At 40.7% G+C, this 1,021,623-nt stretch overlaps 7 protein-coding genes, 5 long non-coding RNA genes, 1 other non-coding gene and 1 pseudogene across 30 annotated transcripts in view; 6 read left to right on the forward strand and 8 right to left on the reverse strand.

Moving 5' to 3' along the window:
• Positions 1-34,953: 34,953 nt before the first annotated feature.
• On the reverse strand, positions 34,954-35,055 carry LOC112132427 (U6 spliceosomal RNA). The gene has a single exon (XR_002914200.2). It is a non-coding gene; the product is annotated as a U6 spliceosomal RNA (small nuclear RNA).
• An 82,699-nt stretch (positions 35,056-117,754) lies between these two features.
• MYO3B (myosin IIIB) lies at positions 117,755-578,605 on the forward strand. 2 transcript variants are annotated; one of them, XM_063712864.1, is made up of 34 exons: positions 117,755-117,931; positions 118,693-118,827; positions 134,703-134,807; positions 135,053-135,152; positions 137,679-137,755; positions 156,096-156,241; positions 258,569-258,634; positions 294,171-294,326; positions 306,990-307,086; positions 308,049-308,165; positions 308,686-308,790; positions 311,163-311,246; positions 312,083-312,285; positions 316,866-316,964; positions 317,718-317,832; positions 325,505-325,631; positions 326,809-327,019; positions 328,174-328,321; positions 329,573-329,726; positions 330,855-330,943; positions 333,031-333,160; positions 371,401-371,480; positions 390,796-390,873; positions 393,911-394,116; positions 425,842-425,953; positions 426,885-427,047; positions 429,176-429,256; positions 441,937-442,038; positions 446,843-446,945; positions 470,401-470,461; positions 471,384-471,480; positions 575,518-575,624; positions 575,997-576,043; positions 576,872-578,605. In XM_063712864.1, exons 1-34 carry the CDS (start codon positions 117,782-117,784, stop codon positions 577,008-577,010), a joined length of 3,990 nt encoding a protein of 1,329 aa, XP_063568934.1. In that variant the 5' UTR covers positions 117,755-117,781; the 3' UTR covers positions 577,011-578,605. The 2 variants fall into 2 exon arrangements, with proteins under 2 accessions (XP_063568934.1, XP_063568935.1); XM_063712865.1 differs by lacking the exon at positions 429,176-429,256.
• On the reverse strand, positions 170,418-174,189 carry LOC112132373 (uncharacterized). The gene is made up of 3 exons (XR_002914174.3): positions 174,021-174,189; positions 171,676-171,803; positions 170,418-170,494 (listed from the first exon to the last, which is right to left on the reverse strand). It is a non-coding gene; the product is annotated as an uncharacterized LOC112132373 (long non-coding RNA).
• On the reverse strand, positions 336,833-356,458 carry LOC129058025 (uncharacterized). Its single transcript, XR_008522838.2, has 3 exons — positions 356,238-356,458; positions 355,850-355,931; positions 336,833-337,435 (listed from the first exon to the last, which is right to left on the reverse strand). It is a non-coding gene; the product is annotated as an uncharacterized LOC129058025 (long non-coding RNA).
• On the reverse strand, positions 525,466-526,546 carry LOC100432132 (high mobility group protein B1-like; annotated as a pseudogene).
• Positions 560,291-635,279, reverse strand: LOC134759604 (uncharacterized). The gene is made up of 10 exons (XR_010136050.1): positions 635,136-635,279; positions 606,158-606,321; positions 605,655-605,751; positions 573,818-573,871; positions 572,498-572,607; positions 568,258-568,485; positions 565,987-566,020; positions 563,179-565,723; positions 562,925-563,048; positions 560,291-560,370 (listed from the first exon to the last, which is right to left on the reverse strand). It is a non-coding gene; the product is annotated as an uncharacterized LOC134759604 (long non-coding RNA).
• Positions 635,280-635,710: 431 nt separating this feature from the next.
• On the reverse strand, positions 635,711-637,874 carry LOC100461805 (uncharacterized). The gene has a single exon (XM_009237807.3). It carries the CDS (start codon positions 637,732-637,734, stop codon positions 636,937-636,939), a length of 798 nt encoding a protein of 265 aa, XP_009236082.3. The 5' UTR covers positions 637,735-637,874; the 3' UTR covers positions 635,711-636,936.
• Positions 637,875-638,115: 241 nt separating this feature from the next.
• SP5 (Sp5 transcription factor) lies at positions 638,116-643,766 on the forward strand. 2 transcript variants are annotated; one of them, XM_002812575.4, is made up of 2 exons: positions 638,116-638,841; positions 639,546-643,766. In XM_002812575.4, the coding sequence occupies exons 1-2, from the start codon at positions 638,791-638,793 to the stop codon at positions 640,689-640,691; spliced, it is 1,197 nt and encodes a 398-aa protein (XP_002812621.3). In that variant the 5' UTR covers positions 638,116-638,790; the 3' UTR covers positions 640,692-643,766. The 2 variants fall into 2 exon arrangements, with proteins under 2 accessions (XP_002812621.3, XP_054405458.2); XM_054549483.2 differs by lacking the exon at positions 638,116-638,841 and adding an exon at positions 638,855-639,346.
• A 7,115-nt stretch (positions 643,767-650,881) lies between these two features.
• LOC129058026 (uncharacterized) lies at positions 650,882-664,533 on the reverse strand. Its single transcript, XR_008522839.2, has 6 exons — positions 663,885-664,533; positions 662,540-662,615; positions 657,131-657,389; positions 655,749-655,921; positions 651,833-652,129; positions 650,882-651,012 (listed from the first exon to the last, which is right to left on the reverse strand). It is a non-coding gene; the product is annotated as an uncharacterized LOC129058026 (long non-coding RNA).
• A 27,623-nt stretch (positions 664,534-692,156) lies between these two features.
• Positions 692,157-719,645, forward strand: ERICH2 (glutamate rich 2). 5 transcript variants are annotated; one of them, XM_054549487.2, is made up of 11 exons: positions 692,157-692,322; positions 692,518-692,975; positions 698,909-698,939; positions 699,139-699,187; positions 699,406-699,442; positions 701,547-701,642; positions 703,949-704,097; positions 706,338-706,525; positions 713,486-713,543; positions 718,710-718,781; positions 719,442-719,645. In XM_054549487.2, exons 4-11 carry the CDS (start codon positions 699,172-699,174, stop codon positions 719,564-719,566), a joined length of 741 nt encoding a protein of 246 aa, XP_054405462.2. In that variant the 5' UTR covers positions 692,157-692,322; positions 692,518-692,975; positions 698,909-698,939; positions 699,139-699,171; the 3' UTR covers positions 719,567-719,645. The 5 variants fall into 5 exon arrangements, with proteins under 5 accessions (XP_054405462.2, XP_009236083.4, XP_054405460.2 ...); XM_009237808.4 differs by lacking the exon at positions 692,157-692,322 and having other exon boundaries at positions 692,470-692,975; XM_054549486.2 differs by lacking the exons at positions 692,157-692,322; positions 692,518-692,975 and adding an exon at positions 697,703-697,742.
• A 5,089-nt stretch (positions 719,646-724,734) lies between these two features.
• Positions 724,735-727,178, forward strand: LOC134759548 (uncharacterized). Its single transcript, XR_010135878.1, has 3 exons — positions 724,735-725,311; positions 726,412-726,603; positions 726,905-727,178. It is a non-coding gene; the product is annotated as an uncharacterized LOC134759548 (long non-coding RNA).
• A 10,215-nt stretch (positions 727,179-737,393) lies between these two features.
• Positions 737,394-781,631, forward strand: GAD1 (glutamate decarboxylase 1). 7 transcript variants are annotated; one of them, XM_063712488.1, is made up of 17 exons: positions 737,394-737,620; positions 739,101-739,245; positions 742,652-742,714; positions 750,196-750,354; positions 751,671-751,913; positions 757,268-757,358; positions 764,521-764,633; positions 765,967-766,082; positions 766,167-766,246; positions 766,470-766,524; positions 768,134-768,250; positions 769,745-769,809; positions 773,170-773,248; positions 774,331-774,480; positions 777,498-777,605; positions 779,281-779,370; positions 780,186-781,631. In XM_063712488.1, exons 2-17 carry the CDS (start codon positions 739,164-739,166, stop codon positions 780,357-780,359), a joined length of 1,785 nt encoding a protein of 594 aa, XP_063568558.1. In that variant the 5' UTR covers positions 737,394-737,620; positions 739,101-739,163; the 3' UTR covers positions 780,360-781,631.
• A 68,363-nt stretch (positions 781,632-849,994) lies between these two features.
• On the forward strand, positions 849,995-887,890 carry GORASP2 (golgi reassembly stacking protein 2; the record flags this gene model as incomplete). Its single annotated transcript, NM_001133385.1, is given in 10 exon segments — positions 849,995-850,141; positions 869,027-869,107; positions 870,218-870,421; positions 870,883-870,969; positions 872,010-872,140; positions 875,331-875,463; positions 877,103-877,226; positions 882,316-882,402; positions 883,491-883,598; positions 886,545-887,890. Coding segments are annotated over 10 exon segments (1,359 nt in total). The 3' UTR covers positions 886,886-887,890.
• A 24,834-nt stretch (positions 887,891-912,724) lies between these two features.
• Positions 912,725-1,021,623, reverse strand: part of TLK1 (tousled like kinase 1) — a 172,980-nt gene continuing 64,081 nt past the window's right edge. For 2 of the 6 annotated variants that reach the window (XM_024243612.3, XM_054549489.2), the window contains exons 3-21: positions 1,004,227-1,004,298; positions 982,674-982,749; positions 979,745-979,791; positions 977,885-977,980; positions 976,508-976,597; positions 975,191-975,283; positions 971,672-971,782; positions 971,419-971,555; positions 967,778-967,966; positions 949,995-950,061; positions 936,586-936,683; positions 933,089-933,170; positions 928,706-928,797; positions 928,534-928,623; positions 928,208-928,377; positions 927,880-928,015; positions 919,540-919,651; positions 918,480-918,587; positions 912,725-914,619 (exon numbers count right to left, since the gene is read on the reverse strand). In XM_024243612.3, coding sequence (XP_024099380.1) covers positions 914,443-914,619; positions 918,480-918,587; positions 919,540-919,651; positions 927,880-928,015; positions 928,208-928,377; positions 928,534-928,623; positions 928,706-928,797; positions 933,089-933,170; positions 936,586-936,683; positions 949,995-950,061; positions 967,778-967,966; positions 971,419-971,555; positions 971,672-971,782; positions 975,191-975,283; positions 976,508-976,597; positions 977,885-977,980; positions 979,745-979,791; positions 982,674-982,749; positions 1,004,227-1,004,298 — 2,043 coding nt within the window. In that variant the 3' untranslated portion in view covers positions 912,725-914,442. Of the gene's footprint in view, positions 914,620-918,479; positions 918,588-919,539; positions 919,652-927,879; positions 928,016-928,207; positions 928,378-928,533; positions 928,624-928,705; positions 928,798-933,088; positions 933,171-936,585; positions 936,684-949,994; positions 950,062-967,777; positions 967,967-971,418; positions 971,556-971,671; positions 971,783-975,190; positions 975,284-976,507; positions 976,598-977,884; positions 977,981-979,744; positions 979,792-982,673; positions 982,750-1,003,069; positions 1,003,139-1,004,226; positions 1,004,299-1,021,623 lie in introns of all 6 variants that reach the window. The other 4 variants (XM_063712866.1, XM_054549491.2, XM_024243613.3 and 1 more) reach the window with 3 other exon arrangements.

A 1,021,623-nucleotide genomic window follows, 5' to 3' on the forward strand; every position in this document is an offset into this window, starting at 1 on the left:
AAGACTCTCTGTATTATCTCCAGGATTCTAATTGCTGACTCTCAAATGGCTGTTGATGGCTTATATTTGAGGTCATATTTGGGGTTGGGGGGGACACAAAGCATGGTTTTAACCACTAGAATCAAATCACCAAGAGAAGATGAATTCATTGGTGAGGATGCCCGATAATTGATGATTGTGGGAGAGCAGATGACTTATGACTGTGTCTCAGTCCCATTCACAGCACATAGTTCTTTCCTCTGCCTTATGATCTGGCTAGATGATGTCAAGCACTGCTTAGTTCAACAGGGATGAGCTGGAGTGGGCAAAACAGCAACACGATCACTTCTCTATTTATGACACTTCAAGCTCCCGATTAATTAGGCATATCAGGTATGGAAGAGCTATGACCTGCCATCTTAGTGTACAGTACTCTACAAGCAGTGGAATGAATGTGACTTCAGCTGATGCAACACAGTGAAAACACACAATGGAACCTTGTGTAGAGCTGCCTTTGTGCAAGTTAAATTAATGTAAGATGTGACAGTACCAAAATCAGTAAGGTAGAGCCCAAGAGCAGACCAGAAGGAGTGGGGTCAAGAGCGCAGATAAAAGCTTCAGGTTGAGGGGAAAAGATACAAAGAAAAGGAAAGAAAGTCTAGAGCAAAATAAGAGGATTTGTGTCTGATTCCCCCTTCTCTTGGTGAGAAAGGAGCAGGATCATGTACCGAGAGTGAACAGGCCTAGCATATCTGGGGGCTTGAGATAAGTGGCAAAAGCTTAGACATATGCTAGGAGAGAGAACAGGCCAGAAATAAGGGGAAGCACTACTGAAGTTATATTGACAGCCAAGTGGGGTTAGAAAATCTAAGTTTAATGGAGCCAGTTAGAAAGATTATGTAACTTTGTGGAGCCCCTGAGTTGAGCAGCTTAGGACCTGAAGGATAGAAATTAGACTGCTAAATTAACTGGGGTTTGGAGACACAGATACAAAATGTAAAGGGTGCAATATAAGTTGATAAGAGAATTAGGGGTGCTGGTTGAAATGAGTGGGGTTCATGTTGGATTTGTAGGGGCGTAGGATTGGAAGACACGATAAGATTTAATAAGACAATGAACTCTTTCAAAGTTTTCTTTTGAATTTATGCAAAATTGCTTCAATGTTGAAGCATCTAAATTCATTTATTTAGTAAATATTTATTGCACTCCTCCTGTGTACCAAGCACTATGATAAATACTGGAAATACAGTGGAAAAGAAGTCAGATAGTCCCTTCTCTCACCTCGCTTTCTGTATGATTAGTGTTACAAATGGTATGTGTGTTTGGAGGAGAAGAGAAGTAGAGTAGAAGGTGCTATAGATGGACCCTCTAAACCAGACTTGGGTGTATGAGGAGGCTTCCAGTGGGGAGAGATGATGATTCCCAAATATTGTGTAGTTGATATCTGGGTGAAACAAGTGTGGAGAATAGTGATTCAGGCAGGCATAAAGAATATTGTTTGCAAAGAGTTGAGAGAGCTGTTGTGGATGTGAAAGGGAATCATTTTGACTGTAAGCATAGGTGCTTTTGAGAGGTAAAATCTAAATTACAAAAAGTTTTGTAAGCCATGCTGAGGGTTTTAGACTTTAAGCAATGGGAAGGCATTTTAGGGCTTTAGATAGTAGAGTGACATCAGGTTTGCATTAGAAAAGTCAACCTGGCTGCACTCTGGAGAAAAATCCACTAGAGTGGAGAAACCTGTCAGGCGTCTGTTGAAAGACTCCAGATAAAACATGATAGTTGGCTCAAGTAGGGGAGTTGTGGTGGGAACAGAGAGATGTGGACAGTATCTGAAGAGAGTTGACAGAATGCAGTAACATAAGGGACGGCCAAGAATATTGAGTGCCTAAGGTGTGCCAGATACTAAAGTAAGTTATAGGGATCCCACATTGAACAAGACAGAAAGGGTCAGTGTCTGCCTACAGTCTGGTGGAAAACAACACTGATTATGTGATTACAGTTCAATAGGATGTTATCAGCAAGTTAGGCTGTGGGAATCAGTAGACTCGTTTAGTTTGGGAAGTTCACAGGTTACATGGAAGAAATGATGTTTAAGCCGAGACCTGCCTGAAAAAGTGAGCTAAGTGAAGGAGGGAATGGGGGAGGGCATTCTAAAGAGTGCAGCACATAGACTCTGAAATAAGAATAAGCAGGGTTGCACTCAGGAAACTAAAGGAACTACAGTATGGTTGAAGCATAGGAAGCAGAAGAGCATGTGGTAAGAGCTGGTGCAGGAACAATAGGCAGGAATCAGATCATGTCTTCTTGAGTAATGTTACGGATGTTGGGCTTTGTGGCCTCTATTTTGGTTATTGCCTCAGTTTACAGCAGCAGTCAGCAAACCTTTTCTATAAAGGGCAAGATGGTTTCTGTCACAACTATTAATCTCTGCCAGTATAATACAGAAGCATCCTAGACACACACACACACACACACACACACACACACACACACACACACACATATACACACATATATATGCATATGGATGTGTATGTGTGTGTGTGAATGAGCATGGCTGTGTTCCAATAAGACTTAATTTACAAAAGCAGGCCGTAGGCCAAGAGAATGAGAGGAGGGGAACAGGAACATTTGGAAAAACCATTCAGGAGGGTAACTCAGTAGCCAGAGGAGAGATGAGGATGGTGTATGATGTATACTAGGGCAGTGACAGAAACCACTTATGTTCTGGCCTGATGGTTGGTTTTGTTATTTCATGAGCTAGAATCAACTTTATCCAGGTATAAAGTTGAATGTGATGTGTACAGATTTTGACCAGTTGAAAGTGAGGCTTTTGTGAGTCATCCAAATGGGGATGTGATAATTGATGGGTTTGAAGGGTAGATGCTCAGGGGAGTCATCACCAACAAATTGTAACTGAAGCCGTGGGAATGGATCTCATCCAGAGAGAAAAGGGCCTGTGGTAATACCCTTAAATACTATCTTCATTTAGAGGACAAGCTGAAGATGGTTAGCCTAAGGACAAGATTTATGAGAGACGCAGATAGGAAGAGGAAAATTTGGAATGTGAAATCCTAGAAGGAATGTTTTTTTAAAAAAAGGAACCAGTCAACAAGTGTCAAGTTCTGTGGAGAGGTTAAGAGCCAAAATGTATTCACTGGATTTTGTGACAAAGGAGGCAGTTGATATCCTTGATGAGGATAGTTTTGGTGACGTGGTTGGGGTAGAAGCCAGAACATGGCTTTTGGAGGTTACAAAGTAGAAAATTTGACAATAAAGTGGATGAGTAGAACATAATTTCCTTACTCTCCCTGGCATGGTCAGGACTTCTGCAGGACACCTGGACATGTTTGCACCAGAACCTACTTCTAATTAGATGTTGTGTTTAGTCCGATGGTATTGTCTACCATTTGAGTTACTTCTCCTTACATGAGTATATCAATTAGGAATGTGTCCTGTTTCAAGCCGCAGAAAACCTGACTAAGAAATGGCCTAAACAAGTAAGGAGTTTATTAGTTTCAGGCAAAAGAAAGGCTGAGGCAGACATACGAGGAAGGGGCTGTGGCTCAAGGGAATCAATATGGATCTCAGCTTCTCTTGTTTTCCTTTTCCATACCATTAGATTATAGGTTTTATCCTCATGGCTGCAAGATGGCTGCTAATATCCAGGCTGCTATGAGGATGAAAGCGAGATAGTAGCTAACCTCATTTTCCAGGCAGGATAAAAGCAAATGGGCCAAAAGCCTTTTCCTAAGCCTTTATCCTTTGTTCAACAAGAGAAGCCCTTTCCTGGTGCACTTGTAAGTACATCTCATTAGTCAGTAATGGTAGGTGGCCGCTACAAAATGCGAGGAAATCTGGAGGGGCTGGGGGCGGGGGGGGGATTTTAGCTTGCGAGCTGCTATGCTAGAGGAATCCAAAGGCAAAAAGGATTATTAGTGGCTTTTTGGTGGCTAATTCGATATCTGCCACACTTTGGTTTCTTATCTGTGCAATGGAAACAATAGCTAATGTGATGATTAAATGAACATAGACACTGTTGCTTCCAGTAATGGCAGAGTAAGTGATTCAGACTGTATTAGTTGTCTATTGCTGTGTTTCAGATTACTGTAAAACATAATGCCATGAAACAGTACACATTACATCACAGTTTTTGTGGATCAGGAATCCAGGAGCAGCTTAGCTGGGTGATTCTGGCCCAGAGTCTTTTACAAGACTGAATTAAGGTGTTAGCCATGGCAGCAGTCATCAGAGGCTTGATTGGGGTTGGAGAATCTGTTTCTAAACTCACTCATACGGCTGTTGGCCAGAGACTTCAGTTTCTCACCATGTGGGCCTCTCCACAGTGCTGCTAACAACAGCAGCTGATTTTCCACAGAAGAAGTGACCCAAGAGAGGGAGACACAGAACACATAAAAAAGCATGCCTACAAGGAAAGCCCTGGTGTCTTTTATCACCTCATCTTAGAAGTGGCATATTATTTCTGCCAAACATGCCAACCCCGAGACCATGTAGGAGGTTACACAAGAGTCTAAATACTGGGGGGAGGAGAGATCATTAGGGGCCCATCTTACTGAAGAAAAAATGCCAAATGAGTGGGCAAAAGTTGAAGAACCAGGTTTGCATTGTTTCATGGTACATCCCTCCAGGTACGTATGAATTACAAAGGGAAAGATTGTAGCTTTACAGAAGAGAAACCTGATAGATAAGTGATTAAAGTTCATTATTACCAGTAAAGACAATAAACCCCTAAATATGATTCACTGAGAAGTTATATAGTATCATTACTGCAATATAACTGCAAATGTTGCATAACTTCATTATAATCATGTAAAAACATAGGACAAAGTCAACTGAAGGACATTCTACAAAATAACTTACCAGTACTCTTTGAAAGTGTCAAAGTGAAAGAAGAGGAAAAATCAAAGACTTGTTACAGACTGTAGGGGACTGAGGAGATATAACTAAATGCAATGTGAAATCTTGGACAAAATCCTGACACCAAAAATAGATAATAGTGAGAAAACGCAAAATCCAAATAAAGTCTGTTGTTTAGTTAATAGTATTTAGCTAATTTCTGATTTTGATGATTGTGCTATATTTCTGTGAATTGTTATATTGGGGAAGCAGAGTCAAGGATATACAGGCACTCTGTGCATTATTCATGCAACTCTTCTGTATATCTAAAATTTATTTAAAAATGGGAAGTTTCTTAAGAAAAGACCAATAACCTAAGAAAGCTTTCCTCACATAAAAAAGACCTGAGTTCATATTGAAAGAGCCCACAGAGTACCAGGAAAATTGATCATCAATAGTAAACTTCAAGACATACCCTAGAAAAACTATTTAACTATAAAGACAAGTTCCCAAGACTTACAGAGAGAATTAGACTGGGTATTAGATTTCTCACAAGCAAGAGCAAGGCAAAATTGAGCAGAATTTTCAAGAACACCTCAAGGAAGGAAAGTGTAAGCCAGTGATTTTATATAAGGTCATGCTGTCCTTCAAGTATCAGATCATAGAAAAATAGTTTAAAGTATGCCTATGTCAGTCTTTCTAGTGAAAATCTACTAAAAGATTGGCTTCATTTAACCACAAGTAGACTGGAGGAAACTTCAACTAGACTGTTGAAGTGGAGGTATTAATTGTACTCCAGCTCTAAAACAAAATCAAATCTTGGTCACAGACTGCTATTACTCTCTAGTGCCTGGAAAAAAATATCCTCTCTGGAGACTGATGACATCATCCTAATTCTCAAACTATTTCTGAAAGTGTTTCAAGTAAACAAACATGATGAGACAATACACAAAAGCCAGAATCAATAGAAAAATAATAAAAACAGATCACAGGGACTCCAGTTGTTATAATTACTTGACTCACGTAATTTTTTATTTGAAAAAATTTTAGAGATTCTAGTCCTGAAAAGATAACCAAAAATAAGAACTAAATGGAGCTGTTTACCAGATGAAATACAGCTAAAGAAAGACTTGGTAAACTGGGTTATAAATTAGAAGGAGGCACATAGAATAGAGCACAGAGACTAAAAGATGAAAAAGGAGTAAGAGGCAAAAGACATAAAGCACCCTGTGAAAACACCAAACACACTTGTAATTGGAGCCCCAGGAAGGGAGAGGAGAGAGAATATGGCAGAGACAATATTAGAAGAGATAATGGCTGAGAATTTTTCAGAAGTGATGAATGACATTGAACCATAAATTCAGGAGGTTCAAAAGATCACAAATAGGATAAATGGAAAATAGTCCATACCTAGAGAAATAATAGTGAAACTGCAATGAATAAAAAGTATCTTAAAAACTGCTCAGTGGAAAAAGGATGGATTACCTTAAAAGGCTTCTGTCTTCTTAATAGTAACATTGGAAACAGAGCAATAGAAAAATATCCTCAAAATGTGGAAAGAAAATAACTCAACCAAAGATCCTCTACACAACAAATACTCTTCAAAAATGATAGCAAAATAATGACATTAAAATAAAAATGGAGAGAATGTAACAGCAGCATAACCACAGTAAGGAAGGAAAACACAAAAAGAGTTTTTGGGCAGAAGGAAAATAAACCCTGGTGGAAGATTAAATTTTGGCAAGAAAATAAAAATTGTGAATATATGTATAGTATAACTAAATGAACGCTTTCTGCATAAAATGATTATGATACTGCATTATATGGGATTTCAGTATGTGTGTATGTTGGTGTTTAACAGAAATATAAGCAGACGGAGATAGATGTTCCAAAGTCCTTGCATTATCTCAGAAAATGGTGAAGGTTAATATTATACTTAGGACATAGTTTTAAGTCCTTATTGCCTTAGATTAGGCAATCATTTCCTAGATATAACATCTAAAGCAGGGAGTCCCTAACCTCTGGGCCACGGACCCATACCAGTCCAAGGCCTGTTAGGAACCAGGCTGCACAGCAGGAGGTGAGTGGCTGTGAACAAAACTTCATCTGTATTTACAGCCACTCCCCATGGCACCCATTACTGCCTGATCTCCACCTCCTGTCAGATCAGTGGTGGCAGCAGATTCTCATAGGAGTGTGAACTCTATTGTGAACTAGCATGCGAGGGATTTAGGTTGCTTACTGCTTATGAGAATCTAATGCCTGATGATCTGTCACTGTTTACCATCACCCCCAGACGGGGCTATCTAGTTGCAGGAAAACAAGCTCAGGGCTTCCACTGATTCCACATTATGGTGAGTTGAATTATTATTTCATGATATGTTAGAATGTAATAATAGAAATAAAGTACACAATAAATGTAATGTGCTTGCATTATCCAAAAACCATGCCCTCGCTCCCACCCCCCAGTCTGAAAAAACTGTTTACCACAAAACCAGGCCCTGGCACCAAAAAGTTTGGGAAGCACTAATCTACAAAGCACAAGCAATTCCCCACCCTTCAAAAGGAAAAATTTGACTTCACCAAATTTAAAACTTTTGTGCTTCAAAGGACACAATCAAGAAAATGAAAAAACAATCCACAGAATGGGAGAAAATATTTTCAAATCATATATTTGCTAAGCCTTAATGTCCAAAATAAAGAACTCCTATCAACAATAAAAGGACAACCCACTTAAACAATAGGCCAAGGACTTGAATACTTTGATCTAAGGAAGATATACAGAAGGCAAATAAGCACATGAAAAGATTTCAACATCATTCATCATGATGGAAATGGAAATCAAAACCACCATGGAATACCACTTCACACCCACTAGGATGGCTTTAATGAAAAACATGAACAGTAAATGTTGAGGAGGATGTAGAGAAATTAGACTCTCCTACATTGCTGGTAGGTATGTGAAAGGATGCTGTGTTCCCTCAAAAGGTTAAACATAAAATTGCCACATGACCCAGCAATTCCACTCTTGGCTATTTACCCAAGAGAATGAAAAAATATGTTCACACAAAAACTTGCACACAAATGTTTACACAGCATTATTCATAATAGTGAAAAATGTCTGCCAACCAATGAATAAGCAAAGGGTGGTATATCTGCATGGTGGAATATTCAACCATAAAAGGAATGAAGTACTGATACATGTTACAACATGGACGGACCTTAAAAACATGCTCAGTGAAAGAAGCCAGACACAAAGGCTACAAAAAAGGCCATTTATATGACATATCCAGGATAGGCATCTTTATACAGACAGAAAGTAGATTTGTGGTTGCCAGGGGGCTGGGGGAAGGGAAATACAGAATGACTGCTAATAGGGACGGAGTTTCTTTGCGGTGAGTTGAAAACATTCTGGAATTAAAAAGTGATCATGGTTGCACAACGTTGTGAATGTGATAAAAACCAGTCAGTTATGCACTTTAAAGAATACGTTTTGTAGTATGTAATTGTACCTCAAAAAATAAAGTGACAATCATATGCACTCAAAGTAGCAATGCATATTACAGTTATTTAGCCTACCTTTTGACACATTCTGTGATAAGGTGGGAAAAATATATAGTCATTAGAGAAGGGTATAGGTCTGGGTTCAAATCCAGTCCACCCCTTAATGGCTGTATGATCCTGGGAAAATCTCGTTGAAATCAGTTTTCTCCTCTGTATAATGGAGATAATAGTTCACTTGAAGCTTGTGGTGAGGATAGCTGTAATGGTGTAAAAAGATACTTGTAAAGATCCAGAACAGCTGGATCCTTTGAAATGACAAACCCACACCAAAAAATATTTCAAAAAGACTGATATAATAGCTGACAATCTCTACAATAAGCTCATAAAATATTGAATTTATTTGTAAATATATGGTATTTGCAGAAAGAAAAGAAGTAGTGGTCTGAACTTGGGAGACCTGGAGATCCTTCAAAAGAAAAATGAAGAGGTTGACTTAGACTTAAGTTCTTCAGGAAGAGAGACTGTGCTACTCACCTTCTTAGCCCCATTGCATTTTACTTCACCTGATATATGGACATACTTCATACATATTAATGAAAGAAGAAGAGTAATATTATACCTTGGAAAGCTGATTTCTAGGGTAGGTTTTTTGAAAATTTTTCAGATAGAGTATAAAGAGGGTAAAACTTCCAAACTAATGTGGGAGTGGATAATGCAATAATAAAAAGCAATCTAAAATAATAAGTGAAAAAGAAATGTAGCCAGTGAAGAGAAATAAAAGTACAATAAGAGGGTGGTATTTAAGTTCATACAGTAATTACATTAAATTGCGTATGATCTGAATTCCTAGTTAAAAGACAAAGATTGTCAGACTAAATAGAAAACCAGCACATGCTGTTTACAAGAGACACATATAAAACAATTACTGCTATATTTTAAATTACTTTGATAAAAATTAGCTATCAAAAAACTAGCTATAGGTCATATATCGAATGGTGAAAGATTGAAAGCTTACCTTTGAGATTGGGAACAAGGTAAGATGTCCTATTTAGTTCAATAAGACAAGCAAAGGAATAAAAAGTATAATGATAGAATAAATAAAACTCATTTTTCAGTGATGATATGATTGTGTACACCTGATATATGTACACAGAAAATTCAGATATACAGATGTACTATTCCAATTAACGTCAATGGGTTACTGGAAGTAATTTCTAATAATTTGATAAGTAATTTCTATCAAAAATTAAAAAATTTAATAGTTACTATCTAAAAGCATGCAAGTATCAAATTTCTGAGCAATAAAAGATTTGTAAGACTTCTTTAGATAAAACAATAAGATATCAATAAGAATCAAAGAGAACCTAATTAAACATGTACATGATAAAAATTGGTAGACTCATTGTAAAGATAGTCTTCCTTAAATATATCTATAATCAATGCCAATGCAGTAAAAATTCAAAGATACAAAATTCAAGGATGAATCTAAATTTTATATAGAAATGTAGCATTGGCGAGGCGCTGTGGCTCACGCCTGTAATCCCAGCACTTTGGGACACCAAGGTGGGAGGATCACGAGGTCAGGAGTTCAAGACCAGCCTGGCCAACATGGTGAAACCCTGTCTCTACTAAAAGTACAAAAACTAGCCAGGCATGGTGGTGCATGCCTGTAATCCCAGCTACTTGGGAGGCAGAGGCAGGAGAATCACTTGAAACTGGGAGGCAGAGGTTGCAGTGAGCTGAGATCGCTCCATTGCACTCCAGCCTGGGAGACAAAGCAAGACTCCATCTCAGGAAAAAAAAAAAAATATATATATATCTATGTAGACATCAAGGTTAAGCCAGGACAAGAGCAAGGCGGGAGATTCACTCTGTTATCCGGTCTTTTCAATAGCAGTGAAGATAATGTGCAAGCCAGGTGTGATGGCACATGCCTGTAGTCCCAGCTACTTGGGTGGTGGTGTGAGACTGTAGTCCCCGCTACTTGGGAAACTGAAGTGGAAGTCTTGCTGGAGCCCAGGAGTTCAAGTCCAGCGTGGGCAACATAGTAAGACCCTAACTCTTAAGAAAAAGTTGAAAAACTACCTATCAGGCTGGGCATAGTGGCATGCGTCTGTAGTCCCAACTACTCGGGAGGCTGAGGTTGGAGGATCACTTGAGCCCAGTAGTTTGAGGCTGCAGTGACCCATGATCATGCCACTGCACCACTCCAGCCTAGGCAACAGTAAAACCTTGTCTAAAAAACAAAAAAAAAACAAAAAAAAAAACAAAAAAATGACAACAACAAAAAACTACCTATCAGGTACTATAATATGGTACTATAATATGTTCACTACTTGGGTGAGGGGATTATTAGAAGCCTACCTCAGCATCATGCAATATACTCATGTAACAAACCTGCACATCTACCCCTGAATCTAAAAAAAAAAAAAAATTTTAAAGAAGATAATATGCAGTTTGTGCAAGGGTAATAAGTAGACCAAAGGAAAAGAGTCAAGAGCCCAGAAAGAGAGCTGTGCATATATGAACACTGATTTAAAACAAGGGAAGTACTGCACAGCAGTGGAAAGAGGATGAGCTTTTCAATAAATGATACAATCTATATTGGATCTCATCACACCATGCAAAAATCTGTTCCAGTTAGATGGTAGCCCTAAATATGAAAAGCAAAACAATAAAGATACTGGAAGATGTCATGGTCATTAATGTTGCCCACCAAATATTTCTAGTTCCTTTTCGGGTCCATGTCAGGATTATAATTCCCTACCCCTTGAAATTGGGTATAGCCACATAACTTGCTTTGGCTAATGTCATGTGACTGGAAGTGATATGTTCTACCTGTGGAATTTTTCAAAGCCAGTGAGTGATCATTCTGTTCTTTTTCCCACTGTCATGACAATTTGCGATGTTCCAGTTGTCAGCCTAGGTCTCAGTTTGAGAACAAGCCAATCTGGCTGGATGAGCAAAATAAACATGAGCAAAAGTAAACCCAGTGTTTTAATGTGATGAGATTCTTGGAGTTGTTGAAACGTAACTTGGATTATGCATACTGATAGAAATTGCTAGGAGGAACACGATGCTTTTGTAACAAAAAGTTATTAATATATGTATTAATGATTTAAAAGTTGATGGTAGGTGATAATGAAGAATGAAAGGGAGATCCATGTTATCCAGGAGCAAAGTATTTGTTGAGCTGTTGTGTGCAGTAAATTATAAGATAATAACACACCGAATGAATTTGTGACCATAAGGAAAAGAGCTGGAAAACAGAATGTGTTGCCTGGCAGTGTTTGCATTACACAGGGTATTACATGGAAGAGATAAACTCATATATATGTAAATGGCCATTTTGTAGCAGAAATAAAAAATAGTATAGTCTAGAAATTTGGGGGATTTAAGAGTTGGAAAACACAACTGCTCTTAACCGTAACCACTAACAGATAAACCTGAGAGAGCTTTGAGCAACAAAGATTAAACTCAGCCTTGTGGCAAAGATTAAATGAGATTATGGTCTTGACACTATGGTTAAAACCTCTGAAAAGCTTCTGTGAAAGTGTTTGTCTCAGAATCAAGGTCCAACTAAGGGTGTGTAGCAGTACATCCTTTCAATTAGACAAAATGGTTTAAGGAAAAGAGACTAAAAGTGTGACTCTCTCACTGAAGTCCTGATAAATTCAATTTACCCGAAAATAAGTTGAAAGAGAGTCATGGAAACTAGAAAGCAATGAATAGAGCAAATCTAAGGAGAATGTCTAGAAAGGAGCTGTTGATGTAGATTTTGAAACATGGAACTAATTGGAGTCCAATATATAAAAAGTATGTTTTTAGGAGAGTTGTGTTGTTACACCATAAATCTAGATATTAAAAGTCTGTGACTCTTTGGGACTTGAAATGACTTTGTACTACCAGCCATATATGGGAAAGAAGCTGAGAGAACTGCACAACTCTCAAGGAGGCATATTCTCAAATACCCACTCCAGATGTGGACCAAGAGTATAATGGGAAGGGAATATATTCCCAGAGCCTGGAGCCACAAGCTACTAAGAACAATGGACAAAGGAGCTCTTCCCAAGGAGCAGAATCTGGACGTAATCGAGAAATATTACATACCCACCCCTAGAGGGACTTCAGAGTATCTTCCCAGCCACATTTCAAAATTGCTATGAATCAGTGACTGCTGTGTTTAATTTTCTTTCTTTCTTTTTTTTTTGGAGACAGTCTTGCTCTTGCTCTGTTACCCAGGCTGGAGTGCAGTGGCACGATCTCAGCTCACTGCAACCTCCACCTCCCAGGTTCAAGTGATTCTCCTGCCTCAGCCTCCCGAGTAGCTGGGATTACAGGTGCATACCATCACACCCAGCCAATTTTTGTATTTTTAGTAGAGACGGGATTTCACCAAGTTGGCCAGGCTGGTCTCAAACTCCTGGCCTCAAGTGATTGGCCCACCTTGGCCTCCCAAAGTGCTGGGATTACAGGTGTAAGCTACCACACCTAGACTAATTTTTTGATTTTCTAATTGGAAGTGTTTATTGTTATTATCTAATCCCTTTTCCCTTATTATATATTCACATTTTATTTTCTATGTAATTCGACTTTTTTACTAAATGTTTTTCTCTGCAACAAATTTTTAATAAATATGATTTTAAAAATGTATATTAAATCACTTTATATTTCTTCTCTTAAAGTGTTCTAAGGAAAACTAATCATTAAAATAAAAACTCCAGGGATTACGGGCTTTAGTTAGATATAAAGAAGCAAAGGTCAAAGTTAAATAAAATATTTTGTCTAAAAGGAATATGACAACTGTAATTAAAATATATATAAGCAAGTACCAAAGGTTAATAAGAAAATTTAGATGAAATAAAATTAAAGGTTTTTGGCCTAAAATGTTTGAGAATTCCTGTCTGAGGCCAAATATTTTATTTTGATTTTATTTCATTGTTAATAATGTCCCATATACTCTAGCTAGTTTCCTTTAAAAAATAGATTATAGTTTTTTGCCAGCCATTTGCTGTTAAATTTTCTAAGTTATCCAAACTAGTTATATTATATGGATACTTTAAGAGAATCATAATTATGTAACTTTACCTCTAGGCTTCTCTTTTCCTATATGACATTTGGGTTTTTTTAAGTTTATAACTCTTTCAGTGACCTTTACATTTCTTCAGATCAGTGCCCCTCACTTTAGTTTTTCCAAAGGGGATATTTACAGTGGATGATTGTGTAGAGATGATCCCATCACCTTGGAGACCCAGATCTACACAGATTGGTTGCTTGCCTGGAATGGGTATTATAGTCAAGCAATTTCTCTTTAATGTTCTTAGTTATTTAAAGGAACAGTTGCTTCAAAGAAATTACTTTCTCTGTAATTTTCTATTATTACATATTATATGTATTATATATAATAATATATAATTATAATATATAACAGTGAGAGATCCCCAAAGTTCCTGACACACTGGAGAGTCTGGTTTAGAGACAGTTCAGGAACAACCTTCCTCCACTGACTTTCCCCATACCCACTACTCCCTGGATGTGCTCCTAGACTGGGCTTTGAACTTGCCCTCTACTTACTGTTATCCTCCTTAAAAGCAAACTCTGTACTATAAATGGTAGAAAGAGGGAGATCTTTGTGGTGATTGAAAGAATCTTATGTTTGATTGCGGTAATGAATGGTTACACAGAACCGCATGTGATAAAATGACATAGAACTGTACACACTACCCATGTCAGTTTCCACCTTCCAGTGGAGGAAGGTTTTTATATTGTACTATGATTATGTATGATGTAAACATTGGGTGAAGGATATTGGGACCTCTCTGTACTATCTTTGCAACTTTCTGCAAATCTATGATTATTTCAAAATAAAAAGCTAGAAAAGAAAAAAAAAAGACAGGTGATTCTGTCCATTCCATCTCTCTTTGTTTTTGACCTGCTCATTGACAACATATTTGGGGCCTTTCTCAATATCCTCTAATTGTGTTTAACCATCAGCCTTGAAGGTTTATTTTTCTTGGTTTCAGTTCTGCTTGTTTCTAGATTTCACTGGCTTACTTCCAATTCTAATACTACTCTGGCCCCCACCGCTATACTTATGTCATCATTTGGAAAGAAAGATAGATATACGGTAGAAAAAAAATGTACCTACATATGGCCACACATAAAGATTTATAGGTCAGAAATTCATTAGTCAGGGGACTGAACAATGACCAGATGAGCTTGGCGTGGTGGCTCACGCCCGTAATCCCAGCACTTTGGAAGTCTGAGGCAGTTGGATCACCTGAGGTTGGGAGTTCGAGACCAGCCTGACCAACATGGAGAAACCCCATCTCTACTAAAAATACATTATTAGCCGGGCGTAATGGTGCATGTCTGTAATGGGAGGCTGAGGCAGGAGAATCACTTGAACCCAGGAGGCGGAGGTTGCAGTGAGCAGAGATCGTGCCACTGCACTCCAGCCTGAGCAACAAGAGCGAAACTCTGTCTCAAAAAAAAAAAAAAAAAAAGAAAACCAGATGAACTTTTATTTTTATTTACTCGCTCATACACCGTATTTACTTAAGTTCTATGTTCTTATGTTATTCCGTCCAAAAAACCCCCAAGGCATACAATCTTCTACATTTCACCAATAAGAAAACTAAAACAGTAACAGAAATAACTGCCTCAGATGATTCAATCAGTGAATGGTCTGACCCAACATGGCGCTAAATCTTTTAGATCTTTCAGCTGTAACTGTTTAAATTAGCCACGAATATGACAAAGATCAAATGCAAACAGGCAGTGTACCTAAAAGAACTATCAAGCATTTCTGTTTTCTGTGGAAATCGATGGCAGAAAGTGGGATAGAGGGATATAGAAGTGTTTTATGTATTTATTTGTTTTAAAGCAACGTGTATTTATTGAGGGCCTCATGTTTAAGGCCCTGTGTCAGTTGTTTCCAGCAATACAAAGAAGTCAAAAGTCCGGGTACTCAAGGAGGTGATACTATATAGTTGGTGAAACATTAATTTACCTGTAAAACAAAAAACTAAGTAGTAATACAATTACAGTATGAACCACACATGGCTAGCAGAGTAAAAACTATAAATGTCCCAGCATTAGAGACATTGATATTATTGAGAAATACAGACTTTGATGAAGGGGAAAGGAAACAAAAGATACAATAGAAGGTGGGAAGTGGAGGACAGATGTTCTCAATCTGCTAGAAGGAAATGGGGGCAATTGTTATGACCATAGACTTTTTTTAATCATACAACTTTATTCTCATTTAAGAAAATTTTTGTGGGTACCTAGTAGGTGTATATGGGCATAGACTTTTAGATCAGATAAATCTGGGAGTAAATCTGTTGTCCATCTTCCAAGTAGGTCTTTGATCTTAGGTAAGTGATTTAGCCTCTCTGGTCTCAGTCTTCTTGTCTATAAAATGAGGATTATAATGGCACTGATTTCTGGGGTCACTGGGAGGATTAAATAAGGTAGAACAGGACCTCCTCCCCGACTTGATGTTGGTTACTGCAAATATCTTCCTCACTGGGTTATCTGTTTTATTTGAATTTTGCCTATAGTGTTGTTCCTGGAGGAGAAATGTTTAGTTTTGGTATCAAATTTATCAATTGTTTATTAGTTTGTCCTTTTGGGGTGACTTGTTTAAATTAGTCAATAGTACCTGGAAACCTGGTAGCAAAATGAGAAAATAATACAAATAAGTAATTCACAGAACCAGAAATCTGTATTATTATTATGTGGATGAAAGAAATGCTCAGCCTCACTAACAGTCAGGGAAATACAGGCTAAAAACATAATGAGATACTATTCTAGAAAGCATTAGGATTTCTTTGCTGGCAGTACCTGGCAAAGATAAATATGAATACTTTATGATCCAGCTATCCCAATCCTAGATATATATTCCAGAGATACTTTTTTTTACACAGGAGATGGGTAAGAGAATATTCTCTGCAGTGTTTTTTGTTATTCAGCACAAAAGGAAAAGACAGATTCTTTTTGAATAGTAGATACATGCTGAGGAAACTCTGCGGCTGTCAGATGTGCACATGGTAACAGAGATAATTGTTCAAAAACATGACACTGGGTGAAAAAAGAAAAAGGAATAAGATCTATAGCCCAAACTATTTATGTATACTAAAATGTATACACATTAAAAAACTGTATATAATTTTAAAGAATACAATCGACACCCAAGGATAGTTTCAGGAACATTCTCTAGAAACCTATGGTTGGGCGCAAGAGGAGGACAGGAAGAGAAGAATTGGGGACACTGGAAAAAAAGACAAAACAAAACCATAGACAGACCTTGTGCAAATAGGGGATGATTATCCCAGCTCTCTGACCCTAAGACCAGCACTCCCTAAATAAAAGTATACCACTCCATGTTTTGTAAGGACCACTAGTGTTAGTCATAGCGGCAATAGTTACTGTCAGTGATAGGTAACAGTGGTGAGTGAAATATGGGTGAAGCTGATGCAAATTTTATAAAACAAGAAGATTTATAGAGATCTAAAAATATTTGTAAATGACTGTTAATTAGATACAGTTAAATCAACACATTTTTCAGGTCATTCTGCTAGTGTTCAATTGGTTAATGCCAAATGCAAACTGCAGTTTCAAAATGCAGTTTACAAATGTTTCAAGACATAATAGCACTCTATTTTCATGTTTATTATTAAATTTTTTGGTGTGGAACAAATTTTCAGAAAAGTACATAATTCATAATTGTTTACTTTAGTGAGTTATCACAAAGTAAACATATCATCACCCAAGTCAAAAATAGAACGCAGCAGAGATGCCAGAAGCCCTCCATGACCCCACCCAGATGCTACACCCTTTTTCCTTTCCAGGCACAATTACTGTCTTCCAACACCATAGCTTAGTTTTGTCTGTTTTTGAACTTTTGTTTAGAATTTTTAAATGCCTTAGTACAATAGAAATTTTAAAAAATCTAAAGTTGAATATTAGACCTATATTTGAGATTTCATTTTATAAATGGTGTTTTCTTAAAAAAAATCTTCGTTTCCAACGGTTTATTGCTAGTATTTAAAAATCAAGTGATTTTTGTGTGTTGGCCTGATATGTTGCGACCTTATCAAACTCATTTATTAGTTCTAGGAGATGTTTTTTCTTTTTTTTTTGTGGTAGCTTTTTTAGGATCTTCCATGTGGATAATTATGTCATCTGTGAATAGAAACAGTTTTTTGTTCCTTTCTAATTTGTATGACTTTTATTACTTTTTCTTGCCTTATTGCACTGATTAGGATATCCAGTCAGGGATAAGAGAGATAACAGCAGATCCTTCCCTTGGTCCTAATCTTAAGAAAAAATTATCCAGTCTTTAACCACTAAGTATAATGTTAGCCATATATATATTTTTTAGTTGTCCTTTCACAGGTTAAGGAAGTTTCCTTATTTTTTAGTTTGCTGCTAGTTTCAATTATGAAGAGATGTTGAATTTGTCAAATTCTTTTTTTGTGTCAATTGGTACAATCTTTACACCATGTATAGGGTAGATTACATTTATTGACTTCTCCCCCTCCCCGTGGAAGTTATAAAATGATTGCTTTTTTGTTGTTTTACATTTTAAGTTCCGGGATACACACGCAGGACGTGCAGGTTTGTTACATAGGTAAACATTTGCCATCATTGTTTGCTGCACCTATCAACCCATCACCTAGGTATTAAGCCTCACGTGCATTAGCTATTTATCCTGATGCTCTCCCTCCCCCCAGCCCCTGACAGGCCACAGTGTCTGTTGTTCCCCTCCCTGTGTCCATGTGTTCTCATTGTTCAGCTCCCACTTATAACTGAGAACATGTGGTGTTTGGTTTTCTGTTCCTGTGTTAGTTTGCTGAGGATAATGGCTTCTGGCTCCATCTATGTCCCTACGAAAAACACGATCTCATTCCTTTTTATGGCTGCATAGTATTTCATGGTGTATATGTACCACATTTTCTTTATCCAGTCTATCATTGATGGGCATTTGGGTTGATTCCATGTCTTTGCTATTGTGAATAGTGCATTTATTATTGAAATCAGCCTTATATTCCTAGGATAAATCCTAGTTGATGTTAGTGTACTATGATTATTTATTTATAATGCATTCAATTATCTAACATTTCATTGAGGAATTTTGCATCTATGTTGATGAAGGATATTGGTCTATAGTTTCCTTGTATTGTCTTTGTCAAGTTTTAGTATCAGGGTAGTGCTGGCCTCATAAAATGAGATGTTTTCTGAAAGACATTGTATAGAATTAGTATTATTTCTTCTTTAAAGGTTAGGTGGAATTTGCCAGTGAAGTAATTTGGGCCTCTTGATTTCTTGTTCAGAAGATTTTAAACCACAGATTTAATTTATTTACAGTTTTAGGACTATGTAGGTTATTTGTTTCATTTAGAGTGAGTTTTAGTAGTTTGAGGTTTTTGAGGAGTTGGTCCATTTTATCTAATTTTTTAGTCTATAAGCATTTAATTGTTCATAGTATTCACTTATCCTATTAATGCATATGAAATCTCTAGTAATATTCTTTTTCATTCCTGATAGAATTTATGTCTTTCTTCTATTTTCTTTTCAGTCTTCCAAGATATTTGTGAATTTTATTATTTTCACAGAACTAGCTTTTGATTTCATTTATTTTCCCTATTGCTTTTCTGCTTTCAATTTCATTGATTTCTGCTTTTATTATTTCCCTCCTTCTTCCTCTGAGTTTGTCTTACTATTCTTTATCTAGTTTCTTTAGGAAGAAGCTTAGATTATTGGTTTGAAATTTTTCTTTTTTTTCTGAAATTAGTATTTAGTGTTTGGATATCTTTCTGTTCTCTTTCAGTTGATGATTTCTGATTTAATTCCATTATGGTCAGAGAACATATATTGTATAATTCCAACTCTTTCAAATTTGTTAGTTTATTTTATGACATGGAATATGGTCCATCTTGGTAAATGTTCTATGTGTATTTGAAAAGAATTCTGCCATTGTTGGGTGGAATATTCCAAAATTTTCAGTTAGATACAGTTGGCTGATGATGTTCAGTTCTTATAATCTTGCAGATTTTCTATGTGCTAGTTCTATTCATTACTGAGCAAGGAGTATGAACTCTCCAACTCTAACTGTAATTTATGTGTTTCTCCTTTCAGTTCTATTAGTTTTTCTTCATGTTCGAAGCTCTGTTGTTAGGCACACACACATTTAAGATTGTTCTGTCTTCTTGGTGAAATGACCATTGTATCATTATAGAATGCCCTTTTTTATACCTGGTCATTCTCTTTGCTCTGAAGTCTACTTTGTTATTAATATAGCCACTCAGCTTAAAAAAAATGTGTTCTTGGTATATATTTCTCCATCCTTTACTTTAAACTTACCTATATCATCATATATAAAATAAGTTTTTTGAAGATATTATAGTTGGAACTTGAACAAAATCATTCTGATAATCTCTGTCTTTTAACATGTATTTAGACCATGTACATTCATGTAATTATTAATATATTTAGATTTAGGTCTATATTTTTAGTGTTTTTCTGTTTATGAGTATTTGTTTCTGTTTTCAGGCTTGTGAGATCCTAAACAAAGAACCTACTAAGTTCTGCCCAGATTTCTCACTTACAGAACAGTAAAATAACAGACTTGTATGGTTTTCAACTGCTAACTTTGTGGTAACTTGTTATGCAGCAGTAAAAAATTAATACAGGTCCCTTTCCACATTAAATCAGTGCTGGCCTATGTGATCAGTACAGTATGGAGGAAGCAACAATGTGTGACTTTGTTTGTGTGTGTGTGTGCGTGTGTGTGTTTGTAGAGATGGGGTCTCCCTTTGTTGCCCAGGCTGGTCTTGAACTCCTGACCTCAAGCAATCTTTCCAACTCTGTGTGACTTTGACGACTACATCACACAAGCATCATGGCAGCCCTGTGAAGAGGCTGACATGGAAAAAAAAAGAAATGCTTCTGCCAACGTCCAGCATCATCTTCTAGCCATATGAATGAGCCACCTTGGAAGTGGATCCTCCAGCTCCAAACAAGTCTTCAGATCTGTGTAACCCTAGCCAATATCCAACTGAAACCTCATGACAGACCCTTGGCCAGAACCACCTAGCTAAGAAACTCCTAAATTCCTCATCACAGAAACAGTAAGAGATAATAAATGACTAGTATTTAAGCACTACATTTTGGGGTACTTTTTAATGCAGCCTTAGATAACTAATACATGGCCTTATTACATGCCTACATACTAGAAATATAGCAATGAGTAAAGCCAAGTGCCTGTGTCATGCAGTTTTTATTCTACTTTAAAGGAGATATATAAACTATACAAATAGTTAAAAATACACTTTGCTAGGTAGAAATAAGTGTTGAGAGAAAAATAAATCAGTATAAGAAGTTGAAAAGTAATAGTGGGGCTTCTATAAGATGGCCAAGGAACACATCTTTGATAAGTAAAAATATGAGTACTGACCCAAAGTGAGGGATCAAGCCATGCAGGTATTTTGGGGAAGAACATTCTAGCAGAGGGAACTTCAAGTATAAAGACCATGAGGTGGGAGTACCCTTAGTGAGTATGAAGAATTGCCAAAGATGTGAAGAGTTCTGTGTTGTGTTTTAATTGAAAAACTTCAAGAATGTTTGGAATGAGGATTGCCAGATTAAATATAGACCCCCTGTTAAATTTGAATTTCAGATAAATAACTTTTGTTTTAGTAAAAGTATGTTTCAAATACTGCAAAAATTATTAGTTCTTTATCTGAAATTCAAATTTAAGTAGGTATCTTGTAATTTCATTTGATAAAGTAAAATGATTGCAGGAATGGAAAGCACATCCCTTTGGAGGAATGGTGAAGGAGTGCATATGCATATTCCAGAACAGAGAAGGGAGGATGCACCCATTTCCATCCCCAAATTAAAGCCACATTGAATTTCTAAATTCTATGGACAGTACCGGAGGAAGATTAGCTTAGCCAACTCTGTCTCAGACAGCTTCCCTCAGATGTTTTGCAGACACTGGAAACTAAAACCCACTGAATTCATACATATCTTTGGGCAGCATCCATGTAGGTAGAATATGGGAGTAATGCCAGATAATATCTGCAGTTTCGTTTGGCTTTTACACTGCGATTCAATGAAGGGTTAGAAATTACACACTAACTTCTTGTTTTTCAATCTCCAGAGAGAATAGAGCAAGAGTTGATGAGTCTTGCAATGACAGAATTGATGAAATACTTAAGGAAGAACTTCTTAACTGAAGGGCAATTAAACACAAATGGCTTTGCATGGGAGGATGTGGAAATCTTGCTCCTTTGTGATATTTGAGAAGAGGCAGCAGCTGTTGTGAGCAACTTAGACTCACAGAGTGCTATCCTGGAGGAGGAGGAGGATGAACCAGATCCTGGCAATAACTCTCTATACACTTTAATATATTTTCCTGGTGGTCCTTATGCACACTACAGTTTGAGAATCATGGTTATTGAGAAATAAAAGGCTTTCTTTCTCTGCTTAGGCTTAGGCCTTTAATGACCTATTTAGTCTTACATGTGGTGATGGAGACCTCTGCCTAAGCTTATTTTCTACAGGGATGGTACACATGCTAAGAATGAAATGGGAGATGGAGATGCTAAAGGATTTAAAAAGAGGTTTTTAGATCAAGGTGTTCTAGGCCAGGTAGAGGAGAGGTTTATGGGCTCCTACTTTTGCCAAAAGCTCCCCTTACAACTTTTTCATCTGTATGTTCTAAAACCATCTCTGTCTCTTATCTTCCTCAAGTTTTCTGCCAAATCTTTTCTTTAATTGAATGATATCTTTATTAAGTGAAAATGAAGGATTCTTTCCATTCCACCATCGGTTCAGATTGGGGACCCAGAATATCCCAAACCTTTATGGGGCAGACAACCATCCCTTCTCAAAGTTTCAGGAAGAACTACTGGAGCTAGTGAAAATAAAATAGGGGAAGAGCTTAGGGTCAGCTAGGAAGCAATTTAATGTCATTTAATATTACAAAAGGAATCTAAAGGCACCTAGCATCTCCAAGTTCTATTTTGACCCCATAACTCAAGAGTTGTGGTTGTGAAAGTCCTTGTTAAGAAGGAAATTTGAAGGAAAGACTATTAAGTAGAACATTTCAGACGTCCCCTTTACGGCCACTGGAGATTCTGCTGGGCAGCACCCTCCAGCTGACTTGATGGGTTACATCTCAGCTCTGGGTCGTTTTTGGATTCCTCCAGATTTCTGCCAAGCCCTGGGTTGCCCGTTCCTCTCCTCCTATCAGCATTCCCACGTGCACCAGTCTGTTTCAAGCTTTCTTTGAATGGCCTCCTGCTGGTGGATGACCCTGTCATTATTAGGATGTCCCATGCCTCAAACTCCTTTTACCCTCCACAGACTTTTATCCTCATTTCAAGTTGATGCAGGGCAGATAATGGCTTTCCTGACCTTTTGTCTCCTCTGCCTTAGATACAGAAAGAACCCTGATCCTGTGTCTACGGGTGGCAGTCAACTTGGGGTCAGGAAAATTGCCGGCTTCTTATAAACTGAGAGCACTGAAACATGTCAGAATTTATTGTTCAAACACCTGAACAAGCCAATTCAGCCCAAACGGGGTAAACCCCCACTCTAAGCCCAGGCCCATGAATCTTGCCCCATAGCAGGCTACAGCCAGTCTTTGCTTATGGTAACTCCAAACTGGTTCTAAAAGTTTCTTCCAGGAGATTCACACAAAATACTTTTCTCCTAGCAGAGCAGCTTGGTTTGATTTGGGCTATCTGACTACAAAAGCCCAGAGGCCTTGCATTTATTTCAAAATATTAGGAATCAGCAGCACAAATGAGATTGCATTTTTGTGAGAAGTTAAAGATTTCTCATTTAGGGAGAGAGTTCACAAAGGACCCCATTAGCCAAGCCTCACCAGTATTTAGTCTGATTTCTCAGGCAAAAGGCAGGTTAATTGTCTGCCATCCATTCCAAAACCTACCACCCATTGAAAAATATCTCTGGAGAATTTCCTGCCATATCTGAAGTATTTTCCATTAATGAAATGTTCAAACTAAAATTAATATATGAAGTTATGAACAAAGTGGCTGACTATAAATGTGTCTTTTCAAATGTCAAAACATGAGCCTATTACTTATGACACTGAACTATAGAGAAATGGAAAGGGGCTGATATTTATAAAGCAATACTGTGAAATATATATTATTATTTAACAGATGGGGCAACTGAAGCTCAAAGAAGGTAAACAACTATTCCAAAGTCACACAACAAGTTAGTGGCAGAGCTGGGATTCAATGGATTAAAGCAAATATCATTTCCACAACCCAATGTAGAGCATGAGAAGAAAGCAACATCGAGTTAGGGGTGTCTGAGGCTGGATATCAAGAGATCTGCAGGATGGTCTAGTTTTAACTGTGTGATCTCTCAAGGGACAGAATCCATTAGCCAAGTGCATATGATGAGACCAAAGTTGAAACCAGTGTAGCAGAGCCGGTTTTTGAGCCTAACCTGTGCTCACCTGAGAGTTGGACTTGTCTCACTAGGTTTGATAGACCAGTGGCCCATCTGGGATATATGCACATAGCATGTTGGCCCATGACAGTGTCCTGGGGAACACGGCTATAGTCAAACTCCATGCACATGAAGCCTGCAGAAGCAATGGTGCTGTATGCTTCAGAAACATTTCTCTCCATGCAGACAACTTGAGACACTGGCAGCTTTGGTGTGAATAGCTCACCCACCTCCCCAACCCCTGCAAGTTCCATGAATGCATCAAGAGGTCCCTGGAAGCAGCAAAGCCATGCTAGATCAGAAACAGTGACCTCTTGGTTACTTCCTCTCTGCACCTCTCTAATGCCAGAGTGTGGCTCTATTCACTCCAGCTTGTCCACATGATGTCCTCTGCTCCTTCTCCTCCATTCCAGTATGCAATGACTGCTGCCACTGTTCCCATGCTGCACCCCAAGGTCTCCCAGCAATCACAATGCTGGGGTGGGGTGAAGTCCCTTCGTCCTCAGTTCCCAAAGCCACAGCCCTTCTGTTTCTTCAAGAGTTTTCATGGGTTCTGCCCCATTATTGATACCTCCCCTTCAGTCCTATGGGTCCCTAGGAGCTACATAGAAATAGACCCCAATGAGCCTGTGCTACTGCACAAAAATGTACAGGTGTGACTAAAGGCACAGATGTGGCTAAAGCTTCAGTGGGGTGTAGGACAGATCTGTGAGTACTAAACTTGGGAGTACTTTAGACACCATTGTTAAAATGCAGATTTCAAGGTCTTACACACAGAGATTCTGATTTGGTAGTTCTGGTGTTTGGGGCCTGGATGCTGCATTTTAAATTAATTGCTCAGTTACTGTGGTGCAGAAGGTGGGCTGGGAAGCACTGGTGTAGGGCTGGGAAGCACTGGTGTAGGCCTGTGAGCGGCGACTCTACCTGCCTCTCCTGTCTGTGTTCATGTGTCTCGCTGGATGCTGAGCTCCTGCTGGGGAGGGACAATGGCTCGTCCCTCCCCACATTTTAGTGTCTAGACCAGTATCTGGCACACAAATGGGCATCAGTAAATGTCTGTGTCATGAATGGGTGGAGGCATTGTGTGAGGAGACTTCTTTTTAACAAATTAAAGAACTAGATGAAGAACCACCCTTGGTGCACTGTATTTACAGTGGCCATCCTGATTCAGATGCTGCGAGTAGATAGAGGGCGATGGGAAAAGAAAGAATATTGGGAACATAGAGAACCTAATAAGCAAACGATGTGCAGGCAATAAGCATTTAGGACCCGCCCCAGAATCCTCATGTGGCTCAGGTTAAGTGTCTTTGGAAGTAGAGAGGTCACCAGGCAATTCCAAAAAGGTGAGTGATTGAGCCAGGCAGATGATGATCATGCTGCAGAAAGACAGGCGCTGCTCTCCAGGGAGACTCTGGTTTCTTCCTACTTTCCAGATTTCTTAGAGTAGAGTTAACTATTTAAAGGAATTTTTTACTTTTTTTTTTTTTTTTTTTTGGGGGGGGGACGGAGTCTTGCTCTGTCGCCCAGGCTGGAGGGCAGTGGTGCGATCTCAGCTCACTGCAAGCTCTGCCTCCTGGGTTCACGCCATTCTCCTGCCTCAGTCTCCCAAGTAGCTGGGACTACAGGCGCCCACCACCACGCCCGGCTAATTTTTCCTATTTTTAGTAGAGATGGGTTTCACCATGTTAGCCAGGATGGTCTCTATCCTGACCTCGTGATTCGCCTGCCTCGGCCTCCCAAAGTGCTGGGATTACAGGTGTGAGCCACCATATCTGGCCCAGTTTTTACTTTTTAAAGTATTTGTTGGGGGCTGGAAAAGTTTGACTTAAGAGAAAGAATTGGTAAATTCTTACAGCAGAGATTTGGCTTTCATGGTAAATTGCCCAATATACCCAGCTTTTTATCAAATAAAGCCTGTGTGCATATGTGTTTTGTCTTATTCAATGGTGGACAAAGGCCTGAGCAGATTGTGGCTGTCATCTGGAGAAGCTCCCCAGAGCAAACACTGTCTGGTCTAAGTTGCTCTCTTGTTAGGCCTTCTCCCACTGAAGAACTCTGCCTTCAGAAGTCCTGCTTCCAGGACCACACCCCCGTGACTACCCTGCGCTTGGACTCAGGAGTCTTTTTAACTGCATCCATCTGCATCCACAGAGTCAGGGGCAGGAGACACCATCTTTATAATAACAGCTACCGATGGCTGAACGCTTACCGTGCCTGAACTTTATATACTCTAAGCACTTCATATAATCTGCTTCCCTCAATCTTCATCATAATCTTTGGAAATTATCTCTCCACAGAGGAGGAAACTGAGGCTCAGGAGACAAAGTAACTTGCCTCAGGTGCCACAGCTGGTAGAGGCAGAATCAGAATTTAGACCCAGATCCACAGGTCTCCCAAGCCACATTCAATCTCTATGCTATATGGCATCTCTGATTTTTGCTCAAAAAAATAGAGTTTGAAGTCGATTTGAGTTTTTGTTGCTCTGTCAGTCCCAACAGCTGGGCATTGTTTATTTTCTGAATTGGACTTGGGAGGCGGTCATGGCTGGGGTTTGCTCTCTCTAAAGCCCTTGCACTGAGCCTGGCATTGGGCAAAATGGAGCCATGGGTTAAACTTGCCTAGCTTTATGCGCCCCACTCTGCCTTCAGCCCTCCTTAGCCCATTCATGTCTTCCTCCAGTGGAAGCCCAGGGCCCCCAGAGTGGCTGCTGTCATGGAGCATTTGCTTCAGAATTATAGGTAAGTTCAAAATGCATTCCCTCTCATGACACCTTGCAAACCTGAGGGGTTTCACTGAGATATGGCCTCATATCATCTTTGCCCTGGTTCAGAAGGTTCAGACTCTAAGAATATGTAAGGATCAGAATAAGTGCAGTTATATTTTTGAAATTTGTATTTGAAAATAAAAATTTCAAAATTACAGAAAGTTGCAAAAATAAAAATAGTACAAAGAGCATCTATTTGGTCATGTTTGTACTCCACTTGCTTTATTATTTGCATGTTTCTCCTCTGCTTGACATACATATATATAATTTTCTGAGTCACTTGAAGGTAAGTTACATATTTCATGGCCCTTTACCCCTAAATATTCCAGTGTGTATTTCCTAAGAACAGGGATGTTCTAATACATAACCATAATACTTGGCTGTAGGAGATCAGTCAGCGTGGTAGGAAAAATTGTAGAAAGATGCAAACCTTTTTGGAAGGCCGGGAGGCTTTACAAAAGCTTTGGGAAAGGATTTGGCTGAAGGCAGCCAGATTCTCTTATCCGGTGCCTGAAAGCTTAGGTTAGATAACAAGGGGATGTAAAGAAACTGAGCTAGATAAGTTAGTTTACTTAGGCCTTGGAACCTGGCCTTTAATCATCCGTGCACAGGACTGCTCTCTCTGGGGTGGGGGTGACCCACAGTGTGTTGACTCAGGCCTTTGTCATTGAATCTGTACTGAATAAATGCCTGCAGTGCCAGTGGGTCAGGGCCGTGGCTGCTGACTCTTTACAGCATCCTCCTTGGGGTCTGTAAATGGCCCGGTCCCCTAGCCCACTCTTTCACTGGATACCTGTGTCTGAGTGCATTCTTTCATCCATCACTTGCCCAGGGTCTGCGGGTTGGACCCGGCAGGTGGTGCCCCGTGTGAGGAACACCACAGCAGATCGCGACGGAACCCTTGAAAACGAAGGTGAAGAGACTGCAGTCAGTAAGTCATTGGTGCCTGCTTGGGATTTCCATGTTCAAGGGAATTGTTCAGGCTAGAGTTTCATCATAGGACAACAGTTATTGGCTCAACAGCAACAGTATATAAAAGTATTGAAACAGCTGCTTAAAGCTAGTGGAGCCTCGGTTTTGCAAGCTCAATTAAGGGACCTAATGCAAACTGTTGTTTCCCATAACCCATGGTTCCTGGAAGAAGGTATGCTAGACATAGAACTCTGGGAACAACTGGGGAGAAATCTTAAACAACATCATGAGCAAGGGCAACGGGTCCCAGTAACATCTCTAATGTTACAGGCTTTAGTTAGGGTGGCTCTGGTTCCACTTTACATAGAAGAGCCTAAAAAGGGAAGGGAGGAGGAACCGTCACCTACTTTACTGCCTCCTTATCCCTCAGCCCTGCTACCACCAGGCCAAAATAACAAAGAGGAAACGGAGGTTTTGCCTAAGCCCCCTCCTCCAATAAATCGGAAAAAAGACAAGGGATACACTACAGCTATGGGACCCTGTGTTAGGCAAGCGGCATTAGAAGGGAAGTTCTTAGCCTGCCCAGTAATGCAAGATCAACAGGGCAATCAGGTACTTGAACCCATTTCTTTTAACACTTATAAAGAGCTATGAAAAAGCATTAAATAAAATGGAGCTGCTAGCCCATTTATGAAAGGAATGATTGAAGCCATGGCAGACAACTTCTGTATGACCCCATGGACTGGTCAGTGCTAGCTAAAACAACTTTGCAGTCCAGCCAATACATCCTCTGGAGAGCAGAATATGATGAGTTGTGTGAACAGTAAGCCAACCAGAACCAGGTTGCCAGGCAAGACGAAACAGCTGCTATGCTCCAGGGGTGGGGCCCCCATGCCGATGTACAACAACAACTAACTTTTGATCCCCAGGTCTATGCACAAGTGTTTTTGTGCACTCTCAGGACTTGGGACTGAATTCCCAAAAGTGGAGTTCAACAGGGATCTTTTATAAATGTTTGACAAGGGCCTCAGGAGCCATTTGTTGAGTTTATCAATCGGTTAACCCGGACAATTAAGAGACAAATTAGTCACGCCAGGCTGCTGATATCTTATTGTTGCAATTGGCTTATGAAAATGCTAATGTGGATTGCCTGCAAGAAATGCAGGCACTCAGAGGAAAGGCAGCCACAGTTGGAGAATTTATATGAGCATGTCAACTGGTGAGGACTGAAACACACAAAGCCAAAATATTGGCTATGGTATTAAGGCCTCTTAAAGTGAAAGGGGAGAGAAACTCAAATTGTTTTCTATGTGGAGAGCCAGGTCATATGAAGAGAGAATGCCTCAATAATAGAGACCAAGGTAACTCAGGAAAAGAACCCCCTTCTATATTTCCCCGATGTAAACAGGGGAAACAATGGGCAAATCAACGCAGGTCCAAATTTCATAAAAACGGCAACCCTATAACTAACCAGGTGGGAAACTTCATGAGAGGGCTGGCCCCAGGCCCCGCTTCAAACTGGGGCAACGCCAGTGGCTTTCCTCGGTCAGATGGAAAGCCCACAGTCCTCTCTCTCAGAGCAGCCACCACTGGAAGCACAAGACTGGACTTACTCTGCCCCAGTGAATTAGTGCTAAAAGAAAGAGAAGACCCTAAAAGGGTTGCAACTGGGATCTGGGGCCCACTGCCTCTGGGAACAGTGGGATTAGTCCCAGAATGATCGAACCTATCCAGTAAAGGAATTAATGTGCTCACTGGGGTAATTGATAGTAATTATCAAGGTCAGATATTACTTATGATGGAATGTAAAGGTCTGCATATTCTTCCTCCAGATCAAAGATAGCGCAGTTACTGCTTTCACCATACTGGGTTCCCAACGTCCGCAGAAAGGAAAGGGGAAAGGGAAGTTTTGGAAGTACAGGAGCCATAGGAGTACATTGGAATCAATTAATCACTGATCAGAGACCCATGATTACCTTAAAAATTGGAAATAAAAATTTTACTGGCTTATAGGACACAGGGGTGGACATTTCAATCATTAGTGATGAAAACTGGCCAGAAACTTGGCCTTGGGTCACTCAGAAACAAAAAATTGTCGGCATCAGGGAAGCACACACAGCTAAGCAGAGCATGTGTCCCCTAACCTGTTGGGATTCAGAGGGAAGAAAGGCAGTTATACAACCTTTAATCATGCCCATCCCTGTTAATCTTTGAGTACGGGATCTATTAGCCCAATGTGGGGGGTCACTCTGCAGTCCCCTTTCTAATAATGGCCACTGTTATTATCCCTCTGGTACCCCTGACATGGCTCTCTCAAGATCCAATTTGAGTAGAACAGTGGCCTTTAAAGGGACAGAAATTACAAAGAGCCTATGAATTAGTTGAGGAGCAATTAAAAACCAGCCATATAGAACCATCAAACAGCCCTTGGAATTCGCCCATTTTTGTCATTCCCAAAAAGTCTGGTAAATGGAGACTTTTGCGTGACTTATGTGCCATCAATGCTCATTTGCAACCTATGGGACACCTTCAGCAGGGGTTCCCCTTCCCTGAGGAGATTCCTCGAGATTGGCCTATAATCGTTATTGACTTAAAAGACTGCTTTTATACTATTCCCCTTGCAAAGCAGGATAGAAAATTTGTGTTTACAATACCAGCTATCAATAATGAAAGGCCAACTCACTGATTTCATTGGAAAGTGCTTCCTCAAAGGATGCTAAACAGTGCTACTATGTGTCAGTATCATGTAAATCAGGCTTTGCTCCCCAGTAGAAAAAAATTTCCTAATTGCAAGGTTATTCATTCTATGGATGATATTTTACTAGTAGCCCCAACAAAGCCAGTACTTGTAAATTTATATGCCTCTGTCATAAAGAATACACAGTTAAGAGGTTTAATCATAGCACCTGAAAAAGTATAGATGTCTTCTCCTTGGAAATATCTTGGATACATACTAACTTCTTGGTCAGTAATACCTCAAAAGTTTAAATTAAATACTAGCAACTTATACACCTTAAATGATTATCAGAAATTACTAGGCAATGTTAACTGGCTTCGCCCCACCTTAGGCATAACTACTGATAAGTTACAGAACCTGTTTTCTATCTTAAAATGCAATGCTGCCCTAGACTCTCCTAGGTATTTAACTCCTGCAGCACAAAGGGAAATTGAAGAGATAAAGCAAGCTATTTCTCAGAGGCAACTAGATCGCATAGATCCATGGTACTCAGTTCAATTGTTTGTTTCCACTAAATACTCCCCTACAGGGTTAATAGGACAGATGACTCCAGGACTGCGCTTCCTATAATGGGTTTTTTGCTCTCATACCGGGACTATAACACTCTTTCCCTATATCCGTTTCGTCAGTAAAGTCATCTATTCAGGCTGCAGATGATGCAATCAGTTGCTAGGTTATGACCCTGATATCACCAGGATTCCTTTAAGTAAAAAGCAATTCAAAGCAGTATTGCCTTTATCTACAGACCTGCAAATAGCACTCTCTGATTACACAGGCCAAATAGAGCATGACCTACCTGCTGACAAACTCCTTCAATTCTTATCTCATACTTCTGTGGTTTTGCCTACTAAAAAAATGCAATCCCCCATATCTAACACTTTAACACCGTTTACTGATGGCTCCGGTAAACATGGAAAAGCAGCTGTTTGGTGGATTCTGCATAATTCCCTCACTTGGTCTGGATTTACTAGCACTCAGAGAGCTGAGGTTGGAGCTTTAATATTGGCCTTGGAAACTTTTTCCGCTCAGCCCATCAATATTGTTAGTGACTCTGTTTACTCTGTTTGTTTATTGCAGAATCTTGAGACAGCCCTCATTTAGTCCACATTGGAGCCCATCCTGTGTGCACTTTTTCTCCAACTTCAGCATTTGTTAGATTAACATACACATCCTATTTTTATCACACATATTTGAGCCTACAGCTCACTGCCTGGTCCACTGTCACATGGCAATGATCAAGCAGACTACCAGTTATGACATCACTGCTTGACCAAGCCACCCAATTGCAACAATTTTTCCACCAAAACTGGAGAAACTTATCTAAACAATTTCAACTTACCCAGAGACTAAACAAATTATCCTGCAATGCCCAGATTGCCAGCTCAGTCATGCACCCTCCCTCCACAGGTGTTAACCCTACAGGACTAGAACCTAATCAGTTATGGCAAACAGATGTTACACACATCTGTGAATTCGGAAAACTTAGATATGTACATGTATCCGTTGATACCAATTATCACTTAATTAGCACTTATGCCTTTCCTAGAGAGTCCACCCAATATGTCATTAAACATCTTCTTTTAACTTTTGCATTTATGGGGCAGCCCACAAAAATTAAAACTGATAATGGTCCGGCTTATGCCAGCTCACAATTTCAACAATTTTGTCACACGTGGAACATCCAACATTCCACAGGCATCCCATATAACCCCAAATACAGGCCATAGAACATATCCACTCCACCCTTAAAAATATGCTCAGAAAACAAAATAGGAGGAATATGAGTAAGGGCCCTGCAATACTATTGGCACAAGCCTTATTTACCCTTAATTTTTAAAATTTAAATGATAAATTTCAATCAGCTGTAGAAAAGCACTTTGCTAAAACCGCTGAAGACATAAAACCTGCAGTTTTATGGAAAGATGTAAACAGTAATGTATGGTGTGGTCCAAGTGAATTGTTAATGTAAGGAAGAGGATATGCTTGTGTTCACACCCCCTCAGGTCCCCTTTGGATTCCAGCACAATGCATCAAAACATACCATGGCATGGCTAGGACCCAACCCAGTACCAGAAATGAAGAAAATGACCCTACAGGACCCACAGCCCCAGAAGATGTGGCTTCCTTTGATGACTAAAGCCTCAGACATTACCTAGGGGATGATGAAGAAGACAACTTAGGAGGCGGAATGAATCCTGCTCCGGACACAGACACAATTCACTCCAGATAATTTGTTCCTTGCTATGTTCTCTGTCGTATATTGCAACTCAGGTAGGGTATTGATCCTTTTTATGCTCTTGCTTTGTCTGCAACCTGTACCTGCTACACTCTGTTGGACTCATATCTTAGATCTGCCTTTCTTCACCCTGTCACCTGGGCAGACACCCCCTTTCCACCCTCTAATAACATAACTGCTTGGCTGGGAGGGACAGATTTACCCCTAGTGGGGTCCCTCATTAATGGCATACATTGGACTAAGGTGCCTGGTAACACTACATATCACTCCACTATCCTCCCACTGTGTGTAGTTACAAAAGTTCTTACCCTTACCCTTACTGTGTACCTGCCCCAAATACAATTATGGCTACATCACGGCAAAGGAAATGCCTTAACATTCTTAGCTGCAGGTAGCCTCAAACCGGGCAATGCAATCAATGCCACTTTCCCAAACATTCCTCCCAGTACTAAAGAACAAACCCGGAAAAGTAATGGATTCCACTTTAGCTGGGAGGTCTGTCATGGGGGACAAGCCTGTAGCTTCCAGTTAGGCAATTATAACATCTTAGACTGGAGCCCCCACAGCCATTTGCAGGGCAATCATACTGATGTCGGTGTCTATCGTGGCATCAATGACAGTTTCGAAGCCACTTCCCGTTCCCCTATAATTTGGGCTGATAGGAAGATGTGACATCCCAGACCCCAAGTAGAGTCCATACCACCTCAAGACACTTTATGGCGCCTGGGACATATTAGCGCCCCCCTTAACACCTGGCATGGGACATGTCATAATTCCAGTCACAATTATACTATGACATTTTTTCATAATCACACTGATCAGTGCCTGATTTGCACTACCTATGCAGATGTTTTCCCTTACGGGAACCAATATTTCTATTACACTCCAAAACTCCACATTTGTGATCCGAGTACAGGGACAGGCTTGGTTTGCCTCTGTATCTCTAATTATAATATATCTAATTTAAATATTACCAGTGTCATGGTATTGAGGGGACAATCTGAGGCTTTTCTACCGGTCAATTTAATACATGATTGGCAAAGTTCCTCTACCCTTGCCACCTTAGAACGTGCCCTGTCCCAGTTCAGACACAAAAGATTCACAGTTACACTTATAGCCTTTATAGTCTCAGCCATAGTCATCCTAGCAATTGCTAGCGTGGCTGTAGCATCTATTACTGAATCAGTACAAATAGCTACTTTTATAGATATTTGGCAGAAATGTGTCTAATGGACTTCTCTTACAGCAGGGTATAGATCAAAAGATTCTTGCATTGTCTGCAAGCCCTGGAGGCTACCTTGGAAGATGTGGGGGAGTGACAAGATGCACTGGTATTCTGACAGCAATTAAACTGTTACTGGGAGCATAAGGATATCTGTGTCACTTCTCTACCTTGGAATCAATCAATACATAGTTGGGATGAGGTGAAACCACTTCTGGGGAACATTTCATGACAATTTAACAGCAGACATAAAGCAACTTAAAACTAAAATTCTAGAATCCCTAAATGCCATAGATCTACATGCCCAACAAATAGCCACATGGAAGGGTGTGCGAGATCATCTCTCCTGGATAGATCCCCATTCCTGGGGGCCACTCCTTCATTGGAAAAGAACGTTGCTAATTATACTCATGTTTGCTTATGTTATTTACTAATTCTAGGATGCAAAGCCAGAATATGAGCAATGACCGCCACGCCTGACAAACCTGTTCCTGCACAAATCTGTACTCTTCAATCAACAAAACCTAATGCAAAAAAACAGAAAAAGGGGGAGATGTAGGAGATCGGTCAGGATGGTGGGAAAAATTGTAGAAAGATGCAAACCTTCTTGAAAGGCTGGGAGGTTTTACAAAAGCTTTGGAAAAGGATTTGGCTGAAGGCAGCCAGATTCTCTGAAAGCTTAGGTTAGATAACAAGGGGATGTAAAGAAACTGCTCTAGATAAGTTAGTTTACTTAGGCCTCAAAACCTGGCCTTTAATCATCTTCACACAGGACTGCTCTCTCTGGGTTGGGGGTTTGGGGGGCTGGGGGATGACCCACAAGTGTGTTGACTCAGGCCTTTGTCATTGAATCTGCACTGAATAAATGCCTGCAGCACCAGCGGGTCAGGGTCGCGGCTGCTGACTGTTTACGACACCCTCCTCAGGGTCTGTAAATGGCCAGGTCTCCTAGCCTGCTCTTTCACTGGATACCTGTGTCTGAGTGTATTCTTTCATCCATCGTTCAGCCAGGGTCTGCAGGTTGGACCTGGCACTTGGCAAAGTACTTTATATAGTGTATCACCATATGTCACTTTTATTAATTAACTTATCAATGTCCTTTATGGCATTTCCCCATCTCCAGTACAGGATTCAGTCTAGGGTCAGGTATGGCATTTTGTTGTCATTTCTCTTTAGCCTCCTTTAATCTGGCTTTCACGATGTTGATTCTCCCATCTGACCCCACTCCACCATCACCCACCACCAATGCCCTTTTCTGTTCCTCACAAATTTGTGTCATCTTTGTGCAGGGCAATGCTAATCTTCTCTGTGTCATTTCAATTTTCACATATCTGCTGCCAAAGCAAGCACCGTGCACCATTTTTGTTTCAATAGCGTGTTCCTCATTGTGTGTTTGTCTCATGTTTCCTCATGGTCGGATTATATAATTTCAACCTGAATACCGTCCTATCCAGGGTGTCACATCAAGAGCCACACAATGTCATCTGTACTGCAGAAATGAGGTTAATTTTGATCACCTGGTCAAAAAGTGTTACACGGTTTCTCCTTGGTCTCGTTACCGTTTTGGTTTTTTTCTTCCTCACAACTAATAAGAAACTAATAATATGTGGGGATCACTTTAAGATTATGCAGATACCCTAACGATGACAATTGTGAGCGTACCTTTCCCATGCCAAGCACTGTGCATTCCAGATGTGGCCTCTTCCCATCCTAGGAGGGCTCCTTCATTTCTCACGACCACAAACGCATCTTCTCTTGGCTTGAAGCCCTCTCTTGGACGCACTGTATCAGGAGCAGGATCAGATCTGAGGTTGCTAATGTTGTGATTAGGAAGCTGCAGATAGAACTGGAGCAGACAAAAAGAGAAAAGAAGACATGTTAATGAGGGGGTCCCATCAAGAGGAGGAAACTGTCTTCAGAATCCTGGCTCAGCTCCAGGAAAGGGAGAAACAGACTCAAAGGGCTGGGAGGTTGGGGACTTAGAGTCACTGAGTCATACTAGTGAGACTTGGTCTTGTTCTGTGAAACTGAGCCCCTGGCTTCCCACACTCTGTGGGGCCAGCAGCCTGGGCACTTTTCTCTGCAGGGTTGTCAGTGGGCAGTGGTAACCCAGAACATCTGAGGAATGATACCCTTTAGAGCAAAGCCAGCGGCTGCCAAGGCTTTTAAAAAAACCAAAAAATCCAACAGCCTCATGACAAAGAAAAACAGGCCCAACTTTAATTGCTTCAGAGCCCCAGAAGAGCCATTTGAACTGCTATCCAGACCCCAAACTGTGCACAGCCATTCCAGGACAAAGCAGATGCCAAGGGGCCTGACAGAACTGAGCTGTGCTGGAAGCACACAACCGTGCAACCATTCACTGAGAAATTCTACCCAGGACCCAGGCAGCCAGGTTTTCATCCAGCTTTTCTGCAAAGGATAGCAAAGAATCAAATAAAGGAGTCTTCATTATTAAATTCTATTGCATGAACCCCAAATAGGCTTAAAAGGTATCTCTTTGATAGGCAGGTCCCTGAAGAAGAGCTACCAAGGAGCATGATGAGGGGTTTCTACCAAGTTGGGAAGGTGTCCTAGAAGGCAACAATTCTGTCCATCTGTCCATCCATCCATCCACCCATCCACCTATCCATCTGTCCATCCATCCATCCATCCACCCTCCACCCCATCCATCTGTCCATCCGTCCGTCCGTCCATCCATCCATCCGTTTGTTCTTTCATTCATTCAACCAATGAATATTTCTTTAGTAGCTACTATGTGCCTAGAGACCCAGGACACTGAGCTGGAGATGAAGTGGGAAGACAATGCCCCAATAATAAAAGAGAAAACTTCTGTCCTCGTAGGGTGAATAGGGAAAATCTTTACTTTTCCTGTCATTGAGGAAATGTATAGCCCTTAAGATCTTTGTAAATATAGAATCTAGACTCTTCTGAAAGAAAAAAACCTTTCTTTCCTTTCACTCTAGGAAAAGAAAAATAAACATGAGCTGACATTCATTAGAATCCACTAAAAGGTGGAATTTCACTTTGATATTGAGCTTTAGAACCAGCACACCACGGACCCCAGAGTGATTCAACACTTTTCTATGCCCTCTGTCTTGAGCTTGTAAAAATAGGTCAGGTAAGTGTGAGATGCCCAGAGGCTGTAAAAGGCTGGAAAGAAGGTCATAGGCCAGCCTCTCTGGGGACAGAGGGTTAGGATATGAGTGTGTATTCCAGGACAAGAGCACCTGTATCCCCAGAGGGCCCCTCACAGCCTGAGGAGGGCCATTTGCCTGAGCAATGTCCCAGTGCAAGGAATGGTTGGGTACCTCTGCAGTCTTATGCCAGGAGACTTTGGGGGAACAGAAGCAGCAGGGCTCTTCCTGAGCCAATGTGCAGGCTCCTGGGGACAGTTGAGATTTCTGCTGTATAAGGAATTAAATGGTTGGCATCTCACTCACCCATTGAAAATGCGCCCCAGGATGATACTGAAATGTTGGGCTGGGGGTTTCTCCTGGTACAGAAAAATCCAGTGACTGGATGGTGTGCTGCAGGGAGAGGCAGCAGCAGAAGAAGCCCTGCCTGGAAGCCATTTCTGCGGATGGAAGTGCGGTATCTAGTAGCTCAAGGTCTCCTGGAGGGCAGGGACCCCACTCACAGCCAAACTTATGGAGCAGAGTTCCCTCAGGGATGGGGAAGACCTCATTCTTTTAGTAATTCTCTATAAGGAATAAGGAAATTGTGAGGGTGCCCTCTTCTGCCCCTCCCTCCCCCAGCTCTTCTGCCTCCTGCCACAGTCATTGGCAAGTCTTTCCCTGAGGTATTTCAAGAGTTGCTAATCCAAGTGACTGGTTCCATTTCCAACCCAGCTGATACCCATGACGTTCTGGAGCAAGTAAAGCACACCTGAAGCTTAGTCCCCTTGTGAGGTTCCTACCACCCACCAGTGTAGGACATGGCCAGGAATGACAAAACAAGCCAGTAAATCACCAAAGAGGCCAAAATCGATGTCACAAAATGTTTCACTTGTTCTATTTATTTATACCCAACCTATTTTCAGAAAAAGCCTCAGAGTAACTTTAATTTATTCACATGTAAAATATCCATTTGGAACCCATTTACACTAACTTTACACATAATTCTAATAAGTTTTCTAAGCTCTTAAATATAAAAAGCAGCAAATAATTAAATGTGGGAGAAGCTACTACAGACAGATAAACTGATAACAGCAGGAAATGACAAGTGCCAACAAGAGGGGAGACAGAAAAACTGAAATAGTTCCCAGAACTCAAAACCAACAGCCTGGGCCCATCTAGTGTGGGGTTAAATAACCCTTAGACTCTTACACCCAATCTAGACTGGGCCACTTATTGATATTTTCATTGATGACCCCAAGTCTCTTAGAGGAGGTAAAATTATGTTCACTTTAAGGAAGTTGAAATGTATTTGTTTAGAAAGATTTTTGTCTCAAATCACTAAAATTTTTAAGTTTTGTGTATACATGATTGAATTTTCAAGTACTTGGAGACTTAGTCATCTAGAATGACTCACAGCATGAAGTTCAAACAAGCCTGGGTAGCAGGTTTTCAGTGTGAACACGGGTGTGTTTGGGGTTTTAATCAGTTGACTCTTGGTACAAATTACACTTCCCATCTTGAAAGGTGTAATTTGGGGCTCAACATAGACCTTCCTTGCTATTAATGCAAATAGCATTAATATGATTCACACAGCAATGAATCAGAACCACAAAACCAAATGTTTCACCTGGAATCTATATGGGCTTATAAACAAGTGACCAAATGGATTTGGTGCCTCTTCAAATTAAAAAGAGAATTTGCAAATATAACTCAAGGTGTTTTGTCTAAATTCCAAGGCTGTCAAAATTATTATTTTTGATTTGGTTGGTTACATCCTAAACCCCTGGAATTGGGTGGCTGTAGGGTACAGCAGCCACTAGTCTTTGGCTGCTAAGTATCTCCCTTGTTACTTGGAAGAAATCCTGGTGGAAAGATGAGCTGTACTTCTCCCTACAGAAGCCAGAGGAGCCCAGGTATCTCTCCTAGCCTGGAAAGAATGCAGCCATGTGACCCAGGATTGCCCTTGGCCTTTGAATCCACAGGAAGTAGTAGTTGTTCATGACATCTATACTATTTTAATAAGATAGACTGGGAGTGTCAGAGTAGGGGGAAATGACTGCCCTTGGGAAAAAGAAAGGATCTTGCAAGATAGACTTTGATGTGTGTGTGTGGCATGTGTGTAGGATGTGGTGTGTGTGTATGTGTGCATGCATGCATGTGCTTGTGTTTGCTTGACAGAAGGATTTCTAGTGTCATACCTTGGGGTATGGGTGGTGAGACAAAGCAAATAGAGACAGTAGGACCAGAAGAGACTCTGTATCTGCCCTAATATTGATATACTATGGTAAGACAAGGGCTGGGTCCAGTGACACAAAAGGCAAACATATTTAACAATAACAACAATTAAGATATCTTGTATTTTTAACACTTCATATGTCCCAAGTCCTATGCTAAGGAATTAGCATGAATTGTCTCAATTAATACTCATTAACATATGTGATGTAGCCCGTTGATATCCCCATTTCACAGCATCAGTCATGACTGTTTTATTGCCTCATTCAGGGGTCATTTTTAAGTCCTCATTCTGATGTTTAACCTCTCCTTTGGATGTTTGCCTACTTTGTTTTCCAGGACACCATATTCTTCTTGTTCCTGCTTTCTGGTCATTGCTCTATTTTCTTTGCGGTCTACACTCTGCTCTCATCATGTATGTGGGGTTCCATCCTAAGCCTTCACACTCTCTGAAAATGATCCCATAATTTATAGTACCACCTATACATTAATGATGCTCAAGAATAGTAAATGTCAGTTACTATTCTTGAATGGTTTCTATGTTCTAGGTTTTTTTCTAAGTAGTTTAGATGTAATAGTTCACTTGACGTTCAACACCATGAGGTAATTCCTATTATCATTCTGATTTTATAGATGAAGAAACTGAGGTACTGAGGCTGCTCATGGTCATAAGCTACTAAGTGGTGGAGACAGAATTCTAACCAGGTGGTTCAGCTCAAGAGCTTAAGTAAAGGACCCAAGGTTGAGGGCCCTCTTTAAGAAAAAGAACACAAAATTACAAACGAAAATTAAGTAGAAAAGTGAATATTAAGAATGAGAATAGAAATCATAACAAATTATAAATTTGAAATCACTAATAGAGGTTTCCACTTTTGGTTAAGATGGAATAACAGACCACATTTACATCTTGCCTGAAACAGCCAAAAACAACATCCAAAAAAGTGGAAAGCATATATAATCCAGTGATTTTTCAAGACAGTGGTTATCAAGTTACAAAGGACAGTGATCACAAAGAAATAAGAAACAAATAAAATAAATCTTATAATTACCCTTACTTTATTGAGCATTTCCAGGCTGTAGAGCAAAGAAGAAAATTCCAAATGAAACCTGGTGTACTCCTTGAATTGAACAGGCTGAACTGAGAGTCTGTGAAGTCCAAAGCAGCTAGAGTTCATAGGTGGACTGCTGGGGAGGAAAGAGCTCCACAGAGAAGGAATTCCAGAGATCTGCAGAGGGCTGCCCTTGTGTATTGGCAGAGTACTAATCAGTGCATGTGTATGAGAAAACTACACAGGGCCAAAGAAAGAATCACCCAAAAGGATATCTAGTGTTTGTACAGGGCCAAGAATAGTATTTCTTTCTACCAGCCATATTGGAAACCATCAGAATTTTCAAAGCATTAGGTATAATACTCAGAAATGTATAGTCCCTGTGGTGGGAAGTAGTTAGCTCTAGAAAAAACCATGGCCTTCCCTCACATTAAAAAAAAATCTTGGAAGATGGCTGAGTAGAAATAGCTCTGGTCTGCAGCTCCCAGCGAGATTGACGCAGAAGGCGAGTGATTTCTGCATTTCCAATTGAGGTACCTGATTCATCTCATTGGGACTGGTTGGACAGTGAGTGCAGCCCATGGAGGGCGAGCCGAAGCAGGGTGGGGCTTTGCCTCACCCAGGAAACGCAAAGGGTCAGGGAATTCTCTCCCCAACCCAAAGGAAGCTGTGAGAGACTGTGCATAAGGAACGGTGCACTCCGGCCCAGATACTGCGCTTTTCCTAGTCTTCACAACCCGCAAACCAGGAGATTCCCTCTGGTGCCTGTGCCACCAGTGCCCTGGGTTTCAAGCACAAAACTGGGTGGCCATTTGGGCAGACACCAAGCTAGCTGCAGGAGATTTTTTTTTTTTTTTTTTTCCCATACCCAGTGGTGCCTGGAACGCCAGCGAGACAGAACCATTCACTCCCCTGGAAAGGGGGCTGAAGCCAGGGAGCCACGTGGTCCGGCTCGACAAGTCCCACCTCCATGGAGCCCAGCAAGCTAAGATCCACTAGCTTGAAATTCTCGCTGCCAGCAAAGCAGTCTGAGGTTGACCTGGGATGCTTGAGCTTGGTGGGGCGAGGGGCATCTGCCATTGCTGAGGCCTGAGTAGGCAGTTTTCCCCTCACAGTGTAAACAAAGCCACCTGGAAGTTCGAACTGGGCAGAGCCCACCGCAGCTCAGCAAGGCTGCTGTGGCCAGACTGCCCCTCTATATTCCTCCTCTCTGGGCAGGCTATCTCTGAAAAAAAGGCAGGAGCGCCAGACAGGGACTTACAGATATAACTCCCATCTCCCTGAGACAGAGCACCCCGGGAAAGGGGCGGCTGTGGGTGCAGCTTCAACAGACTTAAATGTTCCTACCTGATAGCCCTGAAGAGATCAGTGGATCTCCCAGCACAGTGTTCGAGCTCTAATAAGGGTCAGACTGTCTCCTCAAGTGGGTCCCTGACCCCCGTGTATCCTGATGGGGAGACACCTCCCAGTAGGGGCTGACAAACACCTCATATAGGAGAGCTCTGGCTAGCATCTGGCGGCTGCCCCTCTGGGACAAAGCTTCCAGAGGAAGGAATAGGCAGCAATCTTTGCTGTTCTTCAGCCTATGCTGGTGATACCCAGGCAAATAGGGTCTGGAGTGGACCTCCAACAAACTCCAGCAGACCTGCAGCAGAGGGACCTAACTGTTAGAAGGAAAACTAACAAACAGAAAGGACTAGCATCATCATCAACAAAAAGGACATCCACTCAGAGACCCCATCCAAAGGTCACCAACATCAAAGACCAAAGGTAGGTAAATCCACGAAGATGGGGAGAAACCAGCAGAAAAAGGCTGAAAATTCCAAAAACCAGAATGCCTCTTCCCCTCCAAAGGATCACAACTCCTCACCAGCAAGGAAACAAAACTGGATGGAGAATGAGTTTGATGAATTGACAGAAATCGGCTTCAGAAGGTGGGTAATAACAAACTCCTCCGAGCTAAAGGAGCACATTCTAACCCAATGCAAGGAAGCTAAGAGCCTTCAAAAAAGGTTAGATGAATTGCTAACTAGAATAACCAGTTTAGAGAAGAACATAAATGACCTGATGGAGCTTGAAAAACACAGCACAAGAACTTCGTGAAGCATACACAAGTATCAATAGCTGAATCAGTCAAGCGGAAGGAAGGATATCAGAGATTGAAGATCAACTTAACAAAATAAAGTGAGAAGGCAAGATTAGAGAAAAAAGAATGAAAAGGAACAAACAAAACCTCCAAAAAATATGAGACTCTGCAAAAAGACCAAATCTACATTTGACTGGTGTACCTGAAAGTGACGGGGAGAATGGAACCAAGTTGGAAACACTATTCAGGATATTATCCAGGAGAACTTCCCCAACCTAGCAAGACAGGCCAACATTCAAATTCAGGAAATACAGAGAACCCCACAAAGATACTCTTTGAGAGGAGCAACCCCAAGACACATAATCGTTAGATTCACCAAGGTTGAAATGAAGAAAATATTAAGGGCAGCCAGAGAGAAAGGTTGGGTTACCCACAAAGGCAAGTCCATCAGACTAACAGCTGATCTCTCTGCAGAAACCCTACAAGCCAGAAGAGAGTGGGGGTCAATATTCAACACTCTTAAAGAAAAGAATTTTCAACCCAGAATTTCATATCCAGCCAAACTAAGCTTCATAAGTGAAGAAGAAATAGAATCCTTTACAGACAAGCAAATGCTGAGAGATTTTGTCACCACCAGGACTGCCTTACAAAAGCTCCTGAAGGAAGCACTAAACATGGAAAGGAACAACTGGTACCAACCACTGCAAAAACATGCCAAATTGTAAAGACCATCAACACTATGAAGAAACTGCATCAACTAATGGGCAAAATAACCAGCTAGCATCATAATGACAGGGTCAGCTTCACACATAACAATATTAACCTTAAATGTAAATGGGCTAAATGCCCCAATTAAAAGACAAAGACTGGCAAATCAGATAAAGAGTGAAGACCCATTGGTGTGCTGTATTCAGGAGACCCATCTCACGTGCAAAGATACACACAGGCTCAAAATAAAGGGATGGAGGAAAATTTACCTAGCAAATGGAAAGCAAAAAAAAAAAAAAAAGCAGGGGTTGCAATCCTAGTTTCTGACAAAACAGACTTTAAACCAACAAAGATAAAAAAAGACAAAGAAGGCCATTACACAATGGTAAAGGGATCAATTCAACAAGAAGAACTAACTATCAAATATATATGCACCCAATACAGGAGTACCCAGATTCATAAAGCAAGTTCTTAGAGACCTACAAAGAGACTTAGACTCCCACAAAATAATAGTGGGAGAGTTTAACACCCTACTGTCAATATTAGACAGATCAACAAGACAGAAAATTAACAAGAATATTCAGGACTTGAACTCAGCTCTGGACCAAGTGGACCTAATAGACATCTACAGAACTCTCCACCCCAAATCAACAAAATATACATTCTTCCCAGCACCTCATCACACTTATTCTAAAATTGACCACATAATTGGAAGTAAACCACTCCTCAGCAAATGCAAAAAATGGAAATCATAACAAACAGTCTGTCAGACCAGTGCAATCAAACTAGAACTCAGGATTAAGAAGCTCACTCAAAACCACACAACTACATGGAAACTGAACAACCTGCTCCTGAATGACTACTGGGTAAATAACAAAATGAAGGCAGAAATGAAGATGTTCTTTGAAGCCAATGAGAACAAAGACACAATGTACCAGAATCTCTGGGACACATTTAAAGCAGTGGTTAGAGGGAAATTTATACCACTAAATGTCCACAAGAGAAAGCAGGAAAGATCTAAAATTGACACCCTAACATCAAATTTAAAAGAGCTAGAGAAGCAAGAGCAAACAAATTCAAAAGCTAGCAGAGGACAAGAAATAATTAAGATCAGAGCAGAACTAAAGGAGATAGAGACACGAAAAACCTTAAAAAAAAAAATCAATGAATCCAGGAGCTGGTTTTTTGAAAAGATCAACAAAACAGATAGACCACTAGCCAGACTAAGAAAGAAGAAGAGAACAGTCAAATAGACATGATAAAAAATGATAAAGGGGATATCACCACTGATCCCACAGAAAAACAAACTACCATCAGAGAATACTATAAATACCTCTATGCAAATAAACTAGAAAATCTAGAAGAAATGGATAAATCCCTGGACACATACACCCACCCAAGTCTAAACCAGGAAGAAGTCAAATCCCTGAATAGATCAATAACAAGTTCTGAAACTGAGGCAGTAATTAATAGCCTACCAACCAAAAAAAGTCCAGGACCAGACAGATTCATAGCTGAATTCTACCAGAGGTACAAAGAGGAAATGGTACCATTCCTTCTGAAACTATTCCAAACAATAGAAAAAGAGGGAATCCTCCCTACATCATTTTATGAGCCCAGCATCATCCTGATACCAAAACCTGGCAGAGACACAATAAAAAAAGAAAATTTCAGGCCAATATTCCTGAGGAACACTGATGCGAAAATCCTCAATAAAATACTGGCAAACAGACTCCAGCAGCACATCAAAAAGCTTATCCACTACAATCAAGTCAGCTTCATCCATGGGATGCAAGGCTGGTTCAACATTTGCAAATCAAGAAATATAATCTGTCACATAAACAGAACCAATGATAAAAAACACATGATTATCTCAATAGATGCAGAAAAGGCCTTTGACAAAATTCAAGAGCGCTTCATGCTAAAAACTCTCAATAAACTAGGTATTGATGGAACATATCTCAAAATAATAAGAACTATTTATGACAAACCCACAGCCAATATCATACTGAATGGACAAAAACTGGAAGCATTCCCTTTGAAAACTGACAAGGATGCCGTCTCTCACCACTTCTATTCAACATAGTATTGGAAATTCTGGCTAGGGCAATCAGGCAAGAGAAAGAAATAAAGGGTACTCAATTAGGAAAAGAGGAAGTCAAATTGTCTCTGCAGATGACATGATTGTATATTTAGAAAACCCCACTGTCTCAGCCCAAATTCTCCTTAAGCTGATAAGCAACTTCAGTAAAGTCTCAGGATACAAAATCAATGTGCAAAAATCACAAGCATTCCTATACACTAATAACAGACAAACAGAGAGCCAAATCATGAGTGAACTCCCATTCACAATTGCTACAAAGAGAACAAAATACCTAGGAATACAACTTACATGGGATGTGAAGGACCTCTTCAAGGAGAACTACATACCACTACTCAAGGAAATAAGAGAGGACACAAATAAATGGAAGATGATTCCATGCTCATGGATAGGAAGAATATCATGAAAATGGCCATACTGCCCAAAGTAATTTATAGTTTCAATGGTATCTCCATCAAGCTACTATTGACTTTCTTCACAGAATGGAAAAAAACTGCTTTAAACTTCATATGGAGCCACAGAAAGGGCCTGTATAGCTAAGACAATCCTAAGCAAAAAGAACAAAGCTGGAGGCATCATGCTACCTGACTTCAAACTATACTACAAGGCTACAGTAACCAAAACAGCATGGTACTGGTACCAAAACAGATATATAGACCAATGGAACAAAACAGAGGCCTCAGAAATAACACCACACATCTACAACCACCAGATCTTTGACAAATCTGACAAAAACAAGAAATGGGGAAAGGATTCCCTATTTAATAAATGGTGTTGGGAAAACTGGCTAGCCATATGTAGAAAACTGAAACTGGACCCCTTCCTTACACCTTATACAAAAATTAACTCAAGATGGCTTAAAGACTTAAACATAAGACCTAAAACCATAAAAATCCTAGAAGAAATCCTAGGGAATACCATTCAGTACATAGGCATGGGCAAAGACTTCATGTCTAAAACACCAGAAGGAATGGCAACAAAAGCCAAAATTGACAAATGGGATCTAATTAAACTAGAGAGCTTCTGCACAGCAAAAGAAACTATCAGAGTGAATAGGCAACCTACAGAATGGGAGAAAATTTTTGCAGTCTATGCATCTGACAAAGGGCTAATATCCAGAATCTACAAATAATTAAACAAATTTACAAGAAAAAAACAAACGACCCCATTAAAAAGTGGGCAAAGTATATGAACAGATGCTTCTCAAAAGAAGACATTTATGTGGCCAAAAAGCATATGAAAAAAAGCTCATCATCACTCATCATTAGAGAAATGCAAATTAAACCACAATGAGATACCATCTCACACTAGTTAGAATGGCAATCACTAAAAAGTCAGGAAACAATAGATGCTGGAGAGGATGTGGAGAAACAGAAACACTTTTACACTGTTGGTGGGAGTGTAAATTAGTTCAACCATTGTGGAAGACAGTATGACGATTCCTCAAGGATCTGCACTAGAAATAAGATTTGACCCAGCAATCCCATTACTGGGTATATATCCAAAGGATTATAAATCATTCCACTATAAAGACACATGCACACATATGTTTATTGCAGCACTATTCACAATAGCAAAGAGTTGGAACCAACCCAAATGTCCACCAATGATAGACTGGATAAAGAAAATGTGGCACATATACACCATGGAATACTATGCAGCCATAAAAAAGGATGAATTCATGTCCTTTACAGGGACATGGATGAAGCTGGAAACCATCATTCTCAGTAAACTAACACAAGAACAGAAAACCAAACACTGCATGTTCTCACTCATAAGTGGGAGCTGAACAATGAGAACACATGGACACAGGGAGGGGAACATCACACACCAGGGCCTGTCAGGGGGGTGTAGGGGGAGAGGGGAGGGTAGCATTAGGAGAAATACCTAATGTAGGTGACGGGTTGATGGGTGCAGCAAACCACCATGGCAGGTGTATACCTACATAACAAAACTGCACGTTCTGCACATGTACCCCAGAACTTAAATTAAAAAAAAAAACACACACAACACACAAATCCAAAGGAAAAAAAAATCTTAAGAACTCAAAATGACTGGCATCCAATGAATTACCAGGTATACAAAGCAGAGGGAAAATATGACTTATAATAATGAGAAAACCAATTGAAATTGACCCAGAACTCATATAGATGTTAGAATTGATAGGTAAAGACATAAAAACAGTTTTTTTAATGACTGCATTACATATGTTTATAACAGTAAATAGAGACATGAAAGATATTTAAAAAAATCAAATTGAATCTCTAGAGATGAAAATTCTCATTTCTTTTCTATAAAAGTCCATTAGAGGGAATTAATGGTAAACTAGACACTGCAGAAGAAAAGCTGCATGGAAACTATACCACTGCACTTATCTAGAAACAGAATCACCACACCCTTCCTAACCAACACACTAAGATTAAACTGTAGGTGAAAGTCTTTCTCTATGAAAGCCACTCTAGATAGATTAGAAGAGGCAATTCCACCAGATGCACAGACTTCAATGCAGAGACATAAGAAACATGAAAAAACAAAGAATTATGACACTACAAAGGAACGTAATAAATCTTTAGTAACAGACCCCAACAAAAAAAAATTGACAAATTGCTGGAAACGATTTTCAAAATGATGATCTTAAGGAAACTCAAATGGGATACAAGAAAATACAGATAGACAATTGGAAAGACAATGAAATCATGAAAACAATTTATGTTATGAACAAGAAATTCAACAAAGAACTAGATAACATACAAAAGCCAAAACAGAAATTTTATAGCTGAAAAATTCAATAAATAAAATAAAAAATACAATCAAGAGGTTCAGCAGCAGACTTGATTAAGCAGAAGAAAGTGTCCCTGAACTTGAAGATAGATTGTTTGGAATTGCCCAGCTAGAGAAAAAAAAAAAACAAAAAACGAAATAGGAATAAAAATAGAGAACAAAGCCTATAAGACTTATGGGACAGCAAATTTGAAAGAATTTAAATTACATCCAGTATATTTTCTGACCACAATGGAATAAAATTAGAAATCAATAACAAGAGGAACTTTTGAAACTGTACAAATACATGGAAATTAAACAACATGTTTCTGAATGACCAAGGGGTAAATGAAGAAATTAAGAAGGAAATTTAAAAATTTCTTACATGAAAATAGAAATACAACATAACAACCTATGGAATACAGCAAAAGCAGTATGAAGAGGGAATTTTATAGTAATAAATGCCTACATCAAAAAAGTAGAATAATTTCAAATAAACAACCTAAAGATGCATCTCAAGGAACCAGAGAAGCAAGAACAAATGAAACCCCAAATAAGTAGAAGGAAAGAAAGAATAAAGACCAGAGTACAAATTTTTAAAAATTGAAATGCTTTTACACTGTTGGTGGGAGGTAAATTAGTTCAACCATTGTGGAAGACAGTGTGGCGATTCCTGAAGGATCTAGAACTAGAAATACCATTTGACCCAGCAATCCCATTACTGGGTATATACACAAAGGATTATAAATCATTCTACTATAAAGACACATGCACATGTATGTTTATTACACCACTATTCACAATAGCAAAGACTTGGAACCAACCCAAATGTCCACCAATGATAGACTGGATTAAGAAGATGTGGTACATATACACCATGGAATAGTATGCAGCCATAAGAAAGGATGAGTTCATGTCCTTCGTAGGGACGTGGATGAAGCTGGAAACTATCATTCTCAGAAAACTATCACCAGGACAGTAAACCAAACCCCCAGTATTCTCACTTATAGGTGAGAATTCAACAATGAGAACACCTGGACACAGGGTGGGAAACATCACACACCAGGGCCTGTGGGGGGTGGAGCGGGGGTGGGCAGCAGGAGGAGGGATAGCATTAGAAGAAATACCTAATGTAAGTGACGAGTTGATGGATGCGGCAAACCACCATGGCACATGTATACCTATGTAACAAACCTGCACATTGTGCACGTGTACCCTAGAACTTAAAGAATAATTTTAAAAAATTGAGACAAAAATACAAAATATTAATAAAATGAAAAGTTGCTTTTTAAAAACATAAAAATAAACCATTAGCTAGACTAACCAAGAAAAAGAGAAAAGATCCAAATAAATAAAAACAGAAACATATTTACAACTGATACCACAGAAATACAAAGGATCATTAGAAACTATTACAAACAACTATATGCCAGAAAATTGGAAAACCTAATAGAAAGAGATGAATTCCAGGAAACATACAACCTACTAAGATTGAACCAAGATGAAATAGAAGACCGAAACAGACCAATTACAAGAAACAAAGTTGAATTAGTAACAAAAGGTCTCCAACCAAAGAAAAGCCCAGGACCTCATGGTTTCACGGATGAATTCTATCAAACTTTTAAAGCAGAACTAATACCAATTCTTCTCAAACTCTTCCAGAAAATTGAAGAGGAGGAAATTCTTTCAAACTCATTCTATGAGGCTAACACTACACTGATACAAAAACAGACAAGTACACAACAACAAAAAAAGAAAATCATAGGCCAATATCCCTAATGAACATAGATGAAAAATACTCAACAAAACACTAGCAAACTGAATCCAGCAGTACATTAACATGGTCATCCCACATGACCAAGTGGGATTTATCCCAGGGAGATCAGGATGGTTCAACATTTGTGAATCAATAAACATGATACATCACATCAACAGAATGAAGGACAAAGCCATATGATAATTTCAATAGATGCAGAAAATGCATTAAGTAACATTCAAGATTCTTTGATAATAAAAATTCCCAATAAACAGGTATAGAAGGAGTGTATCTCAATACAATGAAGGCCATATATGACAAACCCACAGGTAACATTATAGTGAAAAGCTTTCAGTTTCTTCTCTAAGAACTGAAACAAGAGAAAAATGCCCACTCTCGCCACTCTTATTCAACATAGAACTGGAAGTCCTAGCCAGAGCAATTAGGCAAGGAAAAGAAATAATGGACATCTAAATGAAAAAGGAGAGAGTAAAAATATCCCTATTTGCAGATGACATGATTTTGTATCTAGAAAACCGTAAAAGCTTCACAAAATACTCTTAGAACTGATCAACAAATTCGATAAAGTTTCAGGATAAAAAAAATCAACATACAAAAATCAGCAGCGTTTCTATATACCAACAATGAACCTGAGGAAAAATAAATCCAGAAAGTAATCTCGCTTACAATATCTACAAAAAAAAATACCTAGGAATAAATTCAACCAGGGAGGTAAAATCTCACTACAAAGAAAACTATCAAACACTTATGAAAGAACTGAAGAGGTAACAAAAAAATAGAAAAGCATCCCACGTTCATGGATTGGAAAAACTATAATTGTGAAAAATTATTATACTACCAAAAGTGATGTACACATTCAATGCAATCCCTATCAAAATACCAATGACATTCTTCACATAAACAGAGAAACAATCTTAAAATTCATATGGTATTACAAAAGATCTCAAATAGCCAAAGCAATCCTAGCAAAATGAACAAGGCTGAAGGAATCACACTTCCTGACATCAAAATATACTACAAAGTTATAGTAATCAAAAGAACATGGCACTGGCATAAAAATAGGCACATAGACCAATTGAACAGATTAGAGAACCCAGAAATGAATCCACATATTTACAGCCAACTGATTTTTGACAAAGGTGCCAAGAACATTTAGTGGGGAAATGAAAACCTCTTCAATAAGTGGCGCTGGGAAAATTGAATATCTATATGCTGAAAAATGAAAGTAGACTCTTATCTCTCACCATATACAAAAATCAAATGAAGGTGGATTAAATACTTAAATGTAAGACCTTAACTATGAAACTACTAGAAGAAAACATTGGGGAAATGATCTAGGACATTGATCTGGGCAAAGATTTTTTGGGTAAGACCTCAAAAGTATAGGGAACAAAGGCCAAAAAGACAAACGGTATTATGTCAAGCTAAATACCATCCATGCAGCAAAGCGAACAATCTACAGAGTGAAGAGACAACCTACAGAATGGGAGAAAATATTTGCAAACTATCCATCCAACAAGGGGTTAGTAACTACAAAATATAAGGGACTCAACCCAATATCAGAAAAACAATTAAATTTCAAAATGGACAAATGATCTAAATATACATTTCTCAAAAGAAGACATACCAATGGCCAACAGGCATATGAAAAAATGCTCAACATCAATCATCAGGGAACTGCAAATAAAAACCACAATGAGATATCATCTCACTCCAGTTAAAATAGCTATTATCAAAAAGACAAAAAATAATAGACGCCGATGAGGATGCTGTGAAAGAGAAATGTTAGTATCCTGCTGGTGGGAATGTAAATTAGTACTGCCACTTGGAAAACAATATTGAAGTTCCTCAGAAAATGGAAAATACATCTACCACATCATCCAGCAATCCCACTGCTGGCTAGATAGAAAGCAATCTCACAACCGGGTTAAAAAAAGAAAATCAGTACATTGAAGAGATATCTGCATGCCCATGTTTATTGTAGCAGTATTCACAATAGCCAAGATATGAAATCAACCTACGTATGTATGAATGGATAAATGCAGAAAGTGTAGTATAATTTATACAATGGAATATTATTCAGTTATAAAAAAGAATGAAATATTGTTATTTGCAGCAACATGGATAGAACTTGAGGTCATCATGCTAAGTGAAATAAGCCAGGCACAGAAAGACAAATATTGCATGTTCTCACCCACATACGGGAGCTAAAAAAGTGGATCTCATGGAGGCAGAATGGTGGTTACCAGAGGCTGGGAAGGGGGAGGGGAATGAAGAGAGATTGGCTAATGGATACAAAAATACAGGTAAATAGAAGGAATAAGTTCTAGTGTTTGATAGCACGGTAGGATGACTATAGTTAACAATAATTTATTGTATATTTCAAAATAGCTACAAGAGATTTTAAATATCCCCAACACAAAGGAATAATAAATGTTTAAGGTGATGTACATCTTAATTACCTTATTTGATCATTACACATTGTGTACATGTATCAAAATATATATACCCCATAAATATGTACAATTATTATGTACAGACAAAAAAGTCATTTCTTAAAGATGAAGCCAGTGGGTTCTTTGAGAGAACATAAAAATCCTAAATGTTTATGCACTAAATAACAATGCTTTAAAAGATGCAAAGTGAAAACCAATATAACTGCAAGGAGAAATAGACAAACTCCAATTATAGCCGGAGATTTCAAAACCCCTAACTTAATAGGATAAGTAGAAAAAATAGGAAAATAAAAATATAGAAGACTTGATCAATAGTATCAACTAACTTGATCTAACTGACATTAAGAGACCACTCCACTAATAACAGCAGAATACATATTCTCTTCACAGTCCATTTACCAAGATAAATCATATTCTGCAGCATAAAACAGTTCTCAGTAAATTTTAAAAGATTCAAGTCACATAATGAATGTTCTCTGACTATAATGGATTTAAATAAGAAAACAACAAAAGAAAGACTTCTGGAAAACCTCTAAATTTTTGGAAACTAAAGAACATATCTCTACATGGGTCAAAGACGAAATCAAAAGGAAAATTAGAAAGTATTTTAAACTAAATGAAAATAAAGCCACAGCCTATCGAGAAGCAGGTGAGGAAGGGTTACAATAGGTTATAAAGGGTCCCACAGAAAGTTTTGAGAGTGATGGCTATATTCACTATCTTGATAATGATGTATGAGTGTGAGAATTTCATAGGTTTACAGAAATGTCAAAACATCAAATTGTGCCCTCCAAATGCATGCAGTTTGTTCTATGTCAGTTATACCTCAACAAAGTAGTCAATGAAAAGTCATAAAAAGCTAACAGGGGGCAGGGCACAGTAGCTCACGCCTGTAATCACAGCTCTTCGGGAGGCCGAGGCGGGCGGATTTCCTGAGCTCAGGAGTTCGAGACCAGCCTGGGCAACATGGTGAAACCCTCATCTCTACTAAAGTACAAAAAACTAGCCGGGCCTGGCAGCCTGTACCTGTAGTCCCAGCTACTCGGGAGGCTGAGGCAGGAGAATTGCTTGAACCCAGGAGGCAGAGGTTGCAGTGAGCCGAGGTCGTGCTACTGCATTCCAGCCTGGGTGACAGAGCGAGACTCTGTTTCAAAAAAAAAAAAGGCTGACAGATGCAGAAAAATAACATATCTTATCAGCCTTCTGACACATCTTTAAAGTACTTCTTCCCTAAAATCTTTACTGAACACTCTTTCTTTTCTTTATAAAAGTTTTGTAACATTATTTTTGACCAAGAGAATAGAAATAATTCAGCTTCTTTTTTATCACTGTTGATCAAAGTTGGGTTTTATTTATATCTCAGGAAAATTTTAAACTATTTAACTCCATTGGTGGCAATCATGCATTCTACTTTGGTATCATCAGATGTCATCAGGATAAGGTGAGTCAAATACACTAAATTATGATTTGCTGTGATGTAAAAGCATACGTTTTCATCTATAGCAGCACTTGCTGTTTTTAATGCTGCTGTAGTATTGTGCCTTAACAACACAGGAATGCTAGTATATTCTACTTTGTGTGATTCCAATTGTATATGCTGCATTTTAAAATACAATTTTTGAGGGCCTATAAGTGCCAGGTACTATTCTAAGTGCTTCAGGTATAGCAGTGAATGAGACTGGCAAAAAATCCTTGTCCTTATTGAGCATAGATTTTACTGACAGGAGAAAGAAAATTAATAAAAATCATGTATAGTATGTTATATTGTTGAATGCTATGGTGAGAAAAAAAGCAGGAAATGAGGATGGAAGTTGCATACAACGTGGTCTGGGGCAGCCTCACTGAGTGGATGACTTTTGAGAAAAGATCTGAAGAATCCAAGGCAGTGGGCCACGGGAGTAACTAGCGGGACAGTGTTTCAGGTAGAGAGGCAGTGTGTGCAAAAGCTGAGGCTGGCCTGTGTGTGGAGTGTTGAGGAACAGAGTAGTTTCAGGAGTGTGAGAAACATGAGAGCAGAAGGAGGGGAAATCATAAAGGGGAAGTGACAGATTCGGGAGGAGTGTAGTTTGGACTCAGGATGAGCTGGGACTCTTTGGAAGATTTTGAGCAGAGGGGTGATGTGATGTGATTTGTGTTTTAACAGAATCACGGCAGGGGGTTGAAGACTGACCCCTAAAAGATATGTCCAAATCTAGATATGTCCATGTCTAAGACTAGATATATCCTAGTACCGTGAATGTGACCTTATTTGGAAATACGGTCTTTGCAGATGTAATTAAGTTAGGGATCTCAAGATGAGATCATACTAGATTCAGGGTAAGCCCTAAACCCAGTGACTGGTGGGAGATAAGGAGTGAACACAGCTGCAGAGAAGAAGGTAATGGGAAAACACAGGCTGACGCCTGAGCGATGCATCTGAGAACCAAAGACTCCAAGGCTCGCCAGCGCCCACCAGCAGCTAGGAGAGAGGTGTGGAACATCTAGACCTTCCCCCCACAGCCTCTAGAGGAAACCAACCCTACCAAAACCTTAATCACAGACTTCTGGCTTCCAGAACTGTAAAAGAATAAATTTCCATTGTTTTAATCCATCAAGTTTGTGGTAATTTGTTCCAGCAGTCCTCATTAATGAATGCAATCTTGTTGGCTTCTGGTTGGAGAACTGACTCTCAGGGAAGCCAAGGACACCCCTGAGGAGGCCACTGCAGTGATCCAGGTGAGGCCTGCTGTTTAGATCACAATGGTGGCAGCAGAGTGGGGAGAAGCAGTACAATCCTGAAAATGTTACAGATAGAACTCAGAGGATTTGTTGGCAGGTTGGAGGTGGAGGATGAGAGAAAAAGTTTTTAGAAAGTTGTGTGGAGCCTCAGTAGCCAAAGACGTGGGCAGTGCTGGTTCTTAAGTTTATGCTTCTCACCCAATGTTTCTGCAAACCAGTCTTCATTTTTCCCAGCCCCAGCTCCACGTTCAGCAGAGCTAGAGAGAGATACAAGGCTGGGGAGAGAGAAGAGACGTGTTCCGCTGTGTTGACTTTCTGTCCCTGTCAGCAACACTACCACAGGAGCTAGTTCCAAATTCTAGCTTTTCCTCACACTCCCAGAGCGGCCTCACTGGGCCCCTCCGAGGTACCAGCACCCACTGGCCCTCGCGCCTTCCTGGGTGGTCTAACTCTGTGGGTGCTTCCAGGAGGCTGCAGGCTTTTGATGAGCCCAGCTCTTCTGTTTCCCCAGCCCTCCAGGCGGAGGCTGCTTCCTACAGTTACAATCTCCGTGCTGCCTCGGGGACCCCTTTTGCCTTTCAGACCTCTAATACCTGGTTAACAATTATTTATATTAAACTCTGAGAATAACGGTGTGAGTTCTAGTTCTCAGACTCTGACTAATGGAGAAAGCATCAACGATCCCAAGAAAATCCTGAGCTACAGGAAGCACAGAGTTGCCATAAACAAGGCTGTGAACAGCAGGTTTGGGGCCTGGTTTTGGACCAGACATTTAGATGCCTGCTGGACATCATGAGGTGTCTGAGGGAGATCCTGAGTGGGCTGTCGGGTGTGTGAGTTTTGACTTCACGGGAGAGGCCTGGGCTGGAGACGGCCATGCGGAGGCCACCAACATGGGCATTCAGTGCCACAGGCCTCCAAGGCAGCCTGGAGACATTCTGGGTCTTATATTTCTTCTCAGTTCCAGAATCTTAGCACAGATGGCACAGAGAGAGGCTTCGCAAATATTTGCGGAGGAAAGGATATATGGATAAGAGTCAGTGAATGGTTATTAGTTGAGTTACCGTGCTTACAACAGTAAACTATTTCAAAAATAAGAAGGAAGTTTCCTAGGAATAGAACCCAGAGGACACGGAGGAACACGGACACCTCAGAACCGACTTGCATGGCAAGCCGGGTGCACTCCGTGGTGGCCAGTCTCCAAAGCGGGCATTTTCCCCAACAGCAAGTGTCCCCTTGGGATTTTTTGGAACCCACGGCCTGGTTTTTCTCAGTCCAAAACTAACATTTGGAAAGAGAGGCTCAGTTCCCAGCACATGAACGTGAACCTCCCCTTTCTGAGCTTCCTTAGGGGTAAAATGTGGCCTTTCCTGTTGAGTGTTTCTTTTATTCACCCCAGGCCTCACACTTACCTTCCGTTCCGCTTCAAGTTCTGGGGCATTATTAATTATTCATCTCTCCCAGTCCTTTTTCTTGGGAGCAGGATTTCCCCTGGTTTAGTCTCATCTCTGGTCAGGTGGAACAATGGCAGGTAAGGCCCTTCCTCCTCTGCCAGGACCACAGTGAGTGAAAAATAATGCCTGGACCCTGGTACCTCAGGCGGCCCCAGCAGGCTGGCAGCAGGGCCTCGGGTGTCAGGTGGCTGTCATGATTCTGCTTTTTTGCTTGTCGTTGCAGCAGCATTGGATGTGAGCAGCGAAGGTGCCGAAGAGGACAAAACAAGGTAAGAGGAAAAATTTCCAAAGCCACTCATTCCCCCTTGGAGAACTAGACCTGGCTGCTCTTTCTGTCCTGCATTAATTGGTATCATCCTGAAGAAGCTTCCTTTTTAAGAACATTACAGCTGCGAGTCATGTGATCGTGATTGTGTCAGCTGCGGAATCAGAAGAGTTAAAATTAGTAAGGTTTCAGTAAATTTGTCTTAAACTATGATTGAAAACTGCTGCGTACCCCTCCGCCTGCACGTTCCGGTAAACTGCCTGCTGTGCCCCCGTGATGGGCCTCACCTGCTTTCCCCGTGGGGAGTCATGCAGCTCAAGGAGTGGGGCTGGTTCCCTTCCCTTTAGCTGTGTGACACCTTCCTCTCCCAGAGTAGTCCAGACCATGAGGGAGCCGCAGTGCCGATGGAGCATGGACAGATCGTTGCTGAGCGGGTCACTTTGGAAGCAGGTGGGTGGGCTGCAGAATTGCTCAGACCCAGACCCCTAAGGGCTCTTGCTCAGGGCTTCGGTGAACTTACCTACCTGGTTTTTTCCCCTATAGTCCAAAAGTTTTACCATGCAATCAGTCCTGTGACATTTTTGGAGGGAAAGCTTCAGAGTTCCAAGCACTAGGTAGGTAGGTGGGTGGTCTGATTCCCATTTCTGCCCACCACAGGCTGGGCAGGCCTCCCTCCTTCCCCGTCTCCAAGGCCGCCCCTCTGCGTGGCAGAGGGAAGCTGATGGAAGGCCATGCCAGTGTTATCAGATGATAAGATGACAAGGTTTAGGATAGTGGAAAGAGGACAGATGCATGTAGCTTTCCTTACCCTCATTGTAACCACTGCTCTAAAACTGATTTATGCCGTTCTGCCGGCCCTGAAGCTGGCCAGGGAGTGCCTTTGCTGGCAGTCTGTCTTCAGATGGGAGGAGATAAGGGAGATCCGGAGAATGGGTCATCAGGAAGCATTTAGAGAAAATTGCTTGCCCTCCCAGTGCCTTACACAGTCCACTGACAGACACTGTTTGTCGTGGCTGAGAGTTATTTCATGATTTTTAAACAACTACAGAATGTGGTGTGTGATCCCAGATGCAATCATGAGCTCATTGTGTTCATCCTTGCTAATGCCTAGCAGAAAGGCTAGTTGTTGGAAGACTCTCACGAGGAGGCAAAAATGAGGTTAAGATGAGCACATTTTCTTCGGTAGCAATGGGCTTTGTGAGAGGTGGGAGTTGTGCTGGCTCCCATTGCTGCTGGGCATCACCTGGAGTGGTCACTGCTGTTTGCCAGGAGTGGCTGTTCCCAAGCAGAAGACAGTGAACCTAATGCTTTTGCTGTCCTCTTCCCCACTTCCCCGGATGATCTCCAGACAGATCTCTTGGGGGTTTCACTGGCTGCTTTGGGAGTAAATACTTGATGTGCTCAAGTCCTCGGATGGAAACATGAAGAATGCTTTCCGGGTGGTTATCAGCGCAGGCAGGGGACTCCTTGATAAGGATTGCCTAAGACTTTGCTCTCTCATTCTAACCAGAATGAGAACATAGCTATTGTCTACTTAACATCAAAACCCCCACATATGAAGTCCAAAACAAATTCACTTACAGTTTTGCCTGGACAAGGCCATGCATTTAGGTATCTTGGCTCTGACACATGGCTTGGTTGTATTTTTTAATCAAAAATACACTTGGGCTAGTAGATTTGAGTATCCTCAATCTTCTTCTCTATGGTGGTGACCTTGGGCTCAGCCAGAATCTTTTGCCAGGTTGTGAACAAGCATTTTTATTTTTTTTTTTTCCAAAACAGAAGATGACTTGACAAGGTAATCAGATATTGAGGTATAAGCATAAGTAACGCTAAATAAATAATTATTTAAAAATTTGAAAAAGAATGTTTTTAAACCACTAGTCAGGAAACAGCAGGGCATTTTTTATGGATCGGCCTCCTGTAATTTTCAGTGGCCTTGGGCTTGTGGGCAGGAGGTAACTGCAGGGTTGGATTAGCTTATTGATGCAGTGTGCTTGGAAAGGACAGTAGGATAAAAGGTTTTTTAACTGGCGGGCCCACGACCCTGTGACTGGCTGATCATCCTGGCGAGGAAGGAGACCTAAATTGATTTAAGGACCCTGCCAGCTTGCCATTGCCCTTCCTGCTTGTCTCTCTCCCTGCTCTGCCTCTGTCTCTTTGCTTTAGTCTCTCCTCTTTTTCTGTTTCTCTCCCTCTCTTTGTTCTCTCTTACACTTGTCTCCACCTATAAACTTTACAAAATAGTAGGTATAATTGGGTATATACATACATTTAAAACATTCTGGAAAGAGTCTCCCCCACAACCCAGCAACATTTTAACAAATATCTCTGAATGACAGGATTACACATGACTTTACTCTTTTCCTTCATATGTGTCAATACTTTTTAATTTTTTCAGTGACTATATCTTTCATACTCAGACATTTTTAATAAAAATGAGAAGTAGGATGCTGAATTATCTACACAGGATGAAGGTAGTAGTCAAATGTGAAAACAGTTTGTGTAAGAGTCTCCTCTCTTGACTAACATCAGCTGGAGACAGTGTGGGGACAGTGTCTTCTTCAATGATGTCCTCAGGCCTGGGAGAACCACTTCACAGAGTGGAATTTGATAGGTGTTTGTGGCATTAATAATTAGGGAAGGATATATGATGAAAAGAAAAAGCAATTTTGGAGGAGGCAACTGTTTGGTTTTCAAATGATTGCTATTGAAGATTCGGTCTACTTGAATAAAGTGAAAAGGATAGTGGTGTAGAACTAAAAGGCTTGACTGGACACAGGCAGGATTTAATAAAACTCTCATTTTTAACCCCAGTAATCTTTTACCAGAAAGAATATTACAGGGGTCAGGAAGTGGCTGTCTCCATGAAAAACAAATCTGGCAGATGTTTTTTAACCAAGAAAGTCAGTCCTCTGTGGGAATCCTAAATACTGGTCTTTGGTCACTTGCTAAAAATATATATAAAAGCAAGTGTGGGATGTGGGGGCAGCTCCATTTTTCTCTGCGTTTAACAAGCCTGTTTCTTTCAAGGAGAAATATTAATGGATTTCTCTGGTGCCCAAACCTACTTGTGGAAGGAGGAGCCTGACCTTACTGTCTCCCCATTCTACATAATCTGGGTGTTCAGCCAACTGGCACAGATGGGCCAGACGCCAGGCTCAGCAACGTGCCCTGTACACAGCTTTCTACCTCCCTGAAAGCAACCACCTATAAATGTCTGGTGTGAAGACTACAAAAGTTGAGCGAGTTAGTAAAATGCTAAGCTGCTTCCAACAGGACATTCATCCCAGCTATTGCTTTGATGGGTGAATTTAAAGCTCTGCTAAAGGAATATTTCCAGGAATTCCATCTCTAAAGCAGCACACTCTGGGACTTTAGTGGTGGAGAATCCACACCCATATTTTTCCCCCAAAAATCACTTGTCTAGTTGCCATGTCTCCTCAGGACTATGTTACATGACTCCGATGTTTCTAGAATATTTTGTGCTGAGTGACTTTCTTAGAAAAAAAAAAAAAGAAAAGCAATTGGTAATAGCTAACAGAATTTGGATTGGTGATGACTAAGGACTCAAGGTGCAATTTCTGGTTATTGAGTAGTCACTTTATTTACTTGGCAGGATGACAGCAGTATTTTGAGAGAGTAATCTTTATTAATTTTGGTCCTAAAAAAAAAAACCTGAATTTCTTTTAGAGAGAGGCCCCCAAAGTATATTTTTTCATGTCAAAATAATATGAAAAAAGACTGAAATTTCAATAAGGGAATTCCTCAAGCACATTTTATGTTCAGCATCAACTGAATTGTGTTTTCTCTTTTATGTGGGCAATCCATGGACTGTTGTAAGTCTATAAGCCGTCGTGTCTAACATCTCATTAGCATCAGCGGAAGTATCATTGTGAATGGCCTTTCTCCTAAAAATAGATACCTTCCTGGTATGGATGGGTGACCCTGCATGTCCCTGCTACCATCCCTCTGTGCTTACTGTCTCCTTCGCTTCAGCCTCTTGAGTTCATTTGAAAAAATAGAGCCCCAGAATAGCGACAGATGACTCCAGGAATGCCCTGACCTTTGAAAATGTTTGTGGACACTCTGAGCCAGCCATGAGCTGTGAAAAGACATCTACTCATCTTCCCTGTCTCCTACACGCCCTCTGGCTTTCCTCATTCAAATATAAATTTGCTTAAATGATTAAAGAGAAGTTAACTAAGTAAAAACAGTACTGCTTCCTGTGCAGAAATTACATGCTTGTTTTGATGAGGGCCATTTATTTATTAGATGGTTTGCTGCATGTTATATTGTCTTTGCAGTCTGCTGAGCTACCTTGATTGGATACCAGGAGGAAATTATTTCTTAATGTAATTTTATGCTTAATTTATAGATGCAATGCCTATGTTTTTTAATCATTTCTGCTAGCTTTTAAAGCTCTATTAATACTTTAATTATGAGTTTTCTTTGTTTTCATAACCTAAGGCTATTTGATGGGCAGGCAGATTTTTATAAATTAAGTAGATATGGTTCACTTACAGAGGAAACAAAATAATCAGAGAAAGTAAACTATTTGGAGGAATGACTATAATCAGTTTCCTAATTTAAATAAAGATCTGCCCACAGGGCAGAGCCTTGGCGATTTGACTAGACCATCACTTTCTGAAATAATGGAGCCTCCACTGCCACCTGCTACTGCTCTTACCTCAGACATAGAAAAACTTTCAACCATTATGTGAAAAAGGAATAAGATTGAATTATATTATATTGTAAGAAGAAAAAAAAAGAAAAAGGAAAAAGTACAGAAACTCTAAGACCTGGGAATGCTAGCCTTGACTCTTATTAATTGGCTATGTGAACTTGGGCAAGGTATTTACTTTCTATGAGCCTCAGTTTCCACATCTCTAAAAGTTTTAATAATAACATCTATTTTTTTCTGTCTTTGTAGGGCTTTTTTTTTTTTTTTTTTTTGAGACAGGGCCTCACTATATTGCCCAGGCTAGTCTCAAACTCCTAGGCTCTAGTGATTCTCATGCCTCAGCCTCCCAAGTAGCTGGGACTGCAGGGGCACACCGCTGTGCCTAGCTTTGACAGGGCTTTTATAAGGGAGAAAGGACATAATAGATGTAAAACTGCTTGTCAAACTGTAAAGTGTTGTACAAATATAAGGCAGATGCCACATGCTGGCAGTCATCGGCCAAATATTGCACATGTATTTCACTTGGTTTGCACTGTATTTTTAAAAACAGAGCTAACATTTAAAAATAGAACAATTTACATAAATTTTAGATTTCCTACTTCTCTTGAAAAACCAAACAATGTGGCAACCTGGGCCCTGTCTCTGTGTGGCAGCAGTTGGTCCGAGTTGAATTGTGGCAGCCCCTCAAGAAGGGGCATGCCTTTCCAGTTCTGGTGATCTGTACCCTTCCCTGACAGCTCTCTGACAATGACAGTGGTCTCTTTCATGGTTGATACAACTTGCCTGGCTCATGTGTGCATTTAAATGTGTGATACTTGAGTAAGATATTAGACAGACTGCTTTAATTCTGTGGCAAAACTCTTTGGATTTGTGAAGACAAAGCTAAAGCCCCAGCTTGGACATTTTTCAGCTGGGGCAACTTGGTCAAGTCACTTCGCCTTTTTGAACCTTTTTCTTTCTATGTACAATGGAAATATGATAACTACCTCATAAGATTTTGGAAAGGTTTTATATAAGATAAGCACCTCAGCTTATAAATAAGAATGAGTAACACATATCTGTTATGTGTTAGTAGATATACAGTTATTTATTACCACACTGCTGCTTCGTGTAACAACCATAAAATCTCAGTGGCCTATAGCAATAAGCACTTATTTTTCCCTATTAATTTATAGGTTGAATGGATGGCTCTGCTGATCAGGGTTGGGCTCTCTCACATGTCTGAGGGCAGTGGCTGGGCATTCTGTTCCATGTATCTCATCCTCCAGCAGGTTGGTCTGGGCTTGTTCTCATGGCGATGTCAGAGGAACAAGAGGGAAAAAGCAAGAATGTGCAAGTGCTTTTTCAAGTCATTGCTTGTGTTATATTTGCTATTATCCCAGTGATCACAGTAAATCACATGGCAAAACCTAAAGTCGAGAGTTGGGACAGAAAGGCCCTTCTGCAGTGGGAAGGCACTGCAAAGTTACATAGGAAAAAGACCCAAGGAGGGGTGAGGATTTGAGGCCATGCCTGCCATCTATCAGCCACAGTAGGGCAGGCTAACCTGCTGAAACAAATTCCAAAGTAGATAATAACTGAAATACTCTAGAAGTTAATTTCTTGTTCATTTTAACAGTACAAGTCCTGGTTACTGGGTGGCTCCTTTCATTTCTTAGCTCCATCATCACCTAGCATCCCACTAATGCGTATATCAGGGGTTGACAAACTTCTTAAAAGGCTAGGTAGTAAATATTTTAAGCTTTGAGGGCCATATGGTTTCTCTTGCAACCACTCAATGCTTCTCTTGTACGTAAGCAGCAATAGACAATGTGTGAATGAATGGGCATGGCTGTGTTCCAGTAAAAGTTTATTTACAAAAACAGACAACAAGCTAAACTGGCCATGAGTCATAGTTTGCTGACTCCTGCCCCAAGAGCTACAGGCCTGGTAGATATTAGGTTAATATGCAAGTTAACAGAGAGGAAAATTTTACCAAATATTTTGCCCATGGAATGAGAGGAATCTCCAGCTTCCCATCCTGCCCTATCTGAGTCTTTGCTTTCTCTGGTGCCAAAACATTAAGCCAATTCTCATATATGCACATTTTCCAAACAGTTGTTTTCTACTTCAAGATAATAATTTTTTAATTAAAGAGTTAGAATAGGCCAGGTGCGGTGGCTCATGCCTGTAATCCCAGGACTTTGGGAGGTCGAGGCAGGTGGATTGCCTAAGCTCAGGAGTTCAAGACCAGCCTGGGCAACACGGTGAAACCCCATCTCTACTAAAATACTAAAAATTAGCCGGGCATGGCAGTGCTAGTCCCAGCTACTCGGGAGGCTGAGGCAGGAGAATTGCTTGAACCCAGGAAGTGGAGGTTGCAGTGAGCTGAGATCGCACCACTGCACTCCAGCCTGGGTGACACAGCAAGACTCTATCTCCAAAAAAAAAAAAACAAAAAAACAAAAAAAAAGAGTTCGAATAGCTTAACTGCTTTTTCTTTTCTTTTCTTTCTAAAAAGGCTTCAAGATGTGTAATGGCTCTAACATAATAGAAATGTATGTGTAGAATAGTTAAGGCAGGTGTTCCTGATCAATGACCGGCTTTTTTCCACAAAGACATTCACGGACCTACTTCCTTGCCCTCTTGGGGCTTCACCATCCCCTCATAGCTACTTCTTGAAAGCTTCGGTCATAAATGGCACACATTACTTCTCACTTTCCACAGAGGAGAATGTTGACATATGGCCACGTGGAACTGCAACAGAGGCTGAGAAATCAGTCTAACCACATATGCTACAAGTATGTTCCTATGCAAAGAAAGAATAGCTTCAGATGGATAATTAGTGTTGTCTAATGCTTACAGAGCCACAAATATCCCAGTACCTAACATAGTGCCAGGTATGGGTGAATTGTTAAGTATTTATGGAGGAAGGAAGGGAGAGAGGGAGGCACACCAGTCTAGGTATATGGCCTACCCATTGACAGGCAGATGGGACTGTCTGTGAAGGATCATGCAACCCCATCTTGCCATCTGAGGTTTAATCTTTGCAGTACTAAGTAATTATTTGTGTCCCTTGGATTCTGTAAATGTTGTACTACAACCGTACACATGTCCTCTTTGACTTTTATAGACCTGGGGGAAGAAAATTAAACATTCTTCATTTTACTTACATAATTAACTCGTTCCTTTTGTCACTTATGTGTAAGTCAATAGGAAGGAGGAAACAATATAAGAGTAACTGGAACACAACCTTCCTAAGCATATAGGCTCAGAGTTGTCAGAATCATGTCACAGAACAGTGAGAGAGCATGCTTATATTTCTCTGCACTCTCATCTGCCTTTAAGGTGTATCTTAAATGGACTTTATAAAGGTCAGCTTCATTACAGGACTTTGAAGCAATTCCAAATGGCACTCTCTAGGTGCTGCCTGTGTCTGGTTGAGGAGGAAGACTGTGCAGTTACCTCCCTGGCTGCACATATGGCGCCTCTCTGCTCAGTCACCTCTTACCACCCTCTGCTGTTTTGGTGACCGTGTAGGGAAGTTCCATGTTGGAATCTGAAGAAATCCACTTTACCATTGAGGACAGTGCTAAGGGCCCAGTGGCTGAGGGGGAAATCCTTGGGACGATGTTGAACACAGTTAATGCAGGGAGGGAAGAGACACCTGGCACTCATAGCTACCACTCTGCCTTACTCAGAAGGTGAAGAAGAGAGGATGAGTACAGAGGTCTACTGGTGGAACAGAAATGATGGGGAATGGACTGGTATCCGCTTTAGGGCCCTGTGGAGCTGCAAGGCTGGTTCACGCTTGCCCCAAGGTACCTACCAGACTGAAGGTCTGAACTGCCATCTTAACCTGACTCTTTCTCTTGGAGTGACTTCCAGTGGTGGGTGTGTACAGTCTGCTAGACACAGTGCCTAACCAACCATGAAAGATGCCTTGGCTGGGATTCCCAGCAGTGGACTGGGGTGACTTTCTAAAACAGAACTCAGGCTCCACCTCTAAGCAGGGTGTGGGAGTCTAGACAGGAAGAGAAAATAAAAATTAAAAAAAAGATTTCTCAATTATATCAAATCTGGCCCAAATGACATAAAACCAGTCTAATTACTTGAGATACATGGTCTAGGAAAGAATTTAATATTTATTAGTCTAGTACTATAAGAGAAAATTTATTTTTGAGCATTTGACACTTTGACATTTCTGGATTGAGTCAAAACAATAGGCCACAGTCTCCTTTTTCTTCCATTCCATGTCATTCCATTTCATTCCACTGTATCTTTTTTCATTTCATAATATTAGCACATACTTAATGTTTCATAGTGTGCTTGTGTTTTTCTGCTTCAAGTGGAATATTGCTTAAGTTGTACAATTGCTTAAGTTGTAATCACTATAGCAAGCACTAAAAAAAAAAACTATACAGAGATACGGTAAGAAAACAAATACATTAAATAGAATACTAAAAAATGTTTAATTAACCCAAAAGAAGGCAGGGAAAAGGAAACTAATTCCAGTTAATACTAATTAAAAGCAGAGATGGTAAAATAGATTTTTAAAAAGGATCCAACTTAGAAACAAACAGAAAACAAATAATAAGATGGTAGAACTAAATCCAAACTGATCAATAATTATATTAAATGTAAATGGTCTAAACACACCAACTATATGCTGTCTACAAGAAATTCACTTCAAACATAGTTATACAGGCAGAGGACAGGAAAAGATTGTACTATGTCAATTTTTTTTTTTATGCTGTGTAACAGATTACTACAAGTAGTGGTTTAAATGCTATGTAACAGATTACTACAGGTAGTGGCTTAAATGCTGTGTAACAGATTACTACAAGTAGTGGTTTAAATGCTAAGTAACAGATTACTACAAGTAGTGGCTTAAATGCTGTGTAACAGATTACTATGAGTAGTGGTTTAAATGCTACGTTACAGATTACTACAGGTAGTGGCTTAAATGCTGTGTAACAGATTACTACAAGTAGTGGCTTAAAACAACACATATTTATTATTTCAGGGGTCAGAAGCCTGGGTATGGCTTAGTTGGTTACTTTACTTCAGGGCCTCACCAAGTTTTAACCCTCAGGGTCTTGGATGAAGCTGTGGCCTCATCAGAAGCTTGGGGGTGGATGATGGTGGGGGGAAGTGCAGAATCTGATTCCAAACTTCCTCAGGTTGTTGGTAGAATTTATTTCCTTGTGGCTGCAGGACTGAAGCATAAGTTTCTTATTCACATACATTTGCCAATGTAGATGAAACAGACTAGCTCCTCAGAAAACCAGAAGTTACCAAAACTAACTCAAGACAAAATAGATAATCTGAATAATCTTATAATTATCAAAAGTAATTGAATCTATAATAAAAAATCTTAAAAAACCAGAGTTTCAGTTAGTCTATCAAATATTTAAAAAAGAAATCAATCCTCAACAATTTCTTTCAGGAAATAGAAGAGAAAGAAATACTTCCCAACTCATTTTATGAGGCCAACATTACACTGAAAGCAAAACTAGACAAAGGCAGTAACAAGACAAGGAAACTACACGTCAATATCCTCATGACCATAGACACAAAACCCCCCAACAAATTATTAGCACAACAATCCAGCAATATAAAAAAAGAATACTACACCACAACCAAGTGGAGTTTATCCTGAGAATGCAAAAGTAGTTCAGTCTATGAAAATCAATCAATGCAATTCACCCTATTAATAGTCAAAAGAAAAAGAGCACATGATTATATCAATTGATGCAGAGAAAACATTTAAAAAATTCAACATTCACTCATGAAAAAAAACAGCAAACTAGGAATAGAAGGGAAATTATTATCATTTAATTATTTTTGAGACAGGGTCTTGCTCTGTTGCCCAGGCTAGAGTGCAGTGGCATAAACATGGCTCACTGCAGTCTTGACCTCCTGGGCTCAACCAATCCTTTCACCTCCACCTCCCAAGTAGCTGGAACCATAGGTGTATGCCACCATGCCCAGCAATTAATTTTTTAGAAAATTTTTTATAGAGATGGGGTCTTGCCATGTTGACTAGGGTGGTCTTGAACTCCTGGGCTCAAGCAAGTTTCCTGCCTGAGCCTCCCAAAGTGCTGGGATTATAGGCATGAGCCATTGTGCCTAGCTGTGGCTCATGCCTGTAATCTGTAATTCTTAAACCTAATAAAGGATACCTACAAAAAGCCTTGAATGTGTCAAAAACAACAAAGAGTTCTCAAATGCTGGGCAACACTGCACAGTACAATTGCTTTCCTTGTCCTAGTGGAGTGCAGCAAGAAAATCCCAAGGCATCACCATTTCCAAAATTGTGCTTATCGTTCCTGATAGTCTAGTGACCAGCAGTTGGCGAGAACATGAGTGCAACAAAAGTGAGCTCTGGATCTTTATTGTGTAGCATTGGGATCGGGACTGCACACTCTGTGTCTTACTGTGACTACATCGTGCAGAAATGGGGTGGTGAAAAGAACATTAAGTTGGTGGAGAAGCACTTTGCTGAACAAGGATATAGGCTCTGATAACAAGGCTGTGCGTCAGGAAGCTGGCAGTTAATCCGATCTTGGGCGCCTTCTGGGAACCAGAGCCAGCAATCAGCATCACGCAGAAAAACAGCAGGGACCTGGAAATGAGATTTCTGAAAGTCAGGAAGTTGGCAGTTGAGTCAGAGCTGCAGAACCAGCTGGAATAAGAACCTTTAGCTATCAGTACCAAGTAACAAAGCAGCAAGGAAGTGCTCACTAAAGGGACCACGGAGAGTTTTTTTCATTGTTTTTTTTTTAAATGAAGGGACTCAGAAATAAAAAGCTTTGCTTAATTATTGTCACAGCCAGCCAGAGATTCGAAACAGCAGAGTCATAAAGAGAAATGTCTCATGAAGGTTATTGTCTCATGCAGACGAGTGCACTTGAATTTGTAGTCAGGCACTTCTGCTTTTGAGCTTGTTTCTGTCAACCAGGCTTTCCACACTTTCTTCTTAATGACTGGAACTTCTGACTTCCCCAAGCTCTTCCATGAGAAGTTGGGTCTCTCAGTCAGTTCAAGCAGAAAAAAAAAGTTCAACAATAAGGCAAAGTTGGAAGTATAATTTCAGGAGTTCTAATCTTCAGCACACACTTAAATATGAGTATGTATCTTTTTCTTTCCTGTCCTCCTCTGGAATTGCTAACAGAATGCATCAGTTTAATCGCTCAAAGAATGTGTCAGTTAAAGCTTAGCTTAACTGTAGTTCTGAAGTTGAGCTGCTCTGGTTCTCAAGATGCCCTAAGCAAAGAAAAGTATAGAATTTTGCAGAGGCAAAGAAGTGGTATGGAAAAGTCTCAGAAACAAGCCAGCTCTTCCTGGAAAGAAAAATCACTGGATCTCTCAGTGGCCAACAGAAGAACTCCAGCTTTTTATTTGAGACTCACAGCCTTCAAAGCAGCACATGTGACAGAGAGCACCCAGTGTGGACATCCAACGACCTGGTTTCAGACCCACATTTGCCCCTCTGGGGTAGTGGTGATGGTGGACTCTTGATTCAGGCAGTCTGGATTCAAGGGGCAAGTCTGATATTTTCTTATTGTTGACCATGAGCAACTTAGTTCACCTCTTTGTGCATCAGTTTCCTTATCTATAAAAAAAGATGATAAGCATATCTATCTTGTAGAGTTGTTGTGAAGATTAAATGAATTCCTACTGCATGTGTAAAACGTCTGGAACCATACCTAGCTCATTATAAGTGCTATATAAACGTTCGCTGTTATTATATACTAACTAGGTCCTAGGATAATTTACCTGTCTGGTTTCAGCTTCCTCAGCTGTAAAGCTAGAGTGCTGGCTCTCAAAATGTGGTCTGGAGACCTCTAGCATCAAAATAACCTAGAGTATCAGTTTAAATAAAATCTCTTAGAGTGGGGCCTGGAAAGGAGCTTATAAAAATGCTTTCAAAGTCATTCTTATGCATGTTTATTTAATCATAGGAGAACCCACATAATTAAATGAGCATTGAGCTCATTCAAACTGTTGGCATTGAGTTGCTTTGGGAAGAAGAGAAAAATTATGCCCTGAGAAGCACAGCACTGACTCTCTGACAAGAGAATGGAAAGCTGAGTCTGAGCTGTAGACAGGCTGTGCCCATCCTGGCAGTGAGTGGGAATCATGGCCTGGAGATGGGTGAGTCACCTTTTTCATAAATGTCCATGGACTGGTCATGGAATGACCTGATAAAATTCTCCTTCCCTCTTGTATGGACTCAGAGTGAGCCCTTGAATCTTTGTGGCAATAAACAAAAAAAGTAACTTGTTGGAAGTCGGAACTGACTTCTCTGTCTTCTGTGCTCCCATTCACATTATTTCTATCCTATTATAATTCACATCCGACTGTAACACAGTGAAGTACTATGTGTATCTCCTCCTGAAACTATGAGCTTCTTAAATATAGGGTGAATACCTTATTCATCATTGGATTCCTCTCTCTTCCTCCTCCTTTGCCCTGACATTTAGCACAGTGATTTGCATGTGGTTGTTCTTTAGTGTTTGTTGAATGAATCAGCAGAAGACCCTGTTTGAACTGAGTCACTGGGATGGTGTTTACAAGTCTGTGATCCCAGGCAATGTACACTGTAATCGATGAGACCCACAGAAACAAAGGCAGTGGAAAAATCCTGCCTCCATCACAAAAGCCTTTGCAGTATTAATACAGTGGAAGATATAAATCTTAATTAGTAGCAGGAAAAAGTGATGATGTATCAAGGTTCTCAAAATGTCAGCTGGTGGCTGCTCAATCCATTCATTTATAGCCGCTAACCATAGCACTGTGATACTGAAACCAATACTGCTAATTAAAGGTGTAATGACAATCAGTCAGCTCACTGTTAATTGATTCTTAATACTTCAATTACTTGTTTTTATGCCAGTCGAATTTAATCAAAGGAGGTCAGAGAGTCATACAAGGCTTATAATTTTTAAATGATTTGCATACATTAACTTTTATGGGCATCATTTTCAGAAGCCAAGTGAAAAGGTACCTATATTCATATATACTTTACTTGCTCATTAAAACTTTTGGAAAATAAATTTAATCCATGATGACAAATAGATATAAATATTTCAACAACAAAGGGGAAATTTTGTTACACCTTAGACTTTGGTTCTATATTCTATTTCTTTATCCTCTGCTGGAAAATAACCCCTGGATTTTTAATAACTTAAGGAAAAGTTTCACTTGGGGCCCATTCTCCATCACCTTATTTTTCGCTTCTTGTTGTTGACAAGTTTTGAGGGGAAAGTGGTTTACAGATCCTCTGTAACCCTTACAATGTGGCTTCTGCCTCCTTTGCGTATTTGAAAGCCACCATTAGCCTTTACCAGCTTAACTCAAATGGCCTTTTCACGGTCCTTGGTTGTCTTGTAGACTTTAATACTATCGACCACTGTGTCTTTGAAACTCTGCCTTCCTTGACTAGGATCTCCACTAACTACTCCATCAGAAATATTTTCCAGAAGGAATTAAAATAGCCTGCAAGATAGGCGGGGAACATAAGCATGGAGGCTTACTGGGCCACAGGAGGCAAGGAAACCCTGGAGCAAGAAGTGGTGGCTCCTTCTCAGGAAGAGGTCAATGACCAGCAGGTCAGAACACCCAGACCAAGAGGGAATGGAAAATTCTACTCCAATTCTAGGCCTGTGTTTGTATTTAAGGGGGCAGGCTGGGAGCACATCTCTGGGAGGGTGGGATGCAGATTTTAGTTGCAGAACAATGCTGTGTTGATCAAGTCCTTTAAAGAGAGGACCACCAGGGATCCAGTCCACCCTTGGAAATAGGATTGGCAGGAGAGAGAGAAAGCAGACCCCAGGTGGCTGTCTGGGGCACAGGTCTGGGCTTTTCCTGGGTGGTGGAGGTGAGACAGCTCCTCATCTGGAGTTGATTGGAGATTCCCCATGTGGTGTAGGTGGTATGCACAAAGCCACTGTTGCCAAATTCCTCTTTTGACATTTGGGTGTTTTTTTAAAAAAAAAACCACTGTTTGCCAACTTATACCCACAGTTTGCAGACGGCATCCATGACTACGAGAAGCTGGGGAGGGAAAGACACTCCCATAATCCCTCTCGGTCTCTTTTCCCATTCAGTCTCCATCCGTCTTCCCCAACCCTGATAGTCTCTGGCGATCTCTTGGTGATTTCACCTCTCATAACACCAGTTGGGGAGGCAATGAGCTGTGAAGATTGAGGCCTTCCTGAGTTAGGCAGACCCAGGCTGGAAAAGCTGCCTCTTACTCATCCTTCCTAAGCCAGTTTTCTCATCTTTAAATGGCCTTGTTGGGTTGTTGTGAGAATTATATAAAATAAAGCATGTGAAGAGCCCAGCACAGTGGCAGTCACGTTGCTGTTTCTTGATTATTTCAAGCTCTGCCTTCTCTCCATCCCCAAATCCAAATTGTCTAGCCATGAACTCATGTCCAGGCTCTGGGTTCCACACCTCCAGTGGCTTAAAGACATTGAATGGAAGGCTTTCTCCTGTCAGACACTGTGCCAGACTCTTGATTTACATCACCTCAGCTATTGGAATTGTTCCCATTAAAGATGGAGAAGAGGCACAGAGAGATTGTGAAACTTTCCCAAAGCCACACAGCCAGATTCAAACTGAGATTTGTGTGACTTCAAGGAGCTCATACTTTTTGGGTCAAAATTTGGACTCATCATCCCTGAGTAGACCTGCTCCTCACCAGGGGAAGCATAAAAATTAAAAATTCCAAGTCCCTTTGAATTTTCCTTTCTTATCACCCCTAGCCCCACTCCCTATCCCCTCTCCCTTGCTGTCCTACCCCACTCATATCCAACCAGTCATTATATTATCTATTCCTTATTCCTCCAGTGTCCTTCTCCCCTCCTTCCACCATCACCCTGATTCAGTTCTCAACCCCTGGGTGGGGACTCCTGACCTACTTCCAGGAGGCACATTCTGCCCTGGTCTTCTTGGTAGGGTATAACATGGTGCTGAGCAGGACAGACCTGGGAGCCTGACTGCTGGCTGCAAATACTGGTTCCATCCCTTATTAATGGTGTGGCCATAGGCAAGTTACTGTAACCACTCTGTGCATTAGCTTCCTAATACCCACCTCAAAGGGGTGTCATGAGGATGAATTGAGTTAATCTTTAAAAAGCACTTGGAACTGCATCTGGAACACAGTAAGCAATTAAACCAATTGGAACAAATAAACCAATTGCAACCAGACCCCTGGTCCTAAAATGACAATTTTATTTGAGATTCTCTTAAGAAACTTCTAAACCCTGAAGAACTGAAGGCCAGGGTTGTGCCAAAACATCCACCCAGGCTGATCCCACTGCCTCCTGGAGAGCCCCTATGCTGGTTCTCTTGTTTGCTTTCTAGATTCTAGATTTGAGCCTCACATTCCTGCTTCTCAGCTGCGCAGCCCTCTCCTGTGACTCTTAGTCAGCTTGCAGGACCCCTTCAGGACTTCCTCCTCCAGGCGGTCTCCCCAGCCCACAGTGATGACCCCTGCTTGAGACTGGGAGTTTCTTGCCCTTATTTTGTACTTAATCGTGACCTGCCACATGATATTTGTTATATCGCATTTTTTTTTTTTTTTTTTTTGAGATGGAGTTTTGCTCTTGTTGCCCAGGCTGGAGTGTAATGATGTGATCTTGGTTCACTGCAACCTCCGCCTCCTGGGTTCAAGTGATTCTCCTGCCTCACCCTCCCAAGTAGCTGGGACTACAGGTATGTGTCAGCCTGCTCAGCTAATTTTGTATTTTTAGTAGAGATGGGGTTTCACCATGTTGGTCAGGCTGGTCTCCAACTCCTGACCTCAGGTGATCCACCCACCTCGGCCTCCCAAAGTGCTGGGATTACAGGTGTGATCCACAGTGCCTGGCCCATAATGCATTCTTATACATTTTTATTTAACTTGTAACAATACTTATGCTTTGTCTACACAACTTAATTATAAGCTTCAAGCCAGTAGAGACTTTTCCTTTTGCCTCTTTGTTTTCTCCACCGTGTCTAGGATAATATTTTGCACATGAGATATGTTCCCTAAACATTTGCCAATTGAATCATAAACCACTTTAAAACAAAAATAGCTGACATGAGGCTAAATATAACAAAATTAAGTGTTACTTGGTTTCTTAGTTTCATTTTGAAAATTTTTGTTTCGTTTTCAAAGTTTGGAAGTCTTTAATTAGAAATGCATTTATCCTATATGGTACTTTGAAACCAAAGATGTTAGAGTGACACTTTATTGTTTTCTTGAAGTGTTAAGTGATGTGTAAATAGAATATTGTTTGACTAATTTTTTTTTACATTTGTATATTTTAAGGTATGGGGAGGGTGGTTTTTGAAATATGACTAAAAGTCAAGTGAGAAGAATATACATTATCACCCAATTTAATTTTAAGATTAGACTGAAGCACAAGAAACTTCAGCATCATTTAGTTCTCCTTCACGTTATATGGAACCAGCAATCTAATACCTATCCTGAGAATCTGTGGGCTTCTCTCTTTCTTTTCTCACCCTACTCTAGTAACTACTTTAACTTTCAATATCCCTTCACGAGTAGGTTTTTGTCATTTTGAGATACCCCCACATCTTTTCAATCAAAAGGCAGAGTGGGAGGAGAGGAGGAAAAAGAGAAGGAAAGAAGTACAGCTATTCTTTATGTCTAGCACAACTCTCTAATATTGCAGATAGGAACCAAGTACCTTACTGGTGCATGTCATTTATTCAATCTTCTTAATCTTTTCTTTGTAGTGAAAAATCCTAGATTCTTGAGCTTTTCTCAGAACGTATTTATGACTTTAATCATCCGGGTTGCTCTCTTTGAAACCTTTTCCAGTTTCACAATAAAAACAATTTAACAGAGTTTCTGAGCCCTAGTGTTTTTTCTTTAGAAAAAGGGTACTTGCTTCACTGGAATTTATCCTCCTTCCCTTTCTTCCCCACTTCTTCACTTTCTTTTCAGTGTAAAGCTGAATTATACAAGAATTAAAGAAGTCATTTGCTTCTGTTCATTCTTGATCAGTGTGTGTGTTTGTGTGTGTCTGTGTGCGTGTGTACAGTCTTAGCTCAAAAGAACAAACTTTAGTCAATAAGTTAAGCCAATAGTGAGAAATATCTAAACTCCCCTCCTGGACTGGGGCTTAAGGCTCTTGGAGCCTTGCCTGATGGAGAAATTTGAATGAGCTTATGGTGAAAACATGGCTTACAGTATGTGGATCCTGAAGCCCTTTCACCCCATCTACTCTAGTGGACCAATGTTGTTTTTGCCCACTCAACATCCTTTCTCCTTTCCTCTGGGAGAGGAAGGAGCAGGAGTCCCATTTCCCATGGGGAGTCCTTGTGGCTTGACTGGGGCAGACACTGCACACATCTCACAGGAGCAGGCAGTGACTCGGGCCTGGCCAATCAGAGAGCTCTATTTCCCAATTCACAGTGATTGGTTCAGGGCTAGACACATGACCAAAGCCAGATCAGTTCAAGTTTGCCTTGGGACACTTCTTTTTGTGCTGTTCTTCCAGTGGAGGGGGCTAACTTTATAGATTAGCAACCTTGGGTTGCTGTGGCCACCTTGTTTCTCAGGTGGAGAGAGCCTGTTAGAAAGATGGAGAGAGTGAGAGAGAGAGCTCTGATGAAATCCTGTGAGTGATGCCTGAAGTCAGTATAGCCCTGGGCATGTCTGAAATATGAGCCGAGAAACCACCTTTGGAAAAAAAAAAAAAAAAAAGCTAGTTTAAGTCATGTTTTTGTCACTTATACACAGTTCCTAATACACTTGTCACTTTATAATGAGGACATTGAGCCACAGGGTGATGAAGTGTCTGCCGTAGCCTCCTAATTAGAATTTTTGCTGCCATGCTGGCATTATCCCATGTCCTTGACTTCCAGCCCACCACTCCCCTTTTCCCTGTGATGCCAGAGTGGTCTTTCTAAACCTCGTATGTGGTTGTCTGATTGAGCTCTTTTTTTTTTTTCTTTTGAGGCAAAGTTGCTCAGTCACCCAGGCTAGAGTGCAATGGCACGATCTCGGCTCACTGCAACCTCCGCCTCCCAGGTTCAAGTGATTCTCGTGCCTCGGCCTCCCAGGTAGCTGGGATTACAGGCGCCCACCACCACACCTGGGTAATTTTTGTATTTTTAGTAGAGGCAGGGTTTCGCCATGTTGGCCAGTCTGATCTCAAACTCCTGACCTCGAGTGATCCGTCCACCTCAGCCTCCCAAAGTGCTGGGATTACAGGCATGAGCCACCATGCCTGGCCTGAATGAGCTCTTTATGATGAAACTCTTTGATCACTCTCCAGTTGCCTATGCTGAATACAGCTGAAGCTTCCCAGCACGGCACACATGATCTCACAGTCAGGTCTCTGTCCCACACGACTGCCTCTGCTTCTCCTTGGTATTTATGTTCCAGCTATTCTAAAATACTTAAGGTTCCCCAAGCATGCCATGCCATTTTAAACTTCTTTCTTTTGCCACCTAGAATTCCCTCTGTCCGGAATGTTCTTCATGTTCTATGCTAATTTTGAGCTTTTTATTTGTCCTTCAAAATTAATCTAGTTATAACAAAAGTCAACCCAGTCATCATCCCTCTCCCTGAAGGAGCTTAGAAACTAATAATAATTCAAGTGACTTCCCTGAGATGACTTGGCTGGTAGTCAGAACTGGAACCCAAGTCTCCTGACTTCCAGCCCATTGCTCTCCTACTGCCCTATGATAGATTTCACCTGGAAAAGGTCCAGTGGATGCTTAATTCTCCTCTGTTTATGAAAGCACATCAGTTGCACTGGATCACCCTTATTCCCCACCCTGGCATCTGGATGGCAGCAGCAGACTTCATTGTACAGAATTTTTAACGTGCCACCAATTATCTGCTGTCTTTCAGGTTGTGCTAATAGCATAAAATGTACTATTCATGTATAGTGGTAGCTCCCGGCTCTAAGCATCTGGCCTGCTAACTGCATAGTAAATAATAGTAAACATGCTGCAAGTCTTAATGAACTACTTGTCTAAAATTATTTCTGTAAAATCAGAATGCTATTGTTGCTATCAATAAAAACAGCCATTGTGGACGGGTGCCTGGGCCCCACTCTGGCCCAATTAAATAAGAATTGCTGAGGGTGAAGCCAGGCCTTGTGATTGTGAAAGCTTCTGTGGTGATTCCAATGTACAGTCAGGGTTGAGAATCACTCGGCTCATCCGTTCCTCCTTGAGAGGAGGCCTAAGCAGGATTGACAAAAGTTTTGAGCTATGGAACCAAAATAAGGTCATAAGGGGAAGATGTGACATTTTAAAAGAGTTATAAAATATATTTACTTTTTGGGTGATTTGGGGCACACTGCCTAGGAGTTAGGCCTCCTCTGGAAAGATATTTTTTAGAAAAGAAAAAATAATTATATACATATATATATGTGTGTATATATGTATATATGTGTATATATATGTGTGTATATATATGTATATGTATATATATGTGTGTATATATATGTATATATGTGTATATATGTGTGTATATATGTATATATGTGTATATATATGTGTGTATATATATGTATATATGTGTGTGTATATATATGTACTTTTTACTGGCTAAAGCTACATGTTGTCTGTATACTAAACATCATTTTCTTTGTTTCTGTATTTTTTCCTCATTAAAATATCATTATAAAGTGCTGCCTTATTGCCGGGAAAACAGAGAGGAGTTCACCTAGTTAGCTTAACCTTTCCTGGAGACTTTGTTCTACTTGATCACACTTTGTGTTCCTAACTCTCCTCATTCCTGCAGTGGTGAGAATACAAAAAAATTCTACAAAATGCTCTGTTGGCTTCTTTTGCCCTTCCCTTTGCCTCTCCAGGGTAGCACTGGTCTGTACATTGTATCTAAATGCACTAACTGAACCCGTTTTGTTTTTACATTTAACTCCTCGTAAGTGATAGATATCTTCTCTAGTTAAAGCAATCTGTACAATATTTAAAAGTTTCCAGTTTAACAAAATCATCCTTGCTTAGTTTTGCTTTGTGCCTGGTATACACAACATCAGGCTCAGGATATTCAGAGTTCATATATGCCTTGGCAAGTGGCAGCAGGGCTTTCCTGGCTTTGGGGATCACGTATGGAAATCCAAACCCCTCAAAATGTGTTCTGTGCTTCTGAATGCTGTTTTATTGTTTTACTCTCTCTGCAAACATGCTACAAGTCTTTTTTTTTTTTTTTTTTGAGACAGAGTCTTGCTCTGTTGCCCAGGCTGCAGTGCAGTGGTGCAATCTTTGGCTTACTGCAACCTCTGCCTCCTGGGCTCAAGCAATCCTCCTGCCTCAGCCCCACAAGTAGCTGGGATTACAGGTGCATGCCACCACACCTGGCTAACTTTTTGTATTTTTAGTAGAGATGGGGTTTCACCATGTTGGCCAGGCTGGTCTCGAACTCCTGACCTCAAGTGATCCACCTGCCTTGGCCTCCCAAACTGCTGGGATGACAGGTGTGAGCCACTGTACCTGGTCATGATACAAGTCTTAATGAACTACTTGTATAAAATCATCTTCTTTCCTTTTGACTAGGAGTAGAAGTCCTATTTTATATGAGGAGCCCATTCCATATGGCTTGAGCAGGGCAGCCCCTGCCCTTATTTCATAGGAGGAGGATTTGACTTAGACCTGGACAATCAGAGAGCTCCATTTCTCCATTCATAATGATCTTTGTGATTCATAGGGAACTCTGGTCGTAGTGATTTATAGTGAACTCTGGTTCAGAGTTTCCTGTGTCCACCTCTTCACTTTTCTCTTAGAGTGGAGAAATTGATTCCTGCACTTCCCACCCACGGAACTGAGTGCCCAAGCCATGGCAATATGTCAAACGAGAAACACATCCATGAATCCCTCCACAATGAGTTATGAATGAAATAAAACAGACATAGCCCATGTTCTAGTGTCTGTAGAGAATGAAAGAGAACTTCATTTTAAAGTGCTACTAAATTCACAGTAGCTTGTGCTATATGTTTTTCAATACCAGATAGTGAAAGTAAGCCTCTGTTATGGTAAGAGGTGGGGTGAAAAAAAAAAAGCATACATTTTTTGGCTTTGAAAAATGAGTCTTTCTCTGGAAATGGTGGGAACCATTGTTGTGCATAAAGACACTGGTGCAGTGGTGTTCCTTATACTCTCCCTTTACAGGCCACAAAATGATGAGTTTAGAGCAGGGCTTCTGAATTTGAGGGACACAACATACTCCCCTCAAACACAAGGGCTCATTGCCGCAGTGATCCTCAACTAGTGCTCTGCGTGCTCCTAAGGAGAATAATTGGAATCTAAGGGTGGCCTGGGACATCGTGGTAGGTATAGATGACTGGAAAAGAGACACCATGGTGATGTTTATATCCCTATCCCTGTTCAGAATGTCGGAGAATGTGATTTGAGACCTGAACCTTAATTGCTACTTAATGGCAAAACCAAGAGAGTAAAACAGCTCAGGTACTGTTTCGTTCCCACTCCTTGTTTTGCCTAACCCACTGTTCATTCCTTCATTTGTTCATCAAAATTTTGCTGAGTGCCTCTTATGTGCCAGATGCTATACTACTAGGCAATGGGATTATAGAGGGAGCAAGACAGACAAGGTTAATATCAAAAAGAGATCTTGTATAATGGAGATGTTGCTGCGAATGAAGAAGCCTGAGAAAGCGCTTTTGAACAGGAGAGTTTGTTAGCCGCTGGATATGGTAGTCAAGTGAACAATGTGTTTTCCAGGAACCACTGCAACTTTCTCCAAATGGCTTTGTTTTATAGATTTTTCTCCCAACTCTGCCACCTATTTTTATCCTTGAAAAGGGAATTTTACTTGCAATGTAAAAGAAAAAAATGGTCTTGGGGTTATTTCCATCTCAAATAGAATTTGCTTTCACAATACAAAATAGTTTTTAAAAATAACTTAAACATTCTGAAATTACGTTAAATTATAAAATTTCAAACTTAAGGAAAAGAGCATAAAGTTTAAATTTAAAATGAAAGGAGATCTTAAGACCCATCAATTCTATTCCTAGGTATTACATCAATTCTATTCCTAGGTATTATATGCAAGAGAAAGAAAACATTTGCCCACACACACACAAAAATACTTTGTGCAAGACTGTTCATAGTAGCTCTGTTCATAATAGACCCAAAGTGGAAACAACTCAGGTGTCCATGACCAGGAGAATAGATAAGCTGGGACAGATCCATAAAAGGAATACTACTTAGCAAAACAAACAACCACCACAAAGTAACTACCCTAAATATAACAACATGGATCCATATCAAAATATGCTGAATGAGGTCCAGGCTTCAGTGAGCCGTGATTGCACCACTGTACTCCAGCCTGGGCGACACAAATGAGGCCCTGTCTTAATTAAAACAAAAACGAAAAACCCCTGCATGCCACATAATTCCATTATGGAATTTTGAAACTGGTAAAATTAACCTGTGGTGATAGAACTCTGATCAGTGGTTTCTTCTGAGGGAAGTGGGAATTGCCTGGGAATGGGAACAGGGGGCTTTTCTGGAGTGGTGAAAATATTTTGCCTCTTCATATGCATTCGGCAAAATTAAATTGAATGGTATATGTAAGATCTGAACATTTCAGTCTGAGTAAAGTATGCTTTAACTAAAAAATAACACACAGATATTTTATAAATATAGTATGTTTCTGTCCCTTTCCCTATTAGCTTGAGTTCCTTGAGGCTAAGAAACATTGTCTTACTTGTTCTTTATTCTCTTTTAATTTCAGCATCTACCACAGAGTAAAGATAAAATAAATGTTTGTTGAATGAGGAAGGAATAATATTATCCTATACTGATGTAGTGCTTTCACATTTATAATCTTATTTAATCCCTGTAGTAACTCTGTAAGTTTACAGCTGAGGCCCAGAAAGGTGACCACCTGAGGTCACACAGCAGGGACTGGTATGGGTCTCCTGCTATCATAATCATCTAACTCCAAATCTCATGCTATTTCCATGACATCTCAATTGATGACATTTGAATAATTATCTGTATTTTTTCTTCAATTTTGTCAACATATATTACACGTCTATAACTTCAAATTTTTAAAGAATTTAACAGTTATTTGGAGTTAGAAACTTGGCATTGTCCTTTAATATGCATTCCACCATAACGTGTCATCTTCTTTAGACTTCAGACATGATTTGGCAGCTCCTGGCTATAAGTATCTCACCTGAGAGGTAACTGAGAATCAGAGATAAAGAGAAATCCTTTCTGTTGTCTTGAATCAGGTTGCCGTTTAAGCTACTGAAACAGCCCTGCTAATGTTCAATGGTGTTGGCTGACAAAGAAAGGCCACCAGTCTACTGTCTGTCTTTAACATTCAGGGTCAGAGAAATCCTCTTTTCACTGAATTCAATAGTGTTTAACCTTGTGTCAATATAGTGAATATCAGTATGTAGTTGGCATTAATGCTACAGTACCCATTTAATGGGCAAGTGAAGGAAACTGACTCACATTTATTCAACACCTACTGTGGATTTATGTTTGTTCTCCCCTTTAACCCTTACAACAACAAAATGAAGTAGGCACTCTGGCCCCGCTTTAAGGGTGACAAAACTGAGGCTCAGGGGGTTTGAGTCTATTGGCTAAGGTCACGTAGCTAGAAAACGGCCAAAGCCAGGATTCAAACACTGTGTCCCTCACTCCCCAAATGTGTTCCATCCACCCCTCATATGCTACATCTTCAGGATACTACACGATGCTAAACGCTAGTTTCAGAAGGTGTGGTTGGGAGAATAACGGCCTTGAAAGACGTCTATGTCCTAATCCCTGGAATCTGTGTTATCTTACGTGGCAAAAAAGACTTTATAGATGTGATTAAATTAAGGATCTTGAGTTGGGGAAGTTACTCTGGATTATCTGGGTAGGCTCTAGGTAATCACAAGGGGCCTTATAAGTGAAAGAGGGAAGCAGGAGAGTCAGGGGTCAAGGTCAGGGAGAAGTTTGAAGATGCTATACTGCTGGCTTTGAAGGTGGAGAAGGGCAGCCTCTACAAAGTGGAAAAGTCAAAGAAACAGGTTCTCCACTAAATCCTCCAGAAGGAATGCAGCCCTGCTGACACCTTGAATTTAGTACAGTAAGACCTATTTCAGATGTCCAATTCAGAACTGTAAAGTAATAAATTTGTGTTGTTTTAAGTTATGAAATTTGTGTTAACTTACAGCAGCAATAGGAAACAAGTACAGAGGAATAGCAGTTAACTAATACAGAAAGTATCTTCTTTTGGCATTTCAAAGAAGCACATATAATTCTCTCTTTTCATAGCTTGTATCTTGATTAGGAATCCTTATAGTCAATACCAAATTAAAATGTGCTTGTATTATGAGTCTTAGTACTGTAGGAGAAATCCAACATTGTCAAGGCTTTTGTAGAGAAATGGTAATAATTAAACATAACAATAACAATGCATTAAAATTCATAGAGACCCAAATAATGTGGAAATTTGTTACTTTCTCCACTATTGTGGACATTATCTGACATGCCATCTTAATTTACAATATTTATTACATTTATTCATCGTTCATTTAATAATAATCAGGTAAAATTATGCAGCAATAAGGTAAATGTGTAGGGGTATACATTAGTAGATAGGTAAATAGACATATCATAAATTCTACAGGGCCTTAAGTTCTGACAGATAGATTTTCCATTTTCAGTATTAGTTCACTTGCCATCTTTGAATTAGGTGAATACATAAATGTTTAAAAGTTTACCAGGTATCTGATTACAAGAGATTATAAATAATTCAATACAGATAATTACCCCTTTAGAGTTGATAGAAGTGGCAAGTAATATAAATTTTATAATATAAATGATAAATTTCAATCTTATACTATAAGTTGCTTTGATGATTAATCTTTTTTTCAAAAAAAGAATTAGAACTCCTACCAGAGAAAGAACACTCTGACAGCTTATAAACACTCTGATCTTATAAAAGGTTGATTTATTTCTTTTTTATCAGAGTTAATTTTGAAACTTAGGAAAAAAATCTTGATGCTAAAAGATATGGAAAATCATTCCATGCAGTAACACGACCCAGTCAGAATTCAGTCTCAATCAAACTGCAAAGCTGCTCATTTATCATTAGAATTGCTTAGCCAGGGACCTAAAAGTAGGTCCTGTGGGGTGTGTGAGGGGCAGTTTAGGGCCTAGATTAAATGCAAAATTAAAGTTATATCTGATTTGGCCTAAGAGTGCTATTTTAAGAGTCTGGTAATCTAGACGAGCTCTTTGAGCCTCTTTTTCTTAAGGACATGTTCTCTAAATTCTCTTCCATTGCTAAAATGTTATGTGTTCCCAAATCATCCTGGGACTTTTCCCCCTCGTAGTAGTCTTAATATAATTATCAACTAACAATGTACTCAATCTATTTAATGTTTGCTGATGGAGCGTATTGGCATATTTTAAAACTTTGCTACATTTGGTTGAGGAATATGAGTAAACAAAACACAGAGGACTTGTCTAAGTGCCATTGCGTAAATTGCAAAAAGCTGTACAACTTGGTGAGCAAATGTACCTTTGTGATCATTAGAAAAAATTGCCCTTTTCTCTGGGTGGATGAAGCCCCACACTAGGGCACATGTGTTGGTGAAGAGAGCGTGGGCTAGATTACAGCTTCTGCATCTGTCCTTGGCTAGGTAAATTTGGGCAGGCATAACCTCTCTGACTGTACTCAGCAACTCAGTCACCACTTTGTCATCTACTTGTGGAAATAGCACATCTACTCTACATTCAGTTCTTACAAATTGCTTCTAATGGTGCATTGTTGATTCCTCTAATGAAATCAGAGGAACTAGGATATTTTCATCCTTAACAACCGTTGTGAGGAAATCACCATATGGCTGTTTGCAAACTGTTTTGTCAAGTTTGTTTTTAAATATCCAAAGTGCTTATGAATTTCACAAGTCTTGCATATAAAAGGGAGGTTGCTAAATCTTATCTATTCATCTAGCAAACATGTTTTGAAAACTGTTGTCAAGCACTAGAAGTTCAGCAGTGGATGGTAAATAGACAGCCACCCTCCCTGCCTGCACAGAGAAATAGTCCAGGGTCGGGGGGGATTAGTAAAATAGGGATCCTGATAAAGGAGTCTTATTCCTGCTAATATCAGGGCTTACTGAGCAGGAGTTGTTGGGGCAGTGGTGCAGATGGTTGCCAAGGAAACCTTTCCCATTTGAAAAGTAACAGGTGTGGGCCTGGATGTGCAGACGTGTGTATCGTCATGCTTAGCCTTTCTATCTTGACTTGGAAAGAAAAGGAAGCTGGAGGCTTCCCCTTGAAGGGACTGGATAGGCAGTTAGAGAGTGCCAGAGGTACTTAGGAAAATTAAGAAGGCTAATTAATTGGTTTCCTGAGCCGGCATAGCATAGTGTCTCTGAAGCTGCAATGCAGATTGATGGGAGAGTTTCCTTGGGGACCGCATATGCCTGGAACCTGGATGTTTGACATCTAAGTAAGAAAGAGAAAGGCCATGGTTGTCTTTTACCTAGGAGAACCAGTGACTGAAAACAGTTCGTTCATTGTAAGAAATATTCTTAATATAGTCAAAAGTTTTTATATATTTTGATCATTCTCTAGTCTATGCTACATCTTTCCCCAAAAGTTATTCATAAGCCTTAAAAATATTCAAATCCTTTTGTCTAGCAAGTCTGTATCCAGGACTTTAAGTTAAAACCATTAGGTATGTATATATGAATGCTAAGATGTTGATTGTAGTAGCTCATAAATAAGGAAAAATTGGAAACAACAAAATGCTTATGGGGCATCAGTTAACTAATTTGGTGTGCCCATGTAAGGGAAAGAGGAATGGTCAGTAATACCTCTTGCAGACTAGCAGTTCTCATATGTCTGTACAAGCCCTAGCCCACCAAGAAATCTTAATGTGAGGGTGGGTGGAGGAGGATTGCAGCTTCGGAAGGAAGGTATAATTTTTAAAACGCCTCCTTGGTGATTCTGATATCCTGAGAGTGGATATATCCCCTTTTAAGAATCACAATTATAGTTAAATGATGTTAAAACCTACTAAAAAATGATGTAATATTTTTTAAAATACCAAATATCAAACAATAGGTAGTCAACACTGGTAAAAAAAAAAAAAATGCACACCCACCCATAGACACTCTTTCACCTACCCACATGCATTTTTTTTTTTTTTAAATCTGAAGGAAAGACAAGAAAATGTTGAAAGTGATTAGTTTTTGGGTAGGATTAGGGGTGATTTTATTTGATTTGTATCCTGTCTGTATTTTCCAACATCTCAACTACAAACATGTACTACTTTATAATCACAGAAAAAGACACAACACATTCTTGAATTTAAAAAGAATGTAAAAATTAAAATAGCCAATATTTTCTGAAGAGTGTTAATTTTGACAGAAAAAAAAAATCCTGAATTGTTTATTATATTTGTATGATCTCTAAGTTATCCATAGTTTGCCTAGCCTGTTGGCTTACGGTAGAACCAAACCCAGACATTATTTCCCCTCATGGCAGCTACCCAAATTTCAGGACTAGTGTCTAAGAATGTGGTAACAAACACCTGAGTTCTCTTCCAAATCAACTTTACACTCTGACTGAATTTTTTTTTTTTTTTTTTTTTTTTTGAGACAGGGTCTCTCTGTCATCCAGGCTGGACTGCAGTGGTGAGATCATAGCTCACTACAGCCTTCTGGGTTCAAGGGATTCTCCCGTTTTAGCCTCCTGAGTATCTGGGACTACAAGCATATGCCACCACATGAGCTAATTTTTAAATTTGTGGAGATTGGTGGGGTAGTTCTCCCTATGTTGCTCAGGCTGGTCTTGAACTCCTGACATTAAGCAATCCTCCTCTCTTGGCCTCCCAAGGTACTGGGATTACAGGCATAAGCCACCATGCCTGGCTTTTGGATTGAATTTCTGGAGAGTCAAATAGTTGTCTAAACATAGCCAGGGCCTTCTGGAACAGTCTCTGGTGACACATGCGTAAATGCTATGGGCAGCTGTGTATGTTACCACCTATGTGGAGAGCTGGTTTCTCCCGTATTTTTCTCAGCACTTTGACAAGAATTTTCTAGAGGACTGGACTTTTCCATTTGTGGGTAGAAGTAAACGCTGGAGGGTAATGAGCTATAGTAGAAGATGACCAGACCGGAAGGCTGATAATGGGGATCTAGACCTGGCAAAACGAAGGCAGGAGTGCCAGACCTTCTTGCATTCCAGGATTTCTTTAAGAATTGGATGAGATAACACTTGCAAAAGTGTCATGAAGGCTATAAAATGTTAACCCTGCAAAGAGTGTTATTACTTTTTAATAATAAGCCAGCCTGGATTTTTCATAATCTGAGAGTTAAGAAACCTACTGATTGGACGATACTAATGTGGCCAATCATTGTGAAGAGGAGCAGCCTCTTTTGCTTCGTGAAGTCATTTTTTTCTCAGTCAGAATCACAGATGGCAGGACCAGGGTTTGTGTCCACCTATCACTGGCCTCACCCTGCATGACTCTCCCTGCTCCCTAACCTCTGGCCATGCCTCAAATCTTTTGGTTCCAGGAATATTTGCTTGCCGCGGTGCTATCTCCACTTTGGGCCTTCACGCAGTGCTTCCCTCTGTCGAAAACATTCCCCCGTCCCCTATCCCTTCAGCTCACTTCCTCAGTTGGCCTTCTGGAGCAGTGTTTCTCAAAGGGTGGTCCAGCATCACCTGGGAACTTGTTAGAGATGCATATTCCGTGGCTCTTCTCCACCACCACGGTCAGAAACTCTGGATGTGGAGTCCAGCAGTCTGTTTTGCCAAGCCCTCCAGAAGATTCTGATGAATACGAAAGTTCGAGAACCACCCCCCTAGAGCAATGATTCACAAACTTTTTTGCTTCATTGGGAAGCTTAAAAACTGCTGGTGCTCAGAGCCATACTCCAGAATCTCCAGGGAGAAGTAGGACCAGGAATCCATATTTGTAAATCTCTTCAGGTGATTCCAATGTGCAACCAAGTTGGAGAATCACCTCAGAGGCCTGATTTCCTTTGTCATGGGCTCCTATAGCACCTTGCACTTCCTTTCTGTAACACTCATGCTCTGAGCCCCATAGGGATAAGCAGGCTACTTTATGTCACCAGGACCTGCCACACCACAGGCATCATGGAATGTTTTTGTTTGTTTTGTTTGTTTTTTGTAGAAACAGTATCTCACTCTGTTGTCCAGGCTGCAGTGCAGTGGCAAGATCATAGCTCACTGCATCCTCGAATTCCTGGACTCAAGCCATCCTCCCATCTCAGCCTCTCAAGTTGCTGGGACTACAGTTGCACACCACCATGCCTGGATAATTTTTTTGATCTTTTATTTTTGTAGAAATGGGGTCTCACTATATTGCCCAGGCTGGTCTTGAACTCCTGGGCTCAAGCAGTCCTCCCACCTTGGCCTCCCAAAGCCACTGGATGTTGACAGAATGAATCACACTGTGCTTTGATTACAGGGTATGTTGAAAGGATTGATTTAAAAATACTAATACCAAAAAGATTTCCGCATGACATTTTCCAAAATATGATTAGGGAAGTAGTATGGAAAATCATAGTAGTTTCACCATATTCAGGATGAAGGAAGATTGAGCTTTATGGAGAGAGAAGTATAGAAGTGTAGGAACAACCCCCAGGGATCTCTGTGTGTACTATGTGTGTGTGTGTGATAAAGCAGGCGAACTCCAGATACAAATTTTTAAAATCTGAAACTGGACACATTGTTTGCCCTGTTTTTCAGGGCAGACTTAATACCCAGAGATTCTCCTTTTACCATGAGGATTTATTTTGTTTTAAGTATTAGCTGATGACTTTGGTTAAGTTCTTATTTGACTTAGAATGTCATTTGGAATTGAGGGATAAAACCCATGAAATGAAAATGTGGATATTAAAATGGAGCAGAAAATGGATTATTTGGTTCTGCCAAAAATTCATCTGTTTAGAGTAAAACATTTTTTTTTTTTTTTTGAGACGGAGTCCTGCTCTGTCACCCAGGTTGGAGTGCAGTGGCACCATCTCAGCTCACTGCAACCTCCACCTCCTGAGTTCAAGTGATTCTCCTGCCTCAGCCTCCTGAGTAGCTGGGTTTACAGGCGCCTGCCACCACACTCAGCTAATTTTTGTATTTTTAGTAGAGATGGGGTTTCACCATGTTGGTCAGGCTGGTCTCCAACTCCTGACCTCAGGTGATTCACTCGCCTCGGCCTCCCAAAGTGCTGGGATTACAGGCATGAGCCATCGTGTCTGGCCTGTTTAGAGTATAACTTAGTAGGATGTTCTTTGGAAAAATTATCCATGAGAAGACACTCAACAGTTAGGTATTTTCTTTTTTTCCTTCTTTGCAATTTGTCAGCCATCAAGTGTAGTGTCTGGCACTCCATAAATGGATGAAGAAAACTAAGAGGTTTACTTGTGGTAATTCATTTTACAGCGTTATTAAATGCTTTGCTAGTTTGAAATGTTTCTGCTATAATAAATAATTTAAGACTTAAAGTCCTTTCTTTTCAATGTAGTTCCTTCTTAAGGTGTTTTTACTTGAAGGGTGTGTGTGTTTGCCCGTGCACACATGTGGGCACGTATGCTTATGAATGAACATGATCATGAAATTATTGCTCTTTTAGTTCTTTGGAAAAATAAATCTTATGCATATATTTCTTAGGTATTTTAATTGCCTTTGTTATGTAAAGAAATCCCATTCATTCATCCATCCAGTAGGTCATTTCTTTCAACATTATATAGCCACATGCCAGGCCCTATGTTAGGCATGGGAGATATAATGGTGGACCTGATAGGCATGGTTCCTGTCCTCCTGTTGCTGTGTAGTGGTTTTAGCACTTGCAGAAGTCATCTATGAGATTCTTTTGCTTCCGGGTTCTTCAATTTTTATTTTTGAGGTGGGGTCTCACTTTGTCTCCCAGGCGAGAGTGTGGTGGTGTGATCATAGCTCACTGCAGACTTGAACTTCAGGGCCCAAATGATCCTCCCACCTCAGCCTCCCAAGTAGCTGGGACTACAGGCATGCACCATCATGCCCTGCTAATTTATTTATTTTTTGTAGAGACAGAGTTTTGCTGTGGTTCCCAGGCTGGTCACTTCTGCGTTCTTGAGTCATTCCTGACTTGATGTGCGTGCATATATTTTATTCTTGACATTAATTAGCATTTTTCTGCTACTCTCGGATGAACTTTCTAAACACGCTACCTTCCAACCTTATCAGTACATTCAAACCAAGTGGACATCCCAGACTAAGGTGGTGATTCTATAGTAACACAAATTAAATGTCCATTCCCCAAAATGTCTCATTGGAGAGAACAAATAATATACCACATAATAGATTTAAAATCTTTATGGTACTTTAGCTTCATTAAAGATAGCAGCTCAAGCAAATTTAAAATTAATAGATTCTATCTAGTTTGCCTATTGTTATTTTTGAAGTCTGTTACAGAAGAGAAATTATGCAAATGGCTGTCAGGCTATTGCTGCTGCACTCACACTAGGAGTGCATTATAATTTCTTTCTTAGAGGAAACACTTATCTGGAGCAGACCAGGCCCTCGGTTCATTCGCAAGAGGTTGTCCCTTCCTTCAGATGGTCCATTTTGAGGTAATAAATACTGTCAGGGTTGAGGTGGAGAGGCGGGGCTGTGGGGAAGGAAATTAGGATAAATTACTGGGGCCCAGCGGCTGAAAGGGCCTGGGGCAAATCCCTGGTAAAGACAGTCTAGCCAGTCCTCCTCTGCTGGGGCATCTGGTATTTTTTTCCCTTGGGCCTGGGCAGGCTGTCGGTCACCTTCCAGACTGTGTAGCCTTTAACTCCTTGTTGCAATGGAATCCTGCTGGCCTTCTGATTTGCCTTTTCCTGCAAAAATCTGCCAAGACAATATTTCTCAAAGGAAATTTCCTATGTTACTCTACTGTTTAAAAGCCTGGTGTGGCACCCTGTCACCTTTGAGGTAAAATTCCAACCCCCAGGCTGCCTGAAAGCTCTGCCTTCAACTGACTCTTGTATACAAATTCAACTTCAACTCTTGATTATTTTTATAATTCTTCTATTGGAACCAGGCTGATCTTTTTAATAACCTGTTCATTTATTCATTCATTTATTTATTCTGCAAGCAGATGGGATGATAAATTCAGTCCAACTGTAGGAATCCATGATCCTACTAGCTATAATATGAGCAATTATTATGTGCAAATACTGTAGGAAATATAGGAAGACAGAACACATTATCCCTATTCTTAAGATTCTTATGACAGTAAATGGAAACACAAAGGCCGTTATTGACTAATAGGAGGAAGATCGCTGTCCTTTAAATCACCTTCTTCATATTTGCATTCTCTGTGTGCTGTTTCTTGGCTCTGGATTTCTCTCCTGCCTCATCTACACTAATTCTTTTCACTTCTTCATTCAAAACTGTACCTAGATTTATCTGCTCCAGGAAGCATTCCCACTCAAGTCTTGGTCCTGGGTTGAACTGACTCTTCCTCAGAATTGATGGATATAGCTTATCCAGTGTTATTTAGCTCTTGCTGCCTGCTGCTTTGCACAGTCTTCAGCTATTTCACATGGGCCTATGTATCATGTTAGCTGGCCAGAAAAGAAGCTTTCTGGGGACCCTACCCTCCTGTTTCTCACTTCCCCTCTCACCTCTTTTTTTTTTTTTTTTTGAGATGGAGGCTTACTTTGTTGCCCAGCCTGGAGTGCAGTGGCACAATATCTACTCACTGCAACCTCTGTCTCCCAGGTTCAAACAATTCTCCTGCCTCCGCATCCCCCATAGCTGGGATTACAGGCGCACACCACCATACCCTGCTAATTTTTGTATTTTTAGTAGAGATGGGGTTTCACCATGTTGGCCAGGCTGGTCTCAAACTCCTGACCTCAGGTGATCCACATGCCTTGGCCTCCCAAAGTACTGGGATTACAGGCGTGAGCCACCACACCCGGCATCCCCCCAACCCCCTGCCTCCTCTTAACCTACTGTTCTGTATATAGCCCAGGGCATGCTACTGAATGAATAGTCACTGTTGAATAGTCACTGTTTTATTTCTTGGTAATTCAGATCAGAAACTCACGGTGTTTCCCCTGGGTTTATCTGCAGTTCAGAAAAGTGACTCTGACTACATGCTTTGACTATGCCCTTTGCTCACAAAAAGATGATTAGTTTTGATTGTGCAGCATTTGGAATGAAATAATTTAATCTGGAATGAAGGAACTTTAAAAGGTTGGGGGAATATCACATTGGAACTGTTAAATGACATGCAAACGGGATCTGTGAAAATGGTTTTGATTCTGCTCTGTGTCCCGGTAGGAGACACTAAATAGATCAGGCTCACTACCAATTAGCATCATCTTAATCTTGCCTAATAGAGAAGCAAAGTCACCAAGGATTTGGTGGATTTATCAGCTCCTCCCACAATAGTCATCTGAGGCTAACACCTCTTGGAACCTAGATCGAAAGAAAGTCCTTTGGTAATGACGTGTCATACATTCTAGTCATCAAAGACACCATTTTCTGGGCCTGAAGTGTTCTGCTGGTTTTTGGAGGAATGAGAATCCAATCTCTCATAAGCCGGATTCAGAAAATAGGTCATCGATGTGAGTTGCAGTTATTTTCCTTCCAGCTCTCTTCTGTGCTTGCTTTAGATTGCTTTTCTGCAAAGGGCAGATGCAGCTGCCCTGGCTGGTGGGCAGTTGAGAGGGATGACAGCCACTCTGGCTTTGGGCCTCTGTCTGACATCACCCAGATGCCTGGGTCCTCTCAGTTAGCATCTGCCTTTTGTCTGGGTGGTTAAATTTCTCTTGAAGGAGTAGGAGAAATACCCTCTTGAGTATTGCTTTTTACACAGACACACACACACACACACACACACACACGGCATAGTTCATAGTCACTTGATTTGCCACCTGCGGTTTATAATAGAATGGACCTGTGGGATTATAAACCACTTTATTTCTGCACAGAATTTCTCAGCTTGAGGCCAAATTGAAGGGCATTAGTCATCAGTAATTTGCAGATGTTTTTAACGTTTTTCACTCAAGAGAGGTTTAAGGCAGCTAAAGCTAAGATAAATTTCCTCATGCTTTGGTGGGGAAATGAAAAGTCTGATCATTAATTAATCATTTGTAAGAGCTATGGGTATGTATTGTTCCTTAGTGACTGCAATATCATGACAGATTTGTTAATTTGGTAACATGACAATGTAAACAATAGTAGATAAATTCCATTATGCCATGATTCTTTTCTTCCTCTCAATAGTTTTGTATATTCAAGGTTTAAAATCCATAGAACATTAGAGAAGGAACTTAGAGATCAACCTAGAGATCATTGGATTCCTCTACCGAGCTCTGTCAAATGCCAGTCCTGAGTCTCTCCCCTGGAGCATCAGGATAAATAGCTAATGCATGGGGGGCTTAATAGGTGAAGCCAACCCACCATAGCACGTGTTTATCTATGTAACAAACCTGCACGTCCTGCACATGTATCCTGGAACTTAAAATAAAATAAAATTTGAAAAAAAGAAAGGAAAAGAGTACATAATCAGTGGAACCATAAAGGTCAGTTCTAGTGGGAAAATTACGAAAGGCCTCCTAAAAGAGAAGACATTTGAGCTATACTTGAACAGGCCCTATCTAGCAGTATCCAGATAGGTGGTTTGTGAACAAGCGAGTTCCTACTCTTACATCTTTACCATTGCTATGGTTTGAATGTCCCCTCCAAAGATCATGTTGAAATTTAATTGCCATTGTGAGAAGAAATGGGACCTTTAAGAGGTGACTAGGTCATGAAGGCTCTGCCCTTATGAATGGATTAATGCTGTTATTGTGGGAGACGGCTCCTAGTAAAAGGATAAGTTCAGTCTCTTTTTTCTCTCTCTTGAGCTGTCACTCTCTTGCCCTGTCTCACTATGTGAGACCTTCCACCATGTTATGATGCAGCAAGAAGGCCCTCACCAGATGTGGCCCCTTGATCTTGGACTTCCCAGCCTCCAGAACCATGACCCAAATAAACTTCTATTGTTTGTAAGTGATGCAGTCTGTGGTATTCTGTTATAGCAGCAGAAAATGGACTAACACAACTATTATGCACTTGCTTATGTATTGGTTTGGAATTATTCTCTAATTTGCTCACACTTGTATGGTATGTGTTTCCTTATTCTGTGTATCTCTGGGTGTTATATTTAATATTTGTACAGATTTCCTCTGACATTTCACAGTTCAGGTTTCTGATTTCTTCTTTCTAAAATCTATTCTCTAGATATGAAAGCATTCTATGATTTGTGATTCATATATACCATACTATAACATCTAGAAAAAATATTCTGAATAGCATACTGAGCAATGGAAATCTTCATCATGAATTTTCTAATGAGTATAAAATGTTGCTGGGCAAGTTTCTATTTAAATCATGCTCGCTAGGCTTGACTAACTGCAGACATTCACAGGGTGCATGCTGCAGAGTGCTTTACTTTCAACAAGGTAAGGCTGTACCTCCATTAGGGACTAATTCAGGGTATTCAACAAGGGATCAGACTAGGTCCATTTGGGGGGTTGTTAAAGAACTAAAACTAGCTCACGAGAAACTCAAATCAGCTCATGAAAAGAGGGTCTGCTTAGAAGAATGCAGTAGGAAATTTCATGGGTTACAGGACAGACAGCAAAGCTTAGCAGGCCTCAGAGGGCCAAGATGTAGAATTCATAGTGAACCCACTCACTAATCCTCTTTGTCTCACTCTCTCAAGCATGGTCCTTTCAGTTTCTTATTTCTCTGTTTTCTTTTTCTTCTCAGGATGAGCCTCTGTTTCATACGGTTTCTGCTGTCCTATGACTTCAGCACACATCTGGGTCATAATAGTCTCCTCTGTAGAGATCTCTTATATGTTTTTTTAAAAAAGATTTATTTTAAAAAATAGAATAACAAATGCAGTAGCAAAAAACATGACTAAAAATGTATAATTTTAAAAAGCATATAAATTTCTCTCTTTTTCAAATTCTCTGATTTTTACTACCTCTCCCTGAAGTTTAAGAGTTTCCTGTGTAGCCTTCTGGAAAAATGTATATAAGGATATATACATACATAGATACATACACACAAATATACACATAAAATGACTAGAAATGCAAATATTCTTTGTATTTACACAAAAGTTGTCCTCCGTATACACTATTCAACACTTTTAAAACAAATCTTAATTGTATATTTGGCATTCTTTCCATATTAATTGGCACAAAATTTACCTTTTTTCTTTTTAGTGGTTACCTGTGGCTACATTGTATTTAATTTTATGTAACTATTATGATTTATTAGATAATCTCTCCATGATGATGGGCCTCTAGGTTGTATCTGGTTTTCTACTGGAAATAATACTATAGTGAACAATCTTGTATGTCTATCTACTACATGTTTAATAGAGTTTTAGCTCTTACATCTGTTTAATGATTAAAGTTAATTTTTACATGTGGTGTAAGGATAAAGATTCTTTTTTTCTTTTTGCATATTGCTCTACAATTGTTTTAGCACTGTTGAAAAGTTTTCCTTTCTAGTATGTAGAAATATAATTGAATTTAAAATATTGACCTTGTTTGTATCCTGTAATTCTGATAAACTCACTAATTAGTTCTAGTAATGTTTTTATAAATTCCATCAGTTTTTTTTAATAGATAATCATATGATCTTCAAATTAAGCCCATTTTACTTCTTCCCCTCTAATCTGGATTTTTAAATTTTCTTTTTCTTGACTTATTATTCTGGTTTCACCACAGTATTCAATATAAATGATGAGAGCAGACATCCTTGGCTTCTGATCTTAAGGTGAAAGCATTCAGTTTTTCACCATTAAGTGTGGTGTTAACTTTAGGTTTTTCCTAGATTCCTGTATCAGATGAAGAAGTTCCTTTCAATTTCTAGTCTGTTGAGAGGTTTTTTTTTGTTTTTAAATTTTGAATAAATGTTGAATTTTTTTCAAATGCTTTTTCTGCATCAATCGAGATGATGATTTTTCTTTTATGTTCTGTTAATATGAATCTAAGTGTGCTTTTTTTGATTATATATGTAAAGTAAATGCCTACCAGTAGAATTACAGAGACAAAGGGTATGGGCATTTGGTAGATTTTGACTAATAATTCCTCAAAAAGATTGTTTACACTTTCACTCATGTAGTCTCAGAGTGCTTATTTCTCTTAACACTATTATCAAACTTTTAAAAGTCTTGACAGTATGATAGGAGACAAATGGTATCTCATTATTTTGATTTGCCATTTAAAATTTATTAGTGAGATTTAGCATCTTTTATACATTTGAATTTTTTGAGTCTTTTTTTTGTTGTATATAATCTTGATATAAGAAGAAAATTAGCTCCTGATGCAAACCTTCTTTTCTAGTTATTTTTTGGAAAAATGTTAGTACTTAAAACAATTCTTTTGGTTGTAGAGACTTTTTTACTTGTATGCAATTATCAATTTTTTTATTAGGCCATGTGAGTTTTCTATTCTACTTGAAAATATTTCTTGCCTACACCAAGACTATAATGTATTTAGCTATTTTTCTTTTTTAATTTTGAGCCACCGTACTCTATTTTGGAGAAAGGAATGAAGTAGCAATCTGGCTTAACTTTTTTTCTAAACAGCCAGCAAGTTAAGCCAGCATTATTTATTGAACAGTATTATTTAGTCCACCTTTTGCCTATTGATTTGAAATGTGATTTTTATCATAAACCCTATTTCTTTGTGTATTTGAGTCTACTTTTGGTTTCTAGTCTAATGATCTGACTGCTTATTTCTACTCCTGTGGCATAATGTTTTAATTACTCTAGCGTATAACATGTTTTAGTGTCTGATCAAATTATGTTCACTAATTATTCTTTTCTAAAATTTTCATGTTATGTGTTTTTCTTTTTCGAGACTGAGTTTCACTCCATTGCCCAAGGTGGAGTGCAGTGGCGTGATCTCAGCTGTCTGCAACCTATGCCTCCCAGGTTTAAGTTATTCTCCTGCCTCAGCCTCCTGAGTAGCTGGGATTACAGGCACCTGCACTACTCCCGGCTAAGTTTTCTGTTTTTAGTAGAGACAAAGTTTCACCATGTTGGCCTGGCTGGTCAAACTCCTGACCTCACGTGATCCGTCTGCCTCGGCCTCCCAAAGTGCTGGGATTACAGGTGTGAGCCACTGTGACCAGCCCTCATGTGTTTAATTTTCTAATGAAGTTTAATATCATTTTGTCAAATTCTCAAAAAAAAACTTAAAGTGGCTGGGCGCTGTGGCTCATGCCTGTAATCTAGGACTTTGGGAGGCCAAGGCAGGTGGATTGCCTGAGCTCAGGAGTTCAAGACCAGCCTGGGCAACACGGTGAAACCCCATCTCTACTAAAATTCTACTAAAATACAAAAAAAATTAGCTGGGCGTGGTGGCATGCACTTGTAATCCCAGTTACTTGGGAGGCTCAGGCAAGAAAATTGCTTGAACCTGGGAGGCAGAGGTTGCAGTGAGCTGAGATCACGCCATTGCCCTCCAGCCTGGGCCACAGAGCGAGACTGTCTCAAAAAAAAAAAAAAAATTATTTACTTTCAGACTAAATTTAGGAAGAATTGACGTCTTCACAGTAAGGTTTTCTATCCAAGCCTAAGGTATATGGTTTTGCATTTTTTTGGTCTCTTTTCATTTAATCCATTGATTTTAAGATTTTACTTTTATACATTCTGTTCTGTTCTTGTTAGGTTTAGCTTTGGGCATTTTAGTCTCTTTAATTCCTATTAAAATGCTATTTGCTTTCTGGCTGATTACTTTTAACATATAGAAAAATATATTTAGAAATTGCTTGATTTCTATATACTAATTTTATACTCAGCTCCTCAATGAATCAACTTAATTTTTTTCGTTGTTAAACTTTGATTGTCCAGGAATAAATCATTCCACTATTTATTTTATTTTCACCATCTTCCCAGTTGTTTATATCTGTTCTTTTTTTGTCTAATCGCAGTGGCTAATACTTCAAAAACAATGCAAAATTATATAGTGTTTGTGAGAGATACTTGTCTTTTTTCTTGATTTTTATTAGCAATGGTTGTAGAAATCCATTATTAACTAAGATGTTGACTTTTGGTTTGAGAGATATGTTTCTGTGCTGTTTAAATGCTAGAAAGGAATTAACCCATTTGAATTTTTCTAATGTTCTAAAAATTAAAACAGATATTAAAATTTACCAGATTCATTTTGGATTTCCATTTTTAATGATGTTTTATACTTTGATATATTAATGGGAAAATCATAGTAATATATTCCCTAATGTTGCATTATCTTTGCTAAATTCTAATAGCTGATTTTTTTCTGTGGTTTTATGTTTGTTTATTTTTAATTTTTAGTTTTTGTGGGTACATAATAGGTGTATATATTTCTGGGGAACATGAGATTTTGATACAGGCATATAATGCATAATAATCACATCAGGGTAAATGGGGTATCCATCACCTCAAGTATTTATCATTTCTTTGTATTACAAACAACCTAATTATACTTTTAGTTATTTTTAAATGTACAATAAATTAGTGTTGATTGAAGTCATCCCTTTGTGCTATCAAATACTAGAACATATTCATTCTATTTTTCTGTACCTATTAACCATCCCTACTCCCCACCACCACTACCCTTCCCAGCCTCTGGTAACTATCCTTCTACTCTGTCTCCATGAGTTCATTTGTTTTAATATTTAGCTTTCACAAGTAAGTGAGAACATGCAAAGTTTGTCTTTTTGTGCCTGGTTTATTTCACCTAACATAATTACCTCCAGTTCCATCCTTGTTGTTGCAAATGACAGGATCTCATTCTTTTTATGGCTGAATAATATTCCATTGTATATATAAACCTGATTTTATTTTTCCATTTATCTGTTGATGGACACTTAGGTTGCTTGCAAATCTTGGCTATTGTGAATAGTGCTGCAATAAACATGGGAGTGCAGATATTTCTTCAATATACTGATAACCTTTCCTTTGGGGTGTACCTAGCAGTGGGATTGCTGAATCATATGGTAGTTTTATTTTTAGTTTTTTGAAGAACCTCCATTCTGTTCTCCTTAGTAATTGTGTTAATTTATATTCCCACCAACAGTGTACAAGAGTCTACTTTTCTCCACATTCTTACCAGCCATTTGTTATTGCTTATTTTTTTTGGTTAAAAGCCATTTTAACTGGGGTGAGATGATATCTGATTGTAATTTTGATTTACATTTCTCTGATTATTGATTTTGAGCACCTTTTCATAAACCTATTTGCCATTTTTGAGAAATGTCTATTTGGATCATTTGTTCATTTTAAAATCAGATTATTAGATTTTTCTTATAGAGTTGTTTGATCTCCTTATATATTCTCATTATTAATAACTTGTCAGATGGATAGTTTGCAAATATTTTCTCTCATTCTGTGAGTTGTCTCCTCACTTTGTTTATTGTTTCCTTTGCTCTTCAGAAGCTTTTAAACTTGATGTAATCCCATTAGTCCATGTTTGCTGTGGCTGCCTGTGCCTGTAGGGTATCACTCAAGAAATCATTGCCCAGACCAATGTCCTGGAGAGTTTCTCCATCGTTTTCTTTGAGTAGTTTCATAGTTTGAGGTCTTAGATTAGGGTATCACTCAAGAAATCATTGCCCAGACCAATGTCCTGGAGAGTTTCTCCATCGTTTTCTTTGAGTAGTTTCATAGTTTGAGGTCTTAGATTTAAGTCTTTAATCCATTTAGATTTTATTTCATTCATTTGCATATGGATAACCAATTTTCCCAGCACCATTTATTGAGGAGCCTGTCCTTTCCTCAATGTATGTTTGTGGCAGCTTTGTCAAATAAGAGTTCACTGTGAATGCATTGATTTGTTTCTGTGTTCTCTATTCTGTCCTATTGGTCTATATATCTGTTTTTATGCCAGTGCCATGCTGTTTCGGTTACTATAGCTCTGTAGTATAATTTGAAGTTAGGTAAAGTGATTCTTCTAGTTTTGTTTGTTTTGCTTAGGACAGCTTTGGCTATTCTGGGTCTTTTATGGCTCCATATACATTTTATGATGTTTTTTCTATTTATGTGAAGAATGACTTTGGTATTTTGATAGGGAATGCATTGAATCTGTAGAGTGCTTTGGGTAGTATGGACATTTTAACGATATTGATTCTTTCAAACTATGAACATGGAATATCTTTCCCTTCCCTTTTCATGTGTGTCCCGTTCAATTTCTTTCATCAATGTTTTATAGTTTTTGTTGTAGAGATCTTTCATTTTTTTGGGTTAATTCCTAGGTATTTTATTTGTAGCTATTGCAAATGGGATTACTTTCTTGATTTCTTTTTCCAATTGTTTGCTATTGGCATATAGAAATGCTACCGATTTTTGTATGTTGATTTTGTATCCTGAAACTTTACTGAATTTATCAGTTCTAATAGTTTTTTAATAGTGTTTTGGTTTTTCCAAATATAAGATCATACCATCTACAAACAAGTCTAATTTGACTTCTTCCTTTCCAATTTGGATGCCTTTTATTTCTCTCTCTTGTCTGATTGCTCTAGCAAGGACTTCCAGGACTATGTTGAGTAACAGTGGTGAAAGTGGGCATCCTTGTCATATTCCAGATATTAGTGGAAAGGCTTTCAATGTTTCCCCATTCAGTATGTGGGTCTGTCATATGCAACTTTTATTGTATTGAGGTATGTTCCTTCTATACCCAGTTTTTTTTAGGGTTTTTATCATGAAGCGATGTTGAGTTTTATCAAATGCTTTTTCAGCATGAACTGAAATGATCATATGATTTTTTGTCCTTCATTCTGTTGATATGATGTATCACATTGATTGATTTGCATATGTTGAACCATCCTTGCATTCGTGGGATAAATCCCACTTGGTCAGGATGAATAATCTTTTTAATGTATTGTTGAATTTGGTTTGCTAGTATTTTGTTGAAGAGTTTTGCTTCTATGTTCATCAGGAATATTAGCCTGTAGTTTCCTTTTTTTGATGTGCCTTTGTCAGGTTTTGGTATCAGGCTAATACCGGCCTCATACAATGAGTTTGAAAGTATTCCCTCCTCCTCTATTTTTCAGAATAGCTTGAGTAGGATTGACATTAGTTCTTCTTTAAATGTTTAGTAAAATTCAGCAGTGAAGCCATCAGGTTCCAGGATTTTCTTTGTTGGGAGACTTTTTTATGGCTTTGATCTCATTACTTGTTACTGGTCTATTTAGGTTTTGGATTTCTTCATGGTTCAATCTTGGTAGGATGTATATGTCTAGGAACTTACCCATTTATTCTAGATTTTTCTGATTTATTGATATATAGTTACTCATAGTAGCCACTAATGATCATTTGGATTTCTGTGGTATCAGTTGTAAGTCTGGCTAAAGGTTATTTATCTTTTCAAAAAACAAACTTTTTGTTTCCTTGACTTTGGTATTGTTTTCTTCATTTCAATTTTATTTCTTTCTGCTCTGATCTTTATTATTTCTTTTCTTCTAGTAATTTTGGTTTTGGGTTGCTCTTGCTTTTCTGGTTCTTTTTTTTGTTTTGTTTTTTTGAGATGGAGTCTTGCTCTGTCTCCCAGCCTGTAGTGCAGTGACGCAATCTTGGCTCACTGCAACCTCTGCCTCCCGGGTTCAAGCGATTCTCCTGCCTCAGCCTCCTGAGTAGCTGGGATTACAAGTGTGTGCCAGCATACCTGGCTAATTTCTGTATTTTAGCAGAGACAAAGTTTCACCATGTTGGCCAGGCTGGTCTCAAACTCTTGACCTCAAGTGACCTGCCTGCTTCGTCCCAAAGTGCTGGGATTACAGGTGTGAGCCACTGTGCCCAGCCACTTTTCTAGTTCTTTAACATGCATCATTAAGTTGTTTATTTGAAGTTTTTCTACCTTTTTGGATGTAGGCAGTTATAGCTATAACCATTCCTCTTAGCACTGCTTTCACTGTATCCCATAGGTTTTGGTATATAATGTTTCTGTTATCATTTGCTACAATACACTTTTAAGTTTCCTTCGTAATTTCTTCATTGACCCACTGGTCATTCAGGAACATATTGTTTAATTTCCATGTGTTTGTACAGTTTCCAAAATTCCTATTGTTACTGATTTCTAGTTTTAATCCATCATGGTTGGAGAAGATACTTGATATAATTTCAATTCTTTTGAATTTTTTAAGACTAATTTGGTGGCATAACATATGATCTATCCTTGGGAGTGATATATGTGCTGGGGAAAATGTGTATTCTGCAGCCATTGTATGAAGTGTTCTGTAACTATCTAATAGGTCCATTTGGTCTGTAATGCAGATAAAGTCCAATGTTTCTTTGTTGATTTTCTGTCTGGATGATCTGTTCAATGCTTAAAGTGAGGTGTTGAAGTCTCTAGCTATTAATTTATTGGAGCCTCTCTTTAGCTCTAAAATTTACTTTACATATCAGAGTGCTTCAGTGTTAGGTGCATATATTTACATTTGTTATATCATCTTCCTGAATTAACCCCTTTGTCATTATATAATGACCTTCTTTGTCTCTTTGTATAGTTTTTGTCTTGAAATCTATTTTGTCTAATGTAAGTATAGCTACTTCTGCTCTTTTTTGGCTTCCATTTGTATAGAATATCTTTTTTCCATCCAAATAGAAGCCCAAAGTAGTTTATATTCAGTCTGTGTGTGCCTTGATAAGTGAAGTAGGTTTCTTGTAGGCAACAGATCATTCGGTCATTAAAAAAAATCTATTCAGCCATTCTGTCTTTCGATTGGAGAGTTTAGTTCATTTATGTTCAATATTATTGATAAGGACTTAATTCTGCCATTTTGTCATTTGTTATATTTTCTGATTGTGTTTGTGGTTATCTCTTATTTCTTTCCTTTTTTTCTTTTTAGTGAAGGTGATTTTCTCTAGGAATGTTTTGATTACTTGCTTTTTATTTTTTGTGTATGTGTTATGTTTTTTGATTTGCAGTTACCATGAAGCTTGCAAATAATATCTTATAATCCATTATTTTATTAATAAACTTATGATAACAGTGATTTCATAAGCAAACAAGCAAAGAGAAATTAATGAGAACTCTACACTTTAACTTCATCTCCCTGCTTTTTTGGCTGTTCATATCTTATTGTACTGTCTATGTCTTGAAAAGTTGCTGTAGTTATTATCTTTGATCAGTTCGTCTTTTAGTCTTTCTAGATACGTATAGTTTACACACCACAATTAGTGTTATAATATTCTGTGTTTTTCTGTGTGCTTTCTATTGCCAGTGAGTTTTGTACCTTGAAATAATTTATTCTTGCTTTTTGACATCCTTTTTTTCAGATTGAAGAACTCCCTTTAGCATTTATTGTAGGTCAGGTCTGGTGCTGATCAAATCCCTCAGCTTTTGTTTGTCTGGGAAAGTCTTTATTTTTCCTTCCTGTTTGAAGGATATTTTGGATGGATATACTACTCTAGGATAAGAGTTTTTTTCTTTCAGCAATTTAAATATGCCATGTCACTCTCTCCTCCTCAGTAAAGTTTCTACGGAGGAGTCTGCTGCTAGATGACTGGAGCTCTTTGTATGTAATTTGTTTCATTTCTCCTGCTGCTTGTAGGATCTTTTCTTTATTTTTCACCTTTTGCAGTTTGATTACTAAATGTCTTAAGGTGGTTTTCTTTGGGTTAAATCAACTTGGTGTTCTATAATCTTCTTGTACTTGAATATTGATATCGTTCTCTAGGTTTAGGAGGTTCTCTGTTATTATCCCTTTGAATAAACATTCTACCCCTTTCTCTCTTTCTACCTTCTCTTTAAGGCCATTAACTCTTAGATTTGCCCTTTTGAGGCTACTTTCTAGGTCTTATAGGTGTGAGTTCTTTTTTTTATTATTCATTTTTCTTTTGTCTACTCTGACTTTATATTTTCAAATAGCCTGTCTTCAAGCTCACTAATTCTTTCTTCTGCTTGATCAGTTCTGCTGTTGAGACTCTGATGCATTCTTTAGCATGTTAGTTGAATTTTGCCGTGCCAGAATGTCTGCTTGATTGTTTTAAATTATTTCAATCTCTATTAAATTTATCTGATAGGATTCTGAATTCCTTCTCTGTGTTATCTTGAATTTTGTTGAGTTTCCTCAAAGCAGCTATTTTGAATTCTCTGCCTGAAAGGTCAGATATTTCTGTCTCCCCAGGATTTGTCCCTGGTACCTTATTTAGTTTGTGTGGTTAGGTCATGTTTTCCTGGATGGTCTTGACATTTGTGGATGTTTCTTGGTGGCTAGGCATTAAAGAGTTAGGTATTTATTGTGTTCTTCACAGTCTGGGCTTGTTTGTACTTGTCTTTTTAGGAAGGCTTTCCAGGTATTCAAAGGGACATGAGTGTTGTGATCTAAGTTTTTGGTCACAGCAGCAATATTTGCATCAGGGGACACCCCAAGTCCAGTAACACTGTGGTTCTCGCGGACTCATATAGGTACCACCATGGTGGTCTTAGATAAGATCTGGAAGAATTCTCTTGATTGCCAGGTGGAGACTCTTGTTCTCTTTCCTTACTTTCTCCCAAACAAACAGAGTCTCTCTCTCTCTCTCTTTGCTGAGCTGCCTAGAACTGGGAGAGGGGTGACAGAAGTGCCCCTATGGCCACAACCATTGGGACTATGTGGAGTCAGACCTGAAGCCAGCACAGTACTGGGTCTTGTCCAAGGCCCGCAGTAACCACTGCCTGGCTACCGCCTACATTCACTCGAGGCCCTAGGGCTCTGCAGTCAGCAGGTGATGAAGCCAGCTAGGCTTGTGTCCTTCCCCTGTAGGGCAGCAAGATCCCCCTGGTCCTACATGGGCTCAGTGATGATGTCTGGAAGCCAGGGCCTGAGTCAGAAACCTTAGGGAAGTACCTGGTGCTCTATTATACTGAGGCTGAGCTGGCACCCAAGCCACAAGACAAAGTCCTTCCCACTCTTCCCTCCCCTTTCCATAGCAGAGGAGTCTCCCTGTGGCCACCACCCAGGCCACAGCAAGAACTGCCTGACTACAGCTAATGTTCATTCAAGGCCCAAATGCTCTTCAGTCAGCTTATGATGAATGCTGCCTGGGACTCTCCCTTCAGGGTAGTAGGCTTCCCCAACCCCTGGCCCAGGACAGGTCCAGAAATGCCATCCAAGAGCCAAGGCCTAGAACTGAGGACCCTAAGAGCCCACTTGGTGCTCTACCCTACTGTGGCTGAGCTGCTGCCTAAGCTGCAAGACAAAGTCTCCTTTACTCCTTTCTCTCCTTTTCTCAAGCAGGAGTCCCTCCCCATTGCTACCACAGTTAGGTAGGTCACACCTGAGGCCAGCATGTCTTTGAATCTTACCCAAGGCCTGCTGCAAATACTGCCTGGGTACCACCGCTGAATATTCAGGGCCCAAGTGCTCTTATTAGCAAGTGATGAATCCTGTCAGGACTGGGTCCTTCCCTTTAAGGCAGCAGGTTTCCTTCTGACCCAGGGTGTGTATAGAAATGTCATAGAGGAGATGGGGCCTCAGGGCTCTTCCTGGTGCCCTGTCCTACTGTGGCTGAGCTGGTATCCAAGTTGCAAGACAAACTCCTCTTTACTCTTCCCTCTCCTCTCCTCAAGCAGAAGGAAAAAGTCTCTTCTGGAGCTGTGAGCTGCACTGCCTGGGGTTGGAAGAGGGGTAGCACAAATACTCCCTTGGCTCTGGCTGATGTGTTACTAGGTTGCATACCCATCAAGTCCACTGGCTTTGAGCCCAGCACAGTGTCACGACTTGCCCAGGAATTGCAGTCTTTGTGGCCTCGACTACTTTTCAGATTTCTTTAGAACCCCAGAGCAATTTAGTTCACAGTGATGAGACTTGCCAGAACTCAAGTTCCTATCACTGGGATGTGCAATTTCCCCCTGGCTAGGTTGTTCTAAATGCTTCCTCCATGGGTGCTGGCTGAGTTCTGCCTGGTGTTACTTTCCACTGTGACAGGGCAGTACTGAGTTCCAATGCAAAGTTCCCCAATCACTGTGCTCTCCCTCCCGCAAGTGCACAGATTATCTCTGTGCCACATGGCTGCAGCTGGGAGATTGGGGGAAGGGTGGCATCAGCAATTCAAGATTGTCTGTCCTACCCTCTTCAGTGTCTCTTTCACTAATATGAAGTTAAAACCAGGTATTGTGATCACTCATCTGATTTTAGGTTCTTATAAAGGTGCTTTTTTGTGTGGATAGTTTTTCAGTTTGGTGTTCCTATAGGGAGGACTATCAGTGGAAGCTTCTGTTTGGTCATCTTGCTCTGCCTCTAACCCAAGATTCTCCTATTGGCTGATTTTTAATTTAGTATTTTTATACAGGTATTCTTACATGAGGTTGATTGTAGTTTTATTTTTCTGTGCTACTTTTATCATGTTTTGGTAGGAATATTTTGTTATTTTACTCTAAGTGATTTGAAGCTTTTTTCTTCATGACCTGGAAAACATAAATAGCATTGGAATTATCTGTTCTTTGAAGGTCTGGAAGAATTTATTGTTAAAACCATCTGAGCCTGTGGCTTTTTGAGGGCTAGCTCTTTTTTTTAATATTCTGAATTTCTTCCATTATTATATGTCTACTTAAGTTTTCTATTTCCTTTGGATTCAATTTTTGTTATTTGTATTTATCTAAGAAAGCATTCATTTTATAATTATTTATAATTACAAAAAATATTTATAATTTACTTATTTAGCGACTTTCAAAGTACTCATAATTTTTAAATTTGTTATGCATCTTTTTCTTTTCTATTTTTATTTGTGTTTTTCTCTTTTTCTTGATTAATCTATTTTGTCTATTTTATTGTTTTGTCCCCAGAGAACTACATCTTTAATTTAATTATATATTCTACTGTTTTTCTGTTTTCTAACTCATCAATTTCTGCTTTTATTTTTTCTTCTACTTTCCTTATGCTTATTTTATTTATCTATTTCTACCTTTTTGAATAGAATATGAAAAAAAATTCTTTTTAATTATAATTTCCTTGCAAAATATTTAATTCTTTTTTTTAAATTTTATTATTATTATACTTTAAGTTTTAGGGTACATGGGCACAATGTGCAGGTTTGTTACATATGTATACGTGTACCATGTTGGTGTGCTGCACCTATTAACTCATCATTTAGCATTAGGTATATCTCCTAATGCTATCCCTCCCCACTCCCCCCACCCCACAACAGTCCCTGGAGTGTGATGTCCCCCTTCCTGTGTCCATGTGTTCTCATTGTTCAATTCCCACCTATGAGTGAGAACATGCAGTGTTTGTTTTTTCGTCCTTGTGATAGTTTGCTGAGAATGATGGTTTCCAGTTTCATCCATGTCCCTACAAAGGACATGAACTCATCATTTTTTATGGCTGCATAGTATTCCATGGTGTATATGTGCCACATTTTCTTAATCCAGTCTATCATTGTTGGACATTTGGGTTGGTTCCAAGTCTTTGCTATTGTGAATAGTGTCGCAGTAAACATACATGTGCATGTGTCTTTATAGCAGCATGATTTATAATCCTTTGGGTATATACCCAGTAATGGGATGACTGGGTCAAATGGTATTTCTAGTTCTAGATCCCTGAGGAATCGCCACACTGACTTCCACAATGGTTGAACTAGTTTACAGTCCCACCAACAGTGTAAAAGTGTTCCTATTTCTCCACATCCTCTCCAGCACCTGTTGTTTCCTGACTTTTTAATGATCGCCATTCTAACTGGTGTGAGATGGTATCTCATTGTGGTTTTGATTTGCATTTCTCTGATGGCCAGTGATGATGAGCAATTTTTCATGTGTTTTTTGGCTGTATAAATGTCTTCTTTTGAGAAGTGTCTGTTCAGTTCCTTCACCCACTTTTTGATGGGGTTGTTTGTTTTTTTCTTGTAAATTTGTTTGCGTTCATTGTAGATTCTGGATATTAGCCCTTTGTCAGATGAGTAGGTTGCGAAAATTTTCTCCCATTCTGTAGGTTGCCTGTTCCCTCTGATGGTAGTTTCTTTTGCTGTGCAGAAGCTCTTTAGTTTAATTAGATCCCATTTGTCAATTTTGGCTTTTGTTGCCATTGCTTTTGGTGTTTTAGACATGAAGTTGTTGCCCGTGCCTGTGTCCTGAATGGTATTGCCTAGGTTTTCTTCTAGGGTTTTTATGGTTTTAGGTCTAACATGTAAGTCTTTAATCCATCTTGAATTAATTTTTGTATAAGGTGTAAGGAAGGGATCCAGTTTCAGCTTTCTACATATGGCTAGCCAGTTTTCCCAGCACCATTTATTAAACAGGGAATCCTTTCCCCATTGCTTGTTTTTCTCAGGTTTGTCAAAGATCAGATGGTAGTAGATATGCAGCATTATTTCTGAGGGCTCTGTTCTGTTCCATTGATCTATATCTCTATTTTGGTACCAGTACTATGCTGTTTTGGTTACTGTAGCCTTGTAGTATAGTTTGAAGTCAGGTAGTGTGATGCCTCCAGCTTTGTTCTTTTGGCTTAGGATTGACTTGGTGATGTGGGCTCTTTTTTGGTTCCATATGAACTTTAAAGTATTTTTTTCTAATTCTGTGAAGAAAGTCATTGGTAGCTTGATGGGGATGGCATTGAATCTATAAATTACCTTGGGCAGTATGGCTGTTTTCAACGCTATTGATTCTTCCTACCCATGAGCATGGAATGTTCTTCCATTTGTTTGTATCCTCTTTTATTTCGTTGAGCAGTGGTTTGCAGTTCTCCTTGAAGAGGTCCTTCACATCCCTTGTAAGTTGGATTCCTAAGTATTTTATTCTCTTTGAAGCAATTGTGAATGGGAGTTCACTTATGATTTGGCTCTCTGTTTGCCTGTTATTGGTGTATAAGAATGCTTGTGATTTTTGTACATTGATTTTGTATCCTGAGACTTTGCTGAAGTTGCTTATCAGCTTAAGGAGATTTTGGGCTGAGACAATGGGGTTTTCTAGATATACTATCATGTCATCTGCAAACAGGGACAATTTGACTTCCTCTTTTCCTAATTGAATAACCTTTATTTCCTTCTCCTGCCTAATTGCCCTGGCCAGAACTTCCAACACTATGTTGAATAGGAGTGGTGAGAGAGGGCATCCCTGTCTTGTGCCAATTTTCAAAGGGAATGCTTCCAGTTTTTGCCCATTCAGTATGATATTGGCTGTGGGTTTGTCATAGATAGCTTTTATTATTTTGAGATACATCCCATCAATACCTAATTTCTTGAGAGTTGTTAGCATGAAGGGTTGTTGAATTTTGTCAAAGGCCTTTTCTGCATCTATTGAGATAATCATGTGGTTTTTGTCTTTGGTTCTGTTTATATGTTGGATTCCATTTATTGATTTGCGTATATTGAACCAGCCTTGCATCCCAGGGGTGAAGCCCACTTGATCATGGTGGATAAGCTTTTTGATGTGCTGCTGGATTCGGTTTGCCAGTATTTTATTGAGGATTTTTGCATCAATGTTCATCAGGGATATTGGTCTAAAATTCTCTTTTTTGGTTGTGTCTCTACCCGGCTTTGGTATCAGGATGATGCTGGCCTCATAAAATGAGTTAGGGAGGATTCCCTCTTTTTCTATTGATTGGAATAGTTTCAGAAGGAATGGTACCAGCTCCTCCTTGTACCTCTGGTAGAATTTGGCTGTGAACCCATCTGGTCCTGGACTTCTTTTGGTTGGTAAGCTATTGATTATTGCCACAATTTCAGAGCCTGTTATTGGTCTATTCAGAGATTCAACTTCTTCCTGGTTTAGTCTTGGGAGAGTGTATGTGTCCAGGAATTTATCCATTTCTTCTAGATTTTCTAGTTTATTTGCGTAGAGGTGTTTGTAGTATTCTCTGATGGTAGTTTGTATTTCTGTGGGATCAGTGGTGATATCCCCTTTATCATTTTTTATTGCATCTATTTGATTCTTCTCTCTTTTCTTTATTAGTCTTGCTAGCGGTCTATCGATTTTGTTGATCTTTTCAAAAAACAAGCTCCTGGATTCATTAATTTTTTGAAGGGTTTTTTGTGTCTCTATTTCCTTCAGTTCTGCTCTGATTTTAGTTATTTCTTGCCTTCTGCTAGGTTTTGAATGTGTTTGCTTTTGCTTTTCTAGTTCTTTTAATTGTGATGTTAGGGTGTCAATTTTGGATCTTTCCTGCTTTCTCTTGTGGGCATTTAGTGCTATAAATTTCCTGCTACACACTGCTTTGAATGTGTCCCAGAGATTCTGGTATGTTGTGTCTTTGTTCTCGTCGGTTTCAAAGAACATCTTTATTTCTGCCTTCATTTCGTTATGTACTCAGTAGTCATTCAGGAGCAGGTTGTTCAGTTTCCATGTAGTTGAGCGGTTTTGAGTGAGTTTCTTAATCCTGAGTTCTAGTTTGATTGCACTGTGGGCTGAGAGACAGTTTGTTATAATTTATGTTCCTTTACATTTGTTGAGGAGTGCTTTACTTCCAACTATGTGGTCAATTTTGGAATAGGTGTGTGTCATGCTGAGAAGAATGTATATTCTGTTAATTTGGTGTGGAGAGTTGTGTAGATGCCTATTAGGTCCACTTGGTGCAGAGCTGAGTTCAATTCCTGGGTATCCTTGTTAACTTTCTGTCTCATTGATCTGTCTATTGTTGACAGTGGGGTGTTAAAGTCTCCCATTATTATTGTGTGGGAGTCTAAGTCTCTTTGTAGGTCACTCAGGACTTGCTTTATGAATCTGGGTGCTCCTTTATTGGGTGCATATATATTTAGGATAGTTAGCTCTTGTTGAATTGATCCCTTTACCATTATGTAATGGCCTTCTTTGTCTCTTTTGATCTTTGTTGGTTTAAAGTCTGTTTTATCAGAGACTAGGATTGCAACCCCTGCCTTTTTTTGTTTGTTTTCCATTTGCTTGGTAGATCTTCCTCCATCCCTTTATGTTGCACCTATGTGTGTCTCTGCATGTGAGATGGGTTTCCTGAATACAGCACACTGATGGGTCTTGACTCTTTATCCAATTTGCCAATCTGTGTCTTTTAATTGGAGCATTTAGCCCATTTACATTTAAAGTTAATATTGTTATGTGTGAATTTGGTCCTGTCATTATGATGTTAGCTGGTTATTTTGCTCGTTAGTTGATGCAGTTTCTTCCTAGCCTTGATGGTCTTTACATTTTGGCATGCTTTTGCAGTGGCTGCTACTGGCTGTTCCTTTCCATGTTTAGTGCTTCCTTCAGGAGTTCTTTTAGGGCAGGCCTGGTGGTGGCAAAATCTCTCAGCATTTCTTTGTCTGTAAAGTATTTTATTTCTCCTCCACTTATGAAGCTTAGTTTGGCTGGATATGAAATTCTGGGTTGAAAATTCTTTTCTTTAAGAATGTTGAATATTGGCCCCCACTCTCTTCTGGCTTGTAGAGTTTCTGCCGAGAGATCCGCTGTTAGTCTGATGGGCTTCCTTTTGTGGGTAACCCAACCTTTCTCTCTGGCTGCCCTTAACATTTTTTCCTTCATTTCAACTTTGGTGAATCTGACAATTATGTGTCTTGGAGTTGCTCTTCTCGAGGAGCATCTTTGTGGCGTTCTCTGTATTTCCTGAATCTGAATGTTGGCCTGCCTTGCTAGATTGGGGAAGTTCTCCTGGATAATATCCTGCAGAGTGTTTTCCAACTTGGTTCCATTCTCCCTGTCACTTTCAGGTACACCAATCAGACGTAGATTTGTTCTTTTCACATAGTCCCATATTTCTTGGAGGCTTTGTTAGTTTCTTTTTATTCTTTTTTCTCTAAACTTCCCTTCTCACTTCACTTCATTCATTTCACCTTCCATAACTGATACCCTTTCTTCCAGTTGATCACATCGGCTCCTGAGGCATCTGCATTCTTCATGTGGTTCTCAAGCCTTGGCTTTCAGCTCTATCAGCTCCTTTAAGGACTTCTCTGCATAGGTTGTTCTAGTTATCCATTTGTCTAATTTTTTTTCAAAGTTTTTAACTTCTTTGCCATTGGTTTGAATTTCCTCGTGTAGCTCGGGGTAGTTTGATCATCTGAAGCCTTCTTCTCTCAACTCTTCAAAGTCATTCTCCGTCCAGCTTTGTTCCATTGCTGGTGAGGAGCTGCGTTCCTTTGGAGGAGGAGAGGCACTCTGTTTTTAGAGTTTCCAGTTTTTCTACTCTGTTTTTTCCCCATCTTTGTGGTTTTATCTACTTTTGGTCTTTAATGATGGTGACGTACAGAAGGGTTTTTGGTGTGGATGTCCTTTCTGTTTGTTAGTTTTCCTTTTAACAGACAGGACCCTCAGGTGCAGGTCTGTTGGAGTTTGCTAGAGGTCCACTCCAGACCCTGTTTGCCTGGGTATCAGCAGCAGTGGCTGCAGAACAGTGGTGGCAGTAGAACAGTGGATATTGGTGACCCACAAATGCTGCTGCCTGATTGTTCCTCTGGAAGTTTTGTCTCAGAGGAGTACCCAGCCATGTGAGGTATCAGTCTGCCCCTACTTGTGGGTGCCTCCCAGTTAGGCTGCTCGGGGGTCAAGGACCCACTTGAGGAGGCAGTCTGTCAGTTCTCAGATCTCCAGCTGCATGCTGGGAGAACCACTACTCTCTTCAAAGCTGTCAGACAGGGACATTTAAGTCTGCAGAGGTTACTGCTGTCTTTTTGTTTGTCTGTGCCTTGCCCCCAGAGGTGGAGCCTACAGAGGCAGGCAGGCCTCCTTGAGCTGTGGTGGGCTCCACCCAGTTCGAACTTCCCTGCTGCTTTGTTTACCTAATCAAGCCTGGGCAATGGCAGGCGCCCCTCCCCCAGCCTCGCTGCCACCTTGCAATTTGATCTCAGACTGCTGTGCTAGACCCTCCGAGCCAGGTGCGGGATATAATCTCCTGGTGTGCTGTTTTTTAAGCCTGTTGGAAAAGCACAGTATTAGGGTGGGAATGACCCGATTTTCCAGGTGTCATCTGTCACCCCTTTCTTTGACTAGGAAAGGGAACTCCCTGACCCCTTGTGCTTCCTGAGTGAGGCAAAGCCTCGCCCTGCTTCGGCTCGCACCTGGTGCACTGCACCCACTGTCCTGCACCCACTGTCTGGCACTCCCTAGTGAGATGAACCTGGTACCTCAGATGGAAATGCAGAAATCACCCGTCTTCTGCGTCGCTCACGCTGGGAGCTGTAGACGGGAGCTGTTCCTATTCAGCCATCTTGGCTCCACCCCCATAAAATGTTTAATTCTATAAGGTTTTGTTTTCAGCCCAGCTTCTTAAGTTTTTTGCTTGATAGTATCTTCAATATTTTTATTTTTATGTACTCTGTAATTTCAGTTTTAACTTTTTGTTTTATATCAAGACCTAAAAGAGTTTTAATATTCTCAGGTGGCTAGGTTTCTTCTTTCTATTGTTAATATTTAGTTTTATTGTAGTGTGGCCGGGGAAGATTGTTCACATTTCATTCTCTTGGAATGTATTTAGGCTTTACTTTGTGGCTTAATGTATTCCTTGTTTTTAAAATTGAAATATCCCATTATTGCTTGAAAATAAGTTTTATGTTAAATATGCACTTATTGATGTGCATCTAATGGGTTAATCTTTTTATTGTATCATATATTTCTTATTGTCACCTTGTTCTGTCATAGCTGATAATGTCTTTTACTATTATTGTGTTTTGTTTATTTCTTCTATAAGTTTATGCTTTTATGAATTTTGACACATTGTTTTTGATGCTGAAGGATTTACGACATTTATAAGCTTATTATTGATTTAAACTCTGCCCATTCTAACAGTATATAGAATAGTATCTGGTGCCTAGTAATTGCTCAATTACTATTGTTGAATGTAAAATAACCCTTTATGTTCTTTGATAGTTTTTAACTTTACTCTTTTCTGATATTAATATTATGATTCTTTTTGGTTTTGTTATCATTTACCTGGTTTATCTTTGACTTCTTTTTTTTACTTTTAAAGTTTCTGAGTCATAGACTCTTGAACAGTTTGTTTCAGATGTGGATATCTATAGATCTGTTTTTTCTATGTTTTGACCTTATTAAAGAATCTTAATTGATACAATAGATATTTACCTCTGTTTTTAATGTCCCCCTCACCATCATCTCCGCTCATCCTCTCTTACTCCATGGATTGTCTTTTTGTTGTTTGATGTTTGTATGTGTGTTCATATGAGTAAGTGTGCTTTTTTTGTTGTTATGTGAAAGACTTATAGTCTATTTTTAGGTCTTTTAGAGATTTGATAACTATAGTGGTTTTAGCATCCATTTATTAATTTATCAATTATCTATTGCCTACTTACTGAAATTAGTGAGAAAATTAACATACATATTTTCTCCTTATTAATATTGTCTTTTTGCTTGTTTACCTTAATTTTAAAAAGGATATTTAAATCTCAGTTTCTTAATTTAGCATCTAAAAAAAAAATGAGGAAATTTCACCCTTATTTTTCTCTCTGTTTAATTTGATTATTCACTTTTATTTTTGAAATGTATAATATTTCCCTTTTGTAAACATACTTCACACTGTTGATTAGCTTTGTTTCTAAGTATAAATGGGTTCAGTTCTTCTTATCAGACTTTTTACTAGGGCTTCACATTTATCTCTTGGTTAGCTGGATTTTGGAATCGTGACTTTTTCAGGAAGGACTCAAGCTGTTGCATGTCTGAAAGTGTCTATTGTTGTCTTTATACTTCAACAACAGTTTGGCTGAATATAAAAATATTTGCTCATACTTTTTTTCCCTTCGGAACTTTGTACATTCTGGACATGGTGGCTCATGCCTGTCATCGCATCACTTTGAGAGGCCAGGGTGGGAGGATCACTTGAGCCCAGGAGTTCAAGACCAGCCTGGGCTGTTAGGAAGACCCTGTCTTTACAAAAAATAAAAATATTTAGCCAGGTGTGGTAGTGTGCACCTGTGGTCCCATCTACTCCAGAGGCTGAGGTGGGAGGATTGCTTGAGCCTGGGAGGTTGAGGCTGCAGTGAGCCATGATTGTGCCGCTGCACTCCAGTCTAGACAACAGAGCAAGACCCTGTCTCAAGAAAAAAAAGAGCTTTGTTCATATACATGGTTTACATATTTTTCTGGTTTTGAATGTTAATTGGAGAGAAACCTGAGCTTTTGTTTTATTTGCTTTTATTTGGTTTTGGTTTTGTGTGTGTGTGTGCATCCTATTGTATTAGTCAGGGTTCCCTAGAGGGACAGAACTAATAGGATATATGTATATACGAAAGGGAGCTTATTAAGGAGAATTGACTCACTTGATGACAAGGTAAAGCCCTCTGCAAGTTGAAGAGTAAGGAAGTCAGTGGTAGATCAGTCCAAGTCCCAAAACCTCAAAAGTAGGGAAGCTGACAGTGCAGCCTTCAGTCTGTGGCCAAAGGCCTGAGAGTCCCTGGCAAACCACTGGTCTAAGTCCAAGAGTCCAAAGGCTGAAGAACTTGGAGTCTGATGTTTGAGGGCAGGAAGCATCCAGCACAACAGAAAGATTACGTCCAGAAGACTCAGCAAGTCTAGCCCTTCTGCGTTCTTCTGCTTGCTTTATCCTAGCTGCTCTGGCAACTGATTAGATGGTCCCACCTAGATTGAGGGTGGGTCTGCCTCTCCCAGTCCACTAACTCAAATGTTAATCTCCTTTGGCAACACCCTCACAGACACATCCAGTGATATGGACAGGAGACAGGGAAACACTAGGTAGAAGAGGGCATCACCTGGCAAAGATCCCACCCACAGGCATGGAAACCCATGGCCCTAATGGGAAGAGGCATTCTGTTTTCATGCCCAAAAGTTGCCTTTTGGCCACGCCCTCCTATCCTGTACCCGTATAAACCTCAAACCCCAGGCTCCACAGAGGATGAGAAGAACAGAAGAACGGCAGAACGGCACAGCAGAGAGAAGAGAAGGAGCATCTGAACGCCAAGAAGAATTCAGCTTGGGGTGGTTGGAGAAGAGATCTGCCACTGGACAGCCAAGCTTCAGGGGAAGATCATCTTCCCACCCCATCCCCATCCATCCCACTGAGAGCCACCTCCACCACTCAGTAAAATCCCCACATTCACCATCCTCAAGTCTGTGTGACCTGATTATTCCTGGACACTGGACAAGGACCTGGGTACTGAGGGCACTTAGCTGGTTAACACTTAAGCCGTCTTTGGACAGCAAAGCTAAAAGAATGCACTGTAACACATGCCCACTTGGGCTTTAGGAGTTTTAGGTACCCACCTCTAGATGCTAACATGGGTCTGGAGCCCCCAAGGTGCTCAACCCAGATCCTGCACCTGCCTGTCTACGTGCTCCCCCTCCCATAAGGAGTTTGAGCAGACACACAGCCAAACAGTCAAGCCACACCCCTGCAGCATGTCCTATAAGAGGGGTCAGGGAACTCTGCCATTTCACCAGGAACAATAATTTGGATCTTTTAATCCAAGCAAGTTGACACTCAATATTAACCATTACACATATACCTAAAAATTTATTTCTCTACCTTGATGTTCAGTGATTTTAACAGAAATATTTGTTTTTCTGAGAGTTGTTCATTTTTCCCTCAGATTTGTGGGTTTCTGAGTGTTAGGGGCAGCCACAGTTGATGGATATCAGCTTTACTCTTCTTTCTGAAATGTCATTTAATGTGCATATTAGGGTCATTCCACCTGATAGGAGGCAACTCCTACAGCATAGCTTTGGAAATGTTCCTCATTTTAGAATAGAGCCTGATTATTTCTCCTACTTCCTTTTAAGAGCCTAGTATTGGCCAGGTGTGGTGGCTCATGTCTGTAATCCCAGCACTTTGGGAAGCTGAGTCAGGAGGATCACTTTAGCCCAGGAGTTTGAGACTAGCGTGGGCAACACGGCAAGACCCTGTCTTTACTCTTCACCCCACCAAAAAAATTAGCCAGGTGTGGTAGCACATGCTTGTGGTCCCAGCTATTAATACTTGGGAGGCTGAGATATGATTGCTTGAGGCCAGGAGGTTGAGGCTACAGTGGGCGGTGATCACACCACTGCACTACAGCCTGGGTGACAGAGTGAGGGCCTGTCTCAAAAAAGCCTAGTGTTGAGTAATACATGTAAAAAGTTCTTAATAAATTCTTAATGTATAAATGAATGAACCTAGACTCATTTTCCTGCTGCTGCCTTTCCTTCTCTGTCCATTTTTCTCTAAATAGAGATGAAACTGCCTTTGCAAAAATTATATCAGTGAGAAAATTACAGCAGTGGAGAAGATTTGATCTAGCTAATCCCTCTAGTGCTGTTAGCCTTCAAGCTGCCTTCAGTTATTCCTGGGTTAACTTTAGGAGACATTTAGTTTATAGTTTAAATGATAATAGCCCTTCCCCAAAACTCAGCTGCCTTTGCAAAGCTAATGAGAGAGCACCAGGCTAGGAGAAGGAGAGGAGCCTGAATTCTGCTAAGGTGTAGACATACCTGATTGCTAGCCATTATTTCGGAGGTCATAAGATACACAACTTCCCCAATTACTCCTGCAAGTAACATCACTACTTTTGAACCTAGGATTGGTCTTTTGAGATATCTTTTCAGTTTTTTTTTTTTTTTTTTAAACGTGTTTGACACCTGGCTCCACCTGGATGGCCAACTCCTCCTGTGGCCCCACCCAGCAGCAACTCAGAGCAAGAGGACAGCTTCAACGCCCTGTGATTGTATCTCTGACCCAACCAATCAGCAGCAAGTGCCCAGTGCCTTGCCACTCCCACCCCTTCCTTCAAACTGCCTTTGAAAAACCCCTAACCTTCAAGCTTTCAAGGAGGTTGATTTGAGTAATAACTCCATCTCCCACATGGTGTGGCCAGCCTCATTTCAAACTTTCTTTACTGCAATGCCATGAATTGATTTTGTTTGTGCAGTAGGCAGGAAGAACCCATCAGGCAGTTACAGGGAGTGTTGCTGAGATTTTTCAATATTTTGTTCCTTCACCATCTGGCAAATCCCATCACACTCTGGGAAAAGAGAGTGAACTGCTTGAGCAGTGATTCTTGGGATCTTCTCTCATTTTCACTGAATGCTACTCTTCAAAGATTATGGCATGAACTTATATCCCTTCTTTTGTTTGATTACTGCTAGTATATTTTGATTTGTTTGCTGGATTTCAAGTTTCCATTTTAGTGTTGTTCATTCATTCGGTTTTAGGGAAAGGAGATACTTGACTTCACTTTGCCATCTCACCCCAGAAGTCATAAAAATTTTTGAAACAAATTCGGAACCTCCAGAGCAGAGCTCAATTTCTTCTTCCTCCTTATATTTCTTGTAGAATCTAGTGTAGCTTGAATGGGATTGGAATTTATTAACTATTTACTGAATACATAAATAACACTTTATGGTAATTTTGGCTAATTTATGACCTGTTATTGAAAGAAGGATAGATGGTGTACAATCACCTTGAAAAAAGTATCATTTCTGATTAATCTTAAGAGGTGATGGGCAAAGCAGCAAGGAATGTGCAATAAGACATGGGAGAATCAGCCACACGTCAGATTGAGCATGTTTAGTGCTCACTGCAACCCTGAAGAATTGAGCCCATCTATTGCTTTTGACCTAACGTGGGAAATAAGCTCCTAGGGCCTCTGAAAAGATACGGGTGAATGATCAGAAATTTATCAGGAGCACCTTTCTCCTTTGGGTTTTTTTTTTTTTTCCCTTCTTCACTAAACACATCAGTTTCAAGGGCACCATGTGAAATTTCATTTTTGATTCCTTTCATTGCTAACGTCAAGGCCCACTTTACACTATTCTTCATTTTCCCTCCAGGCCTTTCACTGGCTGCTTAAGGGCAGTCCACCCAGCTAGTTAATGTATATTTCTCTCTTCTTTTATGTGACTCTGTTTACACTTGGGCAGACATAGCTTCATGCCAATGGGCAGTTTCTTTTCAGGGACAAGATGAGAAAGATCACAGAGCTTTGTAGTGATGAGCGGTTTTGTTCATCTCGGTTTCTGCATGTTGATATTCTTTCTGTTTTCCTCCTTCAGGAGGAAGGAACAAGAGTTGGACTAGAAGAAGAAAGTCATTTGTATTCTTCTATTGATTTTCCTTCTACCATTCAGCAGTTCAGTAGTTTTTCATAACTACAGCTGTTTGGGCTGGGACATCAGCCATATTGTGGGACTGACTGTATTTCAGTAAGCAAGAAGTAGATTGCGAAGGTGAATTTCTGACAATATGAGTGTGGGTGCTTTAAATTTACTGCTTTTCATTCAAGTTATCTAACATACAGCGAGGATAAAAAAGAAGAAATATGAGTCAAATGCCTGGTCATACACTGATGTTGGGGATTAGCTCCCAGTGACTATCAGGGAGCCCTCATCAAGGTTACCATAACCTAGGGACAAAGGTGTTAGACTAACAGTTTTCAGCCACTTTCCCTGGCAGCAGCCACCATTCAGCAGCCTATCAATACAACCGTCCAATCATGACCAGAACATCCTCTTTGGCTGTTTTACTCTCTCCTGTGGTGTGTACATAATTTGCATTTTTAGAATCATGTTTTTAGGATGTTTCAGAGCCATGTTACTCCTTCACTCTATCTTTTATTACCATTTCTTAAGGAGGGTTCAAGTTCTTTTTCAAAAAATTTATTTACAATAGAGGAAGAAAATAAAAAGTAACACGAGGTTGCTGGTTAAGAAATAAAAATCTTTTTGTTTCAAAAGTCCACTGCCCCCAGTTCTGTGATCTGTTGCACATAACAAATTTTTCTCCCAACCAGGAAACATCTGTATGGATTATTTCACTATAATTCTATGATGCTTGGACTTGAATCGCTTCCAGATCCCACGGACACCTGGGAAATTATAGAGACCATTGGTAAAGGCACCTATGGCAAGGTCTACAAGGTAACTAACAAGAGAGATGGGAGCCTGGCTGCAGTGAAAATTCTGGATCCAATCAGTGTAAGTAACAGTTGTAAATTATAGCCAGAATTTGGTGTTTTATGCACACTGAGTTTTCAACTTCTTTTCTTGATTTTAGGTTTAATTTTCATGAAACCTGGCATGAAATCTCAAAATGGGTCATGATTTGTCAGCTTCTCTGAAGGAAGGGACTCCACTTGGAGTTAAAGCTTCCCTTGATTTTTGTTTCTTGTCCATTTTACTGTTGTGTTGGTTTGAGACCGCTGGGATCTTCAAAAGTTATTCTCTTGGAAAGAGTAATATATTTTACTACCTGGTCTTTCTGTAAGTTACAAAGTGACCCAGACTTGTGATATTCGATCATCTTAGGCTGACATCTTATTTTAGAGCACCGAGGTTATAATGCTGTATGCTGTTTTGCACAGTGGGGTTTTACATGTCCTATCCTGTGATAGGTCCCTTCAAGCAACTTCTCCGTAACTGCTTTGAAAATTCAGACACTTTTCAATAAAAAAGATATTTGTGATCGTATTATTAAAGAAAAAAGAATATCATAAACATTATTGATATAAGTATGTAATAATAGAAGGTGTAGGTTGTAATAATAGAATGTAATAATGTAATACTAGAAGGTGTAGATTCGTATCTGAATGTCCATCGTTAGATATTTTGAAGATATGGTAATAAGATTGAAAATACATAGCAAATATGTTTTACTAAGTATTTGAGCATGATGTCATATCTGTACCCTTCCTTACACATTAGATTTAATCCACCTTGCATTTTTCTACCCTGTTTAGGATATGGATGAAGAAATTGAGGCAGAATACAACATTTTGCAGTTCCTTCCTAATCATCCCAATGTTGTAAAGTTTTATGGGATGTTTTACAAAGCGGATCACTGTGTAGGGGGACAGCTGTGGCTGGTCCTGGAGGTAAGAGGCTCCCATTGGGTAACCAGTGATTTGAACAGAGTGCCAGAGGCCAGCAGATGCTTTATTACCTAGAGGGTGTTTTAAGGTACACATTTGAGGAGTAGGTCCCTCCTGCATGTCACAGGTACCTCACCAGATGTGACATTCTCCTCCACAGTTCTTACAGGTAGGCCTTATGCTAAAAATATTTTTGTTTCTCTGCTTCAGAGGCTTAATAATCTTTTATTCTAGTACAGGGTGAATATAGGAATATAATTGAAAACATTAATTTTCTTCCCTAACATTTAATTGTAAACATGTTTGAATTGATTGCAACTTATTTGCAAAAACTGTTAACCCAAGGTTTACTTGGCTTGCCAAGTTTGGATTTGCCCACTCATGTCCTCATTTTAGATTGGGTTTCCTGAAAACTGACTCTGAGAATTGTGTATGGAAAGTTTGTTGGAGAGTTCTTACCAGAGATAGACCTAGAAAAAAGTGAGGAAGGCAGGATCAGGCAAGGGAGACACTGAACAGCAATATGGTTATAACAGAGACCTAAGCTAGTCCTCTGGGAAATGGAGAGCTGGGAAGTTTTTGGAATTTTGTCCTGAATTGTATCTCCACATCAGCCAATCATTGGCTGCATGCCACCTCTGGGAAGGAGTGTGACTTTGGGGGAGTCAGTTCTCTTAAGTGGATGCCAACTTGGGTGAGGGGTGCAGCTGAGGGCTGGGAGCTGTTCCTATTTCTAGCAGCATCCACTGTGAAGAGGGAATCTGAAGGGAACAACACTGTATCCACTATAGTCCTGCATTTTTTTCTCCAACAAACCTTCCATACACAATTCCCAGAGTCAGTTTTCAGTTATTAATGGGAATGAATGTGTGCATCTGGGTGCAAAAGAGTCAATTCCGAACAAATACAATTCCCTATGAGACTAAAATGACAAGGAAAATAACGATGGTATATGAATTAATATATTAGGACAGGTCTATTGCCACATTCTCACTAGGCCTACCCTGTTTTGTTCTGGGCTCTGACCCTGTGAACCAGCTCATGTCTCCATGTCTGAGGTCACATAGGTGACCTGGCACTGTGTGGACACAAATGGAAGCCTTAAGAGAGAAGCACCAGGGGAGAAACCAGCCCTCACTTCACTGTCTGGTACCTCTTGTCCACATGTTTCTGGCTCTGGGAGGGCCTGAGCCTGGGACAATATGTACTGGCTGCCATGGCAACCATGTTTGGGGAATTCATTTGTTATATTCAAATGGGATAATCTGCAGGGAAACTGGTTTGAATTTATTTCTGTCACATCAGTTGCCTTCCTCAGAATATAAAGATGTAAGGGATTTTGGTTTTCTAATTATCTTTGTTCTTTTAGTTGACTGGTTAAGTCATATAACACACTTCTTTGGTGTTTTATTAATTCCCCACCCCCACCCCAAGAATATTAGGATTTTATCTTGCCAATGAAGCTCTTCAACAATGCTATTTGGAAATGATAAAATACTGTTCCTGGGGTCTCTGATTATATTTGTCTTCAGCTCCGTAAGATCACTGTGTTTTAAACCTAGTTGTAACTTAGTAATGGAAGTACAGTGACCAAGGAACCTCAGTTTCTGCTCATTTTTAACTCCTGACTAAAAAAGGCTCTGCATCAGACATAGAGAACTGAAAACTTCAGTAATTTTCGAGGGCCTAAAAAGGAGCCTTCCCTCCATGCAACCAGGCAGGCAGGTGGGCTGCTCATACCTGAGGCCACCTGGTGAATGAACATCCTTCCTGATGAGGAGTGACCCTCAGGCATGGCAACTCAGGTATGGCCAAAGCAGCCAGGAAGTAGCACATGGCCTTGAAAGATGAGAAAGAGCCCAGAACTATGAGCTGAGCCTTGTGCAGGTGCTCCCTTGCCAACTGTTTTTAGCTTTTTCAGGGTGACCACGATAATGAGGCTGCCCTGAGACACTGAATTATTCATATCTCTGCAATACAATATGCTGTCATTTATGACTTTTGCTGGTTGTTTTGGTCCATGCCAAAGTGGGTGATATGAGATGCTGGATGTCCTCAGTCTTTTCTGTCCCAGGATGGGCAGTCTAAACCAGGCTGCTAGATGGTCATGTGCACTCAGTGCCTCCAATAGTCTCAGGGAAGCACAGGAATTTCTAGACTCCTAATACCAGCAGAAGCCTCTCTGTTCAGTCCCCTAGCCTTCAGATGAGGGACAGAGGCCCACAGAGTTGAGTAACATGCCTGTGGTCACATAATTGGTTGCATGGCAGAACTGGAAGGAAAAGCACATTTCAGCACATTTTCTTTCACCATGTGCAGCTGCTCCTCTGATGTTATCCATTGGGTCATGAAAACACAGATGTGAAGTCTCTCGCTGGGATCGTAGCACTTCCTGATCACACACACAGAGCCAGATGACAACGACAGTCCACATAGTACCCTAGTTTGTTCCCTCTGCAGCTTTTTAAGGCATGCTTTAGGGGACTCACACAAAAAAATTATGATCCGTTTAATACTGTTCTCCTCATCTTGTATATTAAGAATAAATTTATGTTGCCTTTGCTCTTTATTTGCCTGACTCGATGAAAGGACGAGGGAGAAGCTATTCCACAGAGCAAGTCTAGAAGATAGAAAAATGTTATTAATAATCCCCTTAAATCACGACAACTCTGAAAACAAAAGCAAATAAAAATGTCATTTTCTGAAATTCATTACTAATTGTTAGTAGAAAGCAAACAAAAGCTCTCTTTCATGATAGACACCTACTGAGAGAAAATACACATACATAATAGTGTTTTGGAAAATCTGTGAATGCATTTTAAGTGAATATTAAATTTTTAAAAATATGTAAGTCTGTCTTTCACCTAAATGATATACATATTAATAAATTAGACCTTTAAGAAAAACATGATACTCAGAAAAAATACCTAACTTGTGGTAGCTAAGGCATGAACTATATTTTCTTTTTCCTTTTAGTGTAAAATCTTTGGCAGGTAGAAACTTAATTTCCACCTGAATCAAGTGTTCTTCTTAAAAGAAATGGTTTGGAGTACTGGTAAATGAGGCTGGAAAGTAAAATAAACAAACAACTTTGTTCTTTAAACCATTTATGAGAATTAGTTTTACATTTTTTTTTTCCTTCAGAGATCTCATTGTAAGTTCAGTATCTAATATGTAGAACCAAAGCAAAAGGGGGCGGGGGGGAGAAAGAGAGACAGAGAGACAGACAGATTGACGGACCTTTGTGCAGGTTTTGCTTTTATCCAAGGCCCTAGAAAGTATAATCTAGACCTGAATATCACTGGAAGTGTTATACATCGAACCATTTTCACCTGTTGATACCGTGGCATGAATTAAGTTTATCAGGTTAACAAATCAGGGTCTTAGTCATACTCTGACGGACTCAAATGTAGGACTGGTGGATTTTGATTGACCAGAAGTGGTTAGAAAGTACTGCAGCATTGAACACTGACTCAGTGGGTTCTAGAGTGAGAGACATTGGAATGCTGGGAGCCAGGATGAAGGCACAGAAAACTTGAGACTGGAGAAGGGAAGGACTTTGAAATGGAACAGCATTACATCCTACAAACATATACTGTATGTGTTCAACAAAAGAGAGAGAGTTGAGAGGCTGAGACCTGGGAGTGATTCTGCCCACTGTTGGCTCTGTTCAATAAGGATATGCCCCAGAAAGAGAATGAGATGGGAGGTCACTCTCAGGGCCCACTTCCCTCTCATTGTATGAGCATCTCTCCACTCTGATAGAAGCTCTAGGGTTTCAAGTGACATAGTTTTCATTGGTCTTGTGGCAAGCCAGTGACTTTAGCTGGCTTTCATTAAAATAAACATGATTTGTCCAACACCGGAGGAAAAAATGTGCTGTTCTGGAATTACTGAGAGGTGGACCGTGTCCAACATGATACCTCCTAAGGGATTTTCTAAAGTAATTTTGACTATCTTTGACTTTTCCTTTATGTTTTCTGTAGAACCCTACACCCTTAAAAGACAAAGTCTACTGAACAAAAGGGCACCAAAAAGAAATTCCTCTTAATTCTGCAAACTGACTATGTCAAAGCAGCACACTAGTACAGAATCTACTTGAACGTTGGAGCCTAGGTCTGGTGATTGTGTTGCATGGACCATTCTTTAATAATGTGGAAGAAAGTTGATGGCTTATTGAGCAAGGAACATTTTATTGCTTGAAATGATGACTGTCTTAGCAAATGCACATACTGTGATTGAATCAATATTCAATGACGTTTTGGAAAATAGATGTGGAATGTAAATGATTTTTCTATTTTTCTTGGTTTGGAGCAAAATGCTCATTAAATTCTAGATGCATTCAGCTACCACATTTCCTGAATGCTGAGGGCGTAGGGAGGAACTGCAGGAATGAAAACACACTTCTGTATTTGAATCTGGTGGCTGGCAGAGTGGGCGGGAATAAAGGGCTGATGTGTCAACCCTCAGGGCTGGGGTGGGAGGCTTGGTTGCCTTCTTACAATTCTAAAGGGATTATTTTACTCGGTGCATTTAAATATAATTCTTTGTCATGCTTTTAAAATGTTCAACCCATTTCACTGAACATTTATTCTGATTAGACAATTGTCAGTATACACCTGATTTCTTTTTTTATATCCAAGTGCCCAGTCTTTTTTCTGTAACCCATAGGCTGTCCTTGAAAACCTTGCTGGTGGGCTTATCAACTTCACAGGACAGCTTCCTTTAAAAGTGTCCTGAGCAGTTTAATTATATGTTTCTGTGAGTTCTGGGAAGTCAGACAGCTCTTATACTCTGACATTTAGTGAACAAAAAGCACTGGCTGGGTAAGATTCCTTTGTTGTTTTTAAATCCATAGCTGAGTTTTGATCCTGCTGACAAATAGCTACTCTTAATCCCTTCATAGGTTCTAGAGTTACAAATAAAGTTTATAAGTTGGCTACCTATATAAAATATTGCTGAAGAGGCCTTGGTGCAAAAATGGCCACACTTAAAGTAGGGCAGGGAGAGAGACCAAAATGAGGTGTCAGGGGAAAATTCCAGGGTTGCATTTTCTGGGATCATCACCCAGCATTTAATTTAAAATTTCTCTCAGTAGAATTTTAATAGCATGCTTGCAATGCAAGAAAGCCTGTGCCTCCCTGAGATGTGAGCCAGGGTGGGGAGTGGTCCTGATGAAGGTTCTATCATGATTTGCATCCCTATTACTGCCTTTCCTTTAGAGGAGCAAAGACTCTTGATATTTTCCTAATTCTCACAGTTTCCCTAGACTCTGTCTCTTCTTCACCTTTCACATGTGGCTGGTCAGAAATTCCTGTTATTTGTATCTCAAAAAAAGTCTCCCAAATCTCTCCTTCCCTTTTATCCTCATGACTTTTTGACCCTGCCTCCCTTGATTACTTCAATATCTTCTAATGGATACTCCAGCTCCTAGTGTTGTCTTCTGTCCATCCTCCAATCTGCTGACCAAGTCATTTTTCTAGAATACCAATCTGAACATTGAGACCTCCTGCCTAAAATCTGTTCATAGTTTCCCTTTTTTATCTAGTGATATATCATGGTATTATAATATACATAGAATATTATATGGATGGTATACAGGTAAATATTATATGGGTAGTATATCGGTATATATTATATGGGTAGTATACAGAGTATATTATAATAAAGCCCATACTCCTTAGCAGGGCATACCTGTCATTCCCTGTCATTGGCCTTCCTCCTCCGTCTTCCCTGCCCCAGGATTCTGGCACCCTTTGTCCCAACAGTAGTAGAGTATTTAGAACTCATCACACACATGTACACTCACATGCACACTCCCCCTCATTCTTTCATGCCCCCTACATTTGCACAAGATGTCCCCATGTTCCTTTTCACAGAATCTTCTTTCCCTTCTTGTCCACCTGCCCAAAACCCATTTGTCCTTCAAATCCATTGTAAATGTTACATCCTCTGGGAAGTTTTCCTAGACTGTCCCCTCTTTGCCCTCCCTCAGCAGAGTTTACCCTTCCTTCTTTGGTGCCACCACACTTCCTTAGGCACAGCTCTGCTTCCACATTCCACGCTATAATTACTCGTATGTCCATTACTGGGCAGTGACCTCTTTGAGGCTAGAGATTGTGTCATATTCATGATTGAGTAATAGGTAATAAACTGGACAATCATAAACTATTGATAACAAAGAGGTGCCTTTCTTCTCAATAACCGAACTAAACTGGGTTCTTGAGCTCCCAGCCTGACTAAAGGAGGCAACTGATTCTAACCCATTTTGTTAAACTTAAGTCCAGTTGAGTGACTTCTTTGTGGAGTGGCATATTCCAGTATTTATATCCAATTTTCAATGTCCAGTTCAAGGCTTAGTCATTTGGGTAAGTACTCAGTTTTTTAGGGCCTCTTCTCTCCCTCTTTCCTCTCCCTTTTCCCTGGGTGGCATCTGGATCTGGGTACAAGTAGATGCTTACATAATTCCATGGTAGTGAGGGCAGAGGCTTCTGAACTGTATGGTAACCACAAAGTCCTTGTGATAATAAAACTGTATTTTCTCCCTTTGGTATCTTTGATGTTCCTGGTCTCTGACACTCCCTCCTATCATGAGGTCCTCACGTTCTTTGTCCTTCTTATTTAAACTCTAACCTTATCCGTGTCCCCAAATAGAGCACGAAGTTCTGAATGTCTTACAAGTTGCGAGCAGATTGTAGAAAACTGTTATTGTAATCTCAAGCATGGTCTGCCTCACCATGCCAAACTTTCATTTCACTTGACACAGACACCCCTTGTTATCAAGAGGTCTCCTCTTAGATTTCCAAATGGGAAGAGGATCATAAGAAACTGAAGTTTCTATTATCATTACCCGCTTACACAGACAGCCCCCTCCCAGAGGGAGCATCCTCATTCTAATCTTGTTCTCTTAATCTCCCCTAACTCTATAAGGACTCTTCTTTTTTTTGTCAGGTGAGAACTTCCCTTATGTCAAGTCCTGGGTTCTTTCCTGGTCATCAGTGGACCCTGTGGTCAATTATCCAATTTTTGTTTCTTGATATGTACCATATATTTTGGGGAATTCTGAAAACATTATTTTGTCTCTCTCAAAAGCCTAGGTTTTAAGACTGTTCTATGAATTATGGCACCAAAAACGCATTCAGTGCTCAAGAGGGTATTAGATTGAATACGGAAAGTTATTTGTCCTTTCAGAGTCATGTGAGCCATAGTTAGAATCAAAAGAATATGGAATCCTTTGGAAGACATTATGCTGGCACTTAACGTTTGGGCCACCATCAGAGTCATGGATGTTGAGTTGCAAGTTAAACCTGAAATTGGCAGACAGTGGATTTCAGGGTCATTTAATATAGTCCCAAACTCATGGAATTGTCATAGCCTTCAATGCATTTCACTGCTTTTAGGGTCCCTTCTAAGTCATTCTAAGTCATTCCTGAGATAGTAATTTTATGCTAGTTTTAAAGATTCCTTAATTCTGTATTCAATTTTTAGCCACATACTATTGTATGGTAAAAACATGGGCAGATTCAGTTCCAGGCTATCTTGATTTTTAATATGTGTGCAAGGTATCTGCCAAGTATGTAGCAGGGACTGATACACATGTCAAGTAAAAACATCTGTTCACCCTTTATTAAAATGTTGCAGAGCTTCATAATTAGAGTTGAATAGATCCTAATGTATTATTATCTTGATAAAAGTAATCTTCTTTTAGGGAAGCTGTTAATCTGTGCTTCTTCAGGTTTCCTTGCTTAAGAAAAGCCAGGCACAGTGGCTCACACCTATAATACTAGCACTTTGGGAAGCTGAGGTGGGTGGATCGCTTGAGCTCAGGAGTTGGAGACCAGCCTGGGCAACATGCAAAACCTCATCTCTACAATAAAACAATTAGCTGGGTGTGGTGGCATGCACCTGTAGTCCCAGCTACTCAGAGGGCTGAAGTGGGAGACTGGCTTGAGACTGGGAGGCAGAGGTTGCAGTGAGCCGAGATTGCAGCACTGCAGTCTTGCCTAGGCAATAAGAACCAGACCCTGTCTCAAAAAATAAAACAAAAAACCAGACTGTCTCAAAAAAAAAAAAAAAAAAAAAAGTAAGTTGACTTAAGCAGCCACAATGCAGGGGATCACCTGCTGTTCACTAGTTAATTATTTCCCAAATTGCAGACTAAGTGCCAAGAGGAAACCTAGGGCTTTAAAGTAGGGATTTTACCTTCATAAGGTCAAGGATACTGTTGCAGAACTTTCTCCTTAATTCAGCCAAAGCCAGGTTCTTCTCACATGACCAGAAAAGATCAGGTTTGCGGACACATAGAAGGGTGAGGAGCAGAATTTACTGGGCAAAAAGGAAAAAAAGAAAAAACTTAGAAAAGTGAGATGGAGCCCTGCTAACAGGCCCTCTACCTCACCGACGGATTCTCAGGTCACCACATGAGCCGAAGACAGCAGAGTCCTCCCATGCATAAGGCAGGGATTCCCCATGGCTGTAGCTCCACCTATTTTCCCCAGTGTGCCTGTCGGCTCTGGTCCGCTGTGGGCTCCGGTCTGCTGTGGGTATGCCCAGACAAGCCCTGGGCAGGTTCCCTCATCTGTACAAAAGCAACTGATGCAAACACTTGTAGGGCGGGTTAGAGATTCTCCAGGGACTCCTTTTTATTTGCCTAGGCATTTGGCTATCTCATTCCCTCATCTAAAGCCCATCTAACTGCCATTAAAATAAGGATAAGGGTAAGGATGAAGACCACTCTTAACTGCTTCCTGCTGGCAGGGGGTGCTGTTTTGGGAAAACAGATCTCCCTCAGAGGCCTACCTAAGGGTTCCCGGCCAAAGGGGTCATCATCCGAGGCTCCAGTTGCATGACCATTTGGAGTTTGATGGCATGAAGGTGAGAAAGAGACAAACTGGGTTATTAGAAAACATATATTAAAACGGAGGCGGGGGGTAAGGATAGCTCAAAAGTCTTGAGGCCTTTTATGTTTGCACAGGAAGAGGGAGGCCAAAAGCCCAACTGGTAAAAAAACTTCTACCCTTCTGCCAGCATGTCAGGCTTTTGGGTTCCCTTCCCCTGAGCCCAATCCTAAGCCAACCAGTCTAAGGTTTGGGAAATTAACTCTTCCCAGTTTGGAGGATGCATCTGAGGGGAGTGTCCCATACTACAGAGAGACAATTACCTATCAGTAAAGAGAGGAAGAGAAAGAAAAAAAAGGCTTTTTTTTTTTTTCTCAAAGGAGTCCCAGGGGTTCAAGATGCACTCAAAAGGGGTACAGAATGAAGATGAATGGCTACTCATCTAGAAAGAGGAGAGCAAGGCATCCCTGGTTCCCTTCTCTTCCTAGCAAATACCTGGGGTATGTGAGGGAGAGAAAGTGAGCCATTCCTCTTTCTTTTCCTCTATCCTTGTATCCCCAAGTTCCAGTGACTGTGACAGGGTACTGCCCATGGAGTCAAAGCAGCTTTCACCCTTGTTAAAAGGGAGTCTAGGGGGTGGGAGTATCCACTCTTACCCACGTATGCCCTATCTCCTCTGTTGTCAGTAGCCTTTGAATTCTCTAGACCTCATTTATGCCATGGATAGTATCATGACCTTTATCTATGAAATGGGAAGCTTGGCTTAATTGGCAGGAAACCAGTCATGCTCACCTGTGCTATGCCTTTTAACTTCCATGATCATCTACCTCTGGATCCCTCAAATCGAGTTTTCTTTCCTAGGGCTTTGACCTGAAGCTTGGAATTGAGTTTGGGACAAAAATGTGCCTCGGAGAAGGGGTGTTGCATGGACTCCTTATCATAAGCCAAATGCTAAGGTGAAGCTGTGGAATTGAGTCCTCCTCCAACAAGGGAGAGAAAAGGATGTCTTGTGACATGCCCAGATAACTGGTGGCTATAGTTATGCTTGCTAAGATCTAGGTGCATGGGGCTTGGCTTTGGTTAGCTCCCTTGGTCTTACTTTCCCAAGAAGAAAACCTCTGGGTGATGGGCACCCTATTTATGTCCTATTTATTCCCATCACCTGGCAGGATTTGCAGGATAATTGCTCAGAACTAGAATTTTGATCCAGGTTTTTACATCACCTATCCCTTTTATTCTTTCTAAGCTGCAGCTGGAGATTCCTGGTTGGTTCACAAGAACAAGCAGGGTTAGTCTAAAGTGTAGGCAAAAACTTAAAAACAACTAATGAGTCTAGAATTTAATGACAAATGTATGGTAAGTTTTGAAACATAATTTCTCTATCTCCAGTCCTCATTTTTTTGTTAAAAAAAAATCATGATAGGACTGAGTTGCTGGCAAAATAGACTTTAGTCTTACACTTGACCTGATTATTTGCATAAAGTGCAGCAAGAATAATTGTTTCTCCATAGGCCTTTTAGATTAGCTTTGATGGAACTCTGTTCCACAAGGAATTTCGGATAAGACCTTTTAAAGCTGAGCACAGCCATGGGTTTGTATCCTCAAATACCTGTGAGTTGGGTGATCCTCTCCTCTTAAGGTCCCAAGATAAACTCAGAGCTCCTGGTCCTGTCATAAAGTAACATTCTTTACTTACTACAGGTCAGGAACCCTATACAGGTACTGCGTAGATAAGGGTATGAGGCCAGTTTTCCCAAGGGGCTTTTATCAGCTCTGCAAGTCGAGCTTGACTCCTTAAAGGGAAGCATACCCTTCCAGTCAAAGCCTTGGTAAAACAGTTTCTCCAATTGCATCATACTGCAAAAGAAAATGGATTCTTATGGCACTGATGCAAACAACTACATTGCTGTAAGTTAAGAATACTCACAACTAGTTTCTAAATTCTGGGGAAGCCAGGCAGAGAGAGGACATATATGCTCCAAATTTTGTTCACAGGAGTATACCTTAATCATTAAAGGCTGTAAATAGTTCCAAATAAGTTTCCTTGACTCTGAAAAACAAAACAAGGATCAGCAATATTCCAAGCAAAAGTCAAAAAGATAGCTTCAGTTTTCTATGAGTTCAGTCCATTTAGTTAACTCTTGTTTGATATTCATGAACATTTCAGCTCTTTATGAGTCCTATACGTTTTTCCTTTTTTCCAATGTCACAATCTCCAAAGTTATCAGAAACCTGTATTTGAGAGCACCTGTCAGAGTCCTGTGGCACCTGTCAGAGTCCAGTTTATTATAAACTATCTTTTGAAAAGGACCAAAACAAGACAACAATTGTTGGGAATAAAAAAATTGCCCAGGGTAGTTACAGTTAGAAACACAATTAACAAAGAAGTTTGGTTATCTCTCTTCTTCTCAAAGAAGTTTGGTTTACAATAACATAACAACCTTAATTATGATGATAGCATATACATTAGACATTATAATTTTAAAAATTCCATACAATTTTGGAACATATATTAATATTATTCATCAAAATATAACCTAAATAAGATTGAACACCATTTTGGCAATTCCATGTAACTAAACATGTCAAATGATCCCTTTTACCTCTCTTTTGGATATTCCAGGGCCCTCTGTAGCATCCAAAACTAGGTGTCAGGAAGGCAATTTTGAAACTGAAGTTTGATTTTTGGAAGCCTGTTAAATATGTTAGTGGTTTAAAACACTGAAATAGAATTCCAGATTACCATAAGTTATTTATTTTGCCAAACGATGACTCAGAAATTTAAAAAAGCAAAAACGTTTTATAACCCTTTACAAATTTTGCTACAGAGCAGATTAGTGCCTTAAGAGTACCTTGTTGTGCTTTTATTTCAATGCTCAATTTACAGAAAAACTATATAAAACCCTTTTGAATTTAGTCAATCTGTTCACACACTGAATTTTTGCAATATTAATTTTTACAGTCCTTCCATCATTTGTTTAAACTGTCAGCTTAATTTTATCTAATTCAAAACAATCCTTTAAACCTAGGCAAGAATTTACATTTCCATGCCTTCTTGTAATCTTTTACTAAAAACACATCTTACTGTTCCTACGTACCTTGCATGTAAATCTATTTCCAGTAGTTTCAATTACATGTTATAATGGTAACCCCTAGCAATTTTAAGTTTAATGTAAAACCTGGTAAGTTGTTTTAATTATGTGCTAGGTTCAGGCAAGGTTTGACTCCTTCCAACATAATTAAGGGTGTGGTTAGTTCCATATGTCCCCAGACCTTACCAATTGTCAAGCTGGCAAGTTGAAAAGTTCTTAAAAACCAAAAAGGCAGTTTATAACCTTAAAACATTTAACAAACCTAGTATCTGACCTGCATAATTTAGTTCACCTGTCTATATTTGACAACATCTGCATTTTACCAATAATCTTTAAGTCTGTTTTTATTTCTCAAAGATTAAAGTCACATCAACTAAAACGTACCACAGCTTTAATCTTCCCTTTAAAAAAATATTTGATCCAAGCACTTGTCTTCCATTAGACCAATTAATTAGAGCTTTTTTATAGACATCACACACACAACACATATGTAACTATACAGACAGGCAGAAGAAAACCCAGCAGCCATAAGATTTTCATTTGCCCATCTCCTATTTGGATTATTGGCCTCTGGGTGGAGCCCTTTAAGAGACAGGGCTAGGAAAACATGCAGCTTTTAAGGCCTAATAAACAGGCATGACTGGGAGGCAAAAATAGAGTTTGAGAGAGATCTAGCTACTTTTAATTCCTGGGGTTCCATGAGAAAAACAGGTTTCTTCCCAAAACGGAGTGGTGCCTTGTCTGTTTTTCCCAAGGAGTCCCATGGCCCCAGGAGTTACCTTAGGGCCTGCCATGCATGCATTGAGAGTGGCAAGGCAAAATGGAGAAAAGTAATATAGTCAACTGAGGAAAAGCCTTTTTCCAGCAAAGCAAGAACCCCAAAGAGGAAAAAGCATAAAGGCCTTTTAAATAAACCATAACTTGGACATCCACTTTTAGTTAAGATGAGCACTCTCTAAGAAAATCCTTTTAACTCCCTTATTAGCCGATTTTAGCCATGCCAAGCAGCTAGTATTTCTGGCTTTCAAACTTTACTAAAGGTAACCTCACAGGTGAAACCAACAAGCCTCACTTAAGGTTATGATTTCACTGTGAGCATATGCGGTATTTTCGAAGGGGATAAGGGTAAGCAATTCTTACAAAATTTAGAACCTTTAAAGGTAACTCAGAGAAAGGAAGATGTAAGAAAAAGGCTAGACGCTGTTCATGGTGGGGAAGAGAATCAGCAAATGGCAGAAGTCACACAGATATTAACACATTTCCTAAGCCAGGATTGAACCTAGGCATCATTGTGAAATGAAAGAAAAAAACATTGCCACATGGTTACAGGTCACAATCCCAAGCACATAAAACAAGATGGAGGCCTGCAGGAAAGTTTGCTGTTGGCCATACAGCAAGTCATGCAAAGCACACCAGATTGGCTACAGCTTAAGACCAACCTCACAAATCCTTTTTCATAATTAAAACTTTACAGAAAATATAAACCCTGATAGTTGGGGTCCTGGCCTGGTAAAATGTTTTCTTTAAAAAAAAAAAAAAAAAAAAATGCCGCTGGGTTCTGTGGCTCAGGCCTGCAATCCCAGCACGTTGGGAGGCCAAGGCGGGCAGATCACCTGAAGTCAGGAGTTCGAGACCAGCCTGACCAACATGGAGAAACCCTGTCTCTACTAAAAATACAAAATTAGCTGGGTGTGGTGGCATATACCTGTAATCCCAGCTACTCGGGAGGCTGAGGCAGGAGAATCGCTTGGACCCAGGAGGCGGAGGTTGCGGTGAGCCGAGATGGCACCACTGCACTCCAGCCTGGGCAAAAAGAGCGAAACTCCCTCTCAAAAAAAAAAAAAAAAAAAAAAAAAAAAGTCTGGGGGAAGAATCTCTTATTTTTATGCCAATGAGTTTCTCCAACAGGGAGAGAAACTTGGGAGCTGGGGAGCCACCAGTTTGCCCGTCCAGCCGACATTCCTGACCCCCAGGAATGACATGGTGGGGGGGCATAATTTCTGTACCCTCAGAAGAAGTCCAAGGACAAAAAGGTTTAGAAGCCAAAGGAAAACGACTTTTTGGTTTGCATGTTACTCACCTTTCCTCAAGCCCCACGTCTGGATGCCAAAAATGTTGCGGAACTTTCTCCTTAGTTCCTCCAAAACGGGGTTCTTGTCACATGACCAGGAAAGATTAGACTGGTAGACATATAAAAGGGTGAGGAGCAGAATTTATTGGGAGAAAAGGAAAAAAAGAGCAAAGTGAGATGGAGTCCTGCTAACATGCCCTCTACCTCACCGATTGATTCCCAGGTCACCACACGAGCTAAAGAGAGCAGGCTCCTCCCCTGCATAAGGCGTGAATTACCCGTGGCTCCACCCATTTGCCCCCAGTGCTCATGTCCGGCTCCAGTCTGCTGTGGGGATGCCCAGACAAGCCCAGGGCACAATTGTTGCCTAATCTGCACAAAGCATCTGATGTAAACACTTGTGGGGCAGGTCAGAGATTCTCTGGGGTCCCCTTTTTATCTGCCTAGGCATTTGGCTATCTCAGTAGCTTTTAGAATCTGGTAAAAGCTCTGCATTTTCTCCCCAGTAAACTGCAAGATGCATATACAGCATGCTGCCAACAATTTCAGGGTATTTCCGTGCTCTGCTCAAAACAATTGAGAACCCTTGATTTAGGATAGCTTGTAGCAAACCCAAACCTGCACATCAACTTCTGCAGTTAGTCATCTTTGGAAATCCTTAAGGTGATGAAAAAGTATTGTAGCAGGACGAGTGGCAGACAAAACTCCTCAGACACCGAGTTAAAGAAGGAAGTGGTTTATTCCGCTGGGAGCATTGGGCAAGACTCCTGTCTCAAGAGCCGAGCTCTCCCAGTGAGCAATTCCTGTCCCTTTTAAGGGCTCACAACTCTAACGGGGTCCGCATGAGAGAGTCGTGATCGATTGACCAAGCAGGGGGTATGTGACAGGGGCTGCATGCACTGGTGGTCAGAGTGAAACAGAACAGACCGGGAAGTTTCACAATGTCTTTTCTATACAATATCTGGAATCTATAGATAACATATTCGGTTAGGTCCGGGGTCAATCTTTAACTACCAGGCTCAGGTCAGGCAGGCCCAGGCCTGGTTTCGGGTCTGGTTCCTAGGCGCCGGGCTACCTGCCTTTTGTTTTGCTTTTCTTTTCTTTTCTGAGTATAAAACAATATGAGAGGGTCTGTCTCTCTTCTCTCAGTATAACTGCCTTATGTACTCAAACTTCAGTAAGATACAATATATGACAAAGAACAAATATGCAAAATAAAATTAGTGTTTTTAATTACAGACAAAAAAGAGAGAAGAGCATAAAGTTGCTGAGAGCCTAAAATTGAACATTAAAAAGTTAATAAATGCACTTATGATGCAACTTCACTCCATAAACTTTATCTGCAATGGCAGTTCTAGGAAGAGCTGCTGGTTGGGCTTCTGATATGTGCTAGCACTGGAGAAATCACTGAAATTTATTCTCTCTCAGGTATCAAGGGCATCCATCTTGCCTCTCCCGGTTTTTCCTTATCCTCAAAATGCACATTAAAAACATAGACAATATTCATATAAAGTGAAAAATAGCCAGTAAGTTGCCATGATTATTTATATGCTTTTTCTTTCCAAAAATTTTATTTCTAAAAAATTTCTAATTGTGCTTTATATTTTATTTTTATTTTATATTTGGCAATCAGAAAGTTAGCATTTTGAACATGCAATTTCACTCATAAATCATCACCTCAAATAAAAAATACATACGCAAAGAATTAGATTAGACTGTGTAATGGAAATGTGAAGTCTGAATATTCCAAGCTGGAGTTTTGTAATCTGGAAATTTACTACATTGAATCAGTATCAGTCGGCTTTTCTTAATTTCTTTTTCTTTTCTTTCTTACATATGGTCTCCTGCTCTCCCTGTGTCTGGCACCTCTTCTTGCAGCTGTGTAATGGGGGCTCAGTCACCGAGCTTGTCAAAGGTCTACTCAGATGTGGCCAGCGGTTGGATGAAGCAATGATCTCATACATCTTGTATGGGGCCCTCTTGGTAAGAACATCTATCAAACGGGGTATGACAGCAAATGGGATGGTTTGTTCATTGCTTGGGTCCTTATTGCATATTAACAATGGGGAAACTGCCCTATGATATGCAAGGATTATTAACAGCAGGAAGGTGTAGCCAAATGTAGACTTTCATGAGACTTTTCAATAGTAGGGTAATTGCTTTAAAATAAGCATGTAAATTTCCCTTTTCTCTTTCCTGTTGTTTGGTGGTGGTGGGATGCCATGCAGGGCCTTCAGCATTTGCACAACAACCGAATCATCCACCGTGATGTGAAGGGGAATAACATTCTTCTGACAACAGAAGGAGGAGTTAAGCTCGTTGACTTTGGTAATGACTGCTTGTCGTTTGTTTTCTTGATGTGTGCAGTTTAGCCAAAGGGGACAATTTATTGCAATCTCAGAAGACTGGGGCTTCTCTGCTACACCATAGGCTGAGGGACTTTTCCAGTCAAACACAAGCTGGAGGGGGTGGGGGCTCCAGATGGATCACCCTAGGAGATGCTGTTTGCTAATCTAGTTTCAGCTTTAGAAGCAATTTTATAAAGATTGAAAATAAAAGTGTTTCAAAAGAAGAACTTGATGGAAAAACTTCTTGGTTTTCTGCTAAGAATTTCACATCTCAGGGCAATTGTCTATAATTTACATTTTGTCATTTCTTCTTTTGCATATGAAAAGAGAAAGCAGTTTGGTCTTTCAAATGACTTTCACTAGCCTTAGGCATACTTATTCCCAGTGAGCAGAAGGTAAAATAGTCCTCTGGGCCTGGGAGCTAACATCCTTTTAAATTGTGTTTATTGCTGCTACATGTGAGGCTGGTTGAACTGGAAACATTAATGGGAAATGGAAGTGTGAGAGGAAATGCAGGGCAATATCACTTAAGGCCAGAGAACTATTAAATATCTCCTTGTAATATCATATGTTGATATTCACAAAACAACAAACCATTTGTTTTTTTTTAAGTTTATTGAAGGTTTAGTCTTCTAAATGAGTTCAACAATAGTACTTCAGAGTCATTGTTACAAATAATGAGAAAACATTTAGAGAAACACTTTAAACGTGTTGTCAATGTCATTATAGTAAACAAGATTGATGATTTTTAAAAGAATATTTATTGTCTTCTTGCTAAGAAAGAGTTCAGTGTAAACATGTATCAGTTTATCACTTGCTCAGAAGAAATTACTTAAAAATAAATGAAGTTGCTTTAGACGTACTGGTCTATTTTTACTGAAACACAAGCAAAGAAAAATAGCAGAGGGAGCATTTTGTTTAAGTCTTATGCTCCTCTTTATAAGAAACGATATAACTCCAATAATATGCTGTGTGTATAACATTTGAGATTTTTTGCACGTGATTCTGGGGACTGTAAATACATTGTGAGGGGAAACAGACTGGAAGGATGAGGATGGGCTGGGAATTGATACTGATTTATTCACTCAGCAGCTTTGCGATTTGACATAGAGTAAATGTTCCTAATCTTTCCATTAGAAGGTTCCTGAACTTTCAGTGGCTGCAAAAGAAATGTCTAGAAATTAAAACCAGAAAGGTATAGTTGTTTTTACCAAAATTGTGGTGGAGGACTTGGTAAAATGGGAAATTATCTAGGTCCAATAGACTTTAAAGAGCTTCTTGGCTCTCTAATAAAGAGAATGTCCACAGTGAACACAACAGTCATCCCCCAATAAACCCGCAGACCCTTGGCAAATCTATGCTCATGTTTCAAAGGTGTGTCCTTTGCTAAGAAAACATAGTGTTCAGTTTCTAAGTTTTTGTCATCAACGACATTAGTGGCAACCCTTGTCATTCTCTTAAGGGCTATGTGAGACTTCTGTGTGGTATAAAAGAATACCTTACGTGTGTACAATGCTTTGCAATTTATAAAGCATTTTCACATTTGTTCTCCTATTTGGTCTTAAGAAGATCCTCTGTGTTAGGTGTGACTGTTGTGATTATCCCTAGTTTAAAGATGAAAAAACTGAGGCTCAAAGGTGAAGCAATCACATAATTAGTAAAAAGCGTAATTGGGATGGAAAACATTGATTCTTAATCCTGTGGACCTTTACGCCCTCATGATACGAAGAAGACAGCTGGTTAAAGGACATTGGAGTTACATTAGAATTCAGGTCCTCAACATTGAGCCCCAGATAATGTATTAGTCATTTTCTTTTTCCGTTTGACAAACACAGCTTTCTTGCCAGGTTTCCAGGCTTCTAGGCAAGATAAGGCACTGAAATCTTTTTATGTCTACACTGATGCTCTGTTACAGATAGTGCAGCCGATCTTCTTTCTCCATAAAATTAAGCCCCTTATTAAGAAAGAAGTCATGTGAAATAATTTGGAAATATAATAGGACGATATTTTGGATTAATCCTAGTTGTTGATATTTTTCTTTTGATTTTTGCAGTGATATAGACAGGGATGTCCATTAGGGGGAAAAAAAATCCCAATGATTTAAATAGAGTGATACATGCTCCAGAGTTGTAGTTTGGCAACTACAGCTAGTGGGCTAAATATGACCTGCCTCCTATTTTCATATGGCCTATGAGCTAGGAATGGTTTTTGCATTTTTAAATGATTGGAAAAAAAAAAAACCCAAAATATTTCATGATGTGAAAATTACATGGAATTCAAATTTCAGCATCTATAAATAAAGTTTTATTGGAATGCAGCCACATTCATTCGTGTGTTTACTATGGCTGCTTTTGTACTATGGCAGCAGAGCTGAGTAGCTGTGACAGACACCATATGGCCCACAAAGCCTAAAGTACTTATTTGGCCTTTGTGGAAACAGTCTGCCAATCGCTGGTCTAGCATCATACTTTGCTCACTTTTGAATTCTGATACTCTTTCCTTATAGGTGTTTCAGCTCAACTCACCAGTACACGTCTGCGGAGAAACACATCTGTTGGCACCCCATTCTGGATGGCCCCTGAGGTAAGCTGGAAATATCTAGTTCTTTCTTTACACTTGTTGAGTGCCTTGGTACTATGCCTTTTTATGGGTAGGTCATATGCTCTCCAGAATTTTTAGGGAGAAGAAAGTCCATTATCCTCATTGAACTGTAAGAGTACTAGTTTGGTCAGTGATGCTGGTGAGATGTAATCTCAGAAAAGCAAGATTAAGTTATAGCTATCCCATAGGGTACCTTCATGCAATTAGAAGAAAGTGTCCCTCCAGAAGATGCAGCCCCCTCCAAGGGCCATGGCTTGGCAAATTCATCCAGCCCTTGTATAAATTAGAAAAAGTCAACTTCCCTGGATAGATGCAGCCCCAGAGGTATATGGCTTTGTGAAGAGCCAGATTTCAGCACCAACTGGCCTACAGAACTATATGTGGTGGCCCTGGTTGTTTTTGTGTTACCAGATACATAGCAACTTATCTTGTATACTTTGTCGGCTCTCTGTAGTAAAACATGGGATTTATTCCTAATTTAGGTTTGGCATCATCACAGAACTCTCTAGAAAATGACGCATGTAGAAGTTTGGGGAACCTTCCAGCTAGATGAGGCATGCTCTGAAACACCAGTGCAGTTTAGTTTTTCAGGTCATTTAATTCCACAGTATGCTGACCTTTGCCTGAGAGCAGCTTTCTGGATTAAACAAATGGGTTCTTTTAATAAAAGGACTCAGATGATCACCTCCTTAGATGTCTTTCCATCTCTGCATGATGGTATTTCCTCTGTGTGACTGCCAAAGTGGTCTCCTAACAAAGTAAGTGGTTCACACTAATCTCTGCTTAAATTTCTTCAACGACCCCCCCGCTTCTCATCATCTATGGCTCTTTCTTTCATACTGGGTAATGGATAGGCCCATTTTAAAGAAAAAGAAAAATGCTACAATTTCCAGTGTTTACCTAAATCTTAAATATTTCTTAAATAGGTTTTACAAAACATAAAACTAGATATAAACTCTTTGTCATTTTTATTTGTAGAAGTATAAAACCAAAAGGAAAAAAATGTATTATGAAAAAGCTATTATACAATGCCAGTAACATTCAAGTAAGCAGCTTTAATTTTATGAGACAAATGATACTGTTTTGTGAATCTCCATTGTCCTTTGCAGTGTGCTTATGTTTCAGGACACAATAGTATGGGTTATTTTGAGTCTGGCACACCTACAACCACGTACCATGTGGCTACTCAGTTCTCCTACTACTTTATTCCATTTCAGCTAGCATAATCTGTTTGTTCAAACAGCACCTCCTTTGATCTCCAACTGTTACATCTGTGTTGGCTTGGTGCCAACTTAATAGTAAACATAATATGAACACTGTGTGACAAATGGTCATCCAGATGATCTAGACTATGTTTTTACTCCTCCTTTTCCCATTATTATTATTAATACAATTATCACTGAAACAAAACCAAAAACATAAAAAGTTATCTAGGGACTTTGTGAATCCCACTTTGAGAAACACTGCAGGATAAAGTCAAAACTTCTTTGAATTTTGAATGAAGCTCTTAATATTCCAGCCCCTATCTATCCAGCCTTATTTCAGATTACTTCCCCCAATTTACTTGTTCTTAATGCCCCAACGGTAGTGAACAACAGGTGACTCTCCAAATCCCTACCAATGTGTCTTTCCTTTAAACCCTTGGTGTACTATTATATCATCTGGAATGACCCCCAGGCCTCTGGAAAATTCCTCCTTAATTGACAAGTCTCAAATGCTAGCTCCACTGGGAAACATTCCCTAATCCCTTGCCCACATTGAGGCTCCTTTCCCTAAGTTTCCACCACGTCCTTACACCCTCTGTTAATACAGTATCACCACTGCATTGTAGTTGTTGGCAGGCAGTTCTCCTAACTGGACTCAGCTCTGGCAGGGACTTGGGATGTCTAAGCTCTTAATATAGTGCTTGATACTATATTAAGAGTACAATTTTTGAGCATATATAGAGTACATGCTCAAAAAAAATATCTGTTGGGTCAGGAGCGGTGGCTCATGCCTGTAATCACAGCACTTTGGGAGGCCGAGGCAGGCAGATCATTTGAGATCAGGAGTTTGAGACTAGCCTGGCCAACATGGCAAAACCCCGTCTCTACTAAAAATACAAAAATTAGCTGGGTATGGTGGCATACACCTGTAATTCCAGCTACTCTGGAGGCTGAGGCAGGAGAATTGTTTGAACCCGGGAGGCAGAGGTTGTAGTGAGCTGAGATGCCACCACTGCACTTCAGCCTGGGTGACAGAGTTAGACTCTGTCTCTCAAAAAAAAAAAAAAAAAAAGGTTGAATGAATGAATGCATCGGTAAGAAAGCCAAAGGGATAAGATGCACTTGGAGGACAGTTTGAGGACTGCTTCACAACTATTGATATTAGCAAATTTCTCTGTAGATTTAGATCTGTTCTTAAAGGAAAGCATAACTAAGGTCACTCAACTAATATTTGGGGTGGCATAACATGGAAGATGGTATTCCTGTTCTAATCTAGAGCAAATTGGTATTTTCAAAATCACAAAATATAATTAAGAGAAGCATTTTCTTGGCTTTGTACATTTATGTATAAATGGCTTTGTACATTTATTAAGAGGTGTTTGTGGCTGGGTGCGGTGGCTCACACCTGTAATTCCAGCACTTTGGGAGGCCAAGGTGGGCAGATCACGAGGTCAGCAGATCGAGACCATCCTGGCTAACACAGTGAAACCCCGTCTCTACTAAAAATACAAAAAATTAGCTGGGCATAGTGGCGGGTGCCTGTAGTCCCACCTACTCAGGAGGCTGAGCCAGGAGAATGGCGTGAACCCGGAAGGCGGAGCTTGCAGTGAGCCGAGATTGTGCCACTGCACTCCAGCCTGGGCGACAGAGTGAGACTCCATCTCAAAAACAAAACAAAACAAAACAAACAAAAAAGAGGTATTTGTGACTTTCCAACTTTAACTGGCTTGAATAAAATATGTGGAGTGTTGACCGGGCGCGGTGGCTCACGCCTGTAATCCCAGCACTCTGGGAGGCTGAGGCATGCGAATCACAAGGTCAGGAGATCGAGACCATCCTGGCTAACACGGTGAAGCCCCATCTCTACTAAAAATACAAAAATTAGCCTGGCAGGATGGCAGGGGCCTGTAGTCCCAGCTACTCGGGAGGCTGAGGCAGGAGAATGGCGTGAACCCGGGAGGCGGAGCTTGCAGTGAGCTGAGATTGCACCACTGCATTCCAGCCTGGGCGACAGAGCCAGACTCCGTCTCAAAAAAAAAAAAATGTGGTGTGTTTCTGTAGGGAACAGTTTATGGTGAACTTTTTGCTCAGATTCCCTGGAAGTGGTTCCCCTGTTAGCTGGGAAAAGCCAGCACTGCATCCTGCCTGTTGCAGTGGATGAATTGAAGAGTAAGCAGTTTAAGGTATGGACACCTTGACAGCACGTTGCAGGAGTGAATGTCTGACTGTTCAAGTGCAGGATTCTCAAAGGGTGTGTGATTGTGTCCAGTATGCTCTGGGACCCAGGCTGTAGCTCTTGGGAATCAGGCCTGCACCATTCTCACATTTTTATTTTCTAAATGGAGAAGTATTTTTTCCAACAAAGTCTCTTTTTGCGCCATAATCCTCCATAGGAATGTCCACAAGAACAACCTTCCATTTTTCAATTCAATTCAACAAGCGCTTATATTATCCATCTGAGCAATGCTTTGGGTCAAGAACAGTCCTTGAAAGCATAATCAGTGATGGTTCAAATTAACACTGTCTTCATATGATGGCCTGTGTGGTATATTGATCCTGATATGCTTTCACTTCTGCTTGTATGAATAAGTGGCCTTTAGATTAAACACAACAGTGCATGCAATATCAATGCCAGTGGAATAAGAGCATTGCAGATGACTTGTGCTTTATTTTTAAAATGCAGCTGAGAGATCCTTGATCCTATTTTATTTTTGAGGAATTGAACCAAATTGTTTTTTCCCTTTTTTATTTCCATTTTTATTCCACAAGCATGAGTAAGTGTAATATTTAATTCAGATAGCTATTCTACAAACCAGGTAGCTAATGGAATGTGACCACAGTACAATCAAATGTTGATGAGCAGTCAAGACACACAATTCACTGGGGCACCTCAAAGCTGCAGCGTGAAATGACTATCATATTGTCAACAGTCTCTACTCATTTTCTCTTACTACCTCATTTGGACACTACTAAAGTTGAAAGATACTGGCAGAGTAGTATCAACTCAGCAGTATAGGAGAAGAGTTCTGTGGGATGCCCTTAGTGTATTAGTACTTTGAAACAATACTACTGGGGAAATAAATTGCTTGGCATAGTAAAAGGGTTAATCTAAAAGTCGAGATCAGTAGAATTTTTTTTTTAAAGATGGGGTCTTACTATGTTGCCCAGGCTGGTCTTCAACTCCTAAGCTCAAGCATTCCTTCTGCCTCAGCCGCCCGAGTAGCTGGGACTACAGGCATGCACCAACATGCCTGGCTTAAGATCAGAACAATTTTTTATAAACTAAACACACTGTATGTCAGTAGCATACTGTGACTACAGGAAAGATTATCTTAAGAGAGAAAGAAAAATTTCGAATGGAGACTATTTAGCAGATTATCATGAGCAAAATAACTTGAACAATAGATAATTAAGTTTCTCGTGTAATAAGATCAGAGGTAGGTTGTTCTGGAGTTTGTTGATTTAGCAGCTCATAATAATAAAGTCATGAAAACTTCAGATTTTTAAATCTCCCTGGCTATGACTGCTGCAGGCTGCCTGGCTTCATTGTTCAGGGACTGACTTTAGGGCAGTTTTGACAACAGTGCCTGTGAATATCTGAGGGGCAGTAGTGGCTCCAACATGCCAATAGCCACAGGTGAAGGCACTCACGGTGCAACCAAACAGCAAGAAGTTAAAGTGGGTTTTCCTTCTCTCTTGGGGTTGAAGACTTGTGCACCCTATATTTATTTCCCCGGTCTGCTGTAATCAAGTAGTACAAACTGGGTAGCTTTAAACAACAGAAATATATTATCTCACACTTCTGGAGGCTAGAAATCTGAAACCAAGATGCCAGCAGGGTCAGGCTTCCTCTGAAGCCTTTAGGGGAGGGATCTTGCTTTGTCTCTTCCTAGCTACTGGAGGTTTGCTGGTGATCTTTGGTGTTCCCTGGCTTGCAGCTGCATAACTCCAGTCTCTGCCTTTGTAGTGCCATGGTATTTTCTCTGTGTGTCTTCACATGTCCATGTCTTGTTATAAGAACACCAGTCTCATCGGATTAGAGGCCCACCCTACTCCAGTATGACCTCATCTGAATTCAACTAATTGTATATGAAGTGACCCTATTTCCAAATAAGTTCACATTCTGAGATTTTGGGGGCTAGGACTTCAATGTACCTTTTTTTTGGAGGACACAGTTCAACCAATAACGAGCTCCCAAATATTAATATTTAGCGCCCTTCCTTTGTATTAAATCATTCAAGTTTCCAAGGTAATTAGTCAACTGTTTAGAATCTGCAGGGCTGCAGGTTATAGATGCTAGCATAGTTAGAGGGCTCAGCTTTGCCTGTTTACACACACATACACAACCACCTCCGCTACTCTACACACACCACACACATAGACTGCACTCTCTCAGCCTTTGGTGTTTGAGGCAAACATGGTTCTTTCTGAATGTACAAAGCATACCAAATTGCCTTCCTGTGTGGGCTCCCAACACCCCCAGACTTTTGTTCTCTCCTACCTACTCTCAGGCAAAGCATTTTTAAAATTATTATTATCTCCTGAGATGTTTGGCCAGCTCCTAGTCACTTCCTTGAAACTTCTCTTCACCTGATTAAGCCACTCTGGTCTCCTGGCCTATAACTTTAGCCTGCATTTTATGCACCTAAAAAAACCCACAAAAACAACACAGTCTTCCTATTAGCCATGTTTCTTATCTCTTTTCTCCTCCACTGTCTCCTTACATATTACTTATAGTAAGTAATATGAATAATAGTGTCCCACATTTGCATAGAATTTTTACAAACAGTGTTTTAAAAACACTATCATCTACCTGTGAGAGTGCCACTCGGGCATGCTTACATTGATGTTGTAGATGAAGAATCTAAGGCTCTGTCCGGCCAAGTGTCTATAGACACAGGGTGGGTAGGTGGGTAATGGTGACTGGAATCCATAATTTGTGACTCACTCAACTAAGGGATTTCCAGTATAACCCATGTCCACTGTCAATAGTGCTCAACCAATTTTTATATCAAACACATGCCAGGTAATATCCTGGCCTATAGCAAAAGGGATACAAGCCTAGTTTATGCTGATTAATGGTAATAGTGGGGGGTTAGGGGTAGTTGATACCTAAAATACTTTTTCCACCATCACATATAGCAAAGAATTAAATTCAATGTTTGTAAATGACTGAAACCCAAGAGAAAGAACTAATGTTGTCATTATCGTTTTTATTGAGGACACCAGTAGACTTTTAAAATAATGGCTTATATTTAGCTGATGTACACTGTGTGGCCAGGCTGGTTGTTAAGATATTAAACTGTATTCATTCTGGATGGTAAATGGCCGCCATCCAGAGCCCCTTGAGTGCTCCTCAGCCACCAGAGGTGCCCTGTCTTTTACCCTGGGACGTTTCTAACCTGATGATCCAGTAACTATGGGGGGAAAGGTCTGTTTGACAAGCAGGGATGGCCAGTGCCACATGCCGCCTGATTGTCAGATATTTTGAACATTGCACTTGCTAAGCAGAGGCATAGTGGGAAGGAAACTTTCACTTACTGAGGACTGACTCTATACCAGGGACTATGATAGGGGCTTTTAAAATATTTTATTTCATTTTCACAACAGCTCTCAATAGTTGATATTATTTTCTCCATTTTATCACTGAGGAAAGCGAGGCTTAAAGAGCTATAGGAGGAATCGGGCCCAAATTCACATACCTAGTAAACATTGAAGCTGTCTGGCTTTTCAGAGAGCATGGGAATGCAAGTCCCATTTTGCAGATGAAGAAACCAAGGCAGGGAAAGGATACTTGTACTCTTTCACTTTACAGTGTGTTCATATGAGATATTCATTGTGGAAAATGTGTACCAGCTAACTGAGACAACAGCTCATATTACAAAGACATGCAGAGATGTAGTGGAAGTATACTCTGAAATTGGAGTGTGAGACACATCATTTTAAAAGATGCACGTGAAGGACCTATCACCTATAATTTATAGGTTGACTACACTTTGCAATTCCGCCATGCATTAAGGATCTAGTAAATGCAGCATCTTCCTAAAACAGCTAACGGTCTGTTTCTGTGCTGGAAAACAGACTTGTGGATAAAATAAACATTTGCTTCTTTTTAGAAAATTTTCCCCCTCTTTACTTCCATCTGCTCATTGTTGCAAACAAGAGCTAATCAGCAGAGCAGAGAAACAGATGTGCTGTGACTGCTCCAAAAATGGGTCTCTCTCTGCCTGGCAAAGGGTCGTTGACAAGGGACGGTTGCCATAACAACTAGCTTACACCAATGCAGAAATATCGCAAGCCTTTTGCAGCCACTCTTGCCTTTGTTAATTATGCCATTCCTAGTAAATGATAACGATAATGCTATTTCCTTTGGCATTGCCAGGGCTAGAGATGACAAATGAGATATTTTGCGTCAAAGGGCTGAGAAAGACATACAACACTATGGAGTTGAATTATTATTATTGTCATTATTACCATTTTGTTCCCTAAGCTCTACCTAATGGGTTTGGTTCCCAAATAAGAGCTAGCGTTTAGTGAGTGCTTACTATGTGTTAGGTGCTAAGTGAGTTGTGTGTATTAACTCATTTATAAATCTTACATTACCAAAAAGGGGGTGCTATTGCTAGTGCAATGTTTTAGAAGAAGTAGATGAGTCACAGAAAGTAACTGTTCTTGTCCTTGGACAAGTTATTAGGTGATGCCACCAGAATTTGAACCCAGATATTTGTCTCCAAAGTCCTTACTTTTAACCACTATACCACAGCAAATTATTTAATTGTGACAACCAGAGTACCAGATAAGTCGTGAATTGTTTTTTTCCCCCAATTCTTAACTTAGATGAGAATTATCCTTCCTAATATATGAAGGAAAATGTAATATTTCAATGTGATGCTAAAAGCCAGTGTAATTAATGCCCAAGAGAAGGAAACGGAAAAAATAAAATGAAGTTCTTTAGAAGTGAATTTAGGAGATTTACATTTTAGTCTTAGCTCTGCCACTCATTTTCTAAAAAATGATTGTGGTTCAGTTATTTTAATATGGCTTCAGTTTGAGTAAAAAAGCATAAATTTTAGGGTCAGATAGATCTGGGAGCAAATCATAGATACCTGCTACCCAGGAACCTCAGGCAAATTACTTAATATTTCTATTAAATTATTTTCTATCTATTAAATAACTATTAAAATATTTCTATTAAACTAGTAAAATGGGGAGAAGTTAAAAGAGGTAAAATGGGGAGAAAAAAACCTGCCTCAAAAGATAAAATGAAATAATGTACTGCAACTGTTCAGGATGGTGCCAGACACAATAGGGGCCTCTAACAATGGTGGCATATGTTACCCCTACCCCTACCTCTACCTCTGCTTAGCCTGTTCTCATCTGTAAAAAAGAAGAAATTGGCTTAGGTAGTCTTTGCCTTTTAAGGTCCTTTCTATTTTACAGGGAACGTTTGCTGTTTTTAGAGGGAAGACCCACTTTCAGTTCTCATATTCCATGGCTCTGATGTTCCACAAGCAATAAGGGTGGGATCTCACCAAGTTCCCAGTAAGAGTGAACTGATGATGACGGCATGGCTGCTAGGTTCCATTTTACCTGGCTCTGTTAAAAGACTGGAGATTCATGGGACCCTGTCTGCCGGTCATATCCCTGTGAGGAATGCAGGCTTTGGGAGCTCAGGAGAGTTAAATGAGAGGTTTAGAACTTCAGATCATTGGCTGAAAGACCTGCCTACCTTCTCCAGAAACATTCATCTCTGAGATTCCGTAACCTTTTGCTGTTCCCTAGTTCACCCCAGGCATTGTGTGTCAGGCTCAAAGAAACAGATTCCTTCTCTGGTTCTGAGGCTGGCCCTGGCCTGCTTACATTTGCAGAGTGGTTCTGTCTTCTAAGGCCCTGAGGCACAACCCAGATGCTCGGTGCTCCAGCAGGCAAAGGGCCCAAGGTGCGGGGGGTGGAAATGACTGGATGCAGCCCCAGGTTTTCACCTCAGCTCCAGCAATATAGTTCCCTCTCAGCTGGAGCTCTGTGGGGAGGTTGAGTCATGTGTCATATGTCAGTGTGGAGGCGGGAGGCCGGTTCTGGAGGAGGCGGTGATATGTTATCACCCTCTTCCTGGTGGGTCTAAATATAAGACCTTATCTGAGGGCTTTAGATCCCAGATGTGCAGAAGCATGTGAGGCCCAGAGCGGAGGCCTCACATCCCCTCTGAGTGCTGAGCGAGAAGTGCTAAGCCAGAAATGTCAAAGGAACAACTACCAGGAGCATTTGGAATTTTTAAGCCTGTCTTCACTCCTCTCCGGGGAGCTGAGAAGGGTCAAAGCATCTGCTGTTGCCCCTTCTCTTCATCCACCAAAGAGGAAAAGAGGAAAAACTGATTCTGTTACTGCAGGAACAGAAGTGTTTGCTGAAGGAATGTCAGAGTTGGCCTCAGCTCTTCCTGAGCTCTGGGTCCCAAATTACCCATGACTGACCTCCAGTCAGTGCCTCCACTGCCCTGTTCTGGGTACAGTCTCAGCCCATGAAAGAGAATTCCCACCCAAGCCAAACTCTACATTTGCTTCCTTGCCTGATGGCCACTGGGCCACCATGAGCGCAAACGGAGGAGAGCAGTCAGCATGAGGGATGGGACCTCAGAGGAGCCGTGAGTAGGATGAAATAGGAACAAGACAGACAGATGGACTAGTGTTTCTTGAGCTCTATTATGTCCCGGGCATTTCTCATACTTTTTTGCCAGGGGAAGTGGGGGGTACAGGGTCTTGCTCTGTCATCTAGGCTGGAGTACAGTGGTGTGATCTCGGCTCACTGTGACCTCCACCTCCAGGGCTCAAGCGATTCTTGTGCCTTAGCCTCTCTAGTAGCTGGGATTATAGGCATGCGCCACCACGCCCAGCTGATTTTTGTATTTTTAGTAGAGACAGGGTTCATCATGTTGCCCAGGCTGGTCTTGAACTCCTGGGCTCAATGATCCACCTGTTTTGGCCTCTCAAAGTGCTGAGATGACAGGCATGAGCCACAGTGCCCGGCCTCCCATTCCTTTTTTAATTTTAGAGAGCTAAACAGAATCGCTCTCTAACAGGAACATATGACATTCTCAAGGACATCCTTATTTGCATGGTGCTGTCAGCCTGGATGAGGACAGAAACCACAGATACTTGCTGATGAAGGGGTATGTCCAAGTGGGAACTTTCAGATACTCTGATTGATTTGCTTCCCTTCCTGTTTTTCAGATGTGTCATGAAGGAGAAAAACATTTTTTCCTCAATAGTTTCTGATTAGGTACTCATCCTTCAGTTCTATCCACTACTAGCTGTGGCCTTCAGCGCATATATCTCTTAACTTTCTGAATCTGTTTCCTGACTTGGTGTAATAATACGTGACCTGACAAGCTGTAAAATGGACTGAATTGTAGAGGTTCTCCTTGTCCTTAACATACTCTGGTGGAAATGGAGCACTAACTGGCAAAGGAAAGGGGCAGCAAGGGAGAGTGAAGGGACAGGGAAATGCGAGGCGGCAGGAAATCCATCCGCTTAATGCTTGCATGCTGTGCCTATGGGTTCATAGCGTAGACGTTACTGTGACTGCAGCTCTCTGAATATGGACTCTGTTTGGAAGTGGCTCAGCATTCTCCATAATTACAAGGATTCCCGAGAGATGCCTCACTCAGGAAGGTGGTAGGTAACCATGGAGTTTGCTCCTGCTTTCATCATGAACCAACAGTGTGATTTCAGACAAATCAACTGACTCTCCCCTCAGGCCCTCAGTTTTCCCTTCTGTAAAAAAGGGGGTTGAATGAGTGAAACTTAAAGGTCCTTTCATTGTCCATCTCTATATGAGGAAGCTCTGGAACAGGCAAGGACAGTGGGATTGCACTGGGTCTCCAAGCAAATGTGCTCCTTCACTTTTTGAGTACTAAGGACAAATACGAAATTTGGGCATGCTAGGAGTTCTGCAGATATCGGTCCTGAGTCTGAGAAGGGGACTTAACACACAAGTAAGAATAAATGATCGATTCCCAGGGCTTCAGGGAATTTAGGTGCAAAAATCAGTGTGTGGGCTGACCTCAAACCCAGAGTGAGTTCCCCTTCTACCCTCCTATGGTTCCTATGGTGGGAAACTGGTGCAGTGTAAGCGTGCTTTGTGTGCTTTTAATTTGAACCTGGCTTTATTTCTCTGTAGACGTAAGCTGAAACTTACAATCCCGGGAAAAAAGAGACCCATAGAACATCACATTATAATTAGAGACCTTCCTGAAGTTCATAAGAACAGTCTAATTTAAATTATTTCTGGCAATTTCATAGTGTACAAAATGTGGATTCAATCTTAGCCCTAGTTTTAGTTTTATGAAAGACCATCCCCCTGCCAAATACTTCAATTTCAGTTCATCTAGTCCATATTTCCTTTACCAAAAAAAAAAAAAGAACGAATCTCAAATATATCCTCCCTTGAAATTATGTATCATCTTACGTAAGAAACTTCATTTGTTTATTCAGTATCTCAGCTTATAACACTTTAAGATGTTCATTTGTAAAAGTGATAAAAATATTTGCCACTGTAGTATTTATACTGTAACTACAATTTCTGATTCCAGAGAAGTTCTGACTTAGAAATCTTTATGATCAATAACATTTATCAATTATGCTGCATGAATTGTGTAAGCAAAATTAAGAATCCTATTTGCCTTCCTACCTCTCAGCCCATCTTATTTGCCAGTCTATTGCCTGCATTTTTGGGCTCAAGGTCAGCCAAGGATTAATAGCTTTAGGTCTGTTTGCCTTGCCTCTTATTTAGCTGAATTTAGCTCTTGAGATAACAGCATTTTGCCTGTGTACTTGAATGAAATTTTAATCCTGACCTTTGGTTATAATTTTGGATTGCACGAATGATTCTAGTAAGGTGAGAAATCAGAACATAGAAGGCAAACCTAATTACATTTTTAATGACATTTAAAAATATTAGTGGAAAAATAAAGTAGTCTGAATAATACCTGTTGTTTAAGTTTGATAAATTATTTCTTATGACAGCAAAAATACTATAATACTATTTGCTTGAAAACATTGCTTAAAATTACATTATTGGAAGAAATTTCAGCCCAGCAGCTCTCTGATATAAAATTTGATAAATGGTTTAACTATGTTGTTAGAGAAACTAGGTTTTCCGAATCTAGAAGCTCATATATTGACTGTTTTTATCCCTTTCACGTATAGTATAATACAGATGATCTCTCTGGATAATGAAGATCTTGAGATGAGAAGCTGTAAGCTCAGATTCTTATACACCAAGTCTTTGTGCAAGAGAGGGTGGAACTCACCCCTATCTTGGTAACTTTATCAATAAGTCCTAGTTATGGATCATGATGGTCCGAGAAAGTGAAAGTACTCTACTCATGCCCTGTGCTTATAGTAGAAAGGGATATAGTTGTGAAGGGAATTTCATTTGTAAAACTGATTTAAAAAAATCTACCACTGGAATAGCTATACTGTGACTACAACTTCTGATTCCAGAGAAGTTCCATTTTAGAAAGCCTTATGTTCAATACCATTTATTGATTATACTACATGAATAATTATGCTTCATTCTTCTGGTATTAATCTCATGGAGACCTAGTTTTTTTTTTTTTTTTTTTTTTTTTTTTTTTTTTTTTTTTTTGAGACGGAGTCTTGCTCCGTTACCCAGGCTGGAGTGCAGTGGAATGATCTTGGCTCACTGCAACCTCTGCCTCCCGGGTTCAAGCAATTCTCCTGCCTCAGCCTCCTGAGTAGCTGGGATCACAGGCATGTGCCACCACGCTTGGCTAATTTTTTTTTTTTTTTTTTTTTGTATTTTTAGTAGAGACGGGGTTTCACCATGTTGGTCAGGCTGGTCTCTAACTCCTGACCTCGTGATCTGCCTACCTTGGCCTCCCAAAGTGCTGGGATTATAGGCGTGAGCCACCATATCCAGCCAGGGACCTAGTTATATAATCAAGACACCACCTTTAACCTGCCAACTTCTTGATAAAGAATCCCAGCAGTCAACAAATACTCCAGAAGAAAGAAACATGCCCTTGAAAATTAAGGCAAACTTTCCAATATTTATTTATATTTTCAAGACCAAAAAAACATAAAATTTGCTTCTTTTTATTATAGAAATAATCCATGCTCTCTATAGACACTTTAGAAAACACAAAAGATCTTAAAGAAGTAAGTAAATAAAATAATTATTACCTATATGTCAGTGATCCAGTGATATTTACTATTAACATTTTAGGGCCATAGTAAAAGCTGAATAACCAGCATTTTCATAAGCAGTGCTTCGGATGAGGCCCATGAAAAAGGGGTTGCTTGGTTTGCTTGCAAAGAAGAGGTACAGGGAGATAAAATATTTTGTCAAAGTCACCCAGTGAGAGGGTGGCAAAACCAAAACAAAGATGCCAGGCTCTGGGATTTTCTAGTATTAGTCAGAGGTGAAAGTCTCTTCGTGACCCAAGAGCTGCTGACAGTTGTTTTTCTCTGCCATTCTCTGGCTGGTGGCTAAGGAAAGGAACAGCCGTCTTCAACAGAACACAGCTGACCCTGCTCAAGGACAGACAAGGGGATGATATGTGTCAAAGCAGTTGTGGATGTGGTTTCATCCCATAGATTCCCACAGGAGAGGGGAGGTGTTCCCTGTGTGGGGTAGGAGGGAGTGACTGGGGGTAGATTTAAGGAGTCTGGATCTGTGAACTCCTTAGCCTGAAGAAGGCTAAAGAGAATTGCCTCAACAATTGAAGACAGATAATGACTAGCCTTTGCTCCAAAGACCTGTCAAGCTAAACCATTAGTGAAAACTTGTTTCTTGTTCTCAATCTTCTCCAGAAAGAAAAGTTTTTGGCAGCTAAGGTGGTAATGACCAACATTTGGGAGTCTCAAGCCCACTGCTAGGTAAAACAGCTATTGGCCTTGGGCACTAAAGATGCCAGTGGGTAGATATTGCTAGTAATCCAGGATTAGTGTTTTTCTTCTTCCTAAAATAAGCAGCAGTGTAGTCTAACTGTACCAGAAAAGCCATAAGTTTGCATTTCAAGGTAGGAACCCGGACATGCTCCATTAACCAGCTTCCAAACAATTGCTCTGTCGCTGAAGCTCATCTTCCTTAACAGAGGCATTATTACAGCAACCAGCATATTTTCATAGACCTTAACACCTTCTACAAAACATTGGCAACAAAATCCCCTCAAAGTTCCAGCCATCCTGTTCACATCTCAGAATAATGTACTGTTCACTCTAGCTCATTTGTATGGCAGTGTTAGCCTCTCAGTTTGAGATACTACCCAAAGATCACTTACTTGGAAGTCGCAAAGTCGTAGAATATTAGAGCTAGAAGGGGTGGTATAGGTTGTTTATTTCCACCTTACCACTTTATAGATAGAGGTCCTGAGAATATAAGTGATTTGTTTTCAGATGTGAAAAGGTGTGCATTTGGGGTCCTGGGCCTTTGTCAACACCATCTCATTTCTCTCCACTCCTTTAATGTGACTTACAGAACCTGGAAAACCTGGTCCCAAAGCAGTGCACTTACTTGCTATCGCCACTCTCCTTTCTTAATGGAGCATCCCAACAACTGATTCAGAGAGTTCTTTTTGAGGTCACCTTCTCCTGGGGGCAAGGGAAGAAAGACCATTCGACCATCCAAGCATCCTTAACTCAGCTCTATTTAACCTAGAGACAAGGAGAATGTTGAGCTAAAGAGAATGATAGTAGTGTTTTCTCTTAAAGAAATAGCTTCAGACTTTAATATTGGATTGATAGGGAATCCCATTCCAGGATGTTGACCTTCAGTTGCCATGCATCCTCTTAAGAGTGCTTCTTTAATTCTCATCGTATGTGTAACCTGCAGAAAGGGCTGTTTCCTACTGGTAAGGAGCAATCCTGAAGAGAGACCCCCAAAGAAGATGGAGTTGAAATGACAAAACCTCAGAACACCTGAGTGTAGTCAAAATATGAGTGCAGAAGCTGATAATTTTAACAATTTTAACCAACTATAACTTTTATTATAGATAGCACTTATATGGCAATGATTTGTTTAGTTATCTTTCTCCCTGCCTGGGTTCAAATTCTGGCCCTGACAATTACTAGCTATGTGATGCCAGGTAAGCTGTTTAACCATGCTATCCTCAGTTTCCACACCTGCATAAGTGATAATAGCACCTACTTTGCCAAATTATTATGAAGATTAAGTTCAGCGTGTATTTGACTTTCTCTTCCTAGGGCCTACTATCATGCCAGACTAATGAGTACTCAATAATTATTTGTGAATTATTTTATTAGCATAATTTTCAATAAACTTCCTTGGAAGGCTGAACTTTAATAATTTCTTTGTTACATGATGCACTAAAGAGAAGAATTAGGCCAAGATATGCTTTTCTATTAATCAGAATGAGCTGAAGATAATGTTTGTCTGTAAAGAGAAGTTGAAACCAGATACAAGTTTTGAATATTTCAGGATAACACTTGAGAAATGTTAGAATATCTCCATTTTCACATTTAGATATGTTCTTAGAGTTGCCTTTTGTGTCCCATCCAAGTTGGCTAGAAGCTGATTTGAGTTTCTTTGCAAAAGTTGTAGACTATGGGTACTAGATACTTTTTATTGTCTTGCTTAGCCAGCAGTGGTCTCCTTCTAAAATCTTAAGCATTTAGAGCCCATATCCTTTATTGGACATGTTAGTACACATTGTCTTACAGCATTTATAGTTGTCATGGTTTGTCATTTAATTATGATAGGTTCACCTTATATTTTGATTGGCCATAGCTCCTACTGGGGAAGGACAGAGTCTTATTTCTCTCTCCCTCACAGGCCCTATCACAGTGTCATGAATAACAGTGAACTATTTGTTGATTGATAGGTCTAAAATTATGTTTGTCTTACACTTTCGAAAGTGTCACTTCTGAAAGGAAAGGTGTTGAATAACCTTCTCTAGGGATCTTTAAAAATAATGTAGGTTCTCACCTGATTGGGGTGAGGAAAGGGAGGTCTTTGGGGGCAATGAAATGGCCTTTGGTTCTGAAATTGGAATTATTTGAACTTCAGTTTGAATGTACATTTGAAAATAACGTGTTAAAAGTATGACAGGATATTCTATTCAGAAGATGGGGCTGGGGCCAGGCCAAGGATGTGGATATATAGAAAATATTTTCCAGCTCAGAAGAGAAGAGTACAGGGCAATTACGAGAACAAGAGCACAGAGTTTAGAGCACATTTTGCACGGTTGGCGCATTTTGCCAGGCCTTACAAGTCCAATGCACTGTGTCTGGAAGAGAGCAGGAATACTAGTTTTCTATCACTGCCATAACAATACCACAAACTTAGTGGCTTAAAACACCCGTTTCTTAGTCTTAATCTGTTTCATGCTGCTATAACAGATTATCTGAGACTGGGTAATTTATAAAGAACAGAAATTTATTTTCTCACAGTTCTAGAGGCTGGGAAGCCTAAGGTCAAAGTGCTGGCATCTGGTGTGGGCCTTCATACTGCGTCCTCACATGGCAGAAGGCAGAAGGGAGCAAACCCAGTCTTGCAAGCCCTTTTCATGGTAGCATTAATCCATTCACAAGGGCAGAATTCTCATGACCTAACCACCTCCCGAAAGGATCCACCTTCCATTGGTTGCATTGGGGATTAAATTTCTAACACATGAATTTTGGGAGACATGTTCAGACCATGACAGTTATCTTACGATTCTCTAGATCAGAAGTCCAGTAGGAGTCTCAGCAGGCTAAAATACTCTTCTCCATTTAGAAGTGTCCCAGGCATCTGAGGCTTAATATATCCTAAATGGAGCTCCACTCTTCACCCCAAACCTGACCCTCCTACTGTCTTCCTCATCTTAGTAAATACGAATTCTATTCTGGTGGTTGCTCATGTCAAAAACTTTGGAGTTTTCCTTAGCTCTCCTTTCTTCTAAGCCCTGTTCAACAAATCCAGTTGACTCTACATTCAAAATTATATCTAGAATCTGATTATTTCTCACCATCTCACAATCTCTCATCTGGATCCCTGCAGTAACATATTTAACTGCTTTTGTTTCTTCTCCTCATAATCTATCCTCTGCACAGTAGCCAGAGTGATCTTGCTAAAACATAAGCTAGATCTGTCACTCCTCTGCTCACCACAGTCAGTTGTCCCATCTCATTTGGAATAAAAAAAGCTAAAGACATTATGATGGCCTAAGAGGGTGGCTCTATTACTCTGGTCTTCCTGTGCTCACCATTATAGGTGTTGCCCCCTCCCTCATGTTTTGGATCATCAGACATCGAAGTCTCCCCCCTGGCCATGGCCATGGGTCATCCTGGTGGCAGATTTTAGGTCAAATAGGAGTTCCTGGTCCTCCACATCCTCTGGCTCACTCCTGACTTCTCCTATCACCATTGTGATAGTCATCAGAGTCTGAGTGTAGGAGATGTTCTTGCCTGACTCAAAAAGTTGATAAAAACATTCCTCCACAGGGTTACAGACTCCTCAACCCAACGACAAGCCCAGGGTCATTTTCTGGTTCTGCTGCTCTTGTACCTAGTCAGGCCAAGTAACTGGAATGGCAGTTGTTTCTGTGATGCACACCATTGTTGGAGTTTGAGGAGGGGAAAGATGCTCTTAGAAAAAGGAAAGGGTGGAGTGGTGTCATTTCTACTTTATGTTAACCATGTGAGTCTTCCAACGTCTCTCTGCTTAGTTTGTTATACTCTTGGGGATTTCATGCATCTCAAAGTACACAAGCATCTTTGAGAACAATTGTTGCTTGTTATTGAATTCAGTAGCTGGTAATGAGGTGAAGGATGTAGACAAAGCCTTTCCTTAATGAATAGCAGGGTTGGGATGGTGTGGTATACACCCACTTCCTCCCCTTGCACTGTTCTTGCTACTTAGACGGTTCAATGCGTGCTTTTTAAAAACAAAACTGACACATTTTTAAAAGCTAATGAACATATAAGGTAATAAATTGGTTACACACAAATAAGGCCTAGAATATACACATCTTATTACTGGAATTCAATATCATCGTGGCCAAGAAAACTGAGAAGGGGGCTAAGATCAGCCCAGGGCCTTTTTAGGACATCTGATGTGGCAGTAGGGTTGATGTGTCATGTCCTACTTTTGTCTAATAGGTCATTGCCTGTGAGCAGCAGTATGACTCTTCCTATGACGCTCGCTGTGACGTCTGGTCCTTGGGGATCACAGCTATTGAACTGGGGGATGGAGACCCTCCCCTCTTTGACATGCATCCTGTGAAAACACTCTTTAAGATTCCAAGGTAAGACACAAGATGGCGCTCTTGACTCATTAGTTCTTTGTGAAAGCGTCTAGTTAGAGGGATAATAAATAGTTTGTAAGCAATTTCTCTCCAAACCTGACAAAGCCTGATTGTGAAATATATTTTCTTTGAAAAAGCAAGGGGGGTTGGGGGGATAGAGAAGAGGATGTTCCTGAAAGATAACATAGCCCAAGGAATAATAAGACCATGTTGGAACAATTGCATATTTTTAGCACTCAGCTTTTTCTGAGATACTCATTTTTTGTACTTTGCACGATAAGACTACGAATGGAATTGTGGATTAAGTAATCTGTCTAAATGCTAGTGTTTTCTTTTTAATTACATACTTTCTCTAGTATTCAGTGAAAACATATGTATATCATATTGCTGTATTCATTCAGACTAGCATTGAAATGTATCAGAAAATGTTACATCAGCGCTATATCTTACTCTCCATCCCTTAATTTCCGTCTCAGTGGAAAATTGTGCGGAAAGAGGTCTGTTTGGAGAGCATTTAAATGCAAGTATACTTTCTATTCTGTGTATTCATTAGGGGTTTGTACGAGAGGTTGGGTTGCCTTTCATTGGAATCGGGCTGATGTATGGCCAGCTCACGGCTCTAGTTACGGAAAATGAAGCTATCCAGGGACTCCTTCTCAACCAGGGTGCAGATTGAGAGATAATTTGTACCTTCCAAATGTCTCTTTCAAAGGAAGGCTCTGGGCAGGCTGGGAGCCATTTAACTGCCTTAACAATACAAGTGTTGACCTTTCCTTATCTGCACAATCACAGAGCTATCACAGCCTTTAAAAATTTCTCCTGATTGCAATTTGCATTTCTGATTAGGTCTATTTATATGCAGATGAGGCTCTCTGGTGTTCATCATCATAATGTTATCATTTTATACCTAATCCAGATGTGAACAACCACCAACCACTATTCCAAAAATGATTCCCACCCAAGCCAGAGTTAGTCTTTTTGCCTTTTTCGAATCACAAAAACAGGTCACAGTAATTAGAGGAGCAGACGAAGCACCTGGCTTTTTAAATTAATAGTCTGGTGAGCATTCAAAAGGATATAAGAATGCAGGAGCTACAAGCTGCATTGTGTATAGTAATAAGTCAGAAAATGGGAAGTGGTGTCTGGAATGATTTGTGTGTGTGCTTTGATTTTTTTACAAATGGTTTACCCCTCACCATTTATTTAATGTGGGAACATAATTTCCTGAATATCAGGATTAAGGTGTAGCTTCTTATTAGCAAAATAATATGTACTTTTGATAAGAGATCATCTATATTTTTTCCTTTCTTGTTATGTATTTGTATATAGACCAGGTGTTCAAAAATTTCTTAAGGTGATAAATGTGAGGCAGCAAAGAGTGTGTGTGCTGGGGGAGAGGGGGTGTGTATGTGTCTAAATAGACCCTTCCACTCCAGTGACTCCACTTAGCTTGCTTCTGTGCCCAGCCAAGCTTATGATCTCTAATAATCTCTATATTCTCTCACCACTCATCTCTTCCATCTTGGGAGAAGCCTCCAGATCTCCAGATGTGGGATACGAGTAACTAAGTCTCTACTGCCTGCCTCGGGACAGAGTGGATCCCAAGAATTGGGCAATTGTTAGAAAAGGATCCTTATCCCAACTTAGTTTAAGGCTTTGTTTCTCTCCTCCTAGTGTAACCTCCTGCCCTTTTAATGTCTCTTGGTTCCTGTGCAAATGATGAATCAGATTGAACTAGGCAATGTCAGCAATAATCAGTCAGCAGATTCTCAGTGTGATTATGTGTGCTCATGTGTGTTCAACACTTGCCGTTGTCACAACCTTAATGGCTGACTTGACATTCTTGGACAAGAATGATAAGAAGTTTTATTTTAAATCTCAGCATATTTACATACACTGTACAGCTTTTTTCTTCCCCAAACCAAGAAAAATATGTTGGGTTTATATTCACCAAGTTATTTACTTTAAAATTACTCTGTCAATTAGAATTGCACAGTTCTCTTTGAAGGGTTATGGATTGACCAAATGTGTGCATCCCGTGTCAGTGCTACTTAATTTCTAGTGCTAAAAATGTATCCTTTCCCCAGAAAAGCTCTTTGATGAAAAGTAGAGAAATTAAGCATTTATGTATTTTAAAAAGGCATTCAAATTATTTACCTGTGTGTTTCATTGGAATCGATTTCAGTTCAGTGCCTGTCTGTCTGTCTGTCTCTCTTTCTCTCTCTCTCTCTCCGCCCCCTCAGTGGAGAAAAGCAAATGAAAAATAATGACAAAAATCCTTTGAATCCATTTGGCTTCAGAATTAATTTTCTTTCTATTTGAATGTGACTATTTGAGTGTTTTGGAATTCTTGTCAGTGAAACAATGAAATCCTTTTCAGGATATGCTGGGATCCAGAATACTGCGTGTGGCTTCTTCCTCTGGCTTTCCTCACTGACCTTTTCCCGGAAACCCTTTCTTTATTGGAAATAAATTGAGTAAATTACCCAGTAAGGGAAGAAAATAAAACCTTGACGGAGTCAGGGAAGAAGTGACTTTCACAAGTTAAAGAAAGATTTATGAGTTAATGAAGTGTTGGTTACCTGTGAGCCTCAGATGTCAATAAAACAGGTAATTAGGAAGGTTCCCTGGGTACTGTCAGGAAATAGGAAGCAACTTGCCTTGATGTGGTTGATTTGCCTGTACATGGGTCTCCTTGCTTTTCCCTTTTCTTCCTTTATCCACCTTCTCCTTTCTCTTGACCTTCACATTAGAAGATCACACACAGGGTCATCGTGACCTGCTTTGAAATACTGCGTGACTCACAATCTTTCCCACTTTGCAAACGTACAGAAATTATCTGCTGATTGGCAGAGCATCCACTATTTGCTGAACCTGTCAGCATGTGTCATCTCGTCTAACGCCTTTGCTCCAAAAAAGTCACCCCTCTCTGACTGTCACTGCTCTGTCTGCTGCTATTTTTCCCCAGGAGTTATAAGAGAGCAAATGAATGAAAATCATTTCTCTCAACATCAGTGGATTCAACTGTCTCTCATGACTCTTTACTGAGCACTTCTTTCAAATTCCAAAGGCTTAAAAGGATCCTGAAGATGACCTGGATATATTTTTCCCTTAAAAAGAGATCCGTTTCATAGATATAATTGCAAGAATCAATAGAGTTAGTGGAAATATACAATTATGTTGGTCTCTTGACAAGCAGGTATCTTTCCTTAGCTTTGAGTCTTTGGCTAATGACCCCCTCGACTTCCATAGAGGGGAGTGAGGAAGGCTGTGGGCATCAGTGTGGGTGTGTTCACTGGTCAGTCACTGACAGCTGCATCATCTGCCCATTTATTTGGGGCCAGGTAGGAGCTGACTCTGTCCGTTGTCTCATCACACATTGAATATTTCCACTTTATTCCTTGTGGAAAAATGCAGAATGTTTTCAGGATTCTCAGCAGAAATGTCTTTGGCTGGAAGTGGACAGCACAGGCTGGCCTGAACATTCCAGTCCCTGAAGCTGGTGATTATCCCTTCCTAAACAGAATTTCCCAGCAGTACACAATTCAAAAAAAGGACAGCTCATGATCATCACCAATTTGCATTTCGGCTTGTTTCCCTCACTAAATCTAGGTTGTTCCAAAGTCACCTGGACCCAACTGTATTTGTTTCTTAGGGCTGCTACAGCAAATGGCCACAAACTTGGTGGATTAAAGCAACAGACATTTATTCTCTCAGAGTTCTGGAGGTCAGAAGCCCCAAATCAGCTGGTCAGCAGGGCCACACTCCCTTTGAAGACTCTAGGGAAGAATCTGTCTTTGCCTCTGCCAGCTTCTGGTGACTCCAGCTTTTCCTTGGCTTGTGGCAGTATGATTCCAGTCTCCGGCTTTGTCTTCACATGGCCGCCTTTCCCATGTCTTTGGGTCTTCTTTTCTGGTCTCATATAAGGACGTAGACTTAGGGCTTATCCTAATTCGGGATGATTTCATCTGGGGATCCTTGCCTTAATTACATCTGCAAAAATTCTTATTCCAAATGAGGTCACATTCTCAGGTTCTGAGTAGACATATCTTTTGGGGTTCACAATTTAACCCTTTATACCAACCAACTTTTATGTTTACCACATTCCCTGAGAAACTAATTTGGGGGCAAGATACAAGACAATTAGCTCAATGATCATGGAAAAATAATAGCTGCTAAGATCTGTCAAGTGCTAACTATGGGGTAGGTACATCGTTCTGTGTTTTAGAAATAGAAATGCATTTAATCCCCACAGCAGCTCTGTGACGTAAGTACTGTCACCACTCTTTTTTCCAGATGAGAAAACTCAAGGATGTTAGGCAGGCTTGCTTCCTCTGGTCATGTACCCAGGGAGGAAAAATGATTTGAATCTGAGAAGTTTGACTCTAAAGCCCACACGTTTTGCTACTACATTGAAAAGTTAAAGCCCTTCCTTAAATTATATTATGTGTTGATGAATTATATGTTGAGCACTGAGGGGACTGGGGTATATGGAAATGAATAGAAAGTGGTCCTGCCCTTTAAGAAGCTTACAGTCCAATATCTTTCCTTCTCCCAATTTTAAGCTGACATTATCAACCTGAAAGTTAGAATATTGTTAGCATCATAACTGAATCAGCCAAGAAACGGAAGAAGAGAAATCAAGAGTGTTGTCATAGGTGAACATAAGCTGTCTCTGGCTCATTGATTTATGACCCCCAAACCAGAAATCTCTTCTTTCTGCAAACTCCCCTTAAAGCAACTGCTTTTTAGTTCCTAATTTAGAACACTTAAGGCAAGTTTTTAAACTAAAGAATTGTGGAACACATGTTATATAAAAGTAGAAAAATACTTCAGGATATCATTATTCTCACCCAGAAGTTTCTGTCCCATCTCACCTTCCTTGCAAAGCTGTATCTCCCGTGTTAGGGCTATTTCTAGTATAGCCAACACCTTGTCCCCCTTTGCCTTTCTCTTATTTTTTCTCTTCCCTTCTATTTATTTGTTTATTTATTTATTTATTTATTTATTTTTAGCAGGAAGAGCTCATTCTTGGTCTTGAGGAAAATGGAAATCTGTTTCTGGCATGCTAAGTTGGAACACATTTTCTCATGAAAGCAGTATTTTCAATGGTTATTTAGGAGGAAGCAATAGAATAGCTGAAGTTCTCTACTTTGGATGCATTATTAGATTTTTGTGGCTAAATAGAGCTGTATGACCTAGTGTAAGGACTTAGGCTCTCTCTAGAGCTTTATACTTATGGAAAAAGAAAATGCTTTCCAAGTTCTAAACTACCAATTTACAAAAGCGCTTTGGAGCACAATCCACTGGGAACTTGGGAATGCCCTTGTCCTCTGCCCTAGGACACCTTAAACTTTGTTCGTCCAGACTCAGGCTTGGGTTGGGTGCTTGAGTTGCAGAGATGACAGAGTTTTTGCTGTCAAGGAGCACATCAGTTTACTGCATCCTCCTCATTTATCGGTAAAGGTGAAATGGAGAGAGTTTGGATAACAAAAAGGAGAAATCAGATTTTTGGGAACCCAGGGTCTGGATCCTTGTGGACTGCCTGGACGCTGTGGGTAGTGGGGCTCAGATGGGCAAGTCACTGCTTGAAATATTTGTGTGTCTATTTGAAGAGCTTCCTCAGGGACTCAGAGCCTACAATTGACTCTCATCCTGAAATAGGATCCTTGGGCTAAATTTTTATCTTACATAGGCATTTTGTTTTTTTTAAGATTCCTTTTGATTCTGACTTTCCTAATTCACAAACCAAATTGTTCCTATATGGGAAGCAGTAGTCCCTGCCTGCTCCTCAGCTGTGAGATGCAGAGGCAGCAGGGAGCCCTGAGTCACCAGTAATTGTCTCACTATTACAGAATTGTCACAGGACATTTTCCTTTAGGGCTGTGAAATATAAAGAAAAGAAATTAAAACTAAACTATTGTTGAAGTGTAATGAGTGAGGGATGGTGAGTGTTTAATGGCACAGTGAGGCTGGATTTGCCCTGGGGAGTGTTAGTTTCTCTTCACCAACCCAGGTCACTTAGCTATTGGCCTTTTGAGTAATGAATCCTCACAATCCAAGCTTCACTCATAAAGCAAGAAGTGCTAGAAGAATTAGCATTGTTTAGCATTTATTGAGTGCCTAATAGCAAAAAAAAAAAAAAAAAAAAGTTTAAAAATATTCCAATAGAAAAACAATTATCTTTTATGAATCTTTTTCTTTCTTTGAGAGATTTCTAATCCCATTTTTAATGGATTGCCTTCAGTATGTACCCTGTTCCAGATCCCCGGAATATCTTCTGGGCCCAGGACTTGACACTCCATTTCTGTGGGAACCTAGTAGCTGAAGGCATCTGACAGAAATGCCCCAGAAGGCTTTCACTCTGTGGAACACATTTCCAAATTATTTTTAAATTCGAGTTGAACAGCTGGGGTCGTTGAGTCCTATGTAGGTACTGCTTGCTGCCCCCTGCCTGAGTTCTGGCAGGCAGGGAGAATTTAGCTTTGCAAGGTTTCATTTGGGGATCAGGTGGCAAAGCAGGAGCATGCCTTCAGGGACTTTGGGTCCCCACCACTGCTGAGTAAGAAGCTCACCCTGAGAGACAGGCCAAAGGTGCGAGGGGTTGATTCACAGCGCTATCTGTGCCTTCTTCTCATTACCCTGGTTTCGTTATTTTGGCACCACTGACTGTGGCTAATTCCAACCCAGCTCCTAAATGATGGAGAGATGGGCAAAGAAGTAGGCAAGGAAACAGAGCTCAAAATTGTACTAGAGTTGAGGCACCCTAGTTTCCTCTCTATTCCAGAAAAAACTAAGGAATAAAGGTGAGGAAGAATTATAACTGCCTTTATATATAACTGCCTTTATATATATATATATATAACCCATAATATATTTGTATCTTTGGCCTTAAGTAAAATCTGTTGTGATATCTTAGTGGCTAAGATGGAAAAACATAGACTGGAGAATGGTGGTAGTGATGGAGTCACAACCCGGGAAAGATTGTGTTGAGGGACACTGGGTAATTGTGTCAATATGAACACACTGGCTGGGGGAAAATTGTGTCAGTATGAATGCACTGGCTGGGGGATAATTGTGTTGGTATGAACACACTGACTGGGGGAAGTTCTGGGGGCCTGTGGCAGGACTCTGCTGACCGTCCTGCCAACTGAACATTTAAAAATATTTAATGAGTTGGAGGACATTGGCAGCCTTTCTGTCACATTCAAGGAAGGGGTGGTTGTTGTGCTGGATGACAGGCTTGGAATCCCAAAATATCTTAGTTGTTAAAGGCAATGGGGGTCTCTAACTAGCAAATAGAACCCTTGGAAACCCTGGTGAACTGTATAGGCTGAGAGAGCCGTGACTTAATAGCCCGCGGTGAAAAATGAATTTATTTGTAACTGTAAGCCCAGTGGGGGGGTCAAATAGTAAGACCATCTTGCATGAAACATGAAGTTTGATAGAGCACCCACTACCAGCATCCCCCAAAGTGGCTCTGTCCTAGCCAGATGGAATGATGTCTTCCTTCGGAGTACCACACCAAAACTGCCACAAGGGAGTCTTACCCTGGCAGAACTCTAAACCTGAAGCTGACATTTCAAACTGGGATTCAGATACCTGGGTTCTGGTTCTGCTCCTGCTCTGTTACTATTCCATCATTTCACCTTTCAGAGGGGAATAAATGGCTACCATTCTTGAGCAAGAATGTTCTGCACTCAGATAACAGGGCTTATGTAAAGTTTTCTTAAGTATCCTCTCTACCTTCTGTGGCTTCTCAATAGACAGGAATGAGAATAGCTACCAACTGCAGGGCTGGGGCCATGCATTACAGCAGCAAGTCTCACCCAGGACAGGGTCCTCAGTCCTTGCTATAGATGAGAATACCCTGGGAGCTTTAAAAAGATACCAGTGCCTCAGGTATACATAAGTAACAAACCTAACAAACCTGCACGTTGTGCACATGTGCCCTAGAACTTAAAGTATAATAAAATAAATAAATAAATAAATAATAAAAAGATACCAGTGCCTGGGTACCATTCCCAAAGAATTTCAATTTAATTGGTTTGGGTCAAGTTCAGCATTTATATACAAATACAATTAATTTTACAAATATATTTTTGGGATAACATGCATATTATTTTATATTTACAAGTTCCCTAGATGATTCTGAAGGGGTTGAGTAAAACCCTTCCCTGAAACAACTATCAGACCCTTTTTTTGTTGTTGTTGTTGTTGATATTTTAAAACTACAGAGTCTCCCTCTGGAAATTCTTGCTCCTACCTTCCCTATTCCCGCCCCATGGTTGATAATTGAGAAATGAGAGATGATATCAACGGAAGTGTGTTGCACATTATGAAGAATGTAAAAGTAGAAAAAAGGATTCTAGCAGAATAGCCAGTGGTGGCGTTATGGGTTGAACTGTGGTGTGCCCCCCACAAACAGATATGTTGAAGTTTTAACCTCCAGTACTTTATTTGCAAACAGCGTCACGTGGACATAATTAGCTCACGTAAGATGAGGTTATACTGGAGCAGAGTTGATCCTTAACCCAATGTGACTGGTATCCTTATAAGAAGAGGAAAATTTGGACACAGACCCACACACACAACACACACACGAACATCATATAAAGACAGACACACAGGAAGACCACACTAGAAGAGGCAAGGAAGGATCCTCCCCCAGAGGCTTCAGAGGGAGCATGGCCCTACCAACACCTTGATTTTGGATTTCTAGCTTCCAGAACTGTGAAAGCATAAATTTCTGTTGTTTAAAGCCACCTGGTTTGTGGTACTTTCTTATGGCAGCCCTAGGAAACTAGTACAGTGACTATCTAGTTTGGAGTCCATTGCTCCTAGTAGCATCCTGGAGGTTTGCCTAGGGCATGGTTAGGGATGGGACAATGCGGGGAGGGAGGTAGGTATTCTTCCTAGGAGAGTCCTAGGGGTGGGTATGGGGGTTAGATTGGCCAGACTTCCATTCTTCAACCCCTAAGTGGCATTTCTGTAGAAGTCAAGACAATCTTACATAACATGCTTGGCAGGTCTCAGTCTGCTTCTAGATAGGAAGTGGGTACATGAGAGATTCTTCCTCTCCCTTGCTCCAGACAGCTGAGCCAAGAACTTCCCTTTCTATCCAGACTCTTCTGCAGTGCTCAGGGTGGAGAAGGGAGCTCTATGTTTCTTCTCTGAGGTCTTCCCAGACTCAGTACTTCCAGAATGAAGTACAGAATAAAGACATGGCTTTTAACCTTCAATCTTTCCATCTCAGAACACAGTAGTACTTGGGGGCATTGAGAGGTAGCTGTTGTGGCCTATCAGCACAGGTCCTCTGAAGTTAGGATTTCCGAGAAGATTCAGGTGTCCCTCTGGGCAAGGGTCAAGCACCTGTGGAATACGATCCGAAGAGCAGCACCATCCGCTTCTTATGTCCCAAAGGGGCTTAAAACCTGCACAGAGGGCAGGCAGCATCCTGACATCATGCTTCATCCTGGTCATGGGGAATGGGCATTGACTTCTACCAGGCCTCATCAAGGTTTTGTTCTTTATCTCCACGCCAAGCAACTGGCCCATTTAGGGTGTCTTCGTTCATTCAAGCTGCTATAACAAAATACCTGACTTAGACTGGGTAGCTTACAAACAATAGAAATTTGTTTCTCACAGTCCTGGAAGCTGGGAAGTCCAAGATCAAGATGTCATCAGATTTGGTGTCTGATGAGGGCTCACTTTCTGGTTCATAGATGGTACCTTCTTGCTGTGTCTTCACATGGGGGAAAGCATGAGGGGGTCTCTCTTAGGCCTCTTTTATAAAGGTACTAATCCCATTCATGAGAAGTCTGTCCTCATGACCTAATTTCCTCCAGAGACCCCATTTCCTATAACAATCACATTGGTGATTAGATTTCAACGTATGAATTTTGAGGGGACATAAACATTCAGACCATAGCACAAGAAATGGTAAGGAGCACTGTGTGGGGAGTCCCCTCCTGAACCCTCCTTTCTTCTTGCTTCCTCTACATCTGAACCTTCAGCTCTTGCTTCCTTTGGCCTCACATTCTTGGTGGCAAGTTTGGCTTGCTCTCTGGATTCATGGTTCCCAGCTCCCGCTCTTTCCGTGCCACCTGTTGTTTGGACTGGAAGCTCTTGTGTTCATGCTGCATTACTCATCAGTCTTGATTGGCAAGACCCCTCCTGGCTGCCCTTACTCCTACAGTCCACACTTATCTCTGATGAAAATATCTCTTTTCTTTCCTCCTTCCTTCTGGAAGAGTGAAGGGATAGGAAGTCTCCCACTTGAAGGGCTGAGGAGGGGTTTAAAATTAGTCACACCTAGGCCTCCAAGTCACAGGGATCCTATCTGCCTGATAATACTGTTTTCTATTTATGTGGTTCTGATGTCTTCAGGCTCAGTCCCATACTAGCAAGATCTGAGCTGCATACCTCTTGTGTTAGTTTTAAGAAACTGCAGTAACAAATTACCATACGTTTAGTAGTATAAAACAGCACCGATTTATTATCCTCTAGTTCTGAAAGTCAGAAGTCTGAAATGGGTCTCCCTGGGCTAAAATCAAGGTGTCATAGGGCTGTGTTTCTTTCTGGAGGCTCTAGGGGAGAATCTGTTTTCTTGCCTTTTCCACCTTCTAGAAGCTGCCTGGATTTGTTGACTTGTAGCTCCCTTCTATCTTAAAAGCCACCAATGGCTGCTTTAGTCTTTCTCACATTGCACCGCTCTGACACTGTATCTTCTACCTCCCTCTCCCCCAATTTAAAGACCCTTTTGATTATACTGGACCCACCCAGGTAATCCAGGATAATCTTCCTATTTTGTCAGCTGATTGGTAACCATACCTGCCTGTAAACTTAATCCTCCCTTGCCATATAACCTAACATATTCACAGGTTCTGGGTATTAGGACACGGACATCTTTATTCTGCTTACAACGCCTCCCAAAGCATTGCCCAAGAATTTTTAGAAACCTTCAAGAGCGTGCTCCTTATGTACTCATAGCCATTTTGAGCTATCATTATTGTGTGGCCTCTGCCTTGTTATTTCTCTGCCATCTAGTTCTTCTTTGGCCATGTTTACTGTCTGCTTATCTACCATCAGAACATCCAGGCCTTTGCGGGCTACTCATTCTGGTAACTCCCAAAGCCTCCAGTCCTGGGTGCCAAAGCACTGGGTTCCACCCAGAGGAAGGGAGGTAGCCCCTATCCTTAGCTCTGAGCCATTCTCTGCCACTTAGGTCCTTGAGCAACTCTGCTTGTGGCCAGAGCCTCACCATTTTGGCTCTCCTCTCTCAACAGAGTAACATTGACTCCCTGTATATAAACACGCCTTTCTATTTTTATCCTTATTCTTTTAAATATTCCAAGGAACTAGAGAAAAAACAAACCCACACCACTCTGCCCACCTTCCTCCACATTTCCTCTGCCCCAAACCTAACCCTTTTGGCCTCAGCAGTTTAGTAACAGATGTTCTTATTTGTATCAACATTTGCTTGAGGGAGAAGAGAAATAAGGGAGAGTTACTGACTATTCCTGTGGTCTCCAGTGCGGGAACATCTGAACCAATCCCTTGGAGTGAAGACAGAAAATATTAGAACTTCTGTTCCTAAGTATTTCAAATCAAAAAACAAGAAAAACAAGAAACAAATTATGCTTTCCTATTACTAAGTATAAAGATGATCACTGCTGCCTTTGCTCAGTCCAAACATCGGACAGTCCTGTCTGGTTGGGTTTACAGATGAATCATGAGGGAGCTCCACAGCAAAAAGGCTGAGGAAGCTCCACTTGTGGGTTCAGTTCTAGAATTCTGGAAAGCATTTTCATTTAAGGTGCCTCGTTAGTGGTTATATGGCAAATGTCCTTGAGTTTCAACTAAAGAGAACTTCACAAAATGGACAAGTGGCTTTCAAAGATTTCTGTAAAGAAACCTCAGACTGAATCTAATTCTACTAATACAAGCAAAAGTGAGCAACAGAAAAAAATGGCTGAAATGCTGACACTTCTCCTCCTATGACAAGCTCTTCATCAGCCACTTGAGGTTTAGAACAATGACAGGCTAATCAGATCTGACAAGAAATCATTAAAAAATTCAAAATTATCGTGAAGACTATTGGAAATACGGATTTATATCCACTATTATTGATGATGAGCCCTCTTCATAAGTGTGTTTTATGCATGAAGTTATTAGCATGACACCATCAAAATTATTCAGCATTTAGATCAGAAAGATAAATTACTACAATTCAACTACAAAATATTTTGGGGGTACTGTTAAAACATGTTATTTATTTCATCTTATTCATTTTAAAATTTAGTAACACTTGTACACAATTGATAAGAAAGGAAATAGTTACTGGACCATATATACTCAACATTTGTTACTGATGAAGTGTGCAGTCAAAAACGTTTGGAGACCACTGTCTTAAAGCAGTAGCTTTGGGCCCCATTTCAGCCAATGTGAAATGGGAGCATTCCCTGACCCCCATCGCAGGATGTGACAGGGGTGTGGCTTTTCTGTCCGGTTGCTCCTGCTGCTCAAACCCATTACAGGAAGGGGGACATGCAGATGGACAGGTGCAGGAGCCCAAGCGGGCGTGTGTTACAGTGCATTCCTTTAGGTTTGCCATCCATGGATGGCTTAAGTGTTAACTAGCTCAGTAGATCTTCTGCCTTTTTGCAAGGGTAGAGGGCCAGTGTGACAGCCTTCTGTATCCCGAGCTCTTGTCCAGTGTCGCGGAAGAATTGGGTCACACACAGACTTGAAGAATGTTGAATGCGGGGTTTTATTGGATGGTGGAGGTGGCTCTCAGCAGGACGGATGAGGAGCTGGACAGGGGATGGAGTGGGAAGATGATTTTCCCCTGGAGTTTGGCTGTCTAGCGGCCGCCTCTCCCACTGTCCTGAGCCGAACTTCTGATGTTCAGACACTCCTTCTCTTCTCATGCCGTTCTGCCATTGGTCTGCTTGTCTGCGTTTCTCCTTCTGGAGCCTGGGGTTCAAGGTTTATATGGGTACAGGTGAGGGGGTGTGGTGGGCCAAAAAGCAACTTTCTGGGGTACAAAAACAGGAATGCCTGTTTTCACTTACGGCCACGGGTATTCAGGCTTGAGGGTGGGGCCTTTGTCAGGGAACCGCCCTCTTCTACCCAGTATTGCCCTGTCTCCTGTCCGTGTCAACTGTACATAGCTTTTTTACAATTGTTTGTCCCTTCACAATTTACATTTACTGTCTTATACAGTTTCTTTGAATCTTTACTGCAACTCTGATAGGTATGGTTTTTTTTTTCTTCATGTTAGAGTTCAGAGGATTCAGGACTCAGTGTCATGATTGGCTCAAGGACACACAGTTAATAAAAACAAATAAGTGGCAAAGGGCAAGCTTGAAGGGATCTGCATTCAATCAAGATTGATTGCAAAATGCACCATTTTTAGGAAAATGGTTTTTATGGGTTGAATCGTGTTTCTCAGAAAAGAAACATTGAAGTCCTAATCCCCAGTGTCTCAGAATTTGACCTTATTTGGAAATAGGGTCTTTGCAGAAGTAATTAAGCTGAGTGAAGTCATCAGGGTGGACCCTAATTCAATATGACTGGTGTCTTTATGGAAAGGAGTTAATTTAGACACAGAGACAGACACGTAGAGGCCCAGGAACACCTGGGCTACCAGAAGCTGAAAGAGGCAAGGAAGGATCCTTCCCTTACAGGTTTTAGAAGGTGAATGGTCTTGCTGAAACCTTGACTTTGGACTGCTAGTTTCCAGAATTGTAAGACAATAAATTTCTGTTTTTCTAAGCCAGCTGGTTTGTGGTGCTTTGTTATAGCAGTTCTAGGAAACTATGGTCCATTGCTCTGAAAAAAGTCTAGGATCCAAAAGCAGCTAAAACCACTGATATAAACCAGTACAACCATAAGCAGAGGAGGAAGCCCAGAGACTGAGAGTGAGTTTTCCTAGGTGATACGGCTAGTTAGAGAGATGGCTAGTTAGATCCATGGCTGGATCTCATGCATTCTGACTCCTAAGTTCAACTTTAAGGCCAGGAGAAGTAAATGTGGGGAAGTTGGCTTACCTCTCTCATCATTAGGCTTGGTGATCTGCCTTGATCTGGCATAGTTCACCATTCTTCCAATGACTTCAAAGGAACAAATGGAAAATATGTTGCATCTTTGCCTTGATGATAATGCACTTACCTGAAGATCACAGTCCTCCTGCTGGCTCCACCCTTCACTCCCTTCCTTTCCACAGTTTGCATGTTATCACTTCAGTGTCTATTAAAAAGGAAAAACACCCAACTGTTACTAAATATGTATATCTACAAGGAAATAGTTCATTGGATTGGTAATAATATGCTCTCCAACTGGAAAGGGATTTTAAAAGTCAATGCACCTGGCACAAAATTGTAAGTAAGGAAAGAATGACCTTAAGGGAAAAATGTTTGCCAAATGAGTTTGGCAAAATACAAGACATTTAATTAAAATTATTTTAATTCTCTAAGAGCATGTGTATGGGTAGTGGCCTACTTACACATGGACTATAAGTTCATGCTTGGAACTAGTTTATTCAATCATTTATTAAATATGTTTTGAGTATTTACTATGGTCAGGAACTATATCAGGCATGGCAGTAAACAAAACAGTCCCTGTCCTCATGGAGCTTACATTCTAGAGGGGGAAAGAAATAATAAACAAGTAAAAATAAATAATATGCTAGGTGACAATATGTGCCCGTATGAAGAAAAATAAAGTGAGATAAAGAGAATACAGAGTGACAGTTAGGGTGGGGTTTGTTATATAATGTGCTGAGAGAAGGCTTCTCTGATAAGATGAAGAAAAATGTCTCAAGGGAATAAGGGAGCAAGCCACATTTAGAGGAAACATAAGTGCAAAGGTCCTGAGGTGGGAATGAGGTGGGAACATGGTGGAGACGTTTTAGGAATAGCAAGGAGACCAAGGCAGCTGGAGCACATGAGAACAGTGGAGAGTGGTAGATAATGATGCCCTGGAGAGAGCTGGGGACAGATCATGTAGTGCCTTATGAGTTATTGTAGTGATTTTGAATATTTCTGTGAATGAGATAGGAAGCCATTAGGGTTTGGAGTAGAAAAGTAACATGAATTAGCTTCTGTTTTAAAGGGGTCTTCTGCATACTATGTGGAGAATAGAACATTAGGGAAGGAGGTGGTAAGAGTAGAAGCAGAGAATCAAGGTAAGAGGCTCTTGTCATAATTTAAGTAAAGGAGAATGGCAGCTTGGACCAAGGTGGAGGTAGTGAGACATAGTTGGATTATGGATATAATTTGGAGGTAGTGCTGATAGGATTGCTTATGGATTGGATGTAGGGTATGAGAGGGAGAGAGGACTTAGTGAAAATCTCAAGATTTTTGACTTGAGCAACTGCAGAACAGGAGTTTGCATTTTCCAAGTTGGAGATGGTTGAGCAAAGAGCTAACCTGGTGGGAGTATGCAGCCGAATCGAGTTCCTTTTCAGACATTAAGTTTGAGACGCAAATTTGTCATCTGAGTGGCGACATTGAGTATGCAGTTGATACAAGTCTGGAGTTCAGCGGAGACACCTAGACTGGAGACATAAATGCAGGAGTCATCAGAGTCTAGATATTTAATGTCATGGGATGAGTAGAATTTACCTGGGCAGTGGGTGTGTGTACAGAAGACAAGAGCTCCTGAGGGCTACTCCCACACTGATAGATAAGAAAGATGAGGAAAAACCGGGAAAGGAGTTTGAGAAGGAGTAGCCATTGAGATAAGAGAAGAATAAGAGGATAGTATTCCAGAAGCCAAGGAAGAAAGCGTTAAGAGAGTAAATGATCAACTGTATCAAATGCTCCTGAGTCAAGCAAGGTGAAGATTGAGATTTCACCATTGGATATGACAACTCGGAGAAAACTGGTGATGCTGTAAAGAACTGTTCTGGGGAGGGGAGGGCGGGCAGTGATAAGATGGCTGATTAGATGCAGCCAGGAAGTGCCTCTCCTACTGAGAGAAAACAAAATATGCAGTAAATCATCATACTTCAAACAGATCTTTTGAGAAAAAACACTGAAAATTGATAAGAGAGATGATGCAGACACCAAGATTGAAGAGGGAGGAAGCTGGGAAGCCCACATGGAGTCACTGAGCACCAGGACCAGCTCCTGGTACTGAAAAGGTTCTCAGGAAGGGGTGAATGAAGGAACTCTTTGGCACTACACTCCTGCCACAAACCTCTGGGATCCTAGCTAGAAAAGATCCCATGATCCCTATAGACATTTAGATGGACAGGAGGAGCTGCCTGTAGAGTAGGCAGAAGTAGAGCTGGAACCTGCATGGCGCCCAGAAGGTTACACTCATGTGCGGCAGCTGCAGCAAAACACCATAGACGCCCACCCGCCAAGGCTCTCCATCTTACTCTGAATGACCACAGCCCTCACTGACTGCCAACCTGAGAGAGAGCAGAGCTGCCTTTCCTGTGGGACTGGGGTGCATCTGACCTGCATGCTCCCAGTGTCTGCTGGCCCCTCCCAAGGCCTCCTGCCTGGCTGCTCCCACAAGAGGGTGCACACAACAGAGCCACCACTGTCCTACCTGCGTGTTTTGCTAGTGGGCTGGGAGCAGTTCATCATCACCCCCAGCACAGCTGGTGCTTGACCCAGAGGGGTCAGAGGACAAAGCCACAGGCCTTGTTCCAACTTCCCAGGGTGTGAGCACACCACCCAGGGATATTGAGCTGAGATCTGTGGCCAGAGCTTGAGTGAGAGAGGAGGCCTCACTCTCAGAACACAGAGAGGAGTGAGGCACAGGTTCATGTGCCAGCATGGGAACTGGGTATCCCACCCTGTTCAAGACCAGTCTGGGAAGAGTGTAGCCTGTTGGCTAGCCACAGCTTCTACCTGAGGGAGCCCCATATCCCTGAACACCTGGAATGGTGCAGCAATCTGGGTGCAGAAGGTTTAGGACAAAACTAGTTGAGTGGGCCTGCTCCTGGGGCAGACACTGGAGGGAGATCTGATTTGGGAAGACAGAGCTGGGCAGACCCCATAGTCCTCTGCTGGGATAAAAGCCCCAGGCCACAGGTGCCACACCAGCTGCACACCCATGGCACTACTGCCCTGCCTGGGGATCCTACGCCCTTGACTCGTTGCATCACCAGAACACCTGCACACATACTCCATCACCCGCTCTGACTCTGCCAACCTCAGAGAATGAGTGGGTCTCCTTGTGACCTAACCTTTGGCTTGAGCCGTTGCTAAAAGAGGTGGGAGTAGAGCCCGCTAGGGTCCCCTTGGGGTGAAGAAACACAGATGCAATGTCAGTGATTGTAGGAGCCTCCCTGAAAACCCAGGAGTGGACTTGGTAAGGGAGTCATCTCTTGTGCACCTCCCCCCTTCCCCCACCATCCCTCCCTGCCCAGAGCACTGCTGTGCACACACTGAAGTACAAAAAAGGTACATAACTAAGAGCCTATCTGCTGGCCCTTACTCTTAGGCACTGCCTACTGGATTGCAGCCTGAATTATACAAAAATAAGTTCCTTCAGCACCCAACACCTGTGAAACTCAATACAGGAAATTAGCTACAACCAAGGAACTCATATAGAGCACTGGCCCTCTGAAAGCACCAGAAACGAAGCCAATTGACTGTGTACAGCATACAAAGCAGTCAAACCCTGAAGGGAAAAAGAAACCCCAGAACCCCATTCAAGCAACAGCAAAGTCAAAAAGAAAAACACCAGGCCCCTGAGATGAGAAGCAATGAGCCAAAGAGCTCTGGCAATTCAAGAAATCAGAGTGTTTCCTTACCTATAAAGGATTGTACTAGCTCCCCAGCCATAGATCCTCACCAAATTGAAATGTCTGAAATGACAGATGTAGAGTTAGGAATCTGGATGGCAAGGAGGCTCAACAAGATTCAAGAGAAAGTTGAAATTCAATCCAAGGAAGCCAGTTGTTAATACAAGAGTTGGAAGATGACATAGCCACTTTAAGAAAGAATCAAACTGAACTTCTGGAATTGAAAAATTCACTACAGGAATTTCAAAATACAGTGGAAGCCTGAACGACAGACTAGACCAAGCTGAGAATTTCAGAGCTTGAAGACTAGCCGTTTGAATCAACCCAGTTAGACAAAAATAAAGAAAAATGACTTAAAAAAATGAACAAAGCCTTTGAGAAATAGATTATCTAAAGAGACCAAACCTATGACTCATTGGCATTCCTGTGAGAGAAGGAGAGAGAGTTAGCAATTTGGCTAACATATTTGAGGATATAGTCCACAAAAATTTCCCCAATTTCACAAGAAAGGTTAATATGCAAATTCAAAAAATTCAGAGAACCTCTGTGAGATACTATATAAGATAGCTATCCCTAAGATGCATAGTAATCAGACTTTTCAAGGTCAATGTGAAAGAAAAATCTTAAAGGCAGCTTAAGAAAAGAGTCAGATCACTTACAAAGGGAACCCCATTATGCTAACAGTGGACTTCTCAACAGATATCTTACAAGCCAGAAGAGAATGGGGGCATATTTTCACCATTTTTCAAAGAAAAGAAATTCTAACCAAGAATTTCATATCCCACCAAATCAAGATTCATAAGCAAAGGAGAAATAAATTTTTTTCCAGGTAGGTAATCATGAAGGAAATTGATTTCCACTAGCCTGCTACCACAAAAATACTGTTAAGGACATAGCCCACAGACTCTATAAAGCAACTACACAATTGAGACTACAAAGCAACCATATGGGCTGGTTGTTATTAGCAACCAGCTAATAACATCATGACAGGATCAAAACCTCACATAACAATATTAACCTTGAATGTTAATGGTCTAAATGCCCCACTTAAAAGGCACAGAGTGGCAAGTTGAATAATAAAACAAGACCCAACTGTCTGCTGACTTCAAGAGACCTATCTCACCTGTAATGGCACCCATGGACTCAAAGTAAAGAAATGAAGAGCTATCATGCAAATGAAAAATAAAAAAGAGCAGGGGTCATTGTTCTTATATTAGATAAAACAGACTTTAAACCAAGAATAGTAAAAAAGGACAAAGAAGGGCATTACATAATGATAAAAGATTCAATTCCTCAGAAATAATTAACTATCCTAAATATATATGCACTCAACGTTGGAACACCCAGATTTATAAAACAAGTACTTCTAAATGTATGAAAAGACTTAGACACAATAATAGTGGGGGACTTCAACACCCCACTGACAGTGTTAGATCATCAAGGCAAAAAACTAAGAAATTCTGGACTTAAATTTGACACTTGACCAATTGGACCTAATAGATGTCTACAGAATATTCCACCCCACAATCACAGAATATACATTCTTCTCATCTCCGTACAGAACATACTCTGATCAACTGCATTCTCAGCTATAAGACAAGTCTTGATAAATTCAAAAAAATTGAAATAATACCAACCATACTCTTGGACCACAGTGGAATAAAAATAGAAATCAATACCAAGAAGATCTCTCAAAACCACACAATTGCATGGAAACTAAACAACTTGCTCTTGAATGACTTTTGGGTAAATAACAAAATTAAGGCAGAAATCAAAAAATTATTTAAAATAAATGGTAACGGAGATGCAACATACGAAAATTTCTGGGATGCAGCAAAACCATTGTTAAGAGGGAAGTTTATAGTGCTAAACACGTATGTCAAGAAGTTAGAAAGATCTCGAATTAACAATCTAACATCACACCTAGAGGAACTAGAAAAACAAGAACAAACCCCAGAGCTAGCAGAAGATAAGAAATAACTAAGAGTGGAACAGAGCAAAATAGAGGCTCCAAAATACAAAGGATCAATGAAACCAAAAGTTGGTTATTTGAAAAGATAAACAAGATCAATAGACCACTAATTAAGTTAAAGAAAAGAGAGAAGACTCAAATAAACACAATCAGAAGTGACAGAGGTAACATTACAACCAATCCCACAGAAATACCAAAGGTCTTCAGAAACTTATGGACACCTTCATGCACACAAACTAGAAAATCTAGAGGAAATGGATAAATTCCTGGAAATGCACAACCTCCCAAAATTGAGTCAGAAATTAATTGAAACCCTAAACAGATCAATAACAAGTTCTGAAATTGAATCACTAATTAAAAATTTTAAAAACCTGGCAACCTAAAAAGCCATGGACTAGATGGATTCCCAGCTGAATTCTACCAGACAAACAAAGAGCTGATACCAATCCTACTGAAATAATCCACAAAAGTCAAGGAGGACAGACTCCTCCCTAACTTATTCTGTGAAGCCAGCATCACTCTGATACCAAAATCTGGCAATGACACAATGAAAAAAGAAAACATCAGGCCAGTATCCCTGATGAACATAGATACAAAAATCCTCAACAAAATACTGGCAAACTGAAGCTGGCAGAACATCAGAAAGTTAATTCATTACAATCAGGTAGACTTTCTTCCTGAGATGTAAGGTTGGTTCAACATATGCAAATCAATAAATGTGATTCACCACATAAACAGAATTAAAATAAGAAATCATATGATCATCTCAATAGATATAGAAAAAGCTTCTGATAAAATCCGATATTCAGTTAAGACAAAAATCCTCAAAAAACTAGGCATCAAAGGAACATCCTGAAAATAATGAGTCATCTATGACAAACCCACAGCCAACATGATACTGGATGGGAAAAAGCTGGAAGCATTTCCCTTAAGAACTGGAACAAGACAATGATGCCCACGTTCACTATTTCTATATGTCATAGTATTGGAAGTTCTAGCCAGAGCAGTCAGAGGAGAAAAAGAAATAAAAGGCACCCAAATAGGAAAAGCAAAAGACAAATTATCTCTCTTCACTAATGATATGATTTGATACCTAGAAAGCCTTAAACCTTAAAGACTCCACCTAAAAGGCTCCTAGAACTGATAAACGACTTCAGTAAAGCTTCAGGATACAAAATTATTGTACAAAAATCAGTAGTATTTCTATACACCAATCTTGTTCAAACTGAGAGCCAAATCAAGAACACTGTCCCATTTACAATACACACACACACACACAACCTAGGAATTCATCTAACCAAGGAGGTGAGAGATCTCTATGAGGATAACTAAAAATGAAACACTGCTGAAAGAAATCATGGATGACACAAACAAATGGAAAAACATTCCATACCCATGGACTGGAAAAATCAACATTGTTAAAAAGGCCATTCTGTCCTTTAGCAATCTGTAGATTCAACACTATTCCTATGAAACTACCGATGTCATTTTTCATAGAATTATAAAAAACTATTCTAAAATTTATATGGAACAAAAAAATAGCCCAAATAGCTGAAGCAATCCTAAGCAAAAAGAACACAGCCAGAGGCATCACGTCACTCAACTTCAAACTATACTGCAAGGTTACAGTAGCCAAAAAGCATGGTACTGGTACAAAAACAGTCACATACACCAGTGGAACAGAATAGATTACCCAGAAATAAAGCCACTATAACCATCTAATCTTCAACAAAGTCAACACAAATAAGCAATGGGGAAACGACTCCCTTTTCAATAAATCGTGCTTGGATAACTGGCTATCCTTTTGCAGAAGAATGAAGCTAGACTCCTACCTATTGCCATATACAAAAATTAACTCAGGATGGATTAAAAACTTATGACCTAAAACTATAAAAAATCCAACTGGAAGCCTAGGAAATGCTATTATGGACATTGGCCTTGGCAAAGAATTTATGACAAAGTCCTCAAAAGTAATTGCAATGAAAACACAAATTGACAAGTGAGACATAATTAAACACAAATTGATAATGGGACACATTAAGCTTTTGCATAGCGAAATAAAATATCAATAAATGGATAACTTACAGAATGGGAGAATATATTCACCAACTATGCACCCACAAAGGTCAAATATCCAGAATGTGTAAGGAACTTAAATAATCTAACAAGCAAAAAACATACAATCCCATTAAAAAGTGGGCAAAGGACATGAAGAAGACACACAAGCAGCCAACAAACATGAAAAAAAATGCTCAACACCACTAATCATCAGACAAATGCAAATCAAAACAACAATGAAATATCTCACATTAGTCAGAATGGCTAGTATTAAAAAGTCAAAAAATAACATGTTGGTGAGGCTGCAGAGAAAAGGGAATGCTCATACACTATTGATGGGAATGTAAATTAGTTAAGCAGTGGAAAGCAGTTTAGAGATTTCTCAAAGAACTAAAAGTAGAATGACCATTCAACCTAGCAATCCCATTACTGGGCATATGCCCAAAAGAAAAGAAATCATTCTACCACAAAGACACATGTGCATGTATGTTAATTGCAGCACCATTCACAATAGCAAAGACATAGGTGCCCATCAGTGGTGGATTGGATAAAGAAAATGTGGTACATATATATCATGGAATACTATGCAGCCATAAAAAGGGATAAAATCATGTTCTTTGCAGCAGCATGGATGCAGCTGGATGCTATTATCCTAAGCGAATTAATGCAGAAAGAGAAAACTAAATGCCATATGTTCTCACTTAAAAGTGGCAGCTAAACATTGGGTACCTACGGACATAAAGATTGGAACAGTAGACACTGGGTACTACTGGAGTTGGGAGGGGAAAAGAAGGGTTGAAAAACCACCTATTGGGTACTGTGCTCACTACTTGGGTGATGGGACCAATTGTACCCCAAACCTAAGCATCACACACTATACTTATGTAACAAACCTGCACATGCACTCTGTCAATCTAACATAAAAGTTGACATTTTCTAAAAAAGAATTCAGTTGAGAAAAAGAGCTGTTTTGATGGAGTATGGGGATAAAAACCAAATTGGAATGGGACCTGGGGTGCTGGCAATAGCCTATTTCTTGACTCTAGTGGGTAATTATACTAGTGTTGGGTTATGTGTGATATATTTCATAGTAAGAAGAGAGGGGAAACAAAAACAGTCATTTGAGATAGTGAGCACAGACACTCTTATGAGAAGTTTGCTTTAAAGTGAAGCAGAAAAATGGGATGGCACCTGGAGAGGAAAATAAAGAACATTTTTTCTTTTCTTTCTTTTCTTTTTGTTTTTGTTTTTGTTTTGAGACGGAGTTTCACCCTTGTTGCCCAGGCTGGAGTGCAATGGCACGATCTTGGCTCACTGCAACCTCCGCCTTCTGGGTTGAAGCAATTGTCCTGCCTCAGCCTCCCAAGTAGCTGGGATTACAGGCATACACCACCACGCCCAGCTAATTTTGTATTTTTTAGTAAAGACGGGGTTTCTCCATGTTGGTCAAGCTGGTCTCGAACTCCTGGCCTCAAGTGATCCCACCCGCCTCAGCCTCCCAACGTGCTGGGATTACAGATGTGAGCTACCACGCCCAGCCAAGAGTACATTTTTTCAAGACCAGCCTAGGCAACATAGCGAGACCCTGTCTCTACCAAAAAAAAAAAAAACCTGGACATGGTGGCGAGCACCTATTGTCTTAGCTACTTGGGAGGCTAAGGAGGGAGAATTGATCCCGTCACCAGATTGAGGCTGCAGTGAGCTATGATTTTGCCACTGTATTCTAGCCTGGGCAACAGAGTGAGTTTCAATGGTCATCACTACATGTGTGTTTTAAGTAGGGAGACTGCCAGTACACATGCATAATCCCATGATATGTGTGCTAAGTGGCCACATATAATGTGATCTTTCATCATGAAGTGTACACAGTATAAAAAGTTTTAGGAGAAAATGCCTGGTTGTGGCATGATGCTACGTTTAGCATTGTTCCGCATTGTTTCATGCTACATAGGATGATTTGATCCTGTCAGCATTTAATCTGCACCTTTTTGGCTGATGGTACAAATGTCTAAGAATGACATAGATTAGGCAGGCTTAATCAAAGTTCAAATATATAAATGTTTAGGAAGATTGGAAATAGAATATAGGATAGCATCAATAGAAGATATATATGTGTGTATATATATATATGTGTGTGTGTATATATATGCATCTACAATGTATGAAGGACTACTCAAAGCTGGGGAGATGTGGTGATCAGTGAGGCAGTGCTTCTGCCCTTGAGCGTTTGCAGTCTGTTTGAAACTCCATATTATGACTAAGTGTACACATCAGACAGAATGGAATGAAGGTATAAAGAAAGGGCTTTGGAAACGTAAAGGGGAAAATGATTAATTTTGACCAAAGAGATCCAGGAAGGCCTTGTACCTCATTTAAGCTGAACCTACAAGGGACAGAATTTTCAAAAGGATGGGGATTGGGGCCAAAGTGATCCTTCAGAACGTTAGTGAGAGCATTAGCAAAGGAATAGCTGTGCAAAAGTGGGTCCAGGTCTGGAGTTGCTGGGGTGAGAGATGGGGCTAGAAGGTTACCTTAAGAACAGAATGCTTAGCATCTTGGTAGCCATGCAGAGCCATTGGGTGGGACTCTGGGGAACTGGAAGCCATCAGCTGCTTTGAGAACAGTGACAAGAAATTTACTTGTGTTTTAGAAAGATCCTTCTAGAGACAGTAAAGATGAGTTGGGGAAAATAGGAGGGAGGAGGCAAGGTGAAATGTGAGGAGGCTGTAACAAGGTTGTAACAAGCAAATCAGCACAGGGCAGAGGACGGGACAGTGAAGTAAGAGTTGGCCATGTGGACTTGGTGACTGGTTGTGTGACAGGTTCTGAGGGCTAGGGAGAAATCAAAGCTGATCCTTGTCCACATTTGGGTAGATGTGCATCCATGGACAATGTATGGAAGCCACCCTCTAAATCTGGGGGTCCCAGTCAGAACCCTGGGCCTGTGCTCTTTCCTGTTCAGGTTGCTACTCTAGCATCATCTTTGCTCACTCCTTTGTGTATTTAGGCCCATTTGTGTATTTGGTTATCTCTCTCCCAGGATGTAAGAGCCTTTGAGGTCTAGGACTATAAATTTCTGAATTTTTGTATCTGTCGTAGCACCTAGCACCACATTTAATGCATACTTAATCTACTCAAAATACTTTTAAATTTAAAATTAAAACATGATTTTGATGTTACCAATGATCATTTGATCATTGCGTCATTAAATGACTTGAAGGATAAATTGGTTTGGTAGAAATTAGGAGATGGTAAAAAATTGGAGGGGCTAAGCAGCAGGAGATCTTAGAACCAGACTTTGGTTATTTATTGCTGTGTAACAAACAACCCGAACACTTAGCAGCTTAAATAACAATTTGTGGTTTATCATGAGTTGGCAGGTTAGGAATGCAGGCAGGGCTTGGCTAGATGGTTTTCCTGCTCTACATAGTGAGTGTCAATTGGAGTCATCAACTTGGCTGCTACATTGAGTAGGTAATTGGGCTGGGTTGGAAGGTCCTAGAAGTCTTCATTTGAAGGGGTGGCCTGCCCCGCCACACCTGTGGGTGTTTCTCGTCAGGTGAGATGAGAGACTGGGAAAAGAAAGAGACACAGAGGCAAAGTATAGAGAAAGAAAAGTGGGCCCAGGGGACCGGCACTCAGCATACGGAGGACCCACACCGGCACCAGTCTCTGAGTTCCCTCAGTGTTTATTGATCATTATCTCTACCATCTCAGAGAGGGTGATGTGGCAGGACAATAGAGTAATAGTGGGGAAAGGGTCAGCAGGAAAACATGTGAACAAATGTCTCTGTGTCATAAACAAGGTTAAGAAAAGGTGCTGTGCTTTGATGTACACATACATAAACATCTCAGTGCATTAAAGAGCAGTATTGCTGCCAGCATGTCTCACCGCCAGCCTTAAGACGATTTTCTCCTATCTCAGTAAATAGAACATACAATTGGGTTTTACACTGAGATATTCCATTGCTCAGGGACGAGTAGGAGACAGATTCCTTCCTCTTATCTCAACTGCAAAGAGGCCTTCCTCTTTTACTAATCCTCCTCAGCACAGACCCTTTACTAGTGTCGGGCTGGGGGACGGTCAGGTCTTTCCCTTCCCACGAAGCCATATCTCAGGCTATCACATAGGGGGAAACCTTGGACAATACCTGGCTTTCCTAGGCAGAGGTCCCTGTGGCCTTCCGCGGTGTATTGTGTCCCTGGGTACTTGAGATTAGAGAGTGGTGATGACTTTTAACAAGCATACTGCCTTCAAGCACTTGTTTAACAAAGCACATCCTGCATAGCCCTAAATCCATTAAACCTTGAGTCAACACAGTACATGTCTCTGCGAGCACAGGGCTGGGGCTAGGATTACAGAATTTTTCTTAGTACAGAACAAAATGGAGTCTCTTATGTCTACTTCTTTCTACATAGACACAGTAACAGTCTGATCTCTCTTTCTTTTCCCCACATTCATTTAAATGCCCCAGTGCTCTGTTACATGGCCTCCTTTCTTTACCTGGCTTTTTCACAGTATGGTGGTATCAGGGTAGTTGGATTTCCTATGTGGCAGTCATCATCCAAGAGGGTCCTCTCCCAGTACAGGAAAGCAGAGCTACAGATCTTGTAAGGCTCAGTCTTGGAAGTTACACCCGTCACTTTTGCCACATTCTACTGGTCAAGACAAATCACAGGGCCAGCCCAATTTTAAGGAGAGAACTATACTTCTTCAAAGGAGGAGGGACAAAGAATTTACAGTCATCCTTAATCCACCATGCAGACATTCAATCTGCCACGTGCTGGTTGTGTGATTTTGGATGAGTTATGTGAACTCTTCTAGCTGACGTAATATCAGTGTTTTATTGGGTGCTATGAGGGAAAGAGATGGTAGGGCAAAATACCCTGATATATAGTAGTTGCTCAATAAATAATAGCTACTATTGTTACTATTGTCTTATGCTCTTAAAGGATAAATACAATGAAAATTGGAAAGAGGATGTTTGTTGGATTTGACATTTGAGGGACTTTGGGTGACGGCTTAGTTTTGGAGGACGGCAGTAGTAAGGTAAGGAGCAAAAGCTAGTGGCAAAAGTTAAGTCGTAAGTGGATTTGAGGGTAAGTGAGTGCAGCTTGTCAGTGAAAAGCGAAATCCTGCTGTCATGTGGGAAAATCAGGTTAAGCCAAAGGGGCAAATGGAGAGGTAGAAAATGAAGATATGTGATAGGAGATAATTGTTGAGGGCAGAGTTTTAAAAAGGCCTTTTAAGATTTTACAGAATTCATATTTAAAATGCTGTGATTATAAGCCAGAAAGCCTTTGGGGCTGGCTTTCATAATGGCACCCCATCTCTTTACTGAAACAGTTCTTACCTCCTGACAGAGGGCTGTCTTTTCCTCACCTCCCAAAGTCTTCCTCTAGTTGGAGACAGACTTTTAAAGAATATGTAGCTCCTCTAGATTTTTAAGTCTTGGCCTCAATTTCAGAGCACCATGAATTCTTAGCCTATAAATTACATAGCTGGAGGTTCCAAACTCTCAAAAGGTTTATGCATTTCAGAAAGGTTCTAAAAAGAAAGCACTCTTTTATATAACTTGGAAAGTAATTGTGATAAAAACCTACATTATATGTGAACTTGAGAATAATTATAGCATGGCTGGGGCCAGAATCAACTAATCAGAGTTATTAGGAACACTGCCAGGTATCCAAAGGCTCATGCCAATTGGTCAAGACAATTTCCACTTTTCCTGTCATGAACAAGGAAAAGTTCTTCCCATGCCAAGATATGAGTGATACAGAGACAGGGCACAGGCAAGGTCAGGCTAGTTCAGGGCATGTGGCAGGCATGGGCCAAGACAGAAAGTTGTTGTCAGGTCAGAGGGATATCAAAACCAGGAGCATCAAGATAGGCAGAAATAGTGGAAGTAAAGGAATGTTTGTCTCTGGTTACATTACAGTCCAGGTAATACCAGATTTTATTGCTTGAAGAAAATCTGTGGTCCTACTGAGAGTCTCCTTTTACCTTCCAGTCCTGTACCTTGATTTTTCTCTTTTCTCTAGTTATGTGTACATCCCTCTATTACTTGGCTCATTCTAAAAAGTATTTAAGACCATTTACAAAAGCACAGAGTATGCAACAAGATGAAAACACATGACGGAGGAATTTTGTATGAATACAACATAAAAATAGAATAAAAAATAGGAAAAAGAAGATTAAGCCAAGGGGAGGCTGCTAAACAAAATGCACACCATACTTTCCTGTTCACTTGTGGACCGCACACTTACTTCTGAGCTCCCTAGCTGCCAAGGCAAAAAGGAAAATATAGTCAGTTACACTATTTGCAGTATTCAGAAAATTAAACACAAGCAGATTACTCAGGATGGGTAATTATAATTATAATTTTTATGGTAAATCTGATAATAATTGTTCAGTGTAGATTGATATAATGATTATAAAGAAAAATTCAGTCAAAATTAATAAAACAATGCAGCCTCATGTATATAGCTCCCTGGTGGCTTGGCCTAATACAAGATTAATTTTTGGATTTTTTAGAGTAATGGATCGAGTGCCTACCTTGCCCATAAAACAAAACAGTTCTAAACTCAACAAAACATTAATTTTTAAACTAGCTGTATGTCATTTCTTGGTATGCTAAGTTAAACAAATGCATTTCCAGGTAACTGATCAATGTGGTTTGTTGCTGGTTATAAGCTAATTACATTTCTGTAGGATATCTACCAGAAATTATAACTTGGTTTTAGAATACTCTTAAAGTCATTCTTTCAATGGCTGATCTATTTCTTAACAGTTTGTGTCAAAGAGGCCAGTGCTCTGCATATAGAAATGTGCTTATTATGCTTTTTTCTGTCAAGCAGAATAGTACAAGGACTCTGACAAATGAGAGAAGGAAGTCCCAGGTTCTTACGTAAGTGTCACAATACCTAGGGGTCTATAGTGAGTTCATACCTCTTAGTTCATGACAGATCCTCATCTGTGGGGTCAAAAGTTTATGGAAAGTCAATAAAAGCTGTAAACAGCCCCATGTCATTCCTAATAGGTTTCTTCTGATGGCAATAGAGTGAAACAGTGGATAATGGAGGAATGACAACACTTGGCATCCTCTGCCCCTTTTGGGGAATATCAGCTGAAAATGACCAAACTTGCAGTTTTCCAGAAAGGAAACTGGTATATAGATTTTATTGTTTTGAAAACATTAAAAAAGTTTACAAGTAATTAGAATACATAAATAAGCCAAATGAAGGAAACAAACCCCAGTATCTGATTAACATCTTGATATACATTTTCTCAGACATTTTTCTAGGGATATATTTCTGTATTAGAGCCAGGAAAGTTAGCTAGAAATCTTCCTGTTCTCAGTGGCTCAACAGATGAAAGTTTATTTTTTGTTCACAGAAAACTCAAATAGCAGCTGGGGATGGGGTGGGGATTGGGTTCTGCCCCACACAGTTTTTGGGGAACCCAGCCTGATAGAGGCTCTGCATTATTTAGCAAGCAGACCTGCCATCTTGTAGGGCCCCTTAGTCCTCTGCTGGACGCTCAGCATTGGGTTGGCAGACACAGTAGAAAGAATATGGAGGATTGCACAAGAGCGGCTCCCATTCCTTATGCCCACATTCCATTGGCCAATACTTAGTCACATGGTCATACCTAATTATAAGGCTGGGAATATAATCTAGTTTTGTGTGCAGGAGGAAAGAGAATTGGTTTGGCAGACTAGTTGGTTTCTGCTACTCACACATAACATATTATTCTTCCATAAAAATAGAATTATACTGTATATACAGTTATGTATCTGTTTTTACCATAGAGACAAATATCATTATTCATCCAAGATGTGGGGATAACGTCCCTTAGCTGGTCTTGAGCTCTGTAGGGTTATTCATTCCAAAGGCTCATGCCAACTGGTCAAGACAATTTCCACTTTCCCTGTCATGAACAGTTAGTTTATCTTGTAGAAACTTTCTTCCTCTTGATATCTGATAGGAACAAAGTTGCAGATAGAGTAATCTGTGCTAATATTTATTTTCAAGGACATAGATGACAGAATTAGAAGAATTGGCCTGGAGACCCAGAGTAAGAGATTAGTGTTCAGAAAATCTGGCATTTGGGCACATAGTTGTGAAAGAGCTTAGGGTTGGACAGAATCCATGTTGGAGGGAAAAAATGGATAAAGAAACTATGGAAAGTCCAGGTGTGGTGGCTCCTGCTTGTAATCCCAGCACTTTGGGAGGCTGAGGCAGGTGGATTACCTGAGGTCAGGAGTTCGAGACCAGCCTGACCAACATGGTGAAACCCCATCTCTACTGAAAATACAAAAAAATTAGCTGAGTGTGGTGGCAGACACCTGCAATTCCAGCTACTTGGGAGGCTGAGGCGGGAGAATCACTTGAACCCGGGAGGCAGAGTTTGCAGTGAAAGAAAGAAACTAAAGGAATGGAGGTGGCCTTTATGCATCACACCTGGATGACAAAGGATATATAAAAGAGGAATTTGGAGATGATTTCTGGAGAAAAGGGCAAACTCCGCTAAAGTAGGATCCTGTTGACTATGATGAAAACAAGCCAAAATGGGTGAGAAAATGGCAGAATGATTAGACCTAGCTTTTATGGTGGCCAAAGTAGTGTGGGCAGAATAAAAGATGAACTAAAAAGAAGGAATGGCTTGACCCAGAGAATCCAATTGTAAAATCTGTAGGCCAGAGTGATTTAAAGAAAGAATGCTAGTGAAAACTGGTCAAAATATTGAGTAATACAGCTTTATGTACATAAAACTTTGCTTTTCTAGATAGTCGTTTATTCACTTTATTGAACATTTTTGCCTACATATACCTCCACTACAAACTTGGGGGCTAGAAGGGATGAGGAAATAAATTTTAAAATGCAAGTCATATTTACTGCCCTTTAGTCCTATAGTTGTCTAGTTGGAAAAACACATAAAACTGATAAATAATGTGATAAATAAAGGGGTACCAAACTAGCAACACGCAGATGGAAAGAAAATATTTACAACACATATAACAGATAAAAATTAATATACATAATGTATAAATAACTTCTTCAAATAAGAAAAAGATCGGCCACACGAAAAGAAGACAAAGGATAGAAATTAGCATTCCACAGAAGAAAAATACAAATGGCCATTCAAAACACGAAAAAGATCTTAACCTGGTCAAACCACTATACATATAAATCAAGAAAATGTGAAATAAAACAATGGGACATTGCATGATTCAGGTAACAAAAGTGCATGATAGGTGCACTTCTGTTTCCTGAATCCAGCTCATTGTAGGGATTGAGGTGGGGCAGTTCTGCCTGAGTGAAGGTAAGATGCCAGCTGTGAATCTGCTTTTGCTCAGGTGGTTGTACACCTTACAGGCTGCCTCTTAATCTAAGAAGTTCCTGTCATACAGAGTGTGAGCCCAGCATTTAAAGATATGTACTTTTCATATGACAATGCCCCCAAACATTTTAAACATTTTTTCCTAGGCTCCAGAGACAGCCTAGGAAAACAATTTGACTGGGTTCTCTCCGTATTGGACACCAAAGTGGCATATTTCTAAAAGATCTTCAAAGGAAATTTTGACTATACAATATGTGGTTCTCACCTTACCACTTCAGAACCTAAATCCCTCCTTTCCCAATGGCATGTGATTTTATGCTTCCATTTTTTTTCCCCACCTATCAGAGTAGGAAAACTGGGAAAGACTGATAATAACAAGTGTTGGTAAGAATGTGGGGAAACAAGCACTAGCACTTTCAATGGAAGTATTGATAGAGGCTTTTAGAGGACAATTTGGCATTATCAAAATTTGAATAAAAATACACTTGGCACAGCAGTGGCTCTTAAGAATCCATCTATAGGCATGCCACATAAGTTCATTGAGGTAATATACCAGAATGTTCATTGCAGCATTTTCTTTTAATATTAGGAAAAACTAACCAAAAGTAGGGAAATGGCCAAACAATTAGGATATATAAATTCTATGGAATAAAATGCATCTGTTAAAAAGAATGTGGTAGAGCTGTATGTCCTGACATGCAAAGATTTCAAAACCAGAGGTCCTCAAACTTTAGTGTACATCAGAATCATCTGCAAGCCTTATTAAAACACAGATTGCTGGGCTTCCCAGAGTTTCTGATTGAGTAGGTTCGGTGAGGAGCAGGGCAGGAATAATTTGTATTTCTAAACAAGTATTAGGAGATAATGATGCTGCTAGTCTGGGGTCCACATGTTAAGAACAACTGTTCCAAAACAGTGTTAAAGGAAAAATATCAAGTTGCAGATTATTATGCACAGTATAGTCCCAGTTATAATAAATCTTTGCATATTTGAATGGTCATAAATTCATGGAAGAAGGCTCCAAGGATATACATCAAATGGTTAACAGTGCTTTCCTCTGAGAGGGGAGTTATTTTACTTTTTCTTTTTTTTTTTTTTTTTTTTTTCTCTAAAGCTTTTATTATTTTTTTTTTTTTATTTTTTTTTTAATTTATGAAGTATTTATTGATCATTCTTGGGTGTTTCTCAGAGAGGGGGATATGGGAGGGTCATAGGATAATAGTGGAGAGAAGGTCAGGAGATAAACACATGAACAAAGGTCTCTCGTTTTCCTAGGCAGAGGACCCTGCGGCCTTCTGCAGTGTTTGTGCCCCTGGGTACTTGAGATTAGGGAGTGGTGATGACTCTTAAAGAGCATGCTGCCTTCAAGCATCTGTTTAACAAAGCACATCTTGCACCGCCCTTAATCCATTTAACCCTGAGTTGACACAGCATATGTTTCAGAGAGCATGGGGCTGGGGGAAAGGCCATAGATCAACAGCATCCCAAGGCAGAAGAATTTCTCCTAGTCAGAACAAAATGGAGTCTCCTATGCCCACCCCTTTCTACACAGACACAGCAACAATCTGATCTCTCCTTCCTTTCCCCACACTTCCCCCCCCCCTTCCTTTCAACAAAACCGCCATCGTCCTCATGGCCCGCTCCCGATGGTCGCTGTCTCTTCGGAGCTGTTGGGTACACCTCCCAGACAGGGCAGCCGGGCAGAGGCGCTCCTCACCTCCCAGACAGGGAGGCCGGGCAGAGGCGCTCCTCGCTTCCCAGACGGGGCCGCCTGGGCAGAGGCGCTCCTCGCTTCCCAGACGGGGCCGCCCGGGCAGAGGCGCTCCTCACCTCCCAGACGGGGCGGCCGGGCAGAGGCGCTCCTCACCTCCCAGAGGGGGCGGCCGGGCAGAGGCGCTCCTCACTTCCCAGACCGGGCGGCCGGGCAGAGGCGCTCCTCACTTCCCAGACGGGGCGGCCGGGCAGAGGCGCTCCTCACTTCCCAGACGGGGCGGCCGGGCAGAGGCGCTCCTCACTTCCCAGACGGGGCGGCCGGGCAGAGGCGCTCCTCACTTCCTCCCAGACTGGGTGGCGGCCAGGCAGAGGCGCTCCTCACCTCCCAGACAGGGCGGCCGGGCAGAGGCGCTCCTCACTTCCCAGACTGGGCGGCCGGGCAGAGGCGCTCCTCACTTCCCAGACGGTGTGGCGGCTGGGCAGAGGCGCTCCTCCCTTCCCAGATGGGGCAGCCAGGCAGAGGCGCTCCTCACTTCCTCCCAGACGGGGTGGCGGCCAGGCAGAGGCGCTCCTCACTTCCTCCCAGACGGGGTGGCGGCCAGGCAGAGGCGCTCCTCACTTCCCAGAGGGGGCGGCCGGGCAGAGGTGTTCCTCACTTCCTCCCAGACGGGGTGGCGGCCGGGCAGAGGCACTCCTCACCTCCCAGACGGGGCGGCCGGGCAGAGGTGCTCCTCATCTCCCAGACGGGGCAGCCGGGCAGAGGTGCTCCTCACTTCCTCCCAGACGGGGTGACGGCCGGGCAGAGGCACTCCTCACCTCCCAGACGGGGCGGCCGGGCAGAGGCGCTCCTCACTTCCCAGACGGGGCGGCCGAGCAGAGGCGCTCCTCACTTCCCAGAGGGGGCGGCCGGGCAGAGACGCTCCTCACTTCCTCCCAGACGGGGTGGCGGCCAGGCAGAGGCGCTCCTCACCTCCCAGACAGGGCGGCCGGGCAGAGGCGCTCCTCACTTCCCAGACTGGGCGGCCGGGCAGAGGCGCTCCTCACTTCCCAGACGGTGTGGCGGCTGGGCAGAGGCGCTCCTCCCTTCCCAGATGGGGCAGCCAGGCAGAGGCGCTCCTCACTTCCTCCCAGATGGGGTGACGGCCGGGCAGAGGCACTCCTCACCTCCCAGACGGGGCGGCCGGGCAGAGGCGCTCCTCACCTCCCAGACGGAGTGGCCGGGCAGAGGCGCTCCTCACTTCCTCCCAGACGGGGTGGCGGCCAGGCAGAGGCGCTCCTCACCTCCCAGACGGGGCGGCCGGGCAGAGGTGCTCCTCATCTCCCAGATGGGGCAGCCGGGCATAGGTGCTCCTCACTTCCTCCCAGACAGGGTGGCAGCCGGGCAGAGGCACTCCTCACCTCCCAGACGGGGCGGCCGGGCAGAGGCACTCCTCACTTCCTCCCAGACGGGGTGACGGCCAGGCAGAGGCGCTCCTCACTTCCCAGACGGGGTGGCCGGGCAGAGGCGCTCCTCACTTCCCAGACGGGGTGGCCAGGCAGAGGCACTCCTCACCTCCCAGACGGGGCGGCCGGGCAGAGGTGCTCCTCACTTCCCAGACGGGGTGGCCGGGCAGAGGCGCTCCTCACTTCCCAGACGGGGTGACCAGGCAGAGGCACTCCTCACCTCCCAGACGGGGCGGCCGGGCAGAGGTGCTCCTCACTTCCTCCCAGACGGGGTGGCGGCCGGGCAGAGGCGCTCCTCACCTCCCAGACGGGGTGGCCGGGCAGAGGCTCTCCTCCCTTCCCAGACGGAGTGGCCAGGCAGAGGCGCTCCTCACCTCCCAGAGTGGGCGGCCGGGCAGAGGCGCTCCTCACTTCCCAGAGTGGGCGGCCGGGCAGAGGCGCTCCTCACTTCCCATAGGGGGTGGTAGCCGGGTAGAGGCGCTCCTCACTTCCCAGATGGGGCAGCTGGGCAGAGGTGCTCCTCACTTCCTCCCAGACGGGGTGGCGGCCAGGCAGAGGCGCTCCTCACTTCCCAGACGGGGCGGCCGGGCAGAGGCACTCCTCACCTCCCAGACGGGGCGGCTGGGCAGAGGCGCTCCTCACCTCCCAGAAGGGGCGGCTGGGCAGAGGCGCTCCTCACTTCCCATATGGGGTGGCAGCCGGGCAGAGGCGCTCCTCATTTCCCAGACGGGGTGGCGGCCAGGCAGAGGCGCTCCTCACTTCCCAGACGGGGCAACCAGGCAGAGGCGCTCCTCACTTCCTCCCAGACGGGGTGGCGGCCAGGCAGAGGCGCTCCTCACCTCCCAGACGGGGCGGCCGGGCAGAGGTGCACCTCATCTCCCAGACGGGGCAGCCGGGCAGAGGCGCTCCTCACTTCCTCCCAGACGGGGTGGCAGCCGGGCAGAGGCGCTCCTCACATCCCAGACGATGGGCGGCCGGGCAGCGGCGCTCCTCACTTCCCAGATAGGGCGGCCGGGCAGAGGCGCTCCTCACTTCCCAGACGATGGGCGGCCAGGCAGAGATGCTCCTCGCTTCCTAGACGGGGTGGCGGCGGGGCAGAGGCTGTAATCTTAGCACTTTAAGAGGCCAAGGCAGGAGGCTGGTAGGTGGAGGTTGCAGCGAGCCGAGATCACACCACTGCACTCCAGCCTGAGCACCATTGAGCATTGAGTTAGCGAGACTCCGTCTGCAATCCCAGCATCTCGGGAGGCCTAGGCAGGCAGATCACTCGAGGCCAGGAGCTGGAGACCAGCCCGGTCAACACGGTGAAACCCCGTCTCCACCAAAAATAGAAAAACCATTCAGGCGTGGCGGCGCGCGCCTGTAATCCCAGGCACTCGGCAGGCCGAGGCAGGAGAGTCACAGGAGCCCGAGGCAGGGAGGTTGCAGCGAGCCGAGATCATGGCAGTACAGTCCAGCTTCGATAACAGCGGGAGACCGAAAAAAGGAGAGGGAGACCGAAGAAGAGGGGAGAGGGAGAGGGAGAGGGAGAGGGAGAGGGAGAGGGAGAGGGAGAGGGAGAGGGAGAGGGAGAGGGAGAGGGAGAGGGAGAGGGAGAGGGAGAGGGAGAGGGAGAGGGAGAGGGAGAGGGAGAGGGAGAGGGAGAGGGAGAGGGAGAGGGAGAGGGAGAGGGAGAGGGAGAGGGAGAGGGAGAGGGAGAGGGAGAGGGAGCAACTTTTTCTATGCTACTGTATTATTTAAATATTTTACACTGAGGGTATATTTATATATTACTTGTGTTAAAAAGAAAAATTACAAAAACTAACGGGAAGAGTGCAAACCCATTTTGTTCCACCCTCAGAACTAGTAAGTGTGCGCAGTAGTTGTAAGAAAAATAGTACTAGAGTTTGGATGAGAAAGACTGATCGTGATAGGATGTATCCTGAATCAAGAACCAGAGATTTTAAAAAATGATAGGGTTTAGAACAATAGAATTCAAAGCTTTACTTTGAATTTGCTCATCTCTCAGACTCTGGACACAGCTGGCTTAGATCTGATGTATTTGTTTACTTTTCTCTGAGCCTGTTCTGTCAGATTTTGGATTAGATTTTTCTAGTCCTTGGCTTTAACTTCATGTTGTTTAAAACTGTAGTATCCACCGACATGCACAGTTTAGTCTCCTGTCCTTGCTGCCCTGCCCTGTATAGAAGCCCTCCATTGCCTGACAGTCACTGCTAGAGCCACTTTCTATGTTTCTTCCAACTGTGGCAAGGGTGTTGGAATGGTAGTTTAGGAGAGGACATAGCAGGGTTTGAGAGGGTTGGAGGTGTGACCCCAGGGAAGAAGCGTACTCAACAAGGGAGCTACAACCGATGGCTAGCCATTGCATGAACTTAAACATTTGGCCCTTTTCACTGTGTGTTTCGTAAGCCTTTTGTAGTTGAATTTGGATGGTAAATATGAGATAAAGGAAGAAAAGTACTTTATTCCAACAACCACTACAGCCAGTTCCACAACCGTGGAGTTGGGTAACACTTCACCGTTTATAGCATATCCACATGTATTATCTAAGTTAATTCTCAGACCTTGAAAGGCAGTTATATTTATTTGCCAGATATAGAAATTGGAGCCGGTAAAGATTGCTACTAAGTAGCAACTTTGGAAGTCACATGCAGGTTTTGTAACCTGGTTTCCAGGAGTTCAGAAATGAGAAAGACTTCTTCCTTTTCTCTTCAGGTGTTGTTTTAGTATTTGTTAATGGAGTAAAGAAATGGGTGGGACACAGGGAATGTTAAAATGGTGAACATTTAGCCTTTAACTGGAAAGCAGCATAATCTTAAAATAAGTGTTATTTTGTTTTTAAATAATACACATATTTCCTTCAACAAAATGGAATCTTATAGGTAGCTCATACATCTCTTGAATAGGGGCCTCTGGTGCCTACAGATTTAAATAAATCACACTGAGAGAATGGTGAACCATGAAATGACTCTGTTAACATGTCATCTGTCTAGAATATATTTTCAACTCTCCAACAGAAGTGTCTCAATTATGAAGGGAGGTGGCCTACCAAAGTTGATACTTTGATATTTGATGCTTTTAACCTCCTCCATCTGCTGCCTTTGCCTAAGTGTGGAATCTGGCCCAGTGCATAGAGTACAACGTGGCCTAATGGCCGAGAGTCATTGTAACTGGTGATTTTAACATGCAATGAACTCTGAAGTTCCTCAAACTGTACTATCTTGTGAAGTCATACATCAGTGCTACTTGTCTGGTCTTATTAAGGAATTCTGAAAATTGCTAATTGTTATAATAAGAATTTTAACCACAAACAAGCCAAATTTACTGAATTCTTGCTTTATGCCCAGCACTGACTGACACTGTAGTGGGCTTTGGAAACGTTCCCAAAATGACTTTTGTTTTTAAGTTACTCTGAATGTAGTCTCGGAATTTGAGGTGGGAACTAGTAGGTTTTAGTGACCTATTTGTATTCAGGTTTCAGTATATAATAATGTGAAAATAGCTCTTTGTATCTAGTAAACTTGCAGATGCCAGCTGACTGGTGAGTGACTGTTCTATTTCTACATTTCATCTTACTGCTTCTAACCCAGTGATGTCCCTCTTTCTAAATAGTGACAGAAGGGAAACTTTTTTTTTTTTTTTTAACTTGGCCCATGGAAATGGGCTATTCCAATGATTCTCAAAGCTTGGTCTCTGAACCAATAGCATCAGCATCACTTGGGAACATGTTAGAAATGCAAATTCACAGGCCCTAGCCGAGACTGACTGAATCAGAAACTCGGAGTGGGGACCAGTGATCTGTGTTTTAACAAGCCCTGTGGGTGCTTCTGAGGCTCACTCAAACTTGAGAATCCTGTGATGGCTCCTTTCCAACCCTTCTGTTACTGCCTTGGTGTAACCCTCATCAGTTTGGACCATTGGTGCAGTCCCCAGCTGGTCTCCCTACTTCCAGAGTTAACCTGTCCAATCCATTCTCCACATCAGTTGGCCTTTGATTTTTGTCTCATCACCAGTGGAATACTCAACACTCTAAAGGGAGCCCAAGTTTTCCTCCTTCAGTTTACTCACCCACAAGGAGTAGACCAAGGCAATGAATGCAGTAGTCCACAGTAGTGACAGGGCAGGTAGAGGTGGGAGTGGTAACTACCATGGTTTGAGAGTGTCTCCCAAAAACCATGTGTTGAGAACTTAATCCCCCGTGCAACAGTGTTGGGAGGTGGGGCATAATGATAGGTGATTGGGCCATGAGGGTGGAGTGACTGTATTAATGCTATTATTGTAAGAGTGAGTTCTTTATAAAAGGACAAGTTTGGCCCTCTTCTGTTTTTCTTTTGCCCTTTCTTTGCCCCTTTGCCATGGGACGATGTAGCAAGATCCTTAAGCCTTCAGTTTTGTACATCTCAATCTTGTACATCTCATAATACTATTCTGGTATAATGAACAGAAAATGTATTATCTTGTGGATACCAATGTCTGGTATTCTGTTACAGCAGCACAAAACAGACTAAGACAGTAACCATTATGGGAAGGAGTATTGGGTCAATTGCTCTTTCTCCCTTTTCTTTTAGATGGGTTGGGGTGGGGTGGTGTATATGTGTTTCCCTTCGGATCAACTGTATTTGCCATTTGAGACTTAAGACCAAGAGGGCCAAGATTCAAAAGTGGATCTCCAGGAAGAATCCAGAGAGACTACTCAGCCAGGAGCCAAGGCCAAAAGGATGCTCTGAGCAATCTATAGTCTGGCCCATCTCACCCAGTGACCATGTGGGGGTTTGAGGTCAAAGCCTCAACTGATAATTAAAAGTGATTTAGCCTGGAGCAACCCATCTGCATTTCTGTCTTGGGAACTGGAGGCGAAACTAGGGATCTCAGAATGCTGAGACCCTGGGTCCTTGCTGTATATTATCCCAATAAGTCTAGAATCCTCCTCTTGCCTTACACCCCTGGATGGCCCACAGCTGCCCAAAGATGAAGTTCAAATCTCTTGTTACAGCCTAGAAGGCCTTTCATACTCTAGTTCCTGCTTATTTTCTCTTGACTCTGCCTAAAGAACCTGCTCTCCAGCTGTATCAAATTAAGTCTCTGAAGAAAACATAGTCTTTCATTGTTCTTTATGTTTAACACATACTGTATAGTCTGCCTGGGATGCTCATTTCTTCCTTCCTGTCACGTACTTCATCTTCCATATTCCCCTTGGACCTGCCACTATCTACATGGTGACCATCCTTCAAAACTCAGCTCATATGTCACTTCCTCTGGGAAACCTTCCTCAAACCCGTCAAGCAGGATTGGACTCATATGTGTATTTATCACATAAAGTTGCTCTAGTAAATATTTTTTTTGTGACAATTGCTTTATTCCTGGAATAAGACATTTCCAGGCTCAAAAGGACCGCAATTCCCTAGCCCCTAGCTATTAATGAGAGGCCTGGAGACCCCACTTTAAATGGCGGTCGGGGGGCACCAGGGGAAGCCATAGATGCGGAGCTGGGCCAACCAGATTTCCTTTCTTGGAAATTCTAACTGAGACACAGAGAGTCATTTCATCGGTGATGTGCATATGAGCTGAAAAGTTGGAAAGAGTTTGGGCTGGGCTGGCCATATTAGACATATATCAGATGCATAGGTAGAGCAAACTGCGAGCGAGAGAGAGAGAGAGAGAGAGAGAGATCAAGACCGAGAGAGAGAGACCAAGATGGCTTTAGACAGAGGGAGGGAGAGAGAATGAGAGCGAGAGACACTGAGAGAGAGAGAAAGACAGAGACCAAGCTGACGTTAGACGTAGGTGAGACAATAATATCCAGGGATTAATCCAAATTTCCAGACTTTCTTCTTTTCTGTTCCTAGCTTATTTACTTGAGGCCTGTCTGAATGTAATTTTGGATTCTCAGATTCATTGGAATGCTTTATCCCTTTGCATCCTTAAATAAAACTCCTTAACTGAAGCTTTTTGAAGCAGGTTTCTTTTCAATGCAACTGGGAAAGCTTTGATTAGCACAAGGATTCTACTCACTGTATTCTCAGTTCCACATAGCAAAGTGGCTACTTTTAGCGGGCTCGGTAAATATTGGATGAGTGAACTAACAGTAGGCACTAAAGATGCTGCAGGGCACCCAGAAAATTATTCTGTAGAGTCAATACCTGAAAGGCATAGGGTTGTGTGAGGAAGAGGGAACTGACTACAAAGAGGCATGAAGCTACTGTTTGGAGTGATGGAAATGTTCTATATCTTGATTCTAGTGATAATTACATGACTCTATATGCTTATCAAAATGCACAGAACTCTACATCTAAAAAGGTAAATTTTACTGTATGTAAATTATAACTTAATAACTTAACCTAAAAAAGAATCAATAAAAAAGAAAAAATGCAAAGTAAAATACTGTAACACATTAATTTCCTAATTAAGAATCTTCCATTTTTTTTGCATCATTTTACCCAATTCTTTTTCTTTTTTCCTGTGACCATAGGATCCAGATAATAGAGATGTTGATTATGGAACATGATATTGCTTTTTGACTTGCTTGACATTATTCAAAATGTTGCCAAAATAGAAAGTACTATTTCTCTACTTTCCAGTTCTGAGCACTGATAAAAACAAAATATTATGTTCAAAAAGAAATAAGCCCATATTTCTGAGCTCCAGCTTCCGCTAGGCCCCCATTTAATGTTGTTGCCTAACTATTAACTATTTGATTTGAAAGCTTTAAACAATATTGATTATACTCTCCTGAGCAGGCATCTCTCAGACTTAAACATTGCTTCATAAGATATTTAAACACGTCAATTGAAAACAATAATAACAATGACAATTTACGAAGGTTGCATTCCCAAATGTATTTGGGAAATTCTAGTTTAAGCAAAGTGAACATGTTTCTTTATTTCAAGACTTCCCGATGTCTTAGAATAGTCAGACATCAAGTTTCATCCACAGTTTCCAGAGTTGCTATTTCTTTCCCATACCTTTGCTTTGGAACTTGATTTAATGGAATTGTTACTGTTACTATGACATTTTTCATGTGTACTATGTCCTAAAAACACTCTGTGGTTGCATTCATTTTATTTTATTTTTGAAAGACATGAATCTAGGGCCTCTTGAACTTTTTATTCATAGTTATGCTGAGTACTAGCTTACTTTAAAAAATAGGTCTCCAGTACTTGTGAGGAAGACTCATTGTCAGAGCATGAAAGATTTTTCTGCCTTTTGTTGTGACTTCTAAGATACATTTCTTTATTAAGGGATAGTTTTATGCTTTGCAGAAGATGCATTGTACCATAAAAACCAGTAAAATCTGTGCATTAAAAAAAAATGCCTGGATTTAAACCAGTTACTTGGCATTCTGTGAAGGTAAAGGAATACATTTTTACCTTAAATGATAGTGTTTATATTTTGTTCACACAGAAAAAATAAAAACAAGCAACTCTTAGTGATTCTGCATATAGTTATAGTGGTTGTGGACCTTTAAATATTCTCCATCAGTTATGTTTTTTTAAAAGCAGAATTTTGTAAACTACTAAATTCAAGCTGCTCTCCTGTCTGCGATGGCTGAGGACATTGAAAGAATAGTTCTGTACTTTTCCATGGCAGCCAGTGTCACCTCCTGGAAGCAATCATTCGTAGATTACTTATAAATTTTACTTCTAGAATAGCAATGGTCACTTTAGACAAATGAAGTCATGCAAAGAGCTGGTATCAATTTCCCACCTATACCCACTTTCACCCAAGTCAGGAGGGGGCAATGTGGAACCTGGTGTGGGTCCAAGTCCTAAGTGAATTATTCCTAGTATAGCCCGTTGAAATGGCAAATAAATGGCCACTTAGAGAATGCTTGAGTGAAACAAATTGGTCGTCTGTTATTTTTAGACTACTTATTCATAAAATCCAAGCTATATTATCTCTGGCCTCATGATGCACTAAATAATTTTCTATTGTAGAACCCATATGCTTATGGTTATCCAAGAGCTTCTAAAATCTACTTTGGTAAAATAAGGAAATATTTTATATAGTATACAAACCCTGTAGCCTAACCATCCTGCCATCTTAATTGTACAGTTTGCTGCTGTAATTATTAATAGATTGTAAATTAGGGACAGCTGGCCAGTTATTAGAAACACAAAAATAAATCTTGAAATTGTTATGAGAGCCTAAAGTGATGACCATTAAAAAGGCAGGCAGGAATATTTTGTCTTTCGTCCTTCACAGGTAAATAATTTAATGCCTGCCTAATAGTTACCTTTCTTGTAAATTTAATTCTTTGATCTCCATTTCCTTTTGTAGCAGCAATTTCCTATGTAAATTTCAGCAGCAGAAAAACAATCAAGAACCTATAATATAAAACAACTGTATTTTTTGCTTTATAATGTGTTTATGTGGATCATCATTCTCATTTCTGGTTTCTGTATAGTCTAAAAGTCAAGGATTGTTCCCCTCCCCAAGATATGGGCCATTTTATGGATTATATAATAAATTGGCTCTAACGGTAAATTGTTATTATTCAAAACCAGCTGGTCAGGCAGGCAAGGCAGCTTAGATACAGTGAGTTCTGTTTTGCTCCAGTGGAAAATGTCATGCTGACAAGGTCAGTGCTGGGAACCGGTGTCATCCAGAAGCAGGCATGCAGCACCTGGGGAAGGCTGAGAAGGAGGCCCCTGCTCAGTTTGCTGTCGGTCAAATGAGTGCCAGAAATGCAGGGCTTCAGCAGCACCTAGAAGTCCAGGTTTAGCAGTAGGTTTGGGGGCTCACATAATTTGTACTAGTGATTGTTATTGTTAATCACATAATTACTAGTGTGTTTTTAGAGTATATTATGCTTTAAATAGGATTTCCCAAGGAACTAAAACGTAATGGTGTTTTTCGCTGACCACAGTTGTCTTGTGGCAATCTCTTGAGTAGTCAACATCTATGGCTGGCACAATAAGTCATTAAATCAAAATACATCAATTACTGGTTTTCAAAGAGAGTCTGGATTTCTGTATAATGTAACTTATATAAGGGTAACTGTATTGTTGCTGAGTGTGATTGCACAAAGAACTCACTGGGCACTGCTTTAACAAATGAAAGCAGGTCAGAGGGAAATGCATCCTTTATAAATGGCTTCATCTATTCATTCAATTTAGGAAACCATTTCTTTTAGGCTGGTAATTTAAGGATAGCACTGCTGAGGACTAGGAATTTGTTTTTACCTGTACTGTTTCATCTGATTATAAAAGTAATATATGCTGACCAAAAAAAAAAAAAAAATATTACACAAATAAATGTCTTACAGAGAATGAAATCTGCTGAGATCCTACCCCTCAGTACCACTGTCACCAGTTTGCTGCACATCTTTCAGATATTTTCCATGTAAAATACATACGTATGCATTTCTGCAATTTGCTTTTCCCCTGTAGCAATGAAGGGGATATGCATTTTAGAAGGACATTTTCTGATATATCTGAATATTTCTGATAGAAATTAACTTTTCTGTATATCAGCTTTTAAAAATTATGTGTGTGCCTGGAATAGGTTAAGATAGAGACATTTTCAATGCCTATTTATCGCTGTAATATTCAAAATCCCTGAGAGACTGTGGATAGTTTATTAGTTAGAATTAGAAAGAATAACTGCAGTACTAAGCTTTTTGCTACAGAGTGGGCTTCCAGTGCACAAAGCATTATGATTATTTGAAGACAATCTGTAGCCTTGGAAACAATATGGCAATAGTGACATCAGTAGCAATTATGTGTAATTTTTATCCCCAGTTTATCACCAAGGTAACCAGAGCAGGTCTCCCTGCTTGAAATTTTAAGAATGTCATAGTCTTATATACAGCAAGGATGTAGGAAAGGATTATATTCCGAATTCCTTCTACAGTTCATTCTATTTCCCTTATAAAAGAGCTCTTTAGAATTCAAATAGCACACATCTATTTTTGGCAACAGCTGCAAGTTTTTGAAGCTATTAAATATAATTCCAAATATTGCAGATACTAAAAAGAGTTCATTCTAGTGCATAAATTTTTTCTTTTTACTGATACAGAATATTTGTGCATATATGATGTTCATGTGATGTTTTATGCATAGAATGCCTAGTGATCAAGTCAAGGTATTTAGGATATCTGTCCTCAAGTGCCTTATAATTTTATGTGTTGAGAACATTCGAGTCCTCATTTCTAGCTATTTTGAAATGTATAATACATTGTCAGTAAATTTAGTAACCCTACTCCACTACCAGACATCAGAACTTATCCCTTTTACCTAACTGTATGTTTGTACCCGTTAACCAACCTCTCTTCCTTATCCCCCTAACCCCTGCCACGTATACCCACATTGTTCCCAGCCGCTGGTAACTATTCTTCTACTCTCTACCTTCATGAATTCAATTTGCTTAGTTCCCACATTTGAATGAGTACATGCGATATTTGTCTTTCAGTTTCTAGGTTATTTTGCTTAATGTAGTGACCTTCAGTTATATCCTTGCTACTGCAAGTGACAGGATTTTATTCTTTTTTATGGCAGAATAATATTCCATTGTGTAATTCCATTGGGTAAATGTATCACATATTCTTTATTCATTCATCTGTTGACAGACATTTAGGTTGATTTTTTATCTTTGCTATTGTGAATAGAAACATGGGGGTGCATGTATCCCTTTTATATATTGATTCCCTTTCCTTTGGGTAAATACCCAGCAGTGGGATTGCTGGATTGTACAGGAGTTCTATTTTTAGGTTTTCTGAGAAATCTCTTTACTATTTTCCCTAATGGCTGTTCTAATTTACATTCCCATCAATAGTGTATGAAAGTTCCCTTTTATCTGTGTCCTTGCCAGCACATTTGTTATTTTTTGTCTTTTTGATAATAGCTATTCTAATTGGGGTAAGAAGCTATCTCATTGTGGTTCGATTTGCATTTCCCTGATAATTAGTGATGTTGAGCACTTTTTCATATTACCTCTTGGTATGTATTTTTTTGAGAAATGTCTGTCTTTATCCTTTGTCCATTTAAAAAAAAAACTTTTAGGTTCAGGGGTACATGTGAAGGTTTGTTACATAGGTAAACTTGTGTCATGGGGGTTTGTTGTACAGATTTATCTCATCACCCAGGTATTAAGCCCAGTACCCAATAGTTATCTTTTCTGCTCCTCTCCCTCCTCCCACCCTCCACCCTCAAGTAGGCCTCAGTGTCTGTTGTTTTCTTCTTTGTGTTCATAAGTTCTCATCATTTAGTTCCCACTTATAAGCGAGAACATGCAGTATTTGGTTTCCTGTTCCTGTGTTAGTTTGCCGGAATAATGGCCTCCAGCTCCATCCATGTTCCTGCAAAAGACATGATCTCATTCTTTTTTATGGCTGCATAGTATTCCATGGTGTATATATACCACATTTTCTTTATCCAGTCTACCATTGATGGACAGTTAGGTTGATTCCATGTCTTTGCTATTGTGAATAGAGCTGCAGTAAACATTTGTGTGCATATGTCTTTATGGTAGAATGATTTATATTCCTTTGGGTATATATCCAGTAATGGATTGTTGGGTTGAATGGTAGTTCTGCTTTTAGCTATTTGAGGAATAACCATACTGCTTTCCACAATCATTGAAATAATTTACACTCCCACCAACAGCGTATAAGTGTTTCGTTTTTTCCGCAACCTTGCCAGCATCTGTTATTTGACTTTTTAATAATAGACATTCTGACTGGTGAGAGATGGTATCACATTGTGGTTTTGATTTGCATTTCTTTAATGATCAGTGATGTTGAGCTTTTTACATATGATTATTGGCTGCACATATGTCTTATTTTGAAAAGTGTCTGTTTATGTCCTTTGTCCACTTTTTAGTGGGGTTGTTTATTTTTCTCTTATAAATTTGTTTAAATTTCTTATAGATGCTGCATATTGACCTTGGTTAAATGTGTAGTTTGCAAATATTTTCTCCCATTCTCTAGGTTGTCTGCTTACTCTGCTGATAGTTTCTTTTGCCGTGCAGAAGCTCTTAAGTTTAATTAGATCCTACTTGTCAATTTTTGCTTTTGTTGCAATTTTGCCATGAAATTTTTGCCATTAAATTTTGTCATGAAATTTTTGCATGTTTCTGTGTCCAGGATGGTATTGCCTAGGTTGTCTTCTGGGGTTTTTATAGTTGGGTTTTACATTTAAGTCTGTAATCTATCTTGAATTGAATTTTGTATATGGTGTAAGGAAGGGGTCCAGCTTCAGTCTTCTGCATTTGGCTATTCAGTTATCACAGCACCATTTATTGAATAGGGAATCTTTTCCCCATTGCTTGGTTTTGTCAGCTTTGTCAAAGATCAGGTGGTCATAGGTATGTAGCCTTATTTCTGGGCTCTCCATTCTGTTCCATTGGTCTGTATACCTGTTTTTGTATCAGTACTATGCTGTTTTGGTTACTGTAGCCCTGTAGTATAGTTTAAAGTTGAGTAATATGATGCCTCCAGTTTTGTTCTTTTTGCTTAGGAGTGCCTTGGCTATTTGGGCTCCTTTTTAGTACCATATGAATTTTAAAATACTTTTTCCTGGTTCTGTGAAGAATGTCATTTGTAATTTGATAGGAATAGCATTGATTATATAAATTGCTTTGAGCAGTATGGCCATTTTAATTGTATTGATTCTTTCTATCCGTGAGCATGGGATGTTTTTCCATTTATTTGTGTCTTCTCTGATTTCTTTGAGCAGTGTTTTGTAATTCTCATTGTAGAGATCTTTCACCTCCCTGGTTAACTGTATTCCCAGGTATTTTATTCTTTTTGTGGCAATTGTGAATGGGATTGTCTTTCTGATTTGGCTGTCAGCTTGGCTGTTGTCAGAATCCTCCTCCCAAAAACAACAGAATATATATTCTTCTCATTGTCAAATGGCATGTACTCTAATATTGACCACATAATTGGACATAAAACAATCCTCAGCAAAGGCAAAAGAACGAAAATCACACCAAACACACTCTTGGACTACAATGCAATAAAAATAGGATTTAAGACTAAGCAAATTGCTCAAAATCATGTTTATATTCCTGAATGACTTTTGGGTAAATAATGAAATTAAGGGAGAAATCAAGTTTTTTGAAACTAATGAGAACAAAGATGCAACATACCAGAGTCTCTGGGACACAGCTAAGGCAGTTAAGAGAGAAATTAATAGCATTAAATGCCCACATCAAAAAGTTAAAAAGATCTCATATTAACAACCTCAAGTCATAACTGAAATAATTAGAGAAGCAAGAATAAGTCAACTCCAAAGCTAGCAGAAGCTGAACTGAAGGAAATTGAGACACACAAAAAAACATTCAAAAGATCAATGAATCCAGGAGTTGGTTTTTTAAAAAAATTAATAAGATAGGCCACTAGCTAGACTAATAAGAAAAGAGAGAAGATCCAAATAAACACAATTAGAAATGATGATGGGAATGTTACCACTGACCCCACAGAAATAAAAATAACCATCAGAAACTACTACAAATACCTCTATGCCCACTTTTTAATGGAATTTTTTGTTGTTGTTGAGTTCCTTGTATATTCTAGATATTAGCCCCTTGTCAGATGAATATTTTGCAAATATTTTCTCCCATTCAACATGTTGTATCTTCACTCTGCTGATTATTTCCTTTGCCATGCAGCTTTTTAGTTTAATGTCTTCGCATTTATCTACTTTTGTTGTCAATTTTGCCTGTGCTTTAGGGGTTTTAGCCATAAAATCTTTGCCTAGACCAGTGTCCTGGAGTGTTTCACCTATGTTTTCTTCTAGTAGTTTTATAGTTTGGGGTCTTAAGTTTAAGTCTTTAATCCATTTTGATTTGATTTTTGTGTATGTTGAGAGATAGGGTTCTAGTTTCATTCTTCTGCATATAGATATCCAATTTTCCCAGCACCACTTATTGAAAAAGGTAACCTTTCTCACTGAATGTTCTTAGCACCTTTGTCAAACATCAGTTGGCTGTAAATATGTGGGTTTACTTTGGGTTTATCTTTATTCTGTTCCATTGATCTACATGTTTGTTTTTATACCAATACCATGCTCTCATTGTTACTCTAGCCTTATAGTATATTTTAAAGTCAGGCAGTGTGAAGCCCCTAGCTTTGTTCATTTTGCTTAGGATTTCTTTGGCTTTTCAGGCTCTTTTTTGGTTTCATATAAATTTTAGGTTTTTTTTTTCTAATTCTGTGAAAAATGTCATCATATTTTAATAGGGATGCATTGACTCTGTAGATTACTTTGATTAGCATGATCATTTAAACAATATTAATGCTTCCAATCCCCAGGCCTTGGGTAGTGTCCTAGAGTGGGTGCAGTAGCAGTGCAGTGGGTGGGGAAAGCCTATTCTTAGAGTGCATGCAAACACAGAGCTGTTGAGGGGTCAGGATTGCTATCTGTGACAGCCACCTCAGGCAGGCAGGTTTGAGGCTCTGAGGAGTACATACTTTGGCTCCCCTTTCCCCAGCATGCAGATCACTGTGTGGGCTAGAGTTCTGGGGACTCTGTTTTTCCAGTGAATCCAAGTGGCATTTCACCATTGCAGTCCTCTGGGTGGACTCAGGGGGATGCCAGTGGTGTGCTCCCAAGAGGCAGAGATGCAGAGGCTGTTGTGCCCTGTGCTAGGATGCAGTTTGGTGGGGCTGGGCTCTCAAAATCGTGCTGTGCTGCCGCTGCCTGGAACTTCAGGAATGTGTGGGACCCAGTGTAAGCTCCTTCTCTAGGGCAATGATATTGTATAGACTCTGGGAGCTCTCTACTTCAGTCTCAGGGAGAGTCAAGAGACTCTCCTGTGGCTAGGGTTATAGGAGCCTGAGGTGAGAATGTGGACTGCTGGAGATCCCTCTTATCCATTTCCCACACTGGGGAACCTATCAAGGCTCCCAGGGGATCCCAGCTGGGCTGTCACTTGCCTCCTTCACCTTCATTGCCTCAGGTGTTTCCTGTCACTTCTTTACTTAGATGTTCTATTTAAAGCGTGACTATCTACTTGCTATTTTTGTTCTTTTTGTAGGAGTTTGTGTCCTGCATCTCTGGTCAGCCATCTTGAATCTCTCCCCTATAGTGTTTAAATTTTATGATGCTCCTTCCTGTTAGAATATCTCCTTTTGCTCTTAACTGTGGTTATGGAACATACCTTTTTGGTCTTTTGGTCCTTTGTAAACCCCATACAGACTGGATCATTCCTGAAACCAACTGCTGTAAAGCTACAAGCCACTAATAACAATCATAATTGTCTCCTCCTAGATTGGAAGATTGTGGTCAGTTAATTGTGTGGGTTAAATATCAGAAGGCTGGAGGTGAGCAGTAGTACCTCTGGTTGAAATTGGCAGTTTATATTGGCACTTTCTGATTGAAAGTAGCACGTTATATTTGGATTCCTGGGTTATTCTTGATAAATTTGGATAAGTTGCATACTGATTCTGAATGAGTGAATAAGTGGATGAGTGAATGCAAAGATGCATACATGTACATCACTGTGCATTATTGTAACAATACAGTGGCTTCTCAGTTTTCCAAGAATCCCTTGGTCCTATAGCTGAGCAGCTCTTATGAATTCTTCACGCATATATGCTACTTCTAGTCCTTTCCATAAGTAGAACTCCATGGAACAAATACCAAAACAATGGTTACTCTACAGTTCCTTTCTGATCTAGGCTGGAAAATGTTTGTGTCAGATGTCTATCCTTTTAAAGCTGGGGGGAAGAGACTGAAAGAGAGGTGCAGAGGAAATTCCTTTCATTATGGGACTAATTTAATTTAAATGTCCAAATGAGTGCCCTATATGTACCAATCCTTAGATAGGGCAGTGAATCAAACATGGACATTCAAGGGTTCCAGAGTCTGATAGCAAAGACAGATATGTAAATATCATTATCAGTTAAACTATATGACATTCCCTATATTCAAATGTTTTGACCTACCAAAAGCAGCAATCTCTTATGGTTCAGCTCAATACATGTCAGTATGATAGCTAAGATAATAGAGGTGTGTGTACATCCAGCAGGAGTGCAAAGAGGGGAGAGGCAGGCAGAGTGAGGGCTCTGGAAATTTTTTCAGGAGTTAAGGCCTACAAAGCACATTTTGGTGAATGATGGGGAAAATAGGGAGAAGGGGAAAGGGAGCGAATGAAAATTTTGGAAAATATAAAAGGATGTGTTTCCTGAGGAGAGTGGCCTACATTGTTAAATTTGATTTTGTTTTTATGTCTAAATATTTAAAACATACCAAAAAGCTTAAAAAATAATATGACCTCCCACATACTCAAAATAATGTTTTGAGAAAAAGGAATTCGCACATTTGCTTAAATTCCTTTTTCTTCATAAATCAAATGTAATAAGGGTAAAGCACCACTATCTATCCTACTTGTCTTTCTCCTTTCCAATAGATGACCATCACAATGAAATTGGTGTGTATTTTTCTTATGCATTTTAAAAAACTTTTATTGCATATGCATATATTCATAATATAGAGTATGGTTTGATTGTTTTAAAATGTTATATAAACTGTCTCATACCGTACATATCCAATTGCATCTTGCTTTTGAGTTGCTAAACATAATGTTTTGAAAACTTATCCATGTTGATGCATGCAGATCTAGTTTATTCAGTTTACCTGCTGCATAGCATTCTGTTATTGGACTATATCATACTTTATCTATTAATAGCTATGTTCTTACTGATGGATGGGCATCTACATTGTTATTATAATACAAATAATACTCTACTTGTCTTCTTGTGGACAGGTATGAAGATTTCTCTGGAGGACATATCCAGAAGTAGAATTTTGATGTCAACTTAATCAGATATTAACAACTTGCATTCCAAAGGGTTTTTTTTGTCTTTATTAATTTATAGGTACATCTTATATATTCAGGATACTAATATTTTATATTTTATGTGTTGCAAATATCTTCTGTCAGTCTGTGACCTTTTTTTTTTTTTTTTTTTTTTTTGGGAGACAGAGTCTTACTCTGTTGCCCAGGCTGGAGTGCAGTGGCACAATCTCGGCACCTCCGCCTCCCAGGTTCAAGTGATTCTCCTGCCTCAGCTTCCCAAGTAGCTGGGACTACAGGCATGTGCCACCATGCCCAGCTAATTTTTGTATTTTTTTAGTAGAGATGGTGTTTCACCATATGTTGGCCAGGCTGGTCTCAAACTCCTGACCTCAGTTAATCCACCTCCCTTGGCCCCTCAAAGTGCTGGGATGACAGGCGTGAGCCACCGTGCTCACCTGTGACCTATCTTTTAACTTTGTGGTATTTATTATTGTGCAAAAACTTTTAAGTTTAATGTCAAATTTCTCAATCTTTTTATTTTTGGGTATGCTTTTCATGTTATAGAAATCATTATTTATGTGAAAGTCATAATGTTGTTGTTTTTTTTTTACAAGTTTTAAACGTTTGCTTTTCTCACTTAAGGTCTTTAATTCATCTGGAATTTTAGATTTTTATACATAATATGAGGGAGAAACCTAAGTCTTTCTTACATGAAAAGCCAATTGTTCCAATATCATTTACTGATTAGTGTTTTATCAACTGATTTATCATGTCGTGTCTACCATATATCCAGATCCCACCTATATGTGGATCTATTTCTGGTCTCTTTGTTTTGTTCCATTGATCTGTTTGACAATCCTTGTATGAATACCACACAATTTGAATTATTGTGCTTTGATAATAATTTTTGATATTGTAAAGCAGGCCCCTTTTAATAAGTCAAATCATGGAGTGTGGTCCAGGTTTGAGGATGGGTAAGCAGAACTTCCAAAGCAGCCAAAGCAACGTAAAGGAAATGGATAGGTTTCTCCATTGCTCTGTTTTATCTCATTGAACTATATCTGATGTTCACAGTTCTTGGTAGTCCTAACAGAGTAAGACGCCCTCTACATCTGATTAACCTAAAGCTGGGGGCATGAATATATGTCAATAATTCTACACGGATCTTGGGGTCTTGCTTGCTGGGTCAGTACTGGGGCAGTTGGCTTCTATCTGTACCTGTACCACATGATGTAGGAAGTTTCTCATTTATATCTATTTAGAGGCTTTCCTGGAGCATATCTAGTCATGGTTGCTATATTCTTTCTCCTTTTCCCCTTCCTTCTCAAAAATTATTATGACTAATCGTGGCTTTTAATTTTTTTTATATAAAATTTAGGAACAGTATGTCAAGTTCCATCTTACTGGGAGTTATTTGGAATTGCATAAAGAGTAATTTAGGAAGAATCAACTTTTTTGAGGTATTAGTCTTCCCATGTGTCAAAATGGCATAGACCTTCTTTAACTTAGGTCTTCTTTTATGTCCTCCAGTTAAGTTGTTTTTGTTTGTATTTTTTCATTTTATTTTTTTATTGGGTAAAAAATAAACGTAAAATGTATCATCTTTACCATTTTTAAGTGTAGAGTTCAGCGGTAATAACTACATTTATATTTCTTTTTTCCTCTTTATCCCTCCCTCCCTGCTACCCTTTCCTGGCCTCTGGTAACCATTAATTTACTCTCTGTCTTTATGAGATCCACTTTTTTGAGCTCCCACAAATGAATGGGAACATGAGGTATTTGTCTTTCTGTGCATGGCTTATTTCACTTAACACAATGGCCTCCAGTTCTATCCATGTTGCTGCCAGTGACAGGATTTCATTCTGTTTATGGCTGAATAATATTCTATTGTGTATGTCTACCACATTTTCTTTACCAATTCATCCATTGATGAGCACTTAGCTTGATTCCGTAGTTTGGCTATTGTGAATAGTGATGCAATAAAGATGGGGATGCATGTATCTCTTTTATATACTGATTTCCTTTCCTTTGGATATATACCCAGTAGTGGAATAGCTGGATCATATGGTAGCTCTACTTTTAGTTTTTTGAGGAACCTCCATACTGTTCTCCATAGTGGCTGTACTAATTTGCATTCCCACCAACAGGGTATCAGGGTTCTCTTTTCTTCACATCCTCACCAACATCTGTTATTGCCTTTTTTTTTTTTTAATGTAAGCTATTTTAACTGAGATGAGGTGATACATCATTGTGGTTTTGATTTGCATTTCCCTGATGATTAGTGATGTTGAGCATGTTTTCATATGCTTTTTGGCCATTTGTATGTCTTATTTTGAGAAGTGCCTCTTCATATGTTTTGTCCATTTTTAAATTGTAGTATTTGGTTTTTTGCTATTGATTTGTTTGAGCTCCTTACATATTCTGATTATTAATTCTTTGTCAGATGAATAGTTTACAAATATTTTCTCCTATTATGTAGGTTGTTTCTTCAATTTCCTTTGATTTGCAGAAGCTTTTTAGCTTGATATAATCCCATTTGTTTATTTTTGCTTTGGTTGCCTGTGCTTTTGATGTCTTACATAAAAAAACTGCCCAGATTAATGTCCTAGAGCATTTTCTCAATGTTTTCTTCTAGTAGTTTCATTGTTTCAAGTCTCAGATTTAATTATTTAATCCATTTTGATTTGACTTTTCTGTATGGAGAGAGACTGGGGTCTAGTTTCATTCTTCTACATATAGTTATCCTGTTTTCCCTGCACCACTTGAAAAGACTGTCCTTTCCCCATTGTATGTTCTTGGTACCTTTGTCAAAGATGAGCTGATTGTAAATTCATTGATTTATATTTGGGTTCTCTATTCTGTTCCATTTGTCTCTGTGTCCATTTTTTTGCCAGTACCATACTGTTTTGGTTGCTATAGATTTGTAGTAAATTTTGAAGTCAGAGAGTGTGGTGCCTCCAGCTTTGCTCTTTTTGCTCAGGATTGATTTGTCTTTTTGGGGTCTTTTGTGGTTTCACATAAATTTTAGGGGTTTTTTTCTATTTCTGTGAAGAATGTCATTAGTATTCTAATAGGGACTTCATTGAATCTGTAAATTGCTTTGAGTAATGTTGTCATTTTGACAATATTAATTATTCCAATCCATAAGCAGGGAGTATCTTTCCATTTTTTTGGTATCCTCTTCAATTTCTTTCATCTGAGCTTTATAGTTTTCGTTGTATAGATCTTTCACTTCTTTAGTTAGATTGATTCCTCTGTATGTCATATTTTTTGTAGCTATTTTAAATGGTATTGCTTTCTTGATTTTTTTGTTTGCTCTTGGCATATATAAATGCTGCTGATTTTTGTATGTTGATTTTGTATCCTGCAACTTTACTGAATTTGTTTTTAAGATATAACAGTTTTTTTGGTGGAATCTTTAGGTTTTTCTAGATATGAAATCATGTGGTCTACAAACAAAGCTAATTTGACTTCTTCCTTTCTGCTTTAGATGCCCTTTTTTTCATTCTTTCCTAATTGCTCTGGCAGGGACTTCCAGTGTTGTATTGAATAAGAGAAGTGAAAGTGGGCATCCTTCTCTTATTCCATTCCTTAGAGGAATAGCTGAAAGCTTTGTAGTACAATGTTTGTTGTGGGTTTGTCATATATAGCCTTTATCATATTGAGGTATGTTCCTTCTATACTCATTTTGATGAGGGTTTTTATATAAAGCCATGTTGAATTTTATCAAATGTTTTTCAGCATCTATTGAAACAATCGGTTGGTTTTTGTTCTCAATTCTGTTCATGTGTTGTATTACATTTATTAATTTTACTGTGTTGAACCATCTTTGCATTTCTGGGGTGACTCCCACTTGATCATAGTGAGTGACCTTTTTAATGTGTTGTTGAATTTGGTTTGCTAGTGTTTTGTTGAGCATTTTTGCACATGTGTTCATCAGTGATATCAGCCTGTCATTTTTGTTGTTCATTGTGTCCTTGTCTGTTTTTGGTCTCAAGGTGATGCTGTCCTTGTAGAATAGTTGGGAAGTAGTTCCCTTGTCTTCAATTTTTTTGAAGACAAAGAGTTTGAGTAAGATTGTTACTAGTTATTCTTTAAATGTTTGGTAGAATTTATCAGTGAAGCCATCAGATGCTGGACTTTTCTTTGATGGGAAACTTTATTACAGCCTTCTTCTCATTAACAATTATTGGTTTTGTGAGGTTTTCTATTTCTTCATGGTTCAATTTTGATAGGTTCTATGATTCCAGGAGTTTATCCATTCTTCCAGGTTTTCCAATTTGTTGGCATATAGTTGTTCATAACCATCTCTAATGACTCTGTATTTATGAGGTCTCAGTTTTAATGTCTTTTTTTCATTTCCGACTTTATTTGGGTATTCTTTTTTCTTAGTCTAGCTAAAGGTTTGTCAATTTATTTATCTTTTCAAAAAACAAACTTTTCATTTCCTTGACCTTTTGTGGTTTTTTTAGTCTCAATTTCATTTATTTTTGCTCTGATCTTTATTATTTCTTTCCTTTTACTAATTTGGGGTTTGGTTCATTCTTTCTACTTCCTTGAGGGGTGTCATTAGGTTGTTTATTTGAAGTCTTTCTACTCCTTTTGATTATAGGCATTTACTGCTCTACATTTCCCTCTTAGTGTTGCTGTTACCATATCCCACAGATTTGGGTATGCTGTATTTCTATTTTTGTGTGTTTCAAGAGATTTTAAAATTTCCTTCTTAATTTCATTGACCCATTGGTCATTCAGGAGCACATTATTTAATTTCTATGTGTTTGTGTGTTTTCCAAAGTTCTTCCTGTTTTTGATTTCTAGTTGTATTCCATTGTGATCCATTGTGATCAGAAAAGAGACCTGATGTAATTTATATTTTTTGAATTTGTTCAGAGTTGTTTTGTGGCCTAAACTGTGATTCATTCTGGAGAATGTCCTGTGTGCTGATAAAAAGAATATGTATTTTGCAGCAGTTGGGCCTATTAGATCTAGTGTGGAGTTTAACTCTACTTTTTCTTTGTTGATTTTCTCTCTGGATGATCTTTACATTACTGAGAATGGAGTGCTAAAGTTCCCTATCATTATTGTACTGCAATCTGTTTCTCCCTTTAGATCTGTTAATTTTTGCTTTATATACTTGAGAGCTCCATTGTTGGGTGCATATGTACTTACAATTGTTATATTCTCTTGCTGAATTGACCCTTTTATCATTATATAGTTACCTTCTTTGTTTCTTTTTACAATCTTAGATTTGTAGTCTATTTTATCTGAAATAAGTATAGCTATTTCTGCTTTCTTTTTAGCTTCCAGCTGCATGGGATACATTTTTCTACCCCTTCATTTTCAGTCTATGTGTATCTTTATATGTGAAGTGGGTTTCTTCAAGGCAGCATATAATTGGATCTTGTTTCTGTCCCTTCAGCCACTCTCTAACTTTTAGTTGGAGAATTCAGACTTTTTACATTCAGTGTTATTATTGATAAGTAAAGACTTACTATTGCCATTTTGTTGCCTGTTTTATGGTTGTTTTGAGACTCCTCTCTTCCTTTCTTCCTGTCTTCCTTTGTAGTTATTTTCACTGATAGTATGTTTTACTCTTTTGCTTTTTATTCTTAGTGAATCTATTATAGGCATTCATGCTGTGGTTACCATGAGGCTTCCAAAAAAAAAAAAAAAAGGAACTTGTAGATATAACAGATTACTTTAAAGAGAAGAAAAGTTATCTTAGATCACAAATAAAATAATAAAAACAAACAAAGGTGGCCAGGTACGGTGGCTCATGCCTGTAATCCCAGCACTTTGGGAGGCTGAGGCAGGTGGATCACCTGAGTCAGGAGTTCGAGACCAGCCTGGCCAACATGGTAAAACCCCGTCTCTACTATAAATACAAAAATTAGCCAGGCATGGTGATGGGCACCTGTAATCTCAGCTACTCAGGAGGCTGAGGCAGGAGAATTGCTGGAACCTGGGAGGCAGAAGCTGCAGTGAGCCGAGATCACACCATTGCACTCCAGCCTGGGCCAGCAACAGTGAGACTCCATTTGAAACAAACATACAAACAAAAAAAAAATCCAAAGTCAAAAGACCACAAGACAATCTACGCTTTAACTGCATCCCCCCAAATTTTGACTTTTAGTTGTCTCAGTTTACATAGTTTTATATTACTTGTCCCTCAACAGGTTGCTGTAACTATTATTGTTTTTGATAGATTTGCCTTTTTGGCTTCATACTAGAGTTATGAGTGGATTGCACACCAAAATTTACAGTAATAGAATATTCTGGGTTTGTCCATGCAGTTACTTTTACCAGTGGTTTTTATACCCTGAAGATTTTTCTTTTTGCGTGGTAGTGTTTTTCTTCTTTTAGATAGAATAACTCCCTTTATCATTTCTTGTAAAATATGTGTGGTGGTGAATTCTCTCAGCTTTCATTTGCCTGGGAAAGATTTTATCTGTATTTCATATTCGAAGAATAATTTTGCTGGGCATAGTATTCTTGGATGACAGGTTTTTTAAATTTTCTTAAAGCACTTTGAAGATGCCATTTTATCCCTTCCTGGCCCATATGGTTTCCATTGAAAAGCCTGTTGCCAGACAAATTGGAGATCCTTTATGTCTTATTTCCTTCTTATTTCTTGCTGCATTTAAGATCTTCACTTTGTCCTTGACCTTTAAGATTTTGATTATTATATGCTTTGAATTAGTCTTTTTTGGGTTGAATCTGTTTGGTGTTCTTTGACCTTCCTGTACCTGGATATTTATACCTTTCTCACATTTTGGAAAATTTTCTGTTACTTCTTTGAATAAGCTTTCTACCCCTTGCTCCCACTCAGTTCCCTCTTGTACATCAATAATTCTTAGATTTGGTCTTGTGAGATAATTTTCTGCACCTTGTAGTTGGTTTTCTTTCCTTTTTACTCTTCTTTTTTCTCTGACTGTGTATTTTCAAATCATCTTCAAGCTCACTGATTTTTTTTTCTCTGCTTGGTCCATTCTGCTATTGAGAGTCTCTAATGAGTTCATTTCAGCAAATATATTTCTCAGTTCCAAGGTTTCTATTTGATTTCTAAAATTATTTTAATGTCTTTGTTAAATTTCTCTGATAAATTTCTGAATTACTTTTCTGTGTTACCTTGGAGATCACTGCATTTCCTTAAAACTGCAATTCTGAATTCCTGGTCAGAGAGCCTACAAATGGCTGTCTCATTAGGTCAGTCACTGGATTTTTGCTTTGTCTTTTTGGGGAGGTAATGGTTCTGTTTGCTGTTGTTTCTTATGGGTAAATGTTTATGTCTTTGAAGGATTAGCTATTTATTCCAATTTTCTCTGTCCAGCTTGTTTTGGTTTTTATTAAATATATTTGCTTAGTATATCTTTATCACAAGGTTGCGGTTTCCTTTTTGCCTCTAGGTGGTACCTTAAGCCCAGGTCTACCTCAGCTCTAGTAAATGATCTGAGCCCTGCCTCTCTCAAATGTGGAGATCCCAAAGGGATTATCCAACCAGTGTGGGAAGGCTGGGTAGGGGTTCATGTTCAAAAGACCTCTGAATTGTATCTTCTACAATGTGATGCTGCTGAACAGCCACTCTGATTTGGCATCTTCTTTAGCCAAGTTACGGAACAGTTTCCAGGAATAAGGATGGTAGTCCTGCCTCCCACCTTTGTCTTTGCAGGCAGTATGATGCTTCCAATGGGTAGAGGCAAGTACAGAACTCCTGCCAGGGAACCCAAGCTGGTGGGAAAGCTGATTTACCACCTCAATCTCACATTTTTCCAGTGTAGAAATTGTGAGTTGGGGAAAGATTTTCCACACACTTGTTGCAGGGCACCATGATGGGGAGAGGCCTCAAGGATTTGGAAGTCCAATTCTTTCACTGTTGACTTGGAGTTTTTTCACCTCTCTGTGGCCCCAGGATGCATCTCATCTTCATATTTGACTTCTTGGTTGTTGCTGGTGAAAATCTTGGCACTGTATATTTGGTTTTGGTTTTCTGTGGAGGCAAATGAAGCTAGATTGTTTTTGTACTGCTATTTCAAAACTGGAACTCTTCCAGTTAAGGTTTATACTTTTTCCATAAAAGTTTGGCACATTAAAAAAGATTTATTTTTAGATACTTATTTTTTGTTACTATATAAATGATATTTTTGCTTGTTCTAATGTTTATTTGTTCTAATTAGTTCTACTGCTTATTTCTTATATTATGTTGAATAAAGTGGTGACAATGGGCATCTCTCTCACTTCCCACTTTAAGAGAATGCTTCCAATGTTTTCACAGATTTTTTTGGTGGTAATACTCTGTCAGATTATAAATTTTTATGGAATTGCTTTCTCAACCTCTTCTCTCTCTGCAATCTCCATGGTACTGTCTGGCTTCCTGCAGTTTCCCTTTTCAGTCTTCCAGTCAAAAATCTAAGATTTATTTGGTCTGCTTTGCTACACACTTTTTATGACTGCACTTGTGTCTGAGGCCAAGTGGCTGGAGGATAGAGAAAGAGAAGCAGTAGGGATTCACCTCACCTTCTGAGACCGCAGCTCCCCTGATTGAAAGGAAATTTCCCTTTCTTTAGAGTTTCAGCTGACAGTTGCTACTGTACCAAAGAAGCCTTTTTTTTTTTTTTTTTTTTTTTTTAATACTTCTAGAGCCCAACCTAAAGGTATTCTGCATGAGCTTTTCTCTGCCCATGTCAATATCCACTTCTTGGTTTCAGGGTGCCTTGAGACCAGGCTAAGGGATATGGAGGGAAAAAAATGATAAATTCACCACTGGTTGGGTGATTCTTAGAATTTCGTTCTTTTTTTTTCCCTGTTCACCTGCTCCTATTTACTTCTCAGAATCCTCAAATAACTGCTCCATTCATTCTGTTCAAATCTTGTAGCTTCATTCGATAGGAGAGACAAGGCAGAGTTTATCTATTTCAGATACAGAACCTATTGATCTCTTTAAACAAACAGTTTTTGGCTCAATCAACTTTATTCTTTCTTTGTTTCTATTCTATTTAATTTCTCTTCTTAAAAACAAAATTCTCTATATACTGTTTTCTTTGGGCTTATCTTGCTATTTCTCTACCACCAATCTTGAGTTGCAGACAGCCTAATTTTTGGTTTTTCCCCTCATAATATATAGATAAAATAATATATTATAAAACTTATTCTAAAAACTAATTTGGGTATGTTTACTTTCATTTTAAGTTAGTTCTAATTAGTTCCTAGTTTCTATTTTTGTAGTTTTCTTTGACTCAAAAATATAAGTTTCAAACAAATAGCTTGCTATATTTTTGAAGATTGATTTCTAGTTTTATTTTACTGTGGTTATATACTGTGATTTGTGTGAATTCAATTTTATATTATTTATTAAAAATTTGTGACCCAGTTTATGTTCAATTTTTGAATTCATGTATGCTTGGAAGGAATGTGTACCCTTTAATTGTGAGTGGCAAGGTTCAACATATCACTATCAAATTAAACTTATTAAAAATTATCATACTCAGTGAAACTACCCTGTATGATACTATGGTGGTAAATATATGTCATTATAAATTTGTCTAAATCTATAGAATGTACAACACCAAGATTGAACTTTAAGATAAACTATGGACTTTGAGTGATAGTGATGTGTCAATGTAGGTTCAATTGTACCACTCTGGTGGAAGATATTGAGAATGGGGGAAGCTATGCTCATATAAGGTAGGGGATATGTGAGAAATTGCTGTACCTTCCGCTTAATTTTTCTGAAAAACTAAAATTACTCTAAAAAATAAAGTGTATTAAACATAATTCTCACCATGCTGATTGTTAATTGATTCATTTCTCCTTGTAATTCTTTCAATTTTTAAAAGTACCGAACTATTATTTATTACTGATGAATAGTTACCTTTGTCATTATACAATCTTAGTTTTACTATAACTAAATTTTTGTTAGTATTTGTCTTATATCTTATTAAATCTCCCTCCTTTCAACATTGATGAGCCATTATGCTTCAAGTGTATCTTGTAAATGACATATAGTTGGGTTTTTAAAAAAATTTATCCTGAGACTTTCTAACTGGCTAGTTTATTATCTTTATACTCATTATTTCTGATATCTTTGGATTTATTTATACCATTTAATTTTATTTTCTATTTATGATCCTTTTCTTTTTGTGTACATTCTGTTGTATTGATTGAGTTTCTTTATTCTTTCTCTTTTTTTCCCCATCTATCATTTGGAAACTATATATTTGATTTATATTATTTTAGTGGATTCTCTTAAATTTTTAATATACTATATTGGTTTAACGAGGTAAAAAGAATCTCTATCTTTACCTGTTTGCTAAAGAATATATGGGACTTAAAAAACTTTAACTCTAGAAATCTCTCAATTCATCCATGTATTCTATTTATATCTTATTTTTAACATCCCCTGCTCCCAAATTAGTCATTACTATTATCATTTAAAATAGATGTATCCATGTTGAGCCAAATGTCTTTGTTCCATATAATTTTTTGTATAATATTTTTTCATGTAAGATCAAAGTATAACCTTAAATAGTTCTTTCAGAGTCTTTGAGTAATAAACTCTCAAGTCTTTGCCTTTGTAAAAATATCTTAATTTCTTCTTTATTATAAGACATATTTACTTTTGAAAAATAACTTAGCTGGGTATAGAATTCCATGATGAGAATTATTTTCTCTTGGTATGTTGAATATGTTATTCCATAACGTGCTGGCTATCTTCTCCAAGTCTTCTCTACCTGAAGCCCACTCTGGACCTGCTAAGCCAGTAGAGTGCACCTTTTTCAGGGGTCCTAAACCTGTAGCAGCCTACTGAAAATCATATAACTTTCTCCCTAGAAAAATGGATAAAATATTTCCTACTAATTTGAGAGTTACAGATGCTCTGACACTCATCCTAGCCTTCAGTTTAAGAACACTTGTAATAGGGCTTTCAAAGGTGGAAGATCTTTCCCAGTGAGAGACAGGCCCTACATCTTTCCTTGTACAAGTTTGGCCCTAAAGTTCCCCCCCAATGAGCAGAGTGCTGGATCATGGGCTGAGAGAGCTGCTTTTGTCTTTCCAGCCTAAGGCTTAGCTGAAAGACGGTAATGGAGACAAGAAGCTTATCCAATGTGAAATAAATTGCTAAACAGCTATCTGTGTAGAAGCTGGAGGTGAAATACAAGTTGCTATTCTGTCTGTATAACCATTGGTGGTTAGTGGTACAGCTACACTCACATGGTACACCACAAGAGGGGTATTCAAACAGACTTATCAACAGGAATTATTTAGACGTCTCCATGTCAATTCAGTCAATAGAAGGTTCTTGTTAACCAGGCATTGGAGACTACAAAATAACATTGTGTGAGATTAGGAAGAGGCTACAGAACTGAGCAGAATCCTGCAATGGGGAGGTATGGGGGTCTTTATGGGTCATAAGCCCACTCTTTATTGCCCAAAGGAGAGCAAAACCTTTTTACCAACTGACCTCCGTATTAGTCTGTTCTCACGTTGCTATAAAGAAATACCTGAAACTAGGTAATTTATAAAGAAAAGAAGTTTAATTGGCTTGCAATTCCACAGGCCGTAAAGGAAGCATAGCAGCTTCTGCTTCTGAGGAGACTTCAAGAAATGTACAGTCATGGTGGAAGGTGAACAGAAAAGAGATACATCTTATATAGCTGGAGTGGGGACAAGATAGAAAGTGGGGAGGTCTACACACTTTTAAACAACCACATGTCATGAGAACTTACTCTTGTGATGACAGCACCAAAGGAGGTTGGTGTTAAGCCATGAGAAACCGCACCCATGATCCAATCGCCTCCCACCAGGCCCCATCTCCAACATAGGGGATTACATTTCAGCATGAGATTTGGGTGGGTACACAGATCCAAGCCATATCAATCTCCTTCACATATTGAATAAGGTTATGAATAGGTAAGAACCATGTGAGAAATTCACAAGAAGATGTACAACTTTTTCATCTTCAATAAACTTTTATCTAACATCTGTTGTGACTGAGGTATGCCGCTAGGTACTGGGATGTAAGAGCTCACCTTAGAAAAAGATTTTTTCCCCAATTCCTCTTCCATATTTTATAGGCCTGAAAAACAAAACACACCCGCTCCCAATGACCACCCCCTCCCCCAATGACATGCACCCACAGACAGTTAAGGATGTGTGGGTATTTGTATACCTTGTAAAATGAGTTGAGCTAAATTATAGCTTCCCATTTGAAAAACAGTGGTAGTCTAAAGCTGCAGAGTGCAAAATTCAGAGATTGCCATAGTAACTCTGCTTTTCCCAGGAAGTAATTGAAAAAAGGCACATTTTATAAAAATAGAATATTGATGTTCATATCTATAAAGGAATTAATTTACTGACTGATAGAGGGGAAAGAAGAAAGATGAGCCATTGAGCTGCATTTTAATGTGATTGCGATTATCCCCAGGGTGGCAAGCAGCTTAAACTCGTTCTTTTATTTTTGCAGCAAAGAGCACTTTTCTTTTCAGCTTGGTTTGTGTATAGAAATAGTTTCCAGAAATATATAGAGTAATAAGGAATTAGAGAGCACATTTGGTAAAACACTGAAAGACTCCAATTTGTTTCTTGCCATTATCAGTCTGATGAATGTTAAAATTGCTTGGAGTATATTTAATCGCTGTTCATGATTAGTACAGCAGCGATACTGTAGGAATAGCTGCAAATGTACCATTAGCAATTAGGGAATTCTGGTCTATCACAGGTGCCATCATGAGACCAAAGACAAATACATGAATGAAAAATGATTAGGCTAGGAAATAATAATAATGATAATCATATTCTAGAAATACTATTTAGAGGGTTGACAGAATTTTGATGAAGACTTATATATGTGTATATTTTTATATATGTGGTATAAATATATGACATAAATATTCCAGGGCCTGTTCTCTGGAAATTTTCTTCTAGAGAATTAGAATTATTCTCAAGGTAATTTTTTAAAATTTCCCAATCAGATCCCAGCTGGCTAAAATATGATCCAGTTGAAAGCATCTCAGATGGTGAACTCTTAGGCTTTATGGCAGGAATAGGGAGGAGAGTTTGAGGAGAGAGCCCTCCCTAGAGACCAGTGAGATCACACCCCTGGTAAGATTGGTTCTAGCTGGCAGGAAGTGAGAATAATGTGGTTTTTCTCTCAGAACAATTCTTAAATTGAAGGATTAGAACTTTAAAAGTTGAATTTCAGGCTGGGTGCAGTGGCTCATGCCTGTACTCCCAACACTTTGGGAGGCCGAGGTGGGTGGATCACGAGGTCAGGAGTTCATGACCAGCCTGGCCAAGATGGTGAAACTCTGTCTCTACTAAAAATACAAAAATTAGCCGGGTGTGCTGGCAGGCACCTGTAATGCCAGCTACTCAGAAGGATGAGGCAGAGGCAGAGAATTTCTTGAACCTGGGAGGCAGAGGTTGCAGTGAGCTGAGATCACGCCACTGCCCTGCACTTCAGCCTGGGTGACAGAGCAAGACTCTGTCTCAAAAAAAAAAAAAAAAAAAAAAAAAAGTAGAGTTTCAAGCATAGATACCCTGGCATGGGAGTTTTGGATGGATGGAGTTTTGGAGAGGCTGCACTGGGCTCTATTTAGGATTTATATCTATAGTCATACACCATATAATGATGTTTTGGTTAATGACAGACCACATATATGACAGTGGTCCCTTAAGCTTATAATACCATATTTCTACTGTACCTTTTCTATGTTTAGATACATAAATACTATTGTGTTAAAATTGCCTACAATATTCAGTAGAATAACATGCTTTACAAGTCCATAGGCTAGGAGGAATAGGCTATACGATATAGCCTAGGTGTGTGGTAGGCTAGGTTTGTCTAAGTATATTCTATGATGTTCACACAAGGACAAAATTGCCTAATCATGCATTTCTCAGAATGTATGCTTATCTTTAAGTGATGCATGACTGTATTATGATATTTCTTAGGCTTTGGAACAACACTACTATTTTTCATTTATCTATTGCTTCCCCTACTAGGATATGAGCTCACAGAAGGAGGGAAGGATGGTGTCTTAATAATCTCTGAGGCCATAGGCCTGGCACAGTTCCCGAAATAGAGAGAGAGAGTGGTAAATAAATGCCTGATTGATTGATTAAATGAATGAATCCAGTGAGGCAGACTCACATTCTCTTTTTTAGGGCCGTCCTTGCTCCCTGGACATTGCCACTGGCTTGTCTGATATCGCAGTCACCTTCACTGCTGCCATGATACTTGATAGAATTTTACAATAAATTTCTTTTCTAAAAATGAAATTTCTTTTTTTTTAGGAGAAATGAAAAGAGCCAATATTTATTGAATACTTGCTATAAGCCAGGCACTGGCCTGAGTACTTTGTATGTTACTATGTACCTTTAATCTTTCCCAAAACCCTGGTAGAGTATTATTAATATCCCCACTTTTCAGAAAGGGAAACTGAGGTCCAGAAAGAATAAGTAACTTGGCTGAGATTTTGTAACTGGCAAATGGCAGGGCCAGAATTAGAAATCAAGCAGTCTAGCTTTCATTATTTTCCCCTTTGTTCTCAGAACACTGAGTATAAATGGAAATAAACCCAATTCTTAGATCTCAGAAATTAGGGTAAAGATCTTTTCATTGTGGGCAAGAGCAGTAAGGAAAAAAGATGCATTGCTAGATCACAGGAATAATTATGTGGGGTCTTTGATAAAATCTAAAAACCTAGAAAGCATTTTCCAAGTATTGGAAAGCATTCATGTTTACATTGTTGGAATGAGATTGTAGCATCCCAGTGTAAGAAAGGTCTTGGATAATTCTTGATGGTGTGCCACTTAATGATAACTCACTATTGTTTTGAGCTTGCAGCTTTTAAAAATACTTTCATATCTTGCTTTGTTTGATCCTCACACCCCCTCTGAGATATTCAGTGCTGATAGGGCAGACATTAGAGAAGCTCAGTATTCTGGCTTTCTTCTTTCGGCCCAGGGTAGATTGTACTTACCTGTACCTTTGAAATTGGGTCTGACTGTATGAGCTGCTTTGGCCAAAGAAATGTGAGTGGAAATAACACGTGACATTTCTAGGTGGAAGCCTTTGAAAAGTGATTCACCATGTTCTCTTTTCCCTGCTACAATGATGAGCTATGTTCTGGATAGTGTAAGTTCATTAGCTTGTGTGTTTAGAGGACTGATATGGAGGAGGGCCTATATGCAAGTTATGACTCCATTATTTTAATATCAATATGTCCTATATTTCTGATTTTCTAAATCCTTATTATAGTGCATATATTATCTGAATCTCTTCCCCCAAACACGTGTCCCTCTGGGGAGTAATGTGGATAGCACTGGTCTCCCTAGGAGGCTGGTAATCAGGCACAAGGGCATTTGGTGCCTGGATAAAGGTGGCAGAATAAGGAGCTTAGTGTTATAGATACAAGAATACCTATTTCTCCTTTTCTTTTCATTTTTGGGCTTTGAAAAGTAGACGATCAAGCATTATAGGAAACAACAACAGTATCCAACTCAGCATTCCTGCTGGCTATTTTCACCTTGGCACATCCAGTCTGCAACCAGCTTCAAGTGCTCATGAAACAGACATCAGAGTATTTTTCTACTTTTTGAAACCTACCACATTATATCTTAAGTGACTTACTTGATAAGACTTATATTTAGGGTTTTTTTGTTTGTTTGTTTTTATTTTCACCCATGTCAAAATTGGCTAAGCATGAAGATGAAACAGATTTCTGTATGAAGACTAAAATCTCAAGAAGAGGTGCTGAATTACAAAGGGAGTTTGTTTAGTTAGTTGATGAACCATGGTAGGTGCCAGCATGTAGGCACGTCACGTTTTACAGGTTACGTCTTTGTGCCTTGCCTGTTGAGAAGGCATCCCAGCCAGGATATATCCTCCAAAAGGAAAGGGAATTGGACTCTAACTGGGCAGCAATGAGAATAATTTCTTTGAATGTTACACCGTTTACTTGTCAGTGAGTGCTGAGCACTCAGCTTAACTGTAATGACCACAGGACCCTGAGTCATCTGCACCTGCTGTTCAACCAGGTTTTATTTTGGTGATTGAAATCCTAGTTAAAAGTATCCTAGTTGACTAATGAAGATATTCTAGACTTACATAAGTAACTGAGTCCTAGCAATATATTCAAATGTCAAATTAGAGATGTTGACATTTTAGATTACTTTATACATCAAATGATTTATCTGAAATCAGGAAACAACCACTTATAATACTTCAGATTGAATTGATAATAGTTTTAGATCACTCTATTTTTATACATTTCTGGGCACAAAACATGATCAAAATAATGTGGGATGTAACTCAAAAATTTCTCTCCATTCAAACTCTTCTACTAAATTCAATTTACATTTAAAATGGCTGGAAGGTGAAAGAGGCAGAATCCTTTAAGGAGAACGCCCTTAGCCAGAATCCCAGCTTCCATCAAGCAAAACAAAACAGTGGCTGGGAGTAGATGGGTGTTTAATGACTAAAATCTTCAACAATATATGGGCAATAACAAATGATAGTGATCATGAGTAATTGTTTCCTGATTGTGTGATACACAGTCATGCGCAGGGTGGCAGTGAGGACACGTGGTCCAGTATTTCATGGCCTTTTTGTGTGTAAGAGTATGTGCAAGGTGAGAAAGCCTACAGGAAACGAACAACATAGAGCGGCCACATAGGCAAAGTGGAGGCTTTTTTTTTTTTTTTTTTTTTTTTAGGAGGCTGGATTTTCCCTCTCAGGCACTGGCTTGATAATTAGAGCCAGCAGCAGGAGGCAAATTAAAGCCTTATTGGAAAATTCTAAATAGATAGGTGTTTGTGGGTTTTGGACATTTCTCCAAAGCCCTGAAGCAAGACTGAAATGTGGGAGCAGGCATAAGCAAGTCTTCCCACCAAGCCAGATACATCCTTTAGCAGCTCTCAAAGTTCTTAAAAACCGTAATGCTGCCATAGAGAATGAGGTCTGCATGACTTCTGTTTTTAAAAAAGAGCAGGCATAACGAGTAATAACAATTGAAGTTGAAATTCTGTGACTAAGGTTCCTGTATGTGGTCTTGTATTTCTTTAACTCTTACTCCACAAGGCATTTTCTTTGAGAATTAAAACATAAATGTACACAATTAATATCTACTTAATATGATTATTAAGAGTTTCTAAATAGAAAGAAACCCAGCAATATTGCATGGAAGTACTTGCCTTAAGTGGGTGAGTTCTCTGTTTTCTGTAATTGAAATGACTTCAGCTGGGGCTGGAACTGTACAATCTAAATAAGCATTATTGTCCACCTAGCGACAACGGCCCCAATCTCAGCATGAGATTTTGAAGGAACTAACTTGCTAACTTTAGAGCTTCCTGACTCCAAACTCTTAAAGCTGTAACATCTATTAGGAGGGACTTTCTATATTCATTAAAGTTTATTCCAGTTCGTTCTAGTAAAAGTCTTGCTATACCAAGGCAGGGGTGGGGGAAAAGATATCTGGAGGGGATGAGGAAAGTGTGGTTTAAAAAATTTCTTCTTCTTGCATTGAGATCACTGGTTTAAAGAATGAGTCCTGCAAAAAGCAATTTTATATGTGTTAATTTCTCAGGTGTTAAGCATATATTAGGAGAAAGAGCTAAAACATAGAGCTATTGCCTATGAGGCAAGGATGCAGGCAGTTTTGGTGATATGATGCAGCTACAAAGAGAAGATGGTGCTTGATCTATTATTATCCCTTTTATGTCACTTATTTTTGTTTTTGTTTTCTACTTGAACATTTATTGAGCAGTTATCTTTTCGTTCTTGAGTCTACTAAAACAAACATGCCACATTTTGTTTTACATAAAAGGCATACCATATATAATGTTTAGGATTTTTTTTCCAATCACTTAACAATATATCTTAGAGCTACAACAAAACTACTTCATTCTTCCTTTATGGCTTTATAGTTTACTACTATTGTAAATGTTCCAACTATGTTAATAGTTGTCTATGAATGGAAAACTGTTTTTTTGGTTTCTTGTTACTAAAAAAAGTATTATAATAAATGTTTATGTGTATACATCTTTGCTGTCCAAAGAGATGGGCATTTAGAAGTTTGGCAGGTTTTACCCAATTCTTGCTCAAAGAAGTTTTGCTAAATTGTACTCACACCCACAGCGTATGAAAGTGAATCTCTGCCCCCTTGGCTATGGTATATTGTCATTTAAAAAATCTCCATCCATCTTATGGGTGGAAAAAATGGTATTTCATGTTCTCATTTACATTTTTTAAATTATGCATGAGGCTGATTATATTTATAATTTTTCTTAACGTTTATTTGAAGTTCAGGGGTACATGTGCAGGTTTGTTATATAGGTAAATGTGTGTCATGAGGATTTATTGTGCAGATGATTTCATCACTTAGGTATTAAGCCTAGTACCGATTAGTTATGTCACTTTATTCTTTGAGTGCTTTCCTATTTTTTAAAAAAACTGATAGATCTTTGTTATAAAAAGGTTGTTCAATACAAAATACTGTGAATCTCTCCATTAGATGGAGCCACTGATTACAGTTTGTTTTATATTTGCCCAGACATCTCTTTTCTGGAATATGTATCTATTCGTGCGTTTATGCACACGTGTTTTTCTTATGCATGTACTAATATATATTAATATGCAATTACTCATTTGTAACTTTGATTTTTTTACCAAAATATGATCATACATTTGTGTTTTGCTTTTATTCACTTAGCAATTTTATTAAAGATGTCTTTCCTTGTTAGTACTTACATAGACACACCTTATTCTTTTAAAATGGCTGCGTTGTCTTCAATAATATAGAAGTTTCATAATATATTTAACTATGCCCTTATAGATGCACATTTTGGTTCTTTCCCTTTTTTGTTGCTGTTATAAACAAAGCTTTGGTGAATATCATTCTGTGTGTATTTGTATATCTATGTATTTGGTGTGAGAAATTCTGTAGGATAGTAAAAAACAGAACCTATGATTCAAAAGATTACTTATTTTTAATATTGACACATATTGCCAAGTTATTCTAAAAAAATGGCCATAGTGATTTATATTTTCCTTCAACAGTGTATGAAAACACCATTTTCTTATATTTTTATCAACACTTGGTATTACTAATCTTCAAAAATTTTTCCAATATGATGGATAAAATTATATCTTGTTTTCATTATTTTGATTATTGGTGGAGTTGAATATAATTCTATATATTTCAGGCCATGTACACTTCATCTAAGTGAATTGTTGCTCATTTTTTCACTTTATTTTTTTTTCTTTTTTCTTTTTTTTTTGAGACAGAGTCTCGCTCTGTCACCCAGGCTGGAGTGCAGTGGCGTGACCTCAGCTCACTGCAACCTTCATCTCCCAGGTTCAAGTGATTCTCCTGCCTCAGCCTCCTGAGTAGCTGGGATTATATAGGCATATACCACCACACCCAGCTAACTTTTGTATTTTTAGTAGAGATGGGGTTTCACCATGTTGGCCAAACTGGTCTCAAATTCCTGACCTCAAGTGATCCACCTGCCTCAGCCACCCAAAGTACTGGGATTACGGACATGAGCCATTGCGTCCGGCCCTTTTCATCCATTTTTCTACTGGGGCTTTTATATTTTCTTAGTAATATATTATGGCTCTTAACCCTTTGACTGTTATGTCACAGATACACAGATATTTTTTCCCCCAGTTTTCTTTTGGCCTTCTAAGTTTGTTTAAAGTGTTTTTTTTTTCCCCCTGTAAGAATCTGACATTTTAATACATTTAAACCTGTCAGTTTTTCCCTTTATGGCTTTTGAATTCTATTTCATGCTTATGAATCTCTTTTCTGTCTCAAGATTTTAAAAGTATGCTTTATTTTATCACTGAAGTTTTATATTTAGATAATATAAATATTTTGATTTTTAGAAATTTAGATTTCTAGTTACACTGGAACTTTTTCTGATTGATTCAAGTAGGAATGTAATTAGACTTCTTAAGTATGAATAACCTGTTGTTTCAATACCATGGGACACATCCTCTATTCTCTGTCACTGTGTAGGATAGTTCATCCTTTCCTAGTGATTTGGAGTATTTATCCTACACTAAAACGTTATGTACACATAGATATGCTTCTCTACCTTTTATTCTGTTCTGTGATTAAAATAGTACTATACTGTTTTAGTTATTTTAAGGTATATTTTCTTAACTGAGAGGGTAAGTCCTCATTTTCCCCCCAAAATGTTTCTGCCGATTTTTCCACAATTATTCCTCCAGAAGCTTTTCATTTTAAAATATGGTAGTGATAATCTCAGAGGCAGTTGTCTTGGTCCAACCCTTGTAGTTCTAGTTTTCTAGCCTTTCTTCCAAGCATTATCATGTCTTGAATAATAATGGGGAGAAAGAGATACAGACTTCCCTCTGTCTGCTAATTAATGCCTTCCCAGGACACTTTTCCCTGTGCCCATCATTCAAGTAGTCTTAGCCCTGAGATCCTGTAAATTTTTGTCCCAAGTACTTATTGCTGCATGATAGACTACCCCAAACCTTTTTGTTAATGGGCCAATTGGGACCATTAACAAATAAATAATAGATAAATTTTTATTTATTACTTTTTGAAACAGGATCTTACTATATTACCCAGGGTGATCTCAAACTCCTGGGCTCAAGTGACTTCCTCCCTCAGCCTCCTGTGTAGCTGGGATTACAGGTATGCATTACCACTCTTGGCTGTATCCCAAACCTTAGTGGGTTAAAGCGATAAACATTTTATTACATTTTATAACTTTGGGGTCAGGAAATAGGGCAGAGCTTAGCTGGGTAATTCTTTTATTTTACATGATATGAACTGGGGTCAGCCAATGCTAATCTGCTGGTAACCAGTCCAGTCTACGGGGTCCATGGTGGTTTCACTCATATGCCTGGGTGCCTTTGGTGGGAATGGCTGGTAGCCTGGGTTAAGCTGGATCCCGCTTCCTATGCTTGTGGTTTCTTCAGCGGGATAGTTCGACTCACATATCTGTTCAAGGCTCCAAGAGTAGGCATTCAAAGACATAGGAAGTGGAGGCTGCCATTCTTTGAAGATCTAAATTCCCAAACTGGCACCGCATACCCGCAAGATACTGTTGGTCACAGAAGTTACAGAGCCTGCCCAGATTCAAGGAGTGAGAGCATAGACCCCCACCTCTTAATGGGAAAAGTGTCAAAGAATTTGCATGTGGCAGTTTCTAATGATTACTTTGTGCATGGTTCCATAGCATTTAGAACCTAAAATCAGACCATGCGATGACTTTATTGTTTTATGAACTCCAGAAATGTACATATACAATTTATGTGAGTGTGTGTGGGTGATGATATGGGGAAATTAGAATTCAAACGACCTGATCCTTGAAAACTATTGGTTATCACACAGTGACTGGTGACTGGCCATTAGTCTGACTTGTGGTTTTCAAAATGTCGTTGTCAAGTAGAGTTCAGTTGTCTGGAGCACTGAGCCTGTGAGCCCAAAGTCAGTATGTCCATTCCCATGTCAGACTAGAAAACTTCTGTCGTTCTGGCCCTGAGTTTACCTATCTGCCATTGCATGTGTGGGTGTGAAGTGGCAACATGACAGATGATTATTTTAGGGAAAAACAAGCCTAAGTTCTTCTGCACTTGGGTCTGAGGTGTCATCTTAGTGCATAAAAATCATAGGTTCACATTGCATGTGAGTATTTTGCATATTTGGAGACTCTAGTAGAAAAGTACATTTTAATTAATGTTTTTTTTTACAAGTAGCTTTGTATGTTCTCAAGCATATGGAAATGGGGAAAACATTTTTTTTAACACTTTTTATTCTCATTCACCCAAAAGTGATATTATTTTCCTTTTATTTCAGAATCTCTGTGTTTCCCAGCCTGGGCAACATAGCAAAACCTTGTCTCTACAGAGGTAAAAAATGAAAAAATTAGCCGAGTGTGATCGTGCACACCAGTAGTCCTAACTACTCTGGAGGCTAAGGCAGGAAGGTCACTTGAGCCCAAGAGTTTGAGGTTGCGGTAAGCTATGATCATGTCACTGTACTCCAGCCTAGGTGACAGAGTGAGGCCTTATCTCAAAAAAAAAAACAAACAAAAAAAAAACAACTTTGTGATTCACCATTTATTTTAGGTTGCTCATAATATTATCTGCTTTCCTCTTGACTAGTGGCTTAAAAAATCATATGTACTTTCACCAAAGAACAGGTTCTCAAACAGATAACGAATTGTGTCTTTAACCTGAGAAAATTAAAATGCTCTGTTCAGTGAGTCAAAAGTTTTATTCTCAATGCTACCTTTCTTGCTGTTATCAATATAATAGAGAATTTATTGCATATCAGTAGTACATGTGATCCTCTTAAACTGTGAAATTCTATTTTAGTGTAGATTCCCTATCCTACCATATGGCCTTGAAGTGTTGCAGGACGGGGGGCCCCAAAATTGAGGCTCTGCCCAGGAAGTTTCTTTATTTTTCCCAGGAAGAAATTCAAAGGCAAGCTGGTGGTGAAAGAAAACAGCTTTATTGAGGCAGCAGTATTACAGCTTCATGATTGCTCTTGCAGAGCAGGGACACCCCATGGGTAGTGCAGCAAGAATAGCAGCTCAAGGGCAGTCAGGCAGTCACATTTATATCTGCTTTTAATTACATGCAAATTCAGAGGCAAGTTATTCAGAAATTTCTAGAAAAGGGTGGTAACTTCTGGGTTGTTGTCAGGGAATGGGTGAACTGTCATGGCTTTGGTGGGCATGTCAGCCAGTCTTCAGTCTGGTCCAGAGTCGATCCCTGCCTCCTATTTCAGAAATAGGAAGGCAAGACCCTTTGTGCAACAGATGTAAAGAATGATTTATCTCAACTGAGAATGGGAAGTCATTCTCTTGTATCCCCACATCTAGCCTGCTCTGGCTCATAGTAAATACTCAATAAATATTTATTGAGTCAATGGCCAGGGCAATGATTTGAATGTACTGATCTATTTCCAGCCTTTTGTTTGCCCTATTGAACCCCATTGTCTCAGAACATGCTGTGATAATAGAGTACTCTCAGGTTCTGAGAAAAACGTGAATGTTCTGTTCTAGCGACATTGCAAAAGGATGTTGTAATTGCTGTAGGCAGTGCCCTTTGGAGGCCTCTCTGGCATGCAGAAGCCCGAAAGCAAAAATCAAAGAAATGATTGCTTCGTGTAATTATTTTTGTAGCCATGTTGCTGAGTGCGACACATGCATCTCTCTCTCTGTAGAAAGGCACCTCCCTGGGCCTGGTGGGTACTGATCACAACATCCCTGCCTAGGATTTATGTCAACGGATGTGTGAAAATCACTGATCCCATAACAATTTTGACATTTATATAGGGATAATTGCTGCCTCCTTTTTGATCTTAGATAGTCTTTACTATCTGAGGCATACTCTGGGTATATCCGGGTCTCTGTGCCTTTAAGTCCAATGGGGCTGGCTTCATATACTCATGTTGATTTAATTTCTCATCTTTCTCCCCAGGATCCTTTTCTTTCTTGATATATTGGAAATACCACTTTTATTCTGTATTATAGTTACTGATTCCTTCTCACAGTCCTACACACCTTTCCCTGTTGGACTCTCATGTCCCTTTCCTCCCCAGCCTTCAAGAAAGACAACATCAAAGCCAGTCACTCGTGGAAAAATGCCTGTTCCTTTAGAAGGGGGGACACAAATTCAAATGTAGTCAGAGGCCAAGCAGAAAATGAAAATGAGGGAAACATGTAGGTGTAAAATTAAACAATAGGAAGTAGAGGGGCCTGGGGTTAGACTGAAGAGGTTATGCCCTCTGTAAAGGCATTCAGAATCTTATTTTTAAGGCCAGGGAGGCCAATAAAAATGTGTCTTTTGGCTGAATCTGGCCAGCTCTCCCTGTTGAATCTATAGAGCACGGGATGATCTCAAGGGGATTCTCTTGAGACCTTTAAATAATGTATGTCACTATGGCATATAATTTCCCCTGTAAAATGCCACAAAGTATGTGAAAATTTTAAGTAGACCCTTCAATACTAATGAAAATATGATAGAACAACTAAGTTGACTAGGGCCACTCAGCCTTACAATTTGAATTGGTATCTCTACCAAATCGTAAATTACTGTGGGTAATAAACCAGTGGTTTGCTTGCAAATAGTCAAAACTATTACTGATAAATCATTCAAATGCTAAGGAGGTACTAGCTTCCTTTTTATCCTGCCACTAGATCTTTATACATGTTGTTTCCCTTGAAGGAATGTTCTCCCCGCCGCTGCCCTGAACCTTCCCTAACCTCTGAACTCTAACTTATCTTTTCTACCTTAGCTCATATTTTTTGCATCTTCAGGGAGATCTTTCCTGATCCTGTCAGCCTAGAACCTTATCTCTTTGATTTGTGGTATTTACACTTCACGAGGGTGATTATTTGATGAAGTCTGTCTTGGCTGCTAGACTGGCATGCGTGTGCTCACTGTTTTATCCCCAGTCCAGTGCCTGATCCATCGTACTAGTTCTGCACTGAACCTTTCCCTATTGTTGAATAAATGAATAAATGAATTTTCTGTAGACATCTTTTTTTTTAATTTGAAGTTTTTGGATTTTCTTTTTTGAGGTGAAATTGACACAGTATAAAATTAACCATTTTAAAGTAAACAATTTAGTGACATTTAGTACATTCACAATGTTGTGCAACCAACACCTCTATTTAGTTCCAAAACATTTTCATCACCCCAAAAGGAAACAGTGTACTCATTAAGCAGTTGCTCCCCATTCCCTGTTTCTCCCAGACCCTGGTAACTATCAATTTGCATTCTGTCTCCATGCCTCTACCTATTCTGGATATCTTATATAAGCGGAATTATACAATATATGGCTGTTTGTATTTGGATTTTTTCACTTAGCATAATGTTTTCAAGGCTTATGCACATTGTAGCGTGCATCAATACTTATATCCTGACTGATCTGAGTGAATAATATTCCATTGATTTATAAACACAATTTGTGTATCCATTCATCCATTGATGAACATTTGAGCTCTCGACAAAAAGAGTCAAACTCTGTAAAATATTTGAAGAGATTTATTCTGAGCCAAACATGAGTGATGATTGCCCATGACAGCGCCCTCAGGAGGTCCTGAGAATCTGTGCCCAAGGTGATTGGGGTGCAGCTTGGTTTTATACATTTTAGGGAGGCATAAGACATCAATCAAATACATTTAAGAAATACACTGGGCTGTGTGCAGTGGCTCATGCCTGTAATCCCAGCACTTTGCGATGCCTAGGCAGGCGGATCACCGAGGTCAGGAGTTTGAGACCAGCCTGGCCATCGTGGTGAAACCCCATCTCTACTAAAAATACAAAAAATTAGCTGGGCATGGTGGTAGGCACCTGTAATCCCAGCTACTTGGGAGGCTGAGGCAGGAGAATCTCGCTTGAACCTGGAGATGGAGGTTGGAGTGAGCCGAGATTGTGCTACTGCACTCCAGCCTGGGCGACAAGAGCAAGACTCCGTCTCAAAAAAAAAAAGAAATACATTGGTTTGGTCCAGAAAGGCAGTACAACTTGAAGGTGGGGGATGGTTCCAGGCTATAGGCAAATTTAAACATTTTCTGGTTGAATCTGTCTAAAGACCTGGGATTAACAGAAAGGAATGTCTGGGTTAAGATAAAGGATTGTGGAGACCCAAGTTCTTATTTGCAGAGGAAGCCTTCAGGTAGTAAGGCTTCAGAGAGAATAGGTTGTAAAATGTTTCTTATGAGACTTAAAGTCTGTGTTAATGTTAATGCCAGAGATGTATAATGATGCATGTTAGACCCCCCACTTCCCATCATGGCCTGAAACAGTCTCTCAGGTTAAATTTTAAAAGAGCCCTGACTGAGGAGGAAGTCCATTCAGATGGTTGGGGGGCCTTACGAATTTATTTTTGGTTTACAGGCCTGTTTCCACCTTTTGTGTATTTTGAATAGTGTTGCTGTGAACATGCATGTATGTATATTTGTTGGAATACTTGTTTTCGTTCTTTTCACTGTGTATCTGGGAGTGGAAATGCTGGGCGAGTCTGTGTTTTAGCCTTTTGAACAACCACCACCAAACCATTTTCTACAGTAACTGCACCATTTACATCCCTACCAGCAATGTATGGGAGCTCGAATTTCTCCACATTTGCTCCAACACTTTTTGTTTTCCATTTTATAGCCATCCTAGTGGGTGTAAAGTGATACTGCTGGTGGTTTTGATTTGCATTTTTCTGATGACTAATGGTGTTTTAACATGTTTTCATGTGCTTCTTGGCTATTTGTATACCTGCTTTGGAGAATGTCTATTCATGTTTTTTGACCACTTAAAAATTTAACGGTTTGTCTTTGTGTTGCTGAGTTTTAAGGTTTTTTCTAATATATTCTGGATACTAGATCCTTATCAGATATATGATTTACAAATATTTTTTCCTGTTTTGTGGGTTGTCTTTTTACTTTCTTGGTGATGTCGTTTGAAACATAAAAGCTTTAAATTGTGATGACATCCAGTTTTTTTTTTCTTATGTTGCTTGTGCTTTTGGTGTGTCATACCTAAGAATCCATTGCCACGTCCAAGATCGTGAAGATTTACCCCTATGTGTTCTTCTGAGGGTTTTATGGTTTTAGTTCTCATATTTAGGTTGTTGATCCATTTTGAGTTAATTTTATATTTGTTGTAATGTATGGGTCCAACTTCATCTTTTGTGTGTGTATATGCAGTTTTCCCAGCACCATTTGTTAAAGAGACTATTCTTTCTCCATTGAATGGTCTTGGCAATGTTGTTGAAAATCAATCAAATATATGGGTTTATTTCTGGACTCTCCATTCTATCCCATTGATCTGTACGTCGCTTCTTATGCCGGTAATCACACTACTTTGATTGCTGTTGCTTTGTAGTAAGTGTTGAAATAAGAAAGTGTGAGTACTCTTTTCTTATTTTTCAATATTGCTTTTTGCACGGGATAACTTTTTATTTGCTCCTAACTATGTCTTATTTCTTTGCACACCCTCTTCTACCACTCACACAGCCAAGTATCCTAAGATGCACATTTCTTCAGGGTTTCATCTTTTCTCACAGTCACAAATGTGTCTAGACCACAGTTCAGGTTTGTTGTGAGTTCATGATATGACTACTTTAAGACTGGTCTGGGACAGGTTAAATTGATAGAAGGGAGCTGAAATGTGACATGAGCATCCTTCTCTGACTCATCCAGACAGCATTTACTTAATGGTCCATTTACTTATCTATGAGAAAACTCAGTGTGAGAATGGCTCCCCTAATATTTAGTACAGCTCCTGGCTTTTAGTAGGGGATTACTGTGCCTATTTAGTGTATTGCTGAACAAAGAAATCCCTGACTAAATGTGAGTAGATGTCATGTCATGCCTAGACAAGGGTTCTGACCCCATTGACAAAGGACTTGCTGGTGGTGGTAATAAACCAGTTCTTAAATTGTGATCTAAGTTTGATCTGAACCAAGAGGCAAATGCCGTCAAAGTGAATCCTGCATGGAAGGCTGGTAGGAAGGAATAGAAATGTTTATTTTGCAATTAGCTAAGCATAAGGGAGACTTTTCTGATTATTTTGCTTGGTAGCTCTGCAGACCACTGTTCTAACCACATTCACTGAGGGTTAGAGGCCAGTTGAAATCACTTCCGTTTGGTATCCAGGGAAATCACACCTACGTACAATTTTGGGGGCATGTTTCCCTACAATTATTGTTTGAATTCTGGTTACACTTAAAGCTGATGAGTTTCTTGGTGCCTTCTATGGAGTGCTGATTTTCACCTACATACCTGCAAATGTTTCTAAGTTACACATAGAGGAACTATTTATATTTCATTTGTGATATAATCATGGTGTTTTATTTTCTTAACCATTATGGAATTGAAGGACCTAGACAACTGGGTATCTGTTTTAGACAAGTGTAATAAATACATTAGCATTGCCCCTTCTTCTACTCTTAGTAATTGGCATTCCTGCTTTCTAAATTTGTGATTTTTTTGACTGTAGTAAGAAATAAAATGCTGCACTGTTTGGCACTTTGAAGTTGGCCTGCCTGGGTTGTTCACCTTAATACTTAACATCCTTGAGATAGTTATTTCACCTTTCTCAACTTCGTTTTCCCTCTCTGTAAAATAAGGGTTATGACCTTTCCCTTGAAGGGGAGTAATGTGGATTATGTGAGGCATGTAGATAACATGTATGGCCAGGTGCCAAACATAGCGCTCAGTAAGTACATGAGAGCTCCCCATATACATACTAAAAAAAAAAATAAAGGTTAGGTGTTGGGTTAACCTTAGAAAAGTGATTCCAGATGAAGAGAGGGAAAAACCTACAGCTGAGCCCATCTTCAGGGCCAGCCTTGGTCTATGTCTAATCTTGCTGCTCTCTGATCAGTGACAGCATCTCTGCACTTGAACACTCAAAATGTTCCTGAAAGGGACCTACGTTATTCAGATATGCAGCCAGCCACCTGGACCCTAGAATCAGTTTTAATGTCGGCAAGCATGATCTCTTCAAAATGCTCCTTTGAGAATATCCTGAATTCATTTTGTATTGTTTCCCCCTCTTCTGACAGGGCCTCTCTTCCTCTTTCCACGCCCACCTCTTGGCCACCCTCTCATCCCAGCAGCTGCAGGCAAGATTTCTCTCCAGCTGTCCATCAAGTCTTCAAAGGCCAGCCGGAATGTAATTGTAATCTATTTTCCACCCCTCAATAGTAGCGGGTGAAACACACACACAGACACACACACACAGCTCAAAATTGCAAGGAGAAGGGAGCCAGAGCTACCTCATGACTCACACAGAGCCCTGCATGGATAATTACTGCCATTCATTACTGGCCCAGGAAAGAAAACAAGGGTCCAATTGGGTTTTCGTGAACCACAAGCCTGACAAGTAAGAGGGGGAAAGAAGGGGACTGTGCTCCCTCCCTACAGCCCCCCTGCCAATGCCGTTTTCAGAAAAGTAACATCCTGCTGGCCTTCTATTCCCGGCGCACATCTTTTATTATGTTTATTTAGTGTGCAGTTTAGAATTGGTACTGTGGCCAAATTCTGCCAAGCACCTCTCTCCAGAAGGCCTCAATCACCTTGAGCCAGGTCCTTATTTGCCTATTTTCCTGTATGAGGGCAAAATAGGCTCTGTTTCATTAATTCATGTATACGTTCAACCAACAGTTTGCATGAATTCACAGAAAAGAGCTAGATTCTGTAGGAAATGTCCAAGCTGCATTCATCTCAATGAAGTGTGTATGCTTCTCTACCCACTGTAACCCCTGCCTAGTAACATCTCTTGCAGCCATACTAGGGTGCCATGTGCTGGCTCATCCCACTGAAGCATTCTGTCCCTCCTCTGAATTCCCTTGGTTGTGCTCTCATCTTATCACCTTTCATTAGATCTTTAACTTGTTGTGGACAGAAAACATCACTAAGAAAGGGGGAGTATATACAAAAATACATCTAATCAGCTTTTGGCAGTTTTTTATATTATTGGTGGGAAATTCAATTAAACTGTATTGAATGAATGAATGAATGATCAAATAAAGAACTATGTATTTTAAACTAAATGTTTTGTGATGACTATGGGGAGAGGCAAGTCCTAATGAAACAATAAGATTTGGGTTAGTTGGCAGAGATGGAAAGTCCTTCTAGAATGGGAAGTGTTGGAAGAAAAGCATCTTGTGCTGGTGCTGGCAGTGAATCTCTAGAATTAGAATACATAGAAGACTACACTACAGCTATATTACTCAACGTTGTATTTCTTACTCAGCATTACTCAGTTTTGTGCCCACTATGCTACTGAAGACTGGTGCATCAGTATCCATGTATTTCATTTGGCAGCAGCCATTCTTTGCAGGAGCTCATTAAGTGTATGGACTTTGTACTGGGTGATTATGGACCCAATTGACATTTTTAGGACTATCAAGTTTTGCTTCAAATTACAGGCATTTTGTTGTTCTTAATGTTTTATTCTGTTGGTTTGTGGTTCTCACAAATCAGTACACAATTCTCTATTTCTTTTGCTTCTGAAAAGACTGAAGCTTCAGGAATTAGAAGCAGCATTTAACTTATGATTCCTGAGAGTCTGCATTATTTTGCAGACTGATTGACTGATTTCTCAGAAATGTGTCATACCATGTCAGAGATAATCTGGAGAATTAGTGACAGTGAAGAGACATACAATTTACTTATAATTTTTTTTTTTTTTTGAGACAGTCTCGCTCTGTTGCCCAGGATGGAGTGCAGTGGCACGATCTCGGCTCACTGCAACCTCCGCCTCCAGGTTCAAGTGATTCTCCTGCCTCAGCCTCCTGAGTAGCTGGGATCACAGGCATGCACCACCACACCTAGCTAATTTTTGTGTTTTTAGTAGAGATGGGTTTTCACCATGTTGGCCAGGCTGGTCTTGAACTTCTGACCTCACGTGACCCGCCTGTCTCAGCCTTCCAAAGTGCTGGGATTACAGGTGTGAGCCATTGTGCCCGGCCTTATAATTCTTAATAATAGGGGCAATTTTAACTATCGCTTATTGAATGTTTACTTCATGTTTGACAGTGTTAAATGTTTTACATGAATCATTTTATTTAACACTCATTTGATTTCTGTCATATATGTACCATTGCTATCGCATTTTACATGTGATACAACTGAGGCTTAGAGGAGTTAGGAAATTGCCCAGGCTGATGAAGATAGTAAGAACTAGAACTGGAATTTGAACCCAGGCAATCTGACTTCAGAGCCCACACTCTGCAGGCTCTCCTAGCCTTAGCTTATCTCTGTGACTGGAACCCTCATCCTGACAGATATCTGGAAAAAATCACATTCTTTGTCTCCTAGGATCTAGGCAGATCAATGCAAATGTGATCTCAAAATGACAGATGTCTGGGCTATTTCAGAGATGATTCCAAAGCTGATTTAGTGGATTATTTTTTACTGGCATGATTACTATTGATTGTTATTGTGTTCTTAGATGAAATAATTGGCCTAGTATTCTATATTCCCATATCTCACAGTGTTATGATCTTCAAAACTTCAGCCATACATGCATATGCATATAGACACATATATATGTGTGTGTATTAATGAAGTATATGTATGTGTGTGTGTATTAATGAAGTATCTGACTTTAAAAGCTAATTAATTATTTTAGATATAACAATTTACTGAATTATTTCCAAATTACTCTGAAACCAAGGTATTTCTAGGAAAATCAGCTGAAGTTCTTAAAATGGTCTTTAAATGAATCATTTCTTCTTCCAAAGAATTTGTTTTTGTCCCTAAGAGCAATTTTCCCTCCCTGCATCTTCTGAATAATCATAAAATCTTCATTCTAAAATCTGAAAAGGTCATCTTATCTACCCGCTTATGCCTGGGCAGGAAATCTTAGAGGATCATATTACTGTTTTTAATGACCTATAGAGGACGCCATGCCACCTATTTTGGCAGTTTATTGCCTTTCCTAATAATCTAGCTAGTCAGCAGGTACTTCCTGATGTGTGAACAAAATGTCTTCTGCTGCCTTGGCTTATTCCATTTGATGGTCATGAGACTAATGTTATCTTGTTCATGGTCCTTTTCCTAAGGCCAGGAAATCACAGTATTTATAACTCAGTCGATAGTTATGGTCACATTCTAATTTCCTTAAGTGCCTCCATCTTGAACAGTCCTCTGAGTCCCAATTTTTGTAATGTGGCTGAGGTGCTGTGAGCATGCCATCTGTTTGCAAGAATGGGGCCACTGATGGCTACACATTTGACACTGAAGATGGCACTGCTCATCTAAATCAAAATTTGGGACCTATAGAAGCTGGCCACAGACACCTGCGTTGACTCTCACTTTGTAAAGAGATGTGGCCATTGAAGGTAATTGGATGGAAACATGAGCCTGGAGTGTCATTTGTATTGCATTTTTGTTTATTGAGGATAACTGCTATACTCATCTTTGTATAAAGCATGGAAGTAATAGGATCAAATTAAGAAAAACTACTTAGATGGAATAGCAGGGAAGTTTCCCTAATGAAAAGATCTGATAGACCATGGAATAGCCTTCCCCAGGAAGGCTGGTCTCATTGAGATGTGGTTATTACTGAGAAACCAAATAGTCCCCCACTGGATGCATCTTGGGCGATTTGCATTTTGGTTTGTGACTTTGATTTAATTGGAAAAGTATCTCACATCTGTTGTTGACTACATAAGGCTGTGTTTCCCAAATTCTAGTTATGTCACAGTCGCCTAGCGAACTTGTTAAAATGCAGATTCCTGGGCCCTGTTCCCAGAGGTTCTGTTTCATTAGGTCTGTGATAGCCCGGGACTCTTTATGTTCACCAAATTTCCTGGATGATTCTATGCAAAGAGCTGTAAACTCTGTTTTGAAAAACATGGAGTTAAGGCCACTTTGGGAAGATTTCAGATCTGATAGTAAGTATAGCTGTGTGTTTTGATTTGTCCCTTATCCTCATCCTAATACTCTACTTTGCCCCATCACCAGAGTCCTCTTCTATTTGCAGACAGGAGGAAATGTTTGGTGAAAGGCTGGAGGTTGCTAAGAGGAGAGTATTCCTCCAAGGAGCCCTATCCTTACTCAATCTGGCATTCCCTGTGCTTTCCATGAGGCAGCTTAGTATAGGGTAGTGTTTTTCAAAATTCTGTGGGAATTTATTCTTAAAAAAGGAGGTGCCATGATCAGAGAAGTGTGAGAAACATTGTGGAAAACAAAGGTAACCAGATGCTTTACTGCAAGATTTCCTAGAGTTTTTATCGTGAAAAATCTTCACCATTTTCTAACTTTTTGGTCACAGGATTTCTCATGGGACTACTGATTCATGGGACGCATTGAAAAACTCAGTGAGTTGAAAGCAAGAAAAATTAGTTTATAACTGCTACTTTTCACCCAAATAATAGAGTGACCTTGGATATGTCCTTTATTTTCCTCAAGTTTGTTTTCTCATCTGTGAAATAAGAATAATCATGCCACCTTACCTAGGTCATAGGGTCATTTTGAGGATTGAATGAAATACATTTGTGACAGTGCTTTGTAAAATATAAAGCGTCATTAGTTGTCATTGGGAAACTAACTAGTTGCCTACAAGTTTGGAGAGTAGAGAGAAAGCACTGGACAGTTTATATTCATCTTTGCTTAGACTTTCCTTAGATTGACCAAATGGGACTGAAAAATCTGGTCTGTTTGCTTCACCAGGGTTTGTCTTAATACCATGTTAATGGTTAACTAGAAATTCTCTTTTACTACTTTCTAAATTATTCCACTGACACACTGATTTGACTAAATATTATAGTCCTTAATACCTTGTAGTCAGTGCAGATCCAGGACTAGGAAGTGGTGGCACATGGTGAAGGAGATGTTCAGGGCGATGAGCCAATAGGATGGGGAGGGCTAGGACTGAGAAGAACTGGAACCTGGGATGCTGATGTGGTTATTGGGCTGTACCCCATGATATGTGTGGTCTCATGCCAAATTTCCTTGTCTCAAAGAGTTTGGCCAAACTTGGGGTCAAATAAGTAGGAGTCATATGTAAGAGATCCAGTATAGTGGGTGGCAAGAGCAGAGCAGGAGGTACCTCTCTGCAGAGAAGATGTATATAAATTCAGTAGCTGTGGTGCTGTAATTCTGAGTTGTTAGTGTGGGTTGGAGCTTGATGACAACTAACACCCAAAGGTATGAGAATCAAGGTCCAGACCTTCTGGAGATGAGGCCAAAAAAATCTGTGTCATGTGTCAAAATCTCACCAAGTGAACTTAGTATTAGCCCTAGTGGTGTGACCATAGTGTAATTTAGCAAAACAATAGGGAAACCCAAATATACCTATGGAACAAGCATAGTGGAACTTGAGAAGAAAGAATAGGAAAGGCTGAAGAGGTCACATATGTGGGGCTAATCTTTCTTACCCCATATCTCAGGTTTGGAGTATGAAACTAATTTCAGTTCATGTCTGCTAGGATGACCAAACTCCTACATCAGAGTAATAATAGCAAAAGGTTATTGGGATGCTTATTTTATGACAGGCTTTACTCTAAACACTTTATGTAGTAGCTCAATTCTCAAACTGCACTATGAGTTAGGCACTGTTGTGGGAAGTCAGGGACCCCAAACGGAGGGACCAGCTGAAGCCATGGCAGAAGAACGTGGATTGTGAAGATTTCATGGACATTTATTAGTTCCCCAAATTGATACTCTTCTAATTTCTTATGCCTGTCTTTACTGCAGTCTCTAAACATAAATTGTAAAGATTTCATGGACACTTATCACTTCCCCAATCAATACCCTTGTGATTTCCTATGCCTGTCTTTACTTTAATCTCTTAATCTTGTCAGCTGAGGAGGATGTGTATCGCCTCAGGACCATGTGATAATTGCATTAACTGCACAAATTGTACAGCATGTGTGTTTGAGCAATATGAAATGTGGGCACCTTGGAAAAAGAACAGGATAACAGCAATTGTTCAGGAAATAAGAGAGATAACCTTAAACTGACCGCTGGTGAGCCGGACAGAACAGAGCCATATTTCTCTTCTTTCAAAAGCAAATGGGAGAAATATCGCTGAATTCTTTTTCTCAGCATGGAATATCCCTGAGAAAGAGAATGTGCACCTGTGGGTAGGTCTCTGAACTGGCCCCCCTGGGCGTAGCCTGTCTCTTATGGTCGAAGCTGCAGAGATGAAATAGACTCCAGTTTCCCATAGCGTTCCCAGGCTTATTAGGAAGAGGAAATTCCCACCTAATAAATTTTGGTCAGACTGGTTGATCTCAAAACCCTGTCTCCCAATAAGATGTTGTCAATGACAATGGTGCCCAAAACTTCATTAGCAATTTTAATTTCGTCTCAGTCCTGTGGTCCTGTGATCTCGCCCTGCCTCCACTTGCCTTGTGATATTCTATTACTCTGTTAAGTACTTGATGTCTGTCACCCACACCTATTCACACACTCCCTCCCCTTTTGAAAATCCCTAATAAAAACTTGCTGGTTTTTGTGGCTTGCGGGGCATCACGGATCCTACCAATGTGTGATGTCTCTCCCAGACACCCAGCTTTAAAATTTCTCTCTTTTGTACTCTGTCCCTTTATTTCTCAAGCTGGCCAACGCTTAGGAAAAATACAAAAGAACCTACGTGATTATTGGGGCAGTTCCCCCGAAAGACACTTTCAGTATTTGCATTTTCTAGGTTATAAATTTGATGTAGAGAGAAGCCAAGTAAATTGTTTTAGTTCACACAGCTAATAAGTGGTGGTATGCAGACTTGAATTCATAAAGCTTGGCTCCAGAGCTATGTTCTTTTTCACCATTTTAGGCTGCCTCCATCCCAATGATGGTGAAAAGTGTAATTGTTGAAATGAAAAAAATTAATTATGGATCTCAGCAGATTTGAGATGGTAAAAGAAAGAATTAGTGAACCTGATGAGAGATCTATAGAAATTAACCAACCTGAAGAACACAGAGGGAAAAAGGACATTGCAGAAAAATTAACAGAGCTACAAAGACCCATGAGACACCATAATGCATTACGACTTACCTGTAAAGGAACTTCCAGAAGGAGGTGAGATAAATGTTCAAATTTTTTTTGAAAATATAAGAGGTCCTAACATTCCAAATTTGATGAAAAACATTAGTCTACACAACTGAAAATCTCAACAAACCCAAAGTAGGATAAATACAAAGAGATTGCAACCTGTACACATCCTAGTTAAACTGTTGAAAGATGAAGAGAAAATCTTGAAATCAGCAAGGGAAAAAACAATTGATCATGTACAAGGGAAGGTCAGTATGATTAATGGCTAACTTTTCATCTGAAAAATAGAAGTCAGAAGGCAGTGGGATGACATATTCAAAGTGCTGAAAAAAATTGTCAACCAAGAATTTTTTATGTAGCAAAATTATCCTTCAAAAAAATGAAGTTAAAATAAAGGAAACCCCAAATAAACAGAAATTGAGAGAACTTGTTGCTAGCCAACCCATATTACAAGAAATACTAAAGGTTGTCCTTCAGGCTGAATAGAAATGGTAACTGAAGTCCACAGTAAGAAATAAAGAGCACAGGAAATGGCATAGATGTGGGTTAATATGAAAGATTCTTTAAATATATTTTTCTCATTTTCTCAGTCCCCCCCTGCCCCCCAAGTTGCTGGGACTACAAGCGTGTGCCACAATGCCCAGATAATTTATTTTTAGTTTATTTTTTGTGGAGACAAGGTCTCACTGTGTTGCCCAGGCTGATCTTGAACTCTTGGGCTCAAGCGATCTTCCCACCCTAGTCTTCCAAAATATTGGGATTACAGGTGTGAAACACTGTGTCTGGCCAGATGTTATTTTATAACGAAAATATAAGAAGTATATTTATTTATGGCATCACATTCATAAAGCAGAAGCTATGAAAAATACAAGGAGATGCACATTGGTTGCAAAAGTTATTTAATGAACCTCTCTCATTTTATGAGAAATAAATTTTAAAATTAAGATAGATTTAAAAATAAGCAACAGTGTATGTTTTTGTGAATGTTTCATGGGCACTTGAAAAGAGATGCATCCTCTAATTTCAAAGACAGGGTTTGAGATAGCTATCTATATACACTTAGTTTTAAATATAATTATATATTTATGATATATGTTATGTATGTCATATGTGAATATTATTAATATTATTTTTATATATATATATGCTTATACCTGCTATGAAGGCTACAGAGACATTCTCAAATTTCAAAAATGTAAGTAGTACGGACAACATTCTCTGACCGTAATGCATTACAACTAGAAATAAACAAACATAGAAAACAAAAAGTCCCTACCACCTAGGTATGAAAAAACAAAACCATCTTTAACAGGTCAGGTGAAAAAAATCAAAATGGAAATTGAAGAATACATAGAAAATAATAATTTTCAAAGTACTGTATAACCAAGCTGGGTGCAGTGTCATGCACCTGTAGTCCCAACTACTTGGGATGCTGAGGCAGTAAGATCACTTAGGTCCAGCAGTTCAAGGCTGTAGTGCCCTATGATTAGGCCTTTGAATAGCCACTGTAGTCCAGCCTGGGCAACATAATGATACCCCATCTGCTAAAAAAATCAAGAAACAAACAAAAAAACTCCATGTCAGAATTAATGGAAAATAGTTAAAGCAGGGATTAGAGACAAATTCATAGCCCTGAATACCTATATTAATGATCCAGAAATAATGAAAGCAAATGAATTAAGCTTTCCACCCAAGAAATTAGAATTTTTAAAAATCTAAGTAAAACATAAGAAAGGATTTAATAAAATGGAAGTAGAAATTACTGAAGCAGAATGTAGAAACATAGTAGAACCAATATATAAATCAGGAGCTTTTTTTGGGACAAAAATAATAAAATAGATCGTTTATTAACTAACCTAATCAAGAAAAAAGAAAGTTTAAATATACAAAATATAAAAAGAGGGAAGTAACTACAGATACAGAGGAAGTTAAAAGAACTTCTTAGCTTAGTTCCTTGCGAATGAACTTGAACACCTAAATGAAAGGGTCCTTTTTGTAGGAAAATATAATTTAGTGAAAAGAAGGAGACCAGACAGACAAGAATGCAGCATTATTCACTAGTCATTCACAACTAGGGTGAGGTGAGAGAGATTACAGTTTCCTCTCAGGCATGTCTGGGACATGCCTGAGAGAGAATGGTGATATGGGCACTGAATACTCAATGTGTTTCTGATGACTTAATGTTGATGTATTTATTTTTCATCTTAATTAATACACAGTATCAGTGATACACTTCCCCAGTTCCTGAAAATTCTTGTGTAAATACACTCGCTGGCACTGTGTGTTCCTGCTAGAAGAGTAGGCCGGGTACGGTGGCTCACACCTGTAATTCCAGCACTCTGGGAGGCCAAGGCGGGTGGATTATGAGGTCAGGAGATTGAGATCATCCTGGCCAACATGGTGAAACCCCGTTATCTACTAAAAATACCAAAATTAGCTGGGCATGGTGGCACGTGCCTGTAATCCCAGGTACTCGGGAGGCTGAGGCAGGAGAATTGCTTGAACCCGGGAGATGGAGGTTGCAGTGAGCCGAGATCACGACACTGTGCTCCAGCCTGGCAAAAGAGCAAGACTCTTTCTCAAAAAAAAAAAAAAAAAAAAAAATAGCAGCACTGTAATACAGCACAGCTCCTCCACCTTCACCCCACTCCCACCCCAGGAAGTGACAACAGATTGATTTTTGAAAAGAAATCTGTGAAATAAACACTTATCTATTAGTCTCCAGTATCCTCCTTCCTATTTCTGTCCCCTCAAAAGGTTGCTAGGCAACCAGGTAGGAAAAAATGTCCAAAGCCCTTTTAAAGAGAAGACATGCTTACAGTGTCAGAAAAATAAACGTGTGCTTCCTCAGTTAGGCCCCCTTACAAACTACCAGGACCCGCAGCATAATCCATTCGGTAGCAATTATTGCAATTGATCTTGAGGTTGGTGAAAACAATTGGCCATATTCTGGCTCAGTGGAGACATGACCCAAGCCATCCAGGTGTGAGGGGGGGTGTTGCTGTGCTGTCTTTTGCCCTTGAAAGAGGACGAATGTTCGGTAGTTACTGCTTGGGGCCTCTCTGCCCATGTGTGTGATTCCATTCTTGCAGTTCGCACAATCTCTATAAAGCCTTTGTAGCGCTCAGTGTTGTTGATAACCAGTCTTCCTCAGGAACTGCTACTACCTCTCCTCTGGTATTTCGTATATCCACCTGACTTTAAACGGAGCCTGTCAGCCTATGCTTCTGTGGGCATGCACATTTTCTCTGGTGACCCAGGCTCAGATTGCTCTAAGGAACTGTACAGCCTTCCTACCTGGTGTGTGTGCCAGGGTCTGCTCATGGTGACAGGTGTTGATGTTCAGCTGCTAATTTCCCCCATTAGAGACAATGTGGTAGGATCTGACGGTACAATCTGTTCATCTGAGGTCTGCCCTGATTTTTTTTCTGTCTAGAATATAATGCTAACTTTATGGAAATGATAAAAGAAGGAATAGATGCACAATCTGCCCTTTAAATGGTTTTGCTTTGCTGAGGAAAAAAAAAATCCATAGTAGTCCATTTCTTTTTGTCTATTACAAATTTATTAACAGTGTGTTGTAATTAGGTGCATGGCTTTGCCTTAGAGGACAAATGGTGCTTGTTGAACTGTGACGTTGGTCTTATTGTGGTAAAATGACCCATTTGGTTTTACCAGCTGTGACTTTGGAGGGAGCTAAATGACAGAAAACACATAAAACTCAACAGATGAAAACATTCTCAGCTTATACTCTCTATCGCTGATCATTCAGCATCTCAAACAAAATGTTCTTTGGATTTGCTTGCTAGTGTCTTACAATCTGAAGAATGCTATGCTTAAGTTGATAGGATGAACTGAAGAATAATACGCTTGAGTTGATGCTTAAGTTGATACGATGTCAGAAGGGCAACTGGCTTATCATATCAGGCCTGGATTCCCCATTAATATGATATAAAATACTCTAGCAGAGTCTAAAGAGGTGGTGTCTCATTAACCAAGAATGAATCCCAAATGCAGAAACAAGATGGTTGTAATTGTGGGCTTTGGAATTGGGCTGCCTGCGTTTGAAGCTCGGCCGCACCATTACCAGCTTCTGAACTTCTGTAAGCCTCTGTTTTCTTATCTCTAAAACAGACTTGTTTATCTTCCTCATAGGGTTTATGTGAGGATTAAATCCGTGCATTATTAGCACAGTGCTTTCACATAGTAAGTTCTCAAGAAGTGTTAGCTGTTGTTATTATTATCATGAATGACTCAGGCTTCAGAAATAATATTAGACTCTGCAGAAAAATGGCCCAGCTTATAGGAAGTCTTGGGTTCCTGACTGGACCTAAAAGAGCCAGGGGGAGACCCATGAATCAGCTCCCTTCAGCTGACTCCCTACCTTTGACTTAGCACTCATGACCGAGTTGGTGAGAAATTGGGGCCCAGAAGAAAAAAGAGTTCCCCTTTTATGGCCATGATCCTGGCAAAAGAGTTTTGAATCACATGGACTTTCACTGGTTCTTTTACCTTTCTATGCTGGGCGAAATCCTAGAGGCAGAGCGACAGGAAAGAGTCAGAAAGGTGCCATGCCACCTGACTCTTCGCTTTTTCAGCTCATACAACATTGGAATCATAAGAATGGAAAACCATAAAGAGATTAAGTCTGTGTTTGTGGTCCTGTCCCCTCACTGGCCCCTTTGCTGGATCCCTTTTTCTACATTATTATTCTTGACTGTCATTTATCCCAAGGAAGTTTTGGTCAATAAAGGTTTACAAAAGGATGCCTCACAGAACATTCCCATTTCAAATAAGGAACTTCTGGATTGAAAAACTATGAGTCTTAATGAGGAAATTTCATGCCCATCACAAGACATATCTTTTTAAGTAGGGGAAGAGGGTTTCTATAATCTCTTCATTATCTCTCAAATATATACAAGTGCTCCTAATGTCGGAGGAGACTGGACTCATTCAGTTGACGATAGCTTGAAGTTGCCTATTGCAAGCCCCAAATTGAAATTCCTTGAAAGCTGGTTTTTCATCTTTTTTTAAAGAGCATTGTAACATTCCTGGCCTCTCTCTGTTTTCTAATTCACTTCGTTCCTGCACCTTTCAGCGCTGAATCTACCCTTTGCTCTGCTTTGTGATGCTGGAGTGGACTTGGTGAACATTTCTTCTTTGCCATGTGGTAGATGTTAAGCTTTGTCAGTAGAGGGCACTAGAAGGCCATTGCAGGAGGAAAGAACGCTCTTGGCAGGTTTCAGTGTGCTTTTTCCTAATTGCTTCTGTGGCCTTTGGCTCTCGGTGGCATTTGGGACACCCTGTGGTGCTCACTCTCCAGCGAATTCTTCTGGCACCTAATCTGGTGGCTTCTCAATGAGTTTCAAAGGCACCCCAGCAGGTGGTCTTATGCTTGCCAGCCCTGGCTTGTCTCACCTCAGAGAACTTCACCACCGAGGCCCATAGTGATAGCCTTTCCACTGAGGCCTGAATCTCAGGGTTGGGTCTGGGGGCAGGGGCTCTTCTAAATTTGTTTCTTCTTGGGTACTCCAGCTCAGTAGAGGTAGCAGCTGCTTCCAATACCTGCTATATCTGTATTCTTTAGAATTCTCTTTACTCCTTAGTATCTAGTCTGCTGTTACAAGTTAAACATTCTTTTTTGTTTCGTTTTGTTTTGTTTGTTTTTTTTGAGATGGAGTCTCACTCTGTTGCCCAGGCTGGAGTGCACTGGTACAATCTTGGCTCACCGCAACCTCCGCCTCCCGGGTTCAAGCAATTCTCCTGCTTCAGCCTCCCAAGTAGCTGGGATTACAAGCACCCACCACCATGTCCAGCTAATTTTTGTATTTTTAGTAGAGACGGGGTTTCACCATGTTGGCCAGGCTGGTCTTGAACTCCTGACCTCAGGTGATCCACCCGCCTCAGCCTCCTAAAGTGCTGGGATTACAGGCGTGAGCCACCACGCCTGGCCTAAGTTAAACATTCTTTATACTAAATTTTCCTTGTTCAAATTTCTGGTGTGGTTTCTGTCTTTTGATTGGACCCAAACTGATAGATGCTAGAAGATGAGAAGTGATTTATGCAGATGGTGAGTTTGGGGAGGAACTGGTCATGCATGCTCCTGCTCTTTCCCTTCTGCTTTCTCCCAGAAGGTAGCCTGCCTGCTTGATTGCTCTCAGCATAGTTAAGCTCAGGGGCAAAGGCTCTGCTCCTGAGTGAGGTACCTGTGGGGGTCCAGCCCAGTCCCAAGGCTGGCCAGATAAGTCTATCTCTACCTCTGCCTTTCAGTTTGAGAAAGCCCACTCCCTGCAGATGAAAGCTACATTCTCCAAGATCAGTTCTATCCATAATAAAGGTATTATTTTGGACCTTATCTGCTGACTGTGTTCATCGTGTTCAGAATCCAGGTAGGGAGAAGTCCTGTTTTTTATTGCCGCCCCCCTTTCCCCAACAATTTTCATATAAAACAACTATTTTAAAATAACTTGCCACCAGAAAAAGTGATTGATAAGCATGGCATGTTTAACCTTTGGCTTTAACTATACTCCGGCCCTCCGCCATACCACTGGGGTTTTTATCCCACCACACATATAAAGCTTTTTTTTTTCCTTAAAATACTAATCTAATTGAGGAGTGATTCTACATCTCTCATTAGACACACTGTAATGATCACCTTCAAAGAACACACTTCCAAAGAACCCACATAAACAGTCCAGAATTTGATGATGGAAAAGCATTTAGAGAACAACATGATCTCTTTGAAACACATCTCTTTAAAATCATAATTTTTTAAAAAAATTATGCGTTTACAAATGTGTGTGAAAAAGAACAGCGTTGTGGTTTCCACTCCGTATGTGAAGGACCACCTAGGAAAAGGGTCATTAGCCAGCCCTGGGGCAAGGTCTGCTTCCCTGACACATTGGACATGAACAGTTGGAATTGATGATATTGCCGAGTTCTTATTGAAGGAAGAAATTAAAGAGTGGATGTCAGTAAATGACCACATTGGCTCCGACAGCAAGCCACACACCCACTTGTCCCCTCCATCATCTCTATTGACATGGCACCTTCTATTGTCCTTGACTTTCTCCTGCACTCTTCACGCATGGCTGAATTGCTTATGCGTCCTCTGTGTTTGTGTAAGGAGAGTACAGTAGAGGGAAAGGTACCCCAATGTGCTTTAGATATAATAAGAAAATGTCATTCGTGCCTTTTGTGAATATTTAAATTTTGAGGTAGTGACCAAGGATTAATAGAGCTTGGTGACACCCCCCAACCTCTGCAAGTCATTCCCACAGGCCTGGGGTAATAATACCTGACATGGGAAACATGTAATCTTCATATTCTGGGATGACCTTTGAAGCAGATTGGTGCTGGGCTGGAAAGCCAGAGGACGTGAACACCTGTCACTTACTGACTACAGTGGTTAGGAATGGTTTATTATGAACTGTGTGATTCAATGTAGTAACTTTACATTTTAGTGATTATAGCCTAACACTGCAAATGGCATTATTTAAGATATAGGACCAAACAGGTCATTAAGAATCAGAATCAAAAGAATCGACAAGGCTGGGTGTGGTGGCTCACGCCTGTAATCCCAGCACTTTGGTAGGCCAAGGCGGGCAAATCACAAGGTCAGGAGATCGAGACCATCCTGGCCCACATGGTAAAACCCCGTCTACTAAAAATACAAAAATCAGCTGGGTGTGATGGCACACGCCTGTATTCCCAACTACTCGGGAGGCTGAGGCAGGAGAATCTCTTGAACCCAGGAAACGGAGATTGAAGTGAGCCGAGATCGCGCCACTGCACTCCAGCCTGGGTGACAGAGCAAGACTTCTTCTCAACAACAACAAAGAAGAATCAACAAGCTTGAAATTTAACTACAAGCTTTTGCTTTTCTCCTTACTACCTTTAGTAATTTCTTCAGTTACTGTAAAGTATCATAGTTATTAATCATAGAAGCTTCCCTTTGTTAGACAGTGGTGATCTAAGGCTGAGATGTGATCTAGGAGCATTTTGTCTTTGCTTTCTTCCAGACATTTCCCCATCTCATGTTCTCCTTACACACCTCTTCTTCTCTTCCTTTTCCCTACTTTAAGGGATTGACCGTGATTGGGAGGTGCCTTTGTGGTGGATTTAGCACTTAGCATGGATATCTTTTCTAACCTGGACAAATCCTTCACACTTAATGATGGTATAGTATGTAGCATTGTGATACTGATTTCTGTTTCATTTTCATATCATCTGTTTTCTAATTATAAATGTCTCCAACTATTTCTGTAATTTTTTCAAATGTTTTCGCTAGTGGAATTATTAGCATCTATATATACTATATATATAATGTATAAATATATATATTTGAAAGACAGTCTCACTTTGTCACCCAGGCTGGAGTACAGTGGCTCCATCTCGGCTCACTGCAGCCCCGACCTCCCAGGTTCAGACGATCCTCCTGCCTCAGCCTCCGAAGTAGCTGGTACTACAGTCACCTGCCACCATGCCTGGCTAAGTGTTGTATTTTTAGTAGAGACAGGATTTCGTTGTGTTGCCCAGGCTGGTCTTGAACCCTTGAGCTCAAGGAATCTGCCTGCCTCAGCCTCTCAAAGTGCTGGGATTACAGGCATGAGCCACCACCCTGGCCGCATATGCATATTTTGAATATATCTTCATCTGTGTCACGTATGCTGAGGTTATTACCCAGGGATATCCACCACTGGAACGAGGTAGCAGATTCTTGCAAGTGGAACCCAGCAATAAGGTTCAGTGTTTGTAGCCGCTGGAATCGAACCACTCAAGGTTACTATTTACAGTGTGTTCTATGGAGTTTTGGCCCACAGAACACTGTTCATAATCCTGTGGGACCATTTGCTGATTGCTTCCTCCTTGGCTGTAGCTCTGTTGCCCCCACTGCTCTGAAATTCTCACTGAGCCACCCCCAGAAGATGCGGCAGTATATTCTCTCTTTGCATTTAAGTTTCTTGGAAGGATACTAAGTGTTCATTTGTCAGTGCTTTTGCCACCTAAGAAATATTTTAAAAGTTTGAAATCCCATATGACATGTGGCATATGTAAGCCATTTCAGCCTTCTTTCTAATAGTAACAAAAATAGAAACAACCTAAAGGTTCACCAATACGTGAATGGCTAAATAAACTATAGTTACCCACTTTGTGGAATGCCATTTAGGTATGAAAGTGATATGGATGAACTTTAAGCTGTGTTACTGAATGGAAAAAATAAGTACCAGGACATTTGTGTGGTATATAATCCCATTTCTATTGGGATTATACATTCAACTATATTATAAAAATTATAAAAATTAAGGCCGGTTGCGGTGGCTCATGCCTGTAATCCCAGCACTTTGGGAGGCCAAGGCGGATGGATCACCTGAGGTTAGGAGTTCAAGACCAGCCTGGCCCACATGGTGAAACACTGTCTCTACAAAATTTAGCTGGGCATGATGGCAGGTGTCTGTAATCCCAGCTACTTGGGAAGCTGAGACAGGAGAATCACTTGAACCTGAGCGGCAGAGGTTGCAGTAAGCCAAGATCGCTCCATTGCACTCCAGCCTGGGTGACTGAGTGAGACTCTGTCTCAAAAAAAAGAAAAAAAAATTAATATATTGTCCAATTTATATTGTAACATTTACTTACAACACAGAAAAACAGTGTGTGTGTATATATATATATAAAATATTTATAGCAGATACTACAAATGCATGTAATAAAAGGTCTAAAAGAATACAACCCATACTGATAATGGGGAGGAGACTGTATAATGAAGAGGAATTTTGCTTTTTATTATCTACATTCTAGTACTGGGGATTTTTTTTTTCTGTGTTGCCAGGCTGGAGTGGAGTGGCGCCATCTTGGCTCACTGCAACCTCCACCTCACAGGTTCCAGTGATTCTTCTGCCTCAGCTTCCCGAGTAGCTGGGATTACAGGCACAGGCCACCACAACTGGCTAATTTTTTTTTTTTTTTTTTTTTTTTTTTTTTAGTACGGATGGAGTTTCACCATGTTGGCCAGACTGGTCTCGAACTCCTGACCTCAAGTGATCTGCCTGCCTTGACCTCCCAAAGTGCTAGGATTATAGGGGTGAGCCACCGCGCCTGGCCAGGGAATGTTTCTTACACTGAGATGAATCATGTATTACAATTAAATGTAAACTTTTAAAAATAATTAATTTTGAACAGGTAAGATGTGACTTAGGGAGAAAAGCGAAGTTAGGAACAGCTGGGGCAAGATAGAGAGACACAGACACAGACACATGACTAGCTATTCAACTTTATTAATGGGATCTACCAATTGTAATCAGAATGGCAGCTCTGTTGCTGTAGTTAATACTATCAGAACTGTTAATTACACTCAAATGTCTTGCTTTCTTGCTTTTATGAGTAAGTAAACAGAATTTTTTTAACACATTCCTAAGTGTTTAACTGGATGTTAACAATTGTTTCTTAGTTATTATACTTCATTCTTTGTATCTTCCTCTGTTATTCCCCTTCTCCCATAACACCCTCCTCCCCTAGTTAGCTGATTTATGTCCCCTCTGTGAACAGAGGTCCTGCTTTAAAATTCACAACTTTCAGGAAGCCTTTCTTAATTAACTCTGCCTCATTGAGAAATTTTTTACTCAGCATCTCCTTGGTGAGTGTGCTTTAATGTTTGAGGGCTTGATTTTGCACCTTCTTGAGGCATTGCTTGCTAATTAGTTTTCTGTCATTTTTTTGCATATATGTTCTCTTAATTCATCTTCCAAAGTAATGGACTCTTCACGAGATAAAATACAGAAAAGAGTGAGGTATATGGGCATTGGAGACAGAAATACCTGAATTTAAAACCTGGTTCTTCCAATTTTTGCTGAATGTTTTTTAGAAAATTTCCTCTTTTAAGTTGCATTTTCTTCACTTGTGAAACTGGAATAATTCCTATTTAATAGGATTATTGCAACATTTAGTTGACCTACATGTGAAGCACTTGGCATGAAGCTTTGTGTAGTAAGCACTCAACATATGATGGTTATTGGTATTCATCTCCTGTCTCTGACCCACCACGTATGTGTGTATAATGGTTGTGACGTCAGCTTATGTCTACAATGAGGTTTAAATCATGATTTATTTGCTCATTTTGGTTATATATATTCAGGGACCTGGCGACATTTGGGCTTCAAAAGTAGAGGAATGAGGCTTATATTTTCAAATCCAAATCAAGTCAATACTCCTTTATTCTTCAAACCTGCTTGCTGTGAATAATTTAGTTGGAATTTGCTCATTTCCAAAAGAGCTGTTCCATATTTGTCTAATTTTATGCTACTTTGAAGACCAAGTCATATTTTGTTATATCACCATTTCTTGGCCTACCTACAACACGTATATGTTTGTGTGCATTCATTCAAAAAATTTACCGAGTAGTTCTGTGCTGGGCACTATAGATACACATGAAACATGAGTAGGAGCCTGCCAGGTGGACAAATTAGGGAGAGTAATCTAAACTGAAGGTACATCATGTGCAAAGGCCCTGAGGCATGAAAGAATAGGACCTGTTTTGGAGCTACAAGTGCTGTGCAGCACAGTGCTACAGCATCTGGTGAGCAAGTGATTTAAGATGAAATCAAGTAGACAGGTAGGTGGCAGGCAAGACCATTTGTATATATCATGCAAAGGGGTTAACATTTTATCATTCTGGCAGTGTGCATCTGCTGAAGAATTTTGAGGAAGGAAACAACGAGGTCATATTTGTATGTTATAAAGAAACTCTAGCTACCAAGTACAAGAGGGATTAGAGGGGTATGAGGTAGAGGGAAGGAGAAAAACAAGGAGGACATTGGAGTAGTGTGGGTATGAGATGATGGGTAACTGGACTAGGATGTGAAAGAGGGGACAGGTTGTGAGTAAGGGATTTAGGAAGTAGAACTGAGAAGACTTGATATTTGATTGGTATATTAGTTTTCGATTACTGTCATAACAAATCACCACAAACTTAGAGGCTGAAAACAACACAAATTTATTATCTTATGGTTCTTTAAGTTAGAAATCTGCCATGGGTCTCAGTGGGCTAAGATCAAGGTGTCAGTAGGGCTGTACTCCTTTCTTAAGGCTTAGGGGAAATTTATTTTCTGGCTCATTCAGGTTATTAGCAGAATTCATTTCCTTGCATCTGTAGAATTGAGGATCTCATTTCTTTGCTAGGTATCAGCTGAGGCCCATTTCCATCTTCCAGATGCTGCCTGCATTCCTTGGCTGATGGCCACTTCCTCCATTTTCAAAGGCAGCAATGACGGGTTAAGTCCCTTTCATACGTTGAATCTCTCCTGCCTCTTCTTTTTTCTTTCTGCCTCCCTCTTCCACTTTAAAAGACTCATGTGATTAAGTTGGGCCCATCCAGGTAATCCAAGACAATCTCCCCGTCTCTAGGACCTTTACCTTAATTACATAAATAAAGTCCCTTTGCCATATGAAGTAGCATATTAATAGGTTCTGAGGATTAGAATGTGGACATCTTTGAGGGAGCCATTATTCTGCCTGCTTTAATTGGATATGGGGTTAAGGGAGAATGTAGAATCCAGGTTTCTGACTTCAACAACCAGGTGGGATGCAGCCTTAAGAAAGGAAGATGTTTGGTTTTGAACATGTTGACCTTAAGATGTCTCTGGGAAATCAAAATGCAACCATCTAGTAAGTAGTCAGATTCACCAGCTAAAAGGCAGACAAGAAATCAAGGCATGTTAGGAAGCTGTCAACATACAGTAAGCCCTCAGTGAATGTATGGAATGGGAAGAGAATAGGGAGAAAAACAGGATTCTGGGATCAATAATGTTCTAGCTGCAACAGAGAGGAGCACTCACAAATGAAACAAAAGAATAACCTACATGGTTTCCCTTCACTGGTGTTCTTTCTGGGTTGTGAGAGAATTAGAATTTATATTGCCAGTCCAAACAAAGTACTGCAAAGTCTTCAAATTCATTTGGTTTTCATTATATCAGATAATAATTTTCACAAGATCTTGCTTTACTGAACCAAAGTAGGATGAACTCCAGGAAAGGCAGGACATTTACAGGATCAAATGAGGTTCTCTTAACCAACTTGATATGACGCTGGGCTTCAAAGAAGGTATTTCCTTGTGTTTATGTGAAGCCATAGAGGGTTGGTGGTGACCTGGGTGAGTGGTGGTTTGCTGCCATTCTCCTCAGCCAACAAATAAACAATACCCCTTGTGCATATTTCCTGCTGAGAAAGAGACTGAAAACAAGAAGGTACATTGTTCTCTATACTAAAGTGGATATTCACCATCCATTTCTCATTGGACCCTTGCCAGGTCACTCTCTATTTATGGAAGAGAGATGCCCCTTCCCTGCTGGGCTGGCCAGTGTTGAGCCTACTAGTGTTGTTTCAGTCAAATCTGTTCAGTCTGTCTACAAATGACTTAGTCGTGGTGAACTGCTTTGGGGGTGAATTAAGTCTATTAGACAGTAGATTGCTTAAGCAGCTCTTCTATGTGGGACTGACCTCAGTGAGAATAGAATGGTCAGGAAACCTGAGATCAAGGAAAGTGCAAATCCTGGAAAGGGCTGTAGAGATGATCTAGGATAACTGACTCTCTGAAAGATATAGCACCAAAGCTGCCCACAGAGGTGAGCTGGCAGGGCATGTAAAACCTCAGATAGCCACAGGCAGTAAGAACTGCTCAGCCAAACTAGGATTGAAGCTGAAGTTACGTGATGGTACTAGGGAAAGATGAAGGCATATATTGTTGAATGGAGTGAATGAGATAAAGAGGCAGCCTCCTCCTTTGTCTCTGATCCAGGATAAGGGGGAAAAAAACTTAACTGCTATTCTTTCTGGGTAATACACAGATAATTTACTGGTTTTTGAATTATAAGATATGAAGGGTAACTAAATTCGTATGCAGAACAGATAAATCATCTCCTTCCTTCCTCTAATCATTCTTCCTTCTCACCTTATCCTTCCCCCCACTCTCTCTTCAGATCCAAAAGATCATATGTAGTCTAGCCTCAATAAATGAGGTTTTTTGGACTTACTATGCTTTTTTACATGCCTGTGTCTTGGTACATATTGTTTTCTGAGCCTAAAATGGCTTCACTCTCCTTCTCTATCTTGAACAATCCAATCTAATTTTCAGGAGCCAGCTCAAGTTTATCTTCTTTATAAAGTCTTTTGGGACTCCCTAGATTGAGTAAGCAGCACCTTAATTATTCTACCCACATATCGTGCTTGTGCTTCTAGTATATCACTTATCATATTATGTTCTAATCATATGGTAGGAAAATACTCGGAAGGATTATCTGACTGAGGATTAGACTCAGCTGCATGTACCAGTGCCTTGAAGAAGATGGAAGTTTATTTCTCTCTCTTAGTAAGGAAGATTAGGGAGAAGCAGACTAGAGCTGGTCTGGCAGCTTTGCAGTGTCATCATGAATCCAGTTTTCTATTTGCTTTGTCATATTCAGCTCATGGTTTTCACTTTCAGGTTCATCTGATGTCCACAATGGCTGCTCAAGCTCTAGCCATCATACCCATGCTCTAAAAAGAAAGAAGGGGAAAGGAGAAGAATGGCATGTCTCCGCTCTTTTAAGGAGACTTTCTGGAAATACCATATAATACTTCTATTTATATATCATTGACTAGAACTTGGTCACAGAACCACATCTAGCCATAAGGAACTCAAGAAATTGTAATCTTTATTATGGCAGCAGTATGCTGAAATAAAAATTGTACTATAAGAAATGAGAAGATGATGGATATCGAGGGGCAAATTGTGATCACATTATCTGATATATATTTATTTCTGGTAATTCTTGCTGCTTCCCATTCCTCTGCTTATTGAATCTGAGCAATCCATGGCTTTAGGAAGCAGTTAGAATCCAGGTAAAAACAAGGATCACATATGATGGCTTTAAAATTTACAGCCATAATTCAGGTGTGCAGAACTGTCACTTTCTTCATTTTCTGAACTTGAGTTGCCGACACGCCCCTATTTCCATGTATTGCTAGAAAAAAGTCTCATCAATTAAAGGTAATATAGTCACTTCTGTTTTGAAATCAGATCCCTCTCTTTGGGGTATTCAATCAAATTCAGGGCTCTTCCCACATCCCCTACCTCCTTTTTTTTTTGTCCTCTCACCAGGAGGTGGTCTGCTTACCTAAAGTTCTTTCTGCCATTCTCTCATTCTCTTGGACCTCCAATTATTAGGTATGGTGTACGTCTGTCTACTTCTCTACCCAGGAACTTCACGGAGTCTGGGACATTGTTTTGACTGTTTGACTTTCTCCAGTGCTTATTGCAGAAGTTGATACATAGGAAATAGTTAAAAATGTGACTATGAATTTATGAGTATACTGTAAATGCATCACATAATTAATTCAAATGATACTGTAATGATCTGAAAATCCTGTACAATTAAAAGTCTATTTCACTAAAGCCCCTAGCACTATGTTTATAGCTTTCTTATAGCACTAATAATCCTCAGCTCTGTTATAGTAGTTTGTGTGCTTGCTTCACCTCTCATTAGGGTGTCTGCTTCTGGAAGAATGTTCCTGATCTTTGTAACTTTCACAGGTCCCGAGAAGGCCAGGAACATAGTAGGTCTTCAGTCAATGAAAATGAATGACTACAGGAACAAGGGTTGGCACTTTATAATCTACCACCAAAAAATGACTCTCATGTGAGAACAAACAGATTTTATGAGAGCTATTTAGAATGATATCAATAAAAACAAGCTGATATTTTGCCTTTAATGAAACTCTTCTTTTTTAAGAAAAAATTGCTTTTGTTTTTTCAGAAATCCTCCACCTACTTTACTTCATCCAGAAAAATGGTGTGAAGAATTCAACCACTTTATTTCACAGTGAGTATTTCTTCCACTAAAAACTGCATTTCTAGCAAGGCCTTGAACAGTGATTGGAGAAATCCAGGCTGTGGAATTTACTTGGCACTAGAGATTGTTATGCCTGTTAGCACATTATGACTCAGGCTTTGTTCTAGTAAATGATAGAAGATGCCTTTGCAAGATGTGAAAATTAAGGCGTTCCATTTGACTCTTCGTTATAATAAGTCCTTCTTATCATATGGGTCACATTTATCTGAGAACCTACTTTGTCCTAGGGCAAATATTGACAACTTGTCATGTTTAATTGGAAGAGATGAAACATCTGAAAATCTGATGCCCACACTAGGACCAAAGAGAAGACAGAAGGTAGCAGCCTCCAACAGAGTTTGTGCAGTGTGAAAGTTGGGCTTGCTCTAGGATCTGTGGCATGGGAACAAGGGTCCAGTTTCCAAGATGATTGAGGGGCAAAGTAGAATCTCAGGCCTGGGGTACCAAGGTAAGGTATCCCAGCAAAGGCTCAAGGTATGAGGAACAAAATGAAGACCAAGCTGATGGTGTGACACACCTGGTAGGAGCTATGTCACTAGGCAAGAATTACTGGGACTCAAACAGGAGCAGAATCAACAGTGAAACCAACAGTGGCTCAGTTCTGGGGTCATGGGCTTTTGGACCACACTGGTCCTAAATCTGAGAAAGATACTCAGACTACTGGAGGGGTTTACAAGTCCCCAAGCTAGGGGCCTGGTGAATTGAGAGGACAGGAATCTAGACCAGGCATTACCAAGCGTACCAAGGCACAGGAGCTTGGAAGAAGTACTGTGGGATCTAGTATATCAAACAAGGTGTTCAGAGGTCATGGGAGGAGAAAAGAAGTGACCAAAATAGCTGATAAATAAGAAGTGGGGAAGGATCAACACAAATTTTTCTAATTTATGCCTCTGTGCAAACTTAGCTTTCACAAAGAAGCCAGGCAATAAAGCAAAGTGGGTCTTTTGATCATCTTCCTTAATAAATCACAATATATATCAACAATCTCTTATCCATAATTCCAAAATCCAAGGAGCTCCAAAAGCTAAAAGTTATTTTGTAGTTGAGTCATTTAGCAGCAAAACCTTACCTCACATGAACTGACTTGGTGGTAACATATGACCTTAACTGTGAGGCTATTTATAGTTGTTATTTATCTTACTTAATGTGAATATTCATGTGTTTGGCAGCAGATATATTTGTTTGATTATAGTGTGCTGCCCCAGATCCTGCTGAGGCTGTTACATAATATACAGTAAATGTACCAGTTTACCTTTGTAAAATTCGATAAAATTCTGAATTCCAAAATACATTTGGCTCCAGGGTTTTGTGTAAACAGCTGTGAACCTGTATTTCACTTTCATTTTCATTTCAAATATAGTATAGTTCAGGGTCCCTGAATTTGTTTTCTTGTCCTATCCCTCCTGGACTTTTGCCATGTTCCTCAGGAAAGGGGAGTGGAAAAGAACTCAAAGACCCCTACTAAGAAAGACTGTGTTGGAACATGACCATGAAGTTGAAGGTCTGGGGTGGAGGGTATCTCGTTGCCCCTTTAGCCCCACGTTGACATTTTTGTCCTGGCTGCAGAATGCACTAGGAGCAGCCACAAGTCAAAGGTGGTGGTGTCAGGCCATGTTGAGAGGAAAAACAGATACTTGTAGGAGGGATGATGCTCACATAACAGCAGTGGAAGAGCCACTTCCAGAGGTTTGGGACCCAAAAGAGTAAGAGGGAACCAAAGGGCTGAAGACATGCTGGTAGCTTGGGACCACATTTCAGACCACCCCAAGGAAAGACATCTGGGAGCTAAGGTTCCAATGATTTTGCTGGTAAAGGCTGGATCCAAAGATTTTTCCTTTTCATTTCATTGCCGCACACAGATACCCTTGATTGACCTTGTCTAAGCTGTTGTCCTAGAAAAATCCATTACATATTCACTAACACGCCTTCCCATACCAAACTCTCCTGATGTGATTTGACTCACTCTAAAAATGTGATTTGACTCACAAAACTTAGGCTTATGTATACTTTTTCAAGAGTATGTTCGTAATCATAAACTAAGCACAGTATTCCTTGGATGCATTTGAGAATAAAGGTACATAATTGATGAGATTGGACTGTACATAATGCAGTTGACTCTTAAACGATGCAGGGGTTAGGGGTGCTGACTACCCCCCACCTAGTGAAGTCAAAAGTTGCCTATAACTTTTGACTCTCCAAAACCTTAACTACTGATAGCTTACTGTTGACTGGAAGCCTTGCTGATAACATAAACTGTTGATTAATACATGTTTTATGTGTTATATGTATTATATACTGTATTCTTACAATAAAGTAAGCTAGAGAAAGAAAATGTTATCAAGAAAGTCATAAGGAAGAGAAACGTGCTTACTGTTCATTACTTGGAAGTGGATCATCATAAAGGTCTTCGCCCTCATCTTTTTCACATTGAATAGGCTGAGGGGGAGGAAGAAGAGGAGGGGTTGGTTCTGCTGTCTCAGGGTTAGCAGAGGTGGAAGAAAATCCACGTATAAGTGCATCTGTGCAGTTAAAATCCATGTTGTTCAAGGGTCAACTATGCAGAAATTCCTCCCTAACACTGATAGTTCCTTATGGCAAATCCTATTATATGCCAATTCAAATCTGCTATGTTTTTCCCAATTCTGAGAATTTCAGATGCACTCATTCTGAGTTGCAAAAGGTCTTGAATACTAGAATGGAGGGCTAAACACAGAAAACAATGCCTTTGAGTATGCATACTGTCAGGAGCAAAGCAAAAAGCATCCTGTTGAAATTGCAAGGGAGGGAGAGTCTGGAAAGTTTATAATGAATCAGGAAGGCAATTAGAAATTAAGTGATTATGTGGTTTATTACTAGTTTAAGATGGAAATATGTCATCAGTCTTCTTTTTGTTTACTGAGTTGTCTTTACAGTTTTTTATTAGTGAAAAGTTTTATATAATAGGTGTTTATAGATTCCTTATTGACCTCAGCCCTCCAATCCTGTTTTCCCGTAACATCTTAGGTTCTTCAACCATAAATTCTTCTGCAATATTTTTGGGAATATTTCTCAAAATTGGGAACTGATTATTATATTATATATTTTTAAATAGAAGCCTGCCCACCATTCCCAAATAATATACTTTCTTTTTTTTGTTGTTTGTTTTTGTTTTGAGACAGAGTCTCACTGTGTTGCCCAGGCTGGAGTGCAGTGGCATGATCTTGGCTCACGGCAAGCTTGGCCTCCTGGGATCAAATGATTCTTGTGCCTCAGCCTCCCAAGTAGCTGGAATTACAGGTGTGTCCCACCAGGACCAGCTAGTTTTTGTATTTTTAGCAGAGATGGGGTTTCGCCATGTTGGCCAGGTTGGTCTCAAACGCCTAACCTCAAGTGATCTGCCCACCTCAGCCTCCCAAATTGCTGGGATTACAGGTGTGAGCCACTAAGCCCAGCCCCAAATAATATCCTTTCATTCTGTAGAGGAGACTGCTGACACTAGGCTGCCATTACTCAGCCTATCAAATGCAGTTTGACTAAATGCCATGCATTATATTTATTCAAATCTCTAATTCAATATAAACAATGATATTCACTGGGTTTGAAATGTCTATTTAAAGAGAGAGCCTTCGTTTGTTTTTATACTTATCTTGCTCATGTTAGGAGTCAAGGGAAAGAGAGATGGAGGATTAAGACCTTCAGATTATAAGCTTTTCATTATTGGAGGGACTGGGCTGGAGATGATGATTATCTGGTAATTTTAGGAAAAGTTTCTTTTAACCTGGATTATACAGATAATTGCTTCAGTTCCCTTTGTAGACCAAGACATAGTAAATCTAACTGTTTTTCTTTAAAGAATAAATAGGACTAAAAGTTCCTTAACGGCTTTAAGACCTTTAATACTTTGTCCTCGTGTGACTCCTGAGCCGTAACAGAGTTGATTCAATACTCTAGGTCTGTTTTAGTCCATGCTGGTCACTACCCAGCAAAAGATTTCGTATTGACTGCTGCAGGGATCTGAACAAGCTGGTCTGGCTGCAGCCTAGTGATTATAGCTATGTAGACAGGGCACGGGGGTGCGTGTGTGTGCACATGCATACGCGTGGCTATGTAGACAGGGCACGGGGGTGCGTGTGTGTGCACGTGCATACGCGTGGCTATGTAGACAGGGCACGGGGGTGCGTGTGTGTGCACGTGCATACGCGTGGCTGTGTAGACAGGGCACGGGGGTGCGTGTGTGTGCACGTGCATACGCGTGGCTATGTAGACAGGGCACGGGGGTGTGTGTGTGCACGTGCATACGCGTGTAGGAGGGCCAAGAAGGTAGGAAAGCAGGAGAACTGGGGGTGTGGCTTAGTGTGTTTCAGACTTATTTCCAGCCTCCTTAATTTGGAGATAGTAAGAGAGATTTTTTAAAACATCTAAAAGTCTGAAATACTATTAGTAAACCTATTTGGGGGTTTTAAAAGAAGCATTAGCCTGTTTGGTTCTGAAGCTTTGGTTGTTAGTGATAATTGATTCATTTATATTCATTAGTTATGCGTTTGTCAAAGCATGATTCCTGACAGCTTAGTTATGATAAATTAAATGCAATGCTCACATAAATTCTGCACTGCTTTTTATCCATATGCTAGGACCCTGCTTGATGTGTTTTGTCACCTCTATAATGTGTGGTTGGCTTTGTAGAGATTTCATTATCAGCCCTTTCCCCTATTACTAAAGCTATTTGCATAACAAGTTTATCTGGTTCAAGTACCAGCCAGACTTCTGCTTTGTCAGGAGGCTCCATTCAGAAGTAGCCTTTTGATAAGATAAAAATAATTTTCATTTTGTCAACTTCACCTTGGTCCTAATGGATGTCACTTTTCTTTTTAAGTCAAACTAATTTCAGGTCTTTGGAATAAACTACAAAAATACTTTCCAAGTCATTGGTCAAGGTATTTGTGAGCTATGCTTTCTCATTTTGCCTCTAAAACTTTAGGGGTTTTATTAGGAATTAAATTTAGGACCTCATCATCAATGGCCCTTGAGCCAATTATTGAGACAATCAAGATGGATTTCTCTTGGTCAAGGGCAATTCCACCAATAGCATCATGGCTGCTCAGCTTTGGATTTAATGATGACTTGAACTACATGGTCACCTGCACATGAACTGTTCTTTCTTGAGGTGGCTGGCTTGGGTAGTATAGGGGAGAAAAAGTAATATCTTTTCGTCACCTACTGTGAGGTTAATGGCTGACATTCCTGTAACAAAAGACAGATTAACAAGAGAAAAGTGGAACAAATTTATTTAATGTAAGTTTTATGTGACACAGGAGCCTTCACTCAAAAACCGAGTGAAAACTACTTTTGTGTTAGGTTTAATGAATGATGGACAGTTGTATAGAAGTATGATTGAACAAAAAAGGCATATGATCTAATGGTAATAAACTGGGGAAAACTTAGCAAGTCCTCAGATTCTTCTCAGCCTCTCTGTGTAACATTTCTTCCTTCTGATTATACGGCAGGTCACCTGTCACATGAGGATCTTCGAGAGAGAGAGGGTGGGAGAAGGTCAGAGGGACCTTTCTGTTTTTGTGGTTTTCTTAATTGTCTTCTGCTTAAAATACTCAGTATGCTGAGGGGCCATATTTTGGAGTAGCATTTCCTGAACTGCATCACCATCTAGCATACTGGTGTGTCTATTTCTCATTTCTCAGAGTGAGCATTGTGGCTGAGCCCTGCCATTTAGTCATCAAATGTTGAAGCAGCCTTTCCTAGCCCTCTAAATGACATTCAAATGGGTATAAGCAGTTGCCCTGAATGTTAACAAGATAAGATCACTCTGAGCCATAAAACTACTAAGACTAATGGTCATTTGCATATGTTTATTCTTTAAAAATTGAAACTCAGATCTGGAACATTTGCTTTCACTGTAGGCCTGAATGCTGATAAAGCTAACCATTTTGGGGTGGTTGTTTGCTTGACATTGATTATATTTCCCTGAAGGCAACAATTCTCAGCTCTTAGCCTTTCTCCATTTTGTGTTTCAAGGCTGCTTAATTCCATATGGCTTTATAGTGTCAATGAACAACACACTTGCAGTGATAAATATTGTAACTCACTGATTAAGTTCCACAGATATTCTTGGCTATTTACGTCTTGTCAGATTCTCAGGAGGCCATGCAAAGGGTTAATACTTCCTAGAGTAGAAGGATACAATAACCTTTATTTACGTTACTTCACAAATTCAGAATTTTAATTAAAATGAGCAGTGGTATCTCTAGTGACAGACTCTCTCCGTTTTAGATTTATTTAGCCAATGATTAGCTATTATGATTTGTTGAATTAATTAGCATCTCTTGAGCTACAGGGAATTAGTGAATTAATAAAAACTCATGGAGAAGCTCAAAATTAACACAAAAAATAAGTTAACCTCCCCCCCAAATTATCCACTCCTCACTTAACATATATTGATCAATATACTTATAAATGCAACTCAAATCCTTTCTTATTTTGAAATATTGGGATTTTGTTTTTCATGAGAAGAACAAATAAAGCTATGTGTGAATTTCAAGGTTATATCTCCCTGAAGAGCATCTAATTTAAATTACCTAATAGATCATCTAAACACCAAGGGCCTGATTTGATCTCACTTATACCCTACTTATAAAGTCACCTGATAAAATCTGATTTTCTCATAGTGTAAACCAGGAAGCAGCTGAGTGTGACTTGAAGTTTGAAACATGGTACCCACATATACCTGGAATATACTAGGAATATATCCTGTCTTCTCAGGAACCATGGCAATGTGAGAGAAATGAAGGTTTAGCCTCATACAAAATAAGAAAAAGCATAGTAACGTGGGTAATCTAGACTGTTGTCAGCATATCCTGTTTATTTCCTGACAGATGCTGGGTTTAGATCTTGCGAGAAACCAGATCTGTGGCGTAGGTCATAGATTTTATGTTAGTGCTTGTGGCACATTATATTAGCTGACTTTTGTAGCTGCTGTGGATTCATTAAATTGTGTCTGTACCATTTTCTCCATACTGGCTTTTCTTTCTCCTTTGAAAAAAATTACACTTGATTTTCATACTGTGAATAAAAAAGACTCTGCAATTGAAATAATAGAAAGTGAGGGTGAGTGCTGCATTGTGTGTGTGTGCTTGTGCCTGGAGGTGGTGGCTCACACATTCGCCTCTCCCCAGAGTCCTGCCTGGATCATCACCAGGAAGAGGCAGCTGTGGAAGAGCTGTGCTATAGTGTGTGTATCCAGCTGTGTCACTTACTGGCTGTGTAATCTTGGAAAAGATATTTAATGTGTCTGACTGCCGGGCCTCATTTGTCAAATTGGGGCTGAGAGTAGTAACGCTGTGAGGATTAAATTACGTAATGTATGTGTAGCACTTGACAAATAATAATAATAATTAACGTATGTAACTCTTATGCTAGGCACTGTTCTCTACGTGTTGTATAATTTACTTAATCCTCATAATTCTATGAAGTAGTTCTAATATCCTTATTTTATAGAAATTAAGGTAAAAAGAGGCCAAGAGTCCCAAGACCACAGCTAGTAAGTGGCGGAGCTGGGATTTGAACCCCAGAAAGCTTGTTCCAGAGTTCACGCTCAACCAGCAGTAGAGATTATTTTTATTACCCTTTGCATTTGGTCTGTGCTGCTATTCTGAAACTGTGTTTTGAAAGTGGCAATGACTTTTTCCTCTTTGACACCAATGTGCTGTTTCAATCTGTTGTCCACTGTCTCTTTATTTAGACTTCAGCTCACTTACTTCCACAGTTTGGGCCTCTAACACACACACACACACACACACACACCTCTCCACCCCTTCTCAATGACAACAGCTCCCTCAGCCTGAAAGAATTGGCTGCAACAGGAGTCAAGACAGAGTCAAGCCAGATGTGGTAGGCTTATGACTGTAATCCTAGCACTTTGAGGGGCTGAGATGGGAGGATCACTTGAGACGAGGAGTTCGAGCCTGGGCAACAAAGGGAGCCTGTCTCTACAAAAAATTTAAAAATTAGCCAGGCATGGTGGTGTGTGCCTATATAGTCCCAGCTACCAAGGAGGCTGAAGCAGGAGGGTCCCCTGAGCACAAGGGTTTGAGGTTATAGTGAGCTGATTGTGCCATTGCACTCTAGCCTGAATGATGAAGAGAGACCTTGTTTAAAAAAAAAATCGACTCAGGCTCACCTTCACTTCTTTGCTCTGCAAACAACCCTACCTTCCCCACCTGGCCCAGGTAACACCTTCTCCAAGTTGAGCTGTCAGTCAGCCACAGGCTTCTCCATGGGGAGGGAACAGTGGGAAGGAAAATGGGTGTCTGGACCCTGAGGGGTAGAATCCACAGTGCTTGGCAACTAACTATGGGAGGAGACAGGTACTACAGAGAGAGAAGAGTTAAACATGACTCCAGTGTTTTCAGCATGGAAACAGGGCTTTTTTGAAAATATATATTGGAGAGATTAAGAGCGTAGGATCTAAAGTCAAATTGTATTCTAGCACTGCTAATTAGATTTTTGGCCTTGAACAAGTCAGTTAACTTTTCTGAGCCTCTATTTCCTCATCTGCAAAATGAGAATAATAATACTTCTATAATGATAACTAGTTGGGATTAAGATCAAGTCTGTATGTAATAGAAAGCCCAAAAAAACAGTGGCTTCAAAGAGTTAGGCTTTTATTTTTCTCTCACATGAAATCAGCTGGGAGTTAGGCCACATATATACTGCTGGTGTGGCAGGGCCACATGGCAGCCACCTGGGCTCCTGTCCTCAGGCTGCCCCACTAAATATGATTTCCATTCTGTGGAACCTCATGGGCCAAGATGGCTGCTGGAGCTCTGACATTCACATACTTCTTTTAGTTAGAGAGAAAGAGAAAAAAATGCAAGTCTCCTTACTTTAAGACTCTCTGGGCCGGGCACGGTGGCTCATGCCTGTAATCCTAGCACTTTTGGAGGCCGAAGCGGGTGGATCACAAGGTCTAGGGTTCAAGACCAGCCTGGCCAACATGGTTGACCAATAGAGACTTAGTAGTTAGTTTCTACTAAGAATACAAAAATTAGCCGGGTGTGGTGGTGGGCACCTGCAATCCCAGCTACTTGGGAGGCTGAGGCAGGAGAATTGCTTGAATCCAGGAGGCAGGGGTTGCAGTGAGCTGAGATCACACCACTGAACTCCAGCCTGGGTGGCAGAGAAAGACTCCGTCTCAGGGGGGGCGCGGGCGGGGCGGGAAGGCTCTCTGGCAGTTTCACACAATGTATCATTAGCTACAACTTTATCACATGGCCACACCTAGCTGCAAAGGAAGCTAAGAAATACAGTACTTTGACTGGGCAGCAGTGGACCCAGGTCACTACTAGGGCTCTATCCCTAAGTAAAGGGGAGAGTGTATGGACAGGAAGCAGTTTGCATCATGCTACTTATAGGGTGACTGAGAGAATTAAGTGAGATACAGAATGAAAGCTCAGCAAATACTAGTGATGAGAATAGTATTATTAAATGAGTAGTATCAAATGACAGTGATGAATACTATGACTCACAATAGTGATGCCATCCAAAGAAATGTAAGAGTCAGGAAGGAGAAACTGTAGGGCCTGGGGGGGATGAATCACAACAGAGAGGATCTTGAGGAGTAGCCGTCAGGATCCCTCTGAACCCCAGGGCTGATCTGTGGCCTGTGGGGAGAGATGAGGAAAATAAGGACAAGGTGGGAGCAGTAGTGTGGCCATGTTGACACCTTTCCGGGTCTTCGCCTAAGAGCTGTGATGTCTTCCTGGTTCAGTGCAAAGCTCCCAGCTTCTTGCCTGCTCTTCCAGTCTCTGCTGCTTCCGCTGTGGCGCTTCCACAGGCTCTGGTGCAGAAGGAAATCTGGCTCTGGGTCAGTTAGAATTTTAATTAAAAACGGAAATGCAGGCTCATGTCACCAGTACTACATTCTTTCAGCCCAGTGATGATTTCTGGCAGGGATAAAAATAACAGACACAGCCCTTTGGCACTAATGAAGAAAGGGGTATATGTGTGGGTGTGTTTTAATGAATTAAAAATTTATAACAGAAAATTTAGATATAATAAGTCATCATAGATTATCTTGGTCTTATGTGCTTTTGGGCATATGTGTGGCTTCCACTGCCTTCTTAGTATTTTAATTCAGAGTTTTCTAGGGTCATCAAATGCATAATATTTAGCTGTCATACCAGGTTAGTGAATGGAGGGGGAAATCTCATAATTTATTTTTAGTATGAAGGGCTATTTAATGATTTTTTGAAATAATAGTTTTATTTAAAAGCTGACATTTTAGTGAATAATGAGAATTTTTGCCTTTAAAAGAGGCCCAAAGCTTGAACCCTCAGGCTCAAGCAGTGCTTCACACACACATACAGAAAGCCTGGCTTCAATCCGCCATGTCATGGGTCGAATTGTGTCCCCTCAAAATTCATATGTTGACGTTCTCATCCTCAATATCTCAAATGGGGCCATTACAGATGTAATTAGTTAACATGAGGTCATACTGGAGTAGGATGGGCCCCAATCTAGTATGACTGGTGTATTTTAAAATGGGGCAATGTGTACACAGACAAACAGATAAGATCATGTGAAGACTGGAGTTATGCTGTCTTAGGCCAAGAACTACCAGCAGCTAGGAGAGAGACCTGGAATAGATCCTTCCCTAGTACTTCCAGAGGGAGAATAGCCCTGCTGACATCTTGATCTTGGAAGTCTGTCCCTCAGACTGGAGATAACAAATGTCTGTTGTTTAAGTCACTTGGTTTGTGATACTTTATTATAGCAGCCCTAGGAAATTAATACACTTCATGACTGGGTAGTTACAGGACCTTAAGGCATTTGATCTTCCAAGACTTTGTTTCCTAAGTTGTGGGACAGTAATATTCACCCGTCTACCAGTGAGGATCAAGTGTACCTTTGAATATTGTAGAGCAAGCTTGTCCAATCCTCAGCTCATGGTTCTCATGCCACCCAGGACAGCTTTGAATGTGGCCCAACACAAATTTGTAAACTTTCTTAAAACACTATGAGATTTTGTTCTGTGATTTTTTTAAAGCTCATTAGCTATTGTTAGTGTTAGTGTATTTTATGTGTGGTCGAAGACAATTCTTCCAATGTGGTCCAGGGAAGGCAAAAGATTGGACACCCCTATTGTAGAGCATCACTACAATGTCAAGTATTAATATGATACCATAAAACAATCACTACAATGTCAAGTATTAATATGAAATCATAAAACCATAGTGTATTTTCTTCCCTCCCTACCTTCCTTTTTCTCTCTTTCATTTTATTTTTTGTTTAAATATATATCGTAATGGTTTATGTTAAATTCCTCCTCCTGAACCAACTGCACAGTAGTAAAAGTGGGGAATTTCTGTAATCGTCAATGATTTGCTGACCTTTATAGAGGACTTCAGGAACTAAATATATACTGTACATTAAGATTTCTTGGTAACAAGTATCTCTCCATGAGGAACAAATTATAGAATGAGATGGCCAATTAGTGTCATCTTGCATCCCAGCACTGACCAACTGATCACCTCCCTGCAATGCTGTGTTAAGGAGGATTCTGACACTGCATCTAGGATGGAGCATCATGATCGCTTAGTGACATTTACTATGGGTCTGAACTGCAGTAATTGTAGCTCATACTTTTGTGGACCTACAGTTTACATTTCTTTTTAATTATGACCAAGTTCTTTGTTATGTGAAAATCTTTATTCATGGCAAAATTCATTTAGCCAAAGAAAGCAAATTGGCATACGTTCAACTAAATCAGCTGTAGCCTAAAAATACCTGAGAGCTAAAATAAAAGTAGTTGAATAAATTTGGAGTTGTCTGTGTGAGGAGTACAGATAATAATATTAACAGTAAGATTTATTTAAAGCTTACTGTCAGATGTTGTGCATCTGACATGGTGAAGTGCACTTTACTTGCATGATTTCAGTGAATCCTCACTGCTGCCATATAAAGTAGGTCACTACTCAGATGGGAAGCTGAGTCTCTTATAAATCAAGTGATGGGGGGCCAGGTGTGGTGGCTCACACCTGTAATCCCAGCACTTTGGGAGGCTGAGGCAGACAGATCACTTGAGGTCAGGAGTTCAAGACCAGCCTGGCCAACACAGTGAAACCCCATCTCTACCGAAAATACAAAACTTAGCCAGGTGTGGTGGCATGTGCCTGCAATTCTAGCTACTTGGGAGGTTGAGGCATGAGAATCGCTTGAAGCCGGGAGGTTGAGGTTCCAGTGAGCCAAGATCCACTACTGCATTGCAGCCTGGGTGATGCAGTGAGATTGTCTCGAAAAAAAAATAAAAAGAAATAAATCAAGTGATGGGCTTTAGGCCTCACAGCTGGCAGAGCTATCATTTAACACCAGGTCTGTGACATATTTCAATGTCTGCTCTGACGCTCGTGAAGCTAGAGTGTGCATGCGTGAATATGTGTGTTTGAGGTAAAATTCACATAAAATATTAACCGTCTTAAAGTGAACAATTCAGTGGTATTTAGTACATTCATTGTGTGCAACCACCACTTTGATCTACTTCCAGAATGTTTCCATCACGCCACAAACAAACCCCGCATCCATTAAACAGCTACTCCTCATTTCCTTCTCCCCTCCAGCCCCTGACAAACAGCAATCTGCTAGATTTACCTATTTTGGATATTTCATATAAATGGAATCATACAATAGGTGACTCCTTTTTCTTAGTAAAATATTTTTGGCCAGGTGCAGTGGTTCACACCTAGCACTTTGGGAGGCCAAGATGGGTGGATCATTTGAGCCCCAGAGTTTGAGACCAGCCTGGGCAACATAGCAAGACATTATTTCTGTGAAAAAATTAAAGCAAAATATAATGTTTTTAAAGTTCATCCATGTATCAGTACCACGTATCAGTATTTCATTCCTCTTTATGGCTACATAATATTGTGTTGTTGTTGTTGTTGTTTTGAGATGGAGTCTCGCTCTGCCACCCAGGCTGGAGTACAGTGGCACAATCTCAGCTCACTGCAACCTCTGCCTCGCGGGTTCAAGCAATTCTCCTGCCTCAGCCTCCGGAGTAGCTGGGATTACAGGTGCCTGCTACTATGCCTGGCTATTTTTTGTATTTTTAGTATTTAGTATTTTGTATTTTTGTATTTTGTATTTTCATCATGTTGGCCAGGCCAGTCTCGAACTGCTGACCTCAGGTGATCCTCCTACCTCGGCCTCCCACCCAGCCCATATTGTGTATATTTTGAGGCAGAATATCAACATCCTATGTACCTCTTTCACCTGGAAGTACGAAGAAAACCCAAGTCTGGCTACTCAGACACCTCCTCCATTTCCCCCTGTCATTCTCCACATGGTGACATGGATGACCACACTGCTAAAATATCAGGTGCTCTCCCTCTCCCTGGATATGGAGTGTTTGGACATGGTCTTCTGCCCTCCTGATGCATGAAGCCAAAGCATCCACAGGCTCTAGATGTAGGAGAGCTGGCTATAGCTTAGTATATGTGCTTTCCCTAATCCACTTCTAATTTGGGGTAGTAGTTTTGTTGTCTGGCTTTTTCTGGCTACCCAGAACATTCCATCTTATAGGGGCCAGGTGTTTCTGGGTGATGATTCAGATCTCTGCTCCAACTAGAGCAGCAGCTTTCATAATACTCTCCCTGGATCTCATCACAAATTATCCTGCACAAAACAGTCAGTGTGATCTTTCTGAATCCCTAAACTGATCAAGTCATGCCCTACTCATAATTATTCCGTGTCTTCCCAGTGCTTACAGGGTGCACTAAAACTCTTTAACACACAAGGTCATGAAGGATCTGCCCCTTTCTATGTAATATCATTCTCTCCTCCAAACTCCCTGCACATTCTAGAAAAATTGAACAAGTGATGCTTCCCCTGACTTCCCCAGGAGGACTCAGAGGCCCCTTCCTTCATGCTTTTATGTCAGCGTTGTGCCTTTTACAGAACTTTATAATAACGAGGAGAGAGGGAGCATGTCAAGCCATCTTGGAATTATTTGCTTCTACGTCTGTCTCCCCACTCAAACTGTAAATTCCTTGAGAGCAGAGAATGTATCTTTACTGCTTCATATCCCCAATACCTAGCACAGTTCCTAGAACATGGCAGGAACTCAGTAAATATCCATTCCTTTTGAAGAACCACAAATTCTTTAGAGGAAGTGATACTCTTAAAATTATGCACCTCATGGCCGGGTGTGGTGGCTCATGCCTATAATCTCAGCACTTTGGAAGGCCGAGGTGGGTGGATCACTTGAGGTCAGGAGTTTGAGACCAGCCTGGCCAACATGGTGAAACCGTGTCTTTACTAAAAATACAAAAATTTGCCGGGAATGGTAGTGGGTGACTGTAATCCCAGCTACTTGAGAGGCTGAGGCAGGAGATCACTGGAATCCGGGAGGTGGAGGTTGCAGTGAGCTGAGATTGCACCACTGCACTCCATCCTGGGTGACAGAATGAGACCCTGTCTCAAAAAAAGAAAAAAAAGAAAGAAAGAAAAAAATTATGCACCTCATATAATGGACCTCGTTAGAAGTTGGATGTTAGAACTCATGATCTTTGGACAATCTCTCCAAATGACAAACATAATGCTAAGGAAGAGAATAAGGGGTGGCAAAAGTGGTCAGATACACTTTCCTCTCCCAATATACATACAGTATCCCAGAACAAAACTGAACATTTTTTTTTCCTTTGAGATAGTGTCTCGCTCTGTTGCCCAGGCTGGAGTGCAGTGGCGCGATCTCGGCTCATTGCAATCTCCACCTCCCAGGGTGAAGCAATCCTTCTACCTCAGCCTCCCACCTCAGCCTCCCAAGTAGCTGGGATTATAGACACGTGCACACCCAGCTAATTTTCTGTATTTTTAGTAGAGACTGGGTTTTGTCATGTTGCCCAGGCTGGTCTCCAACTTGTGGGCTCAAGTGATCCGCCCGCCTCGACCTCCCAAAAACCAAAATTTTAACTGTAAGAAGAAACATGATAGGATTGTTAAATTGATAGCTACATGGTTAGCTGTGGATTCTTTTTTGATTGCATTGAATACATGAAAATAATGTCAAAATGAATCTTCCCTGGCAATCTCAGTGGGTTATTCCTCTCCAAAAACTTCTGCCCATTCCTCTTCATCCCCTCCTTCCCTTACTTCCCACCACCAGCTCCTTTATCACGTGGTTTAGAATTCCACAGAAAGGTTGAAGAGAAGGCACTTCTGAACTCTGGATTACAGGAAACATCACCATTTGAAGGCTGCCTTAGGAAAATATGCAGAGATGATGGGTAAAAATCGAGATGTGGAAAAGTTCAAGGCCTATGAATGCAACTTTACTTCCTCACTATAAAATAAAATTAGGTTAAAATCAAGGTGTTTGCAGGGGGAAAAAAAGATTAGGGGCACGTCTCACAGATGTTAATTTTGGCCACGTACCTTAATATCTTAATACATTAATATGATACTTACATTAATAGCTTAATAGCTTCACACTAATAGATCTTACTAAAGAAAAATGATTTAGGATGGTAGTAAGCAGAAGAAATGATTGGATAAATTTGAATTTGAAGGATTTTTGCCTTTAGATGTTTCCATGGAAGATATTTTCTGTAAAGGTGATGCCTTAAGTTTATGCTTTTCCAAACACATGATATTGATAGGGCACATATATAAAGAAAAGGCCAAAAACATATTAAGAAGGAAGGAAGGGAGAAAAGAAAAAAGGGAGGAAGGAAGAAGGAAGGCAGGGAGGAAGGGAAAGCAGGGAGGGAGGGAGGGAGGAAGGATGGAAGGAAGGAAGAAAGGAAGGAAGGAAGGAAGTTAGTTATATTCAGAATGTTCATTGTGATGGATGAGAATGGAATGCTCATGAAGTGCTCAGCTGGGCTGAAGTCACAGGTCTGCAGGTATCAAGAGCAGTGGTGACTCCTGTGAGTAAAAAGACTAACAGGGCTCCAAACGAGATAGGATTCAGAGTTGAGACTCCTACTTGAAGCCAGTAAATGAGGTGGTTCATTTAGGCTGATAAAAAGCATCTGGGAAAAAGAATGGGGTAGGGGAGAGGTTATGTGATCCTGTGCTGTAACTGTAGCAATTTCTTCCACATGTTCTCCATTGTCTGGGGTGATGCTGACCATCACCCGGGACTATGACTTTTAGCCACCTTCTGGCTGAGGGTGGTAGAAGGATATATAAGCAGCCAGGCCTGTGGCTGCCACAGTCATAGGCTCTTCCATATGCCCAATAAGACGATGGGACAGCAGCACAAAATGCCATTCTAAAACTTGGCTCTGGGCTAGAGACCCAGATAGCCAAGCAGACATAACCATAACATTACTAGAATAGGAGGGTGGGTACAGGGGAAGTGAGAGGGAGAGAGAAAACAAAATCCTCTTCCTCGTCACCCTTTCAGTGAGCCTGCCAACTGAAATTTCAAAACACATGAATAAATCTAAAGCTGAGGAAGACAACCCACCAAAACAACGAATGAAGCATAAATTCATTTGAAATGAAACTAAATTCATGGAATAGTCTGAAGGATTAATGTAGATAACTATTAACTGTAAGAAAGAAAACAATTTGGGATAAAATATGTAAAAACTAACTCTAGTCATACAGTTGGGGCAGGGACGGTGTCCAGTGTGTGATTTAGGCATGCATAGGTTGGTTTTGTTTGGTTGGTTTTTTGTTGTTGTTTTTGAGATGGAGTCTCGCTCCGTCACCCAGGCTAGAGTGCAGTGGCATGATCTTGGCTCACTGCAACCTGTGCCTCCCAGGTTCAAGTGATCCTCTTGCCTCAGCCTCCTGAGTAGCTGGAATTGCAGGTGTGTACCACAACACCTGGCTGATTTTTGTATTTTTAGTAGAGATGGGGTTTCACCATGTTGGCCAGGCTGGTCTCGAACTCCTGACCTCAGGTGACCCGCCCTCCTTGGTCTCCCAAAGTGCTGAGATTACAGGTGTGAGCCACTGTACCCGGCCTAGGCACGCATAGGTTTTTGTACTCAGAAAGGGGATAGAACTACAGGAAAATTTATAGTTAAGCAAACATGTTAAACTAATTTGTAGTTAAGCAAATATGTTAAAACTATGGAAAAACAATGTCTAGTTTCTAAACCAAAAGAAGAAAGGGTCTACAGAAAATTTAATCAATCTAACAGAAGGCAGGAAATGAGGAAAAAAACCATTGGAGGAAAAGGTCGGTAAAAAGAGATTTCTATCTATATGACCGTGCTTTTGAATTATCAGGCAGTCAGTTTTACCCAAGATTTCCAGTACACAAGCAGTGGTGTGCTGGTAAATGTTTAAACTGGCTGGTTGCGGGTAGGGGTGGGAGTGGGGCTGATTTTCACTGTTTACTCATTTTCATGGTGTAAATATTCCCACCATAGCCAATTTCAAGGTATCAATCTGATATCAACCAGTTCACAGAATTCCTGAAAATCTAACAATAATGTCTAGTAAGCTTATGCATGCTGGTTCTAGGATACTATTGTTCACTCATTTGGGATAGACAGGATTTTCTCATAGTCTTCATACTGCATATAACTTTTGACAGTAAAATAAAAAGATTCAACAATGAGATACCACTAATACCTATTGGAATGACCAAAATCTGGAACACTGATAATACCAAATGCTGCCAAGGATGTGGAGCAAAAGGAACTCTCCTTCATTTTTGGTGGGAATACAAATGGTACAGCCACTTTGGAAGACAGTTTGCTAATTTCTTACAAAAGTAGACATATGCTTACCATAGGGTCTAGCCATCACCCTTTTCAATATTTACCTAAAGGAATTGAAAACTTATATACACGTAAAAATCTGCACATAAATGTTTATAACAGTTTTATTTACAATTGCCAAAACTTGGAAATCACCAAGATGTCCTTCAGTAGGTGAATGGATGAGTAAACTGTGCAATATCCAGACAATGGAACATTATTCACTGCTAAAAAGAAATTGGCTATCAAGCCATGAAAAGACATGGAGGAATCTTAAATTCATGTTACCATGTGAAAGAAACCAATCTGAAGAGTCTATATACTGTAGGATTCCAGTTACATGACATTCTGGAGAAGGCAAAACATGGAGACAGTAGGGAGATCAGGAGTTGTCAGGAGTTGTGAGCAGCGAGGGAGGGGAAGAACAGGTGGAACCCACAGGATTTTTCGGGCAGTGAAAATACTCTGTATAATACTCTAGGAATGGATTACATGTCATTATAAATTTGCCCAAACCCACAGAATGTACAACACTGAGAGTGAACTTTAATGTAAACCATGGACTCTGGGTAATTACGATGTGTCAGTATGAGTTCCTTAATTGTAACAAATGTACAGGTGGGGGATGTTGACAGTGGGGAGGCTGTGCATGTAGTGGGGCTGGGGTATATGGGAAATCTCTGTACCTTTCTCTCAATTTTGCTGTGAACCTAAAACTGTTGTGAAAATAAAGACTTTAATAAAATAAAACAAATTCTCTGCATGCTACTTTTCTAACTGAAATCATAAGAGAATTTATTATGAAAACAGGACCTGGTGGCATTCTGTTATTAGAGTATTCATCATATGGTTATGGAAGGCTAGTAATTTATGATCCTTGCTAGCAAAGCCAGATCAATACAGAGATAAATGTCCTCAGCACAATAGAATTTATATCACCCACATGATAATTGACCACTGTGTCACACATTCAATCATTCATCGCATTATCTGATATAACTAGCAGGAAGGGTAATATGTCTATGATTTATTATTAATGCATACTAGTATGAAATTCATGGTCCATCTAACCTGTTACCTGTCCTTGGCAACATAGTATGTACAGTCATCTACCTCCAGTAATAGGATCCCACAGAAAGAATCAGACAACCCTGTTTAATGCTAGGCGTTGCCTGTTGAATTAGAAGAGATCCAAGAAGTGCCTGAGCTAGTGTTACTCCCTCTCTTCTTTCCCCTTCTCTTCCCTTTCTCCTTGTCATGAGTTCTGGTTCCTTTTTTTTGTTCTGTTTTGTTTTTCTTTCCCCAGAGCACAGTGGCCTGTCTAGAGCAGACATGGGTGGGTAAATGATCCTAAAAGAGCCTTTGATGTCACTGATTTGCTGCTATGTGTCTATTTTGTGACAGTCATTCTATATCACCTATCTATGCGTGCCAGTGAATTAACAGTGGCTTCAAGCTCAGGACATACCGTAATACCAGGGCGGGGAGGCAGCACGTGCCCTGGGGAGACAAAATGGAGAAAATTAGAAAGGAAAACAGAAAGATAACCATTTAGAAACCCATGCATAGAGTTAGTTCCCTAACAGTAGGAGTCAAAACTATTCCAAACTGTGTCCCCCTCCCCCTTCTTTCCCAACCTCTTGGGAACATGTGTTGGTTGCCTGCAACGTCTGTGCTTTACTTTGCAAGGGTTAATTAGATGGCCTATTATTCAGCAAATTAAAGGCTTGGTTGCCTGAGTTCCTTTCAGAAAGGATTAGGGTCTCTGATGAGGCTTTGATGTAATAGATGGAGCTGCTCTGCTCCATCTTGTTAATGGAGGAGTTTTAAGGACTCCCCAGACTCTATTTGGCAGTCAGTCTCTTTATTCATTCCCTTTCCTAAAGAAGAAAAATATTTTATCTTGCAAAAATTTAGTGCTTGAACAAGGCACTGCATTGACATCCTGGGGGTGGGGTGGGGGGTGGAGGGTGAAGTGTTCATTTCTTGTCTAAAATCACACAGAAGCAGCACTTCCTGGCTTCCTTGGGTGGCCACTTCCTCTGCAAAAACCATCTCTCCAAAAAAGCAGCAGGGGCAGTAATTTGGGCCTTGTGGTTCATTGTCCTTTGAAGCATTTTTGCTAAGAAGTTGGGCAGCAGAGATGGCAGGTGACAGGCATGGTGGTGGTTTGTGTCCCCAGGAACATGAACCAAGACAGCCAATAACTGTGCAAAATACTACCTTGCATAAAATGTGTGCACCTACATATTATCTGACAAGATTTTTTTCCAGACTTTTTAGTGTGGTTAAGTTGTTATGAAAATCTGGCTTAGTTCATTTTCTCCAATTTGATGTTCACATAATTGGCAGTCAGCCAGAGAAGTGTTTAGTCAATTTTAGTCTTTACCAAAAGAACACACATTAAGGGAAGGGTACAAAATGTGGGTAGACACAATGCCAGTACGACTATTGCAGCTCTAGGTCATTATCCTGCCTCTTTATCTAATCTCCTAGCCCCACTGTGTATTATGGCCTGACATTTTAGCTGGAGTAATTATTGTCATCATTTAGGGAGCAAATCAGCTGTCCTTTTGTTGCCAACTCCTACTTGTGTGATGCTCCAGTCTTATTCCTGCCCTTCCCAAACTCACATTGTTGGGACTGAATTGCTCCCTCCTTTGAGTTACTTTTGATTCATGGGCTCAACATTTTCAGCAATCTTCTTTTCATTCTTTGCAATGAATAGCACATGGTAGCTTGGCATCCACCTTTTCTTTCCTTAATCAATGCCAGCATCCAGACATTCAACGTGTCAGGAATCAAGGGGCCTGACCCTATAAAAATTCACCAAGTTGCTGATAGATTTAGCAATGGATTAAGACAGATGGCTCTTGTCTCTTTGTGTTGGCCACCCAGGGAGAATTTTTTTTACTAGATGATGTAAGGCATCAGTTTATTTATTTATTTATTTATATTTTATTTTATTGTTTGAGATGGAGTCTCGCTCTGTCACCCAGGTTGGAGTGCAGTGACGTGATCTCGGCTCACTGCAAGCTCTGCCTCCTGGGTTCATGCCATTCTCCTGCCTCAGCCTTGCAAGTAGCTGGGACTTCAGGTGCCTGTCACCACGCCCGGCTGACTTTTTTGTATTTTTACTGGAGACGGGGTTTCACCGTGTTAGCCAGGATGGTCTCGAACTCCCGACCTCAGGTGATCCACCCACCTCGGCCTCCCAAAGTGCTGGGATTACAGGCATGAGCCACCGCGCCTGGCCTACCGGCTTCAGTTTATGTTGAAGAGTGTCATAACAAACAGCCCTGTTAAACCCATAGCTGCATTTACTAGAGAGTGATAATATTCATTACATAGCATGGAGCCATTTCTTTTCTTTTTGAGACAGATTTTCCCTCTTTTTGCCCAGCCTGGAGTACAATGGCGTGATCTCAGCTCCCTGTAACCTCTGCCTCCTGGGTTCAGGCAATTCTCCTGCCTCAGCTAGGATTACAGGCATCCGTCACCACACCTGGCTAATTTTGTATTTTTAGTAGAGATGGGGTTTCACCATGTTGGCCAGGCTGGTCTCGAACTCCTGACCTTAGGTGATCTGCCCGCCTTGGCCTCCCAAAGTTCTGGGATTATAAGTGTGAGCCACCGCACCTGGCTGCATGGAGCCATTTCTATGAAAACCCTGGAAAGCTATATCTTTAGTCTTGTTACCTGTCATTACATCATAGTTCTCCAAATTGCTGGTCTGTTTTATTTATTTATTTTTATTTTTATTTTTAAAAAAATGTTTTAAGACAAGGTCTCACCCTGTGGCCCAGGCTGGAGTGCAGTGGTACAATCATGGCTCACTGCAGCCTCAACCTCCTGGGCTCAAGCAGTCCTCCCACCTCAGCCTCCCAAGTGGCTGGGACCATAGGTGTGCACCACCACACCCCCCTGATGTAAAAACAATATTTTTGGTAGAGACAGGGTCTCCCTGTGTTGTTCAGGCTTGTTTCTAACTCCTGGGCTCAAGCAGTACTCCTGGCTCAACCTCCCAAAGTGCTGGGATCACAGACAGGTTTGAGACACTGTGCATGGCCTAGTCTGTTTTTATATCATGGATTTTAAGAAATATAGAACAGAATCCCCGTCTCTACTAAAAATACAAAAATTAGCTGGGCATGGTGGCAGGCGCCTGTAATCCCAGCTACTCAGGAAGCTGAGGCAGGAGAATCCCTTGAACCTGGGACGCGGAGGTTGCAGTGAGCCAAGATCACGCCTTGCACCCTAGCCTGGGCAACAGAGAGAGACTCCGTCTCAAAAAATATATATATATATAAAAATATATATATTATATAATATATATAATATATAATATATAATCTATTATATAATATATAATATATAATATATAATCTATTATATAATATATAATATATAATATATAATTATTATATAATATATAATATATAATATATAATTATTATATAATATATAATATATAATATATAATTATTATATAATATATAATATATAATATATTATATATTATATATTATATATTATATAATAATTATATATTATATATTATATATTATATATTATATAATATATAATCATTATATAATATATAATATATAATTATTATATAATATATAATACATATAATCTATTATATAATATATAATATATTATATAATATATAATATATTCTATATATTATATAATATGTAAAATATATATTATATAATATATAATATATATTTAATATATAATATATTATATAATATATATTATACTATATTATATATAATATATTATATATTATATATTATACTATATTATATTATATATTATATATTATACATAATATTATATATTATATATAATATAATATATAATGTATTATGTATATAACATATATATTATATATATAGAATATATATAATATATGTAATATATATTATATAATATAGAATAAAATATATAATATTATATATAATATATTATATAATATATTATATAATATATAATATATTATATAATATATTATATAATATATAATATTATATTATATATAATATTCTATATTATATATATCATATATTATATATTATATATTATACATTATATGTTATATATATTATATATTATATATTATACATTATATATTATATATTTATTATATATTATATATTATATATTATATATTATATATTATACATTTTATATATTTATATATTATATAATAATAATATAATAATATATATTAATATATATTATATATATTATATTTCATATATTATATATAATATTTATATATTATACATATATAAAATATAATATATATTATATAATCTATATTTTATATAGATTATATATAATCTATATTTTATATATAGATTTATATCTATATATAAATATATATCTATATTTAAAATCTATATATTTAAAATCTATCTATATTTAAATCTATCCATATCTATATAGATATAGATAAAAATATATATTTAAAATCTATATTTTATATAGATTATATATAATCTATATTTTATATAGATTATATATAATCTATATTTTATATAGATTATATATAATCTATATTTTATATAGATTATATATAATCTATATTTTATATAGATTATATATAATCTATATTTTATATAGATTATATACATAGATTATATATAATCTATATTTTATATAGATTACATACATAGATTATATAGAGATTATATAATCTATATTTTATATAGATTATATATAGAGATTATATAATCTATATTTTATATAGATCATATATAGATATATAATCTATATTTTATATAGATCATATATAGATTATATATTCTATATTTTATATAGATTATATATTCTATATTTTATATAGATTATATATTCTATATTTTATATAGATTATATATTCTATATTTTATATAGATTATATATTCTATATTTTATATAGATTATATATATAGATTATATATAATCTATATTTTATATAGATTGTATATATAATATATATGTATATAACTGACTACATTTTATCTTTCACATTGTCTGACATAAAGCCCAGAGCCCCATCTGTGGACACCTCTAACAAAGTCTTTTATTTGGTATTCTAATTCCTATTAGATTCCAGGGTATCTTTCTTCCCTAATTTCACCTTTACTTCATTTTTCTCTTTGGTTTATAATTTTTTTTATCTTTCCTTATCATATATACGTTTATTTAAGCACCTATTGTTTTAAGATGTCTTATTTCTGGAGCAAGATGGAATATTTTAAAATTTGCATACGTTGGTAGGAATATAAAATGATGCTATGATTTTGGAAAACAGCCTAGTAGTTCCTCAAGAAGATAAACATAAAGTTACCATAACCAGCAATCCAGGGGAAATGAAAACATGTGTCCCCATAAAAACTTGTACAGAAATGTTGGTAGTAGCAATAATTCATAATAGCTTAAAAGTAGAAAAAACCGGCTGTGTGCGGTGGCTCACGCCTGTAATCCCAGCACTTTGGGAGGCCGAGGTGGGTGGATCACCTGAGGTCGGGAGTTCGAGACCAGCCTGACCAACATGGAGAAACCCCATCTCTACTAAAAATACAAAAGTAGCCGGGCGTGGTGGGGAGTGCCTGTAATCCCAGCTATTCCGGAGGCTGAGGCAAGAGAATCACTTGAACCTGGGAAGCAGAGGTTGAGGTGAGCTGAGATCGCGCCATTGCACTCCAGCCTGGGCAACAAGAGCGAAACTCCTTCTCAAAAAAAAAAAAAGTAGAAACAACCTAAGTGTCTATCAACTGATAGATGGATCAACAAAATGTCCATATAATGAAACATTATTTAACAATAAAAATAAATGAAATATTAATATATGCTGTGATATGAATGAACCTTGAAAACATGCACAATGAGAGAAGCTAGTCACAAAAGATCATACATATTATATGAAATATCCAGATTAGACAAATCTACAGAGACAGAAAGTAGATTAGTGGTTGCCTGGGACTGAGGAGGTTGAGGGAGTATAGGGTGTGAATGCTAATGGATATAGGGTTTCTTTTTGGGGTGATGAAAATGTTCTGAAATTGATTGTGGTAATGGTTGCACAACTGTGTGAATATATTAAAAATCATTGAATTGTACATTTTTAATGGACGAACTGTATAGTATGTGAATTATATCTCATTAAAGCTATTATAAGAATTATTAGCAATAATCAGTTGTAAATTTTATTGAGTAGTTTTTGCTGATTTTCTTACATTTAAAATTTTTACTTAATGCCAGCTATGCACATTATAGTTGCACCCACTCATTTTGAGCAGAATCTACAGACTTGTTTGGGATTGTGGGTCTCCAAGAATAGGGACGGCCTTCTCCATAGTATGCAAAGTCCCTCTATATTACTTAATTTATAAATTTGAGCTACTAGGCAAAGGCAGTAGTTGTTCAGGAGCAAGTTCTAAGCCTGTGCACATAAAAGCTGTCAGTTCTGTTTTCACTTCTCCTTGTCTTTGCATACCCTATCTCCTCTGCCCTTGTCATCTTATTCCACCTGGTAATGAAAATAAATGAACGAGAGTAGTCAGAAAAGTAAAAGAATAACTAAGAGATGTGGCATCACTACAGGCAATGAAACAGAATGTTTCAAGAAACTAAAAGTATAATAAAAAAATAAAAAGAAAAAAAAGAAACCAGGGTAATAGTGGTCATTAGTGACCTCTTGAACAGAGAGGTTGAATACAATGAGAACTAAAAAGGGAACACAGAATCGGCAACTTAAAGGCCTTTAGGGTCCTTTAAGAGAGGTTTTAGTTGGGTATTGAAGATAAAAGATTTTTATGTTCACAAACATTTAGCTACAGGCCCATCTATTAAATTTAAGTTTGCCTAAGATTCCATTGGTGACCTCTTCTCTTTTCTTTCAACACTCGACTTGTCTTCAAGTTCCAGGGCTACAATCATCATCTTTCCCTTTCTACTTCATTAATTCAGACTGTATTCTTCCTAAATGAATTCACTCCCTCCCTCTAATCTACTCTCTAATGTGGTGCCACTTTGCTTTCTAACGCAAATATCCAATTGTGTTATATCCTTGTTCGTGAACCTCAGTTTAATGTGGCTAAGAAAGCCCAAACTTACCAGCGAGACCTTCTGGGTTCTGAAAAGATGTTCCAGCCAGACTCTCACCCCCATCTCTATTACAACTGCATTGTTCTGTTCTACTCATATCCCTAGATGAGCCTTGCATTTTATACCAATGAACTTCCTCAAAAGGCTACTGTACCCTCCACTTGGAATGCCTCTTCCCTGCATTTTCTGTCAATACCCCTTTTGTTCTTTAAGACCCAAGGATCATCTCTCATGTGAAACTCTTGCTCCTAGTTAGAATTATTTACTTCGTCTGCGCTATTCTAGTGCTTATACTTTTCAGGCTTAAATTATTATTATTTATGTCTATGTCTATTCTACTACTTCTTTCTAAATCCCATGAAATCAAATGTCTCATTCCAGGCATTATCTTCCCCAAGCATTTGCTGTAGCACCATTTACAGTAAATACCTAGTAAGTTTTTGAATGAATCAATGAAATCAATCTCATCTGATTCTCTAAATCTTTCATATGTGTAAGTTTGGTATTACCCCAGAAGCTGGTAAGTTTCTTGTGGATGAATATAATGTCTTTTGTTTGATTTGCACTCTCTTAGCCCCAACCCCAGTTCTGGTATAGTCCTGAGCATGTAATGATCATGCACTGTGGAACAGATTGTTCATTTCTATTAGAGGATGGCTGGGTACTATCTATTCCTTCTCCTTGTAGGGAGAAGAATGCATACAAATGAGAATTGTGAATGTAATTCAGGGAAGTGTGGCAAGTAGGATCACGGGAAGAAATACAATTCATGTGTCCCTGGGCATTTAAGCCTGGACTAAGAAGCAGACCATGACTGTTTGTCAAAATGGAAATTGATTTTCGAATCAAACAAATGAGCCAGACATTAAAAAAAATTACCCAAAGGCATGAACTTGAAAATGCCAAAGTTCTTTGCTTTTGCTGAATTGCCAGACCCCAGAAATTCCTTTCCCCTCAGAACTTTGAAAGTTCTGATCAGGACATCTACTATCAAACAGAAATTTGTCCTCAGTGGTGGGAATCACACTGAGAGAAAGTAGCTAACTAATGAGCACAGTATTATTAAAATCTAACTCAAGGAGCCATTGCACGTTAACATTTCCTTGTTGCTGTGGTTTGAATGTGTCTCCTCCAAAATTCAGGTGCTGCCTTTGTGATAGTATTAAGAGGTGGGTTCTTTAAGAGGTCGTTAGGTCATGAGAGCCTCTCCGTGGTGAATGGGATTAAGGATTAAGTACTGGATAAACAGGCTTGAAGGGGAGGCAGTTAGTCTCTTCTTGCCTTTTGGCCTTCCACTGTGTGAAGACACAGCATTCCTCCCCTCTGAAGGAGCCATCTTGGAAGTAGAGAGCAGCCCTCACCAGACAACTGAACCTGCTGGAGGCTTGATCTTGGAATTCTCAGCCATCAGAACTGTGAGAAAGTACATTTTTGTTCTTTATAAATTACCCAGTCTTGGGTCATCTGATAGAGCAGTGCAAAATGGAGTAAGACACTTATGTAGCACTCATACTGCTAATTATCAATAGGTGTACCACAGCTGTCTTCCTCTAATGGACTGACTGACTGTATACCCAGCAACTAGTACAGTGTCTGGCCCAGGGAGCTGGCATTTATCAAGTGTTTGCTATGTACCAAATACTAGACATGAATTAACTCATTTATTCCCCACAATAACCTTTCTGACCATTTTAGGCGTGATCTCCCAGGGACCACACCTTCTCCAGCCCTTTGAACTAAAGGGTGGCATTTGAACATATACTAACAATCTGATAAGCTAGTTGCTGGGGCTGTGTTTATCTGTGTCCTGACTGTGTCACATGGGTGGAGTTGCCTGGAGAAATATCTGGTTAATTGCAAGGTGCTTTTTATAAAAACTCAACCAAAGAAAAAAGAAAGCCAGGAGGAGGGAGAAGGTGATGACTTGGGGTCACCAGTTAACAATCCTTAAGATTGCCTTAATTCTCGGACACAAAAATGACATCTTCTTGGCTGCTACCGTGTCCAACAGAGGGCATCCTTATCCCCATTCTTTGTCAAATGCTTTCAAACTGAAAGCATAGCTTAAACACAAGAAGGAGGTGCCAATAACAAGAACAAAACAGCCAACTCGGTCAGTGTGCCTTCAGTAACTTCTTGGAGATATCTCTCTTTACCTTGAATCTGTGCCCCATCTTGACCTGCTACTTGGCTCTGGCCTGGTTCACTTGGCCGTTCTAACTTCATCTCATTTGTTTAGCACTTTTACATCTCTCTCCTTTTCCTCCTCCCAGACTGATTCTGCCTTTTGTCTATAGTATAGTCTCCTTTCCTCTGTTCCTCCTCACTGTGGCTCTCCACTTGTCCCCAGACAAGCAGGGCTTGAGGATCTAGAATTTTTGTTACCACATCTCCTTCCCTAAGAACATAGTCAGTTAGTCTGGGCTTTTCAAACTATTTCATATTGACTAAGGGATTAGAGATAGAGGGTAAAGAGGTTCCTGGTTGACAGGTTTCACTGAGGTTGCAACCCTGGGGCATTACAGGGTTACAAATTGCAGCTCTCTGCCTTATTGGGGGTCTCTGATCCTGGGCCTTGTTTTTGCATAGGGACTTTCTCCAGCCACACTGGTGCACACTTCTTAACTCTAGAGGTAGATTCTGTCCCATTTGCTCAGAGATGTGATATTTTGGCTTCAAACCACCGCCCTATATATTTTCTTTTGTCACCTTCTTTACTTTCTTTGAGTCTTCTCTGGGTGAGAAAAGTAGATGTTCTTTATCCCCAAGTTTTCTGCCCAGTGTCAGGCTTCAGGAAATGCAATGTTCTTCCCTTTCCATTTCCGTCCTACATTCACTTGAGCTTACTGTGGACCTTTGGTGCTGACAGCTTTGTCTAAAGATCAGGCTGACTTGCTTATCTTTCAAACCTTGTCCCAGGATCTCTGGCAAGATGGCAGCTGCCCTGTTGTCCAGTAGCCCTGTGGTCTCTTGCTTTTTACACAGACTCTATTCCCATTACTCATTTCAAAGGGAGATTCAGCTTCCTGTTCAAAAACTCTGCATCCTACCTTCTTGGGGATTTTTGTCTTTTAGCAAATACTGACTATTCTCCTCTGATTGATAACCATAGACCTGCCTAACTGAGTAATGCACTCCCAGCTCTCATTTACCTGTTTCAGGGGAGGACCCCACTTCCCCACCCCAAGTGTGAAGTTAGCATGCAATTTCAATTCTCACCAGTGAGACTTTAAAACAGCGTCAAATGTGATATTCAGACTTCAGGAAAACTGAAATGCAGTTAAATATTCCACCAAACGGGGGTGATGTTTCACAGAAATACCATACACAACATCAAGTTTCTCATTCTGCCTTCTTTTGAGGCATTAGTCATTTTGGGAAAATGCCTGTTTGTCATAGTCTTGTCTTGCAGAATGGAAATTTTTCTTCCAAGACAGAGTACTGTGGGCTCTGATATTTAACCTATAATTAGTGTATCCTCTGGAGGATTTTCTCCCCTTGATGTAGAGGCCTCTTTGTCAGTCAGCCTTCTGTTTAATGATGATAGCAACCACGGGGCAGCACAGTGAATCACAGAGCAGGGAAATGCTTGCTCAGACCCAAAATGTTTAGATCTTCTGTAGCAATGGGAACACATAACAATTCAAGTAGCAGGCCTGCAAGAAAATAGCAGGAAGTATAAAAGACAGAATATTTATAAAGAAATGAGAAGAGTCATAAATCCTGAGTTTTGATCTAATTTTGCCCCAATGTATGGAATACATTGCTCACCCTCATGCTTTTCTTACTCAGTTCACTAGTATTTTTAGTTTTCGCCTTTTCAGCTGCTCTATATCAAGTGTTTTGTTCATTGGTAAACAACAGTCAGAGGCTCTTGACAAATAGCTCCCCCTTGCAGGCACCCGGTTTTTTGGTTATGAAATGGCAGTTTACAGACACAGAGTAGCTGTGTCATGACAGCATTATTGACTGGGAGCAGAGGGCGCACAGATACCACCAGCTCGAGAGCCCGACCATGCTTCTTGCTAAGAAATGTCTCCTTTTTGCCTGTTTTTGGCAGAAGCCAGACTGGGAGATTGCTGCAAATGGCTGCAACAACCTGTGTTTAATGTGGTGACACTAATAGATTCTGAGAATTAATCTTCAGCCAAGAAAGCATGATGGAAGGTAATAGAATTTCAAATTAGGTAGTGGATTGATTTCCTTCAAGGCTGAAATTTGCTTCCTTTATCTTCTGGTGGACTTTTCTATTGTATTCAAACCACCCACCATGGCCTTATTTCCAGAGTCTCTTGCATATATCTCGTGGTATAAATAAATTGTTATTCTGTTGTTTTGTCTGTTAGCACAGAGAAAGCATATCTAAATCCAAATTTTTTTAAAAAGATTAAAAAATCCAGGAATGAATAAAAGAAAGAATTACTTATGATTTGGGGAAAAGTAGTTTATCTAAATCTAGTCCTTGCTACTTGTTTTCTAGAATAAAGGACTCTGGAAAGAACTGAGCTCAGGAAAATATCTCCCCAGGTTGAAACACTGTCTTTTGCAGAAACAATAGCCCACCAGAGTGTCTCAGATGTGGCAATTATTAAGAGTTCTTACAGTGTCCCCTCAGTCCACTGAGTTGAGGACTCTGGTGTCCATTATAAAATCATGCGACTAACTGCTTACAACAGAACTTCCAAGGATATCATTTGTGGGGCCCAAACAACAACAACAAAAAAAAGGTCTCTGTGGCTAAGTAAGTTTAGAAACGTGGGCTCCAACAGAATTAAACTTTTTTTTTTACCCTAGCTCTTGTAAGAACCTTTAATAGGCTTGTGTGCATTATGAAACTCCAAACTTACTTAGTTTAGAGAATCACCATTGTTTTCCAAACTCTTTTGACTAGGAAACTAGTTTCTTTTTTTGATGGAATGCTTTATGTGTCTAGTGCTTCCCTTAATTCACCTCATGTTGGCAGGCCCCCAGTCCCATACAAAGTTTAACATTTTATGCATCCTTTTGTAAAAACTGCTCAGTCCCTGGCTGGGGGAATATAGTCTTCATTTGGAATTTGCAATTCCTGGTTTAATAAGCAATACCTGAAATGAATAAGTATATTAGAACTCCTTTAGTTTTACTTGTTTGTTCTCCAAATCAGGTTAAAGGATTCTGTCTTGCTTTATAAAAGGACATGGAGGCTGTCAGGAGTTTTAGGAATCCCAGCTGTCAGTTTCATCTTCATCTTCATCCACTAAATCTCTGCTGACCAGGGATAGAAATGACAAGCCGACAAACTTAAACAGCAAGAATTTTGGGCACCAAACTACAAAGTCTTAAGCAACAACAGTTATACCTTAGTTAAAGTTGGTAAAGGGACTAAAGGCAATAAATGTTGTTAGGCATTCAAAAGAAGCAGCTTAGGAGGTGAAGGTCAGTGTTCTGGTGGCCTCCTGACTTACTGGCTTTGCAGCTTGTCTAGTCTGCTTCTTGCATTGCTGATCTGGCTCCCCAGTATGACTTCTGCCTTTACTCACCCAGTTTAGTTCAATTTAGTTCCGAAACTTCCTCCAAGACTTACCTAGCTCAATTCTTACCAGCTCCAGGAAGTCTTCTCTGACTACAGTTCTTCCCTCTGGCCCCGAAGTATTGTTTAGTACGTTGTACCTTTGCCATTTTTAACAACACGGAGCAGAGCAGGAAGGGTCCTCCTGTGGGAGTTGAGGAATTGACCTCATCATTGCCATGACTTGATCTCATTTCCTCACCTCTTAAAAGAGGGGCTAGAATGGAAAATCTCAGTCCCCGTGGCTCTGAAACCCTGTGCTTTTGTGCTATTATTTCTTATCCTAAAGATACAAGCAAACATATGGCTTTTGCTGTTTCTTGTGTTTCTCTTGTCCTTCTGTCTTTCCAATTAGATTGTAGATCCTTGAGGAAAAGGGTCATAGTTTTTAATTAATTTATATATTGTGGCTAGTTCTAGTGATGTGTAATAAATGTTTGCTGAGTAAACGATATGATGCTATGCCCTCCTATCTAGTAACGCAGGACTTTCTATCTGCTCTTAAGGCATAACTTTCCTCTATTTATCTGTAAAATAATAGTTCCATTTCAGACTGGCTCTTTGCTCCCCATAAGAAAAAAATATATAGAGGAGTATTTTAGAATAAAGCTATACCTTCAAGTTCTTCATGCCCTTTCCCTAAAAATCTTCCAGTGCAGTTGGAGAGTCACAACTCTGCTTAGCCTTCTTCCTCTTTACACTCAGCTTCAGTTGTGCTGATCCTGTGGTATGATGGTATACGGTAGACACACCCGACAGCAATAATTTAACTTGAGCATACCCTGAGGATGACCCTGTATGGCAATTGCACCTGAATATGTGTTTGGAGTTCAGAGCATGCCCAACCCAGAGATAAATTCCTTGTCTGTGAGGAACATCTGAGCTCTGGGCCCTTCCTGTGGAACATCAGCATACAGGGGAGTGAGGCTCTTTGTTTTGGGTTAAATGAAGGTTGCCAGGTGGAGGTTGTTAGGAGGAGGGAGTGAAGTGAGAATGCTATATAAACTGCATGCTTTTTGCAGGCAGTGGTGGTTCTTCTGTCCAACACATGGCTACTGCATCATCCCTGTATGTGAGTTTCTCCTAATAAAACCCTATGTCTCATTTGTTGGCTCTGGGTCTCTCCTTCAGCCTCTTGAACCTGCTGCCATCCCTACTGAAGTTAATAGGGGTTTATCGTGCAGACATTCAACCCACTTGTTACTTGGAGAACTAACAAAGCATTTTTTTCGTTTGTTTTTTGGAGACAGGGTCTCACTCTGTTGCCAGACTGGAGTGTAGTGGTGTGATCATAGCTCACTGCAGTCTCAAACTCCTGGGCTCAAGTGATCCTCCTGCCTCAGCCTCCCGAGTAGCTGGGACTACAGGTGTGCTCCGCTAATTTTTGAATTATTTTTAGTAGAGGTGAGGTCTCACTATGTTGCTCAGGCTTGTCTTGAACTCCTGGGCTCAAGTAATCCTCCTATCTGGGCTCCCAAACTGTTGGGATTATGGGCGTGAGCCACTACGCCTGGCCAACAGATCCTCTTGATCATTGCTTCCAGAAAGTAGAATGCCTACTATCTTCATTTTTTGGATCTTCAAGAAATAACAGATTTACTCGTTAGTTTCTTCTTTGTCTAATTCTCTGACTTCATTATTCATTCATTTCTTTTATTCCTCCATAATCTAGAGAGGGACCCTCTCTAACATATCAAATGATCTTGCAACCTTGTTGGAAGTCTTGCTTCTCCAGTGGATGCTAACATTGTGAAACAAGCTATACCACCTTTAACTGTGGTCCCTAGACTCCAGTGGAGACATATTTTCATAAGGCTGGATGGAGTATGGGTTTCCTAGTCTTTCTCAATCCCTGTTCAAGCAGCTTTACTTACTGAAGTACCCAAAGGACCTTGTTTTCAGGCCTCACCTGGAACACTGCCCTGAGGTACCTATCTTAAGAAGGAAGGTAGAGGCAGCTCCAGCTCACTTTCCCCTTCACGTGCTATGAATTTTTTATGAATTGCCTCCTCCCACCTTCAGCCTCTGCCCCTGTGTTTACTAATTTGAAGTGTTGCCACTAGTCAACAGGCTATTTAGGGACCCCTGGTCCTTTTGTTCATTCTTTCTTTTCAATGAGCATTTCCTGGTAGTCAGATGACTCTTCAACAATTAACACAGGAAGAAAGCCAAAAGAAAAATGTGGGGAGGGTGACAGATGGGTGGGATGAATATTATGTGAGGAAACAAGAAATTTCTCTCCCCATGTTTGGGAAATACTTCAATACTGATATGCCTATTTGGTGATGAGAAACAGACATAATGTGACTTATTAAAAAATCACTAAGCAGGCTTAGCTTCAGATCCAGCAGTTCCTGGACTCCCATCCTACCCATTCCCTCTGAGGTTCCTGGGGGTGTGCAAAACTACCGGGTGCATCTTCAGTAGGAACTTTCAGAGGACATAGGGGCTATGTTTATCTTAGGAGTTTTTATACACTATTCCTAATGCTAGAAGGACTGGGCCATACACCTATGTTACTGACAGTATAACTACCTCTTGGTTTCCCTCTTTTTTCAGGAAACATGGTTATTAGCATTTTTGCATGATATCAAAGCATATTAACTTTGATAGTTACATATAGAGATGAATATACAAGGAATCAAGGGAAGATTGCTGATGTAAAGACATGAACACAGTATTTTTAAAGCATATGCACTGATTTTTTATTTTTCACAGAAAAATGATAGATTATACAAAAGGCCCTGAACCTATAAAAGTCAAATGATGTATTTCTTCCCATGGCAAGGCAGAGGTGGTATTTATAGTCCTGCAAGCAGCCAAATGGAGATAATTTAGGTTCTGTTGGCTTTTCTGGCTGAAAGCTCCAGTTCCAATAGATAGGGAATCCCCTGAATCAATATAAAATGGACTGACTGGGAAATTTACCGAATATCTTTTCGGGACTAGAAGGTAAGGGATATGAAAGTATTTTGAACTGAAAACTGCAAAAGCTAAAGCTTTTTTGTAAATTTAACTTTTGAGGATTGTTTCAAGAACTCTGCTTAAATGTTTTGAAAAGATGTTCAAGGTGAGGCTGAACTGTTTTACCATTTGTCAGTGAATTTCATTAAAAATATGTTGTATGTTAGATGTTGCTGGCATGCCACTGTTGAGAAAACTAAAGACGTTTATTTCCTGGAGTGGGCAGAATGGCATCCATTTATCCTAAGCCTCCAATGTGGGCTAAAGACTGATAGCTTAAAAGGGTAGATGTTAAAATTTCTTCCTCTCGCCAAGGGCAGCTACGCAGAATAGAAATGTGATGGCAGTTGGAGGGATATTCGTCAGATTCAATTTCACTAGAAATTTCCCTGTATCACAATCATCTTGAATAACACAGAAGGTGCAGCAAAATGTACTAAATCATTGTTTGCTTTGAAAAGGATTTTGAATCTAAAACAGAAAGTAGTTATGCTAGTATGATTTTAACCAATTAACCACAGAAGAGTTTAAATGCAACCCAGTTTTTACCATTTTGAATGGACTTTTTGTTCCTTGTTTGTATAATTCTATTCCAGTTCATCTGAATTATATTGTAGTCACTTCCTGTTCTGTGGTTTTTCCGGTTCTTCAGAAGACATTAGAAATCAAGCGCCAGAGTTTCTGTGAAGGTTTCTTTATGATTAGTTTCTTTCCTTTTAACACCTAGATGCCTTTTCCCTACCACTAAACAAAGGGCATTTCATATATTAGGATTTAATTGAGGTGATAGTATTTAATTCTACATATTTCTAAAAGAAAGTATATATACAAATCAACTTGACTCCACTGAAAATATTTTTCTGTAATGAAAATGCGGATAGAAAATTGAGCAGTCTATATTTTTAGTGTTTTGAGTACTTCAAGTTGATGGTACAAATTGTGTTTTCAACTTTGCTTAAAACAAACTAAGACAGATTTCTGATGTTTTAATTAATTCAACTAATAGAGAATTACTATTTTTCTATTTTCTGGTACATATTAATAAAGAAAGAGCTGTGTATCATTAACCAATGATCAGGTTGTATAAATGAGCTTTTATCTTCTTTCCCTCTCCCATATTCATAGGGGAACAGGGTGTCTAAGATTGTACTTTGGATTGTTTGTTGGTTTTTGCAAACAGGTGTCTTATTAAGGATTTTGAAAGGCGACCTTCCGTCACACATCTCCTTGACCACCCATTTATTAAAGGAGTACATGGAAAAGTTCTGTTTTTGCAAAAACAGCTGGCCAAGGTTCTCCAAGACCAGAAGCATCAAAATCCTGTTGCTAAAACCAGGTACTGTACTCTCTTTCTTCTTTCTCCCTGTGGTTGTTTATAAAAATGTCATGTCATGTGTTTTGATTTGCCCAGCATTATTACTGGTAGTTATTACATTCCTGCATTTTTAACAGTTTTATTTACATGACATTAAGTACTCCATGCCCAGTGGACGAGAGCAGGAGAGCTTCAGAAACAAACTGCCCATTTGTGCTCTTACAGCCAATTTCTCTCAAGTAGCTGAAATCTTACTCTGCCCTGGTGTTCAGTTAGCTCTAGTGAAAAAATCAACAAATATATATATTTACATTTAACAGAAATTTGGATTTTTTTTTTTTTTTTTTTTTTTTTTTTTACCAATAAAGGTATGAAAGCAACCATGGCTGACACTGTGTGACATACCTTTACTTGGCCATTGTAGACTGAAGAGCAGTAATGTAGGCTGTAAAGTGATTTTGGAAAGATTATGAGCTAAACACTGGAGGCTGTTTCTCTAATGTGCTCTGAGACCATTTTCTCTTTAGTTTCAAACTCCTTAGAGTCGATTTAGTATTTTTAAGTAACATTTTTCAGGTATTGCTTATGCTATCTAAAGCAACTGTGATTCCTGCCCTACCTCATCCTCTTTTTTTTTTTTTTTTTAAGAAGGTAGATTTTTATACAAATGTTTCTTTTCAGGGGCAAGTGCTTTAAACAGTATTCCCTGGTGAATCTCTAAGAAATAGATCTTCGATTTCTGTCCAGAGGGTGGCAGAATTTCTCTTTAAAAAAAATTAAATGCAAATAAACCTGCTTCCTATGCTCAGCAATTATTTGGTTTTATGAAACCATCCAGGATGTAGATAAGCTCCAGTCCATTATTATTAAAAGAACATTGGAAGTACTGGAGGTGAAGAAAATAAAATATCATAAGTTACAAGTTCTGGAAATATTCATGTATTCTGCAGAAAACTGTTTACTAATCAAAAAGCCAAACACTGGCGTCAGAACTCTTGGAGCTGGAGGCGTAGTATCAAGGTGACTATATTTTGCTGATTTTTCTCCACCAGGTTCCCTTTTGGATAGCTCAGAGTGGATTTTTTTTCCTACTTGTTTCCTTTTTCCACTGCCTTTTCTGTTTCTATGGGCTCCCTACAGAGTAGAGAAATGCAGAGAAATTCTTGTGACTTGGGGTCTTTTTGAAGCAGCAGGAACTTGTGTTTAAGCCCCAGGGAGCTGAAATCTCTTTTCTTCCTTGTTTTGGTTCCCGTACACCAGCCACCACCCCTACTACCCACCTACACACACACACACACACACACACACACACACACACACACACAGCACCACCACCACCAAAAATGAAGACGAAGTAAAAGAAAATACAAACCAAGCAAAAAACAAACCCAGCATCTAAAGGATGTGAGTCAAATCCAGCATCTCCTCCTTGTCTCCCTGTTCTGGGATTTGCCATGGAATGATTTCTAAGACTTCATTTGCCAAGTTATCTGGACTTTCACATTTGCCTGACTTTGCCTGTCCAGATCTACACTCTCTCTCTCTTTTTTTTTTCAAAAAGAAAAAGAACAGGCCAGGTGCGGTGGCTCACGCCCGTAATCCCAGCACTTTGGGAGGCCGAGGTGGACGAATCACAAGGTCAGGAGTTTGAGAACAGCCTGGCCAACATGGTGAAACCCTGTCTCTACTAAAAATACAGAAAATTAGCTGGGCGTAGTGGCAGGCACCTGTAATCCCAGCTGCTTGGGAGGCTGAGGCAGGAGAATCGCTTGAACCTGGGAGGCGGAGGTTGCAGTGAACTGAGATCGCGCCACTGCACTCCAGCCTGGGCGACAGAGTGAGACACTGTCTAAAAAAAAAAAAAACAAAAAACACCCAAACCTTTCTTCTTTTACCATAAAAAATTGTAACAGGAGCCTCTCTCACCCCCTTTCTCTAATTTCTCTTTATCTTTGTTAACTCCTTTGATGTCAGAAGCCTCGTGGTGGCAAAGGCTTCTCACAGAGTCTTCGTAATCTTGAGTTTCACTCAGTGGTTTGTGTTTCTTTGAACTATCATTAAAAAAAAAATACAACCTCACAAATAGGTATCAACACTTTAAACAGTCACTTCCTTAGGATGTAGGAAAATTAATTCCAAAGGAAACACAGTGCACGTAATTGACACTTAACCTGCCACCTCTCTTGTACTATTACTTCCTCTTAGCAACTGGCAAGGAGCTGGCTACATAGATGTTTTTCAGCCCACCAGAAAAAACTCTCAAATATCATTCCATGCTGATAAATCAATATATTTAAAGCTGTGGTTTTTCAAGTTAAAGCAGAAAAAAAAAAAACCCAGAAAAATCGAGGTGAGTATATAGATGATTGAGGCCAAATTACCCACTCATCATTTTTCTACACAGTTATGGCCACCCGGCAGGCAGTGCAATGTGGTGGTTAAAACCACTGACTTGGCAGGGTGTGGTGGCTCACACCTGTAATCCCAGCACGTTGGGAGGCTGAGATAGGAGGATCACTTGAGCCCAGGAGTTTGAGACCAGGCTGGTCACTATAGCAAGACCTCATCTCTACTAAAAAATTAAATAAATAGTAAAAAATAAAAGAAAAATTAGCCGTGCATGGTGGCACATGCCTGTAGTCTCCGGAGGCTGACATGGGAGGATCACTTGAGCCCAGGAGTTTGAGGCTGCAGCAAACTGTGATTGCACCACGGCTCTCCAGCCTGGGCAACAGAGTGAGACCCTGTCTCAAAAAAAAAAAAAAAAAAAAAACAGAGAAAGAAAAACAATCTATTGCTCTGCCAGGTTTGGATCTCAGGCCAGCCACTAACTGGATAAGTTTTTAATCTTTCTCTTCCAAAGTTTCTTCTATAAAATGGGGGTTATTTTGAGGGTTAAGTGAGTCAATACATGTAAAATGCTTAGAATAGTGCAACCTCCATAAATGTTAGTAGTAGAAGTAGTGTACAAGGTCTATTTAATTCTGAGTCTTTCATTTCTTTTTAACACTAACTACCTCTTGCCCATAATCCATGCAAATTCATCTTTTTACTTACTGTAAAAGATCATGAAAATAAACACTACTGAGGTACTGAATGTTAAAAATATCCCATTTTATCTCTTATTCAATATCTAATTTATTCATTCAAGAGGCATTTATACATGTGTATATGTCAGGCCCTATGCTGAACAGAGGGACTACAAAGGCAAATCAGATGCAGTTCCTGATAAAGAGCTAATAGTCTGGTGTGTGATAGACACAAGAATCAGGTGAGAACAGCTCAACATGAAAAGTACCTAGATAAAGGAATGCCTGGGATACCTCCCAGGGCACCTGGGAAAGACACCTAAGTCAATCTGGGGTTGGGATGGTAGGGGAAGACGCCCTGGAGCTGCTGGGTAGATGATCCTTGAACTGGCCTGAAGAACAAATCAAAGATAGTCAAGGAAAGGGGGTTATTCGAGGTAGAGGGGAAAGAATGAGCAATGAGCAAGGGGCAAGGCACAAGGGCTAGAGAGAGCTTGGGGAATCTGGTGAACAATTAGTTGACATGGCTGGAGCTTGGCGTGGGGTACATGGGAGGGAGAGACAAGGTAGACAGGAGCCAGGTCATAATGGGCCTAAGGAGCTTGAATTTGTTTCTTAGGTGCTAGGGAGCCATTGAAGAGTTCCAGAAAGTTGTCCTGATTGCAGTATGGAGAATGAAGTAGGGCAAAGCTGCAGCCAGGGACACTAGTAGCAGATCATAGTAATTACAAACGGCAGAAGATATTAAAATAATGGTATTGTCAGGACTTAGTGATGCATTGATTGAGGGAGATTAGGGAAGCAGAGAAGTGTGTTGGGGCCTACCCAAACTGGGCTGCCTGCCTGGCCTGGTTCACAATGCAATCATGTAGAAATTGCAAGACACGTCTTCATAGTCTATCAAATGCAATGCCAAGTACTTCCAGATATTACACAAAGCTTCCAGCTTTCTGCCCAAAAGAGAGTTCTTCAATGGTCTAAGCAGTCCTGGGCCCTCCAGCTGTAGCAACTCTTTTGGATTTGAGAGCTGATACAGAGTAATGAAACCTATAACCTACAGGGAAAACTTTCTTACCATTCCTGCAAAGGTAAGGAATGTTCTGTCCACTGTAGTACTTTTCCCAGGGGAGAGAGAAGTTGGTAGTTTCAGCGGGGTGCAGGGAAGAATGCAAGTTCTTAAAGGATGGGGGAACACTTGGACAGGTAAAGGGGAAGGATATATAGAGAGAGGGAGACAATGAAGACAGAAGAGAGAGGAAGCAATGGAGGAAGCAAGAGGGAGTGGGTCAGGGGCCTAAGAGGAAGGCTGACTTTAGAAAGAGAGAAACCCTAAGTTGGGAAAGACACAGAAAAGTTGGATAAAAGTACTCAGAAAACTTAGGAGAGGAGGCATTGCGATGAAGTTGATGTTGAATGGCCTTTAAAAAAAAAAAAAAAAAAAACTTAGCAAGGTTTCAGAGTTGGGAGTGGATTGTGGACTCCAGGGAAGCGTTAAATCTTTGAGATAGTCACTATGAGGAATATGATAAAGGGTCAATTAAAGATCGACATCATGATTGCTTAATAGCGTAGAAAACCCAGGTGGAATGTAACTGAATAGCATCCTATTGTAGTGAAGTTAATCAGCGTCTAAGATAATGCATGTAGAGCATTCAGGACAGCACTTGGCACTAGAAACTCTCAGAAAATGCACCATCACCACTGCCGCCTTTCTCATCTGTCATCTCAATTAACTCTTAGCAGCAAGGAGTTGGGAGTAGAGAAAGCAGACATTATGGTCTTCTTGAGGCTGGAGACTGACTTCAGTGGACATGATGAGTGGGCAAGGAAGCAAGGGAATCGAGGTTAGTAGAAGAGTGGCCTTGGGATCTTTGGGGGTAGGGAAGAAAGTGACACCAGACTGGCTTATTGACTTTGAGGCTGATCTAGTCCCGGGACTGGCTATTACAACAAAGATGAAGAGCAGATTCAGTGAGGGGATGGTGAGAAAAGGGATTGTAGAACTGAGATCCTAGGAACTTTTGATAGATAATTAGGAACTAGGGATAGCTGAGCTTGTGGGCAACTTCAGTGGAATAGAAAGAAATGTTTTTTAAGTGTTGACAAGTTGAAGAACTCTTAGATCAAATCCACCTCAGTTATGGCACATATTCAAGAGTATTCAAAAGCAAGGCTAAGAATCATGGAGGGCTTGTTCACATAGAGCAGAAGCTGTACTGTGCATGGAGGGCTTGAGTTTGTTAGTCCCACGTCTCACCTCTCCTGGGTCTAACCATTCAGGCTTTTCTGAGTGCTTTTTGGAAAGCCAGGATGTGATTCATCCCTATTTCACTATATATATGTGTGTGTGTGTGTGTGTGTATGCATATATATATATATGCATACACACACACACATATATATATACACACACATACACACACACACACAACAGATATAGATACAGGACAGCAGAGGCACCTGTGGAGAAGTGATATTGTACTATTTGAGATTTGATAGATACCGTTACCTGATGCTGATTATAGTGTATGTATGACACCACTGGAATTTAAGTTTTTCCAGTAAATTATAATTGTGCCAATGCATGTATTTGATTCCGGTACAATAGAGCAGTTATTAATCCAAGTCTTACTCTTTTAAAGGAGTAAGCCCTAAAGGGCTAAAGAAGCCCTAAAACTACGTGAACAATGGGCTGAAGGTACATTGTTACTTAATCTGTTGGAGGTGTTTTTAAACTATTTGGTCATTTCCTTTATATCAGCACCTATTTCCTTGATCTGCAAAAAGACTTCTTCCCCAAACCAGTTTTACAAATCCCTGAATTCATTAGTATCATCTGGTATGTCATCTCACTGTTAAAGTTCAGAGAAGTAGATTGAAAACATGCTTTTTATCATTTTACAAGGGTTATTGGGAGAAGAGTGAAACCACTCTCTGGAATGTGAGTGGAGGCAGGGAAAGGACTTGATTGTCTCTGCCACGACCATGAAATCAACTGTGAACCTCAGTAAAATTACAAGATCCAGCATGCCGTGCCCCTGCAGGTGGCTTGGTACTAGCTGAAACCGCAGATGTTAAACCCTAAATGCCAAGGGTCTGTTCTAAGTATTACTTGGTAGAAGAATTAAGTTGCTGGGTTTTTTTTTTCTGCTCTGTTTAATGGATTGTAATTTTGCCCTTGCAATTTGCCTGAGGCTGATTAAAACAATGACTTTAGCTTTTGATTTTTCAACCCGCAGCAATGACCTTTAAAAACAGATTTCTCACTATTTAACTGCTGAGTTTTCCCCAGTAATCCTTGCTCACTCTCTCCCTCTTCTACCTTCAAATATGTGCATGCATGCACACACACACACACACACACAGCACCCCATATTATATACACTAATGGGTTCTTGGGTTCTTATGTAAATGAGTAACTCCAGAAAGATTACTTCATAAAGTGCTGAAGAAGCTTGACACACAAGAAGTTAAAGATCCTTTTATCTTCCTAACAGAAGAAATAAATGTACACCTTGCTATAATTAGTATCTGCTATCTATCTATACCTATATCTGTCTATCTACAAATGAGTGAGGAAGTTAGTTAATATTAATTTTATGCTGGTGTTACTGATTCTTGCCGCGTAGAGAAGTTGGGTATATCAAATACTGTTTAATATGATTAATGATAAGATGCTGACTTATTGGGATTCTGGCCAAAACTGTGCTTAGATGAAAAATGGGCAGATACTATAATAATTTCCACCCAAACAATTCTCCTATTTTAAATTTATGCACTGTATTGTTTGAAAGACATAGCCTTAAGTTCAGGGTAAAGATACAGCTCATGTAGTTAAAGGTATCCAGCTGCCACCTCTGTCCACATTTGACTTTCAGTAGAATAATGTCATTCCTCAATGGTCTGCTATTGTTTTTCTCGCTCGAGGTCCATTATTTTATAGTTATAGTAAAATAAAAGTCCCTCTTTCATTGGCTCTGTTATCAAAGGGTATATTGAATGGAAATAAAGATTTAGAAGAAATATTCAACATCACTGACCTTGGTTTAGTAACAGTACTCTATTCTCAGATTTGAGTAATGTTTTCCTTCTTATATGGAATCCACTGAATGTAGTGATAAGGGAGTGATTCCTGAGTTCTCTCTATGGCCATGGAGGCTTTTGTCCTAGATTCTTGAGGACTGACATCTTTGAGCCTGCACCTTTTTCCTTATTCCCTCTCTCTCTTTTTTTTTTTTTTTTTTTGCCTCTATCCCCAACAAATTTTACTTCCTTTTCCATCTGGAATCTGGTAACAGTGATAGTCTTTCTCCACTTCTTGCAGTTCCACTCTTGGATAGAGGAGAGGGTTCTTATCCTGGGTGTGGAGGAGCAGAGGCAGAGGTGACCTTCACAATGGTACTGACACAGGGTGACTCTCTAAGAAGCCAGCAGGCATTTCTCAGTTCAAGGATTAACCTCTTAGGAGTATATTGCTTGTTGTTATTATTATTAGGCCGAATTGATAAGCTAGAATAATTTGTTTCCTTCTCATGTTTGAGTTATGATTTAGAGCACCTTCTTCTATTACTTGTGCTTCATCATAGTTGGGGAGTGAAGGGAAGAGCATATCCTGTCTCACCTATGTGAAGTTCTTGCAGCCCTGTTTGTACCTACCTACATGGAAGCCTCCACTTCCACAGGCATAATTGGCAGACAGAAAGAGGCTAATTGATTAATGAGTCACTTTTGGGCAAAATATGTTTGTCAATATAGTTCATAGGACTAGCAGCTCAAACAAAGAAGCTAGCAGGCCCAGTGATGGGATATTAGAGAACAATGACACAGAAATAGTTTTAACCATAATACAGATATAGAGATTAAACTAGCGTGAAAGCTGCAACACTTTAGGAGTTTATTTCATGAGAATAATTCCTCTAGTATTTGAACCAGTTTGGTGCCCTCTAAAGCTCCTTTCCCACTCATTGGCTGGGCCAAAGATCTGAACAAAGACCCCCATCCTCTACTTCATCTATGCCCACTGTTGTCTTAGGGGAACTCCCAGCCTCTACCTCTGGCTCTGTCTTTCCCGTTCTTCAGATTCTATTCTTACGTTGCACCCATTTCCTTGGACTTGATGGTACAGATTTGCCCTCATTCCCACCCTACTTGATCCATGGATTCAGGCACCAGTTTCCCCTTTACCTGATCCCTGAAACCTAAGGCCCGTCCTGCTCTCCACACTCTCCCACTCCACTGCCACACCAAAAGCAAACTCCAGGAACCAGTCGAAACCAAGACTTTCCCTCTAAGCTCCAACTCGCAAACTCTGTTTGTCTGAGAAGCCAGCCTTGGCAGCCAACATACCTACAGACTCATAAAAACAAGTAGGAAATCTAAGAAAAGCAATATAAACTTTACTGGAATTTGAAAACATCTTCTGAGCCATTAAAACTACAGTGCCTTACCACATACTTTTGATTTAGTAGAATGTTTTTTGCTGTTTATCCATTCATTTATCTATGTCTCCATTCCTCTGAGCTTTGGAATACTCAATCCAAGTAGCTTTTAGTTGGAGATCTGTAATTTTCACATTAAACGAGGAGTTCTTCAGCAAAAATTGATAATAGGTCCTATTCTCAAGTAGGGCACTAGATGGAGCATGTGAATTTAAAGGAAATTAAGATCTATAGTTACTAATGACACAAATCACTTAATAACATTGAAAAAAATTAAACCAAATTTATTTTTATTAATTTCAACTAAAAATAGAGGAATATAAAACAACGTAACACTTTTTATAAGCTTATGCAAAGTCTAGGATAATGTTTTAAAAGGAGATAAAAATTGAAATAAATAATGCTTTTTCTCTACAATAGACCCTCCAAACTCCATAGCCAGAGGAGGAAAGTTAAGCGGGCAGCAGTCTCCAAAGAACACTAGTTGGGGAAGGCAGAAATAGTGCTACCCATATATATATTTTTTTCTGGTTGAGAAAACGAAGTGTTCTTTATCAGAGTAGAGAAGTCTTGCATCTACACCCACTTCTAGATTGCCTACTTCACTTTTAGGAGCAAATATTTCTAAAGAATTTGATCACCTGTAAGCAAGGAAAGAGGCCACACATTGCGACTAATAGCAGTTAAAATTTTTAAAAAGTTATTTGTTGTTAATACAATATTACTGGGGAAGATTTTTTACAAGAATCAAGCTCAGATTTGCAGACAACATCTGCATGATTCTTGGAAGTTATATCTGTGAGACAGATTGGCATAGCATACAATCTGCTTCAGGCTCAGAAGATACCAATTTTGATCCTAGTGATATTGCATTGTGTATATTCACACTGAAAATTAAAACTTTCTACTAGACTGCATCTATTTGTGAGATTGCAAGTAAGGTTTTGTCCGTGCTTCCATTTTTAGTTGGCTATAAAAATGTCATCCAATGTGAAGCTTGGCATTCCTGTATGAAGCTCAGGCTGCCATTAAATCCAGGTCAGGAGTTACTGAAGGAAAAAGAAACCCTGGAAAACTCACCATTGGTTCAGTGGTATTTTGAATTCCGACTTCCTTCCCCAGTCTGCCTGTTACAACTTCTCAGAGTCTTAAGACAGCTGCTCCATGCATTCTGACAAGGGTATTTAGTTGTCTTCAGTGAGGAGTGGAGAGGGCTTACTCCATCTTGACCAGAACCAGATCTGAAGTAATTTTTTAATTATTGATTTTCTTTGTCAAATGATGTGCAGAATATGCAATTATAAGATATAAATGTGAGAAGGAGACAAACTAGCTGAATTTAATATGGTAATTTAATTATTTCATGAAAATGTGGTGTAATTTTTTTTTTTTTTTTTTTTTTTTTTTTTTTTTTTTTTGAGACAGAGCCTTGCTCTGTTGCCAGGCTGGCATGCAGTGGCTTGATCTCGGCCCACTGCAACCTCCGCCTCCTGGGTTCAAGCAATTCTCCTGCCTCAGCCTCCTGAGTAGCTGGGGCTACAGGTGTGTGCCACCACGCCCAGCTAATTTTTGTATTTTTAGTAGAGACGGGATTTCACCATGTTGGCCAGGATGGTCTCAATCTCTTGACCTTGTGATCCACCCGCCTCGGCCTCCCGAAGTGCTGGGATTATGGGCGTGAACCACCGTACCCAGCCAGTATTTTGTTTTTTGATTAACTTCAAGCAAAATTATTCTTAGGTTTTATGTGAAGGGGATTTTGATCAGAAATATGTATCCTCCTGCTGTTTTATTTAACAAAATGGCTAGCTAGAGGCAGGCAGCAGCTCTGAGTTTTAGTAAAAATCTGTATTACAAACCAATTTGATTTTTCTTTGCCATCACCAATATGTAAAGTCACAGATAAATAATTCTGTTTAATAATTTTAAAATGCTTAGGTTATAAATTTGATTTGATTAAATAAAAATTAAGCTTCATTCTACTTTGGACCTTTATATGAATTAGCAGCAAAACTGATTCTAGGATTGGAGATGACTAATAGCATGCTTCAAATATCCCTTTTCAAATTTATCAGTGATGGAGATTGAAAGGTAAGATTTAACTTAATAGGCTAGAAAGAGAGTAATCAGTTTTATTTGGCCATTTCTATTGCATTATAAACTCAAGACTCAATATGCAGAGCTGATAAGTTTGCTTCTTCCTTTTTACCTACTTTTGTGAAATGCATACCAAAGGGTGGGGTGTACATCAAGATTCCATGACTTCTAGCTGGTACTTACCATAAAACTTTCAGTCAACACCAGCTTCTAGGATCTAGCTGGATAGAATTGTATTGGTGGGTGATATCCTCATAAGCTGTGATGATGATGGGCATAAAAGTGACAGAGAAGAACCAAGAAGTTATGCTTCTGGGCTAGTGAATTTACAGTATGTAGGACAGTTTATGTATGATTTTGTTTAGTCAGTGATATTCAGAGTAATGTGTGTAGTTATGCACATTGTTGATTCCAAATTTTAACAAGGATGTAAGAATAATAATTAGTACATGTTTTCAACTTTATTGCATTTTTATATCCATGACTATATGTGCTTTCACAGCTACCTGGGAGATAGACAGATCAGTCATGAGTAATTCTATTTGTAGATGAAGAAAACTGATATACTGGCTGTTAAGGGATTTGCTGAGTGTCTCATATCACATTGCTCGCAACTCTGAAACTAGGGTCCAGAGCTCTTCTAGCCAATGCTTTCCTCCTAAACCACATTGAGGAATGACGAGTTTATGAAAGGAATTGTGGGAAGGCCTACTTTGACCTTGAATTAATTTTAAACCTTAAAGAACTATATTTTAGTATACCAGAGAGGATTATTACTGATTATCAAACAAGATTTTTAATCCCTAGTGAACCGTGCCCTCCAGGAGAAAAACTCACATATATACACAAAAAGATGTGTATAAAGCTTTAAGTGTTGCATTATTACTAGTAGCAAAAAAGTTGGAATCAGCCTAAATGTTGATCAACACAGGACTGAGTAGGCCGGGTAGAGTGGCATATGCCTGTAATCCCAGCACTTTGAGAGGCCAAGGTGGCAGGATCACTTGAAGCCAGGAGTTCGAGATTAGCCTGGACAAAAAAGCAAAACCCCATCTCTACAAAAAGTAATTTTAAAAAATTAGCCAGGCACAGTAGTGCATACTTCTAGTACCAGCTAGTCGACAGGCTGAGCGGGGAGGGTTGCTTGAGCCCAGGAGTTTGAGGCTGCAGTGAGCTATGACTATGCCACTGCATTTCAGCCTGGTGACAGAGCAAGACCCCGTCTCTAAAAATTATTAAATAAATACATAAAATTTTAAAAACAACAACCCCCCCATCGGACTGAGTAAATAAATAGGTACATATTCATAAAGTATAATACTACCCAGTGATTAAAGTGAATGAACTAGGTAGGTAGGTAAGTGGGTAAGGTAGATAGGTAGATAGATAGATAAATAGACTTTAAAAATCATAATGTTTAATGAAAAAAGTAAGCTTACAGTATAAACCTAAGTATGATATCATTTTTATAACTAAACATACAGAACCTGTATATTGCTCATGGCTATCTATATGCATATGACCAATATTTAAAAATAGACTGGAAGGAAACCCATCAAATAGTGGTCATCTCAGGAGAGAGGAGTGGGATGGGACAAGGGTCACAAAGGGATTTCACATAAATAAGAAAAAACATAAACGATGATCAATTATTTGGTATTTACTATATTAATCTCTGAAAGTATTACATAGGTTAAAGACTGTCACAAAAGTTGGGGGTGGTGCTGGTAGATAGAGCAAAGGGACCTCAAGGGAAGTAAGGCACTTATTGGCTATACCCCAGTGAGAACTATGTGCCTGACACTGAGCAGAAATCAGAGGTGTTTATTCTGGAAGTGCTGTCTTTGGCGTTTAAGAAAAGCAAATACGTGTATTAGGTGGGCCCATTTAGTAACACTCCTCACTCTGGCAGAAAGTAGACTTGAACTATGGAGATCACTTTATCCCATAGTTCTACAGTGGCAGGAAAAGCTTGGGGACCTGGACTGGGCTTCCTGTCCCTGTCTCTGAAGTCTCTGAACATATCATGTGATAAGATTGTGAATGAGCCATGCTTGCTGCCTGCTTTCTGCTACATTATTTGCTGTCTTAATGCTTAAACTCTCTTGATAAATTTCTAGGCACGAGAGGATGCATACCAGAAGACCTTATCATGTGGAAGACGCTGAAAAATACTGCCTTGAGGATGATTTGGTCAACCTAGAGGTTCTGGATGAGGTACTAAATATTTAGTAGACAATTCTCATTGAAGACATTTGTTTCATGTGAATGGTCTGACCTTTCTGTTGTAGACCATGTCCTCCTAAGGTCATTTGACAGTTTAATTGTTTGTGTAGCCATGGGATGAAGTTCAGGGAGCATTCAGTTGCTGTGACTATGATCCTGTGCTGTGTTTATTTAGATAGCCCCTAGAATGATGAAGAGAAAAGGATTTGGAGTTTTGCAATAAAGCTCTTTATATTGTAGCCTTAATGATGGATTCTATCAGGTGAAAATATTTTCTGTTTGATAAAATTTGATAAAATATTTCAATTAACCCTTAAGAAGTTGTTTGTTCTTCATAAGAAAGAGCTTCATTTAGGGAAATAGTGAAGTTAATATAGCTTGAATTCTAAATTTGAAGTCTGTGATAATCCCCATTTAAAATATGCATGTTTAATAGAGCTGTTAATTGCACTGGACCTGTTTATGCTGAGTCTAACTCTGGGGATTGTTACTTTCAATGTCTAAATCACTAAAGTATAATAAAAAGTGGTTAATTCTGTATTTATGCCACCTAGGTTTTAAGTGCAGTGCTTTGAGAAATTAACTTACCATTCTGTCTGTGCTCTATCAGTAGGAACAGCCTATTAAATAAAACTTTAAATACAACATTTTGACTGGTTGAGATGAGTTTTTTTTCACAATAACAAGTAAAATCTTTGTTGGATATCTCAGTGTCTTTTAGCAAGTCCTAAGTGGGCCTAATTCTTTCAGTGTATTCCTATTTTTTCTTTCAAGGTAAATATTGGCATTGTTTTAATGAATTAGGATCATTAGGGTCATCGTATGATTTAAATGGATTACTTTCATCGTTTAAAGAAAGATGTTCTTGGAAGAATAAATTTGTTGTCATTTTTAGAATCTATCCCTTGACTGGAAATAATATTTACTCTCAATACCATTTATCCTCTTCTTAGGATACAATTATCCATCAGTTGCAGAAACGTTATGCAGACTTGCTAATTTACACATATGTTGGAGACATCTTAATTGCCTTAAACCCCTTCCAGAATCTAAGCATATACTCTCCACAGGTAAGGGATGTTTTAAGAGCATACTGCTCCTTAATAGGAAATTAAAACTCACAAGGGCAAATGAAAAGAAAGAAAAAGTAAGAATAAAGTTAGGCTACCCTAGATGTATATACTCCAAACTGCAGATAGTAATGTAATACAAATGGAATTTTTACATCTTGAGGATACCTTTTTAAAGCAAGCTATAACAATAATAGTTAACATTTATTGCGTGCTTACTGCATGTTAGACACTGGGTTACCTCACTTTTTCACATCCTGTGGGACAGGTACTGTTGTTAAACCAAGTTGGCAGACAAGGAGACTTAGCATAGAGTGAACTCCCTCTTACTAGCTCAGGAAGCCAGTAAGCACAGAAGTGAAATTTGAACTCAGGCCTGCAGGCTCCAGAGCCTGTACCCTACAGTCTTCCTAATGCAACAAGTACCCTAATAAGTGACAGATTCTTGGTTTCATGGGCAATAGGTAGTGGAGTGTTAGATGGTCCAGGGGAGAGTTTCCTTTAATTATTTTTCCTTCAGTTTTCCAGACTTTATCATGGGGTGAAACGCGCCTCCAATCCCCCCCACATATTTGCATCAGCAGATGCTGCTTACCAGTGCATGGTTACTCTCAGCAAAGACCAGGTAAAAACTCACCTTCCTTTCCTACGGAGTCACCCAGTTAAGACATGTTCTGTCTTCCTCGTCAGCTCCTAAGTCTTCCTGAAACCTTTCCATTCTGGTTGCTGGTGCTGACCCAAAGAGACAGGAGATGAAGTGGCAGCTCTGTGGAACTTGAGCATAGGTAAAGCCATAGCATCTGGAGAATGTGAAAATGCTTTTCAAGAAACATAAAACATTCACATCAAGAGCACTCATTTTCTCTGATAAGATATAATAAAAATGTCTCTAATATGAATATGATGAGAACAGTGCAAACGCAACCTGATTACATGGCAATGATTGTAATAAAAATAGCATATAGAATGGCATAAGTGAAATTCTTTCCTATTAAGGTCTTAGAATTTTCATGATTCAGTCTTTTTTGTATGAAATATTGCAGAGGTTGACAGTGACCATGCACCACACCATTTAGCTGCTGAAAAATTGTGATAGATTGGGTAGAGAATGAACAAACCTTAAACTCAATGCCAAACACAGGCTCATCCATTTTACCTTTCTAGCCTTCTAATTCACATTGCTCATATATCTAACCTTTCATCCCTCCTTTACTTTCAATAGGTATATTTTTCTTTGTTTCTTTATTCTGTTTGAAATAGAAGTAGTCTAATTTGGCAAGCAAATTTTCTGAGGGTATCACTGTGTGGATTTCCTAAGATCTGGGAAGGTCCCAGCTTTGGGGTTTGTTGAGTAATAGATGACATTATAACAATGTAGATTATAAAATGGAATACATGGATTCACTGTAGCTTAGAAACTTACCTCTTCCAAATTCTTACCTTTCCCAGATACTTGTAAAATGTGCATAGATTTCATAGGGAGGAAGTAAATGGAGAGAAATATATATTGTTTTTAAGTTAAGAAGTTGCCTCACTGTGTTGTCTTTTCTGACACCATTTCTGACACCAAATGTTGTATTTTTTCCAACACGAACCAATTCTCCAACACCAACTGGGTGCCCAACAATTCAGTTCAATTCTGACACTACCTGGAGTTAGCGCAGACTCCACAGATTAAGCGATTAGTGCCACAAGACTGTTCCCACTTTAGATGCCAGCTGCAAATGGAGTACCTAGGCTTCTCACACATCTGCCCAGCTGAATACCAGTCCAGGGGTTCTTGTGACTCTCTTTAGGTTGATAATTCACTAAGAATGACTCAAGGAACTGAGGAAAACACTTTATTTACATTTACCAGTTTATTATGAAGGGTGTAACTCCAGGAACAGCCAAATAGAAGAGACACTTGGGGCAGGGTATATGGGGGGAGGAAGGGGGCATGGCACACAGAGCTTCCATGCCTTTTTTGGGCACATCCCCCTCCCAGCACTTCAACGTGTTCACCAACTCAGAAGCTCTCTGAATCTCATTGTTCAAGAATTTGTATAACTTAATCTTTAAATCCCCTCTTCTTTCTAGAAGTTGGGAGGTAGGGCTGAAAGTTCCCACACTCTAATCACATGTTTGGTCTTTCTAATGACCAGTCTGAAGCTGTCTAGGGGCCCCACCTTGAACCACCTTCTTAGGAATAAACTGAGGTATGGTTGAAAGGGGCTCCTTGGGAATAACAAAAGATACTCCTACCACTCTTGGAAATTCCAAAGGTTTTAGAAGCTCAGTGCCAGGAACCAGGGACAAAGACCCAATATATAATTTTTATTATACCACATCCACTAATTTCCTTTATACATAAAGAGCTCCTAGAAATGAATGATAAAAATATCAACAATACAATAAAAAATGGGCAAACAATATGGACAGGTCACATAAAAGAAAAGTCTCTTAAGCATATGGAAGGAGGCCTCATTCATAATTTTTAAAATGCAGAATAAGGCTGCACTGAGATACCATTTTTTTAACTTATTAGATTGTCAAAAATCTAACATTCTGTTGTTGAGGCTACAGGATAGCAGGCACTTTCATATATTGGTGTAGTCCCTAGGGAAGCAATTTGGTAATGTGTGTCAAATTTATAAATGTATTTACCTTTTGATCCAACATCCCCATTTCTAGGAATTTCTCCTGCAGATGAACCTGCATAAAAATATAATGACTTAAGTATAAGGTTATTCATTGCAATGTTGTTTATAATTACAAGGAAAAAACTCAAATATCCCAATATTGGACTGATAAAACAGGTTATGGTACATCTGTACAATGGAACAACAAGTAGCTATACAAAAGGTTGAAGAAGGTCTCTATGTACTGAAATAGGAAGATGCCTAAGATCTATTTCTCAGTGAAAAATTAAGTTGTACAGTAGTGGATGTTATATGAAGCATGCAAGTTGCTTCTGTGCCATAAATTCTTCACTTGACGCTCCATTTTCTATGCCAGTGCATTGTCATCAGCGGAGAGAGTGGCTCTGGGAAGACAGAAAGCGCCCACCTGATTGTTCAGCATTTGACTTTCTTGGGAAAGGTATTGACTAATCTGCTTTATATATTGTGGCGAGAAGTTCCTACAGAGTAACTGCATATTTGATAAATGATGGAAGTACTGGGTTTTTTTATTAGGGCTTACATAAAGACAATTCCATCTTTGCTATGTTTGCCTCCTGATAGCGAGGCCTTTTAAGATGTCAGCATGCTATCCTTCTTTCACGTAGGGAGGAGAATAATTCCAGCACAAATTTACTAGATTACTGGCAATTAATTTTCATGTTTTCAATGTAATAGAAACATTCAGCCATTAAGTAGTAAAAATGGTTAAGCACTAGGAACAGGATCAGGGAAAGCCACTATAGTGATTGAAAGGATGTAAAATAGAAGCCTTTGAGCAAAAGTTGAGGGAAATGAAAATTTTCAGCTTGGTGAAATCAATATTGAAAGAATGAATTCAAAAATAGTCTAGTAGTTACTTACACTCTGAATTAGTGTACTAGGTGACTAAGAAAGAATGTATGGAATTTTTATAGATAAGGGTTATAGACTATTATGATAAATGCCAGAAAAGTTACGGGATCTATTTAAAAATCTTTCTAAACTGGTTAGGCATTTTATCTGTCAAGGATTTTAAATGAAATATGGCTGGATTTTTAAAACTACTGTCCTAATCTAGCCAAATCTGATTCATATGCGGATCTGGGGAGTTGCTCATATGAGAAAATGATGCTGGTGGTTGATGCTAACTTCCCCCAAATGGGGCTCTCTGTAAAAAGACAATGTGGATTTTGGTGGGCAAGGGATGGGTGCCTGGCAACTTTGCTGGTGTAATGTTTCTAGAGTCTCTTCTTGACTGTTCTCTGTTTGGCACAGGCCAATAATCAGACCTTGAGAGAGAAAATTCTACAAGTCAACTCCCTGGTGGAAGCCTTTGGGAACTCATGCACTGCCATCAATGACAACTCGAGCCGTTTTGGAAAATATCTGGAAATGATGTTTACACCAACTGGAGTTGTGATGGGGGCAAGAATCTCTGAATATCTCCTTGAAAAATCCAGAGTTATAAAACAGGCAGCGTAGGTGCACTACTTTATCCCTGTGTTTTTGCCCTGCGGTAAAAACTCGGAGGCTTTGGGAATTTTAATGGTTCAGTTTTCATCCTTGTTCTTAACATTCCCCTACCCTCCCCAAGGGCAAAGAATTATTTAAGCAAAGGATCAGTGGTAGTTTTTGACCTAAAAGAAATTAATGGAAAGAGTACAAAGGGCTGGGGTGGGTGTGCTTTGGGGATGGGTATGCTTGTTTCTCCCGAGTTGGTTGTGTCAGGTAGAATTTAGCAGCTTTGCAGACATTTTTTAAAACTCTGAGGCCCCTTAAAATTGAATTTGTTTGTTAAAAAAAAAAAAAAGACACCAAGAATATTTCACATGTTAATTTTTTCCTTAGATCGAGACAGATAGGGAAAACAATTATTCTGTTTTTAGGGAAAGCATTTGGTAATAGAAATCAATAGCACAGACTTTGATCTGGGTTCAAATGCAGGTTCTGATACTCACTGTGTGACATTGGGCATTTCACTAACCTCTGTGCCTCATCTGTGAAATGGAAATGCTACTAGTGCTGACCTCATGGGTTTGTTGTAAGGATTAACATGTTCATTTATATAAAATTACTTAAAAGAATGCCTAGTGTGGTACATCCTATCAGTGTTAGCTACTCTTCCTATTATAATAATATAACCACTAGTGTGGTACACACTATCAGAGTGTTAGCTACTCTTCCTATTATAATAATAACTCTTCATATAATAATAATAGCTACTATTATTAATAATAGTATTATTAATAATAGTAGTATTATTTAATATTAATAATAATAATTATTATATTTATATTATATTGTAAAATATTAATAAAATATTATAATTATTAATAAAATATAATTAATATAATAATAAAATATTATAATTAATACAATTAATAATAATAGTATTAATAATAGTATCATTAATAACAGTATTGATAGTATCATTAATAGTATCATTAATAATAGTATCATTAATAGTATTAATAATAGTATCATTAATAGTATCATTAATAATAGTATCATTAATAGCATTAATAATAGTATCATTAATAGTATTATTCATAATAGTGTTATTAATAGTATTAATAATAGTAGCTATTATTAATAATAGTAGCTATTATTATTATTGTAGGACACCAGAGTTTCTCAGGAGCATGGCTCCGCACTTCCATATTAATGCATTGTTGAATCCCTGCTGTTTGCCAGTGCTGTGCTTCGTGTTGGCTTGTAAGAGTAAACTAAATAAAAAAGATTCTTGTATTCACGGGGCTTGGAGTATGCGGTATATGAGGAAGCAGTAGGGGAGGATCACAGGCATTAAACAAATAAACTTAAACGTAGAACAATTGTAATAAGCACCAGAAAGCAAAGTAGGTGCTATTAAGGTGAAACGAGAGAAGGGAAGGACACATAACCTAGTCTAGGGAGAAAGAGGGGCTCCCTGTATGTGAGATCACAGGATCACTAGGAGTTAGGCAACGAGGTGGGGACCAGAGTAAGGAGGAAAAGTGGCAAAGATAAGACTGAGACCAAATGATGCAGGGCTTTGGAACCAGGATGAGGATCTCAAACTTTTTTCTAAGGGCAATAGGAAGCCACTGAACATTTTCAAGCAGGGGAGTCACCAAACCCAACTTGCATTTTGAGATGATCACGCTAGCTTCAATGGGGAATGGACTGGGGGAGATGCAAGGATTGTGTTGACATGATTAGGAGGCTGTTGCCAAATTCACGTGAGAGAGAACGCTGGCCTAGACTAAGGTGGTGGCAGTGGAGATGCAAAGAGGTTGAGGAGTCTGAGAGATACTGTGCAAGTAGAATTTACAGGAATTGTTCTGGGTTGAAAACCCAAGCATCTTCCTCTATCATGTACTTGCAGTTTCCTCACGCAGTAGGGACTGGCATGAACATTAAACAAATGAAAGATAGAGTCATTTACAGTTCCCTGTGGCTTTTTGATTAATTTTTATGAGGTCCCCTGCTTTTGTCTCCCCAGCTTAGGGTGGTTTTAAAATTTAGGGAGCTACCTCTGACAGAATGGAAAGCATAGTGTTCTGTGTTCAAATGTAAAGTGGTCTTTTACAAAGATAATGTGAGGAGAGTTCTAGGTCACTTAATGTGATATGTTGCTTATTAGTGTAAATATTCATATACCTTACTTTCCTCATATGCAACATGGGCATAATGATGTCAACTTCACAAAGCTGTTATGAGAATTAAATGAGATGAAGAGAAGATGGGGCCTGTCCCAGTCCTGTTCATCTAACTGTTGGGGTTCATCCCCTTCTGGGCACACTGTAGGGTTCCTGTGTGGCTGGGTGTGGTCATATAACTGGTTCTGGCAAGTGGGCATGTAATGGCAACCCTCCAGAGTCCAGCACAGCGTAAGATGGGGGCTGCTCTGCCAGCCACAGCCCATCAGTGACTGCAGTGAGCACAGTCCCACCGCTGACCCGCCATGGACATGTACTCTGTGCAAGAACTAAACCTTTGTTGAGTTAAGCTACTAAGATCTTGGGGTGTTTATTGCCGTAACAAAGCCTAGCCAATCCTGACAGATAAAGGGATGAAAATGAAACTGAAGTGATGCTAGGGATGGATATCGGCAGGAAAAGCTTGGAAGAATTGAGAACTAGATGGATCTGTAGAAAAGCTATAGGAATGTAAGACTAAGATGGGCCAGCCAAAGCCTGCGCATGTAACAGAGGTTAAAGAACAAGTGACATGCATCTCAGGCCTTTCGGTTCCTGTCTCAGTGAAGGGTGCCACCATCACTAGATGCTCAAGCTAGAAATCTAGGAGGCAGACTCTAGGTTTCTTTCCCTCACCATCCTCATTCAGTCTATTAGGATGTTCTTTCGGTTGTTTCTCCAGAATATATCTAATATTTAAGCTTACTCTTATTCTCCATCACCACTATCATTACCCTATCCAAGCTATTATGCTTTCTCACCTGGACCCCCTCACTGGTTTCCCTGTAGCCATCTTGGCTTCTTATAATGACACTTAGAGAACATGAATCCCTTTAGTCCTGTATCCCTGGCACCTGGTACAGTGCCTACCATGACTGGCAATTAATATGTTTATTCATTGAATAGTCACATTTTTCTATTTATGTATATCCTATAAAATGTTGTATATCTTAAATATACACAATAAAATTTATTTTTAAAAAATAAAAATGGGCTGGGCACAGTGGCTCACACCTGTAATCCTAGCACTTTGGGAGGCCAAGGCAGGAAGATAGCTTTTTTGAGACCATTCTGGGCAACATGGTGAGACTCTGTCTCTACAAACACAAAAACCTTAGCAGGGGATGGTGGTGTGTGCCTATAGTCATGGCTACTTGGGAGGCTGAGGTGCAAGAATTGCTTGAGCCCAGAAATTTGAGGCTGCAGTGAGCTGTGACCACACCACTGCACTCCAGCCTGGACAACAGAGTGAGACCCTGTCTCTTAACTAGATTTATTAGTTAAGTGAACAAGTGAGTGAGAAATGGCAAATAGAGGCATCTAGAATACAGGGCAAGGATAAAGAATGTCACAGAAGGGCTTTGACAGGATAAACAACCAAAGGAAGATGAGGAGACCCAGGAGAGGCTGAACAGAATGGGGGCCATGCCACAAAGGCGGATAAGGGGAGAAGAAAGACACGATTTCTTTCCATGGAGCTAGGTTGACCAAAGAAAAGATTTGCCAAAATCCAAGGGTATCTACAGAAGAGACTGTCCTCCTCCAGAGGAAAGAAGGGGATGTGAAGCAGTGCTTTTCAAACTCTGTGCTAAAGGACCACTTTTTTTAAAAAAATCTCCAACCCATTTTGAACTAATACCTTTGTAAAATGCAATGAAAATTAATTATCAGAAAAATTATCATGCTCTTGGATGTCATGGCAGTGTCACTTGCTGTAAAATGTCCAGGCATGTACTTACCAGTTCCTTCTCTTGTTATAAACTGACAGCAGTCCACAGACTATGCTCAGAGCTGACAGCAGTCCACAGGCTATTAGCACCTATCTGAAAGGAGCCTGGCCAGGGTAGCCTAAAAGAGGTAGATGGCAGGAGACCAGACTAATGAATGACATTTTGAGTAGTATTTTTAAGAATACCAGCTTGGGAGAGTGAAAACCTCAGTTCTGGACCAATTCTGCTCCCTAACCTGCTGTGAGACTTGCAGGCCACTTCCTGTCTAGGGCTCCAGTAAAGTAGAGGATTTGGCTGATGTCTCTAAGATGGACCTCACTGTCTCTGAAGCAGCATGTGGTACAAACAGAAGGCAGTAGGCATTTGGGCTACAATAGAAAGATCTCAACATATGTAACCTGAGCTGTTTCCTGTAAATGTCCCATTCTCTGAAACCTTTTGCTTGTAGTAAAGTGTGTTTAATAATGCAACATTATGACAATTACTATACTAATCCTATCACTATTCTGTAAGTGGAATTTATAATATTTAATTGCCTGAAAATACAAATTTGCCATGGAATAATATTTTGTACAGAAAGGAAATGGTGTAAAATACTTGGGATGGGGAAGCCAGAATATATTATTACTAAAGTCTCTTTTTTTTCAGGGGAGAGAAAAATTTTCACATATTTTACTATATTTATGCTGGTCTTCATCACCAAAAGAAGCTTTCTGATTTCAGACTTCCTGAGGAAAAACCTCCTAGGTAAGTGTCAGGGGGGTTGGTTGTTAATTTTTGATGAATGTACAATTAGCAGTTGACAAACTTGGAAGTAAATGGAGCTGTTTTCCTAACTGGAAACTCACAGTTTATTTAACTAAGGTGCCCAGGATGAGGTGGCAGGAACTATCTCACCATTTTCATTGTCTAGAAAGTTCAAAAACTCAACTGCACATGGTTTATTTTTTTCAGCCATTTGCATCATTATTCTACCACAGTATTAGACTATAAAGGAAATGGGCTGGGTGTGGCGGCTCATACCTACAATCCAAGTGCTTCGGCAAGCTGAAGTGGGAGGATTACTTGAAGCCTGGAGTTTGAGACCAGCCAGGGCAGCATAGTGAGACCCTGTCTCTACAATTTTTTTTTTAATTAGCTACTCAGGAGGCTGAGGTGGGAGGACTGCTTGAGCCTGGGAGGTCGAGGCTGCAGTGAGCCAAGTTCATGCCACTGCGCTCCAGCCTGGGTGATAGAGCAAGACCCTGTCAAAAAAAAAAAAAATTAGCTGGGTGTGGTGGCATACACCTGTAGTCCAATCTACTCAGGAGGCTGAGGCAGGAGGATCACTAGAGCCCAGGAGTTCAAGGCTGCAGTGAGCTATGATCACACCACTGCACTTCAGACTGGGCAACAGAGTGAGGTCCCATCTTTAAACAAACAACAAACAAAAAATGGAAATGCCTGTACCACTTTCCAAGTCAGTGCTCATTCTGTTTGGTCATGCTCCACTTCATTTAGGTACATAGCTGATGAAACTGGAAGGGTGATGCACGACATAACTTCCAAGGAGTCTTACAGAAGACAATTCGAAGCAATTCAGCATTGCTTCAGGATTATAGGGTTCACGGACAAAGTAAGTGATGATCAAGAGAGAAACTGAAGTGACAATATTCTTATATGAATGTGAGTAAAGATGTGGTATTTCTCACTTGGATAAGATACTTGCTTTCAAATGCCATGTTGGTCATGTTATAAGGTCTTGCTACTCAAAGTGTGGTCCCAGGACCAGAAACATTGTTATCACCTGAGAGCTTATTAGAAATGCAGACCCTGAGGTCTATCCAAGAATGACTGCATCAGAATATAATCATTTTAACAAGAAGCCCAGATGAACATCAAACTAGGAGAGCACTGTTGTAAGGACCATGTGCTGATAAATTGTTATCATTGTCATCAATTCATTACACGTGTAATAACAAATACCAAAACAATACTGTGGGTTTTTTTTTTTTTTTTTCTGATTTAGAGTTGTTCCAACCATTAAAGTGAGTGGGGAGTAGGAGTACAGGAATATGTAGATGACACCCAAGTCACAGAAATATATTTATGCAAGTAGCTCCTTAGGTAACAAGACAAATTAATTAAAACCCTTTCAACTTTCTTGCAGTTATTTCCTTCTCCGGGGTACACAGTTGCACATTATTAACTATAGCTCTAAGTACTGTACTACTTTTTTTTTGAGACAGAATGTCACTCTGTCACCCAGGCTGGAGAGCAGTGGCGGGATCTCAGCTCACTGCAACCTCTGCCTCCTGGCTTCAAGTGATTCTCCTGCTTCAGCCTCCCGAGTAGCTGGGATTACAGGTGCGTGCCACCATGCCTGACTAATTTTTGTATTTTTAGTGGAGACGGGGTTTCACCATGTTGGCCAAGCTGGTCTTGAACTCCTGACCTCAAGTGATCCACCTGCCTCGGCCTCCCAAAGTGCCGGGATTACAGGCATGAGCCACCATGCCTGGCCAATACTGTACTACTCTTATCATTCCTAGATACAGGCTGTCTGTATTAAATTTATGCTAGGGGTGACAGACAATATTTATAACCCTAGGCTCAAATATTATTCTGTGATACATTATGTCATAGTTTCTGGGCTTCATGCCACCAATTTTGCAAAATATATAGATTCTTTTGCTTTTCCAACAAAGGGGGTGAATGATTAGGAGGTAGGCGAGAGTGTTAAATCTTAAGGGATTAGATTACAAGACACTCCAGTTACCCTGGGATGGCCACTCCAGATAAAGGATTACTTCTGTGTAATGCAGTATGATTGGCTAGCCCTTCCCTCCCCTGCATGGTTGATTTTAGTCATAATAGCACCTTTCTTTTTTGTCCAGACAGCCGTTAATTTTCTCTGTCAGCCTCCCACAGACTTTAAACTGACAGACAATGGAAAATCCCAAAGGTCAGATGAAAATATAAATATATTTTCCTTGGCTCCTTAGGGGGGAGCAATTAAACAGGTTCTAGCATTGTTAAAGGACCTTTGTGGTTATTAACTTATAGAACAGGTTTTTTAAATCAAAGATGCATCCCCAGAAGAGTTAAAGCTTGGTAGGAATGGCAGTGGAGCAATTTAAAGTCACTTGTGTCATGCCGAAGTACGCAGGGGCACATGTCCTTAAAAGGGTACAGGAACCATAGAGAAGTCAAAGTTAATAATCATTAATAGAGTTAATATTTTGTTTTCTTTGAGTACAAATATGGTTGTAGAATACTGTGAAGAGATTGATCCTAGCTGAACCCATTTATGCCTAGTGTTCCATTATTGGAGCGCTAAACATGTGGGAGTTATTTATACCCTACTGCTCAAGGTCATCACCAAGGTCTGATTGCAAAAATTCAAAAAATTGCAAGCTCAGGCTGAGGTGGGTTAAAAGAAAGTATATAATGTTGCCATTCTAATAATAGCGATGTACTGCTAATAATAATAAAACAGATGCTATCTGTTTCAGGATAAACAACATTGAAAACTGTTAAAATCTGTTTTAGTACAACAACACTAAAGCATTAAAAACGGAAGAAATTAAGTGTGTTAAGTATATGTCCTTGAAGTAAGCCATCCCTAGCCCCTCTGGGAAAAAAGGTACAATAGAAATAAATGAATGACTGCATGAATAAACATGAAAAGAAAAAAATGTAAAAGATGGTGAACATTTTTAATTTGTGCCTGGTCTGTACTGTTGAATGAATAACCAGAATGTAATGGTGTTATGTGTGTATATTTTCACCATGTCCCACATTAATTCATACAGGAAATAAACCAATCTATATAAGCTGCAACCTTAGAAATGAAAGGAAGAAGCAGGATCTTATCTCTCCACCTCTGAACTCTGTGGTTCTATCTCTGCAGACAACCTGTTTTGCTGAGTTAACTCAGTTCACTTTATGTTTATAAACTCAAAAAGTAGTGTGACTAAATTCAGAAAGATCCAGTTGGATGTAGTCAGGAAACAGATGCCAAATGCTGATGTAACAGAACTTTCTCTTAAGTTTTTCTGGCAGACATTTCTAGATAAAGCTTAAATGAACTGGTCAAGTCAATCAAAATTATGGTTCTTCTCCTTTCTTATAATGTCACTAGTTCCCTGCAGGAATCCCTTTAGTTTTTCTCAAACCCTTACAGCAAAATTATGAGTAGCAAACTTTAGTGTGGAGTCAGGAGCATGAATTTTAATTCTGGGACAACAGCCAAAGTATCTGAAAGAACACTTGACCCTGAGTTTATTGTAAAGAAATTTCCCTGGTGGAGGAGTCTTCCACTAATGATAATGACTCCTTGTGGAGGGCTGGGGGAATTATACCTAAGATCTTATTGTGAAGATTGTGCTTTTCAACTCTTATTTCTGGAGCCAAACCATACTATTTTTGTTTAATATTATACTTGTCTTCCTGGTAGGAATTAACATATTACATAAATTGGGTTTTAGATATGTTTCTATTTAATGCTACATGAAAACTTTTTGGGCACATGATCTATGTGATGGTGAAAATTGGATGTACACTATAGATCCCCGTTGGAGAGGTTAGGGAGAAGCCTTTGAGATCGGTGCAAAATTTCTTCCCTTTCTTCAAAATAGATTATGAATTGAGAGAGTACTGCTCTGAAGAGAGGTTGAAGGATTATATGTGAAAATATGACTTGGGAGTCTCGAGGATTTCTAATGTCTTGATGACAGACAATAGGATACCATTGACTTTTAAGATGCCAAAAGTTGTGAGCCTCTGCAAAGGAGACCGAGAAGTGTTGGAATAGAGCCTGTAGGGAGGTCCTTCAGCTGGTCCTAATGCAGTGCTTAGGGAAGAACTGATGAAAAACTGAAGAGATATAAAAAAAAGAAAGAAAGGGAGACTGGGAAGGGAAGTAAATTCCTAGGGATATACCAGAGAAACAACTACCGGAGATGCCTATGAGCCAGGCCAAGGGGGATTTTCTTAGAGTAGTGCCAGGCTAACAGAGAGAACTAAGTTTTCTCTCAACTTTTCAATTAGCCTCAACTCTATCAAGAGAATATCTACATCAAAAGAAGTGTCTTATGAGAAAACAGAAGAAAATATCAGACATCCTGCAGTGGGGCTTTGATGGAGAAATGCCGTTTCTTCCCCACTTTTGTTGATTGGTAGTGAAACAGTTTATACTCGTCAACAATAAATTGAGAAACCCAGTTGGAGGACTTGGTCTTCTTGAGTAAAGCTATTCCACTTTATAATATAGAAAGTTGAAAACTGGTAGAAATAAAAAGAGATAGCAGCATAGCAAGATTCTGCAGAAAAGGCAGAGATGTCAGGAAAGGCTCTGCAGCTGGAGATGAAGCAAGAGAAAATGGACAAGGTAAAGAAGGTGAAAAAACCTTCCCTGGCTGTCTGTGGGGAGACAATAAGAAAAATTTGATCAAAAAGTTTTAAGGCAGGAAGGGTAATCCCTCAGGTGGACATATAACTAATTGAATTTTGCCATGAGTGTAACTGATGTTTTGACCTGAACGCAGAGGCTCCTAGATCAGAAAGGGAGAATTAATTAACCCAAGGTTAGGACTGATGGAGTCAAGTGGATGGAATAGACCAGAAATAAAACTCCTTAATAAGGTGAGCATTGGTTACCCCTCTGTTAGTTCTCACTAAATCAAGGAAGGAGACCCAATCGATCATTAATTTCAGTGATTCACACAGTGTTTGAACCTAAAAGTTTTTGCTCAGGGTCATAGATAGTTTTTCACTTTAAATGGTTGTCTAAGCACTATGCTGAAGAGGGTATTGCCAGAGAAGCAACAGGGCAAGATGCTGCTTTCAAGGGTATTGTCTTTGACAGTCATTTTCTATGGTGATTATCCCAGTGGTGAAATGCTGGAAGTCTTACTTTGGGAGGTTTCAGAGCTTGTACTGTAATACATGAAGAAAGAGAGAGAGAGTGTCTTTGTGTGATGTATGTTTTAATTACAGGAAATACATTTATTTTTTCTAAGAGTACTGAGAGTTTCAGATAACCTCTTGAGATAGCTGGATATATAAACAGCTGATGTAGAACTCACTGCAAGAGTTTCTGTTTTACCCCCTGGGATCTGCCTCTGTGGGAAGTTGCTCAGTGTAGTGAGCAAGCCTCACACTGTATTGATCAAAGTAATGAGGTGCTGTCATGTTAAATCCGAGCAAGTCCCAGAAAACCTACTTAGTAGGTGTTCTCCTTAGCCACTCTTAAGTTGGGTGATTAAACAATGATTCTTAAAGTAAAAAACATGACATATTGCCTTTGATTTAGAAGTTGGAAGAATAACATATATCCATTGTAGAAGCCTAGTTTAAAATCTTCATTTGTCTTTGTAGCATTATCAGGTATCCAGCAGATGTCACTATTATAGTCTGTGTTCCTTTTTTTGGCTTTACTGAGTAATGTTTACAGGAAGTTGTAATCTGTGAGGCAATGCTTTATCAATGGTCTAGTGACCGTTCCTATTCCTTTGCTGCTGTGTAGAGTAGTAAATCAAGTTACCTGCCTTTTTTGTGAAAGTACTTTTCTCTATCTATAAGCATAAAATGCAAAATTTTCCTGGCTATATATTTCGTTGTTTCACACATAGAAAATGTAAGGTTTTAAATAGGTAAATATACTTTAGTTTCTTTTTACCATTAATGATACATATGTATTCAACTTTCAATATAAAAATAGAGCTTAGATAATCGGAACCGTTTTTACTCACATTTCTGACACCAAATATGTGGGTTTTTCTCCCCCATACCTACAAATTATCTGGCACCAGCTGGGTGTCCTACAATTCACTCAATTCTGACACTCTCCACCTGGAGTTAGCATCAGCTCCCACAAGCTAAGGGCTCAGTCCCACAAGACTACCCTGACTCCAGACACCTATGCTTCTGTCTCCTATACTTCTGACTGACTGGCTATAAATTGAAAGTCCCCACAGCTCCCTCCTCAAGTTTGATAATTTGCTAGAATAGTTTATAGAACTCAGGAAAACACTTTACTTACCATTACTGTTTTATGTAGGATACAGCTCTGCCAGGCGTGGTGGCTCATGGCTGTAATCCCAGCACTTTGGGAGTCCGAGGTGGGTGGATCACCTGAGGTCAGGAGTTCAAGACCAACCTGACCAACATGGTGAAATGCCATCTCTACTAAAAATACAAAAATTTAGCCAGGCATGGTGGCAGGCGCCTGTAATCCTAGCTACTTAGGAGGCTGAGGCATGAGAATCACTTGAACCTGGGTGGTGGAGGTTTTAGTGAGCCACGATCATGCCATTGCACTCCAGCCTGGGCAACAAGAGCAAAACTCTGTCTCAAAAAAAAAAAAAAAAAAAAAAAAGGATACAACTCAAGAATAGTCAAATGGAAAAAATGCATAGGGCAAGGTGTATGGGAAGTAACATAGAGCTTCCATTCCCTCTGAGCACACCACTCTCCCAGCACCCATGTGTTCACCAACCTGAAAACTCCCCGAATCTCATCATTTAGGGGTTTTTACGGAGGTTCCATTATATTCACATGATTGGTTAATTATTGGCCATTGGTGATTAACTCAATGTCTAATCCCTCTCTGCTCCTCAGAGATTGGGTTGAGGAGGACCCAAAAGTTCGAACACTCTAATCACATGACTGGTTCCTCTGGCAACCAGCTCTCCATCCTAAAGCTATCTAGAGGTCCACCAAGAGTCACCTGCTTAGTATAAACTCAGGTATGGTTGAAAGGGGCTTGTTGTAAATAACAAAAGACTCCTAGCATTCCTATCACTCACTTTCAAGGGTTTTAGATGCTTTTGTGCCAGGAACTGGGAGCAAAGAACAAATACAATAGGCCCTCGATATATGTGAGGGATTAGTTCCGGGAACCCCCAATTCATATACCAAAATCCAAGCATACTCAAGTCCTGCATTCAGCTCTGCAGAACCCACATATATGAAAAGTCAGCCCTCTGTATATGTGGGTTTCACATCTTGTGAATACTGTATTTTTGATCCGTGTTTGGTTGAAAAATATCTATGTATAGGAGGACATGTGCAGTTCCAACCTGTGTTGCTTAAAAGTCAATTGTTGGCCAGGAGTGGCTCACGCCTGGAATCCCAGCACTTTGGGAGGCTGAGGCGGGCAGATCACCTGAGGTCAGGAGTTCGAGACCAGCCTCAACATGGAGAAACCCTGTCTCTACTAAAAATACAAAATTAGCCAGGCGTGGTGGTGCATGTCTGTAATCTCAGCTACTCGGGAGGCTGAGGCAGGAGAATTGCTTGAACCTGGGAGGCAGAGGTTGCGGTGAGCCGAGATCGCGCCATTGCACTCCATCCTGGGCAACAAGAGCGAAACTCCGTCTCAAAAAAAAGAGACCAGCCTGGCCAACAGGGCAAAACTCCGTCTCTACTAAAAAATACCAAAAAGAGCCGGGTGTGGTGGTGCGTGTCTGTAATCCCAGCTACTTGGGAGGCTGAAGCAGGAGAATCACTTGAACCCAGGAGGCAGGGGTTGCAGTGAGCCGAGATTGCCCCACTGTACTCCAGCCTGGGTAACAGAGCAAGACTCTATCTCAAAAAAAAAAAAAGGTTAATTATATATATTTCTTGTTATATAAAAATATAATTTAATATACAATTATCACAGATAATTTCTAGTGAGTCTTTCAAAATATTTCCTGACTTCATAACTATATATTCCATCACTTAACTTTAAAATGTTCTAGGAGCCATGAATGAATGTCTTCCCAACTACTTCATAAAAGCGATATTCAAAAGAGGTTAAGGAAACAGCTCCTCTCTTGCTTTGAACAAAAGATCAGACCTGAATTTGGGAACTGGTATTAGGGTAAAAGGCTAAAAGTGGCTTAAAGAACAAAGAAGATTAGTTATCTCTTAATAACCATTTCCAGATAAGAGGTTCAGGTTGCAGAGCAACTCCATTTATGCAATTGTTGGTCTAAGGCATCTTCATCAGTGGCATGGTTAAGGCTGTGTTGCTGGGAGTTCCAGCCGGCAATAATGAGAAGGAAAGTGTGGAGGAGGCATGCTCATGCCGGTAAGGCCTGGGCCTAGAAGTGACCCACATCATTCTGCTCACTTCATTGTTAAAATGTAGTTATATGACGACCTCTAACTGCAAAGAAGTTTGGGAAATTTGGCTGTGTGTCCAGGAAAAGAGGGAGAATGGACTTTGGTAGACAACTAGTAGTTTCCACTACAGATCTAATGGTTCATTAGTTTGACTGGCAACGACCTTCATATATGGTTCTTGATGTCCTTTTCAGGAGGTGCACTCAGTGTACAGAATTTTGGCTGGAATTTTGAATATTGGGAACATTGAGTTTGCAGCTATTTCTTCTCAACATCAGACTGATAAAAGTGAGGTGCCCAATGCTGAAGCTTTGCAAAATGGTAATTATTTGATATTTATGGGCTGTGTTGTTGCTAAAGCACATGCTTCTTTAGGCTTTGTAAAATATAATGCAGCATTTGCTGGTCCTTTTTTTTTTTTCTTTTTTATTGAGATGGAGTCTCGCTCTGTCATCCAGACTGGAGTGTAGTGGTGCGATCTCCGCTCACTGCAACCTCTGCCTCCCAGGTTCAAGCAGTTCTTTGCCTCAGCCTCCAGAGTAGCTGGGATTACAGGCACCTCCCACCACGCCTGGCTAATTTTTGTATTTTTAGTAGAGACGGGGTTTCACCATCTTGGCCAGGCTGGTCTTGAACTCCTGACCTCATGATCCACACCCCTCCCTCCCCCCCAGCCTCCCAAAGTGTTGGGATTTGCCCAGCCTGCTGGTCTTTCTAACGGCTCTGGATGTTTTCACGAACTAGTATTTCCCCAAGGATGTCCTGTGGAACACCAATGTTCCTTCCATAAGCTGCAAGTATTCTGCAGAAAAGAATTCTATGGCAGGTAATTTTGGGCAGTGGTTTTTTTTTGTTTTTTTTTTTTTGAGGCGGAGTCTCGCTCTGTCGCCCAGGCTGGAGTGCAATGGCGCTATCTCGGCTCACTGCGGGCAGTGGTTTTTAACCTTAGCTGTTTTTGAAAAATCATCTACAAACTGAAAAAAATACAGGAGGTTGGGCCCATTCTGAATCCACTAAATCAGCCTATACAGGACAGAAAGCAGGCACCTATTTATTTTTAAAGTTCCACAGGTAATTATGGTGGCACAAAGAGTGAGAATCCTCAATTATGAACAACAAACAAACAAACAAACTGATTTAAATGAAGTAAAAACCTTTTTGTGTTAAACTGTAGGACATTTTAGGGCCTTTAATATACGAATGTATTTTGTGACTAAGGGTAGAATACAGTCTGCAGCTATTTCCCCAATTTATTTGGCAAAAGACCACCTCCTCTTCCTTTTTTTCATCAAGCATCTATGAAGTAAGACTTTCAGAACAGTTTGGGAGATACTGTGTCAGTCTGGAAGCTTCTTGGGGTTAGGGATCTAGCCTGTTTGTCTTTGAGTCAAAAGTACCAAAATGGAGTCTGGCACATAGTAGATGTTGAATAAATGCTGACAGACTGACTGAATGAAGGTCTGGCTACATGCTGTGTTATCCTTACTCTTTGTTTCAGCTGCCTCTGTTCTGTGCATCAGCCCCGAAGAGCTACAGGAGGCCCTCACCTCCCACTGTGTGGTCACCCGGGGCGAGACCATCATCCGTGCCAACACTGTAGACAGGGCTGCGGACGTTCGAGACGCTATGTCCAAAGCCCTGTATGGGAGGCTCTTCAGCTGGATTGTGAATCGCATTAATACACTCCTGCAGCCAGACAAAAACATATGGCAAGTTCCTCGGAGACAAGAGGGTCTCAAGAGAGCTGTCATTGACCCCGCCGTCTCTTAGAGTTTGCAAAAGGAAGCATTTGGTTCTCTCTGGGATTTTCTTTCTCTCTCTCTCTTTTTTTTTTTTTTTTGTGGAGTCAGAGTCTCACGCTGTTGCCCAGGCCGGAGTGCAGTGGCATGATCTCTGCTCACTGCAACCTCCACCTCCAGGGTTCAAGCGATTCAACTGCCTCCGCCTCTTGAGTAGCTGGGATTACAGGCGTATGCCACCACGCCCGGCTAATTTAGGCATTCTCTTTTAGAAGACACAGTGAGATCCAGGAGAGTTGAAGCATTTGTACCCGAGAGGCAAATGACTGAAGGAGCCACTAAATACAGTATTTGAGAGAATAGTCTTGGCTGGGAGCTGGACAAACTGGGTTCGCACCCAAACTCTACAGCTTAACCCATTTATGCCTGAGGTTGCAATTTTTTGAATTTTTTCAATCAGACCTTGGCGATGACCTTGAGCAGTAGGATGTGAATAACTCCCATATGGTTAGTGTTCCAATAATGGAACACCAGGCATAAATGGGTTTTAATCAGCTGCATGTTCTAAGTCAGTTTTCTCACCTGTAAAATGAGGATAATACTATCCTCTTCATAGTTTTGTTTTTAGAATCAAAGAGATATTTTATGGAAAATTTTAAAGCACACTATCTTACATTATTATTCCTACTTCTTCGACTACTTTTTCTTGCTCTTTCCTAAGCATAGTTTCCTATATTGTGGAGGAATTCACCACATCAAATTCTGAAAAGTACTCCTCCACTTACCTTTGTGGGTAGATAGGTGGGAGAATAAATAAGCAACAGCTGCAACCCCTTCAAAGAAAAGGACTTTTAAAATTTTATTTTATACATGGAGTTTCTGAGTAAGATTTTAAAGGATTCTACTGCTTTAAAAAAAAAGAAGTTGAAAATACTATTGAAAGGCCAAAAGAACAAACAGTTTAAGACATAAACTGCTTCTTTTCTTAGGGGTGGCAGGATCCTGCTTTCCATGAGTGGGTGAATTGGGTACTTGAGTTGATAAGCACTTGGGCACATATATTCTCATCATCTTGAGGTGGGTGTTTCCTCCCCTAAAGAGTTTTATTCTTCTCTCTCATGCAGTAGTGCAGGAGATGGAATGAATGTGGGGATCTTGGATATCTTTGGATTCGAGAATTTTCAGAGAAATTCATTTGAGCAGCTCTGCATAAACATCGCCAATGAGCAAATCCAGTACTACTTCAATCAGCACGTTTTTGCTCTTGAGCAGGTAATAGTGAACTCTGAGGTAACTAAACTTGATGGGGAAGAGGTGTCTCCAAGCTGCCCACAATTTGTAGCAGAAACCCTGTAGACTAACAGGTAAAAGACCCTAGAGAGAAAATAGGGTAAGGCAGTCCTGGCTAAATAGTCTAAATTTGTCTGAAAAAGGTCTTGATTTCTGTGGAAAGGTATATTTCCTCACTTGAGTGGAGCTGGTGACAAGCCACTCATTTAAATCTTGCGTCAAAACTCTTTCGTGCATATTGCTCAAAATGCTGTATTTCTTGTACTTTATTTAACTAAAAATATTTATGATTGCATTCAAAATGACACAGATGACCTTGAATTCGGGACATAGGTTCTTAACTGCTACACTAGCCCTCCCTATCCCCTATCTGCTATGTACCAGATCCCACAGTAACTGGAGAGGTATCTCCAGGGAGGAGTAAGATGTGTTCTTGGTTTTCTAGAAATGGAAATCATCCCTCTATGAGTTTAATAATAAATAAGACAGAGTAAGAAGCTAGTGGACCCAAGGGATGGGGCTCTTTTCCTGTGGCAGCAGTCTATATAGCAGTCTGCTCAACCCCAACCTTTACTTAAACCTTAAGACTCTCTTCTGTATGAAGTAGTTGCAATAATGAAACATTCTGGCTAAGCCTCTTCCATGCAGGCATGATTGTTTTAATGCAGGCATGAGGACACACAAACTAAACTTTGATTAGATAGACACAAAGACATTTAGTGAAAATACCAGCATTGCTTTTATCTCTGGAGCTGGATAAATCTGTATAGCACTCCTCTCCCATCCACCCTTGTTTCAGTCCAGGTTCCTTCCATTCATTCCCCGGTAATCTGGACTTTTTCTAGTTTTCCAACCCTAGATGATTCCTTTGTCGAATTCCTTGCAGAAGAGAAGTCTGTTTTCTTGGTTTAAACAATATTTCTCACCAAAATAAATTTTTTTTTCAGCTTCACTTCCTTGTACATTAGTTTCTAAATGATAAGTTACCAAGTCCACGTTTGAGAGAGAGCTTTTACTGGTTTAGCTGCCTGCCATAGGCCACTTGTAAGTCAGATTTAAATGCACAGCTTTAATGGTGTTATATGCAGAAGATTCCTTTATTATACACATAAAACATATCCTGCTTTCCACATGCATTCAATGTTGCTAGACCCAGAAAGTCCATGTCAAAGTATCCTGGTGGTACCAAGGCTAGTTTTGGGCTGGAGAGAATCACAATCGATTTCCCTCCAGATGGAATATCAGAATGAAGGCATTGATGCTATACCCGTGGAGTATGAGGACAACCGCCCGCTCTTGGACATGTTCCTCCAGAAACCCCTGGGACTGCTTGCACTTTTGGATGAGGAAAGTCGGTTTCCCCAAGCAACTGACCAGACCCTGGTTGGTAGGTACCTTCTGAGAAAAAGGCATATACATTTAGAACAAAACTTGGCTCGTGTCATCAATTGAGTGTACTTTAATGAATTTACCCTACATATTTTGTCTATATGGTGGGTTGTAAGAATATAGGCCTTCTTTTTAATTGAATTGAAGTGTTGTGGTAGAATTTGAATCTTAAAGCAAACCCATCACTATTCCTAACCCCTTCCCACTTTCCTATTCTTGCCAACATGATTAGCATTACCCCCATGTTGATTTCATTTTTACACCTTCCTCTCTCTTCTTTCCTATAGGCAATGTTTGCTTCTCCTCCTTTGTGTGCCCCCATCTCATGTCTTCCCCTGTACCCCCATCCACCACCTCTGATCTGATTTCATGCAGAAGCCCTTTCCAGTCTCCTGACTTCCAGGCTCCTACCTGCCCCATCTACCCTGGACATCCCAGCTAGTTTAGTCTTTTTCTAAAGCCACCTTCTCATTAGGTTACTATTATCTACAGGATGAATATAGGGCACCTCGTCCTGACATCAAAGGCCCTCTATTCTGTACCCTATTCTTCTTGAATCTTCAGTGTTTTTCACAACCTTTGTTCCTCACTTAGATTGTGAGGTGCTTGGGGCAATGAAGCCTCAGTCTTTATGTGCCTTTAGTGCTTAGCAGTTTCTCACACGTAAGATCGTGTGTTGAAGGAGGAACAAAAAGTTTCAAGCCTTTTCCCCAGTTGGAAAATTGATTTGTGGCAGAGATTCACTTTTATGAGTTGAAATTATGACCCTCAGTGGTTTTCTTTTATATATAACATTGTCACAAGTTGTCCAGATGAGTTTAAACCAGGTCCTAAAACTAACTGGCAGGGCCTCTGGTGTCATCAGTGTCCATGCTAGGAGTTCTTAGAAACAGCAGGAGAATGTATGATCTTAGAGCACACCCTGACATTAAGACAACGCTACACAACTAAGCAAGGTTATAATGATAAATGCCCATCATATCGGTGATCTTTCTCCACCCTTGTTAATATCAAGGCCTTATTCTGAAAGCCCTTATTCTGAGTCATTCATGGCTTGAGGAACAAGTTTTTGTTTGAAAGAGGAAATAATTCACATTCTAACTCTCCAACATAAAAATCCACACAGATAAATTTGAAGATAATCTACGATGCAAATACTTCTGGAGGCCCAAAGGAGTGGAACTGTGCTTTGGCATTCAGCATTATGCTGGAAAGGTGAGGCCAGTGTGACAGTTATTAGACCTGAATTTGACAAAGGGTAAGTGTCTGCATTACCTTGTCTGTGCTGCTGGTGAAATTGCTTACAGATTTCTTTCCCCTTTTAATTCTTCCTGAATACCTAATCATAATTCTTAAAGTTTCTCAGTGGTGCCACTCACAGAAAGTTGCCCCTGGCATAGAAGCAATTTCTCACTGGGGTGGCCCACAGTGTTACCATCTGCTTCTCACCTGAGGTTTGGCCTAGAACTGACAGCTCTCCAGAGAGAAAACATATTACAGCTTTTTGTGGTGTTTAGCAGTAAATGTTCACATTCTAAAGTCATTTGGAGACATGTAGGTAATGGAGGAAGGTTAATATCACAGTGGGACTCAATTTTTAGTACTTTAATCATAAGTCTAAGGGCCCCAGAATGTCCAGATGAAAAGAAAAAAAAATCACATTATTATCCAGATGTTAAGCTTTTGCAACTTAACTGAAATGTCCACTTTTCATACATTATGCCTCAGTCTCAATTTCAAGTTCCTAAAGCAGATTAGTGACTGATTCAGGAAATTCCCTATCCCATAACCACAAGCTCCTTGCTTATGTTACTCTCAAAGGAGCCATTTGAATTATGGCTAATTGGTTCCTCTGGGGTCTTCTGAGTCTGTAGGTCCAGAAAATTGGTAGGAGTTCAATAAAAGGCATTTTTGATTATTTTATTGATTTAAGATGTATTGAAATTGTCATTCATATTCACATCATGGCATTGGAACTGATTTTCCTAACTGGATGTTGGGAAATTCTAGTACAAGGGAGGGGGATTATTTTTCTCTCCGCATAGTACTTTATGATATCTATTTTGGATCTTTGTCAGACATTGCAATTCAGTTTTTGCCCTTAAATATTTTATTTACCTTAGCATATTAATGTCCTCCTCAGAGTCTGAAATACCAGCATCTACCCTAATTCCCCTCCCCATTCCTCTTTTCTGCCTCCCATTCCTGTCTTCCTCTTCTCACCTCTTTCTGTCCTTTTATACCTATGTGTTACCCACCCTTCTTCTTGATTCCTTCTTACTATTTTCCTTTCTTGATTTTAGGGGAAAAACTTTTTTTATTTTTATTTTTTCTGGGCTCTGTGTCCTTTGCTGCATCCATTTGCCATTCAAAGCTTATTTGTAGAGAAGGAATTCTCTGAGGGTGCTCCTTAAAATTTATCTGAACTGGATCCCCTCTGTTCTGAGAACCAAGAACTACTCAGCATCCTTGAGTGATCACTCAGATCTCATGAGGACCTAGGGAGGCAGTGAGAGTACTTAAAGTAGTTGTGAGCATAGAGTCAAACTGCCTGAGTTTTGATACCTACCTACCACTTGTGAAATGTGTGACCATGGGCACATTACTCAGCCTCTTCCTAAGTCTCTGCCTGCCTACCAGTAAAATGGAGGTAATAATAGTGCTTACCTCATAGGATGGATGCTTTGCACATGGTATCTAATATATTTTAATAATTATTCTGATGTGATTATCTTTGATAGGACTCTTCAAAAAGCAACTAGACAGGCCAGGTGCGGTGGCTAACACCTGTAATCCCAGCACTTTGGGAGGCCGAGGCAGGTGGATCACAAGATCAGGAGATCGAGACCATCCTGGCTAACACAGTGAAACCCCATCTCTGCTAAAAATAAAAAAAAAATTATCTGGGCATGGTGGCACGTACCTGTGGTCCCAGCTAGTCGGGAGGCTGAGGCAGGAGAATCACTTGAACCCAGGAGGCGGAGGTTGCAGTGAGCCAAGATCATGCCACTACACTCTGGCCTGGGTGATAGAGTAAGACTCCATCTCAAGAAAGAAAAAAAACAAAACAACAACAAAAAAAAACCATAAAAAACAAAAACTAAAGCAACTAGACAATAAGATAAACTGGTCTGTCAAAATCATAATTATTCCCTTTATCTGGTGCTCTGGATATAAAAGCATGGCTATGTCAAGATGAGTTCTATATAGAGGTCGATTAACAACTGGTTAGACAAGTTGCCAATGTCACCAATGATGGACAGTTGACTTGGCTAATTTGCCATTTGCTATTCATGTTACAGGTATTATATGATGCTTCTGGGGTTCTTGAGAAGAATAGAGACACTCTCCCTGCCGATGTGGTTGTGGTCCTGAGAACGTCAGAAAACAAGCTTCTTCAGCAGCTCTTCTCAATCCCTCTGACCAAAACAGGTACCTGGGAACCCTCTGATAGCCCTGCTCCTAAAGCTTTTGCAAGACCAGGTGGAATTTTCCAGTTAGTGTCTGAATACTGCCAGGGCTGCACCACTAACATTGAACTTCCTTAAGCAGGAGTAAGGGTCTAAATCCAAGAAAAGGAAAATGTTTGTTTCTTTTGTAATTTAATTGTGCAGCATCAGTGTGTACACAGACACATGTACTTGCACACATATACATACATACACTATCCATAATATCAACTCTTAGACTTTCTTGTCCTTCTTTTCATTCTTCCCTTTATAAAGCCATACGATATCATTAATTCATGCTAAGCACTCTAGGATAGTCTCAGTTTACCAAGACTTATCAGGAAGATTATTTCTATTTGTGTGTCGTTCCAAGTGAAAGGAGTATGTTGAATCAGAGTTCAGGGGATCCTCAAAGATCACCTTGGTCCAATTTCTACCCAGTTATGACCCCACCCCACCTCTCTCCTAACTAATTTGGAACAGGTCCATCACCTATGTATGTGGCCTTTGCCTACTTACAGTTACCTTCTGTTTAATTGCTGTCAGTCCTCATGCCAAAAAAGCAGGAAACTAGGGCCAAAGAACAGAACTTCCAAGTCCTAACTGTTTTTCCAAATGGATTCTAATAGAGTCAGCCTTTTAGAATGTACCTGGGATTCTAGCTGGGCGGCCAACTCAGCCTTCTCACAGCTCTACTCTCAAGGGCTTTGTGTTTTTTAGGCTAGGTCTGGAAATAGCAGTGGGCATGCTTTTAAGAAAAAAAGGAAGAGAAACCTCTTTATCACTGTCCATTGTTCACTATTTCCTCTTCTTTTCTTCCCACATCCCTCTTAACTGGCTGCCAGGTCTGATTTTTAGCAGCTTGCAGAGGAATGAAAAGCCTGGCTAAGGAAAAAAAAAAAAAAAAAAGCTACAGTCTACAGTATTTGCTTCATCTTAACTTGGAAGGAAAGTTGAAATCCGGCTCTTTTTTCAGACATGCTCCTGTAAACAGAACTAGTAGCAGTGCCCATCAGAAGGCTGCCCTCCAGCTTCCATTCCAGACCTTCCTTGGGGCAGCCGGGATTTAATTCAATATGGACTCCCGGGAGCTCGGGGAAGGTGTGGAAAGGGCTGGCTGGTGTTTCCTTACCAGAGACCCAGGGATGTAGACTTCTCATCAGGCGACTTGAGCACAGAGGTGAAGAGACAGCCATTATTGATAGGGGACATGCTGTCTGGGAAAAAAATCTATCCAAATAACTCTTCAGCTTGCATTTGCATCTTCCCACAAATATTAATAACGACTTGTCAAATCTGTTCACAACTTTGGAATTTCCGATTTTTCAACCTTTGGCAAAATAAAAACCATTTAACAGCCTGGACCACTAGGTGGCGCTATGCAGAAAGTAAGGCCCTGCAGCCGGTGTCTGTTCTCCCTTGATTCACCCAACTGTGGGAGGAACAGGAACAAAGAGATAACCTCCGCCGCTGCGTCTTTTTTACCCCCTCCCAAAGAGCTTTCCTCTTGTCTTGTAACTGTTTCTGAATCTTGTTTTGAAACTACACTCCACACCACTTGATAGAAACAAAAGTGAAAAATAAGACTAGAAACAAACGTGATGTACCAATAGGCTTCCCTGTATTCCTGACTATATATTATGCATAGTAATTTCCTTTGAGATCCTAAGCTTGAGTATAGCTTAGGATTCTCCACATTTTGAGTATAATTAAGAAGCCACAAACATCAAAACTTATAAGCATGATTCTGTTTTCTTTTTCTGGAATTATTTATGTAGGAATGAATTCAATCAACAAACATTTATAGAACAGCTTCTAGTAGTAATAAGGTACTTTTTAGGCAACGAGGGAAATATAGGAGTAAAGGTAATATGGCTTTGCCGTACACCAACTAGAACTTTCTTTTAAATTCATTTTCTGTGTAGAATTTTCTATACAGAATTGGGCACTAATTTATCTCCTTATGACAATAGTTGTCCTCAAACCTCGATTCTAACATGATTGTGCATCCTGTGTTCAATGTCAGAATATTACTTTTCTAAATTTTAAAACATTCATAGTCTGTTTTTTTGGGGGTTATTATGTTACAGCCTTTGAAGATGGGAAACCTCACTGGACAGAAATAAGTTATGCTGTTCATTTCCAATGCTTGTTTCAGGCATGTCCCTCTCGTGAAGGGGAAGGTGCCTATACGTCTTGACAGTCCCACTGAAAGCAAGATCCCACACTATCCTGGCAGTTTGGAAAAGAATATGCTAATATTTTCAATGCATAAGAAACCATTTTCTTGTCAGTTTTATTTTTCCTTGCTTTAATTGTTTTATCGAAATTAAATGGAGCACTAGTTCAGTAAGCATAGATATTATGGGCAATTACTTTACAAACCTCTTTTGAGGAATGAACTACAGAGAGGAAGGAAAAAGATCAAAGTTGAGGCCAGGCGCAGTGGCTCACGCCTGTAATCCCACCACTTTGGGAGGCCAAGGCAGGCGGATCACAAGGCGGGTGGATCACGAGGTCAAGAGTTCGAGACCAGCCTAGCCAACATAGTGAAACCCTGTCTCTACTAAAAATACAAAAAATTAGCCGGGTGTGGTGGCGGTCACCTGTAATCCCAGCTACTAGGGAGGCTGGAGCAGGAGAATTGCTTGAACCCAGGAGGTGGAGGTTGCAGTGAGCCAAGACCATGCCATTGCACTCCAGCCTGGGAACAGTGCAAGACTCTGTCTCAAAAAAAAAAAAAAAAAAAAAATCTAACTTGGGAAACCTTGGAGGCAATTAGCCCAAAGCATAAAAGGAGGTTCAGTGCTGGACTCCTCAATTTTGAAAGAGGAGAGGATGTTTGTTAGGAAGACCCCTAAGAGATGTTGGCAGTGGTCTGGCTCCTGATCTTGGTGGTGGTTACATGGATGCTTGCATTATATTTATTATGCTGTACATTTACGTTTTGCATACTTTTCTGTGTGTGCATTCTGTGTCACAGTAATGTTGGTTTTTTTTCCCCAAAAGATAGAGAAGACCCCTTAAAATGCAAAGAAAAAGAAAGCTTGATGTGGTAGTGCATGGCTAGAGTCCCAGCTACTCAGGAGGCTGAGGCAGGAGAATCACTTGAGCCCAGGAGTTCAAGGCCAGTCTGGGCAACACAGTGACACCCCCATCTCTGAAAAAAAATTAGAATTATAATTGTTTAAATGCAAAGAAAAACTTTAATTTCTTTATCAAAGGATTCCTGACAGTTAACTTGAGGTTTTCTGGTAGCTAGGTTGCCACTGTCCTTTGTTTTCAAAAGAGCCCTAGTATCACTTTCCTGTTCTTTCAAGTTACGTCCTCTTTGGGCTGCTGGGCAGGTAACAATCCCTTCATTAGTATATATCAAAAAAAGTATAGTCATGCATAGCTTAATGATGGGGATGCATTCTGAGAAATACACTGTTAGTTGATTTCATCGTTGTACAAACATCATAGAGTTCTTACACAAACCTAAATGATATAGTCTACTGTACACCTAGGCTATATGTTGTAGTCTACTGTTCTTGGGCTGTAAACCTGTACAGTATGTTACTGTACTAAATGTTGTAGTTAATTGTAAGACAATGCCAAGTATTTGTGTATCTAAACATACCTAAACATAGAAAAGGTACAGTACAACTATGGTATGATAATGTTACGGGACCACCAGTTTATATGCAGTCCATTGTTGACCAAAATGTACGTGGCGCATGACACTACTGGGGCTTGATTTAATTTCTTATCAAGGTTGAGAGGATCAACCTCTGTGTGTATATGTGCAATCATAGTATAAAATCATAGATAGTAATCCAGTTGGCATTTTCTTGTTTCCAGCTCCCACTTTCCAGACTACTGAAGAGATTAAAAACCATGAGGAGTAGAATAATGAGGCCCAAGGTCACCAGGAGACAGGGCTCCTCCCAGGTTTCTGCAGCCCCCTTCTGCTTACACCCGGCTGCATCTGGCTGTGGAGGTGCCTGTGCCTGAGAGGTACACTCTCCCTGCAAGGTTCTCAGTGACCTTCTGGTAAAAGGAGGCAGCCACAGTCAATATGAATTCTCTCTGTTCCCTTCTCATGCTTATGCAACCAGCCTTTTGCCTGCAGATAGGCCACTTCAGACATGATGAAATGTTCTTTGTAATACTTCCTATTGATAGGAAATCCTCTGAAGATTTTAGGTGTGAAAATTTGAAGTAGCGGCAACACTGCTTTCTAACCCTTCGGCTGGGACTTTTCAAACTGAATAATCTAGATAGAAAAACATTAAAAGGAAAGATGTTATAACATGGTTTCAAGGCATATTTTCCTGTTTGGGAAATGTTCCACTTGCTACTAGCAAATTGAGAGAAAAGCTTAAAAGGCTCAGGGGAAGAAAGAAAGAGGGTTTCAAAAAGAACTTGAAAATTCATTTTTGTCTTTGAATCATGAATTCTGACTTCCAAATAGTAGTTTGGGGTGTTAAAGTAGTTATGAATTTGGGAGAAACTAGGAAAAATAAGAATAGCACCAGAGGGAACATTCTCTGAACCTCAAAGTTTGATTTTTGCTTCAGAACCTAGAACTGAGTTTTACCCTCATTGCTTTCTTCTGTCTGAAGACTCCGGTCTCTTCCATGGGATTTGATTTGCAGTGAAAATCAACAATAAAATATCTGTTTCTTGATTTCTATTTGCTCCTCTTTTTTTGGATGGGGGGGACAAGATGAGCCCCCACATTATCATATCTGTAAAGCACTATAGCACCTTCACTGCTGAAACCCTTGCAGTCAATTTTCTGAGTCCTTATTCTGTAATGCCCAAAATGAATTAAGCTCTTAAGAGAGCGCCTTTTGGTATCCATCTCTCAGTTTCCATTTTCCATTTGTGGCTGTTGGTCTATCCTGACAGTTTAGCAAAAGGGTCTGGCAGATGAGCTGAACCTAAGTGACACAATTTCAGGGCCACAGACATGGATAGTGCTGGCTCTTCCTGAAATGGAGGCTCTGATGAGCCAGCCCCATCAGGGAGCCCTGGGGAATGAGTTCCTCCTTACAAAGAGACCCACTTTTTTCTATTTAATTTGGGAAGTGTATCTCAGTCAGTAGATAATTATGTATTTAGAATCTGTCTAGATATGGTGCTATGTATAGGTTATTTCTAGAAGTAGCACAACAAAGTCCCAGCTAGAATGGCCAGAGATCAATAGTGCCAAATCCCAAAATGTATAAAAGATGAACAGAAAATCTACATTCTGAACAGGCATGCAAATCCGTAAGTGAAGCAATGTAACAAATATATCCATACAAATAAAAATAGAAGGAAAAGTCAGGGAAATGTCATGGGTAAACATGAGGAAAGACTTTTTTTTAACTAAGAAAGGCTTATTGGAGTGGTGTTTGTTTGTTTGTTTGTTTTTAATAGGAGACTAAAGAAAATTGGATAGTCTGGGAGTAATGAGGCATTCTAAGCCAGGGCCTACAGCACTGGAAAGGAGAGGGAGGTGGAAGTTAGATGATTAAATGAATAGGGCAAGGAGAAAAGAACTCTTTGGGCAGAGGGAGGTTGTGAGGAGGAAGAAATGATGGCAGGCTGCTGAGCAGAGGATGGCTCATGATGCTGATCTGAACTGCCATGAGTGGTGGGGCTGTGCTCTTGAAGAGCACAGCTTTAGGGTGAGAAAGGAAAATTTGAACAAGGGTGTTAAAGACTGACTAGTGAGAGCCAGGGTGCACCCACAGTGTTGTGTGTATATCTGTGTATGAGTAGGTGCTCAATTAATACTTTTACATTCTAGATTTAGATTTAGGATCCAGTTTGAGTAAATTTTTGTATAAAATGTAAGGTTAAGGTGTTTTGGTTTTTTTCTTCACAATTGTGCCTAGTTGTTCCAAAACCATTTGTTGAAATAACTATCCTTAGGCCGGGCGCGGTGGCTCATGCCTGTAATCTCAGCACTTTGGGAGGCCGAGGCGGGTGGATCACGAGGTCAGGAGATCGAGACCATCCTGGCTAACATGGTGAAACCCTGACTCTACTAAAAATACAAAAAAATTAGCCAGGTGTGGTGGTGGGTGCCTGTAGTCCCAGCTACTTGGGAGGCTGAGGCAGGAGAATCATGTGAACCTGGGAGGCAGAGGTTGCAATGAGCCAAGATCACGCCACTACACTCGAGCCTGGGCGACAGAGCGAGACTCCATCTCAAAAAAATAAATAAATAAAATAACTATCCTTTCTCCATTGAATTGCTTTTGCACCATTGTCAAAAATCAATTGGTTATTATTTATGTGGGTCTGTTTCATTGATCAAACTATCTCCCTCTTCACCAATACCACACTAATGCAGATTTATAGTAAGTCTTTTTTTTTTTTTTTTGAGATGGAGTTTCACTCTTGTCACCCAGGCTGGAGTACAATGGCGTGATCTCAGCTCACTGAAGCATCCATCTCCCAGGTTCAAGCGATTCTCCTGCCTCAGCCTCTTGAGTAGCTGGAATTACAGGCCCCCACTACCATGCCTGGCTAATTTTTTGCATTTTTAGTAGAGATGGGATTTCACTGTGTTGGCCAGGCTGGTCTCGAACTCCTGACCTCGTGATCCACCCGCCTCGGCCTCCCGAAGTGTGGGGATTACAGGCATGAGCCACGACGCCCAACTATAGTAAATCTTAAAATCAGGTAGTATGATTCCTTCAACTTTATTCTTCTTTTTCAAAATGGTTTTGGCTGTTCTAGCTCCTTTGTCTTTCCATATAAATTTTAAATGCAGCTTGTCTATATCTATAAAAAGTCCTGCTGGGATTTTGGCTAGAATTGCATTAAATCTACAGATGAATTTAGGAAGAATTAGCAACCTTGCTATGTTGAATATTCCATTCCATGAACATGGTGTGTCTATTTATTTGGATCTTCTTTGATTTATTTAATCAATAGTTTGTTGTTTTCAGCATGCAGATCCTGTACATGTTTTATTAGATGCATAATGAAGTATTTTAGTTTATAGAACTAGTATAAATGGGTTTTTTATTTTGATTTTAGTTATTCATTGCTAATATGTAGAAATACAGATGATTTTTGTGTACTGACTTTGTCATTCACAACCTTGCTAAACTCATTAGTCCTAGAAGTCTTCTTGTTTTTGTTTTTGTAGATTCCTTGGGATTTTCTGTATAGACAATTATGTTGTCTGTGAATGAGAACTCTTTTGTTTCTTCCTTTACAATCTTAATGCTTTTTATGTATTTTTCTTGCCTTATGATACTGGCTAGGACTTCCACTGTGATATTGGATAAAAGTGGTGAGAGGAAACATATTGCTTTGTTCCTGATCCTGAGGTGAAAACCTTCTGTCTTTAACCATTAAGTATGATGCTAGCTATGGGTTTTATGTAGGTGCCTTTGCACTTACTGTTCCCTGTATCTGGAACTTTTTTTTTTTCCTAAGACATACCCATGGCTAACTTCTCTTCATTCAGATCTTTTCTCTAAACCTACCTTTTCTGGCTATCCTATCTAAAATTTCAACCTATTCAACATTTTATAACCACATTCCTGTTTTTTCTTCTTAGCACTTACTATTACCTTACATACTGTATACATTTTACTTATGTATCATGTTTATTGTCTGTCTTCCTTCACTATAATGTAAGCTCCAAGAGGGTAGGGAATTTTTATCTCATTTTTCCATTACTGTGTCCTCAAAGCCTTAAAATATGTCTGGCATATAGTAGGCATTCAATATATTTTTGCTCAATGAAAGAATAGATAGATGAGCCGAATCTACGCATCTACCTGCATTGTTCCTGTTTGCTCTATCTTCCTTCTATATATTTTTTTTCACAAAGATACCACATGACCAATGTATCTATCTTCCTTCTGGTCTAAGGGCTTCTGAACCATCCCTGCTCTTCTTACAGATAAGATGCTCTCTACTTGTACGCAGCATCCCTTCCTCTCTTACCTCCACAAAGATTTTGATCCTGTAGGTATTTCTCATCTCTTCTGCATATCTGTTTATTCCTCTTGATGTGGTTGTTCTTATCAACATAGTCTCTTTCATCTTTTCAATTATTTCTTATGGGTTGAATTGTGTTCCCTCCAAAAAAAGATACATTGAAATCCTAAGCCCCAGTACCTCAGAATGTTACCTTATTTGGAATTAGGGTATTTGCAGAGATAGTCAACTTAAAATCATGTCCTTAGGGTGAGCCCCCAATCCAATATAAATAATGTTTTTATAAAAACGGGAAATCTGAACACAGACACACACACCAGGAGAACACCCTGTGAAGATGAAAGCAGAGTTCATGGTGATGCATCTACAGCATCGCTCACCTGAACCTGCTAACTTAACTCTGCTTCTCCACTTGCCTCATATAGCCCAACAGCCATCTTAAAAGATACAAACTAGGCCGGATGCAGTGGCTCACGACTGTAATCCCAGCACTTTGGGAGGCCGAGGCAGGTGGATCACTTGAGGTCAGGAGTTCGAGACCAGCCTGGCCAACATGGTGAAACCCTGTCTCTACTAAAAATACAAAAATTTAGCCAAGCGTGGTGGTGCATGCCTGCAATCCCAGCTACTCAGGAGTCTGAGGTAGGAGAATCACTTGAACCCGGGAGGCAGAGGTTGCAGTGAGCTAAGATTGTGCTGTTGCACTCCAGCCTGGACAAAAGAGTGAGACTCCGTCTCAAAAAAAAAAAAAAAAAAAAAGATACAAACTAGATCATGTCATTCCTCTGTTTAAAGTTTCCACTGGATCCTCATCACACCTAGAATAAAATCCAAACTCCTTTTTTTTTTTTGTACGCACAAACTCCTATGTGATCTGTCCCTGCCTGTATCTCTGTCCTCACTTCCTTGAAGTCTTTCATTTACTCTGTTTTCATTTTGTTCCTTAGGTATTCCAAACCTTTTCCTGACTCTGCTCCAGCTGCTCACTCTGCCTGGAACCCTCTTTCCCCAGATTTTTTTTTTTTTTTTTTTTGAGACAGAGTCTCTCTGTGTTGCCCGGGCTGGAGAGTGCAGTGGCACGATCTTGGCTCACTGCAACCTCCGCCTCCTGGGTTGAAGCAATTCTCCTGCCTCAGCCTCCCGAGTAGCTGGGTCTACAGATGTGTGCCACCACACCCGGCTAATTTTTTTTGTATTTTTAGTAGAGACAGAGTTTCACTGCGTTAGCCAGGATCTCAATCTCCTGACCTCGTGATCTGCCTGCCTCGGCCTCCCAAAGTGCTGGGATTATAGGCTTTCCCAGATCTTTATGGGTCCATCTCTTTCTTGTGAGCCAGAATTTAAGCTCAAATGTCACCTCCAAAGAGAGGTCTTCTCTGTCTACCCAATGGAAAGTAGCCCCTCTCTTCCCCACTCATTCTATCACATCATCTGTTTAACTGTCTCCTTCAAGAGCCAACATACGTCTGTCTCTATCCCTGCCCCCACTCCATGCTAGCCTGTAAACAACTTGAAGATAGAGCCCTTATTGGTCCTGTTTACTACTGTATATCCATGACCCAGAGCAGTGCCCAGTGCATAGAAAGTATTCAATAAATATTTGTTAAATAACTCAGTTAACTACTGCAAGATAGAAACTAAAGTTGAAGTCCAAGTCTGGACTCCCAATCTAAGGCTCTGTATTAGTATAATAGGGCTACCATGTCAGAACACCACAAACAACAGAAATGTATTGTCCTTGTTCTGGAGGCTACAAGTTCAAGATTCAGGTGAAGGCAGGGTTGGTTCCTTCTGGAGGCTCTGAGGGAGTGTTTGTTCCAGGCCTCTCTCCTGGTTCCCAGTGGTTTTCTGGCAATCGTTGGTGTTCCTTGTTTCTGCACCAACCGTCTGTCTGCCTTCACCTTCACAAGGTGTTCTCCCTCCACGTCTGTGTTTAAGTTTCCCCTTTTTATAAGGACATCATCAAAATGGATTAAGGATCCACCCTACTCCAGTATGACCTAATCTAAACTTATTAAATCTACAAAGGCCCTATATCCAAATAAGGTCACATTCTGAGGTACTTAAGGGTTAGGACTCCAATATATGGATTTTTTAGGGACACAATTCAATGTATAATAGGCTCTTTCTGAGTGGGAGGGAATGGGGGATTGGGAGAGCTTAAGGTACTGAGGCATCACCAAGGAGGAGGGAGTGGGGCTGCCAAGCCCTAGGCCTGGGTAAGGATGGGACCAGATTCCTGAGTTTAAATCGCCCAGTCCTGTGGGTATGTAGGAGGCTTCAGTGAGGTCAGGTCCTAGTTTGACCTTCATGCCATTGCCAGCATATTGTCCCTAGTGAGTTGAGATTGCTCTCATTTGGGCCAAAAGAGCTAGGGAGCCCTGGTTTCCATGGCTGAGGGGCCTGTGTGTCTGGCTTGCAGGGCAGAGGAGGGCCCATGCTGTCCATACTTCCCTTGCCCTCCTGTGTTATTTCTGAGTCTGACAATAAAGCATTGTTGGTTTGTCTTTTACATACCTAAGCTAAGTTAAAATGCATCTTTTTCTTAGCAGAGGCATTATTGTATTAATATCATCACTACTAAATTTTCTCTTTGCAAAACTAGAATTTTAAGCTGGAATCTGGAGAAGTGTGATTTCCCTGGAAAAGAGTTTGTAGACCTCTTTGTTTGTGAAAAGTGCATCCCTAGGTCTTCATAAAAGTTCTAGCACCTAACTGAAAAACAAAAGGAGCTCTTAACAACAGCCAGTGTTTACAACAGGGTGGAGTGTGGTGCTCGGTCCAGACCTGTTTTCCTGGAAATAAGGCCCATGATGAGAACAGAAGTCCCTGCACCTCACATTCTAAGTTCAGGAAAGGTCTAAGAGTTGTTACCTCCATCCCCTGGCCCTGGGCCACCTGGGGGCAAAGGGAGAGTATGCTTTTCCTCCCCCAAACTGGGGGAAGGAGGCAGTTCTCAAAAGAATCACTCGTGAAATTTGGAGGCAATTACTTTAAAAAAGAAAAAAAGATGCTTACAATTTCATCCCCTAATTGGATGCTTGCTTAGCTGGCAAAATATATAACCTTTCCCTTTGTAGGGGAAAAGGTAACTAGAGAGCAAGAGATGTCATGAGGGGGAACTGTCCCATTTTCAGTTTTCAGTTCTTCACAAAAATGGAGGGATCCTTTGTGAGCCCACAGCCCTATCATTGTCTGAGGACATAGAAGAAATCAAGGGCTACTGTCTCATTGGGAATCAGACAACACAAGGCAAAAAGATGCACACATCAGACGAATGTACTGTGAGTGTTGAGCTCAAGGTCAGTTAAAAGATGTAGCCAGTCTGGCAAGGGATCATATATTAGTTTGATATGGTGCTGGAGCAAATCCCCAGCTAGTGCTGGGACCTGTCAGCCTCTGAGGATCAGGATGTACTTTTCACAAATAAAGAGGTCTAGGAAACTCTATTTTATCTAGGGCTGCCAGAACAAATTAACACAGACTGAGTGGTTTAAACAATAGGCATTTACTTCTCACAGTTCTGGAGGATAGAAGTAGGAGATCAAGGTGTCAGCAGGTTTGGTTTCTTGTGAGGCCTCTTTCCATGGCTTACTAATAAGGACACCAGTCATAATGGATTAGGACCCACTCTTACAGCCACATTTTAATTTACTGTCACCTCTTTAAAGACCTTATCTCCAAATACAGTCACATTCTGAAGTACTGGGGGTTATTAGGGCTCCAACATGCGAATTATGGAGAAGAAACAACTCAGCTGGTAACAGATCACTAGGAGCTTGGGTAGCTGTTAAGTGTGAGCTCCTTAATTGTGGGGCATTGGGGACTACCACCTTTCCTTATAAAGCCCAAGGACCACTGTGGCCACCTAGAGCAGGTCTGCAGCATCCCCAGTCAGAGAAGGAGAGCTCTGCCCCTCTGATCCCCACTCCCTCTGCCACACCTAGGGAGCTAGCCTAGAGAAGCAGAGCAGAGAGAAGAACCCTCCAAGCCCGTGAAAGCCATACATCCAGCCTGGGGGCAGGAGGAAAGTGGGGGAAAAGCTGCAAATTGATGTAATATTAAAGGTTAAAAACAAACAAGAATGAAGCCAGGTGTGGTGGGTCACGCCTGTCATCCCAGCACTTTGGGAGGCCGAGATAGGTGGATCACAAGGTCAGGAGTTCAAGAGCACCCTGGCCAACATGGTGAAACCCCGTCTCTACTAAAAATACAAAAATTAACTGGGCGTGGTGATGCATGCCTGTAGTCCCAGCCACTTGCGAGGCTGAGGTAGGAGAATTGTTTGAACTGGGACCCGGGAGGCGGAGGTGGCAGTGAGCCGAGATCGCACCACTGCATTCCAGCCTGGGCTACAAGAGGGAGACTCTGTCTCAAAAAAACAAACAAACAAACAAAACAAGAATGAATTATCAAAACCATAATAATATTTAATAACTGAAAAATCTATGAAATGGGACTATAATACAGTTAAGGAGCTGCCATCTTCACAGAAAGCTGAGTCCGCATGGGTGAGGGAAGTTAGAGGGAAAAGTGAAATTGTTTCTGGATTACCCCCAGAGAACGGAGATGTCTCAGTATGTTGATTTCATGCCTAAGGCACAAGCAGAGAACCACAGAGCTTTTGCAGACCTGATCTTGGAAGGACTGGCAGGTTCTATCACTAGCTGGGGATTTCTTCCAGCACCAGCCTGGAGTGGGTGACAGATTCTTGTCTCAGGGAAAGGGCAAGACACAGAGAGTCGCTTGTGAATAATGGAACTAGCAAATGTTAATTACATGGGCTCCTCATCTCCATCAGTCTGCCGCTGGAGCTGTGCAATTCAGCACATCGGTCTAGCCAGCTGCACAGTCCTGTCTCATGTGATCATCTTGTCTGACTGACGAGATCGTAAGTGCCATGAGAACAAAAACTGGGTCTCCTGTTTCATTTATATACCAAACATGTAGTCAGTACTGGTCACATTACTTCACAGCTCCAGGCTAATTCTGCTTTTAGAATTACTTCTGCTCCGCGCCACCACCCCTCATCACCACACCTTCCAGCCCTGCCCTTCCTCTGCCTCCCCAACATTTGTGTGTTCGAAACTCAGTCCCAGCATCACCTCTTCCAGGGATTTTCTAGTCTGGGTTGGGTAAAATTCCTGGTACCACTAGAATGTAAGTTCCATCAGGACAGGGATTTTTGTCCATTTGGTTGGCGCCTCTTTCCATCGTCTAGAGAGGAGTGTGACAGCAGGTGCTCAGAGAGTCTTTCTGTCCAGATAGAGAGTGCGATTTGCGGACAGTTTCCTGGTAGTGCTGGGAACACTTTGAAAGCACATCACAAATGTGGGTCATCCTGTGATTTATGGTGCTGGCAGGAAGCCCACCAGAATCAGATCTATTTTAACAAGTGGTGAAATTCAGAAGGCGCTCCATTCAGAACTTCATATTCTGAATGTAGAGAGATGAGTATGAAGCCCTTATTAGGATGCTTGCACCAGAGGAGTGCAGATGTAATTGCAGTTACTTCTGGCATCTGAAACCAATTGCTGGCCCCCTTCTTGGATTGGTTGGGGTGGGGGCTTTCCCAGAAGCAAACAGTACACTTGTGGCTAAAGTACAGATCTTGAAGCACGACAACCACTTACTCCCTTCACATTACAACTTCCCTCTTGAAACTTGGCTGCCCCGGGGTTCCACCCAGCCCTCTCCAGCCGCCCTGACTGGAGGGCGTGTGAGGGTGAGTCCCACCTTACTGCCACAGCCTGCTGGGAGGACCAGAAGCTGTATCTGTGAGATGTTGTGAGGGCTGTGCCCTCTTCTGCCCTTGTCGTGGCCTCATCTGGACAGCTGCAGGAGGAACTTCACACCTTCCTGGCTCTTCCCCTGTAAATGGTTTTCAGCCCTTGTTTAGAAGAATCTGATTTTCTTTGTAAAGCTTATTGAGGGTAAAATACGTGTATGATGTGGCTGTGGGGTGAAAAGAGCATCCCTTGAAATTCTTGTTGCCTTTTTCCCCCATCCCTGAATGTTTTTAGGTTTTAATTTATACTCTGCAAGTGCTGTTTTGTTTTTTGTTTAAGTATAGGTGGCTTAAGTGTTTCTTTCATTTTTAAAATTCTCCATGTAGTTTCTCCTACCCTATCAGCTATGGTGGAATGAAGAACTCTGGACTGTACGTCAGGAGATAAGCTAAGAGCTACCTGAACTGGTACTTTGCATCTGGCAGATTTGATTTAAAGTTCTGAGCAGCTTCCACATCTGCAAAGTGAGGGATGTGCATTAAGAAGAGCCTCCAGATTAGATGGGACCTTAAAATTGAACAGACCACCCCCTAATATCTCTAGACCAGATGTTCAGTCTTGAGTTGCTTTGTTGTTGTTGTTGTTTAAGGAAATGGGGTCTCACTCTGTTGCCCAGGCTGGGGTACAGTGGTACCATCATAGCTCACTGCAGCCTGGAACTCCTGGGCTCAAGCAATCCCCCTGCCTCTGCCCCCCAAGTAGTTGAGATCACAGGCATGAGCCATTGCACCTGCCTGATTTACTCTGGTTTGGAAGTGTTTACTTGGCTCTCTTTAGAAAACCTTATGGGACAATGCTATACAATGAAATGTAAAATGTTCTATTAGCCACTTTTTTTTTTTTTTTTTTTTTTGAGATGGAGTCTCTCTCTGTTGCCCAGGCTGGAGTGCAGTGGCTCGATCTCGGCTCACTGCAGCCTCTGCCTCCCAGGTTCAAGCGATTCTCCTGCCTCAGCCTCCCAAGTAGCCAGGATTACAGGCGAGCGCCACCATGCCCAGCTGATTTTTGTATTATTAGTAGAGATGGGGTTTCACCATGTTGGCCAGGCTGCTCTCGAACTGACCTCAGGTGATCCACCCGCCTTGGCCTCCCAAAGTGCTGGGATTATAGGTATGAGCCACCACACCCAACAGCCACATTTTTTTAATTAGCCACATTTTAAAAGTAATAAATAACAAGTCACTGAAATTAATTTCAATAATAGATCTTCAATTCACATATCGAAAGTATTATTCAACATGTAACCAATATAAAAGTTATTGAAATAGTTTACTTTTTTTTGTACTAAGTCTTCAAAATCTGATGTGCATTTTATATCTATGGCACATTTCAATTTAGACCAACCATATTTCTTTCTTTTTTTTTTTTTTTTTTTTGAGACAGAGTTTCACTCCTGTTGCGGAGGCTGGAATGCAATGGCATAATCTCAGCTCACTGCAACTTCTGCCCCCCGAGTTCAAGTGATTCTCCTGCCTCAGCTTCCCAAGTAGCTGAGATTACAGGTGCCCACCACCACACCCAGCTAATTTTTTGTATTTTTAGTAGAGATGGGGTTTCACCATGTTGGCCAGTCTGATCTTGAACTCCAGACCTCAGGTGATCCACCCACCTTGGCCTCTCAAAGTGCTGGGATTACAGGCGTGAGCCACCATGCCCAGCCTAATCCAGCCACATTTCATATGCGCAGTAGCCACCATATTGAGTAGCATGACTGCAGAGAATCGCTGCATCGGCCACAGAAGTGCCTCATTCCTGCTCGCAAAGAGAAATGCAGAAATGCCAAGGAGCCCTTCTTGTTGATCCTCCCAAAGAAAATAAAGTGAGGTGGGGTAGCACAAAATAATTCTGCAGATTGGCTTCTTCATAAAATATTTATTTTCTTGTGTGCAGACTTGACTTCAGATTATCTCCCAGTGTGTAAGAGACATTATTGTTCCCCGGATTTGCAGAGTTTCAGCAAAAGCTTTTTTTTTTTTTTTTTTTTTTTTGAGACATAATTCACTCTGTTGCCAGGCCAGAGTGCAGTGGTGCAATCTCAGCTCACTGCAACCACCGCCTCCTGGGTTCAAGTGATTCTTCTGCCTCAGCCTCCTGAGTAGCTGGGACTACAGGCGTGCACCGCCACACCCAGCTAATTTTTGTATTTTTGGTAAAGACGGGGTTTCACCATGTTGGCCAGGATGGTCTTGGTCTCTTTACTTCGTGATCCGCCTGCCTCGGCCTCCCAAAGTACTAGGATCATAGGTATGAGCCACCACGCCCAGCCCATAGCAAAACTTTTTAGCAGTTTCCTTTGTTCTTTATGGAGAGATAGAAGTGTTCCATATTATCAGTACTGAGCAGTGTTTTCCAAAGTGTTTTTCTTGAAACACCAGATTTGTTAAGAGGTGTGAGCTGAATAAGATTTCCATGACCAAAACGTGTGGGGAAGGAACATTGATTAAGAATATCCAACAGGTATCTTTACTGCAGAAATACCAAGAGATGGCTCCTGTGTACCAGACATCCAAAATCAGTGAGATCCTTTTTGTGAGAAGCACCTTGAGGGTCAAGAATCATGTGGGACCTGCTAAGGCAATGCTGATCAGATGATCTTCCTGAGTCTTCCTTTTTCAGGACATCCTTCCAGTGTGGGTCTTAAATCCATTTCCAAAAGTTCCTCTTGCCTTCCTGGCTCTAAGGCCCTGTTGCTACTGCGTCTTTGAAAAAGAAAAACTAGGCCAGGCACAGTGGCTCACGCCTATAATCCCAGCACTTTGGGAGGCCGAGGTGCGTGGATCACAAGGTCAAGAGTTCGAGACCAGCCTGGCCAACATGGTGAAACCCCGTCTCTACCAAGAATATAAAAATTAGCTGGGCATGTTGGTGCGTGCCTGTGGTCCCGGCTACTCGGGAGGCTGAGGCAGGAGAATCACTTGAACCCGGGAGGCGGAGGTTGCAGTGAACCGAGATTACACTCCAGCCTGGGGAAAAGAGGAAGACTCCGTCTCAAAAAAAAAAAAGAGAAAAAGAAAAACTAAAATAAACTTTAATAATGAGTTATGATAATGACTCTAATCTTGGGAAAATTAGTGTCTGTTGTGAATCAGATTCACCATCTTCCCCTAACACATTTTAATAGTTCTCTTATAGGTCCTGAATAAGACAGTGAATGTATATTTTAAGTGGAAGTTCAATTTAGAGCCATTTTGTTTTATTTCTTTAATGATCCTGCTAAGTATAGCAAACATAGCAGCTTTGATTTTTCAAATGGTCAGAATACAAGAAAAAGAAATTCTGCTTCTCTCTGCCAGCATCCTTCTCATTCATAGAAAAGAAAAATGTTCCCATTTGAAATGAAAGATTCTTTACTTTTTCCATATTTATTTCATATTTCAATAGCTCATATTGGAGAAAAGGTCTCAAAGCCATTTATAGTTTATTAAGTCATCCCACTCTAAAATCTTTTTATAATGAGGCTTTCAGGTCATTTCCCTCCCCTAGTAACAGATACCTCCTGGCACTTTAAATCAAATAAATTAGAAACAAAGCCATTCTAATTATCATCTCTCTACTTAAAGATGGAATAAAACTTAACATTTTTCCCCAGGAATTTAGGTCATGTTAATAGAAACTGTATTTTTCTTTTTAGAACACAAGACTGCCTTCTAACAGTCTGGTCCATATGTTAGAAGCATATAAAGTTAATCATTTTGCTTTGGTGCCAACGTGTTGTGTGCAAAGAGACGCTGTAAACCACAGCTGTGTGGAGTAACAATTGTGAACTTTACTGGCTTGCACATGTGAGTCATCAGTAAACTAAATTAAATGTTGCTTAACTGAACTTGAGAGCTGGAGGTTGCAAGGGAAGACTGCTAAGATTTTATTAAGGTTTGAATTTAGTAGAGTGGTTCCATCTTTGCATTTCGCAAGGGACTTCAAGTTATACAAAAATCAAATCAACTGTTGTCCAGATGATTAGGTTTTTTGGCTTCTCCATAACAATAGTGATTGCCGGGTAATCAGTGGGAATCACTGTTCAGTTGACCTAGTTTGGTGTGTAAACAGCCAAAAAAAATCCAGACATCCTCTGAAATCAATTGGGCCCAATTAGTTTGGCCAGGCAGCAATCCCATCAGCTACTCAGTAGTCTTCCTTGCATAAGATCAAAATCCCTGCAATGATTACAGTGTAATTGGAGCATCTTGATAGGTTCTCTGAGCATTACTACTTAGTGCTACGACCTTGAGCAAGAGACTTGAATACTCGGCCTCAGTTTTATTTCTTTGTGAACAGGTGACATGGCTCACAGGGTTGTTGTATTAAGTAATTCATTTTAAAACATTTAGCATGGTATGTACGACATTGTAAACCCTCAAAAAATGTTAGTATTTAAGTATTGTTAAATATTTTTTGATCTGGAGCAGAGTGATAAATATGAGACAAAAGTACGTAGATTTCCACATTTATTTTCTTAATCTCTGATTTTTTTTTTTTTTTACAATAAAGCAGTAGATAACATTTGTTTATTCTCTTTTTCCTCTTTCTCTGTCTTTTGTTGAGAGTTTGAGATTTCTGTGTTTACCTTAAGAAGATAAACAGAGGGTGCTGGGGCTCATGCCTGTAATCACAGCTACTCAGGAGGCTGAGGCGAGAGGATTGCTTGAGCCCAGGAGTTCGAGACTGCAGTGAGCCACGATTATGCCATTGCACTCTAGCCCGGGTGACAGAGCAAGACCTCATCTCTTTTTTTTTTTTTTGAGATGGAGTCTCGCTCTGTCACCCAGGCTCGAGTGCAGTGGCGTGATCTCAGCTCACTGCAAATTCTGCCTCCTGGGTTCACACCATTCTACTGCCTCAGCCTCCTGAGTAGCTGGGACTACAGGCACCCACCACCATGCCTGGATGATTTTTTTATATTTTTAGTAGAGACGGAGTTTCATCATGTTAGCCAGGATGGTCTGGATCTCCTGACTTCGTGATCTGCCCACCTCGGCCTCCCAAAGTGCTGGGATTACAGACGTGAGCCACCACGTCCAGCCGACCTCATCTCTTAGAAAGAAGATATACATGAAAGAATAAAATAAACCCCCAAACCTTATAATGTTCAATTTATTTACTTTTTTCCTAGTCATCCAATTCTACATTAAGGAGGATTTAGGCAATAGAAAATTGGATCGTCTGTAAAACTCTGATTAACCAAAACTCCTAATTAATAGCAGTTTTATAAATTTCAAAATATATGCTGAACTCCATAAATATGTGTAATTATTGTGTCAATTATAAATAAAAATAAATTTAAAATACATATATATATATGCTGAATAGATCATTACTTAGCTGAGCCAACTGATTTAGCTTGAACTAAAATTGCTTGGCTAACTAACACCTCTAAAGGTTCCACATGGCTCCAATCAAATTCTCTGCACCATCAACATCTGCATCTCCACTTGCCATTGGAAACTCTGTTAACTATACATTTTTTATTTTTTTTGAGATGGAGTCTCGCTCTGTTGCCCAGGCTGGAGTGCAGTGGCTCAATCTCGGCTCACCCCAACCTCCACCTCCCACATTCAAGCGATGATTCTCCTGCCTCAGCCTCCTGAGTAGCTAGGACTACAGGTGCGTGCCACCACACCTGGCTAATTTTTGTATTTTTAGTAGAGATGGGGTTTCACTATGTTGGCCAGGCTGGTCTCGAACTCCTGACCTCATGATCTGCCCCCCTCGGCCTCCCAAAGTGCTGGGATTATATGCGTTACACTGCGTCCGGCCTAAACTCTGTTAACTATAAATTTAACAGGAACACTTTATTCCTCACGCTCAGTAAACATTCATCCAGCCCTCTGTGGTGGATGAAACCCAGGTACTAAGAAGGCAAGTAAAGTCACCCAAGCCCTCCTAACAAGTATGTGGCAGAGCTGAGACAAATCCCGGGTGGTTTGACCCCAGAACATACATCCTTTTTTCTTTTAATTTTTTTAATTCTTATTTTTAATTTTTGTAGGTACATAGTAGGTGTATATATTTATAGGGTACATAAGATATTTTGTTACAGGCATTCTTTTTTTTTTTTTTTTTTGTGGAGTTGGAGTCTCACTCTGTTGCCCGGGCTGGAGTGCAATGGTGCGATCTCAGCTCACTGCAACCTCCGCCTCCCAGATTCAAGCAATTCTCCTGCCTCAGCTTCCTGAGTAGCTGGGATTACAGGTGTGCGCCACCATGCCCAGCTAATTTTTGTATTTTTATTAGAGACAGGGTTTCACCATGTTGGCCAGGCTGGTCTCAAAATCCTAACCTTGTGATCCACCCACCTCGGCCTCCCAAAATTCTGGCATTACAGGCATGAGCCACCGTGCCCGGCCGATACAGACATTCTTAACCACTGACTGCACCTCTGCAATCCAGGCATCAAATAGCTTGAGCAAAGAGTCTGAAATATGAAAGGATCTTGGCATGGCTAGAGACCAGCAAAGAGTTCGTGGTATGTGGAGGGAAGTGGGGTAAGCTGGTGTCTGCTTTTAGAGGGCTTTGGATGTTATGTTAAATTTAAAAATTTAAGAAAATATTCAGTGCCACACAATTCATTCATCCACTCATTCATTCACAAATAATTATTGAATGCCTACTATATGCTAGGTATATTGTGCTAAGCATTAAGTGTGAGGTGCTAAGTAGAATAGACTTAGTATTTGCCCTCATGCAGCTTAGAATGGGGAATCACAGATAATGTTAGATTCATGGATAGCTTTCAGTGTTGCATCATTAATTAACATCTTTGCCTTTGTTGAGACATTCTCTAGAAATATTTAAACCATAAATCTATTTCATTAAGGTGTTTTTTTTTTTTGAGATGGAGTTTCGCTCTTATTGCCCAGGCTGGAGTGCATGGTGTGATCTCGGCTCACCATAACCTCTGCCTCCCAGGTTCAAGCGATTCTCCTACCTCAGCCTCCCAAGTAGCTGAGATTACAGGCATGTGCCACCACACCTGGCTAATTTTTTTTATATTTTTAGTAGAGATGGGATTTCTCCATGTTGGTCAGGCTGGTCTCAAACTCCTGACCTCAGGTGATCGGCCTGCCTTGGCTTCCCAAAGTGCTGGGATTACAGGCATGAGCCACTGCGCCTGGCCTTCATTCAGTTTTATCATTCATCCATGGTGATACACTAGCCCTGCAAAATGGTTCACAGTCAGTTGCTTACCTCCTCAGGATAATGAGCCGTAAGTGTTCTTGGACGATTGAAAGAAGAACCTGTGATGCTGATGTTTGCCAAGAGATAGTAAATATAATCTGTCTCTAGGCGGCAAGGGTAGAAACATTCTAAAATGTTCTTCTAGTTCATTGTAACTTTTTCTTTTCTTTATTGTCTATGTGAAGACTTAGGCAAAGGGCCCTTGGCAAGTCTTACAGCAGTAGCTGAAGAAATATTTTTTGAATTAATGAATGGAAGTAGAAATAGATACTTAGGGCCAGGCGTGGCAGCTCACGCCTGTAATCCCAGCACTTTGGGAGGCCAAGGCAGGCGGATCATGAGGTCAGGAGTTCGAGACCAGCCTGGCCAACACGGTGAAACCCCGTCTCTACTAAAAATACAAAAAATTAGCCAGGCATGGTGGCATGTGCCTGTAATCCCAGCTACTTGGGAGGCTGAGGCAGGAGAATTGCTTGAACCGGGAGGCAGAGGATGCAGTCAGCCAAGATTGCGCCATTGCACTCTAGCCCGGGTGATAGTGCAAGACTCGGTCTCAAAAAAAAAAGAAAAGAAATAGATACTTAGTACCTGGCTTCAAAGAGGTTGTAACATCTATAAGGAGCCAAATCATTTCTAAAGATTAATACTAATAGAAGATAGCATATTTGCATTGAGTTTAAAGGACTCAAACACAAATGTACTGACTAGCTGCAACCTCTAGAATTAGTGTAGAGTTGTGATGCTTGTAGAGTTCCTTCATCAGATAAATAATCTTTATTGCAGCGCACCAGCATGGCACATGTATACATATGTAACTAACCTGCACATTGCGCACATGTACCCTAAAACCTAAAGTATAATAATAATAAATAAATAAATAAAATAATCTTTATTGGCCTTTATTCTCAATAGGTTTCACTCTTTCAAAAAAAAAATCAGTAATTGCATCACAAGTCTGTCAGATAATACTTTAATTTAGAAAGTCTTTTTGAAATCAGTTAGTTTGGATAATACAGCATTACAGTTCCATAAAGCCAGGGTCTCCAAAAAACAATGCCTGTGCTTAAGAATGTAAGTTACATTAACTTCATTCTTCAACACCATGAAACATATAAGTTTCAATGGAAGAAGTGTTTCTGAGCACTGACATTTTATGAACGGGTTATACATATATCTATGAGAAATATGGGTGTTCAGAAACATTATGACAATGTAGCTTAGATATGAGTAATGCTGGCCAATTGGGCACATTGCAAGTTTGGTTTCCTGTAGAATACTACCTATTTCAGTATGCCTCTCCTTATTTTCTGGATTCTCAAGTTGCTATAGTTTTCCCAAGGATATATACATACACATGGATGTTTATACTAGGTCATTTTATAAAAGAGCTAGTGACATGGAATAGTCATTCTTTAAAATATAACAAAAATAACTGGTAAATGTGAAAATTAGACTTGGATACCTATATATCAAAAGCTACCCTTGAGTACTTTCAGAGACCCAGTAGAAAAAAAAAGCTCATATAAGTGATTATTGCCTTGACAGTAGCACCCAGTTTTTCAAAACGGCTGGTATTTGCCAATATGCAAACAGAAACATAATCTTTTACTAGGAGAATAGATGTTATAAAGATGTTGAGAAATGAACACCTTGAATTCATTAATCTTAAAAACATTGCAGAAAGGGAGCAAAAAACTATACCTCTGTCTCCTCTCATGTGCTAAGAAACAAGAATGATATTTAAAAATTAAGGAACTGAATAAGCTCACCTTAGCCACAATAGCAAAGTAAAGAAGGAGGAATAACTGAAGAGATCATAGCAACAGAGCCGTTGCTGGTTGCCTATGTTAGCTGTGAAGAGAACATTGGCAAATTAAATATCCAGGCCTCTGTAAAAGCACTATCTAAGCTTCCTCCACTTATCTAAGCGAGGCTATCATCACCACCTACTTCTTCTGTTGCCTACTGAACTGCTAAGAAATAATATATTTTGCAGATTTTAGTTTTATTGTCTTTATTTTGTTCTTTCTTATTTCCCCCACTTCATGGGTCTTTTAGGAGATATTTCACAACTATAGATAAAATTTCAGGGCTGGATGGAAGCCTAACACTACTTAACTTTTTTTACTCCAACTTGCATCTAGTTATTGCACTTACGTGTTTCGTTGTTGTTCAGCGTGTTGTTGATTTTTGAACAATACTGTCTACTTCCTTGATTAGCTCTCTGATTTATAGCTTAGGTAAAGCTCACACATGTCCTGGCCATAGATATCACACAATATTTTATTTTGGCACCAGGTTGACATTACACACTGTTTGTTGTAGTTCCCTTTCAGAGAACAGTCCACACCTGTCTACACCACATGCCTGGCATTGATCTAGGTGAAGCTACGTAGTCACAAAGGGTGTTCATTATGGGCACCATGACGGAATGCCATGACACACACATGCAGAACCACTGATCTTCTCAAACTCCTCATTTGACATATAATACAAACGAGTCATAAAGAGTAGACATGATCTCCTTAAGTCAGTGGCAGGTTTGGGATAGGAATCCAAGTTTCTTGCTTTCCAGTGTCCTTTTCCTTGCTTCCGTGCTAAAGAGGGAAACTCAAAAAAGCAGTTATAGTTCCAAGCACTGAATCATAATCCTGCACAATGGGAAGCTAACAGCGTCTTGTTTGCTGAAGCCTTGTGTAACTTTTTCAGGCTTAAAAACACGAGGAAGCATAGGTGTTGTGGGAAATGATATGACTGACCTACCACCAATAGATAAGGTATATTGTGCAAATCTTCTAGGGAGAGATTTTTTAATTTGCAGTAATCGGTTGATTTGCTCCTGCCTGGGCATTTTATTTAGGATTCTATTCTTAGACTGTGGAATGTAACTTCTCTATATGAAACTACCTGACCCATATGAGATTTTACTTAAGACTTTGGCCATATCAGCACTATTTTAACTGGAATGAGTCCCCTAGTAGCTCGTATCCAAACCATCCTACCTTTGGCCACACAGATGAATGGGCATTCTACCTGAAGGCCACCTGAAGAGCAGAACAAGCTTTTGTTCACAGTCCCACCAGTGACTTATGATACCTTAGCAAAGCCTTCTTACCCATATTTTCTTCCCCCTAAAACTGTCCCCATAGGTAGTATTTTCACTGGAAGGGAGTGGTAAGTAACCTGTTTTTATGTTTGCAAGGGCAAAATAATAAATGTTTTAATGCTATTATTAAATGTCTAATTTTAAAAATAAGCCTCCTAGAAATTTGCCTTACAAGCTCCCTGGAACCCTCTGGAACCCTCAGGTTTACATTCTGTATCGTCTTGCGCGTGTCTTCCAGATAGAATACCTTCCATTTCCTATCAAACTCATGTTAAGCTTTCACAGTCTAGCTCATTCATTGACTACTCTTCAGTCTTTGTTTTCCTCATTCTCTCATGAAAACTTAGTATTCTGTCCCCTCGTGTCACTTTATTCAGAGATTTATTCTAACACTCACCAGTTTCAATCGCAATGAATTGTTTATATGTCAGCCTTTCCCCTTCCCTGCAAGAGCTTCTCTGGGCTGTCTTCTCCTTAAAACAAAGAACTGTATAGTTGGCTCTTGAACAATGTTGGTTTGAACTGTGCAGGTCCACTTATACACAGGTTTTGTTTTTTTTTCCCAAACAAATGCAGATAAAAAATACAGTATTGGTTGGATGCAAAACTGCATATATGGAGGGCCAACTTTTCATATATGTTGGTTCTTCAGGGCTGAGTGTGTAGGTTTTGGTATACTCGGGGGTACTAGAATGAATCCCTCATATATACTAACTGCATTCTATTCATCTTTATAAGACTCATAGAAGGCCTTTACTGTATTATTTCAAAGTATGAATAACTTGAGCATCATTAAACGAAATGTCCCCTATTTCAAAACTGTCCCCCTTATCTGGACACTAGATCATCTACAGGTTTTCAACATTCCCATCAAAATTTTTCTTCTAGATAGCTTTTTTTTTTTTTGAGACGGAGTCTAGCTCTGTCACCCAGGCTGGAGTGCAGTGGCACAATCTGAGCTTACTGCAGTCTCTGCCTCCTGGGTTCAAGGGATTCTCCTGCCTCAGCCTCCTGAGTGACTGGTATTACAGGCGTGTGCCACCATGCCCAGCTTATTTTTGTATTTTTAGTACAGATGGGGTTTTACTGTGTTGGCCAGGCTGGTCTTGAACTCTTGACTTCGTGATCTGCCTGCCTCAGCCTCCCAAAGTACTGGGATGACAAGCATGAGCCACCGCGCCTGGCCGAGATAGCTTTTGTACCATATAAACATCTCACCTGAGTGAATTAATACATTTATTTGTCCATTAACAAATTACACCTGGATTAAGTATCAGAAGAATAGTAACCTGAAGGTTTGGAACAAAAACAAAAGGAGATTTGATGAGAATATGGAGGAGGTGTGTACTGCATGGAAAAGTTCAAGGGTGGGACAAAGAAGTAGGGGGAACTGGATATTGGGGTAGGGAGGAGATAGCATTAAAGCCATGTTGCACCTTCAGAAGTGGAAATAGGTGAAAAGGGATGTGGGGAATTTGAATACATCCTTTGCCTAAATTGTGATTTTGCCCAGGACTATCCCTGATTGCTCTGAGATTGGAATAAGCCATTCTCACACCTCATGACATGGGTGCTGACAGACGTGTATGTGGCTTTTATTTTGTTGTATTTTTAAATGGGTCAGGTCTTCTTGGGTAGGTATTGGGTAGATGTCAGTAGCATCGGCTCTTGTACTTTTGTGAACACACATCAGGCCATGTGGCAGCCATGTTATTTTCAAGCAAACTCCACCAAGAAAATATGGGAAGAGCTTTCTTCATCTGGCTCTAAAAGGAAATTCTCCTCGTTAAAAGAGACTGACCTTCTGCCAACGTGGCAATAAAATGCAGAAAACAGAGCAACTCCACTATTGACTGTGTTAGGAAAGAGAAGCCTTGTTAGCTCCTTGAAACAGTCTGGGATTCAGTATAGTTGTTTGCTGGACTGACATCCTGTTTATGAGTTTTAAAGCTTAAGGACAGAGGAAGGAGTTACTATTTTTTCCCTAGCTCTACAATTTGAGATCTCTGGGTCACAAATCTTTAAAGCTGTAGTTTACATTCTAAAGAAAAAAGTCAGTGAAAACATTGGTTTGGCTTTCTTTAAGCAAATAGTGTAAAGGTGTTAATTATGCAGAAATTCCTTAAAATGCCAGACAATTACCAATTAAAAGTCAATACAGGAATAGGGAAGGGATTTCTTTGGGGCTTTGAATTTCCCACATGCAAGATAAGGTTGTATATTCAGAAAAGAGAGTGAATTTGTTATCTGTGCATACCTTTCTTCAATAAAACAGATGGGAGAATAGTCTGGTCTCTTATTTACTCTTGATTCCTTCCCTCCACAAAACTACAATCCCTTCTATATACAGTCATGCATCACATAATGACATTTCAGTCAATGACAGACCACATATACAACTGTGGTCCCATAAGATTACAATGGAGCTGAAAAATTCCTATCACCTAGTGGTGTCCTAGCCTTCGCAATACATTACTCAGGTGTTTGTGGTGATGCCGATATAACAAGCCCGCTGCTTTGTCAGTTGTATAAAATATAGCAGATACAGTTATGTGCAGTACATAGCACTGAATAATGATAATAAACAACTATATTACTGGTTTCTGTATATGCTATAGTAGGCTTTTAAGTTATTACTTTAGCATGTACTCCTACTTATTTTTTTTAAGTTAACTATAGAACTGCCTCAGGCAGTTTCTTTAGGAGGTATTCTAGAAGAAACCATTGTGATTATAGGAGATGGCAACTCCCTGTGTGTTATTGCCCCATAGACCTTACAGTGGCATAAGATGTGTGGAGGTAGAAGACAGTGATATTGATTATCCTGACCGTGTGTAGGCTTCGGCTAGTATGGGTGTTAGTGTCTTTGTTTTTAATTAAAAAATTAAAAAGTAAACAAAAAAATCTTAAAAATTTAAAAAGGCTTATAGAATTAAGATATAAAGAAAATATTTTTGTACATCTTACAATGTGTGTTTTAAGCTAAGTGTTATTTCAAAAGAGTCGAAAAAATTTAAAAAATTTTAAAGCTTGTGAAGTAAAAAAGTGATGGTAAGTGGTTAATTTATTATTGAAAAAAAGAAATATTTTGTATAAATTTAGTGTAGCCTAAGTGTGCAGTATTTATAAAGTCTACATTAGTGTACAGTAATGTCCTAGGTCTTCACTTTCACACATCACTCACTCACTCACTCACTCACTCACTGACTCACCCAGAGCGACTTCCAGTCCTGCAAGTCTCATTCATGTTATGTGCCCTATATAGGTGTACTCTTTTTTTACATTTTATACCATATTTTTACTGTACCTTTTCTATGTTTAGATACACAAATACTTTCCATTGTGTTATATAATTGCCTATAGTATTCCATACAGCAACATGCTATACGGGTTTTTAGCCTAGAAGAAATAGGCTATACCATATAGCCCAGGTGTGTCAACCAAAACAAAACAAAAAAAACCAAAGAAAATTATCTATAAATATGCTGGGTTTCCTTAGGAATAAAAATAAGGATTATAATCTGGAATGGTATAAAATGGCAAGCCACCAGTGCATTCAGTGAGGGAAGGGGAAGGGGAGGTTTTATTAGCAAAAAGAGATTTACATAAGCTGCTTAGAAACAGAGTTCATTGGTTCCAGAGGTTCAAAGCCAGAGTTGTCAGTTCATTGGTGGAGATACTGTTACTGGGCAAGTGTTCTTCTGAGAACATCTTAACTGAATTACTTCAGTCCTATAGAATGCCTAGTGATAAACCTTATCAAAGCAGGAGATGCATGAAGGATGCAAAAGGGTTTTTTGTGGGGTTTTTAGAAAGTCCTTGGAAACAGTTCTTATCTCAGACATGTAAGCATGAGCCTCCTCTTTTTCGGGCCTTCCCAGCCCTATCTTGTCTGGGTCTGACAAAAGTGATTTCATCCTGTATCTGTAACTTTCACGGTGTGCAGAGGCTATATATACCATCTAGGTTTTTGTAAGTACACTCTATGCTGTTCACATAATAACAAAATTCCCTATGACTCTTTTCTTGGAATATGTCCCTGTCATTAAACAGCACAGCATGTGACTGTATATAAATTATCCATGTTCTTTTCATAAGACATTAGGTCATGTCCAAGTGGGCTGGGAACTCTTCCATCCTGCTCTGCCCATTTATCGATATTAACCCGAAAGCTGTAGATAAATGCTAAGGGAGAAAGTAAAAACTGCAGAACAAAATTTAACATCACACATGATCTCCTTTTCTTGGCTTCCTACAGCAGTGTCATATTTTGTGGCTATCTTAAGTTACTTCAATTTATCAAATCTAAAATAAATCCTTCTTATAAATTTAGGAGAGATGGTTATGTGAAGATGAACTAAGTTTTTTTAGTATACAAAATACTATAGGTTTGTGTTTTTTTGAGATTGGGTCTTGCTCTGTTGCCCAGGCTAGAGTACAGTGGTGTGATCATGGCTCACTGCAGCCTCAACCTCCCGGGCTCAACTTGTTATATATAAAGTTTCAGTGCCCCAAAAGGAATAGCACTCGAATATAACATTTTCTTTTAATTCTCAGCAAGGCAAGGTACTTCTGTATAGAAGGGTGCGCCCTTACAGATGGAACAATGGTGAGCGCACACTTGGACAAGGGAGGGGAAGGGGTTCTTATTCCTGACGCAGGTGGCCCCTGCTGCTGCGTCTTTCCCCTATTGGCTAGGGTTAGACCACACATGCTAAACTAATTCCGATTGGCTAATGTAAAGCGAATGACGGGTGAGTGCTTTAGCGGGAGTCAGGGCAGAGAAGGTAGCAGGTAATTGGAATGAGTTAGGGTGGAGCAGGTGATTGGAATGTAGGGTGGAGCAGGTGATCAGAATGAGTCAGAGTGGCGTAGGTAATCGAAAAAGGTTGCTTTACGAGGAAGTTAAGTTTAGAAGCAAAGAATTGAACACACTGACATATTCTTTGGAAAGAAATTCAGAACTCATATCTAACAAACTGTTCCTACCACTTCAGCCTCCTGAGTAGCTGGGACCACAGGCGTGGCACCACGCCCAGTTAATTTTTAAAACTTTGTAGAGACGGGGCCTCGCTATGTTGCCCAGGCTGGTCTCAAACTTCTGGGCTTAGGTGATCCTTCCACTTGGACTCCCCAAATTCTGGGATTACAGGTGAGAGCCATTGCACTTAGCTACTATAGTATTTTTTTTATAGTATGTTTGTATACAACTATGTACTGAATTTAACTCCTTGCATTTTTGTTAGCTACAGTGTTATAAACTGAAATTGGAACATGTTAATTACTGCAAGTATTGCACTAGCATAGGTCTGTCTCAAGCTTGCTCCCAAACATTACCAGCACAACTCGCTGATAAGATAAAGTGGAGGTTATTGCTTCCCACCACCTCTCAAAGCTTTGGCAATATCTCGGAGAAGGGAAGTCAAGGTCAGAGTTTGTTGAGAAATCATTGATTTTTAGGAGGGTCTTTCAAAGTGAGGGCCTTTGATTAGGATTGGGTAAGGATCACAGTGCAGCAGTCCAGGGCTGGTGGAAACAGCAAGGGGAGGACTTTGAAAGGAGACGTTATAGGAATCATAGGGAATGAACTGTCAGGTTGATCCTTTCCATGGAAGAGCTGATGAGTCTTTCAGTAAGTTTCTGTAATGAGCAATCTAACCATTTGCCTGGGCTTAGAGACTCCTGAAAAAAGAAAGTCATACTAATGGAGACAGGAATTACACAAAGTCATTGTATTGTAGACAGTAAGATGTGGTTTCAGTTCTCAGTGTCTAAGCTGAATGTGGGCTACATGGTTTCAGTTCTCAGGTCTACTGAGATATAACTTAATCTTGTAACAGATGAACTGAAGCATCTGATTTTTATTTACTGCTCCTTATATTTGTAGCTATTTGACACAAACAGCTTTTTACATTTCAGCATTGCTTTGCAATCATTTCTTAGTTTATTAACCTATTTCTTGTGTTTGGAGAGAAAATTAAAATTGGAAAATTTCTCAAATGCCCACCAACAATCACCACTGGAACCCTGCAACAAGTCCTATAAACCCAGAGGGTGCAGCAGAGGGAGACTGAATTCTATGTTTGATTATTTAAAACAACAACCTGTCCTTTGGGGCAGTTAGTAAAAGATGACTACAGGTGACACCCTGGATTCTGGGTACTTTCCAAGCAAGGAAAATCCTCTGAAGCAGGCGGAAAATTGCCATCTTTTAAAAGTTCCAGCTCTGTCTTCAGACCACTTGTGTCTTTTCCTTTAAGTTGGAAGCAGGGAAATTGTGTGAGATCTTTGTAATCTCCAACTCAGATTCTCTCTTAACACAGTTCCCACATAGGATATAAATTCCATTAGATGCCTCTGACTTCCGTTTTCTTCTTCCAACACAGGACACATGTTGGTAGTTGCAGTTTTGAGAAGCACAGAAGGGTGTTCTGGGGCAATGAGCGATGCTTAGCTGGGAAGAGGCTGTCTAGGGGGTGAAGCACTGAGGATGCTTAACATTTGAAAGAAGTGTGAGCACTGTATTTACATTTAAATTAAAATGGAAACTTTGTATGGTTATGTTTCTGAAAGGTGTGTGTGGTGCATCTGCTGAGGTCTATTGTTTATTCATGCTGTAAATCCTTTGAAATGTGTTAAAATGCTTCCCACTCATTATAAAGCTCCTGCCACCCCTGGATTACGACTTTGATGTCACCAATCCTGCTTCAAAGGGTTCTTTCTGGGCTATTAATCACAGTTTAGCCTCTGAAGATATCGCCAGAGAAAACATTTGGACATCTTTGTGCTAGACTTGCTGAAACTTTGAAATCTCGAGTGACTTGCATATGCACAAATTGCAGCACTTCCTTTCATTAACAACTTTTTATTTTGCTACAGAATCAAATGACACTGTAGGTAAAAATGCAAACAAATCTCTTCACACACTTGGTTTGGGGGAAGAACAATCAGAGAAGTGGTGAAGGCTGTGTGGGGTAGTGAGCAGGCCATTCAGACTCTTCAAAGGCAGAAAGTGGGAGGAATCTGAGTAGCCAAGAGTTGCCCTATCATTTTTTCTCACCTTTCATAGTTTTTTTGACTAGCCAGTGATCACACAGAGATTTGGTGAGATTTCCTGGTCTTTTCTTGCTCTCTCCTTTGAGACCTTTGTGAACAGTTCACAGCAAATAATAATAAAATACTACCTAATGTGAAATGAATAGTTGCCTTGCTCTAGTCCTGTATTGACAGTGCTTTTTGTGGGTTGTCTTGTTGAATCCCCATAATAACTCTTATGGGAGGAAAACAGATGGTACTGTTTTCTTGTTATGGACTAGGAAACTGAGGCTTTGAGAAGTCAACTTGTTCAAGGTCACGCTCCTGACAAATGCAAAGCTCTGCAAAACTTCATTGGCCCCCAGGACTCAGAAGCTGCTGTCTCCCACTACTGGGGGTGGCTAGGTTTCTCCTTATGTGCAGAGAGATTGATGGGGTTCAGTCAGGGCTCACTATCCCAAAATGTGGCCCCTTGACCTATTGAATATTTTAAGCCGAAGGAATTTGAGAAAATGACAGATGCAGGAATGTCACTCTTAGCCCCCACCCCCTTCTCCCTTGAAGCAGGTCATAAAATCTAGGAAGGGTTTTTCTGACCTTCTCCTAAAGCAGGCTGTAAGACTCATGCAGGAGCTGCTCTTCCTATACCCACAGAAAAGAAGTGTCTTTATCTCTGCAGACACAAGGACACAGAGAAGAATCTGAACAAATAGGCCTTGCTAAGTTTCATTAGTTTCTTACCATTAGATGATACTTTTTCCTATCATATTTCTTTACTGCTTTCCTTTTTATTTCCTTATAAAAGCTCTAGTGTCAACTAAAACTTACATTAAGTAAATTTTTGTGCTTTTCACTTAGTAATCTGTCCTTTGTTATAAGTGCCTCAACCATGAACCTAGGATGGGTAGAGAAAAAGATATTTTTCCTCACCTGAAGGATCCTTACTGCCCAGTCTACTAATCGGTGTCTGTGTCCTCAACCCTCACAATGGTGCGCTCTATTGTCTAACTTCTTTCTCGGGAAAACTTCCTTCACTTCCTTTTTTCTTCCATATTCATCTGTTTCAATGATTAGCAGTGTCCCATTTGGAGACTTTTTCTTGTTGTTGTAGTAAAAAATATATATATAACATGAAATCTCTCTTTTTAAGTATACAGTACAGTATCGAATATGTGCAGTTTTGCACAGCAGATCTCTAGAATTTTTTCATATTATGCGACTAAAACTCAATACCCATTGAATAGCCGCTCCCATTTCCTCGTGCCCCCAGCCACTGACAGCTACCATTCTACTCTCTGCTTTTGTGAGTTTAGATACCTCAGGTAAGTGGAATTGTGCAGTGCTGTGTTCCTGTGACTGGCTTATTTCACTTAGCCTAATGTCCTCCAGGTTCATCCATGTTGTAGCGTATGGCAGGATTTCCTTGTTTTTTTTTTTAAGGATGGGTATTCAATTGTATGTATATACCAAATGTTCCTTGTCCATTTACCTATTGATAGGCATTTAGTTTGTTTACACTTCTTGGCCCTTGTGAATAATGGTGCAATGAACACAGGAGTGCAAATATCTCTTGGAGATCTTGTTTTCAACTCTTTTAGGTAAATACTCAGAAGAGGGATTGCTGTATCATATGGTAGATCTATTTTTAATTTTTTGAGGAACCTTTATGCTACATTTTCCATAGCAGCTGCACCATTTTATATTCCCACCAATAGTGCAGAGTGTTCTAATTTCTCTGTATCCTCTTCAGCACTTGTTTCTGTTTCTTTGATGATGACCATCTTAATTGGGATGAGGTAATATTTCTTTTTTTTTTTTTTTTTTTTTTTGAGACAGAGCCTTACTCTGTAGCCCAAGCTGGAGTGCAGTGGAATGATCTCAGCTCACTGCAGCCTCCCCCTCCCAGGTTCAAGTGCTTCTCCTGCCTCAGCCTCCTGAGTAGCTGGTACCACAGGCGCCTGCCACTATGTCTGGCTAACTTTTGTATTTCTAGTAGAGACAGGGTTTCACTATATTGGCCAGGCTGGTCTCAAACTCCTGACTTATGATCCACCAGCTTCCGCCTCCTAAAGTGCTGGGATTACAGGTGTGTGAGCCACCGCGCCCGGCCAAGGATGACGTAATATTTTATCTCATTATAGTTTTGATTTTCATTTCCCTAATGTTTAGTGATACTGAGTATCTCTTCATATACCGGTTAGCCATTTGTATGCCTTCTTTGGCGATACGTGTAGTCAAGTCCGTATTTAAATTGTTTTTTTTTTTTTTGGGGGCCAGGCATGGTGGCTCACACCTGTAATCCCAGCACTTTGGGAGGCCTAGGCAGGCAGATCATGAGGTCAAGAGATCGAGTCCATCCTGGCTAACATGGTGAAACCCCATCTCTACTAAAAATACAAAAAATTAGCCAGGCGTGCTGGCAGGCACCTGTAGTCACAGCTACTCAGGAGGCTGAGGCAGGAGAATGGTGTGAACCCAGGAAGTGGAGCTTGCAGTGAGCCGAGATCATGCCACTGCACTCCAGCCTGGGCGACAAAGAGAAACTCCATCTCAAAAATAATAATAATAATAATAATAATAATAAATAAATTTTTTTTGTTATTTAGCTTTTTTACTATTGATTTGTAGGAGTTCCTTATATATTTTCATGTTAATCCTTTATTAGCTATATAGTTTGAAAATAGTGTCTCCTATTCCATAGCTTATCTCTACAATCCATTGATTGTTTCCTTGGTTGAATAGAAGTTCTAGTTTTATGTAGTCCCATTGTCTATATTTGCTTTTATAGCCTATGTTTTGGTTTCATATCCAAAAAAATTTTTGCCAAGACTAATGTTATGAAGCTTTTCTCCTATGTTTTCTTCTGGGAGTTTTATAGTTTCAGTTCTTTTTTTTTGAGATGGAGTCTCGCTCTGTCGCCCAGGCTGGAATGCAGTGGCGCGATCCCTGCTCACTGCAAGCTCCACCTCCCAGGTTCACGCCATTCTCCTGCCTCAGCCTCCTGAGTAGCTGGGACCACAGGTGCCCACCACCACGCCTGGCTAATTTTTTGTATTTTTAGTAGAGATGGGGTTTCACCATGTTAGTCAGGATGGTCTCGATCTCCTGACCTTGTGATCCACCTGCCTCAGCTTCCCAAAGTGCTGGGATTACAGGCGTGAGCCACCATGCCTGGCTATAGTTTCAGTTCTTGCGTTTTAATCTTCAATCCATTTTTATTTGATTTTTGTGTATGGTGTAAGGTAGCAGTTAAATTTTATTCTTTTGCATGTGGATATTCACTTTTCCTAACACTATTTGTTGAAGAGATTATTTTACCCCATTGTATACTCTTGGTGATTTTATCAAAGATCATTTGATCATGCATCTGTTGTGTGTTTTTTTCTGGGCACTCTATTTTGAATTCAGGAAATGTGAGTCCTCCAGCTTTATTCTTTTTCTCACTGTTGTTTTGGTTATTCTGGGTCCTTTGTGGTTCTATATGAATTTTAGGGTATCTTTTCTATCTGCAAAAGATGCCATTGGGACTTAATAGGGATTACACTGAATCTGTAGCACGCTTGGGGTAGTATGAACATTTTAACAATGTTAAGTCTTCCAACCCATGAACAGTGATGTCCATCAGTTTATGTGCTTTCTTTAATTTCTCCCAGCAATGTTTTGTAGTTTTTGGTGTAAAAGTCTTTTGCCTCCTTGGTTAAATTTATTCCTATTGTATTTTGATGCTATTTTAAATGGAATTATTTCCTTAATTTCTTTTTTGAATAGTTCATTTTTAGTGTATAAAAATGCAACTGAATTAGCTGGGATTGGTGGCGCGTGCCACTAATCCCAGCTACTCTGGAGGCTGAGGCATGAGAATCACTTGAATCTGGGAGGTGGAGGTTGCAGTGAGTTTGAGATCACGCCACTGCACTTCAGCCAGAGCGACAGAGTGAGACTTTGTCTGAAAAAACAACAACAACAACAACAACAAACTGATTTTTGGGTGTTGGGTTTTTTGTTTGTTTGTTTGTTTGTTTTTGAGACGGAGTCTCGCTCTGTCCCAGGCTGGAGTGCAGTGGCATGATCTCGGTTCACTGCAACCTCCACCTCCTGGGTTCAAGCGATTCTCCTGCCTCAGCCTCCAGAGTAGCTGGGATTACAGGCGTGTGCCACCATGCCCGGCTAATTTTTGTATTTTTAGTAGAGACGGGGTTTCACCACGTTGGCCTGGCTGGTCTCGAACTCCTGACCTCGTGATCCACCTGCCTCGGCCTCCCAAAGTGCTGGGATTACAGGCGCGAGCCACCGTGTCCAGCCTGGGTGTTGGTTTTGTATCAGCAATTTTGCTAAAGTTAGTTCTAACTTATTAGTTCTAACACTTCTTTTAATGTGGAATCTTTAGGGTTTTCTACATATAAGATCGTGAACAGAGATTAATTTTACTTCTTCCTTTCTGATGTGGATGCCTTTTATTTCTTTTTCTTACCTAATTGCCCCAGCTAATACTTCCAGTACTATAATGTTTTGAATAGAAGTGGTGAGTGTGTGAATCCTTGTCTTGTTTTTGATCGTGTGGAAAAAGCTTTCAATTTTTCACTGTTTGGTATGACGTTAGTGTTACTGGAAGGGGATCCCAATCCAGATCCCAAGAGAGGGTTCCTGGATCTTGCACAAGAAAGAATTTGGGATGAGTTCATAGAGTAAAGTGAAAGCAAGTTAATTAGGAAAATAAAGGAATAAAAGAATGGCTGCTCCATAGGCAGAGCAGCCCCAAGGGCTGCTGGTTGCCCATTTTTATGGTTATTTCTTGATTATATGCTTAATAAGGGGTAGATTTGTCACGAGTTTTCTGGGAAAAGGGTGGGCAATTCCCGGAACTGAGGGGTCCTCCCCCTTTTAGACCATATAGGGTAACTTCCTGATGTTGCCATGCATTTGTTGTCATGGAGATGGTGGGAGTGTCTTTTAGCATGCTAATGTATTATAATTAGCATATAATGAGCAATGAGGATGACCAGAGGTCACTTTCATTGCCATCTTGGTTTTGGTGAGATTTGACCAGCCTTTTCTTTTTTTAACTGCGACCTGTTTTATCAGCAAGGTCTTTATGATCTGTATTTTGTGCCAACCTCCTATCTCATCCTATGACTAAGAATGCCTAACCTTCTGGGAATGCAGCCCAGTAGGTCTCAGCCTTATTTTTACCCAGCCCCTATTCAAGATGGAGTTGCTCTGGTTCAAATGCCTCTGACATTTCACTGTGAGATTTTCATAAATGGCCATTATTATATTGAGGTAATTTCCTTTTATTTTTTTTGTGGACATACATTTTTATTTCTCTTTGGTAAATATCTGGAAGTGTTATTGCTGAGCTATATGAATTTATGCTTACTTTATAAGAAATTTTCCACCTGATTTCAACAGTAGCTCTAATATTTTGTATTCCTATCAGCAATGAAGGTTCCAGTTGTTCCTAATACTTGCCAACACGTGTTATTGTCTGCCTTTTTTATTTTAGCCATAATAGCAGGTATGTAGAGCTGTATCATTGTGGTTTTTATTTCTACTTCCCTAATGACTAATTAAGTTAAAGTTATATCATGTGCTTATTTGCCCTTTGAGTATCTTCTTCAGTGAAGTTTCTGTTCAAATATATTGCCCATTTATTAATTTATTGTCCCTCTTCTTGTTATTTAGTAGGAGGTGTTCTTTTTTTTTTATTATTATACTTGAAGTTCTAGGGTACATGTGCACAACGTGCAGGTTTGTTACATAGTATACATGTACTATGTTGGTGTGCTGCACCCATTAACTCATCATTTACATTAGGTATATCTCCTAATGCTATCCCTCCCCACTTCCCCCACTCCCCGACAGGCCCCGGTGTGTGATGTTCCCCACCCTGCGTCCAAGTGTTCTCATTGTTGAATTCCCACCTATGAGTGAGAACATGCGGTATTTGGTTTTCTGTCCTTGCAATAGTTTGCTCAGAATGATGGTTTCCAGCTTCATCCGTGTCCCTACAAAAAAAGGATGACATGAACTCATCCTTTTTTATGGCTGCATAGTATTCCATGGTGTATATGTGCCACATTTTCTTAATCCAGTCTTTCATTGATGGACGTTTGGGTTGGTTCCAAGTCTTTGCTGTTGTAATAGTGCTGCAATAAACATACGTGTGCATGTGTCTTTATAGCAGCATGATTTATAACACTTTGGGTATATGCCCAGTAATGGGATAGCTGGGTCAAATGGTATTTCTAGTTCTAGATCCTTGAGGAATCGCCACACTGACTTCCACAATGGTTGAACTAGTTTACAGTCCCACCAACAGTGTAAAAGTGTTCCTATTTCTCCACATCCTCTCCAGCACCTGTTGTTTCCTGACTTTTTAATGATCGCCATTCTAACTGATGTGAGATGGTATCTCATTGTGGTTTTGATTTGCATTTCTCTGATGGCCAGTGATGATGAGCATTTTTTCATGTGTCTGATGGCTGCATAAAAGTCTTCTTTTGAGAAGTGTCTGTTCATATCCTTTGCCCACTTTTTGATGGGGTTGTTTGATTTTTTCTTGTAAATTTAAGTTCTTTATAGATTCTGGATATTAGCCCTTTGTTAGATGGGTAGATTGTAAAAATTTTCTCCCATTCTGTAGGTTGCCTGTTCACTGTGATGGTAGTTTCTTTTGCTGTGCAGAAGCTCTTTAGTTTAATTAGATCCCATTTGTCAATTTTGGCTTTCGTTGCCATTGCTTTTGGTGTTTTAGTCATGAAGTCCTTGCCCATGCCTATGGCCTGAATGGTATTGCCTAGGTTTTCTTCTAGGGTTTTTATGGTTTTAGGTCTAACATTTAAATCTTTAATCCATCTTGAATTAATTTTTGTATAAGGTGAATTTCCTTTTATGTCTAATTTGTTCAGTGAATTTAATAATTTCATGTTCTTTCTTTTTGCTTATAAAATGAATATAAATTCAATTTATAAGTTACTTACAAATTATTTTAAACTTATAAATAATTATTATAATTTATAATTTATATCATCAAAGTTTCAAAATTTTCCAAATTTGAAAAATTCAGAGCAGATTATTTTGAAAATTCAGAAAAATACAAGGACACAAAGGGAAAAGTCACTCACGATCCTATTCCTTAACTTTTCCTTTAATTTATGTTCTTTGTGGTCTCTTTCTCAGGTAATTTGGCCCAGACAAGAGCTAGGATAACAGTGGCCTCAAGATCTTTGCCTCCACATTTCAGTGCTGGGAAAGCCAAGGTGAGTAACAGATTTGCACCAAATATGGTATGGACTGGCAGGTAGTCTTGACCCAGGGATAATGTTAGAGTGGGCAGCATTAGTTCCCTTCAAGCAGCCCTCTGCCTGGGCAGTCTAGTAGAGAGATTAAAGGCATTTAGGAAATCAGGGGTTAGGAAATTGGAAACATCATGGAATCCTTACAATCCTGATTCTTAGAAAGAGCACTTAAGAACAATGCTACCTGAAAAAATAAAGTCTATCTAAGAAAAGATAAAGCATTTCTCTGAAACTATCAGCAAGCTAGTGGACCAAATGGAATCAGGGAGGAAAGAAACTACAGTGTTTCCTATTGCTCTCCTTTGCCCTCTGAAAAATGAGTTGTACACTCATCTGTGCAAAGGAGTTATTAGAAGGGTTAAAAAATATCCAGCTGTAAAATATGTCTTTAACTGTTCTATCCTTCCAGCTAAAGTTTAACAAGAGTCTTAAGGACTGCTTGGTTAATATTCATTGTAAGTGCTAACAGAGAAACACAGTTATTTTGAAGGTGTTGGAGTAAAGGCTGGTCACATTTCTGAATTTTCTTATCTTTTGGTTTACACTGAAAATTTATTTAATAAAGAATAAACAATTTGGCCACACGTTAATACTGTTGAATAGTATTCCAAAATTGATACAGATATACATATTTATACTTACTTTGCTTGAGAATAAAAGACTTATTTGCACAGAGTAGGAAATCAAATCATTTTTTGTTAAAAATAATTTTTATACCAATATTGCTATTATAATTCATTGTAATACCCTACATTTCAACCTTGCTACTTCACGGCAAAACGTTAGTACTATCTGGGCCTCTAGAAGAGATTTACACAGGAGTTTCAGTGGTTCTGATGGCCTCTTGATAGCGCATGTAAAATTTTATCTGTATTTAATACAGTTGGTTCTCATTATTTGTAAAAGTTGTGCTCTCGACAGTTGCTGCAAACTCTGAATCAGCAAATACTGAACCATTGCTTCTAGGAAGAAATACGGGGTCAATACTTAGGCCACAATATTTTTGTGAAGTGATCAATGCATAACCTCATTTTACACGTTTCTGTTAAAAGACGCCTTATTTAACACATGTTTATTCTAAATAATTATAGTCAGTATTTTAAAATATAAAACAGTATGTCAGTTACAGCATTTGTGTCATTGAACTCATAATCAACAGCACTGTAACACATGCCTGAACAATAAGTATTTTCTCCATGAGGCATATCACAACCTTCTTGTGCTTAGAAACACTAGACAGCACCACACTTGCAGGGATACATTTTTTTAAATTTTTTTTTGAGACGGAGTTTCACTCTTTTGCCCAGGCTGGAGTGCAATGGCGTGATCTTGGCTCACTGCAACCTCTGCCTCCTGCGTTCAAGTGATTCTCCTGCCTCAGCCTCCCGAGTAGCTGGGATTACAGGCATGTACCACCTCGCCCAGCTAATTTTGTATTTTTAGTAGAGACAGGGTTTCTCCATGTTGGTCAGGCTGGTCTCGAACTCCCGACCTCAGGTGATCCACCCACCTGGGCCTCCCCAAGTGCTGGATTACAGGCGCTCGCCACCACACCTGGCCCATTTTTTTTTTAGACAAGGTCTCACTCTATTGTCCAGGCTTGAGTGTAGTGGCATGATCATAGCTCACTGTAACCTTGAATTTCTGGCTTCAAGAATCCTTCCACCTCAGCCTCCAGAATAGCTAGGACTATAGGTGGGCACCACCATACCTGGCTAATTAAAAAAAAATTTTTTTTTGTAGAGATGAGGTCTTGCTATGTTGTTCATGCTGGTCTCGAACTCCTGGTCTAAAGTGATCCTTCTGCCTTGGCCTCCCAAAGTGCTGGGTTTGCAGATGTGAGCCACCACACCCACCCTGGGTTGGGGAGGGGTGGGGGGCAGCATTTTAAACAGCAAAATTACCAGTGGCAAATCACAAAAATGCAAAAAAAAAAATGTGGTACTTAAACAGACCTCAAAAAGGACACTTGTTTATGAGAGCTGAAATAAGAAGGCAGAGCATCATCCTCTTTGACATCAGCTGGAAATGTGCGCATCGGGGGACTAAGCATTCTGTGAATGACCATGAAAGCATTTCAGATATTGACTTTGGGTTACAACTAAATTTTAGCAAGTAGGCAAATCCTCAGATAATGAAGATGGATTGTCTATGTGGTTTTTTGGAGTCACTGGCTTCCACCAGTTCTAAAAGGGATTATGACACAGAAACATTAAAGAACCCCATGTCATATTTCCTGTCAACCCACATTCCTCTCCTTTCCTCTGTTTGATTTTTGACTACTGGACTAAGGCATATCCCCTGCCTTCCACACCCATAGTACCAGCACAGTGTTGCCTCCCTCCCTGTACTATCTACCATGGCTCAGACCCTACCCACATGAAAAGCGTGCCTTCTAGTGTGTGGCATATATTTACATCATTAATAATAATGTGTATGGGTCTGATGAAAATGACTAAAGATTTGTTTTCACTTAGAAAATGAGTTGAAAATTAATTAAGGCATCAAAAATATGAAGTGCAGTAATAGCAATAAAAAATGAAACAAAACCAACTCCAGTTACTATCTGACTTATCCAAGGTAAAATTACAGAAGTGGCCCTGGATAAAGCTGGGCTCTATAAGTGTGGGGGAAAAGTAATATTGTTTCCTCACCCATCAAAAGGTTTATGGCTGAGACCTCTATAACAAAAAACAGACTAATAAGAGAAAAAGCATACAAATTTATTTAATATAAGTTTTAGATGACATGAGAGCCATCAGATATGAAGACCCAAAGAAACAGGGAAATCTGTGTATTTTTATGGTCAGTTGTGCAGAATTATGACTGAAAAACAAAAGGGTATGATTTAGTGGTAATAAACTGGGTCTTACTTAGCAAGGACTGTTTGCTCAGATTCTTCTTGGTGTCCCTATATGACATTCCTTACCTCTGGGTATTCCTTACCTCAGGTCAGGACATCTGTCACATGAGGGTCTTCAGGGGAGAAGGGAGAGAGAATGGCAGAGAGTGACCTTCCTAGGTATTCTGGCCTGCTTCAGAGAAGAGCTGTGGGAAGGTGACAGTGGCCTTCCTGCTTCTGCTGTTTAAATGCCTAAGTCCCATGTTTGGGGATAGCATGTCCTTTACTCTGTCAGCTCCAACACATGGAGCAGCACTGCACAGAGTCAGTTTTCAATGTGTCTTGCTTTCTATTCAGTACTCTAAAGATGTTTGAGATCAGTGGTGCTGTAGGGTTTTTTTTCTTCTTCTTAAGGGATAGATACATTACTTGATAGCAATAAAAATTCTTCTAAAGAGGCTTTGTCAAGAAGATAATAAATATGAACACTTCTGAGGCTTCAGGATGCAAATGGTGAGCACTTACTAAGAACAGGAGGAAATTCTTCAGTTTTCATTTATTGCCAAAATCTAGATGGTTTATGGGATTCTTTGGAGTCTATATCTTCATCCAAGAGTAAATTTAGTTGACAAATGAGGCAAATCTTTTTACTGATACCGTGCTTTCAGACTTTTATTTTCTAAGTTATATAAACCACATCGGGTGGTGTAACCACCCAGTGGGTTCATCTTGGCCACTGCCTAGACAGAGCCAATTGATCAAGATGGGAATTGCAATAGAGAAAGAGTAATTCACACAATGCTGGCTGCGCAGGAGACCAGAGTTTTATTATCACTCAAATCAGTCTCCTCGAGTAGTCAAGGATTGGAGTTTTGAAGGATACTTTGGTAGGTAGGGAGCAAGTCAATCAGCAGTTCTGATTGGTGAGGTCAGAGATGAAATAATAGGGAGTTGAAGCTGTCCTCTGGCACTGAGTCAGTTTCTGGGTTGGGGCTATAAGACCAGATGAGTCAGTTTATTGATCTGAGTGGTGCCAGCTGATCCATCAAGTCCAGGGTCTGTAAAATATCTCAAGCACTGATCTTAGGTCTTACAATACTGATGTTATCCCCAGGAGCAATTTGGGGAGGTTTAGAGTCTTGCAGCCTCCAGCTGCTTGACTCCTGTACCATATTTTCTAATCTTGTGGCTAATTTGTTAGTCTTGCAAAGGCAGTCTAGTCCCCAGGCAGGAAGGGGATTTGTTTTGGGAAAGGGCTGTTATTGTCTTGGTTTCAAAGCTAAACTATAAACTAAGTTCCTCCTGAAGTTAGTTCGGCCTACACCCAGGAATGAACAAGGACAGCTTGGAGGTTAGAAGCAAGATGGAGTCAGTTATGTTAGATCTCTTTCACTGTAATAATTGTCTCAGTTACAATTTTTGCAAAGGTAGTTTCAGTCCCTTTCTTTGGGTTTTGTAACACCTTATTCTTCAGATGTGGGCTGTGAAGATGGAAAAAGGATGAAGACCACTCTAACATCTTCCTGCTGAACAGGGGGAGTAGTGGGGTTAGGTATTGACCCCAAGGTAAGAGGAGTAGAACTGCTTTGCAGCTGTCTGCACGTACTCATAGGTGCCTGGTTGGGGTTTCAAGGCTTACATCACAAGGGTGTTAGTATTCTCATCTATGGTTTTAATGCAGCATTTATAGAACAGCATACTGTAAGGTAAATAATGCGTTCTGGGATAAGCAGTGCAATTCCAAGTTTTAAAAGTAAAGATTTGAAAGCATTAGTTTGGGGACTTGTAGCCCACAGATAATTTAGAATTTAATCCAAATTGCAGAAAATAATAAAAACTCAAGAACAACTAACAACAGGTGTACGATAGTTGTTGTTGTTGTTGTTTTGAAGTATAATTTTTCTCTCACTAGTCCCCAATTTTACTAAAGATAAATCATAGTAGGTCAAATTTACTTGCAAAATAAATTTTAGCCCTATTATGCTTGGCTTGATTATTTGCATAAAGTCCAGTAGGAATAACTATTTGCCACATAGGCTCTTTTAAAATTGGCTTTGCTGAAACTTTGTTCTATAAGGAATCTCAGATTGTACTTTTAAAGCCTTGAAGCCCAGTCACAGATTTATGTATGCCTGCAAACACCTGTATGAGTTGAGTGAATTTTCCTCCTCTGAAGGTCCTAAGATAACTTGGTGCTCCTGGGCCTGTCAGAAAGTGACATTCTTTATTTAGTACAGGTCAGGAATCCAGTACAGGGACTGTGTAGACAAGGTATCAGGACAGCTTTCCCTTTATTGGCTCTATAAGTCAACTTTGGTTATTTAAAGAAAGCATGCCATTCCAGTCAAGGTCTTGGTAAAATAACCAGTTTCTCCAATTGTGTCCTGTTACAAAAGAAATGAGATTTTTATTGCAGTTATGCAAAAAACTAGACTGCCATAAGTTGAGAATACTCACAAATAGTTTCTAAATTCTGGATGAATCAGGTAGAGAGAAAGCAATATGCTCCAAATTTCATTCATGGGAGTATACTTTACTCAATTGCTAAATGTTCTAAATAGCTCAAAAAAAAAGTTTTCTTGGCTGAGCGCAGTGGCTCATGCCTATAATCCCAGCACTTTGGGAGGCTGAGGTGGGTGGATCACCTGAGGTCTGGAGTTTGAGACCAGCCTGACCAACATGAAGAAACCCCATCTCTACTAAAAATACAAAATTAGCTGGGCATGGAGGTACATGCCTGTAATCCTAGCTACTCAGGAGGCTGAGGCAGGAGAATTGCTTGAACCCGGGAGGCAGAGGTTGTGGTGAGCTGAGATCGCGCCATTGCACTCCAGCCTGGGTGACAAGAGCAGAACTCTGTCTCAAAAAAAAAAAAAAAAAAGAAAAAGAAAAAGAAAAAGTTTTCTTGACTCTGAAAACCAAAAGGATTAGCAATTTTTATCACATCAGCTCTCCATGAGTCCTAGAAGTTTGTTTTGTTTCCTCTATTCCAATAACACAATTTCTACATTATCAGACACCTGCATTCAAGAGAACCCATCAGAGCCCTATATCTGATTATAAACTGCCTTCTGAAAAGGATCAAAACAAGACAATTGTCTGTGGATGACAAAAGTCTTAGGACAGCCACTATTAAATCTACAATTGACTAGGAATTTTGGTTACTTCTGTGGCATACAACAATTTTACATAATAATTAAAAGGCTTAATATACATTAAATTATATCAGAATTATAGAAGCTTCCTATAATTTTGGAACACATACAAATAACATATTTATAAAAATGCAGTCCAAAGAAAGCCAAACATCATTTCATATTTGACAATGTTTCCTGTGTGATTTTTATATGAAATAAGCAAATACATCATTTTTGCACTTTAGGGGACCTAATATCTAAAAGATTAATTAGGTCAGAAAAAGACATACTTTATCATTTGATTTTGCAAAGTTTGTCACATATCAAAGGTTTACAACACTGGATATCACTAAATAGAATCCCAGGTCACCGTAAGTCATTCATTTAGCCAAAATGATAACCCAGAAATTTTAAAAAGGAAAAGACCTTTACTCTGATAGAGAGGAGACTCAGCTTTCTAGACAACAAGATCCTATGAAGACAGCATGAGGCCAGCTGAATCTGTCTCTTCTCTCTCCCCTCCCTTTTTTTTGTAGTTTACTCAAAAGGCAAACAAGATTTGTTTTAATTGTCTCTTAATATTACATAAAAATCTTTTTCAAAAGAGAAAACTAAGTTTCATGTTTGCTTTAGGGCGTCTTTAATGCTAAAGCTAGTTTTTAATAAAATTTTATAAATTTATGCAGTTTTAATTAGTTTGACCATAAGGTAAGATTTTCATAAACTTCTTATAACTCTTTACAATTTTCTGTTAAACAGATCAATTTTTTTAAAAGAAAACCCTGTTATTCAGACACGTGGGCCCAGATTCTGGCTCCACATCAATGTGCTTTTATTTTAATGTTTGAGCTACAGAAAAATACTGAACAATTGCCTTCAACTCTTAGCCAACTTGCTGCTTCTCACAGAACTTCCTTTACCACATCAACCCTTCACAAACCTTTCCAACTTGCTTAAACCTTCAGTTTTGTCCCTTTACTCTTTTAGGTTAAGACATTCTTTAAAACCCTCTGAACTAGACAAAATTACATTCTCTTTAACAAAAACCGTATTCCCATGACTTCTTATAATTTCCCACCAAAACCACATCCTACTTTCCTTCTATACCTTGCAACCTTGCATGTAAAACTCTTTTTCCAGTGGACTCAAGTACATGTTACACTATTAACTTTTAGCATCTTTCATCTTTGGTGAAAAGCCTGATAAGTAAATGATTTTAATATATACTAGCTGTGGAGCCTAGGACACCAGACAGAAGTACAAATAAGGTTTGATTCTTCCTAGTACAGGTAGGGGGCATGGCTTACGCCACATGTCCCCAGGCCTTATCTAGAACCTAATGGCTCCAAAGTAGGTAAGTCAAACAGTTTTCAAAAGTCAAAGAAGTAGTTTATTACCTTAAAGCATTTAGCAAACCTAATATCTGACCTAATTTAGACCAAATGTTTTGACCAAATGTCTAAATTTTGAAGACATTTTTATTTTACCAATAATCTTTAAAATTCTCTTTATTTCCAAAAGATTACTAAAGTCACATGAACAAAAAGCATTACAGTTTCTATTTTTCTGACAAAATATTTGATTTAAGCCCTTACTTTTACCCCCAATTGTTCAGAGCTCTTTCATATATAAACGTCACACAAACAGATATAAATATACAGAGAAAAGAAGATCCAGTAGTTGTCAAGATTTTCATTAGTCAGTAATTGGATTACTGGCTTCAGGGTGGAGCCCTTGGAGGAATAGGGTGAGGAAAGCTTGCAGTTTTCAGGGCCTAATAAGCAGGCACAGCTGGAAGGCAAAAACAGATCCCCAAAATTAAGGGTCCCATTTTTATATCACATCCTGGATCCCCCAAAAGAGGGAAACACTATGGAAGAAGACAGTGCAATGCTTTTTCTGTGCATTTTATTGCCAGGCAACCAAAAGCCAATCGGCCCATTTTGTAATCAGCCCATCCACATGGGAGTCTCATCTCTCAGTGGAAGGTGGGGATGTTTGCATACCTTCCAGATGGCCAAGCATGCTTCTCTAATCCAAGCATGCAAAGAGCCAAGTCTCCCTCCATAACAGCCAATATCACTTAAAGTTGCTATACACCAAGGCTAAAGGCTTTTCCATAATGCAAAGTAATTTCTGATACCCCCAAAAGTAAAAAAAAAAAGGTCAGGTAACATAATGTAAAACCAAACAGAGCCTTAGATTTTGAGAGAGATCTATCCACTTTCAATTCCTGGGGTTCTATGAGGAAAACAGGTTTTTTCCAGAATGGGGTCTGTGGTGCCACCTCTGTTTTACCCCAGGAGTCCCAGGCTGTTTGAAATTCTTAGGTTCTCTCATGTGGCCATCAAGAGCGGCAAGAAGACAAAATGGAGAAAAATAATTCCATCAACTGAGAAGAAAAACCTTTTTCAGAAAAACATGATTCAAGAAGAGGAAAAAGATAAAGCCCTTTTAAATATGTATAGCTTGGATATCCATTTTAATTAAGCTGATTTTAACAGTAGAGCTCTTTTGTTTTTTTAAAAAACTTTTAAAATCTCTTATTCCAGACTCCAGCCAGGAGAGCCAATATTTTTGGCTTTTGAATTCTACCACAGGTAACCTCCCAGTGAACTTAATAAGTTTTAACTAAGGTTATAACTTAACCATGAATGCATAAGTTGTCTCAAAGAGACAGTGAACAGTTTCTTTATTTACAAGATTTAGAATCTACCCAAAGGTAATTCAGAGAAATAAAAAATTAAGACAGGAAATCAGAAGCAGTCCATAGGGGAAAATAATCAATAAATGGCAAAAAGTTACACAAATAACAAACCAGAAAGGACTGATTTCCTAAGCAAAGAATTGAACCTAGGCTGCCATTGTCAAAAAAACAAAGCCTTAGCTATGGAGCTACAACATTAAGCAGTTCCTATTGTTCTTCCCAAAACAGGCCTAGAGTAGCCAATTTTGAGCTTGCAAAGGCTTTAAACCGCTTAAGATAATTTTTAGGGATAGCTATGACATGAACCACAAAATCCTTGTCCTCTGGATGGCAGAGACTAAAATAAAGTATCCCCACATGGTCACATGGTTAAGATTTTAAGGACATAAAACAACATGAGAAACTTCATCCGGTATTGGTTTCAGGGGACTGCAGCAAAGTTTGTAACTGACAAGCCTGCCAGGCTGGCTTGAAAAGTAGGGGTTTAGGGGTCCACAGCCCATGTTCTATCCTGTGGCACTGCCTCTCCATTACAGAAAGACAAATTCTTAGCACAAAGTACACCAGATTTGCTGCAGCCTAATAAGACGAGTCTCACAAATCCTTTTTTTCTATTAATCAAACCTTTGCAGAAGAGACAAACAGTGATGTTTGCCATTTACACACACACACACACACACACACACACACACCCACCCACCCGAGAGAGAGAGAGAGAGAGACCAACTGACCAGAAACCTGGCTGGTAAGAAATTCTTACCCTTTTTGCCAGCATACCAAGTACCAGGTTTCTGGGCTCCCTTTCTCTGCAACTTTCAGAAGAACAGAGCAGCTTTTGATGACCCTGCTCACTGCACCATAGCTGTGGGGACCAAGCCCCATCACAAAAGAAAATCATCACTTTCTGTTTTATGGAACCATAGGCAAAAGCTTTCTAGTTTTGCAAGATGCCGCCCGATAGGCTGCATGAGGAACCGAATTAACATTTTCCATCCCAGCCTAAGCAAAATACGCATAACAAAACAGACACTAGTCACCTCATTCCACACCCAATATTGACCTAACAAGGCTCAAACTTTCTCCCATTGGTCTCTGTCATCTTTGATCCACTTAAGGTGAGGAGGGATGACCTCCAACCAGGAATTCAATGAGTGGTCTCTGGGCAAGACGAAGAGTGGAGAATCACAGAGTCAGGCCTGTTGAGCTTTCATCAGGGCTCACTGAATGTGATTACACTTACAGAGGGTTCTTCAAGTTAGGCCTGTTGGACTTTGGTTAGCAGTTTCTTCAGAGATCCGTTCCACACATACAAACACACAAAACAAAGACAAGATGGACAGAAGGCCTTCCAAATCAAGATCCTTTGCCAAGAATTCCAGGAGTATTCCTTCCAAACTAACCTCCTATTCTCCATCTGAGAAATCTCTCCAAAATCTTCCTGATTGAGGAGAAATCTCCGGAACCAAGACTCTTCTTACTCATTAGGGAGGGCCAGCTGAGACCTTGAAGGAGCCAAACCTATCAGGAGAAGGGAAGAGGTGTTGGCAGCTCCTAGAATACTCACCAAATCAGACACCCCATAATGGGGCTACAGCTATAGACACTCCAAGATTGGGCTACAGACAGAGACACACCCTGTGATATGGCTCCAGTTACAGACACCCTGTGGTGGAGATACAGACAGACATCCTACCATGGGGCTACAGTTATGAAATGTCTCCGCAGGACTACTTCTCTATTGCAATTAAATTCATGCACATTGGGCTGGCAGTGACCTGCCAGTAGAGACAGTGCCAGAGTCAGCCCCTAATCCAAGAGAACTAGGTGGCTGCTTGGGCTGGCCTCTGGATCCATCAAAGGAGAGGGGCTACCAAACCACAGGCAGGTAGCCACAAAGGCAATCCCAGACCAGCCCCCAAATTTGTAACCACCTAATGGGCTCACCTTGCCCGCTGCCTAGACAGAGCCGATTGATCAAGACGGAAATTGCAATAGAGAAAGAGTAATTCACATAGAACCAGCTATGTGGGAGACTAGAGTTTTTTTTATTACTAAAATCAGAGAATTTGGGGATCCGAATTTTTAAGCATAATTCTGTGGGTAGGGGGGACAGTGCATTAGGAGTTCTGATTGGTCAGGTCAGAGATGAAATCATAGGGAGTCGAAACTGTCCTCTTGCACTGAGTCAATTCCTGGGTTGGGGCCACAAGACCAGATGAGCCAGTTTATTGATCTGGATGGTGCTAGCTGATCTATTGAGTGCAGGGTTTGTAAAATATCTCAAGCATTGATCTTAGGTCTTACAATACTGATGTTATCCCCAGGAGCAATTTGGAAAAATTTACAATCTTGGAGCCTCCAGCTGCATGACTCCTAAACCATGATTTCTAGTCTTGTGGCTAATTTGTTAGTCCTGCAAAGGCAGTTTAGTCCCCAGGCAGGAAGGGGGTTTGTTTTGGGAAAGGGCTGTTACTGTCTTTGTTTCAAAGCTAAACTATAAGTTCCTCCTAAAGTTAGTTCGGCCTACACCCAGGAATGAACAAGGACAGCTTGTAGGTTAGAAGCAAGATGGAGTCAGTTACATCAGATCTCTTTTCACTGTAATAATCGTCTCAGTTATAATTTTTGCAAAGGTGGTTTCAGTGGCAGTATATAATGTTTAAGAAATATGGTTTACGAATCAAAGTGGGTTCAGATATAGGCATGGCCGTCTACTGGCTGTAGGACTCTGGGAATTTTATCTAAAATATGTTATTCTTAACTTCCTCATATGTAGAATGGGAAGAATAATATCATTTACCTCATAGGTTATTTTGAGAATTTAGTGACATAACATAGGAAGTGTTTAGTACAGTGATTTCAGATAGGAAACACTCAATATATACTGTATTACTCAAGTTTTGATAACCATTTAAAATTCCATGTGTGGAGCCTTATGTATATAGAAGCTTGCTCAACTGCTGTGGCGTAGGGACTGTAACACAATTTGTAAAACTTATTCGTGACTACTCTGAAGGCTAACCATTCACAAGGAACCAAACAGGATGTTTATCATGTGGGCAGAAAACACGCTTGCTCAGCTCCAACTGACTTACATTGTTGTGTAAGTCTGTGTTGTAGGAGGAAAGTATACTGGGTTAGACAGACAATGGTTTTGTCCAGAACATGGCTTCTATTGATCATTTTGATATTGGTCTTATAGGGGCCAGGGGAAAACTTCCTCACTCTCTGAAAGTTTGCTGAAAATAAACTGAGAAGAGGCAGATTAATAGGAGAAAAGGCATACAGATGTATTAACAGGAATAGGGGAGAATCACAGAGTGATTACCCACCAGACAAATGGTACACAGATGGTTATATACCCTTCTTAAGGGAGAGGGAGATGGAGAAGTGTGGATGATTTTGAGGGGGCGGTAAATGATTTTAGGGGAATTTAATGGCCTTGAAGAACATACAGTGGCCTGGGACAAAGTCTGCTAGGTCTGCAAAACAAACTATGGTTTGGGACAAGTCTGTCCAGTTGTGTTGACAGACTGCAGCCCTTCTTCCTGTGATAGGAGTTTAGTTAATGAAAAACTCAGGGAAGGGATCACAGGTAATTGTTTTCTTTGGTGGGTCTAGGCTTTAGGCAGATAAAGGAATTTCAGAGAACAGCTTCATCCTGGGCTATGGGAGAGACAGAGGATTAAGAGATGGGGGTTGGGGTATCAGAGAGACCTTGACTCTTCTTCAGTACAACATGTCAAAGCACCATATTTTGGGGTATATGTTTCTGTACCCCAACAGTTTCATTGGAACTATTTTTCTTACCAATAAATATAAAGATCTCCTTGCTGAGTTGCGTGGTAGCAGAACTCTCCTTCTGCCACTGAACGCGCTTTGCGTCCTTGATGTTTATCACTATGCTAAAACTAAATCAATCATGGTAATGATGGAAGGAGAACTAATGTTATTTGTTATATGTGTGCAAGGCAGCAGTTTTGACTAACCAGTTTTATTAACGAGGAAAACAGAGGCTTTTAAAAGTTAAATACAGTCATCAGTCACTTAATAAGGTGATATATATTCTGAGGACTCCGTCATTGGGTGATTTTTGTCGTTGTTCAATCATAGAGTGTGCTTACACAAACCTAGATGGTATAGCTTACTATACACCTAGGCTATAAGCTATAGCCTATCGCTCCGAGACTACAAACCATACATGTTACTGTACTGAATACTGTAGGCAGTATAACACAGTGTAAGTATTTTTGTATCTAAACATAGAAAAGGTATAGTAAAAATGTACAAAAGATTAAAAATGGCACACCTGCATAGTGCACTTACCATGAATGGAGCTTACAGGACTGGAAGTCACCCTGGGTGAGTCAGTAAGTGTGTGTCGAGTGAATATGAAGGCCTCAGACATTAGTGTACACTCCTGTAGACTTTATAAATAATGTACACTTAGGCTATACTAAATTTATTTTAAAATGCATTTTCTTCAGTCATAAATTAACCTCAGTTTACTTTAATTTTTTTTAATGAACTTAAAAAGGCCTATAAAACAAAGAATGTTTTGGGACAAGTCTGTCTAAAGACTTTTTCACTCTTTTTTTGTAATAGCACTTAGCTTAAAACACAAACACATTGTACAACTGTACAAAAATCTTCTTTCTTTATATCTTTATTCTATAAACTTCTATTTAAAAATTTTTTACTTTTACAACTTTTTTGTGAAAAACAAAGACACCAACACATACATTAGCCTAGGCCTACACAGGATCAGGATCATCAACATCACTGTCTTCTACTAACGCCACATCTTGTCCAACTGGAAGGTCTAACACGCATAGTGTCATCATCTCCTATGATAACAATGCCTTCTTTTGGAATACCTCCTAAAGGACCTGCCTGAGGCTGTTCCACGGTTAATGTTTTTTGTTTTGTTTTTAATGTAAGTAGAAGGAGTACACCCTAAAATAATAATTTTTTTGTTTTTTTGAGACAGAGTCTCGCTCTGTCATCCAGGCTGGAATGCAGTGGCATAATCGCGGCTCACTACAACCTCCACCTCCCAGGTTCAAGCAATTATCCTGCCTCAGCCTTCTGAGTAGTTGGGACTACAGGTGCCCACCATCACGCCTGGCTAAGTTTTATATTTAAGTAGAGACAGTGTTTCACTACGTTGGCCAGGTTAGTCTCGAACTGCTGACCTCAAGTGGTCCACCCACCTCGGCCTCCCAAAGTGTTAGGATTACAGGTGTGAGCCACCACACCTGGCTAAAATAATGATTACAAGTATTGTAAATACGTAAACCAGTAACATAGTTGTTTACTATCATTATCCAGTATTATATACTGTACATTATTGTACATGCTCTGCTTTGATATAATTGGCAGCGCAGGTTTGTTTACACCAAATCACCACAAACACATGAATAATGAAGTGCACTATGACATTATGATGTCTACAACATTACTAGGCAATGGGATTTTTTCAGCTCCATTATAATCTATGGGACTACTGTAGTATATACAGTTTACCATTGACTGAAATGTCCTACTTCTGTGGCACATGAGTGTAACAGGTGCATGGCCACACAGCTAGCAAGAATTTCAACCAGGTTTGTCAATAGCAATCACTCAGCCTAGGAAAGCTTTTCTGGTCTCTTTTTTTATCCTAAGGTAAAAAACATATACTTTGGAGAGGATTTTCTCTTTGTCAAATCCCCACTTTTGGGAAGAATTATTTGCTAGATGATGCCCTAATAGAACTCACTTTCCAGGTTGTTTCTAAAAGCATTTTTGGTTAAAAAAGTAAATGATGCTACTACTATTATATTAATGACATTAGCTCAGGAAGACAAACTCTTAGGTTATACAACAGCCTTCTTAGCCCTTTTGGTTTGGAGTGTTGGGGCTGGCTTTGGAGCTCCGTGGAAGGTGTGATACAGAGAGAGGTCTAGTTTAAAAGGCTGAGAGAAGCAACTTCTGGTTTGTTCCTTGTCAGAAATTCTTTTAGATCCATTCCAAGTTCAGAAGAACCTTATGACTATGCAAATATACAAGAGATCCCTCGCCAACCAAAGACCTTTTTAAATTCTTAAATTAGAAAATACTCCAATAACATACTGTGAATTGGTGGGTTCTTGGTCTCGCTGACTTCAAGAATGAAGCCACGGACCCTCGCGGTGAGTGTTACAGTTCTTAAAGATGGTGTGTCCAGAGTTTGTTCATTCCTCCCATCCGGAGTTGTTTGTCCCTCCTGGTGGGTTCGTGGTCTTGCTGGCTTCAGGAGTGAAGCTGCAGACCTTTGCAGTGAGTGTTACAGCTCATAAAGGCAGCGTGGACCCAAAGAGTGAGCAGCAGCAAGATTTACTGTGAAGAGTGAAAGAACAAAGCTTCCACAGCGTTGAAAGGGACCCCAGTCGGTTGCCACTGCTGGCTCCGGCAGCCTGCTTTTATTCCCTAATCTGACCCCACCCACATCCTGTGGATTGGTCCATTTTACTGAGAGCTGATTGGTCCGTTTTGACAGGGTGCTGATTGGTGGGTTTACAAACCTTGAGCTAGACACAGAGTGCTGATTGGTGCATTTACAATCCTTTAGCTAGACACAAAAGTTCTCCAAGTCCCCACTAGATTAGCTAGACACAGAGCACTGATAGGTGCGTTTACAAACCTTGAGCTAGACACAAGATTGGTCTAGCTTTAGACCAAGGTTGGTGCAAACCTTTAGCTAGACATAAAAGTTCTCCAAGTCCCCACCCCCACTCAGGAGCCCAGCTGGCTTCGCCTAGTGGATCCTGCTGCAGGTGGAGCTGCCCGCCAGTCCCCGGCCACGTTCCTGCACTCCTCAGCCCTTGGGCAGTGATGGGACCAGGTGCCATGGAGCAGGGGGTGGTGCCCCTCGAGGAGGCTCAAGGTTCGGGCCGCATGGGAATCCACTGGGGTTGGGGGGGCTCGGGCGTGGCGGGCTGAAGGTCCCAAGCCCTGCCCCAGGGGGAGGCGGCTGAGGCCCGGCGAGAATTTGAGCGTGGTGCGGGCAGGCCGGCAGTGCTGGGGGACCTGGCACAACTTCCGCAGCTGCTGGCCCAGATGCTAAGCCCCTCACTGCCCGTGGCCAGCGGTGCCAGCCAGCCGCTTCCAGGGCGGGGCCCACCGAGCCTGCATCCACCTGGAACTCATGCTGGCTCTTAAGCGAGGCGCAGCCCTGGTTCCCGGCCCGCACCTCTCCCTCCTTATCTCCCCGCAAGCAGAGGGAGCCAGCTCTGGCCTCGGCCAGCCCAGAGAGGGGCTCCCACAGTGCAGTGGTGGGCTGAAGGGCTCCTCGAGCGTGGCCAGAGTGGATGCTGAGGCAGAGGAGTCCCCGAGAGCAAGCAAGGGCTGCTAGCATGGGCCGCTAACACGTTGTCATCTCTCAATATCACCTATTCTAGGCCGGGCGTGGTGGCTCACGCCTGTAAACCCAGCACTTTGGGAGGCCGAGGCGGGCGGATCTCAAGGTCAGGGGTTCAAGACCAGCCTGACCAACATGGTGAAACCGTGTCTCTACTAAAAATACCAAAATTAGCCAGGCGTGGTGGTGTGCACCTGTAATCCCAGCTACTCAGGAGGCTAAGGCAGGAGAATCACTTGAACCCAGGAGGCGGAGGTTGCAGTGAACTGAGATTGCGCCATTGCACTCCAGCCTAGGTGACAGAGTGAGACTCTGTCTCAAAAAAAAAAAAAAAAAAAAAAAAAGGACATATCACCTATTCTGTCAAACACAGTACTAAGTATGTAGGTGCTGAATTACAGACAAGCATTAGCATTTCCAGGTTGTATATATCAAAGAATAGGTTTTTACTTTATTTCCAAACATCACTCTGTATGTGATTGCAAGGACAGAATTTAAAGTCCTGTTGAAACACAGATGCTGTGCAGTTAGACAGGGGCTGTCACTAGCTGGGAGCTACCTCCTGAACACATAGCCTTATAACTTTTAGAGTGCAAATTGGTGCTTAACTCTGCATTTTTCCAATTTGCTGCAGGGAACCGGTGCTGATCTTGAAAACAATACAGATTATTCCTTTTATTTATTTATATTTTATTTGTGCAGATTTATGGGGTATATGTGAAATTTTCTTATAAGAGTATTCCTTTTAAATTGTGTTTCAGCTGAATTAATACACATCAAGGATTTTTTGGTCACTAAACTTAAATTCTCAAATGCTAAGTGTCTAAGTTCTGAGGGAGGGTAATAGGTCAATTCATAAACATCTACCAATAGAAAATTATAAATGAGCTTTTCAGCTGCCTGGGGGGCTGGTGCTCACTAGTTAATTTGAATAAAAAGGGAGGGAAATGAAGGAGGAAAAGCCAGGTTCAAAGCAAGAGGTGCTTCTTCAGGGAGGATCTCTTAACAAAAAGAAGTGCTGAGGCCGGGCGAGGTGATTCACTCTTGTAATCCCAGCACTTTGGGAGGCCGAGGCGGGTGGATCATCTGAGGTCGGGAGTTTCAGACCAGCCTGACCAACATGGAGAAGCTCTGTCTCTATTAAAAACATAAAATTAGCCAGGCATGGTGGCGGGCACCTGTAATCCCAGCTACTCGGGAGGCTGAGGCAGGAAAACACTTCAACCCCGGAGGTGGAGGTTGCAGTGAGCCGAGATCACACCATTGCACTCCAGCCTGGGAGCAAAACTCAGTCTCAAAAAAAAAAAAAGAAAAAAGAAAAAAAGGCTGGGCCGAGCACGGTGGCTCAAGTCCGTAATCCTAGCACTTTGGGAGGCCGAGGCAGGCAGATCGCTTGAGGTCAGGAATTCGAGACCAGCCTGGCCAACATGGTAAAACCTCGTCTCTACCAAAAATACAAAAATTAGCTGGGTGTGGTGGCAGGCGCCTGTAATCCCAGCTACTCAGGAGGCTGAGGCAGGAGAATTGCTTGAATCCGGCAGGTGGTGGTTGTAGTGAGCTGAGATCGCGCCATTGCACTCCAGCCTGGGCAACAAGAGTGAAACTCCATTTAAAAAAAAAATAAATAAATAAAAAGAAGTGGTGGAGAAATTCCCGAAGTTGTGTGTATGTATATGTATGGAGGTCGGGGGGGCCGGGGTAGAAGAAGAAAATAAGGAGAAAAAAGTTGAAGAAAATCCAGAATTTACAATTTAGCCAAAGGCTGGCCCTAGCCAAGACCTTTTCTTCAGACCTGATTAGTTTGCCCCAAACCTCACCAGCTCTGAGTTCTGTACTCAAATGGGGGTGAGAAAGGGAAAGAAACCTCCAGAGTGGACCCATCTGGTGACAGTGGAGAGAGTGTAACACGCTCTGCAGGTGGGGCTGGTGTGTTGTGTTTTCTCTTTATTCCCTCTTCTTTCTAAACCCAGGATCTTTCCTTTCCTCCTTTCCCATTAGAAAAAATTAAAATGTCAAACCTACAGGCCGTTGTATCATTGTTTCAGCTGCATGTGAATGGACTGATGGCATCTGCCATGCAGCTCATTAAAATAAAGCTGCACTGTCTCTGATGTCTTCACTCGGGTCATAGAGCTGCTCACTGTTTAGGTTGTTTTTCTAGGTTTTGAAAACTTAGCTGCATGTTTTCTCCCCTTTTTAAATAAACCTGTTTTCTTTACCCCTCCCAATTGAAACATTTCCTTCCATTTTGCACACAGTCTCCCACATACTCCTTTAGGCAAGCCTCTTTATTCACCCCTCCTAACTCCCACCCCTTTTAGCACCTGTTTTTCACTTTCATTGAACAAGGCTGCAGACATCCTTACCCCATGGGAAGGTGGCTGCCTGGATGGCAGTCCACCCAGTCTAAACCACATGCTGACAGCAGTGTCTTCCATTTCAAACATTTCTGCTTTGTACCCTTGCCACCTGTTCAGAGCAGATGGGAAGCTGCCACGGCAAGGCCAGTGCTAAATGCCACTCATGCACTCTGCAAACCAAAGCAGGGTTTTTGTTGTTGCATTATAATAATGGAACACAGGCTGCTTGCAGTCAGCCCCTACAGTTGTTTTCATCAATAAATTCCTTCCAGTCAGCCCAGGTAGTTGGGATAGATATTGAGAACAGGTGCATTCCATTGGGTTTCCGAGTGATTTGGTGCCTGAGCTCCTATCTGCAGTGAGCACATGGGAACCGTGGGAGGCAGGAGGAGTGTTGCAGCATCAGAGTCTGACGACATGGAAGGCAACTGATGCTGGCCTAATTCCCTGTGGTACAACCTGGGCTTTGGGGCCGTCATGTCTTTACAATGATTTCGCCTCATGGCCTTTTGCCAAGTTTCCTTTTAAGCAATAGTTTGGTCTCATATGACCTTACTAGAGAATTTAACAGGGGTTCATTAGAAGATGTAGAAGTATAGAAGTACCAGGGGTTTACACTGAAACCATATGGTATTTTATAGAGTGAGGTATTGTTGTCAAATGAGTAGAACAATGCATATTCTTTTGTTTCTATGTTTTGAAAAATTCTCCCCACAGTATACACTATTGTGTCCTAAATACCATGGCCCCTCAGATATTTGGCCAAACAGCCTTTCAGATTTTGGAAGACATGGAGCATGAGGTAAGTGCCTAGATCCTCAAACCACTTGCCTCCACCTATGCTTCCAGGTGGACACTCTGGAGGTGATACGGCATCCGGAAGAAACCACCAACATGAAGAGGCAAACTGTGGCTTCTTACTTCCGGGTATGGAGTCTTCTTGATCTCTATTCTGCCTGCTTCCAAAAAGGACTGTCCAAGCCTTCTTATGAGATGCCCAGATGGAGTCAGTGAAACAACGGCAAAGCACAGAGTCAAGAAAGATTGGGTTGGGGAAGTGGCGGAAGCAAGGAGGGAAGAGAACATTGGGCACAAAATCCTGCCCATTAAATGACTGATTCTGTTAGCATTTGAGCCGCTTCTTGGTCTTAAAGCTACTAGAGGCAGCCACTTTTCTAGCATACTGAATAGTAAAGTAGTTAATAAAGTTCCAGAAGGTGGCTTATAAGTTCAGATACTGAGAGAATCTGTCTTAGCATTGACTTTATTTTCCTAGATTGAATTGACCCATTGTAAAACCCACTTGTCTGAGCCCTATTATTTCCCATTTCTGCCATCCCTATTTCTGATACTTCATCTAGTTAAATGCCTCCTTTGGGTAAAAACATGGTCTCCAGAAGGGCTCTGTTAAATGCACATTATATAGCAAAGATAAGACATATACACTCTTGCAGCAATTTGCACAGATTTGTTTGTCTTCAAATTATAAAGCATTAGAGTTGGGAGGCCCTTAGAGACTGGGAGCTAAGGTCCGGATAGTTTCACAGTAGAAATACTGTTAGGCCGAGTGCAATGGCTCACACTTATAGTCCCAGCATTTTGGGAGGCTGAGGCAGGCGCATCACCTGAGGTCAAGAGTTAAGAGACCAGACTGGCCAACATGATGAAACCCCGTCTCTACTAAAAATGCAAAAATTAGGCATGGTGGCAGATGCCTGTAGTCCCAGCTACTTGGGAGGCTGAGGCAGGAGAAGCACTTGAACCTGGGAGGTGGAGGTTGCCGTCAGCCGAGATTGTGCCATTGCAGGCCTGGGTGACAAAGTGAGACTCCGTCTCAAAAAAAAAAAAAAAAGTGCTGTTGGATCAAATTTAGAACTGATCTCAGGGATAGCAGTATGAGGTAGTAAGACAGGGTTGGCACAGGAAAGGGCTTGGCAGGTATGAGAGGTCAGGTGGGAGGGAAGCTGGAAGAGCCAGGAAGGCTGAAGGGCAGGACTTGGGAGCCAGCACTCTGGATAGAAGGCTCCATGGAAAGCTAGCAGGTGCAGGGATCTAAAACGCAGAAGTCCAGCCTAGCCAATTGTGCTTCAGAGGCAGGCTAGAATTGGGCTCAGGGTATGAATTGCAGGAGCCCCAGACCTTTGAATCCAGTATTCCATCCATTCAGTGAGTCGTGCTATATAGCATCTGTGGCAGGTGGACACTTCCTCATCATTCTGATGTTTGGTTATTTATAATTGCTACTTATATTGAGACCCACCTGGTCCTGTCCCCTTCAGTGGGTCTATCCTCATCTGTTAGTCCATTTTATGTTGCTATGAAGGAATACTTGAGACTGGATAATTTTTTTTTTCTTTTAAGACAGAGTCTCGCTCTGTCACCCAGGCTGGAGTTCAATGGCGCCATCTCGGCTGACTGCAACTTCCGCCTCCTGGGTTCAAGCAATTCTCCTGCCTCAGCCTCCCATGTAGCTGGGACTACAGGCACGTGCCACCATGCCTGGCAAATTTTTTTACTAGAGACGAGGCTTCACCATTTTGGCCAGTCCAGTCTCGAACTCCTAACCTTAGGTGATCCACCCACCTCGGCCTCCCAAAGTGCTAGGATTACAGGCACGAGCCACCATGCCCAGCCAAGACTGGATAATTTGTAAAGAAAAGAGGTTTATTTGGCTCACGGTTCTGCAGGCTGTACAAGCCTGGCACCAGCATCTACCTGGCTTCCGGTGAGGCCTCAGGAAGCTTTTATTCATAGAGCAGACATGTTACATGGCAAGAGAGAGAGAAATGGGGAGGGAACAAGACAGAGGGGGGATCCCAGACTCTTTTAAATAGCCCGATTTTGCATGAACTAATAGAGTGAGAACTCACTCATTGCCGTGGGGACAGCACCAAGCCATTCATAAGGAATCTGCCCCCATGACCCAAACATCTCCCACTGGGCCCATCTCCCACATTAGAGGTCACATTTCAACATGAGATTTGGAGGAAACACTCGTCCAAACCATATCATCCTCCTGGTAACCCTTGGTGTCTGTATGTGTTTTCCCACTGGATTTAGTGGCTCCATTTACTCTGTGAAGTGATCCTCAAGATCTTAGGGCCCCCCTATCAGCAGAAAAGCCTCTGGCTTATGGTTTTTCAGAAATATACCCATAACAACCAGTTTGGTGTTCTCAAAATACCCATTCACAATGTTAAACCTGAAAAATAAGTTATCTTGGTAAGCTAGGTAACACCAATTTTGATCGGTAGGAGCAGTGACTATGAAATAATGGAACTGATTTCCTTTGGCTTATAATAGCTTCTGAAGGTGTGCCCAGAAGAGCTCCAGCAGTGGATGCCCCTGAGGAACAACTGAGGCCCCCCTTCATAAGCACCCCTCTGATTTTCTGTGTCCTTCCTCCCCCCTTGCTATGAGAGCCCTGCACCAGCTCTTGGTTTATGTTAGTTGATAGTCACCACAATCTTCTTTTTGTGTACTTCTCTCATTTTCTTTGCCTTGTTTTTGTATTTTTCTTTTCTGTCCCACTACCATATTACCAAGCTGTCTGTAGGATTTGCTTAGACTATCTGGTGGTTCTTAGGCTGAAGAAGCAATTATCCCCTTCCTCAAAAGCTGGACATTTTAAATTACAGATACAGATTGTGGAACATCACCTTGGAGTAACAGTGACAAGCATTCTAGTTCTGGCAGTGGAATTACAGGTTAACCTAGAGCATGTTCTTAGCTAAGTTTCTGCCATATGGGATATTGCTTGGCACTAGGTGATGTTTAAAGAATGTGTTTGAGTCTGCAGATGGCTATAAGTGCAACTTACATTATTATCTCCTATTGTTGATTTCATGTTCTTCCTCAAGGTCTGTGAGCCTCAAACTGCTCTAGAGGCTTCTGCAGGCCTGTGTTGTAATTATCCATTGCGTTGGTGGTAACCTTGTTCCTTATGCATTTTTCTCCCTCATAGTATTCTCTGATGGACCTGCTCTCCAAAATGGTCGTTGGACAGCCCCACTTTGTGCGCTGCATTAAACCCAATGATGACCGAGAGGCCCTGCAGTTCTCTCGAGAGAGGGTGCTGGCCCAGCTCCGCTCCACAGGGATTCTGGAGACAGTCAGCATCCGCCGCCAGGGCTATTCCCACCGCATCCTCTTTGAAGAATTTGTGAAAAGGTCAGACTGTCATCTACGGGAATGCATTCTTATAAATGTAACTCTACTCTGGCCATCCCTGTGTCCTAAGATTGTTCCTCCTGCCCGCTCTCCTCCAAACATGTAATTGGCTAGTTGCCAGCTACCATTTACTTGCTTGAATGTTGCATTTTTATTGTGCTTCAACTAAACTACAGTGATCCAGCAGCCAGGTTAAGCTTCCTTCTGATCACATTATTTTAAATGTCCATATACGTTTATATGTTATAAATCCTTAGGTCTCAAGTTCTCCAGGTATTTTGTTGTTATGATGAAAGTATCCCTCCATAAGTGGTCCCAGATTCTGGTGGATTTGAATGCACCCAAGCACCAGTTCTTCTTCCAGATTCTGGCATAATATAATACGATAATTAACACTTACATAACACCTGAAGTATCCTAAGAGTACAGGACGTTTTAGAGCACTATTCTAAAATGTATTATCTCATTTGATTCCTAGAACAACTCTATAAGCTAGCCTCTATTATTATCCCCATTTTACAAAACGTAAAGGTTAGAAAACTTGGGTATGAAAAGAAAGTAAGTGATTTTCCCACGGTCTTATGCTGGTCAGTGTAGAGCCAGGATTTGAACCCAGGCAGTCTGGTTTCAGCATGCATGCTTTTAATCTCTTCAGTTCAGCGCATTCAATCAATATTTATTGAAATAAATTGCATGGCACTTTCTTAACCCAGAAAGTGCCTTTGCCTAAGAATGAAATGCTGCTCTTTTCTGAACAACTGCCATAGAGATTATGTATGAATGTGATTACAAGTAGAATTTTCTGTGAAGAAATAAGGAAAACAATAACAAAAAAACACCTCTGAGAAGCACTGCTGTCTGAGGATGCCTGGAGAGGAATATTGAAATCCACTGTATGCCTGACAAAGACAAGACAATCAAGAAAAAAAAATACATTGTAGAATCTGCCTCACTCCTTAAGCCATCTTTAGTGTCTTTTTACCTCCACTCTGAAACATGTGCCCAAAGTCATTTTTTCCAACTTTTTCTCAGGAGAGGATGGGTCATAAATATGGTAGCTTGCTTTATCAAGTCTCCCAAACTCTGCTAAATTCCATGGAAAAGATAAGGCAAAAAAAAAGTTCCTTGCAATGAGAGCTTTTAAATTAAAAATAAGAATGAAATGGCTTTTTTTTTTAAGTGTCTTTGAGCCTCTTTTTTCCTCTTAAATTTGGAAGTGGAACAAGAAAAAAATTTAGCACATGAATTTGACTAGTCAAGTATTTTTTGTAACAATGTTTGAATACATAAAAATATTTAAGAAAACAGGTCAAATGCTGAACAGATTGGCACTTCTTTGTTCATAATCAGAAAGCCATTAGGCAAGTATGAACAGGAATTTCAAAATGCCAGTAAATCTGAGGATATCAAAGATTTCTGAGCCAGCAAGTTAATTGGTATTTTGATCCTTTTGAACCACTTAACAAAATGGATGAGTTAGCAGTTTTCTCCCTTGATGTTATTCAAGAAATAGGTACACTTCTTATCTTCCTGTTCAAGAGTGCTGTTTTGTAAACTCTTAGCAGGAAATATGCAGACAGGACAATCAAAGACAGGAAACAGAGCCATTCAAGGTTTATTAAATGGAGGCAAATAAAAGATAAAAACTCATTTAATGTTACTCTACGTTTTTGTATTTTCTGGCATTCAGGACTGAAACCCTGAGTATACACCTGGTGGTGTTCTTGGGATCATGTTGTTGGGTTCCAGAAAGGGGAAAGACTTCCCCAGTTCCCAAATTACCCAAGTCTGCAGGCTTGGACAAACCTAAAATACTTTCTCGCCCCTATTATCTTTGAGCTTTCTGGCAAAATGACTTGGAAATGCCCTTCCTTATCCTCTACTCATGGAGCCTTTGAGGAAGAGGGTGTCCCCAACATCCTCTCATCAATAGGGCCAGGTGAATTGGAAGTCTTTATGTTCTTAACTAGGCATGAAAGAGGCCACCTGGAAATGCTGGAGCCACACTGTTGAGGGACGTCACAGAAAAGCAATCTAAGCATTTATTGTTTTTATGGTCAATGGATTCTGATGCATAGTCTCTCAGAATGTCTACAGAGGGCAAACACATAACTGCATGTATTGGGATGTGTTCTGGCAAATGTCTAAAAAATAGGGCTGAGTCAGGCTGGGCACGGTGGCTTACACCTGTAATCCCAGCACTTTGGGAGGCAGGCAGATCACCTGAGGTTACGATTTCGAGACCAGCCTGGCCAACATGGTGAAATCCTGTCTTTACTAAAAATACAAAAATTAGCTGGATGTGGTGGCTACTTGGGAGGCTGAGACAGGAGAATTGCTTGAACCCAGGAGGCAGAGGTTGCAGTGAGCCAAGATCGTGCCACTGCACTCCAGCCAGGGCGACGGAGTGAGACTTCCTCTCAAAAAAATAAAGAATAGGGCTGAGTCTAATTGTTTGTTTATGAAGCTATTGTAGTAAATAATGCAGTTTAGTAAGGAGACCTGAATTCTAGTCTCCTTTGATATATAACATCTGGAAAGTAACCCAATATTCTGTAAAAGATGTTTCCTCGCCTGCACGACAAGAAGGCAGGAATATACAAAGCCCACATTCTAAAGATTTTCAAGGATTACTTGCAGATGCCTGGGGCTTACTTAGTTTCTAAGTCTTCTAGGGATTTTTGCCTTCCCAGTCGAGCTCACTGGATGAGAGACCTGCATCTACCAGGCTGTGATGCATAACAGTTGTTAACCATTGAACAAAATGAAACTCTTCCCTCTTCTCTTTCATTGGCATCTTCCATTTCTTCTCATGATGGCGTGGAGAACCATGGTGTCTTGGTATCTCTTTCATCTCATTCTCCTTTCTATTCCTTCACTCTCTCTCTTCCAGAAACTGGGAGTCACCTTTGACTTCTCCTCACTTCCTTTAAGTAATCCATCACCAGGTCCAGCTCACTACCTGCTAAAGTTTCTCAAAAACGTTCCCTTGGGAATCTCTCATCCCTTCTCCCATAGCTTTAGTCCAGGCCTTTTGTTATTAATAACAGCTCAATTTAGATATAATTCATGTATGATAAAAGTCATCTTTTGAAAGTATACAATTCAGCTGGGCACGGTGGCTCACACCTGTAATCCCAGCACTTTGGGAGGCCGAGGTGGGTGGATCACCTGAGGTCGGGAGTTTGAGACCAGCCTGATCAACATGGAGAAAAATACAAATTAGCTAGGTGTGTTGGTGCATGCCTGTAATCCCAGCTACTCGGGAGGCTGAGGCAGGAGAATCACTTGAACCTGGGAGGTGAAGGTTGTGGTGAGCTGAGATCGTGCCATTGCCCTCCAGCCTGGGCAACAAGAGTGAAACTCCATCTCAAAAAAAAAAGAAGGAAAGTATACAATTCAAAGGTTTTTAATTATTCACAGAGTTGTATAAACATCACCACCATCTAATCATAGAACATTTCATTACCTAAAAAACTCCAAACTCGTTAGCCATTCTCCCCTTTCTCCTCAATCCCACCAAACTTAGGCAACCAATAATCTAACTTCCGTCTGCATGGATTTGCCTATTCTTGACATTTCATGTAAATGGAATCATACAACATGGCCTTTTGTGTCTGGCTTCTTTCACTTAGCATGTTTTCAGTGTTGGATGAAATAAATACTGGTACTATGTACCAGTATTTTATTTTTTTGTAGATGAATAATATCCCATTGTATGAATATATCACGTTTTGCTTGCTCATTTATCAGGGGATGAACTTTTGCATTGTTTCCACTTTTTGGCTGTTATGAATAATGCTGCTATGAATATTCATGTACAACTTTTAATGTGGACATATGTTTTCACTTCTTTGGGGTATATACCTACGAGTAGAATTTCTTGGTCATATGGTAACCCTCTGTTCCAAGTGGCTGAACAATTTAAATTACCATCACCAGTGTTATGAGAGTCCCAATTTTTCCACATCGTCTCCAACATTTATTATTGTTTGTCTTTTTTATTTTAGTCATTCTAGTTGATATGAAGTGGCATGTCATTGTAGTTTTGATTTGCATTTCTCTAATGACTAATGATGTTGAGCAGCTTTTCTGTGTTTCTTGGTTATGTGTATACCTTCTTTGGAGAAATGTTTATTCAAATCCCTTACCCACTTTATATTGTTGATGTTTATGTATTCCAAATATTAGTCCCTTATCAGATAGATAATTTGCAAATATTTTCTCTCTCTCTTTTTTTTCATGAGCTACTGGTCACTTTGATATTTCCCACTCTATGAGTTGTTTTCTTTTTTTTTTTTCCTTTGAGATGGAGTCTCGCTCTGTCACCTAGGCTGGAGTGCCCTCGCACAGTCTTGGCTCACCGCAACCTCCGCCTCCTGAGTTCAAGCAATCTCATGCCTCAGCCTCCGGAGTAGCTGAGATTACAGGCATCTGCCACCATGCTCTGCTAATTTTTGTATTTTTAGTAGAGATGGGGTTTCACCATGTTGGCCAGGGTGGTCTCAAATTCCTGACCTCATGTCATCCGCCCACCTCGGCCTCCCAAAGTGCTGGGATTACAGGAGTGACCCACTGCACCTGGCCTGGGTTGTCTTCTTGATGGTGTCCTTTGAAGCACAAAAATTTTTAATTTTGATGAAGTTCAATTTATGTATGTTTTCTTTTGTTGCTCGTACTTTTGGTATTCTACCTAAGAAGCTATAATCTAATCCAATGTGACAAAGATTTACTCCTGTCATTATTCTGGGAGTTTTGTAGTTTTAGCTCTTATATTTTAGATCTGTGGTCCATTTGGATTTAATTTTTTGTATGGTGTGAGGTAGAAGTCTAACTTCATTCTTTCATATGTGGATATCCAGAAGTTTCAACACCATTTTGTTGAAAATACTGTTATTTCCTCTCATTGAATTGTCCTTGGATTCTTGTTGAAAATCACTTGACCAGGCCGGGGCCAAGTGGCTCACGCCTGTAATCCCCGCACTTTGGGAGGCTGATGCGGGCGGATCACCTGAGGTTAGGAGTTCGAGACCAGCCTGATTAACATGGAGAAACCCCATCTCTACTAAAGATACAAAATTAGCCGGGCATGGTGGCACATGCGTGTAATCCCAGCTACTTGGGAGGCGGAGACAGGAGAATCGCTTGAACCCGGAAGGCAGAGGTTGCGGTGAGCCAAGATCGTGCCATTGCACTCCAGCCTGGGCAACAAGAGTGAAACTCTGTCTCAAAAAAAAAAAAAAACAAAAAAAACTCACTTGACCAACTTGACCATAAATTTAAGGGTTTATTTCTGGACTCTCTATTCTATTCTTTTCTCTATATCTTTTCTGGGCCTTTTAAAACTTTTTTTGCTCACCCTCTTGCCAGTTTTCTAAGTGGACTTCCTGCCTATTTCATTCTCCAAAGAGACAGCAGAATAGAATTTGTTAAAATTCCTATCTGCGCATACTGTTTCCTTGATTAAAATGACCATCCAGGCCCCCATGGGGTGAGCTGCAGTGCTCTGGCCTGGTGTAAGGGAGTCCACCTGATTTGGCCCCTGCTTACTTTCCTAGTCTCTTCTCTCATTTCCCACATCTCAGATCACACTCCAGCCAAAACTGAATTACTTGGTGTTCCCTAACCACCCCAGGCTGTTCTATTCTTTTGTGCTTTGCTCAGGCCATGTCAACTAAATCTCCCTTCAACAAGCCCTCAGTCTGCTGTCTTAGCCAAGCTAACTCCTGCTCATTCCTTAGGTCTTTGATCAGGCATTAACTTTTCTGTGATACCCTCCTTGACTTCCCCAGGCTGGGTTAGGATCTCTTTTGATGAGCTTCTTTGGTAGTACTTACTACATTGTAGAGCAATTATCTACCTCTCATCTCAACCTTAACTGCCTGGGAGGCAGGGATATTTTTCAGCTCACTTTATTTTTATTTATTTATTTATTTATTTATTTTATTTTATTTTTTTTTGAGACAGGGTCTCACTCTGTCACCCAGGCTGGAATGCAGTGGCACAATGTTGGCTCACTGCAACCTCTAACCGCTGGCTTCAAGCAATCCTCCCACCTTAGCCTCCCAAGTAGCTGGGCCACAGGCGTGAACCACCATGCCTGGCTTATTTTTTGTATTTTTAGTAGTGATGAGGTCTCACCATGTTGCCCAGGCTGGTTTGGAACTCCTGAGCTCAAGCAATCTGCCTGTCTTGGCCTCACAAACTGCTGGGATTATAGGTGTGAGCCACCAGGCCTGAACTTCAGCTCACTTTATGTCTGTGTTGTCCAGTGCAGTGCCTGGCACAAATTCAGTGTTTAATAAATATTTATTGAGTTGAATCAAACACTTACCTCTTCTTTTTAATCACTATTTTCTTTTTTTCTTTTTTTTTTGAGAAGGAGTCTTGCTCTGTCGCCCAGGCTGGAGCGTAGTGGCGCGATGTCGGCTTACTGCAAGCTTCGCCTCCTGCATTCACGCCATTCTCCTGCCTCAGCCTCCCGAGTAGCTGGGACTACAGGCACCTGCCACCATGCCCAGCTAATTTTTTTGTATTTTTTTTAGTGGAGACGGGGTTTCACCATGTTAGCCAGGATGGTCTCCATCTGCTGACCTCGTGATCCGCCTGCCTCGGCCTCCCAAAGTACTGGGATTACAGACGTGAGCCACCGCGCCCAGCCGTTTTATCACTATTTTCTTTTACCATCCTTTGACTCACACTTTGATCCTTGCTCTTTGAAATATATGACAGATATCTAGAACTGGCTTTGTTGAGGTTAAGTTTTACTTGTACTGTAATGTACAACCTAGATTGATAGAATGTAAGATTTCAGGTAAGTCATAGTAGATCTTTATCAATAAAAGGTAAGAAACCTAAATAAGTTGATTTAAAATAAGGCTCTAACCCAGTTTGATAATGCTATTATTAGAAGTTAATACATTGAAAGGCTAACTTTAAACAAATTTGCCTCCCTTCTCTCTATAACAAAAAATGATTTTTTTTTCGAAATCCAAAGAGATAAGCTTAATAGGACAAGGAAGACTCTCTCGTTTTCCAGCTTCTTCTCTCTCCTCTCCGCATCTCTCAGCTCATACTCCAGAAAAAAAGAAACTACTTGGAGCTTCCTAACACAGCATACGTACATTTTATGAAAGCACTTTTCTGTGAAAGCGGGCTGCTTACTTGGTGTGTTAGTTAGGAACCTCTCAATAACAAGTAACTGAAACTCAAACTAGTTGAAGCAACAATTAAAAGGGGATGATGTATTGGCTTATAAAATTAGGAAGTCCAAAGACATGTCTGGATCCAGGCAATCAAACAGTTTTACCAAGCCGGTGTCTTTTTCCTTGTAGCAGTTTTCTTTTTCCCTTTTTTGAGTTTCTGATAAGGAGCCAGGTTAGCTCTGCTTACATGCTGGCAAAGATGGTCCCTGGATGCTCCTATGGAAAGCATTCTATAGGCTTAGCAATATTAGCAGCAAGAGAGTTTCTGAGAGTTCTTATGCAAGGAACTCCCTGATTATCTGAGCCTGGATCACATGCCCACCTTTGAGCCAATTACTGTGCCCAGGGGTATGATTGGCAGGGTCCTGGGTCAACTGCCAGGGATGGAGTCAACCCCACTTGAACCATGGCCTCATGGACTCTGTTAAAGGAAGGAGAGAGAGGGATGGATAGGCTAAAACGATAGGCATCCATGGCTGGACACGGTGGCTGATGCCTGTAATCCCAGCACTTTGGGAGGCCGAGGTGGGTGGATCACCTGAGGTCGGGAGTACAGGACCAGCCTGACCAACATGGAGAAACCCCGTTTCTACTAAAAAAAATACAAAATAAGCCTGGCGTGGTGGCACATGCCTGTAATCCCAGCTATTCGGGAGGCTGAGGCAGGAGAATCACTTGAACCTGGGAGGTGGAGGTTGCGGTGAGCTGAGATCACCCCATTGCACTCCAGCCTGGACGACAAGAGCGAAACTCCATCTCAAAAAAAAAAAAAAAAAAAAAAAAAAGATAGGCATCCATTACCCTTAATTTTGGCTGTTCTGTGTCCTAGAATAAATGACAACAGTTCAGAAAGGTTCACCTTAGCCCAGGTATCTACATACCTATAGGAGCCCTTTAATTTAGAATTTCATAGGAACAAAAATGTTGTTGACAATAACTGAATGTTAACTTTGGAATAAGAGCTAAATATATATAGTTACTATCGTTTTCACTTAAGAATGGTCATCTTGTTTGTTTTGTTTAAACACGACTTCACATAGCATACAGTGGGTTATTGAAAATAGTTTCCCGCTCCACTTCACTAAGGGATCAGAGAAAACTCAGTCTATTCTGGCCCAGTTTGAATTCATCTTCTTGCATTTGACACAGTTCTCTGACTCTCTCACCCATGATGTTCTTGTCCCACCTAGGACCCAGCATAGAAGTGCTGCATGTCACTACGTCACTTCCCTTTTGCAGGGTCTCTTCTCCTAGCCTCTATTTGTGTTTTGTTTGTTTGAGATAGGGCCCTGCTCTGTTGCCTAGGCTGGAGTGCAGTGGCGTGATCATGGTTCACTGCAGCTTTGAACTCCTGAGCTCAAGCAATTCTCCTGCCTCAGCCTACAAGCAACCAATAGTACATGTGCGAACCACCATCCCTGGTGAATTTTTTAATTTTTTGTAGAGACAAGATCTCATTGTGTTGCCTAAGCTGGTCTCAAACTCCTGGGCTCAAGCTATCTGTCCTCCCACCTTGGCCTCCCAAAGTGCTGGGATTACAGGTGTGAGCAACCACATCCAGCTTATTCTCTCCTTTTGACTATTTCCTGCCATACTTTGAGAATACTAATCTTAATCTTTCAGCTAAATTTTTGCTTACACTTTGTGCCTTGCTAACTCTAGTCTCTGTTTACCTTACATGATCCTTTATACTGCCACCAGGGTTATGTTTATAAAAATATCAAGATGATCATGTCACTCTCAGGAATAAACTTCTGTGCCTCTTCTTCGTTGTCTATAGGACGAGGTCTAAAGCCTTTAGCTCAGCAAAGTGAGGAGGCCAAAGCAATTCCATCTTGGACATTAACTTGCCATGTTAACTTCTGCTTAACCCCAGTTCCAGCAATGCCTCTAAGATTTTTATTTTATTTACTGTTTCTTCTGCAAGAGCATCTACTTACCATAAATCCTGCCCTTAGGTCAGAACAACCTTGACCATAAATCCCGCCCTTAGGCAGATTTACACAGCATTCTTGCTTTTCCCTGGGAGGTTGACTTTGATTGTCCTACACGTTCCTTTCCTTTTGAAATGGAAGTGTTCCCTGACCCCCCTCAAAGGACATGTGACAAGGGTGTGGCTTGTCTGTTTGGTCACCATCACTGCTCAAACCACCTGCGGGAAGCGGAGCACATGGATGGACAGGTGCAGGAGCTGGGACAAGTGCTTTGGGTTCCAGCCCTACTCCCCAAGTAGTGTCTAGGGGTGGGATATCTGCAACTCCCAAAGCCCAAGTGGGCATGTTACAGTGTGCTCTTTCAGCTGGCTGTCCGCAGATGGCTTAAGTGTTAACCAGCTCAGTGGACCCTCTGCCTTTTCCCAAGGGCAGTGGGCCAGTGTGATAGCTTTCTCTATCCCAAGCTCTTCTCTTGCATCCCAGAAGAATCAGGTCATACATGGGCTTGAAGGATGCATGCAGGGGTTTTATTGAATGGTGGAGGTGGCTCTCAGTGGGATGGATGGGGAGCCGGAAGGGGGATGGAATGGGAAGATGATCTTCCTCTGGAGTTTGGCTGTCCAGTGGCCAGACTCCACTCCAACTGCCCCTAGTAGAACTCCTCTCAGCCTTCAGACGCTCCTTCTATTCTCTCTTTCGCTGCCATGCTGTTGTGCCATGCTCTGCTTGTCTCCTCGTCTGCTCTGGAGCCTGGGGTTCATGGTTTGTATGGGTACAAAATAGGGGATGTGGTGGGCCCAAAGGCAATTTTTTGAGTGCAAAAACAGGAATACCTGTCCTTATTTAGGGCCACAGGTATTCAGACTTGAGGGTGGGACCATTGCCAGGGAACCATCCTCTTCTACTGAGTATTTCCCTGTCTCTTGTTCATATCACTTTCCTATGGTATATAAGCACTGGGTTGGGGGGTTAATGGTCCAGGGATCCTCCATCTTGTCCCACTGCCATCCTAGACACAGACATGGCTTTTGTTCATAAATCTCTATTAAATGTTTCTTTCCTTCTAAGGAACTGGATATGTCAGCCTCTTTCTTTGGCCTCTCAGCTTCCTTGGACTTTTGGGGGTAGGTTTGCCTAGGCCTGCCTACCGCAGAACACAAAGCTTTCCGTAACTGGTCTCAACTGACTATTCTCATTTTTCCCCACCATTCTCCCTCACACAGCCTAGACTGCTGTCAGCCTGACCTTGGGCCCTCCAGCCCCATGCATGATGGTCAGCCTTTGTGCATTCTCTTCAATGATAGAAAGCCTCTTCATCTGGTAGTTTTCTCTTCGTCTTTCAATCCCCAGCCCAGGCACCTTCTCTATGAAGCCTGCCTGGACTCTGCCAAACTAGTTGTTGCTCCATCCTCTGCGCTCCCACAACTGGATGTTGATATCTCTGTATTAGAGCCTATAGTCTTATTTTTATCCTAACACGTCTGTCTGCCCCACAAGACTGTGAACTTTTACAGGGATGGAGTGGACCTTACTCATTTTTTTATCCCTAGCACTTCATGTGTTATGGTATCTGGCTCATGGTGTGTGTCCAGTGTTTCCTGAATGAAGGACTCTATTAATCAGGAATACATCTGACTGTGAATAGCAAATAAACATTCTTAGTGGCTTAAGCCAGAGTTTCTCAACCTCTGTGTTGTTGACATTTTGGACCAGATAATTCTTTGTTGTGAGCTGTCCTGTGCCTTACAAGATGTTTAGCAGCCTCTTTCTAGATTCTACATACTAGATACCAACACTTCCACCCCCAGCAGTTGTGACAATCAAAAGTATCTCTAGATGTTGTCAAATGTCTCCCGAGGGAGAGGGGGGAGTTGCCCAAGTTGAGAACCACTGGCAAATAGGTTTGTTTATTTCTTCTCACGTAAAAAAGAAGTTGAGAGGTAAGCTGTTTCTAGCATTAGTTCAGCTGTTCAGTGATGTCATCAGAGACCTGGACACGTTCTGACCTTCTTTCATCCCTTTTGGCCATCTTTAGTGTGTGGGTTGGCTTATAGTGTCGCAGTCACAAGATGGCTACTGCCCCTTCAACTATCATGTCTGCGTTTAAGGCAGGAAAAAAGGAGCAGGATGAATGGCTAAGGCAGCCACATCTCCACCATTTTTTATCAGGAAAGAAAAAATTTTTTCAGAAGCCATTTTACATATACCTCATTGACCTGACCTGGGTCCCATGACCATTCCTAGCTTCAGGGAGAGGCTTAGAAAGTGGAGAGCAGGACTGGGGCACATTGTCACCCAGTAAAAAACTGGTGTTCATTTAGCCAGGGAGAAGTGAGTGTGGAAATGGGGGAGGCAGTTAGTCATGTTTCTCTCAGAGAAGAAATCTAATATTTATTAATCGAATGAGGGAGTGATTGAAAGAATAGGGGCTGAATGAATATTAAATAAATATTTTGAGTTCCTTACAATCCATTCATTTCTTACTCCTTGTTACCTCATTTAAGAATCAGAAAGTGCAGAAGTGCCTGACTAGAAGCAGGTGAGATCCTGGGAATCTTCTAATTCCATGGCCATGGAGAAGGTGTGTGGGGTGTTATACACACACACACACGCACACACACAGGTTTTTTTTTTTTTTTTTTTTTTTTTTTTTTTGAGATGGAGTCTCACTCTGTCTCCCAGGACGGAGTACAGTAATGCGATCTCAGCTCACTACAACCTCTGCCTCCTGGGTTCAAGTGATTCTCCTGCCTCAGCCTCCCTGAGTAGCTGGGACTACAGGCAAGCACCACCACACCCAGCTAATTTTTTGTATTTTTAATAGAGTTGGGGTTTCACCATGTTGGCCAGGCTGATCTGGAACTCCTGACCTCAGGTGATCTGGGAGGCCTTGGCCTCCCAAAATGTTGAGATTACAGGTGTGAGCCACCATGCCCGGCCCATATATAGGTTTTACATATGTGTGTGTGTGTATATATATATATATATATATATACACACACACACACACACATTAAACCTATATTATATATATAAAATACGTGTTATATATATGTGTACATATATTTTAAAAACCTATATACAAATATATATTATGGCTGGGCATGGTGGCTCATGCCTGTAATCCCAGCACTTTGGGAGGCCAAGGCAGGTGGATCACCTGAGGTCAGGAGTTCAAGACTAGCCTGGCCAACATGGTAAAACTCTGTCTCTACTAAAACTATGAAAATTAGCTGGGTGTAGTGGCGCATGCCTGTAATCTCAGCTACTCGGGAGGCTGAGGCAGGAGAATCACTTGAACCCAGGAGGCGGAGGTTGCAGTAAGCCAAGATGGTGCCACTGCACTCCAGCCTGGGCAACAGAGTGAGACTCTGTCTCAAAAAGAATAAATAAATAAATAATTAAAATATAAATATTATATGTATGTGTGTATGTATATAAAACCTATGTATTTATATATAAAAATAAAAATATAGAATATAATTGTATATCTATTATATAGATGTGTGTATATGTATTTAAAATATATAAATATATAGGTTTTATACATATATACACACATGTATTTTAAAAACCTATATATAAATATATGTTTTATATATATACATACATCTATATAATAGAGGTGCATTTTATATATATTCATATAAATGTATGTTTTATATATATACATACATCTATATAATAGAGGTGTATTTTATATCTATTATATATATAAATACATAGGTTTTTTATATATACATATATAACAGATATTATATATACACTATATATATAAACATAGGTATTATATATACACATATATAACACCTATTATATGTAGGTTTAATATATATACCCACTGTGGAGATATATATATATACCCACATATATGTGTGTATGTATATTTATGTATACACACATGTGTATATGTATATTAATGTGTACAATGTGTATTAATGTGTACAATGCATATTAATATATCTACACATACATGTAACTGTTAACTTTGTAATAAGAACTAAATATACTAATATACATATACACATATATAGGTTTAATATATACCTATATACACATATATAGGTGTATATGTGTGTATATATATGCACACATATTTATAGCTTTAACATATATTTTATAGGTTTAATATGTGTGTTAATATATATTAAACCTATAAAACTGTGTATGTGTATATACGTATATGTGTATATATGTATATGTGTATATATGTGTGTGTATATATATTAAACCTATATATATGTATGTGTGTATATATATAATAACACTACACACATATATTTATTTATTTATAGACAGAGAGGTTTTCAGCATGGTTCCTGGCTCATAACTCCCATAACCCTTATTACAGTCTTTTATTTATAATGTTGGGTGCATCAGGCCTCAGGAAACAGAATCCTTCTGCCCTCCTTTCACGGGCCCCAAGGCAAGGCTTTAATCTTCCCCTTTTTGATTGTGGGTCATAAGACCCTCCACAGAGAGGGTCCCATCATATATTGTAGGGGAAGGAATGCTGAAGTCATGAAGCTTTCTTGATAACCCAACAGGTTTGGATTCTGGGTAGTTGAACACATGGAGGTTCCTGGAGGGTGGCATACCAAAGCAAGGCATGGAAGCTTTGCGCCTTTTCCCCCGTAACTTGCCCTACTCATCTCTTCATCTGTATCCTTTGCAATATCCTTTATAATAAACTGGTAAAAGTAAGTAAGTGTTTCCCTAAGTTCTAAGAGCTGCTCCAGCAAATTAATTGAACCCAGAGAGGGTGTCATGGGAACCCCAACTTGAAGCTGGTCAGTGAGAAATTTCAAAGGCCCAGACTTGTGACTGGCACTGGGGGGTGGGGAGTGGTTAGTCTTGGGGACTGAGCCCTCAACCAGTGGGATCTGACACTATCTCCAGGTGGACAGTGTCCAAATTGATTTGAAGGATGCCCAGTTTGTATCTGCTGCAGAATTAACTGCTTGCTTGTGGTGGGGAAAAACTCACACACATTTGGTCATAGAAGTCTTAGTGTTAATGATTGTTGTAGTCATGTGAGAGCAGAGGAAAAACATCATTTGAGAGTTTTTCCCACAACAGTGTGTTTGCAGTTTTAAGCCTACAACACATCCTTTAACTCTCGCAAAGTGAACTGAATATCATCAGGTAACGTTGTGAAAAGTTCACCTGTGAGGACATGGTCCACCATATTCCCTTATTAAGCCCTAAGGTTAGTGCCTACTCACAGCATAGTGTTTAGAGAAATCAGCAGCACAGAAGAACCCAGACATCTCGAGAAAGGCTGAATGTCAAACTTCAATTTTCAATGAGTGAAAGCTTCGGCTTTTTTTTCTGGGCAGACAACAGTAAATAAGGAATAAGAAAACACAAATCCTCCAGGACATCATTGTACTTCTTTTCTTTTCACCTGTAACTACATAGATGAGAGTCTGATATAAACAGATCTTAATGTGTCATCCAGGTAAGCTAGTACATTTGCAGCAAAGTGAACAGCATCCTCAGTTCCCTGGAAATTGCTGGGTGCAGTGGCTAGCACCTGTAACCCCAGGAGGCCAAGGTGGGTGGATCACTTGAGCCCAGTAGTTCGAGATCTGCCTTGGCAACATGGCAAAACCCTAAAATACAAAAATGAGCACAGTGTGTTGGCGGACGCCTGTGGTCCTAGCTACTTGGTGGCTGAGGTGAGAGGATCGCTTGAGCCTCAGAGGTCAAGGCTGCAGTGAGCTGTGATTGTGCCACTGCACTCCAGCCTCGGTGACAGAGTGAGATGTTTCAAAAAAAATTTAAAAATTTTTAAAAAGTGAAGAAAAATATTCCGTGAAAATTAACTTACATGGTGAAAGGAACCTGTTAAGACATAGTTAGGGAGGATGACAGCTTCAACATTGTGAGTAAAATATATTTCATGCTTGTGTGAAGTATCCACATCTACCTTCTAGGGGGCAGGAGTGGCATGGTGGCTTCTCTGGGAGGGTCTTTAACATTGCTGTCCTTGCATACTATCATTTCCATCTGCTTTTCTTTGTTTAGTTGAGAGGGTGAGTTGCTACCTGCTTCCCAACTGTGTGTGTTGGTACCTTTTAGGTAGTTTATGTATTAGAGTATTAGGGAGGTGAAACTTTGAATGACTTCTTTTCTCTCTTAATCCTTACATTACCAATGTTATAATCTTGGTGATATGGTTTGGCTGTGTCCTCACCCAAGTCTCATCTTGAATGCCCATGTGTTGTGGGAGGAATGCAGTGGGAGGTAATTGAATCATGGGGGCACATCTTTCCCTTGCTGTTGTTGTGATAGTGAATAAGTCTCAGGAGATCTGATGGTTTTAAAAAGGGGAATTTTCCTGCACAAGTTCTCTCTCTTTTTTTTTTTTTTTTTTTTTGAGACAGGGTCTCACTCTGTCACCCAGGCTAGAGTGCAGTGGAGCGATCTCTGCTCACTGCAACCTCTCCCTCCAGATTCAACTGATTCTCCTGCCTCAGCCTCCCAAGTAGCTGGAATTACAGGCACGCGCCACCACGCCCAACTGATTTTTGTATTTTTAGTAGAGACGGGGTTTCACCATGTTGGCCAAGCTGGTCTTGAACTCCTGACTTCAGGTGATCTGCCTGCCTTGGCCTCCCAAAGTGCTGGGATTACAAGCATGAGCTCAAGCTCTCTCTTTGCCTGCCGTCATCCACGTAAAAGGTGACTTGCTCCTCCTTGCCTTCTGCCATGATTGTGAGGCCTCCCCAGCCATATGGAACTGTAAGTTCAATTAAACCTCTTTCTTTTGTAAATTGCCCATTCTCAGGTATGTCTTTATCAGCAGCGTGAAAACAGACTAATACACTTGGTTAGTGCAGTAAACAAAAAACTTTCTTAGAATGCCTTTTACAATATCACTGAAAGACTCTAAGAGATGGCTTGATCCAACTTTCTCATTTACAGATCTATATTTACAGATCTCATTTACAGAGTCTGAGGCAAGCAATAGAGGTAAAATCACTTCCCCAAGGTATCTCTAGGAATAGGCAGTATCAGTCTCTCCAGAATGTTATAGGCTAAAGAGAACTTCTGTGACCACCTCTACTCATTCTTTTGGGGCAGGATGGGTTCAAATTGGCATTGTGGGCTGAGGACCCTTTCTTAGTTGCCTAAGGCAATTGGGACAAAATCCCAAAACGAATTCTTTTAAGCCCTGCCTTTTTCATGGAGCCCATGCTGCTGGCAGCAGCTTTTCACATAGTCAGTTAGAAAAATCATTTCTGTAGTTGACAGCTCTGTAGATTTAGCCAGGAATTTGTAGTGGTGGTTTGAAAAAGTGGATGCAAGAATTAATATTCATTTCACTGTTCTCCAGTATACTGAATGGTGGCAGAATAATAAGCCCAGGCTATCTTTCCTGATTTTCCAGATGTTCTGTGTTATAAGCAACCTCGTGAATTAATTCAGTTGTAGGAAAGAAGAAATAATAAAGGAAAACAAGAGGAAAGACATTATGAAGGCATTAAATAATATCTGGACATTTGGATTTGCTTGCCCAGCTTACTCTGGAAATCAGTGGCTGAATTAAAACTCCTTGCTTGGGGAGTCTTTAAAACAAATATCAGTGGGGCTAACTTATGTCAGATAATAACAATGAAGCAGCAATAAGAAAAAGGAATGAAGAAAATAACAAAATGGAGAAAAGGAGGAAGAGGAGAAAAAGAGGAAAGAGAATGTGAGGAGACCTCCTGGCATGGGGATGGCAAATACATGGGTATGAGCACAGCTTCACTCTTCAACCCTAGCTGCAGACCTGGCTCTTCAGTCAAGGCAGGTTTTCTTCACAGCCTCGATGTGGCCTTGGAATCCCTCCCAACATGGTGCTCTAGGAGAACACTACCCAGTCCATCAACTAAGCAGTTGTCCTCTTAGCCATTACTGGTACAGCATGCTCTAGTTGCTTACAGTAAATATCTGTCTACCCCTGAGCACAATGGTTTAGGGATGACTTACAGAAAAGATTGCTAACTATGTTTCTTCACATGTTTGGGTAGGAGAAGAGAAAAATAGATTTTTCTTAAAGGGAAGAAGAGAGAGATGGACATTTATTGAGAACCTACTTATGGTGGGCTTCATGCTAGGGTTTTACATATATCATCTCACTTAACACTGGTAGTAGTCTCCCAGATAGATAGTATTTATTCTGGTTTTACAAATGAGGAAACTAGCTCAGAGTTACACAGACAGTATGTGGATGGTGGAGTCAGGATGTGAAATGCCCATCCTCAAAATAAATAAATTGAGATGGTTGAACACATCTGAATATTCATTGTGAAATCAATCTGTAGAGTTCAATCAGAAAAAAATGCATTAATAAATTTTCTAAGTGTAAATAATCAGTTTAAACTTAAGCTTTTATTACAAATTAATTTGAGTAAATCCAGCCTCAATTTCCAATTCCCAGTGTCATTGTGATTTTTCCCCTTTAGGGGCCTCTCATTTAAAGTTTATGAGGATGCAGCAGCAGCAGTATCAGAAACATTTATTAAGCACCTGTTGTATGCTAAGTGCTATCTATAGTGAGTAATACTGCATTGGAAGGAATCTATAATTTCAGGACTTTTTCTTTCTAATAGCACAGATTAGTGCAATTTCTTAACCCAAGGCCCAAATTTAGGAGTCTAAGGATATAATGAATATATGGCTTTTTTTTAGGCAGCAGATGGTGGCCAGCTGTTCTCTCTCTTTACTCAATGCCAAACATGAAGGGAAAAAATTAAAGTAACAGGGATTATGGTAAATATAAGATAGAACTTAAACTAAATCTGAATTTTTATACACACAAAGGGAAATGGGCAATTGGGGGTAATTATCAAATTATCCAAGCCAAAATAGTTCTGCTGCCTCCGTTATCTACATAAGAGAAAATTATGTATATGGATTGAATTGTTCAGATAATTGTCTAGTATTTTGGGTCTCTGAGTAGACAGTCTGGGTGGTCATTGTTATAGATTGAGGGTCCTTCAAGGAATATTTTAAAATGGGAAAAGCGTTTATTTCTTTGCCATATGACTGGGGGCGTTTCTACTTAGATGCAAGTAATATTGATCAAATTTGTATATTCACGATTCTTTGACCAGGATTTGGGCCCATTACAATAAAACCATAACAATTTTTACCCAATGTTTGAAGTCAATTTTTAATTGTAAAAATAATGTATGAGTACCCTTTCCTCTATAATTTTTAAGTATCACATAGAAAGCTAAAATTTCTTTTCCATATCCCTAATTCCATTTCCCAGCATCTGCCCAATGATGGCCCCTCTCTAAAGTAGCTTTAGTAGTGTTATCCTTTCAGAACACACACACACACACACACACACACACACAGAGAGAGAGAGAGTTAGAGGAAGAGGAATTTGCACTTTTAGCTTGTGAACCACACTTTTTATACCATTTGCCAACTGCTTTTCTACTTAATACGTGTTAGAGATAAAACCATGTTGTTCCATAGCTCTAACAAAATTCATTTCAACCCCCTCATTGAAATTCATGATATTTATTTAGCCATTCCTCTACTGGTGGATACTAAAATTGTTTCCAATTGTTTGCTAGCAGTGCTCAATAAACAATCCTAAATATTAAACATGTGTGAGGATTTCTTTAGGGTAGATTCTGAGCAGTTGACCTTTTCCAGGAGAAAATGATGTGCTCCAGAGACTCCGTAAGTCATTTGGGCCTAACAAAGAGAAAAGATGATGGAGAGACTTGGGAGCCAGTTTCTTTGCTTATATAAACTCTGTCACTGGAAACAAGTCACTTAATTTCCCTGGGATTCTATTTCTCTAAGTCAGTGATTCTCCAACCTTCTCACACAACAGAAACTCCTGAAGGGCTAGCTAAAATGCAGATTGGTGGACCTCACCCTCAGAGTTTCTGATTCAGTGAGAAAGAAAGAGGGGGAGAGAGAGAGAGAGAGAAGAGAGAATTTGCATCTTTAACAAGTTTCCAGGTCATGCTGCAGCTGCTGATGAGGACACTACACTGACAGCCACTGTTCTAGGTGTATGTTGGGGAGACTATCCTGTGAACAGATCATAGTTGAGGTTTTAAAGCCCCTAATAGATTATCTAGGGATATTTTAGGAGGCTTCCAACTTATTATCCAAGCATAAGACAATAACTCAAGATTTGTCACAGTAACAGTATTGGATCAATGATAAACATCTATTTTAATATTTTAAAAATCACAGAATCCATTCTTTTTTTTTTTTTTTTTTTTTTTTGAGATGTAGTTTCGCTCTTGTTGCCCAGGCTGGAGTGTAATGGCGCGATCTCGGCTCACCACAACCTCCACCTCCCAGGTTCAAGCAATTCTCCTGCCTCAGCCTCCCAAGTAGCTGGGATTACAGGCATGCACCACCACGCCTGGCTAATTTTGTATTTTTAGTAGAGACGGGGTTTCTCCATGTTGAGGCTGGTCTCGAACTCCTGACCTCAGGTGATCCGCCCGCCTTGGCCTCCCAAAGTGCTGGGATTACAGGCGTGAGCCACCGCGCCTGGCTTAGAATCCTTTCTTTTTAACCAAGAGAGAAGTCAACCTAGAATCTTTGTTAGAAGGAATCTTGAAGGGTCGTCCCGTCCAACTACCTGGCTAGGCTTTCATCAGTAGCATTCTTGACCTTGTCAACTAGCATCTCATTGAATAAATTCAGTGTTTACGAATTCACTCCCCAGCTCCTGAAGTAGCCCATTCCCTGTGTCGAGATGTGTGATCACCGTCATGTCCTTCATAACCCTGACCATAGGAAACCATCCTTCAGAAGCTTCTAAGCATCTACCCCCGTTCTACCCTCAAGGCTTTACTGAACAAATCATCTCCCTTCTCCACTTGATGGCAGTCAATTATCATGTTCCCCTAAGTCAGTGGTTCTCAAACTTTAGTACTCGATATCACTGTAGTTTATTAAAATATAGACTCCCAAGGTCCAGCCCCAGAGATTCTGATTCTATGTCTGGAGTGTGGCCCAGGAATCCAAATCTTTCATTATATCTCCAGGTGATTCTGATGCAGGTGGTCTGCATATGACTGTTTAAGAGACCCTGCTAAGTCTTTGTTTTTAAGCTCCATGTTCCCAGCCTCTTCATCAGTTTCTCATGTGACATGTCTTGAGTTTCATCACTATTCTGGTTGCTTAAGGCTGCCTGCCAAAATATACCCCCAAAGTATACTCATTTACCTTCCCACGCTGATTTTTTATTCTTATCGTTAGCCAAAATGATGTCCTTCATATTTTTGTTTATGTTTGTCTTCCCAACTAGAATATAAAGCTTCATGAGGGCAGGGAAATTATGTGCATTGCTTACTCATGTCATTCAGCACTTCTGCCCATGCCTGATACATCAGTAGATCCTACGTAAAGTTTTAGTTAATGGAGATGAAAAACCAATTTGATTTACAAAGTGGTAAATGGTGACAACATGGTTATACCAAAGCCCTAAAACTCTACAGAGTGAATGATCCATTCTAAAAGAAGGAATTTGTTTAAAGTCTTTAGAAATAAAAAAATGTTTTAGTCTGTATAATTAGCCTTGAGATAAATTTTCTCATTGACTTAGGGTTGTGCAAATCTCCAAGCTGGCTGCAGATGTTTTATATGCCTTTGAGTGCAAAACTCAATTGGAGGGAGGAATCAAAGCAGAGCTCATTCATTCTAGGTTAGGATTTCAAAGCCATCCTTAAAACATACAAATCCTTCCCCAGTGTAAAAATGCAGGAGCAGAATGACCAAAATGAGAGGTGCAAATAAAAATTTAAGCCATCTCCCACGCTAATACAATTTTTATCTAAAATGGTGATTCTTCTTTCTCCTCTCCCTTCCAGGAGTAAGAGTAACCATGGGGAAAAAAATAGAGAAATACAATTCATTGTTCATTGTGAGAGAACATCATTGAAAACAAAAGGAAAAGTCCAGCCTCTTTAATCAAGGAAATACAAATTAAAACCACAATTCAATACCATGTTATACCCATTTTGGCAGTAACCAATAAGTCTGTTAATTCCATAGATTGTCATAGTTAGAGAGCAATGGGACTCTCATATTCTAGTGGTGAGGATATAAATTGGTGTAATCTCTTCGGAAAATAGTTTGACTTTCTTGGTAAAGTCCAACATGAGCATATTCCACGAATATTTTCCACTTCAAAGATTATAAGTAGAAAAGTGACAGTGGTTTTATTTACTTATTTATTTTATTTATTTATTTATTTTAGCCTAGTAGGTAGGCCTTTTAGGATTGCTTGCTAGCATTGGGTCTACCCAGGTATGAAGAATTCCTACCTCAAAACTTGCCGATTTGTGTGTGCGCCTTTGTGTCAAACCTGGATCTATAGCCTAGATTTTTGTACTTCTTTCTTTCCCTTGTTAAAAAAAAAAAAAATGTTCGGAAGAAGATAAAATCATGACTGGCATACAGAAATAAAGATGAATGTGTTAAAAAGAATTTATTTTAGTCATATGTTATGAGGGAACTAGGCAGATGTTATAATCAGTTCAAAGGAAGAGTCAAAATAGCATAGCTTATATGAAATAAAAGAATGTTGGGATGAATTACAAATGGAAATAAAACTGGTTTTCTGCAGTGGGGAGGAAGTCAATTCGAATCATTATCAGTCTGGACAGAATTTACATATCTGTTTATCAGTTGGAATTTAGAAAGAGTTGCAAAATGGCTCAAAGGGGATAACAGGACTCTAATAATCTGATAACCCAGAAAGGTATTTTAAAGATAATGTATATAGCTTTCTACTGAAACAGAAGCACCTTCCTGATACACTAATCCAAATAGAATATTCTCTGGATCCCTCACACATATGTCAAGGAGAGCCAGACTGCTGGTACTCAGATAGAAGAAATCAACACTTTAAGTCAAAAGCCTGATATTCCAGATACCTGTAAACACTCATGAGTTCCAATGAGGTGAAAGGTGCTGGAGCATCAAAAGTGCCTGCTAGAGAGTCAAAGATACCAGGTGCACACAGGAAGAGCTAGGAAGGTTTGATAAGTATAAAGAAGCCTGAATTAGAAGACCTGGTAAGCCTCAGATCTACATACTAAATTTCTCATCTTGGGCCAATTGCCTTCTCTCTGGCTTTCTTCTCTGTACAAAGAAAGAGTTTTTATCAATGATTTTAAGTTCTCCCTCAGGATTTAAATGTTTGCTAAAGGAGCCAGCCAGTCCCTTGCAGAGACAGCCCTGTGGGAATGCCCAGGCATAGAGTTTTGACGCAGGGCAGGGAAGATCTGTTTGTGAGTGTGAGGAGGAACAACGGGATTGGGGTGTCCTAGATCGCCAGTGTGCGGTGCAGAAGCCCCCAAATCTGTGGGGAACTTGGGTAGTCAGTGAACAAAGAGAAGAGAAATGATAGGGAAGGAAGTCACTAAAAACAACCTTCTACCATTTATGGTTTTGCCCAGAACTTACCTCTACCTTTAGCAATATTGTAAGTTTATCACCAAGGTTGGCTCTGTCTCCCCAGTTTACCTACATGAGAGCAATCCGGGTTCTCCAGAGAAACAAAACCAGTAGGGTATGTGTGTGTGTGTGTGTAAGTGTGGGTAAGTGTGTGTGGTGTGTAGACTCAGTATAGTCTAGAGACAGAATCCCTTTCTTCCTCGTCACGGGACTTCAATCTTTTAAGGCCTTCAACTAATTTTATGAGGTCCACCCACATTACAGAGGGTAATCTGCTTTACTTAAATAATAACAATATTAATTCTTCTGACCTATAAACATGATATCTCTCTCCATTTATTTAGGTCTTCTTTAACTTTTTTTAGCCAGTGTTTTGTAGTTTTCAATGTATAGGTTTTATACATTGTCAGATTTATCCCTATTTATTTTACATTAAAATGCTATTAGAAAATTATATTTTTTCATTTTCAGTTTCTTTTTTTTTTTTTTTGAGACGAAGTCTTTCACTGTTGCCCAGGCTGGAGTGCAGTGGCGTGATCTCGGCTCAGTGCAACCTCTGCCTCCCGGGTTCAAGCCATTCTCCTGCCTCAGCCTCCCGAGTAGCTGGGACTACAGGCATCTGCTACCATGCCCGGCTAATTTTTTGTGCTTTTAGTAGAGATGGGGTTTCACCATGTTAGCCAGGATGGTCTCGATTTCCTGACCTCGTGATCCACCATCCTCGGCCTCCCAAAGTGTTGGGATTACAGGCGTGAGCCACCGCACCCGGCCTCATTTTCAGTTTCTAATTGTTTGTTGCTAATATATAGAAGTACAATGGTTTTTGTATATTGATCTTTATCCTAAAGTCTTGCTAAATTCCCTTACTAGTTATGGTAGCTTTTTTGTAGATTACATTGGATTTTCTGTTCAAATAATTGTGTCATCTTCAAATTAAGACAATTCTACTTATGCCCTTCAAACATGGATGTTATTATTTATTTTTATTTTTTTGTCTTATTGTGCTGGCTAGGACATCTGGTACAATGTTGAATAGAAGTGATGAGAGTGGACATCTTGATTGGTTCCTAATCTTAGGAGGATAGCATTCAGCTTTTCACCATTAAATATGGTGTTAGCCTTAAGTTTTTCATAGATATTTTTTAAAAATCAAGATTCAGAAAGTTGTCTCTTAGTTTGAGGTTGTTGAATTAATTTTTTTTAATTTTAGTAAGAATTAGATGTTGGATTTTGTCAAATGCTTTTTTTCATTTATTAGGATCATATGCTTTTTCTCTTTAGCTTATTGGTATGGCATAAAGTCATTCACAATATTTCCCTGATTATTCTTTTAATATTTGTAGAAACTATAGGATATCACCAATCTCATACCTGATATTGGTAATTTGTTTCTTCTTTTCCTTTCTTTTTTTCTGATCTGTATGGATAGAGGCTTACCAATTTTATTAGCTTTCTCAGAAAACCAGCTTTTGGTTTCATCAGTTGCTTTCCTATTTTCTATTTCATTGACTTCTACTTTGATCTTTATTATTTCCTTTATTCTGCTTACTTTGGGTTTAATTTGCTCTTCTTTTTCTAATTTCTTATGGTGGAGGTGAGGTCACATATTTGAGATCATTCTCTCCTGATAACTTTTTAACACTACACATTTCTAAATACTGCTTTAGCAATCAAATCTTGAAACATTGTATTTTCATTTTTATTTAATTTAAAATACTTTCCAATTTTCTTTTTGATTTTTTCTCTGGCCTCTGGGTAATTTAGAAGTCTCTTCATAAATATTTGGGAATTTTCCAGATATCTTTCTGTTGTTGATTTCTAATTTAATTCCACTGTGGCCAGAGAATATACTTGTGTGACTTGAGTATTTTTTAATTAATTAATTATTATTATTATTATTTTTTTTGAGAGGGAGTCTCGCTCTGTCAACAGGCTGGAGTGCAGTGGCGGGATCTCTGCTCACTGCAAGCTCCGCCTCCCAGGTTCACGCCATTCTCCTGCCTCAGCCTCCCGAGTAGCTGGGACTACAGGTGCCCGCCACCATGCCTGGCTAATTTTTTGTATTTTTAGTAGAGACGGGGTTTCACCGCGTTAGCCAGGACAGTCTCGATCTCCTGACCTCATGATCTGCCCGCCTTGGCCTCCCAAAGTGCTGGGATTACAGGCATGAGCCACCGTGCCTGGCCATGTATTTTTTAATTTATTAAGTCATATTTTATGAAACAGAATATGATATATCATGGTAAATGTGTCATGTACACATGTCAGCACTTTGGAAGGCCAATCACTTGAGTCAGGAGTTCAAGACCAGCCTGGTCAACGTGGCAAAACCCTGTCTCTACTAAAAATACAAAAATTAGCCAGGTGTGGTGGCGCATGCCTGCAATCCCAGCTACTCAGGAAGCTGAGGCAGGAGAATCGCTTGAACCTGGGAGGCAGAGGCTGCAGTAAGCTGGATCTCACCATTGTACTTCATTCAGCCTGGGTGACAGAGATGAGACTCTGTCTCCAAAAAAAAAAAAAAAGAAAGAAAAGTTTTGTTAGGTAGAACCAGAGCTGTGTTAATGACTAATATTTCCTCACTATGAAGTAAGATCCTTCTGAGTACTCTATTGTCCTATGAATTATGAGGTCAACTGGTCGGGCTGGCATAAGCAGCTGGTATTGCCAGCCCTTTGTAAGCACTAGGTACTGTTCCCTCTAATCCTCTCAGATGGTTCTTTCCAGCCTTGGATAGTTTCCTCGTATGCATATGCCAGTTAGTACTCTGCTGAATGCTTGAGGATATCCTCCACAGATCTCCAGGGTTCTCTTTATCTTTAGCTTTCTCCTAGTTTTCTGTCCTATAAATTCTAGCTGCCTAGGTGGTAGCTCTCGACATGTGGTAGTAGGGTCTGAAGTCTGATCAGTTAAGTTCAGTTCAGTTTTGCCCATGTTGTGTTGAAAGAGGTCAGCTACTAGTTCTTTACATGAACGAAAACAACCTAAGAAATAATCTGACAACTGATCAGGAACACACAAAGATTCCAAAATTTCTAAACACTTCTTTTCCTCCATAATTAAGTTGTCTTTCAGAAATACAGAGCTCATGTTGAATAAAGTCCAGGGCCACATTCCCTCTTTACTCCTTCTCCATAGTGCCCTCAGTCTCTCCTACCTGTCTTCTCTTTAAGGTCCTGCTTCCTCTGGGGGAAAGCCTGGAAGTTCTTGGAGACCTGATAGACTTTGTTTCTGGCACTATCCTGGAAAAGCAATGTTTGGTCGTTACAATTTCTCAGACTTATGTCCTTCACATTCTTCTGAGTGGAGCCAGAGCAAAGACCACAAATCTTGTTTTTGCTGACATGGACCAGGTCTCATAGGACAACTGTGGTGCATTTAACAAAGTCTCTGTTTCCCTACTCTGTCTTACCAAAGATTTTTCTTCATTTGCACTAAAGAACATAAGAAAGGAGAATGAAGGGAAATGAAAGCTCCCTTCTGCCCTCAAAGGTAATACTCTTCAAGTTAAGTCAGTCAGCCAAGAAATTAACCACCATTGATTTGATGAGGGATGTGCCTACATTCCAAACAATAGCATTTTGTTGGGACCTCTCTATAAAGAGCATAATAAAGTGTAACATGGAAAACCCATTATATCTAAACAAACAAAAGCTAAAAAACTAAAAGAGATCAATTCTTCCCAAATCTGCGATTTTTTTTTTAGGTAGGAAAATTTTATTTTTGTGTAGGCAAGTTTATCAGTCTTTTCCTTTCTGGCAAGAAGTAGCATTTAACTTTACTCTGTCTTGTTTTTTTTCCCCTTGCATCAAAAATTAAACTTCATTAGCTGGAGTCTTGTCAGTTGTTTAAAAATATTAATGACCTGGACATTGGTGACCTTGGATAATAATTTTAGCCTCTGTCATTTAATCTGTCATCTTGGATAAGTCATTTTATATCATTGAGAGTGGTTTTTGTTATCATTACTAGATAGAAGACTTGATGAGCTTGAGAGATCTTTTGTGGTGGCTTTAACATATGTCTACAAATTATTTGATATTCTTCCCTTCATTCCTCTCCCATTGAATGTGATCTGGACTTAGTGACTCACTTCTAAGGAATAGAAGAATATAGAAGAAATGAGAGTATGTCACTTCTAAGCCTAGGCCATAAAACACATTGTGAATTCTTCTCTTTCTCTCCCTCTCTGCCCCCCACCGCAATCCCAAGACGCTTTGTTCTGAGGGAAGCCATCTTCTATATAATGAAAGGACTCAGGCAGTCCCCTGGAGAGGCCCATGTGGCAAGGAGCTGAGGCCTCCTGCCAACAGCCAGTGAGGAACGGAATCTTGCCACCAACAGCTATGTGAGTGAGTCATCTTGGAAATGGATCCTCCAGTGCCAGTCAGGCTTTAAAATGACTGCAGCCATGGCTGACATCTGGACTGTAATCTCATGAGAGACCCTGGGCCAGAAATAAGCTGCTCCTGAATTCCTGACCCTCAGAAACTGTGTGATGATAAATATGTTTTTAAGGCATTAAATTTTGAAGTAATTTGTTATGCAGCAATATAAAACAAACATATCCTGGAATCTTACAGATCCTTCCAGTTTATGATTCCATAATTTAAATGCAGGAGGATGTATCTCTAGTTGCCTGTTGCTTTTGCTAACAAACTGCTTTGCCTGTTATATTTAAAAACTCTTCCTTGAACAGCCTGCATTCCATGCAACAAAACATTTTAGACAGAAAATGAAATGACATTTTTTGAATAGAGATATTTTTCAACTGGATACTTGCTATTTTGATAGCTTATATGTTTTAATAAAATGAAGCCTTGGGAAATTTATGTCTTCATAAAGTTCTGCAGCAGGAAGTGCTCTTTGGTCCTTGAGGGCCATCAGAAGTTATGTGGGGCCAGATGCGTTGGCTCATGCCTGTAATCTCAGCACTTTGGGAGGCTGAGGCGGGCAGATCACTTGAGGTCAGGAATTCAAGATCTGCCTGGCCAATATAGTGAAGCCCCATCTCTACTAAAAATACAAAGGTTAGCCAGGTGTGGTGGCACATGCCTGCAATCCCAGCTACTCAGGAGGCTGAGGCACAAGAATTGCTTGAACCTGGGAGGCAGAGGTTGCAGAGAGCCCAGATCACACCACTGTACTCCAGCCTGGGCAACAGAATTAAACTGTGTCTCAAAAAAAAAAAAAAAAGAGAAAAAAGAAAAAAAAGTTACGTGGATTTCTTGACGTTGTGGATTTCTTGACGTTGTATGCAATGTATTGTGTTAAGAGTATTTTCCAAGATAGAATTTGTATAGCTTTTACCAGACTTTCACAAAGCCTAGAGCCCCATGTCCTTCTCCCTACCCAAGATAAGAGTTAAGAACCACTTATCTGGTTCCTATTCCCACCTGTGGAAAGTTATGTACAGAGAGGTGAGTGACTCACCCACAGTTAGAGACAGAGATCTTCTGACTCTGAACTCAGTGCTCAGACTCCAATATATAAAATCAATTCTACTTAGAAGAGGCAGCTCAGGGAAGTCTGGTTTTTGCAATGCCCTAAAGTGTGCAGATTCTCAAGACAGACTTTTACATTTATTATTTTGCTGTTGCATATCTTTTGCTTAACTCATCATGCTGCTTCAGGAAAGGGGTAAAATGGATCTTTCCAGAAAACTCTCCCTTCCTGATGGCCCTCTTGGCTTGGTTCCTTTCAGCTTAGCCTTTACATTGAAGTACACAGGAGCTCAAAGTGATTTATCACCATGGTGCCTGCTAGAATCCAAAATTATTCCATGAAGGAAACATATTATGCTTTTCTTACTTGATTACTATAGATATGTCACTTACATGTTTCTTCACTATATTTTGAAAACTACCTCTTTACATATAGTACTGTTACCCATGTCTTTCTGAACTAAGGTAGATATGAATATTATTATCATAATAAATTAAGATGTTTTGGTTGATGGACTGAAAATCAAAGTTAAGTTCTAATATTAATGTTCAGAATACATTCTGCCTACTTAGAAACTAACAGTTGCTAAAAAAAAACACCCATAGATGTCCGAAAAATAAGTATAAATCTTTGATTGGTGAACTGGAACATATCTTGCACTCCACTTATATCTTTCAAGGTGCTGGTCATTCATCAGATTCTTTAAATACTTCATCACCAGTAACACTGAGCATTCACCATAAGCAAGCCTGGGCTACTTAAAGCCAGTGGAGCTCATGTTGTAAATGGCTGGTCCTAAAAGTATAGGAAATCCTGATTTTACCATTGACTTTTCTCACCGCAATAGATTTGCCAGCCATTCCCACTATCCCTATGTGCTCCATGACACAATCTTTTTGCCGTGGCCAAAGCCAAGTCAGAGAAATCATAACCAAAACTACAGTCCTGGAGAACCTGGGGCTGAAGAATCTGTGCTGATGCCATGAACTGTCCAGAGAAAGGTCTAAGCTTGACTCCTGGCTTTCCCTCCTCCCACTTAGCTCCGGAAGATATCTGCTATGAGCAGATTCCTGGGTTCTGCCAAATGATCTAGCATCATCTGGTCTTGGCTACTGTTCATGTTCAGACAGCACTGCCGCTCCTCGCCAAAGGTGGAAACAGAGATTCAGAGCCTTGGAAACAGTCCCAGGGTTTCTGAATGCAAATGTTTCCAGCAAATTCAGCATTATATCCTAACTTGCAAAATAATCTTGTTGCAGGAAGATAAAGTTGAATGAGTCAAGTACTAATTAGGTACGCTTATTCTTCCATAAACAGGAAGATATGGATATATTTGGCAGGGGGGAGGGATATCTTTCACATTTTAAAAAGTAAAAACAGCTCTATATTTAAAAGTAATTTCAAAATATCAGATTAGTCTCGTTTGAGGAATGGCAGGAAAATCCTTTGACAAAGAAATTAAGTTTATTTCAAAGTTTTCAAGGGGTTGAACTTAATTATAGATGGCAGCAAAGAGCAGAGAAAAAAATGCCTTGCAAGTTTTCTAAAGAAAAACTAAGGTGAGATTTTCTAAAAGGATAATATATTCAAAAAGTTATATGTAATATATATGTATAATATATAAAATACATATTTATATATATGTATATTTTTTAATTTTGAGACAAGATCTCCTTGTGTCACCCAGGCTAGAGTGCAGTGGTGTGATCATGGCTCACTGCAGCCCCAAACTCTGGGCTCCAGCCTCCCAAGTAGCTGGGACTACAGGCACATGTCACCATGCCTGGCTAATTTTTTAAATTTTTTGCAGAGACGGGATTTGGCCATGTTGCCCAGGCTGGTCTTGAACTCCTGGGCTTAAGTGATCCTCCCACTTTGGCCTCTCAAAGTACTGGGATTATAGGAATAAGCCACTATGCCTGGTGCCTCAACAAGTTATATTTTTTAAAAACAGGGAGAATAAAGGAGAAGAAAGGAAAGGCGAGGAAAAAACTCTTGGTAATGATGGAGTTCAGGACACACTACCCCAAAATATGGCACTGTAGCATTTGAGAAAATAGCAGAGGCAGGAAGTTCACTCTCACCTTCTCCTGCTCTTCTGCCCTGAAGCAGTTCATAAGACCCACATGTGAAAGGTACTCTTCCTATACCCAGAGAAAAGGAACATTTGTATCTCTGAAGACACAGGGACACAGAGAAGAATCTGAACAAACAGGTCTTGCTAAATTTCCTCAGTTAATTACCATTAGGGTAATAAACTCTTTTTTCAATTCTGTTTCTCCACCATCATCCACTTCTTCATCAAAGTTGGCATAGAAATACAGGCGGTGGCTCACGCCTGTAATCCCAGCACTTTGGGAGATCAAGGTGGGCGGATCATGAGGTCAGGAGATTGAGACCATCCTGGCTAACATGGTGAAACCCTGTCTCTACTAAAAATACAAAAAATTAGCCGGGCACAGTGGCGGGCGCCTGTAGTCCCAGCTACTCGGGACGCTGAGAGGCAGGAGAATGGTGCGAACCCGGGAGGCGGAGCTTGCAGTGAGCTGAGATCACGCCACTGCACTCCAGCCTGGGCAACAGAGTGAGACTCAGTCTCAAAAAAGAAAAGAAATACACAAGTCTAATTGTTTCTTCAGGTTTTCATTTCCTCATGAAGGCTCCTGTGTCACTTAAAACTTACGTTAAATGAATTGGTACGCATTTCTCTTGTTTATCTGTCTCTTGTTCTAGGGGCCTCAGCTGTGAACTTGGATGGGTGAGGAAAAGATATTTTTCCTGGCTGGGCAAGGTGGCTCACGCCTGTGATCCCAGCATTTTGGGACACTAAGGCGGGTGGATCACCTGAGGTCAGGAGTTCAAGACCAGCCTGACCAACATGGTGAAACCCCGTCTCTACTAAAAATACAAAATCAGCTGGATGTGGTGGCGTATGCCTGTAATCCCCAGCTACTCGGGAGGCTGAGGCAGGAGAATCGCTTGAACCCAGGAGGCAGAGGTTGCAGTGAGCCGAGATGGCACCACTGGACTCTAGCCTGGGCAACAAGAGCGAAATTCTGCCTCAGAAAAAAAAAAAAAAAAAAAAGATACTTTTCCTTCACTACAATGTTCTTTGAAACTCTTTAATCTGAAAGTTTAGAAGATCACTAAAATGAAGTAATTTAAGAAAACAAATGTGGTTTTCATGATTGTATCAAGAAAATACACCTCCTCTATACGCTGAGTAAGATGAATAGCTCAGCAGAATCAGTAGTGTTAGGCTGTCATCACTTCTGCTATCTACAAATTGCTTTAGATGGGACTTTGCAAAGCAGAGTCAAAATATATACAATGGAATTTATTTTTTATAATAGTAATACTAATATTTAGGAGTATTACTTTCATTAGGAGAGTTGTCTAAATTTCAGCTTTCTAAAAAGATTATTTTGATTTTGAATGCACTAGACACCAAGTATGCACTGAATATGAATTACAAAGCAACATTAAAAGGGAAATAAATATACATTGCAGAACATATGAAAGTAAGGAAGAGCCAAGTTCATAAGTATAAATTTTGTATCTTTTACTACCTACTATGCTATTATTGGTGCTCGACAAATATTTACTATTAAAAAACAAGGTTGTCAATGGTCCCGAGTAATTCTTCTATGCTGAGTCAAATGATGACTGAAAATGCTTCACTTAACTGTTTTATTTTGCAGGTATTATTACTTGGCATTCAGAGCACATCAAACACCTCTTGCTAGCAAAGAGAGCTGTGTGGCTATCTTGGAAAAGTCCAGATTAGATCACTGGGTGCTGGGAAAAACAAAGGTAGTTCGTTCTTTATTGTTCAAATTGTCCCGTATGATTTGTCTCTTGTCAGTGATGTCACTGGCATGAATGGCTCTGTAAGTTGTGTAGCTTAGCAAACAAGACTCCAACCTAACAATGATCTCTGCTGGTCTTAAGTCAAGAGGTTGGGGACCTTAGGGAGCAGAGGAGGAGGGTTTGCCTCCTGTTCTGTGTGTAATTTGAGAGCCATTTAGCATTTTTAGAATGAGATCTTTGAGCTCATTTAAAAATGTTTCTTTTCTCAATGCTGCTTATTCCAGTACCACATGTAAATACACAAATCATATTAATGGCAGTGATGAGTTTCTAGTAGAATTTTGTCCATTTTTTCACGGGACTCATGTTATTTGCTGCATAGCCTGATTATTAGTCTCAGCATCTGTAGCTTTTCATGTGGGAGAACATCACGTCCCCATAGGATCCCAGGTTTTTATGGTCTATCCTGATTGCCTTATAAAACCAGCCTCAGCCTGAGAGTCGATGGCAGCATTGCTCCTCCTCAACAGATCACTGTGGATCATCCAGGTACCTCGCCCTCTGAACTTCCACTGTTGGCTGGGTCAGTCCTCTTGGTTAGTACCTTTATCAGAGGCTATGGGGAAAGAGAGTAGATAGAGCTCAAACTGAGAAAATGAACTCCTGACTGACATGAGACAGGCCTGGAGAGCATTTGGAATCGCTAAAACCCTGTTGACCTCATCATCTGTTTATATCAATTATCAAGGATTGGCTCAATCTTAGAAGGAGAATTGTATTTACCCCCATGAAGTCAGTAATGTGAGCATAAGTCACATCGCTATAAACTTTATTTATATCATTGTTTTAATATTTTCATTTAGAATATGCGGTAGTGGAGTGAATTTCTGCTGAGGAACCCATATGTAATGCTAAAACTAATGTCTCATTTCAGGTTTTTCTCAAATATTACCATGTTGAGCAATTAAATGTGCTGCTTCGAGAAGTCATAGGCAGAGTGGTTGTGCTACAGGCATATACCAAGGGGTGGCTTGGAGCCAGGAAATACAAAAGAGTCAGAGAGAAGAGAGAGAAGGGAGCCATTGCCATCCAGTCAGGTAAATGGTCCAGCTCTCATAAATACTGCCCTGGGTATTGGCATGTCATTAAGTACTGGGGAATACTCAACTGTTTCTCTTCTAAGTGGTTTCCCTCCCTCCTTCCCTCCCTCCCTCCCTCCCTTCCTTCTCCCTTCCCTCCCTCCCTCCCTTCCTTCTCCCTTCCCTCCCTCCCTCCCTTCCTTCTCCCTTCCCTCCCTCCCTCCCTTCTCCCTTCCCTCCCTCCCTCCCTTCCTTCTCCCTTCCCTCCCTCCCTCCCTTCCTTCTCCCTTCCCTCCCTCCCTCCCCTCCTTCCTTCCTTCCTTCCTTCTTTCCTTCCTTGCTTTAGCAAATGTGTATGAAATGTGTATCAAGTGCCTACTACACAGGTTCTGTGCCAGGTGCTGAAATCACAGCCATGAGCAAGACTGTGTAGGGGTGAAAGAAACTTTCTGTCCGTGTCCTGAAGGTTTGATAATTTGAGTCTATAAAACAAACTGAGAAAGACAGATTAACAGGAGAAAAGACATACAAATTTATTAACATGCAAGTCATAAAAAGTGTGAAACTCAAAGGCCAGATGGTTGAAGCTTAAATACCCTCTTCACAGGGGAGAGGGAAGTGGAGGATGTAGATAATTTTAAGGGAAGATTCAAAGGTTTACAAGGGAAATGAATGGGCCTAAAGAACAGCAATAGCCTGGGACAAAGTTCCTCTGACCTCTGGGTGATATTTACTCCAGTCTTCCTTCCTGGGGTATGCATCAGTTTCTCCTGGTTGAGGAGATATCTGGGGAAGGGATTCACACAGTTGAATGTCTTCTGGAGGAGCTTGCCTTTAATAGATAGGGAGAGTTCAGAGAAAGCCCTTCCCTGCATTTGCTGCTACCCAGGTGCTCTAAGTTTGAAGTTCAAAGCAGCGTATTTTGGAAAATTACTATCTGAGCCCCAACAACTGCCATGGTCCCTGACCTGCAGGTAAGCAAACAAGTCTTTACAACATGAGTGACAGGATAGATAGTGGCAGTATAAATGGACCAGTGATGTAAAGCCCCAGTCACACAGATATGTGCCGCATCTCCCAGAATGACTGAGATAATATACACTGCAGGTCTGTGGTCGGGTGTTCAGTACCAGAGTTACTAATGCCATTTCCAGAAGGCTTTTCTAGTCCAGATGGAACTTATAAACCAAGGGAACAGGTTGTTAATCTCTTTCATGTGCCCTGCCTAGTCAGTGCCTCTTTGTTTACATATATGCGTTATTAGTGTTACACACAACATTTAAGTTCCTGTGCAATAGACATAAATGATTATGAAAGCACCAGATCTTGAACAAAGTGGATGATTTCCCTTATGCTCTCATAACCCAGAATCCTAATGTGGCTCAGTCTATTTTGGACTTCATGAGCTCACCCAGCAACTTCGAGAGTTGTGATGCTGAGATGGGAGGAACAAAGAGACATTATGCTCCTCGTGGGTGGCTTAATGCCCCAGTTTTGTATCTAAAGGGCTTACCACCTTTGCCCCAGATAGTCCCTTCCTCTTTTCTCTCTTTTTCTTCACCTTTCTTCCGTGCCTTTTCCCTTCCCACTGCACATCTTTCCTCTCCCTCAGCATACCTCTCGGCACAGAATTCACTCACAGCAAATGACGGTGTTGTGCTACTTACTATTTCCCTTGACTCCGCTCTTTCTCTTCTTCAACTTTCATATTTATATTTTTCTCCCAAATAACAGATTTTGAAAGGGTCAGGCTATTCCAGTTCCTTTCTACCATCCCTCCCAAACCCCTCCCCCGTATCATATCCTCAAGTCTTGAAGACAGGGCTTTCACCAGGGATTAGAATGATAGGAAACCATCTCACCTGGAGTAGGGGTCCCACGTGATTCATCAGTGGAACCCAGAATGCCTGAACAAATCACTGCCTGAACAAAAGCAACCCCTCAGAAGCATCTTCAAAGCCAAGCTGTGAGAACAGAGAGGCCTCTCTTCTCGCCATAGATCACGTACCTCTGCTTATTTTGTTCAGTGAGAAAGCAGGAGGGAGGATGAGACGGGCAATAGACTGGAGGAGAAAACAGCTTATATCAATTCTCTGGCACGTTCTTAAATTAATGTCATTCCTAGCACATGGTTTTATATTTTTAGCCTGGAGAGGATATGATGCTCGGAGGAAATTTAAGAAAATAAGCAACAGAAGAAATGAGTCTGCTGCTCATAATCAAGCAGGTAATTAAAACATCATTTTCACAGTGTCCACTTGAAAATATTCTGTGACTAACTTCCTGTGAATGTAGAAAAGCTGAAAGGTGAATAATTCAGGAGCACTGGAATGAGTCAAGAGTTCTGGGAGACAGGAGTCCTAGTGTTCCGACCCTCCTTGTGTGATAACTATGATGCTAACAGTGAGCATGAGCATTTGCTGTTTGCCACACTTGGCTAAGGATGCTCTGACTGGGTTCTCTTGTATACCTGACATTATAGAGGAGGAAATTGAGGCACTGAGAAGTGAAGGGACTTGTCCACCATCACACAGTTCATCAGTTGCAGAGCCAGCATTTGAACACAGGCCGTTTGGATAGAGTCAGCATCGCATACTGCCACCTGAACAAAACCCTTTCCCTCTCGGAGTCACGAGTCCTTCATCTGTTAAATGAGATCGCTGGTTAAAAAGGTCCAGAAGGTGCCTTCCCATTTTGGAATTCTCTAATTATATGCAAGACCTGTTTCTTAGCATCACAGAGGAGGAATCACTCAGGGAGTTTCCCAGCAAACTGAGTTTCCCAAACCCAGGCTTATATGTGGCTACCATGGTCCTCTGGGCCCCATGGCATGAGCACACGGTGGCTGTTATGGCTCAGCTTACTGTTGGCAGCCTGAGAGGTGTAAGCTCTGGTTTCTGACTCATCCGTCCCCTCTCTGGCTCTTCAGTCACTCTGCTCTTCTGCAAATGGCAGTGTCCACTGTGGGTGCCAGGCTGGGCTCCTTCCCTCGTTTGAAACTGCATATTCCTACTCGAGGCTCTGGAAGAAACAGGCCCCTGAGCTCCAGGAGCCACAAGAAATTAGAGACAGAATGAGAGAAATAGCCAGGCTGGTAGACTCAGCAGCAGAGAGAGAGAGAGGATTTCACATACAGCTGAGCTTGAAGTAAACTCTTACATAAAACAGCTGCAACCTTTTCAAAGAGGTCCCTGCCCAGAACCTGGCTCCAAGTAAACTTCTCAGAACTCTTAGACCACTGTAGAAGCCTGATGTCTTCATTCAAAACTAAAATAGTTGGGAGGAAAGGGTGCTATTAAAATGCAAATGTTAACTTTTAACACCATCCCCTAGGAATTCTAAGCTCTACAACTTCAAAGCCCCAGGAAGAGGGATGCAATTCTTGTTACAGCTTAAGAGAGAACTTAAAGTGCATCGTTTGTTCCCTACTTGCCTGCCTCCCAACACACACACACACACACACACACACATGATCTCTCATTAAAAGAGGGTACCAAACTGATTTCTGATCTTGCAGTTTGGTACAAAGCCCAACATGTGTTTTAAAATTTAAACTTGCTTGAGCTTATTTATTGTTGATCCACTGAGTTCAGTATATAGGAATCATAAATCCAATTTTCCCTAAGTGAAAATCATCTTTAGAGTGCTCTCTGTTTTGCACTCTGTTAATGCCAAGTGAATACTGCTGTAAAACAGAAATGGGTCTGCTTCATCATCATGCTATCAGGATAGTAATAATTGTAACTTTTCAGTGGAGCACCTATGGGGAAGCTACCGTGGAAGGATAATGTTGCTCAGCGGAACTTTAAAAAACATATTTCTTTAAGGGTGTCTCCCTTTTTTTTTTTTTTTTTTTTTTTTTTTTTAGCCTTACAAGCACCCAGGAGAACTTTAGAAAACACATTTCTTTAAGGGCGCCTTCCTTTTTCTTTAGTCTTGCAAGCACCTCCCCTTTCTTAGCCTTGCAGCCAAAGTGTTCTTGCCTATCAAGTGATGTTGGGAACTTCCATTAACAGAGTCTGCAGCAGCTTAGATGGGCATGAAGGTGGCACCAACACCACCTCTGCCCTCTTAGAAGTAGTGTGGCAGCCAGAACAAAGGCAGACAGCATCTGCCCTTTGGCCAACACCATGGACAGGAATTGTTGTGCTGGTTTTTGTTGGTGGTAAAGATGCACGAATAGGGTAGCAATCTTTGCAATTTTATGGGCAGTTTACTTTTACTTGGGAATATTTTCCTTATCTTTAGATTTGAAGGCATAATTGCATGTATCTAAGAAGTAAAGCAACTCATTCTGACTTTTCTGTTTGGGGTTGTGATCTTCTCCAAACATAATCTCATTACAAGCCTCTCTTCGTCCCACTAGGACATTTCCGAGTAGAACCAGACCCAGATACAGCAGCTCCCTGCTTTAGGAGCCTGCAGGAAGTGGCTTAGGGATGTTATCATAGCACAACCATTTCCGGTTGTTTTCTAAGGTTATTCTCTAATTTATCATTTTTTCAACAAATCGTTTCATTTGAAATTTAGATTCTGTGGAATGCATTTGTATTTCTAGTTCTGGCCCATAGTATTTTCTTAAGTGGTGTTGCTAAGATATGTTATATATTTTTAAAAGAGCAGCCCTTGAAATTTAGGAAGCATTTGGCCTACATGTTGCTACAGAGCAGCGCATATTGAAATTTGTTTTCCTTTCATCTCCTTCCCAATAAAAGCAGCCGTGCGGCTTATCCCTTTAGCTTCCTCAGAACTTCCTTTCAGAATTCCCGATCTATTACGGCACATTCACATACCAGAAACAAGATGCCTTTTCATGCTGTCAACCTTTTTCATCTGAAATGTAAATTAATTCTTGCTGGTATGCCTTGACAGAGATCAAAGTCAGGGTATTAACCTTCCCAGGCTTTCTCCTCATAAGGACTGGGCGGCCACCATTAGGAACTCTGTGTCCTTGTTATCGGGCCCTCCTCCAGGCAGCCCTCAGTCTAGGAGCCACCATTTCAAAGGCTCAGAGTCCTTGGTAAATGTCCTCATCATTACTTTAAACTGGGTGAGACATAATCTGCCTGGCTAATTATTGCTCATTTTTAATTGTGGGCCCTTCATTCAGATTCCAGGAGCAGGTTTCAGTGGTTCTGACAGCCAGTGGTCTTGGTGTGATCGAGGGAGGGACAGGGCTTCAGATTGGAAACCTCTCCCCCAACTCAGTGGGTCATTTCTTGCCTGTCAGTCTTTGAGGTAGGCCACATTTGCATTTTCAAAATAAACAGATGCCTTTCAAATACATGAGCTGGTGGTCTAGAGATCTCTGTGGGCCCAAACAGTTCACCAGCCAGTAATCAAATGCTGGAAGAGAAAACAAACGGAAAAAAAATACCCTGGGTACACAAGGATACATTTCCTATGTGTATAACACTGCACAGTCAATAAAGGGCCTTTATGAGATGTAGGGAGGAGAGGGGAGAGGGGAGAGGAAGAGAAAGTAAAGGAGCCTGAGCAAAGGTATCATCCATCAGTTTCTTTTCTGAGGGGTTGGGGGAGGTAGGAAGCAACTCTGACTATCACCTTGGCAAGAAGTGGCACGTTTCATTGTTTTTTATATTGGTTAATTCTGACAATGGGTTCTTGCCACAGGAAAACACATTCCTTTAAATGCCAAATAATTAAAATACATACTTTGTTAAAATCTGAAAAAAACTGTACATATTAGTGTTCAAATAGATGGTGTATTCTAAGTAAAAGCTAACAGTGACCTTGATTCCATTGCTAATCTACTATATTTTTAAATTACCTTATGTTTCAGAAATTGGACCTAACTACATTTATTCAACCAAAAAAAGCTTACATTCCTCAGTGAAAATTATCAAAACAAACAAACTGCAGGGAACTTTATTAAACACCTACATGTAGTGTCTCATTCATTAATTTTTCTAAAGCACTGGCTTTAAAACTGCCCCTCTAATTCAGGATATGTGTTTTAGATGAGAGCAAAGTTGCGGTCCTCCCTGTCTCAAAGGAGAAATGCCCTTTGAATAGGTGACAGTGGAGCCCTAGGGGCTGGAAGCATCTCCCAGGAGGAGTGGTCTTCCAGCACCTCACTGCTTCTCCCCCCACACACACAGAGGAGTCGGAAGAGCCACTAGTTTACAGGACATTTTCATCTAATTGCTTCAGTGCTGTGGAAATTGCTATTTTCTCTTTCTCTCTGTTGTTGGATCAGCTTCCTACATACTCCCCGCCTTGGCCCTGCCAACAACACAGATGTTATCAGAAGATAACAATAGCTGTAACAGTGACGGCCATTTCTCCTCTGATGCTCTTTGGGGAGAGTGCTTTTCCCAGCATCAGCAGGGACTCTGACAAGGCTGGCAGGGTGCCTTCCTTGAGCCTGTGAACAGGCATTTTAAGCCACTGCAGCTGGGAACCACTGGGCACATCATGTGATGCGTGCAGAGCAGAGTTGCTTTAAATGCTGCTACCAGAAGAGAAAGCAAACATCGTATCCAGACAGCCTGACCCTACTTTGTAATAGAACCAAGTTTTTGGTGTATAAAACTGCCTGAACTTTTAAACTCTTTCAGTGCAAGGTTTTCTCCTAGCCGTTTCAAAAGGCTGTTTAAAAGGCTGTTTCCTTTAGCATCGTCAGTGGGTTGGCAATGATTAGGTGGTTGTAATTTCCTAGAACTAAATTTCCCGATATATCCCTACATGTGCAGGACAACTATATTTAAACTGGGATATTTCTTTCATTCACTTACTTAACTACTATCTGTTAAGCACCTACTTTATGCTAGGGCTCCCGTGGTAAGACAATGAGATTTAATTTGGGGCTTCAAATTCTCCAACTCCAATACAGAGCACTCTAAAATATGCTTTCCCTCAAAGGAATGCTGTTTGAATAAATCAAGTACTCTGTATTTTGCCAACACTCATTGGAAAGGAGCTCTGTAAAATCTAAAACAATACAAAGAGTACAAGTTATTATAAAACACAGCCAAGGGTATGCATTGAAATGACCCATGCTTCTTGAAGGTAAAAATGACTGTAGTAGATATTTTTCATCCTGCTAAAGCTGTACATAAGTAGATTGTGGATCCCAAGCCAAACAAGAGGGGGACTGTAAGTAAATGCACCATTGAGAGAAAAGGTCCATTTTGAACAAACAGAAGGAAAACAAGCATGCCCTCTGTCACACTTTTCTGTGTCTCTATTTGTAGTTCTACCTCTATTTCACTTTTTCTTCACTCATTTCATTTCTATTTCTTAGATCCCTGGTCATTTCACACAAAAGCTTAATTCCTCAAACTGACATTCTTTATCAGAGGAAGCACAGGTGTGAGAGAAGACAAGATCCAAACTCTTCTTGGCCATAGGGCAGGAGGCAGCTTCTTCTCTTTTCCTGGTGTTTTCCATATCCACATATCCACAGAATAGCAATGAAACATCTGGGGGAAATAATTTACCTGGTGCACCTGAGCTTGAGATGCACTGTGAACTGCAAACTAGCCCTCCCCATCCCCCTACCCCCCCATCTTCTAAACCTTTGTTTAATACAAGACAGGATGCCCTTCAGTCCTAGGCGAGGGATCCTGCTCACTTCACTCTCATGCTATCTTGGTTTCCCTAGCTCTCCCATACTTGAGAAAGTGGGGCTTTGTTTCTTCTTTTTCTTTTTTTTTTTTGAGATGGAGTCTCGCTCTGTCACCCAGGCTGGGGTGCAATGGCGCGTTCTTGGCTTACTGCAATCTCCCCTTCCCGAGTTCAAGGGATTCTCCTGCCTCAGCCTCCCGAGTAGCTAGGATTACAGACATACACCACCACACCCAGCTCTTTTATTAGTAGAGATGGGGTTTCACCATGTTGGTCAGGCTGGTCTCGAACTCCTGACCTCAAGTGATCCACACCCCTCAGCCTCCCAAAGTGCTGGGATTACAGGTGTGAGCTACTGTGCCTGGCCTGGGGCTGATTTCTGACAGCTGCAGGCTTAACATATCTTGTAGGGGAAAATGTCTAGGGGGCAAGCATTGTGGTTTACTTTAGGAAAACATACCTTGTCTGTGACAAGGCTTAGAGCAAGTGGTGTAGTACAGAGAGAGGATGGCCTGTGGCTTCGAGGTTTCTGACAAGAAATGAGCTCTGCCAAATCTCTCTTTGGCACAAACCATAGAATTTTTGTCATGGCATAGCTTGGAATGCACAGGAATCTCCTTTGCTATGGAATAAAATTATTGCCCATGCTAGGATTAAATAAGCCAGAGGGCAGAATACCGTTTACCTAATGCACAGAGAGGAAGCTGCAAAGTCATTGTGGGCTGGAGGTCCACTCGTGCCCAACATCGTACTGGCATGGCACAAGTATGCTTAAGATGAAACTTTTGTGCAACAGTAGGTACCCCTAGGACTCGATATTATAACTTCGGAGGATGCCAGTGGTTAGAGCCTACAATCTGGAATCAGTTTTCTCCATTATGAACCTTGTTTAGCATTCCAGACTCGGCCGCAAAGAAGTGGTGCCTGAAAAGGTATCTTTGCCACCTCAACACGGAATGAAACAACATTATTATGATCAATTACATACTCGAGTTGTCTTTACGTCTTTAAAAAAATTTCATGTAGAATCGTAAAATACGTTATCACATTTTATAACTTTTATTAGTTGTTTAGACTGTAACTACACAATAGTAAAGAAACATTTAGGGGAAAGCTAACTGGGCTATGGCAAGAATGATCATGCTATTTTTCTTCAAAAGACTCTTGGAAATAGAAAGGCAGACTTTGTTTTACCTCTTAACAGAGGAACCAGGAGCACAGAGAGTTAAATAAGTTGTGTCTCCCCTTATGTGTTCTGCAAGTTTAAACACTGGTTTCAGAGCCCTCTTCAGAGCCTTCACTCGGTGCTCTTTCCAGTAGACCATGCCCTGCCATTGGTTTCCATCTTGAATATGACACATTAGACATAAGGTACCAGTCAAAGCTTTGGAAAGAGTTAAAATACTGTCCTAGGCATGTGGAGTTTAGAGTCAAACAATGAAAGTTAAATGATGGCTATGCTGCCATTTGCCATGTAGTTTGGGGAAAGTTCCTTAACTGCTGAGCCTTAGATTCCTCAGCTGTAAAATGGGACTCATTAAGGCCTAATCCTCAGGACTGCTATGAAAATGATAGCAGGTAATATATGCAAAGCATCCTGCACAGTACCTGGCACATGGTACGTATTCACTAAATGAAATGTTACTTCCCTCTCTGTACTCCCTTCCTAAATGTGAACTTCACTGGGGGCGGGGGTGGGAAAAGTCTGTGAAATACTCTTCTATGGAGGACATAATAATGCTGTAACTTCAGGCTGGGCACAGTGGCTCAAGCATATAATCCCAGCACTTTGGGAGGCCGAGGTGGGTGGATCACTTGAGGTCAGGAGTTTGAGACCAGCCTGGCCAATATGGCAAAATCCCATCTCTACTAAAAACACAAAAATTAGCTGGACATGGTGGCGCACGCCTGTAATCCCAGGTACTTGGGAGGCTGAGCGGGGAGGATTGCATGAACCCAGGAGGCAGAGGTTGCAGTGAGCCAAGATCGCACCACTGCACTCCAATCTGGGTGACACGGTGAGACCCCGTCTCAAAAAACAAAAACAAAATGCTGTAACTTCAAAAAGATGAAACAATTTCTTTCATTTCTGGAGAAAAATAGTACCTGTCAAATCTCAAATTCGATTACAGTAAAATCTTCATAAAAAGAATTTTCCAAGTCTTAACTTACGTCTTATTTATTTGACAGGGAAAAAATAGAATACAACAATAACATGTAAGAGATTTCAAGTGGTTTTGTTTTTGTTTTTTTGCGAAGAGCTGTGCTCCATTCATGCTGAAACCTTGATTCGTTTGTGTATATAAAATTTTCAGGAACCTCAAAGTTGTTAAGACTTAGGTGTGCTCCTGACATCATTTGTCCCCCTCACTAGTTTGAGGCCCTTTTGCAACTTGTTCTGAAAGATAGCAAGTTCCCTTGTCACCCTGCTTCTGTAAAGCCAGAAATTCTAAAATCTAGGAGCTAAATATCACCCAGATTTGTTGCCTTCTGGTGTGGAAAGCAAGTTGCCTTTCAGATGTCTGAAGAGTTGGAAGATCTTGGTGTACCTATCATGTTTAACCCACAGTGACGGGTGATTGGCAGCCTAACAGCTGAACGACAGCCGTTTGGCCAGGAGTTCAAACCTCAACACGATGAGCCATAGCAGGATCACGGTTTGATTTGCTGTGGCCATGAAGTCTGAATCACCAAATACAGAAGCAGAGGCAAGGGTGACAGCTGGTAGCCATTCTCGTCAATAAAGTTGTGACGGTTGAGATGTACAAGTAACTAGAGCCTGCTAATTTCATAGACTTTGAGCCAAGTGCTTAGTGTCAAAACCAGCTATGGTCAATGATGCAAATGGTTGTGAAAAGTCCCTCATCAACAGCAAGGCTCTCCCCATCAGACTCTTTCCTCTGATGGATTAGAAGCAAATCTATTACTGCTTTCTAGGAATAGATCCAGTTTGAAGAAAAGGAGGCCTTATTTTTTAAAATTCTAGTAAATTCTTAAAAGTCTATTAAGTATAATTTACATACAGTAAAATTCAGTTTGAGAAAACTAGATCCCCTCCATAATCAAGAAAAAGAACATTTCCAAAAAGTTCCCTTATGCCCTTCTTGACATCCACCCCCCCTCACCCTCAGCCCCTGATAACCACTAATGGGTTTTCTGTCCTATAGTCTTACCTCTTCCAGAGTCTTGTCCTTATAGTCTTGACTCTGTAAATGGAGTCATACAGTGTGAAACTTTTGAGTCTGGCTTTTTTCACTTAGCATAATGCTTCTGAGATTCATCTGCATGTTGCGTTTTTTAGTAGTTCATTTATTTTCATTGCTGAGCAGAATTTCAGTGTATGGATGTACCACAATTTTATTCATTTACCAGCTGAAGGACAATTGGATTGTTTCCTGTTCTTGGTGATTATGAATAAAGCTGCTATAAACATTTAGAGCATTTTCCCTTTTTTTTTTTTTTTTTTTGAGATGGAGTCTCACTCTGTTGCCTAGGCTGGAGTGCAGTGGTGCCATCTCAGCTCACTGCAAACTCCACCTCCCAGGTTCATGCCATTCTCCTGCCTCAGCCTCCCAAGTAGCTCGGACTACAGGTGCCCGCCACCACTCCTAGCTAATTTTTTTTTTTTGTATTTTTAGTAGAGACGGGGTTTCACCGTGTTAGCCAAGATGGTCTCGATCTCCTGACCTCGTGATCCGCCTGCCTCGGCCTCCCAAAGTGCTAGGATTACAGGCGTGAGCCACCGCGCCCAGCCTTAGAGCATTTTCCTTTTAAGGAAAATGTATAGTAAAGTAAATAACTTTGCTTCACAGGAAACCAGAACTGTAGGAGCAGGAATGATCCTAGAGGTGGAGGAAGTTGTTTTCTTTTTGATTAGCTGACAGGTATAGTTATTTTATACTTTTGCATAGCAATTTATAGTCTATTCAAAGCACTTTCACACACCTTACTTCCCGTAATTATCACTATAGTAACCCTGAGAAGTAGGCTAGGAATCTTGCTTCATTTTACAGATAGAAGCTAGGAAATCTCCTATAATCCAGACTTCCTAATCCTTATTTGCTGTCGTTCCTTCTGAACATTTTCTCAACATCCTGTCTGTGCAGAACAGTCTGCTAGATTCTTTTGGGGTACCCACAAAATTTTTTTTTCCCATCAAGACGGAGCAGTCTTACATGGAATCAAACTGACCACTCTGGCCCAGGCTTGAAAGGAATACAAAACTGGGCCACTTAACACAGCCACAAGAAGCAAACAGTCTATGAAGCTACCAGAAGCAGGCAGGACATAAATTTTAAGAAAGAAATCCTGAAGCTGGTGGGAGTCAGAAGAGAATGGATTGACGGTCCCTAGATGATCAGCAGGAAGGGGAATTCCCCAGACAATGCTGTTCCAGGACAAGCAAGAAACTGATTTCTAGGATAATGGAAAACTTCCCTCCCTGGCTTCCAGGTTGGGGAAAACAGTTACCAGGGAAGATTTTCTTTGAACTCAGTCAAAGTTTAACTGGGATAATGACTGGAATTAAGTACTGGATAATCAAAGTGGAAAATGCTTTCAGAGGCCTGAAATTACTAGACTTGTTTTGTGTGGTAGAGATGGAGGCCAGGATTTCTTATAGGGCTGTAGAAAAAAAAATGTGTCAATGAGATTCTATTCTTTAAGAATCCAACTTTCTTGGTGCTGCTTTTGGTGGCATTTGCCTGTCAGACCTCCCACAAGTTGGCCTCTTTATCCTTTATATTCTGATAAGATGGCTGATGACCAGCTGTCAGTCCAAGCCAGAAACCACACTGGCTCCTTGTAAAATCTGCCAGCAGCGGTTAGGAGGGGAAGCCTGGGCTTTTGTGCCTCATCCGTATACGCCTTCTCTGCCAGATACAGTGGGTGCCGTTTGCCAGGCCCGTTATGAGGGCAGGAACGTTTACCCAGCCTAGATCACCAACCAGGAAACCTACCAGGACAGTGTCTCTGCTGAAACAATGCCTGATCTGTCCTTTGGGTGGGTCACTAAATGCCAGGCCAGGCCAGAGCCTCTTTCTGCAGCAGCTAGTCTGTGGGACCATTAGAGGCCCAAGCACATGAAAGAATGTAACAAAGGTCTGATTTTTTTACTTTCATTTATAAAGGGGAAAAAAAAGGAGAATAGGGATTATTATTTTTAAATGTTTAAATAAATGACTTGCATCATGTAATATTTAGGAGTTCAGACTTTAGGAAAAAATTTTGTGCTTGGGTTCAAATCCTGGCTCTGCCAGTCTACAGCTGTGTGACTTTGGGCAAGTCATTTAACCTCCCCTTGTCTCAATTTCCTCAGCTATAAAATGGGAATAATGTAGTCGCTCTCTTTTACGGTTACTATGAGGATTAAATGAGTTAATGTTTGTAAAGGGCTGAGAACAATGCATGGAACATAATAATCCATATGTGTGATAATTGTTAAATAAAAATAATGGAGCTTTTCTTCCCACCCAATTTTTCCCCGCACCCCCCAGCCAAATCAAGCTGAAAGTACATACCTTTCAGCTTGATCTTTTCCTTCTCTTTCTTCGAATTTCAGTGCTTAACATCTGTCATGCCACTCCCCAACCCCAAAATTAGATTCCTAGGGCTGCCATAACAAATTACCACAAACTGTGTAGCTGAAAACAGCAGAAACTTATTCTGTCACAGTTCTGGAGGCTAGACATCCATCAAGGTGTCAGCAACATTGGTTTCTACTGGAGGTTCTGACGGAAAGTCTGTTCCAAGTCTCTCTCCAGTCTCCTGTTGGTTCCTGGCAATCCTTGGCCTTCCTTGGTTTGTAGACCCATCACTCCACTCTCAGTTTCCATTGTCATATGCATTCTCACTGAGTCTCTCTGTGTCTTCACATGGCCTGTTTATGAGGACACCAGTCATTGGCTTCAGGACCCACCTTCATCCAGTATGACCTCATTTTTAATTAACTACATCTGCGAAAACCCTGTTTCCAACTAAAGTCACATTCTGAGGTTCTGAATGGACATGAATTTTGGGATATCACTAGTCAAACTGACACATCCCCTTAAAAGTTTCAGGTGCTTTCATATCTTTAATCTCTTTTTATTCTTACTTTGTGTATTAGAATGTGAGCTCCTTGGAGGAAGGGCCTGTGTCTCTTTAATTTACTTTGAGGCAGCTAGAAATGTTTACTTGGCCACTTGAAAGGAATGGAGAGACAAGGGTGACACCAAGCTGGGTGTGGAAAGGTGATACCTGAGATGGAGGAGTCAACCAGAAGGAGGCAGAAAGACAGGATTTTAAAAAATCACATCTGAGCAAATAATAAAGGAGAAAGATCAGGGATACCAAATATTCTAATATGGTATATTTGGAAGCACTGCTGCCAGAAATAGAAATAGCCAAAGCCAGAAGGAAGGTGCAGGAAGTGAGAACAAGGTCTAGGTAAGAGGCCAGGAAAAAAGGAGATGGGGACAGAGTTATTGCCTTGGGGCAGGAACCAGAAAAAATCTCCTCCATGAGGAGGGGGACTCCTGCTGCCAGTGTAGTTTCTGTCTAAAGTCAGGAGATCCAGTGGAAAGAACCTGCCTTCTCCAGATATCTGAGGTAAAAGATGTTGGAACATCTTCAGCCCCTCGTGACCTTGAGGTCATGGAGAATGGAAGAAGAGATGTGACAGCTGGGAAAATCCCTGGTAGAGCCATTATGTTGTGGAATCCAACAGGAAGTAAGCTGACTAGACAATGAGAAGCTGCAATGTGATATTCCTCAAGTGAATAGAGTATGTAGTCCATCTTCTCCCTGACAGCATAATAAAGATCTATGATCAGGGCTGCAAGACCATAGGAAGGGAGGGGCACTTCCAAGAGGCAGAGATGTGGAGGAGAAAAAGGAGCAGCTTCCTGGGAGAGAGCTCACCCTTCTGTTTACTTCCCTGGTAGTGGCAACTGAAAGACAGCAGGAAAGCTATCCAGTGATCAAACCAAGAGTCCTAGCCTGGTGCACTGATGACCTGTGTTTGTCACTGAGTTTCCCTGTTTGACTAATGTGATCAGTGGCACAGTTTCCCCAAATTACCCAATGTCATCCAGCTAGTAGAGAATCTAGCCAGAACAATTATTAATTCTCCTGTTTCCTACTATTGTGCCCTTTCTCAACTACACTGTATTAAATCTTAAAAATAAGCACCAAGTCCATAAGTGAGATTAGTCACCTTGGTGCCTTGAACCATAAGAAAAGTGTGGATTTTCCTGGCTAGCTTGTATCACCCAGTTTGGTAATTCATCTAGGTGTGGGAGCATAACTTTGAGAAAGTCCTTTTGTTTCATTCCACAGGGGACACTTCAAACCAAAGCAGTGGGCCACATTCCCCCGTCGCAGCGGCTACCAGGGGAAGTGCCAAGGTTCAAGACTGCAGCGAGCCTGCTGACCATAAAGGTAGAGTCTTTCGAGGTTTAGAATGGGTGTTCTAAATTCAGGGCATTCCAGAGAAGGTTCCAAAGCTGGAAGTGATCACCTCTTATATAAGAACCTTCTGTCCACCACTCCTTCTTTTTTCTATAGGTGACAGCCGATTAAATTTAAGGCCAATCTTGCAGAGGATTCTGAAAGGTGATTTCATAGAAGGGAATAGAATAGACAGGGATAAGCTCAGTTCCTCGAGCTGGCTCTCCACCTCCTTCCATGTTCCCTGGGACACTGGTCTCGTTGCAGCTCTCCTTACCAATGGCTTCGCCTTAACCCATCCTCTTGAGGCAGACTCTGACATGTTTGTATCAGATTTACCTTAAGACTGAGGAAAGTTTAGTGTCTCGGGAAGATCTTTCTATGATCCAGAACCTGGTATATAGATCTCAGACTAATTGAGAACATTCATGGAAGGAAAGAGTACTGTGGACAAGAAGTGGAAACGTGGGTTTCTGGTCTCAGTTCTCCACCAGTTAATATCCCTAAGCTCCAGTCATGGTAACATGAGAGAATTGGACTAAATCATGGTTTTCAAACATTTTAAAAATATTGCAGTCTCACCCTTTTGAATTTTGAAGGTACCTGGACTTCTGCTTGAGAGGCTGTGATTTTTGAAGTATGGTCTTTAATGCCAGCACCTGCATTTGATGGAAAGTGAAGATTTTGTGGTAGAATTTACAGTTACAGTTTATCTGCCAGCCCAAGTGCCACTGCCCAGTGTGTAGGCAGAGAGGGTCTGGGTAGTTCAGACTCCTTTAGTATCTCTCACTCAGTCTGTTTCAAGGAAATACTGAACTGGAACTTTACCTTGGGGCAAGGAGGTTAGGAAGTAGGAGAAAAAGAGAAGTAGCAGGATCCAGGAGAACATCAGTGTTTCTTGAACTTGAGGAGACTTGGGGATGGAGACAATGAGAAAGTTTTCATTTTCAAAAGAAAGGTGTCTGGCTATTACTGACTGAGGATGCAGACCACTGTTTCCCCCTAGAAATCACAAATAGGAGATCCTCCAGTATAGGAAGTCACAAATAGGAGATCCTCCAAAGATGTGTTATGCTTGGCCAGGCACAGTGCTTTTTAAAAAACTTTGAACCTGAATGTCTTTAAGTGGGGTGTGAATTCTCTGGTTCATCACAAACCCCATGATTCCCCATCCTCTTTGCCTGATACTTCACACATTGATATGTCTTCCTATATGGCCCCGAAGGCATTTGCAACACCTCCTAATGGTGTTCTTGGTGGGTTGGTTTGTTTGTTTGTTTGTTTGTTTTCTGACAGGCAGATGCTTTTCCATCTTACTTCAAAACAGTCTGATAGAGACAGGCGCAGTGGCTCATGCCTGTAATCCCAGCACTTTAGGAGGCTGAGGCAGGTGGATCACCTGAGGTTGGGAGTTCGAGACCAGCCTGACCAACATGGAGAAACCCCGTCTCTACTAAAAGTAGAAAAAATTAGCTGGGCGTGGTGGCGCATGCCTGTAATCCCAGCTACTTGGGAGGCTGAGGCAGGAGAATTGCTTGAACCTAGGAGGCGGAGGTTGCAGTGAGCCGAGATCGAGTCATTGCACTCCAGTCTGGGCAACAAGAGCGAAACTCCATCTCAAAAAAAAAAAAAAAAAAAAGTCTGATAAAGACTTGACACTTGACTAATTTTTCTCCTTGAAAAATATGAATGGCTCAGCTGGGCAAGGTACCTCACGCCTGTAATCCCAGCACTTTGGGAGGCCGAGATGGGCCGATCACGAGGTCAGGAAATAGAGACCACCCTGGCTAACACACAATGAAACCCTGTCTCTACTAAAAATACAAAAAATTAGCTGGGCATGGTGGCAGGCACCTGTAGTCCCAGCTGCTTGGGAGGCTGAGGCAGGAGAATGGTGTGAACCTGGGAGGCTGAGCTTGCAGTGAGCCGAGATCACGGCACTGAACTACAGCCTGGGTAACAGAGCGAGACTCCGTCTCAAAAAAAAAAAAAAAAAAAATATGAATGGCTCATAGAGCTCAATCAGATTTTGGAAGGATTCAGTTCCTCCAGAACTCCACTCCAAGTATTGCTTTACTTCATTAAACCAGAAACACTTAGGAACCCTCCCTGATGAAAGGTGACCCATCTCTAGGGAAACTTCTATTGTCACACCTGTACATTCCCCAAGTTCGGCATTTTATGAATATTTCTACTATTTAAGTTCATAATTTTATTTTTCAGCCATGTCACTGGTCTAATTTTTTTTTTAACTCAACCTATTCATACACTTAAAATGAGTCACCTTCTCTGTCTTTTTTTTCCTTCATATCTCCATTTCTCCAATTTCCTTGTTCAGCAATTCATTTGCCAGCGAGAAGCCAGGTGATTCCAACTGTCACCAGATCATACTGAAAACCGTTTGACAATTTTGGATGCTGCCTTGAATTCGATGGTTTGATAATCTTATTTATCTCTTTAGTTTGACCCAAATCCTTCTCCCTGTTCTTCAGCAAAGCTGGGGGATGGAGGAGCAGATTCCCTCTAAGCTTTATTCAGAATATTCTGTAAGTTTCTGGTTTTATACTTCAAATAACTCTTAAAAATCAATATTTTGATGACTGAAGTGTAAATTAATAAGAAACATGGAATAAGTTTTCCCTTCAATTACATGAACAGAAATTCTATGGAAACCCCAGCAAGGTAGCTGGGGGCATTTGCTGAACCAGGTAAATATGTTGCTTCCTCTCTCATTCTGGTCTTGGACATGGCACCTTCATAAGGAGAGTCCCAAACCAAAAGAGATTTTACAGTTTTTTTTTTCAGATCTCTTTGTGCTATTTTCTTCTTTGGATGGCTATTGCTCCTTATTATTATTAGTTTTTTAACTGAGGATTTCAAAATAGGTACAGACAAAAGCTTGCAATCTTAGCTTTCCACAAGGGCACTATCATTTGGCCTTTGATCAGTGGTAGCTCTTAGTGCTGCTGATTTGGGCCAGAGAACAAGATTAAAAATTATTTGTGGTGATTTTTCCTTCTTAACAGGGAAACAGAAAGATATTTGTACCCCTGAAGTGGGTTCCCCTTTTTTGTTTTTATGTCAGTTCTTGCTTTTATGTTGCTTATCACAGCACTGCAAGTGAGTGTGGGCCAAACAGTGGTTTAGAATCTCCAAGAGGGGGAAAACCTGCCCGGTGCTCTAACTAGAGGATTTTATCAACGGAGAAAAGGCAATGGGGGAAGGGAAGGGAATTAGTTAATGAAATTCTAATAGGCTGTGGCTATTTTTCTTTATTTCTACTTTTTCCTTCTTTCAATATTGTTGTTTCACTGTTTGGCCATAATGTTTTGTGCGTGTGTGTGTGTGTGTGTGTGTGTGTAATAATAAAAATGTATTAATGTCTCATTTAAATTTTTCTCTTTGTCCTTTTGGTGTTTGTAGCAATAATAATAATAACAACAACAACAAATCTTTTTATCCATTACCTTAGCTCAAAGAATTGCACTTATTCCACACAAGAAATATTTATGCTAAGGAACCAAACTAACAATTTAAAATCAGCACATGTTCTTTCCAGAACAGACAACACAGAAACAACTGATTTATATACTTTTTATTTATTTTTCTACACTCCATTTCTATCATGTATTCTGTAATCATAATGTCAACCATTTATGCATCTTCCACAGTAAGTCACAATTCCCGAATTTATAGATTATCTTTGTTGGTTATATTTCAGTTTGGATGGTTCTAGGTTATCTAAAATAAGGATGACAAGTAGGTGTGCAGTCTCCTTCCAACCCTAACTGATTGGTAGTGACTACTTGGAACAGTGGTTCTCAGCCCTGGCCACATATTAAAATTGTCTAGGGAGCTTTTAATAATTGATGGCAGCTCCCATCCCAGATCAATGTCAGAATCTCTAGGGCTGGTCCTAGGCATGTTTAAAATCTTCCTGGATGTTTCTAATGTACAGCCAGGAGTAAGACTCGCTGATCTGGAAGCAGTGTCTCTCAAAATTTAACATGGATCAAGATCACCTGGAGAGCTTGATAAAAACACAGATTGCAAGACCCTACCTGTAGAGTCTCTGATTCACTAAGTCTGAAGTTGGGCCCAAGAATGTTCATTTCTAGTAAGTTTCCAGGTGATGTTGATGCTACTTGTTGGGCCACACTTTGACAACCACTGATGCGAAGTGTTAAGAAGGAACTTGAGGTTGAATTAAAGTTCAGTGGAAAAGAAGGCCATGATTGATTAGCCATGGTCACTGGAAGAAAGAATTCTATTTGTTACCCTCATTCTTGAGAAACTCATCAATAAACTGTCCTCAATCAAGATGTGGAAATAGGTTACTCCTGGGACGATTCCCTGTTTACAGTTAATCCTAGCCACATCATCACATTTTGTTCCTTGCCCTATCCACATCAGCAGGCAGCCTAGCCAGAACTAGAAGTTGATCTGCTGACTCTGTCTAGCACAGTGTTGTTCCAGCTATTGTATACTGCTTCTACCAGGACCCAAATCACTTGGGGCCTCTAATCTGTATACTCTTTATATCTATTGCCAGAGAGAGGTAGCTTGTTTTCCTATAAGCATAAAAACAGTTTGCTGACTGAGACCAAGCATGGAACAAGACCTGGAATCGAGAACAGCTCAATTTTAATGACATATCCTAGAAAAAAAACCTATAGAAAGTCAGGGAGTGGTATAAGGGTGGGGAGAGAAGGGCTGCAGAGAGTGCAGATGGGCACCAAAAGCTAACCCTACCTACTTCTGAACATATGCTTAGCCCTCCTTTCTTTTCTCTCAGTTCTCAGGGGCTCTCTAGATCGTAGAAGCCATTCACAAGCAGAATCCAACAATGGCCATGCACAGACTTCAAGCAACTCTCCTGCTGTCACAGAGAAAAATGGGTGAGTGTTATCTGTAAAAGTTCCCTGTTGTAAACTCAGGTGCTCCATGGTAATGGATAATGAAACAAGTATTTCTACCACTATGGTATTTTGGTGAACTGGAGAGAGTGGAACCAAAAAGTGTTTCCAGGACTGGGCATGGTGGCTCATGCCTGTAATCCCAGCACTTTGAGGGGGCCGAGGTGGGTGGATCACCTGAGGACAGGAGTTCGAGACTAGCATGGCCCACATGGCAAAACCCCGCCTCTACTAAAAATACAAAAATGAGCCGGCCATGGTGGCATGTGCCTGTAATCCCAGCTACTCAGGAGGCTGAGGCAGGAGAATCACTTGAACCCTGGAGGTGGAGGTTTCAGTGAGTCAAGATTGTGCCACTGCACTTCAGTCTGGGCAACACAGCAAGACTCTGTCTCAAAAAAGAAAAAAAAAAAAAAGTGTTTCCATCAGATTCTCCCAAAAGTCTTTATTCTACAGAGCAACCTGAACACAACCCTACTTTTTGGGTTCTCTTCATGGTTAAATCTATACTTAGCCTCATTAGGTTAAACATCCTCCCCCTGGATATTTAGCAATGTCTGGAGACATTTTTGATTGTCACAACTTTGGAGGGAAGAGTTGTGCAGTTGGCATCTAATGGGCAGAAGCCTGTGACTCTGCTAAATCTCCTACAATGTACGACAAAGCCTCCCCACAGCAAAGAATTGTCCAGCCTCAAATGTCAGTAGTCCCACAGTTGAGAAACCTACAGCCAGGCATGGTGGTGTGTGCCTGGAGACCCAGGTAATTGGGAGGCTGAGGTGGGAGTATCACTTCAGCCCAGGAATTTGAGTCCAGCCTAGGAAATATAGTTAGACTCTGTCTGTATATTAAAATATAAACATATATATATATATATGTATATATATATAAAATCTCATTTGGGGGAGATATATATATTATCTCATTTGGGTAGAAAAATGATGAGCTTCTAGAAAAACCCTAGATTTAAGCTAAAGCAAAAAGGGAGTATCATTTCCTGTTTAGCCACAGGTTTGAGTTAAATATAATTCAAAAGGAGTATAGCAGAGCTTGCCTTTCAGTGACCTCTGAGCTGCTCAAGCTGCAGGGCCCGATACCCTGGCTAAATGTAGGCTCAAGACACTTTAAGTCCAGCCAGGCCAGGCATGACACCAAGAGCTAAAGACACAAACAACTCCTAGGCCTGTTCTTCAGGGAAGCCTTTATAATCTGTCTTCTCTCAGATAAGGTTTCCAGAACCCATCACATATGTCACCAGGAGGAGGACACAGCTACAGGAAGGAGTGGACCATGGCAAAGGGAAGGCCTAATAGAATGAAACTCGCCTCTCTTATTTTCTTCCACCTTGATTATGGGGAACTTCATTAAAAGTTTTAGTCAAAGATTTCAAGAAAGAAGCAGATCATTAGAGAGTTCTTTGCATCTTTTCACCTGGAAAAGAAAAAGTCTTAATTTACAATTTTAAACAATAATTTTAATTATTTTTATTATTTTATTTTGTGAGATCTCTTAAGATTTTTGAGACTTGATAAATTAAATTCTTTATACTTCCCCAGTGGTCTCAAATTGCCATTGGGCTGCTTTTAAAGTAAAGTACTTTAGACTACTTGCCTAAAAAGTCAGAATAGCTCATTTAAGGGCACTTTAGGAAAAGACCTAATATCTCATATTAGAATAACAAAGTTTACAATTTCTAATGTGGTAGAAAGATCACTGAGCTTGGGTGGAAGACTTAGTTTCTGATCCTAGCTAACATTTTCCAACTGTCTGACCTTGGGCAAGTCAGTGAACCAGTTTGGAAAATGACTTCAACCCCAGTCTGACTTCCTTAACCTCAACTGATGTCTGACTTTACTGAGAACATCAGGACAGTGCTCTGAGCTCTTCCACTGCCCTTCTCTTCACCTTAGAATCTCTCCTTATCTTCAGCTGTCCTTCCTTCCTTTGCTCCCATCTCACAGACCCCAGATCCTCTTCCTTGTGCTGTGTTCCTGCCATCCAGGCCCTACCACTATCAGTTAGCACCTCCCCTGCTTTCCCATCTTTTACATTCTACTATCACTTTCCATTTTGCTTATACCTCCCCCCATCCTAACAAAAGCCTGCCCTTGGCCTGTCCTTCCCTCTTTTTACTTTTACCACCAGACTTCCTCCAACTGCTATCCAGGTCCACACTGCCTCATTTCCTCGCTAAACCAACCCCTTTCTCCTCAATCCTGAATTCTGATTTGTGTCCCTACAATGTCCCTAAAACTATTCTTGGGAAGCACAGCTCCCAGTTGCTAGAGCTTTATGTTCATCAGACTCTGCAGCATTTAGTTCCATGGGCCGTGTGTGCTTTCCTTGAAGAGCCCTCTTCCAAGGGTATCTGTAGTATTGCCTTCTTCAGGTGCTTCCTCAGAGGTATTCTCAGTGTTCGTTTTCTCTGGTTCCATCCTTCTTCTCTTCCACTCACCATTAAAATAAAGGCAATTCTCCAAGTCTTAGATTCTCTCCTTTCTCTCTTTCTCCCCTGGATGATACCATCTCTCACCAGTGTGTTATGGTATCAAGTCTCAGCTGTGTGAGCACGAGTCCCAAGTCTCTGTTCTGAGCTCCACACTCCTACACCCAACTCAGAGTGGACGTATATTCCTGATTCACACACCAAGACTTCAACAGAAAAGCCCCTCCTAAAGCACCTCCTCCACTCACCCTTCCGACTTCTATGATTGACATAAAAACTGTCTTGTGACCTGGCCTTCAAACCTGGCACAGTCACTCTTGACCCCTACCTCTCACTTAACCTCACTTCCAATCATTTTCCAAGTACCCTTTCCTGGTCGAGGACTGCCATTATCTCTTTTTCTTTCTCCTTCTGTCTTTACAGACCAGCTTTCATTTCTCACACCTGATCAATTGTCTTACAGCATATTCTGACTTGTTCAAAGAACTTTAATGGCTTCCTATTTTAGACCAAAAGAGGTTCCGACTTCTCAGGCTGCTGTTCCACGCTTCTCTCTAGCTCACTTCCGTTTGTCCTCCAGGATCACCTCCACCTTGTCCCTAATACACCTTATGGCCAACAAGAATCAGACTTCTTATTGTTCTACCGGTGCACCTTCCTCTCTTCTCTCTGCCCATTCCTTTCTGTTCAGCTCTTACCTTTTGGTCAAGACACATTGTCATATCCCTTTCCTCCATGAAGACCTAATTCTTTTTAATACTCCTTGAGCTGTAGCCCTTTTGTAACAGTACTACTCAAAGTGCTTTTTCACAACAGAATAATGAATTTGTGCCCAAATGTAAATCAACTCACTGCTTTCTTCATTAAGAAAGTCTCGTTACTAAAAAAAAAAAAAATCAGCTGAACCAAACAATGTACTTGGTGATGAATTGATTTGCATTCTGGCACTAGCCCCTTATGTCATTGTGAGTAGTAACAATTCACAGACTGGGTCCTCACACCACACTTTGGTGTTTCAGTCTCTTTGGTGCTCTTCATATTTTGCCGGGTGTTATGGTTGACCTTGTGCTAGCAAGTTAGCTTCTCAACAGTGAGGACTGAGTCTTACTCTTTCTTGTATCCAATATACACAATAGCTACTCAATAAGTTTATTGAGCTAACTTTCAAAGCCACTTCTCAGCACTCAGATTTTTATGAGGGAAGTGTTTTTCCTGTCAGTCTTTGGGTAGTGGCAACAATAAGAGGATCCCGGATAACTTACCAAACAGTGGGCCAGGGTATCCCTGATCCAGGGACTGGGATTCTGTTGTCCCCCTTATGTTTGTCAACTCAGTGTTCTGTGAATCAACAAGGGCTGATAGGAAGGAGTTCTGGGGCAGAGGGTGGGGTAGGAGTAGGGAGGGGTTTGGGGTGGGCAGAGTAAGAAGAGAGCTGGGTTGTGTCACTGGTGATGTTCTCATTGGGAGTAACAAACATTCAACCCATAGATTCAAGGATCCCTCGAGACAAAAGGTCCAAAGACAGAAGTTCCGGGGCTGGGTCAGCCATTCAGGAATGTCAGCAAAGACACAGGCCCCTTGCATCTCTTTGCTTTGCTGTTCTCGGCATGTCAGTCATGCCCCAACTTATGGCCACGAGGTGGCCGAAGCAACACTAAGCATCACTTCCTCACATGGCAATGTCTGGAGCAGGAAGACAGAAGTGGATGGAAAGGGGGTTCTTCTCAGGAGTCTCTCTCCATTTGCTAGGAGGGAAATCTTTCCCAGAAGTCATCCAGGAGACTTTTCTTGCATATGATTGGCCAGAATTTGCAGTGGTGGTTCTGCAGGAGAGCTGCAAAGGAGGTTGAGAGATTAGGCAAAGAAGAAGAGGGAAGCAACAAACAAGGTCTGCCTCAACAGTCCTGGAGAGACAGTAATGGGAGCAGATAGGTACCAGGAAAAGATGAAGGGAAGGCAAAATCAGAGGGAAGAGTTCATAAGGAAGATCCATACACATCAAGAAATATTGCTGCAAATAAGAACTGAAGGGAAGTGTTGAGATCATTCAGATTTATTGGTAGCATTTATTGCTATGCCAGTTTTTTTTTCCCCCACATTTTATCTCATGTAATTCTCACACCAGCCTTCTGGGTTGGTGTTACTCACTCTATATTACAGATAAACTGAACCTGAGGAAAGCTAAGGCAAATAGCTCATAAACAGTATCTCAGAGACCAGTGCTGGATTGGTTTCAGATCTACCTACACCTGCCTCCCATCAGCTAGTCGGGGAATCACTGGGTTATGCAGGGTCACACAGAGAATAAATGGTGGGTCTGGGCTTTGAATTCAGATCTTCTGTCTCCAACAATATTAACAACTGCTAGCATTTGGTTCATTAGGAACTTCCTGGGCACTGTGCTAAGTGGTTTTGTTTTTGTTTTTTGAGATGGAGTTTCACTCTGTTGCCCAGGCTGGAGTGCAGTAGCGTGATCTCAGCTCACTGCAACCTCCACCCTCTGGGTTCAAGTGATTCTCCTGCCTCAGCCTCCCGAGTAGCTGGGATTACAGGTGCGTGCCACAACACCTGGCTAATTTTCGTGTTTTTAGTGGAGATGGGGTTTTACCATGTTGGCCAGGCTGATCTCAAACTCCTGACGTCTAGCGATCCATCCCCCTCAGCTTCCGAAAGTGCTGGGATTATAGGCATCAGCCACCGCGCCTGGCCTGTGCTAAGGGTTTTACACGCATTATCCTCTTCAACCTTATGGGAAAGGTACAGATTTTGTAATCTCTGACATTGAGAGATTACAAGTAACTTGCCAATGTTACTTAATCAGTAAAGTGACAGAATCAGGATTTGAACATGGGCCTTCTGACCACAGCACTCATTTTTTAACTGGTACATTCTACTGCCTCTCATGGCTCCAGGCTCCAAATAATTAGTCCAAGGCTTTTTCTCTCTACCCACATTGTCTCTATACCTGTCATTGTTTAAATCTTAAATCACCACCCACTGAGAAATACACCCTAATTGTTATAACTGTCACCCTGTGATTGATGAAGAAAATTCCAGCACCCAGTTCTTGGGAGAAAGCCTAAAGCCTTTCATGGGAAAGGTGGTCCCATCTGTGCATGATGGGACAGGGTTAACTTGGCTGGAGAGAAGGAAACCTCAAGTTGAAAGTAAAAGTGAGCGGTTGGGGTGATGCTTCTCTGCTTCACTTCCTATGTGAGCCTGTAACTGTGTACAGTGAATGCCAGAATGGAAATAGTCTTTTATGTTGTGGGGCTTTGTTCCCATGATGGTAGTCCCCCATTTTAATGCTGATAAATACAATGGTGAGGATTATGCCCCTTAATTTAATTTGGCCTGCATATGGCAAAGCTCTCACAAGGCTTTTATGTGACATTCTTTAACACAGCTAGCCTGTTGTTGTGTAAAAGGAACCCATATGAAGAGGCAGGAGATTGATAATGCTGGTGCAAATGTTTTCACAAGACGGCTTGTAACACACCCCCAGTGAAGCTGCTTCGTTATGGGCCCTTCAATGAGGATTCAGATTCAGAGTGATGGGAACCTCCGTGACTCAGGCAGCTCGAGGAGAACTGGCACCTCACAAGGGGAAAATGAGTGCATATTTCTCCTGTGTGTCATCCTTGCGGCTCTGGGGCTTGGAGCCAATTGGGCTGACCTCAGAATTGATGAGCCAGAGAAACAGCCTCCCAGTCAGCAGGGCCAACTGTGGGCCAGATTTTCATGTGGGCTGTGAAGTACAGATTGTCACATATCTTGACGAACATTGTGTGTGAGGGGTCACGGCAGAAATACATGGCAGTTCTAAGACTGTTGAACAGAACAAATCCTCCAGCAAATTTCCTACCAGTGTGGTCAAGTTAGTGCACTAATACGTTAGAGGACCCCATATGAAACCAGAGGGAAAATGGCAGCATGATGTGGGAGTGGTGGTGGGAATAGTAGCCTTCTCTGATCGAGTGCTTAAGATGTGGTAGACACTGTATATATTGTCTCATTTGGGTAGAAAAATGATGAGCTTTGGTGACAGACCTGGGTTTGAATCCTAGTTCAATTACTTACAAGCTATGAGACATTGGACAAGTTCCTTCCTCTCTCTGAACCTCAGTATCCTAGACTGCAAAAAGGGAATAATTGGGAGGACTGGAGATAATCAAAGCAAAGGAACTAGCATAGTTCTAGACATGTAATGAATACTCAATAAGGAATTATGGCAAGCTGTTGTTGGTCATGGTGATAGAAGTAGCAGCAATAATAGTAGTAATATTAGTACGGAGAAGTTTTCTATAAAGTTAAACTCATATGAAGGATCAAGACTTTGACTTAGCTCTAGAATTGTAGACTAAAATAAGCATTGAGGTTTCCATCACCTTAGAAACTTTGAACAATGCTCACTCTGTGCTTTAACTTTAGAGACAAATTTTATTTTCTTGTATTCCTGGCTCTTATCTCAGGAGTGAATCTGAGATTGACTTTGGGCTCAGGAGTCACCCTTACCAACATTGCCAGCATGACATTATCATACCCTCAAATAATAACTTTCAGAGCTTAGTTGATTGCTAGAACTTTCTTAGACTTTCTAGATTTTTAAAATATTAATTGGTCACATGTATTTTCAAAACCTTCTTGAAGGCAGAAACCTTATCACCAGCTGAAAGAAGCTTCAAGGAAAAAATCTGTTTTGAGTTATGTTTTTCCTTGAGGACTTGCTTATGGCCGTACATAAATATTTATCTGAACTATTTCAACAAACCCTAAATCATCAGTGATTCTTATGCAAAGAGTCCTTTTAGAAGATTTCTGTATGTCAAGAATTCCAGCAGTCTCTTTCTAAGAACAGATTCCAAGGACCAGAGGCCTCTTTTAAAATAGTTGGAACTCTTTGGTGGTTTTCAACATGTCTTTTGTTTTCATATTCTGTATATCTGTTCACACTATTCCATCTAAATAGAATTCCCTTGCCAGTCCTGTCTTTACCTGTTGATGTTTTACTCATCCTTCAAGGTCTCATTCACGTGACATGCAGACAAGGGCAAGAGAAGAGCATCCCAGGCAGGAGAAACGGAGTGTGCCATAGCCAGAGGCAGGATATGCAGAGCCACTCTTGGAAGGTGAGAGGTCCAGTGAGAAGAAGGCAGAGGGTAGGATGGGGGTGGTGTGAGGCAGGAAGAACTATTACAGGGAATAAGGCACCAAGATATGGGAGGTCTTCAAAGTACACAAAATGTTTTGTCATTCTATAGGTCAAAAGATGTAAACCCATAGTGTTTGGGTAGAATATAGTCTACAGACATGTTTTGTTTGGCTGAATGTTTTTAAATTTTTAAAATTAGATTCTAACACATAAAAATAGATTTCATGTCATTCAGACTTCTGATAGCTCTTAAAAAACCTGAGTATCTGGCAGCAAACTGCTGGAAGTGAGCAGGAGCTGTCTTTTACAGATCCCTACTTGCCCGCCTGCATAATTCATGGCTTGGCCTGCCAGCATCCAAGTTTGATTCTTGCCTGCTGTGTGCAGGGCACCATCTAGGTAGAGGAAACGATTCAGCTACAGACCCTGGAGCTGAACTGCCTCTGTTCTGGCCCAGGTTTGTGTCCAACTACCTCAATGACCTTGGGCAAGTGTGTTTCTAATAATGGTACTTACCTCATGTGGCCATTGTGAGAATAAACCGTAGGAAACGTTTAGATGACTACCTAGTATGTAGTTAAGTGGACAAAAATGTTAGCTCTTATTACTGTATCCCACATGAGATAATAAACTTTAGGGCTGAAACTGTCGCTTATTTCTGTAGCACTCACAGACTCTAGAATTTAGAATCTTTGGCCATAACTGGCATAAAATGAAATAATTGATGAATGGATAAGTGAATATGTGCTCCTTGAGTTTTTATTTCTGTGAGGTCCAAAGCTAAATTTAATTACTTTGTTCTCTAGAAATGCTTCCTATTTACCTTGAGTTTGATTTGAGCATCCTAGTTAGTTGATAAAGGAGCTAGCTTCTCAAAAAGTCAAAAATCCTAATTAAACAAGTGAAGGGAGATTCTATTAACACTGTGTCATTTTTCTGTGATGCATCTACCTTCCTAACTCAAAAATAAACTCCAAGTTTGGGAAGATGTTTCTGTGTTTTCTTTAGGAAGCTCACTTATTGGCTGGTAGCCGTCTATGGTTAATATCTCAAATTGAGGGTCAGTTGCTAGGAACTAGGACGTGCTGGACTTCAGCAGATATGATGTTAGAATGGATGTTTGACTTGGGTTTTCTTATACCCCATGCCTGCCACGTGATCCACACTTCAAGGCAAAACTTTATTTATTTGTTTTTTTGAGATGGAGTTTCGCTCTGTCGCCAGACTGGAGTGCAGTGGCGCAATCTCAGCTCACTGCAACCTCCGCCTCCTGGGTTCAATTGATTCTCCTGCCTCAGCCTCCTGAGTAGCTGGGACTATAGCTGCGTACCACAATGACCAGCTAATTTTTGTATTTTTAGTAGAGACGGAGTTTCACCATGTTGGCCAGGATGGTCTCAATCTCTTGACCTCAAGTGATCCACCTGCCTCAGCCTCCCAAAGTGCTGGGATTGCGTGCATGAGCCACTGTGCCCAGCCTCAAGGCAAATATTTTTGTGTCCGATGCATCAGATGACGATGGACGGTTTGGCATAGGAACCAACTTTCAGTTTTTTAACATTTCTTCTGTATAACTGAAGTCACATCATCATCCCCATCAAGGCCTTCAATGTGATCACCTGTGGACGTGAACTTTTATGTTTACATTAATTTATCCCTAAACATACTTGCTGTCAACAATGTTGCTCTACAAAGTTGACTAGCAATGTTGGGCTCACGGGCTCTCTGGAAAACTTGAACATTTTCAAACCCATTTTAATTTCGTTTGAATAAACTTCATCTAAAACTGAATCATGTACTCAAGATCCCAAAAAATTGCTGTTTAATTTCACCTGATAGCTCTCTTCTTTCTTATAAAAAGTCAATTTTTTAGTATGATATTTTTAGCATGATAGTGCCTCTGCTTTTTCTAAAGAACTCTCAATCTCTCACACATGAACACAAAGAGTAGAACAACAGACACTGGAACCTACTTGAGGGTAGAGGTCGGGAGGAGGGGGAGGAGCAGAGAAAATGATTATTGGGTATTAAGCTTAGTACCTGGGTGATGGAATAATCTGTACAACAAACCCCTATGACACAAGTTTACCGATATAACAAACCGGAGCATGTATTCTTGGACCTAAAATAAAAGTTAAAAAAAAAAAAAAGAAATTTCAATCTCCTTTAGACCTCTCCTTTCCTTCCTTCCCTTCTGTCCTCCTTCTCTCCCTCCCTCCCTTCCTTCTTCCTTTTCTTTCTTTCTTCTTTGTATCTCTCCTTATACTATTTATATCTACATCTCTAAAGTTCTGGTTTCTGATCCAAAAGACAATTTCAAATAATAAGAAAATCTGATAAGATCTCTAACCATTTCTCTGTTCCTCATCCCCTTCCTGCATTACCCGTAGAAATTCAGCACATTGCTGGTACCTACATTGTATCCTCATCAAGACCTTTATTATATTCAGTCTCAGAATGAGTTTCTGCCCAAAAGATCTTTACATATTGAGCCTATTTTCAAAAGTTTGAGAAAGGAAAATGGACTCAAGTGGAAAATATTACAGGAAACAAAATTTTGTAAAAATGTGCTTTATATAAGAGTGCTTCATTATCAACACATAAAGAAACCTAGATTATAATCCTACAGGTTGAAAGAAGATTAACTTTGTACATTTTCACAATTTTATTAACTTCACTTTCTTCACTGGGTTATAAGGAAAACATAGTGGTGTTTCAGTTCCAAGTATATTTTGTGAATTAAATAGCAGCTTGTTCCTCACTATAAAAAACAAATATGCCAATGTATTTTCCACTAGCATCGCCCTGGTCACCTTAAATTAAGAAGACACTGGAGTATTTGCCATTAAAGGCTGTTAACAGTGGTAATGCCAAATCTCTGTGTGCATCTTAGTAACTTCTCAGACTTGTCTCCTTGATGAATAGACAAAACAGGAGGAGGGGTGAATTTGTTCTTTTTATCTGAATGGTGTAGGTAGGGAAGACAGAGAGCAATAGAGAGCTCTCGTGAAACAGAGCTGTAGCAACTGCTGTGCTTGGGAAATTAGATAATAAACAGTCCCTGATACCAAAATTCTAATGGCCTAAGATCAACACAGTCTGGAGACGCAGGTGGGAGTGGCCTTCCTTGCTCTGATCCAGACCCTCCCAGGAGAGCTCTTTGTGTCAACAAGAACAGCCAGTGCTCCTGGCCAGCTCCCAGGACTCAGAGTGGGGCTATCATTTTTGTTTGCTTTGCAAATATCTTAATGGGAAGTGGTTCAACACCACCTATGGGTTAATCTGAGGGGTTCTGCTTGGCAGCTGTTAGCTCTGAGAACCACATGGCCACTCTCGGGTGCAGGGAGTCAGGCTAGCTGTTAACTACCCAGTGCCAGGTTGAGGCATCATCTTTGCTTATTGGATTTACTGACTGGCAGGAAACACCTTGTTGACTTTTATTTTTAGTTTGTTCCTCCTGGGAGAGCAAGGATGTTATTCTCAGATCCAACTGTGCTTTTTTCTCCAAGGGAGGGCAGTTGTTTAAATTATTTTTACTAGCGTGAAGGATCCTTTCACCTAAGCTCATTCTCAGAATCTGAAACTTCATATTAAAAGTGGTGGTATGGTGAAGGTGGAAGGGGCATTGTTGCCACGAGAAAGATTTAGTGTATTAGCCTGCAGGGAGGGCAAACAGTGGAAGCCACAGCCCTTGTCTTCACCTGGGATCTAAAGAGTTGGATAGACAGTGAATTTCTCTGCTCTACAGTTCCCTTAGTCCTCTCCCCCTCCCTCTCCTCCACCCCAGCATGGCTTTAACTTGTCTTACCTTGACCCATAGGAATGTTTCCCTGGGTGACACAACCAAGTCATGCCTTTCTGGATCTGTGTCTGCTGACATTGACACAGATGATCTCTTTCTTTATGCTTTCCTTACTGGATTTCAGGCAGGGTAGGATGGTTTCCACAAAGCAGGTTAGGGAAGTACCTGGAGTGATGACAGACATGTAGACAGTTTCCAAATGCCCCATTTGTGAAAATGCAGAAAGTTCAGATTTCTCTGTAGGTCCTGGAAAAAGTGTCTAGCTACCCTCAGGAATAGTGTGACCCTGCTTTTAAAGACTCATTCTTTCCTGGGGGTTTTCTACACCTACTTGTAGGATTGTCTTGTGGTTGACAACAAGGGCCCTAGAGTGCACTAGACCTGCTACTACAGGGTAAGAACTTCATAAACCCACTTATTTTCTCAAGGCTTCAGTTTCCTCATCTTTAAATGGAAGATCAAATAGCACAATATCTACCTCACCAAGACATGAAAGTTAAATGAGGTAACATATACAAAGTATGTAGCATCTCATTTGATGCATAAAAAGCACTCACAAATCGTAGTTCATCAGCCACTTTCTCTTTAGACTCCTGATCCCTCTCCATTCACACCTAAAAGTCTATTCCACATCATCATTGCCCTGCTCAGTGATGGTCCTCAAGCTTCTCAGCTGTGACATTGCTGACTAGTCACCACCCACTGCACACAATCTTGTTTAGGCTTTTCATTTGTAAAAGTTTCTGAAAATGTCCTTCCCTCCTCTCACGCCCCCTCCCTCACCTGTCCTTGGGCCCCATCGTTTAGTGTCATGTGCATCATGCACTTCATTTCAGCACTTCTTTCTTCTCCTTCCCTGAACTAAGTACTACTTTCAGAATTAAAAGAGGAAAACTGGGTTAAATATTATCTTTTGTGGGGGTGGGGGTGTGTGCAGTGGTGAAAAGAACATCCCCCAGTTACAGCATGAAAAGGATGTAATAAATGGTCTCTGAAGTTTCCTTTTTCTCCACAAGTCTATGCCTTGGCCTAATTCAGTCTTAAAGTGCTAGAACTGTAACTCAAAAGTAGCTCAACCCACAAGTTATCTTAAGACTCCACCCAAAGGAAAAGCACAGATTCTAGAAAGGCAGCCACACAGATACCTCATCATTATTATTCTCCCTTGAAGTTTCCATGTTTACGGATTTGTCTTTCAGATGTGCAAAATCATAAACAATAAGTAACCACATTGTTAAGTATGTGTTTTATTTCTAACTTCTGACTATATATGCATCTTTAATTTAATTATTTTAAAATCTTGTCTTGTGTTTTTATTTTGTTCTGCCCAGGAGAACAAATGTAATCATTTTTTCCTTAGCTCAGGCAAGAGTTTTTATTTATATTTTGCTGATGAAGAAGTGGAGAGGTGATTTGCCCAAGTTAGAGTTGCCATGTTTGGCAAATAAAAATGCAAGATACCCACTTAGATTTGAATTTTCTATAAACAACAAATAATCTTTTTTGTTTAAGTATATCCCATTAAGTATTTGAAAATACTTATACTAAATAATTACAAACATACCTTGTTTTATTCCCTTTTGCTTCATTACACTTCACAGATACTGTGTTTTTTACGAACTGAAGGTTTGTGCCACCCTGTGTTGAGCAAGTCTATTTTTGCCATTTTTCTAATAGCATGTGCTTACTTCATGTCTCTATGTCAGAATTTTTTAGCCATATTTTGAAATTAAGATATGTACATATTTTAGAAATAAGGCTATTGCACACTTAATAGATAATAGTGTAAAAATAACTTTATATGCACTGGGAAACCCAAAAATGTGTATGACTCACTTTATTGCGATATTTGCTTTATTGAGGAAGTCTAGAACAAAACCCACAGTATCTCTGAGATATGTTTGTTGTTAGTCTGGAGTTCAAATTCAACTGGTTGTCCTGTTTTTTTGTTTGTTTGTTTGTTGAGACAGGGCCTCACTCTGTCACCCAGGCTGGAGTGCAGTGGAATGATCTTGGCTTACTGTAACCTCAACCTTCTGGGCTTAAGTGATCCTCCCATTTTAGCCACCTAAGTAGCTGGGACTACAGACGTGCGCCACCATGCCTGACTAAATTTTTTTGTAGAAACAAGTTCTCACTATGTTGCCCAGGATGGTTTTGAACTTTTGAGCTTAAGCAGTCCTCTCATCTTGGCCTTCCCAAAGTGCTAGGAGTACAGGCATGAGCCACCACACCCAGCCTCGGTGTCCTGTATTTTATCTGGCAACTCTAGTTCAGGTGTTTTAGAACTAATGTATCATGAATATGTATGCGTATAGCCTGACTGTATATCATGAAATATATTGCTAAATCTACCAAGTGTTTATAGCATTCCTCTAACCTCTGCATGCCGTAACACATAGTGTTTTTTGCCCTTTAAGGACTTTTGAAACCATATTCAGGGATATCAATTCCTACTTATTTATTAAGGTCTTTATTCAAATGTCACTTTCTGTAGCCACTCAATCTAAAATTGCAGACCCTGCCTCCAATACTTTCTATCCCCCTTCCCTGCTTTAATTTTCCTCTTTGGCATTTACTTGTATTTAATATGCTACATAGTTACTTTTCTGTTTCAATTTGTGTCTGCCACTTGAATGTAGGTTCATGAGCAGAGGACTATTGGATCTCCTCTGCTGTATCCCCGGTACTTACAATAGTAGGAGACAAATTTAAAGGTGCTCAGTAAAGACTTGGGAGCTGAATGACTGATGTCTGGGAGCCTATAGAAGACCTTACATTGCACATGTCATACATATTGTTCTCATACAGAATCTCAAGGAGACTTGCACCAGATTAGAGTCTTCAGTGTGGTACGAGTGTGTATAACCTTAGTAATAGTCCACAAAAGACACAAGATAAATAGAAAGTCAGGCCAGGGGTTATACCTCCAGATATCATTGGGCTTCATTTAATCTGCCTCCTAGCAAATTTTCTAGAACTAAATGTTAGTAGCCCCAGGTATTATTCATTAAGATCCTTAATAGAATTGTGTGATTATCTGGAAGAGTCCAGTAACAAAATTATGCTGAGGCTGAGAGCATGGGCTCTGGGTCAACCAGATCAGGATTTGTATCTGGTTATGACCTATGTTACTCAAATAGGCCAAGCTTGGGTTTCCTGGTCTGTGAATTGGGAACACTGGGGGACCTATGCTGCTAGCACTGGCATGGGATGAAATGGATACTCCAGCCAAGTCCTCAGCACAGTGCCTGACGGAAAGGAAGCTGCTTCCATCACCATCACCCAGGCCACACCACAAGTTCCACCTGAGCTCACATGAAGCTCAGTTGTTCTAGCCATGCTGTGGCCCTCAGCCCACGGCTCTGCATCCGTTCGGATCATAGTGCGCTTCTCCACTACTGCATCTTTTGTTTTATCCCTGAACTTTCAGCTCCCTTGGTTGCTGACAAAGAACTGAAATAAGCTTTATGGGCAGCTCTCAGTTGAGTGTCCTTTTTTCCAATAAAGCAAGCATTCTCAGCAGAATGAAGAAAAGCCTTCTGCTCCTACCTTAGGCTTTTACACAGTGACAGCTGCCTGCAGTAAAGTAGTGAAGGAGGGAAAAGAAAATAAATGAGAATGCAAGGACTGGCAAATTAAGACTGTGTGGGCTCACGGTTGGGGAAAAGCAATGAGGTAAACAAATATGATCACATTTAAAGGGCTCAGTGGAATTTGAGAAATTAGCATAAGTGCATAAATCTAACTACTGCTAACTTAGAGCAATGGCATTATGAGACAGTCATCAGCCTTTTTGAGCCCTTCTGATGAATTTATCCTTGAGCCATGTTCTAAAACTTAAAATAATTGTGTGTTTTAGAGCAAACAAATATCCATATATTTAGATGTAACTTGCATATTCAACTCATTCAGTAATGATTGGTGTGGGATGCAGTGCATGCATTCAAAATTGTTCTAAAAGTTACTGGGTATCCAAACCTAATGAGAAAAAGTAATACAAAAGGTGTGAAGTTTATTCCTTCTTGTTTCCCTTATTTTCCTGCAATAATGGTGATCTTATTGTGTACTGTTATTGTTTCTCCTTTCCTATGCTCTTTGCATTTCCTTCATATCACACATTAAAGCCCAGGAATAATGTTTTTCCTCTTTAGAAATCAAGAAGTACAAATTAAAATAGTAGTGAGGCATGCTTTGCAGAGATAAGCAAAGATTTAAAAGACAGACTATTCCCAGTGCTGGCAATATAATAGGAAATGGGCCCTTTCATATTTTTTGTGGATATGAGTGTTAATTTTTGTTGCTTTTTAGAGAATTTGATGACATAATTTCAAAACTTTAAAATAGAAAAAAGTTTCTCACCCTTTGACCTGACAGCTTTATGTATAAGATTTATCCTAGCAAGATAACTAAATGAATACTCATAACACTGGCTCCAAATATTTAATGATCCATTGTTTATAATGTGAAAAATTTATAAACAACTTAAATATCCAAACATAAGAGATTAGTTAAATCATGATAATCACCCAATAGAATACTATATAGCTATGAATATGATGATATACGTGTACATGTGGATGTATGTGTGTTATACACAAATATGTGGAAAGATGCTCATAATTGTAAGGTAGGTTAAAATGATAAATATGATGAGCTATTATTTTTAAAAATGTATTTTATGTGCATAGAAAAGTATCTGAAAAGATATATGCAAGAAACTAATTATATCTGGATATGGACATTTTCCCTAGTCTTTATTTTCTTCTCATAGAATATCTGTATTTTGTACAGTACAACAATATATATGTATTATTTTTTAATCATACAAAATAATTTTTGATCAGAAAAAAGGGAAAAAGAGCAACATTTTGCCATCAGTTCTTTTAGTCATTTACTTTGGGAGAAAGGCAGATATTACTACATTTTCATTGATTAGTGACTGGTGAATATTCAGACAACTTGGGAATTTGGAGCATTTTCATCAGCTAAAAAATAAAAGACAAAGATAATGAGCACAGCAATACCTAGAGCTCTGATATCTCAAAAGCCAAGTGGCTTATGGTACTTGCTATGGTTTGCTGTCCTCCCTTGCAAAATTTTATACAGGATGCTTTCAGTAGGTGATTTGCAGACACTTTTAGTTGGTCAGAAAGTAGCACCAGACAAATCAGTTGCAAACCAATTTTCAGTGTGGTTATCCTCAATATATTGTGTAAATACACCAGGCAGCCTCCAATTCCTCCTAGAGTGGAAGTAGATGGGGGAGTTGAGGCAGGAAAGGCTTTTCAGAGGAGCTGACACCTGAGCTAAAGGGTAAGAATGCAATGACCAGTTGAACAGGAGAAGAGGGAGCATTCAAAAGCATGGAAATCAGAATACAACCCTCGGAGATTTTGTAGGTACTTGACAAAAGCTTATTTGTGGTGGTAGTGCTAGCAGTGAATAGGAAACAAAAGTGTTCTATAAATCCTAGCTTTCCAGTTTTTGTAATAAAAGGTGCATTAATTTACACATTTTGGGGTGCCTTTTAACTTAACCCATAATGACACACAATAATACAGTAGATAGTTTGTGTTTTTCTTGAGACATTTGTTACCTTCCAATCCTCTATGTCTTCAAAACTATTTAAATATCTACATAAAGTAAGAAAAATATGCAATAATACCCAGCTGATGCAAATCAGGGAAGAAGTGATACATAGTGACAATGTTGGGGGATTCATATCTGGGTGTTCTTCTGCATTTATACCCTCAGTCCTTGGAATGTTCAGATTCCATATAAAAACTAAATAAGAATGCTTGAGTTGCCAATTGGGGTTCAACCTATGCCAAGTTCATATGAAAATCCTGTTGGCACTTAAGTCAGCACTGCATCATTAACAATGGACAGTGTCCTCTTCTCTGATATCATTCCTTAAATGTCTTAATTTGCCTTCATAATTTGAATTTACTGAAACCGTTTCTGAAGATGTATATGTTTTCTATTATCTCTTATGGTAATAACTTCCATAATGAAAGTTATATGACTTGTTTATCTGAAACTTGCCTCCCTCAAGATTCTTGGGGACCCCTACTATTTATAAGTATCCTGGTCTCAGCTGGGCGCGGTGGCTCACGCCTGTAATCCCAGCACTTTGGGAGTCTGAGGCGGGTGGCTCACGAGGTCAGGCGTTCAAGACCAGCCTGGCGGCCAACATAGTGAAACCCCATCTCTACTAAAAATACAAAAAATTAGCCGGGCGTGGTGGCAGGCACTTGTAATCCCAGCTACTTGGGAGGCTGAGGCAGGAGAATCGCTTGAATCCGGAGTGGCCGAGATCGTGCCACTGCGCTCCAGCCTGGGTGACAGTGCGAGACTCCATCTCAAAAAAAAAAAAAAAAAAAAAAAAAGTATCCTGGTCTCAGGAGGCTGAGATAAGAGGATCACCTGAGCCTGAGAGGTTGAGGCTGCAGTGAGCCATGATCTCACCACTGTACTCCATCCTGGGTGACAGAGTTAGACCCTACCTCAAAAATAATAATTCTGGTCTGATCATATCTTCTGCAGAGTGGTTTTACTGCTGCTTCTTGGGAACAAGAAATTGACCTTCTCTTATTAAGAGCTCTTTGATTTTTTTTTTTTTTGGTGAGGAAGCTGGAGTGCAATGGCACAATCATAGCTCACTGCAGCCTCGACCTCCCGGGTCCAGATGATCCTCCCACCCCAGCTTCCTGAGTAGCTGGGACTACAAGGGCATGCCACCCTGTCTGGCTAGTTTTTGTATTTTTAGTAGAGACAGGGTTTCACCATGTTCCCCAGGCTAATCTCTAACTCCTAGATTCAAGGAGTCTTCCTGCCTCAACTTCCCAAAGTATTGGGATTACAGGCTTGAGCCACCATGCCCAGCCAAGAGCTCTTTGGTTTTTGTTCAAAGTTATCAAAGAAGTAGAAACAAATTACTTGGCTATGCTGATTAGCCTTTCTTCTGGGGCTACCAAATGAGACACAAATTTATTAGGAGAAATACTCCCAAATTTAGAGACAATGGAAAGCTAACAAAAATCAACCAACGTTGAATTAGCTATTTTGAAATTAGAGTATGCTTTCAAGTGTGAATGACTAAATGGATTTCTCAGTTTGTCTCCAAGCCATTCTAACTTACAATTGATAAAAGATAATCTTGAAAACTTTATCAAAATTAATAAAAAGTACACAAAGAAACTAAGTAAAGTTTAGAAAATGGAGAATCTGAGGGGAGCCAGTGTGTCTCAACGCCTATCCAAGCAAAAAGGTACTGATTCTAACCCTAAAATAGAAAAAGCCAGTTACTAGACAAGCTTGACTGATCAGATACATCCTCAAAGAGCACCCTGCTTCTTTTGCTTTAATTCTAATGTGTAATTTAGTCTCCAGAGTGTATCAACCAACTAGAGAGGGGAAAAGTAGAGTCCAGATCATACCATTCATTGTAAAATCACACTTGCATTGTACATTTCAAATATGACTCTTTTGAGATTGGTTATTGCAACTCAGCTCTCCCCAAAATCATCATCCCTCAATGAACTGACAAATTGAATTTTGGAGCCTGTGAAGCTGAGGCCCAGTCCCTGGACCACGGTGACTTCACCTAGTGCCACCAGCGCAGCGTGACAGAGCCAGCTGGCCTCATGGATCTCTGCTGCAGAAGAAGGGAGATGCTGGGTATTCTCAGCAGCCAGCTACTCAGGAGCCAGCCTTCACTTTGCCCCTCATCCACTCACACTGGGATCCGGGTTTAAGAAGAAGGAATTAGATGTGAGTTTTGTCTGGGGGCTTTTTCAGGACAGATGCCCAGCAGAAGGGTTCTCAACGGTGACTGAGAGTTTCCGTCTCCCCTAGAACCCACAGTTCAATGAACTGACTTCAGCGAAGCAGTTGAGCCCTGGAGGCAATCTGTTTGAGACTTTAGTTATGCTTCCAAGAGGCCAGTGGAGCCCTAGAAATATGTGATGAATTATACAAAGAGGGACAAGTACTTTCTATTCACCTTATTTTGATAGTCATATACACTGCTTCTGCCCATTTAGCTTATGATTTCCAACAGAGGCCGAGGACAGTGTTATTTGTTAAAAAAAATTTCCTGCGGATTCAAAAAACAGTATCACACTTCATAAATGAATTAATTCCTTAATATCGTCCCATACCAATTCATAGTCAAAATTTCCCGATTGTTCTAAGAATGTCCTTTGCACATGTTTATCCAGGCCAGGATCCAATCTAGAATGTTACAGTGCATCAAGTAGTTATTTCATCTAAATCTCTTTTGATACGGAATAGTCACTTTTTTCAGAATATTGACTTTTTCAGAGAATCAAGCCATAAAATGGGATTATCTCATAAAATAGCTCACCTTCTGTATTTAGCTGCTTGCTTCCTGTGGTCTTATACAGCTTGTCCCCCTGTGCCCTGTGTTTTGTGTAGACTGTAAGTTAGATCTAAAGACTTAATCCGATTTAAGTTAAATGTTTTTGACCAAAAAGAAAAAATACATCCTGGGTGATATTACGTACTTCATGTTGCCTCACATTACAAGACAATGTTGTCGTGGCGTTAGTGGTGTTAAAATTGAGCACTGGATTACAATAGTGACCTTCTGATTTCTCCAGTGTACATTGCCTCTCTTGTGAAATGAAAGGAGGTAAATCACCTGTATGGTGGTACTTTGGCTCCATATGAATGTCCTGTTCCCTATTAACAGTTTGTCTAATGATTTTATCAGCAATTAATAATTGTTTTGTTTTGTTTTGTTTTGTTTTGAGATAGGGTCTCACTCCGGCTGTCCAGGCTGGAGTGCAGTGGTGCGATCTTGGCTCAGTGCAGCCTCGACCTCCGGGGCTCAGGTAATGCTCCCACCTCAACCTCCTGAGTAGCTGGGACTACAGGTGCACATCACTACGGCCCGGCTAGTTTTTTGTATTTTTAGTAGAGACAGGGTTTTACCATGTTGCCCAGGCTAGTCTCCAACTCCTCAACTCAAACAATCCACCTGCCTCGACCTCCCAAAGTGCTAGGATACCAGGTGTGAGCCACCACACCCAGCAACAATTGATAATTTTGGCCTGATAATTTCCCTCTGGCATCACCTTTTCCATAGTCAATATACCATAGTCTTATGGTATACTGCTTACCAGTTATAGTTTGAAGCAAATCACTGGCTTCTTGATGCTTAATTCCTTTATCTGTAAAAATAGGTTATTTTAGGAAGCAGAGGCAGGAGGATCACTTGAGGCCAAGAGTTCGAGATCAGCCTGGGCAATATAGTGAGACCTCATCTCTCCAAATAAAAAATTAGCCAGGTGTGGTGGTAGCACATGCCTGTAGTCCCACCTACTTCGGAGTCTGCAGTGGGAGGATCACTTGAGCCCAGGAGTTCGAAGCTGCAGTGAGCCATGATCATGTCACTGCACTCTAGCCTGGGCAATAGAGTGCGATTCTATCTCAAAAGAAAAAAAAAAAAGAACTAATCCACGTGGCTGTCAGCAGTATGTAACATGCTTTGCCTGGTGCCTGGTGGTATGTATCCATGCAATAAGCATTGGCTTTTTTTTCTTTCTTTTTAAAAAATATTTTAAAAATTCAATTAAATAGAGACAGGGTCTTGCTATATTGCCCAAGCTAATCTTGAACTCCTGGGCTCAAGCAGTTCTCCCACCTCCACTTACCCAGTAGCTGGGATTGTAAGCTTGAGCCATGGCTTTTTGTTATTATTGTGCTTTTCCTTATTTTGGTAGTGATGGATTGCAGAGCATTATCCAGTCTCCTGTCCCTGAGGCAAAAAACAACAACAACAACAACAACAACAACTCTATAAAGGAGTTGAGGAAGTTAGATTTTTTAAGAAAACTGACTTGTACCATTTTCTTAAAAGCAACGTGTGTTCTAAGAATCAGTAGTGCCTCAACATGCTACAGAGGAGAAGGGCCCATTGTTAAAATAATGTCTAGATGTTTCCCATTCTTTTCCTTTCTTGGAGTCTCATTGAACATATTATTAAATTAAAGTTGCTGGAAAGCCTCTCAGGAAAGAAACCTGGCTTGTAGGCTAATCTAGTATTTTCTAATTTATTTGCCTGTAGACGCTACTCCCTGATCTCTGCCGCTTACTTTTCTTAAACACACACAAACCTTACATTGAGCTGCCTTCGATTCTTCCAAAGGCTTGAATGAAGAGGGAATAAAACAGATAAGCTGACTCCCTGTGGAGAGTTGGGAGGTGTCTGCCATTGGCTTTGGATTCTGAAAAGCCACACAAGCTAGAGGAGTTGTCAAGAGGTTCATTTTTTGAGGGGTCAGGAAAGGCATAAATTGGGGGTCTGGCAGTAATTCAACAGCTAAACTCTCTTTCTTAGACTTTCTCCTAGAGGATCTTAGAATCCACCCATCCTATAGGTGTGTCACAGCTACTGGGATTTGCCTAGGCCAGACAGGAGTGAGTCCTTTGGGCCAATGCTTAGATACTGAAGGGTATAGAATATATTATGGTTCAGAGGAAGAGTAGAGGATTTGGAGTCAGACAAACATGGGTGAATGCCGTAGCTCTACCACGTATTTACCATGATACCTGGGAAAATCTCTTAACCTCTCTGAACCTCTTTGTTCATCTATATAATAGATACAATTAAAGTACTTAGACCAAATGGTTGTGAAGCTTTCTTAAATATTTAAAAGCATTTTTTTTAAATGAAGTAGTATATAAATGATAGTTAATTTAATTTTAATAGTAAGAGTATTCTTACTGATCTACATGGCCCCACATTTTGTGGATTGACTAATCATTGTTTTATTTATTCAAATGGTCAATATTTATTGAGCATTTACTATGTACCAGGCACTGGGTAGGTGCTTACACAGAACGTGAAATAGAGCAGATCCAGTCCCTGACTTAATGTAGCTTACATTCCATTGTGGGAGACATATGATAAGCAAATATACACAGAAATAAATATAGAATTATAGTCCCCTCCTTCCAGGTACTGATGTGGTAATTTTTAAATGGGCATATTGCTTATAATACATATTTTGAAGGTAATATCCACAAATAAATATATGGAAATGAATTTGTCAGCTTAAGTAAAGAATAAGATTATTAATATAGAACTGGAAGAGATCTTGGGAATAATTTATCTCAATCTCCTCATTTTATAGATGAGGAAAACTAGGACCCCGAATACTATAGAAACTTACCCAAAGTCACATGTTTGTTGTGTCATGTGTGTCACATGTGTGCGTGTGTGTGAGGCAGGGGTCAGAACACAGATTTCCCTTCTTTACTCAGTGCTTTCCACTCTGCTGGTTCCGTCTGAAAGGCATTATGAGTGGCTCCTATTTTATCTGTGTGTTAGAAGCACACTCTTATGCAATGTGTTCTGATTATAAAAAATTGGGGACCCAGACCAATTGATTTTTCCAAACTTTGTTCCATGAAGCATTAGGATTTTACTAGATGTTAATAGGTTATCACTTTAAGCTTCTTGGTCAAATTACTTTTGGACACTCTGCATCCCCCCTGGATCTTTACAATAGAGATCCATAAATGTATATTGTAATTTTAAAAGATTATTCCTGCAGTAAGGAAACCTTTCAAACTACACCCAACCTAACATTCCCCAAACTTACTTGATTACAGAATCCATTTTAAATTCTGTAACCGTGAATGTGATTCATGTGCTGTGCAGGAAGGGTAGCCTTAGCATCCATTTAGTTGGCTTCTTGGTAAAGGTTGTGGAAGCCCAATAGAGCTCACTAAACCGAAGCCAATCACACAACTTTAAAAGGAGCAGTTTCTTGGGTCTTAGGAATTCAGGCAGACTGTGGATGTGCTGTAACATGTAGGAGCAACACCTAGTAGGACTCATTTTCTTAAGGTGACCATGTCCTTTTAACCAAGGACTGAAATGGGAAACCATGGAAGCATAAAGAGTATGTTTTGATATATCTTTGAAGAAAAACAGTCCTCTTAAAGTTTTTCTATTATATTTTCAAGTCTTTTAAAATTATTATTATTGTTATCTTTTCAGGCATTCACAAGCCCAGAGTTCTCCAAAAGGGTGCGATATCTTCGCAGGACATGCAAACAAGGTAGCTGGATATCTTGATTCCAAAGTAACTGTGTATCACTCCTTCAGACTCATCCAAGTTCATAGGCATGAAGCTTGTCTGTGGCTCCTTGGTCGGGCCATCCAAACTTGAAACTGTTAGTGATATTTTGAAGTCTTTGAGACAAAAGCCCAGCTTGCTAAAGAACTTTGGTTCAGTAGAGAGACAGGGAGGTACAGTGGAGAGAGAATCAAAAGCCTGGAAATTTGCTGCTGAGAATAAATGTTAGCTGCTCCCTGAGGTGATTTGTCTGTGCACTCCACTCTCTACAGATGTTAGAGCCTCTTTTTGAGTAAGGACCCGAGGTTCTTTGGTAGCACTTTGATATCCTGCTCGAATTCAATATGTGAAATGGAGGCGTCTCTCTGTGACTTGGAGCCCACAGCAGGCTTTGAAGTCTGATCCAATTTTTGCTGCCGACTATTTGATGTTGAAAGGATGAAATGAAGAAAATGTACAGTTTTTGCCAGTAACTCTGCTGAGCATATGTAAGATTAAAAAAAATCCTTTGGATGATGTACTTAGAAATGTTAAGCAGATTAATACCTTCCTATAGGTTTTCTTTTTTCTTTCTTAGAGATTAAAAAATAAGAATAGGTGAAAATCAGCACATAGCTGTTTTATATTCTGGACTATAATTAATTTAACAGGAAGCTATGCTGACTTGTTCTGAGGAAGAAATGAATGAAGCAAAAGATGTTAAGACTTGGCTTCTAATTGCCCCAAGGAGAGGACCTCCATTCAATTCTATGTAAGATGGGAGCAACTTACAAATGACTCCAGTATACTTAGCCTCTTGCTTTTAGTCAGGGTTAAGTGCCCCTTCATTAAATAGAAGCCATGTCCTTAAGGCTGTTTCATCAGAGGATAAGAATAATATTTCTCTTACTGGGTTTTTCTGAAGCACTCGGTTTCTGGGACTGATTTGCTGTCTTCTCAGATATGCCATCCTGCTCCAGATCACCAAGGATTGAGTCTCTGGGGACCCCCTCAAAAGCCTGGTAAGAAGAACATTTTGAATTGCATGCTGCTTCTACCATTTGCATGTTTGTGTACTTTTTAGTGTGTTGTTTGGGCAGGACTCAATTAGATAGTAATATGACCAAATGTTGGCAAAAGGTTTTGGGAAGCCGTACATGCTGGATGTAAAACTTGTATTAAAGGTAGCAGTTTACCATGTACCCATGTCATTTAAGACAATGAATATCAAAGTCCATGCTTTTCCATTTACTTAACCTTAAACTAGGAAACTGTTCTAAAATTCCATTTTATTAAAGGGAAGATAAACAGCTGACCAGCTTTTAGTGGAGCAGATCACGCAGGGTCGAAGTCTAGGAGTTGATAAAGAATATGGATTTAGAAAGTAGTTCTGCCCTTTTGGCAACATGGCCATTCTTTGAGCAAGAAGACAGACATGCCTTTGGGACACAACTCTTTCTGGCTCGTTTTCTAAATGTCTTGCTACAGAATATAGTAAAAGTCAGTTTCAGGTTTGCATGCAGCTAAAACCAGTGCTTCTGGAAGATAAAATAGAAACATAATTGTAAGAAATATTTACAAGCTAGAAGATACTAAGGACTACGTGAACCATTCCAAGAAAAGAAATGCTCCTGATGTTACACTTAATGTCAACCTCATCTATTTTTCTGAAATATAAAGTAATTTCTCAGATCTCTTCAATTTTCTTCTTAGCCTGTTTTTCAGTGACAAAGTAGCACAATAGGAAGTGGGAAATGCATAATAAATGTGTTATGACTTCAGTCTATATGGATCTTAAACTTTTGGAGAGAGTTGGGTCCATTATAGCAGAACCTTTTAAATGGACGTGTAGTAAATGATAAACCTGACAAAGGAAATATTTTCCTCATAGGCAGACAGTATTCAGGAATAAGGCCACAATGAAGTGGAGGTAAAAGTAGTACAAAAAAAGAGGAGAGAATTTAGGGGAAAAACAGTATAATGGAGCAAAATTCATTATGCAAGAGTTTGGTTGGTACTTTTCTCTATCCAAACAGACAGTCTCTGTATTTTAATTAGAGTGTTTAGATCATTTATATTTAATGTGATTATTGATATGTTTTGGTTTAAATCTATCATCTTGCTATTTATTTTCTATTTGTCCTATCTAGTTTTTGTTCTCTCTTGGTATATTCTATTTTTAAATAGATGTAATTCCTAAAAACAAAACTTTGAAGTACGGTTGAATAGCTAAACCATACTGACAGGTTCTGGCATCAGACCTGCCTGGATTCAAATCTCTGCTCTCCTGTGTTAATCAAGTTACATAGCAACTCCTTACCTTGGTACCTACACATGTAAAGTGAGGGAAATAGTAATGCATATCTGAGAGGTTTTACTTAGGATTAAATGAGCTAGTGTAAGTAAAGGGCATAGCATAGTGTCTGGCTCATAGTGAGTGTTTAGTAAATGTCAATTGCTGTTATGGTAATTATTGTTATTGACATTGTATAAATACAAAGTTAATTTATGAACATGAATGCTAGGTAGAGAAATAAAGTTCTTTTTGTAAGGCATTAAGTTTTGGTGTGATAGTTCAGGGGAAGTAAAAATACATTGCATTTTGAATTAATATTTATTAAAAAGAAAAGAGACTTGTTGGATTACAATAATCTTTCCCATTCTTTAGGAAAGTATCTTAAAAAGTCAAATTGATTAATAAGTTACACATCTGATTTGCTATAAATGGCTCATATGCACTTTTTTTCTAGAGTTGTCTCTTCCTTCCAGTCTAAATGATTTTCTATTGGGTCTGCCACCATCACCATTACTTCTGCTTACACTCTTATAAACAGCATCCTAAGTCATCTTCCTGCCTCCATTCTTCTCCTTTAGCTTCTCTTATGCCAACAGAAACCTAAGATTTCTAAAGCAAAATCCTAATCATGACATTCTCTCCCTCCATAGTCTTCAGTGACTCCCTAGTATCCCAGCATGACCTTCAAAGTTTTCTCTGTTCTGGTCCTAATCTTCTTTTCTAGCTCTAACTTCCACTGCTCTCTCTTTTTCATTCTGTGCTTCAGAATCTCCAAACTATTCTCTATTCTCCGAACATGACTGGTGTGTTCTTTCCCTCCTCTGTGACTGTTCATGCTGCCTCTTCCGCTCCACATGTCCTTCCTCGTTTACTTTTCAAAATCCTCTCCATTCTTCGAGGTCCACAATGGCTCCCTACTCTTTTACTCTTTCTTATAATACTTATCACATCCTGCTTTGTATTATAGTTACTTTAATGCATCTACTAGATTTAAAACTCTCTAGAATCATATCTTCCCATTTATGAGTTCTCTCCTCAAAACCTAGCCTAGGTCTCGAGTTGAATTCTTGAGCATCCAAAGTGGTGATGAAATATAATGGAAGCAAGAATGAAATGAAACTCTACCTAAGTAGGCAATCAGAGAAAAGTTTTAAAATGTTATTTCCAACAATCCTAGAACAAAGTAAATGTTTCTGAGACAACCTCCAAATAGATATAGTGTACTAGTGGAAGAAATTAAAATAATCCAAGCTATTTCATTTTGTTGCTATTGCTGTCTTGAGCACAAGAAGCAAAGAAAGTTTAGACATGAAGACATGAGAAAACATTACATGTAAATCAAATTGCCCTTGATCTTAGAAAACGACAAAGATGAAGAACAAAATATTTTTTCTGTTTCGCTTATATTGTCAGTTGTAGAAACAAGAATATATTATTTAAGCAACATTTTTAGCAAATTATACCTTTGTGTTTAATTCTGTGCTTTAAACGACCCATTATTTTAACCCATGTTTTTGTGGAAGGCTGAATGAGAACATTGTGACATTTTCAGTTTAAAAGAACACTAACATCCAGAAGGTTTGCCTTCTAACTTGCAGTGAGGCCTAACTTCGTTATTCTATGAAGGGGTCTGGTGAGGTGAGAGTGAGAGGCAGGGAATAAGTCTAAAGTTACTCCATCTCAAGCTCAGCTTAGAGCAGCCACGCAAAGAAGTCTCTAAATATGGGGCTTAAACAAGGCTGTCTTCAGAGTATAAGAAGTGTCCCTGGCTGCGCGCGGTGGCTCACGCCTGTAATCCCAGCACCTTGGGAGGCCGAGGCGGGCAGATCACGAGGTCAGGAGATGGAGACAATCCTGGCTAACACGGTGAAACCCCATCTCTACTAAAAATACAAAAAAAACGGGCGTGGTGGCGGGTGCCTGTAATCCCAGCTACTGGGGAGGCTGAGGCAGGAGAATGGCGTGGACCCGGGAGGCGGAGCTTGCAGTGAGCCGAGATCGCGCCACTGCACTCCAGCCTAGGCGACAGAGCAAGACTCTGTCTCAAAAACAAAAAAAAAATGAAGTGTCCCTAACTGGCCCATGTGGGCCGGCTTATTGCTCACACTAAGAGAAAAGCACAATATACCCAGGAAGTGCATAATTTTAGTCACTTGGTCACTAATCCAAGCAGTGAAATTATTTAATAGGACTGACAGCAATGTATACAGACCTCATCTGTTTTACTAATGTAAATGGTTATACTTTAGGCATTTGTACTTCTATTTATTTATTTATTTATTCAAAAAATAATTATTAACGCTATGTGCCGGCAACTGACCAGTATTTCTCAAAACTTTTATAAAAGACCAGTTTTTGGTTGGTTGTTTTCCATTTCACCACAGTCTGATACTTTTGTGGAATACAATAAAAATGAATTACTAACACAATAATCATGCACTTGGATGTTGTGTCAATATCAAAACACTGTCCACTTGATGCTACACTCTAGCAGAGGGAGATAGACAATAAACAATAAGCAGACAAATAAGTCAATTATGTGGGATGTTAGCGGGGTGAGGAGTTACAGGGAGAAAATACAGCAGCAAGGGTGATAAGGAGTGGCCCAAGTGTAGAGGGTGAGTTTGGGTGGTTGTATTTTTAAACAGGGTGGCTTCATTAAGAATGTGAGTTTTGTAGCCGGGCGTGGTGGCGGGCGCCTGTAGTCCCAGCTACTCGGGAGACTGAGACAGGAGAATGGTGTGAACCCGGGAGGCGGAGCTTGCAGTGAGCCGAGATCGCACCACTGCACTCCAGCCTGGGAAACAGAGAGACTCCGTCTCAAAAAAAAAAAAAAAAAAAAAAGAATATGAGGTTTGAGTAAAGGCTTGAGGGTGGTGAGCCAGTTCACCCTGTAAATATCTAAGAGAAGAACATTCCTGGCAGAAGACCATGATAAAGGCCTGGAGGAGAGAACGTGAATGGACTATATGAAGAGTAGAAGTCCCTGTATTGGAGCTAAGAGAGCAAAAAGTAGAGTCATAGGAAATGAGGAGCCAGATAGTACAGGTTCGTACCGCTTAATGTCCTAACCAACATCCTAGGGATCTAGATACAATGAAGATTCTCATTCAGCAGCTCTGAGTGGCTCTGAGATTCTGCCGCACTAATGAGCTTGCGGGTGGTTCTGATATTGTTGGTCTGAGGTTCACTTTATGAGTAGTGAGTGTTTAGTCTCAGTGAAATGGGAAGCCAGTGAGTGGGAGAGTGGCATGATCTGGGTTATGATTTTAACAATAACTCCAGTTTTGGAGTTGAGAACCAACTAGATATCATCAAGAAATGAGATAGTCTGTGTAAGTACATTTTCTGTACAGCTGAAACTCTCTCAGACCTAAAATTACCTTCCATATTGAGTGCACAAACACAGTTCTCCTTATTCTTTGTATCTAGGGGCATGATTATTAACAGCAGTTATCACATTGGGCTGTAATGCAGAGCAATCCTCAGAGACCATTATGAAATGGGGCCACCTACCCTTGCAGTAAATGACCCTTGACCATTATGATTTTTAGTTAATGTGCCAGATTCTCTGTTTAGTTTCTCCTCTCTCAACACAAAGCTGATGTTTCTTGCTGTTGTTAATGAGCTGACTTTTTGTAACATACTTTTCTTCTCCTTCTTCCTTTTTCGTCTTTGCTGTGGTCTAAAAAACAGGTTTTAAGCATTTTTTTTAGGCAGTAAAAGAAGTGGGTTTGAGAGGGAGATCTGAGAAAATCCCCTATGAATAAAAGAACAGGAACTCTCATGTATGTAGTACCTATATTAGGTACCATGCCAGGCCCTTTACTTACATTTTCTTAATGTAAAGTACACAACCTTTAGTTTAACCTTGTGACCTGTGCTTGTTAAAGAACCCTCACTACCTGCGCTTGGGTTTTCTGTTATACCTCACCTAAGAGGTACCTCTGTTCTGGGTTTTCTTCCTGTCTACAGGGAGTATACCTTAATCACATTTCTTTTTGAAGGTCAAAAGTAGCAAGCAGTATTCTACTGGCCTCCTGAGGGGCTCACAGTTGGCAAAGCACACTGTTGGGATGTGGTAGAGTCACCAGAGAGCATGTGGAACCTGGCATCGGGCATTAGTGATTGATTTTGGATCTTTCATGGCCTGTCTAGCCACGGCTCCTGAGCAAATCACACCACTTTCTTTCACTTAGCAGCTTCTTTAATGCCATCTACTTCATTATTTTCCTTTACCTTTCCAGTTTCTCTCATTACTAAATTTTATAAATTTTATAGTTTTTGGCAGCAATTCAGCTATCAGAAAGCAAACTCAGGCTGTATTTTATTCTTGGAAACTTTGATCCTTAAGGTGACCAAATATCTCAACTTTCCTGTGACAGAAATGTTTTCCAAAATGTGGGATTTTCAGTGCTTACACCAGGACAGTCCCAGGCAAACAGATGAGTCGGTCACCCTGTAATAATACAGGAGATTGAGTTTGATTTGAGCAAGATCACTATATCGGGCAAGACTATGCCTCAGATCCATGCAACAGAATCACTTCACACTGGCCGCCTGTGTTTGGAAGGGAGTGCAAGCAGCTTGCCAGATAGCAATGCTGTGATCATAAAGGGCTAAGATGTCTCCCATTTGATAGGGAAAGCGTGTTCCTACAACAGAGTCTCAAAGGCCGCATAATCTCCCTCAGGAAGGCACATGGAAATCAGACACTAAACAAAGGCAAGGCTACTGGGCCTGTCTGTCCCATACCCAAATTCATGACTGAATGTCACACACAAGACTGTATTCATTTATGGGTAGTCTCTGAGGTTCTGAATCCCTGCTCTTTTTGGCTCCCTTAGGCTGAAAATATCTTTTCTTCTTGTCTGGATGCCATTGAATTCACCTTAAACCCTCATCAGTAAAACTTGGTAAAGTCTTATGTGAGGACTTTTCTCAGTAAAATGACAAAGGAATTACAGGTATAGAATTGTTATTGCTACCATGTGAGGTTAGAAAAACACCTCATATTAAGGGATCTTTTTAGACAAATGGCTCTCAAACTTCACTGTGCTCTCCAGAATCACCTAGAATGCTAGCTAAGACAGACTGCTGAACCCACTGCATAGTTTCCAATTCTGTGTGTGATGGAGGCGGGGATTCGTATTGTTATCAAGTTTCCAGAGGATGAGATGCTGCTGGTCTGGGGACTTCCCTTTGAAAACCACTGCTCTGGACATTCCCCATCTCTGTGACACAACACTGAATCAGAGAAAGTGGGCTTTATATATGTGGCTTTCTCCTCATTCATTCAACAAACATTTATTGAGCACCTACTATATGTCAACCACAGGGCCAGGAAACGAAATAAGACACTTAAGAGACTAATACGATTATAATATCTTGGTCTTTGTAGCTGTTGTTTTCCAAAGCTAGTCTGGTGACATGTCGAGTGTCCTCCTGTATCTCAAGTGATCTCATTAAATTCTCAGGAAGTTGTCAAGAACAAAGTTACATTTACTTTTAGCTTTGCTGTGCAGGAAGAGGGTGGGAGTGTTCCAGACTTCTAAATAGTCTATAAAGTATTTCATTTTCTAAAATTATTAGGAATGACTGCCTTTATTGTTTGTTTGTTTTTGTGAGACAGAGTCTTGCTCTGTCACCCAGGCTGGAGTGCAGTGGCATGATCTCACCTCACTGCAACCTCTGCCTCCTGGGTTCAGGCTTTTCTCATGCCTCAGCCTCCTAAGTAACTGGGATTACAGGCCTGAGCCACCACACCTGGCTAATTTTTGTATGTTTTTGTAGAGACAGGATTTCACTATGCTGCCCAGCCTGGTCTTGAACTCCTGGACTCAAGTGATCCACCCGCCTCAGCCTCCCAGAGTGCTGAGATTACAGGCATGAGCCACCACACCCAGCCAGAAATTATTGCTTTTAAAGGTTATTTCCAGATTATAAACTATGCTACTTCTGCTAACCTGGCTGTAGTATATTCTCCCACATGGCAAAATTACTCTAAGCCCCACCAGATCTGAATGTTTTCATATATATTTAATTTAATTTATTTATTTATTTATTTATTTATTTATTTATTTATTTTTAGATGCAGTCTTACTCTGCCACACAGGGTGGAGTGCAGTGGTATGGTCTCAGCTCACTGGAGCCTCCACCTCCCGGGTTCATGTGATTCGTTCTTACATATTTCTAATACGTATGTCATTGCCATAATGTTTGTTCCCTGACTTTTTGCAAAAAAAAAAATCTAGGCAAGACCAACATAAGGAAGTGTACAGTTTGAGGCTTGTGGGCATGAGGACAAAGGGATGGAAGGAGAAAGAAGACAGATTATAGTTGTCTTAATCCCCAATCCAATTTCTAATTTAGCTTCATTTATATTAATCATACACTTTCTCTATTTTGCTTAAGAGACTGATATGGTTTAGCTCTGCGTCCCCACCCAAATCCCATATTGAATTGTAATCCTCAGTGTTGGGGGAGGGACCTGGTGGGAGGTGATTGGATCATTGAGGTGGGGATTTCCCCTTTGCTGTTCTGATGATTGTGAATGAGTTCTTGTGAGATCTGGTTGTTTAAAAGTGTGTAGCACTTCCCCCTTCTCTCTCTCCTGCTGCCATGTGAAGATGTGCTTTTTTCCCCTTCCCCCTTCTGCCATGATTTTAAAGCTTCCTGAAGCCTCTCCAGTCATGCCTCCTGTACACCCTGTGGAACTGTAAGCCAATTAAACCTCTTTTCTTTATAAGTTACCCAGTCTCACAGTCTCAGGTAGTTTTTTATAGCAGCATGAGAATGGACTAATACAGAAAATTGGTACCAGGAGTGGGGTATTGCTATAAAGGTATTACCATAAAGATAACTGAAAATGTAGAAACAACTTTGGAACTGGGTAATGGGCAGAGGTAGGAACAGTTTGGAGGGATCAGAAGACAGGAAGATGAGGGAAAGTTTGGAACTTCCTAGAGACTTGTTAAAGGGTTGTGACCAAAATGCTGATAGTGATATGGACAGTGAAGTCCAGGCTGAGGTGGCTTCAAATGAAGATGAGAAACTTATTGGGAACTGCAGTAAAGGTCACTCTCACTATGCTTATCAAAGAGACTGGTAGCATTGTGTCTCTAGAGATCTGTGGAACTTTGAACTTTGAGAGAGATGATTTAGGATATCTGGTAGAAGAAATTTCCAAGCAGCAAAGCATTCAAGAGGGGTCCTGGCTGCTTCCAAAAGTCTACACTCATTTACATAAACAAAGAAATGACCTGAAACTAGAACGTTTATTTAAAAGGGAAGCAGAGCATAAAAGTTTGGAAAATTTGCAGCCCAATCATGTGGTTGTAAAGAAAAACACATTTTCTGTGGAAGAATTCAAGGCTGCAGAAATTTGTATGAGTAAAGAGGAGCTGAATGTTAATAGCCAAAACAATGGAAAAAAATGCCGCCAGGGCATTTCAGAGACCTTTGTGGCAGCCCCTCCCATCAAAGGCCTGCAGGCTTAGGAGGGAAAAATGGTTTCCTGGGCTGGGCCCAGGGTCCCACTGCTCTGTGCAGCCTCAGGACATGGTGCCCTGCATCCCAGCCGTTCTAGCTTCAGCTGTGGCTAAAAGGGGCCAAGGTACAGCTCAAGCCATTGCTTCAAGCCCCAAACCTTGGTGGCTTCCACGTGGTGTTGGGCCTGTGGGTGCACAAAAACAAGAGTTGAGACTTAGAAGACTCCGCCTAGATTTCAGAGGATGTGTGGAATCACCTGGATGTCCAAGCAGAAGTCTGCTGCAATTGCAGAGCCTCACGGAGAACCTCTAATAGGGCAGTGCAGAGGAGAAATGTGGGGTTGGAGCCCCCACACAGAGTCCCCACTGGAGTACTGCCTAGTGGAGCTTTGAGAAGAGGGTTACTGTCCTCCAGACCCCAAATGGTAGATCTACCAATACCCTGCACTATGTGTCTAGAAAAGCTGCAGGCACTCAATGCCAGCCTGTGAAAGCAGCCAAACTTGCAGAACCAAAACACCGAGCTGCCCAAGGCCTTGGGAGCCCACCTCTTGCATCAGTGTGGCCTGGATGTGAGACATGGGGTCAAAGGATATTATTTTGAACCTTTAAGATTTAATGACTACCCTGCTGGGTTTCAGATTTGCATGGGGCCTATAGCCGCTTTCTTTTGTCCAATTTCTTCCTTTTGGAATGGGAGCATTTACCCAATGCCTATACCCCCATTGTATCTTAGAAGTAACTAACCTGTTTTTGGTTTTACAGGCTTATAGGTGGAAGGGACTTGCCTTGCCTCAGATGAGACTTTGCACTTGGACTTTTGAGTTAATGCTGGAATGAGTTAAGACTTTGGGGGACTCTTGGGAAGGCATGATTGGTTTTGAAATGTGAGAAGGACATGAGATTTGGGAGGGGTTGGGGTGGAATAATATGGTTTAGCTCTGCATCACCACCCAAATCTCATGTTGAATTGTAATCCCCAGTGTTGGGAGAGACACCTGGTGGGAGGTGATTGGATCGTGGGGGCGGATTTCCCCCTTGCTGTTCTCATGATAGTGAGTGAGTTCTCCCAAGATCTGATTGTTTAAAAGTAAGCAGCACTTCCCCCTTCCCTCTGTCCTGCTGACATGTGAAAACGTGCTTGCTTCCCCTTTACCTTCTGCCAGAACTGTAAGTTTTCTGAGGCCTCCCCAATCATGCCTCCTGTACAGATTATGGAACTGTAAGTCAATTACACCTCTTTTCTTTATAAACTACGGAGTCTCGGGTAGTTCTTCATAGCAGTGTGAGAATGGACAAATACAGAGACTTTTCTCATTTTTACTAGATCTGGGTGTTTGGTTTCTTTGTTTTTGTTTTGCTTTATTTTGTAATTTTGAAGAATAGGAACAGGGTGCTTTGGACATCAGTTATAGTCCTAGTAGTTTACCTCAACTGAGGGCTCTGTTCAAAACTGGGGATCTCTGAAGGAACTCTGTGGATACCTACCAAGATTGATCATAGCACCCCATTTCCCTTGAAAGAATCAGGATGATAAGGAAGAACAAGGGATGTACTCCACAAAGGTCAGTGCTTTTCTCCACCCTCAGCCAGCTGAATCAATAGCAATTTTCTGACTCTATTGGAGGAGCTGAGGCTAAAGGAGTCTAGAGGAGGCTGGAGGGGAAAGTGGCCACAGCTGTGAGAGTGTCAGATACAAGCCACAGAGGTCACATGCCAGGCCACCATTCCTGAGGCCACATACCTCAGGAAAAACCTTTCACAGCCTGTTCTCATTCCTGTGACTCATTAAAGCACATTACAGAATTGAACAGTTTTTGACATCATTTCTTCTTAGATTGTTGCTGCAAACATAGCTGTGAAAAGTTCTTGCTAAACTTTTCCGGTGCTTTCCTGAGTTCGTTAGGTCATGATGCACTTTTTGCCAATGCCAAGTTAGGTTTTGGCGTTGGCCCAGGACATCAGGAGTGCAGATGCCAAACAACACAAGGCGGGCAGTGTGTGAGTCAAGTTAGGGTATTTGGCTTCCAAGATTGGATGTTGATGGCATGGCTGTAAAATGTGCCTAGAGAAAATTTATTTTTAAATTCTTTTCTTATTTGATATAATTGAAACAACACATACTCTCTAGACTGCCCTGTTAACCACAGCTGCCTAGTTTATTTCATTTTAAAGGATTCTTTCAGCTTTAAAATCAAACATACATTTGTTTAATGGTAGGGGTGTAGTGATTTTTCTTCTTTTTATGTTTGTTTGTTTTCTAAGATTGAGAATAATAAATTTTTTTGAGTTTTAAAAAATTAATAGAGTTTATTTATTTGAGTAATTTTCGGCTTACAGAAATATTGAGCTGAAAGTACAAAATTCTTACATACCCTTGCCCCTCTCCTTTTCTCCCTGTTTCCTCTATAATTAACATCTTGTTTTAGCATGGTTCATTTATTACAATTGATGAGCCCATATTGGTACACTATTATTATTATTATTAGATTAGAATTCACTCTTTGTGCTGTACGTTCTGTGAGCTTTGACAAATGCATGATGACCTGTATTCATCATGACAGTATCATACAGAATAATTTCACTGACCTAAAAATCCCATCTCTACCTCTTTATTCCTCCTTCCCCACAAGCCCTTGGCAACCACTATTTGTTTTTTTATTTATTTACTTATTTATTTTAGTGCCTCTGTAGCTTTGCCTTTTTCAGAATGTCATATAGTTGGAATGATACAGTATATAGCCATTTCTGATTGACTTCTTTCACTTTAGCAATACGTACTTAAGAGGCCAGGTGTGGTGGTTTACACCTGTAATCCCAGCACTTTGGGAGGCTGAGGTGGGAGGATTGCCTGAGGCCAAGAGTTCAAGACCAGCCTGGACAACACAGCAAGACCCTGTCTCTACAAAAAATTTAAATGTTAGCCAAGTGTTTTGGTGCACGTCTATATTCCTAGCTACATGGAAGGCTGAGGTGGAAAGATCACTTGAGCCCAGGAGGTTAAGGGTGCAGTGAGCTATGATGGTACCACTGCACTCCAGCCTAGGCAGTAGAGCAAGATCCTATCTCTAAAGTAATAATAATAATATGCATTTAAGATTCCTCCATGTCGGCTGGGTGTGGTGGCTCACGCTTGTAATCCCAGCACTTTGGGAGGCCAAGACAGGTGGATCACTTGAGGTCAGGAGTTCTAGACCAGACTGACAAACATGACAAAACGCTGTCTCTACTAAAAATACAAAAATTAGTTGGGCATGATAGCACACGCCTGTAAACCCAGCTACTCAGGAGGCTGAGGCAGGAGAATCACTTGAACCTGGGAGGTGGAGGTTGCAGTGAGCCGAGATCACGCCATTGCACTCCAGCCTGGGTGACAGACCGAGACTCTGTCTAGAAAAAAAAAAAAAAGATTCCTCCATGTCTTGTCATGGCTTGATAGCTTAATATCTTGGTTGCTTCCAAGTTTGGACAATTATGAGTGAACCTACCATAAACATTTGTGTTCAGGTTTTGGTGTGGATGTAACTTTTTAATTCATTTGAGTTAATACCTAGGAGCATGATTACTGGATTGTGTGGTAAGAGTATGTTTAGCTTTGCAAGAAACTGCCAAACTGTCTTCCAAACTGGCTGTACCATTTTGCATTTCCTTCAGCAGTGAGTGAGAGTTCCTGTTGCTCTGCATCCTTGTCAGCCTTTGGGGTCATCAGTATCTTGGATTTTTACTTTTTTTTTTTGAGACAGAGTTTAGCTCTTGTTGCCCAAGCTGGAGTGCAATGGCATAATCTTGGCTCACTGCAACCTCCGCCTCCCAGGCTCAAGTGATTCTCCTGCCTCAGCTTCCCAAGTAGCTGAGATTACAGGCGTGTGCCACCATGTCTGGCTAATTTTTTGTATTTTCAGTAGAAATGGGGTTTCACCATGTTAGCCAGGCTGGTCTCGAACTCCTGACCTCAGGTGCTCCACCTGCCTTGGCCTCGCAAAGTGCTGGGATTACAGGTGTGAGCCACCGCACCTGGCCAGATTTTGACATTTTAATAGTTGTGTAGTCACATCTCATTATTTTAATTTGCAATTCACTGATAACATGACGTTAAGCATCTTTTCACATGCTTATTTCTTTCACATGCTTATTTGACATCTGCGTATCTTATTTGGTGAGGTATCTATTCAGATTTTTTGACCATTTTAAAATTGCATTGTTTTCCTATTGTTGAGTTTTAAGAGTTCTTTGTATATTTTGGATACAGTCCTACGTTAGATATGTGTTTTTTTTGTTTTTCTTTCCAACTTTTATTTTAGGTTCAAAGGGTTTGAATCTGCAGATTTGTTACATAGAATTGTAAATTGCAGGTCACAGAGGTTTGGTGTAAAGATAATTTTGTTACCCCAATAATCAGCATAATACCCGATAAATAGTTTTTCAATCCTCGCTCTCCTCCCACCCTCCACCCTCAAATAGGCCCCAGTGTCTGTTGTTCCCTTCTTTGTGTCCATGTGTACTCAATGTTTAGCTCCCACTTATAAATGAGAAAATGTAGTATTTGGCTTTCTGCTCTTGCATTAATTCACTTAGGATAATGGCCTCCAGCTCCATCCATGTTGTTGCAAAGGCCATGGTCTCGTCCTTCTTTTATGGCTATGTAGTATTCCATGATGTATCTGTACCACATTTTCTTTATCCAGGCTACCATTGATGGGCATCTAGATTGATTCCATGTCTTTGCTATTGTGAATAGTGCTGCAATGAACATACACGTGCATGTGTCAAGTATGTGTTTTGCAAATACTTTTTCCCAGTCTGTGGCTTATCTTTATTTCTCTTAACAGTGTCTTTTGCAGAAAAATAATGATTTTTATATGTATATAATCAGGGAGAAGAACGTTTTTAAATAAGCCACTTTGGCTTGATACCCACTATACCTACCTAAGAAAAATAAGAACAGCTTGAGAGGAACAAGGTAGTTGGTGGTACAGAAGTTGAATACATAAGAACCATGGCGTGAGTGTGATCCCTAAATTCAGTGTAATCAGTTTTTAGTGCTTATAGGGCGGCCAGAGAGATGTGGTCCCAAATTATATAAGGAGAAAAAAGAAACTTGGCTGTGTGATTGTAGAACCATATATTTTCTCTCAGTCTTTATTTTTATTTTACTCTCTTGGTTTCGTCACTATTTATGTTTGTTAAGTAACTATAACTCCTGGAAAAACTAGAAAAACTCAGGTTGTCTGCTAAAACAGTATTTAGCAAGAGATCAATTTTTTGGTTTAAATTTCAGAGGGGGCTGAGAGAGAATAAAATATACCTTTATTCGTCATTCATTAGGATATTTGTCCAGCAGATGTTACTTGAGCACCCACTAAATGGCAGACACTATGTTTGATGTAATACAGGGAGCAAGATCCAGGCTTGCTCTTGTGAAATTTATATTCCGAGAGAGATGGACAAATAAATTTGAAAACAAGTCTCCTTTGACTAGGGTGTTGATAGGGGTGAGCACAGGAGCTGTGGGAGCTGCAACAGTGATATGGTCTCCGGGAAAGGTTCAGACAAGCTTACTCCAAAACTCAGACCTGCGGTGAAGAGTCAGAAAAGATGTTTCCAGCCGTCTGCCCATTCTTTTTCCACACTGGGAAAAGCTCACATGTGAGAGATACAAGATCAAGGTGGTTGTTTATTTTTGTTTTGCACCCCCAGCCCCCATCCTTAGTTATTTTTGGTTTTGCCTTTTTAAAAATTCTGAAAAGTAACATGTTTACAGAAAAAAAAAATGCTTAAAACGGAGGCCAGGTGCCATGGCTCACACCTGTAATCCCAGCACTTTGGGAGGCTGAGGTGGGCAGATCAAGAGGTCAGGAGATCAAGACCATCCTGGCTAACACGGTGAAACCCCGTCTCTACTAAAAATACAAAAAATTAGCCGGGCGTGGTGGCGGGCGCCTGTAGTTCCAGCTACTTGGGAAGCTGAGGCAGGAGAATGGCGTGAACCCAGGAGGCGGAGCTTGCGGTGAGCTGAGATCGTGCCACTGTACTCCAGCCTGGGTGACAGAGTGAGACTCTGTCTCAAAAAAAAAAAAAAAAAAAAAGCTTAAAACGAAAACAGACAGTGTAATAAATTATTATAATGCAAGCACCATGTGAGCACAACCGAGATCACAAAACAGACGTTGCCAGTGCCACGGAAGCCGTCAGCATGCCCTTTCAGGATTATGACTCTCTTCCTGCACCCTACAGGTAGCCACCTAAGTATGCATCCCTAAATACTATAGCTTAATTTTGCCTGTTTTTAAACTTTGCACAGCTGGAACCACATAGCATATATTCTTTGACTTCTAGCTTTTTCTCTTTTTTTCCCTTAACATTATATTTTAAAGATTCACTTGTATATTTTCATTACTGTATAGTATCCCATTTTAGGATGAGAGCACACTTTATGAATTCACGTTTCTGTTGATGGGCATCTGGGTTGTTTCTAGTTTGGAACCCTTACAAAGAAGAGATGTTCATGGATGATGGTCCCATACCCTTGGCAGGGTGGCAAAGCTGGCTTTGGAGTCAGTCAAACTTAAATTTACATCCCAGCTGTGCCACTCTAATAGCTTTGTGACTTTGGTCAAGTTAACTTAACCTCCCTATATCCCTCTTTCCTCATCTCCAAAACAGGAGTAGTAACAGCACCTACGTCATAGGGTATAGATGTAAAGTGCTTAACACACTACTTCACATGTAGTAAGCATTCAACAAAAATTTGGTGCTGCGTGGAGTTATTCTTGTTACTCATAGAAATATTTCATTTTTCTTTGAGGAAGTTTTCTACAGAGTTAATATGGCCTAACCCATCCAGATTTAAGATTGTAGAAGCTTTTGAGGTCCTTTTGTTCAACTCTCATTTTATAGATGAAAAAACTGCATATTAGTTGGCCAATCCAGAGCTAGAACCCAACCCAGAGCTGGGCTTTAGTGAGACATAGAGTCAGTAGTACCTCTGGATCAGCATTCTGGCCCAGGCTATTCTTAAGGGCTCATTGGATGGCCATTTTAGCTTCTTAAATGTATTTTCCTCTTTGTTCTATAAATAAATGGTAAAACAGAAGCCTTAAGGGGTTGACCAGTTAGCTCTATATTTAGCTGTAGACTGTAAAGTCTATTACATTATATCCAAGTTGTTTGATTATTTATTCATTGGTCAGAATTTAGGGTTTCAAGGGCTCTATCCTAATTAGGCCCAAAGATCAGAGAGCAAAATAAGGGACATAAAGCCATGCCTGGGGAATTATTGGCATTAGGTAGAGGTGTTCTGTTTAGTTTGGACTGCTGTTGAATTTGGATTAACAATACTTGCAATTTTTTAAAGAGAACAGCTATATCTCTTATTAAACAAACTGTAAATATAGTTTGGATAATGACAGGAGGGAGAAATTCAACATAAACTGGATATTAAATGAGTCTGTAATTTTTCTCCCAACCAAGAACAATTCACAATGACTTCCTGACCTCCCACCTTCAAATCATGCACTCTGTCCTAGCCTAGAGCTTTGCCTGAGCACTGCCCATCACCATCACCGCCACACTCACTCCTCCGGTCCCACATTGTCCCCTCTTTCCAGTGTTTTGCTGATGTTTAAGGTTTTTATTACACTAAAATTCCCTGTTCTGTGATCTGTGTTCCTAGGTTCCTAAGAATGTGTATGTGTTTATCTGTGTGTGTGTGATACTCTGGAAGCTTTGAGGGGATTCTGGGTCAGGACTTATCCAAAAATAAGACTCCAGATTATTAGCTTACTACATGTAGATTAATGCCTGGTACATAGTAAGCATCTAATAAAGTTTAGCTGCTGCTACTGCTATTTCTCACTCTTCCAATGAGTATCACTTTTGAAAGTACCTAATTTCCAAGTTAGCAACTCCTTTCTTCTTTCCATTCAAATGATCAAGTCTTCTGGAGTGTGCTACAATTTCTAAAAAACTGTACTTATTTTCTCTCGATACTACCACAAGTCTCAAGAGTATATCACCTTGAATCTTTACTGCATTTGAGTGGGACCAATTTGTTGGTATTTTCTGTGTGTGGCAGTTTGTGCAATGGGAGGGAGTTGTTTCATTAATCCACCTAAACGATTTCAGGAATATTTATAGCTCCCACAGACTCAGATCCCCAAGTCACCATCCAGAAAGGTCTGTTTGGCTGCTTAGCAGTGAGCAATTAGAACAGCCAGTCTACCCAGACACCAGGCTGGTTTGTCTGACCTAATATACGTGAAGACTCAGTGTTCCCAAAGGGATTCTTCCTTTTTAGAGGAAGAAATTAATGATATCCCTTTTTGTTAAATTGGTGCCAGTGTTTTCCCTAAGCAGCCCATTTAAAAGAGCAAATTCAAACAGGGTCCAAGAAACAATTGCAAGAGATCTACAAAGCTCTTAGGGGATGAGTTTACACACTATCCTAATTTCAAAGGAGTCGTTTTTATGCCAAGACACAATGGCTGGGTTCTCCCAATGGATACACACCCACTTTAAATGGCAAACTCTGCATTTGTGCAGAAATCAGATAAATGGAAAGAGCTCTAGATTTGTTTCTGCTCTTAACTGATTTGTCCTCCAAAGTACAGTTTCCATGCTAACTCAGCCTGGGTGAATGTTTGGGGTACCGATGGGGGACAGAACATCCAAGGATCCATTCTAAATCTCTGAGGGTCAGATTACAAAGTGTTCATTCCTTTTTTGTCCTTTACTGCTATGTTTACCCATGTCCAGAGCAGTCAGCTCACAACACACTTGTACTCTGCCTTCTGATTTTCAACTTGGGTTGCCATTAAGAAAGCAAGGTACCTCCCTTCTCTTGTGCACTGCTTATTCTTTGCCCTAGACCCACATCCTCATATTCAGTCCATTAATGTTCAACCTCGAAATTTAATGAAAAATAAAAATTTATTTTTTTGCATATCAAACAGGCTAGGATTGAACAAAAAAGATAGTACATGGGCTGTCAAGAATACAAGGAAACAAGAGCATTCGTAGTATTGTTTGTGGCAGGAAACAGCCTTTTTGTAGAGCAATCTGCCAATATATTATTTGACCCAGCAATACCTGTTTTATAAAGTATCCTCTGTACATAATTGGATTAAGCTATGCATAATATTTTTGTGATGGTTGTACTGAAACAAAAACTCAATGATGTTCATTTTGGGTCATCCTGAGAATGGTGGTAGATGAACAGAGGAACAGGAAACTGCTCAACGTGGTACCTAGCACACAGTAAGTGCCTAATAAGTGTTTGCCGAATGATGAAATTCATTCAGATGGGTAGTCTCTAAGGGAGAAATTGGTTTTGTTTCAAACAGCATTTTGCATCTTGCATTTTAGTCACACTTTGTAGATATTTCTTGTCAACAATTATAGCCATAGGACTGGAGCTCAGGAGATGGGCACAGCCGTCTGCCTGGAACAGTGGGGAACTATAAGGAATGACATTTCTTTCTGTTTGTCTTTTTTTATATAGTCAAATTCATTGCGGAAATGAAGTCTCCAAGTGAGAGTAGAGAAAGAGATTAGTAGTGGGCCTTAAAAAGTCTGCAGGGGGCAAGGTAGACCAAATGAGGTTACTCTTGTGGTTTATGTAACTGTATACAATACTTTCGATGAGAGAAAAATTAACTGGGTTATCTGATTGATAAGCATAATCATTTTAGATAAATTTGCATAGTCTATAGAGATGGTCTCAGGCCCTACTGAGAGAGGAGGGTGTAGCTTGCTTTAAAGTCTTTTCTCCTCCTCTGCTCAGATACTTTTCCCATAACACACCTCAAAAATCCCCAAACCTTTGTTGCAAGATTCTGACTATAATAATCAGTGAAGGCAACTTGAAATATTACTCTTCATATCAGTAGGTTACAGTACATTAAAATATCCTTGGATTTTAATGATGAAAATATGCTGAATTAGAAACTTCTGCAAGTTTCATTATTTTCTCAGTAATTCCCAACAGATTGTACTCAAATCATTTAATGTAAGAAAGCATCTAAAATAGGAGATTAAGGAATTTATTCTTAACTGTTTATGTTACAAAAGGATGAAGTAATGCTGCTAGTTAGAATGATTATTTCGGGTTGAAAGTGCAGTGTAAGTACATGGTGACAAATAAAAATTATGAGTTCCAGAATATGGCATTGCACAATGATTTTGTTGATTGTAATGCTTGAGAGTTTTTACCACGTGAACCGTGTAGGCAATAATGTTAAAATAGTTTAAAGTTTAGTCTCTTTTTGAATATGCATTACAGCTAGAATTCTGTCACCTGGATTTTCCTGGGTTCTGCTTACCCAGGTAACTAAATATTACTGATCTTATAGAGGGAGTTATGAGTAGCCAGTGAGAAAATTCTAATTTCTTCAATAACATTTTTCACTGATCAATTTATTACTGATATCCCCACTAATTTTATTAAAATATTGAAATCTCTGGAGTTACTAGATGACACAGGTAGAAGAAAGCTCAAATTTTAAAAAATTGTGCACCAAGTGTGAATGGATTTAGGATTTTGAAGAGGGTCTCATTCTCAGTAAATAAATCTTCTCTGTATAAATCTGGAGTTCAGATGGCTCTGATTTGAACCATTTGAGCCCTGCTGTCTTACTGGTACCTCCTGAAAAGCAATTAGATTAGTGGAGTGCATGAATCCTTTATATCTTGTCATGATTGAGTCCAGGTTTGAAAGCAGGGCAGTAACCCTGATGAAGAACCACATCATTCTATGCCTGAGTCACAGACTCAGACTTTAACATGGCTGTTTTTCAACCATCCAATCTTTAATATTGTCGTATTTAAAATGAGACACTTAGCCAAGTGGCATATGAAAAAGAGGTGGTAGATCTTTGCAGGCAACCTTCTGTTGAAACAACAATTTGAGCTGTATTTATTGCATACATTGTTATGAAGAGGATGTCTTGTCTTTCCAGAGCCTATTTCCTAAGAGCAAAAATTAAATAAGGCAGTAGAGGAAGAAGAGGAGCTGATTTAGTTCTAAACTTAGTACCAATTTTAATAATGTATTCTACTGAAATTGTCATTCTGATACCAAAATCATGGCTAGATGAGTATTAATGAAATGAATAAGGATTTCAATAAGATCTTTGTGAATTTCTTTAAGATTCTCAGCTAACCATGTAAATTTTTTCCTGTAACCACTGATTTTAGTTGATGCTAGTGAAGCGTAGGGGAGATCCAAAGCAAAGGACTAATAGAAATGTTTGAAGCCCTCTTTGGACCTGAAAGTATGACATTCCTTTGTTTTTATTGTTTTTAATCACATAATGAAATGTTTATGAACGTTAACAGGACACAAAACTCCAATCAGAGCAGCAAAGAACAAATCATTGCGCTTTGCTTCTGTCAGCAGAGAATGCTTTGTTTCAGTCTTTGGCTGAAGTTGGAAGGGGAATGACCTTCTGAACAGCTCTTCTGGTAGTGCTGAGAGGCCTCCAGGCAGAAAGTCCAGTGCAAAAAGTACAACACAGCAAGAGTGACAAACTGAGTATCACTGTGAGAAAAGCGGACATGACTCCAGGTGTTTGGAGAGTAGCATCTTAAGTAGTCTTGACACAGACCCAAATTCTGAAAAGTTTGATGAAATTTAGACACGGGATGGTGAAAAGCCATGCACATTTTTTATGTGCTTTTAAGTAAACCTTTATATTCCATCTAACAACTTTTTAAAGAAGTAGTAGTATAACATCACATGGAAAATGAATACATTTTATAATGGAACTTCAAGCAAGGTCCCAAGGTGCATTGATGGGTCATGGATGTGTTATGGTTGTGCCAAGATATTGATACCCTCAGCTTTCAAAGCAGTCAGGCAGTGCTGGGCAACTGGAGGCACTTCTGTGTATTTGATCTCTGTTTACCAGACCAGACCGTACAAATATTATCATTTTCTATGTGTGCCATGACATGGCAAAGCCTGAAAAACTCTGCTTTGCAAACGTACTTTGCAAAACCGCTGAATTCCAATAAGAAGGGGTATGTAAAGTTATCTTATATCTAAATAAACAGAGGCAGAAAGAGTGTAGTATATATCCCCAGATACTATGCACAGTGCATTTGGTAATAACAGGGGCGGAATATGGAAGAAGGCCAGTGAAGGAAAGCCAGGGACTTCCCGTCTGGGCTTTTCTGCTTCTTCTGCCTGACTGCACTGACTCTCTAACAATAAATATTCAGAAATTTTCTAGCAAATGTTCAGGAGTGAGGGCATATGGAGCGTTTGATTTTGTTTGTGTTTAAAATATTGTTTCCACACAGATGGCATTGGTTTAGCTATTGTGTGACTTTGTTTGGATCTTCTTTTGCCCAAATAAGAGATGAGAACCATAGCTCTTTGAAACTCAAGCTACTAGGTTTGTATTCTGCAGTTTGCCCCACCACATTCTGCAGAGGCTCTTGTCCCATTTTGTCCACAAAGATACCTTTGCGTATCAATGAGAATACAGTGACTTTCAGCAACGATTTTAATTGGCTCTGGAAATATAAGGATTAAGACATAAAAGGAGACCATGAAAATTGCATGAACCGTGGGTTTAGATGTTTAGATATTTAGATTCCAGAGTGCAGTGACTGTAGCAGCAATCTGGCCATGATACTAGGGCTGACAAAGTCAACTCACTGTTTCTTTAAAGGTTGGACAGTCTTCTTAAAAGATGTTTAGGGAAAAGGTCTACAAAAAATGAACTTGGTGACATGTGTGTCCTATTAGATAAGTTTCTGTTTTGTATCTAAAGATATTTTTAGACATCCAGTCTGCCATTTTTTTGCTTCTAACCTTGTTAGTGTCGGTGGGTAGGAGGAGAGAAAAACAAGCAAACACATAGAAATAATACCTTAAAATACAAGAAATTTATAAAATTGTGAACGTTTTTCTTTTGTTTATTAACCCTCATGACTACACTTTCCTGTTACCAAGGGCCTCGATACTACTCCAGGGAACAAGAGAGTGCCTATTTGTTTCCTCCCCTCTGTATTTAGCTTTCCTTCACCCATTCTTCCAAAAGTTGGCTAAAGTCAGAGTCTCACTTTTGCATCTCCCCAGAGCTAGGCAAAAAAAAGTCTACTTCCAGCAATACTCAAATATATGTTCTTCTCTTCACAATATGACTGTATAATAAGATACCCACTTAGTCACTAACAGCCTCTAAAGGCTGTTCTTCTGGAATCTGTGGACCTGAACTTGAATTGTATGCTAATTCATAAGCAGAAGAGCCATTTCCTTCCTGGAATCTTGTGAGAGAGGGAGAGACAGAATCTATAAAACTGGGCTGAGGTTTTTTTTTTTTTTTTAAACTTTACTTTTTGAATTATGATCCATAGCAAACTGAGAGTTGGCTGGGTGAGGTGGCTCACGCCTGTAATCCCAGCACTCTGGGTGGCCGAGATGGGCAGATCACTTGAGGTCAGGAGTTCAAGACCAGCCTGGCCAACATGGGGAAACCCCATTTCTACTAAAAATAACAAAATTAGCCAGCCGTGGTAGCACGTGCCTGTAATCCCAGCTACTCGGGAGGCTGAGGCAGGAGAATCACTTGAACCCTGGGGTGGAGGTTGCAGTGAGCTGAGATTGCACCACAGCACTCCAGCCTGGGTGACAGAGCAAGGCTCCATCTCGAAAAAAAAAAAAAAAAAAGTAAGAAAACTGAGAGTCATGGAAACGTTTTGCTCTTCTATTCCCTAAATCCTAGAATTCAGACTGTTTTGCCAGGTCTTTCTGAAGGACCTGGCTCTTTTAAAAAGCTCCTCAAGATAAGACAACATGGATTATTTGAACATGAGCATATTTCACCTACCTAAACACAATTTAACTAGAAGAGGGTTAAGGAGACAGACACTGGTGTGATTCTGGAGGAAGATCCAAGATTAATATACTGAGATGCCAGAATTATTGTTTCAAATGTTGCAAAATCAGATTTAGATCTTGTATGAAAGTTCTTGGCTGAAGAAAAAGAGTTTTCCAATTTAGAGAGAAAACCAACTTTGCCCAGTTGCTGTAACAAGAGTAAGTAAGGAAATGATGTTTAGAGGGAAAGGAGACCTGAATGTAAAACATTAGTTTGAAGATTGGAGTTGAGTTGGTTTGTCTATCTTCCTTTTTATTTAGCTCCTTCTTTTATGCTAGGAAACCTTATATTATGAGATACTTAATCTTTTTTATATTAGATCTCTGTGAACCAAATAAAAGAATATTTCCATCTCACCGGTGAGGAAACTGCTGCTTGTAAAGGTTGGGTGCATTGGCCGCATTCATTCAGCCAGAAAGTGTTGGAGCCAAGATGCAACCCAGGCTCTTTTCACTCCAGTGTCTGGGCTCTAGCAGACCTTGCTATGTCTTCCACAGCAAATTACTCTACTCAGTGTTGTAAGACATGTAACTGTGCTTTTTGGCGGTTTTCTTTGATCATTATTGTAAGGCCAGCAGGGCTGATTTTATTTAGCAAATGACCATTTTGCTTATTTGTCCTTGAAGAAACAGTCATTTGCACGTTATTCTGGCCTTGTTTTTGGATTCTTTATTTGATTTTTTTTTCAGTGGTTTTTCAGATTTCCAGGCAGTTCTCAGTTGTTGCACAAATATCAAAATGCTCTACAAATTAGCATTATCCCAGCAACCCTCTTTGAGCCTCTTGCTCTCATTGTTCTCTGTGTGGTGCTAGGAATGTAGATGGGACTCAATCTCTGTGAAATGAATGAGGCTATCCCATCATCCTAAAAGGATCACCAATAACATCTCTTTTGCTGAAGTAGGATTACCTCCAAAAAACATATTTTTAATATAACCTTATGTTTCTTAAGACAGGTAACCTGTATATAGATTTAATTTGTCAGACTAGCTGGCTTTCACCAAGCAATGAGTAATTTCTGAAGGAACAGGAGATGTTAGTGGATATTTTTGAGCAACAGCAACTAAAGGATTTATTCATTCCTGAATATACATTCCTTTGTTATTTGCTGTGATCCATGCCACAGAAATAGAAATATGAATGATTCTGTACCTGCCCTCAGGTGGATAATATTATTATGTTGTTATGCACAGGATGAAATGGGAGCCCTGTGGAAGGGCATTTAACATGGACCTAGAAGTCAGGGAAGGCTTCCAGAGAAGATGAGCCTGAGGTGTTTCTTATGGGGCTAGCAAGGCTAGTAGTTTGCTGTGTTAGAGTGTAGGTTGAGTTCTGAGGAATGGCAGGAGGTGAGCTGGAGAGGTAAGTAGGCATCAGATTAGGAAGGGCTTTATGTGCTGAAGAGTGCCATTTTTGTTCTGAATGTTGTGGAGAACCACTAAAGATAGTAAGCAGAGGCATGACATGTTCATTTAGAAGATTATATTGTCTACCATGTGGAGAATAGATAGGATAGTACAAAACTGGAGATGAGATTAGCAGAGAGGCTGTCACTGTGGTCCAAGCAAGAACTGATGAGAGCCTGAGTCAAAGCAGTGAGATAGATGGGATGATTCATGTGGGGAGGATAAAAGTGGAGTATATAGGGCTTGATGACTGATGTATGGTGGGGAGTAATAGAGGGAGGAATCTGGAATGATGAGGAATTTGGAATGTTTCTGACTTGTGTTCTCTCTGAACACATTGCAGAAAAGTGATGCCTTTTCAACAACTTTTTAAGGCAGTAAATCTCAATGACAGCTGCTACATGATGATGAAATGATGCTAGAGAAATAAGCATGTAAACAAGGGTTAGTCTTTCAGTATACCATTGAAACATCAGTGGTCAGGTGATAGAGAGGTGGAGAAAGCATTCAAAGGTTAACACCTCAACCAGGAGCAGTGGCTCACCCCTGTAATCCCAGCACTTTGGGAGGCTGAGGCAGGTAGATTGCTTGAGCTCAGGAGTTCAAGACCAGCTTGGGCAACATGACAAAACCCTTTCTCTGGCCGGGCATGGTGGCTCACACCTGTAATCCCAGCACTTTAGGAGGCCGAGGCGGGTGGATCACGAGGTCAGGGGTTCGAGACCAGCCTGACCAACATGGTGAAACCCCGTCTCTACTAAAAATACAAAAATTAAATGGGTGTGGTGGCGGGTGCCTATAATCCCAGCTACTCAGGAGGCTGAGGCAGGAGAATTGCTTGAACCTGGGAGGCGGAGGTTGCAGTGAGCTGAGATTGCGCCACTGCACTCCAGGCTGGGTGACAGAGCAAGACTCCGTCTCAAAAAAAAAAAAACAAAAAAAACCACCTGTCTCTACAAAAAATACAAAAATTAGCTGAGTGTGGTGGTGTGCTCCTGAAGTCCCATGAAGTCCCAGCTACTTGTGGAACTGAGATGGGAGGATTGCTTGAGAACAGGAGCTTGAGGCTGCAGTGAGCCATGATTGAACCACTGCACTCCAGCCTGGGCAGTGACCCTATATCAAAAAAAAAAGAAAGGTAAGGACCTCCTCCTCCTCCCACCAACAGCATACGCCCTATGCTCAAGGCCAAAGTTAGCAACTTTTGATGTGATGCACCCCTTGTACAACATGAGAGATGTTCCACTGGATAATCCTCTTTTTGAAATAATTTTAGCAAACATAAATATCTACAAATACGTTTTGCTTAGTTTAAGAATCAAATGCACAATGTAATATATGTTGTGAATCTCTACCTGGTTTCTCACTTATTCCAGACCAAAATATTATGAGAAATAATTAATGACTGTTTTTTTCCCTAGTTATTCCTTAGTCTCTTATCCCTTCAGTAATTCATTGTATAAACTCTAATCTCCCATGCTTAGTATTTTGGCTTTGCCTTTTAGTTGGTCTTTGTGTTTTAGTGATCAGAGATAGGACTCTCATAAAAGGTATATATTCTTTAGAGGTACAGTATGAATCTCTAAGGCAGAACTGCTCTCTCTTCTAGAGAAAGTCTCTAGAAGAATTCTGTTATTCTAGAAATTGGACTGCTTCTAGGGGATACTATATATATATACACCTAGTATACATCTATATGTAGTAAACATATGTAATAAACATATACGTATACTGTGTGTATATATATATGTATGCTATGTTGTACTAGCAAAGTTTAACTGAATTTAGAATCAAATTGAATTATCTAATAGCTAGTAGGCTGTAGCATGCTTGTGAATCAAAGTACAAGAAGACTATAGAGTGGATACCTGTGTGATTAATTAAAAATTAATTCTTCCAAAAAGAGCTGCATATAGGCCTAAGAACATAACTCTCCTATGGTTCAAAGGGGCTGTCAATTCCATTATAAGTCTAGGATATTGTTTATTTTCCAAAGTAAAATGAACAGCTGGCAAAAGGCAATTAACCTTATAAATAATCAGGAATAATTTATGCTATTTAGTGGCATACAAATGCCACTTTAGTTGGCCTTTCATTGATATAAAATTCTCCTAAAAATATTTTGTACCATTATTAAATAAGCTCTAAGGGGAGGGAATGACTGTCCCAGCACAAACTGGAAGAATATTTCAAGGTAAGAAGTGAAAAGATAATGCTAATACATATTTTATTTTTTTAAGAAAAAAGAGACTTGTTAAAAGACTAGGTGTGATCATAAATAGGACATATAAGTGGTCCTGCTTAAGGTGAATTTCTATCAATCAACCATAGTTGTCCTTTTCCCTCCCTAGTCATTCTCAAGTTAATTATTAACTAGAATCTCAGTTACGTTTCAAGTTCCTTTAAAGTGTGTTCGGTGACTGCCTTGTTATTATTTCTTACTTGTGCTTAGAGTTGGAATATGCCTTAGAATTCACCATTAGAAAACACCCTGTTTTATAATACAGGAAACTGAGGGCCAAGAAAGCAAAATGACTTGCAGCAGCTCAAAGGAAGCAAAGAAGACTCCCACCCCGCACTGCTTCAGAACCCTGAAGCACTTAATAGAATGTGCATATATTCATTAATCGGAAACACTTTATTGTGTTCTATTTACTAAAGATAAGTAAATCACAAAGCCTTTACTAGTTTAGCCCTGAAATGTGACCATCTTGATGATATGCATGCACGGTAGGCTCTCATTAACCTTTGTCAGATTTAAGTATACTTAATTCTAATTGGCTTTATTTTCAGTTGGCCGTTATTTGATTTATTGAGATTGACTAATGTAATATATGGTTTTTAGGATTTCAACACAATTTGGGGATTTTTTTGCAATGCAGATATTTTCCTTTTGCCCAAGGTAATAATAGACAGGGATGAAAACACTACTTTAAAGAGGGTGTCTGCTGATTTACATATTTTAAAAGTATTAAGATCAAAGGTAATGAGAATTTAATCCATATGGCATGCAGAAGATAAATAAGAATATTAATACTGTATCAAATACTAATTAAAAGAAACACATGGATCTAATTTTAAGAATGTAACGCAAGGATGAAATACTCTTTGTAAAGTTAAAACACGATTCTTTTGTAAAAAGGACAGTTATGTTGCGTTGTTTTTCCCCCCTCAGGGTGAAAACTGGCTGGTTCATATATACAGCTTTCTTAGAATCAGGATAATAATTATGAGCACAGTGATTGTGCCTTAACAGTTAACAAAGTGCTTTCACATCTTTTTTCATCCTCAAAGGAAATCTTTTAGTTCCTAGAACTCTTACCCCTGTTTCACTGAAGAGGAAAGATGCTCATAGAGGCAAATGAACTTGGACCTAATAAATCAGTCTCAGTCTTGATCTCCTTCTCCCTCTCCCTCTTCTCTTTCCCCTTTCACTTACCCTCCCCACTCCCTTTAATAATAATTACTCAGAAGAGTGCAGGGAGATGAGTGCTCTCATTCACTGGGAATAAGGGTGTGTAAACTGGTTTTGAGAGTACCTATAACTTAAAATCAAAGATGTAGTGAAATATTTATGCCTAGGGATGTTTGTGGCACTTCTAAGTGAAAAATTTTAATAAACCGAGTGTCCAACAAAAGAATATTTGGATTATATTATACCTTAAATGATATAATATTAGGGCACTATTAAAATCATGTTTACGAAGAATACTTACAGTTTACCAGCAAGTGTTTGTATTTAAATGTTAGGAAAGAAGTAGAAAATAAAGTATATAATTTTCATGTATATATTTATATATTCCCATATGTTTGTATTTTTTTTTCTCTCTATCGGGGTCAGCAAATATTTCATGAAAGAAACCAGAGAGTCAATAGTTCTGGCTTTTTGGATCTTAAGGTCTCTGTTGCAGTTATTCAGCTCTGCCATTGTAGGGTAAAAAAAGCATAGACAGTACATAAATAAACATGAATGTGGTTCCAGTAAAACTTTATTTATGTGCACTGAAATTTGAACTTCATATAATTTTTATGTCCCACAAAATATTATTAGTGTTTTGGGCTTTTTTTCTAACCATTTAAATATGTACAAACCATCCTTAGCTCATGGGCTATCCCTGAACAGATATGGGCCAATGGTCATATCAACCCAATTGATATTACGGACAAACATACCCTAAAATAGTCAGTTACCTCTGGGTAACAAGATTATAGGCAGTCCTTACTTTCTTCCTTAATACTTACCTATACTTCTAATATTTTCTCTAATACATATTCTATACTTTAAAAATACAAAGAAAAAGCATTTTTTAAAAGAAAAAGTTTGTCCAAGCTTAACAAATCGTAACTGGCAGGGACAGGTTTTGAACAGAAAACCCCTTTCTCCCATTCTTATTGCCTCCTAGACTCTCATAGCTGAAAGGATTCATTAGAGATTTATGAACAATCTATTCCTTTATTTTACAAAAGAAATGAAGACTCCAAAAACTTAAACAGCTTACCCAAGGTCATGAGGCAATTAGTGGCAGAGTCCCAGCTAGCCAAAGTCCCCAGACTCCCTATGCAGTGCTCTTTCTTTAAAGAATTTAACAATTCAACATTTTTTTTAGTTGTTAACTTATATTAGAGAACTGAAAAAGACAGAAAGGAGATGCAGCGGTATGCCAGAGATAATAATTTTAGGAAGCAGCTACCACTCCTAAAGCCTGAGGAACAGAGAGAAGATGTGATTGTTGGAACTTAGACTTGGATGAGGGGCCTCATATAGTTGAAACTCAGACCTCTGTGTAGGGTTACTGTCTGGCTGATGCTGGTCTCTGAAGGGATTGCTGAGGCTAGTTCTGGGAGTATGGGGACCCTGCAAACTGGAACTACTGCTACAGCTGAAATCAAGCATTGCTGCCAGAATGAAGATCTGTTGCTGTGGCAACCGTGGTAGGAACAAGAAGCAAACTGGAAGAAGCAAGTCCCTCTTCTCCCTCGTGCCTTGTAGTTTTCCTCTAGCATCCCCTGTTGGGAGTCTAATGAAGAGTCATATGGCAAAGGAGAAGTATGATTTGTGGAGTCCCATTCCACCATCACACAGAGCGTGAGGCTGTGAGTGATATTATTAGGACAAGAAAGAAAGAGAAAAGAAATTAATGTTCTTGTGTGTACATACTTGCGCATTAAAACAAGCAAGAAGAAAATGTATATAACTGCTATAGTCCTTGTTACTGTAAGTGAAATGGCCACAAAGCAATAGTTGATGCTTATAATTTCCTTGTTCCTTACTCTATGATCTCTTAGCAGGGACCTCAGCTTGTTGAGATTCTTTGCCTGGCAAGGTGAGCCTAGCCTCATTCCTGAAGGGTCTGAATCACCAGCGGTTCTGCAGATTTCTGCTTGCTGTAGTTTTCTGTAAACCTTTACTATTAGACATGCAAGTACTAAGAGGTACTCGGAGAATATCCTGGGCTCCAGACATAGTCCTCTTTGCCCCCATTGTATAGTCCCAATCCTAGCTAATCAGGATCAATACATCCAACAGAGTAATTTCTTGGCCTATTGGTTCAGTTGCAGAAGGAAGCCAAATGCCAAGTGGCAGTGTCAACTTCTAATTCAGTGGAACCGTTGTTGCATCCCTTGGTAGAAGCATTCCCTTCTTAAGTACAAAGATCTTTGAACCAGTAGAACTCAAAGTTGTGAGGAGAAAGAGCAAAAAATTCTATGTAAAACTATTTTAATTATTTTAAAAGTAATTTTTAAAATCCAGAGTGGACCGATTATCTCTGATTTATCATTTCCCTGAAAATACGTTTTTTACCTTTGACTTTAATCTCCTTGAGGACAAAATCTGTAGCTGGTTCATGTTCACATATCCAGTGGGCCTTATTATAACGTCTGTTACCTGGCAGGCAGTCAATAAACCCTGGTTGAATGTATAGGTTGATAGGTAGCTATAAACCAGCTTATATTGACTAACTGGTTAATATTAGAAGACTAACAATTTTAAATTTTCCTTTGCTACCTTGCACATGAAAGCTGTTTCTTCCATCTCTGGACTTACGAATAAACTCTAGTAATTTGTGACTCAGCAATTCCATTGATCAGTATTAGGTTGTTGGTTACAAGTATATGCATTCCTTAGGGGAGACAGTGGGTCTCCACTCCCCATCAGAGAATTGTAGCTTTGGGTAGTGTTAATATTACTGGGCACTTTAAAATGAAATATCTTAAATTTTAGAAGATTCATTTTCCTGTGAGTGACTTGAAGCAGAGAAGCATTTCATTAGCTCCTCTTCCCAAGTCCTGAGGAACTTCTGAAATAAGAACCAAAGCAGTCTTCCACTGCCTGGAGCTCCTTTGCAACATCAAACACTTAATAAAAATGTTTTCCTTAAACCTCAAGCATTTCCAAATATTAAATGTGAAGAGCAAAGATTTTGCTCAAACATACATGCACACACAGGTATGTTTTTCCTGTTTAATATTTTGGAAATGGATTTAATATTAGGCCCAAACCCTCTCTAAACAAGGTTGCATAAACAAACATACCTGCTTATGTTTGCCTGGTCCCCAGTGTTAACGTCAAGCGTTCATTAGGAAGAGGTAGAAGGGGCGTATGCTCTCCCCACAACACAGACAAGCTGTTAGCCTGAGAAAAAGTGGGTTCTCACAGCCAAGGTCACAGCCTGCAGCTCTTGGGGTTGTGATGTCTGGAGACCTGAGGGATGTTGTTTGTGGGGAGGACGAAGGCAGGGCCAAAAGGGTGACCACTCAGATTAATTTGGATTGTATCTATCTTACTGAAGCACAATTTAAGGGATGGCCTGGACTTTTAAAACAGAACAGCTGTTTTGTATTTGAAGTTTCACTCTCTCCCGAGTGTCTATGAAGTACTTTGTTTTAAACAAACCATATCAAAAGTAGTTCCCAGTGAGTGGGTGTTGGAAACTTAGTGTACATTTTCTGTTGAAGTATTTCAAAAGCATTGAAGGTAAAGAGGCAAAGGCTGTTAATTACTACTAATTTTAATTACTACTAAAATTTACATTTTACATAATCTGTGCGTTGTTAAAAATTTATTCAACATCCTAGTGTGTTAATATATTCACTGCATTATCCACAGTTTGTACTCATTTCTCTAAACTAACTGCTAAAAAAATATTTCCGATGTTCAGTTGTGAAACTTGCTTTAACAGGTAGCTATTGTGGTCTAAGTGAACGGACCTCCGCTGCCCCGCCGCGAGGAATTGTGCTGTCCTCAGCCTGTTGTGGCATTACGCAGAGGGCCTTGAAAGCCTACCCAAGGCTTGGCTCTTTAGCAGTAGCTCCAAAGCGCTTAGCATTTTCTTAGAAGAATGACTTGGTACTGAAATTTTGTATAGTCTGGGGAGCAGCAAGTTATTGTACTCAGGAAGTCCACATTCTAATTAGTCTGTAAATCCTGGGCAAACTCAAAGTTATGGATTGAATATAATTACTCAGTATGTTTGCAGAGCACATCGCCATAGAAACAACTATTCATATAAAGCAATAGAAGTATAATTCTTGGTTGTGTAACTAGTTATGTGGAAAAACTATGACTAGCAAAGAACTGGAGAATCAGGATCATCAAATGTAAAGATTTGCATTCTGTAAACAATATGCTTTGTTTGCATGAGACCATTTCCAGCAATTTGAGCACAGTGGGGCACTACTAGTTACAACCCAATACTCGGTCCTTTGATTTTTAAAAATATAATTATGTAGTATATTATAAACAAAATATAATTATTATATTATAAATAAAGTATAATTCTATCTCAAACACCCAGAAGAGAGGGAAAATACCAAAAACCACCCACGTAATAGGTTTTAACATTTTACCATATTTGCTTCAAGTCTTGTTAAATTGAAATTCTGTTGAAACCCCCACCATTCCTCTGTCCCAATTCTATCCTTCTTCTCTTATCTCCATAGTAATCACTATCCTGAATTTTCATTTTATTCCCTACCGTATTTTTATACTTTTACTAAATGTGTAGGCAGAAGCCAATTTATCCTGAAGCAAAGGAATACTGGGCCTCTGGGCCAGTCACTCCCACCACTTCCTCCAAGGCCCAGAAGTTGTCAGGGCCATTGTCAGGGAAGCAGCCACAGCCACAGGCTAGAAACCTGGAGCACCACCACAGCCTGGAGGGCAGTGCCAGGTCTTCAGTGGGTGGTCTTGGAGCCATTGGCACTACCTCCAGAGCCTCCCAGCTCCCAAGGAAAACCTGCTCTTGGTGGATCCCTCAGTGCCTCTGATGACCGTACATTATCCTGTGTGAACTGATGACCATACATTATCCTGTGTGAAGGATCTGCTCCTTGTTCAGGGGCCATAGCCCAGGCTGCTCTGGGAACCCTGCCCAGAGAGGTCAAACAGCTACTCTGCTATCCAAGAACAGAAGTTATAGAGTTGTGATGCTTAAAGACTCTTTTCTAAAGTGCCATTTTTCTTCCTTAAATTTGTTGATCAACCATGCTAGAGAAAAAAATGGCATTATCTTTTTACTCTTTACAGAAAAATTTATTACTATATTAGAGTTAAAAAGAATGCAACTAATAAATATAAGAAAAACAATATTATCAAGGTATGTCTAATAGTAATCATAAAGGTATGTCTAGTAGTTAATAATATCACATTGTTTTTCTGGACTTTATTATGTAGGGTATTTGCCAGCTTTTGCAAATTTATAACTTAGTATGATTTTTTTATTCAAACTTGATATTCAATTTTGTACCTAATTTTATATTTATAATTTTATATTCCTTTTCTTAAAAGCAAGTGCTCAGGCCAGGCACAGTGGCTTACGCCTGTAATCCCAACGCTTTAGGAGGCCGAGGTGGGCAGATTGCCCAAGGTCAGGAGTTCAAGACCAGCCTGGCCAACATGGCAAAACCCCGTCTCTACTAAAAATACAAAAATTAGCTGGGTATGGCGGCACATGCCTGTAATCCCAGCTACTCGGGAGGCTGAGGCAGGAGAATTCCTTGAACCTGGGAGGCGGAGGTTGCAGTGAGCTGAGATCACACCACTGCACTCCAGCCAGGGTGACAGAGCAAGATCTGTCTCAAAAACAAAAACAAAAGAAAACAAAACAAAAAAAACCACTCCTCAAATTGTATAAGCTTCAGGTCCCACAAAACCTTATATACATATGTGTGTGTGTGTGTGTGTGTGTGTGTGTGTGTATGAAAGCATAAATAGTATATGTTTTTAATCTTTGTATAAATGCAGAATATATTTATCACTCTGCAGGATTTTATTTTTCCTTGAAATGTTTCCAATATTTATCATGTTGATACATATAGAACTCTCATTAATTTCATGACTACAACACAATATTCTCTTTTTTATTGCCATTTTGGTTGTTCATGATTTCTCGCTATTATAAATGACACTATGATGGATGTTCTTGTATATATCTCTTCACGTGGAAGCACAAGAAAATTTCTGGGGTATATATCTCCCTAGGAAGGAATTGCTAAGCCACACAGGATGCACATCTACCATTCAGAATATCGCCAACTTGCTCTCCAAACATGTAGTACAAATTTGCACTCATACCAACAGACTGATGAACCTTCCTTTTCTCCATATTCTCACCAACTCTTTGAATTTCCAGATTAAAAAAATAAATATCGGAGTCAGAAACACAAATGACATATCACTTTCTTTGCTTGTCTCTGATTAGTAATAAAGATAGTCATTTTCTCATGTGTTACTTTTTGGTGATCTACGTATTCATGTCCTTTGTCCATTTTTCATTTTTTTGTAAGAATTATTTCTATATTGTGGCTGTTAATTATTTGCAGATTATATGCATTGCAAATATATTCTCCTAGCCTGTGCCTTGCCTTCTGTATGTATATGTAGCATTCTTTATTGAACAGATGATTTTAATTTTAACAGTTTTATTAGTTTCTTTTTTTAATGGCTTATGTGCCTTAAGAAGTCTTTCCTCTGCAAACTTATAAAGATATTAAGCCTTATATCTTTTTAAAGTTTTAATCTTTTTTTTCCACACATAGGTAATCACTCCACCTCAAATTTATTTTTATATATGATATATGGGATGAACTTAATTTTCTTTTTTTCTATATGTATAACTAATAGGTCCAGCTCCATTTATTGAATAGTGCATCCTTCCCCATTAGATCTTGCTCAACTCTCACAATTTTAGCTAAACAACCTAACTTCTGATTTATTATAAAAGCTAATATTTCCTGTATATACAATAATAACATCACGCTTTTGATGATGATGGTATATGTTAATGAGCTACCTTCTCAGGCGAGATTTTTTTATGGCAAGTTTACCAAAGCTGTAAATGTCTCCTTAATGTAATGTGGGATATACACCAAGATTGGACAGGCCAACAGTTGTAAGGCAGTTGTAAGGCAGCCTATTGATTTATAAATTACCTTCTATCCACTTTTGCGGAAGAAAAAAATAAATATCTGCAAGGGCAAAGATTCTTTCATGCAACATAACTTTGTGAAGAAGTAGTTTTAGGACTGTAATCAGATTAAAGTTCATGATGGCTACAGACTCACTACCAGTAGGTCTGTAGAATTACCAGGAAGCAAAGGGATAGGAGCTTCTGGGGTTTGATGTCATTCAGAGAAGCAAATGAAGTTAGTGTAACAAGTGTTGCTTCCCTACTTCTACTCTGGAAAGAAAACAGGACAATAAGGCTTTGGGGCAAATGTGCGTGGGGTGGAGTCAAGCTTTAGGGGAGCAGCACTGTTTGCAGGGAAGATGACCTCACTGCCCTCCTCTTCAGTTCTGGTATCATTTTCGGGTGAGCTGAATCCAACCACACATCCCTGGTGAGGGGTGCTCTAAATGGCTGCCAAGATGGCCCCTCCAATGGGCAGCACTGATTTACAGGTGCTCAGCAAGGCCTTGTTCTCCTCCAAAGCAGGAAGAAATCCCATTTCCTTCAGTGGCTTGCTTTTTCTTCCACCTTCCTTTCCCCCACTTTGCCACCCTACCCTTCCTCTACTTCTTTCTTCCTCTCAACTTTTTATTAAAAAAAGAAGAAAAAAACCCCAGCAGGAATTGTTGCTCCTAGTTCCCCTGGAAAAGCGAAATAAGTACTCAGCAACAGGCATTAAAAATTCAGGCCTTTTGTTAAGAAAAAAATTGTCATTGTGGCTTTTCTTTCTTGAGGCCCAGGGGAGAGAAACGATGGGATTTTCTCTTTCCCTCTTCCACAGAATTTCCTCCTGAGCTTATTCTCTGGAGGTCAACAGATCCTTTTCAGCCACAGCTCACTTCAAAGGGTATAAAAGCAGTAGCTTGGCTAGGAGACACAACCCCTTTGCCACAAAAACTTGCCTTGGACTCTCTGGCTGCTCCTGACAGCTCCCCCTGCCCTGGAGTGCTGCCACACTGCAGAGTCTACCCGCCACACCGCCTGACACCCCTCACCCCCCCCCCACTGCATCCCCTCCACCCCCTCCCCCTTGACTGAGCTCTGATGATTATTTGAGTGTACTTATGTGTGTAACTACCCCTTGTCTCCCTTACCAGACTGATAGATTTTTTAGAGCAGGGATAAAGTCTAGCTCAATATAATCCACATCTGATCCCTGCCTAGGGTTGATCACACAGAAAGTGCTCAGGGAGAGATCTCAGCCTGCCTCACCTGCTGACATGAGGCAGAGGCTCTCAGCGGTTAGGTCCTTTCTCGCTGAGCCTTGCCTGCAGGCCTCGAAGAACATGGCATCATTTCTAAATTTGCCTCCACCATTCCCTTGGCCACATCAAAATCTCTAGAAGAAATGGGAATGACAGGTCAAGGCTAGGAGCATAGTTTTTTTTGAATTTTTATTTTACTTACGGCCACTGGTCTGTATTCATATATAAACCGAAGCCTTTGCTCTGAGGGCTCCACTTCTATAATAATTGCATTTCTCTGTGGAAAAATTAAGATGGATACTAGGATTGTCTATGCATAGTAAATAACAACAACAAATATTTCTTGAGCACTTTATTCTGTGCATGCAACTGGGTTAAGTGTTTTTCACACAATATTGTATTTAATCCTGACAATATCTTTTTAAGTAGGCTAGTGTCTAAAAGTATCTAGTATCTAAAAGATACTCTTCCTTGATGAGCAAACAGTTTGAGAGAAGTTTAGCTCCTTGCCCAAGGTCACACAGCTGGCAAATAGTACATTGTGACTTCAGACTCAGGTCTCATGGTAAGGAAAAAATATTTTCCATCTTGAAGATGTGATTTTCCATATGCAACAGTAAACTTAAAAAAAATTAAACCTCAGAAAGCAAGCTAACTTACAAAAGATCTTTTTTGTTTTCAAGATAACCTGGCAAAGAGCTGTATGTTTCTCCTCTCCTGTCTCTGTCTTGCTTTCTTTCCTTCTGTCTATGGTTACAGTTACACAATGCCAACCTAGTGGATCAAAACAAAAATATAGTGACACCCAGATGTAGAGAATGTCTTATGTGCGTGCCACCAGGCTTCTGGCCAATTAAATGAATCTGAATTTTTTATTTGATTTTAAACTTTTCATCCAGGATTGTGGTCCCCCTATGGGGCTCTAATTCTGTGGTGTGTCTCCCTCCAACAAACTTGGAAAACGTTATGAAATTGAAGAGGGTGAGATGTGGGTATTTATATCAAAGCTATGGATAAAGTTTTTTAATTTTCTTTTTAAGAGTAAAACAGGGTCTGTACACCCATCACCATCTTTATAAAGTATTTATTTACCAATTAGTCTGCACTGTGAACTGGTTGATTTAATGATCTCTCATATGAGTTATGCATAGCTTTTATTAATTGAGCCTGTGGAGATGAAGGGCAGATATAAATTAATGTGGAAAATGTATCACTTGTCATTCCTTTAAGGAAATACATTTCTCTTCAACTATCTTTGCTGTTTGTGCTTTTTCCCCCATTAAGTGTTTCTTGGATTTTAGGTAAAGAATTGCATAAGCGCCAGAGAATACTCATAGGGATTAGGTGTTGGATTGGACCTTTCGCACTTGTTAACATGATTAATAAGACCTTTTATTGATCTGTAACCTGATTCTTAATAGTTACATTATTTCAAAGGGAGAAGGCAATAAGCTTAAGTTAAAAGGCAACTTAGAATTTCCAACATTGCCATCAGCCACGCAAGCTGCTAATGAGTTATTTTTAGGCTGTCTGCCTTTGATTCTAACCCACAGGAGAAAAATTGAAATAAGTTTTCAGTAGACAGTAGGTAGTTACTTTAGACATCTGGGATGCTTTTAAGAAGTCAGCTGAACTGAGAACCTTTCCACCTTTGTGTTCTCAGCTCGTGAAATGCAGGTTCATGCTACTGACTGTTATTCCTCTCATGCAGCAGTTCTCAACCTTGGCTACACATTGAAATCACCAGAGGAGCTTTAAAGAATATTGATCTGCTGGAGTCCCACCTCCAGAGATTCTGATGTAATTGTGCTGGGGTGTGGCCTGGCCATTGGGATTATTTTAAAGTTCCCCAGATGACTCTAATGTGCAGCCAGGGTTGAAAATTACTGCTCTAGGGGCATGCACAAAAAGGAAACCTGATAAATAAGTCTTACACATAAATTCCAGCATGTCTTCAGGTTTCTACTAGCCTAAATAATGCATCCCAGGTGAGTAATGTAGTACTCATAGTAATTCTTTGTGTCCTGAGCCAAGAAGAGTTTCAGGAGTCACTTGAGCATGTCTTCATTTTATGCAGTTGGGGAGGACCCAAAAAAGTGTCAGTTCTTATACCCAACTGCCCTCTGAAATCTCCAGACAGAAAAAAAAAAGCAACATGGATGTCCTACCTGCTCACCTCCACCTCCTGCCTGCATTGTAGAGCGTTGAGCTCTTGCAGAACCATCCTCAATTTTTCATACCTTTTTGTGGTTTTTCAGGAGTGGACACACTAGGCACAGGTACTCTCTTGGCCTGGCCCCCTTGTGAGATTTGTGAGATGATCAACTAGCATTAGGGGTACCATTTGTGGGCAGTACAACAGTCCAGGTGATCAGGACACCTATAGCTCTGGCCTTACCAGCAATGGGCTCTGAACAAGCAATAAGTAAGGAAATCGAGTCACAGTTCTTGGAGTTGGAAATCACTTCAAGAAATCACACAGTAGCCAGGCGTGGTGGCTCACGCCTGTAATCCCAGCACCTTGGGAGGCCGAGGCAGGTGGATCACTTGAGGCCAGGAGTTCGAGACTGACCCGGCTAACATGGCGAAACCCTGTCTCTACTAAAAATATTAAGATAAAAGTTTGCCTGGCATGGTGGCACGTGCCTGTAGTCCCAGCTACTTGGGAGGCTGAGGCAGGAGAGGTGGAGGTTGCATTCCAGCCTGGGCCACAGAGGAGACTTTGTCTCAAAAAAAAAAAAAAAAAATCACAGAGTGTTTGTTCAGGGAAAGAAGGTTTTATTGTCCTCAGTTAGGAAGCAGCACCTTTGGCGGAGTGAATTTACCAAGCAGTGGAGTGAAAACTGGAAACTAGAATGCAGATCTTTTTCTAGTAAACACTATATTATAATCCAAAAGTATATCTCTAGATTGCTTTGTGTTTGGTCTTTGACTTTGTGGGATGTAGCCATTTGTTTTTGTTGCCTTTACTCTGTGACCTAAAGTTCACAGGCCCAGTCATTTTGCAGTTCCTCTGCACTAGACTCAACAGAAACACAAGGCTGAGAGCAGTAATTTTCACAGCAGCCTGGACCTCACCAACATGATTTATGTGTTTTTACTTGGAGAATATACTTTAATGCTAAGATTTTTCTGATTATCTTTTTGTGTGCACCCGCTCACCACATGGGCTCTTAATTTAGAAAATATTTAGCAATTACATGTGGAATTGATACTTTACATAAAAGCAAAAATGGTGTCTGTTATGTATGTTACTAAAAATTTTGATGTCTTTTATTTTTCTGGCAACAGAGATACATGACCCAAAGAAATGGCTCATTATTTTTCATTTTCTGTGAGATGAAAAGTTCTTAAGTTAAAAGTGGATCTGCCCCTGGAATAAAGGTCACATGGTAGAAGTTTTCGTTTTAGTGGTCCTGAAGCCTTTGCCAGGCACCAGAGATACTGCTGTGTACTCATAAATTTTAATTACTGATGTCTGGGAGCCAAATCTAAATTTGATTTGAACTAAGTCTAAAATTTTGTGAAATTAATTTTGATGTCAAAATCAGATATCTTGGCAGCCTTTTAGAACATAATTCTTCCAGAACTTCTACTTTGACAATTGATTATCCAAATATTTAAGAGTTTGTATAAACAACACTCAACTAAAAGCTTTGGAACTCAATTCGTATGGATTTTCTTCTTTTAATGAATGAATATGTTGGTTTTCTCTCTTGCCAAGTCTACCCAATGCCAACAAAGCAAGAATTTCAGCATTGTTGCTGAAGGGTCACTTTGTGATAAGAGAAAAATTACATAAACATCTGTGCTACCAGTTGTGTAAAAGTATAGCACATATACTTACGTATATTACATAATTTTAGATAATGATAATACTGACTTATGTATTTACTATACTGTACTTTTTATTATTATGCCTTCTACTTATAAAACAATGTGTGCCGTAAAACAGTATGCCATGTTATGCCAGCAGCAGCCTCATACATCTTGTGTTTACCACATCTCTTGATTGCATCATTTTCTCTTGTGCTTGATTTAATCTCATGTTGTTTTGTTCATTATGGCCCCTAAGTGTACAAAACTCATGGCTAATGTTGCCAGTAAGAGGCCACAATGAGTGACTGACCTCGAAACAAAAGTGATTAAGAACCACTTAATTACAAAGGTAGAAAGTCAGTGATGGTTATTGCTCACCAGTCAGGTATGTCCTATTCCACCATAGCTATGATCTTGAAGAACAAGAGCAAAGTGATGGAAGTTGTTAAGGGATCGGCTTTATTGAAAATAATGAGACTCACAAAAATGCAAGAAGGGTCTATATCATGTATAGAGAAACTTTTAATGACCTGGACTGATGGCCAGTCACAGAAGCACATTCTTCTCAGTACCATAATGATCACAGCCCAGGCAGAAGGTTTGTTTGCAGTGTAAAAGAAAGGCCAGACCTGACTACCGTGTTGAATTTACTGTTAGCTCTGGATGATTTAAACAATTCAAGACTTGTTATTCACTACATAATGCAAAAGTGAGCACTGAATCTGTGAGTGCTGATGTGAAAGTAGATGAAGAATTTTTGGAAAGTCTAGATAAGCTGATTATGGAGGAAAATTACTTGTCAGAGCAAATTTTCAGTATGGATGAAACCTCCCTATTCTAGAAATAGATTTCTAAATGGACTTATACATATGGAGGCCAAGTCAATGTCAGGTTTCAAGGCTTTTAAGAATAGGATAACAGTCTTGGTTGGGGGGAATGTTGAAGGCTACAAATTAAAACCGTTTATGATCTGGCACTATGAGAACCCCAGGGCCTTCAAGTATATCAATAAACACACACAAGCCAGGCTTGGTGACTCACTTCTGTAATCCTAGCCCTTTGGGAGGCCGAGGAGGGTGGATCCCTTCAGGCTAAGAACTTCAAGACAGCCTGGGCAACATAGTGAGACTTCATCTCTATACAAAAATAAAAGAAAAAAAAAATTAGCCAGGTGTGGGGCACATGCCTGTAGTCCTAGCTACTCAGGAGGCTGAGGCAGGAGGATTTCTTAAGCCCAGGATTTTGAGGTTGTAGTAAGCAATGATCTTGCCATTGCACTCCAGCCTGGGTGACAGAGCAAGACACTGGCTCAAAAAAAGGGAGAGGGCACACAGTGCCAGTGTACTACAGGAGCAATAAGAAGTCATGGTTGACTCAACTCCTCTCCAGGATGCCCTCCTGAATTGCTATGCCAGTGAAATGAACTACCGTTTGGAGAATACCTTCCAAGGTTTTGCATATTGTTGATAATGCTCCCACACAGTCTTCTTTTATTGACAATCTTTATCCCAACATCGAAGTGGCATTTCTCCTTCCAAATATCACCTCTGACCCAACCAATGGATCAAGGAGTTATAGCAGCTTTTAAGGTCTACTGCCTGAAGAGGACCTTTGTTCAAGCTATTGCTGCAGCTGAGGAAGACACTGAGAAAACACTGATGCAATTCTGGAAGGATTATAACATCTATGACTGCATCAGGAACCTTGCTTGGGCATGGGGTAATGTCACCAAAGAATCTATGAATGTCTTCTGGAAGATGACACTCAAGAGGTTCATCCATGATTTTAAAGAATTTGCCAATGTTGCAAAAATCAACAAGGCTGTGGTTGAGATGGCCAACAACTTTATTTTATTTATTTATTTATTTATTTATTTATTTATTTATTTATTTGAGACAGAGTCTCACTCTGTCGCCCAGGCTGGAGTGCAGTGGCGCAATCTCGGCTCACTGCAAGCTCCGCCTCCTGGGTTCACACCATTCTCCTGCCTCAGCCTCCCAAGTAGCTGGGACTACAGGCGCCCGCCACCATGCCCGGCTAATTTTTTGTATTTTTAGTAGAGGCGGGGTTTCACTGTGTTAGCCAGGATGCTCTCAATCTCCTGACCTTGTGATCTGCCCGCCTCTGCTTCCCAAAGTGCTGGGACTACAGGCGTGAGCCACCGCGCCCGGCCAAGATGGCCAACAACTTTAACCTGGGTGTGAATAAGAATGAGATTGGGAGCTTCCAGAAGTGATTCCTAAGGAATTAACTAATAATTAGTTATTGGAACTGGAACAAGAACATGTAGCTGAAGAAGAGGCAAGAGAAAAGGAAACTACAGGAGAAGATGAAAAAAAGAAGAACCCCCAAGAAAATTCAGGGTTTAGCAGAAGTTTTGCAGACCTCAACAAGCTCCTTAAAAAGTTTGATACCATGGACCCCAACACTGAAAGGTTTTCAATAATACAGAGGATGTTCATGGTGTATTATCTGCTTACAAGAAAACCTATAATGAAAAAAAGAAATGAACCAAGTAAACTACTGTGGACATATTTGTGAAAAGAGTGACACCACCTCCTCAAGAAGAGCCTCAGGCAGGTCCTTTAGGAGGTGTTTCAGAAGGCATTGTTATCATAGGAGATGACAGATCTGTGCATATTCTTGCCTCTGAAGGCCTTCCAGTGGGACAAGATATGGAGGTAGAAGACAGTGATATTGATGATCCTGATCTTGTGTAGGCCTAGGTTAATGTATATGTTTTTGTCTTAGTTTTTAACAAAAAAAAAAGTTTTAAAAGTAAAAAAAAAATTTTTTTAATAGAAAAATGCTTATAGAATAAAGATATAAAGAAAATGTTTTTGTACAGCTGCACAATGTGTTTATGTTTTGAGCTGTGTTATCATGAGTCAAAACATTTAGAAAATTTAAATTTATAAGGTTAAAAAGTTACAGTAAGCTAAGGTTAATTTATTATTGAAGAAAGAAAAAATTTTAAATAAATTTAGTGTAGTCTAAGTGTACAGTGTTTATAAACTCTGGCAATGTACAGTAATGTCCTTCGCATTCACTCACCACTCACTCACTGACTCACTCAGTGCAACTTCCAGTCCTGTAAGCATCATTTATGTCAGGTGCCCTATACAGATGTACCATTTTTTATCTTTTGTATCATATTTTTCCTGCACCTTTTCTATGTTTAGATACACAAATACCATCATATTGTAATTGCCTATTGTATTCAGTACAATAATATGATGTACAGGTTTGTAGCCTAGGAGCAAAGGCTGTACTGTATTAACCAAGGTTTGTAGTAGGCTGTACTGTCTAGGTTTGTGTAAGTACTCTATGAAGTTTACACAATAACAAAATGACCTAACAACACATTTCTCAGAACATTATCCCCATCATGAAGTGATATATGCCTGTATATACGTGATATGGGAAGTTACTTTCCAGGACAAAAGTCTTGTTACAGTTACTTTCTCCAAACAGAACCAAAAGGGATAGGAGAGTAAATGTTTTCTATGGGTAAAAGGACAAATATTTTTTTAAATGAGGGGTTTCTTTCTCAAAAGTTCTATCTTAACTTTTCTCCTTCTAGTACAAGAGTAGACACCTGAGGTGGTTGGAAGAAATGGAAATACTCCTTCATATTTTGTTTTTCCATCCAGTGAAATTTCTCATTGTATCCCCACCTCACCCTCACACCCCTACATTAACATATTATTTTAAGTTACCTGTAATGAGGGAGCCAGAACCCACCAAATGTACCTCTCCTCACACCAGCTGAGGCTACTTTCTTCAAACATTTCCCTGCCCATTACCAGAAGTAGTATACTATATATGATTGATAGATTTTTTTTTTTTTTTTTTGCCTCAAAACTCTCTGAATCTACAAAATTCAGTTACCTGAAAGATCTTCCTTTTTGTATTTTCCTGCATGGAACTGAGCTAAGAAAAATCTGGCTGAATTTGGAGAAGAAAAAGTGGTCTGCTGCAGAGAAACCCAAAAGGGGAGAGTTGGTGGTGGGGTGCTACACTTGGACACCAGACTTAGAATTGCCTGGACCATGGGTCATAGTATTCACAGTGGCTTCTCTCCCTCAGACCCTCTAGGGTGCTGCAGGGAGAAACGTTTGGCCGCGATACTCTACACTCACAGTCTCTCAGATTTTGGCTTTGCAGTGGGATCTTAGAGTCAATTACCTTGAGAGAATATGTCTCAATATTCAGAGGCCACAGACTCCTGCTAAAATGGGCTGGAGAAGAAAAAGGGCATAATAGCAGATTTGCTCTCAACGTTTAAAAGTGAACATTATCAAAGTGGGCCTTTGGATGCTTGATTACTTCTCTCTCCCAACTTGGAGCTTTATTTTTTCCGGTTGCCTCAGGTGTAGGTAATTTTTTCTTTCGGAAAATCTATTGACATAATTATTAATTTAGGCTTTTGATTGCTCTCCTTTGAGCATCAGGGGATTCCTGTGGACTTAAGAGATTGTACAGTATCAATATGTGTCTGCAATTTCAGACCTTCACAAAGGCTCATCTCATTTCCAGGAGGCCTAAAACTCTTGGGTATCTGTATTAAAGGTTCATAGACCCTCTAGTATTTTGCATGATATGCTAAATAAGTTCAAACTACTTTCTCTGAGATCAAAAATTAAAAATCAAAGAGATGTCAGGGTTGTAAACCACACCTTTTCACATTCAATGGACAAAAGAGATTTTCTGTGAAAATGTGAGGTTAATGACAAAGAGGTTAGTGACAGAAAAGGGTGGCTAACACAGTCATCAGTTGGCAGGTCTAGTGTGGAAAGGGAGGGTGCAGCAGAGCAGGAGAAAGACTATTTTTTTTTTCTTTTGTGGAAAATTCTCCCACAGATTTTCAGCCCTGCAATCATAGAACTTTAGAATTAAAAAGGATTTTAGTGATTATCTATTCCAACCCTCTTGTTTCAGGGGTGAGGAACTAAAGCCCAGAGCATGTGATTGGCCCAAGGCCACTACATTTCCTGGTTACCTTTCTTAATGTCTCTTCCCCCATACTTCTGCCAAAAGAATAATGTATATACAGAATGCACAGTATTACATATTGAACTTAAAAACACATTAAGCTTGGTCGTAGAAATCTAGAACCAGCTGCAAATGTTTGCTTCCGGAAGTTCAACCATTTTGCAATAAACATGCAGTTGCTTCTCAACTCAAGGCAGTATATTCCATTATTAAACACGTACTCCATACTAAGCATTATCTTATACACATTATCTTATTCAATTCCCACAATAATTCTGTTGAAGTTGATTTTTTAATTCCCACCTACAATGTGTAAAGTGAGGTATGAAGAGGTTAAATCATTTGCCCAAATCCCATACCCAGTGCTGGGATTCCAACCAGATCTACCTGAGCCAAAGCCCTCACCATAACCGTATCACTAAAATTGTTCTCGTATGTGCCATTCTGTTGATAGAGGTGCTTTTTGAGGATGTTTCAGGTGTGGCAGGGTACAAATATCCCTAAAAAGCTTCATATTATTGTGAAGTGGGTGGTAAAGGGCCAACCTGGCAATACTAATGAGGCTGTCCTTCAAAGACATAGGATTCGAGTGAAAGTTTCTCTTTAATAAGACCATTCCCTACACCCTGGGTGAAGAGGAAAGAGAACCAAAGATCTGCAGAATTTTGGGGCAAAAAGAGAGATTAGAAAGCCTCCCCAAACACCTCAATAAACCCATGAGGAAACCACAGCTTAGAGAAATTAAGAGCCTTGCCACCATTTCTAGGTTAAAACAAAATGAGTGAGTGAATTGGCAGGCAAAGAGAAAATAAGGCAATTCACATTTATTGAGCACTTACTGTGTACCAGGCCCTGTCCCTGGGTGCTGTTTGAATTTCCTTTCCTTTCGTCTGTCTCCTTCAATGACCATAAGGTTCATGAGGACAGGGCAGGGATCATGTCCATTCTCTTTAGTGAAGTATCCTTGGTGCCCATCATATGGCCATGGTAGATGCTCAATAAATATTTCTGACTGTTGGAATACATTAATGAATGAATCACTCACCAACTCTAAGGAGTCTTACCATCTCTGAGATCTCTTTCTCTCTCTCTATCTGTATAGATAGATATATCTATAGATACATATAGATATATAGATATCTATATAGATACATATAGATATATAGATATCTATATAGATATATACACAGATATATCTATATGTTTTATGAGATAGATATATATAGATATCTAGATATCTAGATCTAGATATAGATATCTAGATATCTAGATCTAGATATAGATATATATCTATAGATAGAGATTATATACCTAAAGAGATAGATAGATAGATAGATAGATGGATAAATAGATATATAGATCTCTAGATAAATCTATTTACATCTCTTTCTATACATAGATCTATCTGTCTATAGCGAGAGGAGGAGACAGATTTCTAGAAAGAGAGAGAGTGAGCCAGCCTTGATCTGTTGCCCAGGGTGGAGTGTAGTGGCATGATCATAGATCACTGCAACCTCAAATTCCTGAACTCAAGCGATCCTCCCACCTCAGCATCCCAAGTGACTGGGACTACCTGAGCTTGCCACCACACTTGGCTAATTTTTTAAAATTATTTTTTGTAGGGACAAGGTCTCACTATGTTGCCCAGGCTGGTCTTGAACTCCTGGGCTCACGTGATCCTCCCACCTTGGCTTTCCAAAGTGCTGGGGTTGCAGGCATGAGCCACCATGCCTGGCCCCATCTCCATTTTATAAATAAGAAAACCAAGGTGCAGTGACCCAAAACAACTTACCCAGGTTCATAGAGTTTACCTAAGTCAGTTGATTGCAAGGTGCATAGCCCCTTGTATACATCAGCACAGAAAAGCTACATCACCAAGCTGAGAAGCAAATCTGAATATCAGCTAACACTGGCTCTCTCCTGCCTCTTAGCAAGAGCTGGAGAACAAAGACCCAAGTGAGGTCTGTTAGTCCTAAGATGTTGTTGTTATCACAATACATACTGGGATCTACTTATAGTATGCTGTGAGACATCATAAGTAATTAAAAGAGAACTGCACATCTTAAAATAAATGAGCTCTATACACTTGAACGTGATGCAGCCTTGGCCTTCCACTGTTGTTTCCAGCTCTCTCTGATGTGCACCTTAGTAGTCATTAGTCAGGAGCATCTGCAAGATTTTCCTATATCATGAAACATCCAAACATTTTTCCTAGAGAATCTTTGTTATTTCTTGGGGCTCACTGATATTGTACATTCTGATATTCATAAAGACACTGTCACCAACTGTTAGTGGTGTCAGCCCAGCATTCCTTCTTGTCCACTTTAATCATGTTACCTTCCTTCCTTTGGAAAATTATACCCTCACATACACACTGTGGTTCTGATGGGGCTGTCAGGCATATTACACTAAACCCTGGCCAGAACTTTGGGTTTGTGACCCAAGCTCATCTGTCCAAATCAACTATCTCTCTGATCACTGTAATTGGTCCAGAGTAAGACAAATGCCTCAAGTTAGGCCTCTCTGAGACTTTATATATGGCTACCTCTTGACCTCCAAATCCCATCCTCCTGCCCTATCATTTCTACCACCACCGCCGTGGCCAAGTAGAGGAAGGCTGTATGAAGTTAAAAAAAAAAAAAAAAGTATCGTCAGTGCATGGAGAAGCTGGGGAGAAGAGAGACTCTAGGCTTACAGGGGATAGCAGGAGAGAGAAGATACGGGTTACATGATTTTAGTCCCTGGAGTACCTAAAGCCAGCTCTTCTAGTAAGCCAGTGTTTCCTATGTTGGGTAAACACATTTACAGTGGTTTCTGTTATTTGCAACTAACAGACATCTAACAAATTTTCTAATAGCAAATAGGAATTTTACCACAGGTTTCAAGGGAGAGGGGAACATGATGGCTACTTTGTGCTGTGAATTCATTGCCATGCTGAACATCCCACCCAGTAGCAGATGTGTTGAGGTAAACTGTGCCTCAAGCTAAGATTTACCCTTTGTGTGCAAATCCCAATCCCATCTATATTTCAGTCGCCACCTCCTCCTTGCAGCCTTTCCTACCTTGCTTTTCTCTGGTTGTTCCAATCTGCCCGATGAGTGTGCACTCTCCCAGCACACACACACACCCTTGTTGCTGTCACTTTCCTCTCTACTTTCCTGAAGGCAGCAACTACCAGGTACAGAAGGTAATCATTAAATCCTCATTAGCTGCTCTTGAGCCAGCTGAATTTGTGGTGTGAAGAGGATCTAAGGACAGTGTCGTGCCCCAGGCTTCTGAGAAAGAACCTGTGCAGGAGAGCGACATAGACATGGGCTCTGGAGCCTGATGATCACATCTGGCTCTGATATTGAGCCATGGGATCTCAGGCAAGTAAGTTACTTACCCTCCCCAAACCTAAGTTTTGATTTCTGTAAAATAGGAACAGTAACCATCATTTTGCAGGGTTGTGGTGAAGAGTAAAGATAGTACATGCCAATCACACCAGGTAGGAGGTGTTCCAAAAATGATAGTTTTTGCACTACTGCCTTAACTAAAGACGGCCAGATGATTGATGGGGATCTTGTGGGCACTGGAGACATGAGTTGTCTGGTGCAGCCTTAGATGAATTACAAGGTAGAAGCCATTATTAGCTTTATGTCTCTGCTGCATCTTAATTTTGCCCCTTTTTTCCTTGTTTACTGTTATTCTCTAAGTGCTTGTTTTTGTTTTTGTTTTATGAGACAGAGTCTCACTCTGTTACTCAGGCTGGAGTGCAGCGGCGTGAACATGGCTCACTGCAGCTTTGAACCCCCAGATTCAAGCAATCTTCCCACTTCAGCCTCCTGAGTAGCTGGGACCAGGCACATGCACCACCACAACTGGCTAATTTTTGTATTTTTTGTAGAGATGGAGTCTTGTCATGTTGCCCAGGCTAGTCTTGAACTCCTGGGCTCAAGCAGTCTTCCTGCCTTGGCCTCCCAAGGTGCTGGGATTATAGGTGTGAGCCACCATGCCTGGCTTCTGCGTGCGTTAAGGGTATTCCCAGCTATCCAAGGTCCCCCAGCTCCAAAGAGCATGCCATCTGTGCCTTCGTAGCCTTCCCTTCTCACTGTTATTCCAACCAACTTTCTCCTTGCTCAGCTAGCCTGATTAATGAATGAGGCTTCTGTGGTTGTGGTTGCTAAGGAATCCACTCTCCCAAATGTAGTTGCGTCTTAGTGAGGACCTTTTACAGTCAAAATACCTGAATCCAGGTGTTTCTAACATTTTCATCATCTATTACACCTTTTATTATTCTCTGTCTTCTTGATGCTATATTTTGAAATGGATATCTTCTCCCAAGGGTAGGATTTGTTTAATAAAATTAACTTTCCTACTTCATTAATTATAGGAATGGTTGCCATTAGGGCTTAACCCAAGAGCGTGATACAGTCAATGTTACCACACAGAGTAAGTTAGTTTCTGGCCAAAAGGAAAAAAAAATTTGAAGTACTAATTAGCCTGTTTGTGATTCTGGCTGGGTTTGTTGTAAAACTGCAAATAATTCAAGTCCCATCACAACCTTTCTGAAGGGCACCCCTACCTGAACTCCCCCAAAAGCTGTCACTTCAGGTAGAGGCCCTGGAGAGGACTGGCCCGTGAGCCCCTTACCTGGTAGGTGGTCCCTGTTTGACTGTTACCATTTCCAGCCCCTCTGCTTTCTCCTCACCAGAGCTGGCTTTTACCTGAGTTTATCTGGGCCTCAGAGTACAACGTAAATCGTGCAGAACGATGTTTCTAAATGTTCCACATACCTACGCATTACCACACATTCATAATTGGACTTGATTTGGCCATAAATTCCTTAATTCTGACTACATGTTTTCTCCCACCCATAAGGTTTATAGGGGGAAGAAAAACTCATTTAAATAGGCAACTCTTCCTCTGTTCTTTTTCCACCCTCTGCCCCCAAACCACCACTACCCTACAAACCTCTCGCTGCCCCCCAGGGCCTAGAGAAGGCCCTTTAAGGGGATAAGAAATGGTGCATTTTGTAGAAAGCAACCTCCAAGCTGAATTAGGTGAAAGAAGCCATTGTTCTTAACACACATAGTCACCAGCCACAGGCCTGTAAAATAGGCTTAGATTCCTTCAGAAAAGGAGTCTCTTTGAGCAGCCTAGCCCCTTCTAACTAGGTGTACTATCTTCACCTCTTCTTGACCCTCATGAAGTTGGTTTTCTGTCTACACATTTTTCTGCTTAGGCAGGAAAATATGGCTGGGGTGGGGAATCTCTGTTTCAGGAGTGTAGTGCCAGAATTCTGGGCTGTCCAACATTTACTTTGCCCTACTCTCAGCATCCCTGTCTTCTTTGGGAAATCTCACTGTCTAGGTGGGAAGTAGGCTCCATGTTGTCTCTCTCCCACTACAGAGCCACCATGGAACAAACCCTTGAAAGAGGCCCTGCCTCGAGAGCAGCCTGGCCAACATGGTGAAACCTCGGCTCTACTAAAATACAAACAAAATTAGCCGGACATGGTGGCACACCTGTAATCCCAGCTACTCAGGAGGCTGAAGCAGGAGAATCGCTTGAGCCCGGGAGGCAGTTGCAGTGAGCCGAGATTGCGCTACTGCACTCCAGCTTGGGCAACAGAGGGAGACTCCTTCTCAAAAGAAAAAAAAAAAGAAGCCCTGCCAAGCTGGTACTCCTCCCAGACTCTGCAGCCAGCCAAGCAAGGAGATGTGGAGGTTGGAGAACAACAGCAGCAAGGCCTGTTTGTATTGCCTGGCCCTCCAGAGTACCCCTGGATCCTGCCTATTGTCCATGCTGGGTTCTCAACCCTCCCATCAATTCTATGAGTCCCTGACTTCCTTCCAGTGAATTTCCTTTTTGCATAAGGTGGTCTCAATTGTTCCCACCCTGTCTAGTGGTTAGGGGAAAAAAAAGAAAAGATGGTCTCAGTTTCTGATGACTACAGTCATGAACCCTATATGACTGTGGTATTATCCTCAAGGTGAATGAATCTTCTGGACAAGTAGATATAATAATATCTATTATTAGTGCCTCTGTTGCCAACATTTCTGGCCCTGTGTTCTGCTGTTTGTTGCTCACTTAACTAAAAAGCTTCACATTCTAATACAATGAATTAGAATAAGATGGCTAGAGAAAGATCAGGACAATATCAGAGTAGGGAACAAACAATTCTAAAAGGGTCTAGTTGTGCAACCTATTTCTCAACATAGCACCTAAACATAATTATAGCATTTGGGGACAGCTAAAATGATTGATTTTCCAGAAAATATCTGTTGTTTAATTACAGGATCATATGGGTCTTTTGGCAACGAACAGATGCCAAAACAGACTTTAAGCACCATCTTGAGAAACTTGTGATTTGCTTAGTGTGCTTTTAATTTAAAGCATATGGTTTCACATGCAACTCCAGTGTCCAAAATGAAGACATTCACAATGAATCACTCTATTGGAGAAAATGCAGTGCTCTTGGACCAGGTCTTTTGGTCTGTGTATTCAAATGGTTCTGTTTAGAGGCATAAACACAAAGCAGCTCTGCCTGCTTCAGCCGGCTGTTCCTGGGATTCATGAGACATCAAAGGGCCTCACGAACGAATTCCTCTGCAATGCACAGTGCTTGGCACCACGGCCTGCCTCCATCTGAATAAACAGAATGCAGTTTGGTCACTGGAAACTACGATTAGAATGATTAGAAGGCCGAAAAGATCATTTATTTTGTGGCAACTTTTCCTTTTTGAATCTCTCAGCCTTCCAGCTTAGTCTGACACTTCATGGCCCTTGGGGAATCCAGCTCTCCTGTGTGGAAATTCAGAACTGCAGCCTTTATACTAAGAACCACGCTATGGCTACAGGCCACAGACCTGAGTCCGTTGAGACCACATGTGGTGTCTACCTGCTGGTGAGGGATGGCAGTAAGGACACAGAGTGTAGTTGTAAGGATGTGGGCTCTGGACTTACATGGCCCAAATTTGTATCAACAAGCCATTTCCTAGTTATGTGAACTTGGGTTAAGGGGTCCTGGGCTTCAGTTTCAGAATCTATAAAATGGTATAACAGTACAAATCTTTCAGAGTTGTTACGGGAATTAAATGAAATTACCCATGTCCAGAGCTAAGCTAAGAATCTAGTACCTAGTAAGCTATAAAACTATAGTTAACCATTATCGTAATTATAATTACAATTATTGTTAGAAATAGGTCCTGCCTCTTTGCCTCAAGTCCTTTCATGCCTCTGCTTAAATTCAATGCACATTTAATGAAGTGCCTACTGCAGGTCAGGCCCAGTGTGTTAGATGCTTTTACATACTTCTCAGAGTGCTGTATGGCTTGAAAAATAGCTTTTGTATTTCTGTGTTCATTTTCTTCAGTGTTCCACCCATCCTGTCTTCATTTCACCCTACAGGACATTCTCCCTCACTCCTCATTGTGTTCCTAGTCATTCTTTATCTCTGTACCACCCAGTAGTAAGGACTACATCAAGCTAAAGCATAGAATACTGTTCGTACTGGTAGCACCCATTTGACAATACTCCAGGCAGTTACATCAAAGGAGAGGCATTTCAGAAGGTGTATACAATCTGTTTTATTTTCTGGGTAGAAAATCTATTACTCCCAAAGATTTGTAGTAGCTCTTTACATATTAGGCACAGTAATCTGTTGTCAAATATAGCTGTTACAAGTATTTTTTTTCTATTTATCACTTGTTTGTTTTTACTGTTAAAAGGGATTTTTTTGCCTGTAATCCCAGCACTTTGGGAGGCCAAGGCAGGCAGATCATTTGAGGTCAGGAGTTAGCGACCAGCCTGGCCAACATGGTGAAACCCCATCTCTACTAAAAATACAAAAACTTAGCCAGGCATGGTGGCAGGCGCCTGTAATCCCAGCTACTTGGGAGGCTGAGGCAGAAGAATTGCTTGAACCTGGGAGGTGGAGGTTGTAGTGAGCCGAGATTGTGCCACTGCACTCCAGCCTGGGCGACAGAGTGAAACTCTGTCTCAGAAAAACAGCAAAAAAAGTTCTTTCTGATGTACTCAGCTCAATATTTTAGAGTGCTTGCCCTTAGTCTCATGCTTAGAAAAGTCTTTCCCATCCTGTGATTAAATATTCACCCATATTTGCTTTTATCATTTTTCAAATTTTTTAATATTTAGATTTAATACAAATATCCTTAAAATGTTTATCTTTAAACTATCTAGGATTTATCTAGCAAAAATTATTAAATTCATAAGTCAGCCATGATTGTTGATTATTTTCCCTTCCTGGAGATCTTGCCTTGCTTCTTATGGAAGTGATGGCTCTGGGAAGGCACTAATGAAGGAATGCAAAAATGGTCCACTGGATGTAAACAATAGAGAACTCTGAAGATAAGCCCTTCCTTTTTTTTTTTTTTAACTCTGCAATTATTAGTTTATTAGTATCATCTAGGACTCAGATGTTCAGTATTCCTCCTGAAATTACATAAACAAATGCAAATGGAAATAATCCAAGTCAAAATTATATAACAAAACAACACTCCATCATAAAAGCATGTACAATTATAAGAACGCCATTTTAGAATACTGGCACTTCAAGAAAACGATAATCTGGAAACCACAAAATTACCAAATTGTTCCCTAAACTGCTAAGCAGATAAACATGACTAATGAATGAGTTTGGGCTTTGTAAAGAAAAATCATTCAAATAAATTGAATAATTCATACCGAAATGCAAAGTTTAAGTGTCTTCCTTCCTCCTATCTACTTGGATTTATAAAGGGGCAAACCATAATATGGGAAAATATACCCCATTTTAAAAGCTGGCCCAATTAATTAAAAATACTTTTAATGGAAAGTCTCATTTCCTGAGCAGTCCATATTTAGATAAATGGGAAAAGACATTTATAGCCAGCATTTTCGTAGTCTTCACTGAGACTAATGTCAACAAAAAATTTAATTTGGCAGTCTTATATTCTAAGCTCATGCTTTTGGGGATACATTCTCAGGTCTTCTTTAATGTGGGAACTGCAAAATATCACTGCCATTACATGGTAATGGGAGTTAAAAGAATAGAGTCTTCGTGTAAAGGATAAAGCATACTTTTCTATTAGTCCTTTAAGGACAGACTTTCAAAATGTTTGCTTCTAATAATCCCATGCTGTCAGTAGATTGATTACTCATCAGTTTGTAAATATAAGTGGGCTATGTGAAATTTCTTAACTGATCAAGATTTTGGATTTTCAGTTACGGATGAAAACTATCTCAACTTAACTTTACCCCCATTGTGATATCCAGGGTGCATAGACAAAAGTTTTTTATTAGCTAACTATATGAAAGGATAAACGCTGTAATAATTCATGTGATTCAAAATGGGCAAAAGCAAAAGACTAGCTTCCCCTCAAGAAGAAAAATTTCAGACCTATGAAAAGGACAACAATACTAATAAAAAAAATTGTATTTACTTAGAAGCATTCAGAATGTCAACAAGACAGCTGCAACTTTTTATTTTGCAATTACAGAGTGGTATTCAGTTAACAGAACAACGATTATTTCATATAAGCTGCATCAGAGACAACTAAAGATGAAAAACTACCATCCCCATATATAACTAATTTGTGCTGTGCACCAACAAGAACCTGCTTTAAATTTCCATACCAGTTTACAACCCCCATACTGTACCAGGCAAGGTTAGTGGCTATTGAAAATACCACCAGGACAGGGCTATCTAAAGACACATTTGGTAGTGTGTTAACTGTACAAAAAAAGACACTGTACAGTGTAAAAACAAATCTTACACAGCCTTACATTTTAATTTTTTTCTTTAAAAGGAGTGAGTTGTATACAGGGGGGTTAAATGCTTTATAGACAAGGAAAACTAGGCTAGAACCAACTTATTCATCATCATCTTCTTCATCTTCCTCATCTTCCTCCTCTTCCTTCTTTTTCTTGCTTTTTTCAGCCTTGACAACTCCCTTTTTTGCTGCATCAGGCTTTCCTTTAGCTCGGTATGTAGCAGTATCATTTTCGTATTTTTCCTTCAGCTTGGCAGGCTTCTTTTCATAAGGCTGCTTGTCATCTGCAGCAGTGTTATTCCACATCTCTCCCAGTTTCTTCGCAACATCACCAGTGGACAGGCCAGGATGTTCTCCTTTGATTTTTGGGCAATACTCAGAGCAGAACAGGAAAAAGGCCATAGGAGACTCTTGGGTGCATTGGAATCCTCGAACTTCTTTTTTGTCTCCCCTTTAGGAGGGATATAGGTTTTCATTTCTCTTTCATAATGGGCCTTGTCCACCTTTGCCATATCTTCAAATTTTCCTTTCTCTTTAGCAGACATGGCCTTCCACCTCTCTGAGCACTTCTTAGAAAACTCTGAGAAGCTGACTGAGGCATCTGGGTACTTCTTCTTAAGCTCCTCCCGACAAGTTTGCACAAAAAATGCATATGATGACATTTTGCCTCTCGGCTTCTTAGGGTCTCCTTTGCCCATGTTGAGTTATTTTTCCTCAGCAAGGCACAGAGTCGCCCAGTGCCCGTCCAGCTCTCACTTGCCCCAGCACTGTCTCTATGGAGCTCAATGTACTGCAGTGGCTGTGAGAGTGGGAGCCAGGCACAGCCTCCTCACCCTCTCCGCTCTGTAACATTACCCTTCCTTGTTTTTATATAGTTTAATGATTTGTACCAATATACTGTAATAGCTTAGCCTTTTAATTTGGGTTTTCTGCTGCCCTTATAACAAAGTTTTGAATACAGAGTGAATCACTGTTAATAGGATTTGTCTTCTCAAGTGTGCTAGGGCAGGAAAAAAAGTTAAATTCACTCTTAGGTCCTTTTTACTTTTTGCTTCTGCTGTTCCCATTCCAGCCAAGGCTTTCCTCACCTCAGTTGGACTATTATAATGTCCTTTTTGATTCTCTTCTTTCACTCTCTCCTCTAAATTATTCTGCATGCCACTGCCGATTACTATATGTCATCCTCCTGATCAGAAGCTCCAATGTCTCTCCAGAGCCCATGGGATAAAAGACAAAATCTTTAAGAATGACTTCTGCCAGGCGCAGTGGCTCACACCTGTAATCCCAGCACTTTGGGAGGCCAAGGCGGGTGGATCACCTGAGGTCGGGAGTTCGAGACCAGCCTGATCAACATGGAGAAACGCTGTCTCTACTAAAAATATAAGATTAGCCAGGCATGGTGGTGCATGCTTGTGTAGTCCCAGCTACTCAGGAGGCTGAGACAGGAGAATCACTTGAACCTGGGAGGCAGAGGTTGCAGTAAGCCAAGATCGCACCATTGCACTCCAGCCTGGGCAACAAGAGCGAAACTCTGTCTCACAAAAAAAATAAACAAGCAAACAAAAAAAAACTTCCAAACCTTCATAAACTTTATTTTCCTAAAATCTCCACTTCCCTGCCCCTGAAATCAGTGGTGACACTAGGGGAAGGCCTGTGGGCACTTTAAGCACCCTCAGAATACATTACCTAGGTCCATGAAATCCACCCCCACCCATAGAAGTCTTAGTATTGTTTGAAATTGAAAATATTAATTGTCCATATAAGTGTGAAAGAAAGCATCTTTAGGAAACATTGCTATTTTGAAAAAAATCTAGTAGCATATTATTATCTAAGGAAATACAAAATACTATGCATTTGCTATATAAGCCATTTGATAGCCCATAAAATATTTTTTATTCTGAAAGATTGTTTTTCTAAAAGTCTTAAAACTTTCATATTTTTTCTCTTCTCATTATTCCTATGGCATAGATTAGTGTCACTGATATCCCCAGATTTCATAGATGAAAGAGTCACACAAACATCAGCCACCTTTTTTTCACCACAAAACAGGAAAACAGTAGTTATTCCCAATCCAACCGTCTTTGGGATTTAGGATGACAGTTGTCTACTTCATATTGGGTAAAGATTTTGTGTGTTTTTAGGCAAAGGTTTTGTGTAATCATTCAAGAAAATTTTTGGTTTGGTTTTAAAATGCTTAGAAAAACATAAATATTCATCAGTAGAAATTTGTTAACATGATGGCACATCCATAAAATGGAATACTATGGAACCATGAATAAGAATGAGACAGCTATATCATCACGGACCACATAACAATGTTGTGATCAACAGTGAACCACATGTAGGATGGTGGTCCCATAAGATTATAATACCCTATTTTTGCTGTACCTTTTCTAAGTTTACATATGTTTAGATACACAATTTTTTTACCACTGTGTTATAATTGCCTACAGTATTGTGTACAGGAACATGCTATACAGGTTTGCAGCCTAAGAGCAACAGGCTATAACATATAGCTTAGGTGTCTGATGGACTATATCATCTATGTTTGTGTAAGTACACTGTAGGTTATTCCAACAAAGACAAAATTGTCTAATGGCACATTTCTCAGAACATATCCTCGTTGTTAAGCAATGCTTGACTTTATGCAAAAGCCTCCGTGTTATATTGAAATATGAAAAAAGCAAAGCACAGAGTGTGTAAATATGCTCACATTTGAGGGTTTTGTTTTTATTTTTATTTTTGTTTCACAGGCAGGAGATGTAGCCTTAGAATTGTGTGTATATAGAATAGTTCACACAAGATAGTAATGGCAACAGTTTCCTCTGGAGCAAGGGCTAGGGTTCTGGGGAGGACTTATTTATTCCATAATCTTTGGTGCTGTTTAACTTTTTTCCTATACCTAAAGTGTGGGAATTTTTTCAATTAAAACTGTTAATTAAACATTTTAAAAATAAAATTTATAATGAAATTTTACCGTCATTTAATGACCCTTAAGCTAACAGGGAAGTGAACTCTATCAACAGATACAGAAACCAACTAGGTCAGCACCTTTGAGTTAGAGAGTAACAATAATTCTTTCTGAAACAGAAGAACATTCTTCAGTGACTGCATATCATTCAGAACTTAAGCAACAAAAAAAAGACAAAGCAGGGATAGAAAAGCTATAATAATGCAACCCAAACCATTTCCTTCCAGAAATGTGGGAAAAGAAAGTAGAAGAGAAGGTGACCCTTAAGGAACATGGTATTCCAGAAACAGGTCACACAATGCAGTTGTGCACATGTATAGCAAGTTAGCTAGTTCTCAAGTCTCCATTTTTGCTGATGGTAGAAAACAATCTGGTAGCTTCCAGGTAAACTCAATCACTTCCAGGATTTTTCACAGCCTCTCTTTAATATAAACACTCAGTTAATTTAGGCTTCTCCTCCCTCACACTTCTTCTCTTATCCCCTTCTTAGCCAAATTTTGAAACATTTTTTACTGTACCTGTTATCTATATTTCCCCCTAGAGAACTCCTTTGGGTCCTATCGCTCTCCTGAAACACATTATCAGGGTTGCCAAAGACCTCCAGGTTGCCAGATCCAGAGGGTCTTCTCTGTCCTTTTCTCATTCCACCTCTCAGCAGCATTTGACAAGGCTGACCCATGGTTTTCTTAAACCACTCTCTTCTCAGCTTCTGTGAAGACTCACCCTTCTGGCTTCCCCCCAGCCTCATGGCTGCTCTTTGTTTCCTCCCAAACCTCTAAATGCCAGCGTTCGTCAGGCATCAGAGAACCTTTTTTCTTCTCCCTTTACATTTATTCTCCAAGCCTGAAATTCCACTGATGTGTTGATGATGCCCCAGTTCATATGTCCAGCCCAGATTTTTTCTCTGGATTTCAGACACACACAGAGCTTCCTACTTGATATCTCCACTCAGATATTTCCAGGGTATCCTATGCTTAGCATGTCCAGAACTGAACTCTTGATCCCCTCACATCTTGAAAACCTTAATCCTCCCTTGGTATTTCCTGTTTTAATAAGTGGCATCATGTTTGGCCGGGCACGGTGGCTCACGCCTGTAATCCCAGCACTTTGGGAGGCGATGGGGGTGGATCACCTGAGGTCAGGAGCTCAAAACCAGCCTGGACAACATGGTAAAACCGCATCTCTACTAAAAATACAAAAAAAATTAGCCAAGCCTGCTGGCGGGTGCCTGTAATCCCAGCTACTTGGGAGGCTGAGGCAGGAAAATTGCTTGAACCTGGGAGGCAGAGGTTGTAGTGAGCTGAGATCATGCTACTGCACTCTAGCCTGGGTGACAGAGTGAGACTCCATCTCAAAAAAAAAAGAAGTGGCACCAACGTCCATCCAAGGATTCAAGCCAGAAGTCTGGAAGCCATTCTTGCTGGTCTCCTTTTCCTCATTTTCCACATCCAGCGCATCAACAAGTTCTGTTTTGGCCTTCTGCGTACATCTTGATTTTGTCCGTTTCTCTTCCTCTTAACTGCCACAACCCTGGTCTAGATAACCATCGCCTCTTACCTGTAGTAGCCTCCTCACTGGCCCCCTCACTTCCCCTCTTGTGTCAGTACGTATATGGGACTCCCACCAGAGACAGTGATCAGTGTTGAAGAAATAAACTGCTTCATGTCTTTTTCTTCACATTTTCCTTCCATAGCTTCCCACTGACTTAAAAAAAAATTCAAACACCCTCCCTGGCCATCAAAGCTCTGTATGACATGTCCGTACTCCATTTCTTCAGCTTTACCTCACATCATGATCCCCTTCCTCACTACATTCTAGCTGCACTGGGCAGATCTGATCTGCCTCCAGGACGTGGAGATGGCATTTGCATTATGCTGTCCTCTCAGCCTAGAACACTTTTCTCATTCTTCAGGCCTCAACCATCAACTCTTCAGAGAGGCCATCACCCACCACCATATCTTCGAGTTCCTTTTCCTCTGTAATTTTGACTTAAAACAACCTATTCTTTTCCTAGCCTGCAATTATTGTTTATAGTTGAACTCCATCACTAGAATGAATGAAATCTCCATGAAGGTATGAGTCATGTCTGTCTTGCCCACCTAATACATTCCTAGAAAGTGACACATGGAGGACATTCAATCAATGATGAGGGTTGCTGTGGATTTAGGAATGCGTAAATATTTGTGACATTTTCTCTAACTCTGCTATGGTGTTCCTTATAAAAATAAAATACAGGCTGGGCGCGGTGGCTCACACCTGTAATCCCAGCACTTTAGGAGGCCGAGGAAGGCAGATCACCTGAGGTTGGGAGTTCAAGACTAGCCTGACCAACATGGAGAAATCCTGTCTCTACTGAAAATACAAAATTAGCCAGGCGTGGTGGCACATGCCTGTAATCCCAGCTACTGGGGAGGCTGAGGGAGGAGAATCGCTTGAACCCAGGAGGTGGAGGTTGCTGTGAGCCCAGATAGCGCCATTGCACTCCAGCCTGGGCAAAAGAGTGAAACTCTGTCTCAAAAAATAAAATAAAATAAAATAAAATACAAGTAATAAATATGCTCTTCTCTTAATAAGTAATTATCGTCTGGGAGGGAAAGCATTCATGAGTAGAAATTTATATTCCTATTTTTCTCAGTTATAATAAGTCAAATTGTATGAGATTGTTGCTATTAGATAGTTTGTTACTACCAAACAACAATTTCAAAAGGTACAAACTAATAAAGTGTACATATTTAGTTTAAGCTATTGTATCAGTAGGGATAGATTAGATTATGATGCGGAAATAAAGAATCCCCACAACTTCGTGGCTTACAACCACCAAGGTTTCTTTCGTATTTGTGCTATACTATGTGGGTCAGCTGTGGCTCTGCTCTGTGTCCTCTTCACTCCAGACCTCAGGCTGATAATAGCAGTTTTCATCTAGATCATCCTGGGGGTTATGGCAGAGACTTGGCAAACCACACTCCAGTTTCTATCTACAAATACACATATCCTTTTGGCCCACATTTCACTAGCCAAAGGAAGTTTCACGACCATTCCTGAATTCAGCAGGGTAGAGAAGTGAATCTTTCTGCTGGGAGAGGCACTTCAGGGATAGGAACACAAATATTTAGTGTAAAAGTAATACAGTCTATCACAGTTAGCCTGAGCAGCTACTGTTTTCACCTGGTAGTAGTTAGCTACATTTTAATTATTAATATATATCCTAGCAGTAAATAGGACTAGGCTTATGCCATTTAGCCTATTCATAAATGCAATATTATGTGGTAAAAATACCTACATTAGTGTTCTGACCTGTATTTAGCATTTTATAATAATGTAGGTTTCTTTTATTTAGTAGACACTCTAGGTAAAGGAACAAAGTTTGTAGAAATCAGGAATTCTAAAGTATAATAGAAATCCCTCTCCTTTGCTTGTTGATTTGAAAGATATGTTTTGTGAAGGAGAAGTAATGTAATTGGGGGTCACTGACTTTTGATGTTCTGTTTTAAATTTGTACACTTTAAAGGATACCTATAGACAAAATCCAGAAATGCTTATGAAGTTGCCTGAAATTTAGGGACAGGTACACTTCTGGAGGTTTCCTATTCTAAGTTAATCCCATGATGTAAACAATAGTTATAGGTGAGGCAAAGGTTGCAGTGAGCCGAAATCAGGCCACTGCACTTCACCCTGGGTGACAACGTGAGACTCCATCTCAAAAAAAAAGAATAGTTACAGACATCAGAATGGTTTGGGAGCATATGGATTCTGGGGTAATTTTATTACTTACTTGCTATGTACCTTCTCTTTCTACAAGATACAGATATGTATATGTAAGTGCCACAGACTTCTGAGTACAGTTCATGGGCAACAAAAGAACTGATAATCAATTAATAGACATTAAAAGGATGGTAATTTGTAAGCATTACTTTGACTTCCCAATGGGATTATACAAGATTGAAGGATCCAAAAGGCAACCAAGAGAAGTTCCCATTAATGATAAACAGCATTTCTCTTATCCTCTCCTTTGCTTCTCCAGAGGTGGTACTTCAGATTCTTGTTACCGTTTAAATGTCCTTTGCATAGATGTGCTCAGAAAGACATCATCCAACAGGAAAAAAAAAACATATAACTTTGCTCATGGTCCCAGTATGCTTCAACTGGCTTATTCAAGCCCAAAGAGAAAGAGAGACAGACAGACAGAGAAAGACAGAATGTGTGTGTGTTTCAGCGCTTCCAGCATCTCATGAAATTAACCATTGATCTAAAACTCAGGGATGCAAATCCAGAGAAAACTGGAAGCAGTCCAGGGCCCACAATGTAAAGTTAATTACCTAAGGAAAACTACAAGAAAGACTTTTGTTTTCCATCAAAATCTCCTCCCCAGGCTGTTAGCTATGTCGTACATGGGCCCAATCGATATATTAGCGCTTGAGAACCAAAGTCCCTTGGAATAAATTAATCTGTCAGGGAAAGAAATAAACAAAGAACAAATTAACATGTTTTAAGACATTGCTTAAATTTTCATAAATACAGACCTTGAGATGGGATGATGAGTTCCCAGGAGCCAAAGCTAATATTTGGTTGTAATTAAGAGTTGCTCTTTCATGTTTCTTCTGATGTAGGTGGGAAATGACCCACGTGCTTGCTGAGTTCCTTGCCCATACTTCTACACAAATACCACTGTTTACTTCATTAATGAGAAATGGGTGCCCCACACATTATACTGGCATACTTAGCTTGTTTCACCTCTAGCTAACATTAACATAATGGAAAACTATACACAAATGTACACACTCACACATATACATACCACACACACACACACACACACGTCATATAAGCAGGCATTCCTTCAGGAATCTCCATACATTTTTAGTGGCTCAAAAGGACCTAATGGCCTAATACATGATATACTAGACCCATCCAAGATGTTCATACCGCAGACCTCTGTTGCTAACAATCCCTATGTGCCCTTCACTGTGTGCAGGTGTGGAGTGAAATTGTTGATGATTAGCAGGAAGAGAGACAACTATGTAAGTTACTTATTTGTAAGAACTCATTTAAATACAAGAACCAGAAAAAATCTATGTCAAACTAGCGTAGACTAAAAGACAATTTATTGGGGTCCAATGATGTCATTAGGCTGCTGTTTCTGTCTTCCTATGGTTCAGTGCTGCTTATTCTCAGCAGGTGACATTATCAGTGCTGGTTAAGGTGGCCACTGCCAGCCCTGAGCCTATATCCGTGAAGTAGAACTCAAGATCCCAAAAGACAAAGAGCTGTTCCTCTTCCAGTGTCCATATCTCAGATCTCCTAGAGGAACTTCAGCTCTGCCTAGGTCCTGTGCCCACTCTTGAACTAATTAATCACTCTGGGTGGGGAAAGGGGGGCCAGGCCCTGGCCATGTGTTCAAATTGATTTGGAAAGAGGCAGACTGGGGGGATCAGCCACATCCAAATGCCTGCAAAGGAAAGAGAAGACTCTCACCACAGCAGAGGGGTAGAGATGTTAGACAGGTCAAACAACCAATGCCCCCCTCAAGAATTTTATTTCCAAGGCCAGGAATGGTGGCCCACACCTGTAATCCCAGCACCTTGGGAGGCCGAGGTGGGTGGATTACGAGGTCAGGAGATCGAGACCATCCTGGCTAACACAGTGAAACCCCGTCTCTACTGAAAATACAAAAACAAAATTAGACAGGCATGGTGGCGGGCACCTGTTGTCCCAGCTACTTGGGAGGATGAGGCAGGAGAATGGCGTGAACCTGGGAGGTTGAGCTTGCAGTGAGCTGAGATCATGCCACTGTACTCCAGCCTGGACCACAGAGCAAGACTTTGTCTCAAAAAAAAAAAAAAAAAAAAAAAGAATTTTATTTCCAGTGTATTCATCATGTTCAATTGCTGAATTAGCTGATTTACAGAAGAGGCCAAGATAGAGATCCTTATGTTTATATAGCAAGTCCAAGCTCTGTTATCAAAATTGATTACCCTCTATCAGGCAGTCAAGTAATTTTCTATCAAGTTCTAAACAAAAACTCACTATAGGCCTTTAAAAGCTGACATGAGTTACCTACATATGTTTCTTTTCCCAGTTATGGTAGCTTTCTCAAATGAATTTAAATAACTTCCTACTTCCCACTACATCCTACTTGATGGAATATATCTGTGCTAATTATTACTTACTATTACTAAAGCATACCCAGGAAAAACCAACAGAGTACAGTACTTTTTATCAGTTGAGAACTTTTAAAATGCTCATTTCTGTGTTTGCATAATTTCATAACTCAGCACTCTTGAGGATTTCGCATTTGGGTAGTAGATGAAATTTGAATTGCTTATTTTGGTGTGAGATGCTTGTTCTAATTATTGAGCAATTTATATACTGTGAAGCTAGTTTATATAATTCTCAATACATGGACACAGAGCTGGAAATATATTAATATTCTCCAAAGCTATACTATCATGGAAAAGAGAATAGTCTCTGAACCAAGTAGTTGCAGATCCATGAGACCAGAGGAGCCATTGAGTCTGTTCTTTTTGGGAAGAAAGATAAGCATGGCTGGTGCTTCATTAACGTCCAAGTAGGATTCAGATTTACCCCAGTGAAAGGCATGGCAAATTCATCAGGATTACGAACAAACCATGTTCTGAGATGGATGGGATTAGCAGGTCAGCCCCCTCGGCAACTGGAGGGGCACCACCTAGATCCTTATGAAGCAGAGATTTGGCAGATTAAAAACACTCTGCCTCAAAATTACTTACATAACATCCATCATGTAGAAGCAGTATGTTTAACCCATGATTGGGGTAATGTTTTTAAGTAAATATTCTATCAACAATGATTGGGCTCTTTTGTTTGTTTGTTTTTTTAAAGGGCAAGGGCCAGAGTCATTTTGATAAAATAGAATCCCCAAAGACCAGCCCCTGGAATAACACTTATTGCAGCAAAGCTTCATGTAAAATGTGTAAAATGTGTGTGAAAAAAAATTTGCACAAAATGCGGGTGTTGAGGACAGTGGGGACAGTGGGAATTCTACAGATTGGAAATGAAATCAGGAGTAGTTCAGTGTTTTCTCCTTGAAAGTTATATTCCTGGGGATGGGAGAGGACCAGGCAGGAGAATTCAAAAGCCTCCTACTACTGCATTCAATAAAATAAAAAGAAGACAGCATGTTAAAAAGACTAGCAGTAACATTTCATAAATCTTTGAAAATAGCAACCATGGGTATAGCACAATTAATTTCTATACACCATCTCTTGTTCATAGGGAACTTGTCAGTTTCTCCCTCCCTATAGCTTCAATGAGGAGTTTATGGCTTTATTTTGCTTTGTTACAAGTGAATAGACTGAAGCAGGGTTTTTCCTCCTGTGTGGACCTACATCCAAATGTAGAAACTTCACAGATCAATTTTTGAATTCCATTTCTTCCTTGGCCCAAAAATGCTTCTCAAAAAATAGAAAAATATGTTGTCTATAGCATCCTAATGGATCTCCAGGTCAGTTCTCAGGGACACTGAGTCCTACTCATAGAGCAACAGTGGACTGCCTGGCCACACCTTCTCTTGATACCTGGGCACAATAGGAGAGCCTGGACTCAGCCACCCCCTCCCTAAAAATCTGCACTCCCACCAGTTAGCATAATCTAATGCATTGTCTTGTCTGTCACCTGTTCCACTCTTTGGTCCAGCTCCCATGAACCCAAACATTTTACAGGAAAGAGCATGACAGGGCAGGCCAACCCTGGTGGTGCAAGGGCCATTCCTAGTGTGTGTTTGTATTAAGGGGTTTGTGTGAGGTGTCATCAGATCTTGGGAAAGGAAGCTTGGCAGCGCCAGTGCTCAGGGCCTTATGGACAGCAGGGCTAGTCGTTGTGCCCTGACTTATGATTCCTTTTTTTGTGTAAATAATCTCTATCACTTTCTAACATTCTATATGCCACACTTATTTATTACCCCTGTTGTTTATTGTGTCTGCCCCTCATTAACTTCTAAACTCCATAAGGGCAGAGATCTTTGTTCACTACCACATCCCCAGTGTGTAGAAAAAAGCCAGGCCCAGAATAGGCACTGAATAAAATCAAATGAGCAACAAGAAACAGATTTCACCATCAGGGAGAAAAGGAGTCTGACACACTGACCCACACGTAACAGTGGAGGCAGGAGTTAGAGGGAGTGAGGATTCTGGGTGCAACATGGCAATTGATATTTGCACTCATCTTACCTCACCTAGCCTAGTGCAGGTATTGCATGGAGAAAGAGACCATGCTTGTGAACAAGAGAGAGGCCTTGTTAAATTCCCTAATACTTCAGGACAAGCAACCTTACTGTGCAGCTTTCTTAGCAGAGCATGACCCAAGGAAGATGTCTCCTTTTTCACTTTAGAAAGACTCAAGCACTGTCTTTTTGAGGACTATAAGCTCTCACAGATTGGGTGCATCAGAAGCGATCTGTCCTTGGTAAGTGGGGAGGCCCATGCAGAGCACTGGGACCAGGAACAACACTCAGCTGAGGGTGTGGACTGGCCATCCTGAGCAGGCGACTCTGGTAATGCGGAAAGCACGGCCATACTCCAGTCTCTCTCACCACCCATCTGGAGCTCTGCAGGAACTTCCCAGCTACCCTCCAGCTTTCACAAACTATTCTGTGTACCAACACCAGATCATCTCTATTAATCTCACTCACTCTCAGCAATGACTTTTCAGAAGCATGAAAACAACCTCCCATCAACTTCTGGTTTGGAGTGCTGAACACAATCCAGCCTGCCAGCTCTTAGTTCCCACCCCTACCTGCAATCCAAGTTCACACTGGCACTGATGGGACTTCACAGAAGAGGTTGTTCTATTTGATATCTTAAGTCTATGTTGAACTCTGACGCACACCTCAGTCCTTCCATCCTCTACCCAGAGCATCCAAGCTCCACATTAATCCTTCTTTCTCTATTACCACACCTGAGATTCTAAGCACGACTGCTAAAAAGCATATTAATGCAGATTGATGCCACTCACAAAATCATCATCTCCAGTCCTAGCTGGGCCAATAACACTCTCCCAAGTCTGAGTCCTGTGATGGTTAATACTGAGTGTCAACTTGACTGGATTGAAGGATACAAAGTATTGATCCTGGGTATGTCTGTGAGGATGTTGCCAAAGGAGATTAACATTTGAGTCAGTGGGCTGGGAAAGGTAGACCCACCCTTAATGTGGATGGGCATCATCTAATCAGCTGCCAGTGTGGCTAGAATATAAAGCAGGCAGAAAAATGTGAAAGGAAGAGACAAGACAAGACGAGCCTCCCAGCCCACATCTTTCACCGTGCTAGATGCTTCCTGTCCTCGAACATGGGACTCCAAGTTCCTCAGTTTTGGGACTTGACTGACTCTCCTTGCTCCTCAGCTTGTAGATGGCCTATTGTGGGACCTTGTGATCATGTAAGTTAATACTTAATAAACTCCCCTTAATATGTATATCCTATTAGTTCTGTCCCTCTAGAGAACCCTGATTAATACAAGTCCCGAACAAGTTCCCATTCCCATCCCCTTCTGCATTCTATTTCAAGATTTCATCCCTCTCTTCAATGCTCATGCTCTCTCTCCCACCTCCCCTACCACTAGGGTGTAGCAGAAGCAATGGGGCATATCAAAGGGGGCATGGACTTTGGTGCCAAATGAATCCTGGCTCGACTCTCTGCTTCTTAGTTGGATAAACCTAAGTGATTTATTTTTTTCTGCAAAATGAGGATAATAATTCTCACCTTGTAAGGTTGCTAGAGTATTAAGTGAGATAATTTATATAAGGCATCCAGAATGCCACCTGACACAAAGCACACTACTCAACACATAGTAGCTATTATGATGGGGATCATCATTGTCAGCAGACTATCTGGATTCCTGGGCTCTCTTTGGAGTAGGGAGAGGCTGCAAGGTAGGAACTCCCTTTACTTCCTACTGGGATTTCCAAATGTTAAATCCACCTGTACCCATCATGAGCTGACCCTGCCATTTCCACAAACAAGTTGCTCTTCCTTCTCTCACCAGCACTTACTCCTCTTTGCTGTGCTCTTAACCAGAGTTTCTCAAATTTAATGCCCTCACAGATCATCTGGAACCTTAATATCAGATTCTGATTCAGTAGGTCTGGAACAGACTGAGATCCCATATTTCTGACAATCTCCCAGGTGATGTTGATGCTGCTGGTCCAAAGCCCAGCATCTATAGCATAAGGCTTTCTATCACATTCTGTCCTGCTGCACCAAGGCCACAACTCCCCTCAGTCCTGACTCTCAGAGAATTCACAGGCCCTATCTCTTCTGTCTTTAGAAAGTTCCCTCCCAGCATGAACCCTCCACCCGTTACTGTCTTGTCTTCTCCACTCTTCACAGCCTCATTCCTTGGAAGGTAACTCTTACTACTGGCCCTTCTTCACCTCCCGCTCCCTCCCTTGCTCACTAATCTAGCTTTCGCCTCCAACACAGTCTTGAAACTGATGTTATTTAATGTTACAGTCACTTTCTGTTTCTTACATTAAATGACCTCCCTGCCTCTCTGTAGCATTCACTACTGTGGAGTCCCTCTCCCTGTGTTTCGGTATCACACTTTCCTCTGTTTTGCTCCCTGCTCTCTGATCCTGCCTTCACATGTGACTACACTTGAAAATCCCACAGGCCTTCACATGTGACTACACTTGAAAATCCCACAGGTACCTAAAACCCAACATATCTAGCTCTAGACGTATCTTCCTCCCTCACTTCACCACACGTTTACTCAGTACCTACCATGTACCAAACCCACTTCTAGGCACTGAAGGAAAAGCTGTGAACAAAACAGGCAAAAATCCCTGGCCCCATGGAGCTGACAATGGAAAAGTCAGACAAGAAAGAAAATCACTTGTATAGAAGGTGGCACCTACAAGTCAGGACGGAGGGATAGGGTGTGCTAGAGGCACAAAGCTGTCTGAGAAAAGAGCTTTCTAAAGACGGAATGGCCAGTGCCAAGGTCCTGAAGTGGGAGCAAAGCTGGTATGTTCCAGAAACAGTAAGGAATTCAGTGTAGACAGAGGGAAGTGAGTGAGGGTAGGAGGAGAAGTGTATTCATTATCTATTGCTTCTTACAAATTACACCAAAACTTAGTGGCTTAAAACGGCAAACATTTGTTATATCACAGTTTCTGTGGGTTAGGAATCTGGATACAGCTTAGTATTGCAGGATCTGGCCAGCAGCCTGCAATGCAACGGGGCTCTCTCTTTGTTCCCAGGCGGATCGGCAGGTTGAGAAATAATAGACACACACAAGATAGTGAAAGCTGGGTCCAGGGGGGGTCACTGCCTTCCGGTCCCATGGTGCCAACAATGCACTGGATATACCAGCATTTATTATTAAGTTTAGTGAGGGCAGGGGTAGGTTAGTGAGGGATTTAGGGTCATTTGATTATGAGGTGAGATGGTCACATGGGGATGAAGTAATTCTTTAACATAACATTTGTATGTAGAAATATAGTATACAGAGATAAGAATTTACAATATAGTATGTGCATCAGTAATTTCTAACAGAGACTTAAAACAGAAACACAATCTTTCCATAACCTATGATTAGCAAGCTGTTAATCAGCAGTAACAATTGAAACAAAAGCTGGTTACAAACAATCCATGGAAACAGGACGTGAAGCTAGACAAGCAGTTAGACCAGAAATTCTCAGAAGGGAGTATGCCTTAACCCTAAAGAGGCCTAGAAGAGCCGTGGCAAGATGAGGACGTTTATAGCCCTGTCTTATCCATATGGACAGGTGCCTCCCCATGCGTCCGTTTATAGGCTCTCCACAAGGGTCGCATTCCATTCCCAAAGCTATGAACATCTGCTTTTCTGGGATAGGAATCTTGGTGATGTGAAACCTCCCTGACTGCACGTCCATTCATAGGCTCTCTGAAGGGGGAAGCACATCACACGCTGTTGGCTCGTTCTGGCAGTCCAACCTGGCATTGTCTTTACACAATCCCGCATGCAACTTTGTATTTACAATAATCAGGAGCATTTCATCTTTTATTCCGTAGCAATAGTTTCAGGGGATCTCCCTACATCTCCCCCTTTTCTCTGATTTAATTGAACCATAGCAATCATAGCTTGGCACTGATCACAATTGGATTGAAGAATATTTTTTCCAATTTTATACATGAACAATAAACCAATAGTACAAATTATACACAGAACAAAATTAACGATAGTGGATCCTCCCAAAGATTTTACCCATTGAATGGGGTTGAGATTAGATAATCCCTCGGAGATACCGTCTAAAGCTTCAGCACCAGGTAAAGCAGTTAAGTGTGCTTGAGAGGCCTCAAAAATCTGTTCTTTTAGCTTGCTTATGTCTAAAGATTTAAATTATCTTCACTTCCTTATAAATGGCATTTTACTGATTCCCAATTGTGAACAGACTCATTATATTGAAATGGAGTTATACAAAAATCAGAAGTATTCCAATCACATTGCATTTGTAATCTATGTTCTAAACTCATAATTCTGTCTCCCATCCATATAACAGTTTGTCTTAGATCATTAATTTGATTAGCCAATTTTTGATCAATACCTGAGAATTCCACATCCAAGTAGAATTTTTTTGCCATTTATCCACAAAATGAACAGTTTGAATAGATTGCTGTAATGCAACTCCAGCAGTAGCAGCAGTCACAGTAACAGCAATCAAGCCATTATTGCAATTAATGTAAAAATAAATTGTTTACTCCTTTTAAGAATTTTCTGTAGAATATTGTTAATAACATGGATAGAGGGGGAAGATTCCCAAGGCCTATGTAAGGCTACAGGGAGCCAAATACCTTCTCTGGCTCACTCTGACTATTAAAATACTATGATATTGATTAAAGGATGAGTCAATACAAGTATACAAGTAACAATTAACACAGGTAATTATGTTGGTTTTTGAACTAATATGCAGCTTTCCTACTAATAACATATATGGTGGTTTAACACAACTTTTAAGTGGTATAGTTTTGTTGGACTCCATATAGATAATATATATATTTTGAGGTGACAAGGTGGATTTACTTATAACACTTTCTCCAGCCCAAACTCTCACACCAGTCATAGCTATTGTTAATCTCCATAATTCTGAATGTTCAGGTCCTAAGTGGGGAACAATGAGCCTTGGCTTTGGAGGTGCAACCCCTGCCCTTTTCCACTTAAGAGAAAAAAAGGAGTTAAATCTACAATATAATAGGGGAGGGTTGTCACTGCCTTTTTGATAAGTAATATTAAAGAGAAAATGTTGACAATCTCTGTGACCTTGAGAGCAATCATTAGTAATATGACCTTTAGGAGCCCAATCAACAATGATGTAGTGAGAAGAATTAAATAACACGGTTCCTTCTGAGCTAACACAATCTTTCCATATTAATTTGTGAGCATTTGAAGACAAGTTGAGAGGACACGCAGGTCCTAAAGGCTTATATTGGGATGTGTGAATATAATCAGTGATTACTGTTTTGATCTGCCTTAGAGGTTTTAATGAGAGCCCTGATACCAAGTGTCCTAAAGGAGGGACAGAGTGACCAGACGGTAGTGTGGCAGCCCAAGTTTGAATATCTAATGAGAGACATCCATTAGTGGGTCCCAGGCACAAAGGTGGATACCTCAAACCTAAAGTGATATTGAAAGGGGTTCCGTCTTTTGAAGGTTGTGCAGGACAACGATCATCTACAGAACCAGGCATCCAAATACTATCATTAACATAGACCTCGATAGGAGCATCCATCCATGTCACGGCTCGAATAAGAGGAGGAAAAGGAATATAGCCCAATATGTATAGTTTTTAACAGTCTGTGGGGTGACAGAGGGTAGAAGGATCAGTGTCATCAGGAGGAGGTAGAGGTTGAGCCATACCTGGATCACTGGAGACAAGTTGTTCAGGGTGGCTGTCTGGATTGTCTGTTGTAAAGGTGTTAGTGTGATCTTTTCTTCTTTTTGATGATTGGATGTGTTAGTTGTTTCCTGCTATGGTGCTTTTTCAGCAAGTTTCTCTGTCTTGTTGTTGCATGCATCTTCAGGATCTGGCCAGCAGCCCACAATGCAACGGGGCTCTCTCTTTGTTCCCAGGCAGATCGGCAGGTTGAGAAATAATAGACACACACAAGATAGTGAAAGCTGGGTCCAGGGGGTCACCGCCTTCTGGTTCCATGGTGCCAACAATGCACTGGATATACCAGAATTTATTATTAAGTTTAGTGAGGGTGGGGGTAGGTTAGTGAGGGATTTAGGGTCATTTGATTATGAGGTGAGATGGTCACTTGGGGATGAAGTAATTCTTTAACATAACATTTATATGTAGAAGTACAGTATACAGAGATAAGAATTTACAATATAGTGTGTGCATCAGTAATTTCTAACAGAGCCTTAAAACAGAAACACAATCTTTCCATAACCTATGATTAGCAAGATATTAATCAGTAGTAACAGTTGCAACAAAAGCTGGTTACAAACAATCCATGGAAACAGGACGTGAAGCTAGACAACCAGTTAGACCAGAAATTCTCAGAAGGGAGTATGCCTTAACCCTAAAGAGGCCTAGAAGAGCCATGGCAAGATGAGGACGTTTATAGCCCTATCTTATCCATATGGACAGGGCCCCCCCCCCCGCCATGCATCCGTTTATAGGCTCTCCACAAGGGTCGCATTCCATTCCCAAAGCTATGAACATCTGCTTTTCTGGAATAAGAATCTTGGTGATGTGAAACCTCCCTGACTGCACGTCCATTCATAGGCTCTCTGCAGGGGGAAGCACATCACGTGCAGTTAGCTCGTTCTGGCAGTCCAACCTGGCATTGTCTTTACACAATCCTGCATGCAACTTTGTATTTATAATCATCAGGAGCATTTCATCTTTTATTCCGTAGCAATAGCTTCAGGGGGTCTCCCTACAGCTTAGCTGGGTGCTTGTGGCTCGAGGTCTGTTGTGAGGTTACAGTGAAGCTGTTGGCCAGAGCTGCAGTCTCATGTGAAGTCTCAGTTTGGGGACCAGGGTTGGGGATCCACTTCCAAGCTCACTCCCAACCATGTGTCCCACCACATGGGACTCTTCACAGGACTGCGTTACCACATGGAAGCTGTCTTCCCCTGGAGAGAGTGAGAGAAAGCACACAAGATAGAAACCACAGTCTTTTTGAAACCTCATCTCTAAAGTGATGGCCCATCACTGCTGCCATATTCTTTTTTTTTTTTTTTTTTTTTTTTTGAGACAGAGTCTCATTCTGTTGCCCAAGCTAGAGTGCAGTGGGGTGATCTCAGCTCACTGCAACCTCTGCCTCCCAGGTTCAAGCAATTCTCCAGCCTCAGCCTCCTGAGTAGGTGGGATTACAGGCATGCGCCACCATGCCTGGCTAATTTTTGTATTTTTAATAGAGACGGGGTTTCACCATGTTGGCCAGGCTGGCTTGCTGCCATATTCTGTTTATTAGAAGCAAGTCACTAAGCCCAAAGAGAGGGAATTAAACAGAATGTGAATACCAAGAAGTGGGGATCATTAAAGGACCACCTTAGAGGCTGTCCACCATAATATGAGATAAGGCTTATAAGGACTTTGGCTTTTACTCCAAGTGAGATGATAAATCTTTGGAGGGTTTCAAACAAAGAAACAACATGATTTCTTTGCTTTTTCCAAACCAAAAAAACACTTCTTCATTAAGAATTTCATACAAATACCTCAGTCTAACATTCAAGGCAAAACTCCACTTTGCTTTTAGACTGTACTTCCATGACACATAACAGGCTGAGGCCAATTAATAAGAGTTTACTGTACTGGTTAAGAGTTCAATTCTAGAGACAGAGCGCCTGAGCTGGAATGTCAGTTCCTCTTCCATTTATTAACTATCTTAGGCAAGTCATCAAATCTCTCTGCCTCTTTCTCTATAAATAGTGACAATAATTGTACTTTTGTCAAGAACTGTAAAGGGTCTGAGATTTTACCCTGCTTGTAAGCTAACAAGTTAGCCTGCCCCATCTTCACAGAAACTAGCAGAAGGCATGAGATTCCTATGTCAGAGACAAAAGACTTTATTATTCACAGGACAGTAGGCAGCATGAGCTTCATGTTCCCATTTGTTTCCCTTGTCCCCAAATCCCATGGGGTAGATGGAAAATGGCCCAAGTAGATCTGTGCACACAGTGGATTTGTGTCACTGTTGAAGAACCCTGAGCTTAGGAACCTTTCAGTCTCATAACAGGCTGCAGCAAGCCTGCCCACCATTTGGCCTGGAGAGAGACATTTTCTTTATTATCCTAGTCAGGAAGCAACTCTGTCCTCTGCACTGGAGAAAGACATGATCTCTAGCCTCTCAGGGTGTTTGCCATACAAATTTTTTTTTTTTTTTAGATGGAGTCTTGCTCTGTCACCCAGGCTAGAGTGCAGTGGCTTGATCTCGGCTCACTGCAACCTCTGCCTCCCGGGTTCAAGCGCTTCTCCTGCCTCAGCCTCCCGAGTAGCTGGGATTACAGGCACCCGCCACCGTGCCCGGCTAATTTTTGTATTTTTAGCAGAGATGGGGTTTCACCATCTTGGCCAGGCTGGTCTCGAACTCCTGACCTCAAGCAATCCACCCACCTCGGCCTCCCAAAGTGCTGGGATTACAGGCATGAGCCACCGTGCCCGGCCAACCATACAAATATTTTTGAAAAGATAATCCAGGACAACAGTTGTCACATATGTATAGAAACACTTGGAGAACTGCTCCCCAGGAGGTTACTTCATAGGTTTATTTTATGTTTTATTCAATGAGTTAATTCATGTGGAGTATCTGGTACATAGTAAGGGCTCAATAAATTATTATGACACCGCTTCTAATATAACACCTTCCTTCAGGCAACTTACAAGATGCTCTTCTTTCCCACCTTTCACACATATTTTAAGCTCCATATTAAATACTGCAACTTATATGAAACCTTTTCTTACTACCAACTGGAAATGATTTTTTTTTGTTGTTTTTTTGAGACAGAGTCTCACTCTGTGCCCAGGCTGGAGTGCAGTGGCATGATCTTGGCTCAGTGCAACCTCCGCCTCCCAGGTTCAAGTGATTCTTCTGCCTCAGCCTCCCGGATAGTTGGGACTACAGACGTGTGCCACCACGCCCAGCTAATTTTTTTGTATTTTTAGTAGAGATGTTATTTCGTCACGTTGGCCAGGCCACTCTCAAACTACTGACCTCAAATGATCCACCCGCCTCGGCCTCCCAAAGTACTGGGGCCACCGTGAGCCACCAGGCATTAGCCACCATGCCTGGCTAGGAATGACCTTTATAATCTGAATTGCATACCTGTTTTGGAGCACATGTCACATTCTGCCATGTATTACAATTTACCTATTTTTCCCACCTGTCCCCTAGATTTTAAACCCTTTGAATGTAGGAGCTGATCTTACCCTTGTATTTGCTTTGCATACAACTGACCCTCAGGAAGTAATCTTGCAACTTGGTGGTTGTTCTCGACCTTCATTTCAAAAGCCAAAAGCCAACTATTTCTACCTTTAAATTGGCTCCACCCTTCTAAATACTGAGAATCTAAATCTTACGTCCTTTACTTATATAGTTCTAAAAAGAAAAATGCTCAAGTTTCAATTTTCATGTAAGAAAGCCTGAACTACTTAATGTTCAGAAAATCAGTAATTTCCAGTGTTGCAATGTGGCTAATTATTAAGGATCCTAACCCTAGCCTACTGTACAGTTTTGAAGCTAGAAATTATGCCTTAGTCCTTTCAAAATGTGAGGATATTTTAAAATATTCTCAATCAATGCTTATTTGAATTAGAAAGGAATCAAAATGATTTTCTGTCCTGAGAAGAGCAACTTTTAAATATCATATAAAGTAATACATGCTTGCTTAAAAAGCAAGCAAAAACTTCAAACAATACAAAAGGAATACAGTGAAAATTACTTTCCTCCCACAAGCCTTACCCCAAGTCCCTGTTAACAGTTTCTTATGCCATTAATATGCAAGGAAATAAATATGCACATTCTTACATTCTTTTATATATATTTTATTATACTTTAAGTTCTAGGGTACATGTGTACAACGTGCAGGTTTGTTACATACGTATACATGTGCCATGTTGGTGTGCTGCACTCATTAACTCATCATTTACATTAGGTATATCTCCTAAGGCTATCCCTCACCCCTCCCCCTACCGCACAACAGGCCCCAGTGTGTGATGTTCCCCAACCTGTGTCCAAGTGTTCTCATTGTTCAATCCCACCTATGAGTGAGAACATGCGGTGTTTGGTTTTTTGTCCTTGAGATAGTTTGCTCAGAAGGATGGTTTCCAGCTTCATCCATGTCCCTACAAAGGACATGAACTCATCATTTTTTATGGCTGCATAGTATTCCATGGTGTATATGTGCCACATTTTCTTAATCCAGTCTATCATTGTTGGACATTTGGGTTGGTTCCAAGTCTTTGCTATTGTGAGTAGTGCCGCAATAAACATACGTGTGCATGTGTCTTTATAGCAGTATGATTTATATTCCTTTGAGTATATACCCAGTAATGGGATAGCTGGGTCAAATGGTATTTCTAGTTCTAGATCCCTGAGGAATTGCCACACTATCTTCCACAATGGTTGAACTAGTGTACAGTCCCACCAACAGTGTAAAAGTGTTCCTATTTCTCCACATCCTCTCCAGCACCTGTTGTTTCCTGACTTTTTAATGATTGCCATTCTAACTGGTGTGAGATGGTATCTCATTGTGGTTTTGATTTGCATTTCTCTGATGGCCAGTGATGATGAGCATTTTTTCATATGTTTGTTGGCTGCATAAATGTCTTCTTTTGAAAAGTGTCTGTTCATATCCTTCACCCACTTTTTGATGGGATTGTTTGATTTTTTCTTGTAAATTTGAGCTCTTTGTAGATTCTGGATTTTAGCCCTTTGTCAGATTGCAAAAATTTTCTCCCATTCTGTAGGTTGCCTGTTCACTCTGATGGTAGTTTCTTTTGCTGTGCAGAAGCTCTTTAATTAGATCCCATTTGTCAATTTTGGCTTTTGTTGCCATTGGTTTTGGTGTTTCAGACATGAAGTCCTTGCCCATGCCTATGTCCTGAATGGTATTGCCTAGGTTTTCTTCTAGGGTTTTTATGGTTTTAGGTCTAACATGTAAGTCTTTAATCCATCTTGAATTAATTTTTGTATAAGGTGTAACGAAGGGATCCAGTTTCATCTTTCTACATATGGCTAGCCAGTTTTCCCAGCACCATTTGTTAAATAGGGAATCCTTTTCCCGTTTCTTGTTTTTGTCAGGTTTGTCAAAGATCAGGTAGTGTAGATGTGTGGTATTATTTCTGAGGGCTCTGTTCTGTTCCATTGATCTATATTTCTGTTTTGGTACCAGTACCATGCTGTTTTGGTTACTGTAGCCTTGTAGTATAGTTTGAAGTCAGGTAGCATGATGCCTCCAGCTTTGTTCTTTTGGCTTAGGATTGACTTGGCAATGTGGGCTCTTTTTTGGTTCCATATGAACTTTAGTTTTTTCCAATTCTGTGAAGAAAGTCATTGGTAGCTTGATGGGGATGGCATTGAATCTATAAATTACCTTGGGCAGTATAGCCATTTTCACAATATTGATTCTTCCTATCCAAGAGCATGGAATGTTCTTCCATTTGTTTGTGTCCTCTTTTATTTCGTAGAGCAGTGGTTTGTAGTTCTCCTTGAAGAGGTCCTTCACATCCCTTGTAAGTTGCATTCCTAGCAATTGTGAATGGGAGTTCACTCATGATTTGGCTCTCTGTTTGTCTGTTATTGGTGTATAAGAATGCTTGTGATTTTTGCACATTGATTTTGTATCCTGAGACTTTGCTGAAGTTGCTTATCAGCTTAAGGAGATTTTGGGCTGAGACAATGGGGTTTTCTAGATATAGGACAATCATGTCATCTGCAAACAGGGACAATTTGACTTCCTCTTTTCCTAATTGAATACCCTTTATTTCTTTCTCTTGCCTGATTGCCCTGGCCAGAATTTCCAACACTATGTTGGATAGGAGTGGTGAGAGAGGGCATCCCTGTCTTGTGCCAGTTTTCAAAGGGAATGCTTCCAGTTTTTGCCCATTCAGTATGATATTGGCTGTGGGTCTGTCATAAATAGCTCTTATTTTGAGATACATCCCATAGATACCTAATTTATTGAGAGTTTTTAGCATGAAAGGCTGTTGAATTTTGTCTAAGGCCTTTTCTGCATCTAATGAGATAATGATATGGTTTTTGTCTTTGGTTCTGTTTATATGATGGATTACGTTTATTGATTTGCATATGTTGAACCAGCCTTGCATCCCAGGAATGAAGCCCACTTGATCATGGTGGATAAGCTTTTTGATGTGCTGCTGGATTCCATTTGCCAGTATTTTATTGAGGATTTTTACGTCGATGTTCATCAGGGATATTGGTCTAAAATTCTCTTTTTTTGTTGTGTCTCTGCCAGACTTTGGTATCAGGATGATGCTGGCCTCATAAAATGAGTTAGGGAGGATTCCCTCTTTTTCCATTGATTGGAATAGTTTCAGAAGGAATGGTACCAGCTCCTCCTTGTACCTCTGGTAGAATTCGGCTGTGAATCCATCTGGTCCTGGACTTTTTTTGGTCGGTAAGCAATTAATTATTGCCTCAATTTCAGAGCCTGTTATTGGTCTATTCAGAGATTCAGCTTCTTCCTGGTTTAGTCTTGGGAGGGTATATGCGTGGAGGAATTTATCCATTTCTTCTAGATTTTCTAGTTTATTTGCATAGAGGTGTTTATAGTATTCTCTGATGGTAGTTTGTATTTCTGTGGGAAGGGTGGTGATATCCCCTTTATCATTTTTTATTATGTCTATTTGATTCTTCTCTCTTTTCTTCCTTATTAGTCTTGCTAGCAGTCTATCAATTTTGTTGATCTTTTCAGAAAACCAACTCCTGGATTCATTGATTTTTTGAAGGGTTTTTGTGTCTCTATCTCCTTCAGTTCTGCTCTGATCTTAGTTATTTCTTGCCTTCTGCTAGCTTTTGAATGTGTTTGCTCTTGCTTCTCTAGTTCTTTTAATTGTGACGTTAGGGTGTCAATTTTAGATCTTTCCTGCTTTCTCTTGTGGGCATTTAGTGCTATAAATTTCCCCCTACACACTGCTTTAAATGTGTCCCAGAGATTCTGGTATGTTGTGTCTTTGTTCTCGTTGGTTTCAAAGAACATCTTTATTTCTGCCTTCATTTCATTATGTACCCAGTAGTCATTCAGAAGCAGGTTGTTCAGTTCCCATGTAGTTGAGCTGTTTTGAGTGAGTTTCTTAATCCTGAGTTCTAGTTTGATTGCACTGTGGTCTGAGAGACAGTTTGTTATAATTTCTCTTCTTTTACATTTGCTGAGGAGTGCTTTACTTCCAACTATGTGGTCAATTTTGGAATAGGTCTGGTGTGGTGCTGAGAACAATGTATATTCTGTTGATTTGGGGTGGAGAGTTCTGTAGATGTCTATTAGGTCCACCTGGTGCTGAGCTAAATTCAATTCCTGGATATCTTTGTTAAATTTCTGTCTCATTGATCTGTCTAATGTTGACAGTGGGGTGTTGAAGTCTCCCATCATTATTGTGTGGGAGTCTAAGTCTCTTTGTAGGTCTCTAAGGACTTGCTTTATGAATCTGGGTGCTCTTGTATTGGATGCATATATATTTAGGATAGTCAGCTCTTCTTGTTGAATTGATCCCTTTACCATTATGTAATGGCCTTCTTTGTCTCTTTTGATCTTTGTTGGTTTAAGGTCTGTTTTATCAGAGACTAGGATTGCAACCCCTGCTTTTTTTTGTTTGTTTTCCATTTGCTTGGTAGATCTGCCTCCATCCCTTTATTTTGAGCCTGTGTGTGTCTCTGCACATGAGATGGGTTTCCTGAATACAGCACACTGATGGGTCTTGATTCTTCATCCAGTTTGCCAGTCTGTCTTTTAATTGGAGCATTTAGCCCATTTACATTTAGGGTTAATATTGTTATGTGTGAATTTGATCCTGTCATTATGATGTTAGCTTGTTATTTTGCCCGTTAGTTGATGCAGTTTCTTCCTAGCATCGATGGTCTTTACAATTTGGCATGCTTTGGCAGTGGCTGGTACTGGTTGTTCCTTTCCATGTTTAGTGCTTCCTTCAGGAGCTCTTGTAGGGCAGGCCTGGTGGTGACAGAATCTCTCAGCATTTGCTTGTCTGTAAAGGATTTTATTTCTCCTTCACTTATGAAGCTTAGTTTGGCTGGATATGAAATTCTGGGTGGAAAATTCATTGCTTTAAGAATGTTGAATATCGGCCCCCACTCTCTTCTGCCTTGTAGAGTTTCTGCCAAGAGATCCGCTGTTAGTCTGATGGGCTTCCCTTTGTGGGTAACCCGACCTTTCTCTCTGGCTGCCCTTAACGTTTTTTCCTTCATTTCAACTTTGGTGAATCTGACAATTATGTGTCTTGGAGTTGCTGTTCTCGAGGAGTATCTTTGTGGTGTTCTCTGTATTTCCTGAATTTGAATGTTGGCCTGCCTTGCTAGGTTGGGGAAGTTGTGGATAATATCCTGCAGAGTGTTTTCCAGCTTGGTTCCATTCTCTCCATCACTTTCAGGCACACCAATCAGACGTAGATTTGGTCTTTTCACATAGTCCCCTATTTCTTGGAGGCTTTGTTCATTTCTTTTTATTCTTTTTTCTCTAAACTTCCCTTCTCACTTCATTTCACTCATTTGATCTTCAATCACCGATACCCTTTCTTCCAGTTGATAGAATTGGCTACTGAAACTTGTGCATTCGTCACATAGTTCTCTTGCCATGGTTTTCAGCTCCATCAGGTCCTTTAAGGACTTCTCTGCATTGGTTATTCCAGTTAGCCATTCATCTAATCTTTTTTCAAGGTTTTTAACTTCTTTGCCATGGGTTCGAACTTCCTCCTTTAGCTCAGAGAAGTTTGGTCGTCTGAAGCCTTCTTCTCTCAATTCGTCAAAGTCATTCTCATCCAGCTTTGTTCTGTTGCTGGTGAGGAGCTGTGTTTCTTTGGAAGAGGAGAGGTGTTCTGATTTTTAGAATTTTCTGTTTTTCTGTTCTGTTTTCCCCATCTTTGTGGTTTATCTACCTTTGGTCTTTGATGATGGTGATGTACAGATGGGGTTTTGGTGTGGACGTCCTTTCTGTTTGTTAGTTTTTCCTTCTAACAGGACCCTCAGCTGCAGGTCTGTTGGAGTTTGTTGGAGGTCCACTCCAGACCCTGTTTGCCTGGGTATCAGCAGCGGAGGGTGTAGAACAGCGAATATTGCTGAACAGCAAATATTGCTCTCTGATCGTTCTTCTGGAGGTTTTGTCTCAGGGGGGTACCCGGCCATGTGATGTGTCAGTCTGCCCCTACTGGGGGGTGCCTCCCAGTTAGGCTACTCGGGGGTCAGACAGGCAGTCTGTCCGTTCTCTGATTTCAAACTCCGTGCTGGGAGAACCACTACTCTCTTCAAAGCTGTCAGCAGGGACATTCAAGTCTGCAGAGGTTTCTGCTGCCTTTTTTGGGGCTATGTCCTGTCCACAGAGGCAGGCAGGCCTCCTTGAGCTGCAGTGGGCTCCACCCAGTTCGAGTTTCCTGGCTGCTTTGTTTACCTACTCAAGCCTCAGCAATGGCGGACACCCCACCCCCAGCCTCACTGCTGCCTTGCAGTTCGATCTCAGACTGTTGTGCTAGCAATAAGCGAGGCTCCGTGGGCGTGGGACCCTCCTAGCCAGGCGCAGGATATAATCTCCTGGTGTGCTGTTTGCTAAGACCATTGGAAAAGCACAGTATTAGGGTGGGAGTGACCGAATTTTCCAGGTGCCATCTGTCACAGCTTTGCTTGGCTATGAAAGGGAATTCCCTGACCCCTTGTGCTTCCCGGATGAGGTGATGCCTTGCCCTGCTTCAGCTCACGCTCGGTGCACTGCACCCACTGTCCTGCACCCACTGTCTGACAAGCCCCTGTGAGATGAACCCAGTACCTCAGTTGGAAATGCAGAAATCACCCGTCTTCTGCGTCGCTCACGCTGGGAGCTGTAGACTGGAGCTGTTCCTATTCGGCCATCTTGGAACTGCCCTCTTATATTCTTATAAATCAAACTCTGAGATTACAAAACCTATAGCCACTAAAGGCATCAAAGCCCTCCTAGAAGTTCACTTTACCAACAATGGTCCATACAGCATCTTTTGTGAAGCTTTAGTATAGGATTGGACAGTAGGTTCAAGTTTGGATATTTTTACCAAATAATTGTTTTTAAAAGAATCTTCCCATAGTCTTTCCCAGGAACCCTATAACTCTGATCAGGTCTGGGTTTTCATTACTCAAGTGTCATGTTTATGTAGGCACACTTATATCCTATGAAAACCAAAAGTCTCCATGAGAACAGTGAGAAACGTCAAAATCAGAGTGAGCCCAGTTAAAGAACGTTAAGGACAGGATTCATCCATACCCACAGTGTTCTGTCTCTGGGACTTGCTTGTCTGTTTTTAAACAAACTCTGTTCTGTGTAATTGGACCTCCAATTAATACACTGTCTCGGACAGGCTGGCCAGTATGGGCATAAACTGTCAAAAGTTTAGGATTGGATGATTTAAAATGATCCAGATTCAATCCCCAGCATCTTGCATTTCTGCTGGGCTGCCAGCCACCTTGATTACCCCTCCAAATGATGCCCACTTTCTGGATCAGCAGCCAGTATCACCTGACTCACCCTCTGGTGAGGCTGTATCTGAGGCTACAGAGTCTTAGATCTTCCCTGTTATTTTTCTCCCATCCCAGGCATCTATAAACTGGCCAAAAGCTTCATGAGGGTAATTTTAGCAGAGGGTAAAATTGTCAGAAAAGTACCATCACCATCTAAAAACAAATATACCCTGAATCCTTTTTCTTGTACTAGCTTTTTAATATCAGAACTAAGGGTATACTGAAGACTAATGTTAAAAGCCACACAACGGGCTGGGTGCAGTGGCTCACGCCTGTAATCCTAACACTTTGGGAGGCCAAGGCAGGTGGATTGCCTGAGCTTAGGAGTTCAAGACCAGCCTGGGCAACATGGTGAAACTCCATCTCTACTAAAATACAAAAAATTAGCTGGGCATGGTGGCACATGCCTGTAATCCCAGCTACTCAAGAGGCTGAGACAGGAGAATCACTTGAACCTGGGAGGCAGAGATTGCATTTAGCCAAGATCGCGCCACTGCACTCCAGCCTGGGCAACAGAGTGAGACTCCATCTAAAAACAAACAAACAAAACCCACACAAGAATGAACTAGAATGTAATTCCTCTAATGAACTCAGCTATAATATTAATGATCTGATTTCTGTTCCAAGACGGCCGAATAGGAACAGCTGCATTCTACACCTCCCAGCGTGATCAACACAGAAGATGGGTGATTTCTGCATTTCCAACTGAGGTATCTGCTTCATCTCATTGCGACTGGTCAGAAAGTGGGTGCAGCCCATGGAGGGCGAGCTGAAGCAGGGCGGGGCATTGCTTCACCTGAGAAGCACAAGGGATCAGGGGATTTCCCTTTCCTAGCCAAGGGAAGCCGTGACAGACTGTACCAGGAAAATCGGGACACTGCCACCTAAACATGGCACTTTTCCAAAGGTCTTAGCATATGGCACACCAGGAGATTATATCCTGCACTTTGCTCGGTGGGTCCCACGCCCATGGAGCCTTGCTCATTGCTAGTCCGAGATCAAATTGCAAGGCGGCAAGCCTGGCTGGGGGAGGGGTGTCCACCATTGCTGAGGCTTGAGTAGGTAAACAAAGCTGCCAGGAAGCTGGAACTGAGTGGAACCGTGGAACCCACTGCAGCTCAACGAGGCCCGCCTGCCTCTACAGACTCCACCTCTGGGGGCAGGGCATAGCTGAACAAAAGGCACAGAAATTTCTGCAGACTTAAACCTCCCTGTGTGACAGCTCTGAAGAGAGCAGTGGTTCTCCCAGCACGGTGTTTGAGCTCTGAGAACGGACAGACTGCCTCCTCAAGTGGGTCCCTGACCCCCGTGTAGCCTAACTGGGAGACACCTCCCAGTAGGGGCCGACTGACACCTCATATAGCTGGGTGCCCCTCTGAGACGAAGCACCTGAAGGCTCAGGCAGCAATATTTGCTGTTCTGAAATATTTGCTGTTCTGCAGCCTCCGCTGGTGATACCCAGGCAAACAGGATCTGGAGTGGACCTCCAACAAATTCCAACAGACCTGCAACTGAGGGACCTGACTGTTAGAAGGAAAACTAACAAACACAAAGGAATAGCATCAACATCAACGAAAAGGACATCCACGCCAAAACTCCATCTGTATGTCACCATCATCAAAGACCAAAGGTAGATAAAACCACAAAGATGGAGAGATACCAGAGCAGAAAAGCTGAAAATTCTAAAAACCAGAGTGCCCTTCTCCTCCAAAGGATCGCAGCTCCTCGCCAGCAATGGAACAAAGCTGCACAAAGAATGACTTTGACAAGTTGAGAGAAGGCTTCAGACAACCAAACTTCTCTAAGCTAAAGGAGGAAGTTTGAATCCACGGCAAAGAAGTTAAAAACCTTGAAAAAAGATTAGATGAATGGCTAACTAGAATAACCAATGCAGAGAAGTCCTCAAACGACCTGATGAAGCTGAAAATCAAGAGAACTACATGACGAATGCACAAGCTTCAGTAACCAATTCTATCAACTGGAAGAAAGGGTATCAGTGATTGAAGATCAAATGAATGAAATGAAGTGAGAAGGGAAGTTTAGAGAAAAAAGAATAAAAAGAAATGAACAAAGCCTCCAAGAAATAGGGGACTATGTGAAAAGACCAAATCTACGTCTGATTGGTGTGCCTGAAAGTGATGGGGAGAATGGAACCAAGCTGGAAAACCCTCTTCAGGATATTATCCAGGAGAACTTCCCCAACCAAGCAAGGCAGGCCAACATTCAAATTCAGGAAATACAGAGAACACCACAAAGATACTCCTCGAGAACAGCAACTCCAAGACACATAATTGTCAGATTCACCAAAGTTGAAATGAAGGAAAAAACGTTAAGGGCAGCCAGAGAGAAAGGTCGGGTTACCCACAAAGGGAAGCCCATCAGACTAACAGCGGATCTCTTGGCAGAAACTCTACAAGGCAGAAGAGAGTGGGGGCCGATATTCAACATTCTTAAAGCAATGAATTTTCCACCCAGAATTTCATACGCAGCCAAACTAAGCTTCATAAGTGAAGGAGAAATAAAATCCTTTACAGACAAGCAAATGCTGAGAGATTCTGTCACCACCAGGCCTGCCCTACAAGAGCTCCTGAAGGAAGCACTAAACATGGAAAGGAACAACCAGTACCAGCCACTGCCAAAGCATGCCAAATTGTAAAGACCATCGATGCTAGGAAGAAACTGCATCAACTAACGGGCAAAATAACAAGCTAACATCATAATGACAGGATCAAATTCACACATAACAATATTAACCCTAAATGTAAATGGGCTAAATGCTCCAATTAAAAGACACAGACTGGCAAATTGGATGAAGAATCAAGACCCATCAGTGTGCTGTATTCAGGAAACCCATCTCACATGGAGAGATACACATAGGCTCAAAATAAAGTGATGGAGGAAGATCAACCAAGCAAATGGAAAGCAGAAAAAAGCAGGGGTTGTGATCCTAGTCTCTGATAAAACAGACTTTAAACCAACAAAGATCAAAAGAGACAAAGAAGACTATTACATAATGGTAAAGTGATCATTCCAAAAAGAAGAGCTAACTATCCTAAATATATACAGGAGCACCCAGATTCATAAAGCAAGTCCTGAGAGACCCACAAGGAGACTTAGACTCCCACACAATAATCGTGGGATACTTTAACACCCCACTGTCAATATTAGACAGATCAACGAGACAGAAGATTAACACAGATATCCAGGACTTGAACTCAGCTCTGCACCAAGCAGACCTAATAGACATCTACAGAACTCTCCACCCCAAATCAGCAGAATATACATTCTTTTCTGCACCACATCACACTTATTCCAAAATTGACCACATAGTTGGAAGTAAAGCACTCTTCAGCAAATGTAAAAGAACAGAAATCATAACAAACTGTCTATCAGACCACAGTGTAATCAAATTAGAACTCAGGATTAAGAAACTCACTCAAAACCGCACAACTACATGGAAACTGAACAACCTCCTCCTGAATGACTACTGGGTAAATAACAAAATGAAGGCAGAAATAAAGATGTTCTTTGAAACCAATGAGAATGAAGACACAACATACCAGAATCTCTGGGACACATTTAAAGCAGTGTGTAGAGAGAAACTTATAGCACTAAATGCCCACAGGAGAGAGCAGGAAGGATCTAAAATTGACACCCTAACATCACAATTAAAAGAACTAGAGAGGCAAGAGCAAACATTCAAAAGCTAGCAGAAGGCAAGGAATAACTAAGATCAGAGCAGAACTAAAGGAGATAGAGACACAAAAAAACCCTTCAAAAAAACCAATGAATCCAGGAGCTGGTTTTTTGAAAAGATCAACAAGATTGATAGACCACTAGCAAGACTAATAAAGAAAAGAGAGGAGAATCAAATAGACATAATAAAAAATGATAAAGGGGATATCACCACCCTTCCCACAGAAATACAAACTACCATCAGAGAATACTATAAACACCTCTATGCAAATAAACTAGAAAATTTAGAAGAAATGGATAAATTCCTCGACGCATATACCCTCCCAAGACTAATCCAGGAAAAAGTTGAATTGCTGAATAGACCAAAAACAGGCTCTGAAATTGAGGCAATAATTAATAGCCTACCAACCAAAAAAAGTCCAGGGCCAGACAGATTCACAGCCGAATTCTACTAGAGGTACAAAGAGGAGCTGGTACCATTCCTTCTGAAACTATTCCAATCAATGGAAAAAGAGGGAATCCTCCCTAACTCATTTTATGAGGCCAGCATCATCCTGATACCAAAGTCTGGCAGAGACACAACAAAAAAAGAGAATTTTAGACCAATATCCCTGATGAACATCAATGCAAAAATCCTCAATAAAATACTGGCAAACCAAATCCAGCAGCACATCAAAAAGCTTTCCACCAAAATCAATTTGGATTCATCGCTGGATGCAAGGCTGGTTCAACATACACAAATCAGTAAACGTAATCCATCATATAAACAGAACCAAAGACAAAAACCACATGATTATCTCAATAGATGCAGAAAAGGCCTTGGATATAATTCAACAGTGCTTCATGCTAAAAACTCTCAATAAACTATGTATTCAAGGAAAATATCTCAAAATAATAAGAGCTATTTATGATAAACCCACAGCCAGTATCATACTGAATGGGCAAAAACTGGAAGCATTCCCTTTGAAAACTGGCACAAGACAGGGATGCCCTCTCTCACCACTCCTATTCAACAGTGTTGGAAATTCTGGCCAGGGCAATCAGGCACGAGAAAGAAATAAAGGGTATTCAATTAGGAAAAGAGGAAGTCAAATTGTCCCTGTTTGCAGATGATTGTATATTTCGAAAACCCCATCGTCTCAGCCCAAAATCTCCTTAAGCTAATAAGCAACTTCAGCAAAGTCTCAGGATACAAAATCAATGTGCAAAAATCACAAGCATTCTTATACACCAACAACAGACAAACAGAGAGCCAAATCATGAGTGAACTCCCATTCACAATTGCTTCAAAGAGAATAAAATACCTAGGAATGCAACTTACAAGGGATGTGAAGGACCTCTTCAAGGAGAACTACAAACCACTGATCAATGAAATAAAAGAGGACACAAACAAATGGAAGAACATTCCATGCTCATGGATACAAAGAATCAATATTGTGAAAATGGCTATACTGCCCAAGGTAATTTATAGATTCAATGCCATCCCCATCAAGCTACCAATGACTTTCTTCACAGAGTTGGAAAAAAACTACTTTAAAATTCATATGGAACCAAAAAAATTCATATGGAGCCAAGACAATCCTAAGCCAAAAGAACAAAGCTGGAAGCATCACGCTACCTGACTTCAAACTATACTACAAGGCTACAGTAACCAAAACAGCATGGTACTGGTACCAAAACAGAGATATAGACCAATGGAACAGAACAGAGGCCTCAGAAATAACACCACACATCTACAACCATCTTATCTTTGACAAACCTGACAAAAACAAGCAATGGGGAAAGGATTCCCTATTTAATAAATGGTGCTGGGAAAACTGGCTAGCCATATGTAGAAAGCTGAAACTGGATCCCTTCGTTACACCTTATACAAAAATTAATTCAAGATGGATTAAAGACTTACATGTTAGACCTAAAACCATAAAAACCCTAGAAGAAAACTTAGGCAATACCATTCAGGACATAGTCATGGGCAAGGACTTCATGACTAAAACACCAAAACCAATGGCAACAAAAGCCAAAATTGACAAATGGGATCTAATTAAAGAGCTTCTGCACAGCAAAAGCAACTACCATCAGAGTGAACAGGCAACCTACAGAATGGGAGAAAATTTTTGCAATCTGACAAAGGGCTAAAATCCAGAATCTACAAAGAGCTCAAATTTACAAGAAAAAATCAAACAACCCCATCAAAAAGTGGGTGAAGGATATGAACAGACACTTTTCAAAAGAAGACATTTATGCAGCCAACAAACATATGAAAAAACGCTCATCATCACTGGCCATCAGAGAAATGCAAATCAAAACCACAATGAGATACCATCTCACACCAGTTAGAATGGCAATCATTAAAAAGTCAGGAAACAACAGGTGCTGGAGAGGATGTGGAGAAATAGGAACACTTTTACACTGTTCGTGGGAGTACATACTAGTTCAACCATTGTGGAAGACAGTGTGGTGATTCCTCAAGGATCTAGAACTAGAAATACCATTTGACCCAGGGATCCCATTACTGGGTATATACCCAAAGGATTATAAATCATGCTACTATAAAGACACACGCACATGTATGTTTATTGTGGCATTATTCACAATATCAAAGACTTGGAACCAACCCAAATGTCCATCAATGATAGACTGGATTAAGAAAATGTGGCACATATACACCATGGAATACTATGGATTAAGAAAATGTGGCACATATACACCATGGAATACTATGAAGCCATAAAAAATGATGGGTTCATGTCCTTTGTAGTGACATGGATGAAGCTGGAAACCATCATTCTGAGCAAACTGTCTCAAGGATAGAAAACCAAACACCACATGTTCTTGCTCATAGGTGGAAATTGAACAATGAGAACACTTGGACACAGGGTGGGGAACATCATACCCCGGGACCTGTCGTGGGGTGGGGGGGAGGTGGGAGGGATAGCATTAGGAGATATACCTAATGTAAATGACGAGTTAATGGGTGCAGCAAACCTACACAACACATGTATACATATGTAACAAACCTGCATGTTGTGCACATGTACCCTAGAACTTAAAGTATAATAAAATATATGTATATATTAATGATCCTTACGGTGAGATTAAGAGATATTACAAAGCTTCCAAAGATCACATTATAGGGCATCTCTGTTCTCTAAGTCTAATCTGTGATCAAAAGAAACAAAATACTGTATTTTACACGTTTTCTTTCTTACATATTTATAGATAAGGGGAAGGAGGAGGAGATACCCAAAGGTCTAAAAAAAAGAAAGAGAAAATGAATTTAATCAATAATGTAAAGTTGGTAACCATGTTTATCTAACATGCAACACCCCTGACTGCCATTTCCTTGTACAAATTACCTTAGAAAGTGAACCCAGGCTTGTTTTATAATTCTTTAAGTTGTGTCAAAAATCATAACTTAAATGATCAGCTTGAACACAAGTTAAGCAAAGCTGTTTTTTTCTTTTTAGTCACAGATCATATTGTAGTGTGTGGAATACGATTAATGCATTATTGGATATGAGCCGTGCCCCATACTTTACATCTGACATGTTCCAGTTACCTTATTATGAAGCATGTGTGTTACGATCTCTCGCCACTATCAAAGTATAAGAGTTTGTTGGCCATACACTTGGTCTTGGGCTGGTCCCAACCCAGGTGCCAGTAACTGGTTCATCATGGCCAGAAACAGGCTTAGAAATGTGACTGCCTGGCCCTACTCTCAAAAACAGAGCACTTTGAAAATAATAACCTAACTTCCAAGGAAGGAACCACGTTGGAAATAACATAACTGTTTGTGTTATGTTATTGAAAAGAAAAGATCTCCATGAAGTTCTTTTTTTTTTTTTTTTTTTTTTTTTTTTTTAAGCCAACTTTGACAGCCTCTTTCCTTCCAGATGGTGCCTGGAGCCAAGCCTGTCAGAGACCCTTAGTCTCCTGCTGCCTTTTAATGCTGGTCCTTGATTGCTAATGACCCCTGGCTGGACTGGCTTCTCAACTCATTTAACCCCTCTCTGCTGGGTCCCCATCTCATGCAGGATGAGCGGCCATGAGAGCTGGAAGTGGGAAGGTGCCAAGTCAGCCAGAGCCTCCCACCCTTTCAGAGCTGGTGGCGTGTTTCCCGGTGCCATCATGGATGTCCAAGATCATTCCAGTGAAGAGCTCATGTTAATATGATTTCCTCTATATTGTCAGATAAATGCTGCCAGGTTTCTGATTGTTAATATTTTATTTGATTAAACCAAGACAACCAAGTCCCTGAAAGAATGTTTCCTTCAGGGGTCAAGAGCTGAGGACCACTGATATGAGCCTCCTGGAATATGTTCATTTGGAAACTTAAAATTACATTGCACTGGAACTATCTTTTAGTTTGGTCGAACTTCATGGCCAAAGCATTTGCTTTTGTGCGTGCGTGCGTGTGTGTGTGTGTTTGTGTGTAGGCAATAATTTCCTTGTCAAGGCTGAAATATCACTTGTATAACACAGGAGATACCCATTTCTCAGCTTTGTTAGCAACAGCTGTAACCATTTACTTTGGTTAAGCTTGGTTTGTTTTTTATGACATATAGGAAGGTGCTTATAGCTATACTGATCAGGTAGGTCACTCAGAGTGTAGGGGTTTTTTTTTTTTTTTTTTTTTTTTTGTGATGGAGTATCACTCTGCTGCCCAGGCTGGAGTGCAGTGGCCTCATCTTGGCTCACTGCAACCTCTGCCTCCCGGGTTCAAGCGATTCTCCTGCCTCACCTCCCGAGTAGCTGGGATTACAGGCATACGCCACCAGGACCGGCTAATTTTTCGTATTTTTAGTAGAGACAGGGTTTCGCTATGTTGGACAGGCTGGTCTCAAACTCCTGGCCTCAAGTGATCCACCCGCCTCGGCCTCCCAAAGTGCTGGGATTACAGGTGTGAGCCACTGAGCCCCGCCTGAGTATAGGGATATTTAAAAGGGGTGGGGGCAGGAAGCTGCTGATGCTAATTTGTTGAGAAATCTTGAGTCCAGTGGAGAAATTCAGATCTCTTGCAACCTCCTCAGGTCAGGGAGGGCATGAGAAGTCATCATTTTATGCATTATTTCCATAACGGATTTTTACTAATCTCATATTGGATTGTAAAACAAGGCAAAGAAATTTGGTAGTTCTCTGTGACCCTGAAGAACTGAAATTTAAATTCTTGATTAGAGCAGAGAACTGAAAGCTTTGTGCTGCCCTACTTGTATAAATGTCTTAATGTTTACTGGATAGTTGGACCAAATTGATTTTATAATGTACTTAAGAAATTTGTTCCAAAATTCAGCACAAATTAGGAAAATAACCAAACCATACCTTTCTATTTAATCTTTGCTTCTCTCAGATACTTACTATTTTCTTGGCTTTTTTGAAGATTAAGACTGAAAGAATCACAACTGAATTTCTCACCACTAACACTTCATTGATTTCATTTTTACATCTTATTAATTAAATGCAAGATAAAAACTGTATTTGTGATTTTATTTTGGTCTACTACTCACATTCTTTTCTACTTCCACTCAATCTCTCTCTCTCTCTCACACTCACACACACACCTGCCAGACATTTGTAGATATAACCTTCCCCAAATCATGCCACTCATACTAATGACTGCCCTCTCTATTATGTGTAAAAATATTTTATAATTTATGGACCTGGGTGGGTATTTGCACAGCTGTGCAATATTAATCTATACACTGCAGGTTTTGTTCACAGCTGGGCAAAGGCTGAGGTGAGGTTTTAATGATGTCCTTTAGCCCATCAGTAACCAAATGACCCAGAAAGTGGTTCAGAGGAACCTACCTTGTGCAGCTTTGCTCTTTGAATGAATGAATCATGTTAGAATGAAATTCTGGTGTATTTATGGAGAACTTTTTCCTTTGAAGCCTAAATGCATTTTGATTGGTCATCTTTAAATTCCAACAAGCTGAAAAGCAAAAGCATTTATGTCAGTTTCACAGATGAGGCTCCAAGAGGTTAACTGGCGATTACTCTGGAGTTACAGCGTCTTAAAGTTGGAAGGAACTTTAAAGGGCCTCTGGGCTAATGGTTCTTACCCTTTTCCTGCCTTCACACTGGCTTCAGGCAACAGATCCCCATCAGGCATGTCTCTCACTGCACACGGATGTTCATACACTGGGAAAGAATGTGACTCCAAGGAGAGCAGCTCAGAATCTTCAGGCCAGAACATGTATAATTTGCCACACCAATGTCCTCCATTAAAAATTACTACCTCAGTCCACCCCTCTCTTTATCATTTTACACATAAAACATGGCAGCAGAGGGGTAAGGGATTCACTTAAGGTCACATACCAATATGTGTCAGAACTTGAACTATGTGTGCCCAGGTCTTCTGATCCCCCATGTCCAGTGCTAGTTTTGCTACAGCTGACCAACCCCCCTTGCACACTCACAGTAGAACTGGAACTAGCTCCTCAAAGAGTGAGGCAGAGCTGGAGACGAGTGCCCCAGGGTCCCCTGCTGCAGGGAATCAAAGACCCCGTCACAATTAGCTTAGTAAAACCAACACTATCTGGTGTCCCATATCCGCAAGCACTTAAAATGTCGTTCCAATCTTCAAAGAAATTCTTTCATTCCATTTTTATCTGCTTTTACCCAGGACATTGTTTCCCAGCTCCCCAGTAGTTCACTAGGTGATTTGCATCTCATTAGAAGCTCCAGAAGTGACATCTCCCAGACTGCTGCCTGGCATTGTGGGTCCACTAAGCATCAGATCTAGGTCTTGGATTTTCCAAGTTGATGCTTTTTTTAAAAGCTGAGTTAATGCTGTTTTCCCACTGGGTGCCATTTGAGTGGCCATTTTCGCCTTAATTCCTGCTCCCGTGCTGGATCGAGGTTAGGGAACTGCCATTATCAAAGATGAAGTCAGTCATCTCCACGTGAAAGCACGTGGTGGATGAGAATATTCTGGGGCCTCAGAATAAAGGAGTTTAAAGACTCCTAAAAATAGAAAGATGCTACATGATGCAGATATTCTGAGCACTACACAAAGCAAAACAAAAAGACAGCAAGACAATAGAAAACCATTGCTGAAGCTGTATAACTGATTCTAAACGTTTGCCTTTTAAACATTTTCCCCTGGATCCAATCCTCCTGAGACCGCAGAGTTTTTGCCCTACATTTATATTTTGATTTAAAGAGAGTCTCCCTAGTTCAGAATGCCTTTTTGGCTTTGTCATTTCTTCATACTACAACCTCCAGAAGTGCACTGAACAGCATTTTACCTCTGGAAACCAGAGATAGTATTTCCATGGTCAGCAAAATTGTTTTCTTGGAATAAGAGAAATGATTTTCTCAGTGTCCAGGGAAATAAGGAGCCCTTATGTCTGCTTTGGGCTCAAGCCATTTGATGCAGCTTCCAGCACAAAGCAAATGCCTGATGGTGCCTAGAGCTTCCCCCATCCAGAATTCCTTTCGTCCAGTGAATACTTCCCTGAGCCTATGCCACCTTTTCAAAATGGCAGATAGCTAATCTGCAGAACTGATCTAAGCTCTTAGGAAAGGGTTAAGTCCATGGGTTTTTCCAACACTGGCTACAAATTAAAATCACTGGGAAGGAGGAGGAACTTTGTTTTAAACAAGTAACAATGCCGGAACCCTACCCCGACCAATGAGGATCTCCAGGGGTGAGGTCATGATATCCGTATTTTTAAAAAAGCCCTTCAGATGATCCTAATATGCATCCAGGGTGGAGAACCACTCCAGTATAACAAGAAATACAACAGCCCCTTCGCAGCACCTGCTAATGCCTCTGGTACCATGTTTTATCTTTTCGTATATTATCTGTCATTCTCACTACAACCCTACAAGGAAGGGGTCATCATTCCCAAGTGAAGGCCTCTAATAAGTGCTGAGGTGGTTATCATACTCCAGTTTTTCTGATTTCAGATTCCCACCCCAACACATGTTTCTCAAAGTGTGGGACATGGGCCACTGGTGGTCACCAAGTTGACTTTTGATGACGTATGGATGTGGCATTAAATAACATAATTCTTTTACATAATTTCTTATGTAAAATAAAGTTACTTTTTTCAATTCTCAATTTAAATCCTCCAGATTACTTTAAGGAGAAAGTCTTAGTGGTGCTAGTATGTCTTAAATTCCTCTCACATTTACTCATCTCTCTTTTTAACAAGCCTTTTAAGAAACCCAGAACCTTTTATAGGAAATGGAATCTAGCACAAGTGTGATGATACCATTTCATTTTCACTGTATTTACTATATAGTTCACTTCTATATACGGCAAATGACACTGGTTTTCCATTTACAGTGGTGAATAAAGTTCCAGTTTTAAAGAAATGTATTTAAGCAAAAAAAAAAATCAGTCGAATTTTAAAAATATTAAATAGTAGTACAGGTGAATAAAGTAAAAAATGCCTAAGAGTTAGATATGTGACAAAAGTTTGAGAAATATTCCCCTACAACATGCTAATTTTTAAAATAGGCATACCCACACCTGTTAGCCAAGGGGACTGCTCATCTACCATCCTACTCCAATAGACTGGCAACAACCTGTTCCATCCACTTTATATCCACCCACGACCTGTGAACTTTGCTGCTGTTTCCAACTGAAAAGGAATCCTGAAACACAAATGGTTAATAAACTGGGAGGGTAGGGAACATTCACCCTTTTCAAATAATCAATGACATGCAAATAGAAACACAAATGAGGTGTTATTTTTGCACCTATTAAATCGTCAGACTTTTTCTTAAGAACCATCTCATGCTGGTGAGGGCTTGCTTAAATGGGTAATATAGGTACGGGTAGCAGAAGTGTATTTTGCTGCACAATTTCTGGATGGCAATTGAAAAAAACAAATCATAAGTTTTTAAAATATGCATACCTTTGGCCAGTAATTCTTCTTTTAGAAATTTATCCTAAGGAATAAGGAGCATTTGTCAAACACCAAACTATGAGTATGTTCCTCAAAGCACTGTTATTATAGAAAAACATTGGAAACAACTTCTATGCCCAAAATAGGAAATTGTATAAATTAATCATGATTCATCCATAAAATGAAATACCATGCAAGCATTAGAAATGATGCCATTTAAACTATCTCTGGAAGACAGGTATCTCTGGAAACTTGTCTCAGCAGTTACTACTATTGTGGGAATGAGATTGGATGTGGAAAAAAGACAAACTTTTCACTGCTTAACTTATTTGAACATTAGGTTCATTTATTACCTTTTCAAAAAGTAACTCTAAAAGAAACATACTATTTTAAAAGTTACCTAATAGAATGGAAATATTTATGATTTTATTATTAAGTGGGGGGGGGTAGGGAGCCATAACCCAAATTAAATGAATGAATGAATTTTTTAGTTAAAAAAAAAAGAATACATATTCCTATAAAGATATTAAAGGACAGTAATAAAAAATAGTAAGGAACTTTGTTTTTAGAGACTGATTTCATCTACCTCTTTGAAACGCCTCTGGACAGTTTCCCCAGAGGTATCCCAGGATAGGAAAGACCCTCTTCCTGTTGGAAGCCTGGACAAAAACATCCCAATTAACAGTCTGAGAACCAAAGAATAGGCCACATAGATGGAAGAGATCTTAATGAGAATGGTGAATAGTCAGTATTCACTCATTCATTCATTCACTCATTCATTCTTCATTCATTCGTCATTTGTTGAGAGTGTGCCAGGCTCTGAGCTATTGGTTTCAGGAGAAGTTATTGCCACCTCCTTAACTAATAAGTAGAAAATTCCACATAGACAATTTATAACTCCAGCATCTTCCACAGGCACTAATTTCACTCAGGGATGTTTTCTTTGTAGCAGTTTTGCAATTTTGAAGAAGATTGTTCATGACATAACATGGCAAGTGGGAAAATTTGTAGTTTTCCTTTCATCTTAAAAAGCAGGATCTGAATTACATGCACCCCAGGAGAAAATCTCTCTTTCTGGTTGTGTGTGTACGTGTTTTACAAAAGCCCACTGAATTCCTTAGTTCCTCCTGAAGTTAGACTTGGTGAAGTGAAAACTTATGAAAATGTCTCAGCAAAAGTACAAGCATCATAATAGAGGCCATGACCTAGGCCCTGGGATTTTGAATCAAGAATCTTGAGTTATAGCTTAGGGACCTAAGCTCCTTGAACCTCAGACCTCTCAGATATAAGAGCAAGGAGCCAGACCACAGAGAATTATCCTCCATGACATGACTTAAATTTGGAAATCTGAGCTACCAGAGCATACTTACCTTTCTCCAATAACCTGAGGATCTGTTAGGCTCTGAGCATTCCTGAAATAGTCCATGCCTCAAGGCATATTAGGGACAAGGGGATTACAATACATTTCTTCATTTTTAAGGTGATGTAGATTATTGGTAGACTTTCTGCTGATATAGTTCTTATTGGGAAGGAAAGATTTAATACGGTCAAGCACAATGGTTCTTAACCCTGACTACACAGTAGAACCACCTAAAGAGATTTGAAAAAAAAAAATCGATGTCCAGGCTTTGACCCGGGCATTAGTATTTTAAAAGTCGAACAATTGGTATCATGTTAAAAATACTCTCAGTTGGACTTCAGAAACCTGAATTCTCATTTGGGCTTTGCCTCTAACTGTATAATCTCTTAGTCTCACTATGCCTCTGTTAGCTCTTTAGGGTTATTTGGCCTTGCTAAAATGAGAAGAAGTAAACAAAAAGCACTTTGCAAAACAGGAGTTGCTATATAAAAATGAAATGGTTAGGGGAAGAGACAGAGCCAGAAAAGACAGGTCATGTCTTCAGAAGCTATTTCATGGGAGTATCCACTGGAGTACCATGCGCATGGTCAACCCTCATTGAGGAGAAAGATTGTCTAGCTGACAGCTGGGTTATTGTCACCTCCAAATGCCCTGAGAACCTTGGTCAGAGGAGTGACGCACCTTCCTTTATGCACAGAGTTGGCAGAGCTCTGTAAATTAATTGCACAACTCTAATCCTATTTAAATGCCCCAGGGGTATAGCTTATAACCTCATATAGGATTTGCCATCTGCAAATCTAGAACACTGAACACTCTGTTTGCTTAAAGGGGATGTTTCATTTGGCAAACGAACCTGAGAACACCTCATCCACAAAATGGCAATCAGATCAGCAATCACACTGCTCAGAAAGTATCCATACCTGACGAAGGACCATAGGAGAGTGCCAGGGACTATGGCTCTCCCAGGATATTCTCTCCCTTTCTTCCCAGGACCCCTGTGCGTTCCCTGCCCGTTCCTCAGGAGCCAAGAACCCATTCTGCCCCACCAAGCTGGGGAATACGTGGGCTGCATGCTCCATCCTGCCCTTCCTTGCAGTTGTCCTTCCCTTCCTTCAATCTTGCTAGGAAGTTTACCAGAACTGGCACATCTGTAGCAGGTGATGAAAATTGAAACATTAAGTTTTAGAGGACAGTGTAGGAGGGGGCATGTGTAGCCAAAATAGCTGGAACTCAGCAAGTCAAATGGAGTAGAAGAAGACATTTTCTTCTTCATCTCTGAAACCTTGGAAGACAACAAAAGCCTCATTTGTGACTTACAACTGTGCATGAATTAGGGTTGCCAGATTTAACAAATAGAAATGCAGTACACTCAGCTAGATTTGAATCTCAAATAACCAATCATTTTTTAATATGTCTTAAATATTTCATGGATGTAATAAAGAATTATTCGTTGTTTATCTGAAATTCAAATCTATCTAACTGTGTGTCTTTTTTTTTTTTCTTTTTTGAGACGAAGTCTCAGTCTTGTCCCCCAGGCTGGAGTGCAATGATGCGATCTCAGCTCACTGCAACCTCTGCCTCCCGGGTTCAAGTGATTCTCCTGCTTCAGCCTCCCCAATAGCTGGAATTACAGGTGCATACCACCACACACAGCTAATTTTTGTATTTTAAGTAGAGATAGGGTTTCACCATGTTGGCCAGGCTGGTTTCGAACTCCTGACCTCAGGCCATCAGCCCACCTTGGCCTCCCAAAGTGCTGGGATTACAGGCGTGAGCCACTGCGCCCAGCTGAGCCACCGCACCCGGCAGTGTCCTCCATTTCATCTGGCAACTCTAGCTTGAGTATACCGGCATGTTCAATAAAGAGAAAAGAAAAATTAAACTTACAAACCAGTTGTTTGAAATTATGTGACAGATTGACTGAATTCAGCTATTTGTCTCTCACCAAGGGCTTGGGCGCATGTGCAGCCACAGTGTGACAGTCTGGGATTAGGAAGTAAGGAGTATGCATTTGCCAGTGCTCCTGAAATGCTGTCCAGATTTCTTCCATTTTCGGACAGATTTAGCTCCAGTTTATTATAAAGTTCTATAACAATTCAGAAGAGAAAGATGTGTTAAAGTTCTCAAATATGAAATCAGAAGGTGCAGGGCAGGGGGTTGCGGGGAGATGCAAAGATTCTTGAAAAGGAAAGAGACCTATGTTAAATGCAAACTGGTATTCATAACATAATATACCTTTAAAAGCCCAGTAAGGAGGTAGTTGCCAATGTACGACAAAGTGGAGAATTTGGTTTGTCTCATGGGCATCTATGCGAGGTAGAAATAAGCCACTTTGAGAATATGAGCATTATGGTCCTCAAAGTAAAAACTCACATTCTAATGTGAATATTCAGGTCAGCGGCAGTGGCTCACGCCTGTAATCCCAACACTTTAGGAAGCCAAGGCAGGTGGATTGCTTGAGGTCAGGAGTTCGAGACCAGCCTGGCCAACATGGTGAAATGCCATCTCTACTAAAAATACACAAAATTAGCCAGGCACAGTGGTGGGCGCCTATAATCCCAGCTACTCAAGAGACTGAGGGAGGAGAATCGCTTGAACTCCGGTGGTGGAGGTTGCAGTGAACCAAGATCGTGCCACTGCACTCCAGCCTGGGTAACAGAGCAAGACTCCGTCTCAAAAAAATAAAAAATAAAAAAATAAAGTGAATGTTCAAACTTGGGTTGCCCAGTTTCTGTATATAAACTAATCAAACAAACTAGGTAACTATCTGATAACCATATTGTTTTATGTCTTAATGCAAACTGACCTGCCCAAAATCCAAAAGACAGGGTTCAAGTTTTCACTCTGCCACTTACAAATTTAGCCTTTTTTGGTTATACTTTCTTCATATATGCAAAGAACTAACAATTTTGGTACTATGTGCCTTATTGATTTTTTAATATTTAAATTTTCAAGGGAAAAATTATGATAAACTTCTCAATGCATGTACATGCATAGATTTAGTCAATGTGCTGTATGTTATTTTGTATTTTACTTCTTTTTCCAAGTTTTGAATTTTCTTCTGTCAACATCATACACATTTATCGCTGCTTTGTCAGTGACTCAAGATATGAAACAATTTTTATATCTGAGTTAATTTCTTCTCGATTATTAAATATGTATCATGTTTCCAGCTTTTTTACTGCTATAAAAGTGTTATGGCCGGGCACGGTGGCTCATGCCTGTAATCCCAGCACTTAGGGAGGCTGAGGCAGGCGGATCACCTGAGGTCGGGATTTCGAGACCAGCCTGACCAACATGGAGAAACCCCGTCTCTACTAAAAATACAAAATTAGCCGGGCGTGGTGGCACATGCCTGTAATCCCAGCTACTAGGGAGGCTGAGGAAGGAGAATCGCTTGAATCTGGGAGGCAGAGGTTGTGGTGAGGTGAGATCACGCCATTGCACTCTAGCCTGGGCAAGAAAAGCGAAACTCCGTCTCAAAAAAAAAAAAAAAGCGTTATGTCTGTCTGTCTTCATACAAATTGGGTCTTTTTATTTTGGTTTACTTCATTGCAACGTATTCCTTGGAACAAGTTGCTGAGTTCTGGGGGTTTTTTCTGGTTTTTTTTTTTTGGAGACCAAGTGTCACTCTATTACCCAGGCTGGAGTACAGAGGCATGATCTCAGCTCACTGCAACCCCTGCCTCCTGAACTCAAGGGATCCTCCTTTCTCAGCCTCCGGAGTAGTTTGGACCATAGGTGCATGCCAACATGCCTGGCTAATTTTTTGTATTTTTTGTAGAGATGGCGCTTCGCCATGTTGCCTGGGCTGCTCTCGAACTCCTGAGCTCAAGCAATCTGCCCGCCTAGGCCTCCCAAAGTGTTGGGATTACAGGCGTGAGCCACCGTGCCCGGCCAGCTCTGTTTATTGCCAAGTTGCACTTCAGGAGGCAGGGAACCTGTGGATTCTCCTGTTTCTCTGGGGCCCCTCCCACATTGTCTTTTAACCTTATGGTGTATGAATTAATAGAGAAGCGGTAGTAATTGTTAAATTGAAGCTGTTTGTCAGAATAGTTCAACATTTTTCAGTATCTCGTCTTCTAACTATATTTCTCTGTCTCTTGCCTCAGCCTTTCCACATTATGGATGTAACTTTTATGGGTATATATCTTTTAATTGTTTTTATCTTTCTGTTGTACTTCCTTTCATCTTAGTTTTGTTACTGTCCATCATATGGAATGTTTTACTTTAATATAATTAAACGCATGCATGTCACATCTTCTTGTACAGCTGAGATACTCTATTTCATTTCTTTCTAAAGTTTTTTGGAGAATGTTTAAAATTCTCAACTATATAACTCATCTAGAATTTATTGTGGCCTGTGAGAATCAAGAAATGTATTGAGAAGAGTAAAGGATTTAGAATTTTAAAAACTAAACAATTTGAGTACAACAGCACTAGCTTAAACGGCTTTAAAGAAGTCACAACATCTTAAGACGGTGTCCTCTACTAGATTGAAAACAGGGACTTTGTCTTATTTCTCTTCGTATTTTCCACAAAATCCAGTAAAGTACCCTGTATATAGGATAAATGTTAATATGTCTGTATTTAAGTTATATTTTTGCATATTGCCATTAAATTGTTCCAATAGCATTTATTAAATAACGGTCTACTTCCCAATTATTTATTTGGTTCCTTACAATGGATCATTATATCAGTGACACTCAGATTTCTTCCAATGGCAAAGCACCTGGAAGTTACAGCATTCTTTGCAGAACATTGTGAAATATGGAAAAATTAAACTTAAAATAATGAAAATTAAAATTTGATGCTAAATCAGATAACTAGCTTATACCAGATTCTAGTATAGTATAGAAACCATAAGATTAGACACCAACAGTTGTTTTTAAGTAATGGGAGAAATATTAAAATTAAGAACATTCTATCCAATAACTTAATTCCTTATAAGAATCAGGAAAAAAATAAAAGCCAATGAAACAGCAAGTTCGTCAAGAACAAAAGTTGAAAATCATATCGTATATAAAGCATTACCAGTTGAGACAATATAAATAAAAACCTCTGATAAAATGTAAACACTATATAAATATGAAGTCCAGCTGAACTAGGCTGAACTCTAGTTGAACCCAAAAACTTCTTAAGATCAGTCTTTTGAGTTACCATGGACGGAATTCCTGCCGTATTAGAAAGTCTGAGGGAGAGTGGATGTCAGACCTCCAGAGCATACTTCACACCAGCAGCCTGACCTAAGGACACTTCTGTTCATTGATCTATAAATCAGAAAGGAGATGACACAAAAGGGACTCACAGCTTCACATTCTACCATATTGCAGAGTATGGACTTCAGAAAGCAAACAAGGAGGAGGTATGCTGGAACCATCAGAAAGAACCGCTGTGTTCTTTGTGTTCTGAGGACTCTGCCAGCACAACAGGCAAGATTCCTGTGCTCTGCACAGTGATCATGAAGAGGTGGATGAGAATGTCTGTTAAGGCTGTTGGACCTTCTGCAAGCAACACTGTTTTGCTATGCTAATTAATATGTTTTCATTGAGGCCGGACATGGTGGCTCATGCCTGTAATCTCAACACTTTGGGAGGCTGAGGTGGGCAGATCACTTGAGGTCAGGAGTTCGAGACCAGGCTGAGCAACATGACAAAACCCCATCTCTATTAAAAATACAAAAAATTAGCCGGGTGTAGTGGTGTCTGCCTATAATCTTAGCTACCTGGGAGGCTAAGGCAGGAGCATCGCTTGAGGTGGAGGCTACAGTGAGCTGAGATCATGCCACTGCACTCTAGCCTGGGCGACAGAATGAGACTCTGTCTCAAAAAATATGTATATATAAAATATATATAAAATAATATATTATATATAAAATATATATTATATAAAATATCTTATATTTTATATAAAATATAATATAATATAAAATATATTATAGTATATAAAATATAAAATATATTATAGTATATAAAATATAATATATATTATATAAAATATAGTATATATAAAATATAATATATATTATATATATTTTTTCATTGAACTTACTATTACTTAGACCTTTGACTTTAAAAAATGTTTCTTCTTAAGAAAGGCAATATCCTATAAGATGGGCATGGTGGCTCACGCCTGTAACCCCAGCACTTTAGGAGGCCGAGGAGGGCAGATCACTTGAGGCTAGGAGTTCAAGACCAGCCTGGCCAACATGATGAAATCCCATCTCTACAAAAAATACAAAAATTTGCTGGGCGTGGTGGTGCACACCTGTAATCCCAGCTACTTGGGAGGCTGAGACAGGAGAATAGCTTGAACCTGGGAGGCAGAAATTGCAGTGAGCCAAGATCCCACCATTGCACTCCAGCCTGGGCAACAGCGAGACTATCTCAAAAAAAAAAAAAAAAAAGGACCATATGCTATAGTGCAAAAAAAAAAAACCTATTGGAACAAGAAGTAAGAAATCTAGGGTTGAGTACCCACCTGGCCACTTGATCTGAGATGAGCCATTCAATGTTATGGGCCTCAGTTTCTCTTCTGAAAAAAAAAAAAATGGGTATTTAGAATGGATGGATCTGATACTTTTTTTTTTTTTTTTTTTTTTTTTTGAGACAGAGTCTCACTCTGTCACCCAGGCTGGAGTGCAGTGGCTCAATCTCGGCTCACCACAACCTCTGCCTCCCGGGTTCAAGTGATTCTCCTGCCTCAGCCTCTCAAGCAGCTGGGACTACAGGCACCTGCCACCACACCCAGCTAATTTTTGTATTTTTAGTAGAGATGGGGTTTCACCATGTTGGCCAGGCTGGGTTCTGATAGTCTTGTCCAAATATAGATATGTCCCAATTCAAGAAAAATCAAGATACAAAACTTTATGCTTAGGGAACAAATATTTTGCTATTAATAATGGACCTTGTTAAGTCACCCTCTACTTTAAAAATTCCCCCAGAATTTTTTAAATCTTGGAAATCTCTGGTGAAGTTAAAACATGATTCCAAGTAAAATCTCCAACTCTTTTTAATGAATAGTTTATAATAAACACTCTGTCCTCCAGGATAGTGATAGCTTTTCTCTAAACAACAACATTCATGGACAATTTTCTATGACAGAGGTGTGTGTGTGTTGCCAAGAAATTAGAACTGCTGAATCCTGATTCAGATATAGAGCCAAAAGGACAGTAGATCCATAAAATCATTTGCTTGGAAAGGAAATGAATTATGACTTTTTTTTTTTTTTGAGATGGAGTCTCACCCTGTCGCTCAGGCTGGAGTGCAGTGACACGATCTTGGCTCACTGCAACTTCCGCCTCCCGGGTTCAAGCTATTCTCCTGTCTCAGCCTCCCGAGTAGCTGGGATCACAGGTGTGCACCTCTACACCCAGCTAATTTTTGTATTTTTAGTAGAGACGGGGTTTCACCATGTTGGCTAGGCTGGTCTCGAACCCCTGACCTCGTGATCCACCCACCTCGGCCTCCCAAAATGCTGGGATTACAGGCATGAGCCACTGCGCCCAGCCATGAATTGTGACTTCTTCTGACTCGTGGTTTCTTAATCTCCAGTGCACTCTTGGTCCAGAGTTCTGAAATCAGGTCAAACAGGGAGAGACTGCTTCATGTAATCGTGCAATCATCCTTTCTCCTTCTTTACATTACCTCCAAAGACTGCATGCATCAGTGGTATTGTTCAAAGCATTTCAGTAAATTTTAGCTCGAGCCATTTCCCCCCCGACAAAATGTATCCCACCAAAAGGTTTGCTTCTCATCTCCCCAAGAGTATGTGTGCTCCAGATGTTTTTGAACTCTCACTGCAGGATGTGGTGCAAACAATCCCAGATTAGTTTGGTTGTCCTAACATAGTCATCCCACTAAGGGCACCCTACTCTATAAATGCTGACCACCAATTTATACTTCACCAATGTGGAAACAGCAACTTGCTTTCTGTCACCCTGGACCGCTGTTTCAGATCAGAAAGCTGAATGCAAGGTTACAGACAGTGGCCCCTGTTTACACTTAGCAATCTGTGTGTATTTTTTAGGATGGCATTTCTCCTAATATTAGTAAAGCTTTTAATATGCCCATTAAAATAGGACACAGTTTATACTAAGTGCATTTATGTGAACAGCCATTTTTCACTTAATTTTCCCAACACCTCGGACAGTTTACAGCAAAGTTTTGCTCTTTTTTCAGGTTCAGAAAATGGTCTTGCACAGAAGCATCGAACACCTCGCCGACGATGTCAGCAGCCCAAAATGCTGAGTAGCCCTGAGGACACCATGTACTATAACCAGTTAAATGTGAGTTCAAAGTGGCCATAAAGCTGTTTCACTGGCTTTGTTTCCAGTTAATAATTCTGTTATTACTACCTGTTCCAGCCCCTGCAGCCCCACCCCCACCCTCATGCTCTTGTCTTGAACATGTGCTTAGGCTCTTTATCTGTTGCTTTCATGTCAGGATGTCTGCCTTCACGGTGAATAATTGATGTGGTTTATCAAAGACGAGCAAGATGCATGCTTCATCAGGCTCACTTGAGCCCTTTGATCAAAAAAATTATGCTGTGACTTCTGATATTATCAGCATCTGCTTGCATTCAACACAAAATCACTTTGAATTAAAAATTAACGACTTGCTGCTTTGCTTTGACTGTGTGTTCTTGGCCCTCTCCACAGGGAACTCTAGAATATCAAGGGAGCAAGAGGAAGCCAAGAAAACTTGGGTAAATATCTGTCTTCTTAGTTCTAAGCAACTGTAAACAGAAGGGGTCCTTTGTGATATTACAGAAAATGCAAAACTTTCCAGAGAGGCTTCTAAAAATATGCAATCCAGATATTGCCACTCTTATTGACATTGGAAATTACTTTTCACAGTAGCAAGTATACAAAACTTGAATCTATTCTGTCCAAAAAGGTTGAAATTGTCACCTAAGGGCAAATGTTATTTCTCATAATTATTCCAGGGAATTGTACTTTCTTCATAATTAGAGACATGTAGTGGGTTATATAAAACTCTCCTTCCACAAATAAGAGCACTCTACAAAGTACAAATAGGCCACTTCCTCCACATTATCCTACCCCTGGGCCTTAAAAACATGGACAAGGAGAAACATGCCCAACTGGTTAGATAGAGGATAGTAAGGAATTTGTCGTTCATTTCATTGTTAGCATCTCAATTGAGAATAGCAATGAAGTACATAATGGTAATAATTAGAGAACTGGGGGAGGTCAGGAGGAAAACTTTCTCATCTAGAGGGAACCAGATGGAGACAGAGTTCAATCCCATAAAGCAAGTTGCAATATGACCACAACTTCCAGACACCACAAAACTGGACCCATTATCAGTGCGTGACCCAAAGGTGAAGGGCTTTGTAGATCAGACCCTGGTACCTCTGTACTGGGAGACCCTGAACTACCTAGGAGCTGTCCCTCCCCTCCGGTGTTGGACCCCAACCCTGTTCCATCTACTCACATGATTTTAGCTGCCCCAGTGATGATTGTAACATTTGTTTTCTTTTTTGTTGAAAATCCTGTTGTTTTCTTTGTTGCAGCCAAATCAAAGTACTTGATGGGGAAGATGAATATTACAAATCTCTGTCACCAGTGGACTGTATCCCTGAGGAGAACAACTCAGCCCACCCTTCCTTTTTTTCTTCATCCTCAAAAGGAGACTCTTTTGCTCAACATTAATTGTACTTCCTAACCCCAAATCTGTCCAGAGTAGGAACATTCATGGTAATTGACTGTCTGTCATTGCAGAAGAAAGCACTGATATGGGGTCAGCTTCTTTGGACATATGGTCCATGCCTGAACCTTACTGAACAACTTGCAGATTCCAAAACATCTTATCCTATCTCCACCACTCTCCCATATCTGTTGTGCAGCCTGAGCTGGACGCTCCCTTCCTTTCTCATCCCATGGGGCCCTGTGGGACACTGAGAACAGCTTTACAACAGTATAAACAGTCATTCATGCCCCCAGTGTCTAGGAAGATAACAGTCTCACCCCAGTCTAATCATGGACACTGATAATATTTCTTGATTTTTCCTATCAAGTTACTTTTCAATCCATTCAGAATCTGTCCCAGTGGAGACCCAGGAGTTCCTTTCCTGCACTCTTCTCCACCCTCCCACCTTTGCTGGGCTTTTCTATCACTCCCACCTTCCCCAGAGTCAGGGCTCCATTGCTGAGTGCCCCATCCTGGAGGATTGGCCCCAAGATCTCCTAGAACAGGATAATTGCCTGTGTTTAGGCAGATAGGCATAAATCTTTCAGATTCTTTCTACAAGGCAAATAACCCCTCTCTTGTGAATTGTTATGCTGAGAAAGCCTTTGTCTCTTTATTTCACCTTGCCAAGACACCCACACTACTTTAGTAATGAAAAGAAAGGAATGAGAGGGAAAGTTTGGACCTGTCACTTTGGTGACAGGGAAAGTCCAGGTCACTTTATTCTGTAACTCTCCATTCACTGGTCAAATAACTCCATGAGGCTATCAGTGGCTACAGTGGAAGGACCTGATCTTGTCCATCTTTGTGTGCACAGAGCCTAGCACAGGGCCTGGCAGAGGGGATATCTAGTGAATGTAGAATACATGGAGAGACTTAACTAAGTTACACAAGCATATCTGACAGGAATGTTACTTTCAATTGTATGTTACATATGATTAGTCACTTTTCGTACACTATAACCTCTGATTTTTCACTCGTTTGGGCTAATTCTATTGTAATGATATTAGATAATATAATACTCAACATGATTCAATATGACAAACTTTTTTGAGCACCTACTTTATATAAAACACGACAAATTGCTGTGTGATGTAATCAAAAACAAAGAAGCTCTATAAGACCATTTCTGTAGAACAGATGTTCTTAATATTTTTCTTACTCTAAAATATGTGGTAGATAGTATGCAAGAAAAGCCGGGTGCGGTGGCTCAGGCCTGTAATCCCAGTGCTTTGGGAGGCCAAGATGGGCGGATCATGAGGTCAGGAGTTTGAGACCAGCCTGACCAACATGGTGAAACCTTGTCTCTACTAAAAAAAAAAAAAAAAATACAAAAATTAGCCCGGCATGGTGGCGCATACCTGTAATCCCAGCTACTCAGGAGGCTGACGCAGGAGAATCACTTGAACCCGGGAGGCGGAGGTTGCAGTCAGCTGAGAGCGCACCACTGCACTCCAGCCTGGGCAACAGGGCAAGACTCTGTCTCAAAAAAAAAAAAAAAAGATAGTATGCAAGAAGATACCTAAATTTTGAGAGAAGTAACCTTGAAAAATCTTATCAGAGTTTTGAAAGGGAGCACATTAATAGGCCTTTTATGAAGATGAATAATGAAATGAGGCATTTAAAGATCTCAGAAATTATAATTTTACAAGTAAAATAAATATAGCCAATTTTTCAATAGCTGAACTTCACCCAAAAGGTAATGTTTATAAGTAGAGCAGAAAAAATGCAGATAAATTTTATTTTATTGTTTAAAAAATAATGCATAGAATATATAAATTTTTCATGTTACTATTAATATATGAGTGCTTTTGGAAGTTTCACTTTTGTCATTGATTGTCTACTTTTGGTTTGATAATATTAGCTGCTTTTCAAATTGTTGAATGGAAATGTTCATAACTCCCTGTTTGTCTGTGCACAATGTAATTCTAAACCTGGCTTGTTTCTCATTTAAATATATCTATAAATAAACTTAAAAAGAAAACAGAAGTAATTGTGGAATCATAATCCAGAAGCTCTGCATAATTAAGTCATTAATACAGCTGTACTCCTAAGAGTACTTTAGAAATGATGTTCACTTTCAGTCACAGTATAGAGAAGACAGACTGTAGACATTATTCTTGGGCTAGTCACAGTGCCACAAACTCAAAAAGCAATTCTTTTTTTTTTTTTTTTTTTTTGAGACAGAGTTTCACTCTTGTTTCCCAGGCTGGAGTGCAATGGCATGATCTCGGCTCACTGCAACCTCCACCTCCCGGGTTCAAGCGATTCTCCTGCCTCAGCCTCCCTAGTAGATGGGACTATAGGCATGTGCCACCACGCCCAGCTAATTTTGCATTTTTAGTAGAGACGGGGTTTCTCCATGTTGGTCAGGCTGGTCTCAAACTCCCAACCTCAGGTGATCCGCCGGAATTGGCCTCCCAAAGTGCTGGGATTACAGGTATTAGCCACTGTGCCCGGCCTCAAAAAGCAATTCTTAAACCAAGTAGATGAGAATGATGCAACCTGGAATCTTGTAACTTTTATTAGATTTATCAAAGTAATATGCACATGACAAAAATCAAATAGTCCAGAGGGTTTATAGTGGAGAGCAGTCTTCTTCTCCGTGTGCCTCTCTCCAGGAAGCAATCACTGTTTAAAATTATTTCTAATTCTTCTAATGGTTGCTAGTGTGCCTCTGAATAATTTGCTTCTATCTTCTTGATTTGTCATTTTAGACAATATTTAATCTCCCCCTTATGAAAAATGTAGATTTGGCCTGGCACGGTGGCTCATGCCTGTAATCCCAGCACTCTGGGAGGCCGAGGCAGGTGGATCACCCGAGGTCGGGAGTTCAAGACCAGCCTGACCAACATGGAGAAACCCTGTCTCTATTAAAAATACAAAATTAGCCAGGCATGGTGGCACATGCCTGTAATCCCAGCTACTAGGGAGGCTGAAGCAGGAGAATCGCTTGAACCTGGGAGGTGGAGGTTGCAGCAAGCCAAGATCACGCCACTGTACTCCAGCCTGGGCAACAGAGTGAGACTCTGTCTCAAAAAAAATAAAAATAAATAAAATAAGAAAACCAGCAGACTGAACAATGTCAAGTCAAACAGAAATGATTCTGGGAGTAGAACATTTTTTAAAAGTTCCACTGCAGACATTTAGTGTTCATATTTTGAGCTGCTGCTTCTTCCATTTTGGTCATTTGCAGAGATGCCTTCATCCACTTTTTTTAAACTTTTTCTTTTTTTCTTTTTTTTTTTTTTTTTTTTGAGACAGAGAGTCTTGCTCTGTCACTGCAGCTGCAGTGCAGTGGCACAATCACGGCTCACTGCAACCTCTGCCTCCCGGGTCCAAGCAATTCTTATGCCTCAGCCTCCTGAGTAGCTGGGATTACAGCCATATACCACCACACCTAGCTAATTTTTCTGTTTTTAGTAGAGATGGGTTTTTGCCATGTTGCCCAGGCTGGTCTCAAACTCCTGGCCTCAAGCAGTCCACCTGCCTTAGCTTCCCAAAGTGTTGGGATTACAGGTGTGAGCCACTGCACCCGGCCCAAACTTTCTTTTCAAATATAATACATATCTAGAAAAGGGCACAAATCAGAAGATTGAGCTCAATAAATTATCAGAAAATCAACGCCCATGTAACCATCCTCCCATCTAGAACAGAGCATTGTTAGCACCTAGAAGCCTCTCTCCAGGCTCTTGCCAATTACCGCTCCTGTCTGTGCCTCCCCAAAGATAAACATTCTCATGACTTTATTGGTAAACACTTCCTTGATTTTCTTTATAGTTTTATACTTACATGCATTCCTAAACACTATAGTTAGGTTTTGCCTCATAATTAGGTTTGGAGAACTTTATATAAATGGAATCCTACAGTAAATAATTTTTTAGGTCTTGTTTCATTCAATGTTGCATTTGCAAGGTTCACCTATGTCATGGAATGCAAATGTAGTTTGCTCATTTTCATGTCTGTGTAGCATTCTAGTAGAAGAATATGACATAATTGATGTAGTCATTCTACTTTTTTTTTTTTTTTTTTCGAGACTGAGTCTCACTCTGTCACCCTAGCTGGAGTGCAGTGGTGTGATCTCAGCTGACTGCAACCTCCACCTCCCGGATTCAAGTGATTCTCCTGCCTCAGCCTCCCAAGTAGCTGGGATTACAGTCACCTGCCACCATGCCTGGCTAATTTTTGTATTTTTAGTAGAGACGGGGTTTCACCATGTTAGCCAGGCTGGTCTCGAACTCCTGACCTCAAGTGATCCGCCAGCCTCAGCCTCCCAAAGTGCTGGAATTACAGGCATGAGCCACCGCACCCGGCCAGTCATTCTACTTTTAATGAATATGAATTTTTTCCAATTTGGGGCTATTTTAGAAATTGCTGCTATGAGCATTATTCTATCTATCTCTTGGTGTCTGTTTTTGCATGGTTTTCTGTTGGCTATATACCTAAGATGAGAGTTGCAGAGTCATAAGGTATACATATCTTTACTTTAGTACAGAATGCCAAACTGTTTTCCAAAGTAGTCATACCAGTTTACAATCCTGTTAGTCATATAAAAGAGCTCCCATTGTTCTGCATTCTTACCAACTCTTGCCAACTCTTCGCCTGTCATCTGGGGACTCTGATGCGGTGCTGAATCCCAGAATCTCACTGTGATTATAGCTTATATATCCCTCATTAATAATGATACTGGGCACATTTTATGTATTTTGTGCCCAACTTAGATAACTTTTATAACATGACCATTTTGAATTAGTTTAACCATTTTTTCTTTTAATGTGAAGAAACACATTACATGTCAGTTATATGTATTGCAAATATTTTCTCCGCTAGGCAGCTTACGCTTTCATTCTTTTAAAGTGCCTTTGATGAGAAAAAAGTATGTAGTTTTAATGTGGTATAATTTATCAATCTTTTCCTTTTTTAACTTTTATTTTACGTTCTGGGATACATGAGCAGGTTTGTAACATAGGTAAACTCATGTCATGGGGGCTTGTTGTACAGATTATTTTGTCACCCAGCTTTTCCTTTTTCATTAGTGCGTTTTTATGGTCTGTTAAGAAATCTGGTGGCTCACGCCTATAATCCCAGCACTTCAAGAGGCCAAGGTGGGCAGACTGCTTGAGCTCAGGAGTTCTTGACCAGACTGGGCAACATGGCAAAACCCAGTCTTCACCAAAACTACAAAAATTAGCTGGGTGTGGTGGCATGCACCTGTAGTCCCAGCTACTCGGGAGGCTGAGGTGGGAGGATTGCTTGAGCCCCAGGAGGTCAAGGCTGCAGTGAACTGTATTGCACCACTGCAATCCATCCTGGGTGACGGAGTAAATCTCTGTCTCAAAACAAACAAACAAACAAAAAACTTTTCCTACCCCAGGGCCACAGAAATACTTGCTTTTAGAATCTCCTGGAAGCATTATTGTTTTGCCTTTCACATTTAGCTCCTCAGCCCTCCAGAATTGATTTTGTGAATGGTGTGCAGTGAGGGTCAATTTTCATGTTTTCTATAGGGTTATTCAATGGTCTCAGCCCCATTTAATAAAAAGGCCATTACTTTCTTACTGCTCTAAAATAGTACCATTTATGTAAGTCAAGTGTTCATGGGTCTGTTTCCAGATTCTCTATTCTGTTCATTGATTTGTTTTTCCTTGTCTTAAATACTATACCTTTATAATAGGCTTCAGTATATGGCAACACAAGGCCTCCAACATTGTTTTTCTTCTCCAGAAGAAACTTCCCATTAGTCTGGGCCCTATGTACATAATGGAATCAGTCAACCTCTGAAAAACAAAAGCTGTTGGAGGGCCAGGCATGGTGGCTCATGCCTGTAATCTCAGCACTTTAGGAGGCCAAGGCAGGAGGATCTCTTCAGACCAGGAGTTGAAGACTACCCTGGGCAACATAGTGAGACCCCATCTCTACAAAAATAATTTTTTTAATTAGCCAGGCATAGTAGCATGGATCCTTTCAGGCCAGGAGTTGGAGACCACCATGGGCAACATAGTGAGACCCCATCTCTACAAAAAAAAAAGTGTTTTTTTGTTTGTTTTTGAGACAGAGTCTGGCTCTGTCACCTAGGCTAGAGTACAGTGGCACAATCTTGGCTTACTGCAACCTCCACCTCCCAGGTTCAAGCAATTCTCCTGCCTTAGCCTCCCGAGTAGCTAGGATTACAGGTGCCTGCCACCACACCCGGCTAATTTTTGTATTTTTTTAGTAGAGATGGGGTTTCACCATGTTGGCCAGGCTGGTCTTGAACTCCCGACCTTGTGATCCTCCCACCTCGGCCTCCCAAAGTGCTGGGATCACAGGTGTGAGCCACCATGCCCAGCCAAAAAAATGTTTTTAATTAACCAGGCATAGTAGTGTGCACTCGTAGTCCCAGCTACTTGGGAGGCTGAGGTGGGGGGATCATTTGAACCCAGGAAGTCAAGTCTGCAGTGAGCTCTGGATTGTACACTGCACTCCAGCCTGAGTGACAGAATGAGACTGTGTCTCTAAATAATACTGTTAAAACTATTGGGATTTCTTTGGAATTATCTTGAATTTATAAGTGAATTTAAAAGGAATCGTCATGTTTACAATATTGACTTTTTCAATCCATAAATATGGCATATCCTTCCATTTATTTAGTTATTTATTCCTTTTTGTCTCTAAATAATGATTTATACTTTTTTTTTTTGAGACAGAGTCTCACTCTGTCACCTAGGCTGGAGTGCAGTGACGTGATCTCAGCTCACTGCAACCTCTGCCTCCTGGGTTCAAGCTGTTCTCCTGCCTCAGCCTCCTGAGTAACTGAGATTACAGGCACACGCCACAGGCCCGGCTAATTTTTTGTGTTTTTAGTAGAGACAGGGTTTTGCCATATTGCCCAGGCTGGTCTCAAACTGCTGAACTCAAGCAATTCACCCACCTCGGCCTCCCAAAGTGCTGGGATTACAGGCATGAGCCACCACATCCGGCCAGTGATTTATAATTCTACATGAGAATTTTGGCACAGATTTTGTTAGTTTTATTTCTATGTGCCACATATGATTTGATGTTATTTGAAAGGTTTTTTTTAGTTATTTTCTATTTGTTTCTGTTATATGGAAATGCAGTTGATTTTTAGCATTTGAGATCCACAACTCATTAATTCTAATAATCTATCTATGGATACCTTTGGATTTTCCGTATACACAATTTTACCATCTGCAAATAACTATCGATTTTTTTTCTTTTTCATCTTTATACCTTGTTTTTTCTTGACTTATTGCCTGTATCATTTAGCTATTACTACATTACCCAAAACAACTACATATTTCTCACAAGTCTAGGGGTTGGCTGAGTATTTCTACTGATTTGAGCTAGTCTTGCCAGGGTTCACTTGTGCATCTGCAATTAGCTACAAGTCAGCTAAGCAGCTTTGTTGATTTTGGCTGGGTTTCTCACATACTTGGGGCCACAGCAGAGACAGCTGGGCTAACTTAGTTCTGTTCTACATGGTCTCAAGCTCCAAGTTGCTATTATTCCCAGTGGCAGTGGCAGAGTCTCCAAGAAGGGAAGGGAGAGAGAGAGAGGTCTCTTTATTCTCAGAAGTGCTACATTGACAATTCCACCACATTCTTTGAATCAAACCAAATCACAGGGCTAGATATTTTTAATATTGTACAACCTATTGTAAGATCCTCTTTATCATTTGTGATGCTGATTGTCACTTATTTTTTGTTATTGAGTTCTAGCTTACTCGTATTACGAACAGAGAACAATTCAGTAATGATTTCAAGTCTGAAATTTGTTGAGACTTTATAGCTGGAGTGCAGTGGTGCAATCATACCTCACTGCAGCCTCAAACTCTTGGGCTCAGAGATCCTCCTGCCTCCGCCTTCTAAGTAGGTGGGACTATAGGCACACGCCACTGCACCCAGCTAATTGTGTGTGTGTGTGTGTGTGTGTGTGTGTGTGTGTAGAGACAGGACGCTCACTTTGTTCCCCAGGTTGGTCTTGAACTCCTGGGCTCAAATAATCCTTCCCCTCTCATTCTCTCAAAGTGCTGGGATTACATGGGTTTACAGGGATAAGCCACAGTGCCCAGCCAATTTTTGTCAAATTTTAGTACACTTTAAAACTGTAATACATTATTAGGTGCATACAAACACTTTTATCATCATTCTCTTGTAGCTACCCAAGAAATTACAGTATGCATCCTTAACTTATCCAATAATAGTAATCCAATAATAGTCACCTAATATGATTTGTATTTTTACTCTCTACCTAGACAATTCCAGAATTGAAGGACCTCAAAACATTATCTATACTTCTATGTGTGTGTTCATATATATATGTGTGTTCATATATATGTGTGTTCATATATATATACACACACACACACATATAACATATATTCCTTCTTATTTTGCCACTGTTGTGGTATATTTAATTTTGTAGCTATTGCAAGTCACATAAGACATTATTATTATTGTTTACATTACTCTTCATTTCTTCTCACATTGACCTGCTATTCTGGGATCAATTTTCTTCTACCTAAAGAACATTCTTTAGTGTTTCCTTTAGTGTGACTCTGCTGCCGTAAGCTTTTGTTTAACAGAAAATGTCTTTATTTCACTGTCATTCTTGAAAGATGTGTTTGATGGGTACAGAATTCTATATTGGTGGTTATTTTCTCTTATCACCTTAAAGATTGTACTTCATTATCTTCTAGTTCTCCTTGTTTCTGCTGAAAGGTCAGCTGTGAGTCAAGTTGTTGTTCCTTTGAAGATAATCAGTCTTTTTCCCTGACTGCTTTTAAGGTTTTCTCTTCCTTTGGTTTTTAGCATTTTTACTATAATGTGGTTCTTATTCATGTTTTCTTACTTTCTTGGTTATTTGTTTATTGCATGCTGGAAATTGCATTTGCAAAATTATTTGTAAAGATAATTGGAGGCCCAGGATAATATTCCATTCCTCCATAAAATAGTAATATAGTTATATTTGCTGGGGGCATGAGTAAGTCAGGATCACTTTAATCCAACTTCAGAGCTGTAATGATTTGAAACTGGCCTGCAGTTCCTCTAAGAGCAGTTCACTCTCTGGTTCACTATCTCCTACAGTGCAGCTCTTTGTGATCCTAAGTCAAAGTGCAAGTGTGTTGAGGGGTAGATATTTAAGACTTCAACTTTTGTCCTGTTGGCCCCACACTGCTCAGCCTCACAGCTTCTTAGTTACCTCTTCTGGAATGGGCAAATGCCTCCCAGAACTCTCCTCTTAGAATGTGTCTTCTGGCTGGGTACGGTGGCTCACACATGTAATCCCAGCACTTTGAGAGGCAGAGGCGGGCAGATCACGGGGTCAGGAGTTGGAGACCAGCCTGGCAAACATGGTGAAACCCCATCTCTACTAACTAAAAATACAAAAATTAGCCGGGCATGGTGGCATGCGCCTGTAATTCCAGCTACTCGAGAGGCTGAGGCAGGAGAATTGCTTGAACCCGGGAGGTGGAAGCTGCAGTGAGCTGAGATCGTGCCACTGCACTCCAGCCTGGGCGACAGAGCAAGACTCCATATCAGAAAAAAGAAAAAAAGAATTTTGTTTTCTACTAGACCATGGTTCAACATTTCCCTACTCTCGTGCTAGCTCTCCAATGCCTACAATAAGGTATATTTTTAATTTTGTCCTAATTTTCAAGAGGAGGCCAATTTGAATCACCTATTTCTTTATTACTAAAAGCAAGTATCTTCTTCTTTCCATTTGCCATCTTCCAGAAATACGTTGAAATCTGCCTTCTCTTGATCAGTTCCTCTTCCAGTCTTATCACTATTTTGAGCTTATTCTCTTTTGTTCTTATTTGTTGTGATTAAAATTGTAGGCATGTACCACCACAGCAGCCAATTTTTAAATTTTTGTAGAGACAGAATCCCACTATGTTGCCCAAGCTGGTCTCAAACCTCTGGGCTCAAGCGATTCTCCTGCCTCAGCCTCCCAAAGTATTGGGATTAAAGATGAAACTGAGGAGAAAATTCCGGAGAAATTGAGATAAATGTGTGCATGCTATATCTGCCATGTTGTACCAGGTCCTGCTTAAAATTATTATTATTATTATTGTTATTATTATTATCATTAAGACGGAGTCTCGCTCTGTCGCCCAGACTGGAGTGCCCTGGTGCGATCTCGGCTCACTGCAAGCTCCGCCTCCCAGGTTCACGCCATTCTCCTGCCTCAGCCTCCAGAGTAGCTGGGACTACAGGCGCCCGCCACCGCGCCCGCCTAATTTTTTGTATTTTTAGTGGAGACGGGGTCTCACCGTGTTAGCCAGGATGGTTTCAATCTCCTGACCTCGTGATACTCCCGCCTTAGCCTCCCAAAGTGCTGGGATTACAGGCGTGAGCCATCGCGCCCGGCCTAAAATTATTTTTAAGTAACTTAAAATCATTTGTTAATATTAGGATTCAGGCTGGGTTATGGTGGCTTATGCCTGTAATCCCAGCACTTTGGGAGGCTGAGGCAAAACGATCTCTTGAGCTCAGGGGTTCAAGACCATCCTAGGCAACATAGTGGGATTGTCTTTACAAAAATTTAAAAACTATCCGGTATGGTGGCACGTGCCTGTAATCCCAGCTACTCAGGAGACTGAGGTGGAAGGATTGCTTGAGCCCAGGAGGCCAAGGCAGCAGTGAGCTATGAACACACCACTGCACTTCAGCCTGGGAGACAGAATGAGACCCTGTCTCAAAAAAATAGATAAACAAATAAATATTAGGATTTGAACTATTATTTTTATAACAACTGTTTTGAAATATTATTCATATACCATATAATTCCCCCTTTTACAGTAAAGCCAAAGTACTTGGAACTGTTATTAAGAATAAATTATTTGTGCCATGCCTCATGACAATTCTTCAGATTCTACTGTAGGTTTCTGTTTGTGTTTGTTTGTTTTTGAGACATGGTCTCACTGTGTCACCCAGGCTGGAGTGCAGCGGTGCAATCTCGGCTCACTGCAACCTCCACCTCCTGGGCTCAAACAATCCTCCACCTCAGCCTCCCTAGTAGCTAGGACTACAGGCGCCCACCACCATGCCCAGATAATTTTTGTATTTTTTTGTAGAGATGGGGTTTCACCATGTTGCTCAGGCTGGTCTTGAACTCCCGAGCTCAAGTGATCCGCCCGCCTCGGCCTCCCAAAGTACTGGGATTACAGACATGAGCCACTGCGCCCAACCAGATACTACTGTTTTAAGACACTGTTGTGGAGCTGCTCCAGGAGCTTACAACATAGAAGGGGAGATGTGACACATGCATAGACATTTACAATAAGAAATGGCAAAGCAGGTAAGATGAGAGGAGGCCGCATAAAGGAATGTTTCATGAAGGAATTAGTATTTAAGTTGAATCTTGAATGGTCAGTGCAGCAGAAATGGCCAGAAGTAGGACAAACTGGCACTCCATCAAGTGGGTCACCAAGACTGCTGGGCTAGCCCTTGGTGAGGTTTAGAGACAGCCTTCCTGCCCCACATTCTAAGCAGCCTTGTGCAACCGGAACAACTAAGTGCCCTGGAAAAGCCCAGTTAGACTGAGGAAATAGGAAACTTCAGGCCCTATTGTCATTTTGTGTTTTTTTTTGTTGTTGTTTTTTGTTTGCTTTTGAGATGGAGTCTCACTCTGTCAACCAGGCTGGAGTGTAGTGGCGCAATATTGGCTCACTGCAAACTCCGCCTCCCGGGTTCAAGCGATTCCTGCCTCAGCCTCCTGAGTAGCTGGGATTACAGGTGTCCGCCACCACGCCCAGCTAATTTTTTATTTTTATTAGAGACGGGGTTTCACCATGTTGGCCAGGCCGGTCTTGAACTCTTGACCTCAGGTGATCCACCTGCCTTGGCCTCCCAAAGTGCTGGGATTACAGGCGTGAGCCACCACACCCGCTCCCTGTTGTCGTTTTGAATAGAGCATAGTCAAACTAAAAATAAAAGGTAAAACTGAAGAAGTAGACTGTGGGAGACTTTGAATGCTACAGTAAGTAGTTTGGACTCTATTTAGTAAACAATAAGAAGCCACGGGGGATTTTGTTCAGAGGAATGCCATAAACAGAGCTGAAATTTGAAGAGGGCTTGTTGGCAGTTGTGTAAAGGGGAGAAGCAAGAGACAAGGAGATCCATTAGAAGATCAATTAGAGATCAATTAGTAAGCTAGAATAATGATAGGAGAATAGAGAGGGGCTTGAGACCAACACATCGTGCAAAGACATCACTTTATATATCGGAGGGCATGGGCTACAGAAGGAAGGGGTGGAGGAAGAATACATTAAAGATGATACCATGCAGAAGAAATGGGTTGAGATCTGGCTCCACAGTTTTTTAACTGCGTGATTAGGACAGTCACTTTAGTTTCCTGTGGCCTCAGACAACTCCAGAAACTTGGTGGCAGAAGGAAGGAAAGAAATGGAAAGGTAATTAAAGGGGGTTGTGGGATTGGCCAGATTTTTAGGATGGAAACGATCAGAGACTGAAGAGAAGGATTAGGATTAAGGTTTAGATTGAAGATGGGAGGGATTAAATATTTTCTATGTTAATGAACTAGATGAAGTTCAAGAGTGAAAAATCAGTGTATTAACTGGACTTCACATTCTTATTAATCATTACAGTAGTCATCAAAAGATAGTTTGCTGAGGGCTGTGTTTGCTAATGTTGATTTATGGGATTTCATAATGTATTTATTACCAGTTCCTTGGTGACAGTTAACATCACCTCCAACAGAAAGGGCCAGTTATATCACATATACCATTTTATAGATATTTCAAAGTTCAGAGACTATCCCTAAAGTAAATGTTTGGGTATTGCTTTTTTTTAATTGCATATGGTGCCACTTTTCTATGGAGCTTTGACAGAATTACATTAATTTTCATCCTAAATCAAATTTGTTTGAAATGGACATTTTAAAGAGATACTGAGATGTTTTCACTTAAATGTTTTTTGTTTGTATCCATAACTAACTCATAATCTCATATTTAATTATATGTGGTGGTTTGAATTATTTGATCCACGGAGGACCTCTAATAAAGTCACTAACTGGTTATTGATCAAGTTAATTGGTTAAATGACTGAACGGGTCATCAATTCAGATTGTGTCTATGTGTAAAAACCAGTCTGACTGCTTTTACTGAAGTGTCCAGCCAAATCAGGTTTTCATTATATTCATGTTAAAAGTAGGGAAGGATTTTGTGCATTTACACATGATGCACACAAACCATCGACAACCTGTGAATATAGCAGGTGGTTGGGGCGGACACTATACTTGTTTAATTGGGTAGTGCTTCCCACTTCCGTGAACTTCTGGTATTTACTGTTCTCCAAACCGGCTCCTTGGTTGATGACAGCAAAAAATGCTAGTTTTTGAGTCACGCAGAATGTTTTCTTCATTTCTATACTGTTAATATATTACTGGGCCACATATCATTCAAAACAAAAGGAGGGGAACACAAATAAAACCACAAAGACAAAACCCTTATTGCTACTCACCCTGCAATGTTAAAAGCAAAGAAACTATTCCGACCAACTAACATTTCCTTGACAACACTAGACAGTTGGATGCCTCTTGCCAGATCAGTGTAGACACATAAGTAATGCCATATCACTGCCCTATACACACAAAGGCTATGTTTTAGAACAGTAAGAATCCGTAGAAAATATGTAGGCCAATCCACTCTTTACAGGACAAGACAGAGATCCAGAGAGCCACTAACAGAGTCAAGAATCTAGGTTGATTTTTTCTGCATTCTGAGCTCGTTGGACCAAACTGCCAATGATATACTATCCAAGACCAGCCTTGTCTGCACACAGAACAGACAGCTTGCTTAGAAAGAAGATGTTCTGTTGGGCACGGTGGCTCACGCCTGTAATCCCAGCACTTTGGGAGGCCGAGGTGGGCGGATCCCCTGAGGTCAGGAGTTCAAGACCAGCCTGGCCAACATGGTGAAACCCCGTCTCTACTAAAAACACAAAAATTAGCTGGGCATGGTGGCAGGCACCTGTAATCCCAGCTACTCGGGAGGCTGAGGCAGAAGAACCGCTTGAACCTGGGTGGCGGAGGTTGCAGTGAGCCAAGATTGCGCCATTGCACTCCAGCCTGGGGAACAAGAGCGAGACTTCATCTCAAAAAAAAAAAAAAGAAAAGAAAGAAAGAAAGAAGATGTTCTTCTCTCCAGAAATATTTCCCTAACTAATTCTCCCAATTTGTAAGATATTGATACCTGGCCTAATGCCTTGCAAGAACTCCACAGATATTTGCAGATATAAACTGAGGACATCCAAGACCATTATTAAAATAAAAATATTTAACAAGAACTTGCCATTTCACTGGCATTCTCCCATGATGTACTGTCCATACCAGCTGTACATAGGTAAAAATTATAAATGGTAAACTCAGTAAAGCAATGTTACCTGACCATGGTCAGAGAGCTAGTAGGGAGGAACAATGTGCAAATCCAAGTGGGTCAGATTCCTAAACCATGCTCCTTTCAGGAGCCAAGGAGCCTGTTTTTCAGTGTCTTTAAGGAATGCTAATGGTTAAATGGCAATCTGCTCGTAGCTAGAGCAACCAAAATATAGCTCAATATAAATTATGCTGATACCGAGCCAGTCATGGTGGCTCACGCCTGTAATCCCAGGACTTTGGGAGGCCAAGGCGGGTGGATCACCTAAGGTCAGGAGTTCAAGACCAGCCTGACCAACATGGTGAAACCCTGTCTCTACTAAAGATACAAAATTAGCCAGGTGTGCTGGTGCGTGCCTGTAATCCCAGCTACTTGGGAGGCTGAGGCAGGAGAATCGCTTGAACCCGGGAGGCAGAAGTTGCAGTGAGCCAAGATCACGCCATTGCATTCCACCCTAGGTGACAAAGTGAGACTCCATCTCAAAAAAAAAAAAAAAAAAAAGTGCTGATGCTTTTATCTCATTTCTATCTGAGAATAACAATAACTGACATGTATTGAGTACTTGTGTACCAAGCTCTGGCTTTACCCTATTGCTTCATTTAATCTTCACAAGTAACCTATTAGATAAATGTTTTTATAATTGTTAGTAACATTTTTACAAGAAACTGAGGTGTAGAGCAATTTAGTGACTCACCAAAGACCTCACAATTTGCAGCAGGGATTTGAGCCTGGGCAGTGACTCCAGAGTCCTTAATTACTACTTTATGCTGCCATGTAGACACCTTCAGCCTCCATAAGAAGCCTACAGAAGGGGCCTGGTGGTGGTTCCATGAAGAAAGTTGTGGAGACACCAGATTGCTAAAGGTGCAATGGAGGCAGAGGTAGAAAGAAGTCTGAATCTTTTAGACAACTATTATTAATAGTTTACACAATTATCAAAGGTCTTGAGGCAGCATGAACTAGCCTTTACAGAGCCTTGTGGAGAAATTCCTGATCTCTTGCTGACAATTAACAAGGCAATGGGGGAAATGATGTGAGTCTTCTCTTTGGAGACCACTCTGAGCCATCTTTTTTCCCAAAGAAGAATGCCTAAAATTATTATTACAATCTATGCTTCGGTTGTAATTAGTGCCTCAGATGAGAGCTGGTCCTGAGACAATGAACCAATGAACCGGGATAAGCAAGTTTGTTGGGGATCTGTGGGCAATAAGAAGTCTAGGGCATGTACTGCAAAGGCAGATGGAGACACAAAGCAGGAAGAACGTTAACCAGCAAAGAAAACCTGCAGGGATAAAGGAAAGCAGGAAAAACGGAAGACAATTTCTCTGTCAGTTCTGGCTGTAGTTCTGACATTCAGAAACTAAACTGAAAAACTCAGGCAGTTACCCAACTATTGTGCAAGTATAACTCTAAATTAACAGTGTCTTTATTTTTGGTTAGCGATCATTTCTGCTTTCATTCAAAGAACATTCAGACCAAAAATTCAAGCATATAACTCATTGGGCTTCTCCCCAGCAACCCAATAATAAATCTATCCAGGGAATAAAATAAATATTATCAACTTTCTTTTTTTTTTTTGAAACGGAGTTTCGCTCTTGTTGCCCAGGCTGGAGCGCAATGGTGCGATCATGGCTCACCGCAACCTCTGCCTCCCAGGTTCAAGCGATTCTCCTGCCTCAGCCTCTTGAATAGCTGGGATTACAGGCATGTGCCACCACATCTGGCTAATTTTGTATTTTTAGTAGAGACAGGGTTTCTCTATGTTGGTCAGGCTGGTCTTGAACTCCCGACCTCAGGTGATACGCCTGCCTCAGCCTCCCAAAGTGCTGGGATTATAGGCGTGAGCCACCACGCCCGGCCCCTCAACTTTGTTAATTACTTACATGCAAAATTTGTTCCTCATCTTGGCCATGCAGGGAAGTGGCATCTCTCAATGTTATGTGTTGACAAACTACCTCCTGTGTGGGCCAAAGCTCCGGACCCACAGTGTTTTTGGTTTTGTATTTTTTTGTTTTGTTTTATTTTGTTTTTGGTGATGGAGTTTCACTCTTGTTGCCCAGGCAGGAGTGCAATGGCGTGATCCAGGCTTACCGCAACCTCTACCTCCTGGGTTCAAGCCATTCTCCTGCCTCAGCCTCCCAAGTAGCTTGGATTACAGGCATGCACTACCATGCCCGGCTAATTTTGTATTTTTAGTAGAGACGGGGTTTCTCCACGTTGGTCAGGCTGGTCTCGAACTCCTGACCTCAGGTGATCCGCCCACCTCAGCCTCCCAAAGTACTGAGATTACAGGTGTGAGCCATCGCTCCTGGCATGTTTTTTTTTTTTTTTTTTTTTTTTTTTTTTTACTAGAGATGAGGGTCTCACTATGTTGCCCAGGCTGGCCTCAAACTCCTATGTTCAAGCTATCCTCCTGCCTCTGCCCCCCCCAGGTAGCTGGGACCATATTGATTGCCTCTGTACCCAACTCCAAAGTGTCTTTTTATAGATAAAGTTTTATTGGCACACAGTCACACCCATTCATTTACATATTGTCCACAGCTGCTTTCACACTACAACAGTAGCGTTGAGTAGTTAAGACAAAAACCTTATGGCCTACAAAGCCTAAAATATTTACTATTGGCCCTTTACAGAAAAAGTTTGCCAACCCCTAGTCTAGACTACTAATGATAGAAATGGAGGAAAAACTTTTTTCTAACAACTTTCTAACAATTTTGGGGGGAACGCCATATAAATTTGGCTTAGTAAAAGACTCTTGGACTGCCCCCAGAAAATTGTGCCAAAGAGTTTAGAAAAATACATATACAATAAAAGTAAACACACACACACACAAAACAGCAAACTTCAGGTAACTATTTTGGATTGCAAACAGGATAAATTAAATGTTCAAACAATCTGATAAAATAACCATTTGGAAACTGAAAAAAAAAAAAGACTCTTAGACGACTATCAGAAGCCTGATAATATGATTCTGTTGCCTTTTTTTTAAGTTACAGGATTAATATTATATGAATGGGACTATGGAATATGAGCCAGTAAGGTTATCCTAACTACTGGCCCCTGTATCAAGCAATAACTGTGGGAAGAGGGAAGACAGTGTGGAACGCTTTACAGCTCACCATGCAAGAGGAGAAAAAATGAGTGAAGGAGCCTAGAGGGAAAGAATGTTTTCAAAGCTGTGGTTTCCTCATCTATTGAATAAGGGCACTGGGCTTCTCCACGGGGCCTAGGATTAACTTCACTGGCTTTTTCTGAATCACCACAAAAATCCCAAGATTTTATGTCCTGAAATCCAGCATCCTACATTCACTCCTGGATGTGGATGTCTTCTTGGATTATACCATCAGTAATCACCAAACCAATGAGGCATCTATTCAGTATACTGGGATTCTCTGGTTACCTATTACTATTCCAACATCTTTAGTTTCCATATGTATAATATGTCTGAATGACTTAACAACTTTAATTATTAGCAAATTCACATCTTTTCCCCAATATTAATACATACAAGCCAGCTATCACAAGACACCATTCTCAGCCGAACACTACAAGATTCAAAAGTTCTCTGAGGCCTCAGCAGTATCTTATTAATGACTAACTGCCGACTAACCTACACATTTTGGGTCAGGCTAGGAGTGACTAATAACTGTCCATGTGACTGGGTAGCTGTAGGTTCCTGACAATCATGGTAGGTAATCTTGTGACCAAATAGCAGCTTAATTGAGATTTTAAAAACTGTCACAGCTCTCTGAAGAGGTGTAAATAGAAATTATCTGTGCGTCTCATATGTCTATATTATACAGCTAGGAATAGGGCTTGGGCCTATTAAAAACATATTCAGGCCGGGAGCGGCGGCTCACGCCTGTAATCCCAGCACTTTGGGAGGCCAAGGCGGGCGGATCACGAGGTCAGGAGATCGAGACCATCCTGGCTAACACGGTAAAACTCTGTCTCTAATAAAAATACCAAAAAAAAAAAAAATTAGCCAGGCGTGGTGGCGGGCGCCTGTAGTCCCAGCTACTCAGGAGGCTGAGGCAGGAGAATGGCATGAACCCGGGAGGCGGAGCTTGCAGCGAGCCGAGATCGCGCCACTGTAATCCAGCCTGGGCAACAGAGCAAGACTCCGTCTCAATAAATAAATAAATAAATATATATATATATTCATTTATTCAACAAATATATATATATATTCATTTATTCAACAAATATATGCTGAATACCTACTTTATGCCAGGAATTGGGTTAAACTCATGTCTCCAACTATAATCCTTACATTATTTTGTGTTTCATTTTATCCCACATTCTTGCTAAAATAAGCCACACTACACAAGTTTTCCCTGATTTTTCTGATAAATATTGAGCTGTCTACTTGATGATACTTTCACACAAAAATCACAGGGAAAAAGCACTTCCTGCAAGGACATCAGAGGCATTACCCACTTTTTCTTGATGGCTTTGGCTCCAGGGGGTCAAAATGTCCCATCATATTTAACCAATACGGTTCCCTCAGTGATAGTGCCCACTTTTTCCATCCCATTTAGAGCTAAAAAGGAGCCTGCCACTTTTAGCTCCAGGATATGTATGAGAAAGCCATAAGAATTCAAGAAAGGGATGGGGGAGATGGGGCGGGGCTGGTCACAGAAACTGGATTGTCCCTCTCAGCTTTGGAGGGCAGAGAGAAGTATTGGGGGCAGAAGCCACCTTTTCTTCTTCAGAAATAGGAGAGATGAGAGGAGGTTCTTGGGACCTGATCCAGGGCAGAAGGGGTAAAAATAGTGACTGCTAAGCTGATGTTTCTCCAAGAGCCTCCCAGCTCAGTATATCAGAGCTGCCTGCAGTGCTCCGTACAGTAGACCTTTCCCTGGGCCCACCCAGACCTGGGGAATCAGGGCCTCTGGAGTGGGGTGAGAGAAAGTCTATATGCCAAAGTGATTTCCATGCACAAAAGAGTATGAGAACCCCAGTTGAAATATTTATGAATTTATGAATTAATGTACAGGCCTTTAACTTTAAATTAACTAAAACATTGATTTAAACAAGTGTGGCTAATATTATAATGGAGTTTATTAAAACTCAAGCCCTTAAAGCACCATGATGAGTGACAGAAAATTACCTTGGAGTGGGTCTTTCTTCCCACCCTCTTCTCTCCAGCTTCCCTGTCTCTTCCCACCCCTCTCTCCCTTTTATCATATGGGAAGGGCTGTAGGACTAAAAACCAAGCAATAAAAGCAGCAGCAGCAGCACCAACAACAAAGACTGAAGGCCAGATGCAGGGCAGGACTAGGCATTAGCTCATGGATAAGAAAGTTGCTGAAAAAAGCAGAGAAGGGAAAATGTTTACATTTCTGTTGTAGACATTTCCATATATACATATATATATCCCAGATGTGATATATGTATATATCACATTTGATCTGTAAAGATTAACAAGACTGGCGAATTTATCCCTGAAATAGAAATCTCCTTCCAAATTATCCCTGAAGCTTAACTTCTTAATAATGATTACAGATGATATATGCGATTACCCCTATTGCAAGAAGTAGTTTTCCTCAATCTCTCTATCCTGTTCTTGTGTTGCCTAAACAGACTGACACCCAGGGGTCCCTTTCTTCCTCATCCTGCTGCTCTCAGAAGCCTTTTGCTCCACTGACCACTCTTCTATCCTTGGGCAGGTTCTCTCTCTGTCTTCTTAACTTAACTTTGTCCCCACACTCCTACATATTCTGTGATGTTTTAGACAGAAAGATGAAATAAATATCCTTGCCCTCCAGTCTCATGCCATCTACATGAGACAGCGATCAACTAAACCTAAATCAGATGTTCAATTCAACACAGCTCTTCCTGGCCACTCCTCAGCTCCTTCTCTTGCTCCTCTTTCTGCTCGCTCACCCTTTTAAGTTTCCAACTTTTCTCCTATGCCCTTTGCTTTTCTCTAAACACTATCTTTCCCACACATCACTGAAAACATTTTGCTAATGAGAAATACTTCCTTTGCTATGTTAAACAAAAGGCATTTGATGATGAAGTCATTTTAAAATCTTAAATCATTTTTTAAGGTAAGTGCAAGTACCACCTGGGCTTTCAAGAAAGAAAATAGTTGACTTCAATAGTTGTTTTATTTTATAGGATAACCAAAACAGCTTTTAAATTGCACCAAAATAATGGGGAGCAATGAATGAAAGAGCAGTATAAAAATACATGTTTAAGCCGAGTGTGGTTGTACATGTCCACAGTCCTAGCTACTCAGGAGGTGGAGGTAGGAGCTCCAGGAGCTCAAGACTGCAGTGAGCCATGATCCTAACACTGCACTCTAGCCTGGGTGACAGAGCAAGACCCTGTCTAAACAAACAAACAAACAAAAAAAAACGGCTGAAGCACAGTCTTTCCTATTTCCCTCCTGATTATACTGAAAAATACATATTGGTGTCAAGACAGATACATACAGATCGATAGATAGATAGATAGATAGATAGATAGATAGATACATAGATAGATACATAGATAGATACATAGATAGATGGCAAAGTGAGAAAATTAAGTGGAGACTATGCAGGAACTAATTCATCAAGAGTTGTTGGTTAATACCTAATGGGCAAAAAAACAGTAGGAAGAATATGAAATCACACCATGTGGGAAGGCTGTCTGTACATTAATATTTTAATTCATGCCAAAAACAAAACTATATGAGAAAATGTTAAAATGCAGATAATTTCTCCTTAAAAGTGAAAATAGGGTGAGGCATGGTGGCCCACACCTGTAATCCCAACACTTTGGGAGACCAAGGTAGAGGGATTGCCTGTGGCCAGGAGTTGGAGACCAGCCTGGGCAACATAGTGAGACCCCCATCTCTACAAAAAAATTTAAAAATAAGCTGGGCATGTTGGCACATGCCTGTAGTTCCAGCTACTAAAGGAGGCTGAGGCAGAAGGATCCTTTGAGCCCAGGAGTTCAAGGCTGCAGTAAGTTATGATTGCACCACTGCACTCTAGCCTGGGCAACAGAGCAAGACTCTGTCTCTTAAAAAAAAAAAAAAAAAAAGGTGACAATAGCTCTCCAAGTGGGCAGAAAGGGGATACAGAACACTTGAATGTGTTATGTTACTATACAATAAATCAACCCTCACTTACCCATCCTAATGAAGGAAAATAGCAGCACATCAGTCCAGGGTGGCCAACCAAAAATAGCATTACTATTAGACTTTAAATATATTTGAGTTACTCATTTTAACAGGGATGGGGTTCTGTTCTGAGAATTCATCAGATCTCAAACCAATTAACAAGGAAATATTTAGCGTGCTCTTTTTATGTGCAGAACACTCAACACAATGTCTTGATGTGGCAAAGACTTGGCACCATATGGGATAGTTTAAAACATTCCTTCACATTTACATAACATCTTTTCCAAAATGAATTTTTTTATCATTCATTCATTCATATACTCATTCATTCAATGAATCTCCGACCTATTAGTTCCAAGCACTGCTCCGGCCCTTGGAATATGTCAGTAACCAAACAGATAAAAAGCTCTGCCTTCTCACTCCTGTGAAGCTTCAATTTAGGTTGGGGGGATGACTGGTAAGCATAATGAAAAAATCAACTACATGGTGTGTCTAAAGTTGGCAGACATCCTAGTTTGCTTCAGATAGCCTCAGACTGTAGACATTGCCCTGGCTTCCCTCATCCCAGGTTGATGACCCCTTTCACTCTCAGAAGGGTCATATTTGATTAATAAATTGTATAGTCACTCTAAGAATGTTTGAAGTTAATAAGGATCATGGAAAGAAGGGAGAACAGAGGGTGGATTGCAATTTTAACAGGGTGGTCCAGGTGGGTCTGATCAGAGCAAGAGACATTTGAGCTAAGATGTGAAGGCCAGAAGAATATGACTTTAAAAGTCTACATCCTTATTATAAAACATTGAAATAATACCAAAGTGTAAAAAGTTACCTCTCTTTCTTCCCTACTTAATTCTACTGTTAAACAGTTTCTTTTGCACTTTGGGAGGCTGAGGCAGGCGGATCACCAGGTCAGGAGATCGAGACCATCCTGGCTAAAATGGTGAAACCCCGTCTCTGCTAAAAATACAAAAAAAAATTAGCTGGACGTGGTGGCACGCACTTGCAGTCCCAGCTACTTGGGGGCTGAAACAGGAGAATCGCTTGAACCTGCAGGGTGGAGGTTGCACTGAGCCGAGATCGCACCATTGCATTCCAGCCTGGACAAAACAGCGAGACTCCATCTCAAAAAAAAAAAAAAAAAAAAAACAGTTTCTTTTTCAGGCATATACAAGACTTTAAAACATAAGTTGTATCATATTGCATACCATATGGCATTTTTAAAAGCAACAACTTGTTATGAAAACATCACATTCTACATCTTAAATATATACAATTTTATTTTAAAATAAAATAAAATGATTTAAAAAAATTTATTACCTCTCCATCTAAATCAAATATGCTCTAGTAAAAGAAGGGAGTGGGGCATTTGGGGGAAAGGATGGGGAGAAGGGAGAGAAGGCTTAAACTTTTCTTGGTAATGGAGTTTATGCTAAGACTCAATGCATCTTGCAGGCTACAGCAAGTTTCTGTAAAACATACAGAGATACGCCAGGCGCAGTGGCTCACGCCTGTAATGCCAGCACTTTGGGAGGCTGAGGTGGGTGGATAACAAGGTCAGGAGTTTGAGACCAGCCTGGCAACATGGTGAAACCCCATCTCTACTAAAAATACAAAAATTAGCTGGCTGTGGTGGTGGGCACCTATAGTTCCAGCTATTCGGGAGGCTGAGGCAGGAGAATGGCGTGAACCTGGGAAGCGGAGCTTGCAGTGAGCAGAGATCGCACCACTGCACTCTAGCCTGGGTGACAGAGCGAGATTCCGTCTCCAAAAAAAAAAAAATACAGAGATATTGAGGATGACCACAAAGAATGCTTTAAGAATGATAGTATCTTTCCATGCAGAAGTTGAAGAATTTGATCATCTCAATAGCAGTGAAATCAGCAAAGAAATATTTGAGAGATTTCACTAACATCATGAATGCATTGGATTCATTTCTTTTCTTCACTGGGGTTCCCTTCTTTCTTTCCCCTGCAAACAGGGAAGAGGGTGGGTGTCATTGACATTATGGATGAGTTTTTATTTTGTTTCTCCTCTTTCCTGACCCCTCCCACACTCCATCTGAAGAGTGGGGCCATCATGATGTCACATTAAGCTAAGGGTATCCGTAAGGATAAAAGGCTGGGTGGGTACAAGGTCATGATTTATAATAGAAACACTTCTCCATGACCAGCATATTGTAAGCTCCACTTGATCAAGTTAATGTTGTGGCAAGTTAAGTGTGTCATTTATTTCTTTGGGTGAAACTAGTCCTATAATAACGGTACATTTTATGTAAAATCTGTCAGCAGGCACTGAGTTAATAAAAAGACCATATCACCAAGACATTTATAGAACCAGATTCAGTACATCTTAGTAACTGATCCTTCCTTTGGTGATGTATTATTATTGTGAAGGCATATGAACTGATACTGGGTGTTCAGGACTTCAAAAATATCAGAATGAAAAGTAAAAAGATTCAATCTAGCATCTGGACCTTATGGCCTACCGTGCACCAAGCATTATCTGGCTTTTTCTAAATAGTATCAGCATGTTCCCAAGTCTCTGGAGGACAAAACACCCAGGCTGAAACCATCACTTGTCAGTCCTGAGTTTAGGGTATGTAGACATAGCTTAATACCATAACTCAGAAAGAAGACAGGAAAGCCTTTAGCAAATAGGATAAATCCTTGTTAAGGTAGAGCTAATTAGACAGTGTATATAAGCCTTTTGGTGGTTTAAATTGAATTCCCTCTGAATTGTGAGGATCTTATTCATGAATAAGAGCCTGATTAGCTTTAGTAGCTTTTCCAAAGTATGTGTTCAGGAAAATAAGACCTGCCCTCAGAGGCTGAGTCTAGCAACTCAGTCTCATAAAGGGATGTGTTTATTAGTTTGTAATGTAAGTCTATAAACTATAGTGTTTTTTGTTTTTGTTTTTGAGATAGGGTCTCACTCTGTTGTCCAGGTTGGAGTGTAGTGGTGCCATCACAGCTCACTGCAGCCTCGACCTCCTGGGCTCAGGTGATCCTCCTACCCAGCCTCCCAAGTAGCTGGGATTACAGGCACATGCCACCACGCCCGGCTAATTTTTTTATTTTTAGTACAGATGGGGTTTCGCCATGTTGCCCAGGCTGGTCTCAAACTCCTAGGCTCAAGTGATCTGCTTGCCTAGGCCTCCCAAAGTGCTGGCATTTCAGGTGTGAGCCACCACTCCTAAACTACAATGTTTTTATTAGTGACTTAATTTTTCTTACAGTAATCCATTTTATATCAGATGATAATATTTTTATATTGAATAAAATATCCTTTTCTTTTTTAAAAATTGTATCATGTAGGCCTTCCACAAAGTCAGACTACCCATCCACAGCCACACACACTCATTCTCAAGTAATGAAATCGAACTGCACTATTATCATTATACAAAGCTATGTAAAATAACACAAGTGCGTTAGGATGTATTGCACCCAGCTTTTGTCTATAGGAAAACCTGAGAAAAAATGAAATGGGTGTCTATCCCTAATTCTTAACAGTAAATGTCTTTGCCTTTGGACCTTTCTGTGTTCTTGGACAGAAAAGAGATCCAGGTGAAAAATATCAAGGAGTAAGAACAGACAAGGCTAAGATGAAAGAAGTTTGCCAACCACCTGCTAGATGGGAAAATCCTTACAGTTCACGAGCATCTGAATTGCCCAAGATTTTTTAGAGAGAGACATAAGTTATACATAGAAGAGGAATTGCCTGAGCCTCTGATTCACAAACTCTCTAAGACCGCCTAATGTTATTTTTAAAAATGTATGAATATATACATCTTCATTTTTACTTTATAATCTGAGCTACAGAAAATTTACTACAGCATTATCATCCACGCCTCATTACCTCTTGGTTAATTAGCTAACATTTGTAAAGTGCTTTGAAGATGAAAAGCATCATATAAATACTAAGAATTATTAAATAATATGAGGGGAAATTATAAAATAGCTACATTGTTAACATTAATTTGTATTTTATCTGATTATCTTCTCCCTAGCATTTGACATTTAGGGCTGGACTATACATAAAGGCTGAGGAAGTTACAATGTCTATTACAGCTGCACTCAGGATTTCAACTAGCTCCAAATTAATACTTGCCAAAAAACAAGTTTCAAGCAGAAAGAAATCAACTATCCAGAGATCGCCACTTATACTGGTTAAAGTGTTAACTAGTTAAGCAAACAATTTGCCCCCCCACCCACAGTTAAAGGGAAAAGTATGTTGATCCAGAGACTATTAATAAACATTTCTACATCAAGAAAACACAAAATATACTCATGAATAGTGAGCTCAGCCAGACCATTTTGGTGTGAAACATGTGATTCCACTTTGCACCCACAGTACAGTTGCAGATCCTGCTGCTGAGTAGCTCAGGGCGGTATATTGTGCAGTGTTGACTGTTCCGGACATTTTGCTGTCATCAAAGTGAGTTAAACAAACTTTTCTGAAGCTGCAGTTCCACTCCCTGTCATCTCACCTCTCCCTTCCCCCAATCCCAAATGGACAGAAGGACAGGCAAACCTGCCTTAGAAAGTCTTTGGCAGCCTGCCAGGGATTGATACAAGGGGGGAGAAAAGCTATAGTAAAATATTATTTAAATATATGTATCATGAAAGCTTTCAGTAAAACAGGAAGTAATAGATCAAGTACATTCAAAGTATTTGCAAACTGCTTAATTGGGTAAGGGCAAGTCAAACTCTTCTGATCACAGCAACTTCCTTATTGTAAAGCCCACTTCAGTGATACTGAAGTTAATCCCAAGTCCTGTTACAGGAAACGCATCCTTATTAAAGTAACATTAAGTGCTCCTTTTTTATTGATCTTTCCCTTCAGCTTAATGATAGAAACTTACTGATGTTTTAATAATAACCTCACAAGCTTTATCTCATTTTACTTTGCCTTGGTACTAAAAGATGCAGTGGAAACTAACTTAGCATAAACATTTTGCAGATGTCTTTAAAGGCCAGAGGGAGGTGAAAAAAAAAGATTCAACTGAGCTGCTTGTTAACAAAGATGGCTGAAAAACTAAAAGATAAAAGGGAGGCTCCAGTGTGAACATCAAAGAATTGTTAATGACAAGAAATACCATTAGGGTTAGCATCTCTTTTGTTTCAACCCTTTCACACCTGCAGTGTGTGGTGAGCTAAGCCTTTGTTCCAAAATCTGAATTACCTCCATTAGCATTTATAGAAAAATGGTTGCAAAACAACAGAAATGTACTTTTGGTTCTCCCCCTTTGCTTGAAAAGTCAGAAATTAGCTAGGTATCTGTGGGTTTCCTTCTAGTTACTGGGTGTAACTATAGAGACTATAGAGGTGGAAGGTAATAGGTTGCAAATGAGTTTGGTTGAAATCTGAGAATAGCTTTGTAACTGAAAAAGAGAAGTAATACAAGCAACGTGGAGAAGCTCACATAAGAAGCTCAGACATTAGCAACAGCAAAATCAGAGCGTGAAATTCAGATTAGCCCTCCCCAGGCTGTGAGAGGAAGGGGGTATTGCAAGACTTGGCATGGCTAAAGGTGTAACCTGTTTTATTTGGCCCCTGAAAAATTTTAACAGATGGTGGGACCAGCTGTCTTTTTCAGCCATTTAATAAACTCTTCGGTGGTAACAGTTTGGAAAGTGGGGGTTTTTCGTTTTAGGCCAGAGGAGAAAATAAAGAAATCTGTCCTAAATTGTCTTTGCCAAGTAGTAAAGCCTGGAAACATTTTGAAAAGTTAAAGGCAAAAAAAAAAAAATCTAACAGACTATACAGTTGTCATTATATTTTTTAAGAGAGCAGCAACAAAAACAAATCTGCCAAATAAGATGACTAAATACCGGCCAAATGCATTTTGTACCAGTCTTCTAATCTGGGTTTTAAATTTTGGTCTTTTAAAAAGAGATGCCTGGTTATCCTGTTTAAGACTTATTGGCAAATTAACAGCACTTTAAGGCAACTATCCACAGCAGCACAAAAAGAAGCAAACTAAACATTTATTACAAGTTAGTACTCATAAGATAAATACTTATTCATAATGAAGGGGTGAATTCCCTCCAATTTACATAATTAGTCTAAAATGGCATAGAACCCTCCTAATCATGTCATGTAAATTACAGAATCCAGGCCAGACCTCAGGGAATGTGGAAAATGCTTATGTCAACTTATTTTCAGAACAGGATCTAAGAGATTTTGCTATTTTGTAAAATTGGGCATTTTTTTCCCCACCAATAAAATGGCAACTCTCAATTATGAGAGAAAGAGTTTATTTACAAAGATTCTCTCCAATGGCTACAAACACAACTCCTCTTTTTGCAAATGTTCATGATTCCTGGCTGAGCAACAGCTACTTCCATGTGACAAAGCTTTGTTCGGCCCACAGGCCTATTATGGATACCAGATCTATATTGTCCCAAGTAAATTGCAACAGTAAAATGCAAACTCTTTTTAGGAGAGATTCAGACACCTTTTCAGACACCTCAGCCATTTGCAGCTTTCATTATGTGTAGTAAATCTCTTTTACTTAGATTCCAGCTTGCTTGCTTTCTGGACTGCTAGTGATGTTTGCTTCTAAAACAATTAGTAAAGTGTAGCTGGTTGAGGAAAGCATAATGAATAATCCTACCTGGAATAAGTTATACAGTCATCAAGCTAGTTACCAGAATTCACAGAATGCCATTTCTAATTCCCCGATTGCCATGACAAATTGCAGTTCTTCTTTTAGGAACACTTTTTCTTTTTTTTTTTTTGAGACGGAGTTTCGCTCTTGTTGCCCAGGCTGGAGTGCAATGGCGTGATCTTGGCTCACCGCAACCTCCGTCTCCCGGGTTCAAGCAATTCTCCTGCCTCAGCCTCCTGAGTAGCTGGGATTACAGGCATGCGCCACCACCCCGGCTAATTCTTTGCATTTTTAGTAGAGACGGGGTTTCTCCATGTTGGTCAGGCTGGTCTTGAACTCCCAACCTCAGGTGATCCACCCGCCTCGGCCTCCCAAAGTGCTGGGATTACAGGCATGAGCCACCAAGCCCAGCCAGGAACACTTTCTCTAGTCTGTAACACCAGCTACCATTCATGCAACACATTCTTACTGAGCACTTACTATGCTTCGAGCACTGGGTCAGCAGCTGAAATATCACGGCGACCAAGACAAACAAGATCCCTGCTCTCTTTGGCGCTTACACAGCCTCACGTCTTCACTGGATAAGGAATGAGAGAAAAGACAAAGGCCATAAACATAAAGCCCTTCACAGCAGGATGTTTAGGATCGATCCATGCAACTTCAAAACTATCTAAATGACACAGATGAGTTTGACAATTAAATGTGGGGGAAGGGGACTCGCCCTCCACTTCAGGAGGAGCAATGGAAGAGACTGCAAGTTCATCTTAGCAACCCTTAGCAAAGCACCTGGCTTTTTTATTGTAACATTTTTGTTTTCCAGTCACTGGTTTCAAACAGACGTCATAAGCCTCTCACTAGAAAGTATGATCATCTAGAAATTGTATAAATCTAGAAATTGTATGTATTTCCTTACATATTACAAAGTGCTTTGCTAAATTTTGGGAATAGTTTCAAGTGAGAAGAATAAAGAAATGGAACCTTACTTTATAGAAATAGAAGCATTAGCCAGGCATGGTGGTGTGTTCCTGTAATCCCAGCCACTGGGGAGGCTGAGACAGAAGGATCGCTTGAACCCGGGAGGTGGAGGTTGCAGTGAACCGAGATCGTGCCACTGCACTCCAGCCTGGGCAACAGAGTGAGACTTCATCTTAAAAAAAAAAAAAAGAAAGAAAGAAAGAAAGAAAGAAAGAAATAGTAGCATTAACACTAAGTAAAAGCCAGGTTGATCTTGTGGCTAGAAGGCAGATACTTGCAAATATTTCTAGTCCTTACCTCCAAAACTTCAACACCTTTATGTCTATATGAACCACTGCAGGTACCAAAGTCATTTAAAGACTGACAGCATAGTGGCCAGGCGTGGTGGCTCACACCTGTAATCCTGGCACTTTGGGAGGCCAAGGCGGGCAGATCACGAGGTCAGGAGATCAAGACCATCCTGGCTAACACAATGAAACCCCGTCTCCTACTAAAACTACAAAAAAATTAGCCAGGCGTGGTGGCGGGCACCTGTAGTCCCAGCTACTCGGGAGGCTGAAGCAGGAGAATGGCATGAACCTGGGAAGCGGAGCTTGCAGTGAGCCGAGATCATGCCACTGCACTCCAGCCTGGGCGACAGAGCAAGACTCTGTCTCAAAAAATAAAATAAAATAAAAAAAGACTGACAGTATGGCCAGGTGTGGTGGCTTATGTCTGTAATCCCAACGCTTTGGGAGGTGGGCAGATCACTTGAGGTCAGGAGTTCAAGACCAGCCTGGGCAAAATGGTGAAACCCCATCTCTACTAAAAATATAATAATTAGCCAGGCATAATGGTGCACACCTGTAATCCCAGCTACTTGGGAGGCTGAGGCAGGAGAATCGCTTGAACCCAGCAGGTGGAGGTCGCAGTGAGCTGAGATCCCACCACTGCACTCCAGCCTGGGCGACAGAGTGAAACTCCATCTAAAAAATATATATATATAATAAAATAAATAAATAAATACTGACAGCAATTCTACCAGATTTTCCAGAATGTGGAAATGGAGTTTGCCCTGAACACAAGAGAAAAACGAGAAAATTCATGTGAACTCAACTAAACCTGTGCTGGAAAATTTATTTGTTTCCCTGTAGGGTATTATCCTTTTATTTTTCTTTCAATATCGTCAATCAACAGGTCATCTGGGCTTAGTGAACATGGGATTTAGGACTAGTTGCCAGCTTTAATGTTTTCAGGTCAACAAAGTTAGGATCCCTATCTGTCTGCAAGGCAAGTGCTCTAGAAGTTGCTGCCTTTGCCAAGGTCTTAGATACCCACGTACGGGACACTATCTGCTGTGGCTGGCCATGTCACCTTCACAGTGCCAGGCAGGTCACCAGCAGTGGTCACGGCCCAAGCAGCGACTCATAGAGTAGCCCATAGAAAGGCAGCAACCCCTGGCCGGGCACCGTGAATCACGCCTGTAATCCCAGCACTTTGGGAGGCAGAGGCAGGCAGATCACCTGAGGTCAGGAGTTCAAGACCAGCCTGGCCAACATGGAGAAACCCCGTCTCTACTAAAAATACAAAATTAGCTGGGTGTGGTGGCAAATGCCCGTAATCCCAGCTATTCGGGAGGCTGAGGCAGGAGAACAGCTTGAACCCTGGAGGTGAAGGCGAAGGTTGCAGTGAGTCGAGACCACGCCATTGCACTCCAGGCTGGGCAACAAGATCGAAACTCTGTCTCAAAAAAATTTAAAAAAAAAAAAAAGAGAAAAAGAAAAGAAAAGCAGCAATCCCTAAGAATAATCTCAGTGACACCTAAGTAACAATCTGATAACAGACTAAGTTCACATATTTACCCTGTCCCTAATGTCTCGCATAAATAAATGCTATATTTGACATCAATTTTTTTTTTTTTTTTTACTAAAAAGTCTCTTCTGAGATGGTAAACTGTAACATTCCTAGCAAAGACAAAAGCAATATTTTACTCTAATGGAAAGCAGGAATGACAAAATAATAAAGCCCATTAAAAGATGATAAATAAATATTGGCCTATAAATGTCCTTAGGATTGTTGAAAAATATCATTAATTTCAGAACTCTCTAAATATCCAGGAAACTGAAATTTAGAAAACAGTGCAAGAACACTTTTTACTTATATTAGGCATTTTGTAATAGGTTAAATTCTTTGCTTAAATTGTATAATCAGTAACAGTTGAATTCTTAACATTTAAAGGAACGGTTTAATAAATTAGTAGTACATGTGAAAATTGTTTCCAGTTTCATTGCTATAATTATAAAAATTCAAAAGGGATTGAGTACTTGACAAAATAACTTAATTTCACTAACATTGTTCAAAACATATTTATTGAATATTTGCTGTGTGCCAGGTACCATTTATCTGGTACAAAGAGCCCCAGAAAATACTAAAAGTGACAGGGAAGGAAAAAAGAAAAAAGGAGGGGGGAAAATCAGAAAGAAAGAGGATATTTACCGCTCAATGTTAAAATAAACTATAAAATTACAAAAATAAGAGCATTTTGCTGGCACCAGAATAGACAGAGAAATAGAACAGCAAAGATATGAAACAAACACAAGTATATCTTCATATTTCTTATGATACAAGTGAAATTTCAAATCAGTCCAGAATAATTCAATAGATGGCATTGAAAAAATTAAACTTTCAAAAAAAATACAGTTCAGTCCTTGTCAAAAACTGTGAGGGCCTCGGGCTTTTTACCTACTTGCAAACTACCAAGTTAGCCTGCTGTAGTTTCACAGATATTGGCAGAAGGTACAAGACTTTTGGGTCAGAGACAAAAGGGCAGTAGCAGCAGCCCGGAGGTCAACGTTTACACTGGCTCCCTGAGCCCCCATTTCCCACAGGGTGATGTGAAGAGGGCCAGATGCTGCCTGCAGGCAGCAGGGTGGATTACAGGAGAGGAATCCCAAGCTGAAGGAGCTATGCTCTTTTGTAATGGGCAGTATGCCTGCTTGATCTTTGCCCCTGATCTTTATTGCATGCATAAGTCGCCAACCTGCTCTCTGCTCCTAAGAGGACACCATCTCTGTCTTCCAAGTCTGTTCACTATACACACTCTGAAAAGATAGTTGAGGACGAAGCAGTGCCTTTCCTCAGAAAACATGCAGCAACATGAGAGACATGGAGAATTGTCCCCCTCAATGGCCATTAACTAGTGCTTTATTTTAAAAGAATTCTAGATAGATTAAAGAAGGAGTTGAATATAAAAAGAACAAGGTGCATGGGCCTGTAATCCCAGCTATTTAGGAGGCTGAGACAGGAGGATTGCTAGAGTCCAGGAATTCAAGACCAGCCTGGGCAACATAGTGAAACCCTGAGAAAGAAAAGAAAAGAAAGAAAAGAGGAGAAGAGAGAGGAGAGGAGAGGAGAGGAGAGGAAAGGGGAGGAGAGGAGAGGGGAGGGGAGGAGGAAGGAGGGGAGGGGAGGGAAGGGGAGGGGAGGAAAGAGGGAGGGGAGGAAAGAGGTAGGGGAGGAAAGAAGGAGGGGAGGAAAGAAGGAGGGGAAGAAAAAATGAGGGGAGGAAAAAAGGAGGGGAGGGGAGGGGAAGGGAGGGGAGGGGAGGGGAGGCAAGGCAATAGAAAAACTAGGAGAAAATGTATATGAACGTATCCATGCTTCTCAGGCAGGGAGACCTTTCTAAGCATAACATCAAAGACAACTTAAAGGAAAAAATCATAATGTATTTTACTACATAAAAATTTAAAACCTGCTCATGTCAAAGACACCATAAAATAAATTGCACTGAGGGAATGGAGTTATTGTTTAATGTGTACTGAGTTTCAGTTTGGAAAGATGAAAAAGTTTTGGAAATGGGTATCAGTGATGATTTCCCAACAATGTTAATATATTTAATGTCACTGAATTGCACACTTAAAAATGTTTAAAATGATAAATGCTATATATATTTTACAATAAAAATGTTGTAAAATATTAAATTGCACCAATAAGCTGGAAAGAAAATTTGTTGCATATAGGATAAAGACTAATAGCCTTACTATTTTTTTATTCAACGAATACGTATTGACTGCTATGATGCATTAGGAATATGATGGAAATCAAGACATCATGGTCTTGCCTTCAAGGACAATAATGAGCTTCTGCAAGCTATTAAGAACAAGAAAAACATCCCAATAAAAAAATAAAGAAGAGAGGCATACACAGGTAGTTCACAAAATAATACAAATGGATAGATATGAAAAAGTGTTCAGGTTAGGCACGGTGGCTCACACCTGTAATCCCAGCTGAGTGAGGGAGGAGAATCACTCCAGTCTGGGAGATGGTGGTTGCAGTGGGCCGAGATGGCACCACTGCACTCCTGCCTGGGCAACAGGAGTAAAACCCTGTCTCAGAAAAAAAGAAGAGCCAGGCACGGTGGCTCACGCCTATAATCCCAGCACTTTGGGAGGCCAAGGCGAGTGGACCACGAGGTCAGGAGTTTGAGACCAGCCTGGCCAATATGGTGAAACCCCATCTCCACTAAAAATACAAAAATTAGCCAGGTGTGGTGGCAGGCGCCTGTAGTCCCAGCTACTTGGGAGGCTGAGGCAGAAGAATCGCTTGAACCTGGGAGGCGGAGGTTGCAGTGAGCCGAGATTGAACCGCTACCTCCAGCCTGGGCAATAGAGCTAGACACCATTTCAAAAAAAAAAAAAGTGTTCAACCTCACTAGTAGTAAAATAGAAATTACAAACAAAATACCATTTTACTTTCAGAATAGCAGTTTTTTCCTTAAAGTGCTCAGTGTTGGTGAGGATACCGGGAAATGGGTACTACCCAAGTCAGCTGAAGTTCATGAATTGGCATGAAGTTCCTGGCCTGCACCCAGAGTGAATACATCAGAAACCTGAAAACCATGCTTATTTCTTGCCCAGCTATTCCCTAATAGGAAGGCATCCTGGGAGAATGGTCTGAGATACATACAAAATGTTCTTTGCAGCACTGTATATAATAGCAAAAAAAAAAAAACAAAAACAAAAAAACACTGGAAACAATTTAAATATTCAAAGGTAGGACATTAATTAGGTAATTATGTTGCCACCATTCAATGGAATAATAGTCTTTTTCTTTTCTTTTTTTTTTTTTTTTGAGATGGAGTCTCGCTCTGTCTTCCAGGCTGGAGTGCCCTGGCGCGATCTCGGCTCACTGCAAGCTCCGCCTCCTGGGTTCACGCCATTCTCCTGCCTCAGCCTCCCGAGAAGCTGGGACTACAGGTGCCCATCATGCCCGGCTAATTTTTTTTTTTGTATTTTTAGTACAGACGGGGTTTCATTGTGTTAGCCAGGATGGTCTCGATTTCCTGAACTCGTGATCCGCCCGCCTCGGCCTCCCAAAGTGCTGGGGTTACAGGCGTGAGCCACCCCGCCCAGCCGGAATAATAGTCCTTAAAATGGCTCAAAAAAGGTAGAAAAAGAAGCCTGGCTATTAAAAAAATACAAAATGACACTATTTTTATTTTTCAATTAAGCCTAAGTAGCCGTGAAAATATTAGAAAGTTATACTAGAAAGTTGGCAATGTTTGTCTTTGTGCATTGAACATTTAATAGTTGTTGTGGCCGGGCACGGTGGCTGACGCCTGTAATCCCAACACTTTGGGAGGCCAAGGCGGGCGGATCACAAGGTCGAGAGATCGAGACCATCCTGGCCAACATGGTGAAACCCCGTCTCTACCAAAAATACAAAAATTAGCTGGGCATGGTGGCGCACACCTGCAGTCCCAGCTACTCAGGAGGCTGAGGCAGGAGAATCGCTTGAACCCGGGAGGCAGAAGTTGCAGTGAGCCGAGATCATGCGACTGCATTCCAGCCTGGGTGACAGAGTGAGACTCTGTCTCAAAAAAAAAAAACCACAAAACCAAAAACAAACAAAAGCACAGAACAAGCTGTTCTAGTTTCAGAGAAGGCAGAGCCGGCCCAAGCTCCTCTCCTTCAGGTTCCCTCACCCCCAGTACTCCGAGGCACCTCTGCTGAACCCTAAGCCTTTAAGCAAGTTAAAACCTCCACATAATCTTCCAGAAGACAGATTTATAAAACAGAATAGCAGTTTATTGTCAGTAGGAAAATCTAAACAAACTCTGAGAAGATCAAGCTAAGATGACTGGGGAGGTCGCCAGGCATGGTGGCTCACGCCTGTAATCCCAGCACTTTGGGAGGCTGAGGCAGGTGGATCACCTGAGGTCGGGAGTTCGAGACCAGCCTGACCAACATGGAGAAACCCAGTCGCTACTAAAAATACAAAATTAGCCGGTCGTGGTGACGCATGTCTGTAATCCCAGCTACTCAGGAGGGTGAGGCAGGAGAATCGGTTGAACCCAGGAGGCGGAAGTTGCAGTGAGCCGAGATCGCATTATTGTACTTCAGCCAGGGCAACAAGAGCGAAACTCCATCTCCAAAAAAAAAAAAAAAAATGACCGGGGAGGATGAGGTCAATAGAGGAGCTGTAGGCACATTTCTCAAAGTGCTGGGTGAGAACCACTGCATGACAACCACACAAGCCAAGTGCCTTGTGGCTACATGAAAGGAAGTTGGGGGTATGAGTCTCCAAGGTAGGGCCCGGGAGTCTGCATGGAGACACAGTCTCCAAGGAGGGGGCTGTCGCAAGGGAGAAGGTGTGGAGTGACAAAGTCCTCATGTATCAGCTCCATCACCTAGTCTCCTACAAGGCAGGACAGGTTGTGTCAGGCTAGCTGAGCACCATTTTCTCATGACTGACAAATGCTTCTTCATTCAAGATCGTTTCCGATATTTTACCTTCATCACCATGATCATCTGACCTTACAACATTGTTTCAGAGCAGAGGAAACACCAATAATTAAAATACTGCTAATCCCGAATGAGTCACCTGTTTAGCTGAGAGTTGGGAGAAACATCAGTCCCGTCAGTCACACTTGCCAATCATTTATGAGAATAGTTGGAGAGATTTCCAAAGATGCAACATTCATACATGCAAAACTTCATCCATACTTATGTTATTTCCAATTCAGAGAGAGATATTTCCTTCTTACGCTCCTAATTTTGGAGATACACTCTACTTAGGGTCTGAAAATCTCTATATATTAATAAAAATCAACACTTTAAATCTGAACTCCTCATAGACAACAAGAAGATAATTTAAAAATCCTTTCTTGGCTGGGCACGGTGGCTCACGCCTGTACTCCCAGCACTTTGGGAGGCCAAGCCACGCAGGTCACCTGAGGTCAGGAGTTTGAGACCAGCCTGGCCAACATGGCAAAACCTCATCTCTACTAAAAATACAAAAATTAGCTGTGCATGGTGGCGAGCACCTGTAATCCCAGCTATTTGGAAAGCTGAGGCTGGAGAATCGTTTGAACCCAGGAGGCAGAGGTTGCAGTAAGCCAAGATCACGCCACTGCACTCCAGCCTGGGCAACAGGAGCAAAACTGCATCTCAAAAAAAAAAAAAGACAATAAATCCTTTCTTTACCAGCACTCTTTGATTAAAATAAAAACTTCTAAAGAAAAGGTAATGTCCATGGCACTGATTTATTTCATTTCTGACAGCAGAATTCAGGGCCTAAAACTTTGCATTAATTACATTATTCTTTTGATAATACAAGCGATGCATCTGATTCTTTGAAACACTTGTGGCCAGATGGAAGTATTGTGTGAATATGACAGCAGCTATGAAAGTTGTTGGATTGACTGCTCTGGGGACCAGAACTTGAGATTTCTCTGCAAAACAGAACATAAGCAAAAGTGAAGGTTTTAACTCTAGCCGCCCACTCTCTGTCACTGAGCCTCAGCCCTGTCCTGCTGAGGCCACCAGCTCCAGGTGGAAGAGCAATTTGGTCTCCTCTCGACTTAATCCTCTCCTGTCTGTGGAGGCCTCACCAAGGGTGCCAATTCTAAGGATGGCACGGAGTTTCAAACACCTGTCCACTAGGAACTGGACTCATACCCCCAACTTCCTTTCATGTAGCCACAAGACAGACATCAGATGGTGACGGCTTCTGGTCCCGCCTGAGCAGATCAGTTACACGGTGTCCAACAGCTCCCTGCTACAGCGTCACTATTTTCTGGATATTTATCTGGCTGTGGAATTTTAAATCTAGACTAAAACAGCAGCAAAATCTTCAGGGAGCCTTGCCAGAATCATAGGCAACATGACTCCGCTTTCCTTCTATTTCATTCCCACAGCATTCCTTTATGCTCATTGTATTTTTTGTGCATTTTAAAAATGTAATTGACATTAATTTTGTGCATTGCTCTAAGTCCTTTACATTTAGGAGCTGTTTTAATCCTCATAACCCTATAGGGTAGATATTGCGATTATGCCTATTTTGTAGATGAGAAAATGAGGCACAGAGAGAGAGGTTAAGTGTCCAAAGTCACGAAGTAGGAAGTGCAGGGGCTGGGATTCACCCCCAGGCAGTCTGCCTCCAGAACCTGTGCCTAAGGTATAACACCAACTGTCCACATTTTGCGTATCACTAAAGCCAGGTGCAGAGAGGTTATGGCACTCACACCGCTTGACCTTGCCTCTGCCAACTGAAGCCCAGACTTGCTCTGCTCCTACCACCTCGGTGAGGCCTGTGGTGGTAACCTTGTGCACGTCCTCCCAGGCTGTAGTGCTTCCCTCCGAGTGCTCACTGTCAACCTGACAGCTGGAAACCCCTAGCAGGGAGAAGTCAGTGACCACCCAAGGCTCCGCCTTCTGCTCAGGCTTCCTTAGCCTCCACCGCCCTGAGTAAGGAGCAAACCAGGACCTCCTCAGGGAACTCACTGGGGGTGAAATCCTCTCCTGCCACACACACTAACGGGACCCTGGGGTCATTCATTTGTTCATCCATTCATCATCTGTTTAATGAGGACCTACTATCAAGCACTATGCCAAGTACCAGATAAAATGTGAACAAGACACACATCCCTGCCCCCAAGGAGCCCACAGTGCACATACAGATGAAGACAGACACAAAAAGAGGCAACTTCAATATCCAGGAGGAAGTGTCATAAAAGGAACAGCCATGCTAGGGTGTTGTGGAGCACAGCAAAGGGGCTAAAACCAACAGAAGTTTCTCAGGAGGAAGTGGCGCCCACCCTCAGACTTCAGCCCCCTCAAAGTTTCACGATATACGAGCTAATGAAAGCTTGCACGTAGGACCCCAGGTGATTATTGCAATAGCCACTGAGGAGTTTTAGGCCAGGAATCAACAAGACTTAAGTTCAGTTTCCAACACAATAATAATAAGCACTAGCACTTGCCGAGCTGTGTTCTAAGTATCTATGTACGTTATATTCATTGCATGCTCACAACGATACAATGAGCTGCCAGGCACGGTGGCTCACACCTGTAATCCCAGCACTTTGGGAGGCCGAGGTGGGCAGATCACCTGAGATCAGGAGTTCAAGACCAGCCTGGCCAACATGGTGAAACCCCATCTCTACAAAAATACAAAGAAAATTAGCTGGGCATGATGGTGGGTGCCTGTAATCCCAGCTACTTGGGAGGCTGAGGCAGGAGAAGCGCTTGAACCCAAGAGGTGGAGGTTGCAGTGTGCCAAAATCACACCATTGCACTCCAGCCTGGGGGACAGAGCGAGACTCCATCACACACACACACAAAAAAAAAAAAAAAAAAAAAAAAAAAAAAACCAATACAATGAAGTTGGTGTTGCTGCCCACTTTATAGATGAGCAGCAGCACGCAGGCTCTTATTTACTCTGATACACTCCCTGCCACACAGCACAAGCTCACACAAGGGATTTAAGAAATGTTTGGGACATTTGGTATTCAAATATCTACGTTTTTCACTTCCCCACCTAGTCCAAGGGTTCTTAGCCCTGCTTCTCATTGGAATCACCGGAGAAGCTTTAAAAAAAATGAAACAGGTGTGGTGGCTCACACCTGTAATCCCAGCACTTTGGGAGGCCAAGGCAGGCGGATCACGAGGTCAGGAGATCGGGACCATCCTGGCTAACACGGTGAAACTCTGTCTCTACTAAAAATACAAAAAATTAGCCAGGCATGGTGGCGGGGGCCTGTAATCCCAGCTACTCAGGAGGCTGAAGGGGGAGAATCGCTTGAACCCGGGAGGCGGAGATTGCAGTGAGCCATCTGCACTCCAGCCTGGGCAACAGAACAAGACTCCATCAAAAAAAAACAAAGAGAGAGAGAGAGAAAGAAAAGAAAGAAAAAGAGAGAGAGAAAAAAAGAAAGGAAGGAAGGAACAAAGAAAGAAAGAAAAAGAAGAAAATGTGCATGAATGTTTATAGCAGCTTTATTTGTAATAGCCCCAAACTGGAAACATGGGGACATTTGGTATTCGAATATCTATGTTTTCACTTCTCCACCTAGTCCAAGGTTGTCCCAATATGCCCATCAGTAGGTGAATGGGTAAACTGTAGCAGCTCTGTACAATGGAATACCATGTAGCAATAACAAGGCCCAAAGACAGATGCACACAACTTTGAACAGCTCACAGGGAATTATATTCAGTGAAAAGAGCCCGTCTCAGAAGGTCACATGCTGGAAAATCTCGTTTGTATGACAACCTCAAAATGACAAAATTAGAGAGATGAAGAACAGATTAGCATTGCCAGGGGTTAGGGATGGTGGAACATGGAGAGTGGGTATGACTATAGAGGGTAAAGGGGCAACAGGACGGAGTCTTGCAAGGATGGAATAGTCTGGGTCCTGACCGTGGTGGTGGTTACACAACAAAACAACAAAATTGCATGTGTCATAAAATGGCAGGAACTATACACAGTGCACCAACACCGATGTTGTATTTTTTTGTTTGGTTGGTTTTTTTGTTTTTTTTGAGACAGAGTCTTGCTCTGTCTCCCAGGCTGGAGTGCGGTGGTGCGATCTTGGCTCACCACAACCTCTGCCTCCCAGGTTCAAACGATTGTCCTGCCTCAGCCTCCTGAGTAGCTGGGATTACAGGCACCCGCCACCACATCTGGCTGATTTTTGTATTTTTAATAGAGACAGGGGTTTGAAATGTTGACCAAGCTGGTCTCAAACTCCTGACCTCAAGCAATCTGTCCACCTCAGCCTCCCAAAGTGCTGGGATTACAGGCATGAGCCACTGCACCCAGCGACGTCCTGGTTTTAATATTGTACTATAGATACCTCAGATGTAATCACTGGGGGAGCCTGAATGAAGGATACATGAGACATCTCTATTTTTGCAACTTCCTACAAATCTGTATTTTAAAATAAAAGTATATTTTAAAAAGCCCATGCCTGAGCCTCACAGATTCTGATTTAATTAGTGTGGGTGGGGCCTGGGTGGCATTAGGTTTGAAAATCTCCCCAAATAATTCTCACCTACAGCCAGAGTTAAGCACCTCTGTGGGAATCCCTAAAGATGGAGACACTCTTTTGAGTTGAGATGTTGTCTTCAAAAGCCTCTGATAGAATGCACGAGGCCGTTTATGAGGTTCCTAGCTGTCACCTGGCAGAAGACAGACCACTGAGAGGCCGGGACCCCAGACATATCCACATTACTTACGGGGGTTGGGGACCGTGGGGGGTGTCCTACAGCAGGAGGTGTGATCAGCAATCAGCAGCATCAATCCCCAATGTGCTGGTTTGGCCGGGCTCCTTGCTGGTGTTGCCTGCGGAAGTCGGAGCCCAGATGCCCACAGAGGGATCCCAGCTCCTGCATTAAGACCTTTTTCCCGCTGGATTTGGTGGTTCACGTCTGTAATCCCAACAGTTTGGGAGACCAAGGCGGGCTGATCACTTGAGGTTGGGGGTTGGAGACCAGCCTGACCAACATGGGAAAACCCCATCTCTACTAAAAATACAAAATTAGCCGGGCATGATGGCACATGCCTGTAATCCCAGCTACTCAGGAGGCTGAGGCAGGAGAGTCGCTTGAACCCCAAGAGGCAGAGGTTGCGGTGAGCTGAGATGGCACCATTGCACTCCAGCCTGGGCAACAAGAGCAAAACTCCGTCTCAAAAAAAAAAAAAAAAGACCTTTTTCCCCTCCTGGAAGCCCTAGTCACCAGGTCCAGTTTCAAGGCCTTTTCTATTTACTCTCTTACCATAGCCTCGTAGAAAGGGTCGCTGAGTCCCAGAAGGCCAACACTGATTTGCTGGGTGATAAGCCGTCTCCAGAACAGTCTCATACACAAAGGTACCACCTTGTACCCCATGTATGTGAATGTTTTCAAAGGGGTTATTCAATCGGTATTGATTAAGAGCAGGTCGAGAAATCCACCGCTGATTCTTGGCAGCCGGCAGCTCAGGTTTCTGCTGGAAGTCTCCAAGAGCTCCAAAAGAGTCTCAAATCAAGGAGGGAAATAGACATTGGGTGTCTGAAGCCCCCAGCTTCCCTGAGACTGCTCATCAGATGGGAGCCACGTGTGCTCCCACGTTAGCAGAGTGGCCACCCACGGAGCTGCCTGGGCAGCTGCAGAGCAGCCCTGGAATGAATGTTCTGGTCGCTGCATCTGGGTGAGTGGCAGACTTCCTGGCCGCCTCTTTTTCTTTTTTTATAGCCTTTTGGCTGCCAGTGTGCAGAGATGTTCTGGCAGCTGGGGACCTGCCTTGGGGCAGACTTGGGGTCAGGGTCCTGATGAGTGGGTTTGTTCTCTTAAACACTATTGTCATCTGACTCACCTATTACTGTGAATAACTTGCCAATTTTGGCCAAAAAAAAAAAAAAACAAGTTCTTAGACAATCTGCAGTAATGTGTCTTTTTATGTCGGTCAGGGGAGTATTTTCCTGCCTCCTCTTTGATATGGAAATGAGCCTGATAGGTTCATAGGCAGCCAGGAGCTGAACAGAGGAGAGAAAGAAAATTGTGTCTATCATAAAGGTGGCTTCTGCTCTCTTCTGCAAGTCTCTGAAGAATTAGTTCTCAGAAAACGAAGTCTCTCAAAATAAATGAACATCCAGTTAAGGTTTCCATGGGTGTGCGTGAGTACATTCTGGGTGTCTATAAAACATACATATTATGTGTTGCCTGATATTGCTATTCATGAATCATCTGAGACAAAGCTTCCTTGTTAAAGAAACGAACTGGGTTAAGAAAATAAAATCATCATAAATCATGCAAATCTAATCTATGGATTCACATTCATATTGTCTGGCCACAGCAGGTCTGCCACCCAGGCCTACCACCACCGCAGACAAATGAGGCTGAGATCAAGCCATAGTGCAGGTGTCTTTGATTTGGCTTCCCCCGTGGTTCCCTCCTGCATGAATACAGTAGCTCCCTTTTTAGCAATCCAGCAACCCACCTGTTCCGCTCACTCTCCTTCCCAGAAGTTTCTGATAAAAATCATTTACACTTGTTGAAGGCTGGTTGATTATACTCTAAAGGGCCAGAGTGCCAATCAATCTGTTACCTCAGCAAGGCATGTGCAATTTAAGACTTCTCTCCACTGCCTGAAAGCCATTGTCCTACTTTCAGGTATTTCAAGCATCAGTGGACAGGTAGGAGTCGGGGACACTAGAGAATTCCATGCTTTTTCACTAAACTTAGCTTATTGAAGGAGGTGGGCCTGAAGTAAATAGGATTTAGCTGCTATAGGGCAAGAGTAATTTTTATTCACTAGCACTTAAAAAGTTTTTTTCAGTTTTTGGAGATAAGGTTGCTCTGTCCCAAATACAGGGGGCATGATTATAGCTCACTGTGCTCTCCAACTCCTGGGCTCAAGGGATCCTCCCATCTCAGCCTCTGCAGTAGCTGGGACTACAGGCATGTGCCACCACACCCAGCTAACTTTTTAAATTTTTGTTGAGACAGAGTCTTATTATATTGCCCAAGCTGTTCTCAAGCTCCTGATTTCAAGTGATCCTCCTGCCTGGGCCTCCCAAAATGCTGGGATTATAAGCGTGAGCCACAGAGCCAGGTCACTAGCACTTTTATAAAGCCTGGGTCTTCCACCATCGCTAAGTTCCCATCCTTCCCTCTCCTTCCCTCCTCTCCTGATTTTCTCTCCCTTTAACTTCTCCCTTCCCCATATCAGTCTTTCCTCTACCCCCACCCCCTCCTTATATTCTAACCCCTCACCTGGCTGGCTGCCGCACATCCCCAGGTGCACATTGTGTTGTCCTGCACAACCAAGGCTATTTTCCCTTCTCTCTAATGCTATTTTAAACCCTGTAATTTTTCTTTTTGGATTACCTGTAGTGCAGCCCCTCATCTCATGTGGCAGAAAAAGTACTTCCTCTGAATGTCCTCAGACCCTGGTTTCTGACCTAGGCACCTACACTCACCTTCGGGGTGGCTTTCTATGAGTAACTTCTCTGGCCCTCAAATTGGATTTCCATGTCTATCTCTAGCCTAAAATACTATAATCTTATCTACCTTCCAGGCCTATCTCTAACCTAAAATGTTATCATCTTATCTACCTCCAGGAGCAAGGTTTCTTTAAAAAAAAAAAAAACAAAAAACACACACTGTCTTGATTTCAGGCTTAAAAAGGAAGGAAACCCTGGCTGGGTGTGGTGGCTCATGCCTGTAATCTTTGGGATTACTTTGGGAGGCCAAGGCGGGCGGATCACCTGAGGTCAGGAGTTCGAGACCAGCCTGGCCAACATGGTGAAACCCCGTTTCTACTAAAAATACAAAAGTTAGCCAGCCATGGTGGCAGTCGTCTGTGTCTGTAATTCCAGCTACTCGGGAGGATGAGGCCGGAGAATCGCTTGAACCCGGGAGGCGGAGTTTGCAGTGAGCTGAGATCGCTCCATTGCACTCCAGCCTGGGGGACAAGAGTGAGACTTCATCTCAAAAAAAAAAAAAAAAAAAAAAGGAAATCCTGATGTGCAATACAACCTAGAGGAACCTTGAGGACATGATGCTAAGTGAAATCAGCCAGACACAAAGGGATGAATACCGTATGATTCCCCTTATATGAGGTGTCTGGAGTGTCAAATTCATAGGAACAGGAAGTAGAATGGTGGTTGCCAAGGGCTGGGGGTAGGAGGAGAAAGAGGGAGTTATTGTTTAACGAGTACAGAGTTCTCATTTTGCCAGATGAAAACGTTCTAGAGATTAGTTACACAACAATGTGAATATACTTAACACTACTGAAATGGTTAAGAAATGGTTAAGATGGTCAATTTTTTGTGGGTTTTTTTTTTTTATAACCACAATTAACAACATTTTTTAAAGGGGAAAAAAACTGGCCAGTGGCTCACACCTGTAATCCCAGCACTTTGGATGGCCGAGGCAGGTGGATCATGAGGTCAAGAGATCGAGACCATCCTGGCCAACATGGTGAAACCCCGTCTCTACTAAAAATACAAAAATTAGCTGGGCGTGGTGGCACACGCCTGTAGTCCCAACTACTCGGGAGTCTGAGGCAGGAGAATCACTTGAACCAGGGAGGCAGAGGCTGTAGTGAGCTGAGATGGTGCCACTGCACTCCAGCCTGGCAACAGAGCAAGACTCCATCTCAAAAAAAATAAAAAATAAAAAGGGGAAAAAGCCTTCTCAAACTTCACATATAAGGAAAAATTATGTTATTACTGTATTGTTGGAATCCAGAAAGAAAAGCAGGCAGGAAGAAAATTTGTCCCTTATTTCACAGGTGACGAAAATGCATTGTCAAGAGCCTTGCTATGGTCACACATCTCTGCCTGTGGGCTCACAGAGAGCGCTAAACTTCTTACTAGTTTATCGTCAAAAACAGGAAAGTTAAAGCCTCTATGGTTTCTTGTACAGCTTTTAGAAGAAAACAATGTTAACTCTTCATGCTATGCCAAGAGTGCACAGCAATATACATGTTTGTCAATTATTAATTAGGTTAGTAGAAAATAAAATACACAGGTGTTTTATATGGTTCTCCCTTTTAGATCTAAATGTAAGCCATCATATTCTTAAGCTGTTGAGGTCTGAAGAGTGATATTGCTATTGTGGCTAATTATGTGGAAAGTTATTAACACCCCCTCCTGGTCCTGGGATGTGCGTCCAGGGCACCACTCACTTGGCAGACACTCCCTGGTAAAGAAACAGACGGTGGCCTCACCCTCAGCAAGTACTGGGGATGGGGGAAGGGTGACTGACCTGCTGTGGGCCACAGTGAGATGCCCCTGCTGGAGTTCTGCTTTGCCTCAGCCCCAAAGGCACTTATTTATTTATTTATTTATTTATGTTTATTTAAGATGGAGTTTCGCTCTTGTTGCCCAGGCTGGAGTGTAGTGGTGCGATCTCGGCTCACTGCAACCTCTGCCTCCCGGATTCAAGCGATTCTCCTGCCTCAGCCTCCCGAGTAGCTGGGATTATAGGCACTTGCCACCACGCTTGGTTAATTTTTGTATTTTTCGTAGAGACGTGGTTTCACCATGTTTGCCAGGCTGGTCTCAAACTCCTGACCTCAGGTGATCCACCCACCTCAGCCTCCCAAAGTACCAGGATTACAGGTGTGAGCCACTGCGCCTGGCTTGCTTTCTGCATCTTAAAAACACATCCTAACAAAATAAGCACAAAATGTTGTCATTGTGGCTGAAATAATAATCATTCTTGGCCAGGTGGAGTGGCTCACGCCTGTAATCCCAGCACTTTGGGAGGCCGAGGAGGGTGGATTGGAGGCAGAGGTTGCAGTGAGCCGAGATCGCGCCATTGCACTCCAGCCTAGGCGACAGAGAGAGACTCCATCTCAAAAAAGAAATTATTCTAAAGTGACAGCTAAGTTAGGAGAGAGGCCCAAAGGTATCCAAAAGTCATGAAATCCAAAACCAAAGAGCAATGACCTGATTTTCGGCATCTATTCCAGATAAATTCCCATTTATTACTGTTAGATAAAAGTAAGGTTATTGAGTAACTGAAAAGGGGCTTCTGTTACAGAGGCCAGGTTTTTATATTTAAAACAGAATGTTTAAGCCAGGTGCGGTAGCTCACGCCTGTAACCCCAGCACTTTGGGAGAAGGCCGAGGTGGGTGGATCACTTGAGGCCAGGAGTTTGAGACCAGCCTGGCCAACATGGTGAAACCTTGTTTCTACTAAAAATACAAAATTAGCCATGCATGGTGGCGGGCATCTGTACTCCCAGCTACTCGGGAGGCTGAGGCACGAGAATTGCTTGAGCCCAGGAGGTGGAGGTTGCAGTGAGCCAAGATTGCACCACTGTACTCCAGCCTGGGTGACAGAGCAAGACTCTGTCTCAAAAACTAATGATAAAATAATAAAATAGAACGTTTAGATTAAGTAAATATTAACCTCAACCTCAAAAATGTCTCAGGTTTAAGAGGAGCTCACTCTCGGGCTGTGAGTGAAGGGAAACGAAAACAGTCAACACTGTTAACATGAACACATCATCATGTGATATATGAACACCATCAAGGGCTATCTCTACAGGGCTTGTGAAAGGCCACGTTAATTAACACAGTGCATCTATCACATGCCTAATAACTGCTTTCTTGTACAGGTAAAATTTAGATGGTTAACTTGAAAATAATTACACATACACACATACAATCAAGTAGTCTTGTCACACAGCATATAATGTTAGAATTCAATTTTTGTGCTTTATTAGTATGAATTTAATAATTTAGGGATTGGTGATAATCTTTTCTGAAACTGGAAGGAATTTCATCAGTCTGGTGATTGGTTGTGCTTATGTCTTCCTTGGTCAGAGAAGCAACAGTGAGAAGGAAATTCTTCCTTGGCTTGATGGCATGTAGCGTTGGCAGATAGATTAAGACGTCAGGAGGACTAGGCAAAAAACTGGCATACATTGAGACAAAACACATGCAAGCACACACTCTAAAATAATTAAATACCTAAAATAGCTGCTGGAGAGAACAGAAACAGCTATACCAGAATGGCAGAATGCTCCTCTCAAGAGACCTTCCTCCCAAATCATCTGTGATTTAAAAAATAGCTATCCTGGTAGATTATATATTGTTGAAGATAACAGACTTATGTTGTTTGTTGAATATTTTACTGGAAAAGATCATAAGAGGTCATTTCACCCAGACCCGTTAGTATAGTATAGAGATTAACCACTGCTTCCTCCCAACTCAATTAATATTTGAGCCACCTCCCATTTACAGAGCAGTGCACTAGAATGGTAGAAAGCCAAGGTGTATCTGTAATTTTATGGATTTGCATTACACAATCCTCAAAAATATTCAGGTCAAAATTGCTAAAAATGCATTTTTAAGGTTATATGGGAGAAGGAGAGATTAGTTGAGAAAGGAAAAGCTAAAAAGACAGTGCTGTTCAGTGGGATGTGGCCCCTGAGCACTGAAAGTGGCCAGTGAGACTGAGGAACTAAACTTTAGATTTTAATCAGTGCTGTTTTAAATGTAAATAGCCACATGTGGCTACTGGCTACCACATTGGGCAACAAAGTCTTACAGGATGTGAGATTTGCACCGAGCTTGAAGGAAGGATAGCTAGGAATTTGGTAAATACAGAAAACGAAAATTTCAAGCAAAAGGCCAGTGCTGGTGAAAGGGCACAGGGATAGGAAAGCATCAGTCGTGGCCCAGTGAAGATCTGATATACGGTACAAGTGGATTGAAAGTGAGTAGCGGGTTAAAGTGAAAGATAAGGTAGTAAGATTCAAAACTGAGCAGGATCTTGAATGCAAGCCTAAAGAACATATAATTAATTCCATATTCAATGGGGGAACCATTTAAGGTTTTTTGAGCAAGATAAAAATATGAGCTGCTTGGTACCAGTGAAAGATAACCATCAGATAATAAGCAACACGAATGTGAGGGGTGTTTTGATTCCTTATTGCTATATAGCAAACCACCCTATACTTAGTGGAGTAAAACAACAGCCATTTCATTGTGCTCATGGATTTTCTGGGTCAAGAATTTGGACTGTGCAGAGAGGATGGCTCATCTCTGCTCCATGATATCTGGCATCTCAGCTATGGTGGCTCCAACAGCTGGAGGCTGGGTCACCTGAAGGCTTCTTCCCTCACATGTTGGATCCTGGGCTATATATACATTGGTTTGACCTAAAAAGGTGGGACATCTCAAAGGGGGCCCACAGGTCACAGGTAAATTCAAAGATTTTCTTATTTGCAATTGGTTAAGGAGGCGAAGCTTCATCTAAAAATTTGGAATCAGTAATAAGAATGTTAGCTCTGGCTTGTGGGTGTGACCTCCTCCAGGCCCCTTAGGAAGAAATCTGAAACAAGGAACAGTGGTCAGAGTTCAGTCCTCAGTTCCCCCTTATCTGACTGAGGTCTGCATGCCAGGGGATCCATTTTGTGGGGTTCCAGGTTTCTAAAAAACAACTCAAGGACATATATTAAGAGGTGATTTTTGCCAGGTGCGGTGGCTCACACCTGTAATCCCAGCACTTTGGGAGGCTGAGGCAGAAGGATCACGAGGTCGGGAGTTCAAGACCAGCCTGGCCAACATGGTGAAACCCCGTCTCTACTAAAATGCAAAAATTAGCCAGGCATGTTGACTGGTGCCTGTTAATCCCAGCTACTCAGGACGCTGAGGCAGGAGAATTGCTTGAACCCAAGAGGCGGAAATTACAGTGAGCCGAGATGGCGCCATTGCACTTCAGCCTGGGGGACAGAGCAAGACTCTATCTGAAAAAAAAAAAAAAAAAAAAAAGGTTATTTTTAGTTTCTACAGGGAACCAAACATTCTTATGACTCTAACTTCCTTGGCTATTATTTTAAGCCACAATTACATTCTCGCTTATCCAATTGCTCATTTACTTCTGAGCTCTAGCCAGGTGCCTGGAATTACCCTTAAAGGAACTCAAGGTTTTCCTTTATTTCCATGCTGGGGGGTCCCTACTCCATCTCAATACCATGATATGTGTCTTATCTCTTGACAACTATGAATATAGGGCTGGGACTTAGGACCTGTTACATCTGTCATAGAAAAACCAAAGGTATCACCACTGTGCTTACTAGTAGGAACAGCCAAAGCACAGTTCTTGCCTTACAACTGTTTACTTCTGCTTTCCAAATTTGGTATGCTACATCTGATGCGTATGATCTAAATATTATATATGGAACCCTAGCTGCAAGGGAATCTGGAAAATATAGTTTTTTTGTTTTCTATCTTAGAAAGAGATCGGAATAGCTGAAATGAACCAATCCAAATATCTGCTACATTTGCTAATTATGCAGTTGCTTCATGTTAATTCCTGGTCTCCATTCCTAGAATCTCACTTCTCCTTTATGGCCAAAAACCAATGTGCTCTTTCTGCTCACTACAAACACTAATTATGGTTTAGCCAGTCTGGTCCCAGCTGTGATGGGGTTATGTCATTCAACCAACATTTATTGAGTTCCTACAATGTGCACTCCCTTGACTACCTCTCTCTCACATGACTCCCAAATCTGTCTCCAGCTTCACTTTTCTCTAGAGTTCCAGCTCTGAATTACTAACTACCTCCTTGATATCCCCTCAGGAACGTCCCACTAGAGCTTCAAAATAAATACATGCCCAGGAAACACCTCCCCTCTTCCCACTTTCCAAACCAATTTGTCTTCCCAAGATTTCTGATTGGTGTTTTTAAATTGGTTCAAGTTCAAACTCAGTTCTTGGCAGAACTGTGAATCAATTAAACCTCTTTTCTTCATAAATTACCCAGTCTCGGGTAGTTCTTTATAGCAGTGTGAGAACTGATTTATAATTTTGCCTGTGTGTTAGTCTATTCTCACACTGCTATAAAGAAGTACCTGAAGGGGCTGGGCATGGTGGCTCATGCCTGTAATCACAGCACTTTGGGAGGCCGAGGCGGATGGATCGCGAGGTCAGGAGTTCGAGACCAGCCTGACCAACATGGTGAAAACCGGTCTTTACTAAAAATACAAAAATTAGCCAGGCATGGTGGCGCGTGCATGTAATCTCAGCTACTCAGGAGGCTGAGACAGTTAAATCGCTTGAACCAGGGAGGTGGAGGTTGCAGTGAGCCAAGATCGCGCCATTGCACTCCAGCCTGGGTGACAGAGCAAGACATCTGAGACTAGGTAATTTATGAAGAAAAGAAGTGTAATTGATTCACAGTTCTGTGGGCTAGACAGGAAGTATGGCTGGAAGGTCTCAAGAAACTTACAATCATGGCAGAAGGCAAAGGGGAAGCAAGCATGCCCTACCATGGTAGAGCAGGCGAGAGAAAACAAAGGGGGAAGTGCTACACATATTTAAACAACCAGATCTTGTGAGAACTCACTACCATGAGAACAGCAAGGGGGAAGTCTACCCCCATGATCCAATCACCTCCCACCAGGTCCCTCCCCCAACAATGGGAATTACAGTTCGACATGAGATTTGGGTGGGGACACAAAGCCAAACCATAGCAGCCTATAACATCTTCCTCCCTGCCTTTAAAAACCCTTAACTGCAAACCATCTGGGAGTTTAGGTCATAAGCTTTAGCTGCCCAGTCCTTCTTGCTTGGCATCCTGCAATAAATGCCTCATTTCTCTTGCTGCAATCCCAGTGTCAATGTTTGGCTTTGCTGTGCTAGGTGGTCAGACCCAAGTTCAGTTTGATAACAGTAGAGGTGGCATGAGTCTGAAGCTGGGCAGCTGTCACTATGGCTTCCCAGGAGGCAGGCAGCTTTCTGATTCCACAATCTCCTGATCCTGGTGGGAGCAGCAGCTCCCTTGTCAACCTAAGTCTGTGATGTGGCACTGGGAGTCATGCCTGAAAGCTCAGTAGCAATTCTGTTTCTTCTGCCCTCCAGTCATTCTGTAAGACATTAAATTTTTTTTTTTTTTTTTTTTTGAGACAGAGTCTCACTGTCACCCAGGCTGGAGTGCAGTGGCGCAATCTTGGCTCACTGCAACCTCTGCCTCCCAGGTTCAAGTGATTCTCCTACTTCAGCTTCCCGAATAGCTGGAACTATAGATGTGCACCACCATGCTCAGCTAATTTTTGTATTTTTAGTAGAGACGGGGTTTCACTATGTTGGCCAGGCTGGTCTCAAACTCCTGACCTCAGGTGATCCACCCACCTTGGCCTCCCAAAGTGCTGGGATTACAGGCATGAGCCACTACGCCTGGCCTAGACATTAAATATCTTATAATAAGTCCCTTTCTGCTTAAACCAGGTAGAATGGGTTCTGTTCACTGTGAATGAGCCCTAATGACGTAATAAACAAGAGATAAGCAGAGATTCTGGTGCAGGTTTAGAGCTTCTTGTAGCAGTTACCTAGGGAAACCTTTAAAAAATAACAAATGAGAAGGGCATCAGGGAGCAGCCATGAATAAAGCCTAGAGAAGGAGAAGAGAACAAAGGCAAAGGGGGATTGGTGCTGGTGCCCTGGAAGGGAGGATCTATCTCTGTGATTCTGCAGGGGAAGGTGCAGAGGAAAGAGGACAGATCCAGCTTGAAACTACACCATGACACTGAAACACAAATAAAAAGGGCATTGCCTCCCGAAGACCAAAAGGCCCATGGGTGAGACACTTGTCAGTCCTAAAGGAAGTAGAGATGATCTTTTAAATGGAAATGGGGACAGACACCTGATATTAGTGTTAGTCTATTCCCAGTTGTACCTCTAAAGATACTGGACTGATATTTATCCATATCCTTAAAATTGGTGCCTTAAATTTTCCAAGGTAAATGGCCAATTCTGTGTGCCCCCTGGTGGCTTGGGGCAAGGGGTGGGGGGAAGAAAAGAGTACTCTAGAAGTGAAAGAAAAAGTCATCATGGATCTGAACTATAATCCTTGAGGTCAAGACCCATATTTCTCTTGGGTAAAACCAGATAACAAACATCTCATGTGGGACCGACATTTTCACCATGAGGCAAATAATAAACAACCTGTAATGTGGCCAGTAAATATCCCAGACTTCATATTTAATAATTCCACCACAGACTGACATACGTGTTTCATTGTTTTTCCAATAATAGAAAGAGATTTGCACTCACCCAAGGAGGCACTCTAATCTGATGGTTAAAAGGTTGCCCTCTGGAGTAACATTACCTGCACTCAATTCCAAGAACAAGATGTGGGATCTTGGGCAAATTACCCATCTATAAAATAGAGTCATTGAGAGGATTCCATGAGACTCCATGCTGTGATTGGCAGCAGCAGCATGGTCGTCCAACCACATGGTCAAACAAGCACACTGGGTGGGAGACAGCGCACAGGCTGTGACCCCCAAGAGACCACTACCAACAAACCAGAGCAAACCCATGACCTCACCAGCATGCGTCTCTCCAGCCTAAGTTAGCCAACCCCCACCTCCATCTAGGGGTGCTAGACTTAGAGGGGTGGAAATGGGGGTTTCAGACTTTATTTGCATTTCTTGATATATGACAATGTTTTTCATTAATTCTTTGTTGGGTTTGTATCCAAAGTAATTCTCCTATATATTTATGCATGTTTTAGTTTATTGCTATAATCCAGATCAAATTTCAAGATTTTATATGTGAAACATTATTGCTCAGCCTAAAAGAAAGATTTATCACATTCATTTCTTTTTAGGAAATAAATGCCACCACAGAGGGGTAACAGTACATGGAGAATCTTTTCTTTCAGTACTCATGTTCCCTAGAAAAATGTTCACTGGAAAAATGATGAAGCTGGGTGTGGTGGCTCACATCCATAATCCTAACATTTTGGGAGGTCAAGGCGGGAGAATTACTTGAGCCCAGGAGTTTGAGACCAGCTTGAGCCACATAGGGAGACCCTGTCTCCACGAGAAAATAAAAAACAAGTTAGCTGGATGTGCTGGCACATGCCTGTGGTCCTAGCTACTAGGGAGGCTGAGGTGGGAGGATTGCTTGAGCCCAAAAGATGGAGGTTGCAGTGAGCCGAGATTGTACCACTGCCCCCCAACCTGGGTGACAGAGAGAGAACCTGTCTCAAATAATGTATGTGAGACTCAGTTCTTTCACTCTGTGATCTCAAGGAGCCACGTTACTTCACTGGACCTGTTTCTTCATGAGTCATAGATAGCTGCCAGGCCCTTGCAGCCAACAGTATTCTTCCCAAGATTGTGGGACCCACCTGTGCTCCCCATGACCTCTTTTTTTCTCAGGGCTGGATTCTAAACTCTCTGAGGGCGCAGTGACTCTTTGTATCGGGTCCTCTGCAGCACCTGGCACTGTGTCTGTGCTCACCTGGGCATTCTTCCACCACACTCAGTAAAGATTTGGTTTCTCGTGCCTAGAAAGAAAGATAGATGACACAGCCACAGAGTACAAGGCCACAGTACTGTGAGCTTCTGCAGGCTCCTGCCATGACCTTAAGTTCATGCCTTATCCATGAACCTGCCTTGATTCCTTCTCACATCAAGTGGTACTTGCTACAGGGTCATTTTGAAACATGAATATTAATGACTAAATAGGAAAATATATACTTAATAAAGGAATTTTGGCACTACCTTTTCCTAACATGTGTCTGTTGTAAGGAGGCCTTGTCTGTACCTAAAGATCATCCGTGTCCATGGCAGTACTGTTGAAAGCAACTGTGCATGTCTAAGCAGGTTTACCAGAGGACCTCCCTGCCATGGGAGGCAGGTGGCACCCAGGACTCCTCCCTTTGCTCCAGATCACGGCACCTGCTCTCCTTACCTTTTTTTTTTCTTTTTTTGAGATGGAGTCTCGCTCTGTCGCCTAGGCTGGAGTGCAGTGGCATGATCTCGGCTCACTGCAACCATCGCCTCCTGGATTCAAACGATTCTCCTGCCTGAGCCTCCCAAGTAGCTGGGATTATAGGCACCCACCACCATATCTGGCTAAATTTTTTGTATTTTTAGTAGAGAGGGGATTTCACCATGTTGGCCAGGCTAGTCTCGAACTCCTGACCTCAAGTGATCCGTCCACCTCCACCTCCCAAAGTGCTGGGATTACAGGCATGAGCCACTGCACCCAGCCCATTCTCCTTACCTTCTTATCTGAGGGAATACAAATGGCAGCAGAGTGGAAGAGAAGGGGGGATTTAAACGTGTAAGGCTTGAATGTGATCAAGTAAAACACAGGACAAGACTCAGCACAAGCAAGTGTACGTGGCTGACCTGTCACAGTTTCCTACTGCCTTTTGAATGTGCGACCACCCTTTTCACTCCCAGCAACGACTGCGCCCTTGTCCTTTCAAACCAATAAAGCAGCAGCTTCTCCTTGAGTTTGTTTCATTCCCCCCAGCTCAGAAGTTCTGTCCTGGGGATATACTTGCTTCACCCCAGGCTGGGAAAAAGAAGTTCCTCTCCTCATTAATGGAAACACCCACACTCCACTGCAAATGGCCAGTTTCTAGGCTCCCTACCTACCACTTCCCCCTTTTTACCAGGTCCTAAAACACAAACATAACTTTTTTCTTGCCCTGCTATCTGTTCTCACTGCTTCTTAAACTCGAATCTTCTGCCTTCTTCCCCACCTCGGCTCTGCGAATGGACCCTCAAGGCTTCCTCTCCAGCAAATAGACTCTTCCTGTTGCTCACCACGCGGCCCTCTCCACCGCCTTCCCCAGCCTGGGCAGGCACATTGGTCTTGCTCATCCTCCCACCCCTACTCTCTGTGTTTTCTCCTGCCTCTCTCACCCTTTTTTTCTTGGGCTGCTTTGATGGCTTCTCTTCCTCTGTTTATCTTATATTTGTGCATTCTCTCCAAATCCTGTTGTAGCTTTTCTCTACCTGTTTGATCTCCACTCACTCTTATGAGCTCACTTTTTCAGCCCTCCCTACTTACCAAAAGTTCATGAGTCTTCTCTTTAGCCTTGTCCATCAGACTCACTGCCACTGCTGGCATTTACAGCTTTCTGCAGGCATTTCTTCATGAGCAGCCAGTCAAAATCTTAGATTCAACAGCCCACCCTGAATTCAGTCCTTCTGCTTAACTCCCAACTGTCTCTTTTCCTTGTTCTCCTGCTTTTGTCAGCAACTGAGCTATTCCTCCTGCTGCACAGGCTAAAACCTTGGGGTCCTTTTGATGTTATTTTTAAACAGCTTTATTGAAATAGAATTACATATCATATCGTATCATATAATTCATCCATTTAAACTGTACAATTTTTTTTAGTACATTCACAGAGTTGTATAACCATCACTACAATTGATTTGAAGATATTTTTACCCCTACCAAAAAGCCTTACCCATTGGCAGTCATTCCCTCTTCCCCCACCCCAAGTCCCTAGCAGCTACTAATGTGCTTTCCGTCCCTGGATTTTTCTATTCCAGACATTTCATATACATGGAAACATAAAATAAGTGACTTTTGTGACTGGCTTCCTTTGGCATGTTTTCAAGGTTCATCCATATTGTAACATGTGTCGGTACTTCATCCCTTTTTATAGCTGAATAATATTCCTTTACATAGATGTATCACATATGATCCATTTATCAGGGGATGGACATCTAGGTTTCCAACTTTTGGCTATTATGAATAATGCTGCTATGAACATTCATGTACAACTCTTTATGTGGATGTATATTTTCCATTCTCTTTGTACCTACCTAGCAGGAGAATTATAATTCCATGTTCAACATTTTGAGGAATTGCCACATTGTTTTTCAATTGTTTTCTGTACCATTTTACATTCCTATTAGCAATGTATAAGGGTTCCAGTTCTCCACATCCTTACTAACACTTACTATCTTTTCTATAATCTAGTCATCCTAGTAGGTGTGAAGGAGTTCCTCTCATTGTGGTTTTAATTTGCTTTTCAGTGATGGCTATAATGATGTTGGGTTTCTTTTCATGTGTTTATTGGCCACTTGTATATCTTCCTTGGGAAAATGTTTATCCAAATCCTTTATCCAGTTTTAAATTGGGTTGTCTTTTTACTGTTGAGTTGCAAGGGTTCCTTTATTAGATATATAATTTGCAAATGATTTCTCTGATTCTGTGAGTTGTCTTCACTTTCTTGACAGTGTTCATTAAAGCACAAAAGTTTTAAATGTGGTGAAGTTCAATGTAACATTTTTTCTTTCGTCATTTGTGCTTTTGGTGTCACATCTAAGAAGGTTTTGCCTAACTAAGGTCATGAGGATTTACTCCTTTTTTTTTTTTTTTTTTTTTTTTTTTGAGATGGAGTCTCACTCTGTCACCTGGGCTGTAGTGCAGTGGCATGATCTTGGCTTACAGCAACCTCCGCGTCTCAGGTTCAAGCAATTCTCCTGCCTCAGCCTCCTGAGTAGCTGGGATTACAGGCATCCGCCACTATGCCCAGCTAATTTTTTTGTATTTTTAGTAGAGACAGGGTTTCACCATGTTGGCCAGGCTGGTCTCGAACTCCTGACCTTGTGATTCGGCCTCCCGACCTTGTGATTCGGCCTCCCAAAGTGCTGGGATTACAGGTGTGAGCCACCATGCCCAGCCTCCTTTGTTTTCTTCTAAGAGCGTTAGAGTTTAACTCTTACATTTAAATCTATGATTAGCGTTAATTTGTGTGTGTGTTGTAAGGAAAGGGTCCAATTTCATTGTTTTACATGTTGATATGCAGTTGTCCCAGCACCATTTGCTCAAAAGAGAAGTTCTTTTGAGTGCCCCCTTTATTTAATGTCTTATTCCAACCTGTCATCAAATTTTGCTCTTTTTCCCCTTTAAAATGCTGAGTCATCCTTTCACTACTACCACCAGTTCCCAATCAAAACTTTCACCATCTTACACCTAGGTAACTGCATTTGCATCTATCCTTCCAGACTCTGCAAGCCAGTCCTTCTAGGGAAGAAGCTTTCAGAAATGGAATTTAACTCACATTATTTACCTGCTCAGGAGTTCCTACTATAATGTATACAGCATGGGGGCAAACTCCTTGTTCTGACTTCTCTCATCTGGCCCCACCATGTCCACACCAACAGATCAAAGGCCCAAAACTTCATTGTTGTTCAACTTTTCACTGAAGTGGAATTCTCTTTCTTCTGCTGTCCCTTTCCCCTTCATCTTCTTCCTTTCTTTGCACTAAAGTTAACTAAAGTTAAAATTCTGTAGGTCCTTAAAGTCTCCTCCAAACCCCAGCTCCTTGATAAAGCCTCCCTTGACCACCCCAGCCCTCACCAATCCTCTCTGACTTCCTACTACCTTTGTGTGCTCTGTGGCACCAGTCATTACGCAGATGACATTGGTACACACAATTCCACTCCACCACCCAACATCAATGAGCATTCATTGAGCATCTACTGAAGCTCACAGCGTTGTGCAGGCAGGATACATATCATAAAAATGCTGTTTCCTCCTCCCACCAAATGAGGGAGAATTAGATGAGATTTTTAAAAATTCCTCCTACTTCTACAACCAGTATTGTATACTGATCCAATTTGGAAGTTTAAGTTTAAAATTAATTCAAGGATTCCAGTTGAGGAAATGGTCCCATTTCCTTGGAAAGTAAACTAGCTCGGTCACCAGGCTAGGTTACCCTCATTATAATTGCTTGTGACTGACTACTCCACCGTATTAATGATGAAGTGCCCCCGACTTGAGACGCAGGCGTTAGGGCATCTGTGATTTGAAGTGCAGCTTAAACTGGGAGACGACTCCAAATCCTCAAAGTTAACTTTGAGTATCAGATTGCAATCCCTCCCCCCACCACCATAAAAAAAAATCTTTCAAATTGAAGAGGCAAAGTTTGATCCTTTCCTTGTTGAGAGATGAGAACAATAGAAGCTTTCTGCTCTAGCACAGCTTCAAAAGGCTGCCGAGGGACTGCTCTGAGAATTCTTGGTTGTAGATGACTGAAGAAATGCATGGGCAGCCTCCTGCGATTCAGTGCCGCATTAGCACGGGGGAAATTCTGTCCCCACCCTCCCAGAACCTTTAGTATAGCAATGATTTAACTAGGCAGATTTGGACAATTGCAAAGTTGAGTCTCCTTGGCAAGGAGGGGGGAGATCCAGCCGATTAAGCAACATCTTACCGTGAAAGGCCAAAGCATTAAGAATTTGCTGAAATGATCTAAATAATATCTAGATTTTTTAAAAATCAGCTGGAGAGGGGTGACTATCTGGTTGGATTTATGCCAGAGGCGTGCGTCCCTTCTTGCTGCAAGAAAATGCCCGAGGCGAGGTACCAAGCTTGGGCTCGAAGTAGCAACCCCAGAGTTAATCCCAGAGCGCGCAGAGCTGGTCTGTCCCCTGCGCAAGTGTCGCTGCGGGTTCACCTACCGGCCTCTTCCTCTCGCAGGTGGCATGCAGTCGGCGCTCGCCGCCCGCCCGCAAAGAAACTGCAATGCAAACTTCCCAGCCTGGGAACCCCGTTGCTTGGAGAGCAGCTCCGCTGTGCCAGCCGCCGCCAGGAGACTGGTATTCAACCTCCCCGCCCCCCGCCACGGTTAAAGTTTGCTCCACATTCGCAGCTCCCACCCCACCCCCATCTCCGCCCCGAGGCAGGAGGACCACATAGGAGTTCCTGGGTCCACCGTGCGCAAACACACCCACCAACAAAAGAAAGCCCATTAAATCTTCCCTCCTGTGAACTCGCGCCCCAGCGGATACCTCTTTGAACTGACCCCCGCCCCCGCAGCCCCCGCGCTGTCTGGGGCGCGCCTGGCCCTCCTGGGCTTACTTCCTCCCCCACAGCTGCGCACTTTTGCAGCGCGCTCAGTCTTTGATGTCTCTTTACATTATGGCAGAGCAGCCACACGCTCTTCCTGGGCGCGGGGCTTTGTGTAATGGAACTGACATTTGGCCTTGATACCTGTATCTCTTGGTGATTGCAACAAACTTCTAAAATAAATATTGTACTTTGATCTCCCAGCATTGCATTTTTAATGGACGCTCTCAACATTACTTCATTAAGAACTTTTTCCGGGAGCTCCGAGGGCCAAGGGGGTTGGGGGAGACTAAAGAGCTATTCGGCAAAGCCTCTCTCCAAACTTCAGCTGGGGCCTGGGAGGACCGGAATCTGGGTGGGTTTTCACAAACGGAGATGAGGCCGAGAGCAGCCAACTGCGACCACTCAAGAGAGGGCCTTCTGCGCGCTCAGCACAGTCCTAAAGACCTTGCGTATATTAACTCTTAAACCTATAGCCACTCTACAAGGAATGCACTATTGTAACTCCCATTTTACAAATCGCAAAACTGAGGTACACAGCGGCTGAGTACCTTGCTTGCCAAGGTCACCAACTAGAAAGTGGCAAGACGGGAAAAAAGTCTTCAGAGAGCTCGGACTCCGAGCTTTTAACCACCAAGCCACTAACTTTGACCCTGTTGGCCCACTGATGGTTTAATTGGCTAATGGGAGCATCTTGGAGAAAAAGTTTATTCCTATAACTATGGAGATGTGAAATGGCTTTTCTGGCCTTTTTGGGAAAGTAGCTATCAGATTCAACAAAAAGGGCTGCCTTCCATCCTGCTTAGCCTGGCCCTGCCCGCCTCCCTGGGAAAGGGGACTTCGAAGAGCTCAAAGGAGCTGGAGAGGAAACCAGCGCTAAGGAACCAGATCGCTTCGAGGGTGCGAGCATGTGCAGGCGCGAGTGTGTGCCAAGGGGCTCCCTGGCCTCCGACTTGATCCAGGAAAGAGCTCCCTCGGGTCCCACGCTTCTCCAAGACTCAAATCCTGGACGGGAGCGTGGGAAGGAGCAGGTTGGCCAGGCCTCCGATGAAACCACTAAGCTCTCTCCCCTTCTCCGCTCCCAGAGCAGCCGACCTCATCTTCAGAAGCCAGATCGGGTCGGCCAAGCTGTGTGGTCGCCGCTCGCGTTTTAGAGGGGACAATTCGTTGGGGGAGAAGGGGGCGTGCGAGTGCAGGATGTGCGAGGGGCCCATTGTATTTGGGTCGCAAGCAGCCCACTCGTCTTCAGTACGATAGTCTCATTCCGCAGGCGCGCCCTGGGCGTGGGAGAAGGTGGGCCCGGAGACATCGCATCCCCGACCCCTGATGGAAGTGCGGAGGGCATCCTTATACAGTCCAGACTCCGAGTCCGTTGTGGTTAGGCTAACCTCTGACGCTGCATCGGGAGATAGGTCACCCCGTCCGTCCTCTCCCGTCCGTCCCGGTCGTGGTGCGGTTCCCGTGAGGAAGACGGGCAGAGAGGCCGGGCGCGAACTGATTAGGGGTTCCCCCACGGCCGGCGGCCTGGAGAGTGGAGACTGTGTCCGACAGGAGGTGGGTGGGGGAGAGGAGTTGGCCGAGCTCCCGCGGCCACTCCGCAGTGCGGTCTCGCGAGCCGGGGCCGCGAGGCCTCCAACGCGGTTCCGCGCCCCTAATGCCCCAGGGCGGTGAGGACCCCGCGGTTCCCCGCCCGCCTCTTCCTCCTTCCCCGCCCGCGCGCCCGGGGGAAGCGATCCTGGGGTCCGCAGTGCCGGGGCAGGACGCGCCCTGCGCCCTGGGCCAGGAGGCGGACGGCCCTCCTCCGCAGGAGGTGAGCGGCCAGGGAGGGATGGGGGTCACCCAAGCCCCTGCAAGCGCGACCCTGCCCAGGGCAAAGCACGCCCCGCGCCTGGTGAGGAACTTTTTCTTCCCAAAGGTGACAGGAACAAGTTTGTACTGACTTTTCTCCCCTCTTCGGGATCCTCTCTCGTATGATTTGTGGTTTGTGGGACCACAACAACCAGGCTTTCTCGACCGCGCCTTTTTTCCAGTAGTTTCTGGTCTGCCAGGCTTGCGAGAGCGCGCGCTGGCTTGGCGGGGCTCTGGGCGAGAAATCACCAGCAGCGCTGGGGCTTTCGGACCCCCACAGCCCAGCCCGGGCCTCCTGGGCGTCCAGGCTGGCCTAGGGAGAAGGGGGCGGGAGAGCACAGCTTCTTCCCTTCGGGTGGGCATGACGGGTCGCCTTGGGTGTCCTGCCAAGCTCAGCTTTGAGGGTATGTGCGGCGCGGGTGTTTTTCCCAGGTCCACTCTGCAAAAGTTGTGGCCTGAGGAAAACTTCTAGGTCGCCAGCAGGAACGTCCCAGGAGAGCCCCGGTCGCTCGTCAGGCGGGCGGCCCTGGAGCGTGGGCGCCACCCAACGCCGCGCTGGGCGGCCGCCAGGCCCCGCCCCAGGTCACAGCCCTGCCCTCGGCCCCACCGCGGCGGGCGGGGGACACGCGGCGGGCCGGACGCTATCGGTCCCACGCCCCACCGGGGATCTCGCTTGGGACCGCTGTGTGCGCGGGCGGGTGCGTGTGCGGCGCGGGTGCAGGGTGTGCAAATAAATACAGGGGAGAGTTACACTCTTTCCAGTCTCAAGGTCCGGCGCCTGGAAGCCGAAGGCAGATTTTTCCAGAGATAACAAAGACACTTTGTCACTTTGGGCGCTGCCTCGCTGCAAATCTTTAATTGCAAGTGTGTGTGTGTGTGTTGGGGGGGCGGGAAGAGTGTCTCAAGCAACCCAAGCGCGGGTCTCCAGGCGGCAAGGCCCCCTTTGATCAGGAAAATCCAATTATTTGTGTATATACATTTCCCACATAGTGATTACTTCATTAATTGTCCCGCCTTTATCTCCTCCCTTCCCATCCCCCCTAATAATCAGTTCTTTTATCCAGACCAACAAACACACCATAGGAGCTTTGTGGATTCAAAGGATTTGCTTTCGCTTCTGAAAGAGCCGCTATTCTTTGATGATTGGGTAGCGGCAAACTTCAAAGCCATAAATCTTCCCTCTGACTGGCTGGCGGCCCAGCAAAGTCCTTATCAAATTCTTGGAGGTGATCCTGAAGCGCTCAGACCGCGCGCGGGGCGAGAGAGCGGGGCGCGGCGAGGAGCGAGGGCGGGGAGGGCCCCGGCGCGCAGAGCAGGCGCCAGGGAGGCAGGCTGGGCGGCCCTTCGTCCTCGCCTTCGGGTGTCCATGCCTCGGCGGCGGCGTCCCGCTCCGCAGCCAGGGGCCTGCAAGCCGTAGCCATGGCCGCGGTGGCCGTCCTCCGGAACGACTCGCTGCAGGCCTTTCTCCAGGTCAGGGCCGAGCCCGGAGGGGGCGGGAGAAAGGTGGAAAGGGCCGTGTCCGGCTCTCTCCTGGTACTCTGTGCACCTTGAACCTCAAAGGGAACCCCGCCGATGGGTGCAGCCGGAGCCAGGCGTAGGGGTGCTCACGCCAACTTCACACCTAATCCGGTGTGGCTTTTGCGGGAGGGACGCGTGGATCCGGGGTTGTTCGGAGGTGCCCGGCTGGCCGAGAACAGGACCGGAGCTCACCCTGCTGGGCCCTCCTGCTGATTTCAGCCTGGGGCGGGCCAGGGAGGAGCGCGAAGGCAGTGAGGACAAGAGAGCTTAAAAGATGGGAGGGAAAGCGGCTGGGCGGCGGGGTTGTGGGTGTTTCCCGACTCTTACTGACCACGGAGCCGGGAGCGGCCCGTCGGATGCCTCCCCCTCCCACTTCGCGCCTGCTTCCTCTAAGGCTGGATGGCGTCTCAGTGCACCAAGTAGTTTAGCAAGAAGCGCTCGCGGGTCCCACGTTCAGGTAGCACAGGCACCAAAAGTTTCCCGCGGCCGGTGGGTGCGTGCGTGGGGTGCGGTGGCGGGGGAGGGACGGGAGGGACGGCCGGGACGGAGGAGGGGTAGCAATATAATAGCGGGCGTGGGGGCGGCGGGCTGGCCCGGAGTCCGCGCTTGGAGCTAACCTTTTGTCTCTTCTCCGCCCTCCCTCGCCGCCTATGCAGGACCGCACCCCCAGCGCCTCCCCGGACCTAGGCAAGCACTCGCCCTTGGCATTGCTGGCCGCCACCTGTAGCCGCATCGGCCAGCCGGGCGCGACGGCGCCCCCGGACTTCCTGCAGGTGCCCTACGACCCCGCGCTGGGCTCACCCTCCAGGCTCTTCCACCCGTGGACCGCCGACATGCCGGCGCACTCGCCAGGCGCACTGCCGCCCCCGCACCCCAGCCTGGGGCTGACGCCGCAGAAGACGCACCTGCAGCCGTCCTTCGGGGCTGCGCACGAGCTTCCCCTCACACCCCCCGCCGACCCCTCGTACCCCTACGAGTTTTCGCCGGTCAAGATGCTGCCCTCGAGTATGGCGGCTCTGCCCGCCAGCTGCGCGCCCGCCTACGTGCCCTACGCGGCGCAGGCCGCGCTCCCGCCAGGCTACTCCAACCTGCTGCCTCCGCCGCCACCGCCGCCCCCGCCGCCCACTTGCCGCCAGTTGTCACCCAACCCGGCCCCCGACGACCTCCCGTGGTGGAGCATCCCGCAGGCGGGCGCCGGGCCGGGGGCCTCCGGGGTTCCGGGAAGCGGCCTCTCCGGCGCCTGTGCCGGGGGCCCCCACGCCCCCCGCTTCCCCGCCTCTGCGGCCGCTGCTGCTGCGGCCGCAGCCGCCCTGCAAAGAGGCCTGGTGTTGGGCCCGTCGGACTTTGCGCAGTACCAGAGCCAGATCGCCGCGCTGCTGCAGACCAAGGCCCCCCTGGCGGCCACGGCCAGGAGGTGCCGCCGCTGCCGCTGTCCCAACTGCCAGGCGGCGGGCGGCGCCCCCGAGGCGGAACCGGGCAAGAAAAAGCAGCACGTGTGCCACGTGCCGGGCTGCGGCAAGGTGTACGGGAAGACGTCGCACCTGAAGGCGCACCTGCGCTGGCACACGGGCGAGCGACCCTTCGTGTGCAACTGGCTCTTCTGCGGGAAGAGCTTCACGCGCTCGGACGAGCTGCAGCGGCACCTGCGGACTCACACGGGCGAGAAGCGCTTCGCCTGTCCCGAGTGCGGCAAGCGCTTCATGCGCAGCGACCACCTCGCGAAGCACGTCAAGACTCACCAGAATAAGAAGCTCAAAGTCGCTGAGGCCGGGGTTAAGCGGGAGGACGCGCGGGACCTGTGAGCCCTCCCGGAGGTGGATCCCCTTCCCAGCACCTCTGCGGGAAATCCGGGGACCTGTGGGCAGCTGGCGGAGAGGAGACTCAGCAGACGGACCCTCTCCGTTGCCTGCCTCCCAAAATGGAGCCAGGCTCCCAACTTCCCCTGCCCTCGGATATAGGGACCCAGTTCCCAGGAGCGAGGAGGTGGGGTTGGGGATGGGGCATTTGGATTATAATTGGGAGCTCTGCCTTACGCCAGGGCGGTTCCAAACTCTAAACCGTTCCCACCGTCAGGGAGACCTACAGTTTTGGGGGACTACCCTGGGCTGGCCTTGTATATAGGAAATGCTGCTGAATTGAAGCGAAAGGAAGTTGGGAGATTTGAAATAGTGCTCGGGTTTTCGCTAGGACCGGTTTGGGCTTTGTACAGGTTATTTAATAGCTTTGTTAAAGATAATTATAATAATTATAACATTAATAAAAATGTTGCTTTTGTCTTCAGCTCCATGCAGAGCTACAGCATGATATGTCTCTGTAAAGTGATCAGCAGTTGCAGCGTGAAAATAAATACGTTAACTCAGGGGTCACTACAGGAAGACCCCGCTGAGCCGGTCTCATTTGATCTTTTCTTCTTCTGGGAGGCTGTACTAAGCGGTCGGGTTTCCCCGGGAATTTGATGGTTCCTATAGTCTGCCTGTGTCGGAGGCTTCTTTGGTTTGGAAGGATCTGGGCAAATGTGTTGGGTTCAGGAATGGGAAAAGGCAGGCAATTCCGTTTTGTGCTAAAGAGGTAGGGCAAGATTTTCCAATCACAACTTGAGTTTCTCATGCGGCCTTAGGATTCACCCGAGACTGTTTCTCTTCCAAGTTTGTTTTTACCTGACGAATTCCCTGTGGCTTTCTATTTGTTGGTACTCTCGGGACAGGTCACAACTATGCTGGTGTTAAGAGAGGTATTAGAGGCGCGAGAATCTGTTCACAGGTGAGACTTTGTGGAGAGGTACAGAGAAACGGGACCCTTGTTCAGGTTAGTCTTTGCCTGGGAAAGAACCAAGAAGATGGTTTCCCAGACGCCACTCCTGTATTTCAGTCCCATCACGATACCCAGCGTTGTCTTGCTTGTTTTCTTCTTAATATTGCGATGGAAATCTTAACAAGTCTTATTTCACAGTAACCACCCAGGAATTTCTGGCTAGGCCAAGACGTTTAGTTCCATTTTGTATCTGAATTTTGTTATGTTTTTAATCATTGAAATAGTCTAAGATTTTCTCAGGGAAGAGCCAGGAATACTCATGGTTTGGAAATGTGGAAATAGGGTATTTTTTGTCCAGGTGCCTCGCCTTTCTCTAAAAGTTGAAGTTTTGAAGTTTACAAATGTTTTATCAAGTGTCTAAGTCCTTGATATTTTCTAATATTTGAGTTTTTAAACCTGTAACTGGAACTCTAATCAGTAGTTAAATCTTCTGATTTAAGATAGCAAAGAACAGAAAATGTTGTAAATTTTATTAACATGTTAAGCTAGCATCATTAATGCCAAATTTTAATAGAGCCGAATAATCTTTTCATGATAGTTGAAGTGTGTACAAATTGATAGGATTTCACAGTTTACAAACTGCTTTTACCTTGCCTTTTGTTTGAAGTCAAACTGAAGGATCAGTTCTTAAAAGCTTTGAGGGTTGTTCTTGAATTCTTATACGAAGTGAAACACAAATATCAACATAATTCAGATGAAAATTACTTTTATACTCCTAAGAAATAGCATTTTTATTCTGTAACTTGGGACAAGGTAGTAAATGAATGTTAGATTCATAGTGGCAATATACCTTAGAATAAGAGATATTGGAACTGTTTAGTGACTAATTGGAATGTGAGTCTTCATGGTTCTTCACCTGGGAAGAGGAGTTTGGGTTAAATTTTCAAGGGTGTGGCAGTTTTGCAAGCAATAGTGATAAAGTTACTAGGCAGTAACATTAATAAACACTTAAATATGTAATCTTAATCAAAACCATTAGATCTAAGTCATTAGATCAAGACTACACATTTTGATGTATAAAGCAATGTGAAAAGTTATAGAAACTCTCACCTTTCTCTAAAAAGTTACAGAAACTCCCATCTGAACCATGCCCTGGGATCAACTATAGATTCAGAAAAGTATTTTTGGAAAGTGGTGAGAAAGAGGAATCCTTGTTAGAGAGTGAAAAGACCAACGGCTTTGGACTCAAAATTTGAAATGATTCTTTCATCTGAAAGAATGACCTCGGTAGAGAAAGAAAAATGGCAATTTAAAAATGAGTCTACTAGCTATTATTGACAGAGCCAATCATTTATTTAGTATCCAAACAGAAGAGGTGTTGAAGATAAAGTTTTCTTATAATTTTTTGGTTGTTAAATATATGGAATTTAATATCTAAAGAAATGAGATATTGGAGATAGATAATTTTGTGGTTATTAGAGAAAAACTGAATAAATATATATAATTTTTTAAAGCAGAACAAAGTCATATGACAAAATAACTTTCTTATGGTTTTACTTAATTACACCTGCAAATTGAAAAAGTATGGTCTTTAACTTGGTACAGCTGAAAGGCTTGCTCATTGTACCACTGCAAATCTGATAGGATTTGCAACATTAAAAAAGTAGGCAGCATTAAAAAAGTAAGTTTAATCCACCAACTTTATTCAAGGTTTCACTTAAAGATCCCAGCACACAATTCAATTAAGTTTAAAAAACTAATTGAAGAAAATATGTTAATGATTGCCTCAAATGTCAGTAGGCATTGTAGATTTTAAAGCAACTTTTATTAGCATGCAAATGTAATGTAGAGTATTCTTTTAAAATACTAAAATTTGTGTGGTGTTATTTTAACAATTTTTGAACCATTTTGAGCAAGAACTTGGAAACATGGAGAAATTGAAATATCAGTAAATTAGTTAATTTAGAAGCATGTGTTTCTGAATTTATTAACACTGTAGTTATCTGCTTTTCTCAAGAAAAAATTGTGCAAATATACTCTTACCTGATCACTAGTTTTAAATAGTTCTGGTAATGAAAGAAAGTAAATTATGTTAAAGAAAATACAACTGTAATCTCCATGTTATTTTCTAGTTTCAATTAGTGTTTAAATCTTATGACTATATTATATATATATATATTTTTTTTTTGAGACAGAGTCTCGCTCTGTCGCCAGGCTGCAGTGCAGTGGCACCATCTCGGCTCACTGCAACCTCTGCCTCCCGGGTTCAAGCAGTTCTCCTGCCTCAGACTCCTGAGTAGCTGGGACTACAGGTGCGTGCCACCATGCCTGGCTAATTTTTGTATTTTTAGTAGAGACAGAGTTTTACCATGTTGGCCAGGATGGTCTCAATCTCTTGATCTCATGATGCGCCCACCTTGGCCTCCCAAAGTGCTGGGATTACAGGCATGAGCCGCTGTGCCCGGCCGTATATTGTACATTCTTTTAAATTATTTTACTTTAATCAAACAAGACATGCCAATTAAAAAATTAATCTTGCCAAGCATGCCTTTTGCAGAAACCTATTTGAAACAATGACATTTGTAGAAAAGTCAGTTTTTTTACCCCAAGCTGTACTATTTTTTATTCTAATATTGTGGGGTTTTAAGTATTAGTTTAAAGCAACATCTTCAGTGTTTTCTATTTATTTCATTTCTGCTATGACTTTCACAGAATGTTATAGCTTTAGCTATGACTTCAAATTCTTGTAAACATCTAGTAAGTTGTTTAGGGCTCTAAAATTGCAAGCCACTTTTACTTGCATTAGCTCATCACATTAAATAATGACTAGTCAAGGTAAGTTGACCATTCTCACTGGGAAATAGTCAGTGTTATAGAATCAGATTCAAACCTTAAGCTTTGTGTTATAGTAAGTGTAATTATAGTTTGCTAATGTCCCAAATTGAGGGCCACTCAAAACAAGCGATATTAATTTTCTATTAAGTATCGTGACCTTCTGGTTTGCACGATAGAGAGAACTTTAAAGGAGTATGAGACCCAGGGCAGTTTTGAAATGTTACGCACCAACATAGTTCAATAGAGTAGAAAAAAATAATGAAAATATCTAGATAAATGTATGTTAGTAATGAGATATATGTTTAGATTAATACAACAAAAGAACTTGTTTCATTATTGGGCCACTATAATGGTAACCTGATTAGTGTGGCATGTGATTTATTTAATATAGACAGTAAATTTTTCTCTGATGTTCAGACTCAACACATTTTTGTATAAAGATCTTGATGTCAGTTGCTCCTTCCTTGATTATTTTTAAAGAATCTGATATGTTGCCAGAGACAGCAATGTTTCAGATTAATTTATGGACATTGTAGAATAACTTAATGTTCCTGACTATAATTAACAAGTGATATTTGTTCAACAAAGATGTAATCAAACAGCTACGGATTGATAGTTCACAATTGTTTTACTATTACAACTTATTACCAACTGAAGATTTGTACATGATGATTGATATAGTTTCATGCTGACATTTTGATGACTTCCCTTTCGAGACTTTATGCACTTTTCTTTCCGTGCCTTCAGCAATTATCTAAAGTCTAATCCTCTATTGGATATTTGAGACTTAATTCATAAATCAGCCTATGCATATGAACTATAGTAGTATCTGCACAACACATAATAAACCACATTAACTAATACATTTTGGTTGTCTATCTAATACCAAAATTTAATTCAGGGTAAATAAACCCAGCTCTTAGTTTGATACCACTTGGAAAATCTGCAGCTTTCACTTTTCAAAAAGTTGCTTCAGCATTATGAAGATTCATTATGCCTATTATGAAATGGAAGTTTGTTTTACAGTAAAACTATTCATCTAATATTTTCATTACTTGTCAAAATTCTGACATCAAAATACACTAAAATTTTCTAAAGTCTAAGGCAGTGTCTAAATGTCATCCGATTTTTTCATGTATAGTTAAACCAGTCATATATGGGTGCTTTCTAATCATTTTATGTTTAGCATAATCTAAAACACAGATGGAAAACATCTGGCCCTCAGCTTAATTTTACCCAATTCATGAAGCAAATATCAAGGCTAACTCATTTATGCTTATGGTTGGGAAAATGTGTCCTAATTTTAAAAATATTTGGTGGCAATTTCCTAAAAGCCTACATCAGATATCATGAAAGCTCATTTCTCTTATCTCTATGTGAGTTTTATTCTTATAAATTCTATGTCTTGCTTTCTTTTCCATTCTGACTTGTGGATGTCACACGTCTTCTATATATCCATGTCCATCTCTAGCATGGAACTTTCATTTTGTGTCAAGTGTCTCTCTTGCTTTTCTCAAAGTATTTATGTCCATGATTTGATTTTGCTCCCAATAATGCAGAACTCAACAGGATTCTAAATTGTAGTATTTTAAATCTATTGTTTTGTTTTTTGGTTTTTTTTTGAAACAGAGTCTCACTCTGTCACCCAGGCTAGAGTGCAGTGACAGGATCTTGGCTCACTGCAATCTCCGTCTCCTGGGTTCAAGTGATTCTCCTGCCTCAGCCTCCCAAGTAGTGGGATTACAGGTGCCCACCATCACACCCAGCTAATTTTTGTATTTTAGTAGAGATGGGGTTTCATCACAATGGCCAGGCTGGTCTCGAACTCCTGACCTCAGATGATTCACCCACCTCGGCCTCCCAAAGTGCTGGGATTACAGGTGTGAGTCACCATGCTTGGCTGTATTTTTAATAGATATTTTTATTCTTTGGTCTAAATTTTACATGTGCATGAATTAAATTTATAGTTCTATTTGTCAATTCAATTCATATTTTATTTAGTACATGGCTGATGTTTCCTTTGAATTTGTGAACATCAGTGGGAAAAATACACGGCAATTGAAAGTAAAATTATAAAATATAGTAGAAGATTATGGTTTGAGGTAATACCAGTTTGGATAGATTTTAGTAAGTAAAAAATATACAAATGAAGTATATTTATATACCTAAGTCATTAAACAGCCCTTTATTTCTTGAGCTATAATTTTAATGAGGGGAATGTGAACTAAGACCTGTAAGCACATAGCTATGTATTGTTCTCATTGTGGTTATTACCTTTGATGGAGACTTGTTTTTCTTTTAAGTTTTTTTCTCCCCTGTTTGATCCTTGAAGTCCATGTCATCTCTTAATAGTACTGCAGACAACCGCCAAGAAAGTCACTGTGGTAAGAAATTCTGTAGTGAGCCTGGGTTTGAAGTAGAAAGTTGCCAAGTTGTTTTCTAGGGAGAGAGCACTCCCTTCGACAGTCATGATTCAGACTTGTCAATAGCAAGCCTGTGTGCCCTGAGCAGCCAGCAGCTAGAGGCTGTGGGGCTGTGGCTGCCCCCTTGCTTCTGGAGCAGGGAGATCTAGGAGTAAGGAAAGGGGAAACAAATGGGGAATAACAGACGTGGGGAATATCCTATCTAAACAGGATATCAAAAGGGGTTGAAATAGGGTCATTGGGTAGAAGTAGAGAGGCAAGGTTTGAGCACCTTCTCAAATTTGGAATGGACCCCAGGAAGGAAGGTGCCTCCCTCACCCCAGGTTTTTGGAATTTTGTGTTTTGTGTTTTTTTAACTAAAGGTGAGTATGAGTAGGCTGTAGAGGAGATGTGGTGCACTTTAAGGACCTTTGGACTTGAATTATCCTTATGGTCGCTTCCAAAGCTGAAAGGCCTCAAATCTAACATCTGTAAGCCAGAAAGTCTGAATAAATCTTATTATAGCTGGGCACAGTGGTGCACGCCTATAATCCCAGCTACTTGGGAGGCTGAGGCAGGAGAATTGCTTGAACCCAGGAGGCGGAGGTTGCAGTGAGTGGAGACCACGCCACTGCACTCCAGCCTGGGTGGCAGAGTGAGATTCTGTCTCAAAAAAAAAAAGAATATGTGAGCTGCAACCTTGATATTTGTTGTTTATAATTATTACATGTAGGAAAGCAGGCACAAAACATGTATACATCACTAAATTCAATTTACCAAACAATGATTTGAAGTCTACAAGATGTAAGGTACAATGAGGATTTAAAGATGAACACAGTCCTTCAAAGAGCTCACAGTCACAAAGGAGATAAAGCATAGGTACAAATGAGTGTAATACAAGGCTTAATGCCTGATAAAAGCGACCAACAAAACTCCTCTAAAAACACAAAGGAAAGAGAAATTACTTCAGGTAATAACAATGATAAACTGTTTTATTCCACAAATGGATATTCTGCTTTGAAAAACAACCTCCAAACTGCATCTGTGGCATTCAGAATCCAATTAGATTTTTATTCAGAGCTGTTAGTTCAAGACATTGGTCCCCAGACCTGCAGCATCAGCATCACTTGGGATCACTGGTTAGAAATGCAGATTCTCAGGTCCAACGGCCAGACTTACTAAATCAGAAACCCTGAGAATGGCCTGGCAATCTGTGTTTTAACCAGCCCTCCAGGTGATTCTAAGGCACACTGATGTTTGAGAACCACTGGTTTAGGAAACTGCACATTTTAACCATGTGCAAGATGGAAAATATATAAGCAAATTCTAGCCTAAGACATTTCTCACAAGTTACTTTGGGGAAATAGAAAATGGATAGACTGGCCAGGCACAGTGGCTCACGCCTGTAATCCTAGCACTTTGGGAGGCCCAGGCAGGCAGATCACCTGAGGTCAGGAGTTTGACACCAGCCTGGCCAACATGGTGAAACCCCACCTCTACTAAAAATACAAAAATTAGCCAGACATGGTGGCACGCACCTGTAATCCCAGCTGTTCAGGAGTCTGAGACAGGAGAATCGCTTGAACTCAGGAGGTGGAGGTTGCAGTGAGCCAAGCTCGCACCATTGCACTCCAGCCTGAGCAACAAAGCAAGATCTGTCTCAAAAAAAAAAAAAAAAAAAAAGAAAAGAAAAGAAAAGAAAATGAATAGACTATTTGGCTGAAATTCTCACCCAATTGAGAATATTGGGCTCTAACTCCCAATGAGAATACAGCAATAGTCTTAATTAAATATTGATCCTTACATGCATGTTATGTAATTCTGTAGACAATTGTCCTTTTATAGTATGTAATACCAATACAGGATTTACATTTTTGAATTATAAATCATATATTTTATATGCTAGTGGAATTTTCCCCATTAAGTCGAACAGTGACTTTAGCAATATCTGGTTTCCTAAAGGGAATCCTGAGCTAACTAAGCAGTATTTAGTGTCATTGGATGATTAACAACTAAACATCATGAGTCACATATAAACTCCACCACTAAGAGTAAAAAACGCATGTATATTCTGCGCTGCAGAAATGCAATGATGGCTCTTATGAAAGATAAAAGCATAGTCACCACCAGCCTCTGTTTTGCTACAATAGCTTTTTAAAACTACCCACAGGGAAGTGTAGGAGCCTGGATCTTCTCTGTAGTACACATGAAAAACTTAGAAGGTTGTGGATATTTATCTAAACCAAGAATGTTCACTTTCCTCTGGTTCTAGCCCAATCCTCATTGGTCCACCTTTTTTCTCCTCTACAAAGTCTTTCTTGCTCAAAGTGCATTTCAGGGCTGTATCCCAGACCAGAACATGATTTAGTAAAATTTTTTTGGCAGTTTATTTCTGACCTTTGGAATTGTAGAAAGCTGCTAGGAATTACCAGTACCAGGGAAACCTGTAACATAAATGAAAATACCTCTGTGATTCTATGATTTTTTTTTTCAGAGAATGGGCCCCTCACTCTGCCCCCAAGTCTAAACTATCTAATCATCGTTGTTTGGGGTCCTTTAGGAGGCCTCCCTAGTGTACAATAACAAGAAGCTAGGATGATGCTGACTGTAGCATATTCCCAAGGAGGCCCCAATGCCTGAGAGATCAAGGGAGCTCTCTAAGACAAGATAAATCTTCCCAGCCACAACTTACAGAATTTAGCATGTTGGGGTTGGAGACTTAAAAATCACTGACTCTGAGGCTGGGCACAGTGGCTCAAGCCTGTAATCCTAGCACTTTGGGAGGCTGAGGCGGGTGGATCACCTGAGGTCAGGAGTTCCAGACCAGCCTGGCCAACCATGGCCAATATGGTGAAACCCCATCTCTACTAAAAATACAAAAATTAGCTGGGCATGGTGGCAGGCGCCTATAATCCCAGCTACTCAGGAGGCAGGAGAATCACTTGAACTGGGGAGGTGGAGGTTGCAGTGAGCCGAGATCGCGCCACTGCACTCCAGACTGGGTGACAGAGGGAGATTCTGTCTTAAAAAAAAAAAAAAAAAAATCAGCAACTCTGACCCTCTCATTTAACAGAGGAGAAAACAGCATGCCAGATCCAATGAAAACATCATTATCCATGTGCATTAACAAGTAAGCACATTCAGTAGGAATCCAGCAGCCTAGCAAAGGGAGAGATGGTTGAGGAGCATAGAGACTGAGAGAAGACTCGGAAGAAGTATGGAGAGAAGCTTTGGTCTGAAGTTGCCAAAGTACTAAGAATGGTGGCTCTCAGCTTTTTACATGCATGAAAATTACCTGGGATGCTTATTTAAATGGAGGATCCTGAGCTACATCCCTAGAACTGCTAATTCCTTCGGTCTAGTGGTGACGAAGCTAGTTTCATTATAAACATCACCCCAGTGACTCTAAGACAGGTGGATGGAAGATCACCATTAGAGAAATGCTTCCTTACAAGAGAAAACCTAGTGAATGGGGTAACATCTACACATTTTGACAACGGCAAATGCTCAGGTAATAAATCCATATCTGATTTTCCTTTTTAAAAAGTCCACAGCTGATTGCTGAGGTCTGACACAATATATTCCATGATCTCGAAGAGGAGAAGTGACTTAGAAGTTTTATCTTATTTACGTGGGTCTGTACCAAATGCTGTAGTAGATGTCATAATCCTTTCCCTGTCAAAATATAAGAATAAAGACACTAAATAATCACTTGGGTTTGCTAAATTCCCAACTAAAATTAATTAAATTCTGAACTGAAGTCACAAAAATTGAGTTAAATATATATGTTCTGGATATTTTATTCTGTGCTCATATCTTTCTGTGAGAGTTCAGAATCAGAGTCATTGAGGTTTATAACCAAAATGATTTCAGAGTTCATCAAATCAAGCCTCTTTATTGTACAGATGAAGCAACCAATACTCATCAAGGTCCAGCCCTCGTAGAGTTTGCATTCTAGTTAAGTCACCGTGTTGTAAAATCTTACTCCCTCACCTGATATCTTACCTCTTTATCATTCCATTCACTTTTGGATTCAGGTATTCCACAAATATTTATTAAATATTTACAGATGGCACAGATGAACATCCATCATGAAAAAGTCATACAAGTTTCTTGCTGTCATGGAGCTGGCAGTCTAGTAAGAAATACAGAATGTTGACAGGGAATATTTAGGGACATCAGGAGAGCAGAGGCTATTCACTACCACATACTGGAGCCTAATATAATGCCTGGCACATACTATATACTCAATAAGTATTTTGTTGTGAATATAAGGTACTACAAGTATGGTCAGTATAGTAAATATGCCATAGTTTTAACTGGTAGTGTCTCTTCCCATTGGCATCTATAAGAGGTGGGTTCAGATTAAAGACCAGAATCCCTTTCTTCCTTGAGCTGTTTGAGTGGGGATATGGTGGTGGTTCTAGGAAGATCCTAACTGTCTCTCTCTATCTCTCCCAGAATCCTGGGTCTGATGGCTTCTCTGAGGCAATCTCAACTTCCCAATGTCTAACAGTCATTCGTTTGCATTCCTCAAGTCTCATTTCTCCAGCTTTTAAAGACATTCCTGTGCCACTACCTTCCTGGCTATTATCATGATCTAAACTAACTTAGAAGAGTATGTTGAGTGACCATTCAAAGGAAAAAAAAAAAAGCAAAAACCACAAGGAAGGAGGTGGAAGAAGCCACAGCTGAAGAGAGAAGGAGAGTGTCTCAGATGGAGAAGAGGTGGTAGTGGTGTGGGTGTGTGTTGTTTGGAGGACTGATGGATCTGGAGGTATGGAAGGGCCATGCCTCAGAAGGAACAGGTACGGTGCTCCTAAAACAGTTAGACCCAGAGCAGCAGTCTTAAAAACAGTTAGACCCAGAGCAGCAGTCTTAACAAAGACCCCTATGTATTAGTTATTTTTTGTTGCAACAAATTACCACCAACTTAGAGGCTTCAAACAACATACATTTATTATCTCACAAGTTCTGTGCATCAGAAGTCCAGGCACAGTTTAGTTGCATCATCTGCTTCAGGATCTTTCATAAGGCTACAGTGAAGGTGTCAACCAAGGCTGGGGTCTAATCTGAAGGCTCATTTGGTAAGGGATCCATTTCCAAACTCAAGTGGTTATTGGTAGGATTCAGTTCTTTGTGGGCTATTGGACTGAGGACCTCAGTTCTTTGTTGGCTATTGCTTGGAGACCGACTTTGGTTTCTTGCCATATGGGCCTCCCCGACACGGCTGCTTCATCAAAGCTTGCAAGCTGCAAAGGCAATAAAGTCTGCTAGGAAAATGGAGGTACATCTTTAATAATCTAATCATAGAAGTGGCAGCCTATCAACAGTCTATTAACTTGAAGGAAGTCATTCAAGAAAAAGGGATTACACAAGGGCTTGAGTACCAGGAGACAGGCATCATTTGAGGCCATTTTAGAAGCCACCTACCACACCCTGTGATGCACATTGTCAGTAATATGGAGTTACATATATAGGCCATAAAGACTTGGGCAAAGAGTTTCTCAGCATCAGTCATGATGCTTTCCTACTGATGAGAGACTGCCAATCCCACCCATTCATATTTTCTTTCTTCCTTTTGGTAATAGTAATCCCCAAGTTTTTGGGAGGTACATGATTGTCCATCTAGAGATGACATATCCCAGCCTCACTTGCAACTAGGTGTGGCCATATGACTAAGTTCCCACCAATGGCATGTGAGCCTAAGTGATGTATGTCACTTCTAGGTCACATCCTTAAAAGAAAGTTGCATGCTCTCCCTTTCTTCTTTCCTCTTTCTTGAGGCTGGAATGCGGACATAATGGTGGGCATTTAACTCAATCATGTGGATAGGACAACACCCCAGAGGATGGCAAAGCAACAAAACAGAAGGCATAAGGGTCCTCAGACCATCACATGAAGCAGAGCAGCCCACCTTTCCTGGGCTGCCTACTAGCTGGACTTTTATTTGAAAGACAGACCATCTTGTTTAAGCCATTGTTACTTGGTACCTGTTACAGCAACTAAACAAATATCCTAAATGATAGATCACAAAATGCTTCTAAGGCAGTTATTAACAGTGTTCCTGGTGAGTCTTCTTGGGACAGCTGTGAATTACATCCTTTTAAAAGAGTACCTGAGAAAGCAAGCCCAGGTGATATCACCATTTAAGCCCCTCTTAGGCTGTGTTTGCTGATGTCCTCAAAATGCGTTCTCACCCACTCAAGGGTGTCTTCTTAGGATGCTGCTATGGAAAACTCCATCACTGTTTTCCAGCTTTGCCCATACTCAGGTACCAAGAGGATTTCACCCATGTGATTCTTCATTTATTTCACTATTTTAGGGGCTCTTCTCATGTGGCAGTCACTGTGTCAGGCACCAGGGAAACAGCAGACAGCAGAATAGACATGAGCTTTACACTCTCAGGAAGCTGATATTCTAGTAAGGCATGAAAGACCCAATAAACAAGATAATTTCAGGGAATTATACAACAAAACAGCAACCTGAAATTTGTCTTCATGTCCTCTATAAATTACACAGGCAAACTGAGTTTATCATGTTGCTGAATATCTTATGGTCTCTGTGATAGCCAGCCTCAGAGATGGCCCCCAATAGTCCTTATCTAACTGCCTCAGCCTGAAGGAGACACATTATTTCCACACACATTCCATTGGTGAGAATTAGTCCCACGAACACACCTAGAAACATAGAGAATGGGAAATATAGAGAAGCACATGGATATTTGTTGAACACTAACCGTGATCTGCCAACATGCTCATCATAAAAATTCAAGCAGGTCCGGGCATGGTGGGTCATGCCTGCAATCCCAGCACTTTGGGAGGCCAAGGCAGGTGGATCACCTGAGGTCTGGAGTTCAAGACCAGCCTGGCCAACATGATGAAACCCCATCTCTACTAAAAATACAAAAATCAGCCAGGCACGGTGGTGGGCACCTGTAATCCCAGCTACTTGGGAGGCTGAGGCAGGAGAATCACTTGAACCCAGGAGGCAGAGGTTGCAGGGGGTCGAGATCACGCCATTGCACTTCAGCCTGGGCAACAGGAGCAAATCTCTGTTTCAAAAAAAAAGAAAGAAAAAATTTCAAGTAGGCTGGGCGCAGTGGCTCACGCCTGTAATCCCAGCACTTTGGGAGGCTGAGGATGGTGGATCACTTGAGGTTAGGAGTTTGAGACCAACCTGGCCATCATGGCAAAACCCTGTCTCTACTAAAAATACAAAAATTAGCCGGTCATGGTGGTGTGCACCTGTAGTCCCAGCTACTCGGGAGGCTGAGGCAGGAGAATCACTTGAACCCAGGAGGCGGAGGTCACAGTCAGCTGAGATGGTGCCACTGCACTCCAGCCTGGGCAACAGAGCTCAACTCCATCTAAAAAAAGAAAAAAATTAAGTACAAAACACAAGTAGACAATAAAAGGGTTGCCTTATCCTCTACCTCTGTTAAAAAAGAAAAACAAAAAACTGTTAACATTTGGCTCATTCATTAAATCAACACAACTTTATGTATCACCTTCAGTGTGCCTTGCCATGTCCCAGATGCTGGATATGATTCCTAACCTCATGTGGCTTCCAGTTTGAGTGTGTATGTGTGTGTGTGTGTGTGTGTCATTTCCTCATTTGCAAAATGGGTATAACAATAGTGTCTAACTTATAGGGTTGCTGTGGGGATTAAGTTGTATAGGTTAACATGGAATACAAGGGAATGAAATAATGGTGTTTGCAGCAACCTGGATAGAGTTGGAGACTATTATTCTAAGTGAATAGAATAACTAAGTGAATTGAATAACTCAAGAATGAAAAACCAAACATTGTATGTTCTCTCTTATCAGTGGGAGCTAAGCTATGGGGACGCAAAGACATAAGAATGATATAATGGACTTTGGGGACTCAAGGGGAAGGGTAGGAGTGGAGTGAGTGATAAAAGACTACACAATCAGTACAGTGTACACTGCTTGGGAGATGGGTGCACCAAAATCTCAGAAATCACCACTAAAGAACATTTCCATGCAACCAAACACCACCTGTTCCCCCCAAATTATTGAAATTTAAAAGAGAAAAGAATTCATCCATTAAAAAATAAAATATGTAGATTAAATAACTTAGAAAAATGGTACATAACAAGTATTCAATAAAATTGTTTTGCTATATATGCACAATATAAATATTTACTTTAATAAAAATAGCATTATACTACTTATATGGTCCTATTCTATGGTCTACTCCTTAAACCATTCAGTAATAGGGCTCAATTTCTACTTCAAAACGTAGAAGATGGAGTTCATCATTTTAACCACTTTATCCATTGTCTAGATTTATCCTATATTTAGCCCAGAGATTCACAGATGTGGGATTCATGAATGGGCATTGTATGCTGTTATAGATGGAATGTTTCTGTCTCCTCAAAATTCATATGTTGAAATCCTAACCCACCATGTGATGGTATTAGGAGGTGGAGCCTTTGGAAGGTCATTAGGTCATGGCCCTCATAAATGGGATTACTGCCCTTATAAAAGAGACCCCAAGGAGCTCCCTAGTCCTGTTTCTGCCATGTAAGGATGCAATGAAAAGTTGGCTGTCTGAAACCTGAAGAGGGCCCTCACCAGAACCCCACCATGTTGTTACTCTTATCTTGGGCTCCCAGCCTCCAGAACTATGAAAAATAAATTTCTGTTGTTTATAGGGTATCAGGTTTATGGAACTCTGTTACAGTAGCCAGAACTGACTAAGACATATGCGAATTTTTTAATGTCCAAATTTTTCTGGAGAGTGGATCCAAACTTTAGTTGAATCCTGAAAGAATTCATAATCCAAAAGCAGTTAAGAACTGTGATTTAAGTGGACCAATCCTTGACCTTGATCAACTATGTTTACCTTTTTGTGCACCAGTCTCTCCATCTGTGTGTTTAGTTAAATCATTCATCTTTCTGGACTGGGCATGGTGGTTCACGTCTGTAATCCCAGCACTTTGGGAGGCCAAGGTGGAAAGATTGCTCGAGCTCAGGAGTTCGAGATCAGCCTGGGCAACATGGCAAAACCCGTCTCTACTATAAATACAAACAAACAAACAAAACAAGTTTAGCAGGGGATGGTGGCACGTGCCTGTAGTCCCAGCTACTCGGGAGGCTGAGGTGGGAGGATTGCTTGAATCCAGCAGGCAGAGGTTGCAGTAAGCAGAGATGGCGCCACTGCTCTCCAGCCTCGGCGACAGAGCAAGACCTTGTGTTAAAACTAAATATATAAAAATCATTTCTCTTTCTTTTCTGGAAATGTGAAAGCTTTCTAGAAAATAGATAAAAACAGCAACATAGAACCCAAACCAACAATTTTACTAGGTTTAAACTTAATGATTCCTTTATATTTCCAGCTCCTCAGTGGGACAGAATGAACTGTCAACCTCTTAGATATACTTGCGTTTAGTTAAACAACCCCTAAATATCTTCCCAGACCAGGCCTTAAAAATCCGATTTTCTGTTTTCTTTATTCATAAGGGTTATTTTTTTCCTCTGAAGAATATGGCCTTGTTTTAGAATTTCCCCTCTTTATAGTCATGCTAAAGCACCACTCTTGAGAAGATACATATGTTCCATTAAACACTTGAAAAGCATCCTTTTAATGTGTTCCCAATGCTAGAACTTAATGCTGCTATCTATAAAGTCTAAATTTTTGATGTTGAAAATGTACCTTTGAATATCAGTGATTTAAATATTAAACGGCCACAAATAAAATCTTTAAAGGAGAAAAATGCAACTACCCATTTTGATGCTTTGGGATTTCCAAAGAGGCACAAAGACTATGTATGATCTAGGAAAATCATTTCACTTCTCTGAGATCATATAAATGGAAGAGAGGTTAAAGAATTTCCAAATGTAATTCCTTAGGACCCTGGTGACTGATGAGATGTGTCAGGAGTCTCCTTGTAGATGGGGTGCTCTACTTCTGTCTGTTTCATATCTTGAGCTCCTCCGATAACTACCAACAGCTGGATGATCCCTTTCACTTCTGTTATGAGTCTTACCCCATAATTTCAAGCATACTCTATGCCCCTCAAGGCCATTGGTTGATACACAGTATTTCAATACCCAGTGTTGAAAAAGGGAAAGAGAAGAAAATAGTGGAGTGGCAGAAGCCACAAGGAAGAGAGGGAGAAAGACCAAGGAAGATTGAGAAAAGGAAAAACCAAGTTGGCCAGCCTAGTAAAGTGAGGGATGACTCTTTAGACAGACCCCACAGGGAGCTTCAGTTTAAAGGCTTACCCAAAGTCAGGGCTTTCTCCCTCCAGAGAGCTGGAACTTTAGAGAAGAACCTGTCCCTGGCAGAACAGCTGCTGTAGTTCCAGTTCATAGGAGTTTGCAGGGCATGATGAGCATGTCTGTATCGTGATGGAAAAGGACTTCAGACTCTTTGTCCGCCAGCTAATTGCATGACTTCAGGCAAGTCATGTAACTCATTCCTTATCTGAAAACTGAGGGAGGAGGACTGGATGATCTCTTGAGGTCTTGAGGTCTTTTCCTGCTTGAAAATGACATGATTCTTATGAATGCTTGTGTATCTAACCAGGTGTTCTGGCTTACCTAGTGCTAAGTAGAACCACCCCAATACTTAATGGCATAAAATAGTAACCATTGTACTATGCTCATGTACTCTGCAGGACAGGAATTCACAAAGGGCACAGTGAGAGTGGGCTGTGTCCTACAGTGTCTGGAGGCTCCTTTAGGAATGACTCCATTGGAGGTGACTTGAATGCCTGGGAGCTAGAATCATCTGGAGACTGCTTTGCTGACATGCCTGGTGCCTGAGCTAGCATGAATTGAAGTCTGAGCTCAGTTGAGTTTGTCAACCAGAGCACCTATTTGTGGCCTCCACACATGGCTTGTGTTTCACACAACATGGCAGCTGGGTTCCAAGAGGGAATGTCTTTTTAATGATAATTCTGTCACATTTTATTGGTTATAAGCAAATCACTAAGGCTAGCCTAGATTCAAGGGAATCTAGTTCTGGAGTAGACTCCAGAACTTGAAGGGGGAGTGGCCAATTCACATTGCAAAAGATCCATCTTCCATTGTAAACCAAAAATAAAATTCTAAGCCAACTGAATGGACTCCTCCTCTTGGCCAAGGGCATTCCAAAGTAAACCTGAAAAACTAGCTCAAGCCATGATGGAAAGGGAGGGTTAGACATGCCTCACTATGCCCTCCTCCCTTGAAATTCAGGCACAACTGATCAGCATTAGCATTGTAACAGAGATCTTAAGACTGACAAAAGAGCTGGCGTGGTGGCTCACGCTTGTAATCCCAGCACTTTGGGAGGCCAAGGTGGGTGGATCACCCGAGGTCAGGAGTTCAAGACCAGCCTGGCCAACATGGTAAAACCCTCTCTTTACTAAAAATACAAAAATTAGCCAGGCAAGGTGGTACGCACTTGTAATCCCAGCTACTAGGAAGGCTGAGGCAGGAGAATCACTTGAACTTGGGTGGAGAAGGTTGCAGTGAGCTGAGATTGTGCCACTGCACTCCAGCCTGGGTGACAGAGAGAGACCATCTTAAAAAAAAAAAAAAAAAAAAAAATATATATATATATATATATATATATATGGACAAAAGAGAATGTTTGTAACAATAAGATACCAAATTCCAGGCTGACTGTAGTATAGCATCACATGACAAATAGCAGGCCCTGAAAGTAATCAAAGTATTTTACCCCTAAATATGTTTCTTTGACGTATTTTGCAATGACCCTGAAAAACTATCTCTGTTGGAGAAAAATCTCCATTCTGTAGAAAATCCCCTTCTCTTTCCAGGTCTTTTCCTGATCCAGGAGAGATTAAACTGAGTCCGGTATCCTTAAGGGTCTGATAAGAGACATTCACCATCTATTCTCTCTGAATCCTGCTAGCTGGAGGCTTCATCTACATAATAAAAGCTTTGGTGTCCACGACCCCTTATCTTAACCCAGTCACTCCTTTCTATTGATTCCAAGTCTTCTTTTGCTTTTTTTTTTTTTTGAGACAGAGTCTCACTCTGTCGCCCAGGCTGGAGTGCAGTAAAATGATCTCAGCTCACTGCAATCTCTGCCTCCCAGATTCAACTGATTCTTCTGCCTCAGTCTCCCAAGTAGCTGGGATTACAGGCACGTGCCACCATGCCCCGCTAATTTTTGTATTTTTAGTAGAGACAGGGTTTCACCATGTTTGCCACGCTGGTCTCAAACTCCTGACCTCAAGTGATCTGCCCGCCTCAGCCTCCCAAAGTGCTGGGATTACAGGTGTGAGCCATTGTGCCCAGCCAATTCCAAGACTTTAGATAATAACTTAGCTCTCTCTAGCAATTGCCAGTCAGAAAATCGTTGAATCCATCTGTGACCTGGAAGCCCCTGCTTTCAGTTGTCTCACCTTTCTGGATCAAACCAATGTACACCTCACATGTATTGATTGATGTCTGCCTGTAACTTCTGTCCCCCTAAAATATATAAAATCAAGCTGTAACCCAGCCACATTGGGCACATGTTCTCAGGACCTCTTGAGACCGTGTCTCGGGCCTTGGTCACTCATATTTGGCTCAGAATAAACCTCTTTTACTATTTTACAGAGTTTGACTCTTTTCATCAACACCATCATCTTTGGAAAAGTGCAATCTGTCACAGTCCACACTCCGGCAATAGCAGCTCACATCCCTCCCACATAGAAAAGATGCAGCCAACGATGTGACTCTAAATACTTTTATAAGACCTCAGAAAGATTTCAGATGGTACCTCATGAACACTTTCAGACAGAAGTAGGCCTTTCAAGGATCTTAAGACACCACTTGTGTCTTTGGCCCACAGGTCTTCCAGATTTCGAGAAACCATACTAAAGGGGCTGTACCTGAGAAACCTCATCAGTGCTGGCACCTGATTTGATGGCAAAATCTTGGACTTTGAACTGATGCAGTAATAGGATAAGACTCTGTAGACCTTCAGGAAAGGGAGAGTACATTTTGTATGTGGGAGAGATGTGAGCTGCTATTGAGACTGAATTTAGTCTCAGAATGTGCCCCCAATTCAGCCATTGCACTGAGGACCTTTCTTTGAGAATGCTTTGCTAACTAGAAAGACTGATTTGAGCCCTCCATACTTCCTCTAAAGTGTCCTGGAAAACTGACAGTTCCTCTTTCTCCAGCCATATTTCATCATAAGTAGAAATAAATTGACACTTTAAATTGTCTGCCAGGAAATATCCTTGGCCAAACCCACTGGTTCATTAGGTATATTTTCTATTTTCAGTGTTACTGTAGGTGACAATGTTGCTAGACCTTTTGCTACATTTAACAAGGTCACTTTTCTTCCACTCTCCAGTCATAACTTCCTCCCCATCTTTCCAGCCTTCACTGATAGTCTTCTCAAGGTCAGTCCAGCTTTCACCAACAAACTTCTCAAGGCCATTTAAGCCTGAAAGACTGAATATACATACAGACAAAGGCCAGAAAATATATAAAAATAGAACTCTGACCCACAATCTGCAGCAACCAACCTAGAAAACCAGCCCATGATTTAGAGAAACCAGCCAAAGAAGCAAGCCTACTAGAAATCAGACTGCTATCTCTAGCAACAGTCCAGGAAACCAAACAATAGCCTCTGTAACAACTGGCCCCAAATGATCAAGACTTGATTAATAACTGACAGCTTCCCTAATTTTTTTATTTTTGTCCCCACTTCCAACTTACGGCCAACCAGGGAAAGCCAAATGTGCAGTCTAACCAGTCAAAGAGGATGCCCCACTTCTAGTTAGCCTTCCCAATGCCAGCAGCCTCCAATAGGGCATACCCAAAGCTTTCCCTTTTTTCCACTAAAAGCTTTCCCACTCCTCCGCCTGCCTTTGAGTGTCTTCCAAAATGCAAGTAATGGCAGCTGGCTCCCTTGCTACAGCAAATAAATAGCCTTTGGTTATTCTCATTTGGTTGATCTTCCTTTATTTCCACAAGCTTCTTTCTGCTGACTAGTCAAAAGCTGATTGCTTTCGCTTATGTTTTGGGTTTTTGTTATGGGAGAATCCCACTTCCAGGTACCAAATTCTGTTCTGGTTATCTATTACTCCACAACAAACCACCCCCAAAACTTAGTGGCATAGACAATAGTTATCTTACTGTGCTCACAGATTCTGTGGGTCAGGAATTCAGACACAGTAGAACAAGGATGGTCTATTTTTGCCCCACAATATCTAGGGTGTCAGTTGGGAAAACTGCAATGACTAGGGGCAGGAATCACCTGGCAGCTGCCCCACTCACATGTCTGTTGCCTGGGCTAGGGTGGCTTGAAGACTGGGCTCAGCTGGAGCTGGCAACCAGAAAACCTGCCATGTGGCTTTCCCATGTGGCTTGGCTCTTCACAGCATGGTGGCTGGGTCCTGTGAGGGAATGTCCTGAGAGGCACAGCCAAGCCATGAATGTTCTAAGAGAGAAAGGTGGAAGCGACTGACCTTTCTAATTAGCTTTGGAAGTCACATTTGTTGGTTCAAGTGAGTCACTTAGACTAATATATATTCAAAAGGAGGGAATTAGATTCTGCATCTTTTTTTCTTTTTTCATTTATTTAGTTTAGAGACAGAGTCTCACTCTATCACCCAGGCTGGAATGCAGTGGCACAATCTCAGCTCACTGCAACCTCCGCTTCCCGGGTTCAAGCGATTCTTGTGCCTCAGCCTCTTGAGTAGCTGGGCTTACAGGCAAGTGCCACCATGCCCAGCTAATTTTTGTATTTTGGGTAGAGATGGGGTTTCACCATGTTGGCCAGGCTGGTCCCGAACTCCTGACCTCAAGTGATCTGCCTGCTTCAGCCTCCCAAAGTGCTGGAATTACAGGCATGAGCCACCGTGCCTGGCCAGATTCTGTCTCTTGATGTGGGAGTGACAAAGTCCCTCTGCAGAACACGTGGAATGGGAGAGACTGTTGCAGTCATTTTGATAACTATGATTTGCCACTCCAGGCCACCCTCTTCCTGAAATCCATCTATTCATTTATTCATACATTAATTATATTTACCCTGCTTTCTTTCAAAAATAATTTCAGAGCTGAGTACAGTGATGCAAATGTGTAGTCCCAGCTATTCAGGAAGCTGAGGCAGGAGGATTGCTTGAGCCCAGGAGTTTGAGACCAGCCTGGGCAATATAGTGTAGAGATGGGATCTTGCCATGTTGACCAGGCTGGTCTGGAACTCCTGGGCTACAAAAATTTTTCAAGAAATTAGTGGTGCATGGTGATATCTGCCTGTAGTTCTAGCTACTTAGGAGGCTGAGGCGGAAGGATCACTGGAGCCCAGGAATTGGAGGTTACAGTGAGCTATGATTGAGCCACCGCACTCCAGCCTGGGTGACAGACTGAAAGACCCTGTCTCTAAAAAAAAGAAGAAGAATTTGAGGAAACTTCATTGTAGTTAGAAGATGGATTGGTGGGCATGGAAGCAAAACAAAGGAAGTTGGTTGCTCTCAGGTGATAATTTCATACAGGTATTCATTTATTCATTCCGTACGTATTTTTTAAGCATTAACAATAGGCTCACGCTGTGGTCAGCACAGATGTGAGGGGAGCAAAATTAATACAGATCCTGTTCTCATGAAGCTTAAGTCCAGTTGGCAAGGCAAACACTCTAAAATAATCACACAAATATGTAACTCTGAGTGCCGCGTAGCTCACAAATGTTATGCAGTCATGGTCCAGGAATGTGCAGCACAGGAGCTTGGTCTGGTCCAAGCAGTTAGAGAAGACTTCCCTAAAACAAAGCAACATTTAAGCTAATAAATAACTCAACAATGAGTAAAAAGTAATTAAACTAGGGTGTTGCAAAGTATGTTACAGAAACTACTAGTGGTACACAGATATATTATTGTCATTATTCTGTATTTTACAGTTTTGCATTATTTGTGGCCAGTGAAATTGGCTTTCCGTTTACGTTGGCATATAAAATTTCCTTGTAAAATAAATGTATTTAAGTTTTAAAAGCTGTCAATGTAAAGAAAGATCGTAAGAAAAATAATAGAGTACGCATTACACAGAAAGGGCAAACATGAAGGTATTAGGTGTAAACCTGAAGCTTGGTAAATACTGGACTAGGCGTGTTGGAGGATGGGTTGAGGAGAGGAGTCATGGGCATAAAGGGAGCTCCTGGTGCAAAAGCCTGAAGTGGAAGGAAGACTCAGGGGTCCAACAAGCAGAAAAGGAGCCAATATGGTTTGAGCAGAAAGAGGAAGTCACTCACTGTGAGCCAGGAGAGGCCAGCAGGACCTTGATATTCAGGGACTTTAGTTCAGAACTGAAACCCCCTAAAATCAAAATGAGCAGCTGCACTTTTTTTCCCTTAAATATTGTACTTGTGGAAGCTTACTACAAAATCACTGATACTTCACTGAGTATTTGAATAGTGATTTTCTTTTTTTTTTTTTGAGACACAGTCCTGCTCTGTTGCCCAGGTTGGAGTGCAATAGTGCAATCACAGCTCATTGCAATCTCAACCTCCTAAGCGCAAGCGATCCTCCCACCTCAGCCTCCAAAGTAGCAGGGACTGCAGGCACCTGCCACAATGCCTGGCTAATTTAAAAAAAAAAAATTTGTAGAGATGGGATCTTGCCATGTTGACCAGGCCCATTCTGGAACTCCTGGGCTCAAGTGATCCACGCACCCTGGCCTCCCAAAGTGCTAGGATTACAGGCAAGAGCCACTGCACCCAGCCTGAATAGTAAATTTTTAATAGAACAAACTTAGGCTATATAAATAACAACAATATTAACTTGCAGTGTCTAAGAGCTAATATTCCCACAGAAAAATAGTGTCGTTCAATCTGTTTTAATTATCCTAAAAGCAATGGGACACCAGTGAAGAATTTGGGAAAGGGGAGTGATAAAACCTAGTTTGTGAGTTTTTAAAAAGTGATTTCTATCAATGTATCCATGCATTTAAAAAATTGTACAGGAATGCTAATAATAATAAGATGCAACATTCTGCTCTCCAACCTCTTTCCCACCTCCAGAGACAACCACCTTACCTTTTTTCTGTTTGTATTCTCCTGGTGGTTTCCTCCTTCTCTCCAGAAAAAAATATGCTTCTATCTCCCTTTATTGCTTTTTCACATTTGGACACTGCAGTGCATACATCACAGGTGCTTGCTTAGATATCTTAGGCTCAGCTGTCTCCCAGCCACTCGGCCTGCCCTGCCCAGGCCATCCCAGTGGTGACTGACCAAGTGTGAGCATGTGGTTCCACCGCAGGAGCCATCAGGCCACATGCCTAGATCTGGCTTCCCCAGTGGCTACCAAAGGGACCAGGTGACACAACTCGGATGTCTGAGGGCATTAACTGCCCCAGCCAGCAAATTTTGACCAGCAGAAGAAAGAAGACAAAGTGAGCTTGCAGATACATTTTCTCTCCCTCCTGCCTTTGAGGGACTGTCCTAGGCACAGTATTTCCATAAAGCCTGTCCAAAGAGGTCCTTTGTGACTGAGCAGCCAGTCACCTGCTGAGAAACTGGCTCTGTTTTTTCATGGCTCTTCATGAAGCAATGGCCAGTGCAGTCATTCATCACCTTGTACTTGCTGCCATTCCTTCTCTGCCTCTCTTCCTTTTCCCCGGCTCTCACAGAGCTGGGTCTGTACCTCCCGAAAAAGCGTAAGCACTTAAGCTTCGCCTCGGGCTCTGTGTTCTAGGGAAATCAGACAAAGACAGACATTGCCAATATTATTGATGAACTCAAAGTTATGATTTATATCATCACTTCCATTTCCCTCCCATGTTAACTCATTGTTTCTAGTTCTATCAGTTATGCTTACAAGCATAAGTTACAACTTTCAATTTTGTGCTTATAACTTTACTTCATTTTCTAACCATCAGAGCCAGTCTCTTGTTTCTGATACTTTGCAAGATGAAGACATTGGTGTCATTTCCCTTCTTTTCACCTCTCCTTCCCTGATCACCTCCAAACCTCTGTCATCATACTGTCCCATCCTTAAGGTTGAAAGCATCTACATACTGTTCTGTAATCATAATTATCTTCTGCTATTTTCCTAAGTGCTGATTCTAAATTTGAAAATCAATATGCAGTGTCAATTACTATGATGACTATCCACTGAACAGTGAATGTTTATCAAGAGTTTTCTATGTTTTGGGCACAGTTCTCTAGGCTCTAGGGATAGCACAGGGAACGAAATGGACAGAAATCCTTGCCTTCACAGAGCTTTCATTTCAGTGGGGAGACAAACAAAAAACAAGACAGATATGTAAACTATAGAGAACGCTGGGTAATGGAAAGTACTAAGAGGAGAATAAGGCAAGGAAGAAGAATAAGAGTCGGTCAAAGGAGTTGAAATTTTAGGTAGGCTGGGCAGGGAAGGCTGCTCTGAGAAGGTAACTTAAGGAAGTGAGAGATCGAGACAAGCAGCCATCTGCTGGAACAGCATTCCAGGCAAAGGGAACAGCAAGTACAATGGCCCTAAGAAAGGAGTGTGCTTACTGTATTCAAGCAACAGCAAGGAAGCTCATGTGGCTAGAGAAGATTGACAAAGGGGGAGAGTAGAGGGAAATAAAGACAGAGAAGTCATGGGGAGCAGATCATGGAGGGCCTTAGAAGTCAAAGCAAGGACTTTGGCTTTTACTATAGCGGAGGCAGATAGCCTTGAGAGGGTTTGAGCAGTGTACGGACAGGATCTAATGTACACATGAACACAACCCACTCTGGATATTGTGATAAGAAGAGACTGAAGAGGGTGTGGAGAGGAAGCAGGAAAAGTAGTTGGGAGACTCGAAACAATCTAAGCAAAGGATGATGGTGGCCTGAAGTAGGGTGACGGCAGTGAAGGAGATGAGAAGAGGTCAGAATCTCGGTCTATTTTGAAGGTAGAGCCAATATGAATGGTGAATGATTGGATGTGGGAGAAAATGCAGTCAAGATGACTCTAGGGTTTTTACTTGAGCACCTGGCAGAGTGGAGTTGTCACATAAGGAGACGGGGAAGACTGTAGTGAGAATAGAGCTTAAGAGAAAAGATACAGGCTCTGCTGTAGCCAGTTTGAGTTGCTGTTTTATGTTTTGTTTGTTTTTTTCGAGACAGAGTCTTGCTCTGTCGCCCAGGCTGGAGTGCAATGGCGTGATCTCAGCTCACTGCAACCTCCGCCTCCCAGGTTCAAGCCATTCTCCTGCCTCAGCCTCCTGAGTAGCTGGGATTACAAGTACTCTCCACCGCGCCAGGCTAATTTTTGTATTTTTAGTAGAGACGCGGTTTCACCATGTTGGCCAGGCTGGTCTTGAACTCCTGACCTCGTGATCCACCCACCTTGTCCTCCCAAAGTGCTGGGATTACAGGTGAGAGCCACCACGCCTGGCCTTGTTGCTGTTTTAATTATCTGTACTGCATAACCAATCACCCCAAAAACTTAGTTGCTGAAAACAGCAATTTACTGTCATCACTCATGGTTTCTGTAGGTCAGGAATTTGGATAGGATTCAGTTGAGCAGTTCTTGCTCGAGGTCTCTCACTGAAACTGCCCCAGTTTTAGCTCTGAAAGCCCTGTGTCCTGGCAAATCCCTTCCAAGGATATGAAACGTTCTGGTTGTCAGTAATGGGGGCAGAAGTTGGAGAGAAAATACAAAACCTATACAGTGGCCATGAAAACTAGAGACTGAAAGCCATGCTATTTATAGTGTTAAATGGATACAGCATAGACTCTCTGCCTTTGGGAGTCACTATCACTGATTTTCCCTGACCACTGAGGTTGGCAACAGTGGTTTGTGGTTAACATAATAGATCACTCATTGTGGCATCACTTCAAGTAACAGGAATTAAGTATACAACTTGAGTTGCAATTATGTGTATTAATAGTCTGTTTGACTTCACCTATAGATTAACCGTTGTGCTTTTTTTTTTTTTTTTTTTGAGACAGGATCTTGCTCTGTCACTCAGATTGGAGGGCATTGGCACAATCATGGCTCACTGCAGCCTTAACTTCCCAGGCTCAAGCGATCCTCCCACCTTAGCCTCCTGAGTAGCTGAGACCACAGGCACGTGCCACCACACCCAGCTAATTTTCTATTTTTTGTAGAGACAGGGTCTCCCTGTGTTGCCCAGACTGATCTCAAACTCCTGGGCTCAAGTGATCCTCCCACCTGGGCCTCCCAAAGAGCTGGGATTACAGGCGTGAGCCATTGCGCCCCACCAAATGTCTGAAGGTTACTGTGACCACTCTGGAGAACTAGGATAAGCCCCACCCAAAGTTCAGTTCAGATGTTAAGACTCATAATGCCAAGTACACCTCAAGCGATAATGGAAAGGTTGATTACTTACATACTTGAGGTCTCTGGGGAAAGCAGAGCAGGCCTCTCTGTAAATCCAGAATGGCTTGAGAGAGCAGGGAACAGAGACTGGCTTTGAGTTTTATTGCAGTTAGGGGGTGGGGGGCGGGGTGAGGGCTCTCCCCTGTTGGGAGGAGCTTATGTAGTTTGAGTCTCTCCACAGCACAGAGAGAACACCCAGCCTTTCTTATCAGCTTGCCCAGATGTGGGGCAGACGAGAGACAGAGAGGTGGGTCTCAATGCTGTTGCTAGTCAAATGCCAAAGAGTGGAGCCAGACTCCTTATTCCAGAGAGAGTGCTAGTTTAATTTTTAACATTGTGAATATTGTGGCAATATTTTCTAAAAGTTCAGATCGTGAAAAATAGAATAACTACAATATCACCAGCATGACCCAGATCTCACTGAAAAGGAATGCTAAATGACTGTGTTCTTTTAAGGACAGAAGGAAGGACACATACAACTGGATTAGGGAGGTAAGTCGCCAAAATGGCGCACACTGCACACTATGCAGAAAACAGCTTTGGCCTGGGCATTGCGGAAAAGGTGATTGCGAAAACACATGTGGACGCTGGATTTCACAATTCTGGGATTAGACAAGGAAGAATTTCTAAATCAGAAGAGGTTTTTTTTTCGGTCTCCCAAAGACACCTATGCTCAGTTAAAAACAGTGACCACTGAATTGGTATGGGCATACCACATGAACAAACACACCGTATTTTATCATTCTCTTGATGGTACTATGGAAGTGAGTGAAGTTACATTTCCTGATTCGCAAGCTGAAGCTATAATGTCCTGTGGGCAAACAAAAGGGGCAAATTTGAGAACTGACATGTTGGCCCCTGTAATAGGTTGCTAGGGCTGCCATAACCAAGTACCACAAAACAGGTGGCTTGACACAACAAATTTATCCTCTCATAGTTCTGGAGGCGGAAACTCTGCAATCAAGGCGTCAGCAGGACTGTGCTCCCGCCGAGGTTCTAGGGAGGAACCTGTCGCGTGCCTTCATCCTAGCTTCGGGTAATCCTGGCAGTCCTTGGCATGCCTTCGCCTGAAGCTACAGCACTCCAATTTCTCCTTCCAGCCTCTCCTGGAATCACACGTCTTCTGTGTGTGTGTGTGTGTCTGTCTGTCTGAATTTCCCTCTTAAGGACAGCAGTTATATTGGATTTATGGCCCACCCTAATCCAGTATGACTTCATCTGAACTTGATTACATCTACAAAGACCCTTATTTCCAAATAAGGTCACATTCACGGGTTGCAGGTGGACATGAATTTTAATGTTGGGGATGACACTGTTCAACACAGTACAGCCCTTTGGAACTCATCTCATCAGGTTGTACCTATGATCATGCCTCCTATAATATATTAAGAAATGAGTCAAATTATAGCAACAACAAAATGTTCTCCTGCTCTTAGTTACTTTAATTTGAAAAATGGAGTTTCAAACAATTGCCTTATTTCTATGAAGATTTTAGGGAAACTACAGAAAGCACAAAACAAAAAATTGTTGATATTTTGTTCAAAAAAAAAAAACGACTTTCCTCATCTGTCTGCATATTCAGCAGAAAGTGCTGCTGGGAAAATCCTGGGAAATTCCATTCTGTTTATAAACTTCTATAATACAAACTTGATAATAGCAGAGCTGCAAGTCAAAATGAATTTACATTTGACTGTATTCAGTTTTACCACTACATAAAAGGAAGGAAGGATGTCCTAAAAGCTGCAGGCAGTTCAGAGAAATATTATTGAAAAAGGCGGCCAGGCCCAGTGGCTCACGCCTGTAATCCCAGCACTTTGGGAGGCAGAGGTGGGCAGATCACCTGAGGTCAGGAGTTCAAGACCAGCCTGACTAACATGGGGAAATCCCGTCTCTACTAAAAATACAAAATTAGCCAGGCATGGTGGTGCATGCCTGTAATCCCAGCTACTCAGGAGGCTGAAGCAGGAGAATTGCTTGAATGATCATGCCATTGCATTCCAGCCTGGGCAATAAGAGAGAAACTCCATCTCAAAAAATAAAAAAAAATAAAATAAACAAGAAAAAGGCAACAGAAGATTAAAAAAAAATACCTACCATATCACAGGACAGAAGGAAACATGTCATTGCAATTTTTTATTAAATATAGGTAATATCTGGTTAATAATACTATTTATGTTCTTTTAAAATACCTTATGTATATTTTCTTAAGAATATATAATAATAGAACCTGCAAAATTTAAATACCTAATATAGAGTTAAAAAAAGATAAAACAAATTGCTGTATCAAAGGACAAGAAGAAAGTTCTTAAAATATTGTCATATTTTGCTCACACATATTATGTGTTTAGTTAATCCTACTGTTAATTACTTCTAATGGCATTATTTATTAGTCCCATTGTTTATTTACAAATTTTTAAGTAATTTAAATAGTTAATTTAAATTTATGTTTGTGTGCATATAAGATCTCTGATAGTCTACTTTTGAGAATAATTTAGTAAAGCTTTTAAATAAAAACCAGAAGTAACTCCATTAATTGCATTATATATCATAATTACATTTTTCTGTTTATTTAATGAAATAAAACTTTATAGCTGACTAAAAAAAAAATTCTTTTTTTTTGAGACAGGGTCTTGCTCTGTCACCCAGGCTGGAGTTCAGTGGCATGATCTCATCTCACTGCAACCTCTGCCTCCCAGGTTCAAGCGACTGTCATGCCTCAGCCTCCTGAGTATCTGGGACTGCAGGCATGCACCACCACACCCAGCTAATTTTTTGTATGTTTAGTAGAGATGGGGTTTCACCATGTTGGCCAGGCTGGTCTTGAACTCCTGAGCTCAAGTGATCCACCCACCTCGGCCTCCCAAAGTGCTGGGATTACAGGCGTGAGCCACTGCACCCAGCCACTAGCAACCATTTTTTAATAGGAGGTAGATAATATTTAACACTTTATGACAGTTGACTGTAAGTGAAATATTTCATGATATAATTTTATAAAATAGGTACTAACTATATTATTTAATACAGTACACCCAATCTGAAAGAAATCACATAAAAGTTTTATCTATAGCTTTTATTTAATATATCTTTTTAAAACTGGTAGTCTCAGAAATCATTCCAGTTACAGTGGAAGAATTCTTGTTATTAACTTACACTGATTTGCTATTCAAAAAGTTTTTTTCTTCCTAGGTAATCACATAGACCTAAGGATGAGAATAGAGAAAAAGTTTTTCTAATGTTTAAATACATTTAAAAAGTCTTTGGTTTTTTTTTGGCCAGGCGTAGTGGCTCATGCCTGTAATCCTAGCACTTTGGGAGACCAACGAGGGAGGATCTCTTGAGCCTAAGAGTTTGAGACCAGCCTGGGCAAAGTAGTGAGACCCGGTCTCAATTTTTTTTTAATTAACTCTAAAAAAATAATTTTTTTCTCATTAATAGTCAATAATTTACCAATCAATATCCTCACCAATATTTCTCACTAATCATCTCTTTGATCTCCTGGACTGTCCCCCAAGAGTGATGCATTCTTGACAAAAAGTCTGGGTGTTTCAACAAAAACTGTCAATGATCTACCATCCTACTCTACAATGTATAGGAACTGAAAACACTTCAGTGTGGGTCAAATACTGACTTCCCTTGAATGGAAATATACTCAGAACAGAGAAATGTTAAATGTTTCTGTGTCTTGATCAGAGGTGACAGGGAACTGCCCTGTGGCTTAGCCCAGGAGGTATTGAGACCCTCAGGGCCACCCTGAGATTGGAGGTGGTGAGAGATTGCCTTTGTTTTGTACAGTGAGAGAAGAAACTTTGTGATGTGAATTTTAGGAAACTCCATCATGTAGATGTTGAGGATCTGGTAGCTAATTCCCTTCAACTCTTTTCTCCTTGGAAAGCCATCACAGTTTGAAAACCACTGGTACAGGAGAGAAGGAGAGCAGACAGACTGAGCACATGTGGTATGAGGGAGGGCTGCACTGAGGGTCTCCTGAGATTAACCAGGAAGAATCTGAAGTGAAACTGGTCATGTGTTTCCATCAACTGCAGTCTGCTGTGCTGATACAGTCATGAAGGAGTCAGAGATCTGGATTTAACCAGGGTTGTAGATTTAACCAAGCAAGTAGTTTTGAGAATTTAAAGATGTGATACAGGCCAACAATGAACAATAGGGAAGAAAAAAAAAAAAAGACCATACAAGAAAGGAAACGTAATCACAGTACACCACTAGATTGTGCAGCAACACGTTTGTATAGACTTTAGCTCCTGACTCATCATGCTCTCTAAGATCAGCCAGTCATGTTCCTGATAAGTCCATTACCCATGCAGAAGCATAAGGGATTTAAAGGTATATGCCAGGGAGTGATTAAAATGATTGTGGCCAGACGTGGTGGCTCACACCTGTAATCCCAGTACTTTGGGAGGCCAAAGCGGGCAGATTGCTTGAGCCCAAGAGTTTGAGACCAGCCAGGGCAACATAATGAGACCCTATCTCAAAAAAAAAAAAAAAAAGATAAAAAGAAAAAAAGCCGGATGTGGTGGCATGCACCTGTAGTCCCCACTACTTAGGTGGCTGAGGTGGGAAGATCACCTGAGCCCTGGAGTTTGAGGCTGTATGAGCTGTGATGGCGCCATTGCACTTGAGCCTGGGTGACAGAGTGAGACCTTGTCTCAAAAAAAAATTTTTTTTTAATGATTCAACATGGCATTTTAGCTAGGTAAGAAAGGCTGTGAGGATCCTAGGGGAGGGGAGAAGGTTCAGTGAAAAGGTGATAGCATCAGTGAATTAAAAGTTTGGTGGGAAGGAAAAGTTATTAAGGTGAAGTCCCATAGGAAATGAACTGAGAAAATAATGTTCAGCGAACAGGGTGATTAAAATGGAAATTAAGGAGAATTTTCTGTGATTGATAATAAAATCTAGTGACTGCTAATAGAAATATAAAGTGAGTAACATATGTAATTTAAAATATTCTACCAGTCACATTTAAAAAAGTAAAATGAAACAGGTGAAATTTCTTTTGATAACATTTTACTCAACAAATATATGCAAAGTACTATCATTATAATATGTAATCAATATAAAAAATTCATTAGATATTTCATATTCTTTACTTTCTGAAACTACATCTTCAAAATTCAGTGTATATTTTACACTTGGGTACATCTCATTTTGACCTAGCCACATTCAAGGCTGCAGTGAGCTATGATCACATTGCTGCACTGAAGTGTGGGCAACAGAGCAAGACCCTGTCTCTTATAAAAGAAACCAAAAAACGGGGGAGGGGTGTTTGTAAGATTAGTCATTTGAAACTAACCTAGATTTGATACAAATGATAGAATTCGTGGACAAGGGTATTAATGCAGCCATTATAATTATCATCAAGAAGCTAGAGAAAAGGTTGAGCATGTAATTGAAGACATGGAAGTTATAAAAAAGATCCATATCAAACTTTTAGAGATGAAAACTAAAATGTCTAATATGAAAAACACACAGGATGGGATTAATATCAGATTAGACATTGCAGAAGAAATGATTAGTGAATTTGAAGACATTTTCATAGAAACTATCCAAAATGAAACACACAGAGAAAAAATATTAAAAAAAGAAAGGAATAGAATATCAGCAAGCTATGGGACAAGGGGCCTAATACATGTGTAACTAAAGTTCCCACAGAAGAAAAATGAGAGAAGAGAGAATGTCAAGTAATAATGGATGAAATTTTCCAAATTTGATAAAAGGATAAACCAACAAATTCACAATGCTCGCTGTATTAGTCCATTCTCAAGCTGCTATAAACTGCCCCAGACTGGGTAATTTAGAAGTAAAGAGGATTAATTGACTCACAGTTCCACACTGCTGAGGAGGCCTCAGGAAACTTTCGATCATGGCGGAACGCAAAGGAGAAGCAGGCACTTTCTTCACAGGACAGCAGGACGGAGTGAGTACAAGCAGGGGAAATGCCAGATACTTATAAAACCATCAGACTCCATGAGATTCATTCACTATCAGGAGAACAGGGTGGGGGACACCACCCCATGATCCGATTATTCCACCTGGTCCCACCCTTGACACGTGAGGATTATGGGGATTACAATTCAAGATGAAATTTTGGGTGGGGACACAGAACCAAACCATATCACTCACCAAACCTCAAGCATAAGAAACTTGGAAGAAACTACATCAAGGCTCAGAGTAACAAAATTGCTTAAAAACAGTAATAAAGAGAGAATCCTAAAGCAGATTGAGGCAAAACAACATCACATGCAGAAAAACAAAGAACAGTATGACAGATTTCTTTTTAGAAACAATGCAAGTGTAGCATGGCAAATGAAGGTGCAAGACAATGGAGCAACATTTTTTAATGTCCTGAAGGGAGGCAAGGAGAGGGAATCACTGGCAACACAAAATCCTTTACTCAGCCAAAATCTCTGTCAAAAAATGGAAGGCAAAACAAGGACCCTTTTTAGACATACAAAAGCCAAAAGAATTTATCATCACCAGACCAGCACTACAAGAAATGTTAACAGTAATCCTTCAAGCAGAAGGAAAATGCTACCAGATATAAATCTGCATCTACATAAAGGAATGAAGTATAGTGGAGATGGTAACTATGTGGGTAAATATAAAGTTTTTTCTTATTATTTAAATCTCTTTAAAAGATAACCAACTCTTTAAAGCAAAAAATAAGACAATGTATTATCTATTTGGAAACTAAATGTAAATATAACACATACATATAACACAGATAGAAATATAGGACAACAAAAGCACAAAGGACAAGAGGGGAGAAAAGGAAGCATGTTTTACATTTCTTATATTCTACGTGTAGTGGTATAATATTACTCAAAGATAGATTGTGATAAGTTAAAGATGTCTACTCTATGCCTTAGCAATCACTGAAATAATACAGTAAAGAGTTATACTAATAAACCAACAAAGGAGATACAATTTAATCATAAAAATAATTTAATCCAAGACAATGAAGAAAAATAGGAAAAAGGGAATAAAGAACAGGTAGGATGAATAGAAAACAAATAATATAAAATCCCAACCATATCAACATAATATTAAATTAAAATGGTCTAAATACTTCAATTAAAAGGCGAAGATGTGAGACTGGTTAAAAAGGCAAGATGCAAATCTATTCTAACTACTAGGGACCAGCTTTATATATAAGGACACAAATAGGTAAAAAGTAATAGGATAAAAGATAGATCTATCACGGTAACACAAATCAAAAAAAGTCTGGGGGCTATATTAATATCAGACAAAGTAGATTACAGAGCAAAGAATACTACCAGGGATAAAAAGGGTCATTTAATTTTGATAAAATGATCAATTTATCAAGAGGCTATAACAATCCTGAATGTTTATGTCCCTACTAACAGAACTTGCAAACACATGTAGAGAAGCTGATAAAATTGCAAAGAGAAATAAACAAGTATACAATTATAGTTGGAGATTTTGACACCCTTCTCTCAATAATTGGTAGGATAAGTGGACCTAAAATCAGTAAGATATAGAAGATTTGAACAAAACTATCAACCAACTTGACCTAATTGACATTTATGAACTCCCCATGTAACAACAGCTGAATACACATTCTTTTCATGTGCATATAAAACATTTACCAGGATAGACCATAGTCTGGGCACTAAAAAGTACAAATATGTTTAATAGAATTCAAGTCATACAAAGTATTCTCTGATCACAATGGAATTGAATTAGAAAGCAACAACAGAAAGATCTCTGCAAAATCCCCAGTTATTTGAAAACTAAGCTATACACTTCTAAATACCTCATGTGTCAAAGAATAAATGAAAAGGGAACTTAGGAAGTATTTAGAACTAAATGAACATGAAAGACACAACATTCAAAATTTGTGGAATGCAACTAAAGTTGAACTTAGGAAGAAATTTATAGCACTGAACATATTTGAAAAAAAAAAGCCTTCAATCATTGATGTGAGAGCTCTCATCTTAAGAAGAAACTTGAAAAGGAAGGCCAAATGAAACCTAAAGTAAGTAAAAGAAAGGAAATATCAAAAATCAAAGTAAGCCAGACATGGTGGTGCACGCCCATCATCCTAGCTACTCGGGAGGCTGAGACAGGAAGAGTGCTTGCGCCCAGGAGCTCAAAGTTGCAGTGAGCTATGATTGTGCCACTGCACTCCAGCCTGGGTGACACAGTGAGACCCTGTCTCAAAATAATAATAATAATAATAAAGTCAGAGTAGATATCAGTGACAGAAAACAGAAAATAATACAGCAGATTGATGAAACCAAAAGTTGGTTTGAGAAAACAAATACAATTATGAAACCTCTAATTATACTGATACGGAAAAAAGAGAGAAGACCCAAATTATCAGTATCAGGAATGAGAAGAGTGGCATCAATATATATTTTATAGGTAGTAAAAGGACAATAAGGATTACTATGAACATCTTTATGCCAATAATTCAACTTATACAAAATGGACAAATTCCTTGGAAGACATAAACTGCCAAAGCTCACTTAAGAAAAAATAGGTAACCAGAATAGCTCTATACCTACGAAAGAAAGTTTTAAAAACTTTCCAACAAAGAAACTCCATGTCTAGATGGCTTCACTTGGGAATTCTACCAAACATTTAAGAGAGAAATTCTATACAAATTCTCCCAGAAAATTGAAGAGAAAGAATACTTTCCAACTCATTCTAGAAGGTCAGTATTACTCTGATACCAAAACTAGACAAAGACTTTACAAAGAAAGAAAAGCAATGACTAATGTTATTATGAATGTATACGTAAAAATTCTTAATAAAACTTCAGCAGATTGAATCTGGCAATATTTTTCAAAGATAATATATCATGGCTAAGTTAGTTTATCCCAAGAATTTGTTCGGTTTAATAGTAGAAAAATCAATGCAATTCAACATAATAGTAAACTTAAAAAGAAAAACCATATGATCATCTCAGTAGGTACAGAAAAAGCATTTGGCAAAATTGAATGTTTATTCCTGACAAAAATTCTCAGGAATAGAAGGAAACTTAAAATCTTATAAAGGGTATTCGTTAAAAAAAACTACCAAAAGCATTATACTTACTGTTGAAAGACTGACTGCTTTCCCCATCTCTGATAAAAAATAAAGCAAAGATGTCTACTCTCACCACTTCTATACAGCATTATACTGGAGGCTCTAACCAGTGCAATAAGACAAAAAAAAAAAAAAAAGAAATAATAGGCTCCTAGAATGAAACAAAATGATAAACTGTCTTTATTCACAGATGACATGCTCTTCTATGTATAAAATTCAGTGGAATTCACAGAACAGCTATCAGAAATAAGCAAATTTAGCAAAGTTTCAGGATACCAAATCAAAATACGAAAATTACTTGTATTTGGCTGGGCTCAGTGTCTCACACCTGTAATCTCAGTACTTTAGGGGGCCGAGGCAGGTAGATTGCTTGAGCCCATGAGTTCAAGACCAGCCTGGGCAACATGGCGAAATCCTGTCCAGTCTGGGTGAAAGAGAGAGACCCCAATTGGCCAGGCACAGTGGCTCACGCCTGTAATCCCAGCACTTTGGGAGGCCGAGGCAGGTGGATCACGAGGTCAGGAGTTCAAGACCAACCTGGCCAAGATGGTGAAACCCCGTCTCTACTGAAAATAAAAAAGTTAGCCGGGTGTGATGGCAGGCACCTGTAATCCTAGCTACTCGGGAGGCTGAGGCAGAGAACTGCTTGAACCCAGGAGGCGGAGGTTGCAGTGAACCGAGATCAGGACACTGCACTCCAGCCTGGGTGACAGAGTGAGACTCCATCTCAAAAAAAAAAAAAAAGAAAAAATTAATTGTACTTCTATATACTAATGGCAAATAATCAGAAATTGAAATTTAAACACTCTTTACAGTAGCATCAAAAAATATGAAATACTTAGGAATAAGTCTGACAAAAGATGTTCAAGACCTGTACACTAGAAACTGCAAAACATGGCCGGGCGCTGTGGCTCAAGCCTGTAATCACATCACTTTGAGAGGCCGAGGTGGGCAGATTGCTTGAGCCCAGTTTGAGACCAGCCTGGGCAAAATGGCAAAACCATATCTCTACAAAAAAACACAAAAAATGGCCGGGCGCAGTGACTCACGTCTGTAATCCCAGCACTTTGGGAGGCCGAGGTGGGCGGATCACCTGAGGTCAGGAGTTCGAGACCAGCCTGACTAACATGGAGAAACCCCGTCTCTACTAAAAAAAAAAAATACAACATTAGCCAGGCATGGTGGCACATGCCTGTAATCCCAGCTACTCGGGAGGCTGAGGCAGAAGAACCACTTGAACCCAGGAGGCGGAGTTTGCAGTGAGCTGAGACCACGCCATTGCACTCCAGCCTGGGCAACAAAAGCAAAACTCCGTCTCAAAAACAAAATAAAATAAAATATAATAAAAGTTAGCCACACATGTTCACAGGCCCATGTAGTCTCAGCTACTTGGGAGGCTGAGGCAGGGGGATCACTTGAGCCCAGGAGGTCAAGTCTGCAGTGGGCCATGATTGTGCCAATGCACTCCAGCCTGGGTGACAGAGCAAGACCCTGTCTCAAAAAAGAGGAAAAAAAGCCCAGGCACGGTGGCTCACGCCTGTAATCCCAGCACTTTGGGACGCTTAGCGGGAAGGATCACAAGGTCAGGAGTTCAAGACCAGCCTGATCAACATGGTGAAACCCCGTCTCTACTAAAAAAATACAAAATGAGCCAGGCGTGGTGGCACGTTCCTGTAATCCCAGCTACTCGGGAGGCTGAGGCAGGAGAATCGCTTGAACCCGGGAGGCGGAGGTTGCAGTGAGCCAAGGTCACGCCATTGCACTCCAGCATGGGCGACAGAGCAAGACTCCATCTCAAAAAAAAAAAAAAAGAGGAGAAAAGAAAAAAAAAGAAACTACAAAACACTGCAAGATAAATTATTAAAGGAGATCTAAATAAATGAAGAGATATATAATCTTCATGGGTGATAAAGCTCAATATTGACAAAATGTCAAATCTCTCCCAAATTCAATGTAATTGCAATCAAAAGTTCAGCAGGCTTTTCTGTAGAATTTGACAAGATGATTTTAACATTTATATGGAAATGCAAGACAAAAAACAATTAAAAAACACCCAAAAACCTAGACTAGCCAAAACAACTCTTTTTTTTGGACACAGAGTCTCATTCTGTCACCCAGGCTGGAGCATAGTGGCACAATCATACCTCCTTGCAGCTGCAAATTCCTGGGCTCAAGGGATTTTCCTGCCTCAGCCTCCTGAGTAGCTGGGACTATAGGTGCATGCCACCACACCAGGCTAATTTTTTTCATTTTTTGCAGAGGTGGGGTCTCTTTGTGTTGCCAAGGGTGGTCTCAAATTCCTGGGCTCAAGAAATCCTGGCACCTTGGCCTCCCAAAGCACTGAAATTACAAGCCTGAGCCACCACGCCCAACCAACAACTGACAGAGAAGAACCAAGTTAGAAGACATACATTACTTGAATTCAAGAGTTATTATAAATCTACAGTAATCAAGATATTTTGAAATTGACACTAAGATTGATGAATAAAATAGATTAATGTAACATGATAGAGCCCAGAAATATACTGATTTATTTGGTCAGTTGATTTTTGGCAAAGGTACAAAGGCAATTCAGAGTAGAAAAAACATTTTTTAACAAATAGTGCTGGCTGGGCACAGTGGCTCACGCCTGTAATCCCAACACTTTGCGGGGCCGAGGCAGGCAGATCATCTGAGGTCAGGATTCTTTCTTTTTTTTTGAGACAGAGTCTCGCTGTGTCGCCCAGGCTGGAGTGCAGTGGCACAATCTCGGCTCACTGCAAGCTCCGCCTCCCGGGTTCACGCTATTCTCCTGCCTCAGCCTCCAGAGTAGCTGGGACTACAGGCACCCGCCACCACGCCCAGCTAATTTTTTGTATTTTTAGTAGAGACGGGGTTTCACCGTGTTAGGCAGGATGGTCTCGATCTCCTGGCCTCGTGATCCACCCTCCTCGGCCTCCCAAAGTGCTGGGATTACAGGCGCAAGCCACCGCACCCAGCAAGGTCAGGGTTTCAAGACCAGCCTGGCCAACATGGTGAAACCCTGTCTCTACTAAAAATACAAAAAAATTAGCTGGGTGTGGTGGCGGGCGCCTCTAATCAATCCCAGCTACTTGGGAGGCTGAGGCAAGAGAATCACTTGAACCCGGGAGGCAGAGGTTGCAGTGAGCCGAGATCGCACCATTGCACTCCAGCCTGGGCAACAAGAGGGAAATTCCATCTAAAAAAAAAAAAACAAAACAGTACTGGACTACTTGGAAAACCATACGTTTTTAAAAATAGACTTCAGGCCAGGCGAGGTGGCTCACGCCTATAATCCCAGCACTTTGGGAGGCCGAGGCAGGTGGATCACGAGGTCGAGTTCAAGGCCAGCCTGGCCAAGATGGTGAAACCCCGTCTCTACTAAAAATACAAAAAATTAGCCGGGCATGGTGGTGGGTGCCTGTAATCCCAGCTACTCGGGAGGCTGAGGCAGGGGAATTGCTTGAACCCAGGAGGTGGAGGTTACAGTGAGCCATGATCACACCACTGCAGTCCAAGCCTGGGCGACACAGCGAGACTCTGTCTCAAATAAATAAATAAATAAACAAACTAAAAATAGACTTCAATTCATACCTTGTACCATATAGAAAAATTAATGAAGATGGATAGCAGACAAAAATATAAAACCTAAACATATGAAACTTCTGGAAGAAAATAAAGGAGAAAATCTTTTTGGTCTAGGATTAGGCAAAAATTTCTTACATATAAAACACACAGGTCAGGTGTGGTAGCTCACACCTGTAATCCCAGCACTTTGGGAGGCTGAGGCGGGTGGATCCCTGAGGTCAAGAGTTTGAGACCAGCCTGGCCAACATGGAGAAACCGCGTCTCTACTAAAAATACAAAAAAAGTTAGCCAGGCATGGTGGCGGGCACCTGTAATCCCAACTATTTGGGAGGCTGAGGCAGGAGAATCACTTGAACCTGGGAGGTGGAGGTTGCAGTGAGCTGAGATCACGCCGTTGCACTTCAGCCTGAGTGACAAGAGCAAAACTCTGTCTCAAAAAAAAAAAAAAAAAAGATATAAAACACACAATAGTGATTTATAAAAGCAAAAATTTGATCTAGACTTCATCAAAATTAAAAGCTTCTGCTTTTGAAAGACACTTTAAGAGAATGAAAAGACAACATATATGGATTTATTTATTAGTATATACATATTTATACTATATATGTGTGTGTATATATATATTTTATATATAGTCCTATGCTACATAACATTTAAGTCAAGGACAGATTGCAGACAGTCGCATAAGATTATATCATATTTTTACTGTACCTTTTTTATGTTTAGATATGTTTATTTATTTTTGAGACAGAGTCTCGCTATGTCACCCAGGCTGGAGTGCAGTGGCATGATCTTGGCTCACTGCAACCTCTGGCTCCCAGGTTCAAGCGATTCTCATGCCACAGCCTCTCAAGTAGCTGGGATTACAGGCATTCACCACCACGCCCAGCTAGAGACAGGGTTTCATCATGTTGGCCAGGCTTGTCTTGAACTCCAGGCCTCAAGTGATTTATCTGCCTTAGCCTCCCAAAGTGCTGGGATTGCAGATCTGAGCCACCGAGCCTGGCCTAGATATGTTTAGATACACAAATACTTATCACTGTGTTATAATTGCCTATGGTATTCAGTACAGTAACACGCTATTGAGGTTGGTAGCCTAGGAGCAACAGGCCATACCATGCAGCCTAGGTGTATAGTAGGCTATAGCATCTAGGTTCGTGTACGTTCACTCTAGGATGTTCCCACAAGGATGAAATCACATAATGACACATTTCTCAGAAAGTATCCCCACCATTAAGCAATATAAGACTGTACACAAACCCTCCCATCTAAATAATTAGAAAGGAAATTTTTAAACAGTCCCAATATTTGAACAAAGACTTCACCAAAGAAAATATATGGACAGCAAATGAAAAAAGCCCTCAAAATCATTAATCATTGGGGAAATTAACATTAAAACTACAATGAGATAATGCAACGGACCTAATAGAATGGCTAAAATTTAAAAGACTGCCTATGGAGAATCGCTTGAACCTAGGAGGCGGAGGTTGCGGTGAGCCGAGATCGCACCATTGCATTCCAGCCTGGGCAACAAGAGTGAAACTCCATCTCAAAACAAAACAAAACAAAACAAAACAAAAGACTGCCTATACCTGGACTAAGTGAGGAAGTAGACGAACTGGAATTTTCATATGCTGCTGGTAAGAACATAAAACATACAATCACATTGCCAGTGTCTTAAAAAGTGAAACATACATATACCAAAAGACCCAGCCATTTCACTCCTATGTGTTTACCCAAGAAAACAAAAGTATATGTCCATAGAAAGTCTTTTTGTTTTTTTTTAATTTATTTTTCTTTTATTTTATTTTAATTTATTTTATTAGAGACAGGGTCTCACTCTGTTGCCCAGGCTGGTCTCAAACTTCTGGGCTCAAGTGATCCTCCCACCTCAGCCTCTTGAGTAGCTAGGACTACAGGCACATGCTACCACACCCAGTTAATTTTTTTTATTTTTGTATTTTTTGTAGAGACAGAGTCTCACTATGTTACCCAGGCTGAACTCAGACACCTGACCTCAAGTGATCCTCCTGCCTTAGCCTCCCAAAGCATTGGAATTACAGGCATGAGTCACTGCACCCAGCCTAAAGTCATACATGTGAATGTTAATAACAGCTCCATTTGTAACAGCCGGAAACTGAAAACAACCCAAATGTCCATCAACAAGTGAACAGATAAATTGTGGTATATCCATGCAATGGACTACTGCTTGGCAACAAAAAGGAATGAACTATTGATTTTGCAACATGATTAAATCTGAAATTATGATGCTGAGTTAAAGAAGCTAGACAAGGCCGGGCTCAGTGGCTCACGCCTGTAATCCCAGCACTTTGGGAGGCCGAGGCAGGCGGATCATGAGGTCAGGAGATCGAGACCATCCTGGCTAACACGGTGAAACCCCATCTCTACTAAAAATATAAAAAGTTTGTCAGGCATGGTTGTGGGCGCCTGTAGTCCCAGCTACTCAGGAGGCTGAGGCAGGAGAATGGCGTGAACCCGGGAGGCGGAGGTTGCAGTGAGCCAAGATCACGCCACTGCACTCCAGCCTGGGCGACAGAGCGAGACTCCATCTCAAAAAAAAAAAAAAAGAAGCTAGATAAAAAAGTATATACTGTATAATTCCATTGATATAAAATTGTAGAAAATACAAAGATCTATAGTGGTAGGAGGCAGATCAATAATGGCTTAGGAATGAGAGGAAGGACAGAAGATCTTTTTTAAAGAAAGAGAGTTCATTTAATATTTTTGGAGATACACCTTCACCTCCTCCTCCTTCTTTGGCCTAAGGTAAGGTAGGGAATACTTGGCTACTAACTGTTCTGTCCTAGAAGGAATGAGGAGGATGGTGTTCGTTGCAGGCCATCACTTAACCTCTCTTTTTTCTGTTCCATGTCACATGTCTGCCTTTCATACCTGCAGCCATCTAGTCCAAAATATCTAGGCTTTTCCAGAAGAATCTCTTTTTGGATCTATTTTCCATGCAACAAAGAGGCTTAGACTACCTCTATCTTGATTCATCAGTCACTATTTCTCCATTGCTTTCCTCCCTCTAAAAATGTTGAACTTAATGATGGTCAGCCCTGCCTCAATTCTCTTTGTTATGGATGTAGGCTTTTCAAAATTTTATATTATTTTAATAAAGGTATTGGGAGGAAGAGATGACAAGCATAGCTGCTTAGTTTGTCACCTTGAACAAAAAGTTATCAAATTGCATTTTAAATGACTACTCTGGCTCTTGAATGGAGAATGGATTTGATAGAGGGGACAAGAGTGAATGAAGTGACATTAGGAGACACTTGCAGTAATCCAAGTAAAGTGTGCTGGTAGCTTGGCCTAAAGTGGTAGAAGTGGAAATAGAGAAAAGTGCATGGTGTGGAGAGTTATTCAAAATATAAAATTGACATGACTGGGTTATGAATTGGACATGGGGAAAGAAAAAAAAAAAGAAGTTTGCCCAGGCTTCTTAACTTGACAGTGGTTATAGTCACTAAGATAGGGACTGAAAGAGGACAAGATTTCTGGTAGAAAATCATTAATATAGTTTTAGAGCTATCAAGCTTGTATCATTGATACATCCAAAAGAAGAAGTCAAGGAGGCTCATGCTGTATGAATTCAGAGGTGAGGTCTGAGAAGAAGACATGTATTAGGCAGTTATTGACGGACAATGAGCCAAGCTGAATGGATGAAATCTCTTAGAAAATGATTATGAAAAAGAAGAGGAAAGGGTTGTAGTATACTGTAAAAAAAATAGCCACATATGCCTCTTGCCAAATTTGCATGACTCTGCAATGTGATTTTGTCTCCCACTAAAAGGTGGAGTTTATTTCTCCACCCCTGGAGTCTGAACTGGCCTTGTGTCTTGCTCTGACCAATAGAATATGGTGAAAGTGATGAGGGGGAATCTGAGCCCAGAAGTCAAGAGGACTGGCAGCTTCTGCTCTTGCCCTTGAGACCGCCATATTAAGAAGCCTAGATTAACCCTTTGAGAAGGTAAACGACAATGAGACAAAGGCTCAGCCAACAGCCACCACCAACACCCATACGTGAGAATAAAGTCATAGATTACTGAGGCCCCAGTCAGCCACCAGACAAGTACATGAGTGACCACAGATAGGAGCAGCAGAAGCCCTCAGCCAAGCCAACCTCAACTTGCTACCCCATAGAATCATGATCAAATAAAATATTTGCCATTTTTTTAGCCTCTAAGTTTCTTTTTTTCTCTTTTGTTTTTAGACAGAGTCTTGCTCTGTCACCTAGGCTGGAGTGCAGTGGCACGATCTTGGCTCACTGCAACCTCTACCTCCAGGGTTCAAGCAATTCTCCTGTCTCAGCCTCCCAAGTAGCTGGGACTACAGTTGCACATCACCACACCTGGCTAATTTTTGTATTTTTTAGTAGAGACAGCGTTTCACCATGTTGGCCAGGCTGGTCTCGAACTCCTGACCTCAGGTGATTCGCCCGCCTTGGCCGCCCAAAGTACTGGGATTACATTTAGCCACTAAGTTTCAAGATTGGTTGTTATGCAGTAATAGACCACTGATGCAGTAGCCGAGGAGTCTTGAGAAACTCCAATATTTAAATATTTAGTAGAGAAATGTAAATTGGCAAAAAAAAAAAAAAAAGGTAGTCAGAAACAGTAAGAAAATCAGAAAGGTACAATGTCACAGAAACAAGATATAGACCCACAGAAACAAAGCAAAATGTTTTCAGAATAAAGGAACACAATGTGTCAAATATAGCTGAAAGGTCAAATAAGATGAGATGAAAAGTTACTTTTGAATTTAATGACATGAAGGTTGTGGTCACACAGTGACAACTGGGACAGAGGGAAAACTTTGAAGCTCAGCTTTGGACAAATAGAGTTTGAGATGTCTATGGGATATTTAAGTATATTTGTCCAGCATGTAGTTAGATAATATATGACCTGAAGCTCGGTTTAGGGCCAGTCAGCGTAAAGGTGGCCGATAAAACTATCAGTGTAAATGAAGTCACCAGGCAGACCGTGTCGACAGGTGGGAGGGGATCTTAGCGCACAACAAGGTTTTATAGCGTGAGCACAGGTAGAAAACACACAAAGAAGCTCATGAAGAGGAGAACTGGGAGAATGAGGTTCATGAAAGACAAAAGTGTTTCAAAAAGAAACGAGAAAGACCAGGCATGGTGGCTCATACCTGTAATCCCAACACTTTGGGAGGCCAAGGTAGGAGGATCATTTCAGCCCAGGAGTTCAAGACCAGCCAGGGCAACACAGGAAGGCCTCATCTCTACAAAAATATAAATAAAAAAATTACCCAGGCATGGTGTCACACACTGTAGTCCCAGCTATTCTGGTGGCTGAGGAGGGAGGATAGCTTAAGCCTGGGAGGTGGAAACTGCAGTGAGTTGTGGTGGCGCCACTGCACTCCAGCCTGGGCCACAGAGCAAGACCCTGTTGGTGCAGGGTAAGTGAGTGCCAAAGTGGACCTTAGCTCACTGGGTTCTCGGTTTTGCCCAGGAAAGAATTTAAGGGCAAGCCAAGGGTGGAAGGAAACAGCTTTATTGAAGAGGCAGTGTTACAGCTCTGTGACTGCTCCTGCAAAGCAGGAGCATTAGGCAGAGAGTAGCAGCTCAGGGCATTTTGCAGTCATAGTTATACTCATTTTTACATGCATGCAGATTAAGGGATGGTTTATGCAGAAATTCCTAGGGAAGGGGTAGTAACCATTGGGCCATTTCCATGGAAAGGGGTGGTAACTACCAAGTGTTGCCATGGCAATAGTACATTGACATGGCACACAGTGGGCATATCTGATTGAAAGCTGATTTTGTCCTGGCCCTGTTTTAGCTACTTCTCAATCTGGTCCAGGGTACAAGCCCCGCCTCTCGAGTCGAGACCTGCCTCCTACCTCACCATCTAAAAAAAAAGAGAAGGCCGGACGCCGTGGCTTACGCCTGTAATCCCAGCACTTTGGGAGGCCGAGGCGGGCGGATCACAAGGTCAGGAGATCGAGACCATCCTGCCTAACACGGTGAAACCCCATCTCTACTAAAAATACAAAAAATTAGCCGGGCATGGTGGCGGGTGCCTGTAGTCCCAGCTACTCTGGAGGCTGAGGCAGGAGAATGGCATGAACCCGGGAGGCGGAGCTTGCAGTGAGCCGAGATCGAGCCACTGCACTGCAGCCTGGGCGACAGAGCGAGACTCCGTCTCAAAAAAAAAAAAAAGGAATGAGAAGTAATTATGTCAAATGCAGTAGAAAGACCTCCTAAGGCAAGAAACAGAAGGTCCCCTCTCACATACCGCTCTGAATCTGACACTATTTGCCAGAGCAGTTTCAGCAGTGCGGTGCGAAGCCAGCAAGGGCACGCTGAGCAATGATGAAAATTAGAATATGGATGCCCACATGTAGAGACTCTTGGTGCTGAGGACGGGAAAAAAGGGCACTTTTGAGGGCCATGTGCTTTGTTTTCTGTTTCATTTTGTTTTGAGACTGACTTAAATTTGTTTATTAATTGAGGGGAAACACCCCAGTGGAATGTTTTTCCAACATTTGCTTTCCCCAGCTTTTATGAAAAGCCCTTCAACTTGTATTTAGTTTTAACAATATCACTTTTCATGTCAATATACAATTGGGTACAATTCCCAGGTTTATTTGCTTTTAGATTAGTTGATTCTCAATTGAGTGAGGGTGGGGCGGGGCCTTTTTCTCACCGCTATCTTCAAGTCACAGTCAGAGGAAGTATCTAGTACTTCAAGAGTTCCTAAACAGCACTAAGAAAAAAAGCAAAATTCCCTGGTCAAATAAATTTGAGAAAGGCTACACATTAAAAAAAACTCCCTCTGAGAAACTGACAAAGTATATTAGCATATTAAAGCCTCTGAGACATTCTACATTAAACAAAAAACTTTGTTTAACAGTTTAATAAACAAACTAATTTCCTCCAGGGGGAATGCTTTTTTCTCTGCATGTTAATAACATACCAGAAGAATTTTCCCTTATCACCAGTTTAGGAAACCTTGCTGTAGCCGATTGATTCTATCTACAGATTCCTTTTGGGTTTTACAATAGAGAGATTCTTCCCCATTTTATCTCTAGATTTAGGGATTCCTGTTACCTCAGGAACTTGGAGCCCTCCCTAGACTATTTACAGTAAAGAATGGTGATAATACCACCAGTTATTACCTTAGGAACCCCTTTGTAACACTAGGGTCAGTGGGTACTTAATAAAATATTGGGCTGAGGGCAAGGATGATTGAGGAGAGCTCAGCAAGAGACATCTTTAACTAAGGGTAACAAAATTCCCAGTCCGTGAAAGGATTGGTAAGTTATTAAACACTTTCCTAGAAGGACATGAGTTGGTGACAGGATCCAAGTGCCTCCTTATATGTCTGGAGGAAGCCATCAACTAAATTGCAATGACTCTAAGATACAAAATTGGGAATGGTAACATATTTTGAAGTTCTGTTGAAATACAGAATCATGATATTAATGCCCATGGAAATGAAAGAGTGATCAACACTATGGTTTGAAAAGGGAGAAATTGTAGAGCACAGATGTGTTCGTGTGGCAGTGTGCTGTCTCTAAGCAATACTCAGAGAAGAGACAGAACAATGAAATTCTGATTAGCCCCAGCATGAGCCCAGATGAGGTTCAGCTGCCAACCTTCTCGTTCACATCTTATGAAAGTCATTTAAGCACAACTAACTTTTTTTTTTTTTTTTTTTTTTTTTTGAGACAGAGTCTTGCTCTGTTGCCCAGGACAGAGTGCAGCAGTGGCTCAGTCTCGGCTCACTGCAGCCTCCACCTCCCAGGCTCAAACGGTTCTCCTGCGTCAGCCTCCCAAGTAGCTGGAATTACAGGAGTGGCCCACCATGCCCAGCTAATTTTTGTATTTTTAATAGAGATGGGGTTTCACCATATTACCCAGGCTGATCTCGAACTCCTGGCCTCAAGTGATCCATCTGCCTCAGCCTCCCAAAGTGCTGGGATTACAGGTGTCAGCCACTACGCCTAACCCAACCAACCTTTTTTAAAATAAATATTTTAAAAATTGCTATTTCACATATATACTAGCATTTACATTTTTCCACACATCAAGAATTGGAGGATAATAATCATTTCCATGAAGCCTACAATAACAATGTTTTGGCTCCAGGCTCCCTCTACTGTCTTTGAAATAATAAACAAACATTTTATGGCACCCTCCTGACTAGATTCTAATACTTATGAAAGTCAAAACAAACACAATCTCATGCAATAATAAAGGATATCCTTAGTATGATAATCAGGAAGTTCAGTATTCGAAGAAAGTTGAAAAAATATAAACTACTTAATAAAATATTAATTTAATAAAGCCATATGAAGTTGCCATTATTTGACCATTTTTTATCCACAAATGGTAATTTCATAAGGTTTGACCTAATATATGAATGTTTAATTGTCAAAGAATAGTAAGGTATGTGTGTGTTTGTGTGTGTGTGTGTGTGGTGTGTTGCAGGAAAAATTGTTGCTTTTAATCAATAATATCTATTATTAAATTCCCTAAATGCATTGGTTAATTTACATGATGTTTCTTGACAAATATTAACTACAGGATATGTAAAGTCCATGTCTTATAGGAATATATGTATTATAATTTGGATTTAGAAGAAAAAAAATCTGCCCTCAGATTAATAAGTGTGAAAATACAAAATGTTTCATATGAAAAGGTAAATGAAAGAAATGCAGCAAAGCCACATGCTTACAAGAGGAAAGCTGGAAATAAAATAGTTAACATTTTAACTGTGAGAGAAGGAAGTAGGGCAATTTGCATAGACTTCAAACAATCTCACACTGTTGAGAAAACCAGCAAATCCTGGAAAGAATTAGAGGTAAAAGCCAAAGTCAATACACTTCAAATACCCTGGGTATTTCACAGTAACTAACAAGAAAGCATCTTCTGGGTAAGTTCACACTTTGCACGAAATAAATATTAATTCAGTTGTTGGTAGTTTTCCAAAAAGTTAATATTTTACAGTTCAGAAATTTGGTTTCTTAAATTTGCCTTTGAAGCTCGAAGAATGCCTTTTGAAGTTGTGTTTTCATAGTCCTAGGAATTGAGTCTAAAAATGAAAGATGCCACCAAAGATTTGTTTACAAAGATGTTCATCAAAACCTTATCTTTACAGTTTACTGTTCTTCAATTAAATCTTATGTCTGGCATAATGCCTGGTAATATACTAAGTACTCAACAAATTTTTCTTTTTTTTTTTGAGACGGAGTCTCACTCTGTCGCCTAGGCTGGAGTGCAGTGGCACAATCTCGGCTTACTGCAAGCTCCGCCTCCCGGGTTCACGCCATTCTCCTGCCTCAGCCTCCTGAGTAGCTGGGACTACAGGCGCCCGCCACCACGCCCAGCTAATTTTTTGTATTTTTAGTAGAGATGAGGTTTCACCGTGTTAACCAGGATGGTCTCCATCTCCTGACCTCGTGATCCGCCCGCCTCAGCCTCCCAAAGTGCTGGGATTACAGGCGTGAGCCACCGCGTCCGGCCCTCAACAAATTTTTTTCAAACAACGAGTTACATAAGAAAAGTTGAAAAATTTCAAATTGGGGACTGTTTGAATACATTATGGATAAATATTATACAGCCATTAAAAATGTTTTGAGACTTAAATACATTTGGGAAATGTTTAAGAGGGAAAGTTAAGCAAAAAAGGATGCTAGCACTGTGTACACATCTAATGCAAATGTTGTAAAGTACATATATGTATGTGAGCACAAAGAGGATAGAAGGAAAAATAGAATCATTGACTGAGGTTATTACTGAGTGGTAGAATTCTGGATGGTTTTAATTTTTTCTTTTGTGTTTCTCTGCATTCGTTTTATCATCAGAAAAACACTAAAAGTGATTTAAACATTTTTAACATAAGGCACTGCTAACATTCAGATCTGTAATAAAAATGAGTCCATTAAAAATCAGGGAGTCAGCCGGGCACGGTAGCTCACGCCATGTAATCCCAGCACCTTGGGAGGCCAAAGTGGGTGAATTGCTTGTGCCCAGGAGTTTGAGACCAGCCTACGCAACACAGTGAGACCTTGTCTCTATAAAAAAAGAAAAAAAAAAAATATAGTGGGGGGGCAGTGGCCTGTGCCTGTAGTCCTAGCTACTCAGGAGGCTGAGGGGATACAGAGGTTGCAGTGAGCTGAGATCAGGCCACTGCACTCCAGCTTTGCAGCCTGGGCTGCAGAGCAAGACTCTGTTTTAAAAAAAGAAATCAGGGAATTTAATGAAATGTAGTTGCGGAATGATTCAATATTTGTATAAGACTGGCTCTTCCTCTCCACTATGTTAGAACAAACTCTTGCTAGACAGACACTTTTGGTAATTTATTCAGTGATGTAAATGCACAGGCCAGGGCTAAACTGCTTTATTTTTGAGTATAACACCAATAATAACTTCTGCACAAAAGTTAGGTGAATTGTTTCTCAAGTTATACAAATAAAGATGAAATGTAGTGCTTTTTCATCAGAGAGAAGCAAAATAATCATCAGGGGTTCAAATAGGCACTGGGCCAGGCACTTTACCTAATGATCTTTAATTCTTATGGCTATCCTGAAAGTACTTTTATTTATATACAGAATATTACGGTAGAAGTAATAATATCTGAGTTGTTGACGAATTGTCATGTGCCAGGCTCTGTGTCAGGGGCTTTATTTTCTCTCATTCCATGTTCTGAGCTACAGGGGCAGGTAGTGCATGTATTTCCACTTGGCACTTGAAGACCTTGAGGCCCAAGGTGGAAGCCAGATCGCTCTAACCGCTCCTCGATGTGGAGAAAATACCTTTATTCTCCAAGGTCATGAATCTTTTTTTTAATACAGGGTCTCACTTTGTCGCCCAGGCTAGAATGCAGTGGCGCAATCAAGGCTCACTACAGCTTCGACCTCCCTTACCCCACCCGACCCGTGCCACTATGCCCAGTTAATTTTTTATATTTTTTGTGGAGACAGCGTTTCGCCATGTTGCCCAAGCTGGTCTGAAACACCTGAGCTCAAGCGATCCGCCCACCTCGGCCTCCCAAAGTGCTGGGATTACCAGGTGCGGTGGCTCACGCCTGTAATCCCAGCACTTTGGGAGTCCGAGGTGGGCGGATCACAAGGTCAGGAGATCGAGACCATCCTTGCTAACACGGTGAAACCTCATCTCTACTAAAAATACAAAAAAATTAGCCAGGCATGGTGGCGGGCGCCTGTAGTTCCAGCTACTCAGGAGGCTGAGGCAGGACAATGGCGTGAACCCGGGAGGCGGAACTTGCAGTGAGCCGTGATCGCGCCACTGCACTCCAGCCTGGGCGACAGAGGGAGACTCCGTCTCAAAAAAAAAAAAAGTGCTGGGATTACAAGTGTGAGCCACCGTGCCCGGCCCATTAATCTATTTTTGCTCCCTTCAGGAGCAGTAAGTAAACTAAACACTGCATTCTACAAACGAACTTGAGCTTTTCTGTTAGGGGGAAGAAGAGTAGGTAGAGAAAGAAAGTTTAATCAAAAAAATTTGAGGTTTTCTTACACTTCCTTGTAGTAGATCAATGGGAATAACCAGTCAGCCATTACCCATTCATCAGTACTAAGCAAATTCACCAAAACTAATGTTTTCAAAGGTGTTGATCAAGACATACCCTTTGCCTTGTTTAAATGAAAAGTCCTCAATCAAACAAGACATTTTTTACGTAAGGGTGTTCCTGTAATAGAGGAGGCAGTGGCCTGCTATGTCCTTATCAAACTAGGGATGTATTTGTCAATGACTCCATTGAGTTCTTTTCAAAAACTTCCATTTTGGCATTTTTCCTTTGCCTCCTACCTATCATCAAGGGCTCACAGGAGATTTAAAGAATGAATGTGAACAGATGACTAAGAGAATTAAAAAATGACCACATCTCTGTATTCTCTTGGTTCCGGAAATGGTGCAGCTGGTTCTATTTTTGTTATAATAATAATAATAAAATTTGCCATTTATTAAGCATCTTCTACATGTCAGAGCTTTATATATTTTTATGTCATTTTAGCTTCACAACCATCTACCAAGGTACATATCCTCAGCGGGTACCAACTCCAGAGATTAAATAGGGAGTACACCTGATTATTATGTGTCTACCATGTGAAAGTCGAATCCAGATTTGAGTCCAACAAACAGGCGTCCTTCAAAACACGTTGCCTAGCAACAAATTGATTCTAGTTACTTCCGGCATCCCAAGTGGAGAAAAATAACCAATTCCTTCCTAGAAGCCAAGCCTGAGGGACCTTTAGAATTCTGTAACAGAAAAGCTCCCCACCCCCTACTGTGACCCAAGCAGTTACTTAAACACTAATACCACCCATTGGCCGGCGTGGCAGAGCAGCAGCTCCGGCGCTAGAGGGAACCTGGGCTGCTCTCGCTGGGGGAGAGCCGGGTCTCTGGTTCTAATCACTTGAACCTGACTTCTGGGAAAACTGGCATCCAGGGACTCCCCCCGGAGACCCATATTCTTCTTGGGGCGACCTCAGGTTGGGGGACTAAGTCCTGCAGGGGACACTTGTTCATCCACAACCAGGGACACCCATCTCTCCCAACTCAAGACTTCTTTTTACTCCCCAAGTTTAAAACTCTGAGGCCACCCCGCCCCTTTCCCTGTCCCTCGCTTAGAATCAGGTATGGACACCGACATTCCAACCCTCTTTCCTTCTTCGGCGCTCCTGAAGGTAACCGGTGCGCGTGCGCACGTCAATCTGAGGGTGTGTGCGCCCAGTTTCCGGCGCCGCGGGACACCCACGACCGCGGGGCTGTCCCTCAGCTCTGCCGCCCGCCCCTCCCCGCCCCCCCGGGCCCGCCTCCCAGCCCCGCCCCGGGCCCTCCGCGCCCCGCCCGCTCCGTCCCGCGCCCTCCACCGCCCTACGGCCTGGGCCTGCCTCCACCCTGCATCTCCGTGGCTCCCAGGGCTGCCCCCGCCCCCGCCCCCGCCCCCGCCACCTCCCCCGCCGTCGCCCCATTCCCCCAGCCCCCACTCTCGGCTGCTGCCCGAGCTTCCTCCACGCGCCGTGCAGTCTCCACGGCGACGCTGCGTCCCCGACTCGGAGCCCCGAGCTCCGCGCGAGCAGCTAGCCGGGCTGGCTCTCGGTGTGTGCCCTTCGGATGGTCGGCTGGAGAGGGCAGCCAGCTGGTAAGACACTCCGAGGCAACGACCGGTCTCCCTCTCCCCAGCCCGGTGTGCAGTCTGACCCAGCCCCCACGGCAGACCACCCCCAGACCTGGCGCCCGAGCCTGCGGACTGCTCTACCGCACCTGGTTCCGGCTCTGGGCCCCGGGCCCGTGGCTGCCAGGGGCCGCCGGGAAGGGAGGATGCGCGCGACTGGGGTGCGCCTGGCTCGCGGCACCCTCCTCCCGCAGTGGTCGGTAAGAGGTGAGGAAGCGCTGTTCGTGTCTACGCGGGTGTGGAGATAACTGGGCGATTCTGACAGGATTGTCTACACTACCATGCTTTGACCGGCCGGTTCACACGCACCAACTCCTTCCCCGCAAATAACGAAGATGGCCCAGCCCATCCCAGGGCTTCCCGACCCCCTCCCTCAGTCCTTGCCCTTGCCTGGAATTCTTTTACTTATTTTTGGAAAATTAGTTAAGACATCACTACTAGCTAGATATAACTTGCTAGCCATGCAAATTTCGATGGAATTTGGACAAATCATTTATATTCCCGGGACTTATTCTCATCTTATGAGATGATGAAATTGACTTGAAACTTCCAAAATGTTGATATTGTTCTTTTGACTACTCAGCCTGCTCTACACTGAGCCCCTGTAGCATTTAAAGTAACACATGGTATAATGATCAATTTATTGTTTGGCATAGGTGTCTTAGCTGAATTTATTTTTACCCTAGGAGAACCCCTGGAAGTCGCTTTTTAAAAATCTGAAAAGGACACTGGAAATGTCTTTTAATATGTTTCATTTTTCTAAAAACCAAATATAATGATCCCCAAATCCAACTTATTTTTAAATTTTTATTTTGTTTTTTGTGAATTGAAATTGTTTTGGTTTTCGTAATCTCTGGAAAACAATAATAACAATAGCATTTATCTTTAAGTGTTAAGAGTTTTCCAGAGCTGAAATTCCAGCATCTCTAGGTATTTTACTGCACCCACTCCAGAATTCCAGAGCTTTCTACCTACGCTCACCGGTTGAGCCACATCCTCAGTGTTTTCTCCCCTCTTTGCCCCATCCAGTTTCGGCGTTTAGAACTAGCTTCATTTGTGACAGTTCACCTTCAGGACTGGCCTCCCTGGACTGTAAATATTAACAATAGTATAGGAGGAGGAATTATAGTAATTGCAGTTCTAGCAGGAGATGAGTGCTACTATTATTATTTATTAGTAGCTAATTATTTTAACCCTTGCAATTTAACTGTATAAGGTAGGTGGTATTTTTATCCACACTTTACAGTTGAGGAACTGAATCACAGAGAGGTTAAGGAATTTGCTCAAGGTCACACAATTTACTGGGATTTAAACATAGACAACCTGACACCAGAGTCTGGAATCCTAGCACTATATTACACTGTAAAGGAAATATATAAAATTTATATTTAGTCAGTTTAAAAAATGAATGTAAGTGATGGATGATCCTTGACACCATTTGTATACACATTTGAAGCTATGCCGTGAAATATTGTTCCTGCATCATGTAATGTTTCCCCCACCAAGCTCCCAGAGGATAGAGGATAGTGCTTAATCAGCTCTGTCTCTCCTTCTCACCAGAGTTGCAGGGCCTGAGTGTGTAGCTAGCTAGCTATTTATTCATTCTGTCTTTGCCTATTAGACTACAAGGTAGCTTATAAAAACCAGTAGCACAAAACAGTAAAATAATTGCATAAGTGGGATGAAGAAAAACATGTAATGTCTTCCAATATTACAAGAGAAATCTAAAATAAAAATTTTTTGAAATCTGAATTTTAAATGTTGGTAATTCATTTTATAAAAGGTGTTTTTGTTTTTTTGTTTTGTTTTGTTTTTCCTGAAGTCTGTGGAGTGTGGAGTCCAAATAATACCAACTGGGGAGGTTCAGAATCTTTTGGCCTCTGGTTGCATGACTCCTAAACTACAATTTCTGAATCTCGTGGCTAATTTGTTAATCCTGCAAAGGCAGTCTGGTCCCCAGGCAAGAAGAGGGTTTGCTTTAGGAAAGGGTGGTTATCATCTTTGTTTCAGTGTTAACTATAAACTGATTTCTTCCCAAAGTTAGTTTGGCCTATACCTAGGAAAGAACAAGGGCAGCTAGGAGGTTAGAAGCAAGATGGAATCAGTTAAGTCAGATCTCTGTCACTGTCATAATTTTCTCACTGTTATAATCTTTGCAAAGGCAATTTCACCTCTGTCCTTCCAGTTCTGCCTCCACTGCCTGCTGACTTCCTAGGTATCTCCAGTCCTTGAGCCCAAAAGAAAGAATTTGATTGGTCCTCGTAATCACTCTTCCTCAGTTTGGGCAGTATGGGAAATTACGCTGTAGCCCCTTAGAGGGAAGCATTTGTTATAGTATTTTGAAGCTTGCTCTGTGACATACATATAAGAAATTAGTACCCATTTCACCTATAAGATTCTGAACTTCTCAAAGTAGAGTATCTTCATCTTTGTGTCCCCAGAGCTTAGCATAGTTATATCTGACATGTAGTAGGTGCTCATCAAATGTCTGGTATTGTATTATTATTGTCTTTTAGAGACAGAGTCCCACTCTCTTGCCCAGGCTGGAGTACAGTGGCACTATCATAGTTCATTGTAACCTCAAGCTCCTGGGCTCAAGCCATCCTCCCACCTCAGCCTCTTGAGTAGCTGAGACTACAGGCATACACCACCATGCCTGGCTAATTAATTTTTTATAGAGGCAGAGTTTTGCTGTGTTCCCCAGGCTGGTGTCGACCTCATCCTCAAGCTATCCTCTGGCCTCGACCTCCCAAAGTGTTGGGATTACAGGTGTGAGCCACGACACCTGACCCAAATACCTGTTTTAAATAGACATTGAATAGTGCATGAAAATTTGGAACTATCATAAACGGTGTTGTTCCCATTGCCACAAGGACTGTTAAAAGATAACAACTTTATCTGTGTTCTAAATTAGTCTGCTTTTTCCCTGGAGTCAGTGATCTTTCTAAACAAGTATCAGTACTTTAGGTAGTTTTTAAAATTAATTAAAAGCCCTCAGAGATAATCTGCTTGTCTCAATCACAGTAAAGGCCCATTTTTGCTTCCCTAAGCAATTTTAATCATCCCCATAGGACATCTTTCCAAACTTTTCTTTTAGATAAAACATTGAATTGTTTCAACAGTGTCCTTCCTTTATGCCAGGCTCTGCTGAACACTTTACCCAGATTATCCCATTTAATCCTTATAATAATCCACCAAAGGTGGCACCATGGTAATCCCCATTTTTCAGATGGAAGAATGGAATCTTAAAGAAGTTAAGTGACTTCTCCAGGCTCACCTGGGAAGTGACAGGAACTGGGATGTGAATCTAGTCTCTTTCACTCAAGAGCCCCATCTTCTTTTTTTTTTTTTTTGAGATGAAGTCTCACTCTGTCACCCAGGCTGGAATGCAGTGGCACGATCTCGGCTCACTGCAGCCTTCACCTTCACCTCCCGGGTTCAAGCAGTTCTCCTGCCTCAGCCTCCCGAGTAGCTGGGACTACAGGCTCACACCACCATGCCCGGCTAAATTTTTTTTTGGTATTTTTAGTAGAGACAGGGTTTCATCATGTTAGCCAGGATGGTCTCGATCTCCTGACCTCGTTATCCACCTGCCTCAGCCTCCCAAAGTGCTGGGATTACAGGCATGAGCCACCATGCCCAGCCCAAGAGCCCCATCTTTTGAGTATTCTTTACTGCCCCCCAAGGAATTCAATGTAATGAAAGGAGATGAAATGGACATTTCCTAGCTAATGATAAAGCCAGACCTAGCAGAGCATGGGTCTCCATCAAGGGCTGGGATCTGTCCATCCTACGTTTTCACCAGGTGAAAATGGGAGGAGAATTATGTGCACGAATGTTTCATCTAGGTGAAGAGTTGAATGTTGCAATCCTTGAAGATCCTAGAGCTAGAAAGGAGAGGACTGCTCTAAATATAAAGGTGGGCCAGCACGGTGGCTTACGCCTGCAATCCCAGCACTTTGGGAGGCCCAGGCAGGAGGATCGCTTAAGAGCCAGGAATTCAAGATCAGCTTGGGCAAGAAAGTGAGACCCTGTCTCTTCAAAAATAATAAAAAAATAATAGCCGGATGTGGTGGTGCACACCTGTGGTCTCAGATACTCAGGAGGCTGAGGTGGGAGGATTGCTTGAGCCCAGGTGATTGAGGCTGCAGTGAGTCGTGATCATACCATCACACTCCAGCCTGGGTGACAGAGCGAGACTCTGTCTCAACATACTAATAATATTATTAATAAATATAAATGTGATGCTGTACATCACATTTATATACAGGTACCCATGGGATTGTGGAACTCTGTGAAGTGAAAGTGTCTCTCAGGGGAGATGATGTTAGATTTCTTTTGTTAAGGCCTTATTTAGTTCATTATTGCTTTGTTTCCTCTTTGGAGCTTTGCTGCCCTAGATAACCAGAGGAAAATCTTTCATTTATCCTAGAGTTTGGTCTTCCACAACTGAGTTTCCCCAAAAGATGCCGTGCTGTTCTGATAGACTTTAGTTCTCTGTGAGCCTCTTGGAGAGCTAATCGAATTAACATATGTAATGTTGGCTTGGTCAGGGTTCCCCAGAAAGCAAAGCCTGAGGCAAAAGTTTATATACAGCTGCTTTATTCAGGAGCATAAGTCAGTATAAGGGAGTTGGATTAAAAAAAATAAAAACTTAATATGAAATAATGACGCTTTGCTTTTAATGTCCACAGTCTTGGCCCTGAATTTTATATTCCAGAAATCCCTCAGTAGGTAATAATTATGATAATTTTTAAAGTCTGGTTTGGGTGTGAGAACAAGTGTTAGAGGGGTGAGGAAGTGGATTGTTACTTAGGAAAATTTTAAGTGTGGCCACTCCCATACTTGAAAAAAAACGTAAGAGTTTATTTTTCTCTTAACTATGAGAATGAAATTTATCCAGATATATAAAAGGCTACATTATACGAAAATCAGTCCTATGATCAGGTAACTTACGTAAAAATTCATAGAGAAAACATTGTACCTTTATATTAATAAACACATGAGAACTTACGAGGTAAGGATTATATTTTAAAATCAAAAGTAATTTCTATATGTATTTGTTTAAATAATACTTTATTAAAAATACCATAGCTTGAGACACTGTGGAAGAATTTCTTCTTGTTCTGGTCACATGTACTCTAAAAGGTGTTTTGTTGTTGTAGTTGTTGTTTTTTGAGACAGAGTCTCACTCTGTTGCCCAGGCTGGAGTGCAGTGGCGCGATCTCGGCTCACTGCAACTTCCACCTCCCGGGTTCAAGCTATTCTCATATCTCAGCCTCCCGAGTAGCTGGGCTCACAGGCACCTGCCACCATGCCCGGCTAATTTTTGTATTTTTAGTAGAGATGGGGTTTCGCCATGTTGGTCAGGTTGGTCTCGAACTCCTGACCTCAGGTGATCCACCTGCCTTGGCTTCCCAAAGTGCTGAGATTACAGGCTTGAGCCACCACGCCCGGCCTTAAAAGCTGTTTTTTATTTTTGTGACACCAATAAACTGGAATGTGGCAGATAAGTTATGTAAAACCAAAAAGATAACAGAGAATTTCTTTTTTTTTAACTTTCATTTTAGGTTTGGGGGTACGTGTGAAGGTTGGTTACATAGGTAAACGTGTCACCCATGTATTAAGCTCAGTACCCCTTAGTTATCTTTTGTGCTTCTCTCCCTCCCCACCCCCTCCCCCAGAAGGCTTAATTTCTCTAGATTTTTTTAAACTAAATTTCATAATCCAGAAGAATGAGGTTTTACAGTTAGAATGGAAATAATGCTACTACATACAAAAACAAAATACATACTTAATACCCAACTGACAGACTGTGTTCTGTGTTCTGTGTTCTATTTGTATTTTAAATCTATATAAGTGTTTAGAGACTTATGAAGTAAATATTTTGGTTTTTGCAGGACTTCTGTAGACAAGACAGATACTGTAAAGGTAAGAGTATATAATTATTTTAGGATGTTTTGGGTCTATTTTACCATCAATTTATACAGTTTTTAAATAACCAGCTTTAGCATAAAATTGTATATTATTCTAGCTAGTAGAACTGTTTACATAAAGGCTATTAGTAAATTATTTCAAATATCTCAAACTAAAATAATAATGCTAGTTTTTATTTTTGCTTCTACTTTAGACAGCAAAGAACAAACAGAATGGCAGATTGCTAATGTTTGATCCAAAGGGTAAATGATTTATTACTTTGAAAGAATATGTTTAGCCACTATTTTGTCCTAAATAGTAAGAAGACTATTGGAATGTTGAGTGTCATTGAATGACTTAGCAATTAAATCTTTTATTATGTTGCCTATCCTTTTAAAAATCCTAAATATTTGCCATTTAGAAATGTATGTTAGGGACATCAGTGTTAATAAAATACTGAGGGTATTTTTTTCTCTTTCAGAAAAAGTGATGATTGAATCAAACAAAGCAATGTCAGAGTAAGAAGATGTTTTTGATTGTGTAGCTGATCTCTCCTATGCCTTTTAAGCAATTAGAACTAGATAATGCAGCCATTTGTCACCCAATTAAATTTGAAAGGCCAGAAATGCGTGGATTAGCACTTCAGGTTTTGCTGCAGTCAAAGCAATTGTTACTTAGATAGAAGGACAGTTAAAATGCAAAATGAATTTTGATAAAAATGTAGAAGTATAGATAATATTCACTTCTACTTTTTAATGCTTAAACACCCTGTATTCCATATTTTACTTGTATCATAATTTTCATTGCTCATTCCTGTTTCCCTTTGATACTTATTTCTTTCACAATATTTCTTCAAGTGAATATGTACTTTAAAATTAAACAAATTATTTACTATAACATGAATTGTTACTACTCAATAAAGAAAATAATCACCTCAACTAGTTGAAGAAACTGGTGTTAAAAAAACTGTATTGTTTCCAGCCTTTTGGCTAAGATCAAGTTTAAAAAATCACAGTACAATATCAATTTAGTAACTAAATTTTAAATATCTGCTCTGTTCAAGGCTCTGATTCTGATAATCTATTAAAGCTCTTCCTGTAGTCATCTACTTTCTGAAAAAAAATCTCTATTCTATGAAAAATTACAGCTTGAAAGTTGATCATAAACACTTTTGTGGGGATTACTGACAAATTAGTAGGTACTATTCTGGTGGGATTCTTCTATTCGAATTCATATTGTTTTGGTTTATTCTAAATATTGGCTGGGAAAAATTCTACCCTAGGCAACATATATTTAAATTTTCATATTGTCAAAACTAAAAATGTCCACCTTGACTTTTGTTGTAAATTACATGTATATTACATATTATATAATATATGTTTTTATATTAAAGAGAAAGTAATGTATAGCAAATCAGTGATAGAGGAATGTATTTATTTTCATTTAAAGTTAAAACCAACCAGAAAAAAAGAGCCTTGTTACATATAGTAATCTACATGTAATTTTATATGTATCCTATTACATGGTTGAAAACATTTAATAAAATCTAAAAAATGTTTAGTTGTCTTTGAGGGATATTTGAAATATAACTTTCAATAATAGTAATAGAAGTTACTAGATCATAGATGAAAAGAAATTACTGTTGTATCCATGAGCCCCAGTGTTCTTTGAGTGATAAGCAGTGTTGGAACTGGAGCAAGGGGTGTTCCACCTCCTGAGGTAGATAAACCCCAAGGATAAATCAGATGCAGCCTAGGCCAAAATAGAAAAGCAGAGTGGCTACTTGTTCTCTTGATCTCAGTCATAATTGCATCTGCCTCTCAAACTGCTTCTTGCAAGGTCAAAATGATCATTTCCCTTTAATTTGCTTTCAGAGAAGGACAAGGGTGGATAGTGTAGCCAGTAAACTTCACAGGTATGTAGTTTTGTCACCTCAGGTACTTCACCCAGAGTTGAAGGTAAACAGGGCTAGTCCTAGAGAAAAATGATCAAGTAGGAAAAAACATCGGAGTGGGGGGATCTTTGCATGGGAAGAGTGTCACTGACCTGCAAAGTTGATGAATTTTTTCAACGTAGCTTCCATTCCACTCTCCACCCTGCTGCTGGCTTCATAGTCTGACTGGCAAGTGAGATTTGCCAAAAGATTTCATTTAGGTTGGGTTAGGGAAAACTAAAAGTTTTTTCTTTGCTTTAGTTTTTGTATTTTTCACTTCAGTCCTAGACACAAGAAGTATGTGGACTCTATAAACCACAAGTTTCAAACTTCTGGGTACACAAATGCCACATTTACCATTTTCTTTTTCCTTAGAAATCCTATGTGGGAAAGATTTTGTCTACCCAGCAAATCGCTTTTAGTTAACAAACTATTTTCAGCAAGAGAAATAAAATATGTATTTAATGCTGGATAAAGTTTTCTAGATTTTGGACCTTACTTGATTTTTTGGTCAAGCTTTCAAGCATAAAGATTGAGAGGAAAATGGCTGAAGCAAATCCACAGCACTCAACGCTGACTGAGCTTGAAAAAAATTGTTATCTCTAGGACTTTTCTTACATAATCACGTTTTATCACCTTTTCTAAAATGAATAATGAGCTATTTTTTATTCCCATTTTTATACCTCAAGTAAATGCCTCTTTGGACGCAGACCAAGATTGACAAGCAAACTTAATACCTCACCAACACAGGTCTCTGTAAATGTAGCTAAAACATTCTCAGAAAAGTAAGTTTTAATTAATTTTGTTTCTAGGCCCATGTTTGACAAGTATAAATCATTTTATGACAAAGTTTAAAATAGAAATCTCCTGAAAAAATTATTTATTTCAATAGAAGTTTTGGGACACTAAATATACCCAACACGCTGAGGAAGAAATTCTAAACCTTAGGTTATCTGCCCTCTAGCATAAATATGTTCCAATGGAATGTCTAACCTGATTAACTCTGTAATTTTATTAAGTACTAAATTAAAGACTTGCATTTCCAAAGAATATTATTACATAAAGTAAAATTTTAAATCTTTCCTCAGTTGTAATTGCAGTTAACAAAAACAGATCTGTTAGAGTATATTAGTTACCTGTTTTTCTTAAATAGTTAGGGGCCTTATTACCATAAATAACATCACTTTCTCAAATAGAAGTCAATAGATTTTAGGTGAAGAGGAAATTGACCTTGGGCCTCTGATTCTTTGAAACTGTGCAAGAAAGACCATAGAAAGTAAACAGAAAAGCCATTTATATCTTACTTTTAAAATCAGGATTTGATCAGCTCTCAGATAGGTATTTTTCTGGCATGTTCACTGCTTCCAAATAGTAATATTCCGTTTATCTTCAGGTCATTGAGTATGTTGGCTGCCTTCATGTGTGTTTCATTAAAATTATTATAGGCATTTCCAATTATTCAAATACTCAGAACTATACTAGCTAAATTCCTGTTTTAAAGGATGTAACTCAGTGGGATATTTTATTCTAAAGCACACATTTTTTCATATTTTAACACCTTTTACAATCAATGTCATCTTACACTTATATTTGGCAATTTTTTTTCTTTTTTAGTGTACATAAAACAATGGTATGTCTTATAATAAACAGATTGTATCTTAAATTCAATGAAATACTTTAATTCAGGGAAGAAAAAAGACATCGAAGCCCTTTTATGTAGATCAGCTATGAGAGCATATAAATTTTAGTAATCACTAGTGTGACCTTTTACATAACAGGAGTCTCACAATCCTGGAAACTGAATATTTCAGTGATTCCACAACTTTTCATATGTAGAGTTTCTTGGATGCTTTCTGTCACAATTAGAAGATCAAGCAGGGCAGAGGCAGAACAAATGTAAATCATCTTTGCTGTGCATTTTTCATTTCCAGAGAAGGGTTTTGCTTTAGCCATATATACTGGAGGAATAAAGATTCCATTCCCTCCCGTAGTATTAAGGATATAACAACCTGGTCAACCTATTTGCTAAATTAGTGCATAGGACCACTAACTTAACTACTAATGTTCTGGATTTACATTTCCATGAGGGAAAAAAACAGAGCCATTGTAACTTTGGGGAACAAATAATACTTTACATCTTTTTATATATTTCCATGCAAACTAGAAGGTGAATTTTTAAAACTTTATGAAGGAGACAAATTGAAAGATTCTCAAGACCTCAAAAAAAGAGACTTGAGGGGCCGGGTGCAGTGGCTCATGCTTGTAATCCCAGCACTTTGGAAGGCCGAGCTCGGTGGATCACAAGGTCAGGAGTTCAAGACCAACCTGGCCAAGGTGGTGAAACCCCGTTTCTACTAAAAATACAAAAATTAGCCGGGCATTGTGGCGGGTGCCTGTAATCCCAGCTACTAGGGAGGCTGAGACAGAGAATTGCTTGAACCTGGGAGGCAGAGGTTGCAGTGAGCTGAGATCGCGCCACAGCACTCCAGCCTGGGTGATAGAGCAAGACTTGGTCTAAAAAAAAAAAAAACAAGAGACTTGGGTTTTTTTTCCCACAAGCATAGGGTGCCTGTCTTTGTGAACAGTGGGCACCGCATTAAGAATTCCTTGTTTCAGTGTGTTATTTACAAACATGAAGCTTCAAGTTTAAAGATTAAAAGGGAGAGTTAACCCATTTTTAGATAAGCTACTTAATGAAAAAGGCTATTTTATATTATGACCAAGGTTAATAGTATTGAACTCTGCATAGCATTTAGCAATGGCAAAAATCGATTTGTAAACTTAAAAACTCAAGGCTAATTTTCTTAGTTTTATTTCATCATATCACTATGATGTACCAAAGACATTTATGTAACTGATTACTTAAATGCTCTGTGTTAAAGAACTCTGAAAAGAGTCTACGAATTGTTATACAATAACAAATGCCAGTCAGCAATAGAATTTTAATCATCATAAAATAATTTGTAATGCTTTTCCACAAAGCAGATACTACATTTCAGCTATTTAGTTTATTGTTGGCATATTATATTGTATGTTTATATTAAACAGAATTATGACCTAAGAAAATATTTTTTCACTGTCTAACATAAAGGAAGGAAGTCCCTTCTAAGAATATTGAAAATAAAGTCTCTTTAAAGACTACTGAAAATAGAGTATCTTCAAGGAGTATCGAAAGTAAAGATATCGTAACAAGTCTACAGTCTGACCTATTGTCATCTCCCTGCTTAAAAGAAAGCACAGGTAATAACATCTGTTTCATTGAATTAACTAACTATGGCTTCTAATTGAACCCTCCTTTTCTGCGACCTTTGGGAACTGACAACTCTGTAGATCTGGGGCAGGTCATGAGAATCAGTAGTTCTTCAAAGTCATGTTCTAGGTGATTCTTATATTCAGCCAGGTATGAGATCCATGGATATACATTACATAAGATGATAATTACAGTCTTAAGTCCTGGAATGAATTAAAATACCTATGAAAGCATTAACACGTTCCATTCATTTAACAACAGTTGAAAGCCAGAGTGCCAGGCACTGGTTTAGAGGCTATGGATACAACAGTTGGCAAAATAGGGAAAGCCCTTGTCCTTATAAAGTTTACATTCTAGTAGAAGACAGACAGCTGACTATTAAAAATAACAGGCCAGGTATAGTGGCTCATACCTGTAACTCTCAGCATTTTGGGAGACCAAGGCAAGAGGATCAGGCTAGGTCAAGCCCTAGCGTTTGAGAACAGACTGGGCAATATAGCAAGACCCCATCTTTAAAAAAAATTTAAAATTAAAAGAGAAAAATTGCGAAGCACGCTAGTATACACTTGTAGTCCTAGCTACTAGGAAGGCTGAGGCAGGAGCATTGCTTGAACCCAGGAGTTCAAGGCTGCAGTGAACTATGATCATGCGTCTGCACTGGGTGGGTGACAGAGCAAGACCCTGTCTCAAAAAGAAGTTTAAAAAATTTTGAAAATTAAAAATAAAAATAAATAAAAATAGGCTGATGCAAAGATAGTAAGTTATCCAAGTTGATTGTTCATAGCTACAGAATTAACTCCTTGTTTTACTCTTTCTCCCCTTCTCACTACTGCACTTGACTAGTCTAAAAGAAAAGACAATTAAAAACACAAACACTGTAAACTTAGCACTTTGGGAGGCTGAGGCGGGTGGATCACTTGAGGTCAGGAGTTCAAGACCAGCCTAGCCAACATGGCGAAACCCCATCTCTACTAAAAATACAAAAACTAGCCGGATGTGGTGACACATGCCTGTAATCCCAGCTGCTCAGGAGGCTAAGGCACGAGACTCACATGAACCTGGGAAGCAGAGGCTGCAGTGAGCCGAGATCATACCACTGAACTCCAGCCTGGGTGACAAACCGAGACCTTGTCTCCAAAAAAATAAATAACTAAAAATAAAAACACAAACACATAAGCAAGGTAATTGCAGGTTGTGGTAGGTGCTATAATGTAAATAAACAGCTCCTGGGGAGAGGACTGCTTTAGATCTAAGGATCAGGAAACTTCTTTCAAGCTGCTAAGTGTTTGTGAAGTGAATGAGACAGTTCCTGTGACATCACAAAATGTCCCTAATTCCTCATTATGACCTCCGTTGGTGACATCAGTGCATTGAGTCAGTCTACAGGCTGAGTGCACACTGGATGATCAGGGCGGTTGTGAGCTGATGGAGACTGTAAATGAACCAGAAACAGGTAGACAGATGGCCTGAATAACACAACCATCATACTCTTGGAAGAACTTGATATTCCTTTTCAGGGTAGCACTTTGGGTTTAGAGTCAGGAGTTTGTTTTAGAGTCATAAGTTTTATCTTTTTGTTGTTGTTGTTGTTCTGTGTTTTCTTAACATTGTCTTCTATAAGTTCTCCTAGATTTCCTCATTTTCTTCTTTCTAACACAATATATATACACTATTTAGAGTAGCTCATGGCCACCTTCCCATCAAAGAAGGCATCTCAGAGACTTCCCAGGCACTCAAAATCATACAAGAAGGGGTGGATGTAACACAAGTTCAATTTCAAACTGTGAAAGACTTCCACAAAGCTGAAGGAGCCAGCAGGCTCACTCAGTAGTATTTCCCCAGGAGATGATTTAAACTTACTTTAATAGAAGTATATTTATTTTATTGTGTATTAGTAAAAATAGTACAAGATATAGTTAAGAATATGGACTCTAGGGCCAGACCAACTCACAGATCTACCACTTAATTAGCTGTGTGAAGTTGGCCAGTATATTTAACCTCTCTGTCCCTCAGTTTCCTCACCTATAAATGGGAATAAAAATAGTACATACTGCCTTGATGTTGAGAGATTTAAATGAGTTAAAATATGTAGTGTTTTGAATATGTTTGTTATGATAATTATGTTACTTTAATTAATATATCAGTTTAATGAATAGTAATAGGATCTGGCAAAATTTGATTTGTGAACTTTTCGATGTCTATTGATTAAATTAGGTATATTCTCTTTTAGGTGAAGTGAGCAAAGATGCAGTCATTGTAAAGCAAGAGAAAAATAATGAATATTGCCTTCAGGATATTGATGATAAATTGTCAGAATCAGCAGAGGATGATGGTGAAGATGATACCAATGATGAAGATGATGATGAAGATAGTAACCCTAAAAAGAATACTCAGGCCCCACTAGAGTTAATGGCAGAAGTAAGTTTTACTTGTGCATATAATTTAAGAAACTTTAAAATATTGAAATAACTAAAGATTGAAGATTTAAAATCACTACTGTGAGAACTAAAAAAGTGGATCTCATGGAGGCAGTACATAGAATGGTGGTTACCAGAAGCTGGACGGGAAGAAGGGAGATAAAGAGAAGTCCATTAAGGGGCACAAAAGTACAGTTAGATGGAAGGAATAAATTCTAGTATTCAGTAGTACAGTAGGGAAATTATAGTTAACAGTAGTTTATTGTATACTTTAACCAGAAGAGAAAAATTGTAATATTCGCAGCACAAAGAAAAGATAAATGTTTGAGATGATGGATAATCCAGTTGCCTTGATTTGATCATTACACACTGTATACAAGTATCAAACATGTACCCCCAAAATGTATACAATATTATATATCAATAAAAAATAAACCTTTTTAAAAATTAATAAAAAGATCCTTGTCCACACACAGATGCTTACCTGGCTACTCATCTCTCTTACTACTTTCACCAGGTTAGAGGTGAAAGAAGATTCTGGAAGGGACATGCAGTGTTTTGGTAAGGCTGAGGCAGGAGTAAGAGAAGTTTTGGTATAAAACTCTTCAAGGACTGCTTTAAGGAAAGCTTTCTATACACGGGCACCATGCTAGTTGCTGGGGATATAGAAATAAATAAGAAAGACCTGTCTTCACCCTTGATAACAGGTGCATATATAAATAATTACAGTAAGATGAAATGTATGCTAGTAACAAAAGTATTTATTAAGTTTTCTGGGAACAAGGAGGATTAAGGGACTAACTGAGAAAAGAAGCAGGAGGATCAAAGAATAAGAGGAGGATTTTTAGAGGAAGAGACACGAATAGAATCTTGGAAACCTGAAGGAAGAGGCAAGTATAGAATTCATCTGTTAAAACAAGAGAAGGCATTACTGGCATCAGAAAACGCACATATGAAGGCATTGAAGCCTGAAACAACACACTCAAAAATTATACGTAAGCATTTACTGACAATTCTATGGAGAACAAAACAATTTTACCTCGCTTGTTGTGACATTACAGTCTACCTTTAATTATTATTATACAACCTCATGTATGTTGTATAATAGGACACTCATTTCCCTTTCCCATCCTTTGTATTATTTCCCATACATTTTACTTCTATTAATGCATATGTTATAAGCCCCTCAATACATTATTTTTTAAATGGTTAATTCTCTTTTAAAGAGATTTTAAAATCTCTTTTCAAATTTCCTTTTTATTTACCCACATATGTGCAATTTCTGGTGTTCTTCATAGCTTTCTGTAGATCCCAATTTCTACCTGATATCATTTTCCCTTTACCCAAAAAACTTATTTTAGTATTTCTTATAACGCAGTTCCACTGGCAATAAATTCTCTCTGCTTTTTTTTTGTCTTAAAAGGTCTTAATTTCATTTTCATTTAAAACAAATATTTAGCTGGAGAATTCCAGATTGCCAAGATTTTTTTCTAGTGCTTTGAACAGTTACTTCATTGTCTCATAGCTTGCATAGTTTCAGAAGAGATATCTGCTGTTCTTATCTTTATTCATCTGTATATGTCTTATAAAAATTTTTTTCTTCCATATTATTTTATTTCACAATTTGATTATGACATGCCTAGGTGTGGTTTTCCTCATATTTCTTCTGCTCATTAAGATTCTTGGATCTGTGAGTTTATAGTCTTCATCAGGTTTGGGAAATGTTCAGTTATTCTTCAAATATTTTTGCTGACCTCTGCTCTTCCTCTTTTCATCTAAGGTGCAATTGCTAAAACACTGAACCACCCAGTATTGTCCCAGAGGTCACTGATATTCCACTTAAATTTTTTTCAGGTTTTTTCATTTTTTTTTTAGATAATATCTATTGCTGTGTCTTCAAGTTTATAATCTTTTCTTTGCAGTTATAATCTGCTGTTAATCCCATCCTGCATTATATTTTTTTGCATTTCAGATACTATAGTTATCATCTCTAGAAGTTCTATTAAGATATTTTTATACCTATTATTTCTCTCATCATCATGTTCATATTTACCTCTATTTTTGAGCATATGGCATATATTTATAATAGCTGTTCTAACATGCCTGCCTGCTATTCTATCATCTTTGTTAATTCTAGGTCAGTTTCTACTGATTGTTTTCTCCTGCTTATGGGTCTTATTTTCCTCCTTCTTTGCATGCCTGTATTTTGTGTGTTTGTTTGTTTGTTTTAACAGATAGGGTCTTGCTTTGCCAGGCTGGAGTGCAGTGACTACTCACAGGCGTGATCATGATACACTACACCCTTAAACTCCTGGGCTCAAGCAATTCTGCCTCAGCCTCCTGAATAGCTGGGAGTACAGTGTGCACACCACCACACCTGGTACCTGGCAATTATTTACTTAATCCCAAACATCGTAAATTTTATGTTTTGGGGTACATACTTTTTTGTTTTTCTGTAAATATTGGTGGACTTTGGTAAATATTTGTTCTGGTGCACAGCTAAGGTGCTTGGAAGCAGGTATCTCTTTGACCCTTGCTTTTAAGCTTTGTTAGGGGGCATCCGGGGCAGCCTTTATGTAGCATAAGGACAGTACTAAGGCAGTGCCCTTATGGGGATTCTCCCCAGTGCGCTGTGTGTTAGGAGGAACTTCCACTCTGGCTGGTAAGAACATGAGCTGCTCTCAACCCTGTCTGATAGCCAGTGATTATTCCACCTGCTCATTCTAGCGATTCTTTCTCCAGGTTCAGATAGTTTCTTCACACTCACATGCAGATCATTACCAGCCAAAGACTCAAAGAAACACCTCTGCAGATTGCTGGAGCCCTCTGTCTTTGTGAAACTCCCTCCTCTTTTGAAAATTATAGCCACCTTGGCTATAATCTCTGCAGTCCAAACTATGTTATTTCAACCCAGAGAAATCACTGATTTCTGTTTAGATTCTTCTTCCTCATGCTGGCCCCTGGAAACAGCCTACAAGTGGTAAGCTAAGGCAATCATAGGACCCACTTTGTTTCCCTACTCTGAGAAATATCACTGTCCTGTGATATCTGTTGTCCAGTGTCTGAAAACTGTTGTTTCATATATTTTTGTCTAATTTTATGGTTGTTTAAGGAAGGACAGTAAGTCTGGTCTCTATTACTCCATCAGGGCCAAAACCCTCAATTAGATTTTTAGCACAAAATAAAAAATGCTTATGTACTTCTCTTCTTAGATAATTTAATTGCTAGCCATGGAATCATATAAAGAAATCAGTCATATTATATTTACTATATTTCCTTCCGAGAATAAAGCATATATAGGAAATTTTGAAACCTCCTTAATATTATAAGGTGCTTTTAAGAAGGAAGAAGAAAAATTGATGCCAAATATTAGAAAGGCTTCACTTAGTCTTCTTTTGACTAGACACCTAAATCATTCATGAATTATAGAGCATTCAATGACCCTATCTACCATAACTAGACTCTCTGGAGTTGCTTGTTTTCTTTTTTTCTTTCTTTTTCAACATTTAATTATAAAAGTTATCCATTAATTCATTTTCATGTAAAAATTCAGATAATATGAGATTGCTTACTTTCATATCTTGTTTTGTACAGTGCATAAGATTTTTTGTTTTCACAATGCGTCCCCTTTTAGTTGTCCCAATTTTTAATTTTTATTTTATTTTCGAGATGGAGTCTCGCTCTGTCACCCAGGCTGAGTGCGGTGGCATGATCTTGGCTCACTGCAGCCTCTGCCTCTCGGGTTCAAGTGATTCTCCTGCCTCAGCCTCCCGAGTACCTGAGAATACAGGTGCACGCCACCACGCCCAGCTAATTTTGTGTGTGTGTGTGTTTTTAGTAGAGACGGGGTTTCACCATGTTGGCCAGGATGGTCTCGATCTCCTGACCTTGTGATTCACCTGCCTTGGTCTCCCAAAGTGCTGGGATTACAGGTGTGAGCAACCACGCCTGGCTGATTTTGTAAATTTTAAAACCTATAGAAAAATGGAAAGAGTAAAACAATGAACACCTGAATACTCTTTACCTAGATTCACTACTCATTAACATTGTGCCTCATTTGCTTTATCTTTCTCTTTTGATAGGAGAGGCATAGATATAGCCTAGCCATATACTTCTTCTTCTTTATTTATTTATTTATTTTTTAATTTTTTGAGACAGAGTCTTGCTCAGTTGCCCAGGCTGGAGTACAGTGGCACGATCTCACCCCACTGCAGCCTCTGCCTCTGGGTCGAAGTGATTCTCGTGCCTCAGCCTCCTGGGTAGCTGCGATTACAGTTATGCACCACCATGCCTGGCTAATTTTTTTTTTTTTTTTTTTAAGTAGAGATCGGGTTTCACCATGTTGGCCAGGCTGGTCTCGAACTCTTGGCCTCAGGTGATCCGCCCACCTCGGCCTCCCAAAGTGTTGGGATTACAGGCATGAACCACTGCGCCCATCCTAGATATATACTTCTGACTGAAACACTTGAAATTAGTTGTAGACATCATGACACTTCACCCATAAATACTCAAGCATGGGTCTCCAAAGTTCATTCTTCAGTGTAACACTATATCCTTATCACAACTAAGAAAATTAGTAATTCTGTAATACATAATATTCCACCAAATTCAGATTTCTGAATTTATCTTTAAACTGGCTTTTGTAGCTTCTAGCTGGATTTTTTTTCCAGTCAGATTTCATCAGTGTTTATGCTTTTTGTTTAGTTGTTAAGCATCTCTTTATTTTGAATATCACAAATAATTTTTTAAACCTGTCTTCAGCTTAATTTTGGAGTGTTAGTTAATTCTCATCAAGGGCTTCTGAAAAACATCCATTGCAAGAATTTCTTAATTTTACTGCCTTTTGAATTGTTAAAGGAAATATATTTTATGCTAACAAAAACAACAAATAGGTCAATACAAGGGAGTATGAAATTGATTCCATACTTCTTTTCTTTTTCTGAGGCTAGTATTATTAATATAATGCTTCATTAAATAGACTACATATTAGATAATATTAAGAAATTCCTAAATGTTTAGGTATGATAGTAATATTTTGATTGGGTTTTATAGTAATGTAAAATGAGATGATATCTGTAAAGTACTTTAAAATAATCCAGACAGAGGTGGGGAAAGAGTGTGTGGTGATATTGGTAGAACCCAAATTTTGAAGCTGAGAATTGGGAAATTGGATTTCTTTTACTATTCTTTCTACTTTTGTGTATATTTAAATGTTTCACAATAGATTTTAAAAATATAAAAATAGCTGCATATTTTACTGATCACATTCTCTGTCCATGATCAATTAAACTAGGCATTAACAACAAAAATAACAATGACAAATTAAAACCACTTAAAACTAAAAAAAATTTTTCTAAATGGCATGAATGTAAAACAAAAATAAAAAATAAACTTAAGCTGGGCGTGGTGGCTCATGTCTGTAATCCCTGAACTTTGGGAGGCTAGGCAGGAGAATCACTTGACGTCAGGAGTTCAAGACCGGCCTGGCCAACATGGTGAAATCCCCTCTCTACTAAAAATACAAACAGCCGGGCGCGGTGCCTCACGCCTGTAATCCCAGCACTTTGGGAGGCCAAGGCAGGCAGATCACCTGAGGTCAGGAGTTCAAGACCAGCCTGAACAATATGATGAAACCTTGTCTCTACTAAAACTACAAAAATTAGCCAGGCATGGTGGCAGGCGCCCATAATCCCAGCTACTCAGGAGGCTGAGGCAAGAGAATCTTGAACCTGGGAGGCGGAGATTGCAGTGAGCCGAGATCGCGCCACTGCACTCCAGCCTGGGCGACAGAGCGAGACTCCGTCTCAAAAAAAAATAAAAAAATAAAATAAAATAAAATAAATAATTAGTATGTGAATGAGAATTTTGATGAATTTAATGACTTATAGAAAAATCTCTGGAAGAGTTATATTTACATTAGAAATAAATTTTTTTTTAACCCATGGGAGAAATTGAGAAAACTGGTAGAGAACTACTTCTGAAAACAGTATCTGGGTATTTATCAAATATCTGGAAGTGTATGAGAAGGGTCTCTTTTATATTACTATATGCTTCTATCTCTTACAGAATAAAACTCATATACCTGCATGTGGTTCAGAATGTGTCACACACAAGCAAGAACAATCACCAAAGTATAGGTGATTTTTTGTGCATTTTTTAAATGGAAGCAGTCTAAATAGCTATAATAGAAGATTAGTTTAGTAAATTGTAGCCTAAGTAAGTAAAAAATATGTAAGAATATTTCATGCCATGAGGAGAAAATGATCACAATCTGTGGTTTATTTTTTTTAAGTTACTAAATAATCTTAAATGTTATAAATGCATATGTGTTAATTTATGGAAAATAGTACTTGAAAGAATATACATGAAGATGTTAAAAATAAATGTGTTTATTTTTCATAGATGGTAGAAATTAAGTGCTTCTTAAATGGGGACAGAATGTGTGTATTTAGCTTTTAAATTTCCTACATAAAAAAAGATGTATTATTTTGTAACAAGAAAAGTATAATAAAAATAATAAAAACAAAACTGGATGATATAAGAGCAATGCTGGAAAATATCAAATGTACATTTTGTAAGTCTGCATTTTTTTCAACTGTCATATAATTATGGACTAAGTTACAAATGAAACCTGTATCTGAACCAAAGGAATATTAAAATAAAGTGATTAATGTCTTCACTATCTGTGCCAGTTGAATCAACCTACATATTCTCAAATTGTTCAGTAGTACATACACAGTATGGTTGCAGGAAAGCAGAGGTATCATCCTTACCCCAGGTGACTTTGCCATCAGAGGTATATCCTTGATTAACTGATTGAGTATTCATTATAGACTGACTCCTGGAAAAACATGTGCAAATGTTAAAAGCAAAATAACTAATGATTAATGGAAGATTTTCTAGGGAGTTTAGAGTTGACAACATTTAAATTCACTTATCTGAAGAATTTAATGTTTTCCAGTTCCTGAGAGCAGAAATGGCCCGAGAGTACCAGCTGGCAAAAAAATTATGTCAGATGAGTAAGTACAAAATACTTTCATATTTTCTAATCTTCTCTTTGTTTTCAAAAATGAATTCCATAATATATAAAATGGCTTGATTATCATAGGTCTAGTGAATTCCCTGATAGTGTCTCAGTGATTCCTTGATAATAAATTAGGTTGATTGGTATAAGGACTAATTTAGATCTCTAGAGTACATTTTAGTGGAATAAATTAATGTAAACTAGCATCAGCTAATTACCATCACTGGAAAATTAGTCAAAAATTTTACCCTCATGATGATGGATTAGTAACTTTATACCTTTAGTTTCAAAGAAGTGTCAGGTGATACAGCAGTCAAACCTTAACTGAGCGTGCATTTATCCCACAAACATTGAGTGCCTACACGTGCCAGCCACTGTTCCAGGCACTGGAAATACAATAGTCAATCAGACAGATGACAATCCCACATTTGTGTCTAGTGTTGGAAAGACAATAAACAGATAGTGTGTCATGAATGATAGGTGCCATGGTGAGAAATAAAGTAGGGAAGAAGGAATAGAAGGTACTGGAGGAAGGCAAAGCAGTTTTAAATAGGATGGCCCAGGAAGGCCTCACTGAAAGGCTTGAGCCACGTGAATATCTAGAGGAAGAGTGTGCCAGGGAGGATGAATGGCAAACGTGCTATGACAGGAGTGTGCCTGAAAGGAATAGTGAGGAGGACAGTGTAACTGGAGCAGAATGAGCATGGGGAAGTGTGATAGGAAATGAAGTCACAGGCGTCATAGGCAGGGGGTTGTCAGATTGCATAGGATCTTTTCTTTCCCTGAGGTGGGAAAACCACTGGAGGCTTTTGAGTAGAGCAATGATATGATCTACCTTATTTTTCTTTTTATCTTTGGTTTTTAGTGGTTTGACTTGATGTTCAAAATAGTTGTGGGTTTTTTGTTGCAGTTGTACTGTTCAGGGCATTTGCTGAGTTTCTTAACTCTGTGGGTTGGTGTTTCTATCAGCTTTGAAAATTTCGTGGCCATTACCTTTTCAAATACCACTTCTACTCTATTCTCTCTCTTCTCTTCCTGGGTCTCCAATTACACATAAATTCGACTTTTTTTTCATGGTGTCCATGTGTATCTTATACTCAGCTCTAGTGTGTTTTGTTTTCCTTCCTTCCTTTCTTTTCTTTCTTTCTTTCTTTCTCTCTCTCTCTTTCTTTCTTTCTTTCTTTCTCTTTCTTTCTTTCTTTTTCTTTTCTTTCCTTCCTTCCTTCCGCCTTCCTTTCTTTTTTTTTGACAGGGTCTCGCTCTGTCACCCAGGCTGGAGTACAGTGGTGCAATCTCCGCTCACTGCAACCTCTGCCTCCTGAGTTCAAGCGATTCTTATGCTTCACCCTCATAAGCAGCTGGGATTACAGGCTTGTGCCACCATGCCTGGCTAATTTTTGTATTTTTAGAAGAGATGGAGGTTTCACCATGTTGGCCAGGCTGGTCTCGAACTCTTGGCCTCAAGTGATTCTCCTGCCTCAGCCTCCCAAAGTGCTGGGATTACAGGGTGAGCTATGGTGCCTGGCTCTCTTTCTTTTATTGCTATGTGTCAGTTTTAATATTTTCTATCTACCTGTTTTTGAGTTTCTTTATTCTATCTTCTGCTGTGTCCAATATGCTGTTAAAACTATTTAGTGAGTCCAAGGTTGTCTTTTCCAATTTTAGAATTTCCATTTAATGATCTGGAAAGATTCTGGTTCTTTGTTGAACTCTATCATCTTTTCAACTATTTTATGCATCTTTTTCTTCTAACATATTAGTGATAATACGTTAAAAAAGAGAAAATAGCAACTCCACAATTAAACTTGTTGACAGTAGGACTCAAAATATTAAGCAGTGTTAAACTTAAATTCATTCTTACAGTAAAGTCCTTAAGTGAAAATGTAGCACAGGGATTGAGTGAGGGTCTGCCCTGGTTTGCCTCACAAGAATCCCAACTGTGGATAGAGTACTTCTAGATCATTGGCTCATTTTACAAATTGGTTTCTTGAATACTTCAACATTTCCTATCTTGTATCTGAGGTAAATAATCCTTTCAAGCACTTTTGACCTTTAGAGCCATTGAATAAATATTTTAGTCAAAATTATTTTTGGTGACCCACGAATATAGAATTTTTTTTGAGACAGGGTCTTGCTTTGTCACGCAGGCTGGAGTGGAGTGGCACAATGTCAGCCACTGCAGTCTCAATCTCCCAGCTCAGGCAATCCTCCCACCTCAGCCTCCCTAGTAGCTGGGACTACAGGTGCGTACAACCACACCCACTAATTTTTGTATTTTTTGTAGAGACGGGTTTTGCCATATTCTCCAGGCTGGTCTCGAACTGCTAGGCTCAAGTGATCTGTCTGCCGTGGCCTCTCAAAGCAATGGGATTACAGATGAGAGTCACTGCATCCAGCCAGAATTTCAAATTAGAAGGAATCCTGATAGAATCATGTTCAATTCTCTATTTTTATAAAAACACTGAAGTATTATTATTACTATTTTTGAGGCAGGGTCTCACTCTGTCACCCAGGCTGGAGTGCAGTGGTGTGATCACAGCTCACTTCAGCCTTGAACTCCCATGCTCAAGGGATCCTACCACCTCAGCCTCTCAAGTAGCTGGGACTGTGGACATGTAACACCATGCCCAGGTAATTTTTGTATTTTTTGTAGAGGCGGAGTTTCACCACATTGCCCAGGTTGGTCTCAAACTCCTGGGCTCAAGCGATCCTTCCACCTCAGCCTCCCGAAGTGTTGGAATTACAGACATGAGCCACTGCACCTGGCCAAAAGTGGTTTTTAAATGGAACTGAAAGTCAAGAGTCCAAAGTACTTTACGTTTCTCCATTCATCTCATGAGTGACTATGAGATTTGGTGCCAATCAGTCTTCCTATTTTTTGGTCACTTCACCTGTAAGTCAAAAGCCTGCAGCTCTGTCTCTTTAGGGTACCACACTTCTGCTCCCAGGCAGCCTGAGATTCTCTACATAATACATGGAGGTCCTGGAAGATTTATTTAATAAGTCATCAGTTGTAAATGCTAAAGAATAATGGCTCAAAAACCAAAATACTTCATGCCATTATATGTCTAATGCAAATACAGATATACTGTATCTTCTGAAAATATAGTTCCTACAAAACCTTCTATTTATTTTTGAATAAAGTAACTCACTCTTTCCTATTAGCCTACAGTATACTTTTAAAGAAACTAGTATCTAAAGAAGCAAGCTGGAGAAACCCTCTTATGGAAAGAAGCTTAGCCTCAGAGATTTAGACTATTAATGATAAGCATATTTTAGTCCAAGGTAAAATGTGCAAAAAATTACTTTGCTCAGAAACCTTATGGGTATGTATAATGATACATAAAATACTTACAGGACCCTTAAAAGCAGCTTCTAAGCAGGCACGCAGTCATGCTAACCCAGATTGATGACAAATTGTTAGTTATATTAGTAGATTAGGAAATAAAGTCCCTTATTTGGTGTATCAAGATGAAAGCCATGGGTGGGATCCTATGAGCCAATGGGGTCTAGTTGAACCATCCACAATGGTTATCTCTCTCTCTCTCTCTCTCTCTCTTTTTTTTTTTTTTTTTTTGAGACAGAGTCTCCCTCAGTCACTTAGGCTGGGATGCAGTGGCACGATCTCAACCCACTGCAACCTCCATCTCCTGGGCTTATGTCATCCTCCTGCCTCAGCCTCCCAAGGAGCTGGGACTACAAGCACGTGTTACCCACGCCCAGCTAATTTTTGTATTTTTTTATAGAAACAGGGTTTCACCAGGTTGCGAAGGCTGGTCTTGAACTCCTGAGCTCAAATGATCCACCTGCCTCAGCCTCCCAAAGTTCTGGGATTACAAGTGTGAGTCACCATGCCCAGCTTCACAATTATGTCTTACTTTTAGCCAGATGAAGAGCACACTTTATGTTTCAGTGCCCCCCTTGGAGGCCACCAAGATATTGAGCAGGAGTCACAACATTAAACGGATGATGCGAAATTATGAATACTCCTCAAGGCTGGTAGGAAGAAGTAGAGAGAGATCTGTGGAGCGAGATCTAAAAAAGTGAATAAAATAGTCTAGACAACTCTGAACCTAAGGGTATAAATCTTTCTGGCCTCTAGGATTTCGGTAACATACTAACAAGCCTAAAAAAGTCTATTGGTGTGGTCCAAAAGAAAGGTGACACAGTCACATAAAGGATCAGCAGAAAGGAATAAATAGTACTGAAAACAATGGGTCCAATGAAGGTGGAGAATGTTGTTGAGCAGGCAATGACCAACGTGTAGACTACAGTAAAAGTTGTCAAGATGAAGAGAAAGAAGTAACATCAGTTTCCCCTATTGGAAAGATGTAACAAAATGGCATCTCTAGCATGGAAGAGGTTGCATTAAAAACAAACAAACAGAAACTTCCTCTGTGTTCCGATGAGACCTTTAGTAAAGGATGTCATGTAGATGGGTGGATGACATGAGATGAAGGATTAACAGATCTCTAGGCACACAGTCTTCTCATTAGCAAAGTCTCCATATTTTGCAGAATTTGTACCTTCTTTGGGAAATGATTATGTTCATGAAACACTCTGGCTACTGGCCTATGAGGGAAGCTATATTGAGGTGATAGAGATTGCTTTCTATGGATAGGAGGTAGAAAATATAATGAGGGCTGGGTGCAGTGGCTCACGCCTGTAATCCCAGCACTTTGGGAGGCCGAGGTGGGTGGATCACCTGAGGTCAGGAGTTTGAGACCAGCCTGGGCAACATGGTGAAACCCTGTCTCTACCAAAAATACAAAACTTAGCCAGGCATAGGGGCACATGCCTGTAGCTACTCAGGAAACTGAGGCACGAGAATCACTTGAACCCGGGAGGCAGAGGCTGCAGTGAGCCAAGATCATGTCACTGCACTCCAGTCTGGGTAACAGAGCGACACCCTGTCTCAGGGAAAAAAAAAAAAAAAAGAAAAAGAAAATATAATGAGGATAATTTATCTTCCAAAGCACAAAATATAAGTGCAGCATTTTCTCTATTTGCACTCAGATATACCTGTGGTATAATTTTTAGTGTTTATCGCATTGTGCATTTCACCTGTTCTGACTGACAGTTCAATTTCATTCTAAGGAGCCTGTTTGCTGAAACACTGAACGTTAATAACACACATTCTGTTGTCCATTTTCATTTTCAGTCCTAATCTATGAACCGGAAAATCCTGAGGCCAAGGAGTTTTTCACACTTATTGAAGAAATGTTGCTGATGGGTAATTTTAAAAATTGAAATTCCTTGTTTCTCATAGAACTATAAGCAGTCACTTTTTAAAAACCCATTATCCCGGGAGATTGTCGATACATCTTTAGGAAGTGGTTAAGAAAAGGCTAAATGGCTGTCTTAAATGGTTTAGTGAAACAGCTTATCCTCTGTGGATGGTCACAATGACCCCCATCTCTCTGTGGGATAGAACTGCCCGAGCAGAGCAGGCTCCCTGGGCACCAGGCATCAGGTATTGACAAGCAGAACATGCTAACACAGCTGTGTGTTAAAGGAATTACCCACAATTCCAAGGGAAGCCAAACCCTCTCAATTACCCTGTCTCACTTCCTTTCAATGGACAATTTTACTATTGTCAATAAAATTCTATGATAGAAAGAATTCTATGAAATTATTAAATAGAATTTCATTGACAATAGTAAAATTATTTTTATAGACTTATGTTTTAAATTATCAAAAACACCTGTATGCCAGTAAAAATACATTTCTTCTTTGTACTACCGCTTTGACCCTAGTGCAGTTAGCCAAGTCCAACCCAGTTTTTATGTTACAAATATATGTATTTCTTGGTAGAAGGAGTGGCAAGGAGAATTATTTTTCAGAGTGAAATATTAAGAAACACTTTAAGCAATCCTCTTCCTTTCTGTGGCAGAGAAAACTCAGAATCATGAGCAAGACGGTGAACACAGTGATGAACACAGCAGCGATGAGAGTAAAGGAGAAAGTGATGAGGAGATGAGTGACGAGAGCTCTGACGAGGGTGAAGATGGATCATGAGTGTTGCTGCGATACTTAAAGCTTCATGTATTTTCATTAATGTATACCATGCAAATATAAAGACGAGAGTGACATTTTAGTCTAATTCTTCCTTATTTGGTACAGTTTCTTTTAAGTTATCTATATTCTTAGCTTAAGACTCTTCCTAATATTTAGGCCTTAGCTCAATATATGAGTTACTCAGAGAGGAAAATAGTTGAAAACACTTACATAGCACTATGTGCCAGGTTCAAACTGCTCTACACACATTATATAATTCAACAACCCCATTAAGTACTATTATTATGCCATCCTACAGATGAGAAAACTGAGGCACAGACAGGGTGAATAATTCGTCCAGTATCATACACCTATTTGTTTGTAGAGCCTGGATTTGTGCATGGACATTATTGCCCCAGAATTCATATGTTTAGTCCCCTATAAATTACTACCATTTCAGGCACTTTTATATCGTTCATCATTTGTTTGTTTGTTTGTCTAGATAATGGGATCTTGCCACATCAACCAGGCTGGTCTCGAACTCCTGGCCTCGAGCAATCCCCCCATCTTGGCCTCCCAAAGTTCTGGGATTACAGGCGTGAGCCACTGTGCCCAGCCCATTCACTGTGAGTTCTTTACAGCATGTATCAGTGTCTGAAATGTTTAATTGTTCATTTCATCTTCTCCCTACCTGCCAGAGAATGTAACACCCATGAAGCAGAACTTTATCATTTTCCTCATAATATCCCTAGCAACTGGACAAGTACCTGGCAAATAATAGAACACATATACCGAATTAATGAACAAATGAAGTGAAAGTTAGTGGAAATATTTATATTCTTTCATAAAACATTTACAAGACTTATACTTCTTACGTATCAATCTATTTTATTGTGCTGATTCTGTAGTTCTTGCTGGATTTCTGCCACCTTCAAATTAGGTTGTAAGGTAACTGTCTTAGTCTGTTTTTTGTTACTATAAGAAAATACCTGAGGCTCGGTAATTTATAAAGAAAAGAGGTTTATTTAGCTTACGGTTCTCAGGCTGGGAAGTTGAAGATTGGGCAGTTGAATCTGGTGAGGGCCTCATGCTGTTTCCACTCATGGCAGAAAGTAGAAGGGGAACAGGCACGTGCAAAGAGATCACACAGCAAGAGAGGAAGCAAGAGAAACCAAGGAAGCCACACTCTTTTTAACAACCCACTCTCATGGGAACTAATCCATTCCTATGAGAGCAAGACCTCACTCACCCCCAGCCCCCAAATTAATCTACTCAGGAGGGATTCAACTCACCTGCCTGACCCAAACACCTCCCACCTCCCAACTCCACCACACACTGGGGATCAAATTTCAGCATGAATTTTGTTTTGTTTTGTTTTTATGTTGTTGTTGAGACAGGGTCTTGCTCCATCACCCAGGCTGGAGTGTAGTGGTGTGATCATGGCTCACTGCAGCTTTGAACTGCTGAGCTCAAGTGATCCTTCTGCCTCAGACTCCTGAGTAGCTAGGAATACAGTCATGTGCCACCACATCTAGCTAATATTTTTTAAAACAATTTTTGTAGAGACAGGATCTTGCTATGTTGCCCACACGGGTCTCAAATTTCTGGCCCCAAGTGATTCTTCCACCTCAGCTTCCCCAAATCCTGAGATTATAGGTGTGAGCCACTGCACCCAGCCCAACATGGGTTTTGAAGGGGGCAAACCACATATAGACCAAAGCAGTAACTGAGGTAAAAGAAAAATATTCCTAAGTAATTTGTTTACAAATGTGCCAATCTGATTTGAGGGGAAGCATTTTGAATTTTTATCTTATGTCAGTACAGTGTCACAACATATCCAAAATGCTTGCGGCATTGCTTATTCTTTAGGCATTTTGTGGCCTGTTAACATTCAGAGGAAGAAAATCTGCAGCACCAATTCATAGGGATGACCAAAAGAAATGAAGATGGATATGTGTAATCCTCTAGTTACCCTTTCTGAATCTGCAGTAAACTCTCAGGGCTTCATGCATAAATAACCAAATAGCGTCAGAGGTTTAGCTGACAGATCTCAGGAATTACCTGTTCTTTTCATTTTCATTTGGGTTTAATATTCATTCCACCATGGGAAAACCACCATATCTCAATCTGATGATGCTTACCTGATTAAGGAGAACTCTCCATAAGAAGTTCATAGCATACCCTAAAGCTGACATTGAAGACTAAATAAGTTACAATGAGATTTTAGTTGTCTTTTAAAGGAACAGGGAAGCTTTGAGGAAGAAACTGTCTGAATAAAAAGCCATGATATCACAGGCTATGTTATAGCTAAATCTAAGAATTTATGAGGTTTGTTCATTCAGGATCATCAGTACCCCCTGTCCATACTCTTCATCCTACTAGCACTCACTAATGAATGAAATGGTAAGGTGTTGGCATGACCTGAAAATAGGCATGTGTGTATAATAGGTATGTAGTAATAATAGCTTTAAAAAAATCTGCAAATTATTGTTTACATTATTTAACCTACTTGCTTCTCACAGTCATCTGAAGAGCATGCTATTATCCCCATCAATTACACAAACTGAATTTGACATAATTGAGGAATCTAAGGTTAAATATTGGCTAGGATGTTGGAATTCAGATGAGGAAACTGAAACTTAGAGATGCTTGGTTATGTCCCAGTATGAGAGATTTTGTGAACCTTAAACCCAATGTTCTTTGTTACCTTACACAGAGCTAGCATCTAGGAACTATTTAGTAAGTCTGCCAATGAGTTATGTCTGTGTAGACAGTTCAGTTCCAGACCTGTGCCTTCTTCAATAACTTTACAACACATTGTAATGATGTTAATGAACCCAAATATCCAACAATATGAGACTATATAAGAATGCCTACTCAATAGACTTCAGAGGGGAACCCACTGAAAAAGTTTCATGTATTCAATAAGGTTTGTTTTTGTTTGTTTGTTTGTTTTGAGATGGAGTTTCACTCTTGTTGCCCAGGCTGGAATGCAATGGCGTGATCTTGGCTCACTGCAACCTCCACCTCCCAAGTTCAAACGATTCTCCTGTCTCAGCCTCCCGAGTAGCTGGGACTACAGGTGCCCGCCACCACGCCCGGCTAATTTTTGTATTTTTAGTAGAGACAGGGTTTCGCCATGTTGACCAGGCTGGTCTCAAACTCCTGACTTCAGGTGATTTGCTTGTCTTGACCTCCCAAAGTGCTGGGATTATAGGCATGAGCCACTGCATCCAGCCTCAATAAGTATTTACTGAAGGCCTTCTAGGTATTCTGGAGGGAACAAAACCCAGTGTCTGCTCTTCAACAGCATTGTTGTTAAATACAGGGAGATAAACACTGCCATTGTAGGGGTCCTGGGCACTAAGGGAGAATGTGGGAGGGCAGGAGAGACAGTCTAGGCATCCAGGAAAAGCATTTAGAGGGAAGTGAAGTCTAAGCTAAGAAGGTAGAGGAAGCGGGAACTAGCAGTAAGAAAAGGGTATGTAGAAGACAGTCTGAGCAGAGTAACACAACTTGCAAAAGTGCAGAGACACAATCTGAGTTCAGAAAGTTAAGCAGGTAAGGTTGGATTATAAAATGAAAATGAACCAGTTAGAGTGGAGAAAGACGAAGCTACAGTGATAAAAGAACTGGGTGATGGGAGGGTCTTAGAAGCCATGTTAGAGTTTGAACTTTATCCTTAGAGTCATGGAGGCATTGAATGCTTTTAAGGAAAATAATTGTATTTTAGAAAGAGCATTCTGGTAGTCAGGTAAAAAAGATGTCTTCTTAAACTACACATTACGATCCATTGGTCAGTTATGAAATCATTGCAGTAAATCACAAATACCTGGGGTTTTACAAAGTTACATACATAGAATAGAAAATATCAGCATATACTGCAAAAGAGTATGGCGAGTATTGTTTTATGAAACTTTTGTTTCAGGAGTGTATTCCCTAGACCTTGAAGTGAAATGTATTTCTTCCTATGGATCTCAATGAAAAATAAAATTTGAAAGTTTAAAGAACAGACTAGAGTTGAATACAGACTCTAGCAGTTCAAAATTGTAATCTGAAAAGAGACAGTAGCAGGGAGATGGAATGGAGGGGTTACTCTAGAGGTAGAAAGAATTGGCAGGAATTGGGGATAAAGTAAACATGGTAAAGAGGCAGAGGTCAAGGATGACTCTTAGTGGGAGGACAAGGTATATGGTGATGCCAGCCCCTAAAGACAGGAACACAGGAAAGCAGCTTTGTTGAAGAAGATGGAGGTTCACTTGCACAAGTTGACTATGGGAAATGTATTAGTTTAGTATTGCTGCTATAAAAAGTTACCAGAAACTTTGTGGCTTAAAACAACACAAGTTTATGATCTTATAGTTCTGGAGGTTCTAAGTCCAAAATGGGTCTCACTGGGCCAAAAGCAAGGTGTCAGCAAGGCTGCATTCCTTCTGGAGGCTCTAGGAGATAATCCATTTCCTTGCCTTTTCCAGACGTCATGCTGCCATCTCTCTATTCTCTCTCCTGACTTTTTCTTCTGCTTTTAAAGATGCTTGTGATTACCTTGGGTCCATCTGGATAATTCAAGATAGTCACCCTATCTTAAAGTCAGCTGATCAGCAAGGTTAACTCCATCTGCAATCTCAATGCCCCATTGCTATGTAACCTAACATATTTGCAGTTTCTGGGTATTAAGATGTAGACATCTTGGGAGAAGAGGGGTGCATTATTCTGCCTAACTCAGGAAGTATTGGGTAAGTGTTAACTAGTTTTCATGGTATGAAGCTTAAAAAAGACACTTGGGTGGGAAATATACCTTTATTAGGAGTCACCAATTAGAGATAGTAGTCAAATAAACAGAATGGAGGACCCATGGACAGAGTGTAGTCCAAATAGGAGAGGACCAGGGATAGAATTATAATGATCACCAACATTTAAGTGGTAGTCCATGAAAGAGAAGTGCACATAATAGACTGAGAAGGAACAACCAAGAGGAAAATTGGGAAAGCAAATATAGTGGGCACTGTTGGTTTCCTACTCAGCAACTATCTTTTTCTCTTTCTTTGCAAAGAGCAAAGACAGTCCTGATTCTGTTCAGACATTCGCTCCCCACATACATAGCCACGAGACTCAGCCAACCAGTCCCTGGCATTTCTCTGGTGACTGTTATTGTTCCAGAGATGGACATGTGACCTACTTCTTCTAAAAAGATCGAGGACTTTATTTCATGATTGGGAGGAGATGTTCCTCCATTCTTCTGGTTAAGAACCAGGAAGCATGCTGCCCTAGTTTCTGCTGGCAGTCATCTCATGATCATGAGAGAAGCTAATCTTAGGAAGAAGCTGACGCTGTGGATGGAAGAACAAAAAGAACCTAGGTCCCTGCTAATGCTCAGCCACTGAGTCGATGGGCCTGGGAGCCACCCCTCTGAGTTTATGTTATGAGATAAACTTTCTTATTGTTCAAGCCAGTTGGATCAAGGTATCTTTTACCTGCTGCCAAAAGCCTTCTAACTGATATTGAGCAGCACCACTGAAACCCAGAAAAAGAGTTTCAAGGAGCCTGCAAAAACCTGCTTTGCCAAAAGTTGCAGAGAAGACAAGTAAGATAAGAACTAAAAGGGTAATTGGATAGCAACAAACAGGCAGTTGGTGATATTAGGAAAAGCTGTGTCAGTTGAGTGTGAATTGGGGGTGCCGTATTTCAGTGAATTTGAATGCATTGGAGGTGAGGAAAAGGAAAACAAGGAAAGAAAAAAGATGAAGCATCATTGGAAGACATAAGGTAAGTGGAGTATTATTTGTAAAACATTTAAGATGAGCATGTTTACCGGCCTGGGCAACATGGAAAAAACATCTCTATAAAACATATAAAAATTAGCTGAGAGTGGTGACACATGCCTGTAGTCTCAGCTACCTGGGAAGCTGAGGCAGGAAGATCGCCTGAGCCTGGGAGTTTGAGGCCTCAGTGAGCCATAATCTGATTGCGCCACTGCACTCCAGCCTGGGAGACTGTCTCAAAAAAAAAAAAAAAAAATAGATGAGCCTGAGCCTGTTTAATAGGATGGATGATAATAACAGCTACTGAGAGCCTGTTATGTGTTAGGCACTATACTAAGCATTCATATGTTAATGTTTTTAATCCTCATAACACCTGTATGGGATAGACATTATTATTCCCAATTTACTTACGAAGAAAGTGAGGTGTAGAAAGGTTGAAAGTAACTTTCTAAAGATCACATACTTGGGAACTGGCAGATTCAAGTCCAGGTCATTTTATTCTAATACCCTGCCCTTCACGCTATGGCTTCCTCCCTAAGAGGCCAGTAGAGAGGAACAGATTGGAAAAAGGGATAACTTACAAGGCATTTATCTAATATTTTAGAAGATCCACATAAGAGAACCTTAATACATGGCAGTGTTTAGTTGAACCACTGCCCCAGCAGTCCAAGTGTGAAATCAGAGCTGGCTCCTCTTCTCCAGTATTGGTCCTTTCATAGCCTTCAATTACCCTATATTATATACTAAACAAGGTGATAACCTGCCTTTATTTATTTATTGAGACAGGGTCTCACTCTGTTGCCTAGGCTTAGGCTGGTGTGCAGTGGCATAAACACGGCTCACTGCAGCATCAAACTCCTGGGCTCAAGTGATCTTCCCACCTAAGCCTCTCGAGTAGCTGGGACTACAGGCGCACACCACCACCCCTCGCTAATTTTTTAATATTTTGTAGAGACTGGGTCTTGCTATGGTCCCAGGCTGGTCTTCAATTCCTGGCCTCGAGGGATTCCTCCCACCTCAGCCTCCCAAAGTGTTAGGATTATAGGTGTGAGTCACCATGCCCAGCGTGCATTTACTTTAATTACAACGTTTATTTCCCTTTAGCTTGATCGTGGTGGACATGTAAGATAGATGTAATTTTGGTATTTGCCTGAAATATTGATGTTGGTCAAGGGGGAGCACGTGAACAGAGCTCATGGTACCAGATGTGAAGTCAAGCCTACGGCCATTGGAAACGCTGTGGGGTTTGGGGCAAAAGTCCTATACCATGAGGTCTTGAGAGTTCACAAGAGGCAGGTAAGATAAGGCCTCCAAGGCCAGACTAAGGAGTACAATGGTCTTTCTGACTGTCTCTCCTAATAAGCCCCCCAGTCCTCATAGGATATGAGTTATAATGGAGCAGGGGGTGCATACAGAGCTTGGAGGAGCTTGGGAAGTAAAGCACTGGGAGAAGAGATTGGCTTGCATAGCCTGTTCAAAATGTACCCTTCTGAACAAAGAGACAACTTATGACACATATTGTGGTTGGTTCCCCCTATGTCCATTCCACCCCAGATGATAAATCTAATCATGGTAATCCTATCCCCTTTGCTACTAGTTATCACTAGGCATGGGCAGAACTACACCAATTTCAGCTGATAAAACATCAGCAGGAGTTGGATATTAACAAGAAGGAATGGAGCCCTCATGGCTGCTGGCAGCCATCTTAGAACAAGGAGTAGGCCTTATAATGAAGCCAAGGCTAAGGACAGCAGAGCAGAGCGAAAAAGGAACCCGGTCCTGAAGACATTTTCTTACTATGTAAGACAGTACATTTTCTTGCTATTTAAACCATTTTGCTTCAGATTTTCTATCACTAGTAGCTGAGAGTATATCCAATGTATCTGCCACAGCGCAGTAAGCATGATAATGCCAATAACATCTCCTAAGAGTGTGTAAGTCAAACTGGATGCTTCCGTTACCCTCAGTTCCCCAAGGGTTCATGGCCATTCGAAGCCAAGGAAGAGGAATTGGTGGGTCCTTCTGTCAGTCAGGAAAAGCAGAAACATGAAACTGGTTACAATGGTTATCTCTGGGTTGTGCAATTGAGGGGAGGTAGATAAGAAGAGTTGTACTTTTCATTTTACACCTTTTATTTATTCCCTTAAAATTTTAAAATCATGGGCATGTATCACTTTTATAACTAAAAGCTTTTTTATTGTAAACCATACACAGCATGCAATTTATCATTTTAAGCATTTTCAAGCGTATACTTCAGTGGTATTACGCACATTTACATTGCTGTGTAACCACCACCAGCACCCATCTCAGAAACTGCTTCATCTTCCCAACTGAAATTCTGTCCTCATTAAACATTAATTCCTCATTTCCCACTCCCACTAGCCACCATTCTACTTTTTGCTTCGATTAATTTGACTACTCTAGGTACTGCATATAAAAGGAATCACATATGTCATTTTGTGACTGGCTTATTTCACTTAGCATAATGTCTTCAAGGTTCATGCATGTCATAGCATATGTCAATACTTTATTCCTTTTACTGCTAAATAATATTCCACTGTATGCATATGCCACATTTTGTTCATCTGTTCATCCACTGATGGACATTTGGGTGGCTTTCACCTTTTGGTTATGGTGAATAATGCTGCTATGAACACAGGTGTACAAATATCTGTTGGAGGCTAAAACCTCTTAAATTAAGCCTATACATGGGGTAAGGGAAAATATGGGGGTGGGGGGATTACTGAAAATGCTAACCATGGTTGTGTTTGTGTGATGAGGTTATTTCCTTTTTCATCATTCTAAAGTCATAAGCTTTCTTTAGCAATCATATATTACTTTAAAAGAAAGAAGATGTACATTTTTTCAAAAGAAAAAAATTTTAAAAGAGAATTAAGGTAAAATTGACCTTAGAATCAGAAAAGTTAACATAAGGAAAGAAATCAACATTCATAGAGTACCAATTATGTGAGGTATTTTAGCAGGCCTTAGTATTCTTTCTGGTGTGATGGAAGCTTTTAATGAGGATAAATACTAATAAATAAGCCAATAAATAGTTCATTAAGTACAGGAAAAAAAAAGTCACCTGAGATAGAAATTTGCTGATTTTCATAAAATATTAACCAGTTAGTACATTTATAAATTGCTTACCCTGATGCCTAATAGGATATTTAAGCAGGGTTAATTGTGATCCATCACAAATAGCCCCCAAAGTCCCTGTTTTCTTAGGATTTATTATGTAGTTCCTGTTGCTGCACAACAACATATATTTTAATACTGAATTTTCATAAACTCCTCTCCCCGCTTTTTAATACTTCAGCTATTTTGTAACAAGGCTTTTGGTGTCCCATGCTCTCAGGTCCCTAATGTATCTTCATCTCTAATTAAGTTCTAAATGTTTTTCCATAAAAAGCCTTGCTTGAAAGTGACTATTCTTTAAGATGATAGATTTCACAGTTCCCTGCCTACCACTGGATAATATATTAAGAGGAAAATCTCTTTCCCATCAAAACATGCATCAAAATCAGTTTCTTCCAACTGGCACCAGAAGAACCCAACTAAAGTTGGGAGCAGGGTGTTTTTTTGTTTTGTTTTGTTTTGTTTTGAGACGGAGTCTCGCTGTGTTGCCCAGGGTGAAGTGCAATGGAGCGATCTCAGTTCACTGCAACCTCCGCCTCCCAGGTTCAAGCGAGTCTCCTGCCTCCGCCTCCCAAGTAGCTGGGATTACAAGTGCGTGCCACCATGCCTGGCTAATTTTTGTATTTTTAGTAGAGGCGGGGTTTCACCATTTGGTCAGACTGGTCTCGAACACCTGACCTCAGATGATCCAACCATCTCGGCCTCCCAAAGTTCTGGGATTACAGGTGTGAGCCACGGCACCCAGTGGGGGGACAGAGTATTTAAATCAGCAGACAACATCCTCATCTAAAGCCACCTTCTCTTAGCTCACAACCTGCCAATGAAAGAAAATAAGAGAAAAAATATTAAAAATCATATGCCACTAAACAAAATTAAGGGAATACTTCAAGAAACTTATCTCAAATGAAAACTTGCTAAATTGAGCTTTCTTTGAAAACCTGTTAAAGCAGACTGGGCACAGTAGCTCACACCTGTAATCCCAGCATCTTGGGAAGCCGAGGTGGGAGGATCACTTGAGCCCAGGAGTTCAAGACCAGCCTGGGCAACATAATGAGACCCTGTCTCCATAAAATATAAAAAACCAAAACCAAAAAATTAGCCAAGTGTAACGATGGGAGCCTATAGTCCCAGCTACTCAGGGGTGGGGCTGAGGTGGGAGGATCATGTGAGCCAGGGAGGTTGAGGCTGCAGTAAGACATGATTGTCCCACTGCACTCTAGCCTGAGTGACAGAGTGAGACTCTTGGCCTCCCAAAGTGCTGGGATTCTAGGCATGAGCCACAGTGCCCAGTCTGCAATTTTAAATACAAGGATAAAAGAAAACCTCACTGGGAAAAGAACACTTGAACATTTGAGTAAAGACAGAATGAGAAGGAACAAACCCTACAAATGCCTGGAGGAAGAGCTTTCCAAGCACAGGGTTAGTAATTACAAAGTCCCTGGCCCATTCTAGTTCATATTTATGAAACAGCAAGGAGGCCATTGTCCCTAGGGTGGAGTGAGGATGGGGCAGAGCAGTATAAGAAGAACTCAAACAGTTAACAAGGTCAGACCGTGTAGGGCTTTGTCGGTATTATAAAGACTTTGTCTGTTCCTCTGAGATGCGGAATCATTAGAGGGTTTTGAGTAGAGGAAAGCCATGATATGAGTATGACCTAGTATTTTACATTGTGTGTGTTAGGGAAGGAAACGAGGGATAGTAAGAGCAGAAATAGAGAGTGAAGTTGTTAAAGTTTGAAAGTAGCTCCACCAGAATTTACTGACAGATTGTAAGGAAGAAGTCAGTGATAACTCCAAGGTTTTGAACCAGACCAACTGGAAGGTGGAGTTGCCTCTAGTTATTTACAGAGATGGAGAAAACTGTAATAGGAGCAGGTTTGGAAAAAAGCATCAGGAGTTCAATTTGGGACACCTTAAGTTTCAGATGCCTATTAGAAATCCAAGTGGATGGCCAGGTGTGGTGGCTCATGCTTGTAATCCCAGCACTTTGGGCAGCCGAGGCAGGTGGATCACCTGATGTCAGGGGTTCGAGACCAGCCTGGCCAACATGGCAAAACCCCATCTCTACTAAAAATACAAAAATTAGCCGGGCGTGGTAGCGCACGCCTGTAATCCCAGCTACGAGACAAGCTGAGGCAGGAGAATTGCTTGAACCCAGGGGGCAGAGGTTGCAGTGAGCTGAGATCACGCCACTGCACTCCAGCCTGGGCGACAGAGTGAGACTCCATCTCAAAAAAAAAAAGAAAAAAGAAAAAAAAATCCAAGTGGAAAATTCAACTGGACATATCAACCTGGAATGCTGGACAGAGGTTCAGGGTAAAGATATAAATTTGGGAGTCAATAACATCTAAATTTTTTTATTTTAATTTAAATAAAAATTAAGATATTTAAAACTGCCAGATTGGATGAGATTACAGAGGGAGAGAATGAAGGTAGGAAAACTGAAAGATCAAAAGATTGAATCCCAGCAGAAATCCATAATTATGTGTAAATGTCATCTCATCACAAAACTGGCTCCCTCTCTCCCTTTCCTAAGAGAGTCTGAATACTCCATCAGAAAACTTTCTCTACAAATCAAACTATCTTTGTGGACTAATAAAAACCTCTAAGGCACTAAAGAGGAGGGCTTTGAGTCCTATGTCTGGGAATGATCAGTAGCTCTACTAAAAGAAATTGGCAAAATAATACAAATATTATGCTTAGCTTATACATCCAAGGAGAACAAATTTAAATTGATCAAAATCACTGTTGAACTAAGGGGAAGGAGCAGAAGCAGCAATTAAACATGTATTGAACACCATTAACTAGGCACACTTGAGCTTGCTAAAATGGGTTTTTTTTTAGACTGAGTCTTGCTCTGTTGCCCAGGCTGGAGTGCAGTGGCGCAATCTTGGCTCACTGCAACCTCTGCCTCCCAGGTTCAAGCAATTCTGCCTCAGCCTCCCGAGCAGCTGGGATTACAGGCGTGCGCAACCATGCCCAGCTAATTTTTTTATTTTTAGTGGAGACGGTGGTTTCACCACGTTGGCCAGGCTGATCTTGAACTCCTGACCTCAGGTGATTTGCCTGCCTCAGCCTCCCAAAGTGCTGGGAATTACAGGCATAAGCCACCACGCCCGGCCTAAAATGGGTTCTATGAGCATCAGATAAGATATCCCACAAGGCTGATATTAACCCCCATTTCACTTAGAAGTAAACTTGGAGCAGTCAAACAATAGCCGATAAGTAGAATCTAGATTTAAACTCAACAACGTTTTTGCTTTTCTCCCAGTAAAAGCTGCCTTGAGGGCCTCAAGAGGTTCTTGAGTCCATGGTATTTACAACATGAGAAGAGTTGCTGGTGAGAAGAATCACAAAATACCTGTAATAATAAATTGTTTCAGATGAATGAAGCCTCATCTGGTCTTATCTTGTACCCTAACCCTCCCATCATGGGGGTTTGGAGAGATTCTGTGATTTTTCCAAGGTCAAATGATTATTATGTGACAGAGCCAGAAGGCTTCACTGAACAAGCATAAGGTGCTGGGACTGAGGGAAGAAGAAAGCATTTCCAGCCCCCTGCGCACTAAGCGTGTGGTCTGGGAAGTCCTGTAGCCTCTCTGGACTTAAGTTTCCTCATCAAGAAAACAGAAGACCTCAGGTGATAATTAACTGAGAATTCATACAATAAACACACCACACAATTTCCCTGAGACTTATTTCCTACCTCTATGAGGATAATTATTAGTCATGTTGCTAAAGAGAGAGAGGTCTCTAATGTCCCCCACAGACCCCAGCACCACCACTGTTGGCCAGACTGGGCCCACAGTAAGCAGTTCTGGGCAGCCTATGTCAGACTTTACCCTGAGTTCCACCTTGCTCCTGCCCTGGCATTTTTTTTTTTTTTTTTTTTTTTTTTTGAGATGAGTCTCACTCTGTTGCTCAGGCTGGAGTGCAGTGGCACGATCTTGGCTCCCTGCAACCTCTGCCTCCCGACTTCACACGATTCTCGTGCCTCACCCTCCCAAGTAGCTGGGATTACAGGTCGTGCAGCACCATACCCAGCTAATTTTTGTATGTTTAATAGAGATTGGGTTTCTCCATGTTGCCCAGGCTAGTCTCGAACTCCTGGCCTCAAGAGATCTGCCTGGCTCGGCCTCCTAAAGTGCAGGGATTACAGGCGTGAACCACCGCGCACAGTCCCCCCTTGCCCTTCTTGGTATAGGAGAGTGTATTCGTCAGCTATTGTCACAATATTTGATGTAGTTTGGATGTTTGTCCCCTCTAAATCTCGTGCTGAAATGTGACCCCCAGTGTTGAAGGTGGGGCCTAATGGGAACGGCAATCAATCATGCACCCCTTCTGTTAAGGTTTCAGTTTCCTCCCCTGAGTAACTGGCCAGGATTAGGGGAAGAAACCTGGCCTGGAATAGAAGTTTAAATTATTAGATTCTCCACAACTAAGTCAGAACTTTCCAGAACCTTTTCACAAACAACAGTCCCAGATACCTATGTTTGAAAATGGGGACTAAATATCTGTTATTTTAAATAGTTCAAGAGCTTTTACACTAAAAGAAATGAATAAAATATTACTCTTCTCAGTCTCCCATGAATTCTGTATTTCACGAAAGCATCTCAGGTGGGAAATCCTCCTTTTTGCATCCCACCCTTTTGGGGAAGGACTGATTTTGCCTTGGTTTTTGTTGAGATCAGAAAACACAGATATACCTTTAAAGCTCCCCATCAGAATTACAATCCAGAACTGTATTACCTTGGTTTCCAGTTTTGCAATGAAACAGTTTCTTGCCTAATATTCAAAGGTTCACTACATTTGAGACACAGCTAGGTGGGAAAAAAACAGATGCCATGCATCCCCTAGTCTTTCACCAAAGGGACACACCACGCTGGGTGCTTCAGGTCACTTCCAGAGCACTTCTGACCATTTGAAAAGGCCCTGCTTTGTGAAATATGGCAGGGATGAGTATGAGCCTGCATTCTTCCTTGAAGAACTGCTCCCTTGGGAGGCCTGTTGTTTCTTCTCAGAAATTGTAGTCTATTGCCACCTGGTGTTCATTCTGTGTTCGTGTTCAGAATAGCAAGAACTGGACGTTTTAAGATTTGCACAAGGAGATTTGCCCAAACACAAATCACCTGTCCTCCTTGATTCATTTCTTTGTATTAGAATATTTTCATCTTCTGACTATCAAGGGGGAAGGACCATTTGCCAGTTATTCGAAGAATCCAACTCTCTTCTTTAGAAAAAGTGACTGTAATTCCTAGAGTCCTCTCCAGCCTTCCAGCATTCTGCTGTCACCCCTCCCACCCCCTCGCACTCTTTTGACACTTTCCTGCCTCCCAGCTGTGAGTGTTGTGTGGTCTGTTGGGATGGGGGTGTGGATTTAGCTATGGTCCTTCAAGAAAGTCCAGAATAATTCAGGGAACTATCTTTAAAGAACAAAAACAGCAAATGGACCTTAGCTCCGACTTAAGCAGAATGAAAGGTTAAGTAACGCTTCCCCCAGTTCTCATGTCGGGAGACAGACGTTTAACCGGTGAGCACTGCCATTTTTTTTTCCTTTTTGGTCATAAATTAGACACTTAAAATAGATTTTAAGGAGCCAGCTGAAACGAACCAATACCGTGGCTCTAAATTACGTTTCCTGGAGGCTAAAAATTCTAATTGCGTCAAAAAAAGAATTGACGTGTCCTGTCTACTCACCTTGACTGACCACGTTTTAGGCATGAAGATCTCCCCGCAGCCCGTTTGGGCGCTCCTTCAACGCCTCACGCTCCTCCTACTCACCCGTTTTTCCCTTTGCAGAAAAGGCTTGGCCCCAAATCCGGTTGGAATATCTTTCAACAATCCCCCACCCACCCACGACGGGGAAAGGAATGAAGGGCATTGTGGGCGGAGGGTCGTGTTCCCAAGTCCCAGCCGTGGTTGACCTAAGGAAACGTTATCCTCGGCAGACAGGGTGGAGTAGCCGGGGCTGCAAGCTCGCAAATCCCTAAAGCCCGAGAGAGACTGGAGGGGTCGCACATCGCCCCCTCCTTCTTCTGCCTTTGAGCGCCGCGTTCCCATTTCTTCAAAACGCTTCAAATACAATCGAAACAGCTGGGCGGACACCACTCCCTTCCGGGCCACCCCTCATCACCGGTTCGAGTCCCTGGAGAGGATATCTTTTTTCCACCCCCATTATCCCAAGAATCCTCCCCCAGGAGTGATAAAAGATTAAAGGAAGAGTGAAAGACATAAACAAAAATATAGGTTTCAAATGTTGTTTAGAGCCGAATGACAACCACGGCCACTCTTAGTTCAAATTCCTACCGGAGAGAAGAGCAGTGGGCGAAATACCTCACCCCGCAACTAGGCAAAACAAACACAGCGGTTACTGCCAGGAGGGAGGGGGGCTGGGGCGAGCCTGGTGGGTTGGCCCATAGCTATTGGCGGAAGCAAACGAAACAGAGGCGTGGGGACCAGAAGGGCGGGCGCTGTCCTTCGTGCTGAAAGATCTATGCCCTACCTCAAAACTCAGTATCTGAATGGAGTGGAATTCCAGGCCTTCAATTCCTTACCATTCCTGCTGTGCCCAAGAGTCCGAGTTGGAGGAGGAGATCATTGAAAATTAAATCAAATTATCAAATTTATGAAGTTTCTAAGTCCGCTTCTCTCCCTGCCTCACTGGAATGTCCACTCCCGGCGTGCAGGATAATATAAACCGCAGGGATAATGCAAGCTCCAAAAAATAAGTGCTTGGCACATAGTAGGGGATTAATAAATATTCGTTTAGTCAATTATTGCTAATATTCAATTAAACATTCTAAACAAGGACGGGCAAGAGGCTTCATTTCTCCCCTACTCACCATAAAGGAGAAAGAGAGGGATGTCCTCGAAGCTGGACGGACTCAACTTCAGCTTGCGTTACCTAGCCTTGCAGGAGATTCCTTCTCCAACGAGATTATTTTATTGGCTAAAACGTTGGGGGTGTTTTGAACTCTGGGGTCAAAGGAGGAAGTGGTTGGAAATGTCTCAATCTCGTGCCACAGGTGAGGTAAACGAATCTTCCTTTCCAGGGAATCACGGGTTTTGGGAAAAGGTTGAGGCGAGCGGGCGTCTATGCTGGACAATGAAGAACGAGGGGCAACGGGAGATGTGTTGCCTCCTCCCTCCTGTCTCCTGCCCCGTGCGTCTTGAATGATTTAGCACTGGCACCTGGCTCCCTGATTGGTGCGACCGTCTCGTTTAGGGAAGGCTCTAGGAGGGCCGGTGGATGGAATTCCGAGCTTCACCTGGTTGTATGCCGCCCACTTCAAGCGGCGCAGAGCAGCTGCCGGTTGAGTGGTTTGGGGGGACGTTTCCTACGTGGAGCAGGCACCCCCAGCCTGTCCAGCCCCAAGCCTCAGTGCCCAGGGCTGCAGTCACCGCGCGCCCCGCCGTTTAGGATGTTTTTTGTGCCCTTAAAAAGTGCCCGGGATTTTATCGTCAGGTGGAGACAAGGCGACAAAACAGTAGTTTCTTTAGTACCAAAGGCAACGCCATTATTTCAAACCCCACAGCGAGATCCCTCTTGCTGATCAGGCCATGTCTGCCCAGAGCGGACCCTTCGATCTCCCTTATGGAACTCTCGGTGATTTACAATTTTTGTGTGTGTGTTTCCATTGTGTTGTGGTGAAAGGCGATAAGGCATTCAAAGAAAACGGACGGGCCTCGGCTGAACCAGTGAGGCCCCAGACGTGCGCATAAATAACCCCTGCGTGCTGCACCATCCGGGGAGAGGGGGAGGACCACGGTAAATACCAGTAAAGGAATCACTGCCTACACGGTGTCACCCAGACACGCACAGACATCAACTTTTTTGCCCTAAAGAAAAAGAAACTGGGGGAGAAGAAAGGGGAGAACTTAAACTAGTGACAGGGCGGTGAGGGAAGGCATGAAGAGGCAGGCCGGCGCGTAACCGCCTGGCCAGCAGCTCCAGGTGTGGGCTCCGCTCGGGCGCTGGAGGAGAGACCCGGGAGCTCAGGGCCGCTCGGTCTCTGGGCTCTTGGCGCCCTCTGGTGGGAATTTCTCTATCAACGCATTTTTAAGGCGAGGGGCTTTTCCCAACGCAGCGGTTCTTTTAACTACGCCTAAATATTGCAAAGGGAGAATCCTTAAAGCGCGTGAAATCGAAGGGGGAGTGGGCCAGAGCAAGGGGGGCTGGTCTGCCCCTCCCGGGGCACCTCTGTGCTCGGGTTCCCCATGCGCGTGCAGCGGCGCTCTTGCGTGTCATGAACCTTCAGACGTGATTAATCAGGAGGCCTTCTTTTCCCATCACCAAGAGGGCCAAAGCGAGGAGCGAGCGCATAGCGAAAGGGACGCGGGGTCCTTTTCTCTGCCGGTGGCACTGGGTAGCTGTGGCCAGGTGTGGTACTTTGATGAGGCCCCGGGCTGGATGAGGAAACTGTAATTCCTCCATGGTCTGAGAGGGCTCCCCTCATTTCTGCCTCCTTTGCTGTTACAAAAATCCCAGCTCGGTAGAGAGCCAACGAGGACACGACTCAAAGCGCGCTTTCGCTCAAGGAAGCATCGCAGGGTCACAGATCTGGGGGAACCCCGGGGAAAAGGACTGAGGCAAAGCCGCCGCTCGTCTCCTACAAGATATGGGAGGGGGAGGGGAAATGGGAGAGGGGAAAGGAGGGGAGGGAAGAAGAAACGCTCAAAAAGGCAGAATTCTTCGTAGGAATTATCTTTTCCCTCCTCTCACCCGACAGCCTTCCTATTTCCAAAGGAAAAAAAAAGCGTGTTGAGTACATTCTGGATTACTCATAAGACCTTTTTTTTTTTTCCTTCCGGGCACAAAACCGTGAGCTGGATTTATAATCGCCCTATAAAGCTCCAGAGGCGGTCAGGCACCTGCAGAGGAGCCCCGCAGCTCCACCGACGAGCTGCCCCCGCGAGCAACGGCCTCGTGATTTCCCCGCCGATCCGGTCCCCGCCTCCCCACTCTGCCCCCGCCTACCCCGAAGCAGTGCAGCCGCCTCTCCGAATCTCTCTCTTCTCCTGGCACTCGCGTGCGAGACGGAACTAGCGAGAACGAGGAAGCAGCTGGAGGTGACGCCGGGCAGATTACGCCTGTCAGGGCCGAGTCGAGCGGATCGCTAGGCGCTGTGCAGAGGAAAGGCAGGAGTGCCCGGCTCGCTGTCGCCGAGCCGAGGTGGGTAAGCGAGCGACCACCTGGACTTCCCAGCGCCCAACCGTGGCTTTTCAGCCAGGTCCTCTCCGCCCGCGGCTTCTCAACCAACCCCATCCCCAGCGCCGGCCACCCAACCTCCCGAAATGAGTGCTTCCTGCCAGCCCTAGTCCCTGCTCTCCACGGGTGCACTGCGCAGGGACCCCCCCCTCCCCGCCCTCGTCACTCTTCTTATCCCTGCCCTCCGGATTCACGCCCCGGGGACGCACGGAGGCTGAGGCTCTAGTTGAAGTGGGGCAAGAGCGATTTTCCCTTGAGCTTCCATGCTGCGAGCGCCTGTCCTTCCAAAGGGCGCCTGGGCAGCAGTAGCCGAAGGCGCTACTAGGAACGGTAACCTGTTACTCTCCCAGCGGCCGTAGTCGACCCGCTGCCCGAGTTGCTGTGCGAGTGCGCCCGCGGGGCTAGGTATGAGGTCGGAGGGAGGGTGTGGAGGCGATGGCCGGTGGGCGCTTCTCTGTGGGGTCTTCGATCTACCCAGATTAGCCCGCACTCTCTCTGTCCCGGGGCCTTCGGGCGCCATCGCGCCAGCGCCGAGAGTCAAGCAGGGGCGCCGCGCAAGATCTTTGTCCGCCGCCTCCTGCGCGCTGCGCGCAAGTTCGTTTCCCCGGTGACGTTCCCCATTCTTACTTACCCCACCCTCTCTGGATCTGTACCGCGAGAAATCTGGGGTCCTCAGGGGGCTAGGTAGAGGAGAAACGCTGAAACCGGACCGAAACCTCGCCCTAGGCTTAGCGATGGCTAAAAACCGGCTGGGATAAGAGGGAGACAAGCAAGGTTCCGACTCGCTGCTTTCTGGCTGTCTGGAGTGCAAGGTGACTGTGGTTCTTCTCTGGCCAAGTCCGAGGGAGAACGTAAAGATATGGGCCTTTTTCCCCCTCTCACCTTGTCTCACCAAAGTCCCCAGTCCCCGGAGCAGTTAGCCTCTTTCTTTCCAGGGAATTAGCCAGACACAACAAAGGGAACCAGACACCGAACCAGACATGCCCGCCCCGTGCGCCCTCCCCCCGCTGGCCCACACGCCGGCTGCTGAGTGCCCAATGGGGCTTGTAGCGGCTCGGCTGGAAAATCGCTCACTGAGCGCTCCCCTGTGCTCCTAGCCCAGTCCCCCACACCCCTGCGTCTTGTACTGGCCTTGGACCCCCTCCCCGACCCCGACCCCGACCCCGCCTCGTCTCGGCGCTTCACTCCAGGTCGCGCTGATGCACCGCCAGACTCGAGAGCGGCCCAGGGCTACGCTCCCCGCGCCCCAGTACCGGAGCTAGCGCGCACGTCTCCTCCGCTGCCCCCACCCCTGCGCACCCCTACCAGGCAGGCTCGCTGCCCTTCCTCCCTCTTGTCTCTCCAGAGCCGGATCTTCAAGGGGAGCCTCCACGCCCCCGGCTGCTCAGTCCCTCCGGTGTGCAGGACCCCGGAAGTCCTCCCCGCACAGCTCTCGCTTCTCTTTGCAGCTTGTTTCTGCGCCGGACCAGTCGAGGACCCCGGACAGTAGAGGCCCCGGGACGACCGAGCTGATGGCGTCTTCGACCCCATCTTCGTCCGCAACCTCCTCGAACGCGGGAGCGGACCCCAATACCACTAACCTGCGCCCCACAAGTAGGTCCCGCCCCAATTTTCTATCAAATGAACTGCAGGGAAGATGGGGGCGCTGGGACGTCGGGAGGCTGAGCTGGCGGAAAGGGAAGGGGGAGCGCGGAGATGATGGAGGCTGGGAAATAAATGGGGCTCTGACCCCGTCCCTGCCAGAGGTCATTCGGCTGTCAGGGACGCTAGGTGACTCCCAGAGCACCGGAGAGCGAGGACCACGCAAAGTCCGAGCAGCGGCGATCGTTGAGGGCTTCGCGGCGGAGGAGGGGCGCGCAGCCAGACTGTCGTTTTTATTCTGTTGTGTGTGGTTTCTTTGCTCCGTGGGACGACAGGGGTCAGGGCAGGGGGCGGAATGAAGAGCTAGGAGCCCCAGCAGGAATAAGAGTTTTCAGTCCCTGGCTTTCGTTGAGCCAAGATCTGACCTCCTCCTTTCCCCCTGCGCTGTGTTCAAAGTCTATAATCAGCGGAAATTTCGACGTTAATTGCAGCTTTTAGAAAACTCAAGGTCCCTAATTGCTCCAAATTTGCATCAAGCTATTGACGAGTTAGGGAGAAGTCAGGGGCGGGAAAGGTGCATAAAACTGAGACTGAGCCTTGACATTTCATACAATTAATTACATCTCAGAGACATAAATAAATAAATAGGGGAGTGGGCAGCATCCTGAGTGGCAAGAGATGGGGAACGGGGAGGGGGCAAGAAGATTTATCATAGAGAGGAGAGAGCACCTCTCTCCTTATCCCAGGCAAGAGATCTGTCAGGAGGTGACACGTCCCGAAAAAAGAGAAAGAAAAGAGACACCAGATAAAAGAGGGGGGAGGATTTATGCTTCCCTGTCTTAAGTGCGACAGGCTCCTCAACCCATTTCCAGAATCTGTCTTTAATTTTATTTCCTACCTCTGTAAAGGCTTGAGATGAGAAAATTGTTTTTCTTTTTCCTTGTTGGAGTGAAGAAGTGTCTCCTGACCCCATCCCCCTAAAAAAAAACTATCAGCTTCAGACTGTAAGTGTTCCTGCTCCCCCCTTTATTTATTTTGTTTCTGAGATGTAATTAATTATATGAATTTCCAGAATTTGTATACAGAAAGGGCTTAAGAAGGATAGTGTGGTTACAGGGAGTTCTTATTGATGTGCTTTTATGGCACTTTATATTTGAGAAAATAAGTATCCTCATCAATGAAGTAGGGATTATTACCGGAAAGCCCCTTTAGACGCTGGCATTGGCTCCCGGGCAGGAGGTCTTGTGTTAAGTCCTCAGGTCTCATTCCAATTTCCTTTGCAGCTCCCTCTTCCCGCCACCCAGGAGGGATACAATTACCCACACAACAAAGAGGGCCTCGGGAGAGTCGCCAGCCCTGGTAGCATATGAACCAGGCACCGGCATTGGAGCTGGCTAGGGCAGGGCGGGAGGAACGCGAGGCCTGCGCGCCTTTGTGTGTTGCTTTCGCCTTGATGGATTTCTTTTCTGACGCTTTCCACATTTCCCGCCCCCTTTTGCCGCCTGGGGGTGGGGGTGGGGGGTTAGCAGGCAGTTGTGTTAATTTACCCTCCACTCCCGGCGCCCTTACTTCCCGTGGCCGCCAGTCGCTGGCGCAAATGCCAAGTCACAGGTAGGAGACCCAACAGAGGCGATGACCTGAATCCGCAAGTGGCCTGGTTCGCCTGGAAGCTACCAAAGTGAAGGCAAGAGAGCCGGGGACCCTGATGTAAAACAGCGAGCAGCACGTGTCCCAGGCACACTGTTGCGGACCCTTAGCCTAGCTATGGCATCGCACCCCAGGCTTCAAAGGCGCGCTGGGCGCTCTATCCACTCTCACCCTCCCTTGCAGACAATACCTTTGCCCGCCCAGCTAGCTCCACTTCTCTGCCCCTTTAGAGTCTCCTGGGAGGTGGCCTTAGTGCAGGCAACCTTAGGCACTCTCTTGTTCCAGCAACCCTTGGGTGGGGCTTGGAGCCCTCCTTGTCCTCAACCACTAGGTCTTCCCGACCCTTGCTACATCAAAGGGGCTCTCTCGCTTGCTCTCCCCGTCTCTCTTTCCCTTTCTTTCATTGCAACCCCCAATTTTGAAAGGCAGTGCAATGTGTCTGAACTCCAACTTCCCTGCTGAGTGACCTTGGAAAACTCATGTAACCTCTCTGAGCCTCGATGTTTTTTCTTTGTCAAATGACTTTTAGATCAACACTCCTGCGAGTTTCACAGGACTGTTAGGAGAATTAGATGAGACGATGTTTAAAGTGAAAGCACTTTATCAGGTCCAAATAGCTCATTATCCGCCAGGTATTATTAGGGTTTTGCTTTTGCACTGATTTCCTGTCTGTCACTGGAACTCCATCTGTGACATGTCTCACCGACGTCAGGCTGTTTCTTCTCCCCGCTGGGGCTCTGTTGTGCCTCGGGTTTAATGGATGTCACTCTCCTTATCGCCTCCAACACTTGTGCGAAGCTGGAGGCACCAGTCAGGGTAGGGTAAGCGAGTGCTTGGAGAGCTTTGCTTTGAGAGATTGGAAGGGGATTTCATGCTGGGCTCACCACACCAGTCCGCTTGGGGGCTTAGCGGGGATGGGGCTGCTTTCCACGCTTCTTGCTGGAAGTTGAACACCGAAGGCAGCAGGTAGACCTTGAGGGGTTTGAGAACAGCCTGGAAAAGAAGGAAAATCCAGCAGCACCTCCACCCTCAGTTGTAACTCAGAGGAAAGGTGCTTGATTCCATTTACCTTTGCCTGCTCCATACCCAAGATGTCAGAGGGAAGGGTTAATGAGGGGCAGGTTGGAAAGAGGGGCCAGGGATGAGGACCTGAGGCGCACTATTGTCTTCCCCACTCCCCGGTCTGACTGAAGAGCAGCCATGCGAGCCCGATGATCTAGTCAAATACTATTTTTCACCCAATTAATTCTTGAACTCTTCCGCGACCCCATTTCATGCCAGTTTATTTTAAGCTGCCACTAGGCTGGAGACCCGCCAAGAAATTATGAGACGTTTCGGTCCCAGATGCCTGTGTTCCCTTTCTGGGCTGCTGTGGTCGCCCTTTGAGTCTGCGGGACCTGGCCAGTGGGTGTTGGGCAGCTCTATCGGAGCCTGGCTCTTTGCGTGTGGGTCAGCCTTCACCCAACTCCGACCCCACCTCCGGGGCTGCCGGGCGGGGGTCGCTTGGGGGCTCGGAGGGGCGCCGGGTGCCCCGCCTCTCAGAGACACCGTTCTATATTTGAAGCCAGAAGCAGGAAGGGAGTATGATGGGGGCTTAGAGGATATGCCTGTCGGCTCACAGATTTGGCTCCTAGCTCCTTTCAGGAAGTAGCTTTTAATGAAGAGCTCTGGCAAAGACCTCATCCTCCCCCAAGAAAACCATTGCCCTCCACCCATTTCCCCACGGTCGGAGCCTCTCTGACCGAACCTCTCTCCCTCTCTCTCGTCCTAGCGTACGATACCTGGTGCGGCGTGGCCCATGGATGCACCAGAAAACTGGGGCTCAAGATCTGCGGTAAGTGACAGGACCCACTGGGGCCCGGCTGGGAGGCGCGGCGCGCGGACCTCTGGGGCTTGGGAGACTGGGACGCAAGCGGAGGGGGATCCGGGCTCTTGGGTCTGATTTTCTAACGTAATTACAGCCAGGACAGCCAGCGACCATGCTCCCCTACAGGCCCTGACCCTCCTCTGCCCACCCCAGACCTGGTCCCCAGGGGTCTTTTTCTCTGGAGTCCCCAATCCCCAAGACCCCGTGGAGCGAACGCCGGGTGCCCTGCCTGGGCGCAGAAGCGGGAGGAAAGCGCCCCCGCGCTGCAACCCCGCTTTCCTAGCCCCGCGCGCAAGCAGCTCCCACCCGGTGCCGTGCACTCTGCCCGCGCGTCCCAAAGGTCGCGTAGAAAAGGTGAACTGATCTGGCTTGCTGGAGAGCAGACCAAAGGCGCGTGTATCTGCCTAAAGCTGTAGCTGACACGTCTCCCCCATCCCCTACATCATCGCCTACCCCTCACTCGCACCTCCACTCGCGCAGTGGAGTCGCATTGAAAGTGGTGTCTCCACCTTGAGGGGTTTCGCCCTGAGATGTCATAACGGATTCAAGTTTCTTTCTTTGGGGCCTCGGAGGCTAAAGAAAAGGATTGCCTGGAGCCCACCGTGGCCTGCCTGAGGGAGGCACGAGGGTTTGCCTGGCGCATCCTTGAAAGCTAGGAGGGAAGGGAAGGGGACGAGCAGGCACGAGGAGCCGCAGGGGGCGAAAGAACCGGGAAGGAAGAAAATAGATCAGGGAGCTGGAGAGGAGAAAGAACTGCTCTCTGGAGACAGGAGGGTCTGAAATGAAAATGCCTAAAGGATGTTATTTTTTTAAAGGAAAAAGGGAGATTTGTTTGAAGGGACACAGCTGAGTGACTCTGGCTGAACAATGAGGACTTGCTTTCCTTGCTACATTTCACCGACTAAAATTCTCTAGCCTTATCGGGCCAGAAAATACGGATGTCCCTGGGCAGAGGTTGGAGAGGCGGGGGAAGATTAACGAGGGGCTTATTAAAGAGCCGTCCGTCAGCTGCTGCGCGCGGGAGATAGCGGCAGAGCAGGCACGGGACACGCCCTCCCTCCCCACCCCCAGCCCCGGAGCGCCAGAGCCGCCCGCCGCCTGGGTGCTCTCTGCACCTGCTCGTCCCAGCCTCCGTGGGTCCTGGAGCGAGGGCGGTGGCAGTTTGCAGTCAGAGCAGAGTAGCCGCTTTGGGGAACTACTCCCTTCCCCGCTTGGCCGCGCCACGCCCTCCCTGCGTTTCTGGGGCTCTGTCCTCTAGACCCTGGGACTCGGCGTTTAGGGAGGAAGGGGTGCTCGATTCCTAGACCCAGCCATTTTCCACCGAAAGCCCAGCCCTGCCGCCGGGCGGCCTTGGGGTTTTGCCTTCTCCCCAGCGCGGGACGCCCGTGGGGCGAGGCCAGGGCTACATCCCTGTGCTGGGGCAGCCGGCGGCCTCTGATCTTTGTTCTATAAATAGCCCCGTCCCACTCCCACCCCCACCCCCACCTCCACCCCCACCCTGCCGCCATTCTGGGCTTAATGGCCCGTTTCGCGCCAGGTCTCTTCAGCGGCCGCAGCGCTCGGCTTCTGCAGCCGTCATTGTCATGCAGCCAGCCGGGCAGGCAGAACTGAGCGAGCCCCGGGCAGCCGAGGACAGGGTAGGGGCAGGCTCTGGGTGAGGGCTCCTTACCCGCGGCGCCTGGCCTGCTGAGGGTGGGGGGCAGCCCTCATTCACCCCCATCCTGCCCCCTGCTGTCCCCTGCTCCTCTGGCTGCAGGCGCTCCACTTCCACGGGAATAAAAGGTCTAAGTGCTTCTTATGGGGACATACCCGACGAGTTCAGAAAGGGTAAAGAGGCGGGAAAGAGTGGGGCTTCGCTGGGTCCGGAAATAGGGAACCCGGAGTTGGCCTCACCTCCCCCTCCCCCACTGTCAGCCAAAGCTAGGAGGGAGAGCTCTTGGGGGCTACAGTCCTCAGTTTCCTCCCTGTGTCTGCTCCCCACAACCCACGGTAGTCTGTTGAGGAGAAATTCCCTTGGGCTAAAATGCCCTGCTTTTCGGGCCACAGGTTAGGAGGCTTCCCATTAGGTTTGATTCTGAAAGAAAACAAAACACCAAGATTTATTTTCCACACCTTGAGACAACTTTGGCTTTCCATTTTAATCTAGTGGAGGCAGAGTGCAGTCTTTGGTGTTGGCCCTGGGTCCACAGCTCCCTGCCTGCCTACGTACACACACACACACACACATACACACGTGCGTGCACACACACACACACACCCCTCCCTTCATCCCTGGAGGGATGGACCTGGAGGGTTCCTTCTTGACTTGACAGCATCCAGGTTGGTTTACCCTTTCACATTAAGAGAGCAGAGGAACTCATGGTCCTCTTCCCACTTCCAAACCCACTGCCCTGGATGACTCTCAGAAGCACCCTCAGTGCCTTGCCAAAATTCAACCCTCACCCACTCTCCCCTTGCCCTTCCCCAAAAGCCACAGAATGAGGCTGCAAGGAAGGCCCTGGGCCCCACTAGTGGTAGGTACCCTTAGCTCTGGAGGCAGAATCCCCCAGGGAGAGTAATCAGCTAGAAGAAACCCATGGTCTTGCCAAGAGCTGGAGAGTGCTGCAGGCATGGTGGCATGATCTAAATACGATGAGTTGCAGGGATCCCTAAGTTCTGGCTCTGGGCTCTGCTAACTTCCCAGGGTGTCCTTGGGCTGCCATCACTTATCTCTTGCTGCCAACTATAGCCCCTGAGCTGTTTTATGTAGCCTACACTGTGTGTGTGTGTGTGTGTGTGTGTGTGTGTGTGTGTGTGTGTAATTTTGTATCAAGTGCCAAACCTTAAAAATAGAGAGATTTCAAGTGCTCTCTTTTTCTGGTTTCTCTTGAAAAAACTTGGGGATGGGCAATGGGGAGGGAAACATGGCAGGTGCTGTTAGCCCAAGAAAATCAGAAAAAGAAGTCATGGTGGCTCACATCTGTAATCCCAACACTTTGGGAGGCCAAGGTGGTAGGATCATTTGAGGCCAGGAGTTTGAGACTAGCCTGAGCAGCATAGGGAGACCCCATCTCTACAAAAACTTTAAAAAAATTAGCCAGGTGTGGTGGCCACATAGCTGCAGTCCTAGCTACTCAGGAGGATGAGGCAGGAGGATCGCTTGAGCCCAGGAGTTTGAAATTACAATGAGCTATGATGGTGCCACTACACTCCAGTCTGGACAACAGCAATAGAGTATGACCCTGTCTCAAAAACAAATGAACAAATGAAAAAGAGCCCCTTCGTCTATGCATATGCAATTCCATGCCATAGCTTGGTGAACAGAGAATGTGCTGGGCTTCAGCTCCCACGTGCCCTGTTGGCCACAGGTGCTTATGCCATGCACAGCTCAAAGCCCCACTTGGCAACAACTGGCTGGAGCCAGGTGCTTTCTAGCTACACATACATGTGCACACATGCACACACACATACACATACACACTCTCTCACTTGGCCCCATAAGGCTTTGAGTTTGGCAGCTGGGGTGAGGAACCTGCAGCAGGAGCTCCCCTCAGCTCAGAGGTGGAGCCGTGACTTTTTCTCCCCTTGCGGCTGGCCAGTGTGCTAGCACCCAACCAAACACAACTGCAGCTTTGCCTCTCCTTTGCTTTCCTCTTTGCCTCTAAGAATGTAGAGCTCTGTGACCAGTTACCCACAGGTTTAAACTAGGTCCTTGAAGCTGGGGTGTAGAGCAAGAGGGAGTACACTCGGCTTCATTCTCTGGGACCCCTTCTTACAGGACCCCTTGCTAGCCAGGGAGATTGTCAAGGCACTGACCTCCAGGTCATCCACCACCTCTTCATCCTTGGAGAAGCAGTTCCTTCCAGGGCCTCTCAGAGCCAAGGGAGGCCTGGATCACCTACCTTTCTGAGGATCCCAGTATTTTAGAAAACAAACACCTTCCTAAACAAAGTGAAAGACATGACAATATATATTATATGTTTATATTAGCAAATTAATTGTTTTACAGTAAATTATAATGCAGTGTAAGTGTGCTATTCATAAAATAATTACAGGATTTAGAGAGGATTCTGATTCTTAGTACATTACTGGAAGTGCAGCCCAAGGAATGGGATGCAGGTTTAAAGCTGCGTCGTAGGGCCAGGCGTGGTGGCTCGCACCTGTAATCCCAGCACTTTGGGAGGCCGAGACAGGTGGATCACCCGAGGTCAGGAGTTTGAGACCAGCCTGACCAACATGGCGAAAACCCCGTCTCTACTAAAAATACAAAAATTAGCCGGACGTGGTGGTGGGCACCTGTAATCCCAACTACTTGGGAGGCTGAGGCAGGAGAATCACTTGAACTCGGGAGATGGAGGTTGTGATGAGCCAAGATCATGCCACTGCACTCCAGCCTGGGTGATAGAGCGAGACTCCGTCTCAAAAAAAACAAAACAAAACAAAAAAAACTGTGGCATAATGATCGTTTCTCAGCCTCATCAGGGCACCTCTGGGAGAGCCTGTGTCAAAACCTCAAGCCGAGTTTCTGCTTCCTGCAGCTGCCCAGAGGGAAGGGGCTTCAAGGTGGGGAGACTCAGGGAGTGAGTCAGAAGCCTAACCAGATGTCGGGGACAACAGAGTGGGGGTTCAGCTGGGCAGGACCTCACTGCATGAGGCCACATGGGTTTAGTCTTTCAAGTCTGGCAAATTCCACAGCTCAATGTTCTGGGACGAGAGGAGCAGTCTCAGAGCTCAGGTGCCATCTGATCCTGCATCCCTCTGGCAAATGAGTGCTGGCTCCTGGTTCTGGACTTTGAGGATTTGGAGGAGGAATTCAGGAAGTAGGCAAAGAGATATGGAAAAGGATACAAACCCCATCTTTATACCCAAGTGTGGAGCTCTATTATAGTGTATTTCCCCCCGTCTCATGTCCTTTGGGCTTTAGTGATAAATGTAAAAGGTGCTGGGAGCAACAAAAAGCTTGGTGGCTCTGCTTTCCCATTCTTCCCTCCAGAAATAGCCCCTGACTCCCTTGTGTGGGAGGATTCTAATCACCGCAGCCTTCCCATGCATCCCTCCTTCTCCCACCCATCACAGCTGAATTGTAGTCCTGGGAAGCAAAGCTGAATTCTCCAGATTAACTTGCCTTTTTGCACCTCTTGGGACTTTCTTCCAAGTCTGCCTTGTGACACATGTGACTCCCCAAGGATCTTGGTATTTACAGAGACAGCTTTGGGGTCACCAAGAAGCTTAGAACTTTTTTCCTCTTTTCAGTACACTGCATTTTGGGCTAAGACTGAGGCTGAATTGAAGGAGGAGAAGCCAAGGGAAAGAGCAGACGTGTGGGCCAGGAGCCCCACAGGGGATGGTGGAGATGTGGAGGGAGTGTGCTCCACGCTGGCAGGTTCTCCTGCCCTTTTGGCTCAACCCTCCTTCCCCATTTGCTGCCGAAGTTTGTCCTGCTCACCTCGGGCAGGAGAACTTTCCACTCCCTCCGAGGGGCAGAGGTGAGGCACTGAGAATCCCACCCTGGGCTCAGATCCCTCCTGTCATCTCTGTGGAGTTCTTGGATGACTAGTTTTATTCCAGCATTGGTCACCATCTGCCAGGCTTGTAGGCTCCTGGAGGGCAGGAGATCTGTCTCACTAGCTTTATCGGTCCCCAATCCTAGATGCTTAGCAAAGTGTTTTTGTACAACAGGTGCTCAATAAGTACTTATAGAATTAAATGGCAACACACATAAGATTGAAGCTTTTTTTTTGTCTCGCAATACCTTTATTCAAGGAGAGGGGGTGGTGCAAGAAAAGCTGCATTCAGGTTTGCATTCAGAAAAATACCACTTATGTTCAACCCTGTGAGCATTACCTGGTGCTGGAGGAAAGTGTCTGCCCGAATCCTCTGTGTTGGACCGCATTCCTTCTCCTTCTGCCATCCTCACCCCTCCTCCTTCTGCTGTCATCCCTCTGCTGTCCTCACCCTCCTCCCTCCGCAGTCCTCACCTTCCTCCCTCTGCTGTCTTCATCCCCTTCCCTCTGCTGTCCTCATCCTCCTCCTCTGCTGTCCTCACCCTCCTCCCTCTGCTGTCCTCACCCTCCTCCCTCTGCTGTCCTCACCCTCCTCCCTCTGCTGTCCTCACCCCTCCTCTCTGCTGTCCTCACCCCTCCTCTCTCTGCTGTCCTCACCCCTCCTCTCTCTGCTGTCCTCACCCCTCCTCTTCCCTCTGCTGTCCTCACCTCTTCTCCCTCTGCTGTCCTCGCCCTCCTCCCTCTGCTGTCCTCACCCTCCTCTCTCTGCTGTCCTCACCCTCCTCCCTCTGCTGTCCTCACCCTCTTCCCTCTGCTGTCCTCATCATCTTTCCTCTGCTGTCCTCATCTTCCTCCCTCTGCTGTCCTCATCCCCTTCCCTCTGCTGTCTCCACCCTCCTCCCTCTGCTGTCCTCACCCCTCCTCTTCCCTCTGCTGTCCTCGCTGTCCTCCCTCTGCTGTCCTTGATCTTCTCCCTCTGCTGTCCTTACTCTCCTCCCTCTGCTGTCCTCACCCTCCTGTCTCTGCTGTCCTCACCCTCCTCCTCTGCTGTCCTCACCCCTCCTCTTCCCTCTGTTGTCCTTGCCCTCCTCCCTCTGCTGTCCTCACCCTCCTCCCTCTGCTGTCCTCACCCTCCTTCTCTGTTGTCTTCACACTCCTCCTCTGTTGTCCACACCCTCCTCCCTCTGCTGTCCTCGCCCTCCTCCCTCTGCTGTCCTCACCCTCCTCCCTCTGCTGTCCTCACACCTCCTCTTCCCTCTGCTGTCCTCGCCCGCCTCCCTCTGCTGTCCTCACCCCTCCTCTTCCCTCTGCCGTCCTCACCTCTCCTCCCTCTGCTGTCCTCGTCTTCCTCCCTCTGCGGTCCTTGCTCTCCTCCCTCTGTGGTCCTCACTTTCCTTCCTCTGCTGTCCTCACCCCTCCTCATCCCTCTGCTGTCCTCATCTCTCCTCCCTCTGCTATCCTCATCCTCCTCCCTCAGCTGTCCTCACCTCTCCTCCTCCCTCTGCTGTCCTCACCCTCCTCCCTCAGCTGTCCTCACCTCTCCTCCTCCCCCTGCTGTTCTCTCCCCTCCTCCTTCTGGTTATACAGCCCATAAACAGTGCTGGCAGCATCTTCTCTGATTGTGTCCCCTCCTTTAAAGCCCTATCCTGGGGCTGGTCACTGGAGTGGAAGCTGTCCAACTTACTTAATTGTGAGTTCACTGTCACATTCAGAGAGGAGAACGGGCTTCACTTACTGTTTTTCTCTCTTGCATGACTGGGTCTCTGCCACTGATGACACTTGGCACTGCCCCCCTCCCTGCCTGAAGGCGAGCAGTGCCACAGCCACTGTATTTAAAACACAGACACTCACTTCTTTTCTCAGGAGAAAGAAGAGCCCTGCTTGGAGAGTTAATTCGCTCTGCAGCTGACCCTCAGGGGCTGGGCAGTTTGCAGCACTCTCTCTGACCAGCTTCTTGTGCCATAGGCTTCTTGCAAAGGACCAACAGCCTGGAAGAGAAGAGTCGCCTTGTGAGTGCCTTCAAGGAGAGGCAGTCCTCCAAGAACCTGCTTTCCTGTGAAAACAGCGACCGGGATGCCCGCTTCCGGCGCACAGAGACAGACTTCTCCAATCTGTTTGCTAGAGGTAGCCCCTGCCCCACTCCCTTCCCATGCTAGCCAGTAGATTTCTTATTTGAGTTTCTTGACTTTTTCCTGGAATTTTACTTCTTTTATCAAGAAATGTCATTATTCTCTCTGAACCCACATGAAACTGCTTTTGTGACTTTGGGGGAATATAATTGACTCCCTCCCTCCCTGCTGCCCAGGTCTCCATCATTTTGGAAACTGGATGAAGGCAGTCAATAAAAGTCAACTCTAAGGACACTCGAGGGAACAAATATGGATTCATAGACTCTCAGAGTCGAAGGAACCTTGCATATAAGAAAATCTAATGATTTCCTTAATAACATTTATCCTGGAAGATTGGCCACACACATACACACAAAATCACACTATGGGAAGTTGCATGCTGAGCCTCATAACCAACGAGTGTCCTGGAACTTGTTTTCCTTTCAGAGATGTTTCACTAACCCCTGCTGCCCTACAACTCTCATCTCAGGAGGTGCTTTACCAGTCTCTCCCAAACAGCTCACAGGTAGATCCACTGCCATCCCCTTCCGTGAACTTCCCACAGTGCCACAGAAGGCAGACCAGAGTATTAAACAATATGTCCCTAAAACCCTGGAGCTAACCCAGGGAGTCACAGAGAGTATCGTGCACAGCTGCACAGCCTGCCTGTGAGCTACAGAATTGGGCCCCTACAGCTTTTTTCCCTGCCTAACCCCTAGCTTGACTACTGCAGAGCCTGTCATCCAAAGTCATCTCTGGATATCTCAGAGTCCAGGCCCAAAAGGGTGGGGTCAAGAAAGAGGCAGGGGTTCCCTGTCTCACCTTCTTGAGCCCCATCTTCCAGCTCCAGTTTCCTGTCTAAGGATACCACCAAGGACCACCCTCTTCAGGGGGAACCTCAGCCTCTACCCACAGAGGCCTTACCCTCTGATGCCAACAGACCAAGCACATCACAACACCTAACCAGATGGACAGGGACACACCTGGTCCCAGGGGAGCACGACAGATGCCCCCTCCATCACACTCCTCACAGGTGCCCATTCAACCTGCAGATGACAACCGCAGTCGCAGGTTTTTCACGGCGTCTCAGAGCACTTCATTCCATGTCTGAGCAGCCTGTCAGAAAGGCTGTGAACTCCCAGGAAGCATGTGCAAAACTTCTGTGTATGTGCATTTTTCTGGGGATGTGGCGTGTCAGATTCTCAGTGCACATACCTATCCCAGAATGAAATCAGGCCTATACAGATAGCATGGTTAATATTAGGGGTCTCTGGACTGAAGAAATCTAGATATGAGTCAGGTGATAACCATTCATTGCTCTCCTCAATTCAGATCTGCTTCCGGCTAAGAACGGGGAAGAGCAAACCGTGCAATTCCTCCTGGAAGTGGTGGACATACTCCTCAACTATGTCCGCAAGACATTTGATCGCTCCACCAAGGTGCTGGACTTCCATCACCCACACCAGTTGCTGGAAGGCATGGAGGGCTTCAACTTGGAGCTCTCTGACCACCCCGAGTCCCTGGAGCAGATCCTGGTTGACTGCAGAGACACCTTGAAGTATGGAGTTCGCACAGGTAAGGCGGAGAGTCGGGTAGACAGGTGGTGGCAACTTTGCCCTCCATCTCACCCTTGCCAGTTGTGAGGATATCAAACTTGTGTTGGAGGAAAAACACAGCCCTGGTGAGAGAAGGCAGCAAAGTACCCAGTGACCACAAGAACAAGCTTGGGCAGTAACAGTTGGTGGAGGGACCCGACCCAGGCAAAAGTTCATCAGCATATATCATGGTAAAAGTAGATAAAAAAGATACAAATGCTTGGTGCTAGGTCAAGTTCTGTATAAAGAGTTTTCATTCTGGCCAAGCGCAATGGCTCATGCCTATAATGCCAGCACTTTGGGAGGCCAAGGTGGGCAGAACACTTGAGCTCAGGAGTTCGAGACCAGCCTGGGCAACATGGTGAAACCTTATCTCTACATATATATATATATGTTTATATATATATGAAAATGAGCTGGGCATGTTGGTGTGCACCTGTAGTCCCAGCTATTCAGGAGGCTGAGGCCAAGAGGCAGAGGCTGCAGTGAGCCAAGATCGTGCCACTGTACTCCAGCCCGGGCAACAGATCGGGACCCTATCTCAAAAAAAAGAATTTTCATTCTTGGATTTAGGCTATTCACAACCTAAAGAGAGCAGAATGACCATCCTCTGCTTCTTTTCTTGCCTCCATTTTCAGGTCTATTTCATTCTGATAAATCCTGCCCTTGCCTGTCCCTGACACTGGGGAGAATTGGGCTATTTCCCCTCCCTTTCTGTATTAGTTTCCTAGGAATGCCATTATAAATGACCACAATTCGGATGGCTCAAAACAATAGAAATTTGTTCTCTCACGGTTCTGGAGGCTAGGAGTTTAAAATCAAGGTGCTGGCTATGCTGTCTCTGATGGCTGTTGGAGAGGATCCACCCTTGCCTCTACTAGCTTCCAGGTGTTGTGGATATTCCTTGGCATTTGTTGGCTTGTAGATGCATCCCTCCAACCTCTGCCTTCACTTCACATGGCCTTTTTCCTGTGTGCATGTCCAAATTTCCCTCTCCTCATAAGAATGCCAGTCATTGGATTAAGGCCCACCCCAATCCAGCATGACCTCATCTTAACATGATGACATCCGCAAAGACCTGATTTCCAAATAAGGTCACATTCACAGGAACCAGGGATTAGGACTTGAACACATCTTTTTGAGGAACACAATTCAACCCATGACACCTTTTACTGGCTAGGCCAAAAAGACACATGCACACATGCACAGGCATACACACACACACACACACACACACACACACACACACACACATGCCTTCTCATTCTACTGCAACTTCTGGAACTTAGGACACTCTGAGTCACCAAATTCTATTTCCAATGGGAGTCCTTGAGGATGTCCTCTTGCCTCCTTTTCATGTTCCAGGAGCCCTCTCTAATCAGCAATCCTCATCAAAGCAGTTGCTTTCCAATTGCCTCAAGTTCAAGGACTTTGGGGCCTCTGTCTGAGATGCTTAGAAACAGCTCAGACTGCGGAGTAAGCCCAGGAGTGACGCAGTGGTTTCTTCTCTTCTCCCTATAACTCTCTCCACACTACAGTCTGGCTTTCCTGAGCTCTCAGGCAGACAGATCTAGAAGAATTGACAGTCCCTAGCATAGTTGCCACCACAGGGGAAGCCCCAAGGCCACAACTGGCAATCCTGTGTTCTTTCTTCTTCTTTGTCTCTCCTTCTTTATTTTCCCTCTCATTCTTCCTCGTCATTTGAAGATAGATTTAAGACTGAGACTAGGAGGCTGTGGTGATAGAGCTGAGTAAGACTATTGAATGTCAAAATCAAAGTGTTATAATGAAATAATGATGCTGGCCAAAGACGCTTTTTAAAATGAGGAATCCCAGAGAGCTGCTGAGGTCTGCCAGCACCACTGGAATAAGTGTAGCTTCATTAAATGACTGCTGGATACACAAAACTCAATTATATGTACAAAATTTATGTTGTTTGATTTTTAAAGCAAAGCACTCTATCAATTTACATTTAGTTACTTCTCATCTTGGCCATATGGCTAATATACTCCTGATTGAAAACAAATAGTGTTATTTGGCTGCATTTTAAAAAGAGTCAGAATTCCCCATGTATGTTTAGCTTGACTTGCTTTGGGGTGATATTTTGAACTTTGCCAGTTTGCTCTACATGCGCTTTCTCAGAGAGATGAGAACTACATCATTTTATTATGAAAGCCCAGAATGGTGTTGTCCCTCAAATAAAAATATCTGATTTTGTCATAATATAATCTAATATTATCTACAAAACCAAAGCATCTTGCGGTCAGAGAAAGCACTGATGGGCCTGGCCTTGTGGCCCACGCTCGTGATCCCATCACGTTGGCAGGCTGGCAGGTGGATCACGTGAGCTCAGGAGTTCAAGACTAACCTGGGCAAAACCCCATCTCTACCAAAAATACAAAAATTAGCTGAGCGTGGTAGTGTGCACCTGTGATCCCAGCTACTCTGGAGGCTGAAGTGGGAGGATCACTTGAGCCCGGGAGGTGGAGGTTGCAGTGAGCTGAGATCGCACCACTGCACCACTCCAGCCTGGGTGACAGAAGGACCCTGTTTCAAAAAAAAAAAAAAAAAAAAAAAAGCAGAGAGAGAGAAAGCATTGACTTTTATTAGTCCAGTGTATGAACCCACTTAGGTACTTAGCCTGCACACATTCATTTTTGTTCCTCAGAGTTGCTTCTTGGGGCAGATATTTGTCTTTACAGAGTTCACAGTCTTCCAAGCAATGTGAAACCTCCTGCTATATCTCAGGATTTTGGCCCTGATAAAAGCATGCTGTTGCTGCCGTGTCAAAACAGCTCCTGGTTGCTGATGTGGAATTTAAGCATAGATAAGGAGCAATAGGGTAAACCCCACGGGTAGCTACACACAGTAGAAAGTATTTTTTCAAGGATATTAATGCATTAATAGGCTCAGCCAAAATAATGAATTGGATTTTAATGGTGAAAACATACTGATCCGGGTATAGTCTGTGAAGAGATGATGGCATTTAGAAATTTCTCTATAAATTAATAAAAGACTTCTTTTAAAAAATGAACCAGCCTATAGAGATTTCCCATGAACTAACAGGCACCAGTCAGCCTTCAGCCACAGCAGCTACTTAAGTGATTTGTAGATATGCTGGACTCTCTTCGTTGTTCTTTTTAAAACTTTTTTTTATGGAAAATTTTAAACTTATACAAAAGTAGAATCCTATAATGAACTCTATATACTAATGCCCTGCTTTATTATCAGCTTTTACCTGTACCGCCATCCACTCCCCATCACCTACATTACATGAAAGCAAATCCCCAACATAATATTACTGTATCCATAAATATTCATTCTTTTTTTTTTTTTTTTTTTTGAGATGGAGTTTCAGTCTTGTTGCCCAAGCTGGAGTGGAATGTAGTGGCATGATCTCGGCTCACTGCAACCTCCCCTCTTGGGTTCAAGCGATTCCCCTGCCTCAGCCTCCTGAGAAGCTGGGATTATAGGTGCACGCCACCATGGCTGGCTAATTTTTGTATTTTTTTAGTAGAGACGGGGTTTCACCATGTTGGCCAGGCTGGTCTCGAACTCCTGACTTCAGATGACCCACCCGCCTTGGCCTCCCAAAGTGTTGGGATTGCAGGCATGAGCCACCGCACCTGGCCCAATATTCATTCTTAAGAACTTTTTAAAAAAAATCCACAATGTCATTGTCATACCCTAAAAAAAAAATTATAGCTCCTTAATGAAATATTTAGTCAGTTTTCAAATTTCTATTGTATCATGAACATCATAAATGCTTTAATTTAGTTAAACTCATTTGAATCGGGATCCAAATAAGTTTTTTACATGCAGTTGTTTGCCATGTCTCCTAATCAAGAGATCTCCCCATCCAACTCTTCTTTTTTTCTTGTAGTTTATTTGTAGGAAAACTTTACTTTAAAAAATAATTCTTTCCTTCTCCTCCTACCTGAATTTAGGCCATGAGCCGCCCAGCACCATATCTATCATCTGTTATTTTCATCCAATATAGAGAATTGAAATTGAAATTGAAACTATTTCATTACTTAATAGAAATTCTGGTAGATATAAGATTTGGGGGCACAAGGTTGTCACCATAAGCTAAAAATAAGATTTTGAAGGACTTTGTGTCCTTTATATTTTAAAGGACAAAGAGATACTATTTCACTTTGTGTTAATCTCTCTTTATCCATCTTTTGTTTCTGCCAAGCTGTATGGTTTTGATACATTATCAAATAGTGTGATTGCATTTATTTACCATTCAGTCTTGTCTTAAAATGAAGTGTTATTGTTAAAAGTTTTTAAATGGATATTGCATATATATTTTAATGACTTTCAATACAATGTGTTGTTTCAAAAGACCTCAGATTCTGTTGGCAATGAGCAAAGTAGAGTAACATGGAATCATTTAACTATCTAGGATAGTCCACATGAATATCTAGAATATGGCCCCATACTTAAACTAAGTTTACTAGTTATGCTTCTTTTAGTTTTCTCTAAAAACCAGTATTATTTTGTGAGGGCTCTTAAGATGCAGAGATTGGTATCTTCTGATATAAGAAGTCATAGTCCAGATGTTCTGAATCACATCTAGGGAAGAATAGAGATTCTCAGAGAGGAGAGTTAGACCAGGAACATTCTAACACTAGCTCTGTGACCGTTTTTGGTTTTTTTTTTCAGAAGCAAAGGCAATTTCCACTGGAAACACAGCAGTCAGCATATCTTTCTAACACCAGTTCCCAGCCACACGTCCCTAGATAATCTATTGCGTTGACTCCTTCCTGACAGCTGAGCCAAGCCTGCTGATGTGGAGTTGAGTTTTCCGTTGAATGCCAAGTTGGCAAAAACTTGGCAACAATCCTGAATTTGCTGAGAGCAAAGCCTGTTAAAGCATACTGTGGGTTGCACAGGGATTTAGAGTTACGTAGCAAAAGCAATTATTTCACCAACAACTGAATGAGTGAAATAGGCTGCCCATTTCACAGAGGAGAGCTAAGTTATCTCAGCCATAAATTTAATTTGAAGGTCATTTGACTATATATGTATTGGCAAAACACATCAAAACACAAAACACTGGAAAGCATGATTTGTTTCATGATACTGGATATTATTCTTTAAAAGCATGATGCTTTAGAAACATAGAAGTTTGAGGGACATCATGAATGTTAATGGTTGGTATAGGGTGGGTCAACCTGCCCTTCCTTCTTCAATATCCTTGAGCAGCCTTATTCGAGATATCACTGGGATGGAAGCCCCATCAGTGTGACCCACTGGGGCAGGCTGTTTGCCTTCAAGATAGGTTGAGAAATCTGCATTTTCCTTGATGCTTTTCTGTTTCCTACCCAGGTCATCCTCGATTTTTCAACCAGCTCTCCACTGGATTGGATATTATTGGCCTAGCTGGAGAATGGCTGACATCAACGGCCAATACCAACATGTAAGTCTCATATGTTTTCATATAAGCAACCCTGATGTATGACTATGGCTTGTTGCTTTAAAAGTTCAATCCCAGTGGTTCTATTTTATTAAAGTTTCCCTGGTCATTTTTTCTCTTAAAATCTTTAGGTTTATCACAGTTCTGATTTAATGGTAAATACTTGATAAACTATTGTTGAATTTAATAATGGAATTTAAGAAAACCATGGTCATGAGAAATAATAACTCTAACTTCCAAAACGTAGTGTTGAAATTTCATGTTAAAAGACCCATTTTTCTTAATGGTGTATCTAAAGAGGTTATGTTTTGAGGTATGATCTTGGTTTTACCTTTTTCCACCCAAGCACATTGGTCCTTATCATTTAGGTCATGTTTCTTCCATAATTAAAGCAGCCATAAACCCACAAACCAATTTGATCAACCTATTGCTTAACTAAAAATTCTAAAACAAAATTCAGCTGGTACTGATACAGTATATATTCTTTTCAAAATAAGTGATTGTTTTTCTAAACGTGACATTTTTTTCATACATGTTTGTGTAGGCAAAGCCTTTCTTTGTTTTTAAGTTCTTGAAAATTTACACAAAACTGACTCTAAGGTCCTGTAGGGTATGGGGTACAAGTACTACCTGGGTAGTCTTAAAGCAATCATCCCAGATTTTCCTCCACATACATGTGCCCTCTTTTAAGAAAATGTCAGATTACTAATCGATGGAGGGCCATCAGAGTACTGCCTTTGCTCTCAACACTAATGACAATGTTTTACCAGTATCTATACATCCAGACAATGGCACTACATCCTATTAAAGTATCCAAAGGAAAATAACAAAACAAATATCTTATAATAATTTAAAAACAACTATATAAGAATTATATGGGTGTCCATCACTGTGGAAATATTCAGAAAATAGCCACTCACTTTTTAAGTTCATAGAAAAGTAGATTCCAAAAAATGAATTTAGGTAAAAGGGTAGTATTGCTTAAAATGAGAAAATCCATTTGATATCAAGATAGAATGTAAATTATTGAAGTTTAAGGTAGTCTGTTTTTCTTAAACTACTCTCAGCCAAAAAACCTGAAGGGCATTTAAAATTATATAGTGACCCATATGTATTCTAAAGCTGTTTAATGCTGTGACTCGAAATACTTAACTATATTCAGAAAAGTTTCTATTAATTAAGGATTCCTGTTTTCTTGGCTAATTTAAAACAACAGTGACAAATTTTAAAGAGCAAATGTGACAACTGAAGCCTCTGGTGGTAAAAAAGCATAAAAGATTAAACTGATTGAAAAACTAAAATGATTTTCATGCTCCCTGCTTGCAAGTCATGGTTAGCTTCACAGAGTGTCCATGTTGGGTCACTGAGATTTGGAAGGGCCAAGAGGAATACAGGTCAAAGATACAGTTGCTTGGAATTTGAACAAAAAGCTCCATTTAGCAATCTTTACTGTATTGTGATTTTTGAGATAAAAATATACCAGCCAGCACAGACATCATAGTAGAGTTAATTATAACTTGAGAAAAGACACTAATGTTTACTTGTAGTATCTAGCACTAAGGAACAATTTAAATTAGGAAATATAGTTGTTGTTTTTAACTCAACCATTTGGAAAGTAAGTGAGAAAAACAGAGTAAAAGATACATATCTATTAAAGTCCAAGTACCCATATTAATACAGGCACTGAATTTACTCAGCACCTTTAAGTATGTGTTCTGCAGGGCATTCAGCTGCTTTTTCCATGTATATATATGTCTCCAGTCTCAAGGTAAATACGGGACCTCCCCCCTTTCAACCGCTTATGACCAGATATTCCTAAACCAGAAAAATCCCGCAAATTCTTTTTTTGGCATATGTTCATAAAACCAAAGTCCCTTACTCTTCTCTTAGCTCAGCTGCAAAACAGTAAAATGTGTCCCAGCCATCTGAGGTCAAGGCCAATCCAACTAAATGACATGTAGTAATTGCAGCTGTACTGAATGGGAGATATTTATAAAATATGACCGATTCCAAGAGATCGATAGAGAAGGTTATTTAAAAGAGCAAGATAGTTTCTGTCAGTTCTAGAGACAAGGCATTGTCTGAAGGAGTAATAACTATTATCTAGAAATTGTTCTAAGCCAGTTCCCCTGGAAGATCATGAAATGTGGCAGCACTGTCAGGAGCTGAGGCAAAATTTGCTCCCTTGTGACAATTCCTTCTCCAATTGGGAACAGTGTTCAAAATAAGTCTGGGAAAGAATGGCAAAAGGATCTTTCTATGGCAGTGCAGGATTTATTTAGTGACAATGCCTGGTTTTTGGTCCTGTACTCTCATTGAGTTTAGGTGGCACCTGACATAGAAAATAAGAACTATGTTCCTCAGTCATAGCCTCTTTAAAAGAACGATCCAATAACCTGACTCAGGTGCAAAGTGCAAGGTGTCTGACAATTAGAATAGAAAGACCGTAGGTCGGGCGCGGTGGCTCACGCCTGTAATCCCAGCACTTTGGGAGGCCAAGGTGGATGGGTCACTTAAAATGGGAGTTCAAGGCCAGCCTGGCCAACATGGTGAAACTCCACGTCTACTAAAAACACAAAAATGAGCCGGGTGTGGTGGCGGGTGCCTGTAATCCCAGCTACTCAGGAGGCTGAGGCAGGAGAATCGCTTGAGCCTGGGAGGTAGAGGTTGCAGTGAGCTGAGACTATGCCACTGCACTCCAGCCTGGGCAACAGAACTAGACTCCATCTCAAAAAAAAAAAAAAAAAAAAATCTATGTCCATGCCTTTACACCTGCTTTTGCACACAGCTATGCAGTATATTCTTCTTCTAAGCAACGACCCAGTGAAGATCCAAAGAAAACTTCACAAATATGTAGTTGTCCAAGGCACATACAGCTCTTTTCTTCCAGAACAGGGCCACCAAGCACAATTGTGCAGGTTAAGCAGGGCCCGAGTGTAAACAACAGCCTGCCCTCAAACATCTAATGGCAATACATAATCTTAATGGCAAGATCTATCATAACCCTTTGCTATGAGGTTATGATTTCAAGCATCTAGCACTTTATTTTCATAGAAAATATCCAGGAGAAATTCTCTATGGGAGTTATTCATCATTTTACACCACCGGGCAGGTCATTAGAGAGGAGCCTGCAGTAAGCAGTTCTCGTTCGTCATGGAAAAGCAGCTGTGACATAGACTTGGAATTCTGGTTAAACACACTAACTCGGAGATCTTAAAACAAATCACTGAATTTCTCTGAACCTCAGTTTCCTCATCAGGAAAATGGAGGACAATAGTATCCATCCTACAGAGTGGTTCTGAAGACTAAAAATGGCTCCAGTCCTAAGTGCCTAGTGTATACAAGGTACAGTGTGTGCACCTAGGAAAGGCAACCAACACGCAGTCACTGTTGCTATTCGAGACCTTCCTGACTCTTTTACTTCTGTCCCTCTTCATCTAGACAGTAGAGTGTTTCCCTAAGCTCCCCTCAGCTATGTTACCTTTTAAGGAGAAGGTGTACTACCTGCCACATCTGTAAGGAGAAGTCAAGAGGAGTATCAGGATAGAGTCAGCATGGAAGATTATTTCTCTCATTAAAGAAGTTCCCAGTTTGACAGTCACCAGGGATCCAGATTTTGTGTGCCTTTCTAATCCCTATTGTAGCACATGGCTCCCATCCTCAAAGTTGCATTATGGTGCAGCCTGGCTGCTGGAGCTCCAGCCATCACTCCAGTGTTCCAGAACTCAGAAAGGAAGGGAGGGAGGGAGGAAGGGGAGGAAGGAAGGAAGGGAGGAAGGGAGGGAGGTGGGGAAGGGAGGGAGGGAGGGAGGGAGGGAAGGGCAAAAGAGACATACTCCTTTTTTATTTAAAAAAAAAACAAAAAACAAAAAAGCAACCTTCTCAGAAGTCTCACACATTTCCATTAAGCCTCTTTAGCCAGAACTTAGTCCAAGACCACACCAAAAAAGGGTAGAAAATATAGTCTTTGATCAGAGTGAACAGCAACCCTAAATAAAATTTAACAAAGCAAGGGAAAATTGATATGGCTAGCAACAAGCAGACTCTGCCACACAAGAACTACAGCTTGTTGACAGTCAATTTGCCTTCGCTCTGAGTGAACCCCTCTGGGAAGGTGAGTTGAACCACTGCAAAAGGGCTGACTCACTTCCCTACTCAGAATATAGACATGCTCAGAATGCTCCTCTAGTGTCACTCCATGAACGCCACCATCCTACTGTTTTAAATCTTTACTTCCAATCCCATGTTCTCATGCTTCAACCCAGAGCTTCTGGCAGGTTTAGTTTCTGGTTCTGACTCTGAAATGTAATCTTGTACTTCGACTTTAGCATCTAACCAGCTTCTTCTGAATTCATATTTGACCTTTGATCTCTTGACTTCATTTGCTTTCCTCAGTCATTTAGGAAAAGGGTACCCAACCTGGAGTCTAGGTTGCAAGAGAAGAATCTCCTATAGTTCTATACAAAATGATGTGCCTATCTTCATTTTTTACTTGGAGAGAAGGACTACAGATTTCCTAGGATTCCCAAAGGGATCTGTAATCCCAATTAGGTGAAGAACCACTGGGCACGGTGGCTCATGACTGTAATCTCAGAACTTTGGGAGGTGAAGGCGGGAGGATTGCTTGAGGCCAAGAATTGAAGACCAGCCTGGGCAACATAGTGAGACCTCCATCTCTACACAAAATAAAATAAATTTTAAAAATTGAAAATAAAAAATTTTAAAAAACTGTTTTGGTGAACTACAAGGCCTTCTTTAAGGCTGTGGGTGCAGCTGCACAGATTGTAAACATGGCCCAGGATGGGGCAGCAGGGTCAGAAGAAGTGTCAGGAATGAAGAACACCATGTCAGCCCATTTGTCAGGCCTGGCTGTGGATCAGCAGCCATGGACTGATATACTAGCTTTCAGGAGAGAGTGTCAGGACTAAGCTAATGAGCCAGGAAAAGAGTGAAAAATTGGTCCTTTAGACTCAGGCGGGGACTTTCAAACTGGATACAGCTAAGGCCAAGAACCAGATGCTAGATTCATCCTAGTAGGTTTCCTCCTCAAGGTTGAGAATGGTGTCTTCTAATATCTTAGTTTCCTTAGTACACAGGATGTCACCTGGCAGAGAATAGTCACTCAGTAAGTATGTTGAATAGAACTGAAAGAAAGTTTAGGAATCAGGTACCTGGCATAGATAAGGAACCTGAAATAGATTAGATCAGTTAATCTCATGATAAACTCTCTAGACTCTTCCTCCTAATCCTGAGAGTGATGGCCATGTTCCTGGTCCTTGGGGAGGCTAATTCATGCAAACCTGGGGCCTAATTGGTTTTAAATCTGAAGCATGGAGTGGGACCTATGCCTGATATTCAGTCCCATTCCATCTCCCTTGTCCATGTGGTTCCTGCCTGGCCAACATTGACTTGATCCTAAGCCAGCTTTCATCCAGTCTTTGATATGGTTCTGATATTATGGTATGTGATTTCATTTGTTCCTTGCCTTACCCCAGAGAGCTTTCTTATATAGTACTGGGAGATTCTAGCACAGTATCTCCTCGCCATGCAAACATTTTTGTCATGTCAACATTTCCAAAAACCAGTGCAACCATTAATAACACATTTGTTCAAGAATGGTTAAAAGCCCATCATGAGTTTGCCTCTTGGTACACTTGGCAGCACAGGCTAAACCAGGAATCCTTCTCTTCTTCTTCCTTTATCAGGCCATCAGACATGAGGGAGTGTTGGTTGCTACGGTGATGGGGCTCAGAGCAGAACCAAAGCATGATTGTGACCTCCAGAGGTGATGGTAACTGCACACATGGTTTCCAAGGGTCTTCCTCCTAAATTTCCAGGGGCCTCCCAAGGAAAATGGACATATTCTTTTTGGAAATAAAATACTTCTACCAACATATCTGAGGATCCTTCAGGATCTTTTTGTCTTCTTTTACTTCCATGTGATTAATTTGACTGCTTTTTTCATCCACAGTTAAAACTTAGTAGCTTCACCTGTGTCTTATGTAAAACAATAGTTATCTCATCCTTACAAATAGCTTTGCCTTACATTAAGCAAGCAAGAATTCCCATTAGTCTTCAACATTAGCACTTGGCTCAAACACCCTAACCAGTGATAAAGCTTCCCCATGTCACTTAGCTGAGTCAGTCTAGGCATCTCTTTTCGGTGAGGATGATCTGAGCCCAGCCTACAGACACTAATGCTAAAGAATGCCAAGCAAAAACAAGAAAGACAAAGAGCCTCAGAGCTTAGTAAATATCTTTTTGTTTTCTGGCTTAATTTTCTGTGGACAGACCTTCCTTGATTTTTCTTAGGCCCCACGTTTGGTCTCACGATCTTGTTTCAATGACTAGTCTACCAGACTATGCCTCTGTGTTGAATTGCTTTGAAAAGAGCATGGCTTGCTACTTTTAAATCAGTTTGTTAGAAGACAAATGTAACCTTCCAAGATATCTGATGCCCACAGCTAGTTGTTTATGCCAGTTGACCGTCTTCTTGTTATAATTTGTAATTAGAAGATCATCACTTAGAATTATTCTTGACAGATATTGACTTCAGAGAATTACAGAAACATAGCTGTCCTTGAGGATTATTAGTAGAAAAACCACGTAGATAATTATATTGAGATCTTTAAAACCTGGGTCAATATTTCCAATTATCTTCACAGTTAGCCTTCAGATGTTTACATTATTTTTAAAAGATAGACTTTGGCTCTGGCTTTTATATATTCTACAAGTGTGAAACTGGCAGTCAGTTTTTTTTTTAAAACAAATTGTAAACCAATTTTACATAGAACTTGGAATGCATTTTTCAATTAACATTTGCATTGTCCTATAATCTTAGAGGTAAAAGGGACTCAGAAAAGTCATTTTATTTCCTTCTATTCCTCTGGGTGGACCATGCCTAAGACATTCCATTCAGATAAGAATCTATTTTGTTGGTGAAGTATCACAGGGCTGGCACTTCCACCACCTCTCTCAGTAACCCAGGCTGGTTTCTGACATTTTATGATCGGCGACTTAATGCATTTCCAGGAAATGAATCATGTTAGTGGTTTGGAACAGCTTTTTTTTAGAACCCAACTACAAATACTAAACCAATCCTCTGTGTTCCTAAAATAAGTGGCTTCTTTATTTTCTTTCATCCTTTTTCTTACCACCTTTCCAGGTTTACATATGAAATTGCACCAGTGTTTGTCCTCATGGAACAAATAACACTTAAGAAGATGAGAGAGATAGTTGGATGGTCAAGTAAAGATGGTGATGGGATATTTTCTCCTGGTAGGTTTCTCTTCTCTTCCTCTTCTCAAGGTTTGGGATTCTTAAGAATACAAAATATGAAGTAGGTTTGTGGAAGAATAATGCCTTAAAATTTTTTTTGGATACTCTGACTTCCTGTTTTTTCAGATGAAGGCTAACAAAAATGCTACATTCTATATGAATTAACTAACAAAGGCTATGCCTAAATCTGTAAAAACTGACAAAGGCTGTGTCTAGATAATGCTAAAGAACCCCTTTTTTTTTTTTTTTTTTTTTTGAGACAGGGTCTCACTGTGTCATCCAGGCTAGAGTGCAGTGGTGTGATCCTAGCTCACTGCAGCCTCGAACTCCTGGGCTCAGGCAATCCTCCTGCTTCAGCTTCTCAAGTAGCTGGGACTATAGGCATGTGCCACCATGCCCAGCCGTTTTAAAATTTCTTTTGTAGAAACAAGGTCTCACTATTGAACAACTCCATTCTGTCAACAGCAGTTTGATTACCTGGGGATCAGTGAATCAAGATTATTAATTAATTGATTGATTTCAGCCAAAATAGTATATCTACTTTGAATCTCTAGTTTGAAGTAGATAAAATAAGAATTTTTAAAACAAGGATAGGTATTCTGATGGTGTCAGAGACAGTGTGATTGTGTACAAGGGGAAAAGAAGAAATAAGAATTGCAGTTATCTAGGTAATTCAAGCAGACCACAAATTTGCCTAAGTTTAATTGTCAGATAATTAATGTAAAATTAACTAGTTTGTATTGGCCAAACATACATAGTTATGTCAGTTCTCCTTGTGTCTTTATTTAGGTAAACATGAGTTTGTTCTTATTTTAATAAACTTAGAGTTCTCCTAAATGACTCAGTAACTCAGTTGGGCTGAAGAGAGCACCTAGGCAGGTAACCAAGAAATGTCATTGTTTCTTTCTGTAGGCTCCATTCTCTTTCTTTCTCTGTCTTTCTGAACTCAGGGAACAGATTCATCTTTGTTCAGTAAATAGATTGAGCAGAAAGTAAAGCAGGAAGGATATAACTCACCTATCCCTTTGCAGCCACTGATGCAGCTACCTCTTATATTTCTGTCTAGACTTCAGGTGGAAAGGGCACTGAAGTACACGAATCACCTCCAGCCAAATTGCCTAGATAGCTTTGGTAATAAGTGTGACTACTTGTATTCCCAGGGTAAAGGGTCCAGTGGGAAGCCCCAGCAATAGGGAAGCCAGCAAAACCTATCAGGATATTATCCTTCCGCTTCCTGACCTCCCTTGTCTCTTGAGACACCAGCTCAGCGTTCGTTTTTAGAAACAATAATGAAAGAGCCCCAACACCTCCCAATATGTCCGCTTGCTGACAGGGGGCGCCATATCCAACATGTACAGCATCATGGCTGCTCGCTACAAGTACTTCCCGGAAGTTAAGACAAAGGGCATGGCGGCTGTGCCCAAACTGGTCCTCTTCACCTCAGAACACGTGAGTCGGGGATGCTTTCTCATGGATAGTGGTGTTTTTTAGGGGACTTTCCAACTTCTAACCTCGAGCCTTTGTTTGTTGCAGAGTCACTATTCCATAAAGAAAGCTGGGGCTGCACTTGGCTTTGGAACTGACAATGTGATTTTGATAAAGTGCAATGAAAGGTAGGCAGGGGAGAGTGAATATTAGGTTCTTGATGTATTAAATGTGTTCATCTGTTAAATTTGTTTTATTGTGCTTAAGGACTGGCTCAGTACATTGTACCAAGCTGCTAATGGTCTGTTGAAAATGTCCGATTAAATTGCTTTCTGCTGCTGCTAAAGTTTTTTTCATGTGCAATCTCATTGATTCTTCATTTTAATTTCCCTCCTTTTCCAATAATTATAGGGGGAAAATAATTCCAGCTGATTTTGAGGCAAAAATTCTTGAAGCCAAACAGAAGGTATGTACTCTGTGGTGCATCTAAACTCCAGTTTAAAAATACCTTCTTTCTGCCCTAGACAAAAAAGTCCTTGATAATATGAGACAATTTTCTTGTGCTTCTAAAATTCTATTCTTAGATATTTGCTTATTTCCAACTAGTAAAATAATTTGGTTTTAAAACTGTGTCTACACAATATCAGGGTTTTTATGAAAAATTTGGTCATTAAACTATTTGTCCTGTCTTCATTGTGCCAAGTGATTGGTTTGATGTTCTTCAATAAATCAAATCCCTGAGCATCATGAAGATATAGCCTAATTGAACTTTTTACTTACTACTTGTTGGGTATTATCTCATTTTAACAAATGCCATTTTAGCTTAGGATTCTGTTTAGCAAAGTGCTTCCATGCCCTGGCAGATGGCCCATGGTACTTGGCACATCCAGCCTCAACAAACTCTATTAAACAAAAAAACTCATAGAACAGATGTATCCACAAGTCAGTGCCAGGTAGCTGTCAGGCCACTTACCAACACATGGTTGTTTCAGTCACATTCTTATACCTCCTTCTCTAATTGTAGTTATTTGCTGGGGTCTTGGCATAGGAAGTGGATCTAAGTGTTGTAAAGACTGAGCAAGGAGCAGAGGTGGAGCTGAGCTTCACAAAAGCCTAAGAGGCAGGGCATAGGGGCTCACACCTGTAATCCCAGCACTTTGGGAGGCTGAGGCAGGAGGATCCCTTCAGCCCAGGAATTCAAGACCAGCCTGGGCAACATAGGGTGACCCACATCTCTACAAAAAATTTTTAAAAATAGCCAGGTGTGGTGGTGCACGCCTATAGTCCCAGCCACTCAGAAAGGTGAGGTGGGAGGATTGCTTGAGTTGGAGAGGTAGAGGCTGAAGTGAGCCATGATCATGCCAATGCACTCCAGCCTAGGTGACAGAGCAAGAACCTGTCTCAGAAAAAAAGAAAAGCTTGAGATTCACAGATTTCCCCAAACTTGTCTTAGATCTATTACTCTACTCCTTCATTTATTTTTTGTTTATGTCAACATTTCACCACATCCACTGTTAGTGAGTGTATCAGCTTTCACAGTGTACAGACCTTTTTTAAATAATCGAACCCCACAATGTTTCAGTATAATTATTATATCAGTACACTTAAAACAACACAGCCTCTTAAAAGAATGATGCACAGGTGATATTCAGAACAATCTGACCATCATTCCAAACACTTATTATTACTCTTTCCTGCTTTATTTTTTGCCATAGAAATTATTGCTATTAAATATACTGTATATTTTGCTTATTTAATTTAGCTTACTATCTGTCACCTGCCACTAAAATGTAAACTCCGCAATGACAGAATTCTTTATCTGTTGTGCTCACTGCTGAGTCCCTAGCATCTATGGCAGGGCCTGGCACATAAAAGGCAATCAAAAAATATTTGTTGAATAAATGAATGAATGAATGAATGAGCCAACAAAACACTACTAGACGTAGTATCTGCTAACACATAAGTTTTGCCATTTACTGTTAGAAATAAATGTTACACAATTCTTCTTCCTGTGAAAATCAGCAAATGAGAAAGGTTAAAAATACTCATCAGCGTGTATCTGTCTTACCTTGTAGGGATATGTTCCCTTTTATGTCAATGCAACTGCTGGCACGACTGTTTATGGAGCTTTTGATCCGATACAAGAGATTGCAGATATATGTGAGAAATATAACCTTTGGCTTCATGTCGATGTAAGTGCTATAACTCAAGAGAGGCCAGTCCATGTGGGGCGTGGAGGCACCTCTTTTTTATGATTTGCCTCAAGCTTCTCCCCATGCCCCAACCAGCCCTCTCTACACACCACATTAGTTCCAGTTCTTGTCTGGACCCTAGCCAGCCATTCACAACTGGTACACACCACAGACCTGGAACATCCTCTGGGACTCATCCAGTTCCTTACTAGTCGATTGCTGTCTTCTGTGGTTCATCCTAGAATATGGTCTCATTGCCTTCCCAGGTAGCTTTGTTGGGACAAATGGCTACAGAATAAAATATAACTGATTTCAGAGGGAAAAAATAGAAGACACAACATACAGAAAGTGGCCATGAATGTGAACCCTCAGCTACCTGCCTTCAGTCCAGCCATCTATGACACATCTCTTAAAAAGTACATATCTGGCTGGGCGCGGTGGCTCACGCCTGTAATGCCAGCACTTTGGGAGGCTGAGGCAGGTGGATCACCTGAGGTCAGGAGGTTGAGACCAGCCTGGCCAACATGGTGAAACCCCGTCTCTACTAAAAATACAAAAATTAGCCGGGTGTGGTGGCATGCGCCTATAATCCCAGCTACTCTGGAGGCTGAGACAGGAGAATCACTTGAACCTGGGGACGGAGGTTGCAGTGAGCCGGGATCACGCCATATCACTCCAGCCTGGGCAAAAGAGCAAAACTCTGTCTCAAAAAAAAAAAAAAGAAAAAAGAAAAGAAAAAGAATATCTGCTACATTTAGAAAAAATAAGGCAGTATACGGAAGACATTATCAACTAAGAGACTTAATCCCAAATTTTCCCAGGAACACAAAAGATGCATTTTTACATGTGTGACTGGGTGTACTTTTTTTTCTTTCTCTCTGCCCATTTTCTTAGGGATTTAACTTCTCACAATTGGCCAATAGGATAATCTGCCTTGCTACTGAACTAATGACTGACAAAGGCTGTGTCACGTGGCATCCCAGCTATTCAGTAAACATGCATCATGGTACCCACAAAAATGTCTTGTTGTTATATAAGTTGTTGTGAGACCTCCAAACCCAGCAGGAACTGCTTTTTGAGTTTTTCAGGAGCTGTTAGAATTCTACTCTGGGAAGAACCAGACAGCAGGTCTCCGTTTTTTGGGCAGCTTCCAGAGCCACCCGGAGGGGGACTTACTGTGTTGGCTTTCCACAGCACATTGGGCTAATGGGCCATTGGACCTTTGGGTCTTGGTAGAACAGGCACCTCAGGCTCAGACCTGGCCTAGCTATATCACTTGTGCAGCTATACTCCAGAGGAACTTTGAAAAAGAAATGACAAGCAATGAAGAATCACAACTGATTGAACAATCAGTGTGGGCTGAACTTTTCTGAGAAACTTATGTTTTTCACCTTGTACTTTCTTGCTCATGTTTTAGTAGAAGTGAGGAGTGACTAGTTTTAGATTCTTAAATGTCACTGCTCCCCTCTTCCTCTCCTTTCTCTGTCCCCACAGGCTGCCTGGGGAGGTGGGCTGCTTATGTCCCGGAAGCACCGCCATAAACTCAATGGCATAGAAAGGTAACGGCCAGAACTCGCCAGGCCTCCTTCCACCCAGCACATCAAACAGACCATGCTCTGATGTCAGCCTGCACTGCCCTGCCCTGATCCCCAGCATCATATTTCAGTCTAAGTTTGCTTCAGTTCAGCAGGCATTTGTTGAGCATTTATTGGATGATTGATTTCCCAGTCAAATGAGTCCTGAAGGAGTTCACAATTTAGAAAGAAAGAAAGACAGGCCAGGTGTGGTGGCTCACGCCTGTAATCCTAACAATTTAGGAGGCCCAGGTGAGAGGATCGTTTGAGCCCAAGAGTTCGAGACCAGCCTGGGCAACATAGTGAGACCCTGTCTCTAATAACAATCAATCAATCAATCAATCAATGAGAAAGACTGTAAACAAGTAGTTAGAACACAATGTGATAAGTGTAACAGGAGACAATTGCAGGTACCCAGGTAGGAGATGAGAGAGACTAACCAGTGAGGGGAATTGGAAGCCATCAGAGTTTGCCAAGGGCACAGGAAGGGCCACTGGTTCACTTTCCTCTTCTTCCTCATTAAGCTTACTTCCAGAAAGGGCAGGACACTCAGCTCCTAACTTATTTTCTTTTTCACTGTTCAAATTCAGTGGATGTTCTAGGCCAAATATGATTTTGACCTGACTCCTAAGTGTTGATCCATAACAAAGTCACAATGATTCATTGATTCATTCAGCATATATTTACTGAGCACCTATCATGAGCCAGGTAGGGGTGGATGTGAATATTCAGTTACGTGTCTTCCATCCATCCACCTATGGTGCTTTTCTAATAAAAATGCATATCTGATAAATGCAGGAAAATAAGGCGGTATATGAAAGGTGTTATCAACTAAGAGATTTGCCCTCCTGAAGTTTACATTCCAGTGGGCTAGATGTTAATAACAAATATTTAATCTGTCTCATAGTAAAGAAAAATAAAACAGGGTTAGGTAACAGTGAGTGACGAGGCATGCTGTTTCAGACAGGGTAGTCAGAGGCCTTCCTGAGGAGGTAACATATCAGCAGATACTGCGATAAAGGGAGACAGGAAGCAAGGATATGAGGAAGAGTATTCTAGGCAGTGCGAGTGGCAAGTGCAAAGGCCCTGAGGCAGGACTGTTCTTGGCAAGTGGGAGGATGATCAAAGAGGCCATTGGGGCTGGAGCAAGGTGAGACAGGTAGAAGCAGACTGAGGAGGGAGAGGCAAACATGGAGCAGGCAGGGAGAGCCCGCCCAGGGCTTCTTCCACAGCCAGGACTCTGGCTTTTGTTACCTCTACTATGCCTCCCCAAACTTTTGTCTCAGTTTTGAAAGACCAGTGTCAACGTGGGTGAGACTGGCTCTGTGAAGTGGACAACCCCGTAACTCGAAGGATAATGTAAAAAATCTGGGCAGGGTGTAGTGGCCTGTAATCCCAGCACTTTGGTAGGCCAAGGAGAGCAGATCACTTGAGGTCAAGAGTTCGAGACCAGCCTGGCCAACATGGTGAAACCCCGTCTCTACTAAAAATACAAAAATTAACTGGCATGGTGGTGCACACCTGTAATTCTAGCTACGCAGGAGGCTGAGGCTGGAGAATCACTAGAACCTGGGAGGCAGAGGTTTCAGTGAACCGAGATCACGCCGCTGCACTCCCGCCTGAGCGACAGAGCTCTGTCTTAAAAAAAAAAAAAAAGAAAAAGAACTCTGGATGAGCCAGCCCAATTTAACTTTAGATTTCTCAGACAATTTTAATTTTCTGTCTTTGAGTCTAGGAAAACTTAAAACATTTCACACTAGACTTTTTCTTTTCTAACATTTTAAATCACATAAGTCTTCTAAAGGAAATTGAATTCATATTATGTCTTATTACTTTCCTTTTGTAGCAGCAAAGAATCATTTACTTCAGACCTTTAGAATATGCAGAAAACCATTTAAGACATTTTATGAGACCTAAATATAATTTTTTAACGACTTGGTAAATGATAGCAATGAGAAATTTGATTAAATTCACTACCATTTAAAAATGACCTGACACTGATGCTTTTTAGTGAGCTAAGCACTTAGTTAACTTTCCTTGGAATTTTTCGCAGGTCTCTTTCACAAAGGTTTTATTATACACTGAAGGGAAAAGTTCTTTAGACCTTCCTCCCTTCTCCTTGAAACACAGTGCACTAAATTATTTTGTTAGGTCCTTTAGTTAAAGGACCTAAGCACAATGAAGAGGTTGAAAGTTCACAGCAAGGGTTTAGCTCTAGGGAGAGCAGAGGCAGGATGATTCTGAGCCAATTGCTCTATCTAGGGGAAAAGATCCTTCACAGGTATTAAAATGCAGCACCTAGCTATGGGCCAGGCCTTTGGGAAGGAGTCTGCAAACCAATGAAGCAAGTTATCCATGTTTTAATCATCATACATTAGACTTAGTTGTTTCTGTAATGCCCTAGCTAGTGTGCTCCTTAACCATCTAATTGTGTCTGACAGAATGATGCAGTTGCTAGGAGACCATGCTTGTTAAGCTATCCTTGCAGCCCAAACTGGCAAAATCACTCTAATTTAGCATTTAAATAATGCTGCTAGGTAGTCAGAGTCTAGAGTAGTCCAGTCGAGCCTTGCTTTTAGGTGCCACTCTTGATAACTGCCCCGTAAGTGGGTAGGTCTGCATCACCAGCCTATAAATGAGAAGAGAAAGGCAGAAAGAAGCCACTGTGTCTCCTAGAGAGAAGCAATCTAGTGGAGTGGTTATGAACGAGGGCTGTGCAGTTAGAGGCCTTGGACTTGAATCCAGGCTCCAACACTTCCCAGCTCTGTGACTTTGGGTAATATATTTAACCTTTTGGCATGTTAGTTTCCCCATCTAAAATAGAGGTAGTAATAGTACCTACCTTATAGGATTGTAGTGAGAATTATGTGTGCCAGGTACTCTTATAAGCATTTTATATTAAGTTATTTTGTCCTTTATTCAATTCTGTGAGGTACACACTCCTCATTTAAAAGAAACTGAGGCACATAAGAGTTATATAATGTGCCCAAGCTAACAAATGTCAGAGCCAGGACTCAGACTTAGACAGTTTGGCTCCAAAGCCTGAGTTCTTAACCATACCATATTGATATAATACCTAAAAGCTCTGAAAACAATAAGATACATAATAAGTTATTCATAAATGTTAGCTGTTGTTAATAGCAGTTACTTCTAAAATATAGTCCATAATGTTATACTCCGAGACTGCCTGCAAAATATTTGTTTGCTACTTGATTAGTCAATTCAGGAGAATAGGCATGGATAATATTTACTGACTTGGGTTGGAATGGGTGATGTTTTCCTCAAGAGAACAGTTGCCTCTTTCCGACTCCTGCACCTTCTCGAAGTCTCATGTGCTTCTTTCAGGGCCAACTCAGTCACCTGGAACCCTCACAAGATGATGGGCGTGCTGTTGCAGTGCTCTGCCATTCTCGTCAAGGAAAAGGTCTGTACTCCCTCCAAAGCTATACTGGGGCCCATACATTCTTTAGAAAGCACAGAAAGAGACACACATGGGGTCTCTTTGCAGTACTTGTTGGCTGACTCAGGAGATTGGCAGCCCCACTGAGAGACTGCTGCTGCTGTCCTTTCCTGCCCTTGCAGCTAACCTGGTTTCTTCTCTTGGCTCTTGGGGCTACTGTGCTTCTTCCTTGATCAGTACTCAGGGTCTGTCAGCAACTGAACCTTTAAGGGAATTATTTAATTGAGTATTCCTTCATGTTTGCACAAAAAAAGTGAGAGCAAGTAGGTGAGGCATCCAATCAGTTTTGTCCTCAGTGAGGACAAAAAGCACTCACTGGAGCATACTCGGAGTTCTTAGTATAAATGTGTGGTCCCAAGAACTGAAATAAATAAGACAGAACAACAACTACAAATATCAACTTAGGGCCACAAGGAATATTGCCCCAAAAGCTGCTGTAAATGGTTGAGCGTCATATTCCCTTCTTCACATGCCTAATGTTAGGACCCTGCCCTCCAAGGCTTTGTTGCTCCAGTAAGACTTCTGCACACAGAAGCATTCCAGAAAGTCTGTCTCCAGCCTGTAGGAGCCAGAATCTGCACAGCCTCTTTAGTCCACTCATATGTGGAATCCATATTAATGTCATAGGAGGTCCTGGAAAGGTTGGAAGACTTCTGCCAGAGCGCTTTTGGAGAGAAAAATTCTTCACAGCATGAAACTATCCCACCCACTGAGGAATTTTCTATCTCTAACCCCGGCCCACTGAATGCCGTAGCACTTCCCAATCTTGAAACAATCCCAGACACCCATACATGTTTCCCCTTAGAGGGATGGCATCTGAGATGGAAAGATCATTTTCTAATCAGAGAGTCAGAGACAAAGGGATGGCAGTTTTTCCAAGAGTGATTTTAGAAAAGGGCATCAGAACAAGTGTAAGGCCTCATAAAGACATCAGAAGAAAGATTGCATATGACCCCAAGCCCCTCCTTCCAAGCCAGCCTGGTTTTAAAGCCACCCACATCTCTGATGTGTAAATGCAGATGCACCCATCTTAATTTCCATGACAGGGTATACTCCAAGGATGCAACCAGATGTGTGCAGGATACCTCTTCCAGCCAGACAAGCAGTATGATGTCTCCTATGACACCGGGGACAAGGCAATTCAGTGTGGCCGCCACGTGGATATCTTCAAGTTCTGGCTGATGTGGAAAGCAAAGGTATGAAGGGAATAATTCAGGAAATAGAGCAGAAACATAATTTGCACAGACTGGCTGGCAAAAGAGGGGCAAAGATATATCACAGATAATTCACTATATGTGGAATCAATATCTAGGTAATTGAATTAACTGTGTTTTCTTTGTGAATGAAATTACTTTATTCCTTATGTCAAATTCTCTCTCCTTTTGTTCAATCTCCTCAATTTGAACTATTATGAAGTCTTATAACATTCTCTTATAACAACTAAAAATTATGCCAAGATAAGGATTTCTACAGCAATCCTTGGGGATGCTGGAATTATTTAGCGCAGGCATAGACAAAGATAAAAAAAATAAAATTACTGCATTATTCTGAGTAGAACCTTGAATTTTTTTTATTTTTTTATTTTTTATTTATTTATTTTTTTTTTTTTTTGAGATGGAGTCTCGCTCTGTAGCCCAGGCTGGAGTGCAGTGGTGCGATCTCGGCTCACTGCAAGCTCCACCTCCCAGGTTCATGCTGTTCTCCTGCCTCAGCCTCCAGAGTAGCTGGGACTACAGGAGCCTGCCACCACGCCCGGCTAATTTTTTTAAAAATATTTTTAGTAGAGACGGGGTTTCACCGTGTTAGCCAGGATGGTCTCAATCTCCTGACCTCATGATCCGCCCACCTCGGCCTCCCAAAGTGTTGGGATTACAGGCGTGAGCCACCGTGCCCGGCCCCTTGAATTCTTTTATGAGGCTTCTCATCATGGGATATGTATGACAGTTTTAACTTCAACTTCAATAATGCCTTTCCCATTGTTTGTACTTAATACACCATTCTGGAAAATGTATACTTTATTGTGAAAAATCCTACTTTTAGATGGTAGCATGCTGTGTCTGCATTCATCAACCTTTTGGGTTTCATTTCTGTACCTAAGGAAAAAAGCTAACTATTGGAATTTCCCCCAAAATATGAGTGAGGGAGAGGATTGCCATTTGACTATTTGTTTCAAAAATATTTGTATGCAATCAAGTAAAAGAAATTTTGATTTCATAGTTTTATATTACATACCTTGTTTTTGTTTATTATAAATTAATTTTAATAATTTCTGTGTTTAAGATTGAGTCTAACTAACACTCAAACAAGATTTTCCGGCAAAATTTCTAGTCAAGTATTTCTTCTGTAGGAAAAATTTGGTAGATTATTAGTTTTTTTCCTCAGTAAGTCATTTTGTCTTTTTTTTTTTTTTTTTTTTTGAGACAGAGTTTCGTTCTTGTTGCCCAGGCTGGAGTTCAGAGGCACAATCTCTGCTCCCTGGAACCTCCGTCTCCCAGTTTCAAGCAATTCTCCTGCCTCAGCCTTCCAAGTAGCTGAGATTACAGGCATGTGCCACCATGCCCGTCTAATTTTATATTTTTACTAGAGACGGGGCTTCACCATGTTGGCCAGCCTAGACTTGAACTCCTGATCTCAAGTGATCCACCCGCCTTGGCCTCCCAAAGTGCTGGGATTACAGGCGTGAGCCACTGCACCCAGCTCTATTTTGACTTAATATAGAAATAGTCTGAATTTGATTTCTATTACAAAGTAATCATAGGAATTTTAAACATATAAATAGCCATAGGCTGGGCACGGTGGCTCACGCACGTAATCCCAGCACTTTAGGAGGCCAAGGCAGACGGATCATTTGAGCTCAAGAGTTCAAGACCCAGCTGGGCAACAAAGTGAGACCCCATCTCTACAGAAAATACAAAAGTTAGTCAGGTGTGATGGCACATGCCTGTGGTCCCAGCTACTTAGGAGGCTGAGGTGGGAGGATCACTTGAGCCCAGGAGGCAGAGGTTGCAGTAAGCCGAGATCATGCCACTGCACTCCAGCCTGGGCAACAGAGTGAGACTCCATCTCAAAAAAAAAAAAAAAAGCCATAAACGGCAACAACAGAAAAGGAGTCTTGTCATTTTGAAATATAATGACCACACAACCTGTTTCAGTAATTTGTGTCTTCTTTTTCATTTCTAACAATAACCTCTTGAACCATCTGCTGGAGGTTTTGACCATAGTGATTGTTTGCTGAAATGGGACCCTGGTACAGGCTTCATTCCTAAGTGGACTGACTAGAGTGTACAGTCAGCAGTGACACTACATGGGGAGGCTGATGCTTTCTCAGTGCTGGACTTTGCTCAGGCCCATTAGCAATCCACAGCCAGCCTTGTGCATCTGCTCTCCTTGTTAACACTGACCCACTCAACAACCCTCATACTGCTGTTATTAATCAGCCATGCTGGCTTTTGAAACTCATGCTCAACCAGTTTGTCAGTAGTTGGAACTATTGCAATATCAGGGCATATACTGAGACCAATGGCTTCCCCATCTGCCTGCCTGCCTGTCACCTAAAAGGCATAACACTGTTATGTGGAAGGTTGCCTGCCTGAGAGGGCATGGGATATGTTTCACAAGGACTTACTGCTGGGGAAGATGAGTTCTACAGCAGTATCTTTCAAAGTTTCTATGATGAAGAACCAGTTATTTGTTGTTGTTGTTGTTGTTTTTCACCTATCATGGACCAATACCCTAAAGATGAATTGTTAGAAAAATGAAATTTAAAAACATACAAAGAACAAGCCACTATTTTTTATTAGAGTCAACAGACAAAATCCCTTTGTCCAATTGCCATAAAAGTTTCCTATGCTTAGTCTCAATTTCTACACTCAATTTCTACATTTGACTGTAGACCAGTTACAGTTGTGGAGTGGCCTCAGTTCATAGATGACACTTTGAGTAGCACCATCCTAAAGCAAACCAGAATCAGGCATAGGTCCAGTTGAGAATAACTACCCAGAGACTGGAGTGCCTTTGAAAGAGGAAACAGGCATACATCATTGATTGCATGCACATCTGTGAAAAAGCTGACATATTTGATTAGATTGTTCTTCCTGACCATCTCCAAAAATCCTTTTTTTGTTTATTTCCCATAGACAGGGACAGCATAGCCTTCCCAAATGCTCATCACAGGGAAATGCAACCACAAACATGACTTTTCTCTTTAAAACAGGGCACAGTGGGATTTGAAAACCAGATCAACAAATGCCTGGAACTGGCTGAATACCTCTATGCCAAGATTAAAAACAGAGAAGAATTTGAGATGGTTTTCAATGGCGAGGTAGGTAATCATCATGGACCAAGTACACAGTATTTCCAGAAAAACTACTGAGGGAAGCTCCTGAAGCTTCTGGCAACATGGGAAAATCAATCCCATGTTGCCAGAAACTGCTTCAAAATTTTTATTCTTATACACTCTTAATTCCTCTCTTTAATTCCTTCCATGTCTATGAACTTTTCTTCTGGTAGCACTGGGATGACTTTTTCCTTTACATCTTTTAAAACTGTGTTGCTCTTGGCCAGCTTTTGGCAGACAAGAGGTCTTTCCTTGACAGGTCTGAATCCTTCATCATTCTTGGGTTTGTTTTGTGTTGAACCTTTATGATAAAGTGTTTTTCAGGCTGGGCATGGTGGCTCACACCTGTAATCCCAGCATTCGGGAGGCCAAGGCAGGAAGATTGCTTGAGTCCAGGAGTTCAAGACCAGCCTGGGCAACACAGCAAGACCCTGTCTCTATAAGAAAAAAAAAATATAATTTATAAAAAGAAATTTTACAAAACGATAAAGTGGTTTTCATTTCCAAGAAGCTTATAGGATGGGTATATTCTTACCTCCCAAGACTTGTTCTAAAATAAGGTTCTACTTAACATAGACTCATAAGGAAGAGAGCAAGATAAAATTGTCTCTGCCCTGAGTTCATGTGCATACTGCACACAGCAAAGTGTTTGTCAGTGTTTACTGAGTACCCACTGTGTGCCAGGCCTCCTGCTAGGACCTAGATTCTAGAGTATTGAACTAAACAGATACATTCTCTGACCCAATGGAGCTTACACTTGAATAAAGAAAGATGGAATAGGAGCCAGTGTTGAATAAAAGAAAATCTACTTATAAGCCAGTATAATATAGCACTGCTTACAGTCAACATTATTCTATTTATCAGGCAACCTAAACTACTAGGAACACATGTGAATCACCAAATTAACAAAAAAGAGCCCTGGGCAGTTTAAAATCAATGACACTGCTCTGATCATTTACATACTACTTTAAACACTCTTAACAGCAGATTAAAAACAACAAATGTGATATCTCAAACCAATTAGAGGCAGGCACAGTAATGGCAAACAGCAACCAGCGAGAAAACTTTATAGCAAGAATACACAGAACTCAAAAAGCACAGGAATCTTTAGAGGAGGGACACTAAACAGTTTGAGGCATCTCAACAGGCCTTGCCTTATGCTGTAGAACCATAAGCATAAGGGTTTTAGGAGCAACCCTATTAATTGATATATCCAGTCTTAATGTTTATTATGATAGTCCTGAGTCATCAAGAAAAGATTCAATATCAATATAATAAACTCAATAAAATATTCATCAGCATCCATAAACTATGTTTCAATTATCTTCTATATGTGAGGCACTACAAAATGACAAGATGGACAGACGGATACCTTTTTAAAAAAATTGCCCAAATGTAATTATTTGTAACATTTCAATGTTTAAAGTCGGTAACTTTAGTTAGCTAGAAAATTGGTTGTAGGGAACAGCTCTCTTGCCAGATATGATTGGATAAATGAGGCATTGTTCTCCCTAGTGTGGAAGTAACATTGCCTTTGAGATGAACATTCAACCTCTTTCTTTGGTCTAAGAGACTTCCGCCAAGGATGCATATTGGTTTGGGAACAGCTTTCTCTCAAGTTATCCTAATTTTCTTTGTTTGTCTGTTAAAATCTCTGCAGCCTGAGCACACAAACGTCTGTTTTTGGTATATTCCACAAAGCCTCAGGGGTGTGCCAGACAGCCCTCAACGACGGGAAAAGCTACACAAGGTATGGACTCGCTTTTTGTCTCATCTAATCCTCTGCAATTTCTCTGGCTGGTCAGGACATCCTCATTCCAATGTGCCTTTCTAGTGGGGGAAATATAAAAAATAAAGCCTTGGGGTGGGTTTCTAGTAATGGGGTGGTGGGGAGCCATCTTGTTATATTCCTCTTGAGCCTGCATCGCCCCCTTACTGTGGTTACCACGGGAACTTCTAAAGGATGCATCTTGTCTCCTTGTCCTTGGTTGATGTTCTTCATTAAAGGAGCCCTATGCAGGGTAAGGGAATAATGTGCATATTCCTAGGGACATGGTAGATTAAACTGTATCTGTTACAATAACATTTTAAGTTGAGGCCCACTGTAATGCTGATTCATTCGAGCTGTTTTCTATATCCAGTTTATATCTTATCCAGCGTTCTTAAGATTGTATATAATTTATATAACATTTCATTCATACAACCATTCAACAAATATTTGTTAAACACAGTCTGTGTGCCAGGCAGTATCCTGGGCTCTGGGTTAAGCAAAACTCTGAATTTGTGGTGTTGTCTATAAGAGTTTTCTGGTTTTGTCTTCATTTTTTATTTTACTATCATTGTTCCACGACTGACTTTCAAAATTCGGTTGCACAGTACTTTCTGAGGGAACTCATGACCAGGTAGTCATTTGATATTAGCCCCCGAAGATTCCTGGATATGAAATATTTCTTTGCTTTTATGTCAATGTAAACACAAATAGTAAAATGCAAGTTGGGTTGAATTGTTAAAAAGAGAGGGTGTCAATATCAGTCTTGAGTTTTGTTTTGTGTTTTCCATCGCAAGGTGGCTCCAAAAATCAAAGCCCTGATGATGGAGTCAGGCACGACCATGGTTGGCTACCAGCCCCAGGGGGACAAGGCCAACTTCTTCCGGATGGTCATCTCCAACCCAGCCGCTACCCAGTCTGACATTGACTTCCTCATTGAGGAGATAGAAAGACTGGGCCAGGATCTGTAATCATCCTTTGCAGAACATGAGTTTATGGGAATGCCTTTTCCCTCTGGCACTGCAGAACAAACCTCTATATGTTGCTGAAACACATAGGCCATTTCATTGAGGGAAAACATAATATCTTGAAGAATATTGTTAAAACCTTACTTAAAGCTTGTTTGTTATAGTTAGCAGGAAATAGTGTTCTTTTTAAAAAGTTGCACATTAGGAACAGAGTATATATGTACAGTTATACATACCTCTCTCTATATATACATGTATAGTGAGTGTGGCTTAGTAATAGATCACAGCATGTTTCCCGCTCCAAGAGAATTCACTTTACCTTCAGCAGTTACCGAGGAGCTAAACATGCTGCCAACCAGCTTGTCCAACAACTCCAGGAAAGCTGTTTTTCAAAACGCCATGTCCTAGGGGCCAAGGGAAATGCTGTTGGTGAGAATCGACCTCACTGTCAGCGTTTCTCCACCTGAAGTGATGATGGATGAGAAAAAACACCACCAAATGACAAGTCACACCCTCCCCATTAGTATCCTGTTAGGGGAAAATAGTAGCAGAGTCATTGTTACAGGTGTACTATGGCTGTATTTTTAGAGATTAATTTGTGTAGATTGTGTAAATTCCTGTTATCTTCTGACCTTGGTGGTGGGAGGGGGAGACTATGTGTCATGATTTCAATGATTGTTTAATTGTAGGTCAATGAAATATTTGCTTATTTATATTCAGAGATGTACCACGTTAAAGAGGCGTCTTGTATTTTCTTCCCATTTGTAATGTATCTTATTTATATATGAAGTAAGTTCTGAAAACTGTTTATGGTATTTTTGTGCATTTGTGAGCCAAAGAGAAAAGATTAAAATTAGTGAGACTTGTATTTATATTAGAGTGCCCTTAAAACAATGATTTAAGCATTTTACTGTCTGTAAGAGAATTCTAAGATTGTACATAGAGTCATATATATGGAAATCCTGTTACTTAAATAGCATCTGCTCTTCTCTTACCCTCTCTGTCTGGCTGTACGTGTGGTGTTCTCAATGCTTTTCTAGTAACTGTTGGATAATAACTAGATCTCCTGTAATTTTGTAGTAGTTGATGACCAATCTCTGTGACTCTCTTAGCTGAAACCTAAGGCAACATTTCCGAAGACCTTCTGAAGATCTCAGATAAAGTGACCAGGCTCACAACTGTTTTTGAAGAAGGGAAATTCACACTGTGCGTTTTAGAGTATGCAAGAAGAACATAAATAAATAAAAATATTCTCCATGGAGAATTTGAACAAAATTTTCTTCTAGTTTGTGTTTCATACAGAGATGTTTCTAATTAGAGTTCCTTGGGTTGCCCATAGCCCATTTGCTTTCTGGGCATGGTGGTGCATGTCTGTAATCCTAGCACTTTGGGAGGCTGAGGCAGGCAGATAACTTGAGCTCAGGAGTTCAAGACCAGCCTGCGCAACAGGGCGAAACCCTGTCTCTGCAAAAAATATAAAAATTAGCCAGCTGTAGTGATGTGCACCTGTGGTCCCAGCCACTTGGGAACCTGAGGTGCAAGGATCACTTGAGCCTAGGAGATCGAGGCTGCAGTGAGCTGAAATCGTGCCACTGCACTCCAGCCTGGGTGACAGATTGAGACCCTGTCTCAATCAATCAATCAAATCATTATAATTAATTAAATGTGCAGTTCCAGCCTTGAGAAAGAAAAGCCATCCCTGTTTCTCCTTTTCCTACTTGCATCTTGGAGTTACATTCATTCAGTCATTCAACAAAAGATAAGTATTCCTTCTAGTGGGCATCTTACATCACTTGGTGTCTCTGCTAACTGAATGCCTGTAAGATCACAGAAGCATAGCTTCCTGCTGCTTTATGCTTGTAGAGTGGTCCCCATTCACTTCCTAGGGAAATATATGTTGGTGCTGGATCATTAGGACAAGGGATTCATTTTCTACAATATTCTTTGTGTGTGTGTGTGTGAGAGAGAGAGAGAGAGAGAGACAGAGTCTCACTCTGTCACCAGGCTGGAGTGCAGCGGTGCCACCTCAGCTCACTGCAACCTCTGCCTCCCTGGTTCAAGCGATTCTCCTGCCTCAGTCTCCTGAGTAGCTGGGATTACAGGCGTGCACCACCACACCCAGCTAGTTTTTGTATTTTTAGTAGAGCCAGGTTTTCCCCATGTTGGCCAGGATGGTCTCGATCTCTTGACCTTGTGATCTGCCCGCCTCGGCCTCCCAAAGTGCTGGGATTACAGGCGTAAGCCACTGTGCCCGGCCCATTTTCTACAATATTTTATTCAGCTATATTAATACAATCTCACTCATTTGGAATACAAGAAGCTCCCTATTTAGCACAGGTAGGGAATACAGAAGAGTCCTTTGTAATTAGCACACTGATTGCATGTAACCATCGTATTAAACGACTCTATAGGGAGTGATCATAAAGCCACTTATTCTTTCTCTCACTGTTTCTTTAAAACCCCTCTGGGGGCTGATTTTTTCCATGCCCCCATTTGAATTTAGGCCAATCTCATAGCTTTTCTGGCCTCTCGGGTGCACGAACAGTCTCATTTTTGCAACTGAGGGTCCAGGTTGATGTAATAAGCAAAGTTTCAATTTTTATACGATATAGAGTTTCTCCCCCCTCCCCCTGATCTGGCACTGCTTCAGCTGCAAGCCTACAGTGGCAGGGAGGGCAAGGCTGATGGTGGGTGAGGTCACCTTTTTTCTTCATCTTTCAGCTTATCTCCCTAGCTCCTGTGCTTCCTCATTCAGGATCAGGCCTAGCGGGAGAAAGGGATAAAGAGACAAAGGTAAAATTTTACATGGCTATTAAATTGTCACTGGGCATCAAGTTCCCTGGAATATGAGTTTTTGGTTTTTGGGTTTTTTTTTTTTTTGAGAAATTTTCTGGAGTGAATGAGGATTTTTTGAATTAAGGTAAAATTTAGATACAATAAAACTTTTTGTAGTGTACTGTGTATAGTTTTCTGTGGATTTTGACAAACCCATTCAGTCATGTATTAATAGCTATCATCATGATCAAGGTCTACAACAAGTCTATCACCCCAATGAATTTCCCATCCCCCTTTGTACTGAACACCTCTCCTACTCAGCCCTTGGCAACCTCTGCTTTGTTTTCTGTCCCTAGACTTTTGCCTTTCCCACCATGTAAATGGAATCATATAATATTTAGTCTTTTTTTAGTCTGGTTTCTTTTGCTTAACGTAGTGCACTTGAAATTCATCCATGTTATCTCTATATCAGTGTTCATTCCTTTTCACTACTGCGTAGTATCCATTTGCATAAATGTACCATACTCTGTTTATCCATCCCTTAGTAGAGGGAAATTTCTGTTGTTTCCAGTTTTTTTGGCAATTAGAATAAAGCTAATGGAAACATTAGTGTGCAGATTTTTGTGTGAACACAGATTTCATTTAACTTGGGTAAATACCTATGTGTAGGATTGCAAGATAATATTAATAATATGTTTAATTTTATTAGAAACTGCTAAACTATTTTCCAAAGTGGCTGTACCATTTTGCATTCTCACCAGCAATGCACAAATATTCCAGTTGCTCCATATTCTTGCTGACACTTGGTACTGTCATTTTCCCCCCATGCTGGCCATTCTAAAAGTGTTATCTTGTGGTTCTAATTTGCTTTTTCATGAAGCACTTTTGAAGGATCCCTTTGGGGTCCTCCCAGCTCATTGCACAGGAGGCAGTAAAGGTTTATCCTACTGCAACCACTTAGGACTCAGACCCTCAGGCCTAGGCCCCTGGCAGTCTACACTGTCCAGACCTTGTAGTTGGGACCCTTTCTTCTCCAAGTAGTACATTTGGCCGGGATGCCTTTTATTTAAAATCAGTTACTGGCCACGTGCAGTGGCTCACGTCTGTGATCCCAGCACTTTGGAAGGCCAAACTGGAAGGATTGCTTGAGCCCGGGAGTTCAAGGCCAGCCTGGGCAACATTGGGAGATCCCATCTCTACAAAAAATAAAAAAATAGCTGTGAGTGTGATGGTGAGCCCCTGTGGTCCCAGCTACTCAGAAGGCTGAGTTGAGCAGATCACTGGAGCCCAAGAGGTTAAGGCTGCAGTGAGCTGTGATCGTGCCACTGCACTCCAGCCTGAGCAACAGAGTGAGACACCATCTCAAAAAAACAGAAACAAAAACAAAACCCTCCTTAGATAATCTACAATAACTGATTTTTTTTTTTTTTTGGAGACAGGGTCCCACTTTGTCACCCAGGCTGGAGTACTGTGGCATGATCACAGCTCACTGCAACCTGGAACTCCTGGGCTTAAGCAATCCTCCCACCTCAGCCTCCCAAGTAACTGGGACTGCAGGTGCATGCCACCATGCCCAGCTAATTTTTAATTTTTTTGTAGAGATGGAGTCTTGTTCTGTTGCCCAGACTAGTCTCAAACTCCTGAACTCAACTGATCCTTTCACCTCGGCCTCCCAAACTGCTAGAATTACAGGCATAAGCCACTGTGCCTGACCAAGAAGGGCTCTATTAGATATACATGTATAGGACAAAGGGTGATGACATTATACTTGAGTACCCATTACTTAGCCTAAGATATAGAACATTATTATTATCATGACGTTAGCACTCTCCAACCCCGTCATGAACCTTCCCTAATTGGATGCTCCCCACTCTCTAAGAAGTGATCACTATTCTGAATTTTGTGTTACTCACTCTCTTATTTTTCTATATAGTTTTACCACATACTCATGCATCCTTATTGTTTAGTCTTACCTGATTTTGTACTTTATGTAAACAGAATAATACAGAATTTTTATACTTCTGTGACTTTTCTAGTCAACATTATGATTTTGTTTGTCCAGAGCTAACCTGTAGGGAGACTTTGTGCAGTTTAAAATAAAAAAGGTACCCCTTTCTTGATAGCCAAGCATCCCTGTGCCAGTAGAGCTGGAATAGACTTCAGCGCCTACTCAACCCATTGGCACACCCTGCAAACACGGTCTCATGTAGAAGCCTCATGGTTTTGAGAGTCACCTTTGACAATGGCTCCAGCTGTAATTCATTCATTTTTATGGCTGCAATGCTATTACAGTGTATTAATATACTTCAGAAGGTTTATCCATTCTATTGGGGGTGAATATATGAGTTTTTCCAGTTTTGCCTTTAGAGATAACATTGCTATGAGCATTCTAGTACTTGTTTTCTGGGGTACATGTACAAAAGTTTTTCTAAGGTTTATACCTAGAAGTGAAATTGCTGGGTCACAAGGTATTTATTGAACTTTACTGAGTAGAGCGGTCATACCAAGTTGCACTTCAAGCAGCCGTGCACATTGTTCTATAACTTCACCATCAGTTGACCTAAGATTTTTGCCAGTCTGGCAAGTATGAAATAGTATCTAATTGTAAATTTAACTTGTCTCTCCCTGATTACAAATGAGGCTGAGCATCTTTTTACATTATTAGGAACCATTTGTGTTCTGTCTTCTATGAAATGCCTAAATCCCGCCTTTTGTCAAATTTTCAATTGTTTGTCTTTTTCTTTTGATTCTTTAGGTATTCTTTATATATTCCAAATCCTAATTCTTTTTAATTATGTTTGGCAAATGTCTTCTTCTAATTCAGGGCTACCCTGTTTACTCAGTTAATGGTCTTTTCTGAAAACATAAGTTCTTAAATTTAATGTAAATTTATCAATTATTTTCTTTTTTTTTTTTTTTTTTTTTTACCTTTTTTTTTTTTCTTTTATTATTATTATTATTATCATTATTATACTTTAGGTTTTATGGTACATGTGCGCAATGTGCAGGTAAGTTACATATGTATACATGTGCCATGCTGGTGCACTGCACCCACCAACTTGTCATCTAGCATTAGGTATATCTCCCAATGCTATCCCTCCCCCCTCCCCCCACCCCACAACAGTCCCCGAAGTGTGATGTTCCCCTTCCTGTGTCCATGTGTTCTCATTGTTCAATTCCCACCTATGAGTGAGAATATGCGGTGTTTGGTTTTTTGTTCTTGTGATAATTTACTGAGAATGATGATTTCCAGTTTCATCCATGTCCCTACAAAGGACGTGAACTCATCATTTTTTATGGCTGCATAGTATTCCATGGTGTATATGTGCCACATTTTCTTAATCCAGTCTATCATTGTTGGACATTTGGGTTGGTTCCAAGTCTTTGCTATTGTGAATAATGCGGCAATAAACATACGTGTGCATGTGTCTTTATAGCAGTATGATTTATAGTCCTTTGGGTATATACCCAGTAATGGGATGGCTGGGTCGAATGGAATTTCTAGTTCTAGATCCCTGAGGAATCGCCACACTGACTTCCACAAGGGTTGAACTAGTTTACAGTCCCACCAACAGTGTAAAAGTGTTCCTATTTCTCCACATCCTCTCCAGCACCTGTTGTTTCCTGACTTTTTAATGATTGCCATTCTAACTGGTGTGAGATGGTATCTCATTGTGGTTTTGATTTGCATTTCTCTGATGGCCAGTGATGGTGAGCATTTTTTCATGTGTTTTTTGGCTGCATAAATTCTTCTTTTGAGAAGTGTCTGTTCATGTCCTTTGCCCACTTTTTGATGGGGTTGTTTGTTTTTTTCTTGTAAATTTGTTGGAGTTCATTGTAGATTCTGGATATTAGCCCTTTGTCAGATGAGTAGGTTGCGAAAATGTTCTCCCATTTTGTAGGTTGCCTGTTCACTCTGATGGTAGTTTCCTTTGCTGTGCAGAAGCTCTTTAGTTTAATTAGATCCCATTTGTCAATTTTGGCTTTTGTTGCCATTGCTTTTGGTGTTTTAGACATGAAGTCCTTGCCCATGCCTATGTCCTGAATGGTAATGCCTAGGTTTTCTTCTAGGGTTTTTATGGTTTTAGGTCTAACATTTAAGTCTTTAATCCATCTTGAATTGATTTTTGTATAAGGTGTAAGGAAGGGATCCAGTTTCAGCTTTCTACATATGGCTAGCCAGTTTTCCCAGCACCATTTATTAAATAGGGAATCCTTTCCCCATTTCTTGTTTTTGTCAGCTTTGTCAAAGATCAGATACTTGTAGATATGTGGCATTATTTCTGATGGCTCTGTTCTGTTCCATTGATCTATATCTCTGTTTTGGTACCAGTACCATGCTGTTTTGGTTACTGTAGCCTTGTAGTATAGTTTGAAGTCAGGTAGTGTGATGCCTCCAGCTTTGTTCTTTTGGCTTAGGATTGACTTGGCGATGTGGGCTCTTTTTTGGTTCCATATGAACTTTAAAGTAGTTTTTTCCAATTCTGTGAAGAAAGTCATTGGTAGCTTGATGGGGATGGCATTGAATCTGTAAATTACCTTGGGAAGGATGGCCATTTTCATGATATTGATTCTTCCTACCCATGAGCATGGAATGTTCTTCCATTTGTTTGTATCCTCTTTTATTTCCTTGAGCAGTGGTTTGTAGTTCTCCTTGAAGAGGTCTTTCACATCCCTTGTAAGTTGGATTCCTAGGTATTTTATTCTCTTTGAAGCAATTGTGAATGGGAGTTCACTCATGATTTGGCTCTCTGTTTGTCTGTTATTGATGTATAAGAATGCTTGTGATTTTTGCACATTGATTTTGTATCCTGAGACTTTGCTGAAGTTGCTTATCAACTTAAGGAGATTTTGGGCTGAGACAATGGGGTTTTCTAGATATACTATCATGTCATCTGCAAACAAGGACAATTTGACTTCCTCTTTTCCTAATCGAATACCCTTGATTTCCTTCTCCTGCCTAATTGCCCTGGCCAGAACTTCCAACACTATGTTGAATAGAAGTGGCGAGAGAGGGCATCCCTGTCTTGTGCCAGTTTTCAAAGGGAATGCTTCCAGTTTTTGCCCATTCAGTACGATATTGGCTGTGGGTTTGTCATAAATAGCTCTTATTATTTTGAGATAGGTCCCATCAATTCCTAATTTATTGAGAGTTTTTAGCATGAAGGGTTGTTGAATTTTGTCAAAGGCCTTTTCTGCATCTATTGAGATAATCATGTGGTTTTTGTCTTTGGTTCTGTTTATATGCTGGATTACATTTATTGATTTGCGTATATTGAACCAGCCTTGCATCCCAGGGATGAAGCCCACTTGATCATGGTGGATAAGCTTTTTGATGTGCTGCTGGATTCTGTTTGCCAGTATCTTATTGAGGATTTTTGCATCAATGTTCATCAAGGATATTGGTCTAAAATTCTCTTTTTTTGTTGTGTCTCTGCCAGGCTTTGGTATCAGGACGATGCTGGCCTCATAAAATGAGTTAGGGAGGATTCCCTCTTTTTCTATTGATTGGAATAGTTTCAGAAGGAATGGTACCAGCTCCTCCTTGTACCTCTGGTAGAATTCGGCTGTGAACCCATCTGGTCCTGGACTTTTTTTGGTTGGTAAGCTATTGATTATTGCCACAATTTCAGCTCCTGTTATTGGTCTATTCAGAGATTCAACTTCTTCCTGGTTTAGTCTTGGGAGGGTGTATGTGTTGAGGAATTTATCCATTTCTTCTAGATTTTCTAGTTTATTTGCATAGAGGTGTTTGTAATATTCTCTGATGGTAGTTTGTATTTCTGTGGGATCGGTGGTGATATCCCCTTTATCATTTTTTATTGCATCTATTTGATTCTTCTCTCTTTTTTTCTTTATTAATCTTGCTAGCGGTCTATCAATTTTGTTGATCCTTTCAAAAAACCAGCTCCTGGATTCATTTATTTTTTGAAGGGTTTTTTGTGTCTCTATTTCCTTCAGTTCTGCTCTGATTTTAGTTATTTCTTGCCTTCTGCTAGCTTTTGAATGTGTTTGCTCTTGCTTTTCTAGTTCTTTTAATTGTGATGTTAGGGTGTCAATTTTGGATCTTTCCTGCTTTCTCTTGTGGGCATTTAGTGCTATAAATTTCCCTCTACACACTGCTTTGAATGCATCCCAGAGATTCTGGTATGTTGTGTCTTGGTTCTCGTTGGTTTCAAAGAACATCTTTATTTCTGCCTTCATTTCGTTATGTACCCAGTAGTCATTCAGGAGCAGGTTGTTCAGTTTCCACGTAGTTGAGCGGTTTTGAGTGAGATTCTTAATCCTGAGTTCTAGCTTGATTGCACTGTGATCTGAGAGACAGTTTGTTACAATTTCTGTTCTTTTACATTTATTGAGGAGAGCTTTACTTCCAAGTATATGGTCAATTTTGGAATAGGTGTGGTGTGGTGCTGAAAAAAATGTATATTCTGTTGATTTGGGGTGGAGAGTTCTGTAGATGTCTATTAGGTCCGCTTGGTGCAGAGCTGAGTTCAATTCCTGGGTATCCTTGTTGACTTTCTGTCTCGTTGATCTGTCTAATGTTGACAGTGGGGTGTTAAAGTCTCCCATTATTAATGTGTGGGAGTCTAAGTCTCTTTGTAGGTCACTCAGGACTTGCTTTATGAATCTGGGTGCTCCTGTATTGGGTGCATATATATTTAGGATAGTTAGCTCTTCTTGTTGAATTAATCCCTTTACCATTATGTAATGGCCTTCTTTGTCTCTTTTGATCTTTGTTGGTTTAAAGTCTGTTTTATCAGAGACTAGGATTGCAACCCCTGCCTTTTTTTGTTTTCCATTTGCTTGGTAGATCTTCCTCCATCCTTTTATTTTGAGCCTATGTGTGTCTCTGCACGTGAGATGGGTTTCCTGAATACAGCACACTGATGGGTCTTGAGTCTTTATCCAATTTGCCAGTCTGTGTCTTTTAATTGGAGCATTTAGTCCATTTACATTTAAAGTTAATATTGTTATGTGTGAATCTGATCCTGTCATTATGATGTTAGCTGGATATTTTGCTCGTTAGTTGATGCAGTCTCTTCCTAGTCTCGATGTTCTTTACATTTCGGTATGATTTTGCAGTGGCTGGTACCGGTTGTGCCTTTCCATGTTTAGCGCTTCCTTCAGGAGCTCTTTTAGGGCAGGCCTGGTGGTGACAAAATCTCTCAGCATTTGCTTGTCTGTAAAGTATTTTATTTCTCCTTCACTTATGAAGCTTAGTTTGGCAGGATATGAAATTCTGGGTTGAAAATTCTTTTCTTTAAGAATGTTGAATATTGGCCCCCACTGTCTTCTGGCTTGTAGGGTTTCTGCCGAGAGATCCGCTGTTAGTCTGATGGGCTTCCCTTTGATGGTAACCCGACCTTTCTCTCTGGCTGCCCTTAACATTTTTTCCTTCATTTCAACTTTGGTGAATCTGACAATTATGTGTCTTGGAGTTGCTCTTCTCGAGGAGTATCTTTGTGGCGTTCTCTGTATTTCCTGAATCTGAATGTTGGCCTGCCTTGCTAGATTGGGGAAGTTCTCCTGGATAATATCCTGCAGAGTGTTTTCCAACTTGTTTCCATTCTCCCCGTCACTTTCAGGTACACCAATCAGACGTAGATTTGGTCTTTTCACATAGTCCCACATTTCTTGGAGGCTTTGCTCGTTTCTTTTTATTCTTTTTTCTCTAAACTTCCCTTCTCGCTTCATTTCATTCATTTCATCTTCCAGGGCTGATACCCTTTCTTCCATTTGATCGCATCGGCTCCTGAGGCTTCTGCATTCTTCACGTAGTTCTCGAGCCTTGGTTTTCAGCTCCATCAGCTCCTTTAAGCACTTCTCTGTATTGGTTATTCTAGTTATACATTCTTCTAAATTTTTTTCAAAGTTTTCAACTTCTTTGCCTTTGGTTTGAATATCCTCCCGTAGCTCGGAGTAATTTGATCGTCTGAAGCCTTCTTCTCTCAGCTCGTCAAAGTCATTCTCCGTCCAGCTTTGTTCTGTTGCTGGTGAGGAACTGCGTTCCTTTGGAGGAGGAGAGGTACTCTGGTTTTTAGAGTTTCCAGTTTTTCTGCTCTGTTTTTTCCCCATCTTTGTGGTTTTATCTACTTTTGGTCTTTGATGATGGTGATGTACAGATGGGTTTTTGGTGTGGATGTCCTTTCTGTTAGTTTTCCTTCTAACAGACAGAACCCTCAGCTGCAGGTCTGTTGGAGTACCTGGCCGGCTGTGTGAGGTGTCAGTCTGCCCCTGCTGGGGGGTGCCTCCCAGTTAGGCTGCTCGGGGGTCAGGGGTCAGGGACCCACTTGAGGAGGCAGTCAGCTGGTTCTCAGATCTCCAGCTGCGTGCTGGGAGAACCACTGCTCTCCTCACAGCTGTCAGACAGGGACATTTAAGTCTGCAGAGGTTACTGCTGTCTTTTTGTTTGTCTGTGCCCTGCCCCCAGAGGTGGAGCCTACAGAGGCAGGCAGGCCTCCTTGAGCTGTGGTGGGCTCCACCCAGTTCAAGCTTCCGGCTGCTTTGTTTACCTAAGCGAGCCTGGGCAATGGCGGGCGCCCCTCCCCCAGCCTCGCTGCCGACTTGCTGTTTGATCTCAGACTGCTGTGCTAGCAATCAGCGAGACTCCGTGGGCGTAGGACCCTCTGAGCCAGGTGCGGGCTATACTCTCCTGGGGCACCGGTTCCTAAGCCCGTCGGAAAAGCACAGTATTCGGGTGGGAGTGGCCCGATTTTCCAGGTGCCGTCTGTCACCCCTGGAAGGGGAACTCCCTGACCCCTTGCGCTTCCCGAGTGAGGCAATGCCTCGCCCCTGCTTCGGCTGGCGCACGGTGCACTCACCCACTGACCTGCGCCCACTGTCTGGCACTCCCTAGTGAGATGAACACGGTACCTCAGATGGAAATGCAGAAATCACCCGTCTTCTGCGTCGCTCGCGCTGGGAGCTGTAGACCGGAGCTGTTCCTATTCGGCCATCTTCCAATTATTTTCATTGTTTTTGCTTTTCTTGTATGTCTTCTTTTAAGAAATTCTTCCCTATCCCAAAGTCATAAAGACATTCCCATATATTGGCTTTTAAGTTTTAAGGTTTTATGCCTTTCACATTTAAGTCTTTAATCCACCTTGTATTGATTTTTGTGTTTGCTTCTTTTTTGAGACTGAAAGGGCTATTAATAGCCCCTCAATATTCCATATAAATTTAGAACTAATTCATCAAGTTTCTAAAAAATTCCTATTGGCATTTTTATTGAAATTTCATTGAATCTGTGGATCAACTGAAGAACACTAACATCTTTTTAATATTGAATATAGTAGCCATAAGTAGAGTATATATTTCCACTTAACTAGGTCATCTTTAATGTATTTCAATAGTTTCACAACAGTCATAGACAACTTTTTTTTTTCTCTTTGAGATGGGGTCTCACTCTGTCACCCAGGCTGGAGTGCAGTGGCATGATCTCAGCTCAATGCAGCCTCGACCTCCTGGGCTCAAGTGATCATCCCACCACAGCCTCCCAAGTAGCTGGGACCACAGGCACACGCCACCATGCCCAGCTAATTTTTTGAATTTTGGTGGAGATGGTGTTTCGCTATGTCACCCAGGCTAGTCTTGAACTCCTGAGCTCAAGAAATCTGCCTGCCCCAGCCTCCCAAAGTGCTGAGATTACAGGCGTGTGCCGCCGCACCCCATCCACGCAAAACTTTTGATAGATTTATTCCTAGGTGCTTTATATTGTTGTTATTTTTAATGGCATCTCTTAAAAATTACATTTTCTAACTGTTGCTGATGTATAGAACTATAATTGCCTTCTAATGAAGGATTTTTTAAAAAAAGAAGGAAAGCAATTAAAAGGATTTATTCCTAGGTGCTTTATATTGTTGTTATTTTTAATGGCATCTCTTAAAAATTACATTTTCTAACTTGCTGATGTATAGAACTATAATTGCCTTCTAATGAAGGATTTTTTAAAAAAAGAAGGAAAGCAATTAAAAAGAACAACAACAAAAAAGAAATGTAATTGCCTTTCAGTTGATGATTTTATATCCATAAAGCTTGCTAAAACGCAAATAATTTGTTTCTTTAATGCTTTCCAAACAGACAAATATACCATCTATGAATAATGGCAACTTTGCTTATTCATTTCTGATTCTTATGTCTTTTATTTTGCTTTTCCTTGATATACTAAACAGTCCAGGATATCCAGTACAGCATGCAAAAGAAGTATTAGTAGCAGGCATCCTTACCTGATTCCTGATATTAGAGGGAATGCTTTCACCAGTTACCATTTGGTTTCACATTTCCTTTAGTTTTTTTGTAGATCCCCTTTAATGGGTTAATGACATTTCTTTTAATTTTTAGTTTCTATAGTAAATAAATGTTTAATTTCATCAACTTTTTCTGCATTTGTTCAGATGATTGTCTTTCTTCTTCATGTGTCAATGTGGCATTATTCATAAACTAAATTTTCCATGTCTTGAGTCAGTTTTTGCGAGTTGTATTTTTCCAGGAATTTACACATACTTTAAGTTTTCAGATTTATTGGCATAAAGTTGTCTATAATATTCTCTTATTTTTAAAATTTGTTTCTATCTGTAGTTACATTCCCCATTTTTTCTTAATAGTGTTAATTTGTGTCTTCTTTCATTATATTGCTTTTTCTTAGCAGACCTTTGTCAGTTTCCTTAAACTTTTCAGAAAATGTTTGTCTTTGTCAATATTCTCAATTGTATGGTTGTTTTTTACTTCATTAATTTACTTTCTATATGTATTATTTCCTCCCCTCTACTTAATTTTTTTTTTTTTAGTTTCGTGTTCTGCTCCTATTTCTTTCTTTTCTTTTCTTTTTTCTGAGACGGAGTCTTGCTCTGTCTCCCAGGCTGGAGTGCAGTGGTGCGATCTCGGCTCACTGCAACCTCTGCCTCCTGGGTTCATGCCATTCTCCTGCTTCAGCCTCCCCAGTAGCTGGGACTACAGGCGCCTGCCACCAGTTCCGGCTAATTTTTTTTGTTGTTGTTTGCATTTTTAGTAGAGATGGGGTTTCACCGTGTTAGCCAGGATGGTCTCAATCTCCTGACCTTCTGATCCGCCCTCCTCGGCCTCCCAAAGTACTGGGATTACAGGCGTGAGCCCCCACGCCAGGTCTGCTGTTCCTATTTCTAACTTCTCAGGTTGTATACATGGATCATTAATTTTGAACTTTTCTTCTTTTCTAATGGTAGCATTAAGAATAAATATTTCCCTACAAGCATCCCTTTAACCATATACTACAAGGTTTGGCACGTATTATTTTGTTATCATTTGATTCTAAATACAGTGAATTTATCAATTTTCTCTTGTAGTTGGATAATTTTTGCTCTATTATTAGGTATAAACAAGTTTATCATTTTCATATTTTTCTGGTGATTTAAGCTTTTATCACTATGTGGTGACCAGTGTTGGGTGTGGGGGTTTTTTGCCTTTTTGTCTAATAGTCTATTTTGTCTTATATTAATATAGCTATACCACATTTCTTTAGATTAGTCTCTGCTTGATATACATTTTCTTCCTTTAAGGATATTTCTGTATCCTTATGATTTAGGTTTGTGTTGTATAAATGGCCTAGAGCTAGATTTTATCATTTTCTTTTTTCTTTCTTTTTTTTTTTTTTTTTTTTGTTTCTTTTGAGACAGGGTCTCGCTCTGTCACGTGCTGGAGTGCAATGCCATTCTCATGGCTCACTGCAGCCTCCAGATCCTGGGCTCAAGCGATCCTCCTGCCTCAGCCTCCCAAGTAGCTGGGACCACAAGCATGCACCACCACACCCAGCTAATTTTTGTATTTTTTGTAGAGACGGGGTTTCAAACTCCTGAACTCAAGCAATCCACCCACCTCAGCCTCCCAAAGTGCTGAGATTACAGACGTGAGCCACCATGCCTGTGCCTTTTTCTGACCCTCTTTGTCTTTTAACTGAAGGATGTCATTCACTTCATATATTGTGATTACTGATATATTTTGATTTAATTCTATCATATTATTTTGTGCTGTTTGTTCCACTTTTTCTGCTCTTCTTTTTTCTCTGCTTGTCAAAAAATTTGGACTCATTGAGGTTTCCTTTTTCTTTTGTTTTTCTGATTTTCCCCCTCTGCTTATAAGTTATACTCTCTATGTCTGTTTTTCATTGGTTACCCTAGATACAACAGCATAAATATTTTACCATTTCAAAAGTTAATAATTTTATTCTCCTCATGAGTCACTTAAGAATCCAAGAATAATTTTAGTCTGATCCTCTTCCCAATATGTATGCCAATGCGATCCAGTATTTTAAGTCTCTCTTCTTTTAACCCCACAATTTGTACATTATTAATAATTTTGTTCGGTTGATTTTTGCTTGATGTGCCCACATATTTACCACTGCGTTTGTGCATGATTCCCTCTTACATCTCAGACCTTTCATTTGGGTCATTTTCTTTTTTCCTGATCTGCATGTGTTTGAACTTTTCCTTATTGAAGCCTATTAATAGCCCCTCTCTAGAAGGAGCTCTCTAACTTTGTCTGCTTCGTGGGCATCATTTCTGAGGCTGGTTTCAAAGCACAATGATCCAGGTGATTTGCTGCCTTGAGTATGGCAACAGTAACTCTTAGATAAAACAGACTTTGTTAAACAGGAAATGTTCCAGTCACACCACAGGGCTCTGCCTCTAGGCATTATGAGGCCTCTGTTATCTCTTACACATAAAGGATACCAGATACATGCACCAAAATGTACCTGCCAGAATCTTAAATCCTTTAATCTGAGCAAATGATATAAAGCAAATTTATAAAGAAAATCTCACTATATTTTGGGCTGAAAAGTGGAATTCTTTATAATAAATGTGGTATGCAAGGTTGCTTTAATATTCCAATAAAACCACTTCAAAATAACTGTTCCTGGTTCCCTCGTTCTCCATAATGGACATTTGTGTTTTATGCCTGCCTGGCATCTATTATTTCTTCTTCTGGTCATATCACCCTCATTTTTCTTTGAGAAAATATTCTTTCTTCATTCTTTCCCAATGAAAGTAAAGGGATGAGCTCACCTTCTGATTCCAGAGGTAGTCACCCAACTCAAGTGTGGTCAATCAAGGCATTCTAATTCTCTGGGCAAAATGGATGGGCACCTGACCCTAGACAGGCTGATGAGATTCCTGAGGTGAGATCATGAATCCACAGACCAGTACTGCAGGCTGTACAAGCTTCCTGAGCTCTCACCAGAAGCAGAACAGATACTGGCACAATACTTGTATAGCCTGCAGAATTGTGAGCCAGTTAAACCTCTTTTCTTTATAAATTATCCAGTCTCAGGTACTCCTCTAGGGAGCCCTCAAAGCAACTGTGTGTGGGTGATATGGTTTGGATGTTTGTTCCCTGCAAATCTCACATTGAAATGTAATCCCCAATGATGGAGGTGGGGTCTGGTGGCCTAATACAGTGGGGGGAAAGAAGAGGGCATGAGGAATGGCATTCTACTTTGTAGCAGGTTAATGAGTGGGATTTTCTGTTTGCCCCAAAATTGGTGCTTTGGATCCAATGCTGGAGACAAAAAGGCAGTAAGTACCCCACATTCTAAAGAAAGCGGCTGACCATTGGGATGCTCACCACACTCACAGCTTTCTGGGTGGGGTGGGGTGTGGTGGGCATTGAGCTGGCCTTTCTTTTTGTTTTTTGAGACAGAGTCTCAATCTGTTGCCCAGGCTGGAGTACAGTGGTGCAATCTCGGCTCACTGCAATCTCTGCCTCCCGGGTTCAAGCGATTCTCCTGCCTCAGCCTCCTAAGTAGCTGGGACTGCAGGCGCACGCCACCACGCCCGGCTGATTTTTGTATTTTTAGTAGAGACAGGATTTCACCATGTTGGTCAGGCTGGTCTCAAACTCCTGACCTCAGGTGATCCGCCTGCCTCGGTCTCCCAAAGTGCTGGGATTGCAGGTGTGAGCCACCACGCCTGGCCAAGCTGGCCCTTCTAACACCAGCCATAGCCTCGAACCAGCCCCACAACCCCACCACCTTCTCAGAGAGGAGAGAAGGGATTTGTTAGGGTTGTGAGTTGGGGCCCAACACCCCATTGCAGCTAGAGCCTGGAGGCTGAAGAGGAGGCAGCATCCCAGAGGTGATACAGCCCTTCCACTCTGAGGGAAGGTGGAACGAGAGGACCAGAGCAGTTCACGGCCCTGTCCCGACCACTGCAGTTCCTTTGAGCCATAAGCCTGACAAGATGGGAAAATAGACATCTTTGAGAAGCTGGAACATCTTTAATAATCAAGGGTGTTCAGGAAGTTATGGAATCTAAGCTGGTGGTGGTGCTAAGGGGTCCACTACCTAATGAGAAAGAGATAATAATTGGGAAAGGAGACAAAGACAAATAAAACCAGTTCATGTTTTACCCCACCCAGTTAGGATTGTACAAAAATGTTTACAACTAATTTACAATAATGGCAGAATAAGCACCAGGGATCGTCTTTTTGCGGGGTGGAGGGGCACGGAGTCTTGCTCTGTCACCCAGGCTGGAGTGCAGTGGCTCAATTTCAGCTCACTGCAACTTCCACCTCCCAGGTTCAAGCGATTCTCCTGCCTCAGCCTCCTGAGTAGCAGGGATTACAGTCACCTGCCACCACGCTAATTTTTGACTAATGTTTGTATTTTTAGTAGAGACTAATTTTTGTATTTTTAGTAGAGACAGGGTTTCACTATGTTGGACAGGCTGCTTGAACTCCTGACCTCAGGTGATCCACCCTCCTCGGCCTCCCAAACTGCTGGGATTACAGACATGAGCCACCACACCTGGCCATATCTTTTTTTTTTTTTTAGGCAGGACCTCACTCTGTTGCCCAGGCTGGTGTACAGTGGTGCAATTATGGTTCACTGCAGCCTCGACCTCCTGGGCTCAAGTGGTCCTCTCTGCTCAGCCTCCCAAGTAGCTGAGAGTACAGGCACACACCACCACACCCGGCTAATTTTTTGTATTGTTTGTAGAGACAGGATTTCGCTGTGTTGCCCTGGCTGATCTCAAACTCCTGAGCTCAAGCAATCCTCTCACCTTGGCCTCCCAAAGTGCAGGGGTTATAGGCATGGGCCGCAGTGCTGGCCAGTACCAAGGATCTTATTTTCTCCTGATAGTAGTCAAGCTGCCTTACTCTTTCCTATTAGGGAGAAACAAGCTTGATTGTGAGTATTTTCCCCCAGATAACTTCAGAGAACAAAAACAAAGAAAAGGTCCCAAAGCAGACTCAATCATTTTATGAGCAGAGAAGGACAAAGAACTTTGACTAGATTTCTTATGTTCTTACACACCAGAAGGAAGGCGTGAAAGGACATGCCATGGGGTCCAATCAAGGCAATGGCTCCATGATGCCAGGGCATGGTGTTAGTGAAGTGAACAATGGAGCATGGCCTGCAGACTTAGAAGAGCATCTCCTATGTTGGGCCACTGTGCAGCCTGGGGGACCTTTGGCACATCACAGCAAGAGCTGGAGAATGCCTCCCAGCAGGGCTGGAAGAAACGGTGAATTTCTCGTGGTGCCTGAGGGCACAGCATCCCCACCTGGGCCTTTGGTTTTTTGAAGTTTTATTTTCTTCTTAATTGACAAATAATAATTATATATATTTATAGGGTATAATGTGATGTTTTGATACATGTGTACATTGTGGAATGATCAAATCAGGCTGATTAACTTATCCATCACTTCAAATACTTTTTGTTTCTTTGTGGTAAAACATTTAAAATTCATTCTTTTAGCTATTTAGAAATATGCAATACATTATTATTAACTATAGTCAGTCACCATGCCACGTAATAGATCACCAGAAAAGCAGACCTGGAGTTTCCTCAGATAATGCACACGGGGTAGCCTGAATAAATTGGTTTTTACTACTAATGTCGTAACCCTATTTTTCCTTCCATGCAGATGTGGCCTGGGGAAAGATGGGAAAAAGGAGACCGGAGGCAAAACTCCAATCTCTTTCCTCCCTTCAAGCTGATCTAAAAACTCACTTTTTTCTTTGTGTCATGGCTCACACCTGTAGTCTCAGCACTTTGGGAAACGGGGGCAGGAGGATTGCTTGAAGCCAAGAGTTCGAGACCAGCCTGGGCAATATAGCGAGACCCTGTCTCTACAAATAAATAAAATAAAACTCACTTTTAAAGTACAAACTGCTTTGCATTCCCTGGAAATGGGAATGTATTTGATAGGCATTAGCTTTAGCTGTTATTTCATGGAGCAAATCCTTGTAACCTCTCACTTCTTAGGCCACACCATGCCCTCCGCCTGCATAGACACTCGTGCACTGCATAGGCCCTGTGTTAAATCCCGTTTAATTGATAGTAGAGATTTTCTTTTCCTACTGCTCCTCCTTCCAAAGTAAATTTAAAATGGAGCAAACTTGAAAGAAAAAAAGAGGGAGAGAGAGACAAAGGGAGAAAGAAGAAGGAAAGAAAAGAAAAGGAAATCTATGGCTTAACTTCTTACTTGTGGGCCTTGGAGAAAATCAGCTGAAAGCAAGGGATGGGAGGAGGTGAGAGTTACTGGTGTTCAGTGAACTCCAATTACAACCTAATGGCAAACTGGGGAAAGCACAGACTTCTTGTCTTACTCTAGTCAGGGGGGTCTGAAAGAAGCTGCAATCCCCTTGGGAGGGAGACTTAGAAAGGCGCCTTGTTTTAGTGTTACTTTTAGAGTAGTGGGGGCCGTGATGCTGGTGAGTGGAATAAACAGGAAAAAGAAAAGCAAAAGAACACTTCCTTTGTGCGTTTTTAACAGGAAAGCCCTCATTGTCTCCTCAGGCTCCACAGACGCCACCTAGTGGACAAACAACCAGCTGACACTCAGCCTGCAGCTGGGGTCAGCCAGGGTTGACATTTCACGTTGCCCTTACTTCACCTGCCCAGTGCAGGAGTGTAAACAGCGCTTTAGCTCCTCGAAGGTTGCCCATCACTTTTGGGGTAGAAGCAGCAGCTGATCAAGACTGACGGAAGGTGGCTCGGGAGAACCAGGGAGCCCCAAGAGGTGGGGCAGAGCAAAGGGGAGTCCTGGCTGCCGCATGCCAGCCAGGAGTAAGGAACTAGAGAGGCCGAGGACTGGCCAGGGTTCCAGCAACACCAAGGATCCGGAATCTAGGGTATCTGATGAGGCGAGTTGGAACTCACTGGTCCTCAAGACAGAGGTCTAATGCTTAGAAGGTCATCACTATTCAAGACAGTAGCACCAGCCTGCAGACATGCAGTGGTGAGGTTCATTCTAGGCAGGAAATAGCTCTCCTCTGATCCACGCTATATTTTATACTACTGTGTGTGCCTTTGTGGGCCTGGAGAAGACTTCTGGGGCCCGAGAAAGTCTGGATATAAGGAATATTGATCATAAGTTTACCAATCAGTTGACCTTCAGATAGGGAGGTTAGCCTGGATCATACAGGCAGGCCCAGGGTCATCACTTGAGTCCTTAAAGGCAGAAGGACTCAGGCATGGCAGAATGAGAAGTCAGTGCACGGCTGCTGTTTTGCAGATGAAGGGAACCACGTAAAAAGGAATACTGGTGGCCGGGCGTGGTGGCTTACGCCTGTAATCCCAGCACTTTGGGAGACCGAGGCGGGTGGATCACGAGGTCAGGAGATTTTGACCATTCTGGCTAACACGTGAAACCCCGTCTCTACTAAAAATACAAAAAAATTAGCCGGGCGTGGTGGCAGGCGCCTGTAGTCCCAGCTACTCGGGAGGCTGAGGCAGGAGAATGACGTGAACCCGGGAGGCGGAGCTTGCAGTGAGCCGAGATCACGCCACTGCACTCCAGCCTGGGCGACAGAGCGAGATTGTGTCTCAAAAAAAAAAAAGAGGAATACTGGTGGCCTTAAGGAGCTGGGACAATGCCAGCCCGAAAGTCAGCAAGGAAGCAAGGACTTCAGACCTACAGCTGCAAGGAACTGGATTCGGCCAGCAACCTGAATGAGCTTGGAGGCACGTCTCCCAGCGAAGCCTCGCAATGGGAGCCCGGCCCAGCTGACCTCGGGAGCGTGCGCATCTAGGCAGTGAGTCCAGCCAAGCCCACCCAGATTTCTGACCCACTGAACTGTGAGAGAATAAATGGATGTGCTGTAAATTTCCCAATTTATGATAGTCTGTCAAGCAGCAATGGAAAACTAAGACCAACCCTAACTGAGTTAGCTGGAGTGGAGGGTGACTCAAAAGTTACATGGCATAGCCACTTGAGCAAACACTTTCCACAGCAGTTGGGAGGCTGAGGTGTGAGGTTCACTTGAGCCCGTGATTTCAAGACCAGCCTGGGCAACATAGCGATAATCTATCGCTACATAACTTTTTTAAAAAAATTAGCTGGGCCTGGTAGCATGTGCCTGTAATGCCAGCTGCTTGAGAGGCTGAGGTGGTAGGATCACTTGAGTCTGGGAGGTGAAGGCTGCAGTGAGCTATTGCACCACTGCAATCCAGCCTGGGTGACAGAGCAAGACCCTGTCTTGGGAAAATTTTATTTATTTATTTGTTTATTTAAACACTCTCAAGTCAAACAAATTTGAAATGGTTCTATTTTTCTCTAACCACTGCCTTCAACTGTATGAAGATACATCTTACTGCCTACTGGGTAACAGGTACTCTAATAATATCTTGGGTGGTTTCTTTCTGACCTCAGGTGATCCACCCGCCTCGGCCTCCCAAAGTGCAGAAATTACAGGCATGAGCCACCATGCCCAGCCAAAATGTCCCCTTCTTGTAAGAATACCAGTCATATTGGATTAGGGCCCACCCTAACGACCTCATTTTAACTTGATTGTCTTTAAAAAGACCTTATCTCCAAATAAGTTCCCATTCCGAGGTACCTGCATTTAGGACTCCAACATGTCTTTTTCGGGGGAGACTCAACCCCATAACAAATGAGGAGAAGGATGGCTGGGATAAATCCCCCAGGGAAGGATGGCAAGGACCTTTAAGAAAAGCAATGTTTAATAGTCAATTTAAATGTTCTCTTACACCTGTAATCCCAGCACCTTGGGAGGATGAGGTGGGAGGATTGCTTGAGCCCAGGGGTTTGAGACCAGCCTAGGCAACATAATAAGACCCCATCTCTACAATTTTTTTTTTTTAAAGTTTAACTGGGCATGATAGTATGCACCTGTACTCCAGCTACTCGGGAGGCTGAGGCAGGAGAATTGCTTGATCCTGGGAGGCGGAGGTTGCAGTGAGCCGAGATCGCGCCACTGAACTCCAGCCCGGACAACAGAGCGAGACTCTGTCTCAAAAAAAAAGAAAAAGAGGCTGGTCGTGGCGACTCATGCCTGTAATCCCAGCACTTTGGGAGGCCGAGGTGGGTGGATCACCTGAGGTCAGGAGTCCGAGACCAGCCTGGCAAACATGGCAAAACCCCGTCTTTACTAAAAATACAAAAATGAGCAGGGCATGGTGGTGGGCACCTGTCCCAGCTACTGGGGAGGCTGAGGTAGGAGAATCACTTGAACCCAGGAGGTGGAGGTTCCAGTGAGCCGAGATTGCGCCACTGCACTCCAGCTTGGGTAACAGAGCGAGACCCTGTCTCAAAAAAAAAGAAAAAAGAAAAAGAAAGAAAGTTAGAGCCCCAAAACATCCCAGCCATGGGTGGATGAGGTGAAGATTACTCTGAGGTGTTTCTCATGGTCTCCAGATTCCCCAGCGGCATCGAACTCCTGTTGCCCACGGTGGAAATACACACTTCATTCACTTCCTTCCCCTCCTGGTCTCACTTTCCCACTGCCCCATCAGTGCTTCCTGGGCTCAGCTCCTACATGAACTACTTTTTTTCTTAATTTTTTATTTTATTTTATTATTATTACACTTTAAGTTTTAGGGTACATGTGCACAATGTGCAGGTTAGTTACATATGTATACATGTGCCATGCTGGTGTGCTGTACCCATTAACTCGTCATTTAGCATTAGGTATATTTCCTAATGCTATCCCTCCCCCTTCCTCCCACCCCACAACAGTCCCCAGAGTGTGATGTTCTCCTTCATGTGTCCATGTGTTCTCATTGTCATGAACTACTTTTGATCAAACTCTAGTCTGTGGGTTTGATACTGGATGATCCTAAAGTTGGACAATAACAAAAAATCTGCAAACTAAAACTGGGATCCGAGAGCTTTCTTAGCTCAGCATGGAAAAAAATCCTAATATTCTTAATTAACGTTTGTTAATGTCTTTGATAACCCCTTGCCCTGGAAAACAATAGTATATCAAAGTCTCTTGTTTCTTTCAGGGCTTTCAGCATTAAATTGGAAAAGCTGAAAAACAACAAATGTTTGTATTTTTGGAGTTCAATTTTACTTTGCTCCCTGCTAGCACCTTAAAACAGATGGCATCCATTCAGATGGAAATGAGGTATAAAAGTGATTTTTATTAAAATTAACATTCAATTTAGATTTTGCTTTATTATGCATACCACAAATAACTGTGTGAGTTCCCTGTAAAGAGGTTGTATATATAACATAATTTATAGTTATTCATGCTCTATCAATTACATTGAAATGATGACTGGAGTTACCACAGAACCTCAATAATCATTACTATGTAATTTGCAGTTTTCTGGATTAGGGAACTCTTTAGAAGCTGCACGTAACTAGCCAATTGTTTTTAGAGAGTACAGTAATGACTGTTATTACTGAGGAGTTGAATGAAGCTCCTTTTTATGCCCTGAAGATTACTTGATGATATCATTTTTTTTTTAAAAAAAGTAACCAACAGATAAACAGACAGCAAACCAAGTATATAACGGTCCAATAATGTGGGCCAACACTGTTGGCTGTGAAAATTACCACAATCTTCCATTGATTTTTATTTCTCTAGTGGGAACACCTGCCTATGCAAGCATACTTAATTAGATGGATTGCCTTGGCCCATGAATGGTATTAGAACAGGTGAAAATAAAGGGAAGATTTCTGAGATTTTGTTTAGTATATAAAAGTGCAATAGGCTGCAAACACGACTCAAACTGAGTCAGGCTCACCTTATTCAAAACAAACCTAACTTTATCCTCCCTTTCAAACTTCTTGAATATAGTGCCCAAACCCACTTCCACTTCCCTTCAGTAACCTGACCCTGGGCTAGAATTTATTACTACAGCTCGCTTCTCAGAAAATCTTTATTTTCTATATTTATCTATAGAAAATAGCCCATTAAAATCTTTCTTACATTTAAGTACTTGAAAGCAATATTTCCCCTCTATATTTTTCCCTTTTAAGCTAAACCATAGTCAACTGTCTTCAGACATTTTTTGGTGCACAAAAATATGTTTTTCCTCCAGAAGAGACCCCAAGCTGAAGTGTTAGGCATTCGCCATTTGCTTTCCATACCACTAACCTTTCTTTTTCCCCATGTCCCTGTTCCTACAGTCACCTTTAGATGTGCAGTCCACGTCTGAGCAAAGCCTGCTTTTATGACAGTGCCTCATGCCTGCCCATGTGTTACCTTTCCCAGTGATCCCTGCTCTGTAAAATTACCACTAGGCAGTGAATAAGATTTTCATCCCATCTTAAAGTACCTCAGCCAGTGGGTGGGGGAAGGCGTTTGGGGATCACCAAGTAGCTTCTGAAATCTGTGTCCCAGGCTGTACCTTATCAAGTTATCTTCCTTAACTATGGGTATAGCTGGTGAAACTGTCCACCATCTAGATTTCCCTGCTAGAAAAACGGACGTCCCTGTCTGAAAACAACCACAATGACAGCAATGGGACTTAGTCTTTGATGCCCTCATTTTCTGCAGCAGTGACTCTAAAATCAAAGCTCCTGCCTTTCACTGGTAAGTTCCCCTAGAAACCACTGTAATATGTTTGTGAAGATCTTTGTGTAACCTCTGTCTCACTACTAGTATTGGGCTCCAGTTTCTAATTTTAGTAAGACTTACACTAGCCAGCTCAGCGAAATAGCCCTCTTATATTTTTGCTCAATGTATCAACTCCAGCTGTTTTATAACTAAACCATTTTATTTAGTAGTGTCCAAAAGCACCCCATAAAATGCTTTATGAGTGCTTTCTTGGGCCCATTTTAATGAGCAAGACCTACTACATTTTGGAAATTCCCATACTCAGAATCTCTTTTACTTCTAGAAAACTCCAACTGATGGTAATACAACCTACAGAATATCTATCACCAACCGGGTATGGTGGCTCACACCTGTAATCTCAGCACTTTGGGGGCTCACAGTGGGAGGATTGCTTGAAGCCAAGAGTTCAAGATCAGCCTGGGCAACACAGTGAGACCCCATTTCTACAAAAAATAAATTAGCTGGGTGTAGTGGTATGCACCTGGAGTCCCAGCTACTTGGGAAGCTGAGGCAGGAAGATTGCTTGAGCCCAGGAGGTTGAGGCTACAGTGAGCCATGATTGTTCCACTGCACTCCGGATGACAGAACAAGACCCTGTCAAAGAAAGGAAGAAAGAAAAGAAAAGAAAGAGAAGAAAGGAAAGAAAGAAGGAAGGGAGGAAGGAAGGGAAGAAGGAAGGAAGGAAAGGGAAGGGAAGGGGAAGGAAGGGGAAGGGAAGGGGAAAGGAAGGGAGGAAGGAAGGGAAGAAGGAAGGAAGGAAAGGGAAGGGAAGGGGAAGGAAGGGGAAGGGAAGGGGAAAGGAAGGGGAAGGGAAGAGGCAGAGGAAGGGGAAGGGAAAGGGAAGGGGAAGGGAGGGGAAGGGAGGGGAAGGGAGGGGAGAGGAAGGAGGAAGGGAGGGGAGAGGAAGGAGGAAGGGAGAAAGGGAGCAAGGAAGGAAGGAAGGAGAGAAAGAAAAGGAAGGAAAGAGAATCTGTTGCCTATGTGGGATGAAATGACAAAGTGACAAGACTGACAGAAAGGCTGAAGTAGACACATTTGGGTGCTGCTCAGTTCTCTTTCCTCAGGAAACTTCCCTCTTTACCCAGTTCCACAGAGGAGGGCCATCGGCAGCTGTGTTTATACTACACCTCTCCACTGCCCTGGCCACAGCCAACTGGACCTGAGGGGACCATCTAATCAAAGTTGGGCCAGTCCAATTCTTTGTCCCAGGAATTTGGAATTGGGACTGAGAACTCAGTTGGCCTGTATATGTTTTGCAAGCTTAGGAGCAAGGGATGGGGTTGAGGGCTGGATGTCACATGCTGCCAGGTGGGCAGGAGAAGCAAGAAAGCCAATCTGAAGAGAAAGGAGAATGAAGCCAACAGGTAGAGAGCACAAGAGATCAACAGTGCAGCATAGGTTTTTTGGGGTTTTGTTTTTTTTTTGCCTTTATTTATTTATTTGTTTATTTATTTATTTCCATAGGTTTTAGGGGAACAGGGTGTTTGGTTACATGAGTGAGTTCTTTAGTGGTGATTTGTGAGATTTTGGCGCACCCATCACCTAAGCAGTGTACACTGAGCCAAATTTGTAGCCTTTTATCCCTCTACCCCTTCTGACTGTTTCCCCCCCCAAGTCCCCACAGTCCATTGTATCACTCTTATGTCTTTAAGGGATAAGGTCAGAACCATATCCCAGTCCCTGGGTCCAGTCCTTGCTGAAGCTCAGCTTCACTTTGTGCTGCCATCAGATTCCATGAGCACCCCCTGTAGCCTTATGACAAAGCCTTCAGTTCTGCTAAAACTGGCCTTTTCTCATGGCCCACGTGATGTCTTTAAAATGTATCCACACATTCTTTGACACTCCTCCCTTACAATGATGAAGGCTAATTTCTCTGCCGTTGAATGTGGGCTAGACTTAGTGACTCACTTCTAAGAACTACACTGGGGTGGAACTGACCATATGTGACTTCCAAGGTCAAATCATAAAAGGCATTGCCACTCCACCTTGTTCCATTGCACATCACTTACTCTGGGGCAGTCCAGCAGCCATGTCTTGAGGACAGTCAAGCAGCCTGTGGAGAGGCCCAAGTGGAGAGGCAAGGAGGCCCTGCACATCTACCAGCTGTGCTTCCCAGCCATGGTGTGAGCCACCTTGGAAGTGGGTCCTCCAGCCCCATCATGCCTCTCAATGACTGCAGCCATGGTCAACATTGAGACTAAACCCTCATGGATTTAGTCCTCATGGATTCCAAGCAGCACCATCCAGCTAAGCTCCCCCAGATTCCTGGCCCATAGAAACTGCAAGGAAAATAATTGTTTATTGGGTTTGTTTTGTTGTTGTTGTTGTTGTTGTTTGAGACAGAGTCTCGCTCTGTCGCCCAGGCTGGAGTGCAGTGGCGCGATCTCAGCTCACTGCAACCTCCGCCTCCGGGGCTCAAGCAATTCTCCTGCTTCAGCCTCCCAAGTAGCTGGGATTACAGGCACCCACCACCACACTCAGCTAATTTTTGTATTTTTAGTAGAGATGGGATTTCGCCATGTTGGCCAGGCTGGTGTCGAACTCCCAACCTCAGGTGATCCACCCGCCTCAGCCTCCCAAAGTACTGGGCTTACAGGCATGAGCCACCACAACCAGCCTGTTTATTGTTTTAGGCCACTAAGTTTTGGGACAATTTGTTATGCAGCAGCCTTCAAGACCCCACATGGTCCTTGGGCACCCTTTCAGTCATCATTTCTGGCCCCCCACACTCTCTTCTCACTATGTTCTGACCATGTGCCTTCCCCCTTACAGCTTCATACAGGCATCCTTATGACCAGAAATCCTCTTCCCCCAAACAACACTTTCTCATCTTTTAGCTCTCAGCTTAAATGCCAATGCTTCAGAGATGTTTTACCTCTAAAGCCCACTCTAAAGCCTGTCTTTCCACCACAACCCCTCTATTCCCTCACAGCATCTTGTTCTTATTCTTCATAGATTTTACTATAACTTATAATTACACATTTCTTTGGTTAGGGGTTTTCTGGTTTATATCTGTCTTTCCATTCTAAGTTCAGGGCCAGGTATATAGAAGACTCTCAATACATATTGTACATAAAGTAGTTTCCATTAGTTACGACCAGACTCCTAAATAATGGCCCAACACATAAACACTGGGCCAGGAAACCTAGATTCTATTTCCTCACTTACAGTAAGCTGAATGCTCTTTTGGGGTATTATCAGCTCTTCAAGGAAATCTGTAGGACAGGTTAATGCTCAACTAATGAGGAAGGCACCTAAGCCCAGGTGGTGAGGCTGTCAGAGGCCAAGCAGTGAAAGGACTGTGGATGAGCTGTCCCCCCAGTGGCCAAGAATCACAAGCACCAGCTCTCCCAGGCCATGCCACCACTCTCTGTCCACCCACAGATTCCACATAAAGTGTTTTTCAGCCTGTTTTAGAACGGCAGCATTTACCTTAATCCCAGAACATTAGGAAGATCTCATTATCACTGCATCTGGTGTTGAGGTCCCAATTTCCTTTCTGCCAGTGCTGGAAGCTCTTCACTCTCCTACTCTCCTCTTCTATGACTCAGCAGAGCTCTTCCCCTTCCCTCTCATCCCGACTCCACCCTGCCCAGCTTCCACAGCTCCCTCATTCCTGAAGTCCCCAAGCTCTACTGCATTCTCAGGCTGCCTGGCACCCACAGTGCTACCCCCACCGGGCTCCTACCTCAAGTCTATCATGTACCTCTTAGGAGAGCTTCAGCCTCGGGGACCCCCATCCCTCGGGTCACCCACAGGGAAGGTGACATTTCCTCCCAGCTAGCAGGGCCCAAGCCTGCGAATGACACAGATAAGCTCCAGGAGTAGCCGGTTCATAGGCACAGCCCTTTGCTTATGTGGCTGAGGTACATATGGTAGCCACAGCTCTCTCTATTTCTCTCTCCTTCCGAACTCCACTGGTCTCATTCTGTGTCTCTTTCTCTCCGTGCACCCACCACATTCTTTTTTCACTCTCAGCAGCTTCCTTTTTTACTTAAACAAAGCCCACCCTATGCTCCATTTCTGCAGGCCCGTACATCACAGTACCCACAGATCACTGGAGTTTCTCTGTGTCTTTTATTTCTAATTCTCAAAACAGCTTCTGAGAAGTTCGGGTCATCTTTTTAGGCCATCCAATGCCAATCAGAGGCACTGGCTCACCTCTGCATGGAGGCCCCTGGCCAGTGGCCTAGGGATTTAGGGGCTGGGAATGGGGTCCTCAGCAGAACGGGCAGGAACTCTTCCAGAAGGTTGCAAGGTGGGAAGTCCTCCTGATGAAATGCCACTCCTCTACTAAGACCTGCCTCTCTCTTAGAAGGTTAGGTGTGATCTGAGGGTAACCCAACCACCTAAATATCTACTCTATCGAATCTCAAAGTTCAAGAAATTGTCTCCAGAAAAGTCTTGCTACTGGATGATATGTTACACACAAGCACAGCTTGGGAGTCTTACAAAACAGTACATTAGAGACCATCTAGTCCAGGAAGAGCAAACCTGACTCATCTCATGCCAACTCTGACTGCCTGCAGCATTGCATTGTAAAGAATGTGCCCTATTCTCAAAAGAAGACAGACAACTGGCCAAGTAATGTGAAAAAATGCTCAGCATCACTAATCATCAGAGAAATGCAAATCAAAACCACAATGAGATACCATCTCACACCAGTCAGGATGGCTATTATTTAAAAGTCAAAAAATAACAGATGTTGCCAAGTTTCAGAGAAAAGGGAACACTTATATGCTGTTAGTGGAATTGTAAATTAGTTCAGCCCCTGTGGAAAGCAGTTTGGAGACTTCTCAAAGAACTAAGAATAGAATTACCATTCAACCCAGCAACCTCATTACTGGGTGTGTACCCAAAGGAAAATAAATCATTCTACCAAAAAGACACCAGCACTCACATGTTCATTGCAGAACTGTTCACAATTGCAAAGACATGGAATCAACCCAGGTGCCCATCAACAGTGGATTGGATTAAAAAAACAAAAAGTACATATACACCATGAAATACTATGCAGCCATAAAAAAGAACAAAATCACACTCTTTGCAGCAACGTGGATGTAGCTGGAGGCCATTATCCTAAGTGAATTAACATAGAAACAGAAAACCAAATACTGCATATTCTCATTTATAAGTGAGAGCTAAACACTGCGGACACATGGACATTAGAATGGCAACAATAGACACTGGGGACTCCAAAAGTGAGGAGGGAGGATGGGGGAGGACTATGGGTTAAAAAGCTACCCATTGGGTACTATGGTCACTATTTGGGTGATATTCATTCGAAGCCCAGACCCCAACATCATGCAACATATCCATGTAACAAATCTGCACATGTACCTTCTGAGTCTAAAATTGAAAAAAAAAAAAAAAAAAAAAAAAAAGAAGAAGAACAAGAACATGCCCTAATCATTTTGTGATGTTTGGGTGTGAGTTATTTGCTGGATATTTGCTTGACACGTTGAGTCGTTCACCACTGTTTTCTCAGGGGAACTATCTTTTCCCTACTCAATGTGGTGGAGTGGAGTGTCTGTGATGGTGTCCTGTCCCTTCCATCCTCAGTGGTTGGCAAATGATCCAGGCTGAACCAATTACAGTACACCATCCCTCTGGCCTCAGTGATGGTGCAGAGAGGATGTGTGATCCCTGCAAGACTTGAGTGTTTTCTATGATAAATATGCCTTGTTAAGCTAGCAAGCTGAGGTTGCCAAATGCCCTCTTCCTCAGGACATGAGAAAGCCTGAGGCAGCCTGAAGACAAGGGAAGTCCTGCAGAACAGAGAGTTGGAGAAAGAAAGAGAGAGAGAAAGCTAAATCATTTTATAATATAACTTTTATAATAAGTTTTCTCTACTGGATCCAACTATGCCCAAAGAAGCCAATAAATTCCTTGTATTCCCTTAAACTATTCAAGTGTTCTGTTACATGCAACTAACAGAATTCTAACTAATATTTCCATTCATTGTAAAGATGAGGGGACTGGTAGTCTAAGAGGTTAACTGATTTGCTTATGACCAACCACTCAGCTATTAAGTTATATGGCCAGTTAGACAGGAGGTTCTAAAAGAATGTGACATGGATCATTTATTCCTGCTGGCTCACAGAAAAAAAGGTATTTGGTTGCTGATTCTGTCATTAATTCTCTTCCAGTTCTATGTCATCTGAAAATTTGATAAGGATACGGTGAATGTCAAAGCCACTACTAATATTCTTAGACAAAACAAAACTAAATCCCAAGCATCGAAATCTTTCCCCCAGGGCTGGGAGTGGTGGCTCACACTATAATCCCAGCACTTTGAAAGGCTGAGGCGGGAGGATGTCTTGAAGCCAGGAGTTCAAGACCAGCCTGCGTAGCATAGCGAGACCCACATCTCTTAAAAAAAATTAGCCAGGCACAGTGGTGCTCACTTGCAGTCCTAGCTACTTGGCAGGTTGAGATGGGAGGATCACTTGAGCCCAGGAGTTGGAGGCTGCAGTGAGCTATGACCACACCACTGCACTCCAGCTTGGATGACAGAGCAAGACCCCAACTCGAAAGAAAAAGAAAAAGAAAAGGAAATTTTCTTCCAGAATAACACTGACCCATTAACCAGTGTTCATTTGCTATCACTGTTCAGTTGCTTACTAACCCCCCTCACTGTACAGCTGTGCAGTCTACACCCTTGCCACTCAAAGTGTGGCCTGTGAACCAGCATAATTGGCAGCACCTGGCAGTTTGTTAAAATACACTCACGGGCCCCATCCCAAACCTACAGAATAAGAATCTGTATTTTAACAAGATGCCCAGGGGATTCACTGCACAGTAAAGTTCAGATGCGCTGGTTTTCTTGGTTTTCATTCCTCTCTCTCTGTCTCTATGCCTTCTAAAATGGAATGAACTTACACACACGTGCCCCTTATCTAAATGTCAGGCAACCCTGTTGAAGTAGCCACTGTAGTCAGTTTGATGTGTCTTTTCGTGCTGAACCTGTGCAAGTTCATATTGATCACTACTAATAAACCATAATTTTAATAAAAGGAAATATTGGCTGGGCTTACTGCCAGAAGTACAGATTAGAGGACCTTCTTCTTTTGACTTTTTGAAAATTGAGATTTTTTTTGGAGATTTGCCCATCTCAACTCTTTCTAAAATCACCCCTTACATTCCTCCAACACATTCCTCACAATTCCTTAAAGACAATCAAAGGAGTTCAGTAATTTCATTTGCATGTGTTTTCAATACTCTGAAATTCATCCAGGTCAGATCACTCAAGCTGATTTAGAGCACGTAGGTCAGTGGACTGCAACCCTGGCCGCACATTGGAATCACCTGAGACAAATTTAAAACCACCAGGGCCTGGACCTGTCAACAGGACAATCAAATCAACTTCTCTGGGGTGAAGCCCCAGCAGCATATTCATGTTTTAAGCACCCCAGATAATTCTAATGTCCACCAAGGTGAGAAGCCATTCACAGAGGGTTTGTGTGTATGGTTTTAAAAAATCTAATATCCAGAGCCCACAGACTTAGAATCTCTGTGGCTGAGGTTGAAGCCTTGATAGTTTTAAGCTTCCAGATGATACTCAGGTGCAGCAGGATGAAGAACCACTATTCCAGGTGTGCTCAATACACCTTTCTCTCCTATTTGAGCTCCAGTTCTCTCCTGCCTCATCTTTTCTTTCCTGTCTAAAGGGAGTTCTTGACAAAGAAGTTCAAAATGAGAAAAAAAAAGTTAAAAATTAAAAAAAATTTGAAAAAGAAAGTAAATTGGGAGGCTGAAGCAGGTGGATTGCTTGAGGTCAGGAGTTTGAGACTAGCCTGGGCAACATGGTGAAACCCTGTCTCTGCTAAAAATACAAAAATTAGCTGGGCATGGTGGCGTGCACTTGTAATCCCAACTACTCGGGAGGCTGAGGCAGGAGAATCACTTGAACGTAGGAGGCAGAGGTTGCAGTGAGCCAAGATTGTGTCACCGCACTCCAACCTGGAAAACAGAGCAAGACTCTGTCCCCCATTCCCCCAAAAAGGTAAAAACAAAACAAGTTCCTGATGCCTTTCAGAGAAACTAGTTTTATAGTTTTATTTTGGCATTTTTCTCTTTCCCCCTCAGGATACTTTGAAGTCTTCTAGATTTGACCAGCTTGTCCCTTGAAACACAGTTTACATTCCTCATGCAACCTACCCTGTCCCCAGTTTTAGAGTCCAAAACCCAAACACCATTCTCAGATATTTATAGTCAGTAGAGTCAGCAGTTTATATCATCCACCACTTTAATGCAATATTCCTCCCAGATTATTTTCGAAAGGGGAGGTATGACTGACACCATTTTGCATATGGAGAAACTGAAACTCAGGAAAATTAAGTGACTTACTTAAATCCATACAGCCAGGAAGTGAGAGAACTAGGATTTGAATCCAGGTCTCTTTGCTCTAAAGATCATACCATTTTTTTTTTTTTTTTTTGCTTCTGGTATCCTGAAAAGAAAAAAAAAATAAGATCATATCCTTTCACTACAGCATGGTGCATCCTGTGTTGTTTTTTAAAATTTGTTCCTACGGATTTTTTAAAAAATCAAAATCTTAGGTGTACAAAGCGTTGCTGCAGACATAGGGGAGTTTGAATTCTCATCACAGACAAGATTGGTCGTAGAACATCTGTCTCAGATTCCCAGATAAGCTGTATTGGGCATAACCTTGAAGCAGGCAATCTATCCCTGTCTAAATGTCACAACTATAAGATCAGACCCTGACTTTCACAAATGGTTGCAAGAGCTTTTGAGCTATGGGAATACAATGCTTACGGACCACTGTATCTTCCACATGTTCTCTTGCTTGTTAAGCAATATTTTAAAACACTGAAATTCCTTGCAACTCTCTCCTTAAAAGGAAAAATCTAAATATATCCAACCTACCTACCTGTTAACCAAAGTACTATCTTTTCTTCTGAGAAATAAGTATAAGGTGGCTAATTGGTCTCAATTTCCAATGATGATAAAGCATAAAATGGATGAGTTATATTTCAGAAATTTAGATTACATAGAGGGAAGTTCTTTATAATGTTAAGTATGGGGACAGGGAAAGTTGCCTCTCCATCTGTAAGAGTCTCTATCAGTAGAGTCAGCGCTTTAAGAAGACAGAGAAAGAAGAACATTCTACTTCTTCAGGAATTTTTTGTTTCGCACTGGCAGTTCTGAGCTGTTTGAGATGCTTTAGGATGAGTTGCAGGAATTCTGGCCTGATACCCAGAGAAAGGCAGGTGGAATTCTGAGATAGACCCGATTACAATTACTTAGGGGCCACAATAAGATGCTCTACCAAGAATGGGAAGTGAAGGAAATGTCGACTTTTCAAAGGTTAAAACGCAAGAGAAATACATTCTGGATTAGAGTAGGTAGGGTCAAAGTCACTTGAAGAAGACAGAATGCCTCCCAGGCTAGAAACTCTCCATTACAATGTGTTTTAATGTAATTTCTGCTCTTCCTCCTTCCTGATGCCAGGAATGTGTTGAGACGGCTGGAGCTCTCCCAGCTATCTTGGATCATGAGATGACCTTGAGAAGAGAAGCCACTTTGCTGAAGATAGCAGATTAAAAGTATAGCAGGCTAAGATTTTGTTGACACAGAAAAACTGCTCTAACACCACACCTAGAAGGTCTACTTGCAGATGACAAATTGTTCTCAATTTAAGACAGATATTATGCATTCTTCTGTTATATGTGGCCTAACCTAATCCAAACGAATGCAACTAGAATTCACCATTTGGGTAAATTCCCCAAACGTATAATCACTTGGGCACTCCTAGTCCAGGGCCCCCTCGAAAGCAAGGAGAAGAGATCAATTGAAGGAAAAGTAAAAAAATAAAATAAAAAACAGTTTAGGAAAATAATACAGCTATCAGATTAGCTCAATAACTGAGGGCATATTGTTAAGGAACTGAAAATATTCCTCTAACCAGCCCAAAGATGGTAAGATGGCCTTTTGCCAGACCAGAAAAAAAATAATTTTAACTTTTAATTGGGTTTTGGTCCAAGTCACTGGAGGAAGCATCAGGGCAGCTAGGAGTAATAATAAAGGTGGAAGCTGGGTGGAGGGAAGGATGGGGGGCAGCCTAAGGGCTTCACCTGCACTCGGGCTAACAGTCTCCTATGCAGGTGTAAAGATACAGGAATCCATGCATCATGTCACCCAGACCCCAAAGCTGAACTAGTGAGGCCTCTCCGATGTCACCCTGAACAAACCTCATGGCAAGGGCAGCACATAGGAGGAAGAATCTCTAGTTACTTTGCCCTTTTATTAATTTCAGCTGATCTATTAATTTAATCCAACCTGCTCTGAATGGAGGTTGGTCCAATTTGTCTCCTCCTGGCTGTGGGGCCTGCTTAATTATACTTGGCATCTAGTTTATTGCCTTAGAGTCTTCCTCATAAAAGATGTCATTGACCCCCTGGAAAAGGAAGTTCTTTATAACATACCATTTTCTGGAGAAGACTTCACTTGCCAAATGGGAAAATACAGCTTGTCAGGCAGCTGGGCAAGGCATTCTTCATGCTCTGAGTGTTTTCTTTCAGCTGTTCAGTGGGCTATGGCCTGGGCTATTTTCAAGATCTACTGAGAGCCAGTGAATGCACACCAGGCTGCATAAGCCACATAGAACTGCTGGCAACACTTCCGTGGTTAGGCCCCTTTTAGTTCTTCAGAGGTGCCACGTTGCTTTAGAACAAGCAATGAACTGCTGATCTGGGTTCAAATGCTGACTCGTCCAATTAAGACATGGCCTGGGGTGACACCTCCAGGCAAGTCAGCTAACTTCCCCAGGCTTCAGTACATTTATTTGTTAAATAATGAGTTTAAATGTCCTTTAAAAAGCTTTCAGCTTTAAAATACTAGAATTTTGTGAGTTCTCTTATTTAGAAAAGAAGAATGAAAACTTATCTATATTTTCGTTGCATGTGACCAATTATTTTTTCCAGCTTTATTGAGGCATAATTGACTAATAAAACTATATATTTAAAGTACACCACATGATAATTTGCTTTACATATATACTGAAACGATTACCACAATCAAGTTAGTTAACGCATCTGTCACCTCACATAGTCAACTTTGTGTATGTGGTGAGAACAGTTAGAACTTACTCTCAGCAAATTTCAAGTATACAATTCAATATTATTGACTATAGCAAATTTGTATTACTGAAATAGCCCACATTATTTGCCAAAAGTACAAATACATATTCACAGAAAGATGAAAATGTAAACATTCCGTAATCTCACCACTGTTAATGTTTTGTGTATATCCTTCCAGACTTTTATCCAATCATAAACATGCTAAAAATCTTTTTACAAAAAAATCACATCCTATAAACTGTTCTGTCATTTTTCACTGAACGCAATATTCAAAACATTTTTCTGGCCAGGTGTGGTGGTTCACAACTGTAATCCTAGCACTTTGGGAGGCCGAGATGGGAGGATCACTTGAACTCAGGAATTCGAGACCACCCGGGCAACATAGTGAGACCTTGTCTCTATAAAAAATAATAATAATAAATAAAAAAGAAAAAAAAATTTTTCTATGGCATATATGACACATATATATACATGTTTCATGATCATAGTATTTTATTGTAAAAATATACCAAAATTTAACAAAACTCCTAGGCTTTTTGCTATTATTCTGTCATGTATATTATTTTGTTATTTTTTATGTCATATATACATATACACACACACGTTTAATGATCATAGTATTCTATTGTAAAAATATACCAAAATTTTACAAACTTCTAGGCTTTTTGCTATTATAAATACTGCTGTATTAAACATTCAGGTATATATACCTTGTCTAATTTCTTTGTTTCCTTATGAAAAATTCCTAGAAGTAAAATCCCTGGATTTAATAATATCCTCCTTTTTTTTTTTTTTTAAAGACAGGGTCTTGCTTTTGTTGCCTGGACTAGCGTGCAGTGGTGTGATCTTGGCTCACTGCAGCCTCGACCTCCTGGGCTCAAGTGATCCTCTCACCTCAGCCTCCAGAGTAGCTGGAACTACAGGCATGCACCACCATGCCTGGCTACTTTTTTGTATTTTTAGTAGAGATGGGGTTTGCCATTTTGCCCAGGCTGGTCTTGAACTCCTGGGCTCAAGCAATCCATCTGCCTCGGCTTCCCAAAGTGCTGGGATTACGGGCATGAGCCACTGCGCCCAGCCAACACGATCTTCTTTTTAAAGACTTTATAAATATTCCAAATTGTCCTCCAGTGAGGTGCATGAATTTACATTCCCCCAGCAGTGTGTAAAAATGCATTTCCCCATCCTCTCTCTCATTCCTTTTACTTTTTATCTTTCTGATAGATACAGTCTGTTACTTTTAATGTTGCATTCTTTCATAACCAGCAACCCACTCCAGAGAACAGAGGAAAGAGACACAGAACTTGCACCCCTAAAGATGTGGGGAAAGCTAACACAGCCCTCCAGGTGACTACCTGAAACCTTGGCTGCAGTAGCAAGCCAGGGCACTGAGAGAGCCAGAGCAGCCCACCAGCTGTCATTTAGAAAAAGTGACTAGTAGAGGGCAATATCCAGATGTACTACTAGCACCCACTACATATTTATGTTTTTGGTTATTTGATAAATATTTATTATTTACTATGAGCCAGGAACTGTGATCTCCAAAATAAATAATATGGTAAATTGTTACTTTATACCTATTTGCATTTTGTTTCTGCAAAAGGATTCTATTTTCAGTGTTCAACATTCAGAAGACTATTTCATTTGAAATATTTAAGAGGTGTAGGATCCTCAGATCCTCAGTGGAATAGGATCTGAGTAGATGAAATGGAATACTTCTCCAAATGATATGTTGTTTCCATTGAACCGTGAGATTAGACAGGACCTGGAGATGACATGTAGAATTGCAGAAATGCTCTAAATGGTTTCTTTGGGACCTGGGGAATTAATACAACCCAGTCCCAGCCAACTCACCACGTGGGATATGTTTTCACAAAAGGCAAAGCTATCAAGAGTTTGTATTCAGTAGTGATGGTGGTAGCACTATTAGCAGTGGTAGTAGAACATCTAACAGTTTTTACAGTGATGTAAGTTAAAACATTTTAGTGCAAAAATCTTCAGACTATTGACATAAAAAATGGAAACTTCTGAATATGACACTGTGGCAGCTGTTCAGTAATTCACTACAGCTGACTCAGAGAGGATTTCAAAATCAGTAGAGTTCAGCTCCTCTTCCTTACCTGCTCCCAAATAGCACTGTCTGGTGCAATAAAAAATCAATAGTTCAGTCATGTGCATTATCTCAAAGGTATAAGGCAATACAATAAATAAGACCATCCTTTATTGCCTGCTCAGATTTGTGGGGCAGTTTTCACATTTCGCCCTGGGCATACTACTTGCCCAGGCAGTTTTCCTTCCTGTGAGCTTTGTTCCAGCGGACCAGAGGCTAAATGCCACAGCTTGCAGCTTCCAGTACAGGGTGGGGGGTGTCTATAGCAATCTTCCAAATAAATAACAGCCATTCAGGAACACAGACCTTTGTTTCAGCAGCTCAGGAGAATTCATTCTCCGTAGAAAAAACTCATTTGCTCGTGGCAGTGATTCAAGCCACCAACTTCACAGAGAATATTGCTGGAGCCAAATTCTTTCTCAGCTATGGAGGTCACAGGTGAGGCAACTGTGCTTACAGGGCAAAGCTCTTTTATGGATTCCCTTGGCTTTCTGCTTTCTTCTTTACAGCTGATTAACACCCAATGGCCATTTCTTTAAAAAAGAAAAATTCCATTTCTTGATTTAATTAACTTCCTTAACACAGTATTTACCACAGCCTGCCAGAATTCAGACAGTGATTTGAGACTTCCTAATACTTGATTTCAGTTTGAGGTAATTCATTGCTTGCAGCTCACTAAATTCCAAGTATCATCTCAGGGCTGTATGGTCAAAATCAGGTATGGACTTAACCCTTAGCTCGCACACATGAGGACGCCTGAGTTCTGAGTCCATCAAAGGTGATTTTGGACAGCCTGAAACTTTTTGCCCTTAGTTTGTCATTTTGCCCCCACTTCATGGTCAAAGCCCTAAAATCAGTCTCCCATCCGTTTCCCAATCCCAGACTTGCTGACAGCATTGGTTTTGTTATTGTCCATTTTAACAAACTGTGGGGTACTTCCCTCTGCCTCATTTTTTGAACAATCAATAAACAAGTTTTTATTGAAAATCCAGAGAGCATGGTTTACTTTCTACATTTACTTAGTAGCTGTGGATTTAGACAATCGTATGCATTTTTATTATTTGAATACAGCTCTTCAGTACTATATGGTAGAGGCAATACAGTATAAAGGTTAAGAGGGTGACTGTTAAGTCAGTTGCGTGTCTTCAAATCTAGCACTGATATTTAGCAGCTATGTGATCTTGGGGAAATTAATTAATAGCTCTGTGCCTCAGATCCTTCATATGTAAAATGAGGATAATAACAGCATCTACCTTGGTGTTAAGTAGTAAATAAGTTAACAAATGGAAAGCAGTTAGAATGGAGCCTGGGCCCATAGTAAGCCTTCATCATGAGCATTTATTAGAGGATGTCACTAATGAAAGATCATTATTTCATCAAGGGGTGAGACTGTAAATTATCTACAACTAATTGTCATGTCAACTACCATTCATCTATTACCCAGTTCATGGGTAATGGTGGGTGATGGAGCCACAAGGGTGACTCCTACATAAGCTCGTCTTTCTGGTTGCTTGGGGATTTTGCACATACATCACAATCATGTGATGAGTTGCTGCATGCAGAAGTCACCCCACTGTAGCAATGTGGCTGTGACTGAGTCAGGGCCTCATATATCACCAGATAATATGAAGCGTCACAGTGCTCTGATATCCAACTCATTATTTCCTTTAAACCTTTCTAAATTACCTCACCATTGTCTGTAGTCTGTGCTTCTGGAAAAAGCTCAGGACTCAAGAAAGTCTCAGGACACAAATTCAGTCTCCTTTAAAGAGAACCCTGAGGAAGGTGTTACTGTATACCAGTGATTGTAAGGTGCATATTTTTTTCACTTTTTTCCTCCTCTGAAATTGGATGCAGCAAGAAAGCATTGCCATTGCCTACGTGTGCACATACATGCTTATAGCTGCTCATCTGTCCCCGCAGTTGAGTGATGTGCATTGTTCGTAGCACAGGATTTGAGATTTATTGATGTTAAAATGTCTTTCAGATTGAGATTGAAACGAAAAGTTATCACACATACAGAAAGGCACAGAAACAGAGCAGTACAATATATGATTTAAGAAATAATGCCTAGTCAGCCTAAAAGCGTGCTTTCATTAAACATAAAACAAAATTCTAAGTGCTAAGAAAGCACTGCATCATAGTTCAGTTGGCAGCATTTTCTTCTTTCCCCCCTCAGCGTCCCAAAGTGCTGGGATTACAGGCATGAGCCACAGTGCCTGGCCATATTTAATTAATTTTAAAACTTGGCTGGGTGCAGTGGTTCACACCTGTAATCCCAGCACTTTGGGAGGCCAGGGTGGGTGGATCATCTGAGGTCAAGAGTTCAAGACCAGCCTGGCCAACATGGTGAAACCTTGTCTGTACTAAAAATACAAAAATTACCCGGGCGTGATGGTGTGTGCTTGTAATCCCAGCTACTCAGGAGGCTGAGACAGGAGAATCACTTGAACTCAGGAGATGGAGGTTGCAGTGAGCCAAGATCGGGCCATTGCACTCCAGCCTAGGTGACAAGAGTGAAACTCCGTCTCAAAAAAAAATTTTTTTTAATAAAATAAAACTTATTTCATTGTTTAAACCTAAGCACATTTATTTTGGCAAAAAAAAAAGTATATTATTCTTGTAAATATAAAATGAAGGTTTTGATGAGCTAGTTGAATTATTTAAATATGAATTAAAGCTGGGCTTGGTGGCTCATGCCTATAATCCCAGCACTTTGGGAGGCAGAGGCAGGCAGATCACCTGAGGTCAGGAGTTCAACACCAGCCTGGCTAACATGGTGAAACCCCGTTTCTGCTAAAAATAGAAAAAATTAGCCGGGCATGGTGGCGTGCACCTGTAATCCCAGCTACTCGGGAGGCTGAGGCAGGAGAATTGCTTGAATCTGGGAGGCGGAGGTTGCAGTGAGCTGAGATCACGCCATTGCACTCCACCTTGGCCAACAAGAGTGAAACTCCGTCTCAAAAAAAAAAAATGAATTAAAATAAATCTATTCCCATTAAGATGAACAAAAAAGTTTGACCATTTACCACATAAAATTGTCTTACAGTAGAATACAGACATGCACAGGATCCCTTCGGGAAATACATTTCGATGATGTTCTACCTCCTCAGATTTATCTTTTCCTCCCAGCCACTGAGGCAGATCCCAACCTGACATTTCCAGACTCGATTTGCATTTGCTTCAAGAAATTCCCACTGAAAAACCCTGCACAAACTGAATTCACAGACCGCTGCTGCCAACTTAGTGTTCTAGTCCTCCGTACCCATAATTCCCAACTCTGATTTTTGTTACTAAGGGATAGAAAGTTTGGTGTCCTGCTTTGGCTATGATGACTGACTGTCTTGGGTTCTGACTCTCTTGGGTTCCCAGACTTCATGGGAGACTTTGCCATGAATTTTTTTTTTTTTTTTTTTTTGAGACAGAGTCTCGCTCTGTCGCTCAGGCTGGAGTGCAGTGGCATGATCTCGGCTCACTGCAAGCTCTGCCTCCAAGGTTCACGCCATTCTCCTGCCTCAGCCTCCTGAGTAGCTGGGACTACAGGCGCCCGCCACCACGCCCGGCTACTTTTTTGTATTTTTTAGTAGAGACGGAGTTTCACCATGTTAGCCAGGATAGTTTCGATCTCCTGACCTCGTGATCCGCCCGCCTCGGCCTCCCAAAGTGCTGGGATTCCAGGCATGAGCCACCGTGCCCAGCCTGCCATGAATTCTTACCAGCATTTTGACACAATAATTTTAGAACTTTGGGAGAAGGTCTGATTTTAGCCTAGAGAAATCATTTTTAAGGTTGGCACTTGTCCTTCAATTAAATGTGTAAACCCCATCCTATGTCTTCTTTGACTCAATAGAGCATCACTTTCACCTATGGGCTGGATTCTTGTACCTTGAAGATGAGGAAATCCTGTTCATCAGCAAGTGACACTTTCCCCACTTTGCACTTCCCACTCATCATATAGCTGTTGTCAGGTCCTATCACAAAGAGCAGCTCATTAACTTTAATTATTTTTGAAATTCATTGGTTCAAAGTGAAGCTAACAGGTGCCAGAGGTTCATAGCTACAGATATTAATTAACAAATAAGTGGAAGCTCTTATTAGCTGACACTTTTTTTTTTTTTTTTTTTTGAGACAGAGCCTCACTCTGTCACCTAGGCTGGAGTGCAGTGGTGTAATCTCAGCTCACTGCAGCCTTGACCTCCCAGGCTCAAGCAATCCACCTCAGTCTCTCTAGTAGTTGGAACTACAGCTGTGTGCCACCACACTCAGGTAATTTTTTTTTTTAGAGACGAAGTCTCACTGTTGCCCAGGCTGGTCTTGAACTCCCTCCCAAAGTGCTGGGATTACAGGTGTGAGCCACTGCACCAGGCTGAGCTCATACTTTTTGCTATCTTTTTTTCCTGCCATTTAATCAGTTCAGAGTGGGTCTAAGACTCTTCAAACTGGAAGCAGAGGAAAGGTAAGAGCTAAGTGTCCAAGACACAAGAAATCCAAGTGTCAGGCCCCAGACAAGAGCAGAGAATTTCCCTGGCTCCCGTTCCATCATTTTCCCAACTAAATCACTATTGCTTCTGGATTTAGAAAACCCACAGATCAGTTGGTTTCCAATTCACCTCCAGCTAATGTTTATGTTTAGTTAATTCCAGATAGAAGGTGATACTTGAAAGCTTTGCTAGAATCCTTCTGCGTGGCAACCTGTTAAAATCATATTTAATGGCTCATGGCAGTCCTCGCTCTGTGAAGCGTGGACTTTGCTGGTGTTCTTTAAACATCAAACCAGTTATAATCTGTTGTAGATTTCATTACTAAGTCCATGCTTGTTCCAATTTATCTTTTTGAAAGTAACTTCCTGATGTGGAAAAGTAGTATCCTCCAACACTGCTAGAGGCAGTATTAATTAGTATAATCTTCCTTTGTAAATTTCTCCTTCTGCGTTTTTTTTGGTACAATCTTTCTTGAAAGCAAGATAGATGTAAGTTTCAGATGCCGTAAAATATACATATCATTTGATCAAAATTTCCACAAGTATTTTGTCCAAGGAAATTATAAGAAATGCAGGCGAACATTTATCAACAAAGATATTCATTACAACGTTAATTACAGTACTGAAACATTAGTAAAACCTAAACGTTCCAAATAGGCCAATTTGTTAAATAAATTCAAGTACATCATCGGAATATAATATAACCAGTGGAAGTGATATCATATAATATTTGACACAGGAACATATATACTCTATAAAATGAGATCAAAGAACCATATTGCAAAACTATATATAATGTTATTCTAATTTTATGTCTTTTTAAAATTATTTTAGAGACAGGGGTCTTGCGGTATTGCCCAGGCTGGCTTCAAAGTCATGGGCTCAAGTAATCCTCCTGCCTCAGCCATCTTAATAGCCAAGACTATAGGCACACCACACTGTGCCCAGCCTAATTTTCAATATTTGTATGTGTTTATAACAGTTATGAGTGGTAGAGTTACAGTAAATTTTATTTTCATTTATTTATGTTTCTGTATTTTTCAAATTTTCTGCATTGAACAACTACCCCTCTTTTAACTACCCCTTTTTAATCTTTTAAAGGAACATTACATGATTTTTTTTTTTTTTTTTTTTGAGATGGAGTCTTGCTCTGTCACCCAGGCTGGAGTGCAGTGGCGCGATCTCAGCTCACTGCAAGCTCCGCCTCTCCCAGGTTCATGCCATTCTCCTGCCTCAGCCTCCCGAGTGGCTGGGACTACAGGTGCCCACCACCATGCCCGGCTAATTTTTTGTATTTTTAGTAGAGACGGGGTTTCATTCTGTTAGCCAGGATGGCCTCGATCTCCTGACCTCGTGATCCGCCCGCCTCGGCCTCCCAAAGTGTTGGGATTACAGGCGTGAGCCCCGGCGCCCTGCCCATTACCTGATTTTTAAAAGAAAAGAAAGTGGGCTGGGCACAGTGACTCACGCCTGTAATCCCAGCCATTTGGGAGGCTGAGGAGGGCAGATCGCTTGGGCCGAGAAGTTCAAGACCACCTGGACAACGTGGTGAAGAGACGGGGGTCTCTACAAAAACTACAAAAATTAGCTGGTAGCGCGCACCTGTAGTCCCAGCTACTCAGGAGGCTGAGGTGGGAGGATCACCTGAGCCTGGGGAGGTCAAGTCTGCAGTGAGCCAGGATTTTGTCACTGCACTCCAGCCTGAGTGACAGAATGAGACCTTGTCCCAAAACAACAACAAAAAAAACAAGCAAGCAACCTTCTTGATGCATAGCAGAATGGTATGCCTTAAGTCATACAGAGTATATAAAAATCCAGTCTCTAAATTCAAAGCTTACAAAAATTAAACGTTTATAAAAATCAAGCTCTTATTCTTTCTAAAAGTTCAGGAAGGAAGGAGACTATGATTCGTTGAGGGCTAGGACCTTTTGTATATATCATGCCACTTATCATCACAATAGTGCTGTAAGGTGGCTACTATTAACCTTATCCTGTGGATGAAGACACAAAATAAGAGAACTTTAAGTAGTTTAACTCATCTCAGTTCAAACAACAATTAAATGAGAGGGTCAGAAATCAGAGTCAAGTTTCATTCATTTGTTCATTCATTAATTTTTTCATACATTTATACACACCTAGTTTTGAGAATAAATAAATGCTTCTGGCAACTGAAAACAGAGTCTAATATAATGAACAGAGTCTAATATAATGAACATAGACAATAATATGGAAAATACCCACAAATTCACCTTCCAGCTTAAGAAATAAATATTTCAGATACAGAAGATGCCCCTGTGTACTTATTCCCACTTCCATTCTCTCTCTTCCAACCAGCAGTAACCAGTATCTTGAACAAGGGGTTTATTATTCCCACGGAAGTTTTTATTCCTTTGCTACATGTTTGTATCCATAAACTATATTCAGTCAACCACTGTCCAATCAGGAAAATGGAAACCACTCTATGCATTTCACAGAAAGGAGATTTAATACTGATAATTGGTTATAAAGGTATAGAAAGGAAGGGCTGAATATGCAAATGGAAAAAGGAGTTATGTTCAATTTCACCCACTTATCCACCAGATCAATTCTCTACCTTTTTTGTGCTCAGAAAAGTGGGTGGTGCAGACTGCCTCACTGGACTCCTTTTATCTCTGGCTTCTGGTTGGCTTTGGCCAATGGGAAGCACTGGTAAAAGGTGAAGAGGAAGAGGAGAAGGAGATCAGAGTACCTGTTCACTTGGCTTCTTCCCTGTTGGGTTGCTACAGGTTGGCACTACCACTGCCAAAATAGCCATTGATACTACTGAAATGCTCCTCTTCAGTCACCTACTATTGCTGCTGCTGCCATTGCTAGGAGCACTGCCAGGAACAGAAAGAAAAATGGCATCTCCCTTTCTTCTGTTTTCTAATCTCCTGCTACTGCCTTGCATTGGCAAAACCTAATCAGAATCCAACTAGCAAGGAAGCCTGCAAGAGGTATGTAGCTCACAGGTTTTTAGCCTCTTGCAATACAGAAGAGTGCACAGCACATAACAAGTACAAGTGCCTAGTAACTGTTTGCATTTTTTTTTTTTTTTTTGAGACAGGGACTCATTCTGTTGTCTAGGCTGAAGTGCAGTGATGCAATCATGGCTCAGTGCAGTCTCAACCTCCTGGACTCATGCAATCCTCCCACTTCAGTCTTGTGAGAATCTGGGACTACAGGCGTATGGTACAATGCCTGGCTAATTTTTTTAAAATTGTTTTTTGTAGAGATGGGGTCTCACAATGTTGCCCAGGCTGGTCTCGAGATCCTGGCCTCACCCAATCCTCCTGCCTCAGCCTCTCAAAGTGCTGGGATTACAGGTGTGAGCTCACTTGGCCTTGTTTGCCTTTTTTTTTTTTTTTTTTTTTGAGATGGAATCTTGGTTTGTTACCCAGGCTGGAGTGCAGTGGCACGATCTTGGCTCACTGCAACCTCTGCCTCCCAGGTTCAAGTGATTCTCCTGCCTCAGCCTCCCGAGTAGCTGGGATTACAGGCACAGCCATCACGTCCAGCTAATTTTTGTATTTTTAGTAGAGATGGGGTTTCACCATGTTGCCCAAACTGGTCTGGAACTCCTGACCTCAAGTGATCCATCCGCCTCGGCCTCCCAAAGTGCTGAGATTACAGGCATAAGCCAACTCACCCAGCCTTATTTGCATTTTTAAAACTTTACATAGATTGTATGTCATACATATCCTTGCTTTTTAAACTTTATACCTTTGAGATCTATTCATGTTGATACATGTGGCTCTAGTTTTTCCATTTTAACTGCAATATTGTATTCAATAATGATATTTCTTCAAGGGAACTAGTGAAGAGAGAAACACTGAAGCACTGGCATTGGAACAAAAGAGGTATTAAAGTTACTAGATGGCAAACCACAAAAAGTAGGTAAAACTGGATTAAAGGAAAATGTTCCTAAAAGCTGTTCCTTTTTTACCTTAGGCATGTTGAGTAAAAATAAATAAATAGAGAAATAAATAAATAAGACATCTCTTCTTTCATTCAACATATAATAGATTCATTGAGCTTCTACCATGTCCTAAGCATTATGCTTGACACAAAGGACAGAATATAGAATACAATCTGGTCCCTGCTCTCCAGTTTCGTCAAGGTCACAAGTACTATGATAGAGGCATGACTAGGATACTATGAAGGCACAGAGCTTGATAGAAAAAAAGAGACTACAGAGTCTCTTTAAACTTAAAATTTTCTAAATACATAAAATGTTTTACAAATGGAATCCAGCAGTATAGTGAGAAAAATAATAATATGACCAAAAAAGGCTTATTTCAAGAATGCAAATGGTTCAATATTTTTAAAAACTTATAAATACCACAGGTTAAATGAGAAAAGTCATGAATTAAGGGGGATTATGTCAAAAAGTCACTTGAAAAATTTCAGCAGCTTTTCCTAATAAAAACTTGAAGTAAAACAGGGTTAGCAGGAAACCATCTTAACATGAAAAAGACTAGTCAGCAAAAAACAAACAAACAAAAAACAAAACCAAAAGCAAACATCATATTAAATAATGAATTAATGGCCAGGAGTAGTGGCTCATGCCTGTAATCCCAACACTTTGGAAGGCCGAGGTGGGAGGATTGCTTGAGCCCAGGAGTTTGAGACCAGCCTGGGCAACATTATGAGACCCTGTCTCTCAACATTATGAGACCCTGTCTCTACTGAAAAAAAAAAAAAATTAGCTGGGTGTGGTGGCGCATGCCTGTAGTCCCAACTACGTGAGAGGCTGAGATAAGAGGATCGCGTCAACTTGGGAGGTTGAGACTGCAGTGAACTGTAATTGAGCTGCTGCTGCACTCCAGCCTGAGCAACAGAACAAGACCCTGTCAAAAAAAAAAAAAAAAGAATTATTAAATACATTTCCATTTAAGTCAAGAGTAAGATAATACTTGTAATTGTCTTGGTTTGGAAGTCAGATAATACAGCAAAATTTTTTAAAGGAAATAAAAATTAGGCATTTTAACAAGTATCAAATTATGTACTATAATATTGCTATCAAAATAGAAGAATGTTCATGATATATTATTAAATGAAAGGAAGGGAAGCACATCACAGAGTCCTGTATATAATACGACCCTGTTTTTTGTGCGGGGGGTGGGGGCTTGGGCAAAAAGAAAACCAGTGTGTGCATAGGTGTGTATCCATTTATATTTAGCCAAAGAAGTGGAACTATATACACCACACTCTTAATATTGGTTATTTCTGAAGAGTAGAATTTGAGTATGGGAATTGTGAATTTTTTATCATTTTAATTATACATTATAATAATCATTTGTATTATTTGCCTTTCTATTATTTAAAAATGGTCTGTAACCTTTTATAATCTAAAAATCTAATAGACCGGATGTGGTAGCTCATGCCTGTAATCTCAGCACTTTGGGAGGCCAAGGCAACCAGATCACTTGAGGTCGGGAGTTCGAGACCAGCCTGACCAACATGGCAAAACGCTGTCTGTACTAAAAATAACAAAAATTAGCTGGGCATGGTGCTGCACGCCTGTAGCCCTAGCTACTCGGGAGACTGAGGCACGAGGATTGCTTGAGCCTTAGAGGTGGAGACTGTAGTGAGCTGAGATCGCACCACTGCACTCCAGCCTGGGTGACAGAGGAAGAGCTTGTCTCAAATAAATAAATAAATAAATATTAAAATCTAATAAAGTAAAAAGAATTTTTAATCAGGTGGGAGGTAGTCAAAGATGGCTTCCTGGAGTTCACTGAATAAAGAACCAGTAAGAAGGGTGTTCTCTGCAGAAAACAGTAAGAGCAAAGGCATGAGACTAGATAAAGTTTTCAGGAAATCACAAAAACCTGAGGACAACTCAAGCAAACATGGTATATGTGTCCCTCATTACTAAATTCTGGTATCTCTGGGTTTATAAGGTGGTTCTAACCAAAGAGTAGCTAACAAATTCAGCACCCTGTTGGGACTTTAGAGGCTGTAGACACACCCCTTTCATCCTCATAGAATTCAGAACCAACTCTGTCCTTTGAAAGATAAGACATAAGGTTTAGGCAGATGGTGACTTTTGTCATGCCATTATGGTGGAGAAAGCAACCGAAGTAAATGGTTTAAATGTGCAGCCACAGTGGGCTTCCTAATCCTTCTTCATCCCAGCATTTACTTTTCCACTTAGTCATAGGAGGAGAGCTGGATACTGCAGAGCTAGCATGGGATGATTACCACAGAGTGAACAACAAACCTGAAAGCCTGGTCTCTGCGGGGTGGCCCACCCAGCAGGCAGAGCCAAGAGTACTGGAACCCAGTTCCTTCCCCAGACACTTCAGTGAGATCCGCCACTCCCCTCCCTGGACAGAGAAGCTGAAGGGATACTCCCTAACTTATTTGTTGTGGCAAGTGTGTGGAAATCACCTCCCTATAGAAGCTTGAGGAGGACAAATAAGTGTTTGTCCTAATACTCTCCAGCTTTACGTTCTCACTTGACCCATTGGGCGTAACATTTAAGTCCATAGTCAAACAACACACTTTTCACTTTTTTTATAAAGTCCTTTGATGTGCAAAAGTTTTTCATTTTGACAAAGTGCAATTTATCTATTTTTTGTTGTTGCCTGTGCTTTTGGTGTCATATCTAAGAATCTATTTCCAAACCCAAAGTCATGAAGGTTTCCCCATATGTTTTTTTCTAAGAGCTTTATGGTTTTAACTCTTATACTGATACTTAGGTTACTAATCTATTTTGAGTTGTCCCAGTGGGGCAAGACTCCTTGCAGTGTTTTTAGATTTTAATTCATTTCCTCTGCTGACTTGAGAAGCATGAACAAATGAATGCCAGGCCCATACCACCTATCAAGCATAATGAATAAGGGCTAGGGAGAGATGACAGGAGAACTCCTTCAATTTGAGACCCTTGTGAACAGATGAGGCCAGGGGGAAATAGAGGCTCTCCTCAAAAGCAATGTGGTAATGCAAAGACCCTGACACGCGGAATCAAATGCCATGGATGGAAAATTTAGAACAAATTAGTACCATGACAAGAGCTTCCTTCAATCTCTTGGAAATCATTTCCCCCAAAGAAATGAAACGTGGTTACTAGCTTCAAGGAGGACCCTTTGAGACTGGCATTGTTTGAAACAAAAATATCTCATTTTTCCATTACTAATGTTTTTTCTTTTCAATTCTATCTATTACTCTTAACAATATACCTTAGGTAATTTATCTCCAGAACTCACTTATTATTTCCTGCCCCATACCTAGCCTTGACCATAAAAAGGAATTTTTTTCTGAGTAACAAAATAATTTCAGATTTCAAATAAGGTAATGATAATCTTATGGAAGGTCTGAGCTCAACTATTTGCTAGAAATCTTTTTTCTTGGAATGAAATACTACTGTCACCTGACCAGAAGGTTTGTTAAAATAGTACTTGAGAATTGTTAGTGTACAGAGAGAAATCTTTAGGTTGAAAAAAAAAAAGAATTGTTAGGGCATTGCCTCCATAAATATTTAGCCCAAAATTTGGACAACTTGTTATTAAATTATTGGCTCTTTGCTAAACAGCTATACCATCATTAGGTGTCATTGTCTAAGAAAAATAGATCAGCATTCATTACCATTCAATTATCTTTGTCTTTAAAAACAAAACGCTGGAGATGGTTGTTCAATTTCCATGTAGTTGTGTGGTTTTGAGTGAGTTTCTTAATCTTGAGTTCTAATTTAATTGCGCTGTGGTCTGAGAGACTGTTATGATTTCAGTTCTTTTGCATTTGCTGAGGAGTGTTTTACTTTCAATTATGTGGTCAATTTTAGAGTAAGCACCATGTGGTGCCAAAATGGGCAAAGGACATGAACAGATGCTTCTCAAAATAAGACATTTATGCAGCCAACAAACATATGAAAAAAAGCTCAGCATCACTGATCATTAGAGAAATGCAAATCAAAACCACAATGAGATACCATATCACACCAGTCAGAAGGGCGATTATTAAAAAGTCAAGAAACAACAGACACTGGCGAGGCTGCAGAGAGATAGGAACGCTTTTACACTGTTGGTGGGAATGTAAATTAGTTCAACCATTGTGGAAGTCAGTGTGGTAATTTCTCAAAGACCTAGAACCAGAAATACCATTTGACCCATCAATCCCATTACTGGGTATATATCCAAAGGAATATAAATCATTCTGTTATAAAGATATGTGCATGTGTATGTTCACTGCAGCACTATTCACAATACTAAAGAAACGGAATCAACCCAAATGCCCATCGATGATAGACTGGATAAAGAAAATGTGATACATATATACCATGGAAATACTATGCAGTCATAAAGAGGAACAAGATCATGTCCTTTGCAGGGACATGGATGGAGCTGGAAGCCATTATCCTCAGCAAATTAATGCAGGAACAGAAAACAAAACACTGCATGTTCTCACTCATAAGTGGGAGATAAACAATGAGAACACATGGACACAGGGAGGGGAACAACACACACTGGGGCCTGTCTGGAGTGGGGGAAGAGCGGGGAAGGAGAGCATCAGGAAAGATAGCTAAATCATGCAAGGCTTAATACCTAGGTGATGGGTTGATAGGTGCAGCCGACCACCATGGCATATGTTTACCTATGTAACACACCCGCACATCCTGCACATGTACCCTGGAACTTATACTTTTTAAAAAGTTAAAAAAAAAAAAAAAAAAAACTCTATAAAGAAAATGGTAATATAAACAGTAAAGAAAGCTGTGTTTATATTTACTATTATATTTATTAATAGAACAAGATTTTTGAAGCCGGGCACAGTGGCTGACACCTGTAATCCCAGCACTTTGGGAGGCTGAGGCAGGAGGATCACTTGAGGCCAGGAGTTCGAGACCTGGCCAACATGGTGAAACCCCATCTCTACAAAAAATACAAATATTGGCAGGGAATGGTAGTGGGCGGCTGTAGTCCCAGCTAATTGGAAGGCTGAGGTAGAAGGATCACCTGAGCCTGGGGTCGAGGCTACAGTGAGCTGTGATCTCACCACTGCACTCCAGCCTGGGTGACATAGTGGGACCCTGTCTCAAAAAAAAAAAACAACTTTTTTGGAAATATGACCCATGAATGACAACTGCATCCCTCACTGATCCCTATTGTTACCACTGTGTATCTAGTCTATTGTTCTGCAAATTGGGGTAGACCTAACTCTAGAAATTTTGCAACGGTTTGAACTCTCTCCAGCAGTAGCGCACATATTTTTGCTAACACTGGGTTTATCATTAAAATGGTAAGCCAAAGCCGGGCACAGTGGCTCATGCCTGTAATCCCAGCACTTTGGGAGGCCGAGGCGGGTGGATCCTGAGGTCAGGAGTTCAAGACTAGCCTGGCCAAGTTGGTGAAACCCCGTCTCTACTAAAAATATTTTAACAAAATTAGCCGGGCGTGGTGGCAAGAGCCTGTAATCCCAGCTACTCGGGAGGCTGAGGCAGAGAATTGCTTGAACCCAGGAGGCAGAGGTCGCAGTGAGCCGAAATCGCGCCACTGCACTCCAGCCTGGGTGACAGAGTGAGATTCCATCAAAAAAAAAAAAAAAAAGATAAGCCAAAAAAAGGTAGTATCTATTTTTAAAATTTTATTGTGATACATATCTATGAAATAAATGCATATCTTTTTCTATTTTATATATATGTAAATTTACCACTTAAATAGTTTTAAGCATACAATTTTGTGGGATTAATTACATTCACAATGTTGTGCAACCCTATCACTATTTCCAAAGCTTTTATCTCATTAAGCAATAACTCTCCATTCTCCCCTCTCCCAAACCTCTCATTTACTTTGTCTCTATGAATTTGTCTATTCTAGATTGTTGATATGAGTGAAATCACCCAATTTTTTTTGCGTGTCTGGTTTATTTCACTTAGCATAATGTTTTCAAGGCTCATCCGTATGTATCCATTCATCTGTTATGATCAATTGGGTTGTTTCCACCTTTTGGCTATTGTGAATAATGCTGCTATGAACATTCATGTACAAGCATCTGTTTGAGTCCCTGTTTTCGAATCCCTTGGATATATACTCAGGAGTAAAGGTGCTAGGTTATATGGTAATTCTTTTTTTTGAGACAGAGTCTCACTCTGCTGCCCAGGCTGGAGTGCAGTGGTACTATCTCGGCTCACTGCAACCTCTGCCTCCCAGGTTCAAGCAATTCTCTTGCCTCAGCCTTTTGAGTAGCTGGGGAGTTGCCTTTGCTGAGGAGTGTGCAGGCACCACCATGCCTGGCTGATTTTTGTATTTTTAGTAGAGATGGGGTTTCGCCATGTTGGCCAGGCTGGTCTTGAACTCCTGACCTCAGGTGATACACCCGCCTCGGCCTCCCAAAGTGTTGGGATTACAGGCGCGAGCCACTGCGCCCAGCTGCAGGGTTATATGGTAATTCTATGCTTAACTTTTTGAGGAACCACTAAACTGTGTTCCACAGTGGCTACACCATTCTACATTCCCATCAGCAATTCATGAGAATTCCAGTTTCTCCAAATCTTCACGAATATTTGCTATTTTTCTTTCTTTCTTTTCTTTTTGGCTTTTGGTTTTGGGGTATTTTAAATAATACCCACCCTAACTGGGTGTGAAGTGGTATCTTACTGGGGTTTGATTAGCATTTCCCTAATGACTAATGATGTGGAACACCTTTTCACCTGCATTTTGGCCATTTGTATACCTTCTTTAGAGAACTGTCTGTTTAAATTCTTCGTCTATTTTTTATTGGGTTGTTTGTCTTTTTGTGATTGAGTTGTAGGAGTTCTCTATATATTCTGGATGTTAAACTTTTATCAGATATATTATTTTGTTTTCTCTTATTCTTTTTCTTTTCTTTAAAGACAGAGTCTTGCTCTGTCACCCAGCCTGGAGGGCAGTGGTACAATCATAGCTCATGATAACCTTGGACTCACTATAACTCTTGGGCTCAAGGGATCTTTCTGCCTCAGCCTCCTAAGTAGCTAGGACTACAGGTGCACACAACCATGACCGGCTAATTTTTAAATCTTTATAGGGGTCTTGCTATGTTGCCCAGGCTGGTCTTGAACTCCTGGCCTCAAGTGATCCTCCCATCTCAGCCACCCAAGGTGTTGGGATTACAGACATAAGCCACTGAGCCCAGCCCATTTTCTCCTATTTTATAGGTTGTCTTTTCACTTTTTTTATAATGTCCTTTGAGGTGCAAAAGTTTTTCATTTTGACAAAGTGCAATTTATCTATTTTTTTGGTTGCCTGTGCTTTTGGTGTCATATCTAAGAATCTATTTCCAAATCCAAAGTCATGAAGGTTTCCCCATGTTTTTTTCTAAGAGCTTTATGGTTTTAACTCTTATACTTAGGTTATTAATCTATTTTGAGTTAATTTTCATATATAGAGTGTGGTAAGAATCCAACTTCGTTCTTTTGCATGTGGTTATCCAGTTGTCCCAGCACAATTTGTTGAAGACTATTCCTTTGCCATTGAATGAACTTGGCATCCTTGTCAAAAATCAACTGGCTATAGATGTAGGGTTTTTTGGGGGAGTCTCAATTATATTCCATTGGTTTATATGTCTATCCTTATGCTAGTATCACATTGTTTGATTAATGTATTTTTGTAGTAAGTTTTGAAATCAAGAAGTATGAGCCCTCTGATTTTGTTCTCTCGCCATCTCTGTTTTTGAGACAAGGTCTCACTCTGTCACCTAGGCTGGAGTGCAATGATGCAATCGTGGCTCACGGAAGCTTTGACCTCCTGGGCTCAAGCCTCAGCCTCCCGAATAGCTGAGACTATAGGCATGTGCCACCATGCCTGGCTAATTTTTTAATTTTGCTTTTTAGAGATGAGGTCTCATTATGTTGCCCAGGCTGGTCTTGAACTCCCAGGTTTACACAATCCTCTACCTCAGCCTCCCAAAGTACTGGGATTACAGGCATAAACCACTGCTCCCAGCATTTTTTCTCAAGAATTATTCGGCTGTTATGGGAGGTGGGATATGCAATGCATATGAATTGAATATCAGCTTTTCCATTTCTGCAATAAAAGGTTGTTGGAATTTTGATAGGTATTGCAGTGAATCTTTAGATTGCTTTGAGTAGTGTCGCTTTCTTAACAAGATTGTCTTCCAAGCTATGAACATGGTATTTTTTTCATTTAATTAGGTCTCCTTTAATTTCCTTCAGCAATATTTTATAGTTTTCACTATAGGTAGAAACTATTTTAATTGACTTTAAAAATTTTTTTCTGGAGATACTTGGGTTTTTTCATATTTCTATTGGCTATCTGATTTCATCTTCTATAATTACTTGTTTGAATTATTTGCCCTACTGCCTCTTGAGATGGCACCTTTTCCTATTAATTTGCCTTCCCAGTCTTTCTCCTTCAAGTCATTTATTGTTCTGTCATCTGTGGGTTTCATATATGTATTGAGAATATTTCCTCATTCTGTGACTTTCCATTTTTAACAATTGTCTTTTGAAGAGCAAAAGCATTAAATTTCGGTAAGTCCAATTTACTGTGTTTTTGAAACCTATTTATAAATCTGTGCCAAATCCAAATTGCTAAGATTTTCTTCTATTTTTTTTCTTGCAGTTTTATAACGTTTGTTTTTACACTTGGGTAAGAAAATGGTCTAGGACCCATTTCAAGTTAATTTTTATATGGTGTGGGAAGAGTTGAGGTTTATATTTTGCATTTGGCCATCCAATTGTTCCAGCATGATTTGTAGGGAAAAAAACATTTCTTTTTTTTTTTTTTAGACGGAGTATCTCCGTCTCCCAGGCTAAAGTGCAATGGCGCAATCTCGGCTCACTGCAACCTCTGCCTCCTGGGTTCAAGCGATTCTCCTGCCTCAGCCTCCCGAAAAGCTGGGACTACAGGCACCCGCCTCCATGCCTGGCTAATTTTTGTATTTTTAGTAGAGACGGGATTTCACCATATTGGCCAGGCTGGTCTCGAACTCCTGACCTTGTGATCCACCCACCTCGGCCTCCCAAAGTGCTGGGATTACAGGTGTGAGCCACCGCACCCAGCCTGGAAAAAATATTTCTTTCCATCTAATCGCTTTGGTAACTTCATGCCATAGCTGAAAGAAAGGCACTAAGGTCACCCTTCCCCAAACAGGTTGATGTCCAGCCTGACAACATCTCTGTAGACATTATCTTAAATGCTCAAAGAGAAGTCCTAGGCACAGTTCCACTGACATGGTACCAGTGTGCCCTACAGTGTCCTGATCGGCCTCAAGGAGGTAGGGCCTGAGATGATCAGGTCAATTCCATTCTTTACCACCAGCTAAATAATTTTCCCTTCCTTAATTCATTCTTTTTCTCTCTTTCTCATTCACTCTATTCCCAACATTGCCCTCATTTTCCCCCAGGTGCTATGTGGCTGCACTGTGAACATTTGTACCATGGATGGTCAAGCGATCCCTTGCATGCAATGATGGCATGAAAAGACTCCATAGGGAAGAGCTTCTTTTCCCCAGGATACCCACCCAATGGGAAGAATTCACTGTGGAGTTTAGTTTACTTCCAGACAGATTAACACTAAACATACAACAAAGCTGCTATAAACAGTCATATATAAGTTTTTGTATGAACATTTTGGATGGACATTTATTTTCTGTAAATATCTAGGAGTGACATCACTGGATCATATGTTAAGTGTTTGTTTAAGAAACTGCCAAACTGTTCTCCAATGTGGCTGTACCATTTTGCATTTCCACCAGCAATGTTTTCGCATTCTAGGTGCTCTGCATCCTTGCTAGTGCTTAGTATTGTCAGCTTTCTAATTTAATTTTATTTTTTGAGACATGGTCTCCTGTCACCCAAGCTGGAGTGCAGTGGCACCACCATACCCAGCTAATTTTTTTTTTCGTATTTTTGGTAGAGATGGAGCTTCACCATGTTGCCCAGGCTGGTCTCGAACTCCTGGCCTATACAGTGATCCGCTTGCCTCTGCCTCCCAAAGTGCTGGGATTATAGGCATGAGCCACCACATCTGGCCATGATTACTGATATTTTAAAAATTGGTTGATTTCATAAGAGTACTGTAAGTTTCTAGATCTCTTGAAAAATCGAATTTGACAACACTAGACTCCAATTCCTTAACGTCCTCAATCAGGTGGAGATGAGCAGTAGCTAGCCCTTTAATGAGGCGCTTGAGATTTCCTATTTCCCACGGCCCCCACCACTCCCACATACTCAGCCCAACTTATTTCCCTCCGTGGACATATGAGTTTGTGACTCCTGGTTATGAAGCCATTCTCACAAGGTTAGCAAGAATCCTGGACAGCAATGTACTCTTAATTGTTAATCAGAGACTGCACTTTGACCCACTTTTTAGAAACCAAAATAACACTAGATACTGATCATTTGCATCCCCATTGGTCCTAGAGACAGGATTCCTGATGTTAGAATCATGAGACTTTTGTTTAAGAATTACTTAAGGTGTACTTCAGGTCCTGAATTCCAGTGACCAGCTGACACCAAGTTTAAAGATCCCCACAGAGGAACCAAATCAGGATGAGAATACAGGTTCTTCATCTCTCTGTCCCCTGACTTCACCCCGCACTTTTTGATCAATCAATGATCTCCACACTCCAGCCCACTCCAAAATCCTAGCCTCAAAATTCCTTGAGGAGATGAATTCGAGGTTTCCTCCAGTCTCCTTATTTGGCAGTCCTACTGTGTCCGCAATTGGTGGGTTCTTGGTTTGGCTGACTTCAAGAATGAAGCCACAGACCCACGTGGTGAGTGCTACAGTTCTTAAAGATGGTGTGTCCGGAGTTTGTTCCTTCAGATGTTCAGATACGTCTGGAGTTTCTTCCTTCTGGTGGGTGCGCAGTCTTGCTGACTTCAGGAGTGAAGCTGCAGACCTTTGCAGTGAGTGTTTACAGCTCTTAAAGGCAGCGCGTCTGGAGTTATTCGTTTCTCCTGGTGGGCTGGTGGGTAAGTGGTCTCACTGGCCTCAGGAGCCAGGCTGCAAACCTTCACGGTGAGTGTTACAGCTCATAATGGTGGCACGGACCCAAAGAGTGAGCAACAGCAAGATTTATTGCAAAGAGCTAAAAAACAAAGCCTCTACAGCATTCAAAGGGACCTCAGCAGGTTGCCACAGGCAGCCAGGGCAGCCTGCTTTTATTCCCTTATCTGACCCCCACCCACATCCTGTGGATTGGTCCGTTTTACAAAGAGCTGATTGGCCCATTTTACAGACAGCTGATTGGTCCGTTTTGACAGGGTGATGATTGGTGCATTTACAAACCTTGAGCTAGACACAGAGTGCTGATTGGTGCATTTACAATCCTTTAGCTAGACACAAAAGTTCTCCAAGTCCCCACTAGATTAGCTAGACACAGAGCACTGATTGGTGCGTTTACAACACAGGGTGCTGATTGGTGCATTTACGAACCTTGAGCTAGACACAAAGTGCTGATTGGTGCATTTACAAACCTTTAGCTAGACATAAAAGTTCTCTAAAGTCCCTACCTGACTCAGGAGCCCTGCTGGCTTCACCTAGTGGATCCCGCGCCAAGCTGGCACCATGGGCGGTGCTGCCTGCCAGTCTTGCACCGGGAGCCGCACTCCTCAGCCCAAGCGCACTCCTCAGCCCTTGGGTGGTCGATGGGACCGGGCGCTGCAGAGCAGGGGGCAGTGCCCATCAGGGAGGCTCGGGCAGTGCCGGAGGCCACCATGGGCGGTGGGGGATGGGTAATCGGGCATGGTGGGCTGCAGGTCGTGAGCCCTGCCCCGGGGGGAGGCGGCTAAGGCTCAGCAAGAATTCAAGCACGGGGTGGGCGAGCCGGCAGTGCGGGGGCAGGGGGGACCCAGCGCACCCTACGCAGCTGCTGGCCCGGGTGCTAAGCCCCTCACTGCCTGGGGTTGGGCCGCTCCGAGTGTGGGGCCTGCCAATCCTGCACCCACCTCGAACTGCCTGCAGCCCCGTTCCTGCCCATGCCTCTCCCTCCACACCTCCCCGCAAGCAGAGGGAGCTGACTCCGGCCTCGGCCAGCCCAGAGAGGGGCTCCCACAGTGCAGCGGTGGGCTGAAGGGGTTCTCTAGCATGGCCAGAGTGGACGCCAAGGCCGAGGAGGCACCCAAAGCGAGCAAGGGCTGTTAGCACGTTGTCACTTCTCACTATGATTAAACCTCTTTCTCTGTTGCAACCCATATCTCAGCTTATAGATTTGCAATGTGTGGGCGGCAAGCCACCCAGGTGCCGAGGCAAGAGACCGAGGGCACGAGCTGTTCCAGTATAATAAAATATAAAATAAGAATAGTTATATTAGATCCAGATCATAGACATGATTATATATGAATATCATTAATCATTAGTTTGTAGCAATTACTCTTTATTCCAATATTATAATAATCCTCGCTCTATAATCATAACCTAGGAAAAACCAGGCCATACAGAGATAGGAGCTGAGGGGACATAGTGAGGAGTGACCAGAAAACAAGAGTGTGAGCCTTCTGTTATGCCCAGACAGGGCCACCAGAGGACTCCTTGGTCTAGCAGTAACACCAGCATCTGGGAAGATGCCCATTGCCAAGCAGACCGTGGTCTAGCGGTAGTGTAAGTGTCAAGGAAAAACACCCGCTACTTAGCAGACCAGGAAAGGGAGTCTCCCTTTTCCCAGGGGAGTTTGGAAAAGACTCTACTCCTCCACCTCTTGTGGAGGGCCTGACATTAGTCAGGCTCGCCCGCAGTTATCTGGAGGCCTAACCATCTCCCTGTGATGCTGTGCTTCAGTGGTCATGCTCCTAGTCCGCCTTCATGTTCCAGCCTGTACACCTGGCTCTGCCTTTTAGATAGCAGTAGCAAAATTAGTGAAAGTACTAAAAGTCTCTAATAAGCACAAATAATGGTATAAGCTGTCTCTCTCTCTGTCTCCTCTCTCTCTCTCTGCCTCGGCTGCCAGGCAGGGAAGGGCCCCCTGTCCAGTGGACACGTGACCCACATGGCCTTACCTATCATTGGAGATGGCTCACTCTCCTTATCCTGCCCCTTTGACTTGTATCCAATAAATATCAGTGCAGTCTGGCATTCAGGGCCACTACCAGCCTCCATGTCTTGGTGGTAGTGGTCCCCCGGGCCCAGCTGCCTTTTCTTTTATCTCTTTGTCTTGTGTCTTTATTTCTACACTCTCTCATCTCCGCACACAGGGAGAAATCCACCGACCCTGTGGGGCTGGTTCCTATAGCAATGCACATAAGGCAATAGATCTATTACAGTTACAGTGACATCAGTAATATATTACTACCTAATAATGCATCATTTGCAAATGACATTTTCTCCACACTAAAGCAGGTTCAAAGTTTTCCTGTAATAATAGTAGTATCATCCAGTTACATTACAATACATTTTTGATGCAGGATTTTTCTCAGTTGCTTTGCTAGCCAGAGACCTCCAGCCGGTGACACCCCTGCCCAGGCCTTGCTTGGGCCTTGGTCTGCCACAGGAGATGCTCCATTTACTCAGCCACCTGGGCCACACCTGGCTTGCATTCCAGCACAAATTCCATAGCTGCCATGACTGCAGGCTCAACCCCTGGTGGAAGAGGGTGTGTGAGCAAGCAAGTACAGGATCCAGCCAGCCATTCCAAGTGCCAGCACAGGAGCGGGATCCGTGCAGGGCTTCAGGCTGGACCAGGCATGTTGCAAGCCACCTCCACAGTGGACTCCAGTATCCAGATGAGAGGAAGTCGGTGACACCCAGGCAGGGATGCCTGCAACTCCAAAGCCCTAGAGGGGGTGTTATAGCATGCTAATAGCCCTTTCAGTCTCACCATCCACAGCCCAACAGATGGCGGCATGTTAACAGCTCTGTCAGTTCTGTTGCCCCGCTCCGGCCCATGGCTCTGGGGCTGGCTCCACCCTACCGCTGCCTCCCATCACGTGGGGCGGCTGCCTTCTGCTGGCAGAGGGCAGAGGGTCACAGTGTTACAGGCTTCTTTGTACCTATGTTCTGTGGGTCCTGAGCTCTTGTCCCATGTCAAAGAAGAATGAGGATAGGCTGATAATCGAAGGGTGAGGAGGGCAGAGAAGAAGTTTATTGAGTGACATAACAACTCTCAGCAGAGAGGGGATGTGAGGGTGGCCCCTTACCCAAAGTCAGGTGGTTTCTCCCTCAGTGTGGCTGGGTCCAGGGCTTCCACAAGCTCAGAATGGGGAGTGTATGCTGATTGGTTTGTGAGTTTCAAAAAAGGCTAAAACAAAGGCACCACTCAAAGACGGGCGACAGTGTAAAAAAACAATTAGAGAAAGGTTGATATATGTAAAATAGGTAAAGCAGGGGGATCAATCAGAGGAAAGCATGCCAATTGGGAAGAGGCATTCTCACCAGTCCATGGATTTATCCAAGACTTGGAGCTTGGCTTTCAGGCTTTAAACTGTCTTTGGTCTCACTGGGGGCCCCCCGTCTCCCTAGGATTTGTCTGCCTCCTGCTGCTATCGCTTTCTTAAGAAAGGACTTGAATCACAGCTATCAAACTGAGAGTTTTGCATAATCCTAGATATGCCCCAGATGTGTGTGTCTTCCAAGTGAAAACCATCTGTTAACAGTGTCATGGAAGGGGAAAGAATTTATCTTAACATGAAACAGAGCTCTCCCCTTGGGGCAATTTCCAGGAGAAGTAAGGAATAATGTGTTACCAAGCCTTTTGTAAGCCTGGAAAACCTCTTGAAATATGTGACCTTTAGACAAGAGACCTTTAGCAATCACCTCTTAAACATCACATCACTGTATGTATCATGCTTTAACAACATGATTGACACTGTCCCATGATACAGCAGAGGAGGCAAGGAGAAATAAGTTGCCTGAAATGGCAAGATAGGCTCCTCTCTATTGCCCAGAACCATATGGAACTACACCAACTTCTTCCATATTCTGAGGAAGTAATTTGGTGCAGCTCATGGGTTTTGTAAACCAAAAAGTATCCGAGACAAGTCTCAATCAATTTAGAAAGTGGATTTTGCCAACGTTAAGGATATGACCATGACACAGCCTCAAGAGGTCCTGAGGACATGTGCTCATGGTTGTTGGGTTACAGCTTGCTTTTATACATTTTAAAGAGACATAATACATCAATCAATATATGGAAGATTTACATTGGTTTGATGTGGAAGAACAGGACAACTCTAAGGGTGGGGCTTCCAGGTCATAGGTAAATTTAAACATATTCTGATTGGCAATTGCTTGAAATAGTTATTTTCAACAGGAAGGAAATATCTGGATTAGGAAGATGTTGTAGAGACCTAGGTTTTATAAGCAGATGAAGTCTCCAAGTAGCAGGATTTAGAGAGAAGACTGTAAATGTTTCTTATCAGACTGAAGGTCTGTGTTGATGTTAATGCTGGAGGGGAATAATGAGGCATGTCCAACCCCCACTTTCAGTCGTGGCCTGAACCAGTCTTTCAGGTGAAATTTTAGAGTCCCCTGGCTGAGGAGGAAGTCCATTTGGATGGTTGCAGGGGCCTTCAAATTTTATTTTTGGTTTACATTCTCTATCTCTTCATAATATCAAGGGGAATTAAAGAAGTATCAAACAAGTAAGGCAGGCATCAAAAGGTGAATAGTATTCTTACTGCAGTAATTACTGACCCTACCAATATCTTTCATCTTCAAAGGACCCACAGGTAATAATTAACCTAAGCAATTATTCCCTAAAATTAGGCACCTGCAAAGTTGCTAGAAGGACTCAACTGCAAGGAGACAGTTTGAGGCAGGCCCAGGAAGGCTGTGTTAAGAAGATTATTTTATCTGAAAAAAAACAAAACAAAACAAAACAAAACCCCGAAGAAACAGATTGGCAGCCTACCTTGAGTAATAGAGGTTTTAGTTAAAAATATATATGTGTGGCCAGGCACAGTGGCTCACATCTGTAATCTCAGCACTTTGGAAGGCCGAGGCAGGTGGATCACAAGGTCAGGAGATCAAGACCATCCTGGCTAACATGGTGAAACCCCGTCTCTACTAAAAACACAAAAAATTAGCCAGGCATGGTGGCGCACGCCTGCAGTCCCAGCTACTTGGGAGGCTGAGGCAGAAGAATTGCTTGAACCCAGGAGGCGGAGATTGCAGTGAGCCAAGATTGTGCAACTGCACTCCAGCTTGGGCAACAGAGTGAGACTCTGTCTCAAAATAATAATAATTATTATATATATATATGTTAATGAAGATGATGGAAATGTCAAAGAAATACAAGAATATCAGTATAATTTGGGCCTTTTATTGAGTTTGCTTGCTGGGAAGATTGTATCCAGCTCCAGAGATTCTCTTTGACAGAGGGACAAAGACAATTCAATGGAGGAAGGATTGTCTTTTCAGCACATGGTGCTGGGAAAACTGGATATCCATCTGTGAAAGTAATCCACCTAAACACATATCTCACACCTATACAAAAATTAAGTCAACATGGATCATAGGCCTATAAATAAAATGTAAAACTGTAAAACTTCTAGAAGAAAACTTAGAAGAAAATCTGCATGGCCTTTGGTTTGGTGATAAGTTTTTAGATATAAAACCAAAAGCACAGTCCATGGAAAATATTGATAAGTTGGACTTCATCAAAATTTAAAGCTTTTGCCCTGGGATTTACACTAAGAGAATGAAAAAATAAGCCAAATCTTGGTTTCTAAATACCATTCTCGATTCTAAGGAATTCAGGGTGCCTTAAAGAAATGGCTAACTCTAGGGCTAGAGCAAGAAAAAATACAAGATGAACCTGAGCATCCTATAGTGCCAGAAAGTACAGGCGTGCTCAAAATACAAAAGGATAATTGCACAACAATGTGAATATATTTAATACTGCTTAACTGTACATGTAAAAATGATTAAGCTATTAAATATTATGTATGTATATTTTACCACCAATTTTTTTTTTAAAAAAGAATGGTGGTCTGTCAAAGGGACACAAAAGCCAACCTGAAAAGTGCTTCCCATGGTCAAAGCCAGTACCATTTAGCAACAAAATATTGCATTCCCACCAGCAGTGAGAGAATCTATCTCAAACAACAACAACAACTAAAAACCAACTAAGGACAAAATACATATACATGAACCCGTATTGATATATAAATAAATGATTTAATTAATTAATAAACGGGAGAGATGGGGCAAAAATCCTTACAGAATTCCAAATTATTTTTGTCATTGTTGTGTTTTTGTTTTGTTTTTGTTGTTGTTGTTGTTGTTGTTTTGAGACAGAGTCTTGCTGTATTGCCCAGGCTGGGATGCAGTGGCGCGATCTCGGCTTACTGCAACCTCCAACTCCCAGGTTCAAGTGATTCTTCTGCCTCAGCCTCCCAAGTAGCTGGAACTACAAGTGTGCGCCACCATGCCCGGCTAATTTTTTTTTTTGTATTTTTTAGTAGAGATGGGGTTTCACTATGTTGGCCAGGCTGGATTTGAACTCCAGACCTTGTGATCTGCCCGCCTCAGCCTCCCAAAGTTGGGGTTTTTTTTTTTTTTTTTGGAGATTGGGTCTTACTCTGTTGCACTTTGGAATGCAATGGCACTGTTCACAGCTCACTGCAGCCTCAGTCTTCCAGGCTCAAGTGATCCTCCCACCTCAGCCTCCTGAGTAGCTGGGACTACAGGTGTGCACCACCATGCCAGGCTAATTTTTAAATTTTTTATAGAGACAGGGTCTTCCTATGTTGCCCAGGCTGGTTTCAAACTCCTGGCCTCAAGTGATCCCCTCTCCTCAGTCTCCCAAAGTGCTGGGATTACAGGTGTGAGTCACCACACCCCACCCCAAATTATTTGCATAGATAATCCCCTTCAGGAGGTGCAGCTTAATTCCCCTCCCCCAACACACACACACACACCCCCTCAAGGATGCCTAGACATGGTGACTTGCTTCCATAGGAAAAAGGGGAACATAGTAACTTTACTATTAAAATGGACAGCATCTTAATGATCAAGGTTAAAACCACCATTAATAAGTCATGTTAATAGCACATACTCCTGACATGACCTGATAAGCATGGGCATTTCACCTCTGTGGTATTCCTCCCCAAAATCCATAACCTCAGTCTAATCATGACAACAGGCATATCCAACAGGAGGTATATTCTTTAAAATACCTGAGCAGGGCCAGGCGCGATGGCTCACGTTTGTAGTCTCCGTACTTTGGGAGGCCAAGGCAGGTGGATCACTTGAGGTCAGGAGTTTGAGACCAGCCTGACCAACATGGTGAAACCCTGTCTCTACTAAAAATAAAAAAATTAGCTGGGCATGGTGGCGCATGCCTGTAGTCCCAGCTACTCAGAGGCTGAGGAAGGAGAATCACTTGAACTCGGGAGGTGGAGGTTGTAGTGAGCCGAGAGATTGAGCCACTGCACTCCAGCCTGGGTGACAGAGCGAGACTCCATCTCAAAAATAAACAAACAAAGAAACAAAGAAACAAAACCAGAGCAGTGCTCTTTGAAACTCTCAAGGTCATGAAGAACAGGAAAGATTGAGACACAGTCGCAAACCAGAGAAGACAAAGGAGACATGACAACTAATTGTGATGTAGGCCTGGACTGAATCCTGCAACAGAAAAAGAACATTAGTAGAAACACTTGTGAAATTTGAATAAAGTTTAGAGTTTAGCTAATAATGTACAAATGTTGGTTTCTTGGTTTTAACAAATATACTGTGGTTGATGTAAGATGTTAACAATAGGAGAAACCGGGCAAAGGGGACCTATGGGAACTCTCTGTACTGGCTGCAACTTTTCCTTAAATCTAAAATTATTCCAGGCTGGGGGTGGTGGCTCATGCCTGTAATCCCAGCACTTAGGGAGGCCAAAGCAGGAGGATCACTCGAGGCCAGGAGTTCGAGACAAGCCTGGGCAAACTAGCAAGATTCCTGTCTCTACCCAAATTTTTTTTTTAATTTAAAATTATTCCAAAATCAAAATTTTGTCTAAAAAATAGATAAAGACAAAGAAAAATTTGACAATAAAGGTGATGGAAACAACAAAGATATATAAGAAACTGAGCACAATTTGGGTCTTTGTGGCCAAGTCTGATTACTAAGAGGATTCCTCCCAGCTCTAGAGATTCTTATTCATTATCTGATTACCCACAAAAAAGCAGAAGTTTATTAAGCATTGCTCTAATGGGGAAGTTCTCAAACGTGTGTATCAGAATCACCTGGAAACTAATGACGAACACTGGGACCAGGGTCATCAAAGTAGACTAGCGCTGGGACTTCTGTATTTTTACCAGGTTCCCTGGTGAACCTGATACATACCCCAGCTTGAGAACCACTGTTCTAGTGCTTTTCTGTTGACAGTGTCACAGGATCCTTAGGGTGTTGCTTTGCCAGCTGGAAACCTCTGTGATCAGCAGCACCTCTGCTTGAGTTTTGCTTGTGCCTGCTGGGCTTGTCCTGCCCACTTGGCCTGGCAGGCTGCACTTGCTTGTGCTGCCGGCCTGGATCCCACACCTGACAAGGGTGAGTCAGGTGTGGAGCAGTGAGGGGTATGTGAGTGAGTGAGCACAGGTTCTTGCCTCTTTGCACAGCCAGGCACACTGGCTGCTGTGGCAGGGTGGGCAGCTCCAGCCACTGGCACAGGCGCTGGCTCCATGTGACGCTGCAGCTGGACCAGATATACCACAAGCGGCTTCCACTGTGGGCACCAGCATCTGGACAAGGGGAGTCTGGTGGCACCCAAAAGCTCAGAGATGCCAAGAACTGCAGAGTCCCAAAGAAGGTGTTACAGTGTGTCACAGCTCTTGCTCAGGGAGCCCCAAGTTCTGGGCATCCAGAAGGGCCGCAGCTCTTCTTTCCTTCTCATTGCCCACAGCATGGTGAGTGGGGGGGTGTGTTTTGGGGGGCATGTTTCAGCCCATTTGTGTTACAGCTCTTTCAGTCCTGCCGCCACGCTCTGGGCCACAGCTCCTGGGCTAGCCCAGCCCCGCTGCTGCTTCCCATCGCATGGGGCAGCTGTCTGGTGCCAGCAGAGGGTGGGAGAGCTATAGTGTTGCAGCCCCTTTAGCTCCCACCATAGCTCAGGAAACCAGCCAGGAAGTGTTACAGCTCCTTTCACTCCTGCCATTTGGTGGGTCCCAAGTTCTTGTCCCATGTCCAGGAAGAATGAGGTTGCATGGGCAACTGGAGGGTGATCAAGGCAGAAAAGAGCTTTATTGGGCAACCAAACAGCTCTCAGCAGACAGGAGACCCAAACTGGGTAGCTCCTATTCACAGGCAGGTATTCCCAACGAGTATAGAGGAAACCCAAAGTGGGTAGCTCCTATCCACAAGCAGGTAATCCTGATGAGTCTCTGAGTCTGGCTGAGTCTGGGGTTTTTATGAGCTCAGAAGGGAGGAAGTACATGCTGATTGGTTCATGGAAAAGGCACCATCCAACTGGCCAAAAGGCATCAAGGAAGTTCTCACTCTGGGTCATGAACTCCACTGGGAACTGGGAGCCAGGCCCCCAGGTTTTAGGCCTGGCCTGAAGATGGGGTTTCACCGGGGACCTGCCTCTTCCCACCTAGGAACCTGTCTGCCTCCTGCCACCATCAACAGGCCATTTGCAGTGCCCAGGCTGTCTGCAGGCCCATGTCAAGCTACCCTCAGCACCCCAGCCTTCCTCCCATGCTCATTAGTGCCCAAAGTCTGAAGGGGCCAAGGTAGCAGAGGGCTGGTGCCTCAGTATTGCCCCAAGCATACAAACACCTGGCTGGGTTGCACCAGTACCTGGGCTCGGCCACAACTGTGTTCCACAGCAGAGTGGGTGCTGGGGATGTGGAGAGGCCAGGGAGTGGGAGCAGGCACTTCTGAGCTTGTGGGGGAAGGAGGCTTCCTGGGCCCCTGAGAGCATAGGGATGCCTGGGTCTGGAGCCATAGCTGGGCAGCTGCAGCTGCACCCAGGAGTTGGTGGGCTCCCACCCCACCAACTCGGTAGGGCATAGGGGCTCCCCACTGGGATCAACTGTTCCTGGCCCCCACGGGCCAACAAGTGCACAGCCCTGGCCACACCTCCCCCGCTACAGCCGGTGTCCTTGCAATGGCCACTCCATACGGGTCGTCACTGCCATCAACATGACTACGAACATGACCATTCATACGTTCAACAGCCATTTATTAACTATTATGTGCCAGCTCTTTGTCAGTGCTAAGAGCACAGTAGTAAACGCTCAGGCAAAGTCCATGCCCTAATGGAGCTTACATTCTAATATGCAAATAAATATACACTGACGGAGTCTCTCCTTGTATTTCCCAGTTCCAAGTCCCCAGAGAGAAAACCTGATTGGTGTGACTAGTCACTACCATCCACTTGTGGGGGGAGAACCTTTTCTAAAGGCCACCTCATTCAGTGTGGGTGTTGGCTGCCTGTATATCAGGGTTCCCCTCTAGTAAAGTCAGCTGTGACTGAGAGTGCATGACACATAACATGGTCTCTCATGTGGTCTCATGTGGTTTGCTCCCTCAGCAAAACAGGCTAGGTTAGGCGATCCTTGTCTGCCCTATCCAATGTGGTTCTTATTCAAATATGGTAGGAACCAAACTTTCTCAGGGTGGTCTGAAGGCAAAAAGATAAGGCTGCACTAACCAATACCAAGCTGAGTATCACTAATCTGAAAATCCAAAATGCTCCAATTGGAAACTTTTTGAGTACTGATATAACACTTAAAGGAAATGCTCATTGGAGCACTTTGGATTTTGGATTTTTGGATTAGAGATTCTCAACCAGTAATGTTCCAAAATCCAAAATCCAAAACACTTCTGGCCTCAAGTATTTCAGATAAGGGATATTCAATGTGTATGATAAAAATGATCCCTCCATCATGAACAACTTATTTACAAGAACTCAGAATTGGCCAGGTGTGGTGGCTCATACTTTGGGAAGCCGAGGGCAGATTGCTTGAGGCCAGGAGTTTGAGACAAGCCTGGCCAACACCGCAAAACCCCATCTCCACTAAATATACGAAAATTTTCTGGGCATGGTGGCGCATGCCTGTAATCCCAGCTTCTTGGGAGGCTGAGACACAAGAATTGCTTGAACCTGGGAGGTGGAGGTTGCAGCAAGTTGAAATTGCGCCACTGCACTCCAGCCTGGGAAACAGAGCGAGACTCTATTGGAAGGAAAGAAGGGAGGGGAGGGGAGGGGATGGGAGGGGAAGGAAGAACTCAGAATTAATGTTAATGGAACTCAGAACACACACAAAATTGAGTACCAGATACTTCTTCCAGAAGAATAGATTACTTCCGGTTTTTTAGCCTGTAGACATTTGCTTCTGTTGGACTTCACTTTTCTGCTGCCTCTGATGTTTCAAAATACCAACCTGCCTGCAGCAGATTCTTACTCCAGTTGAGGCTGACTTGACAATAATCTCCCACGTGTTTCCTCCATCATGTTGTATTATTTATATTAGCTTTGGCAATATCCTTGAGATTTTATTCCTTGCCTTCTGTTGGAGCGTATTCTCCAACTAAAAGAGGAAACAACTGGTACCAGGAAAAATGGGGCAATCATTCTCACATTTTTTCAGTCCCAAACCAGGTGGGCCCTGTACCTCACTCTCACACCCCCCACCAACTGCTGCTAAAGAAATAACATGGGTTTTTACCATCACCCTGGGAATTAGGAAAAAAAAGAAAAAACCCCCACAGATTTTGATGAGACACAAATAGTAGCCACAGAGGTAACTTATTAACTGATTTTGAAAAAAAGGCTTTGAAGCTATTCATTACACACATTCCATTCAAATCAATAAACAGTACTACCATGTTCCCAATACTCAACCAGGAACTGGGGATCTAAAGATGAAAACACATGATCGGCTGGGTGTGGTGGCTCACACCTATAATCCCAGCACTTTGGGAGAATGAGGTGGGAGAATCATGTGAGCCCAGGAGTTCACAACAAGCCTGGCAGCATAGTGAGATGTCATCTCTGCAAAAAATCAGAAAAATTAGCTGGGCGTGGTAGTGCGTGCCTGTAGTCTTAGCTACTCGGGAGGCTGAGGTAGGGATGATTTTGAGCCCGGAGAACAGAGAGCTTGGTGTGTGTTGAGTTCGCTGCTATTCATCAGCAGCTCTTTCCCCGCCTCTGGCCACCAGGGGGACCTGCAACCAAGTATCTCTTCTTTCCGGCGAGCGGGAACGCGTCTGCATAAATCTGGTCCAATCCAGGGCGCCGTAGCAAGGCGCCAAAGCCGGGGGAAGCGCATTTCTGTTCTCTCGCGAGCACGACGCGGTGCCTCTCAGTTCTCCTCCGGCCCTCCCTCTCCGCCCTCCCGGCCCGCGCGCGCTCGGGCCCCTTCCAGTGGCTCGCGGCAGGTGGCGCTGTCTGCGGCGTCGCAGCGGCCCGGGCTGCAGCAGAGACAATCTCCCGGCGGGCTGTGCGGCCCGGCTCTCCGGCGGCAGCGAGTGCCACGTCCCAAGTGCTACGCGGAGGAGCAGAGCGGGCGGTGCGCTGGGGGCGGGAGCAGCGCGGCGCCCGGCTCGGCCACACCGATTGCCCGCCGCCATGGGCTCCTCGCAAAGCGTCGAGATCCCAGGCGGGGGCACCGAAGGCTACCACGTTCTGCGGGTAAGGGCTCCGACGGCGGCCGGGGAGCTGCGGGCTGGAGGCGGGGCCGGCCGCGGGGAGGCGGAGGCCCCCATGGGCTCCTTCACGGGGCAGCCAGGCCCGATCCCGCGAAGGAGCGGCGGTCGCGGGCGCTGCCTTGGCTGAGGCTGGTTCCGGAGGCCGCTCGCATCCCGCCTCCGCGGAGCGCCCTGGGCACGGGGTCCGCGGCTGTAGGAGGACGGGCTGGAGCTGGAGGCGGCTGCCCGCGACTCGGCCGGGGGCGGCCCTGGGAAGGGGGGACAACCTTGCTCTTTTCCGCACGGCCTTCTCTCTCCTCCACCCCCCCTCATTTTTAGCTTCCAAAGTTAGGAAGGGCGCGGAGGCAACGTCTGCAAAGTGGTGACTGTGAAGGCAGCCTTTGCGCTTTCCTAGGAGAGGGATCCCGACCCGCAGTCCGGAGGCGGGGCCTGCGGCGGCAGGTGTTAAATCACCTCGGCGCCGGCCGAGTGGCCTGAAAGACCAGCGGGGCAGGAGACGGAAAACGAAATGACCTGGAAGTAGGTTCGACGGACTTAAACAGACTTGATTTTGACCAGACTTTTCCTTTCCCGTGCCACTCCTGACCCTCCCAAACCTCCTCAAGATTTCCTGGAGTGGGAACTTCCGTTCTGTTCCGATTGCTGAGGGTGTGGTTTAGATTAAGGTTTAGATCCACAGTGGTAAAGAGGTGGTGCAGAGGAATTTTTTTAAAAAATCGGAGTATATAAAGGAAAACAACCCTAGCTTAACTTCCAGGACGCAGAGAAACATAGTATCTCAAAAGGCGTCAGCTAAGCTCCTACCTATGAACGGCCTGGGCCTGGGTGGTACAAAGCATGTGGTCTTTTCCTCATGGAACTGGGCGACTTTAGAAGTAGCATTGATGGTTGTTTGCTGTGACACCTGTGTGAGTGTTAACATGAAGAACTGTCAACAGAGTGGCCGCAGCGCGTAGCGCCATTGAGGGGTGTAATAGAGTGTCACTCAATATTAGCTCCTCACAGGCGAGAACGTTTTCACTGAAAGTAAGAGAGGGCACTTCCTGGTGCTACCTTTATTTCCTGCCCTGGGTCCCCTGTTTTAGGTGAGACAACATTCTTAAATTGCCCAGCTGTCTAGGTGATAGGGCTGAGACAGATCATCTTCCTGATCTTCAGGATTATCGTGTCTATTGCCTTTCCATTACACTAAAAATCCCTCCTCTACCATACTCTTGGTAGGAACGGGTGATTTTTTTTTCCCCGAAAGGAAAAGGGAGCCTATAAATAAACCGTATTATCTTCCTATCCCCTTCTGCTAACCAAACACCGAAGAGCCAAACTGAGAGAGGAAATGGAAGAATTGTCAGTTCCCAAATGTGAGGTGAAAGCTGTGCTTTTCTTTGTATTATCTGGTCTGATTTTGAGTTCTCTACCCTGGGATGTTACCCAGTATTACCAGCTCTTTCTCACAGTGACCGATTGTGGTCATGAATCCTTGGGGATTCGTGATATTTTTATAATACATGCACTCAAGGAAACTCAGTAAAACACATTAGTGTTAACAAGCAAAAAAAAAAAACTCGCGTGTTTGAAAGAAAGCCATACACATCAAAAGGATTCCAACTTAGTGACTACATTCCGACATAAAATGAGTTTGTATTTTCTTTATGTAAGTGCAGTCAAGTGAAACAGCATTCATACATATTCAGTAGTGCAGATATGTTATTAATCTATAAATCTGATTTTTAGAAAAACTAGGGACAACCTTAGTTACCAATCTGCATCTGGAGCATTAATGTTACACATGATGAAATAATTCTTATTTAGTTAGACTTTTACTAAAGAGAGCTTTAAAATAGTAATGATCTAGTTTAGGAGAATTTTGTGTCTGCGTTCCTAAGACCCTCTGCCCCTGATTCTGTAATTGGTTTTCTTTGTTTTTAGAGGGAAAAGTGCTATGTTAAATCTTAACTTGTAAAAATGTCTTCCTTTCATTTGTTACTGCCTAAATGGACAGCGATATATTTCATTGGTAGATTACCAAGCTTGTAAACTAGAGTAACCAACTGTGGCAGGAAATTTTTGAATAAAATCACCCATATTCAACAAGTTCTAGAATGATTTAATTAGAAGTTAGTTTTCTTGAATAACCAATTCCCTGGCCAATCTTGTTGTAGTAAAAACTTAATATGATTGACTGGGTTTTGAAATACCAATTATAATAACATTTATATCCACTGCTGTCTTTTGATTTCATGAGTCCCTATAATTCAGATAGATTGAGCTTTCCATTTTTTTCATTATTTTTCAATGTCCATCTAAAAATCTTTAGGGGACAGCCTTTAAATGGATTCAGAAGTTCTGCTATGAGCAGTGTAGTTCCTTTTTATGTATTCTCTATGTATGAGTGCATATTTTCAGATTGTGATCATATTGTGTACCCAACTTCTTATCCCCACTCCAGAGTAACCACTGTGGACAGTTTCTTACATAGCCTTTCAGATATATTTTATGCTTATAAAAAAGTCTCTTTGGCCACGCGCAGTGGCTCACACCTGTAATCCCCACTTTGGGAGGCCAAGGTGGGCGGATCACCTGAGGTCAGGAGTTTGAGACCAGCCTGACCAACATGGTGAAACCCCATCTCTATTAAAAATATAAAAAATTAGCCGGGCATCGTGGTGCACACCTGTAATCCCAGCTACTTGGGAGGCTGAGGCAGGAGAATCACTTGAACCTGGGAGGCGGAGGTTGCAGTGAGCTGAGATCATGCCATTGCACTCCAGCTTAGGCAAAAAGAGTGAGACTTCGTTTTAAAAAAAAAAAGAGTCTCTTCTTCTCCCACCCTTCTCTCTTTGTTTCTTTTTGTTACCTTGTAATCATGATCCATGCTGTTGCACACCTCAGTCTTCTCAGTTGTTGACCTATCTTGGCAGTCTTTCTGTAGTAGCAAGTGGCCATCTGCTTCATGCTTTCAGTTAGCTCAGGGTAGTCTGTTGTACCATAGATTGGTTAAGGAGTACCTCCTGGTGTTGAACATTTGGTTATCTAGTCTTCTGTTATTATAAGTACATATTTACAACCTTAAATCCTACTTTTTGTTTTCTCATAACATACCTCCTTTTCCCAGATTACTGTATTGAATTTTAATGGTAGCTGTCTGTATAAATGTTGATCTTTATTTTAGTAAATAACTACATTGTTTTCTGATCATCAACATGTGTCCATTAGAGAACATTTGGATATGGTAAAAAAGTACAGCAAAGAACCTGAATTACCTGTAATCCCACCATCTAAAGGCAAATACTGTTGAAGTATTTCTCTTAGTCTCCTTTTTTTCCTGGGCCTAACATCACCCCTTAGCCATGTTTCACAAAGATTTTGAATAATATGACGTATTCAAGGACTATATGGCCAAAAGTTATCTTAAGAGGTTAACATTACAACCAAAATATCCAACAGCTGAGAAATTGTTAAGAAAATCAGGGCCTAACCACAATTAGAATGCTATACATTCGCTCAAAATTGTGTTTCAGACACCCTGTATATGTGCAGGTACATTTGAGTGCTCAGGAAAATAAAGCTGAAAGGTAATAAACAAGGTGGTCTAAAAAATTATTAGTGGATGGTGACTTTTTTTTAACTTTAATGTATTTTCTAGGATATCTGAAGTGATCATTAAATACTTGTATAGTCACCCAAAGTGTAGATATGCAAAATTAGTTTTAAAAAACAAGTGGACTCCTAGTGGAGGATTTAAAATTTTGTGTAGAAGTCTTTTTTTAAAAAATAGCATTTCAGATTCCCTTATATAGTGGGTCAGATTTGTGCTCACTATGAATGGCACTTTTATTTTGGTCCTCCAATCCTAATGTAAGGCAGGAAAAATGTTAGGGCTTCTCAGTTTTTGAAGTTATTGTAAGTTACCCCCTACATATGAACTATGTTTAGTGTCGAATTTTTGCCTACATTTTCCATTAATTATCAAGTGAACCCAACAAGACCATTTTCAAAATTAAATTAAACCAAAATATCCAACAGCTGAGAGATTGTTAAACAAATCAGGGCCTAACCACAGATAGAATGCTATACATTCGCTCAAAATTGTGTTTCAAACACCCTGTGTATGTGCAGGTACATTTGAGTGCTCAGGAAAATAAAGCTGAAAGGTAATAAACAAGGTTGTCTAAAAAATTATTAGTGACATAGTTCACAAAATTAAATTTTTGGAGTGACCTCACAGATGCCTATTATAGGACCTGCTTTTAAATTAAAATATTCATATTCTGTTGCACACTTACAAACTCTGAGATGGGGAATAGCTGAGGGCATACTTTCTGGAGCAAGTATTCACACCAGTGTGGAGACATGGAAAATTGCATTTTCATTCTTTCTCATGCTTTCTTCTGGGAGAGATTTTGAGGTGATGGATATTTTGAAGGAAGGGTCATTGACATGAAGTGTGTCACCAGTGTAATAACAGGTTTTTATCTTCTGAGCTATTTGCTGCAGACTGGGCAGCATTTAGGTGTTCTCAGAGAAGCAAGTGACTGCAAGTGGAATTACTTCTATAGAAAATGTAATGCCTAGACCATATCTACTATCATATGGAACTGCTCTTTTTATATATTTTTTCTATTTTGTCAGCGATGAGGTCTCCCAAAGGTACTGCTCGTTTTAAATGGTGCCTAACTAACCTACGTGCAATCCTGTTGCGATGGGATTTCAATTTAGTACTTATTTTGAAAAAACAAATTTCTGATATTCAATAGTCATTGTTTTCTTTATTCTTCTAACACTCTTTCTCAAACTTTTGAAACTCATGCCCTTTTTTTTTTTTTTTTTTGAGATGGAGTTTCGCTTTTGTTGCCCAGGCTGGAGTACAATGGCGCGGCTCGGCTCACTGCAACCTCCCGGGTTCTCCTGCCTTGGCCTCCCAAGTAGCTGGGATTACAGGCACCTGCCATCACGCCCAGCTAATTTTTGTATTTTTAGTAGAGGTGGGGTTTCACCATGTTGGCCAGGCTGTTCTCGAACTCCTGACCTCAAGTGATCCACCCGCCTCCACCTCCGACAAGTGCTGGGATTACAGGTGTGAGCCACCACGCCCTACCTCATCCCCTAACACAGAAATCTCACTCTGGCTCCCTTCTCACTCATTCTGGAAACAATGTGTAAAAAGAAAACAGTAGGGTTATTTGGTATTGTTTTCTATATATAAAATTATAATTGTGAAACCTGAAGAGTCTGACCCTGCCCCCAGAATTGATCTCTCCTTTTTTGTTGTTTGTTTGTTTGTTTGTTTGTGAGACGGAGTCTCGCTCTGTTGCCACGGCTGGAGTGCAGTTGTGCAATCTTGGCTCACTGCAACCTCCACCTCCCAAGTCCAAGCAATTCTCCTGCCTTAGCCTCCAGAGTGGCTGGGATTACAGGTGCCTGCCACCGTGCACGGCTAATTTTTGTATTTTTAGTAGAGACGGGCTTTCACCCTATTGGTCAAGCTGGTTTCGAACTGCTGACCTCAGCTGATCCACAGGCCTCGGCCTCCCAAAGTGCTGGAGTTATAGGCGTGAGCCACTGTGCTCGGCCCAAAATTGATCTTTTCTAATAAAAGGCCCAGAAGTTGTTTAATAAACATTGTTTTAAATTGCTTTCAAATGTAGGAATCAGGATATCTCAGTTTATTAAAGCCATGGAATACAATGTATATAAATCTTGGGATACTTTTAGGAATTATATCATTGAACATAAACTTTTTCTAATATTAATAGGCTTTGAACAAATTAGTAGTTTCATGTTGTTTATATACACTTTTTTTTTTCTTTGAGGTGGAGTCTTGCTCTATCACCCAGGCTGGAGTGCAGCAGCGCAATCTCAGCTCACTGCAACCTCCGCCACTCCAGTTCAAGTGATTCTCCTGCCTCAGCCTCCCAAGTAGCTGGGATTACAGGCGCCCATCACCACACCCAACTAATTTTTGTATTTTTAGTAGAGACAGGGTTTCACCCAATTGGCCAGGTTGGTGTAGAACTTCAGACCTCAAGTCATCTGCCCACCTCAGCCTCCCAAAGTGTAGGGATTTCAGGTGGGGGCCACTGCACCCAGCACCCCCAACCCCCCACCTCTTTTTTTTTTTTTTTTTTTTTTTTTTCTTTTTTTGACACAGGGTCTCACTCTAGGCTGGAATGCAGTAGCACAGTCTCCACTCACTGCAGCCTACAACTCCCAGGCTCAAGTGATCCTCCCCCATCTCAGCCTCCCCAGTAGCTGGGACTACAGGCACACACCACCATGCCCAGCTAATTTTTTGTATTTTCGGTAGAGATGGGTTTTTGCCATGTTGCCCAGGCTGCCCTTGAACTCCTGAGTTCAAGCAATCCACCCACCTCAGCCTCAAAGTGCTGGGGTTACAGGCGTGAGCCATTGCGCCCGGCTTGTATATGCTTTCATACTTACGTGATGAGGTGTGTTTTAATGCCTGCACTATCATCCTCAGGATTTCTCACTGGGGGAGATCTGCTGTTAGTGGTTAATTATGGTTTCAGTAAGTAGTAGAGTGTACAACACTGATTCTTCTGCCTTCTGGGTCAGATACTAACAGGGCTTTTTAATAATTCCTCTACAAATTTTATAAAAATTGAGCTTAGAATAACTATTAACATCAATGTGTTCATTTTGCTTACTTTAATATTCTACTGAAAGTATTATATATATTGATTGATTCACTAATACTAATGTAAACTAGGAAATATGAAGTTTGATATGTGCTTTCGAAACTGACTTTTTTTTTTTTTTTTTTTTTTTGAAACAGGGTCTCACTCTGTTGCTATGGCTGGAGTCCTGTGGTGTGGTCATGGCCCACTGCAGCCTTGAACTCCTGGGCTCAATTAATCCTTTCATCTCAGCCTCCTGAGTAGCTTACAGGCATATGCTGCCACGTCTAGCCAATTTTTAAATTTTTTTGTAGAGAGATCTTTCTGTGTTGCCCAGGCTGGTCTTGAACTCCTGGGCTCAAGCGATCCTCTCCTCTTGGCTTCCCAAAGTGTTGGGATTACACTTATGAGCCACCACGCATGGTCCTAAGTAGTTACTTTGAGAGACTGTACATTTCCCTGTTGGCATTGCAAATAAATTTACTGTAGCATGAAGATAATTATTCTGGGGTTTCGTTCTCTTTTTTAAGCACCAATGAGAGAAAGCTCAAGCACATTGTCAGAAATAAGGAAGCTTGAGCCGGGCATAGTAGTATGCACCTGTAATCCCAGCTACTCCAATCAGGAGACTGAGGTGAGGTGGGGGCCCAAGAGTTTAAGACCACCCTGGGCAACATAATGAGATCCGGTCTCAATAAAAGCAAAATTGTCACTTGATCAAGGACTTTGAGGCTGCAGTGAGCTATCCTCACGCCACTCCACTCCAGCCTGGGTAACAGCAGCGTCTCTAAAATTAATTAATTCGTTAATTTTTTTTAAAAAAATTTTAAGGCTGGGTGCGGTGGCTCACGCCTGTAATCCCAGCATTTTGGGAGGCTGAGGCAGATGGATCACCGAGGTCAGGAGATCAAGACCAGTCTGGCCAACATGGTGAAACCCCCTCTCTACTAAATTAGACCGGCGTGATGGTGCATGCCTGTAATCCCAGCTACTCAGGAGGCTGAGGCAGGAGAATCGCTTGAACCCTGGAGGTGGAGGTTGCAGTGAGCCGAGATGGTGCCACTGTACTCCAGCCTGGACAACACAGTGAGACTCCATCCCCAAAAAAAAAAAAAAAAAAAAATTTTAGAGACCCGGTTTTGCTCTGCTGCCCAGGCTGGAGTACAGTGTCACAGTCCCAGCTCACCGCAGCCTCGACTTCATGGATTCTAGCAATTCTCCCTCCCTAGCCTTCCAAGTAGTTGGGACTACAGGTGCGTACCACCACAGCTGGCTGATTTTTTGAAGGGACAAGGTCTCGCCACATTGCCCAGGCTGGTCTCAAACTCCTGGGCTCAAGTGATCCTCCTGCTTTAGCCTCCCAAAGTGCTGGGACTATAGCTGTGAGCCACATCCCTGCCCTAATTAATTAATTAAAAGTAAAATCCAGGCTTTGTGGCATGTGCCTGTAGTCCCAGCTACTCAGGAGGCTGAGGTGGGAAGATTGCTTGAGCCCAGGAGTTCAAGAGTAGCCTTGGCAAAATATTGAGAGCTTGAGAAAGAAAAAGAAAGAGAGAGGGAAGGAGGGAGGGAAGGGAAAGAGGGAAGGAAGGGAGGGAGGGAAACAAAGGAGGAAGCACCTGGTACAGTGACTGTCACCTGTAATCCTAACACTTTGGGAGGCCGAGGCAGAGTATTACTTGAAGCCAGGAGTTTGAGACCAGCCTAGACAGTAAAGTGAGACCCTGTCTCTAAAAAAAATAAAGACAGAAGGAAAGAATCTTGTTATCTTTGTGGACATGAGTACATTGAGAAACTGTCATAGTCAACCACCAGAGACCACCTTTGGGAACTGGATTCTAGTGCCAGGTCTATCACTTCATTCTATTTCCTTGAGCAACCCTTTGAACTGCTTTGAAAAGCTTCAGTCTTTGTATCTGAAAAGTGCGGATAATAGCAGAGCCACTTCCACCTTTTCCACTAAAAAACACATTAGATACTGTGTATGAAAATAATGAAAACAATTGAGCATTATTAAATCTCTTTCTTAAAACAACACTATCTACCTCCTTGATTATCCTGTGGATTAAATGAGATATTCCATGTAAAGCACTTAACTTAGAATGTGGAATATAATAAGGATTCAAATGTTAGCTGATGCCTTTATTACTAGCATTTGCATTATTGTGTAGAACCAGTATCGTGGCAATACTAGCTAAAATATACTACTGTAGTTGTAAACATTTTTAGTATTTTTATTTGATTAAGCAACAGTTACTTTTTGTCTGTGTACCTAACCTGTACTTTACTGCTATTTAAAACGTAAGTTTGAGGTCAGATCTGACCCATTAATTTTAGTCATCTAGGCACACACCTAAATGGTGCCTGTTAATTTCCTCCGATCCTCATTTTTAAGGAAATTGTTTTTTAATTTTAAACGGGGAGTGCCAGTATCCTTTTCATTGCATTGCTACAGTGTTACTACACACATTAATTAAAATGGCTGAAAGAGTCTATGTAATTAAAATGATCTTGCTGTATTTGATTTTCTTCATTGTAGAATCTATAGATAGCTTAGCAACAGTTAGAGTTTTTTCATGGTGGGTCATTCAGGCTTACAGATTACATAGTTAGCCTCCTCATTTTTGCAGCTAAAGAAAAGAAGCACAGGCCTGTAATCCCAACACTTTGGGAGGCCAAGGCAGTGATCACCTGAGGTCAGGAGTTTGAGACCAGCCTGGTCAACATGGTGAAATCTTGTCTCTGCTAAAAAATACAAAAAATTAGCCAGGCATGGTGGTGGGCGCCTGTAATCCCAGCTACTTGGGAGGCTGAGGCAGGAGAATTACTTAAACCCAGGAGGCGGAAGTTGCTGTGAGCTGAGATTGCACCACTGTACTCCAACCTGGGAACAAGAGGGAAACTCCATCTCAAAAAAAAGAAAAGAAGCACAGAGAAGTTAATCTGATTTGCCCAAGATCACAGAGCAAGTTTTCTTTCCCTAAGAAACAAATCCCTAAGTTATTTGAAGAATATAAAATGCGTTAAGAAGTTGTCAGAGTTTTTGCTTCTTTTAGAGCGGACTTCAGTTTCTTCCAGTGTTATTTTTCTAATGTACAGATCTTTTCTGGAAAACTATTGTGCAATAATGGGTTTTTATTTCCTTTTAGTAGCCATTACAATTTTATTTTAAATTGCTTGAATGTTAAAAGTTATGTCAGGGTTAGTGTCAGGAGAACATGCACTTTGCTTTGTTTGGGAAGAACATGTGAAGACAATGTTTTAGCAGGTGAGGCTTGAACTCTTCTAGTCTACTGCAGAATTATTTACCACACATTCGTGTCAAGACCCAAATAAGGAAACTTACCCATTTGCAGACATAGAATATAGTAGTCTCTCCTTATCCACAGTTTGACTTTCTGTGGCTTCAGTTACCTTTGGTCAACTGAGGTCCAAAAATATCAGATGGAAAATTCCAGAAATAAACAGTTCATAAGTGGTAGATTGTTCTGTTTTATATTATTAGTTATTGTTGTTAATCTCTATAAATTAAACTTTATCACAAGTATTTGCATATGGGAAAAAATATAGTACAGTATATGTAGGGTTTGGTACTCTGCAGTTTCAAGCATCCATGGGCGGTCTTGGAACATATCCCCTGCAGATAACGGGGACTACTATAGCTCCCTCACCCTTCCTCACTAAAAAAAATGCCTATTATAACCACGGAGGATTTAGGATTTCTTTTTATTATATCACATTCCCAGATCTTTTCCCATCATTTTGATCACCTACGCACACATATAGTGCATGAGGATTTATGTTTATAGTTGAGGTGGGTCATCATTTAGGTATTGCTTGGATTGAATTTATTTTCTAGTCTTGTTTAACATCTCCACTGTTTTTAAAAGCAGTACAAGAGGGAGAGTGTTAGACGAGATGATAGTGTAGATAGTCATTCAATGGGGCTTTTCTACATTTTATGTGTGGAAAAGGAATATATGGTGTAGTAATAAAAAGGAGACAGTTATACATTCTAGTAAGCCAATTTTATGGTAAAATTTTCATTGTTAGAAAACTTAAGGAAGATAATTTACATATCAGCCAGAAACATGGATAAGTGTGTCTTTGTATATCACCTAGTGCAGTATGTAGTCTGGTGATATCCTGTGTGCTGCAAGTTGCCTTGTGGTTTCCTTTCTTTGTTACTTTAAGGTAAAAGGTCTGTATACCTCAACTGAAAGTATGTAAGTCAATAGACGAATGCAATTGGGAGAATGCCCCCTGACACCCAACTCCACCCAAACATTTCTTCCCTCTTACTCTGCCATTCCTCCCTCCCCCAAGTGAAGAATTAAAGAGAGAAAGAAGTAATGTGAAATGACCCAAACCTAGCATAAGTAGTAGTAGTTGAACATTCTTAATTCTGGAAGAAGAAATGAATGCTTCACTGGAAAGCAATAGTTACGTCTGTGTGTTAAAAGAAAAGAAAAGTTTAGGCTAAATCTGGTAAAACTTTTAATGATCCGGGATCAGAAGTGGAGGGAAAAGTCAAGAAGTGAATTGCTTTTTTTTTTTTTTTTTTTTTTTTTAACCAGGAACTTGTTGGAGCAAAAGTGTTAACAGTATCTTGTAGGACAGCTTTTCCTAACTTTATTTTTATTGTAGCTCAAACCAAAAAATGTATTTTCCATTGCAACCAGTACATATTACATTTCATGAAGAATATAGGCCTTTATTATATCATGCATTTTTGACAGATTTTCTGTTGTGATATTGTGTTTTGATACTTGTCTTTTGTGACACACTAAATTGATTTCAGAACCTATTGAAATCATCCACTGTAGTTGAATGACACCACTTTAGGGATTATTTCTATAAAGTTGGTGATTAAAAAATCCAGCTTCTAATCATTGATGCAAATTTCTTTTTATGTAATAGAGATGCCCCTTTACTGTGCAGTTTCATCATAAGCTTCTCATTTTTGCTTGTTGAGGGGTAAAAACTGTCTAGCAAATATCATCTTGTTTATTGCAGCCGTTTTTTCGAGAGTGTTAGGAGAGAAGCATTTCTTTCACGCTGCTGTAGTTTTTATTTTGTAAGATAACCTCATGTATAGTTTGAACCTTACAACTGCCAGTTAGTGTGTTCATAATTTCTTCTACCTGTTGATGTGTTGGTAATATATCTTTTTATAATTATTATTTTGTAAGCATAATTGCTCTTTAGTATTTTCAGCTGCTTTATTATGTTTCTTAATTGTCAAAGTAAATTGTGTGGCCCTAAGAAGAATTGGGAAAAAAAGCATTGGAAAAAGTGTAACCTCAATATACTTGTTTTGATACAGGGAGCATCTTTTAAGGCTTTATATTAAAAGAGTGCACACAAGTGTATAGCTTGGTGAATTTTCACAAGCAACACACTTAATGTAACCAGCCTCTTATCTCTTTCCAGTGACATCCTGCACAACCCCCACCTCTACAGGATGAATATCCTGATTTCTAACAGCATAGATTAGTTTGGCCTGTTCTTGTACTTTGTATAAGGGGAACCATGTGCTAGATACTCATTTGTATCTGGCTTCTTTTGCTCAGATATTGCTTGTGAGATTTATTCATGTGTATTATTGTAGACCTTTCATGTCATTAATGTATTTGGTGCCATTGAGAGAATATGCCAATATTTATTAACGTGTTGATGGGGATTTTTGTAGTTTTCAGTTTGGGGCTTTTATAAATAGTGCTACTATGAACATTATAGGATATTTGTTTTAGAGAACATGTGTATACCCATTTCTGTTGGGTATATACCCTAAGGTTGGAATATACGGTCAAAAGGTGTGCATATTTTCAATATTAATAGATATCGCCAAGTCATTTACTAGTTTGCATTCTAACCAGCAGTAATTGAGGTTTCTAAATGTCCTACGTCCTCACTAACACTTAATATTTTTCATCCTTTTAATTTTGTTCATTCTGATAGATGTGTAGTAGTGTTGCATTGTGGTTTTAATTTGCATTTCCTTGATGACCATTGAAATTGAGCACATTTTCATATTTATTGATCACTTCAGTATCCTGTTTTGTTTAGTTTCTGCTAAAATCTTTTCTCCATTTCTCTATTGGGTTGTCTTTTTTTCTGTTTTAAGCAAATTTATTGTGATAAAAGTTACATACCAGAAAGTTCAGACTTCTAAAGTATACAGTTTGGTGGGTTTTTAGTATATTCATAGAGTTCTGCAACCATCACCACTGCCTAATTCCAGAATCTGTTTATTACTCCAGAAAGAAACCCATATGTATTAGTAGCCATTCCCCCATTCTTCCACCCACAACCCCTCATAACAACTAATCTGCTTTCTGTCTCTATGGATTTGTCTGTTGTGGATATTTCATATTAATTGAATCAAACAATATGTGGTCTTCTGTGACTAGCTTCTTTCACTTAGCATAATGTTTTCAAGATTTATCCATGTCATAGCGTGCATTGGTACTTCATCCTTTCTTATGGGTATACCACATTTTGTTTATCCATTTATCAGTTGGGGGACATTTGGGCTGTTTCTACGTTAGGGATATTATGAATAATGCTGCTATGAAATTTGTGTACAGGTTTTTGCATGGAGATATATTTTCATTTTCCTTGGTTGTTTGTATACCTGGAGTGAAATTGCTGGATCATGTGATAACTTTGTGTGTAACATTTTGAGGATCTGCCAAACCGTTTTCCACAGCAGCTACACCATTTTACATTCCCACCAGCAAATGTATGAGTGTTCCATTTTCTCCACATCCTTGCCAATGCTTGTTACTCTCTTTTTAATTATGGTCATTCCAGTGGACAAGAAATAGTATCTTGTGGTTTTATTGTCTGTCTTTCTTAATGCTTTACAGTAGTTCAAGATTTCTTCTGGATACAGATCCTTTGTTGGATATGTATTATATCTTTTTACTTTCTTAATTATACCTTTTGATGAGTAGAAGTTCTTAGTGTAGTTCACTTTATCAGTTTATTTTAGTTTATGGTTAGTGCATTTTGTGTCCAGTTTATTAGGAAGCCTTTGCAAACTTGAAGGTCTCAAAGATATTCTCTTATGTTTTTCTCTACAGCGTTTATTGTTTTACCCTTGACCTTTTAGATCTACCATCCATCTGGAATTGATTTGTGGCAGGCAACATTTAAAAAAATGGTTTGTCTCTCTTTCCTGCTAACACTTTACAAGTCTTATTTTTTCTTTTTAAGAGTAAAAGGTATTTAATATGGTTGCAAAAATAATGTTGTGTCCAGGAATTGGTTAGCTATAAAGATTTACCCTCAGATGGTGATTGCAGAGTTAGGAGGATGAGCTTAAGATTTCTTGGCCTTCTATCATAGGCTTGAGACTTAGCTAAGCATTTCATAAACTTAACTCATCGAATCTTTACAACATTCTTGTGAAGAAGATGGCGTTATCCCTTACTTGCAAATGAGAAAATTGAGGCCCAGAGTGGTAAATAAACTTTACCAAGCTCACACAGCTAATAAGTGGACAAAATCATGGCTTAAAACCAACTCAGTCTGGCTCTAAAAGTCTATTATTTTTTCACTGTATATAATCTTTTAAAATCTTATTTATTTATTTATTTGTGAGATGGAGTCTTGCTGTGTCGCCCAGGCTGAAGTGCCGTGGCGTGATCATGACTCACTGTAGTGTCCACCTCCTGGGCTCAAGCAATCCTCCCGCCTTAGCTTCCTGAGTTGCTGGGACTACAGGCACGTGCCACTATGCCTGGCTAATTTTTTAAAAATTTTTTTTAGAGATGGAGTCTCACTTTGTTGCCCAAGCTGGTCTTGAACTCCTAGGCTCAGGAGATCCTCTCACCTCTGCCTCCCAAAGTGCTGGGATAACAAGTGTGAGCCACCGTGCCTGGCCTTAATTATTAAATTTACAAATTTAACCTGTTCATTGTAAATTGCTTTGCTATTTGGCCCAGTAATAAATGTTAAATGGTCTGTGGAGCCAAGTATATATAGACTTTTAGTTAAGATGACCTGAAGAAAGCAGAAGATAAATTAATCAGGAGATCTCATAGGGGATAGAAAGTATTGAAGTGGTAATCTGATGCTTGAAAGATTACATGCCAGGAGATTCTTGTCAGTGGATAACATTGCAAGAGAAACTTACCTGTGTCAGTGTTTGGTTTGCTATGTTGTAGATCATATTTTCCATGCTACAAAATATAGGAAATTTCCTTTAGGTATATGAGGGTCAAAGAAAGGATTTTTGTGGGGCACTCTCTGCTGACTTCCTAGCAGTAATTAAGATACCCACCTACGTAATTGTGCAGATACTAATGATGTAAATAAATTTAGGAAAGAAGTTAATTTCAAGGGCCATTAGAAACAGAGAGGAAATCGATGTTAGTAACAAATGAAATAGAAAAATAGAGCTAGGGAAAGGATCAAGTTTATTTTAGAATTCAAATTTAGCTATTGAATCATTTTTGAATTATAGGAAAAATACTTCTGATATTGGAAAATTTCCATTTCAGGCCAATAGTTTAAACTTTATACTCTAAAGGTTATACTTTAAACTTTATAAGGGTGGCCTAGTAAGAATCAGTATGCAGGGTCAGCTTTCTAAATGAGTGATTACGTTATAAAAGTGCTGTCTTTAGCCCTTTTTAACTAAAAGGTAAACTTCTGGCAGTCTCAGTGGCAAAGTCTGAAATTGATCAGTGACCTAGTTGAGTTCTAGATAAAATGCTATTAATAGTTTTTTAGAAACATTCAAATTCAGAGAATTAGATGATTAGATGTGGGCTTTATTAGATGAGAAACTCCACTCTGAGGAGGCGCCTAAGGATCTGTGCTGTTCATCCCCTTTCACACCTGAGGCCTTTCACATCTAATTGATAACCACCTAATAGGCATTTCACATCTGGTTGATCTGACTTTGTCCCAAATAGCTGTGACTTGACCTCCCTTTTCTTGTGACTCCAGGCAGCCACTACTTTACCTTTCAGAGTTGCCATTTGAGAAGAAATATGCTATTTTGAGTCCTAGACATTTTATTTGATAACATACAGAATATGAAATAACCCCCATAGAAAACTGAGTATACAGAAACTAAAAGCTGGGCATGGTGACGTGCCCCTGTAATCCTAGTGCTTTGGGAGGGTGAGATGGGAGGATCACTTGAGACTAGGAGTTCGAGACCTGCATTGGCAACATAGCAAGACCCCCATCTCTACAAAAAATTAAAAAATTGGCTGAGCATGGTGGTGCACTAGAAAAAATTTAAAAATTAGCTGCGCGTGGTGGTACGCTAGAAAAAATTTAAAAATTAGCTGGGCATGGTGGTACACACATGTAATCCCAGCTACTTGGGAGGCCAGGAGTAAGCTATGAATGCATCCCACTACACTACAGCCTGAGTGACAGAGTGGGACCTTGTCTCAAAAAAAAAAAAAAAAAAAAGAAGAAACTGAACACCTTTAATAGATCCCTTTGATACTTAACTTATTTAATTTACAAAATGATTTGGTACCAAATTTGCAGGAAAACATAAAAACATGATCAAGCAGTTTTAGGGAGTTAGATATTGAACCGTCTGTATAGGGCAACTATTCTTTACTGTAACAAAAGAAGAATATCAGGTTTTACTTCTTCTGAGACAATACTATAATTTGGCTTAAATAAAAGGTAACATTAAGAGGTAATGAACAATTCTGATTGACACTGGTATTAGAGGGATGTATTTTAGGAACAATCTGGGTTCCATTTTGAAAGTATTAAAATGACTTGTTACCATATAAATAGCTGTAGCTTTGTGTATGGTTGAATGTGTATCTGTCATTTGCTGTTGTTATTTGCAAAACTGACTATAGAACTATTTGGACTATTATAGAAAATCAACGTATAAATATCAGTGCAAACTTTTGTTCTTGTGGAATAGGTTTTTTGTTTTGTTTTGTTTTATTTTGAGACAGGGTCTCACCCTGTCGCCTATGCCGGAGTGCAGTGGTGCGACCTGTACTCATTGCAGCCTCAACCTCCTGGGTGCAAGTGATCCTCCCAGCTCAGCCTTCCAAGTAGCTGGGACTACAGAAGCATACCCCCATACCCGGCTAATTTTTTTGTAGAAACAGGGGTCTCCCTATATTGCCCAAGCTGGTCTCAAACTCCTGGACTCCAGTCCTCCTGCCTTGGCCTCCCAAAGTGCTGGGATTACAGGCATGAGCCACTGCACCTGGCCATGGAATAGTTTTGACAGCACTTAATAATATCAAGCAGAATAAAAATTCCTTAGACAGGAAAATATTTTGGAAAAAAAGTAGAGTGGATTATATTTGTTTTTTGCTTTTTGTCATATATCTAATACTAGCTACTAACATTTTACTACTGTAAATTTTGAAAATTTGACAGTCCATTATCAAATATAGGATGATAAACATTTGAGTTGTTGAGAAGCTAAGTAATCTTTTTTATTCTATGAACCTATGAATTATATTAAAAGTAATCTCACTCTTTTATTTAAAGGCCAATAAATGTAGCTGTACCCCTTCTTTCCAGCCTTTTGTTGGACTAATAGTTTTAAAGATGGATTTTTGGCCGGATGCAGTGGCTCACACCTGTAATCCCAACGGGAGGCCGAGGCGGGCAGATCACTTGAGGCCAGGAGTTTGAGACCAGCCTGGCCAACATGGTGAAACCATGCCTCTACCAAAAAAAAAAAATTAGGCGGTGTGGTGGTGGTGCACACCTGTAATCTCAGCTACTTGGGAGGCTGAGGCACAAGAATCGCTTGAACCCAGGAGGTGGAGGTTGCAGTAAGCCGAGATTCTGTCACTGCACTCCAGCCTAGGCAACAGAGCAAGACTGTTGTCTCAAAAAATAAAAAAGGTGGATTTTTGAGTTTAACTTCCACCATTAAGCAGGTATGGAATCATAAGCAAGACACGGTATTTTTTTTTACCTATCAAATGAAAGAATTGCACAAAATCCATGGTTTTTAAACCTTCTTGGAGTTATGGAGAAACCCTTTGAGAATCTGATGAAAGCCACCAATATTTACACCCTGAAAACTGCTTATTCATATAAAAGATTGTGTGTAATTTCAGGAGCTGTAATATTCTCTGAAGCCATCCACAGACCTCAATTTAAGATCCCTGGATTAGAGGATTTCTGGGTTAATCCTAGTTTTCAAAGTCTGTAATTCTCTCTTTCTGTTCACACTACTCTGTCGTCTAGCTACACATGCTATGATCCTCATTTTTCAGACTCCTGCTTCGGGTGTTTACTCGTACGGTTTTGTCCATTTTCAGATGTCCTTGCTACCCCCTTGACGATCTGCCCTCTTTTTAAACCACAATTCCTTATCACTTTTTATGTCTGAAGCTTCTTCAGTCAGAATTAATCTTTCCCTTAGAACCTTATACCAAATAGCCTTTAGCCTGTTTGGTCTTACATTATAGTGATTAGAGGGCTGTGTATCCATTGCCCCTTCCTCTTCTCACCTATTCCTCAACAGATTGTAAATGTCTTGACATAGGTGACTATGTGCCTGTATTCGCTTTGTAACTGAGTGGTGCCTTGCTAGCAGTAGTCAAGGAATAATTGCTTGAATTTGTCACTTAATTGTAGTGACTAACTGTCTGCTGTGTCCCCTGCTAATTGCTGAAAGGATTAGCCCCTTTCTCCCAAAAAAGGAGAAAGTGGTGCGGAAATAGAACCACAGGGGGAAAACCTCATATAGGAGATGAACTAGGCCCGGTGCAGTGGCTCACACCTGTAATCCCAGCACTTTGGGAGGTTGAGGTGGGTAGATCCCTTGAGCCCAGGAGTTCAGGACCAGCCTGGGCAACAAGGCGAAACCCTGTCTCTACAAAAAATACAAAAATTAGTCGGACATGGTGGTACGCACCTATAGTCCTCCCAGGTACTCGGGAGGCTGAGGCACAAGAATTGCTTGAATCGGGGAGGCAGAGGTTGCAGTGAACCGAGATTGTGCCACTGCATTCCAGCCTGGGCAACAGAGGTGGAGTCTGTCTCAAAGAAATAAAAATATAAATAGAAGATTAACTTAAAGAAAGGGGAGAGTTCAGGGAACTGGACTGGCATTATCTGGGAGAGATGAAGAGAAATGAGAGAACTAGCATGTACTGTATTTCATTATCAATGAAATTGGTCTATTTTTACTGAAAAGAAAGATTCGGCTTACAATTTTCACCTAAGCTTTACATTTTTTATTTTTGTCGTTTTTGTTTCCGCAGGTACAAGAAAATTCCCCAGGACACAGAGCTGGTTTGGAGCCTTTCTTTGATTTTATTGTTTCTATTAATGGTTCAAGATTAGTAAGTTCAACTTTTTGTAGTTTTGTCTATAGTATTTGTAATCTCTCAAAAATGGAATTTTTCAGATGACCTGAGATGGGTATTTATTAGTTACAATCATTATGTGTAGTATGCCAATTTATAGAAATAATCATGTATTAATAAACATTGAAATATCTAGAATATTATACCTTATGTTCCACTGATTATCTTAGGGAAGTCTCCAGAATCAGTGGAGTCTTTTATATATTAAATATTTAATTTTTATAAGCAGAAAGAAATAATTGAGATGTAAAAGATTGCTTTTTAAAGATGTCAGACTTCTGTTGGTTGTGGACAAATGGATTACTAGAAAGATTCATTCTCTCATCTCATTCTCTCAAACTTGTCAGTTTTCTTGGTGCTAAGTTTCACAATATACGAATAATGTTATTAGAACCAGACAGAGAGATGTGCTCCAAAGTACCAATTAAAACCACTTTTTATACCTTGTGTAGAGTTTACCCATAATAAAGTTCTAAAATAAGGAAATTATATAATCTCAGCAAATTCTTAGGACAGTAGCCACTTGGTTGGTTGAATTTTTCGTAACAGTCTTAAGTTTTTGTTCATTACTTACAACATCTCTGACATATAAATAAAGGCCAACATCTGGCCTTTATTTGTTTATGAAATGAAATATTTAATATGCTATTTCTACTTTCTTTTCTATCCAGCTCTTAATAAAGCATGTATTTAGAAATAGAGTCCAAAATTAAACGTTAACCCCAGTAAATGTTTTAGATTTTTATAATCAAAGTCATCCCAACTTCGTTAGTAATGTGACTTCTTATGGAATATTTTGTTTTTACACATTGAAGCCCTAGATCATTCTAAATAATGTTGGGTTGCAAATTCCATAATCCATAGTGAGCTATTAGAAAAAAGTCAGTTTCAAGTTGTTGCTAACATAAGAGTTGTTCTTAATTTCTTGACATTCTTTTACATAGAAGAAAATTTAAATGTTGGTGAAACCTTTGTTGAATGTTTTATTTATGTTGATTATTAATATTACTCTTGTAGGGCCATAGGATGCTTAAGCTAACATTAAATTTTTATTTACTAAGGAATGTGATTTCTATGTGTTCACAGAATAAAGACAATGACACTCTTAAGGATCTGCTGAAAGCAAACGTTGAAAAGCCTGTAAAAATGCTTATCTATAGCAGCAAAACATTGGAGCTGCGAGAGACCTCAGTCACACCGAGTAACCTGTGGGGCGGCCAGGGCTTATTGGGAGTGAGCATTCGTTTCTGCAGCTTTGATGGGGCAAATGAAAATGTTTGGCATGTGTTGGTACGTATCAACTGTGAACTGTTACTGGAGGTTCGTGAAGCAGTGTGGAAAGATGTTTTAACAATGGTTGTTTCTGGCTTAATAAGATTGTAAGGATATTATTAATAGGCAATTTTTGCCAAAAATTAGCATTCATTGCTTTTTAAATATGGATCAATTTTTTTTAAGTTGAGGAAGAGAAGCAAATGTACAAGTTTAAGAACTTTTTCTAATGATTTATTCATTATAAGATGTATTAGAGTAGATAGCTACAAAAATATTTTAAATATTTGTTAAATATTATGTAATTTTTATGCTCAGAAGTTTAAAATATATTCTGTAGTTTCTGACATCTGACACATCTCTAGCAAGACAGAAGTATACAGATTTTAAAAATCAACATAATTAAAAATTGTGACTATAAACCTTGGAAATTTATTTTATATATATTAATTTTAGGGTGTGTGTTTATGTCATTCTAGGAAGTGGAATCAAATTCTCCTGCAGCACTGGCAGGTCTTAGACCACACAGTGATTATATAATTGGAGCAGATACAGTCATGAATGAGGTAATTCATGTGTTTATTCATAGTGAGAACTATATAAAATTTTCTCATTGATGTTTGAGTTGAGAAAGATATTTGCATGCTTTGCATTTAGAGTTAAAATTTCAGTCTTTGCTGATCAAGAATAACTTATGCCTCAGGGTGTTAAATGGAACATCTGGTAGGTGTCTTATTAGGTATAGCTGTGAGGAAAAACACATACTGTGCGGCAATTGCACAGATTTTGTGTGTAATATACAGAAATCTTTGCATACCTCAAGTCTAAATCAAATTCTCATTTTCAATTGTTCATTGATTTCATTTTCTCTTCCCCTTTTTGTTCAGTGACAACATTAGCTCAGCTGTATTACATCCTTTTCCTTGTCTGTTAGCTAGCGGAAGTATACACTGCTAAATCAAAAATGAGAGAAAAGGCTGGGCACAGTGGCTCATGTCTATAATCTCAGCACTTTGGGAGGATGAGATGGGAGAATTACTTGAGCTCAGGAGTTCGAGACCAGTCTGGGCAGCATAGTGAGACCTTGTCTCTACAACAAATACAAAAATTAGCCAGGCATGGTGGTGCATGCCTATAGTCCCAGCTACCTGGGAGGCTGAGGTGGAAGGATCACTTGAGCCTGAGAGGTCAAGGCTGCAGTGAGCCAAAATCATGCCACTGCACTCTAGACCAGGCAACAGTTAGAGAGACCCTGTCTCAAAACAAGAAGAAAAAAAAAGAGTGAGAAATGAGGTGCCCAGACAACCAGGTCTTAATAATGGGAAGTAAAAGCTGAATATATAGAACTTGGGTGTAAAAGAATTGTACTAAGAGTGCCAACTAGATCTTAAGGAACTGGCCATAAAACCTTGTATGTAGTAAGTAGGCTTTGCTTGAATTAATATATTGAATTAAACCTGCTTGTGATTTTTATGTCTGGGGCAGGGCCCAGAATCTATATTTTTTTCTTAGATTTCTCAGGTGATTCTGATAGTAGCCAGATTTGAGACACACTGTTCCAAAGTATGGTAACATGAAACGTTTTTCTTCTGTGACACTTTTGCAGTCTGAAGATCTATTCAGCCTTATTGAAACACATGAAGCAAAACCATTGAAACTGTATGTGTACAACACAGACACTGATAACTGTCGAGAAGTGATTATTACACCAAATTCTGCGTGGGGTGGAGAAGGCAGGTAAGGTCATTTTTTAGACTAAGTTATGACTGCTTAAACATACGAGTCAGATATGTTGCAAACATTGATTGTTTTTATTTTGAAAGAAGTTACTGGTTTATTATAAGACTCCTTAAAAAAAGGGAAGAGCTAGTCTAGAATATTGAAACAAATTTTTTTAAAGTACATATCTAGGGAACATAGTGTATATACTATAGTCCTTTTCTTTACTAACCTAAAAGCTAACAGCATTTCTTTTTAATTTGAGAAATTATTGCGCATAAGCCATAATTATAGAAAAGCCTAGAATTTGGAAACTTTCCACATGTTTTCAAAAGTTCTAATCCCATGCTGGGAAAAGGATAACTTAGTTGCTGCAGGCAGGAAAAGCCTCCCTTTGCTGACGGTATCTTTACCCACACGACCTGAGATTCTCCAGCTGAATGTTTCGCCACAAGTATTCTAACTTGTTGCAGTTTGAGAAAAGTAAGATAGATGTGTCATCCAAGAGTCTGGCCTATCTGGGGCAATACTTGATCAAATTATCATTGTCTATTGCCCAGGTTTGTAAATGCCCAGAAATAGGATCTACTCGAGGCATTCAAAAATTATTCATTACAAGAGGCACTTCCTCATATAAACTACATTTGCAGAGAAGCTGCTGTATTTATTTGAATGACAAATTTTCAGTTTGCAAAAGAAAAATACCCCCTCTCTAGTTAGAAGAATACTCAGGTCAGATTAGTACCACAAGAGTGCCTGCTGAGCATGGAATCGAACTGGAGGAAGAGATTCTGTGGACAGTGAAGACCAACAGCAAAGAACATCACATATTCTTTCATTTTTAATTATGTTAACTAAATTTGGCTACATTCTTTGGAAGACATTTTTTCTTTTGATGTGTTTAATACTGTCAATTGGCCATGGCATTAGGTAGGCCTATACAGAACATTTTCCTCAGTCTGCCTCTGACCATGCATTTGGTCTTTTTGTGCTTCTGTTTTTATTCCTTCCTCAGAGGCTGACCACATTTCATTTATTAAATCTTATTTCTCTTAATTTCATTCTTAGGCTGTCTTTAAGTTTGCCTAGGGTCTTGCTGTTGCCTCAAGTGCATTGTCTATTACCACTTAATTACTTTGATCAATAAGCACCTTATTTTCAAATGTAGCTACCTCTGAAAGGCCATAATTGATCAATATAAATTATTTAATCTTTATTTCTCTAAATCTATGTGAGATCCAGTCCAGTGAGAATTGCGGGGTTTTGTTTGTTTGTTTGGAGACAGGGTCTTGCTCTCTGGGCTGGAGCACAATCATAGTTCACTGCAGCCTTTTAACTCCTGGGCTCAAGCTGTCCTCCCGCCTCAGCTTTCTGAGTACCTGGGACTACAGGTGTACACACTGTACTCAGCTAATTTAGAAACTCTTTTTTAGAGATGGGGCCTTGCTTTGTTTCCCAGGCTAGTCTTGAACTCTTCACTTCAAGCAATCTTCCAACCTTGGCCTCCCAAAGTCCTGAGATTATAGGTGTGATCTTCCATGCCTGGCTGAATTGCAGTTTTGATTGTAAGGGAAGAAGGAACAAATAATTGTGAGATGAAGCATCATTGTGCATATCAGACTGGTTAAGGAGGAGCTAGGCCTGGCACGGTGGCTCACGCCTGTAATACTACCGCTTTGGGAGGCTGAGGCGGGTGGATCACTTGAACTCAGGAGTTCAGTACCAGCCTGGGCAACCTGATAAACCCTTGTCTCTACAAAAAATACAAAAATTAGCCAGACGTGGTGGCATGTGCCTGTAGTTCCAGCTACTCAGGAGGCTGAGGCAGGAGGATTGCTTGAGCCCAGGAGCCAGAGGTCGCAGTGAGCCAAGATCATGCCACTGCACTACAGCCTGGGCAACAGAATAATAAATTGTCTAATAAGTAAATAAATAAAATTAAAAAGAGCTGAAGTTGGCCACTGCCTGCTCACCCAGCTTTTGGTGGCAGTGGAGATAATAGATGATGTGGCAGGAGAAAGGCACAGAGGTATTCATGCATGGCCTACTCTGAAATTGTCAAGTTGTTTGGGAAATAAAAGACATCATGTTGGAAACATAAGTTGGCACCTGATTGTGGAGAGCCTTAAATACCACGGTCAGGACTTCTGATGTATTTTGAGCAGTTGAGGCTGTGATAATTGTATCAGTAGGGGGTTTTGGGTTCAGATGGTAAAAACCAGCTGTCACCATCATAAGCAGATAACATACTAAATGATATGGATTAGCTCATATAATCAAGGAAACAGCTGAAGAACTAGATGTAGAAAGGACAGGACTCAGAAAACCTCTAGGGATTTAGATAGGAAGAAGTATTTGGCAATGTCATCAGCATTCGTTCTACTAAACTCATTTTTGTTTTTTCTCTGACTCCCAAGGTTTGCAGCCATGGGCAAGAGAAATTGGCCTGGCTTTGACCATGAGCCATGCCCTTGGTTTGGGCAGGGCAGACACTCTGATTGACAGTCCTACCAGCACTGCACACAACAGCAGAGAAGTAATTCCCCAAAGGGAGGAAAGAGAAAGGAATGTTGAGAAGACATCAGACTAGAAAGAAGCAATGTGATCACATCTTACTAGAAAAATTCCTCTGGTGGCAGTGGGAGGATGAAATAGAAGAGATCTGGGTTGAACATACATGGCTGATTTGTGTCAGGTTCTAAAAGAGAACTATGGAATGTGTAAATGATGTCATCATACAGAAGTGCTTAGAGCTCTTCAGCGGAAAGGCTGTATAGATGTCATTCATTTAGTAAATAATCATCAAATGTCTGCCATGTGCCAGCAGCTATGAAGGCAGTAAACAGACAAGGTCTCTGCCCTTCAGGACCTTAACATTTTGTTGGGGGAGATAGATAGTAAATAAATATGCAGTGTGTTGGATGGTGATGAATGCTTGAAAAATAAAGGAGTAAGGGTGGTATCCACAGTGGAGGGAAGGGTGCTATTTTCTGTGGGGTGGTCTGGGAGACCTCTGCTTAGATGACATTATCTAAAAGAATAGAAATTTGTTTGGTTTTATCTTTTAAAATCTCAAAGAAGGGAGTGCATGTTCAGGGCAACTTGAATCTATGCTCTTGGGCAACCCCCCCCCCCCAAAAAAAAACAACACCTCAAAGAAATACAAGCTGTGATTGATAACAATGTTAAGAAAAAAATGTTTTTGTAGCCTAGGATGTGGCATTGGATATGGTTATTTGCATCGAATACCTACACGCCCATTTGAGGAAGGAAAGAAAATTTCTCTTCCAGGACAAATGGCTGGTACACCTATTACACCTCTTAAAGATGGGTTTACAGAGGTAAGATCACATTCCTACCTGAGTATATCATAAAGTTTTTACCAAAACAAGTCACGTGTTTAGTGTATATGGCAGTAGCACTATGAAAATAGGGTAGATGATGAGTTAAGTATTGATTGTGTTAAATTTGAAGTTCCTGTAAAATACCTAGATAGAGGTTAGATATATGAGTCTGGATTTTAGGAAAAAGGACAGGGCTAGAGATGCAGATTTGGGAATCATCAGCAAAGAGAGGGTAATGTAACCCAGTGGCTGTTGGGAAACCTGTACTGCTAGGGATTGGGTCTGGGTGGGTCGCCATCTTGAAAATCTGGATGGGCAGAGATCTAGCAGAGGAAGCTCAGCAGGAGGCCAGAGGGAAAACCAAGCTTCAAGAAATCGAACACAGTCAGCCATGTCAGGTACTGCAGAGAAGTCAGGTGAAAGGAGTGAAAAAAACCATGTCCTGGGCGAGACAACTTCAGAGACTTGCCAGGGGACAAACACAAATTGCAGGTCAGCAGAGTGAATAGGTGAAAAGGTGCTGCTGGCTGTTGCTTATTGTTTCAAGAAACGATTGAGAAAACAAGGAGAGCTATGTGTGTGGGGGTCATGAGGGGAGTGAAAGGGCTATTACAGGATCAAAGTAAGACTTCTTAAGGAATGAGATATTTGAGCAGGCTTATAGGGTTTTTGAATGTTTCTTAAGGAGGTATCTCAGGGCAGTTAACTCTTGGTCTGCACAACTAAATAAAAACCAAATACCCAAAAAGAAGATACTGCTGTTGTAAAGACAAGGCTGCTGCCACTGTGGTTTTGTCTACACAGTTTGGCCATCTTCAATTCTAGAGGAAGGAAAGAAGAGCTGCTGGGAAGTTTCACCTCCAACATTGTCTCATGGCCAGAGCCAATATAGTTACATGTTCAGACCCCAACCGCCATATCCACTGGCCCTAATCAGGGCTTTCCCAGTTGAACCTCTTTGGGTAGTCTGAGAAGATGAGAGTGACTAGCAGCTAGGCAAAGGGCCAGAATACAGGTTGTCTTGGAATGTACTGAAGGGCACTGGAGCTGCAGAAGGTGGGTTATTCAGAAATGAAACCACCCATCTGTAGAGTCCGTATAGACTCCTTTTTTTCTTCCCCTGAAAAGTGGAGATCTGGCTGCCACATTTATTCACTGATGAGAAAATATTAAATGCACTCATGAGGTTGGGAATCTTGAGGAGTCTGTCATGTATTAAGACTTCCAGCTGATTTCTTTCCTGAGCAATGAAAGTTAAAACAAATAAACCAGCTGGGAATTCAGGAAAGCAGTGGTGGTTTAAAGGTTGAATAAAATGATTTCCAGGTGGTGAGGAAAGATGAGAGAGTAGAATCTCTTCTAGTGTGGAAGTATGAAGAACAGCATGTGCAACTCGGGGAAGAAGCCATGTGTCTCAAGACTAGAAGTGACAGGACAGAGAGATGCTTACAGTGCATGGTCTGTGACATGTACCAAAATTAGGAGGGAGTGTCTGGAGGCAGACGTGCCAGATGAAGCTTGTGACAGCTCATGTGTGAACCAAATATGTATCTGCAGGGCAGGTAACAGCCAATATTTATATTTTCTTTTAAATAAACTTAAGTAATCTTTGTGTTTTTTTTTCTTTTTTTGGAAGGTCCAGCTGTCCTCAGTTAATCCCCCGTCTTTGTCACCACCAGGAACTACAGGAATTGAACAGAGTCTGGCTGGACTTTCTGTTAGCTCAACTCCACCAGCTGTCAGTAGTGTTCTCAGTACAGGTGTGCAGAAAAATATATTCTGTTTTCAGTCTATTTTAGGTAATATTATTGCATATAATTTTAAAAATTGACCAGACACAGTGGCTCACACCTGTAATCCCAGCACTTTGGGAGGCCAAGGCAGGATTGCTTGAGCTCAGGAGTTCTAGACCAGCATGGGCAATATAGTGGAACCACGTCTCTAAAAAAAAAAAATTTTTTTAATTAGCCAGGTGTGGTGGTGTGCACCTGTAGTCCCAGCTCCTCGAGAGCCTGAGATGGGAGGATTGCTTGAGCCTCAGAGGTTGTGGTGGCAGTGAGCTGTGATTGTGCCACTGCATTCCAGCCTGGTCCACAGGGTGAGACTCTGTCTCAAAAAAAAAAGAATTTAAAAAATTAATGCCAGTGTACCTTGAAAACTGCATATGTACTCTGTGTTGACAGGTCCTGGCTATGAAAGCTTGTTCTAAATCACCATGTGGATACACACGGGGTTTAAACTTCTTCCCTGCATATTTTAGACCCTGAGCTTTCCTTAGATTCTACAGCTTGTAAAGCCAGGACTCTGAGTTGAAATTCTGTTTAACTGCTCTGGTTACTCAACACGTTTGCGTGTTTCTAAAGTAGTAGGCACTGGGGATGCAAAAGTGAGTAGGAACTCCTTTCTGAGGAGCTCAGTCTTGCTTAGGGGACATGTGTCTGTCTCCTTCCTTTTCTTTTTTTTTTTGAAACAGAGTTTCACTCTTTTTGCCCAGGCTGGAGTACAATGGCATGGTCTTGGCTCACTGCAACCTCTGCCTCCTGGGTTCAAGTGATTCTCATGCCTCAGCCTCCTGAGTGGCAGGGATTACAGGCACGTGCCACCATACGACGGCCAATTTTTGTATTTTTAGTAGAGACAGGGTTTCGTCATGTTGACCGGGCTGGTCTTGAACTCCTGACCTCAAGTGATCTGCCCTCCTCGGCCTTCCAAAGTGCTGGGATTACAGGCGTGAGCCACTGCACCCAGCCTCCTTCCTTTTCTTCATCCCTTGTTCTACCTGATATAGTCCTTTTTGTTTGTTTTGAGTTTTGTTTATTTTTTTTTTAAAGCTTTCTCAAGATAAAATGCATATTACCATATAATTCACCTGCTTAAAGTATACAATCCAGTGTTTTTTTAGTGTATTTGTAGAGTTGTACAACCAATAACCTCAATCAATTTCAGAATATTTTATCACACCAAAAGAAACCCTGTACCCATTATCAGTTTTTCTGAAGTTTTAGTTTTTATGTTTTTGTAGGGATGGGGTCTCTCTGTTGCCCAGGCTGGTCCCTAACTCCTGGCCTCAAGTGATCATCCTGCCTTGGCCTCCCAAATTGTTGGGATTACAGGTGCGAGCCATGGCTCCTAGCCTCATTAATACCTTTTATTTCTGGGCTGTCTTAAATATTTATATTCACAATTTGTTTATATCCCACTTTGTTCTGTAATGGACTTAAAACAGCCTACCAAGATGCAGTAGTAAGGTTGACAGTTTGGTGTCTAGAATTGGTCTCCTACGTTCTCATCCCAGCTCTTTAGTCCTGGTTTTATTTCTCTAGATGAAATTTAAAATTTCAAACATACACAAAACAGCTGGAATTGTATAATGAACCCCATCACCCAACTTTATCAATTATCAATATTGGGATATACTTCCCTTTGCCTTCTTTGCTGGTTTTTTTTTCCAGCTTTATCGATAAATAATTTGCATACCATAAATTAACTCACAATAAGTAAACAACTAAATGATTTTTAGTAAATTCATAGAATTGTGCAGTCATCACCACAATCCAGTTTTAGAATGCTTCCTAGATGAAATTAAATATTAATGTCATCAGTCTCTAGTCATAGAGTTGGAAGGGAACTTAAAGTTTATTTCATTCAAGCGGTATGAGTCCTTTTTATGATACTACGATTTTTTGCCTACATCTCATCACATAATTCTCTAGTTTATTCCTGAATAGACTTAGTAAGGGTAGGGTAGTGTACTTCCCAAGGCGGCAGCCCATTCTGAGTCTGAATTGTTCGTATTTGTTTTAGAGTAAGCGTGTTCCAGATGCTCTTCTTTCTTTCTTTATTTTTTAAACAGAGTCTCACTCTGTTGCCCAGCAAGACTAGAGTACAGTGACACTATCTCTGCCCACTGCAACCTCTGGCTCCTGGGTTCAAGCAGTTCTCCTGCCTCAGCCTACCCAAGTAGCTGTGATTGATTACAGGCACGTGCCACCGCGCCCAACTAATTTTTGTATTTTTAGCAGAGATGGGGTTTTGCCATGTTGGCCAGGCTGGTCTCAAACTCCTGACCTCAAGTGACCCGCCCGCCTCTGCCTCCGAAAGTGTTGGGATTACAGGCATGAGCCGCTGTGCCCAGCCCTTTTTTTGAGGCAGAGTTTCGCTCTTGTTGCCCAGGCTGGAGTGCAATGGCGTGATCTCAGCTCACTGCAACCTCCGCCTCCCGGGTTCAAGCGATTTTCCTGCCCCAGCCTCCCAAGTAGCTGGGACTACAGGTGCACGCCACCATGCCCGGCTAATTTTTTGTATTTTTAGTAGAGACGGGGTTTTACCATGTTGGCCAGGCTGGTCTCAAACTCCTTGACCTCAGGTGATTCACCCGCCTCAGCCTCCCAAAGTGCTGGGATTACAGGCATGAGCCATCGTGCCCGGCCCCAGATGCGCTTCTGATTTTAGGCGATAGTTGACATGTCTTTTCAAGCCCCAGTTTCTCTTTGACATTTTAAATCTTTCCTCATTACTTTGTAGTTACACTTGTATTGTCTGATAAACACATGCACGGAGATCCCTGGCTTACGGCACTGCAGAGAAATGGCTTCTTGACTGTTATAGACAAATGTAAATAAAGCACTGATTGCCCAAAAGAGACTGAAAGAAATTGACATCATCACTTTTGAGTAAATAAATTTAAAAAGACTAAAATGTTCTAGCATCACAACACGTGAGAAACAACTTTTTGATGGGCATTTTTCAGTCTTCACTTTTCATTATATTGCTTGCAAAGTAGCCTATACATTGTAACATAGTGTAATGTAGTAGCCCATATAATGTAACTGTAGAGACATAAAAGTAACTGTAGAGAAATAAAAGTATATGTACTTTTAAACTTTTTTGTGGATTTGAAGATTTTTGGATTATAAAATTTTTAGAAAAGATTTTGAAGTGGCATCGATCATTGTGACCTGCTTGATTTTTCTGCAGTGTATCACCTTTTTCCATTTTTTTTTTTCTGAGACAGAGTCTTGCTCTGTCACTCAGCCTGGAGTGCAGTGGCTTGATCTTGGCTCACTGCAACCTCCACCTCCCGGGTTCAAGTCATTCTCCTGCCTCAGCCTCCTAAGTAGCTGGGATTATAGGTGCTCACCACCATGCCCAGTTAATTTTGTATTTTTAGTAGAGACAGGGTTTCACCATGTATTCCAAGCTGGTCTTGAACCCCTGACCTCAGGTGATCCACCTGCCTCAGCTTCCCAAAGTGCTGGGATTGCAGGCATGAGCCACCGTGCCTGGCCCAAGTGCATCACCATTTTACATGCTATGTATTTTACTTATTTGATCTTTCTCCTTTCCTTTTTCTGCCCCTCATTAGAACGTAAATTTCCTGAAGGTTCTGATTTCTGTTTTCTTCATGTTGTAAAGTGCCTCAGTGCCTAGAACAATGTGTAACATACAGTAGGTGCCCCCCAAAAAACTTGAATGAATGACCACACTCAATTATCCATTCAACTCCTTTGAGAATCTGATGAAAGCAAAGAACCTGCCTTCCAAAAATTGTTGTATACAATTTTAGGAGTTTCACAGACCCCCTGAAGCCCACTTGTGGGCCCTAGATTTAGAATTCCTGGCTTAGATTTAGTCTTCCTGGCTTAGATTTAGTCAGTTATTTTTGAGACTTGTGAATGTATCTATCCTTTAAGAATGAAAAGAAACTTATGTGAAAGACTTTATTGGGAAATAGAAGAAATTGGCTTAACCAATCCAAGCTGCTTTTGTTTTCTTAAAACCGAGATTTCAAAACAAATATAAAAAAATTATAGCATTGCTATTGTGTGTGACCATTAACAAAGCACACACTCACTAACATTTTGGTACAGAGTAGAGAACAGCTTCTTTTATTTCAGTGAAATTATGCAGTCTGGGATCCAGTAGAGCATTTGCCAGTGCTTCAGTTAGACTTTTCTTATTTTTGCTTGCCTCTGAATTCCGCAGAAAAGTAGATAAATGAATAAATAATAGACTGCCTGCATGGTTGGTTCATACTTTTAGGCACAATTTATTCCCGCTACCATATGTAAGCAGATCTGTAAGACAAAATCTGGAATCTGTATGCTAGATAAATGAAAATGAGTGCTAAATAAGTGAAAGGTGTGCTTTCATTTATTGTTTCGACATCAGCAAAACCTCCCACTGGGGTAGGTGGTAAACGTGATTAGGTGGTATCCTGAGGCTTACTTGTACATGAGGAACATAACCTCCTCAAGCTAATGTTAATACATATTTGTGTTAGACTTCGAAGGACTGTCAAGAACCTAAGGTCAAAAGGAAATGGACATTCAGGAAGCCAAGTCATTCTCTCCATCCAGGAGGTTCATGTGCTCTTTTGTCTCTTTCAGGCCACCTATGTTATTCTCTTCTTTCACAGACTAGCATTCACTGTTTCACAGGGCACATGGTCCCCCTGCAACCCCCGGCTTACGTGGCATCTTAGTTTAGGAGCCCAGTTGAGATTGACTAGAATCCTTGTGTCCCATATACAAATTTCTAAGACAGTTTTCTAATCCAGCCCTGCTTGGGTCAGGTGTAAACCTCTTGTCCAGTGAGCTGGGCTGGGGTGGGACTGCATGGCCTCCTGCCCTCTTGTCACAGGCTCTGGTAACAGCCTTTGTTGAGAGCCGTGGGCAGAGTTAGTGAATCTGCCGTAAAGGGTGATGGACAGTCAGTTGCAGCTGGAAATCAGGACCAAATGAATACCTGACCATGGGGCAAGGAGGGACTGCAGATTGTCCTAAGTGTTCTGTTCATTTCTTGTCGACTAAATTTGTTAGAAATGAAAAGATCGTGCTTTCTTTTTAGGTGTACCAACAGTACCGTTATTGCCACCACAAGTAAACCAGTCCCTCACTTCTGTGCCACCAATGAACCCAGCTACTACATTACCAGGTAACCACCAGGGGACTAGAGATGTGGCTAATAATAACAGCATTACTGATATTTGCATCTTAAAAACAATGAAAAATATTATACCTATGTGGTAACTTTTTATGTCTTTTAATCTCAATTTATCTCTGCAATAAGTTTGTGATAAATGAGAGCTAGGGCAACTCTCCTTAGTAAACAAGGAACCAGAGATGTCATTTACCAGCTAGCTAGCTGCCGAGCCTAGTGCTCCTTACCCCCAGCCAGCGGCCACCTACTGCCCCTGCAGCTCTACAGTGCAGCATCGGCCAGGAATAAGGAATCTGCAGAAGTCCATTCTCCACTGTCTCCTTAATGAGGACTTCCTGACAGTCGTTCATGTGAGCCTGAAGAGAAGGCTTCTTATTTGGTCTTCAGTAGCTCTAACATTAAATTAAATTTTTGTGTTTTTCTCTTCATATTCCCAGTGAAGACCAAGTCCCTTTATCCAGCCAACAATAATCAAATACTATTTTAGTGATCAAATATACTTTCATTGTGAGGGCTTTTAATGTGTGGCTAAAAATGTCATTATCCAAGCATATTAAGCCGTGAACCAAATGTGTGCACACACAGAATGATGAAGCAAGTGTGCTGATATGTGGACATGTGGGAATTTGGGTGAAAGGTGGATTCTTTTTACTACTTTTGCAACTGAAGTCTGCAATTATTTTTCAGAATAAGAAATTTTAGAAGTCATAGAGACTGTTAAACCTCAACCATCAAAGAAAAATTCAGTTTCATTATCTGCCATATCTACTGAAACAAATCAGCCTTTTCTCCAAGGCACTCAGGCCATCATCATTCTTATTCCAGAGTGTTAAGAGTATTAGTTATTTATTTTCATCTTCACCCAGTTAGCCACCTAATCTATCTAATCACTTAGGTAGATAAATATATTTCAATTAAGTGAAATTTTGTCATCAATATGATTATGATACGCAACTGCCACATTTTAGGTGGACTTCTGGTACTGTCACTTAGAAGTGGCTGGGATTGTTTTTAATACACAAGGATTTATTTCTTCCCCAGGTCAAGTGATTTCCCTTTTTTCTTTTCTGCCTTCTCTTCAGGTCTGATGCCTTTACCAGCAGGACTGCCCAACCTCCCCAACCTCAACCTCAACCTCCCAGCACCACACATCATGCCAGGGGTTGGCTTACCAGAACTTGTAAACCCAGGTATGTTGCAGATCTCACCCTCCTAGGACTCTCTCTAATAAAAGTTTTATTCAGGAATGCCCATCCTCTTCAGTTTTTTCTGGAGACAGCAAATCAGTTTAACAGATTTCAGCTACTTCAAATAAATATTCATCTTTTTTGTTTAAAAAGCTTAAGAGGATCACGCCTGTAATCCCAGCACTTTGGGAGGCCGAAGTGGGTGGATCACCTGAGGTTAGGAGTTCAAGACCAGCCTGGCCAACATGGCAAAACCCCATGTCTACTGAAAAAATATAAACATTAGCCGGGCATGGTGGCAGGTGCCTGTAGTCCCAGCTACGCAGGAGGCTGAGACAGAAGAATTGCTTGAACCCAGGAGGTGGAGGTTGCAATGAGCTGAGATCATACTACTGCACTCCAACCTGGGCGACAGAGCAAGACTTCATCTCAAAAAAAAAAAGCTTAAGAGGAAAAAAGAATGTCTCTGAGTCCCCACTGCATCTCCTCCACCTCCCCTTCCCCCTCCCCATCCTCCTCCTCCTCCTCCGCCTGCACCCTGATGGCTTAGCCTCAGAAAAGCCAGAGTAGCAGTAAAGCACAGTAGAGTGGCCCTGCTGCACTGACTTTAATGAAAGTGTGCAGGCTGCATAGTGGAGGCGAATGAATTCCCCACCGTTCTCTTCATATTTGGAGCCGCTGCCCCTGGGGAGGTAGTGGAGCCTATTGTGCATAGCCCAAGCCCAGAAATTAGGCCATAAAACATCACCCCTGCTCAGCTGGCTGGGCTTGTATTTTTTGTTTTGTTTAGTTTTTTTGAGACAGAGTCTTGCTTTATCACCCAGGCTGGAGTGCAGTGGCGCCGATCTTGGCTCACTGCAATCTCTACCTCGCAGGATCAAGCCATCCTCTCACCTCATCCTCCCAAGTAGCTGGGACTACATGCACACACCACCACACCTGGCTAATTTTTTGTATTTTTTGTAGAGAAGGGGTTTCACCATGTTGCCCAGGCTGGTCTTGAACTCTTGGGCTCAAGCAGTCTTCCTGCTTTGGCCTCCCAGTGTGCTGGGATTACAGGCATGAGCCACCTCGCCCAGCCAGTATTCTTTTGTTAAAAAAAAAAAAAAAAAAAAACGTGAATATTCTCCATTATTTACAAATGTTTTTATACTCAAAACTATGGGAAATTTTAGCTGGAGATGTCTAAGGTAGCAGATATTCCAAGTGTCTGCACTCAGATTTTCTGTCTGAAAATGAAGCAGCAGCGTCCTACAAGTCCATACAGTTAATGATCAGCATACCTTAACCTTTGGGAGGGTTGACTTTTAATAGGCCATCTCAGTAGTTTGGCCCGTCAGTGATGTCAGTGAGTGATCTTACAGCACCATGGTATGCATCGTCACCATCTTGTTTCTGTCTAGATGATAATTGTCTCTCTTGTAACACTCACCATCTGTATATATTCCTTAACCTACTTAGTTTTCAGGCTAAAGGTTTAAAAATGAAGTACTAGGCCAGGCACAGTGGCTCACGCCTATAATGCCAGCACTTTGGGAAGCCAAGGTGGGTGGATCACCTGAGATCAGAAGTTTGAGACCAGCCTGACCAACATGGTGAAACCCTGTCTCTATTAAAAATACAAAAAGTAGCTGGGCATGGTGGCAAGTGCCTGTAATCCCAGCTACTCGGGAAGGTGAGGCAGGAGAATCGCTTGAACCCGGGAGGCGGAGGTTATAGTGAGCTGAGGTTACACCACTGCACTCCAGCCTGGGTGACAGAATGAGACTCCATCTCAAAAAAAAATAAAAATAAAAAATGAAGTACTAGTAGTAGTCAAACTATCATTTACTGTTGCAGCGCTCACCCCACCTTTTGTGCCCTGTATTCTTGGCTCCTCCTCTGCCCTTTCCCTAAATTTGACAGGCTCTAAGTAGTGAGGATTTCACCAGCTGGTGGTTGCCCTGAACCTGTGCTTTACACCCTGCCTGTCCTTTGTTTCTTGAAATAATTCTCCTTTCCTTCATTATGCATTTTAATTTTTTTTTTTTTTTTTTGAGACAGTCTCACTTTGTCGTTCAGGCTGGAATGCAGTGGTGTAATCTCATCTCACTGCAACCTCTGCCTCCTGGGTTCCAGCAGTCCTCCCACCTCAGTGGCCTTGTAGTCTCTAGTAGCTGGGACCACAGGTGTGTGCCACCATGCCCAGCTCATTTTTGTAATTTTTTTTTAGTAGAGACAAGGTTTTGCCATGTTGCCCAGGCTGGCTCCAACTCCTGGCTGGGCTGAAGTGATCCTTCCACCTTGGCCTCCCAAGGGGTTACAGGCGTGAGCCTGTATATTTATTAATGGTACATTTATTAGTACACGCTGGGGTTACAGGCGTGAGCCACCACGCCTGGCCTTGCATTTTAAAATCATCATAATGAGCCCACTGAGTGTAATATAAATAGTTATCAATCACAGGTTTTAAGCAAATGCTGGGTACTCCTGGTGAGGACAGTGGAAAGGGCGAGAATCCAGGCCCCTTCCTTCTGCTGCCTTCGCAGGAGGGTTGTGGCCCACCCTGTTGTCTGTCAAGAATGCAGCTGTAACTCAGCTTGCAGCTGGCATGGGTGAGCATGAGTACCCCTGTCTGACATCCAGTGTAGCTGTGTCACCTGCTGGGTGGGCTGCTATCTCTTCTGACTGGAAGGATCCTATCTTTCTTCCCTGAGCCAGTTTCCCCCAGTGCTGGGCCAGGTCACATGGAGCCTAGAAGCTGAGAACCTGTTCCTCCAGGCAGCTGCAATTGTAAGGAATAGTTAACCCTGCCAGGGCCTCTATCTGGAAATCAGCCAAGGTTGTGATTTGTGTTACCTCCTCAACTTCAGTTTCCTTAATGAAATGTAAATAAAAATAGCCCTTTGACAATGCCTGCTGGCCTTTCGGTGCTGGGAGGATATATGATCTATGCCGTTTTTGTCCTAGGTCTGCCACCTCTTCCTTCCATGCCTCCCCGAAACTTACCTGGCATTGCACCTCTCCCCCTGCCATCTGAGTTCCTCCCGTCATTCCCCTTGGTTCCAGAGAGCTCTTCTGCAGCAAGCTCAGGAGAGCTGCTGTCTTCCCTCCCGCCCACCAGCAACCCACCCTCCGACCCTGCCACAACTACTGCAAAGGCAGACGCTGCCTCCTCACTCACTGTGGATGTGACGCCCCCCACTGCCAAGGCCCCTCCCACCGTTGAGGACAGAGTCAGCGACTCCACTCCAGTCAGCGAGAAGCCTGTTTCTGCAGCTGTGGATGCCAGTGCTTCTGAGTCACCTTAACTCTGAACCATTCTTTGGAATTGGCGTGGTATATTTATTTAACCACGGGAGCGTGTCTGGAAACGCAAACTATCATTAATTTCATACTAGTTTGTACCGTATCTGTAGGCATCCTGTAAATAATTCCAAGGGGAAAACTAAACAAGAGGACGTGGGTTGTATCCTGCCAAGTTGAGTGGGGCTCACACGCTAGGGTGAGATGTCAGAAAGTGCTTGTATTTTAAACAACCAAAAAGAATTGTAAGGGTGGCTTGCTGCTAGGCTTGCACTGCCGTTCCTGGGGGTGTGCATCTTCGGGAAAGGTGGTGGTGGGGCGTCCACTAGGTTTCCTGTCCCCTGCTGCTCCTTCCGTAAGAAAATGAAATATTCTATGCCTAGTACTCACACGCAACATTTCTTGTACTTTGTAAGTCGTTTGCGAGAATGCAGACCACCTCGCTAAACTGTAAACGGTAAAGAGATTTTTACTTTTGGTCTCCGTGAGTCGCATCTCTATTAAGGTTTACACAGGAATTCCACCTGAAGACTTGTGTTAAAGTTCCACAGCGCGCACTGTTAATTGAACGTCTTTTTCTTCAGCCTATACACGGATCCTTGTTTTGAGCTCTCAGAATCACTCAGACAACATTTTGTAACTGCTGCTGTTGCTTTCTACGTACACCTTATAAAGTGACATTTCAAAAGAAATAAAGAAGGTGTCACAGTTTTAAACCAGAAGGTGGCACTCTGTGGCTCCTTGTAGTATTATAGCTATACTGGGAAAGCATAGATACAGCAATAAAGTACAGTAATTTTACTTTTTTTCTTGTGTTACATCTAAATTACAGCCCTTAATTGCCACGTGTGCACTTACTACTCTCCAGTATGTCTTACTCCAGTATGTCACGCATCTTTAACTTTTCACGTCCTATGTTTGCTTTCTGCCGTTTTTAAGAGATGGTAAGTTAACTGGAATTGGCTTACTGAATGAAATTAAATGCAGATATCCCTGTTTTTGAAATAAGACAAAAGTGGTTCCTCGGTTATTGCCCTGGTATGAGTCTGAAGATGCTCATCCCCTGCAGGGAGGGTGGCAGCACCCTCACATCACCCTCATGTCGCTCACCCCTGGCCGCCCTGCTGGACACTCGAGGTCAACGCCAGCGCAGCACTCTCCTAGGAGGCCCAGTGCCAGCCAGTTTTGGGAGTAAATCTGTTTCTGGGGCCAGGTTTGTACTTAAAAGTGAATGATGAAAGAAGGCTCCAGCCTTAATCATAGCTGCTTCTGTTTACACTGTAAATGTTTCTAGAATATTTCAGTTAATCCCGTTTTTTGAAAAGGAGCTTCTAACAGGTGAGGAAAGTATTCACAAGCACATTTAAATGTTATGATTTTTGACTTTCCAGGACAGGAAAAGTTGAGAAAGTTACTACTTTCTAAAAGATTTCTTAAATATTAAGATCTCCTTAATATTTGTTGTTTTTACATTAAAAAACAAATATTAAGGAGATCCCTTAGTGGAAAGCAAGTGAGTAATTTTTAAGTTTTACAAAACGATTTTTTTTAAAAAAACAGTTCTTCCAAGGCAGTGCTTGTGAACTCTGGTACAGTGACAGCTCTCATTTGGGAACGATAACAGGCTGGGCTCTCTTCCTGGGCAGATATCTGTAGCATAAATGAAACACTAATCTCTAGGGAGATTGAGGGACCCTTTTTTTTTTTTTTTTTTGAAACAGGGTCTCGCTCTGTCACCCCGGCTGGAGTGCAGTGGCTTGATCTTGGCTCGCTGCAGCCTTGACCTCCTGGGCTCAAGCGATACCCCCACCTCAGCATTCCGAGTAGCTGGGACCACAGGTGTGTGCCGCCATGACAGTGAGGGACTCTTGACACTGACTTGACAAATGGACACAGACTCAGCCTAGGTTGGCTCGTTGGATCTTCCCTGAGGTGGAAAATACTTCATTATTTTCTGCTGTCTTCAGAAAAACCAGTTTCAGTCTTTAACAGTGATAGATCTGGTACCAGGTTCCAGAAACACGATGTTAGAGATAGCTTCCCTGACAGTGGGCCACTCTCCGTGGCCTTGTAGGGAGACAGACCAGGGAGTCAGTCCTTAGGGCCAAGGCAGAAGGATTGCTTGAGCCCAGGAGTTCAAGACCAGCCTGGGCAACATAGACCCTGTCTCTACAAAAAAATTTAAAAATTAGCTGGGCGTGGTGGCACGTGCCTGGAGTCCCAGCTACTCAGGAGGCTGAGGTGGGAGGATCGCTTGAGCACAGGAAGTCAAGGCTGCAGTGAACTGTGAGGAAACCATGCAAGGTTAGGAAAAGTCTTGAGTGTTTGTGTGCATGGGGCTGGGGCCTGTGTGCTGGACTAGGGAGTTTGAGCTTTGGCTTAAATATGGCAGTCACAAAGGCTGGAGGGGCGGCACAGTGGGGGACCAGCTTCAGGAGGGACTTTGCTAAGACTACTTTGAGTCTAGGATGATGACTGTGTTAGTCTATTCTGACACTGCTATAAAGAAATACCCAAGACTGGGTAATTTTATAAAGGAAAGAGGTTTAATTGACAGTTTCACGTGGCTGGGCAGGCCTCAGGAAGCTTACAATCATGGCAGAAGGCAAAGGGGAAGCAAGAACCTTTTTCACGTGGCAGCAGAAAAAAGAAGCGCAAGCAGGGGAAATGCCAGAGGCTTATGAAACCATCAGATCTCGTGAGAACTCACTCTCACGAGAACAGCAGTGGGGAAACCACCCCCATACTCCAATCACTTCCCACCGGATCCCTTCCTCCACACATGGGGATTATGGGAACTACAAGAAGAGATTTGGGTGGGACACAGCCAAACCATATCAATGACTTTACCTTTTCCCCTCTGATTTTTGTTCCTGTTTTATTTTTAGTCCATTACTAATTGTGCTTACCTGGGAGCAGCTTAACTTAGCTCATTTTCTGAAAATTCTGGAGACCTAGAAATGGCCTTGTGGCCTCTTCCTCATCTGAAAGGCACCTACTAAAGCTCAAAGACGGCTCTGCCTTGGATGTCCAAACATTTCTGCTTTTGACTATAGTGAAGATGAGACCGGTGGGCTGCTGGAGCTACGGTAGTGACATGGAAGCCCTGATCCCACCTTTAAGGAACCTATGGTTTAGGTGGGAACATGAGGCAACTTCATGCAAACTGCAGCAAGTGGAGTCTCAGCTGAGCAGAGACCTGGAGAGTCTGGGTGAAGGGAACATTCTCTGGCACCTGAAGAAGGCTTAGCCAGACCTACATTTTAGCAGGTGGAGAAGGAGTTAAAAAATCCAAGCAGGAGCCCTGAGGGAGCTCACAGTAGGAAAGCCATGGGTGTTAAAGCCTCCAGCAGCAGTTGGCTACAGGTGCATTTTATTAGAAAATTAGATACATCTTATTTAAAGGATTTATTTGTGAAAAGTTTTTTCTTCCAGAGAGTGGCCCTATTTTTTTTTATCAGTAACTTGTGAAAGAAGGTTGGGTCTTCTCCCTGTGACCCTGAAGATGAAGATCTTCTTTAATTATCTGACTACCCAGCAAGGTTTCAACCCTGTCTTCAAATTAGAATCGCCTCAATTAGAATATTAATTCCTGGGCTCTTGGAGTTTTTAAAAACTTCCCCAGGGAGGGTGGACCTGTAACTGTGGGAGGGAACAGGGGCATAGGAAGGTCATCGTTCTTGCGAGGTGTTTACTTTTACCACTAAGCAAAGTGCACAGGTTAGAGGAGGGATCCTTTTGTCACTTATATATATATATATATATATATATAGTTTTTTTTTTTTTTTTTTTGCATTAGATCTAGGAAGAACAATTTCCGGCTTGGCTAACCAAAGTGTTCCTTTATAGGCCTTTTGCATATCGAGCCAATTGATAAAATGGGGAATTAATGCCACAGCCAATTATTCAAGCACTAGAACAAGAAGACGTGGAAGGGCAAGTGGGCCCCACTCCCAGCTGGGGGCTACAGGTGAGGGGGATGGGGAGGGGTGAGGAGAGTGAGAATGCGCGGCAAAAGAGCAGAGGATTGAGGAGTGCAGACAGGTGTAGATGCCGCCCCACTGCCTCTCCAGGGAGTTACACAAACGTGGGTACTCTGGTCACTGACAGTTTAGAGGAAACGCCACACTGCAGCCATTGATGGAGGTGGGCCTCGAACTTTCAGTGTTACCAGAGTTGAGGTTACACTGTATTTCCTGGCAAGAAATAGATACAAGCCCATGCTCCATGAAGGCCTCTGGGGTTTGGGATAATAACAGTAGCCAGCATGTATTAAGTGTTTCCTGTACATGGGGTGAATAATGAGATAAGACAGTGCTCTGCCCAGCAAACAAGAGGAAGCAAACGGGTTCCCCCCAGGCATGTTTCCTTTGAACTCCCCTGTATATATTAAAATATGAATTAATTGCCAACATTTAAAAATCAGAAGGTTTCACATAAATCCAGATTTCTGGTTTCTCAAAGTCACAAGATCTGGCAACAGATCAGTCCTACAGGGAAATGAACGCCCCTTGGAGTCTCTGTCCTCCAGTCTCCAATTCCCACAGCCCCACCTGCGTGCACCAGCCCCCCTCCCACCGCCTGGAGGTGTCTGAGTTTGCAGAGCCCTGTGTTATCCTGGTAGTAACACAGCTGAGTCTGGGGAGAGGGGAGGGATAGTTGGGAAACCGAGGTTTCCTTACAGTCAGCGGGGCCAGAACCTGTGGGGACACAGGATCAGGAAACAAGGTCCTTCACGGATTTCATTATTTAGGATCCAATGAATCGTGTGGAATGGGCACTAAGGTTAGAAAAATTTGAAGCAGTCGCTTAGACTGTAAACCTGAGGGAGAAAATGTCCCTGGACAATGACTGGGACAGTAACAGCAATTTGAGTTTCACTAGTCTCTTTTCCTAAAGCCATATTCTGGGTCCCCAACCCATTATTTACCTAACAACCAACTCTATTGGAATTGATCATCAATTCTCTTTTCCAGAGACTAAGGGTTGTGAATAAGAGTTCATGAATCCCTGACTGGCTTTCTTGCCGTCTACTCTCCATGGCCTTGCTTCCTGGGGAGGGGCCTGTTTGCCCAGTTCTGCCCAGGCTGGCCTGGTTTGAGACCCATACTAAGAAGTCTGCCTGAGGTTCAGGGCAAGCCTCTTCCAGAAGCACTTGAATTATGGTGGCTGGGGGTGGGGTTACAGGAACTTCTCATTTCTTCTCATAAACTTGCATATTGCCAGAAATTTAAAAAATATATACTTTTTATTTTTTACTTTTTTTTTTTTTTTTTTTTTTGAGACGGCGTCTTGCTCTGTCACCCAGGCTGGAGTGCAGTGGTGCAATCTCGGCTCACTGCAACCTCCCAGGTTCAAGCAATTCTTCTGTCTCAGCCTCCTGAGTAGCTGGGCTTACAGGCACGTGCCACCACGCCCGGCTAATTTTTGTATTTTTAGTAGAGATGGGGTTTCATCATGTTGGTCAAGCTGGTCTTGAACCCCTGACCTCAGGTGATTCACCCGCCTCGGCCTCCCAAAGTGCTGGCATTACAGGCGTGAGCCACCGCGCCAGGCTTTGAATTGCATTTTTGTTTTGTTTTGTTTTTGAGACGGAGTCTCGCTGTGTCACCCAGGCTGGAGTACAGTGGCACGATCTCTGCTTACTGCACGCTCCGCCTGCGGGTTGACGCCATTCTCCTGCCTCAGCCTCCCGAGTAGCTGGGACTACAGGCGCCCGCCACAACGCACGTCTAATTCTTTGTATTTTTAGTAGAGATGGGGTTTCACCGTGTTAGCCAGGATGGTGCCGATATCCTGACCTCGTGATCCATCCGCTTTGGCCTCTCAAAGTGCTGGGATTACAGGCTTGAGTCACCGCACCCGGCCTGAATTACTTTTTAATCACTAAAAACAATAGGGTTATTTTTATTTAGGGGGTGGATGAATGGGAGACTTACAGAGCCAGAAAAAGCCTTGTTCCGGGCCAGGCGTCGTGGCTCATGCCTGTAATCCCAGCACTTTGGGAGGCCGAGGCAGGCGGATCACGAGGTTGGGAGATCGAGACCATCCTGGTCAACATGGTGAAACCCCGTCTACTAAAAATACAAAAATTGACTGGGCGCGGTGGCAGGTGTCTGCAGTCCCAGCTACTTGGGAGGCTGAGGCAGAGGCAGGAGAATCGCTTGAACCCAGGAGGCGGAGGTTGCAGTGAGCCGAGATCGCGCCACTGCACTCCAGCCTGGCGACAGAGCGAGTCTCTAAAAAAAAAGCCTTGTTCCATCTCTTCTGAAGCCTTTCATTTCAGTCTGTCCAGGACGGCCGCTGCTGCAGGGCCAGGGAAGCGTTTTCCCCAAGCAGCGTCATGACTGGTCAGACTAAGAGAGCTCTCTGCTAAAAACCCCCAACACTGTCCCTAGATTAGAATTATCCATGAAATTTCCCTGAATAGACTTGCACTGTGAGTGATTTGCAATGCTGTGTTATGTTTGTAAATCAGTTTGGCCAGAACTGTGCAGCTCAGACAGCTACGGTGAAAGAGCCCAGAAACACAATGGCAAGAATCCATGTTGTACCCAGGTGCTGTTTTGGCCTCTGGAGCTCTGGAAACAGTGTTAGCGTCAGGTAGTGAAGTATGCATGGTTCCAACACGTTCACTCGAGATCAGTGGCTAAACAACCTGTGTGCTTCTTGGTGGTGAAGAACAGAACTGCTAGAGGAGCCTCATAAAATCAAGAAGAAACAGATGCCTGTTGTATGAGTCCAGGAGCTCAAAGCTCATTCCGATTTCAATAAACAGTTACTTGCCTTGGTCTCTGTCAAGGTTTTGTTTTCAAAGGGCATGAAACTTTAGAGACTAATTCATTTTCCCAAATTCAGACCTCTCAGGTAAGCCATACAACCTGAGAAAAGAGGACAACCCTCTGGGATCTTTGGCACCATGACGCTGCCATATTCCAGGAGGGGACAGGTGAGGGTTCACTGTGGCTGAATCGGAAGGAGACAGAAGAGGCAGGGACGAGCCACCGGGCAGGTCTCAGGCCAGGCTCAGGTTCTGAACTTGATCCCGTGGACTGGTGTTACCCAGAGTGAAGAAAACTGTCTTTCCTCCTTTAATACCTATATATTTTATTTTAGCACGTATTGGGGAAAAAATAATAGTTGCATTGGATATGGCTAATTTTACAAATTCAGTGAAAAAAGGGAATGGTTTTAAAGAGAAGTGCTGGGTGAGTTGAGTTAATTCCCTTAGGCCCCAGGAAGCAGGTGCGCCTGGAGAGCTCAAACCGAGGCCCCCGCTTCACAGGCGGGCAGACTTTGGGGTAGGAGCTGAATCCACGTAGGTCTGTCCGGTCCCACGCCTCAGTTCTGTCCCCACGCGGCAGGTTCCTGGAACGACATTCACCTTTGTTCAGGAACCCTGGTCTTTACCGCCGCCCACGTGGAGTGGGATCCGAGCCAAGGGGGCCTCCCTAGCGGGGACCGCAGTGCGCGCCACGGGCCACCAGGTGGCGCCAGGAGCCTGGGAAAGCCGCGCCCCTCCAGCGGCCGCGGGGTCTCCGGGACGCCCTCGCAGGGCCCCTGGGCGGGGCCGGGGCGTCGCGGTGGGGCGCTTTCTGTTCTTTGGAAGAAGGGCTCTAGTCCCCCGCTTTCTTTCCATCACAGACCCAGTACGGAAGCGTGGGGGATGAGCCTGGGCGCCTTCACCAAACGGAGCCCCCTTTAATCTGATGTGAAGGCAAATCTCTCCACCGGGGGACCCGTTGGGTGCGGCGGAGACACCCTTCGGCGGCTGAGAAACCCTCAGACGCCGTGGAAGCACCAGGGGTCTGAGCGCCCAGTGCGGGAGGTGCGGGGCCGGCTTCCCTCTGCGGGGCTGGAACCTTCAGGAGCGCCGCCCCCACCCGGCTTCCTCCGAGGGCTGTGCTGGACTCTGGCCTGGCCCCTGGCCGGCTGCTGCCCTTGGCCTTGTCCAACCCACACCCGCGGGGCGGAGGCTCCTGCTGTGCACAAGCCCGGGGCGCCGGGGTGGGGGCGCCGGGGTGGGGCGGCTGGGTCTGGGCCCAGGTGTCGCGAATCCAAAAGCATCCCACTGCGCTGCCTGTAAATTAGCCATTTCGGATCTAGTGGTGAGCAGAGGGGACAGAATAGCCCAGAGGCCTGGTAACTAACATGTGCGGGATCAAGGAAGGCGTTCGTGGGCAGCTACTATTAGGGCTTTGAAGGATGCATAGAGGTTCTCTTAGGTGGTCAAAGTGGAAGGAAGAGGTTCTCTTAGGCAGAGGGAACAGCGTCTGCAAGGACACACAGGAGTGTGGCACGTGGTGTGTCCCGGAACTACAAACAGCTCTGGCTGCTGGAATGTGAAAAGTCAAGTATGGAGCGGTAGCAGTTGCCACAGAAGGGGGAGCGGGGCCAGATCGCCAAAGGCCTTGAATGCCATGCTCAGGGGCTTAGACTGCACTGCCCTGGGGAGTTTACAAGGGGGGTGTTTTTTGTTCTTGGCAGTGAAGTACCCAGGAAGCTTGCCCCTTACATAGGTCAGTTGTCTGAAAAACCTCCTTTTTAGCAAGCAGGGGCCTTTCGTGAAAAGAAAAAAAAAAAATCATATGGAACATAGATTCAAAAGCCAGGCCAATGTGGAGCTGCCGGCAGTTTCCCTGTGAGCAGGAGGGAAAGGCGGGGCATCCCTGAGAAAGGAGCCATAGTCATCCCAGCCGGATGGCGTGGGAGAAATCTCAGGAGTCTATTATCCCCAAAAACTAAAGTCCAGCAAAGTGCTGTGCCACACGTCATCCCCCACCCTCCACCTGCCTGCTCTAGTTGTGGCTGGAGGAGTAACTCACATTTTCCCTGGTCTTGTAGCGGACTGAGAAGAACCAAAAGCTGGATAGTGTGACAGAGCGTCCTCTTTCTTCTTCAGCTCTTTAGCCAAAGGACTCTTTCAATCCGGAGCTCGGAAAAGCAACCATGGACCAGCACTTCTCAACCCTGGTGGCTTTGAAAAACACTGATGCCTATGGATCAGGGACAGCAGTGTGGAGATCCTCCCTCTCGATTCCTTCATTTTATAGATGAAAACAGTGAAATCCAGAAAGGTTAAATGTCTCTCCAACAAGCATACGGCTAGGGGGTGGTAGAGCTGGGCCTATACCTAGTACCCAGGTGGAAATCGGATCCAGGGATTCTTTCAGCAAGCCCGAGACCCGGGCAGGTGTGGGGCGGGGCCGGTGGAGCAGAAACAGACCAGGCTGCAACTGCAGGGCTGCATGGAGGACCTGGGTGCAAGGTCCTCAGGGGACTCGTGGGGGATTCTCAGAACCCAGCCCCCAGGGCTTTTAGTAGCTTCATTTTGATCAGAATTTAAAATAACAGTGGTTTGTGGGGTTTTTTTTGTTTTTCCCAACAAGGAGATGGTGTAGTCAGTGATCAGGCCTCGGTTGTGAAGTCAACTCGATTCAGCCTAGTCAAATGGCCGCCTGCTACTTGGGGAGCTTCCACCACTGCAGGGGCCACGCACCTGGCTTCAGCAGTCTTCCTGGGCACGGGCATCCTTCTGCCCCTGCAGACTGGCAGAGCAGCAGAGGCAAAGTGGACGACTAGGGTGAGAAAGTGCTACAATGCGACCTGTGAGGAGGGGAGGTGGCCTCAGGGGTTACACTTATCTGTCTTCAAGCCTTGGTGTCGGGGACAAAGTCTGACTTAAAGTTCTCTCCAGCACCTAGCTCCCAGCAGGCACTCACCATATGCCGCATGAAGGCACAGGCGATGAGTGTAGCTCCATGTGCTGGGTGCTAGGTTAGAGTCGAAGGGGTGGCAGTCAGTGCCTGGCATGTGGTGGGCACTCATTGGGGTTTTCTGCCTGGGCCACTCCCTTCTCTGGACCCTGGACCCTGGACAGGGATTTGAGTGGGGAGGGGCCTACCTTCCTGGGAGGAAGTTACAGAATGGAGCAGGGTGGGGAGGGGAAGAGGTTTCAAACCATTTCCCACCGCCCCCTGGGGGGGCATGGGCTATCTCTGGAGGTAGGCTGTGCATGGGTCAGTGTGACCAAAAGGCAAGGGCTACTCTGCCTCTAACACCCAGGTCCAAGGCTTTGTATTCTTGAATTTGCCATCCAAAACCACAAAGTTGTTTAAAAAAACCCACGAAGTTGTTTAAAAGATACAATTTAGGCTGGGTGTGGTGGCTTATGCCTGTAATCACAGCATTTTGGGAGGATCACTTGAGCCCAGGGGTTGGAGACCAGCCTGAGCAACATAGTGAGATCTCCATCTCTACATAAAATGAACAAAATCAGCTGGATGTGGCGGTTTGAGCCTGTAGTACTTAGAAGGCTGAGCTGGGAGGATTGCTTGAACCCAGGAAGTTGAGGCTGCAGTGAGCTGTGCTTGCACCACTGAACTCCAGCCTGGGTGACAGAGTGAGGCCCTGTCTCAAAACAAGAAAAAGAAAAAATATATGTACATACATATACACACACACATATATCATTTGATCCTTAAAGAACAGAGCTGTCGGCCAGACGCGGTGGCTCACGCCTGTAATCCCAGCACTTTGGGAGGCTGAGGCGGGCAGATCACCTGAGGTCAGGAGTTCAAGACCAGCCTGACCAATATGATGAAACCCTGTCTCTACTAAAATACAAAAATTAGCCGGGCGTGGTAGCATGAGCCTGTAATCCGAGCTACTCAGGAGGCTGAGACAGGAGAATCGCTGGAACCCAGGAGGCAGATGTTGCAGTGAGCCGAGATCACGCCACTGCACTACAATCTGGGCAACAAGAGTGAAACTCCATCTCCAAAAAAAAAGGCGGGGGGAGGGGAAGAACAGAGCTGTCTTGCACCCTGACTACATTTACAGACTTCACTCAGAACCAGAGAACACTATTTATATTTTTCCCCAGGTGGGTCTTTGATCCAGTATTTAAGCAAAAAACTTTTCAAAATTCCCCAATACAATTGTTTTTCTGTTAAGAAAATTAAATATCTCATTAAATAACTTTAAAATCTCAAAAAGCTGTATCAAGCATGATCCGTGGAAGTTAAACGTAATTTATTAGATATTGCACCATGGGCCGGGCCAACCAACATGGTGAAACCTCTTCTCTACTAAAAATACAAAAAAATTGGCCAGGCGTGGTGGTGCCGACCTGTAATCCCAGCTACTTGGGAGGCTGAGGCAGGAGGACCACTTGAATCTGGGAGGTGGAGGTTGCAGTGAGCTGAGATGGTGTCACTGCACTCCAGCCTGGGAGACACAGAGTGAGACTCCCTCTCAAAAAAAAAAAAAAAAAAAAGATACTGCACCATGAATTGACCAAATACTCTCCCCTGCCATTACTTTGGTCACTTCAAAGGTTTCTTTCATGCGCGTCCATCCGTGTGAAGAGACCACGAAACAGACTTTGTGTGAGCAATAAAGCTTTTAATCACCTGGGTGCAGGTGGGCTGAGTCCGAAAAGAGAGCGAAGGGAGATACAGGTGGGGCTGTTTTATAGGATTTGGGTAGGTAAAGGAAAAAGGGGGATTGTTCTCTGATGGGCAGGAGTGGGGGTCACAAGGTACTCAGTGGGAGCTTTTGAGCCAGGATGAGCCAGGAGAAGGAATTTCACAAGACGATGTCATCAGTTAAGGCAGGAACAGGCCATTTTCACTTATTTTGTGGTGGAATGCCATCAGTTAAGGCAGGAACCAGCCATCTGGATGTGTATGTGCAGGTCACAGGGGATGTGATGGCTTAGCTCGGGCTCAGAGGCCTGATATTCCTGTCTTCTTATATTAATAAGAAAAATAAAACGAAATAGTGGTAAAGTGTTGGGACGGTGAAAATTTTTGGGGGGGTGGCATGGAGAGATAATGGGTGATGTTTCTCAGGGCTGCTTCGAGCGGGATTAGGGGCGGCGTGGGAACCTACAGTGGGAGAGATTAAGCTGAAGGAAGATTTTGTGGTAAGGGATGATATTGTGGGGTTGTTAGAAGAAACATTTGTCATTTAGAATTATTGGTGATGGCCTGGATACCATTTTGTATGAATTGAAAAACTAAACGGAATAAGAGAAGGAGAAAAACAGGTATTAAAGGACTAAGAATTGGGAGGACTTAGGACATCTAATTAGAGAGTGCCTAAGGAGGTTCAGCATAGCCTTGCCAGCAAAGATTATTTATTTACTTTAAGAGTTAAGAGTGGCGGTTTGGGGATAGCACCAGGAGATATCAGCTGTGATGGCTTGGAGAAACAGTGTAAAATGGCAGTGTAAACAAGAGCAGGGAATGTATGAGTAGTTGACAATGATGAATAGGAGTATGACTAGACAGAAGACAGTAGGGATGACAAGTTTTTTGGGGTGCAGTCCAAGTTGGTCTGGTGTCTGGAATGAGACTGGGGCCTAATAAAAAGGAGCATTTATACGGGAGCTTAAATGGGCTGTACTTTGTAGCATTCTGAAGACAGGCCTGAATTCTGAGAAGGGAAAGTGGTAAAAGTATTGTCTATTCCTTTTTAAGTTGGTGGCTGAGCTTGGTGAGGTGTGTTTTTAAAAGACCTTTAGTCTGTTCTACTTTTCCTGAAGACTGAGGACTGTAAGGGATATAAAGGTTTCACTGAATACTAAGAGCTTGAAAAACTGCTCGGCTGATTTGACTAATAAAGGCTGGTCTGTTATGAGACTGTATAGAGGTAGGAAGGCTAAACTGAGGAATTATGTCTGACAGAAGGGAAGAAATGACTGTGGTGGCCTTCTCAGACCCTGTAGGAAAGGCCTCTACTTATCTAGTGAAAGTGTCTACTTAGACTAAGAGGTATTTTAGTTATCTGACTCAGGGCATGTTGAGTAAAGCTAATTGCCAGTCCTGGGTGGGGGCAAATCTTCAAGCTTGATGTGTAGGGAAGGGAGGGGGCCTGAATAATCCTTGAGGAGTAGTAGAATAGCAGATGGAACACTGAGAAGTTATTTCCTTGAGGATAGATTTCTACGATGGAAAGGAAAAGAGAGGTTTTAAGAGGCGGGCTAGTGGCGTGTACTATAGCATAGCCTGCCTTTGCTGGTGTGTGGTTATTAGGCCTGGTGGAACTGCCATCAATAAACTAAGTGTGATCAGGGTGAGAAACAGGGAAGAAGGAAATGTGGGGAAACGGGGTGAACATCAGGTGGATCAGAGAGATGCAGTCATGAGGGTCAGGTGTGGTATCAGGAATAATGTGGGAGGCCGGATTGAAGTCCAGGCCAGGAACAATGGTAATTGTGGGAGACTCAACAAAGAGTGAGTACAGCTGAAGGAGCCAGGGAGCAGAAAGTATATGCATCAGGTGTGAGGAAGAAAATAGATTTTGGAAATTATGAGAGCCATAGAGAGTGAGTTGAGCATAGTTTGTGATTTTAAGGGCCTCTGAAAGTATTAGGGCGGCAGCAGCCACTGCACGGAGACATAATGGCCAGCTTAAAACAGTAAGGTCAAGTTGTTTGGACAAAAAGGCTACAGGACACGATCCTGTTCCTTGTGTAAGATTTCCGACTGCACAGCGCTGCACTTCAGCTGTGTGTAATGAAAAGGGTTGGGATGAGTCAGGGAGAGCTAGAGTGGGGGCAGTCTCTAAAGCTGTCTTCAAGGAATGAAAAGAGGAGTGGGGAAAGGATTTAGGATCCATGGGGTCAGCTAGGTTTCCTTTTGTGAGTTTATAGAATGGTTTTGTTAGGATGGCAAAACCAGGTATCTAAAGGCGAAAGTATCTAACCATGCCTAGGAAGGAAAGGAGTTGTTTTGTAGAAGGGGTTGGGGTTTGAGAGATTAGTCGGACACGATCAGCAGGGAGAGCACGTGTTTTTACGAGAATTATGCCGAGATAGGTAACAGATGAGGATGAAATTTGGGCTTGACTGAAGTAATGGGGTCTGTCTGTGAAGCCTTGCGGCAGTGCAGCCCAGGTAATTTGCTGAGCCTGTTGGGTGTCAGGGTCAGTCCAAGTGAAAGCAAAGAGAGGCTGGGATGAAGGGTGCAAAGGAATAGTACAGAAAGCATGTTTGAGATCCAGAACAGAATAATGGATTGTGGAGGGAGGTATTGAGGGTAGGAGAGTATATGGGTTTGGCACCATGGGGTGGATAGGCAAAACAATTTGGTTGATAAGGCATAGATCCTGAACTAACTTGTAAGCCTTGTCTGGTTTTAGGACAGTTAAAATGGAATTGTAAGGAGAGTTTATAGGCTTTAAAAGGCCATGCTGTAGCAGGCAAGTGATAACAGGCTTTAATCCTTTCAAAGCATGCTGTGGGATGGGATGTTGGCATTGAGTGGGGTAAGGGTGATTAGGTTTTAATGAGATGGTAAGGCGTGCATGATCAGTCACCAAGGAGGGAGTAGAGGTATCTTATACTTATGGGTTATGGTGGGGGAATAAAAGAGGAGGACGCAAAGGAGGCTTTGGATTGGGAAGAAGGGCAGCAATGAGATGTAGCTGTAGTCCAGGAATAGTCAGGGAAGCAGATAATTTAGTTAAAGTGTCTCAGCCTAATAAGGGAACTGGGCAGGTGGGGCTAACTACAAGGAGTGCTTAAAAGAGTATTGTCTAAGTTGGTACCAGAGTTGGGGAGTTTTAAGAGGTTTAGAAGCCTGGCTGTCAATACCTACAACAGTTATGGAGGCAAGGGAAACAGGCCCTTGAAAAGAAGGTAATGTGGAGTGGGTAGCCTCCGTATTGATTAAGAAGGGGACGGACTTACCTTCCACTGTGAGAGTTACTTAAAGCTCGGCATCCGTGATGGTCTACGGGGCTTCTGAGGTGATCGGCAGCGTCAGTCTTCAGCTGCTAAGCTAAGAAGATCTGGGAAGGAGTCAGAGAGCCTTGGGCCAGAGTTCCAGGGGCTCTGGGAGTGGCTGCCAGGTGAGTTGAACAGTCTGATTTCCAGCGGGTTCCTGCACAGATGGGACACAGCTTAGGAGGAATTCTGGGCTGTGGGCATTCCTTGGCCTGGTGGCCAGATTTCTGGCACTTGTAGCAAGCTTCTGGGGGAGGCGGGCCTGGAGGAATGCCTGGCCACTGCAGTTTGGGCATTGGGAAGTTCTTGTGTGCTGGAGATGTGGCTGGGGTTTGTCTCACAGTGGAGGCAAGGAATTGCAACTCAGAAATATGTTGCTATTTGGCTGCCTCTATTATTGTACACCTTGAAGGTGAGGTTAATTAAGTCCTGTTGTGGGGTTTGAGGACCGGAATTTAATTTTTGGATTTTTATTTAATGTCAGGAGCAGATTGGGTAATGTATATTGAGAATAAGATGGCCTTTTGACTTTTTGGGGTCTAGGGCTGTAAAGCGTCTCAGGGTTGCTGCCAAATGAGCCATGAACTGGGCTGGATTTTTATATTTGATGAAAAAGAGCCTAAACACTATCTGATTTGGGATAAAGAAAAAGGAACATTAACCTTGACTCTGCCTTTAGCTCCAGCCACCTTTTTAAGAGTAAATTGCTGGGCAGGAGGGGGAGGGCTAGTCACGGAATGAAACTGTAAGCCAGACCAGGTGTGAGGAGGGGAGGCGATAAAAAGATTATAGGGTGGAGGAGCAGAGGCTGAGGAAGAATTGGGACCTAGCTTGGCCTGGCAAGGAGCAGCCTGGGGAGGAGGGGAGAGGTCAGATGGGTCTGTAGAAAAGGAAGATTAGAAAGACTTAGTGACACTTGGGGTTGGGACTGAGGGGACAGGCAGGAGGGAAAGAAGGAAGATTTGGGACGAGTTGCACTGGGCACAGAGACTAGGGAGGGACTGATGTGTAAAAGAATCCCTGGACGTCAGGCACCTCAGACCGTTTGCCCATTTTACGACAAGAATTATTTAGATCTTGTAGGATGGAAAAATTGAAAGTGCCGTTTTCTGGCTATTTGGAACTACTGTCGAGTTTGTATTGAGGTCAAGTGGCATTGCAGAAGAAAATAAGGCATTTAGGTTTTAGGTCCAGTGTGAGTTGAAGAGGTTTTAAGTTCTTGAGAACACAGGCTAAGGGAGACAGAGGAATGGAGGGTGGAAGGTTGCCTGTAGTGAAGGAGGCAATCCTAGAGAAAAGAGAGAGTAGAGACACGGAGGGAAGGGGTTCGGGGGTTCTTACCTTCCAGAAAAGTGGGAAAGGGGTTGGGGCATGGAAATAAGGGGTTGGGGCACAGAGATAAGAGGTCAGGGTGTGGAAATAAGGGATGGGGTGCAGAGATAAGAGGTTGGGGTGTGGAAATAAGGGATGGGGCACAGAAATAAGAGGTCAGGGAGTGGAAATAAGGGATTGGGGGTTCTTGCCCCTTAGAAAAGTGGGACTTGCCACTAAGGGTGAAGGAGAAGGGGTTGAGGGGTTCTTGCCTCTCCCCCAGAAAAGCAGAGAAGGGGTAGAGACACGGAGAGAAGGGGTTGAGGTACTTGCCCCTCCCCCAGAAAAGCAGGAGTTGCCGCTAAGGGTGAAGGACCAAGGCAGGCATCCTTGCATGGTCTGACACCTCTGAAACGTGGGTGAATAATCAGAGAGGCATCCCTGCAATGATTAAACACTAAGGGAAGGCTGCCTTCCCAGTCCATGACCGGCGCCGAAGTTTGGGTCCACGGATAAAACGTGTCTCCTTTGTCTCTATCAGAAAATGAAAGGAATTGAAATTGAGAAGGGAGAGATTGAAGTGTGGCGCCAAGATTGAAAGGAGAAAGAGGTTGAGGGATAGTGAGAGAGGTTGGAGAAGAGAGTAAAAAGAGGCCGCTTACTGGATTTGAAATTGGTGAGATGTTTCTTGGGCTGGTTGGTCTGAGGACCTGAGGTCATTAGTGGATCTTTCTCATGGAGCAAAGAGCAGGAGGACAGGGGATTGATCTCCCAAGGGAGGTCCCCCCATCTGAGTCATGGCACCAAATTTCATTTGCATCTGTATGAAGAGACCACCAAACAGGCTTTGTGTGAGCAATAAAGCTTTTAATTACCTGGGTACAGGCGGGCTGAGTCCGAAAAGAGAGTCAGTGAAGGGAGATACGGGTGGGGCTGTTTTATAGGATTTGGGTAGGTAAAGGAAAAATGGGGGTTCTCTGGCGGGCAGGAGTGGGGGTCACAAGGTACTCAGTGGGGGAGCTTTTGAGCCAGGATGAGCCAGGAGAAGGAATTTCACAAGACAATGTCATCAGTAAAGGCAGGAACAGGCCATTTTCACTTCTTTTGTGGTGGAATGTCATCAGTTAAGGCAGGAACTGGCCATCTGGATGTGTATGTGCCGGTCACAGGGGATGTGATGGCATAGCTTGGGCTCAGAGGCCTGACAGTTTCTGAATAGTGGGTTGGGGATTTCAGACTCTCAAAACACAAGAACATTGTAAGAAAATTTGACATTTAAAACTTATTAAGCCTCACTTTGTTACTTTTATTTTTTAAAAGATGCTGATGGATTATAGAATTAGTGATGTCTAATCCAGTTGAGTTTTGGAGTCAGCCAGGCTCAAGTTAAATCCCATGCCTGCTACTTCACTATTTGAGCAAACAACTTAATCTCTCTCCAATGCACCCCTCCCCTCTTCCACCTATAAAATGCCATAATCATAGGGCTGTTTTTGGGGATTCAAGGAAATGTAGGTTACAGTGACTGGTATACCATAAGTGCTCGACAAATTGTCCTTGTTACTCTTTCCTTAAACACAAACCCCTGCTCAAGTGAAATGTTTATTTTCTCCATCTTTGTAATTCCAAGTCAAAGTCTGTGGTAGAGTTGTTGGAAGAGAATCTCAAATAATTAACTGGGTCTAAAATAATCCTGGCTTTTTCTAGAATCTTTTTTTTTTTTTTTTTGGCTTTAAAATGTCAACCTAAAATATTCTGTTCTTCTTCAATATCTACACAATAAACCATTCAAAATGAACCATGAGGCAGAGGGCATGGCGTTGAGCTGGTTTGCTCCTATTCTTGGGTATGGTCCTCCAGGGCTTCCCATCCGAGCCTCAGGCATCTGTAACTACCTCAGTGAATTCCTACTGATGAGAGGTTTTTAGCTAAGCTCTTCAGGTTCCTGCTCCACACAGCTCCCAAAATCTGGCAAAAGTCCTGAGTCACAGACTAGTTATGTATGTATCTGAAGTGGAGATTCCCTTTAAAAGGTACAAGCAGGTTACATGTAAATCTGGATTGTCATGCAAATTCTTGATGGTGACAGAGATATAGTACCTACTGTGCAGCTGATTTGAGGCCACGACTCAATTCTAGCAAGGAAAGACAATACTTCTGGTCCAAGGCATTTAAGAACTAGGATGCCCCCTCCTTTCCTGCCTTCTTCTCCTTAACTACAGATTGATGTGAATAGAACCATAAGATGCAAGCAGCCTGGATGCCCCAGCCACCACCTGGAGAAGAGCTGTCTTGTAAAGTTGCCTAGGAGTCACCAAGCTCAGTGTGGATTTTGCATAATTGAGAAACAAACCTTTGGGGGAGTTGTTACTATAGCTTAACCTGTTTTCATTTCACACTTAGATGTGGGGTGCGGGAGGCGGGGGACCATGAAGATTTCATAGTTTTGGAAAAAACAATGAAACAAGAACATCTAACAACCGTTCATGATGCAGTCTAGGGAAGTAGCTGAGAAAGGTACATGGATAGAAAGCTCCCATGTTTGGCTTTTTGTCAATTAAACAGTATTTACTAAAATTTATTAAATAACTTGTATATGGTACAATATTAGTCTATCAGAAAAGGGTAAATGGACACAGAATAGTCATCTTTTGTAGAGACAGGGTCTCCCTATATTGCCCAGGCTGGTGTTAAACTCCTGGGCTCAAGCGATCCTCCCACCAGCCTTCCAAAGTGCTGGGATTGCAGGCACGTGAGCGGCCTCGCCCAGGCCAGAAGAGTAATTGTAACCTACGTATATTTCTTGTAGAGACCAGGATCAGGCTTTAATTTTAAATTGTGTGGTAATGGCAAACTACTGCAGCTGTCAATGTTTCCCCACATGATCTTATTCAACTCAGTGAGCCAGTGAAGGAAACAGTTCTAGTGCCAAGATGGTTGATTTGTGAGAGGAAAGAGCTTTTTGAGGTGTTTATATTACAAGTTCAAAACAAGTCACTTTGCCACTTTTATTTTGCAGTGCCAGGCCAATAAATAAATGGGGGAATGCTGTTCCTTCTAACTAACATGGCAGTGAGAACTCTGCTTTTCCAAATTTTATCTCTGAATATAGTTTTTTACAGAGATGTGGGGAGGAGTAAACTTTATACAATGAATTTCTGCGGTGGAACAGCAGTCCCCAACCTTTGTGGCACCAGGGACTGGTTTCATGGAAGACAATTTGTGGAAGACAATTTTTCCTCGCATGGGAGTTGAGGGCATGGTTTCAGGATGAAACTGTTCCACCTCAGATCATCAGGCATTAGATTCTTATAAGGAGCACCCAGCCTTAGATCCCTTGAATGAGCAGTTCACAGTAGGGTTTGTGCTCCTGAGAACCTAACTCCGCCTCTGATGTGACAGGCAATGAAGCTCAGGCAGTAATGCTCACTCAACAGCCCATCACCTCTTGCTGTGCAGCCAGTTTGCTAACAAGCCACAGACCAATACCAGTCTGTGGCTTGGGGTTTGGGGACCCTTGCTGCAGAACATGAAACTTGGCTTAAGCAATTTCCATGGTCATTAGTGGAATGAATATCTTCCATATCTGCCACTGGAAAGTCTATCACTTTTTCTAAGTCTTGGTCACAAATATGCCAATTTACAATTAAGGGTTACTATTTTCCTTATTGTGTAATTTTTTAAAAATCAGCAAAGAAACATCTTAAACTGCACTTTAGCATAGCTTCAGTCTCCTAAAGGTTATTTCGCTCCCCCAAACTACAAAGCACATATTCTTTTAGTCAAATGTAAGGGTATGTTTGAATACTACAATGCTATCGACATAAGACAAATAACCCTACTCATGTTGCTTAAGTGTACTTAAAGTTTCTCATCTTACACAAACTTTGTTGCTATATGGCTAATTCTGCATCTAGAATAATGCATGATCTCATTCTTTCAAGCTTAATTTCTTTTAAAGCTTTTTCACTAAAAGCTATATACATACATAGTCTTTACTTCTGGGAATGAAGCTCACAGAAATTAAACTTTAAAAATATTTCTACTATGGCCGGATGCAGTGGCTCACGCCTGTAATCTGAGCACTTTGGGAGGCCGAGGTGGGTGGATCACGAGGTCAGAAGTTCAAGACCAGCCTGGCCAAGATGGTGAAACCCCGTCTCTATTAAAAATACAAAAATTAGCTGGGCGAGGTGGCGCATATCTGTAATCCCAGCTACTTGGGAGGCTGAGGCAGGAGAATCACTTGAACCCGGGAGGCGGAGGTTGCAGTGAGCTGAGATCATGCCATTGCACTCCAGCAAAACTCCATCTTAAAAAAAATATATATATATATATTCATTCATTCCTACTAATGAAGTTAAACTTCATTGTCAAAGTGAAATATCAATAAATTTTGTTAAATTAGTTCAGAAACCACAATAGTGTTAATTTTCATAGTGGTTTCAACATAAACACTCTTGAGATCTAAACAGAATCCCAAAAGTGATGAAAACACAGACCAGTTGGGACTCCAACCTGCAGCAGTCCTGTTCCCCCTCGGTGGATGCACACACGTCCACAATAGCTGTGTGTACCAGAGTGGGAAAAGGAGGCACTAAAGAGCGTGCCACAGTCAAGAAGGCATGCAGGCTCAGACTAAGCATTTATGCACAGATATGGGTTAAATACAGAAAACTTCCAAGCCAGTAGGTAGGAGACTGCTGCCAGGTCTCCTGAGCAACTCCTCCTCACATCTCCCAACCATTCTCAGGCCCACCCCCCAAAAAAGTACAAAACACATAATGACTCTCTGATAGGGGCCTCTTGGTCTTCTGCATTTGTGGCATTTGTTCCATTTTGTCGCAGCCCATGCCATTATCAGTTGGGAAAACTTCTGAACCCCACTCTTGATGCTAGGTTCCCATGAGGCAGGTGCTATTACAAATAGTTTACAGACAAGGAAAATAAGACCCCAGAAAGGTTAGTGATTTCTGTAAGGTCATATGATATTAAGTAACAAAGCTAGGAGGCAAAGCCAGGTCAGACTTCCAAATCCATGCTTTCACTTTCATCCTTCTAAATATCTCCTTAAAAGGAAGCTATGAATTTGGCAAGTAGCAGACATAAAGAGATGCTCTTAGGATGCAATATGAGGTAAGACCATTTGAAACACCAAAAACATGACTAATATTAGTAACAAATCAGCCATGCTCATTCTTTGGATCAGGTAATTTTAGTATCTGAGTTTGATGTCTGTCATATAATGGAAATAAGACCTTAGTACCCCTGTGACATACCACACATCCAATCAAGAACAGGTGGGATGCTGGTCATGCACATATACTGTTTGGCCCAAGGCATATAGTTTTGGGAACAATCTAAGGTCCTTCAGGTGAAAATGGATCACACAGAGAATCTTAAACATAATTACATACAGCAATTTTAAACCCCAACAGAGTCACTTGATGCAATCAGAAGTACCCATTTGTGATCTTGGTGGTAGAACACCACACATAGGTAATTTATCAGATTTAGAAGACTTCGAGGTACAATGTTCAGGGGCCATGTATTGGTGAATTGGTAATTAGTGAAATCTCTCCAAAGTTCCAGGGCTTCCTTTAGAGGAGTTACTGACTTACTAGAGTCAGTTTTAAACTTTTTTTTTTTGCGGGGGGAGGGGGGGACGGGGGACGGAGTTTTGCTCTTGTTGCCCAGGCTGGAGTGCAATGGCACAATCTCAGCTCACCGTAACCTCTGCCTCCCGGGTTCAAGCATTTCTCCTGCCTCAGCCTCCTGAGTAGCTGGGAATACAGGCATGTGCCATCACACCTGGCTAATTTTGTATTTTTAGTAGAGACAGGGTTTCTCCATGTTGGTCAGGTTGGTCTCAAACTCCCGACCTCTGGTGATCCACCCGCTTCGGCCTCCCAAAGTGCTGGGATTACAGGCATGAGTCACTGCGCCCAGTTTAAAAAAAAAAAAAAAAAAAAAAAAAAAAAGACCCACTGGTACCACTGCAGGGAGAGGAACCAGGTGTACTTTCTGTGCCTGTGACAGTGGGCAGAGGAAGACCTCTATGAGGTGCTTTCTGTAAGACAGGTAGAATGCGGTAGCTCATCGATGGACCTGATCTTTGACTTAATAAGACAAGGGAAAAAGATGGAAGAACAGAAAAAGGTGCAGCCCACTCTCCATCTTACCTAGAATGGGTCTGTGGCAGGGCTCTGCTCTCTAGTGACTCACAACCAACAAGACTCAGCTCAGATGGCATTCTTCATCTAACACTTGAAAAATTCTTAGGTCAGGCGTGGTGTGGGTCACATCTGTAATTCTAGCACTTTGGGAGACTGAAATGGGTGGATCACTTGGCCCAGGAGTTCGAGACCAGCCTGGACAACATGGTGAGCCCCTGCAAAAAATACAAAAAAAAGTAGCCGGGTATGGTGGCATGTACCTGCAGCCCCAGCTACTTGGGAGGCTGAGGTGGGAGGATTGCTTGAGCCCGGGAGGTAAAGGCTGCAGTGAGCTGAGGCTGCACCACTGCACTCCAGCCTGAGTGACAGAGAGAGACCCTGTTTCAAAAAAAAAAAAAAAAAATCTTTAGATTTGCTCTTTTAAAAAGATGACAATAATGTTTGTAGCTATTTGGCTGTCACCTTTGAAGAGTCATGAGATTTAACTCACTAAGCCATGTTTACTATATACCAAGATGTTAACATAGTTAAGAACCTTGCTCCATGACTCCAAAAGCTGTGCTTACCAGTTATGTGGCTTTACCAAGTTATTCCCCCCTCCAAATCTGTTTCCTCCTTTGTAAAACATGGATACTGTCATCTGTCCTACCTCAATCAGTTGTTACTAGCAAGGAAACTCTGGAAAATATGACAGATATCTGTGATGAAACAGCATCAATAAGGCATGATCCTTTTGGCAATTAGTTCACACATACAGCTACTACTTTTTGTTTCAAATTGCTACATTTCCTCACCTTCCATTTCCAGACAATCTAATCATCACTTGTTTGAAACCTGAGTCAAGCACTGTGAAAGTATTTCTTAAAATAATTAAAATTACCACAGGAAGCAAAGCAGACTGAATTTTATAAATAGGGCTAATAGAATAATCTTTTGAGTTTTAAAAAGGGATGATGACAATAGCAGCTTATTATATACAGTACCTACTTATGAGCTGGGCATATAAGTAAAGGTTGAGTGCGTTACATACGTGAATTCACTTATTCATTCCTTGCAGCCACTCTGCACAATGAGTAGTTATTATCCTAATTTTTAGATGAGGAACCAGAAACACAGGTAGTAAATGTTAGTCAACATTTTAATCCAAAGACTCTGGTTCAAAAAAATTGAGATCTTAACCTATTTTATTGCCCTTCTTAAAACAGTCATATGGGCCAGGCACTGTGGCTCACACCTGTAATCCCAGCACTTTAGGAGGCTCACGCAGGTAGATTGCCTGAGCCCAGGAGTTCGAGATCAGCCTGGGCAACATGGTGAAACCCCGTCTCTACAGAAAGTACAAAATTAGCTGGGTGTGGTGGCACACGCCTGTAGTCCCAGCTTGAGCCCGGGAGGCAGAGGTTGCAGTGAGCTGAGATCACACCACTGCACTCCAGCCTGGGTGACAGAGTGAAACCCCGTCTCAAACAAAAACAAAACCAGTCATGTGTGTAGATAATCCACATCCCTATTACTTTAGACAAATGAAGATTTCCAGGTGAAAGCCATGCATTTTTGTCCTAACTATAAATAACTCTTCTACCCCATTCTCTGGCTCTCTGCAAATAACTTTAAAAGTTGATTTAAACATTTACTCAAATCTTTCCTTTTCAAAAATTATAGAATTCCTGGGGGAGCGGGAGGAATCCTCAAAAAAGAAATGAAGGTAAATGGAGATGTTTATGTTGTAGGAAATACATCTAAATTTAATTGAAAAACAAGTTATATAAATTCTAAAACTGCCGAAGAATGAACTGAAACACAGGAACTAGAATTCCAATTTAATTCTAAAACTAGCTGCTAAAAGCATTTATTTATTTTTTTATTTTTGAGATGGAGTCTCACCCTGTCGCCCAGGCTGGAGTGCAGTGGTGTGATCTCGGCTCACTGTAACCTGCGCCTCTGGGGTTCAAGTGACTATCCTGCCTCAGCCTCCTGAGTAGCTGAGATTACAGGTATGCACCACCATGCCCAGCTAATTTTTTTGTACTTTTAGTAGAGATGGTGTTTCACCATGTTGGTCAGGCTGGTGGTCTCCAACTCCTGACCTCAAATGATTTACATGCCTCGGCCTCCCAAAGTGCTAGGATTACAGGTATGAGCCATCACTGCCAGCCGAAAAGCACTTTTTGAATTAGATTAAATCTTCAGAACATTGAAATTTAGTATATGTAGAAGAAAAATCATCAGTTAACAGGTCAAAACGTAAGGCAGAATTAAAGACCTGTCAATGGGCTTTTAAATGTGTAAGTAAGGTTATAACATTCACACAAAAATCAAACAGCAATGTAATTAAATTTTAAGAGTAAATTAACAATCTAGGTGAACTGTACTGTACAACTAAAACACAGCTAACAGCATGAGGGCAATCAACATTACTGCATTTAATAAGTAATGATGAACAGCAAAACACAATATACTCTTTAGATGTTTCACTGAAGCTCACCATTTTGACTTCATGTAATGAGGTGTTTGTTCACATTTTATATGCCATTTAAACTGACAAGAGTTGTTTTAGAAGGAGATGGCAGTGAGTGTTCAAAAAAAAAAAAAAGATTGAGTCTTTATTTTTGAAAAACCACCAAGTATCTCCAACTCCCAACTTACAAATTAGGGTGGTTTCTACACTTACTTCCTCTCAACATGCACACACTAAAGCAAATTCAAATCAAAGAAATATTTTAAAATCATATGCAAAAACTGTAGATTTTACCCTACATCAGTGCTGACTCTTAATAAAAGAGAGGCCTTGGCTATCATCTTAGGGATGTAGGACATGCTTTAATTCTGAGGACAGACACCAGGAGACCAGAAAACAATAAAACCCTAAAAAAAATAGTAGTGTCAAAGACTGTCAGAGTGACCTTGAAATCATTTAGCAATAGATACCAACTTTCCGTGTGAGGGTAAAAGTAAGTTATTCAATGTGGCTCAATTAGCCATCTTGGATCTGCTGGGTCACTGGCATGTTATTCAAAATCTGTAACATTTTTTTGGGAAACTTTTAGAAGGAAAATATGGGTCTAAAGTTGATTCATCTCCTACACATCTTTGATTTTAAAATGATGACCTAAACCCAGGTCAAGAAAGCAACTTCATTTCATGGCTTGTTTTTTCCCCTTTTCTGCGTTCTGCCACTAGCAGTCGCTCTCATTCATTTGAAAGTAAAATGGTAAAGCAGTGATCTCTAGGTCTATACTACTTAACTTACTTACTGAACCTCAAAGTTAGATTTACACATTCACTTCGTATCTCTCCAAAATTTTAAGCACAATGGGCATTTTCTTTTAGTTCAGGAATTTAAATGTTACTTTATGAACATAGTACTTTATCATTCATAAAGATGAAAACTGCAACAACAAAACTGAAAACTTGCAGGCAGCATGTAAAGCACTCAATCAATGCTAAGATTTCATTACCATGTAGTATTTTTTTTAATAGGATTTCTCTCTGCTCTACAGAGGAATGGGTATAGCCAGCCCCTTAAACCACTCTTGATAGTTCTAAGTGTTACTTACCCAGGAGTTGCCTTGATAATGGTTATTAGGTTTAACTTTAACAGCTTGAAACAATTTACGCTTGTCTTGAAGTATACTTAAGGAATTTATTCAGCTGATTTTTAAGTAAAGGAGCTCAGTCAATATCCTACCATCTTGAAAGCTCCCTTCCAATGTAATTTTCATAGTCTTTACATTTTAACTATCATTGTTTATTACTGTTTTGGCTATATTCTCTACAATTTCAGCAGCATTTTAAAGAGACAATGTGTCTATGTACAATGAAAAAACAGAATGGCTTGCAACATCAGAAATACAGTTTAACTGTACAATATTAAAGAGAATCTGTGGTAAGTATAACCTCCTTTTTCTGCAACATGAACAACTTACACGTAAGTATCAGCATTATGAATGTGACAAGAAAAAGTCCTTACAGGAGTGAAATACAGCATCCTGAAAAATATTGGTTTCTACCCTACAAGGCAGTTAGAAAACGTTCACATTTTAACAAATCTGTACAAACCACAAGAAATTTGTTTATGGGACCATCTTGATGATAAGAACTTTCTAGAAATGTAGAATAACCATGAACAAATTAAAAATCTAGTATCTATGTGTTCTACAGCCCTAGAACCCAATAAACTGATTTATTAGACATAAAAACTCAATTATGTCCAACATGGATCACTTTTACGTCTTGATTGTTAATGACTGTCTGCTTTTTAATATCTCTCTATGATGTACAGTCAACTTGCACCTTCTAGGTCATTTAATTTTTTAGCAAAGAAGCAACATCATTTAGCAGCAATTAGAGCGCCTTCAAGAAGACTTAAAAAAAATACAATATCCAATTAGAAAAGCCATATTTTAAACATTTTTACAAGAATAAGCTGCTGAAACTTAGTAATTGAAATATGACATCTGTACAACGATTTACAATAGAGCTAGAAGGGAATTTATCATTATCCTGCATAGAACTGGTCTGCATTTGGTTACACACTGTCACCTGTTTTGATGAACAAGGCCTGGTAACAAAAGAAAAATACCTGTTATCAATTCTAACGTATTGAAAACACTGGCAATATTATAATTTAGTGAATTCAACTGATTTCAAAACAAGCAGCTCATTTTGTCAAAGGTGTAAAGTATTTAGAAATAATAGCTCTCCCTTTAATATAACCAGTGAAAGAAAACGGACATGTGATCTCGAGGTACAACTTGGTAAAAGTCTGAATAGGCAAATGACAAAGCCTAACTTTGTCCAAAGATTCTAACTCTCACATTCTATTACTATAAAACACAACAACTGTCACTGTCATTCAGTTCTTACTTTGGTTTCAGCAGATTAACTGCCAAATGCTGAAGAATGTATCCAGGCACTATAGTTCGTATGTTAGAAATATGTCTCATATTTTTCCATGTGTTTTTAAATAATGAAAAACTACCCTTCATATTAGAACTCTCTAGTAACAACCAAATGTATTTAAGTATTATAAACGTTATTTACAGTGTTCCCCCAAATAAACAAAATTTTTTTCTTCTATCTTAACATGGTATTCCTGTTTCTGTGTAACAGGCAGTCATCCTTCACTGCTCAAAATTATAGTCAGAAGTGTGCATTTACTCTTGTCCATGATCCACTCTCATACAAATGACACTATGAGGAACTTCAGTTTACAAACAGTTCTTAACCACGTCTTGTGTAAAAAAAAAAAAAAAGAAAACAAAAAAACACTCAAATGCTCTCAAACTTAAGTGTGCATCTGGAAGCAATTCAAAGATATCATGCCAATCTTGGAGGAAAGTCAGTAAGTAATTATGCTTGAAGAAGGGGGTGTAGGGGATGCTGTCAGCCCAGCCATGTGTAGGTTTCCTGAAGAATTTGATCTTCTCATGTGTGGGAGAAGGTATGGGTCATTTGCCAGCTGGTGCACATCAAATCGATCTTCTTTTCGATATGCCAAACAGCGTCTTATAAAGGCCTCAAAAAGAGAAAGAAAATGTCAGCAATTAATGATCTTTTTCCCTTCTAAATATCAATCAACTGAATCAACAGAAGGATGGACACATTTAAGACATAAGTAGATCTCATTTTATTGGAAGTTCAAACCTTAAAAAAAAATTCTGTAGCTATAAAATTCTCACTCCAAATGCAACTCACCGCTGAAAGCCCCTGCAGTGGTTCACTTTACAGTCTAAATTACTATTGCAGCCATTTGAACTTATACTGGAAAGTTGTTTCTGCTTACGAAATTCTGAAGACTTTTTTCTAGCATTTTTCTTCTGCTAAACAGTCCTCCCACCCTCATCCCATTTTGTTATCACTTCAGTTTAGCAAAGGGTAAGATGCCATTTTCAACCATTATTTTTTTTCCTACTGACATAAAGACTTTCTTTAGATGAAGAGATCACTGAAGTGACACTTTCATTAGGGACACTGTTTCCCAGGTTAACCCTATGCATCATTACACTCCTGGAAAGATAAATAAATGGAATATAATCACTATTTTTTTTTCTCACACCAATTTTACTTAGTTTTTCTTTGAGAATAGCCTCTTACAAAAAAAAAAAAAAACTTTCCTGAAGTGTAACACATTTTTAGAAATGCACACAAATCGTAAGTGCATAGCACAAAGTAAATACATCTATGTAACTGGCAACCAGATCAAGAAAAAGAACCTCTGAATCCCCCTCATGCCCAGTTCCAGGCACTGGCTCTGTCCCCAGTCGAACCTGGGTAACCTTTATCTTGACTTCTAACACCATAGTTCAGTTTTGATTGTTTGAATTTTATATAAATAGAATTATAAATTATGTTCTCCTTTGCCAGGCCTCTTTCACTCAATATTAAATTTTGAGGTTCATCTTTTTTTTGGGGGAGAGGGAACAGATAAAATATTCTCAGGAGGTAACTGGTTAATTGTTTCCCTTTCTTATTGCTGACACTAGAAATTAATATATACCATTAAACAGAAGTATAATCACATTAAAAGGTAACTATTTTGCACTTTCTTTGCTTTGAAATTCATTAGAAGTATATTTTTCTCTAAAAATATACCTAGCTATTCTCATTTTACCATAACTTACTGTTTATCAGAAGTCGATCTGATCCCTTAGAGGTCTTATCTTTTTTATCTTTAACAAAGTTTCAGAGATCACTTTGAAAAATGATTAAGAGGGAGAAAAAACATCAAGACTGATATGTTAGAGCCTGAGAGGTGGAAAGGCTATCAATAGCAAGGTTAAGGTTAAGAAGTCTGCAACAAATAATATACTTAAAGATGCCCACACCAAGTCAGGGAAAGTAGGGATACAGAATATAGAGATATTATATATTACATTAAAAAATATTAATATGATACAATTATATAATATATCCCCCCAACAACCCCTTAACCCTTCCTGGATTCTAGATCTCAAAAAGGTGACTGTGGTGCCTATAAAGAGCCTAAGGAGAGAACCAGGAATGGCTAAATGAGACTTTGCCTTTGGCAACTCCACTCCTCCTGGTCTTTTCGGTCAGTATTAAAAAAACAGATCTTGCGTCAACTAAATTCATTTAATTTCTGTTCTCAATGAGGCTATAGACAGAAAATAAGACAAGATTTAGATGCTAGCACAGTTAAAATATTTTTAAAGGAGTCACGTTTATCTTACAAAAATCATTCATTTTGCTTTAAAATAAGAATATTTATCTCTTTTGTTTTTTTTGAGACAGGGTCTTGCTCTGTCGCCCATGCAGGAGTGCAGTGGTGCAACCTCACCTCACTGCAACCTCTACCTCTTGGTCTCAAGCGATCCTCCCAGCTCAGCATCCTGAGAAGCTGAAACTAAAGGCACGGGCCCCTACACCGGGCTAATTTTTGTATTTTTAGTAGAGATGGGGTTTCACCATGTTGCACAGGCTGGTCTCGAACTCCTGGGCTCAGGCAATCTGCCTGCCTGGGCCGCCCAAATTGCTGGATCACAGGCGTGAGCCATCACACCTGGCCTATTTGGTTTTTTTTTTTGAGACAGGGTCTCACTCTGTCCCCCAGGTTCCAGTGCAGCAGTATCATCATGGCTCACTGCAGCCTTGACCTCCCTGAGCTCAGGTGATCCTCCCACCTCAGACTCCCAAGCAGCTGAAGCAGCTTAGACTAGATGTGTGCCACAATGCCTGGCTAATTTTTGTATTTTTGGTAGAGACCAGGTTTTGCCATGTTGGTCAGGCTGGTCTTGAACCCCAAGGCTCAAGCAACCACCTCTGCCCCCCAAAGTGTTGAGATTATAGGCATAAGCTACTAAGCCTAGCCTCTTTTTTTTTTTAAGAGATGGGGTTTCATTATGTTACAGCCCAGGCTGTTCCTGAACTCTTGGCCTCAAGTGATCATCATGCCTTGCCTTGGCCTCCCAAAGTGCTGGGATTACAAGTGGAAGCCACCATGCCTGGCCTATATTTATCTTTTTAATTGTCAAAATGTTTTAACCACCATTCATATAATTTACAAAAAACCAATAAAGATATGAGACAAAATGGAATGCTGGACAGTTCTAATAAACACAATCAGTGAGATTACAAAAAACCCAATATTTTCAATTAGGTAGGTTACTATGACCCCAAACATCTCGCAGTATTTATCTGCACTGTGTAAGAATAACAGAATATAGAAACTCTACAGTGTCTTTTCATGAATTCTTATGGCCTGAACTATTCACACCAGAAAAAAATAGGAGCTTCATGTGTCTTATGAATTTGACCAGGTTTAAAAAAGAGAAGACTACAACAGCAAGCCACAGAGAAAAGAGCTTTGTGATGAATGCAACAGAGGAGTAATAAAAAAACAAACACAAAAGGCTGATAGGATGAAGGCAGGAAGATATTGAACACCAAAAAAGTTTTGCTATTAATTAGAAATAGCTATTTCCTGTAATTTTATTATATAGACATATGGATTATACTGGATTAGCTCTCAAGAGCTAATACAGAACAGCATAGAGGTCGAGGCTATGGACTTTGGAGTCTGGAGGAGTAGATACTTGTGAGCTGCAGCTCTGCTGCCTACTAGCTGGTATGATCCTGAACAAGGTCCTTTTGCCATGGCATGGCTGTTCTCCTCTTTTATAAAATGAGAATAACAAAAGTACCTATACCTCATAAGGCTGTTACAAGATAATATATATAAAAACACTAAAATAAATGGTATTTATTACTTTTTTTGAGACCGAGTCTCGCTCTGTCACCCAGGCTGGAGTGCAATGGTGTGATCTCAGCTCACTGCAACCTCCACCTCCCAGGTTCAAGTGATCCTCTTGCCTCAGCCTCCCAAGTAGCGGGGATTACAGGCATGTGCCACCACGCCTGGCTAATTTTTGTATTTTTAGTAGAGACGGGGTTTCACCGTGTTAGTCAGGCTGGTCTCAAACTCCTGACCTCAGATGATCTGCCCACCTTGGCCTCCCAAAGTGCTGGGATTGCAGGTGTGAGCCACCACGTGCAGCCTTATTATTACTTTTAATATTTTTTATATACTTATATATCTCAGTATTAACATAAGCAGATAAATAATACATAAAAGGTAATGCTGAGCCCAGATCTTGTGATTTTTCCCTAATTTTCAAAGTAGCAGCTGATGAACGTAAACAATCAGAGGCCATATTTGGGTGCTTAAAAGATAAAAACTACAGCAACCAGAGGCTGATGCAACTCCTTCTCTGAAAGTAAATCACCAGCCCTTGCTGGACAGATCCCCTGCAGCAGCGAGTCTTGTGACTTTACTTACTGGAAAGTACTTACCTTGTTGTCAGCACAACTGATGAAAGAAAAGTTACTTCACAAAACTCATTTACAAAAATTTAATACCTTGGCTTCACTGCTTACAACCGGTTTTACAGGGAACTGGACTTCTGTGGCTTTTAATATTGTATTTTCTTGAAGAATGTCTTGTTGAGATTGATTGTGACCAAATGGCTTAAAAAAAAAAAATTAAACGTTAAGATACTTTTCTCACAAAATATTTAAACACAGATATCATTTCTGTTTAAGCGAATTCCCAAAACCCAAAATCTAAATATTTTGTGTTCTAAAATCTTCCTCAGTTATTTGAAACCTGAGATGAATTCTCATACAAACAAGGTATAACTGATAGCAGGCCAAGAAAGCCAAGAAAGCCTTTCTAATAGATCTTCAACACTGTAAGAAGAAGAAAATAATGCTGTTGCAATATAAGATAAAAACATAGAAAGAAATTTAAAACTTTATTCTGAATAAACAATGAAGTTCAGTTAGAGAAGAGATGAAGTAGTAATGAAAATGTCTATGACAATTTCCAAAGAATAAAGTACTTTGTGCATCGCAGGCGAATTTAAATGAAAGAGCTCTGGATTTGGAGTGAGGAGATCCCACACAAATCCCTTAACCTCTCTTCCCCTATTGATGAAGGGATGGGGTGGGATGTGGGCTAGATAATATCTATGGTAACCTGCACTTCCAACTTCAATATAAAAAGAAGTTGGGAAATAAGACTAAGTTTGATGGTATCTCCCTGATGAGCAACAGGGGGAAACTGCCCACCCAGGCCAAACTGTGTGTGTGGGTGGGGTGGGGGGTGTAACAGGAGGTCAAGTGAAAGGTGGATAATGAAAAGTATTGACTCCAGTATTTCCAATAGTAGACGAATATTAGCATGTTAACAGATAGTTACTTTTCTTAAAAAAAGGAAAGAAAGCAAAAAGTAGGTCAAGTAAACTGGGGTGACATTAAAATAATTCTGATCCATGGAAATTTTAGGAAGAAACAGAGGAGAAGCCTGGCTTTCTTTAGAAGGATCTAAATTGACTTTTAGTGAAATTTTGCTTTTAAGAAGGAAAAATTCAACTTAATTTATCTCTGTATAGCTGAAGGCTGGTAGAATTCAATTTACCTTTCTACCATAAAGACACTGAAAGAAGATGACTCCAACCGACCATACATCAACCTTGTTGGAAATCTTTGGTGGCTCTTTTCCAACTACAAAACACTCAGGAGGTAAATACCTATAAGTTTTGTGGGAGAGAAAAAAGGTTACTACTGACAATCTGTGACTTAAAATCTTCTAAGTGTAAAATCTTAGAACACTAATTTTATTCATACATAAACTCTAGGACTCCCATCAGTGAAAATCATCAACTGAACTTCTGGAGCATTTACATTCTTTTATCATTTAACTCTAGAGCCAACACATACAACATTGTGATAAAGTTCATATCTATCTATCTAATCTGTCTATCTATCTATCTATCTATCTATCTACCGAAACAAAAACTTAAAGAGATTACAATGGTCTAATTTGGAGTATCTAATAATAGTAGAAGAAACCCTCTCCCATTCTCTTTAACCACTGTTCAAACTGTAGGCACTTCTCTCCCTAAAATATACACCTGATCACGTGGTTCATTTGTTCAAACAACTTCGACAGCACTTACTGCCAACAAGACCTTGTATCTCTTGTTTGTAACACAAGACCCATGCTAATCTGGCAACAACATACATTTTCAAAATCTGCACACACTATTTTCCCCCACCGTAACCCGCCAAATTGGCTAGTCAAAACCAATTCACTTGCGTCCCCACTTGGCTCTCCTTTATCCTCTGAGCTCTTGAATATGACAATCACTACTGCCTTCCCTAATCACTCCAATTACTTAGCATCTTTTCTGCTTTTCTCTGTGTTACTGCAGAATGGTGCAATGCCTCTATTATGGCATTAAACTACAATCACACCAGACTGTGAGCAGCTCAAAGAACTCTTATTCACTGTGCAGTTTCAAGCACTAGCAGTATCTGAAACACAATGGGTATTCAAAATTACTATTTTAAAAATATGTAAGTTCTATTTATAAGTTCATAATTTTTTTTGATACAGGTTCCCACTCTGTCACCCAGGCTGGAGTACAGTGGTACGATCATAGCTCACTGCAGCCTCACACTCCTGGGCTCCTGTGACCCTCGCACCTTAGCCTCCTGAATAGATGGGACTACAGACGTGCACCAGCACACCCAGCTAATACTTTCTTCTTTGTAGTGATAGTCTTGCACTGTTGACCAAGCTGGTCTCGAACTACTGGCCTTACATGATCCTCCCGCCTTGGCCTCGCAAAGTGCTAGGATTACAGGCATGAGCCACCACACTAAGCCAGTTCATAATTTTTAATAGATGAAGGGTAAAAATCAATTTGTCATCTCCAGTTATAAGTAAAAGATCCATCACAGGGATGCAAGCATCTCACACCTCAAAAATTTAGATAAACTTAAAATTATCAAAAACAATAATGCTGCTAAATGGGAATTTACTCTTTTTTAAAAAAAATGCAGTTTTGTATCTACTATGCTAAAATCATTAAGATTTCAGCAGGATGTTGACAGATCTCTTAAAAAACACATGAAACTTCTGTGAAGTAAAACCACCAAAGATAACCAATAACTCATTTGTAATGCAGTAAAAAGCTGGATTTATCAATAAAAGTGTGTATTTTATGCAGGTGTCTATGTGTGTAACTGAAACAAGAATGGCTTGTAAAGATTAAGCTATACTCTCTCCAGGCATGAGGTTTATGTATGCAAGGAGAGCAACCACAGAAATTGACGTCAAAGTAACTTGGGAAAAGATGTCCACCAGGATTTAGTGCATTTGAGACCAGAGAGACAAAACTAAATATTTTAAGTTTCTGAGGATGAAAGGTAATTTATAAGAGCAATATTATATGTGTATTCTAAAATATACAAGTATTTATAGTGCTATCCAAATATATCAAATACAGTTGACCCTTGAACAATATAGGGGTTGGAGGCACTGACCCATGCAGTTGAAAATCCATGTATGATTTTTATTTTTTATTTTTTGAGACCGGGTCTCACTGTATTGCCCAGGCTGGAGTGCATTGGTGCAATCACGGCTCACTGCAGCCTCGATCTCCAAGGCTCAAGCGATTCTCCCACTTTAGCCTCCCAATTAGCTGGGACCACAGGCACATGCCTTGCTAATTTTTTTAAAAAATTTATACAGACAGGGTCTTGCTATGTTGCCCAGGTTGGTCTTCAACTCCTGGGCTCAAGTGGTCTTCCTGCTGGGATCAGAGGCACGAGTGAGCCACCGTGCCTGGCCACATGTCCAACTTTTGACTCTCCATAAAAAGTTAAAAAGTTAAAAAGTTAACTACTAGGCTGAGCGTGGTGGCTCACGCCTGTAATCCCAGTACTTTGGGAGGCTGAGACGGGTAGAACACGAGGTCGGCAGTTCGAGACCAGCCTGGCCAACATGGTGAAACCCTGTCTCTACTAAAAATACAAAAAAATTGGCCAGGCATGGTGGCGGGCACCTGTAATCCCAACTACTTGGGAGGCTGAGGCAGGAGAATCGCTTGAACCTGGGAGGCAGAGGTTGCAGTGAGCCAAGACCGTGCCATTGCACTCCAGCCTGGGATACAGAGTGAAACTCTGTCAAAGAAAAAAAAAGTTAACTACTAATAGCCCACTGTTGACTGGAAGTTGACTTACTGATAACATGAACAGTTAATTAACACATATTTTATATGCTGTATTATATACTAAATTCTTATAGTAAGCTAGAAGAAAAAAATTGCTATTAAGAAAAATCGTAAGAGAAAATCACTATTCATTAAGTGAAAGTGGATTATCCTTGTCATCTTTAGGTTGAGTAGACTGAGGAGGGGTTAATTTTGCTGTCTCAGGGGTGACGGGGGGAAGAGATGAAAGGGGAGGCAGACACACTCAGGGCCAACTTTACAGACATCATAATTTGCTTTGCTTTTTTATATAGTATCAATCCTTCTTCCACCATTTGCTTTAGTTTCAGTGCCTGTATTATGGAAGGGTCCATGTCATAAAAGTCAAAAGCAATGTCTTGACTAATAGAAACCCTTCTGCCAGGCTGTCTAATGTCAACTTGTTTTCTGGCAGTGCCTCTTCTACTACTACTTTCTCATCATCTGGCACCAGTTTGGAAGCACCCATCTCCATCAAGTCACCTTAATTCCTCTGGAGGGGTGTCTTTTAGCTCTTGAATTTCTCCAAGATCCATATCTTGAAACCCTTCACCCCACCTTCTTTGCCGTATCCACAGTCTCTTTCATGATTTCCTTGACTGCCTCTGTCATAAATCCTGTGAAGTCATATGCAACATCTGGACACGGTTTTCTCTTGCAGGAATGTACTCTTTCAGGCTTGATGGCTTTCACGGCTTTTTCTAAAATGATAACATCTTCAGTGGTGTAATCCTTCCAGACTTTCATGATGTTCTGTCTACTGGGGTCCTCTTTAACAGCACTGACAATCCTTTCCATAGAGTATCATGTGTAATGAGCCTTAAAGTTCCTTAAGACCTCTTGATCTAGAGGCTGAATTACAGATATTGTTGTGTCTGGGGACAAGTAGATGGCTTCAATATCTTCAGTGTTAAACTCATGGGCTCCTAGGTGGCCAGGGGCATTGTCCAGTATCAAAAGAACCTTAAAAGGTGGTCCCTTATTGGCAAGGTACTTCCTGACTTCAGGGACAAAGCACTGATGGAACCAATCCAAAAAAAGGGTTCTAATTGTCCAGGCCTCCTTGTTGTATAGGCAAAAGACTGACAGCTGGTATTTATCTTCTCTGTTTGAGGCTCCAGAGTTAGCAGCTTTATAGATAACGGCAGTTCTGATCATAAACCCAACTGCATTTGCATAAAACAGTAGAATTAGCCTGTCCCTTCCTACGTCAAATCCTGGTGCTCACTTCTCTTCCTTACAAATAAATGTCCTTCGTGGCATTTTTATTTTCCAGAATAGGGCACGTCTGTCTGCATTAAATTATCTGTTCAGGCAGCTATCCTTTCTCCTCAATTATTTTTTCTTTTTCATTCATTCATTCATGAATGAGACCGAATCTTGCTCTGTTGCCCAGGCTGGAGTGCGGTGGTGTGATCTTGCTCACTGCAACCTCTGCCTACTGGGTTCAAGCAATTCTCCTGCCTCAGCCTCCCTAGTAGCTGAGACTACAGGCATGCGCCACCGCACCCAGCTAATTTTTGTATTTTTAGTAGAGATGGGGTTTCACCGTTGGCCAGGATGGTCTCCATCTCTTGACCTCGTGATCCACCCGCCTCGGCCTCACAAAGTGCTGGGATTACAGGCATGAGCCACCGCGCCTGGCCTCAATTATTTTCTTAATAGCATCTGGGAACTCTTGGTTGGCGGGAGCTGTTTCTCCTGTTATCTTGACATTTTTAAAGCCAACCCTTTTTCTAAAATTATTAAACCATCCTTTACTGGCATGAAATTCTCCAGCTTTAGATCCTTTACCTTCCTTTTGCTTTAAAATGGTCATATAATCTCTTTTCTTTTTCTTTTTTTTTTTTTTTTTCCCCCACTTTTGAGACAGAGTCTGGCTCTGTCACCCAGGCTGGAGTGCAGTGGCACAATCTTGGCTCACTGCAAGCTCCGCCTCCCCGGTTCATGCCATTCTCCTGCCTCAGCCTCCCGAGTAGCTGGGACTACGAGTAGCTGGGACTACAGGCGCCTGCCACCATGCCTGGCTAATTTTTTATATTTTTAGTAGAGACGGGGTTTCACCGTGTTAGCCAGGATGGTCTCGATCTCCTGACCTCGTGATCCACCTGCCTCGCCCTCCCAAAGTGCTGGGATTACAGGCGTGAGCCACCGTGCCCAGCCTGCTTTTTCTAAAATCACATTACAGTCTGTGGGTATCATGCACCCAAAAAGCTGCATTTTCTTTGTCCTTTTGAGACATGTTCTCACTCTGTTACCCAGGCTGGAGTGCTGTGGTGCAATCTGGGCTTACTGCAATCTCCACATCCCAGGCTCAAGCGATGATCCTCTTGTCTCAGCCTCCTGTGTAGCTGGGACTACAGGTGTGTGCCACCACATTTGGCTAATTTTTGTATTTTTATGCAGAGATGGGGGTTTCGCCATGTTGCTCAGGCTGATCTTCATCTCTCAGGCTCAAGTGATCTCATCTGCCTGCCTCAGCCTCCCAAAAGTGCTGGGATTACAGGCATGAGCCACCGTGCATGGCTTGCATTTTCAATTAGAGATAAAAGGGTATTTTGCAAAAAGTACAAGGTTTCGCTGGGCGCAGTGGCTCACACCTGTAATCCCAGCACTTTTGGAGGCCGAGGCGGGTGGATCACGAGGTCAGATCGAGACCATCCTGGCTAACACAGTGAAACCCCGTCTCTACTAAAAATACAAAAAATTGGCCAGGCGTGGTGGCAGGTACCTGTGGTCCCCAGCTGCTCGGGAGGCTGAGGCAGGAGAAGGGTGTGGACCCGGGAGGCAGAGCTTGCAGTGAGCTGAGATTGCACCACTGCACTCCAGCCTGGGCGACAGAGCAAGACTCTGCCTCAAAAAAAAAAAAAAAAAAAAAAAAAAATACAAGGTTTCTGTGCCTGCTGACATAGCTGCAGTGACAGCTTTACAAATTTCTTTTTTTTAACAACGATCTTTTTGTTGAATTCATTTATCTTGGAATGGTGGGCAACTGCAGCTGCAGACCTCAATCTACGGTACATATCAAGCAATTCAACTTTTTCTTGTAATGTCATGATTTTTCTCTGCTCCTTGAGAGCACTTCCATCATTACTGGTGTTATTCAAGGTTGACAATATTGCACTAAACGTGATGAAAAATATTTGAGAATCATGAGAGATTACTTTTTACTGCAATAGGCCTTTTACTGGAGAGATTAATTGCTCACGTGGAGATTAGCATCACAGTGTTTTAAACAGATACTCAAAACAGTTGAGCTCCTTACAATAGCAACAAGATGTAGCTACAAAATTATTACGGTACACAGTATGTGGTACAGTTAATTTTATGAAGTTATTTAATTCGGCATCTTTACGTTTGTTTACATTTCTCTCAACTGCAAATAGCACCAGGTACAGTCTGTGTTTGTATACATGTTTTGATAAATTTTAACTTCTTATAATAGATTTGTGTACATTTTATGGCAGTAAATGATAAAACAGACGAGTATCTACATATATTCCATGCCTTCGTGACATACCTTTTTCTTAATTTTTTCAGTATTTTTTTTTTTTCAAGACGGAGTCTTGCTCTGTCGCCCAGGCAGGAGTGCAGTGGTGTGTGATCTCAGCCCACTGCAACCTCTGCCTCCTGGGTTCAAACAATTCTCCTGCCTCAGCCTCCCGAGTAGCTGGGATTCCAGGCATGTGCCACCACGCCCAGCTAACTTTTGTACTTTTAGTATTTTTAGTAGAGATGAGGTTTTACCATGTTGGCCATGCTGGTCTCGAACTCCTGACCTCAAGTGATCCGCCCGCCTCAGCCTCCCAGAATGCTTGGATTACAGGCGTGAGCCACCGTGTGCAGCCAATTTTTTCAATATTTCTAGGCTACATGGTTCATCAGTGAGATTTTTCAAATTGTTGCAAATCTCCAAAAAATTTTGCAATGTATTTTTCGGAAAAAAAAAAAAAGCCACAAAAAAGTGGACCCATGCATTTCAAACCCATATTATTCAAGGTCAGCTGTACAAAGCTAAACAACTAATATGACTGTAGACATAAACCCATTTCTGGACCACAGGTTTCCATGAGAAATACATTCCATGTTCCTATATAACAACACCATTATTGTATCTCCTTCCAGTACAGCCCCTGAAACGTAAGCTCTTTGTCCCTCGACCATCTGTAAAAGGGAAATTTCCTTGTCCTTTCCTATACTACTGAAGCCAGAGTGAGAGAGAAACAAATAATGAGAATGTACTGCAGAGGAAAAATAATTTATTGTTTAGAACATGGTTTTCAAGCTATCTTCCATGGAATCTAAGATTCTACCAAGATGCTTTGTCTTTGTTGGTTTTATTAGAATAAGATTTTGTTGTTAAAAAAAAAAAATGAGCCTTGTTGCTAAAAGAAAAAAGTCCAAAGACTTTGAGAATATTGACTTTCAGGGGGTTACCAGTTTGAATAGTTTTCTTAAAATATGAAGAAAAAATTCATGACATTATTATCTTATCCATGTTCCTAGGAAATGCCACAAGCCAAATTTAAAATTTTAAAGTGGCTTTAAAAGAATACACGAATATGACTATTCCCTGTTCATTAAAAGTGAAATCTATACAGACAGTGGCATCGTGTGTAACTGGTTATGATGTGCTCAGGTTGTGTGAACACTGTTCTGGAAAACCTGAAGTCACATTTATGTTTGTAGTCACAATCCTGTTTCAATGAAGTTGAACGCAGTTATCTTTCTTCCCATTAAAATGTCACTCTTTATGCTAAACTAATTTTCTCTGAGAACTAAGTTTGTTTTGAAATTTTATAGTTTATGTTCTCCACTTTGGTGAATTTAACAAGTTTGAAAATTCACACTGAAGTAGTTTTTGTGAACACGTAGGTATACTGAGGGGATGACAGTCATTCAGATTTATATCTATGAATCTGTGATTATATCTAAATTTAAATCTATACATATCAAGTCTTTAAAAGGGATTTCTGGAAGTTAAGTCCAAAGAATATGCCAAATTTATCTCCCATTCACAACCAACAAAACATCCATCTTCCACAAAAACTACCAGCCAGGTGCAGTGGCTCATGCCTGTAATCCAAGCACTTTGGGAGAGGCAGATCACTTGATACCAGGAGTTCAAGACCAGCCTGGGCAACAAATTAAGACCTTGTCTCTACAAAAAATTTAGATTAGCTGGGCATAGTGGTGCATACCTGTGGTCTCAGTTACTTAAGAGTAAGTGGGCAGACTGCTTGAGCCTAGGAGTTTGAGGCTGCAGTGAACTAAGATTACACCACTGCACAGGGCAAGACCCTGTCTCAAAATAAAACGAAAATCCCTGCAACCATATAACCTCCACAGAGAGGGCTTGATGCTTGCAACAGTTAAAATATTATATTAACATAAGTATTTATATTTACGATAAACATCACCCTAACATTGTAGAAGAAAACCCATGAATGAATTCTTCCTGTTAGGAATTTCTGACTGGCAGGTACTGAAGTCACTTGTTAATGCCAAGTCATTCTCTTTCCAGTATGCTGTTATTTGCAGTTAAGAACAGATGAGAAAAGAGGAATGACCACAGAAGTCTCCCTCTCAACTGAGAGCTTAATATCAGTACCTTTACCACAGTAATCTTAATGGCTACATGGAAATAAAAAAACACTAAATTATCATAAAAGCACTGGGCACTAATCTAGATATTCTGATGTTTTTAGTAATACACTTACCAGTAAGTGCCTGCCCCCTGGGAAGTTAGATCCATTCCATCTACACCATAGCTATCATCATCCATAATCTTGGACAGACCAAAATCAGTGATTTTGATTTCACCACATGCTGTTCCATCTACCAGTAGGATGTTTCCTAAGAATAAAATATAAGATTCTTTTAATGATACATACATGAAAAACATAACTTTAATAACTTTTAATTTTACTAGTATTCTACTGATGTCTTAAAAGCAAAACCAAAAAACATGTTTTCAGATAACTTAATGAATGACTTTTAAAAACTATACTCAAGTTTAAAAAAAAATTCGACAAATTTCATAATTACCTGGCTTGAGATCATAATGTATAATAGGGGGTTTGATCTCATTGAGATATCTTAGTGCATTTACAATCTGCATTACAATAGACCTAGCTTCTTTCTCTGACATTAACTTGTGTTGCTTCAGATAGAAATCCAAGTCATTGCCTTCACAGTATTCTAACACTGTACAAAACCTACAACAGAGAAGAGAAAAAAATTAGATATAAGTAATATCCAAGAATTCAGAATCACAATGGGGAAATGGAGAGTATTTATATCATCAACACAGGATGGGGAAAGAGAAAGCAAGCATACCTTTCCTTAAAAATTAAACCTTAATATTCACTTACGTATCTGTATCCAAGGAGAAATAATCATAGAGTTTAACTATTCTGGGGTGATCCAGTTCTTTGTGTATTCTATACTCTCTGCAGGCATGTCTACGAGAAGACAGTGTATTAATTCTCCATGATCATTCAAAAAATATTCAATTTTTAAAAACCATAAAGTATTAGTATTTACTTGTGGTAGTTTTCTTTCTTCTCATCTCTCCAGCTTTTATTAAGCTGATGTATCTTCACAGCAGCATATCTTTGTTCATAAAGGTCAAAAGCCTAGGATTTCAAGTCAAAAACAATTAAGATGAAAGACCAACTGAATAGCTGAAGAGATGTTTTTAATTTTGGTGATAATTTTTGCAATAATATGGAATTAGGACAAACCCTACAATTATTAATGATCTTCTCTGCTAAGACTATATATAGTTCAATGACACTTTTATTATCAGAAGGCAGAAATTCCATGGTAATAAATCAGAGAAAACCTTAATGTGAATTTTCACATTAAATTTTATAAATGCCAATATACTGAATAAAAATAAAACAATAAAGCTATTATTTGTTTTTAATGTGGACTTATTCCTCTATACTAGTAGTAAGCAGCCAGGAAAACAGATGACTGTACCACTTTTTTTGTAGGTTGGATAAAACCTTTTAAATCTATCTTTTCCTAGCAACCTCCTACTTCTCACTTTTTAGAAAAATTTAAAAGTTCCTAACAGTTATTTTTCCAACTGTTGAAAAAAATTCTACAGTTACTATAAAACTGTTCAAACATATACACAAGTAGACTACTATAATGTGCCCTTATGCCCCTACCATCCAGTTTCAAAAATTATCAATATTTTGCCATTCTTGTTTCATCTATTCCCCAGTATCCTTGCATCCCACCCTCCCCAACCAGAGTATTATTAAAACAAACACATTATTTCTCCCAGTAAACACATCAGTATTTAAATAAAAATAACCATATACCATTATCACACCTAACTACATCAGTAATAATTCCTTCATCTCATCTAATACCTAACCTGTCTTCAATTTTCCCTAGTTGTCTCAAAAAGAATTTATACTTGATTTGTTCAAATCACCAGCTTATTTCTTAAATTAAAAACACAGAATGATCAGTGTTTTAACAGCTTTACATGACTTATGTTTTTTTAAAAAACAATGAATACCATTAAAGAGACATTTAATAATTTTAGTTCCATTGTGATTTATACACAAAGGTGTCCCTTTCACTTAAAAGCTTACGTATTTATTAGAAAGAAGGTCCTCATTCCCTCCCATCAATTTAACCTAAAAATAAGCAGGAGGGGATAAGCAGTAAAGTGACTACTTTGGTACAAAACTATAAAAGTATGAGATCAGATATAATATAGCACACAGTTGTTAAGAATATTCTCTTTGCAATCAGATTAGCTTATTAGCTGAGTGACTCTGTGCTAATACCCTCTCTGAGCCCCAAAAGTTAGGGTTATTGAGAGGATTAAATGGGGGTAAAACATACGAGGTGTTTAGAATAATACGTGGTACAGCCAAGAAACATTAGCTAATTACATATTATTATTAAGGGTTAAGTGTAAAGAAACTGAAAAGAATAAAAATAAAATAAGTTTATGTAAGGGACAAGGCAGAACAAATCTATAAAGAATTCAAGGCAATCATAGTAAAGGATAACTGAAGAAAAAACCAAGCAATAAAAAGTTATCATCAGAGTATACTGATTATAATAAATTATATATAACATATCTTCCTCCCAAAATTTCAGGTGAGTAGAAGTATACCTTTCCATAAGGTTAATATGGCAATCACTCAGCAACTGACTCAACATCTCCCATCCTGGTATAAAATACAACTCTTTACTTCTTGACTTACAATCTGCTTTTTGTCTGGTTGTTTCCCAACAGACCTGGGAATCAGGAAAGGGCTTTAAAGGGCTTAGAGAATGATGTCACTAGTATTTAGGTCAGTATAGAAAGTTCAAGTCACTGGGCCCCAATCTGCACTTTCTAATCTCTATGTAAGCCTCTTCTACAAAAGTCCTACCTATGAGGCTAAAATAGTTATTTAAAATACAACCAGGCAGTAGCAGAGGGTTGTTATGAAGGCTCATGATAAGTCCATAAGCTCAACAACTTTTAGGCCACGCTAATGCTAATTGCACTTTTAGTGACTTTTAGATCCCAGCTGAAATATCATGATAATCTTTTCTACCTTATGGTAAGCCTACTTCACCCATTAAGTGCTTAAGGATAAACTATTATTAGAATCAGACAAACAGGAATTGGAAGAGAGCCCAAAGATCACTTTTGATGAATGAGGAAGGTGAGGACCCTGACATGTAATGCTTATCTAAGTTAACAAAATAACAAAAAATAGTGCATGGTTGAACTGAAGTTCTCTTAATTCAAATCCCATAATTTTTCCAAGTCAGAAGCAGGAACGAGAAGGGCATAGTCTTTGTCCCGTGCAACAGTCAGGATTTCTTTTTCTTTTTTTTTTGAAAGAAAGTGTCTCCCTCTGTCCCCCAGGGTGCAGTGCAGTAGCACAATCTTGGCTCACTGCAACCTCTCACCTCCAAGGTTCAAGCAATTATCATGCCTCAGCCTCCGAGTAGCTGGAACTACAGGCATGTGCCATCATGCCCAGCTAATTTTTTTTTTTGTATTTTTAGTAGAAACAGGGGTTCGCCATGTTGCCCAGGCTGGTCTTAAACTCCTGAGTTCAGGCAATCTGTCTGCCTTGGCCCCACCAAGTGCTAGGATTACAGGTGTTAGCCATGGCCAACAAGCAGGATTTCTAATAATCTTATCAGCTTATCTTAGCACCTATGTTCTATATGATTTACATGTGATAACTCAGTTAATCACTGCAACAACCCTATAATGTAGGTATTGTTATTATTCTCAGAAGGAGGTGATGAGTCAGACAGAGATTTAAGTAAGAAGCCCAAATTAATAAAATTAGTAAATAGCAGTCAGGATTTAAACCTAGCTGTCTGGCTTCAGAACCAAAGCTTTTAACCAACTATGCCAGTACATAATGAAGCACAAAGTATTACAAGGAGCTTATAAAAAGGCACACCAAATCTATCTGAGAAGATGCAGGGGGTCAGGGAAGCTGTTTAGAGGAACTAAAGATAAGCATATAACCCTTCACTAGGACTTCATCCTAAGAGCAAGTGGGAAGCTACTGGGGCTTTCAAGTGGGACAGATGATCAGGTTGCCTTTTATAAAAAGTTCACTCTAGTTCCAGTGTACAAAATGACTTGAGAAAAGTAATGCCCAAAAGAAGACAATCAGCTATGAGGTTCCGGAAGAAGCCTTGAGCTAAGAGACAGAAGGGAAGGGTCATGGCTGAATTTAGGAGAACTTAATGACATCAATAATAGCAGGAACTAGGGGCTTATAATATGTGAGGGGAGGGGAACAAAGGGAAAGGAAGAGCATACGATGGTTTTTGTGTTTTTTCACTTGAGGGACCAGGAAGATGAATGGCAATGTTATATACTGAAATCAGGGAAGTCAGAAGCAGTGTTAAAAGGCATTTTAGAGGAGAGGAAGATAAGTTCTATTTCAAATGTGAGTTTCCAGTACCTGTGAAGCACCCACATGAAGTAAGTCATGTATACAAACACACTTTGAGGTACTGAACTCAGAAAGAAAGTGTGAGCTAGATATCACCTGGGGGTGACACCAAATAGATAACCCAGTGAATGAGAGAGGATAAAAACCTTCTTAAGGGAGAATACAGAATGATAAAAGGGACCTTAGGAATCCAATATTTAAAGGTTAGGCTAAAAGATACAACATAAAGTACAAAAAAAAAAAAAGAAAGAAAGAAAGGCATAAAATAAACATGGGGAGTAAAAATGCTACATTTATACATATGCATTTGAGAAACAGACTTGACATAGGTAGAAATTTGGATAAATTCAGGACATGTTAATACTTCAGACATTTTTAAATTAAGGGGTACAATCTTTCTAAGTGTACTGTATTAAATGGCTACCTGCCTATCTTGATTTAAATAGCTGTTACTCTTTGTATTGGACTGGTTAATGGTGACTAGGTATCAAATATCACAGGGACTGTGCAGGTGGCAAGGACAGTCTTTGGATTCTGGAAATAAGACAACAGAAGCCACAACAAACCCTTTTTTATAATGAGGACATATAATCAATAAACAAAAGACAAGTATTTTTTTTTTTTTTTGAGACAGGGTCTTGCTCTGTCACCCAGACTAGAGTGCAGTGGTGCAATCATAGCTTATTGCAACCATGAATTCCTGGACTCTGCAATACTCCCACCTCAGCCTCCTGAGTAGCTGGGGCTACATGAGTGCGCCACCACACCTGGCTGATTTTTTTTTAAGTAGAGACGAGGTCTCACTATGTTGCCCAGGTTGGTCTCAAACTCCTGGCCTCAGGCTCCCTCCCATCTCCCAAAGCCCTGGGGTTACATGTGTGAGCCACCATTCCCAGACAACATAAGTACTTCTTAACCAAATACTCCTATATCCTTGCTACGTTAGTGTAAAAAAACAGAATAAAACATACATTACCTTATATACTTCACTAAAGCCACCTCTACCAAGCAGATGAAGTAATAAATATCTTTCATTTAATGTTGGGTGATCTTTGAACCTTAGAGGTGGGGGCAAAAAACAGACATATTAAAACACACACACAAAAATTCCTTCTACACTGAAGTTCTACTCTCTTATTCTATTCCTAGCTATTTATTTCTCAGCTATTCCACTGCTAATTTCAAATTTCATTCAATATTTCTTTTCATTCTCTACCAGTCTATCTGTATGACTACCACCCATCTTAAGGCTTTGGCGCTCACAAAACTTTTATAGCTCAATATTCAGGATCAGTGACCAATATAGCACTCTCACAAAGACCTAACAATTACTGCATTGCCAAGAGCTTCATAAAATCCTTTATGTACTCAGCAGGAATCACTTCTCTGGAAAAAACAGACTTTTATATTGGGAGTTATATCAAGCTTTTACAGTATTGACATATGATTAAACATAATTATAAACTGGCTTTCATCATTAAATTTTACTGTCTTTGGACTTTTGTAAAATAACCACCAATTTTAAAAAGATTTTTTAAAATTAAAAAAAACACTCGTAGGTAATACTACTACTATTACTACTTAGAATTTACTGTACTTGCCATATATAGGCTGAGTATCCCTTATTGAAATACCTGGAACCAGAAGTGTTTCCAATTTTGGATTTTTTTTTTTTTTTTTTGATTTTAGGATATTGCCGACTGAGCATCCCTAATCTGAAAATCCAAAATCTGAAATGCTCCAATGAGCATTTCCTTTGTGCATGACCTTTGAATGTCATGTCAGTGCTCAAAATTTTTCAGATTTTAGAGCAGTTTACATTTCAGATTTCCAACATTAGGATGTTCAACTTGTGCGTTTTATGCTCTTACCTGTATTAACTCATTTAGTTTTCAACCCACCCTATCAGGTAGGTCCTATAACTATGTCTATTTTATAAATGAAGGTACTGCTGCACAGAAAAGTTAAGTAACTTGCTTAACAGCTAATAAAAGGCAGGGCTTAGCAGAAAAATGTGGTTCCAAAATGTACACTTTCAAAAAAAAAAAAAAAAAAAAGTCAGCTTTGCAATGCTAATACACTTTATTTATTTATTTATTTATTTTATTTTTTGAGACAGAGTCTCGCTCTGGCTGGAGTGCAGTGGCGTGACCTTGGCTCACTGCAGCCTCTGCCTCCCGGGTTAAAGCTATTCTTCTGCCTCAGTCTCCCGATTAGCTAAGACTACAGGCACGTGCCACCATGCCTAGCTAAGTTTTGTATTTTTAATAAAGACGGGGTTTCACCATATTGGCCAGGCTGATCTCGAACTCCTGGCCTTGTGATCCACCTGCCTCGACCTCCCAAAGAACTGCGATTTCAGGTGTGAGCCACCACGCCTGGCCAAAATACATTGTATTTTATTATTTTTTTCAAGATCAATTGACTCTAGATTTAGTAATTTAAGCTTTTTCTTGAGAAACTTGTAGATATAAGAAATTTCTGCTTAGTTTCAAGCCACACTGTAAAGCTGTAACAGTTGATTTTATTTTCATCAATGTAAGTCAGATCCACAAAATTTGAAATGTAATTTTCGGAATAGTTAGTCTTAAATTAGTTTTGTACCATATGCTCTATTACATTTTTTTCTTTTGGAGACAGAGTCTCACTTTTTTTTTTTTTTTTTAAGACAGTCTTGCTCTGTTGCCCAGGCTGGAGTGCGGTGGCGCAACCTCCGCCTCCCGGGTTCAAGCGATTCTCCTGCCTCAGCCTCCCAAGTAGCTGGGATTACAGGCGCCCACCACAATGCCAGGCTAGTGTTTTTATTTTTAGTAGAGATGGGGTTTCATCACGTTGGCCAGGTTGGTCTTGAACTCCTAACCTCAAGTGATCCGCCCACCTCAGCCTCCCAAAGTGCTGGGATTACAGGCATGAGCCACCACACCTGGCCCCTCGCTTTTTTTTTTGGAGACAGTCTCACTTTGTCACTCAGGCTGGAGTGCGATCTAGGCTCACTGCAGGCTCAACATCCCAGGCTCAGGCGATCCTCCTTCCTCAGTCCCCCAAGTAGCTGCGACTACAGGTGCATGCCACTATTCCCTGCTAAGTTTTGTATTTTTTGTAGAGACAGGGTTTTTCCACCTTGCTCAGGCTCGTTTTTGACTCCTGGGCTCAAACGATTTGCTTGCACTGGCCTCCCAAAGTGCAAAGATTACAGGCGTAAGCCAGCACACCTGGCTTTCATTAGAATTTTAATCTGACATAATTTAGGTTATTCCATAACTATATTATTTCTTTCCCTTCACACAATGGAATGATCTGTGTATTTATGAACTATACATACACAGACATCACAAGAAGGCCTTTCTAAGCAAGATTTTCATATTTCACACAGAAATTGGCCACTTCCTATTCTGATACTTGTATTAACTCATGAAGCTTTAAACTACATGAACAGTCAAAATGAAGTGTAAACAGAAACCTTTCCTCTCTTTTACACCAACTAAATCCAAGTAGTACCTTGCTTAATTTCTACTTCCATGTCTTGCTCAATTTCTGGCTTTTTCATGAAGCTCCCACAAGCCCACAGATATTTTCTTTTCTTTCAATTGCTTCAACATATACTATCTATGGCACTCATTCTGACAACCGATTAAGAACACAGACTGTAACCTGTACTTTTCCATTTCTCTCCCAATTCTTACATAATGTGGGATACATGGCTTACTGAAATACTTTTGGTTGAAATAATTTCTCCTTCACTACTATAACATTAACTTTGGTATTCAAATATTTATCAAGTGCCTGCCATGTCAGGCACTGGTCTAGGCTTTACGGATACAGCAAGAACAAAACCAAGTCCTTGCACTCATGAAGCTTACATTCTAGAGGGAGGAGACAAATAATAACTAAAAAATAAATTTATAATTCCAGATAGTGATCAACATTCAGAAAATATAAAGCAAGGTAACGATATTAAAAAAGGAAATGAAGAAGCAGAGACTGCTTTTTTTTTTTTTTTTTTTTTTAAATGGGGGTCTCACTATGTTGACGAGGCTGGTTTTGAACTCCTGGACAAAGCAATCCTCCTACCTTAGCCTCTTGAGTAGCTGGAACTACAGGTGAGCACCACTGGGCCTGGCTAGGGACTACTATTTTAAATAGGGTGATCTAAGAATGGCCTTTCTAAAGAACATTTGGAGTGAGATGAGTAATTAAGCCAATTAGGTGTTTAGAGGAGGAACATCCAGGCAGAGGAAATGGTAAGCACAAAAGCCCACTGAGATGGGAATGCTCTTGACATGTTTAAGAGAAGTGAAGACAGTGAGGTGGCCAGGGACCAGATCATAAAAGGCCTTCCAAGCCATGGGAAGGACTTTGGATCTTTTCTAAGTACGATGAGACAACCCAAGAAGGAAATATTGTGTTTATGCTCTATGCGGGGTGGGGGTAGTTTTAATAATATGAAACTGTGAAATGCAAATAATGACTTACTGTGAATTATCTTCATTGTTTATTCTTTTCAGCTCACGTATGTGAAGATTTCTGACTCTTTCCAAACGTTCAAGTTCTGCCTGGATTTCTGCCTCTTCCTGAAAATGAAGAGAGGGGACTATAACAAGCTCAATTTATTTGCGATATAAAAAAGATATTTTTACCCATGCATCAATTTTTTACAGTGATGGGAAGAATAGTATATTATTAAGTACCACTGAGTTAAAAGACCAAAGTGCTCTTTTCAATGCCCAAAAGATGGAAAGAGATAAGGCAAAAATCTATTTCAAGAAACCATTCTCCACATGAAAATCTATACCTAATGAGATGCTGGGTTTTATTCTGTACTACAAGAAATCTATTTTTATAATGCATATACTGAAAGGTAGTTGAAAACTGACATGACATAAAATGAGCTATTTCTAGTCCATGCAAATTTTAATTTAAGAAGGAATAATTTACTAGTAGAAAACAAAATGAAAATATTTTATAATAGTTAAAAAAGGAAGAAAAAAAAAAAACAGAATGATTCTTCCTACACCTTACAGCATTTGGAGTACACATACACACACACACACACACACAAACTGACCACTCACTTGCAATCCTAAAGATACATTACAACAAAAAATTTATAAATTGCTGTAGTAGACTCTAAGGTATCAGAGCAGATGTAAATAAACCTTAAAGAGATTTAATAATCAATATAAATATTTTGATAAATACATTTTTGTCTTAAAATATACAACTTTTAGACTAGCCACCAAGACAAATAAGTACACATAATCACTCATGTCATTCATGTCATTCATTCATACACACACACACACACACACCCCCCTTTTTTGTCAATACAAATTTGAATACTACTTAAAAAATGGATAAGACTAGGGCTGGGTGCAGTCGCTCACACACGTAATCCCAGCACTTTGGACTTTGGGAGGCTGTGGCGGGCGGATCACATGAGGTCAGGAGTTCAAGACTAGCCTGACCAACATGGAGAAACCCCGTCTCTACTAAAAATACAAAATTAGCGAGGCGTGGTGGCGCATGCCTGTAATCCCAGCTATTTGGGAGGCTGAGGCAGGATAATTGCTTGAACCTGGGAAGTGGAAGTTGCAGCGAGCTGAGATCGTGCCACTGCACTTCAGCCTGGGCAACAAGAGGGAAACTCCATCCCCACTCTCCAGTCCACCGCCACCCGCCGTCAATAAAAAAAAAAGGATAAGCCTGTGCCAGGTTTCAGTGAAAATTTCTAGCCCAATTTCTTTCTTCACTCTGTCACTCAGGCTGGAGCACAGTGGCATGATCACAGTTCACTGCAGCCTCGACCTCCCAAGCTCAAGCAATCCTCCTGCCTCAGCCTTCCAAGTAGCTAGGACCACAGGCATGTGCCACCACACCTGGCTATTTTTTTGTGGAGATGGGGTCTCACTGTGTTGCCCAGGCTAGTCCTGAACTCCTGAGCTCAAGGGATCCTCCTGCTTCAGCCTCTCAAAAGTGCTAGGATTATAGGTGTGAGCCACCATGCCCTGCTTAGAATATTTTTAGTACATAATTTTGAAGTAAAGAAATACAGATCACCTTGGCCTAATGTGTACCCACTAGAATTATAAATCTAGACCACATGGAACAGAAGTTTTTTCTGAATAATGCATTTAAATATTTCATCAGCTCCTTTGCTTCTTTTTAGTAATTTATCTTTTGATATAAAAAATTATTTACCTCAAAATATAACTCTGAAATTTACTTTGAAAATATAAATATTATCATTTCATTCAAAGACAGATAACAGAGGTATAAAGCTTATTACACCAGTACCTAAGACAGAAATTCAGAGGAATATTCTAAGCATTATGAGAAAAAACAAATTATATCTCTAAAGATTATGTTGTTTGTACTTCACATTACTCCTAAGGTTATTTTTATTATTTTAAAATGAAATTCAACCACGTCTTGTTGCAGAGATATTTAATGCAGATTTGATATTACATGGCAAATAGAACATTTCAAAATAAATTCAAATGAAGATAAATCTTTCTACAAGTATTTGGAGATTTTCTACAATAGGTACACTACATAGATTCTCTTAACTGAAATTTCCTAATTAACAGCTTCGGTCACATATATTTTTAATTTTAATTTTAAAAAGTAAAGTGATATCCTAGAGATTCAATAATCAAAGTTTCATTATAAAAACAGGAAGTAAATTTTAAAGCTTTGAGACAAAAAACTCAAAACATAGCTTAGTTATCATAGTTTAGCCATGTAAAACAGACAAGAAACTGGCCATACAGGTTTACCCAGGAGTATGAAAGAATTTAAATTAATTTACACTAGAAATCTAGAATCTAGATTCAATTCTAATCTAGACTAGAATCTAGAAAGCAACGACTCTTTCCCTTCGTGTTACTGTTTGCTGCTTAAAAACTTAATTTGACTGTCACACGTGTAGGAAGCTACTCAACATTTGGTAGGCTGGTGAAAGTTTAAATAATCTGATAAAACTGTGAAAAGCCTATTAGAATAAATACTTGTTTTAACTTTTATTTGAAATTGTGGCATGGGGAGACTATTTCAACAGTGAATTTATAAAAGCTAATTTTTACTGAGTCATAAATATATAAGATTCAAATAGGTTGTTGATGAACATAATTACATTTGTTTTATAATCTTCAGATGTCTATACAATGGTAGTAATCAATATTACAAAATAAATACTTGTTAAAGAAAATAAAATATGTCTGTATGAGCAAATTAAAGCAAGCTTTTTTTATTTTGCCTCTAAAAACATGACAAATATGTCCCATAAAAATCTTACAAAATAAAAGCACAAGCAAGTTTCATTCCATCTGAATTGTTAAGTTTACTGGAAGAAAAACAAAATGTCAGTAGCACTAGAGAAAAAAAGATGGATTCTGGGTATTTAGAAGGAAATGTCAAGGGAAGAAACTATGTCTTAAATAGATAGATATAAACCCACCATACTCAGTGAAATATATTTGTCTTTCATCTTGTAAGTTAGTATTTCACAGTATCTTGGACTTCAAGCAAACTGACACACTTCTGGGGGAAAGGTAACTCTGCTACTCTAAAAATTCCACTAAGAAAAAGTACATATATTGCGATGGGCTGAATGTCTGTGTTCCCTCAAAATTCATATATTGAAGCCCTTATTCCCCAATATGGCAGCATTTGAAGATGAGGCCTTTGGGAGGTACTTAGGGTTGGATTAGGTTATGGGGCCTTCATGATGGGATTAGTGGCCTTATGAGAAGAAAAGCTCCCCCACCCCTCCCTCCAAGGAGCACAGAGAAAAGGCCATGTGAGGACAAAGTGAGAGGGTGGCTATCTGCAAGCCAGCAAGAGAGCCCTTACCCAAAACTAAACTCTGCCTGATCTTGTCATGGACTTCTAGAATAAATTTCTGTTGTTTAGGTGCCCAGTCTGATATTTTGTTATGGCCAACACACATACTTGTAGATAAACGCTAGGGCAATACTGTCTAGCACACCTTGTCCTCAGAGAATGGGGCAAGGCCTGGTTTTGGTTTGGCCCAGGGTACAACAGTTTGAACAACTTATCTTTGCTACAGATCATTTCCAAAGATCTATCCAGCAGGCTACATTCTCCTTGCCTGAGACTGACATTAACCTGTGGGCCATCCTCAGAATTAATCTTTTTCCAAGGGTTCAGGAGAAGACAGGATTAACTAGGCTCACAATTGATCTGAATTCATCACAGAATAGAATCCTCAAACTCATAGCAAAACTAGGCCAGACGAGTAGACTGAAAAGAGACAATCCAATCAGCTAGGTTGTGCTTAGTAAGAACACCAAGTTTCAGTCCTGAATTCATACACTAGCTGAGCAGTTAATGAAAGCAGAGAAAATCTAGAAGAAACAAAGAGACAAATAGCATCTCCAGAAATGAACTGGTCTCTGTAGGCTATTACAATGAAGAAGAGACATAAATAAGAACAGACTGCATTAAAGAGAGAGGTAAGTTTGGCAATTAAATACACAATAAAAGGACATGGCTCTTTTCTGTTCAAACAAAAACTACAATGGAAAATTTAACAGTACATACTATAGCTATTTTAACAGTATTTAAAAATAAAATCTAATACTCTCACTCACATAAAAAGCCAAGTCAGACAGGTATACAACAGATCTCAACACTGTCTCATTGTTTAAGTAACTTGCAAAAAACACTACCTTCTAACAGTTAAAATTTAAAAAAAAATGTGTATGGATAACTCCCACAGCAACTTCACTAAAAGACTTTGCCCCTCACCAGATCTTCAGCACAGAAATGCTTTCTATTTGTAATCAAAGTCGCTTATGGCAACTTAATATTCCTTTGGCTCAAGTCTATAAGCCAAATGTAGGCTGTAGCAATGTAGAATTTCTGTAAAATTCCAGGTTAAAAATGATAGGTGGTTCCTATGTGAAGGAGATGTTTTTTAAAAAGAAAAGAAAATGGTAGGTGAATCTGGAGTATTTTGGAGCATTTCTCATAATGGCATTTTTTTCAAAAGGCAATTATTAAAAGGTGAAATATGGTAGGCATTAAAACTATAAGGCTTAAAAAGTTATAAAATACATTTTTATATGTAAAACCAATACATTTACTGAAAAAATAAAACTTGCTAGTTTAAAGTTATTTAGCAAATCCTGAATGTATGTTACATATTCTCTCTACCAAAAAACTCAATTTCTAAGAACTGCCTTTGCATAAAGCCAAAATAAAACAGGAAATATTTTGATGTATTATTCTCAGCGTGCCTATAACCTATGGGAGTTGGTAGAAGAATATAACTTAGAACAGTCTATTCACCGTAACAACACTACTTGATTAAGAAAACCAGTTCAGAATGAGGTTTTAACACCAGCCAGGTGAGGTGGCTCACACTTATAATCCCAGCACTTTGGGAAGCCAAGGCCGGTGGATCACCTGAGGTCAGGAGTTCAAGACCAGCCTGGCCAACATGGCAAAACTCTTTATCTACTAAAAATACAAAGATAAGCCAGACATGGTGGCGCTCGCCTATAACCCCAGCTACTCGGGAGGATGAGGCACAAGAATCACTTGAACCCAGGAGACTGAGGTTGCAGCGAGCCAAGATCACACCACTGCACTCTAGCCAGCCTGGGTAACAGAGTGAGACTCCGTCTCAGGAAAAAAAAAAATTTTAACACCAAATTCACTTTAGTAATGTGAATAATATTAATCCCTTAAAAGTTAACATCTCTAAATCCTAAAAAAATTAAATTTTAATTTCACAAACTATTTATAATGCCATTCTGAAAGTTTACCACCAAGAAAGTGAAAGGTGAAATTAACAAAAGGCACTATTAAAATCTAATTAAGGGCCAGGTGCAGTGGCTCATGCCTATAATCCCAGCACTTCGGGAGGCTGAGGTGGGTGGATCACGAGGTCAGGAGTTTGAGACCAGCCTGGCCAACACAGTGAAACTCCATCTCTACTAAAAACATATAAATTAGCCAGGCATGGTGGCAGGACCCTGTAGTCCCAGCTACTTGAGAGGCTGAGGCAGGAGAATCGCTTGAACCCAGGAGTCGGAGGTTGCAGTGAGACCACATTGCGCCACTGCACTCCACACTCCAGCCTTGGTGACACAGCGAGACTGTCTAAAAAAAAAAAAAAAAAAAAAGCTAATTAAAAGGAAGGGCAGTGCAAAAAAACAATTAAGGAGAAAATTACCAATTTATTTTGAATTTATCCTTATTATGTCACCATATTATATGCTTTCCCATATCCTAAATATGAATGTGTGAGATATGAACCAACGAAAATAAAAGCCAGCCAACCAACCAAAATAACCACCTAGACAAAGCAGGTCTGAATTTTGAAACTATTGCACCATAATCATATTTTTGCCTGAGAATAATTGTGTAGATTGGGGAGAAGGGTAGGAGAAGGAGAAAAGATAAAAATCATTAAATATTGGGGGCTTTCTTTGCTAATTATATAAATGTTCCCTCCACCCCCATCCCCAATCACTAAAGTGGCTTATTACTGATGAGAGCATACTGTATCACCTCAGGTGTGTTCAACTAGCTTAGATAATTAACTTAGTACCTTTACTCAATGTTTTGCTCTCTACACACTTCATTTCCTGTATTTCTGGGTGTGTGTGGAGGGGTAATGGCTTATTCTCCCTTCAAATGCATAAATACATACATTAATACCCGTAACTTGGAATGACTGTTAAAACAGGCAGGTTTTAATTCTGTCAGTTCCTCTACTTTATTACAACAAAACAAAACAAAAACTACCTCCCCAGCATCAAATAAATGTTTAAGAATTCAGCTGATTGGCAAAATTTAAATATCTAGCACACTTGTCTTAAAAATATTTACAGCTGCTGTATTATAGGAGTGAAATTAACGTTCAACACTAAGGGGCTGACACCAAGCCTGATCACACACAGGTGCGATGCCTTCGTGTAGTATACTGCAGTCCTTCTCCCAGTTTTCTTTTCTGCTTTCCCGCCCCGACTTTTTTTTTTTTTTTTCTTTGGTAGAGACAAGATTTCCAACTCCTGGGCTGAAGCGATCCTCTGGCCTCTGCCTCCCAAAGTGCTGGGATTACAGGCATGAGTCACCATGCCCGGCCTCTGCTTCCTTTTAAACCTAGTCTTCTACATGCTCATTATGCGTATGGCATGGATTTACAGTTATGATTGGGAAGGGCTGGTAGCCAAGCAACTGTTTTCTCTTTTTTGTGAAAGTTATCTCTGAACTGAATTTACAAATCTGAATTAGTTACAAACCTTGCTGATGGCTAACATGACTTCTAAGATTCTTTCCAAAATGTTTTAAATTCCATTGCCTGTATAACAACAGGATTAATATTAAACACTGTGGATCAGGCACGGTGGCTCATGCCTGTAATCCCAGCACTTTGGGAGGCTGAGGCAGGAGGATCACAAGATCAGGAGTTTGACACCAGCCTGACCAACACGGTGAAACCCTGTTTCTACTAAAAAATATATACAAAAATTAGCCAGGCATGGTGGCACGTGCCTGTAATCCCAGCTACTCAGGAGGCTGAGGCAGGAGAATCGATTGAACCTGGGAAGCGGAGGCTGCGGTGAGCCGGGATCATGCCACCACACTGCAGCCTGGGCGAAAACACACACACACACACACACACAGACACACACACACAGACACACACACACACAGGGGAAGTAAAACACCTTTTACCTCTACATTTTCATTTTGGTAGCTGAACATTATCTACTACCAAGTTAAGGTTGTGTGATTATAAATATGGAAAAATAGAGCCAGAATAGTTTGCAGGTCCATATGTGAGTAAGAGATAAGAACGTAAACACTGAGTTTTCCCATCTACAGCTAGTTCCATGTTCTCTCACCACAGTCATCTTTTTGGGACAACTACTCATTTTTAAATGGAAAATAGTAGTAAGGACAAATTGTAAAGTTAGAATTCCAGCACTCTTCTTGGCACCTTTCTTGCACACACACACACACACACCCTCCAAGAAATCAGGAATCTTTTAACATTCTTCATGGGCTTAATCACGACTTTTTCCAGTATAGTGTACTTTTCCCAGAATTCCACTGAAAACTACTGCCTACACAAGCAGCATCTTGTGTCAGGTTCTACAGAAACATCATGTACAATGTAGTTGGCTTTAATTGAGAGAATTCCTAGAAGATTTCTTCCAGTCATGGCTATAAATATAAAGATGAACAACAGGTTTAAAGATTAAGCCCTCTAGCATTATAATGCTCATTATTTTCATATTTTCATTCAAACCTAAAGTGACAAAAAATGTCACATATGCAAACTTATTCTTTGTGGTCATACTAAGGGTTTGATAAGTCAGATGACAATGGTGTTCTATAAAGAAAGACCAAAGGGGACATCAAACTTCAAGAATATTTGGGGGTCAATTCACCTAAAGCCAACGCCCTGTATTCTCCACTGTTCAAAAGGCTTGTAGACAATCCATTGTCTTCCATTTCAACTAGTTGCATGGTCCACTGTGAAGGAGTGAGAAAAGAGCTGTGTACTTGTTCTTGACCTGTAAAGATTTCATCATGGAAGATTAATACTGATGCTGCTGCTGCCTGTTACTGGTTGTTTCTCTTTGCAGATGCCAATATCGGTCAGAGAACAGGATTTCAGTGGCAGAGTTGTTGCTATACTGTTATCTCTTCAGAACGGAGGCACAAGGAGAGATGAATGCCACATCGCAAGGAGCAAAGGAGAGAGAGAGAAAGAAATGGTGTCAGGTGGCATGTTGGATGTGATTTTTGTTTTAGTAGAGATTGAGATGACTGTAAATTGTTTAGCTGATTCCTTCGGTCTGCAAAGATACATTTGTGTTGGTGCTGATGATTCTTGACTAATCCTGTTTCAATTACAAATTGGTTATGTTTTTCAAATAAAACTTCTGGCACTTATATTCAGGGCTCATAAGTCAAATGCACTCACACACACACACACACATACCAAAACACACACATTAAGGCCAATCCCTACTACACTATTTAATACTCCATACTGAGATGTCATACTTTCTAAACACATTCTCTCCAACTAATCAAATATTTAAAATCAAGAAGACAAAAAAATTTGAAGACAAGAAAATAAAGAGTAACATACCCACATGCTGTTCATATCACAAACTGGGGTAACAGCAGTCTCAAGACATAGTTACTGGACCTAATAACTTTCAAAATTCTCATTTACTCATCAGTTTGGGGTATTACGACTAGTAACTTGTATCTTTTTAAAAATACGGACATTTCAAGGAAGTTGATTTTGCAGGGATTGTATTTTGTTTTTAGTTTTATGTATTAATTTAGTGACAATCCTTGAAAGCAAATCCACACCATTTTCTTCAACTCCAGAATAAAGATCTGACTATATAATCAACCTAGCAGAGCTTCTGAATCACAAAGATAAATTGTTTTCCCATAATTAGAACTTATCAGAGACAGGTATCAAAATCTGATCAACTATAAGAGCAAACTGGTTTTTGGTTGGTTTCCTTGAACCCACGATTCCACATGGGCACAGGTAGATAAAATAGGATCATTTAGAAGCTTTGCCTCAAATTAACAACTTTTTAAAGATAGGAAATTAATCTCTTTGCAACTACAAGCTTTTGTTAAGTAATAACTGGGGAAGTTTGTATATAATTAATGACAACCAAAAAAGTTACTTGTTCCTTTTGAAATAGTTTCAGGAATAATTTGTATAGTCTCCACATATTTTATTATATAGTTCTAGTCTAAGAATTCCTTAAGATACATTTTAAAATTATTTGAGTTTTTATTTAAAAATGTGCTTTTTAAAAAGGTCTTTGTTGACCTTTAAAAATAAATCGAGTGAAAATCAATATATTAGTTAATAATAAAGAAATACTGTAGTTGATTCAACAGTCACTAACATAATGCCCAAGAAAGAATGTGAAAGAGAATGAAAAAGAATGTGTATGAAAAATAATTAACTTAAAACTCTTCTCCTTTATCTGTAACGAAAATGAAATAGCACATTCATCCCACCACACACCAAAAGAAAACTTACGGAAAAGCAAACAGTCCAGTACTTAGCAGAGATGCAAGGAAAGCCACAAATGAATTAATTTTTCTGAATACAAAGAATCAACTTACTATTAATCTACAACAAAATAATTCTAGGAATTAACTACATGGGTACAGTCATTGAAATAGGAGTGGGAATGGTTCAAGTTTTGGCTTTGTCACTTATTGGTGGATATTACTCCAGAGGAAGTATATATAGATCTGGGCATTCAAAAAGGTGTAATTAATGTTCACTCAAAGATGGTGAAAGCTTCAAAGTCTATAAAAAGTAATATTACGTAATTCCGTTAAAATGGGAATTTGAATTATGCCTGTGTCAGGCAGAGTATGGCAATAAATCACTTAATAAATGGGTGAGCAACGACTGCATAAACTGGGAACAACGATAACAATAAATATTAGATAAAAGAATTCTTGATACAGTTGAGAGGAAAAAAAAGTGATGCTCTGCCGTGATTTTCGTAATCTCGAAGAGAAGACTAATAAGCCCGTAAGGAAGTTTACATTTACTTTTTGGTAGTAACTAGAAACACCTATTTATTTTAGCCATGTATTTACTTTTGGAGGCTTCTGCCTGACTCTCTTTCCTTACTCTATCATACTTTGGATAACAGAGTAAGGCTATCTTTGGATTTATTATTTTTCTAACCCTGAAGAACAGCATAAAATATGAACTAAACTTCATGATTTATTCAAAGGTAAATATACTTTTTTCATATTTTAGTTTAGCTTTTCAATTACAGTGATTATCATTATGAAACACAAAGCATGTCATAAATTATCCACTTCAAGAAAAAGTAAACAGGCCTTTCTATTCTCCTATGTCCATATGCCATGGGCTTCCTCAATGAACTTTTGTCCTTCAGTGCTAAGAAAGTTAGTCTAATAATTAGTTCTGCTTAATGTTAAGAATTTATTGAAGGGAGAAAGGGCAAGAGAGTCACCCATGCTAATGCAAGAGTATGCCAGGCTCCAAATCTAAACCGTAAACTGACTGGTTCTATTTCCTGTGCAGGATACAAGGGGCATCAAATATTCAGATCCAGCCCACGGTAGAAGCTGTATATTTACAAGTTAGGGTTCATGTCTGCTTAATAAACCCAGGAGCATAGGGAGCTGATAAGACAGAAGTCATAACATCTTTTCTTTTGACTCAAGCCTGTCCTGTGTGTTTTAAAAGTCTGTTTAATCTTTTTTAGAAAACAGAATGACCTATTTTCCAACTGTGCTTCAGAATGCCAAATAACTTATTTTTATACATGTAACTTATTGCTTATTATTTTTTAACTGTATAACTCAAAAATTAACACTCGGTTCTAAGCAGGCAACTGCTATTTATGCTCTAAGGTGACATTACTTGCTTAATTTTGTTCCCTGTATGTACTACTGGCCACTTTCTTTAAAATACACTCATTCTTCTCACCCAAAATAGTCTCTCAGAAGAAAACATGGGTATTCATGACATGAGAGTACGTTTCAGCATTATTGTTAATCCATTTCCCCAAAATATTCCATGATGAAGGTCAAAGAAAAGAAAAGTTATGTTGTAAATTAGTTAAAAAGAAGATAGAGTTAGAAATCTAAGACTGCTCAGTAAATTTGATAAAAGCTAGAAAAAAAAGCAGGAAAAAGATTATGGAAGGGAAATTATTGGAAAGAGTAAGTAAATACGAAAAATATAGAAGTCAAACACTGGGAAAGAGGAAAACACGAAGGTTAGAAGGTTTAGTGTTCTACAACATTTTACAAATGTCTATATAATATTTGGACACTAAGTATACCTTACTTTAGAAAAGTGTTTTTCACAGAAACCAGTATTTTCAAAGTACCAGGAAAGCTTTAAAACCAACCAACCAAAAACAAAAACAAACCCTCCTTTGAAGCCTTTTCAAAGTGTACTTTTTGTAACACAAATAGCCAATTCCTAATTTAACTGCTCTACAATTTCGGATTTTATAACAGATTTTCATAAAATAAGGTGCATATGTAAAATGTCATCATTTAGAAAGAGTAATCTGAAATTTGGTATTACACGTGAAAATAATAACCCTTCAGTAAAACTCTTAAGTACACCTTGGAATCACTATAAGTAAGTAAATAAGTATTCCTTTATCACCACAGGCTGGTTAGAAAATAACTGGTAAATCTTTATATGAGACATAAAGCATAGGCCCTTACAAACTCATTATCAAAACAGTTTAAGTGGGCACACAGATACTTATGACTCATCCTGTACTAAAAATTCCCTTTTCCCTTCCATAGTTCCTTTATATGGTTCTATCATTATTATAGAACTATTATGATAGTTATATAGCTCCATCTATTATAGAGAACAGACTGAAGTTGTCAACTAAGTCTCAAAGCACAGGAAAAGCAGTCAATAATTACAACAGAACAGAATAGAACTACTTAAATAACAAAACCAAAATAAATCATTTTTTAATTCACTGTTCAAGTAGTTTAGGTTGAAGCTTTCTGGGCAGTTGGCATAGACAGATATAGCATATTAAAGGATACTAATGCAAATTATATATAATAATTTTCTATTCCCTATAAATGGTAGGAATCCCCAGCATGTTAATAACATTTCCAAAACAAATTAGTATGCAGTGTAACAGTAGCTGCTACCAGAATGGGTTTCTCCATCCTACCTCACCCTATCCCATGGAGACAACTTCACAGATACTATCTCCAATTAGTTCACTCATTCAATTTTACCTATAATTCAGCCTATTTAAAAAATTTAAAGAACCTGACAAGCAGAAAGCACAAAAAATTGGGTCAAAGAAAAAGAATTTTATGTCTGTCAGTAACTTAATTTTGAGGGAAAAAACCTACTCTGTTATTACTACTTCTCTGAAATCATTTGAACTAAAATTAAGACCTGTAAAAACAATAACCTGATTACAATTTCAGAGTTTACAAACAAGTAGAAAGATACACATTATTTAAAAGTTTACGACAATAACACACAGCAACATTTTTTCTGTTTTATCCCTTTATACTATCACTAAGTGCTTTTTCCTATGTACATCTTCTAATCGAAACATCACACATGCAACAAATTAAAAGATAAGCCAAAGAAATAAGTTTGCTATTTACAATTGCTATTTTATTATGAAATGAACATAAACAATATGGAATTTTAGATTTCATCTTTAAAATGAAGTATTTTTTACCAAAAGGTAGTTCTTAAATAGAGTAATCTAAAGACCTTGGAAGTCTATCCAAGAATCATTCCTCCACTATAGGGACATGGTGTATCACCATCTCAAGATTTTTAAGTTGACACAAGATAAAGGAATGTTATTTTAATATACTCAACATAAAAATTTAATTTTGGCCGGGCGCGACAGCTCATGCCTGTAATCCCAGCACTTTGGGAGGCCACGGTGGGTGGATCACACGAAGCCAGGAGTTTGAGACCAGCCTGGCGAACATGGCGAAACCCTCACTCTACTAAAAATGCAAAAATTAGCCAGGTGTGGTGGCACATGCCTGTAATCCCAGCTACTCAGGAGGCTGAAGCACGAAAATTGCTTGAACCAGGGAGGTGGAGGTTGCACTGAGCTTAGATTGTGCCGCTGCACTCCAGCCTGAGTGACAACGAGACTGTTTCAAAAAATAAAAATAATAATAAATAAAATAAAATAACTTTAATGCATCTCTTTTTAATCTGAAATTTTTAATTTGAAATCTTACTCTCTTAAATTTTGGCTTTTAAAATAAGTGACTTATAACACAACTTCCCACAAATTCTGGTAGCAAATTGAACTAAAAATGAAGCATGTTTCACATACCTTTTTGAGATGTCCTAGTCTAAGTTTGAAAATTTCCTCCTGTTCATGATATTCTGCCAAAGTCAACCTGTCAAAAATGAAATTTTAATTCTACATATTGAGATTAATACTTAGTTTATCAACAACTAGCAAAATATAAAAATCAAGTGGAAATACTAAAATGTGGACAACTTTAAGCTCAAAATGTATGAGCCAAAAATCCTTTGAGATATTCTTCAGAATACATTTAATACTTTTAGATGAAACAGTTAACTAATTCTACAATGCTTTAATGAGTACCATTTATCAAGTGATGTTCTAGAATTTATATCCTAAGGATACAGTGAAAAACAAGACAATTTCTCCTTACATGTTAGTTTGAGCTTACACTCTATAGTGGAAGTACGCAAGCATAAAAAAAACCATGTGATGAAATAAATAAGTTTAAGTAACAGTAAGTGTCATGAAGAAGGCAAAAAAGGATGGTATGGTAATGACTAATTGCATTATGTTAATTTGGACTGGGTGTTAGAGAGAGGTGACCTTCATCTAAATAACAAAAAGACAACCATGAGAGGACTCTGGGGAGTATATTCTAGACATGAGTTATAGAAAGTTCGAAACTGTAAGATGAAAATAGTCTTGGCATATAAATAGAAGAGAAAAAAATGGGAGTAAATCAGATGTAGTCAAAAGGGTTGTGAGTAGTAGGAGAAGCAAGCTGGGGAGACATACTATGTATAGATTTGCAGGCAAAGTAAAGAATTTCAGTTTTACTCTAAGAGTAATGAGAAATCACTGCACAGGGAGTCAGTCCAGTTTGGGAAGTTTTTAAAAAGAGGAAAAAAACAAAGACATTTTTCCTTTCCCTGCTTCAGTGTGTTGGGAGTAAATAAGCAAGATAAAAAAATGCTAAAACTTTAGTCAAAGTACTAAATTCTGGCCAGGTATGGTGGCTCACGCCTATAATCCCAGCACTCTGGGAGGCTGAGGCAAGTGGATCACTGGAGCCCAGGAATTCCAGACCAGCCTGGGCAACACAGCAAAACCCCGTCTCAATCTCCCTCACCCCCAAAAAAGCACTAAATTCTTATACTCCAAATATAGACACAGGGTCTTGCTTTGGTGTCCAGGGTGAATTTGAACTCCTGGGCTCAGGTGACTCTCCTGCCTCAGTGTCCCAAGTAGCTGGGAGTACAGGTGTACGCCACCATGCCTAGCTACTTCAAAATCTTAATAAAAATAGATACAGGACTTTAAGTCTTGAAAGTGCTTCATGGTTATCTTATTATTTCAAATATTCTTACCTAACTTTGAAAAATAATCAGTTTAATATATGCAGAACTATAACAAGACTTATTAGGGTCTCGCTCTGTTGCCCAGGCTGGAGTGCAGTGGCCACGATCTCAGCTCACTGCACCTCCACCTCCCAAATTCAAGTGATTCTCCTACCTCAGCCTCCAGAGCAGCTGGGACTACAGGCATACGCCACCATGCCTAGCTAAGTTTTGCATTTTTAGTAGAGACGGAGTTTTGCCATGTTGGCCAGGCTGGTCTTGAATGCCTGGCTTCAAGTGATCCACCGACCTCAGCCTCCCAAAGTGCTGGGATTACAAGTGTGAGCCACCACAACCGGCCCATACTCCAACTTTAAAAGAATAGCTCTTATCGATCATATTCAAGCCCTTGTTTGTTAATTTACTTATGTGTTCTGAGGTTATTTCATTAAGCTCCTAACTCAGGTGTGATCTGTTTGGTTTCAGTCCCTCAGCAACATTTAGTATAAATGCCATTTCCCTTTAGCTAGATGCTAATTAAATTTACTAATTCTAAAAAAGGAGTATTCAAAGGAAATAAACAAAAACAAGAAATTCACTTAGTATTCCACCCGCAACATCTTAAGAGCCAAAAAAAATTAACATTTTAAATTAAACCTCTCTACCCAGTCTTAGGGTGACACAACTACTGGATTTTATTACACTGAACATAGCAATAGTTAATAGCTGTAGCAGTTGCTTATAGTAAATTTAGAGAATTAAATGTTGGAGTGTGAATGTGGATGAAGTGAGAGAGGGAAGAGGAGGAATGTGATACTAAAGAAAATGAGGTTTGAAAACTAAAATGTATAATATCTCAACTAATCTAGAAAAGATAAGATGTAGGAATGTTAGCAAAAAGCTTCTGGATATGGGTACAGGTTTATGCCACTGGTGGAAGTTTGCCTGTATAACAGTATCATAAATTCATATTCTTAAAGTAAGGTTTTAGGTCCACTAGTAGGCCATAGGATGGGTTCATAACTAATTTTTAAAATATATTTAAATTTGTTTTGTTTCTATATAGAAATTCTGTACTTTGATTTTTACTGAATCACAAAACAGCTAAAATTTGGCATATCTTAAACCAAAATTAGTACATGACTTACTTGAAATTTTTGTCCCACCAAGAGGTTTGGCTATCGTGTATAACTGCAAAGCTCCTCCTACACATGCATATGGCTAGACTTTGTGCAGTTTAGGAGAAATGGTATTTTGTTGTTGTGTGTTGTTAGGCTACTCACTTTCCAGGGCAGTGATTCTTACCATTTTACAATCATAAAAAAAAAAAAAAAAAAAAAAATCTGAAGGAAGTTATAAATACTCTCCCCAGAAAATTTTACATATATATAATTTTGGGATTCACAAATCTCAGTAAGAGTTCCTCTGCCTGGGTCTTGTCTTGCCAATTAGAATGCAAACCCCCAAATAACAAAAGAGCCATTTCTTATATTTTCTCTCCATCTTCCTACTAGCAAGTATTAGGGATTATTAATACCTGACACATTGTAGCTTCTTCGATAATCTCTGTTGTCCACTTGTATTAATCAAAAACGCTTTTAAAGAAATCTATGTATTTAGATAAAAGAAATTGGGAACAATCTTCTTTAAAGAAACAGGATTTTAGACACAGAATGAAAAGAGCTAAGCTAGGATAATGTTCACATCAGTGGCTTTTAATTATCAATACTTTTATGTGTGTAAGATGCTTTTAAAAGAGCCTGCCCTCTCACACAATTCAGTTGGTTAAATTACTTAGCAAATCTTTTATTCATAGGTAAGGCAAAGATATAGTCCATCTCTTCCCATAGGCTCATATCTGATGATAGCTAAATTATTATTTTTATTACAAACATAAAAATATTTTATTATGCACACATAACAATGTATTATTTTTATTATGCACACATAATATTTAAAAAGTTAACAAATTTAAACCCCAAACATAAGACTTGACTCCTGATAATCTTCCATACTAAGTCTGAGTAAATGAAAATTTTAATTTTAAAAGTGTTCTAAAATAGTTTAACAGAAATATGGGGTGACAGTATTTTAAAAAGTTAGTAGAAATAACAAAAACAGGGAATACTCATTTTAAACAAATTTGGTATTCAATGTCTTAAAGACATTCTGTTTAAGCAGAGAATTAACCTGAAGCCTCAAAGAACACAAGCTATGGTAAATAGACTGTTAGAGGCACTTAAACAAAAATTAGCCAGATGTGGTGGTGCATGCCTGTAGTCCCAGCTACTCAGGAGGCCGAGGCATGAGAATCACTTCAACCTGGGTGGCAGAGGTTGCAGTGAGCTGAGACTGTGCCACTGCACTCCAGCCTGGGCAACAAAGCAAGAAAAGAAAAGAACAACAACAACAACAACAACAAAAGGCAACAACAACCCAGGCAAACTAACTTCATACTTAATGGTGAAAATGGACAGATTTTCTCCTAATGTCAGTAAAAAGACAAGGACGTCTACTTTCATGACTGCTAATCAATATTGCACTGGAAGTCCTACCAGAGCAGTCAGGTAAGGAAAAGAAATAAAATGCATCTAAATTGTAAGCTAAGAAATAAAACTATCTATATTTGCAGATGACATGCCTCTATATTTAGAAAATCCCCAAAAAATGCACAAGAAAAAAATCACTAGAACAATAAATAAATTTGGCAAAGCTGCAGGGTATGAGAGCAATGCACAAAAATCAGTTACTTCCATACACCAGCAATGAACAACCTGAAAAGGATATTAAGGAAGCTATTACATTTACAATAGCATCCAAAAGAATATAATACCTAGGAATAAATTTAACCCAGGAGGTGAAAGACTTGCCTACTAAAAACTACAAAATATTGCTAAGGAGTTCAAAAAGAGTTAATTAAATGAAAAGATATCCTATGTCCACAGATTGGAGACTTTCAAAAAGTATAGTACTGCCATGAGAATACACATATATACCTATGAAATAGATCTGAATTCAGAAATAAACCCAAAAATCTATGGCCAGTTGATTTTTGACAAGAGTACCAAGACCACTCAATGAGGAAAGAATAATCTCTTCAACAAATGATGCTGGGACAACTAGGGAACCACATGCAAAATAATGAAGTAGGACCCCTACCTCACTCTATGTACAAAAATTAACTAAAAATGAATGAATGACCTAAATATAGGAACTAAAACTATTAGAAGACAATACAGGAGGCTGGGTACGGTGGCTCATGCCTGTAATGCCAGCACTTTCGGAAGCTGAGGCAGGTGGATCACCTGAGGCCAGGAGTTCAAAACCAGCCTGGCCAACATGGTGAAACTCTGTCTACTAAAAATACAAAAATTAGCCAGGCGTGGTGGTGGGCACCTGCAATCCCAGATACTTGGGAGGTTGAGACGGGAGAATCGCTTAAACCTGGGAGGCAGAGGCTGCAGTCAGCTGAGATTGTGCCACTGCACTTCAGCCTGGGTGACAGAGCGAGACCCTGTCTCAAAACAGAACAAAACAAAGGGAAGATAACACAGGTATCTTCATGACTATAAATTTGGCAATAAATTCTTAGATTTGTCACCAAAAGCATAAACAACAACAGTAACAAAAATCAACAAAATACATTTCATAAAAATTAAAAACATTAAAAATTAAAACAATTGAATTCATGGATAGTAGCATGATGGTTACTAGAGGCTGGGAAGGACAGTGGGGAAGGAGGCAAAAGGTGGGGTTGGTTAATGGGTGCAAAAACATAGAATGAATAAGATCTAGTATTTGATAACACAAGAGGATGACAACAGTCAACAAAAATATATTGTACATTTAAAATAACCAAAAGAGTATAATTGGAATGTTTATAACAAAGAAATGATAAATGCTTGAGGCCATGGATACCCCATTTACCCTGATGTCATTATTACACATTGTATGCCTGTATCATAATATATCATGTAACCCATACATTGGTTGGTGCAAAAGTAATTGCGGTTTTTGCCATTGAAAGTAGGCAAACACCACAATTACTTTTGCACCAACCTAATACTATGTACCCATAAAAATAAAAAACTTCTGTACATCAAAGGATATTATCAAAAAAGTAAAAGACAACTTACAGAATAGCAGAAAATATCTGCAAACCATCTATCTGTTAAGGGTTTAGTATCCAGAATATATTAAAAAAAAAAAAAAAAAAAAAACCTCCCACAACAACAAAACAACAAACAGTCTGGTGAAAAAATGAGCAAAAGACTTGAATAGACATTTCTCCAAACAAGATATATAAAGACCAGCAAACACATTAAAAGATGTTCAACAACATTAAGTCGTTAGGGAAATGCAATTCAAAATTACCGTGAGATATCACTTTACAACCCACTAGGATGGTTATGATTTTTAAAATGGGAAAGTAAAAAGTATTGTCAAAGATGTAGAAAAATAGGGATAATTGTCATGCTGGTAGGAATGTAAAACAGTGCAGACTGGAAAATAAGCAGTTCTTGAACAAGTTAAGATACAGAATTACCATAATACTCAGTACTAGACAGATAAAACAAGCCCACACAGAAACTTGTAGACAGGTGTTTATAGCAGAACTATTTATAATAACCAAAGGGTGGAAACAACCTAAATGTCCATCAACTAATGAATGGATAAACAAATTGTGCATAATCACACAATGAAATATTGTTCAGCCATAAAAAGAGTGAAGTATTGATACATGCTACAACATGAATATATCTTGAAAACTTATACTAAGTAAAAGCCAGACACAAAAGGTCATATAAGGTATGAGTCATTTTATTAAAACATTCTGAAGAAGCAAATACACAGAGAAAGAAAACTGACTATTTGCTACTGGAGGTGAGAAGAGAAAGGGCTAGGGAGTGATTATTTAATGTGCACAGTGTTCCTCTGGGTTAAGGGAACAGTTTTGAAACTAGAGAGAAGCAATGGTACATAACACTGTGAATGTACTAAATGCCACTGAACTGTACATCTTTAAATGGTTATTTGTATGTTATGTGAATTTAACCTCAATTAAAAAATGTTATCACTAGGAAAAAAAATAGGTGATTGTGGGAGGGATGAAACTAGTCTTCCTTTGAAGAGTCCAAATGTTCACAATGTAATAGAAATTGAAGTGCAATTACTTTACTTAGTATAAGCATAATGGCTGATATGGTTTGGCTGTGTCCCCACCCAAATCTCATCTTGAATTCCCACGTGTTGTGGGAGGGACCTGGTGGGAGGTAACTGAATCATGGGGGCAGGTCTTTCCCATGCTGTTCTCATGATAGTGAGTAAGTCTCACAAGATCTGATGGCTTTAAAAAGGGGAGTTTCCAGCCGGGCTTGGTGGCTCATGCCTGTAATCCCACAACTTTGGGGAGCCAAGGAGGGCGGATCACCTGAGGTCAGGAGTTCCAGACCAACCTGCCCAACATGGTGAAACCTCATCTCTACTAAAAATACAAAAAATTAGCCGTGGTGGCAGGCACCTGTAATCCCAGCTATTCAGGAGGCTGAGGCAGGAGAACTGCTTGAACCCAGGAGGCGGAGGTTGCGGTGAGCCGAGATCTTGACACTGTACTCCAGCCTGGGCACAAGAGCAAAACTCCGTCTAAAAAAAAAGGGGGTTTGGGGAGTTCCCCTACACAAGCACTCTTCTCTCGTCTGCCACCATGTGAGACGTGCCTTTCACCTTCTGCAATGATTGTGAGGCCTCCCCAACCATGCGAAACTGTTAAGTCCATTAAACCTCTTTCTTTTGTAACTTGCCCAGTCTGGGGTATGTCTTTATCAGCAGCGTGAAAACGAACTAATACAATGACTTACATACCAAGTACTACTGTGATATGCAAAATAATGGCCAAAGACTTCCATATCCTAATCCTTGAGACATGTCAATATGTTAGGTTATAAAGAAAAGGAAAATTAAGGGTAGCAGGTGAAATTAAGGTTGCTTATCAGCTGACAGTAAAACAGGGAGTTATTCTGCATTACCCATGTGTGCCCAGAGGGAAGGGGTGGCAGTGTCAGAATCAGAGTAATGTGACAGGTGAGCCACTTGACTGGCCGCTGCTGGCTATGAAGATGAAAGGGGATCATAAACCAAAAAATGTGGGCAGCTTCTAGAAGCTGGAAAAGGCAAGGAAATGGATTCTCTTCTAGAGTCTCTAGAAGTAACATAGCCCTTTTAACAATTTGATTTTAGCCCAAATGAAGCCCATTTCAGATCTGTGATTGCTAAAACGGTAAGGTAATATGTGTGTTGGTTAAAGCTAGGTTTGTGTGATTTGTTACAGCAGCCGTAAGAAATTACTGCAGATCTTCTTACCTGGAAGTAGAATGCTCCTTTAAATAAATACCTAAAATCACGGAAGTGGCTTTGGAACTGGGTAGGGGACAGAGGCTAGAATTTTAAGAAGCATAATTTCTAAAGGCTGGGCACAGTGGCTGACGCCTGTAATCCCAGCACTTTGGGAGGCCAACGCGGGTGAACTGCTTGAGGTCAGGAGTTCGAGACCAGCCTGACCAGCATGGTGAAACCCCGTGTCTATTAAAAATACAAAAATTAGCCTGGCACAGTTGTGGGCGCCTGTAAATCCCAGCTATTTGGGAGGCTGAGGCAGGAGAATCTCTTGAACCCAGAGCGAGACTCTGTCTCCCCCTCAAAAAAAGGCATAATTTCTAAAAAGTTTACAGATTGTTAGCAGACTAAACTTCATCAAAAAGGACAACCTAGAGGACAGAACACTGTGCCCAAAAGGCAGAAGCACAGAAGATCATCATAAAAGATTATTCCCAGACCTTGAATCCAAATGGAGTTTGAATGGATTTTGAAATTCTGCAGGAATTTCCTTCCACTTTTTGTTTTGAACAGAAATGTCTCTAAACTGTCATCAGATACCTGTACCTCCATCGTACTGTGGGAGGAGGTAACTTGCTTCTCGAGTTTCAGTTTCACAGATGAAGAAAAATTGTGTCTCAGGGTGGATTATACCCCAAGTCTCACTCATATCTCATTTATTTGACGAGAATTGGAACTTTGAGCTTATGGGATTTAGATGCGATGTTAGACTTTGTGCTGACACTGTAATGGGGATGTTGAGATAGGGTGAATGTACTCTGCATGTGGAAAGGATGTGAATCTTTGGGGGTCAGTAAACAGAATAATGGTTTTCCCAAAATGCGATATCCTAGTCTTTAAAAAAGGCTAGATTTAAATGGGATCAAGGTTGCTCATCAGCTGATTTTAAGATAATTAATTTTTATAATACAGCTATGAATACACAGAGCAAAGAAAAAAATACATTCTATCTGCAGGAAACTAGTAAAAGTCACAGAAAAGGTAATATCTGAACTAAATTAAAAAGAAGCAACAGCAGGAGGCCAGGAAGAAGAAATGGGGTATTAAGAGGCATGATGGGCCTGGCACGTTGGCTCACGCTTGTAATCCAAGCACTTTGGGAGGCTGAGGTGGGCGGATCACCTGAGGTCGGGAGTTCAAGACCAGCCTGACCAACATGGAGAAACCCCATCTCTACTAAAAATACAAAATTAGCCAGGCATAGTGGCGCATGGCTGTAGTCCCAGCTACTCGGGAGCCTGAGGCAGGAGAATCACTTGAACCCAGGAGGCGGAGGTTGCAGTGAGCCAAGGTCATGCCATTGTACTCCAGCCTGGGCAACAAGAATGAAACTCCATCTCAAAAAAAAACAAACAAACAAAAAAAAAACCCAGAGGCATGATGACCCAAGAGTACAGCATGGAGATACTCAAGCAAAAGTAAAAAGGAATGCAAACTGCAGATTAAGAAAGTATCTTCTGTTTGTTTGCTAAGAGTTTTAGTCACAGATCAATGTTGAATTTTATCTAATTTTTAAAAATTTTTCGTATCTATTAAGATAGTCATATGATTTTTCTATTTATGTGAAAAGTTATATATATTTTTCTAATCTATAACAAATCTTGCACATCCAATATAAACCCAACTTGGTCTTCATAAACTAGCATTTTTATATATTCTATGTTGTGTTTGTGTTACTATTTTATTTAAGATTTGTGCATTTATTTTCACAAGTGAGATATGCCTGTAACTGTCATTCTTGTACAATCTTTGTTGAGTTTTGGCATCAAGATTATGTTGGCCTCAGAAAATAAGTGGGAAGCATATCTACCTTTTCTGTTCTTCAGAAAAGTTTGTAAAAGACTGGCACTATTTCATCCTTAAATGGCTGATAGAATTCTTAGATGTGGTTATTTGGACCTGCAGTTTTTCTCTGAATAAATGTTTAAATTACAGATTCACTTTATTTAATAGTTACAGAACTATGGGAATTTTGTTTCTTCTACTGTCAGTTTTGGTTCCACTGTACTTCTCTTTAAATTTGTCAATTTCACAAAGATTTCAAATTTAAGCAATTTATAATGTGTTGTTTCCTTTAAATACCTAGACACAGTAGTAATATTCCTTTTTTCATTCCTGGGGATGGCTGTGGTTTTTAAAAATCAGTCATATCAATTTTATCAGGTTTTTTCCCCTACAAAAATTTTAACGTTATTTTTAAAAAACTAGTTTATTCTCTGTATTGTATGTGTGTTTCCTACATTAATTTCTGCTACCTTTTCCCTCTTCCTTCTTTGGTTAATTCTCTTGCTCATTTTCTTTCTAACTTATTGAAATAGATGCTTAGTTTGTAAAGTTTTAGTTTTTCTTCTTTTCTTACATATATAAAGCTATAATTTTCTCTCTAGATACTGTTCCAGATACATTTTACCAATTTTGTTATGTAGCACTTACACTAACATTCATTTCAAAATATTTTGAAATCTTTCATTTCAGAATTTTCTCTCATTTCCATTGGCACTTTTCCACTACCTTTTAGTTACAGATTTCTAGCTAATTGCATTGTGGTCAGGGAACATATATAATGATTTCAATCATTTTCATCCTGGAGTTCTACCAATGACTAAGGGAGAAAGAATACCACTCTTACATAAACTTTCAATCCTGTGAAATTTGCCGAGGCTTGCTTTATAACCAATTTTTTTATAGTCAATATTTTTAAAAGAACATGTATTCTGCAGATGTTGGAAGGTATTCTATATTATGTCCATTGGTTCAAGTTTGCCAATCCCATTAATTTTGCATGCACTGTGTGTTTTGTTTTGCAATGCTTTATTTTTATCTACATGTTCTATTTCTAAGAAATGTGTTTAAATCTCCCACTATGATTTGTGGATCTGCCTATTATTATTAGTTTTTTATTTATCTTGAGGCCATGTTATCATATTTATATAAATTTAGAATTATTATAGCTTCCTAGTGATTTCAACCTTTTATAACAACCACTTCATTTCTAATAATTTTTTTTTGCCTTAAATTTTACTGTGTCTGATTTAATATAGCTTTCTTTTGGGTGGTGTTTGCCTATCTTTTCTAAACTGTTATTTCAATGTCTTTTTTCCCTCTGGCTGCTTAAGAATTTTTTTCTCTTTGCCTTAATTTTCTGAAATTTCACTATGATGTGTATAGATGAGCTTTGTTTTGTTTTGTTGTTTTGTGTTTTGAGACAGAGATCTCGCTCTGTCATCCAGGGTGGAGCGCAATGGCACGCACGTGGCTCGCTGCAGCCTTGGCCTCCCAGGCTCAAGCGATCCTCCCACCTCAGCCCCTCAAGTAGCTGGGAGTACAGGCCCATGCCTGGCTAATTTTTGCATTTTTAGTAGAGATGGGTTTTTGCCATGTTGTTAAGGCTGGTCTTCAACTCCTGAGCTCAAGCGATCCACCCACCTCTGCCTCCTAAAGTGGTAGGATTACAGGTGTGAGCCACCGCACCCAGCCTCGATGAGTATTTCTTTTTATTCATATCCCCTGGAATTTGCTGGCTTTCATGAACCTGTAGAATGATCTTGTTCATCTGTTTTTGAAATACTCTTAGTTATCTCATCTCCAAATACTGCTTATGCTGCATTCAGGATTGTTTCTCTAAAGGCTATCAGCTGCCTTGTCAATAGTAATAATGTAAATCAGAAGACAATAAAAATCATCTCTTCAAGTAACTACCAACCTAAAATTCTAAAACCAGTAAAGATATCTAAAGAATGAAGGCAAAATAATTTTCAGACAAACAAAAACTGGTCACTACCAACAGACCCCCTTTGTAATTTTCCTTTACAAAGGAAAATTTGTAAAGGGTATTCTTGGCAGAAAAATCTTGTGAGAGGTATAGAAATAAGTAAAGAGCAAAAAATAAATAAATATGTGGATAAAGTTCATATGAACACTGACTATGCAAGACAATAATGATGTCTTATAGGTAGACGTGTGTATATATGTGTGTCTGTGTATAGAAACATGCTCATACTGTAATAGAGAAAAAGAATAAAATAAAAACTGGTCAATGCAATAAAAGGTGAGAAAAAAAAGAAAAAGGGGGAGACTAGGTAGGATAAACAGAAGCATAAAGAAAGACCAAATTTAAGCCTCAATGAGTAATTTCATGAATTGAAAAACAGATTAAATTCTCCAATGAAAGGAAGATTTTTCAGACAGGATTTTAAAAAAATCAGTTATACATTTGTCAAAACCCATAGAATGTACAACATCAACAGTGAACTCTTAACGTAACTTTGGATGATAACGATGTGTCTATGCAGGTAACATATGTGCCACTGTGGTGTGGGATGTTGACAGTAGAAGAGAATGTACCTGTGTGGGGACAGGGGTTAGGTATATAGGAACTCTGTACTTTCTGCTCAATTCTGCCATACTACTGCCCTCCTCCTCTAAAAAATAAGTTCACTAGTTTTAAAGAGAGATAAGTAGTCTACTAATAATGTTATACAAAATATATTCCTTTTTTTTTTTTTGAGACAGGGTCTTCCTCTGTTGCTGAGGCTGGGGTGGAGTGCAGTAATGCAACCACAGCTCACTGCAGCCTTGACCTCCCCAGGTCAAGCAATTCTCCCACCTCAGCCTCCTGAGAAGCTGGGACTATAGGTACATACCACCATGTCTGGCTAATTTTTTATTTTTTGGTAAAGATGGGGTCCTGCTATGTTGCACAGGCTCGTCTCAAACTCCTAGGCTCAAGTGATCCTCCCGCCTCAGCCTCCCAAAGTGCTGGGATTACAGGCCTGAGCCACCATGTCCAGCCTAAAATACATTCTTAATTTAAAATTAAAGCTATAATGGAAAAGCAATGACCTGTCAAACTTCAATAACATATGAGGTAAAATATTACTTACTCTTAACTTTGCAGTCACCCTCTGTGAAACATGCAACATGTAAGTCTAACAGATACAACCAAAGCTTAATTTGAAATATATTTTAAGTAAAAATCTTGGTTAAAATGTATTAGTAAAGGAAAATCAATGCAAGTGTCATCAGACTTTATCTAGAGATAGTATTAACTACCCAAACTATTTACTCTGAATAAAAAGTCTTTGTAACTAAAATTACAAGTTATTACCTAAAAAACTGACTCTTGCTAATACGTAAAAATAAATTATGAACCAAAAACCACGCCAAGTACATGCATTACCTCCTACCATCTTTTCAACAATATAATGTAGATACTTTCACAAGAAAATGGAGATTCAAAGAAGTAAAATAACTTACTAAAAATAATCTGGGAGAGTTAAGTTTGGAATCCACATCTGTCTGACTATAGAACCTAAAGTCCTACCTACCACATCTGGATTCCCCACCCCTGGGCCACAGACCCGTACTGTCCATGGCCTGTTAGGCCGCACAAAAGGTGGTGAGCAGCGGGCCAGCAGGCATTACCACCTGAACTCCATCCACCTCCTGTCAGACCAGCAGCGGCATTAGATTCTCATAGGAGCACAAACCCTATTGTGAACTGCGCACGCAAGGGATCTAGGTTGTGCACCCCTTATGAAAATCCAATGCCTGATTGTCTGAGGTGGAACAGTTTCATCCCAAAACCATCATCCCCCAGCCCCCACCCCAGTCCATGAAAACACTGTCTTCCACAAAGCTGGTACCTGGTGCCAAAAGGTTGGGGACTACTGTACTACATAATAGTAACTTCATTTTCTATGTTAATTTCTTGATCAACAATTGATAACTAGATTCATAACTTGTCCCCTAATTATACTAGATATTCTGCACACAAGCCAAAGCCATTTTCATTACTAACAATGATTCAAAAGAAATTTTAACAAGATAGTTTGCCAAGTAGAGATGTGACATTTTGTGTTAAAAAAGCATTATTCAAACTGCAGTATACACGAATCAAAGTGCTTCTGTGGCCTTTTGCCCTATTTAAACCTATAATTTGTTTAAGAATGCAATCAAATTGCTATGTAGTACCCATCACTTCATTTGCCACAGAGTTAGTTTTAGGTCAACATATGGAATAAAATGGGATAGAAACGAGAGAAGACTATGACTATTAGACTATAATTAAAGCTGTTAGCATCTTGGAAGACAACTAGTAAACAAAATACCTGTGACAAACCAGAAAGATGATCTATCAAAAAGAAAATGAAATTCGATCAAATGTGTTTTTTTTGTTTTTTTCCCTTTGAGGCCGGGTCTCACTGTCACCCAGGCTGGAGTGTGGTGGAGTGATCATAGCTCACTGTAATCAAACTCCTGGGCTCAAGAGATCCTCCTGCCTCAGCCTCCTGAGTAGGTGGGACTACAGGGACATGCCACCACACTTGGCTAATTTTTTTTTTTTTTTTTTGTAGGGATAGGGTCTTGCTCTGTTGCCCAGGCTAGTCTCAAATTCCTGACCTCAGTGATCTTTCCACCTTGGCCTTCCAAAGCAGTGAATTACAGGCATGAGTCACTCCACCCAGCCTAAATGCTTGTGTATTGTAATTTAGTATTGACCACTTTCCATACACCAAACACTGTGCTAGGCATTAGGACTACAGAGATAAAACAGTGAAATAAATGCTACAATACACACAAGTATGCACAAAATATGGCACCTAGCGTGAGAGGCAATAGGAGAAACTGGTTAAAAAGAAAAAAAAAACGGTTAGAGAGAACTTCCTTTTGAAGATAGCATTTAAGCCAAGTCTTAAAGGATAAACAGGAAATGAGACAAATGAAGAAAGGTAAGGAACAAGATAAAGTCACAGAAGCAAGAAAGCACAGTCCATTTAGAGAATTGAAAAAGTTTAACTTAAGATATACGTAGGGCAAATGCTGGAGAATGAGGATAAAGTGAGAAATAAGGTTTACATAAAGGGTCTTCATGTGGGTAAATTTTATCTAGAAAGCCACTGACAGAGATTAAACATGGTGAGACATGAAAAATAGTAATCTAGGTTAAAAAAAAACCAAGGTCCTATACTAAGACAGTGACCGTGAAAATGAAGAATGGAGCAAACATGAAAATGTTATGGAAACAGACACAGAGAATGAGGGAAAGGGAAATATTAAGATGACAGGCAGATTCCTAGTGTTATTACCTGAGTGGACACTGATGCTGTGACTGAAGAGATAGAGGGTACTTACTATGGTGATACCTCAAAGTAATAAATAAATCCCATCTTTCATGTATTAAAGAAAAGCTTTCAGGAGGAAGTGATAACTACTGTGGGACTTAAAAGATTAACAGAAATTAAGACAATGGGTGAGAGACTGAATGTTGGCAGTGAAGTAGAAGTACTGAATGATGGCAACGATGAGGCTAGATAATGAAGAAGGAGCCAGATCAAAAGTGCTTTATAAGCCATATTAGGACTTTTGGGTTATATCATTCAAGTACTGGAGAGCTTTGTTAGGGTTATAGGGAAGAGAATGAAAGGATCACATTTTTATTTCAGAAAAATGACTCTACGACATGAAAATAGACTGCAGGAAGAGACCAAAATTGAAGCGGGAAGAGGGAGAGATTATAAACATAACCCAAGTAAAAGACAGCATTAACTTGAGTTAGAATGAATGGTGTTAGTGGGAACTTGCATAAAGGATGAGTGGACATATCTGGTATCTAGCAGGACTGGGTATCTACAGGGTAGAGTTAAAGCTAACACATACTTTCCTTTTTTTTTCTTTTAAAGAAACAGAGACAAGGTCTCACTATGTTGGCCAGGCTGGTCTCAAACTCCTAGACTCATGCGATCCTCCCACCGCAGCCTTCCCAAGCACTGGGATTATAGTGTGAGACATCCCACCCAGCCCACACTTTCTTTTAATACAATCGCCCACCAAGCCAGTCATTCACCTGGGTTTTGGTTTTTTCTTAAACAAATTTACTAACTTACAAAAAGTACAGTTCTTTTAAAAAATTAATATAGTCAAAATGTTTTAATTGTAACTTACAACAGCTCAAGAAAATTAAGAAAGGCTTTAAGAAGAAAGTACATTTTGAGATGGACTTTGAAAGATTAATACTATCACCATCTAATCACTAATGGATTAAGAAAAAATCAACAAAATCTGGCCAGGTGCAGTGGCTCATGCCTGTGATCCCAGCACTTTGGGAAGCCAAGGCAAAGAGGACAGCTTGAGCCCAGGAGTTCAAGACAAGCCTGGACAACATGGTGAGACTCCATCTCTTCAAAAAAATAAAAAATAAAAATAAACAAAATCTGTACTTAAAATGTTACAGGTGACAACTAGAATTCTTACATGTGAGAGGATGGTAGTGCCACTCACTAACAGAACACAGAAAAGGGGCAAGGTATGTGTGTGTAAAGACAGACTGAATGGGAAAGATAACAGTAAATACAAGGTTTTGTTTGTTTTTAGTAAATATAGTTTTGAACAGGCTGCATTAGAAGTTCCTGTGAGACATTTAAGTACTGATAGCAACTAAGCAGGATGTGATATTCAAGATTGAGACAGAAGTATCTGATACTCAAGAGAGAAAAGTGGGCTGGAGATGGTAATTTTGATGTCAGCAGGACATATATGGTAACCGAAACCCTAAGAGTAGATACTACTCAAGGAGAATACGCAGAGTGAGAAATGTGATGGCCTAGGACATATCCCTAAAAGTCATCTACATTTTACAGATTGTAAGTAAATGATGCCCATAGAAAGAGACTGAGAAGATGCAGCCGGATGAGTTAAAATGGAAACTTCAGTGTCTTCAAAACTAAAAGTCTTTTTGGAAAAAAATAAGTTAACAATATTCAGTGCTGCCACATAAGTTAAAGACCCAAAGGTTACAGCATTTAGCATCAGGAAGATAATCTTAAGAACAATTTCAGTTAAGAAAGGGGAACTGGAAGACAAGGTAGAAGAGACTACAAGGACAGGCAACTCTTTGAAGAAGCCTAGTTATGAAGAGGACATACAGAATATAGAGACTAAAGGGATTTGTAATTGAGGGAGAGTTTTTTAATGGTTTTGCTTACATGTTTTCTGAAGGGAAGTAACAAGCAGAGCACAAAGGAGGTATCAACAGAAGAGGTTCCTGATACAGTTGCGGATGGGATTCAAAGCATGGATGACAGACAATCTTTCAATAGAGGAGAAAAGAATACATCACATACAAGACATTAGAGGGTATATGTATTTTCTTTTTTTTTTTTTTTTTTTTTTTTTTTTTTTTTTTTTTTTTTGAGACAGTCTTACTCTTGTCCCCCAGGCTAAAGTGCACTGGCACGATCTTGGCTCACTGCAACCTCCGCCTCTCGAGTTCAGGCAATTCTCCTGCCTCAGCCTCCTGCGTAGCCAGAATTACAAGTGCCTGACACCATGCCCGGCTAATTTTTGTATTTTTAGTACAGACGGGGTTTCACCATGTTGGCCAAGCTGGTCTCGAATTCCTGACCTCAAGTGATCCGCCCACCTTGGCCTCCCAAAGTGCTGGGATTACAGGTGTGAGCCACCGGGCCCGGCCTATGTATTTTCTACTCACGTGAGTTTACGTAAGTTCCTCTAGAACAGAAAATTTATATAAGTTTGGATACATCTGTATATTGAAATTTTAACAATATGTGTTCTCTGTGAAATGGGATCATGGTCTATATTATTATTCTTGTCCTATTTTCCAAATTTTCTTTTAAAAAATGTCTTTGTCCTTTAAATTATAAAGAACAATTTCTTAACAAAGAAAATCCAGAAAACAAAGAAAAGCAGAAAGGGAAAAACAATACCTATAACCCACTAATGAACTGCTTTCACAGGTTGAGAAAACATAAATGGCAGTTACATTACTTCATTATCTCAGACAAAGGAATGTGAATGGAAACTTTGAATTAGAATAATCCAAAACTTTTAATTGATTCCTAACTGATTCAGACACAGAAGAAAGGGTGAATTCTGGTAACCTCTTAGCTACCTAAGTCTCTGTTTTAAAAGAGAATTGTTAAATCTCTGCTTAAAAAGGTAGAATTCAGATATTTGGGGCTATTAATTTAGAGCTAAATTTTCAATACTGCCTTCCTTCCTGGTCTTAATCATTTTTGCTATCTAAGTATTAATTATAAATAACATCCATTAGTAACATTCACACTCACTGGCAATAATTTTAAAAAAGAAAAATTTTAAATGGAGGCTTACAGTTGTGGTAAATTTGGTCTAACAAAGGGATCATTCTCTGCTCCATTGACTGCTTTGTTTTTCCTTTGTTTTGGTTCAGAATTGGTAGAGGGTGCCTGAGAATTATTAGCTGTGGGAGGTTTGCGTTTGGCTAGAAGTTTCCTTTGCCTTTCAATATCTTCCCTTTGCTGATTCACCCATTCTTGTTGCCTGTGTAAAAATAAACAAATAAAACCATATTAACCTTCCATTACTTTTCAAGGCTAAAACTGGAAAAAAAATGCATAAAAAACATGAAAATCCATATAATATACATTCGTAACCTTTTGGTTCCACTCTTGTGAACCAACTTGTACTTATCCTTCAGGTCTCATTTGAAAGAATTTTTTTAAGTGAGGTGTTCTCTAAACCCTTAGATTAGGGAAAGATGTGTTGTCATATATAATTTCATGGGACCTTCTATCTCCCCACCTCACTCTTTCTAATAAATATCATTCCTATAGATAGTTCATCAGAAAGTGTCCAGTTAGATGACATCACTCCCTAAGAACAGAGATGGTGTCTATTTATACAGTATTTATACTGCTGTATCCCTAGTACCTAGTATAGTGATCATCACTTACTTTTGCTCAATAAATGTTTCTTGAATGAAATGAGATAAAACAAGCCCCCAAACTATTAAAGTATGGGGTACATGTTACACATGCACCTCACCACAGTATTTGCAAACAAATTTACAAAAGGCAAATATGAATTTAATATGAAGAGAGTTATTTTCTAAATCTACTTTTGTTAAAAAAAAAAATTGGTAATGGGAAGTTGGTGTTTTGAAATGAAACAAATTAACCTTAATATAAGAAATTTATGAGAAAATTTTTTTTGATAATTTAAGGGGAAAAAGACAAGAAAACAGCAAGAAAAATTAGCATGGCTCTGAAAAATGGGAAAGTAACAAAAATAAAATGCTTCCCATTCAAGAAACTGAAACAATTTTGCAAATAGCTCCCTAATTCTAAAAACTAATAGATACCATGTCTATTATTAAAATGTAGATTAGATATTTTAGCAGTTTGAGCAGAGCATAAAGTAGTTAAAAGTAAAGCTTTTTAAAACCAACTTATCATATAACATCTTAAGCTTATTCTAACAGTAACCATGTTCTCTTTCAGGTCACCTCACTATGCCAATAAAAAAATTTTCAAACCCTACATGGTTACAATACTTAGAGCAAGTCAAATATTTCATGCCCTCCTCTCCCCAACCACTGACATCAACTAAAGGGCTCCTACTTTGCTAATGCAGAATTGACCTTACACACAACCCCTTCCCTACGGTTTTAGTGATAAAGTAGCAGAATATGATAGGAATGAAAAAAATCAAGAAGAACCTAGGTAGAAGATTAAAAGAATAGAGAAAAATCTAAAGAATAGCAAAGTGAGAACAAGACTTTAATCCGGTTTTCATTTAGAAGCAGGAATAAATTTCAATTTTTAATAAGTAAATCTTGAGGCTATTTTAGGGCACAATCAAGATGGTATAAAATGCAAATAAGCAGTAATAATCCTAATGATTAAAATATTAATGGAAAGTAAAGAATTACTGGAATAGATATTAATAGCTGATTACTCAGGGATGACTATACAGTTTAGAGATTAGTATTATTACTTTTTATTTATTTCTCTTCTCATCTTCTAACCACTCTGGGTTATATCACTGATTATAAACGGCTTGATATGCACACAGTAGGTCCTCAATAAATGCTTATTAGTGAAAGTCAGGACATACAAGTAATTATTTTCTTTTTTGACGTTATTTTTTGAGACAGAGTCTCAATCTGTCACCCAGGCTGGAGTGCAGTGGCATGATCTCGGCTCACTGCAGCCTCCACCTCCCAAGTTCAAGCAATTCTCATGCCTCAGCCTCCCGAGTAGCTGGGATTATAGGTGCACACCACCACGCCTGGCTAATTTTTGTATTTTCAGTAGAGACAGGGTTTCACCCTGCTGGCCAGGCTGGTATCAAACTCTCAACCTCAGGTGATCCTCCCAACTCAGCCTCCCAAAGTGCTGGGATTACAGGCATAAGCCACTGCACCTGGCCTCTTTTTTGACAGTTAAGTGGAGAAATTGGAACTACTGGTAGAATTTATATTTTAGAACATTCATATTAATTATATAACCGTCTCTTTTATTCATTGCAGGACAATTGCAGGTCTGGGTTTAGTAGCAGAGCCTCTTGCTCATAAAACACTAAAAAATTATCTTCTCCTGCTTTCCACTTTACTGTTGATATGTTAGTTCATGCTTTAATCACCTTTCATCTGGATACCCCTCCATCTTAACTACCAATAACATTCATCCTCTTTCTAATAATATTTTCACATTACCATCAGTTATTATTCTACAACTATCACTGTAGATATCACTCCGATCACGTACACTATATGTAAACCTTTAACAAGTGCCATTATCTGCAGAATTGAAACCCAAACTCTCTAATATCACAAGGACATTATCCTTTGTTTCACTGTGCTATAACTAGCACAGCTGTGTTGAAGAAAAGTTGAATAAATCTGCTGAGAGAGAAGGCCATTCTGTGGCAAGTCCTAGGAGGCAGTGTTTGAACAGCAATGTTGGTGTGATACCATGTGAAAGAAGTTCTGCCTCTATTTCAAATAACTGGATACTCTGGAAAAGCTGATGCTCATGCTGGCATTACTCCCCATTTTCAGGTTTAAAAAAATTTTCCACCAAAAACGGAGTAGCATATTTAGCACTCCTTAACACATAAACAGCCAATAAATCCTTATCTACCACCATCTGAACTCAAGAAAATATGGTAACTATAATTTCTCTGTTTTAAAGTTTGATCTGAAAAGCAACAGAAAACCAAATACCGCATGTTCTCATGTATAAGTGGGAGCTAAACATTGGAGACACATGGACATAAAGATGAGAATGATAGAAACTGGGGGCTACAAAGATGAAGGAGGCAGAGACAGGGGCAAGGACTGAAAAACTACTGGGTACTATGCTCACTACCTGAGTGGTGGGTTCAATTGTACCCCGAACCTCAGTATCATGTAATATACCCCTGTAACAACCTGCACATATATTCCCTGAATCTAAAATAAAAGTTGAAATTAAGTAAATAATAAATAGAGTTTACCTCAGAAACGCTAAAGCCACATGTTCAGTTTAACTGATAAATCAGTTACTATATCTGAGGCAAAAGAGAAGTTTTTTTCCTTAGGAATAGAGAGCAGGCAAGTGCTGAATATTAACACATAAGGATTGGGGAATGGGAAAAAACTAAGTAGGAAAATCCTAGGAGATAAACACACACACAAATCTTCCAGTGAAAATTAAATTTTCAACAATTTCCCTCTCAAAACATCATCTGTAAAGCTAAAGGTTCAATTAATATTTCGGAAAGTCAGAATTAGAATAACATATTACATTCTATAGATGACTGCTAATTAATCAAGAAATTACTAAGCTAAAACTGTAATACTCTTGGTTTCATATCCCTTTCAAATGTACTAAATTCTATGATTTCAGAGTAGTGAGGAACTGGAGAGCATAATTACAAATCTATAATCTTTTAAAGTAATGAAAACCCAAATGAATACTAAAAACTTTTAAATGTTAAGAATTACTAACTTCACAAGATTCTGAAATGCAAAACCATCCGTCCATTGTTCAGTAAATGAAGCGCCATGTCTAACTGTTGTAAAGTGCCCAAGGCGTAATCGATCTTGCATACTCTTCTCTCTGCTTGACAATTTTTCTTGTGTACTCTGAAAAGAGGAGAAAAAAAAATCATCACTCAATTTTATTCATTAATTTATAAAAGCATACAAAGCAAAAGGGGCTAACGAAGGGAAAGCGAAAATTTACTCAACTTTTGGCCTACCTTTTCAATAAGAAGTTTCTTGCTCATTGATATGCACTTATTTAATCGTTCTTTGTATTTTTCAAGTAATTTTTGTTGTTCATCTATTTGCCGTCTGAGATCACAGTTAGCCTATGACATAAGTAGAAAATGCAAGAGGTCTAGACTGGGGAATATGAAAAGCTTAGAAATAGTTTTAATGTTCTAACTAAATTATATACAGATAGGACTAATAATATTAAATATCTGAGTATGATACAAGAAAAAAAAAAACCTACTTAACCATGAGATAATACTGTTAAATGTTACTTAAGTGTGCAGTGGAAAGTACACACAGGGAAATTTGTATCCATATCCATACATTCAAATCCATACTCTAAGGTTAACTTTGGCTAAGTTATAAGAACTTTAGTTCAGCTTTATTTCTAAATAGAAGCAACACAATCTACCTCACTTTGTTAAAAATATAACTAAAATATGGTATATAAAGTGTCTATCACTTAAAAATAAATGTGAGTTTTCCTCTATCTCTTATAACTAACAAAATATTTTCTCCACTGAACTTATAAATGACATACACAAGCTGCCTACCCAACAATTGTCCTCACCTTTCTTCCTTAGCAATAGGATACTAATTCTCTTCACTTTGTAGGTGGCCATATGCTCAGAGAAGAGGCCTCCCTCTAACATCAAAAGATGAGTCTGATTAGTACAGTGGCAAGAGAATAACCTACAGGGCTTGTTACAACAGATTACTGGGAACCATTCTCAGAGCTTCTGAATCAGGTCTCAGGAAGGATCTGAAAATTTCCGTTTCTAATAAGTTCTCCAGCAATACTGATGCTCCTGGTCTGAAGATCCCACTTTGAGAATCAAAAGTCTAGGCCAACCATAGTGGAATCCACAAGACAAGGGCACAATATCTTGAAAGTGCTGAGAGAAAACAATTGCCAACCTAAAATTAGATACCCAACACAATTGTTTTTCAAGGAAGAGGAAACAGAATTTAGCACCAATAGACCCTCAGCAATTCAAACAAAATCTCAACACTGTGTGTGTATGATGCATATCCAACTTGAAACCTGATTCTAAAATTTCTCTAAGACTGTGAAGGGCCAAAAATAGCCAAAATGAAGAAGAGGATATCTGTTTAACCACATATCATGACTTAACATAAAGCTACATAACTATGATCACCCAAGCCTCCTCCTTCCTTAATAATGGAAATTCAATGTTTTATCCTGGATTGCTATCTGCCTAGCCAAAAGACTACAGTTCCCAGCTTCCCTTGCAGCGAAGGATGGTTAATGAGATGCAAGCAGAAGTTGTTCAATGAGATATCCAAGAAGGCTGCACACAGAATTGTGCTTTGTGTTCTCTGCTCCCATCCTCCCTCCTGTTATCTGCTTAGAACGCAGATATAATTGTGACCCTAATAGATATATTGAACCTTGATGTGACCTTTGAGATATAAGCCATGAATTAACAATGACAAGGTCCCTTATGATACTGAATAGTAATAATATCTGAGCTGCCCACTTCTGTTCTTCTCTTGAAAAATAAGCTTCTATCTCATCTGAAGTACTGTTATTTATGTTCACTGTTACTAACAGCCAAAAACAACTGACAAAATTGTTTTATCAACAATGATAAAAAGATGCTGCAGTACTTGTGTAGACACACAAACAGAACAAGGAAACATGATACAGAACACAGAAATACATCCACTTGTATACTGGAAACAAGATTTTATGATGATAGAGCTGGCAGTATAAGAATTAGCTTTTAATTAAATGGGGATGAACAACTGGTTATCCATATAGAAAGAAATTGAAATGAAACCCTATATCATGCCATACCCAAAACCAATTTCAGTAAGACCAATAATTTATATTGAAAGATCAGCTGAGCACGGTGGCTCATGCTTATAGTCCCAGCACTTTGGGAGGCCAAGGTGGGAGGATCACTTGAGGCCAGGAGTTCAATACCAGCCTGTAGACTCCCAGCTCTACAAAAAATAAAAAAAATCAGTCCGGCATGATGGCACAAGCCTGTAGTCCTAGCTACTTGGGAGCCTGAGGTAGAAATATTGCTTAAACCCGGGAGTTTGAGGCTACAGTGAGCTATGATCCCCCACTGTGCTCTAGCCTGGGTGACAGAGTGAGACCCTGTCACTTAGGGGGGAAAAAAGAAAGACCAGACCAAAAAACCTTGAGAAATAACTGGTATTATACAGTAAAATGGAAAATGTGTATGCCCTGTATTCTGGCTATGTCTTTCCTAAACATATACCATAGAAAAATTCTTTCATATTTGCCCTGAAGACATGTACAAAGAATGTTCTTAGAACTGCTTATATTAGAAAAAGTAGAAATAAAATGTCAACTAAAAGCAGAAAAGATACAGAAATTATGGTATACTTGTAACACCTTACAATATTGCAGTGAAATGAACAAACTACAGTTATACTCATCAAAGTGGATGACTCTCTGACATATAACATTCATTGAAAACAAGCTGGGCAAAAGGGTCCATACTGGAAAATTTCACTTAACGTTCAAAAACCAACTGAAATAATATGCTGTTAAAAGACACTGTCAAATACAGTAGGATCACAGGTGTTGGTTTTATCGAGTTTCTATACCAGTAGTTCTCAATGCTGGCTTAAATTAGAATTATCTGGGAGAGCCTTTAAAACTACCAATGTCCAAGACCTACATCGTCATCAACTTGATCAGAACCCCTCAGAGTAGAGTTCAGGCATTAGTACTTTCACCCTTCCCAACTGGTGAGTCTAAGGAGCATCAAGGGGTTAATAACTGCTGCTTTAAACCCTTACATTGTTAAGTATACTTCTAGATGTATTTTTAAATAAAGTTTCCATTAAAAATCCTACAGAACTGCAGCAGTTACTTCATCGTATCGGTATCAGATGTCAGGCATATAATAAAATCAATAAACTTTAACATGAAATGGCTATTTGTGTCATGGTAGTTGGTCATATAAATGTTATTAACTTCCAGTTCTCCAACAGTTTCTCAATTCCCAATTTATTGAAGATCTAATAAAATATTTCACTTTAAAATTGGTATTTTCAATCATGTACTTAAACTAACAGAAAAAGCTTATTGAGTTCTAGCTACAGAATTTTTTTTTTTTTCTGAGACAGAGTCTCACTCTGTCACCAGGCTGGAGTACAGTGGCGCGATCTCAGCTCACTTCAATCTCCGCCTCCTGGGTTCAAGCATTTCTGCTGCCTCAGCCTCCCAAGTAGCTGGGACTACAGGCACGCACCACACTCCCAGCCAATTTTTGTATTTTTAGTAGAGACGGGGTTTCACCATGTTGGCCAGGATGCTCTTGATCTCTTGATCTTGTGATCCGCCCGCCTCGACCTCCCAAAGTGCTGGGATTACAGGCATGAGCCACCGCGCCTGGCCTAGCTACAGATTTTTTTACAATGCTAAGTATTTTCTAAACAGTTTGACTGTTGCCAAATAATTTATTCAATTTTTTTCCCCTCTATGACTCATTACTTACCCTGAGCAAATCATCTATACGTCCCTCTTTCTTTTCCAGGTCCTGGATTTTATTACTTTCTAATGCTGCTAATTTCAGCATTGTGAGATCAGTCTAAATGAAAAAAAGTTATTTTATTATCTCCATTATATACGTTGTTTCAAGCAAACATAAAACTAGATTTTACTCCCAGTTCAAAAGGTAAAGAAAAACATATTTGTGTGTATATGTAAAGTGAATCTCAAAAAGTTTTAGTGCAGTTTTAATAACTTCAAGTGTATAAATGCTATAGACTTAGCAAGAAACATCTAGAAAGGTCAATTACTTAGAATACTGATGTTCCTTATTATAATTCAATATATCCACTGCTTTGTGCTATACGTTCCTCTAGTTGATTTTTTTGAATTTTGCAAAACCTTTTTTAAATTGATAAGTAAAAACCTATCTATTTATGGTACACAACATGATGTTTTGATATATGTATACATTGTGGAATGGCTAAATCAAGTTATTTAACACATATCTTTTTTTTGTGGTGTGAATAAAATCTACTCTCTTAGCAATTTTCATATACACAAAATATTCTTTTTAACTGTAGCCCCTATGATGTATAATAGTTCCCTTGAACTTACTTTCTAACTAAAATTTTATGTCCTTTGACCAACATCTCATGCAGCAAAACCTTTCATGATCTACTCAGTGGCTGAAAGGAATGTACTTGTAATCCTAGCCTCAGGATCATCCAAAGAAAGAGGTTTTGATACATGCACAACAGTTTGGATATGACCTCACAAATAAAGTCTAATAGAAATAAACTGGCAAGCTGAGGTTAAAGAGTAAGATCTACTCTCCCAAACCCCAGTCTGATAAAGTGCCATTCAGAACTGTCACATGTAAAAAATTAAAACGAAAAACTTAGTGCTCAAAATTCATGAAACTAAATAAGTGTAGAAAATATACAAATAATTCAAATAATGTTTATAATTTGTCACATATATGTATTTAATAAAGACAGTCAAATGAGCGGCTTTAATGTCCACTTATAAAAAATACAGCAGTCACAAAATATCAATTACATATACTTGGAAATTAAGTTCAGAAAGAATCAGTAAACAGAACTGACATGTTACGGTTGTTTAAAAAGCTGATACTAAATTGTGTGTTTCAGTTTCTTACTCCTTCCTACAAATTCTGTTGTTTTTGTTTAGTAAGTTATCTTTCTTGATGTGTAATTCTGCTTTATGACTACATATAAAACAGACATCTTAGTTGTTAGTAAGTTAGTCAATGGTTTCTTAGAAGCCATAGAAAAAAACATTTTAATTATCGTTTGTTTACCTGAATAATTTTAAAGGATAACTGCTTTGGTTGTACAATAGGGTGGTCCCCAAATGCTAATGCAGTAGGAGAAGGGCTATTCGGTCGAACCTAAAGAAATTATTAAAATTTTTATAATAGCAAAAACAAAACAAAAACGAAACAAAACAGGTTTCTACTTAGCAACAATTACTTAACATTTCTGAAGAAGTTTCTATCAGAATAATACCTAAATTGAAACATAATTGACTTTTAAAAACCTTTAATCACCATTTATTCAACAAGCATTCATTAAGTACCTCCTACATAAGACCCAGTGAGAAATACAACAATATATTCCCTGCTCTCATAGAGCTTACATTCTAGTGCCATAAAATAAATCTTAATGCTTTCATACAGTTAAAAAAAAAAAGGCCAAATAAATTATTCTGAAAAATATTAAACAATGATTATGATAGTTGAAAAAACAAACTTACTAGGGACAATACATGCCCATATGTAGTTTAATATCAATTTATTAATGAATTTCATAGTTTATCTGGTCACTAGTTCAAAAACACACTCACTGAAAGCAGATTATAACATTGTATCAACGCTATCACTACAACTCTTAGTTACTGTTGAATCTTATGCCTTATTTTATACACGGCAATGTGATATCCTGAAAGGTACAAAATGAGTAAGACAAAACCAAGTATGTCTAAAGACAAGGACAAGAAGGGGACACAAGAAATAAAAACAAGGTGTTTGAATAAATAAGTGAAACTCTGATTTTTAAAAATCTTTAATTCCTCTTTAAATTACTGAAAATCAATATTGCTTTTCTAGTTAGATATTGAACTTTCACACAATGAAAGTAAATTTAAAAATGAAATCCTATATGCAAAACAATGCATATAAAAGAACTATATCTAAAATGTTATGAAAAAAACAAAAAGTTTAAGATAATTTTAAGTCCATGATTCTTTTCCTATACTGAACTACATACCCTGCCTTTTTCTTAAGGATTCCCAGAAAGGAATTATGCTATCATTTTAGTGGTTAAGAAATTCAATTGTTAAGAAAGTTATAAATTAGGAATCAACAACTGAATACAGACTGATACAAGAGTACTCATGTTAGTCCCACAGACTCAACAGGCATTCTTTTAACATAAACAATGCTTCTTGGATATAATTAATTCAGAAAATCTTTAAGAGGCTCACTTCCAGAAATAAAATTCCAATAGCACCAGATAATTTAAAAGGATTTAATTCATGTCACAGAAATAATGTATTAAAAGATAAATGCTAACTTATTTATATAGAAGTTCTCAATAAAAAACAACAAATTATAAAACTTATTCAATGTACATAACCTCCCAAAGACTACCCATGAAAAACTTGAAAGATGACTTACAGATGAGGAAGGAGTGGAATGTGAATGTGAATTTTGAGGAGAACGGATTGCAGGAGGTATGCCTCTTACTGGACTTGAGCCATTTCCACCCTGGTACTGAGTAAAAGAAAAAGGAAACATTATTATTTACTAAAGCAGGCTCAGACAGTTATTTCAGATATGACATTAAGAATTAATCTAAATATACCTAATTTTAAAATAAGTAGTCATTTAAATGGGTCCAGAACAAAAAAAACCACTAAGGTCAGCCAAGTCCTAAAAGACTGAGAGACTACTGATCACAAGAACATGACAAGACTGTTTTATAAAGATCCTTATTACTCTATGTTCTGACTATAGTCTGTTATTTTGGTCAACTCAAAGACAAATAAATTCCTCCAAAGCAATAAACATATTTTGTTTTCCCCCCAAATCTTAGCACAGGTCCCCTACAAATGTTTATTGAGCCATATAGTCCCTAATCCCAAGAAATTTCAAAATATTTACACATAGACCTTAGTGAACATAATCAACTATTTTAAACAGACTATCATTCTCAAGATATCCAAGTGTTCACGGCACTACATAAAAAGAATTATAATAGGTCCCTTCCCTCTAACAGCACAAAATCTTTAAAAAAATCAATTCTTCTGTACAAAGCGCATGACTTAGCTGCATATGAAGAGAAGCCAACTCATCTGTTCCATAGCTATCTTTTCTCCTATTTCAAGTTTACATACGAAGGATGGGAAAAGAAAATAACTTGCTGCTGCAAAGTTTCTCTGGGGGTGTAGATTATTGTCCATTTCATCATTTCTTGTTTAATTACTTTACTTACATGAACAGCACAGATAGGGACTTCCTAGCATGTTCATTAAACAACTTCCTGCAACCTAGGGATTTTGCCTTATTTATTTTATCAATAGAGCCTAGCATAAAATTTAGCACATAGTAGGCATTCAAGAGACATTTGTTGATTTGAATTCATCGTACCTTTGGCAAAGGTTCTTAATTAATGATATCAGTAAGTGACTGACCTCAACCAAAGAGCATCAGGTATCTCATGGTCAGCAACTGCTTTACTTTAGATTTTACGAACCCAAGAAAGAAAGCAGTGGTGGAAAAAAAATCAGCCCTTTCCTTAATCAGCCAATTCTGCTCTCTCAAGTAAACATAAATATTTTTCAATTGAGTAGACCATGTTTGTTGTTTTAATAATTACACTTAAAAATTTTCTAATTTAAAACGGTAGCCAAAAGTGTTTCTATATAGAAGTAAGGCGACATTCCAGATTGGGTAAGAATCTAAATTTATTGTTTTCACATACTCTTAGATTCAAGCCTCTATCAAATACTTAATCTCCATCCACAGGGCTCAAATGTTGCTGTAATGTGATGAAGTCTGTATTGATAGCAGAAAGAATTCTGAATTAGAGAGCCAGTGAACTTTAACTTCTATTCTTTACTCTTCAATTCAGACTCTGCCTTAAATGGGTTAACCCATTTATGCCTAGTGTTCTATTATTGCTCAAGGTCACTGCTGCCACGGTCTGACTGCAAAAATTCAAAAAATTACGATGTAGGCTACTTTACATTTCTGGTCTTCAGTTTCATCATCTGTAAACTGAAACACTAATACGTATTTTGCCTATTTTACAGGTTATTATAAACAACTATGTGAGAAAGTATTTAGAAAAAAAGGATATGGCATCCCAATGTAAATGTAAATCTAATTTTCCTAGAAAGGTATCACATAGTAATAAAGCTCTGCTCTAATCAAGTAAGTAATCAAAAGCTGACTTCGTGCTTCTAAGAAATTATTTCTAGCTCACAGCAGAATAGTACTGAATTAGGAACTGGAGACAATCCTCAATGAACTTACTTCAAAATAGTCGCTAATTTTGTGGCCACGTCCCCCAATACTTTTTCCTAAAATATAAGAAGGGCATGATGTTAGTAGGGTAGTGATGGGCATCAAAAAAATATTAAGAGTCCACAGGACATCAGCTATCGATTTCACAAATATGAAAATCAAATGACATTTCAACAGAGACATGCCAATTTTTAAAAGTTCCAGTTACTGGAGAATCATACAAATAAATGATGTAAGTGATGTCCTGTTTTAAAACTACATTATTAATACTGCTTAATAACTACTAATTTTGGAAAAGCAAATCAGTAAATAAAAAAGTAGCGACTGCATCACTGACAAACTAACCTTTACTTGTAAATAATAATAAAACAGCTTTAGTTATACAAACCGTAACATGATTCCTGTCAAACTGACAGTAACACACTTCAACAGGAATGTTATTTTGTAAAATGTATTTTGATTTTCTAAAAAGCATTCCCAAATTAAATACAATGTTTTTTAAAAACTAGATTGTAAATATTGCTCATATATGACCATACTGACAAAGTGAACCAACTCATTGGAGATCACACTATTTTTTAAATATTTTGCTCTAAAATGGATTCTTCATCAGTCCTATAAGTTTTAGATTAAGAACTTGCTAAGAAATATAGTGTTTAGAGATGCTTTCTTGGGGGAGAAGTAACCATCCTTGACTGGAACTATACAGAATACACGATTTCTTCAAGTTACAACTAGTGATATCACAAAGTCAAAAGCTTTGCTTAATATAAACATACATATATTTATTAATTCAATGCTGACTTATTTCATGATTCATTTATTTTATTTAACAAATATTTCTTAAGTGGTTACTATGTGCCAGGCATTACTAAGATGAAAAACAGTATTCTTAAAAGTTTAACAACTTTAAATTCCTTCTTGGAACAAGGTGGGGGGAATTTTTAAAAACTAAACAAGTATTCAGGACTACCAATGCTATCTGGAAATTTTGAACATTAGTTCTGCACAGATTTATTTAGAGGTCAGAGATGACTGTAAAGGTCTTATACTAAAGGGACTTCCCTTCTGTCCATAATAATTTCTCTGTAGATTGTAAAGAGGTACTATATTTTAATGAAGACAGATGGTTTTGGTTGCCTACTCCAGAAGCTATTTCCCCAATTCTCTTTCCTTAACTGAATGAAAATTTTGTTCTGTTAACACCCTTCACCCTACATGGCACATGTAACTTCAGAGGAAGCTGACTCCTATACAACTTCCACTTCCAGGTCCCCTTCTCACCTTCTTATTAGAAATCCAATTTTGTTCAAGTATCATCCCTTCTCCATACAGGCTGTGTGTTTAAGAACTTAACTCCATTTCCAGGTTCAAAGATGGCCCTGATTTTTTTCTTTTTTTCAAATTTCTGACACTATCCACCTAGAGATGGCCTGATTTTTTTTAAGGCAATAGTATCTCTGTTGGTCATAACTAGTTTTGGAATGGACATATGACCAATCTAGTCCATAAGATCAGTAGTTCCCCACCTTTTTGGCACCAGAGACCAGTTTTGTGGAAGACAATTTATCCACAGACTGCGGGGAGTAGGGAAGATGGTTTTGGGATGAAACTGTTCCACCTCAGATCATCGGGCATTAGATTCTCATAAGGGAGTGCATAACCTGGATCCCTTGCATATGCAGTTCACAATAGGGTTCACACTCCTATAAGAATCTAACGCTGCCACTGATCTGACAGGAGGCAGAGCTCAGGCGGTAATGCTCACTGGCCCACTGCTCACCTCCTGCTGTACGACCCGGTTCCCAATAGGCCAAGGACTGGAAGACCGGGAGGGTGGGGAACCCTGCAGAAGATGAGAGGAGAGGTCTGCTTTGGACTTGAAGTCAAGTTTACTCCAAAGGAAGGGGAGAAAAACACTGAAAGCCAGACTAAAGCAAATATAAGTGAGGAAGGTGAAACAAGAAGAAACAATTTAGGCAACCATCCTAAAAACAAAGATAATCAGACAATTCTGCAGATGGCAGACCACAAAGGAAAAAAACATGGTTCAACTAATCCAGAAGCCTCATCTTATTTGGGGGTTTGTTTCTGAGTTTATATCTTTACAATAAATAAAGCTCCAAGTCCACTAACTACAACTTGGGGGAGCTACACTAAGACCAAAAAGGAGCTCAGTGTAAACTGAGATACAAAATACAATACACCTCAGAAAAGGCACTAAAATGACTTACCTCTTCCTTCCATAAAGACAGTTACTGCAACTATATTCCTTGCTTCCAGTGCCCTATATACACCAGTTAAGTCATGGGTCACAGCCATAGATCTTATGGCTAAAGATTGGCTCCAACACACGTAACATTATGTATAAAGTCATCATTATACACAATTTAAGAGCCCAATTTATTATATTTAATTTTGAGTGCTCAAATTAAATGACAATACTATTTTTCTATTCATTATAAGATATTTAGTTAAACGAAAATAATTTTCTCAGTTCATATCACAAAAGGTAGGTATGCAAGAAAGGATGGAAAGAAAAACAGATAGTACTTTAACTGGAGTCTCTCATAATTATTTTGATAGCCTTTTTTTTAAATAAATGGGAAAAGTTTGAGTAGTTCTGTTAAAGTGAGATTGAAGTTTTTAATTCAAAAACAAGCCATTTCAATACAATACATATAAAGAATGAAAAATGAAAAGTCGTAAGTTAATGCTTGCCAGATTTGGACATGATACTTGTCTTTCAGGACCCAAATGAAAACAATAAGGGAAATGCTGAAAAGCCTAAAAGCAATCATTATATACTAACTACCTGTGCACACACCAAGATTTACAACTTCATATTATTTTACAATTAGAATATTAATTGGTTAAAAATTAAAACAATTAATTTTAAGTGTCCACTAGGCTCTGAAGGAAGATGTTATGTGCTTACCCTGACTACTTTCATTCTGGTTTTCTGCTTTTCTCTTTCTTCCCCTGGATGATTCCGATTGTTTCTTCTCTGGTGTCTACAGAAAACAAGATAACAGATTTTTAAATGACAGTTTTAATATACAAAATTATCAAGTCAATATAAAACCATGTTTCGAGACCAAAAAAATAGCATTCAGTAGTGCTCAAGAGATGTTAATATACTGTTATTTACACACAATTTATTTAAAAGATAAAATTTCCTATTGTATAAATTTTAAAATTCCAAGTAGAGAAGACCTTGTACATATTTTCTGATATTCAGTTACAGAATTTGACATGAAGTGGATGAAAAATCCTAGAGTAATTAGCCTTTAAAAGATGACCTTCAAATGCTTAACTGGATGAGGGGGAAAAAATCACCTTAGTGTTTCCTATGAGTTTTTTCCTATGAAGTTTTTCCTTAGTTTCCTACTACTCAAACATACTTAGTGTATAAAAGTAAACCTGGATGAGAAAAAAGGGGCAGAACACAAACCCTGATATACATAATCCCTACTAAAAAGGACCATTCACGTAAATGCCTGGCAATTATTACCCAACAATTATAGCCAATTCACAGATTATGCCCTAGATAACGGATCAGTAAACTATGGCCTATGGGCCTAATCAGTTTGGTCACCTGTTTTGTATGATCGAACCATAGCTTTCACACTTTTAAATGTTTGAAATTTAAAAAATTCAAAACAATACTTTGTGGTGTGAGAATTACAAGAAATTCAAGTTTCAGTATTCCTAATAAAATTTTATTGGAACACAGTCACACTCTTTCATTTAGGTATTGTCTATAGCTGCTTTTACATTACAACGGCAGAGCTGAGTAGCTGCAACAGAGTTGGAATGGCCCATAAAGTCGCAAACATCTGGCCTTTTACAAAAAAAGTTAACAGATCCCTGCTCTAGATGGTGGCTCTGGTTCCAAATGACATGTGTGTTCCTATAACAGATAGCAAGTATTTTCATTAGACTAATACAAGTAATTTTTCTGGAGTTTGACAAACTTTCCTGCTTAGTCAAAAATTAAAACCAAGAGCAAAAGCACAGGCAATGGCACCAGGCCCTCAAATTCTAGAAACTTGGTAAGCACCTCTGGTGCCAGAAAAATTCCTGAACTTCATAAGAGCTCCATTAATATTTGACTGAATGAATGAATGAATCTTACTAAACAACTTAAAATAAATCTCTTAAAAGCATCATGGTCCCCCAACAAGGAGGGGATTTAATCCGTATTTTTATGTCTCTGAGTGGGCCTACAATTAAATATATGAATAACAATACACAGCCTAATTCTTATTGAACACATATTGTTCCTCTAAGTACCATCTTGAGTATTTAAAGTTCTCTCACCTCCATTTTGCCAACAAGATAACAGATTCAGAGAAATTGGACCAAATGTTCATAGCCTCTGAATTCTTTAAAAACAGATGTTACATCTTCTCCCTACCTCACCCTCTTACCCCACTCCTAGCATACAGTTATTACTTGATAAATACATGAATGAATATTAAGTAACTTACTCAAGGTAACACTACCAGTGTGGCAGAGCCAGGATTCAAATTAAATTCAGTTCTGTATAATTCTAAGACCTAAATGCTCTTTATTTTTTCTATGATATCCTATATCAAGAACTAACTAAATGAATCTACTATACAAAAATATTTCAGAATTTTAGTGTTTATAAATAAAACTCAGTATGTCCAATGAAATGCCAGTATGTTTTCATTTCACAAACCAGAAGTCTTAAAGAAATCCACCCTAACTGGCCATCTACTCGGGAGGTAGACTGCTATACCAGCAATTTTGGGTAGGTAGTTTACTACTTTTGTTTCATTGTCAAAATTACCAAACTCAAACAATAATCAATCTGTTTTCCTAGAAATAAAAATATCACTACATTAAAAATTCTTTTAATATTTATTAAAGAACCCTAAATCGGCCAGGTGCAGTGACTCATGCCTGCAATCTCAGCACTTTGGGAGGCCGAGGTGGGCAGATCACATGAGGTCAGGAGTTCGAGACCAGCCTGGGCAACATGGTGAAACCCTGTCTCTACTAAAAATATAAAAATTAGCCGGGCATGGTGGTGCCTGCCTGTAGTGCCAGCTACTCGGGAGGCTGAAGCGCAAGAATCGCTTGAACACAGGAGGTAGGGGTTGCAGTGAGCCAAGATCACACCACTGAACTCCAGTTTGGGTGACATAGCGAGACTCCGTCTCAAAAACAAAAGAACGCCAAGTCTACGTTAAAATAAAAGATCTCCAAATAATTTATTCATATCCTTCCTAACTTAATTTATATATAAAAAAGTCAAGAAAACATAATTTTTCAGAATACTTTAATGTTATACAGTTTTTTAAGCATGGCAGGATCCTATTCGAATTCCATCTTAAATCTTGACTAGGTACTCTTGAACAGGCAAAAATAGGGGGGAAAAACCCATACAAAATGTTATAATTCTGAAACAGTTATATTGGAAACAGCATTTTCTAGCTAGAAAACAAAACAAAATGTAAAGTTCAAAATGGTTCTGTACCATTTTCTAAAGTATATCCTAAGGAACTAGTGTTCAATGGTGGGTTGAGAAGGCTATATTCTAAATGAGGGTGAAAAGGGGTGAGTTTAAATGGGGTAAACAAAATTAGATTTCTTTACTGCAAGGCTTCTCAGAATCATCAAAATGCTAACATGCACTGGCTATTTCCAAAAGAGGGATGAGGTGGGAAGATACAATAAATTTTCAAAACTTATTTGAGACAACATTCGTTAAATACTTCACTGGATATGCACTTTAGGATATTTAAGGTTGTTTTGTTGTTTAACATACAGATTACTTAGTTTTGTTGTTTAACATATAGATTACTTCGTGAAGATTTTTTCCCCTAAGGCAGAATTTCCCAGTGTGGAGGTACGGGACAATCCATTGGCAAAAATGTCTTTTCATTAAACCAACCAAAAAGCAAACGAATGCATTATAATTATAGTAAAGAAGGCAACAAGTTTACCTCCTTTAAACCAGAGAAGAATTTACAGATGGAGAAGAAAAAGGGTAACAGGACTAAAATTAATTTTAAGACTGTTGTGCCCCAGAAGTTATTAAAGGGGAAGGAGAAGGGAAGGAAGTATGTGGCTGAGTTAAGGCTCTAGCCTACCAGAGACATATCCTATGTTTACCTCTACCCTGAATCTGCAAACACAGCATCTCCTATTTAATATTGAGATTCCAGATGAGATTTCCTTTGAAAAAATAGTTCGGCAGCTTTTAAAAAAAACTACTGATCATGACCAATGATTTCCTTGAGGAAATCCAAAGGACATCAACCAGGCCACCTATGTATTTGCTAAGGTATACAATGTGCACATATTAAACATTTTATATAGAACATTTTCAAGATTGCTCTTGCTAATAATGCTGTCATTTCTTTCTTTTATTCTCTATTTTTTTCTTAACTATCCTACTATAAATAGACCACTAAAGAAAAGATTAATATGGAAGGCAAATTTGGCTTTGAAGTAAAGATGAAAAGTATGCAGTAATTATAAAAGGCCAAAGAGCTCCAATATACAGTGAAACAGTCGTTAGGAGAAAATGAAGAAAGGAGAGACTAGTACACTTTAAATCAAGTTAGCTGTGTAAATGTTAGACTTGTAATCACACCAAAACCTGAATGACTACTCTGGCATTTAGAGATTCCAAGATATTAGTATGAATTTACACAGTATTTTCTACCAGTTGAAAGTTTGTTGAAAAAACACAAAGACAAATTTAAAAGACTCAAGAGGTGTAGTGACATAATTTAATCCTCCAATTTTACTTGGAACTTAGGTCAGTGATTATTAATCAAAGTTTTCATATCTAATCATGTAGTCTGCTGGTTTTATCTTATAATAAAATATAAATGAGTCTTTCTTCAATGTAAGTAAGACCAAACATAAGAACACATGAATCTCAATGCTGTTACAGTATGAGGGACAGAAATCAATATGAATTATTCCATGAAAACAGATAACCACCTGTATAAGCCTCAAACTAGAGAGAGATTTAAAATTATGGAAATAAATGCATTACAGAAAATTTTACAGTATACAAAAAAAATTTTAATAGCAACAAAAAAAGAGGGAGTGGATATTAAATTTGTTCTTCATTGGGACTGACTGAATAGACAACAAAATTCAGGTATCATCATCTCTAATAAAATCACTATAGTTAATAGACATTTTGAGATGGAGTCTCGCTCTGTCGCCCAGGCTGGAGTGCAGTGGCACGATCTCGGCTCACTGCAAGCTCTGCCTCCTGGGTTCACACCATTCTCCTGCCTCAGCCTCACAAGTAGCTGGGACTACAGGCACCCGCCACGGCGCCCGCCACTACGCCCGGCTAATTTTTTTGTATTTTTAGTAGAGAGGGGGTTTCACCGTGTTAGCCAGGACGGTCTCGATCTCCTGACCTAGTGATCCACCCATCTCGGCCTCCCAAAGTGCTGGGATTACAGGCGTGAGCCACCGCGCCCAGCCCTCACTGGCTATTCTAATGATTCACACTTGGGTACCAAATTCAAGGGTACTATAATTTGAACAAATGGCATGACAAGCCTTTTTGCTGGCAGCTGGTAAAACAATGTTCAATTTTTATCCACATTTCTAGGCAAAACTTGTTGAACCAGATGTGAGACAGGAAAATGTTTGCTGCTTTGTATCCTATTTACATTTAAATGTTACCATGAAATATGCACATCGGAATTCAAGGATGATTTTGAGCTGGTATGACCTGAAATTCACATAGTCTGTCTCTGCCCAAGAGTTAAAACTTTAATATTGATAACTATTATCTGTAAATATTTACTTGAACCTTTGACCTCTAAAAGAAGATCTCTATTATAATGCTGATTTTAATATTTAGTATAAAAAATTTATGTATGTAAAATTTTGGAATCCTATCATCAAATAAAAGCATTTCCTTGTAGTTCTAAGTAAATCAAAATCATCATATCAGCAATTTGGAGTGTAGTATATTTTCTGCTGTACTGCCTTTATTGTTTAATAACGTGTAATATAAAAGATGGTAGAACACCAATAAGAAGAAATTGGGTAACCACCCAACTAAAATATGTGCTGTCTTACAGGTATATTTAAAGTATGTCACCTCATACATTTTTGTAAAGGCTGAAGGACTCTATTTACACATGCACAGAATTCACAACCATATCAGTACTCCAAAGAAATGTAATATTAAAACAATTACTTTTATGCTCAATTTTTAGCAACTACTTAACTTGACATCCTCACATTGTGACTTCTTAAACTATCACTTGGACCCACTGCATTCATACATGTTTAAAGGAGTATACTAAGTTTTTAATATTGATGAAAATGATTTTGTCTGTTATTTTCTTATCGCTTATGTAGTCTATTTCCTGGCATTTTCCCTTCTCTGGCTATCCCTTTAAGGCTTTATTTGTTAAACAGTATATACTATAAAATTAGAATAAAGTTGAACTTTCTCCCCTACTCAAATTACCTTGCCAGTAGTTTTCAAATCATACAAGAATAAAACAGCCATTTAGAACAACTGCTGAAGGGTGGGGGCTGGGAAGTAACATTTTCAGATAATTTATTCCGGAAATGCTGGCATTTTGAAAGTGCTTATAATAGTCAAATTCAGAGCTGTTGTCTCACAACTTTTGGCCCATTGTGACACTCACAATGGAGTAACATACTCTTGTATCACACCCCTACAAACATTCCTTTGAACATGAATCCCTAGGTCTGTACAATTATTTCTCTGGTATACATACTTTTAAATGTAAATGCTGTATCACAGAATATGCGCACTTCGTTTTTTTTTTTTTTTTTTTTTTTGAGACAGAGTCTCACACTGTTACCCAGGCTGGAGTGCAGTGACATGATCTCAGATCACTGCAAGCTCTGCCTCCTGGGTTCATGCCATTCTCCTGCCTCAGCCTCCCGAGTAGCTGAGACTACAGGCACCCGCCACCACACCTGGCTTGTTTTTTTTTGGTATTTTTAGTAGAGATGGGGTTTCTCCATGTTGGCCAGGATGGTCTCGATCTCTTGACCTTGTGATCCGCCCGCCTTGGCCTCCCAAAATGCTGGGATTACAGGCATGAGCCACCACGCCTGGCCACACGCTTAGATTTTTAAAGATAATGCCAAATTGCACATTCAAAGCCAGTATCAATTGAAATGTTTACATTAACACTGTATGAAACTACTCACCAATCCTTTGAGATCTGATGGGTAAAAAAGTGTTACTATTTTTCTCTATACCAATACAACATTTTTTTTTATTATTATACTTTAAGTTCTGAGGTACATGTGCAGAACATACAGGTTTGTTACATAGTCATACACGTGCCAAGGTGGTTTGCTATAACCATCAACCTGTCATCTACATTAGGTATTTCTCCTAATGCTATCCCTCCCTCAGCCCCCACCTCAAAATAGGCCCTGTTATGTGAAGCCCCCTCAACCGCCCTGCCCCGTGTCCACGTGTTCTCACTGTTCAACTCCCACTTAAGAGTAAGAACATATGGTGTTTGGTTTTCTGTTCTTGTGTTAGTTTGCTGAGAATGATGGTTTCCAGCTTCATCCATGTCCCTGCAAAGGACATGAACTCATCCTTTTTTATGGCTGCTTAATATCCCATGGTGCCAATACAACACTTTTAATCAGAAAAATAGTGATCTTTTTTTTCCAAGAGATGGGATCAGCCGGGCATGGTGGCTCAAGCCTGTAATTCCAGCACTTTGGGAGGCCAAGGAGGGTGGATCACCTGACCTGGCCAAGGTGGGTGGATCACGAGACCAGCCCGGCCAACATGGCAAAACCCCACCTCTACTAAAAATACAAACAAATTAGCCGGGTCTGGTGGTGAGCGCCTGTAGTCCCAACTACTTGGGAGGTTGAGGCAGGAAAACCGCTTGTATCTGGGAGGCGGAGGTTGCAGTGAGCCAAGATCGCGCCACTGCACTCCAGCCTGGGCAACAAGAGCAAAACTCCACCTCAAAAACAAAAACAAACAAAAAAAAGAAAGATGGGGTCTCCCTTCATTGTCCAGGCTGGACTGTAACTCCTAGGTTCAAGTGATCCTCCTGCCTCAGGCTCCCAAGTACCTGGGACTACAGACATGTGACCATACCCAGCTTCTTTGTTCTTTTTTTAAATTGTTCTATCATATCTTTATTAGCATTGATTCTCAATGCTGACTATACATCAATCATTTATAAAGCTTTTATTTAAAGCTTATGCTGGAATCTCCAGTCCAAATTTAACCATCTCTGGAAAAAGACCAAAGGAATCATTAATTTTAAAAAGGTCCAGAAGTGATGTTATGTATCATCAGGATTAGGAACAGTCTGTCTGTCTATCTAGGTTTATATATAAAATAATAAGTTGTACAGTTCCCACATACTCCACTTTACAGTATCTCTAAAATTAAGAATGTTATTCCTTACAATCTTCCATATTAAAGACCAAAATTATTACATATAGCAGAAAACTAATTAGGTTATAAGAAGTCAAATGGGTTGTCATGGTTACTCGGTTATTTTAGAAAAATGAGAATTTTAAAGAAAATTGGTAGAACATTCACTGTGTTCTACTGACATAAAAATACATCTAATATTTTTTAAACTAAAGAATAAAATTCTGAAACAAAATTTGTCAGTAATGTCAACTTGTGCTCAATGCTTTAAAAATCCAGTCTAAAAGCAACATTTAACAGATTAAACATTTGTGAAGTGCTGTTAGCTCAGGTATATCTTAGATTGGCAAATCTGCTAATTACTATAAGTTATCTGAAATCTAAATATTTCCAAAGAGTACCATTTTTGTCCAAGACTTATCAGGGTAATTTATATAACAAGTTATATACTATCTTAGTTATATGGAAAGATTATAACAGCACAGTAGTTGAGAGCATCGCTTTGAAATAAGGCATACTTTGGGATTCAAACTCTGACTCTGTTAACTTGTATCTGTGTGACTATGGACAAATTTATTTACTCTGAGCACCTGTTTCTAAATTTAGACATGTAAAACTTAAGAAGTTGCAATCTAGCTCCATTGGTAACATGCTAAAAACTTTCTTTTTTCTCCTTCCAGTAATGAGTTGGTTCTCAACCAGGAGAGATGGTTATTTGGCAATACCTAGAGGCATTTTTGGTTGACACACTGAGGATGGGGGTAACAAGGCTGTAGATATCTAATGTACAGAGGCAGAGATGCTGCTAAACATCCTATATTGCATAGGACAGGAACCCCACCCCTCAAAATTTATCCAGTGCAAAACGTCAATAATGTTAAGGGTGAGAAACCTTGCTTTGATGAATACATTAAGAATCATTTGTAGTTGGTACATAAAACTAACTGTATGGTGTGCTTTTTTACTTTCATTCTGAGTTTACAGTGAAAATTACCAGAGGCTATATGACGTGTGATGACATCTCACTGGATGATTTATGGATTATGTATTTGTGAATTCTAGGGTTACAACATTTTGTTTGAAATCCTAAAATGGTAAATACCAAATAGTTGTAACCAACATAAACAAAAGCTCTTTAGGGTCCTTCAATTTTTAAAGTTACAGAGCAGTCCCTGAGACCCAAAATTTAAAAACTGCTTTTGTAGATACACTCATCCTGATCGTATACTAGGAAATGCTAGCAAGTGAGATGAGTATGCTAGAGAATAAGTAGTAGCCTATTAACGAGGTGGGTAGACAGTGATGTTACCCTGTCGTGTTATCAGTCAACAGCTATTTACTGAGCACCTATTATGGTAAAGAACTATACTGGGTTCCACTTTAAAAGAATGTCTTCACTCTCTTACAGTAATAGGCCATTTTTCTCTTCCAATCTTGTTTCCACCAATCAGCTTAGAGGGTTCCTTTTTAATTTTTTTTTTTTTAATCATTGTGGGTACGCAGTGGGTGTATATATTTATGGGGTTTATATTTTGATACAGTTGTTACAAACAACTGTAACACAAAGGTGTTACAAACAATCCACTTTTAGGTTTTTTTTTAAATATACAATTAAATTATTTTTGACTATACACACTGTTGTGCTAGCAAATACCAGGTCTTATTAATTCTTTCTATTTTTGTACCCATTAACCATTCCCCCTCCCCACCACCACCACTCTTCCCAGACTCTAGTAACCATCTTTCTACCCTCTATCCCCATAAGTTGCATTGTCTTAATTTTTAGCTCCCACAAATAAGTGAGAACATGTGAAGTTTGTCTTTCTGTGCCTGGCTTATTTCACTTAACAATAGGACCTCCAGTTCCATCCATGTTGTTGCAAATGACAGGATCGCATTCTTTCTTATGGCTGAATAGTACTCCACTGTGTGTATGCACCACATTTTCTTTATCCATTCATCTGTTGATGGATACTTGGGTTGCTTACAAATCTTGGCTATTGTGAATAGTGCTGCAAAATGGGAGTGCAGGTATCTCTTTGATATACCAATTTCTTTTATTTTGGGTATATATCTAGCAGTGGAATTGCTGGATCGCAGGGTAGCTCTATTTTTAGCCTTTTGAGGAACCTCCGAACTGTTCTCCATAGTGGTTGTACTAATCTTCACTTCTACCAACAGTGTATGAGGTTTCCCTTTTCTCCACATCCTTGCCAGCATTTGTCATTGCCTGCCTTCTGGATAAAAGCCATTTTAACTGGGGTGAGATGATATCTCATTGTAGTTTCGATTTGCATGTCTCTGATAAACAATGATATTGGGCACCTTTTCACCAACTTGTTTGCCACTTGTATGTCTTCTTTTGAGAAATGTCTCTTCAAATCTTTTGCCCATTTTTAGATTGGATTATTGTATGTTTTCCTACAGAGTTGTTTGAGCTCCTCATATATTCTAGTTATTTATTCCTTGTCAGATGGATAGTTTGCAAATATCTTCTCCCAATCTGTGGGTTATCTCCTCGCTTTGTTGATTGTTTTCTTTGCTGTGCAGAAGCTTTTTAATTTGATGTGATCCCATTTGTCCTTATTTTTGACATGGAGTCTCGCTCTGTCACCCAGGCTGGAGTGCAGTGGTGCGATCTCAGCTCACTGCAAGCTCTGCCTCCCAGGTTCACGCCATTCTCCTGCCTCAGCCTCCTGAGTAGCTGGGACTACAGGCGCCCCGCCACCATGTCCAGCTAATTTTTTGTATTTTTAGTAGAGACGGGGTTTCACTGTGTTAGCCAGGATGGTCTCGATCTCCTGACATAGCGATCTGCCCGCCTTGGCCTCCCACAGTGCTGGGATTACAGGTGTGAGCCACTGCGCCCGGCCCCATTTGTCCATTTTTAGCTTTGGTTGCCTGTGCTTGTTGGGTATTACTTAAGAAATCTTTGCCCAGACCAACGTCCTGGAGAGTTTCCCCAGTGTTTTCTTATAGTAGTTTCACAGTTTGAGGTCTTTTTAGATTTCAGTCTTCAATCCATTTTGATTTGATTTTTGTATATGGTGAGAGATAGGGGGTCTAGTTTCATTCTTCTACATATGAATATCCAGTTTTCCCTGCACCATTTATTGAACAGACTGTCCTTTCCCCAATGTTTGTTCTTGGCACCTTTGTCAAAAATAACTTCACTGTAGATATATGGATTTCTATCTGGGTTCTCTGTTCTGTTCCACTGGTCTATGTGTTTCACTGATCTATGTGTCTGTTTTTATGCCAGTACAATGCTGTTTTGATTACTATAGCTTTGTAGTATAATTTGAAGTCAGGTAATGTGATTCTTCTGGTTTTGTTCTTTGCTCAGGATGGCTTTGGTTATTCTGGGTCTTTTGTGGTTCTATACAAATTTTAGAATTATTTTTTCTATTTCTGTGAAGAATGCCATTGGTATTTTGACAGGGATTACATTAAACCTATAGATTGCTCTGGGTACAATGGACATTTTAACAGTATTGATGCTTCCATTCCATGACCATGGAATATCCTTCCATTTTTTTGCATACTCTTCAATTTCTTGCATCAATGTTTTATAGTTTTTATTGTAGAGATATTTTACTACTTTGAGTAATGTCTAAAAGCTGGGTGGGGTGGCTCACGTCCGTAATCTCAGCACTTTGAGAGGCCAAGGAGGGTGGATCACTTGAGGTCAGAAGTTTTACCAGCCTGGCCAACATGGTGAAACCCCATCTCTACTAAAAGTACAAAAAAATTAGCTGGGTAGGCCAGGTGCGGTGGCTCACACCTGTAATTCTAGCACTTTGGGAGGCCAAGACTGGTGGATCACCTGAGGTCAAGAGTTTGAGGCCAGCCTGGCAAACATGGTGAAACCCCATTTCTACTAAAAATACATTAAAAAAAATATATTAGCCAAGCGTGGTGGTGGGCGCCTGTAATCCCAGCTACTGGGGAGGCTGAGGCAGGAGAATCACTTGAGCTCAGGAGGCGGAGGGTGCAGTGAGATGAGACGACACCATTACACTCCAGCCTGGGCAACAGAACAAAAACCCCATCTCAAAGAAAAAAAAAATGTTGGGTGCAGTGGTTCACTCCTGTAATCCCAGCTACTCAGAAGGCTGAGGCAGGAGAATTGCTTGAACCGGGGAGGTGGTGGTTGCAGTGAGCTGAGATCATGCCACTGCACTCCAGCCTGGCAACAGAGCAAGACTCTGTCTCGGGGGGTGGGGAGTTAACGTCTACATATTTCATAGTATTTATAGCTATTGTAAATGGGATTACTTTTTGGTTTCTTTTTCAGATTGTTTACTGTTAGCATATAGAAATGCTACTTTTTTTATACTGATTTTGTATCCTGCAACTTTACTGAATTTATCAGTTCTAATAATTTTTTGGTATAGTCTTTAGATTTTTCCAAATATAAGATTATATCATCTGCAAACAAGGATAATTTGGCTTCTTCCTTTCCAATTTGGATGCCCTTTACTTCCTTCTCTTGTCTGACTGCTCTAGCGAGGACTTCCCATTCTATACTGAATAAGTGGTGAAGGTGGGCACTCTTGTTGTGTTCCCTTAGAAATTTCTTGCTGTAAAAAACAACCACTGAACCACATCAAATATACTTTTTTAAAGGGTAATATTTAACAGCTGTTTGTTTGCTTGCTAAATAGCTTACAGAACCATTTCAAGATTTCATGACCTACAAGAACTCAACTAGACAGAATATATCAGAATTTCCAAGCAGGGAGCCTGGCTACTTAAACATTAAAAAAAGCTTCCTGAGGAATTCTGATATACATATTCTTCTACCTTTATGGAAAGAGATGTACACCACCAGGAGGAGACTCACATTTGGTTTCCAGTTCACTTTTCCTTCCAAGAGACTAATAAGCATGAACATATTCAAGCAGGACTCACTTCCTTTGCTATGAACCCGGTTAATACAATATATTTTAGTGTCAGATACTCTAATTTCTGCCTGAATATAGGTCTCTAAAAGACTGCGTCCTTCAATATATAGTGGTGAATTAAATACTGTTTTCTCTTTTTTTAAAAAAAAAAAAAGTTACAAAGTAATTTCAGGTATTTCACAGAAACTTTTAAGTCTAATAATTCATGTTTATTTGTCTTAGTAACAGAGAAGAGAATAAACTTAACATCCCCCCACCCACCCCCGCTTTTGTTTTCTTTCTTTTTTTTGAGACAGAGTCTTGCTGTGTCACCCAGGCTGGAGTGCAGTGGTGCAATCTCGGCTCACTGCAACCTTGGCCTCCTAGGTTCAAGCGATTCTCCTGTCTCAGCCTCCTGAGTAGCTGGGATTACAGACATGTGCCACCACGACCAGCTAACTTTTTTATTTTTAGTAGAGATGGGGTTTCACCCTGTTGGCCAGGCTGGTCTCGAACTCCTGACCTCAAGTGATCTGCTTGCCTCAGTCTTCCAAATTGCGGGGATTACAGGCATGAGCCGCCCCTCCCGGCCACATTCCCCATTTTTTATGTTACAAAATAATACCATTTTCCATGCATACAAAGAGTACTTGCTTTCAAGACATCATTACTGTACATATTGTTCATTGTATATAGCAACATTGTTGCGTATCATGCCTCAGTAAAAACAATGACATAGGCCAGAGGTGGAGGTGTAGTGGCTCATGCCTGTAATCCCAGCACTTTGGGAGGCCAATGCAGGCAGATCATTTGAGGTCAGGAGTTTGAAATCAGCCTGGCCAACATGGTGAAACATTGTCTCTACTGAAAATACAAAAACTAGCCAGGCAGGCTGGTGGGTGCCTACAATCCCAGCTACTTGGGAGGCTGAGGCCAGAGAATTGCTGAGCCCAGAAGGCGGTGGTTGCAGGGAGCAGAGATCGTGCCATCGCACTCCAGCCTGGGTGACAGAGCGAGACACTGCCTCAAAAAAAAAAAAAAGAAAGAAAGAAAGAAAGAAGGAAAAACCAGTGACATAAAAATAGTAAGATTTCTGGTAAGAACAAAGTGAGAACATACTAGCAGGAAGATAAATAAAAGACAGAGGAGGTCAACAAGCAGAACACCACAAACATCATTTATCACACTAACATATTTTAGAAAATAATTTAGGCAGCAAGATAGAATATGTCTTAAAATTGATGATAGGTGTCTAACATCTTAAGGAGCAGAACAGATTTAAAGAGAGTAAGTCAAAAGCAAGGTAATTTATTCAGGAGTAAAAGGCCTAAAAATGTAAATTTCAGTGATACTTATCCCATCCAACAGTAAATCAATTTTTAAAGTCTCTCTTCTTTCTTACTAGGTACTCAGAGTAAGGCATTAAAAAAAAAAAAAGATTTCTCCAGGTCACAGCAAATAAATATAGACAAATTAAAATTTAATGAGAATGTTAACAAAACTTAAGGCCAGTATCACCTCTGTTTTCAAATAGAATCATAGCTAAGCACTAGTGCTTAGAATCACACTAAGCACTAGCTAAGCACTAAGCATTATTAAGAGGGCAAAAAAGAAGGTATGAGAAAGTGGAGGTGGGTATGTATATAAAACAAAGTTAAATCAGGAAATGCTCTAGATGCAACAACTGTCCCAGCTTCCACATATCCACATAATTTAAAATTCATAACTCAAAAATCCCAAAATATACTTTGATGAAAAATACACAGTAATTTGAGGTCAGTGGATAAAGGCTTAAGATTTGGTAGTTACCCAGGAAAAAGGGTGGAAAACTACTTTGGTTATAGAGATAGTATATATTTTAACTTGTTCAAATCTGATTGAGATTATACAAAAGTATTCTGAAAGATGAATATTAAGGATTAAATTGAGAAAAACAGAATAATTTGATATATGTCTGCTTTATAAACGTGAATATTCTGGAGTATATTGTATATAAGCACACATATAAACAGACATAACTGTGCTTCTCCAACATTAATTATTAAAAATGATGTAATTAAATGATATGTTCAGTCACAAATATCCCAACTTCAGTAAGAAATAAATAAAGCAGATAAATGTATCCTAGGGCATCCAAAATGAGAAGAGGAAAAATGGTTATGGTTTTAATAATCATTAAGAACTCCAAATGAGCTAGAAGATACATAGTCTAACTTAGCATCTTGGGCTTAGGTAGAGACAGCAATTGTACAGAATCTGAAGGTGCTATGGTTTGACTATGTGCCCTGAAGTTCATGTAGAAACTTACTCCCTGTAGTAAGAATATTAAGAGGTGGGGGGAGGCAGGCACGGTTGCTCATGCCTGTAATCCCAGCACTTTGGGAGGATGAAGTGGGCGGGTCACTTGAGGTCAGGAGTTCAAGATCAGCCTGGCTACTAACATGGTGAAACCCTGTCTCTACTAAAAATATAAAACTTAGCCAGCCATGGTGGCGGGCGCCTGTAATCCCAGCTACTCAGGAGGCTGAAGGAGGAGACTCGCTTGAACCCAGGAGGTGGAAGTTGGAGTGAGCCAAGATCGTGCCACTGCACTCCAGCCTAAGCAACAGAGCAAAACTCCATCTTGGGGGTGGGGGGAGAAAAAGAGGTAGGGGCCTCATGAATGGATTAATGCCATTATTGTGGGGATGGGTTCGTTACTGACAGAGTGGGTTCCTGATTAAAAAGATGAGTTGAGTCCAATTCTCCCTCTCTGTCTCACACGCTCACTTCTGCTTTCCATCTTCTACCACGGGGTGATGATCCTCATCTGATGCTTGACACCATGCTGTTGGACTTCCTAGCCTCCGGATCCAAGAGCCAAATAAACTTCTGTTCATTATAAATTGCCCAGTCTGTGATATTCTGTTAGAGCAGCAGAAAATGAACTAAGACACAAGATCATTGTGTTTAGATAGTGAAAGTGCTACAAGAAGAACTGCAAATAGGTGGATCAAGGCAGGTTTTAAAACTTAGAAAACACTGAGCAGGGCGCGGTGGCTCACACCTGTAACCTCAGCACTTTGGGAGGCCGAGGGGGCCGGATCACGAGGTCAGGAGATCAAGATCATCCTGACTAACACGGTGAAACTCCATCTCTACTAAAAAAACAAAACAAAACAAAACAAATCAGCCAGGCGTGGTGGTGGGCACTTGTAGTCCCAGCTACTCAGGAGGCTGAGGCAGGAGAATGGAATGAACCCAGGAGGCAGAGCTTGCAGTGAGCCAAGATGGCGCCACTGTACTCCAGCCTGGGCGACGAGTGAGACTCCGTCTCAAAAAAAAAAAAAAAAAAAAAAAAACACTGGTACTCAAGAAACACGGGCTCTTATCTTCATAAAATAATGTGGGCTGTTAGCCAGCAGGTCAGGTACATGACCATATTTCTAACTCCTTCAGGTATTCTAAAAAATTTAAATAAAGGATGAGTGGCCTTGGTAAACTCTCTTCTCTGGTCCTCCCATAAAATTTTTATCAATCCTCAAATCCACAACCCACTCACACTTCTTTCCTTTCAGCTGATAACCTATTTTCACTGTGAAGTAAGAGAAAAGGTTATCAGATATGCAAGTTCATCTACCCCAATTCAGGGGAAAGATGTTCCTAGTCCTGTCTATGAATAACGCTGCCCACTCAGGGTCTGGATTTCACCCATTCATTCCTCCTCCAGGAAAAGATGTGTGGTTTTGTTTCTCTTTTCCTCTCTCTTCAGCACTTTGTCTCCATCACAGCTCTGCTATGACTCTTTCCTTAGCACATGATATGTCAAACCTGTCTTGACTCTAGATACTGTCTCCTTTCCTTTATAGTCAAGGTTCTGCCAAAAGCAGTCAATATTTGCTGTCGCTATTTCCTCACTTTCTAATTTCTCCTTAATTAACTACAATCTGGCATTTTGTTCCCATTAATCTACTAAAATTAAGTCTAAGTGTCAAATTCTTAGTCACTTTTTACAGTCACTATCTTAACTGACTTCTATGACATTTAATTCTACTTACTATCACTTTTGGGTCTCAGGATCCCTCTATAACTTTTAAAAAATTGTTAAGGGCCCCAAAGAGCTTTTATTTACATGTGTATAACTATCAATATTTACTATTTTAGGATTTTAAACAAAAACATTATAACAATAGAATATACAAGTGTAAAAGAATAAAAATGAATAAATCAGAGTAATGATATCACATGTTATACAGCTTCTGGAAATTTTCATTGTGAATTCATGAGCTAATGAAAGTTCAAAAGTCAAATAATGTGTTAGCACTTTTATAAAAAACACTTGACTTCGTGGACTCCTTGGAAGAATCGCAGGGGACCCCTAGGAATCCTCAAACCATACTCTGAGATCTGCTTATCTACAACCAAGCCTTTTTAATTAACACCTATGCCAAAGACCCCTAGGTCTTCTTATCTAGCCTGACCTCTTTCCTGAATTCCAGATATCTTCTACTGTGCCATTTACACTTGTTATCTTCCTTCTGTGATGCCTATCTCAATCAAAGGCACTCTAGCTAGATCCCTTTAAATCATCTTAGGCTCCTCCCTTTCCCTCTTTACGCTAATTCCAAGTCATCAAACCCTACTGATTCTACTTTTTAAAAATCTAATGAAATCTGCTGGGCTGGGTGGCTCACACCTGTAATCCCAGCACTTTGGAAGGCCACGGCAGGCAGATCATGAGGTCAGGAGTTTGAGACCAGCCTGGCCAACATAGTGAAACCCCGTCTCTACTAAAAATACAAAAATTAGCCAGGCATGGTGGCACACACCTGTAGTCCCAGCTACTTGGGAGGCTGAGGCAGGAGAATCGCTTGAACCTGGGAGGCGGAGGTTGTGGTGAGCTGAGATCATGCCACTGCACTCCAGCCTGGGCAACAGACGAGACTCCGTCTCAAAAAGAAAAAAAAAAAAAAAAAAAAACTAATGAAATCTATAAGCTTGTTGGAAATGCAAAATTCTACCCCAGACCTACCGTCATAAACATTAAGTGATTCATTCACACAGAACAGTTTGAGAACCACAGTCTTGGGTGGTGATAGTCTCAGTAACCAAAGTTAGAGAATCCGAAGAAGGCAAAGCCCAAACAGCAAACTTGAAAATACTAGTTAGAAGTCCTCTTATCTCAAGTTTTTCCTCCTAATATGAAACCTTGAAGGTTTTAGAGTTTTATAAAGAAGGCTGTATTCCTTAACTAAGTGATCTTCCTAACTTGGGTTTCATGTCCCTCCAACGCAATCCTCTACATTCCATCTGTGGGAGCCTTTCACCTCTACTTTGTCTTTTGTTTCCCCTGTTTCAATGGCTATCCACCTGAAGTCCAAATTCTTTACTATGAAATACAAGGGTCTTCAAAACCTGACCCCTGCCTACCTTTCACCATTCCTGCATATACTCCCTCTACCAGAAGTTTGAAAACCAGTGGAATCACCGAAGCAGCTAGGCATTTTTTAAAGCTTTTCCGGAGATCTAAAGAGCAGTAGTGGCTGAGAATCACTGTCCTCTCTTAAACCAAACTACTTGTCATACTCCCACATAAAAGCAAACACATATCCTCGTCCCTCTGTATACCTTCTTTTCATACTTCGCTCTGTCTTATGGGATGAATTCACAGCCTCTCTTAAAAACTCGACTATCACCTCTTCTTTGAAGGAAGACCTCTTTGCTTCCTTTCCCCTACAGGTAAATGGAAGTGGTGGTTTCTTGAACTTTGCTTCCATAGTATCTTGTGCTTGTATATGTTACAGCACAGCCTACACTGTCATGAAGCAGACTGTCTAAATGTTTGTTCTACTAAACACTGATTTCATTTGAAGGCAGGGATTGTATTCTATTCATCTTTATATTCTCAGTGATTGGGCAGAGACTAAAAGTTAATAGTTATGCAAATGTTTACTGAAAATATCCTGAATTTTTTGGAGCCTGCTGAATGGACCAGGAGTGATGTAAAATAAAACAAAATAAAAACAATACCTTCCTACCTACCATCTTCTTTTATTTACAAGAGGAAAAACTTTTTCATTCTAGTTAATTCCACATTTAGAAAAAAAGTCAGATTCATATATAAAATAAACCGCATACAAACTGAAATAAAAATTTCACTTGAAGTAGATTAATCAACTTAACAATGACAATTGGATGCTTTCCAGTTTTAACAGTAAGGGTAGAAGAAAACAAGAGGATTCTGGATGTCTGAAAAAGAGTATTGGGTAGGAGAAAACAAAGTACAGAAAAGGGATTGTAGTGAGTTAAAACCATCACAAATCCTAAGAGGGATTCAACAGAAAATGTCCAACTGGTGAACTACAACAGGGTATGCATACTAATTATATTAAAATATGGATATAAATTTCAGGAATCCAGGGTGGGGTATAAGGGTGGTAGGAGAAAGCAATTTTTTTTTTAAAAAAAAGTAATAAACTGGCTGGGCACGGTGGCTTACACCTATAATCCCAGCTACTCAGAAGGTTGAGGCAGGAAAATCGCTTGAACCTGGGAGGCGGAGGTTGCAGTGAGACGAGACCGCACCACCACACTCCAGCCCGGGCAAAACAGTGAGACTCCATCTCAAAAAAAAAAAAAAAAAAAAAAAAAGTAATAAACCTTCCAGTACTATTTGCTCCCAAAACCAAAAACTACTATTTTAACAACTGTAGTCAACTGGAGAATGGATTACCAAAAGAATAGTGACATCAGAAGACAATGAAATACTTCATAAACTTTACTATTAGGAGTACTAGGAAAAACAAAAGTACTTCTATCCTGCAACTGTTTCTTCTCATGTTTACTTAATGATCTATAAATATCTGTATTTTGACATATATAAAATTTCACCCCAAAGGAATTCATTAAGGTATCAACTATACAGATAAAACCTCAGAATCATTTTCCAGATAAGCAACTCCTTAAATGGAAAGATACAATAAAATAATAATAATAATAATAATAATAATAATAATAATAATGGTAATAGTAATTATTTCTTTGAATCTTAAGGACAATGTATAATCTGTAGTCATTTCTGTGCCACTAGACTTAACCATTAATTTGTAAAACTCCAAGACAGAGAATGCAGAACAGCAAAAGTCAAAAGATTTTTCTTTCTTTTTTTTTTTTTCTTAAGACAGGGTCTCACTCTGTTGCCCAGGCTGGAGTGCAGTGGCACAATCATGGCTCATTGCAGCTTCGACTTCCTTGGCTCAGGTTATCGTCCCACCTCAGCCTCTCGGCTAATTTTTTGTGTTTTTTGTAGAAATGGGGCTTTGCCATGTTGCCCAGGCTGGTCTCGAACTCCTGGTCTCAAGCAATCCTGCCTAGGCCTCCCAACATGCTGGGATTACAAGCATGAGCCCCCATACATGGCCCAAAAGATTTTTCAAGATTTTCTATTGCTGCCCCAAATGTCAAAACTTCAATACAGATAAAGCTAAGTATATCTAATGATTAACCAAATTGTGTTTCATTGCAAATGCCAGTATGGTCTTTTAAAAAACAAAAACATGTTTTAACTAAAAATATAGCCAAAAGTGATCCTTGGGATCTTTAAAGGGAAGTTGAATTCTCTTACAGACTAATTCCTCTGAAGAAATCCAAATACTAAATCTATAACTTATATTTGGAATATGGGTACCTATAAAGAACGTATAACTGTGATAAGTGATCTAACTTTCACCATGTTTTGCTTTTTAAAAAAATCTATCAAAAATATATTTAGTGAACAGAAAAGAGAAATATCTAAAATTATTTTATTGCTCTTCATAACACAAATGCCTATGAAACAGGAGGCAGGTGAAATTACTAAATATTCCCAATTCTGGGAAAATATCAAGAAATGTTCCAAAGTCCAGGAAATATAAAGTGAGAACATTCTTGATACAATTTTTAAAAAACTTTGACTAGAGCTAAACCTACAATTTTCAAAGGCTTAGTATAAGTATGTTAATTTTTAAAAAACTAAACTGATAATCTGATGCTACAGTGGCTACTAACGCTTACCTCAAGGGAACCTACTGCAGATAAAGTCCCGTCACTTGCACAGTCCTTTCAGCTGCCTGCCAGTTGTTTCTGTGGAAGGGAAAGCCTGATGAGTGAGAGCCCTATGCCATACTCCTTTGCAGTGTCAGGGTGCCTGCACAGAACTGCACGAAACTGTCTACCTAGAGATTTCTAGATGCTTTCCATAACACAGAGCTAAAAAGATGCCACCTTTGAAGTTCCCTTTCCTCTGAATAGTGAAACAAAATGCCTAAGAGTTTCTGAGTGCTAATGAACTACTGGTATTATCAAGGTGATACGTCTATACTAACCAAGCAGAAAAAAGTCTATACTAACCAAGTAGAAAAAAGACAAAAATGGATCAAGTAGAAATAAGATTGACAGGGAAAATACACACACACACACACACACACACACACACACACACACACAAGTCACAGACCTGTATCATCCGAGAGAAAAGGCTATACCCACAAGAGTCAAGCTGTAACATCAACAAATGAATGCTAAAACCCACAGAACTTCCTGTCTACCCATTTTTAAAAGATGTCATCAAGTATATCATGCTCAGAGTAAATTAAACCATGGATCCAAATGCCTGCTTGTAAAATCCCAGATATTTTCTTGGTGGGATCAGTAAGTGGGTAAAAGGGGGAGGGATTAAGAGGGGAGGGAATTCTTCAGATTTTTTAAAATATGAAAAATGAAAACCAGCAGCATGATTCCATAAGAAATTCTAAAAAGAGGGAAAAAATGTGTATCTGTATCTCAGAAAGTACACAAACTCTTACTAAGGATCAAACTAAAAGGAAAGAATAAAGAGAAATAATAGAAAACTGGGAAACTCAACATACTTAAGAACCACCTTCCTCTCACAGAACTATGAACGGCTAATAACTGTCTCCAGTAAGAATATACATATATCATTCATTTACAAGTTCAGCTACATAACCAAAGAAACTACATTTTCTTTCTAATGCCAAATGCAGTCTTCAATCTGATTGTTGTGCTTCATAAGGCAGAACAAAACATTCCTATAAGAAACTTTAAAAGCATTAACCTTTAGCAAAAGAACTGATGAAGAAACAAAATACTAATTAAAACAGTGATTCCAGCTTTTACTTTAATAGCACCATATTTAAAATGAAATTACTTACCTCTGATTCTTTGTCACTTAAAGATCCCAAGCTTCCAAAACTGTGATTAGAGCTTTCGTTATTTGTTGAGGCCTGTTAAAGATTTTTTAAAAGGTAAAAATTAGGAGTAATTTTTTTAAAGCAGTGGGAATAATTTTAAACAAACATATTACAAAGTACATAATCTATCTTCATAAATAAATTCCTTTAAACAAGCCAAATGAGGTAAAAATAAGAAATACTAAATTCTTCACAATATATACTTTGAAAAGTTTTATCAAGTCAATAAAGTTCTGCTGTGTTTTAGGAACTGACTTCTATTAGCTGGTTTTTTAAATCCCACTTCAAAAGCAAAGGAACTGGGCCATTGTTAGGATGACAAGATCCCTAAAATTATTACTCAATGTATTAAAAACTAATGCTACCTTTGGCTGAAAGTATTATTCGGGCTCTTCAGGTCCCTTCACAATTATCAAATTCCATCATGTCTGAAACACACCTCTTTGCCTTTCTCTGTATTAACAAACTGTCCTGTTTTTCTTTTTTTTTTTTAATTTGTTTTAACTCGATCTCTTCAAAAAAAATCTTTGACCATCTTGACCATTTTAATTGCTTTGCTCAAGAATTTCTCCATTTCCTTGACAATATTTTTGAACTGTAACAAAGAAAAAAGAGCTAACATTCTGTAGGATGATGTCTGCTTTGTTTCCAATATGCTTCTATGATACTTATTATCTTGTGCACTTTTTTGTACCATCAGTACATCAGATCAAAGTCTTCCAGAAATGCTTAGACCAGGAGGCTGACAGATTATGGCATATATGTCAAAGATGATGCAAGAATTAACATTACATACAGGCGAGCCAATTGATATCCTCATGTTTCACCTCCACTTGTAACAGGAGTGGCTGCTAATCCTACTATTAACAGGTTGCAAGTTAGACTATAATTATATAATTGAAATTAGATTAATTTCCAAAGTGACAATTCTGAGCCATTGCATACATGCCCAGTACTATGCTGGATACTGTAAAAGCTGCTGTCAACAAAGGATAGCACTTGAACTAATTACAATTCAAGTAGTACTTAGAATAAGTTATAATCTAATTATGGCAGGATTATCAAATTTGAAACAGCAGTAATTAAGAAGTAATACATTAGAAAGATTCTGGGACAGTAAGGGCAGTGGCAAAGCATTTGAGCGTCTGTAAATACCCACCAAAAAAAATGTATAAAACTAAATAGTAAACCAAAAACCCACAGACAATATTTACAACAAAACGAGGTGACAAGAATCTTCATGAATCCCCCTCAAAACATCAGATGGAAACAAGTCAACAACCATAGATGATGTATGGTATCATTATCAATATGGGAGGAAACAGAAAGAAACAGATGTCTGTTAACAGATTTAGAACAAAAGACACCTAAAACAGCCAACAAGTTAGGTACAGAAGCTAGGTTAACTTAAGTACAGAAGGGTTTTGCACTTTCAATTAATGACTAAGTGGGAAGAGTCCACGGTTACATCTAAGAAGTGAGAGCAGTCTAGCCTCTATGAATCCTTGAAACGGATCTTTACATAACAGGGTGGTACAATGAGTACAAATTACTGGGTGTGGAATGAAAATTAAGTACTATATAGGTACAATTACAATAATGGAAAGAGAATATTCAGATAAAGCAGGGAGGGAACGCAGCCTAGCAATCTCAGAAAGCAAATGCCACAGTTTTGAAGCATGCCTAAAAACAGCAGTGGAGAAAGCCCTGTAAGAAAAGCCATCCTGAACCGCACCAACTATTTAAGTGTTCAGGAAATCCAATTTCACATGAAAGTAGGCAAAAGAAAATTATGCAGGTCATAAAGGTACAAGAAAAAATAAAGTAAGATACAGAATAACATCCAGATAATAAAAGCATACCAGGAACACACATCCACAAAATAGGTAAAAATTGTAACCTACTATTTTAAAATGAACTAAAAGATATTACAAAAATGACTCAAGACATGAAACAACTATATAAATCAGATTTCAAAAAAACTCAGAAATAAGGTAACAGAACTCGAGAAATCATTAAAAGTAAAAGAAAAAGTTCCAGAAATAAAAAGTAAATCTGAATGAACCCAAGAGCAAATATATACAGTAGATAATGCTTTAAGATAACTAGAAGGCAAAAAACAGGAACATTTTCGAAATCAAAAGAAATAAAGAGATAAAAAGGATTTGAGAGTAAGCAACAGCTGATGAAGCAACAAAGATCAATATACAGATAACAGAAGGCCCTAAAAACTACTAAAGCCAGAAAATAGTAAAAACTGTAATTCAAGAAAATGTCCCTGACGGCTGGGCACAGTGGCTCATGCCTGTAATCCCAGCACTTTGGGAGGCCGAGGCGGGCAGATCACCTGAGGTCAGGAGTTTGAGACCAGCCTCACCAACACGGTGAAACCCTGTCTCTACTAAAAATACAAAATTAGCCAGGCGTGATGGTGCACACCTGTAATTCCCAGCTACTTGGGAGGCTGAGGCAGGAGAATCACTTGAATCTGGGAGGCAGAGGTTGCAGCGAGCCAAGATCACACCATTGCACTCCAGCCTGGGCAACAAGAACAAAACTCCATCTCAAAAAAAAAAGAAAAAAAAAGTCTCTGACATTTTCAGTTGTCAGTCTCTTGTTGTCAGTTGTTGTTTTTTAAATGTTCAATTAAAAAAATTGAAATTACTGACAGAGCACCATGCACACCTAAGAATAACAACCCAGAACGCGAACATCAAAGGCAAACACTTTATGCTAGACAAAAATGGAGTGACATAAGCTATTCAAGGAAAGAAAATAAAAGCAAAGTGTTTTATGTTCAGTAAAATCCATTTTAAACACATGGAAAGCATAGATAAACAGTTACCAAAAATGCAAGCAATTAGGGAACCCTGCTCCCATGAGCCCTTCCTAAAGAATCTACTACAGAACAAGCTTAAGACAACCAAAATGAATAGTTTACCAGTCTAAGAACTGAAGGCAAGCAATAATATGACTTACTGTTGATCAAGATTAAATGATAATGACAAGGGAGAGGATATAATATTTAATGACTAAATGCATGCAAAGTTAATAGTACAGTATTTTTAAAACTAGGGCATGGAAAGCATATACAAAATAATTGTTTTCAGTACCCACTTTGTTCACTGTGCTAATGTTATTTTGAGACAGCTATGTGTGTGAAATACAGAATAAAGTAAAATATTTAAGGGATATCCAATTCTATCCTCTGCTTCATATCTTCGAATTTCATAATTCACAGTATAAAGATGCATATAAAAAAAAACCTTATAATCCTGAGTTTGAATTGGAAATATCAATAAAAATTCACGAAATATTTTTATCTTTTAAAACAAACAATAAAAATATAAGTAGGTAGGTAGATGAATAAGATTCCACCACCAGTAAAAACAGAATACCTTATTTTCTACAGAAAACTATATATAAATTCTGGAAAAAAAAGATTTAAAAAAGTCACTACCTGAATCAAAAGTAGGCAGAATCTAAGTACAAGATAACACTTAGAAGAAGGGAACAGAGGCTGGGTGCAGTGGCTCACGCCTGTAATCCCAGCACTTTGGGAGGCCAAGACGGGCAGACTTCTTGAGGTCACGAGTTCAAAACCAGCCTGGCCAACATAGTGAAACCCCGTCTCTACTAAAAATACAAAAAATAGCCAGGCGTCATGGCGCATGCCTTTAATCCCAGCTACTAGGGAGTCTGAGGCAGGAGAATTGCTTGAACCTGGGAGACAGAGGTTGCAGTGAGCAGAGATCACACCACTGTATGCCAGCCTGGGCAACAAAGCAAAACTCCGTCTCAAAAAAAAAAAAGAGGAGGAAGAGGAAGAGGAAGAAGAAGGGAGTAGATCTGGGTAGGTTTCCTGTTTTTACAGCTTTTGCTGAGGGGAAGGTCCCGGAGATCAGAGCTGCACAGACAGCAGTTGAAACCTAGATCAAAATCTTTAGTCTTACTGGCTTGAAAAACAAGAGTTTCAAGCTTCCAAAGAGGCTGCAAAGTAAGCAGGGATATGCTGGAAAATAAAGAGCCACAAAGGGAGAGTCCCAAATTCTGCATATTAACTCTGCCTACTTCTTTGGCTGGTCAGTGATCTATGCAAAAACGGAGCAGACGATAAGCAGCCTAGATAATAGATAAGACTAAAACAACTAACAGGGATGTCAGTGCTGCCCTCTGCAGGGAGACATAGTTTAAATTTCAGTCTAGCCAAGTTAACTGCCTCCTAAAACAAAGAAAAACAAACAAACAAGTCTCCAAAGTCACTGTAATGTGTCATTCACAGTGTGTAGGATACAATGAAAATTTGTAATCATATGAAAAACAAGAAAAAGTGAACCATACTCAAGAGGAAAGACAATCAATAGATACTAATCATGAAGTAACACAGATTTGGAATCAGCAAATAAATAACATAAAGCAGCTAATATAAGTAGCTCAAACGACAAGATTGGAAATTTCAGCAGAAAAATAAAAACCGTAAAAAGAGCTGAACGTAAATTCTACAACTGAAAATTTCAGTCTCTAAAACAGAAAACTTACTGAATGGGCTTAAGAGAAGAATGGAAAAAGACAGTACTGAAGATACGTCAAGAGAAATTACTCAAACTAAAGAAAAGAGAAAAAAATATTGAAAAATAGTGTCTGTTGGACACCATGAAGCAGTCTATCATACATGTAACTGGAGTCATAAAATGAGAAAAATAAGCAGAAAAAAATATTTGAAAAAATGACAGCCAGAAAAATCCCAAAATTTGGCGAAGACATTAATTTACAGATTGAAGAGCTCACTCAATCTCCCAAGCAGGATAAGTACAAAGAAAACCACACCTATGCACATCATAGTTGATGAAAAACCAAAGATAAAGAAAAGCAGCTGGAGAAAGTACACATGAGAACAAAAAAGGATAAAAGTAACTGCTGACTTGTCATCATAAATGCTGGAGGCCAACTTTTTACTCTCTGGAAATAGTGAGCTAGGAGAACTCTGTACTAAGATACATAAAGCACAGCTGAGAAAACAGAGAAGGTTAAGTAGAAAGTCTACACTAAAGAAACCCTTAGCCCCCTTTCTTGTTCTCAATTCTAAAAAGTTAGCAGCCAAGCTTTTACCCCACAGGTATGAGATGATAAAATCTCTCTCTGGCAGATTCTATAAGTCCCTCAGAAAAATGATTTAACTAGATCACCCTATTGCAAAACCCATCCATGGCTGGGTATGGTGGCTCACACCTATACTCCCAGCACTTTGGGGGGCTGAAGTAGATGGATGGCTTGAGCCCAGGAGTTTGAGACCAGCCTGGGCTAACATGGTGAAACCCTGTGCCTACAGAGGAAAAAAAAATTAGCCAGATGTGGTACCATGTACCAGTAGTCCCAGCTACTCAGGAGGCTAAGGTAGGAGGATCACTTGAGCCCAGGAGATAGAGGCTGCAGTGAGCTGTGATAGCGCCACTGCGCTCCACCCTGGGCGAGTGAGACCCTGTATCAAAAACACCTCAAAAAACAAAACCCATCCATCAGTCAGTAAACCCTGCCTAGTTACACAGTTTCCAGTAAGTGTTTAAGTGCCTAATGCACAGATATGAACAAAGTCCAATATCACTCAAAAAATTCTTCCAGAACTGGAAAGCATGTTTCTGGATTGGAAAGACACATGTTTAAAAAATCAAGCACAATGGCTTAAAGAAAACCAAACCAAAATACATCAGAATAAATAATTTCAAATTCTAGAGACAAACACAAGCTCCTAAATAAAAGCTTCCAGGGAAGAACAAATAAGAGTATTTACAAAGAATCAGGAATCAGAATGGCATTGGAGTGTGCAACAGTAACACTGGAAGCTAGAAGACAATGGAACAATGCCTTCAAAATTCTGAGAAAATGATTTCCAACCTAGAATTCTACCCGTCAGATACACTAAAAACAAAGTGGGAGGAGGAAAATACGCAAGGTCTCAAAAATTTCACTACCCATGTATCTTTCCTCAAGAAGCAACCAGAGAATCTGCTCCACCAAAAACAAAGAAATAAACCAAGAAAGAGAAGATATGGGATACAAGAAATAGCTCAAACACAGGACAGACACAAAAGTCTCCCCGATGCTATGATGATCTTGGCTCACTGCAAACTCCACTTCCCGGGCTCAAGTGATTCTGCCTCAGCCTTCTGAGTAGCTGGGATTACAGACATGTGCCACCATGCCCGGCTACTTTTTGTATTTTTGGTAGAGACAAGCTTTTGCCATGTTGGCCAGGCTGATCTCGAACTCCTGGCCTCCCAAAGTGCTGGGATTACAGGAGTGAGACACCACATCTGGCCTGGCTTTTGAAATTATGAACAAGAATTGTGTGTCTTTTCCTTCTTGATTTGTAGGAATTCTTTCCATATTCGGGACATGAATCTATGGTTTGCCTTTTCACACCTTACTGTGTCATTTCAACATAGTTACATTTATCAAATGTTTTTCTTCTTGGCTACTGCCTTTTGGAACCTATTTATGAAATCTCTGCCAATCTAAAGTAATGAAGATAGTCTATTCATTTTATTAAAGTTTTATTGCTTTACCTTTCCCATTTAAATCTACAATTTACCTGAAATTGATTTTTCTATCATGGTAAGAGTTCAAAGTGAAGAGTTATTTATTTTCCCTTATAGATATCCAATTGATACAGCACATCTATTATAACGATCAACTCTTTCCCACTGCACTGCAATATCACCTTTGTCATAGATCAAGTTACTACTTACAGATGGGTCTACTGCTGGACTTTATTCTCTTTCATTGGTCTATTTTTCTATCCATGTCAATATCAGACTGACTTAATAACTAACTTTCTCTTTATTTTTTAAGAGACCAGGTCTTGCTCTGTCTCTCAGGCTGGAGTGCAGTGCAGTGGCATGATCATAGCTCACTGCACCCTCGAACTCCTGGGCTCATGTGATCCTCCCGTTCAGCCTCTTAAGTAGCTGGGATTACGAGCCACCGTGCCTGGTTTAATTTTATCAATAATATCAAAAAATATTCTTGATATCTAGTAGTATATAAGGCTGCCTGGACCATTCTTGGTCTTTACATTCTTATATAATTTTGGAATCAGCTTGTTAATTTCCACCCTCCCCAAAATCCTGCTGGGATTTTAATTGGTATTGCACTGAAGCTACAAATCAACTTAGTAAGAACTGGTAACTTTATAACATTGAGTCTTCCAATTTTTGAATATTGCATCTCATTTATTAAGGCCTTCTTTGATTTCATGTTTTACAGTTTTCAGTGAAGATGTCTTGAGTATCTTTTGTCAGATTTATTTCAACTTATATTTTTATTACAAATATTTAATAACATATTTATATTAACAATTTTTAATACTGTTGTATATAGTACCTTTCTAAAACTTCATTTTCTACTTTCTACTTATTTGTTGTTGATATGCAGAAAATATAACTGGTTTTAATATATGATTTATAATCAATGACCTTAACTAATTTACTTATTAGTTTTAATTATTTGTAGATTCCTTGTGATTTTTCTCTAGGTCATAATCATGTTATGGGGATAATCTTTATTTCTTGATATGGGTGCTGCTTACATCACTGTGTTCAGTTTGTGAACATTCATTGAGTGTACTTATGATTTGTGCATTATTCTAAATATAGTGAGGAAGAGAACTACTTATTGCCTATGCTATTTATTTGAATGGTTTTTTGCTACAAAGTCATCAAATCCTTGGGATTTTCCTAGGTATTCACTTTCTAAAATCATGTATTTAAAAAGGTTAAATTTCAGTATTAATTCTTTGGAGACTAAAGTTGGTAATATTTCCCCATAGATAAGCACTCATTTATTCTTAATGCTTTTTATGCCAGAATTCATTCTCTATCAATAAAAATATCTTTCCTAGCTCCACTATAACTCCACTTCATAAGGTTTTTTATTGGTAATGTTGCCAAAAGTTTAGTAAAAAGAACAATATTTAAACTAGCAGACACAATAGTTTTTTACTAAGAAACTATTAAAATTAAATTGAAAATTAATTTCCTCAGTCGCACTAGCCATATTTTAAATCCTCAGTAGCCACATGTGGCCAGGGGCTACTATTAGGCCATACAGATACAAAAGATGGCCATCATATCAGAAACTTCTATTGGACAGAGTTGCTATAAGATAGGGGGTCAGCAAACTATGGCCCTCTGCCTGGTTTTTATATAAAGTTTTACTGGAACAAAGCCATACTCATTTGATTACATATGGTATATGTCTGCTTTAGTACTAAAATGGCACAGCTGAGTTGAGTAGTTTTGATAGAGACCACATGACCTACAGATATTTAGCTACCTGGCACTTTACAGAAAAAGTTTGCTGACCTCTGCTACAGACATACGAAAATCACAAAAATCAGTGCTTGAGTTCAATGCTTGAGAGGAGCTAAATGGGTTAAGAGGGAATATTATATTTCAACAACAGATGCCCCCATCTAGCCAGACATAATCTAGTATAAACATTCCTTGCATCCCTAAAAAGCATTAACTATCTTAAATCTGGGGTTTGAAAGTCAAGTCTTATGATTCAGAACACAGTAAACATTTCCCATTTTAGGTATTCAACCTCCATTCCAATTTCATGACAGCAACATAGTTTCTTTTTAGAAAACCATCCTGTCCTTGTATTTTTGGTAGGACTGGAAATCAACCTGCCCAGTAACTATAGAAATTCTAAGGAGGGTCCTTCTCCCATACATAATCTTTACCCATACCTATAATCAAGAAACAAAGGGGAAAATTAATCAACTCTCTTCCCCAGAAGTTTGAATCTCAAAGGAATGACATAAGCATGGGATGGGGGGGGGGGGTCTTTTTTTTTTTTTTTTGAGATGGAGTCTCACTCTGTCGCTCAGGCTGGAGTACAGTGGCATGATCTTGGCTAACTGCAAGCTCTGCCTCCTGGGTTCACGCCATTCTCCCACCTCAGCCTCCCGCGTAGCTGGGACTACAGGCGCCTGCCACCGCACCCGGCTAATTTTTTGTATTTTTAGTAGAGACGGGGTTTCACTGTGGTCTCAATCTCCTGACCTTGTGATCCGCCAGCCTCAGTCTCCCAAAGTGCTGGGATTACAGGCGTGAGCCACTGCGCCCAGCCGTCTTTTTTTTTTTAATTCACTGGAGATCCCACAATCAAAAGGATGAGCAGTTTCTGTTGCTTCGTCACCCAAGGTTGCCCTGGTTCCTGTGCAACTTTGGTTTTCCAGGCCTCCAAATCATTCTGTGAATTGACTGATATTCGATCAATAACTTCCCTTCTTTGCTCAAAGTAGCTAGAGAGCTGGGGTTTATTTCTGCCAAAGAAAAAAAAATCCATATCGTTTTGGCAAAAAATCTGGAGTGGACAAAAGTAGAAAACGAAGTCAAATGTCTTAAAGAAAACTTGTCCATCAATGACATTCACTTTCACACTACATATTTTCACTATGACCAGCTGTAGGCAAAACTGTAAAACAGACTAAGTTTTGGTTACCATCCACATTCTTATCAGCACCACCACTACTGGCTCTCTGTAGTTGTCAATTAATTCTAAATATTAATCAAAATGTTCAGATTTTAGCTTGTAGCTGCCATCTCCCCAAACATCTCTTTAGTTCACTAATATCCCAAAATATCTATTTACTGTGCCAACGGATTTAATTAGAACGCTTCATATTTTAACATGTTTTTTGAAATGTGGGTTCAACCTGCAAACTGTTAAGACCACCCTCCTACCCCCATGGACAAAACGATGAATATGTCCACCTGGAAGTTACCAAACTATGCTTGCTCTGCTGTGGTTACTACTACAACAGACTAAAAGCAGCTGAGGGCAAGGATTCTGTTCTCTGTCTACAAACCAAGGACACTAAATGGAACCTTACATATGAGTACTTTAAAATATATGCTGAGAAAATGAAGCAACTAGATAGGTACTTTTTTTTTATGTGATGCTAACAGGTTAGAAGTTAGGAAAATTAGTAAAATATACAGATACTGGCCTTATTTTCAATTCCAAAGAGCTTGCTGATACTGGGCAGTGCTAAGAACATAATATTAAAGCAAGTCCAGAAGGACCACATGACTCCATGTAAACTCTAAATGCAATTCAAAAATTTCCCCCAGTACTCTTAAAAATATATGCTAGTCTCAAAATTAGCCTCCTACTGCCTGAGTCTCCAAAGTTTCTGAATCAGGATACACTGTTTTGATTTCTCATAATAAAAGGATTTCATTCCCCCAAAATTGAGGACATAACTAAAGAGTAGACACAGAGCTAAGTGCTGAGACCATTAAAATATGCCACACAGTCCTTTGTCCTCAAGAGCTTAGTAGTCTAGTAAGACACAAATAATTAAAATGTGATGGGAAAAATTTTGTCTAGGTACACACAGGTGTTGAAGAGGGACACAGGAGGTCCACTAGATTTGGATTTGGGCAATTAGATGGAATGAGGTAATCAGAGAAACATCCTTAAAGTGATACCTGATCTGACCTTGACATTCAAAGAGTGATGCATCCGATGAAAAGAAAGGGCATATGGGCACCTGAAACAAAGTGAACTGTATGTTCAAAGGAAAGATGTGAAAAACCATATCCATTTAGGGAACCACAAATAGGTTGTTATGAGCAAAGTACAATGTGAAGAAAAGATGGAAAGTGGGGCATGAAACTGGGCTACAGCGGTAAGGTAGGAATCCGAAAAATGTCAGGTAATTTGAACTTCAACTTAAAAACTATGTGAAACCATTAAAAAAAAAAAATTCCAAGCAACATCTTCTTAATGCCACTGTTAAGAAAGCTAGGAGAATCAATAATTCAGAATAGGTAAGAAAGATCAGGCCTGCTTTTCTGGTCAAATCTACGGTGAAGAATGTCCGTAGGGCTACATAAAGGTAGATCTGACAGAGACTTAAGTTGATCACTTCTGCATAATGAGAAGACTCCCCTTACCCACCTGTCCCATGCTGCTCTAGACGCCACCTGATTGTAGCCAACACCAGGAGTAAGAGAAGGGAACACCTGTAAACCTCACCACCAACCAATCTATCACTACTCAGAAGATCACCAGCCTAACCAGAATGGATGCTGTGGCAAGAAAATCTTACAGGTAATTTAAGGAGCCGAATTAGCTTGCAAGGGAGAGCCCTAGGTCAAACACAGAATAGGTGGCTCAACTGGAGGAGAAATTAAGGTCAGAGCAGAAATAGATCTTTTATAAGTATATTATTTGAATTTTAAAGTAAATATAATTAGAAATAAAAGAGTTGACAGTGAAATGCAATTGCAAAAATTTTAATTCAGTAAAGAGTAGGGGCAGAAACACTGCTAGAAATGAAATTAGTAATCTAGAAAATGAAGTAGAATCATCCCGTAACATCAAAATATGAAGAAATTAAAATCATGAGTTAAAACAATAGATACAAAGGACATATCTAGGGGATCTACTATGAAAATAACTGGTTTTCAGAAGGGAGGAAATAAATTAAGAAAAAAAATCAAATATGAAAAAGAAAACTTCCCTGAGCTGAAGAAAAATTAAAAACTAGAAGACATCAAAAACAGTATCTATAAACTACTGAGATACTACAAGAAAGCAAAAGAAAGACATTTTCAGACATGCAAACTCAAAACATGGCAGCATGTATTCAAGAATGCTTAAAAGATTGACACTGTAAGGGCAAGCAATACCCTCAAACTAAATTTTATTTTTTTCTTTGTTTTGAGACAGAGTTTTGCTCTTGTTGCCCAGGCTGGAGTGCAACGGCGCGATCTCGGCTCACTGCAACCTCCACCTCCCGGGTTCAAGCAATTCTCCTGCCTCAGCCTCTCGAGTAGCTGCAATTACAGGCATGCACCACCATGCCCGGCTAATTTTGTATTTTTAGTAGAGACAAGGTTTCACCATGTTGGTCAGGCTGGTCTCGAACTCCTGACCTCAGGTGATCTGCCCACCTCGGCCTCCCAAAATGCTGGGATTACAGGTGTGAGCCACTGCGCCCGGCCTCAAACTAAATTTTCTAAAGGGGGAGAAGAGGGTAGCAGATACAGGTTATTGTATGACTGCCATAGAGATTTGTTATAAATCACAAACATGTAGAAATTAAACACACTCCTAAATAACCAATAGGTCAAAGGATAAATCTCAAAGGAAATTAGAAAAAAACTTTGAGATGAATGAAAACAAAAACAATGCATATCAAAACATATGAGATAAAGTTAAAGCAGTGCTTAGAGGGAAAACTGTAACTGTAAATGTTTACATTTAAAAAGAGATCTTCAATCATAACCCAACCGTCCACCCAAAAAACACTAGAAAAAAGAAAAGCAAACTAAAACCAAAGCAAGCAGGGGGAAAAATACATATCACAGCAGAAACAAATGAAATAGAGAATAGAAAAAAAAAATCAATGAAACCAAAAGTTGGATCCTTGAAAACAAAATTGACAAATCTTTAGCAAGTCCTACCAAGACCAAAAGAAGGAAGACTCAAATTACTACAATCAGAAATGAAAGAGCTCATGTTATTACTGACTTACAGAAATAAGAATTACAAGAAAATATAATGAAAAGTTTTATGGCAACAAATCAGATAACCAAGATGATATGGACAAATTCCTAGAAAGACACAAGCTACCAAAAATGATTCTAGAAGACATAAATATCCTCAACAAAACACTAGCAAACCAAATTCAACACCACATTAACAGGATCATCATACATCAAGATCAACTGACACTTATTCCTGAAATGCAAGGGTGGTTCAACATACATAGTCAATAAGTATGATACACCACATTAACAGAATGAAGAATAAAAATCATATGATCATCTCAATAGATACAGAAAACGCAACTGACGAAATTCAACATCCTTTCATGATTAAAAAAAAAACTTTCAACATCGTTTTGTGATTAACTCTCAATAAACTAGGTATAGAAGAAATGTACCCAACATAATAAAGGCAATAAATGATAAGCCCACAGCTAATTTCATACTCTAGGATGAAAAGCTGGCAGCTTTTCCTCTTAAGATCAGGAACAAGACAAGTAAGCCCATTCTTACCACTTCTACTCAATATAGTACCGGAAATCCTACCCAGAGCAATCAGGCTAAAGAAAAAAAAAAAGAATACAAGCCATCCAAGTCAGAAAAGAATAAATAAAATTATCTCTACTTGCAGATGACATAATTGTATATATGGATAACCCTGAAGATTCCACCAAGAAACTATTAGAGTTAGCTAAACTAATTCAGTAAAGTTGCAAGATAACAAAATCAACATACAAAAATCAGTTGTGGAAGGGCATGGTGGCTCATGCCTGTAATTCCAGCATTTTGGGAGGCCAAGATGGTAGGAATGCTTCAGGCCAGGAGTTCAAGACCAGCCTGATCAACATAGCAAGACCCCATCTCTATAAAAAATAAACTTTTAAAAAAACCCACACAAAAAATCAGTTGCATTTCTATATACTAATGATCTGAAAAAGAAATTAAGAAAACACTTCCATTTACAATACCATAAAAAAATTTAAGAATAAATTTAATCAGCCCAGGAGCGGCAGCTCATGCCTGTAATCCCAGCACATTGGGAGGCCAAGGCAGGTGGATCATTTGAGGCCAGGAGTTCGAGACCAGCCTGGCCAACACAGTGAAACTCCAACTCTACCAAAAAATACAAAAATTAGCCAGGCATGGTGGCAGGCACCTATAGTCCCAGCTACTCAGGAGGCTGAAGCAGAACTGCTTGAACTCAGGAGGCAGAGGATGCAGTGAACCAAGATGGCACCACTGCACTCCAGCCTGGGTGACAGAGCAAGACCCTGTCTCAAAAAAAAAAAAAAAAAATTAACCAAGGAAGTGAAAGATCTATAAAATAAAAACTATAAAACTGTTGAAAGAAATTGAAGACAATACAAATGGAAAGATATCCTGTTTTAATGAACTGAAAGAATTAATATTGTTTAAATGTCCATGCCACCCAAAGTGATCTACAGATTCAGTGTAATCCTAATAAAATTCCAATGGCATTTTTCACAGCAATAGAAAAAACAACCCTAAATTTACGTGTAACCTCAAAAGAACCCAAAGAGCCAAAGCAAAACTGAGTAAGAACAAAGCTGGAGGCATCACAGTACCTGATTTCAAAATATACTACAAAGTAACAATAATCAAAACAGTACAGTACTGGCATAAAAAGAGACATATCAACCAATGGAACACAATAGAGAGCCCAGAAATGAATCCACACATGTAGGGTGAATTGATCTTTGGCAAAAGTGCCGAGAACACACAATGGGGAAAGGATAGTTTCTTCAATAAATGGCATTGGGAAAACTGGTAATCCACATCCAGAAGTTGGAAACTGGACCCTTATCTCATATCATATACAAAAATCAACTCAAAATGAATTAAAGACATAAGATATGAAATTTTTAAAATATTAGAAGAAAACACAGGAAAAAAAGCTTCTTGACATTGGTCTGGGCAATGATTTTTGAAAATGATCCCAAAAATATAGGCAACAAAAGCAAAAATATACAAATGATATTACATCAAACTAAAAAGCTTATGCACAGGAGAAGAACCAATCAACACAGTAAACAGACAATCTACATAATGGGACAAAATATTTGCAAACCATGTATCTGATAATAGCTTAATATCCAAAATATTGTAACTCAAGAGCAAGAAAACAACCTAATTTAAAAATAGGCGGCTGGGTGCGGTGGCTCACATCTGTAATCCCAGTACTTTGGGAGGCTGAGGCAGGTGGATCATGTGAGGTCAGGAATTTGAGACCAGCCTGGCCAACATCGTGAAATGACATCTCTACTAAAAATAACAAAATTAGCTAGGTGTGACGGTGGGTGCCCATAATCCCTGCTACTCAGGAGGCTCAGGCAGGAGAATCGCTTAAACCTGGGAGGCGGAGGCTGCAGTAAGCCAAGATCGCATTACTGCATTTCAGCTTGGGTGACAGAGCAAGACTCCACTAGGAAAGGAAAGGAAAGGAAGGGAAAGGTGAAAGGGGTGGGGTGGGGAGAGAGAGAGAGGGGGAGAGAAAGAGAAAGAAAGAAAGAGAAAAATAAAAGAAGCCAGTTAAATACTGCATGATCTCACATGTGGAATCTCATGAAGCAATGAAGCAGAGAGTATAACGGTGGTTTCCAGGAACTAGGGGGTAGAGGAAACGGGGAGATTTTGGTAAAAGGGTACAAACGTTCAGTTACACTGAATGAGTAAGTTCTGAAGCTCTAATGTACAATATGGTGATTACAGTTAATAATATAGTACTGTACACTTGAAATTTGCTAAGAGAATAGATCTTAAAAGTTTTCCACACAAAAAAAACTACATGAGGTGATGAACATGTTAATTATCTTAATAGTGTTAATCATGTCACAATGTATATGTATATCAAAACATCACATATACACCTCACATATATATAATTTCTATTTGTCAATCATACCTCAATAAAGCTGGGGTAGAAAGGTAGAAATAAATAATCTGAATAGTCCTATACAAGTAAAGAAATAGTAGCAGTATAATTAAAACAAGAAAACAAATAAAAATCTACCTTCGAAGAAAAGCCCAGGCCTAGATGGTGTCACTGGTAAATTCCACCAAATATGTAAAGCAGAACTAATACTAATTCTTCACAAACTCTTCCAAAGAACAGAAGGGAGGGAACACTTACCAACTCATTCTGGAAAAACAGTATTACCTGATAGTGAAACCAGAAAAAACATCACAAGAAAATTATAGATCAATAGCCCTTACAAATACAGATGCAAAAATCCTCAACAAAACACTAGCAAACCAAATCCAGCAACATATAAAAAGGATTATACACTTTGAGCAAACAGTATTCATTCCAGGAATGCAAGGTTAGTTCAACATACACCAGCTATATTAACAGAACAAAAAATAAAAACCACTGATCATCAAGACATAGAAAAAATATCTGACAAAACCCAACACCCTGTTGCTGATTTAAAAGGAACAAAAAAGAGTCACTCAGCAATCCAGAAATAAAAGGAAACTTCCTCAACCTGAGAAAGGACATTTATGAAGCACTCACAGGTTTCCTCTCTAAGATGACAATATATGTGCTCTCACCACTTCAGTTCAACATTGTATTGGATGTTCTAGTCAATGAAAATTAGGCAAGAAAAAAAATGAAAGGTAAATACTAAAGATAAATACAGTAATAACAGCAAAACTGTTAAAGCTAATAAGTTCATAAAGGTTGCAAGACACAAGACTAACACACAAAAACCAAATGTGTATCTATAAAACAGCAATGAGCAATGTGAAAAACAAATTAAGAAAACTTCATTTACAATATTATCTAAAAAATTAAACACTTAGGAATAAATTTAACAAAACAAATGCAAGACTTATACAGTATAAACTAAAAAACATCATTGAAAGAAAATAAAGGAGACCTAAATGAATGTACCAACAGTTGTGCTCATGTGCTAGAAGACTTAATGCTATTAGGATGGCAATACGACCCAAATCAACCTAGACAGTCACTGAAATTCCTAACAAAATCCCAGTTGGCCTTTTGCTGAAATTGACAAATTGATCATAAAAGTCATATTGAAATGCAAGGGCCCCAGAATAGCCAAAATAATCTTGAAAAAAGAACAGAGTTGGAGGATACACACTGCCAGTTTCAAAACCTACTACAAAGCTATATTAACCAACACAGTGTGGTATGGCAAAAAGATAGACATACAGATCAGCAGAACAGAATCAAGAGTTCAGAAATAAACCCATATATTTACAATCAACTTTTGACAAAGGTTCCAGGACAATTCAATGGGAGAAAGAATAGTCTTTTCAACAAATGTTGCTGAGACAACTGAATAGTCCAACGTAAAAAAATTATTTTGGATTCCCTACCTCATACCATATATGCAAATTAATTCAAAATGGATCAAAGACCTAAATGTAAGAATTATTTATAATTATAAACTCCCTAGAAGAAAGCATAGGTATATAAATATGTGATTCTGGATTAAGCAATGATTTCTTAGATATGACACCTACAGAATGAGACAAAAATCTGTAAATCGTGTATCTGATAAGAGTCTAGTACCCAGTAAGTATAAAGAATTCTTATAACTCAAGATTTAAGAAATAACCCAATTTTAAAATGGGAAAAAGATTTTAACAAACACTTCACCAGAGAAGATATATGAATGGAAAATAAGCACACGAAAAGATGCTCATCACTCATTAGGGAAATACATACCAAAAACACAATGAGATCCCACTTCATACATCACCCAGAATGGTTATGCTATGGATTGAATATGGTCTGTTCATC

This window comes from Pongo abelii, chromosome 11, assembly GCF_028885655.2.
Source record: "Pongo abelii isolate AG06213 chromosome 11, NHGRI_mPonAbe1-v2.0_pri, whole genome shotgun sequence".
Classification (NCBI taxonomy): domain Eukaryota; kingdom Metazoa; phylum Chordata; class Mammalia; order Primates; family Hominidae; genus Pongo; species Pongo abelii.

Bases quoted from the DNA above. Each gene is read 5' to 3' on its own strand.
- LOC100461805 (XM_009237807.3), bottom strand. From the start codon at position 637,734: ATGCCCACCCGAAGGGAAGAAGCTGTGCTCTCCCGCCCCCTTCTCCCT.
- GAD1 (XM_063712488.1), top strand. From the start codon at position 739,164: ATGGCGTCTTCGACCCCATCTTCGTCCGCAACCTCCTCGAACGCGGGA. The intron at 757,359-764,520 runs GTAAGTCTCATA...CCACCTTTCCAG, and splicing joins TCAACGGCCAATACCAACAT to GTTTACATATGAAATTGCAC. The intron at 764,634-765,966 runs GTAGGTTTCTCT...GCTTGCTGACAG, and splicing joins TGATGGGATATTTTCTCCTG to GGGGCGCCATATCCAACATG.
- ERICH2 (XM_009237808.4), top strand. From the start codon at position 692,470: ATGGACACCGACATTCCAACCCTCTTTCCTTCTTCGGCGCTCCTGAAG. The intron at 706,526-713,485 runs GTAAGTTTTACT...AATGTTTTCCAG, and splicing joins CACTAGAGTTAATGGCAGAA to TTCCTGAGAGCAGAAATGGC. The intron at 718,782-719,441 runs GTAATTTTAAAA...TTTCTGTGGCAG, and splicing joins TGAAGAAATGTTGCTGATGG to AGAAAACTCAGAATCATGAG.
- SP5 (XM_054549483.2), top strand. From the start codon at position 639,164: ATGGGAGGGAAAGCGGCTGGGCGGCGGGGTTGTGGGTGTTTCCCGACT. The intron at 639,347-639,545 runs GTAGCACAGGCA...CCGCCTATGCAG, and splicing joins CTCGCGGGTCCCACGTTCAG to GACCGCACCCCCAGCGCCTC.
- MYO3B (XM_063712864.1), top strand. From the start codon at position 117,782: ATGATGCTTGGACTTGAATCGCTTCCAGATCCCACGGACACCTGGGAA. The intron at 134,808-135,052 runs GTAAGAACATCT...GATGCCATGCAG, and splicing joins TCTTGTATGGGGCCCTCTTG to GGCCTTCAGCATTTGCACAA. The intron at 390,874-393,910 runs GTATGGAGTCTT...TCTCCCTCATAG, and splicing joins CTGTGGCTTCTTACTTCCGG to TATTCTCTGATGGACCTGCT.